This window comes from Danio rerio, chromosome 4 (assembly GCF_052040795.2).
Source record: "Danio rerio strain M-AB ecotype USA chromosome 4, GRCz13ab, whole genome shotgun sequence".
Taxonomy (NCBI): Eukaryota; Metazoa; Chordata; class Actinopteri; order Cypriniformes; family Danionidae; genus Danio; species Danio rerio.
This window is the reverse complement of record NC_141024.2, coordinates 23,979,464-24,930,000: the sequence shown is the minus strand read 5'-3', so window position 1 is coordinate 24,930,000 and position 950,537 is coordinate 23,979,464. Positions and strand designations below refer to the sequence as shown.

At 35.0% G+C, this 950,537-nt stretch overlaps 7 protein-coding genes and 7 long non-coding RNA genes across 89 annotated transcripts in view; 10 read left to right on the top strand and 4 right to left on the bottom strand.

Moving 5' to 3' along the window:
* LOC147844732 (uncharacterized) overlaps window positions 1-12,534 on the top strand; it is a 731,371-nt gene extending 718,837 nt beyond the window's left edge. Inside the window, exon 13 of the mRNA XM_087248271.2 lies at window positions 12,478-12,534. The gene's annotated coding sequence lies outside the window, so the exon portion shown is untranslated. The remainder of the gene's footprint in view (window positions 1-12,477) is intronic.
* A 28,943-nt stretch (window positions 12,535-41,477) lies between these two features.
* On the top strand, window positions 41,478-480,879 carry celf2 (cugbp, Elav-like family member 2). 54 transcript variants are annotated; one of them, XM_087246193.2, is made up of 20 exons: window positions 41,478-41,650; window positions 57,566-57,676; window positions 103,748-103,877; window positions 136,181-136,265; window positions 140,450-140,499; window positions 187,627-187,779; window positions 192,919-193,027; window positions 288,712-288,747; window positions 398,643-398,839; window positions 415,260-415,342; window positions 423,946-423,994; window positions 429,843-429,977; window positions 440,448-440,527; window positions 449,291-449,512; window positions 453,553-453,616; window positions 461,104-461,226; window positions 469,363-469,542; window positions 471,153-471,296; window positions 473,778-473,943; window positions 475,639-480,307. In XM_087246193.2, the coding sequence occupies exons 7-19, from the start codon at window positions 193,023-193,025 to the stop codon at window positions 473,903-473,905; spliced, it is 1,446 nt and encodes a 481-aa protein (XP_087102319.1). In that variant the 5' UTR covers window positions 41,478-41,650; window positions 57,566-57,676; window positions 103,748-103,877; window positions 136,181-136,265; window positions 140,450-140,499; window positions 187,627-187,779; window positions 192,919-193,022; the 3' UTR covers window positions 473,906-473,943; window positions 475,639-480,307.
* LOC148679948 (uncharacterized) lies at window positions 53,456-55,058 on the bottom strand. The gene is made up of 5 exons (XR_015942107.1): window positions 54,992-55,058; window positions 54,640-54,695; window positions 54,185-54,238; window positions 53,960-54,081; window positions 53,456-53,578 (listed from the first exon to the last, which is right to left on the bottom strand). It is a non-coding gene; the product is annotated as an uncharacterized LOC148679948 (long non-coding RNA).
* A 2,296-nt stretch (window positions 480,880-483,175) lies between the features above and the next one.
* usp6nl (USP6 N-terminal like) lies at window positions 483,176-591,537 on the top strand. 8 transcript variants are annotated; one of them, XM_087247092.1, is made up of 16 exons: window positions 483,176-483,597; window positions 501,938-502,023; window positions 550,088-550,161; window positions 555,118-555,200; window positions 562,476-562,512; window positions 563,782-563,862; window positions 573,539-573,646; window positions 575,793-575,902; window positions 579,099-579,147; window positions 579,330-579,450; window positions 580,053-580,147; window positions 583,180-583,245; window positions 583,400-583,499; window positions 584,265-584,417; window positions 584,637-584,697; window positions 588,054-588,193. In XM_087247092.1, exons 2-16 carry the CDS (start codon window positions 502,020-502,022, stop codon window positions 588,055-588,057), a joined length of 1,146 nt encoding a protein of 381 aa, XP_087103218.1. In that variant the 5' UTR covers window positions 483,176-483,597; window positions 501,938-502,019; the 3' UTR covers window positions 588,058-588,193.
* On the bottom strand, window positions 510,184-522,117 carry LOC141381634 (uncharacterized). Its single transcript, XR_015483203.1, has 3 exons — window positions 517,041-522,117; window positions 516,167-516,827; window positions 510,184-516,023 (listed from the first exon to the last, which is right to left on the bottom strand). It is a non-coding gene; the product is annotated as an uncharacterized LOC141381634 (long non-coding RNA).
* Window positions 591,538-605,092: 13,555 nt separating the features above from the next.
* On the top strand, window positions 605,093-622,764 carry cpm (carboxypeptidase M). 4 transcript variants are annotated; one of them, XM_087246683.1, is made up of 9 exons: window positions 605,093-605,278; window positions 607,102-607,259; window positions 614,153-614,250; window positions 616,732-616,901; window positions 617,935-618,122; window positions 618,237-618,407; window positions 618,570-618,722; window positions 620,461-620,609; window positions 622,127-622,764. In XM_087246683.1, the coding sequence occupies exons 2-9, from the start codon at window positions 607,103-607,105 to the stop codon at window positions 622,379-622,381; spliced, it is 1,341 nt and encodes a 446-aa protein (XP_087102809.1). In that variant the 5' UTR covers window positions 605,093-605,278; window position 607,102; the 3' UTR covers window positions 622,382-622,764.
* LOC147844729 (uncharacterized) lies at window positions 620,296-636,876 on the bottom strand. The gene is made up of 5 exons (XR_015483165.2): window positions 636,761-636,876; window positions 632,847-633,015; window positions 628,016-628,185; window positions 622,461-622,505; window positions 620,296-622,286 (listed from the first exon to the last, which is right to left on the bottom strand). It is a non-coding gene; the product is annotated as an uncharacterized LOC147844729 (long non-coding RNA).
* Window positions 636,877-678,575: 41,699 nt separating this feature from the next.
* On the top strand, window positions 678,576-680,649 carry LOC108183291 (uncharacterized). 3 transcript variants are annotated; one of them, XM_087248268.1, is made up of 3 exons: window positions 678,576-678,908; window positions 679,812-679,943; window positions 680,097-680,649. In XM_087248268.1, the coding sequence occupies exons 1-3, from the start codon at window positions 678,767-678,769 to the stop codon at window positions 680,615-680,617; spliced, it is 795 nt and encodes a 264-aa protein (XP_087104394.1). In that variant the 5' UTR covers window positions 678,576-678,766; the 3' UTR covers window positions 680,618-680,649. The 3 variants fall into 3 exon arrangements, with proteins under 3 accessions (XP_087104394.1, XP_087104395.1, XP_087104396.1); XM_087248269.1 differs by having other exon boundaries at window positions 678,995-679,943; XM_087248270.1 differs by lacking the exon at window positions 679,812-679,943.
* Window positions 680,650-715,506: 34,857 nt separating this feature from the next.
* On the top strand, window positions 715,507-926,473 carry trhde.2 (thyrotropin releasing hormone degrading enzyme, tandem duplicate 2). Its single transcript, XM_087248249.1, has 19 exons — window positions 715,507-716,547; window positions 721,889-722,162; window positions 734,044-734,170; window positions 813,287-813,441; window positions 826,753-826,866; window positions 837,596-837,733; window positions 840,584-840,649; window positions 857,575-857,640; window positions 863,578-863,765; window positions 877,910-877,998; window positions 883,154-883,287; window positions 885,091-885,146; window positions 900,831-900,978; window positions 907,782-907,879; window positions 908,084-908,191; window positions 911,127-911,294; window positions 919,448-919,588; window positions 919,813-919,894; window positions 924,369-926,473. Exons 1-19 carry the CDS (start codon window positions 715,859-715,861, stop codon window positions 924,510-924,512), a joined length of 2,985 nt encoding a protein of 994 aa, XP_087104375.1. The 5' UTR covers window positions 715,507-715,858; the 3' UTR covers window positions 924,513-926,473.
* Window positions 732,742-932,838, bottom strand: LOC147844726 (uncharacterized). 9 transcript variants are annotated; one of them, XR_015483162.1, is made up of 12 exons: window positions 932,799-932,838; window positions 927,119-927,183; window positions 912,035-912,468; window positions 911,053-911,264; window positions 910,702-910,786; window positions 909,424-909,490; window positions 815,836-815,951; window positions 813,212-813,431; window positions 810,721-810,783; window positions 810,473-810,582; window positions 733,961-735,752; window positions 733,334-733,516 (listed from the first exon to the last, which is right to left on the bottom strand). XR_015483162.1 is itself a non-coding variant. In XM_087248277.1 (11 exons), exons 8-11 carry the CDS (start codon window positions 813,307-813,309, stop codon window positions 735,730-735,732), a joined length of 294 nt encoding a protein of 97 aa, XP_087104403.1. In that variant the 5' UTR covers window positions 813,310-813,431; window positions 815,836-815,951; window positions 909,424-909,493; window positions 910,696-910,786; window positions 911,053-911,313; window positions 912,035-912,468; window positions 927,119-927,183; window positions 932,799-932,838; the 3' UTR covers window positions 732,742-735,729. The 9 variants fall into 9 exon arrangements, 7 of the variants coding, with proteins under 7 accessions (XP_087104403.1, XP_087104405.1, XP_087104402.1 ...); XR_015483161.1 differs by lacking the exons at window positions 733,334-733,516; window positions 733,961-735,752 and adding exons at window positions 759,614-761,648; window positions 761,712-763,012 and having other exon boundaries at window positions 909,424-909,493; window positions 910,696-910,786; XM_087248277.1 differs by having other exon boundaries at window positions 732,742-735,752; window positions 909,424-909,493; window positions 910,696-910,786; window positions 911,053-911,313.
* LOC147844728 (uncharacterized) lies at window positions 762,063-776,038 on the top strand. Its single transcript, XR_015483207.1, has 3 exons — window positions 762,063-765,682; window positions 772,283-772,429; window positions 775,699-776,038. It is a non-coding gene; the product is annotated as an uncharacterized LOC147844728 (long non-coding RNA).
* On the top strand, window positions 765,988-771,843 carry LOC137490085 (uncharacterized). 3 transcript variants are annotated; one of them, XR_015483173.1, is made up of 7 exons: window positions 765,988-766,036; window positions 766,521-766,705; window positions 767,314-767,347; window positions 768,699-768,754; window positions 768,847-768,995; window positions 769,107-769,183; window positions 770,483-771,843. It is a non-coding gene; the product is annotated as an uncharacterized LOC137490085 (long non-coding RNA). The 3 variants fall into 3 exon arrangements; XR_015483170.1 differs by lacking the exon at window positions 766,521-766,705; XR_015483171.1 differs by lacking the exon at window positions 765,988-766,036 and having other exon boundaries at window positions 766,329-766,705.
* Window positions 829,459-834,517, top strand: LOC147844727 (uncharacterized). Its single transcript, XR_015483209.1, has 3 exons — window positions 829,459-831,651; window positions 831,783-832,092; window positions 832,226-834,517. It is a non-coding gene; the product is annotated as an uncharacterized LOC147844727 (long non-coding RNA).
* Window positions 902,216-907,634, top strand: LOC141381631 (uncharacterized). Its single transcript, XR_015483202.1, has 3 exons — window positions 902,216-902,573; window positions 902,616-904,186; window positions 904,341-907,634. It is a non-coding gene; the product is annotated as an uncharacterized LOC141381631 (long non-coding RNA).
* Window positions 932,839-950,537: the final 17,699 nt, after the last annotated feature.

Genomic DNA, 950,537 nt, shown 5'->3' with positions numbered 1-950,537 from the left:
TTATATTGAGTCATTGGCACTTTCGGCCCAATCCTAATTCTATTTTTCTACCCCTACCCCTTCCCCTTGGTCCTTGAATCAGTGTGTGAAGGGGAAGGGTTTCAAATTTTACACCTTTGAAATGGGACAGCACTACAACACCTGAACACTTCATCATGTCATCACGATCTCTTGCTTCATATGAGATCAGACGATCGCGACTGCTGTGGTCATTCAGTTGCATTGTTTTTTTTTTTTTGTATTTATCTTCAGGAAATCACAGAAGGCAACGATATCATGTTATCGTAACGATAAAAGCTTTGAGTTAGAACATGAACCTCGTTATTAATGTATTAAAACGTGTTTGTTTGTTTGTTGTAAAAATTTACAAAAATAGCAAATATTCTAATCTGTACATCTCCTTCCATGTGCAGCCATGCTGCCTTTGTAGATGGTGTATTTGTGTTGTATAATTTTCATACCTCTTGAATTCGAGTGTGGTCCTGGAAAATCTCAGTTTTATGGGCTATCTGCCCTTTCCCTTAGCCCTACACCTTCCAGCTAAAGAGAATTGGGACAAGGGGAAGGGCTAAGGGGCATAATTGGGCATGGGCCTTACATTATTGTTGTTGGTATGTATTAGTAACTTAATAATTTGAAGTTTGGGCTTATTGATATCCTTTTTTTTAATGAGATGTTTCATGGATGTAAAAAAGGTTCTTAAAGAAACACTCCTTTTGCAAGTGACTAAAAGGTAAAGAGTTCAGTTTTGCTATTTTCTATAAGCTGATCTCTTGGTCTGGAGGGTGTTGTTTTAGCTTAGCTTAGCTTATTTTAGCATAAATCATTTTTAAAAAGAGTGAGATTATTAGCATTTCACTCCAAAAAAAAGAAAAAAAAACATTTTGATAAGGGCTGCCGTCTTTTAGTGTTAGCTTAGAGTAAGAATTTATACCCATTCCTATGATTTTTCAGATTATAATGTTATTAGTCTTGCAGGAATGGTTTCTGTGCACATGCATCAGTTTGTTTTTGATTCAAATGTTGCTTTCTCCAGCATTACAATTTAGTTGCACATAAGAGAACCGTCTTTCTGTTGGGAATGTTTTTTTTTTTTCTGTGTGAGTGTGTGGTGTGAAAGTGTGATTGTCAGTTTTTGATTTTGATACTTTTTCTATCAAAAGTTTTTTTGTTTGTTTGTTTGTTTGTTTCTTGATTATTACACAGCGATAAGAGTATAGTTCTTAACCACATAGGCCTAGAAAAATTCAGCCTTTCATTTTTCAATGGTCTTAATACAGAATGTAACTACAAAACAGTCAAGATTTAAACATTTTTGAGCAAGATGTTAATGATCTAATTTTATTCAATCTAATATGCTAAGCTAAACTAAAAGTTCTCTAGTCAGAACCAGAGATCAGCTGAATGGATTTAAAAAATGTTAAATCTGTTTAACTCTAGGGGCCCTATCATACACCCGGCGCAATGTGGCGCAAGGCGCGATGCAATTTTTGTTTGCTAGTTTCAGCTTGGCGCAAGAGTCGTTTTGACAGTTTCCGCCACGCTGTTTAAATAGCAAATGCATTTTTGCTCATATGTGCGCCCATAGGCGTTCTGCTCTAAAAAAGGAAGGCGTTCCAAGGCGCATTGCCGCCGCATTGCTATTTTGAGAAACTAGAATAGATTTTTCAATAGACCAAAACAAAGCCGGTCTGAAGTCCAGCGCAGAGCGCGTTAGTTGTGCGCCTCGCTTACACACTGCTTAATACACAAAAGATATAGAGCAATACACAAATATCTTTACAAATTAAAAATATTAGGGATATATAGGATATCTATGTAGGATATAAATATAAAGGATTAGAATATTACAAAACATTATTTTCTAGCCTACAAAAATTTAAAAACCACTGCTTTTATGCCTTCTTCATCTCGGGATGCTTTTTCAGTTCATTCATAACAATTTATTTTTGTATAGTGTTATCATTATTAGCACTATTATTTATTATATTCATATTTATATTTGTTTTATTAAAAACAAACTTAGATTTGTATCTCGATAACTCAGATTTTTGACCACACTTCGTTATTATTGTTCATTTATTCATTTACTGGAAATTAGAACTGAATTTAGGAATAGTTTTGAAACTAATCTTTGCGCTTAACAAACTTAATTAATTATTTATAGGCTAATTGATGTCTGTGCGTAAAATTTTTCCTTATCTACGAGAGCGAAAGTGAAAGTAGATAAGATGCCTTATCTCTCATTCTCACGTGATAGGTGCTCTGTTTAACTGTTTTCTTGCTAGTGAAATGCTCAGTTTTTCAAATTACACGTACTTTACGTCATGTAAATAGCAAATGCACTTATAGCACGACACAACTGGCTCTTAAAGGGAATGGGAGATGAGACTCTGACTGGTTTATTCTCAAAAAACACCTATAACTCATTAAGAAAATAAGTTCAACCCTTTTAGATCATGTGCCTCGGCGCAAAATGGATTTTTCCGTCCTTATATTAGTAAAAGTGGATTCTGACACGCCCTGAAGTGTTTGCATGAGTCCAAAGTAGAGTATTCCTTTAAACCACTGATACCAATAAAGAACACTATTGTTTTTTAAGTGCACTACTTTGCAATCTCCTAAATATTATTTAGTTATCTGCTTTAGAAATAAACTACCTTAAATAAGTTTAATTAACTTATATTAGACTAACTTTAAGTTAACAAAAAATAATAATATTTCAAAGCTCATTCAGTTTGAATTCTGCTTAATGTAATTACCTAATGAGTTATCATGCATCTGTGTGTTTAAGCCTTTCACACAGAAGTGTCGGCATACAGCTGAGGCTGGCCTTGCACAAAGATATCAGGTGTCTGAATGCATCTGTAGTGGGCTATGAAAAAATTACGAAACCAGTGCTTAAAGTGGGCTCCTACGCACATGTACACCGTAGCAGCACTTTTATGCTACCCTTAGTGTACTATGAATCTTTCTCCCGTTCCGGGCAGGTTATTCTCACATTCTGCCCTGTGCCCTTACAGTCCTGCCCTACTGCTATTGAACACAACTTACCTCCTCTATTGGGAATATACTGGCAGTTTTGTATTTTTCACTTTAAGCACTGGCAAAACTAAAGTTTTTAAACAATAGTATGATCTAACTTTTAACTAGGGATGCATGATATATTGGCGGCCAATAAATGCTATTTTTAAAGTTATCATTATCGATCCGTTGTCAAAATTAGGCCGATATCTTTAAGTCGATAGATTACGTACTTGTACAAAATTGCCTTCCTCGCACATGCGTGGGCGGAACTTGTTTAGACATGTCCATTGTCTAAAGTAATACTATCTGTATTTAGCTTTTTCATGGCATGGAGGCTCTGAACTGTCAAAAACACCTCTCAAAACGTATTTCCAGACATTATATAATTGTATGTGTGTTACTGCAATGTGTTTTATTCAAGAACATTTGACCTGGTTTCAGTTCTTTGTTCTTTCATTTTCATTAAATTTAAATTAAATGAAACTGTTAATTAAGTCCCATTTTGTTATTTAATCTATTATTTTTATGCAACAGTCAAATTGCATGTAATTCGCTAGGCGAAGAAAAGGAAATATATATTTATATAAATTTATATAACAGTTATTTGCCTCCAAATCTAAAGAGTTATCGGTTATCGTTATCGGCCCAAAAATCCATATTGGTGCATCCATACTTATAACTATTTGATAATGCCTTCTATAGATAGACATCAGAATTATTTTATTATTTTTTTACAAAGCAGACAGAGCAGAAAAGACAAATGGCAATGAGTCTGAAATAAAGGTAAACTTCATTTTTTGCCATCAGAGTCAGGTCTTAGATATCAGATGAAAAGCATTCAATTCTAGGAAAACAAATAGACTTAATGTTTTAGAGCAGTGAAAATTAACTCAGTGTATTCTATTGAACTGTCTTACTATATGTGGAAATCATTAATATGCAAAAGATTTTTTTTCTGACTAGAATTAGAAAATCAGATTGAGCATACCAGTGGAAACTGTAAACTGATTTTCATTTACATGTAGGATTGGTTTTAATCTAGTGTTATTTATAAATTGTTTCAAAATCCGGGACCCAGAAAGTAGATGTCAAATAACTAGCATCGGCGATCTCATGGTTGTTATTTCTGGCCCTGTCTGGAATGAAAAAGCAAAAAACAGAGGACAGCCAGCTTAAATAAGAAACGTATGTTCTTCACTTTTGTTAGACGATGTTCCTCTCCACACATGCAGGTGGCAGTATCTGCATTATTAGTACAAAGGGAAAACAGAACTAAAGCTGCACACATACAAACTGTAAACAAAGCAGCATTTACATACAATTGTCACAGTTCTTTTCACTCACCACAGAGAGATTTACTTGGAAAATTCACATTGTTTGCAGATTTTTGGGTGTTTACTTAGTTTGGACACTTTGATTTTGTTCTCGCTGTCTTCTTAGATGAATAGCCAATCAGAGTGCACCATTTTACCACCAAGCACTGTAGAAACATCAGCTGAGGATTTTTTATATATTTATTTTTTATCAATAGAAGCTTCACATTTTTTTATAATATAGCCAAAAGGTGGACATGCATTTAATAAACAGATCACTAAGGGACTTTACATCTGCTCACTTCATGCATAAAAAATAAAATAAAAATCTGATAGCTATCCAACTATGAAATGGTCAAATCTCAATGTAAATGACCTTCAATTAAGAGACAATCTGATTGCTCAAACTCCTTCAGAAGGTTTCGCATTCCACATGAAATTGGACAGGCCTAAATGCATCTGGTTGTTTAAACCTCATATGCTTATTTAAGTCCTCCCAAAATAAAAAAATAAAAAATAAACAAATGAGAGTTCATGCTATGGGTTATATGACTGTCAGATTTATCAGCTCAAAAGCCACAGATGGCAATTTTGGATGTCTGTTTCATTAAGTTTGTTTTGTTTTATTTTTGACCATGAAATTTTCAAACTAAAATGTTAAACGTAAACGTTACGAATAAGAGGCACAGTATGCAATACACAATATTTGGGAGTTGTTTAAATGTAAATTAATGTAAACCATATACAGCTTTGCATGATGTCTTGCATGTATCTGTACGTGCAAAATCAGTATGTAATTATTATTTTTTTTATATATTTGGCCTTAATGACAGGATTCCTGGAGCCCACATTGTGCACTTGAACTTATAAGTTTACTTAAGCACAATGGAAATTCAAAGCTTCCTGTGGCCTGCATATAAAATAATAGGTATGTCAAATAAGATTTATAGCTTGCCTTTCTGTAAATAATAAATTGGACGGGTGTATCTGACCCTTTAGTTGACATACTGTAACCTAGTTAAATTTGCATATAGCATGTCATTTGAAGATTGGAATCATATCTGTTTAGCTGAGACCTATTTATGTGGTCAAATGTAAATAGGACCATTTTCATTAATAATAATAATAATAATAATAATAATAATAATAATAAACAAAAAACATGACCAGGTGTAAAACAGTTCCTAATATGTCAGTTAAAAACACAATTCACTTAAAACAATGGAGTTTGCTTTAAGCTATGTAATTCCTGAATGACTCTTATATATATCTAAACAGTTTTAATGAAACTACATTTATAAAACTCTTTAAATTGCTATTATATGTGTTCTATATCAGTGTGCTCGCCTTGTTTAATCAATAATTTGCTAACTCCTGTTTGCTGTATGACACAACATAAATGGTTGGCAATAACTATGATTGCTGTGGGGTAATTACCTAGTGACTAAAAGGTCACTCCAGTTTTAATATACGTGTGACCTACCAGTCCTACTGCACCCATCCCGTTCTCAGCTGGCCATGACCTTTAGTCTCCTTGTTAGATCAAGCGACTCCCATACAAAGAATAATCAATTCAATGCCAGCTCAGTGCAGGTTGGGTGCAGGAGGACCGGTGGGTAACAGTTGGGGGCTCGTCCAGGATGAGAGTGAGATTTAGGGAGATGAGTGTAACAGAGGCCAGCTAGCGAAGTGCTATGCATCTAAATCTCGGCAACAGGCAGTAGAGGCCATGGTTTTAGCCTCCTTGTTAGAGCAACCGACTCCCATACAAAGAATCGCTGGTTCGATCTCAGCTCAGAGCGGATTGGGTGCAGTAGGACCAGTGGGTTACATACATTAATTGCGTTAAAACATGTATACATAGTCAAGCACAGAATTCATACAAAGGCTGAGATAATTATTTATTTATTTAAATATTTTTTTTAAATTTATTTATTTGTGTGGGGGGGGGGGGGGGGGGGGTTGTTTTTTGTTTGTTTAATAAAAAAATGTCACAATAATGTCTCTTATATACATCATCTTATTATCTCGTAAACTGCTAATTATTTTTAGGAAGACACAAAATCGCAGTATTCTATTATCAGTTAAAAATACATTTGTTTAGAAAAAAAAAAAAAAAAAACAGCTGTTAAATTTATAAAACTACTCATCCAAACAAAACAGCTTTGCCAATTCCATCTTTTCATTTCAGTTACCTTGAAAGTTTGGTCATATTTCCAAAGTATTAGAGCTGGTACTTGCAACAAGTTGTTGTTGTTTTATTCTCAAAAACTAAATACTTTTAAAATCATTGAATCGTGTATAAGTTGAAAGAATGTTAAAATCATGTCAATTTTTTTGTTTGTTTGTTAGTTGTTTTTATCCCCCAAATAAATTCTTCAAAGCCATGTTTCATGTGATTTTTTTTCTTTTATTTTCTTTTATTTTCTTTGTTTTATTTTATGTATTGCTTTTATTTATTTATTTATTTATTTATTTATTTATTTATTTATTTATTTATTTATTTATGTTTATTTTTTGGCTCTTAAGTATACTTGACAATTAGCCAAAACCACTCAAAGTCATTCCAAATTTGCACTATTGTATTCCAAAAAAGCAGAAAAGTACAATCACTGTGCTTCTGTTTTCCATTAAAAACACTTTTTAAATGCAAATACACTTTTAACATGTATTGATGCCAGGAATAGAATTAAAAAAAAAAAAAAAACATTGCAGTATGTAGTAAACTAATGGGTTTTGAAGTGGTTGAGTTTATGGGTTTATTCAGTATATTGTTTTGATTTTAAAAACAGAAATGTTTGTTTCAACATAATTTCCTGATTTATTAATTTTTTTCATTGTACTTCAGTGTTTGTTGATGGTTAGAGAGGGATGATTTTCCTCTCATTACAGTTATAAATATATGGATGACAATTCAACGAGTAAGACCTTCAGTACAGCTCTTTTTTGGCCCTATTCAAATAGCATGTTTGCGCGTGTTTAGAGCGTGTTTGAATAACATGTTTATCGGATGCTTTTGAGTGGGTGGTTGCGCGTTCTGGGAGCAACAAGGTCAACAGAAGACTTCTCCATTGTTTCCCCTTGCTGCTTCTCAACTATGTTAACTGGAGAGCTAGCAGTAAACTCAATCAAAATAGAAAAGGTGTAATTGAGTATCAAAAAGACCTTCCTGGTGTTGTTGTTTTTATTGTAAAAGTAAACATTTATGTAATTATTAATCATAGATATTGTTACTATTCACACATAGGTAGCACTTGGTTTCATTTACAAATTGCAAATGCCTTTGGACATGCATCAATTGCTTTATTACAACTCTCTGCTGTTTTATACCATTATCATTTGCTTATGTCACGTCAGTCAAAACTAACTAAACTTGTGAATGCTGAATAGTCATTATTAGATGTATTATTGTGTATTATTAGACAGACAGGCAGGCAGGAAGAAAGAAAGAAAGAAAGAAAGAAAGAAAGAAAGAAAGAAAGAAAGAAAGAAAGAAAGAAAGAAAGAAAGAAAGAAAGAAAGAAAGAAAGAAAGAAAGAAAGAAAGAAAGAAAGAAGGATGGATGGATGGATGGATGGATGGATGGATGGATGGATGGATGGATGGATGGATGGATGGATGGATGGATGGATGGATGGATAGATAGATAGATAGATAGATAGATAGATAGATAGATAGATAGATAGATAGATAGATAGATAGAGCAATTTAAGCATATTCTCCGTATATTCTGTATATGACCGTTTCATTTCTCTACCCTCCGTATCTCAAGTCTACTTTCTCCTAGCATCCTTTGTTGGCACCCAAATCCCTGTGCGGGTGGTACTGTCATTTCTCTGCAGATCCAGTCGGCTTACCATTCCATTCGCAAGGAAGGACCGCGGAAAACGAATCGCATCATATCTCAAAGCCCCCGAGGCGGAAACAGACTCTCTTCTCATGCTCATGCAGCATTCGCCACCTATTTACCATACTAAAACCTGTCCACACATGCCAACATACCACTCACCGGCTCCAAAAGTCCCCAAACGCCGCCTCGCATGGAAAGTCATTTATTATTATTGATGTCACAATGTGTGTGCGCGCGTCTCATTTCGACAGAAAACGGTTAAGACACTGGGCGAAACACTGGGTCCAGGCCATAGGGATTAAGGCAAAGTAGATTAAGCAAACCCTGCCATATTCCAACTCAGCCATGAGCAAAAGGTCTATTCACGGAGCAAGCAACATCTGCAGAGGCTTAGGGATGCATGGAAACCGACGGAAACAGAAAAAAAAGAAGCGGTGATGTTGTGGGAAGTCTATCGCTGAATGAGAGGCAGAGAAAGAGAGCGATAGATGCACACAAATGGAGAAAGTGTGGCTGGCGGGATTAAGGAGCGCGTGTTTAGTAAGCAGTCGCTCCGAGTTCCGATGTTCAGTCGTTAATCCTGTTATGCTTCCTTCTTTTTCCTTCGATGACGTCGTTTCAGTCAATATGGGTCTTGATGAACTTGCCAATGGTGTTTGATTTCTAGTTAAGCAAGCCAGCCTATTATTGTCAGGCCTAAATTGGATCTGGGCTGATCCAGCAGGCTATTTAATTTGAGGGAAAACACAAGTCGCTCGCTTTCTCCCTACTGCTTTTGAAAAACAAAATGGATATAGAGCGTGTTTGGGAGGGATGATCCTGATTTAGCGTTTTGTGTTTTTTGATGGGTCTGCTTAAGTGATGTAATTAGGTTGAGTTGGAGATGGGGGAGAAATTTGATTTATATTGTGGATCTGAAGACTCGCAAGTGGTTATATATATATATATATATATATATATATATATATATATATATATATATAGTAAATTCAGGTCTTTTGTCCGCTTTTTCACACATTTTTTGAGATGTTAACAGTCATATAAATGTCCCACATTGTTAAAAAAAACTAGCTAACAAGTAAAAAAAAATTGTTTTTGGAGCTAATTTTGAGCAAAATTTCGAGCAAATTCGTTCTTCAGCTTTGAAAGTTTTGAAGCTGCGTCACGGCCATGCAACCATTCTTTAAACTCCAGAATAAAGACTGGATGTCTGTACTGGCTGGTACAATGTGAGGTGTTTAAGTTTTCATCACTTATTCATGAGAAGTACTTGGTAGGAACCAATCAGCACACTCTACTATGAATGAGATTCAACGTCATTAATATGTGTGATATTGCTTTGAAGTTATACTTATAGCTACAAAGTTTTACCTGTTACAGTGTTCAGACGGCATCAGATGCCCTGTTGTGTTGCCAACTGCAATTAAAACAAGTTTAAGAAGAATTGTTCGGAGACATGGGTCGTCACTGTTGCATTTATAAATGTGTCACAACAGGTTTTGTTTCCATTTTCAGACAAGTGCATAGTTGGCGTTTTACCCACATTTGTGGATTACAGTGGTCTGCTAACAAACATTTTTTTTTACCCGAGAGCTTTTTGCATCTGGAAATGGTGAAATCCATTTACAAATGCAACTTGTCACTCGTCTTCTTTTAAAATAAGATGCAGTTCCAGTTCGTGTTGATTGTTGTGTCTCTTCGGATTCGGTACGTGTTTGATCAATGCTCATTGTTTATTTTTATTCAGATGGCAAAGTTAGTTAGCATCATCAGCAGTACTCTTTAAGTTTTTATAGACATACCTTAGTCAAAATTATTTAGTTACTAAGTTTACAGTACGTTAATATCACTACAATAGTATGGACTGAAAGATCTGCTGTAAATGCTGCTCTCCGAATGTAAACATGTAAACACCTACTGAATCTCTTCATCTACCGAGAAATGCAGAGAGTTTTTTTTTCTTCTCCCATTTGGTGTGTGGTATCAAATTCCATAAAAACTACACTCTTTCGGCAGTACTTCGCATCCGATATCTTGTTTGTCACAAGGGGCATGCATGAAATGTTCCTGAATTAAAGTGAAAGTGCCAAACTGCAGTTAAAGTCGACAAATTAAGAATGAAGCACCCAAAATTACATGAAACTCCAGAGGAAATGTGGATAGTGTGGTAATGTGGTAATTAATCGAATTATGTGGTGTATTATTTAAAACAGGATCATGAAAGGAGCATCTAAAAGGCAACTCATGTAAACACCTTAAACATAATATTTTCTTATTCTGATTAAGGCAAATAATTTGATTACTGATGTCCATGTAAACATAGTCAATGTCTATCTCCCCTGTGTCTGTGTTTGTGTTGTCACTGTAAAAAGCAGTGCGTGCACATACTGAAACTCCCCTTTTCATGCAAATCCTTTCCTCTTTCGCCACTTGACAATCCCACCTAAACAAAGCTGGACTCACCCACTTCCCTGACCTTTTTCAAACTAGATGTGTAAAAACACCCTGAAGAGATGGTGGGTTTCATAGCCCTTTATATGCTTTTTCTCTGTCCCAATCACTGCAAAGACACAGGTGTTAATAATGTTTTTGATCCATCTACTTTTTAGCCAATCGGTCACCAAATGCGCTCTTTCCCTGTGCGGAATATAAATAGAAAGATTAAAGTTTTGAAAACTATGTAGCATAAACATTTAATCTGATAAGAAAAAAAGTGCATATACTATAATGGAAAGAAACTCATTTACCAAATAAAGTCCAGCGTGCACATCAAAAAAGTTATGTGATTTCTTTTTAACAGATCACGTGTTAATATAAATGGTCATGATAGGATGGTATTAATGGACAAACCAGCAGACCAGCAACATTAATAAATGTTATTTTGGTCATCTCTAAATCACATAGCCAAAGTCCATAATCAAAGTGGTTCAGTACTGATAGCTCCAGAAAGTCTTGATTGGTCTTATACCTCCAAAACTACTACACGTTCATTGCATTTCTTTCTGGTTTTCTAAGGTGCAGATAATATATTATATTAGAAAAAAAAGGTCCACAATTGCTTCTCCTACCACAGCAAAATGCATTTTTACTTTTTGATATTTTGTGCCTGTTCATCAACAAGTGAAAATTTTGTTCATTTTAACTGGATGGAAACGGTGCTTTATTTACAAATGTTTTATTCAATATTCCAGTTTTGGAGTATCGAATATGTCTTATTTGTTAAATTATATTAATTTATCTATTAATTTGGATCTTTGGATGGAAACATAGATATTGACACCCATGATAGACATGTAAATAAAAAGAAAGGTACTCAGGTCAGTAACCAGCCATTTTGGGGTAATCTGGCCCTCTAAGCACAATGTAGAATAATAATGGACATTAATGTAGAGATCATCAAAAGTTCTTCCAAGTCTTGATGCCAGCGTAAGGCAGTTTAAGGTCTTTTGGAAGGGATTTTTTTTTTTTTTTTATTTGTCACATTTGATGAAATTTTCTTTGAGTCATTTAGTCTAAGTGGCTAAATGAGGTAGATCTAATGTCATGGCAACCTGACATTTTTAGTTCACTCAAGACGTTTGCTTCAAATAATTCAGTAAGTGCATGTCATTAAAAAAAGTTCTTCTAAGAATGTCTTACTTGGTAAATGTCAAGCAACTTTGCTTATTTTTATGTTGTTCCCAGTTAGTGGTTTAATACAGAACATGCTTTCCTTGCAAACCCTATATAGGGGCAAAAAGGTTGAAAATGATGTTATCTTCATGAAGTACACATTATTTTAATATGTGTTAAAACAGTGCCAAACAAAATTCTAATTAGACATAATTGTGTTTATTTTGCTAAATATGCCTTTTTTACCTAGTTTTAATGCAAATTGAATATTTATGAATATTGATTATTTTCTTAGTGACCCCACACATTGGTATTTTTAAATGTTTACTTTCACTTTGTTAAATTATTCCTAAGGAAATCGCTATTAATTTGTTCATTCATTCATTCATTCATTCATTCATTCATTCATTCATTCATTCATTCATTCTTTTAATAAATTATAAATTTGGTACATACAGTCACACATAAATTCACTCAGATAGTCAATAGTTTTGGGAGCACGAAGATTTAATGTTTCCTGCGTGAAGATCTTTTTATACTCCTATAAATTAGAACTATAATGGAGTCATATGTTCTATCATCTATGCATATGTTCTGTTGTTGTATGTTTATATATGTGGTGCTGCGAGACACAACATGAACTAAATTTTAATTAAATTTTCATTTATTTTACAGTGCTTCACCCTCCGGCTCAAGCACTCCTGCGGTTCATCGCCTCTGGTAAGTCTCTACATTTTAAAATTTTTTGTATGTTTGAAACTTTCATGGGGTGATTGCGAGATAAAACATACATTTATACATTTGTATTATTTATATATTATATTATTGTTTGAGCTATTGACTTTTACGGCAATCCGTGTTTTAGGTATATTATGGTAAGGGTATGTTATGATAGGGGCCCTGTGTGTGTATTATATACTATAGATCTTGTTTTATTCTTCTATATGTTGTTCATGAGCCCTCTCTACTCTCAAGTGGTGATTTAATATGTTTTCCCATAATGTAGGAAGCTGTATAAGACTGAAGGGCTTTATTCTGTGAAAACACCTGGCTGGATGTACATTATTCTGTTTATTACACAGCTACTTGCCACAAAGCTAAACAATTAGGCAAAAAAACATTGTTCTGAGCTGCATTAATTGACTAGATTGTTCCGCTAAATGTAAAGCTTTCAAGAAGAAAAAAAATATTTGAAAGGCTGGGTGCAGCCTGCACTTGGGTGTATTGTTTTATTATACTGTATTGTTTTATTATAAGATGATGGCAAACACTGCAAAATAGTGTACTGACAGATATAATTTATCCTTCATTTATTCATTAATGAATAATTTGAAGTAACCGGATGGACATTATCTGAGAATAACATGGAATGGAATGATTCACCAACCAAAATCAAGCATTCCAGTTAACATTTCTCTTAATTTTTTGCTAACTATGTTAGTACAGTGCTGTTCACAAAGTCAAAATACTAAAAATGCATCTGATTATGCTGAACTAATGTTAAAACATTACTGTATCCACTTCATTAGTTTGGGTGACTGGCATGACAGTTGTTTTGCATTTAAGTAATATAGATGATTTGAAATATTTAAATATAGCATAAAAGCATCAGAACAAACCCAAGCTTGTTGCAGTTTCTTTCCATCTTAAAAAAAAAAAAAAAAAAAAAACACCATTATGGATCTTTGTATTATGCTTCTCTTGTTACTAAAATCTTTTTGAGCCATTTTATTACCCTTATGTTTTCATATTATGACGTTAATGACTGAACCTGCAGCAATACATAATGAGTGGCTTGCTGGATGCTTTGTTGTATTTTCACATATAATCCAATGTTTCTCTACCAAAACCTTCATCCAAGGATACCTGGATATTGTATGATATTATTAGCTGGGTTTTTTTATAACATGAAGCATATGTTTACAAAGTTCGCAAAACAAGAAAAAATAACAAATGCAATTTAGGTGTGTTTCTGTTAGGCTGTTGACCCAGCTGAATGTAGTATTGCTAACCTGGTGACTGTGGGTCATGTGGGTTTAATGTTCGCTATGTCAGGGTTCATTCAGCTAATCAATTTCCATCTGCTATTATTCACATATAACTCTATATAAGTCCAAATGTCCAAAATCACCTCCAATTAATTTTTTTTTTCTTCAACCCTGATGGCACGGACATATTCCAAGATAACAATCCCAGGAATCATTGTGTGTGATTGTAAAAAAAAAAAAAAAAACTGTTCAGGAAGCATGAGGCATCATTTTAATACTTGGCCTATTGAGAAACTTTGGCATGTGATGGATAAGACTGTTTACAGTGGTTCGACTCTCCTATCATTAATTCAAAATATTAGTGCAAAAATATGCAACTCTAGATGGAAATAAATAACATGTTGCTGTGTGTGCATATGTGTATTTATTATGAGTTTCACAGTAATGAGTCCAATCCCAGATCTGAAATTGTCATATAAAGTCAAACGGACTCTTCTCATCTAAAAAGGTGACATTTTAAAGAGGATACAATGAAATTGGGGATATTTACTTTGCAATAGTATGCATTATCTGTTTTCCCTCATCTTTTAGTTATGAATCTTTTTTGGGAGCTTCTTGATTTCATCAGTCAAAAAAAAACATAATTTTGCTAGAGTTGAGGTTTGGCTTCACCTGTATTAGCAGGCTCAGCTTCTTCATCGTGTGTTTAATTGTCGTTTATCTTTTTGAAATGTTGAATGTAATCTGACTGCTTCATGAAATGTAATTAATCTCAGAAGTTAACTGTCTTGATTATTTCCCATTATTTGGCATTATGGAGTCATTTGAATTAATTTGCATTTTTATTACATTCATTAAAAATAATATAAAAAACAACGAGATCAGACATTGATTAATGATTTAATGCAGAATAGAACCATAAATGTAATTCCAATAAAAGGCTGAGCTAAAATAATCTAAAAAAGTATTAATTGCATGCAGAATAATTACGTAGTATTCAGGTATGTGCATATGGCATTAAAATAACTGATGAAATGTAAATATAATGTAAATATATACAAAAAGTATATTTAAATTTGGGATCACATGGATTTTCTATTATTATTAATAGTAGTAGTAGTATTAGTAGTATTTTTTATAAAAAACATTTAAGTCACCTATTTTTTTTTTTTTTTCTTTTCTGCGGGTCACTTAAATTGTTGTGCAACATTAGAAACAAAGTAAGAGACTAAATAAGTAGAATAACAATTTTACAAAATTTTTAAACAGTATTTAGTAATTAATGCAAAAATACAAACTAATTTCAATTTTAACAAAATAATAATAATAATAATAATAAAAATATGTTGTATTTGCCAAAGCTTTCAATCTTTTTTGGTAGCAACATTGGTAGCACGCTTTACAAATTTTATTTTTGTTAAAATTTTGAACAAAAAAAAAAGTTTGCAGTATGAGTAAATGACTGGAACGAATGAACAAATGAATGAATGAATAGATATAGTTAGCCTGCAAATGAGTTCACAGTATGTCAGAGAATATATATATATATATATATATATATATATATATATATATATATATATAAATATATATATAATTTTTTATTTTTTATTTTTTTTTGAAGAAAGTCTATTTGATTTCTTTTGGCTAGAATAAGCAGTTTTAAAGTTTTTTTTTTTTTTATGAATATTTTACGTTTTTATTTTTTATTTTTCGATTGTCTGCAAAACAAACCATTGCTATACAACTCAATTAACCTAGTTAAGCCTTTAAATGTCACTTTAAGCTGTGTAAAAGTGTCTTGAAAAATATCTACTAAAATATTATTTACCGTCATCATGGAAAAGATAAAATAAATCAGTTATAAAAAAAATTAGTTATTAAAACTATTATGTTTAGAAATGTGCTTCTCTCCGTTAAACTGAAAATTGGGGAAAAAATAAACAAGGAGGCTAATAATTCAGGGCACCAAATAATTCTGACTTCAACTGTACATAAATACTTAGGGGTAAATAAGTATTCAACAAATCATCTTAATTTCTCAAAAACATATTTCTAAAGGTGCTGTTGACTTAAAATGTTTACTAGATGTTGATAATAACCAAAGTAATGCATATATGAAAAGAAAACAAATTTAATTAGTTTACAAAATGGGTTGTTTATGTGTAATAAAATTAAACTGCACATAAAAAAGTATTAAACACATGAAGAAAGGGAGATGAAAAAAGGCATTGAAAGCCCAGACAGTAGCTGAAATCTCTCAGAGGTTATAAAGCAACCCTCTGTCCTTCGTAACTGTAAATTAATATTAGCGGCTTCAGTCAAAAATCTATATTACCAGAATGATGAAGATATACCCAAGATGGACATTTCAGCTAGACAATGATCCAAAATATAGCCAAGGAAACTCAATTTTATTTATTTTTTCAAAAAAATCTAATCAAGCTGTAAAATGACCCAGCAAATGACATTACTCAAATCAAATAGGAACTACAAAATAAAGACACGTTAAATGCTTATTTCTCCCACTGTACATAAATACATAGATGCATAAACACAAAATATTATGTTACTGATCAACTATACCAACCTATTGAAGCACTTAACACCTAACCAACTAATCATATCATGTAAATAACAATTAAAATATATATAGTTAATAATCTTATATTTTAAGGACTCTTAGTGTTAACCTTTTTTATTTTAATAGTCAACCAACATATTTTTTACCTCAGCATTTTTACATAGTAAAGTCACACCCACATTTCCCGATGTACACTAACAATTTGCATTAAACAGAAACCCGCAGTTCATTCAAAGAAAACCTTTATGAATGTTTCTCACAGAAATTAGTCCTGCTTGTATTGTTCATGAATGAGCCCCGACATGAGCGGCTCAAAGGCTTTTTCGCTGATTAATGTTTAAAGCATATCGAGCAATTTAGCGACCATTGTCTGCCGATTACATTACATGGACATTGTAGTTGTCCAGCGGGGAGATACGGACACAAAAACAGATGTTCTATATTAAGAGGCTCTTATGGCTTTATCAATCCGAACGCGTCTAATTCCCCACGCCATTAAAATCACACTCATCATCTGCCAAATCTAGAAACCAATGTTCTCGCCTCTATCTCTTTTTCATTAGGATTATCCGTCTCCTTTTTTTACATATATATTCCTAGATATCAGGCAGGCCCCCAAACCCCCTTCTGTGCTCTTAAGTGTGATGGCATTTGGGAGATGACAAACCGACACACAGCCAGTTAATTCCTCTGCAACGCCAGGTCGTTCCCAAAAGCGCCGCGCCGTCACAGTGTTTATATGAGAAGAATTCCTCACCCCCTCCCCGTGCACCATATCATAACCACAGGGAGCGCAAAGCATCAGCCGGTTGTTAAAGTGAGTGATGTGAGCTCTTAAGACGATAGCTTTGTCTGCGCGACGCCCGCGTCTGATGCTGTTGGAGTTATGGAGGTGTTAGCGGCTGCTGGATGAATTATGACAGCCTATCAGACGCGCATAAAGACACAATCTGTTCCTACGCCAGCCTTTTGCACTCTGAAGTCTGCTGATTTATATAAGCGTTTATTCACAATTAGAAAATATGATCATATCTGCGCTGAGCTGATCGCTCTTCATTGGCTTTGGGACTTGTCTGCGCGGGTTTGAGAAAGCCTATTTCTTTGAATCTGAATGTGGCATTCGCAATGGCGTGCTAACATAGTGTTCTTACAACATATCCTAACTAGGGCTGCGTGATGTGACACGCAGTTTGTCTGTTCACAGTGAATGTAAAAACAACCGCACAGCATGGCACATGGAAACACTTGATGTTTAATACACTGCTTTGTGGAGAAAGATTTATAATAATTTGACATTTAAGAAGAGTATAGGATGAGCTAGCAGATAAATGGTATGCTGATGGGTAAAAATAACAACACAGGCTCATTGGAAACAAATGTTTCGGGCTATATTTGTTTGTAAAAGCGCAAAAGCATACTTCAGAATTTGTTTGACTGCAGCTTGCAGGTAAAATAAATGCTTCCTTTTCAAATTTATGATATTTTTAGGCACATTGTCACAATCACCAGCGATCTAGTCTGTGCAGATTGCTGGAAAGCTACAAATCTGCCACCAAAACAACTACAAATCCTGTCATGCACCACACATGCACACCTGTTACTGTTTTACATTGATTACACATACACACACACACACACACACACACACAAAGCCGAAGGATTGGTATGAACTGAGTACATAGACTTTAAAAGCAGCACAGCCAAACACACACACACACCCACACACACACCAGTTGCTTATTATCTGAGTGTTATTATCTGTTAAAACTGACATTTCCCTTGCCTTGTATAGCCGTGTTTTGACCCTTGCTTTGTTTCATTGTTTATCTTGCCTGCCGCCTGTAGCAAGCGCTCGCCTTGCCATTTGATCACATTATCTTTTTGTATTTGTTTACCCCTGTTTTGACCATTGCCTGCCTGACTAATCTTAAAACTAAACTGCATATGGATCCTTTCATTTGTCATCCAGCGTCCTCAAGTTTTTTTTTTTTTTTTTTTTTTTTTTGCAGTTCTTCAAATACATTTGTCAAATAGGTTTATCTCATCATATCCATCTCCAACTTTTCTGTTTGAGCTTCAGTCAATTAAAATATGGTTCTTTAGAGATAAAAGTAATGTAAAATCAAGGTAAAACATGGTTGTAATGCACTTATCTCTTAAATTTGCTTTTGAAAATGGTATTGTTGGGTGTAGAGCAGGGGTGGCTGTTCCTGGAGAGCCACCTTCCTGCAGATTTTAGTTGCTACCAGATCAAACACACCTGAAACAATTAATTAGGACCTGAACACCACGTGATAATTACAGGGAGGTGTGTTTGATATGGGTTGCAACTGAAATCTGCAGGGAGGTGGCTCTCCAGGAACAGGGTTGGCCACCCCTGGTTTAGAAAATAGTTTAGATCAGGTCATCTGTACGACAAACCACTTGTTTTCTCATGGACATTTATTTGTTTTTCTTCAGCTTAGTCTCTATTTCAGAGTTTGTCACAGTGGAATGATCCAGCCACAACCCAGTACTGGGAAACACCCACACACACTCATTCATACATACACTAGTTCATTCAATATTGCATGTCTTTGAACTGTGGGGGAAACCGGAGCACAAATAAGGAAACCTACGTGAACACGGTGAGAACATGCAAACTCCACACAGAAATGCCAACTAGCTATAATGTATCGCCCTCTGAAGCTTCCAATAAAATGTACATTGAGAAACTTTTTAGATGTTTTAGAAAATGTAGGCTGAGGCATGTATATCCAATAAGCCTGGGATGAAAAATAAACAAACAAACAAACAACAATAGATTTGATTATGTAACATACTTTAAAATACATTAAACATAATAGCATTGCAAATAAACTGCTGGCAACCAGCACAAGTGGTCAAGTACTTGCAATTAGTGTTTGTAGCTTCATTGCAAATACCTCGTCTGGTCACAGTGTTTGTTTATCTATATTATCTGTACCGCTATTCAATAAATAGATGGTCTAAAAAGCTACATTTGTCAAAATGTTTAATATATAACTAGAGCAATGTGCATGGATGCAATGTGCTGAACTCATAGTGCAGTTTTTGATTTAAAATATAATATATTTTGGTCTGTATGAATGACAAACAAAAAACATATATACCATCGTTATTAAATATTATTATGAAGGGTTGGGATTCAAACTATCAGAAATATAATAAAAAATGATAGTTTACCCAAAAATTTACATTTGGTTACCATTTACTCACCTTTCACTAGTTCCAAACCTATTAGATTTTTATTTTTTTTTCTGTTGAACACAAAGGAATATATTTAAAAAAGCTGGACACCTGTAACCTTTCACTTCCATAATATATATATATATATATATATATATATATATATATATATATATATATATATATATATATATATATATATATATATATATACATACATACATACACACACACACACACATATATATATATATATATATATATATATATATATATATATATATATATATATATATATATATTATTCTTCAAATTAAGTCAATGTTTTCATGTTTTCAGCTTTTTTATTCTTTTTTTTTTCTTTCTTCTACATCTAAGAAAGAAACCCACTAAGCTTTAGAAAAACTTGAAGGTGAATAAATAACTAAATGTAAAATTTTTAGGTTAACCATTGCTTTAAAATAAAAGCATGTCTCCTTTATGAACAGAAACAAGCATATATTGAATGGTATTGTTAGTAATATGTCAAAATCCCATGAACATAGCCTATGTACGCACATTCATTAATGTGCAAATGAGATGTGCACTCTGATTCATCACGGGTCCAAATCAGTGTTTAAGTGTCACACGATGAACCTTTAGAGAACAGATCTCTAACATATGATCATTAAGGAGAATCACCTCCAATAATCTAGACAGACAGACATCATTAAAGGCTGATTATACTGCTAACACCTTACAGAAAGAGAATGAAAGAGAATAGGATACACTGTGTAGGAATCAGAAACTTGTAAATGATTTGGATACCTATTAACAGTTTTGGTTGCGTAATGATGGCATTAATAACTTGGAGAATCATTTTTATCTGTCTATGTTTTTCAGTAGAATATTAAAGAAGGTTTAAATTCTTAATGTTTCACAAAATGCAAGTCAATTATTGACACTGAGAGTCAAAAATATTGAACTCATTCTTCAATGTGGAAGTGCGCTCATTTTTGCGATTGTTTTAGAACTTTCGATTCATTTGCCGATGGTAGAAATGTCTAGGAATAGTAAACTATGGAAAATAGTCACACTACTTGCTCTAAAAACAAGTGTTTGCATTATTATGCAAACAAAGCAGAATCAAATAACAAAAACAGCAACATCAAACAATAGAAAAAGCTGTTTTTAACATCTAAAACTTAATGGAAGTGAATGAGACAGGAAGTATCGCGCAAAAAAGATGCAAATGGCTGTGCCCACTCGTACGCAAAGAATATGGTTAATAATGTCAAATAAAATACATACCCGTGGCTCCTGATGAAATAAAAAAATTATAATAATCTGCACAAGAAGTTATTTAAATACATGTAGTATTACTCAATGACACTTCAAAGTGATGTTTCTGCTTAGATCTATTACAGGTCTAAGGAAGTGGCCACACATAATAGTTTTTTTACTCCTATGTTATTGTTGTTTTAAATTATAATACATATTTGCTTTTTCCTTCCACATAAAACTGCAAAAAAAAAACAAAAAAAAAAAAAACCTATGGGGCACTGTCATTAACATGTAAATGATTAAGATTGTCAGTTCAGTGTTAATTTAAATAAATTTGCTAAGAATTTTGAGCATTGGAAATAAACTAGTCAAGTACTACTGTTTTTACTTTTATTGCAAATGTCTGGATTGGACACAGTGTTTGTTTATCTATATTATGTGTATCTCTATTAAATAACTAGATGGTGTTTAGTGCTAAATTTGTCAAAATGTTTAATATACTTATTATACCTGATTCAATTGTTATTGTTTTTAACTCTATGATCATTTCTACGGTACTTTAGCAAAGACACCACATGTATTTTTCAGCATTTTAATCAAAATATTATTTTATATGGAGCATTTGACGTGTAGTTTTGTTTTTTGGTAATAAGTAGGTTACAGTTTTTTTTTTTAGATGTTAAAAGAATGTGTCACAGCACATATATCCCTCTGCCATTTAAAATAGCCAAGAAGCAGTATTGCGCTTATTTACATATTCCAATTTTGATTCTTGCACACTTTGTAGTGTTGCCTTTTCACTACACCAAGTGATGAAGTGTTTCAGGTGTAATTTTGTCTTCCTGCAAACTAATTGTAAGGTGGGTATGGAGTCTTTGACACATTTTGCCCTTCAAAATGAGTCACACATTCTCTATTGGAGACAGGTCAGGACTGCAGGGAGGACAGTCAAGTATATGTGTCCTCTTCCTTCGCAGCAAGGACTTTGTCAAATGTTCAAAATGTAGTTTTGCATTGTCTTGTTGAAATATGTAGGACATCACTGAAAAAGATGTTTTGAATGCAGTATGTTGTGCTCCAAAATCTCTATGTACTCTTAAGCATTAATGGTGCCATCACATCAGTGCAAGTTACCATTGCCAAGGCCACTGATGCAATTCCATAACATGACAGACCCTGGCTTTTGGACTAGTTGCTGGTAGCAGTCTTGATGATCCTTTTCTTCTTTGGTTCAGGGCACACAGCATTCATCTCTCCCCAAAAATACCTGAAATCAGTTCATTTGACCACAGTACATGTTCCCACTGTATGATGCTCCATCCCAGATGCCTTCGAGCCGAAGTAAGGCGACAATGCTTCTGGACACTGTTAACTTTTATTAAGGTAGTTCAGCTTAGACTTGCACCCTGGTCCTTTACACACTGAAATCCCCCATCCCCCCCCCACCCCCTCCCCCCCAGATCCATTGAATCTTTTGATTATGCTGTGCAATGTTGATAGGTGAAATATCTTTTTATCTTTCTTTGAGAAATATTATTTTTAAATATTTCAATAATTATCTTATGTATTTGCTATCTTCTGCCCATCTTTGCTCCTAAAGGACTAGACCTTTCTTGAATGCTGCTTTTTTACCAAATTATAATTACAATCACCTGTTGACCTATTTCACATGTTTCAAATTACATCATTATTTAACCACTTTACTTTATTACTAGCCCTATTTGTCACAAATTGTTGCAGGTCTGACTGACAGGAAATGATATAATTATAAATGAAATTAAGTTGACCAGACAAAGCATGACATATTTTGTGTTCATAATATCTGCAATTAATTCGAATTAAATCCCTACTTTTTTTTTTTTTTTGCATTTTCCATACTGTCCCAACCTTTTCTGATTTGGGGTTGTAGAGCATTTTGAGCTTGTCCTAACAAGTCATGGTTAATGTAATTTCAGCAGCTAGAGGCACATGAATAAAAGCTTGACAATTTTTTAACAAAAAAAAACAATGTTTTTTTTTTTTTTTTATTAAATGACAATATTTTAAGAGACACTTTTAGTCCTACCATTTAGCACATTGGTGTACACACTCACATTAGCCTCCTTTGTTTTGTCCCGAGGTGTTAAACAACAGCAATAAGTGTGAGAGAAAACCATCCCAATGTGCACTGGACTTTTTACCTCAACTTTTTTTCTTCTCCTGTTGGATTCAATTCCCAGATCAATAGAAAAGGCATTTTAATGGAGCCAAAAGAGTAAAATGAGATATGTAAAGAGAGAGGGAGGAAAGGAAGATGATGATGAAGTCAGAATAAAAGAAAGGTCAGGCAGAACGAGGAAGAGGAACAGGATGAACTTTGGATTAGAGATAGAAAGAGAACACAGGGTGCAAGAGTGAAGGAGAATAGAGAGAGACTTTAGGAAAAGAGCCAGTTTTATTGTGTAGCAGTAATGTGATCAGAATCTTCACAGCTGACACACACCCTCACCCCTCAGGAAGATGATCTGTGGTGGAAAGCACTGGCTTTGAAAGGGTCAAACAATCATTAAAGCCAGCATGAAATCAAAATCTATTTACCTTTACCTCCCTGATCTAAAGCGCCTCATTTGGACCAAGCCTAAGCACTGTGCGCTGCAGGCTACAAGTGTGATTAGAGAAAAGATAGTGAGAGGAAAAAAATGTGATTTTTCATTGTCACTGTGATTGGTTGATTACCTGCTGAAAATGGATTAATTAGAGTTAACATTGTACCACCTTGAAAATCCCTACTTTCATTTCAGATCAAAAGGTTCACCTGAGTGGTTAAAAGTCTGTTCACCAAAATGATTTGTTCAAGTTCATTTACTGATTTGCTCTGTGTCTCTTTCTGGAAGTTACATCATTAGAACTGTAGATGATGAAAAATTATTTTGTGTGCATGTGTGTGTGTTTTGAGAGAGAAATTGAATTAGTTCATTCATTGAAGCTCATTCAGACACTGTCTTGCTCCAGTAAAAGCCTCATTCTCATTCAACCTATTTCAAACCTATCATTTTTTTTCCAAAATGATATTTACTCATGCTATAGACAGCTTTTGAAGGCAGAAGAAAGCAAACACTAAATAATTCACATTGAGCCTACATTTTTTGGGGAAACTGCAGAAAATTAAACAGGTTCGGCTGCAGTTTCTAGGTAAAATGCAAGCTAAAGGGCAGTTAAAAAAAGAAATAAAAAACGTTTTCTGTTTTACAGTAATGATATTGACAAACTCATATTATCGACAAATAAAGGAATATTTTTGTGCAGTTCTTTGCTCAACACCAAAGTTATACAACAAAACAACTTAATGTTATTATTTGTAAACAAATACATTTGCCTCACCTATCTCTTTTCATATTAACAACTATTCTGGTGTGGTCAGTTGCTCTTAAGAATGTCATGGCTTGTGTAGCTCGTGAGTGTGTATCAAATTATTTAATATGTTTCTGTTTGATGTTTCACTGAGTTAGTTCCGCTTCTCGCTAAACCCGAGGTCAAATTAGCTGGAGAGACTGAAAACAATACACCTTTAGTCTGCTTCAGCTGCGACCATACATGTGCTGTATATGGATATTTTTAAAGTCAAGTTAAATTTGTATTGTTTTTGCAGTACATTACTAATAATATCTGTTTATTTATTTTTATTTTTTGTAGCAGACTCAAGCTGGACATCAGTAAAGTTTAAAGACTTTTTCAAGCTGTTTGAACAGACATGTGTTTAGCTATATTGTATAGACCATTATATTGGGATGATATAAACACACCTTGTCCATTTTTGTTTTTTTCAATTCAACAACATAAAAACGGTGGACCAATTGGAGCGATTTTTAGATTGACCGCAACTTGACGTAGGAGTGTGGTCCCCCCACCCACCAATATTGATTGACAGGCATGCATCACCATATCCTCAGTTTGTTGTTTCACGTCTACCATTTTCAGCATGTGAGTTAAAGCGATGTCACCAAAGGAATGCCCTTGCTCTATTTTTAGATGTAAGGCTTATTGGGCTCAACACAAGATCAGCATTCACCACATGATTGCTCTAATCGGAATTATTGTTTGTAACTTTAGGTAGGTCTGCAAACCTGTGTAGTTTTCATTGCATCTACCTTATGCTTCAGCCATTTGCATTTCCCGCGGTCGCAGAAGCTCCCTGTCATCTTAACTAGGTGCAGCTGGAAAGTGCGAGTACATTTCTATCAGGGTACACACAACGGCGCTTTCGCGGCGACCAGCCTCCACTCAGGAAACCTTATATTTCTGCCACGCAAAAGAGTGCCACCTGAATAGTTTCGTTTTAAATAACATGCGAATGTGCATGTCTAGTGTGCTGTGTCGCAGCTCTGAGCAGTGCATCCGGTGCCTCATTCAAAGTTAATTCAGTGTGCGTGGTTATTAGTCTCAGTGTACAAGCTCGGAACTTTAAACTAGCACATTGTTGGCTGTAAAACTATACAAAGACACAAATGATTTTGTACTCTCTGCTTGGTTTGTGTCCGAGTCGTACATGTACAGCTGAATGCTGGTCCGCTCACTCATGTTGTTTCTCTCTGTCTGCCTGTCTGTTGCCAAAGCTGTTGGGGGAGCTCTTGACTCCACCCCTTGTTAAGTTGGGCGGGAAGTCAAAACAAATTTTCATGTGAAGCAACACACCCCTAAAACAGCGACCTGTGTACACACTTTTTAACACATTATAATTAAAAAAATCTGAATTGTGTGTGAACTCATTACCTTCAACACTGAGTTCAAAACTCTTTTCAAATGACTAGACTTTCAGTAAATTTTGAGTTAACCACTTATTTAATTTGATAAAGTTGACTGTTGTTGGGTTTTACAATGTATGAATTATAATGTCACATTTTAATGTTGTTAATGGTAATTGCATGGTAATGGGGGAAACAATTACTTATTTAATTACTCGTTACTAAAAAAAGTAATTCTGATGATAACACGGTTATTGGTGTTATGACACCTTTATTCCCATTACTGGTTGTTGTTGTCAAACAGGTTGGTATAAGTATTTCAGAAACTGCTCATCTTCTAGGACTTTAGTGCACAACCGTCTCCAGAAACTGATCTCAAAAAGAGAAAATATTTAGTGAGTGTCTGTTTTGGGGGTGCAATTTCAAGGATGAAATTCAAACTCAAGAATTGGTTTGTGTTTGTAAGGGTGTTCCAGGAAAAAGGCAAGATGCATGTCCACATACAATCAGTTTTAAAGGAAACAAAAAGCATAAAAAAGGAACAAAACAGAACAAAAACCCCAGAACACAGTTTAAATACATCCACAATAGAACAGGGTGCAATCACATACAAATGTTTAACAACTAAGGCCAAGTAAACATTGCAAAGATTTTCATAATTGTTGAGACAAGTTGTGGGCAACGCGATGGTGCAGATGGTTGCGCTGTTGCTTTACAGCAAGAATGTAGCTGGTTCGAGCCTCAGCTGGGTCTGTTGGCATTTCTGTGTGGAGTTTGCATGTTCTTCTCATGTTTGTGTGGGTTTCCTCTTGATGCTCCGGTTTCCCCCACAAGTCCAAAGACATACACTGTAGGTGAATGGGGTAAGCTACATTTTCCATAGTGTATGTTTGTGAATGAGTGTGTGTAGGTGTTTCTCAGTGACGGGTTGCAGCTGGAAGGGCATCCAATGCTTAAAACATATGCTGGATAAGTTGGCATTTCATTCTGCTGTGGCGACCCTTGAAGGGATTAAAGCCTGATTTATACTTCGAGTCAAGTGATCGGAGTGTTTCTGTTGCTCTGCAACAACACTTCCGAATTGCTAGTTGGCAGTGAGGTGTTTATGTTTCTGTGTCGAGTTTCTTCACTAGTGTTTAGTTTTTTCTGAACGCTTCCTGATGTACAAATGGTTCAAACTCGCTCATTTTTAGGCATAAACCGGCGGACATGCAACAACTTTAACTATGAGGTAAACACAAAACAAAACTTTCCATCCGGAACTCCTTCACGGGACTCTATACTTGTAAACAATCTCTCCTTTGGGCTCAAGCGGCTCTCAGTCCCACCCACACTCATCAGTGCTACCAAGCCCGTCATTGTGACGTGTAGTTACATTTTTTGAGAGGTGCGCGTAAGTGACGCCGATGGCGACGGCAAAGACTATTTGTCCACACATAGGCCGCGCCGTAGGCGCGTGTGCTTGATGCAGAAGTTTAAATCAACCTTAAGCTGAGAAGAAAATGAATGAATGAATAAATGAGTCACATTGTTTTTACACTGCATACCTATCTAAGGTAGTGTTGAGTTGCTTCTGTATTCACACTGCATGATGGTTCTGTGAAAGGAGGGTGCACACTGCATGACTACACTAAACAATTGCTGACAACTCTGTTGTGTGAAAAATTTGATAAGATAACTTGGAAACTTGAATTAATGTACAAAATGCAATAAATGTATTTTAAATAATCTGCCATTAAAATGGAGGTAAAAAGTGCACAAAAGCTCGCATTTTACAGGTGCACCTAGTAAAAACATCAGAATGCTATGACTCCATGAACACATCGCAAGTCCTGTGACTGAAACTAACCAATCAGTTTCATACTTTGTATGAAAGATACACATTTCAATAATAACTGTGGACTAATTATTTCAGACAAAAACTGTTATTTTCTCCATAAATAAAACTTTTGTAAGAGCTCCAGCAATCGCTTGTCAATTTGTTATCTTCTTAGAAAATAGTTGATGATTGCCTAGCAATAACAGACACCAAAGGAGTGAGATTGCAAAGCGCATTGACAATGGTAAAGAGTGTGATGCGCCTTGCGTTTTCCCACACACTTTCAGTGTGTAACACTAAGCATGGTTGCTTTGAACAGGGCATGGGTGCAATTGTCCCTTCTCAACCCACAGGTTGCACTCACACAGCCTTTTTACCTTCCAGGCAAGCTTAAGTCAACGATGATGTGACTCTCAACTCTGTACAATGGAGATTGCTTTAGTTATATTGTTTTGCATTATTTTGAGGAGTTTGAGTTGCAGTGACTCAACAGATCCACCGCTTAAATAATCAAGCTGCATGTATTAGGAGATTTGCAGCATTTTTTAATCAACTAAAACAGTTTGTTTTCAACAAAAAATAAATAAAAATGAGTAATAAATCCTTATGAAACAGTCCCTTAAATGTGACATTGCATTTTTTATTTCGCGCTCTGGCCCACTTTTTCCAACCTGGCTAGGGCCAGCCAACTGAACCACATCCAGCATGGAGCACTCGCAATTGTAAAACAAAGTAGCATACGGGATTCAAATGGATCTGATAATGTTCTCATGTTCTCATGTCACGGAACGGTTCAGATAATGTGAGTACACCCTTAGACATAAACCAGTATTAGCAGGAAATAAAGGCTATATGTGATGCTGTATAGACCTTTAAAAGTGCAATATGAAATCATAGAAAATCCTAATGTTAGCCTGATAGTCTAGGTCTGTGTGGAATTAATTTTTTAGTCCAGCTTCCGCAAGGTTTTATTCTGCATCCAACCGCTCCTGCCGTATATTCAGCCTTTGTTCACCCGCTGCCTTCCCATTAAATTAAGTTCTGGTTTCCAAAACCTCACGTTTAAATTGGACACTACCAAAAGAGAGAGATAACAGATGAAACTGTTGGTTGTGCAAGGGTTGTATGCTAAATGTCAGTTTTGTTTGCCCCTTTGTGATTAGACATGAGTGTTGCCTTCAACCAGAGGATCCAGCCTTGTGACTGCTAAAGGGTGCTCTACCGGTGCTCAGTAAGAAAGAGGAAATCACAGATATGCTGTTTCAGAATAATTTCAGGACTTTGGAACACTGTATTGTTATATAGCTAACTCCCGTTCAAATTACACCAGAGTTACCAACCACTACCGTGTTTTATTCAGTAATTTATTCAAAAAAAAAAAGAATCTGGTTGGTAATGCTGACCTGCTGACCAAAGCCACCTGTCCCGAACACATGATTGCGCACCAGACAACACAATGCATCATGTAACATTCAATTAAGAGAAAACTTCAGTACTAGTTATGCAATCCCAAACCTGAAGGGAAAAAAGTACGTTGTTGATATTTGTCTGCCATGCTCTGTCGGAACTGCGTCCATTAATGTGCCAATGAATTAATCCTTAAATGATTATGATATGCAGAGTTATGCATTTACACATTTTGAAAGGCAGGACATACTATTATAATGTTCAGACCAAACATTTTAATTGGACAAACTTTTCTTTTTCCAACACCTTACACAGAATATTAAAATATATATATAGATACACTTGAACCATGATATAATGATTGTTATCAGGATGTGAAGAGACTTTCAAACAGCATAATAAAAAAATAAAAATGTTTCCAAAGACAATGCACCTTTAACAACATCAAAACCCATGGATTGACTGTTGATACTAGAGAAGTGGGACTAGCATGATGGCGGTAGTTAGTGTACATGTGTGTGTGTGTGTGTGTGTGAGTTAATTAAAGTGTAGCAGAGGTTGACAGGATGTGTCCCCAACTCTCTCAGCACCTGTGGCTCCTCGCCCCCTGCCCAGTACATACTAATTAGTCTTTCCAAAGCCCCACGCACAAATCTTTGCCCACCTGGTGTGCTCCAGCGAAATGCCTCCCCCCCGCCGAGTCCACGGAGCTGCAGAGACCTGCGTTATAATCGACATTCCCACTTCATGGCATTTATAGGTGTGTAAAAACAGCATAAAGGCCTTTTTTTCCTACATCACAAGTGTCAAATCTGACTCGGATCAAGTAAGTAGAGGGTAAAGTGGGTTAGATTGAGTCGCATAAGTGAATCTAAAGGGGCTGCAACGTAATCACTTAGAATCGTTGATTGCGTTAAAGTCACTTTTTGGCTTTTTATAGTCGAGATCTGTATGTGTAAGTGCCAGCTTTGGGAGGTGTAACGGCTGAGCCATTTTTTTCTTCCCTCCTTCTTCAAAGCAATGCTGAATAGCTGAGATGATCACATTCACGGTGAGTTACCTTTTCAGCACGGAACACGGAGCAGAAAATGTCAGATTGTCACATTGTATCGATGGGATGCGCAAAAAGACGCAGATGCTCATTCGCACTCATACATAGAGCACTATTTTTTGTGTGCCGGTGTATTTTGTAGCGTAAGAATGATGGTGTGACCCGGGGTTGACAAGGTGAGAGTTCGATGTGCAGATGATAAAGGCCATTAAATTAATTTGCTGGCCGAGATCAGGGAGGCTGAATGCTGGAGGAAAATAATCCACATCTGAACACGTCTCTGCGGAACGTTCGTGCTTATAAAATGCCTCAAAGGCCAAATATATAGAGTAGATTTGTGTGTCTGGATGATGAATCTGATTCGGTTTGTCATCAGCAGTATCTGTTTCATAGGTGTGACCTCTTGTGTGTGCATGCGCATACATTTATTAAGGTGACTGACTGATTTAACAGGTCATTTCATAGGTGAAATATGTCTACCGTTTGACATTTACCCTTACTTAACTGGGGGAGATGTTTTAAATATAGCCTGCTGGCATAATCCAGGTTTAGATGGGTGAAATTGTCTATCTGTATTAATGAAACAATACAATCGAGAGGTGTGCTAGACATAAGACACCTTTTGAAGTCTCCTGTTTTAAAATTGTGTCTTTTATTATTGAAATATATAAAACGTCATTTAAATGCTCCCTGTTGTCATCTAAACACTTTGAATAATAATAATTTTCATAAAGGTTTTGAGGTCTGATGTGGGACGACCCCCTCCCCCATCGATCAATCTATCCATCCTGTCTATTTGTTCGTTTGTTTGTTCGTTCGTTCGTTCATTCGTCCGTTTGTCCGTCCATCTGTTTGTCTGTCCGTCCATTCATCTATCAGTCCATCCATTCATTCTATTCTCTTTCTATTCAGCTATACTATGCTTTGTCCATCCATCCATCTAGAGTTGAAGTCAGAATTATTAGCCCCCTTGATATATTATCCCCGTTTATTTTCCCCAATTTCTGCTTAACAGAGAGAAGATTATTTCTAAACATAATAGTTTTAATAACTAATTTCTAATAATTGATTTATTTTTTCTTTTCCATGATGACTGTAAATAATATAGATATTTACATTTGTTTTAAAAGACACTTTTATACAGCTTAAAATGACATTTAAAGGTCCACGAAACCCTCAAGTAATTTTTTGAGAATTTAACAGATTGTGTTGAGCATCAGTTAGGACAATGTTAGCACCTGTCAGCTTTAATTGTGGGAAAAACTGGATAATTTTGAGCTTTTGTCAGTTAATTTCAGCTTCCGGGTTTAAAATGATTTTTGGGGCGGGATCAAAATCGGTAACCTAGCGCAGAACTGCAGGTGCAAAGATGACGCGTCAGTTTCTAATTATTATTATAGCGGAGTTTTCTTATCCTATGAGAAGAACCGGCTTCTTATATATTCATGACTGCACGTACTTTCCGAAGACAAACCAGACCTGGCTGCCAGTACCACAGCTGTGAAATCCTACGTTGATGACTGGGTGAGATGCGTCCGCGGACCCACAGCACACAGTATTTAGTCATTCATGAAGGGTCGTATGTGTTTGTTTCCATGATCCACGGGGTTTATTGCATGTTTTTCCCCCGCGATCCTGTCAGGGCCAATACAGCAAAGTTGTGTGTGTGCTGCAAGCATTTTTGTCGGGAGAGCAGAATGAGAATTGGAGAATGGCGGACATTGTCTTTTATCAGGAGTTCGTTCACATTTAGACACATCGCCATGCTGCTGTGTTCGCCTAAATCCTCCAGATTACCAGCAGGGCTAATGGTTAAAATAGACAGGGCAGAGACCTGATGCGCTGAGTCTGCATTCAGACCTGAGGATTGATGTAAAAGTCCTCATTTAGTGTTTATATGAACACGATTATCTTTATTATGATATAAATTGTGGTTATGTGTAGCTATAGGAAATTACAAATGTAGCAGGGAAAGAGAAAGAGGTGCACAGCACTTGTCATAAATCACAATTTATCAGTGCTTTTAAATAAATAATATATAATAATTAGATTATTATATGTTAAAATAATATATACTATTATTATATAATGGGGGGGCATGGGTCGGAAATACAGGACTCTTTGGCAGGTATGGGAAAGTTTGGTCGTTTGGTGTCTTCGTTCGATCGGGCTGAAGTTGGTATATCTGGCCCATAGAGTTTCTTTGCTAAGTACATTTACATTTACATTTAGTCATTTAGCAGACGCTTTTATCCAAAGCGACTTAGAAATGAGGACAAGGAAGCAATTTACACAACCAAGAGCAACAATGAATAAGTGCTATAGGCAAGTTTCAGGTCTGTAAAGTCTAAGAAGGGAAGTATTAGTAGTATTAGTATATTTATATTTTTTTTTTGGTACAGTTAGTGTGATATTCAGAGAGGCAATTGCAGATTAGGAAGTGTAGTGGAGACTAAATAGTTGGGTTTTTAGTCGTTTCTTGAAAGTAGCGAGTGACTCTGCTGTTCTGTTGCAGTTAGGGAGTTCATTCCACCGACTGGGCAGATTGAGCGTGAGCGTTCGCGAAAGTGATTTCTTCCCTCTTTGTAATAAAAGAACTACTGCCCTGGCATGTTAAAACAATGTATTATTATTATTATTATTATTATTATTATTATTATTATTATTATTATTATTATTATTATTATTCATTAATTTTCTTGTTGGCTTAGTCCTTTTATTAATCCGGGGTCGCTACAGTAGAATGAACTGCCAACTTATCCAGCAAGTTTTTACGCAGTGGATGCCCTTCCAGCCGCAACCCATCTTTGGGAAACATCCACAGACTCATTCATACACGCACTCATATACTACAAACAATTTAGCCTACCCAATTCACCTGTACCGCATGTCTTTGGACTGTGGGGGAAACCAGAGCACCCGGAGGAAACCCTCGCGAACGCAGGGAGAACATGCAAACTCCACACAGAAACGCCAACTGAGCCAAGGGTCGAACCAGCGACCTTCTTTCTGTGAGGCGACAGCACTACCTGCTACGCCACTGCTTCGCCCCATTATTATTATTATTATTATTATTATTATTATTATTATATTATTATTATTATTTCTATATAATATATATACGTATACAAGTATTGTATTGACAGCACTGTTCTCTTTACACAAATACAATGGAAAAACTTTTTACATTTTTAAGTACACCATTGTCATGTAAATAAACCCCGTGTGGGTGATTCTTGGCCTTGTTAATCCAGTTTTTTTTTTTTTTTTCGCCCAAAGATAGAGGTAGAGGAAGATAGGGAACGATGGAGGAGGAGTGGAAACTGTGAGGATTGAACATGGAGTGGGAGTCGGCAACTTTGTTTAGAGTGGGAATGATGAAAGGTTAAAGTCTGATAGATCTCGTTCCATGTGTATTTGTGTGCGTGTACGTGTGTTCCAGTGCTAATAACACGATACGCTTTTGAAGAGGCACAAAGCGTTCATTCTTCCTACGAGTTCCCAGAACAGAGCCGAGCTGCTTGTGTCAGCTGTAAAACACAGGAGGAAGAACTTCCAACAGTTATTGAAATGCCTGTCTTGTCTGATTCTCTTTTTATTGTACAAGTTTGTGCTATTTATTTCCTGTTTAAATGATCATTGTATAACTGTCTATTTTTAAGCCGGTTTCTCTTTTGACTTGCAAAATGTGCTTCCTGCACCTTTTTTTCCCTTTCTATCACTGCCTATTTTATCGACTGCATTAATATGCATGGATGCACCTTATGTCACAGATTTGCAGTAAGAATTTATCAGATCCCACCCTTAAAAACATGAATAATATGAATATATTAACAACCGTAAACACTTGTGAAAATCAGTTGAAGGTTTGCATATATTTGTGTAAAAATGTATAGAATTTATATTTGAATTAGGGCTGTCACAAAATCAGATTTTCACTGCACAATTCTCATATATATATATGTATATATATATATATATATATATATATATATATATATATATATATATATATATATATATATATATATATATATATATATATATAAGGGATGGGCATAACGGGGCTATAAATAACCAACATTACTAACGGCAATACTTTTTTTGTTGACAAGTAATCAAATTAATTAGGGATATCCCAATCAGGTTTTTTTGCCGCCGAGTCATTTGATTTTAGTATTTGCTGATACTGATATCCAATCCGATTCTCACTTAATACATAAAAAAGATTAAAGAAGAGCGAAGAAACAGATTCAGGATGTTCCTTATTTTTTATTTAATTCACCTGATTTTAACATTTAACATCACTGTTCACAAACAGAGCACTTCTGTGAGATAGCTTGAATAATCAAGTAAGAAATAAAATAAATTAAATAGTAAATATAAGAAAAAAAAATAATAATATAAAAACAAATAGCAGTTCAGCATAAAATATCCGGCAGGCAATTCCAAGTTTACATATCTCACAGTTTGCTATGGCAATGCTGTCATCATCAACTTTATAATACCTCCTGACCACAGACATACTCGCGCTTTCTGCTTCAAATATGCGTCAGTACATCATAACCGATTATGATCTATTACTGAACCAATACCGAATTGTCCGCATCTGCATACATATAATTGAGCCCTGATCGAAAGGTAATGCCACATTCTGATCTAGTGTGAAACCGTGTGATCGGGCAAAATTTCCGATCATGTGATCATATCTGGACATCCCTAAAATGAATTAGTTTCCCATGTTACAACACCATTACCGTTACTGACAATAAAATGCGAATGACAATAATTGAGAACACTGAAGCAGTTTTCACCAGCTTGTCACCTTCTCTCTGTGTCTGTGATAAGTCACATGCTGCCACAAAATGAGTGGCTACGCACATGATAATGTGAGCTTTGCTACCAAAGGAGGAGACGAAGCCATGATATCAAAGCAAATAAAACTTAAAATATAAATAATAAAATATAAGATATAAATAAAACTTTTTCTCCACCACAAACACTTATTACTCTGGCAGAATTAAACAAAATAATATCTTGATATATATAAATAAATATGTAATAATATAAGTTGGCCCAATCCCAGTTCTCCCCCTTAGCCCTTACCCTTACCCCTACCCCTTGTTTTGCGCATTCACATGAAGGTTAGGGGTGTTCCAATTCTCTTTAGCTTAAAGACATAGGGCTAAAGGAAAGGGCTGGATACCCCTTGAAACTGAGATTTTTTAGAACCACACTTGAAACCAAGGAGTAAGATAATTTCAAAGAATACAACATCTACAACGACAGCATGGCGGCATATGGAAGTCAGGAGATGCAGAAATTAATATTTTTGTTATTATTAAATGTTTTTTACAGCAAAAAAAAACTAACATACGTTTGATATATTTAAATGATGTGTGCAGGTGCTGTAGTGGTGTCCCATTTCTTAGCGGTAAAACGTGAAGCCTTCTGTTTCAAGGGGAAGATGTAGGTGTACAAAAATAGATTTGGGATTGGGCCTTGTTTGCAATAGTTACTTTCTATGGTAATTAGTTTATTTTATAATGATTCAACTCAGTTACTATTTGTCAGAAGTGGTAACTATAACTAAATACTCTTTTAAAGGAACATGCCCAACATTGAAAAAACACTATATTTTTGAATATCTATAGAAATCATGATGTCAATGATGAACTGCTGTAAATGCAAGGTCTGTTTCATTCATAGTTATAGCCGGAAAGAATCCTTTCACAGACAGCTAGAAGAGAGAGTCATCAACCGATGACATTTCAGAAAATCATGAGAACAAAGACACGCAGTTCAGAGCTATTTTACGCTACATAGATTGAATATGAATAAATGAAACATATAAATGATAAACTCTTGCCCTCTTTCTCTCATAATTAACTGTGTTTAGGCCATCTCTGGTATTTTCGTAAGAATAAAGAATGCTAATTGATTTAGCCTTTACGTTATTGAATACTATTTTTTTCTAATCATGCCATTAGAAGTCACATCCAATCACAAAAGGAAGTTAATTCAAACATTTAGCCGATGTTAAATATAGTGAGATTGGAGTAGCATATACTAGCATAGGTATACATTTGCATAACCTCTTGCAAACAGTAAAACTGTTCTTTCTTCAGTTTTACTAAAACCATCATTTATTTTCATGTACTTTAGTATGTTTTGATGCTAGCACAACAATGTACAAGCTAGAGTCTAATAGCCTCCTGTTGCATATGGTGTGAAACATTCGTCTTTTTAATTCGTCTTTGAAATGGCCCCTTTTAGGCTTTTTTTTTTTTTTTTAATTGTGTTGTTTTGGATTTCGATCAAAGGCTTTCTGCAGACTAATTTTATGAAGTTTGATTATAAAAAAATATATAAATAATATATTTTTACCATTATAAGCTGGCTATATTCACACATTGTTAAAACACAGCTGTGTTTAAAACACTTTGTAAGTTATTTTTGCAAAAAGGGTCTTCTTTAAGATTGATTGAGAGAGGAAACACTGCAATCTTCTTCTCCTGTTTTGTGTGGAACTGTTTTATGTTGATGAAAAAGTATGTGTTTATGAGGAGTCGGGATATAAAAAAATACTGCCAATTGACATACGCTAGGTTAAAAGACAGGTTGAGGAACACCAAATAAGTAGAAATCCCATGTCTGTGAACACAAATTGATAGATTAAACTGTATGACTTTATAGCACTTGGCCACAAAGACAGAATTGTGATACCAGGTGTAAACAGGGTCATTGTGTTTTTTGTGGGGGGATTGCTGCTGAGGCTGATGTCGTTGTGGGGGAGGGGTGGGGAATCATGATGCCGGGTCATTGTGATGTCTGTCAGCCTTCAACGACGAACAATGACAGTCTATTGGCTCAACCTCTGTTCAAATTGACCATTTTTGAAGCCCCCAGTTATCAGTGCTACAAACTTACAACTGTAGAAAAGTGACTGTTAGAAATAAAAAAAGGTGAACATAACACCCCTTGATCTCTTACAGGTCTTAAATGATTTCATTTAGATGTCTCAAAAAGTCTTTAAACACATATCGATAACAACATTACACCTTCAATTTTCTAATTATTTGTAGAACTGCAAAAGTTGAGATTTAACTTGACCATTTTAATCAGTGTGAAAAAAATGATAGATAGCAGCATTTGTACAGCTTGTTTATTAGTGTGTTCTGCATGGCCAAATGCTGCTATTTAGTTCATAAATTTGCATATGTGGGGAATTGGAATGTTTCATTTGCATGCTCAGTTTTACATAATACACAGTTATTCATCAAAAGGGGGTGGTACAGGGGATGGGGGATGCATTTTGTCATCTTTTTTCAACAAGGGGGACTTTTGTAAGAGAAAGATAAATATTGGATTTATTTTCTTTCCTCAGCCTTAAAAAAGTTAACCCATTAAAAAGAAACAGTGTCATAATAAATACAAATATTGTTAAAAATCACAATTCTTTTTGTCACATGTAGTCCACATTTGTGTAAATATGAGTCCCATGTCACACTAAGTACACTACAATTATAAGGTATAAATACAGCACTACAACATACAAAAAGGAAAGATTGAAAAAGTCACTTACCGGTTTATTAATGATTTGATCAGCTGTAGTTTGAAATTACGTAGAGTTTATCTCCTCTAAGGGCTTATTATGTGGTCTCTGTCTCCATCTTGTGGATGGACAATTTCAACATTCTTTGCCCTGCTCAATGACAGGCTGATGGATGCAGACATGCTGTATCTCAGAAATCATAAATATTTAAAAAGGGCACTATTCTTATAAATAAACTCCATAATTGCAATCTAAACAACTCCATTCGCGACTAAAAAGAGCCTATAGTTGAAGTCAGAATTATTAGCCCCCTCTTTTAATTTATTTTTTGAACATTTCCCAAATGATGCTTAATAGAATTTTCACAGTGTATCTGATAATATATATATATATATATATATATATATATATATATATATATATATATATATATATATATATATATATATATATATATTTTTTTTTTTTTTTTTTTTTTTTTTTTCTAGAGAAAGTCTTATTTGTTTTATTTTGGCTAGAATAAAAGCAGTTTTAAAATTTTTAAACACCATTTTAAGGTCAAAATTATTAGCCCCTTTAAGCTATTTTTTTTTTTTTTTGATAATCTACAGAACAAACCATTGCTATATAATAACTTGACTAATTACCATAACCTGCCTAGTTAACCTAATTATCCTAGTTAAGCCTTTAAATGTCACTTTAAGCTGTATAGAAGGGTCTTGAAAAATATCTAGTCAAATATTACTTACTGCCATTATGGCAAAGATAAAATAAATCAGTTATTAGAATATTTTATAGTATAGTGTAGTATTTCATAAGAAAAAAATGCCATGTTTGCCCCAAAGCCCAGTATTAAATTACTCATTACTAGCATATGACATGTCATCTTTTATCGTAAATTTATATTTATTTTGATTTCAAGCTATTTTACCCATGAAGTGGTAATCTTCATGCATTTTGTCTTCTCCCATTGCATAACCAAATGATATAGATTAAAACAAAACAAACAAAAATATTTTATTATGCAAAGAAATTTGAACTTTATTTTAAATAGTTAATTTTCAAACACTTTATTTAAAAGCTAAGCCTATTTTTAAACCTTGAAAACACTGCATTAAAATGCATCCTCAAGGATTTCCAGCACCCACAAAAACACTGACATCTGATTAGCATATATGTATATACTATATAACTAATATTAATAACATTCTCTAAATACATTGAGACATTAGGGATACTTATTCAACATGCCACTGTTTGTGTGCATCAAACTGTCTTTTACCTTCTAATGCTCCATTCTAAGCTAGAATGGAGGTTCTAGTTTTGTAGCTGAGTCAGACCTATCTATTACTGACTGTTATTGTTATTGGCACCACCCCAATAGTTCCATTTAAAATAGCCATTCTGACACACAATCATTGCATTTTTGTCCTTTGAAAGTTAGGTGAAAAATTCATATGTAGGTACAGTTGTTGTTGTTGTACCACAATTCATTCAGAAAAAAAAAGTTGAAAAATCTAAAAAAATAAATAAATAAATCTTCATCTGAAATTCATAATTTTCCTCCTCTGCACCTCCTCATCTATTATATAACATGATATGTATACCCCAAGCTTTAAAATGTCATTTGAAAGTTTGAAATAACTTCACTGTGTGATCTGATTTGCCTTCTGTTTACAGAATGAGGCATGGATTATATTGTAAATGTAGTTATGTTTCCATCCGAAGTTGAGGATCAACTTCCAAATGATTCATTCAAAATTTTAAATAAAAGAGTGTTTGTCCAAGAGAAAAGAAATGATCTAATCCTGGGAAATAAGGTTCATTGTTTAGTCTACTTCTCCAATCATATTCTGGAATTTATTCAGTAAATGAGTTTCCATCAATTTCTTTACCTTTTTTATTATCAGATATATGTTTGTCCTACTCAGTTTTACTTCAATTAATGCACATCTTAGCAATTCCATGCATTTTTCAATGCTATTTATTGAGAACGCACAAAATACTGTAGGTGGATGAAAATGTTTTTTTGTACAGTATTTTGAAAAAGTTTCACACCTACTTGTCAACGTTTTCTATGCGACATTGGTCTGTGTTTACAGTATTTGCCAGTCACTTTGTAAGTAAGCAGTATCTATAGGAAAGTGATGAAGTGGTGTTGGCAGTTCGACAGTGGCATGTACAGTATATATAATTTGCTCGATGTGTAAGATGCGTGGTCACTTTTGGTTGTAATACGTTGTAAAATATTTAATAATAAACAGGCTGCAGCAGGTTAATTTGCCATTTGCTGGTCTTCCGTGCACAGAAATCTTCTCAGGTGTTTGCGTAATTATGCACTTAAAAGCTTTTTAGAAAGTCTTTAGAAAAGTTCATATTGTTATTGCAGATTAAATATAACACTGAAAAAGTTAAATAAATTAACTGTAAGGGCTGATTTATACTTCTGCGTCAAACACCAGCGTATGCTACGGCGCTGACGCATAGCCCTTCGCCGTGGCCGTCGCCGTCACTGACGTGCACCTCTCAAAAAATGTAGAGCTGACGAGTCTGGGCGGGACCGAGAGCCGCGCGAATGACGCGAGCGATTGTTTACAAGTGTAGAGTACCGTGAAGGAGCTCCGGATGGAAAGTTTTGTTTTGTGTTTACCTCATAGTTAAAGTTGTTGCACGTCCGCCGGTTCCTGCCTCAAAATGAGCGAGTTTGAGCCACTTGTACATCCCGGAAGTGTTCAGGAAAAGCAAAAAAGCAAAACTCGACACATAGGAACATTTACACCTCACTGCCAACTAGCGTTTCAGAAGTGTTAATGCATACCAACAGAGAGAGTGCGCAGAAGTATAAATGCACAGCCATGCGCGTTGCATGCGCCGTGGGTTACGCCGGTCACCTGATGCAGAAGTATAAATCAGGCTTAAGTCTTGCACGTCCACCATTTTTGTAGTTTAACACTTTTACTTGTCTTTGTAGTTCAAATTAAATTCACGTCCAAAGCACAATTATTTGTGTGTGATATTAGCCATTATGGTATGCTTGTATATTAACTTTAAACTAATTCATTAATGTTTCTTCAGCTTAGTCTCTATTCAGAGGTTGCCACAGCGAAATGAAACGCCAACTATTCTATTTTTTTTTCGCAGCAAATGCCCCTCAAGACATAACCCAGTACTAGAAAACACACATATATGCACATTGACACACCCTCATACACTACATACGGACAACTTAGCTTATTCAATTAACCCAGAGTCCATGTCTTCACATAAGCACCCAGAGGAAACCCACGTAAATATGGATGCAACATGCCAACAGAAATGCATCCTGGACCAGTTGGGACTCAAACCAGCGACCTTCTTAGTGTAAGGCGACAGTGCTAACAGCTGTGCCACCGTGCTGCCCTTGATTTTTAAATTTCTACCAGAAATAACATTGGAATAGTCATTTCAACAGTCTATAATTTGATTTGTATTTTCCAATACTTTTTAGGATGGACAGTATGTGAATTGTGACACAGCATGTTTGTTTGTACTGGCTTTTTGATATACACTCCCCTAAACACCTGTTATACAGACACAGGATGTCGTCATTTTCAAATACTTTTGTTTTCAGGTGTTGGCAACCTGACAAGATTTTCAAAACCATCCACTTTGAAAACCTTTGTAAACAACCTCCTAGCTAATTCACCAATGAGTGCGGTCAGTTTAAGTTTTATGGAGGAAGGAAATAATAAATAAATAAATAAATAAATAAATAAATAAATAAATAAATAAATGAATGAATGAATGAATGGATGGATGGATGGATGGATGGATGGATGGATGGATGGATGGATGGATGGATGGATGGATGGATGGATGAATGAATGAATGAATGAATGAATGAATGAATGAATGAATGAATGATGTAAATGTGATTCTGAAAACCAACAATAACATTTAGCTTATTTTAATACTGAAGGTTTAATCATACTATAAATGAAACATACTTGAAATATTGGTATGTGCTATGAATATTGTGAACCATGAAAAATAACCATTAAACTATTTCCCACTATTGCCCAAACTCTTCCAACGTCTTCCACCCTCCATTAGCCATTAGCAATCATGTAGACCCGCCTCCAAATTTGCTCCATTTGTCTTGTCGTTCTTGCAGTGCAGGACTGTGTCAGGATTCTCTGATAAATAGATAAAGCTACACAGCCACATTGCTTTTCACCCTCTTCAGAAACCCAATCTACAAATGACTTACAAAGGTAATTGACTTCACTAATACAGTGCTAGCCAGAAATCGGTTAGCAATTTACAACTTCTGATTACATTCTCCTGAAGTCAACAAGTTTTTGGTTAAATACTTGAAGTTTGGTCTGTGATTAATGCAAGGTAAATTTATTTAGATTCTGAGACGTATTGGAACACCCACTTTAGAACTTTGAAAGCTTTGCATGTTTTGATTGCTAACAAGCTAAATCAAGGTTGTTTTAAGGAAATAAATGTCATTACATGAAGCAGGAAAGCTAAATTAGTACTAGTCACTTTTATAACCTCATTTATGTTTAAAATCATGGTCTCATGCTAATTTTTGTCTGTCAATCTTTCAAGGATTGCCACAAACGTGTTGTAAATAAACAATGAAGCTGAGTTATATAATGGTTAAGAATAATCATGGCTTACGTTGTAGGTTGTTGTTGGCTATTTACTTCTGCCGATTGTATTTAGAATCAAGCTTAATTTCAAATTTTCTCGAATAATCTACAAGGCTTTCTTTTGTCCTTTCTTTTCGTGTTGTTTATTTCATTATGTTGCATAATGCTACATTATTTGATTTCATTTTGTTATGTTACGATATCCTACGTTTTATCATGCTACGCTACGCTACGTTTCAGTTTGTTTTTGTTACATTTCAGTTTATTTGGTTGCTTGTTTTTGCTCTGCTTTTTAAGGGGGCCAGACATTTGAGTCGGCCAACGATGTGTCATCACTGCATCCACCATTACTAACACAAAACAAAACACACACCTTTCCCCTTTGAGAATAAGATTTGTGTATCATTTTCTACTTTAGTTTTCATTACAGCTCCAGTGGAGAGAGCTGGTATTCTCTGTATGTGAGTGTATGTTCTGCCAGTTTGTGCTGCCCCAGGCCTGCTGAAATCTTGTCACATGCTGTCTTCCTCTTTCAGTTACACCTCTCTCGTTCCATCCGCCCGCTCTCTCTGGCTCTATCGCTCCATCCGTTCTCTCTCTCCATGTGGCAGGAGCGATTGTTGCTCCGTGACAAGCACAGCTTTAACATTTCAGCAGAGAAGAATCAGGTGGCAGTTTCATATAAACCTCTCTCTCTCTCTCTCTCTCTCTCTCTCTCTCTCTCTCTCTCTCTCTCTCTCTCTCTCTCTCTCTCTCTCTCTCTCTTTCTCTCTCTCTGACACGTTCAGTTCTTCTATACCTGACACTGCTGATATTCCTGCTCCCCCTTTTTTTCACCATCTCTCCATCTCATTTCGTCTGTCTCTCCATTTCTCAGCCCCGTCTCACTTTTTCCTGCCTAATTGGATGGGGAAAGTTTTACAGAGTCTCACGACTTGTGTGACGAAGATAGAGGGAGAACCTATAGATACACTGTGATTGTTTTTTTAGGACATGTTTTCCATTACATGTGTCAGTTTAAACAAGGCGAAATTCAGTCAGAAGCAAAACAGTTTGAGATTTAAACCTAACCTTTATTTTCAAACAAGATTTCATTTATGAAAATGTTGAATTTTTTTTTCACTTCAAATTTGGTGATGTTTTATTATTATTATTATTATTATTATTTTTTTTTTATTCATTTATTCATTCATTCATTTTCTTGTCGGCTTAGTCCCTTTATTAATCCGGAGTCACCACAGCAAAATGAACCACCAACTTATCCAGCAAGTTTTTACGCAGCGGATGCCCTTCCACCTGCAACCCATCTCTGGGAAACATCCACACACACATTCAAACACACTCATTCACTACGGACAATTTAGCTTACCCAATTCACCTGTACCACATGTCTTTGGACTGTGGGGGAAACCGGAGCACCCTGTGGAAACCCACGCTAACGCAGGGAGAACATGCAAACTCCACACAGAAACGCCAATAGAGCCAACCAGCGACCTTCTTGCTGTGAGGCGACAGCACTACCTACTGCGCCACTGCATCGCCCTATTATTATTATTAATATTATTATTGTTATTGTTGTTGTTGTTGTTATTATTTGTTGTTGTTATTGTTTATAATATTTGCCATATTAGTGTTGGTCTAGGTTAGGGCTACACAATATATAATTTCAGCATCAATATCGCAATGTGTGCATTCACAATAGACACATCACAAAGATATGCAATGTTGAGTCTAAATTATAGTTGACCAGGGGCCTGTTTCAGAAAGGAGGTTAAGTGAAAACTCAGAGTATTTTAACCCTGAAATGAGAGAAACTCTGGGTTTCCCGTTTCAAAATGGCAGGTTTGTTAATCTCGAGAAGGCAGGGTAAGTCAAGCCTGTTTCTAAAAGAGAGGTAACTTTAACTCAGAGTCAGTTACTGTGGTAACTTACTCTGTGAACCTAACCTGGTCAGGAGCAGGTTTTATCCTCTAAACTCTGTCAGAGTTTCTGTCTGTCTCCTCCCCTTTTTTAAAGACGAAGCGTATTTCTCGCCTTGCGTTTCCACCCACCTATTTTAATGCTCATTTTGGATATGTGCATAAAAATGATTGATGGAAACGTCATGATGCACTTAACTTTTGAAAATATGCATAAAAACATGCATAATTGAGCAGGATAAACTTTTATTCGATAGAAAATAAGCGCATAAGCTACGATGGAAACACTTTTACTGAACAAATTACAGTATGTACATTAAAAAAGGTCTTCATATGATGATGAAAATGTGTGTGAATGGACAAACCAGCAGGCTGAGCACACTGTAACACGTCTGAAATGTTGTTTTAGTCATTCTAAAATGCTTTAACTGTTTCAGTATTAGTGTATATAATTAGGCTACCTCCGAGGATCTGGAGCGTGTCAAGAGTCTCCGCGTCTCATGGCTTCAAACGCCCCCACGTGTTCATTGTCTTCTGAGGCGCAAGTACATTTATTAAATAAATAATTGACGGAGCTTCTTCCACCACAGTAAATTCTCTTTTTACTGTTGATATTTGGCGCCAGTTTATCAGGAAGTGACGATTTTGTTCTCTTTGACTCGTTGGATGGAAACACTGCTTTATTCGCATCTTTTATACAATATTCCAGTTTTGCACATAAATTTATGTAATATATTTGGATGGAAACATAGATATTGCCTACCTTTTAGTCACACACAGAACAATTAATAATTAGCTTAAATTCATTGACCTTCGACATATACTGTAACTAGATTGATGGGATTATTATTCTTTCTAAAAATTATTTTTAGTACCGGTTACCTTCTAAATGTTATATCAATCTCTATCACTTGATCAATAAAAAAGGCAAACACAAAAGTGCACTTTAAATCTATCTAAACTGATAAACGTGTATAAAAGTTTAGAAAAAATGTATAAACATCACACATTACATTACTTATTTTATTATACTTAAATATTTAAATATTTAACAATTTAAATTACAAATTACACATTAACTTGAGCAGCTGTTTTCCCAGGTTAACTTTCTCTGTTTCACTGATGGTTGCTTCTTTTTAAATGTATACACTCATATTTGCTATAATGTTGCATGATCACATTAAGATCAGCTGGACAAAGAAATGCTGATCTCTTTTTTTTTTAAGATGTTGCCATGGTCACTCGTAATATCTGCGCTCCATTGATAATGCCTTTTTATAGTCACGGTGTGTGCGTTTAACTCTGAGTTTGTCTACTAAAAGTTAATTGACCTAACTCAGATCCGCTATTCTGAAACTGAAAACTCTGAGTTTTTAATCTCTCTGTAAATCAACTCAGAGTTCAAGTTTAAACTCCGAGTTGTTTGAACCTCCTTACTGAAACAGGCCCCAAGAGCTATCAATTTGTGTTGAATCACTAAATTTATATGATTTATGCAAAAAAAAAAAAAAAAAGTTTTCTTAATTTTTTTTGTCTTATTTCTAGTATAAATATCTACATTTAAAGTGTAAATCAAATTATTTCACGTACCCCACTGGCTGATAATTGTGCTTGTTTTAAGTAAAAACACTTAATTTTCTTTTCTATTGCTTCTGACAGTAAAAAGCTAAACCTTTTTTTTTCTTTTTTTAATCTAAGAAGTTTTTCATATTTGCACTATAAAAAAAGGCAGGGTTCCACATAATTCAATCATGTTGACCCAACACAAATGGATTAAGTTAATTTAACACTATTAGCAAGTTTATGGGGCTTGAAGATAAAAAAATTAAATTGTTCCAATGAAATCTCAATAATTGTGTTTTTATATCTCATTTTGATAAGTAGTTTGCGTGTAGAGTGTGGACTAGAAACGAGACAAAGAAAAGTAAGAAAACCATTTTTTTTTGTATTGTTATGCTGCTACATTGTTATGATGTTGCATTGTTGTGTGTTCACACCAGATGTGAAACGTGCAAATAAATAGTGCTATTTGCACGTAAATAGACGCGTGAACATTTTGAGTTTATTCACCTCATTCGCACATCAAATTTGCTTAATTTTCACGTCAAATTTACTTCACAATAGATGCGAATTCGCATCATGGACAGAGCTTCTGTCTGACTGGTGATGCTAGTTTTATTGCTAAATGTCTGACATGGATTTATTGAGAGAATAGCTGTGCTTATGTGCTTTAGGAAGGCTGATAAACAGCTTATATTCGTTCAGAGCCATGTCTGAGTCCAGGGCTTGGCGTTAACACCCACCAATCCACCAAATGCGGGTAGGTTTTAGCTGTGGTGGCTTAGTCAGACTTGGCTAGAGAAAAATAATTTTTAAATTATAGTTTTCTTAAAAGCAGGATTTAACATTTAAGATGGCCCATAAAACAACCGTGCATAGAGGAATTCTTACAATTTAGCAACTTTTTTGCCAATATGTAAAATTTACTCTTAAGATCAGGCTTGAAATATTACATTATAAGAAAAAGTTTAATGATTGCCGTTGATAAATTATGCGTTCATACAAATGTTCAAAAAGAAAATAAAGAATTATTCCACAGTATTTAAATGAGTAAACTGATTACTAAATTAGTATTACTAAAATAAAATAAATTAATTACTAAAATAAAATAAAAAACCGGCAGCTGTGGTTGCCAGTACTTTACCGTTAAAAACAAGTAAGTAATTTCTCATTTTTACAGTAAATTACCCTATTTTATTATTTTATAGAGGTAATATGACTGCATTTTGAATGATCAACATCTACACATCTTTTGTTACACAGTTAGACACGTTAGCATACCCACATGCAGGTGGTGATGAGGAAGTTACATAATGAGCCAATGCTCATCACAATCAAATTTTCCCACAAGCAGAAAAGTGTATCAGCATATAGAAGGTGCTCATTGTCATTCACACAGCTACTAAACACCAGTATGGTAACACACATAAAATTAAAGTTATGTAATAAACATTGTTTATTAACATTAGATGTAACATAAATCTCTAATGTACATAACTGATGGGGAAACAACAAAAAGATCCATATTAATGTCAACAAAATGCATAAAACGTTATGTGCCATGCAGGGAATTCTGGGAAAGTCAATTTACAGTTATTCACCATATATATTAGGGAAACATACCGTTAACCAGGTTACGGATTTGTACTGTAGCATTTTTACAGTTTTTTTATCTAAATTACCACTCCAGGCATGTTAGTTATGTATGCGTTTAAATTGCTTTTACATCCAGTTTTATGTATTTATAATTATGTTTATTTATGTAGCACCATGGTCCTGCGAAATAAGACATTTTGTTCCACTTTGTCCACAAATGCAGCGAAATGACAATGAAGCTCAACATGACTTGACACTCATGAGATCGTATTGTTTATTTACTACCTTAAGTGTGTTTGCTGATGGCTGATGTTGTGTTCTTCATAGGAGATGTTCTTGTATGCATGTATATCATATGACAGACCACATGAGCTTCTTCATCTTAATTTAATTTGCATAAAACAGAACTCAAATGTGTGTCATCACCAACAATCTCTGTCCCTCACATTGCTAGCATTCATCGAAAATGAATGAGTTCTGGTTTCCCTGTCACTACAAATCACTGTCAACCTGAACATCCCTTAAGGCAGGATATTAACTGAAAAGGAGCCTCATAAGTGACTGATTTGCAACGCTCTTCATAAGGAAACTGAGCTCACAATTGATCCCAATGGTATCTGACATTAGCATGTTGCTCAGCTAACACCATTCTTAATCCTGTAAAATTAAAATCCATGAAAATACACAAATGCTGGATGAATTAGTTTTTTTTTTTTCATATTGGGTAAAACATGCAAGCTCCTTGCAGTGAATTTTGAGTCTGCGTTTGACTAGAAACATATTTGATATGCATTTAATATTTTTCTAAAACATATTCAATCTGCATTTGCAAAGAAATTACTTTCTAATTTAAATCTGAGCGATATCTGTAACTATTGAAAGTCTTTTCGCAAAAATAAATAATATTACATATAAACATATATATATACACACACACACACACATACATACATACATACATACATACATACACACACATATATATGTGAGTGTATGTGTGTGTGTGTGTGTATATAAATTCAAAAACAAAATCTTAATTTATGTTTACAAGAACATTTTGTATGGGTTTGGAATGATACGTGGGTGAAAAAAATTGTATTTTTGGAATAAATTCACAATTTATCTTGTTTTAGTTGTTGTAACAAACCACAGGAGATTAACAAAGCTGAATTTGTTATTGCATAGTTAGTTATAAACAAACTAATTAACTGTAAACTAGACATTTAGGTCATTAAAGGTCTTCTTTTTTTCTTTTCTGAGGTTTATAAGATGAAAATTGCTGACCGGTGAAAACCAGAGGAGAGCTCTTGTCCTGCCTTAAGGCAAAGCTTATTTGATTCAGCCTTTGAGAATAAACTCAACTCACCGCCTCAGGGAAACTGCAATATTATGTCAGTGTATGTGCCTAAATGCATTGGATTAAACACCAAATCAGCAGTTTTGTAACTATGATAAGTAACTATATGAATTCTATATAAACAGCATTGCGAAAAAAACACCATTTAAAAGTTGTCCGTTTCTCTGCATTTATTGTTTGGCTTTGAGTAAAATTAAAGTCTGTGTTTGAGAATCTTGATCTAATTCTTTTTCTATGTCTGTCTGTCCGTCCGTCCGTCCATCCATCCATCCATCCATTCATCCATCCATCCTTTGAATTATCAACTTTCAGACGGAAGAATGAATGAACGAATCTTTTGTTTGTTCATTCATTTATTCATTGAAAATTGTTCATCACAAATTTATTAACCAACTGTCATTGGAGGATGGACAAATTTTGTAAAATTTACAATTGAGGTAATTATTTGTACAATGTGCTTATCCAGAGCGAGCAGACGAGCTGCTAAAATGACTCTGGACCTCTCAAACCCAATGCCTCTTTGAGCTTTTACCTTCTGGTTGGAGCTACAGAGAACTGTACACCACAACAACCCAACACAGAAACAGTTTCTCCCTGAGGCAATCCATATCATAAACACTTTATGATAGTAACTGTAAAACAAGCATCAATACTTTTATACACATATACACCTATTTATTTAACATACCAATTTGCGCATCACAGCTGCACATATAATGTTCTAACCAATATACCTGTACGTACTCTTGTCAATTTGTATATTTGCTTTCACTATTTACTGCTATTTTAATATATATATATATATATATATATATATATATATATATATATATATATATATATATATATATATATATATATATATTATCTGTTTTTTATCCTACCTCTGTAATTCTGCTGCACTGTAGAAGCTCTGTTATGTAAACAAATTCCTCATTGCCAACATACCTGGCAATAAAGCTCTTTTTGATTTGTGATTCTGATCTTTCATAACGATTAGTCACTAAATAAAAAAATAAAAAGTTTCTAATTGTCATGAGATATGTGTATATATATATATATATATATATATATATATATATATATATATATATATATATATATATATATATATATATATATTATGTTCTTTTTATTGTTGTTGTGTTTTCTAGTCATCCTGTAACTGACAGTGTAGCTACCAAAATAGAATAAAAATCCCATAAAAGAAACACATATCACAGAAAGATCCATTTTATTTCTGTTGTGTGATCCAAGTATTTTGAATCCATAAAAATGTGAGGAGCACACACAAATTAAAGCATTTATTCAGTATCCTTCAGTTTCATCTCCATTATGGATGGACACATCGATACAGCAGTATTGATTTATCAGTACTCACAAGCTGTTTGTATCAATACCTTTCAAAATACATCAATATTGAAATTATATTACTACAGAACAGAGGGTTTTGCATTATTTCAGAGGTTTTGTTTAATAATTAGCTGGCCTAAGTCACATAGTGTGGAAAATGTCTTGTTCTAAGGCAGGAAAGAAATAACTAAACTGAATGTTTGCTAAACACAAAAGTTTCTGCATTCAGGAAGTTTTTATGTAACTCAAACTCTTTAAAATTCTAAATAATTTAATACTTAAATGAGAAAATTCTCATCATGCACTGTAGAACAATGCAGAATCAGATTAACTATATTGTAAAACAATCAAATATCAAATTAAGCTGGCAGTTTGTTTGAATTAAATAAGTACATGAAAAATAAAATAAAAGCATGTTGTCTTCACTGTTGGACATTTCAATATGCTCTAATAATAATAATAATAATAATAATAATAATAATAATAATAATAATAATAAAAAAAACATTCATCTTCATGTTTCATCAAAAGTAATTTATTAAATAAAAAAGCCCCATTTTCTACTGCAGTTAATTCTTTTTTGTATTTAACACTTGTTTGCCAGTTCCGTCAGTATGGAGTGAGAATTATGCTTTCTTTTACTCATAGGATCGAAACGGTACTTCATTCACAAATGTTTTATGCGATATTCCTGTTTTTGTTCATACATATTATGTGCATACTTGGATGGAAACAATTCATGAAACCAGGCTGCAGTAGCACATTATTCAAAGCTATAGTGCTGTTTTGAGTTTCTGATATTTGGCATCATTGTATGAATTCAATGTAGTTCTCATTCTGTCTCTCTCTTTTTTTTTCTGGCCTTCATCACACAGAATGATTAATGGGGAGGTGTGTCAGAGGCATTTGATTAATGTCTAGCGTCTTCCTCCACATTGGGAGATAGAGACGAGGGTTAGGTTATGGCGGAGTGTGTACAGATAAGGATTAGGGCTTGTTTGAAAGCTGATATCTCATTTGGAATGAAGATATTTGTTAATATATCAGCCCTTTATTAACACTAGATTGAAACCTGAGATGTTTATCAGATACAATACAGATATGAAGCTGAGAGTTCTTTCATACTGGAGTATGGAAATTAAACTGCAGTTGCAGTTTTCATTGGTTCGTTTATTCTTTGGTTCATTCGTTGGTTGGTTAGTTCATTGTTTGTTTGTTCGTTCATTTGTTCATTCATTCGTTCATGCATTAGATAGTTCATTTGCTTGTTCTTTCATTTGTTACACTGTAAACGATTTCTTGTTAAATTAACAGTAAGTTACTGGCAACAATTATCCAGTAGCTGCTGTAATTCATAAAACAGTAACATTACTGTAATACTAATTACTTTAGTATTAGATTTACTGTCAAATGTAATACATCATTTTACTGTTTTCTTTTTATACTGTAACACCAATTACAGTAGTAATACACATACTGCAAAACAGAAAACAGTATTTTACTGTACATTTTTACCATGCAGAACTACGGTATTTTAACATTACTTTCATTATTACTGTATAGTATTTTACAGTTATTAAATGTTATTTTATTGTATTTAACAGTGCTACTTTATAATGAGCAAAAAAGTTCAAAAATTGCACAAATGTTATTTTAACTGTTCAAGAAATACAAGAAAAATAAAGAAACTGAAACTTTAACTTCACAATAAAAGTTTATTGTGTAAACCCTACTGAAACAGTAGCAATTATTCAATATAACACAGCAACAGAACACTAATGAAAAATTGATCAGTAAAACCAGTCAACAATTAATGCATCAAAAAGTATTACAATTTTAAAAACAGATGAAAATACTGCTACAAGACAGGAAATGATGAAGGCCAAATTATGTTGTGGAAAAGGGACAGTGAAAAAGGGCAGGAGCACTTCTGATGATCCTGCAAAAACGACAAGCAAAATCAATCACTGGAGTAAAAACTAATCATGGCTCAAATTATTTTTTTCATTCAGAAACCAAACACCGCACTGCTGTTTTATATATATAAAACACAGTTTTTTATCGTTTTTGTTGGCAAAATACAGATTGTTGTCTATTTACAATTACACTAACGTTAATGGGGAAAAGATCAGTCAAGTCAACACTAGTCAAGTGTCCACACAGATATGTAAAAAATAAAGTCTCATCTTAACTTAATGTCTGACTCTGTATAGCTTGAATATCTGATTCCATGACCACACTAGCGCTTCCATGAATTTAAGAGGGGTGAACACAGTTAATTCTGACCTTAAGAGGCTACATATTAAAAATAAATAAATAAATAAAATCTAATTTAACGTGACTAATGTTAATCAAGTACTTTTAGGCTTTTAACATGTGAAAATCTACTTCTAACTTACAGACAAGATTACATTAGAGAACATGAAAGCCGTGGGTGATTTAAAAAAAAAATAATGCTAATGATAAGTTACTGACATTTGGTTCGCATAAAACAAAGTAATCACTAAGCATTCATTTTTGGCAAAATCTGCCAAAAGGCACAGCAACACAATCAAATGTGTTAAAGTTGAGCAAAGAAATGAAGAGTAGTCAAGCAATCTACTTCATGAAATGTTTGTGATAATATTTTGCGGTCAATTAGTATTACTGTATTTCAATATGCAGCGATGGCATGTCAGTGAGACAAATAAATATTATTACACCTCTCCAGTGACATTTCCTCAAATTAAATTATCATAACGTTACTGTGCACAGCATCAGTAAAACGTTAAGAATAATTTAAATACCAAATTTTAAAACAGTCACTGCAAATTACAAACTAAAATTAAAGATAGGCTTACAGAAATCCTGAATGCATGATAATATGAAGATTTATTACTCACTGATGTCGAAGCACTTCGTCAGAGATGTAGACAGGACAGAATGTGTGCCATCAAATGAGCTCTTGTGCAGTCTTTGTTGGACATCAAGGTAGTATGTTTACCCACACTGTAAAAAAAAAAAATCTGTTATTTTACATGTTTTTTTCCCAGAAGCTAGGGTAATAGAGTCATTTGGTTAAGTGGTTTAAAATAATTTTATTTATTAAATACTTGCTTACCCATATATAGATGTAAAAGTAACCAAAATAAATAATTCATTAAAATGTGTGGGATACTAAGCATGTTTGGTCTACAGAGAGAAGTAAACATTTACTTTAAGCATTGATCCTAATGAATTTATTTCTGAACTACATCTAACCTCGCCTCGGAAACAGCATTTTTGAGCATTTAGATCAGGGGTGCTCAACCCTGTTCCTGGAGATCTACCTTTCCGCAGAGCTTACCTGCAACCTTGATCAAGAACACCTGTCTTTATTTACCAAGTGCTCCTTCAGATACTATTTAGTTTGTTTAGTTGTGTTTGATCAGGGTTGGAGCTAAACTCTGCAGAAAGGTCGATCTCCAGGAACAGGGTTGAGCACCAATGTTTAAGACAATAAAAAATAAGACATCTAGATGATATTTTATATTCAATCATTTGTGAAATTTAAATGACTTATATTCAGTATACATAACATAAAATTAGAATAAGAATAAAAAAATAATACTCTATGCCAAATAAAATACTTCAGATCTAAATAAAGCAGGTGTTTTTACCTAAAGGTTCCTTTCCTCCAGTTAGTTTAGTTGCAGATCCCTCCACATCTGTGCTTTATTTGGTTCTTGACTTAAGAGTAACTGGTGTCACATTCCAGGTCCATCACAATCTGAGCTAGAAAGACAATATGGCAAAAGACAAGACACATTTAAATAAGTCTCAGAATAAAATATTTAAAAGGATAGTTTACTTTTCTGCCACCATTACTCCATGTGTTTTAAATCCATTTAAACTTCTGTTGAACACTAAAGCAGATATTTTGAAGAATGTTAGAAACCAGAAACTATTGACATCCATATTTGAACCAAATTTCTTTAAAAAAAAAAATGAGTTTATGTTCAATGGAACAAAAAAATAATCTAACTATTTTGAAACAAGTGGAGGATGCCAAAGATGCCATTATTTTTATTTTTGGGTGAACTGTCCCTTCAATTCAAATGTCACGCATTACTCATAAAAACTGATGTATCGCTTGAGGAAAACTAAATCAAGTACCTCCTGTGAGCAAGCAGAATCATTATGCCATTGTATTCAGCCAACTGACCCAGCCGAGGCTCGAACCAGCAACCTTCTTGCTGTGAGGTGACAGCACTACCTACTGTGCCACTGCGTCGCTTCTGGAAGAAGCAAAAGAGGTTGTACATGAAACTCCTCACAACAAATCTGTGAACAACTTGACATTTCAAAATCTAATCAAAATGAGGAAGACATCAACATTACCTTGAATAATCAAGAGAGGAGAGATTGGTAGCATCAGTTTTTCAGCATCAATTGCTGTAGTTGCAAAAAAGATAAATATAATAAAAGTAAAATAAGACTTAACATTTAATAATCTAAATCTATGGTACAACCATACAAATCTGTATGGGGTTTAAATAAATTTGTATACAAATCATTCCCTACACCTGAACACCAAAAATAAAATGTACAATTAATGACACAATAACGTTATACAATAAGCTCATTAACCAGTGAGAAATAGACAATTAATATGAATTATGTTAATATTAACGTTAGCTTAAAAGACATCAACTGAATTTTATTATCAGCTCAATTTAATAAAACAGTTTAGACTTGTTTCATTGTGAGTTTAGTGTGAATAACTAACTTACAGTTTACAAATCTAACCATAATGATAACTTGGTCATAATGACCACATGAAGACCAGAGCTTACCTTAATGTTAAACGTTTAACTTTTCATGGTGACTTTGCCTTCATCTCAGTGTTGTGCTGAAATAGAGAATTCATTAATGCAGTTAACCCCAAGTAAAAGTTACGTTTTTTTTTCAGGTAACTTAACGTTACTATGGTCAAAAACTCACTTAAGATAAACTCACTGTAATTACCTTATCTAATACCTCGCAAACACTACAAACACGGTCTGGCGTCGAATAACGTGACATAAGTACCTAACTTACAGTACAACTAAAGTAACTTGGTTAATTATTTTAAATTACACACACACTACACGGAAATATACACAAAACAATCCTTTAACGAACAGAATTTGACTTTTAAACACTTACCGAGGATGAATTCACTGGAAGAAAAGGCGACAGGTGGATTTCAAATTAGAAGAGCCGTTGCTTGCCTGGTGAAGGTCGAATCGAGTCGGCTCGGCTTTATGAATCGGCTCCTTAGAACAGTAAAGAGTCGAGTCCGCCTAAAACCGATTCCTTTTTGTATATTATTGTAAGACACAACAATGAATCATTACTATTTCGTTATACTGCTCGGCCACACACATTTATACACATATTGCTGAATGTGCTTGTGAACACGTGTGATAAAATAATTCCCAAGCAAACGGTTCAATCCGATTCGGTGTCGTTTGTGTGCTGAACCGAACCAGTGCAAACGTGGTATTGATAAAATAGTAATATTGTTTTTTTCTTCTCACTTTACCAGCGAAAATATTACATATATCTGACTTTAACAATAAGAATGAGGTTCGCTTGAAGTGTTTTGAGAATTAATATTTTTTTCTCCCAGGGTTCATTTCACACCAACAAGCAAATATAATGGCGGATGAGAAAAGCCAGATCATATCATAAATATTGCGTTTAATATGTCACGAAATGAAGTTTTAACAGTTTTTCATGCAAGAATGTAGTTCTTCCAAACTCAAATCTGTGGTTTGTTTTTAGATATCTATATGTCTAATTTTAAGTGTGCTTTGCCGATAGGGGAGATTCTGACCTCCAGGGGTTGACGGCGCTCCATCACTCATGTATCCGGCAAACCTCATGCTTTAATCGGCCTAGACATTATTGAGACATGCCCTGTCTTCGATGACTAGATAATAAATGTGTTATGAAATAAAGTTTTAACCGTTTTTCATGCGAGAATGTAGTTGTTTTAAACTCAATTCTGTGGTTTATTTATTAAGATAGTGCGTATTTTAAAATGTTGTTTTGAAAATGCGGAGATATGTGACCTCTACGGTGGCCCATATGGGCGCCCAATATTCTTTAATCCGTCTAAAGCAGGTTGGTCACTCTGACATTTAAGCTGACTTTGAAATCATTTTGTGTGTTTAACAGTCTTTGGTTAGGTGAATCAATTTATTTTTGTTCCAATTTACGTTTTGGTTTAGCACAAAGTTATGTTTATTAAATATTATTTAATATTTCCATGTTGCCTTATAAAGTGCACCCAAAAATGGAAAACCAGGGGACAGTTTAATGCACTGAACAGTCTGAAGAAACTGGTTAGGTTATTTACTTCACAAAATAATTTGTCTAAAAATAAATAAACATAATAATCATAATATATAGTGTGTGTGGAGTTGTTCTTGGTCATTTGCAGTACTGTATTTAGATGCACAGTAACGGATTTTTCCCCAAAATTCATTATAAAATCTACAGTAACATACTGTTAACCATGTTTACAGTATAGAAAAGTTGAAAATACATTATTATACTGTGAAAACAACAATATATACAGTAACACACTGTGCACAGCTTATACAGTAAAAAACTGTTGAGAAATGCAGTATAATACTGTGAAAACAACAGAAATCGTTTACAGTGTAGTTAGTTACTTATTTCAGCTTTCCATGTTTATGTCGTATTTGCAGGTATTTGTAGATTGGATAAACTATTTAATTAAACTATTAGTGGCTCTCAAATCTGATTTAATGAATGAAATAATCAGGTAGTATTTCAGCTTTTGTATACCAGTAATTGATGACTCTCAGTGTGAATCATTAAGTCAGTTATTAATTGATTTACTTAGGAATGTGACAACATGTGAGAAAATTTTAATTTAAACATAATATAATATTTTTTTTATGCAGATTTCTAAACAAAACTACAAATTAATGAGTTGTTAAATGAGTCATTCAACTGTTTTGTTCAAAATCCAAAACAGTTTCATAGCGGTTCGTAACGTTTTGATTTAGTGGCTAACTTGTATGAAGTTCTACGATAACATTCATACAGTTATGTGTGGTTTGCATATCCCTCAATGACTGTTGGGTTTAGGGGCAGGGTTCAGTGCCATGCCTCCTTTTTTTCAAATTTGACATTTTTTGTACGACTGAACTCATAAAAATTCATATGAATTTTGAATATTCATATGAATGTCTAAACTGACAAGGACAGACATCATAGACATTGTCATCATAACTTCCAATATTGTCTCAACTATTAGCTGCTCATTATTAAATTGTTGTTTATTGAATTTATGTATTGAAATCACACACATTCATATAAGCATTTACCACATTAGGGACACCATTAATTCCCATTTACAGACAAGGATGTTGTTAGATTTTTAAAATATATATTAATACATTTTGCACAATAAACAAGATATTTATTGTGACCTCATTATAAAATATAAATCAAACATGTTTTATTTTAATTGTAACCCTTACAAATAAATAGAAGAAAGAAAAAAACATTTTTCATTCATTCATTCATTCATTCATTTTATACTATTATTAATAGCTTATATATTTGTTTAATTAATGAATTTAATCATTCATCCATTAGTTATCCATTAATTCATTTTGATTAATTCATTTAGGATTGTTTTTTTTTCTTTTGCCATATAAATTCAATAGTACTTTCTTTTTTATTTCCACTGTTTTTCAGAAGGCTTTAATGATGGGTCAGTGAAAGAGTTTGCCAGATGAGTGAAATGAATTCCTGGAAAGGTCTGGACACTGAAGTCTCACCTCTCTACAGTTGTCAGCGGTTATTACGGTAACTAGACTGAAGGAGCAGTGCCCAGTGTGTCTGTGTGTGTGTCTGTCTGTATGTGTGTCGCATATAACGCAAGTGCATCACCTTTCATACTATTGAATTTCAGCAGGTTTAACCTACCTGTGATTGCATTTTCATGTGATTAACATCTATTATAGCGTTGCTGTAAGCCTTTAGTCGGGTCTGTCTCTTCTTTTCTCTGAATCAGGGGTGGGCTGTGAAACCAACTGTAGGCTGGATTGATTGAAAAATTGATTTTCTATTTTTGTCCAGTTGAGAAGCAGCTTTAATTTATTTAAAAACGCCAAGTAATTACACCTGTATGGGGACAATGGTGGTTTCAATTGTGTGTGTGTGTGTGTGTCTATATGAGAAAAAAAGAGGACGCACTGTAGACTAACCACGGACATGTAACTGTAATTTCCTGTTTTCAATTGCCTTATTCAAAAGTCAACCTCACAGAAGCGTATATAAAAGCCATTAATAGAGGTAAACGTCTGTCCTGTGGTACAGCTTGTACTGAATGTGTGTGTTGCTCTTTTTTAATAGTAGTATTTTTCTTGAATGGGCAATGCACATTTAGAATTTCGTATAAAATGTAAAACCAGTTTAATAAGGTGTTTTCAACCCCATAGATAACTGAATTAATGTTAATATTGACTCTAATAATATAAATAATAGTGGCCAACAAATACAGAATATAGCACATGATTATAACTTTAATTTACATTTTTAACATATTGTTAATTTTAGACATGTACAATAATTTGACAATTTTTCAAAGGAATGTTATCTTATATAAATGTAAAAAATTATATACGATATAAATGATATACTGTACTTATGGTTACACTGTTGATACCGTAAGTGTTACTATGTTGTATAAAGGTTTGTTTATTTAAATTTTTTATTTCTTTTTTGTTTGTTTGTTCCTTAAAGCTTACTTTTAAAAAGTTTAAGTTTAAACTATTTATTTAACTACCACTTAATATAAACAAAGACTATTGAATATACAAGACCTTGTACAGTTTTGAATGGGGGAAAGGGTGGTCATTATGTTGATTGAAGCCCCACCTACTAGTACAGGAGCCAATGGTTGATTGCTATAGACTGACTTGTCTCCGGGGGGAGAAGCTCATACCAGACGTGTGCTTTTACTAGTTTTTGTGGTCAACAAACGCTCTGGAATCTCAGCGAATACTTGCTTCACAGACATGAGAAATATATACGTAAATCCAAAATATATATTTAAGTGAACCAATTACACTTGAAAACAAACATTTGTGTTATTGTTGTTGTTTTGTAATCTGTATTAAACAAGTGAAATGAACTGTCAAATGCACATTACATGACAGCAACTACTCAAACACCCCACAAGCTTGTAAACAAAGAGTCGCTGTTATTTCTAGAGTATATTCGGCATCAAGACCAAGTTGTGAATTACTTTAGAAGACCAGCATGATCTGACAAAGTAGTATTGAGAGAATGATAATGTGCAGAACAGCCATAAATTAGGTTGGTATCGTGATCTTGTTCCTTTCGAATGCGCATGCGCATTAGCATAGGCAACCTGAAAAAAAATGACGATTTGAATGTTTAGAAACGAAACTTGTGAGACATTTGTTGTTTAATTTTATTGGTGATTCTAAATATTTTATGTAATCGTAAGCTTGGCAAAGAATTTTGGAGAATGTGATGTTTCCCCATTCAGTCAAATTCCAGAGCATACTGTCCAAGTGGCGTTTCAAAGATGGCCAGAGTGAATTTCAGAGTGATATGACTTTGATATTAATTAATGGCTAGGGTTAGGATGTGGGTGAGATTTAGGCATAGTTACATGTATGATATAATGTAATAATAGTGCATGATTAATGGTAGTTCCTATAGTGAGAACATGGAACATGTAACAAGGACATTTTAAATTAAATTGTTACCAAAAATGATTAAGTATCAATATAGCAATCAATAAATAAATCAATCAGTTAATTACTGTGACTTTTGTTCAGGTTCATGTCTTATTTATGCATAAAACAATCCTTTCAATCAATCAAAGAAACAAAGAAAGGGCATACATGCATGCATACATACATACATACATACATACATACATACATACATACATACATACATACATACATACATACATATATACATACATACATACATTTTTGGGTTTGTTTGTTTGTTTATTTATTTATTTATTATTTATTTATTAATTAATTAATTTATTTATTTGTTTGTTTAATTTTGGGATGAATGGCCTCTTAATATAAGTTCATCATTTCCGATTCTCATTTCTGTGATTTACCCATTATGTCAACATACACTGCAATCAGTATTTAATCACAGAAGTTTAGGTATTGTAAAAATCGTCTTAACCATTAACCAATTAACTGTCGCCACTTGACGTTCTGACTTAAAACCTCAGATTTTTCCACTTCAAAACAAAAGCCAGCAGTGGTTTTGATGCATTTCCCGATTTCTCCTCGTTTTCTGCAATACCACTGCGTTCTCAAATGTAAGAAGTCAGTTTATATTGTGCATGGTATTGACTTGTCATTGACCCGTGTTAAGACCCCTCATTAAGCAGTAATTAAGCTTTTATTGACAAACTCGATGAGATTAAAGTACCACTGCGCTCAGTTGGTGATTGCAGTCATCTGAACAAACAACACCCTGATAGACCAAACACACACTTTAACAAATGAGTTTGTGTGTGTTTAGATATGCCTGTCCTTACCGATCAATGGCATTTTCTTACTTGTGCACACTGCCATAATCACCCTAATTAAAACCCAACATTTTTTTACATGTAACATTGCCTCAAAAACTTCTCCAGCCATGCTCCAAATGAGCTGTTTTCCATTTTAATTTCCGCTTTAATCTCGAACATTAAACTGTCAAGGATTTGTCGTAATTATGCATGCTAATTTGGTTTGCCTGATTCCGTCTCGTATGCGGTGGACCCTCTTTAGAAATCGCCGCCTGCCACAAATATTAACTCAAATCTTCCCAGTACTCCTCTAATTGGCCAATATTACCATTGTAAATGCCGTTATATTGTTTTTATGCTTTTTAAAAAATATATTAATTAGATTAGTTAAACTCCTTGTTTGAATTAAGGGGAGAATGCTGTGCTTGTTAGTGTTTGATTGTTTGATTGGGATGTTTAAGCAAATTGCTTGTGTATTAAGGTCAAAACCATTCCTAGCAGTGGTAAATCGAGGCTTAATGCAAATGCAGATTTTTTTACTGTACACAAAATGTCTTTGGGTTAACTGAATAAATATTTATGGAATGATCAAGAAACAACAATCAACATTATTCTGCTGGTTTATGTTGTTTGCATTAAATGAGTCATAAAAAATAATCAAATGTACTTGGTATTCAAATGTAAAAGGATTGTCCACAATTAAATCATAATTCAAGTAACAACTCAAAACCATGTCTCAGACAAAAATAAAAAATAAATAAATAAACAAATACATCATATATGTATGTATACTGCATGGTCTGTTGAAATAATTGATTCTGATTATCTGGAAGGTGTGAAATAAAATTGTTTTGCAAATATTCTCAAAAATATTTGAGTAGAGGTAGCCAACACGTTACTATGAGCTATTCAATATGGCAGTGTCATTTGCATGCGCACACACAATCTCTCTTTTGCACTCTCTCTGTCTGCATGTGACTGCTTCAAAATGTAGTGTAGGATATATAACGTCATAACTGATGAAAATTCTGTCAAATATTGTGCTGCAAAGATTAATTAAAACTAGTTAAAAAGTAGTTTTTACTTGTCTATAACTTGGCAAATGACGACAGAATAAGCAGGACAACCAATGGCTTGCAATGTGCTAAAGTGTTTTCAATTCTTGGCAGTTCTTTGCTCCTGGGTTGTGGATTTAAAATCCTTTAACGGCATTCTGTTGATTATCCCTTAGGAGTGTAAAGGTGTATTCAGAAGCTACGGTTTGGTATGCACCTCGGATTTAGAGTGACGGTTCAACATAGATTTGGTACAACAGGAATAAACAACAATTCCCCAGTGCTTGCTCTTTCTGTTAATAGTGAACAGGCAGACTTTTTTATTACAATAAGATTTTTCAGTTCTGATTGTGACAAAATGTTCTGAACGTTCAAAATGAATAGAATAATGAAAAATAAAACTTTATAATTAGGAGATTGCATGTTAGACTATCAAAGATTGAGCCAAATCCTTTTCTAAAATATCAGAAAAAAATGTAACTCCTCATACATAAGCACTGCATTTTTAGGATTGCGTGTTAAAATAAACAGTTTCAACTTTTACGCAATGTCGCTCATTACTGTTAGCGCCATAGCAGTGGAACTCTGAGGCTGGGCAAGCGTTGTGAGCTTCAGTATAGCAGGTTGGCACAACAATGGCAACATGACGAAATCATTTATGAGCGCTGAATCAAGACATGTTCTTTGTTAAGTATCATGTTACTGCTTAGTAATTTAAGTACTAGTTCTTTAACATTAGTTTTGTTTAATTAAGTATTAGGACTTAATATATGATACCTGTAGTACTATTTCAAAAATCGTCTAATTCTGCATCGCTTCTGAGATTTTTAAAATGCTCATCAATTCTGTCTTTAATTTTGATTCTGAGCTTAGTTTTTAACAGCAGGTGGCACTCTAGACTACTTTTTTAACACCGTTTAGGCTAATTTTAAACAGCAGATGGCACTTGTGCTAGTTTTTTAACAGCAGAGAGTACTCCATGCTAGTTTTTTTTTTTTTTTTTTTTTTTTAACATCCGGCGTGTTCTATGCTAATTTTCAACAGCCAAAAGCACTAGTTTTATTACTAGATGGCACTCTAGACTAGTTTTTATAACAGCAGATGATGCTCTAGGCTAGCTTTTGACGTCATCAATAAAATACAGGTAGGGAAAATTTTTCCAAAATTCCCCAATTTCCTTGCCTGCAAGGCTACCATGTAGTTCAGGTAAAACAATCTGCACTGTGCAACTAGTCGACGTCAATCAAAAAACGTGACGGCAGAACCTTAAAATCAAGTAGTAGTTGCAACCCCTAGCAGATAGCATTTTAAGCTAGTTTTTTAACAGCAAATGAGACTATAGACTATTTTTTTATTTTATTTTATTTTTTTACAACAGATGGTTCTCTAGACTTTTTTTTTTTTTTTTTTTTTTTACGGAGCAGATGGTGATCTAGGCTACTTTTTACCAGCACTCTAAGCTAAGCTAGGCTAAGCTAGTTTTTAACCAAACGCTTAAATGCTCACAAAGACACATGCTTGTCCATTCGGCACAGTTATCTAACTTGGTTTTCATGTTACTGCCTAATATGAACACTCTTGCAATTGGCTTAAACTTTTCGTAACTGCATTAATTATTATTTTAGGTTCAGGTGGTATTGGTAAGGAGTTGGATGCAAGCAGATTACAGCTGTTTATAAAGCATACAGCACCAACTGCTGTTAAAAACTAGTCAAGAGCACCATCTACGGTTAGCTAATCTCAGAAACGGTCCAAGGGAGAGTTGCAGTGCATTTTTAAAAAATAATTCAGAATTAATGCACATTGCATTACAGTTAGCATACAATTATTAGCAAAAAACTTGAAATCAAAACATTAACTTAAATATTTTAAAATAATGACTTTTTTTATCTAAAAAAGCTCTTGTAGTATTTGATTCCGCTTTTTCAACCTCATAGAGAGTGTATTAATCTCTGAACTCATGGCAGCAGATAACTAGTTTCTGACTTCAGCCCTGGTGCAAACTGTGGCCTCTGACCTTTGAGTTTGCGCTGATTTGTGTGTGTGTGTGTGTGCTTGTGCACATGTGTGCGTATATGTATGTGTATGTGAGCACGTTCACAGGTCCCAAGCGCCTAGCTCAATATTGATTCAAAGACGATTGGTTGAGCTAATGACTATTTACCCAGAGATATTAGTGTCCCTCTCCTCGGCCCACAGCTCGCGCTCGCTGCCTCTTTTCACTTTCATTTGGAGGTGTGTAATTTTGTGAGTGTAATTAAATATTCATGTGTGCAGAAGGGACCTGTAAAGAGAAAGAGAGAATAAAACAGCTGAAATCCAGCCAATAGGATATAGAGTACATGAGATTTACTATTGGATGAAGGTTGCAAATAAATTAGTAATTAGTTAAAAATGCAAATAAATAAGTACACAATATGCATACATCCATACTTACAGTGAATGATTGCGATTAGAATGTATAGATGACTGAATGATTGACTATATGAGTGACTATTTCATTACAGTTAGTAATTTACAGGTAGACTATAATAAATGTAAATATATAGATTAAACAGTGATTACTTTCATTTTAATGTCACTTTTGCGCAAATGGTAAATGTAGTATTACATATAAGTTTGTGCGGTTTTGTGTTGTTGACAGCTGCTGTTTGTTACATTAACATGCTTGGTCACTGTATTTTATGGGTTTTTGTCACAGTTTAATCAACCTTTCAAATAACTCTATAGCAATTTTAGCTGTGTGTTTCTTTGAAAGCAAATAAATAAATTATAATAACTAAAGTAGTAATAATAATTGGACACCTGAGAACGTTCATTAACCAATCAGAGTGCAATTATTTTTCAGGGTTTTTTAATTACATTTAAATGAAATGTAATTACATTTCAGCAGAACATTTGATTTATTATTTTATAAAAACGATGCGTGTGTGTGCACACTGTGTTTATTGTACCACAGGGAGCATCTTGTGCTAGATAGTGGGCACTTTTAAATTACTTTTTTTTTCTTTTGAATTTGTTTAATAATGTATTGGACATACATCATCATCATCTCCTTGCTGAACTCATAAATAAGTAAAACTATAACAAGTGTACCTTATTCTTAAAGTACCCTTTGCACTAAATTATCTGAAGTAAATATGGGACAAAGCCAGGACCTAATATTTTTATTGTTCCTGTGTCAAATGTATTGTACAAATTCAATTGTGTACATAGAAAGCATTTTAAAAACATTAAAAATCTAAATTTAATAATTACAATTTTTCACTGGTGAAAAAAAAATATATATATTTTTTTACAAAAATGTGAAAAAAAAATCTAAATTTCCTTTAATTGTGATGATTTTGTTAAGACAGTGCTCTGCATACAAAAGGATACAAAATACGCAAAATTATATCATTTAAGGCACAGATGAAAACTAATTAAATAAACAACACTATATGGATTTCGGTGTAGTCTAACAGTTGAGATATAGAAATGCATTAATCAAATGTAATATAACAGTGTCTTCATTGTATAAATGTACACACACATAGTCGAATCTAATCTAATTGTTAAAGCAGAAAACTGTATGATGTTTTGTTTCCAAATTAACGAAATCTCTTGAGATCTATGAAATGACTATTGCAGATTCGCACATTACAATATTGATGCTTAAATAATATATTGTGCAGCCGTAATATAAATATATAGCACCCCTAAAAAAAAACAACAAAAAAATAAAAAATAAAATATATTGTGCAGCGATTTATCGAAATTGACAATCAGAACTTATAATCAATTAAAATTTTCAAGGTCAATTTTTAAAATTACTTTCCCTACTGTAACAGAAATTAGCTCATTTTATGAATATTAATAATCAACAATAACGGTTTATTCTTAATTATTAATATTCCGGCTTAAGCTTCAGTCAATTTGGTCAAATAACATATGAACTCTCAGATTATGAATATTATGAATATTAATTATCAACAATAACGAATTATTAATAATCATTAATATTCTGGATAAATTTATTGTTAACTTGACCAAACAAACATAACTAGAGCCGCCACGAGCGGCCACGGTAATGATCTATTCATTTAGAAAAAGGGAATTTAATTGCTACTTCTTGTGAAGTAGATTAATTATTCATAAGTTTTAAACAACTTATAATAGCTAGGCAGGGGAATCTGTATTTCAGTGACATTTTCTGGTGAGGCAAACAATACAATTCATTTGATTATAATGGGATTTATTGACTAGTCAGACAAATAACGAACAACGCACAAACATACATTAAACACAGAACAAAGGTAACCCACGTGGAGATATCGGGTCTATAGAACGTGTAACAACAAAGAGAAATATTAAAGCGAGGAAATAGAGATTTCAGATAAAAGAGTGACTTTCAGTTCCACACACACCATTAAGGACCACCAAGATTATAAAAACAAAAACACCTTTTTTGATAAAAGGGGCACAGCTTAATTGCATAACTAAAATCACCTGGACTTTCATGTCTGGAGGTCCCTCTTATGCGAGTCTCTCTTCCGTCGTGATAAAAACTCCTTTAGATGTCCTTCTTGATGCGTGGAGTTTGTAATGCAGTTCGGACGAACACGATCACAAACTTTAAATTGAGTTTACTTTGCCAGAAAATAAAGAAAAGTGTGGCGGGAAAGTCCATGCGGCTTAGAAGAGCCGTGTGGCCCGAGGGGCCACCTTTTTGATGGGTTCTTTGTTCGGACGTTTTTCTCTGCGGGATGTTTGGGGAGAAGTCTGGTTATACCTGCGGGTCACGTGACAACCCGTTCAGCATTCTGACCAATGATTTCAGGACAAAGTTTGCGCGCGAACCCTCCTTTGTCTCGAGGCTGCTCGTATGCAAATTTGAGTGTCCGCCTAAAACATGTGGACAGGCATTTAATTGAGTGTGGAGTGTGGAGTTGAGTGTGTGTGTAAGAAAGGAATGTCTTTAAAGATCTAGGCTTCATCTGTCCAGTCTCCCTTGATTACGTAAGTCTGTCGGGTGTATCCAGACTTGTGGAGCCAGGAGTCGTAAACCATCCTGTCGACTAAACCCAGACCGTGATAAAATCAATAAGTAATTTTATCTGTGGACTGTACGCTACACTACTATGTGTGTAGTCTTGTGACCCCACTTTATTTAAGCTAATTTATACTTATTATGATTTGTTTTTATTATATTATTCTGAAATTATATTTCTGCCAACTGTATGGTTCAGTGCAGCCTTTGCATACCTGCTCACCTATCAAAATTGTTTTACTACAAATCACAACGATGCATAGCGCAAGCTTTGTGATTGGTCACTTTGGTTGGTGTGTGTTAACTTCAGTTGTTCAGCATTGCTGTTCAATAAATAATCATAGATAGTAGAAAATGTGTGTTTACTTCAATTATTTTAAAACCAAGTAATGCACCGTACATTTAAAAAATCTGTCACTTGTTATATGTGAGCACATCTACTGTACAAAACTTGTCAATACACTTAGAGGGCAAACACATTTAATTAATTAATTAATTGTTCATTAATCATAATCAAGTTTAAATGCTCAAATAATTGTGATTTTGTATTTAGGCCAAAATGCCCAGCCCTTTATCGATGCACTAACCACTAGGCTTTTTGCATCGACCAATGTTTTATTTTTATTTATTTTATTTTTATTATTATTATTATTATTATTATTATTATTATTATTATTATATTAATTTTATGTGCTCACAGTCAGGAAGGAAAGCAAAGCTGAACTTAATCTAGCATTTTCTAAAACAAAGCCTGTACTATATTGCAACACTGTTTATATGCATGTACTGTAAGAAGCCGTCACAACATCCAGCAGACAAAAGCAATGGATCTGAACCCCATATTCCCCTTGTGAACGTCTGGTACACCCTCATGAATATGTTTCACGCTGATGATGTCATGTACCACTGACCCCTGCCACTTTCCGCCCCTAGGATATAAATGTTTGCGCATGAAGTCAACGGCTCTCTTTAAAGTCTGTCTGCATTGAGCTTTTGGGCCCAGCGGCGAAGAACCCGTACCTTATTGAAACACAAATCCGCTCTCACATTTCATTTCTCCTTGTTCTGCAGCGATGCATATTTGTTGGCTGCTGTTTGTAAGCGCAGTCTGGATAATGATTGATATGTGTGGAGAAGGAGAGTCATGCATTATTGATGAGAGAGTTTATTGCGTCCCTCAGTATAAGTTTTATGGATTCAGACACAGTTATTGGAGGATGCAGGGATACTAGATGTAGGCTCTAGGGACCGGAGCTGGTTTTTGGCTCATGTTATGGCGTGTCGGATGAGGGTGATTGTTTATAAGTGCTTGTGAATGTTGTTTGAATGCATTTGTTGATTTGGGATGTGCTGGGAGAACTTCACTTCCCAGAATTCCACCATGTATTGAGCTCGGATTAAGTATGATGTTCAGGCTTTTGCATGGCCCTGATTTCAGTGATGGTTTAGTTATATTTATGTTTTCATTTATATTTTTTAGTGTTCAATACTTTAAGATGTTTTTTTTTTTTTTTTTTGAAAGTTATAATACAAACCCACAATATTCCAAACTTGAATTAAGGCACACACACAAAACAATCTTGGGTATATATAAATATACAAATATATAAATAGTACATTTCACAGTTAATTACAAAGAACATGGCAAGACATGAGCTGTTTCTCAATTTCAAGAACACTGAGAACGGACTTATGTTCTTGTGTAGACCATTTTTGCCAAGTTACCTCAGTAGAATGAGACCCAGAGAACACCGAATGTGTCCTATGAGAAATGAGATGCTGCGCTCTTTCTGATGATCACATGACCTTCACACATTTTTTTTTAAAAGAAAATCATTTAAACATTAGAGCATTCATACAACGATTTTTTTCACCTTTTCACAATATGCATAGAGACCTTACAAATATACGTCACACTATACAAATAAAACTAATTTGTATATGCATTTCAGCAAACAAACACCCTTAATGTGTTTATGCCTTTATAAAGATTTTCATGCTAATGTTTACTCTCACCATCTCATTTAGGAAAACTTCTGAGGTGAATAATATTCCTGAACTTTAATGATAAATCTATATAAAATATTGCGCTTTCTTCAGCTTTTTTCTGAGCAATACAACACTATACATTTAAAAAACATGTTCTAAAATAACAGAAATGTGTCACTGTGTCAATAGTACTAATCAATTTTGGTATACAGATAACAAGTGTGTGCTTATTTAATTGAAATCTCAAACATAGTAGTATTAGTCATAGTATATATTAATAGTAATGTTAATATTCTTTCGGTCTTTTGCGCACGCAATCATCCTCTCTCATGCGCACACTCGGCCTACCTTGTGCACATTAGGTTTCTCACATGCACACTCAGCCTCTATCGCACGCATTCACTTTACTTTAGTCCAATCTGGCACTACGTACACCACACTTCTTCTTTTCAGCGGTTGGTTGGCATCCATCAATCTCACAATGTGTCGCCGCTGTAAACAGGAAGATGTAGGCTAGACTGCAGGGAAAATGTATTCATTTACTAAGTAACGGACAAACGCATCATATTGTAGCAGTAAGGGAGTTAATGCTTTTTAGAAAGTAATGCATTACAGTATTAGTTACTGTCAAAAGGTAATGACATTACAGTAGCCCATTACTAGTAACGTGTCATTGCCCAACACTAGTGCTCAGACAAAACGATTTTAAAAACTTCTTCAAAAGTCTTGTTTTTCATGCCTAGTGTGAGTAAAGTTTCTGTAATGAAGCTACTAACCATCTGGATGTCGGGAAGGTGGAGGCAGAGAACCGACGAACTTCTAAATAATTTATTAATGGTAACAAAAAAATGGATAATAAAGTAATAAAATAAAACTTAAAGCAAAAGTTAAACAAAATGTCCAGGCCTGGTCCTCTCTCATCTTCCACCGCTGTTTCTCCTCCTTTTATAATTTAGAGCTTTGCTAAGACTCGAGGTCGGTGCGCGACACTAATGCTTCACATTATCATTTAAGCACTGGCCTCATCCAATGAACAGTTTCATTTTGGGAGGAACCATTCTGTTAAGTGTTTTAGCTTTCAAAAAAAAAAAAAAAAGAATTTCTCTTGCATTTACATAGAGAGATCTTGGAAGTGTTCGGTGTTAAAATAGTTTAGAGAAAACCCTTTGTTAAATATATCCTTTTAAAATTATTTATTTATTTTTATTGTTTTTTTTAATACATTGATCATTCAAACACAGATAGCCTTTATTGTTATTTGTCTGCGATATCAAACAGGAATATCCTATATCCGACTCTCTGCCTGGAATGCTGTTATTAGTGCTGTGCTTTCATATAGCAACACTATTGATCAAACTGATATTTTTATCTCTCTCTTCTGTCTTGACGAGATCCGTCTTTGGCTGGGATTGAATTGACTTTTTCCGAGTGCACGATATTGTCGACATTTCTGGGAGAGCAAAAAAAAAAAAAATTACAGATGTGTACGTTTTTCACTGCCGAGCTCATAAAGTGCATCACTCGCAGCAGAAATCATTACTTTTTCATAAATGGGATGTAATTTGTCTCATAGTAGCTCCGAGGCCTTAACTCTGCGGGTCATGTGACTGCCAAGGGAGCAGCTGATTGGCTTTTGGCTGTTATTGAATGAGGACGTATGGATGTGTATTGAATGGGAGTAGTGATTCGTCACTGTCCCTCTGCACAGGAGAATATAAAGTTATAAATAAATATCACACACACACACATAGAGAGGGATATTTTCTCCTGTCTCAATATGTCTTCATTGAAAGGAATGCATTGCTTGATTTTGAGGAATTAACAACAAAGCCCTTCTCTGCCAGGGTCTGAGCAGTTTTTCTTAACATTTTGAGCAGTTTTTTTGAGGTATATTTCCTATTTTGTAGCTTATTTTGCAGATATTTGCAGATTGTATATGGTAAAAAGTTTATCTTTTCATCGCTCTATGTTGCATTACTGTAGTGTTACATTTGAATAACTTTTAATTATGTTATCTTTTTGATAGGATTTTTAAATGGGACAAGTTGTAAATTTCAATATTTTTTCTAAGTAACTGCCTTCCAACTCTTTCCATGTTTGTACTGTAGAAAAAGTATTTTTTATTGATTTAATTTAAGTAATTGTGTGCTATAATTAGTGTTTATTATTATTTTTACATATTTTATTTGTTTGTTTGTGTATGTATTTGTTTATGTATGTATGTATGTATGTATGTATGTATGTATGTATGTATGTATGTATGTATGTATGTATGTATGTATGTATGTATGTATGTATGTATTTTTTGTATTTATTTTGCTTGTTTTTTGTTTGTTTATTGGTTTTAGTTTTTTGTTTGCCTATTATTATTATTATTATTATTATTATTAATAACATATTTTAATAATTATGTATTAAGTAAATCAATTTCATTACAATGAATCACTTTACATCAAATCTTAATTTAACAGCATAACACAATTTGTCATTTTATTAACTAAAGAAATGTATAAATAGTATCATGACATAATTATTTCCCATCTGTTTTGCAATGTTCATAGAATATTCAAATGTTGTTGTTGTTGTTGTTGTTGTTATAATACTACTACTACTACTACTACTACTACTACTACTAATAATAATAATAATAATAATAATAATAATAATAATAATAATAATAATAAATTCACAATTATGTACCTAGTAAATTAATTGCATTGCAAAAATTGCAGAAAAAATAACAAAAAAAAATTTACACAGAATAAACAAATCTAAAAAATTGTATTATCTAGCTGTTTTAAGACATGCAAAAAATGTTTTATTGTATTATTATTATTATTATTATTATTATTATTATTATTATTATTATTATTATTATTATTACATCACAATCATCATCTTAGTAATAGTAGTAATAGTAGTAGTATTTATAATCCTGAATGAGCATTTTTAAAATGACTCCACTGAAATTATAAATGCCATCCCCATTTATTCACTTCTTTTCAAAAGAAGAGTCACATGTGTCTGATGTTCTGGTGACAGGCAAAACTTTTTTTATTTGTCACTGAGAACTGTGACAACTAGTTCCCACTGTAGCATGTGTTCTCTTCATTGTTTACCCCATTCAAAGGTGTTGTAGGTCTCACAGTCCGAAAGCACTATATTCCAAGCACTTGTGAAGATTTCTTAGGGACCTTGACTGTATGTTCTTGGACCAGACACTGAAAGAACAAAATGACTAGCTCCATGTCATTTGAAGAGAGCTGGCCTGAGGGAAACAGATTTTTGAGAGAGAACAGAGGAGCTAAAAAAGAGATGCACAAAACTTACGCAGGATGAAAAGATTTGTTCACTTTCTATCAGACATTTACAGAGATCAAAACACAATTTTTGTTTTATTTTTTTTCTGAGCATTCTGAGCATTCATATAACTTCTGTATGGAGTGGACATGTGTGTCCTAGACTAGTGCGTGTGTGTGTCTGTAGTTTTTGTGGTGTAAAATTGTTTTGCAGATTGGAATGTTAAAAATGCAGGTCAAAAATGACCCCTAAGACAATTCTATATATATTATTTCTATTTTTCTTTAAGCACACTTCATAAAAACACTCTAAAAAACACTTTGATTGGCATTCTTCCTATGTACATGTCAACGAGGGTGTAGACATTAACGTACACAGCCCTATGTGAGAAACAGCTGTCCACCATTAGAGTTTTTTAAGCTGTACCTCCTGAAGATAATGTCAACAACTAAGTGACATAATAGATGTTGAGTTTTAGGATATACAAATGAACACTGTAGTCCTCCTAGACTACCTTCTGCTGAGCTACTTCTTTTGAAATTTGAAGCTTTTCACAGAGATAACCTTAGTCCTGTTTTAAATCTACCACGATGCTGATGCATAGGGCTCTATTTAGACTGTCCATGCGCAAAACGCAAAGCACAGGGCGCGTCAGAATCCATATTTGCAAATTTAAGGATGGGCCTAAATAGAGCAGTGCTTATGGGTTTTTGGTTTTGAAAAAGGAAAAAATTCCACCACTCTGTTCAAACTTTTAGGATACCAGGTATTAGATTTGCACAATCCATATGCACCGCACTTTGGCCTGTTTCCCTCACTCGAAAGCATAACAGAACTCCTGCGCGTAGCTTCAGTTGCTAAGCCACGATTGGTGGGTGGCGGTTTTTGGGTGTGGCTTAGCAGAGTCAATTCTGGCTTGCAGAACTTTGATATAAACAAAACACTATGAGCTATTCTTAAAAAAAGGGGAGGGGGTTCTTGATATGCCCAACCCTGCTTTCATATTACAGTTGAAATTACAGACTAAATTATTAGTTACACCTCTAACAAAGCTTTTTTTAGGGGCACTTCAGCTGAGATTCATTTATATATTATTATTATTTATTATTTTATAAATATATATTAGTGCTGTCAACATTAGAGCATTAACGCATGTGATTAATTTGAAATAATTAACGTGTTAAAAAATTAACGCAATTAACGCCGTTGTAGTTTTTTTTTTTTTTCCTGTTGTGGCTGTGATGTGTTCAACATGCAAAGAAATATGGATAAGACCAAAGAGGCACTTTTTAAAGCAAGTTTCACTATAAAACAATTAATGTCGCATTACCAGTCACTCCAGCGTTTCCTCCAGAGTTTCATCTAATTTCTTATGTTTCATTTTTAACTTTCGACTTTTGTTTTAATGGAATATGATACCGCATGGCGAACAGAAAGAAAAGCCTCCGCATTTCGTGACTCGGTGGTCCTTTAACGTAATCAAAAATCACTGTTTTTACATGGTAGACTCTTAATAAGAGAATTATCTGAATCATATTAAAATCGGAGTATTGGTGTCCATGTAAATGAAGTGCCAGATGAAGTCACAAGCTGTCAAAGTCAGCGCATTTCTCTGCCTTTCAGCATGCGTCCTACAATGTTTTATTAAGTTTGATGTGTTTCCCGCTTTTACGCAAGTTTTGTTAAGTGTCTGCTTCATGTTGTTGTGTCATAAATACAGGCATACATTAGAACGCTTAATTTAAGCAAATTTCATGAACGTGATCATGAGTGTTGAATCTGAAGGGAGTCGCTCCAGCTGCACTGTCCTGTGCGAGGTGTGCATGTGTGTGTGTGTCTGTGTGTGTGTGTCTGTGTGTGCGTGCTTTGGTGTGACACAACACGTACCTGTATGTGCTATTGATGTACCACTTGATGCTTCTTATGCACCAGTGGCCACAAAATTAGGCACCGAAATACATATGCTAATTCAGTAATTCTGCTTGTGATCCTGCCTGTTCTCACTCTCAGCTCACATCATTCAAAACAAAATGTCCACATTGTCCCCCTATAATGTCAACAGACTGGACTGTCTTAGCAACTGTCTGAATGTATAGGAGGACTTAGCAAAATTGTTTCTGCTTTATAATTAATTTTCTCAACTCACAGCAATACAACTGTTCAATAAGTACAATTTATTGTATTCAATACTTTATTATTATAATAATTTTTATATATTATATTTATATTTTATATTTGCAATGCCTGTTTTTTGTCTTTTTTTTTTTTTTTTTTTTTTTTTTTTGCAGTCCAATTAGAATCTAACTTGGAAATCAATGTTTTCTTTACTGGCATTGATTGTTTTGAAATTCGAATACCACTAATATGTCTGTGTTTTTATTTCTGTAATAAATATGGCTGTCAAGCCAGGATTTTGATGGTTTATTGTGGGCATGTTTTTACATGAAGAAATCTGTGTTACAAGTTAAACAAAAATTCTAACAATGAATTATATTTTGAATTTAAATAGTTTTTAGCTTGCGTTAACATTACTTTTACATTTGAATAGCCAAAATTACAAGTTTCAGTCTTTTTAATGTGATTAATTGCGATTGATTTTCAAAAAAAGTGTGATTAATTAGTTATGTTTTTAATCGATTGACAGCACTAATATAAATATATAATATGTATATGTGTATATATATATATATATATATATATATATATATATATATATATATATATATATATATATATGTGTGTGTGTCTGTGTGTGTGTGTGTGTGTGTGCGTGTGTGTGTGTGTGCGTGTGTAACTTTTTAATGACCACTGAGCACAAGATTATAGGCTTCCCTGGCCATCTAGGGTAAAGGAAACAGGGCGACGCAGACATAAAGGGAGGCTTTTGCTCCATGTCAATGGATACAGGAAATGTAGACAGGCACAGTTTGAAGTCCACACTCAGGCTTGAGCCAGAATAAGCCACCTGCTAAAAGGGCAACAGAGTCCTGACGGAAGTGGAGTGGATTTGAGGAGGTTTTGAAGCCAGTGTCAGGTTTCAACTGGATTACTGTCAGTGGAAGACAGTAGATCACTGAAGATTTCATTTGGGTGGTACCTTTGGCTGGACTGTGTACACTCAAAAAAAAAATTTTTTTTGCTGCTTGTTCAAATTGCTTATTTAAAATTAGCTGAATCAACACAATTCTCGAGATTTTTGGAGAAAACTTAATTGTTTTATATTCAATCTAATAAAAATTGTAAAAACAATTGAGTTAACTTAATTGATTTGAGTTGGGACAACATTAACACATTGGGCCCTATCATACACCTGTCGCAATGTGGCGCAAGGCGCAGCGCAATAGTCTTTTGCTACTTTAAGCTTGGCGCAAGGGTCATTTTGAGGTGTTGCACCACACTGTTTAAATAGTAAATGCATATGTGCTCAAATGTGCGCCCATAGGCGTTCTGGTCTAAAAAAGCAGGCGTGTTTTGGCGCGTTGCTATTTTGAGAAACTGTAAATAGTCTGTTATTTAGACCAGAACAAAGTCGATCTATTGTCTGGCCCAAAATGCGCCTGGCTTACACACTACACAAGATGTAGAGCAATACGCAAATATCTTTACATGTGAAAAAGATATAATATCTTAAAGAAATATATAAAATAAGGATATATATAGGATATAAATATAAATGATTAAAATATTACAAAACATATTAATTTCTAGCCTACATGAATTTAAAAACCACTGCCTTCATACTTTCTTCATCTCGGGAGGCTTTTTCAGTTCATTCAATTTGCTTTTGTATAATGTTATTATTATTAGCAGTATTGTTTATTATATCCATATTTATACTTGTTTTTATTAAAAACAAGCTTAGATTTGTCCACCTGTCAGGTTTTAGACCATATGGGGCATGGCAGGTGTATTTGGAAATAACTCAGTATTTTAACCACACTTTGTTATTATTAATCATTTATTCGTTTGCTTGAAATTAGAACTGAATTTAGATATAGTTTTGAAACCAATTTTTGCGCTTAACAAACTAAATTATAGGCTAATTGATGTCTGTGCGGTAAGGTTTCCCTATCCACGAGAGCAAAAGCGAAAGTGAACTTACTTTACGTCATGTTAATAGTAATGCGCTTATGGTGCGACGCAGCTGGCTCTTAAAGGTAATGGAAGATGAGGCTCTGATTGGTTTATTCTCAAAACACACCTATAACTCATTAATAAAAATAAACTCAACCCTTTTGACCATGCGCCATGGCGCAAAGCGGATTTTCCCGTCCTTAAGTTAGCAAAAATGCGTTCTGACATGAAAGCGTTTGCGCCCTGCGTTTTGCGCTCTGCGCATGGACCGTCAAAATAGAGCCCATTGTGTGGAACCCAGCATTTTTAAATAAATGAATAAATAAATCTACATTCTAAAATAACATTCTAAATAACCAATTGTTCGATATAAATAAGTAAACAAGTAAGTAAATAAGACAATTGGGCAGAAAAACCACTAACCAAGTTTGTTGTTTACTGCATTTGTTGTGATTCAAAATCTAGGTTGTTACATCAAATATTGATTTATTCTGTAGGTAAACACATTGGTATTGTGGTGTTTATTAATAACTTTTAAAAAATAGAAACATAACTTTTTATTGTTGTTATTTTGAACATATATTATTATTTATCTATTCATTCATTTTATTTCAATCTATTTGTTATACTCTTTATTTTCCTTATTGATTTCATCAGTTGTTTTCACAGTGAAATAAAAGCTGGGTTTTAATCAAATACAAAACTGTCAATTATAATCATGAGAAATTGTTATTGACAATGTTATTTCCAATGTTTGAACATCTTTAAAATTATATTTTAAAATTAAAAAGGACATTCCCTCATGTACAATGGAAAATACTTTTTATGTGGAAAATCAAAATTAAATTAGGTGGCCAGATTTAATAATATGTAAAATGTTAAATGATTATAAAAAAAAAAAAAATTAAAATAAAATAAAAAGCTATTTTAGAAGGTCTAGAAGTATTGTTGAAACCAGCTCACTGAGTCAACACTTGAAAGCCTTTAAGGAGCTTGGTTTGGGAGAAATATGACAGGGCGTAATTATGTCACTGTGCCAATAATTCACAGTTCAATAATTTTCTAAAACTTTGTTTTTCTCTCTGGCACTGTTGTACCTTTGGTGGGCAACAATGTAATTAGATATCTTGAGCACATTCAATCAACCTTTCTTTTACACACACAAGCACAGATGAATCTCATCAGTTAATCAGCACTTCACTAATCATTGCAACTGTGCGCGCACATACACTGATACCACACACACAACTCAAACTATATCACAGCACACAAGCACACCCTTGTCTCATTTTCTCATTTTCATGTTTACTAATGAATTCGCTTTCAGCTTTACCATTTAGAGGTGACCTGAACCAATCACAAACATTAGTACCAGGGCCAATCAATGCATGGTTTTAATTGTTCGGTATGGGTTGTTTGAAACCTGATCCTTTAAAGGTTCAGGACACACTGGAGAACTTTATTTTTTTTTTTATATTAACAGATTTGTGTGTGTTGAGCATAAGTTAAGAAAATGTTACCACCTGTCAGCTTTAATTGTGGGGAAAACTGGATAATTTTGAGCTTTTGTCAGCTAATTTTAGCTTCCGCGTTTAAAATGATTTTTGGGGCGGGATCAAAATCGGCGACCTAGCGCAGTACTGCAATTGCAATGATGACGCGTCAGTTTCTCATTATTATTCATAGCGGAGTTTTCTTATCCTATGAGAAGAGCCGGCTGCTTAATTAATTGATGTCGTCGGCCTGGCATTGGGTTCTGAAACCAACCCAATTTTATTTTCCAAACATAATGTAATGTCCCCACAATGTTGGGGTACAACATGACGTCTTGTGACTGCTGGGTGTTTTATGTCATTTAGGTCATCAGACATTAAACATTTGTCATCTTCTCATCAGTGGCATGCATCTAAACAGTCTCGGGGTCAATGCGTGTAAAAATTTTGGACATCTTCTTGGACACTTTTAATGCTTCAATGCTTCATGTTTTCTGCATTTATAAATCACCCATGCCTTGAGGTAGTTTATTATGAGGCGATTTACCTTCTATGTGTGATTTGATTGGACAGGAATCACAGGAATAATTTTTGTAATCCCTATAGACAAGATAAAATACTGTAGTGATTGCAGTTCAAAGTAGTGGAGTAAAAGAACCAATACAGCACTAAAAATGTACTCAAGGGAAATTCAAAGTGCACATTTTTAAAACTACTTAGTAAATTATAATTTCTGAGAAAAACTACTTAATTACAGTAAAGTATATATAATATTACTGTTGTCTAGTAAATACATTGTATGTTTTTAAATCAAACCTCAAACTAATTGCTGTCTTTGTGTCTTTTACAATGCAAATCACCACTGTTAACTTCATAAACCCACAACAACAAAACATCAGTTATCCATAATCATGAGATGTGTTGTCATAGCATTCACTCGCAGTCCTCAGACGAATGGTGGTAATTGAATGAAAGAGCGAAATGAAAGTTGAAGTGCTTGTGGTCCAGCAAACATTGTGATTATTAACATCACAAAATGAAATTTGATTTACCCGGATGAAAATCAGGAGAGTGCTGGTGAACGGAATGCTTTGCAAAAGTAATTTACAGTTTGGTACCGGGCTGTGGAGACTGTGACATTTGGAAGCGGACATTTAGATACCAGCAAGGTTTCAGACCCCCTCTGTCCCCTTTATAACACTTCTCATTACTTCTGAAAATCATTTTCCTCAAATATAGAAACAGAGCATTTATCTGGAAATGGGTTATCGGTCTGCATTGGTAAAAAAAAAAATGCAGACGTGATTAAAACTGTTGCTTGGAGAATTTACAGAGGACAGCGAACATGCAGAAAGGTAATTAATTTGCAACTGAGAGCCTTGCATTTAATACATTCATTTTATTTATTCTTTCAAATCAAGTGTCGTTTTAATCTCAGGCCATTAGTGCAGTGTTTGTCTTGGACCCAAAAGAGTGTTTCAGTAAATTACAGTGTTTTAGCTTTTAGATTATTTATTTATTTACTTATTTATTTTTTCCCATTTAGAATGTGAGAAAATTAACCACCTTAATAAGAAATAATAATAATAATAATAATAATTATTATTATTATTATTATTATTATTATTATTATGTAACAATAGTTTTAGTAACAGCTATTTTATCTAATGTGTATATATTTTAGTTATTTGGTTAGTTAGGTACAATTGACAGAATTTTACCTTTGCTTGTGATCACATCATAATAATTTTAAAATGCATATCAGTAGTTTAAAACAGTATTTGATAGATAGCATACTGTCAACTGATTTCTGTCATTTTGTCTTAATGATGAGCTTTGCCTGAAGGATAATGGGAGTAATATTAGATTGTGAGTCTTAATTTTCGCTAATAGCCTTCATGTCTCATTAGCATATGGAATATACATATCTCATGTGTGATGTTCATGTGAGCTGTTATAGGCTGCTCTTTTTACAATAGCATTAAAGCACTAATTAATGGTTTCCCTTGGCTCTTGGTGCCATTTTAGAAATGTTTCATTGATCTTACTGCAGGGCATTGTGGGATTGCCAAACTCTGGTCGTTATTGTAGAATAAACCCCTTTGGTATTGGTGGTTTGATCAGCCTTTTAGAATGAGCTAGGATGACTAGGCGAAATGATGTTATGATACTGGTATTATTGTGTTTAACACCATGACCTAAAACCAAACTTTGATTATTTAAATCACATTAAGTTTGATTGTGATTGTGTGATTGTATTGCAAAAATTTAAAAAAGTAACAAAAATAACCAGAATACACCTTATAACCTAAAGAGATCTTACCTAGCTCATACGAAAAAAAGACAGGTAAGTTGCAGGCCACTGTTTCCCATGCTCAACTTCCTAAATACCCAAACGTCATCATCAAGGAAAATACATCCACTACCTGTTACTGAAAATAGACACAACAGCAAAAGAAGTATAAGAAGAAACTAGCCATAAATGTAAAGTTAGGCTACAAAAGAACATTGGTCACTGAAACTTGGTCATGTGTCCACCTGATGCCCAATGTTGACTCATCCATTTATCTTTGTCAATCATTTACCTACCTCCACCTCGGGACTTCATTCCTCCAGATGAACCTTGTCCATCTGTTCTGTTTCTCTACTTTATCTCTTTCATTGGTCACTTCAGCTCAACCATGGTAAGAAATCCACATGCCTTTACCTTCGGGCTCTACTACTCTGGCTGAGCCTAATCCCTCTATCTCTCTTGTTCCAACCTTGGTCAATTATTCACCTGCTTCCACCTCAGTATCTCCACTGGCTGCACCTTGTCCATCTCTGCTTCTTGTCCATTTGGTCTACTCCTTCGCCTCACCTCCATCTCTGCCCTTGATCACTCAAACTCCATCTTGGTCAGGTGTCCACCTGATATCACCTCAGGTCTCTACCACTCCAGATGTGACCTCATCCATTTAACTTGGTCAATTGTTTACCTACCTCCACCTCATGACTCCTGCAGATGCACCTCATCATCACCACTAATATTCTTGCTCATCCTTCCACTGGCTTTTTTTATTGGTCAGTCATCTTGTTCAGTCATGCACATGTCTTCTACTACAGACTCTACTACTCTAGCTGAGCCTCATCCCTCCATCTCCCTTGCTTCAACCTTGGTCAAACATTCATCTGCTTTTACCTCAGGACTCTCCTCTTACTGCACCTTGTCCATCTGTGCTTCTTGCTCCTTTGGGCTCCTCCTTCCACTTATCTTCATCTCTGTCTGTGATCACTTCATCTCTGCTTTGGTCGGTTGTCCACCAACTCACCCCTTAATCCATCTGGCTCCACCTTGGTCCTCCGTCATTTCAGCTTTGACGTGGTCTTCTAGATTCCTACCTTTACCTTGTTAGCCTTGGCTCAGTGGGTCTTTGGGCTACAGCACTATGAGCTCCATACATGTTGGCCATGCCTCTGGTGTTGTCAGTCCCATTTCCACCATGGCTTCTCAAACTGGAGACTCCACCATAGGGAATCATTTTGGCTTCACCTGAAGCCTTCTGATCATTACTTTCTCCATGTTTCTCTTTCTATTCCTTATTCTCAAACCCCCCACCTTCTATAGATAGGACTGTTATTGATGGGGCTTGTGGTTACCAGGGTAGTAAACTGTCATGTGTCTACCATGTTTTGTGTTCCCTTTCTTCCTCCCACCATTCGTCATTTACCATAGATGATCCTTGTCAGTTCATTTGGATCCTTGTATATTTAGTGCCTTTGTTTCTTCAATTTCTTGTCTGGTCTGGTTTTAGTTTTTGTGATATGTGCCACTCTGCTAAGTGTTTGGATTACCTTTTTTTTTTCTATTAGACATATATAGACCTCTTATGCATTAATCTCCATTATTGTGTTTTTTTGTTTTGCTGTCTTGAGAAGTTAACTGGTTAATGTCTATTTACTTGTGATTCATCCGGACAGGTGAGAATTTGGAAGAAAAAAGTACTTTATATCATTGAATAATATTAATATCACAGAAGTGAAATCTCTGCATGGCAGACCCAATAAAATACATCCGGGCAGCAATTTATCATGATTATTTGTTTGGAAGACGTGATCTCTTTTGGGAGAAACGGATCCTCACCCTGTGTCAGTTGCTTGGATTTTGAACTGGAAATCATTTTAGACTCTTTGCCTCTCATCATCGCTCTTACTAAAGCTGAAGTGTGAAAATGAAAGGACTTGCCCATACACACATACAAATACAGACAGATAGCGAGCGAAATAGAAAACCTACCCTTTATGTGATTTTCCTCTTTTAGTGCCACCTCTAATATTAGCTCAGTCACAAACACTTTGGGTCTCGCTATGTTTAATTTTAGCTGTCATTTTCTCCACACACACGCGCACGCCACGTATCGTGATGTATTAGGAGTCCATGCGTATCTGATAGCTCTGGCTGTCTGGCAGATTGCCCACCGCAGCTTCCACTATCTGTGACCGAGTGAAGCTACTCGAGCTGCCGATAACAGAGGGAAAATAGACAGAGGGAGCCTCGCCGAGACCAAGGGAAGCTAGAGGAAGTGGTTTAGAGGGGAAAGCCGGTGCAGTTTGGGAGATAAACGGTCCAGTGAAGCGTGGGGAGGTGGCGATGGCCGGGGTTAGATCTATAAGCCATACGCAACCACAAACTGACTCAACGGATCATGCATCCGAGCTCTCGCTTCATGCATTTGTGTGTGTGTGTGTGTGTGTGTGTGTGTGTGTGTGTGTGTGTGTGTGTGTGCGCGTGTGTGTGCGCGTGTGTGTGCGCGTGTGTGTGCGCGTGTGTGTGCGCGTGTGTGTGCGCGCGTGTGTGTGTGTGTGTGTGTGTGTGTGTGTGTGTGTGTGTGTGTGTGTGTGTGTGTGTGTGTGTGTGTGTGTGTGTGTGTGTGTGTGTGTGTGTGTGTGTGCGAAAACTGAAAAGGCAACCAATTCCCCCTTGTGCTTGCAAAAGATCTTCACAAACTCGAAACTCTAGTTTACATACAATCTAGGATATTCAAATAAGTTCCTAAAAACAATCGCTTTGATGTTTGGAAATGTCTGCCTACACTTTTTCACTTCTGCCGTGTCTGATAGCTGTGTATGAAAAGTTTTCAAACGCAGTCTTGAAGTTCAGTGAGGGAAACAAGGAAAGTGTGGTACTGAGTTTGATTCCAGCTGAGTTGGAAAAAGGAGGGGGGTTAAAATGGGAGGACTGCATGTATAATTGTGTTCTGGATGCACAACATTTTACGCATTTTGAAAAGGTTTCTATTTCAAATAAGTTATGCTCTTTTGAAAGAATTCTAAAAAAAGGAAAATGTCATAAAGATGTCTTATTAAAAACTACTACTACTACTAATAATAATAATAATACATGTTGTTGTTAATACCACTACTACTACTACTACTACTACTAATACCACTACTACTACTACTACTACTACTACTACTACTACTACTACTACTACTACTACTAATAATAATAATAATAATAATAATAATAATGATAATGTTTCCAAAGAAACACATAAATATATTAGATGAATGCATTTTATTAGAAATTTATAGACAATTAAATAAACAAGCAATTAACAAAGAAAAAAAAATTATATATATATATATATATATATATATATATATATATATATATATATATATATATATATATATATATATATATATATATTTATTTATTTATTTATTTATTTATTTATTTATTTTTAAGCATAAATTAATAAAACATTTCAAACTTACTCAAGTGCCAAAGACTCAGGGATGTGTAGATAGGCGACCATCAACCGTTTTCTCAGAGGGTGACAAGCTGACTATGCATTGCTGCAACTCTGATACATGTTTTATTTATGTAGAAAATCACAAGCACTGGAGTGTTTTGGTATTCTGTGTTTATCTGAGATAATTAGTTTAACGAAATGTGTATATTCCATAAAAAGTATGAAGCTGAATAGTCAGTTCTTGTCATGTCTCGTCATAAATGGCGTGCTTGCGGCATTCTAAAAAAGTTAAGATTTTTTCACCTGGGTACACCTGGAAGGCACGAGATATGTTCACACTTAGTTGAGGAAAAGACACAATATGTGAACAAGGCTGCCATCAGTTGTGATCTCCAGCAGTTGATTTTCTTGCACAGACATGCAGGATTCACCTGATTCATTGACAAAATGATTGCAGATTCATTCCTTGGCTGTTCGTGTGTCCTTTACTTGGCTTTTTCCCCTTCAAAAAGTAACTTTCCAAAGTCGTTTTCCTTTGGCGCTTAAAATACCAAAATGTAGCTGAGATAATACAGTCATTTAAAGAAAAAAAAAAAAAAAAAAGATTGTTCAGATTCAGATAATAAATAAAATGAAAATAATTAAGGATTTCATGTGCTGCTTGGTACCAATTGATCCACGACCCGTTACCGAAAAGCTAAATACAGAATGTCATAATTTGAGGTACAGATAACTTTGTCAAACAAAGTGCATCATTTAAGGGCATACTCTAACTGTACTATTTGAACCGTGCCCAGGCGCGTTTCCTGGTTCGTTTGAGAAGTGTGAGTGCTATTCCTCTTTGGAAAAGAGAGGAGAACAAAGTATACTGCTTAAACTGACTTTAAAGTGGTTACCATTTTTTCATAATGGATTAATTAATACGCGTTGGACTCAGTGTGCAAGGTTTATTTACGTAACAATCTTTTCACGTATGAATACTAAAAAAAGGCATATGAAAATGTTGGACTTCAGTGTGAAAAGACCTTTATACACTCATACTATGGATATTCAATTAGTATGTGTTAGTATGTTTATTGGTCAGGGACTATGCAGTATTACATCCCTGCTTTTTATACAATAATAAAGTAGTACAAAAAGTGTAACATTTTATTTTAAATATGAAGGTGTGATGTTTACTATAGTTTAGCTAGGGCTACTAAAATATAAAATGTAGGTTTAGATATATATGTATTTTTTTTAATTATTGGTTAAAATATTTCTGCATCTCTAGTAATAATATATGTGAATCACTTTAAAAAGGAATAAATATATATTGCTGTCTTTCGCACTCTCTCTTTTTTTCTTCTTCTGTGCGTCAGGCTTTCAGACTTTGACAGGATTTGATGCCCACACAGCAAACATGGCCACTCAGCGCTACTCAAATCCAGCAGGAGAGCACTTGTCCATTTTCCTCATTTTTTCCCCCCTTTCTCTGCCTCCTGTTGTGCCTGGATGGTGGCTGTGTGGTCGAGAAACCTCTTAAATGTCCTCCATGTCTTTAATGGCTCGGTGTGTTAGGATGGAGGTCAGCAAACCAGCAGAGAGAAGCCGAATTGAATCCAGAAAAGTGAAAGCCATGTTGGGGAATTGTTTCTAGACTATTCCCTTGAGTACCTGGAAAAGTGGTGGCTAATGAACATGCTGTGTTAATGTCAGATTGGTGTGTGCATTTATCAATCCCGCATCCCAAACCATGTTTCTTTGTTACATCTGCTGTATTTGTGTGTCCTTACACAGTACTGTTTTGAGTACTTTTACTCTGGAGACAATGGCAAATATTTCCATTTGGATTTTGTCTTATTGCTGTATAAGAAAGAAATATGTTAGTTATAAAATGTATATTTTTGCTCAAACATTCATTAAGAATGTGTCTGGCTATGCACCAAAAACAATTTGGAAAGATTTTAAAGACTGCACTGTCAAATTATTCACATTTACATCAACCAAAACTACAACACTCAACAAAGTTTGATTAATACGCTGATTAATTTTAGTTTTCTATTCATCAAATAATTATGAGAAATGATTAGTTTGATTTCTACAAACATATCAATCAGCAGTTGTTTACAGCATTGATAGCTGGGAGTTTTTCTTGAGTAGCACATCAGCATGTTATTATGATTTTCAAAGAGACACATTTAAAAATTCAGCTCTACATCACAGTTAATAACGTACATTTCCAAATACATTGAAAAATATAAGAAATTTAAAGGCCCCTCTAGTTTGGAAAAAGTCGGGAAAGTGGGTGAGTCCATCTTTGTTTAGGTGGGAGTGCTGAGTGGCAAAAGAAGGAAGGGTTTGCACAAAAAGGAAAGTTTCAGTACATGCACACACTGATTTACACAGTGGCAACACAAACACAGACGCAAGGGAGATAGACGGTGACTACGTTTACATGGACATCCGTAATCAAATTATTTGTCTTAATTTGAATAAGACAATAATATGATTAATATGATTAACTGCCACTATTATTAAAAATTTATACTAACTAACTTTACCATCTAAATAAACATAAACAAAGAACATTGATCACACACTTCCTAAAAACTGCAGGAAAATCCACACAATCTAGAACCGGGTCTTTTATTTATTTATTTATTTATTAATTTGTTTATTTATTTATTCATTTATTTATTTATTTTTAAGAAGATGATTGACAAATGCGCATTTCACCATCTTCAAATTCGAAAAGCTCTCACAAATGTATTTTTGTCGCATGTTAGCAGACCACTGTAATCCAGAAAAATAGGACTACACGCCAGCAGTGCTCTCATCATGGGAAAATGGAAACAAAACCTTTATTCTGGCACATTTATAAACACAACACAGACGTTTGAATTGCAGTTGGCAACATAACGTGATGTCTCTCTGTCTGTTTCTCGAATCTGATTGGCTGATAGCAGTGAGATATTGAACTAATATCAGCACTCGTACAGCCTCTTCGCTCTTGTCTATTACTCTGCAACATACATTTAGCAACAGTATAGTAAAGTAGTTTAGAGAGAGAAAGAGATTGTTTCAATCTGTCAAACCATTGCAATCACGTACAAAAGTGTTGACAAACAAACCACATCATTTGTAAATTACAAAACAAAAACTATTTAAAGTGCATATTTAGTTTACTCATTTAAATATGTACTCCTTACTACCTAACTTCATCTTCAAGAAATATCATCGCCTTCTTTTTTTCATTAAAGATTTACCTTAGGGCTAAACAATACTGGAAAAAAATGGATATTACAATGTTTTGTTTTACTGTGATTTCTATTGCAATATGAATATAATTTCAAAACATCATTTTGTAACTCTATTTGGAAAGAATTTATAATTTTACTTTGGGAGTTCATTTTCCTTATTTTACTATGTTATTATTATTATTATTATTTTGCTATTTATATTGCAATATGAATACAATTTCACAAAATAATTTTGTAACTCCATTTGGAAAGAATTTATCATTTTACTTTGGTAGTTCCATTTCCTTATTTTCTTTTTTCTTTGCAATTTATAATATGATATGAATATAATTTCACAAAAACTCATCATTTTTTATTTTTTATTTTTTTTTGATTGGGAGTTTATTTTACTTATTTTACTTAGTTTTTTTCTGTAATTTATATTGCAATATGAATATAATTTTACAAGATAATTTTGTAACTCTATTTGAAAAGAGTTTATCATTTTATTTTGGGAGTTCATTTTCTATATTTTCCTTTTTTTCTGTGATTTATATTGCGATATGAATATCATTTCACAAGAACTCATTATTTTACTGTGATTGGGAGTTTACTTGACTTATTTTACTTAGTTTTTTCTATAATTTATATTGCAATATGAGTATAATTTCACAAGATCATTTTGTAACTATTTGGAAAGAATTTATAATTTTACTTTGGGAGTTCATTTTTTGTAATTTCTTTTTGTCTGTGATTTATATTGCGGTATGAATATAATTTCACAAGAACTCGTCATTTTACTTTGATTTGGGAGTTTGACTTCGACTAGGTTTTTGTGGGTGAGTGCATCTGCATAAAATATACAACATTACCTTAAAATAAAGTAAAATTAAAGTAATGATGAAAGTAGTGATGAAAACAATAGAACAATGATCAAAAATAAAATAGTGAAACATAAAAAGATGGTGTTCATTGAATAAATAAACATAATTATTATGTTGAAGTAGTCATCTTGGAATTATATGGTTCTATCTGTGTTCTGAATGATTTTGAGATATTGCGTTTCAAAGTTTTTGCATTCAAAAAAGCAAACAGTATGTGCATAATATTTGTTTTTAAATAAAAATCAACTGTAAACAACTCATGAAAAAACATCCCATAATGTAAATAAGTTGTCATTTAGTAGGAATATGTGAATAACTCAATTTTGACAAAAATGTCAGATAGAACCTTTTAATTCTTAGGTAACAAAGTGGCAAACTCTGTAGTTTTTTTTTTTTTTTTTTTTTTGAGCCCAAATGGTTTAAATCACATGAAATCACATGCAAAAAATAATAATAAAATCACACTATTATATTAGGGTTTAAACTGTGTAATCAAATCATCTACTCTGAATTGTGGTTTTGGGTCAATTATAATCCCAACTTAAAATTGCAGGTTTGCACATTCTAATATCGATGCTGAAACAATATATATTGTGCAGCCCTACTTTTTTTACTCTTTTTCTCTTGCATTCACAGCTGCAGTCTGTCCCATTAAAGTAAATGACGTCTGATTGCTGCTATCGAAAGGTCAATCATTATGAAAGCTGGGCATCCTAAGAACCTCTCAAATTCACCTGTTCATTTCCGCAGGAAAAACTTGTTGTTAAAAAGGAAGGGGGGAAAGGTACTGAGAGCTGTTGTGGCAGACTGGAGTTGCTATGGTGACCGGGAGAGCGTTAATCCTTGCGGCGGGTGTTTTAGCCGACTGCGCGCCTGAAGAGCCAGGCTGCATTAGCTCGCTGTAAAAGCTTTTTTTTTTTCTTTTTCGAAGACACACTCTCTCCTTCTCTCAGCACTCTCTCTTTCTCATTACGCCAAGATCCTCTCTTCATTTGTTACATTTAGTTGGAGCTCTCCGGTGCTTTTGGGAAAGGTGGGACGATGCATTTCCCAATCACTATGGCGACGTGTGCTTCTGAGGAGGTATTTTTAAACTTCACGTGCTGACATGCAGGATAAAGTGAAGGCGAGGGAGATCATTGCTTAAGATGGGTTGTAAAATGACTGATTTGTTGCGCCGTTATATGTGGATGTACTTGATGAACTTCCTTGTTTACTTTATTTTAAACATGCATGTCTTGTTGTCCCAGATGTTCACATTATTCCAAATAAATTAGAGGGGTGATTCTTGAGGCATTTTGTTCATTACAGCTAACTTTGCAATTTTGTGTTGACTCGCATGCTGTGTTCACACTAGACACGAAACACGCAGATAAATCACACTATTCGTGCACAGCTGTGTGAACAATATGAGTTTACTCGCTTCATTCGTGCACCAAATCCATTTTATTCGTGCATCAAATTCACTTCGCAATAGAAGTTTCTGTCTACTTGGTGACTCTAGCTTCGTTGCTAAATGGCTAACGTTAATTTTATTGAGAAAATAACTGTTTATGTGCTTTGGGAAGGCTGATAAACAGTGATGATTCGTTTGGAGCCGTGTCTGAGTCCACTAGATCCCTTCAGAGATTAACCCAGCTCTGTGAGTTCATCAACTCCTCCTAAAACTGTGTCTGTATCATGGAAGCTTTCAGTTGTGCTTCAGACTGAGCCGAGCCCAGTTTAAATAAACTGTTGTCCCGTGTCGGCAAGATAATTTTCCACCGGGACACCAACAATAGGCACTATGTCATAATCATGGCCCTACAAGAGAAAGCTCCTGATTAATTATAGCAGCGCAAATGTTTGCTGAAGTTCAGATTTTCCTCCTCGAGTGATTCAACTTGCTCTGATTCATTCACGTGAATTGCGTAATTAGCGCCACCTCATTCCGAAGTATTGTGCTGCCAGATGTCTATTTGCGTCTTTGCCTTGACTTAACAGACTTAATGCTTCATCCTCATTTGGTATGAACGCAGCATCAGTTATTAGAGTATTTGTAGACTGTAAGGTAACTTTTTATTTTAGTGGTCCCCTTTGGACATGCTGTTGACCAGAAGAAAATTTGCAACTACATATTATCCAAAAGAGACATAATTTGTAGACTGTATGGAAACACTTTATTTTAATGGTCCCCCACGCATTTTGTTAGTGGGAAGTAACTTTTCAACTGTCATGCTACCGTGTCAACTAGCAGCCATAACTTTTGTAAACTGTTTGATAATATTTTGATAATCCCGTTAAGGCTGTTTACAATAACTGTTTACATTAGTGTGTTTTTGTTTTAAAATTACATTTTAGAATTAAAATGACCCTTGTCCATGTTGGTTTTGAGAAAATCAATTTCCACCCACAGTATACAATGTATTACCAGCCTAATCTCTCAAGGAAACATAACTATCTTTTATGCTTTGTCAGTTTAGTGGCTAATTCATACAAATTCGTACAAGTTCAGTCATACAGTAATCCACAATTTTAAAATGGAGCTGTGGCATACAACCCCACTCTTAAAGCCAACCATCATTGGAGAATAAGCAAATCGTACTAAATTGTACAAATTAAATTATATAAATTCATACGAAGTAGCCAATAAATCAAAAAGTTATGAATTACCGTGAGATTGTGTTGGTAATACATATAATGTGACAATTACCGCTTACTGGGAATATGCATATTTTGCAAGCACCTCTACTTGCAGTCTACCGGTTGCACAATAGTCATATATATAGTATGGTATATTAGTGTATTTTAATCATTCATTCATTTGTTTTCTTTTCGGGTTAGTACCTTTATTAATCTGGGGTCGCCACAGCGGAATGAACCTCCAACTCGCAGCTGATGCCTTTCCAGCTACAACCCATCACTGAGAAACATTCATACACACTCATTCACAAACACACACACACACACACACACACGCACATACACTACGGTCAATTTAAGCATACCCAATTTACCTGTACCACGTCTTTGGACTTGTGGGGAAAACCGGAGCACCAGGAGGAAACCCACACAAACACGGGGAGAGCATGCAAACTCCACACAGAAATGCCAACTGACACAGCCGAGGCTCGAACCAGCAACCTTATTATAGTTTACAACCAATCAGATAGTGTGAATAGTCATGCCTATAATGAAATGGAACACCAGCAATTCCAAACTACAACAAAGCTAAACTAAACCAAACTAAATTTGTTTTCATAGGTCAAAGATGATGATGATGATGATGAGTAGTTTGAACATCAGGCAAAACCCTAACCAAACCTATATTTTTTAAAGCAAAAACATTCTGTGGAGATCAAGTAACTTTGCAACTACACCTCAATTAGCAATAGTGTAAGTGGGTGTTTCTAAACTAACAGGTAACACTATTTTGATGGTCCCTTTAGGGAAAGGGATTTTTGCGTTGAGAAGAGCATCTTTTGAATGGTTTACTAAAGGCCGTGAGCGTTTTTGTGCACTGCTTGCATGCCTCACATTTTAACCACCTGCTGCGCCTCGCACATTTGCCATCAACTGCTGTGTGCCAGCAGTTGAAAGAAAGTGAACTCTGAATTGAAAAACTGTGTTAGGTCAGTCGCCTCTGTTTTCCAGTCAAATGAAAGCAAAGGCGGGGTTTCCGTTGAGGTGACGGCAGTGTTTGTGTTGTCATGATGACTATGAAGATTCTAAAAGATGGAGGAGACTCGAATATCACAATATTATTATATATTACCCTAACTATATATCAAATAGTCATCATATGAGTATCTGTAGATATATTTCTAGTAATAAATTGTTTGGGTAATTGATTATTAAAGACTAAAATCATGAAAGTCCTATATTGCGCCAACCAAGCAACTGAGTTGGAGGTGAGTGCTTTGGTTTTATTTAGAAATAGGCAATGCCGTTACCTAAGTCAAATTGGCTACCATTCTGTCTCAGTTTTAAATGGAACAATTATATAATAAGATTCTTCAGCGATGGAGCTTGTATGTAATGGTTTCACACAAGGCCCACGCATGCCACGCACAAGGACTCTTTGTTATTTGTAGGGCTGACCCTACACCGACCGACATGTCGATTTCCACAGGATTCGACCATAATAAACACCAACTCAATCAAAGTGGCTCTCCATCACGGAGATAAAGTGAGATTAAAATAGATCCAGAATTATTGGTGTGTGTATAAGGCGCTAAGAGCTCTCATCTCTCCATTTCGAGTCTTTTTCTCTCCCACCCCCTCAAACACAAACACATGCCGGGCTGGCTATACCTCGGGCACCGGGAAAAGCCACGGCAATCGATGGCCCTTTCTTATCCCTTTCCTTTCAGTATCTGGTGGGCGACTGTGCTCTCTCTCGCTCTGAAAGAGAGCACAATCTCTGGCTCTTTCGTGGTGCGATGGGAAGTGAGTGGAGAGTGGACCCTGCCGAGACGGATTAGCGAAGGCTCTCTCAGAGCAGTGGGGTACAAGAACATGGCACACAAACACACACACACACACATACACACCTTGGTGACCTCAGCTGTGCTTTATGTTCTCAGTTTCCTTTGATTTTATATCAATCACTTCCACACTTTTATAAAAAACACTTTTAGTTTTAAAAATCTTATCAAGGGCATCTCTTGAAAACTTGACTTTTTCCTTATTTTAATGGTTAGGTTACTCAAATATGGAAAACATGTTGTTAATTACTCACTCTCATGTTGGTTTAGTCCACTGAGACATTCATTCAAAACAAAACAAAAAGCTGCATTTGAAATCGCATACTTCCATGCTATATAGTATGCTAAAAACAGTATGTGAGCCGAGTAGTATGTCCAAATTCATAGAATCTGAAAAATAGTATGTGAGAAGTATCCAGATGACCTACTACTTCCGGCAAAATTCTAAAGTGCACATTCGATGGATGCACCTCAAGAGAATTTAAGAATGGGAGGGAAGCAACACTACTGAAGTGTTTAGGTCATGTGATGATGACAAAATGGTGGATGCAGTACGTCTGAGTAGTACATTTAAATTAAAATGCAGTACCTACTGAGTAGTAGACATTTTCAGATGCAGCCTAGGTTGTTCTGATTCATGTCTCTTGGGTTGATTGACGCACAATTCATTCATTTTCTTGTCGGCTTGGTCTCTTTATTAATCCGGGGTTGCCACAGCAGAATGAACCGCCAACTTATCCAGCAAGTTTTTTTTTACGCAGCAAATGCCCTTCCAGCCGCAACCCATCTCTGGGAAACATTCAGACACACATTCACACACACACTCATACACTACGGACAATTTAGCCTACCCAATTCACCTGTACCACATGTCTTTGGACTGTGGGGGAAACCGGAGCACCCGGAGGAAACCCACGCGAACGTAAGGAGAACATGCAAACTCCACATAGAAACGCCAACTGAGCCGAGGCTCGAACCAGCGACCCAGCAACTTTCTTGCTGTGAGGCGACAGCACTACCTACTGCGCCACTGCTTTGCCATTGACGCACCAACATTGCTTAATTTATGATGGAACACACCTCTCAAATCTGATCCACCACCTCATTTTACCCATCCCGCTCCTCAACCGCCCTCCTTCCCCGTTGGCTCTTTAATTTCACTTTCTTCCGCAACTTTACAACCCTCTTCACTTTCGTCTGCGACAACACTCCCCTCTTCCCTTTCATCTTTTGTCGTGACACCCCTCCGCCATCCAACACTCTTAGCCCCCGTAACAAAAATTTGTGAAAGCATTACCTCAAAACGTAGCATTACATTAGTTGGTGTGCTGAATCAGTACTATTCAACAACTGCATAAATGTTTCCACTAACCATTCAGAAATGTTCTGGATCAGTTTTATCCTATTCAAGTTTCATCTTATTCATTATAGAAGGACTTTGGTTTGAAGATTCTTGCTACTGGTAATATTTTTTATAAACTACTTGCTTATTTTGTTGTTTCTGGAACATCAGCTGTGTGTGTAAAGGCTCCGCCCTTTTCTGGAAAGCAGAAGCTTATTTTTTATTTAAGAGGCAGACACACAAAAATGGTGTGTTTCTGCTCAACCAAAATAAGGCCAAATTTGACAAGCTAATAAATTATCTGTGCGGTATTTTCATCCGAAACCTTACTGACACTCCAGAGATTTGTAAAATATCTTCCGAAAAGGGTCATAATATTTCCCTTTACAGGGATAGTTCTCCTAAAAAATGATTCACCATCCACTTGTTCTTTGTGATTATTTCTTCTTATTGATACAAATAGACACTCATATAAAACAACTTGATGGTAAGTGATGATGAGTACATTTCCATTTTATGGTGAACTCTCTCTTTAATTACAGAAACACTTTGGACAACATATTTAAAGTTTTATTTTGTTCTTATTGTTGCAGATTTAGTGATACTGTGTGGATGTTTTCTCCACGTTAGCAGATGTTAAGAAATGCTTCATTGCAGGTGTTTCGCAGATAGCAACCGTTTCCATGGATTTGACTGGGGGTGGCTTGTTCTTTACTGTTTGCACACTCTTGAAAGTATTCATGGTGAGGATTAAATATGTATAAAATAACAAATTAAGAGCTTGAAGTCAGCCACAACTGAATATAAACTAACCAACTAGCTAACTAACTAACTAAACAGACATTATCCTAAAATTTCACATTGATAATTTATTGTTATGTATTACAATTAAGATGATGAATTTATAAGTAATATAGACATTTGCTATATATTTGATTTTTAATACATATACAACTATATGCAAAGCTAGGCTGCATGCTTGGTAGGCTATATGCAAAGTGTCCACTTTGAAATGCTACATTTCTTTGTTTATATGTTTTAAGGGATGCATAAAATGGACTTATTACTCATGTCTGTAAAGATAAATAAGTATGAAACTATCAAATAATTTAACCTCTTTGAAAAACAATCAAATAATTTACATTAAAAACTATTTAAATTATTTAACTACATCGAAAGACAATTCAGTTAAAATATACCTTAGAAAATGTGAGTAAAATATTTTGGTATTTCCTTGTAAATTTTGTTATAAAAATTGTAAATATAATTGTATAATTTAACTAATGGAAATATAGATTTTTAGAGTAAGTCATTCGAAGTGCATTTTTCCCTAAAGATTTCTGAGAGATTTACAGAGATTCCTCGACACAAGTATTAAAGGACAATTTTGAAAGGAGCTTTCCTTTTACAGACATTCTTGTGTGTCATTGACCCTTGGACAAAATGACAAATATTCTGAAAGCTTCTAAACAGAGGACTACACTTGATTTTCAGTTCCATTCACTATTCAAATGCTTACAAATCCGTCAGCTTCCAAATTGTTGACCTGTGAATTAATGTAACGTTTGGAGTTTAATGTAATAAAACTTTTGCTCTAAATCACACATGAAGGAGCTTCATTTTGTAGGCTTCAAGTCTATACAGAAATATTGAAAAACTTTGATTTAAAAGATGAACAGAATGGTTTGTTTATATTATATATATATATATATATATATATATATATATATATATATATATATATATATATATATATATATATATATATATATATATATATATATATATATGGTAACACTTTACAATAAGGTTCATTAGTTAATGCCTTTACTAACATGAACTAATCATGAACACCACTTGTACAGCATTTATTAATCATATTTGAACATTTACTAATGCATTATTAACATCCAAGTCCGTGCTTGTTAACATTAGTTAATGCACCATGAGTTAACATGAACTAACAATGAACTACTGTATTTTCATTAACTAACGTTAACTAACATGATATATATATATATATATATATATATATATATATATATATATATATATATATATTAGAAATATTTATTTTAATAATATAAATAAAATATTTAAATATTTAATAAAATATTATAAAATAAAATATTTATTTTATATATATTAATGTTAAAGTGTGAAGTGTCATAACCTGTTTCTTAAAATTGCAATATTCATTTATTATTATTATTATTATTATTATTATTATTATTATTATTTTATTTATTTATTTATTTATTGAATAATAATAATAATAATAATAATAATAATAATAATAATAAAGTTATGGTGTGATACATTTTTTGTGAATTTTTTATAAAAAAAAAAATTAACAAAAATTTTTGAGCCCTATATAATATACCTGGTATTCCAGCTGTATGATCACCTAATTTTGACATTATTTCTTAAAACAAGACAATGGGCTCTATTTTAATGATCTAGGCGCAAAGTCTAAAGCACATGGCCCAAATGCATTAAGGGCGCGTTCAAATCCACTTTTGCGATTTTAAAGATGGGAAAATACGCCTTGTGCTCCAATGCATGGTCTAAAAGGGTTGTGCTTTTTTGTTAAAGAGTTATGGGCGTGTTTTGCGCAAAATGTGCATTAAATCTTAAGAGTCTCATCTTACATTGCCATAAAGAGTCAGTTGTGTCACGCCATGGCACGTTTGTAATTTACATGGCGGACTTTGTAAGTGGAAAAACTGAACACTTCACTAGCAAAAAACAGTTAAACAGACCATCTGCAGCGCAAGGGTAAAGAATGAGCCTCCGTTCTGCCTCTTTACTTTTTCTTTGTTTTCTTTTTACTTTACTCTTTTACTTTTGGATATAAGGTAACGGTAAATAATCACTCCACTGAAGACATACATTAACCTACATATTTAATTTAGTTTGTTAAGCACAAAGATTTGTTTAAAAAGTATTTCTTAAATCTACAAATCCGAACTTGTTTTTAATAAAACAAATATATGTACATTTACATTTAGTCATTTAGCAGACGCTTTCATCCAAAGGGACTTACAAATGAGGACAAGGAAGCAATTTACACAACTATAAGAGCAACAATGAATAAGTGCTAGGCAAGTTTCAGGTATGAAAAGAAAGTGTAAGAAGCAAAACATTAGTAGTTTATTTTTTTATTTTTTTTTATTTTTATTTTTTTGTAGTTGCTGGAGGAGTCAGAGAGGGAATTGCATTCTAGTATGAAAAGTGGAGACTATAATGCAAATTATATATATATATATATATATATATATATATATATATATATATATATATATATATATATATGCATATGAATAATACGGCTAATAACAACAACATTACTGATATGCAAATTGTCATGAGTAAACTTTTAAAAATCTCCCCTACATGAAAAAGGCATGGAGGTCATTAATGTAGAAAATAATACTTTTTGTAACATTTTAATCCTTTTTTTTTTTTCATATGTAAATATATTTGTGTATTGCCGTACATCCTGTGTGTACAATATTAAGCAATGTGTACATGTTTTGACATGCATAGGTGTATAACTAATGTTCTCTGCGCTGGACTTTAGACCAGATTTTAGTTGGTCAATGGCACAGTCTATTTCAGTTCCTCAGCAACGCGCCAACATAGCGCCCTTACACACCTCTTTTTATAGCGGAACACCCATGAGTCTACAAAATTGTGCAAATGAATTTGCCTTTTAAACAATGTGGCACAAAATTTGAAAAATAGGGTTGTGCTGGTCTGAAAATAGCATCAAAATGCATCAAACATGTCTTGTGCCTTATTGTGCCTAGTGTATGATAGGGCCCAATATGTTTTGCTTCTCTAGAAAAAGACTTTTTAGATATTTGGACTAGATACAACACTAACAACTATAAGTAAGAAAAGCATCTTTTGCAGTGTATGCCAAAAACTACAATGGTCAAAGATAGCCAGGAAATTGGATATATGTATTTGTTATTGGATAATATGTATTTATTATTTGTCAGTCATTTTGTTTACTACGATAACTTATTATTTCTTTTTAAGTGATTTTTAAAGACATTTTGGGGCCCTATATCATACACCAATCATTAGTGTTAGAGTATTTTTTGTTGTTCTGCAGGAAAGCTTGTACTACTGTTTAGGATTAGCTATTAATTAGCCCTTTCTACTTAGACTTTTACAATTACTGCTTAACATACACGTAGACTTGATTGTGTGCACTGGAAACACTCCCATAGTCTTAATTACAGCACAGAATACATTGCTGCAACTATAGAGAGCATACACACACACTCATACACATACACAAAGCATATGCCATGAAACCTGACAGAATTAATTGGTGGTTGTCACGTATAGTGGCATCTTCATTAGTTTCTTGGAGCTCAAGCCATTGTGTATGTCGCACACACACACACACACACACACACACACACACACACACACACACACACACACACACACACACACACATGCAGAGTGCCGGAAGGTAGAAATAGGAAATATGCTTGTTAAATTAAATTTAAGCGTTAATAATAATTTTCAAACGCATCACACCATTAACTGCACTCTTTTAAAAGTGTAACCACATTTTACATATCATTTGTGGTCATTAGTATGTGACAATAGTAATAATAATATAGTTAATTATTACTAAAATTATAAAATTACAAAAAAAAAAAAAAAGTTGTGTTGTAGAGCTATTATCATGCTACAGCTTCCTGTTCTTCCACATTTGATCACATGGTTAAGAAGCAGCGCTGTTTTATCATTCTAACAAATGCAGTCTGATAAAACACTCATCATATTAAAGCGTTTTCTGTGTTAACTTGTATAATATAAAACCAAACCAAATATTAAGCTTGTATGTCATTATTAGCATGGCAACACAAAACGTTCTCTGTCACTAGTTAAGTTGGTCGCTGAATTTGAAAATGTGTTTACAGTTTAATTTAAGTTAACACAGTTACATGTTTCATGCTCGTATTATTTTAGTTACAATGAATTATGCAAAATTGCATGTAACTAACGCTAAACCTAGCACACATTCTAACCCTAACCAAGTAGAAATGTAACTCAGGGGTGTCAAACTCAGTTCCTGCAGGGCCACAACCCTTTATAGTTTAGTTGCAACCTTACTTCTCTTTTGTATTTTATTAGCCCAAATTACCATAACCTAAATAGCCGTTTCCCTCAAGTTTTAGAATGTTGTTTTTTATTTTTATTTTCATGTTGTTGTTGTTTTTTTATGCTGTCATACTGATAAAGATTGTTTCTTAATTTGCTTTTTTTTTACTTGTCAATAAAATGCTTCTTGAAGTAAGAATTTGTAGATATTTTACTAGAAATGAAAAAAAATCTAAGACAAACATTTGTACAAATTCACATGGATTTTTGTATGTATCTCATTTGAATGATTTTTGTGGGATCTGCTATAACCACAGTAGATTTATTTAATGGCACAACATGTAAGATTGTTTTAATTGAAATATCCAAAACCATGTTATATAAAGTATTATGCTGATTATATACATTATCCCAAATGAAGAATGTCCAGTTACAATGAATTTTGATGTTACATAGTTTAATTACTCAATTACCTACTGATTATTATGAATTAATTACATCACAGGTGTCAAACTTAGCTCTGGAAGGTTGAAGGTCTGCACAGTTTAGTTCCAACCCTAATTAAACACATCTGATCAAACTAGTTGAGTCCTTCAGTCTTTGTTTGAAACTTACAGTTAAAGCTGCGGCCCCTCTGCACTTTCCACCCCATAGACTTCCGTTCATATGCACGTGAATGTGGCAGACTAGAAACGCAAGCTTGTGCAAAGTTCAAGCTTGGTGAAATCTGACCTGTGAAATAGCATAAAGTGAATGCGTGAGACCAATCGAAGGTTAAAACATGACCTTTCTGTATAGACATTTTAGATATGGACCAATTGTTTTCTTTTTATGTCTAATCATCTTGTTTAATCCCACCCCTTTTCGCAGTACCATAAGAGAGAAATTTGCAAGCTCAAACTCTAGTGTGACTGCAGCAAAAGGGAATCAGGATGTTGTAAAAAAAAAAAAAACTTAACAAAGATCTCCTACACCTCAAACATTTCGCTGAATCTGCATGTTTTAGCAATCTGGCCCCTTTGAAATATTTCCACAGTGTTCTGTTCAATTTGTATGTGTTGTAAGAAAATCCAGGCGTTTTCGGAGTTTGTTTGCCTTGTGAGAAAATGCAGCATGTTTTATTCATTTGTTTGCGGTGTGGGAAAATGCAATGCATTTTTTGTAATTGCATGTGTTTTTTTAAATTGCTGCATGTTAAGCTCTCTCGGTCACCATAAGTTTTTCATTTTGACAAAAAAATTATTTTGCTTACCCCGCTGGCAGCTTTTTTTGCTTGTTTTAAGGAAAAGCTCACTTAATTTTGACAAATCATTCTTAAAACACAACACTATGTTTTGCTTGTCTAGAAAATGAGGCTTGCCTTTAAACAAAGAAGCATATTTTCAAATTGTGAGTAATGGCCTTCCAGCCATCCAGCGGATGCCCTTCCAGCCGCAACCAATCTCTGGGAATAGGAACATTATATTGTACATTTTTATTTTGCTTGAATATAGACAACCAAAGCTTTTTAATTCTAAGGAGATAACATTTTCAGTATCAGTATATTAAAATGTAAACCTTATTGTGATTTCGGTGAATTTTTCACAAGTTAATTTTTTTTTCTTCTAAAAAAGCATGTGTCTACACTAATATTTCTCACATATCATTGTAGCAGAGTTTGTGCTGAATACAAAAATAAATAAATTATGTTGGCCAATACTATGTAATAAGTAGCTGAAATAACCACAAATGTCAGGGCATGTTAAAACATCTTAGGGGCCCCAAAATCACCTCAGACCTCTGAGGGTTAATGTCCAAAGTAAACATGACAGCAAGCAGCATCGCTATTCTACTCAGTGGACATAAACGTTTTTCTCGTGTGAATATTAATGTTTAAAATGCAGACTCCTTGTCGTGCAAAAATATCCTCAAATTTCTCTATACAAAGTTTACACATTCATTTATATATTTATATAGATCAACACAAACAAATATAAGTAAGAAAAGCATTTTGAAATCCTCATAATGTATTTATTGATTAATTAATTGTCAAAGTCACTTTGTTTACTACAATAACTTATTATTTCTCCATCCACTTTAACTGTATGAAAGTAAGCAACTCTTAAAGTTCGTTTAATTTTTTTGGATTCCACAGCAGAAAGGAAGCCATACAGATTTGCAATTGACTTGAGGGACATTGTGATGATTAATACAAATTTTGGAAGCCGTTCCTCAGCTCTCCGACCGGAGTGTAGAAATTTGGCTCTAGGGGTGCAATAAAGCCTCATTTATAAACTATCAAATTACTGCAATTTTCCTGTTTGTTTTTTAAGAGCCGCGTGCATCTCTGTGTGACACACATCCCAATGCGTGCAATGTACCGGTGTGTGAGGAGAAGTGCATTAGACCGATATTAACCTCAGAGGTGAGGAGAGGATGTCATGATGAGAATCGCCCACAGTGCTCAAACTCTTTTTAATTAAATCCTGAACCGTGGAGCACATTAGGATGTGTGTGTGTGTGTGTGTGTGTGTGTGGCTGTCGGTGCCAGGCTTGACTAATGAGTCGTCCTGTTGGTATCCTGGTCACATTGCATCGGCCCGATGACACCGGTGTGCTGAACGGAAGAAGAAGTAGACGAGGAGACTTAAATGAGATTTTCCTCAGAGATCCAAACAGGGGCCAGCAGGGGCCTCGATTCCGCCGGTCTGAGAGAATGATGCTAGCCGTCAGTCCTACTGTCAGGAGGAGTGGAAGAGAACGTGAAGAGTCTCTTAAAGGTGAAGAGGAGATGGGGAAATAGACTGAGAGACAACAAATAAATGTGGAGGAATGCAGTCTTTACTTATCTGCCGTTTTTGTACTGCATTCCAAGTATATAAGTTGCTCTTCCAGTTTAGAGAACCAACATTCAAAAGAACTGAAAAAAAAAAATAAAACTTTTTTTTTTTTTTTTTTTTACTTTGTTTTGGTAATCTTCAACCAAAGTCTGACCATTTGATTCCACATTTAGAGTGGTGGTATTTTTTATGTTGATGCCAGTTTGACAGCTTCAGCGACAATATTCTTAACCGTGCCTCTCATAATTGAGAAGGAATGATGTGCAAAGATAAAGCGTCGTCCCCTATGGTACAATGGCAGAGCCCTTAATACTCAACCCTGTGGTCTACCACTTGGTATTACTTTTTTGGATCTTGTTCTCTTGTCTGACCTCTGTGGTGGATATGAAATACCAATCAATCACATGTCAAAGAAGGCACGAAGTAGTACCAGAACACGCTTACAGACTGCATAATCCCCATGAACCAATTGTAGCTTAAAGCTGTTTAGGATCCAAAACAAACTCAATGCAAACTTAATTTTGGCCCGATTTTGTTCAAAATGGCATAGTTTTTGTTAGTTCATTGATCTTGTGTGATATATATCAAAGCTTTTATAGGGCTAGTGGATGGCTTGAGAAGTGTATAAACGGTGGTCGGCGCCAGCTCCAAGTGGGTGGGACTTCAGCTCCAATTGGCCTGTACAAACCTCCTGTGTTTTCATTTATTTAATAAATTGTACACGACAGGTTATGTCCAACATATTGTGTTTTATGAATGTCCGCACCATAATATATGAGTAGTAATGAGTTTTATTAATATCTACTACACCTAGACCAACCCTAAACCCAGGCTATTTTATTAGTGTCTACACCTACACCTACTCCAACCCTAAGCCTAACCTCACAGTGACCTCATGAGTTTCATTAATACCTACTACACGTAGACAAACACTAAACCCTGGCTACTTTATTAATGTTTACACCTACACCTACTCCAAACCTAAACCCAACCTCACAGTCAGCTGTTGGATTTCATTAACGTCTCCACATACACCAACCCCAAACCCAGCCTCACAGTAACCTGAGGAGTTTCATTAATATCTATTACACCAACCCTTAACCCAGCCTACTTGTGGCGTAAGTCCCTTCCATTTGAATATCTCCAAGCCGCAGCGATACCTACATGGATGGTTCTGTCTTTCTAATGAAAGCCCATAGTGGCGAACATGAGGCATTGTATCTCATCTACTGTAAAAAGCTTTTCGCTCTTTATGTACAGCCTATTGTGGCACTGATATTAAAAGCTAGCCTGGTTTAGTCTATCCAATTTGTTTGAGGTAACTCATTAGCAGCTTGCGCAGTGTTTTTTGCTTTGTAAAAGGCCTGAAAGGGTATTGTAGAAATTGATGACACAATTCAAGAAATGACTTCTATGATATGATAATTCAGAATCAAGTATAGATCTGTCTCTAATATGAATTTGCGAAAAATCCTTATTTAACATTATATCTTAGGGTATGGCCTAAAACAAGGAACTATTTGCAATAAACCCCAAGGGATACAATCAACCTCACAATTACATTTATTCATGAAGAAGTTGTGTGAACAACAATGTCTGCACATGTATGTATGCATTTGTGTTGCTTACAGTTAAAATAGTTTAAATGTAACTGTGATTACTTTGATTAGCAGGTGAGCTTTAATGCCCAATTCCTGTCGAAGTATTGTGTTTTGTCAAAGTATCAGTGATTAATACTTCTCTGGAACATCATCCATAAATAATGACTTGAATTTTGCTATGTTCTTTACATAAATTTCTATAAAATGACTTTAATTCTGGGTCTTTTTCCCTTATAATATACAGCTGTGAAAGTCTTTGGAATTTAACAGTCATGTCATTTGGGCCACTTTTTAGGTAATTTCACATCCTTTCGGAAGCTTTAAACCTCAGTTCCCATTCATTGTAATTGCATGGAAAATAAGGATCTGTACAAAATAGTTCATGTTGTTCAAAGTAATGCAGGTTTGAAACAAGCTAAAAGCATCCATATCTTGATAGAATGTAAATTCTTTGAGAGAACTGTTCCTAGAAATTATGCACTGCAAAATCTTCTGTTTTCTCATACTGAGACCATATGTTAATCGATATGTTAATAAATAACTAATTAATGTTATTAACTTAACGGTAGTTCTTTCACATATTGATTTTTAAATATTGATAGCTTGGAGCGAATGTAAGTAAACTTATTGATGTTGTACATATTCATCCGGGAGTGAGTGTTGAGTTTAATATACAGCTTGCATTTTTCAAGGTTTATTTATGGATTTGGTGAGAAGTACCACTTGTGTTTTTATTGAGCTTTGGATTAGCAAAGGCACTATTTCCAGTTTTATTTTGAAATCTGACTAAATGGAGTCAATGAGCATTTGATTTGACTGCTGTAAAATGCCTTGAAATTAAAAAGATGGTTTGTTAAACAGGTTTTGGCCAACCCATGGCAATTATTGATACCCCTGTATACATTTCTGTATAGAGCAAAAAACGCCCCAGGTGGAACATTTTTTTTCCACTGTGTACGCTTTTTCAAATCTTAAATTTCCGATTGATACCCCCACCCACCAACTTGCCTGAAACCAACTAAAAGTCTTTCCAAAAGAACCGATTGACCAATAGCCACCTCTTCACCTAAAACCAACCAATAGCTTTTCAAAAGCAATCCAGAAAAAGAAAAGCCCCATGTGGCCTCCTGATTTTTACCACATTTTCAGATATTTCCACATTCTCACCATGTTATTTACTTGTTTATTTTATTTTTTGACTTTTGTTTTTGTTTTAGCTGCTTTCTGGAACCATTCTTTACTGGATTTGAACCTCATCGTTGCCATCGACTCCAGTCTCCAGTCCTTTGACTTACACAGCAAGCCACTGGGCAAACTGGTAACAGCGGAAAAGCCATCCACACGGAGGTAAGCGTTCAGCTGATTTCATGAAAAGACACAGTCATTCCACCCTGTAGCATTCATTTAAAGATGAAATGCAGCCATAGTTACCTAGATAATTCATCCTCTCCAGAAATGTAAACGAGGTTACATATTCACAATGAGCCTGTGTTGGTTTTGGCACTTACGATCCTGAATGTCACTAAATAAATACTTGGATTGCATCTGTTTAGTGTAATCATGTGGTTGGATCACAGTATACAAAAAAGGGAATCCTTAAAATTCACATTAAAATTAAATTAACATAAAATGTAAACATAAAATAGCATATGGGGTTGGGGGTGATTAAGAATGTAAACTTTGATTTCATACAGATTTCCCCACTCTCCACTTTTAAAATGTCCACTATACCCTTGAGAACATGTAAGGTAAATGTATTTTAAACCAGTTTACTTGACACATTTGCCTACCTTGATATGAGGAGACCTTTGTGTCATTACACACCCACTAACAGGGGACCTGGAGCCAGTAGGGGACATATTTTATTGTGTGGTTCGTGGGCACATATGTGTGTGTGTGTGCGTGCGTGTGTACTTGCCTGCGTGCGTGCGCATGTGTGTGTGTGTGTGTGTGTGTGGGGGTGTGTGTGTGTGTGTGTGTGTGTCTGTCTGTCTGTGTGTGTGTGTGCCCGCCCGCCCGCCCGCATTCATAGCGAGCATTGATTTTTCTAGCCCTAGATTCTTAAAGATGAATTCACCTGACTGAGCAGCAGATCGGATCAAATCTTAAAATCTCTCAGACAATCGCTGCTCTCCTCCCCTCAGGATAGAGGGATGAGATGGGCAACAAGGTGGATTATTGGGGGAAGGGAGAGAGAGAGGCAGTCGAAACGATGAGGGAGTTTCACCCTGCTCATTGCATTTCTATATGCTGCTCTGACAGCTGTTACATATATGATTTAGATGAAGTGTCAGTCAAATAGTGCTTATTTACATGCTGTCTCTCTGTATTTCTTCCTGCCTGTCTGCCTGTCTGTCTGTCTATCTGTCTATCTATATCTATCTAGCCCATTTTTATACACCTGTCAATTTTCATAACTTAGGTTTTCCCTCAGTCTAATGTAAATAATCCAATACAGATAGTCTTTTGCTATATGTTCGAATCAGTTCAACTATATATTTATAGCACTTTTAGGTCATACTTTATTTTGATGGTCCATTTGTTGAATACATTGCTGCTAATTCTCATTAGATTATAAGTAGACTGTTAGGTTGAGATTAGGATTAGTTTAAGTTGACGTGCACTTGCAAAGTTTCTTATAGTCGGTTACATGTTTGTTGAAGGAGCAGATATAAGCAGACATCCTACTATCTAGTAATATTCAAATAGACCATCAAAAAAAAAATGTTACCAATTTATGTAATAATCAGCATATAAGGGCACTTTTTATTAATTAATTAATTTATTTATTACCTACCAGATGTATGCAGATATATGTCTGTCACTGGGGTTTTTGCAGGAATCAGGCTTGTGTTTTTTTGACTCATTGATCATCATAACCATCTGCTCTGGTTATGGATTCAATATTATGTGAACTTTGGAATAGCATGCACTGAACAAAAATATTCAAAGATGATTCCTTGTATTTACAGTTTTTTTAGGTTAAGTGGTTGTAAACAATTTATTTGGGCTGAATTTAAACAACCAAAAATTAAGTTGAACATTACTAAATTAAATTTGTTTGTTTAAATTCAACACATAAATTGTTTGCAACAATTTTGCAGACAAGCGACGCAGTGGCGCAGTAGGTAGTGCTGTCGCCCCACAGCAAGAAGGCCACTGGGTCGCTGGTTTGATCCTCGGCTCAGTTGGTGTTTCTGTGTGGAGTTTGCATGTTCTCCCTGCATTCGCGTGGGTTTCCTCCGGGTGCTCCGGTTTCCCTCACAGTCCATAGACATGCAGTACAGGTGAATTGGGTAGGCTAAATTGTCCATAGTGTATGAGTGTGTGTGTGTGCGGATGTTTTCCAGAGATGGGTTGCGGCTGGAAGGGTATCCGCTGCATAAAAATGTGCTGAATAAGTTGGCGGTGTGGTAACCCCTGATTAATAAAGGGACTAAGCCGACAAGAAAATGAATGAATGAATTTTGCAGACATATTTTTTTCAGTGTGAGTGTGGATGCCGTTGTTACACTTGTGTCTGTGGATTTCGATTTTAATACAATTTAATACATAGATTTTGAATGCTGTTTATATCTCCATATATAGCCATAAATCCCCACTTTAACGGGTCTTACATACACCGAAATACAATTTTATTCATATCACTCCATGTACACTCCAAAACAAAAAGATGTTTGCTGCTTATTTAAAATGAGCTGAACCAACGCAATTCTTGAGTTTTTTTTATAACTTTTATGTTCAATCCACTTAAATTTGTTTATTTATTTATTTCGGCTGATTGCAGTATATTCTGAAGTAAGGAGTGATAGTGTAATGTGAACTGACACTGACAATAGGGGTGCGGTCCAAATGCAGGGTTTATTAGCAGAATGGTCAGGCAAGTACCAGTCAACACAGGAGCAAACAGATGTATACAAGCTATCCAGAGTCATGGTCAATAAACAGGCAGATTGTCAAAAAGGCAAGCAGCAGACATGAATAAACAAACAAAACAAAACAAGGTTCTAACACGAAAGACAAGGCAAGGAAAACACGTCACATGTTCACCATTCAGTATAACAAGACAGCAATGACAGTCTCAAAGTGAGTTGTATGTATGGTGTGATCAGTACATGAGCAGCATCAGCTGTGGGAGTATAATCAATGGAGACTTGGAGCAGGTGTGTGTGTGTGTGTGTTTGTTGCATGACTAGATCTTGTAGTCCTTATACCAGCAGATTTGTAGTTCTCCAGCGATCTGCATGGGCTAGATCGCTGGTGACTGTGACAGAGTCGCCAAATCCTTTTTGAAAAACAAATTAAATAATCATAAATTAACTTTCATCCAATGTTTGAATTTTGGTGCTCGAAATGTATGCAAATTAGCATATATTTAAGTAACCAATGCCTTATTTTCATATTTCTACAACAAATGTTTTGCTGTTGTTAATGAAATAAATCAAACTTTTTTTACCTGCAATGTCTTACCTAAAACAACCACATATTTTGCCCTTTCAAATCCATCAAAATGAAACTTCATTATTCAGATGTATACATATGCATATATTCCAGTTATGTGACTCATGTATATGCCTTCTTTGTTTTGTTTGAGTGATAGCCAGCATTTCTTAGAGAGACCTTTTTTGCCGCCTTGAGCCGCTGACAAGCAGATACATTGTGGCACTGTAGAGCAGCTTAACACAATCTGAGTGGCCCTAAATTTATTACGGCCAACTGGAGGCCCCGGGGGAGCCAGTGGCGGGCCCTGATTGGCTGGTGAGATTATCATCTCTAATTGGATGATTATGTTACCCACAAGTCCATTCTCTCGTTACGCTGGCCGACGCGGAACTGCCAGAGGTGATGAATATTGAGCGCCTGTCGTGGCCCCCTATCAGCCCACACACATAAACACACAACATCCACAGATCACTGTCACATTTTTTACACACTTCTCCACTCATATTGGGGCTTAATTGATTTTGGAACTGCCTCTGATACTTCATTTTAGCTCTCCAGTGGAAACCTGGCTGTGAAATTCTAGTCATGTGACTGTCGATCTGCATGAAAAAGGAGTGTTTTTATTTATGACAATGTTATTACATTATATTATTTGTGTGAAATGCATTGGTAGCACAACACTTTGAGAATAATTTAATAAGCATTAGCAAATAGTTAGTTCATCATTTAAGTATTAACTCTACATTAATAGACATTATTATGCGGTTTATAAATACAGCTACAAATGCTGTAAGACTAATAATTTGCTTAATGATTGTATTTTAATAATTTGTCAATGCTTCACTTTTTTACTACTAACTACTGCATTATTTATAAACTAGTTATTGGTTGATGGTGATTGGGATGATTCAGAATGAGTACGTAAATGATTAGTGAACTTTTTGAATTTAACAATACACAGCTAGAGTCAAAATTATTAGCCCCCTTGGATTATTAGCCCCTTTGTTTATTTTTTCCCCAATTTCTTTTTAACAGAGGGAAGATTTTTATCAACACACTTCTAAACAATAGTTTTAATAACTTATTTCTAATAACTGATATATTTTATCTTTGCCATGATGACATTAAATAATATAATGCTAGATATTTTTCAAGACACTTCTATACAGCTTAAAGTGACATTTAAATGCTTAACTAGGCTAATTAGGTTAAAGGTAACTAGGCAGGCAATAATTCAGACTTCAACTGTATGTATATATTGTATAGGAAGCTATACAATATTATATGTGTGAATATACATTAGATTAGCCAGCCAAATTTGGAGCTTATCTAACAAAAAAAAAAATAATAATAAAAATAAAATAAAAAACCTATACACCCAAATTTATGTTATAGAAAAATATGAAATACAAGTTTAAAAAAAGAGGAAAAATGAAGAGAAGCAAAACTATATATATATATATATATATATATATATATATATATATATATATATATATATATATATATATATATGTATGTATGTATGTATGTATGTATGTATTAAATTTGTTTAAATGTTGTAGGTTGTAATGTTTTGCCAATTTTTTGCTTGAATTTAATTGTATTATCTTTCAATTTCTAAATATGTTTGGTGGCTAAAATATTACTTTAATAAATATATTTGTTTAATAAATTTGTTTATTAAATCTGTTCTGTTTAAATGCACCAAAATAATTTGCCTGTTTTCACAGAGAAATGGATAAAATTATTCTTAAAATACAGTTTTGTGACCTAGGTAAAACAAGTTTTATATAGCATATTTCATACACAATGGTAATTCAAAGTGCTTTACATAAACAAGAATACAAGAGACAAGTATACGAAAATAAATACAACAAATGATAAAAAGATTAAAAACAAATAAAAGCAGATGTGTTAAAATGTGTTAAACAGGTTTTAAAATATTGAATTAATCTAAAGTAAGGACAATTTCCAAACAATGCTCTGTAAACCTCACATAAATAACAATTAAATCAAATAAATTTAAATAAATTATGCAATTATATTAAAAGTTTACATTTTAAAGAAAGAAATAAACGAGGGTGATTCACAACAACAAAAAAAAATAATTTCAAGATACACAAGTGAAAATGTATCAAATGAAAAATAAACTGTTGCCATCTTATTTAAAGAAAGCAAGATTTTATTTACATTAAGATTTTAAAAACATTGAACTGTTTTATCACATTTTTATATTGTTAAATTGTTGTATTATTGATGTTGTATTTTATTTAGTTTTATTTTTTTACATATCTTTGTGACTTGTGAAACAACACTCGGAAATAAGCAATTTGAAAATTTAATTAATTGAAAACACCTATAATTCATCACAGACTATGGAATCTGTTAATTAACAGATCATATGATGTTTTCCCCAGGTATAAAGCTATTTATACTTGATTTACTGTATGTATTTAGCTTAATTTGGTCATTAAAAATTGTATTTTATTAAGTAAATCCAGTAGATGGATGAATATTAATTAGAGTCCAAGCTTTAAAAAATAAAAATAAAAAAATCTATTATTTAAGCTGCTATTCACCAAAATCTTTTCCTCCACAATGGCTGTCAAATCAATTTGTCCTGGCATATTTATGCTTGGCACTGCGGGATCAGTAACAAGACATGAAAATTAAATCAAACTTTGTGCAATGCGCTTTGACAAGCTTGAATGGCTGTGATGCAAAACTATGAGTAGTCAAACCTGGCATGACACATATATGGCAAGCTACCAGTTGCCATGTGTCTTGTAGTTTGAATACTTTTGTGTGTATATGTGACAGTGCGTTGGAAAGCAGTAAAATAATTGGTACCTGGGAAGAGAGCTATGACAGTGTAGGGTGAACTAATAGTAACAATTGGGTAATCATTACCGTTTGCAAAATCTATACTGCATATTATCTGTGCTGTTTATTCATCAGATACATTTAGGCTCCATTATATAAAAAACATATCTGGAACTTAATTCTGATTAATGTTTAATGGTCTCATGTGCTAAAATTGCTAACAAATTAAATTAAAGAAAGTGAAAAAAAAGGTAATTTTGTAACGATCTGCCATGCCAACGGAAGACAAGGGTTAACAGTCAGAAAAGGGTTAACAGGAGCAAACAGCAACAAATAGGGTAATCCACAAGAGGAAACCATTAAACAGGCAGAGGTGGAGGCAGGCAGAAAAAAATCATAATCTGAGAACAGTCCAAAGGCAAAAAAGCAAGAAGGTAGGAAGACAGGGCAAAACATAAAACATGAATAGGCTAGATTGAAGACTTGGCTAGGGTAGGCTTGAAACAATACTGAGCAATGAATGAATGTGAATGTGGTGTTAATATAGTGTATGTCATCAGTGATGTTGCCCAGCAGCTGTGTAAGAGTGTTCAGATTGCTAAACTGTTACAGCTTTGAAATGCAAATCATGATGGTTGGTTTAGTCTGGGTGAATAGCTGGTAAAGTTTTCAACTAGTGGAGTGCCTTTTAGAGAGCCTGGTGGGTACTCTAGCTAATGACTTATAACATAGCCCCTTCCAGATGCTCCTCCAACAAGAACAGTTCAGGAGGGAGGCGGAGTAGAGGCATGGGGAATGGAGCTGATGCAGGTCTGGAGCAAGGAGCTGAGGCAGGCCTGTAGCGTGGAGCTATGGAGGGCCTAACCTGTGGAACGTTAGCAGATCTGGAGTTCTTGGTCAACAGGCACTGGAGGGTCAGACAAGCCTGGTGGATCAGGAGACTCTGGGTCAGAAGGCATAGGCAGATCAGGAAGCTCTGGCATGTCAGCCAACTCTGGCAGCATTATCTCTGATGGCATCGGCGGCCACTCTTGGAGCTTAGGAGACAGCATCGTCAACTTTGGCTGTAATAGCTTTGGAGGTAAAGGAGGCTATAATCGAGCTCAGAAAGCAGCATTGACGACTCGAGCAACCGTAGCTCTGGTGGTGATGGTAAAGACTCTTGGAGCACAGGAGGAATCATTGATGATTCTTGCTGCGGTTGTTCTGGTGGCTTGGGCCATTCTTGCAGTTTGGGTGATGGCGGTGGCTATTCTTTGAGCTCGGGTGGAGACTATGGCCATTTTTGCAGCCTGGGTGGTGACAACTCTTGATACTTCGGAACAGGAACAGTGACTCAAAGAAACTCAGTGACGGAAGCCTTGTTGTCAAGGGGTCTTGCTGTACAAGGCAAATGGTTATATCCATGGTGGCATGTTCCATGTTTGGCTCAGGATTTAGTAATGATTGGTCATGGTAACGAAGGAAAGGTTCCAAGTGCAGCTTTATCAGACAGACAAGGGTTAACAGGAGCAAACAGCCACAAAATAGGTAATCCACATAAGAAATCCAATAACCATGAATAGTTTTGGACAGGCAGAAAACAATCAATAAACTTGTTAATGTGCATTAACTAATGCATTAATACATGATGTGCTATAATTAATTATGTACAAACATTGTTCATTGTGTATTGTAAATGTAAGCATGAGTGCTGAGAATTAAGGTGGAGTTCAAATCGCAGGAAATATTCGAGCATGCAAGGGTCAAAACGAGAAAACAGTGGATGAAAGATGATCCAAAAACATAATCCAAGTGAGCAGGTAAATTCAGGGCAAGGGACAAACAACCAAAAATCCAAAATCAGATGCAAACCAGGAACAGATTGATGAACACTTTTGCACAACATAACTACAAGACGGAGCAATGGTGTGTGTATATGAGTGGTGTTTATATAGTGCATAATCAGTGTGTCAGTGTCCAGATTATTAAACCGTTTAGGCTGTCAGATGCAAGCATTGTGGAGTGTTCATTGTAGCTGAGTGAAAAAGCCAATCTGAAATGAACAGATCAGGATGGACGATGAGTGGAGGCAGAACAGAAGGAGGGCTGGAGGGCCAGGTCCATGTAGTAGAGGCAAACTAAGGGCATGGAGCTAGGGAAGCCCTGGAGTCTGGAGCTGAGGCGGGGCCTGGAGGGTGGAGCTGATGTGACTGCATCATGAAGCTGAGGCAGGCCTGGAGTGTGGAACTAAGGAGGGACTGGAACGTGGAGCTAAGACAGGCCTGGGGGGTGGGGCTGATGTGCATAAAGTGTTGAGCTGAGGGGGGCTGGAGTGTGCAGCTGAGGTGGGTCTGGAGCATTAAGCCTGATTTATACTTCTGCGTCAGGTGACCGGCGTAACCCACTGCGTATGCAACGCGCGTGGCTGTGCATTTAAACTTCTGCGCGCTGTCTCTGTCGGTCTGCATTAACACCTCCGAAACGCTAGTTGGCAGTGAGATGTAAATGTTCCTCTGTGTCGAGTTTCTTCGCTACTTTTTTGCTTTTCCTGAACACTTCCGGGATGTACAAGTGGCTCAAACTCGCTCATTTTGAGGCAGGAACCGGCGGACGTGCAACAACTTTAACTATGAGGTAAACACAAAACAAAACTTTCCATCCGGAGCTCCTTCACGCGGCTCTCGGTCCCGCCCAGACTCGTCAGCGCTACCAAGCCGACCAATCACAGAGCTTACGCTACGCGTCGGTTCGACGTGTAGTTACATTTTTTGAGAGGTGCACGTCAGTGACGGCGATGCATACGCCGGTGTTTGACGCAGAAGTATAAATCAGCCTTTACACTGAGGCGGCCCTGGAGGGTGGAGCTGTAGCAGATCTGGGGCCTCTGAGTCAGTAGTCATTGGCGGGTTAGACAACCATGATGGGTCAGGAGGCAGCTGCAGGTCAGCCTACCCTGATGGGTCAGGAGGCACTGGCAGGCAAAACAGTCTCAGTGGGTCAGGGGGCACAAACAGATCATGCAGCTTTGGCAGGTCAGATGGCTCTGGAAGCTTTGGTAGGTCAGATGGCTTTGCTGGGTCAGATGGCTCTAGCTCTGGCAGTGCTGACAGTGTCCAATCTAGATGTGGTGGCAGCAGCCACTATCAGAGGTCAGGTGGCAGGTTAATGGCTTTTGCAACTGTAGCTCTGATGGCGGCCACTCTTAGAGCTCAGGCTGTAGCAACTCTGTCAGTGATGGATGCTCTGGTAGCTCTGACAGTGGTTGGTGGTGGCAGCTTTGGCATCTCAGGTGGTGGAGGCCATTCTTATAGCTCAGCCAATGGCGACTTGCGATCAAAAATCATCACAGGAACCATGATAGGAAGAGACTGGGGACAGAAAGAAATCTTGTGAGCTGGCAGCAGACCAGCAGTGACCATTATGTGAGCTGTTGAACTGCCTGTGGCCGTTTTGTGAGACTGGTGGCAGCCATCTTGTGCATTGGAAACTGGCGGTGGCCACTGGAGACTGGTAGACTGGAGGCGGTCAACTTGTGGACCAAAAACCTTACAGCAGCTGTGAGATAGTGGAATGTCTACAGATAAAGCCTGGTTTATACCTCTGCGTCAAGAGACCGGCGTAACCCACGGCGCATGCAACGCGCGTAGCCGTGCATTTATACTTCAGCACGCTGTCTCTGTTGGTCTGCATTAACACTTCCAGCAGTGAGGTTTTGATGTTCCTCTGTGTCGAGTTTCTTTGCTGGTATTTTGTTTTTTCCGAACGCTTCCTGAATGTACAAGTGGCTCAAACTCGCTCATTTTGAGGCAGGAACCGGCGGACGTGCAACAACTTTAACTATGAGGTAAACACAAAATAAAACTTCCCATCCGGAGCTCGTTCCCGGGACTCCACACTTGTAAACAATCGCTCCATCTGGCTTTCGCAGCTCGAGCGGCTTTTGTTCCCAGGCTTGTCAGTGCTACCAATTGACCAATCACAGAGCTTGCGCTGCGAGTCGGTGCGACGTGTAGTTAAATTTTTTTTAAAGATGAGCACTTCAGCGATGCTGACAGCCAGGGCGTAGGGCTATGCGTCAATGAGTAGGCTGCGCCGTAGCATACACGTGCGCTTGATGCAGAAGTATAAATCAGCCTTAATGCTGAGTAAGGTTCAGTATTCTCTTATGATGAGTGCATACAACTGAGGTTACATAAAGGATGGCCGTGCAGGCAAGGGGCAACAGGAGCAAACAGTGCATAAAAGTTTATCCAAAAAGCACAATCCAAAGGACTAGACAAGGCTCTAAGTAGATGGCAAACAATCCAAAATCAGAAATGGAAAAGGAAAGGAACAGGGAAAATGCTTTGAATTGAACTCTAACAAAACTACAAGACTGAGCAATGGTGGTTATGCGAGTGGCTAAGCAATGCTCTGTAATCAGTGTCAATGGTCAGCAGCTGTGTGTGTCAGTGTCCAGATGATTAAACTGGTTGAGCTGTGAGATGTAAAGCATAATGGGAGGTTTAGTCCACGTGAATAGTTGGTTAAGTTGACATTTAGGTAAAGGGCCCTCTAGTGAGTCTGATGAGTACTCCAGCTAATACTTAGGATAGTAAAGTGTTACTTAGTAAAGTGGTCCTTGGTTATCGACTGACAACTCAGGTCATAGAATTGTGAATTAAATGTGGTAATGTTGTACATAATGTGCAGTAACTTTCACAGACTAATTGTTTTTTCTTCTTAAGACTTCAATGTATCATTAAGAGCCATGGGTATTTGTATTGCCTCTGATGTTTAAATGCCAGTAGGCGCTGACTTGCATTTTATGAATCACCATGGACCAAAGCTTGCAATAAAAACGTTCCTTAATGCTCTACTAAGGAGAAAATGCACTTGAATTGCCTGAGCAAGTATAAATAAATAGCATCATTTATTTCCCTGTAAGGCATGAAATTTACAACATTCCTTAAATTCACAATTAAAGGGATAATTCACTTAAAAATGAAAATGTACTCACTATTTACTCTCTCTAAAGTGATTCCAACCTTTATAAGATTCTTTATACTGTTGAATACAAAAGAATAGTTTTTTTTTAAAGAAAGCCAAAAACCTCCAACCATTAAAGGGTCACGAAACACCAAACCACATTTTCTGATAAGTTGACAGACATATAAATGTCTCACATTGCTAAAAACACTAATAGGACAGATATATTTTACATAAAGGTAAAAATCAGTTGTTTTTGTATTATTTAAAGCAAATTTGTTCTTCTGGTTTGAAAAGAAAATTTGAAGTTATGTTGTTTCCATTTTCCCTCGATGAGAGCACCGTTGGCGTGTGGACCCACATTTCTGGATTACAGTGGTCTGCTAACACGTAAAAAAATATGTATGTAAAGAACTTTTTTTTTTAACCCGAGATTTTGTATATGGGAATGGTGAAATCTGGATTTTACACTCATCTTCTTTTAAAAAAAGACACGCGTCCAGTTCATGTTGATTGTCCTATCTAAAGTTTTGGTAAATGTGCGATTATTGTGTATTCAGATGGCAAGGTTAGTATCTTCAGCAGTACTCTCAGTTTTTCAAGACATACCTTAGTCAAAATTATTTAGCTACTAAGTTTACAGTACGTTAATATAACTACAATATTATGAACTAAAAGATCCACTGTAAATGCCGCTCTCCAAATGTAAACATGTAAATGCCCTAATCAAACTATTACCGTTGTGTAGATTTTTGCTGCGCACATTTTGTGACAGCATAGTCTATACACACATGGCTGTTTGATGCGGTTCTCTGCACATACCGAGTAAGCCACTGCAGAGAAATGTGGAGGGTTTTTATTTTCCTATTCGGCATGCTGTATCAATTTTCATTAAAGCTAGGGGGCATGCATGAAATGTTCCTGATTGAAAGTGAAAGTGCCAAACTGCAGTTAAAGTTGAAAAATTAAGAAAACACCTGAAATTACATGAAACTCCGGAAGAAATGTGAATAGCATTGTGACTTGATGACGTTAATCGAATTATGTGCTATAACATGTAAAACGAGATCATGAAAGGAACATTCAAAAGGCAACTCATGTAAGCAGCTTAATCATATTATTGTCTTATTCAGATTAAGGCAAAAAATTTGATTACCGATGTCTATGTAAATGTAGTTATTGTCTATCTCCCCTTCGCCTGTGTTTGTGTTGTCGCTGTGAAAATCAGCATGTCCATGTTCTGAAACTCCCCCTTTCATGCAAACTCTTCCCTCTTTCGCCACTCAACTCTTCCACCTAAACAAAGCAGACAAACACACTTTCACTTGTCACTTTCAAAGCAGACAAGCACCTTGCTGAGACGGGGTGGGTTTCAGGAGCCTTTAATTTCTATAGGAGGAGAAACATTTACCATTGAAGTCAATGGATGCAGGTTTCTATCTTTCCTCAAAATATTTTGTGTTTTGCAGAAAAAAGAGAGTAAAACGGGTTTAAAAAAAGTAAAGGATGAGGAAATGAGGTTTTTAGTTTTAGATGAATATGCCTTTAAGTTACTTTTTAATCTACCGTTTACTACCCAGAAATGTCACTTTAGTTTAACATCTTTATGTGGATTTGACACAATGAAATTACACTGAGTTTTAAGTGAACTGAACAAGCCGGGAATTCTATTTTGAGTATAGTTTCGAAATCCTTTTATTAGACTCTGTATTGCATTCAGAAAACTCTTTTGAAAGCATTTCTGCTTGACAAAAGAGAGAACATCTCCAGCCCCCTTGAATATTCTCACTTCTCCATGCTTGCATCTCCAGGTTACAAGGTCCTCCATTAAAACCTCCAATAAATCCACCTGTCCGTCTCATCTCCGCGTTCAAAGCCACAGTGTCACAGAGAAACTAATATCTGTGCCCTTCATTCAGTCGCCCGTGCTTTATTTACCCGCTGACCCCCATCATGGTCCAAATGCACTGATCCATGTCAGCGTGACAGAAAGGGTGAGCGTGGCTGCGGACCGATTCATTTCATCCAGCCCACTCTCATATAAAAGCCGTTCTTTCACCAATATACCAAAGCTCAACCTCTCGTAATCTCGCCGTGCGCCATTCGCTGACCGCAATCGGCTTGCAAAACAGCCCGTAGAGTACACTTTTGGCTTGCTTTTGTGCCTTTTGGGTCAGATACAAAAATAATAAGCAGTTTCACAAGCAGCCTTTGAAAAAAAGCACAAAATCCCGCTTCTTTCTATTGATGTATTGGGTTTGGCACCCTGCTCCAGTGTTGGCTGGCCTGGCTCTCAGCTGTGTTTGCGTGTGTGGGCTGCTTATGCAAGCACCGCCGGAAACGCAGCGCACTTGAATCTCTGACTCTTGGCCTCTTTGACTTTGCTTCCGCTTTGTTGGTGCACTGAGAACATTAGCCGGCTTTTTTCGGCCGTCACCACCTACTGTTAAAGAAAAAGATTCACCCCAAAGATGATTCTGCCATTATTTACTCAACCTTGTGTCATTCCAAACATCTGTGATTTTCTTTCTTTTCTATTCTGAAATGGAATAAAGTAGTAATCTATTCATTGTAGCATAGAGACAGAGCAAATTTAGACCATACCCACATCAAGTGCGAGGGGTAAGTGGGGGATCAATTAAACCCTCTTGTTAAATTAGGGCTGGGATACACCAAGTCTACACCAAGTCCACTGAAACATCTCAAGAATGATCAGTGGAAACAGAATGTACCTGAGCTCAATTTAGTGCTTCACGTCAAAGGCTGTAAATACTTATGTGCATGTCATTTGTCAGGGTTTTTTTTTATTTTATTTTTTTATTGAATTTGCAATAATTTCAAAAAATATTTTTTCACATTGTCATTATGGGGTGTTGTGTGTAGAATTTTGAGGAAATAAATGAATTTATCCATTTTGGAATAAGGCTGTAACATAAAAAAATGTGGAAAAAATGAAGTGCTATGAATTATTTCCTAATGCACTGTATATTTGGTTAAACAGAATATACTTACACTAACATGCATGAAAATTGGCTCAATATATGATTATATGTGTTCAACAACTTGTTGTTTATTGCTCTGATGTTGTGTCTGGAAAGGAGCTGGGTTTCATTTTAACAGTCTTAAGCATGACGTTGGGGAATGTTGAACTTCTGGAGAACTAAGAGAGTCTTTACCTTCTGGAAACTCAGTATCTGGAGCTGCTGTTGTTGACTCCTTCCTTAGACTCAGATTTTGGCATATCCATTAAGGTCACAAGAGGACGCAGACTGTGTATTTGGATATTTTTGTCTCAAGCCTTGCATGCTGGAACATCTCTTGAGCTAGCCTTATCCCCCTGTCTGTCGTCCAGCAGAAACTTCACAATCTTTTCTACTCCAAAAAAAAAAAGAAAAGGCACACGGCAGATATGTCGACTAGCACAAATATAAATCATAAAGCTTGTCCTAACCAGATGTGATGCAATACAATTGTAGTAAGCTAGCCAGGTGAAAGGAGTGGACCTATTTGCTGGCATTTTCTATTTAATTATTAGTTTGTTTGTTTTTTTATGTACTTATTGTGTTTGCTTGCTGATTAAATGCATACATTTTGATTTACCAAAAATCTTTCCTACATTTTTTGTTAAATTTTCTCACAATATATTAAAACTTTATTAAAGTATTTATTTAAAATTATTTCTTTAAGCTGTAAATTTATATTGCAGTTTTATACATACGGTTATGCGGTAAGAGTTTTAATTTTAAAACATTTTAATAAATAAATATGAGTAAATACCATGCGTACTGCAGCACAAATGGTTTAGACCACCTGTCAAAAACAAAAATAAATTCTGGAATCTCTTAAAACTTGTTTAAAATTAAAAATTAGAGCCCACATTTTCATATATTAATATAAATAATAAAAAAGAATATAGGAATCAAAACTGTTTCCTGAGTAATTCCTATTTAAGCAAATAAGAAACTGGCTATCTGAATAATAAATAATAAAGCATAATGATAATACTAATAATCATTACTGACTGATTGTGTGGTGGTAATTCCCAAATTTTTCAATTAAAACGTTTAAATAAAAACATAAATAAACATATATGTGATTAATATTTAAAAATATGTGATTTAAAAACATATATAAATATAAAATATATACATATATATAAATATAAAAAATTGCAGGGAAACAGTGAAACGCATTTATCATAACATCAGCCATACATGTAAAGCACAAATAATGTTCTTCAATTCGTTCACGTCCAGCGGCTGTCATCCTTGAATCAACCTCCATCATAGTAAGCTGCTTGCTTTTCTGTCTGTTCCATTGCTCTGTTTGTTAGATGTTTGCTCATACTTTATTTTGCTGTGTGTCATGCGTCAAACACACAAAACGCCCAATTCACGTCACAGGATGTCTAATTTCAGCTTTCCATTGACTTCACATGTAAATTTCTTGTGCTTCATCCACGTCTGCTTACTGCAAAACAACCCCACCCCCCACCACTTCAATGTAATGTAATGATTGTGAGTTTGCAGGTGAGGCCTTATTTTTCGAGAGACACTCAAATGCATCTCGTGCGCTGTGTTTGCAGTCTATACAGTAAGTCATGTAAAACAGTTACTTGCCAACTGAAAAAAAAAATCTAATTTGATTTTGTGGAACAGTAAAACAAAAAAAAAGTTGCTTAAAGATTAAATTATTATTATTTATTTTTTTGCAATTTTGTGTTCCAAGAATGAAGTCTAATTTTATGAATATACTGCTCGTGAAATGTTTTCTATTTTTAACAATATTAAAATAAAATATGGCCTTCTTTATAGATCATGTGTCCGGTAAATTGCACATTTTGTTTATTAGCTGGACGTTGGACTCATGCAAAATAATTGTTTTTATTTTCCCAGATCTGATTTGCTAAAATCAATAATATGGACAGTGATGTGGGTTTGATGGTAAATAGTGCTGTAAAATTGAAAAGACCAGCCAGCAAATGATCCTTTTTGGCCCTAAATTCTTCCTTGAACTTTTTCCTTTTAAATTTTTAATGGCATAGCAGTCAAAACAGAACAATAGAGCTCATGTATGGGACAAAATAGCGACAAAATCTGATTTTAAACAGATTCAACATGGCTGCAAGACGCAAGAAAATCAATAATTTCAAATACTTGCATACTGAATCATATTTTTTAACATAGCAAAAATATGCAAAAAACAACATACACATATTGCATATGCCGTGTTCAAGGACTTAGAACATAAATACACATGCAGTAACAAAACTTTCACTGTACTGCAAAAAAATGCTTTTTCTGCCTAGAGTTTGTGTTGTTTCTAGTTCAAATATTGAAAAATTCTTTAATAATAAAAAACATTTTCTAGACATGTAAAACATCGATATATAAAATTATTGTTCTAAAGAAATAAGTTAATGTTAAGTTGTTGTTGTTGTTTTTTTAAACAAGCTAGAGAATATTCCAGTTTTTTATGTTTTTCACCATCGGTGACCTACTCACACTTGCGCATCAATGAATTTGCTTTTCAGTGTTTGGACTTTTAGCAGTGAAAACTAAACTGCACTGAACTAAACTAAACTGAACTTCAACTCTGAAAACTGGACTGTCCGTTTCAATTTACTCAAACTTCTATGTTAAACTGCTCTGACACAGTCTATGTTGTAAAAGTACTATAGAAATATAGATGAATGGAACTGAATTAAATAAATTATTTTACTTACCCCACTGGCAGATAAAATTAGCTTGTTTTAAGGAGAAACACACTTAATTTTGACCAATTTTTTTTTTTTTTTTTTTCTGAAAATAGACAAGAATTTGGACTAGAAATAAAACAGAAACTCAAGTAAGACAAGTATTTTTAGTGTGTATGCATGCTAAAGACACCCTATAATTCCCTCATCTTGGCTAAAGATGGAGCTGTCAATTTAGCATGTGCTGCGAATAGACCTGGAATGGGCGACATGATTAAACGTCTTTCTTTTGTGTAATTCTCTGTGTGTCAGATATTGTTTGTGGCGGTGTGGGCAAACCCAGGTACGGTGAAGAAGCTCTGACAGAAGAGGCTATCGCTTCTGTTAAAAAAGCCTAGTGAAGAACGGACACACTGACGTTATCTTCCTCTAGCTTCAAACCTTCTTTCCTCCATCTTTCGGTAACAAAGCGCCAGCGCCTTGCTGAAAGGGGCCTGTCACCCCAAATAAATGATCTGTTTTCAGTGACTTCATTACAATGGGCTTCCTAAATATGGACTGCTTGAGCCAACCCTACTTGTCAGCTGTGGGTTTGAAGGGAAAGTTCTTATGTGGGAGGAAGCCGGAGAGAGAGAAAGAGAGAGAGAGAGTGTGTGACATGGGTAATTAATAACCTCCTGTAAGCCTGAGTGATTTGAAGGCCAGGGCAAAAAGATAAAAAGCGCATTCACACTCTAAACATACACACAAAGGACACATGCTGTGTTTTATTTCTAATGATGAAGTAATACAGTTCTTCACGCAAGTACAAAAATTGCTTAAAAAAAACTAAATCGTCTGGCTGTGGAAAAGGGGGAGACTGGATTTTGTGACGGTCTGAAAATTGCTGCAGACTAGAAAAGTATACATTTGAGAATATTTAGACTTGGTTGTTTGAGAGCAATGTTCAAAACCACTGCTGGCAGTGCAATTTCAGAAATAAGCTTTTAAGAAATTAGACTTGGTCTGCCCTAAATATATAAAGTATGTTTAGGTTGTAGTTGTTTTTTTATTAAGTATTTTAAGTATCTTTATGTATACTAAGTATATCAGATATGCTTTATTCATTATTTAATTAATGCACAATATTAATTTATGCAATAATAATAATAATTAGTATTATGTTTAATAGTAAATGGACAAAACAAACGACTGAGTTATTTTTTTCTGTCACAACATTTATTACCGTTCAGAGCATTATTTTTTCACCAAGATCTTATTTCACAACGTCTTCTCTTGGGCATCCATGTATTCTCAATTGGGTTAAGGTATGGACTTTGTTGTAACCAATCTATGTTTAAAAATTATGTCTTATGTTCTGTGAATCTGGACTCTCCAGACCACATGAGCTTCTTCCATTGCTTCAGAGTCTAATCGGTATGCTCCCTAGCAAATATGATGATCGTTATTCATTTTCTTTTTATTCAACAGATCATTGATCTCAGTCATTAAAGGTTTTTTTTTTTTCTGACCACATTTCTGTCTCAAGAATGAGGCTTCCCCACTGTCCTTCCAGTTTTTAATAACATGTTGGACATTCCTTGTTCAAATTTTAGTAATTTCAGAAATCTCCTTAGATGTTTTCTTTATTTAATGAATGCCAATAATTTGACCCTTCTGAAACATAGAATATCTTTTCCATGGCCACAGACCGTGTCTTTTGACATGATTGTTTAAGAATTGAGAAACTAATTTCTACATCATTTAGGGTTTTACAACGTGGTACTAGCTAAAACATCATCACCCATTCAGTGATTATCCAAGGGGAGGCTCTTACCTATTTGTTTAGTTAAATCCAAGTGGCAGTGTATGTACATATGCGTACAATCACTGACTACTTTATTAGGTACACCTGTCCAACTGCTCGTTAAAGTAAATTTCGGCCAATTACATGGCAGTAACTCAATTCATTTATCTATGTAGACATGGTCAAGACAACCTGCTGCAGTTCTAACTGAGCATCAGAATGGGGACGAAAGGTAATTTAAGTGACTTTGAACGTGGCATGGTTGTTAGTATCAGATGGCTGGTCTGAGTATTTAGGATTCTGATCTATTGGGATTTTCATGCACAACCATCTCTAGGGTTTACAGAGAATGGTCTGAAAGACAAAATATCCAGTGAGCGGCAATTCTGTGGGCGCAAATGCCTTGTTGTTGCCAGGGGAGAATGGCCAGAACAGTTCCAGCTGATAGAAAGGCAACAGTAACTTAAATTACCACTTGTTACAATCGAGGTATGCAGACGAGCATCTCTGAATGCACAACACGTCGAACCTTGAGGCAGATGTGCTACAGCAGCAGAAGACCGCACCAGGTGCCACTCCTGTCAGCTAAGAACAGGAAACTGAGGCTACAATTTGCATAGACTTACAAAAATTGGACAATAGATGATTGGAAAAGCATTGCCTGGTCTGATGAGTCTCAATTTCTGCTACTACATTCGGATTTTAGGGTCAGAATTTGGCATCAACAACATGAAAGCATGGATCCATCCTGCCTTGTATCAACGGTTCAGGCTGGTGGTGATGGTGTAATGGTGTGAGGAATATTTTCTTGTCACACTTAGGATCCATTAGTACCAATTGAGCATTGTGTCAACACCACAGCCTACCTGAGAATTGTTGCTGGCTATGTCCATGCCTTTATGACCACAGTGTACCCATCTTCTAATGGCTACTTCCAGCAGGATAACGCGCCATGTCATAAACTGTGAACCATCTCTGTCTGGTTTCTTGAACATGAGAATTGCATCATGGATGTGCAGCCGACAAATCTGCAGCAACTGCGTTATGCTATCATGTTAATATGGACCAAAATCTCTGAGGAATATTTACAGTACATTGTTGAATCTATGCAACAAAGGATTAAAGCATTTCTGAAGGGTGTTAAACCCAGTACTATTAAAGTGTACCTAATAAAGTGGCCGGTGAGTGTATATGCAATCTGAAATGTTCAATCTCAAATGTGCTTAAAAAAAATAACCCAACATATGGGTTTGTTCAAATTTCAAACAACCGAGTATTTTTTAGAGTGCAATTGTGTAAATTTTTGGCCTGGGCTATCTGTGAATCCAACCCATAACAGACATGAAAACCAGTTTGAAAACAGTATTCCTTAGGTTTACAATTTTATACACTAATGTTAATTTTAGAGAAAGCACCTTTATACATTTCAGAGAACAAAAAAACCCAATATTAATGGTTAGAAAATGAGCAGAAACTCATGAGGGAGCTGCGATTTGATGCTGGGGGTAGGAAAAAGATGAAGAAGGAAAAATAAAATAAAACTTGAAGAAGAAACTGATGTGACAGTTCAGGAGGCAGAGATTCGGAGAAGAGATAAAGGAAAAATCAGGGATAAAGAGACAGACAGAGAAAGGGGTAAGACACGAATGAAGGAGATTTCCTATTCCGTCAGACAGACCGTGGCTCATTCATTATTTTGTGGAAGCAATTACCACAGCCACCTGCTTTATCTGTAGCGCTCATTGTTTCCAGAGCTGTCTGAGCCTCTCTCTTTCTCTCTTTCTCTCTCTCTCTCTGGTTCAGTAATGTGGCTCAGCTCGCTTTGATTAAAGAACTCCATTTCACTGTGTTAATAATGAATAGAACACACACACATACACACACATGCTCGTCCCGTCACAGGTTGTGTACAGCACACACCATATCACGATCAGGTGTTTACAAGGTCGGAAAAACCATATCCCAGACGTACACAAGTATTTGTGGTCATTATTTCATGTAATATTTGTATGGCTCTTACTTTTTATAATCAATCTCTGGTAAACAAGCTCGCTTATAATAGCAGTTTGTCAGAAAAAAAATACACAATTACACTGTTGATATGGATAAAGTGGAGGGACACGGCATTATTGTAGGAACTTTAGAAGTCATTTCATCAGCAGAGCGAATAAATAATCATTGGAGCGAATCCAATTGTTAATGGTGTTATTTTTGTCTTGACCAGCATACAATTAATATGGTAACAGCAAGACAGAAATGTTAGTTCAAGATATTTAAATGATTTCTGAATAAATTCTAATGATAACTCTCCATGACTTTCCATTTTCTAAGAATTGGCCTTCTCTTTTACAATAGAGACTTGCCAGTGCATGAGAAATGGAAAGTTATGGGGAGTTATCATGAGAATTATAATGACAGTCATTTAAAGGTGTTTAATGTGAGATTTTATGATTGAAGCACAAAATTTGATCGAGAAAAAAAAGGAAGTTAGAAATTGATTGGAAAATCAGTTAATGGATTTATTCATTAGAAATTGATTGGATGTTAAAACGTGGGTGTTTAATATTCATAAACAGTAAAAGTGAATTTTAGGATGTTATTGAAGGACTTCCATTGGTGTACCTTGATTCTGTTCTGTTATTTTCCCATGATTGCTTTGCCCCAGACCTACATTTACATTTAGTCATTTAGGAGATGCTTTTGTCCAAAGGACTTCTAATTGAGTAGGCATTAAGTGATTCAACAAAAAGAGGCAATATGCACAGGAAGTGCTAATTACACTGTAAAAAAGAAAAGAAATCTTGTAAAATTTATAGTAAAAAAAAAAACTGGCTGCTGTGGTTGTCAGAAATCTACCTTAAAAATATAGTAGAATGTTTTTTCAGTTTACGGTAGCAATAACCATAAAATTTACAGAAAAAAATACTGTTTGGTTGACAGAAATCTCCTGTTAAAACTACTGTAGAGATGTTTTTTGGTTTACGGTATAATTAAGAGAACTGTAAAATTCCAGATAAAAAAAACTGGCGTCTGTGGTTACCAGAAATCTACCATTAAAAATAGGGTAGAGATGTTTTTCAGTTTACAGTATAATTAAGAGAACTTTAAAATTCACAGTAAAAACCTAGCAGCTGTGGTTACCAGAAATCTACCATTAAAAATGTGGTAGAGATGTTTTTTAGTTTATGGTATAATTAAGAGAACTGTACAATTTACGGTAAAAAACTGGCATCTGTGGTTACCAGAAATCTACCGTTAAAAATGTAGTAGAGATTTTTTTTTCAATTTACAGTATAATTAAGAGAACTGTAAAATTCACAGTAAAAAAAAAAAAAACTGGCAGCTGTGGTTGCCAAAAATCTTATGTTAAAATATGGTAGAGATGTTTTTCAGTTTGTGGTATAATTAAGAATACTGTGCAATTCACAGTAAAAATTGGCAGCTGTGGTTACCAGAAATGTACCACTAAAAATACGGTAGAGATGTTTTTCACTTTACAGTATAATTAGGAGAACTGTAAAATTCACAGTAAAAAACTGGCAGCTGTGAAAGACAGAAATATACTGTAAAAAATACAGTAGAACTGCTCCTCAGTTTACAGTACATAATATAACTTTTAAAAATAAGGTATAAAAATGGCAGGTTAAGTAATATTGATAAATAATAATGTCAAATTTAAAAGTTCTTCAAACAGTGCGACAAATACATAGCTGGTCCCCTTAAAACAACAATAAAGCCTTACAGCAGAATATATATATATATATTTTTATATTTTTATTTTTTTTACCGTCTTTAGCCGAAATCAATAGCAAAAGCATAAAAAAATAAATATATGTATATATATATAAAATATTTTTTTTTTAGTCTCAGACACAAAAAACCTTCCCATAATAATAACTAAATGGGTTACACATTTTAATACTTACACACTATAAATCGTTTAAGCATTAGCAGATAGTTAATTCATCATTTGTTAAGCATTAAGTCTACATTATACTTCATAAATACAGGTATATAATAATAGCATTGCTATTTATGGATTTATGAAGCATATACATACAGTAGGAACTGTATGGTGGTTGGTTTGTCAAGCCCATTCACATATATGAAGCACATTTTTATAAATGTATTTTTAAAGAGATGTTGGAAAGAAAGTGTCCGGTGCGAGTGTTGGTTAAAATGATAAAGAGTGCATTTTCTACAGGTGGTTTGTCAAGCCCACTCACCTGTGTAAGGTACACACAATTGCATTCTGTTTTGAGGCTGTAGTGTGCTGGTGGTGGTGGGGGGAAGCAGTTCCTGGTTTTGTTTACAGGAATTCAGGTTATTCCAGAAGAGATGGGATTTTAGTTGTCGGATGAATGATACTAGTATGTGTATTATTAAAAACCTTAGTTAAATTTTCCCCTGTGTATTTAAGTTTCTGTATTTCTTCAGTTAAATTTATGTGGTCTTAACTTTATCACTTAAGAATTTACATTCATTTGATGCATGCATGTGCCTGTTTTTATATTGGATCTTTATAATTGCTCTTTATTAAATACTTCACATTAAATTTATCATCTGTATCTTATCTACTGGAGCAAAAATTTAATAGAATAGAAGTCCTGCTGTTTTTAGGTTAATTTTTTTTCTTTTCTGTTCTTTTGGATTCCATTTTTATCTCTATTCTTCTGGAGCAAGGAGATTGATCCCTCTAGGACCACACTAAAGACTTTGTGGATTTATTCAACTCAACCGCCTATCTGGTCAGCTGCCTCTGCTCATTTTACATCACTGGCCTAACAACCTTACACACTCACAGCCGTCTGTGGAAGGTCATCGGGGGAATTTCTCGGTGTTTGTGGAGTGTGGACCAATGGTAAAGACAGGAACCACTGTTTGTTAGCCATGCGCCCAATTCCAGTCCCAGCCTACAAACACCCCACTGCATGTTGAGAAAGCATGAGCCCACCATAGATGGAGAGCCAAACTTTGTGTTCCACTTTTATTAGCTCTGTTACCATCAATTGTGCCCCGGTGTCATTAGTCCCATGTTCACCATGACTGCTCCTTCCATTGACTCCACCAAGGCCTAGCTCCCTACTAGGACTCTAGGTTTACACTACTGGACTTAACAACCCCACACGCTCACAGATGTCTGTGGAAGACCATCAGGGCAAGTTCTCAATGTCTTTGGAGTTTGGGCCGATGGTAAAAGCTGGAATAGCAGTTTATTAGCCACCAGCCCCACTCCAGTCCCAAAGTCCAACCTACAATCAACCCACTGCATGGTGTGAAAGCATGAGGCCGTCATAGATAGAGTACCAGACTGTGTTCCACCTTTATCAGCTCTGTTACCTTCAATTGGCTCCAAGTGTCATCAGTCCCATGTCCACCATGGCTTCTCCTTCCATTATCTGCACCTACCTCCCTAGCCGGACTCTAGGTTTACACCTACTTGCTCCTATGTCTGCCTTCTCACACCATTGTTTCAACCTTAATACTTTGTTACCCTTAAGACAACGTTATAATTGAAATGCCAACTTAAATTATTTAATTTCAAACTAAATTCAGATGAAACAAAGGTTGTTGTTTTTTTTTAGTTTATTTGAGCATTTTGAGATGGCTCACCTAAGCAAACATTTATGAGGGGGCTTGTTGGGGGTGAATGTTAGCTACAATTGCTCCATAGCGATTATGCAATCAGTAGGTAAGTTTGGAATCTCTGCCTTCTTTGACAAGTGGTTTCTTCCCCTATTTGTTTCTAATTCCACGGGGATCAGACAGGAGAACAATATTCAAAACAACAAGATCAATAGACTATAGAAGGTCAAGTAGCAGAGCTGGTTCTGGTGTATCTCCTTCTGTATGAATGCTCATGGAGATATTAAAGAGTTGAAGGGGAGTCAAATACTAGATGGAAAGCCCACATCTTTTCTTTGAGAGTGCATACACCGGCGGCATCATTCGATGTCTGTCTTTGGCAAATTGAAAATAAAGATGTGGTGGTGCTTCACATAGATAAGGCTGTTTGCCAGTAAGTGAAACTGTTATGGGCCTTTTTATTTGGCTGCAAAAGCTTACATTTATTCAAATTTTTTGTTTATTTTGTAAATTAATCACTATCATGCATCAAAAGTAAATACAAATTATAGCTATTCATTCCAAAACAAGAAAAAAATGTAGGCAGTAGGCAAAATTTGAGACTGGCCCAGTTCTTTCTTTCAGCATATCTAATCCACTTTTACAATGTAGATTGTGTCAAAGCAGCTTCACATAGAAGATCATAGTAATTTGAAACAGTGTAGTTCAGTTTTCAGTGTTTAAGTTCAGCTCAGTTAAGCTCAGTTCAGTGTGTTTTAGTAATCACTAATGAGAGTCCAAACACTGAAGAGCAATTTGTCGATGTGCAGCTCTACATATCCCGAACCATGCAAGCCAGTGGTGACAGCGGCGAGGAAAAAACTTAAAACACCAATTGGCGGAAGTGAAGAATCTTAAAACCATGAGAAAAACCAGGCTCAGATGGGCACAACCATTTCTTCTCTGGCCAAACGTCTTGTGTAGAGTTGCAGTCAAGGTGCTGGAGGCAGGAAGCTCGACCTCATCGAAGACTCATCTGTCCCTGGGTCATCAAAGGAATCAGTCTCATACTCTTCACTCCTCCATGACCACCACAGCAGCTGCTCAGGATACGACCTGGTCCAGAATATGGAAACCTTGGGATCGCTGGTCGCTGGTCTTGGATCAAGTCAGTGGAGCTGCATTGTCTGAGGCACCCGGGATGAGTATCCCCAGGTGGAAATAGAGAATAAAGAGAATAATTAGCGTAGCTTCTGTTCATAGTGTTTATAAACAAGATGCAGAAACCCTCGTAAACCTTTACTAAAAAGATAGGTTTTTAATCTAGTTTTGAATTGGGAGAGTGTGTCTGAGTCTCGGACATTATCAGGAAGGCTATTCCAGAGTTTAGGAGCCATAAAAGAGAAGGTTCGACCTCCTTTACACGGCTTTGCTATTCTAGGTACTACCAGAAGCCCTGAGTTTTGAGATCTTAAAGAGCAGGTTGGATTGTAGCGAGACAGAAGGTTGGTTAGATAAACAAGACCTAGATTATTTAAAGCTTTAAAGGTGGGAAGTAATATTTTAAATTCAATACAAAACTTAACTGGCAGCCAGTGTAAGAAGGATAAAATTGGGGGATATGATCATACTGCTGCATGATTTACCACTCCTTTCTGTCGTTCACAACCAAAAAATAATAACAAAAACTGATAACAAAAAGACAAACAAGTATTAGCCTAGTTAATCTAAATAAAAGTACACTTTCAACAATTGCAACAACACTGTTCTTCTTTCCTAACCACCATCTTTGTGTTGTGCATCTTGACACATTTACAACCATACTTACAGTAGCACGGGTGTTGAAATGTTCAAAAACAGTAGACCGTCCCTTAGCCTATTCAAACATATTTTGCGCTCAAACCAAGTTCAATAAAGAACTTTTTTCTAAGTATACCAGGGCCTCTACTCTTCCCTGTTCTCTGTCTAACAGGCCTTACTTTCTCTCTCTCTCTGCAGTTGTATCAGTTACATTTTAAAATCGTTGGGTTTTGGATTGTATTTATTTGAAACTTAAAGCTGATTTATACTGATGCTCCAGCGCCGCCTTTGCGCAGTCACATAACCCTGGGCCTGCCATGACTGACGCTGAAGTTCACGCGCACCTCTCAAAAAATGTGACTACAAATCACAACAAGCCACAAGCTCTGTAATTGGTTGGCTTCGTAGCACTGATGAGTGTGGGCGGGACCGAGGGCCTGTAAACCCGTTGGAGCGATTGTTTTCAAGTATCGAGTCCCATGAAGGAGCTCTAGGTGGAAAGTTTTATTTTGTGTTTACCTTATGATTACAATTGTTGCACAACTGCCAGTTCCCACCTCAGAATGAGCAAGTTTTAGCTACTTGTATATTAAGGTACCATTCAGAAAAAAACAAAACATTACTGCAGAGCAACACAAACAGAGCACAGAAATATGAATGCACAACAAAACGCAAGGCAGGCACAGTGGGTCACGCCAATGATTTGATGCAGAAGTATAAATCAACCTAAGCTCTTGGCTCATCATCAACTTTTTTTTATTTTTTGACGGTGTAATTTAAAAAAATGGTAAAACTGTCATAGAATGAACTGAATAAATTTGGCTGTTTGCTATTTGTAGGATCTGTCCACATGCTAGCATACATGATTAGCTTAATTTGATAGCTTAAGGGCAAGGGGACTCAGGGGTTAGCACTGTCGCCGCGCAGGAAGAGGGTTGCTGGTTCGCGTTCCGGCTGGGTCAGTTGGCATTTCTGTGTGGAGTTTGAATGTTCTCCCCATGTTGGTGTGGGTTTCCTCTGGGTGCTCCGGTTTCCCCCACAGTCCAAAGGTGTGCGCTATAAGTGAATTGAACAAACTAAAGTGTATAAGTGTGTGTGTGAATGAGTGTGTATGGATATTTCTCAATACTGGGTTGTGGCTGGCATGGCATCTGCTACCTAAAACATATACTGGAATAGTTGACGGTTCATTCTGCTGTGGCAACCTTTGAAATAGAGACTAATCCAAAGGAAAATGAGTGAATGAATGATTGCTTAGGATAAAAGATAATAAATCCAATTTATCCAGGTGATTGCTTTGCTTAAAAAAAAAAAGCCAGACAGGCTTATTGGCATCCAGCATGAAGCGGAGAACAGTTGTATAAGACTGATGAGCTTTATTCTGTGAAATTAACATAAAAAATAATGGATGTACTTTATCCCATTTATTACTCGACTACCTGCCACTAAACATACAAATTTGGCATATGCAGCGGTACAACATTGTTCTGAGCAATAATAGTTTAGTAATTCTTTAATTACAGGAAAAAGTGACAGAAACAAAATGGCTAAATATACTAATGAAGCACACACTAACCTATGTACTACTTAGTCACAAGATGAATCTAAACGGTCAAAAATAGCAGCGGAGACAGGCAGGCATATATATGGACGTGAACAAATTCACTGATGGTCCAAAGTACCTGGATGAGCGTGGGTTATTCAGTGGTTGTCATCTTGAATAACATACAGTGAGGGACATAAGTATTCAACACATCACCATTTTTCTCAGAAAACATATTTTTAGAGGTGCTGTTGATAACAACATCTGCTGAACAAATCTAATTAGTTTACAAATTAGATTATGTGTAATAAAATGAAATTAGACAGGAAAAAAAGTATTGAACACATGAGGAAAGGGAAGTGTAAAAAGGCAGAGGAAGCCCAGACAGCAGCTGAAATGTTTCAGACGTTCCTCCCTCTGCCCTTCCTCATTATAAATTAATATTAGCTGCTTCAGTCCAACATTTACATTATCAGGACGATGAGTTCATTTCTGCAAGACAGCCAAGGAAACTCAGTTCCAGTGAAAGAACGTCAAGCTGTACAACAGCCCAGCCAGTCACGTGACTTGAATCCAATAGAAAATACAAAATAAAGATCAGTTTGGATAGACAAAACCCAAAGAACCATCAAGGTTTTTACACTCTGCTGGAGTCTGTAAACAAACATACCTCAGCAATGCAAGTGACTATTCTCCACATGAGTGTCATCTTTAAGCTGCCATACTTATTTCATCCCCCAGTGGAATGTCACAACTGACCAATCAGAATCAAGCATTCCAGACAGCCAGACCCAAATATATAAATTCAGCATTTTTATGCAGCCGCAAGTTACAAAACTATTGACAACAATCAGTTCAAACTGCAATAAATGTAATAAATAAAAATAAAAAATGCTGAGAAATACTGTATTATAAACATACAAGCATAATTTTTCTTACCTACATTGACATAGTCATATGAAAGGTGCAATCTATAAAACATATCTTATTAACTTTCACAATATTGCTTCTAAAGTAAATAAGTCTTTTTTAAAGCGTTTTAGACTAATTAAATCTATAAGTACATTGTAATACATCTAGACAGTAAGTGCATTGTACAGAAATATTTAAATGAAAGCACATACTGTAGGCCATATAACTTTAAATCTGTCAACTTTATGCCTGTGTTGGTCATAGTTGTTAGCAAAATTGTACTCTGTTTGGAAATTATTCTGCCCCATGGTGGCCTCTTCCAGGCTTTTTGGTGCCACTCCAGTGCTAATTTTTCCATATTGGACACCAGAAGAAGATCTAAATTCGGTCGTGTCTGCTAAACGGTAGATGTTAACTGTGTTACACAAGGGGGCTGAAATATAGACAGACTCTTTTCTGAAGTTATCATTCTGTTGGCAGTGAGTTTAATACACGTGCATAAGAGACAGTGTGTGTGCAGCTTCTGCTATGGCTCTTCAGAGCAGCTGAAGAGGTAATTTGGCTTTACAGGGGTCCAGATTAAAACTGATTATGGTCATTTGATGAATTGCTCCAAATTATAGACTTGGACACGACAGCCGCAAATGTGCACAATTAAAAATGGAGAGAATGAGAAATCCCTCTCTTTCTGTCTTTTTTCTTTACTCGTCTCTTTCACTCACATGCTCTTGCACTCATTATTCATTTATATCGTTCTTATTCACATTTCCTCAGTTGAACTCTTCCTCTCTGTATTTTATAAAAATAAAATAGAAAAACATGAGAGGCATATTTTAATTTTACCTTGAGCTCTGTGAAGCTGGATGTCACTTCGTCATAATTACTTCATCTACGATTTCAGTAGAAAGCCTCTACTTTTCAGTGTGTTCATCAACAAATATGTGGTGGTTTTAAAAATTCGACTTTATATACTAAAAAAAAGTGTCTGGCATATTTAGATTAAGAATAATTTCATGTCATATTAAAAGACTCTATTTACGAATCAAAGTGTGTCCATATATATAGCAATATTTTTGTTATATTTTGCCACTGTCCTTTAAACCACTCGGTTTTACTTATTTGAAGGGAAGGGGAAAAATAATATAAACATTCAGCTTTAGTATGACATATACATATTATTTTATATGTTTTTACATGTACAGGACAGAATACACTCACCGGTCACTTTATTAGGTACATCTTACTAGTACCTGGTTGGACTCCCTTTTGCCTTCAGAACTGCTTTAATCCTTTGTGGCATACATTTAACAAGGCACTGGAAATATTCCTGAGATTTTGGTCCATATTTACATTATAGCATCACACAGTTGCTGTTGATTTGTTGGCTGCACATCCATGATACAAATCTTCTGTTCCACTACATCCCAAAGATGCTCTATTTGGTTGAGCTGTGGTGACAGTGGAGGCCATTTGAGTACAGTGAACTCATTGTCATGTTCAAGAAACCAGTCTGAGATGAATCACGCTTTATGACATGGCGCGTTATCCTGCTCGAAGTAGCTATCAGAAGATGGGAACACATCTTCAAAAACAGATGGACATGGTCAGCAACAATACTCAGGTATCCAGTCTGGCCATTCTCCTCAGACCTCTGGCATCAACAAAGCATTTACGCCCACAGAACTACCATTCACTCTTTTGGACCATTTTCTGTAAGCCCTAGAGATGGTTGTGCGTGAAAATCAGCAGTTTCTGAAATATTCAGATCAGCCCGTTTGGCACTAATAAGCATGCCACGTTCACAGTCACTTAAATCACCTTTCTTCCCCATTCTGGCGCTCGATTTGAACGGCAGCAGACCATCTTGACCATGTCTACATAACTAAATGCATTAAGTTGCTGCCATGTGATTGGCTGATTAGAAGTTTGTGTTAATAAGCAGTTGGACAGGTGTACCTAATAAAGGCTGGTGTGTTAATGAATATGTGTTACACTGGGTGACAAAGGTTTCTTGAAACAGATGTTTAAAAAATAATAAGCACACATGTACCAAAAATAAATTTCTCAGTCAATAGCCAATTATTCCAATTTATATCTGATGATAATGATAGTTGTTTTATGCTTTCTTTTTGATTAATCCTTATTAATTACACACAATTTTTATTTAAAAAATGCAGATAAATACTTTGCTGTCTTCCTTTTTTTTTGTGGGTGAGCTTGTTTTGGTTGAGTTCATTTCAGTTAATTTCATATCAAAGTAATTGGTCTTAGTCATAAACAGAAAACACATTACCCAAATTAACAGTCTTAACTCATTAACAAAATTTAGAAGATTTAAATAACTTTTTTCCAAGTTTTTAATTAACTTTTAAATAAACTTCACTTTTCAATAGTGCCTAGCAACTTAAAATAGTGCCTATTTTACAACTTTTAGGGAATGTAAAATAATTAAATTATTAATTAATAATAAAATATAGGTGTCCTAATAGTGTTTTTAGCAGTGTGGGATACGACTGTCAACAGCTCAAAAAATGTGTTTTGGTGTTTCGTGACCCTTTAAGGAAAATTAATGAATGAATGAGTTTATTTGTTTGTGATTTTTTTCATGACTAGCAACTAATAAATGACTACATTTAATGTTATAATAATAATAATAATAATAATAATAATAATAATAATAATAATAATAATAATAATAATAATAATGCAGGTCAGGAAAATAAATTAACCATTTCTGAAAAAAAAAAAAATTAAAATAAACATTTTAAATAAGTTAAATGTTTTATTGAGATGGAGTGTTGGTAATTGTGTGAGTGTTGGCCAGATTGGGTAGCTGCACATAAAGAAATAAAGATTAGGACCTGTTAAAAAAGATATAAGACCTTCGACAATATTTCAGTAGATTTAAGACTTTTAGGGCCTAAATTTTAGTTTTTGAGATTTAAGACATGTTAAGATTTTTTTAAGGCACCTTGGATACACTGTATAATACAAAGTATAAGCAAACATGTAAATGTTTATGAGACTATGAGTCAAGAAATACAGCTAATTTTTATATAAAATACATGTTTTGAGTTTAGATGACAATCAGACAATCAGAATTATTAGCTCCCCTTTGTTTTTTTTCAAATGATTTCCATTTGATGTTAAACAGAGCTAAGCAAATTTTTAAAGTATGTCTGATAATATTTTTTCTTCTGAAGAAAGTTTGATTTGTTTATTTCGGCTAGAGTAAAAGCAGTTTTTAAATTTTTTCAAAACTATTTTAAGGTTAAAACTATTAGCCCCTTTAAGCTATATATATATATATATATATATATATATATATATATATATATATATATATATATATATATATATATACATACACACACACACAGTTGAAGTCAAAAAATATTAGCCCCCTTCAATTTTTTTTTCTTCTTTTATAATTATTTTCCAAAAGATATTTAACAGAGCAAGGACATTTTCACAGTATGTCTGATAATATTTTTTTCTTCTGGAGAAAGTCTTATTTGTTTTATTTCGGCTAGAATAAAAGCAGTTTATAATTTTTTATGTACCATTTTAGGGACAAATTTTTTAGCACCTTTAAGCTGTATTTTATTCTCGATAATCTATAGAACAAACCACTGTTATACAATAACTTGCCTAATTCCCCTAACCTGCCTAGTTAACTTAATTAACCTTAAGCCTTTAAATGTCACTTTAAGTTGTATAGAAGTATCTTAAAATATCTAGTAAAATATTATTTACAGTCACCATGGTTAAAATAAAATACATCAGTTATTAGAAATGAGTTATTAAAATTATTATGTTTAGAAATGTGTTGAAAAAATGTTCTCTACAGAAATTGGGGGGAAAAATAAACAAGCAGTAATAATTTAGGGGGGCTAATAATTCTGAACTGTATATATATATAGGCACAATGCGTCTATAGCTCAGTCGAATTTCTTTTATAAAAGAGAGTCTGTCCTGTTGTGTGTGTGACTCAAACCTGGTTTTAATGGGACCTGTGGCTACTGAATTCCATTTCAACACCTTTCATTCACATTCTTTTAACATCCGCCCACCGTCTAGCATTGCAGAATTAAGGTCTACACTTTCTTCCTTTCTGTTTCTGTCTGCAGCTCTTGTTCTTCATGTTGTGGTCTTGACCTGGCGTGCTTTGAAGGTTTTGTGGGGCTCAGTGTTTGGATCACACAGCTGTTGGAGGTTAGTATTCTGGGTCATAAAGAGAAACGGTGCCTTCCGTAACCCGGTGTTACCTTTTAATACCCTCTCTGGGTCTTTCTGTAGAACAAGCGGTTTTGAAAGTGCCAGGAAGTCACAACTGGGTCTAAAACAGCTAGAAAAGACAACCTGTCACAGTTGGGAAGATGACGTGTGGGTTTGTAAGTGCGGGTTTACATTCAGACAAAATGTCCTTGCTTTTATTGGATCTTTTCAATGAACCTATTTGTATTGAAAAAAAACAAAAACATAAATAATAGTCCACTTATTATAAGAGAGTCAGACCTTTAACTTTGGTTTTATTATGTTAAAACTGTAGTAATATCTATCTATCTATCTATCTATCTATCTATCTATCTATCTATCTATCTATCTATCTATCTATCTATCTATCTATCTATCTATCTATCTATCTATCTATCTATCTATCTATCTATCTATCTATCTATCTATCTATCTATCTATCTATCTATCTATCTATCTATCTATCTATCTATCTTGTAGACATAGATGTCTTGGCATACAATTTACAGTATCTCAGTTTTACTGAAATATTATATGAGTAGTGTAATAAATTCATGATTTGTTTGTGGTTAACATGAATTGACAACAAAAAAAAACATGTAAATTTTCCATGCTATGTTCTTTCTATTCATGTCTGTCTGTCTGTTTTTCTGTCTGTCTATGTATTTATGTTTTGCTTGTTTATTATTTTTACTGATTCTGAAAAATTATCCTAAATATAAATATGTAAAACTAATTAGAACTTGTGTATACACTCACCATCCACTTTATTAGGTCGTCTTGACCTTGTCTACATGCATTGAGTTGCTGCCATGTGATTGGCTGATTAGAAATTTGCGTTAACAATCAGCTGCACCTAATAAAGTGAGTGTACATTTATTAATGAGTGGGGGAAATGGGTATCAAATGCCCTTAGGTCAAACAACATAATACTTTAAAGGGGTGGTCCACTACGATATTATATTTTAAACTTCAGTTGATGTGTAATGTAGCTGTGTGAACATAAACAGCATCTCTGAATGTAAAATATTCAAAGTTTAATGCAAAGGGAGACCTTGATTTGTACAGAGTTAGCTTAGCAACGCCTACAATTAACGAATTTTGGGGACTACAAAAAATACTTCCGCCCCCTGTGAGATCACAAAAGTTCGTTATTGCGCATCCCACACTGCGCAGGTAAAGGCCGTGGCCAGAGGCGCTGTAACGTTACTGCAGAGAGAGAAATGCCATCCTGCTGTTTCCACAGAGCTGTTCTGTTTCTGTTGTTGGGCTTCCAAATGACACGACCCAAACACAGAAGTGCTTACAGTTCAATATTAATTATGTTCCAGAGAACTATAAAATACATAGCAAGCATGATTTGACAAAACACAGCTTCCAGAATCTCTCCCAGTTCAGTGCTGGATTCAGTTAAAATCTCCTCAAAGATGGAGCAAGGAGACGCTGTGAACTCTGAGTCATGACCTGTAAGTGTTTTTATTTGTTAAAATTGATCATGACATGTACAGTGTCTAACTTTAACGGTGTGTTGTAGCAAAGATGTAAACAACGGGAAATTATGGTAACCGCTAACGACTTAGCTAACGTTACAAATCCATATTTATCAAACGGCTGTAAACGCACACACACACATACACATACACGCACTCTTGGCCAGCACCTGCGTCTCTCTGTGTGAGACGGCAGAATTTCTCTCTATAGGCAGCTATGCTATGCGTTTTACAACTCGGACAATAAAGTCGCAAAAGATATGTGAACGATTCATGTTACTTACACAGGCATATTCCGCATATGCATGAAAGACGTCCTGTAACGCATTGATTTAAAAAAAATACAGCAATGATTTCCCAACTGGAGTGTAACATCAAAAACAAATCAATCCAGGCTCACAAAGGTCTCATCTCACATCTTGTGCTTTATTCTGTCACCACAGAAAATAACTTAATCCGAGCATGAGAGAAAAAGAACAATAAAAATCTCTCCCGCGCACATGCGCTTCTCGTGTTACAAATACTTCATCGTATACACGCATAAACACACTAAAAGGCACAGAAACAGTTAAAGGAGCCGCATCCCATTTTCACTCGTTACAGACACGTGTTGACTGACTGACTGACTGTTTACACAAAACGCGCGTGCTTGTCAGGGCGTGACGTGAAGCCGATCGGCGTATCACAGCATATTATGATGATGACCAATCAGAGTCACTTGAGGGTGGGCCTTTTAGAGGAACTAGGAAATATGACAGTCGTTTTCATGTTAGCTGAGTAGCTGTGTATAATCAAAGTGAGATTTATAAAAAAATAACACGATTTCCTTCAAGTTAAACATGAGCACACATTGCTTTGCATCTTATTAACACAACCAAGCCTTAAAAATAACATTCTGGACCACCCCTTTAAAAAGAGTTTGCTTATGCTTTGTAATATGCAGGGTATCTGTGGGGTTTTAAAATGTCGTAAAACTCTTAAATCTACTAAAATATAGTGTGGTAGGTTTTAAATCTTTTTAACAGGTCTTAATTTCCTTTTTTTATGTATAGCTACCCAGTCTTGCCAACATTAATATAATTACCAACAATCCATCTCAATAAAACTTTTAACTTTTTATAAAAAAAAAAAAAAAAGAATTACTTTATTTGCTGAAATCATTTTATTATTTTCCTGACCTGTATTATTATTATTATTATTATTATTATTATTATTATTATTATTATTATGCATTAAATGTATTCAATTTTAATATTTTTTGATAGCGCAAGTAAAAATCTTTTTCCAATATTCAAAAAAAAAGGTGCTTAGTGTTTCGCCCTGTACAAGTCCAAAATTTTATTCATACTGGTCTTAAAAATGTCTTAAAAAGTCTTAAATTTAACTTGCAGAAACCCTGTAATAAAATTTATACAACATTAAATGGTTGAATTTAATAATTAAAGTATTGTTTTACCTTTAAAATCGCCTGATGGCATTTTTTTTTTTCTAAACAAATCTCATATTTCTAAACAATTCATATAAAAACAATAAAAGTGTCATGTCTCCTTTTAGATAGCACTAAATGCTTTTCTGTGTGCGGGCCTGCTCAGAGCGCCAAATCCGTTGTTTTATGTAACAGATATCCCTTTATAGATTCCATCATTAAACCGTCTGGATTACATAAGGAGTAGCTTTTTCCTCGGCCCTCTGTGCTTGCTGATAAACTAGGTTGTTTGGTGGGACAGAGTTTGCCAAGCCTGTTATCGCCACTCCAGTACAAGCGCCAGGAAGAAGGCATACCAGTGGAGACAGTTGCCATGGTTACATTGCTACTGGTGGCAGCCGTGGGATGTAGAGGACATTAGAGAGAGAGAGGGAATATAGAGACGCGCAAATGTATACCTTGACTTAGAACATGTTTAAAACAAACCATTAAATATTAATATATACATTCATAATTTCCAAATGCTGTAGCAGTCAAAAAATTATTAGAAAGTGTAGAGACATTTCTTATAAATTATTTCAATGCTTATGCAGAAACAGGACATCTGTAGTCTCACACGGGCATCTGTAAAAAAGAAAAAGCTGGGTTCCACACTATTCCTTCATGGTGCTCTAAGACAAATTGTTTAAGGTAACGTTATTGTTTTTACAAAGTTAAGTGGACTAATCATTAACCAATATAATTATTCCCTAAAATCTCAAGATTTGTGTTGTTTCAACTCATTAAAATAAGTGTTTTGATTAAGCAGCTTCTATTTTTCAGTCCCTTCCAAAGTTCTGTAGCTCGATTTTCACCCAAAGATGCTACAGAAATTAGATTTTTGCACAAAACTGAAATATCAAACAAAAAATTTGCAAGCAGTTTTTTCAGTGGCTTTTGTGCATCACAACACTATTTACATTTGCACAACAGTTAATACAATTCTCAAAACAATTAGTAAAAACTGCAAAACCTAGTTGATAACCTGCAAAAGCGCGTCACTTGCTCAAAATGGATAGCTCATTCCTCAAAAGCAAAGTATTCATGTCTATGAAAGTTTCACTAAGATGAAAATCCTGATGACATTATGAACAAGATAGTCAAATGGCTTTGTCATGTTTTCATCATGACAGTTTACTAAGTTTACAAAATTTGACTAAATTTACTATTTTTTTTCCTCCACCCAGAGCAAATGCGTGACTGCCGTCTGTGTGTGAAAGTCTTACTAGCCAATTGAGTGAGTACACTTTTATTCTACCCAATCAGAATTGCACAAACAAACTATGTCGAAAGCTCACAATAAAACAAACAAACAGGAAAATGCGGACAAGAGGTATGATTTTCGCATCTGCCGCTTTAGAAGCATTAATGGACTAATTAATATCAAAGAAAAACAACGTGTCGATAATATGGAAATATTTTGGTTTCAAAGTCACACGAGAAAATACAACAACCAGCAACTAAATAAGCACCACAGGTGGCTATAGGAGGAGTGTCTTGCTAAAAAGTAAACTAAAAGTATTGCCAGTGACACTCAATCTAGTAGCTAGCAACACCAAAGTGCTTTTTCAGAGTACTCATTACTATTTGCTCAAGAGAGAAAAAAAAATGTGTTTAATTTCTGAATATTTATAAACAAATTTGAATAAAAGTTGGAGTTATTTAGTATCTTTTCAGTTCTTTTTTAAACAAACACCCACTGCATTTTAGCAGTAAGAAGCTGCTATACAAAATATTAAGCTAAAGCTTGACTACAAAATTAAATTGCAAATCAAAAGCGCAATATCTGTTACAAAAAATCGCAATTAGATATTTTCCCCAAATCACACAGCCCTACTAGTGACTGTTATTGCTTAAGCCAAGATTTCCTGTTCATTATTGTATTGTTTAGATCAGTAGAACCGCTTTACTGTACCTGTTTTGCTCTGTAACATGTGTATTGTCCTGCATGAAAAAGTCTGTCAGATTGAGTGACTTTAGCAAACACTTTTGGTATAATTTTCCTTCAATTTAACTACAAACATAATGTTTTGCATTGAGCCCAGTTAAATGAATATTGCTTTCATCCCTAATGTGATCTTTGGTCCACACAACAAGCCTCTCAGCAGAGGTTAGTCTAGACTTTTTATTCTTTCCCTGATGAAGGTTTTGTTCACTGCAAGGCTTTCAAGTGTAAAGATGCAATATTCTCGAAATCACGGAAATTACCAGCTTCTCTGTCTGTAGATGAAAGGCTTGTCACTTTGCCCTTCATTTGGTCATTCTGCTATTTGTGGGTTTCAGTCACCATGCATAGTCAATGTAAACTGGAAATTAAAGAGGATTGGTCACATAATTAATGAAATTACCACCACTGGCCAGGTTAATATCAATAGATGGGGTCTGAAATACAACTTAATGCATCAAGTAACTCTCTACATAAATACATGTATGATCTTCAAACTCTCCAACTATTTCTTTCCCCTATAAATGTAAATTGTATTTAGTCTTTATTATCATTATTATCATTAACACAGTTATGTTATCAGGCACCCTTATAAGTTACTTAAAAAAACTAGCCGTTTCTGGCAATATATAATACAAGTTTCTGGCATCAGTGTCTTGTTGACATTTTATTTACATTGTTTGCTGATTTTATTCAACTAAACTAGCATACCTCTAGATCTTTGTGCAAGTTGGTGGTACTTTGCCCTATATGGTCAGTGCAGTAAGTGACTGTATTTTCATCAATAATGTTACTTGTTTAGCACAAAAGTCCGTAAAATACAAAAATGTAAAAAACAAAGTCTCACCTATAGAATGTTTCACTTTTATGCTGTTTTCTTTTCTTGCTTGTTATTACACCAGTAAACAGTGCAAAAGTCCAGCATCTTAACATTGAATTTAGTCTGGACTAATGAATTCTGTCCTGGGAGCATTATACAAATGTGGCAGCAGTATTGAGGCATGATATCTAGTGTCTATGATACTTTGTCATTATGCATTTTTCAATACATTTGCGTTTAAATGGGTAAATTTCTCCCAAGTGAATCTTGAGCCTTTTTTGATGGTGCGTCTCAAAGGAGATTGTTCTATGTTCACATTTCTACTTTTGTTTAGTTTGTTCTTTGTGCTATGCAGTGTTGTATTTTCTTTTCTGCATCACAATTCTGTCAACAAATTACAATACAAACAGCAGTATAATAAATACATACATACATGCATACATACATGCATACATGCATGCATACAAACAAACAAACAAACAACATCCCTGCAGAGTACCAGTTATATTGACAACATGACTAACTAATTTGACCATACAAGTAATTTATCCATACACAATGACACTAGGACTTGTCATTCTGATGACACTAACATGTTCATTGACACAGAAATTTAGGTCCCGTTTACACTAATCTGTTTTAGTTTTAAAACGCAAAAGTTTTGCTATGGTCACGCCCTCCATCCACACTACCCCAGAATTTTCGAGTCCTGAAAACGGGCCAATTTTTGTTTTAAAAATGCTGCTGCTTTGTGTCAGTGTGGATGGGACAATAAAGAGACATTTGAAAGTGGTGGCATGGCTGCAGACATTCACCTATCTGATCGGAGCTTTTTTCTCAATATTAAGTGCACAAAGTTTAGTCTTGCACCCTTTTCTTAAGTTCAGACTTTACAAGTTTGATATGGAAAACAAACTCCAGAGGACACATCGGACAAATCTTCAAAGGGAACGGTTTACTTTATAATCTCATTCACATTCCCCTCGCTACATTCTCACTCTCTCTACAATAAAATGGAAACATGGTATAAGGAAATGCCTATTTTAATTTTGATATTAACAACTTAACAGACACCAGAAATGTTAAGGCATCGTGTAGCTACTTATTTATATGATCGTCATCTTCGCTATACGCACATTTATAACAAAACGGAACCTAAAACACAGCCTAACTGCCTCTTTTCATTTTCATTGAAAAATACGAAACACACCCTGTCTCTTTTGTTGAATATCAGTTTTAATAATTAATAATGGCCATTAAAAAAGTATAACATACAATAAGTTTTTACAATATGGCAGTCAGTCAAATGTGCAGAATCAGTGTACATGGTTACATTGATATAATAATGTATTTAATATAATTAACTACCTGAGAACAAGTAATAGATTCAAAAGACCAAAGAGTCATTAGATAGAGACAAGAATAATTAAAAATCATGTTTAACAACTATAGTGAGATGATATTCAGCAGAAGATCCATGATGGACTGTCCGACGTGCGCTGCTCTCAACTGTGGAGGTGTGCTCAAAGCACCCGCTGACTGCCTGGAGCTCAGACGGGCACAAATGCCATTTTAAAACTAAAACCTATATATTTTAGTATTAACTGGGCCTTTGTTTTGAGAGATGAACTAAGGGTGAGCAAGAAACTGGCTTTTGCAAGTAATCCCTAGAGTTTTGCTATTTGTACACTTGTTTTGAGAATTGCACTTACTGTTTTGCAAATTTCAATTCTGATCTGAGAAATGTACCAAAGCGACTGAGAAAGACTGCAATTTATGGATGTATCTGATTAAATTACCCAGATAACACTGAAATGTAGAAATGTCATCTAAACAAGAGCATGTTGTGACCCACTTGTCAGCAATAACAAAAAAAAAGAAAGAAGATAACCACCATATGCAGTTTTCTTCACACAAGAGCAATGACATTAGCCTTAACATGGGCCAAATCCTCTGACAACCCATAATTCCACTTCTTCAGTATGGCACTCTGGAAACACGTCTGATGTTTATGTGTGATTATAGTTATCTTAGTATCATAAATTCCGTGAATACAGGAGGTGAGGAAAGATCGCATACATGTGTGTGTGCATGATTGAACATTTTCTGAATTTTCTGTGCTCGTAAGACAATCAAAAACCACAAATGCAGAAAATAGTCTTGACGCTTTCTGGGCCATTATTTCTATGAAGTAGCTAAAAATAAATGCTGCAATATGGCAGCAACAAATCAACCTTAAACGCTATTAACATCTGAAGGCCGAAAACAAATAGCTATAAAAAAATGAATGGGGGAAAAACACTGTCTGGATAATATTTTTGTTATAGTTGCCTTTTTCTTTTTTATTGTATATTTTTATTTTACAGAGCCAATAAAGATTTGACAGGGAAAAGGATAAGAAAAAGGTATTATACCAGACTTCAACCTACATTTCCGAGCCACATCTCCATTGTGGAAAATTGTGGGGAAAAACATACTTCAAAACAAACAAGCACATTTATTTACTCGCAAGATGAGCTCTTTATCTTTTTAGCTTCATCTTGTTTTGTTTTTTGTTTGTTGATATGGTTTTCAGTCGAAAAAGTTTTGACTGTTTTGGAAGGGAAAGTGGACAGTTCATCTGTGATGTTGAAAGAGCTCGAGATGCAATGGCAATTTACATAAAAAGAGTAACGTTAAAGTTGATGAATTTGATCAAATTGACACTGGAAATTGAGATTCATATACATAAATGTATAATCTCAATAAATAAGCTTTCCCGTGATGTATGTTTATATATATGTTATATATTATAATTATAATATTATATATTATAAATATATTATAATTATATATATATATATATATATATATATATATATATATATATATATATATATATATATATATATTATATTATATATATAATATATATATATATATATATATATATATATATATATATATATATATATATATATATATATATATATATATATATATATATATATATAATTATTAGCCCCCCTGTTTATTTTTTCTCCAATTTCTGTTTAACAGAGATATTTCTTTTCAATACATTTCTAAACAAAATAGTTTTAATAACTCATTTCTAATGACTGATTTTTTTTTTTTTTTTTTTTTTTTACCTTTGCCATAATGACAGTACATAAAATTTTACTCTATATTTTTACGACACTTTTGTACAGCTTAAACATTTTAAGGATTAACTAGGTAATTAGGTTACATATATATGATACAAATATATGATGAGACCTGAGGGTGCAAAAGTCTAAATATTGATAAAAATCTTTAGAACACATATTGTTAAAAGATTTTATAAAAAATTCACTTCTGATTCAGCAGAACTAAACCTTTACACACACAACTTACTTTGGTAACACTTTAGTTTAAGTAACAATTCACACCAATTACTGTTGATTGTTATCTGTCTATTATTTGGACATTAACTTTTTATTTACACTCATAAAGTATTATCTCATTTTACATCATTTTTCCTACCTAATACCTAAACCCAACTACACTGTAAAAAAAAAAAAAAAGTTGACTCAACCTAAAATTTTAAGGCAACAAACTTCAGGACATTTCTAAGTTGACTCAATTTTCAACCCAATTACTGCACTTGACTGATTTAAGTTGAGTGAACTCAAAATGTCCTGAGGTCTGTTGCATTAAAATCTTAAGTTAATAAGATTTAAATGCTAATAAGTAGTTTCTTGAGTTAAATGATTTGAACTAGTAGTTTGTTAATTGTATGAATTATGCGTCAAATGAAGTGTTTCCAAAATTCTATATTTGACCTTTTACATTGCATATAATTTGCTCTCATTCAGAGATGAGGTTACATTCTAAGCTGAAGTCACATCTGACCTTAAACATTTCACAGAACTCTGACTCATGTCTCATTGTTGGCTGAGCTCACTATTCTTTAAAGAGAAGTCATTTAGGAATTTTTGTCACTTACTCACATGAACTTTGAGGCATTTTCCTACTCGTCCTGTTTGAATTTTAAGTCCTTAGTGAAAACTTTGTATTCTTGCACCATAAGTCCATAAAATCTGAGTCGTTCAAACATTGATCTAATGTGTTGTCTTTCAGGGTATCTCTCTGGACATCATCATCTGAATAATCAGTGATTTTTTTATTATTATTATTGGCTTATATACAAATTTATCGCTGTCTTTAGAGATTAAATTAAGCTAACGCACTAGAGGTTTGCATTCCAGTGGCTGTACCACAGGAACCTCTAAAATGCACAACCTCAGAATATGTGGTAGCCATAGCGGATTGTTAACACTGAAATAAAGAAGTCGATAACCAATCAGAGGTGCTGTTACAAGCCATTGCTAAAAGCAAATCAGTTGTGTTGATGCAAGACAGGTGTGTTGTAAGACTCTCAATTGGCTTACATCTGTAACAACATTGTTTGGAAAAAAATATCCTGAGAGGGGAAATATATTATTATTATTATTATTATTATTATTATTATTATTATTATTATTATTATTATTATTATCATTATTTATTTATTTATTTATTTATTTATTTGTTTGTTTGTTTGTTTGTTTGTTTGTTTGTTTGTTTGTTTGTTTGTTTGTTTTGCCACCTCTTAACCTTAAAAAAAAATTGTAAATCCAAAAAATATATATAATTTTTTTAGATACCGAACTTGAGTGTGTAATTACAAAAGAGCAGGAAACGGAGAACAAAGGTCTTGGTGTATTTCATAATATATTTGTTTGTGATTTTTTGTGGTTTGTGGTTTGTGACCACTTTTTTAACAAAAATGTATATATTTAATAATTACAGCAGGAAACTTACTAAAAAATTCATGCATTATATTTACTTTATGTTCTCTACTAATGATTTTTGACATGAGGAAAATCGATAAATTTTGACCCATACATATTATTTTTGACTTTTTAAATGTAATTATATCTGTGTAAATTGCAACTGGTATTGTGGCCCGGGTCACAAATGTAACCCTATTTTTATAACAATCCAGTTCAGAAGAGCAGTGGGAGATTGCCTAAATGGCACTCCTGATGGTGTGGTTACCATTAAGGGTGCCAGCAGGGGTTAACTGCTGAAGCTAATCAGCCAAACTTCAACCCCTACTTGAAAATCCAACCTTAGTTAGGTCTTTCTTCAAGGTCCAGAAACTGTGGACCACCTCATGTGTGGGGGCTATTTTTCCAGCTGTCCTTTCATATCATCATAGCACATGAGAAAGAGGACATGATACAGAGTGGAAACTGGGCAACAGTTGCTGCTAATAACCTGCCAAACAGAGAAGCTCAAACTAGTTTCTTGTTGTCAGGCTGCTTTAGTTGAAGCCCCAGATAGTGGATCTGATGACGTGAGGTGGCACCTCTTTTGGGATGGCTGTAATTCCAAGCATATGGATCTCTTCCAGTACCTCTCAAAATCAAAAAGAGTGTGGTTTCGGCTTCTGATGTCCAGCTATTTCAGCCTTGCAGTTTTATTTATTCATTTTTTATTTTTTTGTGTTTTTTTTGGTTGTTTCTACAGTACCTGCAAGCAAACTCCTGGTACATGGCAGGGCTTCTGTGTGATAGTGGAGTTTTGATGATGGCATATTTTAGATCTAGTGACTCACCAAGAGGTCTGTGTGAATTTAGCCATTTCAGTTTTTGTTTTTTGGTAACCTTCCTGTTGACTTATGGCTTAAAAATGACCTAGACACAATTTTAACAGTAAAAAAGAATAAGAAAGAAATAGTTTAGTAACTTTTTCTAAATTGATGTCTCAATATTAGGAAAAATGTAATATTTTTATGAAGGCTTTACACATTTAGGTTTGTCAACAGTTGTCTTTTGGGTTAGGGTTAGCTAAAGTGACCCAAATGACAATTTTTGTACCCTTAATGTCTAAAGTCTTCATGAAAATATGGAAAAAGAAAATTCACCAAACTAGAACGTGAACAAACTTCAAGATTGTAAGGGTTATCCTAACCCCAGTACTTAATTTGAGCTGGAACTTGCTGGATCCTGTTCCAGAAAATGTCAGATATTTGTGTTCTGGTATTTATTTTAATTGATTCGGAATTAACTGATGCATGGTAAAAAAAAAATGTGTTGTGCAAAAGAGACAGAGTGGAAGCGAAGGCTTAATAAAATTAAAGCCAGTCACGTTTAATTATTGGCCCAACAATATTTTTAACCAATCATCTTTCTTATGTTTACATTCACTCTTGTTTGCTGGTGAGTTTTTAATGCACAGAGAGTAGCAAAAATAAATGGCATAGTGGCCTACCTACCCCGAGTGAATCCGATAATGAGACTGATCTAAAGAGTTCTTGAGAAGATGGAACTTTATATGTGCCTGAATCAGGATAGTAGGAGACAGAAGCGAGTCAACTCAGTCAGAAAACATGACGGTAGAGATAACTGTGGGCTCTTCTCAAAGATTGGATTAAGTGATTCTTTTCTTTTTTTTTTTACTTGTTGGAAGTGAAAGAAGATCACTGGTTTAAGCCTCAGCTGGGTCAGTTGGCATATCTATGTGGAGTTTGCATGTTTTCCCCGTGTTCGCTTGGGTTTCCCCTATGTGCTCTGGTTTCCCTCACAGTTCAAAGAAATGCACTATAGGTGAATTGGGTAGGCTAAATGGTCCATAGTTTATGTCTGTGAATGAAAGTGTATGGGTGTTTCCCAATGATGGGTTGCAGCTGGAAGGGCATCCGCATAAAAGATATGCTGGTTTAATGTTGGAAGTTAACTGAATGTCAGTGGTGTTAGTAAACTGAATATTGATGTTTCATAAGATTTATGTTTGTAGCTACATGTTTGTTTTTATCCATGATTGACCCATATATGGCACAAAATTATTAAAGACCATTCAGAAATGTGATGCTCTTTTTTGTGCTATCACCGTTTATGATGTCATGTCCTGGGAAAACTGAAATTGTGAAGTGGACGTCGGTCACAGTCATTTTTATGTATTTGTTTTGCTCCGGAAACCATTCAGGTACAAATTAAACACTGCCTAACTCTAGCCCTAACCCACCAGCTATACAATCATTTTGAAAGTCACAAAAACTACTGGGACACACCAACACACACGCTAAACACATACACTCAAAATAGGATTCTGCTGCTTTAACTTTTTATAATTACTGTTCTGCAAAGAAAAGAAAAAAAAAATGTATGCAAATACTTTTAGCATTAGAAAATATTCTTTACTTTAGCTAAAAAGGAGTGTTGCTCAATAAAAACTCCACACTGATGAAGGAAAACCTATACATTCACAGAGTTTGTAATTAAAATAAGTTTTTTTTTTCTTCTTGTAAAATAAATTTGAGGATTGAAATTAAATTTAGCTTTTATTTTTAGCTGTTTAGTGAAGGTGGGTAATTTTTTGACCTGAAGGGCGAATGGCGTATTCAGAATTCTAAGACAACATGAGAGTTAAAAGAAGAGGGGTAATATTCACTCAATTATTGGCAAAAAATCTGTGAAATTATGCTGATTTCTGCGCATGCACATTTCATCTTGGTCTACTGACAGCTATCCAAATGTGAAAATGACAGGTGCAAATGCTCTTGGATATAAATCTGATCATACAAACCACTTTAGGAGGTGGTCTGGGACACATTACACACAAAACTCTAAATTTCATTCTACTGTAGATCTAAATGCATATGGTTGTTGAAATCATGTATCTAAAATGTACTCCTCCAAAAATGTCAATGAAACAACATGTAACATGTAATAGCATGTTATGGGCTGTATTTCATAGTCATATATAACTGCACTAATGTACAACACTCCAATGCCACCAATGGCATTTCATTATATTTCTTAATTTTTGTTGTTAGTTTCTTTCAAATTTTCATAGCCCATTAAACGTTTGATAAAGTGTACAATTAGAATGTTGCATTAATATTAAACTGCAGTTAGATATAGACAAATATAGTAAGTCAAACTTTATTTATAGAGCACTTTAAAAACACAGAAGTGAGCCAAAGTGCTATACAAAAAATAAACAACAAAATAAGCATGATAGTCTATGAAATACATAATAAATTATAGCTAAACTACCTAAAAGGGCACATAAATTGCATTAACCGGGTATTAAGATCAGGTGTCACATGCCAGGGAAAACAAATGAGTTTTAAAAGCGGACTTAAATGAGAACATGGATGAGGCCTGTCTAGTGGGCAGCAGCAAATCCTTCCAAAGTTTAAGACCCGCCACAGCGAAAGCATGATCTCCTGTAAGCTTATGCTTTGTTTTTGGAACAATCAGGAGAAGCTGATCAGCTGACCTGAGAGAACGAGTAGGCTTATAAGGGTGTATCATATATTTATATATATATATATATATATATATATATATATATATATATATATATATATATATATATATATATATATATATATATATATATATATATATATATATATATATATATATATATATATATATATATATATATATATATATATATATATATAAGGATACAAGATATAAGGTGGGTCAAGAGCCTTTAGAGATTTAGATAAAACATATAAAAGAATATTAAACTGTATTATAAAGTGATCTGGCAACCAGTAAAGTGAAGTTAACACATGGGAAATGTGGTCATATTTGTGAGTACCAGATAACAGGCGTGCTGCAGCATTTTGCACCATTTGCAAATGGGCATTCGCTGACCTGGTACTCCTCACATAGTGCATTACAGTAATCTTACAGAGTGGTCACAAAAGCATGGATCATGGTCTCAAACTGTTGTTTTGGTATATTTTTGCTTTATTTTTGCTAATTGTCTTAAGCTAGATTTAACAACTGCTCTAATTTGATTGTCAAATTTAAAATTAAGTCAAATTTCACACTTAACTTTATGACTGTAGGCTTAAAATGCTGAGTTAACGAACCCAAATTGAATAGAGGAGTCCCAGCATTACTTCTTGTAAGAAAACAAATGTAATGTTTGTTTTATTTACAAAGACGCAAAATTTTGTTTTTGGAAGACTGTCATGCACAAATTATTGTAAAATATTTAAATTAAGTTATGTCTTAATCTAATTTTTGCTACAAAAAATGTAGGTTTTTTTAGCTTGTAATGGCAGTAATGGTGGATCATGCATTGTAGCCAAGCAGCATTTTCATTTAATTTCCTTTAATTTTCACTCACCACACAAAGATTCACTCCAGCAAATATGTCTGATAAGCTAATAATTCATGTCTTATATCTTATTATCAATGTTGCAAAAAGTTTTATAGTGTAATTATTAATTTAAACACTGAGTAAAATTAATTATTATCAATCAATATCAATACAGTTAGGCTTAGGATATAAGTTGATTAGGGTTTCATGCAAGTTTGCACAATTACTTGAAATTAATATAGTGTAGCAAGTATAACTAGGACACCTTAAAATAAAGTGTTACCTAATTATACCATTGATTGAGCTTCGGGCAATGCACCACATCATTTGTTCGGATGGATGACACTTGATGGACTTGCAGTCGGCAACCTAACAATCCATGGCAACATCCAGGCCATATGAGGTGCACCTAATGAAGAATACTGTGACTAGAGCTTGATACTGTCCAAAGAACATTCACATTCTGCCAATATCATATTCTGTCCACCATATTGTCCATGTTGTGATGGCCAGTCAGGGTATGTCAGTGGTCCAGGTCATTTGTGCAACCAGAGACATTTTTATTTTGCAACATAACCCTGAAGACACTTTCAAACTTCAACAACTTTACACAGCGCTGTACAGCTATATACAGCTATATACAGTTACAGTAACAATTTAATTTAACTGAGTAATAATAATAAAATTACCTGTAACTACTATCAGGTTAGGGTAGAATGCGGGTTAGTTTTTATGGTTAGTTGTTTGTAATTGTACATAATTCTATGTAAATACTTTAGTAACTACATGGGACACACTTAACAAGGACACCATAATGGTGCCATATATACTCAAAGTATGAATATATCTAGGCATACATTATTAAGAGTTCAGTACAAGGACAGTCATTCTATGAGCAATATTCTTATTTAAACCCATAAGTGTAAAATTGTAATGCAAATCTAATTAGATCCACTTATTTGGTAAACAAAGCAAGTCTTTTTATATATCTACTAAAAGACAGAAAAAGACTTTATAAACTCAGGCCAATCGCAACAAAACATGAACTGTTACTTTGCACACTGGATCATTAATATAGACACTTGGCTAAATACACTTTTGATTAGTCAAAAATAGGCTTTTGATTAACCAAAACATTTTCTAGTGAGATTACAACTACATTTTCCCCTTTTTTACTTTTATCTGAGCTTATATTAAACTTAATATGTGTGTGGAGCTCTTATTTTGAAAACGGTGGAGAGCAGGGGCGCAAAAGCTCACAGTGTCTTTACTTAGCTTTTTATACATTGCTAAGTGTTTTGGAAAGCCATAAAATGTCAACGCCATTGTATAAACACTAAATAAATTTAGCATTTTTACAGTTCTTTGCATCTGGTGAAGACTCGAACCATAAAACACAAAACAATTAATTTAGTTTTATCTTTGTTCTATTGTATTCATCTATGCTTGCACATTGTTTATTACTGAGTTATTTAGGTCATCTTTTGTGAAAGCATATTAATATTGCAGTGTATATCCCAGAAAAACAAAATATTACAATGTCAGATTTGTCTAATATCATGCAGCCCTACTATTTAGGATGGCTTAATGTATGTAAAAGTCAAGACATTTTATGCCTATATTACATTTTTGATTAATGCAGTTCTGTTTCTGTGTTGATACTGTATATGGAATGTCTGAGGATGGAATGTTGAAAAATGTTGTGCTTTTTTTTTTTTTTTTAAAGGGACAAGTAGAGTTTAACTTTTTTATGTGAAACTGTATGCACCCTTGGGTAAGAGATGAAGTTCACAAGATGCATGCTCTAAAAATAAAGCTGTTAGCTTGTTTGAGCAGTCCAAGTGGTCTCATGTTGAGATGTATATCACTTAGGTAGTGATGTGTGCATGATTTGTTTTGGACTATTTTACGGTTTGAATCCACTTATATTGTGGACACCAAAGGCACTGAGATCACTTTTAAGCATGTTCGCTTTAACTCTATTTGTGTTTAAAGAGCAATGTTTGTGAAAAATTAAACCCCCCATAAAAATGTATTCACTTTAACACATTGACATGCTACAAGAGACACTAACCCGAGAGAATCTCTCTGGAATTCTGTAGTTTGTGTAATGCTGTGAGGGAGAGCGTTGATTGTCCGTCATATATAAAAGATGGTTCATAATGTTGAACATCCTGGTGGATGACATAGAGAGCCTTAATAAAACATGAGCCCCCAGCGAGCAGATGAAAAATTCATAGGGGAGAAGGAGAGCAGCAAGAGGAAGCATGAACCAAAGAATTGTTTCTATAGCATTACTTATTAGCTATTTGTATTACAGATGGCTGGTTTTGTACGCAAAAAAAAAAAAAAAAACACTCCATTGCACTGCTTTTCAGCTCTTTTCATAGTCTGATCAATTTACGTGAGTGTGTGTGAGAGAGAGTGAGACTGGGGCAGACGAAGGTGCCGAGATAAGTTATCAGACACACTCACATCCTCTAATTACCTTTTAATAGACAACCATTAAAGATTTCTATCATGAACCGTAATTAACCTGGGTCCACTCACACGCCACTCACTTTTATCTCGGTGTAGGTGTGTCTGTTAGAATCATCCATATAGAAAAAAGTCTAGAAATTTGAAAAGTTTAAAGTGATTATCTGATTTACAACTTGTCAAGTGATAACCCCAGATATAAAGCAGGTGTGTGGGGCATTAAATTGGGATCTTAGGCCAATCTCTTAATCGCTCTGTCAAAGTATTATATTGATGTATAATGTGTATTAAAAGCGTAAACCAAAACCAAAACGCTGTATTTTGCATGCCAAGTCTGTGATATTACTTTATAAAGACACTGCCTGCACACATAGGGTCCTGTTGTCTGTATTCACTCAAAACTATTAGTTTGCTGTTTGTTCAAGATCTTATTTAAATTGAGCTGAAACAACACAATTCTTGAGGGTTTTTTGGGGGGCAACAACTTAATTGTTTTCTGTTCAATCCACTTTAATTTGTAAAAACAAACGAGTTAACTTGATTCTTTTATGTTCTCCCAACACAAATCGGTTTTGTGGAACCAAGCATTTTTTTACTGTGTTGGTTGTGTTTAGCTTTTAGCTGAATCTGCGTGTTGTAAATCCTCATTTAAATACATTTTTAAAGGTACTTTAGGTTTTTGACTCTTTCAAAGCATAAACATATCATAATATGTTTGCAGATATTTAAGAAACATGCTAAGTGAACATTGTTGTTTATCTGAAAACAATGCTGAAGTCAGATACTTTGCTTTGAAAATGTCTAACAGCTGTCATTGTTTTGGTCATTTATCCTACCCACTGCCAGTTTAGCCAATTATATTTAAGCAACTCCGAGTAGCCTATGTGGAAAACCTTGTGTTTCATTCATTCGCTTGTTCGTTCGTTTGTTTGTTCATTTATTAATTTATTCATTCATTCATTCATTCAGAAAGGCTCTTAAAGCATGTGTCTCTGACTTAAATTCAACCTCCGGTGGACAGCAGCAGACACCGAAATGAGAAGCAAATTCAGAGTTCCACATGAGGTCATTAATTAGCAAATAATATAAATATTACAAACATAAATAATTGGTTGAGCAGCTTACATTGTAACAACGTGTCCTAACAACACTGTACGTGAGGAAATTTGCAGTGTTAAGCAATTTGGCTGTTTGCATCAAACATAACACGAAAGAAATTGAAATACAGCCATTTAGACACATAGAATATGCACTCACTCACGAAACGGTACGGTTTATCATCTAATTAATGCACACTAAACCTCTTTGACATTGTTAAATTTAGATGCTGAATCACTCATCTGTGTTTGTGTGCATTATTTGACAGTTTTACAGTTCAGTTTCTAACGGTTTATTTTATTTTAAAGATCTTAGGTGAACTAGCTGCTGCTACTTTCAGTAGTATGGCAATAAATATCATGTGAAATGGCAATCGAAATCATATTGATAGCATTTGACACTGAATAAAGCACATGAGGTGTACCTGAAGTGATCATGTCATTAAGTTTTTTGTTGTTTAGCTGCAGAAAAATAGAAGCTATTTCTAAAATATTAATTGCAGGTATTACTAGGACAAAAAACCCTAGTAATATAAGGAATATTGAAAATATTTTCCTTATATCGTGTGTCGTTGTTTTTATTTAGAACAATTTAAATCAGCCTTAACGCAGTGTTTAGGCTCCATTGCTCGCTCCTGTTTGTTGTCGTCAATCTGGCAACCTGCGCTTGCATGTGTTTTGATCCAGGAATGCAATACCCAGTTCAGCTATTGGCTGTCAAACTTGCCTAGTGCACCTTTAATCGACCATAGTTTTCAAATTAGAATTCATTTTTAATTTCAATATTCCAATTGTGCTGTACTTTCTAATCATTAGCTGCTATAATTAAATACATGATAAAGAATATAGTCAAACAATATTTGTGTAAAAGAAATGATTGATTAGGATCAGTGTTGAAGAATAGTTAAAATATATGGGAAAAAAATACATATATATATATATATATATATATATATATATATATATATATATATATATATATATATATATATATATATATATATATATTTCAAAACAAGTTAATTGTTATAGTAACTTAATGTGTTACTACACATTTGAAAGTTGAAACTATATGTGAAATTTGTTTCGCTTATTTAATTATTTATTTATTTATTTATTAAGAGTTTGATATGCTTGAAATTTTATTAAATTACTGTTTGACCTGGTAACTAAGTAATTTTACTTTACTACTGTACTTCTGAACATATTCTAAGTAATTATACTTCATTAAAGTATTTTTTAGAAAACTTTTACTTTTAATTCACTACATTCAAAAACAAAACAATGTACTTTATCCTTTACATCAGGGGTTCCCAAACTTTTCAGCCCACGACCCCTAATTAACAATGCCAGTGACTCGCGACCCCAAAATTCCCCAGAGGTGGTTATAAATATGCAAACGTAGCACACACAAAAATAGGCCTATACAAACATGATCATATTGACAACATAAAGTGCAACCATATCATTTATAGTCATTTATTATTATTTTTTATTATTTAATAATAATTTTACCTAATGAGACTGGTGGACACAATGTTTTCAGCACAGATCTATTCTTGGTTTAGTTTTTGAGACTGCCGGTCAGAGATCGTTCTCAATATTCAGTTATGGCCTGTATTTTTTTATGTATTTGATTGCCATAAAGGCATCAAAATGTTTAACCTTGTGATCAATCTGCTGCACCTGACACTATTGCTGTGTTTTTAATCTAATGTAAACACATCAATCCTATGAAAAAAATAAAAAAATAAAGGTTGATGGCCTTTCATTTGCATGTTGTTGTTTTTGCTATTAAAAACTACTATTTTTATCTTCTTTGGGTTATGGTTAAAATATAGTAATTCTAATAGTTTTATAAAATTTATTTTAGCTGTTTAGAGTGTCTAGTAAATGATTCACTGATTCAACTGATCTGTTTAGAATAAGTGTCCAGTAAATGATTTACTGATTTTATAAACTAATCTGAATGGGGTTCAGCGTGTAGATGTAGTTTGTAGTTTTCACTTGATTTTTCATGAATTATTTTTATGAGTATTAGATTATTTTACACTATGATTTTGTTAATTCAAAATTTTTGCGAAATAAACATTAATCGGTAAATAAATTAAATACTTAATTACATTAAAAGCAAGATTATGTTTTACTTTGATTCAAGAAATATTAAAAAGGATAAATGTATACTACCTCTGGAGTAATATTTTATTAAGGTTTCTTTTACTCAAGTGCTTAATACAGTATGTGTAGTTCGTCAACCACTGTTAATGACTTAAAATTAACAAATACCATTTCACAAAATTAAGCATCCTAACAATGTTTTTCGAATGGTTAAAATAATAAGCAGCTGATATTCTGGCGAACGCAATCGTTCTCACTTTCAAATTATTCTAGACATAAAATTATTATTTGGAAAGATAGTAATATCAGGAACATTATCCACTAGCATCAGTTGAGCATCCTCTGTATCCTCATGGGATAGTAAAGTGTCCATCGGATTCATTTTTCATAATCTCGCCAGAGGCAGTAGGCAAAGTATCCTACTACCTGTTTTTCACAGGTAGTAGGATACTTTTTGTTACATACATTTATATAGTAAGGAAGTATGTGAATTTAGATGTAGCCAACATTTTGTTTCATGGATGTCTCTCACTCTCTCTTCAGTGAAACAGGGAGTAAGCGAGGAATGGGAAATGCAAAACCTGGAGTGGAGTTGAAGTGGAGTGAAAGGGAAACTGCTATTACTCCACTTCACTCACACATTCTGGGCTAGATATGCATTTGTTCAGATGTCTCATTACTTTTGGGTCCACATTAATGCCATGGTAATCATTACCATGCAGCCTCAAAAACACCTCAGTAGGATAGCTTCATGCTGGCACATCTGATTATCTGACTGGCTTCTTCAACTTTTTTTTATTCTTTCTTGAAGTGAGACTTGAAATCATTGATCTAAATGGAAATACTTTAAATGTGACCCTGGACTACAGTTGAGTTTTACCTTTTTGAATTCATTTTTCTGGTCACCAGGTCTATCAGGAGCACTTTTAGCTTAGCTTAGCATAGATAATTGTATCGGATTAGACCATTAGCATCTCACTCAAAAATTATCAAATAGTATTGATAACATTTTTATTAGAAAGCTTAATTGCTAAGAACTTAGTTTGGAGAACTTTATGGGTGATTTTATTTAAAAATTTAGATTTATATATTTGCTTAGGTTCCATATTTTCAACCTTTTTTTTTTTTTATCTCAGGCAGATATTACAGTACCCTTACAAAACATATGCTTTGTTTATATACTATATAAGTGTGTTATAATATTTAGATTTTATATAAAATATTTATACAGCTTTCAGATGATGTACAAATCGCAGATGCCAATATGTGACTTTTGTGACTGGTTTTGTGGTCCTGGGTTACAAATATTAAACTGACAATTTGTTTCCCACTACAGGCAAGATCTTGCTGAAAAGATGAACTCAGTGATTCAGAATTAATTTAAAACTGTCTCATCCATCAGAAATGCCATCACAAGCTGAAAAACTTGCTCAAAAAATGTTCATTTTCACACAAAATGACATTTAAGTGTTGCTTAGAGTTGATGTTTATTTTTTAGCTCAGCTCTCAGTAATGGAATGCAAATGGTTGTGGGATATTCAAGGCAGTGAAAATATATACAGTATATTTGTATATAATTTTTATTTATTTATTTATTTTTATTTGGAGATAGGCAGTTTACAAGTCACCTAGATTTAAGCAGTTGAGTTTTTCCTTTTTTTTAATCCATTCAGCTGGTCATGCTGGAGCACTTTTAGCTTAGCTTAGCATTGATAATTATTTCGGATTAGACCATTAGCATCTCACTCAAAAATTATCAAATGGTATTGATATATATATATATATATATATATATATATATATATATATATATATATATATATATATATATATATATATATATATATATATACATATATATATATATATATATATATATATATATATATATATATATATATATATATATATTTTTTTTTTTTTTTTTTTTTTTTTTTTTTTTTTTTTGGAAAGCTGCATTGCTAAGAACTTAATTTGGGGAACTTTATAGGTTTTATTTGTGGTCCTGGGTTACAAATATTAAACTGTGCTAATTTGTTTCCCACTACAGGCAACATCCTGCTGAAAAGATGAACACAGCGATTCAGAATTAATTTAAAACTGTCTTATCCATCAGAAATGCCATTACAAGCTAAAAAACTTGCTCAAAAAATGTTCATTTTCACACAAAAAAAAATGACACCCGAGAGCTTAGAGAAGTTTATTTTTAGCTCATCTCTCAGTTATAGAATGCACATGATTGTGGCATATTGAAGGCAGTAAAGAATATATACAGTATATTTGTACATCATATATTTTGTGTGTGTGTGTGTGTGTGTGTGTGTGTGTGTGTGTGTGTGTGTGTGTGTGTGTGTGTGTGTGTGTCTTTTAGCTTAGCTTTGCATAAATAATTGTATCGGATTAGACCATTAGCATCCCACTCAAAAATGACCAAGTATTGATAATTTGCTGATAATCATTGTGCGTGTTGCAGTCATGGTACAGCAGTTCCTTAGTTATATTGGAATGAAAGTACTGACCTTAGCCATATTATGCTATATAAAAGCAACTTTTCGTTTTCCATCAGTCCTGGTACACAATGTAGCTACAATCCAGCTTTAAATAGAAGAATGTTTTAAAATCTTTGGGCATTTTTGAAAGAGATGCTAATGGTCTAATCTGATTTAATGATCTATGCTAAGCTAAGCTAAGCTAAAAATGCTCCAGCCAGTGGTGAAGATCAGCTGAATGGTTTCAAAAATAGTAAAACTAAACTGTTTACCTGTATGGGAGTTTTTAAAATGAGCCTCTGTTTAAATAAATCAATAAATCAATAAATCAATCAATAAATAAATAAATAAATAAATAAAAGAAGCCTTAATTACCAACTTCACTAGATGATTTTAAATAATATATGTGACATTGGGTAAAATAACATCCACAATTCCACTAGACAAAACAGAAGTGTATATTTCAGTGTATAGTTTCCTGATTTATATTTGTGAAATAACCAGTACTTCTTACTTCTGGATTGACACATATTGAAGCCTGAAGCACATTTTCCACTATTTTTATTCCATCCCAACAAGCATTCACAGTGGCAGCTGTAAGAATATTTGAATGAATTTATGTCCATGTTGGTTTATTTCTGTGGTAGAATCTATTCCAGATAAGCCCACCGCTAAAAACAAACCAAACTAAGGTTAGTCACATTACATGTCACTCAGGTAGTGTTTTACTTCTGTCTAAATGGGCAGTTCTTAGCCAGAAATGAACTCATATTTCTATTTATTTCTCTTCTTTCACTCAATCATGCTTTCTTTCTCTGGAGAATACTGTTCAGCATTCAGCATCACTCTGCTTGGTAATTTCTTGTGAAAACCACTGACACAAGAGACCAGCATAAAATAAGCACAGTGTATCACACAAGTCTGTTAGCAATATGTGGATGTTGAAAATCATGAGCCATTGTTTTGAATGGTTTAATGCGTACACCAAATTGTCTAGTTAACACATTGGACCCATTTGGATTCACAAATGCCCCGGCGTTCCGTTTGCATACGTAAGTTGGCATCTTTGTTTAGCCGCTCTCTGAGAGTTAGCACGGGTCAACCTGGTAGATTAGAACAGAGCTGGGTCAGCCTCCGACGTGGAACAATTTAGCCGTGTGAAAAATGAATTACTCTCGAAAATGAAGTGACAGACGGAGGAGGGGGGTAGAGGTGAGGTACGAACCCCCGGCACTCTGGAGAGGAGAGAGAGAAGCTGGGCTGAGCGCGACCTGGAGCAGAGAGCCGGTGTGGGGGTTGATTGAGAGGGCAGGGTCGGTCATCTTTCTGGCTGGATAATTTGGTTTTGACAGCAGCTGTTACGTAGCCCTGTCCTGCCCCTATTATAGAGGAGAGACGGGGCTGATTATACGCACACAGGGCACCGTACACCTCCTCCGTCACTGTCACTGTTCAGCTGGTGGTCACGTACATACATTTTTGGAGCCAGAAATGAGAATTAGCAGCATTTACTTAGCCTCATTTAGCTCCAAACTTGTATGATTTGCTTGCTTGTGTAGAACTTGCGGAGGTCTTTGCCTTCATGTCGTAGTCAATATGTTGTCATCTTATCTTAATTGAGATGACTAACATGTAATTTCACCTATTTTGTTTTATTTTGGTTATGATTTTCTTGAAGGTGATGTTTATAAGACTGTCATTACACTATTGTAATTTTGATAAGTCATGAACATGCAGGAGATTTTATGCATGCTTATTGGCTCATTCGCAATGCATGTTTTCTTCTAAAAACACCAGACTTTACCCTCATAAAACACAGTATTTAAACTTGCAGCGGTTGCCCCGCCTCTGAATTGTTCTGATTGGTGCACTGCTTTAGAACTGACAATAATGATATATATATATATATATATATATATATATATATATATATATATATATATATATATGACTTTGGAAAGGAAAAACACTTTGTGAATCACTGTTAAAACTGTCATTAGCTTGGTTATGTCGTTTTAAATGTAAAACTAACATTGTTTGAGATGTCTTTGTTATGACAACTTGACATTAGCAAAACAACATAACGTGTCATAAATTTGTCATAAACATAATTGTCACAAGGCCATTATAATTGTCATAGATATTGTTTCTGATTTACCTTTATCAGTGAAACAAAATAAATTTGTCATAATTTTTCAGTGAAAGTGCCAATATTCTTTCACATAACTGTATTATGACATTTTAATAACAAATTGTATTTGTACCATTGAAGTTGAGCTCAAGAAACATTAACAATGCTGTTATAAAACTCATGACACTGTTTTTAACTGCAATGAGGTGTCATTGTTGTAATCACAGTTTATCAATCAAATATTAAAGTTATTTGATTTTTATGTTTGATTAAACCTAACTAAACAATTGTCTTTCAGCTCAAAGAGAAATATGAATAAGTTATCATAACTAGCCATAATTAGTTATGATATCTAAATCAGCTATATCCATTTACTTCATGTCTCAGTGTTAATCTCTTCAAAGATCATAAATTTTCTGGTTTCGGAAAATAACTTTCTTAAAGTACAATATACTACTAAACATTTCACAACAATAGGGAGTAAAAATAGGGACTATTTATTTGTTATACAAATAAGGCTTTATTAACTATCTTAAACACCCAAAATAATTCAGATAGAAAATATAGAAAAAGGTGGTAAAAAGGCGGTAAAGAGTTAAGAATAAAAGCACCATATCAGCAACCTGAAGAAAAATCGTACTTGATAAAAGGCTTCAGTTTCTTTAAAAAAAAAAGAAAAAAATATATGATTGTTAATGTATCTGTTAAAGAGACTAAATTTCATACTTCTATGTCTTGTCTGTTTTAAGGAGAGTTTTGATGTGATTTGTTGAAGCTCTGCTTGATCTTTGCTGAAGTTAGCTGATGAGAGAGGACCAGTTTGATTCTGAGGATCTTTGAGGAATGGATATACTAGGCTGAAGCATGCACTGTAAAAAACCTATTAATTAACAGTTTTCATATGTTGTGATTCAAAAGTTTTTATTTAAGATTATTTACGGTGATGATTTGCATTATGGGACCTTTATCTCTGCTCTGTCGATTTTTAATGTTAAAAAGTCAACTGTGTAGTTTAACAAAGTGACTTTTATTGATATTGTAATAGTTTAAAACAATGTATTGTGTTCAAAATTACTGAGAGAGATAATTAAGTCTTTAAAATTTATTTTAAATAATTCACAATGACCCAGTCTAGATTTTATTTCAAATATTAAATATTACAATTCCAAAATGTATAAAAAAACAAAACAAAAAAACAACAACGGTAAGTCTCTTTTTTTCACAATTTTTGGGATGAAAAATCACACCCTCGGGAGCTAAGTGAACCAATGAAACACTTAATGTACTCGGGGATGGGCAATATTTATGATATATGTATTTCAAATACATATTTAAAATTATTTTTACAAAATAGAATTGTATAATTTGTATTTGATAGGGTGGATGCAAATCACTTAATATTTTGGATCACAATACTCTTGTCTTGTATTTTTTTTATTTTAAAATATTGTAAAATACTTTGTAAGAACTCTACATCAAGACATCATAAATGCACCCTCTGATTGGTGTTTTGACTGTTCTTGACTCCTTTTAAAGAAATATTGAAAAGAATCTTAGGAGAAAGAGTATACTATACAAATAATAGTAGTTTTGAATGGATTTCTGATGACAAATGTTTCTCATTTAAACAAACAACATAAAAACAATTCCTACACTGGCAATTTCTATAATACGGCATTGGCTGTTTTAGATACCAGTATTTGATCAGTAGTTCCACTATTAATGTGGAAGAAAGCGTCTTTATGGTAAGCCTTAAGATGTCACAACATCATACAGTATATCAGAAGCTATATATATATAATTTAATTGACTTTATTTACCAACCTTTTGAAATATTAAGAGGTTGAATAATCATTGTACAGAGATGATGGCTACATTTGCTATCAAACATTGTTTACTTCACTAAGGCAGTTTAATGGGGAAGGGATTGATTGAATAGGTCTGACTGATGGAAGATTTGCAAAGAAATGTCATGCTCTTTTATAAAAATATTTTGTAGTATTTTTAAAATACAAAAAATATTTTAATTTGGTACAGATTGTGACTGCTGTTTTTTTGTAGCTTATTTTAAACATCTTAATCAAGGTATTTGGTATTTTATTTCAAAAAACGTTTTAATGCATTTTGCCCAACCCTGTTTGTACTTTCAAAGACAAAGTTTACAACTTCATGACTATATCCTAAATCACCCCATAACCTTAAATGGTGCACTTTCTGAGGGAGCAGCTATTTGTAGTGGTGTCTGGAAACATAGTAGACATACTTTAGGCCATGTCCACATGTACACAGTTTTCCACACTTTTTTTTTTTTTTTTTAATCTTTGTCTATATAAAAATGCTACATACTATATAAAATGCATTGTGATTATGTAATGGGCACACCAAACCCACTTTTATGAATTAGTTTGTATCAAAATGGACAAATAAGGAGTAAAGTACATTTCACAAGTACATTGCATTGAAGTCAATGCAAACATGAGTACGGAGGCGGATTACAGTCCCGCGGATGAACAATGCGGAATACACAACACGTTTGCCACAAATGTGCTGTGTTGGCCAATCAGAAAAGAGAAAACAGCAAGCACGTAAATGTTATGAGGCTAAAACTAAAATGATTTTAGGATTCATATGATTATACTGTACCCGTAGTTTTGGAAATCTTCACTCTGGCTAAAGTTTTCAGAAAGTTGCAGTTTCAATCACCTGAGACTGCGTTTTTGTGTGAACAAACAGCGAAACCGAATAGAACATGTGTTCGTGTTAACAGTGCCTATTGTACTCGACCAATCCCATATACCAAATAATGCAACAATTATAGTGCGATAATGAGTGTTTAACCATGTAAAGTCAATGCATATAGAATATACATAAAGCACTGTGTAAGTTAAAAAAAAAAAGATAATAAAATTCCATGTTTGACCACAAGATGACGTTCACATCAGTATCATATTTTATAAGTTTCTAAATGTTTGTTTATATATATATATATATATATATATATATATATATATATATATATCATCCCACTTTTTCTGATTTCTCAGTTATTTGATTATTTCTGGGAAAGCATGATATAGTACAGCAGCAAATGTTGTTTTGTCACTTTTTTGTTTTATTTTTATCAAACGTCAGTGCACAAACATAACAGCATCCCTTCTGGTGCTATTCACTCTTTTTTTTTGAGCATGGTGTTTTACATATCCTGTTTGATTAGGTGCTCATGGAGAAACTAGTAAATATTCTTATGGTACTAACTGTAATGGGGTTTAGAAATCACACTTGAAGAGGAGGACGTGGGAAGCGAAATATTTTAACAACTTTAATTATAGCATACACAAAGCAAAAGGAAAAAAGCTGTGAAAACATAAACAAAATTACAAATATAATGACATGGATCTGGTTCTCTCTTGTCCTCAACTCTCATCGCTTTTTTTATTCACTCATTTTTTGTCTGTTCGTTCAAACTACAGACTGAAAACAAGCAGAAACATTACAAGATTACAAAGATTTTTTTGGGAACAACTTAATTGTTTTATGTTCAATCTACATAAATTTGTTTAGTTAACGTAATCAATTTGTGTTGGGAACAACATAAATGAATTATGTGGAAACCCTGAGAGCCGTTTAAGAGCAGTGGTGATGTGCATTAACTGTTAGGCTACTATCCATTGTTTATGATTATATATAATTATTATTAATGTTTGTTTGTTTGTTCCCATTATATTTGACCTGTAAATGTTCAAGCTTCTGAAGTGTGAACTTTTGAACGTGATATTGGAGGGCAGTAGTGTGTGTGATTTCACTTCTCTAAATGAAGAAAAAAGTTCTCATTCTCTAGTTCTCTGATTGTATGAAGGACGGGCTATCTAGGCTGTAACTATTTTTAGATATTTCTGTCTCTAGGAACAGCATGCATTATTGGATAACACACTCAACCACAGCATATAGTAACAGTGTAATAATAATTGATTTCATAGCTCAGATGGGGCATTTATATTGTACTTAATTGTTACTACTACTACTACTAATAATAATAATAATAATAATAATAATAATAATACATAACTATTTGTTTTGTCAATTTTGCCAACTAGCAAAATCATCTTCAAAGAGTTTCTTTAATGCTTTTTGAAGTTATGTATTTATCTGTTACTAAATGTTTTTTCTGGAGTATTTATGTCATTCCTGCAAGTCGGAAAAGATGTAAAGTCCCAATGGTAAACTAAAAATGACTACTTAGACTTCTGAGAGTCTGAGACTACCCAGCTGGAGACTTTTTTTCAAATTCTGCGAAAAAAGAAAGAAAGAAAAAAGACAACTTAAAACCACCGTCTACTGTACTTGACCTTAGCGAAACTGATTTTAATATTCAACCAAATAGTATAATAAAATATTGGCAATATTCCGATATGGACATCCATGTATTGATATAGATGTATAGACATACATGCATGCATAATTATCTGAATGACTCTACAACCATACATTTACTGTTTTTTTTTTAATCACATTTTGAAAAGTAATGTTATTTATGTTTCCCCTTTTTTCAGTGAAAATGTCCAATGATACCTAAATAAAAATACATTTTGTTTATATTTACATAAATTTATGTCATCAATGCACATGATATAAATACAATTAATTGAAATGTAGCAAAGTCAATTTTATAACAAAGGGCTCTGTTTTAATGATCTAGGTGCAAAGTCTAAAGTGCGTGGTGCAAAAGTAATAAAGGAATGTCCAAATCCACTTTTGATATTTTAAGTATGGAAAAATATGGTTTGCGCTCTGGTGCATGGTCTAACAGGGTTGTGCTTATTTTCTTAATGAGTTATGGGTGTGTTTTGAGCATAACGTGCATTGCCTTTTAAGAGTCTGTTGCAACGCACCATGGCACATTTGCTGTTTACATGGCAGACTTTGTAAATGAAAAAACTGAAAGCTTCACTATCAAGAAAACAGTTAAACAAACCATCGCAAGGATAAAGAATGAGCCTCCTCAATTTTGCCACTTTACTTTATTTTTACTCTTATTTATTTTCCTAGAGTAAGGATATGGTGTTGTGCGCACTCCACTGAAGACATATAGCCTATATTCAATTTAGCTTGTTAAGTGCTAAATTCAGTTCTAACTTCCAGAAAACGATAAATGAACATCAAAAAGTTATATTCAAACACACATCCTATTCTTATGCCTAATATGGTGATGCATACATCTCTAAAACCTGAGAGATGGACAAATATAAACTTGTTTTTTTTTGTTTGTTTTTTGTCAAACAAATATAAATATGCAAGTAATAAATTATACTAATAATAATAATAACATTATACAAATGCAAATTGTCATAAACATTAATATATATATTAATATTTTAGGTTGTAGCTACTTGCAATATTTACCTTGTGTATTTTTAGTGCATTGGATTTACAGTATTTAAATGACATATTTAATGCATTGCATTGAACATACTTAAAAAAACTAAATATAATTTGACATTAAAATAGCTACTTTGATATCTAATTTGTCCCTCAATATTTCATTTCATTATGCAAATGACTTAATTTTTGTTAAATGTCTCTTCATTAAATTCCCAGCCCTGTCCTTAGAAAAAGGTAACAAATGTTTCTGAAAAAAATGCACAGTTGTACAAATGAAAGGCTTTATGCTTTGTATTATTATTATTTTTATTTTTATATATATATATATATTTTTTTTTTTTTTTGGCCTTGCGCCTTTGTTTCACTATTTGTCCAAATGGAAGAAAAAAAAGGTATAGCCTTGCAATATTCCGAGTCAACAAGTTTAATTTTGCAATACTGTCCATGGAGAAAGAGAGGGAGAGAATGGTCAGTGTAAGATTTCACGAGGGGAAGCAGGTCATACAACCTTAAACATTGACTTAATTATTTATCGTAGAAATAGTACAGAGTGACTTCTAAATGGAGGAGTTTCACCTGCTGTTGCCCTACAGCTGTAGATTGACCCATTCAGCCTTTATTCTGATTCTACATACTGGAGTATTTTTTATTTTATTTTTTTGTTGTATTTTATTTTTATTTTATTTTATTTTATTTTATTTTATTTTAATTTAATTTAATTTAATTTATTTATTTAATTTTACTTTATTTTATTTTATTTATTTTTATTTTATTTTATTTAGATGTCAACCAAATATTTTCATTAGAGAGATACTACAAGTACTGTTAATAAGAAAGCAACCTAGACATTTACAGAGAGGTTAAAATGGTACTTTATATTTAAATACATTCACATTTATTATAATTATATTATCACATTTATCATGTTTTTACATACAGTTCAAAATACTGTTCAAAATCTGTAATCTTATATAAATTATTACCTTTTTGTATTCTATATAGTTGTTTAGATTCAAATCTGTGCCATTCTAACAGCCATGTTTCAATGACTGGCAAAAACAAAAACAAACACATAATTTTATTGGTAAATTATACAATTTGACTAAATTCTAAAAATAACATGGCTGTCAAATTGTAGCACAGATAGATTAAAGTTATAACTTCAATGATTAATAATTAAAATAATGCAAACAAAAACAAATAAATGACACAGATACTGTATAAACAGAACAGAACATTTAAATAAAATTATTTCAAGCATCTCTTTACAAACAAATTCATACATGCATATTTGCTGTATACTAGGCTGTGCGATTAAGTGAAATCATATCGAAATCGCAATTTAAATAAAGCACGATTTCTAAATCACCTAACAGCATGTTTATTTATTTATTGTTTATTTATTTTTTATTTTATTTTTTTGCACACTCCAGTCTTGGCTGGTACGACTCCCGCTGTATGCCAATTGAACCAATCATAACACAGCGTGCCCAAGCGGAGTGCTAAAACTGGAGGCTGAACTTAAAGCCCACATAAACCAAAAACTGTGATTGTTGTTGTTGTTGTTGTTTTTGTATTGTGACACAGTTCCTAAAAAAAAAAAACAGAATATTAATTGAAAAAAGTGGCCATGTTTTTTTTTTTTTCTATTGCATGTCTTTAGATAATAATGCTTTTTTTACTGAAGTAAACAACAAATAAACAGATAAACAAAATATTTAGTAGTGTTGTAAGCATTTTTACAAACAAGCAAACAAATGTGGATTGTTAACGAATGCAAAAAATAAATAAATAACTGAAATAACAAGGCCTACAAAACACAATACAGATTAAAATAAATACTAGTGAATAAAAAGTGCTATTTATATCCTAGATTGCATTCATAAATAAAGCTACTACAAATGACTATACATTTAACTTCTTCCATATCAAATCCATGCAAACATATTATTAATGAACAAAAAATTATATTTGTGAAGAAGATTTGTGGCAATGATGGTTCAGTGGTCACATCAACAAGGTCACTGGTTTGAATCCTGATTGGATCAGTTGCCATTTCTGTGTGGAGTTTGCATGTTCCCGCCATGTTGGCTTGGGTTTTCTCCAGGTTTTCCAGTTTTCCCTACAGTCTAAAGACATGCAGTATAGGTTAATTGGCCATAGTGTATGCGTGTGACTAACCGTGTATGGATGGGTTGCAGCTGTAAGAGTTTCCACTGTGTGAAACATGCTAGATAAGTTGGTGGTTCATTCCACTGTGGCGACCCCTTGTGATTAAAAGGACTCAGCCGAAGGAAAATGAATGATTTCTGCCAAAAAAACAAACAAAAAAAAAACATTTTCCATCCACCTTTTTAAAATTCCCTGTCTGCTGGTGTTTGTTTATTTGTGATTGTTATGTCAGCGTACAGTGAATTGGATTGGATTTGTGAATGGATGGGTTTATAACACTTTTTTCCCCTTCAGTTTTTGAATCACCCAAACACACATACACACACACACACAGAGGTGCCCTGTGTGGTAATCAGGTCCACGATTGGAGCGCTGATATAAATTGATGGATTGTGGATGAGCGTGTGAGCCGTGGCATCTCCATGACGATAACACCCAATTTGACTGACAGGTGGCACTGCATCGTGCCATTTACCAATCGGAGGCCATCAACAAACTCATCACAGACCAACTGGGGAAAAAAAAGAAAAGAAAACATCAATGCAATTGAAGTGGGGGTGGGAGGGGGCAGAAATGCATATACGGCTACTTTTTATTCATGGGTTTATGCTGCAATATCGGTCAGGTCAGTGGCGCAGAAGAGAAACACACGTTCATTTTCAAATCTTTCCCATCATTCCATCTTGTCCAGCTGAGATATCACACTAATGCGCACACACACACACACACACACTACAGCAGGAAATCAAGAGAGTCTTTTCTCCACGTATTAATATCCATATCAATATATGCAGTTCAGATAATAGCATAACCTCTTGCTCCATATGATGTTGAAGCCATCTTTCATAACTAAATTATGCTGTAACGTAATACATATGTCCACTGCCAATGGTTATTTAAAGGAACACTGCTTTTTGTTTTAAAACAGACAAATTTTGCAACGCATCTATAGTTAAACAGTTGAGTTTAACCATTTTTTAATACATTCAACCAATCCTCAGGTCTGATGGGAGCACTTTTAGCTTAGCTTAGCATAAAGCATTGAATCAGATTAGACTATTAGCATCTCACTTAAAAAATAATTAAAGGATTTCGATTTTTTTTTTGCAGTGATTGTCTTCATACAGTTATTGGCACCTTCAGTGTTCATTGACGATGTCATTTGGGGATGTTATTCTACCTTATAATTGCATATTTTTGGTCATTTCTCAGATTTTTAGGATGCAATGTTTTTAAAATACAATAAAAATGTGTACACCTATAATGTGCGCATCTAGGAGTCACTACCGATATGAAAGACTTTCACTTTTGAATTCTGTGATTCAAAAGCAAGTGGGGCCATCTAGTGGTTGTGTATGGAGCTGTCTTCAAATTGATGTAAATTAGAGACATGCTGCAATTTATTAATGTATTTACAGTACTTGTGTATTTGTTTACCATGGCTATACAGCAGATTTGCAAATAGAAACGTGTTTGATTGTATATACTTTAGGTGACTTTTAAATGGATATACTTGGTGTGGTTGGTTGGCTGGTTGGGTCGGTTGGTTGGGTAGTTGGTTGTTGTGTTATGGTTTGGTTTGATATGGTATGAAATGGTTTGGTTGGTTGTTTGGTTGTTTTATTGGTGTGGTTGGTTGGTCTGTGTGGTTGGCTTGTTTGGTTGGTGTGGTTGAGTTGGTTGTATGGGCTGGGTTGGTTTGAATATTTTTGATTTGTTTGGTTTGTGTTGGTTTGTTTTGGTTGGTTGGTTAGTTGTTTTTGGTTTGGTTTGGTTTGGTTTGGTTGGTTGGTTGGTGTGGTTGGGTTGTTTGGTTGATTAGTTGATTTGGTGGGTTGGGTTGGTTGGTTTGTTGGTAAAGGTTTTGTTGTAATGTATGTCTAGTAGTTTTATCACTCCTCAAAGATCCACCTGAACCTAATACTACAAATTCTGTCTAAATAACTATGTGTTACAAATATAAATGTTTGTTTGTTTAGCATCACTAAAAAGCAGGTTTGCAATTATAAACCCTTTTAATTGTATATACTTTAGGCAACTTTTTAAGTGGATACATTTGGTTTGTGTGGTTGCATTGGTGGTTGGGTTGGTTGGTGCAGTTGGTTTGTTGGTGTGGTTAGGTTGTTTAGTAGGTGTGGTTGAGTTGGTTGGTATAGTGTGGGTTAGTTGTTTTGGTTTGGTTTAAGTTTTGGTTTTGGTTGGTTGGTTGGTTGGTTTGATTTGGTTTGGTTTGCTTGGTTGGTTGTTTTGTGTAGTTAGTTTGGTTGGTTGGTTTGCTGAGTTAGTTGGTGTAGTTGAGATGTTTGTTTGGTTGAATGGGTGTTGTTGGTAAAAGTTTTGTTGTAATGTATTTGTGGTAACACTCCTGAAAGGTCCCCATGAACCTAATACCACCAATTCTGTCAAAATGACCATATGTTACAAATTTAAAACAGCATTTCATCAACATTGTAGGGTTCTGCAGGAATGTCTAAAATGTGTTTTAACAATGGCAAAGTTTTTGTTCAATTTGAACACTCCAAAAAATGATGTCGCTTTTAAAGTGTAGGCGCTTACACTTACTTTTGTGTTATCCACAACACTTCACAATTCTGTGGCACGATTATAAATTCTACATGTCTACAGCTTGAGGGTATTTTTATCCATTGCAACTGTCAAGTATCTCATATAATTATTTAACTAATAAGCCTTTGAATGTATCTGGCTACACTTACATCAATAAAGATCTGAGAACAAACTGTAGCCTGGCATTCAAAAAAAATAAAAAAAAACAGAAGAAAAGAAAAAGAAAAAAAGCATGACAGCTGCTCTCAGATACTCAGTTACTTTTAATGTTACACCTCATTTCCCTTTGAATACATGCCATTCAATTGCCAGAGGCTACGGTCTGTTCTGCTCATTCCTACTCTGTGATATGGCGATATTTAAGGTATCATAAAATGTTCAATTATAAAGTTTGAATATCATTGCGCTTCAGGGGTCTGCGCTAACCATTGCATTACATGTGCAACTGAGACTGAGAGCAAAAAAATGTGAGCGATTCGAAAGAAAGAGGGTGAATTAAAGTGTCAATATCACTCTTAAGCAAATTGTTACTATTTGAAGAATCAATACAGAAACCTGGACCCTAATTCTTAGGCTCTGAAAACAGCAATTCTCTCAAGTGATTTTGTACTGAATACCAGGCAACTGTCACCTATAAACCAATCAGAAAGATTTCGTACCTGACTCACGGGTTTGAGCACATGCAATTGTTTCATTTTGTCAAATCACAGACCTTCATTTATGAGGCTGTTGATTTGGTGATCCCTCGTGACATTGTCATGATAACAGGGAGGAAAATGTGACAAGTAGCAAGATATTTAAGGGCAGACCCTGCAATTTTCCAACTACAAAGTGATGCCTGCAGTTGTCAGTTTGAGGAAAGGATTCACACCCCCATTCTTGAGTCTCTTTTTTTTCAGCAAAAAAAAGTAATTGATTTTAAGGCAAGGCTTTTAAGTGTGAGAAGATACACTTAGACTAAATTAAAACGATACATAAACAGCATTTTACTTCTTTTTTGGCGTGATATGGGGGTGGGGTTAAAAGCAAGCTGATTACCTAAAGCAGTTCCATTAAATCGGCAATTAACTTAACTTAAGATCACAGTAAAAAAAAATTATACTTAAATTAATATGTTAGGGTAACATAGGAAATATAATATTAATTGAGAGGAAACATCAAGAGAAATACAAAAAAAACATAAAATTTAGTAGATTTTTTATTTATTTATTTTATTTTATTTTTTGCATCTCATCTCATTTTAATTTAAATGTATCATCTTTCTATTTCTAAATATTTCTAGATGATATTTATTTATTTATTTATATATATATATATATATATATATATATATATATATATATATATATATATATATATATATATATATATATATATATATACTTTTTTTTTTCTTATGCTTTTATCGTGGATGCAATAAACCAAATGACAGCACCAGTGGTGTAAAGTAACTAAATACAAATCGTCACCTTGGAATTATAAGATTTTTTTTTTTTTCAAAATTGAGTTATTGACATATTCTTATTAAATGACAACTTATTTATGTTATGTGATTTTTTTTTTTTATAAGTTGTTTACATTTTAAGACTTTTTATTTAAAAAAACAAAAAAGGTTTTATTTACAAAGTCGAACTCTAGCTTGGCTCTGTAAAATTCTTTCTGTGAGCCAATCAGCATAATGCACACACGAGGACCAAAATCCGCTTTCTTTGACTTTTTGCCAGACTGCTCCAGTAATAGCGGGAAACACCAGAAAAACAAAATCACACAAAATCAGAGTCGGTTAAATAATGCCACACCACACAAAATTGAGATGTGTGTAAATGTTATGATTTAGAAGCATTTCTTGACATTGAGATTCATTCTTTTATTCATTTTCTTTTCGGCTTAGTCCCTTTATTAATCTGGGGTCACCACAACGGAATGATCCGCCAACTTATCCAGCATATGTTTTACGCAGCGCATGTCCTTCCAGCTGCAACCCATATCTGGGAAACACCCATACACACTCAATCACACATACACTATGGTCAATTTTAGCTTACCCAGCTTACCTGTACCGCACATATTTGAACTTATATTTGGACCGAACACGGGGAGAACATGCAAACTCTACACAGAAAATGCCAACTGATCCAACTGAGGCTCGAACCAGCAACAGTCTTATTGTGAGGCGATCGTATATTTCACCGACATATAGATGAAATGTTGAATTTTACATTGTTGAAAAAAAAAGATATAAAAAAATGTATTAATTTGGTCATCGTCTGTTTCATTTAAAGTCTTTAAATTTAATATTAAGCCTTGAAGGGCAAAAACTTAATTTAATTCATGGGGCATATAATTCAATAAATATAATTCAATAATTCATTTAAAGCATAAAAATTAATAAATATTAACATTAATTAGATAAAACAGCTGCACTGGAAAAAAATATTTAGCTCAGCCTTGCAATCTTAATTTAAATAAGAAAAAAATATTCATCCTAAAACATGAAATAAATGTTATAGAAAGCAAAAATTGTACTTTCAAATGTAAGAAAACTTTGATAATTTACATTTAGGGAACCCTTAGGGTCTCTGTCATGTTAATGTATGAAAGAGAACTGTTACACACATACTGTTTGCTATTTGGATTGCAAAAACTTTGAAGCTCAATATCTCAAAATCATTCAGAACGCAGATAGAACCTTAATTCTAAGGTGACGAAAAATTTAAATGACTGTAATTGAGTAGTTTTTCTCAGGAATTGTAATTTACTCAGTAGTTTTAAAGATGTGTACTTTTACTTTTCCCTGAGTACATTTTTAGTGCTGTATCAGTTCTTTTACTCCTACTTTTCTTCAACCTGCAGTCACTACTTTTATTTATTTATTTATTTATTTTTTGTCTATAGGGATTAGAAAAATCAGTCATGTGATTTCCTGTCCTATCGAATCGCACATAGAAGGTAAATTGCATCATAATAAACTACCTCAAGACATGGGCGATTTATAATTGCAGCAAACTGTTTTGAAGCATTAAAAGTCTCCAAGAAGATGTCCAAAATCTTTGCAAGCATTGACCCAGAGACTGTTTAGATGCATGTCACTGATGAGAAGATGACGGATGTTTAATATGTGATGACCAAAATGACCTCAAACACCCAGCAGGCACAGGACGTCAACATGACGTCAGATTGACGTTGTACCCTAATGCCATGGGGACGTAGCATTTTGTCTGGAAATGAAAATCGGGTTGCATCAGAACCGACATCAATGTCCAAAGTCCAACCTAAAACCAACCAAATATCAACGTTTAATGATGTTACAGCTTGACGTTGTGTGAACTTTACCACTATCACTTTTATCAGATGTTTGGTTGCCATACCTGACAAATAAATGTCAGTATTGATGTCAATGTGATGTTGGCTTAAAATGTTGGTTCAACGTTGGATTTTGATCACTTTCTAACAACCTAAAATTGACCGAATATCAACGTCATTTGATGTCATTATTAGACATCAAAATAATGTTGTCCTTAGACGCTGACTAGACATTGAATTTTGGTCACCTGACATCACAACCTAAATCTAACCTAATATTAACGTTTTATGACGTTGTGTGCCTGCTGGGCAATATGAACTACACAATACACACATCCACAAATTAGATGTAAATGCATCAGCTTTGTACAGGATAATACTCACTACTCTTGAGTACTTTTGAAAGGTCTTTTACTCATACTTTGAGATATTTTTACTACATTTTTAGGCAAGTAATGGTACTTTTACTTGACTATGATTTTTCAGTACTCTTTCCACCACTAGACAGCACTAAAAAAAGAAGCAATATTACACTTGTATCATTCTGAAATGCCTTTACAATAAAACATAACTGCTGTGACTCATATAGGTAATCAAAACCATGTCACAGTGCTGATATTGCATTTTCACGATAGTTTAATGGCACAAGTGTGTAAATATATATATATATATATATATATATATATATATATATATATATATATATATATATATATATATATATATATATATATATATATTATTATTTATTTTTTTTTAAGTCTATACTGCTTTCTATTTTATGGCACATTTGAATATGCATTTATACATGTACATGTATCTCACCCAATCAGATTTGAAAACCTGAAAAAAAAAAAAAACTTGTGTGTATTTTTTGTACATTTGATCAACTAAATGCATGATAAGGAGAAATACAATTGAGTTAAAATAATTTATATACTTTATACAAATATTTTAAAGACCATTTTGATTACATTATAGATAACAAAGAAAATAATGACTCTACCAGTTCATACACACTTATACACACTTGATGTGATTAATTGATTGATTTGCACTGGATTGACTAAACTAAAATAGATTTATTAGATTAATAGAGTAATTAAAAATAATAATAATAGGCAACACTTTACATGCATTTTTCAACTGGAAGTTCTTTGAACATTGCTTTAAATCTTAAGTAAATCTATTTAAACCCTTACCAATGAACATGAATAAGGATAAGAAATAAGCATCTGCATGCATTAAATACACAGACAGTCTGAGATTTAATCTTAATGCTAAAATAAAGTCATCAGACATCAGATAATGACCTCATCACTACGTGCCTCACAGCCAACTTGTGATTGCCGTGTCATCAGCGTGCGTCATTTTTATTTATTTTTTTTTTTTTTCACAAGCATCTGAACCAGCTGAAATATGAAAGGTCACCTCCATTAACAACAGCATTTTCTTAATGTCAGTGCTTTTAAGAGCCCCCTGCAAAAAGCACACCTCTGAAAGCCAAGCGTCATTTTATCGCCACTGACAAGTATAGACTCTGAGTTATATTGTGGAAGCTTATCAGGCCCCCGTAAAAGGGACATTAATGACATTAATGGCCTTTTACTTTAAGTGCAAGGGAAGACATGGATGTCCAGGTCATTTTTTATTTATTTATTTATATATTTTTTTCATATAATAAGACTCTGAATCTTAAAGAAACATTCTTCCAAATTAACAACATTATGCTGAAAAATAAAATAAATTAAAAAGTCAAGACAATATTTTTTTAAAGGTGATTTAACTTATTTTATTAAGTTAATTGGGTTTTAACTAAATTGTTCAAGTTATACAAAGTTTAGTTTAATATTTTTAGTCAGTTTGATTAATGTATGTTTAGTTGACTAGAAAAGGTTTTTTGATTAAACAAGAAAGATTTAGGCAGCAAGGATTGTTGTTTTTACAGTGTACAATAGTAAATCACAAGTATTATAGGTATAAAGTGCTAAATAGACATTTGTTTATACTAAGATATTTAAGAGACTTAAAATTAATAAAATTACATACAACTTAAACTATTAGGGTTATATGGTATTTAAATATGTATCTTTCACATTTTTTTCTTTTTACTATATAAGAAAACAAAATAGGTTATAAATAAAATAAGTACATTTGTACAGTTCAAAAGCAGCATGACAACAAACTAGAATACATTTAACAGATTTACTGATTTACATGTTAATATTTAGGTCAGAATCTTGGCATTTATCCAAATTACACTTGTTAATAAACTTTATTTATTTAATAATAATAGGTTACACTTTATTGTGATCGTCCGTGTGTTGAATTTAAGTAACATTGCATTTACTTGCCAGCTAATTCTCACTAGATTATAAGTAGACTGTTAGGTTGGGCTTAGTGTAAGTTGACATGTACTTGCAAAGTTTCTTATAGTCAGTAAAATGTCTGTTTAGCAGCAGTATCAACAGATATTAAGCAGACAGTCTATATATATATGTTTATTTACAGTTTCTGTGTTTTGTGTTTCACATGTTCTTTTCTTTCTTTGCAGTAATGGATTGCTTTATGGGGCATTGATCTCTGCTCTGTCGACATGCTCTCTTTGATGTTAAAATCTGTTGTTAAACAAAGTGACTTTTATTGGAAGTTTTATTGGAATATTTGAAACAATATGTTTTATATCAATATACCAAACACTATATCAGGTTAGACTATTTAAAAACTATAACTAAAAGACTAAAATATCAGCCATTTCATAATCTACAATAAGCTCTTCCTCCAAGGCGCGTGGTAGAAGCCAGCCCCGGATGTCATAAATTACATTCAATTAATTTAGATTAATGCACAAGTTTGTGGGGTTGAAGTAAGACCTAATTGTTTCCAGATGTGATCCTGCCTGCTTCCATTTGATTCGCAGGTATCGGATGGTTGCAAACATGATCTATGGCTCCTCCGATGCGATATTCATCATGAAGCGTTTCAGTTTGAGTTTATTAGCCATGTCTGACTGACAGCTCACAGCAGTGGGTTGCCATGTCAAAAGCATATGCCAGTCTCAGCCTCCGATGGCAAACCCACCAAACGCCCACAAAACTGGAGAGTACTTTCACAATCTGGCAGGTTCGCCTGGAAAGCGAGTCATGTTTACAAGGTACCAGGTGGATAAAATGAGCACATTTGAGGAAGGACTAATCATTGGGTTTAAGTTTGCCAGGTCAGTGGCATCGAACATTTGTTTGAGGCATTAATTAGCATGTTAACCAGATTCATTTTGCTCATTTGTAGCTCTGAAAAGAAGTTGCAGATAGCAATTTTCATTGGACAGAATTCTGATAAAGTTGAAACATATTGTAAAGTGTTCTACACCATGAGTCTGCTAACTTGTTTTTAAAGAAAAAACAAAAAAAAAAATTAAGACGACACGACTAAACCCATCAGGCACACAACATCATATGACAATAATCTTTAATTATGTTTTGGTTGTAATATCAGGTTACCAAAATGTAACTTCAATTCGTATAAAGCCTGTTTCACAGTGCAAAATGGAGCAGAGCATAAATAGCGAATGTTTTTTTCAGCATCCGTGTTAATTAGAGCTTTCATACTGCACGCAGAAGCAGTATGAGCATCGCTAAAACAGTAGTGACGCAATAGTTTTGGCACTGGGTCTATTTTTGCTGCACTGCTCAAGCTTGATCAAAGTAAAACTTATTGATAAGACCAAAAACACATTGAATGACAGTAAAAAAAGTAGCAATTTTACCCAATAAATGCATTGATAATATCCGCTGATTTTTATATAGTAAATCAAATAAACGTAAACAATTAAAATAGGCAACAACTTTTTATTTGGGCCCGAACCAAATAAACTGAACTGTTTTAAAACCAAATTTAAAACAGTTTTAGTTTTGCTTAAGTTTCACACTAGTTTGATGATGTATAAATATTATTATAACTATATTGTATAAATATTATTATAACTATAGGCCTAGATCATCCTGACAATCAAAAACAAAATTACATGATGTCACAAGTAAACGTCTTCTAACCGAGTGCACCTTAAAAGTCATAAATGACACTCATCAGAGCTTGAGAAACACACAGTTATTTATATATATAACTTATTATTTATATATATCTGCCGATCTGCTGAGCAATTGCTGTGAAAGGCAAACGCCTTTGTTCTGCTCTCCATACGCACTGCTCACGCTCAGCTCGCACTTGCGGTGTTTAACAGGCATAATACCAACGTCACCTGTTGTTGATATTTAATTGGTTTTAGGCTGTGGAATTAACTAAAAGCCAACATCGTTTTAACGTCTTGATATGACACCTATACAACATCAAAGTCTAATATCAGTTGACATTCATCTTAAGTTGGTTTTATGTTGTATAATTACCTTACTAAAATTCAAAGTCACTTTAATGTGTGATTTCCATACAATATTAAAGTCTAACATCAGTAGATCTCTGTTGATCTCTGGTTAAAATTATAGGTTTTCTCATTAACAAACCAAAATCCAACAATTTCACATTTGAGACTGACCTCAAACTGACAATTTTCATATAAAACTAAAATTATTTATTATAATTTCATATACTTTTATAATGGAAAGACAGTTCACCGGAAGTGCTGAGGCTGGCTGGCTGAAATTAAAAGTTTAAAAAGTTAGTCTTACGTTTGAGTCCCACATGATATTCACGTCTGTGTAATGTCCAGAAGGTTAATGTAAGCTTTGAAGAAAATATGGCAAAGGGATAACTTATGTCTGAAACTGTGGCAAAAATGCTGTTCAGTGATATGTGGTTAATGGTTATAATTTTAATCATAACTGTTATTAAGAACAGATAATAATAGTTATACTGAGTTATACGTTTAGTTATATAGACTGGAATTTTATCTATATACACTACTGAAATTGCTACTGGTATTCCAGTTGGCCCACTTCTGTTTCTAATAGACTTCTTATACATCAGATTATTCCGCAGCACAACTTTCTATTCAAATGCAGATGACAGTCAAATCTTCTTTGCCTACATTCTATCATTGCTCAATAATCCCCTACCATTACCAACTGTGTTCATGAGATAAAAAAATTCTTCTAATTTGTTTCATATAGAGAAGACTGAAGTATTCTCCTATACCAGCTAATTTGTTGGTATTGACATTTAACTGTCTAACGAACTTGTCCAAAATCATTATCAAACAACACAGAAAATATCTAAATAAAATAAATCAGCCTATATCACACTTATATTTTTCTAAAGGTCTTTTAAACGGCACCGTTATACATGCCACAGACTGAAATAGTATGTTCTTGTACTAAGTAGATAAAATACAAAATTAATTTACAGATTTTTTTTTGTTCATATAAATTAAATATATATTGTTCGCATTTGCTTACATTAGCTTTGTTTATCTGTTTTTATTATTGTCATGGCCATATTTGTGCAGTGTAATGTTTGCATATACAATAATTTATTACAAAAATATCCCTGTGTGTGTCTGCGAGACAGCATGAATTGACTGATTTTAGAGAGTCTATGGTTTCTGTCACAGGTGCATCCTTGTTTGCGCTGGCTATTGTGTGAATGTTAATTAAATGTGTGTTGTATCCAGGAGCTTTAGCTGGTAATCCCTGTTTAATTGTATACGTGTGTGTGTGTGTGTGTGTGTGTGTGTGTGTGTGTGTGTGTGTGTGTGTGTGTGTGTGTGTGTGTGTGTGTGTGTGTGTGTGTGTGTGTGTGTGTGTGCGCGTGTGCGTGTGTGTGTATGCATTGTGTTCTTCAAGCCTCACAATCCTGATTATAAGGGAATATCATGTGGTAGTGACACATAAGGGAAATGGAATATACTTAAGGATATATACCTTTACGTAATGTGTGTGTTTGTGTGTACACATGTGCATCCCTGCCTGCTCATGTTTGCCCGTGTGCAATGGTGTGCCAACATAGCCCACAAAGGAATGTTTCCAGGGTTGCCAAAACCTGAACAGAAAACAGCTGCTGTCAAGTGTGTGTTTTTGTGTGCTAGCGTGTATGTGTGTGTGTTAGCTTGAAAACTACCCACTGCAAGAATACACAGGCTCTCACAGACCGCTGGTTTTCTGCATGGGAGCACAGCATCTGAAATGGCTGTCACTGCAGGATAATGAGGCCTGTTGTTAAACAGGTCTCCTCGTGCATGTGTGTGTGTGTGTTTGTGTGCACATGTTCATATGGATCGCTGTGTGTAGGAGGACAGCCTTTATACATCCATCGCTCTTGAAGTCAATTTCACTGTGATAGCGAAAATGATTGGATTAAAGGCCGAGGTGTGAATGTGTGCGTATGTACGCACGCTTAGGAAAAGTTGGTCGAAACATAGCTTTTAAAATGAACAAGAGAAACTCGAAACAGAGACAGCATTATTATTTTATTTAGCTTGTAGATGAGATATGATTTGTTGGAGTGTTCGGATAGCTGGGTGGCTCACAATCAAGTTTCAAACCTGCATGAGTTTCTTTAAAATAATGAATACAAATAAAATAATTTTGAAGAAAATTGATAATAAAATTGTTGACAGTAGCAATTGACATTAATATTTTTTTTTAAATAAATAAAATATGGGGGGTCTATTTATGTAGAGTTACATGTTAAAATGTATAGACTGGAATTATATCTATATATAAATTACTGAAATGTGTTCCTCAAAGTTGTGTTATTGGCCCATTTCTATTTCTATTTACTAATGGATCAAATTATGATCAAATAAACAAAAAGATATATCAATGAATGAATGTTATGCGAGTTTATATATGAAAGGTGCCCATTAACTGTTTCAAATCATCTTAGATTGTGTTCACCAGAAGAAATGTACATTTTTTGGGACAAGTGAACATAATTTGAATTGTTAAAGGTGCAGGATAAACTGACAATGTTTACCGCAGGTACACCTCATGTGCTTTATTCAGTGTTAAATGCTGATAATGTGAGTTTGACTGCCTATTTACATAATATTTATTGCCATACTACTGAAAGCAGCAGCCGATAGCACCTCAGAAAATAAAAAATAAGAGAAAATAATAGAAAATAAGAGAAAATAATTGAAAATTAGAACTTTAGAACTCACTGCAAGCCAACACATATCAGTGATTCATTTAATGATGTTAAAGAGGTTTAATATGTATTAATTAGTTTAAAAACCTTAACATTTTGTTGGAATGCAGTAAGTGCATTATTCTGTGCTTTTAACTGTACCAAAACAAATGCAGTCGTTCTGGCAATCAACTCAAAGCAGAATGTCTGACTTAAGCATTGTTTTTTAGATAAACAAGAATATTCACTTAGCAGGTTTTTTTCAATTTCTGAAAACATCATATTATGGTATTTTTATGCTTTAGAATAGTCAAAACTTAGATACAGCACTTTAAGCCTTGAATTGTAATTATTTGTACATATGTAATGTTGTTTTATGGAGTTCTATGTTTGTATACTAGAATTTTATTTATTGAAGTTTTCCTCAAGGTTCGGTTCTTGGCTCATTTTGTTTCTAATATGTAATTGTACATGCGTTCATGGCATCTCTATCCTAGTATCATAGCCATCCTAGTAAAAATATCTAAATGCCACTTCAAATGAGGCTTCTGGCCCACCTCTGCAGTGCAAAGATGAGATCTGAAATGGCTGTCACCACAGGATAATGAGGCCTGTTGTTGAACAGCTCTCTCCGGGCATGTGTACATGTTGGTGTGCGTATGTTCATACAGATCGTTGCGTGTAGGAGGACAGCCTTTATACATCCGTTGCTCTTGAATTCAATTTCACCGTAATAGTGAAAATGATTGGATTAAAGACAGGAGGTGTGAATATGTGCGTATGGACACAAGCTTGGGAAGAGCATTTTGTACTGGAAAAGGGGATTTTACATCAGGTTTAAAAATAACTTAAGAGTAACGAAAAAGGGCTTGTTTGATTCTTTTTAGTAATTTTTGTTCCTGTGGATACAGAAGTGGCACCGATGCAGCATCAAAAGTAGCACTTAGATGTTGGCCAGATGATCCCAACAGAGAACCTTTATTTTTAAGTGTTACCATTTAGAAACCACACTTAAAATAATAGTTTACCCCAAAAAAATTATTCTGTCATTATTTACTCACCCTTCACATGTTCTTGAAAAATATTTTGCTTGAATTTTATCGTATTTGTTTTATCTTACCATGGATGTCGGCGAATGGTTATAGGATTTTAGGATTTATCAGAATATCTTCTTTTGTGTTTAACAGAAAATTGACAATCTTAAAAAGGTTTGAAACCAATTGAGGATGAGTAAATAGTGAGAAAATTATCATTTTTGGATGAACTTTGCCTTTAACAACATAGAAACAACTGATACTGATACCTTAGCTATGCAAAAACATTCAGTCCTCGGTTCTTGCGGTCTTGAGTTTTAAACGAACGCATTTTAAGAAACATTAATACCAGTACAAAGTACAAATCTGCACCTCATAGTACCTTAAAGCTACAAAAGTTAATCTTAAAGGTTCAAAGATGCTCCCTAAAAGAACCAATGTCCACCTGGCACAAAAGTGTAGCTTTTGAAAAGGTACCACCCCAGTGACAGATTTTCTACCTCTATTTCACCTTTATATCAGTTGAGTGTAAGGTTAATTTTTGGCAAATATGAAAATAAACAACTCAAAAGTCGTACTTTTTGTAAAATATGTAATCACCATTGTCCACTGAAAAAAAAATGCTGTTGCAAACAATTTATATGAGTTAAATTTAAACAAACAAATGAAATTCAGTAATATTCAACTTAATTTGTTTCTTTAAATTCAACCCAAATAAATTGTTTACAACCACTGAACTTATAAAAGTGTAGTAAAGTCAAGGATTCATCTTTGAATCACATTTTTCAGTATAAGACAGCTTGATTAAAAATCAATTCTTGATTTAGAATAAAAATGGAATCTGGTATATGCATATATTAGATGGCAGTTAGTGTTTCAGTTTGGGTTTTTTTTTTTTTTTTTTTCAATTTGACAGTGATAGACAGTCTGTCCTTGAAGAAGAAAAAAAAATCCTACTGCATTGAAACTGTGGAATGCATTTTGTTGTTCTTCAAGTTTAGTGAACTCATTATTATAAAACAAATGTCATTTAAACTGACTGCGATTATTAAACACATGGCAGACTCTTTTGTTTTGGGAAAGGCTGCCCTGAGACAAATGTAAAAACAAAATATTAATTTTAAAACACAAGGTACTGAAATATTACACTGTTTTTATATTATCTAATTTTCTAATTAATACTTTAATTAGTACATTTTCAAGCATGACATTGATATCTGAGATTGTATTATATTTTGATTATACTGTAGTCATTCTCATGTACCATATTGATATATTTTTTTGTACTTTATTATTTTTATTTTATTTTTATTCCAAGGAAAAAGACAAGGTGTCTGGATTGGAATACAAATTATCCCCCAGTCTCTCTCTCTCTCTCTCTCTCTCTCTCTCTCTCTCTCTCTCTCTCTCTCTCTCTCTCTCTCTCTCTCTCGCTCTCTCTCGCTCTCTCTCTCTCTCTCTCTCTCTCTCTCTCTCTCTCTTTCCCTCTCTGTAAATGTGTGCTTTGTCAGTCTCTCACAAGTCCATCACTATTCCTCCCATCTGCCGATCTCAGATGAAATCTTGCCCTTTGTTCCTCCAACTATCAGTCCATCATTCTGTTTCTTTCCTTCCTCCTATCACTCTTTCAGTCTGTTATTGCTGACTTCAGGCATATGTTAAATTTATGCACATCAACTGAACTCGAGAGAATAAAGATCCGCGCTCACACACACTCACAGTTGTGCATGCATTTGAATGCATCTACACCTCACCATAGATGAAAGAAAACACTTCATCCTCTACCCGAGCGTTAATCCGCTTTTTCTGCTTTGACCCCTACGGCGATATGTGGAAGTGAGGCTGACGTTATTGGTGACCAGTGTTGGCTGATGTGTTGACAATGGAGGTTTTGACTGGTGGGTCGGTGGAACTCAAGAGAGCTTCTTGTGTGTTGGGTTTGTCTGAACAAATCACATGACGCAAGCCTAACATTCCACGCAATAGTCCAATCCACATTCCTTCACGTTGTTTTGGATGGAAAGAAAGTGTATCTGTTAGAGTTGGCCTCTTTTTTTTGTTTCCTGTTTCCTATTTTCTCATAACTTTTCTGAGTGAAAATGTCAGAATTGCAAGATATAAGTTATGAATTGTGAGGGGATAGTCATAAATTCGAGATATAAATGAAGGATTGGGAGATATTAGGACATTTTAAAGAAAAGTCAGATTTCTGAAGGAAAAATTCAGGATTGTAAGATGTAATTTTATAATTGTGATGGAAAATGTCAGAATGGCAAGATATATATATATATATATATATATATATATATATATATATATATATATATATATATATATATTTTTTTTTTTTTAATTCTGAAGGAGAAAGTCAGTATTGTGAGATTTATGTAGAAATCTGAGGGGAAAAGTCAGAATTGCAAAATATAAATGAAGACTTCTGAAGAAAAAAATCAGGCTTGTGAAATGTAACTTTAGAATTGTCCTGGAAAATGCCACAATTGCATGATTTATTATTTTTTTTAATTCTGAATGAGAAAGTCAGAATTGTAAGATTTATGTAGAAATCTGAGGGGAAAAGTGAGAATTGCACGATATGTTTTTAGAACTCTAAAGGGATAGGTCAAAAATGTGAGATACAGTAAATGTATGTGTGTAAGTCTTTAATGTCAGAATTGCAAAATATATTTTTAGATGGAGAATTTATTTATAACTTATTTGTAACTTGTCTATAAATTGTATTTATTGTAGTTGGTGGTTTGGTGGAAATCGAGAAATTAATTAATTTATTCTTCTAAACAATCACAGGACTACAAACTAGACCATTTGATATTCCTCCCCTCATTTGGAAGAGAGTGGGTTTTACTTAATTTAATTTATTTAATTATGTATTAATATTTATTTATTTATTTATTTATTTTTATTTTTTGGCCTGGTTCAGTCAGAGTTGCGATTTATAAATTTTGAGTGTTCTGGTAAAAAAATCACAATTGTAAGATTAATTCATAGGGCAAAAGTGAGAATTTGTAGATATAAATAGAGAATTTTATAGATATAAAATTAGAATTCTGAGAAGAAACGTTAAAATAGTGAGATAAATATTTTAAATTCTTATGAAAAAAAAACTAAATTGTGAAAAAAAAATCAGAATTATGAAGAAAAAAGTCAGAGTCTAAATTCAGCATTCTGAAGAAATGAAAAAAGTCAGAATTGTGAGATATTTTTAGAATTCTGACTGATTGTTTTTTAATTGTGAGGTAAATGTAGAAATCTGAAGGAAAATGTCAGAATTGTGAGATATAGTAAAAAGTAAAAAGTATTTGGAAGTAAAAAAAAAATAGCAAGATATAAATGAAGTTTCAAAAGAAATAAAATCAGAATTGTGTGAGTCATACATTCCTTCATTCATTCATTTATTTATTTTCTTTTTGGCTTTGTCCCTTTATTAATCTGGGGTCACAACAGTGGAATGAACCACCAATTTTTTCAGCATGTGTTTTACGCAGCAGGTACTCTTCCACATGCAACCCATCACTGGGAAAAGAAAGTCACAAGTACGAAGAAAAAGTGAAAATTGTGAGATATGTTTAGAATGATAGTTTAGTGGAACTCAAGAAAAATTATTTATAGATATACATTGAATATTGAATAATAGAATTGAGAGGGGAAAAAAGTAAAAATGTAAGATAAAAATTCCAAATTCTGAAGAAAAAAAGTCAGAATTGCAGAATATAAATTCTGAACTCTGAGGAAAAAGTCACAAGAGCAAAATTTTTATTCAACATCCTAAATAAATAAAAAGTCAGAATTAAGAGATATGCTGTAAATTCAGAATTCTTAAAGCACAAATATCACAACTGTGGGACATTAATCCAGAATTACGAAGCGTGACATAAGGTATATATTATGAGGGAAAAACTCAGAATTGCTAAATATAATTTCTGAATACTGAGCAAAAAATACTAAATAAAAAAATATGATATATAAGTTAAAATTATCAGGGGAAAAATGAATAACAAGATATAAATTCAGCATTCTGAAGAAATGAAAAATCTGAATAGGAGATATAAAATCTGAATTCTGCATCAAAAAGTCAGAATTGAAAAATTTAGATGTAGAAAGGAGAAGTCGAATTTGCAAAATATAAATTCAGCATTACTCATTACACAAAACTGAGAGGCATACTATAAATCCAGAATTATGAGGGGAAAAGTCAATATCGTGAGATATAAATCCAGAATTATGAGGGTAAAAGTCAGTATTGTTAGATATAAATCCAGAATTCTGAGGACCAACGGCAAAATTGCAAGACATAAGCTCAGATTTCTGATTGGTGGGTTGATGGAACTCAGGAGAGCTTCTTGGTTAGTTGAGATTGTCTGAACAGTCACATGATGTAAACATTCCATGCAACAGTCCAATTCACATTCCTTCACTTCATACTGATTGTTAAATGTGGGATTATGATGTAGGGGAGGGGGGTATCTTTCAGTTGGCCTCTTGTTTTTTCTGACTTTTCCCTCCATTTTTATATCCTCCAGCTGGGCTTGGACCAGACCCCAATATACTCTCTCTCTCTCTGTGTAAATCTCCCTCTCAGATTTTTTTTTTTTTTTTCCCCAAGGTTCTGCCCGACTGGCTCATCCGCTCTGGCAGGACTCCCCTGTGCTGTCATATGTTGGCGCGGTCCGCTACCCTACATGACTTGGCACAGGAGGGACCAGGCAGCGTGTTGAGGGGTGGACAGAGCGGATGTTACTGTGAACTGACCCCTGTGGTAATAAAAGCTTTTTTTCCTTTGCTGGTTAAATCCATTTGGAAATAAAGCATACCACATAAATGTGGTTAAAGTTCATCTTAAAAATGGAAATTTATGAGGAAAACGTCAGAAAGCCTAAGGGGGGAAATCTGATTCTAAAATATAAAATTACAATTCTGATGGCAGAAATGTCATAATCTTATCTTATCTTATCTTATCTTATCTTATCTTATCTTATCTTATCTTATCTTATCTTATCTTATCTTATCTTATCTTATCTTATCTTATTATACAAATTCAGAAGCCTGATGTAGAAATTTAGAATTGAAATAAATAAATGAAAAATTCTGATAAAAATTCTGAGGTAAATAAAAAATGAGGAGTTTGGGAAATTTCTGCATTATGGGGGAAATAATCATAATTGTGAGATATAAATTTATGATAATGTAAGAAATCATCCGTAATAAATTCAGAATTCAGAGATTAAAGGAAGTCAGATATAGGAAGATTTGTTGTCATGGTTTTAAAACACAACTATAGTATTAATAGCAGAAATTACTGATCTTGTGGTGACATTTGTCTGGTCCACTTGAGAAATCCCTTCTATCAGTCAGAGAATAGAAGACAAATAATTTAATTGAAACTTTTTCGTAGTTTTGGAGATAAAGCTCTGAATCGAATATGATATATACAGTTCAATTATTTATGTCATTTAAAAAGGGGCGGTTGGTTGGTTGGTTGGTTGGTTGGTTGGTTGGTTGGTTGGTTGGATGGTTGGTTGGTTGGTTGGTTGGTTGGCTGGCAGGCTGGTTGGTTAGTTTATTCGTAATTTGTTAATTTGTTTGTTGGTTAATTTGTTGGTTGGTTAGTGGTTGGTTAACTGGTTGGTTGGTTGGTTGGTTGGTTGGTTGGTTGGTTGGTTCATTCATTGGTTCGTTGGTTGGTTGGTTGCTTCATTCACACATTATTAGTTCAAAATTAACGTTAAAGTGAGCGGCATTCATCTAAAAGGTCCATTTGCGATACCACCCTCCCAATGGAATCATATTAGCAGCCAATGACTATCAAAGTACAACATTGTTCACTGTCAAATAGACATTATTAATGTTGTTTTCAAGTCACACTTGCAGGTTATTTCAGACCGAATATTCAAAGTGCCATGGTAAACAATATAGGGAGTGTGTCACAAGTTGTCACTGAATAAATGTGTGAATATAAAACCAAGTTTACCTTAATAACTTACACTTCCACATTTCATTCTTAGCATTCAGTGTCCACAGTTTAATTAACCATATGTAACTGTTTTTGCTGAAATAATTTCTGCAATCAAAAACGAGTAATGTGTATGATTCAGCAAAGTGTGAACTTACCTGATATTAAAAAATCAAAATCAATTACAATACAGTTGTGGTACACTTTTAAAATCAAGGTTCTTTATTGAAATTGATGATCTCATGAAGAAAATTTATCCCACACAAAAATCTTTTTTTTTTGTTATGAAAAGTGATTTAATATAATATAATATAATTGTATTGTATTGTATTGTATTGTATTGTATTGTATTACCATAAAACATGGTTTGTCCTTTAAAGTAGGGAACTAAGAATTGAAAAACACCAGAAAAAGTGTAATGTATTATTACAGGAAATAATATTACTACACTCCCTTGCTGGTGTTTTCCAATGCTTCATTCATTTTTTTTTCCTCATATCAGCTACTTATCTACTACACACTCTGAGGATGAAAGAGTACAAGTGTCTTTTTTCTCTATCATTCTCACTCATCCTCTCAGAAGAATTGTCATCATTATACTGCTATCTAAAAATAACACAGTGTCTTTCTACCTCTTTTTTTCTGCTTTCTGGGTCACCCTTTTCTTGCCTGCGCTGCTCCTGTCAGCATCTCACCAGCTGAGCCTCTCTCTCACACACACACACACATGCAGGCATCATCATAAGTTCAATCCGCACACCTAAACGCATTGGTTTTGTACAGAAATATATGTGTGTGTGACTGCTGTCATTTTATCAGCAGGATATTCTCAAAGGAAGGAGCATGAACTTTATTTGTAGTAGACAAAGTATTACGTTCATCCATCCTCAAATATCAGATTAGGATATCAGAAAAGGTTACCTATCTCCTCTCTCCAACCGAACAACAGCAGCCTGCTTTACTTAAAGGTTACTCGCATCGGAAAAAATTACACGTGATCTGTTCTTCTGCACAAATATACTTTTTTTAATTGGTGCTATTGCAGTTTTATTGCAGTCTGTGCTCTTTAAAGGTGAAGTGTGTTTTTACTTTTTTGGAAGATGCTATTTTTTTCATGTGTGTGTCAGTGTAATGCAAGTAAACCACTTATAAAGCTCATTTTGATTTCTGGGTTTTACAAGGATCTTAATTGCCACTAATTTTATAGTTGTGTTTTTCTTTACTCCATTATTTTTTGCTTTATATTTTATTTTTTTAACATTATTTGTTGATGTCTTATTTTATTTATTTTTTATTTTAAAAATTATAGAATTCTCATTTTATGTTTTTAGTTTTGATAAGTCTGTTCTGGGGCCAATTTGTGGGACAACAGTCTCAGGAGAAAACCCCAGACTTGCCTCTCCCCATACACTTTATTCCGCTCAATCGAGGGACCCCTGAGGTGTTCCCTGGCAAGTCAAGAGACATAATTCCTCCAGCATGTGTTAGGTCTTCCATGGGACCTCCTCCTGGTAGGACAAGCCTGGATAGGTAGGAGACCAGGAGGCTTCAGAATTAGATGCCCGAGCCACCTCAGTTTGCTGGGAGTTCCTCCCGGCTGACAGTGCTCCTCACCCTATCTCTGAGGGTGCACCCTGTCAATCGAATTGATGGAAGTGAGTTTTGGTTACATTTATCTGAGATCTTGTCCTCTTAGTCATGCCCCAAGTTCATGACCATAGGTGAGAGTGGGAATGTAGATTGACTGGTAAATCAAGAGCATCTTTTTTACCACCACGGACAGTTATATAAATCACATTACTGCTTCCACCGCACCGATCCACCTGTCAGTCTCACTTTCCATTGTTTCCTTACTCGTTAACAAAACCCAAGACTTGAACTTCTCCACCTGGGATTAGGACTTTCCTCAAACCTAAATAGGGCAAGCCAGCTTTTTTTTTTCAAATTTTTTTTTCTTTCTGTGGAACACCATAGCCTCGGACTTGGTGGTGCTGATTCTAATCCCTGTCATATCATACTTGGCACCATTCTGAAGGTCATTGTCCGATGAAGCCAACATAGCAACATCATCTGCAAATAGCAGAGATGAAATCCTGTGGTCCTTGAACTAAATCCGCTCTGTTCCTAGGCTGCACCGTGGAATTCTGTCCATAAAAATTATGAACACAACCAGTGAAAAAGGGCAACCCTGCACCAGGAACAAGTCTGACTTATTCCCAGCAATGTGAAGTATTCCTAACAGCCCTTAACAGTGTACCTACGACCCCATGTTCCCAGAGCACCCCCCACAGAATTTCACAAGGGACACAGTTAAAAGCCTTGGACTTGTTAGTGATACTCCCATGAACCATCTAGCGTACTTGTGAGGTTATAGAGCTGGTCCAGTGTCCCATGTGTATTATAAAGGTGTCATATTGTAAAAGTTTGTCAGCCAAGCCAAGAGATCTCATCCACCACCATTGCTTTGCTGTTGGTGTGGAACTGCTCCACCTCCTGAAGTGCAGAACGGTTTGCCTGAATCTCTTTGAGGCCAACCAGTAGTAGTTTTTTTTTTTTTTTTTTTTGCAACCACCTGGGTTGCAGCATGCTTGGCCTGGTGGTAATCAGCAGCTGCCTCAGAAGTTCTACCAGTCAACCAAGCCCGGTAGGACTCCTTCTTCAGCTTGACTACTTGACTATTTTTTACTTTCGGTTCCCACCATCTGACAGGCACCACATGCTTACAGCCACTCTTGTAGTTAAGTTCCAGAGCTCAAACTGTGTCTGGAGTTGAGCCAGACTATCTCTAGTTGGTACCATTCAACCTCCCTCACATGCTTGGACTCCTTCTCCCTCGGTGAGCTGACATCCCATGTCCCAAGTGTCAGTTTCTGTGCCTGACAGTCAGGTTGTTGTGGTCCTGTCCTTCGACCACCCTTTGTTCCACAATGCACTGGCCCCTTACGGTTTCTCTTGCAGACCCACCACCTGGTCCCACATTGCTCCTTCGGGCTGAGCTTGGCCAGGTATGGGATCAAATCTGGACACTATAGCTATATGCTCAGTTCATGCTATGTCATCGACTTAAATCTCATTCATCTGCATCATTCATGAGAATAGCACCACCGGATGTCTAATCGTGTCAATTGCATTGACTTAACATACAAGTAAATTTCTCGTGCTTAACGTTTTATTCACATCTTGTGTTAACGCAACATAAGGATCACTCTGGCACTCAAACCCCTACACAACGATAAAATGGCAGTTCAGGGAGGAGTATTTGTTTATTTATGTTATTTTATTGTTTTTTTTATTTGTGTGTATGTGTGTGCGCGTGCGTGTGTGTATGTATGTATGTACTTATTTACTTAATTATTTACTTGTATATTTATTTATATACATATAAATAATAATAATAATAATAATAATAATAATAGGGCATTATTTATGATTTATAGCTTTGTGGAAGAGTTTGTGTTGAATATACTGATTGCTTTACAGATTATACTGACATGTATATTATGACATATGACTTATATAATAATAATAATAATAATAATGTGAAGTATTATTGTTGCTGTTGATGTTATCATTGACAGTGTAATTAAAGGTTAAACTCCCTTTGAAAGAAGGTGGGGTTTTATTGATTTGGAACTTTTACCAGCAGAAATGTGGAAAATGCAATAACATTTCACACAGAAATGTGTCTTGAAAATGATGTGTGGAGAATATATGGGAGATAAAACTAGTAGTGTTACTTGAAAACCAGAAAAAAAATGCATGTATGTATGTATATTTTGCAATCTTAATTACTGTTGATTTAATTTCATGAATTATTTAATTATTTATTGTTTTCTTAATTTTTATTTATTTATTTTGTAATCTAGTGACATTGTACTTCATTTGTGCACAATATCCTAAATTTGATTTTATTTCTTATTCTGTATTATTTCATTATTTTTACAGTCACATACAATCTGGATATTTTCCTGTGAGGTTCACCTGGTCAGAGCTTGGAAATAGAAGAAGCGAAACAGCCACTCCTCAACTGCTCAACAGGATATGCTCCAATGAAGTAAGAATCTAACAATATAACACAAGTGGCTTAACTAGTTGTCTCCGAAAAAAGATCAGAACTTTAAATATTTACACACACCAGATTCATCATCATTACACTGCACATAATAGCAGCTTTCAGACTAAAATGGTGAACTGAGAGACTGAAGAGAAGTGAGAGAGACAGAGTGTGTGTGTGCACTCATGTATGTGTGTGTTAACTAGCTGAAAGTGTGTGTGAGTCACAGGACTCACTTTGTTCATCAGTGTAAAGCATGTCTGAAGAGCTGTGTTCACCTGGCCAACAGCACACACTCACCAATGAGAGACACACTGAAAGGTTAGTTGAAAAATCTGAGCTTTTATAAAGTCCATTAGCCGTGGAGAGAAGCTAAAGCAGATTTCCACACGTGCAGTGCAGTCCCAAATATCTTTATTTTATCCCTAATTCCCAAAAGAAATCTAAAATTAAGCTGTCAGCACCTTTAAAACTTTGTCATAATGTGAACTCTTCATGTTTCATTAAAACCTTCCATACAATTAAGATCCCTAGGTTGCATGTCGGTAGATTTTAATGACAGTCAATGTAGTGAATCCTAGTGATGCTTTTGTTGAAAAAGGGGGGATCCACATGACAGGGTAAAAGACAAGAAGCCAAAACACAAGACTAGGCACAGATGAAAGGCTGATAATCATCATAGGCATTTGTTTTTATTGCGAACCATGTCCTTTGTCATATGATTGTGATGAAAAATGTGTTTTGCCATAAGTTCACTTCTAGGCAAAGTTTTTTTGCGCAAAGATTTATAAATGAGACCCCAGGGCCAGAAAGCTGGCATGTGTGTATGTCTGCAGTTTGGTCACTATTTGCTGAAGCTCTATTCTGCTGATTAGTCAATTTGAATGTCTGACATTTGTCTTCTGGTCACATGGTCAAAGAAAAGACAAAAAACACTGTGCGTTTTTTCTTTCTGGCTCTTTGCTTAGGCTCTTTGGGGCCATTGCTTCCCTTCCAGGTATCTTTTTACATCTAAGCTGAGAACTATCATTTGCTTTATGGTTTCATTTAATTTACCATCTCATACAATTCTTTTGCGACTAATTCAGTTGTAACCATAACAAAATATTGTTGTTAAACATTTCTACTTTGTGAATTATTTTTAATTTAAATTTAGAATTGAATTGCCTCATTTTGCAATACAACATAGTCCCACAATAGCAATGTTTTTTCCACATATTTTGCTATTCTAACTGCGCTTATTTCAGTCATTGGTATAAAGGTGCAGAAGGTGTTATTTGGTAAATCTGAAGGGGCTCTGGAGTGGTTTTTAAAAGCCCCTGGACTGGAATGGGCTCTGGAGTGACCTTAGAAACCTCCTGGATTGGAAAGGCCTCTGGAGTGACCTTTTAAATCTTTTAAACTAGAACAGTCTCTGGAGTGATCTCTGAAAGCTCCTGAACTGAAATGAGCTCTGGATATGTCTCTAAAATCACCTGAACTGGATTTGGCTCTGAAGTAACTTCTGAAAACTGCTAGACTGTAACAAGTTCTAAAGTGATTCCTGAGAGCTCCCAAACTGAAATGGCTTTGGACTGATCTCTAAAAGCTCCTGAACTGGAACAAGCTCTGGAGTGGTCTCTGGAAGCTGCTGAACTGGAACAACCTCTGAAGTGGTCTCTAAAAGCTCCTAAACTGGAACAAGATCTGGAGTGGTCTCTGAAAGCTTCTGATCTGGAACAGTCTCTGGAGTTGTTTTTAAAAGCTCTTGAACTTGAATGAGCTCTGGATATGTCTCTGAAATGCACTGGACTGGAATTGACTCTAGAGTGACCTCTGAAAACACCTGGACTGGAACTGGCTATGCAGTGATCTCTGAAAGCTCCTAACCTGGATTGGCTCTAGAGTGATCTCTGAAAGCTCCTGAACTGGATTGGCTCTGGAGTGATCTCTGAAAGCTCCTGAACTGGATTGAACTCTGGAGTGGTTTCTGAAAGCTTCTGAACTGGAACAAGCTCTGGAGAAATCTTTGAAAGCTCCTGGGGCCTCATGTACGAAGACTTGCGTGGAAATCTTACTAAAACATTGCGTACGCACAAAGCTGTAAATGTGCGTACGCAGAAAAAAATTCAGATGTATGAAACACTGCACTGAATCTCACGCATATTCTTTTGTACATCTGAATGAACGTGAATCTGAGCGCAACATGCACGAGCACAAAAACCCTCCCTGCCTCCTCCCCCGTATGAATATGCTAATGACTATGCTAATGGCAAAACCCAACGAAAAAGCAATGGCAAAATCAAGCAAAAAGAGAAACTTTGAACAGAATGTGAATTGGAGGTGCTGCTTTCGGAGGTAGACCGGAGAAAAGCAGTGTTATTTGCAAGTTTGTTCACCGGAATTAACAACAGAAGAAAAAAAATAGAGTGGGAGAGTTTAGCTGATGCGGTTAACATAGTTGGGTCTGAACATCGCACTGAGTGCATTAAAAACAGAAATAGTGTGGTTTATATCTGTAAAATGTTACAGTAATCATAACAATCTCTGTGGCGCACCTTGTGAGATGCATGTGATCATGTATTGACACATTCGAGCATGAACTCGGCACAATTCCATCGTCTGATGAACTCATTCTTTTTTCCCCCACTACATATCAGATTTTGCCCACTATTTATCACGAGAAAGACAAGTAGGAATCATTAATAAGTCTGTGCATCATATTTTATTTGCACATTTATTGAATGGAAATGTTTCTGATTCACGCATGCAAATTCATCTTCAGATAGTGTCTTTATAGCACTGTGCGTGCGGTAGATCGCTCAGATTACATTGGGAAAACAGGCGACCGCTGCAAATTGTGCTTTAATGTTTAGCTGGTCAACTGTATGGTATGGGAACCTTATAAACCTGCTAGATGAACCCGTCTCATACAGCTGCCATTGCAAGGCTCAGACACTTTGTAGAGAGGAATTTAACACAACTGCCTCTAGGAGTCGCCAATGGAAATAAAAGAGACACGCAAAAAAATTTGCGTACGCCAGCCATAAAGCTGCCGTGAAGCTGCGCACATTCCCACGTTCAGTTCATTGTTTGTAAATCCAAATGTGAGCGATTCTGAGCGTGAAACCTGGCGTACGCAAAGTTTTTGTGCGTATGCAGCGTTGATACGTGAGGCCCCTGGACTGTAAAGGTCTCTGGAGTGATCTTTGGAATCTCCTGAACTGGAACAAGCTCTAGAGTAGTTTCTGAAAGCTGCTGAACTGGAACAAGCTCTAGAGTAGTTTCTGAAAGCTGCTGAACTGGAACAAGCTCTAAAGTGGTCACTAAAAGCTCCTGAACTGGAACAAAATCTGGAGTGATTTCTGAAAGCTCCTGAACTGGATCGAGCTCTGGGGTGGTTTTTGAAAGCTCCTGAACTGGAACAAGATCTGGAGTGGTCTCTGAAAGCTCCTGGACTGTAAAGGTCTCTAAATTGGTCTCTGAAAGCTCCTGAACTGGATCCAGCTCTGGAGTGGTCTCTGAAATCTCCTAAACTGGAATGTGCTCTGGAGTGATCTCTGAATGCTCTTTAACTGGAACATCCTCTGTACTGGAGTGTGCTCCAGAGTGGACTTTGTAGATTTAGGAACAGACCCTGGGCTTGAGGACATCTTGAAAAAGTACTGTAGACTAGCAGCCATCTTGAACCAAGACTCTGCATTGGTAGTCATCATGAGAAGAGACTCTAGCCTCTTAAGATTAATTAACATTAGGTAGCGAACTGTGAGTTAACAAGAACTAACGATAATCAGCTTGATTTTAACATAAACTAATTTGAATAAATAATGTAATCGATGCATTGTGAATTTTAGGTAATTCATTAACCTATTTTATATACACTAATACTTATATACTCTCACTTACTCATTTGTTGGCTGCACATCAATGATGCAAAACTCCCATTACACCACATCCCAAAGGTGCTCTTTTGGATTAAGATCTGGTGACTGTGGAGAAAATTTTAGGGAAGTGAACTCATTGTCATGTTCAAGAAACCAGTCTAAAATGTTTTGTGCTTAATGACATGGTGCGTTATCTTGGTGGAGATAGCCATCAGAAGAAAAGTGGTCATGAAGGGATGGACATGGTCAGCAACAATACTCAGGTAGGTTGTGGTGTTGACATGATGCTCAATTGATACTAGTGAGCCCAAAGTATGCCAAGAAAATATCCCCCACACCATTACATCACGACCAGCAGCCTGAACCGTGGTGGTACAAGGCAGGATAGATCCATGCTTTCATGTTGTTGACACCAAATTTTGACTTTACCATCCAAATGTTGCAGCAGAAATCGAGACTCATCAGACCATGCAACACTTTGCCAAACTTCTATTGTCCAATTTTGGTGAGCGAATTGTAGCTTCAGTTTTCTGCTCTTAGCTGACAGGAGTGGCACCCAGTGTGGTCTTCTGCTGCTGTAGCACTTCCGCCTCAAGGTTCAACATGTTTTACATTCAGAGATTAGGTTATTTGAGTTATTTTTGCCTATAGCTCGAACCAACATCGTCATCCTCCTCTGAGCTCTGGCATCAACAAGGCATTTGCATCCACAGGACTGCTGCTCACTGGATATTTTCTCTTTTTTTGGATCATTCTCTGTAAACCCTAGAGATGGTTATGCGTGAAAATCCCAGTAGATCATCAGTTTCTGAAATACTCAGAGCTGCCCGTCATGCACCATCAACCTTGCCAAATTCAATTAAATCGTCTTTCTTACCCATTCTCGGTTTTAATTGCAGTGTCCTGATCATGTTTACATGCCTAAATACATTGAGTTGCTGCCATGTGATTGGCTGATTAGAAATTTGCGTTAACAAGCAGTTAGACAGATGTACCTAAAAAAGTAGCTGGTGAGTGTGCATTAACCTTAAGTAACCTTCTTGTAAGCTGATGCCAAAAATAATTGTTTAAAGTTTATAGTCATATATTTATTAATTGACTTTTTTCAACAACGTAGCTTTTTGTAAAATCAGTAAATCAAATATTAATCGAATCTGCTTCATAATGTTTAATTGCTTAAAGCCAGATATGAGTTTTGTATGACAAATCACTAATCCAAATTCTCTCATCAAACACACTCAAGTAAGTATCCTAAATCAAAAGAATCTCTTCATGTATCCTTCCGGGCAGCATACAGTACCTGTGCTATCTATGAAACTACCACATGACTAGCATAGCCACGTTACCCATTCGAACATTTGGTAGCAAATGCCTTCACTCCAGATGCTGATGTGTCGATTTGGCCCAGTACAATTTCGCCGAGATTGATTCGGGGTTTGCCTCGTGTTGTTGCTTTCCATCGTGATGTTTGGTCCTTTGTTTTGGTTAGCAGGATATTTCTCCAGAGAGCTGGCGTTGAGGCTTCCTCCAGCTAAGTTTTAGATCAAAGTTTTATTAGACAGGGAGTGACTCTTTGTGTGTGTGTGTGTGTGTGTGTGTGTGTGTGTGTGTGTGTGTGTGTGTGTGTGTGTGTGTGTGTGTGTGTGTGTGTCTGTGTCTGTGTCTGTGTCTGTGTGTGCTTGTTTATGTGGTTTAGGAGGACACTTAATTGTATAATGTCAAGGGTATGACCTAGTTGTACTCTATTAAGGTGGTTTATGAGGACTTTTTTTTTACTGGTAATTTAAAACACCTAAAATTTATACTAAATGGAGATTTGGCATTCAAATTTTGCCACAGGTTTCCTGTGAGGGCTGGGTTTATGCATATGGTATAAGGTAAGCCCATATAATAAAAATTTTAGAGCAGTGGTTTCCAACCTTTTTTTACCTGAGACCCCCTTTTTCCCTAGAAAATCTTGTAAGGCCCCCCTCCACATTTAATGATATAATTGCTCGTATAAGTTTGCAATAGTGATGACAAAAAAATTTTGTTTTCAAACAATCGATATGTTTATTTCTATTTCTAGATATGTTTTGCACAAATAATAACCTAATGTTTCCTAGAGATGGGTTGCAGCTGGAAGGGCATCCGCTGTGTAAAACATGTGCTGGATAAGTTGGCGGTTCATTCTGCTGTGGCAACCCCAGATAATTAAAGCGACTAAGCCGAAAAGAAAATGAATGAATAAATAATAGCCTAATATAAAATAAAAAGCAAAACCTCAGTAGACCATTTGTAACTGAAAAACATAAGCCTTTGGCTTTTAAATTAACCCGATTTGAAATTCAATAACAAAAATATCAGGGTTCACATAGGTTTATAAGCGAAAAATGATATAGGCTTTTACAATTTACTACTTTACTACTGCATGTTATTTGTTATGCTCTATCAAATAGTGTGAGGATTGCTGCGAGGTGAATCCGTGAGACTCTGTCTTTCGTCCATTTTTGTTCAGCCAGGGCAGTGATTCTCAACCTTTTTATCACCACGCACCAGTCAACGGTTGACAATTTTACTGTCAGAAAATGGTTGATGGTCGCATAGTAAACTACAAAACACCCCCAACCCCCCAGAGGATGACAAACTGAAAAAACATTGCTGTCACTCTCTGACACAAGTTTTATTTATGGAGAAAAGTACAAAGGACTGAAGTGTTTGTGTGTTCTGTGTTTGTCTGAGAAAATTAGTCTTACCGAAATGTGAATATTCCATACATGCTGAAGCTGATCGGTCAATTCTTGTCACATGACTCGCGGTGCGCTCGCAACCTGGGGTTCATTGGCGCGAGCATGTCACGCCGCTTCAATTGAAAACAACAAACTTGAAAAGACTAGAGCAAACTAGAGCAAACTCTAGAAATACCAGTATGCGAATGGCCCCTAAAAGGCTGCCGTCATTTGCAATCTCCATCAGATGATCTTCTTGCACAGCCCTGGTGGATTCACCTGATTTGTTGACGAGTGGTTTGTGGATCAATTCCTTGGCAGTTCGCGGGTCGCTCACTGGACCTTTTTCCCTTAGCACAGAAACTTTCCAAAGACGTCTGTTTCTTACTTAGTTTGCTGCTTGTGGGTTAAATTTGGGCCCTAAAGTGACTAAGATGTAAGCGAGAGTAAGGTAATTTTTCATAATAAAAGACTTTTTAAAATAAATGATTGTTCAGACTTAGATAATAAATAAAACGGAAAGAATTAATGATTTCTTGTACCAATTGAACCACGGAACGGTGATTGAGGACCACTGAGTTAGGGAATAAAATTAACTAAGGCAACATGATCATTCTTATTCATTTTTTTAAAAATATGATGCGACCCCCCACAAAGCTCACTGAGGCCCCCTTGTGGGCCACGACCCCCCTGTTGGGAACCGCTGTTTTAGAGTATAACATACATTATGCCTATGGAGAGTCCTCGTAAATCATATATACAAGTATGTTTGTGTGTATTTGTGTTGGATCAGATCAGTGGCTGTTGGAGTCTGTCATTAAGGTGTGAAGATATGTATCACAGCACCTTCCACTAACAGCAGCTCCACAGGTAAACATATCCTTAATAGGATTCCTATGAGACAGCCGTGTGTGTGTTTGTGTGTGTGTGGTAAGACTGAGAGAGATGGGGTTAGGGTGAAGTTTACCGTAACCTCAATCTCAGTCCTAATCCTTCCTAAAGGGAACATGACGGAACATGATTCCAATTCCAGAACCCAACTCTAAACAAAACCACACAGAGCACTGACCTTTCTTTCTCTCCTTCTCTCTTTCTCTTTCTCTTCCTCTTATCTCCTGAAATAGGGCGCCATGTTAAGTTGTTATAATAGCTGAGCTGACAGCACTATGGACCCGGTGGACCATTTATAGAACATGCACTTTAAAGTCTAGCTTGAATCTAAACTGCTTGGTTTATGGCATGATTAAACAGATAAGATGTGATAAAAGCTATATTTTCCATGTAGTTTTAACCCCTTAAGTGATTATTTCAGTTCAGATATAAAAATGTCCATCATAGTTTATTAAGGAACACTCCCCTAGAGTTAAACAGTTAAGTTTTTAGCATTTTTGGTATCCATTTAATCATTTTCTTGGAAAATAGTGCCTTTTTTATTTTCCGTAACTACAGAAGAGTCAAGTTGAAATAGAAAAATTTTGAAATGCTAATGGTCTAATCTAATTCAATGACCAATGCTATGCTAAGCTAAAAGTGTTCCAGCTAGGATATCAGCTGAATGCATTCTAAAATGGTAAAACCCAACTGTTCAACCAACACAATCTCACACCAATTCGTAACTTTTTGATTCAGTTGCTTATTAGTATGAATTTGTACAATCTCATTAATTTATTTCATAACAATATATGGACCTTCTTGGAAGCTATGAAATATAAAAATACAAAACAGAAAATATGTGAGGACCGCTGTTAATGTTTACGTCCCTCAAAATCGTCTATACTTACATACAATGTTTATGTTGTACTTTCTGCAGTTGAAAACAAATTAAAGGAGCAGTTTACACTTTACTATCCATTAAGTGTTTTCAAATCTTTAATAGTTAACTAACCACACAGAAATATATATATATTTAATTTCAGATACTAGCATTTGTTTGGTCAGAATATTTGATGAGGAATTAAAATACAAGGTGATATCATAAAAATCATTAATCCATTTTAGCAGAAGTTTTAAATTGTTATTTCTTGTAAATGTGATTTTTTTTTAAATTTATTTGTTTTTTTTTTATTTTTATTTTTTTTATTTTTTATTTTTTGAAAGGTCCATTAAGTGTCAGTTTGGCTCAGGACGATTTTTAAGCTCAGTTAGCAGCGAGCACATAAGTGTTTTTGTTAAGAGGGTTTCAGTCAGACTGCTTCATACATTCACATACTGTATGCGTTCTTACAGTACTAAGACAGTTACTACAATACTCAAGAGGGCGATGGAGTTCCCTTTAGAAGTGACCTCTAGCTTTGTTTTGGTTTGGTATTGAAGCACTAGATTATAGACATCATTTACTCACCATTGAATTGTTCCAAATCTGTTTAAGTTTCTTTCATCTGGTGAAATAATTACTAGTAAAACTAGTATTGAATTCCTAGTAGTATTTGCAATTCTTCAACAGAAAAAAAGAAACACAAGGGTACCCCTTGAGGGTTTAAGCAAATCTTCATTTTCTTCATCTTGACTATCTTCTTAACATTATCATGGTGATATTAAGCCAAAGAAAAATAAATAAACAAATGAATAAATAAATAAATAAATAATGGATTTGATTTCAGGGGGACTTTAACTGCTACAGCTTAGCATTTCACAGATGGTTCCAATGTTGCTCATGTAATCAGAAATTAGAATTGGAAATATGAGTTTTATGTCCTAATCAGTCATGCAACACAACAAGCAATCACTTGCTTTCTGTTCTTACATTATGTATATTGAACATAAAATATGTTCTGATTGGTTTGAATATTTTTTTTCAATGAGTAGGATTTCTGATTTTATGCCCGAACTGACAAATTACTTGCAGCCCACCTGATTACAACATGATGCAATGTGTTAAAAAAACAAGGTATTTTTAATGTAATAAATGTTTTATTACATATTTCACCATTAGAAAGTTTATACAACTTGTACTCACTTAAAATGACAGAGGATGCACGGTTAGAAAATATTCTAAATATGAAATATCTATCTATCTTTCTGTCTGTATTATACATATACAGTGGGGAAAGTAGGTATTCAACACATCACCATTTTTCTCAGAAATCATATTTCTAAAGGTGCTCTAATCCGGGGTCGCCACAGCGGAATGAACCGCCAACTTATCCAGCAAGTTTTTTACGCAGCGGATGCCCTTCCAGCCGCAACCCATCTCTGGGAAACATACACACACACACAAACACACACACTACGGACAATTTAGCCTACCCAATTCACCTGTACCACATGTCTTTGGACTGTGGGGGAAACCGGAGTACCCGGAGGAAACCCACGCGAATGCAGAGAGAACATGCAAACTCCACACAGAAACGCCAACTGAGCCGAGGATCGACCCAGCGACATTCTTGCTGTAAGGTGAACGTGCTACCCACTGCGCCACTGCGTCGCCTTCTAAAGGTGCTGTTAACTTGAAATTTTCCCCAGATGCTGGTAACAACCAAAAGAAATCCATATATGCAAAGAAAACAATATTAATTAGTTGACAAATCAAGTTGTTTATAATAAAATGAATAGACACAGGGAAAAAAGTATTGAACAGAAAGGAGGGCGTAGAAAGGTAGTGAAAGCCCAGACAGCAGCCGAAATCTGCAGTTCTTCAGCCACTTTCTGCCTTTTGTCATTGTAAATTAATAAAAGCTGCTTCAGTCCAACATCTACATTTCCATTATGATGAAGATAAAAAAAAAAAACATGACATGTTACTTTTTTTTATCCCTTTATTTTATTTTATTTCATTTCATTTAATTTCAATTAGTATTCCAAGCTTGCAATAGAATAAAATAATCTCTATGGTATGCCATCAGGTAGGAAATGCGTAGGTGGATAGACAGAAGTGTGTGTGTGTGTGTGTGTGTGTGTGTGTGTGTGTGTGTGTGTGTGTGTGTGTGTGTGTGTGTGTGTGTGTGTGTGTGTGTGTGTGTGTGTGTCTGTGTGTCTGTGTGTGTGTGTGTCTGTGTCTGTGTGTGTGTGTGTGTGTGTGTGTGTGGGAGGAAGTCAACCCAGCTGACATGCCGAGGGCTGTTAAAACTAGTATGCTTGCATTTGAACTCTGAACTCTTGCAGTGCCAACTCTCTCCCCCTATATATACAGTGTTGTTGAATGAGAGACACTATTGCATAGAGAATCCAAGATGGAATGCAGCACAGTTTAAACAAAACACATTTCCGATTATAGAAGCACTTAAACCAAGTCACAGTGACCTAAAACACACAGCAGATACTCCAAAACATGTTTTATGTTGTGTGTGTGTGTGTGTGTGTGTGTGTGTGTGTGTGTGTGTGTGTGTGTGTGTGTGTGTGTGTGTGTGTGTGTGTGTGTGTGTGTGTGTGAGAGAGAGAAAGAGAGAGAGAGAGAGAGAGAGAAAGAGAGAGAGAGAGAAAGACAGAAAGAAAGAGAGAGAGAGAGAGAAAGAGAGGGAGGGATAGTGTCAAACACAGGAACTGGTCCAAATGCTCATAAGCACAGAAAAGACTATGGGAAGGATTCCACGCTGTAATGAGAAACAGATGACCACTTACATCACTGTGTGTGTGTGTGTGTGTGTGTGTGTGTGTGTGTGTGTGTGTGTGTGTGTGTGTGTGTGTGTGTGTGTGTGTGTGTGTGTGTGTGTGTGTGTGTGTGTGTGTGTGTGTGTGTGAGCTTGTGCGTGTTTTGGCTGAAAACTCACACATCATTATTATACCCATTTTATTGAACTTAAAAATATGTAGATGAATGTACTCACAGTTATTTTACCCCTCTCTGCCCCCTAGATAGTTCTTGTCTTCATCCCCCCCACCCCCCAAACACTGTTCGTCCCACGTTCTGTCTCTCTTCTAGCCTCTGATTGAACTTACATAAGCTTAGGGAGTGTTTTGTGTCTCCCTCTCCCTGATCTGCAAAAAGTCTTCCTTGGGACTAAAACATACATCCGAATGCAAATGCTTCTAGCTACAGGGGTCTAATTTGCGTCATTGTTTCCTAAAGATGGAATATTGCTGTTTGAAGTTAAGTCAATGTTTAGCAGCTTCAAGGTTTTTTAACGCCATTAGTACCTTTATTTATGGTATATAATCATTTCAATTGAAACATTTCTGATGTGATTGGAACAGGATTAAATGGTCGTAAATTACTATAAAACTAAACTAAATCTAAAGCTCTGTGTTAGTGTGATTATTTTTTCCACTAATATTAGATTCCAAATGTTATTAGAGTCACATTCTGTGTTTGTTTTTTTTATCGAAATGTTCCCATAAACACCAGAATAGTGTTATATATTGTACTTACTTTGTGATTACAGAATTATTACTTATTGGGCCTAAATCCTGTACTCAGCAGATCTCACAGCTTGACCTGCAATTAGAGGGATACAAAGTTAGTATTAGCTCTACTGTAAAACATCTGAGTGTCATATTAAACAGCAACTTATCTTTTGAAAATCATATCTCCCATATCACAAAAAAGGCCTTCTTTCATCTGATAAATATGGCTAAGTTATGAAGTATGCTATCCATCTCAGATGCAGAAAAGCTAGTTCATGCTTTTATGATTTCTAGGCTGGATTACCATAATGCTCTGTTTACTTTTTGCCTAGAATTCCCTTTTAATAAACTTTAATTAGTGCAAAATGCAGCTGCCAGAGTTCTTACCAGGCCTAGAAAATATGATCATATCACCCCAATTTTATCCTCCTTACATTGGCTGCCTATTAAGTTCTGTGTTAATTATAAAATATTGCTTCTTACCTATAAAGCTTGAAATAATCTAGCTCCTGTTTATGTAACCAACCTTCTAACTCACTACAATCCAACCCGCTCTTTTAAGATCTCAAAACACAGGGCTTCTGGTAATACCCAGAATAGGAAAGTCTATTAAAGGAAGTCGAGCCTTCTCATTTATGGCTTATAAACTCTGGAATAGCCTTCCTGATAATGTTCGAGGCTCAGACACACTTTCTCAGTAAAAGCTAGATTAAAGACCAATCTTTTTAGCAAAGCATACACATAACGGTATGATGCACGAGTGTGCTCTATGCAGGTAAGCAGGCTTGACAACCACATCTAGGACACACACCTCCAGTCTTAATGCTCCAGACATTTTGTTAGAAACACTCATGCTCTACATGTTTGTTTATATTCACTATTTTCCTTTATAGCACTTATTTTTTTTCACTATGAACAGCAGCTATGCTAATTATTTTCTTTATTTTCTATTTCACCTTGGAATACTCTTTCTGAGGCCCCCAGACATTATGCATCGCCACCGATGCGATCCAAGACCTGTGAAGAAATCATGCCAACGTATCCATAATACTGGACCAGGCCGTATCCTGAGCTGATGCTGTGGTGGTCATGTGAGTGGAGTGCATGAGACTGATCGCTGAAAGACCACAGTGAAAGAAAACTCTCTTCATTGGTCCTGTGGCCAAGCCTGATCACTCAATAGTGACCTACTTACACCTGCAGTTCTCCACGATGGACGTCCAGCGTTCTCCAGCCTCTGACGCCTATACTGCAGCTCTGCACTAAGTTTGGCCAGAGCAGAAATGGTTGTGCCCAACAGAGCCTGGTTGTTAAATGGTGAAGTTTTTTTTTCCTAGCCACTGTCACTACAAGCTTGCTTAGTTAGGACTTGTGGAGCTCAGTTCATTGTGGATTCACTTCAATTCATCTTTGCTTCTATAGCGCTTTTACAATGTAGATTGTGTCAAAGCAGCCTAACATAGAAGTTCTAGGAAATTTAAACTGTGTCAGTTAAAGTTTAGTTTAGTTTTGTTTAGTGTGGATTAATTCTCACTGCTGAAACAAATCCACAAATCCATCGATACGCAGCTTCACAAGTGCCAAATCAAGCAAGTTAGTGGCAACAATCGTGAGGTACAAACTTCATCAATTGATGAAAGTGAAGAAAAAAACTTTGAGAGAAACCACACTAAGTTGGGCACGTCCATTTTTTCCTCTGACTAAACCTCTTGTGCATAGCTGCAATCTAGGCACTGGAAGCTGGAGAATACTGGACGTTCATCGTGTAGAAGTTGCAAGCGTGAGTAGGTCACCGGCGGGTGTACAGGCTGCCCCACAAGATCAATGCAGACACTTATCTGTCACTGGGGTCTTTCAGGAATCAGTCTCATGCTCTCCACTCCTCCATGACCGCTACAGCATCTGCTTAGTATTCGGCCTGGTCCAGGATTATGGAGACCTCTAGAAGTCCTCTATGGTTCGCATCATCTCTTCGTATGTGTTGATCCTTGATCCTTACTTTCTTGACTTTTGGTTTAGCTTGGTTTAACTATGCTAACATGCAACTTTAACTATATAAAAACTCCAGAGACTCTTTAATACTGTTTGTTGTTGTTGTTGTTTTAGACTGCACAGAGCAGCATTATAACAGAAGCCTTATATGTGTTTTGTATGATAAAACTGCGCTGATTGTTCACCTTGTTCATGAGCTAAATGTTTGGCATAATAAAAGCTCAGCTGCTTTCCTGTTACGTCTCTCATCAGCAATTGCTTCAACACTCTCGTTTTGATTTGACAGCTTTCAGATTTACTCTTTTTTTATACTAGTGTAGCTTGTAAATCGCTTGTTTTCAATTTATTTACACATTTTAATTGCGTTATGTACTTTATAATTTCTGCTCTCACAGTTGTTGATGGTGAAAATTGACTTTACACTGTAAAATATTTGTTTATTAACAGTTTCCGTATTTTCTGTTTTCTATTTATTTACGGTTATGAATTCCATTATTGGATGTTGATCTCTGCTCTTTCGACTTCTGAAAATTCAACTACAGTTTAACAAAGTGACTTTTTATTAAATTTTTTGTTGTTTGAGACAAGATATTGTTTAAGAAATAATGAATAGAGAACTAAGTTTGTAAAATAACACAAAATGTACTGGCAGCTTGTTATTAGGTTTTTGCAGCATAATATACAACACCAAACCAGACAATATTTCACTTCAAACTATTAAAAATGTTCATAGAAGTCACTTTTTTAAACTTTTCAAGGTGAAAAGTTATTGGAAGAAAGACTCAATGCAATTCTAAAGCCTAAATAAGTGGGGAAAAAAACATGAATCACAAAATACGGAAAAAAAAAAAAACACGTGAATTTACAGGGGTTTTTTCTTTTTACAGTGTACAGTTTAGCACTTCTAAAGAAAACTCCATCACCCTTTTAAGTTTTGTAGGTTTTACTGCCTCTTTACTGTAAGAACACATATGTGAAGGTATAAAGCAAATTCACTGAAAAGCTTTTAACAATAACAAACACTTTTCTATCTGCTGCTGACTGAGCTTGAAAATCAGCCTGACCTAAACTGACACATGATGGGCCTTTCAAAAAATTTTTTTTAGACAAAGCTGTTTTGATCATGCTACAGGGTGGCATATTTGGTACAATTTGTTCAATGGATAACTTAATTATAGTCACATCAGTATATGTAACTGGGAAAGTAGAACTTTTTCCTGTGTCATCTAATATATTCAGTTTATTGTCAATGTTATTGACTTCTAAAGGGGGTTCATTCACCTCATTAAGTGTTGGACCTTCAAATAGATCTGTTCGCACAACAGATATTGCTTAGATGCTATGATAGGAGAATTTTAATAGATACATTTTTAAATAGGCGACCCAGTGGCGCAGTAGGTAGTGCTGTCGCCTCACAGCAAGAAAGTCGCTGATTCGAGCCTCGACTGGGTCAGTTGGCATTTCTGTGTGTAGTTTGCATGTTCTCCCTGTGTTCGCGTGGGTTTTCTCCGGGTGCTCCGGTTTCCCCCACAGTCCATGCAGTACAGGTGAATTGACAGGTGAATTCATGAAACCAAAGACTGTTAAATGCACCCAAAATTATTTCAAAGTCCGAGTAAATGTCATAATGACTAGCCGAGGAAAGTAAAATATAGTTAATTCTACATGAAAATACTGTGGAATCACAGTATTGGACTTCACTCTCTACTGTGTAGTACAAGTAATTGAATGTAACAAAATCACTGTAAATTACAGTGAACTACTTCACAGTAATTTGGTGTAAATTTACATACAGTATTTTACTGTAAAAGTAATGCAATTATTAGCCAGTAATTTACTGTGAATTTAAGATATTTGTTTTTACAGTGTGGGCCAATTAGAAGAACTTAGGGGCAGGGCAAGCATTGCAAGCTTCCAGCGGCCATCTTTCAGCCATGCAATTGTATCTCTTTTAATGAAGAAACATCAAATTCTCCAAAGCTTGCCAAGCTTGCGCTAAAATTTCAGATTTGGTCTCACAAATAAAGTTTAACAGCAACGGACTTTTTTTTTTTCTAAACATTCATACATTAGAAAAAATAATAATAATAATTTCAAAGTTGCCCAAGCAAATGTACATGCACACCCAAATGGAACAAATGCATGATACCTACCTTCGTTATAGTTATTTCTGAAAGAAAAAATATTTAACTTAAAAATCAAACTGTGTATCTACCAGAAGAATGTTAGACAATATCAGCCTCTGAATAAAATGTCAATATGTGATAGTCTTCTGATGTAATTTGTGACAAGAACTGTATCCTCCCTTAGTTTCATACAGATACAGAGAAAACAAAATGTATTGTGAGTTAGTTACCCTCAAATTATCTTCGCTTTTTCTACATTTTAGCCATGTAGTTAAAAATTTGGGAGTGAATATGGACAGTAGTTTAAATTTGATAAACAGGTAAATTCAGTTGATGGCTTGATTAGGCAAGCTTTTTCCAGTTTCACCTTCTTGCCAAAGTCAAGCCATATCTGTGCCAGCATGATCTAGAGAAAGCCATTCAAGCTTTTATCAGGTCTCGTCTGGACTATTGCAATGCACTTTATGTTGGAATTGTCCAAACCTTACTTCATCGGTTACAACTGGTGCAAAATGCTGCAACTCGCATGCTGACGAATAGTCACAAATGTGAGCACATCACATCTGTCCTTTACTCTCTTCCCTGGCTCCCTGTTGAATTCAGAATCGATTTTAAACTTCTGTTGTTTGTTTTTAATGCAGTTAATAGTCCTACACCTTCATATTTATGTGAGATTTCAAAGGTTCACAAACTAAACAGGGTTCTACCATCAGCAGGTCAGTTGTTGCTGGAGGTCTCCAGATCCAGGTATAAACAATGGGGTTATCGTTCATTTGCAGTGGCAGGTCCAAAACTGCATAATACCCTCTGTTTAGAACTTTACATCATCACAGATGTGGCACTGGTTAAAGCTAAACTTAAAACCTATTTATTTAGACTTGCTGTTGAATATTCGTTAGTACTAAATACTGTTTTATTGTTTTTTTTGACACGTGTGATCTTACCCATTTTGTGTTTTAATATTTAATTTAGTTTTTATCATTGTAAAGATTTTGGGCAGCCTCCTGGTTGTAATAAGGTGCTATATAAATATATTTTGATGGATTGATTGATATCAAAAGCAGAGAACATTAGTTGGTTTGATGAAAAAAAATGTGTAGATTTCAAGCTTTATGTAGATACATTTCTAATGTCCGTGAGGCAGGTATTTATTAAAATAAAGTTGCAGAAACTGTCGTAAAGAACACATGTCAAGACTGAGCCCTTTCCCTGGAAAATCGTCTGTCTATAGTAATCGATGATTGGCCCCTTTACTAGAAGGCGGAGCCTCCATATTATCCACTGCATTTGTCCTCATTCCAAAAATGGGGGTCTTTGGGGGGTCTTGCATATTTTAAAACAAAAAAGCATTCTGTTTGCATGGCCTTTAATACTACAGTAAAATATATGCACAAAAGTATGTATAATAGTTCAACTTTCATTTTGTTTGCATTACTTTCTTAGAAGGTCTTTTTATGTCCATCACATTTACTCTCTCTGTCTCTTTATATCATTTATCTCTCTCCTTTTCTCCCTCTGAGGGAATTAGAAACTGAAATGGCATTACTGTATAAACACCATTGAGAGGAGAGCTTTGTGAACATGACCCGAGGGGGGAAAACTGCGATCTCTCTCTCACACACACACATCATATCAAATATAGCCATTCGGCTTTTCCATTACAGCTAAAACATCCCATTTCCCCCCACTGCAGAAGATAGAGCTTTACCTCCAAACCTTAACCTCTGACCAGCGCAAATATGTGTGTGCATTCTTTGTGTGTATGTGTCGGATCGTTCCGAAAGATATGAGATTGTTATTATTGCTTGCGATGGCCTGAAGTGATAGGGCAGAGGGTATTTGGTGCACAGTGTATTGGCATGTCTTAGTGCTTGTGTGTGGGTAAATGTTGCTGTACTGTATGTGTGTACGCTGCAGGGTAGAGATCTTGAATTGGTGACTCAAGTGTTTCCTGTCTGGGGCTTTCCAATGACTTCTTAACCGTTTTAATAATGACACATGAAACAATCCCCAGCAAACTTCGGTCCCTCAAGCAATTATTGATAGCCTGCTATATGCTATCCATCCTATAAAGTGGGTGACAGGAAAGGCAGTAATTGTTGAGACTCTGTATGAGGAGATACAGATCTTTACTCTGTTCAGAGCTGAACTGATGATCAATTCCTGCTGCAGTGTTGAACTGATTGGCCATTGAGATTCTTCACATTATCTTGTCCTCTCAAGCATTTGTTTTTGGTTGATGACCAGCTCTTTTGGTGGACTTAAATGAGTTATTGTAATTTTAAAGATGCAATGTTCTGGAATCATCCCTCATGACTTTGGATTTCAATTGCACAGCCTGTATACTTTAAGAAGTATTTTTAAGCCTATCTTTGACCCTCAAAAGTGGTAATTTGGCTATATTAACGCGCAACTCTCCAATAATGTAACTGCACATCGGAATGATGCGTAGTGCAAGCTCTGTGATTGGTTGGCTTGGTAGCGCTGATGAGTGTAGGCAGGACTGAGAGCCACATGAACCAATTAAGAGTGAGTATTTACATGAGTCTAGTCCCGTGTAGGAGCTCTAGATGGAAAGTGTTGTTTTGTGTTTACCTTATGATTAAAGTTGTTGCACGTCCGCCGGTTTCTGCCTCGAAATGAGCAAGTTTGAGCCACTTGCACCTTTAAGGTAGCGTTCAGAAAAAACAAAACACCAGCGAAGAAACTGGACACAGAGGAACATAAAAACCTACTGCCAGCTAGCGTTTTGGAAGTGTTATTGCAGAGCAACTCAAACAGCATGCAGAAGTATAAATGCATGGTAATGCCCAAGGCAGGTGCTGTAGGTCACATCGATCACTCGACCCAGAAGTATAAACCAGTCTTAAGAGCAATGGGTTTACTCTTTACTTATTTATTTTATTTTTTTAAGTATAGTTAACTGATCACTTTTAACAGCGTGGGTTTCAGTCACTTTAGTTTTTACAGTCTAATGAACACCATCTACTTTACACAACCTCATGACAGTCATATGTCATATTGTTACAAGTGAGACGCTGATAACAAGGAGTGCAGATCCTAACGCAGGGTTTTATACCATGATGGTCCGAAAAGCAATGGTTAACACAGGGGCAAACAAATGTATACAGGAAATTCATGGTCGATAAACAGGTGAATGGTCAAAAAGGCAGGCAGCAGACAGGAATAAACAAATAAGACAAGCGTCTAAAACACAGGACAAGGCAAGGGAAAACGCACCGTAATGTAAACAGTTCAGCAAGATTCAGCAACAACCTGTGTGTTTGTGCTGTTTTTATAGTCCATGTAATCAGTCTATGACAATCCTCTGGCTATGTGTGCAATTAGTCATGATCAGGAACCGTTTGTGTGTGTGTGTGGTGCATGACTGGATCTTGAGTCCATAAATGGCAGATATGTAGTCCGTTAGCGATCTGCAGCCGCTAGATTGCTTATAATCATAACACATGCATCACAAAATGTAATATTTTGATTTGTCAAAAAACACTTAACATGACTTTTGTGTCACTTTACATAACTTTTAGTCTAATATTTAGGGATGGGTACTAAGAAATGTTTTTTTTTTTTTTTTTTTTTTTGATTGGTACATAATGGACCCTTTTCACAAGACTGTTACGATGCGTTTAACTGTCATCATAATCTTAAATACTTGAAAGTTTTTAATATTTATATATTTTTTTTAATGTATGAACATGCACATGCATTTGTGAGTGTATTATATCATATTTGCATCAAATTACAAAATGCATTACAAAATGTTTGTAATGCAGCTTTTACGGAGTAAATTTTACATAATTCTCTCCTCTGGCTGCCATCATCACTCGCATACTATTTCCCCTTTTTTTCTGAAAGTCTTGGTTACGCCATTGCGTTTTTATTATCATTATTATTATTATTATTATTATTATTATTATTATTATTATTATTATTATTATTATTATTATTATTATTATTATTGTTGTTGTTGTTGTTGTTATTATAATTTTAGCAAATAGGATTGAAAAAAAAATTCAAAAAATTTGTTGTACTCTCCCTTTCACTGTGCTTTACATTTACCCAACTATGACAGCCATGATGACAGTAAATACTATTTGACTAGATATTTTTCAAGACACTTCTATACAGCTCTAAGTGACATTCAAAGGCTTAACTAGGTTAAATAGGTTAACTAGGCAGGATTGGGTAATTAGGCAAGTTATTGTATAATGATGGTTTGTTCTGTAGACTATCGAAAAAATATAAAGCTTAAAGAGGCTAAATATTTTGACCTTAAAATGTTTGTTTTTTTATTAAAAACTGCTTTCATTCTAGCAAAAATAAAATAAACAAGACTTTCTTCAGAAGAAAACTTATTATCAGACATCCTGTGAAAATTTCCTTACTCTGTTAAACATAATTTTGGAAATTAAACCAGCCTTCATATGTCACTTTAAGCTGTATAGAAGTGTCTTAAAAATATCTTGTCAAATGTTATTTACTGTCATTATGGCAAAGATAAAATAAATCAGTTATTAGAAATGAGTGATTAAAACTATTATGTTTACAAATGTGGTGAAACAATCTTACCTGATAATTCTGACTTCAACTGTATAAATGAATATGTAGTAAATGATTTAATAATGACCTTGCAAAATGTTTTATTAATATTGTTGGCTACCTATTATTTTTTGGAGAGTGAGATGTCTAAAAATGAAACATGCACTAATTTAATAGTGAACAGAGGTTACAAGATTATAATGGTGGCTCGGTGGCTCAGTGGGTAGCTACACACAGCAAGATGGTCGCTGGTTCGAGTCCCAGCTGGGCAGTTGGCATTTCTGTGTTGAATTTGCATGTTTTCCCCATGTTTGTGTGGGTTCCCTCCGGGTGCTCCGGTTTCCCCCACTGTCCGAAGACATGCATATATGGGTAAACATAATTGGCTGTACTTTATGAGAGCATGTGTGAATGCCAGAGTGTATGGGTGTTTCCCAATACTGGGTTGTGGCTGGAAGGGCATCTGCTGCGTAAAACATATGCCAGAATAGTTGCCGGTTCATTTTGCTGTGACGACTTCTGAAAAATAAGGAAGTAAGCCAAAGGAAAATGAATGTTCTCTATCTTTGATCTCCATTGTATGTGACTCTGTCCCAATTTGCATTTAAAATCCTTTGATTGTAGTTTGATATTGTGAGAGTATTTTAGATTTGTATTTAAGTAGTATGTTTTATCAGGTCACAAACTTCCATAATCCATTTCCCCAAGAGGAATAACATGAGTTTAGGGCCTGAAACGACATGATATGAAACTTCCCTGCTGAGGGTGAGATGAGCTAAGACTGACAAATTGTTTCTCTCCAAAACAGGAAGTAAGAGAAAAAAAAGTCACTTCCTGCTTAGGAGACAGTTGGGTGCATAAAGCCCACGGAGACAATAGCGTGTCACATTATTATTTTTATATCTCTTTTACAGTCTCTCACTCCCCTCCATCTCTTTTGATCCAGTTATGTAGAACAGAAAACAATATTTTTTCATTAATCTGTCACATAATACTTCAAAGACTGTTGATACACCATCTATCTTTGTCTTAAGTTCTTCTTCATTGCAATATTCTTCACTTTCTTCAAAAATTGTCTTCTTGACGGTTTGCTTTGTTCATTTATCGCTGCAGTTTTCTGATGAAATTGTTAGCTATTAAGCCACACTGTGGCTGATAATGATATTCATAATACAAAAATAGTAATAATTCGTAGACAGTAGTAATCATACATAACATTTTTAGATATTAAATTGTCCACTGCCAATCACAACTGTCATGGAAATGTGTGGGCGATGAAGTTTACAATGCTTCATGCGCACTGGGAAATTATTTTGTTCTCTCTCTCTTTTGATTTTTTTTTTCCCATCTTCATTATTTATGTGTTCTGTTAATAAATTTCCTTTGCGGTCAGATTGGGATTTTTAAAAGGGATATGTGTGTACAGTAGTTTCAATTTAACTCGAATAAAAGTATGATGTGTATCATAAATGTTATGTAATTGTTTCAGTGTGTGTGTGTGAGAGGTGACATACTAGAATTGAATTAACCTCTTATTCTTAAAGTTGCAGTCTCTAGCTTTTTTAGATTAAAAAAAATTATAAAAATATAAATATAATATAATTTAATTAAAATTATAAAATTATAAATCCAAAATGAATTTTTGAGCAAGTACACAAACAGCTAGTGTTTGAAAGAATGTCCTTACTTGATTCACTATGGTAAGCTTATACTAATGTTTAATATTTTGAGTCGGCTGGAAGGTTTTCTTGGTTAATATCTGCTCTAGAGTTCTGGCTATATCCCTTATTTTTAGGATCAGTCCGAATGAGTAAGTAAATGATGAATAAACCATTCCAATGAACATTTATACATTTATTCAGTCATTCAGTTTCCTTTAGCTTAGTCTCTATTTCAGAGGTTGCCACAGTGGAATGAACCGACAACTATTCCAGCATATGTTTTATACAGTGGCTGCAACCCAGTATTGGGAAACACCCATACACTCACATTCACACACAAAAGCACACACACACACTCATATACTTTAGTTCATTCAATTCACATATATGGCATGTCTTTGGACTGGTGCACCCAGAGGAAACCCACACAAACACGGGGTGAACATGCAAACTCCACACAGAAATGCCAACTGGCCTTACTCTGAGGGAACAGTGCTAAGCTTTAAGCCACCATGCCTCCAACATTTATACATTTTATTTTTAAACAAAACTCTGATGCTGTGTTCACACCAGAAGCATCAAGCGTGAGTGATTTATATGTTAAGTTTATGCAAAGACGTGAATATATATCCCGCAGCGTGATACGCGCGAATGAGGTGATGCGAGTTGAGCGTTTTGCGCGATTGACACGCGTTTTAATCGTTTTGCGCAAATCTCTTCATTTGGAAAATCTATACTCCAGCAGACATTTGCACCGCATTAACCAATCAGGAGCTTGCTCTTGTAGAAGTGCGAATGTAAACGTTTAATGCATATTTATGCATCGTGTCATATCACTCAGCTCTTACTGTCGTTTTTCTAGAGTCAAAGAAGACCAATAAACCTCAAAATTGTTTGTCTTCATATACATCAAAACCTCAAATACAACTTTAAATACATCTCTGTTGGTCCCTTTTGTCAAGTCTAAGCCTCTATTCCATCCACAACACAAATCAGGAGCAAACTAGGTTATTCTGGAGGCATAAAGACGTATTGATTGATGTCAACATTGTAATTTTGCACTTTGCTACTGTGTTTGTTAAAATCTGGAGCAATAGAAAAACAACAAATAATAGTCTGAATAATAAGCTTAGGATTTTGCAGTTATTGTTTGTTTGTTTGATCTTGGTTAATATTAGTACGCTGTAGTTTATGCTCTTTATTAGTTTGTAATAATGGTAATAAAAATGCTATTCATTCGCTCCTTCACTCTGGCCGCCTCGGTTATTGATTATTTTCTCCATATGTTCCATAACCTCTAATTTCCCAGCAATTGGCTTAACACAAGAACATCGGAGGTCTAATTCAACCTACAAATCAATAAATGTGATTACACAGAGAAAGAGCTTGAAGGAGGTGGAGGATTTTTGGCCAAGAAATGACTGCTGTAATGTCTTACTCTCAACAAAAATCTCCGCTTAATTGCATTTGTTTTCATATGCACACATAAATGTATATGTGCGTTTTCTATTTAAAACTACAGTAAATGTTACATGGATGTCATTTTTGAAAAGGCAATAAAATCTGCAAATACAGAGCAGACAGCAGACAAAAGATATTTAGCAGGAGACTCACAGATATTGACTAATCTTGGAATTGCAGAGCCAGATTTAACCAGCTGAGTATTACTGCAGACGAGTTACATCTGCCAATGTTTGATGTGTCTGTGCAGCAGATTTGATGTGATGAGAGAAAAAAAAAAAACTTAAATAAATGTCGAACAGTAATAAAGTTTTGACATTATTACTTTTAGGCTTATGAATTTAGTGCGATAACAAGTGGATTACAACAATATCAGGATGCAATTATAGTACACAAGATAGACAACAGTGCACATTTAAACTTTAGGGGAAAATAATACATTAAAATAACAACAAATAAACTATGTTAAAGACTTTACATAGCCAGAAAAAATTAGAGATGGATAAAAAAAAAAATATATATATATATATATATATATATATATATATATATATATATATATATATATATATATATATATATATATATATATATATTGCTTTGTCAATTAATTAATTAAAATAAGTTCAAGCACTTAGCTCAGTAAAACTAAAATAAGAGTAAAAAATTATTTTTTTTTTATTTTTTTGTACTTATTTAGTTATTTATTTATTCATTCATTTGTTCAGGCAAGGCTAGGCAAGTTTATATAGCACATTTCATACACGATGGCAGTTCAAAGTGCTTTACAATAACAAAAATAAATAAAATAAACTAGTATGAGAAACAAAAACAACAAAAAAACTTTTTAAAAACTGATAAATAACAAATTTAAAGGTTTTAAAACAGGTTTTAAAGGAAGGAAAAAGAAAAGAAAGACATAATACTGCAATCTGTAACGGCACAGCTAAGATATGTTTTAAGTCTTGATTTGAATGTGCCTAATGTTGGAGCACATCTGATAATTTCTGGAAGCTGATTCCAGCAGCGGTGGTGTAGTAGCCGAAAGTGGATTTACCCTGTTTTGACCGAACTCTTGACCGAATTTCTAATTTACTTGATCCTAATGATCTGAGCGATCTGTTGTGTTGGTATTCAGTGAGCATATCTGTAATGTATTGAGGTCTTGGGCCATTTGGTGATTTATAGACAAGTAATAATATTTTAAAATCTATTCCGAATGTAACTGGGAGCCAGTGTAAAGACCTCAAGATAGTTGTGATGTGCTCTGATTTTCTAGTTTTGGTCTGAATCCTTGCAGCAGTGAATGAGCTGCAACTGTCTGACTGTCTTTTTGGAGAGGCCAGTGAGATGTCCATTAAACTAATCCACCCTCCTGGTGTTAAAACCGTGAACAAGGTTATTATTTAGTGATTAATTTATTTGTTTCTTTATATGTTATGTTTAATAGTGTTTTGTTCGTTTATTTTATATATATATATATATATATATATATATATATATATATATATATATATATATATATATATATATATATATATATATATATATATATATATATATATATATGTAATAAAAACTTAGGGAGAAACATAATGCTAGATTAATATCCAATTACATGTAAATTTGTATGCAAATCAGGTAAATTAATTACATGATTCAGTTACAGGTAAATGGGTATTTACACATCTAATTGTCCATGTTTTATCTGAAGACTTTTCTTAAAACCAATATAATCAAACTAAATTTCAAACACACATTTTTGATGAAATTGTCTGAAATTTGTAATGTATTTGTTGGAATTTATTATTATACTCCTGTTAATTTAAATAAGTATTAATACGAAAAGAAAAAAAAATCATCAAACTAATAAGTAAATGTTACTTTGGGTTTTCTGTACAAGTTCTGGATTATCCTTCTGACTCATTTAAAATTACTTGAAATTAGATCACTTAACCTTATTAGTGATTTTGTTGAGGTTACAAAAACTGTTGCCCTGAACATGGAATTCCAATGGCCAAGAAAACTTAATATGGTGCAATTTAACAAAACACATACAGTTACAAAAACACTGCAAATCTTCACAACATTTTGTTTTAAAAAATCTCACTGAATTTTCTTACAATGCAAACATTTTACGAAAATGTGCTGCATATTCTAACAACACTTTCAAATAGCATGGAACACAATAGAATTGTTTCAAGAGGACCCAAAAATATGACGAACCAATACTTTTTATTAATGCTGTTTGCGTTGTGTCACAATGCAGCACATTTGTTTGTGTATGCGTTGTGAGGATTTGCAGCACTTGTGCTGTTAAACAGATGAAGATATTTTCTTAATTTGCTGGCGTTTTAGTAATTGCATGCATTTTCTTAAATTGCAGCATGTTAAGCTCTCTCGGCCACTGTAATACATGAAATTAGCTTATCTACAAAACATTTCTGAAGAATTTTTTTAATAGAAAAATCTTAATTACTTAATTAAATTCAAGAGATTTCAAATAACAGTAATTGTTAATAAATTCAAATAAAGAAAATAACTTAAAATACTTATTTATTTAATTATCAATATGTATTGTTTTATTATTTATTACAATATTTGCATTGTTAGCTTAGCAGCATGTTAACAGCAAGCACTGTCAGAATCAATGTTGAGTTGAGTTTCCTGAGCATTTCCTGAACATGTCAGTATTGTGTTATTTCATTGTTGCATGATTGTCCAAAAATCAATCACTTAAGTTTTCATTTAGCCCACGAATGTACAGTTAAACAAACATGCTCACTGTGGTTAGTAATATCGAGGTCTTTTGTATGTTCAACCTTACAAACTGTTGTCTGAAAAAACAATTTGATAGTTTCACTTAACAAAGAGAGGAAGCTCTAGCTAATGTCTAGCTATTGCTAATTAACTAATTAATGTATTTTTGCATATATATTATTACAGGTAAATGTAAATACACATATATAAAAGAACTGTTGTATCAAACAACTGACAAAATGAGGTGGTTTTCGAGTTTTATGGTTATTGTTTTTTTTTTTAATCAGTCAACACAATTAAAGTTTATTAGCATTACCAATTAGCCGCAACCATGATGCTTTAATTGACGTGTTTCCCCTCTCAGAAAGAAAACCCTGTGCTTCCCACTGGTAATTATGACTATGTGGCATTCATGCATGCTCATCATGTAAATATGATCACACCGACATGACTAGAAGGGAGCGTTAGACAACTGTCATTGATAGCGGCACACAGGCTGCTAAGAAAGACAAAAGCAACGAAAGTGCAATATACCCTCCAAAGCTACTTTTTCAAATGTAAACTGCTCTTGCAGGCAGTTTATTCACTCTGTCACCTTTTGCCTCTTTGTTTTCTCCGTCTTGTTTTGCATTTTACAGACAGAGTAACAGACCTGTTAGCTTAGCGTGATGAATGTAGCCAATAACAGCGCACACGGCTCCTCTACTATTCTAATGTTACATTTACATATGCTTACCCGCGAGGCCAAAACACTCTCTGTTCCTCTCTGTGTGTTTCTCATTATCTTCTATCTCATATAACATAAATCTCAACTGCAATGTAGCGTTAATTATTATTAGCCTAATTACAACAAACTAGCAGCTGACACACCTATACTCTGTTTTTCTTTTCACTTGGAGGGAAAAAAAGTGATTAATTCATATGTTTTTCTTTTTTGTGTGGAAAAAAAGTGCCCTCGAACTACCACCTGCAATCTTATAGCAAACTGTTTGCTTAATGTACTATTATTCTTTCTTTCTTTGCAGGTTTTTATAATATGTGTCCTACTTTCAAAACTGGAAAATTATGACTCTGTATGCCATTTGTGGAAGCAAATGAACATCAATGTCTCAAGCATTTGAGCACATTTTCAGTGAACTTAAATTAAGCGGTGAATTAATAATGTACTCTCTCTTTTTATTTTCTTTGGAGGTTGTTTACAGATAGTAACAGTTTTGTTTAGAACCATTAATAACCAGTCATCCAGAAGAACCTTTTTATTTTGAAGTGATTTCCCTCCTTTTTGTTACTGATTTTTACTGATTTTCTTGAGCTAAAAACCCAGCGGCAAAAAAGATTTTTCTTTGAAGGTTATTTACACATAAGAACAGTTATATTTAGAACCATATTGCTTTGAATAAACTTGTTTTATTAATAAATATTTTTGGAGTTTAGGGCTCTTTAATTGTTTTTCAAATTTGTTACTGTAAAACCACCCTCTACTGGTTTTCTCATATGGAGAATGAAGTCACACATTGCTCAGATAGGATTTTGGTGTAAGTGTCTCATCTATCAGATCTGATCGTTATTTTGTATTTTCTATTGGATTTGAGTCAGGTGATTGGCTGGGCCAATCTACTGCTTGTTTTTCTTTGTCTGAATTTAAGAGTTTCCTTGGCTGTGTTTTGGATTATCGTCTTCCTAAAATGTCCACTCTGGTTTTATTTTCATCATCCTGGCAGTGTAGATGTTGGATAGCTAATATTCATTTACAATGATGAAGTAAAAACTACTGGGAGATTTCGGTTGCTACCTGGAAAAAAAAGCTTTCTTCATGTGCTCAATTCTTATTTCCTGTGTCATTTCATTTTATTACACATAACTTAATCTGTAAATGAATTAATTTTGTTTCCTCTGCATTTATGGGTTTCTTTGGTTGTTACCAACATCTAGTGAAAACTTCAAGTTAACAGCACCTTTAGAAATAGCTTTTCTAAGAAAAACGTTGACATGTTGTGCCCAAGGTTAAAAAACGAAAATGGTGATGTTTTAACTGACTGAAATTGCTCTTGCTGACTACATAATGTTGAGTCCTAACATCCGCGTTAAAAATCTGAATTTCCCATCACCAGGCCCGGATTAATAATTCAGAGGCTTCTGGGCACAATGTCTTGAAAGCCCCCTTTAGCTGAAAGCCCATAGTTGAATTAAACAAATAAGATTAATATAATATTTGTTAAATAAAAATTAATTTTATAATGTTTTTAAATACATGATATACACTATATGTTTCTAGTCTACAAAGATTAAACTTATTTTTAAAGCATTTAAATCACACTTTGAAAAAAAATACTAATACAACTAGGGGAAATTAATGGATTTTAATGTATTTGTTCAAGTTCACTGAAGCAGAACTAAACTTTATATTTAAGGGTATTTTTAATGTATAACTTCTACAAACTTATAATGCATATGATTTGGATAACACCACTCCAATCCAGTTCTTGGAATCTGAGTCCTCCATAATACACACACTTATTAATGATTCCCACTTGTCTTCCTTGTAATGAAGAGTAGGCAAAATCTAAGTGCAGGATGGGCCCCTGGGCCTGTGCCCATAATGCCCATTGGTTAATCCGGCCCTGCCCATCACTACTGTGTGTATAACCTCAGAAGCAGCCTTGCACACATATTGTACCTAAGGCTGCAGTCTTGTGGGCTGTTGTATTTGAATTTGAGGATGGGTAGATGGTTGTGGTAGATAATAGTGTTCATGTGTTCTCTGAATACATGTTTCAAAAAAATGTATGACTGAGTTTTTATTGTACAATATTTATCCTGTTGATTTTGAATCTTGCACCTAACAATTATCCTCATTGAGAAAAAAAAAAAAACTGAAACTAATAAAAACTAAACTAAAACTAAGACATTTTTTAAATATAGAAACTAATAAAAACTAAGAAATCTACCTCTAAATCTAATTAAACTGAATTTGAAAACAAAAAGTCAAAACGAAATAGAAACTAAAACTAATGAAAAATCCAAAACTATTATAACCTTGGTTGTACCCCACTGTTTATAGAATCATGTTTGTAAAAAAAAAAAAAAAACAACAACAACATCCAAACAGTGTAGAGTTCTTTATTAACCTTTTTTACTTTATAAAACAAATTGCTTTTTGTTTTTCAAATTTGTAAATGTCAAAGCACTTAAAAACTAGTTTTCTGGAGATGAACCACCCAACAACACCCTAAAATATGTCATTTGTACATTAGTCACAGTTCTATTCAGTACCACATAATTCAGAAAAATCTTTATGTTGAAATTGATTTTATGTTGAAATTGATTCAAGCCTTTTTTGTTGTTGATTTTGTTCAAATCTATAACTGCCAATCCAACTCGTTACTAGTTTTCTGGATCTTAGCTTCACCTAGGTGTAATAAAAATGGTTATTTACACATTGTACATTTACATTTAGAACCATATCATCCTGAAGAACCATTTAATGCAAAAACAAAGAGAATGTTGTCGATATTTCACCGGTATTTATATTGGTATTGGTATTCATGTCTTAAATGTTTCTGTTTTGCACTTATTTTAATTTTTTAAGTATATTTAATGTCAATTTACATGTACTTTCTGTATTCAGCTAAGGGTTGTATTCATTAGCTATGTATATATGTACATCTTCTAGACATATTTTTTAAGGGATCATTCAGCCAATGATGCAAATTACCTCTTTATTTATTCTCCCTCATGTGGTTTTAAACCTTTATGAGTTTCTTACTTTGAACACAAAAGAAAATATTTTGAAGGACGCTGGTTGCTGGCATCCATCAACTTCTATAGAAAGACTATGGAAATCAATGTAAGCCAGCTATTCTTCATATCTCCTTTCCGCTAATCTAATGTAAATAATGACAGTGTTGGTCTGGAAAACATCTGTGTACAAAGATAAAATGGCTGTCTTAAAGGCTTACTATAAACATATATTTACCATCTTACATGAGACATCACATAGACGTATTACAGATGAGCAAATCTTCTAAAAAATAAGTCATTATATACGCAAACATCAAATAGACATCTCCACAATGTATGTGTCCTATTAGGAATGTCAATTTTATTCTCATTTTGACTATAGACTATAAGGTCATCTGTCCTCACCATTTACATTGATCTTCATCATGTTGAGAAAAATATAAGCACGCATTTTATAAGTACACTACATTCAAAAAGCTCTCCAATCTCAGCGTTATTCCTGTCCTCCCTGGATGGACGGCTTCATGAAGCTTTGACTGTGAACAGTGGCAGCACTTTATTTCCGCCTGGTTAGGCAGAATAGATCCTCATCAAATCGCTCTTTTTAAGACAATGTGCACGTGGGCGTATGGCTTTGGGCTTATTTGACAGCATCAAATGGATTTCAGAAGAAAGGAAATATCGTCGTTTATGAAATAATCCCCTCATAGTTATTTCATCCTCGCGCTCGTGTGCGTGCTTTCATCTGTTTTATTGTCTGCCTCATTTTCTTATGTCCTTTTTCCTTTTATTTTGACTGAATAGATGCTGACAGAGGAAGAGAGGGAGGAATGTTATACATACTTTATTTAGATTATACAGATTATGGGAGCTAGCTGTGAATTAAGGCTGACGTCTAGGGTCAGTGTTTCTTATTTTGGTTGGGGAGACGACGGGAATGAGTTTTGAGTTTTCTCGCTTATACATCGCCGTGCTTTAAAAAGGAACCTGAGAGGTGTGTGTGAATGTGTGTAAATATGGTCGCTAACAAGATTACAGGCCGCCAGTGAGTGGATGATGGGTGGAGAAGGAACATGTTGCACATGTTTTAAGATGCAGTGTTTAAGAATAACACTCTCACACCCACACAAACCCACTGCTTTCCAGAAACCAGGATTCTGCTTTCTTGTGGGTTTGTTAAACAGGCATGTTTAGCGTGATTGGTCGGCGAGGTTGTAACGTATATTAACCAAGTGCATGTCTCAGCCAAAAGCGGTGGAGCTGTGGTTTATGGGTCATTTTATAGGAATGTGGTGAAATAAGTTTAACTGATACACTTATAAATTTGCAAAAGCAAATGCTTAATGGCGAATGTTAATAGTGTTCAAATTTACCTGATGAGGTGTTCATAAGACTGCCATGACTGCTTTATTATCATGACACTTTATTAATTTACACATAGGAACATTTTTGTTTAGAACCATTTACCCGTATTCCTGAAGAAACATTTTAGGCTGAAGTGATTTCCGTCTTTTTGTTACTGGTTTTCACAGATTTTCCTGAGCTCAACTACCCAGCGGCAAGGTTCTTTACACACAGAAACAGTTCTATTTAGAACCATATTGGCCTGAATTAACATTTTTTATTAATACACATTGAAGTTAAGGGCTCTTTGTTTCTCGCCTTTTAGGAATTTTATTTATTTTTATTTTTTTTTTCAAATTTGTAATTGTAAAACCACCTCACTACTGATTTTCTTATATGGAGAATAACATAATGCATTGCTCAGATGTGATTTTATTTTCAAAGACTTCAACTGAGTGTAAAAATCTTGATGGTTCTGTGGGTCTCATCTATCAAATCTGATCTTTATTTTGTATTTTCTATTGGGTTCAAGTCAGGTGACTGGCTGGGCCATTCTACTCCATTTTCTTTCTCTGAAACCATTTGAGTTTTTATTTATTTATTTATTTTTAGCTGTGTTTTGGATCATTGTCTTGCTGAAATGTTCACTTTGGTTTCATCTTCATCATCCTGGTAATGCCGATGTTGGACTGAAGCAGCTAATATTCATTTACAATGAGGAGGGTTGCTGAATAACTACAGAGAGATTTCAGCCTTTTATGAATATTAAGGAGATATTATGTATGTTTATGACAACGGTCATTGTGTCATTAGCTCATTTATGTCATTTTAAATTCCACTTGACATTATTTGAGATGTCTTTATAATAATTTGACGTAAATTAATACATACATTTGTCTTTGTCATTTACCAAAGATACCAAAGCCTGTCAGTCTATTTGCTATGACAACTTTCATTATAAGATAACATGAGATACAAGATAACATGACTGGTCATAAATCTGGCATAAACATGATTTTCATGAGGCCATTATAATTGTAATGACACTTAATGACTGTTTCCATAAGCATACATAAAATCTCATACTTATTTATGACATGCCAGCTCATGATTACCATGGTTTCGTGACAGTCTAATAAGCACCCCTTCAAGTAAAGTGTTACACAAACTTTGAATTAGCCGCTTAAATTAAGGCTATTTTCAACAACATGAAAACAACATTATTTGTACATGTTTTTTTTATTATTATTTTTTTTTACAAAATCATGATGTCATGTATTATGTTTTTAGTCTATAGACTGTATACACTGTATTCCACATAATCCTTTCATGTTATCCTAACACAAATCGGTTATTTAAGCTTAATAGTTTTTATAATTTTAAGTCGATTGAACATAAAACAATTAAATTGTCACAAAAAAACTACAGTCAAGAATCATGTTGTTTTAGCTTTTTTTAAAGAAGCAATTTCAATAAGCAGCAACAATTTCAGGACCATAGTTTGTCCCATAATTTACATGACAATTCATGACTACATTACTTCTGACTATGTCAATAAAATATACTTCAAGAAACTTTTTAACATCAAATGTTGTCAGAGTAGAGATCAAGGCATTTCTATACTGCAATATGAATGTGTAAAACAGAAAATAAAACAAAGAGACAAACTAATTAACATCTATTTTTTTACAGTGAACTAATTGAAGAACTATGTATATTTTCCACTCCTGCAATACACAGCCACCAGAAACAGAAGGTTATAAAAATCACATAATGAATGAAAGCTCATTATGAATATATATTTTTTTCAAACTGAGAAAGTAAACACTAACATGTATAAGAGAGTACACTAATTATCACACACATTTTAAACACTGCTATAGTAATGCTCAACATCAGATGTGTCATGCTAAATTCTGTGAATGTCAATTTAGGTTGTTATTACTGTTACTGACATAAAAATTCTCTGTTTATATTTTTATTTGAAGGGGAAAATTAATTATTTCATTTGTTTCCTTATATGTTTTGTGAAAAACATGCAACCCCATAGCAATAGTACTATTATTCTTTCTTCCCATTTTTCTTTTTATAATTTGTGTCGTTCTTTCAAAAATTCGACAATTACATCTTAGTACATGTTCTGCCAGTCATAGAAGCAAATGAACATCATGTTCTGAAACATTTGAGCACATTTTTAATTAAGTGGTACTCTCAAAATAATGTTTTTTAGATATATGTACACCTACAGTTCTATTTATCATCCTGAGGATGATAACCATATCATCCTGAGGAAAGTTTTTTTGCTAAAGTGATTGTGTGTTAACTATAACTATTAACTATTAACTATAAACATACATATATACACACATTTTAAAAACTACCTAATAAATTACAATTCCTGAAAAAACAACTCAATTATTTGTCATTTGTTACTTTACACTACTGCTTGTTTCACTCCACAATATGCTACAGTAGAATTCAAAAGTCTTGCAAGTGCATCCTAATATTGCATGTTTTACATAAGATATATAATTTTTTTGGGTCACGCTTTACAATAAAGTTGTATTAGTTAATGAATGTATATGTGAAATCCATTTATTGCAGTATTTATTCATCTTTTTTGTTAGTTAATAAGCTCATTCATTGTTAGTTCATATTCACAGTGCATTAAATGTTAACAAGCACACATTTAGATTTTAATAATGCATTATCAAATGCTAAACCATGGTTTATTAATACTAGCAAATGTTATGATGTTAGTAAATACATTAAATAACATTAATTAATTAACCATATTGTAAAGTCTGGCCATTTACTGCAAGAGAAGAAGATTCTTGTTTGTTATATTGTAACTTAAAGGACTTTTATTTGCCTTTTGCTCTTGGAACAGTAAAAAGAAGGAAGCAGAAGAACTCTGACCTCTTGGAATTGAGCAATAGATATACGAAGAACCTGCACATCATGCATATATGTTTCATAAACGTGCAGAAGATTAATAAGACAGCTAAATAGGTTTTCATTAATCAAACACAGCATCCAGTAGCATGTGGTTTTACCTCCATTAATCTGACTTGGCAGTGTTAGTGTGTGTTAGTAAGCTGCAGTTTAAGTACAGACAAGGTGGTAGCCCTAAAACAGGATGTGGTGATGTGTCAAACAGGAAGTGAGCCTTGTCAGATACAATAATATCACGTGTATGGATGGGGGAGTCTGTCTACTCGTTTGACTCACAGACCAAAACGTTTTTTCCCCTATTCTACTTGTAACCATTTATGATGAACAACATTTCAATTTTAAGATAGCCTTTTTAAAGATGAAAATGTTCCCAAAAAGTGTTATGCAATTTACTTTTCTTGGACACCATTGCAACAAAATGTTTTAGGATATACTAATTGTGTTATAAAATACTTATTATAATACTTATTAGTTTGCAGTGGTGTAAAGTATCAAATTACAAACGCTCAAATTACTGCAATTGAGTAGTTTTTATCCAGAATTTACCAAGTAGCTTTAAGTTTACTTTTACTTTCCCTTTAGTACATTTTTAGTGCTGCATCTGTACTTTTTTTTTCACTACTTTCCTTTCAAGAGTTCACACTTAGCTGATGATTGGTAATAAGCTAGTTTGGCATGCTGTCCCGGGAGAGAGCCCCGAGCTCATGAGAGCCTCGAGCCCGGGGCTCCCTCCCGTTGCAGGGCGAGAGGGGAGTTTGAGCTTGGGTAGATCTCGAGAACCCCCCTCCCTCCTGCTGCGTGAGGGTTGCTAAGGTGATGCGTTGCTGACAGAATTGAATCCAATTTGGTGCTAATTTGGATTAGTCAATTTACTTAAGTGTCATGTTTTTGGGAGTGTGGGAGGAAACCGGAGGACCCAGGGAAAACCCACGAAGCACGGGGAGAACATGAACTCCACACGAAACTGCTGACCGTCTGGGTAGATGCCCGAAGCAGAGGCATTTTGCTGTGAGGCTGCAGTGCTAGCCACTGGGCCGCCGTGCTGCCCAGTAGACAAAGGAGGAGGCGAAGGGGTGGAAGGGGGGATTCTTCAAGACTAAGATGACTAAAGGTAAGGTGTTTGGTTATTTATACTTGGTTAGGAGTAGTCTGATTGGTGGTTCGTACATTAGCTTGACTTGGGGCCAGCCGTGTCAATCATAAGCACGTGATCCTCTCGAAATTAGTTTATGAATAAACTTCACTTAAACTGCAGTCACTACACTGATTTTATTCCTAGAATTTCAGAACATGTTACTGTATTTTTTTCACAGTATTAATTACATTAGTGTCACTTTACAGGTTTAAAGTGTTAAATTTTATGCATTCAGAATTTTATTGTGAAATTAAGGCAGGCATCATGACTACAGCTAATTACAGTAAAAATTGTTATTTCTTTTGCACATTAGTTATAGAAAATCAAACACTGGTAATATTTTATTCAACCAAGAAATAATACACATTATTTTTTTATACTAGTACAGGTACATTTTTATATTTAGAAATATTTACAGAAATATTGTTATTATGAAGAACCTCACTGTAATTTACTGTGAATTTAAATACAGTACTCTACTGTGAAACTAATGCAATTATTAACCAGGTCAAATATTTTACAGTGTACTTTTTTTTCTTGTCTGTGAGGTTTGGCTAAGTACAAAAATCGGTCTTGCTATTCCTGTTCAATCAAATTGCACATAGAAAGAAATCGTATCATACTGAACTACCTGAAGACATGGGTGCTTTATAAATGCAGCAAATCGTTCGGATGCATTACAGGTTTTCAAGAAGATGTCCAAAATCTAGCACTAAATAAACTACAGAATGTTACGTTTACACACACAAACGCACAAATTTCATGTAAACATATCAGAAATTTACAGCATAATATTCAATACTCACTACTCTTGAGTACTTTTGAAAGGTCTTTTTACTCATACTTTGTATAATATTTACAACAGGTAATTTTACTCTAGTCTAGGGCAGATTTAGTGATTTGGGTCTAAGCAACTCCAGCCATGACCATCACTCAATCTTCTTTTGTTTTATCTAATTTTAAATAATAAGATGTCCTAAAATTAATTTACACACACAAAAAATAAATAAATAAATAATTAAATAAACAAAAAAATAAATAAATAATATATATATATATATATATATATATATATATATATATATATATATATATATATATATATATATATATATATATATATATATATATATTTTTTTTTTTTTTTTTTTTTACACATATATATTTATACACATTATATGTATATGTTTATACACATTTGACTGTTGGACTGCTCCTAGATTGAGGGTGGTGGATTTTTTTTTCCTTCATATTATTATTACATAACAATATTATAATAATATTATTTTGTATTGTATAATAAACAATATTTAATTACGTAAAAAAATAGGTTCGACTCTCATTATACAAAATATGATAGAAAGTTATGTTATATATAGTGTATATGTATAATTTATACTTTTAGATGTTTATTAGGGGACCCTAGATGTCCTAGGGCCTAAGCGGCTGCTTACCTTGCCTATTAGTTAAATCTGCCCCTGACTTTACTAGTACGACACTTTTGGTCAAGTAACAGCACTTTTACTTGGGTATGATTTTTTTCAGTACTCTTTCCACCACTGTTAGTTTGACATACTGATTTGTCATTTTATTTTTGCACTTTAAAGCATCTACAATTTTTATTGAGGCCTATGAATAATATATATATATATATATATATATATATATATATATATATATATATATATATATATATATATATATATATATATATATAATCCCATTCAGAACAGAATAGCATTTCAGCAATATATATGTGTGTGTGTGTGCGTGCGTGCGTGTGTGTGGATTTCGTTTCTTTCGTTCATATGACTACTATAAAGTCAAAAGCAATGGGTAATTATGATGCTCTGCAATGTCTTGTGATTTCTTTTCAGTGGAAATTTCATACTGTCCACCATTTTTATACCACATTTGTTTAATTATCTTTACTTATTTTGTGGAATACAAAGTATGTATAGTACACTTTCAGAAATAAAGGTACGCGATCTGTCACTGGGGTGGTACTTTTTTCGAAAACATATTTGTATCTGAAAGGTTCATAATACCTCAAGGGTAAAAATTAGTACCTAAAAAGTACAAATGTTTTCCTCTTAAAATTGTAGGTACTATTATATACTTTTGAGGTACCAATACGGACCCTTCAGGTACAAATGTGTACCTTTTGAAAAGGTACCACCCCAGTGACAGCTCTTTCTGAGAGTGTACACACTAAGTACTCAGTATGCATTGGCGTAATAAGGTTTACATAATGAAGTACACCTGTGCAGTTTAACCGTCTGAGGCGTCATCACAGGCCTATACTTGTCGTTTTGGACGTTTTAACATTCATACTTATGTAGAAAACAGTACAATATTTACAGTTAGGCTACGTCATAAAAAACAAATGCTTTAAATCAGGTATACGTGCGAAAGGTTGCACGCGTTGACTCTGATATTACACAGCGATGAGTCTGAGAGAGCGAGAGAGAGAGCGAGCGAGAGAGAGATTGTGAGGGGCGGAGGAAAGAGAGCCAGTTCTCAGCGCTTATCACACTCAGAGCAGCGCAGAGAGACAGTCGGAGTAACAGCGCTCACTCACTCAATCAGCCGCATTTCTGTCCGAGCAAAGCCCGAGCTGCCCGAGCCTCAAACATGGTCTCTATAATCTCAGACCTGGACCCCCTCAAGAGCTGGAACGTGTTAAGGTAAGACCCGCGCCGAGCGTGCATGCGGAGCACGCCGAGTGTCTCCATCCGCCCGCGCCAAGGCTCCGCTCGACTCCAGCATCAATGTAGTGAGAATTACGCACGGCTTGCGTGTGCTGTTTCAGCTTTAAAAAGTGTGTGTGAGACTTTTTTTCGCCCCCCTCCTTGAGTTCGCACATATTCTGTCATGTGTCTGACGCATGGAGTGGCTTATTAACCCTTTGAGGGACCGAGCAATCCCTCCCCCGAATACACCGGGAATGAGGAGGTTTATCGGACCGGGCGCGTCTGGTCTCGTGTCATATGTGATGCGGGATGATGGTGCTGATGCTGAGGAGAGGAGACGCGGTGCACATCGCTGTCAGCTTTGTGCAGTATAGTTCACTTTAAATCAATCGACTTGACATTTGGGACTGTTTTTATCCACTTATATATTTGCTTTTGCTCATACTGCGCAAAAAACAAATGTGCATCAACGAAGTTCCTGTTTCTAGTGAAAGACTTTTGGATATTATATCAGGTGTTTCTCAAAACTAAGCTGCTCTGACTGGACAGCTGACTCTTTGGATATTTGTTGTCATTTGTGGGGCATCGCAGATGCTATCAAATTGAGAAAAACATGTTAAATAGCTAGTTTCACTAGAGTTTGAGAATGGCATTGTGTAAACAGTTTTTTGAGGAAGTATAAAAGGGTAACTGAAACCACAGAAAGCATGTCATGATGTCAAACCGTTCCGCTTTAGTTCTCGGAAGTGTGCACATTTTTAGAGGACAAAACATATGATAAAACTTATAAAACTAGTTATATTATATTATATTATATTATATTATATTATATTATATTATATTATATTATATTATATTGTATTATAGTCATCGCCACTTTCATACTCATTTGCATAATATAAATTAATGAAATATTTTAGTCAGTTGCTAAATTCCTAAGCTCCATCCCAGCTGTACTGTTCTAGTAACTAAGTGTTCAGTCAGAATGTCACTTTTTAAAAGCATTCATGAACACATTTGTAATTAGGCTACGGAAGAGCGCTCTATAAATACTCTGGATCTTCATATATAGTTCAGGATTCTGGGTTGTTGTAAATTGGGGCGCCGCTGTATTCCTCACTGAATTATGAAAATAGATCAAGGGTATAAAGATGACACGCTGCGCTCTCTCAGAAGAAGTGTTATTTTTGGTCAATTATTTATTCCGATAAGCAGGTCATGGCTCAGAATGCAGCAAAATGCACATATGCGCGCCCTCAGAAGTGTGCATGAGGGAAAATGCACTTTTTTTTTTTTTTAAATGTCCAGAGTCTATATTGATATCTAACACACACACGCACACACAGACACGCACACTTCAGTTTTAATAGCCTTACTGTGTAGCTGACAGATCACAGCATTTAAGTAGACGTTTCCTGATCGATGTTGCACTATTAGTCAGTATGTTCCTTTTCTTTCTCGCTGACTGACACTCACAATCACGGTTCCACCCCAGAGCCGTCCAGGGCATAATCTTCTGCTCAGAGCGGGAGAGAAGAAGCTGATGGGGGTGTATATGTGTGTGCGTGATGGATCGCTATTTGTCTTTTTTTTTTTTTCTTTATTAGTCTAGAGGCTCTAGATTAGCCAGAGGAGCAGCTGCTGGACCGCCTTAATAAAGACCAGCTTAAGTTATCCTGTCTTTCTTGTGCTTCTCTTGACGTTATTCTTTGGCTCTAGGGTGCTCAGTGGCATTCTTTACAGCCTAATGAAGCCACCAGACGACCCTGAACACTGTTGTCTAATGAGCACACACTCGTGGATGTGTGTGTGTTTGTGTTGCATCTGATTAACTTTCTCATTATCTCTCGTTTAGTTCAAAACCCTTTCTTCTGTCGCCATGTATTTGAGAAGGGGAGGAAAAATAAAGATAAAATGCATGCGGAAATATCTTGGCTATCTATTAAGCAGATTTTTCTGGGCGCAACTTTGATGTGAAGTGCAAACAAAAATCTCCTAAGTTTGTTTGTTGTTGTTTTTTTTTTACCGAATAGACACCTCTGAACATCTCGCCGACAGCTTGCAGTAATTTCTGCCTAGTTCAAAATACATCATCTCGGATGGCGTCTGAATGTGACGCATCGTAATGATAGCACATTTTTCCTTATGATCCGTGTAGTGGAAATTTTCCGACATGCCTCATTTCTTTTTAGGGCTCAGCTCTCTGCGGGATCACTCTGTCATGATCCCACTTTTCCTTCAGAAGGGCTTGATGCGTTTGAAACGCAGAATAAATGAAGTACTTGCAGATTCATGTCAGTTACTTTTACATTAAATGCGTTTACAAAAGAGCTTCAGTGGAATGAAATGTTTTAAAGGATCTATCTATCTATCTATCTATCTATCTATCTATCTATCTATCTATCTATCTATCTATCTATCTATCTATCTATCTATCTATCTATCTATCTATCTATCTATCTATCTATCTATCCATCCATCCATCCATCCATCCATCCATCCATCCATCCATCCATCCATCCATCCATCCATCCATCCATCCATCCATCCATCCATCCATCCATCCATCCATCCATCCATCCATCCATCCATCCATCCATCCATCCATCCATCCATCCATCCATCCATCCATCCATCCATCCATCCATCCCATTATCTATCTGTTTCTTTATCTATCCTCCATTCACCTTCACGACTTCTTTAACTGAAGTTTTGCGCAAAAAATGAAGCCAAGAGATGCAACTCTGTTCTGTCAGTGCAAGCAACAAGAACAAAAATACCATGGAACTCATGTCCGCCCCCACACACACATACACACACAGACACACACACATACACAGACACACAATGACTCATAAGCACATGCATAATGCTCTAACACACACATGCAGGCGCACAACAGCCTCTCTGTCACGCTGACACGCACACACACTGCGCTTCGGAAGGCAGGTTGAGTCGGTAATGAGAGGCAGCATGCTTATTAATACCACTTGATTACATTGAAAATTACTTTAAATAACAATGACAAGTTGTTGCCTTTATTGAATTAGCAGAAGGCAGGCGGGGGAGATGATTTGATTAGAGGCATATTTAAACATGAGACTTGGGTTTCTTGCGCCCGGTGGCAGGTAAACTGGCTTTCTGGTCCTTCTGTTTGCCTCTCGTTTTAGGAGAGCGAGAAATCAAGAGAGAGAAAGAGAGACTAGCGCTAGGCAATGGAGTGGCAAGCATCCGTCTTTAGCAGTGGGTGACCTCTGACCTTTGCAGTGTTGGTTTTAATGAACGCTGTTAGCGGCGACGGCTCCGAGTGTGTGTTTAAGCCTCTGCCCGGGATGCATCCGTAATTATCTGGCTGAGTGGCTTTTTCTGTGTGCGCGTGCATGTGTGTGTGGGTGGGCCGCTCATGCCGTTAGCCTGTCCCTTATCCACAGCATTAGTGGCTGGCTGCAGACAGTGGTGCACAGACGGGCGGCGCAGATGAACGGCATTGCATGCTGATCTCTGCACCTGGACCAGCCTCAGACGCACACGGCCCGCTCACGTCACTCCTGCGCAGGTCTGGGCACAGTCTGCACTGGTGGAGAGGAGGGAGAGCTGGTACTGAGTAAACACGTCTGGAAGAAATAACCTACCATCTCTGATTGTCTGTCTGTCTGACTGACTGATGCAGCTGATAGATAGATAGATAGATAGATAGATAGATAGATAGATAGATAGATAGATAGATAGATAGATAGATAGATAGATAGATAGATAGATAGATAGATAGATAGATAGATAGATAGATAGATAGATAGATAGATAGATAGATAGATAGATAGATAGATAGATAGATAGATGTGTAGTTTTCAGAAAAGAAAAGAAAAATCAGAGTAAGAGAGAATCACAAGTGTGTTCCTGTGAGTGTGTATCTGTTGTTTTCGGTTTGTTAGCGTGTACTGTGGTCTTGTGAAAGCTCAGGGTAATGAGGAAGAGGTGGAGGAAGCTGTGTGACAGTGCAGGCTGAAGGTGAAGACAGCATTTGACGAGTGTGTGTGTGGGTGTGTGTGCATGCTCTGGATCCCATGGTCTTCACTAGAGTTCTGTATTATTGGCTCGAGTCAGTGTGGCGATGCACTGCCCTCCGCCGTCTAGTCAGTGCACCCATTATACTGTCTGTGAATGTGTGCAAGTGTGTGTGCGTGTGAGACCAGTATTGTTCCATAGTCTGACATTTTCGGAGCCTACGTGAGCTACGCAGATGGGTCTGCACCCCTTGAAGTTAAATCCCCCACCCCTCTTACACACACACACATGCACACACACACTTTACCTAGAGAACGTAATTACAATTATCAGCTCACCCATCACAATTACAGCTGAAGGAGAGAGAGAGAGAGAGAGAGAGAGCGGGACAGGAAAATGAATGCAGGCAGAACAATAGATGCTCAGAAGAATGAGACAGCGAGAGATAAAAGTGGAGTGGAGATGGATGGAGGCAGCGAAATTTTAACACTTTTTTATAGACCCGCTGTTGTTCTTCCTGTGTCCTAAATAACACTGTCCTTGAAACACAGATATGGCATGCACTCAGGGGCTGACTTAGTAATTTGGGGGCCCTAAGCAATTCCAGGTATGGGGCCCTATCATTCAAACTCTTTTTTTTATTTTTCTTTACTCTGTAGATTTATTTATTTTTTATTTTTGTAAATAAACTGCATGTTAAAAATACAGTGCTCATTTAAAACTTTTAAATTCAAGCAATATATTGCAAAAAAAAAAAAAAAAAAAAAAAAAACAATTACAACCTAAAAAATTTCAACAAAATTTGTAATTTTTTTGCTTCTCTTCATTTATCCTCTTTTTTTAAATTTGTAATTAACATTTTTCTATAACTATGTAATAGTTTTTGGACAGTAATTGTAAGTTATTCTGTTAGATAAGCTCTGGATTTGGCTTCAGTGCTAACTAATCTGATGTAAATGCACACAAATAAGATTGTATAGCTTTCTATTAAAAATATCAATTTAAAATATAGATTTATGAGGGGTGTACTTATGCTGAGCACTGTATATGATTAATAAGGTTTCTTGGCATTGGTTGGAGCACCCTAATACCCCAGGGCCCTAAGCGTCTGCTTACCTCACTTAGTGGTTAAGTCCACCCTTGCATGCACTTTCTGTAAAAAAAACAAAAAAACAAACATGAATATCTCAATAGTTTCTCACAGACAGCAGTGTGATCCAAAGTAAAATTAAAATATTATTATTTATTTTTTTAATTGTGGCATTTTTTTCAATATAAAATACATGTCAAAAGTTTGGGGTCAGATATATTATTTTTTTAATGTTTTTATTTTTTAAGAAAATTATTCTGTTCATCGAGGCAGCATTTATTAAATGTAAAATATATATTTTTAATTGTTAAATATTTAGTAAAGTTTTAAATAGCTGCTTTCTTGCCTTCCTATTTCAAATGAAAGTATTACTCCAGTTGTTATTGCTTTAATTACTATTAAGTTAATAATAGTAATAATAATAATAATAATAATAATAATAATAATAGTACCAATAATAATAATTAATATTAGAGTGATTTTTTTAGGATCATGTGACTCTGAAGACTGGACTAATAAAGCAGAATTTTTTTTTTTTTTTAATTAGTGGGATACATTATTAAATTCAATTATAAACTACTTTTATACAGGTTTTTTATAGTGCAATAACATTTCACAATTTTATTTTTTTATTTTTTTATTTTTTATGAAATAAATGCAAATATGAAATAAATGAAATAAATTGTTTTTTTATGAAATAAACGTAATCTCTCTTGAATAATCTTTTTAATAAAAAAATATTGGTGTTTTTATTGGTTTTTAATAATGTTTCTTTTGGAATAACATGGAGTGTCCCAGAATGTTCTGACAATGTTTATTTATTTTTCTATAATAAATAAATAATTTAATAATAAAAAACTAATTTTCTCCTTGATGTCAATGGAATGTTTGTTCAAAGTTCTCAGAATATTACCACAAAAACAATAATAATGCGCTAGACATCTTTTAAAAAAAATAAATTAAATGGATGTTTAAAATCAAAAGTAGAATTTTGATAATGTTTGTACATTTCTGAAATTTAACACATAAAATTAAACATCAAAATCAGCATATTTTTTATGTGCAGTGAATATTCATAAATAACATACAATAGCTTGTATTTGTTTATGTCTAGCACTTCAGATGTATTTTAAAAAAAAAGAACACTCAGAAATATCATTTTTATAACCTAAAGTGAACTTTAACAGTATGTTTTTACAACATAGTTTAATGTTTTTACAACATTTTAGCTTGTATTTTGTAGCTCTCTTCCCAGCAAACACTTTTGTGTTTAATAGACGTCTAATAGACATCTAAGCGTAGGCTAAAACAAGGTTAAACTTGGGCTGTCAGTGAAAATCTAACAGACATCTAAGAATAGTCCAAAACTATTAGACTAGTCGTCAGATGTCGTCAGTGTGTGCGCATATGTATATGTGTGTTTGCGTGTGACAGAAACTGATTCCTCCCCTTTTGGCAGTCTGAGGCAATTGGGAAATGGTCACAGGGTTTTAATGAGAATCTGCGTGTCCGTGTGTGTGCAGAGCATTGTTTAAGCCGTAGGAGAGCGCAGGGCTCAGGACAGAGACTCTTTTCAGACCGCGCTGAATGTCCGTGATTAAAACTGGCCTGAACGTCTGAGTGTCTGAGAGAGAGACAGAGCCTATTGTCATATTTCTCTCTCTCTCTCTCTCTCTCTGGGTTCTGTGTGTGTAGGCAGTTTTCTATGATAAGGTTGAAATCCAGAGAGGCATATCAGTGCTGGTTTCCTCCTACGCCAGCTCTGAGAGATGAGAATGTTTGAGGAGAGCACTTCAGGAACCATTCATAGAGCTTTCACACACACTCACACACATTTCTGCCCATGCAACTGGCACACGGATGTTTCACCTTGCTGTCAAATGTAGCACCGTCTCTCTTCTCGCAAACATACATTTGCGCGCATTCATTTAAATACCATAGGGTGCTGTTCTTTTTTCTGTGAAGGCGTTTAAAATGGATGCATACAAAAATGCTACGGCTAAAGAGTTATTTTAGTTTAAAAACAAAGTCTTTGTATTTTTTATGAACTGAAGTGTATTTGTATCTAAAATGTTGAAAGTTAGCAAGATAATATTAACTGTTATCAACTTTTCTTTTTTTTTTTTTGGTGTAACAATAAGAGGGTAAATGCTAAATGCCAAAGTTTCATGTAAATCATATGTAGCATTCTAAGCAATAAATGCTAATATTGAAAATGTAAAGTATCGGGGGAAAGTAAGACATTGTTAAAAAAAAGCAGAAAATGCTAATATTAAACTATTAAAAAACGATTATTAGCTGTTGTTTTTGTTTTGTTAAAATGAAAACTAGTTAAATTGCTAATTCATCAGGAGATTTGGAAACAATATGATGTTTTGTCAACGTTAGGGATAAGAGCTAGATGTTTTCCAGCTGTTATAAGGGTTTTAAATGATAATATATGGTTATTTAGTTGTGTGTCTAAAATATGCTTAGGTTTCATGAGAATCATATGTAAAATTTTTAACAAAAAATGCTAATATTGAAAATGACAGGTTTGTGGGAAAAAATGCTAATATTAAGTTTTAGGAAAGAAATTACTCGGATATCAAAAAACTCTGGCCCAGATTTTGCATAAATCTGGCACAGCAGGCATTTATCTGGTACTGGCATACAGCATTTGGGCCAAACATGCCCTTGTTTGGCAGAGGTGGTACTGTCTTTAAGGTGGCACACAATACTTGGGCCAGATATAAGTTGTAGTATTTGGCCCAGATGTTAATAATTGATATGTGGACCATGTAAACTTGGCCTATCGACCCAAATTTAAAATACATTTTTATTATTTTCAGATAAAAATAATAATAATAATAATCTACCAATCAGGTCGCTTCGAGAAAAAGCATGCCCATAGCATGCCAAAAGCACAATGATTCATGGGTTTATCTATTTCAATTGCAGTTGTGACAACATATCTGGCCCAGTTCAGGCTCAGTTATGGGTTATTACTTTGCTGAGACTTGGCCCAGATATGGTCCATGTTTGGCCCTTGTCTGGAAGCCAGACTTGGTTAAGTCATGTACCATAATTTACTGCGACATGTGGGCCAAGCAAAAGCTGATTGTGTGGGCAAGAGCTGGGCCAGAGATGTTTTGCTATGTTGGTAACTGTTGATTTTATTTAGCTTAAAATTATCATGACAATACGTTTCATCAAATTTGGGGATAAAAGCACATTTTTAACTATTATCTATATTTTGAATAACTACATGAGGTTGTTTTGTAGTTTCACGAAGATTCATACATGTATGTAGCATTGATAGCAATAATGCTAAATTTAAAAATTTAGAAACAATCCAAAAATGGTGAGGCTAGCAAGACATCATTAACTCGTTAAGTTTGTTTGTTTATCAATTTTAAGGTTAGAAAAACATTGACTGCGACCAAAATCACATTCTTTAATATAATATTGTACACTAAAAAACGTATGTGAGCCAAGTAGTATGTCTGAATTCTTTGAATTCAAAACTCAGTATGTGACAAGTACCTGGATGACCTACTACTTCTGGTGAAATTCTGAAGTGCGTATCCTATGAATGCTACGCTATTCCTTGATGCCATGCGATTGAAGTGCAAAAACTGACATGGATAGGTCACATGCTAATGACAAAACACCGCATGTAGTATGTTCGAGTTCCATTCATACCACTCACATTCATACTCATACTTTTCTAACGGTCTTGTAGTAGATTCAAATTCAGAAGTAGTACATACTTGAGTGGTAGACAATTTTAGATAAAGCCATTAACTGTTGACAGGTAAGCAAGATGGTAACTGTTATTAGCTTTTAGCTTGTGAGGTTAGCTTGTAGGGCGAAGCAGTGGTGCAGTAGGTAGTGCTGTCACCTCGGCTCAGTTGGCGTTTCTGTGTGGAGTTTGCATGTTCTCCCTGCGTTTGCGTGGGTTTCCTCCGGGTGCTCCGGTTTCCCCCACAGTCCAAAGACATGCGGTTCAGGTGAATTGGGTAGGCTAAATTGTCCGTAGTGTGTGAATGTGTGTGTGGATGTTTCCCAGAGATGGGTTGCGGCTGGAAGGGCATCCGCTGCGTTAAAACATGCTGGATGAGTTGGCGATTCATTCCGCTGTGGCGACCCCGGAATAATAAAGGGACTAAGCCGACAAGAAAATGAATGAATGAATGAAGGTTAGCTTGTAGCATTTATTAGCTTAGGTTTTGTTGCTCTATGTGAAAACAAGAGGTTGTTTTATGTTTGTTTCTTACTGCTAAAAGCTATTTTAAGTCATAAAAGATTCATATATAGCATTGTTGGCAGAAAATGCTAATTATGATTGTCTTCGTTGAGATTAACTGTTATCTGTTTCATGAGTAAAACAAGACGTTGTTTGGTGTTTTTGCTTCTTGAAGCTAAAGTTTAAAATTAAAATTTTTAAGTCCTGCATAAATCCAGTATAGAAAACCATGCGGTTCAATGCTAACACCCAGTGTATAAACACAATCACTAATTACAATGGATTGTATTGTCTTAAGTCACTTTGTGTCACTCAAACTCAGTGTAGGCACAGTGTAAGGATAGCTACATAAACCCAAAGGCACTCTCTTTCCTAGCACAAGTAGAAGACGCTTGAACTAAAAGTTTGAATAAAACGTCCGACTTCAGTTTTACTTCAGCATGCAGCATCTGGGAACTCTGAATATTACATTATAAATGCACTGGGGGAAATATATTTTGGCACTCTTGGCTGCATATGAACACACCATGTTGTTGATATGTGAGTGTGTGCCGCTTTATGAAATTCTCAGTTAACAGTAGAGCGGGATTATTGTTGAACTGCCTGAATTCTGTAGCCTCATGCATATTTACAGAGAAACACTTCTTGTGTTCACTGCACTCCTTTATTAAAAAGAGCGAAGCGTCTTTCCAGATGCTTTGCTTTGGGAGAGAAATGACACACAAAGAGACACAAACGCACACACATACACGCAAGAGGGAAATCGCCCTCTCTTTGGCCACACTCTGATATCATTTGTTATGATTTTACGGCACAGTTTAAAAAGGTTTGTGGGATGAGGCACATTAGTGGGAAGAGAATGACCTCCATTCTACTGTGACACACAAGTTGATGTTTTCAAAACAAGAGGTGAAAGATATTGTGATTAATATACTTTTTCTTTCTTCGCTATTGTATTTTTTTTATTACACATCAGGGAAGTACAGGAGATGAATATATACTATTATATATATTGTATATATATTGTATATATATTGTTATTGTTGAACTAAAAGTATATATATATATATATATATATATATATATATATATATATATATATATATATATATATATATATACACTCACTGGCCATTTCAAGAGGTACACCTTACAGGACTCCCTTTTGCCTTCTGAACTGCCTTAATCCTTCGAGACATAGATCATAGACCAACCAAGTTTGTTGACGCCATTATAACGACACAGCTCACTCTGCCTATTCATGCACAACAGGGGTCCGTTCTTCGTACGTGGATTACTCAGTTAGCTGGATTTGGATATTGACGATTTGACACGATCCAGGATCGTTTCGTTCTTCAAAGCTGATCCGAGAGTTGTTGTCATAGCAACAGTTCTGCTAGGTCAAACCTGTTCAGGAGCAGGTTCAATTCATATAAACAGAGATTGGCTCAGTTCAAGCAAAGATAATACAGAAAGTATGTTCCGAATTCTGATATTTTCTTACAGTAGTAGTTGGGAAAATGGTAAATATTTAACTATATATTTAAAGTTATAGTTATTAATAAAATAAATAAAGTTATACATATTAATAAAACTTATGCAATCTGCACCCTCGAAATGAAAGTACAAAGACTGCCACTTGGTGGTGCAAAGAGAAAACTTATTGATATGATCTTTCGCTTTAATGCAAATTATGTATAATAGAAATGCACAATATGTGACTTTTTAAAAGCAATAATACATATGCAGTCTTAAACATGTTTGATAGTTAATATGCCAGTGATTTGATGCTTCACATAAGTTGCAGACGCCTTTACCAATATCAAAATGTTTTTGTAAACATTATTTATGTTATATTATGTTTATATTTGTTATATTATGTTTTATATTTATGTTTATCTATTATTAAATTATGTTATTCGTTACACCGATTAAAAAAAAATGGCTACTATAATAAAGAAAATCTTTTCTAAATGTAGAACTAAATACATTGATTTGCATTGAAATACATGATGAATACACTTGACACATGAAAGTTGTAAAGTCTGCAGCTCACAAAAAATGTGGACGGTTATAGCGTGTCATATTTAACAAACCGTTTACTGTTAATTTGATGTAATTCTGCTCACATGGAAAATTGAATATTAATCAGATGATGTCATTACGCTGCTATGCCGCCAACCAATCGTTGCATTGCTGATCATGATTTCGAGGATCGATAGATCTGTCCTTCACAACACACGCAGCGATCTCAGATCAGTTTATCTAGACATTCTAATCTGATTTGTGAACTTTATTGAAGAACCAAATTAGCAAGAGATCAGTTATCAAGATTAAAAGATCCAGGATCTGCCAAATCATCTTAGATCATTTAAGCGAGGTACGAAGAATGGACCCCAGGTGATTGACAAGTGGTAATTTGTGTGTAACTTATCCTTATTTATTTATGATTTGTTTATGGGTAAAACAAAGACCATGCCGGCCAGGTAGTTGAAACGGTAGTCCACACATGATCAATTTGTTATGAATTAATTAATTATTCATAAATAATTAATTTACCGCCACCCACAACGATGATGCCATCGTTCATCGCAAAGTTTCACATTAGACATCATACGATGCCAAATTGGTCAACATCGCCCAACCCTATTTGATATTTGCTCTTTTTCGAACCATTCTCTGTAAATCCTAGAGATGGTTGTGCGTGAAAATAGATCAGCAGTTTCTGAAATACTCAGACCAGTCCCTCTGGCATCAACAACCATGCCATGCCTTTCTTCCCACATTTTGATGCTTAGTTTGAACTGCAGCAGATTAATCTTGACCATGTCTGATTGGCTGATTAGAAATTTGCGGTAACTAGTTGGACATAATTATATAAATATATATTAATAATAATAATTATTATTATTATTATTTTTGTTATTATTATTATTATTATTATTATTATTATTATTATTATTTACCGTATAGAATTATAGGCTTAAAAAATATGTTTAAAAATAATAAAAAAAATTTCAAAGAAATTATATTGAGCAAGAATTCTAATACAAAACTTGATAAAAATCTTTATATATGTGACCCTAGACCACGAAACCTTCTTATTTATTAAGTTTTACAGGTTTATTTTTCAGCAGTTCCTTGTCAAATTTTACAGTATTTTTTTTTGCCAAAATATATTATAATATTAAGTAAATATGTTACATAAAGTTGTTTTTAATATAGATGTCCTTCTATAAATATATCAAATATGTTTTGAAATATGCTTAGTACTATTTAAAAAACTTTAACTTTATTTTCTAAGTATTCAGCTCTTTATATTATTATTATATTGTCATTTGAACCCTTAGTTTTTTAACCCTACTTGCAAAAAAAGTATACATCAATGCAAAGGTTTTGTGGTCCAGGGTCACAGGGTCTGAGTCTTTTCTTTTCTTTTCTTTCCTTTTTTTTTTTTTACAGTTTATCAGTAACTGATACTGTTTTTTTTTATTCCAAAAAAATATTATTTTATGTCTAAAATATTAAAAGCAGGAAACATTTTTTTTGTTAGTTTTTAATATATTCATTCATTCATTCAGTTTCCATCTGCTTAGTCCCTTTATTTATCAGGGGTTGCCACAGCAGAATGAACCACCAACTTTTTCAGCATATGTTTTATGCAGCGGATGCCCTTCCAGCTGCAACCGAATACTGTGAAACATCCATACACTCTTGCATTTTCAGACATACACAGCGGCCAGTTTAGTTTTCTTCAATTCACCTATACCACATGTCTTTGGACTGTGGGGGAAACCGGAGCAACCGGAGGAAACCCACGCCAACACTGGGAGAACATGCAAACTCCTGACAGAAACGCCAACTGAGCCAGCTAGTTTTTTTTATATAAAAGATAATAATAAATATCTTCTGATGTTCTGTTATAAGGTTGGAAATAGATTTTTTATTATCAAAAAATTTCTTTAAATCTGTTTTGCTATATGAAGGTTAAAATGAAATTATTTACCCATTTAATCCTGGTATGTCTGACAAATTGTTTACATCTTAAATATTTAAAGAGCTCATGAAATTATAAGATAGTTCCTGTGTTGATGTGTTGCCGTTTGCACTGTAATATCACTTTAGGTTTGTGTGTTTTGTTCGTCTTTAGGCTGACACTCTGATAGCTGAGCCAAGCTAAACATGCTAGCATCTAGTTCTTTTCTTTCTCTCTCTCTCGCTTGTCTCTTTTTCTTTCCTTTTATCCTTCGTTGTTCTGCCTCGCTGACTGTCTGCAAACTCCTCTATCCCTTAACCCCAGCTGTGTGCGTGTGTGTTTGTGTGTGCGCTTACACTTTTACATTAGCTAGCGCTCGCATAGGAAGTTCTTCACTCCAGCTGTGTTGTGTGTGTGTGTGTTTAATCTTAATTGTAGCTGTCTTTCTGTGATGTGTCTTATGTTTCACTTCACTGCTGAGAGAAAGACAGGTCTTACGTTTGCTGAAGGGATCACACACAGAAACACACACATATCAACGGCATGGCCCAGTAACTTTCAGTCCCTGGAGATTAAATCTAGCATGTGGTCCAGTGCCAGAGGCCTGTCTGTGTGTGTGTGTGTGTGTGTGTGTGTGTGTGTGTGTGTGTGTGTGTGTGTGTGTGTGTGTGTGTGTGTGTGTGTGTGTGTGTGTGTGTGTGTGTGCGCGCGCATGCACGTGCGTGTGTGTGGGTGTGGGTGTGTGTGTGTGTGTGTGTGTGTGTGTGTGTGTAGCTAACTTAACACGTGCAAGAGTGTATGAATTCTGTCATAATAGTCTTTATTTCTCTTTTTGGTCCACTTAAGTCTGCTTTATATATAACATTTAAAAAAAATTGATATTAAAATCATTAGATTTTTTTTTGTCCAGTTAAGTCAGCTTTCTTCGTTTTATGTTGCAAGGTAATTTGACTTCCTGAATAGCATACTATAGGACCACATTTAGAAGTGCAAACATTATGTTAAACATGATTTCTAAATTAAATTTAATTTCATTCAATTGTGTTTTATTCAATTTTATTTTATTCAACTTTATTCACTTTTATTGCATTTTGTATTTTTATTTTGTTTATTTTAGTTTAGTTTTTCATTCGCTTTTATTTTATTTAGTTTTGTTTAATTAATTATTTTTCATTTTATTTTGTTTTATTTCATTCTTTTGTATTTAATCCAATTATACTTTATTCAATCTTGTTTTATTTAATATTATTTATTTCATTTTATGTTATACATTTTTTATTAAATTGTATTTTATTTACTTTTATTTTATTAAATTAAATTTATTTTATTTTAGTTAGTTTCATTCAGTTTTATTTTATTAACTTTTATTTTGTTCAGTTTTTATTTTATTTAATATTATTTAGTGTAATTTTATTTAATTGTATTCAAATTTTATTTTATTTTATTCAACTTCATTTTATTTCATTTTATGTTATTCAGTTTTTATTAAAAAAGTTTAATTTTCATTTGTTTTATTTGCTTTTATTTTATAGATTTTTTATCTAATTTTATTTTATTTTAATCAACTTTATTTTATTCACTTTAATTTTATTCATTTAGTTTTATTAATTTTAATGTATTTTATTTGATTACATTTTCTTTCATTCAATTTTCATTAAATTTTATTTTATTTTATAAAAATCATACATCATGTAAAATTCAACCCATAAACTTACATATTTACATTTAGTACAAATTCCCTTATTAGAGTGTCAGTATGTGCTTGCGGTTACATCAAGTAATCAGAATGAAATTATTTTGTAATATGGCCTTGAGTAAGTAGATTAAGTTTTACCGGTATTGGAACTATTTTTACTGTCTTTCTGGTTAAAACTGAGACTTGGTGAAAGTCGTGGTGAAAGTGTGTGTGTTTAGCCAGCTGTGCTGAGCTTAGGTTGTCTCAGCTCAGTCTTACATTTGATTAAAGTCAGGTGACTTTGCTTGGGCCGTGTTTTTGCACTGCTAATTTTTTTTTCGGAGCACACGCTTAAACTTTCCCTTTTCTCTGTTTCCACAGGAAGACAAGTGTGTCTGTTTCCTGTCGTCTCTAAGAACTAATGAGCATGCAGCGCGCACACACACACACACACACGCACAGCTGGATTCTAGGCAACACCCTGCCATATTTTTACTCTTTTAATTTCTGCTTCTATGCTTTTCTGTGCTTTTTTCTCTCTTTGATATAATCCCCGTGTGTGTTTCCGTGGTTACGCTGGCTTAATGTCGTACTGATGTGACTGTATCTGCTACGCATGGCCAACCTCATCAGCAAACTTAGGCAAAATATTTTTGCTCTTCTTCCTGTCTTCTCCATACTTTTTTCCCGCCTTTAATCTGCTACCACATAATTCTGCAGCAGCCTGGGGAGCTCTCGCTGTCTTCATCCCCAGGGGTCATCATCATCATCATCATTAGCGTCGGCATCATTATAATAATTGTTATTGCAGAATACTTGTGATGATAGAAACAAATTTGTGTGAGACATACCAACCTGTAAGATAGCATAAGATGTAACCTCAGATGACACGACTAGAGAGTGTTTGCTAGCTCACTGGTGCAAATAACACAGAAAAATATCCATCTTTAATCTGATTAGATGAATTAACACTAATCCTGGGAGTCAGAAACAAGTTTGTGGGTGTAGAATTACCCATCATTTAATTTGATTGAACAATTTGATGAACAAAATTTGAGGCTTTTGGGACAATGAATTCTGTTCAACTCCAAAAAAAGCAAGTGACACAAATATGTTCTCTGTTGCATGTTCATCAGCAAATGCTAACATGTCCCAGGTAAATATGTATAATTTCACTCAGTGTATTGGTTTTACAGATATCATTTACTTTCATTCTGCATGGACAGCTAATATGCTGCTGATGCACATCTTTTACTACTAAACATCCCTGAAATGTACTGTATTTGTTGGTGGGTCCACTAGGTGGCAATGCTCCAGACATCAGGAGGGAGCTTTCAAGAACTCTTCGCAAGAACCCTTGTAAAGGAGCTGAGCCAAAAAAGGTGAATCACTGAAAAGAGCTGAAGTTTCCATCACTAGCTTAAGGGCTGTAGTTAAAAACAACTTCTCAACTCTTTCTCAACCCCTTGAGGTAGTGATGGGAAGTTTGGATGTTTGGTGATGTGGCTCTTATAGCTCAGCTCCCTTAAAAGGGCTCTTTTCAATCCCAAATGACTCTACAATTGGGATCACTTGGACCCTTTTCCTTCTTAGACTTTGATTTTAGTGAATACTTTCTGTGTTGATAAAAAATATATATGTTCAGTCTTATCAAAAAGACTTGAAAACAGACAAAACAACTTTTTTTATTACAAATGTTAATAAAACTTTTATTGACCCGAACACAAATACAGAAAACAAATCAAATTAATATAAGAAAAAAAGAAAACACTTGGATTTTAGTGAAGGTTGGCATACAGAAATATCAGATTTCTTGGAATTTACCTCCTAATTAACTTTTGTTTATATCTGACTCAACTCTCTCTCTCTCTCTCTCTCTCTCTCTCTCTCTCTCTCTCTCTCTCTCTCTCTCTCACTTGCTCTGTGACAGTACCTCTACACTTGCTATATTTGGAGCCCCCTTCCTTCTTTTCCATAATGGTCCTAGCCTGCCCTCCCATGCGATTAGCTGCATGGTAGTCCTAATAGTACCGCCACTACCTGAGGCTGAAAATCCGACTCTCCCCAATTAGAGTCAACTCTTCTCGTTTTCCACAAAGAATTGACTCTTATGGTGCTTTTACACTAGCACTTTTGGTCTGCATCCAAGTTTGTTTGACCTCAGAGTACTCTAGGTTTAGCTAGGGTGAACACTGTCTTCTGATTTCGGGTGCGCACCCAGGAACCATACCTCTGTCCACCTAAAAGTGGTTGTCCGGAGTATGGTTTCTGCAAACTCGGGTATGATTAACTTCTAAAATGATTGCAATCGTACCAAATAATAGAAGTGAACCCCCTACTGTACAAAAAACTTTAGGGTCAGAGGGCGGGTGGTCAGAAAAAAAAAAAGACGGTGTGAACACAAACCAGCTGAAAAGGTGGCAATGGGGGGACAACCGAACTTGGGTTCGGTCCAAGCAATTGAACCCAGTGTGAAAGCACTCTTAAAGCTAATTCATGTGTGATAAACGCATCACTACCTTGAGGTACAGTCCAACAGAGGTTAGCTCTAACAGGGAACAAACTGACCACTTTTGCCCACAAAACCTTTAAAGTGCGCTTTGATGGGACAGTCAGAGATGAACACACACAATCAGTCCCATAACAAAGGCTGGACAAAGCCTTCAACCCTGTTCCTGTGGACTAAAGCAATTATGATTCATTGTATTAGTTGAGTATTGTAATGAATAGAGCATGAGACAAGGTATGAAAAATAAAAACAGCCCTTAAGTAGCTTGTTCAGGTGTTTTTGATCAATGGAGCTAAACTCTGCATGATAGTAAGCCTTGAGGGCCAGAATTAAGAAACCATGAACGAATCATATAAATCATATGTAAAAAGACAGTAAAACAGCAAAAGCTAAAGACATGCATCTCCGAGGAAAATTGTTTAAACAGGTCAAAGAAGCTGTTGTAGTCTGGTAATGTAAAAAAAAACTTTTAGACACACAAAAAAGTGTATCCTCAACCATTCTTGGTGTTTTACTTGTCAAGAACAAGTTGCATTCGAGAATTTATACCAAAGGGCTGAAAAAAGACTGGCTCAACCAGGCTCCCTTGGTGGAAATAGAATGGTTTACCTTGTTATTTTCAATTTTCTCTAGTCAATCGTTTGTACGTTCCTAATGCCATAAGCGGACTGTCAAAAACCCTCTGCAGCATGTGTACAAGTCTTTGCCAACGTTCTGCCAGCAGTTCTGCCAAAACTCAGATAACACCACTGATTCCATCTTCTCCACAGTTGCCAACGTTTCCCTCTCCATGCTTCCAAGATCTGGTTAAGTGTGAACACATCTGCGTTCACACCCTTGTACCTCCTATCACAGCACAGTTATGCACAGCAAGCGTCCATCTTTCCCGTTAATGCCTTCCCAAACATCCCCATAAAAATTACGAGCAGAAACACATTACTGGCAGCGCGCCCCATGTCTGCGTTTATTAGCCTATCAGACTGGGTTTATATCCGATCACGCCTCTGTTCTAATGAGATCTCTTTATAGCCAATCAGAAGCGCATCTCTTATGGGGCAATGGCCTGATCAAATTTATGGTCAATAACCCGCCTTTTAACGATGATGAGATGTGGAGTGTGGGAGAAATCGGTTTTAGAAATCGCTGTTTGCTCTCGGATACGTGGAAATCAGTGTGTGTAGTGGCCAGGTGCTCGGTCGGATGGCTTGGCCTGGATGAATGTGTTTCCGGCCCTCTCCAAGGGGCTACGCGCTGACCTGCGTGCCCAGAGCTAGAGCTCTTATCTGAGACGGAGCGAGTGAGACGGCCCCAGGAGTCTGGACATTACCAGGCCTTCTCGGATCCTAATTATGGGGGGGAAGGTGTGGAATGAAAGTGGAGGGCCGTCGAGGCAGCCAAAACCAGACCCCTCGAGTCCCATTACAATTACTGCTCCGAGACACACACAGACACCTTCACACAAACACACAACAAGCATACACAACCCTTCTGCCCTGACGTGCTCATGCACACATCGAATCACAGCACGTTTCTACACTCTCATTCTCTCTTGTAATTGCAATAGCGTTGACGCCTGCTCCCCCGTGGCCTAAGCGCTGCATTTCCATCTTTTTCTGATTGTCCCCGGCGCACGCATACAATCTCTCTCAGATTCTGTCTTTTATTGCAAGTTTTGGATGTAAAGAAAGCCTTTACAGTTAATTAGTTTGACGCACTGATCTAAGTACCACACGCATATAATCTCTTCTGTTCCAGAAGGGGTTCAGTTAGAGGCAAAACAGATGGAAAAGTAACCTTGGATGACATCACAGCATTAGCTTTGCAACATGGCCAAACCTGCGTCACCACAGTGACCTACACACACATACATACTATATACGAGGTGACAATTCTTTCTTTGGCATTACTCGAAATGACCTGATCTCAGGAGTGGCATGCTGACCTAATGAAAAGCCGTGTGAGAATGAGAGACAGCGGGGAGAGGATGAAAAGATTGGAGAAACAGAAAGATAGACTTGCTTTTATGAATGTAGGGTTTATGTTATAAACAATCATGCATGTCGTGCTACATTCAGGGACAGGCACTCAAGAGCTCTACAGTTTATGTTTGTATGTGTGTTTTCATGACCGTGAGCATCCCTTTTCATTTACCATCCTTATCACAGATCAATGTGTGTGCGTGTGTCTACAGATGTACAATTTTACATGTGACTGCTGCCACAGCAGTGATAACCCATGTTTGTTATTGAATCAGGGATTTTGTCTTTACACAAACAATTAAATGTTGGGAGTTTAAATTAAGCACAGAGACTGGTTTTTGATGGTTACTCTACTGCTGAAATAAAATGTACAGTTGTATTGGTGTAACTTAGATGGCATTAGTCACTTATAAAGCTCTATTTTAACAATCTAGGCACAAAGTCTAAAGTGCATAGTGCAAAAGCATTAAGGATGTGTCTGAATTCACTTTTGCTTTTTTACGGATGTAACAATACACTTCCAGCCCTGGCGCATGGTCTAACAGGCTTTTGCTTATTCTCTTAGTGAGTTATGGGTGTGTTTTGAGCATAAGGTGCATTAAACCTTTACATCTCATCTCCCATTCCCTTTAAAAGTCGGTTGTGTCACGCCATGGCGCATTTCTATTTACATGGCAGACTTTGTAAGTGGAAAACTGAACGCTTTACTAGCAAGAAAACAGTTAAACAGACCATCTGCAGTGCCAAGATAAAGAATGAGCCTCCTCCATTCGACCTCTTTATTTTCTTTTTATTTTACTTTTACACTTTTTTTTACTCCTTTACTTCAGTGAATAAGGAAACGGTGTTGTGTGCACTCCACTAAAGACATTCCTTAGCCTACATATTTAATCTAGTTTGTTAAGCGCAAAGATTTGTTTCAAAACTATTTTTAAACTCAGTTCTAATTTCCTGCAAACAAACAAATAAATGATAATAACAAAGTGTGCTCAAATAAGTTATATCCAAACACACATCCTATTCTTATGCCCCATATTGGAATGCATATGTCTCCAAAACACGACAGGTGAACAAATATTAACTTGTTTTTTTTTATGAAAACAAATATAAATATGCATATAATAAATAATACTGATAATAATAATAACAATATACAAATGCAAATTGTCATGAATAACCAAAAAAAAAAATTTGTAACAATTTTTTCATATGTATATATATTTGTGTATTGTGCTGTACATCTTGTGGACCAGTGCATAAATAACGGGCTCTGTGTTTCAGTTCAGTTCTCTCTATTTCAGTTCCTCAAAATAGCAACGCGTCAACAATGTGCCCTAACATTTCTCCTTTTTAGACCGTAACATCCATTAAGTGGCGCAAATGGATTTTCTATTTAAACAACGTGGCACAAAACGTTAAAATTAGGGTTGCACTGGTCTAAAAAATAGCAACAAATCACAGTCTTGCGCCTTATTGCACCCGGTGTATAATAGGGCTCATAGTGTAGTTAGCAGCTTTTTTGTGTACTTTTATAGGCTGCTTTTACACTACAGTGATGTAGTCAAAAATAGAAGCATCTTTACCTTGCGTTTTATTTATTTGTTTATTTTTTTTTACATTTACATGACAACATTTTAAAAATGTTCTGCATTTACACATCTGCAAACATGGCCAAAAAACACTGCATTGTGTATGCCAGGCTAGCATTTTGGGCTATCACCTGGTTAGGAAACAGTAAGGAATTGATGACTGTGTGATGTCGGCAGCTCAGCACTGGTGTGCATGTAGAATTTGCTGTGTGTATATGTGCTTTTACTGTTTGTTTTACTATGAAATAAATCCACATTCTGTTGATGATGCATTAACGCAACAACATTACAGCGTTCTCCACCATTGTTGTGTTTAAACGCATTAGCCTTTAATCTGCGTCTCCCTATACACACACATGACATCATCATTTCCAAAGGCTTTCGTTTTTGGGGTGTTTACATGGATATGACAGCAGCATGTTTAAAAAAAAAATGATCCATTTTGTAACTGGATTTTAGATCTATGCATTCTAGTCATATAAAAGAACAGGCATAAACATTTCCCCATTTTGGATGAAAATGTTTTCCTCAGTAAAAGTCATGTTGTATTTCTACTTTAGGAAAATGCAATGTTCACATTAGCCTCAAAGTTAACAAGCCACACTTAAAACCACAAACTGTTGATTTTATTGCATCTTGAAAGGTGGTTTGAATATGAATAATTTAAGGAGTATGTTAAAAGTGAATGTTAAAACCTCATAAGATTTCAGCTTATAAACAACTGCGTTTCCCACATATCCCAACATCACACTGTATTTGATTCCTTGGGTCCTGGAGTGTTTAAAAAAAAAAAAAAAAAAACGTGCTTGTGTGTTCATGTCTGTCGAGCCTCAGGGAACCGGCACACCGTTCAATTCCCTGCCATACTTCTTTCATCTCTGTGTTTGAAAAGAAAGGCCAGGCATCCGTGTGGCGTTTAGGACGTGTATGTGCGTTCTGGCTTTAAATACATTCTCATGTTAGGCCCAAAAGCACCCTCATTAATTCCTTTGATGCTGTCTGATTGGCCGGGCATTACTAAGTCGCATTAAGAAATGTATTTCCTCGCTTTTACTTAATGATGCTTTTCAAGCCACTGCAATTAACCAGGGCTGTGTGTGTGTGTCTTTATATATCAGTTCGTGTGGGCCTGTTTGTGTGTTTAGGTGCTCTTAAGTGCAACGAAAAACTAGTTAGACTACAAAGTGTCTAAGCGTCGACAGAAAATTGCCCTCTGATAAGTGCAGACCCTTTTAATAGGTCTGAAACTAATGGAATATGTTTCTGCAACATTGGCGGAATATTTGCGGCATGATAAACTCAATTGCCAGTTGTACCATAAGTCATTTAGTTACTTGATGGGCATTTAATGATATGGTTTGATTTAATTTCACTTTTTATCTACATGCGCCTGACTATAATTACTCTACACATGCTAAAATGACCAATGGGCCCCCCAAGTTTATGATGCAAGTCGGTTGGAGATGTTGCAGTAATGTTGACTAGACAAAAACTTCACTCAATCCATTAGCTATGTATATCAGAATCAAAAATGGCAGATATCTGTCCTAACAGTCCTGTAGAATAAAAATTTGGATATACATATGTAGGCACATCTGAATGATTAGTTCAGTGCATGAAATGACATACCGTGAGCCTAAAACATCATTGTTTCCTCATTAAATCTCATTAGTGTAACATCCTGGTGAAAAACAGGCCAATCAGAACAAAATACAGGCTCTGATGATACACATTGGATCATTAATATGGAAAATTTCCTGTTGTTATTAAAAAAATTATAAATTTCCCTTTATTATTAAGTTTATCTAATCTTGTGTTACACTCACTATGTATTTGGGAGTTGAATTTTGAAAACGGAACAGGCTATAAGCTGTGATTCAGGCAGCCATGCAAAATGCTGGATATACAGATTAAAAATGTATTTAGTGTCACACTGAAGGGGCATTAAGTCTGTTTCTATGTCTATTTTGTTAGTTTAACTTGTATATTCGCTGCACATATGTTTGTAATGAGGCAATAAACATGTGTAAACAGCAAAATTACAATGCAAAGTATAATTTATATACCAGAAAACATATTGTTGTAGATTAGAGAATATATTTTTAGATATATTCAGCTTCTGAGTCAGGATGAAGAGGTTGAAGTGGTGGGCAAAATATCTGAAATTTGCATTTGTTCCACTCTGGTATTTTTTGTGCCATTTCAGATTAAATTTAACTGCACATAACAACAAAACAAGCTTTGTCTCTTGACATGCCACTTATTTAGTCATTTTCTTATTAATTACGGGAGTCTTGGCCAGAACACACTGCATAATAGACCAGACTTTATATTGATAGTCAAAAGAAGATTGTGTTGTCATTCTTACAAATGGCTCATTGCACAGCTGTTCCAGAATGTCTCACATAAACATACACTACATAACTACCACTAAACATTCTTTGCCTGTAGTGAGATGCATTCTTGCATGCTCTTGTTGACATTTTATACGTGTGTACGCATGTTCTCCAACACATAGGACACACAGACACGTGTTGCAACACATGCAGACACAAATCATGTTCTGTCCATGTGAATGTGTGTCTGTGCGTAAGTTACACAGCAACGCTGTAACATTTGGTTTTAGTCTGGTCTCATGTGACCTTTAAAAACGCAGATGACACAAACCATTCTATCACTTTACGCATGAGTTCAGTGTCTAATGCATCTTCAGAAACCAGCCAGTACAAAGTCTTAATATTTAAGTGCTATTTGGTCCCAACTGATCTTAAGTGACCTTTGCTACCTTACTGTGCATTAAACAGTAAATGCAAAAAATGTTTTGCATATCCAAAACACTTTGGATTGAGGTTATGTTAAGGATATGTTTGGAGGTATATGTAGGTTTGAAGTAAAATGTAACAAATACTATCTTTATTTTTTTTTCATTCTCTTTATGTAACCAGGTTAAAAACAGAACTGAGATTAAAATATAATATATAAAAATTACATTACACAAAAAAGCTCAAAAATCACATTCACCAAAGGATAAAACACACAAACGTTTTAAAAGTAGCTTAAACATATGTAATGATGGAAGTATTGTCAGCTTTAAAATGCTTTGTAAATAATTCAAAGCGAAAGGCATTATGTCTAAAAGCCTATTTTTTATTTTTTTTTAGCTCTGAGCGAACCCAGGGTACTTTCAACTACAACAAATCATTAGAATGATATATATTGTGTATATCAAAGGTTTCCAAACTCAGTCCTGAAGGCCCGGTGTCCTGCATGTTTTAGTTCCAACCTCAATTAAACACACCTGAACCAGCTAATCAAGCTGTTTTAGGTATACAAAAAATATTCAGGCATGTGTGTTGAAGGAAGTTGAAGCTAAACCATGCAGAACACCGGCCCTCCAGGACCAAATTTGGACTCCCCTGGTGTATATTTTAGTGCATTGTGCCAAGTGATTAGTTTAAACTTAAGTACAAAGTAGTTAAGGCTAGTTAACCCTAATTGGTATTTTGCCACTCAACCAACCAACCCATTTCCAACCCCAAAACCAACGCAGCCCAACCAATTGATCAATCAATCAAGCAGCAGTTTACGTTTGAAAAATGCCATGTCGATGCACCAGATATCATGACACTATAATGTAACACACTCCTTCTTAAATCCCTCAATCAATCAATCAACCAACCAGCCAACCCAACCCATTCCCAAACCCAAACACAACCCAACCAATTGATCAATCAATCAGTCATTCAGCAGTTTAGGTTTTAAAAATGTCACGTCAAAATACCAGATGTCATGACACTACTGTAAAATGTAACACACTCCATCTCAAATCAATTAATCAATCAATCAATCAATCAGTCAACCAACCAACCAACCAATCTACCCCACCCAAACCCAATCCAAACTCAACCCAACCCAACCAATCGGTCAATCAATGTCATTTAGCAGTTTATGTATTAAAAATGTCATGTCAATATACCAGATGTCATGACACTATAATGTAACACACTCCCTTTTAAATCAGTCACCAAGCCAACCAACCCAATCAATCAATCAATCAATCAATCAATCAATCAATCAATCAATCAATCAATCAATCAATCAATCAATCAATCAATCAATCAATCAATCGATCGATCGATCGATCAATCAATCGATCGATCAATCAATCAATCAATCGATCAATCAATCAACTAACCAACCAACCATGTTTGCTGAGATTGATTTGTAAATAGTTTTTTTAAGTATATCCAAACAAAAAAATAATAAAAATATCATAGTGTAATTTAGTATTGCGCATAGATTCTAACACATAAACATATCCTGATCAAATATCGTAATATGGACAAACCGAGGAACTTGCAGCAGGAAGCACTTTTATGAGGACGTCCCCTATGTGCCTTATAAAACCATCGCAACTTTCTGAAGAAAGCATGTGTGCGTTATTGCTGTAGGGACAACTGTGTGCTTTTAAGAGGAGGGCTTATGTTTTTCAGCAATACAGTGTAGTTGCAGCAATACATAATATATATATATATTTTTTTTTTTTGTCTGAACACTTGGCGGGCTGATATAACAGTATTTATCGCCGTGTAGGGGGATTGTGGGTGCGCGTGTGTGTGTGGGTGAAAGCGGGTTTAAACAAGTCTGGGGAAATTTATGAGTGTGTCATGAGTTTAGGGCTTTCAAACTCTATCAGGGAGGAAAGCAGATAGCCACATCGCAGCTGGAGTTTAACACCACGGTAAATTTTCCCTGACAGATTTCATCCCTCCAATCTTCCTACAGGGACACAGGCGGCGGTCACCTGATCTTGACAGAGACATGTGACCGCTAAAGCAGTGCTGTAGATGTCTTCAAGATGTGTGTGTGATGTTTGTGTCTCTATGTCTGTAACAGGAGAGGGGGGACCTCTTTTTCCCAGATTTCCTCATTTTGTTGTCATAGTAATAACAAAAACACCGGGCTGCTCATGCCCAGAGCTAAGTGTCGTCACTCGACTTAATAACGCCATTACCAAGATCATTACTAAGGCAGCATTACAGCCTTTGGTGTGTGTGTGTGTGTGTGTGTGTGTGTGTATGAAACAAAACATTCACTTAACATGGTACACTGAACACGTGGAGCTCTCTCAACAAGAACGATTTGCTTTAGCATACCATGGTATTAGCATAAACAAGTCAGGTTATTGAAATAATTTGATATATTGTGTGGAGCTGATATGATTATCATCTTTATGGCTCTGAAGTACTGATTAATTAATAATCTGTTAAAAAAGGGCAACACAGTGGCTCAGTAGCAAGATAGTCAAGGTTTGAGTCCCGACTGGGTCAATTGGCATTACTGTGAGGAGTTTGCATGTACTCCCCATGTTTGCGTGGGTTTCCTCTGGATGCTCCGGTTCCTCTTCAGTCCAGCGACATGTGGTAAAGCTGAGTTGAATAAACTAAATTGGCCATAGCGTATGTGTGTAAATGAGTGTGTATGGATGTTTCCCAGTAATGGGGTGCAGCCGGAAGGGCATACACTGTGTAAAACATATGCTGGATAAGTCGGAGGTTCATTCTGCTGTGGAGAACCCTGGAAAATGAATAAATGAATCTATCAAATGAATAGTTCATGCAAAAAAAAATCGCTTACTATTTACTCACCCTTGAGTGATTCCAAACTTTTACGAGTTTCTTTTGTTAAGTTATTTTGTGCAAAACTGGAAAATGGTAATCATTTACTTCCATATTAGGAGAAACAAATACTATTGATATCAGTGGTTTTTAGCTTTCTTTTTTCCCGTTTACACTGAGTGGTATAGTACGATATGGTTTGGTACCATACCAGATCACTTTTTGGGTACTCTTTGCAAAGGGTAAGAAGCTAAGGGGAAAGGTAGATTAAACCTTGTGCACCGTAGTTGTTTACAAGGCAGTCTAAAGTGGCAGCAGTTTCACTTTCTCGAGAGGGAAAGCGCAGAAAAAGCAAAGGAGAAGCCTGACAAAACAAAGGTGCAACTGATTCTTTCAGCAACCTAAAACATGAACAAACTGTCATGTTTAACTATCATCATCACCTTTTGGACGTCTATGAACTTGGAATGATGGAATTACTTCCTAACAAAAAGTTACATGTGCTGGTGAAGATTAAAGATACAGATGACGACACTGACTTTGGGTTGTATGTTGTTGCGTGTTGTTTTTTAATCCAAGATACAGATGACAACACTGACTTTGGGCTGTATGTTGTTGCGTGTTGTTTTTTAATCCAAAAACAGCTTTACAGATACAGCTTTTACTGTAGACATATCCTTGACATCGACTGAGACGTTCTGTCGTACACCACGCCCAACAAAAGAGTATCCTTTTAGCAGTGAAAACGCAAGCCTGAAAAAGGTGACCTGACCTGTACCGTACCTCTCAGTGGTAAAGGGCCATTAATAATATCTTCTTTTGTGTGCACCAGAAGAAAGAAAGTCAAACTGGATTGGAACAAGCAAAGAGTGAGTAATTGATGACACAATTTTTTAGTTTTGGGTGACCTATGCCTTTAAATATGTTAATGAGAGAAACATATTATATTGTATGAAGCTTCTTTATATTACAATTGATCACCAATAGGACAAACGTAACACATGAAAGAACTGTAATCATTTAAAATCACTGTGTTTCATTAAATAAATGTGTATATTTCTTGCAAGAGTAAGTAAAATGTGCGCATACTGTACATCTGCGCTTTCTCTCAAACACCCATATGTTCCACTTAACGGAGAACAAAGCTCTGGGAGAATAATCAGATCTTTATTCCCCTGGCCCTCAACTCCGCCATTTCCATGACAACACACTAGTTATACCATCAGGGGCAATGCCACAGTTTCCGGTCACCGTCCCGTGAGCTTAACCGGCTAACTTGATTTAGAAAGAATCCTCACTTCACAAGCTGACAGAAATCGCTTGTTACGTTCTGTAACAACATTGACTTTGTTTTCTTGGCAACTCAGTGGAGTATTATAAGATTTATTGTAATTAGAAAGAAAACTGCTGTGCTTTGGACATATTCCTTCTTTTTGCTGATTCATAAGAATATGCAAGTGCAGGATTCCCAACTGGAAAATCGAGCTAAAGCCAGCCAAATAATGCAATAAGAACCACAGTTCGCAAGCTATTTTATTAGGATGTGGCATGTTTTGATATTGAACATGTGTTGAATTGACTGGTCGTAAAATAAAGGGAGTGTTGGAACCCAGATCAAACCCAAACTTGAATATTTGTTTGTTAGAAACTTAGTGATGTTAAATTGGGATATGTTTGCTGGTTAACATTGTACAAAAGCTAATCAGGCCTTTTTTAAAAAGTCATTCTAAATTAGGGCAAGTTATTTATCATACTTTAAAGAAACACTCCACTTTTTTTGAGTTTTTAGTTGAAGTTTTAAGATTTTTTTATGCCTTCGGTCTGGCCAGAGCACTTCAAACGTATAGCATAAATCATTAAATTGGATTAGACTGCTAGTACCTCGCTCCAAATTTTCAATCAAAAGAAAATAGCAACTTTTTTTTTTTTTTGGTCTTAGTACACAGCGTAATTATAGAAGAGTTAAGCTTTAAATAAGAAAATTAGCTAAATTCTTCTTAGCATTTTTTTGAGCAAGATGCTTATGGTCTAATCCAATTCAAAGATGTATACAAAGCTAAGCTAAGAGATCAGCTGAATGGTTTCAAAAATTGTTAAATTAACTTTTTACCTCTAGGGGAGTTGTAAAATACCCCCAAAAGGGGTATTCTGTTGAAATAGTGATTTCTACAGAATAAACACACATTAACGTGCAGTATAAATACATTCTTTGGCTTCATTTAGTTTGCAGCCGATCAAGAATGGTCATATATGCCCATCAGCAGGTTTAAGTGGATGACCAACTGGAGAACAGTATAATCGGACTCTCTCAAAATGAAATAATCTGGCATTTCCAGTTAATTACGTCAGAGAAAAAAAAATAGAACGAGTAGGGGACAGATTAGTAGGTCAACTGGATGGTCAAAAAGAAACTCCCTGAATAGACGCACTACCAAAACCAATAAAACAATAAAACCTGATGAATATTTAACACTGTTTCTTCATCCTTTGGTCTTCAAACTAACCCTGACAAGAGAAAAGAGCAATCAACGCTTTACACTAACATGATTTGGTCCTTCTGGGCCCCCAAGGGCCAGCAGAGGAATCCCCGGGTGAAGGCATTAAAGTCATTACAGGGCATTGTGTTTCTGTCTCCTTCATTAACTTCTCCCAGAGCCATGCAGATCGGCCTGAACGCAAGCACCCCGACCCCATCTGTCTGAAATGTGATCTGGCTTATGAAATCTGCAGCCTACGGCAGCTGTGCAATCACATTACATCCGCGAGATTAAAAATATATTGAATTTTTTTTCACTCCCTCCTCGCTCTTGCCCTGATTTTGTTCAGCCCAACGACGTGCTTTCAGTTTTCTTGCAGCATGGCTTTCGTTAGCTTCTCTCTGAAGTTCTACATTCTTCTAAGTATCCTCTTCTGTTTTTTTTTTTTTTTTGCCATTGGCTAACTACCTTAAAGGAATACATTCTGTCATCGTTCTAGAACATTTCTGTAGTAACAATGGACAACGGCAGGCATTCTACACTGAAGCCTACATTGGTAAAGCTGTATGTTCTGCACAAGTTGTTGACCAAAGAACACCTTTTGGAGAAAATTTGGATGACTATTCTCAATATGTGTCTTTAGAACTTCACTAGTGAATTGCTTTGGACTTTTATAGTTTATTAATCCAGCAGACTCTCTTTCATTAGCTTCTCTCTGAGGTTCTGCTTTCTCATAAGTATTCTCTTCTGTTTTCCCCTAGCAACTAACTACCTTAAAGGAATAAATTGTGTTGTCACGCACTCATACTATAGTGTAGACGTTTTTTGTTGATGTTTTGCAGACTGTCCAAGCTTGCTTTTCACAAAAGGATATTGCACCCTGTGGCTTTTAAATGCCAAATAACACATAATAAAGCTATACCATATCTTTGTGTTCTGAAGAACAGACCATTCTGAAAAATGGAAAGTCTGATTTTTCCTGGAATACCATCGCAATCAACCAGGTTTTTAGTGAACAATATAGAGGGATCAATCCTTCTCCTCATCTCCTTCAGAACTTTAACTCATATTAAATTCAGCTAAAACAGCTAATCAGGGTGTTCAGACTTACAAGAAACATCCAGGCAGATGCTTTGGGCCATTTGAAGCTAAACTCTGCTGGACACTGGCCCTCCAGAAGCAAGATTGGACACCCCTGCTGTAGGGTTATGGCAGGCGTAGGCGGATGTGGTCCAAGAGAGCCACTGTCCAGCAGAGATTTAATCCAGCCTTTAAAAAAAAAAAAAAAACTCACCTACAAGTAGCTTTGTGGTTACATTTAGACCTTGATTAGCTTGTTCAGGTGTATTTGATTAGCATTTGAATGTAACTCTGCATGATTGTGGCTTTGAGATGTTTTCGACTTTGAGATGTTTTTGACTTTGTGGTGGTATTGTAATGAATATATCAGTTGCTTTTGATTTTAGAGGGAGTGGATGTTTAGGGTTTGAAATATGGTTTAGAATATTTAACCTTTAGGATGGTTCTGGGGCTGTTTTCTGCTTGTTCTCAGCTGAAGATTATAAGTAGACTGTTAGGTTGGTGTTGGGGTAAGGGTTAGTGTAAGTTGACATGTACTTTCTTATAGCCAGTTTAATGTCTGCTGAAGGAGCAGAATTATCGGATACTAAGCAGACAGTCTACTAATACTCAAAAGGACCATCAAAATAAAGTGTTACCGATTATTGGCATCATTTATTTTTATTTATATATTTTGATGTAATGTGTCTTGAATTCATACTCTCTTGTTGGGAAGAGGGGTGTTGATGGGGACCACTGTTGAATGTCAGGTTTATTTTTCCACCTGCCCATCTTTCACACCATCATTCAGCTGTCATCTTCAATCTCCATCTTTTATCCAGCTCGTGATGTTTATGACAATGTGTATATTCTGTTTCAGTGCAAGGTACCAACCGTGTAGTGTGCACACAAGCACACATGTCGTCACTCACGTTTTACATCAGGGTTTGGAGCTCTGGCCCGAATGGGATGATGGCAAGTGTGTGTAGCGATGCTGATAGGATTTGGCGTGAGTGTGTGTGTGTGTGTTTGAGACCGAGCTCGAGCTCGATATGGATGGCCAATTACTGTCCAGTGCAGGAGAGGACAGCCATCACCTCTTTCTCTCCTGACGCTGTCACCACAACGACCAGACAGAAATCTGCTCCCACTGGGAGTTATTACTACAGCGCTTTACAACACACACACACACACATACTTCAAATCCACAACGATACACACACGGAGACACACAAACACCTTCTTGAGACCTCCCAGCTGCTTGGCAAAGCCATAGCAATGAGTCCTGCTTACATTGGTCAGTCAATTCCTGCAGTGTGTTGACATTTTTCCAAGCTATTAAAAACTCTTCAATTTGAATGCTAAGTTATGGCATTAGAGGTCCACTTTAAGTTAAACTAAATAGGCACAGTGAAACTGAACTTTCCGAGGTATAGATTTGCTCTTCTAACGGCTTAAATGAAATGTCACTCGCTTTATTTTGCGTTCGTTTTTGCCCAAAGCTGCTTGATCTTGAAGTTTGCGGTCCAATACACTGTCTCGCTCAAATTGAAAATAAACTGTACAGAAAACGAGTACACACGGATATAGCACAACTGTACCTTCTAATTTGTTTGTATTTCACAATTGTTTTTGCTTAATTAAAAAGTGTGCAGAAAGGCATGACGGCAGCACCTGTTCCTGTCATTTACTACGTCTGGGTTCTTGCTAGGCAGTACAGCAATCTCTTCTCTGTATTACAAAAAGCTTAGTATTTAAATCAATGCTTGTATGCATTAATATGGAAATGTACAAGCTTATCAGAATATTATGTTTAGAATTTGCTGACCATATACAAAAATACATTTAATTAATAATTTTCGTAATTTATAAATCACAGGTTGTGAATTGTGCTATGAGATCTTGATCTCTGCTCTATAGATTTTTGTTGCTGAAATTTCGACTCTACAGTTTAAGGAAAGCGGTTTATATTGACATGATTAAGAAATAATATATAATCAAATCTCTAAAATAACAGAAAAAGTACTGGCAATTTATTACCAGTGGTTTGTATTGTAAAACACCAACCCAGACAATATATCACTTCAAAACATTAAAATGCAACTTAAAAGCATAGATAAAAAAATTAAAACTTATCACAAAATATAGAAAACTGTATTGTGTTGCATGATGAATTGAAATGCTAGGTTTATATTCACCTTGCTTGGAATGAGCTCTTGGAATTTCTAATTTATTTGACCCTGAAGATCTGAGTGATCTGTTCGTATACAGTGAGCATATCTGTAATTTATTGAGGTCCTAGGCCACTTAGTGTTTTCTAGACGAGTAATAATACTTTACTATCTATTCTGAATGTAACAAGTGTGATGTGCTCTGATTTTCTGATTCTGGTCAGAATCCTGGCAGCAGCATTCTGGATGAGCTGCAACTTTTTGGCAAGGCCAGGGAGGAGTCCGTTACAGTAATCCACCCTGCTGCTGATAAAACTATGAAACAGTCTTGATTGGAAACAAAGCATCTAATTCTTGCATTGTTTTTGAGATGATAGTATGTTGATTTATTTACTGCTTTGACATGACTACTGAAACTCATATCTGCACACCAAGATCCCTGACCTTATTTTGTTGTTGTTTGACCCTTAGAGCCAAGGTACACATTCACCTTGAGAACCTCATCTCTGTTCCCAAATGCAATAACTTCAGTTTTTACTTTTTTTACTGAAGAAGGTTTTGGCACATTCAACCGTTAATTTCATCAATGCAATGGCAGAGGGTGTCAATGGGGCTAAAGATTTGAGTGTCATTAGCAAAGCTGTGGTAGGAGATTTAGTTCTTTCTCATTATTTGGCTCAGCGGGAGCATATGAAGGTTGAACAGGAGAGGTGCCAGAATTTAACCTTGTGGGACCATGTCATGGGTGTCCACCTCGACCTATGGTCACCTATTCTGACATAGTAACCTCTCTCTTCTAGGTAAGATCTGAACCATTATTAGTTACTTCTCAGACACAAAGTTTAATAATAAGTGTTTAAACAATTTCAATTGTAACATGAACATTATCACATCATTTTTAGCAAAACCGTGATAACATTGGTTATGATATTTGTGATAATCTCTAAAATTAAGCTAGCCACATTAGTCACCTAGTCTACATTTACAGTACCCATATAAGAAGTAGGACAGTCTATTTACAAATATAGTGTATTTTACTGTGGTTCCTTTTTACCTGTGGGCTGAACCGTGGTGCTGGGATCAGTTTTCTCATGAATACTTTACAATCCAGATCACCGCTGATGTAGAAAATCTGACCCCAGATCAGCGTGAGTGTTCAAGAAGTGTCAGCTGTGGTAAAGGGAAGTGAGTGTTGGCTGTAGACCCGAGATAAGCTGCGATAAGAAGCGGCTACACACATTGTCAGTGATGTCTAGAGCTGTTGTGCCAAAATCCATTGAACCGTGAGCTAAATTTTCCCAAGGGTGAGCATTCCTGCATGTGTGTGTGTGTGTGTGTGTGAGAGTGTGCTTATCTAAAGTCATCTCCACCTGAAGAGGCCAGATATCTTCAGTTTTACATGCTGTAACTGTGTTTAGATCATGTGCACATGTGACAACGCAGATTTGGTGTTGAACGAGACTAAGCTGTGGTGTTTGTTTCATTTATGTTCTGTGAGGAAGTGTGCTTTGCAGAAATAGAGGTCCCTCGAAATGTGCATGTGTAGAGCAAACACAAAAAGAAGGATGAGACATATGTATTAAATTAGGGACCAAGGTTATTTTAGTAAATGGAAACTGAAACTAAGACTAAATCTGTTGGTGAAAAAAATACAGCTAAATGAAACTAGCAACATTCTAAAATAACTGAAACTGAAAAAAAAAAACTTGTTTTGAGACAGCAAAACACATCAGTAAATATTTTATTGATAAACATGTGTTCTATATTTCCCTGCTTTTGCTAAACAATGTAAACTAGACACGTTTAACAACATTTACCAACATACAGTAGGCTCATTCTAAAAAATGTAGCCCTATATACATTTCTGGAGATCTTCAGCCTCTGGTGAATTTGCGTGAGAAAATCAAGTAAGAGTGGCACTTGTGAGAGAAATTTGAGATCTTGAAAACCATACAAAGCAGCCTCTGTTGGATTTGCAGAAACAAAACCTGCAAAAAATAAATAAATAAATTGTACCTCCTTAGAGGTATAAGACGCTCTCCAAAAATGTACTGTATATAGGGGTACTTTTTCAGAATGAACCTGGGTTGACATTTACAGTATGATCTTTGCCCTGAAGTCTGAATTTGTTTGGTTTTGAATTCAGTGATTGTTCTAACAATTATTTTACTTGTCACTAAATAGCACAATAGTTAAAGCCGTGCAAACACTAAGCTTTGCTGTGGTTGGCGCCGAACGTGTTCTGGTAAACTAGAATTACTAAAACTGAAACTAACCACAAACTGAAACTAAAAATGTGTCAACAAAATAAATACTAACCTAAAACGAGCAAAAACCATTCATGAAATAAAAGTAACTGTACTGCAAACTGTAATTGAACTGCAAATTAGTAAAAATAGTATTTAAAAGTGCAAAAATGTAATAACTTCATATAGTACCATCGGTTTAAATCTAAGGAAAGGAAATAGGCATACTAAAATGTACGTTAGTCTTGTAAATGAATCTTGGAAAATGTATTTTAGTCTTCAAAAATAGTTTATAAATATGAGACTGATGTAATAATGGGTATTTTTTACTAGGATTTACAGTATAATCAGACATTTTGTATTTTACTTGCTTATTACTAGTTAAACTGATAAAGCATTCCACTAACAATTCATAAGTAATTGGTTTGAATCCTATAGACACAGATACTGATGTAGAATGTATTTTGACAGCACTTCAAGCTACTTTGGTTAATCTTTCAAAATAAAAAGTCTATGACATATTTTTTTACCAAAATAATCAGCAATTCCCAAAGTCAGGGGTTTGATTCCCCAAATCCACTCATACATGCCGATACTGAAGTATACCGTATATTGATTGGACCTGAAGTCACTCATGTCTTCAAAATATGCATAAATATGCATGAAAATATGCCACAGATGTGACCAGGTGGGTGGTGCATATGTGCCAATATGATTTCTGTGTGGGCGGCAGAAAAATATGTCTGTAAAACATTTCTTGACAAAAGTAAAAACAAAAGAAACCAGCAAATAAATAAATAAAATGACATATTTTGAGAGGTTGTGTCATGTACTGTGATTAGACATTTTGCACTAGGCGTTACACTAGTGATAGCAATGTATTAGGTTTAAGCCCTATACTTTAAAGCCCGATGATTGCACTTTAAGTAACGTTAGCTATTTAATTGAGAAGAAATATGCATTTAAATATGTTGCTAATATGACTCCTTTGGGGTTTCTGTGTGGACAACCCTAATTTGAATTGTTTTGGGAGGGTGGATCTCACAAAATATGTTCTCCTGAAAATTTAGAAATAAAAAAAAACTCAAATGTTTTTGTTTTGTGTAGCACTATCAGACATTTTTTTTTATTATTATTATAAGTAGTAGTAGTAGTAGTAGTAGTAGTAGTATGTGTTTTGTCAGTAGAGCATTGTGCTAGCAATACCAAGGTCAAGGGCACTTTAAATCCCGCACCTACACATACTGAAGAAAACAAATGCAAAATATAGATAAATAGGCATGAAACATGGGTTATTTGTTCACCATGATGACAATTTAATGTGTTTAATGCTAGTTAAATTAATAATAAGGTTATGGGTTTGAATCCCATACCCATATACATCAATTAATAAAAGGTATCTCAATTGCAATTTAAACCATTTTGGTTATCCAAATGTAAATAAGTATGCTGCCAATGTGAGTTAGTAGTGCTTTCATTAAATTATTTGATTATTTATTATAATAGCTCAACTAGTCACTGCAGTTATTATAGCTAATTGTTAACTACACTGAAAAACTGATGGAAAATTTTGAACAGCTTGTTTAAACTACTTATTGAAACAACACAATTCTTAGTTTTTTTTTTTAAGGGGGACAGCTTAATTATTTTATGTTCAATCCAATTAAATTTGTAAAAACACTTATTAAGTTAATTTAAGCAATGTTTGTTATAACAACATAAAGGAATTGTGTTGAAAACCAAGTATATTTTTTTCACAGTGTAGAGTTTTGTCACTATTGATCATAGGTTCGGATTCCCTACACTGTAAGAAGTGATTAGTTACTTAAAGTGAGTAAACCAAATGCCTTAAAAGCAACAAGTTGACTTTACAAATACAATGTTAGTAAATCTATTGTAACTTGGAACTGTTAAGTTGACTTGATTTTTAAAATTATGCTAATTGTACTCACTGCTCTTCCAGACTCCAATGTGTCTTCTATATTCCATACAGGCTATAATTGTAGATTTTATAGACTTAATGAAGCACCAAATATGTAATATTGTAAAACTTACAGTAATTATTTGAAAACAGACATGCTAAAACAGTCTAACTCTGTAAAGGGGGATTAGTTGATTTTAAGAAAAGTGAGTACAATTTGCATAATTCTAAAAAGCTAGTCAACTTAAGTGCAAGTTACAATGGGTTTACTTACATTATTTTTTTGTAAATTCTACTTGTTGCTTTCAAAGCAATTGGTTTACTTGCTGTAAGTAGCTAATCACTTTTTACAGTGTAACCATACTGATAAATTACATATCTTCAGTTGTCACATTGGTCTTCCAAAATAATAATTAAAAATAATTTTATATGTAGTATAAAAATAGTATTCTGACCTTATGATTTAGCCACAGAAGCATGTTAGTGGGCTGAACACACTTCATCCAACCTCAACCATGAATTAATTCTTCTTTTATTTTATAGATAATTTAATTAAGATATATTGTAATGATTTTAGTTTATATTTATGAAGAGTTAAGATGTTCAGATCAAAAACTTCTGTTTTTGTGCCATCTGAAATTGTCTAAAATGAACAATTTACTCAGCCTCCTACGCTAATGATCAGTTATTTCACATTAAAGGCAATAAAAAAAAAAACATATTCTTTGCTATACAAGTGAAAAAACTGAATCTAAACACAGGAGCATGAGGAAAAATACACATTTCCGAAAGAAAATGGCACAGGTTTTTTAACATCTGAATAAAAACAAATGAATTGCAAATCAAACATGATGTCTGACCAGACTAAACAAAACAAAACACACACAAAGTGTAAATAAAAGTACACTTTCAAAAATGTTTACAACATGTGGTCTAGTAAATAGCGTATATATACTGTACATTTTCTGTAGCTTTAGTCTTACAGAAAGTGTGAATCTCTTTTTAAAAAAAATAAAATATCATTGGTCATATTTTCCCCTCCAAACTCTAAAGGAAATTAAATAAAAGCACTTTTTTTCTTTTTTTCTTTTTTTTGGGAACTCTCTCTTTTATTTTTCCACATAACAAAGGTCTGGATGTCATTATATGTCGGCTGACAATAATGCAATGACATCAGTATGTGAAGCGAACACCCACTTCTCATAACGACCCGCTGGCATGAAGCCCAATACACGCGTCTGGTTCTCATAAGTGTGTTTTGCATGTGTGTGCATGGAAGGGCCTGGTAATGTTTCGGGTGAAGCTAGTTTTATGCTTGCAGATCTTTTCCGTGTTATTCGCACTCTTCTTACTCTTCGTATTTTGTCTCATCATCCTCTCGTTTGTCATTCAGCCTGCGTAGTATGCATATGAGGAAATATCACCCAGCAGTGCTGATGGATGTGTAAGACTCCGTGCTGTTTGCATGTGTGTGTGCGAGAGAGTGCGTGTCAGCAGTATAACTTTATTACAGACTTACATCAAAATCATCATTAATGATGTATATGTTCAGCCCTCCTGCGGCATGTGTGTGTGCGCGTGTGACACATGAAAGTTTGTTTTCTTTTTGCACTGGTGTCCCATTTCGGGCAGCTCTGTGTGGACTATTTATCACCGTCCTGACTGTTTACTTGTGTTATTACGCTCAAGCGCAAGTGTGTGTACGTATGTTTTCCTGGTTGCTATGGGCCTCCATTTGCAGATTCTCTGCAGACTTCATTAGTTAAAACAAAGCAAGATGTCCATTTTGTCTACTCCTCCACCTTAATTGATATTGATTTGTTCGCGCCTCTCGCGGGATTAAAAGTGTGTTTTGTCCTGTAGCCAGGTTTTTTTTCCTTCTTCTTGCCAGGGAAGTCAGTCAGTGCCTGTTTCTTTGGTTTTTCTCTTTTTAAAATGCAATCCGTTGTCAATCCCATCCTCATTAAAACCCCATTAAAACTTTGCAGGTAGTTTATAGATGCCTGTGGCTTCTGGCAAACATAACTACACATACACAGATAAAAACACAAAGGCTTGCTGAGCTTTCTGCATTTAATTTTTCCATTTGGTTTAGGGAAAAATACTGTTATTATTATTATTATTATTATTATTATTATTATTATTATTAATAATAATAATTATTATTATTGTTGTTGTTGTTGTTGTTGTTGTTGTTGTTGTTGTTGTTGTTGTTGTTGTTATTATTATTATTAATACAAATTATTTATTTGTTTATTTACTTTATAATTTTGATTTTCCACAGAAACAATGGTTTAATAATGGTTAACACACCATGTGGTTTTATCACAAAATTAATCCATTTTTACAGTAGAATTTGTCGTTTTATACACAAAAGAACATAAACACCATAGCTTTATCAATAGCAACCATGATTTGGCTTCAAATTTTAGTAACTACGAAATTAATCACACATCTACTGTGTTTTGTATAACAACACTATGTTAACTATCTGCTAGCCATGGGTTGTTGTAATAAGACTCGTAGCAAACGAAATAACCAAGGATTGACAAGAATAGCCAGTGATTAACTGTGTTTATTTTTTTTGGTAAAACTACAGTATCTGTAAAAACATCCATGGTTGTAGGGAAATATAGAATTGTACAGCACTGAAAGAAAATAGTAACTTCAAAACAAATTATGGTTTTAAAAAAATAACTGAAGTAGCTACACAATGAATAGTGTTACTCTAAGATAACTAAAACATGTTTTGTAAATTATGAAAAAAGTGGCTTTAAGTGACACCATGCTTAAGTTAACAGATTATTATGAAAGTTGGCACAGTGTACCATTAAAAGATTTGATTGGTGCCATACTAATCGCTAATTCTCTGGTGAAACTTGCCTAGCTATCTGTTGTTTACACTGGTAGCTACCTTCATAGTCAGAATCAGCATGCTAATCTGACAGATTTTAAGTTAAGTAATTTCGAGTGGAGCACTTGATATGATTGACTACTATTATCGCTATGCATTAGCTAGCCTATCGGATCATTCCAAAATTACTATAAATATCCTGCTTAAAGTTCATTCCCTATCTTCGTTTTGGAAAACCCAACCACCCCTCTATCCTTCATTTCTCCGTCCTCCTCAATTCTATGATCGGGCGACATGGTGGCTCAGTGGCTTCAAGTTCTGATTGAGCCAGTCGGTGCTCTCTACACAGAGTTTGCATGTTCTCCTTATATTCGCGTGGGTTTTCCCCAGGTACTCCGGTTTCTTCCCACAGTCTAAAAACATGCACATAAGCCAATTGTTATAACAGTCACAAGCACTTAACGCATACATACTGAATCATTTAGAACCACCATATTAACCAAAGTATAGGTAAAAAACTAACCGAGTGGCTCTCAAGAAATACCTGATCTTGTATGCCTCCTAATGCTTATTGACCAGGCGGGAGCCTTGGGCTCATCTAACTCCAAGCTGGAGTTCTCTCCTGGGACAGCATGCCAAACCTGCTATCATAGTCAGGCATTATCTAAGTGTCAACCTTTGAAATGAACAGTCTTTTAGCATGTTGTTAAGCTAAGAATACACTTAAAGGTACAATAGGAAATCCTAGAAAATGCTAAAGTAAGCCTGATAGCACTAAAGCCTTTGTCCCACCCTGCAAATCACCATCCAAAGCCATGCCTCCTGAACGCATGAACGTGAACTACACAACACCACTGCAATACATAATAACATTCACTAAAGCAGGGATATCAAACTCCATTCCTGGAAGGCCACAACCCTGCACAGTTTAGTTCCAACCCTAATTAAACACACCTGATCAAACTAATTGAGTCTGTCAGGCTTATTTGAAACCTTCAGGTGTTGGAGCAGGGTTGGAACTAAACAGGACTGCGGCCCTCCAGGAATTGAGTTTGACATCCCTGCACTAGTCAGAAAAAATGTTGTACAGTTAGTAATTACAATAAAAACTTTTTAAAAAATAGGGTAGAATTACGATTTGTGAATGTGTCGATGACGTTATCATTTCTTTGCATACAGGGTTCACAGAGATATGCAATTACATATTTTTTTACAGGCAGTTAGGACTGCTTATCGTAATGTTAGGCCAAACATTTTGATTGGACAAAATATTCTTTATATTATCTTCCACACAATATTAAAATACTGTACACATGCATTCACTTAAAGCACATAGTTTAATGATTGCTTTCAGGATGCAAAGAGACTTTCAACCAGCATAACAGAAACGCTGCATCTGAAATTGTATATTTAGCATGTAAAAATAGTATGCAAGCTGAGGAGTATGTCGGAATTAATAGCATTTGAAAAAAAATTATAATATACAATCTCATAATTTCATCCTAGTGATTTTATGAATAGGAGTGAATCGACACAACTGATGCTGGTATGTAATGTGATAATGGTAGATATAATTGGTCTGAATTCTATCCACACTACTAATATTAATAATATATTGAACATATTTTTTGATTTGTTGTTTAGCGAATTCAAATTCGAATGTAGTTCCTACTCCTAGTATGCAATTTCAGACTCAAAAGCCAAAGATGCTTTATACTTGTAATTTGGAGAAAAGTTTAATAATCTCCCAACTTGGATTCCAAATTCTCAGATTTTTTGCTAACCTGTGATACTACACCTGTAGTTTTAAACAGGACATTAAATAATGTCTCACAGCAAAATGACTTGTAAAATATACAGCCGTTGCTAAATGTCACAGGCCTGTGAAAAACATCTGCTATGGCAATTTGCCGTAAAACGCTATCAAGATAGAAAGCTCTGAAATTTTTGGAACAGATCTACTGTACGTGTATGTGCTTAAATCAGTGTGTGTGTGATTTGAGCAGTCCTTCAGCGCGTGCTGATAATACACTTGCCCGTCTGTGGCGTTAGCCGGCTTTTCATCATCATGATTGATGGCGTGCCGACCCGGATCTCGAGCGGTTATGATCATATCAATTTGCCGCCAACCTCATTGACATCTCTTTACAAGCCCGTTATCTTCCATTCTTGCCATAATGACGTCTCACAGAACGAGCGCACGGCTCATCGCCCCGGTCCCCGGCGGAGAAGCCCGGGATTACATCGTCAATATGAGGGCCAGATTAAGTGGTAATGTGAGATTAACGTATGCCATGAGTTTATTAAATAGGATTAACGCTGACATTTCAGTCTAGGGACACCTCTGACATTCAGATCCTCACATACACACACATACATCCAGAGAATGATGACTAAACCTTTATGATAACAGCTAGGTGTGTCCGTATAAACCAGAATTGACAGTATCTTTATGTTTTCCTTTTATTTATTTTTATTTTTATTTTTTCATTTTTAAGAGTAACAATACAGTTAAGGGATGTAATTTACTTTACTAATTGCTGTATTCAAGTATAAGTTTGGGGGGATTTGTACTTTATTCATTTGCAATTCAAATCGACAGCTTGCACTTTTACTTGAGTATGTTTCTGAAGAATAAATTGTATTTGTCTGTATTTGGTTTCAGTTTTGCTTTTTTTTTTTTTTGGCCATATTATATCAAGTTTATTCATAAAATAATTTCAAGAGGATCACATGCTTATGATTGACAATGGCTGGTCCCGTATTAGCTAACAACACCATTCACATTAGAATAACATAAATAACCAGAGTTTCTTATCTCAGTTAGGGTCATCTTGAAGAATCCTCTCTTTCACCTCTACTCCCCCTCCCTTTTTCTTTAATAGCGTGGCTCGGCAGCCCAGTGGTTAGCATTGTAACCTTACAGCAAGAATGTCACGGATTCAAGTCTTTGCCGGGCCAGTCGACGTTTCTTTTTACATGTTCTTCCCATGCTCGTGTGGGTTTCCAACAGGTTCCCCGGTTATCTCCTAGGGCAAAGGCATGCAACAAATGAGAATTGACCAAACCAAATTGGGACCAATCAATCAATAGCTAAGTGTGAACGCTTGAATTGTAGTTAACTGAAGAAAAAATGATGAGACCACTTGCGAATTGGTAGTTTCTTACAATTTCAGCTCTCACAGTTCTCAGTATTTTTTTTTTATTTCTAGTTTTTTATGAAAAATAAATAACAATTGAAAATAACATTAAGAAAATGACAAAAAAATTTATATTAAAAGCTGTCATGTGTATATTCATTTTTAAGTTACACATTAAGTTTTACCTACATAAGAGTTAAGAAATCAACATTTGGAGGAATAACGCTGATGTACAATCGCAAAAAATGAAAATAATTGCTATTCTCACCAAGTAACATTCAAATATTTTTTTAGTACAGTATTAAAATATTGTCATCCAATTACTTGTATTATTAATTGAGTCAAATTTATAAATTTATATTGAGTCAAGCGGAATAAACCACCAACTATTCTGGCATATGTTTTACACAGCGGAGGCCCTTCCAGCTGCAACCCAGTACTGGGAAACACCCATACACTCTCGCATTCACACTCGCTCTCGTACACTACAGAGAATTTAATTCATCCAATCCATGTCTTTGGACAGTGGGGGAAAATGGAGCACCTAGAGAAAACCCACACGAACATGGGGAGAACATGCAAACTCCACACCGAAATGCCAACTGGCCCAGCTGGAACTCCGACCAGTAACCTTCTTGCAGTGAGGCGACAGTGCCAATCACTGAGCCACCGTCCCGCCTCAAGCATAATGTTTTGAGTACATTTTACACCCTTGTTACCTATAGAAGAGAGTCAGGTCGCTAAGCGAATAGGAATAGTGTTATGGGAAATGAACTGAACTTTGCACTAGTTTCCTTAGACCTCGGAAAACATGCTAACAGCATAATCAAAACATTTCCATTTGCGTTTAACAGTGATTTGGGGCAGTAAGTCAAAAAGAGGTCACAAGCAACTGTAAACTGGAGGAAATGAGTGGGAAGTGGACTAAATTAGGCAGGGAGGTGACGTGTGTAGAAACGGCAGAAGTGCAGAGGTTCAGCTCTGTTGAAGTGGGAGACACAAAGCCTAGATTGTCACTAATTATAACCACAAATCATTTTCATCAATTACGTGATACATCAGTCAAACTAGGTGAGTGTGTTTGGGACTGTGTGTTATTATGAAATTATTATTATTAGTTAATAAACATGTCCGATGTATTTATTATAATTGTTTGTTAATGATGATTAACTACAAAAACCAACTCTATAAGACCACTAAACACACAGTTTATAAAGTCTGAGCCACTAAACACACCCTGTCGCCCGTGTGTCATGTTAATAGGGTGCGAGTGCAGTTTGTTGAACTTGTTGCATTTAGAGGTGAAGACTGAAACGGGGTTTTACAACAGCAGCATGACTGAATGCAGACCGCTGTGGCAGTTAATGAAATCTTGGCATGTCTGTGGCCTTCCTCTCCTTTCGTTCCACAGCTCTCCTGTTACACCGCGCAGCTGTGGAGTGTGTGTATATATGTGTGTCCTGCTCCGTTTCAACACACCCTTGTTGCACAAGCGTTTTAGTTACGGTAAAGATGGATCTTACTCTTCTCTCACGCACACACCTGTAGGAGAGAAAAACACAACCCCGGTCTGTTTAATATCCTAGTTGGTTCTCAGAGCAAATTGGAGTTATCTGCCTTTTTTACGTTATGTTTCAAATGATATGCTGAGCTTCTGGTTTGAGGAACTTCTGTTAAAAGAAAAACACTTATATTTTTGTGGGGATAACCAAAAGTATTGTTCGGGTCAAACTTATCGATTGCTCTTTCATGCTACAAAATCATTAGGCTATTAAGTAAAAGTGTGTTCCATGAAGACATTTTGTAAATTTCTGACTTTATTTAAATCAAAACTTAAAGGTGCAGTAAGTTTACACAATTGAAAATGAAAAGTCACTTATCTTTGTAATGTAGGTGTAATGTAAAAAGATGACATGATATTTCTGTTTTTGGCTCATATTTTTTCTGATTTGATTTGTATTTAGTTGAATAACAAACATAAGTAAATATTTACGATTATAAGGTTATACAAGGTTGTCTATCATCATCAGATTGTCATCTATTTGTCATCTATTTGGTGCACATTCATGCATTAATGACTTTAGGAGGCATGGCTTTGTACGGCAGGGAAGGGATGTAAATTTGTAAAGCTCTACATTCATTAATTCATCCATTTTCTTTTTGGCTTAGTCTCTTTATTAATCTGGGGTTGCCACAGCAGAATGAAGCCCCAACTTATTTGTTTTACACAGCGCATACACTTCCAGCTGCAACCCATCCCTGGGAAACACCCATACATTCTCATTCAAACACATACATTAAGGATAATTTAGCTTACCAAGTCTACATTATTATTATTACTATTATTATTATTATTATTATTATTATTATTATTATTATTATTATTATTATTATTAGCGTTGGGCAAGCTACTTGGAAAATATGAGCTAAGCTAATAGCTACTTTACTTAAAATGTAGCTTAACTACACTAAAAGCTATTCCCTGGGAAATGTAGCAAGCTAAGCTAAAAGCTGCAATACTAAAGAATCATAGCTACATCTACTGTAAACTATTTTATTTTCTTTTTTTTTAATCGAAGCAACTATATATAACTATAGTTGCTGTATTGCAAAAATAAAAGTACCACAGCAAATTAATTTGATGACTTCCCTATAGTGTCATTGTTCAAAAACACTATAGTGTTTTAAATCGTTTAAATACTGTATTTGCATCAAATTTCTTTATTATTTTTGCACGTAAGTGCACTTGGGGACATTTGCAGGACAAACATTTAAAACATTTAAAACCAATTTGACTGAAGCAAGAGCACAGCTTCAGACTTTTAAGACATAATCTTCTCGAGGTTTGGACCTGCTTCAGAAATAATCCAGTCATCTTTTCAAGCAAGTTTCTAATGTAAGCCCAATAATTGATTTCTTGACGTCACTGACCGGAGCAGTAGGTGGCCGTAACTCACCAAAAAGTTTGCTTTCCACAATCGTAAAATACAAAGATGATTTCACCATTCTCACTATCATATGGATTTACTTTCATTGGCCAGACAACGGCTTCTCAGCTTCGTGAGTGGCAATGGCATCAATTAATGATCCACAATTGGTAAATGTAGCTTGTGTGGACGCTACTTCGCTACTTGCTTAAAATAATAGGTTCACGACTGAAAAAGCTATTTGATTGAGAAAGTATCGACGCTACAGCCACGCTACTAAGAAACGTAGCTAAGCTAGTAGCGTCACTACTTGTATTTTTATTATTCAAAGGGTTCAATTCTGACTGAGGAAAGTTGAATGTACTGGCCAATTTGTTATTTGCCAAGTAATTGACAATGTGCTACAGTTTTTAATTTAAAACTTTAACAAATTTCTTTTTTTTTTATTTAATGATATATGATGTAATTTTTATTTTAAAAAATGTATTGTGAATTGCTTAAAATGTCACTAAAATCACATAATAAATAGAAAATAAGGCATTAAACTGCAAAAAGGTCCACTTTTTGGAAAAAAACAAAACAAAAACAACCAACCCTTTCAGAAGGCTGGCTATAGACCTGTTAAATATACTTTGGATGTGACTTTGCTTTGTTTCAAACAAAGGAAACTGCACTTGGGCACCTAGGTCATGCATCAGAGCACAGTGCTCTTGAACGTACACAATATACTAACACTGAAGCGAAGAAACTGAATTAACAACACTGCATGTAACTGAAACAAAGAGTTATAAAAAAGAAAGCTTTGAGCGAGCACATTTAGCCAGCTAGCAAGCAGTTGCTAGTGCATACATTACAGAATAACTAGGACAGTTAATGTACTGTAGTACTCAAACATCAGCTCCCAAAGGCTTAGCTTCTTTCTAACTTCATACACACACACACACACACACACTTCATCTAGGACAGACGCTCGAGGCTGCTCAACTCGCTGTCATTGATAGCAGAACAAAGAGGTCAAAACAAAATGTAGCCCATATGGTGGGTATGTACATATGTTCTGCTTGCTTCTCCGCAGTGGCGTAAGAATTGGTATGTTATTCTGCCGGGTCATTATTTGGCAGCGATACTTTTTGGCAGGATCAGAGTTTGGCGGCGTACCAGAGTTCTGCCGTCAGGTGATACACTGCCATGTGTGTGTGTGTGTGTGTGCTTGTGTGAGCCAGAGCATCTAGAACAGCTGCTGGGGCACATCTGTCTACTGAGCAACACACACACACACACAGTATAGCGATCCCATTTTCTAGCATCCAGTGAGTGCTGTGAGGGATCTTTCACACAGGAGGCGTTCTTGTGGTCCGTCTGTGCTATTTTTTAAACTATTGATCTGGACAAACTTGCACTAGATAGACATCTTAGTGTGTTTTGAAGCACCTTGCTGTGTTTCCAGTGTTTGGTACAATGCGTGCGGTGTATTTAAGATGCCCTGTCAATGTTCATTTTAAGACCCCTGGACTCTTTTGTGATGGCACTATGTTTTGTTCTTTAATTCAATGCAGTTAGACATTGCTACAATAAACTCTTAAAGTGAATGTTCACCTAAAAAGTGAATATGAATACATAGCAAATCTAAAAGTTGAGATAATTCTTTTTTTATTTTTTTTAAATGATTTGATGTATAATTTGGTGAAAATTCCTGTAGATTAAAAATAGCAGAACTAAAATATTTTAAAAGATTAGGGATGAAACTTTTGGACATAGACCGCTAAACAGCTACCTAGCAGCTATCCAAGGCACCTGAGTACCCAAAACACCAAACAAACCACCTGGAATCATCCAAGCAACCAGTCTGTTTTTCCCATCAATTGCCCTCGGGCAATAGTCACCCTCTAAACTGATTCCACTTTCTTTTTCTGAGAAATATCGTTTCGCTACTTTAGTTTGGAATGCTTACTTTGTTGCATGCAGACACTAAGTGTCAAACACTGCTGCATAGAAAATACTAAATAAATAAATAACTGTCAGAAACAACAAAGCCACAACCTTAAAACAGCATAGCAGCTAGAATATGTTACCCCTCTGCCCAGCACTGTGCTAAAAACTACTCCAAGACAACAATAAAAATGACTCTGAACTCTGTAGTGACCACAAAGCATATCCTTGTCAACTACCCAAGAGGCTCTTGAAAGACCGAAATGTGCTATGAAAGGACACACCAGAAACTGCTTAGTAAGGACCATTTCACACTAAGCCCTGCGTGAACACTTTCAACAAATGAATCCCTGACAATGCATTTTGTGTCTGTTAAACAATACGTAAAATGAATTACATTTAATAAATAACTGAAATAATGAATACAACATTAGTATTTAGCATTGTTTCCCAATTCTTGAGCAATCAATTTCCACTTTTGTTTCTGGAGGGGGTAGTGGGGTCAGTATTTTTGTAGCCACTTAAAGTTCTAGAAAAAGAACAAACACTCAATATTCATTTTTTCTGTAACACTTTTCTTTGTGAGTTCCAAAACAGCCACCGGTTTCATCCTTTTGTGCAACAGCAGTCTCTACAGGCTTGTGATCTAAAGCTCAAATTTTATAGGACAGCCCATTCGTAAAGGCACAATGGGGGTACAAAATCCACACACTGCTCAAAAAAAAAAAAAAACATAAAAAACAATGAACATCACCATAGGGACTCTGTGATTTAATTCAAAAGCATAATAGCATCATATTTTCATTACGTCATTACACTTTCATTAGTCACACTTGGTGTGAAATGGAATAAATGTGCTAAAAATCATAGGAACTACACAGAACACCCAAGCCATCACTTCTAAAAAGCCTAGTAAAGACACAGAATACTCTAGAAACTGCTTTGAAGTGTCCTAACAAAGTTCAGAGCACTTGATCAACCACAGACATTTTGTGAACATCCTAAAGCATCATTCACACTATGAATGACTTGAAGCGGCAAAGCAACACGTGACCGTTCATTTCTATAGAGAGCGAGCAATGTACAGTGTCCTCATCTACGTAAGTGACATCAACCATTGGTGACCAGGTTGAAGCGACAAAGTTAAAATCCTTCAACTTTATGCACATGTAGGGCAACTTTCTTGAGTGACAGCCAATAGTAGCACCAGTAGAGCTTACAAGATCCTCTCTCATCTTCCTCAGAGGCTGGTTGTATTCTCCATGTTGTAGACCTACACAGACTTGTGTTTGCAGCATGTTGCCACTCAGAGAGCGACAGGCAGCTACAAAGTAACTACAAAGTAACTAGGAACTACACTATCAGACATAAACTGGGACGGTATCTTTAACTAAAGGTACATATTTGTACCTTAAGAGGGTCCATATTGGTTCCACCAAGGCAATTTAAAAGTGGAAATGTCTTAAAATGTTTTGAAACGATTATGTTCCCTTGAGGTACCATATGGACTCTTTAGGTACAAATGTGTACCTTATGGAAAAAGCAATGCCCTGGTGGTGGCTCTCATTTCTCAGAGTGTAGTGAACCACTTAGAAACCTGCGCTAAAAACTAGAGGTAATACAGCCTAAGTGCGCCCAGTACAGCCTAACAACTCCCTAGAAACAACCCAGCAACTAAGGAACCAATAACCATTCAGAAATCTCAACATCTGCACTAAACACTTGAAATAGCATCTAAAATAAGGCTTGCAAACAAAAACACCTTAGCAACTATATAGAAACATCCTGGTAACCATCTACAATACCCTAGCATTGGGACTGCAGCCTTCGCGTGTGCAAGCACCTTTCATTTAAATGTCATAATCATAATTAGGTTGGTGTGTGGGTCTGTCTCTTTCTGTCTGCCTCTTTCTCCAGAGATATGAATTGATAGTGTAGCCAGTTCCTCATTAGCCATGTGTCCTGGGACAGTTTGACTTTATGCATGCCAGTCTCATAGCCGCGCTGTGTGTTCTTTCTCTTACGGTTCTTGATAAGGCGTCCGTCTTCATTTTGAAAGTGTTACACATACTGCGATTATGTTTATGGATTTTTAGCAACAGACTTTAATAGCTCATAATGCCTCATAAACCGAGTTCTGTGAGGGCTTGTGGGTAATGGAGCTTATGAGAAAGGGAGGGTGCGGGTGATTGATGAATGGTGTTGTCTAATCTGTTGCTTAAGGTTATGTAACCCACTGTAGAACTCCGATGTGTGTTAGATTGATAGGGTCTAGGCTTGGAACAGTAAATTCACCCTTTGAGCAATTCTTGTCAAATGAAGCCTGGCGTTGAACTTCCTAGACAAGTTTGTGGTCTGTCACCCATTCTCCTTTTCTCTTTTGCTCTCAAGCAAGCAAATAAACTGAGGGAGGCAGGGTTTAGTTTTTTCAGCAGTGATCGAAAGTGCTGTCTGAAATGTCTATGATGTTCAAAATAACATAAAACAGCAAAAACTTCATAGTAGCTTTCTTTTGTTTAAACCCATTCGATTGACCGAGGATCCAGCCAATTATAATGCCAATATTCTGTGCCCCATCGCTGTTATCCATATTGTCTAACATGTATTGTAGTACTATTGGCTGATATAGGACTTTCAATGCAGACACCGGTTACCCAAAAAGTATGGGCAATATACAATAGTGCACAAATTGATGGGAAGATACATGCCTCATCCTGAAAGCTTGTCAGACCGAAGTGGGGGCAGGATTTTTGGATCATTTGCACCAAGTTTAAATGATTCTGGACTGTTAAATTGAACAAGATGCTAATATCAAAAGCTATGGCACTCAAAAATCTCTGCTTGTGTTTTAAACATTAAATCTATTTGGGATGAACCTTGACAGAGTTTAAATCTTGTCAGAGAAGATGAGAGTGAAGTCGTGGGTCAATGACTTCCATCCTTCCAGGAGGTTAAACAAGCCTCTCTTTGAGTGCCAGTCACCCGGAAAGAGTATCGGCTTCAGTTTACCCAACTCAAATCGGACAGACATAGCGGTCGGATAACCTGTGGCTTGAATGACCATGAAACAGACACCTAAAAGACTCCAGGCGAAAGTTTAAGCAATCCTGGAGTTCACAAAGTAGAGGTTCATTCAGGTTGTTTCAGTTCCTGATGTCTTATTCATTCAATTAAAAGAAATGCCATCCCTGGGGTCATTCCGTTTGTCCGCTAGCCATAAACCACGGCCATTCATTTAGTTAATTTACAGTACTGTATGAGATGTCCACAGACTTAGTTATTTCATAAAATGAAGCATTCAGAGCTACTCAAAGTGAAACATCAGTGAAGGACACATCTGTTCTGTAGGTCCAAGTAATGAATTGCTTCTTCATATTTTGCTCTTAATTGGTATGTGCAGACTTTTGTCAGTAGAGGGAAGTAAACCAGACTTTACTTCTTTTCCCTCTGTTTTGTTTCCATATTTAGCTTGAGAGCCATAAGACACAATCCAAAATAACCTACATATCTTTCAGTGTTACTGTCAACACTCCATACAGCCTAACATTTCACCAACAGATGTTTGCGTGACTTATTCGATGTTCATTCACCACTCCCAACAACAGTACAACTGAATTTGGCATTGGCACGTACTGTAGAGTGTATGTACATCCTTGCAATTTGGCTTGAAGTTGACTTGGTATTACTCATAAATATGACTTTGTTGCGCATACTGTGAGTCACTTTGTTTTACTTTTTTGTCGCAGTATGCATAGCCCCACCCACAGCTGTCCCGTTGATCATAAACTACCCACATTAACCATTCCATTTGGTTCTGATTATGTCACATTAGTGTGGACAGACAAATTACTTGTCAGCGTAAACCTGATATGCCGTGTCTGTTTAGGACACTGTGTTATAATTATGTATTCAGAACCGTTTTGAATAAATAAAAAAAAAGACTTTTCCAGAAAGGACCGAGTTTAGCGACTGCTGTCAGCCGTAGTCTATCGGGAGTACTTTAAAAACACTCCACCTGTCTATACCGGCGCATTATCACTCAAAACCATGATGAATTTCTCAAGCAAGCAAAACACATACTTGCAAAACACACTCTGTTGCACAAGTGCTTTGATAAGAAAGAGGATGCGAGTTTGTGCGAGAGACAGACAGATAGACGGAGAAGTAAAGCGCCGGAATGAGCGAAAGAGACACAGGCACACAGATGGTGGGCTGTTGGAGAAAAAGAGATAATGATTACAGATGAGAGGAGATGGAGACGGAGCAGTTAGAAAGAAAGAGTGATATATAGAGACAGAAAAGGAGGGGAGATGTTTCATTTCCATCTACCACTCTCTATTTTTTAATAAGGCAATTTATCTGTAGGAATCTGGTGCGTATTATAGGGATAGTTCACCCAGACATTAATATTTTGTCATCATTTGCTGACCTAAGTGCTTCCAAAACATGTTTAAATTTCATGTTTGAAACACAAAGCAAGATATTCTGAAGAATGTTGGAAGCCAGAAGCAACTGACATCCATAGTGAGAACAAAAAAATACTATGAAACTCAATGACTGCAGCTTTAGAATATCTTGTTTTATACTCAACAGAAGAAAGAAACTCTGGTAGGATGAGTAAGTTAGTATAGCTTTACAGTTTTACAGAAATGTATTTCACAAAGGCTGCATTTGCACTTCATGGTTCAAGTGGTCTAATTCTTCCATGTGGCACAGATCGGATATGGCCCTAGTACGTTTAGGCAGGAAAAAAATCACATGGACAATTGACTCAAATCACGTTCAGGCCTTGTTCATATGTTGAAATTTATCAGATATGAATCGTATTTGTTCCTCATAGAACTCATCCAAACCTCATGTTTGCAGTGTAAGCAGGTAGATCAGATTTTCACATGTAAACGTAAGTCGCGCGCCGTTAAAAACCGTCAATAGTATTGTAGACTCTGATGCTGTGTTCACACCAGACACGGTACATGCTGATAAATCGAGCAATTCGCACTTAAACATACGCGAGAACGTTTTCAGTTTACCCACCTCACTCGCATATCAAATTCACTTTACAATAGACACAGATTAGCGTCATGGGCAGGGCTTCTGTCTGCCCGTTGACTTTAGCTTCGTAGGAAGGTTGAAAAACAGCTTTGATTAGTTTGGAGTCATGTCTGAGTTCACTAGATCCATTCTGAGGAGCACCCAGCTCTGTGAGCTCATAAACTCCACCAGAAACTATACCTGGAGGATGAAACTTTCAGCGGTGCTTCAGACTGAGACGAGCCCAGTTTGTTGAACTGTTGTCTATTGTCGGCCCCTGGGACACCAACAACAGGCGCAACGTCATAATCACGCACCTCCTGATTGGTTAACGTGGCGTGCATGTCCGCTGAAGTTCAGATATGAAAAGCACGTCATTTGCGGAAAATGATCGAGTCACTTTATTCACAGGATGTCTATTTACACCTTTGCATCGCGCTTGACGCTTCTTCCGCTTCTGGTGTGAACTGTCAAGAGCGTCTGTGCTATGCGTCTAACGCCTTCAAACACCACCACATGTTTATTGCGTGTTAGCATTGTCTTCTGAGGCACAAGTCGTTTATTAAATAAGGAAAAGATTGTCGTAGCTTCTCCTACTGTACCTCAATAAATTCCAGTTTTACTTTTGATATTTAGTGGCAGTCAATCAGGAGCTGACGATTTTGTTCTCTTTGACTCTTTGGAGTTAAACGCTGCTTTATTTGCACGTCTTTTATGTGATATTCCAGTTTTGCGCATACATTTAATTGGCATCTTTGGATAAAAACGTAACTATTGACATCCAAAAATATGTCAAAAATATCAAATTGATTTTATTTGTGATGTTATTTTGTTATTTTGACATCTAGGTGGACGATTGCTAGCGAATGAGGTGGCTTCCTTCCCAAGTAATTATTTTATTCTCTTATACAGAATGGAAATGACCAGTCGGTTCAGAACAAAACTAGAACTTTGAAATACATTATCTATGATTTCTTGACCCCAATTTATCACCACCACTGATATGCATGCATGTCTAAGAGGCGGAAAAAAGAATACAGAAAGAAATGTGTTTGTATGCGCAAACACATCTGGGTTAAGGCCTTGCATAATTCATCCCAATGCGAAGGTATATACGGCAGCAAGTGTGGACAGACCTCTCGCTGCGTGACTCTTTGAAATGGAAAGTAACCTCCAGCCCACCTTTGCTCTGATCACCAGTGCCGGCATATGCTTTCCCTCTGCATCCCTCTCATTTGGGTCCGAATAAAGGAATAATTCACTATTAATAAGTGCATAGCTGGCGTCCTGTTATTCGACAGCGCTGACGGCAGCTGTTATCAAACAGCGACCGTTTCACCGGAAGCTTTCAGAATCATGACCGCACACCTCCTCCTCGTTGTCCACAGGGGACCAATTTATTAACATGCGGTGGGAAGCACGGTTTCTTTTTTTATATACACATATACACTGCAGGAGCTCAGCAGTTGGGGAACTGAGGGATGAGAGCAAAAAAAAAAAAGCACAAGAAAGGAAAGAAAAACAATTTGGAGTGGGCTGTTTGGTGCTAACAAAAGCGGGGAGTTCATTTTGATTACCTGAGCTCGGGTGCCATGTTGAATGAGGGCCAAAATTAGCCGTGGTGAATTGGCCACAATTGATTTGCTCTTTGAATATAGCATTCCGCCTTTTCACGGCAGTTTTTGAAATGGTACTGGATGGCTTTTTTATTTTTTTCCTGGTAAAGGCAATTGAAAGGTCGCGCAAAGTGGTTGCTGGTTTTTATTTCAGTTGATTTATTCCTAGAAACTAAAGAGGATGCATAGTGTTGCCACACGTATATGCATACAGTACATGGCTGAAACTCATGTGTCATGAATTCAAAAGCAAAATATAGACTATATTATACAAGAAATGCAATTTTCTATTGTAATTCTCAGTAATGTAATGCATAATGCAGTTTGTGTCTATGTGTGTGAAGGGGTGAGGGCGGCTGTCATTTAACAGCACACCTCATAGTAGGATAGTACTGTGTTAAATGTATGCCAATTTTTATTTATAAAACAAAAGTTGCAGACAAGACATAGGTGAACCTAATAATTGAACTAAAAAGTAGCCATAGAAGCAAACTTAAAGTAAGTGTGCTGAATTGTCATTATATTATTTTATATATTTGTATACATTATTATATTATATTATATTATATTATATTATATTATATTATATTATATTATATTATATTATATTATATTATATTATATTATATTATATTATATTATAGTATTATTTACATGTTAATGCATGTTGATGTATACTGTTTCTGTCAAATTTTATGCCATATATCCACAATTCTTACCCACTCTTTACACAAAAACATAGCACTTTAATAATTTACAGTGCAAAGCATTATTATTATAGCATTATTAGCATTATACATTAGCACCTGGGCTAAGTTTACTGCTAAATAAATGCAGTCAACACATCACTAAACATTCTCGTAAGAATTTAACAATAACAGGTATATTAATGCAGAAATAATGCATACGTCCTCAGCATGGTGCGCGCTCAAAATCCTGCTCAAGTTGGGTGTTTTCCACAGTTACTGGGTTTTCAGACATCTCCTCCCTGCACATCTACATCACGTTCACCGGGGATGATGTTTACACATGCTGTAAAGTTAGTCACTTTTCTGCGGCTGCGGTATTAACGATTTCTGTGCGCTTCATTGTTCATTCGCAAAATATGTGCATGTCTATTCTTCGCAAAGGCAACAGCAAATAACATTACTTTTCCAGGGTTGTGTAAACGTGATTGGCTATCATCTGTTCTAGGGTATTTGCATGGAGTGACCTAACTGGCATCTATTTGACGATTTAAATTTTATGTAAATCTTTGCCGCTAATATAAAAAAAAAATAACATATAAAAAATTACTTTAAATAATCTGAGGGGAATTTAATTCAGTGAACCACCTTATTGTGTATAGCTACCATGTAGTTTATATGTATGTGTGTGTGTGTGTGTGTGTATGTGTATGTGTATGTGTATGTATGTATGTATGTATGTATGTGTATATATATATATATATATATATATATATATATATATATATATATATATATATATATATATATATATATATATATATATGTGTGTGTGTGTGTGTGTGTGTATAACCAGTATATAATATTTTGTAAAATATGTCAAGTGCAGGCTGGAAGAGGTGCTCATATACTATTCCTTTTCTCTCTCATTTTGTTCATTTTTTCATCTACACTTCTCTTGGGCTCAGTGGCTTGTGACGCTCCATATGTCCGTCTACTTCTCCTCAGAGAGAGAGAGAGAGAACGAGCGAGAGACATTAATACAGACACCCTTCGACTCGTACATTCAGCACTCATGTTTTCCCAAAAGCCGAGCGCTCCGAAATGACAGGAGAGTGGAAGGATTGGAAAGAGAGAGACAGGGTGTGGATGATTGGACGGCTGAGAGAAAGACGGAGAGAGGGGGGTGTAATGTGTGTGTGTGTGTGTGTGTGTGTGTAATGTAGACAGCAGTGAAGTGAATGTTATCTTACAGACGTTGAATGCACCTGCAGCTAAAGCCATGCATGAGAGCTCCCTGCAGAAATAAACACATACACTTGAGGACTATCATGTGCATGCATACACACCTAATTACAGCCGTATTATCATAAACCAGAAATACACAAGCACATAAACACAGATGCATTTGAAGATATTTGAAATTAAAATGTGTGGATAGATCTTGGAATATCAATAGTTGTTTATTTTCTGAAATCAAAATTGACAATTGTTATTTTTCCAGCACACATTGTTCTTCGATAAAAGTAAACATTTCATTTGTGCACATTAAAAAAAGTTTGTTTTTTTAAATCAAAGTCTGACCATTTGCTTTCATGTTTGGAGTTACAGTCCTTTTTTGATGCCAGTTTGATGGCTTCAACCACAATATTCGTATCCATACTGTTCATTTTCTACAAGGGAACGTTGCACAAAGAGAAAGCCACACATTCTATTGAATATTCCAATTCAGTGGGAGGTACATCTATGTACTTAAATACAAGTCTCAGCAAATTCTAGTTCAATTCCATTCAGTTCAATTCAAGTTCTAGTAAACTAAAACCGTGGTAGTCCGGTTTTCAGAGTTGAAGTTCAGTTTAGTTCAGTTCAGTGTGGTTTCATTTTCACTGCTAAAGTCCAAACACTCCAAGTAACTTCCAGTCCATTTGTACTTTAAAGAAAAAGTAATTTAAGGAAATTAATAAACAATATAATAGCCCATTTTGGTGTATTGTTTATAGTTTAATTATTATTATTATTGGGGCCAATTTAAGCAATCTTTAAAAGTAAAGGAAGGTACTTGTCACAATCACCAGCGATCCAGCCTGTGCAAATAAACATGCAGAGGACTAAAAACCTGCCAGAAAAGAACTACAAATTCAGTCAGGCACCACTCACACACCTGGCCTAGATCACCATGATTGCAAACAGACACAGCTGAAGCTGTTCAGGACTAATTAAAAACTATATATACACCTCTCAAACTGTTTTGTTAATCTGTATAGTGGAAACATTAAGACACGTTTTGCCTTGCCTTGTCTTGCCGTGTTTGAACCTAGCCTTGTTTTGTTTGTTTTAAGTTGTCTACTGCCTGCCTTTTGACCATCTGCCTGTTATTTTGACTATGAATCTGGATTTGCCCGTATACATTTGTTTGCCCTTGTGTTGACCGTTGTTTGCCTGACCATTCTGCTAAATAAACCAGCGTTTGGATCCGCACCCCTGTTGTCAGCGTCAATTCACATTACAGTACTAGCAAAAACTGGGTAATGGGTTTGATTCCCAAAGAAAGTTTAAAGTGTTACTTTCCAATGTAAGTGGCTTTGAAATGTGTACATATATATGTAATCCCCAGTTTCAAACCAAATTGCTTGTGTGTCTTTGACTAGGTTATTGAATACATTTTCTCTTTTTCTCTCACAGGCAGGACGCAAGTGATCTGACTGGAACTATACAGAGGTAAGACTGTCTCCATCTCTCGCTCTGTCAATTATTTGTACACACTTCTGGCTGTTCAGTAGTGTGTTGACTGCTATATTGATGTTATGGTTATTCAGTTTCACACACACAAAGATGAAGTACTACTCCTGTCGCTTTTTTTTTCTCTCTCTCAACTGAGACCTTGGGTTGATTGCTGGATTGAAAACCAGACAAAAACAACAATTTTACATTATATGCTTTCATGGCCTTGTCCATGTATGGTCTCAATAATGTTTAATATAAATTTGTCATACAATATCAGGAAATGGGCTGTTCTAAATCAAACAAGCTGCAAGTCTAGACTGAAACACCAGCTGAACACCAGCTTGACCAACTGGGAGAACAGTTTAAGCCAGTTATTACAGGCTATGACTAGCCAGTTAACATATGTGTAAAAAATAATCTTCCAAGATGGCATTCAAGTTCTGAATGGAGATCTGTGAATCTATTTACAATTTATACAATACCAAGGCATATTGAATGTTAATCTGATTATACCATATTTTCTAACCCTGCAAACAATTTTGTGTTTAATAGAGGTCTAAATGTAGACAGCTTGGCTAAAACAAGGCTAAACTTGGGCTGTCAGTGAAAATCTAATAGACATGTAAGAACAGTCCAAAACTAGACTAGTAGTCAAATAGATGGATTAGACAGATTTTATATGTGTAGTCATTCATTTCTGTTTATTTCATGACTAGTCTAGTTTTGGCCTATTTTTAGGCATCTTTTAGATTTTCAACGTGTTTTAGCCAAGACGACTATGTTTAAATGTAAATTAGACATCTATCTTTCTTTTAAACATCTATCTTTTAAAAATAAAAAAAATCTTGCTGGGTAATATTTATGCCCACTGTATTGATTTTTTTCTGTTTTGTGTTTGTAGTTTGGGATCATGCTTAGCTTGACTTTAGCATGACCTAGTCTGAAAATATCACCTTGGATTTTGGACAAGACTGACAGTGCAGACATTAATCAGTCATTTGTTTACAACGGGTTTAGGAAAAATCTAGTGTAACAAAGAGCAGCTAGTGAGAGCTATGTGATTAAACCTCATATTCTTATAAACACCAAACCTCAGTAAACCCCCATATGAAGAGGCACACTAGTAACAGATGCTAGCCACCTTGTTAGTGCACCCGCCTCCCATGCTGGAATCACTGGTTTGAATCCCATTTTGAGTGGGTCGAGTTGAGCCGGAAGGGGGATACATTACTGCTGTCACTGAGATAGGAGTGAGGTTTAGGGGTTTAAGTGAAACAGACTGTTAGAGATGTGCACATAAAACTTCTATTTCAGCACACTAAAGACTGACATTAAGCACTGCGTTCATTTGTATTCTCATTAGTGCAACCTCTCCCAAGCCAGAAACACTGGTTTGAATCCCACTTGACATGGGCTGATTAAAATCGCAGAGGTTATATTAATGTTGTGACCTACATGGGAGTCTGGTTTAGGGGATTGAGTCTATACTAGTAACTAGCTGATGTAGTGTAACTAGTAGGAGCGGCCGTCTTTGTGTTTCTGCCACACATGCAAAAATCTCCAATTCAGATCTCTCTTGGAGTCAGTTGAGTAGAACCACATGAGTTCCATTGGTGACGTGACCTAGATGGGAGTCTGGTATAGGGGTGTTAGTGTATTCTAGCAACTAGCTGGAGTAGTGTAACTAGGAGCGATGTTCTTAGTGTTTCTGCCACCCATGCAAAAATCTCAGATTCAGATCCCTCTTGGAGTCAGTTGAGTACAACCTCATGGGTTGGGTTCCATTGGTGCCGTGACCTAGATTGGAGTCTGGTAAAGGGATGTGAGAGTATACTAGTAACTAGCTGGAGTAGTGTAACTAGTAGGAGCAGCCATCTTGGTGTGTCTACCCATGCAAAAATCTCCAATTCAGATCACTTTTGGGGTCAGTTGAGTACAACTGTATGGGTTTCGTTGGTGCCGTGACCCAGATGGGGTGAGGATTAGGAGAATGAGGGTAATAACAAACTTGTAGAAGCTTTGTAAATAAAGCTCACTTTGCCTAGCCTAAAGAGGTGTACTTGCTAGTGAGCCTGCCTCCCAGGCAAGAATCACCAGTTTGAAGCTTACTTAGTGTGGGTTTTACTGGTCCTGTAACTTGGATGAGAGTGAAGTTTAGTGGGAAGAATGCTATGGCCATCCAGTACAATCAATATGTGTAAATTTTTCTCCCCTGAAATTAAGAAGTACACTGCAAATTGATACTATAGGCTGTTTTTGCTCCATTCTTAGTGTATCTGCCCCCATGCCAAAATCTTTGATTCATATTTCTTTCTGAGCCCCTTGAGTATGTGTTCAATTGGTGCCGTGACCCGGATGGAAGTGAGGATTAGGAGAGAGAAAATATCAGCCTATGAGTGCTATATGAATGAATGCCTGGCCTAAAGTGGCAGACTGGTTCCCATTCCAGAATCACCAATCCCAAATTAATTCAGTGTGGGTTTTGTAAAAACGTAAAGATTTTCACTGGTGCTGTAGCATCAATAAGGGTAAGGTTCAGCAGGGAGAATATAATGGCCTTTCAGTAGGAGCTGTCTGACTAAATTTCAATCTCCTGACATCAAAAAGCATACCAACAACTGATGATAAATCTATTGGTATACTTGTTAGTGCCATCCAATCCCACTAGGATTACTAAGAACCCCAAACAGCATTTTAGTATGTTTCAAGGCCTAATACAGATGCTGTTCCTGAAGCATTGTCCAATATAAAGAAGAGGTGCATAGTGTGGTTTTCAAGAGAATCAAGCAAACTGTTCAGATTTTAAGACAGTCTTTTCTAAATTTTTGATTACGAGAGGAGGCCGAGATGACAGAAAGAGAGAGGGAGAAATAAAAGAGGGAAAGGTGTTCTCAGAGAGTCAAGGGTGCCGAGTTAAGGCTGGAAAAGATCTGTGACTGAGGGCCATTAAACCCAGCCCCAAGGCTATGAGACGACACATCGAAAGAGCAAGAGAGAGCGGCTGAGAATTTTTTGATAAACTGCTGATCCTGAAATAGCTACACCTATTTTTCATCGGGAATTCTGTTAAGAATAAATTGTCACGTCTCATCTGCAGAGGAGCTTTCTTCCTCAGGGCGGCACACAGATACTCAAAGCCACTGCCAGAGTTCGCCACCCTCTCTGTCGTTACAGCAATGCACCGTGGGTTACCGCCGGCAACTGGCTGATTGACAGACAGCCTTGCGTGATTTCAAGGGCACTCGCAAAAAGGAAAAAATATGTCACCTAGGGAAAATGCTGTGGACGTTGCAGTAAAATGAATGAATATGACATGACAAAATATGACATTCAATGGACTTTTTTTTTTTCTCAAAACTCAACAACTGACTACAAAGTTAAAGCCCTGACGTACTCGCAACAAAAGTTATTGTTCGTTTTTAGTTCAGAAGAAAAAAGATGACTGAAATACTTGAGCAGAGGTATACCATGGCATTTGGATGAGTGTGTAAATGATAAACATACAACTAAAATAACTTTGCATACATATTACCTCATGAACGCCACAACCATCTGTTATATAATGTTCAGGGACCAATGGTAGTTTGAAGGTGTTTACTAAGTGAAGTCAACTTTTCTGGAAAGTGTGTTTTTGATATTTGTTTCAAAGTCTTAAAAAAATTATATAGTTTGTATTTGACTTTTCTTGAATTCTATAAAACTGAATGTGCATGTTCATGTCAAATGATAAAAGCAAACCAATTCTATTACCAGCCCTCACATGGCATCTAGGAAATTGCTTCATTGTTCTAAAAAACATTTCTAAGACCACAAAAAAAAAAAAAAACTTTCACTCTCAGATTTCAAGGAACACAATGATGTAATAGGCATGTGTTCTTCATATGGGTTGCATATGGGTTTAATTTGCTAAATATTCTTGATCAAATCCCCCAACTTCTTTCTTGTGTACCACACCCACAATTACATCATTGTTTACCTCTATGCCAAAAGTCATGTGTATCTGAGTGCTTGCGTTCACAGCAATTTTAGTGTGAGTTTATATGCAGATGAAGTGTAAAAGAACATGGTGAAATTCACAAAGATAACACAAAACCTCTCAGGAGTGAGAGGAAATGAACTGGAGATACAGAGTGTAGGAAATGAGAGGAAAAGGGAACTGTTGGTGTGTTTGTAAAAATGATAATGGAAAATTTGCTTTGTTTGTACATCTATATAGTGCAATGGTAGGTGGATTTAAACATACCATTTAAATTATTTAAATAAGGCAAATGTGTTGATTACCTATCACTAATGGTGTACATATATTTTGCAGCCAGTTTAGACCAGTCGTTTTGTGCTCTTCGAGTATATAGTTTTTCTGAGTCATTTAGATTCAAGAATGATTAATTGAATATTTCTCCCGCTCTCGCAACTATGCATACGTAATCAGCTGGAAAGCCTAGCGAAAGTATGTTTAAGTTACAAGTTAATAAAAAAAACACATACAATTACCGAATGACAGCTTTAGAAAGCAAAAACCGAATCTCAAACTTTGGGATTTAGAAAGCCGGCCAGACTAATTTTTTTAAGTGCCAAAAAGGCACCTCTGTGGATCTGCAGTGCATGTGAAACTGTCTGTGGGAGTGTTGATAGTTCACGCACCCAGAACGAAAAGGGTAAATGAGAGGATTTTTCATTACTTAATCGAACGAGGATGTTTGGTTATATTAAACGGATACAAAATAGTGTAAAATAATGATAGTAAGCGAAAAAAAAAACAAAAAAAAAAACGTGTCACTAAATAAACTTGAGCGAACGTTAATTTACAAGGGCGGCCCTTCCTTTTAAGGTCTACATGAGGGAAGCACTGTATACATTTGTATGTATGTATATATAAATTATAAATGCTTTTAAACATCGCTGTATGAAATATGTTTCGGGCCTAAGGGGAAATTACATTTTGAGTCAGTTGGCATTTCTGTGTGGAGTTTGCATGTTCTCCCAGTGTTTGCATGGTTTTTATATTATATTATATTATATTATATTATATTATATTATATTATATTATATTATATTATATCATATCATATTATATTATATTATATTATATTATATTATATTATATTATATTATATTATATTATTTTATATTATATTATATTATATTATATTATATTATATTATATTATATTATTATATTATATTTTTATATTATATTTTATTTTATTATATTATATTATATTATATTTATTTTTCGAAATCTCTCTCAGTTTGTAAAAGAAATATAATAAAAGTACTTTTAAAATCCCTGTTTCGAGCCTGTTATCAGATAAAAGTAAATGTTGAACACAAAGGAAAACATCCAAACTTGAATTCACAATCAAATCTCAAACGGCTATTAAAAGTTAAAGCCTAAAAGTTTAACTTCAAGTACATTCGGGGCCTTGTCATTTCCAAACAGCAGAACAACAGAGTTAAATAGATCTCCTAAGTGTTCTTCTTCTTTCCTATGGGCTTCCACCCAAAAAAATAAAAAACATCCCTCCGTTTAGATGCAGAAACATACTCTAATCTCTCTTTTCATCCTCTCTTTTCCATATCCATGGCATAACAAAGAGAAAGCGAAGTGAAAGAAAGGGTGGCATAAAAGCGCGTGTGACTGTATAATTAGCTCCTGTGTGCAATCACTGATTCCCTCATGCCGAATGACTGACTAGCTGCATCAAAACCATTTCTTTCTCCTATTTTTTTTTTTTTTTTTTCCGGTACCGGGGGTCTTAACCGCAATGGGGGGGCTCGAAAGGAAGATTTAGGGGGGTAGAGGCGGAATCGGTTGTCAGCTAATTGCATCTCTCTGTGGCGATTATGTTCTCATAGAGAAAACAACCGATAATTATGGGAGCCGGAATGGCAGCGCAAGAGAGCAGTTACCGAGCCGTCATGGCCGCCGTGTGGGACCCGGCCTCATTATCACCACAGAGACTGACCCGCCCCCTTCACCCCGGCAACCGCTCTAATTACCATCCAACCAGAGCTGTCAATCAACACTATTTATAATCCAGCTCTGAGGGAAAAAGAAAGAAAGAAACATTATGAAAAAAGAAATATGGCAAATATAAGCCCTCAAGGATTAATACAAGTATTCAGGTGGTTTCTTCTTTATTGAATTGATGTATTTTGTGAACATGAATGGGCCTGTTTTCTCTTTTGTTCTCAGTTTTTTTCTTGATCGATTATTAGGCCTCATACAGAACATGTTTTAATGGTCGTATTGTGAAGTAAGTAGTACTGCGTAGAGCTTAGTCAGGCTAGATGGCATATTTAATTTGACGTAGATGAGAATAGATAGACCTACTGTTCTCGGTTTACCTTGGTATCGATCGTACGGCTGACAAAACGTTGCTCTCGAAGCTGGTAGGTCTTAGAATGTACTTAGGTTTTACTGTTGTTAAAATATAGTTATATATATATATATATATATATATATATATATATATATATATATATATATATATATATATATATATATATATATATATATATATATATATATATATATATATATATATATACACATATATATATATATATATATATATATATATATATATATATATATATATATATATATATATATATATATATATATATATATATATATATATATATTCCATGTTGAGGGATGTAAAAAAAAAAAAAACAATAGTCCCAATGTATTTCCTGTCTTACATGTTTAATTTCTATAACTTCCAAAAATCCAAAAAGAGCCAAATGTTGATAAATAATGTTATGATAGCGGTTTTACCATTAAGTTGTGATTGAATTGCCTTTTGTTACAGTTATGAAATAGTTTGATGACAAGCAGGATATGTTCATGGACCAATGACATGATCACATTGAAATGGTCTATACTATACTATACTATACTATACTATACTATACTATACTATACTATACTAAATTTGTAATTTTTTTTTTTTAAATAAAGGGAAATCTGTAAACACAATGTTGCACCTAAAAACATTCTGGACCTTTATTATCTCTGTTTAAAAAAAGTCCCCAAACATTTTCAGAAAATTCAACTCGAGCTTCTTGAGTTTGCTTTTGATTGTTTGTTTTTTTTTGTGTGTGTGTTTTTCTCACAATCAGATCAATTTCTAAATTGTTTTCACTTTTTGTCTTGTTTTAGGTCTGTTTTTTATGTATATATTTGCTGTCTTTGTTTGTTTTATTTAGTGTCATTGTATCTTGTTTTTTCATATATATATATATATATATATATATATATATGTGTGTGTGTGTGTGTGTGTGTGTGTGTGTGTGTGTGTGTGTGTGTGTGTGTGTGTGTGTGTGTGTGTGTGTGTGGGTGTGTGTGTGGGTGTGTGGGTGTATACAGTGTATATAGACATATTCAAATAGATTTATCATTAATTTAATAATTGTATTATAATAATAGTAATATAATAATTTAATACTAAATATATTTAACACATTTAAGAAAAAAATAACACTCCTGATGCAGTAGTTTAAGCAGTTTGTTTTTTTATCATACTCTGTTTATGAACCAAAAAAAGACTTTTATTATATTAAGACTTGTATTTTATTATTATATTAAAATACAAGTTTAGATAGATAGATAGATAGATAGATAGATAGATAGATAGATAGATAGATAGATAGATAGATAGATAGATAGATAGATAGATAGATAGATAGATAGATAGATAGATAGATAGATAGATAGATAGATAGATAAGAGTCTAAATATCAAATATCAAAGAGTTCTAAATATCAAATGTATATCTGCAGAAATGAATGCAATTATATGAGTTACTGAGGCAAATTCTTTCTCAACTTGCCTTTTCATGACCATTGTTTCGTTTCACAATAGTCGGCTAGTGTTTGTTTCCATTGAAGATTGCCTGAATGAGGTACCTGAGGTGAGGCCTTGTGAAAGGTTTGCTAGGCAGCCCCCTGAACGAGCTTCGCCACGGGACCCCCATCTCTATGGACAGGGGGGAGTCTCCTGGACGAGCTCCACCGTGAGGCCCAGTGTAGGCTGAATGATATGAGGCGTGAGGGCTTGGAGTGCTGCCCTACTGTTACTCACAATCCTAATACCTCACAGATGTTCTGGATCCAGAAACAGCTGTCTAACATTACGTACGCGCACAGAAACGCTGCTGGCCCCCAGCAGCCGGTGGAACATTTCAGAAAGCCTCACATATACGCAATGTAGATTTACACAGAAAATAGGGGGACTCTGAAAATACCACATTCATCCTAAAAACAAGAACATTTTGTGTTGTTATTATCGGTTTAAAAAATCCCAAAACATTTACAAGAAAACCACATGAAAGTCAAATAAGTTAAAATCACATTATACACAGAAATTGCTTTTCATTGTGTGTGTGTGTGTGTGTGTGTGTGTGTGTGTGTGTGTGTGTGTGTGTGGGTGTGGGTGTGGGTGTGTGGGTGTTTTCTTTACTCACAATCAGATCAGTCACTAATTAGATGATTTTTTGTGCATTTTTTCATGCTTTGTCTTGTCTTAGGTCTGTTTTATGTCTATATATTTGTTTTTTTTGTGTGTGTTTTTGTTTAGTTTGGTTTTACCTTGTGTTTTCTAGATTTTTCATGTTTTGTTTTGTATTCTGTTTTGCTTTGCTTTGCTTTGCTTTGTTTTGTTTTGTTTTGTTTTGTTTTGTTTAATTTTGTTTTGTTTTGTTTCATTTGTTTCACTTTTGTTTTGTTTCGCTTTTATTTATGTATATTTGGTTTTGTCAAACATACATTTGGTTTGTTTTCTTGTCACAATGAAAACAATCTAAATTTGCCTTGGTTTATATTTTTGTTTTATAATTTTGTTTTGTTTTTTGGGGGTGGGGGTGTTATTTTGTTTTGTTATTAGATTTTTTATTTGTTTCAATTTTTTTTTAAACAAAAATTAGCAGTACATGAGATTCACATGTTTAAATAACTCACGAGCAAATGCAAAACAGTATAAATATGTTTTAAAATATTTGAATAAATGTTTCAGGGAAATTACTATTATTTCTTATCTATTTGTTTTGTTTTTTTATGTGGAAAAGTGGTCAAGTAAACACATTTTGTCTATTTTAGTTTTTTACAGGTGTAAAAGTCACATGAGCTTTACATGTTAAAATAACTCACAGAGCACACATGAATTTAGAATTTTGTCACTAATACTTTTGATTGTGTTTTTTTTTTCACTTTTTCTCACAATCAGATCCATCACTATTTTTATGTTTTTGTATTTTTTTAATGTTTTGTCTTGTTTTAGGTTTTTATCTATATATTTGCTGTTTTGTTTGTCTTGTTTTTTTTATTATTTTATTTTATGTTTTTTGTTTTTTTTGCTTTGCTTTTTTTGTTGTTTCAAGTTTGTCAAACATATATTTGGTTCTTTTTTGTCACTAGTAAAACAATTAAAATGTGGTTTAGTTTTATAGTTTGTTTGTTTGTTAGTTGTAGCTTTTTTGTTGTTGTTTTTGGGGGGAGTGCTTTGTTATTATTATTTTTTATTTGTTTATTTTTTCATGAAACGATTGAGCTTCACAATCACAAAATCATTTACAGAGCACATGCAAAACTGTAAAAAAAATGTGTTTTGGAAATTATCATTATTTCTTTTCCATTTGTTGTATGTTTTCATGTGGAAAAAAAAAGTGATCACATAAACACATTTTGTTTAGTTTAATTGTAGGCACAGTTGAAAAATCACATGAGCTTTACATGTTAAAATCACTCAGGGAGCACACATTAATCAAATATGTGGTTGGAGTATTAATATGTAAACATTTTGTTTATGGAAATGTTTTGGCACTGGTAAAAAAGGCTGTTTGATAAACAATATAAGACATGTTGAAAACATGGAACATACATGAAACATGAAAAGGTGATTTCATAAACACTTTTTCCACATGAAAATGTTTAAAAAAATGTTTCATATAATATTTTTCACATGTAAAGCTCATGTAATGTTTCTCTCTCTGCAAAACAGACCCATATTTTGTGTTTGTTTGTGCATTTCACTCAAATATTTGCATTTATTGTTCATCCAGCCCAGTTTAGACATCTTTTTTTTTTTTGCAAACAAGCAAGTGCGTCTAATCAGAAATACCATGAATGCTCTGCTTAATTACACATTCGCACACAAAGTCCTGTCCCTCATCCCTGATTGGGTTATTGTCTGTGGTTTTTCTCCACTAACGACCGCTGGGCCCCCCCTTGCTCTGAATATTCATGAGCGGAAGTATCTCACTAGATGGCAGTGCAGCTCAGCGTGGCCATGCTAATGAGCTCACAGGGGATTAATATTCATGAGATCTGGGAGGAGGATGAAGCTGTGAATGTGACTTGTGTGAATTCGGTGACTCAGAGCTTAATGGCTAAATCAGTTAGACAGCACAGTGAGGCCTGTCAAATGCATACAGACTTAAAAAAGGGAAAAGACCGCAGTTTCACCTGCTTTGAGCTTATTTAAGGAGAAACGCAAGGTGATTTGCCAAACGATGAGAGAGAATACATGTAAAGCATATGGATAGCGTATTACAGTTTTTCCTTTTTTTCAGGTATAGATAGAGATATTTCACCCCAGAATTTGAATTGTTTAATGTACTCACAATGTCATTCCAAACCTTTATAATCTTCTTTTTTCAAGATGTCAGCTTTTATAATTCATCAGGCATCACTATTTTATTTTATTTATTTATTGTTTTTTAATTTTAATTTGTTGTTCTTTTTTCCTTTTTTTATTGTTTTTTATTTTATTTTATTTTATTGTTTTATTTTATTGTTTTTATTTAATCTTATTGTTTTTTATTTTATTTAGTTTTTTATTTTATTTTATTGCTTTTTTATTATTTGTTTTTGTATCTACTTTATTGGGTTTAAATGTTTGATATTTGTCGTTTTATTTAGTTTTTTATGGTTTGATTTTTAGCTTGTTTTGTTGTGTCTGGTTTTACCTTACATTTTTTGTTTTGCCTTTTTGTATTGCTTTATTCTGTTTGTTTGTTTGTTTGTTTGTTTTATTGTTCTGGTTTGTTATTTTGTTTTCGTTTAGTTATGTTTGCCATTTAAGTTATTTGTCTGTTTTGTTTAGTTTAAAAGTTTCTTTTTGGTTTTGTTTAATGATGGCTTGGTTTTAATTAGATTGTATTTCAGTTTTTTAATTGTATTTTTGTATTTTGGTTTGCCTTTTGTTCACAATAAGAACTATAGCAAGTATGTTTAGTTTGTGATTGTGGTGCCAGCAGTGTTTTCTTCACACACTGTAGCTCATGATGGACTGATTATTAAGACTACATATACACCTCACATTAACATTCACATTTCCGAATCCTTGTTTCTTCATAAACATTCCGAAGCATTTTTTGGGTTGTTTTTGATTCTAGTCGTGCTTCCTGTTTTGATTTTTAGACGCCTAGTCGTGTTTATAGTTTTTTTTTTTTTTTGCCCTTTTTGTTTTACTTTTGCTTGATTTATTGTTTGCCTTTTATTAGAGTTTAAATTATCCCCTGTCGGGTTATTTAGTAATTTTTTTGTTGTTGTTGTTTGTTTCAATAATATTAACAAATGTAATACTTAAATTATTGCAATATCTGTCATGAAGGATTTGATGTCAAGTACAACGTCACTAAACATCACCAATGACTCCCAAGGTCTTGGTGAGTCACGTTTTAATTTGAAACCTTAAAAAAAAATCAATTTGGAATGGCATAGAGGTGAGCAAACAACCAATCTTTATTTCCGTAACTACATTTGAGTTCGATATTAAACTGATATTAAATTACAAGCGTTAACTGAAGCTTCCGGTTGCAGTGTCATGACCTGTGGCATTCATGATTCATTTTGGTAATTGCAGCAGTTGGATTGTGTGTAAAATGAGAAGTGGAACTTTTTGCAAGTGTGTGTCCTATGTTACATAAGATGTTACTGGAAGAGAAGAGGATGTAGTGTCACAGTGAGTGTGTATGTGTGTGGTTGTCTGTTCACAAAGCCCATAGGTGAACTTGTCCACTCGTTTTACCATTCTTTCTAGAAAAGTCCACACACATACAGTACATACACTCCTGACAGGTCCATTAATCGTCAAACACCACTGACTAAGCCATTAACCTCCTTCACACACGCTCACACACAAAAGCCTATAGCTATAGGCTTAGTATATAGCGGGTTTTTTTGATATTAAGAAATAAGCATTTAGACTGTTAGACTCTTATCTATCTATCTATCTATCTATCTATCTATCTATCTATCTATCTATCTATCTATCTATCTATCTATCTATCTATCTATCTATCTATCTATCTATCTATCTATCTATCTATCTAGTGTCCAATTATACATTTATTTACCCATTTATTCAAAAAAATGTTAGGTTTAACAATTTTTTCCTATCCTGTTTTTTACTCTCCACACACGCATATTTATACACACAGAATTTGGTAAACGGTCCGTACAGTGATTGCATATTGAAAACACACACTGTTCAAATGTATTCCGGGTGGCTGCTTCCAAAAATAGAGCAGAAAATAGCAGGATTTGAGCTATTTTAGTGCGGCTCAGACACACGCATACACACCGAGCAGATGAACTAGTCCAGACATGAGTGTCAGGTTGACAGCCTCATACCCAGAGGAATGTTTCCTTCAAGCTGAAGAGACAGAAACCCTTCTTCCATTGTGAGGTACGACTGAAAGAAATGTGCAATTCCCCTTGGGGTTGAGCCTGTGGCCTCCGTCACCGTTGTCATGCATGTGTGGAGATGAATTTGAGTGTTGTCAAATTTAAAAAAGAGAAAACTTGACCAATTGAATATGATCATCAATAATAGACCAACACTAGGACCACATTTGTGATGTAAATTGCCAGTTTTGCACACTCAAGGAAAATAAGCTGTAACAATGTGAAATATTTGCAATATAGGTTTACTATTTACTTATAAGATTTTTGTTACAACTCTTATTAAAATCTAGGCTTGCGTACAAATCAAATCAATGTTTTTTTATACACATCGCACTTTATGCAATTCAAACTGTGCAGTTTTACAAAGAAAACAATGCAGTGTGAAAGAAGTTCCGTTTGCTAGGCATCTATACTTTTTATGATTCAGTTCAGATCAACATCAATGTAATTTTTGAAGGATATGATTTTCTGGTTATAACATTCAGTCGCTCTCTATATATTTCTACTTCATTTGAAAGTGTTGTGAAATGTGCATGAAGCCGTGCTGTATCATTTTGCAGAAATGTTGCCACAGGCGCTTTTTTTTTCTTATTTTTTATTTTTTTTACAGTGAGCCTGTGTTAAGTAATCTTTATTATATCATCACAAACATGAGCTCATTAACATATAACCACCCACATTTACATATTATCTAAATTTAGTAGCTAGTTGTGCTAACTGCTTTGTTTCTGTACACTCTCAGAAATAAAGGTACACGAGCTGTCACAGGGGTGGTACCTTTTCAAAAGGTACACATTTGTACTTAAAGGGTCCATTTTGCTATCTCAAAAGTATATATACCTAAAAATTTTAAGAGGAACAGTTTTGTATTTTTTAGGTACTAATATATACCTTTGGGGTATTAATAGGGACCTTTTAGGTACAAATGAGTACCTTTTGAAAGGTTCCACCCCAGTCACAGCTCACATACCTTTATTTCTGAGAGTGTGGGACATGGTGATGGTTAAAAACAATGTAATACAATATGAAAGGAAAATTTATACATTTTTAATGTACCTCAAAGAACTATATTCAAGAAAAAAATGTGTTTAAGCGCTTACCCAAGTGAACCCAGCGATAGTTTTGCAAGAGAATGTAAATATTATTTCTGCTGAAATGCAATATTTTTTGGAAATTTTTATTGTACGACGAAAGACGTCAAATATTGTTTTGGGACAAGGTTTTAAGAGAAAATAGTAAATGTTTGGAAGAATGTAATCATTTTTAGAGAAATTGATAATTTTATTATAGATTTTAAATGTGTTTTTTTTTTTTTTATAAAAAAAAACATGAATATTTAGTTTGAGAACTTAAATGTTTTTTTAAGAGGGAACAGTTGTTGTGAAACAAAAAATAAAGCGAAAAATTATTTTACCAATGCTTTTGTAAGATTATCAAATGAGTTTTATTAAAACTTAAATGTTTGTGTTCAAAGCAATATTTGAAACATAAATGTGTGAGATTGGAGTACCTTTGCGAGAGCATTAAAAATGCCTTGGGGAAATATAGAGCTTATTAAAGGACACAAAAGCACTGATTTTTTTTTTTTTCCTTTTTCTTATTTTTATTACCATGTCCTTAGGGACTGTACAAAGGTTACAACATACATAAGAGAGATTCAGTTACAGCTCAGGTATTTAGCTTTAATAAAATGTCTCTTGGACTGAGCGAACAAAGATTTGATTCACACGCCTGTTTGCTTGTAAGCAACTATTAATGAAGTCTTTGGGAATGCTAACAACTTTCTCCAGATAGGCCAGATCACCTTAACTCTATAACTGACTAGCTACTGCTGTGGCTAACAGAAGAAGCCAGCTAAATGACTGTTAACTAGCATTTAACTGGCTAGCTCTTGGCTGTCAAAAAAAAGCCAGTTAAATGACTATTAATGACAGTAGCTTGAAAGTTAAACTTTTGTTAATTGTCATTTAACTGGCTAGCAACAATCATGACTAAATGAAGTTGACAATTTACTAAAATTTAACTGGCTAGCTACTGTCATGGCTAACAGAGCCAGTTAAATGACTATTAACCAACATTTAAATGCTAGCTACTGTCAAGGCTAACAGAAGAAGCCAGTTATTACTATTGTCTACCATTTAATTGGCTAACTACTGTCGTGAATAACTGAAGCTAGCCATTTTAACGAGTATTGTCTAACATTAAACTGGCTAACTGTCATGGCTAACAGAAGCTAGCCAGTTAAATTAATGTAATTTTAGTTATAGTGTCCAAAATACAGTACTGTCATAGCTAACACTAACAGTAGCTAGCCAGTTAAATGACTGTTAAAAAAAAGAAGCCAGATAAATTATTATTATTTTACATTTAACTGGTTATACTACTGTCATAGAAAACAGAAGAAGCCAGCTAAATGACTGGTAACTTCATTTAATGTGGCTAACAGAAGCTAGCCATGATTATTAATTTAATTGGCTAACTACTGACATAGCTAACACTAATGGAAGCTAGCCAGTTAAAAGAATATTAACTAACTTTTAGCTGGCTAGCTACTGTTATGGCTAATTGAAGCTAGCCAGTTAGATTACAGCCAACTAACACCTAACATGCAAGCTTCTGTGAGCCATGACTGTAGATGACCTGGAAAAGAAAAGCAGTTTGGCTAATCCTCCTTATGACACAGCTGAGAATTAGATACGTGATATGAAAGTGCTTTTACGAAGACTCCAAATAAGCCAAAAATGTGTGCGCTGGCTTTTTTTTAAAAGTGGAAATTGTCATTATGCTTGTTACGAGCATTATTGATGGACTTTGGAAGAATAAAATGCTGCAAAAGTGAAGAATTTGGCCTGTTTAATATTGTTGTTGTTTTATGATTATTCAAAGCCGTGACATTGAGGATGATGTTTCATAGCAAAGATTCCTCTGACGACAGCTTTTCACAGAGAGACGGAAATATTTAGATTATTTTGATGCTTCATATTAGCCAAAAATACCCGGAGAGAAGAAGAAAGATGTATTTTTTTGGTTTTGTTTTGTTATGTTTGTTTTTTTTGGGGGGGTTTTTTTGTATGTTTTTCCCCCGTCTCGCTCTCATTAGCATCCTAATGAACAGATTCTCTACCTCTTCTGTTTTTCTGTCATTCTTAGAGAGAGCATGCTGGCTTTGAAGTGTCTACACACACACACACACACACACACACACACACACACACACACACACACACACACACACAAACACACACACAAATCCACATCCAAAAGCACAATAGTCCTTATTTCACTTTAAAACACACACACACATACACAGAGTTCAGTCAAGAGCAAATATGGACCCGAATCCAAAAGCAGTGTTGAAAAAAAACTAAAATCATCTATCGGAGCAAAACATTTTCCTTCTAAATAGTGGGGACAAATGGCTTTTGCTGTGTGTATGTGTGTGTTGAGGAAATAATTGAGGAGACAGAACTCCAGAATCAGACCTCTAATGGAAGGTGACAAATTAATTTCTGTCTGCTAATAGCTCAAAATAGAACATGCCCGACTGGCTGTCTTATTCTACGTGCCGCTTGGAAGTTCAAGCACGTGTGCATGTGTGAAAAGGAAGGACAAGAGGGTGAAAAGAAATTCCTTACTTGTGGTGCTGATACATTGTTTGAACACTGTTGTTAGATGGGTATCTGTCATGGGTTAAAACTAACTACCAATACTAGGTTGGTCTGAGTTGGGGGTTCTACAGTTGAAGTCAGAATTATTAGCACCCCTTTGATTTTCTATTCTTTTCTATATAATTCCCAAATGATGTTTAATGGAGCAAGGAAATTTTCAAAGTGTGTCTGATAATATTTTTTCTTCTGAAGAAAGTTTTATTTGTTTAAATTTGGCTAGAATAAAGGCAGTTTTAATTTTTTTTAAAAATCATTTTAAGGTCAAAATTATTTGAAATAATTAAATGGATGTAATTCTGACCGACTGTAATATTTTGGGGAAAAACATGTAAATGATAATATTTGCATGCATAATTTGTATTCATATAATGTGATGTAAATTACATAATTACATTTTCTACATGAAGTTTTCTACATTACAAAAATGTAAACAATAAACAATATTATTAGCCTGCTCAAGTTTTTTTTTTTTTTTTTTTTTGGGTGGGGGGGGGTTGCTACAGAACAAATCAAAGGTGTCCTATTACTTGTTCGAATCACTGAATTTGCCTGGTTAACCTTGTTAACATAATTATGCACTTAAATTTCATTTTAAGCTAAGTATTTTTTTTTAAATGTAAAATAATATGTTCTGTCATCATGACAAAGAGAAATTAATTATTAAATCTATATTAAATAAAATCTGAAAAAAATTATCATCATAAAAAAAGCATTTTTGGCCTACAAATGCTATTTGTAATCTTTAAGTCGAAACTTGTGAAAGAGTTCGGGTTTGGAACTGGCTAAGACTTGTGTTTTCAAAGTACTGACCAGGTAGAGTCACAGCGTCCTGTTTGTGACTGTGGAGTCCTCATGTCTAAAAGACACACAAGCTTTTCAGTTTGTAAGATTAACAAGCTTTTCAGTTCATATTCCACACACTCACACACACACACACATTTGGTGGTTTACGAGGACTCTCCATAGCCATCGATTTTATACTGCAAAAACAACTTATTAAATCGGCCCTACGCCACCCCTACACTAAACGCAACCTTTAAACCCAGCCTGTGGAAAATTTTTGATGTTTAAAGACCCCATTAACTATGAATTTTAAGTGTTTTGAATTACAAGGGCACAAGATGTCATCATAAACCACCTCAACAGAGAACAACTAGGTCACTTCGATGTCAATACATAAATGTGTGTCCTTGTAAACCACCAAAACCAGTACACGCACACATTCACACACACACACACACACACACACACACACACACACACACATACTCACTCACACACACAGTTCCTGCCAAACCTTTGATCCTCCACGACCTGCACATCATGAATAGTCACGCTGACATTATAGCTCTTCGAACGCTTCACTCTAACTTCCATTCACCAATTGGGCCTTTTGTGTCTTTAATCTCTGCTGATTGGTCATCTCAGAATTAAAAAAGAGCTACCACTTGCATTCGATTGGCCGTAATAACGGTGTCACAGGAATAATAGGAGATCTATCTCATCTCATCCCCTTAATAGGGTTATCCAGACTTAAGAACAATTCACCGGCGCGCTTTCATCTGGTCCTGCCGTGTGTTTTAAGATAAGATTAATTCTTCATATCAGCAATCTGATTGTGGACTCGTGTATCCCATGCATGTTTTATAGCAGCTCTTTCTTCCAAACTGCTGCGTCAAACCTTTTCTTTAGGAAAAAAAAAAGAAAAAATCTAAATTATTCATCTGTGTTTTGGTGCATTCCTCCTGCAGAACGGGAGAGAAGGGGAATGAATTGAAGGTCTTCCTTTTTTTATTTTTTTTTTGATGGTCCCACGTGGACCACATTTTGATAGAAACAAGAGCTTTTTGGGACTGGAATGAGGTAAAATAATCCTGGAGTGATGGTCAAAGAGAGTCAAATGCTGTTTTGAATAGGTGAGACGACACAGTACTGACGTCACGTAATCCTTTTTTTATTAATGTTAGCTCAAGAACTCTCATATTCAGACAAAACGCCTTACATTTCACTCTCGCTGTCCCTTTCTCCACCCGCTGGGATATTTCTTTGATATTTCATCTTTTTAAGGTTCGATAACATTTAATAATAAAGGCAGAACCTCTGTGAATTGCGTCAGCCTGACCTGCTTAAAGAAACACTCGCACACTCACTTGCAAAGTGTCACTATTAATGGTGGCAGAAATGCACCATTAAAAATCACAGCCCCATTGCATGTCAAATCGTATCTTTGTAGTCTTATAATGATCATACACATTCTGTAATAACATTTTAAGAAATGCTCAAATGATATAAGAATTGAGAAGCACACTGCAGTTGTATCAGTATCAGCACAATATAATAAAATAAAATGTCTTGGGTATTAAATGATAAATAAATAAAAATTAAAAAGAACATAACATTTGTGTGTTAATTTAAAAAAAGTTAAACATAGATCCATAAAAGTGTATACATTGTACAATAACATTATAAATCAAATTTTAAGGTTGATTTAGCATAATATGCAAGTTTTAAGTATTAACTAGAATCAGATATTCAAAAGTAGATGAATATACTGTACAGGTTGCTATCAATAATCAGAAATATGCAAATAGAAATTAACATAATATGCGGGATGTTATTTGCTTTAAACAGAAATGTATTTGCTACAAACAGGGTGGGTTGTCATGCCTCATAAATAGGGCCAGACAGAATCTGCTGACATTTTTGTTATTCCTGCACAGAATTTTGCATCTGCGGATTTATGCAGAATGATTTTGGGAGTATCATAACTAAAAACTTAATATATGGCACAAAAATAATACCTTTTTAACTTTTATTTAATGTTTACATTGCAAACCCAGTTAGATCAACTTGTTTGGTAAGCAAAGCAGGACTCTCATGTAATATATTTACTAAAAGATAGAAAATATTACTTACAAACTCAATAACAATACTGAAATTTGTTTAAAAACTAGATAATATAAATTTACACACATTTACACAAGTAAATAAATTTAGACTCAATGATGGGCTGAAAATCTGTGAAAATCTGCAGACTTTATGTGGGCCTACTACATATAAACTGGTCAATATAATAAAAAAAAAATTGCATACAAAAATACATAACAACCAAGTCTATCACAAAAGGATCAGCATATTTACAATGGATTTTACAGTCTTGGATAGAAACAACATTATTGCAATGCATTATTACTGACTCACACAAATGACTAAGTATATACAAACAAAGCAAACTCATATCAAAACACCCACATAATGATATTTAGGGAATACAATTTCTTTATAACAGAATCAAAATCCCAGTTTTTAGGGCTGATTTAGCCATAATGACCATCTCTTATCTTATTCCATCCAATAACAATCCACTTTAACAGGATGACACTATATGTGTGACGCAAAAATCGACAAATGACAGTTTTTCTGCTTATTACACTATTATTACACAGTAATAATAGACTCAATGACTTCGAATAGTGCTAGGAACTGCGAGTGAAGCTGAGACTAAGTTAAAATTGATCTTGTGTCATTGTAGAAATGTCTTGCGTCTTCTTAATATTGCACTTATCGATAACTGGCGACTTGCCTAGTTGTTAAAAACACATCTCAAAGCCCTTGTGTTCTGCTCAATTCTGTTTTCAAGCTCGAGGATGTGTCCTGTGTGCCCGCTAAGACTGTATTCAGAACCTCCTGGGGGGACAATAAACCTAGATTTTACCTGGACATTTTTTTTGTGAGCTTGAGATGAAATCCCCCAACCTAGTAACTAATCGCATTGTGAATGTTCGGGATGGGTTGTCATGCCTAGGAGTGTCTGAGCATTGACCTTTTTAATCAGAGTTATAGACAAAACAATTAGGCGTAAGAGAAGATGTGTGAATAACAAAGAGAGAGAGAGAGAGATAGTGGGCTTTAAACACTGGAGGAAAAGAATGGTATGGTGTCATAGGGATAAAATGGAATGGAGGATTGAGAGAGAGGGAATAATTCAAGGAAGCACAGAGGAAGAAGATTCTCTAACTAGGTCATTTCATTAAACTGTAAATGCAATACAAGGACTTGACAGAGAACGTTATGTTTGTGCGATGGACTGTACATGATTTTATAATCGGCCTGCTTTGGCTTTGTGTGTGTCCTGTGTGTGTCTGTGTGTGTGTGTTTGCACACATTGTCCCAGGGCATTGTCTGTACATGCATCTCTCTCACCCCATCTCCCTCAAACATACTTTTTTTTTTTTACTTTTTTTATTGTCTTTTCTTAACTCATATCTCCTCTTCTCATTTTATTTCTCCTCTTCCATTCTTATTTCCTATTGGTCTCTCCTCTCTTCTTTTGTCCACGTCTTGTTTACTGTTACTCTTATAACTTGTTTTTGTCTCATCCTGTCTCTTCTCATTTTATCTCTTGTTGTCTAATTTAACCAATTTGTATTTTTTTTTTTTGCCTCTGCTCTCCTTTCTTCTTTTGTCCATGTCTTGTTTATTTCTCTCATCATTTGTTTTTGTCTCATCTGGTTTCTTCTCATTTTATCTCATGTTGTTTCATCTAATTTAATCTTATTCTTTTTGTCGTAACTCTCCTCTCTTCTTTTGTCCGTGTCTTTTTTTATCTCATGTTTTTTATTTGTCTCAGCTTGCCTCTTCTCTTCTCATTTTGGCCTCTATTTTAACGATTTAGGCCCAAAGTCTAAAGCACATGGTACAAAAGCATTAATGGCATGTCTGAATTCACTTTTGCTATTTTAAGGATGGAAAAATTTGCTTTGTACTGTGGCGCATGGTATAGCAGGGTTGTGCTTATTCTCTTAATGATTTATGGGTGTGTTTTGAGCATAACGTGCATTAAACCAATCCGAGTGTCATATCCCATTCCCTTTAAGAGTTGGCTGCGTCGCACCATGGCGCATTTGCTATTTACATGGCGGACTTTGTAGGTGGAAAAACTGAATGCTTCACTAGCGAGAAAACAGTTAAACAGAGCTTCTGCAATGAGAGGATAAAGAATGAACCTCCTCCATTTGGCCTCTTTACTTTCTCTTTACTTTTACTCTTTACTTCTTTACTTTTGTTGAGGAACAGTGGAAACTTACTCCACTGAAGACATCTATTAGCCTACATGTTTAATTTAGTCTGTTGAGTGCAAAGATTTCCTTTAAAACTATTTCTAAATTCTTTAATAATTAATTTTTATTTCCAGCAAATGAATAAGTAAACAATAATAACCAAATGTGGTGTTATATCCAAACACACATCCTATTCTTAAGCCCCATATGGTCCAAACCCACGACAGGTGGACATTACATTATACAAATGCAGATTGTCATGAATAAACTGAAAAAAGCCCCAAGGTGAAGAAGGCAAGTAGTGGTTTTTATACATAATGAATATAATATTTTTGTAACATTTTAATCCTTAAATTTTTTCATATGTAAAGATATTTGTGTATTGCTGTACATTCTGTGTGTATTAAGAAATGTTCAAGCGCTTAGCCCTGCATAACTAACGCGCTCTGCACTGGACTTTACACCTGCTTTCTGTTGGTCAGTGGCATGGTCTTTAAGTTTCTCAAAATAGCAATGCGCCAACAATGTGCCTTAACACTCCTCATTTTTAGATCAGAACACCCATGATTCCACAAAGTGGCATAAGTGGATTTGTTGTTTAAACAATGTGACACCAAACAGGAAAATTAGAGTTACGCTGGTCTGAAAATCTTGCGTCAGATGTATGATAGGGACCTTTATGTCACATAGTCTCTTTTTTTTGTCTCAACTATCCTCTTTTATTTTGTCAGTGTCTTTTTTTTCCTCTCTTATTTTTTTGTTTGTTTTTGTCTCATTTGCTTTCTTTTCTTCTTAATTTTCTCCTTTCTTCCATGCCCTTTTTAAAAAACTTTTCTCATCATTTGTTTTTGTCTCATCTGGTCTTTTCTCTTCTATTTTAGCTTATATTATCCCATCAAACACATTTTTTTTTTACTTCTGTCATTTGTCTTTGCCTCAGCTTGTTACTTATTTTATCATTTTATCATTCTATCTCATGTTGGCTCATCTAACCAATTCAACTCTCTTGTCTTTTTTACTTCTCTTATGGTTTCATTTGGTCTCTTCTCTTAAGTTACCTTTTTTTCTGCATATTACATTGTTTTTATTGTGTGTAAATATATTTTATTATTAATTTTGTATAGTTTTTCTCTAATCGTTTTAGTTTATCTGGTGTCCTATTTTATTTTATGGTCTCTTCTATGATTGCTTATACAAATGATCTTTATCTTAATTATTTAAATCTTGTGTTATCTTTTCGCTCTTCTTTTTCTTCCTCCCTTTCTCATGTTTGTCTCAGCTTGTCTCGTTCCTTATTGAGTCTCTTATTATCATTTCTTTTTGACTCATACTGTCGATCTCATTTTATCCTGCCTTGTTTCTTGTTATCTCTTTTCTTTCTTCCTATGATCTATTCTCTTCCAAATCTTTTCTCCAAGTTGTCTTTCTGGCTCTTCGTATTTCTTTTTGTCTCTTACCATCTCTTCATACTTTTTTTTGTCTCATCTCATCTGTTCACTTTTTGTCTTGTCTCATTTCTTCTCTGCTCTTTCTATTCTAATTCTTTTTTCAATACTTCTCATCTCTGTTTTTATCACATTTTGATTCTCATTTTCTTTAACCATGTCTCTTTTTGCCATCTTGTTTCCTTGTATTTTCTTTTACATGTAATATTAATTTTAATGATAATAATTGTTGCATAAAATACTGATTTTTGATAATATTTATTTATTTATTCTTATTTGTTCTAATAAATTCTCCTTGTCTTATCTTATTTGATCGGTTACGTTACTGTTTTTCAGTTTCTTTCTTTTTTCTTTCCTTTTTCCTTTATTGTTTGTTTATCTCATCTCATTTTGTTAATCTCATCTGGTTACTTTTTTTTTCATCTCTTCTTGTCTCTTCTCTTCCCTTAATATTGCACTAATCGCTCATAATGGGCCCTATGGACTCAACCAATTGAGTGTGATCAGGCATCTGCTTCAGACTCAGCTAATCAAATGCCATTGCCAGAGATCATAAGAAAGCAGTGATCACGTCTGGCGTATATTTTCTCTTTCGCTGTCAGCAACAGCTTGACTTCAACCCTCACGCAGACAAACACGTAGATATTCTTGTTGCGAAACAAATGCCAAAAAATACCCCCCCGGAACACAAAAGGCTTTTTGCGAATCGCAATGAAAAAACAGCATGAATTAGAATTGATCTGTAATACATTTGGCATTTTCGTCTAGCCGTTAAGTTTCCTGCCCACATCCGACTATATGCCTGTCAGTCAGAAACACTCGCTGCTGGACAACCATTACATTTACTCTGACTAGCTCATGTGAGACTGGCAGAAGGGCTGACGGTAGACAAATACAGATGGAGAAAAAAGCAAAGGAGGCGGCAGATGGAGCAGAGAGACATTTGGAGCTGGTTATTTCACGCATCTGACCAATTTTATTTGCATGACTTCTGTAATGGAATCAGTACAGCCAGTGTAATTCTGATCAGCATCAAAAGAAAACAACTTTTCTTTTTTATGTGTTGAGATCTGCATCTGTTGAAGAAGTTACTCTTATATGACATTAAAGAAATAGTTCACCCAAAACCCAAAAATTACCCTTATTTTTTACTCAACTTCAAGCCATCCTTGTGTGACTTACTGTATGTCAGAAACACAGTCAGAGTGATTATATCCTGAGTCTTCGATGCTGTATAATGGTGTCAGACAGTGACTTTTTTTTAAGCTTCAAAAAGTGCAGAAATCTGTCATTAAACTTTCTCAAAAAGCTACAGCATGGAGTTTAAACTACAAAATGGACATTAAACTATAGGATGGAATTTCAAAATAAAATTAATTTAAAGCTAATCCAACTTAGTTTGTCCAATGGTGCATTCACAACAGATGTGGATGATGCGTCAATTGTAACTGATTTACATGTTGAGTCAAGGCAAAGACATGAATAGACATATTGTGGCGCGATTTGCTCAAATGAGGAGGCACGCGTGACGCGATTCGCATTAATGAAGCAGAGCAAGTTGAGCATTTTGTGTGTTTGACTCGTTTACATGCAAATTATGTGAAATTTGTTGCAAAATCTGACTTTCAGCAGACAATTGTGCCGCTTTAACTAATCAGGAGCTCTCGTGATTATGACATAGTGGCTGTTGTTGGTGTCCCGAAGAGAAATCCTCTTGCCGACACCAGACAACAGTTTAGCAAACTGGTATTAAACAAAATCACAATCTCTTTTAAGAGTAATACGCTTAAGTGTCCTTCTAGACTTCATTTCATGGCACCAGGTAAACAACATGAGGCACTTCTCTACTTCAGCCTATGTAAAACGGTGAGCGATAAAACGATGCAGTCCTCTGTAGCGCACCCACATGTCGTCTGTAATAGTGTTGTCCTGGTACTAAAGTTTTAAAAACGTCCATTACCGGCTAACATTTAAGCGCCGCTGAGTGCGTTATTAAACAGCTGATTTGCCATAGTATTCACCAGTGCTCAACAGAAATGACTGTGATTGACCATGAAGGTCATCAGTTCACTGCTCTTCACAGATTGAAAACACAGATACATGGAAACTGGAGCGTTTTAAAGTCACAAAGATCAGTCGATTCATCAAGTGGATCACTCGTCTGTGTTTGCACTTGGTAAACATTGTGAAGTGTGGTGGGTGAACTGATGACCTTTACGGCCAATCGCTATAATTTCGGTTGAGCACGTGAACACTATATGGCAAATCAGTGCTGTTTAAGAATGCCATCAAAAGTGCCTTAAATGTTAGTGGGTAATTGATGTTTTTTTTTTTTATTTCAGTTCTGAAATTTTGTATTGTGACAAGGCTAATATAGTGAAAGAATCCGTTCATTAACTTGAGTTTGATAAAAGGCATCTAAAATGTGTGTTTGGAAGAGAAAACGTTAGCTAACTAGTGCCATTTCCCTTAACAAAAGCTGAAAATAAGGTCTGATATCCCTTTTTATTTTCACCATTCATTCAGTACGGACCTTCACGTCACCCAGAAGGCAGTGCAAGTATACATTTGTGTCACTTTCTCTTCGCTTTTAAGACATCACAACATTCCTATTCGAGTCCTAGCAATACTTCCTAGTTTCTTCCCACCACAACCTCGATTTGGCTGTTTTAAATGGCGGCCACTTGAAATCAGGCTATTGTGAAGTGAATTTGACACTCAAATGAATTTTGAGCAAACTGAAAATGTTCACGCATCTGTTTACACACGAATAGTGTGAACACAGCGTAACAGAAAAAAGTCATATACACAGAATATAGCTTGAGGATGAGCAAATTATGGTGTAATTTTCAATTTGGGGGGAACTATTACTTTAATGGGGACACTCAGGATCGCAGGTGCTTTGGTAAACAAATTATTGCTTGTGTTATAAACAATCGTAGCCAAGCATGCAAGGTGCGACATAAAAAAGTTTGCCCTTTAATGAATCTGTGCCCTTGATCCTCTGATGTGTTTTTCTCCAGATGAAACTTTCATGAGCCGTAATAAACACAATGCATTTTTAAACAGGCAGATCTGGAAGACATTTGGAAGAGAGGGAGAGAGAGTGAGAAACTTGTGAAAGGAGGAGACATTTAAAGGGAGACGAGGTAAATGTGTTTATCTGGACTAGAGATGGAGAGAACCAATGAGAGATGGAGGGGTAGGAACAGATGGTGAAAAGAAAGAGCAATGACAAGAGGTTATTTTCAGATAAGTGTGACTCTTTAACAAAATGTGCCCACTGGGAGGAAAAATGGGCTTCTTAGAATTGCACATATAACGCTCACACTCAGAACCCTCGTTTAGACTAATCCACGTCCCTGGTGATTTTATGCTTTCCCATCGTCGGACTAATTTATCAAAACAATGGTCCTCAAAAACCCTCTGTTGTTGTTTCCAAGATGAAAAAAAAAGTTCAAGAGCAGCATTGACACATAACCTATCCTGGCCCTTGTTCAAATTTTGGCAGGCTATACAGGACACAACAAAGCATTCAATAGTATAATGATAGTCTCAAGCAACCAGACCTACAGGCTGGTAGTAGAACAGTCAGCCTGAGCTCTTTTTGCAGTTTTAATTGGCCGAGGGCTGCCTGACTGACAAGTAAAACTACCAATCATGATTAAGGGGCATGCAAATATAAAGTCAACACCTCTGCAATAACAGACCAGCATCAAATAATAAATTATTCATTGAGGAACGTTGTGTTCAGTTGTCAAGCACAATAAAATCCAGTGTTTAGCTGATGCTGATAAGCACTCATTGTCAATGTTGTAAATGCGACGGCTTTGTTTCCAGGTGGACTGATAAAGAATGTGACATACACATCTCCTGAATATTCCGTGGAGTTCAACTAATATGATGATGACTTTTGAAGCTTCCCATTTTGTGTTCTTTATGCAACAGACATACATTTTAAGCTTGTTAACATTAATACACTGTGAGTTAACAACTAACAATGAACAACTTTATTTTCATTAAATGTGGTTCATTGCTTGTTCATGCTAGTCAATACATGAACTAAATCGTTATTTTAAAAGTTTGACTGTTTTTAAACAAGTTGATAAGGATATCTGGGTCCAAGAATCTTGGGAAAAAAACTTTATAGTATGCGGTGTTTATTTACATGTACTATCAACACAGTGGCAGTACAGAAATGATTGAAAATCAGTGGTCCTTTAAAGGGGTCATGAACTGAGAAATCAAATTTCCCTGGATCGTTTGACATTAAAGAGATCATTGTATTCTGAAAATATCCTGTAAGCTTCAGAACTCAAAACTTTATTGTTAGTCTAAAAAACCGCTTATGTTGAAGTCAGTCTGTCGAAATGACAGGTTTTAAATGTGCCAATTAATTTTTTTATAGTACTGCAGTAGTAGTATGTAGTAGTAATGCTCCCTTCTACATCCCGTCCAGTTTAGCTCTACACACTTATTCACACATGTAGGTAAATAACCAGAGTGCCGAACACTGTGAATGGAACTCTGACATGCTACATCCGCCATTTTGTCATGATCACATGACCTACTGTACCCGCGTCACTTCACTCCCATTTACGAATATTCTCCCAGTGCATCATGACATAACATAGCGTACATGAGATGCACACTTCAGAATCTCGCTGGAAGTAGTAGGTCATCTGGACACCTTTCGCATACTGTTTTTCGAATTCTATGAATTCGGGCATACTACTCGACTTGCATACTGTGTACTATATAGTATGGAAGCATGCGATTTCGGACACAGCCCAAATGATAAATATAGTTCAGAAGATAACAAGACGGTGTGCGTAGCCAAAGTGTGGCAAAACACATGGCCTTCCTTGTGATCCCATGAAAGGGTGGATGGAATTTATTTACTTAGGTAGCTAAAGTGCATTACTTAAAACTTAGTCTTTTATCAATTAAGTTGATTAGTTTACAAACAAGGGACAATTCAACACTGGATTTTTAAAAAGACTATGTTACCATGACAATGATTTATCCAAAAACTGAAGGATTTTCCCCTTGCATTAAAAAAAAATCACATCTACTAAACGTTTTTTAAAACAATCTGCCTTTACACATATTCGCGAAAATGCCAAAATGCTAAAAGCACCTTTAAGAAAGTGACAAATTGCCGTTATCGTCACAGTGCTTGTGTGTATTTATTATTTGATTTGTGTATAAGATGCTTATCTACATTTAGTTGTAATGTGAACGATTTTCCCCTTGCATTAAAAATACTAAAGTAAATCACATCTACACAACCTATTTTAAAACAATCTGCGTTTACACATGTTCGCGAAAATGCTAAAATGCTGAAGGTACCTCTAGGAAAGTGACAAAATGGCGTTAGTGGCACAGTGCTTGTGGTTTGTTTATATGCTTATGTACTCATAAGCTCATGTACTCTTAAACTCATGCCCATGTACTCCACCATTAGTAGTACTTATGGGGGACTACCTGTCAAAAAGTTTGATGGATTGTAGCCCCGCCCCTAAGGCGGGACTTCCGGTCTAAGCCCCGCCCCTTTTATATAAACTTTATAGTTCCGGTAATTAGATTCTTATCGGTTTAATATAAAATAATAATTCCGGTAATTAGATTCTTATCGGTTTAATATAAAATAATAATTCCGGTAATTAGATTTTTATCAGACTAATTAAATTAATAGGCTATTTCCAGGTAATGAAAATATTGGTAATTAAATTATAATCAAACTGAAATAAAATTAATATAATAATAATAACGGTAATTAAATTACTGTTATTAGAACCATTATTTAATACTTTTAATTATTACAGTAATTTATATTTATTATATTACATCAAATTATATTATATTATATTAAGTTGTATAAAATTAATATTTTATTAAATAATATTATGTATTGTATTATATTATATCATATTAAGTTATATTAAATCATTATTTTATTAACTTATATTATAATTATATTATATTATGTTATATTATTATATTATATTTTATATCATATTAAGTTATATTAAATCATTATTTTATTAACTTATATTATAATTATATTATATTATATTACTATATTATATTATTATAATATTGATATTTATATTAAATTTAATTAAGTTATATTATATATCATGATTATTCTATTATACTATATCATTACATTATTATATTATATCATTACATTATTATATTATATTATATTTTATTATATTATATTATATTATATTATATTATATTATATTATATTATATTATATTATATTATATTATATTATAATTAATAAACTATTAACATAAACATTTCTTTATGTTCATACCGATGTTTCCTCTGTGTGTCAGTCTGGGCCTGAGCGTGTGAGTGATGATAAGGAAAACTTTGGATAACATCCCGTCAACTGCTTGTGAAAGATAGATTTATATCAGATGTAGAATATGTATATCTGATTGTATATGGTGGGTGTCTCCCACTAAATACTATATGTTGTTAGGTGATTAGAAAGTGTGCTGATATCTATATATCCACATGCACTCAACTGTATGCATATGTATGTGTGTGTCTGTGTGTGTGTGCGCGTGTGTGTGCGTGTGTGTGTGTGTGTGTGTGTGTGTGTGTGTGTGTGTGTGTGTGTGTGTGTTTGTGTGTCTGTCTGTCTGTGTGTGTGTGTGTGTGTGTGTGTGTGTGTGTATACGTGTGCATGCGCTCGAGCGAACTTGGGTCTGGCTTTGTATGTTTGAATACATGACACAGTATTTACTAAATATGTTCATTAATAGGTTATGTTGTTTTTTACATTATTACTACATTAATACATATTTAAAGACACACAAACTTTTTAATGTATCTTTGTCTGACTATTAAATTTAAATATGTTTACAATATTTCTTGTCGGCTTAGCACCTTTATTAATCCGCGGTCGCCACAGCGGAATGAGCCGTCAACTTATCCAGCAAGTTTTTACGCAGCGGATCCCCTTCCAGCCACAACCAATCTCTGGGAAAATGTTTACAATATTAATCCAGTAAATAACAAATCTTAATCTCTATTGACAATAAATTGTCACACCTTTTAAAACAACGTTATCTAAAATTTAATATTCTAAAATGTTGAAAAACACAGATGTAAATTCAAGTTGTCTTTATAATTAATGAAAACTTTTATTATGAAAAACCATTTAAAATGAAAGTTTTTCCTTTGACTAACATGTTTTCAATTTGTTTACATGCATGACCTGTAATTTATGGCACACATTGTAATACAGTTAATCCAAAGCCTAATGTTTTGAGCACTGGTCATCACTGGTGTTGATTTAAAAAATCAGTATAAAATATTTACTAAAAAGGACTTATCAGTCTTTATACATTATTGTTATTTCTGTTTCAAAAGATAAATAAAATGTAATTTTATAACAATAAATTGTAGTAATTGCATTACTAGACAACTTAGTTACTGAATTTTAAATTCAAACTGTTTATAATTCATTGCAAATAATTGATCATATAAAGAGAAATGTGTATATTATTCAGAATAATGGAATAACACTGATATTTATTTTAAGAAGAAAAATTGGCTCTCAGTTTATCTAAAAACAGTACAGCTCCAGCCCTTAGTTAAATCTACTTAATGTTTTATAGTAAAATTTTCTAGTTTAACTACTGAATCCTCCATTTATATGTTCATACAATAGTGTCAAATCTAGTAAGTTTACAAATTTGTCAAAATTAGTCAAGTTTACAAGTAGTTCTTGAAAGTAGACTGATTACTTTTTTACAGGGTAAATGATGCTTTTCTTATACCAATAGACTTAACCAAGATTATTGTCACCACACACAATTTGTTGGGAGTGTTTATGTTTCTTTAAACAATGTTTTTTATTGGCAAACACATTTTTAAATTATCAATCTAAAATCTACCTGAATGTTTTCCACTCTGAATATAAAAACATTATCTGTGCATTTCACTTGGAAAAGTGATGTTTAAAACACTATTCATTAAACTTACTGCATGACTGGAGCTTTATTTTTACAAAGCAATAGCATTGACCTAATTCAAGCTTTTGGTTTTCTACTGTGTAGCAGTTTTTCAACACAAAATGTTTTATGCATGTGTTAAAAATCTGTAATTTTGTGCAACTGTTTGTATGTAACAAAGCATACATGTTTTTAAAACTGTCAGTTTTCAAAAGTTACTTAACGTTGTTCCCTTTCTTCAGGAGTTTTTAGAAACAACGATGTTTCATTTGGGGGAAAGAAAAAAAAGTGATGTTTTGAAGTACATTGGTTACACTAATATGGTGTAAAGGTTAGAATTTGGGGTTTCATCCAGACGGCTGGGGCTCAACTCATGATTTAAGAATATTTTTTAACCTCTAAAGTGTCCCAAGAAACATTAATAAAAACACTTGGACACAATTATTTGTATTCTAGTTGAATGATACACTCAATACTGTCAGCAAAGCACAATAATAACAAAGAGTAAACACTTTTTTATTTTAAGAATATTTTGCAGTAAACTTTAATCCATAAATAAGTTTATTTTATATACCTTCTGATACAGAATGTTTTGAAACATTAAATTATGTTTTTACCACCACTGTCATCATACCAAATTAAATGACCTAATTCAAGTAACCAGTGCTGTAGTTTTTAACTCAATGTCTTTGCAAACTTTTTTTGCATATGTGTTAAAAGTCTAATTTTACACAACTCTCATAGCATCTGTCACGATGCACACAGTAAAAGTCACAATATCCATTTCTACTGCCAATTTTCTTTAGTTCCCTCATTCTTCACAGTATATATTTATTTTTCACGACAAGTATGACTCTACAAAGGCAAGGCAAGGCAAGGCAAGGCAAGTTTATTCATACAGTACATTTCATACATAGTGGCAATTCAAATCACTTTATATAAACAGGAATAAAAGAGACATGTTTAAGAAAAATAAAAAACAAATAATAAAAAAATATAAAAAATGATAAAAACAGATCAAATGTGATAAAACAAGTTATAAAAGAATGAAAAGAAGAGAAAAACATAATACTGTGATCCGTCAATAGTGCGATCTGTCTACAAAACTAAATGAATATTTACCACTAAATCTGCATTAACATCTTTTTGCAACAGTATCTAATGTACTGTGTATTAAAAATGTTTTCTTTTGAACTGTCATGAAAGTTTGAGATGTAAATGTTTTTGGTTTTAAACTAGACACAACCAACAATATCATGTATACCTTTTGTTCATTCTCTTTTTCAAATGAAAGAGAAATTATGAAATTGTACGTCAGTGCATCTTTAAAACCAAATGGGACGAAATTTTAAGGTTGTCTTTCTAAACTGACTACAAACCCGTTATACATGAGAACTGTGTGTTATTGGGTTGTTTTAAACGTTAACCAACTTTAATAAATGATCTACAGTTTATACCTTTATGCTTTAGACAAGTAACCAATCATTGACACACTATGCAACATTCTAATTTTCTAAATATTTAAATATACATTTGGCATAAATACAGGGCTTTAATCAGTTTCGACAATGTTTCTATGATTTGTTTCACACCATCATGTTTTCCACCTAGCTCAATTTTTAACTTTTTTACAGGAAAGGCATAGACACTTGAGTTGATAAACTTTTATTTCAAGTAAATATACACTGAAATAGAGTAGTACATAATGAACAAACATGGATTGCATTACCATAATAAAGACAAATTAACTAAGAAAAAAATACATATATACTGTCATACATTGAAGAAAAAACAGGGTACACCACCAGAACAATAAAGACATTACTGAATATTACCAAATAACAAAGAAATGCTGCTAAAAGCATTCTGTCATGTTCTAGTATGTGGCTGGTCATAACTTACACAATCTCAGCAATATTTGTTATTTTGTTTTTTGAAACCAGTGACACACAAATATCTGTTATATATGTTGACATACATAGAAGCTGCCTTACCCCCAGCTCATCACTCAATTCAGTCAGCACCTCCAGAATTTTTGTATTGGTTGCACAGACAGCACCATTTCTATGAAAACACAGGTGTGTCAATTGATTTATCGTATCGACCCATGAGTTTAAGGTCCCTCTCACAACGTCCATTTCTCTTGAGATTTTTCACACGTTTGCCATTTCCTGTACAATCATGTTTAGAATCACACGCATCATTAATGATCTTCTCCAGAAGAAAAACCAAATGGTCCCTATAATGCTGTTTAAACATGTTGTCCACAATAGACCTTATTTGACAATCAAAAACAGGGTTGCACTCGTACTCGGGTCTTTCATGCGCATTACCGTCAGTATTTTCAGAACAATAGCAATCAACCATCTTTGCATGGTGGCTGTCAGAAAAAAATCTGAAAATATTTTTAAGAAAAAGTTTTTTCTTTAATCACAATACAAAGTTTGTCCCATAATCTGTGTAGATCATATAAAGTAGTACCTTAAAGATGCGGCCTGTGTCCTTAAACAGCGATAGTTCAGCCCTAATACTTCATTGCAAACAAGACCAAAGTAGGGGCTGTGGTCCTCAAAGATAGTACCTTTTTATGTCTTTAATCTTCTTTTTACTCCTGATCAATTGGTTCTTGTAGAGAGCTTTAGGATCAGTGACTGTAGCCAGAAGCATTACTCCTTGGTAGATAGAAGTAATAATGGGTGCTTTATCTACACTTTCAAACAGGCCCGCCTTCACTCACAGGGCGGTACTATGAACATCTGCCATGGTGTCATAAAACTCGTGATAGTTGACTTCTTGTCTTTTATTTAAGACATAGGCGTGATGATGTAGGGATACCTATTTTAAAATTAAAAATACAGAGTCATACCGTAAATATATTCACAATGAAAGATTTTAGAGAACTAATATTATAGATTTTTTACATGAGAAAAATATTAAAATGAAATCACAAAAACATAAAAAGTATACATGCAGCTAGACAAAAGACCTGAATACTGTCAATATTTCCATGTTGACTGTATTCTTTTTAGTATAGAGTATACTGTAAAAGTATAATTTAAAGTGTGACAGCAGTTAACATTAAGCACACAAGTAGCTAACTATAACATTTTTATTCATACATCCTGTCAACTTATAAGAATAGTAGTAGTTCACTTATACTTGTAGTAGATAAATAGTTTGTGCTGGAAATGATGCAATGAAATGATGCATTTATGTCTCCACTTAAACCATCCATATGAGAACTGTCGGTGCTGCATGCTCAATGCTTCAACATTTGCACCGCAGGTCTGATTTTCTAAACAATTTAGCCTTATAATTTTTAGTGATACAGTGTCCATAGTACTCTAGTGTCTTGAAACTTGCAAGAGTACAGCTAGTGTAGCCTTGGTTAACTAGTAGTACACAAAGCAGTTACCACAAGGGATAGTGTGTTATTGAAAACATGTCATGCAATTTGTAGAAACCAATTTAGAAAACAACTGAAGTAACCGCTGAGCATTTTTTCTCAGAATAAGTGCAGTTTTAGAATACCTGTGGATTTTGAAAATGTTTATAATTTAATAAAAATTATAAACATTATTAAAAAATTATAAAATAATTGTAATAAAAATAACAAAAGCTTCAAACATTATTCAACCATGTAATGAACTTACACAGTCATATGGTCAAAGTATACTTGTTGCTAATCAAATATAGCCCATAAAAGTACATTAAATACCCAAGAGAATATGCTGTAGTACAAATTATTTACAATTCAAATATACCAAATTTAATATTTCAAAATATGGCATTTCAAGATAGCAAATAATTAATTACATTGAATTATACAGGCTCTTTGTCTAGCTGCATGTATACTTTTTATGTTTTTGTGATTTCATTTTAATATTTTTCTCACTGCAGTAAGCAGTTAAATTTGTGTTATTATAAGATTACTGTCTTTTATAAAGATTTGACATGTTCGCAGTTCATTTCAGTTAAGTCGACTCAAACAAATTTATTCTCTGTCTTAGTACATGTGTCTATAACATTATGTAGAAAAATAATGTGCCCAATTAATCAAAGGGTGTCAAAATAACTACTAACCAAATGTACTTAGAACACGTACTGTAATAAAATTGTACGCGTAAAACAATGACCAAGCATACTGTAGGACGAATAACTAAACGCTTTCTGTTTGTATAAGTTTAAATATACTTAAGTGAGGTTTAAGTTTATTTCTGTGCGGCATCTAAATAAAATTATGTGGATGTGTACACAGACAATGGACTGAATGTATATTTTCTTATGAACTGCTTAACAGAAGTGTACTGATAGCAGACTTACTGGGGTTGATGTGTATTGTAGAGCTCAATGTGACAGGACATGACTTCTAAACAATCGAAGAGCATGTCTGACCAGTTTGATGGAATATTGAAATGAATGTCAATTACAAAGTAAATAACATTAATTTAAGCAGCTTTGTCGTTTTGTTAGGAGTGAGGAACTTTTTTTTTGAGAATAAATAAAATTGAAAGTTGTAAAAAAAAATACAGTTTTTAAAAAAGTAATGAAGTAAAAGTAAACATTAATTTTAACTGTACTCAAGTAGGGTACAAATCATAAAAGTAGTACTTAAGTACAGCAATCAGCTAACATTGTTCAAACATTGTTCGAGTACTTTACATCTGTGATATTGTAACTATTTCAAATACCACTCTAAAAATGTCACAATATAATGTAAACATGTTCATCGAAAGATTGTTGTACAAAAAGTCAGTTATATGTAAGTTGTATGCTTACATCCTGACCGATACATTAAAAAATTTTACATTTACAGCAAAACAAAATGTTTGTCTCAGGAAGTGTAGTTCTTTACTGATATGACTGTCTGTTTTTACAAAACAGCATGACATGTACTTTTGTATATTTCTAACACTGTTACAATGTTGCATCAAAGTTGCAGAATAGTGAATAAGAAAAACACTTTAATATTTTAATTTGTGGAAACATTCCACAAATCTCAACCAAACAAGTTAGAGGTGTCAGCTTTACATACCCTGACACATATTTACCTTTCAAAATGCTAAATATTAAATTAGTACAATCAGAAGCTTTAACTATTTACCAAAATGTCAAGCACATGATGTTTAACTAAATGTATTAGCTTTTTTATTTCAACTTTATCATAAGTATATCACTAAAATTATAGGCCAGAAAATAGATTTAGTATCACATAACATAAAAATAAAACAAAAAAACATCTTATTGCTACTCTGCAACAAACATAAGCAAACGGTTTTGGTACCCTTTGTATAAAATTGGTGAATATTGTTATTCGTAGATTATCTGATGGTAAAGTGTATGTTTATATATCTCAGAACGTATAATGCATAACTTGATTTTTTAAATTTCTTTATGTTTTAACAGAACAAATTTAAGAAAGCCTAGGTTTTTAACCAAACTTGACTTTTTAAAATAACTTTTATCTAATAACCAAATATGAGGTAATGGGTCCTAAACTTGATCTCTTTCTTGACCTCAAAGGCATTGTAATAAGTTATGGAATATGGGATATTTCATAAATTTAATTGTATTTTCTTACAAGTATGTTTCACTTAAATTCAAAATGAATATGCAAGTATGGATGTAATCCTATTTCTTCTCAATCATTCTTTGAAAAAGAACACTATCATGAAAGATGCAAATTTCAGTTAAATATGTGACTGCTTTGAGCCCTAATAGGAATCCAAATAAACAATTGTATTGAACAATTCAAACTGCAGAATAATGTTGAAAAGACTGTACATATTTGCTTAAAACATTCAAATGAATTGTATTGTCCATTTTGGCAATGAGTTTTGAGATGACTTCAGCTGTGCATTATATTTTGTCAACCTAAAACTTCCATGAAATGTAAAAAATCTATAATATTAGTTCTCTAAAATCTTTCATTGTGAATATATTTACGGTATGACTCTGTATTTTTATTTTTAAAATAGGTATCCCTACATCATCACGCCTATGTCTTAAATAAAAGACAAGATGTCAACTATCATGAGTTTTATGACACCATAGCAGATGTTCATAGTACCGCCCCGTGAGTGAAGGCGGGCCTGTTTGAATGCGTAGATAAAGCGGCCCATTATTACTTCCAGCAACCAAGAGGTAATGCTTCTGGCTACAGTCACTGATCCTAAAGCTTTCTACAAGAACCAATTGATCAGGAGTAAAAAGAAGATTAAAGACATAAAAAGGTACTATCTTTGAGGACCACCGCCCCTACTTTGGTCTTGTTTGCACTGAACTATTAGGGCTGAACTATCGCTGTTTAAGGACACAGGCCGCATCTTTAAGGTACTACTTTATATGATCTAAACAGATTATGGGACAAACTTTGTATTGTGATTAAAGAAAAAACGTTTTCTTAAAAATATTTTCAGATTTTTTTTCTGACAGCCACCATGCAAAGGTGGTTGATTGCTATTGTTCTCAAAATACTGACGGTAATGCGCATGAAAGGCCCGAGTACGAGTGCAATCCTGTTTTTGATTGTCAAATAAGGTCTATTGTGACAACATGTTTAAACAGCATTATAGGGACCATAGGGTTTTTCTTCTGGAGAAGATCATTAATGATGTGTGTGATTCTAAACATGATTGTACAGGAAATGGCAAACGTGTGAAAAATCTCAAGAGAAATGGACGTTGTGAGAGGGACCTTAAACTCATGGGCCGATACGATAAATCATTTGACACACCTGTGTTTTCATAGCAATGGTGCTGTCTGTGCAACCAATACAAAAATTCTGGAAGTGCTGACTGAATTGAGTGATGAGATGGGGGTAAGGCAGGTTCTATGTATGTCAACATATATAGCAGATATTTGTGTGTCACTGGTTTCAGAAAACAAAATAACAAATATTGCTGAGACTGTGTAAGTTATGACCAGCCACATACTAGAACATGACAGAATGCTTTTAGCAGCATTTCTTTGTTGTTTGGTAATATTCAGTAATGTCTTTATTGTTCTGGTGGTGTACCCTGTTTTTTCTTCAATGTATGACAGTATATATGTATTTTTTTTTCTTAGTTAATTTGTCTTTATTATGGTAATGCAATCCATGTTTGTTCATTATGTACTACTCTATTTCAGTGTATATTTACTTGAAATAAAAGTTTATCAACTCAAGTGTCTATGCCTTTCCTGTAAAAAAGTTAAAAATTGAGCTAGGTGGAAAACATGATGGTGTGAAACAAATCATAGAAACATTGTTGAAACTGATTAAAGCCCTGTATTTATGCCAAATGTATATTTAAATATTTAGAAAATTAGAATGTTGCATAGTGTGTGAAGGATTGGTTACTTGTCTAAAGCATAAAGGTATAAACTGTAGATCATTTATTAAAGTTGGTTAACGTTTAAAACAACCCAATAACACACAGTTCTCATGTATAACGGGTTTGTAGTCAGTTTAGAAAGACAACCTTAAAATTTTCGCCCAATTTAGTTTTAAAGATGCACTGACGTTCAATTTCATAATTTCTCTTTCATTTGAAAAAGAGAATGAACAAAAGGTATACATGATATTGTTGGTTGTGTCTGGTTTAAAACCAAAAAATTTACATCTCAAACTTTCATGACAGTTCAAAAGAAAACATTTCTAATACACAGTACATTAGACACTGTTGCAAAAAGATATTAATGCAGTTTTAGTGGCAAATATTCATTTAGTTTTGTAGACAGATCGCACTATTGACAGATCACAGTATTATGTTTTTCTCTTCTTTTTCATTCTTTTATAACTTGTTTTAACACATTTGATCTGTTTTTATCATTTTTTAAATATTTTTTATTATTGTTTTTATCTTTCTTAAACATGTCTCTTTTATTCCTGTTTATATAAAGCACTTTGAATTGACACTATGTATGAAATGTACTATATAAATAAACTTGCCTTGCCTTGCCTTGCCTTTGTAGAGTCATACTTCTTGTGAAAAATAAATATATACTGTGAAGAATGAGAGAACTAAAGAAAATTGCCAGTAGAAATGGATATTGTGACTTTTACTGTATGCATCGTGACAGATGCTATGAGAGTTGTGTAAAATTAGACTTTTAACACATATGCAAAAAAAGTTTGCAAAGACATTGAGTTAAAAACTACAGCACTGGTTACTTGAATTAGGTCATTTAATTTGGTATGATGACAGTGGTGGTAAAAACATAATTTAATGTTTCAAAAACATTCTGCATTAGAAGGTTGAAAAATAAACTTATTTATGGATTAAAGTTTACTGCAAAGTATTCTTAAAATAAAAAAGTGTTTACTCTTTGTTATTATTGTGCATTGCTGACAGTATTGAGTGTAACATTCAACTAGAATACAAATAATTGTGGCTAAGTGTTGTTATTAATGTTACTTGGGACACTTTAGAGGTTAAAAAATATTCTTAAATCATGAGTTGAGCCCCAGCCGTCTGGATGAAACCCCAAATTCTAACCTTAACACCATATTGTTGTAACCAATGTACTTCAAAACAACACTTTTTTTCTTTCCCCCAAATGAAACATCGTGGTTCCTAAAAACTCCTGAAGAAAGTGGACAACTTTAAGTAACTTTTGAAAACTGACAGTTTTAATAAACATGTATGCTATGTTACATACAAACAGTTGTGTAAAATTACAGATTTTTAACACATGCATAAAACGTTTTGTGTTGAAAAACTGCTACAGAGTGGAAAATCAAAAGCTTGAATTAGGTCAATGCTATTGGTTTGTAATATTAAACTCCAGTCATGCAGTAAGTTTAATGAATAGTATTTTAAACATCACTTTTCCAAGAAAAAAATGCACAGATAATGTTTTTATATTCAGAGTGAAAAACATTATGCTAGATTTTAGTTTGAAAATTTGAAAATGTGTGCCAATAAAAAAACATTGTTTAAAGAAGTATATACACTCCCAACAAATTGTGTGTAGTGACAATAATCTTGATTAAATCTATTGGTAGAAGAAAAGCATCATTTACCCTGTAAAAAAGTAATCAGTCTACTTTCAAGAACTACTTGTAAACTGGACTAATTTTGACAAATTTGTAGATTTACTAGATTTGACACTGTTGTATGAACATATAAATGGTGGAATCAGTAGTTAAACTAGAAAATTTTACTATAAAACATTAAGTAGATTTAACTAAGGACTGGAGCTGTACTGTTTTTAGATAAACTGAGAGCCAATTTTTCTTCTTAAAATAATTATCAGCGTTTTCCCATTATTCTGAATAATATACATATTTCTCTTTATATGATCAAGTATTTGCAATGAAATAAAAACAGTTTAAATTTAAAATTCAGTAACTAAGTTGTCTAGTAATGCAATTACTACAATTTATTGTAATAAAATTACATTTTATTTATCTTTTGAAACAGAAATAACAATAATGTCTAAAGACTGATAAGTCCTTTTTAGTAAATATTTTATGTTGATTTTTTAAACCAACACCAGTGATGACCAGTGCTCAAAACATTAGGCTTTGGATTAACTGTATTACAATGTGTGCCATAAATTACAGGTCATGCATGTAAATAAATTGAAAACATGTTACTCAAAGGAAAAACTTTCATTTTAAACTGTTTTTCATAATAAAAGTTTTCATTAATTATAAAGACAACTTGAATTTACATCTGTGTTTTTCAACATTTTAGAATATTACATTTTAGATAACGTTGTTTTAAAAGGTGTGACAATTTATTGTCAATAAAGATTAAGATTTGTTATTTACTGGATTAATATTATAAACATTTTCCCAGAGATTGCCAGATTCCCAGAGGTTGCGGTTGGAAGGGGCTCAGCTGCGTAAAAACTTGCTGGATAAGTTGACGGCTCATTCCGCTGTGGCGACCGCGGATTAATAAAGGTGCTAAGCCGACAAGAAATATTGTAAACATATTTAAATTTAATAGTCAGACAAAGATACATTAAAAAGTTTGTGTGTCTTTAAATATGTATTAATGTAGTAATAATGTAAAAAACAACATAACCTATTAATGAACATATTTAGTAAATACTGTGTCATGTATTCAAACATACAAAGCCAGACCCAAGTTCGCTCGAGCGCATGCACACGTATACACACACACACACACACACACACACACACACACACACACACACACAGACAGACAGACACACACACACACACACACACACACACACACACACACACACACACACACACACACACACAGACACACGCACACACACGCACACACACGCACACACACACACACACACACACATACATATGCATACAGTTGAGTGCATGTGGATATATAGATATCAGCACACTTTCTAATCACCTAACAACATATAGTATTTAGTGGGAGACACCCACCACATACAATCAGATATACATATTCTACATCTGATATAAATCTATCTTTCACAAGCAGTTGACGGGATGTTATTCAAAGTTTTCCTTATCATCACTCACACGCTCAGGCCCAGACTGACACACAGAGGAAACATCGGTATGAACATAAAGAAATGTTTATGTTAATAGTTGATTAATTATAATATAATATAATATAATATAATATAATATAATATAATATAATATAATATAATGTAATATAATATAATATAATATAATAAAATATAATATAATATAATAATGTAATGATATAATATAATAATGTAATGATATAGTATAATAGAATAATCATGGTATATAATATAACTTAATTAAATTTAATATAAATATCAATATTATAATAATATAATATAGTAATATAATATAATATAATTATAATATAAGTTAATAAAATAATGATTTAATATAACTTAATATGATATAAAATATAATATAAAAATATAACATAATATAATATAATTATAATATAAGTTAATAAAATAATGATTTAATATAACTTAATATGATATAATATAATACAATACATAATATTATTTAATAAAATATTAATTTTATACAACTTAATATAATATAATATAATTTGATGTAATATAATAAATATAAATTACTGTAATAATTAAAAGTATTAAATAATGGTTCTAATAACAGTAATTTAATTACCGTTATTATTATTATATTAATTTTATTTCAGTTTGATTATAATTTAATTACCAATATTTTCATTACCTGGAAATAGCCTATTAATTTAATTAGTCTGATAAAAATCTAATTACCGGAAATCTAATTTAATTAGTTTGATAAGAATCTAATTACCGGAATTATTATTTTATATAAAACCGATAAGAATCTAATTACCGGAAGTATAAAGTTTATATAAAAGGGGCGGGGCTTAGACCGGAAGTCCCGCCTTAGGGGGCGGGGCTACAATCCATCAAACTTTTTGACAGGTAGTGTCCCATAAGTACTACTACCATTGTATTTTTGATTGTGCTTGCCTTTAATCTACTGTGCCCTAAACACCTACTATGCATGTGTGAAATTGGTTTTTTTTATAATAAACTTATTACAGTGAAAACAAAAACAATCTCATTCATAACTGAATGGAGTTACATGAGTTTTTGCATTGATTTGCTCACCGATGTCTTCTGCATAGTCTTCTATCTGTCGAATGATATTATTAACATTTTTTAAAAAATCAGATTAATTTACAACATTTAATTGAAACATGCTTTTTTTAAAGCTCTGCAATAAAACAAACAAACAGAAAAAGGCCAAATTAGAAATTATGATCTCCTTAAAAGGTATTTAGCTCTCACCCTCTTCTCAGATGGGACAGTGGACTGAATCAAAGGTTACAATGGGCCAACTTTGGCCCGCGGGCACTACTTTCGGCATATCTGGTTTAGATGAAAAGTGATAATGGTGGCAATGTTGTTGTGTAAACAAATAGGCTCAATGCAAGTTGGTATGAAACTGAAAACATTGTATAAACTGTCCCTAAAAGTGGCTGACTATATTGATTACACCAGTAATGTCACACCACACAACTATTGCTTATTTTATTTCACATATAGTTGTCTATGTATAGTACTGCTTCACAGTAATCACAGGAGCAACAAGGGAAGTTTATGACCCCCTTTATTAAACTTCTTGATTTATTCAACTCGGTTGTTTCCCCTACCTTTCAATTCATCAGCATTTAATTAACAAGAAATAATGATAATTGTTTTAGTCTGTTTAGAGACACACAGATATCACATTTCTCACATTTTCAAATCTTTTGAGTTAACAGCCATAGAGTCCAGGCTAGTTCTTGAAGGTGTTCAAACTGTGCTTCTTCATTCATTATTTTCGTATGGATATATGGAGATATGAGCTGTCCTCAGGGGTGTTGGGCATCCTGGACAACAGCGGGCTTCCCAATTCTAGCCAGCACCAGGCTAACAGCACTAGCTCTGGCCCAAAAACAACATGAGCTGTCAGAAAGGGTTATCACAGCCCAGTGAATCAGACAGGAGGAGGGAGGGACAAGGGGAAGGAGGAGGGAGCTGGTGAGGGCTGGATGGGTGGGAGTGTTACTGCGAGAGAGAGACAGAGAGAGAGAGGGGATTCAGACGCTAGAGAAAGGGCCAGCGTACACCCACCACAACTGAAAGCACAAGGATTGTGTGCGTGTGTAGTGCGTGCTTGCGTTCGGAGTAACGGCGATGTTGGAGCACTCGTCTGAGCTGGGCTTTGTGCCGAGTGTGTGTGTGGACAGCATGCGATACCCATCCACCGCGAACAGCGCTGTCTCCATGAGGAGCACAGAGGAACTGCTGCTGAGGTAAAGCTGTCCCTGGACAGCACACAAAGACATGCATGCTTACACACACACGCACACACACACTAGCTCTGAAAGGTTTGTCGCTCATAGCTGCAGGCATGCGACGAGTCGTTACAGGAATGTTTGGTTGATGGAAGCCCTGCAGATTTGTTGGCGCGGTTCATTGACATGCCGCTTGTAGGCCGTTTGAGCTGTGCGTGTATGCAGTTGTGGTTTTGTCAAATTGCGGGACCCTGCCTGTGCCGTACCACCTGCACTTGTCATGCCGACCATTAAATTGTGCAGCTTGCAACGTTTCCCTCTCTAGTTTCTCTTCCCCGCTGTTCAATTTTAGCCTCTCGAAAGGCTGAAGAGTTGATACAGCTATAGAGAAGTGTTTGAAGATGAGCGTGCATGCACACGATATCGCATGTGTGTGTGTGTGTGTGTGCACGCATGGAAAAGAGATTCATTCCTGATAATAAAACTGTTCATGCAAATCACTGTTCTTACTTATTGCAGTTGCCGTCTTAATCTGTATTAATGTGTCCCACAAAGTGAGCGAGTAAATTTGCCTACATTTAAGTGTGTAAACACACTTGCGAAGATGTAAATTCAGAGTTTGTTTGGATGTAATAATCGCATTAAACAAAGAGAGGGACAAGCTGGAGGGGTTAAGCCCCGTCCCGCCGCTAGAAAGATGTCTGCTTTTGTTTGCACGCCTCTCTGACGATTGGATTTGGAGGGGTGGAGGGGTCTGGAGAGGGATGGAGAGATGGAGGGAGGGTAGCGCTGAAAGCGTTCTCAACAATGGGACGCCCCGACAATGAGGCTGCCACTCACTTTGTGGCGTGTTTTCTACCTCTCTCTTCTCTCTGTCTCTAGACATTTTTTTAAAGTGGAGAAGGGTGCTAATCAGGCCGTGTCGGGTTGGTTTTTATCCCGGGGTTACGGGCGGTTAATAACGCAGGCGTTTAATGTGCGGAGTGTAATGGGGTGTGAGGGCATTAGTTGGGCCAGAGAGGCGTCCATGTTGGTTTAAAGAGTAGATTTATGGCCTTTTACTCATTCATTGTGCTTGTGCTCAATGGCTTTTAAAATAGCCCCAGAGGAACATGAATCTCTCCAATGACTGCGGTCAGGTCTTCTGCTGTAACACACATACACTTACACACATGCACCTTGGCCGTAACTCAGCCTCCTCCAATAGAGAAATGTCAAATGGAAGTGTGCAGTACAAGAGATGCCCAAGTGTGTGTATAGGCAGGCTCATTAGAGGAATCTAACCATATGTTAGCAATCAAATCCCAACTCAGATAGAGCTAAATCTATGGCCTTGATAACAGTTGCCGTTATTGGACACGAAAATGATTTATGGGTGCCACAGGAAGGGCTACATACATGGGAAAACCACACATGCCGGGACTGTAAATAAATCTATTGCATGTGCCCCTGGCAACTGATGCAATGCTTCATTTGTTGAGGAGCCCCATCGATTTATGCTTTAATCTCTCTGGTGCTGAGTGTCCAATGATATCTAGAAATGCAGTTACTTTATTTACAATTGATGGTAATATTATTGATAATGAAGATCTTTTAAATGTATATGTTGTGATGCTACTTATGTGGGCTGTCTACCTAGCCATCAGATAGAACATCACTGTTTTATGCCTAGAGAACTGCCTACCTAGACATAATTTCTCAGAAAAAAACTGATAAACTTCTTGCCTAGACATCATTTTTGGACAAAAAGCTGATGGGCTGCCTGCTTCGACAGCATTTTTAGTCACCATAGGCATCTTCAAATGTTCATTCATGATGGCCAGAAGTGTAGGCAGCTAGATTATCTAGCACAGCCTGTAGGAGTGTTCTTTTGAGAACTTTAGCTGACAGAGCTATTTAAATGCTTTTTTAAAGGCTGAATGTGGAAGTTGAAGGGTTAAGCAATCATGGATGACACCGGGTCAGTTTGCGCTTCACGGTGTATCATAAAAGCTTATGCTTTCTTCCTAAAACCACTCATACAGCACTGCCGACTTTCTGCTACAAACATTGGAGTCTGCACTCTGCAATTAGTGGCTTGGAAAACCTTTCATTGCGGTAAAACAAGGCGATGGCGGTCGTGTCTGTGTGTGACTGTGGTGAAGAGCTTCTGTCAATGTGAATTCTGAGATATGTTTGCAAGTGTGTTTAAGAAATGGGTTTTTTTTGGGGTGGGTTTTTTTTGTACTATGAGAGAATGACCTGTCCCTAGGTGCCCACCGTCGAGCTGTGGCTCAGTGGAGCTGCGCGAGTTTCAAATGAAAATAAATGAGAAGCAGTGACCAGCACTCTCAGGGTCCCGCTTTAATGAGGGGAAAGGGGGAGGGATGTTGAAACAAAGGATTGGGGGGGTGGGTTGAGAAAAAAAAGAAAGGAGAAAAAGCCTCCTTAATGAATGTAGGACTTGGTGAGAAATGGCAAATTTATTTAAACTCCAATTTCGCTACCCAAGACCTGTTCAATTAAACCAGTAAGGTTCACTGCACTGGGCAGGAATCACTCTGAGACTGGCGTTCTGGGATAGCGAGAGGCAGAAATGGGACTTTAATTTGAATGCTGGGTGATTTATGATTTAGGTGGCAGATTCTGTTGTAGATCAATATGACAGAACAGTAGCATGGGGGAGTTTAGGCTGCCGTGCAGTGCAATATGCTGATATGATGTCCTGTGATGTCATAATAGCATTACAACTGGTTGGCATGGTTGTAATATAAACAACAGGGGTCGAGTTAATGTAGTAGATTATACAAGCTAGTGATCCCAGATTACAGTGACAGGCTTACACATATGCACTCTCTAGCAAACCACAATCCTCGAGGGGGTAATAGAGTTACTGTCAAATGTGGCTTTAAACCACCTGTGTTATTATTCAGATTGATAGTTAAAAACATGTTGACAGTTCAAATAGTTAGTGGACTCAAGAAAGTCAACACTTGTACAAATTCACTCTTCTGTTGACCACAAAGTAGCCAAATGGCATGCAGTCTAACTGCTAAAGTCCAAATATTTCAATACACCGAATTTCAAAGCTTTAACCGGATCCACAGATTCCACATATGCATATTATCAGAGCTCCACACAGTTCTCATAGTGTTCTTCACTGAAAATGAATGAATTAAGGTTTATCTGAGATAGCCAAAAATGACATATTCATTAGATCATCAGTGCACACGTGTCTGTGTGTGCTTATCTAGGATCTCTAATATCCAACGGACCATAACTGAGAGAATGTGTATACTGTGTGTGCTCTCACCCAAATGAGCACACTCACTGCTTTACATAATCCATGAGTTAATCAAATATTCATGAGCCCAAACAGACTCCTCTGACAGACCGCTGACAGCCCGTCTGTCCGTCTGCATGCACACGGCTATATGTTAGGCCTGGCAACAGTGTGCAACAATATAAATGCATCAGAAGGTAGAGATTTTTTTTTGTTTGTATTTTTTAGAATTGTTGTCAGTTAGAAAGACTGTCATATATTATTTACATGTGGGAGCAACTTTAGTTGTTTACCGATATCAAGCACTACAAACTTGGCTGCATTTACTCAACTGATATACATTCACCGGCCACTTTATTAGGTACACCTTACTAGCATCGGGTTGGACCCTCTTTTGCCTTCAGAGCTGCCTTAAACCTTCGTGGCACAGGTTCAACAAGGTAGTGGAAATATTTCTCAGAGATTTTCCTCCATGTTGACATGATAGCATCACACAGTGGCTGCAGATTTGTCAGCTGAACATCTATGATGTGAATCTCCTGTTCCAAAGCATCCCAAAAATGCTCTATTGGATTGAGTTCTGGTGACTGTGGAGGTCATTTGAGTACAGTGAACTAATCTTCATGTTCAAGAAACCACTTTGAGATGATTTGCACTTTGACATGACGCGCTATCCTGCAGGAAGTAACTATCAGAAGATGGGTACAGTGTGGTCGCAAAGGCATGGACATGGTCAGCAACAATTCTCAGGTTGGCTGTGACTTTGACATGATACTCAATTATTACTAATGGGCCCAAAGTGAGCCAAGAAAATTTCCCCCACACCCGGTGTAGTCTTCTGCTGCTGTAGCCCATCCACATCAAGGTTTAACATGTTGTCATACCTTGGTTGTAGCGAGTGGTTATTTGAGTTACTGTTGCCTTTCTATCAGCTGGAACCAGCCTTGCCATTCTCCTCTGACCTCTGGCATCAACAAGGAATTTGCACCCACAGAACTGCCGCTCACTGGATATTTTTTCTTTTTTTCTGACCATTCTCTGGAAACCCTAGAGATGGTTTTGCATAAAAATCCCAGTAGATCAGCATTTTCTGAAATACTCAGACCAGCCTGTCAGGCAACAACAACCATGCCACGTTCAAAGTCACTTAAATCACCTTTCTTTTCCATTCTGATGCAGCAGATCATCTTGACCATGTTTACATGCCTAAATGCATTGAGTTGCTGCCATGTGTTTGGCTGATTAGAAATTTGCGCCTGCAAGCAGTTGGAGAGGTGTACCTAATAAAGTGGCCTGGTGAGTGTATAATATGCATATTGTAAATGTTTCAAATATGGCTGGACTTTGAAATTGTGACTCAAATCTAAAAAAGTTGGCAGATGTTTTGTATAAACCTAAAGTACAACCAATCAATTACACATGTTTTATAATATCACTTCTACCAACCAACCTAAGATTCTTGCATGCTTAGGGACACTATTAAATCATGAGGTGCTGAATTTCAATTTAGCTAAAAATTATTGAAGTTTATGAAAATGAATTTATGTAATTTTGTTGTTGCTCTACCGCAGCAAGCATTTTGTAAGTGTGTGTGTTTAGAAGAATTTTAATAGACGTCTAATAGATGTCTAAACATGGACCTCTTGACTGAACCAAGGCTTAATTTGGCCATTGAAAGTCTAATAGCATAAAATGTTTGTCCAAAAATAGGCTAGTAATCAAATACATAGGAATAGAACAAATGTGAAGTGTGTCTATTTGATAACTAGTCTATTCTTGGACTATCGTTAGACGTTTATATCTTCACTGACAGCCCAAACCTAGCCTTGTTTTAGCCAAAAATGTCTGTTTAACACAATTAAATAGCAATTAAATAGCAATTAAATTTCTGGTGAGTGATTTTAAAACGTTAATGGTTTGTCATATTTAAGAAAAATGCACCAGCTACTTTAAACTACAGAGAAACAAACATTCGCTAATCCAATTTATCTTTCTTTTACAAGTTAATAATTATCATTTGCATGGTGTTTTTGAAGTTTTGCCATCTCTATTGGAAAATGCATTGAATTTTATGTATAAGCACCTAGATTGAGGCATATTTTGAATCTTTTGTGCTATAAGGGATGTCTGCAGTTTGGGAAGTTATGGCAGGCTTCCTTTCAAAATCTCCGTCCTACAAAGATACCATTGAGACCAGCAAAGGACAAGGACTACATTTGTCATTTGGAGTTTCCCAAGGGAGCTCGCCAACACCTCCCTTTGCAGCCACTACGCTTCTTCAATTTTTTATAAGACCACCCTTAATATGTGCCGTCTTTTTTCCCGCCCCATATCTGCCATCTTTAACGTATTCTCCTTCGTCTTATCCCTCACAAATCTACCTTCCCTGCCCCCATCGCTTTCTCTTTCTCTCTCTCTGAACTCCTGGTGTACTATTTTTATATCTGTGCATTGCAGCCTGCCGGGCCTTGCTTTCTCTCTCTCTTTCTCTTGTCTCCTTGCTCTCCTCCTACGTGGTCAATCAATACGTGTTATAGGCCAGCTGGGTCCAGACCCAAGGGGGAGAGACGTACAGAGAGAGAGAGAAGGTGTGAGAAAGAGAGAGAGAGAGAGAGAGAGAGAGAGAGGAGCAGAACACAAAGAACAAGGACCCCAACAAAATGAGGCATAACTAGAATGCAAGAAGCTCAGCCCAGAGCATTTATGCTAAAATAATAAACTATTTGCTGGAGGTTATCATGATATGAATCACTTTCGAACCTGCAGATATGTAATATGAAGGTATGGTGACTGATGATTCAGAATTGTCTGAACACTGTGTGTGGTTTGGTGAATAAAATGAAGGGTTTGTTGTGTGTGTGTGTGTGTGTGTGTGTGTGTGTGTGTGTGTGTGTGTGTGTGTGTGTGTGTGTGTGTGTGTGTGTGTGTGTGTGTGTTTCCATTGGCCTTCTGTGATTTAAAACACTGCTCTTTCTTTCTATATATCTATCTCTGTCTCTTCTTAATAATAAAGGGAAATAGTAATGCATTCAGCAGGTTGGTGGCAAAAAAATCAAGTTAAGTCTCTAAGGAGAAGGTTAGGGAAAGCCAAAAAAATGACAAGAAAGGTACAGGAAGAGGTAAAAGGGTAACAATAACAACTGCAGGAGGAAGAACAAGGAAACCTTTGACCTGAGAGTGTTGAGAGAGAGATAGAGGAGACGAGAGATGAGGGGAACTCATATGAAAGACGTCTTGTGGCTAAATTCCATTATCTTCTGTGAGAGAGAATTATATCAGCCCTTAAGTGCTTTCATCAGACTTCTTAACCCCGAGAGAAGGACATAGAAGAGGAAGGCAGAAAGATTGAAGGATGTTCAGGGGGCGACACGAAGGTCTGTGGCCTGAGTTCTTGTCCTGAACTGCTTGAGCCTCCAATTTTACCACACGCAAATTGTCTTTACCACCTCCCAGATATCAGTAAAACAGCTGTCCTGAGAAATCACTTCTTTCCCTGTTGCCCCTCTAGAAGTAAAGAATGTCGGAGTCAAACAGAACCATTCGCTGTGTTTTCACTACAGAAAAGTGAGTTCTGAAATGGAAAAACATTGATTTCCCTCATCAATGTCAGTCAGGTCAGGTTTACAAACATCCATAGTGATGGGTCGTTCCAGAATAATTTGTTAATTTTGAACGAATCTTTAATGTGAAAACAATGGGTCTTTTCAGTGAGTGATTCGTTCATTTGCGCAATCGCACATTTGTTCAGATTGAGGAAAAGATTAGTTCATCTCTCGAGTCCTCTATCAGGTTTTTGAGTTTCATCACGGAAAAGACAGAAGCCAATCAAATGCAGTTAGAGCCGAAAAAAGATTTGATCCGCTAATCTCTCGAGGTTTTAGTTTGAGTCGTTCGTTCATCACGTGAAAGACAGAACCCAATCATATGCAGTCAGAGCTAGAAAAAGATTTGATCCGTTCATTTCTCGAGTCCTCTGTTTGAGTTGATCGTTCATCATGTGAAATACAGAAGCCAATCATATGCAGTCAGAGCCGGAAATAGATGTAATCTGTTAATCTCTCGAGGTTTTGGTTTGAGTCCTTCATTCATCATGTGAAAGACAGAAACCAATCATACGCATTTAGTGCCTGAAAAAGCTCTGATCTTACGCATTGGTTAAGCATATTTGAAACTGTCAGTGTCAGGTGAATGAACAACTCAAATTTAAAGACATGCCAGATGAGGTGATCAGGCTAAATCATAGAAAAAATACCAGGTAAACAACAAAGAGTTGTCTTCTCTTTCTTAGTAGTAGTAGATGTGTTTGGAGGCAACTCATAACATTTTAATGTTATTTTGGCAAATTGAACAAAATGAATGATTCATTTATTTTGAGTCAGTAAAATGATCTGAACTTCCCATCACTGAACATCGAGTTGGTGGCCTTGAGTATATTTGAAAAGTATAGCAAAGCACTTAAAGAATTAGTTCACCCGAAACGGAAAATTCTATTATTAATTATTCACTCTCATGTCGCTCCAAAACCCTGAGACATTTGTTCTTTATCAGAACACAAATTAAAAGATTTTAGATGAAATCTAAAACTAGAAGACTAGATAAGGAACCAGAAACATTGCCAAAACATTCCATGTGACTTCAGTGGTCCAACTGTTATCATACAAAGATCCAAGAACACTTTTTATGCAAGGGTAAATCTGTAAATATGACTATGTTTGTATATTTTCTCACATAACAAGTGAGGGTGTGCATTTATCAGTATGTCGAATTGCCAATAGAGTCAGAAGTGCAAAACGCCAGGGTTGTATTGCCTGTAGTAAACACACACCCTGATCTTATGTGGAGGACCCAATTTAAAAAAGTTCTTTTTACAGTTTTAAATGTGTTTTTGAAGCTTCGTATGATTACAGTTCAACCAGCGAAGTCAAATAAAACATTTTGACAATATTTGTAATTCTATTTCTTGACTTTGAATGTCTCGTGACTGTTGTTGTGTATGGACAGAGAGCTATTGGATGTTCAACGCAATCTCATGGCAATTTGTAACTTTCAGATTTAGTGGCTAATTTGTATAAATTTGTACAATCTAATTCATACAATTTAGTAGGATTTGCTCATTACCTAATGACAGTTGGGTTTAGAGGTGGGGTTGGATGCCACGTCTGCTTTTTAAAATTGTACATTTTCGTGTGACTGAACTTGAATTATCCACTAAAAATACTTACAATTTCTCGTAAGATCAGGCTGGGATGTCTTCTAAAGCATCATGTGCCTTACAGGATTGAACATGAGGATGAGCAATTACTGTAGTAACCACATTTTCCTCTTTTGGGTGAACCAATCCTGTTAAAAAGCTTAAAAATAAAGTGTTTCGTATAAATTGATGTATGGAAATGTACCTTTGAAGCAAAAACTATTCTTTAGAAATGTCTATTTGACATCATACAGTACGCAAGCAAATAAGATTCTTGGTTAGTATTGTGTGTTCGCAGTCTTCCCTGAGCGCTCACCCCTATTTCTTTCATCTAAGCCTGGCTCTCTTTGGGTTTACTGCTGAATTCTTTTTTTTTTTTCTCCAAATAGAAGCCCATTTGGTGAATTCATCATCTCCATAACATGCGGAACAGCAATGCCGAGCATTCGTAAATTGCTTCTTTATTGCACAATCCATTATGTAATGGTATATTTGCTCAAGGTAGTAGATATCGCTTTGTGCGAGAAAGGCGGGATGTTTTGTAAAGCCGTCCAGAAGTCACAATGCATTTCTTTTTTTTCTTTTTGTCCTAAAAGTGATTTGGTCTAAAGTGTTTTTTTATATTTTAGGTGCGTGGGCAGTGTGTTTGTGAGTTTAGGCCTACATATATTGATTATATAATGCATTAACGTCAGAATTGTTATATATTATCTACTGTATTTATGTGGTATCTTATGAATCACCTCTGCTGAACTGTCCAAGCTGGAGGCGTTGTTTACAACTTTGTTTCTTTGAGGGAAAGTTGACCCCACCGGATCAGTTTGCACATTATAATAATTTGTGTAAAATCATTACAGAACTCTCGGTCTATATCTAAACCGTCTCTAAGGATCTGGCTCTGGGGTTAGTTTCGTCTTCTGTTTTTCTCATGAATGTTACAGTAGAAGGAAATATTGATTGTGCATCCTTGCATGCACAAACACCTCCCTTGAATGCATGCAAATGCAAGCACATTGCTGGCTACAGGTCATAACAGACCATAACACGTGTTTTGTTCATCGCAGTTTCTCGAAACTCTTTTCTGCGGCTTTAATTTGGCTATTTGTTGCTGGTTATCGCACTTTAATTCCATGCAACTGCTTTTTAATGACAGCTCAAATCCTTCATTGCGCACAGTCTTTAAGGACAAGCTTGGCCCATTATGGATTTTTTTTGTTTTGTTCAGAAGCTTTTGGCTGAATATTTTGTTGTCTAATTACCATGGACAATTTAAAAGCATAAACTGCAAGGCTTTGCGTTTTTTTTTTATGGTTCCTAATTCAAGCAGCATATCTCCAGATCGTTTTTTTCTTATTTATTTTATATTTTATAGAGTCAGACTGCAGAATGCGAGGCACAACATCCTCTTCTTCCCCATCATTTGTGTGTGTATATAGGCATTAAGCATGAGTGTTTCCCATGACCTAGTTCCTGCACGTGCTCAGTAGAAGCGCAGCTCGAGACCCCCTTCCCCTGGGGGCACACGAGGGGAAAACAAAAAGAAAGCGCGCTCTTTCATACGCATGAACGGATGAGCACAGGAAAACTGGGATGCGCCTCGTATCGCATTCGGCGTTCGATGCGGTAAATACACTGATGCAATAAATCTACAATACCTAAAGGTTGCTTTATCATCTCTCAACCTGATTTTGGCTCAGGCTGAAGCTCATTATAGTATATTTATCTCTGTAATAACCGATATTTCGAACAATGCTGGGCTGCTTTTCATACTGAAGACGTGATGGGGAAAATGCAGGGTTGTTCCTAGAAGCTAGAATGCTTTATTTTTCGTTCTTTCTTTCCTCTGTGGAACACAAAACAAAGACATTTTGCTCAGTTAGTGTTATTTTGTCCTGGCTACAATGAAAGTGAATGGGGCTAGAGATAATGAAGCTATTTTAGAGCTATTGTTGAGGGCAGTATTTTCAGGACATTCATATGGGCTGCTTCCAAAATCACTTACTTCCCGCCTATATAATAAGCAAGAAAAGCACATATGGCAAAATTAGTTTGTTTTAGTACTCCAAAAAAAAGTAGTGCATAATTATTATGCAAGCCAATATTCTCATTATATATTTTTCCCTCAAGCACATTTGACCAAGTCTAAACTTTATTAATATTAATAACTAGGAGTTTTATATATGTAAACATTATTCAGTTAGTACATTAAGGTCTGAAAATGAAAAATGCCTCATATTTAAATGTACATTATTATTGAGGAAATTTTATACAATATATAAAATTTAAATTAAGATGTGAAGATTACATTATTACATATATATATATTACATATTACATTATATATTACATTTCAGAGATTGTCATTTCTAATTTGATGTAATCTTTTTTTGTTTGTCTTATTGGTGAGCTACAAAAATACTAAATAAAATTGAATGTTCCGAATAAAAGTAAATGACTTTTTAAAATGTAAACACTGTCACTCAAAGGATAGAGGACCCTGCTGAAGACATCGACAAGCAAATCAAGGCAAAAACTAGAGTAATTATGTTATAAATTGGTTTGTTTTTTTTATTACTGTAATAAGTTGATAATAAAATGTAAAACAAAAACTGTATTAAATAATATAAAACACTGTTTCTATTCATTTTTAAATATTATTAAATAAATTAGGAAATTACCCTTGGTAAATTAGCCCACCTATATTTACCTTTGGCCCACTAGCCTCTATCAAAATTGGTTTTTGGCCCTTCAAAAGAAAAGGTTTGGGCACCCCTGATATAGGCAGTCGCAAAGTACCTAAGAGTATTTATGTAATAAATAAATAAACAAATTACTATAATAATTTATTGTAAAGTACAGGGAAAAAAGCTTACATCCATTTTTAGCTAAAAAAAAAAAGTCTTGTCATCTCAACTTACATCAGTCAGTTCAATTTTGTTTGCATTGTTGTATACATTTTGTAAAAAAAAAAAAAAAACTGTTACATCTTAAAATGAGTTAAAGTAACATATAAACATTTGTTGTTTTTGAAATATTGTTTTGCATTTTATGTTAAACAATCAGTTGTGATATTTCTATAGTTGCTGTCATAACAGCTATAGGAAACAAACAAACAAAACTAAGTGCCCATACTAAGTTTACTACAAATATATTATACTACAGTACACCTCAGTTCACTGTAGTAAAAACTAAAGTATGCAGTATTTATTAGTTCATCAGTTCACTAGTTAATACTTAAGAATGTGGAAGCATTCATTCAACAAAATTGTTAATACTGTGATATATTAGACTTTACTATAGTACCGTTCGGAAACATTATAGTATGTGTGCTATAAATTACTAAACCACTTTTTAAAAACTCCAGTCTGCATCCACTTCCATTGCAGGGATTAGTGCTGCATGAACATTCTTCAAAAGATCTATTTTTGTGTGTGTTTCCTGAAAGTAAAGAATGACTTACTGGCATTTCATTCATGCACAGTCGACCGGTTGATATGGCTCAGAGATGCATTGGTTAAAAACTCGCTGCAGCAGCGCGAGCAGCCACGCCTCTCCCTTCCCGGTGCTTGACGCTCCGGAGCCCTAGTTGTCTGAGGAGAAGGGCTTTTTTCAAGGGATTGTTGAGGAAAATCACTCTAATGGGTGTGAGGAAAAGAATGTGACAAGCTCAGTGAGTGTGTGTATGTGTGTGTGTGTGTGTGTCCAGTCAGTGCACCTGTCCCTCTCCGTCTCGCGCGCCCAAACTCGGCAGGCAGGCTCGCTCGCAAGGCGGGCGTTTTTATCCAGTCAGCGGCGCACAACGCGGTCAGCCTGAACATGACTTCGTCTTACAATCTGGATTTTTTGCCCGAGATGATGGTGGACGGACGATTGCTCAGCGCCGGGGAGAGGATGTAAGCGTTTAGCTGTTTATCTCTTTGCTTCCTCAGCTCTCTTCTGTCATCTTGTATGTTGACAAATAGGGCACGCGGTAGCGTGTTTGCGCCGCGCGCTCTGTTATCAGCGATCAGATAACGGGACTGATGGTGCTAATGTGATTTTGCTTTTAAACTGAGCTCATTCCCAGAGCCGTCGGTGGAAGTAGACACGTTGGATTGAGTGCCCTGTAATCGGACGGTCCGAGTCATGGCTTTCCATGAGTTTTACGCAGCGCAATGGGCGGAATTGTGGAATCTAGTGTAACTCCATGCTGGTGTGATATCAGTGCATCATTAAGGCTAACTGTTTATTAGTGCATGCGATATAAAGAACTTTGAAAGCCAGGTAAAAGTGAACATGTGTGGCTTGGGTATGATCACAGGACAGAACACAATGTCAGTTGTTTATCTGAGATTCATTCATATTTTATTAGGATCGACGTTATAAAACGCGTCTGTTGCACGTGCAAGAACATTCACAATAGTCTTCATATTCCTAATAGTCTCCACATAAAATATAACAATTTGTGTTTGTGGAATTATCTTGTATTATTTCCTTTCAGAGACAGTATGATCAGAAATGAAAACGTGTGAGTTGCCTGGTGTATTCAAAGTGCATTAGCAGCCTATAGTTTTAAACCTCTCCATAATTTATGAGTTCATGCTCCAGAGCGTTAAACAGCAGAAGCAGTGCTTTATATTAAATGCATACGATCCCGCAGCGCAGTGTCAGCTCGTGCATGAGTAACAGACATGTGACTGAAATGGCTGGAGCTCAGTGTTGAAAACATGCGCCGCTCCGTCTCTGCTTTTAAACCATCGGAATGCGCAATGACTGACTCCCCCCTCTCTCCCCCCTCTAACTCTCTATCTGGGTTGTTTCAAATTTGATTTGTTACGTGGCATGTGTTGCCGAAATGAGATTAGAGCACGCGCAGGACACGTAATTCACTTAAAGTGCAGTGTTGCGGGGCGCGAGGGATAGTTTGATGCGGCAGCGCGGGCTCTTCTCCTCTGTCCCACTTACGTCCGCTTGCCTTTAACTGCTAACGCTTGATGAGCGCTTGTGTTGTGGTGAGAATTTCGCCCCCTTCTCTGTATTCTCTGCCTTTGCTACACATTTTCCTCATTATTCTTGTCTGCAGGGTATTTACCGTGGATATAGTATCCAGCAGCGTGTCATTTGTTTATATGTAACCATACTTTTGAGCGGAAATGGAGACGCCCTAAAATGCCCGCGAAATTACATCTAGTCCGTGAGGAGACTAAATAATGATTTAGTTCTATTCGAAAGATGCCACAATTTATATATTGTATATATAAATACAATCTTTGGAGAATGGGGTAGGATTGAAGACAGATAAAACACTTAATAAGCGTTTATAGTCTTTTTGTAAGTGTTTTTTTGCAGACAAAATGTGATAACTGATCCATTGAATAGACCAATAGCCTAGTTCTCAACCAAGAGACTCCAGTAAGTAAAAACTGTATAAATAATTAAATGAACAGAATCTTACAGAATACGCTTTAAGCACACAAAAAATAAGAGTTGAAAAAACACTTGAAACTTTTCAATATTTCTGGATTCACAATATAGTTACATGTTTGAGTAAAATGTAATTTTTGTTTTATTCTGTAAATGACCATTTTTCAGATATTTCTTTCCATTTTAAAATAATAAACTAATTTATTGATTTGTTTTCATGAAGAAAAACTTAAAAAGTCCAATCTTTTTAAAAGTTGCTGAATATCAATGAAATTTGTGCCCGCTGATGTCCGCAGATTTGTAAGCAGCTAATCAAGTCTATTATTTACTCAATATTTACAGTAGTTAGCATTTGAAGTGGATCAAAACCTTTCATCAAAGTTGTCCAGAAACCAATGAACAACATCACCCATTCTTGTCTTAGCACAATTTTGAAAAATATGTTTTTATATAAATTCCAGTAATAGTATTGACTAACTACTTAAGCATACTTTGCGTTTACGAGTCAAACATTTTGAGAACTGCTAATTTATAAATCATAGACTGGGTAGCAACTGGGTAGATGTTTGTTTTTGTCAAAACTGTTTTGGTCAAAATCTTGCACCATGTCTTATCTGTTTATTTCATTTGAGTTCAATTTTTCCAGTTACACCATGTGATTGCTGTCAGAAGTTTGTGTTTTTTTGTGCCCTCATGAATGTTTCTCTTTGTGTACAGTCCTTTCTGTTGCTTTCAGCTCTCAGGTTTATTCCTTTGTATTCTTGCTGTCCCCATATACCTCTTTTCTCGCTCAAGACATGTAGGTGAATTCGCTGACGGTTCACCATAAGCATAGACTAGCACTTCTGTGACAAGGTGTTGCTATCAGTCTCCTATTACACACATACACACACATACACGTAAGAAGGTGGACAGGCAGCATCCAGCTGGCCCGTGTTCCAACGAGTGAATACTTGCTAATCTCTCTCTTCACTACGTGATAAGCCGCTCACCTCTCTGCCAAAGAAACATTACACACACACAAACACACACACGCACTCGAGTGAGAATATAAAACACCTGTCCTTTAAATCCCCAACTGCGCAGTCTACATTTCTGCCTGTCGTAAGCCACTTCAACTGAGAAACTTTGTTGTTGATTCTGGATTCTAGCTTTTTTTTTTTTTTGTTTCGCAGTAAAGTGAAGTCATTTGACAGGCTAACTTAATTTTAGATCTAAAAAACAGTCCAGCAGTCCTCCAGGACACAAAGAAGCTTTTATTGGATGTGTGGGATGAGAGAGAGAGACTGATCAGAGATCCGGCGTGGGGTTCACTGAACTTGTTTTCCAGCCCACTGGAGGCTGTGTTGGAGGAAGTGTTGGCGATGGGGGCGATTTTGCAGATATGATGCAAATATTTTCAAATAACTGAATTTTACTTCTTCTTTTTTTGTATATCGTGCTCATAAAGACTTATCACCAACTTTATTCTTTACAGTTGACTATTTGTGATTATAGTATTCATTTTAGAATGACTTTTCCCAGCATTAAATGACACAAATAAGCGCAACAGAAGACATTTGTGCTGAGTTAATGCAAGGTATAATTTAGTTGGGGTTTTTTGTCTGCTGTTGTTGATTTGGTTTGTAAGACTCTTACATTGTTTGGCGAGATTGAGTTTGTATTTTAATTTAGAGTTATTCTCTGATACATACATTTTTGTACAAGATTAAACCCACTTTTTGAGCTGTTCAAAGAATTGTGTCATGGTGGATCATACTTTTAGCCAATAAGGGTTTATTTATACTCTGAAGTGTTAGTGTTAAACAAAGGAGGTTTTTTTGTTTGTGTTTCTTTTTTTTTCTTTTTTTTTTTTTTTTGTGAAATTGACCAGGGAGATTGGGTATGGTTGGCAAAAAAGGTACAATTTTTGTTTTAAAGGTTTTAAAAGGTTTTAATCAACATTGTTTTTACTTACAAAGGCTTGATTCCTGCTCAGTTAGTTGTTAAATTTGCCTAAACTGTGAAAATATTCGCTGTTAAAAATTCTATGATCAATTAATCCTGACAGCAAATAATTTTTAGGTCATTATAACTTAAACCAAGGTAATCATGTTCTAACTTGATTTTAAAAATTGCACAAGCTGTTTTAACAGGGTACAGTATCTGCGGGGTCTTAAAAAGTCCTAAAATGTCTTAAATTTTAAAAATCTAATTGGTTTAAAACTGGTCTTAATTCTTTTATGTCCTTGTAGTTACCCAATTGGGCCAACACCCATTCAATCACTAACTATACATTTTAATAAAAGTAAAAAAAAAATGTTTATTTATTTGCTATCTATTTACATATTAACATGGTTTATTAATCTTCCTTACAATAACATTTGTTTTAATGGGATCTTTTAAGTTTTAACATGGCTATAAAAAAATCTTTAGTGTTTAACCTTGTTTAAGTCTGAAATTTCAACCATTGTGGTCTTCAAATTGTCTTTAAATGTATTAGAAAATATTAAGTTTGTCTTGATGAAACCTGTAAAAACCCTGTTTAATCAGTTTATTATAATATATGTTCAATGGACTCATGCGTTTAATTTGATTCAGCTTAAAATTTTAAGGCAACCAGGATTTTTTTTGTTGCTGACTTATTTATTTTTTTATTGAATCAGATTAACTTTTCTAGTAATTTCAGCTTGCATCAATCAAACTGACCTAAAATATTAATGTAAACTTTACCTAACTTATATGCAAATATATTTTATATATTTTATTAAATCATAAAATATATAGTTGAAGCCTGATTAACTTTAGCTTAACTTTTAGTTAAAAATAAGTAAAAAAAAAAAAACATTTGTAGTGATGACTTTGTCATATTTTTTACTGGAAAATTGGGAACATTTGAAGAAGTTTTGTGTATAAATGGAATTATTTGTGAGAGAAGTTGATTGTTTGGAAATATAGTAATAATTTAGATTTTTTTTTTTAAGTTTATGCGAGTAATTTACGGAATGATTGTGCTAATTTGTTTAAAAATTGTGCTGAAACTAATTAAAGGTCAAAAAGTCTCTCTCTCTCTCACTTTCTATTTCAATTTGGAAACTCATAAAATGGCTGTTGATAGGAAAATATATAAAGATTTTGAAATTATATTTTGCCTCGGTTAAATCCAGTATCAGAATGGAATATAAATTTGTTCATCTCACAGGGAGTTTACTTGAATAACCATTTGAATAGTGTGTGAATGAAGCCTTATGTATGCTATGTGAAGCAAGGTATTATTTAGTTGGCGATGTTTGGTCATAGTGTTTTGCTATTTGTTGTAATAGTTGCACACTATGGTCTCTAAGGTTTTAATGTTATTTAAAGAGTTTTAAATAGCTCTCTCTCTATCTTTCTCTCTCTTTAGTAGACGAGTCATTTTTCTCCCCCTTCAATTATGTTCACAAACTCTGGGAAATCTCTAACCTTTGAACCATGACCTGTTAGAGTGGTTCCTCACATGTTCTGGTAACCTAGAGCATGAGACACAAAACACACGGGAAGGAAGACAGGAAAGACAGAGGGAGGATAGAGATGCCTCCAGCTCTTACAGGGAGCAGTTTCATTCCAGAAATCGCTGGAAGATAAAAGGATGATTAACGAGTGTGAGGAGCTGTGGCATATACAGACACACACACACATACAGTATACACACACACACAATCGACCAACCTTCACACTATCATGCAATCAAAATTGACCCTATTTACTTTTGCTAATGCACGTTCTTGGTCTGGTTGTGCACGATTCATCGATGCATGTTATTAATATGTTTGTCTAAGTAATCTTTCATCAAACTGCAATAACTTGCTTCTTAAACGGCTGACAACCCAGTCAAAAAGTCTTTTTAAAAATGGATGCCAGCTTTGCTTCGCTATGATACTAACAGTTTTTTTTATTTATTTTTTTTTATGTAAAGGCATATTTTAAGCAACCCAGATCCACTAAAAAATATTTTAACATGCCATATTATGCAGGGCACAGTGACTTCACAGCAAGAAGGTCACTGGTTTGAGTTCCAGCTGGGCCAGTTGGCATTTCTGTGTGGTGTTCTGTGTGGTGCATGTTCTCCCTGTGTTCACGTGGGTTTCCTGTGGGTGCTCTGGTTTTCCGCACAGTCTGAAGACATGCAGTATAGGTGGATTGAATAAACTAAATTGGCTGTAGTTTATAAGTGTGTGTGTGAATGCGAGAATGTATGAGTGTTTCCCAGTGGTGGGTTGTGGCAGGAAGGGCATCTGCTGCGTAAAAGATATGCTGGAATAGTTTGTGGTTTGTACCACTGTGGCGACCTCTGTTAAATCAGAGACTAAGCCGAAGGAAAATTAATGAATGCATGTCAGTATTGTATTTGCTAATGTTGCTCTGTATATTGAACAGTAAAAACTCATTGCGTCTTGGAACACACTCTCTTTTTTTTGGTTGTTTAAATGCTTTAAACCACACAACATCACTGTTTTCACGAAATCTTGTTTTTGTAGTTCATGATGGGGATGAGAAAAACAGCGCTTTTAAAACCTTAAAACAAAACTATGATTGAAGCATTTACTTCCCAAAATGATTCACTCTTTCAAAGCAATTCCTCATGCTGAGGATCAGTATTGTGTAAATGCAACACGCATGCAGGAGACTTATCAAAAACAGCTCTTTTTTTGGGGGGAAATCTAATCAATTAGATTATAATCGTTTATTTATTGATTTTCTTTTCTACTCAGTCTGTTTATTAATCTGGGTTCACCACAGTGGAATGGACTGCCAGCTTATCCAGCATATGTTTTATGTAGTGGATGCCCTCCCAGCTGCAACATATCACTTGCAAACACCCATACACTCTCATTCACACTCATACACTACGGACAATTTAGCTTGGCCAATTCACCTATTACACATGTCTTTGGACTGTGGGGGAATCCGCATAAAAAAATGCTTAATTTCACACAATTCATTCATGTTGTCCCAATTAAGTTATCTTAATTGTTTTTACGAATTCAAGTGGATTGAACATAAAACAATTAAGTTGTCCTGATAATTCGGACTCAACATTTGTGTTGATTTAGCTTATTTTAAATAAGTAGTTTGAACAAGCAGCAAGTTTATATTTTATTTTATTTTGATTGTCCATTTTCAGGACAGTCCAGTAAGACGTTAACTACATTTATTCCTTTTAATTAAAAATCACAATGTATATAATCTGCTTGTTAAGTCGTAAGGTATGAAATACTGTTTACAGGTCCAAGCTTATCACTTTCTGGCCATCTGATATTAAGCATATATATATATATATATATATATATATATATATATATATATATATATATATATATATATATATATATATATATATATATATATATGTTGCAACCATGATTTTTGAATATACAGTTGAAGTCAGAATTATGAGCCCCCCTAATTTATTAGACCCACTGTTTATTTTTTCGCCAATTTCTGTTTAACAGAGAGATTTTTTTCGACACATTTCTAAACATAATATTTTTAATAACTCATCTCTAATAACTGATTTATTTTATCTTTGCCATGAGTTTAAAGGCTTAACTAGGTCAATTGGGGTAACTAGGCACGTTAGGGTAATTAGGTTACCCTAATTAAACATCATTTGGGAAATATTCAAAAAAGAAAACAAAAATTCAAAGGGTGGCTAATAATTCTGACTTTAACTCTAATACATTGTGACATTCATACATAAATGTTTATTATTACTATTTGATGAGCCGGTCACACTTTACAATAAGGTTCATTAGTTTATATTTAGTAATGCATTTACTAACATGAACAAACACTGAACAATACATTTACAACAGTATTTATTCATGTTAATAAACGTTAGTTAATGAAAATACAGTTGTTCATTGTTTGTTCATGTTAACTCATACTGCATTAACTAATGTTAACAAGCATTGACTTGAATGATAATAATCCATTAGTAAATGTTCAAATATGATTAATAAATGCTGTACAAGTGTTGTTCATGATTAGTTCATGTTAGTAAATGCATTAACTAATGAACCTTATTGTGAAGTGTTACCGATGAGCCTCCCCATACAGTTTGATATGGCACTTGGACCCGCGTGAGGTCACACTGAACAAGTGGATAAAACTGGTCTTAGATTTTAAAAAAAAAATTATAAATAAAACAGATTAAAAGGCGATCTCAGTAAACCTTCATGAATCATGGGTGTGCGTAGAAGCATGAAAATCTTGAATGACATGTATATTTGTATGGCTTTGACTTAACGAAGCCTCTCTTATTGAAATCATGTGACCTTGGCAGTTTCTCCATATACACCAGACCAGTGATTCGAAACAAAAGAATTGCAAAAGGTTTCGAAGCCCCGTGATGTATAGTGCTTTGAAAGCAGCTATCACAAGTTGACATTTTTCCAAACAGTTTTCAAAACATGTCATAGTAAATGAATGGTCAAAATGCTGAAAATATTTTCAGTTTTTATGTTGTGAATGCTGCCCTGTAAATGCCCCCCCAGCCCTCCACTTCAGCCAGGAAGAAGTCTTGCTCATCCAGAAAGTGCATGCGCATGTACAAATTGAAGGGATTACACAGAGACTGACTTTTGCAACTCAAGGCTAACGTTTCTCTTTCAGCACTATAGAGTTGCTGTGTGTTTCAGGGTCAGACGTGTATTTGTATGGGCAAGAGCTACTGAATCACTCATGCCTGTGGTTCGGCGGCTCATACGTGTGAAAGTGACGGATAACGACAGGATTTATGAGGCCGATGTTGTCACCACGGAAACGCTTAGATGAATTTTTGCCATATTTCCACCTTTGCTGTGGTGTAGAATCTGTTTTGAGGTCAACCCACTGATAATAACCACGAAACATAAACTGTGAAGTGCATTATTTTGTCTTTAAAGTTAGATTTATTTTATTGCATGTGGTGTTTATTCGGGTTATTATATCTTTGCATTTTATTCGATTTTGCTTCTGAAAAACTCGACCACCAAGGATACCATCTGCACTTGCCGTTGAAGCTCATTTCTCTCGTTTACGCAGTCTCTTCATCTTACACACACTCAACTCTCTCATTCACAGAGAGACAAGAATCGCATCTCCATGTCTCTCTTTTTTTCTGTCTATGGTCACGCACACACTCGTGACGATGGCTTTCATGCACTGAAAAGCTGACTACAGTCAAGGCAGGAGTGTTTGTCTTGAGTTCTTTATACCTGACGAACAACATTCTCCCCTGTGGCCTTGGTACCATAGAAATCTCTTGCTTCCTAACACGGACTCACACTCACACACATACACACTGACTAGGAGCAGATGTGTTTATTGGACTTAAAAAAAAAAAAGTGAATTTATCTAGTTGCTTTAGAGTTTCTGTCAATTCAGTTTCAGTTGTTCTGCAGACTCAGTTCAAATCTTCAAATCAGTTTAATAATATATTTTTGATAGTTCTGACTGTAATATCTGTATATTTCCTAATAATTCAATTTTCTTATTTAAAATATCATCATCATTTTTTAAGAATGCACTGAAATGAAAATTTTAGGCTGACACCGAAACTGACAAATTCTTTGTAATAATTAATTAATTGTTTATTAAATAGTATGAAATACTTTTGTAAGACTTTTTAAATCAAACTCAATAACTTCTATTAGATTTTGTTTTTGGCTCATATTTATTATTATATAATTTTGACAGGTTTAATCTTTCAGCTAAAACCTGAATGCGTCATTGTTGGACAATATTTTTTGTTAGCCAAAAATTAGGTGCATTTATTATTATTATTATTATTATTATTATTATTATTATTATTATTATTATTATTATTATTATTATCAGGGCTTGGCATTAACATCCACCAACTGGCCAAATGCAGGTACATTTCAACAATGGCGGGTTACACAGTCTCTCCCGCTAGCCAATTTGGCTGGTTGAAGATCATTTTTAAATTGTAGTTGTCTTTAGTAGCAGCGTTCAACAATAAGGATTTGTCAATGAGGGGTCAGCATGAGAGATGACGACGGGGCCGGAGTGGGACACCTTTTCAGCCCTGGAGTTTCAAGCCTTAGACCGGCCCACCTCAGTTCACGACTGACTATATTAAAATAAGGTCATTTCCAAATCAGTTTCCAATGACACTATCTCATCTTTTTTTGGGAAAACAGCTGCTTTAGAACTTCAAATGTTCAACAACCCTAACAGTATTATATGTCTTAACAATAAAAATGAAAACAAGTAATTTCTCTAACAAACCCGGGTCCGTGGCGTCATAATCTAACATGCTAACCGCTGGACCACAATAGCTGTGTATTGAAATGTGACTCAACTGAATTTTATGTGCGAGAAAATAGATAAAAAGAGAAGAGTTGCGATAAAATAATGAATAAAAAGGCTGTGGTCAAGTAAATAAATAAATAAATAAATTTAAAAAGTGTGACTGCTGAGAGCAACAGATTCTGGAGCTAGGGACACCGGGCCTCGCGGCCAAAAAACGGACCGGCCCACCAGGAATTCTCCCGGTCCTCCCGATTAGCCAATCCGGGCCTGGATGACGATAATAACTGTGTTTGCCTGATCTAAAGAAAGCAGTTGAATTCTGTATAAGAGGATGATCATGCTCATAATGAGACACAGGTGATCCAGCGTTTAAAAGTTTAAAAAAAGAAATGATTTCTTGCACAAAACATCTGTGCCTGGAAATGTAACTGGAGCGATTAGATCTCTTTTATATAGACTGTCCTGTCCTGCTGCTCTCTATTTTTTGGTCTTTTTGTAAGCAGATTGCTTTCGCTTTAAAATTTCACGTGATCACCCTTTCATTATCGCACATGGTATGTTTTTAACCTGCTTTCTTTTGCTTACAGTTATTTTAGGCTAAGAATTAATTTATTGTTTTTGGTTTGGCTAAAGAAAAAATTGGTAAATCATCAGTGTTGAGCCCTGAAAAGTTTTGTGAAATCAAAACTATTTGCAATGTGGTACTATGAAACCACATCCCATTTGTTCATGCTCATTGAGCAAGACCATACACGACGTGTATGGAGTAGGGTTGCACAATAGATTGTTGGAGCATTAATATCGCATCCGCAATAGTCACATTGCAGGATGTGATTATTTATTAAAGATAAAAATGTATTAAATTATATTATTGTTAAATAATTGATACAATGATTGCCATGTTATTTCGTGTTTGATTGTTCAATTTGTGTACAAAAATACTGTAAGACAGAAAACTATTTAAATTCTATTCATTTAAATTTTATCTTTGCCCTGTTGTATTTATATGTGCTTGTAATTCATTATAATTTATGTAAACGCACTGCAAAAAAAAAAAAAAAAATTTATCCTCCCAATCTATCTACAGAACTATTCAAATCATCTGATCTAATTATAATCATATCGCAATACATATTGCAGAAAAACAAAATATCCCAATGTCAGATTTTTCTAATATCTTTTAGCCCTAATGAGGAGACATGGACATAACACAAAATCTAAATAAAGTAATTTTATCTTGTCAAAGTTAAATTTTTTGCATATAAAATATATTTTCCCAACAACAAAATTGTGGCTAGTAAAAATGACGAGTGGCTAGTAAATAAATGCTAAAAAAAATATTATGTCAAGCCCTGATTGTTGTTATTATTATTATTATTAATATTATTATTATTATTATCATCATCATCATCATCATCATCTTTATTATTATTATTATTATTATATTATCATTATTATTATATTTAATCAATTTAAGCTAATGAATTGTAGTCTTTACATTAGGAAATGCTAAAGAAACTAGAAAAGTGCTGCTAAAATGGACCCTTTTGACACCTAAAATGTATTAAAAATGTTTGTGTTTTTAGTATTAATCATATTTGGCGGCGTGTCTTTAACAAACAAATATTTACAAGCACTGAGCTATGGTACATAAATTATCCAGCAATGTTTGTGCTAGAGGCACGAGAAACGAATAGGCGAAATAGAAAGAAGGTGTTGTTAGCCATCACACAAATTGGGAAACGCTTCTGGTTTGTTATTGTAAATGGGAAATTTGTCGATAAGTCAAAGATGCAGAACCCATTACGTGTTTAATGTTGATTGGGTTGTTCAGATGATCAACGATTGCCCGTGTGCCCTGATTTCTTTTGCGTTTGATGGTTCTTTTGTTTTCCCTCTTGATTATTCTGTTTCCCAATAAACCCAGTCCCCCCCGCCAACCCCCTTTTTTTTTCTCTAAGTGATGTGAGATCCCTGTCCAATATTTATTCACTCCATCTGCGTGGCTGCATTTGCCAAAGTCAAGGCTTACCTCAATGAGTCCCTGCGGACCCTTTCCCTCTGTCTTTCCTGACTTTCTTTTTCGTGCTCACTTTATGTCTCTCCCTTTTGTCTTTTTTTTCTTCCCTCACTCTGTAACGTACAGCAAAATCTATGCATCCTCTCCCTGCTTCCTTTCATACTCACGTCGTCATGTTTTCCCTCTCTCTCCCATGCTCTTTCTCGCTCCTTTCCTCTCAAATGTTTTACTTGTTTGATTGGGCTCTTCAGAAGGAGAGCTCATTATTTGCAGCTAGAGGGAGCGGAATGCGGGATTATGGGAAACATTTGAGGACTTATTTCTGCTGCCTGTTTAAAAGGCAGCCATCACTGCGCTAAAAGTCACACAAACACACACACACACACGCGCAGACGGACTCAACAACCTGGCAGCCCTTCAGCAAAAGCCTTCCAGCTCGGCTCTTGCGCTCTAACACACTAATCCACTCCTCACACCTGTGTGTAAATGTGCGAGGGTTTGTTGGTGTTCAATCCCTCTATGCAGATTTCTTTTTTCCTGTTTGTCATCAAAAGTATGCTAATAGCCCAGGAGGGTTCAGTGACTGTCTGGTGCTTTCTGAACACCAACAGGACCTTTTTTTTTTAAATGGCGAGCTTCTTTCTGATTGGCTGGCTTTAGACAGGATGCAAACCCTAATGAGCAACGTTGGGTGTTACTGAGCGGTGTCTTTGGTGTCATAACTTGAATATTATTGTCAGATGTTTTTAAACAGTATCTGCTGTAAACTGTACAGATACCATATACAAATATACAATCGCTGCCATATCAGTATCGGTCGATAAATGATACATGAAAGCAGATAAATTATGGATTATATCTGCTGGTGGAACTATTGAATATGTATGCTGCTGTCCTTGAGGCTTTTGACTGAGGCCTTTTGCATCATGTGAGCAGAATATATCGGCTATTGGTTTTCAAATGTAGAGAGTTATTGGTTATCAGTATTAGTGAAATTCGCCATATTGGTGCATCCCTAAAGAAGCATGCTTTGCTTCTTCAGTCTTCCACTGTGCTCTCTTTCAACATTTCTCTCTGCTTTTGTGAATGCTAAACTCCGCCTGCTCTTATTTGATTGGACAATTCAGCTTTTTTGACATTGAGCATTCGTATATTGGGTTCATACCAAACAGCGAAATAAGTAATAGAGCAAGTAAATTGCATACAAAGTCAATGCAAATGGTCAAATTGAGGCAAATTATTGCCGCACAGCGTAAGTGTGTAAGTGATTTGGAATGCTCATTGTGTTTTCCATGAACGTGTAACGTTTGCCTCAATCAAGTCTACTGCGCAATTTCAAATAATTGAACTCAAGCAAAAAATTTGCGTAATGTGAAAAATACCCTACAAGTAGACTATGAGTAATGCAGTGCTACAGGTTTAATGTGAACCCAGCATTAGAAGAGACCAGTGAAAACAATTTTTTAGATATTAGGGGGAACTGGTCTGTTGTCTTGTCAATTTCTGATAGGGCTGGGCCGATAAACGATATTATAAGAATCACGATAAAATTTATGTCAATAACAATAAGCTTTTGACTTTTTTCTCTATATTGTTCTAAGAGTCAATCACACAGCAGAAATGTCCAGCAATGGGAATCTAAAAATTTATTGATATTAGAGATGTACCAAATTTCAGCCACCAAAAATTTATCAGCCGAAAATATGTTATGCCGTTTAACGGACCCTCTAATTTTTGAGGCTTCAATCATTGTTAGGGTACTCTTTTAAATCTGGAAGCATTACCAGCTTATATCGAAATATATATTGTTATCTTTCAAGATGGAAAATAATTATTGAGATAGCATTTTTGACATATCGCCCAGACCTAATTTCTAAGGTGATTAATTTTCTGACCATTTGAATCTGGCTCTGGCTCAATTGATTCTTAATGTGAATATTATGGAGTGTTGGATTTTGTGATTTCACTGTAAAGTAGGATACCCAGCAAGACACTGTATGAATCTATGGGTGTCCAGCCTTACTTCTCCAGAGATTTGCTCAAAACCGCTCCAACACACCTGCTTAAAATGTTTTTGTAAACCTAAGACTGTGTTTATTCAGTTAAGGCAATAAGAGGCCATTTTTTAAATGGTGTAAAGTCTTCTCTGTGCCTTTCGGTAGAAAATGTCTTCAACAAGTCTGCCTTTAAATGTTAATTTTGGGATTAGGATTGATCAAGCCATCAACTTGAGTTTTGGATTGATCAACCTGAGTTTACAAAACGAGAAGAAAGGCTGATTGATTGGAGACGTTGCAAGCAATTTTACGACAGGAAGGGTATAGTGTACTGCACTTCTCAGGGTCTCCCCAAACCTGTCGCAACTCTGACAGAAAATCAATTGATGGCAAGGCTGTAATGTGATCACTTTTGACATGATCCAAGACAACCAAGTCAGTCATTACGCTTCATCCAATGGTGACTATTACAGACATATGCCAGTAGCAGTAGCAAATCTTCCCAAGACAACCTTAGCTGGTTCAGATGTGTTTGTCTAAGGTCAGCTAGTGCTTTTCGAGAGCAGAATTGGACACCACTAGCATAAATCATATTAACAAAGTGCAGTTCTTCACTTTGCATGTCAATCAGATGGCTTCTTTTTGTTTAAACTGAGAGAATAAATCTTGACAACTCAATCCTGATAGTCACAATTCTGGCTGTGTGAGACTTTTATGCTAATGAAGCCTAATATTTATGAATCCTTTATTCCAGTCCCATCACTGGGACCCCCAGCACGCCTTTGCACTTCCCCTAAACCACATCAGGCCATCAACCTTGGCTGCCGCAAAGCTCTTGAACCCTTAAGCCAGCCTCCCAGATGGGCAAACAGCCCCATGAGGCTCGATGCCAGAAGATGCCATGGGCACAGCGCACAGAGGCAGAGCTGGAATACGAGACAGTCCTCACCTCCTCTGGTCAGTCACGGTACTGACGCCTCTCCAAAGCTCAACCAAGTGTGGCATTTTATGACACGCATCCCACCTTGCGCTCAATTCCACTGCATCTCTCTCTCTGTTTCCCTTACCCGGAAGAATCTAGGCCACTGCATACGGAGAGACTTTTGGGAGAGCGCTGTCACGGCCAACCTTGACTCTGACCGGAAAATGCATTCTGATGTGAAGGAGGAAAAATACAAGATCCACACACAAGTCCTGCTTTTCTTCCCCATTCACTCATCAAACGGATGGGTTATATAAGAATGCAGGAGTATTTGCTTTGGGGACTATGATGATAGAGTAATGAGAGAAAGATAAATGTGTGAGTTATACCGGGTTATAGAATTTGGTGTGTGTGGAGGCTAAGTTAAAGTTTGCGCAAGTAGGCCTGACTGTTTTATTGCGAAGCTTGATCTACTGCAAGCTTGCAGGGCTCTCTATGCTGTTAAGGGCAAAATGGAGCGATTCTGTCTGCGCTTTCCCTCAGGCTGTGTCTGAGTGAGAGAGGGGGCTCTCTGTATAGCGCTGCCCTCTGAAAACAGACACGCTGGGTATGTTCTGAATGGAGGACTACCATACAGCTATGGCTGCTTTTGAAGTATGCATGCAGTATGTGGATAACCTGCTTCGTTTGCTGAAATGTCCAGTCTTGGACAGCACTGTGAGTGGGATACTGTATTCGACAATGCAGTGGACTTGACTTGACCTACCTTTTTCGAAAGTGGAGATTCAACTGACAGTGCTGTGTGTCTATATATATATATATATATATATATATATATATATATATATATATATATATATATATATCTATATATATATATATATATATATACAATTTTTCGGATCAGCCAAAAAGGAGAAGACAAATGTATTTGCTTTCCATTTATTACAAAAGCAGTACTGCAATTCTTTACAATTGCAATAATTTAAAATAAAATGAAGAAATAATCAGCTGAATAAAAATAATTTGTACATCACTGAATAATTTACAATATTCAGAACTGTGAAAAATTCACTGTTACTACTTCTGTTGCTGATAACGCTAAATGTATAAAGTGTATATTTAGTATAAAAAGTTTATTTAAATGTATATTTATTCTCATTTTCACTCATAGTTATTCATGTTTCACTAGATGTATCATTAAAAAGAATGAATATAAAAGAACTACTCTGTGGCATATGTTATTTTCATTTCTGATTGTTACCGCCGCTTGGTTAAATAATTAATTGCTGCCTACAACTTTCATTTTTGAGCATCGTTAAATGCACATGACAGAGATTTTAGTCTTTACCGTAAACATCAGTAGTTTTAGCTGTTATCTTGAAGTATATGGCCACCTGGTTGCCAGGAAAGAGGCGAAGAACAGAGAAAACGGAGAAAATGTATTTATTAATAAAAGGGATGGCAGGTCCTCATGGAGACTCCCATCTAAACCAAAACAAGCAGAACATAACTGTCCAGGCCTGGAACTCTCATAGCTTCCTTTGCCATCGTTCCTCCTCTTATAGTCCAGAGCTCTTTCAAAGGAATTCTTTCCATTCCCATGGCTCTCAGCCCTGCCCACCCCCCCCCCCCACCCCCCACCATATATCTATCTATATTTATCTATATATCACCAACTATAAACTGTTCTCCCAGTACTTCTGTGTTATTTGACTTTGTAACTTCATAATTAACGCAAACTAAAGACATACGAATCACCATAAATTATAACTTATGTTGCGTGGGTGTTGAGATCCTGATCTTTTAGTGATTAATCGTGCAGCTTACACTGAAAGCATTGATGCAGTCTAAACACGTGGTGAAGAAACACCTCAGAAACCTACCACATCCAAAATAACCTACCATAACTTCTTCTATCCTCATTATATTTTGCAGAAAAACCTAAATGCTTTCATACATGTGATTTGAATGACGTGAGAGAGGTGATTTCTCTGTAATCGTAACAATATTAGGATTAATCTACAAGTAAATAAAAAGTATTAATCTGTAAATCACGTGTGTTTGAACTGTGGGCTGCGATCCTCACAAATCACGGATCAACCGTGAATCGTTACACAGATAAACGTGTGTGTGTGTGTGTGTGTGTGTGTGTGTGTGTGTATATATATATATATATATACACACACACTGATGCAGCCTTTACACATTTTCGCTTCATTCATATTCCGACAGATATAGCTTAAAATAATAAGTTCAATGCGGTAAGTGAGCAAGGTATTGATTCAGTAAATGCTTCATTGATTTAGTGAGTTTATTCAGTGAATGATTCATCAGACTGATTTAAAACACAGTAGCTCCGGTGTTTACCAGTGTCTCCAATTCATCAGGCTGTGCACTTTCAAGACATTATGTGGTTATCTGAATGCAGCAACATTTATATAACTTTGCAATATGAATGTAGCTGTATTTTACCTTCATTATATTCATTTAACAGTACTTTAAATTTCACAGTGAATTTTCAGAGAGAGAAAGATTATAAGGAAAATCGCTAATTTAGTTTGTTCTCCATTTATGTCTACAAAATAATGATAAAAGTAAGAGACATGAACACACTCTCTTATACACACACACACACACACACACACACACACACACATACACAAACTCAGCTGGATGACATCCCCGCATTCACATTTAAATGGAGGATCCCTCATTGTTCAACTACCCTCACCTCTGATTGGCTGGGGGTCGCCATGTGTCGCGGCTCCACCAATCAGCATGCAGTATTCACTCTTCCAGAGATCCGCACTCCTCGCACAGTGCCACAGATTCAATGTGCATGAAAGGGATCATGGCGGAAAAAGCTGAGGCAGTCTCAGTTGGACATGAGCAAGTGAGATTACACGTCTAACATCTGCTGGTGGTTAGGGCTGAACTTCATTATGTAATGCGTCCAGGGAACCGAACAAGCAAAGCCGAAAAACGTTTAGATCCCTCAAGGCATATCATATCACCACATAACTGCCATTGTTTCATTTCCATACCCTGTTTCACAGTTCTGATAGTATTGTGTTGTGAAATATGCAAAGGAGCTCTAAGGAGACGTTGATAAAGCAGTGAATAGAGGATGGAACCATTTAACTGAATTTCTTTAGAGGTGTATATAGTGTAAAGCTGTTGTTCTGGATTTATGTAAAGGTAATCGATGGACCAGATGAGGTTGGTGAAAGCCACGCTGGTTTGATCAAGTGTTGTTTTGTAGTTTTTGCTTCATTGACTCTTCAGCAGACTGATTAACTGATGTTGAGTTTAACTTTGCATAGTTGTTGGATAGAAGACATGCATAAACATACGATATGATTTTGTGATAATATGCAAGATATATTGTGTTTGGAGATTATACCAACAGTAATAATTAATTTTTGATGGGATTTTGGTGGTTTGGTATTTTAAATGATGGGAAGTGGTATTAATAAATGGACATGCAGATTAATAACGCCAAAAATCTGTTTAAATACAATATTTATTTTATTAAGTAATAAATATTTAAATATATATTATATTATATTATATTATGTTATATTATATTATATTATATTATATTATATTATATTATATTATATTATATTATATTATATTAAATTAAATTATATTATATTATATTATATTATATTATATTATATTATATTATAAATAAAATACCCAAGATAACATAAAATAAATACAAAAAACCTAGCAGTATGCTAATTAATAAACCGTTTTTTGCATTCATTTAATTTTTGATTAAAATAAAAATAAAACATCAAATTACAAAATGCATTAACACTTGCACTGTGGTAGAAATTATATAAAACATATAATTCATTTTAAAATGTTTTATATTTAAAAATATAAAAATTATAAAGTATATATTATAAAATTATATTATATTATAAATAAAATAGTTAACATAACATAAAAAACATAAAAACAAAAAATGTTTTTTGCATTTATTTATAATTTACATTTATTTATTATATTAATATTTATTTTATTAAAATGTATTTATTAATTTTTTATTAAAATAAAATATATATATATAAATTACAAAATGCGTTTCAATTTACATTGTGGTAGAAATTATGTAAATTATATATAATATTTAAAAATTATATTTAAATATGTATTATATTATATTATATTATATTATATTATATTATATTATATTTAAAATAAAATAGCTAATATAAAACAAACAATATTATTTTTTTAAATCATTATAGTATGCTAAGTAAAAATCCCCCCCCCCACACACACACACATATATATATATATATATATATATATATATATATATATATATATATATATATATATATATATATATATATATATATATATATATATATATATGTGTATATATATATATATATATATATATATATATATATATATATATATATATATATATATATATATATATATAACGTATTATTAAAATGAAACAGCAACACACAATCAGCACTTCACAATGATCTTTTAAAATTTAAACAAAAAATAGATCCAAAAATCTGCTGTTTACATCTGGCCTCATATCAGCAATCGATGCACCAGAGCGGTCAGCAAGGGCCAGGCTGACAGGCTGACGTGTTGTTGTGCTGTTGCTTCACTGACCCATCAACTAAACAACACTGAACCCCGGAGCAGAACATGTGACACATACACACATCTCAGGCAGTTTCCAGCATTTATCTGAAGCACTAGAGCAGTGAATAATGTGGCATTGTGCTAGCAGGTTTGCGGCTGTGAACTGATTCAACTGAAACTCTGATAATGCTCCACAACACAGAGAGGCTGAAGTGTGAGTGGGGGTATTTTGATGGAGAGTGTTGTAGATTTAGTTACTCCTGTAGATGTAGTTGACTCTCTCCATGGGGAATCATGACTTTTTGCTGTCTGGCTGTTATGTTGATCCAGGTCTATATTGCAGATTGCACATACACACACAACCAGCACACACTGTTCCTTTAGGAAACTGTATCACTCTTTCATTGCTCTGGGGACTTAAGTTATTTCAGTTATGCTTCTTTTTTAGTATCTAATTTTTTTAGATGTTTGCGAGAAATAAGAACTCAAATGAGACTTAAGGCTAATTTATACTTCTGCATCAAGCGCATGCTTATGCTACGCCGCAGCCTACGAGTGGACACATAGGCCTCGCTGTGGCCGTCGCTAACGTGCACCTCTAAAAAAATGTATCTACACATCACAACGGAGCGTAGCGTAAGCTCTGGGAATGGTCAGCTTTGAAGCACTGACGAGTGTGGGCGGGACCGAGAACCGCGCGAGTCTGTTGGAGCAACTGTTTACAAGTGTCGACTGTTTACAAGGAGCTCCTGATAGAGACTGTTGTTTGTCTTTACCTTATGGTTAAAGTTGTTGCACGTCCGCCGGTTCCTTCCTCTAAATGAGTGAGATTGAACCACTTGTACATTAAGGAAGCATTTAGAAAAAAAAAAACACCAGCAAAGAAACTCGACACAGAGGAACATAAACCCCTCACTCCCCACTAGCTTTTCGGAAGTGCTATTACAAAGCAACAGAAATAGCGCGCAGAAGTATCAATGCAAAGCTACGGGCGTTGCGTGCGCCGTGGGTCACGCCAATCACTTGACGCAAAAGTATAAACCAGGCTGCGTCCAAAACCACCTACTACTCAGTAGCTACTGCATTTGAATTTAAACGTACTACTCGGCTGTTAAAAAAATTACGCTCTATACATTATGAGTGTCAGTAGTATGAATGGAACTTGGACGTACCACATCCACCATTTTATTATCACGTGACCTACCTGCGTCAGTTGCTTCGCTTCACTCCCATTTATGAATTTTTCGCAGTGCATCAGACTTTGCAGACTTTAGGCAAATGAAGAGTGACTTTCCTGAGCGACTGCCAATAGGACCACCAGTAGAGCTCACGTGATCCTTTCTTAGCTCCTGCAGAGGCCGGTTGTATTCTCCGTGCTGTAGAACTACATAAACCTAACTACAAAGTGGCTGCTAGTGTGAATGAGGCATTAAAAGCACAGTATATAATTTTCACCTTTAGAGGGTGAGTATTCACAACAAACATAGATATGTTTTATCATACTAAATACCTTTTAGGCTTTTGTTATAATGCTGCTCTGTGCAGTCTCATAGAACACACAACAAATTGAAGTATCTTGGATTTTTCCTGTTTCGTTTAATTAAAAAGTAGGATGCATTTCCATGCTGACTGATGTTGCACACCTATTTCTTGTTTTGATCTATCTGTTTATATTCGGTTAAATCATGTCATACTGTATTGACCATACTTATGAGATAGCTAAGTATATTTCTATTTATAACTAGTACAAACATTAATTGTGTACAAAAATATCCCAGACTAGTTGGCGGTTCATTCCACTGTGGCGTGCACTGATAAATCAGGGACTAAGCCGAAAGAAAATGAACGAATGAATGAATTCTTTCACTCATAAGCAAAGATCTGCTTTTGAAAGAAATAGACATTTATTGCGATAACTATCACAATACTTTTTGGCCACATCAACCAGTCCTACTTTAAAATGAATGCGAATAACCTAGATAATGTAGTTATGGGAAAATATGATGAGAAAAGTCTTGAGTTTGTTTTAAGATTTTGGACTTTTGATTGCAGGCTTTGGTATCTTGGCAAAGCCAAGACATGCAATGCAGAGTCAACATGGGCTACTTGAACTCTTCAGCAGAGAAGTGTGTGTGTATAAGTGAGTGTGTATTGACTCGTTTTCACTTCATTAGTGGTATAGTTAATCAATGCACTCCATTGTTGTTCCACCATTAAAGCTTGACTGGATCAGCCCAGGGGACAGTTAGAGAGAAACAGGGCTGGATGTGACCTAAAAACCCTTCTTCCTTTCTGCAGCACAAACACGTCGACTCACTTCTGCCTCCATGTGATTTCAATGCCATTTAGTTGCAGAATGCAGAGTTTCTACTGTTCGCCATGGTCAACAAGCATAGTTACTTACATTGCTGTAAGGTTTAGAGCTACACAATTGCTTTTACAGCTTTTACTAATGACAAATTTGTTTCAATGATTTTAAATGTATTATTATATTTATGTATATATGAGTAAAATGCCATTTTTGTTGACAACTGATGACATTTCTAGCAAATATCAAACTTATTAGATTTTTTCAGATCATTTTATAGTCATGTTTAGATAACACAATCCCATTTTGTTTAACTTTGAGTTAAGAAATCAATATTTTAGTGGAACTCCAAGTGGTCTCTTAACTTTGTCAATAGCTATAAAACAAACCTCATTTACACCTGAATTTGACATGCCTTGATTAACAAAACAAATAGTTTTACGCACCAAAGTTATTGCTTCTCATTTACTTTGAATAGAGTGATCTCATGCGTTTCTGAACTGAATTGTGGGTCTGCTGTCTTACATCAAATTTCCAGCCCCAATGTCAGATCTCTTTATGCAAATATACTAATGTAAATGCTAGCCAATCACAATCCTGCAAGTTTTTCTGTGAATTTGTATTGACCTTATTCTTCTCGTAGGAGCAGGCACAGCCATTGTAATCTTTTTGACTTAAAACCTCCAGACTCGTTCACTTCCATTGATTTTTAGATGTTAAAAACGGCACGTTATGCTGCTTTATGTTGCAGACCTATATTTCCTCATTACATTATTTTACATTTTATCTAGAGTCATAAATACACTTAGTTGTAGAGCAAGCAATTTGACAGTTTTTTGCCGCTTATTACTCCTAGTCATTTCTCCCATAGGCAACTGAATTGGAAGTTCTAAAACAAACGCAAAAACGAGCGCACTTTCGCGTTGAATAATAGTGTCAGTATTGCCGCCTTTTTGTGTCAGAGTCCAAGCTGAAAATGATTGTTTTTTGTAACTATAACTATGTTTTTATATATTTATTTGTATGCGATTTTCTATGCTCATACCACAGCAAATTCCGTTTTTGTTCTAGATATTAGTCGCCAGTTTATCAGAAAGTGACCATTTTGTTTTCATTGACTCCTTAGATGGAAACAGTGCTTTTTTCCGCAGATTTTTTATGTGATATTTCGGTTTTGCGCGCATGTCTTAACATCTTTGCACCGTAAAGGTCGAAATTCAAATACAAAAAATTCAAACACAAGCGCAAACCTTGCACGATGCATTTTAATTATTCTGTTGCAAAATATTTAGCAAAAACAACTTGAAATGTAGTCTTTACAGTGAAGATGATTTGTTGTCCTCTCCCTGCTTAAAAGAAAAAGAAATAAGAAATATTGGGTCCATCCCATCCTTAAATTACGAAAAGAATTCCACCTCCTTACCAAAGAGCAGCAGGATTATCCCGACCAATTGAAAGTTTACTTCAGGATGTGCGTGGCTCAGTTTGATACTTTGGTAGCGATACTGGAACCACATATTAACAAGCAGATCACCAATTTCCGTGAACAAATTGATCTTAAACAGAGACTGGCAGTTTGTCTAAGGTACAGAGACCCACCAAACTGTGCCGACAAACTAGCGTGCAATAAACCACGAACAATTGTTTTATATTAGTTCTGTCAACGGCATTTTGGATTTTGACTTTCGCTTAAACAGCGCCCCTGAATTGTCGAAACACCTATCAAAACCTTTTGATTGCGAAAAAATCCCGGTTGAAATGAACAAAGTAAGGTCGAAAATTACAAACAAAATTTTTAATTCAGTATTCAGTAACCTTAATTTGCAACTTTAGATAAAAAAATAAACATGGCTTGTTTTTAGCAGCTAGCTTCAGGCACAATCTCCATCAACATTGACATCCTGTGTTAATAGAACGAAACAACTGACAGCAGTGTAGCAAGGTCAGAAAAACAGTTGACTACACAGGACACTTTCACCAAGATCACGTTTGACCGCACATCTAAGGTCTGACACACCATTGCCTGCTATTATTATTTCTTTTCATATAGAAAGCCGAGGAAAATAAGTGTGTTCTGCAGAGTATATTTAATTCCGGCACCTCGCTGACTGAATCGCTCGCAGGCAACGAGGACAAACGCACTACAGGAGAAAGAGAGGCAACGAGCGAATAGAAAGATCCGGAAGAGTCAAGGATAAAAATGGGGTGAAGGATGCTATTGAGAGAGAAAGGCAGCCCTGTGTAATGTGTGCGTTTGCCTGTAGAGAGAGTAAATGGCACTGTTCAGTGTTGCGCAGTTACACAGAGACCCGTCCATTTAACTCAGCACCTCTCCTGACTGATTATAGCACTCCAGCAGCCTCCGACAACCTTTATCTTTATCTTCAGCTCGCTCACACTTTAAGCCTTTTGTCTCTGTCTTGATACTTGCTCCAGAACCTGGGTCACTAGCTAACTAAAGAACTTCGTTAAGAGCACTGTGGAGGAATAGTGTGGTTCAGATGTTGGCGATGATAATGCTTGTTTTAAAAAATGAGAAAACTCATTTTGGCTTTGCTTTTATTCTTACATACTGTATTAGGCAATCCAGGATACTATAACAATGTATGAAGTTATTTATTTTATTTCATTTTATTTTAGTATTTTTTTGTATTTTGATTTAAATTTTATTGCATTTTATTTTACTTTATTGCATTTTATTATTTTTTGCATTTTATTTTATTGCATTATATATATATATATATATATATATATATATATATATATATATATATATATATATATATATATATATATATATATATATATATATATATATATATAAATTATTTTTTATTTTTATTTATTTACTTTTTTATTGTTTTTATTTTATTTTATGGAATTTTATTTTAGAGCATTTTTATTTTATGGCTTTTATTTTATTGCACATTATTTTATTTGCATATATTGCTTGCCATTAAAATTAAATAGTTTGTTTTTTAATACCTACAGTAAGTAGTTAAAATAACCTATTTTACTAGATATATATATATATCCAGGTCCAGGCACCACCAAGGGGTTTGTAGAAATGTTTGCTGAAAAAAAAATCTCAGAAAATCAATTTATTAAAAAAGGTTGAAATTAATGATTTAACATTTTATTTAGATACATAAATCAACATGGCAGTATGAAAAACAAATAAATCATAACAAAAAATTGGGCTTAAATAATCTAGTAATTATATATTATAATATTTTTAATTAATTCAAAAAATACAAATTAGATTGAAATAATGTAAGTAAAATCAATGTAAATGTGTTTGTATGTTTGTTCTTCTTTTGTTCAGACAACAACACATTTTTTTTGTTTTTGTTCGTTTTCTCAGATCTCACAATTAATTCAGGCAGCCTGCATTAGATACTGTATATATTACAGAAAATCATGTTGTCTGATTTCACTTTCATCATGCAGTTATTTAAAAAAAAATCACTCTTGACTATTTGTTAAACATTTATCAAGTGGCTGATATGAAAGCATTTGCTTATTTATATTTTGATAGCATTATACAAATTTTTTTTCGATAAATCTTCCATTGATCATTTGCAACCTGAAACTAAGTATTAGCTGGAGTTCTAATATCAGAATGTCTTATTTTGGAGTCTTGCAAAACAGGGTCTAAATTCAGTTTCCTTCATTCTGAGGCCGCTCACTTTGTGTTAGCGTTCATATCTTAAATGCCGCCTCTTTGCTGTGTTTGCTGTTTTAAATTCTTGCTGAATCATGTCTGACCTCTTTAATCAATGTGCGTGTGTCTGTGTGTAGCGATCTTATGATGTAACATTCACCGGCTCACTTTCTCGATTGCATATGACATAAAGGAGTGTGTGTGTGTGTGCATGTGTGTATGTGTGTGTGTGTTTGTCGCTCAGTCCCCCAGTGAGTTGATAGCTCATTTCTTGCTGTTATAATTGCCAGCTCTTCTCTGATGCCGAATAATTTGTGTGGCTTGATTAATGTTGGAAGGCATGTTTTAAAAACGTCAAAATTACACGTCAAAACTTCCCATCAGTACTCAAACAACCGCACACACACAAACTCACAAACACACACAGTATGTGATGTTGTCTAGTCATATGAGTTGTGAAACGCTGTTGTTGTTCGTATGATGAGTTTGCCAGGTTTTGACATGGCTGATGTCATTGCTTTGCTGTGATTGGCATTCGTGTTTTTAGTTATCATGGGCCGATATAAGATTCTGACTTATCTGTTTGATAACCTTGGATAAAAATATCATGGTCTGAAGGTATTGTGATTACTGCTCTATAATATGTTATTTTTAAATGTCTGGGTAAAAAAAACTCAAACTTTTCCTCCTTTGAACACAATATATTTTATGTTGAGAAACATTTAAAATATTCTGGAACCGTAAACACGTCAGACTTAACAATTTAAATGAATCATTGACTTCTGCTGTCTTTAAAATGACATCTTTGGATACCTTTTTTGCTGGAGATACTATTGTCCTAAAAACAAACAAACAAACAAAAAACTATTTTAGCGGTTTTAAAACCTTGACTTTTCCAAACCGTGCTTTACCTTGAAAACGATCGTCCCATGCCTAGGTTTAGTGTGTAATAATCTTAAGAGTTTTTCTTTACATTTTTTTGAAAGGGTTTTTTGTTCGAAGTGCAGTACAGACATGTAAACACCTTAATCAAACTTTTACCATCGTGTAGAACTTTTCGCAGCGTTTTACAGGATAGCCCATACACTCACAGCTGTTTGACACTATTCTCTGCACATAACCAGTAGAGAACCAAATAGTCAGTAGAAAACCACAGACACACACACACACACTCATCGTGTAATCCGGAAGTTTTTTTTCCCCATTCGTTGTGTGGTGTCATATATTCCTTTAAAACTACACTCCGTCACCAGTCCTTACTTCATACTCACACCCAATACCTCAGTTTATCTCGTGGGCATGAATAAAATGTTCCTGAATGAAAGTGCCAAATTGCAGTTAAAGTCGAAAAATTAAAAATGAAACTCTTAAGGAAATGTGGACAGCGTGATGACGCAATGGCGTCAATCAAATTATGTGCTATAACATGTCAAATGAAATCATGGAACATTCAAAAAGCAACTCATGTAAGCACAGTCATATTATTGACATTGTTTTATAGAGATGAAAATGAAGTGGAAATGAATGGCCAAAAAAGCAGTAATAAATCCTTTGATTCTGAAGCTTTTATCCCAACTCTAGTTTAAAAACCTATAAACATCCAGAGTCTTCCCTATAGTCTGTGCCTTGTGTTTGTCCGTTAAACCTGTCAATACTCTGCAGGATTTTTCACCTTTCCCTGGCAGAAAATAAATAAATAAAATCAAATCAAATGTGGAAAACGACAAAAGCTGTGTAGAACTCCATAAACTCTTTTATTTATTTATTTTGGTCATGCGGTGTAACCTTTCCTCCTGGGCACGAGTTGTGCTGAAGTGAAGCCCCTGCTGAGTGGCACTTTTAGGACACTGACCTTTTGCACGAACACACACTTGCATACATGTATGGAGCCCGGCAGGTTTTTGACCTTTCCACATATTCACACACATACAGACAGTAAAAGGCTTGGACGGCCCCCCAGCCCTCTGTCAAATCATGTGTGCGTATCTTTGTGCAGGTTCTGCGTTTAGTCACGTAAACATCTTCTAGTTGTCACACTATAGTGGTTTTGTTTTGTTTTGTTTTTTAGGGGTTCGGGCATGAAGCGCTGAAACCCTAGTTTTTGATATAATCTTCTTATTATTATTATTATTATTATTATTATTTTTACTTTTAACTTCTGCCATAATTACTATTGCCCAGATCAAACCGTAAGGCCTAGAGGTAGATGGTAGTAGTCCTCAACGCTACTCAGAGCCAAAGACTTGTCCAAATTGGACCCTAGGTGGCACTACAGTATATTATCGATAAAATATGATCGTACACGATTTGTCATAGACTCAAAAACATATGTGCATATTTGGAATCCTTGGGTCAGCCCGTACAAAAGTGGAACCATTTTTCCGCTACACAGAGCTTTGTCCAAAACCTACATTTGCGAAGTAGTCCTAGTTGTTTTTTTTTTGGGGGGGGGGGGGGTTATGTTTTGTTTTGTTTCATTTTTTTGTGTTTTGTTTTGTTTAGTTACATTTTTTGTGTTTTGTTTTGTTTCGATTCGTTTCATATTTTGTGTTTTGTTTTGTTTGTTGTTTTTTTCCTTTCATTTTTTGTGTTTTTGTGTTTTTGTTTAGTATTGTTTCATTTTTTGTGTTTTGTTTTTTTTCATGAAATTTTTTGTGTTTTGTTTAGTTTTGTTTTATTTCATTTCGTTTCATCTAGTTTTTGTGTTTGTTTTGTTTTTTGTTTCATTTCATTTTTGTGTTTGTTTTGTTTTGTTTTTTTTTGTTTTATTTTGTTATGTTTTGTGTTTTATTTATTTTGTTTCATTTAGTTTTTGTGTTTGTTTAGTTTTGTTACGTCACGATACATTGTTATTACTAATTGTTTCATTATTTTATGATTTTAGATTATTGCTTTTTATGTTGTTTTATTTTGTTTAATTTTATTTAGTTTTGTTTGTTACCATGTTACATTCTGATTCATGTTATTTTATGATTGTTATTTTATGATATCACACCACGATACGCTATAATGATATAATACATTGTTATGTTATTTTCTTTTACTTAATTTGACTATATTTTAGGTTACACAGTTACGTTATATTACACCATTGTTACATTGCACTTTAAATACCGTCTGATGCACTCATTCAGTAAGTAAAATAAGGGCAGCTTTCATCACGAAGCGGAAGTGGTTGAACTATCGGGCGTTGTATTACTTTATTTATTTTGGATTGTGCAAGTAATAGAGTGACGTTAGTGTTTCATTTGGGATGACACTAAATGAACATACTTTGCTGTTGAGTGTGTAAGTGCATATGTGTATAGTTTGTCATTTGGGATGCAGTGTTAAGTAAGCTTGTATAATCTTGCTATTAGCGTAGCAACATGCTAACCTGCTAAAACCCATTGAAGTTAACTCTCTGCTGGATCTGTTTTGTCAATGGCCAAGTTTTTTTCGAGGCTGCCTTCATCAGTTTTTTGTAGCATAACCTGTAGTGTTTTCACACAGATCTTCGAATACATCTGTAATTGAGCGGAGACACTTAGCATTATTCAGTTTAAAGGGTGACGGAGCGCATCTGCTTTCCACATGTGGAGCAAATGTTCTCCGTCTCAAAGGTCTGCAATAATCACATCCAGCCAATCACTCCATCAATCGTCATCTCTCTCTATGTCTCCTGCTTTTCTCCACTGATGTGCTGGAGATGCAGATATTGACAGCGGTGTGTCAAGTTCATACTGGAGGTCAGTTTAATGTGGCAGATGAACAGATCAATGAGCAGAAGACAGCATTCCCTTATGTCGGCTCATCACCAAGTTTGATTTCTTTGAAAGAGACTCTTATCATCTGCAATACATATTTTTTTAGAAACAACTTATATAATAATTAAGCTGTATTATTACTAAAACTATATTATATAATGATATATCGCAACATTTAATAATGAACTGTAATACTGTATATATAAACAAATAAACAACAGAAATAATAATAATACATCTAGCCATATTATGAACATAAAATTGTACTTTCAGATTGTTCTATTTGTTTCACAAAGCAATTATAATTTACATATCCAGCTTTAGTTTTATTTTTTATGCAATCATGACCATGCTATTTTTTCATTTGATGCTGAAAAGAAAATGAATGAATGAATGAATGAATATATATATATATATATATATATATATATATATATATATATATATATATATATATATATATATATATATATATATATATATATATATACATCGCAGTAAATCAAAATATTGCAACATTAAATTTTCTAGTACCAAGCTTTTACAGGTTAGACGATGTACAAATATTATTCTAAATTGATAATTAAGGTATATTTAAGTAATATCATTATGTATCTTCTGGAGTAATTAAATCTGTGTTATTTTAATAAATCATCTAATGCATTAAATTTATGCCTATAGCTTCCTCCTCTTCTCATTTATTATTTTAATATTAGTTTTATTATTAGTCTTTTATTGTTGTTTTAGATTAGTTTTAGCTGTTTTCGTCGCAAGTAAATTTAAAATTAAAGAAAAAAAAAAGTGTTCTGCCAAAATTAAGAAACAAGTTTTCCCATCGAGAAAGTAGTTTTTTAGCCTATGGTGAAATGAAAAATTAACTAATTTTAACAAATTGCTCTTCAGTTGATGCCATTGATCGTCTTTGTTCTCAGACATATCTCTTTTCCCTGCACATCTGTTCAGAAAGACGTGTGCTTTAACACTTGTTATGCCTCAGCTGTCCTGTTCTCGTCCACATCTGCTTTTGTTCATCTTATTATCACGGTGGGCAGGTTTATTTTATTTTATTTTATTTTATTTTATTTTATTTTATTTTATTTTATTTTATTTTATTTTATTTTATTTTATTTTATTTTATTTTATTTCCATAAAGACTTTTCCAATTAATTTTACCCCATTCACATCCACATCTGCTTTTTCCTCCGGCTCTTTTGTCTTTCCGTCGTGTGCGATTCTGAATAATTGCCAGCAGCTCTTTTGAATTGAAAGCTTATTAATGGAGCCCTTTATCATCAACGGACACGAGAGCCAGGATTGTATTTACATGTACATTTGTTATTCAATACGTCTGCAAAAAAGCAGTTTGATCCCAATCAGCAGCTCCGTACAGGTGTGTGACCTCCAGCTCAGGGCCAACATGCCAATTTATAGACCTGCAATTAACACACAGCACGGTTCATTATGAGCGCATTGAGCGGCTAAAGCTACCAACATACACAGATGAGATTTTTTTATTTATTCTTTTTTATATATATTTTTTGCACTATAAGCATTATAACAACGTAAGATTTATTGGCACTCCAGATTTATTGGAGAAGCAACTCAATCTAATTGAGATTTTTCTGCGGATCCTGCACACACATACACATCATTTATTTATTTATTGAATTAATTTATTATTGATTTATTTGATTTGGTTTTATTATGTTAGAATTTTTTTATGTAAATTTTTTACCATTTTTTTTATTAGTTGCTTTTATTAAGTTTTGAATCGCTAAATTTATTATAATGTATTTCATTTTGTTGGTTTATTTTACCGTACATTGCCATTATTTACTATAATGTTTTTTTTTTCTATTTCATTGTGTTTGTTCTATTTTTCATGATTATATTTGTTACGTTATGTTACAGTATTTTATTTTTTTATTTTATAATTGTTACTTAATTCAGCTTTAGGTCATTTTATTTTGTTACGTTGTCACTATAATTTATTTTTGCTGCTTTGTTTTTTTTACGTTACACTTTTTATTACGTTACAAAACAATAAATTGTACGTTCTTGTAAAATTGTTAATTTACATTTAAATGTTATATTATAATAATTTGTTTAATGTCATGTTTGATAGATTGTCACGTTATTTTAATTAAATTTATTATACTGTAGCTAATTTATATTTGTTTTATATTTGCTTCTGTTGTTGTTCTATTATGTTACATTGTTACATTAAATTGTTACTTTTTTAATCATTATGTTAATTTACATTGTTACGTTAATATTTATTTTATATTATTTTAATTCAATTAATAAATTGATTATATTGTAGTTTAATTTGTCCTTGTTTTATTTTGTACCTTACGTTACATTATTTTAATTTCTTATATTGTATTTTTTGTAGTTTCTTTAATTTATCTTATTTTTTTACAACAAAAAGTTGCGCATAAAATGTTATGTTAGTTTACATTGTTACTTTTCAATTTTATATTATATCAATTCACGTTATGACATTTTTGTCGCATTATTTTTTATTATACTATATGTATTGTCATTAATTTATTTTATGTTACGTTTCTTTTTTTTGTCTTTGTTTTTTATGTTTTTTTCATACTTTCTTAGTATGAAACTGCTCTACAGTATGGCAGGTTGTGCTACTTCATTTTATTTATTCCACAGCACGCCTAATTATGAGTGCACAGGACAGGCCAGAGCTACTAAAACACGCACACACACAGCAGTATTTGCATGTTTCACTTTGATGTAGTTTGCACTATATGCACGGATAACTGTAAGATTTGTGGACACTGCGAAGAAATGATTCAGCCTAATAGAGATCTCTCTGTGGATCCACACACACACACACACACACACACACACACACACACACACACACACACACACACACACACACACACACACACACAGTATAAGGTTTATGAAACATTTAGCAGGAGAGAGCCAAAAGGAGCGGAGGTGCTGTGATCTGTCTGCTGGATTAATCCATGAATGCTTCTTCTCATCTTTCTTTTCTCCTTTTTTCTCTTCTTTTTATTCCCCGCTCTTCCTCACGGCACTGCAGTCTCTTTTATATAGAGCGCTCTTGACTTCCACGTGACAACATCAAATCATAATCTACACTGTGCATTTCTTTAACATGTTTTAAAAGGCATTTTCACAAAAATGGATGCAATGTAATGTAATTGAGGAGTTACTGTAATGTCCTTGAATGTGAGCTTCTCGTTTTCTTTTGCTTTTTTTTTTTCAATTTTCGCTGATGTCATCAAGTCTGTGTGGGCGGTGCACAATGGTATTAGCCAATCAAATCTGAGCAATTTTGCTTTTCTTTTGCATTTCCTTCTTTTTTATTATATTATTTAACATTTCATCTGTTATCGTCATTCATTCATTCATTCATTCATTCATTTTCCTTCAGCTTAGTCTCTATTTCAGAGAATGAACAGCAGAATGATCCGGCAGCTATTCCAGCTTTGTTTTATGTAGTGGATGCCCTTTCAGTTGCAACCCTGTACTGGGAAACACCCATTCACACTTAATCACACATAACCTCATACACTACGGGCAATTTAGCTGACCCAATTCACTTATAGCGCATATCTTTGGACTGTGAGGGAAACCGGAGCACCCAGAGGAAACCCACGCCAACATGGGGAGAACATGCAAACTCCACACAGAAATGCCAACTTAACCAGAGACCATCTTACTTTGAGGTGACAGTGCTGACCACTGAGCCTCTGTGCCGCCCTGATCTGTTATCTTACCATACATAATTTTGTTTTAATTTATTGAAAGTTATTTAATGTAGCAACTTTATGTATCCCATATTATATTTATATTATTTTTTTGTTATTATGTGTACTTTATTTTGCACACTTTTCTTTTTTCCCATCATTTCTTTTATATTCAAGTTGTTATCATTTACATTACAAATTTCCTACTTAGCTTTAGTAAATTTACTAAATACTACATACAGTACATACCTAAATACATATATACTACATTTTCATAATTCACTTTTTTGCATAACTCTTTGTCTTTTTTATTTTCTTTTTTTGTTTATATTTCGTTATTTTCACAATGTTACCAGTTACCTTCCGTTGCATTTATTTTATTTTAATTTATTAAACTGTATATTGCGTTCGCGTGGATTTCCTCCGGGTGCTCCGGTTTCCCCCACAGTCCAAAGACATGTGGTACAGGTGAATTGGGTAGGCCTCATTGTCCGTGGTGTATGAGTGTGTGTGTGTATGTTTCCCAGAGATGGGTTGCAGCTGGAAGGACATTACCTGCATAAAAACGTGCTGGATAAGTTGGCGGTTCATTCCGCTGTGGCAACCCCGGATTAATAAAGGGACTAAGCTGACAAGAAAATGAATGAATGTATGAATGTTTTCAGTTCTTAATATAATCAACTGGGGAGTAAAGTGATAACTATTAGTTTATTTTTTTTACCTCATTAGTCTTGCCTAGGTCTCAAACTGTTCCTGGACGGCCGCAGCTTTGCGCAGTTTTGCTCCAACCCTAATCAAACACAGCTGATCAAACTAATCAAGGTGTTCAAGACCTCTAGAATCTATTAATCTGCGGTCACACTCAAATTTGAGCTTGCAAAATTCTGTAGTACGGCGCTGCAAAAAGGGGCGGGATTAAACAAGATGATTAGACATTTAAAAAAAAGCTAGCGACTGGTCCATATTTTAAATTTCTGTCCGTCCAGAAAGGTCATGTTTTGATCCTCAATTGGTCTCTCGCTGTCAAGTCATGTGTTTCGCAGATCAGAGTTCACCAAGCTTGAACTTTGCAATGCAACGAACTGCGAAGCTTTTCGCATGAGCTTGCGTTTCCGGTCTATGCATATGAATGGAAGTCTATGGGGAGAAAAGTCCAGTATGACCGCAGCTTTAAGCAGGTGGAGTTGGAGGTGGTTGGAGCTAAACTATGCAGAGCTGCGGCCCTCCAGAAATTGAGTTTGAGACCACTGCCTTAAGGAATATTTATACAAAAATCGTTTACTCATTCGTTTTTGAACACAAAAGTAGATACTTTATAGAATATTGAAAACCTGTAACCATTGACATTCATAGTATTTGTTTTTCCTACTATGGATTTCAACGGGCAAAGAAAGAATGATAGAATGTTCATCTTTGGGTGAACGATCTCTTTAAGAAATTGTAAAAAATGGTGGGAAAGACATGTTTGCATGTGAGATACAGTTATACCACATGTTTAGTCTACTGATAGTGTCTGTTGTTCGCTCTGTTAACGAGATAATGGGATTATAATGGAATACATTTCTATATTTAGAGCCTGCAGGTCCAAATCTCTCTCGCACACACACTGTAATCTGCAGTCCATGTTGAGCTCAGTCTCTGATGTTGAATTCTAATGTGCTTGTCTGAATTCTCCGAGCGAAAGATCAATGTGGCGTTTAGACGAGTGTGTGCTCTTTCTCCTCTCCTCCTTTCAAATGCGCCGGGCCATGGATAAAGAGACACTAACACAACCAACATGCACCTGTACCACACACACAGACACACACACACACACACAAACACACACACACACACACAGAGAGAGAGTTATCGCTATCTGAGATACAGCTGCAGGCATCAACGCACACAGTACTGAAGTGTTTAGGACTCTGGGTTTAGCAAGTGTTTGGGCTGAGGTTGCCAGATTAACAAAACTGCAGACATTTCAGTTGTTGATATGGATAGGGAGAAATATTATGCTTGAAATTATGGAGAATAAAAGATATAATTAATGGAATCAATATCAATTAATGATGATAATAATAATAATAATAATAATAATAATAATAATAAGAAGAAGAAGAAGAAGAAGAAGAAGAAGAAGAATAGTAATCATGTTAAGAGATATACGGATCAAATATCCTATCCAAGCATCAGTATCTTATCTCTAGTGTAGAAATAATAGGGCAGAGGATAAGAGAGAGAGAGAGAGAGAGTCTGTGAGTCTGTGTGTGCACACAAATTTGGTTCCCTTCTGACATATTATCAGCATATGGTGCTTTTCGGCTGCCTCTGAAGCCAAATTTTCAGAGTGCTTTCATTCTCTTTGGGTCACATCATTGTGTGTGTGTGTGTGTGTGTGTGTGTGTGTGTGTGTGTGTGTGTGTGTGTGTGTGTGTGTGTGTGTGTGTGTGTGTGCGCGTAATAAGTTGGCCAGCTCATTCTCACCAGCCCTCCATCACGTCAAGCTCTCTTACCGCTGTTTATTTTATTGACTCTCATGTTTTCTTTTGGGTTTTATGCATCCATTCCATCCTCCCCCTGCCTGCTTCGCTCTGTTCCTCGCAGACGAGTGTGAAAAACACGGAGGTGGTTCTTGCGAAGGAGAACCTGAGAGACAGACATCTAGTCTCGTCTCCGCCATCTGTTCGGATGTTAATTGCAGCGCCATGATGGTGTTTTTCCGTCCCATAAACGGTAATGAAAACTAACGCCTCCCCTAATGCGCCCTAATGAAACATTTCACACACCTCTCTAATAAAAAACATTATGGGAGAGCTGCTTGCCTGCTAGCCGCTCCTGAAAGTTTGCACCCATCTCTTGATCAGGTTAACACTTGGTAAAAAGATTCCTTTTGGCCAATCAGATCACAGTGAGACTGAGGAATGTACATTGCTGTTAACACCTGGGATTTAAATGCATTTTCATTGTCCAATTTTTGCTACTTTTATAAAGGATTTAAGGTCTTTTGTTTTCTGATTTTCTGTTTTAATGCTTCCAGAATAGCTTGTACAATTTACATACGTTAATAAATAAGAGATAAAGTACGTCCAGGTGTTATAAAACTGAACAGCTTAATTCTATTACAAAGCAACTTGACACAAAACTAAACAATTAGATGCTAATAATTGATCTAAGCTGTAATAATTGTGTCTTTAAGTCAATTTAAAGCAGAAATGGACTGAACGGAGCATACACTAACCTACATATTTTTCAGTCACAATATTGCAACAAACAATCAAAAACAGTGCCATATGTATATGGGTGTGAACATTTTACTGACGATCAAGATGATTGGAAATACTTGGATGTGCCTGTGTTATTAGTTCTGTCATTGTTATCTGCGAATAGCAAACCTCGTAATGTCATGACTGACCATTTAGAATCAAGAATTCCTGAGAGCATTGAAATACCTATACATATGTAATCACATGGCAAATTCGTAAACTTTTGATAAAGTGGCTCATTTATATGAATTTGTATGATCTCATTAGTACATTTTTACATGATTTGGTCATCTCCCAGTGACTGTTGGGTTTAGGGATGGGGTTTGAAGGTACGCCTCATTATTAAAAAGCATGTTTTCATACAAGTTAAATTGTACATTTTCTTATAAATTAGCTAATTTTCAGATAATACATAAAATACTTCAGTTTCTTCATGAGATTAGACTGCATTTTACTGTAAGATGTAGGCCTATCTATCTATCTATCTATCTATCTATCTATCTATCTATCTATCTATCTATCTATCTATCTATCTATCTATCTATCTATCTATCTATCTATCTATCTATCTATATATATATATATATATATATATATATATATATATATATATATATATATATATATATATATATATATATATATATACTTAAAATACACTGATTATGACCCTTTGATGGTTTTAGAAGTCATAAATAAAATGTACAAACCTGTATCTCATTGAATAACAACTATATAACAGCTGGTGATAGACTTTTTACATATTTTATGTAAAGATAAAAACTAGGGATGTCCTGATCAGGTTTTTTGCCCGAGTCCGAGTCATTTAATTTTGAGTATCTACCAATACCGAAACCCAACTCGTTACTTCTATAATACATAAAGAAGAGCAAATAAACAGATTCAGCATGGTTCTAATTTTTTTATTTAGTCCAACTTATTTTACTACTCAACAACAAACAGCAGTTCTGTGATGTAGCTTGAACAATTATGTGATAAATGACATCAATTTTACACTTTTGCACTTTAGTGTAAATATTAATAAATTATAAAAGTAGATACATATTTTTAAAAATCTAATATAAAAACAAACAGCATCTCAACTTAAAACACCCAGCAGGCAATCCTAAGTTTACATATCTCACAGATTGCTAGATGGAAATGTTGTCGTTATCAACTTTATTATACCTCCAGACCACAGACATACTCAGTCTTACCGCTTCAAGCTGCGTCCGTTTACTACTTTGCCGGCATTTAACCAATAGCGTCTCTGCAACAAAGTGTGATGTCCAAAAAGATGTCTGACTCTGTGTCACTGCATAAACATAGATGTGTTAAATATATACATATATTTGAGTCTTGATCGGGAGGTACCATCTGATTCTGATCGAGTCTGAAACCATGTGATCGGGCCCAATTTCCGATCATGTGATCAGATCTGGAAATTCCTAATAAAAACAAATTACTAATAGTATAATCTTTGCACATCAAAGCAGTAGCATGTTTGTTGAATGAACGCTACTCCACTACAGCTACATAAATGTATCTATTAACTAATCAGAAATGTCCTGGTACAGTCTAGAAGCTGTAACCACTTGCTTTCTTCATTTTCAGTGGCTTTAAGTTTTAATAATGCTACTGGTCATTTCAGATTTTGGATAAGTGAGTTATGATTGTTTTGTTGTTTCCGTCAGAGTAGCTAACGTTATCTCGTGCTATTTCACAGCTTTTTTTATTTAGTGGCTAATTTATATTCATTTGTATGATCTTATTTATATATTCTTGTACAATATGCTCATCTCCCAATTCTTACAAACTGGTCACTTTTCTGACAATACTTATGCGTAAAATAGTTACAATTCCTTGTAGAATCAAGCTTAAGTAGCATATAATGACTCCGCCTGCAATTGGAAAGCAGCAGCTCATCTGCATTTCAACGGACAAACACAAAAACACATTTTTGCTCACACCCAAATAGGTGCATGCTTGACAAGCTATAATAAATGATCTGTGTATAAAATTTAGTAATTTAATTTAATAATTTAGTATAAAACTTCACAGATGCATTCTGGGGATGAAAACGTGCATGATATGCCCCCCACCAGGTGTAAACAGCCTCTTTGTTTCTGACAGTGATGCTCCTCCAGACGAAGGGAATTAAAAGTGGATGGAGAAAGCACAAAAGGGCCGTGAAAGACTAGCTAGCGGCGTTGGCTAATCCAGCCGTGACTCGTAACTGAGCTGATAGCGCTACCACACCCGGGGAAATTTACATGCTACTTCACAGCTTTGTTCATTTAGTTTATTGACATTTTAAATCAACATGTATGAGTCCATTCCCATTTGTTTTTGTTTTTATAATGATGGCTTGAGCAGCGTTTTTCATTTGTCAAGGCGTGAGGAGGTCTAATTAAGGCTGTTTGAATGTCCTCCGAAACATCTCCGAAAGACATGCCCGAATGGAGAGAAAGCAGGCTCACTTTTTCCTCCGAGGAACGACAGCTCATCTGCTCTGCGTTTTTGCAGACGATTGAAGGCATGCGTTTGTGGTTTAGTTCACAAGCAGGAGTAATTTAACTCCACGCGTCACTGGAGCAAATCAAATGTTGTCTTTTGTGCTCGGCAATCAGGAGTGTTTTCTGCAAAGTGTCATGGCTGTGTTTGGAGAAGAGCTGTTTTGGAGGAGAGTAAACAGGGGACTGAACCGTACGGCTTGGCGGAACGACACTCGTTTTTGTTTGTTGGAATGGATTGATTTATTCGGAAATAGATTAAAAGTGTGGTTTACGCACACAGATTTGTAAGCAGTTAATTAAAATACATTTTGATATTTTCGGGGGGTTTGTAAATTCTGTGATACACTGTTCTGATATCATAATGGAGGAAAATATAAGATCAATAAATGTGCATTATTACTATACGAGCAATATCACACGAGTAGCAGTGTGATACGGCTGTATGTTGGCACTGGTGCACCGAGTGCCTTAGTGTCCCACCAGTGACAATATGCAGCCATATTGCACTGCTACAAGTGTGATATTGCGTTCATACAACAGTTTAATGGCATAATTGTGTATACAAAAAAAGAAAATCAAACACCCAGAGTCTAAAAATGCTTTGTATGAGGAACTACTTTCTTCCGCCATTAGTTTACATCTGCACCTGACGAACAGCAGAAACCAACATCACTTTAGGGCTAGTATTGGAAGGATTCTCTAGCATAATATCTAAAGTGATGACAAAACAGGTGTTTTTGCTCACATTTTTAGATTATAAGGCTGAACGGCATGAAATGCCATCAGTCTAAAAACATTTTCCAGTAATTCTTTTATGCAATCGTGATATCACAATAATTAACCCTAAAAAAGTCAAAGCAAAGCAAACACTAGATTACTATGGTATAAATACAGCACTACAACATACAAAAGAGAGAGATCGACTGTCACTTACCTGTTTTAAAATGATTTGATCTTGTAGTGGAATGTTAAACTTCTTTGCACAGTATGACAGGCTGATGGATGCTGACGCACTGACACAATAAAAAGTGTATCATTTGATATGATGCTCTGTTGTCTATTTTTGAGTGCCGCAAAATATATTGTTCACGGTAATACTTTTTAATCATTTGGATGAGCGTAATGTTACACTAAAAGCAGAAACGAGAATAAGGGCATTGAGAGAAAGTTACACGCTTGTAAGTACAGTACGAATATACTTGTTCATAAATGTACATATAGCACTTTATTTAGCATTTACAATGTTAAATTTTACATTTAGCAATTTATTTAGTATTTAGATTTCTAATTTTACATTTAGCCTTTTATATACCTATATTTTATGTCGGGATGTTTTATATTTCATTAATCTTTACATCAATATTTAATATTTTTACACTCTTAATCAAACATTTCTCCTGAAGATCTAAATAAACCTATTCAGTACTAGAAATAGTCCTATATATATATGTGTGTGTGTGTGTGTGTGTGTGTGTGTATGTGTATGTGTATGTGTATGTGTATGTGTATGTATATATATATATATATATATATATATATATATATATATATATATATATATATATATATATATATATATATATATATATATATATATATAATAATTATTATTTTTTTTATTAATTAATTTTTATTTTATTTTATTTTTTATCAGGTATGAGATGACTTAAATTGGAATATAAGATGTTTATCGTATCGCCTGGCCCTAATTTATGTCAATATTATTTATTTTAAAAATGTATATACTTTTCATCAGATATTGGAATGCATTTTCCTACTAGACCAATAAAAAAACTGTCCTCCCTTTTATCTTTATTCCTCTTATTTGCCATTGACCCAACATATCAAGCAAATCACTTCATTTATAACATATTTCAATTAAAATGCCATTTGTTTCAATACAAATGTCTTGCCACCAGGGTCACCGGACTGACACGTATGGCAATATTAAAAAGCCATCAAAATAATCCCAGATATGACAAAACCTTCATTTCAGCCTTCAGACAGTGAAAAAGCCTGCCATATTCCAACTTCCAATAGTTTAAGAGGCGATAAAACGGATTTATGAACTGAAAAGGATATGAAAGGATGATGGGAAAGAATTAAGAGGGAGACGGTTGAGCAGATGGGCTGTTGTCAGATGAAGGACCTGCTGTCCAGATGCTCCCCACACACACACACACACACACATACACACACAGGTGAGCCGCGGGCCAGTATGTGCTGACCTGTAGAAGTTTGATGGTGGTCCAAATCCTGGTCATTATGATTGCTCCTGATGTTTGATATACTCCACCTTCTGCACCTGCTGTCTGCCTGCCAGCGACACACACATAGACACACACACATACAGCTCGACATGCATGCTGATACCCGAGTCAAACCCCTCTAGTACTGGATGGCAGCCCATAACACAGCGTCCCCTTCATGTGTGTGTGTGTGTGTGTGTGTGTGTTATTTAGAGATTTACGGATGGCCCAGCTCTGCCATTCGCAGCATCAGCATCAGTCACTCCACCCGGTTTCCATCGCAACAGGGGGCTTTTTTTTTTTTTTTTTTAAGAAAGCAGTGGTGTTGGCAGGATTTTGGCAATCCTGTCACACTGTTGCCTCAGATTTGCACTCAAGCCGCTTTCAGCAGCAGAAGTGTGTGTGTGTGTGTGTGTGTGGAGCAGCGCGTTGAAGTGTGCTGTGTGTGTAGTGTCATTTGAGGAGCTCTTTTCCTCTTAAGCACTTTAGTCCATAAACATCTGCACGGAAACACGGTGTGCTTTGTTTTAGCAGTCTTGTTGAGGATGGCGGTCCTGTGTGTGCGCATACTTTAAGATGGACTGAGTTTGTGGAATGCGAAAACAATCATTTTTGCTGCTTGTTCAAACAACATATTTAAATAAGCTAAAGCAACACAATTCTAGAGTTATTTTGGGGAGCAACTTAATTGTATTATGTTCAATCCACTTAAATTTGTTGACTTAATCGATTTGGTTGGGACGGCATAAAGAAATCGTGTGGAATCCAGCATTTTTTTACAGTGTGGTCAAAATACAGAAGTTTTTAGGGCCCTATCATAGAGGTGCAATGCAGCGTCAGCGTTAAGTTTCAGTTTGGCTTAGGGATCATTCTCATTCATTTTCATTTCTGTCACTTATGGCAATTACAGCTCAAAATGAGATCTTTAAAGTGATATAGAACATGTTATGAGTAATATAAATATCCTATTCAAAAACTTTGACTTAAATAATAATAATAATAATGTTACTTAAATGTCACTTAAAAATAATAATGATGATTTAGTCAGCATTAAATTAAAAAGCACATCTTTTTCATCCAAAGACTACTTTTATCATTTGCCATCACAAGTTAAATAAATGCCATATTATTGAGTATCTTAGCCAGTTTTTCTCAACCATGTTCCTGGATGACCACCAGCTCTGCACATTTTTCATGTCTCCTTAACAAAACACGCCTGGTTCAGATCATCAGCTCATTAGCAGAGGCTAAAGGCCTGTAATGAGTGTGACAGACAAAGGAGAAATCCAAAACATGCAGTGCTGGTGGTCCTCCAGGAACGTGGTTGAGAAACACTGATCTAAACGTATTATAATCAAAAAAAAAATCTCTTTTCAGATTTCTGGGTTTCACAGTGTAGAAAGGCATCATGGTTGGGTAAACTTAAAGCGCAGTGAATTTTTTTTTACAATCCTACTTGCTGAAATAATTAAAGACACACACACACACACACACACACACACACACACACATACACACACACATATATATATACTTTTTAAAATATTGATTATTGAAAATATTGTTTCAAATTGAAGTAATGCAGTATTTATAAAGCGAGTTAGAAATATTTCCGGATAAAGCGAGGCTGTTATTATTGTGTTTTTATGGCTTGTGTGTGCGTGTGTCTCCTCGTTAGCGCGGAAAGACGGCATCTCTCCAGCTCGCTGCTTCATTAGCAAGTGTGACATTTATCACATCGGCGCCTCGCGCTTCAAGAGTTACCATGGAAACTTCTATAGCACCCACCTCCCCTTCACACTTTTAACAAGTGGAGTGATTAACAGAACAGTTTTGTACATCTCACACATGCACACACACACATACACACGTCTGTCATTCTCCACAGTAAAGGCGAGACACTGCAGGCAAAAACACAGTTTTTTTTTTTCATGCACCTGTCAGTTTTGAGAATTTGGGCTTTTTTCAGTACTGTAAAGAAAACATCCAAAATACACTTGTAAGTGTGTTATATAGCAAACTGCACAGTTTTATTCAGATCGTTATTTTGCAGAGTGATATGTTCATACATAATTTGCATTATATGCAATATTTTTAAAGGAATTTTTTTTTCTGACTGTTTACAGTATTGTCTAAGAGATTATGATGTTCCACTCTGTAAAAACAGATATATTCACTTTATACAATATATTCATATTTTTATGCTATAAATGTATGCAAATTAGCCAAATATGATTCAATGTGAAATATGGAGATTCATTTAAGTTTTGCAGTGTATTATCTTTCTCTGCTGAGCATTTTCTAAACATCTATGCTCAGACCTTGAACAAAGATTTTCTTTTGTAAGTTTTCTTTGTTGTCGGCTGACTTGGTATGTGACGTTTACTGAAGACTGACTGATTTTTTTTTTTTCTTATTCTAAATATAGTCACAGGTTGACAGTTGACGAACACGATGACAGGAAATATCCTTCCTGGAGTCACACTGCCTGTCTGACCTTGATGTGTGAGATTTGTGTGTTTGCGTGTGGTTTGGCTTACTTCGGTCAGGACATATGAAAGGGCAAATGGTGTGTTTTAAATCCCAGTGAGCCTCCTGCCCAGAGATCAATTTCAAGGTTTCTGCATGAGTTTTAAACTCCAGACAGTCTAAAACTCCAAAATCCAAATGTTTGATCTTTAAAAGTCTTATAGTGTGTTTTAGGTCTAAAATCATTTTAAATGGTTATAATTTTCCTACATCCATGTAAAACACTAATCTTGCGCCATCATATGTCTGTTTAAATATTGACAAGCGTTTTTTGTTAAGTGAATAATGCTAAGTTCTGATGTAAATGTGCTTCAAGCTTGTCCATTTGTAGAGGCAGTTAAAAGTGCATTTGACGGAATGACTTATGTTGGTACTTCAATTCAGTTCATATTCATTTGTATAGTGCTTTTCACAATAATTTTTATCCCAATGATGGCTTTACAAAAGGTGCACAACCTGTCATTACCTTAGTCACAATCAGTAAAGTTAAGGTGTTGTATATAGTGTCCATATAAGCTTAGTTACCCAGGAAAAGGATAATTACCCAGCAGGAATCTTAATGTCCAAATGTCCAAAAAAACAATTATAAGCTGATTATAAACTATTATAAAATGACCTGTAAATGATTTTTTTATGTGTCTTTTGACACTAATGTTAGACGTGAATTTGATTTTGTTTTGTCATGAAGGTAGTAAATTGACAAAAAACGATTTGTATTTTTGACGCCAATGTTAGACATCAATTTGATATTGAATTGACATTAAGGTAGTCAGTTGAAAAATTGGCACGTATTTCTGACATCTTTTTTATGTCAATGTTATCAAGATATTCAATCGACAAAAGACTATTCGTATTTTTGACGTCTTTTTGATGCCAATGTTTGACATCAATTTAATTTTGTTTAGACATCAAGAAAGACAATTGATTTAAAATTGCTTTATTTTTTTTTACGCCAATGTTTGACGTCAATTTAATGTCGTTTTGACATCAAAATAGTCAATTGACAAAAAAATCCATAAAATTCAATTGAGTGTAGTACTTAACTACAACGCCCTCCAAACATTATAAGACTAGAAAGATTTCTCTTTCCTATGCTTGATGAATAATAAGTATGGGATCATTTAGATGTCCTTCTGTGTGCAGCTCACTGGGGTTTTTCGAAAAAGCCATTATGTGCTAAAACGAAATAGCAGAAGTCATAAATGAATGACTCGATCACAAATTTGACACCAAATGGGACATTGAGCACATGGGGTCACTAAACGGATGGTTTCCCCCGTCATAAACGTGACTGACAAGCTCTGAATTATGACACGATGAAAGGGAGACAGAGAAATAAAGCGATAGATGAAGCGCGGAGAAACGCAGATAAATCTTTCCTATTAAGTGTGGATGGATTGAGTATTTTTCAGCGCTCTGAGCAGAACGCCTTGTTTTTATGACCAATGAGATTAATTAGGATCATAAAGCTTAACTGATGAGTGGAATTAAAGCGTCACCTGTCGCCAGCGAGAGAGAGAGAGTAAGAGAGAGAGAGAGAGAGACACAAGGACTGAACAGCTGTTAAATTCTACTGATGAGTGGAAAAATAAATAAAAATCACTTTCTGGATACACTTTTTTTTCTCAACACACACACTTACGCGCACGCTTGTCAGCTGTGCTCTTTTTTTAAAGTGAGGAAATTACAGGTTTGCCACTTCCCCTCAGCTGCCTGTCAACTAATGTGTGTGGAATGGCTGGGAGAGGGATTTTGTATCCAAATGAGTTTGATTTTCACAGTCTCCTTGCATTTTTCGCTACCTATCAGCTCATGTCTTTAACACTGCATTTTTGTATAACTGTATTAAATCTCACCTTACCGTTTGTGTGCTATTTGATATACTTTGAAGTGCCAGAGAGATTTTAGCTAATGAAGAACACAGATATATTAGACGTCTATTTGAAGTCAAAATCATTAGCACATTACCACTTTTTCCAATATCGTGCAGCCCTATTTGAATTACTGGGCGAAAAATTGATAGGCCAACAGTTAACTCCTGATAGAAGGTTTCTATGACTGTTTTAAATATTATAAGGTTCCTTTCTCAGCATCGACATTGTAATATAATTAAAATACACTCAGTTAAATAAATGTAAGCATTCATTTAGTTGTTCACGCGTAAAAGAAGATGATAGACTGTGTAACCGCTAGAGCCATCAGGAGCAGCAAGTTATTGCTAAAACTCTGTTGAAGATACTGAGGTAAAATATATTGTCATATTTTAATGAGATTGCGTGAAAAAAAGTTTAATTTAATACAGTGCTTCTTGTCCGGTCTGAGGCCCACTTTATATCAGATATCTATTAGGCAGTTAAGATCACTGATTTGTAAAGAAAACAGATCTTAAATCTGGCGATTTTGTAATGGAAAGACTGGAAGCCGTCGGGCTGGCTGGTTGAAAATTAAAAGTCCGTTTACATATGCCCTGTTAATGACTCCAATATGTAAACCTTGCTTTATTTCTGCTTGTGCTAATTTAGTTTGCAAATAATATTATAGCGTTCTGTCAATGTTTATTGTTTACCAAGGTACTGCGGTGATAGAAATCTTGTGAGGTCGAAAACGTATACATATCATATAATTTCATGTATTTGCCATCTAATTACAAAATACAATTAAAGTTGAAGGTATTTTGACGAATTTGTGACAGAATTAATTTTGCTTAGAATATTTTGAGACATGGTGTATGTATATATATATATATATATATATATATATATATATATATATATATATATATATATATATATATATATATATATATATATATATATATATATTAATTAATTTCATTATATATTATATTAATTTCAATATATATTATATTAATTTCAAACTATTCCAAATGCATATTAATAAATTATTTAAAAACTCCATATACACTGTAAAAATTCTGGTTTGCAGAAAATTCCTTTTATGTTGTCACAACACAGTTAAATTACGTTAGCTTAATGTTTTCTTTCTACAAGTTTAAGTGGATTGAACATAGAACAATTAAGTTTTCACCCTCAAAAAAGCTTAGGAATTGTGTTGTTTCAGCTCATGTTAAATAGGTAGTTTGAACAAGCTGCAAAAGACATGTTTGAATTCATGCTCTGAAGGCTAATCAAGCTTATACGAAAGTTGCTGAGTCTGTCTCTGTCTCCAGTCATGATCCCTACAGCACTGTTTACATGAGCAGTCACACTGTCTTCACAAGCACAGCCAATTGGCCTGCATGCGCTTTTTTATTGTGCTTGTTTCTAAGTACCTGTGAGTGTGCATGTGTGTGTTAACCTGCAGACATCCTTACATCAGCAATCCTCACACACACATGCACCCCCCCACACACACACGTTAAGAGCAGTCCAGGCTGATGGAAGGTCTAGTTAAGCCATTAAGGCAGACAATTGACTCAAATTGAGAGGGAAGTGGATAGAAAGAAGAAGAAGAAGAGAGAGAAGGAAGGCTGTGGCAGCAGTGGATCCACTTGACAACTTAATCTGAGCCTCAGGACTTACATTCACACAGACAAACACACACACACACACACACACACACTTTTATTTTCACCTCAAGTTCGGTTCTTTCTCTTGTGGGCACAGAAGAGGGAATGAAAGATGTTCAGGTAGAGGACAGTGTGTTTAAACTCTCCATTAGCCTTGACAGAGAGTTTAATGATTATAATTTCACATAATGACTCCACTTCCCTAAGGATTTCATTAAAGATTTAAATAATGTAACTGAATTGTGGTGCTTCATCGAGGTTTTCTGTTTGTTGGTCAAAGATGAGGAGTTCTATTGTGTTGTTTGGCATCAAATTAAATTAACTTTTCTTTATTGGTATGGGAAGCTTATTTAATGCTATTAAATTGTCGAATTTAAAGGGACAGTTTCCCTATGAAATCATTATTTCCTTGAAGGGATTGTAAACATTTATGAATTTCTTTCTTCTGTTGAAAACAAAACAAGCAATCCTGTTAAACAGGGGTGACCAACCCTGTTCCTGAAGCTCTACCTTTCTGCAGATTTCAGTTGCAACCCATCTCAAACACACCTGCTTGTAATTATCAAGTGCTGTTCAGGTCCTTATTAATTGGTTCAGGTGTGTTTAATCAGCGTTGGAGCTAAACTGTACAGGAAGGTAGATCTCCAGGAACAGGGTTGAGCACCGCTGCTGTAGAATTTTGGAAGTTGACATACATTGTAAGATCACAAAATACTATGGAAGTCAGTTTTTTTCAACCCCAAACTTCTTCAAATCTTCTTTTGCATTTAACTGAAGAAAGAAACTCAAACAGGTTTGGAACAATTGGAGGATGGGTAAACTATTTTTCAGTTTTGAGTGAACTATTGTTTCATGAATTGAACGTTTCAGTGTTTTTAGAATGTTTGTAAGTCAAATGTGAAATGATATTCATTTGTCATTGAGCATAACATTTTCTTCAGAATTATTAACCCTTTGATTTTCTTTTTTCTTTTTTAAATATGTCCCAAATTATGATTTCCAGAGCACGGACATTTTCACAGTATCTAATAATTCTAATCTAATAATCTAATAATTATTAGATCAGAATCTCTATAACGTAATGATTAATAGATCCGAATCTAATAATTCTGACTTCAACTGTATATTTATGTTTAAAAGGAAACAACAAACTTATTCTTAGCTGGAATTCTTAAAAATGGCTCAAATCTAGTGCTTTAAAGAATATTAGAAAAAATATAAAGTATTTATATGACAAATAATTAGTATTTTTGAGACTTCCAAAAATAGAGTCTTTTAATGTGTCAAAAAATCATTTGTGCTTCAAATATGCCTAATATGAAGTTTATTCTTGCAATGGGACTATTTTTAGCCTTAATCCAGTATCCAGTACTTGCATTAGAAATGCTGATGGAGCATTTTATATTATAATCATTGTTAAAACAGCTGACACTCAATATTTTTATGATAACTGTAACTTCTTTGCAAGATTATATATATATATATATATATATATATATATATATATATATATATATATATATATATATATATATATATATATATATATACACACAGTGCTCAGCATAATTTGAAAATTAATATTTGTATCCATATCTGAATGAATATAGGCAAAGTATTTTGATGCACTTAATCAAAACAGATTTATTAAGATATATTTATTAAAATAATATTTTAGCCACCAAACATATTTAGAAATTGAAAAAGAATACAATTAAATTCAAGCAAAATATTACAAAAAACAATTACAACCTACAAAATTTTAACATTTTTCAGTTTTTTCTTTCTCTCTTTTTTTGAATTTTTATTTAATATTTTTCTACAACATATGTATGTGACATTAACTATGATTGTATTTATAGATTACAATGGCTGAAAATACTCACAACACATGCAAATACAAAAATGCACTGTAAATAGCACAGACCACAATGAAATAGTGTCGGGGAACCCCCTCAAAAGTTTATAATTTGTTTATTAGATTTTATGGAGATGCAAATATTAAAAATTAATTCATCAATCTCTGACTAAACACATACATGAAAATACTCACAACAAATGCAAATACAGAATCACACTGCAAGTAGCACATACAACATCAAAAAAGGTGTCGGGGACCCCGATGTAAAAATTGCTTATTAGATTTTATGGAGATGCAAATATCACAACTGTCACAGTTAATAGTTATTAGTGACTTTTCTAATTAAAAGCATAATAATAATGATGATGATAATAATAATAATAATAATAATAATAATAATAATAATAATAATAATAATAATAATAATGTAAAAATCTTTCTGACCCCAGTGAAGAAATAGTTTTTGTATATGCTTTTTTGTTCATTTACTTATTTGGTTAATTCATTTAAACTTTAGACCTTTTGCAATGTAATTTTTTATTATTAATAATAATTTTTTTAATGTTTTGTCTACACTTTAAAATGATGTAAATGTGCAAAAGCCATTAACAGAAACCAAACGTCATGAAATTCCATAAATTCAAAACTTTCTCAAATCATTGTTCAGCTTTTAAATGTTATGCCCTCTCTCTCCCTCTTTCTTTCTCTGTCTGTATATGTGTGTGTGTGTCCTCCAGCACACTGTTACAGGCTTCCAGTGACTTGTGCCTTTGTATTCCTGCAGTCGGGCCTTGTCAAACCAAACAATTAACAATTGTGACACACACACACAAATACACATGCACTTACACACACACACACACAGACAAACACACATAGCCTGACACTCGCAGTGCCGTCTCTTTCTCTTTCCTGCATTGCTGTTGTGTGTTTGGTGGCAAGGGTCTCTGTCGAGACATTAATTTAAGGTTGGGGGTTTCCGTGACCCCGCGGCGTGTCCAGGAATGTCCTTTAAGTCTCTGAAAGACTTGGGCGTCTCCGCAGAGAGAATAGGCTCTTTCTGCAAGAGATGGATGAATCGAGTTCAGAGGTCTGTGGCGCTTTCTGTCTTTCTGCTGTTTCATTCCAGGCCTTGTGTTTTTCAAATCACTTCATCACTTTACAGAGAAATGAGGCTTGCAGATTAACTAATTGACTTTTTTTTAAGTCTAATTGATGTTTCTTTAAGGCTGCTTCCACTTGTAATCTGTAAATGTGGCTGTAGTTAGTGAAAATGTCAGTATAGGGATCATAGGATGGATTGTGCCTGTTTGAGTTGTTTGACATTGCTGTAGTCATAATATTTATATCATTTTTTTTACTTTATTTTTACATAAATACATGTTTACAAATACATGTACAGTAGGGCTGCACAGCATATCGTTTCATCATTGATATCGCAATGTGCACATCCGCAGTAGTCACATCGCTGGATCTGCAATGTCAATTGTGACTTATTGTTAGTTCCAGACAGAATCTGCAGAATCATGTTTTGCTATTTCTGTGCAGAATTTTGTACAATTGTGGATTTATGTGGAATGATTTTTGGGATTATGGTAACTAATAACTTAATTCAACAAATAAAAAATACCTTTTTAACTTTTATTTCATGTCTACAATGCAAATCCAACCAGATCCACTTATTTGTAAACAAAGCAAGTCTCACAAATAATATATCCACTAAAAGACAGAAAATATTACCTCACAAACTGTATGGTAAATAAATTATATGAACATTTTATATTAGTCAATCATATTACTGTAATTAATTTCAAATCTAAATAAATATAATTTACACACATTTACACAAGTAAATAAATAGACTCAATGATAAGCTAAACATCTGCGGAAATGGTGAAGACTGCCAAGTGTCATTTTACATTCAATTTCTTTTAATAGTTTTGTCTAACTGTCATTAAGACCTATATATATATATATATATATATATATATATATATATATATATATATATATATATATATATATATTGTATCTCCACTATAACCTTCTGAAATGGTGAATTCTTTACAGAAATCCATTTGGTGTAATATATTTCATATCGTAATTTACTGTATATTGATGGAAAACTAAATATTGCAATGTTGTATATTGTGCAGCCCTAATTTATAGAGTTATTTGTTAGGTTTGTACTTGTTTTAATTTGTCTCTTAACCTAAAATCTTTTTAGGTGTACACCTTCTCTCTGAGACTTTTTTGCTGTATTTATTAATCATTGAGTTCTGTTTTTATTAATATTATTATTATTATTATTATTATTATTATTATTAATATTAGTAGTAGTAGTAGTAGTAGTATTTTACATATGTATCATTTAATTACCATTTAATTATAAAATACATGATTAAATTCATTAATTTTTGTGCTTTGTTGTTATTAAAATGTAAAATTATTATTTGACATACTGCAAAATGGATTTGCCTGCACTGCAAAAATAAATAAATAAATAGAAATGCTTTTATAGTCCAAATATCTAAATATATCTATATCTATCCTTCAACATCTATTAAGTTTTAAATTAATTAACTTCATTTATTCATTCATTCATTCATTCATTCATTTATTCTTTATTCTTTAATTTATTCTTTTTTATATTCATTAAAATGAGTAAAATAAAATATATTTTTTATCTTATTTATTTGATTGATAAATTTTTTTAATTAATTTTGTCATTTAATTTTTTAAATCTCTTTTGTTTTCATATTTAATTCGTCAAATCTACTTATTTCCTAAACCAGATTAATTAGCATGACACTGTCAGACCAGCACAGTTTATACCGAATAAAAAAAAAATCTGATTCCTTTGATACAGAAAATAGTGCTTAATTTACATCAAAATGTCCTTGGAGTGAAGCACACTTATAAGAGAAGAAATTCTAGTGCTTTTCTTGAAGACTTTACTCAAAGAATACTTACTGCGATAATTAATCTCATGAGAAAATGCTTATGAGCAGAGAAGCGTTTATTTATCTGATGTTTCTTCATTTTCATATCATTTGAAGGGCAACAGGCAGGTTGGCCTTCGATCAGCAAAGCAAACTTAATATTAAATCTTGTAGACAGTCCTGCTGAGGCAGTTTTTTATTATTATTTCTGGGTGGTTTTGTTGTTTGTTGGCTGGTAAAGAAGGAAATGTGAGCATGTTCGGGGTCGATATTTCTCTCACTCAGAGCTCTGATGTGGAAGTGAAACAAGCGGCTGAAATTCCTCATGAACTCGCTGAACCGGCAACATGAGCGTCTGGAGGTCACACACTGATCCAGCTCAGTTTAGACAATTTAGCCGGTCAAGATTTTTGGTGCATTCGGATAGAAGAGTTGAAAAGGATGGTGAGGTCTGAGTTTTCACATGCTGTCAAATACCACAAACTATAATTTAGCCCGTTTTCAAGTATCAGAAACAGGAAAGGGTAATGCAACTTGAAATTTTGTTTCCTATTTTTTAATTTTTTTTTAACTTTTTTAACTATTTATAATTTATATATATATATATTCAGTGTTTAAGTGAAATATATTCAGTGTCAGCAGTTAAGGGTTTCAGTAAAATATTTTCTTTAAATTCAGCATTTTTTTAGCTGGTTTCTTAATTTTTTTTATACTGTTTACATTCACAAAAATAACCTTAAACACGAGAGTTCACCCAAAAATTTGAATTCTCTCACTATATAGTCATCTTCCAGCCACCAGGAAGATGTACTGAATAATACTGGGGGAAAAAATTTAAGAAATAAATTAAAAGAAAAAAACAGCTGTTGAATCCTTTAGTATTTTTTTGTTCCTACAATTTTTTGTTCCTATTATAATTGTCAATGACTGCTTTTTTTTTCTAACATTCGTCCGAAGATATCTTTTTGTTCAAAAGGTTTAGAAAAAAACATTAAACGTATTCACCCACACATTGTAATTCTCTCAGTATATATTTATTTTTTTATTCACCTCAAAGATATACTGAAGAATTCAGTAAATAAATAAATAAACAAACAACTGATGAATCCTATAGTATTTTTTTCCTATAGTTCCTACCATTTTTGTTCTTAATATGGGTATCAATGACCACTTTTTCCCAACATTCATCTGGACATATCGTTTTGTGTATATAAGGATATAAAGGTTTAGAAACTCGTTGTTTTTAGTGAACCATCTGTTTAAGATGGTCTCTTTACTTAAAATTCGTATGCTTTCTAATTATATCAAATTAAATGCATTTTAAATACATAGATAAAATACATTACACACATAAATTGTTGATCCACTTACATAGTTTTTGACCCATAAACAAACAAAGAAACACAAAATTGTGTTTTCAGTAATGCGCTGACAATGAAAGTCTACTTGATGCATTCAAATCACTTCAAAAATCACCTTTTTTTTATGTTTTGGAAATGTTTGTCATTTAAAATGTTCTGCTTTATATACATATTTTGAATGACATAGTAATGAGATGAACTAAAAAAAATGTTGCAAAAAAAAAAAACAGTTTAGTGTATCTTTGACAAGGCACGTTTATATATATATATATATATATATATATATATATATATATATATATATATATATATATATATATATATATATGTAGTGAATTTGTAAAACAATAATAAAAGAAGCATAAAATACAAGTATAGGAAAATAAAGACAACAAAGAATAAACTGATTAAAATGTGTTAAAACAAGTTTTAAAGGAAAGAAAAATAGAAGAAAGACATACTGTAATAGTCTGATCTATTGGACGTAGCACAGTGCTTATTCAGTAAAGTCATAGCTGAACAGATGTGTGTTAAGGTTAGTAATCTTAAAAAATTAAAGAGTGTATTTTTTATAATTGTCTCATTTATCAGTGCCTCCTTTGTTGGCGACCATTGAAAACTTCCATTTTGTTTAGTTTTATGAACTGAGGACCGTCTGCTATTATCCACCAAACTCGTGGCAGCCTCAGAAATGTACCTGCTCAGGACTGTAAACACAATAGCGCACACATGCTGAGTGTAATAACACTGTTGTGATTTTAATCAGCGCTTGTGTCTCACTGTCTTCCTGCTTTAATGAGGAGCAGTTGTCGATCTGTCCGGCCCAAATTCACTCTCGCTGTGAGCTCCGAGACCAACCCTTTTCACCCGCCATTTTCCAGACCACCGTTTTCACATTTAACGCTCATTTATTTCTTCTGTCTTTGCAGTAACGGTACAGCTGGGAAGATGAACGGCGCTCTGGAGCATTCAGACCAGCCTGATCCGGACGCCATTAAGATGTTCGTGGGTCAGATTCCTCGCTCCTGGTCCGAGAAAGAGTTAAAGGAGCTGTTTGAGCCGTACGGAGCCGTTTACCAGATCAACATACTGCGAGACCGCAGCCAGAACCCACCACAGAGCAAAGGTAGAGCACGTTTCTTGTCTTTATGCATCACACATGTAGACCTGCTCACATGTGTACTGTGTTAAAGCTTGAGCCTATGACTTCCTGTTTTGATTTCTCATTTCCTGTATGTCTTTGTGTCGCTTATTATTCCATCTTTTTAAAAAGGTTGAGTTGGGGTTACACATTACAAATAATTGGATTACTTTTTTCAAGTAGTGCATTATTTTAATGAACGAAAATATCAGACTTTTTTTTCATATAAACATTACAAAGCTCACATGTGTCATGTGTTATAGCTTAAGCATCTGACTTCCTGTTTTGATTCTTTATTTCCTGTAGCTCTGTTTTTGCCATGCTTTTGTCATCCAAATCTTTCTAATATTCCATCTATCAGTAGTGTTGGGGTAATGCATTAAAAGTAATCCGATTACTTTTTTTAAAAGTAACAAGTAAAGGCTGATTTATACTTCTGCGTCAAACACCGGCGTATGCTACGGCGCTGACGCATAGCCCATCGCCGTGGCCGTCGCCGTCACTGACGTGCACCTCTCAAAAATTCTAACTACACGTCGCAACAACGCGTAGCGCAAGCTCTGTGATTGGTCGGCTTGCTAGCGCCGACGAGTCTGGGCGGGACCGAGAGCCGCGCGAATGGCGCGAGCGATTGTTTACAAGTGTGGAGTCCCGTGAAGGAGCTCCGGATGGAAAGTTTTGTTCTGTGTTTACCTCATGGTTAAAGTTGTTGCACGTCCGCCGGTTCCTGCCTCAAAATGAGCGAGTTTGAGTCACTTGTACATCCAGGAAGTGTTCAGAATAGCAAAACAGAAGCGAAGAAACTTGACACAGAGGAACATTTACACCTCACTGCCAACTAGCGTTTCGGAAGTGTTAATGCAGACCAACGGAGACAGCGCGCAGAAGTATAAATGCACAGCCACGCGCGTTGCCTGCGCCGTGAGTTGCGCCGGTCACTTGACGCAGAAGTATAAACCAGGCTTAACACATTACATTTTTAGCGAATCTGTTTTTGTTGCTTTATACATATTAATATTGTTTTGTTATTCCATCACAAAAAATGCTGCTTTTAAAAATGCCAGTGTTTAAGACAACGGATTACAAGTAGTCAGATTACTTTTTTTTACAAGTAGTGTATACATTTTTTTTTTATTGACTGAAATATCTGATCTACTTTTTCACATAATCATTACGCTGCTTACATGTTTCATATGGTATAGTTTAAGCACCTGATTTCCTTCTTTGATTCATCATTTTCTGTATGTCTGTTTTTGCCTTGCTTTGTCCATCTATATCTTTCAAATGTTCCATCTCTCAATAGCAGTTTAGTGTTGGGGGTAATGCATTAAAAGTAATCTGATTACTTTTTTTAAAGTAACAAGTAACACTTTTTTTTCTTTTGTTGTTGCTTCATTCATTCATTCATTCAGTGAGTCATTCTTTCATTCATTGTTTTATTATTCCACTGCAAAAAAACAACATTTTTTTAAAACGATCAGTGTTTGGGGCAACGGATTACAAGTAATCTGATACTTTTTTGGAGTAACGCAATCATTGTTTAGTTGACAATACAATATGTAACCTATCTCTTTCACATAAGCATTCCTCTCCTCATGTGTTATGAGTTATAGCTTAAGCATGTGTCTTCCTGTTTTGATTCTTCATTTCCTGTAGGTCTGTTTTTGCCTTCCTTTTGTCATCCAAATCTTTCTAATATTCCATTTCTCAATTGCTGTTTCAAAACCGAGTAGTGTTGGGGTAATGCATTAAAAGTAATCTGATTACTTTTTTAAAAGTAACAAGTAGCACATTACTTTTTAAAATTTAATCTGTTACTGTTGCTTCATTCATTCATATTTATATTGTTTTATTATTCCATCGCAAAAAAAAAACTGCTTTTAAAACTGCCAGTGTTTAAGGCAACGAATTACAAATAATTACATTGCTTTTTTTCTAAGTAGCGCATTATTTTTCTGACTTTCTGACTTCCTATTTTGATTTTTCATTTCCTGTAGGTCTGTTTTTGCCATGCTTTCATCATCCAAATCTTTCTAATATTCCATGTGTCAGTAGCTTTTACAAGTAATCTAATAACTTTTTTTAAAAGTAACAAGTAACACATTACATTTTATTTTAATTGAATCTGTTTTTGTTGCTTTATTCATTCATTAATTAACTCATTCATTCATTCATTTATTCATATATTGTTTTATCATTCCATCTCAAAAAAAGTTGTTTTAAAAGCTGTCTGTGTTTGGGTCAACGGATTACAAGTAATACGATTACTTTCTCAAGTAGCACTTTTTTTTTAATTGATGAAGATATCTGACCTACTTTTTTCACATAATCATTACACTGCTCACATTTTTCATGCATTATAGCTTGAGCACCTGACTTCTTGCTTTGACTCTTAATATCCTGTAGATCTGTTTTTGCCTTGCTTTGTTCATCCATACCTTTCTAATATTCTAATATAATAGTAATGTTGGGGTGTAATGCATTAAAGGTAACACATTACTTTTTTATTTAATCTGTTTTTGTTGCTTCATTCATTCACACATGCATTCTTTGATTATTCCATCGCAAAGCTGCCGGTGTTTGGGGCAACAGTTTACAAGTAATTGCATTACTTTTTTCCCCAAGTAGCGCATTATTTTTTGTTATTGACTGAAATATCTGATCATTACGCTGCTCACATGTGGCATCCATTATAGCTTGAGCATGGGACTTCTTGTTTTGAGTCTTCATTTTCTGTAGGTCTGTTTTTGCCTTGCTTTTTTACAAGAAGAAGATCCACATCTTCCTAATATCCCATCTCTAAAATGCTGTTTGAAAACTGAGTAGTGTTGGGGGTAATCCATTACAAGTAATCCAAATACTTTTTTATAAGTAACAAAAAAAACACATAATTTGTTTTTACTTTGGAAGAATATACCTGAGCTACTTTTTGTAATATCTGAAGTTTGATACACTGTAGCTTATGTCTGACTTCCTCTTAAGTTGTTTTCATTCATTCATTCATTCATTCATTCATTTATTTATTCATTCATTCAGTCAGTCAGTCATTCATTCATGTATTATAATAAATTGTTTGCTCAAATGCTCTTTTAACAAATACAAAATTTGACATTTTCTATTGGAAGTTGGTGGCAACAGATTACAAGTAAACCAATTATTTTTTCAAATAACAAGGTACTTTTTATTTTCCAAAACATTCCTGAGCTGCTTTTTCAAATATTCACTTTTTATCATCACGTCTACATGAAATTGTGGATAAAAACAGTTTGTTGGTTGTGTGAACATGCTGGTTACTGTACAACACTAAAATGGATTTTTCACAGCAATGCTATTGAAAAAACATATTGTCTTTTCTTAGCTTAAAGAACATTTTACTAATCACTAATTTACATTTTCTATAATAAATAACCTTTAGTTCTGCCAAGGTTTTGTTCAGTTTATTCTGGGAACCCTCAATGGAAATAAAGAACCTTTCATTTCAAGTGTGTAGTTCTAGACTTAATGTGAACACAGTTACTCATCTCTTGATAGCTGTTATGCTTTCTAAGAATTTGATGGAAACATAGATATTGACTTTTATAGTAATTGTTTTTGATTCCATTTATGTCAACAGTGTCGGTTGTCCTCAAACATTCCTCAAAATATTTTCTTCAGATATTCAACAGAAGAAAAAACTCTTACTGTTTTGGAACCACATTGTAAAATGATCAGTAATCGCCATAATAATGTATATAGTGTTAATTATCACGGCAGGTGATCTTCCAGCATTACATGTCTGCTTATGAGGTTGAGTTTTGGCGTGGGCTGCAGACAGCGAGCAGCGAACGGCTTTCTGGGTTTCAGAATAGCGCTCAAGCGTAGGCGTGAACCTCGCTTCTGTGGAGTTGTTAACACTCAGACAGGAAGATGGCATGTAGACGCTGGCAGTGCCGCCGTCCTCTCGCTCTTATATGGAGGATGAGTCAGGGCCGAGTGGGTGAGCATTACTCAAGTCCTGGACTCGGGCGTCACTGTCGGAGCGAGGTGTGTGATTGGCTTTCAGACGGCCGATTGAGTGCTCCTGTAGCTCAGTTCACTCAGGTCCGGCTTCATCAAGGCCTCAGTAATGGCCAACGCTAGCCTTCAGTGCCACTCCAACCCATTTTCATTTAGGTAAAGGTCGCCCGCGTGTGGCTCCGACTTTTAAATTAGACAGTATTGAAAGATTGAGCATTAACTTGCTGTGTCTTTCCCTGTGGTGTCTGACAATTAGAAACAATTTGTTTTGGACATGTTTCTTTAATGGAGGATCGTTTTATATATCTTTTGAAATTATCAATTATTCGCTGGATTTTATTTACAGAAGAGTGCCCGGGAACTGGACTTAATTTGATGTGTCCTAAAGCAACATATACACTCATTGTTTGATGACCTAAGATCTTGGTCAAAGTCACACTCACACACACATACACACACACTTTTATTTTTGGTGACTTTGCATCTATGCGGCTGGCTAGTTTAATACAGCTAGTTTAATATCTGCCCACAAATGAATACAACACAAGTAGGTTATTTATTTACTTCATAGGTTATCAATTGTAAGTAGTGGGTAATTTATTTTAAATAATTTAATAAAATTATATATATATATATATATATATATATATATATATATATATATATAGTCTTAAAAGTTATGCTTATTATTCATTTTTATAAATACATTTATTTGTTCATTCATTCATGTCTTTTGTTTTTTTTTCCATTTGTTTTTAGTTTAACAAATCAAATTCATTCCACAATATGCAATATTAATATAAACCAAACCAAGTATAATTTTAACGTAAATTATCCCTGATGTCAGTTCCCAGACATATACTAATCATATAAATATACCAAAACACATTAGAGTTATGTCACACTGATTTCCGGGTAAAGGTGGACAAAAAAAGAGCAAGTGTCTTCAATCGCATTCTATCATGCGTGCAGTCAAATATTACAATGCAGACAACTAGATTACAATGCAAACAATCTAATTTACATTTACATTTACATTTATGATCTGCGGAGAACATATGCTGGATAAGTTGGCGGTTCATTGCGCTGTGGTGACCCCTGATTAATGAAGGGACTAAGCTGAAAAGAAAATGAATGAATGAATGAATGAATGAAGATTCAAAGCTGGACGTCACGTTCAGCACCCCACATGTGTGTGTCCCTGTCGGGCCACCATACTCTGAATATCAGCGGGGAGGTGCATCCGAAACAGACGACCTCACTGATCGCCTGTGTGTGTGTGTGTGTGTGAGGAGCAGAATATAAATGCACCCAGAGGTGAAGAGCAGGAATTGTTTATCAGAGCCGTGCTTCACACATACACACACACACACACACAGACTGTCCCTTGTTGATTGAGCGATGCGAGAGCGAGTCCAGGGCTAAATGGCCCTGAGCAGCTGGGCTTCTTTAGTAAAGATGTATTCCTGTCTGCCTTTGAAGTCCGTCACACACACACACACACACACACACACGCCTACACGCTCGCAAGATGAATGGATGCATTTGTGTGTGCATCGCTTTCAGTCCCCGGACACGTTGCACAGCCACTGAATGATACAAGTGTGTGTGTGTGTGTGTGTGTGTGTGTGTGTGTGTGTGTGTGTGTGTGTGTGTGTGTGTGTTTGTCCTCTAAGGCCAAATGCAGACGTGCTATGTTAATGTATTGAAATGGATTCTAACAGATATGTGCGCGTTTATGATATTAAGTCCATAACTTGAGGGCATTGGGCGGTCGGTCTCGTATAACAGATCAAAACTGAAATAATTGGCACTCCAGTCATTTTCATTTACAGTCAACATGAAGACAGGACTGTTGCGCTTCTACAATGTCACCCTTCTTCAACAGAAATGGGATGCAAAATGCTTTATCTGTTAGGATTTGATGAAAGCGGCACCTTTGGACCTGAAGACTGCTAGCTTTTTAGAAAAACCAACAGCACCTGTTGATTGAAATGTGTCGGATGTGGAGGGAAATGGAAGACGAAATGGAGAGTTTGTCATAGATGGAAAGAGAACGCTGTGAAAAAACCCTATTGCCTTAAACTTTTCTTGTCATCTCAACCTCCAATAATCAAGCTGGCTTAAAATATGAAGTAAAACTTTGTATAAACTTTGTGTTTTGTTGTTTATTTTATTGTATTTTATTTAGTTTTGTTTTTTAATTTTTTATTTATTTAATTTTATTTATTCTCTCATTCATTTTCTTTTGGCTTTTTCTGATTTATCATGGGTCACCACAGCAGAATAAACCAGCAACTACACTGGCAGATGCCCTTTCAGTCATTAATTCCTTCATTCCTTCCTTCCTTCCTTCATTCATTCATTCATTCATTCATTCATTCATTCACTAATTCATATACTCAGTCATTCATTCATTCATTCATTTTTTTTGGCTTAGTCCCTTATTAATCAGGGGTCGCCACAGAGGAATGAACCGCCAACTTATCGAGCTATGTTTTACGCAGCGGATGCTTTTCCAGCCGCAACCCATGACTAGGAAACATATACTCTTGCATTTACACACATATACTACGGCCAAATTTGCTTATTCAATTCACCTGTACCGCTTGTCTTTGGACTGTGGGGAGACCGGAGCACCTGGAGGAAACCCACACTACCACGGGGAGAAAAGCTTCACACAGAAATGCCAAATGCCACTGCGATGCCCTTAATGAATGTCTTAATCCTAATAGATAAATTCTACATACTGAATTTGTAATTTTTCAGAAAAAAAAAAAAAAAACTCTAAATTGCAATATTCTGTATTTGAAATTGGGAATAAATGTTATTCAACCTTTTAATGGCCAAAACAAATAACTCAAACCCACACTAAATAAAAAATCCATTAAATCAGGGAAACTAGGGATTTTTAAATGCTCTCCTATTTTTTTTACTTTGTATAAACATTGTGTTTTGTTGTGAATTGTTTATTTATTTGTATTTAATTTATATTTAATTTACTTTAATTTAGTTTTATTTATTTATTTAGAATTTATTTATTTACTTTTAATTCATTCCTTTGGCTCACTCCCTGATTTACCAGGGGTCACCACAACAGAATGAACCACCAGCTACACTGGCATATTTTACACAGTGGATGCCTTTCTAGTACTGGGAAATACTTTTCATTTATCTCTATAGATTTTTGTTGATTTTTTTTTTTTAAAAATAAACAAATAATAAATTGAAATATTTTTATTTGAATTTGGAAATAAATGTTATCCAATCTTTGAAAGACAAAATAAATTATAACTCTATTAATAATATTATAATATTTATTATTATTATTAGTAGTAGTAGTAGTAGTAACACATACTTATTCAATTATAAATTACTTATTAAAATACTTATTTTATTTATTTATTTATTTATTTTTACTCATAAACTGGAAAAAAAATTCTTCAAAGCAATTTAGATGGTTTTATTTAAACAAAAAATTTAATTTAGTAAATTTCAACTAAATTTATTTGTTTACAAGGAATCATCTTTGAATCTTTTTTGTCAGTGGTAAATGTACGTATTTTAACAGATTTGTGTGTGTGTTTATGGTATTAAGGTCATAACTTGCTTCAAAACATAATAGCATTTTATGGACGTTCTCATAACAGATGAAAAACGAAATCTGTGAATAATTGGCTTTGAAGTTATTTTCATGCACAGTGAACATGAAGATAATATTCACAGCCTGTTGTGCTTCCATAATGTGACACTTTTTCGATCAAAATATGATGTAAAATGCTGCAGCTGCTTCTTTTTATCTGTCGAGATTTGATTGAGTCATGAAAGTGGCGGTTTTGATTTCCCAGAAAGACTGCTTTCCCTTTTTTAGAAAAATAGTCGGCACCTGTTGATTGAAAGTTGTTGGATGAAATGGAAACCAGAAGCAGACAATTTCTTACAAATATGTTCTGATGTGTTTTGATATATGATATGTATATGATAACCTGACTTGTTGTTTTTGTTTTTCCCCAGTACAAATGTCTGAACATGCTTAAACTGAGATCATTTTTTGCTTGAGAAGTAAAATTATATATTGAATTTAATAGGTTTAGGTGGTTTTAAGGGGTTAAGTCTTGTTTATGAGAAACAATAAAGTTTGCCATGGTGTAAAAAAAAAAAAAAAACTAAACAAATATGTAACTTATTTATTTATTTATTTATTTTCTTTATTTATTTATGTATTTAATATTTGTTTATTTAACACTTATTATATTAAATATGATAAATATAATATAATATAATTCTGAATAATTTCTGAATCATCTGCTGCAGTAAAACATGTGCTGGACAAGTTGGCGGTTCATTCCGCTGTGGCGACCCCAGATTGATAAATAGACTAAGCCAAAAAGAAAATAAATAAATGAATAAAATAATATAATAATAATATTGGCGGTTCATTTCGTTGTGGCGAGCCCTGATAAATAAGGACTAATGCGAAAATGCGGAAAATTCATGAATGCATAAATAATATAATTTTACTGTTACTATTTATCTGTTATTTTGGGAAAATATTCACAAACAATCGGTTTATATTGAATATATGCATGTAATGAGCATGTACTTTAATATTATGTTGTTTAATTAATTAATAAAAATAAATATGTACTCTTTTTGGGAGAATTTCAACATATGAATGTATTGTTTCAACATTTAAATAATTTTTATATGTAATTGTATATTTTGTAACTGTTCTATAATAAGTTATTTTATTTTTACTTATTTTAATTATTTAGTTACTGTTATATTTAGGAAAGAAAAAAAAACATGTTTTTATTCCCCAAACAATTGTTTATTGACTCATCATTGCTTCAATGTTTTTTAGTTTAGTTTAGCTCTTTTGTTGTTTTAGTTTATTTAGTTATTTTCTTTTTGTTTTATTTTATTTTATTTTATTTTATTTTATTTTATTTTATTTTATTTTATTTTAGTTCTTTTGTTATTTTATATATATATATATTTTATTTTATTTTAGTTCTTTTGTTAATTATTTTATTTTTTATTTTAGTTATTTTGTTGTTTGATTTAATTTTTTTATTAATTCTTTTGTTTTATTTTATTTTAGTTCCTTTGTTATTTTATTTTATTTGAGTTCTTTTGTTATTTTATTTTATTTTAGTTCTTTGGTTATTTTTTTTTTGCTTATTCATTTATTCATTCATTCATTCATTCATTCATTTTCTTGTCTGCTTAGTCCATTTATTAATCCGGGGTCGCCACAGCGGAATGAACCGCCAACTTATTCAGCACATTTTTAAGCAACAGATGCCCTTCCAGCCGCAACCCATCTCTGGGAAACATCCACACACTCATACATTACGGACAGTTTAGCTTACTCAATTCACCATAATTCGCCCCATATCTTTGGACTGTGGGGGAAATCCACACGAACGCAGGGAGAACATGCAAAATCCACACAGAAACACCAACTGAGCCGAGGCTCGACCCAGCAACCTTCTTGCTATGAGGCGACAGCACTACCTACTGCGCCATTACGTCACCTTATTTTATTTAATTTTATTTAATTTTATTTTATTTTTATAAATTAACTTTTAAAAACCTTGTGCAATGGACCAATTTCCCTTGACATCAAAGCCTCTTCATTGTCAATAAAACCCTGGTATTTCTCAGCGTCCGGATGTTCAGATCTCCAAACATGACTCCTAGAGCTGTAAGTGTGCTGTGGTGTGCTGCATGAGATTATGGACGGGTCTGTCAGCGAGTCTCAGCACGAGTACGAGTCGGTCACGGAGCTCTAGAGACGGTTGTACGGCTCCATGGTTTGATCCTGTCTCAGGTGCTTTTCGGGCCGTCAGCAGTCTTGCCACGTACAGATGTGGAAAACAGCATCCTGACCTCTGCCTGAGATTGTCAAAAGTTTCCAGCGGCGCAACACGATTAAATATGAAGCGCCGTCAACAGCCAAGGAATGAGTCGCTGGCAGTGGAGAAAGCGTGGACTTCCTTTATGTTTGCTGACAGCACAAGAACCAGCAAGATCTTATTGGAGAAATGTGTTCTTCTGTTGTTTTGAAGGCAGTGTTTTGATCGTTCTGGACACTGTATGGTCTAGACAAGTAGAGTAATATGTAAAACAGTCACAAGTTTGTGCTGAATCAGTAGCAGTAACACTGATCAATATTTAGCTATGTTTCTATTCAAAGATTACACCTTATCTGTTACAGTTATCTTATACTGTAAACTGAGAACCATTTCTACTGTATTGTTACCAATATATTTCTGGCAAAAATTCTGTGAATTTTACAATTCTTTAAGCATACCATAAAATGAAAAACTTCTATCGTATTTTTATCTATTTTTCTACAGGATTTTATTTATTTATTTTGTTTGTTTGTTTGTATTGTGATTTTATTATTATTATTATTATTATTATTTATCTATTAATTTATTTATTTATTAGTTATTTTGTTTGTTTGTTGATTTATATTTTATTTTGGTTATTTATTTTTACATTTATTTATTTTTTAGCTAATTTGTTTGTTTGCTCATATTGTGTTTTTATATTATTATTTTATTATTTATTTGTTTGTTTTTTGTTCATTTATATTTAATTCTATTTGTTTGTTAATTTATTTATTTATTTAGCTAATTTGTTTGTTCATATTTTTTATATTAGTATTATTATTTTGTTATTTATTTATTTGTTCACTTATTTTTTTATTTATTTGTTTGTTTATTTATTTAGTTTATTTGTTCATATTGTGTTTTTTAAAATTATTATTATTTGTTATTATTTATTATTATTTATTATTGTTCTTTTTTTTTTTTTTTTTACTTTTAAAACTGTTTTGAGCAACTGACCAATTTCCTGGATATCAAAGTCTCCTCATTGTCAATAAAACACCAGTATTTTATTTATTTTTTTTATTATACAAAAGTTGTACAGCTGGGAAAACGTTGAGAATGACTACAGTATATATAAATATCACAGCTATTTTACAGCAGGTTTGAACATGGCTCTTCAGTCAGAACTGTCTGATTTCTTCATCTTTAACTCTACTGGTCTTACGCAACTGTATGGTGCATTCCAAGTTTTGATGTAGCGGAGTGTTACCTAATACTCCTGGAGTGTTATGAGCTCATGTAGCATTACTGGTAGAGTAGCTGTGGAGTGCTTGGGCTCATGTGGTATTAACTCAAATCTCTGTACACAAAACGCACATGAACGCTTGCACTACATCTAATTTTGCACCATTGTTTCATACATACATTACATTGTGTTCATCCCAACATGTTGCATCTATCATTCGCACAAGATGGCATTTTCTTTTAGCAATTCACAAACAAGCATTTTGTTCTTTTCTTCAGCACTATTAAATAATGGTTTAAAATGAGAGAAGGTCAAAACAAATGTTCATTTGAGCGATGAAGTGTTTATTTTTTTCCCAAATCATTCATTAATTCTTATCCCACACTTGTCTGTTGTTTTTTCAACTTTATTTCAAATTTGCAGTAAGTTCCGTCTTTTTAGACTTTAATTTTTTTTTTTTTTTTGCTAACACTTTATTTTGATAGTCCATTTGAGTATTAGTTGACTGTCTGTTTAATATCTGTTAATATTGCTCTTTCAACAGACATTTAACTGACTATAAGAAACTTTGCAAGTATTTTGTGAACTTACACTAACCCCAGACCTAACCACCACCTAACAGTCTACTGATAATCTAATAAAAATTAGTCGCAATGTAACTTAAATTCAATAAACGGACCATCAAAATAATTTGTGAGTTATATATATTTTTTTGCACTGATTTGGACAGATTTTTGCACTTAAAAAAAAAAAAGTATTTAAAGTATTTTTTTCTATCCAGTGCATTAATTTATTTTATATATGTATATATATATATATATATATATATATATATATATATATATATATATATATATATATATATATATATATATATATATATATATACAAATTTATATACATAAATAGAACAGAGCAAAGATGAGTGAAATAAACAACACTTTTTGGTTTTCTAGAGAGTCTTACAACATTCAGGTACAGAAATTGAACAATAAAACATAAAACAACATGGTCATCATTAAGACAATTCCATCCACCTATTTTTATGTGCATTTTGGGGAAAAAATTCCAGTATGCGCGATAAAGTTTTGTGATTTTGTTGTGAGATCATTTGATGATAAAAAATGTCTGTGAATGGATAAACTTGCAAGCTGAGCACATTGTAAAGCATCTAAAAACGCCTTAACCATTTCAGTATTAGTCTTATTCAGTTATTAATTACCTCCACAGCTGTCAAGAGCATCTGTGCTCCACGTTTAATGCATTTAACACCACCACTTGTTCATTGTGTGTCGGCAGTGTTTTCTGAGGTGCAGGTCATTTATTAAATAAGGAAAAGATTTACGCAGCTTCCCCTACCTCAATAAATTTCAGTTTTACTTTTGATTTTTGGTGCCTGTTAATCAGGAATTTACAATTTTGTTTGCTTTGACTCATTGGATGTGATATCTTTTATGTGATAATCCAGTTTTGCAGATAAATTTATTTAGCATCTTTGGATGGAAAAATGGCTATTGTATAAACAGTTAAAAAAATATTAATATCTTCAATAAAAGATATTAATCTTTAATAAAAATGTAATATTGAGATGTGACTGTTGTGGATAAACACAGTGCGATATCAATGCTCAATCAATATATGGTGAAGCCCTAATTAACAACAACATAACGAATGTAAAAAAATGAAAGTATCATTATTTAGGTCAACAAAACCTCTTCTGCAAGTTATGTTCGCAAGAGCTCTAATACCGTATCTGCTGAAGACCTTTTCAATTTTTTAAACATGTTTTAAGTTTTTAAAAAGTGTAACAGTCGCATATTTTTTTTTTTTACAGTAATTTATTCTGTTGGCCATAAGGGTTTTGATTAGGGATGTCCCAATCAGGTTTTTTCATTTGATTTAGAATTTCTACTGATACCAAAACCCAATTCGATACTTCTATAATATATAAAAAAATTATAAAGAAGAGCAAAAAAACAGATTCAGGATGTTCCTTATTGTATATTTATTTCACCTTATTTGAACATTAAACATCTCTGTTAACAAACAGAGCACTTCTGTGAGGTAACTTGAACAATCAAATAATAAATAACATCTTTTTTGACTTTCGCACTTTTGTGCAATAGTAAATATAAAAAAAGTAATATAAAAACAAATAGCACCTCAACTTGAAATACCCAGTAGGCGTTTGCAAGTTTAAATATCTCACAGTTTGCTAAGACAATGTTGTCGTCATCAACCTTGTAATACCACCAGACCGCAGACATACTCGTGCTTTGTGCTTCATGCTGCTTCCGTGTTCTACTTTGCCGACATTTAACCAGTAGCGTCTCTGCAATATAGTGATGCCCTGTGCGTTACTGTTTCTGTGTAAAGTCAAGAAAGAGGTCTAAGTCTGTGCCACCGCATAACCGCATAGATGTGTTCAAAAATAATGAGAATATATATTGTCCTGATTTTGTCCAATGTGTTCATGGTTTTGGGAAAAGAAAGGTCTAGATGTTTATTTGTGGTATCCTTGTTTAATGCAGTTAATGTTTGTGTCTTGATTTTGTAATCCGGATCAGAAAACAGTAGTTACAGTATACATATATAGGTAACACTGTCACTTACTTATGTTAATTATATTTACAAACATGAACAAACAATGAACAATACATGTAATACAGTATTTATACAATTTTGTTAACATGTTAGTACAAATAAACATTTCCAAGCACACTATTGATTTAAATAATGCATTAGTAAATGTTGAACTATGATTAACAAATGCTGTACAAGATTGTTAATTCTTAGTTGTTGGTAAATACACAAACTAATGGACTGTTATTCAAAGTGATTAATGGCTTAATCCATTTAGTAAATGCTTGTGTTTTGAGGTCACCGCGGTACTGTAATTCTGCATCCGCTGTTCCTTTGAGACCCCCAGGGTCATTGTTCTCCTTCAGGCACAATGATGATTGATCGGAACCAGGATCTCATTAACGCTTCAGATCCCGGGTCACTCTTAATTGGGACTGAACCTGCAACCTTTGTGTTAATGGGCCAGAACTATTATTCCACAAGCAGTGTCAGTGTTGACTGATGGGAATGATTCAGGCATGTTGGGGGTTTAAATGTGTATGATCGCTCTCTGGTGTCTGGTGTGTGTGCGTGTGCATGTGTAACACTGGGAACGCGATTGTTTTGGCCGTGGACTGGACAGCGATGTTGCCAGGGATGAGTGAGTCCTTAGTTTATCCTGCCAAAATTTTTCCTGGCAGTAGAAAGAGATTCAGTTCACTCAAATTTTTTTTTTTTTTTTTTTGCCTTGTTCCTCTTCTCTTTTCTCTCTAAAGAATACATGCCAGCACTCTCAGCTTGCTTTACACACACACACACCTTATATACCTATATATTAGTGTGTATGTATGTGCATGTGTGTGCTTTTACTTTTCTGTGGAAAGACAGATCTGTTTTTAGGAGCTTCAAAAGAAGTTTTGTAACACTTGGTTGTAAAACATTAGTGGAATGCATCCATAAAATGTTTTCTGGTGCATTTTACTGCCCTCTCAGAAAAAAATGGTACAATGTTGTCAAAAAAGGTACAAACCCTTGTCACTCTGGTGGTACCTTTTTATGGAACAGAAATGTACCTTAAGACAAAGAAAAAAATTTGCACCATTGCAGTTTGTACCTTTAAGGACATGATTTGTCCCATGGGAAACCAAAATGTACTTTATGTTTTAAAACCTCCAGACACAATATTGTATCTTCATCAAAGGTACAAATCTGATCCATGAATGTAAAACTACAAGACACTTTGTACCTTAACAGTGTCAAATGTGTTCCTTTAAGAAATATTTAAGGGTATTTTCATTCATTTTCTTGTCGGCTTAGAGCCTTTATTAATCTGGGGTCGCCACAGTGGAATGAACTGCCAACTTATCCAGCAAGTTTTTACGCAGCGGATGCCCTTCCAGCCACAAACCATCTCTGGGAAACATCCACACACACACACTCACACACTACGGACAATTTAGCCAACCCAATTCACCTGTACCGCATGTCTTTGGACTGTGGGGGAAACCGGAGCACCCAGAGGAAACCCACGCGAAGGCAGGGAGAACATGCAAACTCCACACAGAAACGCCAACTGAGCCGAGGTTCGAACCAGCAACCCAGCGACCTTCTTGCTGTGAGGCGACAGCACTTCCTACTGCGCCACTTCCTCGCCTTAAGGGCATTTTGCTTGTTTAAAAAAGTCTATTTTTGTGTAAATGCACCTTTTCCATACACAATAAGGAATACAAAATACTTTAACACAAATCAAAAGATCTATTTTTGATAAACATTTCACAACACTTTTCACCAAAATGCTACACTAATACATTCGCCCATGTACATTATAAAACTTTTTTTTTTTCTCCAATGTTCACACAATACCTTCGTAATCACTTAAATGTTCATTTAATTGACTTCATTTTAAAGTAGAAGTAGAATTATGCAACAGTATTGTAACAAGATATGCACAATGTTTGATTAGTTGTACAGTACTAAAATGTCTTCATGAACACTTTGCATATGCAGGACTTTTGCCAGCTCATGTGCGTAGTGGAAAGCAAACGCCAAAAGATGCAGATATCAATAATAAAACTGTATTTATCAGAAAATGCTTACCAAATGTTTATTAAAAATGCCTTAAATGTTTAGTTTACATTACCTATAGTTTTGTTTTATAATTATTGTTTATGAGTTTCTTTAAACATATGCTTTTAAATGATGATTGATGTTTTAATATGTTAAATATTCTTAAAATAAATTTGCCTTTTTAGTTATATTAATTTCATACATATTGTAATAAAGGAGTTTTTCAACACATATGTACCTTTTTATGAAACCAATTTTGTATCTTACATGATATACATACGAAGATTATCGAAACGCTTTTTTGAATTTTTTTAGCAAATTGCTAATGGTCTAATCTGATTCAATGATCTATGCTAAGCTAAGCTAAAAGTTCTAGTGCCAGATGCAGAGAATAACTGAATGGATTAAAAATGGTAAACATCAACTGCGTTAATTCTAGGGGAGTAATAAAATGAGCCTATTACCAAAAAATTGGAGTGTTCCTTTAAGAATCAGATATTAGCCTCTTTCTTTCCTCTTCTCTGTGGTGTAGTTTGGCAGAGATCTGTATGACAGCAGTGAGATTGTTTTCTCTCTCAGCAGGAAGTGCGACAAAAAGAAAAAAGAAAGCAAAAAAAAAAGATCAAATCCACTTGGCTTATTGCATGCTTAAAATGCTTACCTCTCTCTCCATCTCTGTCTGTTGTCCCAGGGTGCTGTTTTGTCACGTTCTACACAAGGAAAGCTGCCCTGGAGGCCCAGAATGCACTGCACAACATAAAGACCTTAACTGGGGTGAGTGTTTGTTTATCTGCTCGTGTCTGTCTCTTTATGAAAGCCAGCGAGGCAAAGAATTTCTTATTCATATGACGACGGTTTCGAGTTTTTTAATCTGCTTTCCTTTGTTGGAGGTGGTAATTCAGGAAAAGTCGGGTTGAGGAGAAAGGCTTATGCTGGTCTTTGTCTCAAGTCAGAGAGCAACTTTAATGAGTTTGTGCTTTTTAATGGAGAAAGTGCTACATGTTGTGCTGAAACTCAGAGTTATTGCACTCGAAATCCAAACACAAGTGGACATGGGAGATACGCTAGGAGTCAGTTTGAAAGTGACAGCGGACATTCATTTTCAAATAAATGATGTTATTTTGCAAAGAATGCTGTTTATTGTCAAAGAATCTTGAACAAAAACCATAAGGATTTCCATAAAAAATTAAAGAATACATATTTTAAATTGTCCATAGTATTAAGTCTTGATTGAAATATGTTGTATATATACTAGTTCTGTCAAAACTAGTGCGTTAACACATGCGATTAATTAGAAATATTTAACATGTAAAAAAAAAAATTACGCAATTAACGCTGTTGCAGATTATTATTTTTTTGTCTGTTGTGGTCGACATGTGTTTAACATGCAAAGAAATATGGATAAGACCAAGGATGCACTTTTTAAAGGCAAGTTTCAGTATAAAATAATTAATGTCGCACCACCAGGCTCCAGAGTTTCATGCAATTTGGGTGTTTCGTTTTTAACTTTCAACTTTTGTTTTATTGGAATTTGATGCCACATGGCGAACGGAAAGAAAAACCTCCGCATTTTGGCTATTATAATATATTTGTTTATTTAAACTAGCCTATATTAAATAACTTACAATATGTATTTTACCATTCGTATTGGCATTAAAGAATTTTTAAACAGATTATTAATAACTTATAAAAGAATATTTTACTGCGCTCAGTGAAAAGTTTTAGGTCAAATAGGCTATTTAATATTAGATCAATTGCCAACTCGTCGCAGCTATGTCTAAAATTAAACTCTTATCAGAAAACAATAAACACATAGCCTATGCCAAGTGGAGACCGGCATGAACCTGAAGTCACCATCAAATCCTGTCCCGTGCCGCACTGTTGCATCGAGTCTTTGAAATCATTTCAGTGTCAGCGCCTATTTAGCTGTAAGAGCGTGGTGATTTGCATTGGTTTGAATTATTATTCAAGATCAAATGCCATGCAAACGCAGTAGGTTAAAAAAAATCAATAATATCTTAAATATCTTTAGATATGGTTAAATATAATAATGAAATGTTATATACATAAACGTATAACTACCGCGCCCCCATGCAATAGTATTGTATATCGGTGATCTCACAGGGGGACGATATGGCAGTCTGAAAATTTTGTATATCGTCTAACACTAGTAACTACTTCTTTAGAAAAAAAAAACCATCAGTTTTGTGCTAATTATTGCATAAAAAAATTCAATATTAGTTTTGGTAAAAAACATCCACATGTTTTCCATATTAATTGAAATATATGTAAACAACACATTGGACCTATATTTCCTTTACAAATATTATTGAGAATATTCCATATAAAATCACTTAGCTAACACATTCTAATCTCATATATAAATCTTATAAATTGTAAATGGTTTTAGGCCTAATTTACAGGCTATTTATTAAGAAATGAAAAAAAAATCCTACTTAATATTATTAATAACACTAATAATAATAACAATATTAATAATAATTATTAATATTATTATTATGATGATGATTATTATTATTAAGTAGGATATTGTTTGTTTATTTTATATTTTTTAAGTCTACTTTTACTTTCTGACATTCTAACCACTGCAGAAATGTTCTAACCAACAGACCCATGTCGTATACAACACAGATACATTTCTTAAAAATTTATTACATTTTTTAATAATAAATTTCTATATATTATTATATATTTCATTTATTTATATATATTTATTTATATATATTTATTTATATATATATATATATATATATATATATATATATATATATATATATATATATATATATATATATATATATATATATATATGTGTGTGTGTGTGTGTGTGTGTGTGTCATAGGCTTTAAGACTATAACTTTTAGCGTCACCTATAGCTTTCGTCATGAGCCATGGCTGTGGGCTGTGTTCAATATGGCATAAATGTTTTCAAAGTACATTACGAAGGGAACGCAATTGTCAATATGAATATAAAAATACTTTAAAAGCAAATTACACCTGAGAGAGATGACTTTAATGTGTTTTTTTTTATGTTAGAATGTTCTAAACGAATAGGGCATAGGGGGGATAACTGGAAATATAGCACAACCAGGAACTCTGCTTCTAACTATAGCTCTAGAGGTGTAGTTTCAAGCGTACAATGCAATGCAGTGAAAAAATGCAGTTTGCAATGCAGTGAAAATGCCAAATCAATTAACTATATTTGTAACGACAAAACTTCGACTTTAGTTAGCTAACAATGGTTTTCGGAAATGCACAGTATGACAGGGTGGCTGCTGATGCTCTGGATTATTGAAATTATAAATATTTATTTATTTATTTATCTTATTTTTTCAAATTTATTTATTTATATATGGTGTTTTGTTCGTTCCCAGGGAACTAATAATAATTTACAAATTTATTAAATTCTTTAATTATTTGAAGACATTATTGAATAAATTGAATAACCTATAAGAGAAAGAAAGAAAGAAAGAAAGAAAGAAAGAAAGAAAGAAAGAAAGAAAGAAAGAAAGAAAGAATCTGTATTATAATAATATTTTTTTAAAATATCCGCTTTAATTTGAGATTTGACATAAAATACTTAAACTATTTTTTAAATTAGCTGTAAACGTTGGATGATTGCAAAACAGCATGTGGCAAAATATTTGAATATATACAGGCTTTTCCTCCTAATTGAATAAATAAATGGATGGATCAATGAATGGATGGTAAATATTATTGAACATTTTAATGTACAGGTCTTTTAAATCAATAAAGATTATTACTGGCATTAATATTAGATGAGATTTATAAATGCTTTAGGAGTTCATGTAAGTGTTAGTTCATCATAACTAGCTAACAAATGAAACATTCTTACTAAATTCATATATACCAGATATCTTATTACTTGTGTTTGTGTGTGCTGCAGAAAAAAAGCACCACCGATTACTGTCGACTATTATAAAATAAAATAAAAATGCAAGGTTGTGCTTAAAGCCAAAACAAGACTTTATTTATGAAAACATAACAATAGCGCCGTTATAAAACTGACAGATGAACTGCATTCTTGCTTTTAATGTCTGTGTTTCTTCCCATTGTTTTCAAATCATCTTTTTTGTTTAGTTCGAAATGTTGTTTTTCCTATTCTGAACTCCGTAGCCTTCGGCAGACTAGAGATGTCACATACGATTATCATATCAATTGCTGCCATAATCAGGCCGTCTCTGAGAGGACGATTGAAGGCTAATGTAGGACACGTCTGCTAAAGTCTCCTCCAGCTGTGAATGCATTCATCTCTCATAATGCGATTGTGCATTAATTCACTGCACCGAAGACCGCCGAAAATCACGACCGTCTTGGGAAATATGCTGTAAAAGGTTTGGACGGTGGACTTTTTTTACAGTCATTTGTCGCATAGGAGAGTCTGAAGACTTTATTTTGCAATTGCAGATTTTGAGACTGTAGTTGAAAGAAAAATATTGAATCAGCAAACATATTTACTTGTTTAATAAACAAGCTTGGGGATTTTTGTTTTTGATCATTGTTAGGCTTTACAGTTCTCTTGAAATCTACTTTTGTGATACTTCTGTGCTTAATTTGAGAAAAAAGATAATGTGTTTGTAGAGTATTAAAGTGTTTATTGACAAAGTGTTCTTCAAAATAATTAGCAGAATGTTGTGACTTTGACATGAACAATAGAATGATAATGTACAAAACTTAAATGGGGAAAAAAATGCACACAAACCTAATATTAAGCTAAATACTATTTAAATAGACTAAATATAGCAAAGAGACAACTAACCATTCAGTATACATCAATTGTGTCAATTGACCCATCTTTCCATCCTTCTATTCATCCATTCATTCATCCATCCATCCATCCATCCCTCCATCCATCCTTGGTCCATCCATGGGCTCATCCATCTGTCTTTCCATCCATCCATCCATCCATCCATCCATTCATCTAACATATGTCATTAATTCGTCTGTCTATCCATCCCTCTGTCATTTATACATTCAACCATCAATTCTTCAAATATCCATCCACTCCACTACCATTCATCAACCCATCTGTTCAGTCATTCATCATCCATGCATTCATTTATCTGTCCATTCATCCTAGCAGCCTATCATCCATCCATTAACCATGCATTCATTCTTCCATCAATTCAACCATCATTAATTAATTCATTCATTCATTCATTCATTCATTCATTCATTCATCTATGCATCCTATCATCCATCAATCCATCTGTTCATCAATACTTTCATTGGTCTGTCCATTTATCTTACCAGCCTATCATCCATCTGACATTAATTCATCCCTCATCCATCCATACACCTATCCTATCATCCATTATCCATCTATTTTTATATTGGTCCACTATTCATTCATTCATCCATTCATCCATTCAATCATCCATTCATTCATCATGCATTCATACATCATTCATTCATTCATGTATCTGTGAATTAATTATTTATCCATTAATTTGTCATTCGTAATTCACATTCATCCATATGTACATCCTACCATCCATCAATCAGTCTGTTCATTAATTCATCAATACTTTCATTGATCTGTCCATTCAATATACCAGTGTATCATCCATCTTACATTAATTCATCCATTATCCATCCATACACCCATCCTATCATCCATCTGGCAAATCATCATGCATTCATTCTTATGTCATTCATTCATCAATTCATCCATCAATTCATCAAACATTCATTCATCCATCCTACCATCCATCTGTTCATTTATTCATCATCCACACACTCATTGGTCTGTATATTCATCCTATCAGTCTATCATCTATCCATCCATCTATCCATCCATCATATTAATTTCTCAATCCATCCATCCCAACATACATCATACATTAATTCATTCATTCATTCATCCATCTGTTCATTTATTTATTCTTCATCCAATCATCCATCTGACCATCCATCTTTCATTCTTTCATTTATCCATCAACCCATCCACAGGATTCCCTATTCATTATTCATTCATCTCTCCATTCATTCATACCACCATCAATCCATCTATCCAACTATCTGGCTGTTCTGTTTGTTTAGCTTGATTTAAATGTTTCCACTTGTGTGTGTGTGTCAGTAGGTTATCTGTTTATAACATTGACAGATGTTGTCAATTACACCGTCTGAATTGCTTTCAAGAAGGTCTCATCTGTCTTGTTTGCTTGTGTGTGTGAGGGCTCTATTAAAGGTAAATGCAACGGCTTGTTTATTTTAAATTACATATTGCTTACTGCTAGTGTTTATGACAGTGTGTGTGTGTGTGTATGTGTGTGTGTGTGTGTGTTTGAGAGAGAGAGAGAGATAGTGAGTGTGGCAGCTTATAAAATCCCCACTGTGTGCCCATCTGTCTGACTCCTGTGATCTTTAACCCAAACACACACACACAAACACACACACACAAACACACACACTGTGTCCTCAAACCACTGGACTACACACATGGGCACACATAGATAACTGCCTTTCTATAAACAGCAAAATCTGACAGGATAATCAACATACATGCAAAATAATTGTGAATAATAGTTATATAATAGTAAATGTGTATTAATAGTAAATGTGTAAATAATAAAAAAACAGGTTCTGTACATCAATTCCTCATTACCCGGAAAATAATATCAATGATAAATCTTCTAGTCTTTAAAAAACAAAGTCAAACACCAAACTTGAGACTTTTGTAGCCATTAAGTATGCAGCTCACGGTCAAAAGGAGTGCGTTTGTGTGTGCGTGTGTGTGTGTCCTACAGGATCAGATGCCAGCAGCATGGCAAGCCATCAAAGGCATGAACGTGTGTTTTCATGTGTGTATGTGGGTGTGTGTGTATGGGGCAAAGGTCAGAGCTGAAATGAAGTAAACGGATATCTTCAGTTATTTCGGACTGCTTTTATAACTCGATCCAGGTCAGGAGTTCTGAAGCTGTCATTCTGACATCCTCAGCCACAGATGTTGACCGCATTCAGGTTTGTGTTTGAGAGAGAGAGAGAACTGGCATATATATTTGATGAGAAGTGTTCAAGAATATAATCTCTGTAATGAGTGTCATGGACTTTATCAGGAGTGAATGAAAATGTTTACATATGTGGACACACACATACACATCGTATAGAGAACACATGAATATGGAGAAACAGATGCTGTGTGTGTGTGTGTGTGTGTGTGTGTGTGTGTGTGTGTGTGTGTGTGTGTGTGTGTGTGTGTGTGTGTGTGTGTGTGTGTGTGTGTGTGTGTGTGTGTGTGTGTGTGTGTGTGTGTGTGTGTGTGTGTGTGTGATCTGTACTCTGGCAGTATATCAAAGCTGGACTCAGCATTGTGGAGTTGATCCACTAAGCTAAAGGTGCTGCAAGATGAAGAGACTTGACACCATGGTACCAGTTTAAATGTTATTAATTTATTTAGTAAAAGAAAAAATAGATGAGCAATCAAAAATGGAAGTGTAGCGTTAATGGCGTTAATTAAATAAAGCATCAAACCTCTTTTTTTGCATCTCCATTTCAGTATATCCTAAGTGTATCTTTGATAATATGTACCATTTATATATGTCGGACCACCTAGTTTTTAACTTTTTTTTTTTTTGTTAAGGTTTTTTTTTTTTTTTGTGATTTAAAAAATACAAATAATAAAAACAAAGCTTCTATATTTTGGTCTCTAATACAGATCTAAAATGGTAGAGATTAAGCCAAAGGAAGGTGGTATAACTCTTATTTTTTTCTATGATCTTACTTTCTCTCTCTCAGATTTCACTGCAGAGCATCTGACATCATTTACCTCACACATAGAACATGTGTTAGGGCTTACCCTATCTTAATACACCTCAAATTCATCAATGGCAGGGAAGCGTTTTCTCTCGTTACCTACAGGGAAAGAGTTAAACGAAATAATTTATCTATTTGATGCACATCTTAATACCGCCCATTCATGTAAAGCAAATATAATGTCCAATTCGGTCACATCCAGCAGCCATCATCTGTGAACTTATCTTCATCATTGTAAGCTGATTGTTTTTTTTTTCTGTTCCTTTGCTCCATTTGTTAGAGGTTTGCTCCCACTTTCTTTTACAGTCTGAAGCACGTCAAATGCACAAAGCGTCCAATTTGTGGCACAGGATGTCTAATTCTATCTTTGCATTGACTTCAGATGTAAGTCACTCACGCTTTATTTGTCTGCTTACTGCAAAACAACCCCCCCCCCCCCCCCCCCACCACCACCACAACTTCTATGAAATTTTATAAAGGTGAGATGTCATTTTTCGAGAGACACTCAAATACATATGCAACATCTATAAGTCATGTAAAACGACTATTTGCACATTGAAATAAATCAAATTTTCATTACATGGTTTGGAGCTGGATGTTTTATGAAGTAATTTCCATTTTTTAAGAATCGCTCGTATGTCAGCTTGTAGACAAACCAGCTGATCGACATGACTTTGAAACGCTCCAGTGTCTCTATATCTGTGGTTACACTCAGTAAACAGCAGTGAGTTTGATGAACTGATGACCTTCACAGCCAATCACAGTCATTTCAGTGGAGCAGGTAAACATAATGGCAAATCAGCGCTGTTTAGGAACGTGTGCAGTAGCACTCAAACGTTAGCTGTAAATTCTTTCTTCTTTAAAATATCTTACTTTGTGTTTAACAGAAGAAACCGAAACAGGTTTGGAACAAGTGAAGAGTGACTAAATGATGACAGTTTAAATTTTTGTGTGAACTATCCCTTTAAGACTAGCAATGTGCACTACTGTAGCAAAATAAACATTGTACATTTGGGTTTCATGCAGACTTTGAGAATGATTATATATGCTGTAGATTCATAAAGATAGAATAATTAATACATTACATTATTTGAAATTTTAACATTATGAAATGTTGCTTAGGTAAAATGTTCTTTTTCTTTGATACTGAATATTGTCAAACAGACATTAAAAGTCAAATAAGACACACAACTTTAACAACAAAAATGAAAAACACAGCATTACCTCCACAAAAATATTAATCTGACACCTGTGTACATAGACTGACAATTAAAAACCCAGAGCACACAACAAATTATTCAGAAAAAAACATTAGATAGAGATTAAGAGAACAGGAAAGATGGAGCGCAATAAACATTTCATCGGCAAAGTGCTGACAAATCACCTTCATCAGCAGCCCCACTCGCGTACGTCTTCATTCGGCTCGCGTCTATCGAGATGAAGAATTGAGTCAGCGGAAAAAACGACGACACATTAACAAGATTACAGCGATAATGTAGAACATCAGCGAGACCAGCTTGATTATGAACATTAATGAGTGTGCTGTAGTAAATGTAACCCGTGTGCGTCTTGTGTTTCAGATGCACCATCCCATACAGATGAAACCTGCAGACAGTGAGAAATCAAATGGTGAGTGTCTCCTATATTTTGTCTCCAGTACGCTTGTCTTTCCCTCTGTGTGTGTGACTGACTGGAAGATGACTGAATTATTGAAGCCCAGGAGAGCCGCGGGTCAACAATAGTTTAAGCGTCTGGCCTGGCAGTGACCCATACGCGTATATACAGACACTCAGATAAAGCGAATCACTCATAAAATGATTTCATAAATGTGGTCAGGAAGTCCAGTGAAAGGGAGCTGGTGACCAGAGGATCTGCAAAGCTCTTTAAAGGAGAGATGTCATAAAAATGATAGACTTTTTTCATGTTTAGGGGCTATCATCGGTTCCCCAACGCATATGTAAGCTCAAAAGACATGACATAATAGATATTCAGTGTCCATCTATCTATCTATCTATCTATCTATCTATCTATCTATCTATCTATCTATCTATCTATCTATCTATCTATCTATCTATCTATCTATCTATCTATCTATCTATCTATCTATCTATCTATCTATCTATCTATCTATCTATCTATCTATCTATCTTCTCAATGATCTATCTTCTTTTCAAAAGAACCAACTAGGGTTGCACAATGTATCGTTTAGCATCAATATCACAATGGGCGCATCTGCAATAGTCACACCACAGGACATTCAATGTTGAGTTGAGATTACAATTAACTAAAAATCACAGTTCAGTACACATGATTTGTTTAATCGTTTTCAATTTCAGTCGTAATCTATTAGTTTTTTACTCAGATCTGTTTTAAGGCCAGTGACTGTAATATTTAAAGCAAATTAAAACAATTTGGGAACAAGAAGTTATAAAGTTTGCCACTTTACCAAAGATTAATTGAGTTTAATTATTCATCAAATGAAGACTATAGAGTGTTATTTTAGATTTGATTATTTAATTTCTTGGCCTCTATATTGTAATATTCCTCCAAAACCCATAAAGCATTGTTTATTTTGTATTCTATCTGTGCTTACATTTTTTAATTACAATTTTTACATATATTTTTGGATATAATCTATGCAGATACACTCCACTGCAGAATCATCCCAAATCAATGTAAAATTGTGAATTTGCCCCAAAGAGTTTCTTATGTCATATTGTAAAATTATACAAAACACAATATGAAATATAAAAATATGAAAAATTTGAAAAAAAAAAATCCAATATTGTGCTGCCCTACAACGGATTAATAAACAAGACAGACAAACAGTCAACTTTTGAATTACTTTGTCACTTTTGATTCATTGTTAATATATATAAAGCCTTATAGTCTACTTTTGACCTAAAAAAACAAACAAATTGTTTTGTTTTATCCATATGTATTATAATGACATTTTAATGAATATATATATATATATATATATATATATATATATATATATATATATATATATATATATATATATATATATATATATATATATATATATATATATAATGCAATTTAGAGAGTATTAAAGAATACCACCCAAAATGTAAAAACAATTAAATGTGCTGGGCAAACATTAAACTCGATTAATCACATCCAATTTTGACAATGTATGTGGTTGAACTGTGTATATTTATTATGTGTATATAAATACACAAATGCATGCATATATTTGAGAAATGTTTATTTATATTTAGATATAAAAATATTTATGATAAAAAATTATATATTAATTAAAAATATTTAAGTGAACAAAAACGTTTTGTTTTCATGTACGGTTGAAGTAAGAATTATTAGCCACCTACCCCACGTCACGTCATCCAGGTGGATGCTGCACACTGGTGGTGGATGAAGAGATTCCCCCAAAACGTGTAAAAAGATTTGAGGGTGCAGAAAAGCTCTATATAAATGTAAAGAATCATCATCATCATCATCATCATCATTATTATTATTATTATTATTATTATTATTATTATAAATGCTGTATATGTAATACACACACATATCTAATGTCAAAACTTTAGTTTTGGATGTGATTAATCGTGATAAATTTTTCCCCAGCTCAAAAAATAAAGAATGATTTTTACTTTGTTTATTTAGACCTGCAAAGAGATCAAAAATAGTAATGTATGAGAAATAAAAGTATTAAATAAAAGAAGGATGAGAAATAAAAGTATTAATTATTAATAATCTTTAAATAAATCATACGGACATGTCATTTTAAAAATACTGAAAAATTGCATTGTATAAAATATCTTTCATCTGCTAGAAATTGTTGTGTACACAGACCTGCTCGCAAACCATATTAATATCGATTGTTCTTTTGACTTGATCCTTTTCAGTGAATCTCTCAGACTGCTTCACAAATCAGCCTGTACGATAAATTCCCAGATTAGGCCGAAACACAATTATTTTCCCCAAGTCAGCGGATAATAACTTTTCTAATGCTAGTCTTTGCTCTCATTGTGCATGATTCGCTGCACGCTATTGCAAAGCACAAATATTTGTGGAATATTTCATCAAAATGTAATAACTCGTTCTGCCTCCTGAAATGACTTATTATGGAAATAAAATGGCCCGCGAACAGCGTTTCATGTATTTTCAGAGTCAGTTTTGTCGGTGGAAAAGCATCTGTCTGCGATCAGTCATTTTACAGACGTGACTCTCCATAAAACGTCTCAAAATGATGATTGTATATGAAACATTGACTGTAAGCGCAGCTATAAAGCATTATTTGTGCTCATTAGTGAACTGTAACCCATCAGACCGAGAGGCTGCTCCTGTGTGTGTTAATCTTCTTGTATGACAGTGTGTGTGTGTGTGTGTTTGAAACAGCACTTATCGCTAGCTCATCCTGTCACCGTTAAATGCACAAACAATTCAAACAGCAAAATAAACAAGTGAGCTATCGATTTCCCCGAGTGCAGCAGCTTGCTTATCGGCCGCCCAGCGGTAAGAGCTGACACATTCTTCATTAAACTAAAAATTGGATTACAGTTGCCACACTCTTGCTCTCTTTCTCTCTCTTTTTCAGTAGCTCATTCAAGCTTTCACAGGCACACGACTGTAAATTGCAACCATACACACTTGTAATTTTATTGTTGTATTAAGTTTTTTTTTTTTTTTTAAGATTTCCTTATTGTTTTGTTCCAATTATGCTCGGTTTTTCATATTTAAGACATCTAACTCAGTGTTTCTCAAGCACCTTACTGAAGGACAACCAGTTTTGCACGTTTTCCATGTCTCCTTAACCAAACACACCTGATTCAAATCATCAGCTTATTAGCAGAGGCTAAAAGACCTGGAATGGGTGTGAAAGACAAAGAGACATCCAAAACATGCAGTACTGGTGGTCTTCTAGGAATGTGGTTGAGAAACACTGATCTAAATGACTAAATGAATATTTTATTTATTTATTTATTTATTTAAATTAGGTGGAATTTCAATTTGATACATATAATTAAATTAAGTTACTTTTTTCAGTAGAACGTATGAGATCTTTGTTTAAATTGTAAACCTTGGTGATCCACATCAAGTCAATGACTATAGGTACTTAAAAAAACAGTTAAAGGCGCAATGAATTCCCTGGATTTATTAGGTTTGGGTTTTTACTAGCATTAACTAAGTATGAATAATCTTGTAAAGCGTTTATTAATCATAGTTCAGTATCAACTAATGCATTATTCAGATCCAAAGTTGTGCCCATTAACATTGGTTGATGAACAGTGAGTTAACATGAACAAACATTATTTAACTTAATTAATATTAATGTTAATGAAGATGAATAAATACTGCAATAAACCTATTGCAAGTTGTTTGTTAATGCTAGTAAATACATTAACTAACAATAACTATTGCCCCTTTTCCTCTGATTGGTATAGTACGGTACTCTTTTTATGGCCGTTTCCACTAAAAAGGTACCAAAAAGCAAACCGTACCGGGTACCTAGCATGACAAAAGGGTACCAAAAGGCAGAGCTAGACGTGCAGGTGAATGCTATTTGTATACAGAGAAACGTGCACAAGCAGTTTCACTTGCTCCAGAGTGCTTGCATGCTCGTCTTTATTTAAAATAACAAACTTCTTGAGCTGATGATAATAAGATTTATTGAAGTGCTTCTGACATCCGATCCTTTCAGAAACGGACACGCGCGAGAGTGATACGCGAAAAAACGAAGGAGAAGCGGTAAAAAAACAGAGGAGAAAATGATTCTTTCAGCAACCTAAACCATGAACAAACTGCCATGTTTAACTTTTATCATCACCTTTTGGACCTATATGAACTCAGTATGACGAAATTACTTTCTAATAAGAGATTACATGTGCTGGTGAGATTAAAGATACGGATGAGTGGTTACTGTGGGCTACATGTTGCGTGTTGTTTTTGAACCCAAATAAGGACTAAATGTATGCTGTGTGTAGTTTTTCTGTAATTGGTAACATATCGGAAACTGTATGTGTTCATATATTATGTTGCATGTATTTATTTATTTATTTATTTATATAATTGCAGACGTTATTGATCTGCAGTTATGATCATGTTCATAGAAAGGGTAGTAATGAACATTTATGCACAAGTATTTGTGTGTATAAAGCATCTGTTTAGTGAGAAGTGCTTCTCATATGATATGTGAACAACCCGTACAGCTTTACTTTGAACGAGATTGAGCGTGAATGACAATGACTGAAACTTTCTGTCGTACGCCACACCCACCATTGGTACCCTTTTGGCAGTGGAAACAAAAGCCTCATAAAGGTGACCCGTACTGTGCCACTCAGTAGAAACAGACGATTGTTTTAAAGTGTTACTTTTAAGTTTTCCAAATTTCGAATTAAAATGTTGTCATTTATCATATTTAATAGAAAATGTGTATCTTTTAAGTCAATTAAGTATCATTTTCAGACATGGCTTCCTAATAATCAACATTGTAAACACTAGGCTTTTTAATGTTGTGTTTGTTGTTGTTGTGTTTTTTCATGTTTATTTGATTATTGTTTGTAGTTTGAGTTTGTATTTTTATTGGTTTTGCCTTTAACTTGTACAAGTACATTCTTGGAGGGCATTGATTAATGTACACTGCCCCTAGTTAATATAATAAAATCTTAATCATTGTTATTTCATAAAATGTTGATTATTTTGAAATGTTGATTATGGTAGAAATGCATGTAAACATCTGAAAACATGACAAGTCAATTCAATGCTTTATTCAAATTACAACATGTGTTATTTTAAATATGGAAGAAATTATCAGCAGTTAATTCAGATAATTTTAAAGTGGACCCTTATTTTTGTTTCCATAGCTTTATAATATACCTAAAACTGCAATTAAATTAGCTGAATTATTTCACAAATTCCAATGTCATGAATATTTTTGTTGTAGTATTCCATTTGGATGACGTTTTGTCTTCTGGAGATTATAAAAAATGCAATACATTTGCCAGAAAAGAGCTGTTTATTCATTCAGCTAAAGAGTCAAGCAACATAACTACATTTCCCATCATTCTTTTTGGCAACACAAAAATGTGAGGTATCAATTACCCACCTAATGCACCTTTTCCTCTTCATTTTTGTTGCATTAGCGCTAAAGAGTTGCTAGTCTTTTTAGTGAACTATGAAAAAAAGAGAGGAAAAATAAAATGAAATCGCATCCATTTTATTCCCACTAAAATGCACATCGCATCATAATTACGGCCTTCAAGCTCGTAAATAGGAAGTTCCCCACGAGGACTAGAAAGGCAGCGCATGTAGATTATGGCAGAAGAGAAAGCACCCGGGTCACTGAAAGAAAAGATCAGAGAGAACCCAGCAAAAATGAGTGTGTGTGTTTGTCATTGATGTGCAAATGAGACGCTGATCATGTGCAGCCTCAATGTCTATTTTAGCGCACGTTGGTCACACTTGTTTTCTCCACCTCTCCTCTTTTGCTCAGCGGTGGAGGATAGAAAGCTGTTCATTGGGATGGTGTCGAAGAAATGCAATGAGAACGACATTCGGGTCATGTTTTCTCCCTACGGACAGATCGAGGAGTGCCGCATCTTACGGGGACCAGACGGACTCAGCCGAGGTGAGACACATGCATATTATACAACAATCATATTGAAAAAGAAACATATAATTATTCTTTTTGAAACATGGTTGGATAGTTTTACAATAGCAGGGCAAATGTGAAACTAATTTGGCGAGCCAGCCAAGATGCAGTGAAGCACACTGGATAGCTACGCCCACAGTGAAATGCCATTGGTCAAATAAAACTTTTGATGCAACTATATATTAAACAGCATATATGACTGACACAGCTTTTTACATTTTTACTTGTGGACTAACATCATTGGTGCTGGTTAGAGTTACTCGAGTTACTTAAAATGTCTAGTCAATTGCAAGATCAAGTTTACTTGGTTTAGGTAATATAAATGACTTCTTTTGGATTACTTTTGGATTACTTTTATGTATCCTAAGTGTACCCATGTGGTTGTAGGGTAATAATAGTGAGTAATAATAATATAAAATAATAATAATAATATATGATTTAGAATAATGATTGTTCTGATTACTTTTAAATTTCTTTTAACATAACCAGTTTATTGTGTTTAAATTTAAAAGAGAATTGATAAATTCTGAATAATAAACTGTCACTAAATAATTAGTTATATTGGTATTCATAAAAGGTTACTGTGATCTGATTATTATGAGGATTCTACAACATAATACACTCTAATTACTAATGAGATATTGTGCTTTTGTAATCTGATTACATTATCCAAATTACATGGAATCACTTACTACCCAGCACTGGATATCACAGCAATAAACTCAATTACACAAAACTAACACATTTACACATCAATGTCTGTTAAGTAGAACTATCAACTCAGTCATGTGGGAATAGAGGGAGGTTTTGTTTTTTGTTTTACACATGGCAAAAGTATCTACTTTGTATGAATTCATATAATGTTATTTTGTAAAATCTGCTTATACCCCAGTGACTGTTGTTTAGGGTTAGACCTTCTTAATTACAATATCAAAAACAAAATATTGGATCATTTACATATAAAAGGCCTAAATGTTGCAAAATGAGCCTGATTAGTTAGTCTATAAGGGTGGAGAATGCTTGAGAAACATTTCTCCCAAGTTATAGTGAGAGATAAGTGTAATATGGGCTTATATCAACACAGCTTTAACTTATATTTATTCATTTACTTATTTATTTTGATATTTTGAGTAATGTGTTCTGACTACTTTTGGATTAGCCAACACAATGCCCTAACTAGCCAACGCAATTTATGGTAATACATAACTGATTTACAGTTTTGAAAAAAATTAGCGAATAATTCATATAGATGCGAAGTGTCAGTCGGACCTCTTTCTCTCTCTATTTGAGCAAGAATGACATTCATCGCAACTTTTGGGTAATATGTTACTTTTGGTAAACACCAACTTTCTGACTATATTTGGTTTACTTTAAGATTACTTTTTGCCCTAACTATTCAACACAATCTAATTTAAATCAAAACATAACTTACATTTTGGCAAATTAGTGGATAATTCATATAAATGCCAACAGTAAATAAATAAATAAATAAATAAATAAATAAATAAATAAATAAATAAATAAATAAATAAATAAATTTAGGTACTTTAAGTGGCATTCTTCACTAAGTGAAAATAATGTTGATCAGAACTATCTTCTATTTATCATGTCTACCAAGTTAGGGTATTGTTAGCAGTGGAAAACCAAGCCTGATCAGGTTGACTATACCGAATCATGCTGTAATGTACTGTACTATATTGTATCACTCAGTGAAAATAAAGCATTAGTGGCGGCTTTTGGCCCATAGGCCTACATCATAATTGTTAAACTGTCATCTTTTTGTTTTGTCAACTTTAGCATTCAAAAATGTACATTTTGATCTATATTAATTCACATTCAGATCAAAGCATGTTTCTTATTCGCAAAAATCAGTCTCTCGCCACGTGTCTGAGGATGTTCAATTTCCTCGAGATTCGCAAGAATATGTGCGGCACTTGATAGTGTTGAAGATTTTTTCCAGCCTGATGCAACCTGCAGGGAATTACACCGTACCCCCAACTTCCCATAATGCTTCACTTTTACATTCAGCCATCTTTTATCACCCATTTATCCTCCCCATCCACTCCTCTAGTCGTCTCTCCATCCTCCGCACTCCTTCTTTTCCATCTTTTCCTCATGTCCTCATGAATATTTTAATTCCACAGGAGATTAACTTTATTCCCCAAGCTCGTGCTTGGAGATATATTTGAAATGAGAGGAACTGCCGCCCCCCTTCCATAAAAAAAGGATTGGCTGAATAAATAGATGAGTAAATGTGTACGTAAAGGAGGTGCACGCTAAATCCCATGAACTAGGATGACTTTACCACCACTCGCGCACCGCTATTAAAGCAATCTATCAATCACCATTGAACTTCACTATTAATAAAATATAGATCAGGCCACATGCGAGTGCAGTGCCCTGGGAGCTACCCCAGTTTCTTCAAAAACTCTCAGCGCTCGTTCTTTCCAGCCCTCCATATCACACCAACTCCCTCAGCCGAAGATTCTAGACAGTGTTCAGATATTTAATATTAATATCTATAATATTACTTACTTATTTACTTTATCACTTACTTTCTTACTTATTTACCTTATTACTTTTACATATTTACTTGTTAGTGTATTTATTTATCTGTTAATTTATCCATTAACTTATTATCTTTTGTATTTCTTTATTTTTATTTAATACATTTTATATTTATAACTATTAATTGAATTAAATCGTTATGGTTCATTTTTGTCATTGACAATCGTCTCCCTCTTTTGACAAGTGTATCTGTCTGCAAACTGCAAGACAGGGGCGTAACATGAAGGGATGTAACTTGTAGTAAGTTAGAGGTGTAACTTGCAGTTATCGAGATCCCATTGAACCATGCAAGATGTTACAACAAGATATTGTTGGCAAAATGGTGGAAATACTTATCAACAAAAGCAAATACTTTCTCCTACTTTTTTTAACGAATGTTTACATAAGTTTACTCTGAATTTATTCTCAACCAATTCATTTGAAATATTATTATATTCAATCATTTAGCAACTCCATCATGCAACTCCACTCGCTGACTGCATCTGTTTTGTCATGACAGTTTGCCTACTCGGCATCACCCTCTGTGGTTGCAAATAACAGTACAATGGTGAGCGCGTCAAGTATGAAAGCCTCTGCAACTCGGATGTACGTTAATAACTGTAAAGGTTGGGTTAAGGGTTGGGGAAGGTGTAGACTATAGACTGTAAAAGATATGGACATTATCCGTGGATCAGTATCCGTGATGACGCCCATGGGTTTTCTAAAGAGCAGAAATGAAGCTACAAGTAGGTGTGGCCAACCGTCGTCATTTTGTTTGTGCGTCATTGCACACACCGGGGGATACCAAACAAGGGCAAAGAGGCGAAGCGTGAACAGAGCGACAGACCCCTGCTAGCATTTTGCTTAGATGGGCTTTTCTTTAGGAGAAACACTTAATACTTCATTACCTGTTGTAATACATCGAGCCACTAAGCATTGTTCTTATGATGTTTTTCTACAGGAGGAAAGTGCAAATTACTTCTGTGTTAGTAAATGCAAGGCTATTTATGAAATCCAGACATAAAACTGTATGACAAAATTTCAGATGACTGTTCTTTAGCCTACAGCACAGGAGTCAAACTCAGTTCCAAAAGGGCCGCAGCTCTGCACAGTTTAGTTCCAACCCTAATTAAGCACACCTGATCAAACTAATTGATTCCTTCAGGCTTGTTTGAAACCCACAGGTAAGTGTGTTGGAGCAGGGTTAGAACTAAACTGTGCAGGGCTTCGGCCCTCCAGGAATTGAGTTTGACATCCCTGGCCTACAGCTAATTAATCTGTCAGATTCTGGAGTGCTTTACAGGGCTGAAGAAAATAATAAATGATAATTTATCCTAAATAATACAAATACATTTATAGAGATAGTATATAAATATATAATTTTACTCACCTGAAAAAGTGAGGAAACTTGAAAGGTTTGTGAGCACAATTAAGTGCACTGCATGCCATATTATCTGATAATTGTAGGAAAAAATCCCAAAAGGCAGCTGACTGTGTAAAGCTAAATAAAACAAAACAAGAATACGATGAATATGTAGATATCGGTGGCTAATCGGCTGGAATGACATGACGGTGACCATCGAGACTTAGCTGTCACTCAAGAGGCCACGCCTATAATTATGCTTCAATTATAACTGAATAAAAACAAAATGCATGAGTTATAAAAAAAATTTCACCCCTCACAGTTGTCATAAAGGGTAATATTAGCTATATACACCTAAACCATTTTTGTATCACGCTGTTAAATTGGTCAATTTACAATTGCAGTCAGTGAACATCTAGATTTCCTGAAGCCAGCCTCCAAAGGCGAGTTGATGAATTGCAGTTTCAGTTACTTCTATATTGGCTTTAGGAGGGAGAATGAGACGTTGGTGCTTGGTGTAGATATTAATAATTATGATGGTTGGGTTTAGGGTTGTTGTAGGTATAGACGTTAATAACTGTGATGGTTGGGTTTAGGTGTGGCGTAGGTGTAGGTTTTTTTATTTTTTTTTATTCTTTGTATCTCTGAATGTCTCTGTATCAGTGAACAATTTTAATTCTTTTTTTACTTTATCAAAAGCATAGCCGTATAAACATTTGATACATTTTCATTACTATTGATTTTTGTATTTTATATTTCATATTTTTTTTATATTAACCACACCAAATTTGGAGCCTCAAACTCTCTAGCGCCACCACCGAAATGCTAATAACTTGAACATTTGAACTTTGAACTATAAGTTCTTTACCACAACTACAGCAAATATAGTATGTAATAAAAATCCCTAAACAGTAAACAAACAGACATAGTACGAGAGATAAACTACTTTAATAACTAAAAAGAAAAACACAACAGATGTTTTCCCAGAAACCCTTTGCTTCACCCTCATTATGCAAAAAAAACAAGTTGACCCCAGAATGCAGCGATCGACCAATCGTCATCAAGCATTCCCAAATAAATTAATCCCTCTCCTAGGGACTTCTTTCATTCATTCTCCTCGTTAACGGCAAAAGATCATAGTTGGTTTGAACCGCAAAACGAACTCTGCCATCGAAGGGCAGCAAAAACCAGGACTTAGAGAGTTGAAAGAGAACTTTTTTTTTTTTTTTCTCTTTCCTCCCTTGGAGATTCGCACCCTACCAGAGCTCACAAACATCAGCCTCAGAGTGTCCAAAACTGCTTTAATGATGAGGCTAATTAGACAACTCTAAAAATAAACACTTTTACTCTGGTTCGCCGGGTCTGAGGAAAGAAAGAAAGAAAGAAAGAAAGAAAGAAAGAAAGAAAGAAAGAAAGAAAGAAAGAAAGAAAGAAAGAAAGAAAGAAAGAAAGAAAGAAAAGAATCTGGAATTTGGTGAAGCTGGTGGTCCGATGGAACAGTGGGTAGCAGATATACAGCGCAACCGTGTGGTTGAAACACTCCATTACATGGTAGACTTATGGTATTTTTAAGTAATTATAATCATGGGTCAATAACATGGTGTAACTTTTTTTGGTTCTGTCGTTTAATGAGGTCAGAAATGTACTTTAGTGCATACAGTTAATACAGATCAAAGGAAGAGCTTTTGTTGAAGAGCATCTTTTCTCAATTAGTTTGGGTATTTGGTTGAGAGCAGGAGGTATATATGTATTTACTTAAAATATATGTAGTGCAAAAAATAGATATCTTGCAATCCAACATAACTGACTACATTAATAAGTATCAAAAAATATTTAACTTTGTAATATGTAACTTTACAATAAATAAGGCAAGGTTAGGTGAAGTAAAATCTCATATATTGTATGACTGAAACAGAAAATATGGTATTAAAATCCAAAAATCAAAAATAAGTGCTCAGGTGTAGCTTAAATAATGTGTTTAAACAATGTCCTTAAATAATATAGCTTAACTAATAATGCTCTTTGGGTAAGGGATTCATCAGAATAAACAGCAAAAATCAGCCCAAGACACTCAAAAAATGTGAAAAAAATATTTCAAAGTCTTTATTCACATGGCTGGTCCCTAAAAAACTTACACATTTCGGCAAAGAGCTGACTTCATCAAGGTAAAGATGAAGAGTATCAGGTAATGCTGCCTTTATCATGGTAAAATACGGAATATTTGGAAAATGGATTGTGATAATTGTAAATATGCATAATATATCTTGCATTATTATTATTATTTACTAAAATATTCATATGTGCACTGTTGCACATTGTAAAGACATTAAAATAATAAAAATGGCTTAAAACTAGTATTTTTTACAAAACGTCGACAAATTAACACTTTATATAACCCTTTCAATATGTAATAATTTGACTGTTATAAGGCAAGTTTGATCAGTTCTGTTAAATGTGGTGTTACTCACTAAAAACAACTATATTTATGGTATTAATGTATTAATAATTAATAAAAATCTCTTGGGATTAAAGTTTACATACAGAAAAAATACAACTATAACAACTTATATTATTATTATGATTATGATGATTATGATGATGATGATGATTATTATTATTATTATTATCAGTGATTTTTTTTTTCATGTGATGTATTGTTATTAATAATCATCATTGATCATTTATGACATGAGTCACCATTATGTCCTTATTCCCAGTACAAATCTTTAACAGTTTAATGAATAATGTTGGTAATGCAGTGGAAATTTTACCAAGGTGTAATAGTGAACACTGATTGAACTATACTTTACTATGCATGTAAGAATAACCATTAACCTTTAACCATTCACCTAAGTTAATTCTCATTTTTCACCAACAATCAAGATTGTGTCAGAGAACCACATTTCCCATCGTACCAAATGGCATCGCAAGAATGTTGCAATAGAAAATAAAAAAGAGCGCATAAAATTTATCAGCATGTCCCTATTATTCTAGCCAGCAGCTCTTGGACTCACATCATATCCTTAAAAGAGTTTCCAAACTTTAAAGAGAGCACTGGAAGAAATCATTTCAGAAAAAGCGTTCACTGTTTCCCTCCTATCTCAGCTCAGTGTATAGGCACATGTAGTTAACCCATTAACTAGCCTGTCCATGCATGTAAGCTTGTGTGTGTCTGTGTCCTCCATATGTATAAATGTGTTGGACGGCACAGTAGAGTAGATCTCTTCAAACGGGCTGTGTTTTCCCCCAGCATGTCTCCATATGGCCTGTTCTGCTGGCTCCCACTTGCGCCGCTTCAGTTCCAACACTCGCTGTCCCAGATGCCACTGCAAACTCTCCCCAAACACACACACACACACACACACACACACACACACATGCGCCTATAGGGACGCTTCGTCTTGATTACAGTTGTTTATAGACAAGGAACTTTGGGGGGGTTGTGCATATGAATGTTAATGGTGTTGGTGGGGATGGTAAAAGAAATACATTTTAATGAATATATTTAGCAGTTGACCTTCATTTAGTTATTAAAGTCAGTTCAGAAGACATGTTAATAGTAATAGTCAAAGAAATTATTTTTTTTTTCAGATTAAAGCATTCTTTGTTATAAATACAAAGTCAGAATTATTAGCCCCCCCTTAATTTTTTTTTCTTTTTTAAATATTTCCCAAATGATGTTTAAAAGAGCAAGGAAATTTTCACAGTATGTCTGATAATATTTTTTTTCTTCTGGAGAAAGTCTTATTGGTTTTATTTAGGCTAGAATAAAAAGCAGTTTTTATTTTTTTCATAAACATTTTAAGATAAAAATTATTAACCCCTTTAAGCTTTATCTTTTTGATAGTCTACAGAACAAACTACATTATACAATAACTTGCCTAATTACCCAAACCTAATTAACCTAATTATCCTAGTTAAGCCTTTAATGTCACTTTAAGCTGTATAGAAGTGATCATCAACCGGCAAATAGTTCAGATCCAAAACTCAAGACCACAAGTACGCAGGATGCATAAAAGTTCCTGAATGTGTTCTTGATATTGAGGATGTGTGGATGCAGACTTGACCGCAAAACTCGAAGCTTGATGTCCCAGTAGTGATTCTGGCTGAATAATGGAGGTGGAATGCGCAGCATTTCATACTGATTTATTATTAAAGTTCAGAGGTATAGCTTGTCTTAAACTCTCAGAAATAAAGGTACAAATTTGTACCTAAAAGGTCCATATTAATACCTCAAAGGTACATATTAGTACCTTAAATGTACAATTGTGTTCCTCTTAAAATTTGTAGATACTTATATATACTTTTGAGGTACCAATATATGGACCCTCGCATACCTTTATTTCTAAGAGTGTAGGAGTTTTCCTAAATGAGACGCTGAAAGTAAACATAACCATGAAAATCTCAATAAAGGCATAAACACATTAAGGGTGTTTGTTTGCTCAAATTTGTATGAAATCTGTTTTATTTGTATTGTGCTAAGTATATTTGTAAGGTGTTTGTGCATTGTGCTTGTTATTTTGAAAAGGGCGAAAACAATACATTATTGTATGAATGCTGTAGTGTTCAAACAATTTTTAAGTCAAAATAAGTGAAGGTCATGTGACCATGAGGAAGAACTTAGCATTTCATTTCTCACAGCACGCGTTTTCTGTTCTCACAGTCTACTGAGTTCTTTCTTCCGAGATTAACTGGCAAGACTGCTTTGCACGAGAATGCAAGTCCATTCTCTGCGTTCTTTAAATTGAGCAAACAGCCTTTTTATAGTCCATATTGAACGCAGTATTGCTTACAGCTGTAACCACGGAAAAGCTGTTACTCTTGCAGTTTTATAGGTGGCACCTGCTGGAAGAAAATATATTTGATTTATTATCTGCATTTGTAATGTTTTAAGTTTCAAGCAGTATGTTTTATGTAGCATTAAGTCATATTGGGTTTTTTTCACATCATAATTTCAAATTATACAATAAATGTTTAATTACTAACTATCTAATATAATGTATAATGTGCTCATGATCATGATTGAAGTGCAGTTGTTGGCTCTAATAATGATTCAGATTCACTGCAGATTCAGCCTATTATATAGCACATAAACATTTTGCCATTTATTTCTGGTTTCTAGTAAAAAAAAAAAAAAAAGAAGGAAAAAAATATTAAAAATTGGAAATCTGTATTGAATCAGCCAATTTAAGTAAAGGAATCACTATCGGATTAGATATATTTGGTGCATCAATAGTAAAACACAAAATATGTCATTGCTTTAGAATTCAGTCATTAGCCCAATTATTCACTTTTTATGATGAATGAATGGACGTTGGGGTGCTTTGAAAACTCATTCACTGCCATTTTACAAATTTGGTAGAGATTTATATAATTTAATATACCCAGATTGCACTCATCTGAAATAATATAGGCATTTACTTTCTTTATTGTCCACAAATGGAAGTTTATCTTTGGATTCACCACAACCACATCAACGTCCACATTACACATATCACAGAAAAACAGTCAACACAAATACATTCAATATCATCTCATAAATCACATTAAAGACTCAATTAAAACCCTGTTCATATACTTAAAACCCAGTATTTAAAATTATAATGGGAGTGGGCACAAAGGAGGTTTGATACACATTTACTTGAGGTTGCCTAAAACGTCTTTTTGATGGCAAGAACTGGAATTTGAACAATCTTTAATAATGACATGTGCTTTCTGTTTAATTCTCACTTAATAATTTTCATTTCGTGGTCTTTGTGGTTTACTTACAATTGCATTGGGAACTTTTACTACTCAATGCAGTTTTTGCTTTTCTTTAATCGGCAACAGTCCATACCATGCAATCATGTTAAAACTCACAACACTTTCAACCAAGTTCTTGTATACCATCTCCAGAATATCCTGACTTACATCAAATTGTTGTAACTTCCTAATAAGATATAATATCTGCATTGCTTTTTAAAAATACATTTTACATTTCCAGCAATTTTAATTTACCCCCAGTTTACAGTACAGAATGGCTTGAAAATGAGTAAATGATGGAATTATTTTTTTTTTACTGTCACGTTAATGACTATTTATGAATAGGTGAGTACCAGTGGTGTAATAGGATGCTCATTTCAGGACTCAAGAGTCATAAGATGGTACTGAAATGTTACTATGGCAGAAAAACCCTTGACTTGTGTACATGTTTGTCATAAAACTAGCCACACTCTCTAACCCCACATTCTCCAAACCATCACACCAAAGGAAACTAAAAAAGACCCGATAACCATTGCTGACAGTCATTTTTTGTCGAGTGTGCACTTAGAGATGTTGAATGTTGAATGTTTATCTGAAGCTGAATGTTGAATGTTGATTGTTTCTATTCTAGCAACTGTTATAGCACTGTTGTCTGCTGTGTTCTTTGTACGATCTTTGTTTTTTTTGGCTTTATAACAACCTGTCCAACCCTTTTGTCTTGTTTTGTTTCTCTCTCGTCTCTCCTCCTTCCTCTCCTCTCCTCCCTCCCACGTCCCTTCCCTTCCCTCCTGCAGGATGTGCGTTTGTCACGTTTTCTACCAGGGCTATGGCACAGAATGCAATCAAAGCCATGCATCAGTCTCAAACCATGGAGGTACTGTACCCTTGTCTCTCTCTCTCTCTCTCTCTCTCTCTCTCTCTCTCTCTCTCTCTCTCTCTCTCTCTCTCTCTCTCTCTCTCTCTCTCTCTCTATCTCCATCTCTGCTCTGTTTCAAAATTGAATGGGTTGTCTACTTAGGTGGTGTTTTAGGGGGGCTCATACATTGGTGCTTTTGGACATCCTTTTGCTGACCAAATCGTAAAATACACTAGCTATCTATATTAGCCATGGTAGTTGTAGTAAAACTGTGGTTATACCAATAGTATATTGTATATCAATACGCCAAAAACATACTTATTTTTTTACTATAATTTTCATCTTTAGTAGCAAGACTTATTAAGAGTCATTTTAATCTAAATAAAAGCATCTGTGTTTATTTGCACTTGTTAATTTAAGCGTTAGCATAGCAGCTATCTTCAAACTAAATCCATTAAATATTACTAAAAGTTATCTAAATTAATAGTTCTGTGAAATAAAATCATGAATGGCTAATGATGTGAAGAAATGTCAATTATCAAACCTTATAAAATGATACAATATACAAAAATATACAAAAGTATTTTTGTTAGCTTAGCAGAATGCTAATCTGTCCACGTTTACCATTGTAGCATTTTTCTGGATTAGAAATATCACTGGTAGCTTAACAACATGCCCAACCTTCAACTATTGCTGACATCACATACAGTATTTTTCTAGTGTATAACAAACTGCCTGAAGTCTTGTCGTGGATCCCAGTCATAAGAGCAACAAATAATAACTTGATTTCTAGTTGATCACATGGAAAAGTGGCTGAAGCTAGATTTTTCTGTTGAATCATCTGTTGAACTGCATCTCAATCATCACAAATACTGCAGAAGACTTATTGGAACCCGCATAGACCTAAGATTATTACAGAAATCAGTCAAATTTGGTGAAGGAAGAATCATGGTTTGGGGTTACATTCAGAATGAGGGCGTGCAGGAGATGTGCGAGGTATCAAGACATTCGTGCTGCCCATTACATTACAAACCACAGGAAGGGCATATTCTTCAGCAGGAAAGCCCTCCTCATACGCCTCCACATCAAAGTTCCTGAAACCAAAGAAGGTCAAGGTGCTCCTGGATTGGCCATCCCAGTCACCAGATATAAACATTATTGAGCATGTCTGGGGTAAGATGGAGGAGGCATTAAAGATGAATTCAAAGAATCCAGAGATGTATGGATGCAGTTCTCCAAGCTCATGGGAGTCATACACAATATTAATTATTTTTCCACTGCACCACGGCTTTATATTCTATACTGTACATTATTTCTGTTAAATGACAAGACTTTAGTCTAAGCAAAGTCAGTCCTAATTAAATAATTAAAAATCAAGGCATGATCATATTTTATTTTGGTAAAATAAGTGTAATGTGGAGGCCTTATAAGCCACTTCTGATACCAAATGATCTACTAGAAGTCAAGTTATTATTTGTTGATCCTAAAACTTGGATAGGCGACAAGATCAGGTCAAGATTAGGTCATGTGATAATTACAGCTTGAACAACGTACTACATCCAAATTCTATTCATACCATTGATATTCATTACTACACTCACAACTTTATAAACCATGCTTTTCTTATGGTTGGGACGTTAAAGTTCATATATAGCACCTACCCATGCAGTTTGTGAATTCTGATGCACCATATTAAAAAAAAATTATAATAATTAAATAATTAACCAAAAAAGGTGCCATGTTTACAAGATACATTTGTTTTAATTTTTAGACAACACCATAAAAATCTTCAAGATAGTTAAGAAAACTATATTTGGTGAAAGAACTTTAAAAACAATAGGTAGTATAGAAGAATATCATGTTCATGTTATTAAACTTTAAGAAAGCTCTTTATATTTTAGAACAGAGCCTCTCTTACTCCCTCTCTCTCTTTTTCAGTTTGAATTGGCCACCAGTATCACTACATTGTACAGATTCAAAAAGTTCCAAGATAAAACTTTCTTTCTTGGAAACAGTCACTTTTCCACTTTCAACGCCATATTAAGTGGCTCTTCGCTCCCTGTTATTACTGTCAGGCACTGCCAAAACCACCCCTGGCCAAACGGGTCAAACTAAGAAGGACCCCCCGCACACACCGTGCAACCAGTCTGCCATTAGCCGGCGGGTCTCGCGGTGACGGTGTCGCAGACGCTTTAATAACAGGCCTCCGACGGGCCCTCGCATTGTGATTGCCCTGTAGAACGCCTGCGTGCTGCTCTCAGAATTTAGCAGTCCGTCTTGGTGCCTGTCAAAATGTCAAAGCTCTGACAAACCAAATCAGAGGGTGCTGACAGCTGTCTAATACAGGGTACTAACTATGTGTCTGTGTGCGCACGCAAGTCTTCGCGACGTTAACCCTTTCAAATCCGACGTTTTTTAACATCAACATCCAAATTGAAAGACCCCCTATTAATCAATCAGAAACCACTGACACTAATGGATTTAAGCCATTTTCTCAAGTCCCTAGAGGACTGTAATTATCAATTCTTGGCTAAATTTACAAATATCTTTCGCAGAAATTATCCACAAGAGCTGATTGTAGATGTCTAGGGTCCTGAAGCAAAATGCTATGAGGGGGGCTCCTTCCAGCGTGTTAACAAAAATCCCAAACGACCCCTAAACTACTTAATCTTTTCTTCCAGAGCAGTTTTACTGTCAAAAACAGCTGTCAATAATGTGAATAGTTGTTATTCTTATAATTTTCTGAAAAAAAAAACATCATCAAAAAACTGTAGTATATATTGGAAATCTGGAAGAAATGTTGTCATACACTTGTAGAACAAAACTAAAGTTAGCAATATACTCAAACCGATACCTAACAAATCCAGTAAATCCTGATATACTGAGAATTTTTAAGTGGTTTCTGCCTATGCAATTAGACAGTGAGGAATGTGTGAGGTGAGGAGTTCACTTGATGTCTACAGGCCCTATGCAAAACTTCATGAGGGAGCTCTAGTATACACAGCAACGCTGTGGGCAAAAACTGAAATATTTTTCCATTTTGTTTTTAAAAAAGTTTAAAATTGATTCAGATCTACACAACCAAAAATCTGTCAGACGAATATTTGGTGCTGTTACCTTTTAAACAGGGAAGTGACAATTGGCGTGATGCAAAAAGCAATTAGTTACTTTACTTAAATTGAGTCAACCTGTTGCCTTAAAAGCAACAAGTTGACTTACCTTAAAGTTAGTAAACAATTTGTTACTTGGAAATGTGTTCAGAAATATACTAATTATGCACTGTCGAAAAAAAATCTGTTATTTTGCGTTTTTTATTTATTTATTATTATTTCCAGCAGCTGACGTGGCAGAAAAAACGTAAAATAACAACCGCTAAATTACAGAAACTTACCCCAAAATAATATACGTTAAATTAAAGAAATGTCCATAAATTTAAATTTCTTGTAAATTTACGGCCGTTATTTTGCATTTATGTATATTATGTAAAATAACAGATTTTTTTTTTTACAGTGTGTGGTGACTTGTCTTTTTATTTAAAGTCAACTAATCACTTTAAAATCAATGTGTGTTTACTCACTTTTAGGTAAAGTCAACTAATCACACTAAAAGCAACGTTTACTCACTTTTTAAATTGTCAACTAATCGCTGTGAGAGCAACATGTTAAGTAATCGTTCGTTTACTCACATTTTTTACTCACATTTTTTTACTCGTGTTTTAAAGCAATGCCAACTAATTGCATTAAAACAGCATTTACTGACATTTTAAGTAAACAAATCGCTTCAAAAGCAACAGTTTTACTTATGTTTAAAGTAGTAAAACAATCTCTGTAAAGGCAACATGCTAACTCCCTTTTTAAGCAACCAACTAATCACTTTAAAAGCAACTATTACTCCCTTTATACGTAGTCAACAAATTGTTTTTAAAAGCAACGTTTACTCTTTAGGTAAAGTCAACTAATCGCTTTAAAAGCAACATGTTAACTTGCGTTTTAAGTAGTCGACTAATCACTTTAATTCAATTTACTCACTTTTTTAAATAAAGGCAACTGGTTGCTATAAAAGCAATGCTTACTGACTTTTAAGTCAACTAATCGATTTAACACCAACATGTTGACTCACTTTTTTAGGTAAAGTCAACTAATCATTTTTAAAGCAACATGTTTTCTCACTTTTTAAGTAAAGTCAACTGAGCACTTTAAACGCAACAGTTTTACTCACTTTTAAAGTAGTCAACTAATCACTTTTTAATGTGATGTTACATAGGAAAAACTACATTCATTCATTCAAGAAACTCAATCATTTTATAATGTTTTAATAACCACTAAGCACCAAAATAAAAAAATAAATAAATATATAAATATAGCTTGCACAGCCTTCATTATTATATCATCACTGAGAGCACTGGGGCCTCCTGGTGGTTCGGAGGCACAACACAACTTTCAAAGGATGGGCTCTGTGATCTGCGTTTCGCTTCAGGGAGCCTTTTTTGTATCTTTCTGCACAGTATGGGTCCAAATAGCCATTTTTCCACCTCTGTAAGCTGCGTCTTTTTTCTGCAAAGGCAAGTAATTACGCGGTTTAGATGAGAGCGAGTAAATTGTGTCGGGTTGTTGTTTGTTTTCGGCTGTCTCGTCGAGGAGTTTGTGGCCTTTCTGAATGTCACGACTTAATGAAAACGGATATGACAGAGGGTGGTCTTGCTGCGTCTCAGAGGGTTGTTTTCAGTGCTGTGGTTTGCACTAGTCTCCCTGGACGTTCATCTCGTTTGATGTGTTTGTCTCTCTTTATCTCTGTGACTGCGTTACTGTGTTTGTGTGTGTGTCTCAACAAATGCATGTTTGTATGCACCTCTGTTTTTTTATGGGACAGAGTTCATAGCAACATGATCGGGTCATATTTGAATGAACGAATGAATGAATGAATGAATAAATGTGTAAAAAATAAATAAAACTATATTTGAAACTATACAAAAACAAAAAATACAACTTTTGAAATTGTAATTAATTATTGCTATAAAGGAATTCATGTTTTATTGTTCTTAAATATATGGACCAAATTAACTCAACATTTGGATTTGTCCAAATTTTACCTAATTTGGGATGAAATTATTGCTATAAAGGAAATATTTCTGAAATATGAACAAAAAATAAACAATTGATGTTTTGTTGTTCTTAAATATATGGACTAAATTAACCCAACATTTGGGTTTGTCCATATTTTACCCAGTTTGGGATGAAATTATTGCTATAAAGGAAATATTTGTAAAATATGGCAAAAAAAAAAAAATGTTCTTAAATATATGGACCAAATGGAACCCAACACGGGCGTTTTTTCATGTTTTGATAACATGTTTTAATAACAAATATTTGATTATGTTTTGGGATGAATTGATAACATTAGTGTGTAAATAAATAAATTTAAAAAATCTAATAAGTACGATAAACTGTACATGATAAACTAAAAATTAAGATTAAAATAAATTTAAGGATAAAATTGATTTATTTATATATATATTAATTAAATCTATTTATATATAACATAGATTAAATCTGTGCATTTCCAATTCCAATTTCCAATAACAATGTATGTTTTAAATAAATATTTCACCAGAAAATGTATTTTATTTTATAAATATATATCATTGTGTTATACTTATTAAAACATCTTTTAAAATCATTAAATATTTATGCTTCCTATTTATTTAAATATTTTTTTATTAATATCTTTAATTTACATAAGTTACATTTTTTAAATTTTATTATTTTTTAACAAGATTATCTTCAGTTACAGATTTTAACAATGGACATTTTAGCTCGAATCTACTTCTTTCATATTAGTCGAATCATGTCAAGTATGTGTGTGTGCACTTGTGTGTGTGCCTGTGTAGAAGAGCAAGACAGAGTGAGTGAGTAATGAGATTTTTAGGTCTCTCGAGACATTGGCTCAGAGATGGCAGCGCTCGATTGACAGCTTGAGTTAAATCTCATTTCTCAAAGTTTTATTTTTACCTCCTCTCTGTCTGAGAGCAGAAATAAGAAAATCAGCTCACCGAATGGAAGAAACAGCGCAGAAACGCTCACCTCCGCATTCAGGAGGGTCCGTGATCTTTCATCTCTGCTCGGTCTGTGCTTTTGCAGTTCAGAGAGAGCACAATAAAAGCCGGCGCAGCGATTTATCAGAGCGAATCAGCACCTGTAAGGTAGAGACAAGAGAGCGAGATGTGGAATAATTGCCTTGAAACACTCGTCTCAATCTCTCGTCCTCTAGTGGCTCCGTTTGGCTGCCCTGCGTTCACTGCCGTAGCCTGAGGAGCAGCTTTGATTTTAATACGTGTAATGGCGTTTCTGAATGTTCTTACTGAACACCATTCACAAAGTCTGCGTTCTGCAATGCGTGCATTTTAGTACTTGTGTGAGAGAAAGAGAAAATCTGCTGCTTAACTTCATGCTGCTTTTGCGTTGATGTAGATTTGAGATCTGTTCAGCACACTAAGCAATCAATGGCTTTAGAAGAGGAAGAATGCATCGAGTGGTGTATGTGGTGCATATTTAGTCATTTTATGGCCAGAGTTATGCATCTCAACTTCATGTTGAGGTTTTAAAAAGAAAAAATAAATATGTTACAATGATATGTTGTGTTATTGATCAAATTAAAGTGAACAAACATTGCGAATAAACAGTGCATAAACAGTGCATTATGGTTATACAAATTGAAATACAGATAAAATGCTGGTAATAAAAATACAGACAGATTGATGGACGGACGGATGGATGGACAGACTCTCAGATAGATGGACAGATGGATGGATGGACGGACGGACGGACGGACGGACGGACGGACGGACGGACGGACGGACAGACAGACAGACAGACAGACAGACAGACAGACAGACAGACAGACAGACAGATAGATAGATAGATAGATAGATAGATAGATAGATAGATAGATAGATAGATAGATAGATAGATAGATAGATAGATAGAACTTTAATTTTAATAAAAATAAACATATAACCAGCTAAAAAAGGTAAACATTCAATACAAAAAAATCTTTTTTATTTTTTTTTATAAATTGCTACTGTTGCTTATAATGCTAAATATAGAAATCTTGTACAACATATGATATTTATTTTCAATTAATGATTCAACAATTCACAAGTAAAACTTCATGTTTCATTATAGGTGGATCATTTTTGAAAACCTATTCAGTGTCATCATTTTGATGGTTCTTTGTTAAGATCAAGAACTCTTAATGTTTAATTGTGCAGCTTTACACTAAATGCATTAATACAGGCTAAACAAAGAGTGACAGAAAACACCTTTAATTAATAACCTAGGTAAGCATTTCGGTAGGTCCCACCACAACTTCCTCTGTCATCGATATATTTTACAAGGAACCCAAAATGCTTTCATACACATGATTAGGGAGGCGATTTCTCTGCAATTGTTTTAAATGTTAGATTGACCTACCAGTTCAAAATAGTTATTAATCCGCGGGTCACGTGCGTTCCGAAATGTGGGTTGTGATCTGTACGTTACACCTCAGATAGATGGATTAAAGGATTGATGGATGGATGGATAGATGGATAGATAGATTTGTTGATTGATTTATTGATTACATTTGCTATACATTAAAGCGTTTTTATAATATAAAGTATCAAGTTATTAGCCCACCTGTAAAATTTCCCAGTGACAGATTTTTAAACATAATAGTTTTGATAACTAAATTCTAATAAATTAACATATTTTTTTCTTCAATATGATGACAGCTTGTTATTGTTGTTTTGCTTGTTATTTTGCAAGATATTGAGACTATTTATATTGACCTTAAAAATTGATTTATACAAATGTAAAGTCACTTTTATTCCAGTCAAACTAAAACTAATTAGACTTTTTCCCAGAAGAAAAAAAAAATTATTTGGAATAGTGAGAAAATGTCTTTGCTCTGTTAAACAGCGCTTGGGAAATATTTGAAAAAGAATCAAAATGATCAGCAGAGATAATAATTTAGTCTTCAAAAAATGAATAAATAATATATTACAATAAATTGCAACATTATGAAAATCACCACAGAAAACTACAGAATAACACCGATAACTAATGAACTAAAATAACAGAGAGATTATTATGGTTATGGAAAGCCTGAATGAATAAATGAATGAATGAATGAATGAATGAATGAATGAATTAATGAATTAATAAATGAATGAATGAATGAATGAATGAATCCACCTTTTGTTAATTTTTTAAAATGTTTTGAAAGAACATGAAATTAGATCATGAGTCCATCTAAACACTTTCCTCAAGTAAATTAAGACAACACTTGCTCATATGCTCACGCACCCTCTTCTCATTATATTCTGACCCTGAGGGCTGCAGTTAAATGGGCAGCACAGGTCAGACCCATGACATTTAATATTTGTTTACCTCTGTTTTTTGGGGAGAAAGAGCCCGGACACGCTGGAGATTAGCAAAAAAATGCAGCAGGGTCTGTATGGGTGCAGTGAGGGCTGTGGGGTGGGAGATCGCGCTCGCTCGCTCAGACAGATGATGAAATAGTTTTATAAAGCAGGAAATCGCTTTCCTGGGAAATAAAATCAGCAGCACGGCACAGAACTCTCATTTCACCAAGAACTCCCAGCGCTTGTGTGTGTGTTTGTGCACCATTATCGCTTTATGCTGTAGCGCCGCACAAGATCATTGCTCTTCAGGATACTTAGCGTTCTCTTTTTTTACCTCTCTTTCACTTGCCTCCTCTCTCTCTCTCCATCTGTCCACACAGGGCTGCTCCTCCCCCATGGTGGTAAAGTTCGCCGACACGCAGAAGGATAAGGAACAGCGGCGGCTGCAGCAGCAGTTGGCGCAGCAGATGCAGCAGTTGAACAGCGCTTCTGCCTGGGGCAGCCTGACCGGCCTGACTGGCCTCACCCCGCAGTATCTGGCAGTAAGAGGACACACCCACGCAGCCACGCCCACCAGCAGCACAGCCAACGCAGCCGCCGCAGTCAGTCACTGTCTCCGCCCACCTGCCCCGCCCCCTCCTCTCTCGCTCTCTCTGAGCCAGTCTCAACCCTTTCCAAATCTCTCATCTGTTCAGCTTTGATTCAGTCCAGTCCTTATTCAATATAATGCTGCCACTTAGATGGCATTAGGGCAGTGGTTCTTACCCATATTGCTCAGGGTCAACAATAGCTAAGTTTCCATTCACCTATTTTTATGTGCATTTTGCATATGCGCATAAAAAATCGGTTGATGGAAATGGCAAGATGCACATCAATTTTGAAAATAAGCATAGAAAATGTATGCACATAACTGAGTAGGATCAAATTTTTATTCGATAAGGAAAAATGTGCATTAACTACGATGGAAACACTTTTACCACACAAATTCCAGTATTTTATTTGATGTTCCAGTTTTGCTAAGTTATTTCACATTATTGGATGGAACCATAGCTAATGGGGTTTTAAGACGTAAACTGGAGTGAAAAATCGTTCGAGGAATCAATCTATTGAAATTACGGATGCACAATAAATCGTTTCAGCATCGATATCACAATGTGTGCATTAGCAATATTCATATCGCAGAATTTCAATGAAAAAAATCACCACAGTGGAATGAACCACCAACTACTCTGACATTTTATTTTAAATCAGAGACTTAGTCGACGGAAAATGAATGAATGGTTGCACATTGCAGTAACTAAGTAACAAAGTAACCAAAAAATTGTATCCTTTTAAGGCATTTAATCGAAGCATTTCAAACTAGTTTAAAGCATTCAGGCACAATAATTTATAATGCGTGTAACTTTAGAATATGTATATGAAGAATATGTATTGTAATTTATGTATTTATACGATGAAGATTATACATAGTATATGTACCTGAATACTTCTAGAAACCAAAAAAAGTATAAAGCTGTATTTTTGCTTTACAGTATTTGTCAAAGCATGAGATTGGTTTATTATATTTTATGCAGATGCGCTGCACTACAAAATCATGCAAATTAATCTAAAATTATATATATTTTTCCAAACAGATTCAACTTATTCAAGTCATCCAGTGAACTTAAACTCAATATCACAATATATATTGCAGAAAAATAAAATATTGCAATGTTTTTTTATAAAATCATGCAACCCTCATCGAAATGCATCGCTATTTTAGCTTGAATCTTGAATACTGAGCTTATATATATTTTTTTAAAAAACTAAGCTCAGAATAATTTCAAGAGAGAATTGTGATGTATTTGGAACATTTTTGAATCAATGCAGAATGTATTTTCCGAATGTTGTAAATGCAAACAGTTTTTTAAAATGGGTATGTTTTCAAACTAATTACATAATGTTGATATGTCTGCAAAAAAAAATATGAGGATAAGGTGTCTGTTAGTTAGGTTGTACTAACTGTACTAAAACCCCTATCCCGATCTTTCTGAATGAAATGCCTACGTGGCTACATCCATTCAGCCCATGGTAGAAAAACAAGCCACGCCCACTTTTTGCTCATTTAAAACTCTGTTTGATTAGGAGCTGCGTCACAATATGAAAAAAAAATAGCAATCACAGCTTTTAGTTCATGGGGACTTTAAAGGATGAAAAGAAATTTGCTGTGAGTATATCAGGGCCTAAAGACAAAACTAGTATTAAAACAAGCGTAAATCAATGAAATGTGTGATTAAGTACAAAATATTCATAATCCTTATACAGTAAATCACGAACAACAACAAAAATGTAAGAAAGTTTGGAGACTAAGGGGGCCTTGGATGCAAAAAGGATAAGAACCACTGCAATAGGAGATACATCTTTTTGTTATTTAATTCTTTAAATTCAGTAAAAAGCCTAATAAAACTAAGAATAATCACCACTACTCAACATGTCATCCCATGCCATGATGCTCTACAAATATGTAGGCCTGTTCTGGCATTGGATAATCTGTCCTAAAAGATGTATGGAATATTGTTCAACAGAATATACAAATCATCACTTCCCAAACCCAGCTTGGGCTCTGTTGTGTAATTGGATTGGGGATGAAGACAATATTTCAATTCTCTGTTTCACTCACGTCCGTCTTCATCCTCCTAAACATAAAGAGGATGCAACACGGTGGTGACATTTACTTGCATTTCTTTCCATAAGGACAGTGGGTGAGGATTACAGGACTAGGCAAGAGCTTTGGGACAGGGCCATCTCTCCAACCCTTACGCTTCTCCTTTTTTTTCTGCCTTTTTCCACTTCCCTGTCATGTTGAGGTTACGTTTAGCTTTTAAGTAGTCTGAGGGGTCTAGTTCAATGTCATCCTAATCCTCTAGAGTCATTTAGAGTCTGCTTTCCTCTCCCCTTTCATGTGCAGAAACTGCCCAGGACAGCAACACACTGCCAACAGAACTGACGGGCGACTCTTAGCATGACAGTTCTCAATGGCACCGATGCATGAGTCTAATACCTTAAAGTGCTCCTCAAGTATTTTACCATTTTATTCCTCGAATTTCTTTTCATTCTGAGCACTATATGTTGTGACTAAAGCTGCTTTCAAATGATTATTTTAAGTGACTGTCCAAAGTTAGCATCATTTTTGAACAAGAAATAGAATTAATCTTGCCTTTTAAACAGTTGAAAGCAAAATTATTAGTCCTCTTGTAAAAATTATCTTGTTTTTCAAATATTTCCCAAGTGCTGTAACAGATTTTAACACAATAGTTTAATAACTAATTTCTAATAACTAATATCTTTCATCTTTACCATGATGACAGTACACAAATATTTACATATTACAATATTACATATATTTTAGGCTTAGAGGTGCTTTAATGTAAGTTGACTATTCTATAGCATAAAAATACGATAATATGCAGATATTGAAGAAACATGATTGGTAAACATTCTTGTTATCTGAAAAACAATGCTAATGTCAGATATTCAGCTTTAAAAATGTGTGTTACATGCCAAAATGACTGTCTTTGTTTTGGTTTTTTAAACCACCAAATGACAGTAACAACACGCTATGTGACAAGATACTTTCAGTAGTATGGCAATAAATGTCATGAAAAATGGCATTCAAACTCACATTATTAGCATTTAACACTAAATAAAGCACATGAGGTATACCTGAGAAAAACATTGTCAGTTTATCCTGTTGTTCAGCTGCAAGGAATAGAAGCCATTTCTAAAATATCAATTTCAGGTGTTTGTTAGGATAAAAACTCAATGTGCCATTGCTTTTATTTAGAGCACGGTTTAAATCACCATTTAAGCTCGATAGTTTGGCACACAACCTGCGCTTGCATGTTTTGAACCAGGCATGCAATACCTAGTTCAACCATTGAGTGTCAAACTTACATACTGCACTTTTAACTAGTTTATTTGCCCTTGTTAACTAGGCAAGTTATTCGGCAAGTGATTGGACAACAGCGTTTCTTCTGTAGCCAATCAAAATAATTTTTTAGAGGGCTAATAATATTAAAAAAAATTTATTATTATTATTTTATTGTAGTCAAACTAAAATCAATTTTGAGACCAAATTGGTGAAGAAGACTTGGCGACTTTCTCAAGAAAAAATAATAATATTATGGGAAATACTATCAAAATGTCCTTGCTCATCACTTGGGAAATATTTGAAAAAATAATTCAAATTTTACAGCAGGGCTACGAATTTCAGCTGCATCACAATAACATGCATGATCTTAATCATTTTGTTGACCATATTTTGTTGTGTTTTGCTAAGAACTGTCAAAAAAGTCATCATTTAGAAATATATGTTTTTGGTTTAATTTTGCACATTAGATTAAAATACAAAACTAGAACAGACCCAGTACAAATTCTGACTTACAAGCATGCCCTGGCAGATAGAGGCTTTTGTGTTGCTTGACTGTTGACAGACTGCTTTATAATGTCACTCCAGACAACATGGAACAAATCTCAGTGTTTCATCTATATTTAGTTAACACTAGCTCCTTCAAACATTATCCTTATATATCCATCACCTTAAGCCAATGTGTGTGAAAGTGATTGCATGTTAATGGCCTGCTTTTCTCTCTCTTTCCCTTAGTTGCTTCAACAAGCAACCTCCTCCAGTAACCTAGGAGCGTTCAGTGGTATTCAACAAATGGCAGGTGAGATACTGTTCTGAGATCTGCGTTAACCCAACTAGCCATTGTAACTCCTCAACTAAACTCCCATCCGCCCCTACTAAACCATTCAATCCAGCAACTGTATGGGTCGCGTAACAAACCCAATTAGAAGCCCCAACCGAAAGATCAGCAGGGGTTTGGTTGAGAACATTTTCAGACTGTAGTTTCATCATGTTTGCAGAATCCTTGGCTCTCTAAAAATGTAGCGCACCTGGACACTTTAAGTGTATGTGTGTGTGTGTCAGACTTGATCGAGCAAATAAAAGCCATTTTTCCATGCCCGTTCCAATGTACATCAAACCATTTTTGTGTCTTGGAAGAAGATTGTGCCTCATCATCCAATTACATCTCCTCGCCCGAGCTCTGTGAGGCTTATGGGAAACCAGATCATGATGATACGCCCCATCAACCCTCCGATGTCTTCAGCTTTTTACATTTTCACTTTAGCAAAAAGAGGGGAGAACGAAAAAGGCCACTTATCACAGTTTGTTCATGCCACGAATACAGTCAAACTCAGCAGAAACCCGCAGAGAGTTCAACTACACAAGCTGTATTCCTCACTGAAGCTTACGTGATGTGTTATTCTTCCTCACGCTGGCTTGGTTTCACACTTTGGAATATGATTAGTGTTTTACAACATCTGCCAATGAGCTTCTGCTTACTCTTGCTGTTAGACAGGTGTATGTTGTTTTCTCTTTGACAGTTTTACGCCTCAGACATCACGTGAAAGTTCTTCTTTGCTCCGTTTGCTTCTTTTTTTTCTTCCCGTTTTCAGTGTTTTTTTGCTGTCTTGTGCATTACATTCCCAGTGTGCGTCTCTGTTCTTGTCAGGTCTTAATTGTGGTCTGTTTATCAAGCTGCCAGGCCTTCAAGGAAAGTGAAATATTTATAGCACGCGCTCTCGCCTAATTGCAGCTGCTAAGGATGAAAGAAAGAGAACGTATTAGCATCCAAAATGGCTTACAGTGTGTGTAGGATGAGTGCCTTTATCTCCTAAAGCCTTCCCCCCTGACAACAGTTTTGCACACCAGAGAGTGGCTTCCTCATTAATGTAGGCTCTTGTGGAGAGGGTGAGCAGGACTGTGGTGTTTTTGTTTACCATTATGAAGAGAGTTCTGGAAGCTCTCGTTTAAGTTCAGTGTACGTCTGTGACAGCCTCTCAGCGAGAATGAAGAGCACATCGAGCCAAACCAGCAGCAGCTGCCACCGCACAATTAAAGAGCGAAAAATTCCCACATTACCATAACAATTGAATTTTCCGGACCTCATTTTTTAAGGCAATATAATCAGCGAAAACAGCTTAGTTTTGACTTAATCAAACTGCTCTATTTGCGGAAATGAATGGGAGTTGGTCATGCATGATGGACGAAATAGTTTGTTAATATACCTACAGATTATATACAGAAATGTGTCAGCGCTGGATTAAAGAAAGGAGCCGTTCAACCTAAAATTGGAAGTTCTGTCATTTGCGCCCCGTTGTGTCTTTTTGAACGTGTTTGGCTTGTTTGATTTGGTGGACTAGAAAGGAAGTTGTTTTGTCAAGTTGGTCTTTTCCTTATAGTCCAAATCGGACACAATGTGCAAGCCACACATCACCAGGTTCAGCTTCAAATTTGGTAGGACACATTATGATCTTGAACCAAACTCAACTACATATTAGGTGAAAGAAACACTTCACTTCTTTATGAAAATAAGCTCATTTTTTAACTCCCATCATAAGTTGAGTTTTACCATTTTTTAATCCATTCAGCCAATCTCTAGTCTCGGTGGAAGCACTTTTAGCTTAGCTTAATATAGATCCATGTATTAGACCATTCGTATTTTGCTCCTTGTAGTTTTTGTTTGGGTAGGTTGGAACTAATCTAATGCAAGCAAGTTTGCATCGTTCTTTCTCCATTTTTATTTTTTTTTTGTTTCTGACTATTCTTTGTCAGAGTGAAACAATGGCCAAAAGTTTTAAAAAGTATACACACAAGCCAGAAACCTGCTCAATATGACCAGATAAACAGAATCAGCCTGTTTGGAGAGTTGTAAAATGTATTTGGAGAGTGTACCTTTAACATAACCATGATCTAGCAAAGTGTATCCCAACACTGATCCTTGAGCAGGGGTGCCTAAACTCGGTCCTGGAGGGCCTGTGTCTTGCAGTTTTTAGTTCCAACCCCAATTAAACACATCTGAACCAGCTAATCAAGCTTTTTATAGATATACTACAAACTTCCAGAAAGGTTTGTTGTAGCAAGTTGAAGCTACCTGGTAGGGTTTGTTTGGTTAGGTTGGAGCCAAACTAATGCAAGAAAGTGTTCCTTTAATGTAATCATAACCATGACCGAGTAAAGTGTATCCCAACACTGATCCTAGATGTACACAAATATGTTTAACTACTTTATCTGAAATATCCTTTATCTGACCAGTCTCCACTTTCTTTTTGAAAATAAGCTTTATTGATTTTACAACTCTCGTCAACAATTGAGTTTTACTATTTTTTTGATCCATTCAGCCAATCTCCAGTCCTGCTGGAAGCACTTTTAGCTTAGCTTAACATAGACCATTGTATTGGACCATTAGTATCTTGCTCAACAATGATGAAAAAGTCCTAGGAGAGTTTTTAAACAGATTTTTCCTTTAAAGCAGGAAAACCATCTCAATTCCTGGAGGGCCGCAACCCTGCACAGTTTAGTTCCCACCCTACTCTTACCTGTAGGTTTCAAACAAGCATGAAGGACTCAATTAGTCTGATCAGTTGTGTCAGGTGTGTTTAATTAGGGTTGGAACTAAAATGTGCAGAGTTGCAGCTATTCAGCAACTGAGTTTGACACCTGTACTTAAACGTAATCACAACCATGACCTAGTGAAGTGTATCCTAACACTGATCCTAGTGGTTCACCAACGTTACACGTTTTTGCGTAACTCCTTTAATTGACACATCCTTTATCTGACCAGTCTCCACTTACATGAAATCAACTTTGTTTGATTAGAAAATTAAAGCACCCAATTTACCCAATTTAAGCAAACATGAACCAATGAATCAATTTCACAAGGATTACTAGTTTTCGTTTGTGTAGGTTGGAGTTAAACTAATGCAAGTGTAACTCTGCCTGTCCTACACCACCCAACCTGCTCCGAGCTGGGATCTAATCAGTGACCTTCCACATGGGAGTCGGTTGCTCTAACAAGGAGGCTTAAGACCATGGCCTCTACTGCTTGTCACTAGAGCACCTTTAGAGGTCAGAGGATTGAGGTTTACCTGCTCAGCACTTCACTAGCTGGCCTCTGCTACACTCACCCCCCTAAACCTCACCCCCATCCAGGTCACAGCACCAGTGTAACCCTGATGGTTTTACGCCACCCAACCCACTCTAAACTGGGAACGAACCAGTGACCTTCCGCATGGGAGTCGGTTGCTCTAACAAGGAGGCTAAAGACGATAGCCTCTAGTGTCTGTTACTAAAGCACCTTTAGAGGTCAGAGGAGTGAGGTTTACTTGCACCACACTTCATTTGTCTGCATTGTTCTCTCTTTCTCCACTTTTCACTTCTTTGTTCCTTACTATTCTGCCAGAGTGGAATAATGGCCAACAGTTTCAAAAGGAGACCATAGCATATTCACAAGCCAGAAACCTGCTCAATATGACCAGATAAGCATATCAGCCTGTTAGGAGGGTTGTAAAATGAGCCTTTCTTGTTTTTAAACAGAGAGTATTCCTTTAACTTAGTAATAACAAAGACCTAGTTAAGTGTATCCCAACACCAATTCTAATTCTAGAGGTACACCAACACATGTAACTTCTTTATCGGAAACATCTTTATCTGACCAGTTTCCACTTACATGAAATCAGGTTTGTTTGATTAGAAAAGATTTAAAAATGTGTGCTATTTCTGTGTCTCCAGGAACATGGTTGGGAAACACTGACCTAGTGCCTAGCATCAATATTGTCCAGATGCCTACTTTCAAAATCCTAGCTTAGGTCCGATTTAAGCATGCATAAACCAACTAATCAAATTCACAAGGATTACTAGAAACTTCCTGGTAGTTTTTTTGGGTTGGTTGGAGCTAAACTAATGCAAAAAAGTCTTCATTGTTCTCTTTCTCCACATTTCACTTTTTTGTTCCTTACTATTCTCTGTCAGAATGGAACAATGGCCAAAAGTTTTAAAAAGTAGACACACAAGCCAGAAACCTGCTCAATATGACCAGATAAACATATCGGGCTGTTTGAGATGCTACTTGAAGTGTGAATCGACAGGAGCTCTCAAACTCTACAGGATTTGAAGGCTTTTCTCGGCTGAATTGTGAAATCTTTGGGCCCCTCCATCTGTCTCCTGGCAACCGTCTATGATTGGCAGCCGATATATACAGCTGACATCTGCTGTGTCTGTGCTGTGGGTGGAGTTACAAGCCATAAGGAGCTCCATTACACATGATGAACATTCAGCGAGAGCCAGCATCACCTCTTTTCTGACACCTCTCTCTCCGCTCAGTAGGCTGAGAGTGTGAACATACTGCATGGATGGATCTCTCTTCTTCTCAATCTCACACACGCAGACACTCACTCTAGAAGTGCCCTTCTCAACCACAGAATTCACATTGTGCCAGATACCCAGTGCCCGTTTTTTTACACTTATGTGCCAAAAACTCGAAATGGTTCCCTTTCCGCTTTATTCACAAGCACAAAGGCGGTCACAAAGCACTCAATTTCAGAGTCCATTTCTGTCGTAACCTTCCTTTTTGACCTCCCAACACTGCACTTTCTCATCCAGTGACAGCTATTTCTGCTTTCTTTTTATAGTATATAATATTCAAGGTTGAAGTCATGAAGCATAAAATCAGAAATGACTTGTTTAATCGACCTTTAACATTCTTGGACTCATTGTGAACAAAAGTAATACATTAAGTATTTGTAATTATTTATTATAATGTGAAGAGGACTTTGTTTTTCCATCACAGATCCCACCAACACCGTCCTTCAAGGCCCCTAGGTTGAAACTAATTTCCATCGGCCCTATCCTACTCTTTCTTCCTTCTTCTTGTTGGAAATGTCACATTATGGACATCAACTTTGCCTTGGATGGCATTTCACACTTACCTTAAACCTGCTATTTAGGACCTGCAACATGTTACAGATGCATCTTTGCCCTTATATCTTGACCCAGGTTTTGTTTTGCAATTAGAGGTAGATTTCCTGCCTCTAATCACCTTCTGTGATGTGCTAATTAGGCTCTTAATTCTCTTGCTTGCTCAGTGGATCGAGAGGGCAGACAAGCGTAGCATCCCCAGAGCACTGTCTGACCAATCCAAATTACATGCTACTGTTGTCTAATGGGATAACGCTGAAAAAGCCTTTTTTTTCATGATTGCATCAGATTCTGTGTTTGTGTCCTTGCTTTCAATCTCAGCTGACAAACACTGACATTTGCTTGTCATCTTAGAGGTTGTCTTGTGTCTGTGAAGTCTATGAGACTGTAGGGTGTCCCATTTTTAGTAATGTAGTGCTCACAATCTCCGTTCATTGGTCACTTTCGTCTAACCAGCTCTTGGAATGAAATCTAGACCATCATGGGACATTTGTCACCAAATTCTTCCCTCATAGGAGGGCTGCATTTGGGACAGGACCTACAGTGTAACACTTATGTGCACTTCCTCAGCTGTATTTCTGTGTGTCCCTTGTGCGTGTATTTTCTCTGTGTGTGGGTGCTTTCATGTAGTATAGAGTATATACATTTTACATGTATATACGACACATGCTGTGCATTTTCCTGTTGTACCACTTCAAGTCTCTGTCCTTCTTGGCGGTGTGCCACTTCCCATGGTGTGTTGGCGTCATGGCCACTGCATGTAGCCGTGCCCCAAACACACTAATCTAGAGTCACCTTTGGAGTTTGTAGATGTACTCGAGCTCACGCATAGAATTCAATCTTATGTAGCAAACGCCACTACATACAAATTCTTGTACATAAATAAAACATGCTCTTGTAGAGTATTCTGAAGAGCACATGAATGAACCCTCTAGTTTATCATGCACAATACACACGCACGCAGACATTGACACTTTCTCTTTCTTCAGGTATGAATGCTCTGCAGTTGCAGAATCTGGCCACTCTAGCAGCAGCAGCGGCTGCAGCACAGAGCTCGGCCAGCCCGTCCACCGCTAGCGCCCTGACCTCCAGCACAGGGTCCCTGGGAGCCCTGGCCAGCCCAGGTAACCAGAGGCCATCCCATCATCATCATCATCAACAACATCAACATCATCTTCGATAGTGGTATCATTTGCATCATAGCGCCGTTGTCCCTTCTTTCGTTTCTAGTTGAGTTCCTCATTGTCTTTGGTGTTTAAATGTCCTTCATCGCAATGTCTTGTGTATTTGTGTGTTTGTGATTGTAGTTCCTTGGTACCGTTCATCACGGTTCAGTCATCATATTCATCATTGTGTTTGGGAGAATGTGTCAATATGTGTGGCGTTACGTTGTTGTGCTCTTTGGCTTTAACCGTGCTCCACTCATTTCTGAATCTGAAACCAGGAGACAGTGTGGCACATGGTTCTACCGTTGGTTCTCGCTCTGAAACTTGAGAATTTCTTTCATACTTGCTTAAAGGCAAATGAAGGAAATTTTTTTTTTTACATACTCTTGCTTGTTTTAAGGGATGTTTTGTATTGCATTGCCCTTCTGTAAAAGCATCGTTACCTTCATGATTGCAATAATCAACGTTGTTGTCGAGAACTCTTGCCTTTTTTCTGCAATTTTAAGGTACTCCATTTAGGGATCAAACAAGTATTATGCATATATCTATCCACCCGGACATCTATTCATCCAGTCTCATCTACTTCATTAAGACTGCATGATAAGAAATGTATCTATACAGTGGTAATCAAAATTTGAGAACAACCTACAATTTACAACATTTCAAAGTTGCTGCTTAGTCACATTTGACCTTATCCTAACAGAAGTAAATGAACAGGGTAAGGATCAGTGTTGGCATACAGTGTATTGATGTTTAAAAGGATTACTTACAGTAATTTGGACTGAAAGCTCACTCTGGATTGACCAAAACATCTTTAGCAAAGAATCAAAAGGAACTAAAAAGATTCAAAAGCTCAACCTTAACCTTTGCTGAGGACCATGTTGTGCGGTCAAAGTACTGGTCCAAAGTTCACTTTAGGGATGAAAGCAAGTTTAATTTGTCCAATGGGATACAGTATGCTCATCAACAAATTGGATTGCAAAATTAGTTTAATGATATTCACATTACTTGAATATTTAATACCCCGCCCAGTCCGACTATCCACAAATCAATCATCCATCCATGCCTCCTTCCCTCTGTGTACCACCACTAATGCTTTTATATATGTATCTTTAACCATTCCAGTATCATCAGCGATTGTATATGTACATTCAAACATCTCTCTTTTTTTTCCTCCTCCATTTCTCCATCTGTCTCTCCTTCCTACTCTGTCTGTCTTTCCCCACAGCAGGTTCCACAGCAAACTCCAGCGCTGCCATGGGTTCCCTGGGTTCTCTGGGGACACTGCAGGGTCTGGCCGGGGCCACCGTGGGCCTCAATAACATTAATGCACTAGCAGGTAGCGTCAACAGTGAGTACTACCGTCCATCTGCCTCTCCATTTCAATCCATGAAACATCACTTCATACCAGTCAACCACTGCTCAAAGAGATGCCCGCAGTCTCCTAAACACACACATAGTCTATGTGCGGAAGAATTGATGACAGGCTATCGAATTATTAGAAGACGATGCACACCTGAGGTGGTGATGTGGTCATAACGATAGCATTTATTTTCTAATAATTTAATGGACTGGGTCAATTATTTTGCTTACACCTAATAACAACCCCTAAAGATATCCTTGAAATGTTGTATATCAATTTTTTTGTCAGATTTTTGTCCTCAAACTACTGCTGGGACTAGTTTTTTACGCATCTCATCTCATTTGACTTTTTGTCTGCTGTAGAATAACTGAAATAGTTTGCAGTAGTGATATGAAAGTTTAATGCAGTCAATAACTGTCTGGAACTACTTTAGCTGTACATTTATCTGAAACTAACCCCACATCAGCCAATCAGAATCAAAGATTCAATAAGTTTTTGTTCAATTTATTCTAAAGGGCAAACAAAACAAGGGCATCTCTCTGAGCATCAGTGATAATTTGTTGGGTGATTATTTTGGTAATATATTGAAAGTGTGTGTGTGTGTGGTTTGTAAAATGGCTCATTATTGAATCAAAATGTATCAGATCAATTCCATTTGCTGAGTCAGAACAAATGTAGTCCATCACTTGTAGTTGTAAGTGTGTTTGCACCAATTGGCCGCATCTTCACACATTAACACACCGCTAAACCATTGCTCTGGGTGTTTCTATAGACGTGCACTTGTGTTGTCGCTATTGTGTGTGTATGTGTGTGTGTGTGTGTGTGTGTATGTTGTGTATATGTGTTTTATCATTGGAGTTTGAAGGATTTTAGACTTGAAGAGATAGAAGATGCTGTTTGATGTATACTAGGGGATTGTTCACCCAGAAATGAAAACAAAACAACTCAAAAATACTCACAGTAATGAATATCCTTATCAAACAAAGGAATTAGAACAGGTATGGAATGTTGTAAAGGTGAATAAATTGATCACAGACTTGTTTTTTTAGGGTTTAGTTCATCCAAAAGTGAAATTTCTTTCACAAATTAAAAACCTTTCTGCCATTCTAAATCTTCAACTTTAAGTTGACCTATGTATGCACAATAAATATTGGAATGACTTCTGACACTCCTGTCCATCTAGTGACAGTCTTCTCACCTTAGGAGTAACCACACATGCCATTTTACCCGTGACAGTATTTTATTGTAGTTCTATGTCCTTAATATATATTTATTCTCATTCATTTCCATAAAGTATTATTAACCCAGACATTCTTGCACTTTTTTCCATACTTGTTTATGATCTCTCATTTACTAATTAGTTGTTGAATAAATCAGTCTAAAAATCAGGTTTTATAATAGACACATTTTAAACGTTTATATTTCTACACCAAACTGGAGTGGAAACTAATTAGTGGTCCCTCGTTATTTGCAGTTACTTTCTAAAAAATAACCTGCAATAGGCAAAATCCACAAAGTAATCAGCTTTATTTTTACAATTATTATAGATTTTTTAAGGCTGTAAACTCCCTCACTACACACTTTATATACTTATTAACATTTTCACACTTTTCTCTCGTTTAAACAATCTCAAAGTTTGAAGAAAACTAATTCCAGTATTAAAGACGAAACCAAAGATCAAAACCATTTATTTATTCTGTAATGGCGCCCTACAGCCGCGTAACTTTAACCTTTCTTTAGCATGTCCAGAAGTTACAGTACAGCACTTCAGAGTCACACTGCTAGCGATCAAAGATTTATGTAAACTTGGCAAACTGAACGCATTTTGTACTTTACGGACGACATGGCACAGAGAGGATTGAGTGACAATGGCCTACAGCTAGTGAGGACACATACCACAATGCGCTGTAGAAAAAAAAGCATGTCAAAGTGCACAAAAAAAAAATCCATGAAATTGTGAGGCCATAAAAAGTGAACCCTGTTATAGTGAGGGATCACTGTATATAATGAGAATATTACATTTGCACTTAGATATTAATTTATTTCTCTACATTTTCTCGTTGTAACAAAACTGGCCTCCCTAATTCACCCAAAACATTAAAACATGGTTCAGCCTTACAAATCATACATTGCTCTGCGTATGGTTTATTGCATGTGACAAATCCACCAGAGGGCGCTGTTAAATAATGCGCATTTTGTTATACATTTTATATACATGTGCTTCTTGTAAACGTCCATGAGGGCAGGGTTTATCAGACAGGTCGCCTGTGAACAACTGACTTAAACCCTTCTCGAAACCCAACCAATAGTGTTTACAAAAGCAAACCTAAGAGAAAAATGCACCACGAGGACATAGTTTAACCTTGATTTTACACTACTTTTATCTCTCTTGTTAAAGTGTGCCTCACCAGACACGAACCCCTGCATCATAAGTATAGCACTGTACAAAGTAAACTACCGAGCAAACTGACCACATGGGAAAAATTGTCCATATAGAGCTAGATAGAGAAAAATAAACATATTTGATTACAAATAATAGACACTGTTAAGTAGTGTTGTGGTATTTATTTGATATTTTGCTAAATAACCCTGTAAATATCATTAGTGTGAAAAGGAGCAAAAGTTGTTGTCGTCATACTGCCCCCTAGTGTTCATTTTACCTAAAACCTGCAGTCAAACTTATGTTTAAGAATGTTTTTGCAGTTTCACAAAAAAATGAAGAGGCTCAAATCACTAGCTAATAGGTTCGGAATGATATGAGTGTTAGTAACTGATTACAATTTTTTATTTCTGGTTGAAGTATCCCTGAAGTTAGGTTAAGCTAGGTTATGTGAGTCTAATGATACACACAGTAGCTGGTAGACAGTTGCACATTAGCTTTGTGCACGTTTCCACGACTGGACAGCTATATTGACAAATCAGCATTCAAGACCTGCGCTATTCATCTTCTAATAGAATGTACCTAATGGGCGTTGCGGAACATAATTAGTATGAATAGGCGTGCGAAAGATCAGTGTAGCCTGTGCATGTGTATATGTCAATGTTTCGGCACACGGGCAAAATCTCTATCCACCGCCGCTGACCTTTCAGCCAGGTTTCCAGTTTTATAAATCAAGCTCTCTGCAACAGAACGCCTACAATTTAAATTCATTCAAATGACTCTTTCTCACACATACAAACACACACACACACACACACACACACACACTCCCAGTGCTCATTTAAGAGGCTGTATTGTGTAATTGAATATAAAAGGTCAGCATTGTAATTATTGCTGGATAAATGAGGGATCTGGCCGTCCAAGCACTTCGCTCATCATTTATTGTTTCCAGGCCGTCAAGCCAAAAGGCCAGTCAGTAAATACTCATGAATCAGTCTTTATAAACACACACACACACACACACACACACACACACACACACACACACACACACACACACACACACACACACACACACACACACACACACACACTTATGCATGATTTATAGTCTGTACACACTACGTGTAGACAACTGCTTCTACACAGAAAGACGATTTGAGCATGTTGTTAAGCAATATGAATATTTATTTCCATATAGTAGCTTTTTAAATAAAAAATAACTATTTTATTACATTATATTGTAATGTATCTGATGCTTCTGATATAATGAAAGCATTTAACATCTAATTAATTAGTTTGTTTAGAAATAAATGACAGATTATTTGAATACTGAAGTCAAAAAATTGATTTGAACAAGTTTGCCCCACTTAAGTTATTGAGGTTTGTAACCAATGTAAGGTAAAGCTCAGTTTGAGAAAGGCTGGTGTTTTTGATCTCTGCTGGAAGTCAACTGTGACGTGCTTTTGATCCATAACCATTGTGCTATTGAGCAAGACACTAAACCCCGGCTTGCTCCAGGTGGATCGTGCTTGTAGTAAGATTATGGTGCAATCTACCCTCAGTATTACATGGCTTTAGGTGTAGTTTCCCCCCCTTTAAAACCCCTATTTTATTTTATTTTGTTTTATTTTTTTTATTTTTTTTTGTTTTATTATATACATATATATATATATATATATATATATATATATATATATATATATATATATATATATATATATATATATATATATATATATATATATACTCAATATATCAATTATACTTCATATCAGACTTACAGGAAACACCCAATGAGGGTGATTTTTTTATTTTTAATTTTATTATTTTATGAGTATAATAAATTTGAATATGACCACTAAATATTCCGTCTAAATATCCACTAAATATAATGACTAAATATATTTATATTTTGTTTCATTTTGCAAAAATATATATGTTAAATTAAATGATGATTATTTTGGACGTAATTTCACATTCATTTTTATTTTTGGTTTTATATTTACAATTAATTTCCAACAAAGAAAAAAAGTTATTTCCGTAAATATAAGTTTATTTTAAATAATATACTTAATTCATTAATTCTAATTCTAATTTTCATTTATATTATAATTTCATTAGATACATAATTCAAATATCTCATATTTGACCCCCTTCTATTTATTTATTTATTTAATTAATTAATTAATTAATTATTCGATCATTAATTTATTTATTTTTGCTTGTTTATTTGCTTGTTTAATTATATTATAGATTTTTTTTTTTTATTTAGCAAAACTATTAAAATTTATTTTTATTTTATTTGTTTTTTTATTTACACTATTTAGCACTATATAATAAGATTTTTCAAATAAATAATAAATTAATATTTATTTATTTTTTTTCTATTCATTTATTTATAATATAATTCTATTAGATGCATAATTCAAATATTTCATCTTTGACCAACACATTTATATTTATTTATTTATTTATTCAGTCATTAATTAATTAATTATTTTTGTTTATTTGCTTGTTTATTTAGTATATTTTAGATTTGTTTTATTTACTTATTTACATTTTGTAAAACGTTTCAAATTTATTTTTAATTGATTGGTTTATTTGTTCAAATAATCTATTTTTCAAACTCTATTTACACTTATTAACACAATACTATATTTTAAACAATATAGTGAACTATTAATTAAATAATTTATTAATTTATTTAGTTATTTATGTGTTCAATCATTATTAATTTATTTTTTGTTTATTTGCTTGTTTATATAGTTATATTTTAGATTTTTATGTTTGTTTTATTTATTTTTTTACATTTTGTAAAACTTTTCAAATAATTTTTTTATTTGATTTTTTGTTGAAATTAATAACATTTTTAAACTCTTTTACACTTTTTAACAAAATACAATATTTTGTAATAATGTAATTAATTAATTGTATTATTTATTTATAATATAATTTCATTAGATGCATAATTCAAACATCACATCTTTAACCAACACTTTTTTGAATTAATTATATTTAAGATTTTTTGTTTCATTTATTTATTTACATTTTGTAAAACTTTTTATATTTAACTTATATTAACTTTTTTATATATATATTATTTGTTTGTTTGTTTAAATTAATCTTATTTTTAAACTCTATTTGCACTTTTATTTAAGAGTAAATGTAGCCTTGCTAAGGATAAGCGAAAAACATCTTTCAAACACATAAAAAATCTTTTGAACAGTAATCCCAAAGAGTTTCTCGGCACCGATGCCCGTATGTTTACAGAAGTTACTCCCCGAAGCACGTTTGCATCTGTTTCTGCAGGCTGGGCTTCTGCCTTTAATGCGTTTGTATTTTATTAAAAGCCTTTAATGTTTTCCCCACAACCCCTTTTTAATACACAGACTGCTGACACAAATAACGAGATAATTAACGTAGCGCTCCGCAGTGTGAGGTTAAAAAGGTGATTGGTCAGATGTTTTGTGTGTCTGAGGGTCGTTTCGTGCTGCTATTGTGACATTAGTGTGCATGTTTAGGCCACGCTCCTCATTTGCATACACCGGTCAGTATATTATGTATCTTCTCTATCTTGTGTTTTGTGTGAGTGTGTGTGTGTGTATATGTGTGTGTGAGTGGGTGGCGTTTATGATGTATTGTCCTGCGTGACGTTTGTGGTTCTGCCGTTTCAATGACTGTTACAGTCAAAAGTTTGAGATCAGTGAGATTTCTTAAAATGAGACAATTCTGCTCACCAAGGCTGCATTTCCTGAATCAAAAATGCAGAAACAAAATTGTAAAAACAGTGAAATATTTTTTGTATTTAAAATGATTGTTTGCTTACTGAATGTAGTTTAAAACTGAATTTATTCTTGCGATTCAATCCTGAATTTTCAACATCATTATTACAGCCTTCATGGTAACAAGATCATTCAGAAATATTAGTTTTATGGGAGGGGAAGCGTCAGCTGACCATTAAAGATGAGGAATGGGATCTAATCTGGACTCTAGATTAGATCTGTTATAGGACCAAATCTATTTAATTAAGAATTTTTCATAGATTACACTTGTACCACTTCTCAGAAGTAAATTTAGTAGTAATTGTGTTGAATGTAAGGTGGAAGTGGGAGACAACACTTATTTATTATTGAATTGTGCTGTTGTTAGCGCTTATTGGTCAAAAGTTGTTACTTTTATTAGCCATTCGTTTGACAGTTGGATCCTTGATCTTTGATCTTAGGTCTTCCGGTTGGACGTTTGCCTGACAAACTCATTAATCGTTTATTTTACATTTTAGCCTTTGCTGCTAGGAAAAAAACATACTAATAAACTGGATCAGCGACAACCTTTCATCCTTGAAAGGGTGGCACAATATTATTGGGGAAATCATTCCCTTAAAATTCCGTAACTGTGTCATTCATATGTCTACTGGGGCTTTTTATCAAGTCTGGACTCCTTACTTGGATTTTATTAATGTTTCTTTAAGCTGTATTTTGAGTTATGGTATGTCGTTATTGAATTTATGTATTTTATTTTACCATTATTTTATCTATTTATATATTGTCATTTTGTTTATTTAATTATTATTATTATTACTATTATTTATTATAATCATTTTATTATTTATATCTTTAGCATCATTATTTAATTATATATTATATAATTATTATTTAAAAAAAAAAAAAAAAAATATATATATATATATATATATATATATATATATATATATATATATATATATATATATATATAATTATTAATATGATTGCTATTATTTATGTATTTATTATAATTATTTTATTATTTATGTCTTTCTTTAGTATTGTGTTGTTAAAATGTATTTTGAGATTAATAGTTAAAATGTAATAAAAAGATGGAATAAAAAAAGAAATAATAGTTTTATTATGAATAATTGTAATTGATAGTTAATCACTGGTGATGTTTAAATAGGTTTATTTGATGAATATAATGTTCAAAATAACAATAACAGCATTTACTTTTGGGAAAACAAACAAATAAACAAATAAATAAATTTCTCAACTGATATTTAACAGAGCAAGGACATTTTCACAGTATTTCTGATAATATTTTTTTTCAATTGTTTTATTTTGGCTAGAATTAAATATTTTTTTACATTTTTACAACCATTTTATTGTCAATATTATTAACCCCTTAAGCATTTCTTTTTTTAAATATTATGTACTGTCATCATGGCAAAGATAAAAGAAATAATTTATTAAAATTTATTAAAATATTTGGTTTAGAAATGTGTTGAAATAATCTTCTAGAGTCGAGTCCTGAAAAACTGATAATAATACACTGATAATATTAATACATTTTTAATAATAATAATAATAATAATAATAATAATACAATCAATAATACATTGAGCAGCAGAATATCACAGTAAATATGATTTCTGAATGATCATATGACACTAAAGACTGAAACTACATTGGATAAAGAAAACGGTTAGTTTAAATGATGATAATATTTGTATAGCTTTTGCAAATACAGCTTTGGTAGGCACAGGTTTCTTTTAAAAGCATTTGAAAAACTTACTGACTGATTTATTTGACAAGCAGTGTACGTTTCCATGTGTCGTTGGTTTTTATTTTTGTGTGTGTGTGTGTGTGTTCTGTGCGTGTCGTGTTGTGCTTTGTTGTAGAAACACACCCCGAGTTCAAATGCTAACGAGTAAGAGCACTTCTTTTTTCTTTATTGTTGGGTTTTATGTAAAGTTGCTCACATGCTCTCAGGTATGGCGGCTTTGAATGGCGGGCTGGGCAGCACAGGTCTGAGTAACGGTTCGGCCGGGCCTATGGACGCTCTCACACAGGCCTACTCAGGGATCCAACAGTATGCGGCTGCCGCCCTGCCCACCCTCTACAGCCAGTCCCTACTGCAGCAACAGAGTGCTGCAGGCAGCCAGAAAGAGGGTATGACACACACACAGACGCAGATGTAAACTAGTTTTACAAAAATCTAAATTTACTCTCCTTTTACTCAACCTCAAGGGGTACTTTCTTCTTTTGAACACAAAAGAAGATATTTTGAAGAATAATGGTAGAGATTGAGATCCATAGTTGGAAAATATGGATCAATGGCTTGTGGAAATTAATGTCTTCTTCAAAATTTGTTCTTTGTGTTTAAACAGTTTTGGAAGTGGATGATGAGTAAATTATATGCAATATAAAACACATATAAAAATGCAAATTATATTTTGACTATCAGAAGGGTATTTTTTTTCCAGCAATGTTAACTATTTAGTTTAAAATTCAAGTTGTCTTTATTTTATGTATTAATTATAATAATTGGTTTTATATATTATTATATTCCTATATTATAAATCGAAAGTGCTTAACCCTCCCAAAACACACATGAACCAATTAATTAGGACCTGAACAATACTTGATAATTACAGGCAGGTGTGTTTGATATGGGTTGGAAAGTATATAATAAGCAAACTATTGTGATTTATAAATATCCAAATATATAAAATGTAAACCATTTAAAAATCACAGAGGCAATGAATAAAAACATTCTGTACACATTTGTTATCATATTATGACACGTGACATGTAATTATTTAATGGTTTGTGATTCTAAAGTATATTAGACAGTAATATTTTAAAGTGTTGTCCTTATAAAGTTTTATAAGAATTATAAAATATGGTTTAAAAAATTCATTGAAAACCTGTGTTGTTTTGTAAAAGTAAACATTTAGTTAGAAATTCATATTACATAGATGTAAATTAATTATAAAATTCATACATATAGCTCATTTATGTCGCACAGCAGATCTGGAAAAATATACATGACAAAAATGTAAAAAAACAAAGTAATTTTGCGCTTCAAGTGTGCAGTTGATTAAGCATTTATATTTATATACAGTCAAAGTCAGAATTATTAGCTCCCCTTTGAATTTTGTTTCCTTTTTGAAATATTTCCTAAATGATGAAATGATGTTTAACAGAGCAAGGACATTTTCACAGTATGTCTGATAATATTTTTTTCTTCTGGAAAAAGTCTTATTCGTTTTAATTTGGCTAGAATAAAATCAGTGTTTGATTTAAAAAAAAAAAAAAAAAAAATATATATATATATATATATATATATATATATATATATATATATATATATATATATATATATATATATATATATAAGACACAATTATTAGCCTCTTTTAAGCTATATTATTTTCAATAGTCTAATTTATTGTCATCATGGCAAAAATAAACTAAGGGGGGGGGGGGGCATTGTGGGCTAATAATTCTGACAATATACATAAATACTTTAACTAATAGTGAATTATGAATATGATATGCATAACCAGAATTTATTGCATTTTTTGTACAATTCCTTTTGTAATATTATAAGGATAAATAAATCAACAACAGCATAATAAATTGTAATCTTATCAGTTTCAAATTTTGTTTACTATTACTGCGTCTATTTGCTGTTAAACTATGTAGAAGATTTGTAAATGCAGCAGCACGGTTGTGGCTTCTTTGTTAAATGTGCATGCTCTGTTTGTGTGGAGCAGGACCTGAAGGAGCCAACCTGTTCATCTACCACCTGCCACAGGAGTTTGGGGACCAGGACATCCTACAGATGTTCATGCCTTTCGGAAACGTGGTGTCTGCCAAAGTCTTTATCGACAAACAGACCAATCTGAGCAAGTGCTTTGGTATGAACTGACAGACAGTCACAGAGGAGACACCGCAGGCATTTTTAAAAGGATAGTTCACCCTAAAACAAAAATGTCAAATCACTATCCACTTCTTTCCAAACATGTATGGACTTCTCTATTATGTTATGGACAGGAAAGAAGATATTTTGAAGAATGCTGGAAACTGCCAGCTATTTTCTCTATCTGGATTGTAATTGTTTCTCAAGGGGATATAAGGGATATTTGCCATTTAAAACTGGTAGAATAGCTGTTTGAATCCAGAATGTTTGTGGGATTTTTTCTTTTTCTTCTCACGACCCAAGAGAAAAACACTGGCCGAATTACCTACTTTTTTTGGACAAACAGCATGGTCCTGTGGTGATTTAATTGTAATCCAAATCCACGTCTAATTGAAATCAACCCAAAAAACTTGTTTTGTAAAGCCTTTTTGGTCATTGTGAGCAGTTATACTTCTGTGTTCTGTCCCTGTCTGCAGTGGAGTTTCTACAGTATCTTCCACTTTTTTCTTTGTTATTGTTTTAAGTTGTAATGCCTGCAATGCGACTGTAGAAATAGCTCAGGCTTACAAGCATTCAGGGAAAAAAGAAGTTGACAACTTTAATTACAAAATAAAAACAAAACTAAGGAAAAAAAATCTGGAGCTCATTCGTGGGACTCTAGACTTGTTAAACACCCACATGGTGGGACTTGTGAAGCTGCGCATTTATGGATTTGCTCTTTAATGATCGGACTTTTAGCAGAGAAAATCAAACCACATTGAACTGAACTTCAACTCTGAAAACTAGACTGACACAGTTTCACTTTACTACCACTGTGTTAAGCTGCTTTGACACAATCTACATTGTAAAAGCACTATAGAAATAAAGATAAATTGAATTGAAATGAACGTCTCTCACCTCCACTCACATTCGTCACTGCTACCCAGCTGACCAATCACAGATCTTCCACTCCATGTCGTCCCAATGTGTTTTTACATTTTTCAAGAACATTCTTCAAAATATGTTCTTTTATGTTTAACAGAGGAAAAAACAGATTTAGGTTTTTTGGGGTGAACTATCCACAATCATTTTTATTCATAAATGTCTACTAACTATCTAAATGGCAGAAAAAATAGATATAAATCATTTTAGTTATTAAATTCAATGTTTTAGTGAACCCTTTCAGGAAAATCTACATGGACTGCATGTTAAAATCATAAGTGAAACATACATGAAACGTGGTTTTGAAACATGACATGATTATGTTTTACATGAGTATGTTACAAAACCACACATTCCATCTATGTTTTGCTTGTAATTTTAACACATGAAGCTCGTGAGACACTTGTGTTTTTTCTATAAGAGATGCATTGTCTAAAACAGGGATGTCAAACTCAATTCCTGGAGGGCCGCAGCCCTGCACAGTTTAGTTCCAACCCTAATTAAACACAACTAATCAAACTAATTGATTCCTTCAGGCTTGTTTGAACCCTACAGGTAAGTGTGTTGGAGCAGGGTTTGAACTAAGTTTTTAGTTCTAAGTTTTAGAGTTTGACATCCCTGGTCTAAAACATTGGTTTCAGTAAACCATTATTTTAATAATCAAAACCATTAAAGAATAAATAACTAGCTGACAAGATTTAAAAAAAAAAAAAAAAAAAAACAATTATTAGGTTTTTAATCATAGCAAATATTGTGTAAAGATTAAAGTAATGACAATAACAACAATGGATTTTACATGAACAAAATCTACTAAGATTTGAAAGATATTTAAGCCTTTTTTAAATGCACAATAGGTTCATTTTCATTTATATTTTCACTAGTGCATAACTTAGACTTTTTTATCTGACTCAGTGTAAACTGCAGATAACCTGAATAAAAATGTAAGCATTTTAACTGTCAATATTTTATATTTTTTATCATCAAACTGATAAATGTTTTATTGTATATGTAACTAATTTTACCCGTCATAAATCTAGTGGGTAAATCATAGTGGGTAACTTCTCAACTTGGGAACCGACTACACAATCTTATGGCAATTCATACAGTGTAAAATATTATATGATCAATTAGTCATGACAGAATTTAGGTCTTAAGGTCATTATAACATATTAAACTGAGTTAATCATGTTTTAACTTAATTTTATAAGTCACAAGCTGTTTTAAGTCGGTTTAACATAATATAAGTTCAATGAACTCAAGTTTAATTTGATTTAGCTTTCAAATTTAAAGCAGGTAGGATTTATTTACAGTGTAACTTTTTGATTTAGTGGCTAATTTGTATGAATTTTTATAATCTCATTCATACATTTTAGTACAATAAGCTAATCCCCCATGATGGTTTGGTTGTAGTATGGAGGTATTCTTTCTTAAAATACATAAAAAAAAGTTATATTTCCTTGTGAGATCGGGCTAAAACCACCGTTGCTCTAAAATAAGAAGAATTTGTAATTTGCTCTCAAACCTGATCAAAATCTGTCTTGTCTTTCCTCTACCACAGGTTTCGTCAGTTATGACAATCCAGTGTCTGCGCAGGCCGCCATTCAGGCGATGAACGGCTTTCAGATCGGCATGAAGCGTCTCAAAGTCCAACTTAAGCGCTCGAAGAACGACAGCAAACCGTACTGATCTTAGCACTAGGGCCTCTCTCATGTTACACTGCTAGGGTAAGTCCCCACTGCTGCCACGGTCACCAAACTGGGACTCCAAGGGGAGGGGGTGCACGAGGGGGGAGTTTCACCCTTTGACCACCAGAGGGAGCCACTCTCCCAAAACCGTCTTTTCAGCTTTTTCAATTAATAACAGTATTATTATTATTATTTGGTCTCTTTTTTTTCTCCTCCACATGAACGCTTCCATTTTCCGCCATTTATTATTATTTTATTTGTATGACTTGCGATGAATGAACAGCTATTATTGGTCAATTTTTTGATTCCGTTTAAGTCATGTGTAAACATTTTTTTTTTTAAAGTAAATATTTATACAATGGCTATTTCATTCTATGATGAAAACAACAGCAGAAAGTAACGATGTATAAAGTATTATTTGTTTCTCTTTGTGAACCTGAGGCTTGTAAGGACAAGTAGAGAAGGTTCCGATATGATTAAAGCACCAATATGCACATTAACCTTTGCCCTTTGGCCTCTGGTGTCGGTTCAGGGCTTTGCTGCTCCTTCGAACCCTTGGCCCACTGGCACTAGAGAGGAAAGGGTTAAACCCGCTGTGGCCTCTCTGTAGTCAACGGCAACAACTGCCTAAACAGCTTCCTCAACAAATACTTGCCGTCAAATGTTCAGTGATTTTATTAATTTGTTTTTTAGATTTTTTTTTAAATTCATTTTCTGTCAGTATGTTTATTTTCGTTTGTGTTTGTTTGTTTGTTTATTTGTTTTTGAAGAACAAAAAAAAATAGTCCGAATTTATGCGTCAGATAATTGTGGTCTTTGTCCAACAGAATTTGTGTAGAGCATTAAAAAAACAAACATTTTGATCTGTCGATGGTTTAAAAAGAATAAAGCATTCTAGGTTCTATGTGGAGGGATGGGGGACTGAAAACTTGATATTTATCGAAAGAAAAAAAAAACTTAAATTACAGAAAGCCACAGGCCTGTAAATTTTATTTGTAAAAAAAATGCAGTTCTATTTTTATACAAAATTTCTACTGCCTCTGAAGTAAAGGACTTTATTTATTATCTTTTAAGTTATTGGGTTTGGAAAGTCGTGCTCTCTCTATCCTGAGCCTCGTCCGGTAGTCTTCTTAAACCACACCATCCGCTGTGTGACACGTACAAAACCCCCTCGTTTTCTTTCTTTCTTTCTCTCTCTCTCGCCTTCCCTCTTGCCATTTCCCACAATCCCATCCATCACGTCCCCATCATACCTGTCTCTTCCTCTTCTCTCTCTCTCTCTTTCGTCATACGTAGTGTAAATCTCTCTCTTTTTTACGTTTCATTGCGTATTGTTTGGTTTTTGTTCGTTCACTCCAAAAAAAAAAAAAAACTGAATAGTTTCTCCCAAACGGCGATCCATCTGCGGCCTCGGATTGGGGTTCAGACCGGGATGGATACTTTTGGGTGTGTGTCTGTACTGAGGAGATGGAATGTGTGTTTGTTCTTGTAAATGTGTGAGCGAGTGCCTCATTTACGTGTTGCCAATCTATTAGAATTCTGTGTATTATTCGAAAAAAAAAAAAATCAAATGCTAATGTGATGTTGGTGAAACGCTGGTTAATAGCGCTGCTGCTGTTGTTTGTTTGTTTTGTATGTTTGTATGTTTGTTTGTTTGTTGTTCTCATGGTTTAATGATGTTAGTTGTGTGCCGGAGCTGTGTGTGTAACTCTCCTCTCCCGTTTTCTTCCCTAGAACTCATCTCCATGACTCTATGCTCATCGTTTGCCTAGCATGTCTACGTGGCGTACAAAAAAAAAACGTCTCATCGTCCCGTCATTGTTTCTGATGTCTTTCTGAGTTCTCCTGCTCATAATCTGGTCTCCTTTTAACTGATCTTTGTACTTTGATCTTAGCCTGATCTTTTTTGGAGAAAAAAAAAAATCGCATGTGACCTCATTTTGAGCTTTGTTTTATTCCTGTTTTTCTTTGGTTTTGCTTTGTTTTAACTGGTGAGGGAGGGAGGGAAAGAAGGAAGGGAGGAAAGACTAAAGAAAAAAAAATACAATAATAATAATGTGAAAACGCTGCATTCACACTCTAGAGACAGAGTATATTTACTAACATAACCAGAGCATCATTTTAAGAAAATAGAAAAAAAAGAAGAAAAAAAATTCCTGTGGCAAAACATTTATGAGTATTTTCGTTCATTATTTTTCCGTTTGTTTTTATTTGTCCGATTGTTTTGTTTCTCTCTCTCTTTATGTTGTTTTTTGTTTCATTCATTTAACGTAAACTTGAACGTTCAATACAGGGATTGGCGTCGGGACTTACTGTTGGCAAACACTCTTAATTTGAGGCCTGCCGTAAGAAACCGGCGTCGGTTTCTAAACGAATAGACTACTTCCACGCAGTTTTAATAAAAAAAGAAAAAAAAAAGCTGTCTGATCGATATTAGAATCTCTCAGAGCTTGCTCGTGGTTTTTACATTTTTCAGGCAGTGTAAAGTTTTTTGATAAGGCCATTTTAAGTGGCTTGATTTCTCATTAAAGTCTATATAAAACCACTTTTTTCTAGAGTAGTAAAGGTATTAAAAAAAACACACACACATACACACACACACAAGATTGCCCTGTTTGGGGGGAAATGCTACCTACGTGTCACACCTTTTGCTGAACTGACTTACAGTTAGACAATCCGTGGTTTAAATGCACATGAAATGACCTATATTTTATACTGTTTAAATGTATAGAGGAAAAAAAAAACAGAGTTTGTGTAACCCGCGGTCCCGTCGGTGCTTTTCGTGGATAAAGTCGTGGTTTCATCAAGTCTAACAGTCTTATTTGTCTCATGTTTTTAAAGAGAAGACTAAAAATCAATTTACTTGAACAATAGACAAAGCCTTTCATAAGTACAATTACTACTAATTTTGTTTGTTTTTTTGGGTTTGTTTACTTTTATTCTCGTTTTTTGTTTAGTTTTTGTTTGTTTGTTTATTTGTTTGTTTGTTCTTTTAAATAGGAGTCCCTCTTTGCTAAATTTCTTGTTGGGTAATTAGCTATATAAAAATCCTTAAAAGTTACAGTGTCGGCTTGTGAAGCATCTATGTCATTCTATTATTTTATTTCTATTGTGGGAAACAATATTTAGATGTGTTATGTTGTTCAGCAAAATGTGATTTTTTTTTCTTATAAAGAAAAAAAACAAGATGAGTGGAATTTAGTGCCAAATTCTGACGGTACATCCTGCCTACAGCTTCAGTGTTTTACTTGTGAAATTATTTGATAACATGGGTATTTTATTACGTAAGTGTTTTGTATGGAACCCTCATATTTAAAGATATAGATTTTAAAAAAAAGGTTGTTAACTTGCTCTTCTGTGGTCTTGTTGCCTGAAAATGTTCATGTTTTTTGCTTTTTCTTTCTTTCTTTTCTTTATTTGTAAAGATGTAAAAAGTGCCCATGTGTCATAATCGCTCTCACAAGCACACACGCACACACACACACACATACATTCACAGGTAAGCACACATATGCACGCATACACACACCTGTGCTAAAGGTTGACCTCACAACCCTCTTTTCTTTGACGGTGTGTGTATGTGAGCCCCTGAGATTGAGTCTCAGCAGTTCTCCTTATGAACACACACACACACATATACACGTAGATCCAATTACACCACAGGGGGCCCAAAATTGACAGAAATTACCATGTGATGGGAGAAAATATTGACGTATTTCTGTGAATTGTAATTTTTGACCATCGTGACAGCCTCGTCGTTACACAAATAATCATTACAGTTCAGTTAAAAACGTCTCCGTGTAGTCTTGCTTTTTTTGCTGCCTTTATCAGGACAATTTTACGTTCGTAGGACAACCAAATCTCGTCCTGAAGCCAAAGTAGTTCAGTGTGATCCACGGTTTGCAATAGCGCCTGTAGCACTTTGCTGTAAACGTTTACACATCGTTCAAACGGCCCATAAAACAAAAATAATATTGTTTACAAACGTAGTTTACAGGCAGCCCCCGTCAGACCAGTTTACTTCACTCTATAGCACTATTTTATACCCAAGCTCTGCCGTTGCCTTAACACTTTGATCAGTATTAATGGGCTGGAATTCATTGCTGCACATTTCAAATGTGTGCCAAGGGTGTCTGGATGTGTGTGAATACAGGTGTGTGTCTTCGTTGTGATTGGTTGTTTGTCGTCCTTGTTGTTTCAAAACCTAAGCCAAATCTAAATCTGCCAAACTGTGTGCCGGTTAAAAACGTAAGGGACTCCTTCGTGAAACTAGAACAAATTTCTATATATTGTTCGCCAAGTAAAAAGTACATTTTCGTATGAATCAATTATTTCCTGTAAAATCATTCTTAGATGACAGAATTTATTACTAGATATTGTGCAGAAAAATATTCTTCCTTAAATTGTTTGTAAAACAACTTGTACAAAAAGTTCTATGTAAACCGGACTTGTATAAATTGTATACAGTTGTTCTATGTAAATTTTTAAGCACAATCAGAATATTTATAACATCCTTCTTTCTGAAATTTCCAAACATGTGAATTTGTTTGTGAAAACCATACCGTTGTGTTCAAGTAAAATTTGAGCACATAAAATGTTCTTAAATGTTTTCCTCCTCAAATTATTGGCCCTAAACAGAATGTATTTCTGTATAAATGGTTTGTAAAACCAGCCTTGCGCAAATTTGTTTTATGTTCGTACGTACATTTTTTGAACACAAACAGAACAATTCATTTATATTTTCTTAATCATCGCGTGAATTACAACCTGTGTCTATTCGAATGTAAATTGCCATGCACATGAATTTGAGTAAACTATCTGGAAAAACAAGCAGGACATATTTACGTCAAATTTGTCTTGTGTGAATAATTCTAAATACGCAAAAAGATTCTGGATTTTTTTTTTTCAATGTTAAACGCAGAACACATTTCTATATAAATCATTGATAAAACCACCAATTTTATAAATCTTCACAGTAAGAAATGTTGGGTTCTACCCAGTTCCTTAATTTTGTCCCAACACAAATCGATTAAGGTAATCAACTTAGTTTTTATAAATTTAAGTGGATTGAATATAAAACAGTTAAGTTGTTCCAAAAAAAAAAAAAACTTAAGAATTGTGGTAAGTAGTTTGAACCAAAAACCTGATTTTTTGAGTGTTGCGTAAAATATATACAACAATTTGAAGTATTTTTTTTCCCGCTCAAGGAGAAAAGTTGATGTATTATGTGTTTGTAAATTACCTAAAATGCAAGCTATGACAATTCTAATGAAATCGTGGCACATATGCAGAAAGACCTTCTGTAAATTGCACATAAACAATATATTTTATTTGTATTATGTTCTGAAACTAAACTGTTACGTTTTTTTACATTGTATGTATGAATGGTTTAAAGAAAGGTTTATATAAACATTTGTTCTGATTGAGTTTCACGAATGAGTCCCAAATAATGAAAATAAATTTCCCCTTAATGAGTGCATTTCGCATTGGGAAGTTAAAGTCAGTCGGTTTAAGATATGCTGTTCTTTTTTGCCAAATTGTAAGACCACTAGCACAAACATAAAAGCACACTAGCACCGGACAGTATTAATACTGAAGAATCTTTTCGCTTACCCAGTAAGGTAGTATTTCCATCCTAAAATGTTCAAAAGAAAGTGAGGAATTATAATCAAGCAAAAAAAAAAAAAAAAAAAATGTCAAAAACATCTTCGATTGACCTCATATCCTCAATATCACTGCGGTTCGGCTTATACCTCAGCTCGGGGCTTCTCAGATATTGACATTCTGCTTCGCTCAGCACATTTAATCACAATCAACTTAAGACAAACAGGGTAAAGCTTTCACAATTTGACATACACATATATTCGTTGGATGTTTAGCAAAGCACAAAGTCGCAGGAGCTCTCGCTGAGACTCTTCACTCAGGGGTTTTCCGCACCACACGCATCTGAGATCTGTTTGTTGTTTCTTTTGTTTCTTTCTTACTTTCTTTCTTTCTCTTAAGTGCTATTTAACAAGTGTATTTTAAAGGACAAAAAAAAGATGTGTAGTTTCTTTGCATTTTGGCTTATGTCAAGTTTTTTGGAAATGTATGTGTTTTATCTAACGTGCCGTAACAAAAGCTTGTCGTCTGTAGATTAATATCATTTTGTTTGATTCTAAAAAGATTTAAATAGTTTTAAGTATTGTCTTGAGAAAAGCCAAAGTCAATGCATTTCAGTGGATTATGTAAGCGTGATACATGTTTGTTTGACAACACTTTGGAAATCTGTCATTGGATGGGAATTTAAAAAGTACAAAAAAAGCAGGCTTTCCTATTTCTATCACTGATTGTACTTATGCCTTTTGTACCAGTGGAACTTTTTATACTGGCAATTAAAGGAAAAAAAAAAAAAAAAAAAAAACTATTTCTGACAGGCTGCGCGGCCCCAGCCAGGGGCCGTCAGCGACTGGTTCCCGAGTTTGATTTCTAGTTGGCATCCAGAACGTTAGGTTTTGATATAAAGATTTTTTAGGAGAACTTTGGCTTGGTATCTTTAGCCTCCTCTTCTTTGTTCTTCTTCACATCAATATTTGCTTTCCTTGCTTTCTTCTGTTCGTTTGTTCGTTTTTCGGAAAGAGGGTCGAGGAGTTTCCTTTTGGCTTATAAATACGTAATACGGTTTTGTCTTTACAAAGAGTCTTTACAACAGCGGTAAGTTTCATTTAGTTAAGTATTGTGCAGTCACCATGATAAAGACGATTAGACGACTTAGAAGTATTTAGTCACCTTCAGTGGATAAATGTATTAGTTTGACAAACAAGATAAAAGTAATTTGAGGACTTTGCTTTTAGCTGTTTAGATTTTTCTGGTTTCTCTGTCTTTGCTGTTAACCTAACTGTGTAGCTGGAACAGTCAGACTTATTTTTGTAAATGTATGTTCTTGTGTGATGCAGTTTTTTGCCTCTGTCTCCGATATTAAACCATTTTTCCTAATACTCGTCTCTTTCTCTGTGGCGTGGTGTTCCAGTACCTGTCCGATGTTGTACAAATGTTCACGCAACCCTCCGGTGTTTCACGTCTCTCTTCTTTATCCCTTTATTTCTGTTCCGTTTGTTTTTCATTGATTTACATTGCGATTAATTTCAGTCTCGTCACCAAACATGGAAAATATACATACAGATTTATATATGTATATTTCTGTGCAGCCCAACTTGCTGTAACAGTAGATGGACAGCCATATATATGTGTTATATTTATAAAACACCCCAGCCTTGTGGTTTGTAATGTCTAAACTTAAATTTTTACAACAAAAACAAGTAATTGATCAATGTTGGGGTCAAGTATTACATGTTTGTAGTGTAAAAATGATGGTGCTGACTGTCAAGTCACACTGTTCTGTACTGTACCGCTGCTCTGGGCGAGGCCCCCGTCTGTCCTTCTGTCTGTGTCCCAATCCACTATGTGCTGTCCATGTGTCCACTGCATCCCTACAGAGATACCAGAGAGTCCCAAATCAATTATCAAGCCATTCAAGTGATAATTAAGTCTTAGAGTGCTTTGAAAACACCAGTCAGTGCAGGCTTTTAGCCAGGATTGCGTAGTCATTAAAGAAAGGTACAGTGCACCCAACAATAAATATTCTGTCATCATTTACTCACCCTCGTGCTGCCACAAAATGTAAATGCTTCGCTTTTTTTCAAGCCCTGTTTGCACTATGTTTTGGTCCGATGCGCATTTTTAAATTTCACATTAAAAATGTTGAATGGAAATCCCAAGATGCAAATGAAAGTTAAAATGTTCACAAATGAGCAGGATAAACTTTTTATCCAATAAGAAATAAATCTGAAGACATCTGAAATGTTGATTTGGTCATAAATTCGTTCAGCCAAAGTCCATCGTCAAAGTGGTTTGGTATTTTTACTGTCTGGACTCCAAAAGAGTGGTCTTGCGCCTCTAAAAGCCACTTCACGTCCATTGCAGTTTGACTTTGTCTTTTGAGGCGCATACAATTTATTATATTTACATTTACATTTAGTCATTTAGCAGACGCTTTTATCCAAAGCGACTTACAAATGAGGACAAGGAAGCAATTTACACAACTAAGAGCAACAATGAATAAGTACTAAAGGCAAGTTTCAGGTCTGTAAAGTCTTAGAATGGAAGTGTTAGTAGTTTTTTTTTATTTTTTTTTTTTTATAAAATACAAGGCCCATAGTGGATTCTCATACCACAGCAAATACCATTTTTTTCCAATTCACATATTTGGATGGAAACAGCTAATACCAACAGACATTGGTGTAGGCCAGGGGTGTCGGGGAGGGCCGGTATCCTGCTGAGTTTAGCTCCACCTTGCTTCAACACACCTGCCAGGAAGTTCTACTTAGAGCTTGATTAGTTGGTTCAGGTGTGCTTGATTTGGGTTGGAGCTAAACTTTCCAGGACAGCGGCCCTCCAGGACCCCCTGATGTAGGCTAAGGTAACAGGTGTACATGGGCTGAGCTTTTCCACTTTTAACCACTTCCAAAAGTAGTCATCTTAAACATTATTAATGTACTGTACTGTATTATAAACACACTAGCCAAATTGGACTTAAACTTTGCCTTCTAAAAGTGCATGTTTGGTTTGGATGTAGAAAATTTTTTTTTAAACCAAATGGAATGTTTTCTTGCCAGTCCTGATTCTATCACAATGTCCTAAAGTGCTATGACGTGCAATAACAAGTATTTGTCCATGTTAAAGGGAAAATTTACCCCAAACTAAACTGTACTCACTATTTACAAACCCTTAAGTGGTTCCAAACCCTTATAAGTTTCTTCATTACATTGAACACAAAAGCAGGTATTTTGAAAAAGGCTGAACACATGTAACCATTGACTTCCATATAAAACAAATACCACTGAAGTCAATGGTTACAGGTTTTCAGCTTTCCTCAAAATATCTTATTTGTTTGTTCAACAGAAGAAAGAAAGTCAGAGAGGTTTGGAACAAGTAAAGGGCGAGTAAATGATGACAAAATGTTCAATTGTCGGTGAACTATCCCTTTAAGTCATGGCTAGAATAACAGCAAACTACTATAACAATGACAACATAGCTGATCATGCACTTTATTCAGGGTTAAATCACGTTGACTGTCAGGCACCTAACTAGTCAACAAATAGAGCCTATATTAAAGTAGTCCATAGGACTTTTAGAGCTATATTTCACGAATACAGTTGTTTTTGTGAGGTAAATGCTGATGATGGAATTAGCATTTTTGGGTGCACTGTCCCTTTAAATCTCAGATACCGCCAAAAGGGGAAACGTTCTTTGCTCTTAAGGTGAAGTAAAGGTTTCTGTTTCACGAATGTTTTACCACAGAAACACAACTTCTTTTTACCTTACCAAACAACAAAGAGGTAAACGTGTGAGTCACAATATTTACCCTTAAAACGTCCAAGCTGTTGCGTTTCGAGACGCTGTCAAAATGCCTTACTTCAGACACACTTTGAGCGGGGAAAAAACGAAGAGTCCATGTCACAACGTGTGAAACCTGAACTTAGGACGATATAAGAAAACTTTTATCAAAGACGACTGCTGCTGGAACACAGAGGCATCACATCAGACGTGTACAAAAGAGTTTCTTCTGGCTCTGAGCTAAAGGAAGACTGTTTTTATGAAGAAAGAGAAAAACAACAAAACTGGATCCGACCGACCACAAGCATCTGGCTGCAGGTAAGACTAAAGTAGCCTAAAGGAAGCATTTTATTTTAAATATAATGCCACTGCATTTTACTCTATTTAAAATGTTTAGTAACAAAAACAACAACAACAAACTACAACAACAACAAACAATAACAAAGACATCTAATGTGGAACAAGTGTGTGTGTTTTATCATAACTGCGTTCATTTATTCAACACTAACGTTAGACCAAATGAATGGCCAAACTACTGTCACGGTGAAAAACAAACATGGGTATCAATGACATGTATAAAATAGCCTATCATTTTATAATGTGCCAGGATAAACGAATACTAAAAGCAGCGGAGGAAATGGCTGATAATTTAAAAAGGTGTTTGTGAAAAAATTACACCTCATAAATTTTAGTTAAAAGAAACTCTCTATTGTACTGTCAGCTGAAAAACATGTCGATGCCACAAATTAGGCTTGATATGCTATATTTCCAGTCTCCCTAAATAATCAAAGCATTGGGTTGGGAAAGTAGACCATTTTGAAGGTGTTTGAGAAAGAATCCAACAAACCTTAATTCAAAGCCGAGGTAGAAATAAAAGAAAGAAATTAACAAAAACAAAATGGGTTATATTTTAAAGTGACGTTCAATAATTATTTATGCACAGCAAACTTCACTATTTTGGTGGGGGATGGGGGGGGGGGGGGGGGGTTTCAAGTTAACAAACTATTTTAGTTCTGATGGTTATAATAAGACTGATTTAATATGATTGATTTTAATGGCATCTGTAATGGTCCCTGTGGATCTCTGCTGGTAATTGTTGTCATTTTAAAAAACACTAAATCTAATGGAATATGTCACAAAACACACTAGAACCTATTTAAATGTACTGGTGTTTTAATGGATAAACAGTTAATGGATTGATGTGGTTTCCAATTTCTACGTAATTTTATTTATTCATTTAATTATTTATTTTTGCATGTTACCTTCAAAGTCCCTAGATATCACCACTTGCCTACTTCTTGCTGGCACTTTTTACCTGGGAATTAAGCAAAAACAAAACAGATATTATTACGTTTAATGTAAACTCTTTTTGTTGACCTCTAGTGGTGTCCCTGCAATCGCATTAATGTAAGGTCATCCAGTATGTTCAAACAATGTTATATAGGCAGTTTTGGGGAAAATAATGCAATACAGTATTGAGTTACTCCCCAAAAAAGTAACTAGTTGCGTTACTTAGTTACTTTTTAAGGTAAGTAATACGTTACGTTACTTTTGTGTTACTTTTTATTATGCTTTTATTGAAATTTTAAAGCAATGTGTTTGCTACTTTTATACTGTTTGTCTACAGTTAAATCACTGTCCATTGAGACAATCCCCTTTTTCTTTTCTTTCATGCGTTCAAAATAATGAAGACATTCTCTCATTGACTGTGTCATTTATTGCGAGTACTTTCATTTTAATTCAGCAGTTTACTTTTTAAAAGCTCATTAATTAAACAAAAACAAGTAACTTGAATTCATTCATTTTCTTTTCGGCTTAGTGCCTTTATTAATTTGGGGTCGCCACAGCGGAATGAACCACCATTATTGAACCATTGAACCATGAACCATTATTATTTTTTTAAATGTGTTACTTGTTACTTAGAAGAAGAAAAAATATATTCTTATGTGACTCACATTACTTGTAATGTGTTACCCCCAACACTGTATATAGGCTATATATTTCAGATATGTCATTTGCATTTTAGAATGATCTAGAACAGTGGTCTTGAACTCCTGGAGGGCCACAGCTCTGCAGAATTTATCACCAACCACCTCCAACTCACACCTGCTTAATAGTCTTTAGTACTGTTGAACACCTTGATTATTTGGATCAGCTGTGTTTGATTAGGGCTGAAGCTAAACTGTGCAGAGCTGTGGCCCTCCAAGAATCCAGTTTGAGATCCATGATTTAGAAGGACCATATAATGTGTGTTACATATCTAAAACTGACACAACTGTTGCACATGTTTTCCTCACCTACAAATGATGTATACATTATTATACATATTCATAAACTACCACTGCACATATCAGTATTATGGCAGGCATTAGCTTTAAAACCGTAATGAATCATTGTTCCAGCACAGTGCTCTTGTGAGGGATGTCAAGCTTAAACTGCTTTATTTATAATACATGAACAAACAATGCAGAGTCAACACACTTGACAAACAAGAAGACTTAAGAAGACAAAGGCTCTTCGCGGAGGGATTTGCTCTACAGTAAGTACTAAACCAACAAATGCCACATGAAATTTTCACTGAAGTATGGATTTTTCACTTGCTTATGTAAAATGAAAATTCTGTTATGAGGTATGTGTGTTTCAGGTTATAACTTACATAATAACAATGATTACGAGCAACTTACTCTTAAAGTATGTCCGCATGGGTTAAATATGAGACAACCCCAAAGTGATGTTTGCATCAAATTAAAATTAAATTTACAAAAGTGTACAAATAATGATTAAATATAAAAGGAAATAATAAAATATTGTAACCAGTAAATTAAAGAGAAATTGTCTTGCTTACTATCAGGCATCAAGTTCTTTTAATATTTCATCAAATGGTTCTTCAAAACAGATGAAATTTGTTTGGTATATAAACTTGTTTGGTATATAAACTATTTTTTGTTTGTTTGTTATATTGATTTAAAGAGTTCAGATGCAAAAACCTTTAAATCCCATTTGATATTTCCTTCTGAAATGAGCATTTTTCTTGTGTGTATGCTCGATACTTTTACTTTTATAGTGACAAATATGTTCCTTTCATTGCCTTTAAAGTGAAATAACGGAACATAAACATAGGAGGCTGAAAAAAATGTTCAATGTAAGAGAACATTTTCAGATGGCCATTAGAGATTTTTGAACTCTTCATATTCAGTCATAAATACGATCCATAAAGAAAAAAAATACATTAAAACAGAAAATAAAACTAACAAAAGGACAACTGTATTATGTTTGAAATGGTCTGTACTGTATTATGTTTGAAATGGTCTGTACTTGTCTTTGACCAGCTAGATGTTATTAGTAGTATTTTAACTACAGCGAGTCAGTGACTAATTGACTGTAAATGTGGGATCGATCATTTGGAAAAAATACTTGTAGTTACAGATTTTGGCCAGCAGATGGACTCGTTACTTTTTAAATTGGGGCTCATTACACATCAATAGCTAAAATAACAAACTAGCATAACCAAGACAAAAAACAACATTATTATTAAAAGGATCAGTTTCTGACACCTCCCTAATAGTTTATATTAATACATCTTTCTATTGGACAATTTAGATTTCTGTGTACTAAAAAAAAAAAAAACATGGTAAATGAATTTTACTCTTATACTGTATACTGTTGCTGTACCAATAATATCTAATGTTATAATATCATAAAGAAATCGTTCACACGCACAAATGAAAATTTACACTCATACTCTCAAGTGGTTATGAATATCTATGACAGGTGCTCAAACTTAGTCCTGGGGTGCCAGTGTCCTGCAGAATTTAGTTCCAACCTCATTTAAACACACCTGAACCAGCTAATCGAGCTCTTTGAAGGTATACTAGAAACTTCCAGGCAGGTGTGTTGAAGGAAGTTGGAGCTAAACTGTGCAGTGCACCGACCCTCCAGCACTGAGTTTGGGCACCCTTGATTTCTGAGTTTCTTTATTGTTAAACACACATACAAAAGATATTTTAAAGCAAAAAAGGGTACACATTGACATCTATAGTATGACAAAAATAGTAGTAGTTATCGTTTTCCAATATTTCTCAAAGTTCCACCCTTTGTGTACAACAGACAAAAAAATGGAACAGGTAGAGGGACAGTAAATGATGACAGAAGTTTTGGGTGAACTATAGTTTTAATCAGAAGTGGACTTTGGGGGCCCAAAGCAATTCTCGCAATGGGTCTTAGCATTAAAACTCAAAACACTCTCTTTCTCTATAGACATTTTTCACTGTAGATTTATTTTTGTAAATATTTTAAGTGGAACCTTTATTTTCTCAATGTAAAATTGAATACAATAAATTCACTGACTATGTACAGCCATATCTGTGATTAGATTTTATTATTTGCATGTGCAGTACGGAAGGAACGTTCCACTATTTAGGGGTGGCCTCATTTTAGAAAATAAGTAATAATGTTAAAAACAATGCCTATAGACAGATTTTGAAACATATGATAGCACATTTAAAAAAAGAGCTATATGATTAATTTAGGCTTCTTGACATTGGTCGGAGCCTAAGCGACCGCTTGTGTTTGCTTATTGGTTAATTCCACCCCTGCCTTTAATTCTATTAATATAGGCTGTATTATTATATTATATATTACACATATTGCACTTTTCAACATTGTCATTGTTATTTAGATCTTTTTTTTCGTCAATTGATCACACATATTGATTTCTTAACTTAAAGTTAAGCTTCTTTTTAAACTTCTTAAACATTTCCTAAAGTATAAAGCATTGGTATTGACACTCTTTTTAAAATTGTATTATAATGATAGAATATTATTTTATATTCTGGATGACAGCATTTAATTTTAGAAGAGATATCATCGGTAGTATTTAAAGAACAAATCAAAAATAAAACTGAGATTTTACTTAATCCAGAAAATTGAGAATTTCCAAGTGGTCCGAGTATTCAATGTTTTTTTTTTCTCCACACAGTTCCCATATTTTTGATAGATTATGTTGTAATGTTACATGTTACAGAGCATTTTCTAAATGTTAATGCTATCATATTTCAACATATACAATACTGTAAATTCCAATTTCCCTGCCCAACTCACTTCAAAGTATTATCTGAAATGAGCGTGTAAACCTCAGTCACATCACTATCACCCAGAGTCCAGACACGGGTATGATGATCAGGATAGGTGCAGTGTTGTGATGTGTAGTGTAGTGCTGAAGTGGGCAGTGTTTGTCGGGAGGCGCACGGGCACCTGAGCTGAGCTGCTGCTGCAGGGGTTTCCATAGCGAGCGCACACACTCGCTCACTTCAGCGGGAACACCGCGGACTTCCTGATGCCGGACAGCGTGTGTATCCCGCCCGCGTTCACACAACACACTCGGCTGGGGACATGTAAACGGGACGCGTTCGCGAGCTACGAAGGTAAGCGCGTGTTACTGATAAACTGTGATGGGAAGACATTTGTCATGCTGAAGTTCTGTGTGTTTGTTGTGCTAAAGTAGCGCTAGCGGGGCAGTTTGAGCCCCTCGGAGTCAAGCGGGGCGGTTAAATGAAGTAAATGCAAGACATGTGGCGGTATGCTTGATTGTAGGTATTTATTTACTCGTGCGAGGAGAAACAGTGGTTTGTTTACTCTAGAGTTGTTCAAATTTGTATTCAATGAGGCCTAGCGAGCCAAACGATCGGACGGCCTCCTGAAGAAGGATTGATGCTCATGGGCTGTTCGTAAACATGAATGATGCGCGCCGATTGGCCGAGAACACAGACGCTGAGCGTTGATTGGCTGACCGCGCTGTCACTCGCGAGTTGTCCCGAATGCCTTTAAATGTTTTGGTACGTAAATTAATTTGTGCAAAAGCAAGAAACACTCGACTTTCGAAACGATGACATTCAGAAAATACAAGTATTTTGGATTTATATTGCCAGTTGTCCTTCAAACTGTGCTGTAGGGACGCAGTAAAATAGGTTAGTCAATTTCATGAGATTTTTAATTACTGAAAAGTCAGTGATAGTCTTGTTCTTTATTTGCTGAAATAATTAAATATTATATATGATAATAAATATCTTGAAGCTCAGTAAAAATAATGTAATATTTGTAAAACTATTTATGTGGTATAGTATAGTTTTTAGTTTGAGACATTTTTATTCTTACCAAAGTTTCCATGGGTTTGTTTATTTATTTATAGCAGGTTGTAACCACCATTTGTTTTACTACAAATGTCTTATCTAATCTGGTAGTGTATCAAACTATGGTTAATCAATGGTTACCAATTGTTTAACTTAGCTCATTAGGTTTTCATGTAAATCCATAGTTTATTTTTTTTCATGATATATTTGAAACGGTCACACAATACTGTGTAAATACGTCTAATTACTATTTGTACATAATCAAGATGCTTTAAAAGTTTGCTGTATGTGAATCCATGCTGGTTAAAATGTTCAAATGAGTGTGTTTTCATGCTTTTCATGTCTCACATTCTGCTGAGCTGCGTGTTTCACATGCCCATGCGCATGTGCTGACCACACACATCACTGTCCTGTTATATAGAGCACAGCCCTCCTCGACATCACTTAAACACACATTTTCACAGCTGTAGGAGAACACGTGCAATCCAGAGCAAATAATGTGCTTCTCGTTCGATCTAAATCTAGGCCTACATGAAACAAGATTTAAAAAGTATTTAACTAAAAAGTATCAAAATAGCAGAATTTTTTTCATTTATGTTTATGGGTAAGAGACAAAAAGTGTTTTCGTAAGCATCAAAGCCATAACTATAGTAATAATATTGGAGAATGTATAGTACTGTTTCATATTTATTTCTTAGTGCCTATCTATTATCTATTTTTACCATGATTTACAGCAAACGTAAATGTTTTTAAAGTATAACAATAAATAATAGTTTAAAATTCATGATACAAAGTTTATTTAATCAACTCTTCATTGTTTACTAATATTCTATAAAAAAACTTCTATATTTAACATTGTCACTACATAACATATTTTAAGACGGCCAGCGAGAGGCTCAATCATAATATTATACTTCTTGTCAATTAATATAAATACATAAGATACCCACTTAAATATAATAAGGTGTAGTAAAGTCTTGTCTGTCATTTTAAAACAAGAACCATTTTGCTTATTAATGGAGAAATGTAAGAAGCACTAAAAATAAAAAATGTATTGTAGTTTTAAAACTTAAAGCTTTGTCAATATACAAACAACTAATTTGTATCCACTTTCCAGGTTATATATGCAGTTGAAGTCAGAATTATTAGCACCCCTGTTTATTTTTTCCCCAATTTCTGTTTAATAGAGAGAAGATTATTTCAACACATTTCTGAACATAATAGTTTTTATAACTCATTTCTAATAACTGATTTATTTTATCTTTGCCATGATGACAGTACATAATATTTGACTAGATATTTTAAGACACTATTTTACAGCTTAAAGTGAAATTTAAAGGCTTAACTAGGTTAATTGGGCAGATTAGGGTAATTGGGCAAGTTTATGTCAATGGTTTGTTCTGTAGACTATCAAAAAATATATAGGCTAAAGGGGCTAATAATTTTGACCCTAAAAATTATTTTTAAAATATTAAAAACTGCTTTTATTCTAGCCGAAATATAACAAATAAGACTTTCTCCAGAAAAAAAAAAATATTATCAAACACACTGTAAAAATTCCTTGCTCTGTCAAACATCATTTGGGAAATATTTAAAAAAAGAAGAAAAATATTCTTGCATCTCTGATGTTTTTTATTGTATTTTAGTTCAAAACGAATGAGATTTTTCAGTTTTTTACTGACATTTTTATTTAATTCTTTAAAAAATCATTTTATGCAGACAGCAAAATGGGAAATCTGATAAAAGTATTTGATTTAGCTCTTCAGTGGACTACAATTGATTAGATTAGGTGGATTTATTATTAGATCATGATCATCATGTTCTTTATTGATCTCATGAGGGAAATTGTGGTCCATTAGCAGCCAGATATATTCATCGCTGAAGAGTACGGTACAGCATGCAGTGCAGTATTGTTACACATTTATAAATATTTTCTAAACGACCAATATAATTGTAATTGAATATGAATTATTTTTTTCATATTTGTAGTGAAAGTGTCTCATAATAAAATATAAAAATTTATCAGATCCATAAGGTGCATGATTTTTCAAACCTGGCTTACAATTAATTAAATTGATGGAAGTCTTATAATTTAGATAATAATGATAATATTAATTTTAATAATGATAATAGCAACTAATAATAATGACAATAGTAATAATAGTAATGATAATAGTAATAATAATAAAAAGAGCATTGAGCTGATATGGCCATTTCTTTTTTTCCGTTTACAGTGAAAATAAAATGGGTTGTTAATATTTGATTTAAAAAAACATGTGGTTTTTGATGATTAGGTTTTATTTATTTTTCAAAATCTAAACTATGTGCTACATTTCAGAATTAAATCTGATATGGAGCTATTCATAAAGTTATTAGCTACTGTACAGCACACAGTTTACACAGTAAATCATATTTTTACATTTTTATGGGTATAGTTAAAGGAATATTTCCACAAAAGTAGATATTTTGAAGAATGTTGGAAACCGGTAGCCATTGACCTCAATTAATTATAGGGTGTCCGCAGTGTCTTAAAGTGTCTTAAATCTCCAAAACTACATTTCAGGTCTTAAAATGTCAAAAATATATTGAAGTAGTATGTCGCAGTTCTTAACTCTTTTTTTAACAGGTCTTAATTGTCCTTTGTTCATTTATAGCTACCCAATGTGGCCAACAGTCTCCAACAATTGATCTCAAAAACTATTTATGTAACCCTCTTTATCATAATGATTTAATTGTTTTCCTTACAATAACATTTGTTTAAAAGTTGTATTTACTGCTATGGTCATTGGCGCTACCTAATATATATTTTTATTTAAATATTTTTATTGTTATTGTATTAATAAATCTATTAAATAATAGTTATTCTTTTTTATCTGGCAAGTAAAAATGTTTTCCAACAGGGCTATTTGAAAAAAAAAAAAACAACCTTAGAGTTTACCCCTGTATAAGTTTATTTAACTTGAATTCAATTTAACTTGGTAAAACCTGCAGAAACCCTGAATAAGGTTTAAGTCAAAGGCTTGAAACAAGTGGAATGTGAATAATCGATGAAATAAGTGTTATTTTGAGTGAACTGGACAAGTAAGCTATTTTCTTCATTATAAATCTTAATTAAATTATATAATGGTGTGTAATACAAACTAAGAGCTAATTACTATGAAATTAGGCAAAATATTGTTAATAAATATAAGCAGATGTCAAAAATGCATGAAAACCCGAGACAGTCAAGGCAGTATCCCTGAAGCCTTTATTGCTCTGTGGTGGATGAAATAGGAAACAGCACAGAAGTTGTATGCATGGCTTCAGCTTGAGAGGTAGAGGGAAGCAAGCCGATGAGGAACTGAACTGGTTTTGCCCACAGATAAGGATAGATCACTTCCTGTGTGGGGGAGGATGAGCCATGGCAACTAAATGGAGCAAAGCTTTCAGAGCCGGTACATCAGACAGTTCTCTGGTGGTGGGCACTGGTGTAGGAAGCCGTTATTATTACTTTGTAAAACACTTGCCCAAACCCTGGAACACACACACACACACACACACACACACACACACACACACACATACATACTTGTGCAGGGATTCTCTGCAGGCAGTTTTATTTATTTATTTTATTTTACAGAACATACAGTTTGTTATTAAAGGGACAGTTTACCCAAATATGACAAATTACTCACCTCCAAGAGGTTCCAAATATTTATGAGTTTCTTCTGTTGAACACAGTAGATAAAATTGTAAAGAAAGCTGAAAAGAAAAACTAATCAGAGAGTGATTGTGGATAACCACACGTCCGTTTTCAAAAGTTTGTGCTTCAGTCCATCTATACTGAAACAGAATACCAGCATTTCCACATAAAAAAAGATCTTTAACATTTTATAAGTGCTTCATTTTTTATGAGTCATAGATGCTGGAGTGGGGCGTCAGGGTAGTGCAGTGGGTAGCACAATCGCCTCACAGCAAGAAGGTCGCTGGTTTGAGTATTGGTCATCGTGTATGTGGCTGTAGTGTATGTGTGTGACTAAGTGTGTATAGGTGTTTCCCAGTGGTGGGTTGCAGCTGGAAGTCATCTACTGCGTAAAACATATGCTTTCTGCTGTGGTGACCTCTGAGTAATAAAGGGTCTAAGCTGAAAAGAAAATGAATGAATGAAAGATGCTGGAGTACTGTGATTGACAGGTGGATCTAAACCAAAACCTATGTGTTTGAAAAGCTAAAAGGCCTTAGAGTAAGAAGCACCTCAGAAACCATATATTCAAAGACGCATTCAGAGTCATAGTTGTCTGCCATTAGGGCTGAGTGACATAGTTGTAAATAATCTTGTTTATACCTTTTTAAAGTGCTCTTTTTTGTGTGTTTGTTTGTTTGTTTGTTTGTTTTTTTAAGATGCTTATTGTCCCAGATCTAAACAGCTCTTAGAAAACTCAAATTTGTTTCATTTTGTTTTGTTTTCACTCAGACCCAACATCTAGCACAGAGGTGTTGCAGCTGTTGTAGCAAAAGCAACAATTCCCGAATTCTTCCTTAGAAAATCAGTCGACCTTTGTTTTGATTGATTGATTGTTTTGTGTTTTGTTTGGTGTTTGTTTGGAATAACACACAGAGTAATGTCTTTCTTTTAATGCCGTTAATGTCTTTATTTTAATAATCATTAAAACTAAGGCTACACGATATTGGAAAAATCTGACATTGCAATATTTAGTTATTCTACGATAAATATATAAATAAACAAACTGTTTAGTTTGTTTATACAATTTCACTGAGTGACTTGAAAACTGCTTTTTGAAAAGAATGTATTGATTTGGAATGATTGGCATGATATAGAGGAAAGTAAATCATGCATAAAATGCATGAAACAAAAATGAAATGCAACAAATGTCAAGCGAATCCAAAAAAAGTAAAGATAAAAGTAAAATGAACAGTGTTTTATGGTTTTCAGAGCAGTCAAATTGTATTCCGGTACGTAATTTGAGTAATCAAATGTAAAAAAAACAAGCATAACTGAAAGTGTTGCATGCAGAACTGTTGCAAACAATTTATTTGTGTTGAATTTAGGCAAACAAATTAAGTTTAATAATGTTCAACTTAATTGTTTGTTTAAATTCAACACAATTGTTTACAACCACTTAACATAAAAAATGAGTAAATCCAATTAATCATCTTTGAATATTTTTTTTTTCAGTGTGGGTAAATAATTAAACAAAATTATTCTTTATTGAAGTTACAAATGGTAAAATATCTTGTGCCTGACTTTGTACTCTGCCAGACCTTAAAACAGATGTAAATGTAAAACTTTCACTATATTTTGGTTCAACTGCCACAATTCTCATGTGTTCTGAACTGTTTTTCCTTGACAGCTATTTTTATTTACTACTTAACATTGCATATCCTGTGATGTGACTGTTGCAGATGTGCACATTGCAGTGTCGATGCTGAAACAATATATTGTGCAGTCCTAATTGGAACAGATCTCTTGAACAGACTCCTTTTGTAATGAAACTTCTCAGCACACAGATGCAGTTATAACCCAATTTTGTACTTTCATACAATTTACAACACCAACAGTAGGCACAAAACTGTCCTTTAGGAATGGTAAGGCACAACTAAAAACTGTTTTTTATTCTCTCAAGCAAATAATACAAACTTTATAATGAATATTTATCATCTAGCCCAAAGGTGCTGACTAACTGCAAAACAAAATGTGGCCCACATGCATGTAAACACACAATGCTGAAGGTCTCTACATTCCTGAGCTCATGCCCTGGCACTGGTACTGATGCCCACTGGCAGAGATAACCAGTCTGGCACAAAACGAGGCGGTCAGCCCACACACACATATTTTCAGGTGATTAATTGCCTTTAATGTGTCTGAGTGATGATGTGGCTGTGTTATATGCCTGTTCCTTTTTGTGTCATGCTATTGACAGGCTAGAATATGTGAACATATGGTGGCAGTAATCCCAGCTTTAAGACCAGCATTTGCTCTCTCCCTCTTTCACTCTTGCTCACCTGACCGCTGTTTTTTTTTCTTCTTTTTTTTGGCTTCCATGTGATCTGAAAGGCGTAGTTCATGCAAAAATGAAAACACCTAAAGGTTTTTCCAAATCTTTTCCTTTTTCCATGGAATATGCAAGGAGGTGTTCACTCTTTTGCATGCAATGAAAACAGTGAGCAGTCAAACTGAAAGAAGGATGAAAAAGACCCGTAAAAGTTTATGTGACATGTATACAATATTATAAATGTTCCAAACACTACCTTTGTGTAAGGAAACAGAAAGTCAAACCACCATTCTTTGCCATTTCTAAATCTCCACTTAGACAAGCAGTTCCCAGGAAAAATAGAAATCAGTTAAAAGTATTTATTTGAGTTTTGAATGGTTCTGAAATTAAACGTTTTTCTTTTAGTATTTACCATATGAGCAAACAGTAACCTATCTACATTGAATACGTGAGTGTAAAATCTTTAATATATTAATTATTGATATACTTAATTACTGTATAATTATGTTTTTAAGTTATATATATATATATATATATATATATATATATATATATATATATATATATATATATATTAGGGATGTAACGGTATCAGAATTTCACGGTACGGTAATACCTCGGTATGAATGTCACGGTACGGTATTTATTGAATCATTTACAGGAAAAAAAAAACTTTTGAAAATACTCCAAAAAAGTGCCAAAAGTGTCAATGACATACAAATTAGCCATCTATCTGTTAGCTTTGAAACAGGAACTTCAATTTTAATAACAAAAAATTATTAAACCATGTAAAAAAATAAAGTTTCAATTTAGTATTGTTGAAAACTCATCACATTTAACATTTAATTACTCACTTAGATAGAGATGGGTTTAAAGGAAAATTATCATATAACTATAATCTGGTAAAAGCTGGGATCTCTGGGTATTTACAATGTCCCCTGCAACAGAAAAAACCCTCTCATTTGGGACTGAGGTTTCTGGGACAAGAGAGATATGACTTGGTCCAGGTTGACAGCAGTGGGTAACGTTGTGCATTGTCTTTCCCCCACTTGAGAAGACAAACCATGAGTGAGATAGAGGTCTCTTTGCGGTACAAGTCAATGTCTGCATCAATCTGAACAGTGTGCTGTGTTTCTGCAGTCCCCATGACTGTTATTAGTTGTATTCCCCAATTTGCAGGCATGTGCACACATAGGGCTCAACCTGTGCAGTGCGCATGCCCTTTTTAGTCTTGGATAGAAAATGCCCTTCCAAAACGATCAAAAGTGCCCCCGCGACGCGACACAACCTCCGTCCAGTCCAGCCTTTCAGTAGGCGCGTGACAACACCTCTCGAGTATGCGCGCTCAACCCCCCCTCGGCGCTTTACAATACGCGCGCCACAACACAGCTGATCAGAACGCGCGCGACAGCACCGCTATTCAGCACGCGCGCGGCGACAACACCCGCTTTAGGTTCGATCATTTCCATCTTTTTTTCATCTCCGCTACTAGCAGCACACTCCATTTCCACATTACTGGATCTGTAGCGACAACAGACCGCAAAGGATTATGGCCACGCCGGGGCTGATGGGAAATGAAGTTTCAGCTAGCTCCCGTTCGCTTCATTCGCCTGAGCAAATTTTCTCAGAAGACCTATAGTTTTACCGAGTCATGCGACTTCGGTAATATCGAAAAAATTTAATATTGCGGTATGACGGTATTTACAATACCGTTACATCCCTAATATATATATATATATATATATATATATATATATATATATATATATATATATATATATATATATATATATATATATAAATATATAATCTATAAAGTTTCTGACGGTGTAATAACCTTGGATAAAAATATCACTTCTACAGATTTCACTGTATCATGGTATTATGATTACAACTCAAACTTTTTTCCCCATTGCACTTACTATATTTTATTTTAGGAAACATTTATAATATTTTGGAAAGGTAAACCTGTCAGGCTAAATAACTCAAATAAATCATTGACCTCTGCTCTCTTTGTTAGTTTCAAAAACACAGATTTTCCTCAAATTGACAAATATTATTTACATATTATTGAGACGATGCAAACTACATTTAATTTATTTAAATATTTGTAGCAATAACAAATCGTACACCAGGGCCATTTTTGATTTGTAGATTTTTAGGTCAGATCTTTTCAACCAAATTGCTACTTTTGCCTTTTTAAACCTTGTAGAACAGAAAAAAAGGAATGATTATTTTATTTCTGAAACACCATCTTTTTTTCAAGCATGATCCTTTCTAAAAAAAAAAATTATAATAATAAAATATACATTTTATCAACCAAAAAGTACATGGTATATGACATTTTATTAACTTATTCAAACCACCTGCTGAAAATGTATTGATATCACAATATATATTGCAGCAAAAATAAATATCGTAATGTCTCATTTTTTCAATATTTTGCAGCCGTATTATGTATACAGTGCAGTGTTATTTTCGGTCAAAGATGAGCCTAAAAAAAAACACATCCTAATTGTTGATATGTTTAAGAAATAAAACGTTTCATACATACATTTTACCTTAAATTGAAATAAATATTATTTATATTTTATTTTGATGTGTACTACATTAATTTATTCAAATATTTGTAATCATAATAAAACATATACCATTTTTAACACCCCTTTTGACATATAGCTATTTCTTTGTTGTTTGTTTTAGATTTGTAGGTCAGATCCTTTCAATTGAACAGCTGCCTTAGCTTATTAAAACTAATAGCACAGAAAAAAGCAATGATTATTCCATAAATAAAACTGCATCTTTTTTTTCAACAAAACAAAAAAAAAAACATTTTTGCTTTGTTTGTTGGTTTGTTTTGTATTGTTCTTGCTCTAACCATTGGCTTTTATTTTTTATTTATTTATTTGTTGATAGATTTTTTTGCTTTGTTTTTTTCCACTCAGACTAGATTGTTTTAATCTAACTTTAACTGATTTTTTTTTTCTATTCGACCATTGGGCTTTGCTTTCGTTCTGTTTTTGTTTATTTTGTTCTTGACTTGATCCTATCAATCTAACAGCTATTATCAAAAAAAGAAAAGAAAGCAAAGTAAAGCAAAACCCGTTCACTTGTAACAAAACTGATTTAGTTATGCTTTGTTTTGATCAAGACAGAACTTTTTAACCAAAAAATACATGGTATGACTTTAAATTAAAACTGGAAACAGTAACATTTATAATAACATTTTGCTAATTGAAATAAACTTTGATTGGAAAAAAAAACAGTAAATCTATATTATTAATCTTTAAACAAAACTGATATGGACTATTACATTGATTTTTTATTGCATCTTTATTTAATTTATTTGTTTGTTGACTTGTTTGATCACTAATTACATCCATCATATAGATCATTTCAATGTGGTGATGTCATTGGCCCATGAACATTTGCTGCTTGTTCTCAAACTATGTCATAATAACTGTAACAAGAGGCAATTCAATCACAACTTAATGTTAAAACAGCTATCATAACATTATTTATCAATACGTGGCCCTTTTTGAAATGAAAAATGTAAACAGGAAATATGCTGGGACCATTGTTTTTGTTTACACCCCTCAAAATGGTCTATATCTATTACCTAGAACTGAATTTTCCATCCACAACTTATGATAATTTGCTGAACAATTTCTTTAGCTCGTGTTAGTTTGCTCATCACACAAACATGTGATGGGAGAGATCTTATTCGCCCCTTATCATTTCCTGTCACCTCCACCCGCTCTGCATCATCTTATTACAGTGATTAACCTCCTCTCGCTGCCGCCCCATTACTATCATTCGCATACATACACACACAATGCATGTGATCATTACTCCACTACGCTGAATGGTGGTAAGGGGTTATTACCGGTCCTAAATGAAGGAGTGAGACGGAGAAAATAGAAAAAAGCAGGAAGGGTGTATCGGTTTGCTCTGTCACATTCGGTCATGACAGTGAGCCTGATATCATCACTGTGTGGATTGGTGTTTGTATTCGGTGCAGGGTGGGAGATAAGCTTTCATAGGGTCTTATGCAATAGACCACTTTTTTTTTTTTTTTTTTTTTTTTTGATAAAGCTTTTAAGCTTCTTTTTTCTTTTGCTCTTAGGCTCTGTTTGTGTGGGATGTAAACTTCTCTGTTGTTACTTTCATGAGTAATCAGATTATGAAAAGTAATCTGATTGCTTGGTTAAAACAAACAAATAAAAAAAAAAGATCCATATGGGCTTTTGGTATTCTGGGAAAAAAGGATTTGAGTCATATTCACTTGTTCATATGCAAAAACAACAACATCTAGATCAAAATAAACAAAGTGTAATTTTTTTATTAATTAATTTTTTAATTTAATTAATTTTTTAATAATAAAATGGTCGATAGTAGACAGTTTATTTTATTTAATTAGTCAGTATATTATTTTGCATTATGGGTTATATTTATTCATTTATTTAGACAAACCTTAGACTGCTTAAAGTTTAAGTCATACCTGTCAACATTGATGTGAAAATAAGGAAGACCCCCCCAACCTAAATGACTAAATATGCTCATCTGGAGCTGTTTCTTAAATAAACAACAGTATATAAAATGTTTATTATTATTATTATTATTATTATTATTTACAAAGGATAGAATAAACAGCATACATAAAAAAAGCTGAAAATAAATTAGCAAACAGATTAGGCTATTACATTTAATAGCTATTATAAAGAAATTGAATCAAGTAATCAAATCTCATTAACCTTTTCTTCTCTGTATAATTTAAGCATTTTAAATAAAAAACAGCTAATAAATCTCTTATTTAGATTTTTCATTTGTTTACATTAAATAACAGAGGTGTCACTTTAAAATTGCACAGATCTATAAAGAAAGCATTCGACTGCTTTCCTAACGGTTTATGCTCATTTAGGACAGAATCCTGCCATCTTTATATCTATTTCAAAGTGTTTTTATACCTTAAAGCAGAGAACAGATTCATGTTTAAGAGCAAAGTACTTCGGCGGTATGTTTTGCGTAAAGGGAGGATCAACTCTTTATTGTTTATTGCCACCCTTCATAGAAAGATTAAAAATACAGGAGAAATACAGGAAGATACCATTACGGCATAGTGGGATAGAACTGTAAAATACGAAAGAAACCTATGAAAAACGGGTGGGTTGACAGGTATGGTTTAAGTAGCAATTTAAATGATTCACTCCTGGCTAATTACCTACCTATTATAGCATATTTTCATATGTATATAATATATAATAAGATATTAACTGCTTATTAACACTTAAGCATGATCTTATTTTATATCCCTAATCTTACCCAATACCTAAACCCAACTACTACCTAACTTATTATTAATAAGCAGCTAATTTTTTTGTTTATTGAACCAAAACGCCTAGTTAAACATTAGTTAATAGTAGGGATGCACAATATATTGTTTCAGCATCAATATTGCAGTGTGATCATTCGCAGTAGTATACACAATGTTGAGTTTAGATTATTATTTATAAGTTTGCAAGTGTTTTTTGAGACATATGAATGTGTGAGGGTTTTTAAAGCATTTAGGCATAAGAAATTTTACAGTTTGTAACTTTGACAAATTAATAACAATTAATTTTATTGAATTGTTTATAAAACGAAGACTATGCAATAGTATTTTACATTAGATTATTCAATTACTGTAATTTGAATACAGTTTGACTCCTTGGAAAGCAATAAAACACTGTTTATTTAATTAGCACATTGTTCTTTATTGAATGTATTTGTGCTGGCAGATTGTTTCTTAAATTTTATGCATATACACTCTCATATTATAGTCTGAGGAATAATCATATATATATATATATATATATATATATATATATATATATATATATATATATATATATATATATATAAAATCACAATGTTAGATTTTTCCAATATCCTGTAGCCCTAGTTAATAGCGTGAATTGTTTATTAGGTTAAAGTGTGACCAAGTTCGTAATATTTTTGTGATGCTCCTGGTAAAAGCTGCAAATCATAGATTATGAATCTCTTTTGTTTGTATAATATAGCAAAGTTATTCATTTCATTTATTTTTAGGTATTCGGCTTAAATGTCTAAATATATACGGCTATGAAATACTTAACTTTACATGTTTATCAGCAGATTATAAGTAGTTTTATCAGCTCAGTTGCTATGCAAAAGTGGTCTTTCAGATGATCTCATTCTACTCTAGATCACAGAATTCAGTCATTAGATTGACTCATAGATGTGACATGAGCTTTTCATGGAGAATCTGCTCTAACATACTGCTCACAATTCCTGGATCACGTCTGATTTGGATGCTGGAATGTTATCTTTGCTCATTTTGGGAGATAACACTGCTTCAGCGCATTTGGCTGGCTCAGTGGAATGCTGTGGTTTCACTTGGATTTTCTGTAGCTTTTCTTAGTGTCGATTTAAGAGGTTTTAGTGTCTGTTTCTAGTCGTCGAGTATTTTCAGTGGTGTGTTTGTGTTATTAAGGAAATGTGTGTGTTGGATGTGTGCAGGTCATGAGTGCCTTGAGGAGAACAGCTGTTGAGAAGAAGCTCACCTGGACCACACACCCCAAACAACCTCCAGCAGCACAGTATGAGTGAGTACATACAGTATTCAGATGTATGGTAGATTCAACATGTGAACAGTGTTTGTTTATGTGCCTGATGGGGCTGCATGATTCTGGCTAAAATGAAAATCATGTTTGGTTATGTTTTTTTGCTTCGAACAAAGTAAGGATACAACAATTAATCAAATTCACTTTTAACCACGGATTAATTTGTCAAGGTTAATTAATCATAAATGCTGCAACTAAACAAAGTTATACCAACTTTGCGCTAGTTTGAAGTTCTGAGCTTGTATACCAAGGCTAATACAACAAAGACTGGATTAACTATGGCTGAGGCTATTAACTTAGAAGACGTGATATTTGAACGGCCCTGTGTGCGCAAGTTTGTTATTTTTAATAGTGGCACTCAGCGTGCACTCAGTGCGGCATGCTCCTGCTTTCTAGCCGCACCTATTTGAAAGAATGCCACAAGCGCACCACAAGTCACGTGACAAGAACTGACCGGACAGCTTCATAGTTTGTATGGAATATACACATTTCTACTCCAAAGACAAAAAATTAAAAACACAACATGGAAATACCAAACAATTTTGTAATCTAGGTGATCAATAGTGCCTTTCAGACAGGTTCAGCTGCCTTTGACTACATATGTTCTCTTTAAAATGGCAATACTTAGCTAATATATACAGCTTAGATTTACATTAAACAAATACTGTTATTTTATTTATTTTAATTTTATTTATCTATTGTTCTGTTTTTTACGTCCGATTCACACGAGCTTCCTCGTCAATGGGCTTCAGCATCAACACTTGACCGAGGGTGTGTCTACAGTTGGGGCTGACGCGATCATTATAGCAGCATCAGCCAATAAAATAAGTTCACAATGGTCTACTGTCTGAGCTGGGGAATTTGCATAAAGTGATCTGATTGGCTGATGCTTCCGTTGATGTTTAAAAAGCTCCCATTTTCCAAACAGCGCCAACGGACCCACAATTCAGCTCGGCAATGCTTGATGTCACCCATTCAAAGTGAATAGGAAGCGTTGATGCTGACGCCTTATGTGAATGGGCCTTTTTTTCAGTGTAAAATTATTACTTATATTTAAGTATTAATTATTACTTATATTTAAGTATATTTATTTTTCACTTATTTTTAAGTCCAGAGAGAAATGGACTATTGTTTGTTTGTTTTTTTATTTATTTATTTTGTGCTGTATTATTTTGTCATTGAGCAGCAATAAATAACACTTTAAAATATAAGACGTTTAAACTAGCAGTGTTTTTAAAATTAATGAATGCATATTATTCATGATAAACTTGAAACCATGATTATTCCTCAGACTATAATCGTACAACCAAAATCTTTAATCTTTGCATCCCTAGAAAAAACACACAATTTTTTCACAATTCTCTATTTGTGAATTAAAGATTAATATAAGTAGGCTGTTATTATTATTATTATTATTATTATTTCTCAAACTTATGTTTAAATAAACAATAATAATACTGTTAGGTCTATGTATATGTCTACTGTTGGTTAAACTGCTACATTTTGTATATACTTGAAACGGTGGACTTGAATAGACTCTAAATATGTCCTGGTGGATAATGTGCAGTAAAGTGATGGCATCAGAATACAACTATTCATTATTCTAAAGGGTTAAATTATTATGTTTGAGACCTACTGTATGCTAGCAATTTGTTATTGACAACATTATCAGAGCAGTTTTTTTACTGGTAAAGTGAAAACATTTGTCATTATCAGATTCTCTTTTGCATTATATTCACTGTTATAGTAATGCTGATACTGTTAAACGTTTATTAATTTCCTGACCCTGGAACTGTAATTTGCTGCATTGTAGAAATGCTGGATTAAAATTGTGTGGATTGTCAAGTCGAGATTGCTAATGTATACTTGTTTGAAGCCTACAGCATTTGCAGATGGTTACGTTTTAAGTTGTTATTGTGAATTACTATAAAAAATATTATTGGCTATAAAATATTGGTTATAATAATTTTCAGTCTATTGAAATGAATGTGTTATTAAAAATTATAATATTGTCAATTTATTGAAGTAAGTTATAAAATAATCATCAGCTTATCAAAATGTTGGGTTATTTGTGTGTATAAACAGTCAAGCCTGAAATTAATTATTCATACCCTTATAAATTCAGATTTCGTTTTATTCAACCAGAACGTTTTTGCTTTTGTTTTTTATTGATAATAAGATGTACAAGTGGCATCATTGTGAAAACAATATATATTTCTCAGCTTTTATTTACCTTTGTACAAAATGTGGCTTTTTTTCACACAAAAGTGAAAAAGAAAGATGATTTGTTGTTTGAAACATTTGTTGTAACATTTAGCACACTTTCTCTCTCTCTCTCTCACACACACACACACATATTAAGGTGTATACTATACTGTAAGCACTAACAATCACATGCTATGTCATTCTGTAAGTAGTCAGAAATATGAGATAAGAGCAGAGTCTGCCGGGTGTGTCAAGTGTGAGTAAATGCGATGAGACTTCATAACGTGCCTTCTTTATTTGAAGATACATTGCTCTACAAATCTGATTTAAAATCAGCATGAGCTTCATGAAATCTAGTTAAAGAACGTCCCTGATTCACATCAGATCAGCTCAGATCCTTCCTTAAGTTCCTGTAAGAACAGGGTTTTATGTGAGTTTGACATGTAATCTCACAGATGGTGTGTGTTTTAGGGCTGGAGTGTATTTAAGTGTGTGCAGTTGCTGTGGAGACTATGGGACGATTGGATTGGTCAGCTGCCATGTCGAGGGATGGCTGAGTTGAGAGATTTAACTGGATTACATTGTGTGTCTCCTGTAGAGTCCATACCGGTCCAGTAAACAACAATAGACTCTAGTCAATTGCACTTTTTTTGTTTTGTATTGTTTAGTACAGTGATTGATAATGATGTGACAGGGCATTGACCCTTACTTGATTGTATTTTTACAGCATGTCACTGTAGGTCAGGTCTTAACAAACTGTAAATAGATCAAATTTTCTGTACATTTCCTGCATCCTGAATGCTTAAAAGGGTGGTTCAAGCTAAAAACAAGGATGAAGCATTAAGCGCAAGTGATTTACATCTTAAATCAATGCAATTAGACATCCTGCAGCGCTATTCGCGAGAATGATGCATCACAGATGATACGATTTGAGCGAATAACAAGGCGCAAATTAAGCATTTGAGGCACTTAACGAGTGATTTGTGCAAATCGCTCAAGTTGAAAAAACAAAACTTAAGAGACAGTCTCGAAAAAAACTTAAGATGGAAAGTTTTGTTTTGTGTTTACCTTATGATTAAAATTGTTGCACGTCACTTTGTTCCTGCCTCTGAATAAGTAAGTTTCAGTTGCTTGTAGCGTTTAGAAAAAATGAAATACCACGAAGAAACACAACACAGAAGAACATAAAAACCTACTGCCAGCCAGCAATTTGGAAGTGTTATTGCAGAGCTACTCAAACAGCATGCAGAACTCTAAGGCTTACGCACAAGGTAAGCTCGTGGGTCATTGTGATCTCTCGATGCAGAAGTTTAAATCAGCCTCAAAAGTACAGTAGGGTTGGGCCGAAAAACAATGCCATCATCCATCGCCGATGGCCAATAGACAACACGATGCTGAGCCGCCATCGCCGAACCTTCGCCCCAGCAAAGGTCAGCCATTTAGCAACAAAACTGGAGGTGTAGGCAGATAGAGGCCCCTCCCATAATGCAAATCTGCATCTATTGTGAAGTGAAATTCACATGAAGTGAATAAACTCAAAATGTTCAAGCGCTTAATTAAGCAAGAATATTGGGATCTATTTGCGCAAGATGCATCTAGTGTGAACTCTCCATTGCTCTTCTTTACATGATAAACAGATTTAATGTAGGTCTTTTAACCATAAATAAACATTACTAATTTTAAAATTAAATGTGGCAAACAGTACAGAAATTTCTAAAATCGATCATTTGCTTGCTAACATTTGAGCGCTGTTGAGCAGGTTCTTAAACACTGCTGATTGGCCAATAGCCTCACAATCTCAACACGACTATGATAAGCTCCACTGCTCATCGCTGAATGCTCTTCACCAAGGACTTGCACAGAAACATAGACACATTCCCATTTGAAAGCCACGTCTATCTGAAGATCCATGTATGAACATGTACATTTCTGAACATTTTGCTGATATTCTGATTTTCAACTGGCCATTTAGCATTAAGAACATACTCAACAGTACTCAAATGTTAGCGGTAAATAAACATTTTGTTTACATTCCAGTAGTGATGGAAGTGAAGTCGCTACTTTTGACGACACTAGTAAATGACACATGATGTAGTGAAACAAACTTTTGTGAAAAACAAAGTATTCTAAAGTGGGATACAATGAGCTTTCAGACTAAACATTTTCATAGTTCTTAGAAATATTGGTGGCGATATGGCATTTATCATTCATTTTTGTCTGGGGTGTTGTAATCTTTTTTCAGCCTTGTTTATATGTAGTACTTCATGTTTCTGTGTGTTATTTTGCCCTCCCTTTTGCTCTGTCAATCACAATTCATGTATGTCTACATTCCATTTTCATTTTCTCAAAACCCACTAAACACAACAAAATCAGAGTTCCGATCACAGCATCCCCTATCCTCCAGTTTTTTATTTATTTATTTATTTATTTATTTATTTATTTTTAACTATCATGTTTATTGTCATCTTGCAGCCTTTCTGATTTGCTAGTGAGGGTGTGAATGCCACTAGGAATGTGGCACGACTGGACGATTTTGTTGTCAATGCACTGGCCTAGTGGATAGTTCCTATAACTACCCATTGTGAAAGCTCCTTTAGTGTGGAGGATTCCCCCTGCAGGGAGGCCTTAAGCTAGTTCTGTGATTTGCCATCATCATGAAATGAAGTGATGGGGTTTAATTGTTTTAATTGTTAATTGTTAAAGTGTGCATTTCCAAGGGATGGCAATAAGGTACTTTGTGGTCTGGTGAATTGCTTAATTCATATGTGTTTGAGTTTCTGAGGATTAATTATGTGTATTGTAATGTGCTTGCACTGTATAATTTGTAATGTATATTGATGCTGGTGATACAGATACATCTATTTATTACATAGCACTACAGTGCTACAATACACAAAATATCTTGTTCAGCTATATAAGGCTGAGGGCTAGCTAAGTACAGCTAATATGTTGCCTAATTATGGGATCTGCCTCTTTATTTATTTGATTCCTTTCCTTTTACACGGATCAGCTTGCTGATGTAGCTCATCTGGTTCTACTTGTTGTTTTGGATGTAGTTCTCCTATCTAAACCCAAGGCTCACATTAATGCATAGGCTTACAGGGGCTGCAACCCAGTGGACTATTCCGGGGGGTGGGGTGTACTAACTGCAAAAAATAAGAAGAAAATAAATAAAAATAAATATTATTTTAAAGTTTTTGGTAGCTGATCTAACATCAGTTAACCACGTTTAAAGCTAACGCAAAACACATGTCTGTGCAGGCTATAGCCACCTGGTGATTGATGTTCAATTCATATTACATTGTAACCAAATTGCAAATTAAACTAAGAGAGCCTTCAACAAATTCACCTTTGCAAATCTGGCCTTAGCTGCAATCTGTCATTGGCAGGAACATCTTGTCATCCATCTCTTGAGATTGACATTCTTCTGAAACATTTTATAAAATTTAAGCATTTTTCATTGCAAAACGTGGAGGAAAAACTTCTAAATAAAAAGTTATTATTATTATTATTATTATTATTATTATTATTTATAGTACATGTTTTTGCAGCATAGCCTATATGGAAGAGTGAATTATACTGTAATCATTGCCTATTTAAGGAATGTTAGTTACGTAATGTAATCAAGTAATGCATAGTTTTAATAGTGAACTGACAGGGTTCGATCACATATTTCCAATGGCGTGCAAATACGCAGTGATGTGCACATTGAGATTGGTTTGTGTTGGGGGGTCTACTGTTAAGTTAGCCCAGGGGTCTCTAACTGCCAAAATGGTCCCCTGCTCGAAAAAGAAACAAGCAAATTGCTCAAAGCAAAAAAAGAAACAAGCAAATTGCTCAAAGAAGGCAGAGTTCCAGAACAAACCCTCTGATATGTAATCTCCATGGACCAACGGCAACTCATAGTTGTTTAGGAGTCTCTCCCAAAAGTTTGCTTTTGGTGAGCTGTTTCAAACGGCCAAAACAAACTTTAAAATAATTTTTTTACAGCCAAATTTTGTCAAAATTAGATCATTTTAGTGAATTTTCCATTGAATCTAAAGCGTAACAGGCCTTTACTCCTATTCAGGTCACGGCACCAATTTATCCCATTAATTTATATTAATTGAGCTCATTCAGAGCCAGAAAAGTGAGGTTTACAACTTTTGCTTGCTGCTAGTTACTGTCAATGTTTGAACTAAAACTGGTAGCATTAGTCACTGGTTTTAAAACCATTCCAATACTAAAGTAACACTTAATACCCTAGCCACTAACATAATTTCACTAGCATGTTTCTTGAGATCAGGAAATTGAGATTTGCTCACACAGCACTTACTGACTGTCCACTATTTCAATAGCAATATTTGAACTTCCAACTATTATTCTATTTGCCCAAATGTTGGCAGAACTGTCTGGACTGAGGTTAACTTTATAGTCAAACAATAAGAACTTCTGGCTTTTATTGTGCAAATCAGGAAAGAACAACAAATAAATCATTTATCAGAGAATTCAGGAAAAACCTAAAGTGTAACTGCGATCTACTAGAAAAATAATGACATACATTTATGAGTGTGAGTACATGATGAAAGGGTTTCCATTGGTGGTTGAGCTGTGCCTTTAAAGTGACTGTCAAACTTTTCACCAAAAGCTTGTACAAGTTTTGGGAATTGAGCCTTTAAGGTTTATTTGTTTTCTTTAAAGAAAACACAAATAACCCCCCCCCCCTGCCTACACCTCTCCACATTCTTTTTCTGTTGTTCGCTCGTCTAGTGCTCTGCACCTCACGGTCTCCATTCTTTCATCTTCAACATCAGTAAAGACAAAAATAGAAAGATTACACAAAGACCAATAGCATCGATGATAAGGCACCTGAAATAGCCAGACAACCACACAAGTGTGTGTGTTTTTTTTTCTTAGGCCACTCTTGAGGATGTGGTGTAGACAATATAACTCAAATACTACCTGTTTAGTAGCTTCCCTGTTTCTTCTGATCTAATTTCAGCCATTGTTTATGTGTAGCGTATTGGCTGTACTGGCTATTGTTTGACCTTGCTCTTGAGTTGTTTTGATACTGAGGGAGAAAATGTGTGTGCGCCTATGTGTGTTTGTGTGCAAGAGGGAGTGTGTGTGTGTGTATGTGTGTGTGTTTGAGTGTGTGTGTGTTTGAGTGTGTCTTTTGAGTTAATTACCCTCATTACCTCCTGCTCGTACCCTTGTGAGTGGCAGCACTAATGAGAAAAATGACTCATCCAGAATGCACTGAAATAAGAACCTGAAATGAAATGAAGAGGGATAAAAAAAAAAATACAGAGATGCGGTTTCATTTTTCCCCCCTCAGCGTGTGATGTTTCTTAATCCATACAAGATTTGATCATGATATATGATTGATGTAAGCGATAATGTACTGTGACACAGGACGGCTTCACCAGCTGCCAACTGAAGATTGGTTTTATGGATCATATGGTCACCGATGCCTTCAGAATGCTAAGAGAAAATGCAACCGATGTTATTAATTCAGAATATTCTGCACTTATGATAATTATGTTGTGTGTTTTAAGTATTCTACCAATTAGCTCGTGTTCAGCATCAAATTAACATTTAATTATGAATCATTGACAAGTATAATTCTGTTTTCCTACTTGATGACTTTGGATGAAAAGCATAGAGTAAGTGGCTGCTTGCTGGTCCAAATTGAAAGAGCTCCACATTTTTTAAATATGACTCAGGTTACTGCTCCAAATCAAGCATTTTTATTGCATGCCAAGTCTATTTATCTGGAAAAAAAAATCACATCTATTCTGAACAAATTGTATGATTCCTGGTATCATTCAGGTTCATAAATCCAAAAGTGCAGCATGAAATTTTAATGAATAAAAAAAATAATAATAGTAATAGCAAGTAGCTTTAATTGAAAGGGACCTTGCAGCCTAGCTCACTGCCGCCCGGTGGCCTTTAAATGACAGAGAACAGTGGACATAATAATAAAAAAAACCCTGAGAAAATCACCAATTTATACCAAACTTCCTTCTGTCAACAGGTGGCGCTATGACTGTGACTCAATTTTGGCATGTAGATGCCTCAGGAGAGGAATCTCATTAAACGTGAATTTTCGGGCTGATTGGACATTGTGTGACTAAGTTATATGTACTTCCTCCTCTATGGCGAAACCCTGAATATTGTCAGTCCTCCATGGACACACCCTTCGACGAAAGCTCTAGCTCTTCACAATTTACCATCACAAAGGCCTTTGGATTAGCCTGACAAAACTTGGATTTAATCTGATAACATTTCTAAGAGTAGTTTGTTTAACTGTAAAACATGTCATTTCCTGTTGCCAGCAGGTGGCACTATGACTAATTAAATATAGGCATATAAACGTATTCAGGCCAGGACTGCTATCAAACGTGGATTTTGAGGCAGACAATGCATGCCTGAGTTTTTGTTCGTGGCAAAACATAATTTGTGAGGCTGCCACAGACAAGCCCTTCAACGAAAACTCTAGATCTTCGAAATTTAACATCGCCAAGACCTTTAAATGACAATACTCAATTTTGGAATTGATCTGATAAAATCCCATTAAAGCACGTCGTCTGGAAATGCTAAAAACGGCACTTTTTCGGCAGAGGAAGTAATAAATATTTGGCTTCCTGTTGAGTTTGAGATTTTACTCCAAGAAATCTTTTTTAGTAGGTATTGCTATGTCTGATATGTGTGCCAATTTGGTGTGTGTGCGTGAAATGTAGCTCAGTAGCTACTTTGTTAAAGAGTATAGGTGGCACTGTCAAGCCATTTTGCCACACCCACTTCTAAAACCTATAACAAGCATACATTTTTGCCACTTCTTGCACATATAGGCATGGACCGGTATAAGATTCTCATGGTATGGTAACCTTGGATAAAATGATCAGTTTTACGGTATCATTGTGGTTACTGCTTGAAAATATCTTCTTTTTAAATGTCTAGGTAAAAAACTAAAACTTCTTTCCCCTTTGAACACAATATATTTTATGTTGTAAAACATTTAAAATATTTTGGAACAGTTAACATGTCAGGTTAAATAATTGAGATGAACCATTGACTTCTGCTGTCTTCATTAGATTCACAAACACAGATTTCTTTACAATTTAAAACGGCATCTTTGGAGATCTTTTCTGCTGGAGATACTGTTGTCCTAAAAAAAGAGTTTAAATAACTAAATAAATCTTACATATACCTCATGTGACCGTATTACAGAAAATTTTAGCGGTTTTAAAAACTTAACTTTTCCAAACAGCAGTATACCTTGAAAACTATTATTATCCCATGCTTAAGCATGTGCAATGTTTGTGAGTTTCTGGGCATATTTATACCCTCAAAATGCAATTAATTCTAGAGAAGTAGAAGAAGAAGAAGCAGAGCAATTCCAATAGAGCCTACGCACCATAGGTGCTCAGTCCCTAATAATAGAATTGTAAATTACTAGTGGTTTTGATTGGCTTTTTTTCTTAATATGCAAATACATACCCAAGCATGCATGTGTAGCTACTTGGCAAACTTCCCTAATTATTTTTTTAAAGATGGTGTTTTCAAAAGCAAAATGTCTAAAGAGCTAGCTTGTGTCTTTTACTCAGATGCCCACGTTGAGCATGTGGGTGTGTTTGCACAGCTAACTAGATGGATGATCATAGGAAGGAAGTCACTCTGGAATGTGATTACATTTCATGGTAAACAGTGGAACATGAGGAAATGGATCCTGTGCCCTTTTGCTGTGTACACACACACAGACACACAGATTTGGACTAACAGGGTTTTAACTCTTAACCTTGAAATGTTACAGTATTTTTTTACAGGTAGGAGACTAGGATTAGACATGTCATGGGCTTTATTCCAAAACTTAGCAATTTAAAAAAGTAATTCACCCAAAAATGAAAATTATGCTATTAATTACTCAGCCTTGTGTCATTCCAATCCTCTGGGACCTTTGTTCATCTTCGGAACACAAATTAGGATATTTTAGATGAAATCTAAGGACTCCCTTATCCTCCATTAACAGCAAAGTACAGAGACATTCGAAGTCCAGAAAAGAGTCAAAAACATTATCAAGATAGTTCATATCAACATATGAAGCTCCATTTTTGTATTCCAATATTTTTGTACACTAAAAACTGTAAGAATTACTAATTGTTTTCCCCTTATTCATCAGGTTGTCATGGTACATGTTTACTACAGGCAGTACAATGTTTTGCCCTTAGAGTCAGATGCGTCATAAATAAATATGTTTAGTTAAAATGGTCTATTTTACCTTAAATCAGTGAGCAACATGTCATTTACTTACAGGACAGCACCTAGAGCAGCTCTTTCTTTGCAAAACAAAAGCCTCATATGGTGTGTGTACACATTTTGTTGACCACTTTTTGAGAGATTTCTTACTTTTCTGCACGTCTGGTTCAACTGTGGGTTTGTGTGTGATTCAGTAATGAATCCAAACTCATAGGTGCATGATAGTAACATGACATTTGCTCTCTTGCAAATTCCGCTTTGCATGTAGTCAGTTCCCCAGACACCTGATCAACCACTTCCCCATAGGAAGGCCCACACACACAAGCCCACAGAACTGCAGAAATGCTCCATGTTTGCATAGAATATGAATGCCAAACATCTGCAACGTCTAGTCCATTTATTGTTGACTTTATACATTGATACACAAGTTCTTTGTGTATATTTAAATTAAAAAGGAAGTGCTGAATCCATTTGGAATGATTAATATGCAAATTGGGTCATGTAGGGAAACAAACTTGTTTACAAGATAATGAGTTGATAAAATGAGCACTTTTGAGGAAGAGCTAATCAATGTGAGGAACAGGCAGAAGCAGAACTGTTTCAGCTTTTGAAGTTTTGTCTGTGAAATAATTCATTACTTCAGGATGGATAGGCATTCTGATCACAAAATCTACAAACATATTACACTGAGTTTTACAATGATCACTAGAAACATCTTAAGATTGATGTTTCTTTTGTGTGTGTATTTATTTAAAGGATTGATTCTAGATAGACTTTAAAATGTGGTTGGTCTCTTTACCTGCAAGTCAGATGGTCTCATCCAGTTTTAGCTAGAATATGTTAAACTGGCAACAGTTTTAATCCTTATATTCACTTTCTTCGAATAATCATACAGCAAATTTAACAACAGTATCCTAACATTTTCCATTCTTATCTTTAAGCAATCAGTACAAACCTCTCAGCAAACCAAAATAAATGTATTAGTTACATTACATTGCATGAAAAACATGCTCACGAGGATAAGAGAGTGGCTAACAGCATGGCAAACCATTTTCTGAATCTTCTATACCCCTCTTTATTTTTGTCATTTGTCCAGCTGTAGAGTGAATAAAAGAAGGTAAGTTTATGCTGGGCATTTTGTGAGGTGCATTATGATCCGTCTTCATCACATACACTCAGTCGCAGTGCTGTGCAGTAGGATGCTACTGTGCCTCTGCATATCTGAATTAAACAAATCCCTGGCTCAACATGCATTATTAAAACTCAGCTGAGCCATACACTTGCACACCAACTTCTACAATTGCAGGGCCATTATTACATCTATGTAACATGCTGTCGTTTTTGTTATTTCTGACATGCTGAAGGTCTGGATTATTTTTGCTTTGTACACACAACAGACCCTCAAATACTTAGACCAAGATCAGACCCATCAAAGCTCAAATGCAGACCAATACCAGATATCCAGAGGCTCAGTTCAACACCAGACCTTTTGAGGCCCAAATACAGATGAATACCAGGTCCCCAAGTCCAAAATAAATACTAAACTATTTAGACCCATGGCAAACCCTTTCATATCCCAGTGTCAATTCCTGATTCAAGCTGTGCTCTAAATAAAACTCTGGAACACTGCCTAAACCCTGAAACATTATCCAAACTCTGATATGGAACTGATCCTGAACCTGGAATTAAATTTGGGAACCTGTGACATTGATGGTGGGCAGAAATTCAAAAGGTTATGAATGGGTACCACTCTAAGCTTAGGTGGTTCCAGCTCTAGCACCATCCTTATTTAAAAAGAGGTTTAAAACGAGACAAATTTTTGACCCATCACAACCATAAATCTTACTTATATCAGACCTTCTGAAAGGTAAACCAATAGAACACTCCTTAAGATTTAGACCAACAATACATCCTAGACACTCAAATATTTATCTTTTCCAGAACTACTATAGAGCAGACAATTCGAGACCTTTAAGACCAATAACTGAACCATTATGAGAGCCCAAAGACTCAAGTCAGATCCCTAACCATCCTTGACCCATACAATAAAGATTCTTTAAAATTACCGCATTTGTTGATCCCACAGACATTTGCCTAAACCAGAGTCTCAAGTCTCTGACTAATACTAGACTCTCAGTGTTCCTGATATACAGCAGACAACACTTAATGTCTTTTTTTTTCCTAATTGTGTCAAGTTTTAGGACAACTTTGGTGAAAGGTGATGATACACTTTAAATGTTGACTACTGTAAACAAACATCATAACCTCTTAAGCAGGGATGGGCAACTCCAGTCCTAGAACCCCACTGTTCTGCAGAGTTTATATTATTCTTTAATTAAACCCACCTGATATATGTAGCATTTTAAAGTTTGCTTAAATTACAGGTAGGTTTTTAGAGTTAAGAGATGAAGGACCAACACCAGATTTGCTCATTCTTGATCTAACCATGAGGCCAGTTAAATATCCTTGTGATCAAATCAATTCTCAATCTGTTGAGGTTCGAATATAGACCAAGTCTTAAAACTGCCAGATGCAATGATAACAACCTAACCACAATATCTAGCCAACACCTGTTAGGGGTCATGAAAATTCCCAGCAGTATCTGTTGGAAATAAACTGACCTACCTTGTCTCATAACAGAAGCAAAGTCCTTAATCCAAACCTAGTTTGTGTACTACCGCATTTATGTGATCTTAATTAGTTTCATGACCAATATCCCAAGATAACACACTGTGCAGGAATAGAATGTGGTCAACTGCCTCAGATAGGAAAAAAATTGAATCACATGAATCTCTGCTTTATACTCCAATGAGAAAAAGTTGGCAAACCAAAACTGGAATAGTGTAATGGTAGAGTTTCTGACTTTTCTTAATGTTGTCCCTCTCTCTATTTTTGGATATGTTGCTCTGAAAGCTGCAGTCTTCTAAGGATAGAAAGTCTGGATGCTGAAGCCATCAATTTCCCATGTGAAGCCACAGTGATCGAGACCAGCAGATTGATTTGTGCTTGCTGTCAGTTATCATCAGTCTGGATTTATAACAACAATATAATTGAAATTCTGTGTGGGGAAGAAAATCTTTAAATAAAAAAAAACATCACTAAATTATTGTGATGGTGGCTTAGTGGGTAGAAATGTCACCTTACAGCAAGAAGGTTGCTCATTTGAGCCCTGGCTGGGTCAGTTGGTATTTCTGTATGGAGTTTGCATGTTCCCCCCGTGTTCACGTGGGTTTCCTTCGATTGCTCCATGTTTTCTAGTGCTGGGTTGTGGCTGGAAGGGCATTCGCTGTGTTAAACAAATGCTGGATAAGTTAGCAGGTCATTCTGCTGATAAACCCCTGATTAAAAAAGGGACTATGCTGAAAAGAAAGTGAATAAATTCATTAATTATCACGAAGAACAAACTGTGTGCCTCTCCGAAATTGCCCCTATACCCTTAAATAGTGCACTCTTTGAGGAAGCAGCCATTTGTAGTTGTTTTTGACATTCTGAAATGCACTATATCAACTATATCAAGGGGAGACCCAATTCTCCTTAGCCTGAAGTCGTTGGGCTAAGGGGAAGAGCTAGATAGAAGTTCAAACTGAAATTTTTCAGGACCACACCTGAAAAGGGTAAATGGCAGCATGGCTGCTCACAAAAGTCAGGAGATGCACAAATTTGTTTTTTTTGTCACTATTACGATTTTTTACAACAAACAAGCATATGTTTTTATACCTTCATGACCGCGTTCGTGTTTTACCATCATGGTTTTAAAAAAATGTGAAACAAACACGGTTTTAATTGTAAAACAAAAAACAATCCATAATAATAACTCCTGTGTAGCAGTCCCACAACGTTCTGACACTGCATGGCACTCAAATACCCTGTCATAAAAAGACTAAGGGCTGGGAATTACTTCGTTATGATAACTTGATATCTTTGCCTTCAATGATTTCCTGAAGATAAATACCAAAAAATAACACAACTGGAATGACTACAGCAGCCGCCATCCTCGATTTCATATGCAGTTAGAAATCGCAATGACATATGATGATGTGCAGGTGTCTCATTTCTTAGGGGTATTTTTTGAAGCAAAGCAGTACTGAACAAACTTCAGAATCATGTTCCTGTGCGGGTTCCAGAAACTCGAAGGATCTTTCTTAGAACTTTAAGTATGTCCCAAATTGCATACGCATACGCCGTTTTGTAGTATTAATAGTATAAGTATTGCATTCTAGTGCTAAGGGAACTTCAAATAACCTGATGATGCATTTATTCAATCGTTGAAATTAAGTGTGTTATGTTGAACACTTCATGCACTCAACGGTCACAAATTTGATTACATTTTGAAAGAGGACGGGCTAACAGGAACAACACGATCACATCATATAAATGTAAGTTGAATTATAGTTCAATATTATCATAATTTGAATGTATACTTACGATTACGTCTCCTCCTGGTGGATGTAGCTGGTACTAGGACTGTGTGATTTGGAGAAAACATGTTTTTCATTTTACAGATATTGCGAAAAATGATATTAAAAATGAAATCCAGATATTAGGATTTGATTTACAATTTAACTCAAGCTGATTTTAATTGAATTCAAGCTTCAGCTCAATAATTTGTAAGCTGTGTCAACAATTCTGTGACAGCTCTTAAAAATTTGACGTAGGGTGTCATGGGGAGTCCTAAACGTCAAATGGGTGTCGCGACACAAGATTCAATAATTTCTTCTCGTGTATTGGCACAGTTCACGACAGGCGATACCATGTCTGCGATGCCTCACAACACCATCGCAGAAAATCTATCATGTTTAATTATCTAAAGCATAGCAGACTGGTTTTGAAGCACTTCACCTTATATGTTATTTGATATTTTTGTTTATATGTATACATATATCTTTTAAATTGCAGCCTCCTGTGATTAACTAAACGCAATGTATCAATTTACTATTTAACTTCAATTAATCACACAGCCCTAACTGGTACAATTTTGATTGGTAGTTTTACGCTAATAATTTAGCTAAACATTTAATTGTCATTCGCCATTGACTTGAAAACGGTTTGAATTTCTGGTTAGTACAAAACCGTTTCATTGGGAACTGTTCCATTTGGGACAACACTAATTTCCTAAACTATGCTGTGGAGTATTTAAGTGCGTTAGTACATAGTGCATAACAGAATATTGTATAGTGTGCCATTTGGGACGCAGCTATAGTGAAAGTATTATTTACTAGTTGTGGCAATGCTTGCACTGCAGTTTTATAAGCATCAGCTTATACAGTGCTTTAGCGACAGTCCCATGATATTTGGTTAAATCTAGTCATGTGCTTCCCATGGTTTAAACATGGTTGACTAGTGTTATTTTGTGGTGAGCAGCGGTGATGTAATGCTGATGTAATGTTGTCAGGCTATTTTGTGTTTTTGATGCCTTCAGCACATTTCAGGGAGGTAGATGGGTAATTAGATCCAAATGAGGCCATTATGTAGAGATTGATTACAACCGAGGTTACATGTGCTGCTGGATGTCTGCCCAAGACACATACACAAGTGCTGCAGTGAGCCATGCTAACACACTGTCCTTGAGCAAGATCAGCCACTGTGAAAGGTAAAGGCAGATGAATAGCATGCTTGGAGGTGTCTTTGTGTAATCGTTTATGCATGGACATATGTGTAATTTAACTCCTGGGTTTGGCATATGATTATACCTGAGTTTTGTAGGTTTACTGTGGTTGTCTTGTGCGTTAAGGCTTTCTGACAAAGAAAACAAAACAAAACCGACAACATTTATATGACTTCAAATCGCTCTCAAATGTCATGTTGTTGGTTGTTCTGAGCAGTGCAGAGATGACTCTTGTGGGAACTAGTAGAAACAAGGATGAATGGACACATTTATGTATCACGATTTAGTCTGTTATGATTATGTGATTGCTAGAAATGATTTTTATTTGTTTTCGTTATATAAGTCTCTTGGACCGTCTTTTAGATGGTGCTCTAAAGACACATATTTGACTATCAGTATCTCTTTATTTGTTTTGCCACCCAAATGTCTGTCTCACGGTCTATTATAGGGCTGCATGAATAATTAAAAGGGATTTATATTATTCAGTAAGTCCTTCTGTGGGATGATTCTGTAGTCGTGTGATAATTAGTCAATCAATACAATCAATGAATCAATAAAAGCTGTTAAGTCCTCTCTTTGAGATGTCTCTTCTTTCAGCATTTTAGCAGTTTCCGAGCCCTCTGGCCTGAAGCGTCGCTAGACTCAATTTACTGGGGCATAGATGTTATTCTCTGTGTGCAACCGAACCAATGCCGGTGAAAGTGTATGTAGTTAATTATATCAAAAAGCCAACTGATGCATCTCTGCATGTGCGCATAAAACCATACCCACGTGCCTCACACACTGCTTGCTAACAGTCCCGGTTTGTTAACATACATACCGAAAAAAGTACTTGCTGCTTACACGCCGCTCATGCACTGTGAAACCCGCATTACAGCCTTTTATGTGGCAGTGACGGCACGCAGTGAGCTTTGCAAGTCGACAAAACTAAAGTTTAAATAATTTGATTATTAAGCATGCCTCCTGATAGATTTTTTTTTTTGTTGAGGGATGACGAGTCAGGGAGGTAAGACTTAAACCGAATTCTCTGCCATGTGTCAAGTCTAAGACAATTCTATAATAATTTTATTTATTTATAATTTACTGTTGAAATCAGAATTATAAAAACCCCCTTTGAAATTTGTTTTCTTTTTAAAATATTTACCAAAAGATGTTTAACAGAGCAAGGACAATTTAACTCGTAGGGGCATGATTATAATGTGGCACCTGTTGTTGGTGTCCCTAGGGAAAATCCTCTTTCCGACACCAGACAACAGTTCATCAAACTGGGCTCGGCTTAGTCTGAAGCATCACTGAAAACCTCCATCATCCATCTATACCAGGGGTGGCCAACCCTGTTTTTGGAGAGCCACCTTCCTGCAGATTTTGTTGCTACCCAAATCAAACACATGTGAACCAATAATTTAGGACCTGAACACCACATGATAATTACAGGCAAGTGTGTTTGAAATGGGTTGCAACTGAAATCTGCTGGAAGGTGGCTCTCCAGGAACAGGGTTGGCCACCCCTGGGCTATAGTGTTTGATTAGAGTTGATGAACTCACAGAGCTGGGTGCACCTCTGAAAGGATCTAGTGGACTCAGACACAGCGCCGAACAAATATATATGCTGTTTTTCAGCCTTCATAAAGCACAAAAAGCACAGCTACTCTCTTAATAAAATCCATGTTAGCCTTTAAGCATCGAAGCTATAGTCATTGGGCAGACAGAAGCCCTGGCCATGACACGAATTCGTGTCTATTGTAAAGTGAATTTGATGCACGAATGAAGTGAGTAAATAAGTGTGCTTTATTCATGCGTACCGCGTCTTTTCTGAACACAGCATTACCGTCTAACTGCTTTTCTGCTTATTGGTCTATCCATTTGTTCATTATTATGTCTATTTTTGTCTGTCTATCTGCATGTTTTCATGCATAAGTTCTGTCTGTCTGATTCTCAGATGTTCTTAATGGCTCTAAAGTGTCGTTGTTCCTTTATTTTTGTAGCCAACTGGAGTTCATTTCATTGTTTCTTAATAATATTTCAAAATTAACCAGATTAGGGCATCTGAATTGTCACGTTAATTCTATTCATGTTATATCAGTCCTAGACAGTCCCACCTGAGTAAAATATACATATATACAAGCAGGTATGCATTTACATGAAATCCTGAAACAGAGGACAGGAATGAGAGCGAACGACAGAATGAAAGAGAGAGAGAGAGTTGAGGGGAGGGGCTGTTGTAACAGATGCTCTCTAATTTAAAGCTGGAACGTGTGTGTCAGTGGCGAACTGGGCTGTGAAGAATAAACGAGAGAGAGAGAGGAAGGGAGAGGAGAATAGAGTAGAGCTGTGTTATACAGCTTGCCCTGGCTGTATTGATTTGGATTCCAGAGACTGCGATAGAGAGAGGGAAGTATAGCCACTTCTTCAGATGGTCTCTCTCACCTGACACTCAAACCCACTGCGGTTTCAGAGGAGAGAACTGGACATTGTCTACCTGCGAAAGAGTGGAATAAACAGGAGAGGAATTGCACAAGCGCAACTCTGCTTGGAAGACGAGTGTGTGTTTGTGAAAGACAGAGAAGTCTTTTACATAGAAAACCGTCACGGACCCTTGTGTTTGGACCGGTGGGACCTGGAGTGCGGAAAGCTAATTCTGCAGGATGCTTTGCTGTTTTTAACCCCTTTGAGTGGATTTGATCCAGTTTTTGAAGTACAAAAGGAGATGCTGAATTAGATGTTATGTGATTCATTTATATGTTCTAAATTAGTGATTCGCTTTAATTGGTCTTCCAGACCAAAGCTGCCATTGGATTTGTGTTGACAGCAAAATGATAGGAAAAAGCTGGAAATCAGTGGAAAAAGCAAGAGACGTAATACGGGGAGGAGGCGGCTTGTGATAAAAATGAATGGAAGGATTCGCTGTGCGTATGGCGGCTATGCAAATGGAAGCCCCACCTCTTAATTAGAAGAGCCAATATAATCTTTGCCTATTTACTCCCACTCTGGAAGATGCATTGTTTTTTTTTTGTTTGTTTTTTTGATTTGTGCTAACAGTATTATCATTATATTTAATATATTTCTTTAAGTATGCAGTTTGATTATCATAGGTGTCCAAGATGGCTACTGAGGTGTGTGTGTGATATGGTCATACACAAAACTATTTTTGCCATAAATTCAGAGTAAGTGATGCTGTTTTTAGTCTCTTTACTGCATGGGTGGCAAGAATGAAGCTTTTCGTGCTTTGCTCCGCCCTCAACCCGCCCTCAGCCACACCTTTTATCAGCACATTGGCCCCGCCCCCTTGTGATCATGCAAGTGCTGCAGATTGTTAAGGAGCTGGTGTCGCCCTCTCGCCGCCGAGCCGGTAGCAGATTCACAGGTGTGTATGTGAAACTAAGTGCAAGTTTGTGTTTGGACTAACTGTGCATCTCATGCTTTGTTCATTTTATAGCTTGTCACTGCATATTTGAGTGGTTTCACACTTGTTAACACCTGACATATGCTGATATTTCATGCCTTTTTTTGTGTGTGTGGAGTGTTTGTTGTTTTTGTGTGTGGTAAAGAAGTCAAGGACTAAGCACATTGACATCTTTTTATAAATGCTGCTTTGTTCTGTTATAATTGTTCCAGAACTGCGTGATTTTCTAGTATGGAACATCTGATTGAATGGCTCTTTTTCATACAATGAAAGTGAATGGGGTGAGCAAGCTGTTTTTGCTAGGAAGTGCCTGAAGCTGGATAGAATTTGTAATAAAAATGAAGTAAAGTTTCCCATTGATTTAAATACAAGTGTAATGAATAAATGAATATGTAATTTCATCCCACAAAAGTTACACACTTTAATGAATGCGGCTGTAAAATCTCCATTAAAACTCGTGCCCTCTCTTAACTGGATGTAGATTGGAGTTTGGCTTTTGTTGGATAAACAAACGGAGTGACAAACTTGAAGTTTGGATTTCTGAGCTAGTGTTGGGCTATTATTTAAAAAGTAAACAAAATAGTAAAATAATCGACTTTTAGAACCTAAAATCGATCAAATTTTTCTAAAAAAAAAAAAAATGTGATTACTTTTCCTACCATGTGTGGAGACACTTGACCCTGCTCTGGCTGGTTAATAGTAGCCTTCTCACAGTCGCATAACCTACTATACTACAGATATCCTACTTCTACTGCATGATTTAATTTCATTTGTTCAATGTTGATGTTCAGTAAATAATCTTAGATAGTAGATAGTGTGTGTTTTCTTCAATTATTTTAAAATCAGGTAATGCATCGTTCATTCAAAAATCTCTCACTTGTAATATGTGAGCATATTTACTGTGCAAAACTTGTCAGTAAACTGTAAGGGCAAAAAAATTAAAATAAGTAAATAAAACAAAATAGTCGCTTATTAATCATAATCAAGGTAAAATGTTCAATTAATCAAGATTTTGATTGTAGGCCCAGCCCTATTCTGAGCCTTGTTATAGCTTGTATGTACATTTACCCTTTCTATCCGCTTGTTAAGTGGTGACGGGTTTGTGTATACTGTGTAATATATAATTGTGTAACATGTATACTGTTTCCGGGTCCATGCCGCCATTCATTTGAGTGGAGAAATCATTCGTATATGATCACGTTTTATTCCTATCACACATTAAAGTTAATTTTATATAAAATCGTAGTGTACACAACAATCTCTGGGCTTGCTGCATAACAAATACCAAAAATTTTACAATTTATAAAAAAATTTATCACTTTCTGGTCATCGGATTTTAGGCATGGACATATATATTGCGATCGTGATTTTCGAAAGTATTAAATCGCTTTGTAAACGTTTATTATTACCATTTCATGAGTCTCCCCATTCAGTTGAATAGAGCGGTTGGACCCGGAAGCCGCTTCGCATGACGTCACACTTAACAAGCGGATAGGTCAGCTCCAATTATAAAAAAATAAATAAATAAAAAACTGAACGGCATAGTTATTCACTTTATATGTATGTATATGTATATATGAAGTGTAGCTTAAGCATTATTCAAAACGTCTCTATCTGTGTTGTTTGGAAAAGAAAAGGTCAAATGGGTTTGGAAAACATGGTGACATTTATGATGACAGAATTTTGTAGTTATATTTGTAATCACTTTAACTGGACTGCACTTTTTAAACTTTCCGTTCTATCAGTGCACTTTTAGTTATGTATGTGGAGTTGCTTCACAGTGGAACATCCACTCTTTGGAAATATAACCTTTTAAATGAACGTTTAGTTTTGTTTTGTCGTCAATTTTAAAATGACATAAATGTTTTAGATCAGTCTAACCCTGAATTTGGTAAACCGCGGAGGTCCCCTTCTAAGTGAGAACAATTACAGCTCATAGTTACAAACTCGCCTGTGTTTGAGATAAATAAGGAAGTATGATGTGTCATGTCTATGTTGAAATTGGTTAATTTAATTTTGTGCGTGTTATGTCTCAATCAAAAACTATTTGACCCCTCAGTCTCGTTAACTTCCTCCATATGCTTCCCTATTTATCAGCCATCCTTTACATTTGCATAAGTACATAGTTGTAAAACAGGTACTTTTTGTAGACCATTGGACTTACACTAAAAAGTTCTTGGTTGATAAGCAAAATTAAGACTATAAAACAGATAAACACTAGAGAAACACATGGCAGTTCAAGCGCAATGCATGACAAATCATTGAACAATCTTAAGTGCAATAGCTGCGTTTGTGTCATCTTATAAATCACATAATTTAACACTTGAAGTTTTATGTTCTGATGGATTCAGAAATGAAATTCTGAATTCCTGTAGCAATACTATAAGGTCTTGGACATAGCACCTAAAAATATATATATATATATGGTGGTGGTTGTGTTACAAACAATACATTTCAGAAAGTCTGCAGTTTTCAAGCAATTATAAGATGAAGGATGTAAGAGGTTTTTGCTAGTTTGTTTATTCATTTTCCTTCCGCTTAGTCCCTAATTTATCAGGGGTTGCCACAGTGGAATGAACCGCAAACTATTCTGACATGGTTTTATGCATTGGATGTTTTACTAGCTATAAATGTTAATTTATTTAGCTATCTCATTGGTACAGTCAACCTGACGTGATTATAGCAAATATATAGATAGATTAGAACCAAACAAGACACAGGTGTGCAATATAATCTGTCGCCACGGAAACGATTGAATAGCATTGAGCCAAAATGCCAGGAAATGCAGGTAAAATTAACTACTTTCATAAAACAGAATATAAATGTTGTCTAAAAGGATATTTCACCCAAAACTGTAAACTCCTATGGAAGTCAATGGTCACAAATCTCCGGCTTTCTTTAAAATGTGCACGACAATCACAGCTTCGCTCAACCACATTTGTTGTACATTTCATTTCAGCTAATCCCCCAGCCATAGAAAGAGGTCTCAATTTAAGAGAGGGGGTTATGTAAGTCTCAGATTTGTTAAATAACATTAATTTGTAGCTTTGTTTGTTTTTGTCCATCGTCTCCATCAATGTACATTGTCTCCTGCCATTTTAAAAGCTGTTTAGTGATGCAATGTTCTGTTGCTTTCGGTTGGTTTTGATGCTTTTTAAATTAAATATTAACTGCTTTAAAATAATTTGTTAGATGAGGGTGGCTCAGTGGTTGGCACTGTCACCACACAACAAAAAGGTTGCTGATGCGAGTCTCGGCTGGGCCAATTGGCATTTCTGTGTGGAGTTTGCATGTTTTCCCTGTGTTTGCGTGGGTTTTCTTGGGTGCCCTGGTTACCCCCACAGTCCAAAGACATGCACTATATAAGTGAATTGAATGAGCTAAATTGACCTGATTGTATGAATGTGTGTGAATGAATGTGAGAGTGAATGGGTGTTTCCCAGTAATGGATTGCAGCTAGAAGAGCATCCGCTGCGTAAAACATATGCTGGATTAGTTGGTGGTTTATTTCAGCAGTGGCAACACCTGATAAATGAGAGACTAAACCGAAAGAAAATGAATGAATTAATGAATGATTTGATAGATTACAGTGTTTTCTGCTAGGTGTTCCACAGTGTTGGGAAAGCTTCTCTGAAACAGTAACTTGCTAAACTACAAGCCACTTTGAAAAATAGTAGCATCAAAGCTACTTCTGCTCACAAAGGCATGTATTACAAAAACATGAATAAATGCTCATTTTAAGTCAAATGTTTGGTGCTTAAAACAGACAGTACAATACAATTTTGATGTCAAAGGTTAATGTTTTATTACACATACAGTTTTCACCTTTTTCAAACTGTCAAGAGTCAAAGTACAAAACTGCAACAAATGTAGCATTGCAGTAACATAATAATTAACTTAGACTACACACAAGGTAGTATATTTTCAAATACAACGGCAAAAGCATAGAACACTATTTTGGTAAAAGAAAAATAAAGCTTTCACACAGTGTTCTCACTTCTTGGTAACTTGCCCACTGTCAGAATGCCTTATGCATAATATTATTTACAAAATAACAGTAAGAAATAAATAAATGTAAATGACATGTATGATATACCAATAAACAGCTGTAATGTTGTAGCATGTGAAGTTGTAAGACGATGATGCGCTGCTTCAGTCCATTCACTAAACTGAATGTAGCTGTTGTCAAACTAATCTGCTAATTTGCTGGAAAAATTAACTAGGTACTGCAAAAGCTACATGGACCCATTACTGGGTTTCTCCGTAGCGGAAGTCATCCTAGTTGGGAAAACTTCGAGCGCAGTGAATGGGGCAATACAACAAATACTATTTGCAGAAATAATAAACGAAAAGCTCCACAATGGTGTTATCAAGACTTCCAGAAAAAGGAAAAAAATAGTGTGAGACTGATGATGGTAGTTTGTTTTTTTGTTTTTTTTTGTAATTTGAAGCAACGATGATATAATAAAAACATAAATGGATATAAAAATTCATACGTTTTAAAAAAAATCCAAATATTAAAAACCTTCAAGGATTTAAGATGCTGATGTCCGTTAAACGTGTCATAACAGGCTTATGAAAAGGGTCCATTTTATCACAAGTAGCTGAGCCACTGTCAAGTTACTGAAGAAAGCTAACTTTTATCTACTTCTAAACACTTGTGTTCAAATATTTGATTTCTTACTATAATGTTAAATATAAATATTTGACCTCAGAATGATCTTAAAGTAGAGCTGGGCAATTAATCAAAAACATTAATTCGATCTTCAGAACCTATAATCGATCAAATTGTTCCAGGTTTATTTTTTATTACTTTCCCGTGTAGTTTAAATAAGAAATGCAGTATAAGAGATACTGCTTATTTTCTACTTATATTATATTATATTATATTATATTATATTATATTATATTATATTATATTATATTATATTATATTATATTATAATATATTATATTATATTATATTATATTATATTATATTATATTATGTGATATAATATTTTAATTATATTAAAAATAACATTGAAAATATTTTATTTTGTATCCAAAAGCACAAGTTATTTATTTTCACTTTTTTATTTTTAAAAAGTGACTTGGTTTTAGGCAATGTGCAGGGGTGATAGCGTTCCGGCACCACGCCGGATTTCCGGCGTACTGTGGCTGCGGGGAAAAAAAAAATCAGGTTCACGGATATTGATCTGTCATTTCTCTAGATTCACAGAATTCACTCACTGCTGAAAGCGCCGGATTGGTTTTTATTACGTGCCATTTTGTGTGCTCGTGAATCATCTTTTGAGTGTAGACGCCATGTAAATAAAAGATTAATTGTGTAATTTAGAGAGCTTTATAAATTAACGGATCTTTGTGAGATCTCTATGAACTAAGATTAGTGACGCTTTTTAGTGATAATAAGAGGAGCGTGCTTTGCACTTTCCAGGCTATAATCCATTCAGAATTTGTATGAAACTTTCGTTTTCGGCACATATACGCTGATATGTTTTGGGAATGACATCTGCATATTTACGCTGGGTTTATTCTCGAAATAACGGTGAAGCAAGACGGGACAAAAATATATTTCCCCCTTCTCCTTAAACAACTTAGTGTTTCAGCTATGAAATAGTTCAGTTTTGTATGTAGCCTAATGGCAAAGTGTTTATATTTAGTTTCGTTTTTTATTCAGCTTATTTAGAAAAACGTTTGGAGCATTTTTTATTCGTTAAAAATAAGTTTTTTTTTTTAACGAACAGCGCCCAGCGGAAGACCATCATTGTCTGTTTGATCAGTTTGCCTTCTCAGATCATCACGACTTGCCTAAAATAAAAGATATAAAACAGTTCAAGTATAAAACAATGGTAGCTTAAACGTTAAAGAATGTGTGCTATTAGGCGCATAGTTTGCTTATAAAAAGCTTGCAGGACATCGCGGCGCCAGAGCAATCACTTGCATTTTTTCAGTGGGAGCAATTTAAAGTTATCCGTCATTTTTGCTCACAAAGTACGAGTAATACATCAAAAAACGTTACAGCGTTTTTATAAAATAAAGAAAACCAAAATTATGCGCTTTCTGTCGTCTGGTTTTTGAACAGGAGCGCTTAACAAAATGAAGCAAAATGTATATGCCTCACAGACATAATAAATATATTTATAGAAAGCTTTAAATTATTACTTAACGAAATAAAACAAATCGAAAACAAAAAAACTCCTTCATGTAATCCGTAAAGATGAATTTCTTTCTAAAGGCGAGTCCAAGAGGAGATTGCCAGTCAGGATCTTTGCGACACTGACTCAGAATAAGTTTATTAATAAATAATAAGATATGTCCTTACTCTTTCCTCGACACATTCATTGTTATTTGTTTTTGCCGGTGCTTGGGGCGAGTTTTAGCTTATTGTGTGCGCTTGAACGCGGATTCACAGTAGCAGTTTTAACATGGAGTGACACGACATTTGACGTACAGATGACACTGGCACATGCCACTGAGTGTAGTGACACTTCCGGTGGCACGTCCGTTTTTCCACTGTCATGTGTCACTCACTAGTGGCATGTGTAGTGACCTGTGTCACTCAGAGTGTCGCGCTGCATGTCACTGCAGTGACATCGACACCCGGCGAAGCTTATGACATTAATTAACACGAGCAAAACCATATTTAATCATTACGCGACTTTTAACCTAATTTATCGCGTCGCAAGTTAGTTTATTTGCTGAGCTACTCCACGATGTTTTAATTTAAACGCATTTATTTTATGTATTCGTAGTCATACTTCCGTACGTAATATAGTAATTTGACAGTACATGTCAGTCAAATTTATTGTGGCATGCTTATGTATGGGAGGGGTTACACTTATCTGTTGTACTGTATATTATTGCATCCTGGCAGTTCCTTTGTTCCCTACAATATGGACTTTTCTATGTTTTTAATTCATTCATTTATTTTATTATTTAACTTATTTTCATTTTAAGGTATTTTAAATAATATCCTTTAAAAAGTTATAATAAAATGCATGTTGAAAACTCATAACATATATGCATGTAAGATAACAGGTGTCATTTGCCTAATGATTTTTAAATATTAAAGCAAAGAGACTTATAAGATTAATGTGCTTATAACGTGCTTATACTGACACCTACTGGCACATGTCACAGACTGGCATGTGTCACTGACATTACTGGCATGTGTCTAAAAAGAGCCACTTGACAATAATGATGATCAGGGTTACACATAGGCAGTTAATATATTTGGGCCCAGGGGCCCACAAGTTATGTGTTAAAAGTGCGTTGCATACATAGTACCCCCACCCCTACTCACCTCAGGGGCAAGGAAAAAAAAGTTCAGGCTCAGGAATTTTTTCCACTATCAGCCCTGAATGTGTGTTTTAATTTTATTTATTCAACGTGAATGTTCAATAAATAAAAGATTATAGATAGTGTGTGTTTCCTTCATTTTAAAATCAAGTAATGCACCCTACATTCAAAAATCTCTGACTTTGTAGAAAACTTGTTAAATAAATAAATAAAATATTTGTTCATTAATCGTAAACGAGTTAAAATGTTCAGTTGAACATTTTAAAGTTAAACTGAACATGTAAAATCAAAATTTTGATTTTAGGCCAAATCGCCCATTCCTACCTCAAAGTAATAATGAAGATGCTTTCTTTTAAAGTAATACAGGAGAGGGTCTGATTTTGGAGTGGCTATAGTTTTAAAACTGGTTATAATTTCAATTAAAGTGGCTATTGATAGTCTGAAAGTAATTAGTGTTGAGTGCTACTTTAAACTTAACCGATTAATTGTTTGGGAAATAAACGCCTGGTTTAAATGTTCAGGAAATAATCAACTGTTAAAAGCATTTAAAACATTTAAACTGTTAAAAACATTTGTTGGAAATGCTATATATAAAATAATAATAATCTAATGTTATATAAACATTTATAATAAAAGTCAAATTAATACAATACAGATTAACAATGTTATATTTTAAATCTGTAATCTTTTTTTTTTCATTTCAATAGTAACCTTCCCAACACAATGACATCAAATAGTTGACAATTTGATTGGCTGCTCTTGCGTGGAAGAGGCTGGTTCTTTCCACTGATTGGTTGATAGGGTGTCAGGTCAGTGGTGTAACATGAGGATACGCAGAGGTAAATAATTCATTCGCTGCTTTCCTCATCCTTTTCTATTTATGGTTCCTCTCTCTTTATATGTTCCTTTTTATATTCTGACTGTTTTTTAATTTTTTGTTCCTCTTACATCACTTTTTTCCGCTACAAGGAAAACTCAATCAGTTATTTAAATATGGTGATATAGCCAAAAGCTAAAATATGTTTTCATCTCAGAGGACCAGTGTTCAAAGAAAGCGTTAATGAGAGCCTCAGATAGAGCTCATTCTAGTCGTTCTCAGATGTTTCTCCTGCGGTTGCTTAGTGGAACTTTAAATAGATACATAAGACAAATGGTGACAGTACGAATAATGAGAATAATGTGTCACACACACTTTATATTTCTATTTTTTCCATGCCGTACACACTAGTTGTTAGAAAATATTACGTGAGCCAAGTAGTGTGTCTGTGTTCATAATATTCATTACTATGTGGATCTGATGGAGACTTTACTATTCCAGAGCTTCAGACTAACATTAGGTAGCGCTGGCATTGGTACCACTAAGTTGGTAACAACCAACACTTAATTGGGTTATGCTACACATTAAGGATGCACGATATTGGAACAATCGTATGTTTTCCTTCAATAAATATCGTAAATCCTTAAATCAAGTGAAAATATTGTTTTGTTTATACATTCAGTTTAATCAACCGTTTTATTGATCACTAAGATATGATTGACTTGGAATTAAGTTGCTTCGATTAAAAGAAAAAATGCTTAGAATAAAAAAAAAAATGCTTAGATGTAGCTACACTACTTTTTCCGAGTAGCTTTTAGCTTAGCTTGCTACATTTCCCAGAGAGTAGCTTATAATGCAGTTAAGCTACATTTTAAGTTGAGTAGCTAATTGCTTAGCTCACTACATTTTTCAAGTATAGCTTGCCCAACACTGATTGTGTCAGGGTTCTGCCACTTTGGTCTTGTAAATTCTTGTTTTGGTGGCAGAGCTCTGACACTACTCATGTCTGGTCCTGTTTCTGTCTCTGTGTGCGCGCGCCGTCGTGGGTGTATGCAGTGTGCGCACTGCCACTTGATGTGGCCGCGCACGCTCTGCGTCCTTCAGACGCGCTCGCTCTTGTACTAGTGTTTGTTCTGTCAGCATCGCGCTGCTTTATTCTCGGCGCCTCCATCTAGTTGGTTTCAGTTTTGGTTGGCGCTGAGATGAAGCATGCGCGTTGCTTATGTGTGAGCGCACGGTAAGGTGTTTATCTATCGTGTGCTCGTGTCTTGCGTCTTTTGTCAAAGCACGTGGCTCGGTGTTTACATTGTGGTCACATGCTTTTGTCGTGTGCTTCAGTGTTGAGTTTGTGTTGTCATGAACATGCGGTTAATGAGTTCTCTCATTGGCTGCATGTTCTTGTCCTGTGTTATGTGAGCGCATGGCTTGTGTTGTCTCTCTGTGTCATGTGCTCTCCCGTCTATTGTCTAGTCCCACCCTCCTTGTTAACCCATTATTAGTTAATTATGTTCATCTGTTTTTGTGTTAATTTCCTATAGTTTATAAACCCCTTATGTCTGCTGTCCTGTGCGAGTTCGGGATCACATGTTGTCCATCTTTACCTGTCCTGCTGTGTCCAGCCTTTTCTGTCGTGCCTGCCCAGTCAAGTTTGTTTGTTTATTTGTTTTATTAGCGTTTTCCCCCTCGGGTTGTTTATTTTGCATTTTATTTTATTTTTATTATTTAATAAAATCCTATCTACTCTGCGCTTGGGTCCTCGCTCCTTTTTCCCTTTACTGGAACCTGACAGATTGAAGGAACCCATTTACATTCATGTGACTGTAGCCTACTAAACATCCCATAAAGTGCATGTTAGGTTTTTGTCTCCTAATTATGGATATATTACACTTTTCTTGGAACCATTATCTCATGCTATTTGTATAATTTTAACAGTTTTTTGTCTTAATTTTTACTTTGTCACATCATAGGACCTTTTATGGTACAGTTCAGTAAAAAAATGAAAGAATTGATAAAGTTAGAGATCCCTTAAACTTTCTCAAACATCAGACTTCACATTACATAAATCTTTCATTTTTTCTTCTCCATTTACTGCCTGTTTGTCTAATACCAATATACAGTTTGCACAGTATAAAATGCTTTGTGTCTGAGGGAAGTCCTCACAAAGATGGCTGTAAAAGTGTGTGTGTGTGAATAGAGCTCTTGTTTGTTAGTCAGTCTGGTATGTAGAGTGTGGGTCTGAAGTGTGACGTCTCTCTGAAGTAAACAAACAGCCGCATTGTCAGAACGCGTCTCATTGCTTCTGTCCTCCTTGCTGTCATCTTTCACCACCATTGCTTTTTCTTTTCTCAATATCTGTCACTTTTCCCTTCTTTCTTTCCCTCTCTGTCTCATCGTGTTTCCCTCCAAACGATACATATGGATTTCTTTAGTTTAAGAGCCACTGAGAGTTGACTTTAGCATGGCGAGTAAAGAAAACTGATACGCATGTGAGTAACTGTGTGTTCAGCACACTCATGCAGAACAAAACTCGGAATTACAACTCAGATGATGGAGAGATTGAGCCGGGTAAGATCTGAAGGTATTTTTTATTAGTTTTTGTTTGTTTGTTTACAGCTCAGTGGCATCATTACATTTAAACTTATGTTTATTTCACAGATGTGCAACTTTAAGTTCAATATTTGTTACATAATTAGTTTATCGGTGTTGGATGAACCAACAAATAGCACATTTGATTCTCACGCTTATTACAAGTACTCGATTTTCACAAACCTAAAGGTCTTAAAGCACTTTCAGTATATAGATCCTGCTTGTGATTACTGCAATTCCACCCCAGCCACTCACACACATATGTTTTGGTCTTGCATAAAGCTTAACTGCTTCTAGGAACCTATTTTTAAAACTATATTTGTTTTTTGGGAATATCTATCTCCCCTTGCCCACTGATTGCCATTTTTTTGGATTTTTCCCATGTCATATAATCTTGCAAATATACAATCTGATTGTGTAGCTTTTTATTGTGCTCCCGGCCAGACGACTAATAATGCTTAAGGCTGATTCATACTTCTGCGTCAAACGCACGCGTATGCTACGGTGTTGACGCATAGCCCTACGCCGTAGTCGTCAGCGTCGCTGACGTGCACCTCTCAAAAAGTGGAACTACACGTCGCAACGATGCGTAGCACAAGCTCTGTGATTGGTCGGCTTGGTAGCGCTGACAAGTCTGGGCGGGACCGAGAGCCGCGCGGATGGTGCGAGCCCGATGGAGCGATTGTTTACAAGTGTGGAGTCCCGTGAAGGAGCTCCGGATGGAAAGTTTTGTTATGTGTTTATCCCATGGTTAAAGTTGTTGCACATCCGCCGGTTCTTGCCTCAAAATGAGCAAGTTTGAGCCACTTGTACATTTAGGAAGTGTTCCAGCGAAGAAACTCGACAGCACAGAGACAAGAGACAAGAGACAGCACGCAGAAGTATAAATGCACAGCTACGCGCCGGTCACTTGACGCAGAAGTATAAACCAGGCTTTAGGTGCAAGGATCAAAAACCCCCAGCCACAACACAGTGGATCCGTGATGTCCTCTTCTTAAAGTTGGAAAAAAAGTTGGACTGTCTTGATGTTCATCTCACCAGTTTAAGAACATTTGGGACCCATTTAGGAAAAAAGTCTGAGAACATGTTTTATTGGCAATAATAGACCAAGTCCTTGTTCCTGCAAATTGATTCCTTTTTCTTTCCTAAGTTTAAAGGGCCATGAAACCCCCTCGTTTCAGCAGGGTGTTTTCACACCTCTACTTCGGAAAAAGTCAGAAAAGCGGGCGTGTCCAGCTCTGTTTAGGGGGGAGTGTCGGAGGAACTAAAGTGGGATGGTGTGGGAGTGTCTATTTGGGCACGCGCGAGTTTCAGTCAAAATACTCACACGAGAAAGTGATGGTGTATTTTTTACAGTCATTGTGTTTAACCTACATGTACATCTGTAGTTGAATTATTTGCCAGATTATTAAATGTTGGACTTTAACTGCAGTTTGGCTCTTTCATTCAGGGAATTCATTCATGCCCCTCGCGACAAACGCGATATTTGATTCGAGGATCTGCTCTAAGCGTGTATTTTTCATGCAATGTTTGATACCGCATGGCGAATGAGAGAAAAAAAGCTCCGCAATTCCCGGAAACTTAGATGCACACGGCAGGTAGCGTCAGAAAGCCGCGTGTGTTATTCCGGTCACAAAATGCGGTGCTAACAAGTTTGCACTCAGTGCAATAGTTAACTTAATTCGATACGAACAAACTGAATAAACAAAGAGCACTGGTCGCTCACTTACCAAATCTGTAGAGACAGGACAATCACCAGCAACTAGAGCCGCGTCTTTATGAAGAGAAGACTACAAGCAAATCCAGATTTCAGCGTTTGCAGATGAGAACAGCTCTCAGGTAAACAATAATCCTCCTTAGACACGCGAGTTATTGTTGTCGAGCGTCGCGTACACTGTAATCCACACGTGAGTCTGAGCTCTCACAGAGAGAAAATGAAAACGAAACTTAATGGCAGCAAACTATAAAAGCAACACTCCACGCTTGTTTTGCCAACACAACGTGGCGTCTCTGGTGTAAACAGTGACACTAATGAATATTAATGAAGTTGCAGAATAGAGCGCGCTGATTGGTTTGAACCAAGCCTTACTCATGCATTAATGCATCACACTGTAAGACGTAATAAGACACACTCTGGCACAGACGCCCAGTCTGCACGCTGGAATACACGCTATTATGTCATGGCCGTGACGCAGCTTCAAAAATTCGCTTCAAACAGGAAGTACGAATTTGCTTGAAATAACGCAAAAACAACTAATTTACACTTTTTAGTGAAATATAGGTGTCCTAATAGTGTTTTTAGCAGTGTGGGACACATATACCACTGTCAACAGCTCAAAAAATGTGTTTTGGTGTTTCGTGACCCTTTAAAGTAGAGTGTATTGTGCAACACAGTTAGTATAATTCCAGTTTTTGTTATGCCACATTATTATTTAAGATTTTATCTGTTGGTATGTTTTTTATTTTTATTTCTTTATTTCATTGTATGTGCTTAAGTTGATATACAGTTAAAGTCAGAACTATTAGCCCCCCTCAATTACTAGCCCCGTTTATCCCCCCGCCCCCCCTAGTTTCTGTTTAATGGAGAGAATATTTTTTCAACACATTTCTAAACTTAATAGTTTTAACAACTCATTTCTAATAACTGATTTGTTTTATCTTTGCCATGATGACATGATGAAATAATATTTGACTAGATATTTTTCAAGACTCTTCTATACAGCTTAAAGTGACATGTAAAGGCTTAACTAGTTAATTAGGTTAACTAGACAGGTTAGAGTATTTAGGCAAGTTATTGAATAACAGTGGTTTGTTCTGTAGACTATTGAAAAACAAATTGCTTAAAGGGGCTAATAATTTTGTCCTTAAAATGGTTTTTAAACAATTTTCAAACTGCTTTTATTTTAGCCAAGATAAAACAAATAAGACTTCATTCAGGAGAAAAAAAATATTATCAGACATACTGTGAAAAACATGGTTTGGGAAATATTTAAAAAAGAAATAAAAAAGGGAGGGGGAGGGGGGTGGGGGTGGGTGGGGTCGGAGGTGGAGGGATGGGGGTGGTTCTAATAATTCATACTTCAACTTATATATATTGGTGTTATCTTAGCAGTTAAAAAAGAAAAAATACTTATTTTAAATTTAAGACTTTTGTTTCAGAACCTGGCATAATTCCTTTGTTAGTGTGGTTCGTTTGGCATATGTGAATCCAGCAATCGTGCACGGATCCATGGCAAACAATCAATCGGTCCAAGATTGCCTGAATGAGGTGGCTTCGGCTAGTTTAAATGAACTCTGGAGCTGATTTATTGTAGTGAGTAAGCAATACAACCAAACCAGGCTACATCATTCATACCGGTAAATGTGTGTTTAATGTCAAATAACAAAGTGAAAGCATGCTGAACTATTATCGAGAGCTGCTTTTTCGAACTGACCGAATTGACTGAACAGCAGTCTTGGTTTAATGTAAAGCCTATCATGCATGAAAGTTTACTTGCACGTGACTTGTTTTAGCTATTTTTGGTTCGTTTAGAAACTTTGCCATGTGAAAGCAAACCGCACAGGGAGTAAAGGCTCCTACACACCTGGACACTTTTCGTCTGAGTTTATCATCAGTGTTTTACGAGACGTTTTTCTGTATTCAAACCCAAGCGATTTTCACTGGCGTCAACCAGAAGAGTATGCAAAATCGCACCTCTGGGCTTTTTCTTTAATGTGTGCTCGGTTTGGCAGTTTAGCGCTTGAGCTCCTCCAAGTGCTGTTTACTGTAACTTCAGCAGCTCCGTGCTGCTGAAGTGGCGATCTGATGGGTGGAGATGGTTTTGACGCGGCGCATCAAAACAAAAAACGAGCATGAGGCATTTTTTTAAATGTTGCTTTTGCACCTGCCGTTTTGCGTGTTGGTGTGCACGATCACATTGACGCCCTTTATATAGTTACGAACATCGACGGAAAACGTGAGCAGAAACCGTCTCGATGTGCACGGACCTTAACATTGTAACAATTTTAATCCCTGTTTTGGAACAAAACAATTGATCTACAGATGTAAAAGCACCCTAAAACTATATGAGAAATAATGCATAATTGAATTTAACACATATTAGTAACATTCGTTGAATGTGACACATTCAAGATATCATCATTACTGACACTTGTGATATAAATATTAAGATTAAGTGAAATGTTTAGTAAAGTAAGGACTTTCATGGTGCTACATTTGCTGGGGGTGTAAATTTCAAATGTGCTTGTTTTAAAATTAATTGTACTTTAAGTCTTTCTTGAATCTGCTGTTCATGAAAGAGTGGGAACCCTGGATTGATCTCTTATGAACAACATAGGGAAACCTATGATATCTAATTTTCTTGTTGCAATTGTTTTCTGAAGCTTTTATCATGGCATATGTGATTATTTCGATATTGACCTAAGCTGAAGTTGAAATGACTTTAACAGGTACTATAACAAAACAATATATACTTAGTTTGATACTGTTTTTAATAAACATGTTCAGAGTTAACAAATGTTTCAACCAAATTAAATTGCTAAATAATTTTAAAGTACAATAGGTAACACTTTACAATAAAGTCTCACTAGTAAACATCAGATAATGGAGTAATATGTTGAGAACAAGACAAATTTATTACAGTTACTATGTTACTTTTAGTTACAACTGAAATGCATTAGTTTTTAACTATAATTATTGAAATAATAATAAGATTATGATTATACTGTGTTGTTAAGCATTAACTAAGGAAGCAACATCAGCTTAGATTAACAAAAGCTTGTGTAGTTTTCACTGTGATTTAGGTAAATTGCTTTACATTTTCAACCACTAAGAAACAACCATATAATAAAAACAATACTATTTGGATATTTAAATGTCTTAAAACTGAAGTTATTTATTGCTAATAACTTAATTACCAGCCACAGCAATAAGACTAATATTATTCTTCTGTTTTTAAATTCCAAAATTAATATTCAGATTTCTTTGCCACTTAATTTTATATCAATTCAGCAAATGATTATTATCCATGTAATAAAAACACTATGAAATGACATTTCCCCCCTCAAGTTGAGTATGATTCCTGGTAAAACATGAATAATGAACAATAATTATTTGTTAAAGATAATAACTTAATAATAATGTTAATATAATAAAAATATTATTAACATTAATATATTTCTCCCACAATTTGATGCATATTTATAATCACATTTAATAAATAACACAATAAATATAAAAATAATAAATAATAAACAATTAGCCTGATCTGTTTATTAAAGTTAGAGCAAAAGGCAGAAACTGGGTGTGTTCAAATAGGCCATAACAGATGCAGACTCTATTTTCTTGTCCCATAATCTTTATTTCTCAACATCTACATTTGAAACCAATGTGTCACAGTAGAAGCGTAGCAGCAGCCGCTTGAGATTGATCTGTCAAGCGTTCGATTTGTTTTTCGACCGCGCGCGCCCTTGGAACTCAACTCCATCCTGTCTTTCATTAAGGATAAAATAAGGATGAAATGATGTATGAGTCAAGAGGAGAGAACAACAGGCGGGAAATGAGCATGTCACCAATCAGGCCTGACATTACAGTCACCCACTGCACTCTGATGAGACTGAGAGAGAGAGAGAGAAAATAGGAGTTTCACTGTGAAAAAGATGGAAACAGAAAGCATAATGAGTCTCTGCATGCTAATGTCTTCGGCACTGACTCGTAATGGGTGTCTGTCGAAAAAAAAAAAAAAAAAAAACAGTTATTTTAATGATTGTTTTTGGCATAAATATTGCATGCAAATTCCTATGAGGCATTTGCATTGTCAGGGAGGTTAGTGAAATAGTCCTATTGCTATATTTACTTGCCTATCAATAGCAATTATTGTTCATTTATATTTGTTAGTTTAATCACTAAAGCATTGTGCACACATTTGCATGTTATTTAAAATGAAACTATTCAGATAGAGCTCTGTGGCACGGCAGAATTATGAAGTGTCCTGAATCGTGGCTGGGCGCCGCAAACAGCTGCCGGCTGGAAGCGCTGTTGTGTGTACCCTGACAGAAAGCTCGCACTTTCCAGCTGCACCTAGTTAAGATCACAGCGAGCTTCTGTGACGGCGAGAAATGCATACGGCTGAAGTTTAAGGTAGACTCAATGAAAAGTACACATGTTTGCTAACCTACCTACAAATAAACTAACTTACAAACAATAATTCTGATTAGAGTGATCATGCGGTGAATGTTGATCTTGTGTTGAGCCCAATGACCCCTACATCTAAAAATAGAGTAAGGGTGTTCTTCTAGTGACATCACTTTGACTTACACGCTGAAAATGGCAGACGTGAAACAACAACTGAGGATTTGGTGATGCACGCCTGTCAAGCAATATTGGTGGGCGGGGGGAACCGCACTCCTACGTCAAGTTGCGGTCGATCTAAAAACAGCTCCAATTGGTCCACCTTTTTTATGTTGTTAAATTGAAAAAAAGGGACTGTGTGTGTTTATATCACCCCAATATGACGGTCTATACACTATACCTACACACGTTTGTCCAAACAGCTTAAAAAGTAGATTTTCACCTTAGGTGCCCTTTAATGCATTTTTATTGTTTTAAACCTTTTATTATGGAAAAGTGATATTTATAAAAGTTTGTATTTTGTGTCTGCTATTTGCCATGACATAGCTAGAGAAGTTGATATGGCAATAAACTCTCTAAATAAACTCTCTAAATTCAATTCAAGTCACTGTATTGGCATGCCATATGAGTACATATTGCCAAAATATATTGATATATTAAATATTATACATATTTAAGCAATTTTCACTTGAGCCAAAATCACTCCGTGACATTAGATGGCTCTTAAATAACGTCAGTACATAATGACCGATTATTATTACTAAACTGAAACCGAATTGTTCGCATCTGCATTGCGGTGTCTCAAAGAAACAATTAATTTTGACCCCCCTACTTTTTGTTAAGTAATGAGGTGTTAAAAGTCAGCAATAGTTCCATGTCATAAACATCCCAGTGTGCGCGATCAATACATTTGTTACAATATTTAAAGCTTTTTAGGCTTTTTTTGATAATGTAAGCTGGCTTTAAGTTTGGTTACATGTGAATGATATTTAAAAATGCATGTTTTAAATGTAAAGTTAAACATGGTTTATAGCATATCATTAACAGTTGCAGAGTTTTAATGATAGTTTGGCCTTTTCAAACACATTGCTGCATTTAAATGTTAAATTCTAAAGTATCACATTACAAATGAATAATTCATCATTAAAGCGATGCAGTGGCGCAGAAGGTAGTGCTGTCGCCTCACAGCAAGAGGGTCGCTGGTTTGAGCCTCAGCTGGGTCAGTTGGCGTTTCTGTGTGGAGTTTGCATGTTCTCCCTGCGTTCGCATGGTTTCCCCCACAGTCTAAAGACATGCGGTACCGGTGAATTGGGTAGGCTAAATTGTCTGTAGTGTATGAGTGTGAATGGGTGTGTGGGTATGTTTCCCAGAGATGGGTTGTGGCTGAAAGGGCATCCGCTGCGTAAAAAACATCCTGGATAAGTTGGCGGTTCATTCTGCTGTGGCGACCCTAGATCAATAAAGGGACTAAGCCAAAAAGAAAATGAATGAATGAATAAATTCATAATTAAATAATTATTATATTAAATGTACATATTAATGTATTAAATATTAAATTCTGTTGCTGATCTTGGCAGGTGCATTTAACATTTAAAGCATTTAACGGGCACATGATTTGAATTTGAATTTAATTTAACGGAATTGAATAAATAACTGCTGTTTAATTTAAATGTGGTTGTCTTTCAATACAAAAATAAATGAATACAATTATTTATTCATTTATAAGCAGTTTTTTTATTCTGTTTATTTTAAAAACTATAAATATTAATGTTTAACCCAGAAACAAAATATCGTGCTGCTTAGACATGATAAGTAATACACCAAAGCCTCAGTTTTAAAAACCAGGATTGCGATTATTTTCATAAACTTAGCTTTTTGAATTCAGATCAATCCATCTTTTAAATCATGTAGCTGACATACAGAGGCTGCGATTTGAATGATGCCTGTTTGTGGCCAGAAGCCGCCCATGTAGGAGTGTGTGAGTGAGTCGTAATGACAGACGCTTGTACACGGTTGTGTTTGTGTGTGTGTGTGTGTGTTCAAGTCATAAAGATTCAAACCATTCACGGACATCACACCACTGAAAATACCAGTCTGAGGAAACTTCTGCCTATTTTTGCACCAAAAGAAAGAGGAGTGAAGCCATGCAGGAAGTGAGGAGGAGTTTTTATTAGAGGGAAACATTAGAAATAAGTTCCTAAAGTGCTGGTAAAAATAGAAGGGGAATGTCTACCTCACTGACTTCCATTTAGAGCTGTGTGAGGCTTTGTTAAATGGTGTCAGACAGTGTCAGCATTAGTGTGTGTGTGAGGAGGACAGAAAACTGGACGCTCTTGAATCTGAGTGGAGCTGTCTGTGAGGGCAAAGATGCTGAGGAGAAAGAACGAACAGAAGAACATGTGTTTTTGTGTGTGTGTGTGTGTGTGTGTGTGTGTGTGTGTGTGTGTGTGTGTGTGTGTGTGTGTGTGTGTGTGTGTGTGTGTGTGTGTGTGTGTGTGTGTATGTGTGTGTGTGATTTTCTTACATCATATCATCTCTACAAGACTCTCAGACTACTGGAATTGTACAACATCATAGGTTTTCACATTTGAATATTATTTATATACTATATTATATATTATAACTTATTTCATCACTTTGCAAAGCATGTGAACATGCCATTAGTGTTTTAGTTTTTAGTAGTAATTAGGCAATTGACATTCATCAAACTTCTGTATCACTGATCTCATTTATAGCTAAATATTTTTCCCTTTGTCTAATGTTCTCACATCCTAATGTAAGAAAGAAATCATAGCAACACATGCCTCACAGTCAGTAGTTAAAAGTCACAAGTGACAAATAGTCAAACTGTAACTGTATTGAGTAGTTTTTCTCAGGAATTGTAATTTACAAAGTAGTTTTAAAAACGTGCACTTTTACTTTCCCTTGAGTACATTTTCAGTGCTGTATTGGTACTTTTACTCCACTTCTTTCCTTCAACCTGCAGTAACTACTTTATTTATTCTTGTCTATGGTGATTAGAAAAATCAGTTATGTGATTCCTGTCCAATCAAATCACACATAGAAGGTAAATCGCCTCATAATGAACTACCTCAAGACAGGGCTCGAAATTGCGACCATTTTGGTCGCATATTCGCCCGAAATTTTATCTATGCGACCTTAAAATATATTTGGGAGCATTTCTGCGAGTGCTTAAAATTGTTGTGTGCAACCAGTTTTTACTGCAAAATGTTTAGCACATGCGCGGATTCGGGAGACATTTACGCAGAATGCATCTCTAAGCTCTTTGTCTGCACTTGAAAAGCAAAACGCAGCGCTCAGGAATGGTTTAAAACACTTGTCATGTCAACTTCCTGCAGTAAACTCTAGTCCGTAATGCTTGCCCCGCCTTCGTGCTCTTCTTATTGGCCCACCACTGCTCTAGCACTGAACGCGAATGATTGGTTAATATCAGCTGTCAATCACTCAGCGCCTTCTGGCTTCGGATGACAGAGAGAGCTACTACCGCGAAAAATTGTAAAGCGCTGAAGATGAGAATGAAGATCACATAACACTGACAGATTTAGTTTTAGAAACCATCTAGTTACAAATAATGACACATACTGATCATGTGCTGAATGTTAATCCACCATCTACATTTTACCAAGAGTAGAAGACTTCCATTGGCTTCAAGTCCGCTATAAAAAGTCTGTGGTATGGGATTTTCAGGTAACTGTTTGCCACATTTAGCACAAGAGCTTCTGTTTAATCCTTCATATAATCGCCAGATGCTGTCCGCCGTGCAAGGGGCAGCTATATGTCAAATTTAACACCACGTACACCATCACAAACGGAGTAAACTAACATCGCTACTCCTAAAAAGACCGGTATTGCTGTTAACATGTATGCATATAATAAGGTACAGTATGTGTCAAAAGCATCAGTGCAATATCCGACAGTCAAAAGTGAGAACAGCAGAGTTATACCGTTAACAGATTCATTCAAGCGGTGTGTGCAGGGCCGGTGAGCGCTCCGTGTATGCTATGTTCACTCAGTTATGTTATAAAAATGTATTTTCTTGTGATAACGGGATTTCGTTGAGACATATTTTCCTCACGCTTGCATATATTTATATATATTTTTTTGCTTGTCAGTTTGATTAGTATTGATTTCAAAAACAATAAATATGTTTGTATAAAACTTGTAGTAACGGTGCTCATAATTGGTGGGTGCGACTAAATTTTGGCTGATGCGCCTAAATTTTTTAGGTTAGGAGCAGCGGTGCTACCAATCAAAAAGGTTAATTTCGAGCCCTGTCAAGATATATAATTGCAGCTTTACAAGCATTGACCCAGAGGCTGTTTACATGCATGTCACTGATGAGAAGATGACGGGTGTTTAATATATGATGACCGAAATGATGTCAGATTGACATTGTACAGCATATTTTGTCAGGTAATGTATATGTAACTGTAGAGTTTACAAGTTGTTTAACAGAAGCATTCTGCATTTTTCACAATTTTCTACCTTCTTTGTTTGTCAGCTTTTTTCAAACTGATAGCTTTACTGTTCCAGTAGCCTCATGGGATAATAAAATATCCATATACACTTCAGAATCCCAGTGGAAGTAATACATCATCCATCTTATCTTTTTCAATACTGCATTTGTTGCAATTTTTTGGCATGCCATTCAGTAGAGAAAAAAGCAAAAATCAACAAAGTGCTACTTTGGGTTTCTTATTTCATAGCATTTCTGCTGCTCTTTTCATAATTCAAACCAATTGCGTTTCTAGTCAGCTTATTCCAGTGTCTGTGCTCAGCTCTACAAATCGTCTGGGAAGATGAGCTGTGATTTCTTCACTGAAATGAGCTCTGTTAATCTGACAAATGACCATTAAGAAGGCATTGAAATGCTTCTCGTTCCTGTGCATGCCGTCTCTGCCGCAGAGGCCACAGAGAACATTCGCTCATCTCTAAATATGCTTGTGCTCACATACGCTCAGCATGAGCTGTCAGACTGATGTATGGAGCATGAACGAGAGTGTTGAGCTGAAACATGGTGCTGAGCGAATGCTAATATGCCATGGAAGCCTCAGAGCTTTAAGACCACCGGCCATGTACAGTAGAAATCAGAATTCTGGAACAGTTTATAAATGCTTCAGAAGTAATGCAGTCTTCATTGTTCTGAATTTGAGGGGAGTTTAGCTATGATTATACCATGCAAGTAGAACAGCTTTTTTGAAAACCACCAAGACAGCTCAACAAAAAGTCTATTTTGTGAAAAACCAAAAAAAAAAAAAAAACTTGAGTTATTCCATTACAAAGAAAAATTAGAATTAAAATTTCGGAAGCCTACACCAGTCTAAAATTTGGAAGAGCTTTGAATGACTTCTGTGGTTACAGGACATCACAATACTCCCAGAGCACACATGACAACTATTGGGGCCTTCCTGCACAGTGTTAACACACAATAGCCCTACACTCTCAGAAATAAAGGCACAGGAGGTGTCACTGGGGCAGTACCTTTTTAAAAGGTAAATTAGTCCCTAAAGGGTTCATAGTGGTACCTTTAAGGTACTTTTTAGGTACATTTCGGTACTAATATGCCTCTTTGAGGTACCAATGTGGATTCTTTGGGTACAAATATGTATCTTTTGAAAAGGTACTGCCCCAGTGACAGCTCATGTACCTTTATTTCTGAGAGTGTATAAATAGTCACTGAATTCTCACTTAATATTTCAGCATTTAGTAGGCCAGATTAACGTAAAGATGTTCATGTTTGAACTATTAAAGGTCCCATGAAATTAATTTTTTTTTTTTTTAGATGTTAGTTTCAGTCTGTTAGTTTTACAGATATGTATTAGCTAGTGCGCTCCAAAACAGTGACAAAAATGTGCGTTTAGAAAATCTCAAACAATATTAACATCTAATGCTTGCAGTTTGTCACTTCTGCCTATATCGATCAACGATTTATTCCATGTCACCTCATAATCAGTTTCTCATCAAATCCTGACCAATCAAATGCTCACTAGTATCCCACCCTTTTCAAGGCGTTTCTCATTTGCTTTTCATTTCATGCACTTGATCTTAACCACTCTCACTGACAGAGCTGTGTTAAAAACAAATTGGCTGTTTTTGCAAAAGGGGAGGAGCTACTCTGTCTCACTTTCTACATTTTTTCCAGTTGAGATTAAGTCATACATCTGATAAAAAGCAAATTTCAAAACACTTAATGGAACCTTTAAAGGTGTAGAATGTAAGTTTGACACCCAGTGGTTGAACTAGGAATTGATTCAAAACACATGCAAGTGCATGTTGCCAGATTGACGACATCAACAGGAGCAAGCCTGACTTCCGAGTCTAAATGCTGATTTTAAGGCTGGTTTAAGTTGTGTTCTAAATAAAAGCAATGGCACGTGATAGAAGGAATATATTCTATCTTGAAAGGAGTTTTTGTCCAACCGACACCTGAAATTAATATTTTAGAAACGGTTTCTGTTTACACAGGATACACTGACAATGTTTAACTGCTCAAGTGCTTTTTTCAGTCCTAAATGCTTATAATGCTTGTTTGAATGCCATTTTACATAACATTTATTGCATAAAATGTTCTTGAAAATAAAATACTGTTGAAATTAAACATTAGAACTGTGACTCAACAAATGTCAGTGATTCAGCATGTACATATATTTATTAGATTATAAACCTTACTATTTCGTTGCAGTGCAGTGATTGTACTATTCTGTGCTTCTGAATGGCTGTATTTCAATTTCTGTCGTGTTTTGTCTGGTGCAAACAACCAAATTGCCTATCACTGCAAATCTCGATAAGTAGCGCATTGTTAGGACACAGGGTCACAACGTAACCTGCTCATCTAATGTTTGCGTTCATAATAATTTATATTATTTGCTAATTAATAACCACCTCATGTGGAACTCTATCTATATGTCTCATTTCTGAGGCTACTACAGTCCACTGGACAGTGCAAATTCGGTCACTGACGCACACATTGGGAGCATACCTGACTAAATGAATGAAATACCCAGTTTTCCACCAAGGCAACCTGGGGAGCTGAAATAAAATTGGCTAAACTGGCATGGCGTCGGTTAAAATTACCAAAACAAAGACAGCGTTGCAGCACGGGAAACACATTTTCAAAGCAGAATATCTGACTTCAGCATTGTTTTTCTGATAAACAAGAATGTTGATTTAGCATGTTTCTTAAATATCTACATAATATGATATTTTTATGCTTTAGAAGAGTCAAAAACTTTCTTACAGCACCTTTCAGAAGCTTATTAGCTAACACTGCAAATACAATGTGAATATTTTTAAAAGCAGCGTAAAATTTTAAATACTAAATAGTTGTTCAGAGTATTTTGAAGTTCTCATGATATCAATATTGTGCATGTAAATTATCACAATATATTGAATTATTGAATATAGGCATGTGTCTAGCACACACATTATCAATTAAGTATACAAGCAAGCACTTGTGCTGCTACGACGGTGATATTGGCTCTGTCCACTTTGAGCTTTATATGTGTTTATTAGAAACTTGCGGATGACATCATGGACATTCATGGTTCCATAGTTTTATCCAGACTAGGGTGTAAAAAGAGCATTTCTTCTGTCTTTTGTATTTCTGTATTTTCTCCTCACACAGTCTCTTCTGTTTCTCTGTCATCATTTCATCTGTCAGATTCTTTCTTCTTCTCTCACAGTGTCTTTTCATCTTTTTTTGTCTCTTCTCATCTTCACTATTTATTGTCACCCCATCTCAAGCCCCTTCACGTCCTCTAATATTAAACTCTGTGGCTTCTTATGTTCTCATTTTGTCTCATTGCATCTCTTCCACACCGTGTGCTTTACTTATCCACTCCACTTGCATCTGTTACACACACACACACACACACACACATTCACGCACAAGCAAACACTATCCTTCCATAAAAATTCCATTGGCTTTAAAAGCCTATTCATTCAGCTTCGAGAATCTGGCTGGCTTTGACCCAAGGGCTGAAAGCTGGTGGAAGCCTGTGTAAGTAAGTGTTGCCTGCGAAATACACTCCGAGCGGGAGCCAAGCCAAACAGGAAGTGGCAGCGCTAACCTAATTCCTGAAGAGGAAGCGATTGGCCGCTCCACGTCAATGGCTGTAATTTCATTGGCCGGCTGCATGTGAAAAATAGATGTGTTTGCACAATAGCGACAGCACAGAAAAGCCAAAGCTACATCAGTATCCCCTCAACAGAGCTTTTCACGGGAGAATGTTTCCATCTGATTGTGCGACTTTGCATTTTATAGACAGCATCAAAGTAAAGGCTGGGATCTGGTAGGGATTGCCCTCAGACAGATGCTTTTCTTTTATCTCGCTCTGGCTCTGCTACAGGAAAATGTCCAAGATTTGATAAAGTTAAGCCTTCTCAACAGCGTCTGTCTATTTTTACTGAAAAACCTCTTCTCTCAGATTGTGAATATATAGAAAACTGCTTTGTGCATTGGCCAAAAATGAAATGCATAAGTATTTTACCATTCTATTCTTAAATAGGCTACAGTCATATCATATAAACACAGACATGCTTTCTAAAAACTTGGGAATATTACTAGTGTACAGTAGAATGTGTTTCTAAATATTAATATATGTAATGCTAATAATATAGTTTATAGGATTAATCACCGTTTTTAGATGTATAAAACAGAAATAAAAAAGAGCATTGCTAACAAAAATATTTGCACATAGTGAAAAATTGGTCAAATGTAATTGCTAAATTATACAAGTTGATTTTTATGAATCATGATTTGGGAAATAGACAAGCTTTTTTTATTACTGAAAATATGGCTGTGCGATTAATTGAAATAGAAAAGCAATCGCGACTTGAGATTTTACGATAAGCTACTTCCCCCACCCAGAGCAAATGCTTGACTGCCTCCTGTGTGTGACGGTCTTCCTAGACAATTGAGTGAGCACGCTTCCGTTCTGCCCAATCAGAATTGCGCAACCAAACTATGTGAAACATCCACAATAAAAAATCAAACAAACAGGAAAGTGAACAAGTGCAAGCTTCGAAGAAAGCTGTCGAAGAAATGTTGCCACAGCATGAGGAAATACAACAATCAGCACCTAAAAAGCACCACAGGCAGCAATATGAGGAGCGTCTTGCTAAAAAGTAAACTGAAAGTATTGCCAGTGACACTCAATCTAGTAGCATGCAAATGACAATTCCACAGTTGTTTGCTAATATAAGTTAATATCGGATCAGTTCACATTCACTACATTTTAGTAATAAGAAGCTATAATACAGATTATTGTGCTAAAGCTACAAATCAAATTTGCAATATCTGTCAAAAAACTCACAATATTTTCCCCAAATCGCACAGCCCTAACTGAAAATAAATGTATCATATACTTTTTACTCTATATTGATCTAAGAGTCAATCACATAGCAGAAATGTGCAACAAGGGAAATCTAAAAGTGTGTTGATATTAGAGATATCAGAGATGCACCGAATTTCCTGCGGCCAAATATCATCACCCACTGAAAATATGTTATGCCATTTGGACCCTCTAATTTGTGGCTTCAGTCGTTGTTGGGGTACTCTTAAATCTGGAAGCATTACAACTGATATCGGAATATATATAGTTATCGTTCAATATGGAAAACAATTATTTAAGATTGCGTTTTTGTCATATCGCCCAGCCCTAGTAGCCAAAAACACATCTTTTACCCACATCACATAAATGGTAACTATGCAACAAACAAAGCATAATCAGATGTTTGACAATACTTTTATTTATTAATAAACTGCTTTAAACTGTTTCTTTTCAGTGGGATAAAGTAAAAAAAAAAAACACTGTTAAATTTAAGACATCCACTATTTCTCTTACTTTTATGCTATATCAGAGCCATGTGCACCCACTGACAAGTAAATCTGCTTCTCTCTATCTCGCATTCAAGTTCAGGTTGCTTTATTGGCATGACATTTTGTACAGTATTGCTGAAGCATTCAAGATGTATAAAGTATGTAATATATTGACATCATCAAATTAATAAAATATTCTGGAAATGAGAAATAAGTGGCTGAAAAGACAAAATAAATCTCAAATAACTATCATAATTACAAAAACAAAAAGTGTAGATTTTTTGAATAAAGCAAATGAGAAGCTCTGAAATAAAATAAAATGAGCTCTAGAAAAAAATGACAACACAAGAAATTGTGTTTGTATAAAACTAAAATATATTTCATGAAACACTGCAATTTGATTTTGAGTGTTTATGTGCAGTGTGTATTTTTGGGAGAGAAATTACTTCAATCTACTTATGTAATATGAGTTTAACCAACACTGTTCTTAAGTTTTTGGAGGGACAACATAATTGTTTTATGTTCAAACCCCTTAAATTTGTAAAAACATTTAAGTAAACTTAATCAAATTGTGTTGGGACAACATGAAGGAATTGTGTGGAACCAAGCATTTTTTTTTTTTTTTCGTATTAACATTTATTTTCATTTATACATGTGAGATTTTAAAGACATTGTGCAAAATGAAAAGTCTGACCTTATTTTATTGACCCCAAGACACTCACCCTAAGATTTCACAATCTTACATGACATGGATATTCTATATAGTTTGTCAACATAAGTTCAGGTTTAGACAAATATAGAATTTTAAAAATGCTAATAAATATGGTTCAAAAAGCATCCCACTTCTGAGACCTTGACAGTTAAGGGGTTCAATTTTGATAACCTGTTATTTCCATTGTATGGCCATAAATGTTGTCTTTTGTGTTCAGCAGACAGGTTTGAAACAAGATGAGGATGAATAAATGATGACATTGTTTAATTTTGGAGTGAACTATCCTTGTAGCCAGCTTTTTTCTGTCGTTCTTTCTCTCCAAGGCTTTTTTCATCATTGAAGTCACGTGACTAATGTTTTGAACTACATTTGAACTCCATTTCATCAAATCCCATCTTTGTGTCCCAAAATAGCCATCAGGTTTATAGGGTTACGAAGTCATGACAAGAGTTAGACTGATGAATGAACTGTACAGATTATTAATGATACTTGCATAATGTTGTTATTTCTTTGTGTTTGTGACTGAAATCAGGAGATATCTGTGCCAAAAGCTCTTGAACAAATGTGGAGTTGCATATTTTTAGCTTTATCTTCTTATCTAAATTTTATTACTTTACCTCCCTCGCAAAGCAAAAAGACACGTAATCTGACCTTCAAAATTAATGAACATCATCCCATGAATTATTCCACTTCCATTTATTTTACAAGAAGTGTTTTAAATTCCTATCATCCTCCCTTTTCTTCATCTCGTCGCATTTTGGCTGGTTTTCTGAAGCAGACTTCATATTTGTCAAATCAAGAATGCATTCAATTGATGTTTTTTTAGTACTCTGCCTCCAATTGTGCACATTTTTACAATAACTAAAGAACACATCCACATTATTCGCTGTACATCATGTAGACATGCAATTTATAGAGACCCTATTGATTCTGAATCTTTCCTATAAAAGCAGCCTCAGAATGTTTGCTTTAGCCGCGAATGACGCAGTTTGCCCTTGAGAGGCACAGACTGGCTCAGACCTATTTGAACAGCCACTTGTTGCTATGCTCGAGCAGATAGAAAAGAGAAAATGTGTGCGTGTGTGTCCATGTGGGGACAAAAGTCCACCATTCCTGTATCTTAATTTCTGAAAGCCAGGCTTATTAGAGAGGATTCGCACAGTGGATGGTGAAAATTGCAGCTAATTGGTGTCTGTTTCTCTTTCCAGCGTCTGATTCTGAGCAAGATGCTGCAGTGAAGTTGGAACAGGAGCGAGCTGAGATACTCGCCAAATATGATAAGGTGAGAGAAGACAGCTGATGTTCATTTATGAGCAAACACCCTTCCAAAACACTTGGATGTAATACCTTTTCCCATCCAATCAGATTTGTCATATTTCACAAGCCGCAAATGTCACAATTAATTGTTCTTGTTTTCATCTCAATTATTCTCTATTCTAATCAGAGCAGGGTAAAAATCTGGTGTCAAATCTGCTGCTAAATCAATATGTTTAAAACAGGACCAGTGCCTAAACCAGGGGTTCTCAAAGTCTCGATTCAAAGATACAATAGTAATGATTTTGTGGTAATAAATATGAAGTTAGCTTTGGCTTTGTCATCTTTCTAAGAGTATTGTGCCTTGGCGTTTAAAAGGTCTCGTTATTTTCCGCCATAAAGTCTCTCATGTGTGTCCGGTTTGTAAATTGATAGGCTAAATTGAGTGTAATCTGAGCTCTCATTAGGGGGCTGTAATTCCGTAACGTGTGTGTTAATTGGATTGTGATAAGCTCTCCTACACTGGGATTGTACTCTTGACTCAGAGAGCACAACTTGCATGCTGTAGTACATCTTGATTGTTATTTTAATCTAACTCATTTTTTTTTAACTAAGATTTTTTTCTTATATTTGTTTTCTAGACTAACTTGGGTGTTGTTTAGTATTTATTTTATTATTTATTTTTTATATTTATTATGTTTTTTGTTGTGCCAAAAGCTAGTCTTTTGTTTTCTGTTTCGAAAACTAATTTGGCTGTTTGTTTTTAAGGGTTTTGTTTGTTTATTTGTTTGTTGAATGTTTAGTTTTGTTTTGACTTTTTTGTTTTCTGTTTTTCTTTTTTGTCTAAAGACTTACTTGACTGTAGTGGTTTATGCTGGTTTGTTTTGAAAAATAATTTGGCAGGCTTTTTAGAAAGTTTTGTTTGTTTATATGTTTGTTTAATGTTTAGTTGTGTTTTTAATTTTTTTTCTCTGTTTCTCTTTTTTCCTTTGAAAACTTACTTGACTTTTGTTTTGTGTTCGTTTGTTTTGAAAAGTTTGTTTGTTTGTTTGTTCTGAAGATTCGAGATATATTTCATTTGTTCTTTTGGTAACACTTTATTTTGATGGTCCATTTGAGTATTAGTAGACTGTCTGCACAATATCTGCTGAAACTGCTCCTTCAACAGACATTTAATTGACTATAAGAAACTTTGCAAGTGAATAATTTGATGCAAATGTCAACCTTGCCATGAAAAAAGTTTTCACCATATACCAAAACCTTTTTTTGTGAGTGCAAGTGTTTTACAGTACTTTAGAAATACTTAAAAATATATCTGTCAGTGTTTTTAAACTATTATATTTGATTTACCAAAATCACACTAGTGACAATTTCACATCTGTCACATCCATAACGGAGAGGTGTCACATCCATAACGACACTTTTTTTTTCCTCATAAATGAAAAAAATACTAAAGTCAATCATTTTTGTTCTATAGAGAGCCATGTTTTATCCTTTGATTTATCATTATTTCTTTTGAGTTGTGCAGTTTAATTCACAGAATTTCTGCAAAGTAGGTTGTATACTGTAAACTCGCTGACTTTTTTGTCACATTCATCACTCATTTTTATTTTTTCTCATTTAAAGTGCAACACATGCTTACAAAAACATATTTACAGATTAATATTTTTAAAATCAAACTATGCTTTTGTGTCAGTTTTCGTGAAGATTGCACATGTAACTTAGTAGGATACCTAACTATACATAAGATGTTATTGGCTGAAAGACTTCTAAGTGACATCTATTGAGTCAGATTTTTTTCCAGATTTCTTTAATTCATTCATTCATTCATTCATTCATTCATTCATTCAGTCAGTCAGTCATTCGTTCAGATTATCCAGGTAGCAAAAAATATCTTTTAATGATTTGCTATGGCATTCAACAAGCTTTTTAATGCTTTTTTATGTGCTGACACAACAGTTATTATTTTATGTGCTGACACAACAGTTACACTACAATAACTTTGAGCTAATGTGTATAAATAAACCCTCTTTAAAGCACGCATCCATAAAAACAGCACATCTACAACCCATGCCACTGCCGTCTCAGGTTTTTCATCCAGTTACCACAGAAGGAAGTGAAAGAAGGGAAGTGTGAATGTGCCCAAGTACTGATGCCATTTAATGCTCCCTCATTGTTTAAATGTCAGATGTTACTCAAATATCATAAAACACAAATTCAAACATGCTATTGCGTGCAATATTGTTCTTGCAAATTCAATAGTGGGGGAATAAATGGCTGAGGAGAGTCATGAGAGAAAGCAGAGGAGGAGAGAAGTGTCCTTGGTGTTTGTCACAAGCCGTAATATTGTCCACAGCCATGCGTGTCACGGTGACATGCTATCAGATTATCATATCCCACAGTAGATTTATGCCCGTGACACACGAGAAGCAGAGACACTGATAAATGACTGCGTGTGCCCTTGGTTTGGCTTTACTCATATTTTGTGTCTGAGTTTCAATTTTCTTTATACTTTTTTTAAATCACTCCTGTCAATACATTTTTCTTTTTCTCATTCTCCAGGCTTCTCAATTCTATTAACTCTGGAGCTGCCAGAATCTGTTAACTTCTAGAATGGCCATAGCTGTTTCTCTGACCATTCATATTAGACTAGGGCTGCACAATTTATCATGAAGTTATTGTGATTGCAATAATAGTATATGCAATATACACATCGCAAACAAACATGTGTGATAAATTACACTTATTTTATGCATTGGTTGTAAAGTTTTATCAGATAGGCCCTTACTTTCTTTATCCCCTCCTTCCCAGTAGTTGCTGTTCTGTTATTGGCTGGAGCTGAAAATAAATACTAACATTGAGGTTTTCACTCATTCACACACTAAAAATATAATGACAGAAATTCAAGACAACATTTTATTATGGTGCTTTAACTTATTTTAATATTTAATCAGACATAAACTAAAGTTGATACGTTATACAAAGTTTAACTTGGTGTTTTTACTCTGTTTGATTGATGAGATGAGTACATTGTGATGACTAGAAAAGTTAATTCATACAAAAAAAATATTTAATTTATACTAAATAATGTAAGGCAGCAAAAATTGTTTATGGTGTACAGTAGGTAGTTTTTTAGGGTGCACTCACACAGGGCTATCCGAACAGTGCCTCAGCGTGTTTGACCCCCATTTCTTAGTTCGTTTGACAAGTGTGAGTGCTCCAAACTGCGCCTGGGCATGGAAGTTTGCCATAGAGCGGTTAGTTTAAGCTTTGGCGTGTTACGCTTGTAGTGTGAGTGCAAAGCGTGCCTGAGTGGGAAACTAAAGGCACAACGTCACATTTAAGGGACTGTTTTATATGATTTTATTAATTATATTTTCTTTTCAATGAACGCAAACTGTCGTAGTTCATTAAATATGCACATCCCTCACTGCACGACAGCTGCCACCTTCAGAAAATCACCTAATATGTGCTGCACAATGACTTACATGAACGTAAATGAGCGTCAAATGTGGCTGATCTGTTTATCAAAATATTTGACTGCTTGTCACTGCATATCAAACAATTAAAATAATAGAACTCTAGCTATGTCCATTGTGCTTCTCGTCCTGTTAAACTGAACAGTCACATCATCGAGGACGTAAGCATGCTCAGGTTCAGAAGGTAAAATGCAGTGTGAGTGCAGGCCATTGAGGGAGAGTGGAAGGGGGGCAATTGCACTTTGGCATGGTTCAAAGCAACTGTACCTAGTGTGAGTACGCCCTTATAATATAAAACTCTGAAGTCTGAACTTACAAGGGGAGGATGCTGGACTGAACTGTGTATAGACTACTTAATATTGAGGAAAAAGCCCCAATCTTTCTAGTGACAGTTTTCATTTTTTAAACTTTAAAATATTATAAAAGAGAGACAGCTGGAGAGCCACACATTTTTGGTCAATGAGTCACATGTGGCTCCATAGGTTCCCTACCCCTGCATTATAGGCTTAAATTATAGAGAGAAATAACAGATAAAGCGAGACTGCAGTCAGATTATGAAGCAGATCAATGCTGATTTTTCTTTCCATGTATCAGTGCAGAAATGAACAAAACAATAGGCCTAATACAAAATATTAGAAAATATAGAAAAATGATCAAATGGTAACTTCAGTCAATTTTCATAATGGATCAACAGCACTATTATACGACTGTAATACACTGAGATATAGCCTGGTTTGTTACTTCATTTAGCTTTTTTACTACAATCCATCTGCTCCAGAGTTCATGTCAATCAAGCTGAGACCACCTCATTCAGGCGATCTTGGCCGATTGATTTGGCGAGGATCCAAGTGTGATTGTGAGATTTACAAATGTCAAACGAGACAGGTTTCGAAAGAAACGTCTTGGTGTGAAAGCACCTCAAGACTATTTGCACTCAATTGACAAACAGTCTCAGCCAAATTAAACTTTAGTGACAAGGCAGAATCTACTGTCCCGATCATCCTCGCATACTGGCATCGGGCCATTGAGCCGTCCTTATCGTCAAGCCCTGTTAATATATAAAACTAAATATTTATAGTGAATCCTATAATACCAGAGTGGAAAATGTTTTACAAAACTAACTTTAAATGTTTTCTCCACTCTAATCAGCTCTGAATAAAGTTAACTTTAGAAAAACTGTTAGTAAACAATGACACAAAAAACACTAAAGGTTTTTTTAATATTTTAAAGGTTGTAAAGGTTTTTTTTTCCAACCTGAGGCACCTTCTCTCTTTATTTCTGCTGTTTGTATAGTTTATTTTGTGGTGTACTGAAGCTGTCCACGTTCAGCCCACCCCTCATTACCTGCCTTAAATATGTATGAACAACAAATTCACAGATCACTGGAGCCAAACACTTTTGAGCCTTCAGCGACTACACACACACACACACACACACACACACACACACACACACACACACACACACTTAAACGATCCCTCAACTGATGTTATTTGTGTTTTCAGGGTAAAGAAAAAGCGGAGGTGGAGCCGTGGGAGGAGACCAATTTTGAACTGTATAAAGCAGTGGACCGTTTTGGATTCCTACAGTAAGAAACTTACATTTTTTATTTATTTATTTTATTTTACACTTCAGGCCCAGGTGTAGGGAAGAACTCAGAGTCTTATCTTGGTGTTCGTCTGCTCCGTTGCCCTCTCCTGTTTTCTGGTCCTCTTGGCAGGGAGGTTTGTGGTTTACCGAGGCCCCTTAAACAGCAGTGCAAAATGTGATATTTATAGGGTGCCACATGTGTCTGGCAGAACAGGGCTCTGTAATTGTAGGGGAAGATAGACGACAAGCAGGAGAGAGAAAATACTAAAAAAGATGGAGCAATGAGTTACAAACTGGAAATGTACTACAAAGTGTAAGCAAATCAGAGACAGAGCTGATTTAGCAGCACAGACATGTTTTGCTTTGCACTTGGAAGGTGTGTGTGTGTGTGTGTGTGTGTGTGTGTGTGTGTGTGTGTGTGTGTGTGTGTGTGTGTGTGTGTGTGTGTGTGTGTGTGTGTGTGTGTGTGTGTGTGTGTGTGTGTGTGTGAGAGAGAGAGAGAGAGAGAGAGAGAGAGAGAGAGAGAGAGAGAGAGAGTGAGTTTGGCTTTTTAATCTTTAATTTATTTTGTTCTTTTTTGTTTCCTTTGTCAGTCAAGCTCTTTTTTATTTTTTTATTTTTCATTCAGTTTAGTTTGCTTTAGCTTTTGTTTTGTTGAATTTTTTTATTCTGTTTAGTTTTTTGTTTGTTATGTGTTATTTTGTTTTTTTGTTTCGTTTGGTTCTTTTTTTTGTCCTATGTTTTGTGTTTTATGTTTTTTTTATATGTTTTATTATGTTTTGTTTTGATAGCAAATTTTTCCTTAGTCTTTTGACAAAATTGTCATTTAGTTTGCAATATTTTAGTCCTCTGAATCATTATTTGGTCTAGTTTTAGTTGACTAAAAGTCAGAATTTTTGTCTACGTTGAATCAATTAAGACTTGACATATTAGCTATAAGAATATTAGGTATCAGTAGAACAATCAATCTACTCTGTCTAAAACTACATTCTTTTAGACACATTAGTTATCAACGGTGGACAGAGTACTGCATGATTGATGGGACTTACAGCGGGGAAAATAAGTATTGAACATGTCACGTTTTTCTTGGGAATAATATTTCTAAAGGAGCTGTTAACATGGAATTGAACCAGATTTTGGTTAAGACACAAACAACACAAGTGAAAATACAACAAAACAAAAAAAAATTTAAAATTAGTTGTGTAACAACAATTAAATGGCACATGGAAAAAGTACTGAAATACTGAAGCATATTTTATACTTTCTATAAAATGCTTTTTTTTTTAGGTGATGGCAGCTTAAAGATGCCTGTTATATGGATAGTGAAGTTACATCTATGGCTCAGATGTGATTTCTTTCTCCAGTTCAACAGAGTTTAAAAATCTCGGTGGTTCTGTGTGTTTCGTCTGTCAAATATGATCTTTATTTTAGTTTATTCTGCTGGATTCAAGTCAGGTGATTGGCTGGGCCATTCTATAGCTTGATTTTCTTTCTCTGAAACCATTTGAGTTTCCTTGGCTTGTGTTGTTTTTTTAGATCTTTGTCTTGCTGAAATGTTTACTGTGGTTGTATCTTCATCTTTCTGCTAATATAGATGTTGAACTGAAACAGCTACATTTACACTGAGGAAGGTCAGTGAGGAAGGCCCTCTGGAAGGTCAGAGGGTTGCTGAAGAACTGCTGAGAGATTTCAGCTGTCTGGGCTTTCACTGCCTTTACACAACTCCCTTTCTTCATGTGTTCAATACTTCCCTGCATCATTTTTTGTTGTTGACATGTTTAATACTCATTTCCCCCGCTGTAACTGCACACAACAAAATCTTTTAACTTCACAATATTTGACTTAAGATTTTTTTGACAAAACAATACCCCCCAAAACAATCTTATCTTATAATGACATTCGTCTTTGAACATATCAACACACACATGAAGACAAAGATTCACTTAAGTAAATGGCTAAATAAACTGAAGATTGAAGTAAACAAAAAAAATCAGCATGTTTTCAGTCATTGTCTCACGGGAAAGTTCTCTGCTCTGCAGCATTTATTAACTGCGACTCATTTCATAACTCCAGGGCCCATTGTCTAACTAAATTAATTTAATTTTAGGGTTGCGTTTTCACACTAGACTACTTGAAGGGCCAGAGAAAAGCACCTAAGGAGCTGGGTTTGACTTCACAGTTGACAAGCCCTATGGCTTAAAACAAACTAAAACTGTGCCAGACACAAGACTGAAAACTATGAATGGACAACCTCTGATCCACTCATCTAATAAATGAACTGCGCAGTGCACTGTATTATAACAAAAATGTATCTTGGGTCCTTTTGATCTTTTTTTGATCCATGTTTTAGTCTTTTTTTTCAACAATGTTGCCTGCGGTTACTTTCAGTATCTAATGACACCCATGTTGTCCAGTCTTTGTCTCGTATTACTCTTGGGAAAAAAGGTTGTCAACAAATATGTCTTTTTTTATGTTTTTTGCTAACAAATTTAACATTTTAGTTTCTTGGATGGTGCTTTGTTTTTCACTTCTTTGTTTAAAAATTTTGTATCTTATTTAGTCAAGTCAAGGCAAGTCAAGTTGGCTTTATTGTCATTTCAACAATATACGGTGCTGTACACAGTCAAACAAAACAATGTTCCTCCAGGAAGAAGGTGCTACATCAAACAACATAAATTGACAACTTAACACAGGACTGTGGACTACTATAAAAATATAGAAGAATGAAATAAAATAAGATAAGATAAACTAAAATAAAAATAAGAGTAAGAGCAATAACAGCATTAAGAGTAAGCAACATTAAGTGCAAATAAGACAGGACAGACAAGAAACAGTAACTCGGACAAGTACAATATGAATGTTTGATATAATAATAATAATAATAATAATAATAATATATATAGTTATATAGTTAAAATATAATAGTTTGACATATAAAATATTGGATCAAATATAAATACTGTACATGTAAACATTTGTCATTAAGGTAGTCATTTTAATATTGATCTATATTTATTTTTATCTTATAAGTGTATGATTGGTTTGCTTTGTTTTTTTTCTTTTTGTTTGCTTTGTGTTACTTTTATTGTTTCATATTTAATAAATATTTATTTTATCATCTGTATTGGATTTATTTTGTCTTTAGTCCCATCTTTGTTCGCGTTTTGTCCCTTTTGATTTGTTTTTATGCTTTTATTGCTTTGTCCTTTGCTTGGGGATTATTTTTTTCTTTTATCTTTTTTGCTTTTAACTTGTTTTGTTTTTGTGTTTTACTTCATTTTTTTGTGTGTTTTTACTGATTTTTAAAAAATAATTGTTATTATAATAATTAAAATTATTATTATTATTATTATACATTTCTTAATATGGTATCCAGTAATATGGTAACCAGCGGGTCAGTTATTACACTGTACACACCTAGTCTCTGACTTATCAGAGGTCTCCACAGTGAAATGAACTGGCAACTATTCCAGCATGTGTTTTACGCAGCTGATGCCCTTACAGCCACAACTTAGTACTGGGAAATCAAGTTTAAATTCTCTGCCCAAGCCCAGACAGATATTTTATATCTTCGAGCTGGGCTGTGATCAAGTATTTGTGTTTTTTTTTTTTACTTAATAAACCCAATTGAGTGGAAAGCTAGGCCATAGTTTGAAATATTTTATGAATATTTTAGCAAAGTTAGCAACGTGTATCATGTTAATCTCCTGAACAGCATCTCCACCACTGACACACATTCACGCCACACTTGCAAGCAGAGCTGAACCAGCACATGCACAGCATGTTTGTAGAGCAGAAACTTGCTACTTTTTACTGTCATTCAATGTGCACTGTCACTTTAAATGAGCCTGTGCAGCAGCAAAAATGTATCCAGCACCGAATTCTAGCTGAAAAAAAAACATGCTCTTCTTGCGCGTGCAATGTGACAGAGGTGATAGCAAAAAATGGGACCTTTCAAAATGATCAGACCCATGAAGCAGGCTTGCCATGGCAGAAAGGACGATAGTCGGCATTCAATATCCTCTTTTCTTACTATCCATTCTAAATAAACAAACAATGTAGCTTACATGCTTCTTCGTTGTTGCATTATTCATTTAGATAAATCTAAACTCATTTCGGTACTTCAGACAACTAAGAATTGTAGCTGAGAACGTCTTTTATAACGGCCCATGTATAAAAGAAAATAGTCAGGTTTAAATCTGGCTCAGGATCATAATTACAGTATGTGTGGGGCCAGCTCTGGCTCGGACACAAGGTGCACAGGCTCGGGTAGGGTCGAGTTTCGTTTTTTGGGCCTGATCTAAGCTTCGGTGGGAAACACCCATACACTCTCACATTCACACACACTCATACTCTACAGCCAATTTAGGTTATCTAATTCACCTATAGTCTTTGGACTGTGGGGGGAACCTGAGCACCCGAAGGAAACCCATGCAAACAACGGGAGAACATGCACACTTTACACAGGAATGCCAACTGACCAAACTAGGACTCAAATCAGCGACCTTCTTGCTGTGAGGCGACAGTGCTAACCACTGAGCAACCATGCCGCTTGTAAACTTAAATTAAACTTAATAATAAACTTAATATAACAAATATGCAGCAGTTTAATAATGCATTTCCACCACAATGTGGCTTTAGAAAGGAAACTCCCTGTGTTGACAGAAAGGATGCTCACTAGGGTTTGGAACACAGCCACGATGTCATGTCACGACTTCCCCAGGTTACCTCATGAATATCCCAGATCAGATCCAAAATGTCCGCCATGGAAACAGTCATTTCCTGTTTGTGTAGCTGACTAAGATCTCACACTTTGAGCAGTTTCATGGGTTCAGGTCACAGAGCTGTCATTTCCAATAGTTATGTTTATTTATCCAGCCATGCACTTCCTGTGGAACAAACTCATTCCTTTTTCAGTAATACACATGCGAGGAACCACAATTTGACGTCAGTAGCTGAAAGCAGAGTTTGATTTATTGGTTATGGTTTTGCTCCCTCTCTGGCCATCAAGTTATATGAAGAGCGAGCAGACTTTGGTAGCTGTTTGAGACGTACTGTAAATAGGAGAAATAAATCTCTGACAGTACAGTGTAGTCGGACTAACTTTTTGTTCTTTTGTTTGCGATTCCTTTGTTTTGTTGTTGTTTTTTTTCTATTTTATATGTTGTCATTTGTAACTTATTTTTTTGCAAGCATTTTTGTGCCTTTAGTTATATGTGATTAGTGCTTAAATTTGTTTTTACCAGGGTTCGAACAGGTACTGGAAATCTTTGAAAATGCTTCAGTTTTAATCTATAAATTTCAAGGTGTGAAAAATGCATTGTTTTTTGGACAAAGTGCTTAAAACTGCTTGAAAATGTAATTGTGTTGCTTACGTAATTATTGATTTAACTAATTATTCAAACCAATCCTATTGCTTTTGCAAATCTATAAAAGCAAAATGCATGCATTTTACGAGTGAACAATTCATGAAATGAGCAATATCACATGTAGCAGTGTGATATGGCTGTATATTAGCACTGGTGTCTTATAATTAAATTCCAAGTCTCTTAGTGCCCCCCTCCAGTGCCGATTTACAGCCATATTGCACTGCAAGTGTGATATTGCGTTTATATAACAATTTGACGGCATAATCGTGAATATAAAGAGGAAAATCAAACATGGAGGGTCTCAAAAATTCTTTTGTATGAGGAACTACTTTCTTCCACCTTTTAATCACATCTGCAGCTGTCGTCAGAACAGCAGAAACTTTTGCTACTTTACCGACATTACTTAAGAGCTAGTATTTGAATGATTCTCTAGTGTAATGTCTAAAGGAATGACAAAAACAGGTTATTTTTGCTGACATTTTAAGATTATAAGGCTGAACGACATGAAATGCCATCAATCTACAGAGTATTTCTCTGTTGCAATCTGGATTTCACAATAATTAACCCCAAAAAAGCCAGAGCAAAGCAAACACTACCAGTTTCTGTGGTATAAATAGAGCACTCCAAAATACAAAAGACAGAGATGGACTTAGAATGTCACTTACCTGATCTATTTTGATTTGATCAGCTGTAGTTTGAAATTTAGGTTGTTTTTCTTCCCTAAGCACTTATTATGCATTCTCTGTTGCCATTTTGTGGTGGAACCTCAACTGTCACTTTCTTTGGTCTGCTGAGACAGTCTGATGGTGGCCTTTGCACTGAATCCGATGCTCAGAAATGATAAATATTTAAAAAATAGAACTATCCTTATAAATAAACTGCATATTTGCAATCTAAACAAATACATGCTCACCTGAAAAAGCCTCAAAAGTGCATTATGTTGTTCATCAGCAGCATTATTTGTTAAACTGTAGAGTGTCCTCAGCTTGTCCATATATGTGGGCGCCTGGGCGGAGTGATACACAAGGGTGAATGGTGAAGAGACAGTACGAGTGCTGTTATTTGCAGAATATTGCAGGGTTATCAGCCTATGAGATTCAAGAACCAGACAGAACTGTTGTATAAATTAAAATAAATATCAATTTAGGATGGAATATGAACCAATTAAGATTGAGTAAATCATATTTAAGAGAGTGACTTATAATAATTCAGTGTTGGGCTTGGACTGAACATGTCATCAAAATTTTTCCTTGTAGTATTTCATGGTATAATGGAGTATAGTACAGTATAATTAAAACAAAAAACAGTTGATATAATGTGATGAAGTATGAAAATATGTAATTATGTGTTTGTAGGGATGTAACGTTTACCTGACTCATGATTCGATACGATTCATGATACTAATCTCACGATTCGTAATTTAGTCACGATTTTTTAACTAAATTATTTGAAAAATTTAAGGTGAAAGAGCCCTATCATTTTGTTTTATTAATAATATTATTAATATATAATAATAATACAAACTAAAGAAGACTCAATAATATAAACAACTAAAACTGTGACTGTGCTTTAAATATAAAATATCAGCCTATCGATGTTTTCTGCCATAAGCTGAGGTCTTTGCACATTTACAATGTGCTGTAAACACAGCGCTGTCTCTGTTCAAAAACTGTATCTTGATTCTTTCAACATGTCTACCGGTTTGAATTGTCACATTTGAGTCAATTTTCAACTGGCTCAAGGTAAATAGTTACATCCCTACGTGTTTGAAAAAAAAGTTTGAAAATGAACCTGGAAAATGCTTAAATTTTACTTTGGGAAAGAAGTAAAAACCCTGTATTTACATTTAATTCCCATTGCATGTGTGTACAGTGTATAATCTAATGTGTTTTGTCTTTTTACAGTGAGGGTGAGCTTGTGTATGACATAGTGGAGGAAAAGGTGAGTCTAATACTGTGCTTGTGTTTGTCACACCATAACTGATCTACTTAGGAATAGTTCACCTAACAATAGGTTGGCTTTTTAAGCAACAAAAATCTGAACAAACTATTCACCCAACCAAATTATTATTTTTTTCTTCGATTCATTCGAATTTGCATTTTAAGACAATTTATATTTTCTTCATTAAATTAAGGAAATGTGATGTTTAATTAAAAAAATATACTGAAGACACATTATTATTTCACCAATAGCAAAATAAATAAGAAGCCATTGTCCCTACAAGATTTTTTAATTATTAATAAAGAGAATATTCAGTCATGTTGTATACATGTTATATATATGTTATATATATATATATATATATATATATATATATATATATATATATATATATATATATATATATATATATATATATATATATATATATATATATGTTTCTACTATTTTGTTTTCTTTTTTTCTTTTTTGTTTGATTTGTTACACGTGTGTTTTGTTTTATGTTTGTATTTTTCCATGAGTGTTCTATTACTTTGTCCATTTGTGTTTGTTTGCTTTTCTTGTTGTTCCTTTTGTTTTGTTTGCTTTGTGCTTGAAGTATTTGTTTTCTGTTTTAGTGCTTTTGTTTTGTTTTGTTTTTGCTTCATGTTTGTTTAGCTTTTTTTTTTTAATTCTTTTTGCTGTATCATTTATTTATATGTTTAATTTATTTGTTGGCTTAGTGATCTTTGCTTTTTTGTTCCTTGTGATTTCTCACACATATAATTAAAGTCAAGTTTATTGAAATTTTCTATATCCATGTCCCAATAGCTCTATTTTACTATATAATTTCCCCCTTTGCAACTGCAGAATACATAATATCAAAATTAATAACTGTTTTTTGGATTAGAAAACAAAATATAAAAGCAAGTGCTATTAAATTTACCCACGGCTACCGAAAAAATCCTCTTATCATCAAAAAAATGATGATTCATATTCAAATTAAGTTTCATTTATCACACATTCATCATGACAAAAAGCACTTAAAGTGTCAGGTTCTAAAGTGATAATCAGCTGTAAATTAAAAAACATTGCTTTCTCTGAGGTCATTATGTAAAGAAATAAATATCTGAAACGTCTTTTAGGATTTGAATAGGGCTGTTAGTCTACAACCACTTTATGAATCTCACTGGAATCCATTTTCATTAAACTTCACTTAGATGAAACATTAAGGTGATGTTTGTCCTTTTTTATAATATATTGCGACGTGTTTGCATTTCGTCTTCACAGCAAAAGCAGCTGGAAGTGGAGAGAACGACAAAATGGCTGAAAATGTTGAAGAGCTGGGAGAAATACAAGAACAGCGACAAGGTAAGTGTCCTTCATAAACACATGGTAACTCTCTGAAGGACTTGGAGAAACTCCTTCATATTGTGTGTGTGAATGGCTGCAGTTCCCTTCGGCTGTCTTTGTCCTGCGAAACAGGCGTCATTGAACTGGTCCCCTAAGAAAACCACTGTCCTGCTTCAGCTGCTCTAAATCTGTCCACCTCTGTCTGGTGTTTGAACATCTACAGGCAGCTGTTAGTGTGTTCAGTTGTGTTTCTGTCTACTAACTGTGTGAAAGGAGAAAGGTTCACGGTGAATAAGGTGTAGCGTGATGCTGATGCAGTTGATTGCTTTGTGTAGAACTAATTATTATTACTTATTATGACTACAATTAGTTTGTTTACATAGTGTCTACACCAAGGTGGCATTTGCACAAGTGTGCGTTCGTTTAAAAAAAGCATTCTAGAATAAAAACGCTCCTCCTCCAGGCTGAAAATCACTATCTCCATTCACAATAGCCTAAAATGTATGACACATAAACATTCGCTTTCATTGGGAATGTGCCTATTTTGGAAGTTATTTATAATATTTATTAAATAAGCACACAGTAATGTAAAAACAGTAGTTATACAGAGTATTATTACTATTATTTATTAAATTACTCATAAAATTGTATTTTTTCAAAGCCTTCCACTGCTCCAATCCTCACAGTAATGTAAAATCAGTAATTATACAGAGTATTATTCATATTATTTACTAAATTGGTCATTAAATTGTATTTTATTAACACATACTCCCACTCCAACCCTTGCAGTAATGTAAAATATGTATTTATTCTGAGTGTTAGGGCTTGACAAATCAGGGAACGGTGGGCAATAATACAGAAGTTCAATCAAAGAGTGATTGTGGATAGCCACGTCTGTTTTCAAAAGTCTGTATTTTAGTCTGTCTATACTTAAACAAAAAAGCTGGTGAATCACTGCTAAAAACACATTCAGACTCAAACTGAATTGAATTATTGAACATCATGTTTTCTAAAAAAAATACAAATAAATTGTGTTCGTTGGTGTTTGAGATAAAATTAAAATTAAAATAAATCATGTTGTTTAGAGGGTGTTTCAGAAATGTCTGGAAATCAGCGACAAAATGTATATAAGCCAGATAGTGTTAATGAGACAGCTCCCACAATATGTCCAGATTTAAAAAAAAAATTAAAAGTGTTCACTTATTCTGGACATTAAGCTGTTAGTGAACAGTTGAATGTCTAGTTTAATACTTTCTGCATGAACATCATCATAGTTCACTTACTGACAGCACAGACATTCGAATCTAAATCAAAAATGCTTAGCAACACCAGGCAGATTTTGCATGACGGCAAGAGTTGAATAATTATGTAGCAATTTGGTCAATTTTCTCATGCTCAGAAGTGGAGGGTCAGCACTCAGTCTGTTCTTCTCCGTCTGTCTGATAAAGAATAAGATGCATTCAGGATTGGTGTTCACTCAGGAAACAAAATGAAGATTTCCAGATAATTATATCCCATTTTGCATCCTTTTTGATCTTCAACCGTCAAGGTCACACATAAAAAAGCTGCTATTTTTTTTTTTTATGTTAAATTAATTTAGTTATTTGAAGTTGAAATCAAGCCAAAAAAATGAACTTAAATTTAGTTAAAACCTGATTAAAATAAGTTAATCAAAACTTTGCTAAGTTCTTTAATACAAAGCCATTTTTTTTTTAATAAAGATAAGTTGCTACTGTTTGTAACCAATGGATACATTATCAATTTTTAAATTGGAAAAATATATCTAAAAATGTTTTAAACACCAGTTTTTGCGTTTAAAAAGGGTTTTTGTTTATTGTTCATACACTCAACAAATTATTTTTGTTGCTTGTTCAAACTACTTTAAAATGTGCTGTGTTTTGGGGGATAACCTAATTGTTTTATGTTTAATCTACTCAAATTTGTTAAAATAATTACATTAAATAAATTGATTTGTTTTGGAACAACATGAAGGAATTGTGTGTAACCCAGCATTTTTACAGTGTATTATAGGTAGTTATTTGTGCAATTTCTATCTGCACTACATGACAAAGGTCTTGTTGCACATCCAAGTCAAATAATAACTTGACTTCTAGTTGATCATTTGGTATCAAAAGTGGCTTATATGAAAGGCAAACCCCTCTAGATTATGCTTATTGTACCCAAATAAAATATAATCATATCTTGATTTTTAATTATTACCTTAGGAAAGTAAGGTCTGACTTCGCCTAAGGCAAGGCAAGACAAAAGTCTTGTTATTTAACAGAAATAATGCACAGTATAGAATATAAAGTCATGGTGCAGTGGAAAAAGAATAAATATTGTGTATGACTCCCATGAGCTTGGAGGACTGCATCCATACATCTCTGCAAAGACTCCAATAACCTAATCAATAAAGTAAACTGAATTGGCAAAGAAAGCGATCTTGCAGGACTCCTAGAGGATATCAAGATTCTTTGGATTCATATTCAATTCCTCCTCCATCATACCCCAGGCATGCTCAATAATGTTCATCTCTGGGGACTAGGCTGGTCAATCATGGACCATGCACCTTGACCTTTTTTGCTTTAAGGACTCTGATGTGGATGCAGAAGTATGGGAAGAAGCGCTATCCTGCTGAAGAATTTACCTTCCCCGTAGTTTGTAATGTAATGAGCTGCACAAATGTCTTGATACCTAAGACTGTTGATGATTCCATCCACTCTTTAGATCGCTGACATGACCCCATACTTAATGTAACCCCAAATCAACCATGATTTTTCCCTCACCAAACCTGACTGATTTCTGTGAGAATCTTTGGTCCATATAAAGTTTCAATTCTTCTGCAGTATTTGTGATGATTGAGAAGCAGTTCAACAGATGATTCATCGGAAAACAATCCCTTCTCGAACTTTTCAAAATGATCAACTAGAAGTCAAGTTATTATTTGTTGCTCTTATGAGTGGGATCGATGACAAGACTTTTGTCATGTAGTGTATTTTAAAATGTTAAGATCCTCAAGTTTATTCACTTTAAAGTTAAACATCTGAATTTATTTCACCTATATAAACTATCTGCTTAAAAGTATCAGCAGTTTATTAGAATATTTTTGTATCCATAAACGTGGATGTTGACCTGCATCAGAGGACCATGGACAAATGACAGTAGAAACATTTTGATGAGAGCTGTGAAAGAAACAATCCAGACACAGAGTGCTGAAACAACCGTTTGACAAACACTCAAACAGAAAAAAAGTAAGGTAAATGGAGACAGGCAAGTTTAGGGGAGGACGCTGAAACTGCCTCAGGTGACAACAGGTCCAAACGCTGGATATTTAATGGACACACCAGGTAGACAATAAAAAGAAGAGTACAGTGAACCAGAGACCTCAAGTTCTCCGCTGGCAGGTGTTGAATGGGTGTGCTGTGCAGGCAAAGGTAACCAGCAGGCAGGGAAAATTCAATGTCTACAAGAGGAACACAAGTACAATACAACAGATGAGAAAGGAGAAGCATCAACAAAAGCAAAAAAATGACTTCAGCAGGGGTGAAAAAAAGGATTTGAGGGCCGTAGTGTTCAGTTCCAACTCTCCAATGAACATACCAAGCCATTTTAAAATAAGCCTGAAGGATAGTCTAGCTGGATCAGGTGTGCTTAATTGGGGTTGAAGCTGAAGTTTGCAGGACTGAATTAGACAGCTTTAGTAGACTAGAGTAACCCAAAAGCCAGCAAGCTAATAAACAAATAAACAAAATTAAATGAATATATTAAACAAATTAAAATAGCAAATAAAAATAATTTAAACAATATACTAACCAACAAAACACTACAAAGACTGCAAGGTATGTTTGCTGGTTGGTAAAAAGGTAAAATAAAAAAATAATAATAATAATTAACAGTATAAACAACTGAATTAAATGGAATTAAATTGAGTGCAAACCTTACAAAGGAACTCAGAACTGGTGTGGAGACTTGGACACCAATGTTATAAAAACAGGTTTATAGTAACACTAGGGATGGATGAAACAAAATTGACAATTCGACAAATCCTAAACAGCAGATGTTTTAAAACATTGCTCTAAAATGTTTTGAAACACCTGTGACACGTGACTTAAGCATTTTAAAGTGTCTCACGTAACCTACTTAACTTCATGTGGGCATAGTGTAACTATGCTGAGAGTCACTCGAGTTCCAATCCCAGCTTGTAAAAGCATTCAGAAATTGTGTCTTAATGTTTTTTATTGTTGTTGATTTTTTTCATAAACCAAACAACACATTTATTAACAAATAGTTCATTTGAATGTCATGATCATACACCTGGCACAATAAGGCGCAAGACGTGTTTGGTGCAATTTGATGCTATTTTCAGACCAGCGAAACCCTAATTTTCTCATTTTGCACCACGTTGTTTAAATAGCAAATCAATTTGCTATTAGTTTTGTGGATTCATGGCCATTCCGGTCTAAAAAGGAGAACTGTTAAGGCGAATTGCTGGCACATTGCTGTTTCGAAGAACTGAAAGCTAGTCAAAAGTGCAGCGCAGAGCATGTTAGTTATGCGCCTATGCAGGTCCAAAACGTTAATTCATTTGTTTGCTGCAAATTAGAACTAATTTTGAAATAGTTTTAAAAAAATAAATTTGCGCTTAACAAACAAAATTAAATATGTAGGCTAATAGATGTCTTTAGTAGAGTGCGTACAACACCATTTCCTTATCCACAAAAGTAAAGGAATAAAGAGTAACAGTAAATATGCTTTTGCGTCATGCGCTTTAAACTTTGCACCTAGATCATTAAAATAGAGCCCCCAATGTTAAAACACAACACATTTCAAGAACAAAGCAATAAAAATCCAAATTTTAAATGACTGCAGTTGCTTCACCCAGGATTCGTACACAATATATATGTGTGCCATTCAGAAACATTAACTGCTTTAATAAATCACTTGATATCTCGACTTATACAATGTGGATATAATTCCTAGCTGAATGTTTCTTTTTTGAAGTCGTTTCATAGCAATACCTAAAATAACAATTAAGAAATTGGTTTGGAAACGTTTCGAAGCCTTAACACACTTGCTGCGACTGTTTGAAATACTTTGAAATATTTAAAATACTTATGAAATACTTTGCCACACTTACATGCTATTTCAGAGCGAATATTCAGAGTAGCATGGTGAACAGTATAGGAAGGCTGTCATTGTTCAAAAATGACCCAATGTGAATATAAAAGCAACTTCAGCTCAATAAAGCAGGTTAGGCGGAATAGCGCTATTTACTGGTGTTTTGTTGTTAAACTAAATATAAATCTACATTATAGATGCTGTCAAAGAACCTTATGAAACTGAAAATAATCACATCAATCTTTCACCGGGAGATTTCAGTGCCTGAACAACACGTCTGTACATATAGGTCATTCATAAAAACACAATCTAACATAAAATAGTTTCAAAACAGAACATTACCTGTCTAACAGTAATACTTCAGCCATGGTGTCGTCCTTCCTCCAGCGTGCTAAAGTAAGTCCAATATTGATTCAGGTTTTTTAAAGTTTCAATTCAGCTTTTGATTTCGCCTGGTCCGTCTCGTGACCGCGCGGCCTGTCCTTTGGTGCCTCCGACTCGGCATCTGCGAGCGGCCCGCAGCTCGCTCGAAGTGCATGCGTTTGTTAAGCAGACGGGCCCGCGCTAATGGCGGATCTGCGTGAACAGATGCACAGAAGTCGGAATCTACATTTGCTGACAGACAGTCTGACCTGCCTATCGGAATTAAGGGAGATGACGGTCCGACTCTATTTAATTGGATAAACATCTTTTAGTTTTATGCTTTAACCAGAATATGAAAATACATATAAACACATTTAAATCATTTAATGTAATCATTACTATTGGACTGTGAAGAGACATTCAACTAGCACAACAAAAAATATTTCTGAAGACAATCACCTACTGCACCTTTAAACAGAAATACAAGATTTGGTACTTTAACCTGAGTAGATCATTTTGGCACATTAAACACCAAAAGCACATTAAAGTACCTAATGGCAAAATGGGAAGTGAACATAATAGAGCAGAGCTGATGAGGAACAGGTGAAGATGATCAGGTTAATGAGGATGCAGGACAAGAGGAGCACACATGCAATATACAGTTCAATCTGACATGTTTATCGACATTTTAACTATCTGAATCATCTGTGTTATTCAAGAATGGCAGTACATTGGATCAATATTTACAAACAGATGGCAGGTAACATATTCACACATGAAATTTTAAAGTGAAAATTGTATAAATAACAAATAGACTGAAGTTTATTTATCTATTTTTTTGTTTGTTTTAATATTTTCTCGTAAAACATGCTTCATTTATCTTGGTTGGTTATAAAAAAAACATTCTCCACCTTCCTCGAATAGTTGTAGTATTGACCCTGTATGTGTGCGTTTGTTTGTAATTTTGCCGTTCTGCACGCTCGCTTCAAAGACATCTTGTTAAAGTGTTTTTGTACAACAGATGGAGTCATCGACTTCTTTCACATCCGTAATTACAAAGGCAATCCCCCGTCGACAAACACACTTTAACACGCAAACAAACACACACAGACACCTGCCCATTTGTAACGTCTCGTTTTATTCAAACAAACAAACAGTCTTAATCGCCTCATTTTGCCAAGATTACCAGATGAAACACACACACACATTCACACACACAAGCACACTATCATTGGGTTTATAGCTGTGGAACAAAAATCAGCTTCCCAAGAGCCTCGTGAAGATTATTAATGTCATTGTTATCATTATTGTTAGTTAACTTCTCAACAGCCGTCAGTACACACACACACACACATAGGTTTGTTTTTGTGAATTGTGGGGACATTACATGGGTTTCTATTGTTTTTATACTTTAAAGAAAGTACGCCAACGCACGCCTCCCACCAGTGCCGATATACAGCCATATCGCACTGCTACTCGTGTGATATTGCTCATATATATATATATATATATATATATATATATATATACACACACACACACACACACACACACACACAAACACAGTTGAAGTCAGAATTATAAGCCACCCTGAATTATTAGCTCCCCTGTTTATTTTTTCCCCAATTTCTGTTTAACTGAGAGCAGATTTCTTCAACACATTTCTAAACCTAATAGTTTTAATAACTAATTTCTAATAACTGATTCACATTCATGTAATACGAGCATGCAAATCTCTTTGCTTGTGTGCCAATTTTCTAAGTTTGTGCGCAAAACTTCTTGTACACCCTCAAATATACACTGCTCAAGTGCAGATTTTCTTGTGCACTCTCAAATAAACGCTGCTGAAGTGTGATTTAGTGCGTTTATGTAACGAGTATGTCTCCAACATTTATTAGATTTGCTAGGAATATTTATGTCTCCACTAGACTTGCAGAGCAGCATTAATGCCTCCTGAAGTAAGGTGAAATGGATATAAACTCCAGCAAGATAATTTAATTGTATGAAGAACCAGACCTTTATCTATAAAGTGTGATTATGGAAACTGTGTTCATCTTAACTGAAAGCTACGTCGTGTTTGCTGGCCTCATGCCTCACGCATCAGTCAGTCAGTCAGCATATCAAAGGGTTAAACAAATAACGCACAGCACTACTACAATTACAGAAAAGTTTGCGCTGTTTTAACATACTTGCCTTTTTAATATGTATTGGTGTGATTATAACCCGCTATAAAAAAAAAATAAAATAAAACGATTGAATGTTTTGAATAAGAAGCTGTAGCTGTGGCGGGAGGAATTCTGGTGTGGCATCCCGCCATGGAAGAAGGAATGTAGTGGAAACCATGCATTATAATTCACCTTCATGTAATATCTGTGTCAATACCCATGTCATTATTAGGGATAAGTATTGTTAAGGTTTTAACAGTATTAATACTTTTATCAATACCACTTATCAGTTCGGTACTTTAACAGTAGTATTGTCTGTACTTTTTGTAGTGTTTTTTTTTTTAATCAAAAACAAATTGAACAGAATTAACAATATTTTATTGCATTATTGCTTTTTTAACTTAAACTAAAATAAAACCAATAATTGTAAAAGCAAAAAAAAAGAAAATAATAAATCCTGTTAAAGAATGTACAATGATTTGAAGTTGATGCATGCAGGTCGGCTGCAAATATTTCAAACAATTTGACCATTCTTCTAGAGAAAAATCAACATGTTTGCTTTTTCTGGATGAAGTCCAGACCTTTTCTGGCTTATTGTGCTTCCTGCAGTTGAAAATACCCTCTTTGAGTTGCAAAATGCAGTTAAACAGTCACCTCTGTTTAATGTTTGTGATTTATCCTTAACACATTCACATAAATCAGTTAAAATTAGTTTGAAATTAAAAGTAATACAGTTTTGAAACCTTTTGCAATGTAAAACAATCCGTTTTTATCATTTCTTAATAAGCATAGTTTATTATTATTATTAATTTTTTTTTTGTAAATGCAGGGATTTAAATGTAAGTGGTTTAAATTTATTTAGGCTATTAAAAAATACTATTTTCGATGTAATTGAATGTGTGTGTTTATTAAACTATTGATATTATACTAATTTTAATATTATACTGTACTGTAAGTAATGTTTATTTAGCAATAATTCTCCAGTAGCGATAGCAGAACCATTTACATCAGAGATTATCAATGCTTCAGTCTTTCATAATTTAGCACCAATACCGATAAAGTACAGAGTTTCAGTACCCATTCCTTGTCATTATACCAATTTCTGTCCTGAAATGTCACAAAAACGTACACACAAACATTGGGTTTTAATGTTTAAAGGGGACTTCCCATACAATAATAAAATGATTTTATACTCTACGGAGTGTGTATTCTTTCCCCCTACCCTTAAAATCAAACGCTCACAAAAAACATTCAGAAGTTTTAAATTTTTTAAATACTTCACTCTCTGATTCATGAGCTGTTTTCCTTATGGGCTCAAAAAGGAATGTCCCCAGAAGGTAAAAATTAATGGTATTTCTTTGTTGTTGGGGATATTTGGTCCCCAAGATGTGATGAATACTGACACCACACACACACACACACAAACACACACACACACTTTGGGCTGAGGAAATCTCTTAGCGGCAATAATGTGAACAGATGAGTGCAGGAAATGGAAGAGTGTTCATTCCTCTCGTTCACCTCTGCACCCTCTGCAGTTGTATTTCCCTCTCTCTGACTGACTCTCTTTCTGTGAGTTTAATTGTGGCTGAGGGACGATTCACACCAGCCATCGGCTTTTGTGGTCTCAGCGTTTTGCTTTGAAGCATTTAATCTGGCCTCTGATGGGAGTTTAATCTTTACTGGCTGCACAATTACCTGTCAGAGACACAGATGTGATCCATTACCCTTGTGTTCAATGCATGGCTGTATATATACAACAAACACTATTTATTATTTAATTCGTTCATTTTGTTTTGTTGTGGTAACACTGTCAATTAAGCTGAACGTATTTCACCATGATTAAATTTGTTCAGGTCTTAAATGATCTGAAATCAGCACAGTAAATGTGGAAAGTGTGCCAATTCAATCTAGGTAGCCAAGAGAAGGGAACAAAGTAATCTGTGAACTGATTGAGGTCTGTAATATTCTATAATGTAAAGTAGATTGAGTGAGCTGATTGTGTTGTTCAATGTTTGTGTAACTGTGTTATTGTTTATTGTGTGCAGCTGGTGAGGAGGATCTACAAGGGCATCCCGCTGCAGCTCAGAGGACAGGTGTGGTGTTTGCTGCTCGACATTCCCAAAATCAAGGAGGAGAAGAAGGACTTCTATGAGGTGAACACACACTTTCTCCATCACAGCACAGCCACGCTTACTTCACAGACACTTTAGTCCACAGAAGTGTGTGTGTGTGTGTTGTGTGTGTTGTGTGTGTGTGTGTGTGTGTGTGTGTGTGTGTGTATATATGTATGTGTGTATGTGTGTGTGTGTGTGTGTGTGTGTGTGTGTGTGTGTGTGTGTGTGTGTGTGTGTGTGTGTGTGTGTGTGTGTGTGTGTGTGTGTGTGTGTGTGTGTATATATGTATGTGTGTGTGTGTGTGTGTGTGTGTGTGTGTGTGTGTGTCTGTCTGTCTGTCTGTCTGTCTGTCTGTCTCTTTGTGTTTTTGTGTGGGTGTGTGTGTGTTTTCGCTTGTGCATGACTGAGGGTGTGTGTCTGTCTGTGTGTGTGTGTGCATCTGTGTGTGTCTGTGTGCATGTGTTTGTGGGTGAATGTGGGTGTCTGTGTCTGTCTGTGTGGTGTGGGTGTGTGTGTATCTGTCTGTCTGTCTGTCTGTCTATGTGTGTGTCTGTGTGCATGTGTGTTTTGTGTGTGAATGTGGGTGTCTGTCTGTCTGATGTGTGTGTGTGTATGTATGTATGTGTGGTGTGTTTCTGTCTGTCAGCGGCTGTCTGTCTTTCTCTGTGGATGCGTGCTTGCATGTATGTGTGTATGCGTGTTTGTGTGTGAATGTGGGTGTGTGTGTGATGTGTGTATCTGTATATGTACGGTATCTCTGTGTGGTATGTGTCTGTATCTGTATCTCTCTGTGTGTGTGTGCGTGCGTGCGTGCGTGCGTGCGTGCGTGCGTGCGTGCGTGCGTGCGTGCGTGCGTGTGTGTGTGTGTGTGTGTGTGTGTGTGTGTGTGTGTGCGTGTGTGTGCATGTGCATGTCTGTGTCTGTGAGAGAGGCGATCACAAGCTCTTAAATATGACTTTCTAAAATAACCAGCCCCTGAGGTTTGCAATGTAACACTTATGTGGTTTGACACACACACACCGCAGAGGGAAAATCACTCCAGATGGACAATAGCAGCGGCACTAAAGCCCTGCAGCATCAGCTGGACTCAAAACATGATTTGCAGACTGTATTTTCTTTGTGAGTGTGGCAGAAATCAAGCTGTGGGCTCTGGGGGTGTTGTTTTATTCGTTTGTGGCCTGTAATTTAGTGTTGGGGTGTGTGGTATTCACAAAAATGCTATTTCACTATTTATAGGGATTTTCAGTAATGGTAATTAAAACTTGTACATTATTTTCAAAAGAAAAGTTACACATCATCACACAATTACACAGTTACAGTTGAAGTCAGAATTATTAGCCCTCATTTCATTTTTTTCTTTTTTAAATATTTCCCAAATATTGTTTACAGAGCAAGGAAATTATTAAAGTATGTCTGATAATATTTAAAGTCAGAATTTTTAGCCCCTTTAAGCTATATTTTTTTCCGAAAGTCTGCAGAACAAACCATCGTTATACAATAATTTGCCTAATTACCCTAACCTGCCTAGTTAACCTAATTAACCTAGTTAAGCCTTTAAATGTCACTTTAAGCTGTATAGAAGTGTCTTGAAAAATATCTAGTTAAATATTATTTACTGTCATCATGGCAAAGATAAAATCAATCAGATATTAGAGATAAGTTATTAAAACTATTATGTTTAAGATATAAAATCTCATTATTTTCAAGCATTCTGTCAATTTATTCAGGTACCAAAACATTTTATTGCAATTTGCAAATAATGTATGAATTATTATTTTGTTAATTTAATTTTTCATTCATTTGAAGGATTTCAATGATTTAAACTACAAATGACCAATACAGGTAGTATTATTGCTTTCAAAACATGATTCATAGTGTCATTTAATACAGTATTTTATTTTCATTATTGTATTTTATTTTGTAAAATATTATTTTATATTTATGTTTATAGCTTTCTTGATATTCAATCTGGTATTTAACTTTATTATTACAAGTTATATATTTTTTCATTCTTTTTTGAACACTCAAGACATGTTTTTGTTCAGTTTTTCTTGCAAACTGAGTTACATCCTCCATAGCGACTTACATATTCAGTGCTAGTTATTAATATTTAAGATGAACTCAATGCTCTCTCTCTCTCTCTCTCTCTCTCTCTCTCTCCTTCTCTCTCTCTTTCTCTCTGCAGAAGCTGAAGATCAGAGCGAGGGGTTTGTCTCCAGATGTCCGTCAGATTGATCTGGATGTGAATCGGACATACAGAAATCACATCATGTTTATGCACCGCTACGATGTCAAGTGAGCATCAAAATGCACACCAACACAGAAGCAACTATACAGAGGGCTTGCAAAGATTGATATTTCGTTAAAAATATTACATTTGTTGACCATTTTCCCTCCTTAAGTAATGCCAAACCTTTATGAGCTTCTGCTTTTTTTTCTGTTGAGCACAGAAAAAAGATATTTTAAAGAATGTTGATAACCGGTAACCATTGACTTCCAAAGAAGAAAAAACAAATACTATGGATATCAAGGAGCTCCAACATTTTTCTAAATATCTCATTTTGTGTTCAACAGAAGAAAGAAACTGAAGCATGTTTGGAAGAAGTCAAAGGAGAGTAAATGGATTTTCAGTTTTGGGTGAACCATCTCTTTAATGTCTCAGGCCATGATGTGCGATACCACTTGAGCTCTAGGGCCCCTTGGCCACTCTGTGAATATATCATGAGTTGACCGCTAGTCCTCCGGGGTCCTCAAAACATTGCATAATCTGACACTAGTGCCTCATGTAGGGCCCTTGGCATGTACTGCTCAAGCTCCATGCTAGATGTCATTTTGCCCCTATTCAAGCTGACTGCTAAGGCTTGATTACTAGATATATGTTTAAGCAGCTATAGCAAGATATAACTATAAGCAAGATAGAATTTTTTTTTTGTTTGTTTGTTTATTTTTTGTCAAATAAGATTTATTGCATACAAAGATTCAGGAAAAAAGTTTTGAGTCTAAACTCTTTTATTAATAATTTATTCATACCATAATGTACAAACCTTTAATTGGCAATTTTATTTGGGAAAAGTGTTGTTGTTGCATTCATTTGATTAATTTAGAAATTTCCTTTATTATTAAAGTAAAGTAAAATAATTTTTAATCTCTGTTTTATTTTAAATATTTCATTTTATATTGATATATTGTATTAATAATATTATTATTATTATTATTATTTTATTTTTTATTGTTATTGAATAGCTCTGCAGATACTTTACAAATGACTTTAAGAATAATCTGTTCCTTAAATTAAACTTTTTATGTAATTCAAAAACAAAATTATGTTGTTTTTGTGCATTCCAACATTTTACTTCATTTCATTTACGAAATAGTAATAGTAGTAGTAAATAATAGTAAAAAAAACTTTGATAGTAGTCATAGCATTATTCTTACCATTTTTTTCTTTTAATCTTTATTTTTATTTTATTTAGTTTTGTGTATCTTAACATATTATTATTATTATTATTATTATTATTATTATTATTATTATTGTTGTTGTTGTTGTTGTTGTTGTTGTTGTTGTTGTTGTTGTTATTATTATTATTATTATTATTATTATTATTATTATTATTACAGAGTTGCTCTGCCAATAGAGACTTCAAGTATCTTATTTTCATTTTTATAATTATATTTTGTTTTTATTAGTAGTAGTAGTAGTAGCATTATTATTATTATATTTCTTTATCCTTGTATTAAATTTATTTTGTCGTTGGGTATTCCAACCATTCATTCATTTGTTTGTTCGTTCGTTTGTTTGTTCATTCATTCATGTGTTATGCTTTAGTTTTTTTTGTATTTACATTTAATTTTTACATTAGTCAATGAATTAATTACATTACCATAATCACTTATTCCTAACAATTTTTTTTTTTATTCTTAAAGAATCTTTTAAAAATTCCCTCATTTCACTCCACACGCTGCATGCACTGAGGTCTTTCCAGCATGCTCTCTTTCAGAAAAGCTCTGCCTGCGTAGACTTGTTTTATGTAGGGCTTTAATCTGTGTCTGTGTAAAATACATTTTTTATTTCTCCTCGGAGATGCTTCCATTTCTCATGGCCATAAAGCTGCTACATTTAAGCAGCGTGTGAAATGGGAAAGTTGAGAAGGCAATGGAGCGACCGAGAGACGCCCACAGCCCATCACTTCACTGCCAGTTATTGCAGTATTGAATTGTGACGGGCCAAAAAGCAGTCATATTGACCGATGTGACATTTACCTGTGGAGATCTGAAAGGGTCAGATCATTCGCACAGTCTGGGCTTTAGACATCCATAAAACCGAAGAAAAAAATGAAACAATGAGAGCGGTAAAGAGCAGCATAGGCAAAAATGTACTAGAACTAAATGGTCCATGACAAGGGACGTCAGTTTCCACAAAAATGCCACGATGGATTGTCATTTAAAATGATGATCAATTAATTGATTATTCGTCAGTCTAAATAATGTAAAATGTATCTGCTTCAGTGTCACCAGCAGGATGTGCAAATAACACTTAAAAAGCACTGAACTGTTCAGAGAGAGAGAGAGAGAGAGAGGAAGAGGAATAGTGGGTTTGTCACCATAGTGGCTTTTTGGTTTCTTTTCTTGTGCATCCCAGCCACTAGCACCCCATCTGAAATATGTTTTAGCATAAGGGCACTGTAGTCATTCAACTTGTATGCATTTGATTAATGATAGTTTAGGGTTTAAGATTTACAGTATCTTTATTATTGACATCTTACAGATGTTGATCTACCTTAAAGTTTGCTTTGATTTTTCAACGTTTACACTTTTTCTTTGCACACACTTTGTAACATTTTATTTATCAGTCTTAGGTGTCTCTTTGACACTTTGACACATTTATTTTATTCTAAGTCATAAGAGATGCAATTTATTTTTGTTTTTGACTATTAATATAAAGTGGTTAAATAAATAGAAAAATCCTAATATTTCTAAATGAATTGTTAAAATATTCAATAATTATCTATACAAATGAAACGAAGCATTATGTTGTGATATTTATTGTTCATGTGCAGTCTTCAGGACACTGAGGCCATGTCTACCCATACTTGTGTATTTTTATTTGACTGGCTTTTGTTTTAAAAAAAATCTCTGTTCACATGAAAATGCAGAAACACACTGCGATACATGTTAAGGCCATGCCGAACCAACAGTTAGCAATAAAGAAAATTTAATGATGGGTTCACACCAAACAGACAATTAAGTAGTTTGTTAGTGTGTTCTCAAATGTCCACAAGATACTTGTGCATTTTGAGGAATATATGGAGAATGGGAAAAGGCCAATGTTTGCTCATGAATATCCATGACTAGTTAAAGGCTTATGCCATTTAGTTGTTTGTTAGCCCTCTTCATCTGTTTTTCAATTAGTTGTTGCCATCCCTATCCATGGCACATGATTATCAGAATGCAGGTTGTGTATATGATGTTTTGTGTGTTCTATGTGTTTCAGACAGCAGGATCTGTTTCATGTGCTCACAGCTTACTCTGTGTACAACACGGTAAGTCAAACACACTCTAAAGAGCTTCACTTTACATCCCAGTACGGAGTCGAACTGACGCCATCAGTCATGTTTGAGGATGAATGCACAGTTCATTTATGTGTGGAGGAAGATGCACACTATGAATTCTGTCTTTTATTGTGTGTGTGTGTGTGTGTGTGTGTGTGTGTGTGTGAGTGTAGGAGGTTGGCTATTGTCAGGGCATGAGTCAGATCACTGCGCTGTTACTCATCTATATGAATGAGGAAGATGCTTTCTGGGCGCTTGTTAAACTGCTGTCTGGACAGAGACACACCATGCACGGTATAAACTTTTATTCACCCTGGAACATATGAATGGTGTGAACAAGTTGTTCAAATATTTTAGTAATTATGAAACTCTATATATATTTAGTTTAGTTTAGTTTCTATGATCATTTTTGATCTCATTGCATAACATTAGTGGACAACAATTGATCTACAACTAGAAATGAACCGAAATTAAAATTCTAAGCCAAAACTGACATTTTTGAATGCACTTGACTCAAAACATATAATATTATATATTTATATAATATTATAATATATAAAATATAATATTATATATACATATAATAATATATATTTTTAATGAATTAACATTATTTTGTAGGAGTCTTTACATTTTATTTAATAAAATTAAACTGATTGTAAAAAAAGAACTACAATTAAAAAATAAATAAATAAACAGATTTTATTAACAGCAGAAAAAAAAAATTGACGACTACTTTCACATTATCCACCAATAATGGTCTTTTTGTTCAGCACCAAAAATTGGCTACATCCCTAGCTACAACACGTTCATTTTTTCAGTTGTATATGTTGTAAACATGCTCTCCCATATCAATAGTTGTATCAAATGTAAAATATGTGGTTGTGTCCATCTAGGTTTCTTTGTACCAGGGTTCCCTAAACTTATGCGCTTCCAGGAGCATCATGATCGTATTCTGCAGAAGATGATGCCTAAACTCAAACAACATCTAGTAAGACGCATTAACATCTCCAGAACATCACATCACACATGATACTACACATTAACTCAATTCTAGGCCACTTTACTCTTTAAACCTGTACCTTGCATGGTCCAGTCATGTTCCCGAAACACATACTTGCATTTAAACTGTTAATTTTATCCTGATTATCTAAAATCAACTTATTCCAAAGTTAATCATTTCATCAAGTGTTCACAATATTGATTTTTTTTTAAATGCATCCGAGCATCTGGCCTAGTCTGAGCACTTATGTTGTAGAGAATTCACAAAGAAATGCCATCCTGGTATTCATTAAAGGGCAGAGTAATTAATAAAAGCCGACATTAATAAATAAAGAGATTGATGAATGAATGAATTATTTGTGCGTGAGGGAGAGCCAGCCTTTGATTATAAAAGAGGGATAAGCTTTACTCATTGGTGGGTGTTTGTGAACATATGGCTTTGTTCCATAGAACATACAATCATAACTCTTGCTCTTTTTATTATTATTTTTTTTACAGTTTATACAGTGTGAAAAAGATGTCATTTATGTTTATGAATTATGTTATTCAGTTCAATTTCAATTTAAAAGTTGACTTGTAAAGTTGTTTCACAGTAAGTTTTTTTCAAAAAATGTGCAAAAGTTACAAAATACTTGATGACTTAAACATACTTTATAAGTATATATAATTGTTCGGTAAGTCAACAACATTTATTTTCATTCCCTTGTTTTATTTTTAAAGCACATTTTGACATATTCCAAACTCGGTATGAAAATGCCAAGATGCAGATAAAATCTTGTGCACATGAAAAAAAATAAACACTATAGTCATTTATAGTAAATACTATAACTTAACAGTAAATATCAACTGTTTTAAACGTGTAGCTGAGCAGCTCAGTGCTGGTTTTTGTTTGTGATTTGAGATCAAACTAAACACCACCTTCTCTCTGCTGATGCTCATTCATAAACAGCATTATGAGACAGATTTACACTTTGTCAGGGCTTTCACGATATCTATTTTTTGTTGTATGATATATGGCACCACAATATATTGCGATAAATGATATTATTGTCATTTTTAAGACCATTTTATGCCACTCATTATAAAATGCCACAATGACAATATAATAGCATCATAATGCAAGTACACTCTTCCAAAGAACACATAATGTTTTATTCTTAAGAATATTGACTTTAATTATAGTCATTTTTAAAGTTGAATAATTAGGCGTTGAAATCAGAATGTGCAAACATACAAATTTTCTAAAGAAATAAATAATAAATGTTTACAGAAAAAATTCAAGGTAAAAGACAGAGGCTGCGATATCTGCTACTAGATCTATTTTCAGTTGTCAGACACACACATGAAAATGTACTCTAGCAATTTATAGTAAATACTATAGTGTTTTCAACCATACTGACACTGACACCTCCAATAGAGATAAAGATGTTGCACAATCAGCTAAAGTGTTGCTAGAATAGTTTTTTTATGAATGGGCAATATTTATTGCATCACCAAAAATGATTGAGGCCATGTCCATGTATTGTGGTTGTTATAAGTTGATATATTGATAATTTTGACATGCCTACACTGATATTTTTCAGTTTTGCATTGTAGTCGAAATAAAAATGATAAAGTAGAATGTTCTCTTATCAGTCCAAATATGTTTAATCTTTTGGGAAAAAAAGAAATATGCATTTGACTGAAAATGAGATTTTTTAACAGCAGCTTTCGCAGCACCCATCAACTGCTGTTTTTCATGAGACACAGCTTTGTGAATGTTTTATTTCATGCATTTAGTTTTTAATGTGCTTTTAATATTTTTTTTTTATTTAAAGCAACTTTCACAGATGTGGATTTAGCCTTGAATATATTTATATTTAGCCTTATAATATATTGATGCCGTTGCAATTGTTGTTTCTCCACAATCAATTCCTGATCCTTTGTCTTCAATCAAAGACACATTATTTAATTACCTTCAAAATGCCAAAATATTTGTTAAACAAATTTGTTAAAAACAAAAGCATATATACATGTTAAAACTGTAAAACAGAATTAAGTGTGTCTGCCTAATAGTTCATTAGTTTTTAAACATATAAATGCATAATACATACCACATGAAGTACATAACATGCTAAAGTACTTGAGTTCATTTGTTGTGGTAATTCTATAGTTGCCTTGGTAATACAACATTTGTATTAACATAAACTTGCACAAAGTATGGATTTAAAACAGAATTTTCAAACAGACAATATTTATACAAATCCACAGTGTTGATTATATAACATGATTTATTCTGTAAACTACTGATGTCATTTTTTAATACAAATGGGCTCATCTATTTATTTATTTTGTTTAGTATTATTTAGACAATATTCAGGCATGTTTATGTGAACTTTAGGAATGCAATACTGCAACGTTTCAACTTTAGAAAAGTTAAGAAATGTATATTTGGTGGAATAACAATGATTTGCAGGCACACCAATTGAAAACATTAGTAATGTTCTGCAATCAATCAATCAGTAAAAGAAATAATCATTTTTATTAATGAATTTGGTAATATTGTTATTAATAATAATATATAATTTTATTTGTTTAGCACTTTTCCTACATACAACTTAAAGTGCTTCACAAACAAATATTAAGAAACAACATTAATATAAGGTAAAACACACAAAAAACCCACAAATGTAAAAACAAATAGAGCAAAAAAAAAAAAAAAAAACGACAAATATATACACAGAGAAATGCACACACACACACACACACAGTAGCATATGAATAGCATATGCAATTTACATATCGTTTTTGTAGTTTTGAAGCCAACTCTAAATAGGATAGAGCGTGCATCCACACCTCTATAGGCTTTTGGCATATTTTTTTTTTTACATTTGACACCCTTACAGCCTTACTAACACCCTTTATGTAAGCTCAGGTTTTATTTATGGTGATAAATATGGTTATAGTCTGTTATTTAGAAACAATGCTTTGTTTGATTTTTGCCTTGCCCGTACAGTAACTGTTCTTTGCTGCCCTCTGCAGGATAACCAGGAGGTCTACACCAGCTTATACACTATGAAGTGGTTCTTTCAGTGTTTCTTGGACCGGGTATGAACACTTAATACACAATTTCAGTAAATCTAAGCATATTATTTTTATTATTGTTGTTGTTGTTGTTGTTATCATTATTGTATATCATGATGTTCTATTATTATTTTGTACAATATGTAGTGTTATTGATTTATGTGCGTGTTTTGAATAGACTCCATTCACGCTGACACTGAGAATATGGGACATTTATATTCTGGAAGGAGAGCGAGTCCTGACTGCAATGTCTTACACCATCCTGAAACTTCACAAAAGTAATGAGTGTGTGTGTGTGTGTGTGTGTGTTGTGTTTGTTTGGTTTTATAGGTAACATTATTCCCAGATGTAAGCTAAATCTCCTCAAAATATGTCTAAACACTATTTAAATGTATATTATTTTTAAAATAGAAGAAACTGATTTGTCTGTACAAAATAGACTGTAATAATTATAATTAGCTATAATCATTGAGTGATTCATAAAGGGATAGTTCACCCAAAACTATTAAAACATCCTCATCATTTACTCACAATCTTTAACAAGCGTTAAAACTCATATAAAAAAATCTGTATTTTTTTGTCTTCTGTTAAACACAAAACAAGACATTCTGAAGAATGTTTGGAAAACATAGTAGGAACTAAAAAATACTATGGAAGTCGATGGCTGCTTTTTCCAACATTGCCCAGATTGTTTGTGTTTGACGGAAGAAAGAAGCTTAAACAGTTTTGGAACAAGTGGAAGTTGAGCAAATGATAGCATTTTTATATATAATTTTGGGGGGAACTATCTTTTTAAGGCCCTGAAATATTAAAAAAGATCATTTTGTAAGATCAAGGATTCCATAGTGCAATTTCTATAAAAGAAAAACTTTTAGGATATATTTGAAAGGTTTTTAGTAGCATAAACAAACTTTTCTACAAAAGAAACTCCCTCTTTCTAGAACTCCAATCAAATTTTGGCCTGATTTGGCTTTAAAGACTTTGAACATGTCCCAGTTGTAACCTCCTGTGTGTAAAGTGTTCTGTGTGTGTTTTTGTGTTAGAAACACTTTTGAAGCTGTCTATGGAGGAGCTGGTGAAGTTTCTACAGGTGACTCTGTCAAACGATTTCTTTTTTGAGGACGACTTTGTTATAGAGCAGCTTCAAAACTCCATGTCTGAGCTCAGACGGTCTAAACTGGAGCTGCCACCTCCAGGTACATTAAACACACAATGTGCACACACATGTAATCATGGCAAATCATAAGATGTATGGCTATGTGTCACCACCTATAGAAGAACAAATCTTACTGCACACACTATCTGCTGATAATCTCTCTCTGCCTTTATCTCTTATACACACACTCACACTCATTCACTGCTGCTGTGTACTGTTTTGTCTAATCTGCGTTCTCTCCCTTTCGCTTCAAACATAGCCTCTGCTTACACTAGTGGGTCTGGGAAAGGGGGGCGCCAACCCTCCTACAAAACCAACCGGTGGGCAAAAAAGCACTGACTACTTTATATGTCGATCAACCAACCATTCGTCCGTCTACCCCACTACACACACGTCCCTCTCCCCTCGTTTGTTTCTGTCTCACGAATCCTGGATTCAGTTTGTTTCAGTAATGTCACGAAAATGTGTTAAGGTACAATTTGTTACAACATTTATAATTATTACAGCTACTCTGGTTGCACAGCTACAATCATTTTAAAAGGACAAAAAAATGACCAAAACTGTTCAAAATTACCTGTTTCTAAACTCTCTCTCAAAAAAAAAAAGTGCAAGCAGGTTTAAGAAGTGAATAATAATAATAATAATAATAATAATAATAATAATGATTGTCATAATAATAAGCCACACACACACACACACACACACACACACACACACACACACACACGCACACACATATATATATACATACATACATACATACATACATACATCATGCATACATACAACCGTTCTGTCTGGTTCTCGAATCTGATTGGCTGATAACTGAGCAATTTTCTGCAAATAACAGCGCTCTTACAGATCGTCTCCTTGCTCTTCTGTATTACTCCGCCCACATAGAGTGACAGCAGATTAATACACTTACTACAATTTGACAATATTTTAGCTGTTGGACAACATAGTTTTTAAGTTGAACTATGCAGTTTATTTATGAGGACAGTGCCTCTTTAACTATTTATAATTTCTGAGATGCAGCGCGTCGGCGTCCCTCAGCCTGTCATTGAGCAGAGCAGACGGTTGACGTTGTCCATCCCCAAGATGGCGACAGACACCGCATAATAAGCCCTTAGAAGAGAAAAGATTGGCGTATTGTAAGTCGATCATAGTAATTGTAGTGTATTAAGTGTGAGATGGGACTCACATCTTTGTATAACCCTGAGTTACTTTTTGGTTCACCATCTGTTTGTATCTAATGAGTCTCCTATTTTCGTTACTGCAGACTAGTTCAGTAAAAAGACAGAAGGAAGAAATATTCGCATGTGTTTAGCATTAATTATTGTGATATATCGATTGCAACAGAGAAATACTGGGAAATCTCTGCAGACTAATGGCATTTCATGCCATTTAGCCTTATAATCTTGTGCGCAAAATCACCTGTTTTGTCATCTCTTTAGACATTACGCTTGAGAATTATTCAAATCCTAGCTCTAAAGTGATGTTTTTAAGTTAGTAACGGCTTCTGCTGTTCTGTCGTCAGCTGCAGATGTGAATGAATGACGAAAGAAAGTAGTTTCTCATACAAAAGGGTTTCTGAGAGTCTCCATGTTTGATTTTCTTTTTTATACACACAATTATGCCATTGAACTGTTGTATACATGCAATATCACACATATGATATTGCTCATATATATACTTTTCAAACGTACTTGCACTTTTTTTCTATATGTAATTATCCTCAGAACTGTTTTAAATATTTTAACATAGTTGCAATACTAATGCAAAAACAATTACAAAGCGTTAGCATTAACATCATTTTGCCTTCTAAGAAGCCTAATTTTGCACTAGAGCAAGTTTTGGAAGTTTTGGCGGATAGTGATAAATAGTTCAGAACCAACAGTTGGCATTTAGGCTGGTAAATATAACCAGTAAATACAGTTGACAACTGATTGTATATTAAAATCTAAAATAGCAGAGACTGTGGCAAAACATAGATTTTAATCTGCCCAAAATCATCAGTGTAGTAATAATTTGGCTGAAATGCTGATAATAAGCAAGTGACAAACCATGCACAAGCATTTTGATCTAAACCATTAATGCAATTTAGCTAGTAAAATTTGGTAAATATAAGTTTTGGTCCTAAAATATGATAAAGCAGCACTTTGGCTGTTCACGGGTTTGTGTGTATTTGATGTTTTCGTTCCTCACAGCCCTTTCTCAACACACACCAAGTACCGCCCCAACCATCAGTATATGTGTGTGAACGTTCATCATTCCCTTGACGTTTTCTTCAGTTTCCTTCACTGCGAATTTGAACTCGTGCACATGCTGTGTGTTTGAAAATGTACCTAACACATCCTTTCTCCACATGGTTTATATGTTAACAGTCGGGCTTGAACTTGTAAGTGTTGTGTTAATATTGGCATATGTATTTTTAGCTTCCTGAATTCCTCTGTGTGTTCCCACTTTTGAGCTTTGATTTTACGCCAGCCGTGGATGTTTGTGATTTTATTTTATTTGAATGAAGCGTCAACTGTAAATCTTGTTTTATTTGGCAGTTTGGTTCCTTAAAAGACAGTCAGTTGCATGAGTGTTTCACTTCAGTGTTTGTTGACTTTTTGATCATTTAAAGACTCCATGAAATGCAGTTTTCTGGCATACAGAAGCCAAGGATGCCTAAACTCAATCCTGGAGAGCCCTTGTCCTGCAGATTTTAGCTCCAGCTTGCCTCTACAAACCTGTCTCAATATTTCTATTATGCCTTGTAAGACCTTGATTAGCTGGTAAGAGCTAAAATGTGCAAAACAGCAGCCCTGCGGTAACAGGATTGGACAGCCCTTCCCTAAGTTCAAGATGAATCATAAAGGGATAGTTCTCCCCCCCCAAAATGAAAAATTCCTCACCGTTTACTCACACTCATTTGGTTCTAAACTGTTGAAACCAGCAGCCATTGAAATCTACACCAGGTATAAAAATATTGGAAGTGGCTGCTACTTTCCAACATTCTTCAAAATGTCTTTTGTGTTGATAAGAACAAAAACTCAAAAGGATTTAGAAGAAACAAAGGGTAGGGGTGTCAAAATTAATTGTATCTACGGGGACATTGGGATGCAGATGAGGATGATTGGGTATCGGTTTAGTAACAAACCCTAATTGGTTAGAATGTACTGCCTTTTTTTTTGGTTCTGTGGCGAAGGAAGTAAGACAAATGTAAAAGTACCATACTATGGCGAGGGAGGCAAGACAAGTTTAAGAGCAATTAACTATTTTAAAAGCCTACATCTGAGCACATGCTCGTTGAGTTTTCTGGGTCAGTCTTCTACTGACACTGAAAGTACATTGTATTTAATGACAAATTTGCATACGTGAATACAACTGAAAATCGAGAATGTAGTTTTTCGTGAATGCATTGTGATATCAAATTGAACCAAATCAATAACATGATAGTCGTAATCAAATCGTAAGACCAGTGTAGGTTCACAACGCTAGTAGATGTTGAGTTAATAATGACAGAATTTTCATTTCTGGGCGAACAATCTCTTTATTATTTACTTCTGTTTAATAGGAGAGAAAATAGGAAAGTTGTAAAAACTGCATAAAGTTTACATTTCATGGGGTCTTTAATATCTGGTGTTTCTGTGATTCTGTGCTGATTTGCTGCTCTGCTATTACCATGCAGGTAAGGAGGACGAGTACCCTAAGAAACCATTAGGTCAGCTTCCCCCTGAGCCTCCAGGATTGGCAGCAGCAGCAACCAATCATGTGGCTAACGGGCAGCCGGTGGGACAAACAGGAGAGGGTCTCCCCCCTCGTGGTCCAAGCCCTGCCGTAAGTGTCAATAAACGAGTAGACTCTGGTCCCGTCACCGATGGCACACCCGAGAGGTACCAAGACAGTCGGCCGCCCAGCTCACTGGACAAGTTTCATCATCCAGATAAGATTGAGAGGGACGGAAGGGGCGTATACGCTAATAAGGAAAGGGTGCCAGTTGGTGGAAAGGCTTCAACCCAGAACCAGGCAAATCACAACTCCAATGCAAGATCTAGCATGCGCAGAGAAATTGGACCTCGGTGGGTCAAGCCTTCCGAGGGCAAACTGGAAGCAGTCAAAGCTGCAGCACTTCGGGAAAGCCAGTTGAGCCTAGCTACGGGTGTCCCACCCTCACCCAGCTCCCCGACTCCAGATGAGGCCACCGGGGCACAGCGCCGACCCCGTTCACGAGCATTTGCTCCAGGCTCCAACCGGGCTTCCAATGCCTCGCAATACGACAACGTCCCGGGACCAGACGGAGAAGTTATGGAGATTATAGAGCTGGAGAAACCACCCTCTCGCCCCCCATCCCGACCATTCGTCGGACCTCCTTTGAGACAAGGCAGTCCCACCCGCCCCCCTAGTGGTGGAACTGGAGTCTCCCCCTTTAGGGTCCCCAAGCAGAGCATGATGCAGTCCAAACCAGAACCCCGTGCCCCTTTGCACTACCCACCTGGCATGACGCCTGTCTACACTCCCTACATTTCAGAAACCCGTCAAGAGGAGAGACTATACAGCCAGTCGTACACAGAGCAAATTTACGCAACTACAGGACGTGGCTCCTCTAATCCTTCGCCAGAGAAAACTGTGATGAACAACAGCTACTTAACCTACCGACGGCCACCACCAGACATGCCCCCTCTCAGGGTTGCTCCTGCTGAGCTGTCGTCCCAGATTGACAGTGCTGGCGAGGGTGTGTATTACTTGAGACAGCCCACGCGACTGATAGGTTCTCCTGCTTACCCACCTACAGAACTGCGTTACGAGGGAAACAGAAGAAGAGAGGGCTGGTACGGGGATGTGGAGGCAGGGCCTCCGCGGTCTCCTGCGGGAGTACCTCGATCTCCTAGCTTCCAGAAAGCTCAGCTGTCTCCCGTTCATCCAGTTCAGGAGTTTAACTTTGCCCAAGCAAATATCTCAGATGCTGTGCTTCACTTCAGAGGACCCTACCAAGAGCACTCAGGCAGGCAACAGCTCCCCCCACTGTTTGGAGGAGCACACTACAGGCAAGCGCAGGAGGCCTTCGCAATGCAGGAGTCCATGCTGCTCTGAGAGAGACAGATCAAGAGGAAAACACTGTATGAGTGACGACTGGCAAGCAATTGCGTTGGTTTAATGTTTTTGAGTTTATGTTTTGTTTGTTCGTCTGTTCGTCTTACAAGTCTTATCAAGCAAGAATTGCCAGTTTCAGGCATTTCTACCGATCAAAGACCGACTGAAGAATTTTAACTTTTTTTCCGTAGCTTTTTCTTTGTAAAAGAAATAACCATTAACTGCCGATGTGAGCTATATAACAGAGCTTAAATGTGCAAACAGAGATTTGTGTTGTTTGTTTGGTTGGCACACTGAGATATTTAAATGGAGGGTTATGGCGAGTCTTTCTCGTATGGACAAACTCAGTTACTGATCGATTATCATCTATTTTTTTATGCGTTTCAGACATAAGCATGTACTTTAGAGGACACTTTATTCCTTGATTGTGAATATATTTTTTAAGAACAAAGATTTGTGTAGGTTAGATATGTATAGTTCTGAACAACTATAACAGTGAACATAATCGCTGTTAGACAGAGCATTTCAATGCATTACTACAGTGTTGATATGAAAGTAAAAACCTTGTTTGTAAGGTTTGTTTTTGAGGTTATAGATATATATATATATATATGAAAATTCTGATATTTAATTTTAAGTTGAAAGGGACGTTTATGGAGTTTGTGCGATTTTTAAAATCTGACCAGCAAGTAGAGGCCAGATTTCAGTTTCATTTCATCATGGTTAAAACTTTATAAATTAACTGACTGATTTGAGTAAAATCACTGAAGCTGCCATGGACGCGGCCCAGACATGACTACCTTCTGTTATTGTAACTATAGCAGGAAATTCTGTAGGGTGATTTCAAGTAAATTGGGCCACTTTTAACTGATATGTTTGTCTGTGATTCCCAGTGCAAATTATGCAAGTATATACAGTAATAAGTTGTAGCATGCAGCTGATGTGTTAAGTTGGTTGTACCTGTGCTATGTGGAATTCTTCTAATGGATATTTTATTGCATTTTTGAATTTATATTTCACAAAATAGCACAGGTTTTACACAGTCAAGCTGTATAAACGAACCGCAGAGTCTCACTGAATACCATTTCCTAATCTTATTTGTGAAACTAGATTAAAGCTGCGTCACTGTAACCCACTAACCTGGTTTTGAGTGAAGGCCTTTTCATGGCTTCAAAATGTTTTCAAATCATGATTACAAAAATTAAGACAAAATAAGTAGCATCGCTCGTCTATTTTGTTTATCATTCATTCATTCATTCAATTTAAAGTCAGGAATTTCTCTGGAAATGCGATTTACATTGCATGTGTTTTATTCTGTAAACTACTGATGACACATTTTAAATAAAAAATGTAGTCATTCAAGTCACTAAAATGCCGTTTTTGGTGATTTATATATTTAAAATTGTAACCCTGATTGTCAAACATATCAAATTATAGATACATTATTCTGACCAAATTTATTCTGACCAAAAATTAATAGATAAATAAATAAATGAAAAAATAAATAAAAATGCTCTGACTGACAATATTTTAATTTGACATTTGAAATAAATGTTATCAGGCCTTTATAGAATAAAACAAATATTAATATGTTACACTTACACTTACTTTTTTTTTTTTAAACAACATTCCCTCCACCTACAGGGCCATGATAATATTATCCTCTCATGTTCCTGCAGATGAAGACATAATTATGACATAATACATAATAGATGGATTATTTCACAGTATAGCTTAATGACCAGTCCAGAAGTCTTACAGAACTGTTTACGCAACACACTTCTAATGTATTCTTTTTTGATGTTTGCTCTTCTTAATCAAATCGCTGCAAAATAAAATAAAGAATAAAAAATAAACACTCCCTTATTTGTTGTCATATAGACAAACAAGCTAAAATATTATTATCTGCTCTAGTTCCAAATTGTTTCCTGTCATTGCAGTATATTAATACACTTCATTTTGATGCAGTATTTCAGTTCAGATTGTTTGAATGAACATTATTTCTTTGTTAAACTACTAAATGCAACTTGATTATCAGATTTCCCCTTCTCTAATAAAACATGGGGTTATTAAAAAGGAAAGGTCTGCTGTTTTGTTTTTGCATGTGTGAACAGGATCATAACCACCAATAACTCTGAGGATGACGAGTCTCTTTAAGGTGAGAAAACGGATGCTAAAATTGTGCCTTTTTCCTCCCTTTTTTGTCGGTTTTAAGATTTTGGGCTTTTCAAAATTTATTACTGTTTTTACATGTTTTATTTCTTTGTCTTTAGATTCCTTTAAAAATGTTGGATTTTTTTTTTCCCTAAATTAGTTTTTTTTCTACTTAACTGAGCTATAAATCTCCACTTCAGCATGTCTTTGTTACCCCCAATTGCACAAATTTATTCATGTCTATATTCTGAAGGTTTTGTACATAAAGATGTTTATGCATAATTTGCCTGATTATATACAACTTTGCTGCTTTTTCTAAACTAAGGTGGGATTTTAAAAAATCCTGTTTCTAAAAACATTTAATTCCAACAATAATTTTAAAGCTGATTTTATCCAAAGTTCAGATTTTTGTGCTAGGAATGAATGCAAATTTAAAAAAAATATTGCCTAATTTGTAATGTATTTAATGTCTTAAGTTTGGACTTTAAAAAGGTTAAAATTCTTGATGCGATCAATCAACTGATGGATATATATATAAAACATTTCCTTTGAGGTGTTAAAACAACATCGTCAGTTCATTTGTTTTAGAAGGTTTGCTGGATTCTAGAAATCAAGTTTAACTTACCTTTATGTTAATCCTGAACTCTGGAAGTTCTGTCAACTCAGGTTATGTTTAACCAATGCCATTCCTAACAGGTCGCGGAACCCGTGAATCACCATGGAAAGAGGTGCTTCCTATTTCTAAAGAGATTATTTCTTCTTCCGCTTATTTTCCCCCAGCTGTCCATTTTCTACATCTTGATCTTAAATTGTATGCATTATTGCATATTTATGTATTTATCCACTTATCCTTAAATAAATCCCGGTGTGCCAGATAGCATGATTTCTGGAACACCCTTTGGTATGAACTTTTTTTTATCCATACTCATCTTGTTTAAGTCGGTCTAACTATTACCAAATCTAACAGTCCCTTCATTAGGTTTTGCTCATTTGTCACCTCTTTAAAACAACGCACTTTAGAATAATTTGTTTTAGTCTTTTACAAAATAATAATTTAACAGTTATAGCTGGTATTAAGTAATTTAATCGGGTTTAACTGATGTCTCAACCAAGCATTAGTTTTAAGTTTTTTTTTTTTTTCATAATAGAGCATAGTAGTAGAGGCACAGTAGTTTGCTAGAAGCTGTTGGGGGAACTGTGATGATAACTGATAGTTGTTGTTTTTACCCAGTTCACCTACAGCACTCGGAAATGTCAAAGTTATCAAGATGGATAGCCAATCAAATTGAAGCAAGCGAGGTATGCGGTTCAGAGGGCGAACCTGAGGTAAGTTATAGAAAAACATTTTAAGTAGCCTACGACTTTTTGTCACAAATAATGTCATTTGAAATAACATTTAGGATACTATATTTTTATGGGTTCTATGTGATGTGGCAATTGTGGTGTTGGGCATAAATAATATATCTGCATAGCTTAAAAAGTAGGCTATTACGCTATTTGGGAATAAAGTTTGAATCGACCAATTCTCAATGAGAACTTTCGTACGTAAAACAATATTTTGTTTTCTATTCTACTTAGTTAATACATGTACTTGTATGTAATGGCACATTTTCACTGACAAGTAAACATCAAGCGGTCAAGTGGAAATTATCAATTGTTGAATTTTTGGTTACACACATTTTTGGATCGTTTAACTCTTTAGTCATGTTTAGGAGTTAACTTTACACATTTAAAGAACTTTTATACACTACTGTTAGGAATTGGAGATAGGCTACTTATGTAGAAGAAACAATAACCATCAACTAATTTCAAAGTAGTAGCCAAACTGCAATACAACATCTGAATATCCGTATTCATGGTGTTTGCGAATTTAAAAAATGTTTTAAATTACAAAAACTAAATTTTAGGCCTTGAAAAGTCTTAAATTCACCGAAATTTTGAGTTGTAGGTCTTAAATAATTGAAAACAGCTCCAATTGTTCCTTTGTTCATAAAAACAATCGGTCCAACATGCATTCAATCACCAACTATCCATCTGAATAGAACTTATTTATAACTCTATTTACCAATATGGTTTAATTACCGTTCTTAAAATAATGTTTGTTTAAAAGTTCTCTGCTTATTTATAGTGTATAGTAAGGACACTGACCTAGACATGTTGTGTGTTCATTTAGTTTATTATAGTTTTTAAAGATTTGTATGTAAAACGTGTATGCATACAACAAGGGTTTGCTTGTATTCCTAATTTATTTAAAACTTGTGGCTAAGAAATAACTTAATATATGATATATATAATAATAATTAAAGTTCTGTAAAGGCTAAAATTTAATTAATAATGGTATTAAAAAGTCTTACCTTTGATTTTGTGAAACCTGCAGAAACCATGATATTGTAACTTGTTTGTAACATCTAAACTTTTAACCTGTTAATATTTACTGTAACTTTGCATTGGCAGCATTTTTGAGTACTCCCTATGAATTGACAAAACTAAATAATAGTGAATCCTAATTATTAATACTGTACACTGCAAAGATAGTATTTAGCAAAAATATATATCTTATTAACGTAAATATAGTTTCCTAATAATTTATTTTGGAGTTATGATGAGATCTCGTTCAGTTCTGTGAAATATTACAATAGTACACACTCGTGATAAACACAAGATGGCGCTCTCTGATTAAAGACTTGATATAAGCAAAATATTTATACAAGAGAGCACAATAAAACATCATTCAAATTGCTGTAGGTTTACCAAAAATGTTTTAGAAGTTAACTGTATTCATAACAGTGAAAATTAAGATAGAATCTTGATTACAGGTGACTTTATTGAAAATCTTGATTATAGGTAACTTTATTGAAACTGTAATGCCACTGGTTAATATTAGCCCTTATATATTGACCATTTAACTGTTGAAAATACTAAAAGCTAAGAGATAAATAAATAAATAACCGTCATGGTACTAGTAATGGTAAGGTTGTGGGTGCAATTCGCAGACACACTTGGTGATAAATGGCATTTCAATCTCTTATTTCCAAACCAAAGTTATTTCCAAAACAGTACATTGCGTTGAAAACAATAGATTCATTTTTACAACCTGAGCAAATACTATTCTAATAATAACAGTGCCTAAAGTGTGTTATCTCATAATAAAACAGCCATTGTTTCCAGTCCCCATGACGTCTTTGTTTCAGCTTTACATATTCAAGTCAATGTGTTGCTCATTTGAGTTTGAAAACAGTAAAGAGCCAGATGAGAATATGTGAATTTGATGATGTGATGATTAAGTACTGAAACACAGAAGGTGTGTGGTGATGAATTTAAAATGTAAACATATGTTTTGTTTTTCCTGACCAAATAAACAGGAGATGACTAGAAACGTGGAGTTTGCCTTCAGGTCACAGGAAAAAGCAGGAACCTTCTTGCTTTTGAGTGTTTTGTGTATATAATTTATGGGCATCTTGTCAGCATTCACTCTAGGCTAGAGCTGCTGATTTATACTGTCATATTTGTTAACCTATTGTTTACAAAAATTGACTAGAAAATAAGTCATTGGCCTAATAAAAAGCGGGACCTGAAGCAAACAGAAACATGTTTGCAGTGGTTTAAAGTGTTTTGTTTAGACTAACTAGGCTCTTAACCATATTAGTGATAGATAGATAGATAGATAGATAGATAGATAGATAGATAGATAGATAGATAGATAGATAGATAGATAGATAGATAGATAGATAGATAGATAGATAGATAGATAGATAGATAGATAGATAGATAGATAGATTGATTGATTGATTGATTGATTGATTGATTCCGTCAACTCAGACTATGTTAACCTTGTTGACTTGTATGTTAACTAGAATGCAGAAACCACAAGTCACCATGAAAAAGATGCTTTCTTCTTCAGTTAAATGGTGAGTTACATACTTTTATGCTTAGCTTCCCTTAATTGTGAATTATTATATGATCTTAAATTGTATGCATTTATATATCATATTTATGTATGTATTTATATGTGTTGTTGTTGTGAATATGACGCTATTTACACTTTACATGAAAATTTATAATGGTCTGTTTTGCTTTCACTTCTGTTAAAAGATGAGATACATTTTTATAATACAGTTCCATAATAAATACATGTAATAGAAAGCTTAAAAAATACGTTTTATTGAGAATTTTTCAAATATATTAATAAACGCACACATACAATGCAACAAAATGCTGGGTTCTACACAGTCGATTTGTGTTGGGACAACATGCAGGAATTAAATTAACTTATTACTTTATTACAAAGTGGACTGAACATAAAACAATTAAGTTGTCTCAAAAAAATGTGTTGCTTCAGCTCATTTTGAATAAGTAGTTTGACCAAACAACAAACATCATTGTGTGTGTGTATAGCTTAGAGAACTAATCCTTAAGCAAATCTTGGAGCAGGTTATGTTCAGAGCATAATTATGTTTGGAACAGAAAGCTGAGGTAATCCACTTTCATATCCTGAAACGTATCCAGGTATGTCAGATAACTTGCTTTTAGGAACATCTTCTGTTCTCAACTGTTTGATCCATAATCATCTTGTTTTAGTTGGGATGGTTATTACTAAGTCTAACAGTCGATTCATTAGTCCACGCTAGGTTTAGCTGATTTCTTCTTCACTCCAAAAATTATTTACTAAGTTAAATTAAATAATTAAAAGAATGTTTATCAACTGATAAAGAGGAGTTTAATAAAGACTTTCATTTATTTTAGCCATAGTGCAAATGAAACGTGTCTCATATATCAATATTAATAAAAGATGGAACACTGGCTGTAGTTTTTCTGACTACAGCCGGTTTCAACTGAAATTGGACAGGCTACACTCAGAGATTATAGGAAAACTGGCCGGGTTTTCAAATACTTTTAAATGTAGCTGTTTATTCTGCTGATAGTTTTCCGAGCATATTCACAGATTATATCAACCTGCTATAATGATAGATTGCATTAGAGTGGGGAAAAACACAGGCGTTAACGGCATTATCATGATGAACTCATTCAGTAGCGAACTTGAGTTTGTACAGTTTTCGTTGAAAAAAGCTTATTATGTCCACCGCCATGCTCACTTGTGTGTCACACACCTCACACACCTTATGTTTTTAATTTTGATACAATTTAAAGTACAGTAAAAAGACAGCATTTTTTAATCTTTATGTATTTTTAGCAAAAATAAATGCAGTCATATATATTTTTAGCATTATTTACAGACGAAACATGCTAATATGCAGTTTGATTTAAGATTTGTGCTGCTTGTTCAAACTACTTGTTTAAATAGAACTGAAACAACACAATTCTTAAATTCTTTTTTTTTTGGGGGGGGGGGTACAACTTAATTTTTTTATGTTCAATCTACTGTTATTTAGTTTTACATTAACTTAATTGATTTGTGTTGGCTCTTGAATCGGACTTGAAACATGAATGAATTGTGTGGAACCCTGCATTTTTCCAGTGTTCGAAACAATGAAATGGAAATACTTTAGAATTATTTGCTGTTGTCTTTTACAAAAAGTACTTATTTTTAAAAAAAGACCTGGGGCCTCATGTTTCAACGCTGCGTACGCACAAAAACTTTGCGTACGCCAAATTTAATGCTCACGTTTGGATTTACTACCGATGAAATTATTGTGAGAATGTGCTTCATGTCTGGCGTACGTGTATTTCGTGTGTGTGTTTGTTTGTTTTATTTCCATTGACGACTCCTAGAGACAATTATATTAAAGTATTGCACCAACACATGTGAAAAACATTCCTATTCATTTATTAATTTAAAATTGATAAAATGGGTTAATTGACACAATATATATATATTTTTTTACCAATTATGTGATTTAGAACATATAAAGGCATTTGCAAATGTATACAACCAATCTATGGCAATGGCAGTGTTGGCCTTATTAGAGGACATTGTCAATGGTCGAATCTGAAGGGAACTAGTTTTTAGGGATCACAGTAATTCTCTGGCCCAGGATGATGACTGGCTTATTAGATTCAGATTTCAGATTTCCAAGAACTATCCTCTTGGAGCTCTATGCTGAGTTGGGTCCAAATTTGGAGAGAGAGACAGCAAGGAGGCTCCAAGGTGGCATGTTGCGTAATGGGTGGCTTCTTGGTGAGTGATGTATTTTAAAGATATCATTTCAGCTAAGTTTTTTTTTTTTTCTTTGAGCATATTTATTTAACTGCAATGAATAACCGCGGTTATCCATTAAAGATGTGGCTGTGGGATTCCGCATACAGAGTGTTTCATACATCAGATTCTTTTACTGCGTACGCACATTTACAGCTTTGTGTGTACGCAATGTTTTAGTATTAATCCATGAGGCCCCTGGTTCATTCTTGCCTGGTCTTAACTAATTCAAACAGTTTTAACTTTAATTTAAACAGTTTTAACTTTCGCAATCAAGCTAAGTTAGTTTTAGCTAATTGTTATTTTAAAAAAAAACTTAACAGTAAAATGTAGAAGTCTTTACTTTGTGTTTTTTTTTTTTTTTTTGATCATCTAAACTGGATTGAGTCGGTCCAATTGGACTCTCAACTAAGGCAAGGCAGCTTTAGTCACTGACTGCGTTGACATGGACATCAGTAATCGAATTATTTGCCCTAATCTGAATAGGACAATAATATCATTAAGGTGTTTACATGAACTGCTTTTTGAATATTCTTTTCATGATCCCGCTTTACATGTTCTAGCACATAATTCGAATAACGTCATCGCTGCACCACGCTATCCACTTTTCCACCGGAATTTAATGTAATTTTGGGTATTTCAATTTGAATTTGTCGACTTTAACTGCAGTTTGGCACTTTCATTCATGAACATTTCATGCAAGCCCTCTTGACAAACGACATATTGGATAAGAGTATGAACTGCTGGAAGAGTGTTGTTTTAATGGAATTTGATACCGCACGCCATATGAAGAAAACACCTCTGCATTTTGCAATGCGGGTGTCTGTGCTATATGGTCCTTTACTGACTCGGTAGGTGCAGAGAATAGTGTCAAACAGCCGTTTGTGTATGGACTGTCCTGTCACAATATGCGGCGGTAATAGTTTGATTGCAGTGTTTACACGTCTTTACTGCACTTCAATAATGTGACTAACATTGGCATACTCCACATGTCTTAACTCCATTTCTGTTTAGTTTGATTATGACCTTAATTGGATTAAATAAATAAAAAATAGCTGTTTACATGGTAAACTCCTAAGCAGAGTATTGTCTTATTTATAATATAAATGAATTATTGGTGTCCATGTAAGCGTACTCGTTACTGTTGATTTTTATGAAACAAAAATATGACATTTTAAAGAATTCGTTCAAAGTAATTTCTAAAAGTGTTAATAATAAAAAAAGAATTGTTAGTGGTTTGCTTGTCTTAGCTTGTCTAAATGGGGTCAAGCAAGTCGAGCTAAATTTAGTTGTTTTTAGTCTTATCGATTATTTATTTATATATTATCATATATAATTTAGTTTAAGATTGTTTACTTGTGTAGTATTAAATACATAGCTAGAATGCTCCCATCAGCTGTGGATGTGTACTGACAGATACCAGTAAACACCTTCACACGTCTAAACACATCGATAATCCGCATGCATGAACATAATCTCACAGCGTTCCATACGTGTGTCACAATATGACACTAAATTCCAGCTGTCGTGACTAATCATGTGCAGGGGTTTTTACAATAAGACTGGAATTATGGGCTTGAATGGATCCAGATTTACTCTTCACAGTCCTGCAAGAAACGAAGTTACTCAGGAATAATCCTAAACGGCAGCCATAACCAAATGAGTTTAATACTTTGAGTCAAGGAGTGGCAGAAAAACATTTCAAAAACCAGATTTCAGCATTTGGCACAAGCCTTTTTTATTTTGCCCCTGCACTTTTCTGAAAATGTAAACAAATTGTACTTTAGGGAAATTTGGCAGATAAAATCGGTTTATTATTCATCGTCAGTATGTTGCTTTGTGTGAAGTGCAGAACAGCCTTTACAGAATTTATCTGGATCATTTTCAGATTTTATTCAGCCTAAATTTGCATCAAATTATATTGCCTTACAGTGAAAATACACAGCAGTCTTTTTAAAATGGATTACTTTTTGGACGTGGAGAATTATTGGGCTGTACAATCCATATGAAGGAAATAAACAGAAGCTTAAGTGTTTTAATTACCTTATTTAGTTTTTTTTTTCCTCTAATTCAACTTTTTTTTCGAATCTACACGAAGCTTTGTGGGAGTTTTAAACATTACTTCGGTTAAATTGTAAACGATTAACGAAATGCTTTTAAAAGCTGGGTACATGGAGGTGTCATTATTTAACCCACTGTTCATCTATTCAATATTAAAATAAACATATTGAGAAAATACTTTCAGCACCTTTATTTAACCCCAAAAACTCGAAAATGAGCCTTTCCGCACCAATTTTACACCATGTACACTTACGGCCACTTTATTAGGTACACCTGTCTAACTTCTCATTAACGAAAATTTGTAATCAGACAATCACACGACAGCAACTCATTTAGGCATGTAGACATGGTCAAGACGATCTGCTGCAGTTCAAACCGAGCATCAGAATGGGGAGGAAAGTTGATTTAAGTGACTTTGAACGTGCCATGGTTGTTGGTGCCAGACGGGCTGGTCTGAGCATTTCAGAAACTGCTGATCTACTGGAATTGTCAGGTACAACCATCTCTAGGGTTTATAGAGAATGGTCTGTAAAAGAGAAAATATCCAGTGAGCGGCAGTTCTGTGGGCGCAAATGACTTGTTAATGTCAGAGGTCAGAGGAGAATGGCCAGACTGGTTCCAGCTGATAGAAAGGCAACAGTTACTCAAATAACCACTCGCTACAACCGAGGTATGCAGAAGAACATTTCACAACACACAACACGTCAAACCTTGAGGTTGGACCACACCGGGTGCCACTCCTGTCAGCTAAGAACAGGAAACTGAGGCTACAATTTGCAAAGGCTCACCAAAATTGGACAATAGAAGATTGTAAAAACATTGGCCGGTCTGATGAGTCTCGATTTCTGCTGCGACATTCGGTGGTAAGGTCAAAATTTCGCATCAACAAAATGAAATCATATATCCATCTTGCCTTGTATCAACAGTTCAGACTGGTGGTGGTGTAATGGTGTCGGGAATATGTTCTGGGCACACTTTGGGCCCATTAGTACCAATTGAGCATTGTGTCAACGCCGCAGCCGACCTGAATATTGTTGCTGACCATGTCCATCCCTTTATGACCAGAGTGTACCCATCTTCTGATGGCTACTTCCAGCAGGATAACACGTCATGTCATAAATACACAAGTCATCTCAGACTGGTTTCTTGAACATGACAATGAGTTCACTGTACTCAAATGGCCTCCACAGTCACCAGATTCAAGTCCAACAGAGCACTTTTGGGATGTGGTGGAATGGGAGATTCGCATCATGGATGTGCAGCTGACAAATATGCATCAACTGCATAATGCTATCATTTCAATATAGACCAAAATCTCAGAGGAATATTTCCGTTACCTTGTTGAATCTATGCCATGAAAGATTAAGTCAGTTCTGAAGGCAAAAGGGGGTCCAACCCGGTACTAGTAACGTGTACCTAATAAAATGGCCGGTGAGTGTATTTTGACTCTTACTGTTGGGAAGCAAAGAAAAAAAAGAAAAAAAAATAATCTGGAGGAACAAAACACAGTGACCACAGATGTATTTGTGATACTACAAGCCCTAATTTTATGATAGATACAAAGGCAAATGTATGTTGGTTATTTGTAGCACAAGCTTAACAAATGAAGTGATTTGTTTCAGTTCTTTAGAATTGAAGTTCCCCATACAAGATACTGTTTACTGTAAACTCGACTGCACCCATAGGTGGCATTCGCTGGATAAAGGTGGAATCAGACATCCCATAATTCTTCTCATTTTGGCTTGAACATGAGTGAATAATACATAAATGTTCATTTTTATGTAAACTTTTTTGTAACCCTTTAAGTTCATATTAGCGATATTTTACAGCTAAAAGCGATACGTTGTCTGTTGTCAAAATATAACATTAGGTGAATGTTACACTGCGTTACAGCTACACAACAGTCAACACAAGCTCATTGGAAATGTGTGCTTCAGCCTATAATTAAGTGAAACCGCCACAAAAATCTTCATGTTTGGCTGCGGTTTCTGGTTAAATGACACTGCAGTGCAGTATGATGACAACAACCTTTGTTCCTTTTCACATTTATGATATTGACAGGGACATATTATCAGTGAAGAAAGAGTTCTTTTCATTCAGACAGCATAGTCAGTCTGCTCGAAATAGCTCAATTTGTACACTGTTGCACTTGTGCTGCAGAGCACTCCAGTTTGATAAAGCACAGTTCCAAAAACAGATAAAAGCAATGTAAAATCAAGGTAAAGCTAATGATGAGGACAGTATTTGAGTTTTGCATTGTATGTTTATTATACATTAAACGGACGTCTTTTCCACTTTTCTCTACTCCTACTTTTCCCTCTTTCATTCTCTTCCTCAGTGTTCTCCTTCTCTCTTATCATCTCCTCTTTTTCTTCTCTTCTAATATTTCTAGTCTTTCTCCTCTGTTCCTGTTCTCCTCCTCCCTCATTTCCTTCTCCTTGTTCTTTATCATCTCCTCTTTCATTTTTTTTTATTTCTCCTCCCCCTACTTGTCTTCTTTCTCTACTTTTCCATTATTTCCTCCTCCTCCTCCTACCTCATTTCCTCCTCCTCCTCCTCCTCCTCCTTCACGCTCTCCTCTTTCATCGTCTGTTAAAGGAGAAATTATTGCAGTTTAAACATTCAGAGGATGTTTAATTCTGTGTGAGAGGAAAAGAATAAGATTTATTAATAACATTATAAACAATATATATATATATATATATATATATATATATATATATATATATATATATATATATATATATATATATATACATCTTACATCATTCTCTCTTCCTTTTTTTCTCCTCCTCCTCGTCCTTCCTATCTGTCTAAAAGTAAATATGATTGTTTACTATCAGAGCATGAATCTGCTGAATCCCTCAGAGGAAGGCAGAACAGTGCTTTGAGAAAAGAAGCAAACCAGCTCATTTACTTTTTCTTCCTCTCTTCTTTCTCATTTTTTTCTCACTTTTTCTTCTTCTCCTCTTCCTCTTTTTTCTTTTTCTCCTCCTCCTTTTCTCCTTAGATACAGATAGATAGATGGATGGATGAATAGATAGATAATATTTTAATTATTTAAACCTCAATTAAATACAATACAAGGGCAATAAGTAGGTGAATATTATTGAAAAGCATCACCATATCACATCTATATCTGGATAAAAAGGAGAGAAAGCATGAAAAGAAAATATGCAAAAGGACATGTAGCTTGAAAATACAAAAGTGGAGTTTAGGGAATGGTTTGGGTCAGTGGTTCGCTGGTGATGTGTACAGGATGCCCCATTTTCTTATGGATGTGTACCAGAAGGACATGTATCTAAAACGTACACCAAAATGAACCCTTGAAAGTGAATAATTTTCAGATTTGCAAAAATGTAGACAGCGTCAAACTAAAAGTACTCAGGGCAACAAATTGTGATGCAAACATGGCTTAAATTCAAGACTGAGGCACACATTTCTTTAATTGGCAACATAATGAAGAAATGTAGTGAAAGTAGTGAGTTGTTGGTGGGATTTGGTGTCTAAATCAGCATATTATTAACTGCCAATGCTTAATATTGCTGTCTTGAACATATCAGATTTTCAAAGTTTAGCCTAGCCTACATGAATAGATTCCATGTAATAGTCTGGCCGTAAATAAACAAATAGCTGAACAACTGTAAATGTGACCACAAAATTCAGTCGCGATCATATTTAACATTGTTTTTTGACAAGAGATTTCATCAGGAATCCATGCGACAATCGATTTAATTTAGAGTACACATTTATCTGCAAATTTTTAAACACTTTGACAGATTTTGACAATATAACTTTTACTGGAAATGAATGAACTTGAACTTTGATGGACTTTTATCCTCTGACTCTGACTGTTATCTAACCACTCAACTCAGACACAACAAGGTGAACACGCAACAATAATCATTTTTAATTGGAATCCATGCGAGTAGTAATTTTGTGTGAGAATGAAAGACTTCTGTTGACTAACATTCAGACTTAAGACTAAACCGCTTGTTTTGAGCTGCTTGAGCTGAGTTTGTGGGCACTGCTATTGACCAAGAAATGTCAGCAATGCCATTGTAGGCTGAACCATTTTTGGATCATTTCTTAGAAGACACTGCAGGTCAGGTCAGTGGAAAACTCTATTTCGAAGTGACTCACGTCTGCTGTTGTTGTTTTTACTGTAAACAAGTTTAAGTTCTGGCACAGAACATGGTGGAAATTCAGGGTATCTTCTGTTATTGGAAAAAAAAACAACAACAAATATTTGTGTGACTAGGTGAAGTTTAAGTTTGTTTAGAAATGAACTTTTCCTCAACTTAAACTTAACTTAAAATGAGCTCTTTAAGTTTATTATCCGAAGAACAGGACCCTCATTGTAAAGTTGTAAAGTATCTTTATGGATGATACGCACATAGAAGAGTTTTAGCAGTGTAGTCAGTAATTATACAGTAAGTGAGGGTAAAGAATGAGCTTGCAGAAACACGTATGCTGTTTTGTCGCCTCAAGGGAGTCAGCTGGAGAAGAGTGTTACACCTTAGATTTGACATTTTATTAGTATTAATGAATAAGTTATACATACATACGATTAACTGATCTGGCTGTAAACCATCACTTTTTTATTTTTATGCTTTGTTCCACATGATCGATTTGTGCAACATGAAGGACTAAAATGAAAGAGTTAGTTTTCTCAAATTTGAGCAAACATCATTTGTGAGTGTTATTAGGGTTTTATAGCTGCTGGAGCAAAACAAAAAGTCATCTTAGTTACAATATTTTGACAATCATATGGGTTTTTGTTTTATTCCAAAAACATTTTATAAATATACTATTGTAACTGTATTATTATTAATTAACTGTTTAAGGCAATTTTAATTTAAACAAATGGATAAAAAATATGTAATTAAAAAAAATTTAAACATTAGCCTAAGCTATAACTGATGTAAGAACGACAAAAGGGCGCTTGCCTTTAGTCTTGAATATGCAAATTGCATTATATTTCGGTTCTGGGTAGCGAATTTTAATATGCAAATTGTTCTTTACAAAGTTATATTACCTATTCCGTTTATTAAAGCTATAATCTTTAATAAACGGAATATAAAGCTATATAAAGTTATAATCAGCCTGTATTTCGACGTAGTCAACATCGCTGAGCGTCTTTGACAAACACACCAACTTTGCTCAAGTGTCATAGTGTGTGTGTGTGTGTGTGTGTGTGCGCGCATGTGCGCGCTCCGCCTCACTACAGCTGCAACACGCACATGCACACAAACACACACACACTCAGACGAGCCTACAGTCAGTAGAAGTCACTGCGCAATGGAAGACACCGTCATTTTATCAATGACACGGGCAGGACGACGACCTAAGAACCGTATTCCCATATGAGCTGTTATAATGACAGCGGAGTAAGCAAACAGACGAGAGAAGCTGTCAAACTGTCGGAGAACAAGCGGAGAAAAACGCCAGAGGTAAAGCTGATCTCATTTACTCATTAATATTAAGCGCGACGTGTAAAGTTTTGTTAATGAATAGCCTACCTGCAGTTTGTTGCTGTACTTTTTTATCGTGTATAGAAAGCACAATATGTGTTTTTTAAATTATTTGATTCATATTGTACCATAATATGTTCGAATATATATTTACTTTATATATATTCGTATATATACATACATACACACTAACGCAGTATATTTAATTTTTTTTTCTTGAAGAAATTATGGACAGTATCCTATTCCAAAAGTCAAAACAAAAACAAACAAAAAAAAAAAAAACAGACAAAACCTGTTATATAATATCGTTTAAAGAATATTAGTATACTGCTGATGTTGAAGATACAGTATGATTTTGTTTTGGCAATAAACACTGCCACACAGCATTTGTATGCATGTATGTTCCATTATTTGTTTGTGTTTATATATATTTTTCCCCCCAATTTCTGTTGAACAGAGAGAAAAAAAAAATGTAAAGACATTTTTAAACATAACAGTTTTAATAATAGTTAAGAATTTGTAATTGAGACATTTAAAGACATTTTTTAAAATAATATTTTTTATTTGTAATAACTGATTTATTTTATCTTTGCTATGATGACAGTAAATACTATTTTAGTAGATATATTTTTCAAGATACTGATTATCACTTTAAATGGCAGTTTAAAGACTTTACTAGGTTAATTAGGCAAGTTAGGGTAATTAGGCAAATTGTTGTATAATTATGGTTTGTTCTGTAGACAATAAAAAATAGGGGGGTAATATTATTGACCTTAAAATGTTATGTAAAACATAAAGAACTGCTTTTATTCTAGCCCAATTAAAAAAAAGACTTTCTCCAGAAAATAAAAATATTATGGAAAATGCAGTGGAAAATTAATTGCTATTACACAATATTTTAAAAAGAATAGGAAAAAAAACACACACTCAAAAAAAAAACAATCCCTATATAAAACTGACAAGCTAACCAAAAAACGGTAATATATAGTATTATTTATTTTTACAATACCTTGTTTGAATTGAAAAACAAATTATTAAACTTAAATTAGTAAAGATTTTAGCTGACCACACTTTTGTTTTTTAGATGCACCAACATATATTGTCTAGAGATAGAAATATTTATTTTCAAAGTGGGTGTATTTTTTTTAATGCTGTAAACTGGATATGCCATGTTATATTATATTATATTGTATTATATTGTATTATTTTATATTATATTATATTGTATTGTATTATTTTATATTATATTATATTATATTATTAGATTAGATTATTAGTAGTAAATGGAGTACTATACAGTCGCATTATTATGATATCTGCATTTTTTTAAAACATTGGTATTGAAACTATAGATGGTGCATATTTTTGACAAATAGATGCATACTTTTTGTTAGATGAATAGACAGTGAGATAGATTGTACAAGTTATGTAATTGCCATCTATTTTAAAAATAAAATGATTTTGTCTGCTAGTGCTAGGCAAGCAATAAAACAAATGAAAGATTAACAGTATGATGCTCAGATTCACTTTACCAGGGCATTTAAATGTACCATAAATAATTGTTAATTACATTGCAATATTTAATTTGGGCATTAGAGTGCCATCAAATACTTTCCTACAGCGAGTGAGCTGATGCCCTGCAGCTTGTCACTATATATTTGTTACATTAAAATCTATTAAAAGTTTCTGTAATACTCACTTTTATCTCTGACACAATTGAAACTGAAAGATGATAAGGGCTCGTGACTTTACTGTCACCTGTGTGTGTGTGTATCAGGTTTTCTCCATTGTGTCACTCCCAGGATGTTGGTCTTCATGTTCTGCCTGTTGTTTTGCTCCTCCACGGACGCTCTGGAGTTTCGCTATCACAACACCGTCCAAATGGAGCAGTACCTGAAAGACGTCAACAAGATGTATCCTCACATCACACACCTCCACAGCATCGGCCAGTCTGTTGAAGGTAAATGAGATACACTGAGAGTATTCCCTGCATGCATCTCCACTGAGTTCTCCTGTTCTCCCTATGTGAAAGAGCACACAGCGTGCATGGGTGTGATGGCAGGCATATGGTGACAGATGCTGGCAACAGGTTTAAAACGAATGGCTGGCCTTCTATCAGAGAGCTTATTGTGCAACAAATATTTTTATGAGTCTGCAAAACAGCATTGGTATGTAAGCCAGATACAGCAGAGAACTGAGCCAGCGCTTCTGGAGCGGAGGATGAAGAAGATCTTGGAGAGCTTTCTATATTTATCTGTGTGATTGTCATCTAATTTAATGGGCCTGTTGATTTCTGATGCATCTATACTTGGATTTTTGAGCGTCCAGCTTGTGTTTGTGGGTGTCAGACAGTGATTGTGGGTTTGTTTATTAAATCAGAATTGCTCAGAATTGTCCTTTTATTTATTTATTTTGTGTTTGTTGGTATGAAATAAAAATGAAAAAGTTGCCATGTGTTTTTTAGAAATATTATTGTCATTTTTTAGAAAGTAAAATATCTGGATCATATTTTTTAGACAGGACAATATCCGCATCATTGACTAGCTTTTTCAGAATGAATATCGATTGAGGTTTTGTACAGCTTCTGCCTTTTAAAGTGAAGAACAACACCTTAATTTGTTCCTTACAATTACAGGTATGGGTCAAACAATAAATGTTTAATAAGGCATTTTGATTGTGCGCTATTTGTTTCTGCACATTTGTACAGTCATTTACAAAAGACATCAGTTGAGCAAGACAATCTATCTATCTATCTATCTATCTATCTATCTATCTATCTATCTATCTATCTATCTATCTATCTATCTATCTATCTATCTATCTATCCATCTATCCATCCATCCATCCATCCATCCATCCATCCATCCATCCATCCATCCATCCATCCATCCATCCATCCATCCATCCATCCACCTACCTACCTACCTACCTACCTACCTACCTGTTTGTCTGTCGATCTATCTACTTGTCTGTCTATCTATCAGTACATGTCTGTTTGTAAATCCATCCATCCATCCATCCATCCATCCATCCATCTGTCTATCTGTTCGTCTGTCCTTCCATCTGTGTGTCTATCTATGAACATGTCTGTCTGTCTGTCCGTCCATCCATCCATCCATCTGTCTATCTGTTCGTCTGTCCTTCCATCTGTGTGTCTATCTATGAACATGTCTGTCTGTCTGTCCGTCCATCCATCCATCTATCCATCCATCCATCCATCCATCCATCCATCCATCCATCTATCCATCCATCCATCCATTCTTCCATCTATCTATCTATTCATAGGAGTATTTATAACAAGGAGTATACATTCTGTCATTGTTTACTCATATATTTCACTTGTTCCAAAGCTGTTTGAGGGGTTGTTTGTTCTTTTCATTCTGTGTAACACAAAAGTACACTGCAAAAAAAAATGCTTTTCTGATTTAGATTTTTTTTTCTTCTTTCAAGTCCAAATATCAAACAATTCTTAAATCAAGAAGATTTTTCTAGACAAGCAAAACATATTGTCTTGTTTTCAGAAATAATATGGCAATATTAAGTAAGTTTTTCCTTAAAACGAGCAAAATAAACTGCCAATGGGGTAAGCAAAATAATCTTGTTTTTCCTTTTGGCATAATATTAATTTGCTTACCCCATTGGCAGATTATTTTGCTTGTAAATAAGAAAAGCATTTTTTTTGCAGAGTAGATCATTTGATCTTGACTAATATAGTAATAAAGCCTCTGACTTTCATAGCAACAGTATATTTTGTTCCTACTGTATGGGTATCAGTGGCTGCTTTTTCAACCTTCATCAAAATCTTTAGTTTTGTGTTTAGTTTATAAAAATGTAGAAGTACTTGAGTGTGTGTAAGTGGTGAGGAAATGTAGATTTTTGGGTGAACTATCCCTTTAAAACGCTCAATTGAAACCTTATTTACATCTTTAAATTCAATTGACATCTTTAAAGCATTAGGATTTACTTTTATTTATCATTTTTAGACAGTTAAAATAAAACACATCATGTCCTCCTTTATGTGTTTTAATAAGTTTAGTTCAGAGAATAAGTGTTTTGTTTTATAAAATATAACGTGTCTGTTAGGTGGTTCATTCCGCTGCGGCGACCCCTGATAAATAAAGGGACTAAGCCGAAGGAGAAAAAAAAAAAAAAAATTACTAAATTAATGTTACTTTGGATGAAGAAACATTATTTCCATGCATGATTTGACCTTTTATTTTCACAAAGCTTATTTGACATTTTAAAGTAGACACTTAGGCCTAGGCCACATTTAAGTATTCTGTGCAGGCCTAAGTACATTTAATTTGATGGAACATCTCATCTTTAGCTCACATAGCCCATAAAACTGAATGTATATCAATATAAATGTCCCATTTAATGAATTAAAGTAAATAAAACAGCTAGGAACGATGTGCTGTTTATGAATCAAACATAAATCTGACCGAACAAAAGAAAAGAAGCGATGTACAAATATGCAAGGATTAAAATAAGACATTCATGATAATGAGACAATAAACAATAATGAATTCAAGGCAAACCTGCAGATTTGTCTGACAGAGCGATGTGGCGTTTTTCTATTGGTCACACGTGATAATTATCAATCGGAAATCCATTGGTCACAGTCACACGTCATAATTATCAATCGGAAATCAATTTTCCCGCGTTCGCGTTCTATTGGTCACACCGGCGCCCGTAGGCGGCGACAGTATTATTTAAACGGAGGATTCATTCATTCAATTCGAGCAGCGTGTTCCAGTGGGACGCCGGTGTAGGAGCACGGAAGGGCTTTGGTCAGCGATGGCGGCGGCGGCGGCGTCGTCGTGCGCTGAGCAAGTTGAACCGCCATTATTTTGTGAAATGTAAGTTTTTAAGTGTTAGTACGTTTCCTAAACATAGTATGAAAGAAATTGCACGCTTGGTCGACGTGTGAGTATCCCACGCGGCAACCTGAGTGTTTGCTTGACTTGCAGGTGTGTTTATTTGAAAGTTTGCATTCATGTGTAAACGCCGATCGATTTAAACGGCAAGCTGGTTTTTGGCAGGTGTTTGGTATGCAGTTTAAATGTGAACATTTAATGCGTTTGGTTGTGCAAATAGTTTTGTAAAGGCAGTTTGCTCAAGTTGTGTGGGTTGGTCAAGGTCTGGGTGCGCATACATGGGCCAATCGACTGTCTTTTGCTTAAGGTTGCGTTTATTTGAACACGGTTTAATTCTGAGTTAAGTTTCAATCGGGTGCTTAACAACATCTTTGATTTAAAAAAAAAAAAAAAATGTAATCAAGTTTTGCTATTTTGGTTTTAAAAAGGTGAGCTTGAAGGTCCAAATCCAATTATTATAAAATGTATTTAAGTTGTGTTTTGATAATTTAAATCTCTTAATGTTCCAAATAACATGATTAGCACATTATCTATAACGTTAATGCGTTTAGAATGTAGCTTAATGTGTGAATACTGGTGTTATGCCTCACTGGTCTTTACTAGTGTCCTATGAAAATTGTATAAGTGTTGATCAATCCCATCAGCCCTTTCAGTTGGGCTGCTTGATCCTATTTATGCAGTTTGATTTCAGTTCCAGTATACTGAAATGACACAATCTTTATAAGGCATCATTTATAAATGATGATTCGTAAAACAAATTTTAGAAGTGTATTGATAGTGTACTTGACGACTCAGACACGATATTTGATGTCTGACTAAAGTTTACACTAACACATCTGAAGTGTAGTTAAGCAGTTGATATCGTCTACATAATCAGCAACAATTGAATGTAACGCTAGTTTCCCATGCTTCTCCCCAGGTGCTTGTAAAGACAGACCAGTTTTACTCCATTACCCAGACAAAAGCGTCCAGGGGAGCTACAATGCCATGCTTCAGAGGTCTCTTTCTACGCCTATATGGCCATACTGAAAGAGCGTTTTTAAGTAGGCTGTTTTTGTCTGGATGTTTGAAAGGCTAGTTTGCTCATCCCATTTGTTATTTGAAAGGGAAATGAGCGCAGCAAAAGATCTGCAGCTTTCCACACACGGTCAATCTGACGGAATTAAACCGAGCCTGTAAACAGCGGCCGCACTGGAGCACAATGCAGCTCCTTTGCCAAGAGATTGGTTTAACAAATTAAGCTGAACTTTGGTTTACGTTCAGAAGACAGACAGGACAGTAGTTGTAATGGTAAAAGTAAATGTTTGACCGGGATAAGCTTGGAGCTCTTCATGTTGACTTTAGTTTGTGATTTGTTTTAAAGAAGATAATTATTAAAGCTATTTTTGACCAAATATTGCAGTAACCTGCTTTTTGCTTTAAGTTTTAGTAACTGTTGCCACCTAGCTCATGGACCTAGTAGGTAAGATTACAAGGCGATTACTAGACATTGCCTTATCTCTGGCGAAGGTGCTGGTAGTCCGTGACATTTTAAGTTAATTCGGTCCACGGATCGGGTTGCTCTTTTGGCTCAACACAAAACCATCATTGAGCAGTACACATCTGCTGCCAAGTCTGTCCCCCCTCTCTCTCCTACCATCTGATTTGGATGCTAATATAAAGTTGTATGCATTCTCTCGACCTCATTTTCTATAAGGGTGGTCCTTGAAGCTTCAAACCAAATCTTATTTTGGTCATCTCCAGACAAGGGGTGCGCCCTGAGGCTCACCCCCGAGCCCACTTTAGTTGATTAAAACCTAAAGTTAAACCTCTGCTTCCCCCACTTGAGTTTGTTTCTGCTAATGCAGGTAATGTCCAGAGCTAATCCAAGGGCACTGCGGTGCCTCTTTAGCTAATGGAGTCACACTGCAAGAAAGCGATCTTTAATGCAGTCTTGCACGTATTGGTCATCTCCTGGGAGCCTTTGTTCCTGATCGTAAAGGCCGTTTCTCCAATCACTTCAGACTGGAAGGAGATCGTGTAGCCATTGTGAGCTCTTGCCTCGTCAAGCTAACCCTCGTCCTAATCCCACCATGTCACCTATTTAAGGGCAGGAAATGAGACCCGAACTGACCGGAGGTAATCTAGGACACCAGCTGCTTAGCCTGGAAGAACGGCCTTGTTTGTTGACTGCCCTTCTTGGCCTAATCAGTGTTAGTTGCCCACCAGGGCAAGAACATGGGCGATTGCTAGCTATGACTCTGATGTGATATGTTTCATATGCCTGATTAGTTGGGCTTAATTAGCTAAAGTGCTTGTAGGTTTTTATTTATTTTTTTTTTATGTATTTTTTCCCCCAAAGCAGACAAAAGCCATTTGGCTTCAGCTTAATGAAGATTACAGAGATCCTTTAATCATTGATCATTCTGCACATTTTATTTGCTAAACACCAGTAATTGCATTTCAGATGTGTAGGAAATAGCAGTTCCTTCCTTGATCTTTTTCTTTTGCCTGGTAGTAAGGCAGTCAACTCTGCAGTGTAATGTTGAAACTGAAGTAGTGACATTGTGTTGTGTATTGTGGCATGCATCCGGCCCTAACGGGTAATTTAAGAAAAAAAAAAAAAAAAAACCCTAGGGCTGGGAGTTGATTCTTTTGATTAAAGTGAAATATAAGATTTGGGTGTTGCTCTTGAAAGTGTAGATGGCCTTTATTGCAGGTGCAGAGTTTAGAAAGGATGAAGAGAGAGGAGGTCATTTAAACAGATTTTCAGCAGAGGTTCCAGTTTAAACATTTCGATGTATTGGGTTTAAATTTTGTTTTTTTTTTTGTTTTGTTTTTTTTTTTTGTGGATAAGAGAAATAGATGGTAGATTGGGTGAAATTTCATGCTGACATTTGAGTCATCATCCAATAAAATGAGGCTTTGTTCTCAGTGGAAGAATGCTTTGTGTTTTAGTTGTTTAAGTGTATTATATTAAAAGACCACTGACTTTTGACACTTACTTGGCTGTAAATGTACAAATTGTTTTTTTTTTTTTTTTTTCTCCATGTGGAGGCTGTGTGAGCAGGGCTATGCCAAAACAAGCTTGTGGAAAGGTGTACCGATGGTATGTGTGAACAGTCATGGTATTGGAATGCATGTTCAGCAAGGAAAATGGTTAGGATGCTTTGTATGAGAAAATGATTAACGAGTCTCGGTGCTTGTGTATTGTAATATATTTAAAGTATCTGATTCCATTTTTCCATCATACTTGATGGAAAGTGGAATTAGATACTTAAAATATAATCCAAAACGGTGGTTTATGGAGGTCTATGCTACAGAAGGTTAAAATGAACCACACGCATCATGGTTTAGTTGGATGTGCACAATTAGACCCCTACTCTTCTTGCCTGTGTGTAGTTTAGCGGTCTTTGATCTTTGTAAAAGGTATGCATTGGAATTCCCCCAGGTAGGCTGGTGTGGAAGATGAATTTCAAACGTGTTGTGTTTGCAGGCTTGTAATGGTGATGTGTATATAAATTGGATATTTAATTGTTTTAGTTAACGCTGTTAATTGATTTTTTTAAATTTTTTTTTTCCTTCAGCAATTTTCTCCATTCCTGTGGTCAGTTCCAATGTGAAGCATCACAAATGGATAAGTAAATCCATCGAGTCGACCAAACATTGCTCGTGTTGGAAATTAGTCCAGAAGCAAACATGTTTTAACTTGCTCTGTGAAAATGAGAAGTCCATATTCAGTAGTCTTGAGGGAGACCGAGACTGACATGTAGAGAATAAGAGCTAGACGTGAGATTACTTGGGATTGGGTTGCCAGGTGCCTGTCCAAAGTGTGGAAAAACATTGTTTGATTATCTGTTTAACTGTGGAAACGGCAAGACTTGAGTCATGTGACCGGCAGAAGATCCACAGAACTTAATTCAGTTGCAAATGCAGTTATTCACCATGTGAAAGATTTGTTTGCAGTCGATTAACATTTACGTTTTGTTTTTCCTAGGAAGAGAGCTGTGGGTCTTGATACTGGGTCAACATCCTAGAGAACACCGAACGGGCATCCCAGAATTCAAATATGTGGGCAACATCCATGGAAACGAGGTAACTCTGTTTCTCATTTTCAGAAATGTAGTTTGGTTTGCATTGTAGCTGGGACATAGGCTTTTTTTTTTTTTTTTTTTTTTTTTTTTTTTTTTTTAATTAAACTTAAGCGCGTCCAAAGAACCCCGTCTTGAATGTGTGTTTAGATGTGGCTGAATTTGGAAACTGAGGCTTCCTTTAAATAGTTGTGGTGTTGAGGGACCTTTTCGGTAAGGGGTGTATGGGAAACGGGCTTTGTGCACAAGCATTACAGTCCGAGAAAGCAGTAGGGATGCCAGTGAGGAGCAGTGGACTGTGACCCTCACCTCAGCCTCCCTCCACCCACTCGGAAGCATTGTGAATCCAGTACTTCCTGTTTTTGAGAGGAGACTAGATAAAAGATGAGACTCCGTTTGCGTAAGTAACTGTGTGGGAAAAGATAGCAAGTTGTATAGTGTGAATTTGACATAGTCGGAGGTGTAGGTGCGTGTAAATGAACAATTTTCCATTTGAAAATGACATTTTCAATTAAATGCTGTAATTGGTGTTAATTTTAGTCCAAGTCTAAGCATTGTTCGTCTGACAGCAGCTGTGGCACCACAGCGTCACCTCATTAGACTGCGTCCTGTCTGGATGCGGAGCACTGTTCAAATCCTGCAATTGAAGGAAACCATCTGACGGTTCAGGATGGGAGGTGAATTTGAAATGATGGTAAACTTGTAAACATTAGTGAAATATCCTCAACCATAGGCCATTAGCACCCATGAGTCATCGGGCTGTGATGCTTGCCAGACCTCAAATGGACTGCTGAAGCACTGTTAGGACAGTCTGTCTCTTTATGACCCTTTAAGACAAAACCCCAATCCTTTTATGTGAACCTAAATGTTAAAGTGTATTTTAAACATTGGCTAAAGAGAAAGTACAGATTGTAAACCCAGACAGGGTTAGTATGGATTTCTTTGCGGCATTGAAGAACCAAAAAAGTCCTGTATGCAATCGGTCCTAACGTTTTTTTTTTTTTTTAGTAAATAATTGCATTACTTGGTGCCTATGAGTGATGATAATAATAATAATAATAATAATAATAATAATCTTAACCGCATTTAGCTAATCTTAAGGATTTACTTCACCTTTCCAAGAATGTTTGTCGCTGTTGGTTAAGTCTAGTAAATGTGCAACAGTCGCATGACATTTGGCCAGTGGAGTCAATAGGAGCATGGGTTTTTTTTTTTTTTTTTCTCTTCCCCAGCTGTGGTTTTACTTGCATCTTAAATTATTGCTGCGCACGCTTCTCAGGCCAGGCCAGACCCGGTCCAGTGCCTGCACCTCATGAAAGCACGATTGTAAATATACAGACCTTTGAGTCCTGCTGAGAGCTTCCCAACAGTTCCTCTTTGTTCTCTGCGGGCTCTTAATTTGACAATCGGCATTTTGTTTGATCCTATTAGAAGTGTCTTATGAAAGGAGTTCTGACGAGCCACTGTTTAGGTGATTTTGTTGTCTTTATGCCAACTGAGAGACCCTGCCTGCGTTAAGTCGTAACAGTCTGAGGGGCTTGCAATTTTGCGTCAGGGGTGTTGAGGGTGTGCTGTTTGACGTGGGTGTTTAGCATTTGGTATACCCAGTTGTCGGATGTCATTGTGGTACTTCACAGTAGATTAACTCTGTGCAGTAAACAAAAGGCAAACCACATCAGTAAGGTTTCGACCACATCAATGCATGTTTTAACAAAGGAAAGCAATGACACTCGTTTGCGTTAGCGGTACATAAAGTACTTGTTAGTAATGTAAAGTGAGTTGAGTAGGTTGAAGGTGTTTTGAGATCTGCCAACGAGATGTGGAAGGCAGGCTTTACGGCTTGGTCTGATTGCTGGAGGATATGTTTGTTGTGAGAAGTATTTTGATCGTGTGAGGAAATGTGCTCCATTGTTTAAGCATTGTCATGTTTGTGTTTTTTTTTTTTTTTCCGAGTGAGACTGTTGCTGTTGTCTGAAAGCCTGTTATGAAGTGTGCTGTGGTCTGTTTCAGCTGTCTGGGATGACTGTAATCATACTCTGTTACTCAGAGTAAATGACTCCAGGACAGCCAGTTTAACCCACTGCTCCACCAGTCTGAACTTGTGCTATATAATAACAGGTCTCCCGGCGTCACAAATGTGCTCGACAGTGCACTTTAACCTTGGTATCACTCAGCTGTAGTTTCCTAGAAAACGGATGATCCTCAGGATAAGCAGAGGTTTGTCAGTACACCAGACCATTGCCGTGTTTGTTTATGCAAGTGGTCCATGGTTTAGATGTGAATAGTGAATGTATTCGTAAACAAAGGTCCTCTGGCAGATGGTAATGTCCTGAATGCACAAAGGTATCTATAGGAAGAGAAGGCAGGTGTCTTGGGTTTTTTTTTTTTTTTTTTTTTTTGTGCTTTGTGTCCCAACAGCAATGTTAATTTTGTGTGCTTTTTGACTGTAGGCTATCCGTAATATCCAATATTTTTGTCTCTGCAGGTTGTAGGGCGCGTGTTACTGCTTCAGCTGGTGAATTATCTGACCAGTCATTATGGGAGCGATTCAGTGGTGACCCGTTTGTTGGACAGCAGTCGCGTGCATATCCTGCCCTCCATGAACCCGGACGGCTTCGAGTCCTCCAAACCAGACTGCATTTATACAGTAGGCCGGTAAGTGAGTTTGTCAAATCCTAAATGACAGGAATGCATAGGAAAAAGAAACTAAATGGAGTGTGTGGTGAGGTGTGACTGGGAGATGAGAAGGTGCTTGTTAGATGATGAGGCATTCATACATACTGCAGCTTAAGATTTCATTTGAATGATTACAGATGAGCAGCATTAAAGTATGATTTATTGTGAGCTTGAAATATGATCGCTGATCATGAGTAAAGCAAACCCAATTATTGAAGGGCAAACACTGAAAACAAAGAGATGGAGTTGGCATGTAGTGTATTTGCTTCGTACACGCACACCATTTAAAAAAAAAATTAAAGTGCCAGGCAAGCTTAATGCGTCCAGTTGATTTAGACTTAAATTTGGAGACAGCAGACCTGATGTAATGCCCTCAAAGCCACATCCTTGTATTCAAAGCATCTGTCAGGCAGAGAGCACCTAAATCCTCCTGTTGAGATGCGCAATTGGAAACAGATCTGATGCGGTTTTGATGATGGTGGGTAACCACTGAGAGGGATTGAGCAAGAGCGAAAGCACGCTAGAACGGCAGCTGTGTACGCTGGTAATGATGATGATGATGATGAGGATGGTATTTTTACGCACTGCGGTTGATCGTTACTGCCTTGCTACGAGCTTCCTGTTAGGTTTGGCAGCTCGGCTAGAAGCGGCGCTCTGAAGCAAGTGAAACCCAAAAAAAAAAAAAATCCAGTCGTCACCGCCACTGTTTTAGCAGATAGCTCTGGGCATTTGACCTTTTGCCATTTGTTGTGGAAAGGCCATTGTGTGAGGTGGTTAGTTGTGTGAAAACTGGCCAGCAATAGGTTGTGAAATGTGTAGCTTGCTAAAGGGTTGTTGGGTATTTTTAATTATTGATGATAGATGAAGGGACTTTAAAGTGAAGTAATTAGCCAGATGTGTATAGTTTGCATGAATAATGGTGCGGGGTGTAAGGATGTGTGGTAAATTGTTGTGGTATTGCTGTAAATGAAGTAAAGGTTTAATGGTGTGACTTTGTTTCTCTGCACTGCAGGTACAATAAGAATGGAGTGGACCTGAACCGCAATTTTCCAGACGCTTTTGAGGAGGGTAACGAGCAGAAGAGGGAGTCTGAGGTGCGAGCGGTGATGGAGTGGCTGAAGAGCGAGACGTTTGTGCTATCTGCTAATCTGCACGGAGGAGCACTGGTGGCCAGCTATCCATACGACAACAGCAACGGAGGTCAGTTACTGCACCGCATCCCTTTAGTTTCTGTGTAGTCTTGAATAACTCTCACAATAGTCAAGTCCTAGATGCTGTGAATGTGAGGATTAACAGGACGGTTTGTGCTTTCAGGAAGCGAGCAGCAGGGTTACAGGAGCGTGAGCCCTGATGATGATGTGTTTGTCCACCTGGCGAAGACGTACTCCTACAACCACACGGAGATGTACAGAGGAAACCACTGCAGTGACCTGCAGAGCTTCAGCAGCGGCATCACCAACGGCTATCAGTGGTATCCTCTGCAGGGTAAGTGCGTGTGTACAACTACATGTTAACTTCACATTAAGTGTAACGTTACAAAGTGCTTTTGAAAAGTCTATTACTCAATGTTGAAACATTTACTTGGATGACACAGCAATACATTGACAAAGCAAGAATGTGAGCATTTAAAGTCGTTTGTGGTTTCAGGAGGAATGCAGGACTACAACTATGTGTGGGCTCAGTGTTTAGAGCTGACCCTGGAGATCTCATGCTGCAAGTTTCCTCCAGAGGAGCAGCTTCCTGCACTATGGGAGGCCAACAGAGCTGCATTGTTGGCCTACATGCAGCAAGTCCATCTAGGTACGGTATACGCAAACACACCACTGACTGCTTTTGTCTTGAAGGGTTTACTAATGTCCAGTTTTTGTTGTGGGCCATTCCCAAAAAGTGTTTTGTTTAAGTGTTTTTGTTTTATCCCCCCTCATCAGTCCCTCATTTGGCTGTGGCTGATTGTTGTGTGTTTTTTTTTTTTTTTTTTTTAATTAATTTAAATTTTTTTTTTTATTATTATTATTATTATTATTATTATTATTTATTATTATTATTTTTTTTTTAATATTTGTATTCCTCCCCACCCCCCCTGCGCACCATGTCCCACTGTGGCCAGTTTGTAATTGGGAATTGAAATAGTTGATTTAAAAGTTTATTTTTAATTTTTTTATTTTTTTGCTGTTGTATTTGACAATTTTGCCTGTGGCCAATTTTAGTAATGTATTTGTTTATCGCCCTGCTCAGCATAAGTACCCCATGTATGTGACATTTTGTTCCATGTTTTTAAGAATTGTGTTTTGTATAATGTGTGTTATTTAGTATTTTTTTTTTTATTGTATTTATTTTTATTTTTTTATTTTGTAATGGATTTAATTGTGCTCACCCTGTCATTTCCCCCAATCCCATGTGGCCAATAAATTAGTTGTATTTGTTTTAGTTGGTATTGTATTTTTGTCACCTGTCCTAACTGAACATAAGTCCCCCATCCATGTGGGCAATTTATGTGTTCAAGAGGTTTTATTTTAGTGTACTCTGCAATGTTTTATCTACCCACAAATGTAACTTAAAAACAAAATTTTCCCCCTTCTAAGGTATTTAATAGTTGGCCACCCTGTCATTGCCTCAATCTTCTACGGACAATTGTATTTTTTTAATTGTAATGTTTTTGTAAATTTTTTTTTTTTTTTTTTACCCCATCCACCCCAGTCACCATCAGTCCCCCCCCATATGGGCAATTGATGCATTTTAATAAATTTGTTCCGTACTCCCTCAGTCCCCAGTGGTCCGTTTGATTTGTTTGTAATGTGATAGCTGTTTATTTAGAAATTGTTTTGTGAGATGTAATTGTGTCCCACACTGTCATTTCCCTAATCTCCTGTGGCCAATTGTATTTTTTGTGTTTTTTTTTTTTTTTTTTGTAGTATTAATGTCTTCCATCCCAGTCACCATCAGTTCCCCCCCATCCATGTGGCCTATTTAGTTGAAGAAATGTGTAAATTATTTTTTAGTGAATTTGTTTTTTCCATCAGTCCAACCCCTGCCCCCTTCCCTTGTGGCCAAGATTTTTTTGTTTTTTTTCTGATTTGTCACCTCCCCATTGGTCTCTGTCTGCAGTATCCTGTTGTGAATGAAGGAAATGTATTGTTGATTGACCCTTTTTGTGCATGTAAATGGGCTTAATAAAGAAATTGAGAAGGCCCTACCATGTGCTTAATGTGTAATCTTGACTTGAATGTAGTTGATTTGTTTAATGACTGTTTGGACACCTGTACTTAAGTTTAATAGAATAAATGTTTAATTGTATGTTATTGCTTTTGTGCTTGTCTCTAACAGCAGAAGCCTTGAATTGTAACTTAATTTTTTTTTTTTGTTAAATTGTACAGTTAAATAGCCTGTGAATGTGTAGTTTTGTTTATGTAAATCCTGTTCAATGACTTTTACAGGGCTGAATCCTTATGACTTGATGTTAGTGTTGTGGAAAGCATGTGATGGAATGTTTTTCTGGTAAGACATTGCTTGCTGATGATGTTTGTTCTTTTCTGTGCAGGACTGAAAGGTGTGGTGATGGATTCTTCGGGCCAGATAATTCCTCATGCTGTAGTGGAAGTGCTGGGAAGAAACAACCTTTGTGCCTTTCAAAGTGATGTCAATGGAGAGTATTTCAGATTGTTGTTGCCTGGAAAGTACATGTTGAAAGTAAGACTTGTATTCATGTTTCAAGAAATACAAAGTTTGAAAGTTGTTTTTGTGTCTTTATTGAATGGGTATTTTAAAAAGTAAGTAAGTAAGTAAGTAAGTAAGTAAGTAAGTAAGTAAGTAAGTAAGTAAGTAAGTAAGTAAGTAAGTAAGTAAGTAAGTAAGTAAGTAAGTAAGTAAGTAAGTAAGTAAGTAAGTAAGTAAGTAAGTAAGTAAGTAAGTAAGTAAGTAAGTAAGTAAGTAAGTAAGTAAGTAAGTAAGTAAGTAAGTAAGTAAGTAAGTAAGTAAGTAAGTAAGTAAGTAAGTAAGTAAGTAAGTAAGTAAGTAAGTAAGTAAGTAAGTAAGTAAGTAAGTAAGTAAGTAAGTAAGTAAGTAAGTAAGTAAGTAAGTAAGTAAGTAAGTAAGTAAGTAAGTAAGTAAGTAAGTAAGTAAGTAAGTAAGTAAGTAAGTAAGTAAGTAAGTAAGTAAGTAAGTAAGTAAGTAAGTAAGTAAGTAAGTAAGTAAGTAAGTAAGTAAGTAAGTAAGTAAGTAAGTAAGTAAGTAAGTAAGTAAGTAAGTAAGTAAGTAAGTAAGTAAGTAAGTAAGTAAGTAAGTAAGTAAGTAAGTAAGTAAGTAAGTAAGTAAGTAAGTAAGTAAGTAAGTAAGTAAGTAAGTAAGTAAGTAAGTAAGTAAGTAAGTAAGTAAGTAAGTAAGTAAGTAAGTAAGTAAGTAAGTAAGTAAGTAAGTAAGTAAGTAAGTAAGTAAGTAAGTAAGTAAGTAAGTAAGTAAGTAAGTAAGTAAGTAAGTAAGTAGTAAAGTAAGTAAGTAAGTAAGTAAGTAAGTAAGTAAGTAAGTAAGTAAGTAAGTAAGTAAGTAAGTAAGTAAGTAAGTAAGTAAGTAAGTAAGTAAGTAAAGTAAGTAAGTAAGTAAGTAAGTAAGTAAGTAAGTAAAGTAAGTAAGTAAGTAAGTAAGTAAGTAAGTAAGTAAGTAAGTAAGTAAGTAAGTAAGTAAGTAAGTAAGTAAGTAAGTAAGTAAGTAAGTAAGTAAGTAAGTAAGTAAGTAAGTAAGTAAGTAAGTAAGTAAGTAAGTAAGTAAGTAAGTAAGTAAGTAAGTAAGTAAGTAAGTAAGTAAGTAAGTAAGTAAGTAAGTAAGTAAGTAAGTAAGTAAGTAAGTAAGTAAGTAAGTAAGTAAGTAAGTAAGTAAGTAAGTAAGTAAGTAAGTAAGTAAGTAAGTAAGTAAGTAAGTAAGTAAGTAAGTAAGTAAGTAAGTAAGTAAGTAAGTAAGTAAGTAAGTAAGTAAGTAAGTAAGTAAGTAAGTAAGTAAGTAAGTAAGTAAGTAAGTAAGTAAGTAAGTAAGTAAGTAAGTAAGTAAGTAAGTAAGTAAGTAAGTAAGTAAGTAAGTAAGTAAGTAAGTAAGTAAGTAAGTAAGTAAGTAAGTAAGTAAGTAAGTAAGTAAGTAAGTAAGTAAGTAAGTAAGTAAGTAAGTAAGTAAGTAAGTAAGTCAGGCATCTAACATACACGAAGATCTGTATTTTGCAGGTGATGGCTCCAGGATTCAAGACTGTCATTCAGAATGTAGAAGTGCCCTATGGTCCAGACCGCTTCTCTGCCCTCACACACAACTTTATCCTTCAGCACAGCGACAGCAACTCAGATTCCAGCACACCAGCTCAGTCCTCCTGCAGCAGTTGTGAATTGCCTGTAAAAGACCCACACAACAGTGCCACCCAGCTGAATAACACGCTCACTGCACTGCTCCTACAAACACTACTGCTGATCATGATGATGAACTGACACAATCAGATCTGCTCATGTTTGCACAATTCTGTTTTTTTTGGGATATTTCACACAATAAACACCAGGCCATACTTACCATTGTTATAATGATGAAGAGGAGGAAGCACACAAATGGCCAACACTGCAAGCAAACAAAGACAAAAGAACATTTCAGATTGACATTTGCCTTCATTCAGCACAACACTAACAAACAACATTTGATTTAGACTCCATGACTTTTCCTATCAGGCTAATGACCTTTGTGGATATTAACATTGTTCATTTGCAGCTGTTTAACATGAAGAGTGCAAAACACCAAACCAAGCTTTTCTACCTCACTTACTTTATAATATTCATCAGCAAAACTAGCAGTGCCTTTAATAAACAGCATTTTCCTATCATTTGCTCACTGCCCTGTGCATTATACTGTCTATTGCCCATTTAACAACAAGGTGTCTAGAAGAAGAAATAGCCATATAAATCTCTCGCACTCACACACACACACACAAACACAAACACACAAGTTCTTTCATTCTAATAGTAATGGGGTGTATGCACAGAATTTCAACACATGTAAGCTTACATTTACATTACATTTAGTTGTTCAAGCACAAAACAACATGAAAACAACACCGCCTGCCATCAATACCAGCAGCAACTCTATTGACAAGCTGCACTGCATTCAATTCCATTTCCCCCCCAACCGTCACTATTTCTTTTAGCCTACTATGCTAAGATAAATGGTCTTGTTTTAAAGACATGCCAGAGAAAAATGATATCTAATACAAAGCTTCTTGTCAAATTTGACACACAAATCACATTTGAAACGTCCCAGTTTTCTCAAGGAAACAAAAGGAAAAGTCTCTGTGCATATACCCCATTGCCCCACTTTTACATACTACTTCCAACAGTGTCAACTTCATCAATAACTAAATGTTGCCTTCATTTCTACTAATATCTTACCTCACACTTTATCTTATCTACCCTATGTTTACTAATATATATATATATATATATATATATATATATATATATATATATATATATATATATATATATATATATATATATATATATATATATATATATATATATATATAATTAAACATTATTATTCTTTTACTGATTCCTCTATGGGAAATGCTGTGTGACTGCTAGACTCCATGACTTGGACATTATGGCTGATACTCTTGTACTACTCTTCTGCATTTGTGGCCATTAAAACAGCAATTCCTGATATTTTGCTGGATCCTTTCAAATAATTCTTTACACACTATCAAATCACATCTAATAGAGTCACACTATTTGCTTCATCCTAAAAAAAGACATGCACAAAGAAAGACTGCGCAAACACATTTGCCATCATTAAGACACAAACTCAAACTCACTCAGAACATACTCTGCCTTGTCTGCTTATAAACCACTCTTCCGTATGTTTCAAAACTACTTCTTATATTTCACTAAACTTCCGCTACACAAACACTTCTGCTACAACCACACACATCCTAAAATCATACACACTTTTAGTCTTCTCTTACACAATGACTACACATCACATTTTTGCCACTTATATTCAAATATCATTCGCCTCTACAAGAAATCTGTGGCCACAGAACTGCACAAAATTAAATCGACTGCTTCAACATCTCCCTTTCAGCTCAGCAGGAGCTTCTCTACAGAACAACTGACTTCTCTGTTGAAACACACAGAGACTGATGACCGAGCCACATCTATCGATAACAGCAGTTTTCATCCACCCATTCACTATTTCGTACACTCTACACTTGGCCTTTTGACAAATACAACACAAATACTTTTCCGTTAAACCATCCACACGCTTTTCTAGCAATGCTCAAACTATTTTACTACAATTACTTTCCAAATGACACTGAATACATTGCAAAATGTCCTGTATCCAAATTACACTCAAACATTTCACTACAACACTTATCAACAGCGACGACCTTCACCATCACACACATACATTATTGCCTCAACTGTTAAATACTTTGCAAAAACACTATTTCAACAAATGCCCTACAAATCGATCACCTCTATCTTTTCCCACATCGCATCCTCTCGTTCTTTCCAGCAGGATATTCATATCACTGATCAGCGCTGTTCCACAACAATCCATCTTTACATTCAACTACAATTGACTCAACCATCCTCACTTTTTCCTTAACTCTTTCCATTCTTCACACTATTTTTCATTTTGTTATTCTCTGCCTTTACTCCATTCGTTATTTGAATGACTAATTCACATCCTTTCTCTATATGAACACTATATTCTCTATTAAAAGTCAAAACTTTCTTTCCCCAGTTCAACTTTTCAGGCCATGTTGCTTTCCTTCTTCATGTGGAAAAATCTAAAAAACAAACAAAATATTTGATAATTTACCTCTGCATATGTCAGCCCTACCGTTGTGTATGTAGCAAACTCTTTTGCCTCTAAATTGTTTAAGGACTGGATTTTGCCATTTTTCCAAATGCTTTGCTCTTCTCTCTGGAGTCAATGTCACAATGTCATGTAAGATATGTCAAATGTTGCCATTTTGTAAATGCAAATGTTCCACAATATGTCATTTACAATATATTGAATGGGAAGTGCATCTCAGGGAATTATATTAGACTATGCTGGAAAAATGTATAACTGTGCCAAGTAGACAAACTTCTAATTTATAAGACATGAAAGCAAAGGCTGCTTTTTTTCATGACAATAGTTCTAGTAGCGAGAGGTCATTACAATTCCACATGTAATCAGTTGAACTACTTAAAAGGTGATAAAACAAAAAATAGCTCAGCGCTTTTATTGACCATAAATGGGGAAACTGACTAATAAACCGGCGGATGCAGCTCAACTGCTTCCTTATTTTCAACACTCGGTAGCCTTAATCACACAGTGTTTCTATCACAACTATTTACAAGCTCATCAAATACATACAGCGGAAACTTTTACTCTAACATCTGTTTCTGCATATCAAAACAACAATTCCATCTCTTAAATCATCCAAAGCAAAGGTATGACAGCCCAGCGACTCGTTACTTCATCCTATCGTTCAAATGACCAATTTGTCTGCTACTCTAAAGATGTTCCCAGGGCTTCAAAATCGTCTACTCTTCTGCCTGTATTCAAAAGTGCGCATCCTCAATCTGCTAGGAAGTATCCACTTATTTGGTATATTTCCAAGATTCCAGAGAAACTAATAGCTACGCAAATCACTCGTTCTTTCCACAATACTTCTCTTCCTTAACAACGATTGCAGTTTGGGTTCACAACAAACTATTCCACTGAGATGGCCAGTTGCTACTTCATATGAAAAGTCAAGTCTTCATGGTGGGGTCGTCGGTGCTCCACTTCAGGAAGGCCTTTGACACGATCGATCGCACAATTCTCTTGTCTACATTATTAAGTTTCAAACTTTTCCCACAAACGTTAACATGGATGGAATCGTCACTGTCTGCTCGTTTAAACTACTGTATCTTGATATACAGAATTACAAATTTAACCTATCCACTGGCGTTCCGCAAGGATCTATTCTGTGTCCTTTACTTTTTCACTTGTACACCTTCCATCCATCTGACCTAAAAAAAAACATTCAAATATAGGCAAATGACGCTGTTATTTCATTCCCAGTAGCGCTGTCACAAGTTGCAAACAAACTACGTTTTAACTTTAGCTATACGTTACAGCTATCCTACAGTCGACGATGCTGTTTACATTCCCACTCTCCAAAACACATTTACTGTGTATGTTCTTTTACAAACATAATACTTTAACCGTACTGCCGCATGGATTTGTATCAGGGAAGGATTAAAAGTCGGTTAGTTGGTCACGTTCTTCTGATGGATTCAAAACTTTCATTTAGGCCACAGGTCTGTAACAGCGTCAAATTCAGTCTAGCCAATTGTACATTTCTATGTATTTATATGTAGTCTGAAGCCTACATATGAGGCTTTACATAGGCCTAAAAATAAAGAGTTCCAAAACATTACCGCTAAAAAACTTAGCACTGTGCTATTTTTCTATTGCGATCTTACACTAAACAACTTCAATAGCTCGATTTTCTCAATGTAAATGCTAATACATTAATATTCAATCGGAAGCGCATCTGCGTCAATACACCGATCTCCAGCATACTGCACTCATCACCCTTTACATTTTCACCTATTTTGTGATTGACTCATTTTTTTTTTCCTTTATTTACGGTTGTCAATTGCATCATGGGAGGTTGATCTCTGCTCTGTGGGCTTTTATTCTTGCAAATTCATGCAACGCATAACAAGTCAGTAAAATAACAGGAAATGTACTGGCAGTTTATAGCAAGGTGTTACACCACTAAGCCAGACAATTTATCGCTTTAAACTATTCAAAATGTTTCAAAAACTTTTCAATATTTACTTTTTAAGGTCCCGTAACGCCACTCAAAAGCATAAACAGATGGGGGAAATAAAATCAATTATAACATCAATCTCAAAACACACAAAACTCCTCATTTACAGTCCATATTGCGCATTCACACGTTGCCATATTAATCCTAAAACAATATATATTGCGCAGCTCTAAGCTTATAGCACTTATCCGCTTGATCGCAACCTACAATTACTACTCAGAATCCGCTCCGATCCTAGTCAGAACAAACATTAAAATGCTTCGTGACAAATCACTTCAATTTCTTCATTCTATCTTAAAGATACACGATCTGCTAAGATTGCCCATTTACATTAAATATGTTCATAATTGTCAACTGATTAAGACTGCACATAAGGCAACTTCAATCAGTCTGTGAATGTTACAACAACTTCTCAACCGACTACGAGTGGTGGAAGAGGGACTGTATTATTCCCGTCAACACATATCAATTCGGTTTGTCTGTGTTTTCATTGAAAGGTGCTAGGAAAACCCCACCAACAATTACAACATTACCGTAAATACTTTTCCTTCTTTTCACTTTCATGACCAAATTCTCGTCATCAACATTGACGATAGTGTAAAGAAAGATCTGTATATCAACAATACTGTATTCTGACAGGACACCTACTTGCACACTTTGTTCTTGGCTACGTCGTCCTGTTCTCTGTCCTCTCCATGTTACGTTTCTGCATTTAAATATATGATACTTCTCTTTTCTATGTTTTTATACTTTGTTAGTATTTTAGATGAGACATTTTAATATTCTGTCAAAGGTCTACTGATGAAAAGTACCCATTCTTGCCAAATTTGGACACATTTTACAGTCATGTTCATTAATGTATGTGCCCCTGTAAATAAATCAAATAAACTAAACTAAACACTTTGAGTGGGTTAAAAGCGTTCGGCCACAGGAAACAATCGTGTCGCTTTAACACCAGTGATTGAATGTTATTTTTACATAGTCAACAATGTTATGTTATTCTTTCACATAACAAAAAATCCTGTCATTTCCTATGACCGACTGAAATGATGCTAGAAAAAAAGCACACTTCCTGCATACTACAAACCTGCCTCAGATTAACAACCCATTGATGATTCTTATTGTTCTTCTTATTATAGTTATACTTGTTAATATTATTATCATTAATATAAGTATCAGTACTGTTATTGATATGATTTCATTTACTGCCACAATATTGATTAAAACATCAATAAAATAAAACGTTTGAATCATTCACCTATTCTTATCGTAGTCATGACTATGTGTGAGCCACTTCTTTGCCATCAGGACGATCCAAACTGATCCGAAGCCGTCCTTGTAGTGCATCGGCAAATGAGCCGCGCTGCTCTTCCGGTAATACAAAATACAGCATCGCAGCACCTTCTCCAGCACAGACCCGCCGATGACCTGCAAACGCACGACACAACGCATGTCAGCATTCATCAGTTACGCTTGCATTTCGAACACATTGTCAGATACGACATCATACATGTAAAACTACACCAGTAATTTAAACCATGTACACTTGTTGTCTAAAATGCACCACAGGCCAAAATATAAGCAGGTACTCTATAAACAACGCTGTATATACTGTGTATAAATAAGATGACAATAGCATGGAATATCCAAATGCTATTTTTTTTACAATAATGAAACAAGAAGCCCTACAACTCCAAATATAAGCAGTAAAGTTGTTTGTGGATTTATCCGTTTACACAAAACCCCCTCAAAGTGAGAAACTGACTGATAAGCCGTGCAGCTGATGCGGCTCGAATGCTTAACAATAGGACTTGGTAGCCTCAATCACACAGTCATTCTCTTCTAATTATTCAAAAGTAAATCAAGTAAATAAAGCAGCGCAAGCTCTTACTTTAAGCTCAGTTTCCCAATCGGGGCTCAAAACGACTGTTTTACATATTTTACATATTTTAAATCATGCAAACCAAAGGATACATTTGGTACGACAGCCTACTTAATCCTGTCGCTACATTTATAACTTTGTCTGTTTCTCAGGAAACGTTCCCTTACAAATTGTTGGAAAAAAGGAATTTATTTTTATTACTTTGGTGTTTTTATTCATTACAAAACAGTTTCGGCTAACAACAGATTCATCAATCTTTTCTATTGTATTATAACACATCTTGACCAGACACACTTCATCTTTTTTATTGTGCTGCATACTTTTTTAAGGAACATGCTGACAAGTTTAATACAAAGTCTAGACATGTCACATGTTGTCATGATGCTTGTACAAGTTTTGATATAGTGAAATATACTCAATATAGTGAAATATATTAAAGATGCACATAATTGTTCAGTTCTGCTGTGCAAAGAGGGGTTGCAGAAAGAAGAAGTACGTCTTGGGTACAAGAGCCAAAGGACTGCATGTTGACTGATAAGTGACGTTAAACCAGACCTCCGCCTGTTTGTGTAAATATGCTGGAGTCAGGAAACGGAAGTTAGTTGTGAACCTCTTGAATGTAATTCTTGTATTGCATTGGGGTAAAGTAACCCAGAGCTCTGTCATCGAATTATTCATTTGTTTCTATGACTATTTTTGCCTTTGAAGAAAACACTCTCCAGACCTTATCTTATTGGACATGCATGGAATTTCCTTGATATTCCAACAAAATCATCTGCTATTTTGACTATAATCAAAAGTTACCGTCCTCGACCTAATTAAAAGTAAATATTACGATAATCTACTTTTAGCGATAGCTAAAAATCACAAATTATTTTGCTTTACATCCTTTGTAGTTTGGCTTCAAGGCAAAATATTGAACTGAGATGGCACATTTCTAATTAACAAGTCAAGCATTCGTTATATAATGATGGGGTCGTCTGGACTGTGTTTCTCTATCACACTCTACATCACATAAAAAACAAGTCCAAATTAGTAGCTTTTAACTTCTCCCCGAAAAACTTTAACATGGATACAATCATCTCTGTCTTCAAAGTATCTGCAAAGTATGTTTCTTTACAGAATTACAAATCTGCACCCTTAGCCTGTTGATCCGTTTTGGCTCCTTTACTTTTTCAGCTATACACCATGTCAATGATCTTTCTATCAGTCCTAACAATAATAATCAAATGTGTGCGGATGACACTGTTATTTTATTCCCAGTAGCAGTACGTTCCGTTACTATTCGGTGATGTACAAAAACATCCATGAGTAATTTACCTACAGATCAACTAACATTTAATCTAACATCTACAATTGCAATCATGCCTGTGCTTTTCTTCGTTTACTGTCCCGATACTGTTTGGAAAAAAAAATCACACGTTTGTATTATTCACTTGTTCTTACTGTTGTTATGAGTGTGTGAGCCACTTCTGCCATCTCTGGACATCAAGACCATCCAAACTGATCTGAAGCCATCTATACACAACAAAATTAGCCGCGCTGCTCTTCCGGTATTACAAAATACAGCATTCCAGCATTATCTTCAGCGCAGAACCGCTGATGACCTGTAACAGACACACAACACACAGCATTCATCAGTAACTGTTGTGCTTCATACATATTGACATATACAAAATCACACATATAAAATCACAAAGTAAATGAACCCATGCATGTTTTTTTTTTAATGCACCACTGGCCACAATCAATGCATGTACTGGATAAACCACTCAGTTCCTTCTCACATTAATAACTGAATCTTTTTTTTTTTTAATCACATTATTTAGGTAAGCTGGAAATAAGTGTTGCCTTAACACAACAAAAACAATGACACTTTTTTTGTGCATCGCTTCACTGCACAATTACACACAAATTTTTTAGTCAACAACTCTTCTAACAAGCGAACTTTCCAACAGGTGCCTACTTTTCAACTCAAACCGTTCAATCAAACTGTTCTATAAACAAATGCACATGCTTACATCTTTCAAAACAACCAAAAATACAAATGATATGTTATTCCGTTATGAATTTGCAAGCTCTCCTTTCGGTTCTATTACATTCCAGATACAAATCTTCATTCTTCAATGCGGCAATAGTTTAAAAATAGTCAATTCATTACACAATATATCCAATTTTACTATTAGTTCAGATCAGGACGTTAAGTTCACAACTATAGTACTTGTACATTAAAACACACAAAAAATCATTATCAATATCCAAATGCGTATATGAATAAGATGACAATGGCACCCCCCCCCCCCCACTTCCTTAAAACATTCATTGCGATAATAATTATAAGTATTATTATTATTATTATTAAACAAGTTTCAAGATTTAACATTAAATATTAACAGCACTGATATTGCTGATTTAGCTCAAAATAATAATTTTGTGGTCGTTGTAGCCTCAAGCACACAATCTTTAACACAAACAGTCATTACTTAATCCTTTCTTACACTCTAAACATTTCTGTGTCTCTTAGGAGATGTTCCCTAAGGCTTGGAAATCACGTGTTATTGAGTCTATATTCAAAAGTGACCATCCTCACTCAACTAATAATTACACTTATCAGTATATTACTTTTTATCTATTTTCTTTTTCAAAAATGTATATTTTTAGTGAAGCACAGCATTTTAGTTCTATCAGGGGAAAGGTTACAAGTTTTACCTTAAGCCCCAGGTTAAAAATGTACGCAGCTGGGTCAGATTCAGTCAACCAAAGTTTTTTCATTTATACGTGATTATATGTAGTCTCAAGCCACCATGATGTATTTTCGCTCTGTGATTATTTCTTTTATAACTTATCATTTAACCACTTGGTCGCAAGCTACTATTGCAAGTCTTAATCCACTTTAATCTTTGTCAAAACAAACATTAAAATGCTTCATTACAAATCACTTCAATTTCATCGTTCAATGTTAAAGACATACAATCTACCAAACTGGGATATTTTGATTAAATATGTACATATTTGTCTACTGATCACAACTACACATAACCCAACTTCAATCATGTTGCTCAATGTCAGAACAACTTCACACCCAACTACAATGAATGGTGAAAGAGGGATTGTATTTTTCCTATCAACAGATGTAAATTCACTATATATATACATATGATAGTTATATTTTGTGCTCATATGCATTCTTTCTATTTTAGGTGTAATTTTATTTACCAATGATAAATAGCCACTCTTCCCTAATTTTGACAACTTTTTACAATGATGTTCATTAATGTACATTGCCACTGTAAATAAATAAAATAAACAAAACTTACAAATGGGTTAAAAGCATTTGTCCACGAGACACAATCACGTTGGAAGCTTGAACAGCACTGATTGATGTTATTTTTACATGGTCTAGAAGACTATGCAGTGTTCTTTCACATCAAAAAAACACAAGACTTTTTACCATTTAATACAGTGTATGACAGAACTGAAAACTGAGATGATATATACTACTTACCTGAAAAAAGTATGTTTCCTGTATACAATACAACTGCCTCAATTTAACCCATTTATGATAATAATAATGACTATATTATTGCTGTTGTTGTTGTTCTTATTGTTCTTATAGTCATGACAGCAACCTGACTATAACAACTATTAGTAGTAGTAGTAGTAGTAGTAGTAGTACTATTATTAATTTGATTTCATATAATATCATGACATAAAATTGCATGTTCAACTGTACTTTTTTCTTTAATTTCATTATTGGATACAATTTCTTGATTTTTTTTATTTCATACAATAAACATTGTAATATATACGCTACTAACAAAACATATCATTTCAACCTTTTAACTAATGTACTGACAAACATTTGTAATGCATGTAATTAATATATGCACCACTCTTTCTAATACACATACATAGTGTTTGCTTATATCAGTAAAAAAAAATAACTAAATAGAAAACACAGTAAGCTTTGCATTTGTCACCACGTTTAGCCCAATATTTTGACTTTTCATATTGTGCCTTGACCTACATATTTGGAGATAGACGTACATGACGTACAAAAACAGCCACGAGTCAATTACCCCTTGACAGATCAACTGTGAAGTTAATCTAACATTTCTTAATGCAATCATGTTCGTGCTTTTCTTCATTTGCTGTCCCAATATTGATTGAAAAGAAAAACACATTTGTATCATTCACTCGTTCTTACTGTTGTTATGAATGTGTGAGCCACTTCTGCCATCTCTGGACATTAGGACGATCCAAACTGATCCGAAGCCATCCTTACACAACCGTGAGAGAGTAGTGCATCTGCTCGCCTTACAGTAACACAAGATAAAGCATTGCAGAACCTTCTCCAGCGCAGACACACTGTTGACCTGCAAACAAAGAACGCAATGCATGTCAGCATTCATCAATTAAGGTTGCGTTTTATACATATTGACATATACAAAATCACACATGAAATAAAATACCCATGCACGTTTGCTTTCTAACATGCACTAATGGCCACAATATATGCAGGTAATGTAAATACAACTCAGTTCCTTCCCACAATCATTACTGAATCTCTTATCAAAATATTAAGGAAAGCTACAAAAACAATAAAAAGCAACAAAAACAATACTTTTTTTGTGCATAGCTTCATTTTACACTTACAATGTGTACAGTGAACAACTCTTTTAACAAGCAAGCTTTCCAACAGATGCCTACTTTTTAACACAAACTCTTCAATTAAATTTGTTCTATAAACAAATGTGCATGTTGAAAGCTCTCAAAACATCCATAAATACAATTGATATGTTAATCCATTAGGATTTTGCAAGCTCTCCTTTTACATTCAGGTAGGGCTGCACAATATATCGTTTCAGCATCGATAACACATCCGCAATGGATATGAAGAGTGCAGTCTAAATTATAGTTGACCAAGAGCTGCAAAATTGTATTTTAATGCATGTAATTAATATATGCACCACTCTTTCACATAGTAACACATACATAGTGTTTGCTTATATTGGTATTTATATGACTTATGCAAAAAATAAAAAATAAAAAATCACCTTACCCACAAACAGATAATTTCCCTTATTAAAAAAAACAAATCTTCATTTTCTTATTTCTTCTGCCGGTGAAAACTAAACATTATGTTTACTTGCTCTCCACAAAAACAACAAATAGTGCTATTCAAACCATCTCCTGAAACTATTCATATCGCAATATTTATTGCAGAAAACCCCCTTTTACAAATATTAACAAGTAAAAAGCTAATTTTATATAAGCACATTATAATGTATGTATGACTTTTTCCTTAATAATTTAAGTTTATATGAAATCACATTAGCAACCAATGACTATCTATGTAAGACATAGTTCACAGTCAAATACATAGAGCTGCTGATGTTGTTTAAAGTCATGCTTGCATGTGATTTCACCCCAAATATTTTAAGCACCATAATAAACAATATAGGGAGGATGTCGCTGAACTAATTATGAGTAAATACAAAACCAACTTTACCTCAATGTTAATTGAACTTTCACACAAACTACAATACAACTCAAAAGCGTAACAACAATTACACCAAAAATCACAACATTCCGTTATACAGCTACTTTCTTAGAAATTCTGAACCACTCTCTATCTAGTGTCCCCGACTTCACACAAACTTGTGTCATTTAAAAGTAAATGCTGCAATGTTTTTGAACCATACCAGAGCAACTTACTTTAATTAATCTGTTGTGGTATTTCTATAATTGCTAAGGTAACAACAACTACAGTAAATAGACAACTATAAACAAATAACCCAATACTTTTATACAACTATAGGGTATATATATCACAGTTTAATGAAGTCATACTTGGATGTCATTTCACAACAAATACTCAAAGTACCATGGTAAACAATATAGGGAGCATATCACTGAACTAATGTGTGAGTATAAAACCAACTTTACCTCAATTAAAAATTAATTGAACTTGCTTGCACGCAAACTACAAAACAACTCAAAAGCGTTACAACAATTACACCTAATATCACAACATTCTGTAGGAAACATTATCATTATCATTATTTTTCTACTATTTTCCTGATTTACACACATATTACTCTAGTACAGTAACTTCAAGCAAAAAATGTTTTAAAATAACAAAACCCTTCAATTAATCTCTTGTGGTGATTCTATCACTGTTGTAGTGACATAACAACTACAGTAAATAAACAACTATAAACAAATAACCCAATACTGTACACCACAGTATATATTTATATATATATATATATATATATATATATATATATATATATATATATATATATATATATATATATATATATATATATATATACACACACAACAGTTATGTCTGGTTCTCGAATCTGAATGGCTGATAGCAGTAATATATTTCAGTACAACCTCTTTACCCTTTGTGTATTACTCCGCCCACATACAGCCAGCAAAAAGCAGACACTACAGATCTAAAGTTTAAAAGATTGTTGCTCAGCTGTTTAACTGTCAGCTTATGATTTGAATTCTACGCGGAAGAAAGTAGTTCCTCATACAAAATGGTTTTTAAGACTCTCCATGTTTGATTTTGTTTTTATATACACAATTATGCCCTCAAACTGTTGCATAAACGCAATATCACACTCGTAGCAGTGCGATATGGCTGTATATCGGTACTGGTGGGGGCCAACGCACGCCACCCACCAGTGCCGATAATACATCCATATCGCACTGCTACAAGTGTGATATTGCTCCTATATATACAGTATATATATATATATATATATATATATATATATATATATATATATATATATATATATATATATATATATATATATATATATTACAGTATTTATTACAGTATCACTTATATACAGTAACCAATGACCATCAAAGTACAACATACTGTACTTCACAGACAAATAAATGTAATTAATTTCACACCAAATACTAAACAAGTACCATAGTAAACAATAAAGGGAGTGTGGCACTGAAAGAATGTGTGAATATAAAACAAAAATATAAATTGAACCTTCTTGCACACAAACTACAAAACAACTTAAAAGCGTAATAAAAAGTAGCCCAAAAATCACAACATTCTGCAGGATACATACATTATACAGATACTTTCTTAGAAGTTCTGAACAACTGTCTATCTAGTGTCCCTGACTTCACACATTCTACTCAAGTATTTTAAAGTACATACTGCATTGTTTTTTAACCATACTATAGAACAAAACATCTGGTTTGGTAATTCTTTCATTGTTATTGAGATGACCTTGATTTTATATTTACACATTCTGACATTCTGCTTAATATAATTTCAGAAATGTACGACTTACAAATTCTAAATAATTATTAATATAAAATTCCATTAGCAACTAATGACTAATTAAGGACAACAGTCAATTAAATAGTGCTACTATTGTTTTGAAGTCATACTTAAAAGAGATTTCAGACCCACTATTCAAATTAGCATGGTAAAAAATATGAGGACTGTTAAAATTAAGGAATGTGCAAATGTAAAAACTATTTACCTCAATATTATTGTTGTGGTAACACAACAACTCCACTAAAAGAACAACTAAAAACAAATACCCCAATACTGTACTTTTATACAACTATATGGTATACCAATTATACACCAATTATACACCACAGTTTATTCAATATTTATTTATATTACAGTATTTATTACACTTTATCACTTCAATACAAATACAGTATGACATGGAAATATCTGATTTATTGACAGTAGAACACACTTTTCTGTAGTATGGTTCAAAACAAAAGCTATTCTACTGCAAATTATTAAAGACCTACTGCCTTTTTCAAGAGGGTTTGAGCTGACCTTACAACGAAAAACCCAAAACAATGGCTGCAAACCGTTCTACCCTTTATGTCGGTAAATAGTTTAAACGTTTTTTTTTTTTAACATCGCCTTAAGGTCGCAAATTAATACACACGAATGCTGCAATTTCGCGGTCGTGCCAAGATTGTTATGTGCCAAGTTTGTTATGCGCCAAGTTTGTTATGCGCCAAGTTTGTTACAGTACGGTTACTCAAATTTAAAACAAACACATTTCAGTATATCATTTCTAATGACATAAAACAACTTACCACGACATATCCGATGAACGCAGAAATAAAAGACGTGCAGTATAAGGAGAAAGTAAACACTTTCCATCACCAAACAAACACATACGGTGCGCGCGCACGCGTCACTTCGGCGGAAATTACAGAGAAGCCTCATTGCCATCTATAAAAAGGCTTTTTTTTTTTTTTTTTTTTTTTTTTTTTTTTTTTTTTTTTAACGAAGTTGCACATATGAACCCTTATAGCCAACCAGCATATCATAAAAAAACATAGTAAGAAAAACAGTCAAACAAATGACGCAAATTAAATAATACTCCTATAAAGTATACAAACAATAACATTTGTAATAATATTGCCAGTATACTCTTGCTAAGAACTAATATTTTATATAATATTATTTCATATTATATCATTTAATATTATATCATTATTACTTAATATTATATAATAATTGTTAGTTACAATTATGGAATAATAACAACATAAAAGTCTTAAAGACAGAAGACAGAAATATCAGATCATAAAGACAGAAATTAAGACATTATTCAAAAACGGAATTATATGCCTTTACAAAACATCTAAAAGGGCCTGATCAAGTTACATCTAAGTAAAATGTCAAAATATTAATGAAATAATGTCGAATTATCCTTCAGCACACTGCTATAGCTCAGAAGAACTGCTATATCTCATTAAAAGGAACAATTATTGAGTTTTTTTTTTTTTTGATTATTTATAGATCATTAAATTCTTCTTCATAAAGAAAGAAAGAAGGAAGACAGAAACATACTATGAAAATCATACTACGTTTTTTCTTTCTTTCTCTTTGAAGATGTTATCTTCTATTAATGCCAGATGTATAAGAAAAAAAATAATTAAAAAAGCATTTCTTCTATCCTGCAAAGAACTAAAACATGATTTAACTTTTATCCAAGAAACTCCTTTCTGCCTGGAAAAATTTGTCAGTTTTGGAAAAATAAGTGGGAAGGGGAAATGTGGTTGGCTCACTGTTATGTAGCAATTTTGACACATACCTTTCCTGTACAATGTTTGTGTAGTTGACTGTAAAGGACAATGGTTGATATTGATGAGCTGAAAGATTGTAAATTATGTTTATGTTCATGTTTATGGTTACTGTTCAAAAACTCTAGAATTATGTCAGTTCTGCTATAAGAAGTAACCTCGAAGTTATAGGAGGTTATTTTAACAGGTAGCGAATGATATTATGGAGCTATCCCTCTAAAGTTAATAGAACACCTGACGCTCCTCATACACAGTAAAACCCAAAAAGTTAAGATAACTCGAACTGTTCAAGTAAGAAAACCGATTGCAACAAACCATTTAAGTTCAAAAACGAATCCTGACTACTGTGAACTTAATCCATTCGAGTAAATGAAGCAGTTTGAGCACAGTGAAACCCAATAAATGAAGAGAACTCAAACCAACTGAGTACTGCAAAACTCGTATAAGTTAAGGCAACTCAAACTGTTTCAGAAAACTGATTGATACAAAACATTTGAGTTATAAAACTGGTCTAGTACTGTGAACTTACTTAAGGATCACAAAACAAGGGTTAGAGATGGGAGAAAAATAGTAAATACTTTTTCAGTCTTAAAAAAGAAGAATAGAGGTTAATACGATTAGGAAAGTATAAACTGATGGTGTTATATGGTAATGTGGACACTTTTAGAGTAAGCTATATAAATGTGACTCTAATGTGATCCTTTTTCTATCTTAAACAGAATACTTTTACTAATCATTTCAATGCTCTGTTCTCTAAATATATATATATCACTATAAGAAATTAAAAAAAAGCTATCAATACATAAAAATAAAAAAAAAATACAAATCACCAAGAAGTGATAGGGTGACGTCAGCATTATATAATTTGTTTTTTTAAATAAAAAATTATCCCTTTTTTACTGGCATTTTATAAAGAATCATTAACCAGTGGATGTTATCCACCATTAGTGGGTGTTATCACCATTTACTGGCAAAACCCCAAAAAGACACTCTCTGGTGGACATTTGGCATACAATTTCATTTTTCAGAAATTATTATACAATTTTTGCATCTATTCTGGCAGAACGGCTTCAATTTTGTTCAGAGGATTTAATTGATGAATGTCAATCGTGCTTTATATATACAGTAATATCACGTAATATAAGGTTTGTTCAGGATTGAATTGACTATTAAAATTTCATTTTAGATCCTGCATTAACAATGTTTTTAGACTTTTAAAAGGCCGGTTAGTCATAATTTTATTTTTAGCTTTTTACATCACTTTAAATTTAACAATGCACTAAAACCTCTCTACATAAGAGGATATAGCTGTATAAAATTTGCATCAGGAACTCCCAATTTTTTTGATCCAAAGAGGAATAAGACAGGGCTGCTTTTCATCCTCCTTTCTTTTTTTATTAGTGACTTAAATAAAACGCCTTAAAGTATTACATTCCACGATAAGGAGATCAAAATCTCACAATACACAGATGATACCAATTTATTTTTTAAAAAAGGAAAAAGCTGAGCTGCCTAAAAGATTATAAATCATTACAAATTTATCTTAAATATCTGGTCTGCATAATATTTCAAAATATCAAATACTATCTTTAAAAATTATAAATAAAAAAGAAATACGGTGAACTCAACGTCAAGCGGTAATTAATTATCTGGCTGTAAAAATATCTTTACACTCAAACTTTTCTACAGAACGTAATATTAACTCGATTAAAAACACGATTAGCTAGATGGTTAGCAAGACACTTGCTGGTCAAGTACTGTTATCAAAAGCAGAGAATTTGCTTATCTCTTATATTTTCTCTGTTATGGATTCTCCTAAGTCATCATGTTGTCTGAATCAATTGTTATACAATTTTACTTGGAAAAGCAAACCACATGAGATCAAAAAGGATATACTAAAAACAACGTTTTTAGTTTAAATGAATCTTCTTGACCTCACTTTATTTAATCATACATAAAAATGCCTAAAAAGATTCAATGAAAAAAAAAATTACTTTTAATAAAATTAGAGGTATTGATTTTGAGTTACAATGCCTTTTTTTCACTTGATAAATTCCCCATCAAATTAACTAAATTTCACAGACAGGTCTTATTATCATGGTTACTAATGTACAAACACATTTTCCCCATCACCACTGCTTCATCTAGAACAACAGAAGTATTGAAACAAATCTTTGTTTTTCCAGAGATGGTTTTTAAGTTATATTTTTAGTAGTCAATTATGAGATGACAATGACCAGCTAGTGAGTAGTACAGTTTTCTAAAAAGTTGAATTTTGATCCCTCAGTAAATGAATACAACACATGCCGTTCCCAATGGTTTAAAAACTTTACTTAAAGGAGTACAAACTGTTCACCTGGATCCTACTTCTAGACCAAACAAATCTATCTCAATAGAAGGGATATTGTTAGTTGATGACAAACTTAAACAAGCAAAAAGCAATTCCAGCTTCTTCTTTTAAATGGATGACCACATATAACAAAAATTGAGATGTTACTTGGAATCTTCCACAAAAATATTTGCTCACTAACAAAGTAAAGGAAATTACATACAGTGCTCAGCAAAATTGAGCACACAACATTTTGAAAATACTCTGTGAATATGAGTAATATATATATATATATATATATATATATATATATATATATATATATATATATATATATATATATATATATATATATATATATATATATATATATATTGGTTCATTTGAACAAAACAGATATATTTATTAAAATAATATTTTACTTACTAAACATCATTAAAAATGGAAAGATAATACAATTCAACCCATGCAAAATATTGCAAAAAACTAATTACAAACTACAACATTTCAACAGAATTTTTGTTTCTCTTGATTTTGCTATTTTTAATATTTTTCCCTAACATAGATTTGGGTTACTACATTTTGAACTATTATCGTACGTTATTTTGTTAGATAAGCTCCAGATTTGGCTTCAGTACTGACTAGTTTAATGTAAAAGCACAGATATAATATTGTACAGTGTAAGAATTGAAATATTGCAAATATTCTGATATCTTTGACAATTCAAAACATGAGCTGAAAACAGAGACTGGTGACTTCACAACCCACCAGGGAGGAATGCGGGAAAAACCAGTTCCTGCTGCATTTGCATCTGAGTCTGCTTCATCCCCCCAACTCACACATATGGTCATTTCAATGTTTGAATGTTCTAGAATTAACCAAACTGACTTTAACTATCATGTTTGATATCATTTGAAATGTCTCAGTGCGATTGGTACAATGGTCTCATTCTCTCAGAAATAGACATAATCAGAACAATAAATATATAACTTCAGGCATCTTTTGATCCACTGTGAGGGGTGTGACACTAAGTGTGAAGGCCTTTTGTTATACATTCACACCCCCTTCCTTGAGGGAATTCTTGGATTATTTAAGGTAAGGACTAAGAAAGGCTCAGGGCGATTCTGCCTAACCAGATCAGCCCATAACATGGGGTCTGCCCCATGTTATGTATATTTCAAAGTCAGGAATGCATCTTTTTCATCTTGGATTTATCTTTGATAATTTGATGTTTTGTATTGATCATTTATGAATTGACTGATTGAATTGGCATAATACATTTACCTGACTAATAAATTGTAATGTTTGACCATATTTTGCTCACTCTGTAATTATTAATTCAAGTAGATTACGCTGTATCCTTGTTTCCGCACGTCTTGCGTCAGGTCAGTAGACGGACTAAAATCCAATTGAGATGGAGCATTGGCACACTAATTGTGTTTTAGCGATCCGGCTGACTCTTGATATTGATTCATGTGTACTTAGGTGGAAAGGGCGATAACTTCCGTCTAGGTCAACAAGGTGTTGCACGACTAACCTAGATTGGGTACCCGACCTTTGTTTGAAGGTAATATTATTCTAAATTAAGTTCATATGGGAAACCATGGGCTTGGTGAAAACCAAAGTTACTATAGAGTCCAGTAGTCGGGTACATTTATATTAATGCCCTAACCTCTAATTAGAAATGATGATTGTCTTAACTCAAAGGTGTACATCTAAGCGGGACTAACTAAAGTATTTTAGAACGAGCGCGCTGGTAGCGGCCATCTAAAGTATTAGTCAATTTACCTCTGTTTAATATTCAAGACTGACCGGAGTGTGACCGTGAGGGACGCCTTCGGCCGAGGCGATTTCTCTGAGCGACATGAGCACCCGAATGAACGGATGTAATAGTTACTAGTGAAGACAAACGGTTCAAACATTTATCTAAATTACATATTGATATAATCTTCTTAATGTTTTATGATTGGAGTCAGATAAAACGAGGATAAATATATTAATATTCTAAACCACCTCATACTAAAATTTGGAGTCAGATATGAGTTAAGTTTAATATAAATCAACATTGTGCACTGGAAAGACCGAACATGCAGTGAACCTTCATCCACCAGTGGACACCGGCATTGGGCCAACTGGGTGGACCTTACAACAGCATCCTATAGAAAATATTAATTTAAATGAGAGATTTGTCGGGGGTGTACTCATATGCTGAGCACTTTATAAAACATTACATAAATGCTATGCTTGCAATATATGTTTAGTAAATATATGCTCAAACTTGAAAACAAATGCACAGATTGTTCATCTTTTTGGTGAATGTGCTTCTGTGAAACTATTTTGGACTGAACTATGTATGTATCTACCAAAAAAAGATAAATGTTGACATTTGTTTAAACACATTTGTTATCATTTTCTTATATATATATATATATATATATATATATATATATATATATATATATATATATATATATATATATATATATATATATATATATATATATTTTTTTTTTTATATTTTTTTTCTAATGCTCTAAGTTTTAAAGTTGATGCAATCTTTTATTATGAACTTTTTTGAGATAAAAAAGATGATAATAATAAACATACTCTCTTTCCAGCAGATGGCAGTGTTGCTCTTTCCTTTCTATTTCACACCATTTTAAGCATTTCCCTTTTTTGTTTTGTTTTTGTCTGCATTTGTGTTGGCTAGTTGTGTATTATCACGGTGCAAAACACACTTTGCCACTTCTGGTTACATTATATACAGTTGAAGTCAACATTAATAACCCATGAATTATTAGCTCCCCTGTTTATTCTTTTCCCCGATTTCTGTTTAACGTAGAGAAGATTTATTCAACACATTTCTAAACATAATAGTTTTAATAACTCATTTCTAATAACTGATTTATTTTATCTTAACTATTTTTTATTTTGGGTTAATTAGGTTAACTAGGTAGGATATGGTAAATAAGCAAGTGATTGTATATCGATAGTTTGTTCTGTAGACTAATAATTTTAACTTAAAATAGTTTTTAAAAAATTAAAAACTGTTTACATTCTAGCCAAAATAAAACAAATAAGACTTTCTCTTAATGAAAATATATTATTAGACATACCGTGAAAAGTTCTTGCTCTGTTAAACATCATTTGACAAATATCTAAGAAAGACAACAAAAGTTCAAAGGGGCTAATAATTCTGACTTCAACTGTACATGATTAAGTTGGTGTATTTTTTATTTCTTTCTTTTTGTACATTTAATCCTATTTATATTTGTATTTAATTATTAAGGTAAAGTTTTGGCAATACAATACAAACATGTGTGTTCATCTTATAAAATCAATAACATATATATCATAATATGCACGAGGCACAATCCTAATAATTAATTAATAAAACTTGATTATTATTATATGCATTTTTATTACAGATTAAAAAATACAAGGCTGATTCGTCAAATTATGACAATATTGGATTAAATTACAAACATATTAATCATAATATAAAATATATAATATCAACTAATTATCAATAATGATATCGCTATAAATTATATTAAAATAACATTTGTAACTAATTTACATTTGCCTTTTTGATTATTATTCTTTATTATGATTATGATTAATATCTCTCACCAACTTTTTGTTATATATATATATATATATATATATATATATATATATATATATATATATATATATATATATATATATAAAAATGCTATATCAAGTTAACTTACGAAATTTCTTATTTTAAAAAAAATTCCCTTTTTTAATCAACATTATACACTTCTTTTCCCAAAAACCTTCACGATTGAGCTATTTATTTCTATTTACCATTTATTTCAGTAAATATATGACTTTTTTATGTCATTGCTTGAGTGTGAACACAAAGCCTCCGGCGGAATTACTTCAGATGCCCTGTGACTTTTCCCCAAAGTGAATTATGATCTTCTTCTACAGTTCAAAAGAGGTTGTTCTGCAAACAGTGTCGCACATAAAAACAGATCAGATGTGGGTGTTAAAGAAGATACAATATAAACCGCCTCCACTCATTTTAATGTGCCCAAGGTAAACCCTGCAGTCAAACACATTTTCATAACTGTCAAGTTTAACATTATGACCTTTTGATGAAGTTTTTTCTCTCTCTGAAAATGTCCTAAATAAACATTTGAATGTTTCTTTGAACTTACTTTATCAATTTATGTCTGAATATTTTAATTATAATACAATATTATCCATTATATTAAAAGTTGTTTATTTTCCATACATAATTTTTCTGATTATATACAACATTTAATTTTACTAAAATATGAACATGTGAAGCGGCTCGCAGAAATTTGGAAATTATGGATTTAAGAAACAAACATTCACAATAAATCTTTTTTAAAACTTTTATTTTTCTTAAACAATTACATCAAGAATATTTAACCGACTTAATGTTATGTTGCAAAGTTTATGCTACAAATTAAATTAATTCAATATTGACCTCCACTGAATATTTAAACTTTTTATTTTGTACAATTTGTAATAATGTTGTAATTCTACAAAATATAATTATAAATATTATATTATCAATCAACTGGTAACTGTTTTTAAACTATTTGCACTGAACAATAAACATAAATTTAAAAAAAATCTTAAAATTATCAATTTATGTCTGAATATTTTAATTATAATACAACATAATCCATTATTTTAAAGCTTAATTTTTTTCCCAAACATATTTTTTTCTGATTATATACAACATTTCATTTTACTAAAATATAAACATATACCTGTAGAGTGGCTCACAGTGTTTTGGAAATTATGGATAAAAAACAAAACAAAAAAAAAAAAAAACATTGACAATTAACCTCCTCTGTTAAAACCATTTATTTTTGTCAGTTAAAACATGAATATTTAAATAACTTGTTATGTTGTGAAGTTTATGTTACAATTTCAATTAATTCAATATTGACCTCATCTGACTATTTTAACCTTTAATTTTATACAACTTGTTATAATATTGTCATTCTACAAAATATAATCATACACATAATATCAGTATGTTGTCTGGCTTTTGCACTGTTCATAATAAACAATAATAAAAAATAACTAAATAAATAAACTACATTAAAAACAAAAAAAATTATTTTTGTTCTTTTGACTTTCGTTCCCATCCATAATTTCCCTGATTATAAAAAACTTTATTCTACAAACAATATTTTTGGAATCATACATTTTTTTAATTCCCTAAACCTCAGTTTTTCTTTTTATTATATGTTAACATATGCTAATTAGTACATGTTTAATGAAACATCTGCCTCATTTACATGTCTAAACCTAAAATAAAAAGCATATACACAATTTATAATATAATTATTAAACTGGCAACTGCTTTTGCACTATTCACTTGCAGTGTCTGTTCTTAAATAAGTAATGCAACTAAATGTGTCCTTTAACTTGTCTCCACTCATCTAACAAGAAGAACATAAAACTAAAATCAAAAGTATAAATCAAAACAAGTTTTTTTTTTTGGATGGGATTCAACATGACAGCTTGAGTTACTAAGTTTGGATGCAGCAAATTTGTTTTATTATTCAGACTCAAGAAAGTAAAACTACATTACAGCCCGAGGCAGCGCAACTTCACTTGTTATGAATCATCCTGAAATATTCTTGTTTCTTGACATAAATTGGATGAGTTGTTTTATTCCAATGAATGTCTGCAGGGAACAAAATAAGATATTGAGCGTGGAGAAACAATCAAAAGTGGAAAAACTGTATGCGCTGTGCAGAAATAAAGTGTATCAATCACTGCTTAAACTATACAATTAACAACAACAGGGCCAAAGCACAAGTCATTGGCCAACCCATGCTGAAAACACCTATTTTCACCCCGATTACCACTTAAATTGTTGGCCAAATTGAATTTCAAACGATGTCACTGAGAAACATTTTGAGAAATATATTTGTGCTATACAATAAGTCTTCTCTTAAACGTAATATGGTTATTTGAAAGGGACAGTTCCCCCCAAAATGACACTTTAATCATTTGTTTACAAATCTTTTTGAGTTTCTTTCTTCTGCTGAACAATAAAGAAGACATTTTAAACAAAGCTGAAAACATGCAACCATTGACTTTCTATATTAGAACAGCAAATTGTTAGATCAATGAATTAGATTTAGATTAGATTTAGATTTAGACCAATGATTAAAGACAATGCAGCATCATCTGTCCGTTTACTTGTAAAAACTGTTGTTGAAAAACTGCCCTTTGAGCAACCAGAAGAGAAACTTTTGTTTATTTTGTATCGTTTTCTTGTTGCAAGAACATTAAAATCTCAGAAAATGAATCTTCCTTGGTCATGGAATCATTTTTGACCTTGACACAAATACTATGGAAGTCAATGTTTACAGGTTTCCGGCTTGATTCAGAATGTTTCGTGGTGTGTTTAACCAAAGAAATAAATTCATCAAGGCTAGGAAAAATTAAAGGATGAATTGTTCAATTTGATTACAAATGATTACATGTTCAATTTGTCTTCTTTCTATGGAAGTAGGGTATTTGTAATAATATTGCAGTTCTACAAAAATAATTTTTAATAATAAATAATAACAAAATATTTTTTGCTAATAATACTGTATATGTAATAATATTGCAGAGTTACCTGCATTCTAAATATTTTCTTTTGTGTTCAACTGAAGAAAGAAACTCTTAAAAGTTCAAAAGAATTAAAAGATGAGTAAATGATAACAGAATTACCATTTTTGGCTGAACTATCCCCTTTAAGTGTCTTTCAATGGAAGTATTTTATACTTTTAATATTTTAGTATACTAAATTACAACAGAAATAAAGTCTCTTTATTTGACCTTTTTTTCTGAATTTGGTATTGTTAAACACATATTTACTGTTTTGAAGAGCACAGGCTTCTTGATTAAACTGTGTATAATACTAAGTACATCTTATGAAACTATAATTAATGTTGTAATTTTTAAAAGAGAGGTTCAACCAAAAACTGATTTTCCCTCATCATTTACTCACTGCCAATTGATTTTAATCTTTTATATTTTAGGGAGGTATGTTTGAAAAAAAAAAAAACACAGCCATATGGATATAGGAGAAAAGAATACATGTCAATTGCTGTTTTTACAGCATTGTTCACTATATATTTCTTTGTGTTCAACACAAGACTAACCTACTGAACAGTTTACACATTTTTTACAATTTCCCTATTTGGTGGACAACATTAGTACAGTACAGTGTATGAACATTCAATAATTTTGACGTACTGAATATATTCCCATGGTTATTAAATCCCCTGTTCCCTTGTTTTGAACGAATTGCTGTAAGGCACTTTTATTTTTAACCAATTACTATTGTCCCTTTGGCTTGAGATTTTGGGTTTGTGCCCAAACAGACTGTCTACCCACAGCTACAGGATTTCAAAAAGCGTGCCAACATTCATATGTTTATATTGTGTTCATCCTCTCTCTACATTAACAATCTCATATGTAAATCACAAATTATTATAACTGAAATCACTGGCAAAAGTTTTATTTATTTATTTATTTATTTATTTATTTTTAACAGGAAATGCATGTTTTAGTCTACATTCTTGTGAAATAACAAAAACCTACTCCAACATCTGCTTGACTGCTGTTTCCAGGTAAAATGAACACTAAGAAACAGTACAATGCAAACAACCTTTAAAAAAAAAATTAGGTACATACTTACAAATGATTCTTTTAATTCAGTTCTTTGCACAAAAATAAACAAAGCTAAACTATTTAAGCCTCACCTTCTCGTGGACGTGTACAAGAAAGATGTGTAAATGTACAACAAAGCATACTCTAAGGGCCTACTCACACTATGCCATCCGTACCGTGCCCAGGCCCGTTTCCCGGATCGTTTGAGAAGTGTGAGTGCGCTGAATCGGGCTCAAGCACGGTTCACTTGGCCGGCCCTGGCCCGGTTGGAAGAGGTGTGCCTGAGCGCGGTTCACTTGCGCTTTGGCGCGGTACACTTGTAGTGTGAGTGCAAAAGGCGCCAAAGCCCAAAACTGAAAGCGAGACGTGACATTTTTAAGGGACTGTTTCATATGGATTTATTAATCATTCTTACTGTTCAGTGAACGCAAACTGCCCTAGATTATTAAAGACGCAACTCCTCACTTCACGACAGCTGCGCACTTTCAGCAAACCTCCTCATTCTGCAGCACGAGAGCTTTATGACTGTTTATGAGCGCCAAAAGTGGCGGATCTGTTCGGCGAAATATCTGACAGCGTGTTACCGCATCCCTAAGGACTGTTTGGCGAAATATTTGATGGCATATCAAACGACTGAAACGATATAACTAGAGAAATCTCCACTAAGCTGCTAAGTGAGAGAGCGCTTCTCACTGAACAGCCCAGCAGCGATGACGTAAGCGTGCCGAAGCCCGTTTGTGGTGTGAGCGCGGGTCGTCGGGGGAGACGGGAGGGGGGACAAGCGTGCTTTGGCCCGGTTCGAGGCAACTGTACCTAGTGTGAGTACGGCCTAAGTAAAGTATTTCAAATTAACAAAAAGGTACACATCGCTCTCTAGTGGATCTGTCATCTGAAATGTATAATGAAATGTAGATGGAGCAACGTATTTACATTAATCAATTAATTCTTTTTTCGACTTAGTTCCTTTAATAATCAGGGGTCGCCATAGCGGTATGAACCACCAACTTATCCAGCATATGTTTTACGCAGTAGATGCCATTCCAGCTGCAACCCATCACTGGGAAACACCCATACACTCTTATTCACACACACACACACCCATACACTCTCATTCACACACTCACTCACACACACACACACACACACACACACACACACACACACACACACACACACACACACAAACACACACACACACACACACACACACACACACACACACACACACACACACACACACTACAGACAATTTAGTTTACCCAATTCACCTATACCACATGTCTTTGGACTGTGGGGGAAAGTGGAGTACCTGGAAGAAACCCTCGCTAACATGGGGAGAACATGCAAACTACACACAGAAATGCCAACAGACCCAGCTGAGGTTTGAACCACGACAGTGCTATGTATTTACATTTTGTAATAAAAAATGAACATTGACCCATGTACTGTACTTCCAATAAGCATACTTTGTTTATTTATACCTAATTTAAAAGTGCTAACAGATTGTATTCCTTTACTTGTGATGTACTTCCAGTACAAGACACACATTCTGCATTTTTTGTGCTGTCATTTACATAACCAACCTATTTAAAATTACCAATTAAGTCAACAAGCATTAAGAAAGTCTTACCCAAATTATTACACAGTCAAACTTGATATACAGTTCATTTGGATGGCTTAGTTCACTAAAATGTTCCCTAAAACTCAATACCAAACAGATGGCCAACGTTTTAATAGATACGCTTCTGTGCATAATAAACGGAAAGATTGAAGAGCTTGTGAAATTAATGGAAGCCTTTCAAACGCATTACTTTGTTCCAGTGAAAAGCGGCGATGGTGAAATGCAGTCAGATCCCGTTATTGTCTGGTACAGATCAATGCATAATGCAAATGAATAGCAGGATTTCTAGTCAATTTGTTTTGGCAGAGAACATTGGCTGTTGGACGTCTGGCAATGGAGAGACGAGCTGGATGCGCAAACACACACACCTGTAATATTCAGGAAGCCCGGAGAGACGCTGATGTGCGTGCGTGGGAAGGTTTGTTTCACGGTCAGAGACACGGCAGACTGAAAAGCTTCAAATGATTTAAGCGACGCAAAACCGCCAGCCTGTGACCCCTCTGATTTTCTCATGAAAGATTATGCTAAATCACGTTGCTTTTAATTATGAAGCCACTAACTTTCCGTTTCTCCTGCATGAGCTGACAACATGTCATTTACTCCGTGTGTTCAGATTCAGGTTTATCTTTGTAGCAGATGCCTTTTTATTGTAATAGGTCATAATGACTACAAACTAAGAAAACACACTTATGCTGAGCAGTTGGGTTTATGGAAAATAATGGTGTCTATGTACTTTTATACTATTATCATGCCTACTTCATTTTAGCTACTTTACATTTAAGTATAAAGCATAGAAAAACCCACAAGTTCTATGCTTTATCTTATTCTGTGAGCCTGCTAGTAACTTTTAAAAGGATAAAAGTACCTTTTCATCACTACCTAGCTCGTATTCATTATTCTTATTGATATTCTTTGGATACTACCCCTGCAGGCACAGGACATCAACATGACATCATATTGGCGTTGTACCCCAATGTAGGGGTACATTATGTTACATACAGTTACATAATAATGTATTGCATTATGTTTACCTAATACTTATTCAATAGCTATTCCATAAGCACATTATATTTTAACACCTACTTTTAAACTTCAGACTTGCCAATATGTAACACGTGAAAAAAAAAATTGTAGTTAGTTATTAGCAGTTCCAGTACCTGTTAAATAGGCTATATATTAAAAAGGTACTACTGTATGTAATGAAAAAGTACAAGACTATTATTTAATTAGTACAAGTACCTAACAAACTACTAACATCTCATACAGAATAAATACTAATATAAAGCAAATAAGAAGGTGTGAATGCTGTATGTCCAGTAACAATTCAACATTAATTTTATAGTAACGTTACAATAAATAAACATTTAGTAAATAAGTGCATATATTTAAAGCCAGTTAGTTAGTTAGTTAGTTAGTTAGTCATTTAGTCAGTAAGTCTGTCAGTTAGTTAGTTAGTTAGTTAGTTAGTTAGTTAGTTAGTTAGTTAGTTAGTTAGTTAGTTAGTCATTTAGTCAGTAAGTCTGTCAGTTAGTTAGTTAGTTAGTTAGTTAGTTAGTTAGTTAGTTAGTTAGTTAGTTAGTCATTTAGTCAGTAAGTCTGTCAGTTAGTTAGTTAGTTAGTTAGTTAGTTAGTTAGTTAGTTAGTTAGTTAGTTAGTTAGTTAGTTAGTTAGTTAGTCATTTAGTCAGTAAGTCTGTCAGTTAGTTAGTTAGTTAGTTAGTTAGTTAGTTAGTTAGTTAGTTAGTTAGTTAGTTAGTTAGTCATTTAGTCAGTAAGTCTGTCAGTTAGTTAGTTAGTTAGTTAGTTAGTTAGTTAGTTAGTTAGTTAGTTAGTCATTTAGTCAGTAAGTCTGTCAGTTAGTTAGTTAGTTAGTCAGTTATTCAGTCAGTTAGGCAGTCAGTCAGTCAGTCAGTTAGTTAGTTATTTGGTTAGTTGGTTAGTTAGCTAGTTAGTTCAGCATTTGACATTATTTGTCACATCATATTGTTGGACAGACTTCAAAATTGGATTGGTCAGAATGTTCACAGTTTGTCTATTTGGGTGGTTATAGATCACGAATGGTCCCTCTGTGCCACAGTGTCCCCTAGGGGTCAGTACTTGATTCACTCTTATTTATCATTTATATCCTCCCTCTTGGGGAAAAAAAAATAAAACTTTGGTATTGGTTATCACTGCTACACTGAAATATATTAGTACCACACTTAGAACTTCCATTTACAGCGTTTACAACAGGTAAATTGCAATCAGAAAATGGGTTTCAATAGTGTTTTAAGTGGATTACAGAGTGTTTTTGTGACTCAACTTTGAAAGGTGTGTGTGTTAAAGCCGTTATAATCTGTCAGATGTGGTTCAAGCACGAGAGAAAAATGTTCTTTTAGTTCACGTGTCTGCCGCCAGAAATGCAGTTTGGGTGTGTGTGTGTGTGTTGCCGACCTGTCAGCTGTTAGCTCACACAGACAGACACAGACAGACACACAGACAGACACACAGACAGACACACAGACACACACACACACACACACACACACACACACACACACACACACACACACACACACACACACACACACACACACACACACACACGCAATACTTCACTACATTATAAAGCAAACCAGATTACTGGCATGAAACTTAACAGATATGCAAGTCATGCAATTTACAAAAATGACCAATAAAAGTCTGTTACTGATACTCAGCTGGCTGATTTGCATGTTGATTCTAATAGAGAGTCGTTTATGTTTATGATAGTTGGACAGTACAGGCTACGTGTATATTTTTGAAAAAGAAAATAAAGAGAAAGAGAAAATGTTGACTTTAGTGATGGTGAGGCTGCATTTAAACGGCACAGGATGCTGTCTGACAACGAGGGGAAAATGCCTCACAGTAGTTGTTTTCCATCCTGTTAGATCGCATATTTTTAAATGATCAGTCCAGGAAGTGTTGCTGATCGACAACAGTATTAGTTCAAAGACGTTAAAAGCAAAAAACATAGACACGCTAAGCATAATGGGTAATTTTGCATTTTAAGAAAAAGGTCTATCGATTGGCACCCCTTCTAATGTTAATAGGTGTAGTAATTTTACGCTATCAGTTGGTGGCTTTCTATCGTCACCTTCTTTGCAGATGCACAATCTTGGCATACATCTTGACACTCAACTTAGCTTAAAATCCCATTTTGAACATTTAACAAAAACTACTTTCTTTCATCTGCAGAGCATTGCACACGTTCAACCCTTTTTTTCGTCACATGCTGAGAGCCTTGTCCGTTCCTTTATCACATCTCCATTAGATATCTTTGACTTCCTTTTTGGGGGTCTACCAGCTAGTTTTCTTAGGACATTACAGCACATTCAAAACTCAGTTGCATGTGTGCTGACACACAACGTCACGCTGTCACATTACCCCTGTACTTCAACAGCTACACTGGCTGCCGCTCAAGTCACGCATTGATTTTAAAACCGTGATTTTAACATATAAAGTGTCTCATGGTTCTGCCCCTGGTTATATCTGTGATTTGGTGACTTTTTTTTCTTTTTCTCGCTGTTTACGTTCTGCATCGGGTCTCACTTTGTTCCAGCCTTATTGCAGACTCAACACAAATAAAATGTATTATTATTATTATTATTTTTATTATTGTTATTATTATTATTAGTCAATAAGTGTTAGTCATTCAGTTGGTTAGTTGGTCATTTATCCAGTCAATCAATTAGTTGGTTACTTAGTTAGTTAGTTACTTAGTTAGTCAGTTATTTTTCTAGTTTAGCTGGGATCATAAATAAATAAAGGTTCATAAATACTGTATTTATTTTGGTTTGTAGTATTTCAAATATACATTTTGCCTTTTTGTGTCCTTATTCCTTATTGTCATTAGTCCCTTTCTAGCTCTAGTCTTTTGTTAGCTTTTCATTTTCAGTTCTTTTGCTTTTTTGTCTTGTGCTTTGTCATTTTGATTTCTTTCTAGTTACAGTACAGCTTCTTGCTTTGTCCTTTTTTTTTTTTTTTTTTTTTTTTACGTATCTTGTTCTACTTTTGCTTTTAAGGAAATATATATCTTTATTTTTCCTTTTACATGACCTCGTTCAGTTTGTCTTGTCTGGCCAGCGTTCTTGTCTTTTTTCTTTGTACAGTATCTGTTGTTTGTCTCTGCTACCTCCTGACTCTCTGATGGTGGTTGATCCTTCTGACCTGTCATTCCATTAGTTTGCCAGCCCTGAGGTTCATCCAGCTACACCCAGACTGCTTGGCCTAAAGCTTGGAGTTTCTCCATCCCTGGCCAGCCATATGTACAACTAAATTCCCAACTACATCAGCCTCAAATCTCATGTTACCCCTTCCCTGACAAGCATGTTCTTCTGCCATCGCCCTCCCCTATGGTGTGGACTGTCCTTTTGCCATGCATTGTGTTTTAACCCCTGTCCATTCTACATTTGTGTCTTCATCAGGCAAACTTGACTGTCTTACATTGTTATGGTGCATGTTGCTGTTCTTATATGTTAATTGTATTGTATAAGTCTTGTGTTGTATTGGTGTGACAAGTTGTGATGGAATATGGATCGCAAAAAAATATGGCAGAGCCACAATAGCACTTATGTGCAAAATATTATTTTACTGATAGTGTCCGTTCTTCTTTACAGACCTTCCAAAAATGCTCATGAATATGTACAAAAGCATATCAGGAAAATAAAGAAAAAAAAATCTCAAAACAAACAAGAAAATAAAGGTAAACATGTAGAAATCACCACACTTTGTTGTTCAACCTTCCACAAAAAGATACTGCACGCTAGCATTGTTCCTCCCACTGCAAAAGACCCTCCTCAACAACCAACAAGTCAGGCTTATATACTAGATGTCCCACCCCACATGAACTCTACAAAATTAACTTGGGTAAGTATTAAACTATTGTCAGCGCAATAGCAGTGCAGTAGCACTTCAGGGCGTCCCGAGTTCAAATCCCAATTCGATGTCATTTCCTGACCCTACCCCCTCTCTCTCCCACTTCTTTTACTGTCTAAAATACTGTGCTCTCAATACAGGCAAAAAGGCCACAAATAAATCTTTAAAAAAAAAGTATTAAAATGTTGCACTTATATAGATGATCACATACATAACATTCAGATAATCTCCAAAATCAAAACGTGTATTTTACAATAACAATAAACCACATTGACCAATACATGTGTCATTTCATGTATTATCTAATTACTCTGGATTTGTTCTCCCAGCTCTCCCTCAAACAGGCAACATTAAGACAGTCCAGTCACTGAAGCGATCGCGCATGTGTGATGCAGAAGTTTGGTGATATCAAGCTTTCTACCCCGCTACCGGAGTTCGCCAGGTGTTTCGGGTAACCTGGACTGCAACACCGCACAAACAAACAACGAAAGACGAGACATAAAACTTCCAGGCAAGTTCAATAAATATCAACTTAACCTATTTGGTGTCTCTGTGTGTTTTTTGGAAATATTAACATATGTGGTGACGAGTGAATGTATGTGTGTGCGTTATATAAGCCATGGTAACATTATTCCAACCTTTGAATGCACCAAAGGGTTGGGAGCGGCAGAATCACTGACGGATATCAGACTGTGTAAATTAAATGATGTACTGTCACAATGGTGACAGAGCCCTTGGTCACATTACCTCTTGCTTCTCCTAGACTGACAAATTTGACAATCTAGATGGATAATCAACAGTTATATTCTCCTTCCCAGGTCAACGCCTGATCCTAAAACTGTAAGGCTGCAATGACAAGTATAACATCTTGTTATCCTGGCATTTCGATCCTTCATTGAGTTTATCCAGGTAAGAGCTCTGTGGTCTGCCTCAAGATCAAACTCTCTCCCAAGTAAGTAATATCGTAAACTTTCCATTGCCCTTTTTATGGCAAGGCCCTCCTTCTCAATAGTTGAGTATCGGGTTTCTCGAGGTAGCAGTTTACGACTCAAGTAGAGGATCGTTTGTTCCTGGCCTTTCTCTCCCTTTGCCAACACAGTTCCTAGTAACTGAATCTTCAGGTGACATCTGGACTTTGAAGCACAGGAGTGTTACACAGGCTCTCATTTAGCCTTTGAACTGCCTGCTCAGATTCTTCTGTCCAGGGCACTGGATTTTGGATCATCTTTACAGTCAGGTTAGTCAGAGAGACTGCAATACTGGAGAAGTCTGGTATGAATCTCTATACCATCCAACCAGCCCAAGGAAGCCCCCTACCTCTTTCTTTGTCTGAGGTCGTGGACGAATAAAGGAATCAAACCTAAAGTAAAACACATGATCACATATTTAATTGTCTTCGTGGCTATTTTTTTTGTTATCAGAAATGTTTTCTGTTACTCTTTTTCCACAGCAGTCAATTTTTATTAGTATTCAGAGTCAAGAAAGTAAAACTAGATTAAAGCCTGAGGCATCCCAACTGCACTTGTTATGAATCATCATGAAATATTCTAGTTTCTTGACATAAATTGGATGACTTGTTTTATTCCATTCAATGTCTGCAGGGAACAAAATGAAAAGGGTGCTATAACATATTGAACGTGGAGGAGATCTAACATCTAAAGTGGAAAATATGCATGTGGTCTGTGGGAATAAATACTGTATCAGGGTGAACTCGGGTAAACGCTGTTCTGCTGAATAAAATGTCAATGAAGAAATCTCAAATTAAACTAATATAAATATTTAATAGTTCCGATAATATATGCAATATTGGCCTGAATTGATGCAAACCGCTGTCCCACATACAAAATACACATAAAAAAAAAACATTTCAGTATTCAAAGCTTAGATGTATTATGAGATTGAAACACATTAATATTATTATAGAAATATTATTTAATATTGTTGAAAATTGATTTGTGACAAATGTGTTTATCAGAAAAGCCCTACATAGTGGTGCTGTTGCTATGGGGGTGTAACGGGGAGACTGACACGGAGGGATCCATTTTGCAGTATTTATTAAGTCACACTTAAACATCAACAACTCGCACGGCTGTGCGGACATACAACATACACATCAAAGGAGGTTTAGCAGATAACAGACGCAGAGTGATTACCAGGCTTGGGTCAGAGGCAGGCAGCGTGATTCAGAGTCCGTGTAACAGGCTTTGGTCAGGGGCAGGCAGCGAGAATCAGAGTCCGAGGAAACAGGCTTTGGTCGAGGGCAGGCAGAAGACAGAGCAGAGTCGTGAAACGGGCTGAAGTGGTAAACGGGAGATCAGGCAGGATAGAACGCTCAGAAATGCTGGCCGGGGCTAAACAAGACTTCGCACTGAAGTGTGTGTGTGAGCTGCTTATATGTGGTACGTGGGTCATTAGTGGAATGGAGAACAGGTGTGCTGGAATCAGGGTGAATGGATGACGTAATGGTTAGAAGTCCGGAGATGGTGACCTCTGCTGGCCAGCGAGGGGAATGACTGGGACCGAGTCGGTGACAGGGGGTAATCTTCAAGTCAATTAAAGAGTTTTATTTGTCACATACATAATAATACAAAGTATGACCAGCAGTGAAATGTAGGTCAGGTCAGGTCCGCTCCAGAGGCAGTGCAAGTATAGATAAACAAAAATTAAATAATAATGAGAAAAATATGTGCAAAAAATAATGTGCAAATTATACAAAGTAATAAAAATAGCAGCAATATGATGGCATTTGGCAATATGATAATATCATATAGATATGACTAATACAGTGATATATTCGTAAAGTCAAGTGATGTATAACACCGGGTTAGAATTTAGAAGCCTGATGGCCTGGGGAAGGAAGCTCCTCCTAAGTATCTCAGTTTTTGCCATCAAGCTACGGAAACGCTTACCAGATGGAAGCAAAGTGAATAGGTAATTACCAGGGTGATTTAAGTCCTTACAGATTTTAACAGCTCTATTTTTACAGCGTTTGAGATAGATGTAATGCAAGGAGGGGAGAGCAGACCCTGAGATGCGCTCAGCTAATCGCACAACTCTTTGAAGTGCTTTGCGGTCCTGGTTTGAGCTGTTTCCATACCACACTGAGATACATTGAGTCAATACGCTTTCTATGGTCCATGAATAGAAAAGTTTTCAGGATTGCTGGAGACACCCTGAATTTCCTCAGCTGTCGCAGATGGTATAGTCTTTGCCTGGCTCTATTTACTTGCATTTGAACGTGTGTAGTCCAAGTCAGGTTCTCGGAGGAACCTGTTCTCTGCAGGAATAAATACTGTATCAGGATGAACTCGGGTGAACGCTGTTCTGCTGAATAAAATGTCAATGAAGAAATCTCAAATTAAACTAATATAAATATTTAATATTTCCGATAATATATGCAATTTTGGCCTGAATTGATGCGAACCGCTGTCCCATATACAAAATACACATAAAAAAATAAAAATAAAAAAAACATTTCAGTACTCAAAGCTAAGATGTATCATGAGATTGAAACACACATTAATATTATTATAGAAATATTATTTAATATTGTTGAAAATGTATTTGTGACAAATATGTTAATCAGAAAAGCCCTACGTAGGGGTGCTGTTGCTAAGGGGGTAATCTTATTCCATCACTAACATTAATTCACTTCATAAAATATATAGCTTGAAAATTCCACGCCATAAAACTAAAGATATATTTTATTACATATATTCAAAACAGAAGTTAACTTGTGCTGTTCTGGTGTCCCAGAAAAATGTAACTACTTAAAGTTTTACAAATCAGTGGCTTATTCATAAACACTTTTTATGATATTTTTTATAAGAAAAAAAAAAGCCACTCTAAAACATATTTTAAGTACGGATTGTATAAAAAAATTACATTAAATAATTTAATAAAAATTTGCATGACAATAACCATGAGAAATACCCTCCAAATTGTCAATACAGTAACAATAACCACAAATCAACACCACCATCATTTCCGCCAGCGAGGACAAATCTGCTCCTGAATGTCTATTTAACACTGCACATGGCACATTATCACAGGTTGCAGTATCAATCAGACCAAACAACAACAACAGCCTCTCGACTCATTCAAAAGTTAATGAAACATTACTTATGCGTCCCTGAAGATAGTGAAGCAAAAACAATATTAATAAGGCGGAGGGGGACGTCGATACGTGCCTCTATTTGTGATCAGTGAGCATAATGGCGTATTAATGATGACTGAAGAAATGTGGAGGAGACGAGGTGAGATTCTCATTGATTGCTGCTATCTGACACATTATTAGTTTAATTGGAAAGAGATGCTGTCAGTCTTATGTGTACAATTCCAGCATGGCTAACAGTCCCTGAAATCTCATCGCATGTGGAACAAATCAGACATCTGGCCGACAAAACCAATGGTGGAAGGAGAAACAAATTACTTTTTTGATGAACAAATGACGATGAGCAAATGCATTCAATAATGTGAGAGACTCGCACATGAGAAGACAAATGACATTCGGTTGAACTGATAGACCGTGTAATTATGAAAGAAACTTATTATTTATTTAGAATATTATTTATGAACTAGTTTAAGGTCATTTGCTACCATGAACTGCTACACATAATCTGTGTAAAGTTGTTAGCAAATGAAACCAAAATTCATTTACGGAGTTATCAAATCACAGAATCACAGTGATTGAATTACATTAATATATGAGCGGCATGCTTCAAAGTGAAGTGCAGTGTTCTTTTACACTAGTAGCTCATGATCAAGTATTTATGGTGTTTTTTTTTATTCTGGATCACAGTCAATAGCTCTCCATATGAACTCTCAGCACCTGCTCTGAGTTTATACCACCCACTGAGTAACGCAACATGTGCCAAACAGCTTTATCATTTTGTAATGAAAAGCACTTGTAAGCCAGCTTGTATCAACAAAAAAGCTTACATTCTGTCAAATTTAATTATATATATAATAATAATTAACTATTTAATAAGCGAATGAATAAATGAGCGAGTGACAAAAAATTAATTAATGATTAAATGAGTAAGTGACTGAGTAAGTGAGTGAGTGAGTGGATAAGTGAATTATAGCCAGTGTATGAGTGAGTGAGTGAATGAATGACTAGATGAATGGATGATTGATTGATTGAATGAATGAATGAATGAATGAATGAGGGTGAATGGGTGAGTTAAAATATGAGTGAATGCATTAGTGGTGGAATGAATTAGTAAATGAGTATGTTACTAAATAACTGAGTGAGTGAGGGAGTGGGTGAATGAGTGTGAGTTCATTAATGAACTAGAAATTATTATAGTTTTGAATGAGTGAATAAGCAAGTGAGCAAATGATGACTGAGTGAGCGAATGTGTAAGTAAATGAATGAGTGAATGCATGAGAGGGTGAATGAGTGAGTCTGTCAATGAATGAATGGATGAATGAACATACAAGAGGGTGAATGAGTGAGTTAATATATGAGTGAATGCATGAATGGATGATTAAGTAAGTGAATGAATGCATAAAAGGGTACATGAGTGAGTATGTGAATGAATGAATGAATTAATTAATTAAATAATTATTTATTTAATTAATGTATGAGTGGTTGAATGAGTGAGTAAATAAATTACTAAGTCTGTGAATAAGTGAGTGATTGATTGAGTGGGTGAACGACCATGAGTGAATTAATGAACTAGAAAATAATATAGTATTGAATAACAGAATGAGAAATTGAGTAAATAAAGACTGAGTCAGCGAGTGAATGATTGAAATAATAAATGAATGAATAAACGTACAAGAGGGTGAATGACTGAGTTAATATATGAGTGAATGCATGAATGTATGATTAAGTGAGTAAATGAGTGAGGGAGTGGGTGAATGAGTGCGAGTTCATTAATAAACTAGAAATTATAGTTTTGAATGGGTGAAAGAGCAAGTGAGCAAATGGTGACTTAATGATGAATGAGCAAGTGAATGAATGAATGCATAAAATGGTACATGAGTGAGTATGTGAATAAATGAATGAATGAATGAATGAATGAATGAAATAATTAATAATTTAATTTATGTATGAGTGGTTGAATGAGTGAGTAAATAAATTACTAAGTCTGTGAATAAGTGAGTGACTGATTGAGTGGGTGAATGACCATGAGTGAATTAATGAACTAGAAAATAATATAGTATTGAATGACAGAATGAGCAATTGAGTAAATGAAGACTGAGTCAGCGAGTGAATGAATGAAATAATAAATGAATGAATGAATGAAGGAATGAATGAATGTACAAGGGGGTGAATGACTGAGTTAATGAATGAGTGAATGGATGAGTGGTTGATTGAGTGAGTAAATAAGTGTGTCTGTTAATGAATAACTAAGTGATTGAGAAAGTGAGTGGGTGAATGAGTGCGAGTTCATTAATGAACTAAATTATTATAGTTTTGAATGAGTGGATGAGCAAGTGTGCAAATTGTGACTGAATGAGGGAATGTGTAAATGAATTAATAAGTGAATCACTGAGAAAGTAGATGATTATAAGTAAATGACTGATTTACTAAGTCTGAAGTAATACATGAGTGATTGAGTAGATGATTGTAAGTAAATGACTGATTTAGTGAGTAAGTGAATTAATGAATGAATGCGTATGTGAGTGAGTGATTTAATTATGAATAAAGCAGCGAGTGAGAGAATGAATGAGTAAATGAATGCATGAGTGGGAGAAAGAGTGAGTTAATGATTGTGAGTGAATTAATGGATTTTTAAGCCAATGACTAAATCAATGAGTGAGTGAGTGAGTGAGTGAGTGTGTATGACAGTGAGTGATAAAGAGGATGAGTTTATGAGTGAGCGCATGAACAAATGAGTGAATCACTAAGTGAATGGATTTATAAAGGAATGAACGAGTAAGTCAGTGAACTAGTAAATTAACAAATGAAAGAGTGAATAAATAATTGGTAATTAAATGTTTCATGACCCAAGTCATGTTGCAGGAATATACTGTACACTAAAATAACTCCACAACAATTCTCTCAATCTTCATCAGATCGTTCTTCTACGATAGCAGTTGAGACGTAAAATGTGATAATAAGAGGCTGGTGGCGTATTGTTCAGCAAACAGGCAAAGCAACAGATCTGGTGTCAGTTTGAAGTGAAAATCATTGTGATAGTTTTGCAGCTATATTGGCTCCTCTCTGTTTTCGTGCGGCATATCATCCGCCCTCCTGGTGGAGGTCCTCATTATCTTGTTCCACCCACTCGCTATTTGAATTATTTGCCCTGCTCGATTTGGCAGCACCAGACCGACTCCATCATCTGCCACGGGTGCTGCAGACACACACGCAGAGCTCAAAATAATGCTGACACGCAACACACGCAGGTTGAGCAGCAAACCTTCTTAAAACCGAAACGCGAAGAATTGATCAAACATTTTTTGTTGTTCTTTTCAGAAGTGAAACACTTGAAATCCAGCCTAAAAACTTTCACAAAAAACCTGAACAGTAAAATTCATCTAAAATAAGATCAGATGCAAATACAAAAAGTGTGCATGCCAATGATCTCTAAAGTAACAACAGTAGTAGATCTAACATGAGCATCTGTGATTCAGTAAAGTCAAAAACATCCAAGATGAGGTCCTTTCCTTTTTGCCGTTATTTACCTTAATCATGTTGTAATATAATTTAAATGTTCCAAAAATATTGTGTTTGACCTGTAACGTGAAATTTCAACAATTTACTGTATGAGTATTTAAAAGTTGTACTATTTACTGATTGAATAATTGATTGTTGATTGCAGTGGGGTTACTAGAATATTGCCGTGTGGCAGGGTGTACTTTCTAGGGTGTTGAAATGTTATTGCTTGGGTGTTGCAATGTGGTTACGTGATGAATTAATGCACAATGAATCTGTACAGTTTTAGCATGTTGTTGTGCTGTTATGAGAGTTGTTACATAAGATAAGTTGGGTGTTCGTTAGGTTGCAAGTATGCATTCATGCTTTTTTTTTTTTTTTTTACATTGTAATGACACCATGTGTTTAAATTACATTGCTTTTTACAGTGACCTCAGAATGAGCCTATACACAAGCTTCCCAACATTGCTGAAGATATCTCATTACATTCCAAAAAAAGTTACATTACAAAAGATGCTCTGCCCATTTTGGACGTTTGTGTCAGGATTCTTCGTTCTTGTTATTTCGTGTTTTGGTGGCAGAGTCCAGACACTAGTCCTGTCCTGTCTTCTATGTTATGCTCGGCTCAAGTTTTCTCAGGTTGATTAGTCTTATTCTCTGCTTGTCTGTCTTTGTTTTTTAATGAACACCGTCTTGGCTGCGTTTGGGCCTTGGACATGCTCATGATGCGTGCTCTTGTCCTGGTTTTTGTATTTGTAAAGTCTGCAGCGTGCTGTTTCATATTCAGCGTCTCAGTCCAGTTGGTTTCAGTTTCGCTTGGCGCTGAGATGAAACATGCAGGTTGCATTTGTGAGTACACGGTAAGTGTTTTAAATTATAGTGCGCCTCATGTCTTGCGTTCTGTTTATGACGGTGTTGTGTTTAGCACGTTCATGTTTACATGTGGCTTGTGCTTTACTTTTGTGTTTCAGGTAAACGTGGTTATTGACTCCTCCCATTGGCTGCATGTTCTAGTCCTGTTCAACAAGATCACATAGCTTGTGTTGTTTCTACAGTCTAGTCCAACCATCCTTAACCCATTATTCATTTATTCATTCATTTTCTTTTAGTCTTAGTCCCTTTATCAATCTGGGGTCGCCACAGCGGAATGAACCGCAAACTTATCCAGCAAATGTTTTACGCAGCAGATGCCCTTCCAGCTGCAACCCATCACTGGGAAACCTTAACCCATTATTAGTCTATTATGTTCACCTGTTTATTGCCAATTATTTCTCCTTTATAGTCTCCTAATGTAAGTTCATCATATATATGTATCCTGTCAAGCTGTGTCCTGTTTGTTTAGCCCTAATCCTTGCCAGCCCAGCCCTGCCCAGTCAAGTTTGTTTATTTGTTTTTTGTTATGTTTTCCCCTCGGGGTAGTTTGCTTTGCTGTTTATTTTATTGTATAATTATTAAAAACCCATAATTTTCCATGTACTTGAGTCCTCACTCCTTTCCAGTTTGGCTAACATGTGGTAAACCTGAAAGTAACTCTCTGCTTTTTGGATATTTTTACATGTTCACACTACAGAAAGTCTGACAACGTCACTTTAGTTCAGATCAGGTAAAAAAAAATAAGATTAGTTAGCAAAAGTAATTTAAAAAACAAAAACAAAATAACAGAAACTTTCTTAAGAGTGTATAGCATCTAACGTCTGACGAAAAACATTTTAGGATGTGATTCATATATCGTGACGTGGCAAATTGAATGTTCTGTATGATTATTTAATGTCATAAGCACTTGTAGGGGTTGATCCAGAGATTCCAATGTAATAAGGCACTTAAATCTGTAGCCAGTGCTTTAGGAGTTATGATGATTACATATTTTGGCCCACTGTAATTTCAGGATGTTGGGTTTCCCAAACATAGAGATAGATTTTAATAAATAACAATGCTAGGATTAGAAAACTTTAATATCCTCTGCTTTTCTCTTCTGTTCCATTAAGAATGAATTTTGGATTCTATTAGCAATCACTTACTATTGTTTCTAACAAGGTCTGAATAACATGACAGCATTACCAGAGGAACTCAAACCCCAATGCAGAGTTGAAAGCAGTTTTTGTAGAGTCACACTTTGCCTGGGAGACAGAAAAGCATGAGAACCTTTAATATTTCATAAGCTGTAACTCCTTTTTATATATTGACTAATGGCTAGAGTTAAACACCAATTAGGATTTAACTGCTGAATCATCCACGCTATGCTGACAATGTGCCTTTTGCGTTACTAATTAAAAACACAGTTTTGAGCGGATTTATTTCTATTATCTCATGCAAACAGAACAGTATGACCACTGCGGACAGCGATACTTTCACAGACTAGTGCAATTCTGACAGAAAATGACATACTGTAAGATTTATTCCTTCTTTCCATCTCTGCTGGTCTAACAGGTTTGACAATATTGCTTAAATGCTTGTGTGTTAATTGTAAATATCCAGTTGCTTGCTGTTTGAATTTCAGTAGGGAGTCAACTCATCATCTTTGTACTAAACACGGAGCCTTTTCAGAACAAACCTGGATATAAGGCTAAATTATACAGATTTCTAACATGCTGCTACTCTAGATTTCCCACCTACTGCTAGATTGAGAAAATGTTAGGGTGCTGCACAGTCATTTTGGCTCTTTTGATTTCCATTGCTTTTCAATTACATGTATTTTGAATCAAAGTGTGAATGTGATGGCAACCAATGGCCCTTATTTGATAGAGAAAGATGGCTGTATTCAGATTTATGCTCACCGTAGCCTGTTATTTAGACCTAAAATATGCCAACTATTTTTTCGTCTTTTAACTAAATGTATTCCCTTTTCAAAAAAAAAAAAAAATCCTTGTGATGGGCTTTTAGAATTCAAAGACCCAAAGCAAGGAAAACCACTTTAGGATGTGATTCATATAATGTGACATGGCATATAGACAGTTCTGTATGAATATGTAAGGCACATTTTAGACCTCATTGTCCTCTGCAGAGATGGAGCTACAGTACCACAATAATAACCATATAATTCTAAATTTCCACAACCAATTTACAGCAGGGGTGCACATCATTGTAAGGGCATAAAAATACCTGTAAGAAAATAAATCTCATCTATAATCATATAAATATGAGTCTGAACATATCGTTTCCAACTGCTTTGTTATATTCATCATGCAGCCGCAGCCTACACTCCTACATATAGCCAGATAAAGCCATTATTTAGAGTTGTCCTGTCACTGGACTTGTTTTATTAATACTAATACTGACATCTTTAATAACTTTAATAACAACTTTAATATGAAGGAATATGAATTTGAAAATTGTGGTTGTATCCTACTTTCAAAATACAACTGCCGTCCAAAATGGCACTATGTAGTATACACTCAACCAAAGACTATAGAATGTACAAGACATGCCACTCAAATAGATTTGAATGGAGAAAAGTGTAATGATCAATATGGCAAATGAAGGCCCGCCTACTAGTTTAGGAGCCAATCAGCAATCACTACAGACTGATGTTTCTCTGGGGGAGAAACTCGGACTAGAAGTGGGCTTTTTAAGATTTTTACTACTTTATCTTCTGTAGGTAATGGATAAAATATGGTAATTCTAATAGCAAAATTTAGTAAATAAATAAATAACCGAATATATATAAATACAGAAATTTATTTATTTACTTTAGTAAATATTTTTACTTTACTTTACTTAATTTAGTTTTTGTTTTGCCTCTATCAAGAAAATACCATATTAAAATCAGAATGGTCCCTTCTGCCATCATTTACTTCTGTTTTGGCTCAATATAATTTACAAAATGTCATTCAAATCTTGAGCAAATGTGCTGTTTTGAATGTGAAGGGATTGTCAAGCACTTATGAGCAGTTAAATGTTAAGCAGTTCAAAGTGTTTAAATGCTGTAACTAGCGACCGTCTTGGTGCTGAAGTATGTAAAAATCAGATATATCATTACTGTACTTTACTGTGTCTGAATTCCCTGTGTGCGTGTGCTATTTCATATCTGACGTCTTTTGGAAAGTAACACGGCTCACTTATGATTTATGCATGCCATAAATAGAAGATAGGAAGTGGAAAATTGAAAATGTATCAAAGCTGAACATTTGCTGCTTGACTTAGCAAAGAGAAAAGTCCTGCTTGCATGAACGGCTGCCCTGTGATTGAGGAAAAAAGCCCTTGGTGACCAGAAAAGTGTGTCCTGTATCTGCATATACAAGACTTATGGGACGCTGCCAGAGGAAATTTTAATCAATAAGGCTGTTGAGCCTCTCAGTGAAAGTTGAAAAGTTGATTATATACGCACAGTCACGCTCGCTAGAAACCTGACAACAACCGATCACTACAAGTGATCTGATGAAACATTTTTCACAAGCAATTAACTTCAGAAAGTTCATGTCAGAAATTTACACCAAACCCTTTGTTTATTCAGCTGATTCAGACGTGTTTGCTGCTGATTAATGCAGGTTCAATGGCTCTGTCATTTGTAACTTTTACCTGATTGGACATAAAGCAATAATTCATATGAGGAAAAAAGAGCTTCATCATTCACTCATAAATGATTAAAAGATTCTTTACTGGGTGAAGATCTGTTTGCAGAATCACCCCTATACCCTTAAAAATCACACTATTTGCGAGAGCAGCCAATTGTAGTGGTGTCTGATCAAACTACAAAATGTAGGGTGCTAAATCAATTACACAGAACACCGTAATAATGAGTGCTCAACCGATTTACACTCAACAACTAGAAAATACTCACACTGCACTGTGAGAGTTTCTGCACCGAATGAATTTCTGTGTCTAAGATGTCACGCTCTGCAAAATTCTATCAGTGAAGGTTTCTAAATAAATAAATAATTAAATGAATGTTTGTATACATGACAGACATTTAAATGCTTTGTTTGAATACAGATAGACAGCAACAGTGTTACATATATCACAGAGTCAAAGAGAAGCTGAAATAACCGTCTGAGAGATTTAATCAAGCAGCAAAACACAACCAAAACCGCATCCATTCCAGTGCATTTACTTTAACACTAAAGCTGACATGGGGTAAACTGTTTTACAAATGTACATACAGTATCAGGCTTTTAATCAAACATTCAAGTTTCCCAGGCATTGACTAGATGACCTACTAATTCCTGTGAGATTCAGAAGTTTGCATCGGATGGATGCTACGCAAACCCATGAGGGAAAATTAAAGAAAATTCATGAATGGGAATGAATCACCGCAACTAACATGGGTAGATCATTTGATGATGACAACATGGCAGACATTCCACTCATACTACTCACATTCATACTGTATAGAACGTATTTAAATGTACGACAGTAGTACATTTAAATTCAAATGCAGTACCTACCGAGAAGTAGGCGATTTCAGATGAAGCCTGAGATTTTTTTAAACTTTTGGAATTAAATCGTAATATAATCATGACAAACCATATATATTTTTGGAAAGAACTTCTGAATACATATATTACCACAGTTTTTTATTTTTATTTTTTTACGTATAGGAACCCTTTGTTTACTGTCACCCTACAAACTATGAGACCATTATGATTACATTTTTAAGCCATAATATTGTAGTCTCAATATAAAGCTATCATGACAAACTATATAGCATTTAAAAACATAAAACGTATAGTTTCCATATCTGGTGACAAATTTTTTATAGACATTACTGAGCAACAGTTATTTATTGCAACAAAAAACCTTTTCAGAGTTGTAAAGCATTTTTTGCTACAGCAATCTGCATGTAAAATTTAGTTTAGAGGTTTTTAGATACTTTTTAGAGGTTAAATTAAAATAAAATACCACCAAATCTGCCCATTCTACTTTAAATACCTTTATTGTTTTCATAAACATAAATGCACAAAACTTTTGCTTTTTAAAAAAATTTTCTTACTTCAGCTACAATGTGACATCTGCCTTCTTTAAAGTGAGACCAAGCTTAAATGTGCACACCAAAGCGCTATAGATTGGCAATCATTTAAGTTGAATTCGTTGTCAGGTTTATGTTCAAAAAGTGTGGATAACAGGGTTATTAACCAGCTAAAAAACAGGACATTTATACCTACAGGGTCACATTTACTTGCTTATATGTGCTGCTTAAGGTTGAACTTGCTCGGCAATGACTTTCACTTTCACTTACTGAATTACTTTTGATAATAAATAAAGTGATGCCAATGCATGATTTGTAGAACTATTAGAAGGACAAAATGACATGGATGATGGAGATTCTTATGGTGGGGAAATAAGTGATGCGTCCGGGGTCACCTCAGTACCTGACTGCTCATCTGACAGCTCATCCAGAGTTTCCGAGACACAATAGATGGTCGAATTTAGATGTTTTAGCCTTAATCATGTACTGTATGTTTAAACTGTGTTGGTGTTGTTCTCCCATTTAAACTATAACTTATAAGTCTAAACAAATATATAGTTATTTGGTTAAGCTGTGAGCATGAATTTGACATTGCATCATTGATCATATGCACTGTGATAAATTACTATTCTTTATAGGCTATTTTAGTCATTTAAATTATACCTTAGTATATGATTAATAACAATGCTTTATAAAATTGCATCAACCAAAAATGTATTGCTTCTAATTCTTCTCTTTGTAAGTGCAGACTTGTTTAACTAGTAGCTGACCATTATGAAAGTGTTACTGTAGCCTTAAACAGAATAACTTCATGACACTTCTTATGGGCATAATACAGCGAAATAACAAGTTTTTAAGGCATTTCTAAACAGAGTTTGTGTGTGTGTAAAAATTACCTGCACTGGTAATTTTAGGTGTAGCGTTAAGTGAACTATATTAGTGGACTAATGTCGGGAATAGTAAATAAGGATATATGAAAGCAATAGCAGATACAACCATTAGCAGATACAACCATCGATTTTCAGATATAATAATGATTTTATTTAGAATCAGAGATGGGAAGTAACAAAGTAAAAATACTTTGTTAATGTACTAAAGTAGATTTTTCTGGTCTCTGTACTTTACTCTACCACTTATTTTTTTGACAACTTTTTACTTATACTTCTTACATTTTTACACAAATATCTGTACTTTCTACTCCTTACATTTTTTTAAACAACAGTCGTTACTTTTGTTTTCATGTGTTTGGTGGAGCATTTGATGCAAGCTATTTTTTCTCATTGTGTGCAACAGTGTGTGGCTGTCGTGCACTGTACGTGGGCTAGTTTATGAAGATTACTATGAGAAAGGCTAGAAAGACTAGTCAGGTGTGAGAGGTAGAGTCGGCAAATTTAACATGACTGAGTAATAAGATTAAAAAGAGTAATAAGATACAATCTGATCGATTGGATCACAGGTAAACAAGAGAGGCACATTTCAGTTCAAATACATGCCTTTAAATGCTTAAGATTTTTTTCCACTTCGGATCATACTGCACGGGCTTTCAATCTAATACCGCAAAAAAAAGTGCTTTTTTTGGAAAGATTTGTACATTTGGTAATAAAACAATCAAACACTTTATAAAAAATGTATGCATTGTGGATTATTTCTGGGTTATGTATAAGAGCTGGTCTTTGAAGAAATAAGCAGCTTTAGCCTAATGCAAAAAAAAAAAAAAAAGAAAAAAAAAAGAAAAATTGCAGTCAAATTTGATAAGAATTTATTTTAGCAAAAGAAAAAAAAATCAACATATTTTGGACAGAATTCAGTGTAAAATGTAAGACATTATTTATAAAGATAGACAGGTCTACAAAATTATTTTTAGAGTAAATCAACATGAATGGCAGCTGATGTTTTTGATCTAACAGCCGAAAAACTCGTGCTGAACGCTGAGAGTTGCGTCAGGATGACGATACATGGGCCATCTTTTTAAGCAATGCTGTTAGGCTATTTTGGAAATATTGATGCTGCTTGGCTACTTTCATAAATTTGTCCACAAACATTTTACATAAAAATGAGAAAATGTCAGTTATTTTATATTAATATCAATAGGATGTGAGGACCAGTTACCTACCTATCCTCACTCACTATATTCAGCTTCGTCTGAACTGCCAATTTAGTTATTATATATGTTAACCTATTATTCACCTATACCACATGTCTTTGGACTGTGGTTGAAACGAGTGCTTTTACTTTTGTACATTTTTGAGGCCGTACTTCTTTACTTTTACTCAAGTACAAAAGTGTAGTCAGTACTTTTACTTTTACGAGAGTCGTTTTAAACGGGAGTATCTGTACATCTACAAGGATGTGGGTATTTTTGCCATCTCTGTTTAGAATAATTATACAAAACAAATGTTGTTTCATACCTTTTGACTTACAATATATTGCCAGTCACACTCACTATTTGTTGTTGTTGTTGTTGCTTTGACAGCCCCTGGTCACTATATCCTCCTTTTATGTTCCACAGATGAAAGTAAGCCATACAGGTTTGAAGCACATGAAAGTGAATGAGAATTTTTAATTTTGGGGTAAACAATCCTTTTCTCCAGCTCTTAGCTACAAGAGTCTCCTACATGTTACAGTGTCTAACATTAGATCATCTTCTCCTCCACATGCCACAGTAATGAGAAGCACCTAATGAGAAGCTGTATTTTCACATGGCCGTCTCTGCTGAAGGGTGAGATCTTTACAGCAGACGTTTTTAAATAATTCATGAGTCCTGAAGAGTGTCAAGAAATAAAAGGTCTTTTAGTCACAGACCACAGGTGTGCGGATGTTTACAGATACTGAAGACATCAGCCTGTGGGGAATCAGTGATTTCAGATCTCTCCGAGGTGATTTCAGGTCAGCCCTGTGTGTATTTCTCTTTGGATTTTGCTGTGATGCTTTGTCATAAATCAAACCAGTCTTTTAAAAAAATGCTTACAAATGCTATGCATCAACACAAAACATTTTTCATAGTATTAACACCATATTTCATACATATTGTATATTGACAAATTTCTTTCTGGATTCATTATTACTTAAACACATGCTTTAACAAAATTAAAAGCAACCACTTGTTTTACTTTATCAGTAAAAAGTCATTTAATTACAGTATGTTACAGTAAAAACAGCAGCCGAGTGAGATGTTTCCAGTCAATCTACAGCTAAGACACTGTCTAAATGTCCTTTTCCATTTAAGTGGGCTCATGAAGGAATTAGATATTTAGGTGTATTCATCACTAAATCAATTGCAGGTATTTTCAAGAAAAAAAAAAAAAAAGTCTGCTAGATGCCTGTAAGCAAGATATGAAGAGATGGTCCTCATTTCCAATATTATTAATCGGCTGATTAACTTTTATTAACCAAAATCCTTTATATTTTCCAGTACATTCCGATAAATATCAACACATCTTTTTTCTGTAGCAACTAACTCTTTAGATGGTAAAATATCCAAGAAAATTTTTTGAGCTTCCCAATTCAGAAGTAGGCCTTGCCTTAACAAAGTTTCAGCAGCATTACTGGGCCTGTAAAATCAACAAGCTTTGATATAGGACTAAAATTTTCAAAAGTTTTCGAATATCCTATCTGGGTCCAACTTCAACTGTTATCCTCAAAGTTTTTCTCTTACTCAGCAACAGTAGAAATGTATTGTACAGTTTAGTGGTGACCAACAGTATTAAAATAAGGGTTACTTTTAGGAAACACTTTTGGTTAATAAGTCTGTTCACACTAGCACCAATAGTAAACAATGTATCTTTTCTACCATCATGTTCTGATTCAGTTTTTCTTGACTAGTCTTCTAAAGCCTTAATACCATTACATATTAATACATATTATACACATTATAATACAAGACTTGTATTATAAAGGTATATTGTGGAGTTTGCTTGTTCTCTTTGTGTTGGTATGGGTTTCCTACGGGTGCTCCGGTTTCTCTAAGTCCATAGACATGCGCTAGGTCAATTAAAAAAAACTAATTTGGCCGTAGTGTATGTGAGTGTGTGCAAGAGTGTACGGGTGTTTCACAGTGTTAGGCTGTGGCTGGAAGGACATCCGCTGCTTAAAGCATATGCTGGATAAGTTCCATATCTGGAATCTGGTTTATTCCACTGTGGCGACCCCTGATTAATAAAAAGACTAACGAATGCCAGATTAGCCAAAATATACCCCGATAGAAGTAATCCTTGTAATAGATGTTAACAATCCCCAGAAAATCACACTCACATGTTTTGGTCTTGTCCAAGATTGTCAGAGTTTTGGTCAGAAGTATTTGATACTTTTGAAAAAACCTTTAACATATCAGCCACTCCAAACCCTCAAACAGCACTACTCATGATTGATTTTAAGCCAAATTTGCCTTCAACAACACATAAAAATGTTGCTTTTGCCACATTATTGAGTAGGATGATTATTCTCCACCTTCATATGACAGATGAAAAAAAAAATCTTTAAAAAAAATAGGTTTTTAGAGGGTCATGGAAACCTTTGTTGAATTATATTGACACTACTGATCTTGAAGCAGAAGCGGAATGAAGCCTTTTTATTATGTGTTACTTTTTATTATTTATTGCTTTTATTATTAGTTTTTTTATTATAAATGTATTTTTTTTTTTTTACATTTATTGAGCAAATTAATAACCATTTTGTTCTTATGGTCATTTGTTCTTGATTGTAAAAAAAAAAAAAAAAAAAGCAGAACAGTGTGTTACTTATTTTTGTATGTATGTTAAATTGTATTTAGAAATAAAAAACAGCCGTTGAAATTTAACCATTAAAATTTTATGGTAAATAACTGTATTTCTTATTTTACTTCTACACAACTTATCTGTGTTTACTGAAAGTTGATTCTACTCATTTAAAAAGAGTTTTAAACCCAGTGTTGAAGGTAATGAGTTAATTAAACTCATTGGAGCACTCATTCTTTTTTTTTAACTCAATGGTTTGTTGCAAACGGTTTCCTCAAACGGTTTAAGTAGCCTTAACTTATTGAATTTTACAGTACTCCGCTAGTTTGAGTTCTCTTCATTTATTGGGCTTTACTGTGCTCAAATTGCTCTGTTTACTCAAATGGATTAAGTTCACAGTACTCATTTGAATTAGTTTGAACTTAAATCTTTTCTTGCATGCAGTTTTCTCAAATGGTTTGGGTAACCTTAACGTTTTGGGTTTTACAGTGTAGCATTTTTAAATTTTTTGGCATTAAAATCACTGACATTTTTACAGTTTAGTTTGTAACTAATTACATCCAACAATGTTAAACAATGCTCTACAAAATAACAACCAGAAATCAGGGAGATTTCATGAGCAAATTTCAACAAAAAGGTTCATAATTTATTATGAACTTGAAATATATTGTTTTTAGAACCACAAACAAGAACTTTTTAAAAACTTTATTTAATTTTCATCAATTATGTTATTTACAAAGCTTAATGAGACTGTAGCTTCCCCTACATTAAAGTCACTAAGTACAGTCTTATACCTTTGCAGCTTTTTTGCAGCTCCTGGTTAATTACTTTTTCTTTTCAACAAAATCCTTATAGGTTTATTTTATTAAAAAAAAAATAATTATCCAGAGCATGTTTCAAAGCTTTTGCAGTATTCCAATCTGTGTGAAAAATGATGCATTAATGCAAAACAGAGCAAATTTTGATTTTTATCCTCACATTTGTCTTCATTACTATTTTTTACATGCTTCATCTATTTTTGTTTTGCATTCATTCTCCCTTGAAATAGTTTTCTCTCATGGTTATTTTTGTTTCACGACTAAGTCTGGCCTGAAATGAAACAACTGGAGATATTAGTCGTCATGTTTTTTACAGTAAATGTCAAAAACGGCTAATTACACGTCAGAGCTGCTGCATTCAGTTAATCAGCGTCATATACACACATCTGACTGAGATCAAATGAGCCTGTTTCTCACTGGATCACTGATTTCTAATCATTTATTAAACAGTCTGTAAATCTAAACACCGCTTTTACATGATGTAATGGTCATCTATTATTAACCATTGCTTCCTATGTTGGATCCAGACCCCAGCTGTTGAATTATAAATGGAAAAACATATTGAAACATATTGGAATGATAGATATTTATAAGTAATGCATGAGTTTGGCAGAAAATGACATGCGATACATAACTGCAATGGCGCATTCTTCAAATGAATCTGAATGCAGAACTTTTGACTATTTAGAAACACTGTTTAAATATTAAAGTTTCTTCCATAAACGCCTATAGTAAATATGCTGGTCTGAAATGCATGCTTCAGCTGTTCATTTATTAACGATTTTGTCTGTAATTGGAAAAACAAACACAGCACCAGGCAACCAAATACTGAGCAAAGTATGTATCCTGGTAATACTGTAAAACAATGACCCAAAGGTCTATAAGTCCAGCTGTCTTCAAGTAGTTCAGAGGAAATAATTACTTGTCAATATTTACAGTGAAAATGTGTTCGGATCTGTTTATTAATTTAGTTGCATTGTTGCATCGGTACAGTATATGCATGGGTTTACTTTTGCCAATAACCTAAATCAATATAGAGAAAAATTATTTACTTTTGCTTTAAGCCAAAAATCTTCAGAATATTAAGATAAATGCCCTGCAAATGTATCAAAACTTATTTTTGAATTAGTATTGCGCATTGTTACGAACTTAATTAGGACTTTAAATGCAAATATGTTAGTATATAGATTTGTTGGACACAGACTGGTTTTGTGGTTCAAGATCTCATATTTATTTCATAGCCTTTTTTACTCATAGCTTCATAGCCTTTTTTAGGAGAAATACATTTATTTCTATTATTTATTTATTTATTTTTCTGAAATTTTGAAATGTAAGAAATGTAAATATATATTTCCTACATAACTATCGATCCCCAGTTGTCTGCTAAATAAATAAAATGTATAAAAAATATACCTGCCTAGTTAACCTGATTAATCTAGTTAAGCCTATAAATGTCACTTTAAGCTGTATAAAAGTTTCTTGAAAAATAACTAGTCAAATATTATTTACTGTCATTATGGCAAAGATAAAATAAATTATTTCTAAGTTATTAGAAATTAGTTATTAAATCTATTATGTTTAGAAATGTGTTGAAGAATTTGTCTCTTCATTAAACAGAAAGTGGGGAAAAAATAAACAGGGGGGCTAATAATTCAGGAGGGCTAATAATTTATATATACAGTTAAAGTCAGAATTATTAGCCCCCTGTTTATTTTTTCCCAAATTTCTGTTTGAGAGAGATTTTTTTTCAACACATTTCGAAACATAGGAGTTTAGAAGACCGACCAATCGATCAATCAATCGATCAATCAATCAATCAATCAATCAATCAATCAATCAATCAATCAATCAATCAATCAATCAATCAATCAATCAATCAATCAATCAATCAATCAATCAATCAATCAAATCAATCAATCAACCAACCAACCAACCAACCAATCAATCAATCAATCAGTCAATCAATCAATCAATCAATCAATCAATCAATCAATCAGTCAATCAGTCAATCAGTCAATCAGTCAATCAGTCAATCAACACAGCATCCTTGCTCTTTTTTTCAGCGTTTCCAGCGTAATAATCTATACTCCATAATTGCCAAGTTTAAAAAATATCTTAAGTCTTTAAGTTTTTAAGTTTATAAGTCTTCCATTGATGTATGGCTTGTTAACATAGGAATTGGTTAAAAAAAATAAAAACTAAATACTGAGAAAATTTAAATAAATTCTTGGCAATGCCAATAATAATGCCAATAATAATAAAAAAATAATTTTGACATATGTACACTGTATAATTCACTAAATAACTTCATGAAACATGATCTTTAGCTAAAATCATATATATATATATATATATATATTTTTTTTTCTTTTTGATAAATACGTCTACAAATGTGACTCTGGAGCTTAAAACCAGTCTTATGTTGCATGAGCATATTTTTGGCAATAGTGAAAAATATATGACTATTGCCAAAAATACTTGTGCAACATAAAACTGGTTTTGAGCTTCAGAGTCACATTTGTATTCCAGGCTTGTAAGGAAATCGTGAAGTAAATGATGACAGAATTTGCATGTCTGCATCCCTTTCCGTTACTGTTCCACTGAATTTAGATTTTACTTCAACTGCATTTCAGCCACATGTTTAACTTCTCTTCTCTTCTCGTCTGTATGATGTGATTAAACATCCAATGTCTGGCAGTGTGATCTTTGTTGTGTGTGTGTGTTTCCGTCTGTGAGCAGATCAGACACGAGTCAAGGACACCAAGACGTCCTCAGTCAAGTGTGACTATTAGAGCAAACTTCATTGTTATTCTATAACTGGTAGCAGGATTAGAAATCCATCAGAAAAGTGGAGAGGAGCTGATATACTCAGCTGAGGAGAGAAACAGCAGAAATTTGTCCTACAAGAAGGCCTGTGACATTTAATCTATCGCTGCGGGGCAGACGAGAGATGGGACGACTTTCATCAAAGTATGTCAACAGCGGCGAGAAGAGTGAAAGACACGGTACAAACTCACCTGTCAAACACACCCTGATTGCTTGAGGAACCAGAAATATTACAGACCGGTGAGCATTTCATTCCCAGCTGTCTTTGCTGTGGGTTTGTTTGAGAAGCACTTAAATTACAGGCTCGGTTATGATTGTAATTAAAGTTATGAGCTGCAAATCTTGTATACACATTCTTACAAAATGCTGTTTTACTAACTTTAAATGGCTGGGCATTGTAAAAGTAACAAGGCGTGAAAGCATCAGATTGTTCTTCAGGGATGGCATGTTTTAATATCAGAATGAAGCGTATAATTGCAGGTTATACTGTTTGAGAAACTCACTTTGACTGGAAAATAGGACTTGACTGACATTTGAAGCAGCTAATCATAACCCTTGTGACTCTAGATAACTATCCGTCTTACATTGCATGGTTATAATAGCCTAAAATACATTGTATTTAATGACGAATATGATAGAATTTTCTTTTATGGCAAAGCGCATAGGTATATTAGGAATATTAGGTAAAGATTGTGTTTTTTGAAGATATTTTTGCTAATTTTCAACTGTAAATTCACTACCTGACAAAAGTCTTGTCGCTGATGCAAGTTTTAGGAAAAACCAATAATAACTTGACTTCTAGTTGATCATTTGGTATCAGAAGTGGCTTATATAAAAGGCAAAGGCCTTTAGATTACGCTTATTTAACCAAAATAAAACATGATCATGCCTTGATATTTAATTATTTTATTAGGACAGTAAGGTCCGACTTTGCTTAGACAAAAGTTTTGTCACTTAACAGAAATAATGTACAGAAATAGAATATAGACATGGTGCAGTGGAAATTAATTAATATTGTGTATGACTCCAATAAGCTTGGATAACTGCATCCATATATCTCTGCAATGACTCAAATATCCTACAGCTGTCTGGAAAGGCAAAGAAAGTGCTTTTGCAGGACTCCTAGAGTTCATCAAGATTCTTTAACCTTCAATGCCTCTATCCAGACATGCTCAATAATGTTCGCTCTGGTGACTGGGCTGGCCAATCCTGGAGCACCTAGACCTTCTTTGCTTTCAGGAACTTTGATGTGGAGGCTAAAGTATGAGAAGGAGCGCTATCCTGCTGAAGATTCCCCTCTCCTGCGGTTTTTAATATAATGTGCAGAACAAATGTTTTATTACCCCAGGCTGTTGATGTTGCCATCCACTTTACAGATCTCTCGCACACCCCTATACTAAATGTAACCTCAAACCAGACTTTTGTCAGGTAGTGTGAATAAAAACCCTGCAAAGGGTCTTCATGTAGACAACTAATTAGGACCTATTATGTCCCTTTATACAAGATGTAAAATAGGTCTCTGATGTGCCTTGAGTGTGTATGTGAAGTTTCCTCTCAAAATACTACACAAATAAATGTATTATAACCAGGGCCAGATGGAATCTGCGGACGTTTTTTTGCTATTTCTGCTGAGAATTTTGGTATAAATCTGTGGATTTCTGCGGAATTATTTTGGGGGTATCCAGCGGAGTATCATAACTTACACTTTAATATATTAAATAAAAATTAATAAATTACTGAATAAAAACCGAATAAATTCCGATTCACACATTTACTCAAGTAAATAAACAGAATTTATAGCGGGCTAAAAAACTGCAGAAATCTGCAGAATTCTGCAAAAATTCTGCGGAATTCTGTGCGCGCAGATTCCGTGTGGGCCTAATTATAACTCTTTGAAACTGCCTCTTTTAGGCTTTGATTTAACTTATGTCATGTTGGTGACTGTTACTTTAAATTCAAATGAGATTGAGCTCCTACTGGATTTTAAAACTCGACATTCATATTCTATTCGTTCATTATTTGGCCAAAACCAAAAAGTGTTACTCTGTGCCCCGCTCTTCTCTATGTCTTGCTGGATGGATCACATTGAAGCTGAATACTTCAAATTAATTTATATTATTTTAGTCAGTATATGTCAGTTTTTTGGTTTGAGTTTTGCAGAACCCTCTTGCGCTTCATTTGTTGTGCTTCTATGTCTACAGTTACATCAATTTCTAACTGATTATGTATTTAAGACTGCTTTTGATCAATTTATTTAGCAGAGTTTGTTTTGTGATTTGCACATGTCCTCAGTCATTTGCTTTTAAAAGAAAACATTGGTTAGTGTAGGGTCTGGTTACCATAGTGAAGCATGTTCCGAGAATAGAACGCATTCCAAAAATGTACTCTAAGCCTTGCAGCACAGGAGAAACTCTTGTTGGTTTGTTGTAGTGGCGTTGAGCGGGTGTGTCTTTCATTGCGGCTGAATATCTAACTCCTCTAGTGTTTCTCAGCGATTAAATATCTGCCCGTTTGAGCGATTCACGGTGCAAGACCGAAATCCTCATCCCATTTAAGCTACCAAACCCCAAGATTTTGACAGAAAGCCTAAAAACCAAATTTCCATCATGGTTGAACATCTTGCACTGGGAGTTGACCCCGTGACATCAGCTGCAGAAACGAAGAGACCTTTCCTAAAAGCCAGCAAGATCTCCAAGAGCCAGAAGGAAATGCAGCAGCTCAAAGAACTGCCTGTAAACGGCACTAATAGTGAGTCATATTTACATTCTGATATGAATATTCAGTGTTTTCCTGACATAATAATATACTTACTATTAAAACCTAATGTTTGATAGACAGCTGTTTTCTGAAAGAGGTCTGTTAACACATTCCTGTAACATCCACAGTAACTAGCAGCAGTTCGCCAGTAACAGAACAAAAGTCCTCTATTTACTCTATTTATCTTGTGGTGTTTACAGAATTATATGTATATTTTCACTGACATTTTCACAAAGCAACTTTAAAATACAGAAACACCACATAAATACAGTAAAATACAGTTCAATAGTGTGTCAATTACAAAAACAGTGAGGTTATAGCAGGATGTACATATGATTATAATAACTTCTGGCATTTTTATTTCATATTGATGATATTATCTCATCAGTTGGCTAATCACAGTGCTGCAGTTAATGAATAGCAGCAACAGAATATGTTGAAATGGTTAATGTTAAATATTATGGTCTATTATTAGGCCATTCAAGTGCATCTTAATGAAACAGCTTGATGTTGAATCTCATTTTCAGCTTTTCTGACACAACTTTAGTCTAAAATCCCACAGTAAAATGAAGTATTCGCTTTTCTGTTTTAAAATAAAGTGCACCTAACGTGTATTTGTTTATTGTTTGGTGTATTGACCATTTATTTGTGTAGCCAGTTTTAAAAAACATGACAATAATCACATATTATTATAGCTGACTACAATAAATAATAACAAAATACAAAATTAAAGTAAAATTTTATGGTTATGGTATGTTTAAATGTAATGGTAAATGTGTGGTTTAATATAAATATATGTGTGTGTGTGTTTGTTTTTGGTGAATGTTCATTTAATTGCCTCTTAAATTACTGTGGAGAAGTGTGTCAAGATGTGCAATTGTTTTCCTTTAACAGACAACAAGAAGGAGAAAGTGAAAGAGATGAAGAAGAAAAAGAAGAGCAAGGTTGCTTTGTTCATCGGAGCGGCCTTGAAATGGTTCTTCTTCTCTCCCAGCTATGAGCCTTTCACATTTCCATCCTCTGATGGTAAATGATGCTTTTGACATCTAGATATGTTTTAGACTATAATGTTGTGAATAAACCAACTATAATGTTGTGTATTTTTACTGCCCTTATCTGGAGTTTAACATGAAACTGACTGTGTGTATGTGCAAACTTTAATCAATTGTCTTCTAACAGATTATCAGGTATATGAGAAGACGGTGGTCAAAAAGGAGGTGAAGGAGATGATTCAGAAGGAGGAAGTGGTGGAGAAAGAAGAGGAAGTTGTGATGACGGAGGAGGAGGTGGTGGAAAAGGAAGAGGAGGTGGTGGAGAAGGAGGAGGTGAAGGAGATGATGCAGGAGGAGGAGGTGGTGGAGAAGGAGGAAGTGAAGGAGATGATGCAGGAGGAGGAGGTGGTGGAAAAGGAGGTGGTGTTGACGGAAGAGGAGGTGGTGGAAAAGGAGGAGGAGGTGAAAGGACAGGAAAGTGAGGAGGTGGAAAAGAACATGAAGGAGAAAGAGAGGGTGGAGGAGAGGGTGGTGAACAGGAGGAGGATGACGACAAGGACAATTTACAGTTTGAAAGAGGAGATGAGCAGAAAGTTCCCAATACAGAAGCAGCATATGTGGCCCAACAACAGACCTGCCTCCAAGGCCCAGGCTGCACGGCGGGGGAAAAACCGCCATATTCTGTTATGGGGACAGAGAAAAGTGTAAAACTCAATAAAGTTGTGTTGAACAAAACAAAAGAGAGTCTGTTGTGTTTATCTGCTTAATGTCTGCTTCAGAAGTGTTGCATGTGTTTTTACGGGTTTTGAACATTCTTACAAATATCTTCTTTTCTGTTCAACCCGAAGAAAGAAAGTCAAACTGGTTTATAACAGCTGAAGGCTGAGGAAATGAGGACAGAATTATTATTTTTTTTAACTATTCATTTAAGGGAGCTAATAGTATTACCCCAGACATGCTCAATAATGTTCATATCTGGTGACTGGGCAGGCCAATCCTGGAGCAGCTTGACCTTCTTTGCCTTCAGGAGCTTTGATGTGGAGGCTGACGTATGAGGAGCGCTACCCTGCTGGAGAATTTACCCTCTCCTGTGGTTTGTAACGGGCAGCAAAATTGTTTGGTTGAACCCAGTGAATGAAAGCACAGGAGGGAACCAGCAGTCTGGATGCAGCTAATACACATTACTATGAGCTATTACATATTTCTTTATCACACACAATCTGTCTGCATTTGACTGATTCAAAGATGGCCAGATCTAATGTGTAGGCACTAAAAAAATAACTATTTTTTACCCATTCTGATAAATAATACACCAACAAACAATAAACCATTTCATAATGATGATAAGCAGGGCTTGACATTAACTTTTTTGATCACCAGCCACTGTGGCTAGTAGATTTCCAACATTTCTAGCCACTCGCCTTTTTCTCTAGCCACACTTTTCTTGTTGGGAAAACATGTTTTATATGCATACATTTGACTTTGACATGCTAAAATGACTGGATTTAGATGATGTGTTATGTCCACATGCCTTCTCATTCATTTAACTTCTTGTGTGCATTTTGTATTAGCTTGCTCAGTGTGCATGAGCAAATGGGTTGTGTTACAATACAATCATTACAATTAATGTGTCAAAACAAGGAAAATATAGCTTTATAGGTTCACTTTTTAAGTCAAAAAAACTTTTCTTTAAAAAACTTTCAATTTAAAAAAAATTATTATTGTCATAAATCTAAAATATGCACGGTAATCTGTCCTTGCCAAAAGTCCCAGATCACCAGTTAACTACACATACACGGAAGTAATCTCACATCAAAGCAATGTTATTGTAAAAAAAATATATAATTAAACCATATTAACAAAAATGACTGTAAGCGAAAGAAGGCAGGTTAAACATACCATGTTTAATAATAAAAGGATGATCACGTGCACATGGTTAATTTAGGCCTTTTAATAATCTGTTCAATGAAAGCAGTGACCGCTGCTGCTTACAAAAGAATGATTTTTTTTTTTATCTTGAGCTCTCGAAAGCAGCAGGACTGTCTATGGATATGTGGTCATCGCTCTTTGTCCAGTCTATTTCAAAGGGAACAGATCGGAACAGTTGCACTTTTTCTAGGCATGGTTACTTTGCCTAAGTAAACAGGAGCGCGCGCACTTTTTAACAGTCGCACGCATCACATTACCTATGCACGTCTTTGATCATTCTCTTGTTCGGTATTTACCTTCTTTTTTGCTGTTTTGCTCGCGCGAACATAGTTATTATTGTCAGTCGTGCTGCTTATCGATGTTGAGATCACATTTGCACGAATCGCATTTTCTAACCCTGCTTTTAAGAAAACTACACTTTGTAGCAGATTTCCAACCAGCCAAAGGGGCTAGTGGAGGTATCTGTCTAACCCGCCTGGTATTTGCCTAGTGTAGCATGAAAACAATTTTTATGAAGTGTGATTTAAAAAAATAGAATAAATTATTTTTTACCATTGGAGTCTGGCTATATTTACACACTGTTGTGACACAACTGTGCTTAAACCGCTTAAAAAGAGATTTTTTCATAACAGGTTCCATTTAGAGGTGATTATCTCAGCATTTAGATTTCTTTGAAACCTCAGATTCCAGATTTTAAATAAATAGTTCCATCTGGTATTTTACGAATATCATAACAAAGTATACATCAATGGAAAGCTTATTTATTCAGCTTTCAGACGATGTATAAATCTCAGTTTGATAAAAAAGGCACTTATAGTCATGACTCATAACTGTCATTCTTTTATTAAATTGAGATGTATACATCGCCTGAAAGCTGAATAAATAAGTCCTGGCCAAAGTCCCTCAATCGGCCTTCACGATTATGGCCTCCCAATCATCCCCATCCATCCAATTGTCTCTATCACTGGTGTGTTGTGAGCGCACTGGCGCCATTGTCCTGTGGCTAATGTCCCATCATCCAAGTGGATGCTGCACACTGGTGGTGGTGACCTTCATGATTGTGAAGCGCTTTGAGTGTATGGCCATACAGTACACAATAAATGCACTTTATACACATTACATAACATTACAATTATTACTAATTGAACTATTCAATTAACACATTGTCACTAAAATCAATACAATATTACTAAATATAATCCTGTTATTATAATTTTTTAATAATTGCAGTAATATTCTACATTATTGCTGTTCAGATATTGGCTTTGATAAGGGTGAGACTACTCACCAAAACAGATGAAATGTAAATTAATCCATGCGACTGCAGTGGTTCAACTTATAATATGAAACACCAAGAACACTTTTGAAAAACAACAACAACAAAAAACTTTGCTCACCAGTGTTTTCTCTTCCAGGTCAGGTCAACAGGGTGCACTTTTACTACATCAGCACAAGGTACTGGCAGTACACTCAGCAGTCTAACAAGCAAGCATTGTATTACCCATTGTAAACATGCACCGGGACCTGATACGGCTGAAGAGTTGACATAAACTATGAACCATAACCCTGTTTTCAGTTTGTTTGGCACATAAAAGTGTTCTTGAAGCTTTGTATGATTACAGTTGAACACTCTCAGCACTATATAAGTCTATGGAGGGTCAGAGAGCTCTCAGATTTAATCTAAAGTAACTTATTTAAAGGCCCAATCCCAATTCTACCCCTTAGCCCTTCCTCTACCTCTTGTTTTGCATGTTCACGTGAAAGAGTAGGTGTCTCAATTCTCTTTAGCTTGAAGGCGTAGGGCTAAGGGGAAGGGCTATATACCCCTTGAAACCGAGATTTTTCAGGACCACACTCGAAACGAAGGGGTTTGAAAATTTCCCAAAACACACTATCTTCAACATCCGCATGGCTGCACATGGAAGTAAGGAGTTAGACAAATTCGTTTTTTTTTTTGGTTTTTTTACAACAAGCATATGTTTTAAAACATTCATAAACAATTTTAACATCATACTTAAAAAAAAAACAAAAAAAAAACGTAAAAGTAAAACTAAAATTCGCTATCTCTAATCTATAATAATAACCCCTGTATAGTAGTCCCACAACAAACTTTCACGTCTGTCATTCGATGATACTCGAGTACCCTGTCAGAAAAGTTTAGTGGCATGGAATGAGCTTTTTACAGTGTCTGCTACAATGTTAATGTTGTTTTTGTTAGTTTAATAAATTTGGCAACTGTGCAAATCAGGGGTGCCCAAACTTGTTCTTATGAAGAGCCAAAAACCAAACTTGATTGAGGCTAGTGGGCCCAAGGTAATATAATTGCCATAGGTAATTTCCAAATTTATTTAATAATATAAAAAAAGACTAGAATGCATTGCTTTATACTAACTAATTTCACCAGTTTTTTGCATAGTCCCCTGCATAGTCCTGAGTGACAGTATTTATATTTTTAAAAAGTCTAACTAATTAACAACATTTAAATGAACATTTAAATTTAGTTAGCTTTTTTTGTAGCTCTGTAATAAAACAAATAAACAAGGTTACATCGAATTAGAAATGACGATCTCTGTTAAAGACATCGGCCAAACCCAATTATTCTCACTCTTTTATTTTCAGATGGTATGGTGGGCCAAATCAAAGGTTACAATGAGCCAACTTTGGCCCGTGGGCCCTACTGTGGGCATCTCTGGTGTAAATCCACAGTACAGTTAAGAGCTTATTGCCACATTAAATCATTATGATAACATAATATTGTTGCCTTCAGTGATTTTCTAAATACTCCAAAAATAATACAACTGGAATAACTACAGCAGTCGCCATCATATGAAATAAGAGATCGTAATGACATATGATGACGTGAGCGGGTGTTGTAAAGCTGTCCCATTTCTCAGTGGTAAAATTTGATGCCTTTCCCTTCACACTCTGTTTCAAGAGCCAAGGAGAAGGAGTAGGGGTAAAACAATGGAATTGGGATTAGGCCTAATAATTTGCGTTCTGAAGGTGTCAACAGATCGTGACAACATGGGGGTGATAAATTATTAACATGATTTTTTTGAGTGATTTTAACCCTTAAAAGTCATGACCATTATCAAATAATGAAACTATGATTGCTACAGTCAACCAGTAATTCTAATAGACCTACTGTACTACTGCCTGTGCTAAAATAACACTTCTAAAGCCATTTTTCACATTGTAATTTAGTTCCAAATGTCAGATGAAATTGTGCATTACGCAGGTAATATTCATGGCATTTCACGTGATGGCTTTCTTTTTTTATCTGTATGCATTTTTTCCACTAAAAAATAGTCATAATAATAATAATAATAATAATAATCTAAGCAGAGCTCTTACCATAATTACAAACTGCACCATTGTGTGTGCATAGGTTGCTGATGCAAAGCAAACCAAGCAATGTTGAGAGGTCTTGCACAGTTTAACCAAGAGGCACCTGATGTGTCAATTTAGTCACATTTGCACTGATAAAGAAGGAACAAACCCTCCAGAAACCGCTAGAATTGAATGTTCAGATGTTTTCCCCTAAGGCAGGATGAAAAGCTCAACTCTTAAACTCTTCACTGCAGGCAAAGCCATCTTCAATCAGAACACCATGTTGAGGTAAGGAACATTAGAAGACTTCGGGCCCAATCATACACCCAGCGCAAAGTGGTGCAAGGGGTGGCGCAATTGTTGTTTGCTAGTTTTAGCTTGGCGCAAGAGTCGTTTTGATGTTTTGTGCCACACTGTTTAAATAGCAAATGCATTTGTGCTCATATGTGTGCCCATAGGCGTTCTGGTCTAAAAAGGGAGGCATGTTGAGGTGTATTGCTGGCACGTTGCTATTTAGAGAACCTATAATAGATTTTTCAATACACCATAACAAAGCCGGTCTATTGTCCAGTGCAAAGCACGTTAGTTGTGTGCCTTCTCTTACACACTGCTTAATACACACAAGATGTAGAGCAATACGCAAATATCTTTACATATGAAAAATAATTAAAATATTAAGGATATATATATAGGATATAATAAGAATATAAATAGGAAATAAATATAAAGGATTAAAACATTACAAAACATTATTTTCTAGCCTACATAAATATAAAAAACACTTCTTTCATGCCTTCTTCATCTCAGAGGCTTTTTCAGTTCATTCATAACAATTTGCTTTTGTATATTGTTATTATATGCGTATTTATATTTCTTTTATTAAAAACAAGCTTAGATTTCTCCTAAGTTGTTTGACCACACTTCATTATTATTGTTCATTTATTCATTTGCTGGAAAGTAGAACTGAATTTAGAAATAGTTTTGAAACAAATCTTTGCACTTAACAAACAAAATTAATTATTTATAGGCTTATTGATGTCTGTGCGTACAAAGCTTCCCTATCCACGAGAGTGAAAGTGAAAGTTAATAATTTATATCTCATTCTCACTCTGTAGATGCTCTGTTTAACTGTTTTCTTGCTAGTGAAATGCTCAGTTTTTCCACTTACACTTACTTTACGTCATGTAAATAGCAAATGCACCATGGTGCGACACAACTGGCTCTTAAAGGGAATGGGAGATGAGACTCTGATTGGTTTATTCTCAAAACACACCTAAAACTCATTAAGAAAATAAGCTCAACCCTTTTAGACTATGCGCTACGGTGCAAAGTGGATTTTTCTGTCCTTAAATTAGCAAAAGTGAATTCTGACATGCCCTGAATGCGTTTGCGCCCTGCACTTTGCACTTTGTGCATGGACCACTAAAATAGAGCCCTAAAAACTGACTCTGCATTTTTGAAAACATGCCAAACTAAATTAGTTTTTTGTCCACGTGAATCTTTGAGCATCATAGCTGTTTGATGTGCTTTTATCAAATCAGAATTGTTGTGTCTGTATATAGTCTTCAAGAGTGCCTATTGGAGTATGTAATCCCAAATGCGTCTTCACACATGAAGAGAGGCTGATCTCTGTCTGTTATCAGGACTAAAGTTAAATGTTGTGTCACTCAGCTCTCAGACACTCACAGAGCCTCCAGATCTCCATCCTCAAAGGAGCTGCAGTGATAGAGAAGAGCACATACATACAAATGTGGAGATTAGCAGCTGTGTTCAGCGAGAGCTCCAGGGTTTATCTATTATCTGCTTCCTGTGGACCTCGACACTTCGCTGCTCTCTGGGGCAAATCCAGAGTCCCTGAAATACACGTGGAGAAAAGCTCTGCTGAAGAAGCGCTCGAGTGTTTTTGCCTTCGAGGTGCAACAGGTTTGTGTGGGGGTTTGAGAATCAGGCCGTGACCCACACGACACGCAGAAGCTGCAAATACTTTCATACGCTCGCAAATGTCAAGCAACCGACGGCGTGACATCGGCAGATCGATTTGACTATTAAAACGATTATCTGTCTGTGAAATCCTCCAGCCGGTCGAGAGGATTTAAAGAGCGAACGAGGAGGTTTATGCGAGCGAGTCCCACACAGCGCCTGGAGAAATGCAGATTCAATTTGAAAACACACATATAAAATGAGTTCAAGAGGTTTAATGAGAAGCGGCTCCCAATAAAGCAAACACAGAGCAGGAGAAGAGGAATGGATGAGGCCACGGGCACATGAAAAATGAGCTCTGCGAAAGTTAAACGTGACAAAGGTGCAAGGAGCTCATTTTCTCTGAGATGAACCGCGGTGGCTGCTGTGTTTTGGCGTTGGAGGTCAACGGGGACAAATATCAGGAAAGTGTTTAGTTTGTGTTGTACAGGTGATAACAGGTTTGTTTAGGCCACTTGTTTGGTTCATCCGGTTTGACTGTTGACCTTGAGTTTGCTGAATCAAATCCAAAGGGAGAAAATGAGGCATGAAAAGATTTAAATCCAGAGATTCTCAGCACATTTACAATCTCTTGCTGTTGACTGAGACTAAATGAAGACTGATATGGTTCTTAAGTTTGCAACAGAAGCTTGAAATGAGCTTTCAGGTATTTTATAACCTGAACAACATGAAAAAGCTTCATTTTGATGGGCGATTTTTGTTAACAAGCTTCAGTCATTGAAGATCTAAACACAATAAAGAGCAGACGTCAGATCTGTCAGTGACAAAACTGTTCCACTTTTAGCTGTTTTGTTTTATTGTCTGTTGGTGATCCTGCACCTTTGATTCTGACCATTTCTGTTTGATTTCAGTGTCTTGTTAACAATCTGAAGAGGTCATGGTAGAGGTTGGTTATTGAACATTGGATTTCTTCCATAGACTTTTTTTTTTCATTTCTATGTCTCTGTGTGAGCTTAGCTCAGCACAAACTCAAATCTCCTCCTCAAACTCAATAACTCATCACAATCCTGGCCGCTGATAGAAGCCTCAGGCACTTCGGTTTCCCATGTTTCAGCTGCTCAAAATGCTTGTGGTCTCGTCTCTTCCAGACCAGACTGTCAGAATTTAAAATGCTCAGCACATTTTTCCATATGGCCATCTGAGAATCAGAAATCGCCCTTTGATTCCCCAAAACGCATTTGGATGCTGTTGTGCTTTCATGCCAGGCAAATAATTTATTTTCAAAATGAATTATTTGGGCTGTTTTTATCAAACTCCATTGTTTTGGATATAACTATAATCAATCTTTCTAAAAGTCTGAAAAAGAAATGACTGCTTTATGGCATTTTGGAGATTATGGCAGACAGTTTTGCAGTTATTTGCTATAATTATGTATGTATCCAGTAGACACTTATAATTTTAAGCTTGCAAAAATATTTGTCCATATTTTACAGTATTTTAAACTTAATATTAAATAAGTGAATATACTTTGCTCTTAGGTACTAACCTCCCTAAACCTAACTCTTATTAGCCATGCAGTTATCATGCAGTTTGCCCAGAAACTTTATTAGATAAGTGCAATATAATTAAGGCTGCATGATATTGGAAAAAAAACTTGCATTGTCATATTTTGTTTTTCTGCAATATATATTGCCATAGGAGCATAATTTTACAAGATGATGATTAATTTATGATTTAACATTGGTTGGATGATTTTGTGGGCGAGTGCATCAGCATAAAATATACAAAATTATTAAAATATCTGCACAATAAAATGAATTAAAGCACAGATGGAAAAAATAGAACAAAGATAGCAATGAAATAAATAGTTTTTTTTCTGGAGTCTAACAATGCTGAAGTTCACAAATTCAATAATCAAAATGCAAAATAACACCGTATAGTCTTCATTGTATAAATAGACACAATCAATATTTATAATATTTATCAATATTATATTAAAGCAGCAAACTTTATAAATTATTATGTTCAAATGGTTTAAATTTGCTTGAAATTTTTCAGTCAATGGTCTTAAAACAGATATAAATAAAAAATTTACTATACGATTATAGTTAAACGAGACTCCACAAGTCTTATGTTTGCAACTGTGGTTCCTGGTTAATTATAATTCCAATTTGACACGACAAGTTCTGCAATGTGACTATTGCAGATTCGTAAATTGTGATATCTAAGCTGAAACGATATACTGTTCAGCCCTTAATATAATATACATGCTGTAAGGGCACATGATGTCAAATAAAGTGCAACCTAATATGCAATTTAGGTTTAGTGAACATTATTTATTTATAAACTATTACTTTGCACTGATACATATATTAAATACTATTAAAAATACTATTAAACACTTATATGAGTTGAAACAACCAAGAATTTATAATATATCATTTATATAATATATAATTTAATGCATATCTCTGCTGTCAGACTTTAAAATCTACATCCTTTTGCTAGTATATAAACATGAATCTCTGCATTTGTTAACAGCTAAAGGATGTCAATGTCATTTTTCAGCAGATGGAAACATAAACAGGAAGCTTCTTTTAGCTGAGCGTATTTTTATAAGCAGATCTTTCCATCTGGACTTATACGATTCTTTCCTGTCATACTTTAATCATAATACTCTGAAATACTCATCTAGCATATACTGTAAAGCTTTTCCACTAAACTCTGTGGAAATGGGCTTGTGGGCGTCTTGGGCATCGGACTGCCATTTGTAAGTCGTGCTTGGAAGGATAAAATGACAAGAGGCTTCATGTAGATGGTTGGAAGGAAGCCATTTGATTCTATTGACAGTGTCTGGCTGTATTTTCATGATGTTCGGAGAATAATGAAGCTCGGGAGCGAGCGGGGGGATCTGAAAGAAACACATTTGCGTAGGACCGGTGACAGAGGCTTTGTGCTCTGACTTGATGTGGCACATTAAGATGGCATGCAGTCTATGTGGCTCTACGGGCATCTTATTGTCAGCGGCGGAGGAGGAATTTGCTTGTCATGCTGAACTGTTTTTGATATTCATGGAAAAAATTCATGCATAATTGAACAGCTCTCATTTCATACAGATGCATGACATGTCAAGGCTCTGAAAGGACTGCTTTTTGTGAGGGTTTCTCTCATTTTAATCAATGGTTCTGTTACATGAACATATCTTGCAATTTTCTGTGCACAATTCCCCTGTTAAATGATATAACCTAAAACCGAACGAGGATTTTTTTAAAAAGGAATTGTGATCTGAGGCTAAAACAAAGCTTGCGTTTAGGAACAGATGGGTTTTAGTTTCACAAGTCTCTACAGAAAGAAACACTCTTGTCTTATTCTTGCAGCAATTGCACAAAAACAATATTGCACTGCTTAAACATTCATCTTGCGAGTGGTGGTAAAAAGTATGCTCAGTTTTCTAGGACACATAGTTACACTATACCAAAGCTTACACTACAGATATGAAAGGTTTTTTTATTTCATGTAAAAATAAATTATAAATGTAATTGTGACCTTATGATTTACTTTTTGTGTGCAGGTGTTCTATGCAAAGTTTGTAATTATGCTATAAACTTTATAAATTATAAATTATATATATATATATATATATATATATAGCAAAAAAATCACGCCAAGTATGTCTAGCGCCTTATTGCATCAGGTGTATGATAGTGCACCTGTGTCAATCCTACGCTGTAAAAATATCTTGTTAATTAAAACTTTCTGTATTTTGTGACTCACAAGTGTTTTTCGTTTATTTACGGTTAGGAATAGCATTATGGGACTTTGATCTCTGCTCTGTCAACTATTGATGTTAAAAATTCAACTCTACAGTTTAACAATCTGACTTTGATTGACATTTTAGTAGTTTGAAATATATGAAATGTATAAGAAATCATAGAAATAATCTGTAAAATAACAGAAAATGTACTGGCAGTTTATATTACTGTCACCCAGACAATATATCACTTTAAATTATAAAAAATGCTAATAAAAGTCATGAAAAACATGAATAAACAGGGAAAAATGAAAACTAAAAACCTGATGAACAAATATGAAAAACTGCTAACTTATGGACATTTTTTACGATGCACATACTCCACCTTTAAATACCCAAATGTATTTTTTTATGATATATCACTTTTATAATTAATAATCTAATAATTACCATTTACCAATTTAGTAAATAAAATGACAGTAGCTACTGTAGTACTTTTGTTATGTGATGGACGCTGACAACGGAATTGAGGATCCATGTGCAGTTTATCAAGAAAATGGTCAGGCAGGCGATGGTCAAACAGGTACACGCAGAGTGTAACGTTCGCTTGCAGAACGTATTTTGTATAAGTGTGTGCGTTTGTTTGTATGTGGGTGTGTCGTTTCATGCATGTGTTACAGGTACGAACGGCATTGGAGGATCCGTATTTCGTGCTGATGACGTTGACCGCTGACGCTGGGTTTGCGCCACCAATCGCTGGTTGGCGTAGCGTTTACAAGCCGAGCCCAAACTGCAATGGCGATCTCTCTCTCTCTCTGTCTGTCTCTTTCCTTCTCGCCACTTCTCACTCTTAGTCTTTCTGTGGGTCTCTGTGAGGACAGTCTCTCTTGCGAGGGCTAGTCTGAGAGAATGTGTTTTGCTTGTTTAATGCTCTTGTCTAAAGTTTGTGATTTAATAATGCAATGTATTTGCTTTTGTAGTCATCCAGTTAACTGACTTGTTTTAGTGATGCCTCGGAGAGGTGTAGGAGTGAGTAAGTCGCGCGATATACATATACAACACTCAGATGCATATTTTGTATAAGTTCACTAGGTTCAGGAGAATGTGCTATTTTCTGTATGTTTTGTTTTTAGTTAGAGCAGTTTAGTTAAGACGTTTGGTACGTTGAAGATGTTTCTTTTCATGCTTTTCTTTTCATATTTAGTTTAGTTTGGTGAAAACAGTTACTGAGTTTTGTTATATTTATTTCTTTGATTTAAGCACATTCAACTACTTCCTCTCCCCCCAGGTAATTTATCATTTAATCTTTGTAAATATTTTTCTTTCACTGTACAATATATTTCCACTGGTTTCATTGGATGTATGGGCAATAAATAATTGCAGTAAAATTTGGTTTTCAGTTTATTTATTTCTCCATCCGCTTGTCACACACATTAAACTATTGTATGTTATGTCATCTACTTCTAGTTTATTATTAACATCTAAAAGGACGTAACAAAGAGCAATACAAAGTCGTGGTCAAAGAACAGGCAAATAGTCAGTATAGGCACCAATGAATCAAAACAAATAGACAAAGCAAAGGGGCAAAACACGGCTAGGCTTAACAATGAAAAAATGTGTCGTAATGCTGTGTGTGTTAGCAATCTGTGGAAAGCCAGAACAGGTGTGACTGTGTGGTGCATGACAGGATTTTTAGTCCCAATAGTGACAGATTTGTAGTCTTGAGTGAAAGTGAATGATTCCCAGCTATCTATGAGGGTTAAATTACTGGTTATTGTGACAACTTTAATGCCTTTAGTGTTCATTTCAGCTTAAAAATAAAGCATAGTGTCTGTACAAGTACATATATGCGCTTTCAAAACTGTTGATAATGGCATGTTCTTTTATTAGCATTTTAAATGTTTTTTTTTCATTTCATTTCTTCATTTAAAGCTGTTAATTGTTGTGACAAGGTTTAAGATGGCTTATATACACATATCCTGCAGTATCCTTGAGAATAATAAGACATAAAAGGCAAAATCTGTGCTGCATGCTCAAAAGACTGCACTGCATCCTTCTAAACAGCCATGAAATGAGAAAAGAACCTCTTTAGTTTCAGTTCAACACATTTATACAGTTCACGGTAATGATGCACTGTCAGAAAAGGAGAGAGAGAGACCTTGAAGAAAGAAAAGACTTTGAACTGACAGTCATATCAGCAGGAATAAAAGAGGAAAAAAATGTCTGCCTTCATGCACATGCAGCTCCATATCACACTTTAGTTACATGTGCTTGTTCAATATCCATCTGTCTTCTTGGGTTTTCTGATATGGATTTCAGCCCTTGACTTCCTGTATTAAGTATCGTCCTTGATAAGACTATCGGAAATGATTTACAGATGGTAACCAAGAAAAAGCACTGACTGAATCACACTGTTTTCTTTTCTAACAGAAATAATTTTCATATTTAAGCTTATGTAACACAGACGGATTATGATATAACAATAATAAAAAAAATGAGTACAAAGCATTTGGTTTGCACTTGATTCTATATGTGCATGGTTTCTATAACCAAATAGAAGTGATTTTTTTTTTTTAAAGAAGATGTGTAATGTGATTAAACATATAACAGAGATTAATTAATTAATATTTTTATTTTTGGTCATTGGGAAAAATGTTTTCATTGTGATTTAATTATGAAGTCCATATTGAAAACATTGCCTGTGTGGATGGATACAGCAATTTTGCTTATGTAAGTGAAATTAATGTAAATACTGTCTGGAAGAACATGACATTAGATGGCAAACATGGCAAACATGGCAAATCTTATGTATATTTCAAGTGGTCTATTTAAAATGAATATATTTGTTAATTTAGACCCAATGACATAGGCCCATGAACATTTCCTGCTTGTTATCAAACTATTTCATAACTGTTACAAGAGGTAATTCAATTATAACTTAATGTAACACTGTTCTCATAACATTATTTATCAGTTTGTGGCTCTTTTTGGATTCTCTGAAGCTATAGAAAAAAAAAAATACAGAAAATACCATTGTTTTTGTTTGCATCCCTAAAAAATTGTCTATTCGTAATATTTGAGTCATTATTAAAAATGTTTGGTAATTTCAATACATTTACATTTAAAAATAAAGTTTAATTTTATTGTAACTCTAAATGTACACACACAGAGACACATGTTAATGAGAACAAGCCACAGGTGAACATCATAATCAAATATTATGGAATAAAAATAGTGAATAAGACTAAAGAAAAGGAAACAAAGGAACAAACACAAAGAACTATGAGTCTAGATATGTGTCTAAAATGTTGTATTTTGCTAAAATATAGTTCAGAATGATCAGAAAACATTCAGACTAAGTTTAGACTTACTCTAGTACTAAATATTAGTACTTACCAGATAGCAGTTCTTATTCATTATTAACACATATTAAATAGATATTAGCACTTATTTAGATTCTAGTATCTAGTATCAATTTTACTTTTACTGCTAAAACATTTCTGGCATTGAATTACATGGAGACTTGCCATAAAATAGATATTCAGCTTTGACTTTTATGTATTCCTATAGGGCTGTACGATTAATCGTAAAGAAACTGGAACTCATAACCTATAACCAACGTGTTATAGCAACCCATGTAGGTTATTTAGTTTTTAAAAAAATGTTTTATCCTGTTTATACTTCCCCTTTAAAAACATATTACTGCTTATAGATAAACTGAGTGCTTGGTGTTTCCCTGACAATGCAGTGAGTGCATTGTTCATATGTGCAGCAACCTGACAAATAAAGAGTATGCAGGCCTCCCATACAGTTCCTCAGATAAATCAAACTTGACACGTATCGTCTGCATTTTCATTTCAGCAAATCAGTTCATGCGAACGCAGACAATGCAATTAATATTCAAAAGCCAAACAGATTATTAGTAGCAATAGTTCTTTTTTATTATTTTACTGAGCTATGTGTCAAGCACCACTCACAAACTCACTCACTTTCTGTCAGCTTATTCTCTACGTTATAAGGGGTCACTTTAGCAGAATGAACTGACAGCATGATTAAGTTCTATCATACAAAATAAAAGAAATAGGAAAAGTTTTGTTCACTGATGTTTAGTTAAATCCTTCATTGTTCTTGCAAGAGATGCTGGTTATTTCCCAAATTTGACTTTGAAATATTAAATAAAATTAATTTTGTTTGCAAAAAAATATATTTGATATTTTATTTTATTGCTGGGTGATAGAATCACAATATAGTTTTCCATATCATTCGGTATCAATAATTATAGAAATTTTTTTTTTACAATCCATTTCGGAATATTAGATTTGTTTTTTTATTTATTTAACCACTTTTTTTAATTTACCAACATTACTAAGGCAAATTTTTTTTTTTTTTATAGTCAAAAAAATCGTCTTTTAGGTCTTATAATAAAATAAACAAAAGTGTTAGAGAGACTCTTAAACCTGATAAATAAAATGTTACAAAGTGTGTGCAATGGTAAAGTATAAAAGCCGAACAATCAAAGCAAACTTTAAGTAGATCAACATCTGTGAGTGATAACGATACTGTAAAACTCAAACTCTGTCAACACAAAAAAAAAAAATTGCTAAAAATTTAAAAAATATATAAAAATTATGATAATCAAATCTAAGTTTTCAAGTAAAGAAACCAACCATCATCAAATACATACTGAACATTACAAATTGTGAAGTTGAATGACTACATTACCCCATGCAAAAAAAAAAAAAAAAAAAAATTCTATGGGGTGTTAGTGGCTGGGATGCACAAGAAAAGAAACCAAAAAGCCACTCTGGTGATATCCTTATATACTTTTTATTTTACAATCTCCGTACTGCTCCTTGTCAGCAAAAATTTTCACGTGTGTTGTTATTCTGACCTGTGGTGGCGATGATGAAACACAACTGGAGTGCGCTCACATAATGCGTCTAAAAGCATGTGAAAAGCTTGTGGATTCCTTCACCATTTTCAATGTGCTTTGCTTTTGAAATAACCCAAAACTTATTGGCATTCCTTCCAAGGTGTGCGCTCAGCAGACACATTTTATTAAAACTGTAGTGCTTCATACCGAAACTTCATACGGAACTTTTTTTAATCATTATTGACAATGATTTTCAGTCAGTAAACACAGATACAGTTTTATCGCCCAGCCCTTATTTTTCAAAAATTAAACTCGTCTTTTACATTAAAACTGAAATGTGACCTTTTTCCCAATATGATTCCAATTTCAATCAATGTGCTTTGATTTCTGTTTGAAGTATTCTTCAAACAACTATAAACAGTTTGTTTCCCTCAGTTGTTTTAAGATTATTTTCTCCATAAGTACATATCCAATCAGAGTGCTAAAGAAACAGTAAAAAAGTCAAAGAAATCACACGTTTTCCCACACAGGTTTTAGCCTGTTCACATAAATCTGACAATGCATCTAGTCTACATTGTAGTAAATGAAAATGTGCAAAACAAAGTGAATTCCATGGATAAACATTGTACCTACCAAATATGTTACAATCGAAATTATAAAAAAAAAAAAAATGGCACAAGTAACCAACTATAATCTCTACTCTGTACACAAATACAGTGCGCTGTGTGTCCAGTCATTCATGCCATTTTTATCTGGTTTTTAACAGCACACAAGCTCATGTGGTACCAGATGGACACACTGTACATTGCTATCTGTCTTTAAAATAAACTCATTTAAGCTTTTGTTTTTTAAAAACTGAACCTTAAGGCACCCAACTTGACCCAGTATGTAATTGATTATGCTTTAAAACTGAAATTTTTCAGAGATCATGTTGTCTGTTAGAGAAAGTTTTTTAAAAAGCTGGATCTGTGAATTGTCTTGGCAAGGCAAACTTTGTTTACAGGGCACAAATTTACACACCCATGCTTTACAATAATTTAAACTAAAATATTCAAATCTGTTTTAAAAATATGGAAGACAACAATAATAAATGTATAAACTGAAATACAGATATAAAATTACATGCATGCATTACTCATAAGCTAGACGTAAAAATAAACTTTAATATTTGATTTAAAAGCATTGATGGAGATGTCCTGATTTTTTAGAGGAAGACACAGAAACAACAACACAGAAAGCTCGATTACCTTTTCATTTGCACCAAGACCAAGAAACAGATAAAAGAAACTGATCACAAGAACCTTAACGGCCTACAAGCTGTATATGGCCAAATAAGTTCACAGATACAGAGTTGTGCAAAGCTTTATATGTGAAAAGAAGGACATTAAAATCAACTCTGAATTTTATAGGAAGCCAGTGCAGTGAGGCAGGAACAGGGGAGATATAATCTCTTACTTCCAGTTAACAATCTGGCTGCTGCACATTATGAACCAACTGTAACCAAGAGAGTGTTGATAAAGGTAGAGCAGTGCACAGAGAGTTACAGCGGTCTAACCGAGAGGAAATTAAAGCATGATTTACAATCTTTTTTTTTTTTCAGAAAGAAACTTCTGTCACTAATCTATGTCAGAAAAGCTACTCTTCACAACGGCATTTAAAGGCTTGTCAAACTGCCAAAGTGGATCTAAATTAACTCTAAGATTCATGGTATGACTGTGTAGGTTGTCATTTAGGAATCCTAACCGAGTTGTAATCGATTCGTTAGTAGCTGCAGGACCTAAAGTAATAAGAGCACTTCAGTTTTATTTTTATTTAATTGCAGAAAGTTATTTGTCATCTAGGTCTTAACGTCAGGCATGACAAATCTTTTCCTGTTTGATCAGAATTGGAGGTCATCGGCATAGCAGTGATAGCTTGTATTATGTATGCATAAACTTGAGCTTGAAGAAAGCATGTGGAGAGAAAATAAAAGAGGGCCGTGATTACATTCTTGTGGAATACCACAATGAATGGGTTCAGGTGGTGAAGTAAAAAGACCTCCCCTTTAAACATTAGGAGAAACACTCCAAAGCAAGGCCCTGAAGCCCAACAATGCACTTAAGCCGTTTCAACAAAATGTTGTTAAATAAATGTATACCAAACCATATTATATTAAGTTTGCCATGGGTTATTTCCTAATTTGTTTGCTATTATTTAAAAAATAACATAGACATTAATGATGCAGTATACTTTTTAACGTTTTTATGACATAATATTAAAATTATAGTTAATATATAATGTTAACTTATTATGGAAAAAAAAACACAATCTCATTTAGAACATTTAATGAAGTTCAGTGCTGAATACACTAGTTTAGCTGCTTTTGCCTTTGCCCTGATTTGCTCACGATGTCTTGTGCACTGTCCTCTATCTGTCAAGTAACAGTGTTTACATTTTAAAAATCTGATTCGTTTACAACATTGAATTAAAAGATTTATTTTTTGTAACTCCTCAATTAAACAAAGAAATTAAAGGTTACGTTAAATTTGAAATGACAATTTCTGTCAAAGGCATTCGCCCCAACCAACTCCCCATCATTCTCCCTCTCTTTTCAGATGGGATGATGGGCCAACCCAAAGGCTACCATGGGCCAACTTTGGCTCGCGAGCCCTTCTTTGTGCACCTCTGGTCTAACAATATCAAAATCGCAGATGGTACAGAGTCCATGTGCAGTAAAATGTAATTTGCAACTTTCAGTAGTGCAGACTCAGTACTGTGTTGTGCTCTGAAACTGAATTGAAATGGGTCGAAAATATTAAACATATTCTGATATGAAGTTAACTGTGAAAGTGCAACTTCCTCTAAAGCCTTTAAGACAAATGAGAGTTTACATACAGGCCTGTAGTGGTCAGGCACAGGGGGATCAAGGCCTCTTTAATAGGAGCTGTACAACAGTATGTTTGAACATTTCTGGAAAAACTCAATTTTTAGAGGGCTGTATATTACAGCAACTGTACTGATTGTTTCCAAAATCTCTTTGAATATGGCGGCAAGGCCGTACATCTGAATGACAAAAGGTGAGATTCATCTGAGAAATTATTTTTAGTAGCTGAGACGAAGATGCTGGCTGAAAGTTTGTAAAACTAGATGATGGAGGGACCAATTTAGAGTGATCTACGTCAATAGGATGGAGGTGTGATTTAATATCTTAGCAGTTTCTGAACAAAACATTCTGACTATTTTGTGTATGTATCCAGATAGACAACAGGAACTAAGCAAATGGGATTAATAACTGTATTTATGGTTTTTAAAAGGACTTTTGGCTCACTTGCATTTTTTTGCAAACAGGTTTATAAAAATATATAAATATATGGATGTAGCCATCAGAGGCCTCATGTATCAACGCTGCGTACGCACAAAAACTTTGCGTACGCCAGGTTTCACGCTCATAATCACTCACGTTTGGATTTACTAACGATGAAATGAACGTGGGAATGTGCGCAGCTTCTCGGCAGCTTTCTGGCTGGTGTACGCACATTATTTGTGCATGTCTGTTTTATTTCCATTGGCGACTCCTAGAGGCAGTTGTGTTAAATTCCTCTCTACAAAGTGTCTGAGCCTTGCAATGGCAGCTGTATGAGACAGGTTCATCTAGCAGGTATTTAAGGTTTCTATACCATACAGTTGACCAGCTAAACATTAAAGCACAATTTGCAGCGGTCGCCTGTTTTCCCAATGTGATCTGAGCTATCTACCGCACACACATTGCTATAAAGACACTATCTGAAGATGAATTTGCATGCGTGAATCAGAAACATTTCCATTCAATAAATGTGCAAATAAAATATGATGCACAGACTTATTAATGATTCCTACTTGTCTTTCTCGTGATAAATAGTTGGCAAAATCTGATATGTAGCTGGGGAAAAAAGAAGAATGAGTTCATTAGACGCTGGTTTCGAACCGAGTTCATGCTCGAACGTGTCAAAACATGTTTACATGCGTTTTACAAGCTGCGCCACTGAGATTGTTGATGATGCTGCAACATTTTACAGTTATTAATCACACTATTTCTTTTTTAATTCACTCAGTGCAATGTTCAGACCCAACTGTGTTAACCGCATCAGCTAAACTCTCCCACTCTATTTTTTTCTTTTGTTGTTGATTCCGGAGAACAAACTTGCAGATAACACAGTTTTCCTCCAGTCTACCTCAGAAAGCAGCACCTCCAATTCACATTCTGTTCAAAGTTTCTCTTTTTGCTCGATTTTGCCATTGCTTTTTCGTTGGGTTTTACCAAAGTAGAGTCATTAGCATATTCATACGGGGAAGGAGGCAGGGAGGGGTTTTGCGCTCGTGCATGTTGCGCCGAGTTTCACGTTCATTCGGATGTACAAAAGAATATGCGTGGGATTCGGTGTACGCAGAATCTCACGCATATTCTATTGTACATCCAAATGAACGTGAAACTGAGCACATTTACAACTTTGTGCGTACGCAATGTTTTGGTATGATTTCCACGCAAGTCTTCGTACATGAGGCCCCAGCTCATTAAGATAGTCTTGATATGCATTTAAGCTGTCTTTTAAAATCTGTTAAGAGACCCAAAGCTCATCCTTTTTCCACCTGCACTCACTTTTGCACTCTTACCTAAGAGTACGGGTAGATGAATTTAACCACGGCTGAGGATTTGAACTGACACTACACCTCTTACATTAAAAAGGGAGCAACTTTATTCAAAGCAAAATGACAAGCAGAGTTAACAGTTTTAACAAGTTGTTCAGTATCCATACAAGATGAAAAAGAGCCATTAACAATTAAAAGAAACTAGGAGTACGGATTAGAAAATTCAAGAGCAGTATTTGCATAGAAAACACATGAAAGACAGAGAGTCTGAGAAAGGATGGGGTTTAAAACAAATCACAATAAATGATCAAAAATACAAGAATCATAAAAAGTCATAAATATGTATAGAAAAACTATAGATCAAAACAGGATCCAAAATTTGGCCTTGATTATGAGTGGTGCTGGAGACTGTTGCACTAAATTTAATGAGACTAAATGGCTCCTGAAGTTTTTAACCACAGGTTTACAGTAGATTGGCAACAGACAAGAATATTTAAAAATAACCAAAACATTCTGTCACAACGAGACACTATCAGACAGAAACTCAACAAATTGATAAATGAAGGTTGTACTGACTTAGGAGGTATATAAACCAGTACAGACAAGGGTGACGTTTAGATCAGTCTCTAGTGTTTGTGCTTCAAAACTAGACAAGCCATCAACATCAACTGGAAGCTAGAGTACTGAAAAAAGAACAGTCAGAAGGAGATAACAGGCCAAGAGATTACATTTCCCTATGTTACAACCAAGTCTCAGACAAAAATAGAAAGTCCAATGCCTGTGAATAAAAAAAAAAAAACATTTAGGATAAAATTATGGCGCAATTATTAGGAAGGTAGTCCTTACTATGACCACCTACACAAAACCCCGCATTCGAGAGCTTGCTACATGATGGCAAAAGCTCACATTTGGCAGGTAAGACAGGCTTGACTGAACTTATCCGTTCAGTTTGTAAAAAAAAAAAAAAAAAAAAAAAAAAAACATTGTGTCAAAACATATAACATGTAGTCTGGAGGTAAAATTCCGTTATGACCCCTGAAAGTAGTGAAATATTTTGTAGAATTTATTAACAAAGAGTTGTACACATTATACACTTTACTATAGGGTTCAAAAACATGTTTATCATAAATGACTTTTTAAAATTTTTTGTAAATTTTTGTCGCAAGAGTTGCTTTTCTTTTTTGTTCTGTCAATGAACTGACCATCAACAAACATTCACCACTGCTGCGCATATAGACGATAACGTTACAGTGGTTTATTCCACTGTAATACCAGTAAAGACTTGGTTTATTTCAAAACAAGAAATGTAGTGGTGTTTGTGTCTGATTTTTATATAACACATTAGCATATTTAAACACATAGCTAGGCCTGTAATCTTTACTGGTGCTATTAAACGAATAATCGTGTTCAAAAAAATGTTTGTAAACTTGGATGTATTAAATAAATGTTGATTACATGCCATATTTTCTTCCATTTCTCAGCTGGTTTCTTGAACTTTTCCCCCTTTATGAGTAAAAAGTTTTGTTGGCCTATGAAAGCTGTTCGACATTTCTTATTTAGACTGGTTTAAACAGTTATAAACAACAAAACAAAACATTTTGATGTTCTAATAGCGATTCCGATGTAGAAGAATCACCTCCTGCCCTCCATCATCAATGATGTCATGTGAAAATAACCTATAGTCAAAGAAACTTCAATAATGTTTACCCTTGATTTTGTTAATACAGTAAAGTTTACGCAGCGTTATATAAAATTACATGTATGTTTTTTTGTACCTGAAAACTATTGTTAGACACCTGAAAATCCCAGTTGATGTTATTAGTATCTTCGCTGTAATGTATTCATTTTAGCTTTTGCTAGGTTAGCTAGATTAGTCCTTTATTTTTATTTAACAGTGTCTTATTTTTTTCTTTTTACTGAACATATCATATACTGAACTGTACTTGAAACCATGATACAAACCGACCCAACCATGTGTACCGTTGCACCTCTAGCAAAGATTATGAAACCAGATTTTATCATTAACACATACAATATTGACAGCTGTCTTTGCATGATAAACTTTGTTTGTAGTAACAAAATTTTAGGTGCAGATATGTTTCTATCAGCATGTAAACTCCCAGGAGCAGACAGACCTCTGTATCAATGTTTGGGGGCGTCTGGGCGGCCATTTGAATGACATCGCCTCCCCAGCAGCCTGGTAAACCACAGGGAACAAGCAGAGGCTTATAATTACAGTGTATCCTCCAGTCCTAATAGCAACTGCTTATATTTAATTACATACTGTCACCGGCCCAAACAGCGCTGAGAGCGCAGAACACTGCTGCTGCCTTGACAACCAGCAGAGAAAATCATGGTAATTAATCAGCGGAGAGAATGATGGGAAAATACTCAGCCCAAACAATTTGCGGATCATCCCTGTTTGCTGCAACTCTATCAGAGTTTGATCAGACTAAACTTTTATTTTGCATATGGGAGATGGAATACTGTTTAAAAATGGATGTAAACATTGCCAAGGCTGGATTACTAATCTTGCATCTGTTTATAATCCATACAGCAGCTTGCTTGTTAAATGTAAAGGACATTGTGACCTATTAAATTTCATTGCTTATTTAATGAGAATGAGCTGAAAGGGCTTGAAGCAAGGACATTGTGCAGGATTCTAGTTCATCTATTAACAGTGGTGTGTCAAAGTGAACAATGTGAATGACCGTTTTCTCATCATCTCCCTCATATGATGCTCAACAGGACTGTATAAATCACCATCCCATCAAAAGCCAGTGCAAACTGCATCTGAACGTCAGTATAAATACAGAAACACACCAGGACTTCAAACCACTGGAGACCAAACGATTGTTCATTTTCAACCTGCCTGGCTGCTTTATTTCTAAGCGCAGTTTGATCCAGGGAAATCATGAGAGTTTGTCAAGATGATGAGATAAAAGCTGCTGAATGGACGATAAATCATCGGACTGTCATGAGGAGCCACATTTGCTCTGTTAAAGAAGAGACGAGCATCTCTGGAGCGACTCAGGCGCAAGTTTAATGCGTCCCGAAGCATTTATCAGCACTAATGTCACTATGATGCATCAATTGCTGTCATTTGAAACAGGCTTAAGCTGTGATGATAATAGAAATGTAATAGAATAGAAAGGATATTAAGTTATCATAGATTTTATATATATATAAAATCTATATATATATATATATATATATATATATATATATATATACATCAATGCGTATATATGGTATTAACTATGAATGAATTATTATTTAAATATTGATTTATTCTTTTTTATTTTATTATATTTTATTTTATTTTAGGCCATGTGTCATGTTAGTTGAAACCAGGTCATATTTTATCTGTTAAATTATTTGTTTATTTTAACTGTTTTAATGAATTTTCAGGTCAGAGAGACTGTGTATATTATTATTTAAATATTATTAATGTGGTATTTTATTTAATTGTATTTAATTTATATTATTTTATTAGTTTTTAATGAATTTTCAGGTCAGAGAGACTGTATGTAATATTGTTAAATATTTTTAATATGGTATTTTTTTATTCTATCCTATTCTATTCTATTTTAGGCCATGTACCATGTTAGTATTAACCAGGTCACATTTAATCTGTTTTTATTGAATTATTTATTTTGTTAAATTGTTTTTATTTCATTTTTTAGTCAGCAAGACTATATGTAATATTATTTCAATATGTGCTATTTTATTTATTTTTATTTTATTTAGTTTTATTTTATGTTATTTTATTTTATTAATAAATTTGATGCCATTGTAAGGATGGTTAAATATCTCCACAATATCAGACCCCAATAACTGCTATAGAATTCCTGGGGAATTGGTGTGCAACAAAACAGTGAACTTTCCAATCTGAGAAGAAGACCTGCTAGGAAACCAGTTGTTCAACTGTCTTAATCATGCATCCTGAGCCCTGTCTCTCTGCCCTCTACTTTACCTTCTCCACCAGAGCAGTTCACTCACCTTCCACACAGACTGTCCAAGTTTTTAATATGGTGTATCTTGTATATCTACATTTATTAGTTTTGGCCATGTACCATGTTAGTATTCAACAGGTTTATCTGGAATTAACTCTTTTGAATTGATTCTTAAACTTAATGTGACTGTATGAATATGAAGATTATTTTAATAGTATTGCTATCTTGATTTTTATTTATCTAATATTCTATTCTATTTTTATTTTGTTTATTTCAGCCTTCACTATTTACTTCTATTTTTTTTTAAATATATATATTATCTGTTTTTGCCCTGTCTCTGTAATTCTGTTGCATTGTAGAAGCTCTGTCTGTTTAGAAGAAAACAAATTCCTCGTATGTGTGAACATACCTGGCAATAAAGCTCTTTCTGATTCTGATTTCTGATTCTTTTTTATGTACCATGTACAATACCATCTAATGTACCATGTTAGTATCACTTAGGGTCAATTTAGTTATTTATTCACCACTTTGCTTTATTTTGTCATTTCTTTAACATATGTAAATATTTGTTCATACATACTAATTCAGTACCACGCTATACAAACACAATACCATATAGGTATATTATATAATATCATCACTGTACGCTGATATATCTACCTTATGTTGCTGTATGTTTTCTTACAAACAAATTATATTACCATATACAATGCACTGCATCTTCACTTAAAATTCAATCCAAACCAAAACATGTAAATGTCTTGGCATTCTTAAAAATAATGGTAGAGCTCTGACTTAACCATCTTATAACTGTGAAAATATCAAACTTTTTCAACGGTCCACCACTCACAGTAAGAGATGTAGTTTAAAGGTCTGTATTAAAAAAGCTGCTTTGTTTATTTCCCCGCAATACTGTAAGAAATGTGTTGAGATGTGCATCTCTGCCGATCACTGCTGTTTTTCTTCAATATAGTGACTCGTGGGTTAGAAGGTGCGAGTCAGTCCAGTGGATTTTCAGCCCTCGTTTGAGCAGATCACTTGATAAAAGGCTGCAAATCAATGCATTCTGAGCTAACTGACAATCCTATTGCAGATTCAGACAGTGTGTTTGCTAGGATGAGTTTTTTTGGTGCTGCTTCATAACCACTGAATGGAAAAAAAATATGCTTCTACAGTATATACTGCTGCTAACATTCAGATGCAGAAACATCATCTCCATCCTCAGGCAGATTTCACTACTTCACAGTTTCATCATCGCTAAAAGCTTTTCATTTAAAGCTACTTACGCCAAATTTATTCATACTGTGAGGGTAAAAGATTTTGCTCTTTTTTTTTTTTTTTGGCAACGTGATGATGTAAAAACATTTCAGCACATTCATCTCTCAGGAATCATCCCTGAATCAGATGCACCTCAGTCTGCTGGTGAACAAAAGCGCTTGCATCATAGCGGTGGGTAAAAATACCAATTCCCTGCTGTATTATTGTGTCATACTGTGCTTACACAATATCATACCCAACTGACGTATGCATTATGAATGAGTGTCAACTGTGTGTGTGCCACTGAATCTGCTGACGGATGAATTTGAGACCGATAAGAAAAATCACCAGCTACCTGGACAGCTGCAATAATAACAGTTTAAAGGAGGCATCTTGTTTTGCCCAAAAATTAATCTGGTCTAGATGTTGAATAAGAAATAAACATAACATTTGAACACGCATGAATGATTACCTCTACACTATTATCTATAAGCTGTTTCATACACCTCACCTTTAAATGGTGATCTAGAAATTGCTTTACTAGAGATAGTTTCCTCAAGAGCCATGAGTATTATTTTTGTTTTGCCTGTGTGTTTTTATGGCTCTCAAAGTGCTGGTAATTATTCCTTTGGATTTGTTGAATCACCAAGGACCATCGTTTAAGCAAAAACTCTCATTATTGCACTTAAAATTGGTCTAACTATTCCTATATATGGCATTTGAAATAAGTGGCTACTGTATACAGGAAAGGAAAACATACCAAATCTCGGTTTCCCAACATTTGAGCAAAAGTTAATATTTGGTTTACTCTCTTAGATCTGGATATGTTTATTGCAGTTTCTTAATAAACATATCGTGATTTAGAGCATTTTCCACCAGATGACAACTGTTTTGAATCGGACTGGCTGATAGGCATGCGATATAACAGCACTTGTACAGCCTTCTCACCCTTCTGTATTACACTGCCCTCATAGTGACAGCAGATCAATAAACTCACCACAGTTTGACAAATACTGCAGCTGTTGGACAACATAATGTACTTTTAAGGCTTTTTAGGCAAAAAACATCGTTGTTTAGATTGCAACTATGCAGTTTATTTATAAGGATAGTGCCTACTTTAAATGTTTAGAATTTCTGAGATACAGTATGTCAACATCCGCCTGTCATACTGAGCAGAGCAAAGACGGCTGACCTTCTGCCACAAGATGGCGACAGAGTCCACATAATAGGCCCTTACAGAAGAAAAACTTGGCGTAATATAAGTACAGCTGATCAAATCATTATGAAAACAGGTACGTGACTTCTAAGTTGATCTCTCTCTTTTGTTTTTTGCAGTGCTGGATTTATACCACAGTAATTTGGTAGTGTTTGCTTTGACGTTTTTGGGGTTATTATTTCATAATTATTGTGATATCCCGATTGCAGCATAGAAATATTAGAAAATGTCTCTAGACTGAAGGCATTTCATGGCATTTAGCCTTATAATCTTAAAATGTGAGCAAAATCACATGTTTTGTCATCACTTTAGATATTATGCTAGAGAATCATTCAAATACTAGCTCTAAAGTGACGTTTGTGAATTAGCAACGGTTTCTGCTGTTCTGACGTCAACTGTAGATGTGGATAAATGGTGGAAGAAAGTAGTTCCTCATAAAAAAGGATTTTTAGCCTCTCTGTGTTTGATTTTAGTGGAAGAAAGTAGTTCCTCATAAAAAAAGGATTTTTAGCCTCTCTGTGTTTGATTTTCTCTTTTATATACAAGATTATACCATCGAACTGTTGTATAAACGCAATATCACATGAGTAGCAGTGCGAAATGGCTTTATTTCTTCACCGGTGGGACACTAAGGCACTAAGCCTGTGGCCTCGAGCCAACGCACGTCATCAGTATTATGACAACACAACCATAAATTCAGAGAAACAATTACATTTTTAAGTGTTCTCTCTAATTTTTCTATTATTAAATACAATTTTAACAAAGAGGAAAAAACAAGAGAACCATAAAACATATTATATTAAGTCTGTCATTTTGTTTTGTAACATTTTATAACAAATGTATTTTCTTTATATTCCTTGAGATGTTCTGTGACCACATTCTTATTTTAATGAATATAGTTGTTTAATAAAACTTTTTATCTGAATACACCAAAATGTATTGTCTAAAATCACTGGGAAATTGATAAAAATATATATATTTTTTAAGGGAATACACTAATATATGCTGTGCACTTTGTAGACTAATTAAGCATTCTAAATGTATATCTATACTTTTCCCTTATGACTTTGATTTTTAAGTCAATTACAGCAATGCTCGGTTATTAAGATACTTGCACCTTAAAATACACATTATTTGCTTTCACATGTGAATATGTAAACAAATTTACTAACCTTGTTCATCAAGCTCTGTCAATACAGCAACTTCCTGGAAGACAAAAACAGAAGATGAGAGTTTATGATAATACCTACAATAGTGTCTCTTGTGGCAAGAATGAATTACAAAGTGTTTATCTTACATGTATTTTTTATTTTCATTAACAATTTATACCCCATTTTACCAACAATACAACACATCTAAATGTACTAAGTTAGTCAAAATGCCAGCGTTTCTACATCTAAAAATCCATTATACCCAACAATACAACAACTCTAAATGTAGAAAGTAAGTCTAAATGCAAGCGTTTGTGCTTCACTCCTGCACACTGAAACAGCTTGTCATCAGTGCGACTCAAGCAGGTGTGTGAGCTGGGATTTGCAGTGGCTCTGCAGGTGGGCTCATTCATTGCCTGAAACTGAACAGCTGTTTAAGCTTGTAGAAGTTTCACTGGACAAGGACATCTGCCTGATCGTTGAGATGATGAATAACAGCAAAGCTTTACAGGTTTCAGAGAGACTTCCCCAGATTGTGCAGATAGTGTGCTGCAGCAGAGCAGTTGTGCTGTGCTTATTACGCCCATTTATCCAGCTGCAGACCCACACACATTTCAGGACACAAAATCCAAACCACACTATCAAAATCAAAGTGAACCATTTAGAGTTAAAAATGGATAAGCTGTGGTATTTTACATTAAAAATTTGCTATCTTGATAATGTCACCATATCTCATATGTACAATATTTATTAACAATGCACAACATTTTTCATAAAAAGCTATCTTTAAAAAATAATGTTTCAGACAGAAATATATTTTTGCTGTCGTTACTAACTCATAAGTGTGGTTGGTAACATTTCATTTTGATGGTCCATTTGAGTATTAGTAGACTGTCTGCTTAATATCTGCTGATACTAATCCTCCAACAGACATTTAACTGACCACAAGAAACTTTGCAATTCATGTCAATTTACACTAGCCCTAACCCCAACCTGACACTCTACTTATAATCGAATGAGAATTAGCTGGCATGTAGATGCAATGTAACCTAAATTCAACTAACCAATGTTGCACAATTTTACTTTTGACCCCATCAGCAGGGATGAAAGTAACACAGGGGTGGGTTAAAAGTAACACAACAATATTTGCTACATTTATGCAATGTAAAACCCAAAAAATTAAGGTAACTCAAATAGTTTGTGGAAACAAACCATTTAAGTTCAAAAACTAATCCTAATAAGTACTGTGAAATTAATCCATTTAAGTAAACAAAGCAGTTTGAGCACAGTAAAACCCATTAAATGAAGAGAACTCTGAGAACTGTAAAACCCAAAACCATTTGAGGAAACCAATTGCAACAAACCATTCATTCATTCTCTTGTCGCCTTAGTCCCTTTATTAATCCAGGGACACCACAGCGGAATGAACCGCCAACTTATCCAGCAAGTTTTTTACACAGCGGATGCCCTTCCAGCCGCAACCCATCTCTGGGAAACATCCACACACACATTCACACACAAACTCATACACTACGGACAATTTAGCCTACCTAATCCACCTGTACCGCATGTCTTTGGACTGTGGGGGAAACCGGAGCACCCGGAGGAAACCCACGCGAAGGCAGGGAGAACATGCAAACTCCACACAGAAATGCCAACTGAGCCGAGGTTCGAACCAGCGACCCAGCAACCTTCTTGCTGTGAGATGACAGCACTACCTACTGTGCCAAGGTGCATGGGCTAAAAGGGTTGAGTTTATTTTTTTAATGAGTTATAGGTGTGTTTTGAGAATAAACCAATTAAGAGTCTCATCTCCCATTCCCTTTAAGACCCAGCTGCGTCGCGCCAAGAGCACATTCTCTATTTACAGGACGCAAAGTGATTTTTCATATTTATGTAGGCTAGAAAATAATATGTTTTGTAATATTTTAATCCTTTATATTTATATCCTATATATATCCTTAATATTTAATTTTTTTCATATATAAAGATATTTGCCTATTGCTCTCTTGTGCGTATTAAGCAGTGCGTAAGCGAGGCGGGTTAGATTTGGTCTAATGAAAAATCTATTATAGTTTCTCAAAATAGCGACAAATAGAACGCCTTCCTTTTTAGACCAGAACGCCAATGGGCGCACAAATGAGCGCTAATGCATTTGCTATTTAAACAGCGATTTAAAAAACGACTCTTGCGCCAAGCTGAAACTACCAAAAGACTACTGCACCACGCCTTGTGCCACACTGCGCCGGGTGTATGATAGGGCCCATTAACTGTAACACTGAGTTCAAAACTTTTTTTTCAAATGATTAAAATAACTTTCAGCCAATTGTTAGTCAACTACACTCATTTCATTTTGTAAAGTTCACTGTTGGGTTTTACAGTATGGATTAATCTTGTGTATTTGAAATATATCTGACTATGACCTCACTAATGTTAACAGCAAACATATTTTGTCCTTTATTTTTGCAAACAAATATTAAATTGTATTTTTATTTTAAATTTCAGCTACATCAAATGTTTCAAAAGCAATCCAGCAATGCAAAATGTTAACATTTACTATAATTTTTGAATATTTATACTTCTAGATATTTACTGGGGGTGGGGGACCCCAGATGTCCTAGGGCCCTAAGTTTCTGACTATGACACTTGTTAATGTTGCTTATAGACTGCAGGGGGCGGTGTTTCTCTGCTCTGCCTATTTACTTCAAAACATCTTTTTTTTTTACATTTGTGTGTGTGTGTGTGTGTGTGTGTGTGTGTCTTCTAAGAAGAAATGATCCTGTGTATGCCGACAGTAACAGCTGCCCTCAAGAATGTTATTTTTTCTTATATTTTTTTATTCAATTAGCCCCCCTCACGGTTTCTCCACACTGATCTTGTGTTGTATGCTTCCATTCAAACTGTAGGTTTTCAGTTCAAAAACCATTTGCAACCTCGACATAGGCTTTTGTGTTCAGAAGCCTCGTGGAAATTGCCTATTTTCCTTTTTTAAATGCACCTGCATTTTCATTCAATCTGGAGATCTTACAATAATTCTTGGACATTCAATCTCTGCCCCATTATTCCAGAAAAATAGGTTTTAAATTCCATTGGGGTTAAGGGGCAATTGTGTTTATCAGCTGATAATCTGAATGCAATTCTTGCCAGCTCTACTATAGAAAAATTTCAATATAAATAAAAGTCAAAGCCCTCTTTCGGCTTTTCAGCATCCTGTCATCTTTCCAGCTCTCCTTCTCTCTCTGGGCTTCTTCAAGGGTCTCTTCACACGCTCACCGCTCTCTTCTCGCTGTGCTGTTTAACCAGCCATGCCAACAGCTGCAAATTGAGGGTGTTATTTGGTGTTTGGAGCCGTCATATTGTTCAAAGAGCCACCACTTTTCTTCCTTTGTAAAACAATGACGGATGCACTGAGATGAATGAGAGGCAGAAAATATCAAGGGAGGATGTGGAAAGATGTGAAGAGTGGGTTAAGGTGTAATAAATGTTTTATACATTAGTATCTACAGTATTGTATTTTTTCAGTACAGTATATTTCGCTTGTTTGATCAACCAGAAAATATTCCTATCAAAATCTAATTTGACTTGCATAACTTCCATTATTTAAAAACAGTACAATGTTATTAATCTGAACCAATGCTAAGAGATTCATTCATAAATTCAGAATCTAATTTTATCCACAAAACAACAAACTGTAAAAAAAAATTCAACCTGAAAAAAGTTAAAATTACTTTTTTTTTGTTGTTGTTGCTTGTTTGGGAAAAAAAAAAAAAAATATATATATATATATATATATATATATATATATATATATATATATATATATAACGGGCAGAGAAAGACTTTTAATTTGAATTTTCAGCTCACATTTACCTGGTTCCCTCTACAAAAGAAAATGCTTAGAGCATGGACTGTTTGCATATGTGCCTCCCACTTGTTAAGGGTCCAAAAGTAATTGGACAGAATAATAAGCATAAATCAAACTTTCACTTTTTAATACTTGGTTGCAAATCCTTTGCAGTCAATTACAGCCTGAAGTTTGGAATGCGTAAACATCACCAGACGCTGGGTTTCATTCCTGGTGGTGCTCTGCCAGGCCTCTACAGCAACTGTCTTCAGTTCTTGCTTGTTCTTGGAGCATTTTCCCTTCAGTTTTGTCTTCAGCAAATAAAATGCATGCTCACTTGGATTCAGATCAGGGGATTGACATGGCCATTGCATAACATTCCACGGCTTTCCTTTCAAAAACTCTTTGGTTGCTTTTGCAGTTTGCTTTGGGTCATTCTTCATCTGCACTGTGAAGCATCGTCAAATGAGTTTTCTTGCTTAGTATGAGCAAGAATGTTCCAAACAGTTGTTTTGGCCATCCCTAATGTTTAAGCTCTCTGATGGGTTTGTTTGATTTTTTTCAGCCTAATGATGGCTTGCTTGACTGATAGTGACAGCTCTTTGGATCTCATCTTGAGTTGACAGTAACAGACTCCAAATGCAAAATTAAATCTGAAATGAACCTGGAATTAACTCTGAACCTTTTATCTGCTTATTGTAATTGGGATAATAAGGGGAATAACACACACCTGGCCATAGAACAGATTAAAAGCCAATTGTCCAATTACTTTTGGATCCTTAACAACTGGGAGGCACATATATGCAAACTGTTGCAATTCCTATAGAGTTTACCTGATTTGGATGTAAATACCCTCAAATTAAAGCTGACGGTCTGCAGTTAAAGCACATGACAAATCAAACGCTCAAACAATTAAAAAATAAGTCAAAATACATTCTCAAATGAGAAATCAAAAGTATTTTATATTTATTTTTTATGTCAAAATCCTGTAATAATTAAATGACAATTCAAATGCTCTAAATATAACTAAAAATGTATTAGAGGATCCAGTTTCTGGTATTGTGGTCTCCTGATTATACACACACAGCTGGAGCTCATAATGGACTGCTCACTAAGACTATAAGACATTTCATTCACACAGACTCTTTGCTGAGTCTTATTTTTCCCTGTGAAGCATTACAAAGCAATTTCTCTGCTTGTCCTGTCATGTTTTGATCCTTGTCTTGTTTACTGTTATTGTTGTTTTGTCTCCTGTCTTGTTTCTAATTATGTGTCTAATAAATTTTTTGTTAACATTAGTCTGTTTTATTTTTTCATTATTATTATTATTATTTTTACTTTTACTATGTTTATTTTTACTGATGTTTTATTTCTTAGTACCAGTTTCCAAAAGAGTTTTTTGTTCACTCAACTTAAGACATTTTAGGTCAGTGCAACTAACTAACATTTCATAAGTTGAGCAAACAAGAATTTAATTTTAAGAATAAAATAATTTTAGATCAGTGCAGCAGATGTATTTAAAAGTTGAGTCAACAAGAAAAATTAAAAAGAAATAAGGATTATTGAGGTTCTTGTTTATTGTAGTACTGGCTTATTTTTGTACAGAGCCGTTATTAATACAAGTACTATACACTAACTAGGGCTGCACAATATATTGTTCTGAGCATTGATATCGCAATGTGTGCATCCACAATGGTCACATCGCATATATATATATATATATATATATATATATATGTATATATATATATATATATATATATATATATATATATATATATATATATATATATATATATATATATATATATATATATAAAGGGAGAAAATAAAGATTGATTAAAAGATCAATCCAAATATTTGTTTTCAATTTTTGTTGCCGAATACAAATCCACTAGCCTGAAATCCATAAAGTACTGTTTCTTTCACTTTTATGTTTGCTCTATTGCATTTAGCTATACTTGTAATTTGTTTATTACATTCCGTTCATGATTTGTTTCCCTTAGGCACAGATGACCAAAGTAGGGCCCACAGGCCAAAGCTGGTCCATTGTAACTTTTGATTTGGCCCGCCATAGAGAGGTAATGATGAAGAGGGTTGGGGCAGTTGCATTTAACACAGAGATCGTCGTTTCTAATTTGACAATCTCTTTAGCAACAAAAAAGCAAACTGAAATTAAATGTTTCAATGAAACCGATTTTTAAAAAGTGTAAATACTGTCACATATAGAGCACTACGCAGAAGGCATTTACGAGAAATTAAGGCAAAAAACTGTGTAATTATAATATATCTAATAGATTGTTTTGTTTCTATTGTAATAAGTCCATTATAAAATGTAAAAAATACAATATAAGCTCATTTAAAAAAAGCTTTCTAGTCATTTTTAAACATTATTAAATAATAACTATATTTACCTTTGGCCCCCCAGCCTCAATCAAGTTTGGTTTTTGGCCCTTCATAAGATATAGTTTGGGCACCCCTGCCCTAAAGAATCATGCCAATCAAAAGAAAATTAATCAATTGTTTCCAAATAAAGGGGTTTAAATCATCTGGTGAAATTGTATGTATATTGCAGAAATACAAAGATATTGCAAAGATTATTATACAAATGTCAGATTTTTCCAGTATCATGCAGCCCTAATAACATTTATATTTAAAAAGAATACAACAACAATAAGAATAATAGTAATAGAAATAATAATTACAAATTCAATAAATAAATAAATGAAAAATAATAAAATAATAATAATAATAATAATAATAATAATAATAAAAATAGTTGTCCTTCATAGCAAGGCTGCATTTATTTAATCAAAATGATGTTCAGTTTCACACTATCCTTCATGGTAATATACCTAAATATAATCCAAGCTAATGCTAATGGTATCATTATATCTATGTTTTGTATTGAGAGATAATTTACATAGTTAATTAAGAACTAATGTTATGAGCCTCCATTATGAATATTACATGTTTAAGACGCAAACAGGTAAATTTATGGGCCTGAGAGTAAGCTAACCAATGGTGTGATTGTGGGCTGGCCCATCTATTTATTCAACCAATGGCGTATGGGGGAGGGTTCGGGGAAACTTGTTTGAAGTGCTTTTTTTACTCGGCTCCATTTAGAGGCTCTACTGGTGCTGAGGTTGCCTCAGGTCTTGTTTGATTCAGCACCATGGACAGCTGCCTTCAAATTACAGTTGCAGCTCACATACTGAATATGCTATTATAAAACTGAACCCTGCTCAGCCTGACCCTGAAACACACACTACTGCACAAAACTAAGATGCTTTACATGCAGAGAGAAGGCAAGAGAAGTGAAGATGTCTGGCTCGCAAAACATATTTGAATTTCACTTAATTACTTTATCAATTCACTCAAAAACAGCTTATCTATTTCACATTTTGCTCTGAAATCACAGATCAAGCTAATCTATTTGTACCATATAAATACTGTCAAAGCACGAGTGTACGATTTTGACAAGCACATTTCTCATTTAATTTTTCATTTGATATTTTCAATAAATTAAAACTAATTATTCCGTGAACTATTCATGTAACTCAGCGCTTTTTTATTTGGGTGAACGAGGAGAGAGTCCCATCAGCCTGTCTGGATATCTCCATGTTTAATGAAATGTGAATTGACAGAGAGAGAGAGAGAGAGAGAGAGAGAGAGAGAGAGAGAGAGAGAGAGAGAGAGAGAGAGAGAGAGAGAGAGAGAGAGAGAGAGAGAGAGCGCACAGCCCACTGGCTGAAAGGGAGGATGCAGCAGCATAGACAGAAAAGCAGGGCTGAGGATGGACGATAGAAAGATGAAGAGAGAGAAGAGAGATTCACAACACTCTCTCCACTGATCATATAGTAGGTGCTGGACTTTCATCCACATCTCACTGATGTCCGAGGAGAAATGCCTGTGCGGTATGACATGATGAGCTCCAGCATCTGACCGAACGAACTTCAGATTCTCTTCCAGTCTCAAGCTCATCGAGCGGCTCTTTCATTCTCCCAAGTTTTTTTCGCGGGATCTTTGCGGCATTTCCCGCCTTTAAATCAGCGTGAGCTGCAGCGCACGAACGGAGGCTGATGATGAATATGAAACACATCAGATCGGGCATATAATGGGCATCGAGGACACGGGCATGAGGAACGGACGGGCTCTGTCCGATCAGTGGGCCGACAGCGTGGTGGTCCGACCCCGGACTACCGAGCAGCACATCACGGTGCATAAGAGACTGGTGCTGGGCTTCGCCATCTCCATCCTCACCCTCATCATCGTCACTGCCATCGCCATCACGCTCAGCGTCAGCTTCGAGAGATGCGCCGCGGAGAGCAGCGGGGCTCTGGCCGCCAACGGCTCCAGCAACAGTAAGTGGAAACAGTCACGGGACGGGAACATCAGTCACAGAGACTCGGAGGACGGCCAGCAGCCCTGGAGACACCTGCGCTTACCGGCCACCCTGCGCCCGCGCCACTACGACCTCCGCCTGACCGTGCACATGGAGAACTTCAGCTTCTCCGGCGAGGTGAACATCGAGTTTGAGTGCGTCAACTCCACCAAGCTGATCGTGTTGCACTCGGACCGGCTGGAGCTAGACAAAGTGCTGGTGTTTTCGGACAGTAAAAAAGCGGGCGCCATGCGGATCCAGCGCCGCTTCCACTATCAGCCCAAACAGGTGTATGTGATCGCGCTGCACAGAGAGATGAAGCCCCTCAGAACATACAAGATCAACATCACCTTCACTGCGCACATCGAGCACGAGCTGCTGGGCTTCTTCCGCAGCTCCTACATGCTCAATGGAGAAAGAAGGTAAAGGCTGTTTACGGTGTCACTTTCAAAGCCTTTCATATGCTGATTAGGTGTCAACAGTTATCATGGGAACGACAGATGCTGATGCAAACCGCAAGTTACCTTAACTCACCTAACTTGGATCAATTAAGTGCTCAGTAATGCTTCATACAGCAATTTGTGTTTGTGTTTATTTTGAGGTTATATTAAAAGAATTCGTTATTAGAATTTATGGAATTCTTCACATGTTTTGCATAGAATAAGGCAAGTCAGGGTTTTGGCTGCTCAAGTAAAACAACAAAAACAACGTCAGTTATAAAATAAACAGTTTAAGATCTAGGTTATAGTTGAGCTGCATGCACTCCTCTAATACTACTGACTGCATGTGATTTTCCTATCTCTGTGACAGTAACTGTTCGTGATTATTCGTGGAGGTCAGAGTTCAGACAGATCTGAATGAACGCTAGTCAAACCTCCCTGTCACATCAGCTACATTTAAAAACTCCTTTACTGTAAAACATAGAGTGATACAAATTCTTATATTTACATCAGGGTAACCTTAAAGGAACTAATTAATTGTATATTAATGCATCTAGTGCTGGTGTTCAGTTAAACTAATTAACAAATTAAGCAAACAAACTGATTATTAGACAATTTTAATGTTTGTAAATCATCTGTTCACCTTTTGTATTCATATGTAACTCAGATAAGCATTTGATTAACAAAAGCACATTATATAATCTTAGAGTTTTACAGTTGTTTTGAGCCTCATATCTCTAGTTATTTCAGGTCAGCCGCACTGAATATCAGCTTCTTGCTCCTCTTTTCCGGCTTCTGACTCTTCGTCCTCTGAGGAAAACTGGCTGATATTTGAATCTTTGCCCCAGGTTTTCCTGTATTTGAGACATGTTTAAGCTTTGTTTTACCCTGAAGGGTTTGCTTTCATGGATACACTTCTGTCCATCTACTAGTTTCCTTTCTGCCTTTGCAGAAACTGCTGAAGCTTCAGTCTCCGCTGTAAACACAGCATGTTCCGGGTTCACAGAAAAGATTCTTCATCAAAAGCTTTTTTCCAGCGCAGGCTGAGGTCTTAATATTAAGAGCGTCTCTGAAATAAATTCAGCATGTTTATGTTGAGACAGCATCTCTCAGCTCCACAGGCTCTGAAGATCATCTAGTTTACTGTAATCGGCTCCTGCTGTCTGCTCATATTTCCTGAACACCATGAACTGCAGGATCTCGCAGGATTGAGAAAATACCTGTGTTTATGTAGTTAGACGTGGGCGCTGGAGCATCAATCCGACATCTGATGGTCTGGTTTATCCTGACTTTTACCTGAAAGGTTTTCTCACACATGAACAGGCAGAAAACATCTCCACCCAACTCAAACACCTCCACGTGCGTCACTGAAATGTTCTTTCAGTCTGACATGCCTGCAAATTCTTCTTCTGTGTGTCTGCTTGTCTGATTTCTCCTCACCCCCTGCCTGTGTCCTCACTGGGATTTTTAAATAGTGTACAGAAGTTTAAATGGTACTAGTGTCTACTGTATAGATAGTGGAGATGTAAACAGATGGGACATTATCATTATAGATTATTAGTGCATGAATGGCTGCTAATGAGAATGAAAAGCCGTCACAGAAAAGCAGGAGTGAACAGAACACTCTGCTGGTCAAGCTGTGAGTGGTGACAGCGAAATCAACCTGTGAGATTTGATGAAAGTTTTAAAGACTGCCTTAATTCAACAAGTGAAATTGTTCACTGACATCTCCCGTACATAATAGGTATGTGGTTTAGGTGAGTTCAAATGTAATCCAGAAATGGTTTTATATGCTCATAAATAACAATACAAATTAGTAGGATGAGAAACCTCACTTTGACCATATTTGAAAACATCATGATTATTAATGAGCTCTGCTTACTGCTTTTTACACGTGCAATATAATTATACTTTTGTCAAAAAATCTTTTTACAAATTGAGTAGATGCCTTGTTAAATTCTAGTGGTAGCGAGGTTTATTTTAGCTGCCGATTTTACACCACCAGAGTAACTTATTTTGCTGCTAAGATGTGGTATAAATGAAATATAGTCTATATTATACTTGACAAAATGGAACAACAGGGACAGATTTAGAATGTATTTAGTATTTATAAGCCCCAACGGACACTACCTAACAAAAGTCTTATCACCTTTCCACGTTTTAGGAACAACTAATAATAACTTGACTTCTAGTTGAACGTTTTGGTATCAAAAGTGGCTAATATGAAAGCCAATGGTCTGTAGATTACGACAAAACACAAAACTCTAGTCACTTCACAGAAATAAGAATAGTATAGTACAGAATATAGAATATAAAGTCATGGTGCAGTGGAAAAAGAATGAATATTGTGTATAACTCCCATGAGCTTGGAGGACTGCATCCCTACATCTCTGCAATGACTCAAACAACTTAATAATCATCAGGAAAGGCAAAGAAAGCATTCTTGCTGGACTCAAAGAGTTTATCAAGGTTCTTTGGATTCATCTTCAATGCCTCCTCCTTCATCTTGCCCCAGACATGCTCAATAATGTTTATTTCTGGTGACTGGGCTGGCCAATCCTGGAGCACCTTGACCTTCTTTGTTCCAGGAACTCTGATGTGGAGGCTGAAGTATGAGAAGGAGCACTGTCCTGCTGAAGAATTTGCTCTCACCTGTGGTTTGTAATGTAATGAGCTGCACAAATGTCTTGATACTGTTGATGTTGCCATCCACTCTGCAGATCTCTTGCAAGCCCCCATATTGAATGTAACCCCAAATCATGTTTTTTTTCTTCAACAAACTTGACTGATTTCTGTAAGAATCTCGGGTCCATGTGGGTTCCAATAGATCTTCTGCAGTATTTCTGATGATTGGGATGCAGTTCAACAGATGATTCATCTGAAAAATCTGTCACTTTTCCAAATGATCAACTAAAAATCAAGCTTTTATTTGTTGCTCTGACAACTGGGATCAATGACAAGACTTTTGTCAGGTAGTGTATATAAAATAATTAAAATAACTATAATAAACACTTAAAACTCAGCATTCTACATGTGTTTGTTGCCCCATTACAAACATATACAGCAAGTTTCACAATATATACGTTAAACTAACAAAAGTTACATTTAAACATATCTTTTGCCTTATAGGGGGGGTTCTGAATAAATGTATAATCCGTATATCCTGCATTTAGCGTTCTAATGTGCTGTGAAGAAATGGCTGGCCGAGAACTGCTCTTTAAAAGCCATGGCACAAGGGACGCCACATCTATTAGAATTCTATACATTCTTTACAGTTAAGGCTGGGCGATTAATCGAATGGTAGTCGAAACTTACATTCAGAACTTGATTTTTCAGACCGATTTTTTTACTTTTTCTACCGCGTATAAACTTAAGTGACCACGCTCTTTTAAAGATGACCGTGGGCAGGGACAAAGGGCCTAGGTTGAGCACCAAGCCAGTTGGAGCGAGTGTTTATAAGTGTCGAGTCCTGTGAAGGAGCTCCATACAGTATGGAGACTTTTGTGTTTAATGTATGGTTAAAGTTGTTGCACGTCTGCCGATCACCACCTCTGAACGAATGAGTTTTAGCTTCTTTTACACTAAGGCAGCATTCAGAAAAAACAAAACCCCCATGAGGAAACTTGACACAGAGAAACATAAATCCTGCTGAATGCTAGTGTTTTAGAAATGTTATTGCAAAGCACACAGTATAAATGCATGGCAACACACAAGGCATCCACTGTGGGTCATGACGATTACTTGATGGAGAAGTATAAATCAGCCTTTAAAGACCTATACCTCTTTAAAGATCCTATAGCGGATCCACTTTGCAGCCACATCTGATCACATCACCTTTCTTTGCACTACATTGACAATGATTGGCAACTGTGCCAGAGATACTTTGACACAGTATATTTTCCATTACATTAAAGTTTTTTTTAACATTAACATATTTATTTATGATGCAAGATGCAAAAATTGCACAGTTTAAAACATTATTTACAGGATAAGCAAGAGCTATTTTATTCAGAAGAGATACTGCTTATTTTCTACTTTTAAAATGAAATTTTAGGCAATGTGTGTTTTAATTTTTGTTGTTCAGCGTTGATGTTCTATAAATAATCATTGACAGTAGATAGTGTGTTTCCTTCATTCAAAAATCTCTCACTTGTATTATGTGGGGATATTTACTGTACAAAACTAGTCAGTGAACTATGAGAGGGAAAAAATAATCATTTACCATAATCGAGTCAAAATGTTCAATTAAATGAGATTTTGATTTTAGGCCAAATCGCCCAGCTCTACTTGCAGTCAAACCAATAATTCACACAAATTCACGCAACTAAATATATTTTGTCCTGTTAAATTCATATTTTTTCATTTTAGTAATGGATGCAGGGCATTATATAATGCATTCATGTAAGTAAAGGCATAACAATGTAAAGCAAAATGATGTACTCCAAAGTCCTAAAAACCAAAAAAGCTGAAAAGCAATTGCAACAAGTTTGAGAAACTACTGAAGTTAAGCAATGATGAATCTGGTTGACAGAAGAGACTATAGGCTGTCACTGAGGCTCAGGGTGAACCAATAAAGTATTGAGAGTCAAGTAAACATTGTCATACCAATTGTCTGAAAGCACTACATTACAAACTGCACCTTATTATCCTTCAAGGTTATCTGGCATTGTCAAGATGAAATTGTTCTGGCACAGATTAACTGTGAAGAATTGAGTTCCTGTCATATTTTATCTTTGTTTTATTTCTAAACTACATAAACTGTGAAAATGTGAGACATGTTGAAAGTATATATTTTTTATTTGGCTATATGATAGAATATTTTCTTGAATGTTTGTAGATCAGACACCTACTGTAACTTTGCTTCCAATGGCCTGAATGTGAATATTTATGGTGTGATATTTCACTTAAAAGACACCAATGCAACTACATGCAAGACCAGATTGACAGCTATTCCTGTCATTAAAAATGGCACATGTGTGTGTGTGTTTTAGATGTCACAATGCAGATATCCATTAAAAAACATGACTCCAGTCTAGCAATTCTGCTATGATTTATAATATGTCGACATCTGATGTAATTTAGCTGCTGCAGTGAAATAATTTTGTCCATCTTCACGCCAGGAAGCTCATTAGAGTAATAAAAATGCACATCGATGAGTCCAGCGATGGCAGTCTGAGCTCATTTGCATTCAGGAAAGTCATGTGACATCCAGTTTAATGAAGTTGAGGTGAAATGACTTTTCACCGCAGAATCTTAGAATAGTTCAATCACACATATAAATATTCCTGAGATTTCTTTCATCTCACCTTTCTTTCCTCTGCAGGTTTCTGGCGGTGACGCAGTTTTCTCCGACTCACGCTAGAAAGGCCTTCCCGTGTTTTGATGAGCCCATCTATAAAGCCACATTCAGAGTGAGTCTGAAACACGAGAGCTTGTATCAGTCGCTGTCCAACATGCCAGTGGAGGCCACCACATCTGATGAGGATGGATGGGTGACCAACCATTTCTCCATGACGCCCCGCATGTCCACGTATTACCTGGCCTGGGCCGTCTGTAACTTCACCTACAAAGAAGCAGTCGCAGACAATGGAGTCCTGGTGAGTAAGTTTAATTCTCCAAAACTCAGTTGGAAACAGCTGACTGAGATTTTATTTTTCCAGAATGCTTCTCTAAAAACTAGTGAGCAGCATTTTAAGGATTCACAAAAACTGCTTCTGATGATAAAAGTTCCAAAACGATTTACAATTCTCATTAGTTAACATTAAATGAATCAAATTGTATCAACTTCAAATTTATCAACAGTGATCAACAACAGTGTTCGGCTCGTTCCTTTAAAACTCTTAAAGTCAAGTACTATTTTGGGGTTTCACCTGGATTTAGCCTACCTAAAATAAAAATATTTACAAATCCACATGCAGAGGTGTAAATGTAAAAGTAAAAACCCTCCATAAAACACAGTTGAAACTGATTAAAATAATTGTATATGTAGTGTTATAATAAACTCCTCCATTAAAGGCGTTTTGTTTGCGAACTCAAATTTGAAAGTGTACCTTTTAGGTTCTGTGTGGTCTAGGTTGCTGTAATTTATTGTGTTAGTTCCTGCACTTGTCAGTAATCATAAGAAAAAAGATGTCTCTATTATAATCTATGCAAAAGTTATTCTATTCCAACTGATGAGAGAACAGAACCACTTATGGGGGTATTGGGCCAGTATGGACCTTTAAAATTTAAAGAATGCAGAAGAAGTTAGAAGTTTAGGATGTTAAAAGAGTAATTAGTTATAGTTACTAGTTACTTCTCACAAATAGTGTATGAGTTAGTAACTGGGTTACATAATTATAAAAGTAACTAATTACCTGGGAAAGTAACTATTGCATTACTTTAAAATAAAATTGAATGTGTCAAATGATTATGAAGCAAATATAAATCCTTGTACACTAATACACACTATTATAATGTTGTTGTTGGACAATGTGAGAGACAACCATCAAATTCAACATCATTATAGGTATTATCATTACTATAGTTGCACAATAAAACACGTTAGATGGTTTAGAACTTTAAGTATTTATTGCACGAGCTACAACTCACAAGATTTGTCAACAGGCACGTCTAAATATATAATAAACAGGTAGCAGAGCGCACATTATCACCTGCTTTCTTAACCACTATTTTTGTGGCAACATTTGAGGACTTGGGAGTGCTTCACTAGATTAGAATTACTAGTCACCGATGCAAAAAGACATTCTTGTCTTTCACCTCAATGAGGGAAAAGTAGTGCTTATATTTCCAGTTTGCAAAAGCTACATTTGAACTTGTGGGTAGCTATAGGATGATAAGCGTTTTTAAGGTATACCGCGGTTTGGAAAAGATAAGGTTTTAAAATCACCAAAAATGTATGCTATATTGTTCCTATAGTATATTTAATATTTTTTATTACCTTTTTTTTTGTTTTTTTAGGACAACAGTATCTCCAGCAGAAAATATATCCAAAAATGCCTTTTGAAATTGTAAAGAAATCTGTTCTTAAAACTACAGCAAAAGTCAATACTTCATTTAAGTTATTTAAAAAGTTTACTGTCCCAAATCATTTTAAATGTCCCTCAAAATAAAATATATTGTGTTCAAAAGAAGGAAAAAGTTTTTTACCCTGACATTTAAAAAGAATATATTTTCGAGCAGTAATCACAATATTGTCAAAGCATAAAACCGTGATATTTTATCCATATTTTTACCGTCAGAATCTTATACTGGCCCATGCCTACTTGTTGGATCTGCCATCGTTCTGACTCTTGGTCACTTGTGTTTTGTTTTTTCCGCACTACTTTGCCTCTGATTGGCAAACAATAGAAACTGACTTTATCTAAGTCAAGCATCATCACATTCTCAGTTACACCACGTTCACAGACAAACCAGTCAACATCCAGTGTTTATACAGGAACAGAGAATAAAATTCAATACCTTTAAGTCCTTTTTTAAGACTCTTTCCATACACATTAGGACCTCATCGGCAACATTTTAGCTTACAGTATATTTACTAAATACGGATTTTAAGCTAAAACATCATTGATATACTGAATTAAAATGCTAATCCAGCTGGTGGCGCCTATAGAACAGCAGAAATAAAAGTACTTCCCTGGCTACTGCAGTAAACAAAGCAGCATGATGTCAAATCTAGCAGGATTTTATTAATACACAACATCCCAATATTCAAAGATTAAATGTAGGCAATAGCATACTGATACAAAATGAAGTACCTTGTAAAACCACATTTAAGACTTTGTAATACTTTTTAAGAGATTTAAATGGATTTATCAACTTTTAAAACTTTTTAAGACACCGCAGACACCCTGTCATCACTGGTTGGTTATGTGTCCCGCCCTAGCCCCAAACACACACACATACCCCAGAAGGAGAGGTCCTATGGCTGAGAGAGCCGCTGCTTGCATGAAAACCACTTCAATGTTCTCACACACATATTATTGTCAGTAACAGTAATGGTATTGTAATGGGGTAAACAGAAATTAATTTAATTACTCGATACTGAAAAAAATATTGCCGCTTGTAACACAGTTTATTTATAGTGCTGTTATTCCTATCATTAATTAAAGAATCCTGCAAAAAAAATCAATCAATCAATCAATCAATCAATCAATCAATCAATCAATCAATCAATCAATCAATCAATCAATCAATCAATCAATCAATGTTTTCAACATAACAAATAATAAAACCGCTAATTAGCATATTACAATAATCTGTGAAGGACCATGTGACAATAATGCCTGAAGAAATGATGCTAAAATTCAGTTTTAGCCATCAGAAAATAACATTTTAATATTTATTAAACAAAAGGTTTTGGTAAGACTTTATTTGGATGGTCCCTATTGCACATTTTGTTAACTAAAAGTTGTAATTAGCATGTAGTTGCAATGCTTCTCATTTGAGTATTCATAGACTGCTGATACAGATCCTTCAACAGACATTAGTAACTTTGCAAGTACATATCAACTTACACTAACCCCAACCTAGCACTCTACTTATAATCTAATGAGAATTAGTTGGCATGTAGATACAATGTTACTTAAATTCAATAAAATGCATTAAATGTATACCAACAAAATGAAGTGATACACAGTTTTTAATGTAATATTCTTTAGTACTACTGTTTGACTTTATTTTTCATCAAAGAAATGCAGCCCTACAAAGACCTAAAAATCAACCAGTCCTCAAACCTAATATTACGCATATTGTTTATTTTTAAAGTAATATTACACTTAATAAATCTAAAAAGTGTTTGCAATCTAATTATAAATGCACTGCTTTAACAAGTATTTGTGTGGGCTGTGTATCTAATGTTCATTGGCCTTCTGAATCACTTTAGTGGCAATATGTTAATCAAAGTTTATTGTTTTCAATTGTAAATTGAATCTCATAGTATTGTTCATATACTGTGTTTGCAGTTTATGTCAGGTTTTCTAATCTGTGACCTTAGAAGGTAGAAGAAAGACAGCAAGTTTTGGAACAAGGCTCTTTATTATCTTGCTTACTGTCAGTATGCTTATATGAGGTATAAAGTTTTGTACATAAACTAATGCACAAACTACTGATCAAACATTTTTTAAAGGTTTTTTTATTATTATTTTTTAATTCTCCTTTGCTCACCAAGCCTGGGCTTATTTAATCAAAAGTACAGCAAAAACAGTACAATTTTGAAAAATTTTTACTATTTAAAATATATATTTTTGGAATATATAAAAAATGTAATTTAATTTAATCTTGTGATTTTAAAGCTTGAGATTTTTTGCATCATAACTTTAGCCGCATGGTTCTCCAGAAATCATTCTAATAATCTGATTGCTCCTCAGAAAACTATCATTATGTTGAAAACAGCTGAGTCGATTGTTTTTCCGGATTTCTTTGACAAACCTATATTTCAGATAAACAGCATTTATCTGAAATTAAATCTTCTGTGACATAGTAAATGTCTTTAACATCCCCTTTTGATCAAGTTTAAGCATACTTGCAGAACAAAAGTATTAATCCCCTCCCTTTATTTACTCCAAGCTTTTGAATGGTATAGTGCAGTGCTTCTCAACCACGTTCCTGTAGGATCACTAGCTCTGCTTGTTTTTCATGCCTCCTTAACCAAACACACCTGATTCAGATCATCAGCTCATAAGCAGAAAGACCTGTAATGGGTTTGACAGACAAAGGAGATATCCAAAGCATGCAGTGTTAGTGGGCCTCCAGAAACGTGGTTGAGAAACACTGGTATAGTGTATGTTACAAAAGATTTTTATTTCAAATAAATGCTGATATTTGGACTTTTCTAATCATCAAGAAACTTTGAAGAAAAATACTCAACTGCTAATAAATAATAATAATATTAATAATAATAATAACAATAATAATAATGATATTCGAAATGCAGTTTGAAATATATTTAAATAAATAAATAACAGTTACTTTAAATAGTAAAAATATTTACAAATTTAACTGTTTTTGCAGTGAGCAGAAGATAACCTTATTTATTATAACTTTTGACCGGTAGCAGATAGTCGATACATAATGGTTACACAATGATTATATAATGTAAATAGTCAGCTCTATTGATATTAGTCCAGTGGCTACAAATTCATATGCCTTAAAAAGGCTTAGAGTTACATGTGCAACTGGTGTCCACTTATATATGCTGATATCAAGAATTGGGTTCATGATAAACTCATCCATGTTTTAAATGTCATATGAGAACATTCTTGAGGTGAAGTTTAGACATTAAGAATAAGCTTCACTGTATTATTTTCATCACATGCACTTAAAGGTTTTATTTTGGGCACTGGATCTCAACAGTTTGCTACTGATCTCCTGATTACTCAGAGTCCTGTAGTCATATTAGACACTTCCTGACGGCTTCCTCAGAGTCTCCTGCTGTTTGCCCTTGCTCAGCCTCCTCCTCATATTAGTGTAATTAATCTCTCTCCTTCAGCATGACCGCGCTCTCCTTTCTATCAAATCATCTCTGCCATGCTGACTGTGCTCTGTGCTTCTATCTGGGGCATTTATGCCCACACCGTGGCTTGTAGCGGTTAGCCGAGCGCCAGTTTCCCCCATCAATCACATTAAAGCGGCGGGGCAGCCCCTTCACTCCATTCATCATAAAGATTCGTCTGTGTGGAGCGAGAGGAAAGAGCGTGGGAGAGGAGAGTTGGAGAGGAGAGTGGAGTTATTACTCTGGGTTTATGGGCAAACACTGATCTACCACACGCACACGTGTAAAGATCTCATCAGACCTGAAGCCGTTGCCTGGACTTTATAAATTACGCTCTTCAAGAATATGGATGTGGAGAATCTAAACTCAAAATATCACGCCGTTTTCAAGCTGACATGCAGACAAGCCCCCATTTTTCTGTTATGAGCTCTAGGGGTAAGCCATAACAGAAGGGTATTTGGTATGAAAAGGAAAAAAAAAAATAACACGATTGTATGTAAAAGAATGTCAAACATACTATCAAACCAGAGAGATATGTAAACCGAAAGTGATTTGTATGTTTTAATTTTTAGTTTTTCATTATGTCTTCTATTTGTAATTCTTTAAATGATTACAATATAGCTTAGGCTATTCTATCTAACAGTATTGAGTTGAGCCCACAAAAGTGGAAATGGAATTTGTCAAATTTTATGTTGTATTCATTCTTAAAGAGCCCATATTATGGGTTTTTGAAAATTCCCCTCCATGTAGTGTGTAACACAGCTCTAAGTGAAGTGAAGTATCCAGCTAAGGCTTAAATCTGTTAGTGTACAGTCTTTAAAACTGTTGATTCATCTATAAAAGAGTCGACTCATAGTGCTTCAACTGAGTCGCCTTGATACCGAGTCATTAGGTGTTTCGCCATGACGTACGAATGAAACCAAGTTATTCACGTGCACGCGCAAACCCGGGAGATTTCAAACCTGAGGCCCCGCCCTCTGACGCAGAAACCCAGACACACACACACACACACCCACAAACACACACACACACACACACAAACATGCCGGTTGATTGAAGTCACACTGCAGATGGATATATTGAGTCTCTACCCAAAGATGAAACCTCATGCTTTAGATGGAACTAGAAAATATGACGCCATTTAAGCTGAATAGCTGTATCAAAGTAAGGTATATGAAAAAATTATGTGATTTTCTACAAATGAAGCATGAGCACATATTGCTTTGCACCCCATAAAACAACCTAGCCTTAATATTCATTTATTTATTATAAAGATGTAACTTGTTAATGTACCACTTAGGGTGGGTTGTTTGATTTAGGGGCATTCACACAATGGAAAAGCAATTCTTATTGTGCAACCTGGTGGATATTGTGTAAAGTTGTGCAAAATGTTTTGTTTTTTAGTGAACTAGTTTTTTAGTTTTTTAGTTTTTTAGTCCAGTGACTACGCTTGACAAATTGCAGCATTACACATGAAGAAACATTCTCATTGTCAGTGGCCACATTTGTATGTGTAAACACAATAAAATAAAATACAAGTTAACTAACCCAACTCCCCTAAAAAAACAATTCAAACTGTTATGAAATGAAATTTCATCATATCCCCTACTTCTCTTAAAATTTGTAAAAACAAAGTATATACGATATATACAAAATTTCAAGATGTATATTCAGAAATCACAAAGCTAAAATGTTTCTTTAAACAGTCAATGGTCAATAATGTGAGGAAATCAGAACAATAACAAACAATAATCAAAAGAACTTTCTCTTTGATCTGAAACACACTTTCTTAAACAACAAGCAATCAATCAAGCGAACGAACGAACGAGCAAACAAACGAACGAACGAATGAATGAATGAATGGATGAATTAATATACAAACGAACAAACAAAAGACAGTGAATAGTACAAATGAATGACGTAAAGTCAGGCAACGACAAACACACAAAAGTGGCATCAGGTAAAGGCTGACCAATCACCAAAGGCTGATCAATCACTACATCCATTTGATTATAATTGGCCATGCTCATCTGGAGCAGACAGGAACAGATAGACAAAGAAACACAAAATGCCACAGAGATCATAAAAAACCCACAGGTCATATAGGCGTCAGTTGAGCAGTTGTGTTTTGGCGTTTTACAGCAACGAATTTGAACTTTATGCATTTATTAGCACAGTTATTGATGCATTTGCCTCATCTTCCTCTACCTCCAGCATAATGATCTGTGTGTTGAGTGGATTAATGATGCCTGAGATTGTGTTTCTTGAGAACTGCAGGCTTGTTTGTTGTCATCTTTAAACTTACAGCAATTCATTTATACTTGTACTTTGGAATTTAATGAGGCATGGTGAAAAAAAGTTATATATACACAGTATATTTATTTACAATTTAGAATTTGTTTAGACAGAATGGTGTGCAGGTATAGTGTTTCCACATTCATACTGGAGTGATAAAAACATAATAAGTCTCTTTTTTTATTTCCTGATTTTAAAATAGGAGTGCAATTTTCTCCACCTACCGAATTGATTGGCAGCCCCGTAACATGTCTCTGTAGTAACTCATATAATCATATCCACAAGACAGGATGTGTGAAAAGCAACTGGGATCAGCTCTCTGTGATAATCGGCACCTCAAAAATTAGTTTTACAAGTTTAAAATGTTTTTAAAACAGTGCATGTTTGTAATATAAAGAGACAGTAACAACACAATGTAATTCACCACCATAGCACCACAACAGATCAAATTTCCCAAATTCAAAAAAAGCTATGGTAAATAATCTGATGGGTATTTTGAGCTAAAACTTTACAGACACATTCTGGGGACACATATGACTTATATTAAATATTGAAAAAGGGGTAAAATATGTGCCCTTTAAATAAATATACAGTATTCTAAACATTGCAAGCCAAACAAAGATGCTAAATGTTTAGATGGTAGTTGTGAATTTTAACTATAGTCAATTCTAAATTAATGAAGAATATACAGTTATTGATGTAGTTAAAATGTTATCTGTTTGTCCAGTTGTTTATATATCCATCAATCCAGAGGCATAGACATCAATTCAAAAGTGAAACGGATGGAATATCAAAGATTACACCTGTTTTCTGTTTAGCTTGTTCTTAGCTATTTGGTACATGGGGTTTATTTTACACCATATCTTTATGCTTAATATGCTTTTCAGAAGTATAAACAGAAGAAAAGAAGAAAGAATTGAATATTCTGTACTGTTTTACATTTTAAATTTAAAAAAAAAAGGTTTACAGAAGTACTTTGATGTAATCAATTGTATTCTTTAAGGTACTTTTTCTTTTTTTTTTACTTTTATTTAGAAAATAAGAAATGTGCAATATAAATCAGGGGGTAATCTGTAGGAGACTGGAATACAAGTACATACAAAGTGATAAGAACAATAAGTAACAAATAAGAAATAGAAAAGAAAAAAAGAAAAGAAAAGAGAACAAAATGAAGAAAGGGGAAGTACAAAATAAAACAAAAACACAGAAAGCATCAAAGACTAACTTACTGTAAGCATTATATTGTCATAATTTTCAATTAACTTGCAGATTTGTTGTTGTTGTTGGATAATTGTGTAGCTTTAAGCAAGGAATACATTTCAATTAAAAAATGGGCAAATGAGGGAGAGGATTTAAGAATTTATTGTTTGTGAATTATTAGCCCCCAGTTTATTTTTTTTTGTCCAATTTCTGTTTAATGGCGAGAAGATTTTTTCAACACATTTCTAAAAAAAAAAAAAAGCTTAAAGGGGCTAATAAATTTGCCCTTAAAATGACTTTTTAAAAAATTAAAAACTGCTTTTATTCATGCCAAAATAAAACAAATAAGACTTTCCCCAGAAGAAAAAAATATGATCAGACACACTGTGAAAATGCCCTTGCTCTGTTAAGCATCATTTGGGAGATATTAAAAAAAAAAAAAAAAAATTAAAGGGGGGCTAATAATTCTGACTTCAACTGTATAATAAAAAAGTTATATATTTATATATTCTTCATTCTTCATTATTTTCAGGACTAGAAAAATAACAAATAAGATCTTTCTATTTGAAGAGTTGTTTTGTTGATTGTGATTTATTTAAATGATTATGTAAATTACTTTAAGGTACTACTGTGCGCTTCTTAAAGTTATACAATGTCATTTTAAGGTGACGAGATGTTGCACCCCTAAATGTACAATTTAGTTTCACTATTATATTTTGTAGAGTGTTGTTTATATTTTCGTAATTTACACAGTACAAGGCACATCCATCCATCCAGCCAATCAACCATCTATCCAGCCAACCATCTATCAAACAAATTCATCACAAAAAAAAAACAACCAATTGGATATTATATTACCAAAACTGCTAAAACAAAAGGATCTTGTAATCTGATTGTCTGAAAGCATCATGTTTGATTCACAACACCGTGTTTAATATCAGCCGATATTAAATCCTCTGGTTTAGTGTCAGTCAGTTTTTATTTATCTTATCATTAAAATGACAAATGTTCCGCTAATATCTAATCAACATTCAGCACCACCATACTACATGTGCTCATTAGATATTCATGAAATTACTCACCCAGATCAAAAAGCATGTTTACAGCATTTAATGGGCAAAATGATGGTTTTAGCAGTAGAATACTAATGCCTCAACACACAAATGTAGGTTTTCAGTTAAAACATCAGCTTATAACTGCATGAATGTCAGGCAAGCTGCTAAACTACTCTTGTACACAACAAATTAATAATAAACTAGTAGCTAGACTTTCTAACATGGATCAATATTAACTAAAGTTCAATCAGACAGATGTAGAAAAGATTATGTAAAGTATCTGTGAAGTATCTCTCATATACAGACATGTATAGCATAATAACTCAACAGGTTGTTTGCTTCAGGTCAAGAGCTCATCGTGGTGTTCTGAATGTCAACTAAAGCTTCATCAAAAAGAGCTTATTATCAATGTTGAGCAGCGGCTCGTGGAGAATCTGTCTATTACAGTTCAATTAACCCCATTTAAGTCTCTGTCACGCTGCCGTCAACAAAAGCAAACAAACAAACAGATGAAGCAGTCGACACTGGAGTCAGCGAACAATCTCCACAACGGCTGATTAATGAAGCGCCTCTTGATCGTCAACTTGAGCGCTTTGTCTAATTACAGGTTGTTTTAAAATCACATTGATTTGATCGAGCTTCCAATCATTTCCTCTGCTCTAAGTGCCAGCCATTCATCTTTACATCAGACATGGAGCTGATCGATACGCCAGCAACATGTGCGGTAAACAACACACAATTCAATGCGCATTGCTGCCAGGCTGTAAAACAAAGGCTTTCCTTCTGCTTGTTTTGCAGGCTGACTCTGTTAGTGTAGGAGGACATTCATTCAGACTAGATGGATGCCCGTTCAGAAAGCTGCACCGTTCAGAAAGCCTTCGGCTAAAAGAGTCCAAGATCATTTTCACAGGGGGAATACATTTCCCAGTGAGCCACACCTCACACACTTCCTCTTTCACACTCGTTTTCTCACCTTTCTCACTTCCTCTCTCACACACATTTAATTATTTACTGCTGACACAGAATGAAAGATCTCTGTTGAATTCTAATATTAATCTAACATTTCAGATTTCTACTTAATTTACTGTAAATGCATATTTACAATTGAAATAAGACATATTATAGTTGTAAATGGCATTTTTCAACAGCTGAAGTTTAATAGCATTGAGTTTTATAAAAGTGCACAAGAGCTGATTATCTATTTCCCCCCAGTAATTTTTTATATGCCAAAGGTTTTAAAGCAGTAATCAGTATAGGTCACTGAATTCCATGAAACCAAGCCAACCAGCTTGAAGACATGAAAAAAAACATTTTATTGAGAAACCTTAAAATATATAAGCAGTATCTGAATACTATAGATGAATAATAACATATAAAGTATCTTGATGGTTTTGGGGACAATAAGACTGAAATCTGCTAAAGCATTTTTAAAAATGAAATGCACATATGTGCAAGACTTCAATATCATTGAGATCCACGGGTCGAAGGTAAATATACCAAACTATAATACATTAAAGTTGCCACGGATAATTTGGAAATAAATTAAATTAAATGGAAACTTATTGCAATAAAACATAAACAATCACATTTTCTATACATTGGTGTTCAATACTGAATACACTAGTCAAGCAGAATCTGCCTTTGGCTTTATTTGCTCACCAAACTCTCTGCATTGTCAGGTGACAGTATGTACATTTGAACAAAATCTGATTCATTTACATTATTTAATTGAAGCATTTAATAGCAGCTTTTAACAATAAAACAAACAAACAAACGGTTGCATTGCATTGGAATAGACAATCTCGAAATCATGCCCATCATTCTCATCAATCTTCTCAGATTGGATGGCGGGCCAAATCAAAGGTTACTATGGGCCAACTTTGGCATGAGCTCCCTAGTTTGGGTATCTCTGATAAAACATAAAACACATTCTGTGAATTTGATGACTACATGTCATTTTTACGCATTAAATCAGTATAAAGTTTTTATATGATTTGCGAAGGATAAGACACAGATGAGTGGAGTAATAATGGTAAAAATCACATAAATAAGTTGCAAATAAATAAATAAACAATAAAATAAATATAGAGAACAGGCTTCAGTTCCACTGGTAAAAGCAACTTTTCTGGTGAATCTTTTTTTTTAAGATTTATGGGTAGCAGTTTTTCATAATTCAATAATAACATTGCAATCATGGTTGCCCTGCTTAAAAAAAAAGGTTCTTGGGTGAAAATGATTGATTTTTAATTTTGTGGCACTCTAGTTTTTAATGTTTTGCATAATAGATGGCGGATGCACTTGAAAGATGAATGAAATATTCAGCCAGATGAAGGCGTTTGGTAGATAAATTCACCATGGCTTATTCTACAATTCTCATCAAGGGAGCTGAACAAGAGTTCATTCTGACTTCTGTTCTCTGTTGTGTTGTTGTTGTAGATTCGGCTGTACGCCAGACCTGATGCCATCCAGAGCGGATCGGGTGACTACGCTCTGCGCATCACCAAGAGACTCCTGCAGTTTTACCAGGATTACTTCAAAGTCAAATATTCCCTCCCCAAATTAGGTAAGCCGGCCGGTGAAATGTCTTCATCTTTATCTGGCTTCAGTGACGCTGCTAAAACTGGTGATAAATGTTCTTCTCATCAGATTTTTCATTGTTCCTGCTGTCGGTTCTGTGTGACTTCATGTTTCGTTTTGGTGTAAAGAAGTGAAGAGTGTCGATATCAACACAGTTCTTGTGTTATTGATCCTCAAAGTGCTGCAGGCGCGTGCGTCTGTGTTTGGTCTTGGCACCTTGGCACGCACCTTGCGTGTGTTGTGAAAGTGTGTGTTTGTGGCTGTATTGACTTGTGTGTGTGCTGTATGTAGTTGTAAGTGTGAGTGTGTTTGTTCTGGACGACTCGTTTCGCTCCATTGGGTTCCTGTCAGCTCTCTGTATTCATTTGAATGTAGGCATCAATCTCTCTGGGCTTCTGTCTGTCGCTCTCCTGCCGTCTGCTCACTCATCTCCAAATGTGTGTGTGTGTGTGTGTTTCAGCAGGCATGTAATATTAATCATGTGCTTTACTCTGTAAACGCTCTCTGGGAAGCAGTTGCTCAGTTTGCTAATAAGGTTAAGACCCTCATCATTTTCACACACACACAAACATTTCGGTGCTTTTCTTTCTGCATTTCTTTCTCATCTTTGCCTCCTGGAAAAGCCGGCTTTAGTTGTGTTATGTACAAGACTGTCATTCTGCTTCTCTGTAACATATTAGCCAGCTAGCATCTTCAAAAACACAGCTAACTGCTTAAGCTGGATTATCTACTGTAGCAGGTTTTTAAGAGACTTTATAGTTATAACATTACCTGTAATTACATTTGAAATGTTCAGTGCTAATGAGGAAAATGTAGCAGTCTAGCTGATATGTTTCCCTTGTGAATGAAGTGTAATGCTTTGTATTTACTGTAATTAAAATGACTATCCTAAACTGTACATTTCAATTTTAATGTAAAAAAGCATGTGCTTATGCAGTATGTCAGAAAATAACACAAATATATTCTTTTTAAAGTAGACGTGCTAAAGTGTGCTTGTTTCTCACAAGAGTTAGCACATGATGTTCTGTCTCAAAATCTTTTCCTTGCGCTTCATAAAGCTTTCAGTTGTTTACAGGACACGCGATGATCAATTGCTTGTTGACAGTCTTGTGATTTACAGTACAACAGGATTGGCATCTTTTGAAAGCTCTACACATGCTCTCGTGTCACTAATGAGCCTTTTTCATTACTGCTGCTCTATTGATTGACGTCCTGCAGGATCCTTTGACTGAACCTTTTGAAACATGCCGAACCCTTTAATGAGGCTCCAGATTTTCACGACCTTTATTTTGTCGCCCGCTATAAAGAGAGTCCCGTCTGACTGTTCAAATGTCACGTCAGAGATGCTGCCTGTACAAAAGATGGAGGTTGTTTTGTTTGGTGACCTTAAGACACTTCTGACATGTTGCATGTGATTTCTAAACTGAAGGACGAGATGATTTCAGCGTGAGATTTGAGAAATGATGTGGATGTAATGAATGCGTCCGTTATGTAAAGGCACCATCTGTGTGTGGAGTGTTGGAGCAGTTGCAGAGCCTCTGGCCTTCAAACAGAGACATTCTGTCTTTCTGCTCATGCAAAGCACAAAAACACAGAGAAATCAACTCAGAGCTTACAGGTTAAGCAGAAAATCACATCTCAAGTGCCTGAAACACCTCAATGACGTCTTTTAGTTTGTAACAAAGCACTTCTGAGCGCTTGAGTTTATGTGTTCTGAGAGAGTTTTTAGTTATTTGGTTTGTTCTTTGACTTAAAGGATAAAGTTCTTTGTATCTACGCCTCTTGGCATGTGATTCGGTGCTAATGGCACAGCGATTTCTCTCAGTTTGTGAAACGACAGCACAAACCGCAGCACGAGCCGTTCATTAAAGTGTCTCATTGTTCACCCGTCGATTCTGAAGCAAAGTCCAATTAGAGCAACTTAATCAGAGCCCAGATCAGCTTGACTGACAGAGGAGACAAAGAGCCACCAAACACTTTCTCCTTTAGTCTCTCTCTCAAAGAGGGAGAAATCAGCAGGAAAGAGATTCAAACAATGATGTAAAGCAGAGTAGAGAATGGACTTTGTTGTCGGGCTGCATTTAATAGCTCAGTAATCAGTTTCATGCTTTAAGAGCAAAAGCCTCCAGAAGCTTCATCAGCAGTGAAGAGTCGCATGCAGAATGACAATCAGATGAAGAATCAGAGCATCCACAACACCATTCTGCCACTTAGCTTTCATTATATCAGTAAATATCCTCAATCTGCTAGAATTCAACCGCTGATGCTTTTAGAAGGGTCTTGATGAAGGCAGTAAATAAAAAAAAAAACAAGTCCAACGTTTGCAAGCACTTTCATTTAGATATTTCTCACCCACAGATCTGTATGCCAAAACACACACAATGGCTAATTCTCAGATTTTATTGACAGTGTTTTGTCACCGTCTGTCTCTCAATCTGTAAATCAAATACGATGCTGAAGCTTTAAGCGGTTAATAAAGCATTAAATATAAATTTAACAATATAAATTATTTAAATGTAAGCTTTTAAAATGAATGGCATCTAGTCAAATAAATATAATTTGACAATACAGAAATTATCATTGACATATGTGCGTTTTTAATTCTTTAAAAATGCTTAATAAAAATATTCATTCATTCATTTTCTTGTTGGTTTAGTCCCTTTATAAATCCGGGGTCGCCACAGCGGAATGAACCGCTGCTTAATAAAAATAAATATTTATTAAAAGATTAAATTAATAATTCAGTTCTATTCATTTTTATTTCTATAGCACTTTTACAATGCAGGTTGTGTCAAAGCAGCTTTGCATAGACGTTCTAATAAACTGAAATTGTTTGAGTCCAGTTTTCAGAGTTGAAATTCAGTTTAGTTCTGTTCAGTGTGGTTTAATTTTTACTGCAGAAAGTCCAAACACTGAAGAGCAAATCCATTGATGTGCAGCTGCACAAGTCTTAAATTAATCTAGCTAGTGGTGACAGTGGCAAGGAACAAACTTCACCAATTGTTAAAAGTAAAAGAAAGAATCTTAATAAATACATGTATACAGAAATACACTAACATTAAAAAATTAAAAAATCAATAAGATATTTTATGTTGTAAAACAAGACAATTCTGCTCAGCAAGGCTGTATTTATTTGATCAAAAATACAGTTAAAAAGCTGTTAAATTGTGAAAAATTATTACAATTTAAAGATTTTTTTTTTCAAATTTTTGAAAAAAAATTTTGGTTTCAAATTCAATGTATTCCTGTGATTTAAAGCCTGATTCCTGTGATTTAAAGATTCAGAAAGTATTATGTTATGAAGATTTGCTGTTCTACTATGATCAGTTATTATTTGTGCGAAATCACTAATAAAGATTCTTACAATCACTACAGAATTTTTTTTTACTACGTTGAATTTTTTTTGGCTAGTATCATGGAAACTGACACATTTTTATTTGCTAAAATTTTTTCATAAAAATAATCGTTTCGAAAGTTCACAGAAACAAAATTTTAAAATAATGACTTTTATTTACAATCTTTTTTTTTTTCTTAGTTTGTTTTTTTACCTTTTAAACTCACTCTTGAACAATTTCTCATAATAAAAAAGCACTTTTAGGTAAAATGGTACTTGGACATTGAATGGTATTCTACCAGTTTCCCAAATAACAATGGTATGGTATGGTATTTTATATTAAATAAATGCAGTCTTCGTGAGCAGAATACGTTTATTATATTATTCATTATTCCAAATTTGACTGGTAGTGTACAAATATACAGCATTCAGCATAATTAAGTACACCAATTATCCAATTCTCAGTGACTATAGGCAATGCATTTTGTTGCACTTGAACAAAACAGACGTATTAAACAGATGTATTTATTAAATTAATACTTTAGTCACCAAACATACATTGAAATTAAAAGATTATGCAATTAAACTTAAGCAAAAACGAAATTACAACATACAAAATTTCAACTAAATTTTTTCATATTTTTTTTCATTGATTTTTTCTCTTATTTAAATTAGTATTTAATATTTGTCTATAACTTATAAATTAGGGTGTATTAGTTTTTGGACCGTTGTGGTAAGTTTTGCTTTGTTAGATAAGCTCCAGATTTGGCTTCAGTACTAATGTATATTCACAAATATAATACTGTATAGCTTCCTATTTAAAATATGAATTTAAAAGAGAGATTTGTGAGGGGTGTACTTATATAATCTGAGCGTAATGCAAATATACACAAATACCATTGTGTGTGAATTATGTTTATTTATATTAAAAGCATTATTGATATAAAACTTCTGGTTCATTTTACACAGTGGAAATGGAAGGTCAAGTGCATTACATTTTGTGAAACAGTGTTTGATTATTTAGTTAGTATGTCACATATAATCTCTTAAGGCCCAAGGTGTTTTTTTACATGCATTTTTTATTTCTCTTTGATATTTGGGATAATTAGAACCTAATCAAAATAAAATCTAAGTATAATCTTTTGATATGATGTACTTTTAGAGAAAAATGATGTCCATATATGTAGACTCGTGGTCCGAATTTACATAAAACACTTTTTCCTGATTGTTTTTAATGCATATATAACATTTACATTTTTTTTTTACTTGCTTTAACTATCAGAGAGTAAATACTATTTTTTCCTCATTTTAGACAGTTAAACATAGTGTTTGGGACGTTTCCTATACTGCAAAACAGTTGCAGGATGACACTGTCTGTAACAAAATATAAAACATTCATAGTATTTTAAATAGCCACTTAAGAGCTAAAATGTGCTGTCCACATATGTGGACGCTCAAGCCCTAGGAGGTTAAGTAAAATGTAATCTGAATATTCTATACACTCAAAACATGCAGATGTATTAAATGGTTCAATTTGAAACAACATCCCGATCAACCAATCAGATTCAAGGGACATGTTTAGGTTAATGCCAAGTAAACAAACTCGTTTCTACACCATTCTTGATCACCTATCCATTCCATTTGATTTTAGGGGTGAGTAAGATTAGTTTCAGAGGTCAGAATGGTTTTAAACAGGAACACTGTTTCGGGATCAACAAAAGATCACTACTCAATACTGTAAAATTGACCAAATCACATCAACCCTATTGAAAAGTAAGATCAATATGTGTTTGTATTATTTCCAATTACATCCTAATTCAATTTCACTTAATAAAAACAGGCTTTACTGATAAATGCATTTCAAATTTGACATGACAGCTGGTCTTTCGGTGTCCTCTGTCAATATAATCAGCTTGTATGACGGCTGTAATGGAGCACATCATCTGTTTGTCAAGAGAAATAGACATTGTGAGCGTTTGAAGAAGCATTTAGTGTGTCCTTTGAGAGGGACGTGATCTTTCTTAGATATTGATCTACTGTAAGTGCTTCTCAGACGGAGATCAATGATCTATCAAAAAGAGGCCGAGTCGACAGCAGAATGAGACTGACAGATACAGAGCAATGCAGAAGGAAATCCAATACGTGACAAATGTGGACGGGTTAATCTTCCATTGCTGTTAAAACAAAGCATAGGTGTGAAGTGTGGTGGACAGTGGGAAAAGAACCAGTCCAGACCAATCATATCAAGTCCCAGTGTCTTTCAGCACAAGACACTGCAGCTGAATAAGGTTAAACAAAATACTAGTTGGGCATATTACTTTAAAAAAGTAATTCATTATCTTTATGAGTATGATTAGGAAAGCACCAATAGGGAATGTTTGACCAATATCAATAACTGGAAACCGATGGCTAACATATTAGTCAATAAATATGTACAGTATTTGTCATTTTATTTTCCTGCGTGACTGAAAAAACAAAAGGCTTTAAAACTTCAGAAAAGTTTCAACTGATCTCAGAACTTTATTAATCAACTATTCTTTTTATGGCCAACTTTCTTTTAATTAAATAAAATCTACTGAAAATAAAAAAAGCACAAATTAAGCAACAAATCACTGAATATATATCAAAATCGAAACAATAGGTTTGTAATTTAACAAAGGTACAATGGGTAACCTAACAAAGGTTTAGTTAAAACACAGGGAAAAGGTCTGGCTAGGTGACAAAGAATCAGTAGCAACACGAGAACCAAGACCCGTAAAAATGCTTCATAATGTTTAATAAAGAAAACAGACTCGTATATAAGTGACTTGTATATATATAGTCCATCTAATCAGTCCATGTAATCAGTGAGAACAAGCTACAGCTGTGTCTGTGTTTGAATGTCCAGATTATTGTCAGCTGCTGTAAGGTAATAGGTGCAAAGAGTTCTGGGAGTTGTATTTCAGTAAGAATACCGGAAGTAATCTCCAGCGGAGAAAACACAGCTGCAAATCACAACAGATACCAATATGCAAGTATAATGTGCAAGTTACTATTTACTTTTCACAAATAGTAAGAGTTAGAAACATTATTAAAAAAGTAACTAATTACCAGTGAAAGTAACTATTGTGTAAGGAGCCGATCACACCGAACACGTGTTTTGCTTTGAAAGGCACAACTGTTGAATGGTTTACGGTTTGAATGTTTTAACAGCCACAAAGTGGCCATCTTTAAACGTCTCTCAAGCAGTATGCTCGGGCATTCTGTCTAAATGGTCAAACACCAAATTCTCCAAAATTGCTTTCGAAGCGTATGATTAAATTTCATATTAAGAATCAGCAATACAACTAAATAACAACTGTGTCTTTCATTTCTAAACATTCGAATCACACAAAATCTGCAGAAACTCAAAGCTGGTCCAAGCCCCTCTCTTGGAGAGTCGTCAGTCTGAAGCGATCATTGATTGGCTCCAGTACTAGTAGGCGGGGCTTCGTTCGCCATGTTGACCGCTTTACCCCATTAAAACTGTATGAGTGACATGTCTTGTGTATCCTACAGTCTTTGCGGTAGTGAGCATTTTGTGCGCTGCTTATGTGTCCCGCCCGCCTCATGTTTTTGTCGTTGCATGTTCTGGGCATGCAGTTGAAAAAAGTCAACTCTGAGTGGAAAAAGCGTGCTTCGTCAAATGCGTCTAATTTTATTGTCCCATCAAATAAAAGCAGAGGCGGGTTTTCCATTGAGTTGACAGTAGTGTTTTTATTAAGATTTTATTGATGGGGGTAAGACTAGTGGTTGCAATACCAATATCATTAACGCTCGGGCATAATGCACAGCTGATTCAGTGGTTGCCTACAGAATAAAAAGCGCACCACACTTCTTTTTTCCCTTGTCAACAAAAAAGGCAGTGTGGTGCACCTAACATTTTTAGAACATTTTTGTTCGGTATGATCAGCCCCTAACTCTTTAAAAAGGAAAACAATGTTGAAATACTTGAATGTAATGAATTAATGAAACGGACACTAAATAAAGTAAATTATTTTTATAAAACATTGTAAACTATTCTAGAGATCAAATTTAACACCTGAGTGTAAATATTATGATTACTATAGTAGAACAATAAACCATAATGGTCAATAATGCCTAACGACTATTGCACAGACTACAACTGTCCAAAAATGAGATAAGAATTGCAGCTTCTTAATAAATACTAGATAGAAATCTAGATACAAATCAAGATAGATGTATAAATGGGACATTATGTTTAAGTATGCAAATTATGCATTGCTTAATGGCAGAATGGTGGCTCAGTGGTTAGCACTGTCGCCTCACAGCAAGAAGGCCCAGCTAAGCCAGTTGGCATTTCTGTGTGGAGTTTGCATGCTTTCCCTGTGTTGGCGTGGGTTTTCTCTGGGTGCTCCGGTTTCCCCTACAGATATGCTCTATAGGTGAATTGAATAAGCTTAAATTGGCCTTAGTTTATGAATGAGTGTGTGAATGCGAAAGTGTAAGAGGCCGGTCAGAAAAAAGGAGCGCGGTGCACTTTTTTATGTCACTAGGCTGTTGATATTAATATAATTTTATAATTAATATTATTGTGATATTCTTGATTTGTAAAGTCATACAGCTCTGGATAGCCCAAAGCAGCAACCACAAGTGTCTCCCCTTGACAACACAAACACTGCAGGCAGCTCAATGAAAACTCCGCCTCTGCTATTCCTCAGAGTTAACTTTTTTTTTTAACTGAGCACTCACGGCGCGCAGCTTCAATACTCATGCACGTGAGTGACAATCACACAGTATGAACTGTCAAAGACACGATCTGAGAGAATCGCAGATGAGTCGCCGATGCCTGTGAGATATTTGGCGTTCTAAATATCTGGAGCTGTCGGCGATTCAAATCATGCCGTGTGAAATGAGTTTTGACTGAAAATAACATCGGCAATCGCCTACAGCCAATAAGAGAGCGACATTTACTTGTGTGTGTGTGTGTATTTGCAGGCCAGCAGGAGGTTGGGGGAAAAGTTAAAAGCGATCATTTTCGGTTTATTTAGACGCAAGAAATGGAGGAAAAATTAGTGGAGGTTTGACAGGAGCACCCGTGTCTGTTTGACGTTTTATACAGAAAGTTAAAAAAGAAAGTTGAGGAGAAATTGCTAATTCCCTTCAAACCCAGGTGAGCAAATATAAACATTTTCCACCCCATTAAAGGCTTCTTTTTCGTTGAGTAGTTAATAACAAAAGATTTGCTACGTGTTTTTGGCTGTGAGACGTAGTGTGGACGAAGTTGTCGGTGATTCTTCCAATTGTATAGTCATGCAATGTTAAAGCCCCTGTCGCCGATCCATCTTGCAGTGTAAACAAATCAGCAACAAAACGCCAGTCCAGATAGTCATGCAGTGTGAAAAACATCTGACACAACTTTGAAAATCGTGCAATGTGAACTCGGCATGCGGGTGTTTTCCAGTTTTGGTTAAATGGAATAGCATCCGCTGGATAAACCGCTGGAATAGTTGGCGATTCATTTAGCTGTGGCGAGCTCTGAAATAGAGACTTAGCCGAAAGAAATTGAAGGAATATGTATTCATTTCTAGCACAAATATCTGAACACCGGGTGAGGTCAAGGTGTTTTTTTGTTGTATATAATCAGGCAACTTATGTATGAAAAAAATCCTTCAGAATATGAATAAATCTTTGTCAGTTGGTGTATGTAAGTGCGGCTGAATTGGATATGAATGGCTTTTTTGTTGTTGAGAAAACAGACTTTACAAATTTGTATTGCAATTGAAATTTTACAGCCAGAAACTGCTACAAAAGAAACACTTAAATGTATTCTGTGTTTCCTTCCTTACACTTTATGAAAAGCCAACTGTCTCAAAATTGATAGGTGCATGAAAAACATGTCTCGTCTTAACTACATATTGATCCAGGAACAAGTTCCTCATGTCTGAAGGATGTAAAGCTCATGTTTCTCAGTGATCACAATCACACACACATGACCTTCACATTTATTTGATCCCAGATGCATGATGGGAATGATGATATTTATCACAGTCAACTCCTGGCTGCCATAGCTTTATGAGATTACAGAGGGCATTCTGGGTAATTTCTTCAGTCTTGTGGAAAACACAGAGCTGGAGATCAAACTGTGTGTATTAATCTGAGAGAATGAGATATTAAACAGCCGAGGAGATTTGATGTTCACATACAGCAGACGCTCTCAGGTGTCACAGATGCAATATTTTCTGAGGTGAAGGATTGATTTTGAGGAAGATGGGGTTGTTTTCTATTTTCGAGTTCACTTATTGGCTGATTTTTGCAGTTCATGTGCTCTGCAAGGTCATGTTTCTGTGTAGCCTTCCTGCTCTCCATGTCATTATTATTTATTATAAACACAACCATCACATTTTCTTCTCTTTATTTCTTTCTCATTCTCTTATTTGTTCTCTGTTCTCCGTGAACCCATCAAAATAAATAAATAAATAACTAAATTACCCATCATCCCTCACGTCTTCAAGAACTGAAGCATAAGCTTCTCCTCTAAATACCTCATTTTTGTGTCTCGATCACTATCTCTGTGAATGTTCTGGGTCGGGCCCTTAATACAAAAAAATCCCAAGGATAATGGTAATCTCTTCCAGAATTCATTAAAACTAATCATCAAGGTCGAGCGAGGGGCGTTTTGAAAGCGTCTCACCATCGCTGGAAAAGTGACGGTCATAAAACTGAAGGGTGTTTCACTAGAGATGAAAAATGAGCACATTATAAAAGAATCACAAAGCCGCTGTATGTCTGATGAATGTTAACAGAGCGACGCTCTTCGCCTCTCGTCTTTTACTCTTAAAGTGTTTCTCAAACAGACCTCTGACCCTTCAAGCTCTGCTAAGGGTTAAGATTGAGACTCTTTCCTCTGAATAATAATATTATGCTGTTAACACAATGAATTTTAGTATACACTGCTTACTACATACAGTACTACAAGTACTATTTATTATATGTATTATTTGCACTTTATGCTAATTGTAAATATTCAGAATATCCCATAGATACAAAAACAGCTATATTTGTACTGCACAGTGCAAAAATGGTATAAGTACCATAGTATCCAAGAGGAGAAAAGCATGCTATATTTAAAATCATTATTTCTAACACATAATGTGCCATTAAATATGATTGATGAGTTAATTTCCCTATTAGATAATTTTTTTATTGGAGTACAAGGACATCATTATAGTCACAAAAAATATTAATTTCTTTATTCATCTGATGAAAAAATGTAATATAAAAAGAAAATCCACCATTACTTCCTTTCCTTCATATTTGAACGTAACATTTCCAAGCTCTGACTGAAAGCTTTACAGTATATTGTTTTCCATTAGCAGGCTTGCAAAGCCAGAACTCTTTTACAATGTACTAATACTTTAAGTGTGTGTTTTCCTGTGTGTGTGTGTCTGCTGTGGTTTATGATATGAGTATGAAGTCACATGATTAAAGGGACCTAGCTTGTTTGTGCTTCTCTTCAGATATCTTCAAGTGTCACTTTCACCGCTCTATTAATATTACATGAGCTCTGCTTTGCATTGCAATACAAGTTCGAAGACTTCATCATCCAGATATAACAGCGAGAGCAGTCGTTATTCACAAACACGCTTGTGAAAGTATTTCAATAAATTTGATTCAAGCATTTTAGTAATATTCATAAAATTTCCATTTGTTTTTTTTAATAAGTCTTTATACATTTTTATTGTTCATTTATTTCTATTTCAGTTTTGTTGAAATGGTGCCTTTTAAAATACTTTATACAATTCAGTTCAATTCAATACTTAATTAAGTACTGATTAAATTCAGATCTGTTCAATACAAGTTTAATTTCATTTTATGGTATAGGCCAACAAAAGGAAATTCTTTTTTCAATTACTCTTTCTCTACTTCCGTTCTTCCAGCCTAATCTCATGAGGAAACGTGGGTATTTTACGTTTTGTCAGTTTAGAGTTCAATCATACGAAAATGTACGATTTTAAAAAGGAGGCGTCGCACCTAAGCCCACCCCTAACCCCAACCGTCATTGGGTGATAAGCAAATCATACTAAACTGTACAAATTAGATTGTACAAATTCATACGAATTAGCCACTAAATCAAAAAGTTTCAAATTGCCATGAGATTGCATTGGTTCTTCAGTTCATAAAAGAAGATATTTTGCACAGTAGATGTTATTTTTTTTTGTGGTTTATTTTCTTTAAACTAACTGCAAATACATTTTAAAGTATTACCCTGTTTAGAGACCAAATTAAAAGAAACTTTAGATGTTATGCTAATTAGTATAATTAAAATGAGTGCTGATCAGTATTTTAGTATGCCATGCTTAAAATTGTATTAAGGACATTAGCTTGTGTTTTTCCTGTGGTTCTTATGAATACAGCAGAGAATGAAATGTGATCCAGCATCTCCAGAAATCTGCAATAAGCTCACGTTTCTCTCACTTGTCATTTTTTTGTGGTTCTTCAGTCTACATTTTCAGCTTTCAGAGCTCTGGCACCAGCAGTGAAGCTTTTTTCCAAGAAACACATTGACCTTTAGTATGTTTAATCACAGCTCTCTCTGTGTGTGTGTTTTTTTGTTTGTGTGTGTGTATTTTGTTTGGAGATGAAGCATGATGAAAGCTGGAAGCGTTGTTTTTTTTCTGCTGAGTTCAGGTCTTGCTGAAGGCGAAGTCGTGGCCCTCGTGTCTCTTCATCCATCATCTGCTTCTGAACTCTCCAGCCTCTGCTCTCTATCGATTGTGTCCATCATTTCTGTCCTCCTCCTGCTGAGACTCAAACCTGAAGCTGAAGCAGAATCTCCTGCTGCTGTTTCCTTTACACAGATTAAAAGCAGCTTTGCTGAAGGTTGAGGGATCCAGACATCAGATTACACTCGAATACAGCAGGAAACACAGCTCTGATGTTTCTGCCAGTTCAGTTCACTGTCCTGTGTAATCTTTTCCCTGCTGTGTGTGGTTCCCAAAATCCTTAGCTTTGACTAGAGCTGATATATTCAGCAGGTGAGCAGGAGCTGCTGGTCAAGTGTAGAACCTCGTTTTCAAGCTCAAATCAAAATAAGAAGGAGTTTTAGATTATAATAAATCATTCAATTCAAGGCCGAAAGCTGCAAAGCAGTCATCAGTGACTAAAAAGAAAAATAATATTCACCTCAAGAAAGAATGGACAAAAGGAAGAAAAGTCTCACTTTTATCACTCTTTAAAAGTTTTGGTCTGGGTTTGTGTCATTTTAAATGACTCGTTATGTGCTGATTTACATTTTCCTGTGATGTGGAAAAAAAGCAGGTGAGTTAGCTGACTGGGGCAGAGCAGGATTCTCACGAAGACCTTTGGCGCAATACGGCTCTTTGTTATGACCCGTAGATTCAGTTTAAACTCAGTAAAGGCAAGCTTCTTTGGCGATGATGTGTGCAGTGTTAGATTATACATTTAGCGGACATTTGCACTGAACATGCAGTGAATGCAACGCATCGAGATTTGGGCACCTTCTCCGAAAACACTCAATTGATCTTGGCTGGCGGATCAACATTTACCAGATAATCACTGTCATAAAGGTACTTTTCACTCTTCCCCCGTTTGCATTTCCCATGATCGCTAAAGCTCCCTGTCATCTGACACCGGAGGGCCTCGAGTGACTGACAGCTGATATGAACCAAAATAGCGGCAATATAATCGTCTTCTTGCAGACGTGGCTATAAGCATCGGAACTGTTGCCAACTACAGGCCTAGGCCAGTCTTTAAATCCTCCAGCCAGAGGTCTGAAAACTTACATTTCCCCATGTTTTAATTTAATTAATGAATCAAAGCGAGCTCCCCTATATGGTTGGCAGCAAGCCAGACGGGTACCCGGGTTGTTTTAGCACATGTGCAAACTTTTTAATACTTTTAATGCCCTTAATTTTGGCTAATTTCATTTACTACTTTTTACAACCCCGCAGACAACCTGTATAATAGGTGAGTAAGGCCTACAAACCAGTCAAAAGGGTAATTTTAGAGTAAGATTCTATCCAACATCAAACATTACATTTACATATTTTTATAGTAGGACTTGATTTTTGCTTAATATTGCAATTATTTGTGACATATCTTTGCTACGATGACAATTAATTATATTTTACTAGGTATTTTTTAAGACACTTCTATACAGCCTAAAGTGACATTTAAAGGCTTAACTAGGCTAATTAGGTTAACTAGGTAGGTTAGGGCAATTAGGCAAGTTATTTTATAATGATGGTTTGTTCTGTAGACTATCGAAAAAAATATAGCTTAAAGGCGCTAATAATTTTGTCCCTAAAATGTTTTTTAAAAAATTTAAAACTGCTTTTATTCTAGCTGATTTTTTTTTTTTTTTTTACCAGCCAGTGTGGCTAGTGGTTTTTCAACATTGCTAGCCAATCTGCATTTTCATGAGCCACAATTTTTTTGTTGGGAAAATAATTATAAAATATTTTGTTATATACATAAATATGACTCTGACATGCTAAAATACTTAATTTAGATTTTGTGTTTTGTCCACATCTCTCCTCATTCATTTCACTGTTTGTGTGCCGTGTATGAACAAATAGGTCATGGTTTCATAGTGTTATATTGCAATTAGTTATTATCTCACATGACTTTTCAGAACTCAAAATTAAGGATTTACCAAATTTATCTCTGACCACACCAAACAACAATTATTTCTTAGCAACAAATTTTAAATGTGTCAAAACAAGCTAAATGTAGCTGTATGCTACACATAAATGAAGAGTTAATCTCATATTAAAGCAATGTTGTTGTAAAAAAAAACCATAATTAAACCATATAAACAAAAATAATCGTAAGCAAAAGAAAACATGTGAAAAACATACCATGTGTGATAATGAAAGGATGATCACACGGTTAAGGCCAATTAATAACCTGTTCAAAGCGAAAGCAACCAGTGCTGCTTACAAAAAGACATATTTGGAGTTCTTGAAACCAGCAAGACTGTGGGTTCTTATGCATAATTTTTGTCTGGTCTATTTGAAAGAGAACCGATCACAGTTGCGTTCCAGGCACGGTTGCTTCACACAAGTAAATAGGAGTGCGCATGTGCTTAAAACAGTCGTGCGCATCACGACTTTCTTTTGCTCGCGCGGACACAATTATTTTTGTTAGTCGTGCTCTCGATTTTAAGGTCACATTTGCACACATATTGGGTCATTCTTATAGTCGAACCCTGCTTTTAAGAAAACTACAATTTAAAAATTATTTTTAACCAGCCAAAGTGGCTAAAGTGGGAGTGACTGTCTAAGCCGCCAAAGCTGAAATCTACCATTTCTATCTACCGGCACGACTGCAGAATCTTTTTAAGAAAAGAAGTAAAAATAAAGAGATGTATTGAGCGCACACTAAAGAGCAAGCACCCTACTGAGTGTGTGTTAATGATATTGACCTCAGTGGAGGCTCATGCTGTCAGGACTCGTGCTTCAGTCGCCTCTCCAGATTTCTGCCAATGGAAGCAGTTTTATGTTGTGTTAGAGTGCTGGTCAATGAGTTCACTGTTCAGTTCCGCTCACGCTTGAGTTTGATTGCAAGATCTCAGTTTGTGCTGTAGATCAGAGTCATTTGTCATTGGTTTACTCAGAGCTGAAACATCATTCATCTCCTGTCAGTCTGATTGGACATTCAGGATCAACAGTAAAGAGAAAAGTAAAATATATGTCCTTTATAAAGCCTTGACGTATCCGTTAAGTTCATAGAGAGAAGCTGCTGTCTGTCTGTTTATGCTGATCTATGAATCTCTCTGGAAATGATGGAGGATGATGGTATTTAAGTATTTATGCTCTCTTTAAATGGCTTTAGGGATAAAACCCTCAGATGCTGCTGAAGAGAGATTTGAGGAGCTTCAGCGAGCAGAGCAAAGTAAAAAAAGTCAAGAATTCGCCCTCTCAAATAGCAGAGAGGGGCTGATTTTATAATGCGGATTAGATCTGGACAAAATGCCTCCAGAGGACTGTTCAATAAAGTGTGATGTAAGCCTATAATTGGATTGATTATGACAGAAAGGAGAGAAGAGAAAAGAGCATCAGGCCCAATGGCACGCTGGACATCAGCGCACTGTAGGAGCACGCAAATACATATAGTGTACAGTAAGAGGTTTCTTAAACATAAAAATACAAAAAAGAATTCACCACTTACATCAATCAGAATCAAATGACGGTATTGTATTTCATTTTGTTAGAAATTTTATTAGTCTGTTATTTTATTTGTTACTACAAAAATGTCATGCTTTTTTTACTAAGTAATATTCACATTTTACTAGTCTTAAATGCATATATTACTTTATTATTAATGTGAAAATATAAAAAGTGCTTTTTAAAGATAATTGTGAGTTATATACAAAATTAAAAGTTTGTATTTGCATAATACATTCATACATAGTCAAACCTGAAATTATTCATACCACTGGCAAATTCTGATCTAAAGATACTTTGCCTCTTGTACATCTCATTATCTTTTGGTATGTCATTTCAAGTAAAAAAACAAACAAAAAAAACAACAACAACTAAAACTTGCTGTTTGAATAAAAGTAATTTTAGGTCAGAATTCGCCAGGGGTTTGAATAATTTCAGGCTTGACTGTATATATGGAAAAATATACATAGTCCATGCACATTTTTTTGTAAACTGAACATTTCTTTTGAATGCGATGTCACAATCTTTTAACAGCATTAATTATAAGGTTCTGTTAAAATGTAGTTATTCACATATGGATGGATGGATGTATGTATGGATGGATGGATGGATGGTCCTGTGACAACTTATTTACATATTATTTTTTGAAGTTGTGCAGAGTGTAAACATAAATGGATGAATGGATGAATAAACGAATGAATGAATGAATGAATGAATAAGATAAGGTTCTGTCAAAATGTAGTTATTCACATATGGATGGATGTATGAATGAAAGGGTGGAGGGATGGTGCTTTGACAACTTATTTACATATATATTTTTTTTAAGTTGTGCAATTTAGTGTAAACATGGATGGATGGAGTAATTCTACTGATATGTTGCTGAGGTGCTAAAGACAATAAAATCGCTGTAATTCATTACAAACATGCATTGTTTTAAAAGTTTGAAACTTGAAAAACTCATTCTTGATCACATTTGATGATGACTGATCACAGAGAGCTGAACAGATTGTTTAATCCTGGTTGCTTTGTGCATGTCCTGTCTTGTTGTTATGATTATATCTGTTACTATAAAGACATGTTAATACGCGGCTGTCAATCAATTCAGTGGGTGGGGAAACTGCACTCATATGCCACATTGCGGTCGGCCTTAAAATTAGAGGGATTTCGATCCTATTTTAATGTCAGGAAATTTTAAAAAGTGACTAATTGTGTTTATATCCCCCCAATATGACTGTGAACACACTATACCTACACACAGTTCTTTCCAAACGGCTTACAAAAGATGATTTTCATCATAGGTGCCCTTTAAAGAGGAAACATAAAACTACTTCCGACTAAAAATGGGTGAAAATGGTGAGAAAATGGTGTTTTTAAATTTGAACACTTTGGAAAGCGTTTTTAAAAAAGTTTAAAAGCACAATCTCACAAAACAGAAGAAAATAAAGTGCATAAGTGTGGACCTTTAAGGCTTTAAAACAAAAAAAACAAAAAAAATTGTGCCATTGAAAGTTAGCATGTATGTTTTTCCAGTTTTAAGGAACATGCAAATAAAGCATTTTAAGAGTGCATGTAGACGTGAGTTGTATGCTTGGCAATGAAGCAAATCAGCTGCCACTCTTCATTAGAGTGGATTTGAGAGTAATTATCACCCTCTTCTTAATCTCTGTTCATTGTCTAGAGTGTTTATTTTACATCTGAGGAGGATTGGAGTCTCTTTGGATTTGTAGTGAAGTTTCTGATCTCAATTACACCTGTTTCACTGCAAATCTGTCGTGAAATGAGAGTCTGAGCAAAAACATAATCAGCTCTTCTGTCTCGTCTGGCCTCTGTGTATTTGCCTACTGATTAAAACTTCATGAAAGCTCACATTCTTCAAACAAGGTGGACATTTTCAGCTGGGAAAGCGTTTAGTAAGAGGTTTCTTCTGAGCAAAGCACTTTCTGTGTTTAAACAAGCCTCTTCCCCGCAGAGTTTGTTCCTTGGGCTTTTTTTCCTCAGGGTGTGCTGCTCAATTCTGTTATTAACTGACTAAAATTCTGCAGTTTAGCTTTACAGGTTCTCTTAATACAGTGTCTTAGTGTTTCTGAAAGTCACGTCCACTTTTATTGATTGTATATTTTCTGCTCGGTTTGTGAGTGTATTCATAAATATTAGTTAAAAGGAGAGTATTTGTAGACTCTCAGTCGAATGTTGCTCCTTGCACTGGCTACCTGCCAGTTATAGAATTGACTTAAAAAATTTACTATTTGTCCTTGCTATTTGTAAAGAAACTATCATTTTGTTTCAGAAAAGAAAACAAAGCTGCTAGAATGACCCAGCCAATTACCTGATTTGAGTCCAATAGAAAATAAAAACTAAATCAGAGCTGATAAATTTCCTTTCTATGTTTGAATTGCTTGGGTTTTTAAACAAGCAAACAAACAAATTAAAGGTCGCCAACGTAAAGAAGAGTGTGTGTGTGTGTGTGTGTGTGTGTGTGTGTGTGTGTGTGTGTGCGCTGTATTTAAAGTAGGGCTGGGCAATGAAATCGGTATCAGTATTTACTGACCGAACACCATTGTCAGAATCGATAAAAAAAAAAAAGATTTGGTATGTAGTTTCATTATGAAGTGCTATAGTTTTTTTTTTTTTTAAATGTCTGCTAAGCGCATGCCTTAGAAGCAATGCTAATAAGCTTAGACCGTGAGTTTCTCAATTCCAGTGAAGGCGCATGATGCACATATGGAAATGACGCACCACATGCATTTTTTCAGCTGCACCTAGTTGAAAACATCTGATCTTTGCAGCAAGCACATCATGTAAGTACAATTTACCAATCCGCTTCACACTTTGTATGATATATTTCAGTAATAACGGCAGACTAATTACCTCAGACAAACACAGTGCACCCAAACACTGCAGCGCTTTTTACTTTGCTCTCTAAACTTCTCATCCTCTGAGAAAATGGTTAATGGCCACCTTGTTACGAGAGATACTAAGTAAGTGCGAGCACAAGGTCCGTTGTAAATAATCAAGGAATCCACGCGTACACGCTTGTCACTTCAGGTCAAACAACACATGCGAAAATGAGTACCATATAGAAGCAGTGAGGAGATTGTAAAAAAAAAGGATGTAAAGATGTTGCCAGAGTGGCTTTTTGGTTTCTTTTCTTGCGTATCACAGTCACTAGCACCCCATCTGAAAAAGTTTTTAGCCTTGTGGGTAATACAGTCATTCAACTTCACAATTTGTAATGTTCAGTATTGAATAATGATGGCTGGTTCCTTTATTTGAAAGCTCATTTTTGATTATCATAATGTGTTTTGTTTATAGAGTTTAAGGGTTAATGTATCATTATTTTTGACATATTACAGATGTTGATCTACCTTAAAGTTTGCTTTGATAGTTCACAGCATTTACACTTCACCATTGCACACACTTTGTAACATTTTACACCCAGTGCAATAAGGCAAAATGTGTTTCTATGATACGTTGCTAGTTTCAGACCATAATTTTCCCGTTTTTCGCCACGCTGTTTAACTAGCAAATCCATTTGGGCCACTTTGTGGACTCATGGGTGTTTCAGTCTTGATAAAGAGCGTGTTACGGCGCATTACAATTTTGAGGAACTAAAATAGACAGCACAACAGATCAGCTGAGAGGAGATCTAAAGTCCAGCGTAGAGCCCAGTAGTTGTGCGCTTCGCAAACACACAGCTTAATATACAGGATGTACAGCAATATGCAAATATCTTTACAAATGAAAAATAATTAAAGGAATAAAATATTACAATTTGTTTTATTTTCTACATGAATATAAAAACCACTACCTCCATAACTTCTTCATCTTATGGCTTTTTCAGCTTATTTATGACAATTAGCTTTTGTATAATGTTATTATTATCATAAGTAATATTTATTATATGCAAATTTATATTTGTTTTATTGAAAAACAAGCTTAGATTTGCCCACCTGTCAGATTTTGGACCATATGGGCATAGCAAGTGTATTTGGATATAACTTCGTTATTATTGCTCATTTATTCGTTTGCTGGAAATTAGAACAGAATTTAGAAATAGTTTTGAAACAAACCTTTGCACTTAAAAAACTAAATTATGCAGATGCTCTGTTAAGTTGTTTTCTCTCTAGTGAAGCATTTAGTTTTTTTCACTTACAAATTCCGCTATGTAAACAGCAAATGCGCCATGGCGTGATGCAACTGACTCTCAACGTGAATGGGAGATGAGACTCTGATTGGTTTATTCTCAAAACACACCTATAACTCATTAAGAGAATCAGCTCAACCCTGTTAGGCCATGTGCCGTGGCGCAGAGTGGATTTTTCCATCCTTAAAATAGCAAAAGTGGATTCGGACACGTCCCTAATGCTTTTGCACCCTGAGCTTTAGACTTTGCGGCTAGATTGTTAAAATAGAGCCATAAGAGTCTCTTTACCATTTATGTTTATTTTATTATAAAGAGATCAAATATTTTTGATTTTGACTATAAAACTATTTGCCTTTGTAATGTCGGTAAATTAAAATAAATTGAATAAATAAATAAAAAATCTTAATATTCATAAATGTATTGTTGTTATTGTTAAAATGTATATTAATACCAAATTATATGAAACATGATATTGTGATGTATATACATAGACCTTAAGTTGTGTCCTTATCATTCCTGTGTGTGTGTGTTTTCAGCAAAAAATGCTGTATGCATTTAAAAGTGTTTATTCAGTGTGTGTGTACATGATTATGCATGAGTATGTGCAGTAAGACTATGTGTGTGTTTGTGTGTGCACATGATTATGCATGAGTTAGCGCAGTATGTGTGTGCGTGTATCTGTTTGTCTACTTGTTTGACTATACTTGTGAGGGCCAAATGCCCTTTCTGGTGTGGTGAAATATCATAAAAACTGACTGGTAAAGATATTTTACTGGTCCACGTCCATAAAAAAGATATATAATGCGGCCTAAACATATTTTTATTTGATCTAAGTTACTCACTAAGATCAGACAAATGTGTGTGTGTGCATATGTGTATTTATGAATATGCATGAGTATGAGTATGTGTGTGTACATGTATCTGTAATGTATGCATTTGTGTGTTTTGTGTGTTGTGTTGTGTATGCATGTGTGTGTATGTGGTTATATGCATAAGCTTGAGCAGGGAATGTATGTATATATGTGTGCGTGTGTTTGCGTGTGTGCATGTGTACTGTCTGTGCCTTGTGTATGTTGTGTCTATACATGAATATGCATGAGATTGAGCAGCAAGAGGGTGTGCATGTTCACGTGTCGCTGATTAGTGTATGTGTGCAAAAGTGTGTATGTGCATACATGTACACACTCAAACACACTAACTTATCCGCACACACACTAACCACCGAAAATTGAACACGCACACGAACTTGCTGCTCAAGTGTAGGTGGTTAGTATGTTTGAGAATGTACATGTGTGTGTGTGCGCATAAGTGTTTGTTTGAGTGCCATGGGATTGTGAGTGTTTATATGTTTGTGCGTGTGCTCATAATTGTGTATATTTGAGGTACATCTGAGTATGCGCATGTTTGTGTTGAATGCATGTGTATGTGTTGTGTGTGACTTTTTCTGTGCATGTGTGTGTGTCATGTTTGTGAGAGTGTGTTCGTAGGATCAGAATCGATGAGCTTCACTCCCTCATCAGCATCAGTCAGTCAGTCGGGCCTCTGCTGCTGTGATGATGATGATGTAACAGAGTTGAGGAGACACACACATACACGCAGAGAGTGAGCAGTGCAGATGATGAATGACGGAGGGGAAAGAGCAGGAGTGTGTAGAGTGATGGGTGAACGAGGTGAAAGAGCTCTACTCCAGTAAGCGAGGAACATTGTCTTTATGCTTTTAATTGTCTCGACCCCGAGAGGGCAAAACGTCCAGCCGACCAAAGAACTTGACCAATCACAGAGCAGATCTGCCGGCCTGCGGCTACAGCAGCCAAATCTATAACACTCTGCTATAAAAAGCACATCTCACACACACTGAACCCTGACGAAACACGAGAGAGCAAACACACACACACACACACTCCTCATCCTCTAAAAAGAGCAGGAGTGATGAGACGAGCTCCAGCAAACTCAACTGCTGAAATATAAAAGTGTGACCTCTCAGATTAAACTTTGATTGAGTGAAATGCTTTGACATGTTAACAAGCACCTGAGAGGAGGATTAAAAGGGGAATTCATGTGTCTGATTGGTTGTGGTTAGACCAAATTAGCCAGTTAGCAAGCAATGTGTCATTTGTCCATATACAGTGTGTAAGAAGTAATTCCAGACTCCAGTCTGTTGATTTATTTGAGGGAAAAAAGCACATGCTAGGTGGTGATGTGACAACAAGGACTATAAAATACACAAGACGCGTCACTCATTTAGTTTTGAATGGGGAACAGTATAACAGTCAATATAGTGAACGAAGCCCCGCCTACTAGTATAAGAGCCAATTAGCGGTTGCTAAAGACTGACGTTTCTCCGGGAGAGAAGCTTGGACCAGACGTGTGCTTTTACAACAGGTTTTGTGGTCAACAAACACACTGGAATATCAGCAAATACTTGCTTCACAGACATAAGAAATATATCCACATAAAGTTTGAAATCTGTACTTGTAAACGAACCAACTACAGTTATTTGGTTTTGTAATCCGTATGAAATGAACGTGATGTACAGTCCGTCCTGTCAAATACACACCACATGACGGCAACTACTCAAACGCCCACAAACTAGTAAACAAAGAGTCTCTTTTTTTTTTTTTTTTGAGAATATTCGCCATCAACGCCAAGCTGTGAATTACTTCAGAAGAGCAGTGCGATCTGATGAAGCATTATTCAGAGCATAATAACATGTAGAATGGCCATACATGAGGTTGGTGCCGTGATCTCGTTTATTTCAAGTCCAATTACCTTGGGCAACCGGAAAAAATGCTGATGCAATACCAAATATGTAATGTAATTGTAAGCTTGGCTAACAGTTTTGGAGAATTTGATGTTCGCATTCAGACAGAATGCCCGAGCATACTGCCCGAGAGGTTTTTCAAAGATGGCTACCGAGTGATATGACATGCCTTAAAGGGACTAAGTGTGACAACAATGTGATTAAAATGGTGATTCGACAACAATTTGGTTAAAATGGTGAGTTGACAACAATGCGGTTAAAAACCGTAGACTGTAGCCCTTGTCACACAGTGATACCGAAAAATATGCGAAAATATACGGAATGACTTAACCGGTGAACTCAAATAAGCAACGTTCGCACAGACGAGAATGTTACGGAATTTTTCCAGAAACAGTTTTTTCCGTTCTCACACTCATAGAATAATACCAGTATATTTTCATTGTCATTAACCAGAAATGACCACTAGACGGCTGTGCTTGTATTTGTAAACATTTGATTACATTACAAACTCATTTAATTACAATACCATTTGTTTCATTTGTTTACATTTACATTGTAAACAACTTTGATGAAAACATATAGAGAAACACTTTCGCATGTCGAGATGTACAGAATATGTGTGTGTGCTGGCGCTCACCGGCAGCTTTACAGGCACACGAGACAAGTCAAGCAACTAATAGGAGCAAAGCTTGAATGTAAACAAACAATGGCTTATTTTAAGCACCTTATCGATAATTATTTACTCAGTTGACATTAAGAAGGATTATAGAAACATTATCTGACTAACATCCAGCAGCTAATGTGTCTGGAAAAATATTCAAAGGCTTTCATTTTCATAAACTGCATGGACGTGAATGCGATTTTAAAGGTGAAAAAAAAATGAATTGAAAAAAAATGTTTTGATTGTACTTTAGATGTGCATTTATCTGAAAATAATTGCAAATGAACAATGCAGTCTGAATCCTTAATTTATTCATTTTAATTTTGCAAATTGTCTGTTAATATTGTAAACAAATATTTATACATATACAGTAAACTGCTTTTGAAAATGTATGTAACACTAATAATGGGTAGAAAAAAAGAAACTTAATACCAAGTAAAAATACTAAATAATATTTAATGTTTATATTTAATTAAATGTTTCTTTCTTCTGTTAAACATGGAAGGTATTTCTGGTGCTGGTAAAATGCTGGTTGCTGGGACCCATTGACTTTCATAGTATTTTTTCTCCTACTATGGAAGTCGATGGCTCCCAGCAACTAGAATTGTTCAAAATATTTTCTTTGTGTTCAACAGAGGAAAGAAACTCGTAAAGGTTTAAAACCACATGAGGAAGAGTATGATAAGGCATTTTTAATTTTTGGGTGAACTATCCATTTAAATATTTAAATATTACTCAGTATTATGACAAAATAAGGAATAAGTTATATTTTCTTCTATAATATATTATGCTTATAATTTTCCCAAACAAAACTGTCTAAACATATTTGGCTCAGTAAATATGATAAAACAACTTTAAAATATATTGCATTCTAAATATCTTATTTTAAAAATATTCTAAAATCTTTAATGATCATAAGTGCTTGATTTTAGGGTATTTCTGAGATCAAAATCCTCACGTATTGCTCTTTTCCAAACTTTTTTTGAAAATTCAGAGATAATAAAACTAGGATCAGTAGTGTTTTATCTATGATTTATACAAATCTGTCACGGCAGCTCTGGCACAACAGATTAAACTCTTAACAGCCTATGAATAATTAGCTCTTTAGCTTGTGTTTTCCAATTTATACACCAAACAGCTCATTGATTTCACTCATCAAGAAACAATCACAGCCAATCTGAGCGTAAAATGAAAAATCTGAGCTTAATAACGGACAGAATCTCAAGCCAGAAGTCAATTATTATATGATGGTCTTCACAATATTGACACCGCAGGATAATCTGCAATTGTTTGAAACCCACCGAGCTCAAATTGTTCTGCTGATGTTTTTACACTTAAGGACAGAAGCGTCAACACTTATTTGTTGAAAGCACCGCAGCAAGTAATTGAATCGCTCAGTAAGTTGAAGCAAATAATGAGGCTGGTTATATTTGAGACTAATTGCATTAATAATTTCATGTGTCGTGTGTTATTAAAGTCACTGCACTGCTGGGAGTGAAAATAAACTGGTGTGTTGCTGTATGAACTAAGTAAATTGAAAGTTGTGATTTTATAACAGCTCAAAAATACCTCAGAAACTGTGATAAATATAGACGTAATTGAACACTTCTGCAGTTCAAAGCACAAACTAAACTGACAATTCAGTTACGAGTGTGTGAGGGTGGAAAATAACATACTGAAGGGGGTTGAGAAGCTCAACATGTTTCAAATAGTGTAATATTAGTCTCTTACCTTGTCATTCTTTCTCTTTATCTTCTAAATCAGTCATTGTACGATTACAATTATTTAGTCTAATGAAGCAGAAATTGAGTTTGAATCTTATCATTGGCTTCAATTCTAAGAATACACAAACACACAAACAGAAAGTGTCTGAAAGGAATAATAATTGAGTGTGGAAATGGTTTCTCAAATAATTTTTGACTAAAATAATCATCTTTAATATTGTTTCATCCAACCCAAGCTCATTGTGGAAACGTAGCCCCGCGGACGTTTCTGGAGACCGCGATTTACGTGGCCGGGGGTACGTAAGGCCGCATTTAGTTTTTTTCGAGTGAACGCTGCGGGGTGGTGTGGCGCCGCTCCGCCCCTCCTTTTCGTGCTTGCCGGCCGACGGCTCAACTTCGAGTGGACGGCTTTCCCGATGCAACTAGTTTGTCCGCTTAGCTCACAGCGTTGCGTCGGCAGAGCGGAGGCCCCGGAGGAGGAGCCTGCCACGGGGACAACGACCGGGATCGAGTTCGGGGAACAGCAGTTCCGGAAATCAGGTAAGACGAAAAACGGAATCCGAAAAATAAGGGCGAGGACGCGGCGGGATCCGAAAACGCGGTCGAAAACGAGGGCTTTTGCTTTTTTTTTTTTTCTGGACGTCTTTTGCGAACCGTCGCTCGGGTTTAGGGAAGGAGGAGGAGGAGGAGGAGGAAGAGGAGGGCGGCCGAGTCGGTCGATCCAGCGGCTTTTCGCGCGAGAACGGCGCACGCTCCCGAGAGCGCACACAGCGCACACAGTGGCCTCTCGCGGATCCGCGAAAACAAAAAAACGCTTGAATACGTACCTCCCGGGACGTAAATCGCGGTCCGCAGAAACGTCCGCGGGGCTACGTTTCCACAATGAGCCCGGGTTGGTTTCATAATTGCCGGTTGAGATTAAATCTCAGATGTAAAAGCAGCTCCAGTTTTAAACACTCATAAAGTGCTTCATTTCCTATGAAGATCATCATTAAGAGATAAAGAGACATTGTCTTCTCTTAGATTAACCCAAATAACACTTGACCTCTGCAGTTTGTTGTTGTGTGGCTCGTTCTCCTTGAGGGTCTTTGCTTGAGCTGTAATTAACCATTTCATACTTGCTTAGCTTGACTGTTGCCTTGGGCTACAAATATCCCTGTTATCGTCCGCTTGGAGATCATATTAAGTGCAGAGCTTTATAATTCTTTCCAACAGGGCTTTATATCTGCCGCGTCCCTCTTTTTTTCTGTCCATCTCATAAATTGACACTGGACAATGTCAGACTCAGTGTAACATTATTCTTGGAGTAAGTTGTTGGTTTTGTGTAAATTCCACTGTCTCAGTTTCTCTGTCTGCGTCCTCGCTGACCTTTTCCCTTTAAAATCAAATCTTGACATGTCAATTAGCAGCCGTCAGATTCGCACGACTTTCTGCCAGTCAGATTGAATGATGAATGATCTGAGCTGCATTGAAGCAAGATGATGGAAAGAGAATTTGTAATCGGTGGCTGTTAAGGCTTCTGGAACAACACTTAAAGGCCCGGTTATACTTCATATGAAGATCTTTTTAAGTCTTCGTTTGAGGGCAAAAATAAACTCTGAACACTTCAACAATCTTGCCCAGTTGTAGGTGAGGTTTTAAATGTGTGATGTTGCTCAAATGTACCCTTGAACCCATTGAGGTGGCAGACATAATTGCTCTGGACCAATGATAGCTCAAAGGTGTTTAAGAGCCAAACCTCACTCCCCAAAGGTGTGCTGATTTGAACTGCTGAAGCATCTCAAAAATAATTTGGTTTAGGATGGATTTTGAATTTTCAATATTACGCCATTTCAGTTCGTTCTTCGATTTCTTATTAAGCATGCCAGTGCCTTAAGGGTACAATACCCACTGAGCTCAAATTATTCTGCTGAAAGACTTTTTTTTTACGCTAAGGGACTGAAGTATCAACACTTATTTGTTAACACACACAAGACATTTATTAGACTGGTTATACTTGAGACTAACTGCATTAATAATTTCACGTGTCGTGTGTTATTAAAGTAACTGCACTGCTGGGAGTGAAAATAAACTGGTGTGTTGCTGTATGAGCTGAATTTATGAAGAGTTGTGATTTTATAACAGCTCAAAATTACCTCAGAAACTGTGATAAATATAGACGTAATTGAACACTTCTGCAGTTCAAAGCACAAACTAAACTGACAATTCAGTTACGATTGTGTGAGGGTAGAAAATAACATACTTAAGGGGGTTGAGAAGCCCAACATGGATTCAAATAGAGAAATTTGTCTTTATTAGTCTGTTTACTTAGATTTTTTCTCTTTTTCTTCCAAATCTGTCATCGTACGATTACAATTATTAATCTAATGACGCAGAAATTGAATATAAATCTTACCATTGGCTTCAACTCTATGAATACTGCTGCTCAGAACTGCCAAAACAAACTCCAACGGATGGGTTTTGTTCAAAAATGACAATTTCCGTTCATTCTTTGATTTCTTTTAAAGAATACCAGGGCCTTAAGGGTAAAATACAACTTCAAAGAAGTCAAGTTTGTCCTTAGTGTATTTGCAAAATGGCACAAACAAACAACAATGTTGTTAAAGTGATACCAATTAACATAGATCCATAAAGAAATACTAAACGCGATCTACACTACACAGAAAAACACTTTAAAATTGAACTTTCTTTACTTAGTTGTTACTTTTTACTTTAAAAGACTAGTTTCAGAGCAACAATCGATGTAGCTATTCATAATTAAAACATTTGTATAAATGAACTGTGAATAAAATTACTTTGAATTTCAACTAGTATTCATTTCAAACTAATTCACTCGTTTGAAAATGAATGAAAGGGATAGTTCACCTCTAAATAAAAAAAATGTACTCTCTATTTACTCACCCTCAAGTGGTTAAAAACATTTATGAGGTTCTTTATTCTGTTGAACAATAAAAAAATCATATTTAGAAAAGAAAGCCAAAAACCGGTAACCCTTGACATGCACGGTAAAAAAACAAATATTATGAAAGTCAATGGTTACAAGTTTTTCACATTTTTCGAAATATCTTCTACTCAACAAATATCTGTGTTCAACAGAAGAAAAAAAAAAGTTGTTTTTTTTTTTTTACAAGTGATGGGTGAGTAAAAGCGTATGCTAAATGAATAAATGTAAATGTAAATTATGACAGTTTAATTTAATGCAAGTTGAATTTTTGATTTGGTCTATTTCAAAGATAGGTAATCAACTACATTTTTAAACAATTTCCCCAAAACAATTGTTCTAATATTCCCTAGTCGATCATTGATTAAAAACTGATTTATTTAAAACACATTTTCCCTGAGGGATGGTAATGTTTTGCTTCGACTTTGTCAAAAAAAAACATCTAAATAACTTGAATTATAATGTCATTCTAACTACTAGCATCCTTAATCACACAATCAATGCTTTTGGACTCTCAAGATTTTTTTGAATGAGTGAGTGATACTTGATAACGCAAGCTTGCACATTGTTCAAACAACAGTTACGATATTATCCTAGATAATTATTGTCCACCTTTAACAAAAAAACACTCACACAAGCAAACCCAACTGACTTCTTTCTTCATCCTTAAATATCTCCACCATCTTCGAGACTCTTGTTCATATGTTATCCTGCCTTACTTATTTCTCCATGTCCTCTCCTCTTCATTTGCATGTTTCTCTCAAGCGCTCTTGTCCTTTCTTTTTCGAGTGTTGCTCTTCCCTCTCCTCTTAGTCTGAATCAGTTTTTTTCTGTTTTCATCTTCAAGTGGAGTCCTCTTGTGTTTGCGAGTGATGTGACCTGGCCTGTGTTCTCAGAGGAGAGCGGCTGTTGAGCTACACAGCACAAAAGTTTGCTGGAGTTTGTCAGTTTTCACGCTCTGGGCTGCTGAGGGTCTCCAGGGGTCTTCAAGGGTCAAATCTCTGTCTCGGTCTTGTGGCTTTTGGCAGCTCCGCTGTCTCTTATGCACATAAACACTCTGGTTCAGCATGTTTAGACATGTCGCTCGTACTCACTTGAAGACAAAGACACAGATTCAAGGGAAACTTTTGTTTCTGTGTATTTGTGTGTGTGTAAATGTGTTTATGTGGTTTAGGAGGACGATAAATTATGTTGTGCTCTATTAATGTGGTTTACGAGGACATGCCTTGTGTCCTCATGAAACAAAAATGCTTGAAAAATAAAACTTATCAAGGTCTTTTGACATTGAAATTTTGGTTTAGCGGTAGGGGTAGATTAAGGCCGTATGTATAAGTAAATAAACAAGCAGATTTTACAATCCAAAATGCATTATGCCAATGGAGAGTCCTCGTAAACCATATCTACAAGTATGTATATATGTATGTGTGTGTGATCAGACATCTTTCATGGCTGAAGTGTTGTTCGTGTTTTTCCGCTCCTCTTCAACAATAATAGACCTCTCCAGATCGCTCTTCACTCAGGGGACTGTCAAATACGTGTGCTGAAAACAGGCTTTTGTTTCAACCTGGTCATGACTCTCGTCTCTGTGGGTTCTACTCTCTCCTCGCTCAGTGTTTGTCTCAAGAGCTTCTGCAAACATTTTATTTCTGTCTTTTATGAGCTGTCATGTTTACTCAACTAATAAGACACAATTTCGCATTCTGGTTTTTAGGTCATATTGTTATTATTAGCAGACATTTTGTTGTTCAGGGGAAAAGCTGCTCTAGTTTGTGTTTTTGCAGATCTGTGTGAATAGGAATTGACAAAATCAGACACAAATGGAGGCTGTTTAAAAGCACAAAGGAAGAATGTACTTGGAGTAATTGTTGTTGTTGTTTAAATGTACTGTTAAATTTTTAAATCTACAACTACAGTATTTTGAACTTGTTTGTGTGAATCAGTTTGTTTAGATTGACTGCATTATACAAAATTATCAATAACTTCAGGTCAAGTTGAATAACTTCAAGTCCCAATGCAGCAAAATAGCTGTTTTATTCTTCAAAATAAGTTAAACACCTCAGTTATACATGTGTTTTGCTTGATATAAATAGTTGAATGAAATAAATAAATAATTTTAGCTTTATTAGATGTGTATTCGGATTAGAACTGTGATCCAAATACTGACTTTAAGATTAGGCAAAATATTTTTTGCATTTTGTATTTTAATCTAATCTGCTTGCATTTGCATCTGTTTTTGTATTTATTGCTGTAGACATTTTAATTAGGTGTGGGAATCTTTAGGCACCTCGTGATTTGATTTAATTCTATTCGATTCGAGGGATGTGATGAGATTATAGAACAATTATCAATGCATCTTTTGTTTTTTATTCCCCATCATTAAATATTAAGGTTCATAATTTGGTTTGGAGAGTCCCCAACAACAGGCTGATATGCATGCAAAGTTAAAAAATAAAAATCATTTTATTATCTTATAATATGCATTTGTTTTTTATCTAATTATCACAACGACTCTCATATGATTTGTTTACACTTGTGTCATATTCCTTTGCATGACACTAAGACCCAATTCTAATTCAGTTTTTTTTTTTACCTCTACCCCTTACCCTTGGCCCTTGAAACAGTGTGAAGGGGAAGGCCTTCAAATTTTACTCCAAAGAAATGGGGCAGCACTACAACACCTGCACACATCATGTTGTCGCAATTTCTTACTTCAAATGGGATCGATAATGGCAACTGCTGTAGTTATTCCAGTTGTGTTACTTTTTTGGTATTTATCATTAGGAAATCACTAAAGCCAACAACATTATTATCATAATTATGATAATCATAACCATATAATGTGGCAATAAACTCATAATTGTACTGTGCATTTACACTCTGGCCATATTCATCTATGTAATCACACAAAATCAACATTATCATAATACTAGACACTGTAAAAAGCTTATTCCCAGCCACTAGACTTTTCTGACAGGGTATTGGAGTGTCAGAATAGTATTATGGATTATAGCGAAATTTAGCGTTTTGTAAATTGTATAAAACAAAAACGCCATTGTAAATGTATTACAACATATGCTTGTTTGTTGTAAAAATTTCGTAGTAAAGTAGAAATACTAATTTGTGCATCTCGTGACTTCCGTGAACTGCCATGCTGCTGATATAATGTATTCTGGGAAATTTTCATACCCCTTGGTTTCGAGTGTGGGCCTGGCAAATCACACTCCTACCCCTTCATGTGAATACATAAAATGAGGGGTAGGGGTAAGGGGAAGAGCTAAGAGGTAGAATTGGGATTGGGCTCAATCTTTTGTGTTTGGTCTATCGACTCAGTCTGTTGTGATTTGTACAGAATATATGTGTGAGACCAATTCAGGAATTTATTGACAAAGCAGTGCAGTTAGTACAACAGGATAATGCTCTATTCTTCATCACAACTCCAACATTGACAAACAACTATACATGTGAAATTCGTCAGCGCTGTATGCTGCTGCTTGTGCGGGCTCTGGTTGGTGCAATGGCTTAAGCCATTGAAATTAATGGGTTTCATAGCACAGCACTTGCCATGTCCAGTGTGAAAGCCGCCTTAGTTGCTTAACCAGAGATCCACATATTAAACAGGGTACTGGCAAAGTCCTCTTTGCATCTATAGTTTTAGTTGATCCTTCCTTTAATAACAACCTGATGCTGTAGCAATTATCACTAAAATGACGGTAACGCAGAACACAAGGTTGAGGCTGTACTGTGGTATCTAATAATATGGACTGTGGTATATGGTAATGTGAATGGGTATATATATATATATATATATATATATATATATACACTGTAAATGCGAATAGTATTCCTTACTATCAAAATTCTAGTGTGTTTACTTAATTTTAAGCTAATTGTTGAGTTTACTAGAAATGCATTAGTGTTGCTGACATAGTAAGGTATAAAGTTCCCATAACTAATGTAATTTGAGTAAAATTGCTTATAAGGGCTAAGCCATGCTGTTACGCATGCGTACTGGGTGGTGATTTCCCATCCCCCATCCCGAGTCACAACCAACCGCCACCCTGCACCGCCATTGAAGGACAGGATTTCATATTGAGAAGATGTACTGCTGTAAATCAAGGTAAACTTTTCGTTTTAATTACTACTTTGATTTTATTTGTATAGTATCAGTAATCTGTTTATTTCCTGCACTTTGTGAAATTGTTTGCTGTTTTGTGAACTAATTAATAGCCCATGATGTTGTGACTAAACGTTTTGACCACTGCACGTTATTTGCAATACTGTCTACTTTACTAGATAAGCTATTTTTAGCTGCTTAGTCCTTTTTAATAACTATTAATAATTTGTAAAGTTAGTAGTAATTTGTAAAGTGGGCGTTATGCTCTAAAAGAGCGGGCCGCGCCATTTTAAATGATGCACTGAGAGAGCAAGAGCGCGCGCAATGATCCGTTCAAATAGATGTAAAGTTAACACATAGCTGTAGGTCTACATTTTTAAAAAAGAAAACGAAACCTATTTATCCGCATTACAAATACAGTAACGTTAGTTATCGCTGAACTTTAGTGGCGCTTGTTGTGACGAAAATATGCGTGTTTTTTTTTAAGATTTACTTTTATGAGATCACCTGCAGGAAGCAGGTGAGGAGATCAGCTGTGATTCGGTCCGGCGTCAGCGAGCGGCTCATGACCAGACCAGTCGTTTTTTTCTCCATGATCGCCGGGGCAGCAGCAGTTTTAACCCGCCGAGGCTTTTAGAACATTATAAAGCAGTTTCAGCTCAAAATGGACCCGTGAGTGTCGTAGGTAATTTAGGATTTCGATGCGATTACGATTCGTGTCACTGTATGAGGCAGATACATATTTACACATGATGCTAAAGTGTGCTTATGCTAACAATCCCTATGAAACTTAAAGTTAAACTTATGAAAATGCGAGAGATATTTAATTAACTCATTTATTTGTTTTATATGCTATTTGTCTTTTCTTTATGCCGTTTTGAAGGTTTATTCCAGTGTTGCCGTTACGTTATTGAGTGTTTTGTATTGCTGTAATGACAAATAAATCTGACCAGACGCGACTGAATATGTGTGATGGATAACGTTAATGATGAAGTGGTATAACTCGTACAACCAAGCACAGAAACATCCCTTTGTTTGCTCAATATCACACAAAGGCATCAGCAAGCCTTTGTTATAAGCAAACTTTCTGTAAAGAAACAGGCTTTGTTAAACCTGTTAGTTTGCATTTTTAAAGAAGGTTTCACTAATTTTTAACAATTTAGGGCAAATAAATTTGAACAATTACAAGGTTGTTTAAATGTAGCACACCATTAGAGTATTGTGAGTGGCATATTTGGTTTGTAATATCATTATACCCTTTATTTATTTTTTTATTTCAGACTACCAGTTTGTGAGCTGATATGCAGTGGAAATGTAAGTTTTGCACTTACACATCAAAGAAAACTTTTTGAACAATACCGCACAAGCCATAGAACATATTCATGAATTGTTCTATTAACGTTACCTTGTCTCCATACTGAGTATCAGGGTAATTTTAAATCATTTAATGCATTAAAAGTACATTTAACAAAATTCTCAGCAAAGAACTGCATGATCAAGAATAGTCCGAATATTTTGTCCATTTGAATAATCATCTGAGGACTAGTTAGAAATAGGGTTGTTGTGTTGTGAAACCATTAATTTATGTTACAATACTATACCAGCTGATGTATGGTGATACCAAGTAGTATTGCAATACTGTAATTGATAACTTAAATCCATGAAATAAAGAAAAATGTCAGAAATAATATATTGTATATGTTATTATAGGCCTACTTGAATTTAAATAATTCCCTTATTGTTGAAAAAAGTATTTGCACATCTCTTCACCTAAAATGTATTCATTCCAGCAAAAAAAATAAATTAAAATAAAGATACATAAAGAAAAGAGCATTTTTCCAACAAAAAAATGTCAAAAATTGTTTCCTGTTGCTATTTTGGGTTTTTCATCTATCATACTTTTTTCACACTTATTATCGGATAAGAATCCAAAGTAATTCAAAATTTCACTTTATGAGTCATTCTTTTTAATAGATTGTCACGGTTGTTGTAGCTATTATATCATATTGACAGGAACAGAAATAAACGAATTCCGATTCAAAATGAACCATCACAAAATATGCAATAGGCTACTATAAAAGGCGCAAATTCTACAGTTTTACAACCTTAGAAGGCTCCATAGACTATTAAAATGCAATGATCTATTGTTGCTGAATCGTGTAAGTATTTTAGTGACTTTTTCACATGCAGCATTATGTATTGTAGGCAGACTGTTAATGACAATACTACCGTTTACAAACTACAGTGGCACCGCCAGTATCTTGGAGCCATAGTATCACGATACTACCATAGTACCGGTAAACCGTGCAACCCTAGTCAGAAAGTTCAGTGTCCTTTTAAAGACATCAATTGAGACAAATATTTATTCCACTTTTAATGCGCATAAAAGTAAGGCACACCAGCAACAATGCCATGATTATATTTAATCGGGGGTTGTGTTTATTACTGTTTGGTGACAAGTATAGCTCATGCTTTTGATGACAGGCGCCGGGAGTATTTGGCAGCTTTTATTATTCAAGAACATTTAACTATGTCATGTTAAAGTGTAACATCTGTTGCTAAATGGCATTGCATTGTATCATTGCATGTGTTTCTGATTTCTGTTTTTTGTTTTAGAATTTCGCTTAGCCATGTCAATAACACTTTACGTTTTTGTGCACAACAGTGACATCCAGAAGGAAGTCATAGAGGAAACACCAGCTGATGCAAGTGCTGCAGAAGGTTTGTTTTCTTTTCAAAACTTTGTGTGATTTTGTGAATTTGTGTTTTTGAATGTTATTAATGACTAATAATGTTTTGATTGGATCTTTCAGAATTCAATCGAATATCAGTAAGAAATGTGAGATCCAAGTTCTACGCTGCATTGGACACACACTGCTCGTTTGATTGAAATAAATAAAAAAAAAACAGGAGAAAATTGCAGAGGAAAACTAGAAGAAATTTTCAACATGTTAATTCAAAGGTATTTTTGTGACATCATCTTTGAATCATAATTTGCATTTGATTGCAATAAATTGCATTTGATGTTTTCATTGGGCTATAATGCATGTCTACCTGTCTTTACTTTTTCAAGGTCATCTGGCAGCAGTTCTCCGGGGTCTTTCAGTCCTTTAGAGGGATGAGTCTAAAGAAATTTTCAGGATGTGTTTTGTAAGTAGTATTATTGTTTCTGCTTTCTTAGACTGGAAATAAAGCAGTCATTCCAGTTTACTTCACTTATTAATAAAAATTTTCAATTTTATAAAAATAAAACAAATGCATTTAATGTAAGTATTTGAAAGTAAGAGGGATGTTATATTATGGCCTTTGGAGCAAGAGCATTGCTATGCTGCAAATACAGCAGCTTGTGCCGTCACAGGGTCAGTTAGCTTCATAGGCCAGTGAAGTAATGAATGCATTTCTTTAATTTTTAAACACACTTGTTTTGAAAAGGAGGAAGATTAGCTTGAAAAAAAATCTTAATAAGTGTAATACCTATGTAATATGTTGAGAGAAATATAATTTCAGTTGAAAGAACCTGCTGGATTAAGATGTAAAAAGATAGTGTTAAAAGCCACAAAGTCAAAGATGCTCCGTATTATAACCAACCCTGTGAAGTCACCTGCTGTGGGATTGTAGATGGCTGCACCCTTGTTCTAAAAGCCATACTAAAACATCAATTTTCTTAGTAAAAAAAAGTTATTAATACATTTTTAAAAAGTGTGCTAAATAATGCAAACTTGACTCACTGCTTTAATCTAGCAAAACCAAATGCATTCATGAATCGGTTCCCAATTTATTAAGTTTTCCCTACAAAATATTTATATTGATTATGTAGCACCAATTGGTCTCTCACACATTTGCATTTAATTTCTTGAAAATGTTTTAAAAGTACTTTTACTGCAGTTTGTTTTATTACATTACAGTGTTTCTTTAATTAAAAAAATGTATTGTTCCTTTAGAATAGTATCATGTTCAAGATACTGGAATTTAGTACCAATCTCTGCTGCAATTTTAAGCAGCAAATTTCCTGCTAACATTTTAAGCACTTTTGAGCACATTTTTAAACAGCACTGTTTTGCCATTCTGTTCACATGCTTAACAGAAATGACACTCAACAATGCTCAAATGTTAGCAGGAAATGGATGTTTTTAAAATTACTATATGGATTGGTAATAAATTCCACTATCATGACAAGCCTAGTAGAAGCAGTACAGGCATTGAAGAAGGAGCACCATAGCTAGGCCTTCTTATAAGAAGCATTTGAATGTAAAATGTACTATAAACACAAATAGTCATGCTAATAAGCAACTAGTTAATAGGGTAATTGGTTCCTACTAAAGTGTTACTAAATTAAGCACAAGGAATTGTATTTTTTTCACCTCTGCTTTTGGTCTCCTGGCCACTACAGGCTTTATTAGTGCCATTTAGAATATCAAACTTTACTTATTTTTCTTTCTCTATTCATAGGATGTAATTGTAGAGTCGGACTTCAGTGCAGAAGATGTTGGCCTGCTGACTGTCGTCTGTGAAGATGTCTAAAGAACCTCATTATGGATGCAATGTGGGCCTTTATACTGGAAGGAAAAGTGGTTATGGACTGCCACATGCAGTATGTCTCTTTTTTTGCTTTGATTTACACACTGAATTCGGACTACCCAAAGACTTTGAGCAATGCATTTGAATTTGTTCAACGTGTGTTGCTTTTGCTGGGAGGGAAGCGTAATGTGTTTTATTCGGCGAGTGCCTATATACTGCTGTGCTTTATGTTTAAAGGTTCAGGTATAATGGCATGTTTAATTACAAAGTGTTGCTTTTTAACATGTTGCTGTTTGCAGTGTTACATTTAGGACTGCAGCATTTTGGTGTTTAAAACACTTTCTTTTTTTTTTTTTACCAAAAAAGTGTATTGTGATTTATAGGGTTGTCAAAAGTATTGAGTTTGGTACCAATCGGTACTGAAATAAAATAAAAAAAGTCCATCCATTTCCCACTAACATTGCAAGAACTGATTGGCCATTGTGTTCACATGCTCAGTAGATATGACTGATTGGCTTTGAAGGTCATTATTTTTACCACACTTCACCACTGTTCACCAGGTGCAAAGATACAAAGACACTGGATAACTTCAAAGCACTGTCGATCAGTCGATTCATCACCAGATAGCTTATATGTTAGCTTCTAAACAAATCAGCTATCGACATGGCTTTGAAACACTTCAGTGTCTGTGTAACTTTGTTTGGACTCAGTGAAAAATGGTAAACCTATGACAGTCACAGCCAATCACAGTCATTTCTGTTGAGCATGTGAACACAGTGGCCAATCAATGGTGTTTAAGAACGAGCTCAGTAGCACTCAAATGCTGGTGGAAAATGGATATTTTTAATATTTCAGTATTGATTGATACCAAACTCAATACTTTTGACCACACTAATGTGATATTTTCTGTAGGAAAATCTAAACTACACAGTCTAACAAATTAGCTTTAAAGCTTAATATCTGTTCCTCTGTAAGTGTCTATATGCTGCCATGTTTAAGGTGCTGGTGCAATGGCATGTTTAATTACACTAATTCAAGTATCTTTTTTCCAAGTGTCAAGTATTTAAAGTTTTTTTGATAGATTTTCAAACCTTTTCGAAAAACTTGTGCATGTTTTAGGGTTGAACATGTTTATTATATTTTTTGTCTGTATTGCTGTTTACAGTATATTACAGCACTTTACAACAGGTTTTTACAAAACTGTATTGTGTACAAGTGTATTGTGATACTAAAATATCACAAGTGTATTGTGAAATTCTGCTAATTTTGTCAAATAAAATGTTTACATTTAAGACCTGTATAATGTCATTACTTGTAGGTTGAACTACATATTTTATGTTCAGTTTAATTGAAGAAAATGTGGAAACCGATTGCACGTAGTTTCTTTAGTTGACATTACTTAAAATGGTGGATTAAAACAATGTTGAGACTACTAGCATTCAAGATGTTAACTGAACATGGTAGAACAGTATTAGTTAAATAGAGTTATTAAAGTAATCTTACTATAAAACCCTAAGTAAGATTACTAAATAATGACAAGTATGTTAACTAGAATTTTCTATTAAACTTACTTAATTTTTAACAGTTAGTTTACTTTATAAGTTTTAGTTTTCTTACTTCAAGGCAATATTTAAACTTAACTTAAGATTTCCTTGTAAGTTTATATTGCAAAAATAAGGCAATCGGTTTCCAAACTTTTTTTAAGTAAACTGAACATGTTAGAATTTACAGTGTATATATATATATATATATATATATATATATATATATATATATATATATATCAGCGTAGAGCAGAGTGTCTTCAGGATTCCGATTCCGAGCGTTTTAGGGTTGAGGGGGTTCAAGTTTTCCAGGATCTCCGTACACAACAGGTGGGTGGGCACTAGGGCTGTAACGATACATGATATAAAATCGAAATCGCGACACTCAGATCTACGACCCTGTGTGTGATAAGGGAGAATCGCGACACACCCCGTGACTACCTTTCCAATAACGTCACGCGTGCCTGCAAAAGAAGAACGTGAGGAAACACTTTTTTTCCGCTCGACATTACGAGCACTGCTCCGTTTAAGCCCTCGCAATTAGCGTTTAACCGGGAGAGCTCGCACGGAGCTCTTAGTAAGGGACTGTCTGAATGTGTCAGGAATATCAAAAACAAAACCAACTTAACCCCTCTTGACAACCGACAATGGCAGAAACATTGCCAGTGCTGTCAAAGCAATTTTGTTAATGTGGCTGCGCAGAGAGGGATGGGCGTTCACCAGATGCCCCGACTCCTCTGCAGAGGAAACTTTTCTGTAACCTTGCTCTGCGCTTTCTGTTTAACCCTTTGGGAGTTAACGTTACGTGCTGACTGACAGCGCGATGCGTGAGGCCAGGAAACAGGACGAAGCTTTCAGTTAAGATGAACACAGTTTCTATAGTTATACTTTATTTATAGATAAAGGTATATGACTCTGTATATAATCACTCTATCTTGCTGGAAATTTATAGCCGTTTCGCTTTACTTCAGGACGCATGCCGCTCTGAAGGTCTAATCGCTGTTTTAAGTTATCCAGAGCTGTATGAATGTACAAATCTTGAATATAACAATAGCATTAAATATTACAATTGTAACAACACAGACAGCAACACTTATGCACAATCGATACCCAGCTGATTCAGTCGTTTCATAAGAGGACCGCGCTTCTTCTCTTCTTTTTTCCTTGTCAACATAAAGGCAGTGAGATGCGCCTTGTTTTCGGCTTATAAAGCATGTATGCACATTAATGCAATAGCATATTTAAACAACAATACTGTTTACAAAAAGTCTACATATGCGCGCGTTGTTGTTGTTGTCTTTTCATCACTCAGCGCGCGCACTTGAACCGCGAGGGAGAAAGAGGAAACCATCAGGACTTATTCTTTAAAATAATGATTTCTATTAAAATGTAAAAGTTTTTGTTATTATAATAATAACAGCGGGGCATTAAATAAATGCATATTTTCCGTGGAGCGGGCAATTTGAGGAAGTCTGCGATTTTTATTTGACGGAAAAAACATGATTGGAAAAAAACAGCCTATGCCGGTTGTTAAAAAGAATCAGTCAGTATTTTCGTTTTGTAATATAAATTAATTATTTAAATGAAAATAATTTAGGGCAGTCCTATTTATTTTATTCATTTTATTTAGATTATTCTGCTCTTCTGTGCTAAAGACTGCAGGTGCGTGAAGATGCTCTGTTGTTCTGTTCTGTTATTAATATGCTAGCATTTAAAAATAAATCAATAGCCTATTTTAAAATGCAAAATTTAATGTGTCAGACACAAAATAGACACGTCTATTTGTTTAATATAAAATATTAAACAAAGCGGTTGTCTGTTAGAAAAATTAACCGAAATGAGCATCCCTAGTAGCCATTTAATTTTTTCTATGTAAGAGAACTTGATTGAAAAAGAATTTTTAACATGCTTGAACCATCTACACAATAGAGTTTAGTTCTGTTTGGTTTTACAAAAGTATTTTGTTACAAAGAAAACAAAAATGATATAATTTTATTTAATAAAAAATAGTTTTAAAGGGGTGGTCCACTACGATATTATATTTTAAACTTCAGTTGATGTGTAATGTATCTGTGTGAACATAAACAGCATCTCTGAATGTAAAATATTCAAAGTTTAATGCAAAGGGAGACCTTGATTTGTACAGAGTTAGCTTAGCAACGCCTACAATTAACGAATTTTGGGGACTACAAAAAATACTTCCGCCCCCTGTGAGATCACAAAAGTTCGTTATTGCGCATCCCACACTGCGCAGGTAAAGGCCGTGGCCAGAGGCGCTGTAACGTTACTGCAGAGAGAGAAATGCCATCCTGCTGTTTCCACAGAGCTGTTCTGTTTCTGTTGTTGGGCTTCCAAATGACACGACCCAAACACAGAAGTGCTTACAGTTCAATATTAATTATGTTCCAGAGAACTATAAAATACATAGCAAGCATGATTTGACAAAACACAGCTTCCAGAATCTCTCCCAGTTCAGTGCTGGATTCAGTTAAAATCTTCTCAAAGATGGAGCAAGGAGACGCTGTGAACTCTGAGTCATGACCTGTAAGTGTTTTTATTTGTTAAAATTGATCATGACATGTACAGTGTCTAACTTTAACGGTGTGTTGTAGCAAAGATGTAAACAACGGGAAATTATGGTAACCGCTAACGACTTAGCTAACGTTACAAATCCATATTTATCAAACGGCTGTAAACGCACACACACACATACACATACACGCACTCTTGGCCAGCACCTGCGTCTATCTGTGTGAGACGGCAGAATTTCTCTCTATAGGCAGCTATGGTATGCGTTTTACAACTCGGACAATAAAGTCGCAAAAGATATGTGAACGATTCATGTTACTTACACAGGCATATTCCGCATATGCATGAAAGACGTCCTGTAACGCATTGATTTAAAAAAAATACAGCAATGATTTCCCAACTGGAGTGTAACATCAAAAACAAATCAATCCAGGCTCACAAAGGTCTCATCTCACATCTTGTGCTTTATTCTGTCACCACAGAAAATAACTTAATCCGAGCATGAGAGAAAAAGAACAATAAAAATCTCTCCCGCGCACATGCGCTTCTCGTGTTACAAATACTTCATCGTATACACGCATAAACACACTAAAAGGCACAGAAACAGTTAAAGGAGCCGCATCCCATTTTCACTCGTTACAGACACGTGTTGACTGACTGACTGACTGACTGACTGTTTACACAAAACGCGCGTGCTTGTCAGGGCGTGACGTGAAGCCGATCGGCGTATCACAGCATATTATGATGATGACCAATCAGAGTCACTTGAGGGTGGGCCTTTTAGAGGAACTAGGAAATATGACAGTCGTTTTCATGTTAGCTGAGTAGCTGTGTATAATCAAAGTGAGATTTATGAAAAAATAACACGATTTCCTTCAAGTTAAACATGAGCACACATTGCTTTGCATCTTATTAACACAACCAAGCCTTAAAAATAACATTCTGGACCACCCCTTTAAAAATCTTTTTTTCCCCACCCCACACGAAGAAAAAAATCGTGATACGAATCGAATCGTGGGTCAAAAATCGTGATACGAATCGAATCGTGGGTTTGGTGTATTGTTACAGCCCTAGTGGGCACTGTTTGAATGAGATGTCACAACAAAACAGCTACAGATCCATTCGAAGATTGACTCATTTGCTCAACTCTTGCTTAGCTTTAAACACATGTACTTTCAGCTTGGAAACTCAGCTGGATGTTTAATTCCATTAGAGCTCCATTACACACTGATGGAAGTGAAAGTGATTTGGCAAGCCAAAAACAAGGTTACAAAGAATCAACAACAAAAGGAAAAATGTGCCTGCATACTTGTAGCAAATTTAAGCATTTTCTAACAAAATTACCACAGACAAAATCATCCAACTAACATCATCCTGTTCTGTACATAATAAGCAATATAATTAGGAATGCACCTAAAGGAAAATTCTGAGATAAAAGCAATAATTGTGGTTGCACTTGGCCAAAAATTATTATTATAATTAATTATTGATTATAAGAATAATCCAAAAACTTTAGATAATTATTTATTATTTTATTAAATAATTCATTTTTCTAAGACTTTTATAAATGTAACTAAATAACATAACAATTATGCTGATTTTAAAAAGTCAATACAATAACCTAATTTTATTCCCAGCAAAGAGGGAGAGACAACATTTTTCCAGCAAACAGCTAGTGCACTAATGCTAACAGCAGGAACAAGTATACTCCAATGTGGAATCAACACAATTAACAATGATTGTTGACATTTATGAATTGACACAGAATCATCCACATCTGCATAATGTTGCATCTAAGAATTAAATTTACTCTAATTAATAAACTCTAATTAATGTGTATAGATTGTCATTTGTGATTATGACACACAAGCTTGAAACAAATCTGACTTTTTTTCTGCTAGTAAAAGAGAGCAGCTTGCAAAGTGTAGTTTGTAGACTCCCAAACCATAACACACAAACACACATACTGTATGAACACAGTAATGGTGCCATCCATCAGAGTCCATTGCCTTATGGGAAAGTGTTCTGACAGATGGTGAATGCCTGCACTTTGGATGACCTGGGTTCGGGGTCCAGTTTGAAGTTTCTTTCCCTGTCCAATTCCCTTCTGTCCTCTTTGATTTTCCGTCTCTCTTCCTACTGGTCTAACTATATAAAGGTAAAAAAGACGCAAGCCTTAAAAACACACCCTTAGCACTCTTATAAAGATGAACCACAGGCTTTTTTGTTCTGAATTTGGTGTTTCAGACAAAACAGCAGGTCGATGTCAAAGTCATTCAGTGAGAACCGTGACATTGAAGTCACTCTTGAAGTCAAACAGCTAAAACAGCTTCTTTCCCTCAAAACTCTCATACATATTTAACAAAGAGCCTGAATTTCACCCGCAGGTTTATGTTGTTTTCCCTTTTCCTCATTTCTTTCTTGCTCCATTTCACACTTGTTTCTCGGTTTGCTAGCAGCCTTCTGGACCCACAATCCCTCACGGCCTGAAAGTGCTCAAGCATGATGGGAGCACAGGTGTTCTGTGGTGTAGCCATCCATCCATCCATGCCACTTTTTCCTTTTTTCTTAACATTTATTTAGTTTTTCAGTCCTGTCTTATCTTAATCACTTAGCATTCGCTCTGCTTTATATGTTTAAATATGCTCTTGCATGCATTTCTCATTCCTGGACATGTGGTTGACGTGTTTTTAGCCCCAAGTCTAGGACCCTTAAGATAAGTGTATTTTTTTGGTGACTCTGCACAGCTGAAGTTTGGTGGTGATAGTTTGTCTTTGTCAAAGCATCGGTGGGTTTGTCGCAGCGCAGTGGATTGATCCTCCTCCTGTCAATGTGAAGTCAGTGAGGAGCTTTAGAAATGTGCTGCTAAAAGCAAACAGATTTCTGCCGATGACAGAATGACACATCCAAACAAGAGACGTGAAAAGTGTCTCACACCCAGCACTCGAGACTGGCTGAGATAGAAACGGGGTTTGTTTATTCTGTCAAATACACAGTAGTGAATGTATATGTGTGGCAGTTTTCACACTATTTTAGACATCTTCTGCCTCTTTTCACATTTTATTACTCGAATTTAACTGCAACGTGTTTGCGTCAGGAATGAAGTGCTAGCATTAGCTGTTTAGGATACGATGCCATAACAGGAAATTGTTGCACTTCAGCTTTTACTAAGGATTCTGCCCTGTTTTTTACTTTTGTTTTACTACCAAAACGTAACCCACAAACACACAGAATGACAATTGCATCAGCCTCCCGCAGAGGTTTTAAGAGATGTGAAGAATGTGAGCTTCTGGCCAAGGGCAATTTCTGCAGAGACAAGCAGCAATGAATTCATCTACATTTGCATTTCTTTAAGGAAAGGAAGGATTTGTAAAGCACTAAAAAATGGTGTTAACATTTTTAGGTAAGTTTAGGTTTAAGGCATTTAATTCAGAGTAGAGGACACTTGGCACATTCTTGCGTAATGGTTGGTCAAAGCTTCAGACAGCAGATTCACAATGGTAGGTATCCATTAGTCTTTTTTTAATAGTTTAAAAAGAAAGTAGCACTTTTTAAAGGTGTCCTTACAGCACTTATTCTATCTACTTTCTAAAGTAATTACAAATAATTATACACAATTACACTACCTGACAAAAATCTTGTTGCCTGTCAAAGTTTTAGGAACAACAAATAATAATTGGATTTCTAGTTGATCTAGTTCTTGCAGGACTCCCAGAGTTCATCAAGAGACTTTGAATTCAAATTTAATGCCTCCTTCGTCTAACGCCCAAAAAGACTGGGCTGCCCAATCCTGGAGCACCTTGACTTTCTTTGCTTTCAGGAACTTTGATGTGGAGGCTGAAGTATGAGTGCTAATTTGCCTTCTCCTGTGGTTTGTAATGCAATGAGCAGCACAAATGTCTTGATACCTCAGGCTGTTGATTCTGCAGATCTCTCACATGCCCCATACTTGATGCAACCCCAAACCATTTTCCTTCACCAAACTTGGCTGATTTCTGTAAGAATCTTAGGTCCATGCAGGTTCCAATTGGTCTTCTGCAGTATTTGTGATGATTGCAAAGCAGTTCAACAAATGATTTATCAGAAAAGCCACTTTTCCAAATGATCAACTAGAAGTTATTATTTGTTGCTCTTATGACTAGGATCAAGACAAGACTTTTGCCCGCTAGTGTACTGTACATGCAACTAACCCTAAACCTAACTCACATTCTAGCCCTAAGCTTATAATAAAGTGCATATATTTAATTGACACCTAAAAATAAAGTGTTCCCAGAAAATAATTCTGACACTTACTGGTGAAACAAAGAAAAATACAAAATGCCAAACCAAAACACTTCGTCCTCCACCATCTGCACACACTTTGGATTCAGTGTTGCCAAATTGGCAACTTCATAACTAGATTTATCATTGTTTAAGACCCCTTTAGCAATTTTAATTCCAAATAGCAAATATATAGCGACAAATGTAGCAACTTTTGGGCAAAAGTCCTGCGAGCACAATGTATTGCTATACAATTACATCAGGACTGACAGCCGCACGTTCTGAGCTGTACATGAATGAGCCTTTAGATATAAGTAGGACGCAACACTGTCAGTAATATGCAAATATTGTGATTTTTTTAAGGTGAGCTTAGCTATGTCTATTGAAAATAGTTTGCAACACTGTTTAGGCTCAGTCTTTCCTCAGTCTGATGACAAACAAAATGTTCTCCATTTGGACCTAATATAATTAAACTTGCTTTTATCACTAAATTGAACTTTGGACCAGTTTTCTGTCCAAACAACATGCTCCTCTGCCAAAGTTGGTCTAGTCTTTTGATTCTTGTTGTTGATAAGAGGTTTGGCCACTGCAAATTCTCTTTAACATTGAGACACAAGCTGGGTTTCCATGCTAATGTGATGTGAATAAGTTCCAAGAAACACAAATAAGGTGTGTTTGGAATACTTAGTATTGGTAACCAACAGTAAACAACGCAAACCTAATAGAGACAGCCGATTAGTCATGTGAATGTAATGTTCGCTGTGCTAGCTTATTTGATAAATGCACTTTCATATCCCACTATTCACACTAACACTTTTTTTTTTTTGCACAAGTCCAAATACCCATCATGGTACCGTAAAAGCTTTTATGCCCTATTTTTCTTTTATTTTAGTGTTTCCATTACTTGTTTTTCATGTGACACACATTAGCAGCTACAATTCCATTCCAGCTGCAGTTTTGAACTGATTATATTGAACTGAAATATAGGGTAGTATATTGTTGACTACTGGCTGTTCATTTGGCTAAACATAAGAATCAACATAAGAACTGTGGATTTAAAATATCACTAAGAATATGTGGCCCAAAAAAGTATAGGACTATGTCAACTAATATAAGATAGTAATGCTCATTGCAATTTAGTGTGTATACTTTATACTGAAGTTACATCTTTGTTTCCAGCTGAGCATTTCCAAATAAGCATAAAAACTACACAAAAAACAGCAAAGTAAAAAGCTATGCGCACAGTGTGAGAGCAGCAGGTAGCCACCAAATCCTGCACACATCCCATTCAATTAGCCCAGATCCGACCAGATCAAAGAGTCATAGGGGTTACCATGGCGCTCAGAGAGAAACCACCAATCAGAGAGAGAGCCATACGAATCAGACTCAACCCAACTATCATCCAGGATTCACAGATTCAATTCAAGCTGTGAGAATCTCTCTGTGAAACAAACCCCAGTTTCCTATTTCCATTTCCAGCAAAAGCAACTGATCTGAGAGCAGCACTGATGAGGAGGGCTGATCAGTATTCACTTCACTCTCACAATACTGCAGATCCTCTGCTGACTGTGTCTTCTCTGTCCAAATGAATGTGCTTTTGTTTTGGGAACTGAGTCACAAAGGGCATGGTGCAAATTATCAGTTCTGATCAGTGGATTTAGAGACAAATTACAAGAGCTAATTTTGTTTGTTTTTAAAAATTATAATTACTCATGTCACAAAATCTTAATAACTTATAATAACTTTTGTGCTGATAAAAAACTAAATAACTAAACAAACCTCAGTTTGTTCACATAAACACAGACAGTTATGTCTCAAGTAAAAGTAAACTTGGAAAATATCAGATTTGTGTCAGTATTATTCATGTATTTGGTCAAAAATTTTTTTTTTTTGCAAAAAAAATCTCGAGTACGATTCATATTAATTCATTCATTCAAAGAAACGCTAAACATTTCAGAGTCAATTCAAGTATTGATACTTTTTTGTCCTCTCTGCACGGTGTTTGTCATAAAGTTATCTATGGCTCAAGTGAAATTTTTCTATTTTGCTTTTCACTTTTACAGTGGCTCTCAACTTTTAAAACACTTCTCAAAGCCCTTTATCCAATGCAAAAAACTGAAAAAAAAATAAATAAATAAGAACCCGGTTGAAATATTTTATAACAAACAAAAGATTTAGAGGCAGTGTGTCAATACGATTCACACAATGTGAGGTCTATTTTTTTTTTAAATGTGAAAATTACATACGAAAATTGCAGATTCAGTGTCCAATAACCCCTTAAAGGGCCATGAAACACCAAAACGCATTTTTTTGTGATGCTGACAGTCATATATATGTCCTACATTGCTAAAAACACAATTAGAACACATCTATTTAGCTAACATATGAAAATTGGTTGTTTTTGTGTTTTGAAATTTTGAAGCATCGTCACGGCAATGAGATCATTGTGTAAAAATCAGCATGGTGATTGAATGTGTGTACTGGCCGGTACAAAGTGATGTCATTGAGTTTTCAGCCCATCTATTCATTAACTCAGACTTAGTTCGAACCAATCAGCTTGCTCTATTGTAAATGAGATGCACCTTTTTTAATATGCATGATATGTCTTCAAAGAATTTTTTTACCTGTTTCAGTGTTCAGAGAGACGCCACTTTGTGCTGCCAAGTGTAATTCAAACAAGAAGTAGAATAACTGATCAGAGACATGAGTCATTAGTGTTGCATTTTTTAAATGTGCTAAAACAAAATTTTTGTTTCCATTTATCCCTGATGATAGCAAAGCTCACATGTGGATTCAAGCAGTTGGATTAAAGTGGTCTGCTAACGCGCGACAAAAATATGTTTTTAAAAAACATTTTTTACCCGAGAGCTTTTCAGATATGAAAATAGTAAAATCCGGATTTGCTACTTTTTTTTTTTTTTTTTTTTTTTTTAATAAGACGCGATTCCAGTTTGTGTTGATTGTCCTGACTCTATGAATTTGGTAAGTGTGATCAATGTTCTTTGTTTATGTTTATTCAGATGGCAAAGTTAGTATCGTCAGCAATACTATTTCAGTTAGAGTCAAATTGATTTAGTTACTATGTTTACATTAATATCACTACAATATTAAGGACTGAAAATCCTCCACTTCAACAAAGCTCTTAGATCCCCTGCATCTGCGTTTGTGTTTCCAGTGTGAAAATCAGCTATTGTGCAAGTAATGAAACTCCCTTTTTCATGCAAACTCTTCCCTCTATTGCCACTCGACACTCCCACCTAAATAAAGCTGGATTTCCCCATTTCACTTATTTTTTTTCAAACTAGAGTTGTGAAACTGCTGAGACAGAGGGGTTTCATGGCCCTAGAAAAGTTTTTCTCCAGTAGTATATATATTATATATATATATATATATATATATATATATATATATATATATATATATATATATATATATATATATATATATATATATATGTATGTATGTATGTATATATAAATATATAGGGCTGGACGATTTTTCCGATTTTTTCGATTAATTCGAATTTACGTTTTAAGACGATTTAATTTTGAATCAAATCAAGAAATCGCGATTTAAAAAAAAAAAAAAAAAAAAAAAAAAAAAATATATATATATATATATATATATATATATATATATATATATATATATATATATATATATATATATATATATAATACATTATAATGGCATCAACACGCTTGGGTTCACTCTCTGTATGAAGAAGGAAGCACACCAGAAGCGCCTCTTGGCGACGCGCTGCGCAGCACCATGCCATGGATTTCAGAATTCTAAACAGGTTTCTATACACACACCGGCACCGCCCAGCCACGATTCACGAAGCAGTTCATATTTCAGCCGGCCCACAGAGCCTCAGTATTATGCGAATGTGTGATAGTTTAAACTTTCATGTCCGCGCGGTGTCGCAGCGCTTCTGTTGTGCGACCTGCTTGACTGCCTGTTAAAGCGTGAAGTCATGTAGGATTTTACTTGTTGCACGTCTGTGTGGATTGTCAAGACATATTCCCTCAACAAGTCGATAAACTCGATCTCAACATGTATGAAGGACGTAAAAGCCTGCCATGTGAAAAACCGCGCTGATCTTTTGGTTTGAACATGAGCAGAGGTGAGGGACTGTAGCAGTGAAAATGAAAGTACCCGCCTATATTACGCCATTTAGCGTACCTGGTTGAAAACCAGACAGATCAGGCAGCATAATACAGAGAATGGAGCAAAGCACGTCAAATGATCGGTATTTAAAAGGGAGGAAAAGAAAAATAGATTAAATATATTATTTTATATTAGACGCACATCTGGTGCTTGTATTTGCTCCTACTATACGTCCACAACTTCACACATTGGGTTAAATTAGGCTTTACAGTTTCCATGTTCAGTCCTTTTCTTCCACTGTATCTTTTTAAGAAAAAGGCAGCAGCATTACAACCTGTCATTCAATCAGAAGACAAAGTCAAAGCCGAGAGGACAGCCAATCTTTCATAGGCTCAAGCAAGTGCAATATTTACACAAATATTTCTTATTTAAAACATCAGCAACACTATTTAACTCATGAATTTGTTTTATATTTATTTACAGCTTGACCGATTTTTGTATGACATGGCCAATAAAAATACAATGTTCCTTAACCAGATGATTTTTCAAGTTACTTTTAAAGAGAATGTTACTTCAGTCATGTTGTTGTAATGTTTTGAGAAGACTAGTAACACAATAAAATTTTTTTTTTTTAAAATCGAAATCGGAATCGTGAATCGGTCAAACTTTATAAAAAACCTAGATTGGAGAAATTGGAGAACCATTAAAAGAAGACTTAATTTTTAAGAGTGAAGATCTACAGACTTAATGATACAAAAAAACAATTCCCACTACAGAACCTGTTGAATGAATGAATTTGCACAATACATTACAATAACACTCAAACTCTTCTGTAAAAAAAAATCGCCTGTAGATTAACTAGACAAAAATCTTACATTTGAGTGACAAAAAAAGACTAAAAGATAATTTAGATGACTACTGTATGCCTAAAACTTTCCAGAATTTAACAAAAGACTATAACTAAAAAAAACGTAATAAAGTCAAAAGTCAAAATTAACAAGTCCTTAAGACAAGCAACACTAAAGAAAATAGAAACAACCTGGTACTGCTACGGTATTTAACTGAAACATTAAACAGTCACTGTGTGCACTTGAATGCGTCTTTATCCTAATGCCACTCATCAGGTTGAAGAATTCAACAATAAGGTGTTTATTCACTTCTGAAACGCCTTTCGCTCGACCCGCATGAACAAATTAGAGCATCTGCCAATACCATCGACCGTCTGAAGCGTCTGCCATGTGAACGCTGTAAACAAAAGACAGATTGCCGTATTGAGCGCGAGGATACGACAAAAAGAAAAGAATGTGTCATAAACAGAGGATATTGATTGGTTGGTTTGTTTACCAAGCATTTGTTCTGTGCAGAGAGTATAATTCTAATGTTCCTCAATGTGTGTCTATGTCTAGAGTTGTGTGTTTTTGTGTGTGTGAGAAAGTCCTCAGAGCGTCTCAAAGGGAAAATGTCTGTCACATTACTGCACTGGCGTCCACCTCTGAAACTTTTTCCACACTTTCTACACTTCTGAATGGAATTCAAAAGTCCCTGTTTGGCCAAAGTCTTTATTCTCTCTGATAATGTGAGTGTGTTTGCGTTTCAGCCTTTATCTATTGCTAGCCGTTTCTTTTTATGTGCTTTTGAATGTCGCCCAACAGAACTGAACAAAGGCTCCAAAGCCTGAAACCCGCCATTAGAAATTAGCCAAGAAACTTTAATGAAAGAGCTGAACAAAAACAGCTCAAGACCTTTTACTTTGAATCTTGCTTTAAATTCAGCTATAATGGCCTTTTTGTGCACTGGAATGTACAGTAAAATGCTTCTCTAATTGTTATTTTGTCTGTCATCCGGACTTAAACTGTACAACATGAGGTTACTGTTGATATATTGTTCATTTAGTTTTCTTGTGCCGCTAAATATATAATTCCGTCCAGAATAATTGCATTTACTAGGAACTCTGCAGGTTCTATTGTGAATAAAAACACTTTATCAAGCTTGTTTTCTTCAGATATTACACTGTGGCTCTCAGTAGGAATTAGATTATCAAATGCAATTTGCACAAGGTTTGCAAATATAATAAAAAGTGGGTGGATGAGATCTTAAATTTAAGCCATTAAATTCCCTATATGAAGACTGGGAGACTTGTCAACATTAGCTGAAATAAATTGCTTTAAATTGCACACTGCTTTTATAAGAATGCACTCGAAAAATGTTTTTACTATTTACAATGAGCTGAATCAACAAAATTATTGAGTGTGAACTTTTTTTTGTTCAATCCACTTAAATTTGTAACTTAATTCCTTCATGTTGTACCAACACAAATCGATTGTGTGGAACGCAACACTGTACAGTGTACTGCTGGATTTTACATTAATAAATACAGATAGTCTGCTATAGTTTGGAGATTTAAGTATTTACTTGTTCATGTTTTGTAAACATGTTGTTATGCTTAGTGTATTTAGGGTGCTTTCAGACTACCACTGTTGGTCTGCACCTGGGGGTTCATTTGACGTCATAGTATGGTACGTTTAGCTAGTGTGAATGTGTCTTCTGAACTCGGGTACGCACCTGTGTACCGTATCCGAGTCCGCACATACAAAGTGATGTCTGCTTGTCTCCTCTAAACACAGCTTCTGCAGACACTGTGTGATGTACTGAAAGTTTATAATATTTTTGCGGCAGATCTGTATGTCCAAAACCAAAAGCTTAAGTAAAAGCAGAATGTGCGCATGTCTTTCCATCTTGGCATTTGCTTTTGTGATCGTCACCTAGCAATGGCCGTGAACAAAACAGCAGCTCGATGACGCAAGCATCCATGGGTTCAGAAGGAAAAAAGACAGTGTGAACACAAACCAACCGAGGAAGTAGCAAGGGGGTACAATTGAACTTGGGTACAATCCAGGCAATTAAACCTAGCGTGAAAGCACCCTTAGTGTTGCTGACACAACAACAGTGTGTTGACTGTACTTTTAGGCCATTTGATCATTATGTTATACAATGTTGAAATATGTCTGTCTGAAGTGTATTGTAAATCAGCCTACTGTAGTATTTCTGCTATCTAGAATTTCTGAAAGCAACTGAATTGATTAAATCGGGATGCTGCTGAGTTTGCATGCAGTTCAAATACAGTTTAAAGCAGTGCAGTTTTCTCTCTGCTTTCTCTCAGCCTTCACTGAGCGTGTCTGTTTGGCAGCGTCTGTCAAGAAAAGTGTCGCTGCGCTGCATTTTTCCCTTCTATTTTTAACAATGTGACATTTCTGATCAACGTGACACAAAACAGAAAACAAAAGCCCACAGACTGACCATCCAAAATCTGCTGGACAATGGCAAACAGAGGTCAGATCACAACTTCCCCTGAGACTGAAGATCAGCAGAAGTAAACAGAACAACACTGGCTGTATGCAAGGAGAAAGAGAGCTGGATTTAAAGGGATAGCTCACTCAAAAGAGAAACTTTCTTCACCATTTACCCACACTGAAGTGGTTCTAAAACCCCAGTCAGATCACATGAATTTGTCACGATTTTGGCATGATTTTCTGGAAGTAGGGTGTCATGGGGATTCGTAAACGACAAATGGAAGTCCTGACACAAGATTCAATTGTTTCTTCTTGTGTAATGTGGCATAGTTCACAACAACCAATACCATGCCTGTGACACCTCACGACACCATCGCAGAAAGTCTAGCATGCTTAATTTTTTTTCTCTTTGTTCACAACAAGTTCCATCATGTTGGTGACACTGTGCAATAGGAGCACACAATTTCTCAGTTATATCAGCAGGGGCTGCCGTAATGCAATTTTATCTGACAGACTGGTACAAATATGCAGATATCATCATTCTCACGAGTTTCTGACCTCTTTCATCCTTCCAACAGTTTGAGCTAATCTGGGAACATGTTCAGTGCCGGGAATACATTGCAAAAGCATTGCAAAAGTATATTCAAATTTGTCATTAAAAGTGAAAAATATAGTTTAATATAGGCTTCTTTGAAACTGTAAATATTTCACTTATATTGTATTTAGGCTAAGTTATTATTATATTAAACAAACCAACACCATCTTATGGCAATTTGTGTTTTGGCCCATATTGCGGACTTGTTTAAGCGTATAACCTCAAAAGTCATTCGTTAATCTGGTTTAAGATAACTGACCAACAAAAGATACATTCAAATTAAGAAAAAAATTATAGCAAACAAAATTAGTTTCAAAAAGATATTCTATGAAAAACAAACAAATTATATGTTCGTTATTCAATAAAATGGGTGGATGATTTGTTTCGCTCTGTGGAAAATAAGGATTTAATGAATGCTTCACTGTGATTGTATTACATATCTCAGTTATATATTTGCTAATTTTTTAATATGTCATTAAAAGATATGTCTGAGCATCTGATTTTTCTGGGCTGCTGCTGATGTGCTTTTATTTTCTTGTCTCACTTATGGTCAGTTTAGGTGAAGTGTTTAAAAAGAAACCCATGACAGGAAAATATACATTTAGATTCTAAAGAAATTATCTTTATATTAAAAGGAATCATAAGTTTGATCCTATCCATGTCGTAAGGAATGCCCTTAAATAATGTAGTTATTAGTTGTCAGTAAGCATCAGTGTTTATTGAGATTGAAATAAGATAATTAATATTTTAATTGAGATAAGAAATATTGTTATAGCAACACTTGTGACTGATTTGGGAAATAACAGTCGTCATAGACATCACACGATGACAGATCTTGAAGGAACTTAGTCTGGCATATTTGTTACCCACGACAAGTCAAATCACATAATCCCACATAGTGACTTTCGTAACCGACAATAAAAATCGTTTGATCTGACCGAGGCTTAAACTTAATTTCTATCTTCTGTTGAACACAAAACAAGATTTTCTGAATAATGTTGGAAATCAGCAGCCATTCCCATAGCAGACTAGACTGGAAGTCAATGACATAAAGACAGAATATCTTCCTTTGTTAAAAAAAAAAAAAAAAAAACATTATAAAACATAATTTTCATATTCCAGTTTTGGGTGAACCATTCCTTTAATGAAGATAAATCACATTTGACCTCATGTACCATCAAAACACATGATTCTGCAGGTAATTTCCTCACACTTCCTTATTTCCAGTTTTAGAAAAGGAAGGAAAGAGATAAAGAAAATATATAGGACAATTTCTTTAGGAAAGTGTTTGCTCTTTTCTTTTCTATGTGACACAAAAAAGTGAGAGTGACAGTTTAAGTTCACGATCAGACAGTGTCAGGAAATGGAGGAAAACTTTGTTGAGGAGAAAAGAGGGTCTTCTGTACTCATGATGTCAACACACACGCACACACACACACACACACACACACACACACACACACACACACACACACACACACACACACACACACACACACAAACGTGGAAACCATGTGTATTTCAAGAGAGTATAGAAGCATATACTTCATGTTCCGGAGTTTTCCCCATGATCAAATGTATTGAATAAGCTTCCACATGTGCAAAATTGAAACAAGGAAAATATTTCAGCATCTCAGATAAGGAGAGAATCTCCAGAGTTGTACATTTTGACATTCTAAACACCTGACAACTAAACTCTACAAAAAAAATCTGTTTTGTGTATCAAGAACATCCTCAGATCATTAAAAGCATCTGAAAATGAACAGAAAATGTGTGTTCTGAAATCATTGCCATGACAATAATCATTAGAATTTTCTGACAGGGCATTCCAGTGTCATCGAATGCCAGAATGTTGTGGGACTGCTGTACAGGAGTCATTATTATGGATTATAGATAGTGAAATTTATCTTCTTTTAATTTAGCGTTTTTTAAAGCAATGCAGTAAAACACGAATGCGGTTGTGAATGTATTAAAACATATGCTTGTTTATTGTAAAAATTCATAATAATGACAAAAAATACTCATTTGTGGATCTCCTTACTTGTCAGATCCTTACTGGACCTGCATTATGCCTCTATCACAGACCTGAGCATTTCACGGCCCCCGGGCCACATGCAGTCCGCTGGACTTTCTTGATTAGCCCACGTGAAGTATTTATTTATTTGAAATTCAACCACAAACAGGGCCTTGCAATGAACAAGACCGAAATCCCAAGTCAAGAAAAGGCGACTTTAACATAATGTATAGCATCTTTAGCGAGCTCAGTTTCATTATTTCAAATGGAGACAGGATGCACATACTGTATGTCACGCTCACGTTTTCCAGACGCAGTGAGTTGAACAAGTTGTAACATTTGCCTCATTATATGTACATATACTTTGTGTAGCACTACTGGAGTCACAATCTTCCGCAATCTAACCCTCATAGAATGCTGGAGAACCTTCACTTTCACAAGGACTTCACTTCTACCACCAAAAAGAACTACAAATCCCCTCAAGCACCACACACTCACCAGTTCCTGTTTTCTGTTCATTACACACATGCTGCTTTGGAAGCTGCTCATGATTAGATGGAATATTTATTCTGCACACAAACACACAGACTTTGCTGAGTCTTATTTTCTTGTTTTTGACATAACAACCTGTTTTCCATTGTCTAGCCAAGCCTTGTTTTGACCCTTTGCCTTATTCGCTTGTTTTGATTCCTTGCTGCCTGTACCGACCATTCGCCGTTTATTGACCATAGCCCCTTTCACACAGTAAATCTGGAAAATATCTGGAAAATTACCGAAACGACTTTACCGGTAGACTCAAAAAATGCTGTTCACACAGGCGTAGACAGTATGGAACCGGTAAATTCTGACATCATTAACCAGAAATGACCTCTAAACGGATGCGCTTGCATTTATAAAGATTTGACTACATTATAAACTTTGTGGATGGGTAAGTATTGTGAACAACTTTGATGAATACATATGGAGGAACACTTTTGCATGTCGAGATGTTCACAATATGTGTGTGTGTGTGCTGGAGCTCACTGGCTGGCTTATGTGCATACGCATCAGAGCTTGAAAGTAAACAAACAATGGATTATCATAAGTAATTTATTGATAATTACTTTCAAAGTTGGCACTAAAAAGGAAGATAGAAACTTTATTTGGCTAACATCTACCAGCTAAATGTCTGGGGAAAACATTTACAGATTTTTATTCCCACAAACCGCACGGACATGAATGCGTCTAAGTGTTCTTATTGGCTAAAGTACACATCTTACGTCAGCGCATTCTAGACGTGAACACGCTCTTTTCAGCAATCTTCCTCATGTGTTTACCCAGTCCTTCATTCTGGCAAATTACCGCTTATGTTACAATTTTAATTACCGGTATTTTAAAAAAGGGCCTGTTTACACATACAGACCTTTCCGAAAAATTGGCAGTAATTTTCTGGAAAGGTCTGTATGTGTAAAAGGGGCTCATGACTATGGATTCCCTGCATGCATCTGTTTGCCCCTGTTTTGACTATTGCTTGCCTGAACATTCTCATAATAAACCTGCATTTGGATCCTCAAGTCAGTGGTAAAAAAATTTAATATAAATAAATAAATTGTCTTGCCTACTGTAACTTGAGACTAACTATCCTGCATATAACAAATAATAATAGATGTTTTTCTCCTTTATTACATTTTTTATGAAAGTTGACTGATAGACGAAGCCACATTCACAGATACTGGAATATATAAATTTTTGAAAGCAATGCATCAACATAATTTTTTTTTCCACATTTCAAATTCATTACCGTGCAGACTAATTCTAACTCTTTTACACAGTGACAATTATTCATATATTTTAAATTTACATATGTGTACAGCTCCATTTTTAATAACAGTATAATTACTTGATTTCAGAAAGAAAACATCTGCGTATCAGTATGTTGAGTCTGTAGTGTTAATGTGTTTACTACAGTAAGTTATTTTACATTCAATAACTGTTTTCACCTTTACTTTAATCTTTGTTCATTTGTATTTATTTGTATGATTGCAAATTTGTCTGTCCTTATTTAGGGGCAGCAAGGTGGCTCAGTGATTAGCATTGTTGACTTAAAGCAAGAATGCTGCTGGTTTGAGTCCCGGCTGGGTCAGTTGGTGTTTCTGTGTGGAGTTTGCATGTGTTCCCCACATTTCACATAGGTTTCCTCTGGGTCCTCCGGTTTCCCCCACAGTCCAAAGACATGCAGTACAGGTGAATTGGGTAAAAGAAATTGAGTGCATGTATGAATGTGAGAGTGCATGTGTCTTTCCCAGTATTTGGTTGTGGCTAGAAGTGCATCCGCTGTGTAAAATGTGCTGAACTATTTGGAGGTTCATTCTGCTATGGCGACCACTGATGAACAAGGGTCTAAGCTGAAGAAAAATAAATGAAAGAAAAAATTAATGCTCTTATTTAATAATTTAAAAAATTATATGTTTTAGCTGTTTTTTATTATAAAAAGTAATGTTTGTTTGTTTTTCTTGCATTGGTTTTAGAATTAATTTATGTCCATAATCTGATCCATGTCAGCAATGTTTTGTAGTCCATAGCAGATCCGCTGTTAGATTGAATGGATACATACATACAAAAACAATGTGCATCATATTGCACAGTTGTAGCCGATACACATCCCAAGTAAACAATGATAGTATTTAGAGACTAGTCCATCACAACACTGGTTATTTATAAGTCTTAAAGGTTAAGTTCCTAGAGTCAGACACATAAGCATAAAATTGCAACATAAATTCAAATTAAAACAATATATGGTTTTATGCAAAGCAAAGTTTTATGTGATTTTAAGTTCTGTATATTGGATTGTTGATATACAAGCAACATCTTTATCCTACAATTTATATATTCATTGATTTATATATTTAAGATATTGTTCAGTCTCTGGAAATGCAGACACTTTAATGTCTATAATTCAGCTCCCTGGTGAAGTGTTCATCTGTATTGAAGTGCTGTGGGTTTGAGAGTCTCTATAATGATGGATCTGATCTCAGACCTGCTCTTGAGCGAAGAAGCACCAGCACACATTAGACTTAATAGCAGTTGACACACTCACTCTGTGTAGGTTACATGGCCAACGTCTCACTTGACTTTCAGCTGGATGCAGTGTGAAGTTGAATCAGCATTATCTCCCAGAAACAAGTCTGACCTGGTTTCTCCTGAATAAATAAGCTGTATGATATGCGAGTGTAGCTGCTGATTCCTCTAATATCAACACTGACATTTAGCCAAAGGTCAATGGAGAGGTTAGCATGGAAACTGTAGAGATTCGTTAGTTACCCACCGAGTGCTAATGAGGTGTTAGTTTTGGCAGAGTGACAAATAATTTAAGCTGTTGAAATCCCTGAAAACATCCACTCACCTTCAAAAAAAAATGTTAAAATGCTGTTTACCAAGTTATTAGCAATATGCTACTTTGTTAACAAACAGATAGCACAATTCTAGCATGTCAGCAAGTGGTTAGATCACCTAGCGAGTTTTAAGGCTGAATTATGCCTTGCACATATCCATTTTTGTTGCTCTGACAATACCACTACGAATGCAAAATAAGAGTTAGAAACTCTGTGTTAAGTTTCTTCACAAGTGTTTTGTTTACACCAGAAATACCTGTAGTGCTAACTTACTTTAGAAGTAGCTCAAACTTGCTCATTCAGAGTCATGAAATGGTGGACGGTCAACATCTTTTAACATAAAGTAAAAACAAAGCAGAGGTATCCATCTGGGGCTCCTCCACCAGACTTGACACTTGTTAAACACTCGCACCACTAGGCTAGCTCCTCTCCTAAGGCACTTAGCTCCACCCATACTCATCACTGATATCAAGCCCACCAATCACAGCTCTTGTGCTATGTGTCGGCATGACATTTTTTGAGAGGTGCACATCAGTCACAGTAACGGGTATGCTACATTTTAAAGACCTGACCATTCTCATGCAATCAATGCAGAAGTGTACAGTAAAGCAGGCTTTAGATAAACTCACTCTTTATCAGAGGTCACTACAGCAGAATGAACTGCAGAGGGGCTGTTCACATATCACATCTAAATCTGTGAAAAGTACCACTTTTTTCATCAATTTCTGAATGTGCATGTCCGTGCCATCGGTCATTGCTAAGCAATCATCAGCCGCGCTCTCACTGTTACAGAACTGTTACAGACAAAGCATTGCTGCAGCTCTGATACAAGTTTTATTTTTAGAGAAAATTAAAAAGTGCCTCAGTAATTGGGTGACATGCATATATCTGTGGTAATTAGTCTACCATTATTACTGAAATGTGTACAATCCAGGGCTTCTCAAAGTCCAGAATACAGTCCGGATCCTGGCATCGAGCGTATTCAATCAGGACCCGACTCGATGTTGTATGGCAAAATCATAAGTAAAGGATTCAAATTGCAGATTTCCTTCATTGATAAATGCATAAACCTTGTAAATCAACTGTTCAGTTGTCTGTATTTTTGTATTGAGTATGCGCCTGCTTTAACACACCACAGCAAAACAATCATTTGAAAGGATGAAGATGTTGGTCTCAAAACAAAACTTGATGAATAGAATAGACAGTTCAAAGTTCAATAGACAGATAACTCGTGAACAGCTCCTTACACCGGATTTACCTTGTGTGTGGCACTTTATGGCTTCAAAAAAGTTGTGTTCCATCTTGTGTACAGTGCCAAACCTCACGAGTGGCATTTTAGAAGCAAACTGACCCTTCGCAGCAGTTTATTGACAGTGGCAATCGTCAGTTGGCAATTAACATGACAAAATGGTAAAGCTGTGCTCATTTTGGACTTACAACAGACAGCAAGTAGCCAGAAAAGCTGGGCAATATACAGTTTCATGCTTATATATATATATATATATATATATATATATATATATATATATATATATATATATATATATATATATATATATATATATATATATATATATATATATATATGACCTATCCCTTGCTTAATCAGGGGTCATAACAGTGGAGTGAACCACCAATTAGTCTGGCAATTGTTTGACACAGCAGAGAGAGTACAACCCTAGAGCAGTGAGTTAAACAGATACCTCTTTGTGGATGGCCTCAACATTGACTGTGAAGAAAAGGGTCAATCAACAGGGGTTGCAAAACTATGTGATTGTTCAAACCTTATTTGCTTGTTCATTTGCCAAATTTTTTTGAGGATCTACCACAGAAAAATTGGCTAAATGTTAACTGGTTTGTGCAAACTAATTTTGTTTCTTGCTACGTCCTACTCTGATTTCTTGTAGCCTACACAGCTAATAAGTTTTAATACAATTTTCCATTTATGAATAAAATGATAAAATATTTGCTGTGTTTTATTAATTTAAAATACATCCTTGACTTATAATATATTGAATATTATCAAACTATATGGCATCCTATGTTTCATTTGGTTTTACCCTTTAACTATACCCCACCAAGAAAAAAAATGTTTGGATTGCATTTCTAAACCCCTAATGTCGCTAGTTAACACACTTCAATGCATTTTTATTTTCAACACCTCCCATAATTTATAAAATAGTAGCCTCTACCAAATGGTTATGTCGGTTTATGGTAAAAGTACCGGAATTAATGCATATACAGTACTATGAAAAATAAAAACTAAATATGAAGTGTAAGAATAGTTTATTTAAATAATATATTTAAAATAAAACATTATTGACCACCAAGTCATCTTTATTTTTTTTGAGGTATGCCATAAAATATTTCAGATTCTCATTTAACATGTTTTCTTGTTTTTTTCTTCTTTTTACAATAAAAATAAAATCAAGTGTAGTAATGCAACAGGATTATTGATTTGATTTTTTTGGAAATCAACAATGTTGTGTGTGTAAACCATTATTTAAAACAGTCACTCTTTAAATGACTTTAACAGTCATTATTTAAAACAGTCTAAACATGGTCAACCATTTGGCAGAGCGGGCAGTCAAAAGAGTTAGATTTGTATTTTTATTATACCTGTAAAGCTAGGATGTAACATCTTTCACACACACACAAATTGCTTCCTTAGGTATAGTAGAAAGAGTAGCTTCTGACACAAGCAGGGCTTGACATTAACTTTTTTGATCACCAGCCACAGTGGCTAGTAGTTTTCCAACGTTACTAGCCACTCTGCATTTTTTCACTAGCCACAATTTTGTTGTTGGGAAAATATTTTTATATGCATAAACATGACTTTGACATGCTAAAATTACTTGATTTAGATTTTGTGTTTTGTCCATATGCCTTAACATTCATTTCATGTTTTGTGTGTCAAGTATGAGTAAATGGGTCATGGTTTCATAGTGTTGTACTGCAAACAGTTTTTATTTCACATGACTTTTTCAAAGCCACCCCAAACAATAATTATTTATTAGCCACAAATTTTAAATGTGTCAAAACAAGCTATATATAGCTGTATACTATACTTTTTATTTAACAAAACATTACTTTAAAAAAAAACAAAGAAAAACAATTGACTTTTAAAAATAATTATTGTCATGTATCAAAAATATGCACAGTAATCTGTCCTCGCTAAAGGTCTCTCAGATCACCAGTTAATTACACATAAAGGAGAGCTAATCTCATATTAAAGCAATGTTGTTGTAAAAAAAAAGATAATTAAACCATTTAAACAAAACTATCCATAGGCAAAAGAAAGCAGGTGAAAAACATACTGTCTGATAATGGAAGGATGATCACACGGTTAAGGCCAATTTATAATCTGTTCAAACCGAAAGCAACTGGTGCTGCTTACAAAAAGACATATTTGGAGCTCTTGAAAACAGCAAGACTGTGGGTGCAACAGAATAACTTTATGTCTGATTTACATGAAAGAAAATCGAACACAGTTGCATTCCAGGCAAGGTTGCTTCAATCAAGGAAACAGGAGCGCGCACGCGCTTTAACCAGTCGCGCGCATCACATTAGCGTGAGTGATCATCCTCTCATTCTGTGTTCATCTGTTCGGGCGAACGTAATTTTTTTGTTAGTCGTGCTGTTTCTCGATTCTAAGATCACATTTGCACGCATAGTGGGTCATTCTTATAGTCAAACCCTGCTCTTAAGAAAACTACAATTTAAAATTTATTTTCAACCAGCCAAAGTGGCTAGTGGGAGTGACTGTCTAACCTGCCAAAGCTGAAATCTACCCGCATTTGGCAGGTGTTAATGTTAAGCCCTGGACACATGTAAACACAAACAATGACTAGAGTGGTCATGATCAGTTTTGGTGGTCGTGTCAGAGCTGCAGACATTTCTATCTTAAATCCAAGATTAGAAAACAGATTGCAACTTTTACCAATTCCTAACACTGTACACAATACACATTACCTTCATAGTAGCTAATTAGACAAACATCACTCATTTTTCTTGACTTAAAATCTAGCTGTCTTTTCTCTCATTGGTGCAATTATTTGGCTCCGTTTTGAGATTTTAAATGAATTTTCCAAATAACGCAGACACTCCCTGGGTTCCTCTACTCATTTCATTTAGGGAATGTGTTGAGTTTATGAATGTTTTGGGCTCAATTAGGCTCGAGCCCAAGCTTGGCAGGAATTAAAGAAGAAAGGAACACTCTGCCATGAGGAAGAGAAAAATGAAGCAGCCAAACGAACAATGATGTTGCTTCAACTTGCATTTTTAAACTAACATGGTTTCCATCCTATTATCAGGTTTGAAAAAAAGGCACATTGTTTTCTTGGACATCTGCAGGAAGTTCCAAAAGAAAAGCAACCATTTATTATGGCTACAATAGATTTCCTGTGTCATTTAGAGTGTTTTCGACTAAACACGTCACTGAAGAAGCACCTGACGATGCAGTTTAATAGTTTACTCCAGGAAGACACTGAACTCTTTTTTTTTTCATGTCCCTGGGTGCTTTGGTAAATATACTGTGTCTTCCCAGTAGTCACTGCTGATAATTTCACAGTCACACATATTAAAGTGCAAGTTCATGGCTTTGAATATTTTTCTCTTTCTGCCGTTCACATTCCATCCCGGCGTCAGCGTAGCTCCCAGTGTCAGCAGAGAGACAAAAAGTCGAATAACAAGCAGCTTCGCCTTTCCTCCTCTTCCAATTACTGTTAAAGATGAATAGCAAATGGAGAGCAGAAAACTGCTGGAGTGTTTCAGGACAGTGTCTGAGGCTCACTGATCTGTGTCCTAATAATTCCACCCGGCCGTTGCTCGGGTCCAGAAACGCTCACAGGATAAAGAATAAAAAAATGTTTGTGTCCCTTCGTTCTGCTCGGGCGGCGCTCTGATTTGTAGTGAGCACCTGAATTTGACCACTTCTCACTGTTATTGCCTCTCGCCTCTAAAGACTTCTCTCCATTTCAGCAGCGGTGATTTGTGGAAGAGCAGAACGGGCCGCAGATATCATTAGAGAGAGCTGATACTAGCGGGACGCTCCAGCTGGAGCCGTAATAGCGCTTATAGTGGCTCACACTGGCTGAAATTGCGATTGATTGTGTTAGCAGGATGAGCTCGGGAATTTGATGGGAGCTGAGCGCAGAGAGACCGGGAATGTGTCAATGTGAGGAATGCTCACAGGTGCTGAGTCTGGAAATGATGTGGCCGCTAAATAATAAAAAAAAATAAATTATGAAGTGCACAACATATTACTTTAGATGAGTAACACACACCTGTTACTGTGAGAAGACAAATCCTTATAGAAAACTAAAAGCCAAAATGAAAAGATTTCAGACTCTAAAAATGGCTGTGGGAAAATTTCATGCAGAACTCAATGACATAAAATCATCGAAACCATTTAAAAAAAGCTTCCAATGCGATTCCAAAAAATCCCATAAAGCATTTGAATGTTTCTAAAAGTTTCTTAAATGTTTCTATTCAAGAAACAGCAAACAAGACCCCTTTAATTTCATGATTTTATATAACTTTTGTCTGAGCAATGATTGAGTGTAAAGGGAAAAATTAATTAAATTACAAGCACTACTTAAAGTGTTAGTTATATTAAAGTTATGTTATTGATTACGCATGTTGTTCCAAACCCTCGAGATGAACTGAAGAGATTTCCCAAATCCTCCAAAACAGTGATGATCTGAGCAATTTAAATTGGAAATATTCCACAAAACACAGATTTTCATAGTAGTCGTGTCACAGATGTTTTCAACAGCATGACTATATGGGCTAGTGTTTCGTTGCTGCTTTGTTTACAGTGCAAGATAGATCAGCAACAGGAGTTTCACACTTTATAGGTGATAATGGTTTATTATTTCCATAATAAAAATATATTTGTAGAGTAACCCATGTTCTGTTGTCAGTAATATTTTAATCATCTTTAATAGGTAGAACTGTCCGGGATATGAACAAAGGCAAGTGATGCGTCAAAGTTTGAATAAAAAAATTATTTAATGGGTATAAAATATCTTTAAATCATTAAAGTAATTTATAAAAAAAATTTGTTAAAAAATCTTGACTGATATTATTGATATGAAACGTCCTACTTCTCGGTTTATCCATCTGATTTTACAGTGGGTTTCTTTTAACCGCCCCCTGTCATCGCGTCAAGTATAAAAGCCTCGTTTTGTGAGGTGCTCGTGCAGTCAGTAGAGATGCGCGATCCAGCATCACGCGAAAGTATGAATTAGACTTAAAGAGTGTCAGAGAGCTCTCAGATTTCATCCAAAACATCTTAATTTGTGTTCCCAAGATGAATGAATGTCTCACTGGTTTGGAACGACATGAGGGTGAGCAGTTAATAAAATAATTTTCATTGTTGGGTGAACTAATCCGTTCCTGCTTCTCATATAAGTCTCTTATAGTAAATCCCCAGAAATCAAATCTCTACTCAAGTTTCAGATTTGAACTTTTTCTTCTGTTATCAGACTTTGCTTGGATTTGACCATAAATAGTACCAAGAATTGTCATCAAACAGGACCAAATGATCAGAGCTTCCTATGACATTTTATAGCTCGTTGTGTTTTATTTTTAGTCTCCAAATTCCAAAGACTAGCATAATTGCAACAGCTACAGTACAGTATGTGCTCTATTAAGACTCCAGAGCAATGAGAGAGCAAGTCTGAAGTCTGAATTCGCCAGTTCTACTGCTAATGATTGGAAACAAAGCCTTTTAGAAACGTAACCTTCACTATTAAAGTTGTCAATTGCTTATAAACATCATTATCAATAATATTACAGTAACAGTTGTTTTGACGAGAGGAGCAAATGCAGAAATGCAGAAAGTTTGAAATAATGCAGGGAAAAAGCGCTGTGTGAGAGCGTCATGGAGAGGTGGAGTGAAGTGTGTGATAATGAGAGGAGCTGAGAGCATCTGTTTGACCCTCTCTGGAGGCTTTTCTCCTCAGGCTCCACTGCGGCTTCATGAAGGACCGCTCTCTTCTGCCCCGCTGCCTGTGTTAAGAGCTCAGATGTGAGAGTCGACCGCAGGGCGTAAGGGGTGCTGTGGACCGAGAACGAGTCTCTCCACTTTACCGTGAACACACACACATAGACACACACACACATACAAACCCAAATACAGCCTCTCGCCTCATATTCAGCCCCATACTCTCCTGAGGTTTTAATGAGGTCAGTGTTAAATAAGGGTTCATATTCTGCTGTTCATTATCTCAGGACATTTCACAAGATGATTTTGTTGGTAGATTTAGTGTGTTTTTTAAGACTAAATAACTGCAAAACAGAAGTCGTGACCTTGTATTGACTTCTCTATGCTGCATTGGGAGTTAAATACAGTGCTGTCTGAACCCAGTGCAGCAAGAAGTAAAGAAAAGTGATATTGCAAGAGTTTTAAAAGTCAAGAGTATGTGAGTAATATGAGGTCCAGGTGGACGCATGCAGCACAAACTGAAATCCACACAACAAACCCAGCTACAGCTAATCACCATTTCTACTCACAGCATGTCATTAATGCAAGACAACGTCTCAAGAGCACATATTTCGTTTGTTTCAAATAAAAATGTTAATTTGAGGTGTTTTGCAATTCATTCCAACAGTGTGATTCAGATTTCATGCTGAAGTGAAATTTGTAGCCCAATTATCCAACAAAACTGCATCAATTAGGACAAACTGCAAACTGAGTCTCCACATGAAGAAATGTCTATTAAAAGAATAATACAGAAAGCAAAGTGGGTAGATAAATCTGATTAATAATCTCCAGGGGAGAGACTTTAAAGTCTGGAAATATTTCATCATTCTTCATGATTTACCTCAGCAGAAACCGCTAGAAACAAAAAAAAAAATCCACATGAAAAAAGCAGATGAAACTCTCTAAACCTGCTATAAACTCAGACAAGATCAAATGATCAAAATCCAACATCAAATTTTGTCTTAACAAGGTGTGGTAGCAATTTAGAGCATATGTTCATGAATCAGTGACATCATAGACAAATAGGAGCATGTAGCCACATAGCCACAGCCACAGCCACATAGCCACAGCCATGTCACCCTGCAGCCCAAGACCGGTTACTCACTGAAGCTAAGCAGGGGTGAGCCTGGTCAGTACCTGGATGGGAGACCACTAGGGAACACTAGGTTGCTGTTGGAAGTGGTGTTAGTGAGGCCAGCAGGGGGCACTCAACCTGTGGTCTGTGTGAGTCCTAATGCCCCAGTAAAAGTGAAGGGGACACTATACTGTCACTGGGCGCCGTCTTTCGGATGAGACGTTAAACCGAGGTCCTGACTCTCTGTGGTCATTAAAAATCCCATGGCACTTCTCGTGAAAGAGCAGGGGTGTAACCCCGGTGTCCTGGCCAAAGTCCCTCTATCGGCCCTTAAGATCATGGCTTCCCAATCATCCCCTTCCACCGAATTGGCTCTAACACTGTCTCTCCACTCCACCAATAGCTGGTGTGTGGTGAGCGCACTGGCGCCGTTGTCCTGTGGCTGCCGTCGCATCATCCAAGTAGATGCTACACACTGGTGGTGGTGTGGAGAGACCCCCCCTCATGATTGTGAAGCGCTTTGGGTGTATGGCCATACACAATAAATGCGCTATATAAATACACATTACATTACATTTTACATTACATGTAAACTTGCCTCTTAAAAATAATCATTCAGTGGAAAACTACTCTAAATAGGCACTTTTTGTGAGATTACAGAGAAACCACTTTCAATGTAATGCCTGAATTAGAAATGAATTAACAGTTTATTAAAAGTTTAAGTTAAAACAAATAACATTACAAGTTTAACATTATCAGTCCATAGTTGTTTTGTTCTCAGAAGTTCAATCTTGAAATTGGCACACCTTGTGAGTTGTTGATGTTCTGCTAGTGAGCACATACTATTGGAATTGACACGCGGATGACTGAACTGCTCATTGATTCCAGAAAAGAGAAGAGACTGACCTGCATTGTTCACACAAGCTATGTTTCCATCCAACAATGTGAATTAAGTTTATGCGCAAAAGTGGAATATCGTGTAAATAAAGCAGCGTTTACATTCAGTGAGTTAACAAAATCATCACTACCTGATTAACTAGCACCAAATATCAACAATAAAAACAGAATTTGCTTAGGTAGGAGAATTTGCAAGTATCTTTTACTTATTAAATAAATAATTTGCACCACAGGAGACAATGATGACATGCATTGAATGTGTGGTGGCGTTTGAAGACGTGAGACACGGAGCACAGACGCTCTTGACAGTTCTGGAGGTAATTAATAATATAACAACACTAATACTGAAAAGTTTAAGGAGTTTTAGAATCACCAAAACATAATTTCAGATGTTTTACAATGTGCTCAGCCTGCTGGTTTGTCTATTCACACACATTTTGACCATCACATGATCTCTTATAACAAAATCACATGACTTTTTTTTTAATGCGCATACTGGGATTTTTTTCGGTAAAAGTGTTTCCATTGTAGTTTATGCTCATTTTTTCTTATCATATATAAAATGTATCCTACTCACTTATGCGCATCCATTTTTTTATGTGCATTTTCAAAATTTATGTGCATCTTGGTGTTTCCATCAACTGATTTTTTATGCACATCTCCAAAATGAACATACAAATAGGTGGAAGGAAACAGAGCTAATGACTGCAACAAATCACCAGCAGTTACAACAGTGGTGACCAGGGCAAAGTGTCACACAGTTCATCACAGACTTCAGAGTAAAAGCCTCTGCAACTGTTGGCTCAAGCTTGAAGTAGCTATCATCACCAACAATAACTAGAAACGACCTAACATCAAGACTGGTCTGTGGATGACTAGAAGTGGCCTGTTATCATAAATCAAGATGGATGTTGTATCTCATCAGTGATCACTTGTGGATATGTTGATAGATGCTATGGCAACTGATGTACTATTGGGGGGACATAACCAGTGGTGGTGGTGTTATGCTGTAGGCAGTGCTTTCTTGGGACAATTTGGAGCCCATTTTCCCAACAGTTATTAGATCAGAACATCATTGCTGCTTGTTTATAGCTACTGTGTTCCATTGATAGCCATGCCAGACAGCCAGAATCACAATGGGTGGTTCAAGGAACTTGTGAATTTTGCCTAATTCCTTGACCTCCAAATTCACTTGTCATAAACTCAGTTGAATATTTGTGGTTTGACTGGGAAAAGTGATTTCACAGTGAATCACCACAAATGTATTTCAGAAAACTCATTTGAACTGGCAGCTTTTCCCATTTTGACACTGAACCCTTTACTGGCCAAAGCCAGACCTTAAGAATTGTATGTTCTCCTATGTAAGCTGCACTTGTGGCACCATTTTTGTTAGTCATTTTCACTGCTTTTATAATTAATCACACTTTTCAGACACACAATCAAATACAAGTGTAGGCCAAATATACTTTCTGTATCATGTACACTACCTGAAAAAAGTCTAGTCACCAATCCACCAACAACAAATAATAACTTGACTTTTAGTTGATCATTTGCTATCAGAAGTGGTTTATATGAAAGACAACGGCCTCTAGATTACGCTTATTTTATCAAAATAAAATATGATCATGCCTTGATTTTTAATTATTTAATTAGGACAGTAAGGTCTGACTTTGCTAAGACCAAAATCTTGTCCCTTAACAGAAATAATGTACAATATAGAATATAAAGTCAGGCTCTCATAAGCTTGGCCAACTGCATCCATACATCTCTGCAATGACTCAAATAACTTCTTAATAAAGTCATCTGGAATGGCAAAGAAAGCGTTCTTGCAGGAATCCCAAAATTCATCTTACCTTCATCCTACCCCTGACAAGCTTAATAATGTTCATGTCTGGTAACTGGGCTAGTCAATCCTGGAGCACCTTGACCTTCTTTGCTATCAGGAACTTTGATATGGGGGCTGAAGTATGAGGAGGAGCGCTATCCTGCTGAAGAATTTGCCCTCTCCTGTGGTTTGTAATGTAATGGGCAGCACAAATGTCTTGATACCTCAGGCTGTTGAAGTTGCCATCCACTCTGCAGATCTCTTGCATGCCCCTTATACTAAATGTAACCCCAAACCATGATTTTTCCTTCACCAAACTTGACTGATTTCTTTCAGAATCTTGGGTTTATGTGGGTTCCAATAGGTCTTCTGCAGAATTTGTGATGATTGGGATGCAGTTCAACAAATTATTTATCTGAAAAATCGACATTCTGCCACTTTCCAAATGATCAACTAAAAGTTATTTTTTGTTGCCCTTACAACTGGGATGACTAAACTTTTGTCAGGTAGTGTGTATATGCTAATAAGCCAAGTATGTATATATTTGAACTAAATGTTTTTTAAATGATGCAAATAATCAAAAAACAATCATTCCAATAAGAGAAATGTAACCAAAATAGTTTCTGATTAAGCACAGACTTAAAAACAACAACTAAAGCAGGCTAGAACACTCTGGAATATCAAAAGAAAGATTATTGGGAATTGCACTACAAGAAAGGATTGAAACATCTAAATGTCAAGTAGGAAGAGAAGCACACTTCACACACTCAGATACTCTGTTGAGTGTACTTTCATGTATTTCTTATTGTGTTTAATCCATTGATAAATGTTCTGTCAATACTGTAATCCTGTAGAGCTGTTAAAGGTGAAACAGCACGTATATGAGGGTAGAGTTTGTGAAAGTGAACAGCTGCTCTGACAGTCGTCCCTACAGACCTTTATCACGTCACATCACTTCAACAGACTCATGCTAAAAGAGCCCAGCACTGCATTCAGGCCAGTTTAACTCTTATCTGAGCTATAAAACAGAGATAGAAGATGGAGCTTATAGCATTAACAGCTAAAGTGTTTAAAGCCTGAAGTTCTGACCTTGCTAATGTTTGACTGCAAGTGTATTGTTGCTTTATCTGTGCTAGTGGGAACTATTTAGCTTCTTTGAGAGAAGACTATTTCTATCGACTATTTCTGTTTCCGTAAGCTATACTATTACATTATTAGTATTATATTGCTCTAAAATAGTCAGATGTTGAATCTAGATTCATGAATGTTTCTAACGATGCAGATTTTGTAAAGATACTATGATTATATAGAGAACTTTAAATGCTGGTATAAAGTTAACTGACATCATATGCAATGGTATGTACAGTAATGATTCGTGTCTTTGTACAGCAATAGCTCTTTCAGATAAAGAAATTTAGGGTAAATAGTGTAAGTTCATGTGTCGTTTCATTCCTCACTGCATATTTTCAGTGTACTAAGGGTGAATAAGCAGGTTGCTAATGAACAGGGTTTACACACAGAGCATCAAAAGAACTAGGGCTGCTCATATTCATGGACAACTACTTCAAACGCAGACTCCTTGATGGTCATTAAGAGTAGTAATTCAATGAGGAAACTTCATTAAGTCTTTCCAGTGGTTTGAGGTTTAGCGTTGGTTCCTCTCAGAGCGCTGGTTCCTCTGAGACCAATACAGTGTAATTGTGGAGTTATTAATAGGCTGATAGTAATGTGTGTCCAGTAACTACAGTATATTATAAATGGGAATGTCTATGCCAGTGGGGAGGAACATGCTCTAGTTTCAAGGTGATATTTGCTAACAACGTGTTGTGCTAACAGAGATTAAGCCAAATATGTTCATACAGTATGTTCTGCACTTAAGCAAACAACAGCCTCACAGTTATTGATCTGAACAAACTCTTAAGTAATAAATCAAATCGTGTACATATATTTGCACATATAAGATGGCTTAAATTAGGCCTTTGTAAGAAGACATGTGTGATTACTTTCAAAGCTATCTCACTATTTGTACTTGGTGAAAAGAAAACACGGACCTACAGTACACCAAATAAAGGAGAAAACAGCCATACAGACTTTAGAGTATATACAGACTTGAATGGTCTGACCAGTGTTGCCAGATATAGCAGATGTTTTCTAGTCCAAAAGCTGTCAAAAATGCACAAAAAAGCCGCAAATATTGTTTTAACATTTTTGCTTAATTAAAATTATTTAAATTGAAATTAACCTGGTAACTTTAACTGTCATAATTTTTAACCATACAGCAACCAACAGAACCACGGCATAACCGGATCACATCTATAACACTGCCCCCTCTCACCCACACACTGTACAAATTGTTGTGTTGCTTACACTACCTATTAGAGTGTGTTTTACTTTCGAAATGGGGTAAGAATTCAGCACATTTGGCATTTAAATTATTTTGAACATATTTAGGTGCTGCTTGTCAATCAGACAACGCTTTTATATTTGTTCTTGCTGTTAATTGCGGGAAAAATTGATAATAGTGTCATGATAAACTGCTGTGAGTTTGACTGCAGTGATGCGTGTGCACACGAAGGGGAGTCAGATTTGTCCAGAGTCAGATTTTAATACAACTTTCCCTCACCTCCTCTTGCAGGTGGGGCCACGTAGTTTACGATATGCACTGGTCACTACTATCTAAATGGAGTAGGAGCACAGTTTTGTTTTGTTAACTAATTTGCACAAAACATTTACTTTTCAAAACTGCCCAAATTTTGTCAACCTGCCTATGCCATTTCTTACCCGCACAATCAAATTTAAAACAGCCCAATCTGGCACCACTGGGTCTAATAAATAGATACACTATTGGGCATCAGCCTTTACATGCACATTAGTTTTTAAGGCATTCCATTCTTAATCCATAAGGTTTAAAATAGAGTTGGTTAACCTTTTGCATCTAGAACAGCTTCATCTCCTCTGAGAAAGTTTTCCACAAGGTTTATAAGTGTGTTTTTGGGAACTTTTGACCATTCTTCTAGAAGAGCATTTGTAAGATCACCTACTGATGTTGTTTGAAAAGCCCTGGCTCACAGTCTCTGCTCTAATTCCTCCCAAAGGTGTTTTTTGAGATTAAGGTCAGGACTTTGTACAGGCCAGTCAAGTTCATCCACACCAAACTCATTCATCCACGTCTTTATGGACCTTTTGATACTGGTGAACATGTCATGCAGAGATGGCAAAAGTACACAAATCCTTTACTCAAGTAGAAGTACAGATACTCATGTTTGTGTTTATATATGTATTTGAAAGCACCCTGCATGTCCAGCTGTTTGATATTTCCCAAAATAATGCTAATATAGTTTAGACGAATATGCATATTTATAACTGAACATCGTTCTTGTTGTTTAACGGCTTTGATGATGATGATGATGATGATGATAATAATAATAATAATAATAAATTAACTAAAAGCAGTAGGAAAGTAAACTATGAAGAAGTTTTCCTTTTTTTTATTCTTCCTATCTTTATACAAACATTGTCTAGCTAAACCTTTTAAAGTAAAAATGTGTCTGTGTTGAATGGGAGCAGGTGTGTTCTGACAGACGGAGCCCTGCTGTGAGCAAAACCTCATGTTCACTTCTTCCTGCCTCCCTCTGTCTCACTTCCTGTCTTACCTAAGATGACTCGTCCTAAAACAGCCTCAAAGAGCGGCTCAGGTATTAATACAGACCCTCAGATACACCTGAATGTTCGGAACTAAACCTCAGGCTGTGTGTGTGTGAAACAGACGGAGGTGTGAGAAACGTGATGAATAATTGCTTTAGTAAAGCTAGTGGAGGTTCTGCTCCCCGGAAAAACAAGCTGTTTGTTTATTTTGATCTCACTGTTTTCCAGACACTCATATTTCTGTGTCTCCCACCGTTTACTGTGTCCCGGTCTGCACTCCCCCTCTGTTTGGTCCCTTTATCTTCCTTTCAGCATCTTTTAATAGCAGACACATGGCAGTGAATGACAGGAAGGATTGAATTAATCTAACTTTGCATCATCATAAAGATTTCTGCAATGTTGCATCTCAGTTCAAGATACCAAGAACCTGATCAGTTCAAGATAGTGGAGCTTTTATACAGTATATCAACTACAGGTCACCTATCAAGGTATAATGACTTACATGAACAGCACAAAAAGATTATCTCAATTTTGCAGAAAAATCAGGTCTGTGAGAATATCAGTTTAAAATTACCGCAACCATTATAAAAGAGGTACTTAAAACAGCTGATTTTTTCCACAAAAATGCAACCATGAGACTCCTGCAGGTTACATTATTAACCCTGTAGGGTAATATGTTTTTAAGAGTGATCCATTAGCCCCTTTTACATAATAAGGGTAAATTGCTATAAAATTACTGTAACGGCATTACTGGTAAATTTCTATTCACAAAGGCAACAACATTACATAATTCTCCCATAAAAGCATCATTCACATATCCATTCCAAGAGTAATTTGAGCATATATGACCTCTAAAAGACTGCTCTTATATTTGTGAAAAGAAGAAGGTTGATGGTTGGTTGGTCACACAGCAGAATGCAGTGCTTGCAGTTAAACTCACAGTGGTTTATCTAAGTATTTTATCAATGTTTCCACAGATGGCACTAAGAAACAACATAACAGTGCTTAGCATATATACGTTCACCCCTCACAAATCTCTCTTTTAAATTCATATTATTAATAGGAAGCTATACAATATTATATTTGTGCATATGCATTGGATTAGTCAGTACTGAAGCCAAATCGGGAGCTAATCTAACAAAATATCTTACATAACGGTCCAAAAACTAGTAAACTCAAATTTTATGTTACAGAAATAATATTAATTACACATTTTAAAAAGAGGAAAACATTTAGAGGAAATTTTTTTGTTTGTAATTTGTTTTGCCATATTTTGCTTGAATTTAATTGCATTTTCTTTCATTTTCTAAATATGTTTGGTGACTAAAATGCAATTTAAATAAATATATCTGTTTAGGAAATCTGTTTTGTTTAAATGCACCAAAATACATTGCCTACATTCACTGAGAAATGGATAAAAATATTCAATTTCAAAATGGGGTGTACTCAGTTGGGGTGTAAACTAAAAAACAGATTTAAAGGCTTTTATTTTCATAAACAGGACAGAGCGAATGCATCATCAGCATCAGAGTGTTCTATTTGGCCCACATGTCTGTATATTCTGAACGTATACATCTTCATACCACTAATTTTCCTTTTGCAATCCAGCACAGCAGAGTTCCGTCAATAGGCTGGTAATGTAACTTGTCTTTCTGGAAAATTGCAGGAACAAGCTGCAAGTTCACACGTGATCTCTTTACAGCTATTTGCAGCGATTTACACAAAGTCATTGGGCCCTATCATACACCCGTCGCAATGTGGCGCAAGGCACGACGCAATTATTGTTTGCTGGTTTCAGATGGACGCAAGAATCATTTTGAGGTTTTGCAGCAAGCTGTTTGAATAGCAAATGCATTTGTGCTCATAATTGCGCCCATAGGCATTCTGCTCTAAAAAAGGAGGTGTGTTAAGGTGCATTGCTGGTGCGTTGCTATTTTGAAGAACAAAAACAGACTGCACAAAAGCCCAGCTCAGAGCAAGTTTAAAGTCTAGTGCAGAGCACGTTAGTTGTGCGCATCACTTACACATTGCTTAATACACACAGGATGTAAAGCAATATGCAAATATCTTTACAAATGAAAAAGAATTAAAGAATTACAATAATACAAAAATTATTATTTTCTACATAAATATAAAAACCCCTGCTTTCATGCCTTCTTCATCTCATGGGGCTTTTTCAGTTTATTCATGACAATTTGCTTTTTTTATAATGTTATTATTATTACCAGTATTATTTATTATATGTATATTTATATTTTATTAGTTTTATTGAAAACAAACTAAGATTTGTCCACTTGTCAGGTTTTAGACCATAGGGGCTTTGCATATGTGTTTGGATATAACTTGACCACACTTCGTTATTACTGTTCATTTATTCGTTTGCTGGAAATTAGAACAGAATTTAGAAATAGTTTTGAAACAAATCTTTGCGCTTAACAAACCAATTTAATTATCTAGGCTACTGGATGTCTGTGCGTACAACACATTTCCTTATCCACGAAAGAGTGAAACTGAAAGTAAAGAATAAGGAGGCACATTCTCTCATTCTCGCGCTGCAGATGGTCTGTTTAACTGTTTTCCCACTAGTAAAGCGTTCCGTTTTTCTACTTACAAAGTCCGCCATGTAAATAGCACATGTGCCATGGCACAACACAACTGACACTTAAAGGGATTGGAAGATGAGACTCTGATTGGTTTTATTCGCAAAACACACCTATAATTTACTGAGAGAATAAGCTCAACCCTGCTAGACCATGCGCTGTGGCGCAAAGTATATTTTTCTGTCCTTAATATCCTTAATATAATAGCAAAAGAGGATTCTGACACATCCTTAATGCTTTTGCGCCCTGAGCTTTGGACTTTGCACCTAGATCGTCAAAATAGAGCCCTTTATTTCTATTGAATGATTTACTTGATTGTTAAACAAACTGATCCATGTTCTTTAGTTCAACTTGTCTGGTGGAGAATTTTGGAAACAGTTGACGTATGGATGTGGAATACTAGTACATCACACCACTTTGTTATTCTTGGAGATACATGAGTGGTACCCTATATAGCCGAAATTACTAGGGTACACTTACATGGACACTTTTTGTTTCTGTAAGAATTAAATCAAACAAAGTGTTCACATAAAAGCCAAAAAAGTGACCTGAGCAAATTGCGCGATACAGAGTTGCACACTCTTTCAAACATATGCATACTATCTAGTGCTCTTGCTTTGTTTTAAATAGCAGACTTATGGCAATACCAAAATATTGTGGATGTCAATGGGATTCAAGAACTTTTATACATCTTTTGTATATCCGGTGCTACAAAACAAGGCAGCTCATTATGTGTATTAGACATTTTGCCAGTTCTACTTAATTGCACATGTACTCAACTTTATAGTTTCAGTTCTCAACTTTTTTCAAATGCCATAAGCACACCACGTCGCATGACAAGAATCAACCAATCAGCTTCATACGTTAAATCGATCATACACAATTTAGTAATAATTATGAGTAAGTCATTGAATTATTTAATCAACCAATTCATTTAAAACAACTGTGTGTGTTACTCTGCTATGGCTTTTTCTGTTGTTTATTTATTTACTTTATTTTAATTTTTTTAGTTAAGCAATCACATGCCATTAAGTACTTTATACACAAATCCTGCGATATTTCGGTAATATTTGTTAAATATCATCTTAATGACTGTAGGTAACTCATTTGTTCAGACTTTCTGTTTTACTCACCCAAAATTTTACATTATTTACTAATAGATAATCATATTAACTTACCCATACAACTGGATGTGGCCAATGAGGTGTCAAGATCCTTTGGTTCATGCTTGGTAAACATCTCAATCCATGGTACTGTACTTCTGTCTTTCTCTAATAGCAGCAAGAGTCTGTATAAAAGCCCAATTAAAAGAGCATCAAGTTTCTCATCCATAAAGCGCATTAAAAATGGCCAATTAAACCTGCACTGGCTGATTCTGATTTACTCGCTAAAGTAATTTATTAGAGCAGCTCTTTCAGTCTCTCACCTTTGCGTTGCTTTTTTCATTGTTCTTTGTCTCTTGAATGAGCTCGTCACTCCATCTTCATCTCTGTAAAGGTAAAACATTAATCGTGTGTGAATGTACAATCCTAATGGGGATTTCTCATTATCAGTGAAGCGTCTGACTTTCTGTTCATCATTAAAGCATATTCTTCCACCACGTCCCTGCAGATGTAATATTAGTGGCCACAAAGATCGCAGCTTCCCTCTTAAACTCTAAGACTGCTTTCAGACACATTCACCAAACATGCAAATAAGACACACAGCAGCCCGCCGGATAATCATGTTACAGCTTTCAACAGTTCCTCTTCCTCCGACTGAGTATAAGATGTGGATTTAACAGCGCCAGAGGTTGAGCTGCTTCTGTTCTCATTGGCATATGAAAGCTTTCAGAGTCGAACTGTTGGAGGAGGAGGCGTTTAAACAGCTGATCTGCGTCTGCTGTGTCACTGATACACTGACTTCAAGAAAACAGACATTTGGGGGGAAATATGATTAACAAGTGTCTTGTGTCTTGCTGTTCTGCTATATCTGATTTTGGCTCAAAATGCAATCAATGCATTTTAGATACAGTAAGGACAACTCTACATCATGTGATATCTAGGATTTGATTGAGCTCCCATTAATAATGGATTAACATTAAAACAATTTGTCTATTTCAAATAAAAACTAATTATGAATGAGCAAGGTATGAGATTAAGTGTCATATTACTATTGGTTGCAAATTAAATGTTCAGTTCCTTTCATTTAGAAGTTTTTCATCAGGAGATACATGTAGAGGGGGTATTTGGGATTTAATACACTATCACTCTGTTCACTCCCTTCACCTAAATATATTATGATATTTATTATACATGAAAAAACATTAGATTTTTAATCCTATTTAATTTTCTGATTGTGCTGGTTGAACTTGTTAGGTTCTCCCGTGGTGTAAGGTGTGTGACGAGTGATCAAATCTGCTCAGTAGAATATCAGAGGCCCTTCAATCGTGAATAGCAAATAATCAACATGTTGATCTTAATCTTCCTCCATGGTCATCCTAAGGTCTAGTTGAAAATCTGATAGTGTGTGTGATCTAGTGTGTGCTGTGTTATCTCTGTCACATTGTGGAACACAACACACTATAGGAGTAAAACTGTGATATCTTGTATTATATTATTATTATTATTTTATTAATATTATTTAGTATTATTTACATTATTTTTTTGTCCTCATGCTTGTGGTTATAATATTTATATAAGCTTTAAAGATTTCACATGGTTAATCAGCTATAGATCACATATGACTGTGGCTGAAAGTTAGTGAGAATTATTTATATTATTTACTAAATTTCCTATTAATTGTGTTAAATTAACATCTACCCCAACTCCAAACCCTAAACCCAACCGTCACAGTAATGTAAAACAGATCTGGATCTGAAGTCTTCTCTATTAGTATAGCTGATTGACCATGTGGATAGCTGATAAAAGCTGGCCTATATCTATCAGTTGATAACCACTTATAACGCCCATTCAATCGAGTGATAACATCCAAAGCGGATGACTCAGCTTGAACTAAATGACTAATTAATTTAAGGTGTATGTTGCCATCTAATGGTTAAAAAAAATGTAACATCAACCACCAATCACACTTTTATATCAAATGTCATTATTGAGCAATTATATTTAACAAACAACAATATAAAGATGCAAAGTAGTAAAAGTTTTCTTCCAGCATTATTTATACAAACCTAAAGTTAACATTGCAGTCAAATTTATTTGCTCTTAACAGATGACTGCGACCAAATATTTCTTTTCAGTATAGCCTGAACAAATTACATTTCACAATAGACTACTCTAAAGGCATGCATCAGTGTCCTAAATAAGTGTCTGCCAATTCCAATGGTATATGGATGCAGCCTTTATGATGCAAGCTGAGATTGCCTCTCTCAGTGATTCAATGTCAGACACAATGCACTCAATGGAGCTAGTAACGTCACGGTGAGGGGTAGGGTTGGGGTTAGGTGAGCCCATTAAATAGCATTGCAGATCTGCATCCAGACCCCTCTCGTCAATACAGCTATAAGCCAATCAGTTTGTAGAATTAGAAAAAACTGTTTTATAAATAGCTATATTTAGAAATATAATACTATATCCGGTCATGAAAAAAAAGAGTATTAAATATAATAATGTTGAAAAATGGATAAGTTGGCGGTTCATTCCGCTTTGGAGACCCCTGATTAATAAAAGGACTAAGCCAAAAAGAAAATGAATGAATGATGTTTTGTCAGTACTTTTTATAATATTAAGAGAATGTTCAAGAATTTTCAAAAAAAAAGATGTGAATGCAAACTTAAAGCGGAGTAACTGCTACCTGCATTACTAAGCCATCCATTTAAACGAGAGTAAACGATAACAGTGTGCAAAAACTGCTGTCATTATTTACACTTTTGTAAAATGACCAGCTGCTGTTTGCGAAATATTTTTCCAAATGCTTACTTGCTGTTTACTTTGTTTCCCAATTGTGGTTCCCCATCATTGATCTTGGCTTTTGGTCTCTGTGTGTGCGTGTAGATCTGCTGGCAGTGCCAAAACATCCGTATGCAGCCATGGAGAACTGGGGCCTCAGTGTGTTTGTGGAGCAGAAGATCTTACTGGATCCTGACGTCTCCTCCTTCTCCTATCAGATGGAGCTCACCATGGTTGTAGTGCACGAGATCTGCCATCAGGTAAAACACAGTTACTTTTGGAACACAGCTGCTGTGTGGTCATCAATTTATCTTGCTGGTTTGAAGAGGTTAAAGACTTTGATAATAATATCAGGTGTGTTAATAATAAATCATAATGCTTTCATTTAGTCCAATTATTTCAGTGGACCAGCCAAGGTCACTCTCTTGGCATCTTGTGTTGTTTATTTCATGGCCACTGAAGTGTTGCATATTAATTTGAGATAAGCAACTCAAATCGGTCCAGTTATTTTTGTGTGGTATTTCAATTGTTTCATGGCATTAAAATAAAAAAATTTAAGTTATATTTAACAGCTTCAACCGCTTAAAAATTAAACTTTAAAGAAATGTAAATTACTTGCGATAAATATTTGATTATCCCCTTATCTATCCATCTATCTATCTATCTATCTATCTATCTATCTATCTATCTATCTATCTATATCTATCTATCTATCTATCTATCTATCTATCTATCTATCTTTACACAGGAAAATGATAACTGAAACAGTAATCAAAACTGAAACATTCTGACTGACAAGTTTGGGTGTAGCCTACAGTAACTAAAATGGGTCTTATGTTTATACTTTTAGAACTGTTCATTTTGTATGGACTTCATTATTCGAGGCACTTTTGCAAATATAATAGTGCAGCTTCACTCATTTAACTGATTATATGTTTATATTGGTGTACTTAAATCCACACATGATAGGATGTTTGTTTGGAATTGCGTTATGACTTATGACAACATTGACAATTACGGGCAAAGCAATCACACGTGCTGTTTAGACGTGTTATAAAAGTACACACGGACAGTATTAATTAGATTTAAAGTGAATAGGCAGCATGTTACAACCTTGAAGATGTCTGTTTTGATAGCGTTCACGTTCAGGTTCAGTCCTTCACGGAAAAATATAAACGCGTGACCAGGTAATCAGTGTATCAATCAGCCCCCTCTATTGGCGAAAATGATTACACCATACCTTTGGCTTTTGAGGTTTCAAACGTGCTATAACTCTTAATAGTCTATAACTATAACACAGGGACAGGACAGGACAGAAAAAAAAAAACTGGAACTATCCGTGAAAAATGTTGACATAATGATTATTAACTAATTGCAAACATTTATAATAATTGATTTTAAAAGCAACAGGAAAATAATAAACATTTATTTATAAAAAACTTTGTTACAACTTGAGTGTTTATGTCTATTTTGAAAATAGTTTCAAACAAATCAATAGCAGTTTGTTTTGTGTTTATGGCAGACTTAGTGATTTGGGGGCCCTAAGCAATTCCAAGTATGGGGCCCTAGCATTGACACTCAAATTGTTCTCTTTTGTATGTATGTATATATATATATATATATATATATATATATATATATATATATATATATATATATATATATATATATGTTTTTTTCTTTTTTTTCTGTAGATTAGTTTTATTTTAATTTTTCTTTAAATAAAATGCATGTTAAAAAGCATTTAAATGAATAAATATAAAAAAGTATATATAATATTTAAAGTATATTAAATATTTTAATATTTAGAAGTTATATGCAATAAAAAAATCACAAATAAAAAACAGTTTCACAAACTATGTATGGTTAATTGGCCATTTTTGTGATTAGATTTTAATATAAATAATCAAAAAATGTAAACAAATTTAATTTACAATCAATCAAACTTGTCACCATTTTTCATATGAATTGAATAATTGCTGTTTGTAAATTGGCCATCGTTATTTTTCAATAGGATATTTTATATTATTTGATCGATTTTTGATCACTTTACAAACACACAGCGGTCATCATCTGACAGGTGTTTCAGCCAGAGAGCAGAATCGCGGTGTCACAGTGCTCAGCATAACCGAGTGATCCCAATTTTGAAAATAAATGTTTTTATCCATTTCTCAGTGACTTTAGGCAATGTATTTTGATACATTGCAATGAAACAAATATATTAAACATATATATTTATTAAAATAATATTTAGTCACTAAACACATTTAGAAATTAAAAAGAATATAATCAAATTTAATAAAAAAAACTTAAACCTAAACATTTTCAATTAAATATTTAAAAAAAAATAGCTTCTCTTAATTTTCAAATGTGTATTTAATATTTTTCTATAACATATATTTGGGTGTACTAGTTTTTGGACCGTTATCATAAGTTATTTTCTTAGATAAGCTCCAGATTTGGCTTCAGTACTGACTAATCTAATGTACGATATATAATATTGTATATGCACAAATATAATATTGTATAGCTTCCCATTAAAAATATGAATTTAAAAGAGAGAATTGTGAGGGGTGTACCTATTCTTACTCTTTTTATTTCTACTTTTTTCCCAAAATGTTCTTAAAATTCTCACTCCTGCACACTCTACCTACCTCTACCTCTGCTCTACTCTGATTACTGGCAACAGACTGGCACTGGTAGCATCTTAGAAGCGCTCACACCTCACGCATGTCCAGTATGGGAGGAATTTTCCATTATTCATGGCCCCCTGGTTTTGAAAAGAATTAATAAAGTTAAAATCTGAACAGTTAAAGACACATTTTACAACATATTATAAGTTTAATATAAGCTTCATGGCATTGGTCGGGGCCCCCTTATTCCCCGGGACCCTACACAACAAAATCCTGAGTAAAATTTACTCAGTTCACAGAGTATTTGGTCCCTCTTTAAATAAGGGCAAACAGGCTAGTAACAAGTAAATCTGCTGTTTGTGGAGTTGCTTATTGATCGACTTGATCCTCTGCTGAGATTTTGAGAGATTCAAAGTAAAATATTTCAGCTGATTTCATCTAAGTCTGTGACTGAGGTTATATGTAGTTTTGTGTTTCTCTTCTGTGTTTCTACTTAACAACAGCAGGTGTTCATCATAAAGCAGCGGTCACACTGGACTTTTCTCCCCATAGACTTCCATTCATACGCACGTGAATGCGTAAGATAGGAAATGCAAGCTTGTGCGATAAGTTTCACAGTTCGCTATTTTGCAAAAAAAAAAAAAAAAATGCATCACTTGACTGCGTGAGACCAATCGAGGATTAAAATATGACCTCTTTGGACAGAAACTTAAAATATGGACCAATCGCTTGCTTTTTTAATGTATAACTATCGTTTAATCCCGCCCCTTTTCGCAGCACCATACAACAGAATTTCGCAAGCTCAAATTCTATTGTGACTGCAGCTTCAGTCCTCAATCATCACCTAGTTTATACTTTCATTGTCTCATTAACCTGAGTAGTAATAACTTAATTTAGTTATTGTTATTAATTAATGAACCAAATGTAATTTATTAAATTACTCAGATGATTTTGATCTGTAGTGGCTGTTTACCTCGCTTATTGGTTAAATCCCCCCTGGTTTGAGCACACATAGCAGTGTTAAGTAACTGAATATTGAGTGTGTGTGTGTGTGTGTGTGTGTGTGTGTGTGTGTGTGTGTGTGTGTGTGTACGTCATTTATACCACCGATTTATTCCTATTCAAATTTAAAACATCAAATAAAGAGAAAAACCCACGAGTCAGAGAGTAACAGAGTGTGAAGATGGTCAGCTGTTGAGTAAAAGGGCAGAACAACAGCAGATGTAATTGGACATCTTGAGAATTTAAAGCACGGCTCATATAAAAAGAGCTTCACACATTACATCCACTGGGATGATGAAAGTAGAGACTTATTTTTCTTCACCCTACTTTTTTTTCTCCAGAGTGTTTCCTTCATACACATCGTTGTATTAAATAACCTATTTTTTTCCATGTCTTTGCATCATGGCAGCCTATCAGACACAGATCAAACAAGAAGTCTGTGTTAACTTTTTTCAGGAATGAAATCTTCATTAAGGGAATTAAACCTACAAAAATTTCGGCATGAATTGTGGAACGATGGAATTATTCATCGCAAGTGCTCATTTTTCATCAGGCAGGCTTTGTCTGCAGTTGTGTTTTTAGAACCATGGATTTTAGAGTCTTTTGTTATGGTGGGATTATTTATGAGTATATTGGAGATGTTCTATGCTTTCCAGGATTGTTCTGGATTCATCTCTTGAATAGTCTGCATTGTATGCTTTTTGATTAAAGCTCATTGAGCCGGATGAAACATAATTTCTTCAGCTCCCTTTCCCTTCAAGTGTTTTTTTTTTTTTCTTTTGTATTTTATAAAAATGGAAGTAAAATAAAACAATCCCCTCATCTCTCATTTCAGAACAGATAATACAGCTCTGTCTGAACTCATGCCGAACCTTATACAGTAAAACACTCTCTCAGGGAGCATGAAATCACGGTATTATTTCAGAAACAGCAATAACGTGAATATTTGATATTTTTAGAGCTGAGGGTGGCCCAGGTCATACTGTTCTCCACATATAAAGTCCTGTTTTATGATCAAGAACAAATTGAAATGGAGCCGCAAAAAAGCCTGGAACTATAATATTGATCAGAGTCAATGTCTACAGGCAGAAAACTGAAATACGTTCAATATTGTTCTGCTATAACATCCCCATTGAATTCACATTTATGCATGTGTACAACAAAGTAAGAGTAGTAGGCATGCACACGCACACAGTTACAGTTACTTGCAATACTGTAGCAGTTCTATTTAAATTAATTCAGAGAAACACAGTAATAGAGTAATATATATTACTCCACAATCCAAAGACATGCGGTATCGGTGAATTGGGTAAACAAAATTGGCCGTAGTGTATGAGTGCATGTGAATTTAAGAGTGTATGGATGTTTCCCAGTACTGGATTTCGGCTGGAAGGGCATCCGACGCGTAAAACATATGCTGGAATAGTTAATGATTCATTCTGCTGTGGTGACCCGTGATAACTAAGGGACTAAGCTGAAAAAAATTAATGAATGCATATATAATTTAGATATTTTGCATATTAACAAAACTTTTCAACTTTAAAAAAGAAGATTCGACAAATGAACATGCTTTTAAACAATAGAAATTCAATTTATGCCAATATGACATGTAAAAATATGGTGTTATTCCTTTTAAACATATATATTTATTTATGATACATTCATTCATTCATTTTCTTGTTGGCTTAGTCCCTTTATTAATTCGGGGTCACCACAGCGGAATGAACCGCCAACTTGTCCAGCAAGTTTTTACGTTTACATTTTACATTTCTATTGAGATTTATTGCATATTGATTTTTAATATTTAGTTAACTAATTACTTTACTGGTTATGATATGAAGTTTATGAAGTTACTTTTTAGATGAAGCAATTAAAAACGTAATTTAATGTAATGATGTAATTAGTAATTATTTACTATTTTGAGGTCACTTTAGTCACTTATCACATATTGTACACATTTGATCAGCATATAATGCAGTGTGTGTTAGCTTTGAATTTCATATGTGTTTATAATGGTTTAATAGAATATATTTTTTACCGATTTTTATATGTTATAAATAATTCAGACTCAAAACAACCTTTAGCATTTCATATTGTCAGAGTGTTTTTAATTTAAAAAAAAAATAATTATTTAACGGAGGCTGGTTTACCCGTTTGTGCTGCATGTTTAATTAAGATGACATTTTCTAATCAAACCACTTCACAGTTTAAGTCTCATGACCATCATTTTCATGTAGAGTTAAATAACACATTGCTAATTGTTTTCAAGTTAAGCTGAGCTCAGAGTGCACCAGTGGGAGGAGCTTATTCTCAGCTGACATACCAATTGACAGTTTTATTTTAAAAATGCATTGGATTAGTCCACGTCCAGCACTTATTCTGTCATGTATTAAAAGGTCTGTCTGTGCGCTAATAACTTGAGCTGCTGGTAAAGTGCCGGCGCCTGATAAATCACATTTGTATCTCCACTCTTTTTTCTTTCTCTGACTGCCTGCAGAGAATTGATTAGTGGACGGCAGGCGCAGTTTGCTATTGTTTAGGTTTGTCCCGTGGGCTCTTTGGGTCACAGGATCACCTTTCACTATCATTTACTGTAGCTCTGAATTGTTAGTAGATTTGCCCCCAGCCAGTGATGGAGTTTTTATGTCACAGCCATTCAATCACTGTAAATTTCTCATCTCATTTCAGCCTCTCAGAATTAAATGATGCTGCCACAGTCCTTCATATGCAGTTATTCAGCCAATAACACAAGCCCATTAGAGGCCAATACAACTGATGTTGAGCTTTCTTATTTTCCCACAGATTGAAGAGGGGACTTTCTGACCTTTGGTTATGAATATATTGAGAATGTGAGAGGCGTCAGCTCTTATATGTTGCTTTTAAAACAGTTAGATGTTAAATATGAGTTATGAAATATGAGGATAAATGGCTGTCAGTGGAATAGAGTCTTGTGTAAATGACTCACGTCTGTTGGCTGCTGTTTTATTCTCTGCTTGTTTATAAAATACAGCGTCTGAAAACACATGAAATCTGGGATTTCACACCCGCACTCTGAATACAGACTAATAAATGAATTTTGTCAGTCAAAACAGAGGATTTCAATTTCTTTTATGGTAATTTGCAGCAGCTTGCAGTTCTAGTTCATCTATTGCAGGTTTAGTGAGATTTAAACATGAAGAGGATAAACAATCGCATTTGTTTTATTACTGCAAGCAGAAAGTGTGATGATGTCTCTGTTACAAAACCTAGTGAGCTGCATATATAAACAGCTGCTTTCTATGGAAGCATTACCATTGAGTTTCAAATTTAGCTAATAAGAGCCAGGGTTTTTTCTGTATAGAGAATTATGGGTTGGTCACCTTTATCTTTTTTTTTTTCCACCTCAACATTGTGACATAAATCAGGCAGGGAGTCAGGGCTACCAACAGACCACAAGTAATGCACAAGCACTGGTCATTTATCACAATTAATGTTAGCATTTTTAATCGAGATCAGTTTTAACTTTAGATTACACAAATAATGCTAAATTTTTCAAACATTTCACCTATAGCACCTGTGACTCAAAATAAAGATTATGCTATTTGCTATAGTAGTTACTTCCAATGGAGTTTGATGCTAGCATGTTGATTAGCTGAGCAACAAGGCCAAAAATGCTTAAATATGTGAAATACATTTGTTTCACAAAATTAGGCTGTAGATGCAAAAAATTGTGGGAAGTGCTATATTTATTTCAAGTTATTATATTGAAACATGTTTCCTAGAAATGAAAATCTTTTGTTTAAAGAAACAGTATGTCACGCTAAAAGCAGTGCTTAATTTGAGCCGGATCCTGCCGGATCCTGTTCCACAAAATGTCAGATATTTGTGTTTTGCATTCCAGTATTTATTTTAATGGATCCGGTATTAACTTGTGTGTGGTCACTACCTATGTATGTGTGTCAGAGTGAGAGAGAGAAAGAGAGAATGTAAATGAGTGCAAGCGAAAGTTGAGTGGATTGTCGGTAGGTGCGCACACACACACATTACGGTAGTTAAATGCCCAAGTTAAAGCAGTCAAGTTCAACAACAATATTTTCAGCCAATCGGCTGTCTTATGATCACAATCACTCTCATTGGTTGGTGATTATTGTTTTGCATGCAGTGAGCAGCAAAATAAAGAATGGCATAGTGGCAAACCTATTTGAAACTTGTAGTTTCGAATTGGCAAAGAGGCCGTCACGCATATTTTCATTTAAATCTGATAATGAGGCTGATTAAAAGACTGATTAAAAAAACTGCGCAAATGGATCAGGATAGCGGGAGACAGAAGCAAAGCGATCTTAAGTCAGCCAGAAAACATGACAGAAAAGGTAACCGTGGGCTCTTCTTGAACATTAGACGGAGTGAGTCATTTCTTTATTTTTCTTTTCACTTAGTAGTGAAGTGCACGTAATAGTAAAGTGGACTGAATAGTGATTGTTCATATGATTTATGTTTGTAGCTACATGTTTTTATTATTCATGAATGACCTATAAAGTTATATGGCACAAAAAAAGACCATTTAGAAATGTGATGCTCTTTTTTTGCGCTATCACAAATTAATGGCGTCATGTTCCGGGAAAACTGAAATTGTTTGGTGGACGTCAGTCACGGTAACTTTTATTTCCTGGTTTTGTAAAGTGAATTATTCATTTACAAATTAAGCACTGGCTAAAAGTAAACAAAAACAAAGAAGAATCCAGACACAAGTGTATTTATTACAACCAAAGGTCATAGATCAAAAGGTGTGTAAACAAACCAAAAAAAAGATATCAAACAACCCAAAAACAGCAGAACAGCTCAGGATTATCCAGCGAAATGCCAACAAGAGTCCTGACAAGACACAGAGACACCTTGAACAAACAATATTGAACTGAAAACAAAGCAAAGAAATGCCGCTCAGATATAGGCGTGGAAATAAATCACACCTGAAGCGGCTGATTAGAACACCTGATCGGCGTTAAGCAATGAAAACACGTGACCACAACACAGACACGCAACAAACAAACGTGGAGTAAAGCAAAACAAAACATGACAACAACACAATCACAGAAAGAGCGCACATACCCACAATCATGACACAATATGTATGATTATTTTCTTTAAAATATCCAAAAACCACTAGAACTGTGTTATATATTTTGCTGACTTGTGTATTTACATCAATTCAAATGGTTTGTAGAAGGCTAAAATCCATGATATTACCATGATAAGATTTAAATATTTTACCTCATCCATGAACAACAACTCACATGATTCCACACTCAGTCACAACGTCATCAAACTATGCCTTTGTTTGTTGCGAATACGGGCCCTCTAGTGGCAAAAATTATTTATTGTGACTTTAAACAATGAATAATCTGTTTTTTTTTAACAGATTTTAATTTCTTTAACATGATGGATCCACATTTGAATGAGTAACTGATTCAGTGGTGTCAAATCTAAGTGCACAGAATTTCAATGAATAAATAAATACATACTTTTTAAAAGCGTTTTAAAGTGTGTTTGAGTGTTAAATTTTAACCTTTTAATTATTCAAACTGTATAAGGTAGTTTTTATTGATGGATTGAAACAAATCATTTAAAAGTTGCATCCAAATATTTAAGTAATGCTTGCGTCTACAACATACACTATATGCAATATTGTATACCTGCAAAATAACTTTTAATTTAAAGAATATTTTTTGTAAGGTATTTTGTTCGGGGAGTCTTGCTTGTACTTGTGAATGATGCAGGTTTGAACATTTGACCTTGTACTCAAGACGTCTTTCTTGTGGTTTTCTTTTTATAAATATTATTTCAGAAAGCAGTGAGTCACAAACAGTGAGTAGACAGACCTTGTTTAAACCTTCTCATTAAATGTCAATGAAGGACATTTGCACTCAGTTATTCAGGGCTTTTCTATAAGTGAAGACTGACAGTTTGGTTGAAGGCTTCATGTCAGTTTTATCTCCAGAGATTCTCGTCTGCTTCGGAGAGATTCATGTCTTAAGGTTGTTTTAATGATGGTTTTGAAGGTTTTCTCCTGCCTCATATGTCCGGTGTTAGATGCAATATAAAGTAGAGGAATAGACTGAACTCTTGCAGTGGAATTGTTAATGAAGCAGAAGAACTGTAGAATCCATCTTTTCAGCTTTCGTCTCTCTGACGTTCTTGAAGTAACTGAGCAATATTCTCCCATTTTAGTTTTTATTGACTAGTATTTTTATTTTAATTAGTAAAATAAAAACATAATTATCCCTAATTTTCCCCCAAATACAACATCATACATGCCACATGTGTATTATTGTTGCACATTTTGTGTTAAATACAGTTCCATCAGCCTTTAATATATTTATAAGAAACAGAAAAAAAGCACAAATGCCAACACTTCTCCATTTGTTAATTATGCAGTTCTTTACTGTACACACATCTACTTTAAGAGTCTGTGATATACACACTCTGCAAGTCAGTGGGGATAAAATACCTGGCTCAAAGGAAAAGTCTCTGCAAATATCACACCATTTTAAACTAGATAAGTGCCTTGAGAAAAGATTTTAGAGAGTATTTTTGGGTTTTACAAAAACATCTGATAAGATTCTATGAATCATTTCCCCAAAATAGAATAAAATATGTGTAATGCATACATTCACAGTCACATCTGAATGTATGGTGCAGTAGAAAGGTGTCAAACATAAAGATGTGAGCAGTAAAAATGATATATTCTGAAGTTTCTTCCAAACTTTAAAGAGATCATTTACACAAAGATGAAGATTCATAGTGTATACTTGTTTGGGTTTCCAGCCATCCATCATTTTGTTTATTAGTCAAAGTCCTGTTCAGACTGCACAACTTTTACTGTCAGATTATGCTATTTTTTCTAGATAAAATAATTATGTGTCATTGTTGGTACCAAATATGCAAGACTACACGTTCCTTCACAATCAGTTATCGCTTGACATTGACACTACAATGCAAATTCTGTCATCATGAAGAAAGATAAATAACAAATGTCTCTGTAATTGTCTTAAGTGCTTCCCTGCAGACAGCAGTTTCCCCAATATAAGTTGTTTGTCATTTTTTACTGAATGACAACAGTAGGTACACAGTGTGCCAGCAAGAATTAATTTTTGGTAAACAAGCAATGGCTGTAAATAAAGCAGTAGACAGCTGATTACATTCAAAGATTCATTCAAAAATGACCTGCAAGATGTAAACAATAACAATTTCCTGTTTTATATTTTTAATTGCCATACCGTTCAAGAATCCGAAAAGGTCCACATATTGATAAAAAATCCTATGGCAGGTGTGTAAAGTTATCATTGAAGTGCCCCTTGTTACAGTTATGAAATTGTTTGACAACAGGCAGGACATTTTTATGGGCCAATGACATCACCACATTGAAATGGTATATATTCGGTCATGGTACAGGCCCGTAGTGAGCCTGATTATTATTATTTTTTCTTTCAAAAAGTGGACCTCTTGCAGTTATTCACCCATTTTAGTGACATTTTAAGGACTTTTTTTTTCTATTGCTGAATTAGCTTATCAGATGATTATCATAACCACACTTTTTGATATACCAAAAATATTTCCAAAAATTATTTTAAAAAGGTAAACAAATACTTATTTTTAAAATACATATTTATAACATCATATATCACTAGAAAAAAAATAGGAATCTGTTAACGTTTTAAATTTAAAATTGTAGTTTATTGTCATTTATTAGGCAAATAACAAACTGGCCAGCACATTCAACTTTCCTCAGTCAGAATTTAACTTTAATTATGAAAAAATAATTAAAACATAATAATAGTAGTAGTAATTATAATAACAATAATAATAATGATGATGATGATGATGATGATGATAATAATAATAATAATAATAATGTAGAGCTTCACAATTATTCTAGCCTCTCTAGTAAAAACTTACATTTGAAAATTCATGGATATCAACAGTAGCCAAAAAATTATTCAAATCAATTTTAATATGGTCCGCTTTTGGTCTGGCTTCGGTCAGGAGCAAAACAGCAGTGTCTGTTCGTTTAGCCTGGCCTCACGGAAATCTTGAACATCTCTTAACTAGCAAGCAACTATTAAATTAAACAATAGTCAGTAATGTGTAATGATTTTTTAATGATTAGTTATCAATAAATGGTAAAAAGGGGGAAATTGTGGAGGAAAAATTAATCTTAATTTTTACTAAACAATGATTTCTTGAAAACTTTTATTTCCTACTAGAAACATTATATACTAAGAAACATATGCCTTCCTAAAGATTATACAAAAACAAATATTAGCAGGAACATTCAGAAAGTGGGTATTTGCTTTAAAAAACAATCAATAAATAAATCTAATGCTCTAAAGATAACTGAGTGTCATCTGTGACGAAGTGGGCCTTTAAGCAGTGCAAAGAAGATAAAACCTGGTTTCTGACTAGCCTGTGGGTCACACTCTGCAGCAATCGGTGTTGCTGTATGACTGTCGGACCTGGTCTTTGCAAGGAATAAAATCTTTTTGGAAGTAAACCTTTTAAGACTTTGTCTCTTGATCAGTAAGAGTCTCTTTATTTGAAATTACCATGACATGCTTTACACCATTGTATTGCTCATTTTTTGTTTTAAGCATAAGGTCCAAGATTTAGAATGAAAGTTACCTGTAAAATGCTTTCTCTGTTTAAAAACCATGCAGACTTCTCTTATGTCAGATTGTAAAATTAAAATAAGTGTTTACATTGGCCAAAACTGATTAGCTGAAGTCACACCAAAGTGACAGCCAACAGAGAATTCCAGTTGGTCTTAAAGCCTTTTTAATGGGTTATTTTTACTATTTATGATGGCATAGCAGTCATAATAGGACAAATAAGCTCATGTATGAGGCAAATTCTGGACCTTTGTTAGTGAGGGGTGGGTCTTCTGAACAGCTTCCAGCTGGCTACAGGCCTGTGGTAGTCTCATAGTGACATCATATCAGCGAACTTTTGCCATAATTCCACAAAGTTTTCCTCCATTTCATGGAAGCAGTCCTCTCTCTTTCATTTTGCCATAGTAAAAGCAGTGTACAGAATCAGAAGAGGGCACAAAAAGTGACTAAACCTTTATGAAGCCACTGGAAGGTTCCTCTGAGAGAAAGACAGCAGCCCAGAGTCAGAAATAAACGTCCCATCAGTAGCTTTAAAGAGCCTTTGAGCTTCTGTAATCATGTCATGTTCAGATGAAAGAGGTTCGACTCCTACAGAGGTTTTCAGATGCAGCATTCAGTAGCACATCTGCTTGATGGCACCCGAGTCTCTGGAAAACATCCAGGCCATTCAGAAGTGCATATTTTCCAGTCAATAGCTCTGTTTTGCGCACTGTCATCCGCACACAATGCCAGGGGTCATTTGGATACTCTCTACCTTCCAGATGGAGAGTTTCATAATCAAATCCTTATTTTTTCTCTGTCCTGTTTATTTTACGGTGTCCTTGGCGAAGTGCCCAGGTATGAATGCTGTGAAACTGAAAAATGTGCTTTAATTGTGCGAGCGTAGGTAATTGATTGTTTAGGCTACTATTAGTCAGAGTTCAAAAGCTCTGAATGTTCTGTAAAGCTGTTTGTGAATAACTTTTCTGTTGAACCCGAGAGCAGTGGGTTATTAGAAGTGCTCACTTGTATTTACTTCTGAAAGGAAAAGTTATTTTTCTGCTGTATTGGACTTTTCTAATATAAATGTGTTTGGCAGTGGATGTAATATGCTTTTCCGAGGTATTGGATGAATTGAAGAGTGTATATTTTCCTGATGAAGAAAGTTTGGTTTTCAGCTCACCCATAAACACTTTTCTTTGTAGAAAACAACAGAAGTTTGTCGTAATTCTTTGCCGGTGAGCATGAAATCGATCTTTGTAATGGTCGCTCTGTTTCTGTGTGGATGATTGATTGTTCATTTCTCCTTTTCTAGTGGTTCGGGGATCTGGTCACACCGGTTTGGTGGGAGGACGTTTGGCTGAAAGAGGGATTCGCTCATTACTTTGAGTACATTGGGACTGATTTCCTCTTTCCAAAGTGGAACATGGTGAGTTGGTTCTCAGAAGTCTGAAACTCTTTTGATTAGATGTAATAGATCAGTCATAACTTTGATTGGAAAAAAGACGTTATGTGTAACACAATTGATTTGTGTCATAATATACATTCATCAAAGTCCTACAGCGTAAAAAAGTGATTTGTTTCTTAAAATGAATTAAACTCGTAGTCTTAAAAAGTCAAGTTGACTTTACTTAAGAAAGTGAGTTGGAACTGTTACAGTAAGTTAACTTAAATTAATTTTATGATTATGGACAGTTTATTTGCTTACTAATTTTAAGGCAATTGGTTTACTCGCCTTTTTAAAGTCAACTGATCACTTTAAAAGCACCAGATTTATATGATTTAAGTAAACTAATTGGTTTAAAAGCAACAGGTTTACTAATTTTTTTTAAAGTAAAGTCAACATTTTTTAAAGCAACTTTTTTTATGCACTTTTTAAAAATAAATTCAACAAATCAATTTAAAAGCAATAGGCTTCCAATTGTTTTTAAGTCAACTAGTTGCTTTAAAACCAATGGGTTTACTCATTTAAAAAAAGTAAATTAAACTAATCCATTTAAAAGCAATGCGCCTACTAATATTTTAGGTCAACTATTCACTTTAAAAGCAACACGTTTAGTCACATTTTTAACCAAAGCCAACTAATCACTTTTAAAGCAACAGGCTTACTCACTTTTTAATATAAAATATAAAATTGTATGAAGTATATGGTCTTGCTATACATAAGTGCACACTTTATATTGTACACTACCCGACAAAAGTTGTCACCTTTCCAAGTTTTAAGACCAGCAAATAATATCTTGACTTTTATTAGATCATTTGGTATCAGAAGTGGCTTATTTGAAAGGCAAAGGCTACTAGATTATGCTTCTTTACCAAAATAAAATATGATCATGCCTTGATTTTTAAATATTTATTTAGGACAGTAAGTTCTGACTTTGTTTAGGCAAAAAGTTTTGACATTTAACAAAAGAAATGTACAGTATAGAATATAAAATCGTGGTGCATTGGAAAAAAAATATATTGTGTATAAGATTCTTTAGATTCGTCTTCAATGCCTCCTCCTTTATCTTACCCTAGACATGCTCAATAATGTTTATTGTCTGGCGACTGAGCTGGCCAATCCTGGAGCACCTTGACCTTCTTTGCTTTCAGGAACTTTGATGTGGAGGCATATAAGAAGTAGTGCTATCCTGCTGTATAATTTTTTGTGGTTTGTAATGTAATGGGCAGCACAAATGTCTTGAAACCTCAGGCTGTTGCTGTTGCCATTCACTCTGCAGATCTCTTGCATGCCCCCATACTTAATGTAACCTCAAATCATAATTTTTCTTATACCAAACTTGACTGATTTCTGTGAGAATCTTGGCTCCATGCGGGTTTCAATAAGTCTTCTGTAGTTATTGTGATGATTGGGATGCAGTTCAACAGATGATTCATCTGAAAAATTTACCTTCTGTCACTTTTCCAAATGATCAACCAGAAGTCAAGTTATTATTTTTTGCTCTTACAACTGGGATCGATGACAAGACTTTTGTCAGGTATTGTAGAGACCATATATTTACTTTTCTTTTTAAGTAAATTCAACTAATCACTTTAAAAGCAACTTATATACTAACTTTTAAAGCAAAGTCATTCAATCTTTTTTAATAGTGTATTGTGTACATGGTCTTGCTATATAAGTGCATACTTTATGCTGTAGAGTAGTGGTTCTTGAACTTTTTTCACCAAGTACCACCTCAGAAAAGAATCGTCTCTCTAAGTACCACCAAAATGAGCAGTATTGAATACAGTAGTAGGCCCAGTAAAGTAGCTACAACTCTGCACAGTTAAAAAAGTGGCAGATTACCTCAGAAATATAGGCTATATGTCATATATGGCATATTATACACACTATTTTTGATACATTTTGAAATGTGTGTAGCAAGTACATGACATATTTCATTCCTCCACGTACCACTAGAAGGAAGCCTGCATACCACTAGTGGTACACGTACTACAGTTTGAGAAACACTGCTGTAGAAACAGTTCTGGTGGCTATTCAAACAGTTCAGATGTCTGAATTCCTCAAATTCAGAGTAATTCTTCTATGCTGTTTCTACAGACGCAATCTTGAGCTTTTATTCTTGTGCCAAGATTCAATTGAGCATGAAACAACAGTCTTATCACGGTGTATTTGATGGCCTTAGATACTTTGATTGCTAAAGTCTCCCTGTTAAATGTAGATAACAATCTCACAAAACCAATTGATTTCATTTTATCCTTTTAAACAAAAGAACAGAATGCGATATCATTTGTTCAGCTTTTGCTAATCAAGCACAGATTGGCTTTATTGCTTCTATCTGTGTGTTGAGCTCACCGTCCAGTGATTTCTCAGTGTTGGGTCAGTCAACTGTCACAATATAACTGCATCTCAGTGTGCCAGGCGCTGCTGGCTGGTCAGTGGCACTCAGCATGACTCGTATTTTCCTTCCTTTTGAAATCATCCAAGAAAGATGTCACAGCGTATAGTCACTCTTCTCAACAGGACAATGCTTTAGTAGTTGAACCTGTATTCATATACTTCAGCACACTGAAGCATGGTCGTCAAATGGAGAACTAGAGCGCGGTCTTATTTCTACCTGTCATTTCTTGCAGGATCTTTGACATTTTGTGAATGCCAAAAGCAGTAAATAAAGGGAAAACTGAATTAAATCTTTTAACAAAAACAAGAAGAATGCATACAAGAAGAAATAATGTTAATCAAATATATCATGTATATTTGTAGTCTATTTGCAATGTTTTAATCATTCTCTCTGGGCAGTGTGAATATAATTATGTTAATGACAAGTGTGCGTTTGATCTCTCTTGATCTTAATGAATAAGTGTGCTAAATGGAGACATGCATGGACTGGTTCATTATGAGCTTGTAAAGAACAAATTGTTCCAACTGTTTTAATGGTTATTATGAGCGCAGTTGGAGTTTGACTTCATGTTCATATCTAATGGTGTTGAACTCTGTTATCAACACGCTTCTGTTTCATTCCCCCTTCATTGCCACAGCAACCAGTGCTTATATAATGTTTTATTGTCTTGTAATGACATTCTAGTCTATATGGTGTCGACTCTGAACGTTGAATTAATTATGACAAATGAGCTTTGAAATATTACGTTAGATTGCAGTCACCAACACGTTCAAATACTCCTACCTGCTCTTGTCTAAAAATTAGCAAGAAATATATATTCAACTACATTAAAAGTGTTAGAACTCTGTGACAGTCTGATTCATTCAGAGCTGCAATCTCTGCTAAAGCTGAAATTGAAAAAGGCTAGAATTCAAGGATAACACACTGAGACAAAGTAGAGCCCAAAATCACCCACATCAATGAGTTCCATCACGTTTCCAGAAGGACAAAGCAAAGCTTCATTTTGAAATGCTCAGCCGTCTCACTGGAGTCAAACAGGTTCAGTGATGCTCTGAACGCTTGTAAACCGGCCAAGAGTTATGAGCCTGTTTTGGCAGACCAGGTGCAAACACCATCATCTCACAATATTTCTGGGTTAAAGGGAATGCATTTTTTTATGTGCAGGGGACAAAAAGCCATTTGATTGTGCTAAACGAGAAATAAGTTATCATCTAATTTGTAATATTTTGGAATGATGTTTAATAACGTATTCTTTACATTGTTTTATTCTACAGTAATATTATGAACTCATCGTCTGACTGGAGTCAAACAGGTTCAGTGATGCTTGTAAACTTGCTAAGAATTTTGAGAGTATTTTAGAGAAAAGGTGCATGTGTCCAAAAACCATCATCTCACAATATGAAGAAGGTCCTTGTTGCAGACCTGCTGCATGTGCAACCTCAGACACTGTTAGCTTTTAACATCTACACCCATCCCACCCCCATCTCTCACAGTGATGTCACTTGCTCTATTGAGTGCGTGAGCCTGAGAGTACATGCCTGAGACTTCATGTGTAAGTCTGCAGCTACAGTAGACTCTATTGCAAAATTTCTGTGCTATATTTCTGGCTATATCTGAAATCCCCCCTACACTTTACATTATTACAGTGCTGTGCAGTGACCTTTTGAGGGGCATGTGCACAAAGTGATGGTGGACGATCACAAACTTCAGGGGGGGGGGCGCGGTTTGAGGTGGATGGGGATGATAGCAAAATGTAGTGGCAGGTGGGTGATAAAGAGAAAGGGGGGGACACTTTTATTCATTTTTGTGTGCAAGGATGCCTTTTTTTTCCAGACAAATAAATCCCTTAGGCAGATTGGATTTTCAACTTCTCGGTCAGATCCTGTGACAGTAATTTAACACTTGTAATGAAATGTAACACTTGTAATGAAATGCTGTAATGAAAACAAAGTAATGAAACAAAGTAATTTCACGTATACAAATGTTAATTCAATAATTTAAGAACAATTTATTTGCAAACTTTCAGCTATCATCATCATCATCATCATTCTTAGCGCGACAATCCATTCCATTCCATTCCATCCAATCCATTACTGAATCCTGGCTGCCTCAAGTAATTTCCACCAATGTTCTCTGTCCCTGGCAACTGCCCACCAATTCCTTATTCCTAAAACATTGGCGTCACTGCTAATGCAGTCTCGCCATCTTGGTTTAGGCCTTCCTACTTTTTTTTTGCCTACCGGGTCAGTGCTGAAGATTTTTTTCTTTCAGCTATACACAAATAAATACAAAAGTCACATTTTAAAGTCTCTTAAATATTTTCAAGATATCCTAAATGAACTAAAAGAGCCATTTTAAGCATATTACGAGTTACATTTACAGTTGATTGAGACTGTTCTCAGAACTATTTTTAGGACAGTTAAAACTCAGTGAGCAAAGCAATAAACTGCATTTTTGCTAATTAAGCTGCCAACACCCACAGCATGGATGCTTCTGCAAGGTGGAACTCTCAAAACTCAAAGCCTTACATGAAAATCTTCTAAATCTTCAAAATGAAGCAAAAATTAAACTAACAAGTCTTTCTATTACCTGTAAACACCTAAGATTACTTTTATTGTCAACATTTCTTTCTCTAAATTCAATCCTACGCGAAGCATGCTGAAAACTACAAATTTTATAACCAGGTAGTTGGACCAACACAACTCCTTTGTGTTGTCCTAACACAAAATGCTTAAGTTAAATTAATGGTTAACACATTTAGGTGGACTGAATATGAAACAAATATATTGGTCAAAGAAATTACAAAAAATGTGTTGTTTCAGCTCATTTAAACAGGTAGTTTAAACAAGGAGCAGTAATCAATTTTTTGAGTGTAGGATTTGGACAGAGCATTTTAAGTATTTTCTAACCATTCAGTGTACACCGGGCAACGTGGTGGCGCAGTAGGTAGTGCTGTCGCCTCACAGCAAAAAGGTCACTGGTTCGAGCTTCTGCTGGGTCAGTTGCCATTTCTGTGTGGGGTTTGCATGTTCTCCCCGCATTCGCGTGGGTTTCCTCTGGGTGCTTCGGTTTCCCCCAAAGTCAAAAGACATGCAGCACAGGTGAATTGTGTAAGCTAAATTGTCCCGTAGTGTATGAGTGTGAATGAGTTTGTATGGATGTTTCCCAGAGATGGGTTGCAGCTGGAAGGGCATCAGCTGCATAGAACGTGTGCTACATAAGTTGGCGGCTCATTCTGCTGTGGCGACCCCAGATTAATAAAGGGACTAAGCCGATAAGAAAATGAATGAGTGTACATCGGTTGTACACTCTTAATTGCTGTGCATTGTGGGACTGATTAAGTTCATTAGAACATCCACTATGGTTTCAAACAGCAATACAAATGGCAGCTCTGTAAAATACTGGACTAATTAACGCTCATTTTTATTTTTGATTTTTTTTGCTGCTGGTTTAAACTACTTATTTAAAATGAGCTGAAACAAAAAAAAAAAATTCTCGAGATTTTTTTTGGACAACTTAATTGTTTTATGTTCGCTCCACTTAAATTAGTTAAAATAACTTAACTGAATTGTGTTGGGACATGTGAAACCATGCACTGAAAAAAATGTTGTGTGCAAAATTGTTGCAAACAATTTATTTGTGTTGAATTTAAGCAAACAAATTAAATTTAGTAATGTTTAACTTAATTTGTTTGTCTAAATCCAGCCCAAACAAATTGTTCACAACCACTTAACTTCAAAAATGTAAGTAAATTCAAGGAATCATCTTTGAATAATTTTTCTGAGTGCAATTTTTACAGTGAAGGGGGATTCAGATACAGCCTATATGTGAACATTATTAATATTTTATGAGACTTTCTGGAGTCATTGAGCAAGAAAAGGACTTCAACCTTGTTCTTTAAAACCTCATTTTGAAGGGTGATGCAATAAACATAGCCACCAGCTGTTCCTCTGAAGGCCCTTCTCATAATTAGAATGTGGGTATTATATTTTAAGTGTATTTTGACCATGAGTTTAATTCATGAATAGCTTACTGTATGCAGCATTCGTTTTGATTAGGCACACTCACTGTTTATTAACTGTTCAACATTAAAGAATCAATTACATTTCATAATTAAAATCCACATTTAGGTTTGCTATTAAAACGCAACCTGATGAAAATATCTGCTTTTCTTTGAACCTAATGCTAGAAATTAGCATAATTATATTCATGTCCTGATTTAGTGGCCTGCAATTCTGCTATTAAAGCTTCACTCGTTCAATGACAAAAAAGGAATGGAAAATAATGGAGATAGTTTTCCAGTGTTTATGACACTCTCTGCTGTGAATCAGTAGTCATGATGAAATCTGTATTTCCTGCTTATTATGAGTTAGTGTGTTCATTTTATCATGAGCTACAGTAGTGTGAAGATCATCATAAGCCAGACAACTTATACTTAACTTAAGTTAACTTATTGGTCAGATGGTCTTACCAGAGTTTATTGCTCTTGTTATATTTGTCGAGTTAAACAAGCACATAACTGTTTTACTACTGACACATGGATTTCTTAGTATTTCATATTGGTAGGTTTATTATTTCATATTTTTGGCTGTAGTGTTTTGCAGCAATCTCTACCCGTTCTGTGGCACATTATTTAAATAGCAAATGCATTTGTGCCCTGGTCTGAAAATAAGGTGTGTTAAGACGCATTGTTGGCATATAACAATAGTCAGGCGATTAAAATTGGATTGTACTTGTCGTAACCCTTTATAGAACGCTAGAGATCACTTACTTTCACTCGGACTATAATTCTACCCCAAAATGAACTGCAACTCCCTTCAGCCACCACATACACACACCTGTTCCAGTTCCAGTTATACTTGTAACATTATGAACCATTCTTCTAGTCTAGTTTTTCCATGTCTGACCATTGCCTTGTTCTTTCATTTACGTTATCTGCTATATTGACCATTTGCCTGTGTCCTGACTACGCTTCTGGATTTGCCTGAATATACACGTTTACCTGTGCTTGACCACTGCCTGTACGACTACTCTTTAATTAAGCTGCATGTGGATCCTCTACCCCGTTGTCACCATCCTTCCGTAACAGTATACCAATGACCAACTAAAAATTGTGTAAAGTCAGTTATCCATTTTTTTGAGTGTTTTAGTGATATGCGATTATAGGCAGTCCATAACGCATATAACATTGCCTATTACACAAACATGGATGCCCAGCAACACACAAAAATCTTTAAATATAAAAAAAAATAATAATTCAAATGAAAAATATTGATACTGTCTACATAAATATAAAATCCGATACCTCCTCCCCCACCTTTTTCACTTCAGGGGGCTATTTCTGATCTGCTTATGTGCAAAATTAAAGCTGTTTTCTTGCTAGTGAAGCATTCAGTTTTTCTGCGTTATTTTTTCCATATAAGTAGCAAATGCGACATGGCTTGACCAAAACAACTACAAGAAATTATTGGTTTAATGCCCCAACACACCCATAACTCATTAAGCGAATAAGGACTATATTTTTAGACCATGCACCAAGTCGCTTTTCTCATTCTTTAAATAACAAAATTGGATTTGGACATGCCCTTAGTGCATAGGGACTGTACACTTGCATGCACTTCATTAAAGATAATTAAAAATGATTTCCTTACAGAGTATACAAGTTTCAGCAATAAAGCAATCTAAAGCATTTTATTATATTTTTAAATGTAAAAAAATATATATTCTAATAAATATATTGTCTTTATTATGACTAAAATGCCATATGTATATCAATATGGTGTCCTTGTTTAATGCATGAGAGATTTCTGCTCACATAATGACCTTCTATCCGGTCTGCCCCTGTATTTTACAGCTCTCTGCTTTAGAGCACCTTAGTTATGGAGCATCAGCCGGGCAGAAAGACCATTTAGGGGATGTCATTTCAGTGAGCAATTGGGTTTCACGTTCGATAGAGTTTGATGGAAACACTTCATTGCGCTTATAGGATGACTGCAAGCATTTCCCTTCCTAAATATGGCTAATATTGCTCATTTCAGGAGGAAAGAGTCTAAACCAGAAGTGAAAACTCTCAAATGCACTGAGAAATGTTGTGAACGGATTTGACAATAGACTGTAATAGGTCATTAAATCAGCCTCCAGGTCCCTTCACCTGCTCAAAACTGCTGGACTGTTTGTTTTCTGCCTCATTCACATATCTATCATGCTAGAGGTGCTCTCAGAGAGGTTTAGCTTTCCCATCAGACTTTGCTCCCATGCTGCTGACCTTAAAGTGGTCGATCAGTGTGGAAGTTTGAGTGCTTTTACAACAGGTGATGATGTTGAGACGTTAATAAGCAGGATCTAAATGAAGCATCATTGGACGTAAACACCTTGTTGGGAGCACATATGGGCCAGATGGAAGCTCTTCTCATTGCACACGTTTTAAAAGTGCACATTACGTGACTTGCATAAAATCAGCTCTAAACCACCAGCTGTTTTCTTTCCGTCCGTCTGTCTGTCTGTCTATCTGTGTTTATAGTCACTATACTGCTTGTTTTAAATTAACATGAATGCTTTTCTTTGTTTATATGTACAGTATACATGCACATTCTGACTGTCTGTCAGAAAACATTAAAGAGACAGATGTCACATACTGTTCTCTTCTACAAGATCACTTAAAGTAAGTAATGATATAAATAGTCTCAGAAATCAGGACACTGGTGGTTTCAAAAAGCACTACTTTTTTAAGATCTTCCCTCTGAAGTTGAAAATGAGGGATAAATTATTGCAGCAGTCCATTAGTCGCAGCATATTTCAGTTTTTTTAAATATTTTAGACATATCTTAAGATAATTATACCTCAGGTTTGATTCTACTGAATAAAATGTTGCCTTTATAACCTCAAAAAGAAGTAGCTCATGTCTGTCACCAACAGACACTTTTATCTACACTTTCATCTGTTGATGAGGTAAAAACTCACGCAACATTTTCAGCTCAATATTCCCTGTATTGATTTGTATTCTCACTTTCATGTGAGTCTATTTTATGTCTCATGTCAATTCATTAATTTGCTTTGAGCAGAATCTCTCACACACGTGAACAGGATTTACTGGGTTAATAAAAGACGCTGCATTATACTGACATAAAGCCATGAGCGCTTTTGATGAACATTTGTTTCTTGATTCATTTCCGTACGTTGTTTGTTTGAGCTCAAATCCCTTGATTAAAATATCCTGCTCTCTTGGATTAATGTCTTCAGTGGGATTTTTAATCAAGCTGCCAAAAGCTTTAATGGCCAAGAATTATTCATAATGATGGAGGAATAAAGGTGTAATAAAACATTTGGAGCATCAAACTGAGACATGTTTATAACAGCTGAGAATCTGGCTGGCTTTCTCTTGGTCAAACAATACATACGTAGATGTGAAAATACTAATAACATAAAGAGTCGTTCTGAATCTGATCAGTCAGCAGAGATTTTGCCAGAGGCTCCATTATGAAGATGTGCAGAAGATGAACCTGCAGTGTAATGCTTTCATATATAATTCATGTTATTCATATTTAATCTGTTTTCATATACGGCAACTGGCAAAAAGCCACCTTTAAATGACTAACTGGAAGACAGTGTCACGTTTTACTGAAATACTTGAGATTGTGGTGTTACATTGATGGTGTTTTTGATTTTAAATGCAGAACAAAACTAAGGTTAAAAATTATCAGCATATTAAGCATTTAATATTAACAGTGACTTTCAGTTATTATTATTTTATAATCTTCTGTGTTTGTTATTTGTGCAGATAATTCAAAGAAAAAAAACGGTAGTACCGTGGTATTTTGTTTATTTAAATAGCCTCAATGTGGTGAAGTTTCACATTATAATATAATTTTATCAGTTCTAATCTATTCAGACTTTATTTAAACGGGAAATAACCGGGTACAGTCAGTATTTCCTCATGTGACTGTATTAGATATGGAGAATCTTTGATCCACAGACACAGTTAATGATGAAGGTCTTTTTCTTTGACCCAAAACTACCTGTCTTCATAGCCAATCCTACAGGGAGAGATTTGATGCAGCAGCAGAGTTTCTCTCAGGGGTGAATCCAGTTGATTCTCAACAGCAGTCAATGTTACTTCATATCAATGGATAACAAAAGCTTCACTAGTGAGAAATATGAGCTGGATTTCCAAGAAACACTTTCTAATTTCATTTATAAAGCCGATCAAAGTTTTGTTCACTTTTGAAAGTAAAACAGAAGCTTGTGTGAGAACGTTTTATGCATTTGATGCTGTAAAATAACCCAATAAGATGTCTCTCTGTCTCTAATCCACAGGAGAAGCAGAGGTTTCTGACTGATGTCCTTCATGAGGTGATGTTGCTGGACGGTTTGGCCAGTTCTCACCCAATCTCTCAGCAAGTGTTTGAAGCCACAGACATTGACAGAGTCTTTGACTGGATCGCCTATAAGAAGGCAAGAGAATCTCTCATAGGCTCCTACAGGCTTTATCTGCATGATGGAAATGACTGTAAACCAGGGGTATCCAAACTACGGCCCGCGGGCCGTCTGCGGCCCGCAATCAGTTTTGTGGCGGCCCGCGAGGCTTTTTAGAAATATCAATAGAATCTTGCCCACTATACAAAAAAATAACGTAATTCAATAAATAACCACCGGGTTTCGCTATTACATGCATTCAATTAAGCAAGATCGATCGATCGATCGATCGATCGATCGATCGATCTATCTATCTATCTATCTATCTATCTATCTATCTATCTATCTATCTATCTATCTATCTATCTATCTATCTATCTATCTATCTATCTATCTATCTATCTATCTATCTATCTATCTATCTATCTATCTATCTATCTATCTATCTATCTATCTATCTATCTATAAATATATATATGATTTATTTCTTCTTTTTTAAATATTTCCCAAATGATGTTTAACAGAGCAAGGACATTTTCACAATATGTCTGATAATACTTTTTCTTCTGGAGAAAGACTTATTTGTTTTATTTCGGCTAGAATAAAAGCAGTTTTGAATTTTTTATGAACCATTTTAAGGTCAAAATTATTAGCCCCTTAAGTCTTCAGAACAAACCATTGTTATAAAATAACTTGCCTAAGTACCTTAACTTGACTAGTTAACCTAATTAACCCAGTTAAGCCTTTAAATGTCACTTTAAGCTGTATAGAAGTGTCTTGAAAAATATCTAGTCAAATATTATTTACTGTCATCATGGCAAAGATAAAATAAATCAGTTATTAGAAATGAGGTACTAAAACTATTATGTTTAGAAATGTGTGGAAAAAAAAATCTTCCCTCCGTTAAACAGAAATTGGGGAAAAAATAAACAGTGGGGCTAATAATTTAGGGGGGCTAATTCTGACTTCAATTTTATATATATATATATATATATATATATATATATATATATATATATGCGTGTCTGTGTGATGTATGTAAAATTTGGCCCGGGACAATGTTTTTTTTTTGCATCTGGCCCTCGGTCCAATAAGTTTGGACACCCCTGCTGTAAACCTTTAATATTTATCTGAACAAGTTTATGCTAAAAACTGTAGTAAAAGTAAAGTGAAATTCCATGTTTTACTTTCCTTTTTATGAGTTGAAGAGGTTGAAGAGAAACAATGACTTTGCAAAACAGTAGTATCGCTGGTCTAAATCAGCCTTTTATTAAGTGTGAGGCCTTTACCACACTGATAAAACTTGATCTTTTATTAAGTCCAGTAAACACCTCAGTTTGCTTGTTATTTTCTCCTGCTAAAATGTTCCCAGTTTATCTTTGTGAATAGTAAATGGAGTGGCGCTGTTATAAGCCTCTTCACATAGGCATGAAAAGCAGTTTAATTAAAAGCTTGTTTTTAAGTAAGTCGAAGACAGAAGCCGTTACATTGTAAGAGATAGTGAGGTTTCGTTACTCTGGGGACTTTAGTGGCACAAAAAAAAACAGACGACATCTATTTAATTACCTCTTTCTCACTGGAACACTTTTTACTGTTAATAACTCCAGCACCCAAATAAATCCTCTCATCTCCGACATCTAAAGGCCATTAAAGGCACAGGAAGCACTTAAGAGAAAATCTGGTCCTCTGTCAGAGATCAGACGCAGAAAAAAGCCACTCAGAAATCAACTCTCCTTCCAGCTGTCAATCAACTCAAGGCGAGTTTGTGATTGGCTGTTGCTCTTCTTCAAGCCCCTCCCCGTTTCCCCTCAGGTCCTGAGGCATTATGAACTCTGTCAGTCAAACTACAGTGATCGTGACATTGAGCCTCATCGCTTCCTCCCACAAAACATCCCATGAGCCCTTGAGCTAACAGGAAGTGACACGCATCACACAGACGGATGGGAATAAGATTCTGTCAAATAAGCATGTCAAAGTCACCCAGAGTAAAAAGAAAAATACAGATTTATAAGATAGCAGAAAGCAGCAGGACAAGTGTCATAAAGTCCTATCTTAAATGAACCATAGCTAACACAAATTATTTTTAAATTATTTTTTAAAAATGTTATGTTGTTGTGATGCACAATATAAAATTTAGATTTAATTTAAATTAATAAAATGTAATTAAAACATTTGAAATTAATGCATTAATATTTTTTTACATAAAATGTCGAAGTTAAATTTAAGCTGCAAGCAGCAATGAAAGGGACCTTGCACCCAAACATTTTGGCACACCCACTTTAGAAACCCATAACAAGTGTACATTTTTGTCACACGAGCAAAATTGACTCCGTTTTTAAGCATGTTTGGACCCTAAAAAATGTGATTTATTCTTGATAATAATAATAATAATAATAATAATAATAATAATAATAATAATAATAATAATAATAAATGGAGGAATTCCAATAGGGCCTAGGCATCAAACTAAATCTTATCTATGAAGTGCTTTGTTTTCTTTGTTTGCTCATTACTACACCTGTACACAGCACTAAAGTCCAGCATCTTCACGTTGGCTTTCACATAGTCTTGACTAAGTGCTGTTGAATGACTTTTGTCCTGTGAGCACTGTACAAATGTGGTGGCTGTATTGACTCATGCTCAGGGCCCGTATGCGATATCTAGTGCATAAATATGAGTTTGAACAAGCAGCAAAAGCAATGTTTTGAAAGCAGTAGCATTATGTGGATTATTTGTGATTTTAAATGAGTTTCTCTGGTTATCAACATCATTTGAGATTGTTATTCTGTTCATAAAGCTTCAAACTATTTTGTTGATATCTGTATATATGTGGACAGCAGATGTAAATGTGAATCTATGACTGAAGGCGTTTTTACTGTGCTTCTTCAGGGAGCTGCTCTGATCCGAATGCTGGCAAACGTCATGGGACAAACACTATTCCAGAGAGCCCTCAATGTAAGTCAAGAGTTTCTTTCATCTTTTCTCTTTGTGGTCACAGAAGATTTCACACGCATGTGTGTGTTTCTACTGCTAATGTGTCTTACAAATATGCTTACAAGGCTTTATGTTATACAGTAAATTCTGCTGAAAAAAAAATCAACAAATGTGTCTCAATTTATTTTTTATTTCAAAAGTTCAGTCCTTGTTAAATCTATGAAATGTTATTTTTAGGGAATCTAAATGTGCTAAAAACAATTCTCACCATTCTCAGCATGAATATTGTGACAAATATTGTTCTGAAAGTCACGTAGGTTTCTGCCGTGAGCGTTTGTGTGATTATAGGAGCGTGTCTGTTTACATGCTCTTCCTATCTTCAGAGCTACAACAGCTTGTGACGCGCTGCCATCAGCTTGAGGTGAAAGCCACACAATCAGACAAGCTATTAAACGTGTTCACAAACTAATTGAATGTCTGAAGCATTCACAATCAGAAGATAAACCTGTGTCTTCATTCTTTATATCTGAGGAAACACATCAGTAAAGCTCTGGTCTGACATTGTGTTGAAACTACAGATGAAAGACCAAGGCTGGGGTTTCACTGTGAGGCTTTATACAGTATTTTGAGGTTTTTCCTCAAGCTCTTTCCTTGTCCATCTCAGTCCAGACACCCTGGAGAGTGAACAGCAGATCTGTGCTATATTATTAGAGGCTGTTAATGCTTTTCTGGACACCATATGGCTGCTGTATCAGACTGCATGCTGAAATGTGGTTAAAGGACCTGAGCTGTGAACAAACTGGCTGCAGGTTAGGAGTAAATCTGTAATAAATGCAAATTAGTTAAAGGTATAAATTACTCATGTTTTGACATGGGTTCACACGGTTGTGCCGTTTCAGAGGTGTAAAACTCACATACAGATTCCTCACCTTGTAGATCCAGATAAAACAGTTTTCAAAACATGAGTAACTTCCCGCTTTATTTCTTTATGACTGCGCTGCTGTCAAAAATCTGTCAGTTTCACAGCATATTTCTGGGTTATTTTTGACGTTGTGGTGTAGTGTTGCTATTAGTGGCACAATCAGGTCATGTTTTCTGCAGAAAAACACATTTAATGCTTCATTTATAGATAGTTGAACACAGATAGGCCTTTATGAATATTAGTAATGATAAATCTTTAACCAGCAGACATGGGTTTAATGTAATTGCTTTGAATTATCTAAAATTCTCAAAAAAAACATTGCATGAATTAGATGCTTTGTTTCCAGGGAGGACTTAAAGTAACTTGTTCATGCTTTTATCAGCAGCAGCGTGGATTACTGTAACAGACTCCCCATTGGCCTTACCAAAAAGAGAGTCAGTCAGTCAGTTGCAGCTCATCCAGAATGCTGTTGTCAGGATTCTGACCAGAACCAGAAAATTAGAGCACATCACCTGAGGACAGTCTTTACACTGGCTACCAGTTATATTCAGAACAGAATTTAAAGTATTACTACTTGTCTATCATTTACTAAATGGCCTTGGACCTCAATACATTACAGATATGCTGACTGAATACAAACCCAACAGATCCCTCAGATCATTAGGATCAAGTAAATTAACAATTCCAAGAGTTCAGTCAAAGCAGGGGGATTCTGCCTTCAGGTACAACTCCCCCTGCTGCTGGAATCAGCTTCCAGAAATGTGCTACAACTTTAGGCACATTCAAATCAAGACTGAAAACACATCTGTTTAGCTGGGCCTTTACTGTATGAGCACTATGCTACGTCCGACATATCGCACTATTACAGTATGTCTTTCTTTTCTTTTTCATTCCTTTAAAACTTTTAACACATTTTAAACTTTTTTTTTATCTGTTTTTAATCATTTTTATTCTTTGTTGTTTTTATTTTCTTGTTTCTTTTATTCTTGTTTAAGTAAAGCACTTAGAATTACCACTGTGTGTGAAATGTGCTATCTAAATAAACTTGCCTTTGTTTAAAATTATTTTGGTTAATTTTGTTCACTTTTAGTTAGCATAATAAATAAGTCATGACAGAATGATATCTGAAAAATAATCTGATTTACAATAGTTTAATCGGTCACACTTTATATTGGGTTGTAACTATAGATTGATGTATTGTCATTTCATTTAAAGTACTTGCATTTACCATGGCATTACTAAATGCATCCATAAACGTCTTCTTAAAATCTAAACCCTAATCACGCCCCTACACAGAACTCATTAATGGTTAGGGCTGGGAAGGTTATTATTTATACAATGTATTTCAATACCGATTACAAAATACTTGTTTTAAAAACACAAACCCCATGCTGTATCAAAATGAATATAAACTCGTCAAACAAATCCAAAACAACTGATACAGTTCTCCATATTATATAATAGATTAGTTCAACAAGTGGACCTAACTTAATCACTAATAATTCTCTCTATAGAGAAGCAAATGACACAAAAGAATCACTGAGCCAAAATTGACAGGCAAAGCAACAATGGTCACAAGTAATATTGTTACATTTTAGTGTAATTTAACAAGCACAATTTGCTAACAATGCTTTAAGTAAACACACTCCGATCTATCCAGTTTGTGATTCATTCAAGTTGGTTTTGTTAAACAAAATAAATTATTAATTTAAAATTGATTCACTCAAAAGAATCATTTGTTCACAACAAATTAGATTATGAACTCACATTACTGCACCAATATTTTTAATGAATGAAATACTAAGTTCATCTGTAAATCACAGAAAGCTATTATTTGACTTTATAAATAATTATACCATGCATGATTCACGTGGAACAGTTAAATGAAAGCAAAGTAAATTCTATGACAATTCAGTTTCATTTTTTATTGAAATTATTTCAAACAACCACAACATTAACAAATCTACATTAAAGTATGAGGGAATTGAAAAAAAGATTTACTGGATAACATATGTCAAAGACCATGAAGTATTTCATGCTTTTTTTTAGATTGAACATTACATCCTTTGATGCAGATACAAATTTAGTTGCAGCCAGGTAGGCATAGAGTGGGTAGTGTCCTTTTTCAGATTTAAAAGCAAAATACTGTTCGTAATTCCAGCAGAGAATGCAGCAAAAGCATGGCTTTTTGTGTTGAACATTATTATACCATGACCATCAGTACTACTATGAATTGCCATATTGGTTTAAATCTCCATGTTTACTTAAAATGTAAGTGAAGAAATTACATTAAGATTCACAGTAATTACTTTGGTATTCAAAAATGTTAAAATGTTTTCCGATGTAACTGTAATCGCATTACTACCTATCTGAAATTTAATTATATTGAAATACATTTACTTTTATATTTTATATTTAAAATACATGGTAATATTTTGTTACTCCCCAGCCCTGATAGAGGTACATGAGCAACGTGCAGTTCATAATCTTAAATTCCTGCAGGTAGTTAATAGCAGTACACAGTAGTTATATAGTCATAGTACAGAACTGACCAGTTTTAACTTTGGAACTACCAAAATTCTACAATAACTAGAATGGCCATATCGGTCTCATATGAGACAGCATATTGGCACATCATATTTAAATTCAAAGCTTCTATTGAGATATTAGAAGAAAGTTTTCAATGTTTGTCATCATATTTTATGAAGTCATTACCCTAAAAATGCAATCATTTTGGTAATACAGCTAAGTAATTTGGACTAGTTACTACACCACTCGCGAAACTACACACAACACTTTTACTTCACAAGCAAGAGAGCAAGATTTTTTCATGGCACTGAATAAGTTGTTTTGAAAAACATTTAAAGTAAAGTTATGTTCATGTTAGCAGGAAGTTGCTAGGCAACAGAGACATGCATTTTTACAGACACAGGGAAATGTAGTGGAGACTGAAATGCATGTGGTCATTTTGACGACTATGGAGTTTCAAGATAGAAATAACCAGAATGGTTTTGTGTTTCGTAATTGTATTAAATTGGATGGCACAATAGCGCAATGGTTAGAAGAGTCGTCTCACAGCAAGATGATCACTGATTTGAGCCCCAGGTGGGTTGGTTGGCATTTCTGTATAGAGCTTGCATGTTCTCCCCGTTGGCGTGGGTTTCCTCTGGTTGCTCTGGATTCCAGCATAAGTCCAAAGACAGGCTATAGCTGAATTGGGTAAGCTAAATTGTCTGTAGTGTATTGTATGTATGTCCTAGTCCTCCAGGTTGGAGGTTAAGCGTTTTTACTTTGTAAAAATTAGATGTTACGAAACATCCAACATGGTGCAGCTAAATATCATCTTCAATATATATGGCCCTGGGAGTAAGTAATTGTATTAAATTAACAACATTAAATACAAATAAACAGATGCATTAATGTTTTGTGTTCTAATTCTAGAGTTAACCATTTCATCAAATGATTCGGAATAATCTGAAAGTAAGCAGCTCAAGTCAGCACAGATCTACAATTTACATTTACTCCAGTTTGAAATGAGCCAATAGTATAAAAGTAAATCAGTAGCAATACTTGAGAGCTTGCAAATGTAAATGTGAGCACTTGTGATAATAATATTTGTATGTGTAGGTTGAAATGTACACTTACAGCTCTGATGTGAACAGCTGAAATCCTCGATTTGCACACACACACAACAATCCACACACTTGTGTTTTAAATTGGAAGTTGCAGATTAATAGTTGTGTATTTGTAAAATGTCATTCACAAATACAAAGTGACAGACACACGTGTGCACGGCAAATTTGACTGCATCTTCGCTCTACAACCACAGGTCGGCACTCACAACCTCTCAGATTCGTCAGTACAACTACAAATCTCCCGCGCTCTGACTTTTGCAACACATCTCCCGCGATCTCTGTAGCAGAACTCATCTGTGCACTCGCAGATGCAGAGGCGTGAGCAGCGCTGGGCAGGGGAGGGGCGGGGCTGGTGTAAAGCTGTTTGATTGGCTGATGCCTGACCAATGAACAATGCCAGCAGCCAACAGGACTGAGGTGCAAAATAATCATTTCCCACGATTATTTTATTATTTAGGGTTTATTTAAACTCTTTTCTGAAGAGATTCTTGTTAAAAATAATAAATTCTGTGGAAATGTACATACCAGTAAAAGAGCAGCAAAGCCAGTTTATTGGCTAGAGCCAGCCAATGAGATGGGGCGTTTCTGTTTGTCATGACACAGGGCAGCTCACGTTGTTGGAGGCCTCGAGCAATCAGAGGGTAAGTTATGATTTTTAATAATTATCTATATGTTCAATACTAAGCTAAGGACTGTGCTGGGTGCTTCTCTTGTTTGTTTCTTATATAAGAAACAGTTATGAGTTATCTAGGAGCTGCTTTCAATCATGTTATATGGTTCTAAAGATACGATTCAACCCACATGAAATAAGAAGTTGTAATAGTATTTATAGTAAATAATAGTACGTTTTTGAACCATACTAACTATAATAAACTGTATTATACTGTATATATTGCAGTATCTACAACTTTGTTAATGAATGCAACAGCACACTGTAGTATTAACTAGCATGAACTTTAATAAATTGAAGTATACTTGTATGTATATATATATATATATATATATATATATATATATATATATATATATATATATATATATATATATATATATATATATATATATAGCTTAAAATTGAAAAAATTGAAATATAGCTATCTGTTTAAAACTAAACATTCTAATGCCATTTATTATGCAAATATCAAGTTGAAACAAATCTGTTAAGAACACATATTTTTATGTAAAACCTAATACATTTTAAAGCAGTTTCATTTCTTTCTAATTTATACATCTACATGCATTACATCTGATTTAGGTCCACAACTTGCATCCTTCAACATGATATGTGTGTTCAAAGGAAGAGCAGCTAGGTGAGGGAGACAGTGTCCATCGCTCGGCTGAGGGTCCACTTTGAGCATCTCATCTGCAGGGTTAAGCAACATAAGCTGAACAGTCATCATCTCTCTCTATTACAGCGAGCATCAACCAGCTTTACACAATGGCTTGCTTTCTGACCATTAGTTAAGGCTTGAGCAAAGTATTAAAGAGGAGATAACATTTAATGGGTAATGATGAAGTTGGATATACCACCTCCATCTCATTATGAACAAGGAAAAACCCTGAAATATTTCAATACAAGTAACTAGACATTTGCACTACACTTATTTGGACTGTAAATTTTATTTGACAAATTACATTTCCTTACAGAACAGGTGTCAAACTCAGTTCCTGGAGGGCTGCAGCTTTGCAAAGTTTAGTTCTAACCCTAATTAAACACACCTGATCAAACTAATTGAGTCCTTCAGGTTTGTTTGAAACTTTCACTTAAGTGTGTTGAAGCAGGGTTACAACTAAAAACGTGAAGGGTTACGGGCCTTCAGGAACTGAGTTTGACACCCCTGCCTTACAGTAAAGTGTAAAAATACTACATTAAACAATTATCAAAATAAAAGTTGTGTTTGTGGGTGAGTGTGTGTTTTGTTCAAATCTGTAGTCATCTTGGCAGGTAAAAAGAGAAAATAAAGTCGGCTTCCTCTTGAATGATCTGAATTATTTTGAAGTGTTTGTAGATGAGCTGGATCATCATGTCATCTTTAGCATAAATAACATCCTATTCAAGCTATGCAGCTTCTCTGAGTTCCTCATCGACTTGAAACATGCTGATCTCTCCTGTCACTCCATCCTTACAGGAAACTGAGAAATAACCTATAGTTAGTAACTTTCATAATTAAAAAAGTGATATAAAGGACACACTGTACACAAACATGTAAATAGATAGATGGATAGATAGATATGATGCAGGTTATAATAACAAAAACCGGTATGATCTGTAAGAAACTGAAACGCCTAGTGTTATTTTTAATTGCTATTAATGTGTGTGTGTGTGTGTGTGTATGTGTATGTGTGTGTGTGTGTAAATATACTTCAATTTATTAAAGTTCATGCTAGTTAATACTACGGTGTGCTGTTGCATTCATTAACAAAGTTGTAGATACTGCAATATATACTGTATAATACAGTTTACTATAGTTAGTATGGTTCAAAAACGTACTATTATTTACTATAAATACTATTGCAACTTCTTATTTCATGTGGGTTGAATCGTATCTTTAGAACCATATAACATGATTGAAAGCAGCTCCTAGATAACTCATAACTGTTTCTTATATAAGAAACAAACAAGAGAAGCACCCAGCACAGTCCTTAGCTTAGCTAACAGTATTGAACATATAGATAATTATTAAAAATCATAACTTACCCTCTGATTGCTCGAGGCCTCCAACAACGTGAGCTGCCCTGTGTCATGACAAACAGAAACGCCCCATCTCATTGGCTGGCTCTAGCCAATAAACTGGCTTTGCTGCTCTTTTACTGGTATGTACATTTCCACAGAATTTATTATTTTTAACAAGAATCTCTTCAGAAAAGAGTTTAAATAAACCCTAAATAATAAAATAATCGTAGGAAATGATTATTTTGCACCTCAGTCCTGTTGGCTGCTGGCATTGTTCATTGGTCAGGCATCAGCCAATCAAACAGCTTTACACCAGCCCCGCCCCTCCCCTGCCCAGCGCTGCTCACGCCTCTGCATCTGCGAGTGCACAGATGAGTTCTGCTACAGAGATCGCGGGAGATGTGTTGCAAAAGTCAGAGCGCGGGAGATTTGTAGTTGTACTGACGAATCTGAGAGGTTGTGAGTGCCGACCTGTGGTTGTAGAGCGAAGATGCAGTCAAATTTGCCGTGCACACGTGTGTCTGTCACTTTGTATTTGTGAATGACATTTTACAAATACACAACTATTAATCTGCAACTTCCAATTTAAAACACAAGTGTGTGGATTGTTGTGTGTGTGTGCAAATCGAGGATTTCAGCTGTTCACATCAGAGCTGTAAGTGTACATTTCAACCTACACATACAAATATTATTATCACAAGTGCTCACATTTACATTTGCAAGCTCTCGAGTTTCGCAACTGATTTACCTTCATACAATACACACTGTCATATGTGATCCTACCATGTATTTACCAATTCATTCAGCTTATGAGATTATTAGAAACTGTTTGATTTTGGGTAAAATATTCCTTATGGGGACGACTTGCTTCATTCAACATATGTCTGTGATCAGCTCTGTTCTCTCCTCTGCTGTCTGCCTGCCTCTGTTGACTGAAGCTGATTTCATTCTCTCAGTGTCTCTCTTTTGCTCTGTGTGGCATCTCTTCTCCTCCTCGTGTCTCTCCAATATTGGAGCAGCAGACAGACGTGAAGCTGAACTCTTCAGAATACTTAAACAGCAGACAGATTGAAGTCCATTACCCATCTTGCTCTCTCTCTTTCTGTGAGCACGAGGGTGTCTTCATTGGTAAATGGTGGATGCGCTGCTGGGGCGGAGGATGAATGTCTCTTGTAAAGAGTAGTGGGAGTCATAAATGAAGTCTACTGCTGGAGTGATGAAGCTCCGCCATGTCATTTACACACACTGCCCATCGCTTTTAAAGCCACTTTCAGATGGATCATATTATGGGTTAGAAGAAATAGTCATTCCGCCTGCAAATGTGAAATCGTGACCTGTGAATAGCAGAGGACAAGTGTGCTTCTGCCCGGGAGAAATAAACTCCAGTGCGTTACAGTCCTTCTTCATCCTCCGGGTGCGATTTGAAGCTTCTCCTTCCCTGAATTCCTGTTTGTCGGCTCTCAGCGGGTTCCTGACTTGGAGAAAGACACTCTGTGAAATCCCCGTGGATGTTGTGGGATAATAATCTGCTCTGAACACAGATGAAATCGCCAGATACTCCTCGATTCAATTTGCCAACATCCTGGAACACAGATAGGATCCATTTTTCCCCGTCTTCCTCTTCTTCTCCCTCCGGCTAGGCTGTTCCGCCTCATTATTACTGTTTTCTGTCTCTCTCTTGTGGGAACTTTCAGCATCTCTGTCTGTCTCTGAGTGATTGATGAGAAGAATAGGTAAACACAGCACCTCACCAAACATTCTGCCTCCATTGCCTCCAAATTACTTTTCATATGCAGGAAAATTGTAGACATATTTCTTCTCGTATTACTTTTGAGGGAACTCATTTAGTTGGATGAATAATGAATTATTTATGATCTGCTTTGACTCTGGTGGTGAAGGCTCTCTCAGAAATCTTGTGTTCTAGCTCGGGGGGATTTACATATCGAAAGCGATCAATCTTTTGTCTCCCTTTATAAGTAATTTGACTTTGCAGAATCAAGAACCAGAACTGAATGTGCTTATAAAACCTGATGAAGGGTCATTTAGGATATTATTTTGTTCTAACGAGAAGTCAGAAGAGTAACTAGCCATTGACCATAACAGTAAATTAATTCAAATGAACACCAGCATCTTAATGGAATCGGTTATTGAGTCTCTAGGTCTGATCCAAGTCTGTTTTTAGATAGATTTTTCTGCATTATGAGTATAATCTAGGCTTCAAGTGTTTCCCAAAAGGAAGATACTGTAACAGCTAGCTGCTGTGGTGATACAGTTATACATAATTCACCATAGCTTACATAGGTCATCTTATTCTGTTCTTTCAGGAAGCATTTGTCGTCAGTATTTTCCTGACTTAATTGTATGGTCTTTGTAATCACAATGCTTTATGTTGCTCAGTGTTTAGCTGTAGATTTCCTTTACCCTTTAAGGACCTTAGTGTTGTGATAATCTTTTTTGCCCTTTAAGGACCAGTGTGTTTTGATGACTGGTTTTTGATGGAAGTTTCAGAGAGTTTGTTGTTGGCAATAAACGACACACGCATTTCGTGTGCTCAGCTAGAAAGTGCGTCTGCGACTATATTTGCGACTAACTTTATTTGCGACTATATCTACACTGCTAAAATTATTAGTCACTAGCTAAAACACCACCAGGATGCATTGAAAAGCTGAATAAGTAGTAATTAAATCTTAAGTTTTGCAGAATATGCCATTTTGTAGAATATGTATTCTTCTTACAAATCATGTTAGCTTAGCAACATATGCTAACAATCATCAACACCGACTTCCGTAGACTACAGCGAATAGTCTGGACTGCTGAACCAATCTGGCACAACCCTTTCTACACTTTACGAACTGTACTCTTCCAAGGTGAGTAAAAGGGCTCACAAAATCACCCTGGACGCCTCGCACCCAGCACACTACCTATTTGAACTGTAAAAGTCTGGTTGGCGCTTCAGAGCACCAAGCACAAAAATAGCCAGACACAGGAAAAGCTTCTTTCCTCAGGCCATCTACCTCATGAACAGTTAAATATTCCCCTACTGTGCAACAAACACGTGCAATACTTTATCATACGGACTTGTACACAGCTCCTTATATCAATATACAATGCAATACTTTCTCCATTCACATTTGTACACAGCACCTTATAACCAGTATATTTATAACAAATTGTACATACAATTCAACATCCAGATATTTTTACTCAGTTTAATGTTTATCATCTTTTTTTTCATATTTATTTTGTGTTGTCACTTGTCACTTTATGTACACTGGAAGCTTCTGTAGCCAAAACAAATTCCTTGTATGTGTGAAGCACACTTGGCAATAAAAGTGATTCTGATAGTACTTTCATGGTAGTACAATACAGATGCTAATGTTGAATCAGACAAATTAAGTTTCATTTAGGTTAGGATGTTTTCTTACTATATATAGTAAATGACTAGAGTATGTAGATGGCAGAGCTTTTAAGATGATCGACACGCTGTGTTTTGGCTGTCTGCGTGTTTTCCACTCTTTTCTGTCTCTCTGTAAGAGCTTTTGGTCACTACACTGCAGTGGGTAGCAACATAGTCATTAAAATACACACTTTTAGGGCAGGCAGACTGGAAAATGTCAACACCAGCATAAAATGGCTCTGGGTGGTCCCTCGCCGTTATGCAAATGCATGCAAATGAGCCGAATGGGTATTTCATACTGCAACACTTAAATTCAGATTCTCTCAGCACTGATATCTGCTAAAAGAGACTGGGAAATGGTTAAAAACTCACTCAAATTTGTCATTCATTACAGAAAGAAGTGAATTCAGATGTAAGTTGCTTGTTGATTGGTCGACTTTGGATAAATAATCCAATTTGTGTGCAACTGGATGTATTTTTTCTCCTCCTGCAATGGCAGTCAGCAGAACAAATCAGTGTCAAAATAATGACAACACACTGTGACGGCCCTATCAGAGGCAGGTTTATGCCACATGGTCACTCTGCCTCAGGGGAATAACTCTACCAATAGAAAAGAGAGAGAGAGGGGAAGAGGAATTGCACCGGTTTAAAACAGATTCATCAGGATGGTAACATGAATCTGGTGCAGCTCCAGACTCCAATCCCAGACTCTCTGAGAGCTCAGCAGAGCATGTAGAGAGAAGAAGGCCAGCTGGACCGAGTCACGCTTTCAGGATCCCAATGCAATTTGCTCAGACCTCTCAGCATGACTCCTGTCAACAAGTGCCCTTTTTGATTTGATTTGTGAGGCAAAGGCTAGAATAATTGCCTTATTAAAGGAATTGGTCATCCCACAATAAAATCCCTGACACCATCTGCTCACACCATTCCCAGACCATAGAATTTGTCTTCAGTTATTCACTTACAGTTACATTTACTGTGATCTCATTGAAGTTAATTAAAGGAAAAGGTGCATTAAAGAAAATCTCCAATCTTTCTTTCTTTCTTTCTTTCTTTCTTTCTTTCTTTCTTCCTTCCTTCCTTTCTAAAACAGGCTCTATTTAAGTCACCAAAAGTTAAACAGTTGAGCTTTACCATGTTTGAATCCATTCAGCCAATCTACATGTATAGGGGAAGGCCTTTTAGCTTAGCTTAGCATAATTCATAGAATAAGATTAGACCAGTAGCATCTTTCTAATAAATATAAATAAATAAAAAGATTATCAATCCACAATCAAACCATAAATGCTTCAAGGGTAATTAATGTGTTGCTGCTCTTTGGATAAGGTATTCATGAAAATAAAAAAAATGTTCTAAAAGTTAAAAAACCCTACTCTAAGGGTACTTTCACACAAGCACTTTTGGTCCGCACCCGGGTTAGTTTGACGTCATACTATGGTACGTTTAGCTAGAGTGAACGTGTCTTCTGTCCTCAGGTGCGCACGTGTAAATCGTACCAGAGTCCGCCTGAAAGAGGTGGTCTGGGGTACGATTCATGCAAACTCTGGTATGGCTCACCTCTGATGTGAATGCAATCGTACCAAATAACAGAAGTAAACCGCCAACTGTACAACAAACTATCGTTTTTTACAATGTTCGTTCGTGTGACTCCTTGGTGACACTTGCGGGACTGAGCCAGGGCAAACAGTGATACACTGTGATGCCTGCTTGTCTCCTCCAAAAACACCTTCTGCAGTCACTGTGTGATGTTCTGAATGTTTATAATATTTTTTGTGGCAAATGGATGCAAGTCGCTTTCTGTATGTCCAAAACCAAAAGCTTCAATTAAAGCAGAATGACTGCGATGTGCGGACGTCTTTCCATTTCAGCGCTTGCTTTCGTGACAGTCACCCAGCAACCACTGTGAACAAAACAGCAGCTCGATGATGCAAGCGTACCGGGGTTTAGAAGGAAAAAAAACAGTGTGAACACAAACCAACTGAGGAGGTGGCAATGGGAGACAATTGAACTTGGGTACGGTCTAGGCAATTGAACCAATTGTGAAAGCACCCTAAAGTACAATTCATGTTTATTTTTATAGCACTTTTACAATATAGATTGTGTCAAAGCAGCCTAACATAAAAGTTCTAGTAAATTTAAACTGTGTCAGTCCACTTTTCTGAGTTTAAATTCAGCTTAATTCTGTTCAGTGTGGTTTAATTTTAACTGCAGAAAGTCCAAACACTGGAAAGTAAATCTATCGATGTGCAGCTGTACAAGTCCCAAACCAAGCAAGTCTGTGGCGACAGTTCCAAGGAACAACATTTTACCAGTTGACGAGTGAAGGAAAAAAAAAACCTTGAGAAAAACCAGGCTCAGTTGGGCATGACCATTTCTCCTCTGGCAAAACGTCTTGTGCAGAGCTGCAGTCTGGGCACCATCGCGGAGAATCTGCATGTGAGAGTAGGTGACCGGCGGGTGTTCAGGCTGGCCCACAGGACCAATGAGAAGACTCTGTCTCTGGAGTTTATCAGGAATCAGTCTTATTCTCTCCACTCCTCCACGATCACCAGAGAATCTGCTCAGGATACGGCCTGGTCAAGAATTATAAATACCTCAAGAAGTGCTCTGTTGTTGGCATCATTTCTTCACAGGTTTTGGATCACATCAATAGTGCTCCACAATCTTGTACACTCAAGAGCCAGTGATAGTTGTGTGCAGTTCTCACTTGTTTATAACTGTATTTACATAACACTGTTGGCGGCTCGGCACTGGTGTGTATCGCTTGCTTGGCTTGCAACTAGTGGAGTTGCGCATCAGTGGAGTTTTCTCTTCAGTGTTTCAGCAGTGACTTTGCATTACACTGAACTGGACTAAACTTCAACTGCGACAACTGGATTGAAACATAATATATACTAAATATATACTAGAATGTTGAGCTGCTTTGGCACAATCTACACTGTAAAAAGTGCTATAGAAATAAAAAATTATTTTAATTGAATAGCATGTAGAGTTTGCCGTGTGTGTATGATGTGTCTCTGCTGTTGGTTGTAAAGTGAAGTAATTCCACACTTTTCTGGTGAGGTAAACCACTGCAACATACTCTACTACTTTTGTATGTTTGTTCATACTTTCCATGTTTCTACTGTACACCTTACCTAAACAAGTGCCATGCATGTGCATGACATTATCATTTTCAAAAACTAAAATTTTAGATGTTACACAGACACAACAACGACGACATTTTTAGATTTATGCGTTTTCAGTCCCAAAAATGTCATGTATATGGTCCCTAGTAGGCTACATGAGCAGCTTGAACATTCTGCAAAATGGTTTTATTTGTGCTTTACAGACAGAATCTAAATCACTTTCAAATTGCTACCTTTAAAACCAATAAAGAGTTGGAAAGATTTAGCAAAGAACACAGTTTTTGGTCAGCTTGATCTCTTGACTCCAGCCAGTTTATCGCTCACGGTCAGTCAAAAGTTATCAAAGAATCTAGTAAAGTGGAGTAAAGGCCTCCCACCGGATGTTCTTATCAGATGAATGCAAATGTGCTTTCCAGGATCAGACTCCTTCATCTTCATGTCGCCCACCACCTGTATCACTGAGACTGCGGGGCAGAATACGCCTGATAATGAAGAGCTGCCGCTGTTTAACAGATTAAAGTCTTTTAGCAGTCAAATGAACACCCACTGGTGTCTTTGCTTCAATAATACACAACACAGATATTACTTCCCCTTTTAGTGCATATTTGTCTGTGTTTGATGTCGAGGCACTTGGATTAGGATACATTAAATATGATTTTAAATTGATTTATTATGCACTTTGCTGACTTAGGGTGAGAGCTTTCCTTTTATCGCAAATATCATGTATAATAATGCACTTTTATAAGTATGATTCTAGAATTTCGGGTGCATTTAACATCTCCAAAATAAATTATTTTTTTTAAATATTATTTTTCAAAATGGTTTCATTAATGTTTTTGAAAAATAACAACGCAAATTATATAAAGTTATCTCTAAAAATAATGTTTTTTATTTTGTATTTAGGGACATTTTGTCTTAAAAAGCTTAACTCCCTCTATGTACAGTGTAGGGGAGGCGTGGTATTTAGAAAAAGTATTTTTTTTAATGGGAAAAATATGATGAAGGGGCGGTTGATGTGGAATTGAACCACATTTTGGTAAAAACCCAAACAATACTAACATAAAAATAAAAAATTAAAAAAAAACACTGAACTACTGAAATGTATTGAATACTTTATATCAAATGCTTTTTTGGTGATGGCAGCTTAAAGACGCCTCTCATATGGAGAAGTCATGCATTGCTTATTTGTGATTTTTGTCACAGATTTCAACAGTGTAAATATTCTGATGGTTCTGGGGGTCTCGTCTATCAAATCTGCTTTATAATTTGTGTTTTCTATTGGATTTAAGTCAGGTGGTTGGCTGCGCCATTTTACAGAGCTTTATTTTCTTTCTCTGAAACCATTTGAGAGTTTCAGTGTCTGTGTTTTTGGATCACTGTCTTGCTGAAATGTCCACTCTGATTTCATCTTCATCATCCTGATAATGTACGGTAGATGTTGGACTGAAGCAGCTGTTATTAATTTACAATGAGGAAAGGCAAAGGGTTACTGAGGAACTTCTGTGAGATTTCAGCTGTGTGGGCTTTCATTGCCTATTTATAGATTCCTTTCTTCATGTGTCCAATAATTTTTCCCTTTGTCATTTCCTTTTATTACACATAACTTAAATTGTAAACTAATTAATTTTGTTTTCTGAGCAGATATAATTATTGTTGGTTGTTATCAACATCTGGTGAAAATTTCAAGTCAACAGCATTTTTAGCAATATGCTTTCCACTCTACCAATTTTATACTGTCTCTACCTACTGAATCGTATATTTAGCTTCAATTATCATTCAAATTAAGTCTAATTTTTTTTATCATTTTCTGTCTGTGTTCACGCTATTAAATTATATACACAATTAAAATTATATAAACAATTGCATGAAACTTCTATGTTGTGCATTATTTCTAATTACATATATATATATATATATATATATATATATATATATATATATATATATATATATATATATATATATATTGGAAAAAAAATTAAACCTACAACATTTTTCTAAACTAAATGAAAATTTTCATATTGTCTTTAATATTGTGTAATTATTGTTTATTATTAATATTTTATATTAATATTATATTCACATTGTATTTAATATTTCTCTAAAACATATACATTTGAGTAATAGTTTTTCTAACTAATAAAAATTTTGTTTCACTTGATTTTTTTTTTTTATTTGTATTTAATATTTTTCTATAACATATACATTTAGGTATACTAGTTTTTGGACCGTTATCATAAGTTGTTTTGTTCGATATGCCCTAGACCTGGCTTCAGTGCTGACTAATCTAGTGTATATACACAAATATAGTATTGTATAGCATCCCATTAAAAATATGAGTTTAAAAGATACATTTGAGGGGACAATTATATATGTTCCTACATTCTACTCTGTTACATGAGTTATTAAAAAGAAATAACAATCTGTAGAGCACAAGCATGCACAATCTTACAACCAATAATATTATGAAAGGTTTTTGCCATGTGCTATCTGGTTTGAAGTCTGAAATGATGGAAAATGCCACCTCTGTTAGTTAAAAGTCTGTCAGTGATTTAAAAAGTCGCCAACAAAACAATTAGTATCATAATAACATTAACCACATCAAATAATTTTGCATTACTTTACATTAATAATAAATACTGTCAATCATACAATAGTTGTATATCATTCCAGAACAGGGAAAGAATATGGGAAAATGTTTGAAATGTATTTAAAATCCATGTCTTTTAAATATGTACTATGGTAATAACTCATTTAATATAACAGCACTATACAAGAAATAGGTTTTAACCATTTTACATACTGAAGGAATCAGTGCTTTTCTTCAGTTAATTCCTCTAAAACTCAGGATGCTTATTATAAAGTGGATAACTTCCCCATCTTTTGTGTCTTGAATGCAACTCTTGTAAAATCATGATGCTGATTTGTATTTTACTCATGCAGTGACACACACTGATGCAGCATCGACTTGAACAACATAATCAGCCTCTAATTGGCCTTCTTATGGTCCTCCTTGAACTGACAGCCAATCACACCCAAACATCTGCTGCTGATTTGCATAAGTTCAGCTTGAATTGAGAGGATTAGTAATGTTATTGTTTGGGCTTATTCGGTTTCCCAAGTTGGCATTCCTGTCCAAGTCCAATCTATTCCTCTTCCAATATTGATCTGCGTCTCTGTGTGTTTGCAGGATTACTTGATGACGCATATGTACGGGAACGCAGCAAGAGATGACTTGTGGAACAAACTCTCAGAGGTAAGATTTTACACATCTTCTGGGTGTGAGACCTACATCCGTGAGCAGGAATCATGGCTGGGGTCAGTTAACGCTGAGCAGCGAGTGAAATTGTGTGTGTTCAACCCACTTAAATTCAGTGAGTGAAGCTCCTGCATGTGCTCAGAGATTCATACGCTGCATTTGGGTCAGAGGCCATTATATAACTGCACATCATCAGCAGAGCACAATTTATGCCAACACACCACCTACTCACATCAACGCATATGGGCTTTATACAAATGCCACATGGGAAAGAGTCTGGGTTGTGTTTGATTCTCTTGCTTCTACACTTGAGGTTTCACTTAAAATGGAAATGTTTCTTACAGAGGAAGGTCAGATATTGATCCAGAAAACTCATCACTGCAAACCTGCTGAATGCAAATGTTCAGATACTGCAAATCAAGTCTTTCTGCTGATTTTGCTGATTTTAATTAGTTTATAAATGACTTGAATCTTAATTAGTGAAGTGTAACAATTGTTATCAAGCCTGATGAGTCTCAAGCATGAGGGTTTAACTTAGGTGTAGCCAAAAATAACACAAGAAGAATCTAAAAATGATCGTCTGCTGGAGGAAAGTTGACCTATTTAATGCTTGACTCTGGCCTCAGGAATACAGTATTTATTGGGTTTGGCATGACTGTCCCCCTCCTGACAGAAACACTCAGGTGTGTTTTCTGTGATCCGCTGCTTCAGTTTCTCTGTCTTTTGTAGTACCACTAAAGGTTTAGCAAACATATATTGTTACTGGCACACTTCACTTCCCATAATTCCTTCTGTTTAATTACCAGGAAGTCTAACACTGATGCTAATGCTTTTTTCATTTCATGATAATACAGCATATTTCTTTATAAACCATAACTGTTAAAACACCATTCTAGATTTAACAAACTTATTAGGGTGGATGTGTTAACCAAACAAACATGCTAGTTTGCTAAATCACGCTGTTATAAATTATACAGATGTCATTTTAAAGTTTAACTGTATAATTTTAAAGTTTTAACTTTTTAAAAGGCATTTTAGGGCATGAAAGGAACTTGATACATCAAGCGGAAGCAAGAATGAAAGTGAGTGATTATTAATAAACGTAGCCAACAGCCATAATCACAGAGAAACCGAGCATTGAGTTCTGAACACTGAGATCTGCTTTTAAAGTCGGACGACTCTCAGCAAGTCCTCTCAGTGCTCATCTCACAAGTGTCATGACTTTAATGAGATTACTTTCAAGCGTAATCTCAACGTTATTATACTTTGTAATATACCAGCAGGACATTTAGCGGCTATCAGTGTTGAGTGAAGCGTTTTGTCATTCACATCACTCTCCCGGCTGATGGGCGACTCTTTTTCATTTTCTCTCTCTGAACGGAAGAGATTTAAAGGTGAATTCATACGAAGTAGCCGAACCTAGACCCCTGTATCCTCTCAGTGACCGTGTTTGTGAGGCACTGACGAATTTAGCTACATTAACAGTCTGTGACAGCCCATCATCTAATGAATACTGATATGCGCTGTGTTCATTAGCTATTCATGAAATCCAATTTGCTGCAATAATCTGGCAGTGCTTAGCGCCCACAAAGCCCTTTGTCAAGCTCACGACCCATCGCCGGACTGGCCTTCACTTCCTTTAATTATTTCCACCAGAGTAAAGGTACTGTAGCTTCCTAAAAGCCTTCCTACGGAAAATGATTCATAATAGGAACATGAGTTGCCGTCATCAGCCTCTTCTCTTCTTCTGTATTCATACGGTAAACAAACCGTGAGTCATCTACAAATGTGAAAAGTCGTCCAGTTTCTGTTATATATTCTAGACACTCATCAGTCAGCTTGGTTATGCTCACATTTTAATGCTCATGATGGTTATAATAATCTGTATAAGCAAGAGTTTCACTAGTGCACATGCTTGCCTGATCTGGTCAGGTTGAAGTTTACAGAAGAGCAAGAGAGCCTGACAGAGCACTTTTGTTTCTGTCACCACATTCCCCTTTAATCCCTCGGGTCAAAATAACACACTGACTCTGTGCTGCTGCAGAAACACTGTAAACTTCCAAAGCTTTACAAACAATTCCAGACAAAAGTACCAAATAGACGTAAATATGAAATGCTGCACATATTTAGGATGTGGCAAATGAAAATGATTGGAAATGTCTTTGAACCCAATGGAATTCACTTCGATCCAAAACTAGCGGACTGCTTTCCTATCTACTACCAAAACAGACAGCTAGATCAGGAATAAAATGGAACCCCATAAATCATTGACTTTGCACTGGCAGCGATAAAGATACATCTCATATGAAGCACAAGAGGCTTGGCTCATAGTTGATTTCTGTTGTGTTTTACTTCAGTGCATTGCATGCATGCATAAGAAGGAACTTAAACAATATAAAGGCAGCACTGGATAGCAGGTGCATCACCAAAGATAGTAAGACCACTGATTTTAGCATCGGTTGCTAATTGCACTTCTTTAGGCCATAGAAATTAGGTTTTAGCACAGCACTTATCATCACTCCTGTAATTAGGTCACAGTATCATTGTGGTTATAGAGCATGGATGGAAAATTCAGTCCAGCAAAGCCATAACCTTGCAGAGATTCCCTCCAACCATAATAAAACACAGCCAGACAAGCAAGTCAAGGTCTAATAGGCCGACTTTTCATTCTAACATGAAGCAAATCTTTTTAGTTTTTTTAAAAGCAAGGAAAAAAATCCCAAATTTAATCTACACTCACTGGCTGCTTTATTAGGTACACCTGGCCAACTGCTCGTTAATGCAATTTTCTAATCGACCAATCACATGGCAGCAAGTCAATGCCTTTAGGCATGTAGATATGGTAAAGACCATGATCTGCTACAGTTCAAATCGAGCATCAGAATGGGGAAGAACATTGATTTAAGTGACTGTGAATGTGACATGGTTGTTGGTGCCAGACAGGCTAGTCTGATTATTTCAGAAACTGCTGCTCTCCTGGGATTTTCATGCACAACCATCTCTAGGGTTTACAGAGAATGGTCAGAAAAAGAGATATGCAGTGAGCGGCAGTTCTAGGGGTGCAAATGCCTTGTTGATGCCAGAGGTCAAAGGAGAATGGCAGGACTTCCAGCAGGATAACGCGCTATATCATAAAGTGCGAATCATCTCAGACTGGTTTCTTTAACATGACAATGTGTTCATTGTACTCAAATGGCCTCCACAGTCACCAGATTTTAATCCAATAGAGCACCTTTGGGATGTTTATGGAACGGGATGTTTGCATCAAGGATGTGCTGCCGACAAATCATCACGTCAATATAGACCAAAATCTCTGAGGAATATTTCTTGTAGGTTGTTAAATCTATGCCACAAAGGATTAAGGCAGCTCTAAAGGCAAAGGGTGTCCAACTTAGTACTAGGATGTAGTGATGGGAAGTTCGGATCATTTTACTGACTCTGATCTTTAAGTCTTGTTCATCAAGATGAACAAATCTTTTTTTGAGTCATTTCATTCATTTTGTTCAATTTGCCAAAATATTTTTAAAATGTTACGAATTGCTTCCAAACACATCTAAAACTAGCCCAAAAGGTGGATTGCACGACAAATAAGTCATAAATAGAATATACGAAGGAGAAAATAATAATTCAATGTTTACCTGCTCTTTTGTCTATGAAGGCATTTTTGTCTCTTTGCTCAGCTCACCTCTTCATGTCTTCAAATGTCAGGGGTTCTCTATATGCATATGATTGGCTCGTGATGAACGAGTGACTTAGACCCGATAGAGGACTCGAGAGATGAACGAATCAAATCTTTTTCCGGCTCTAATTGCGTATGATTGGCTCGTGATGAACGAGTGACTCAGACCCGATAGAGGACTCTCGAGGTGAGCGGATCAATTCTTTTTCCGGCTCTAAACGTGTATGATTGGCTTCTGTCAATGTGATGAAGACATGAAATGAACGATATCACCTGCACACGTGCGGATGAACGAATCACTCCCTGAGAGGACTCGTAGTTCCCGAGTCATATTGAAGATTCGTTCAAAATGAACGAATCATTCATGAACGACCCAGTACTACTAGGATGGTGTACCTAATAAAGAGTGTATGTGTGTTTCCATCAAGTTGTTAGAGTCGCTGAGTGTAGTAATGGTAACCTAATAACTAGGCCCACACGAAATCTGAGCGTGCAGAATTCTGCATATTTTCCGCAGATTTTTAGCCCATCATTAATTCTGTTTATTTACTTGAGTAAATGTGTGTAAAATCTATATTTATTCAGTTTTTTATTAATTACAGCAAAATTATTGACCAATATGAAAATGTTCATCTGATTTATGTAAAACACAGTTTGTTAAGTAATATTTTCTGTATTTTAGTAGAGATATTATGTGAGAGACTTGCTTTGTTTACCAAATGACGTGAATCTAATTGAACTTGCATTTTAAACATTGAATAAAAGTTAAAAAGATTTTTTTATTTTTTATTTCACATATTAAGGTTTTAGTTATGATACTCCCAAAATTATTCCGCAGAAATCCGCAGATTTTTACTAAAATTCTCCGTAGAAATAGCAAAAATAATCCGCAGATTCCGACTGGCCCTACTAATAACCAACAGTAAACAAGGCACACAAAATGGGGACATCTGATTAGTCATGTGGGTGTAATGTTCATTATAAGAGTTTATTCACATTGACCCGTTTTTGCACCAGCAGAGCGTTAAAAACTTTTTAGTGAATTAAGGGATTTTTAATCAAAGTCATACGGTACTTCAAAATGCACATTAACAGGGTGATGGAAATTCAACTCGGGTCTCTAGGAATGTACAGGCAGGAAAGTTTTTGCCCATATCCTTAGCAGAGATTAATTGAACCCACGTCAACCAACCCAGTGTCCTAAAAAAATAAGAAAAATTAAAAACAAAAGTCGACACAACACTTGAGAGCAAATAATAAATAAGCTAAAAACATATTTTCGGTAAATATAATTTATATACCATACACAGCACACACAATTTTTGAGTTCTGAGTGGAATACAAGTGTATAGTTAGTATTTTTCCACATTCCAGTTCCAGTGGATTCTGGGATTTTAATCAATATAGACTTTGAGTTCTTTGTTCTGACATTTGAAGTTCACCTTGATCATTCACTTTTAAATGTTTGATGTCTAAGGACAACATTTTTTATACGAAAATAAAATAAATGTTATTCATAGCATTTCCAGTGTTATGCATTCACCTACTGTCGTTTTTAAAAATGGATACAGCAGCTCAAGGTGAAACATGGAAGAAATTCTATAAAGTATTAAAACATTCCTCATACATACAGAGAGCTTTTGAAAACAATTCACTCAGAAAACTGCCAGTTGTCCACCGTGCCGAGCCATTTATAGTTGCATTTTTAAAGAATAAGGAGGAGCGGTGTATGCAACACATTTCCCTCAGGGACAAAACTCAGTCATATTACAAGCTTTCTACATTAATGAGCCGTGAGATCCAATTTTATGTTTTACTTCTTTAAAATAGGAGGAGCAGCTCCCTCTGAACAAATCAGACCTATAAATCTAATTTTGCTCTTTTACAAGAGTCGTTCTTGTGTAGAGAAATTAGACTGGAAATTGCTTTATGATAATCTTGTGTGTGCTGTTAAAAAGAACCGTAATGTTTAATTTCCTTTTTATTCCTTTAGAGTTTTTAATTATAACATAAACATGTATTTCATAATTAAAAGTCATTTCATTAAAAAATTAAAAGCCCTAGATGCTAGAGTCTAAGATCTAAATAAATACTCATTAAATACATCAAATCTGGATTATTTTATGAATATGTTTCCATTTGGTGGTGCCTAAATCCTAAAGATGACAGAAAACTAACTTGCATTCATTTAAATTAGCCTATTAAGCTATATAAATATTGATATGTGTGATGTGTTTGTGTCTTTTGCGCCACAGGCCATGCAGCGGGAGGGAAAGGACATCAACATCACACAGGTTATGGACCGCTGGACTCTACAGATGGGCTATCCGGTGGTCACCATCAGCAAGAACGACAGTCTGGACAACAGCATCACTATTTCCCAAGAGCACTTTGTCTACGACACAGACGCCAAGATTCAGAATCCTGAGCTGTTCAACAAAAGGTAGTCTGCCATATGTCAGTGGTGACAGGTTGTTACATGAAAATGAAAGCCCATCAGTCAACTGACCTCTTCACATTGATTCTGCAAAAGCTCATAGATCGCTGTAGAGAATTTATTGCACAGAGGTCTGTATGTTTGCCGAACGTTGCAATGCTAAATAATGCAAAAATCCCACACATCATCCAAGAATCCTTTGATAGTTTCCTGTGATCAGATTCAATACTGTAGTTCTGTAACTGAAGAGAAGATCAGTTTATGATTAAAAGATTAAAAATTAAGTTATTTAGGAAGAAATACAAATAATAGACCATCTGAAGATTATATGCACAGCTAGACAGCTAAAAACTAGTCTAGCGCCCACAGCATGAAGACCCAGAGGATTTCCTCGCTTATCCATGTGATGTGAATATTTCATTGTTAGCATGTCTTTAGATGTCTGCTTTTAACAAACGTGAAAGAAGAAAACTAGCCACAAACTAGCTTTAAGTCTGGCCAGTTAGCTAAAAACAGCATACTAGCGTGTGCTGATATTTTATTTAGAGTTTTTGTTTTCACCACTGTAAAGTGTAACCCTGTTTGTATGAATCATATTTCATGTCATGTTCACACACACAAGCTATTAAGCGACTATTAGCTGAGCATTTCATTTATTATTAGCGACCCATGCTAACCCATCACTGTCACATCCTGTTTGGCAGCGTCTGCGTTGTCGCAGAAAACTGTGTGTGTCACTGGCGGATAGATTAGTTTAATTCTGTTAGGGTGAGATGAATAATTCAATACTGCCTCTGATCCTCTTTAGAAATCGTCCTTTTGTTTAGGATCAGACACTGTTAGCGGTGCAAGAACTGACTTAAGAATTGAATCTTAATGCCGAACTGTCAGTCAGAGTGTGCAGAGTGAATGTTGAGCTGTTTTGTCATTTAGATGGTAAGAAAAGTTTCTCAAATTGAGAACAAAATCAGTCCAAAAAAACTGAAATTGAAAGACAATCTCAAAACCTCTTGAGCTTATAATATCTAAACTTTGTTTACAACTTTATTGTGCCTTTTTGATTAAATGTGGTTAAAACTCACATCTGTTAGAAATAGTTGAGAAGATAATTCTAGCGAGATTAAAGACTTCACAAAAGCATTTGATTTACTATCTGCAAATAATCAAAGACTTATTTTAGGCCCTGTTTAAACTAATAGATTTTAGATTTAAATCGCATAAGTTTAGCTACAGTTAAGCCTTCAATCAACACTACCCTGGAGTTGTCAAGCTACTCACTGCAAATCCTCACAATGCAAACACATTTTTAAAAAATGAGCTGCATTTTCACACAATGTAAACAACTATTAAAACAACTATTTTCTTACAACATAACGGAAAGGTTTCACAGAGACCCTAAAATGTGATGGACCTGGCTAGTTATGTTATGGTTATTTAGGCCTAATAAGTACTAAAGACAGAGGAATTGGGATAATAAACTGAACAAACTCACCTCTGAAAGATCACCTAAAACTACACTGAGCAATAGGCAGAGCACAGCGGTGTCCGTCATGTTTTTAGGTCCCTTTGAAACATGTTTGTTGTGTTCCGTTCTTTTTGTTTTGTTAGCAATGCAGCTTGTTTTATTAATGTTTGTGGTCTGTGAAAATGCAGAATTTTCAATGTATATGCATTGTGAGTATTTGCAAACTGATGAAGATCTTTTTTATTATGTGCTGGTGTTTTTTGTAATTGGATGTGTTTTCTTTAATTGCAGCACGTTAAGCTCTCTCGGCCACAGTATATTCGACTATCTGATTGGGGCTTTTTCCTCAATATTAAGTAGCCTACACAAAGAACAGTCTTGCATCCTTTACTTGTAAGTTCACACTACGCAAGTTTGATATGGAAAACAAACACGCAAGGACACATCGGGTAAATCTTTAAAGGGAACAGTGTATTTTTTAACATCATTCACATAACTCTGGCTACGCTGTTTTATTAACAAATAAGGGACTGCCTATTTTCATTTTGATATTAGCAACTTAACCGTCATGTAGCTACATATTTATGTAACCGTCATCTTCATAGTATGCATATTTATAACAAAACAGAGCCTATAACACTACTTCCTCCTTTCATTTCCAATGAAAAATATTGAATATTGCTGAATATCAGTTTTAATAATCAACAATGGCCATTATAAAATTATAACATACACTAAGTTTATACATTATTTGAAACTAATGAAAGCAATCAGTCAAATGTGCAGAATCAGTGAGCGTGGTTACATTAATTAATGGGTTAGCCAAAAAATGTTACCTAAGATTAAGTAATAGATTCAAAAGATCAAAGTCGGGGAATATGTCGTTAGATAAAACAAATATCATGTTTAACAAATATAGTGAGATTAGATCTAGCAGTTAAGCCATCTGACATGCGCAGATTTGTCCCACGTGCGCAGCTCTCACCTAGGATTCTGTGCTCAAAGCACCCGCTGACTGCCTGGAGCTCAGATGCACTCTTACGCTGCAGCACATGCCAGAGTGTGTGTGTTTTCAGCGATATAGTGTGGATGGAGAGCTGTTCAGAAATGCGAGGTGAAATGGCAGTGCGGACGTGGATCATTTTCCTTCTAAAACGCAGTTTTAAAATTAAAACGTGTTAGTGTAAACGGGCCCTGAGTGCGGCTAGGCTAACCCTTCACATGAAGTCCTCTGTTGTGCTAAATATGAAACATACAGGTAGAAACCTGTTAGTCGACCTCTTTCCTGAGTTCATTTGTTGAGCGCAGACAAAGGCACCTTCCTGCGAGCGTCTCCTCCTACGTGAACGTGTTTTCTGAGAGCTGCGGTTCTTCTGCAGAGGCGTTCAGAGGCACAGCGGCTGCAAGAATCAATAGCCAAGCTGTGTTGTGAGTAGGGGGCGTCTCTTTCCTGTTTTGCCCCTCAGGCGGGTTTTCATCTGAGTACCAGACAACCTGCCAGAATGCAGGGGGATTTGGCACCTTTGTAAATGCAGTGTAACACCTCACTTGAGGCTTTAAGCCAGCCTAGCAAAATGTGCTGACAGAAACATTGGCAGCAACTAAAGGAAAACAGAGAAGGTCAGTTTGAATGTATTTCACACTCTTTCTGTATGTTTCATGTCCACCGCTGTCTTATTAAAGTTCATAAAGGGTCTGCTTCTGGAGAGGTCCAAACTCCACACAGAAAAGTGCAGAAAATTATATTTATTAAACACTTGTCAACATTGTTCCTGCATTTAGATATTCTGTTGAAGTTGCTCTGTAATCCAGCAAGCAAAGAGCCTCACACTTGATGTGCTAATTGACTTCCTCTTTCAGACACACATTAAAGCAGTCTTTTTCTGGGTTAAAAAGGTTAAACACAACTCGGGCTGCAATAATTCCTTCTTTGCTCTGTTATTTACTACCACATTGAATTAAATCTGACTCATCCTTTGGTCTTTATATTAATGTACTACCACAGAAGCCTATTCTTTACTGAAATAATATTGGATGGATTTGTCATTGGATGGTAAGTGGATTTTGAAATGTTATCATATGTATTTAATGTTGTATATAAAGTGGGGAAATGAATATTGAACACATTGTTTGTTTGTTTGTTTTATGTTTTTTTTTTTTTTTTTTGAGAATAGTATTTCTAAAGGAGTTGTTGACATGGAATTGAAACATATTTTGGTGAAAACCCAAACAATACAAACATAACAATAAAACAAAACAAAAAAATCTGAAAAAAATATATATATATATTTGAATGACACAAGGAGAAAGAAATGAACTACAGTACTGAAATGTATTTAATGCTTTTTTAAAAGTCTTTTACTTTTTCAGTGATTAGTGCACCAACACTGCACTGAGGTGGTTCGTGGCGACCCGAGTTCAATTCCTTTTCTGCTCCTTTCCCGATCGTAAATCTCCACTGTTCTATCAATAAAAGTGAAAACCCCTAAAAGATAATTATAAAAAATAATTCAAGCTTAAACAAGCTTAAAGATGCCTGTCATGTGGAGAATTAAGACACATGAATTGCTCAGGTGTGATTTCTTTCACAGACTTCAACCAAGTGTAAAAATTTGGATGGTTCTGTGGGTCGCATCTGTCAAATCTGATCTTTATTTTGTATTTTCTTTTGGATTCAAGTCAGGCATTTGGCAGGGCCATTCTACAGCTTAATTGTCTCTCTCTGAAACCATTTGAGAGTTTCAGTGTCTCTGTTTTTGGATCAGTGTCTTGCTGAAATGTCCTCCCTGGTTTCATCTTCACCATGTCTTGGACTGAAGCAGCTAATATTCATTTTCAATAAGCAAGGCCAAAGGGTTGCTGAAGAACTACTGAGAGTTTTCAGCTGTCTGGACTTTTACAGCGGTTCTACACGTCCCTTTCTTCATGTGTTCAATAATTTTCCCTGTGTTGTTTCAATTAATTAAAAATAACTTAATTTGTATACTCATTTTGTTCACTTTGCATATATGGATTTCTTTGGTTGTTATCAACATCTGGTTGAAATTTAAAGCCAATAGCACATTTAAAAATATGTTTTCTGAGAAAAATGGTGACGTTTTCAATACTTAATTCCCATCTGGGTCATGTAACCAGTGTAACACCTATAAACCAACACCAAGTTGCTCAAACAAGAAGGAAAAAAACTTCAGTGTCTAGCATTTAGAGTGATGCTTTACCCACACAGCATTCACCAGCTGGCTTCTATTTCAGTCACTCCCTAAACCGTACTCCCATCCGGGTCACGGCACCAATTTAACCCTTCTGGTCTGACGCCCACTCACCCGTTACAAGTGGGGCTCAAGCAGTGATTTCAACGTGAGATGCAAGCAGTCTATCTATAAGAAGACTAAAGACTGCAGCCTCTAGCGTTTGTTGCTAGAGCATCAGGGGAGTGAGGTTTTACCCGCACAGCACTCATCAGCTAGCCTCCATTACACACAGCAACACCAGCTTGTAGGCATAATACTCCTTAGCTTATTAAACTTAGAAAAGTTCAAGTAAATGGTTTTCTCTCATTATACAAGCAAGTTGCATTTATCATTATAAAGTGGCCATGAGTGTAATGATCAGAAATCAAAGGACTGCTTCATCTAAAATCAAAGGACTGTTCAATGCCCAAGATAATTTGCAGATCTCACAAATATTTTCACCAGCACAAAAAATCTGAATCTGTTTCTTCATTAACACCTTTACACTCGGTTCATACCTGGCTTCTGGTGGAATTTACACTGTACAGAATTTGTGCTGAGGTGAGATTATAGAGAATATAAACATCTTATTAGCACTTGAAGACGCAAGTGGATTCTGCCATCGTAGACTATAATAAGGATGAGAAGATACTCTTGTGAATTATTTTATATTGCCCTGCTGAATTTAAGCCTTATAGAGTTGTATAGTCTATAATCTTGCAGGTAAGTGTAGGTGTACCTCAGGCTGGAGTATAACATTCACATTCAGGGTCACAAGTTGACGATCAGACACACTATAAAAAAATTCCATCAAGAAACTGATAATAAAACTATCAAGGACCACTTATATGCTGGCGATCATGCACCTGGTTTAGATACCTCAGTGATCCTTGAAGGGAAATACAGTATTACTATAATAGTACAGAGTGAACAAATCTCAGTTACACTATAGTCAACAGTACAGTATATACATCTATATACAGTGGACATGGAAATTAGAGAACAACCTACACGGTTACTGCTTAGTTTATATAGTAATACTATTCTGAAGCATAGTATTGAAAGCTTATATGAGATATTTAAAAAACACACAAATCCAACTTAGAGGACACTTTTTAATACCTCCCAGTATCTGGCATCAGGGGGTTATTTTCTTAATTAACCGACAAGCCCCATTTTTTTCCAGTTTTCTCTGACTTTGGAAGTTGTGATCTGCTCTAAATGGACTGAAACCCTTAGACAGCAGGCTGTGCAGATGAAGGCCAAGGGGATTATCCTTTTAGCCATATAAATGTTGCTCTTTCCACAGCTGATTCCTATAATATTATATCTTCACAATAGCTGGGTTTCCATTTGAAGTGTGAACCTACAGTGTTTACAGCAGGGGCCTCAAACGGAAATTGGCGGGGGGGGGGGGGGGGGGGGTGGGGGCACAACATTCAAGCACAACAAAAAAGTGACCACCTAATGTAACTGATGCACTTAGACATTCTTGCCCTGAGTATCAAAGCTACTTCTTTTTGTCTCTTGTTGTACATATAGAAGGGGTAGTTTAAATTGCTACGAAAATACTACAATTTCATAATTATGTCCCAATTAATTGTTGCTTAACCAAAAGTTTAAAAGACAGCAGTGTTTGGGTAACTTTGTTGACTTTACTGGCAATTGTTCTTCTGAATATCATTCTTTTTGTAAAAAAGTATGTATATATTCATGTTACTTTGACGTGTTCAATTTAAACAGCAGTAACATTTTACTAATCTACATTTTTTTCAAATCTTAATATACATATTAGGAACATCTATTAAGAATATATTTACTGAGACCATTTGAATCAAATATCAGCAAAATAATTATATTTACACCACCAACATAACGTGTAAGCCATGAAGAAGTGTTTGTACAACAAAATACAGGTGGTAAAAAAATTATTATAATCAAATGATCCTTGAATATTTTTGAAAATATAGCTTTTGTAAAAATAGAGTACTTGCGTACATATAATTCAACATTTAAATCTACCCCAGAAAAAAAATCTGCATGTGCGTTACTTTCGACCGCACGCTGAGAGACACCAAATGTAACCCAAACATAGAGAACAGTATTTTAAATCTCCACTAGGTGGGGGATCAAAACCACAAGTGGCTATATGCGACGCAACAACAATAATATTCATTCAAAACTATATGTCAGTTGCGGAAGGATGGGGGGGGGGTACAAATGGTCTGCAGGCTGGCAGTTTGAGACCCCTGGTTTACAGGGTTTGAAGCGGTTACGATTATCATGTCATCGATTAAGTTCAACTAAATATCACAATGCATTGACAATGTTTTCCATACACACTTTTTAATGTTACTTCACAAGAATGGAATTTTGTCTCAAGCATCGTTACGGGCACAGAAAACAATTGGAGCATTTATGGCCTGTTTCCACTGAGTGGTATGGTACAATATTGTTTGACACCCTTTTATGGCTGTTTCCACTTTCAAAAGGTACCAAAAAGAGAACTGTACCATACCACTTTTTGGATACCCTTTCAAAAGGTACCTACCACAACAAAACCGTACCAAAAGGTGGAACAAGTTGCGCAATTTGCTCTATTGGTTTACAGAGATACGTCACTAGCTCGTGCACAAGCCAGAAAAATCATAACAAAGAAAGCGCCATTTTTAAATACACAGCCGAGACATTACATCGTAATAATATATAAACATAATAACAAGCCATAGTCAACCTGAGCCTAAACAAACCTTGTCGTCATCTTAATGAACAGCCACAAAACTAAGAAGAAGAGCAGAACCTACCATGTACTCTGTTGTCAATTACAAGGCCATCTAAGGGGTGAGCGGTTTCACTTTCTCAAGAATGCTCTCATGCGCTTCTATATTTAAAATAATTAACTTCTTGAGCTGATGATAATAACTTGCACATGATTAATGAAATGCTTCTGACATCTGATCCTTTCAGAAATGGACAAACGAGAGTGAATCGTGAAACAAACAAAGGAGAAGCCCGAAAAAAAACAAAGGAGCAAATTATTCTTTCAGCCACCTAAAACATGAACAAGCAGCCATGTTAAACTTGAAGAAATTACTTTCAAACAGAGGTTACATGTGCTGGTGAATATTAAAGATACAGATAAGAGGTTACTTTGGGCTATATGTTGCGTGTTGGTTTTGAAGCCAAATAAGGATTTATGCTGTGTGTAGTTTTTCTAAAATTGGTAACACTGCGGAGACTGTAAGGTTCTGTATGTGTATGTTCATATATATGTTGCATTTATTTATTTATTTATTTATTTATTTATTTATTTATTTATTTATTTATTTATTCATTCATTTATTTATTTATTTTTTTATTTTTTTATTTTATATAATTGCCCTATTACTGATCTGCAGTTATAATCAAATCATGTTCACAAAAAGATTAATGAACATTTATATACAAGTATTTATGATTCCCACTTGCTTTTTAAATAATGTCGAGTGAGCTTTTAAAACACTTATGATTGGCCATTGTGTTCACATGCTCAACAGAAATGGCTGTGATTTTCTCTAATCTAATCACAATACTAATCAGCTGTCTCCATTGTGCTTACCTTGTTTAATGCTGGTTCCTAGATTACCGATATTACAGTCACTCTAGCAAATGCACCTACTTTGCATGAGATATTTTCAATTTTTCAAATGCAGATGAGTACAGGACAATGCTAGGACTCTCATCTGAAATTACTCATCAGTTCAGTTCTGAATAGCCTAATCTTAATCTTAACAGCCTAAATTTAAGAGAATTTGGGCTAAAATCCCAACAGTGACCAAACCTTAGTCAGTAGAAAGAATCAAAAGAATAACCTATGCTGAGGAGCACGTTGTGTGGACAGAGAAATAGTCAAAAGTTTACTTCAGTAATAAAAGCATGTTTAATTAGTCAGTAAAATGTTGAGGAGAATCTATCATGGTTTGAAGAATGAAAATCTGTAGAAAATCCTTGGCCAAAAGTTATGGCTATGAAAACCACTATAATCAATGAACTGTGAAAGAGACTGAAGAAGAGCTGACCAAGAGACTAGCATTGATGTTCTGTGTTTGGATGTGCTGAAGCCATTCAAAGCAAGAACTTCTACATTTCCTACTCATACTTGACTGCTGTAGCCTTCAGAAACTTTAGTTGTAAGCCTCTAGTACTCCCTCGTTTTTCCAGAAGTCTCTGTTTTCACAGATGGTTAGCTTCAACTTGCTCTCTATGGGTAAATACTGTAGTTTTCCTCAATATCAAACATATCCCATAGCCATGCAGCAGAACATGCTCATCTTCTTTTGTCCAGTTTCTCATGTCTCAAAGGTTTCACGATGATTGACTGAAACTCTAACACGAGTCTACACAACACAAATGAACACAACCGCTCAAGCTCCGCACTGCGTCCAACATCCAGGGAAGGTTTCGAAGGAAGACACTTGTATCTTTTCCTCTCTTCAGTGCAGCCGGTATTGGATTAAAGTGTTGGAGGATCTGCAGAATCACACATGTTGAGCCACAAAAGCCCCCAGTGACTCATTATAGACTGCAAAAGCCAGCGCTCCCTAAAGAGAGTCTGAGATATTATCACAGCCGCACAGAGAGACTGAGAGCTCACAACCCATGAGCAAAGAGAGAGACGCAGAAAAACAGTGGATGCTGCTTAATCACAGTGAATTTTAAATGTAGACAGACCACAGCTGTTACTCTTTTACAGTGCTCATATGCAGTTCAAGGCTCAGGCACTGCACCAACTCAGTCATTATTGCAAATTGCCTGAATTTTTAATATTAGGAAAAAATGCTTGCAATCAACCACCAAGAACACCCTAGCAACTCATTGGAACACCTTAGCAACCATACAGTACTCGAACATTGTTGCAGCAAAGAATATACAGCAGGGGTATAAAGGATCCATACAGATAACTACCCACAGTTCACAACGCATATGACCCACGGATTAATAACTTTAACTTAATCCAACATTTATAACAATTGCAGAGAGATCGCCTCCCGCGTCATTCAAATCACGTGTATGAAAGTATTTTGGCTTCCTAGTAAAATATAATGATGAAGAAAATGGTTGTTGTGGGACCAAAGTGCCTTCTTAGGTTATTAATTAAATGTGTTTTCTGTGACTGCTTGTTTTCTGTGAATGCAGTAATGCATTCAGTGTGAAGCTCCTCCCTTTTTCGCTGATCCGAAAAATTGTCTGATCCGTGACTCAAGAAATTTGTGATCTGTTGCACCAGGGGTTCTTAACCTTTTTCCAATTTTTGAAGGCCCACTAGTCTCTCTTAAATAATTTTCTTTTAAATGTTTGTTTAAAATGCTCATATAAACATGTTTTTAATAACAGATATATACAGGGCTTGACATTAACTCAGCATCACCAGCCACAGTGGCTAGTAGTTTTCCAACGTTACTAGCCACTCTGCATTTTCACTAGCCACAATTTTGATGTTGGGAAAATATTTGTATATGCATAAATATGACTTTGACAAGCTAATATTACTTGATTTAGATTTTGTGTTTTGTCCACATGCCTTCTTATTTATTTCACGTTTTGTGTGTCGCGTATGAGCAAATGGGTCATGGCTGTTATACTGGAATTAGTTCTTATTTCACATGACTTTTCAGAACTCAAAATTAAGGATTTACTAAAATTATCTCTGACCACACAAAACAATAATTATTTCTTACCCACAAATTTTAAATGTGTCAAAACAAGCTAAATATAGCAGTATATTATACTTTTTCTTAAAAAAAAAAAAAAAAAAAAAAACTAAGAAAAACTTTTACAATTGACTTTTAAAAATAATTATTGTCATGTATCAAATATATGCACAGTAATCTGTCCTGGCTAAAGATCTCTCAGATCACCAGTTAACTACACATAAATGGAGAGTTAATCTTATATCAAAGCAATGTTGTTGTAAAAAAAAATTATAATTAAACCATATAAACAAAAATAATCGTTCCAGGCATGGTTGCTTCAAGCAAGGAAACAGGAGTGCGCACGCGATTTAAACAGTCGCGCGCATCACATCAGCTCTCATTTGGTATTCATCTGCTTTCTTCTGCTCGCGGGAACGCGTTTTTTTTTTTGATAGTTGTGTTGTTTCACGATTCTAAGATCCCATTTGCACGCATGTTGGGTCATTCTTATACTCGAACCCTGCTTTTAAGAAAACCACAATTTAAAAATTATTTTCAACCAGCCAAAGTGGCTATAGTGGGAGTGACTATCTAACCCACCAAAGCTGAAATCTACCCGCATTTGGCAGGTTAGCAGGTGTTAATGTTAAGCCCTGATTATATATAATGTTACATAAAAAACACACACTCACACACAGATTTAAAGAGAACCACAGGTCAGCAGGGACATTGCAAAAGACCAGCAGCTGCTTTAAAATAGACTGACTGAACATGTACTATTAAATATGTACTATTCATAAATATACAGACAAATGTAAAATACAGTAAAACACTCTAAATCTGTTGAAACACGTCAATTCGATGGCAGTTGAGTTTGCAGCTGGATATTATTGGGAGATGTGACAGGAACTGTGAACAGCTCCGCCAGAGCGCATCTGAAGCTCATTTGAAAGTTTATCTTACATTCTATGTCAGAAAAACAATTGCCTTGCTAGATCCTCCTGCATGGGCGTGCGTCCGTTATAAAACAATAATAAGACATTCATTTGGACAACTATTCTGCTATATTAAATAGTTCACACAAAAATACACAAAAAGAGACTTTCACTTTCACTTCACGCATAGTTTGTGAATGAACAGACTTGCGTGTAGTTGCAGACACGATGAGGCTGTTTTAGCACAGAGATTGAAGTAATTAATGTAAGAACAGGTGAAAGTGAATTTCATTGATCATTTTAATATAGCATATTAATAATGAAATCCAAAAATTATAGTATAATATTGAGAGTTATTTTTTCAGGATTGCTGAGGCCTACTAGTGGTTGAGAATCGCTGTGTTTCACCATTACTATATAGAGAAACATTACATATATATTTTTTTCTTTACTGTTGTATAATCACTGGTATAAAAAGGATAGTTCTGATCTTTCATTCTGATTGGTTGTGCCATGTTTGAAAATCATAAAGACAGACACATAAGTAACGAGCCAAAAATATGTTTTATTGGCTTTGTTTAATTTTGTAAGATCATCTGTCGTCCCTAACAAAACACTTTAGCTGTTATAAAATCAGTGTAAACCAGGTTTTTTGGAGATTATTGCTTTATAATACATTCATCCTTGTTGTGTCGTTTTACTTATAATTTATATAAACTTTTTCTATTTAGAGCACGCGAACAATATCTACAAGTGGAGATAACAAACGTTGCATCTTTCCATAAACATAATATGATGCCCACATGTCTCATCTGACACGCATTTATCCATCTGCTACAGAGAACGAAACCTTCATTTGTGTTTTATCTAAAGCTCTGGGCCAGAACACGAAGCCCCTGAGGGATGTAAATAACGCTGCTGATAACAGACGCTTCCATAAATGAACATAAACACGAGCCACCAAATTACCAGCCTGTGGAGAACTTGAATTTTCTTCTGCTTTCTTATTTTGCTCAATCCTACTGATGAACGCGGTTTTATGTAAATGTATTTCATCTGAACACACACAGATGCTTCTATTATCACTGGAATTCAGAAGTGTTGTTATCAGCGCTCGTCTCCTTCACAATCTCTCTCTATAGTCCCCTTACAAACATATGCGGTTAAATACTATTTCCCAGCAGGGCTTCATATTGCTTCATTTTATGCGTAATGTGTCTTTAACTGAGCTATAGATTTCTCTGTGATGTAAACTTTCGGTTCCTGTATCTCCTGTGTTTGCTGTTTACAGCTTAAATTAAAAGTTCATTCTTTTATTACAGCTTTCATTATTTGAAAGGGGTTTATTCAGACATAATTAACAGACATTATATGATGAATATAATCTTAATGAGAGATTTGAGGTGAGTCACCAGCAGCTTGTAAAGGATTTTGTCCATTCCTGTGATTTTTCCAACACAAATCCCTAATGATCCACACATCCGAGAGTGACGCCAGGATATAATCCAGGCTGCTCTTCTCATATCAGATGACTAAATCTTGACATTTTGTGAAGGAAATGTGGTGCGAGACTTTGTAAAGTTCACTGCCACAATGCTAGGCTTTTGCAACGACTAGATGTTGTCAAAAGCAAGGTGTTTTGTTGCCTCAAGATAAAAGTGATGTTTTGTTCTACAGTAGCTAATGAATAGAGCTTTCATAAGCAATCATCACTATGCTAAGCACAATAAGCTGTTAGCTTGCTAACCCAAGGCAAACAGAAAAGGATTTGGTTTGTACTCATTTTAACTTTAGAAATATAACGAGATATGCAATTTAAAAGCCACTTATTACCATATTTTCATGATTATGAATAGAAAAACACCATCAAGTGATGGTTGGCGCTATCATTTCTTATGAGGCACTGAAAAATCCCTGCTGATCATTTTTATTTTATTGTTTTAATGTTTATAATGGGCTTTAATGGAAATTATAATGTTTCTTTCATGTCTCTACTGGCAATATGTGCCTTCTATTGCATGTTAAATCCAACCTAATGGAACATTTCCCAAAATCGACTCTTTTTACTGGTTAAAATGTGATTGTTTATAATGTTTTTTATAGTGGAAACCATCAGAATATCTCAGCTAATGGAAGGTTTTTTTAGTGGAAAATGCTAATTGAACTACTTTGCATAGAGGTTTAGGATCACATTAGCTCTCCCATTGTTACAGTATTACATTATTGCTGCGGTCTGAGGTGATTTATTCTGGCAGAAAGCAGGCCTTGTCCACCTGTGTGTCTGCCATTTTGACAGGCTGAAAGCGGGCCGGCCGTCCAGCGTGACAGCTGTCAGATAGGCTTTTACTGGATGTGCACTCATACCTGGAGATGTTCATACACACACACACAAACACATGAAAGCACAAATACACAGATGATTCCACGTCAGAATGAGGCGGCGACACAAAACATGACAGCGATCAGGTGACTAGTGAAAGTGTGTGTGTGACAGAGAGAGAGAGAGAGAGAGAGAGAGAGAGAGAGAGAGAGAGAGAGAGAGAGAGAGAGAGAGAGAGAGAGAGAGAAAGAAAGCAGTGCAGTCTGGGAAAGAATAAGATATGATGTTTTTGAGCTCTGACACTGCTGGGATTTCTTTGAGCTTCACAATCATCTGATGTTTCAGATTTTGTCACTTTGCCCGTCGGTGTCAAGACTGAGGATATCGGATGAATAAATCCCACAATCCCATTAAGTGGTGGGAGTCCATATGTGTCAGATTATGTGCTTCATACAGTATGTGACATTTAAACCCCTGAGATCAGACAGAAGTGTTTCATCTGGTATTTCTATCTTTGTTTTATTTCAGCTTCCAGTGGCAAATACCACTAACGCTCGCAGTGGGAAACGCCAGTCACATATCAACGGAGACCATCATTTGGGTCACAAATAAATCAGGTATGTATTATGATGTGTTTGATGAACACAGTCAAGATATGACTTTTAATAGGACTCTGAATATGCCATGGGCTGTAAACACTAGATGAAAAGTAATAGCATTTATCGAACACTAAAGAAAATACTCAGAGTCATTAAAATACTGGGAGTTTGTGGCGAGAATGCTATTAACTAATGAACAAACTAATTGAATTAACTAAAAGAATGAATGAATTAATTAATTAACTAATTCATTTATTTCAAAAAGTTCAGGAAATTCATATAATATACATATAAATTCATATAAGAGTTACAAAAATGCCCTGCACAGTTAAACTAATTGCTTAATACTAAATACTTAACAGAGACAATTTTGTAAATATTTGGGGCGTTACATGGACTGGAATGTTTTGTCTGTGTAACCAGGACTCATTCTTCTCTCCCCCACCACACCACACGACAACCTCAAAATTGAATGCAAATCTGAGTATGCCTCACACAGGTGAGTGGGCTTGACAAACCACTTTCAGAAACCTTTCATTTCCCTCACCAGTTTGGTTTGCTCATTTGCACCAGACATGTTCTTACGATAACTCCACATCTAAATAATAAATAAATAAATAAATAAATAAATAAATAAATAAATAAATAAATAAATAGGTGTGCTGCAAACATTGAAGTGGGCTTGGAAAACCACCTGTAGAAACGCTCTTCTCTCTCTAACCCCCCATTTATATTATTATTTGCACAATTTCATTCATTTGGTCTCTATTCCAGAGGTCAACACAGAGGAATGAACTTTCAACTATTCTGGCATATGTTTTAGGCAGCAGATGCCTTTCTAGCCACAACTCAGTACTGGGATACACCAATACACTCACACGTTCATTAACACGCACTCATACACTACAGCCAATTTTGTTAATTCACCTATAATGCATGTCTTTGAACTGTGGGAGAAACCAGAGCACCCATGCGAACACTGGGAGAACAAGCAAACTCTACAGAATTTCCATATGGCCCAGCTGAGACTGAAACTAGTGGCCTTCTTATTGTGAGACAGTGCTAACCACTGAGCCTTTCCAGCCACAACCCAGTATGGGAAACACCAATACACTCACACATTCATTAACACGCACTCATACACTACAGGAAATTTTGTTAATTCACCTATAATGCATGTCTTTGAACTGTGGGGGAAACCAGAGAGAGCACCTATGCCAACACTGGGAGAACAAGCAAACTCCACAGAAATTCCATATGGCCCAGCTGAGGCTGAAACTAGTGGCCTTCTTATTGTGAGACAGTGCTAACCACTGAGCCACTGTGTTGCCCACACAATTTCATTTATTGTGTAAATATGTTTAACACACACAATTTGTAAAGTACTTATTTCATGTTAAAACTGTTGACAATTTACACTGTTTAAGCAGGGGTCTCTCACAACATGATGATTTTTGATTATTTGATACAGAAATTTAAGACTTAATGACCATGATGCACAATAGTATGTTTTATAAATTGATTGACTGACGGATTGACTGCATGTTAGTTACTTTTCATGAGTAAAACAAATACAAATACATTCAAAAATAGTAATAAAAACTGCCAAACTACTTCACAAGTATTCCTTGGCAAGATAATCATTAGTTTAATAAGGCTTTTCATTCATTATAATCTTAGGTCAGATGCATCCCCCTGACTTTTTTTTGACTTTCCAAGAACAACGTCGAAAGAGAAATTAATTTTAATTAATAAGGAAAAAATGCTTATGGCAGAAGTGTATTTAAGTATAAAGAAAATTTTGAGAGTCCTTGACCTATAAAGTCCATGACTGCTGCCATGACAGCAAATTACATCATAATTACAAAGTACAACTTTAATTGGATTTCCTCATTAAATTTGAATAATTTACTGCCAAAAATGAATTTCTGTAAAATGTCATTTTATGAAAACATTTCGGTGCTTTTTGCCAGTGACTCACACACTCTTGCATGAGCTCTACATCGACCATCATTATATGTGATTTATTTCCTCTCCTTTGGGAGAATGAGGTGGATTTTGTCCGGATGGAGCCACAGCGAGTCAAATTCCAAGAGCAGGAATTGAATTTGTTCTGCAAGCGGCTCAGAGCTGAGTGTCCACTGATTATGAGAGCATTTAACAGCCTCCATTTTCTGCTCACCTTTACTGAAAAAGAGGCTCATCAGGGCTACAATGCAGACGACACAGAGTGAAGCAGAGACAATGACTCTTGGAGGAAACAGAGTCTGAAACGCAGAGACCCCATTTATATGCATTAACTCACTGCCTGACTCTTGCAATCTGCCCGGATGCGCTCGGGATCACGATACACTCCAAAAATCCATCCAGTGCACGAGCTGGAAAGCACTTAACCAATGCATTTATTTTCCATGAAAAACAACAAGGTCTGGCTGGAATATTGCAAACATGTTAGATTACAGATGTTGTACATTACTCAGATGCTAAACACATCATCTCTTCGTGTATATTTATGAAAAGAACGGCTGTTATAAGTTCACTCGAGTAATGATAACTAGTGATGACTATTTTTTACACTTTGAAAGTGTAGTCAGGTAAACTCTGTCAGTCCATGTGACAAAGTGAGCATTAGTTACTTATATTTAGGCACACAAGAAATGTATTCCAACAGAAATTTGCAAAAAAGGTCAGCAAATTATTGAATCAATCAATTACTATTTATTTTCTTATGTGTGTTATTTATTTTCTTATACGTTTCTGTATATGTTTTATATTAATTTCACTAATATTATGAATTAATATGCAAATGCAAAAAATACAATTTGTAAAGTAATATTTACCGTTTTTGTAGATGTATTATATATAGGAGACTGCTGTTTTTGATTTGTTTTTATTTTTATTAAACGACCGATTCTATTTGGATTTGCATAATAATGCTTAAATACAATTTTATAATTAATTTTTTATTTTTATATTTATTATTAGCTCCTATACTCTCTACATCCTTCCGCATAATCTACAGATAATTCTCAAAAATAAGAAAAAATATGTGTAGAAGTAGCAAAAAGTCAGATTCTGTCTGGCCCTATATACATTTGATCAGAATTATAGATAAAATGTATAATAATGAACAAAATGATGCCACCCTAAGGCCCTGATAACAAAGAATATATTTTTTATGAGAGGAACCTTTTTAAAATGGTTTTCTATTGACAGTGAGTGTTACACTGTTTGTTCATCCAGGCACCTCACGTTTTAATCACATGCTGCTCTTCGCATTTTTGATGGAGTGTTCTGTGCGCCTGCAGCTGAAAAGTCAACTCTTTGCGGAAAAAGTGCCCAATGTCACATGCTCCAGCACAATTACTGATGATACAATGACTGCTTAGCAACAAAAAAAGTGCCTTGCTTTTTCAGAGCTGAAAGTGCAATGGTGTGATTGGCCTGTTAGACAAGCAAATCTGTCTCTGCACTCTAAAAAATGCTGAGTTGTTGTAACCCAATGTTGGGTCAAACATACCCGACCATTGGTTTAAAAGTATAATTAAAATTTTGTTGAAAGTAATTAACCCAACTTTAGTGTGATTAAAAAAAAAAGGTTTTACAGCTTAAAAAGCAAAACAAAACACAATTATTATATTAATATTTTATATATGTTTTATTAAAAATAAGCTTAGATTTGCCCACTTCTCAGGTTTAGACAATATGTGGCATACTGTAGCATGTGTATTTTGATATGGTTTTTTGACCACTCTTCGTTATTAATGTTCATTTATTTGTTTGCTGGAAATTAAAAATGAATTTAGAAATAGCTTTGAAACAAATATTTGCGCTTAATAAACAAAATTAATTATGGATAGGCTAATAGATGTTTGTGCGTACAACACATTTCCCTATTCAGGAGAGTGAAAGTGAAAGTAAATAATGAGGAGGTTCATCTCTCATTCTCGCCAGATGCTCTGTTTAACTAATTTCTCCCTAGTAAAGCGTTCAGTTTTTACACTTTCAAAGTCCGCCATCTAAATAGCAAATGTACCATGGTTCGATGTGGCTCTTAAAGGAAATAGGAGAAGAGAATCTGATTAGTTTATTCTCAAAACACATATTACTTATTAGGAGAATAAGCTCAACCCTGTAAGACCATGCGCCATGGTGCAAATCGGATTTTTCCAACCATGCACTCTGCACATGGATCGTCAAAATAGAGCCCTAAGTGTCATTCGCTCGATCATGTCATTTTAAATGAAAAGTTGACATTGTTTGATATGTTTTTGTTATGACATAACCAAATCCATTACAGCTGTCAGTTTCTTTGTCATAACAACTTGATCTCAACAAAACATCATAAATCGGATTACTTTGAGGCCATTGTAAATGTGTCATGTAAGTCTTTATCACTGATTTCTGTGAAACAAACTCAATTTGTCACTACACTTTCTCATTAAGTGTCAATACTCTGTCAAATTTTTTTTAATGGTGCCAATAATATTGAATGATATTTTAATGATAGATATTGTACCACTGTAGTTAAGGTCAAGAAGTATATTAATGATGCTGTTATACAATTCATGAGACAACTATAATGGCTTCATGACAGAAGTTATGTTGTCTTGTCTTGATAAAGTTGATAAATGTCTAGATGTCATGACAAAACATGTTATACGTTTTTGGTTATGTCATATGCATTTAAAGGTGAGTGTAAATGTGTGTAACTGCATGACTGACACTTAATGAGAGTTCCCATAAACCTCTCACACCATCTTACACCCCTTCAAGTTGTCACAGTCTGTGTCGCACCACAGACGATCGAGACTCAGAGATGATCAAAAACACATGTATTTATTTACATAATCGCACTTACAACAGAAACTTGGCACACAGGACTTACATGGTGGTTGACACTTCAATCTCGGACAATACAGGTGGTATAAATACACAGGACACAATCACACAGAATACAAACAGGGGTGACACAGGTGGAACTAATGATCATTAACACACAGTGGAAAACAAAACAAAGGGGTCACATGACATAAACACACACACATGGAACACGGCACAATACACTAGACGTGACAAGTGTTACAAATTTTTTTTTTCTGTTTTGCTCAAATCATGTGCATGTGTGTAGCTACTGCACAGTGATTTTCTTTTCATGCTTATGTATTTACAGAGGCGCACAGAGTGGGTCACGTGGTTGGTGAGACGTGGTTGCTGGGCAACATCAATCAGACGGGCTACTTTAGAGTGAACTACGACCTTCACAACTGGAAACTTCTTATTCAACAGCTGACGAGAAATCCGACGGTAAAGAACCCGCAATCCCTTTCATCCATCTGTATGTGTGTTTCCATTACGCTTCAAGCTGTGCAAACTGAAACAAGCTGACTAAAATAAACTTAATGGACATATGCTAAAACTCCCATATTATGGACGAGGTGGTTCAAGCCATTTTATAAAAGTTATATTTCACAAAACTGTAATCACAGTTTTTCCCATTTAAAAATTCAACATGTAAAGTCACATGATTAGACTTTATGATGCGTTTATTTGAAGAAACTGCTTCTTTTGCATCCATTGCATTACACAACTCAAAAAAACTTGATCTGTTCATCTGGAAAATTAAATTATAATGTACCAGAAGCATCTAATATTTGGGTACTGCCAGATATAAGGGACTTTCCTTGCAATCAATGTTTGGGTAAAATGACTATGTCACTTCCCACATGAAAAAATACCATAGTAAAGTGTAGTAAATACAGATGTGTTTTTAAACAATATTATGGTAAAATTCCTGAATTAATCTTCTATGATAATTCTATTCTTGCTATGGTAACACAACAACTACAGTATATTAATTAATACACTACCTGACAAAAGTCTTGTCGCCTATCCAAGTTTTAGGAACATAAATTAATAAGTTGACGTCTAGTTGATTATTTTGTATCAGAAGTGGCTTATATGAAAGGCAAAGGCCTCTAGATTACGCTTATTTTACCAAAATAAAATATGATCATGCCTTGATTTTTAATTACTTAATTAGGACAGTAAGGTCTGACTTTGCTTAGACAAAAGTCTTGTCATTTAACAAAAAAAGTACAGTATAGAATAAAAAGTCATGGTGCAGTGGAAAAATAATTATTATTGTGTATGACTCCCATGAGCTTGGACGACTGCATCTTTGCATCTCTGAAATTACTACAATAACCTAATTAATAAAGTCATCTGGAATGGCGTTCTTGCAGGACTCCCAGAGTTCATCTAGGTTCTTTGGGTTTATCTCCTCCTTCATCTTACGCTCAATAATGTTCATGTTTGGTTACTGGGCTGGCCAATCCTGGAGCACCTTGACCTCTTTGCTTTCAGGAACTTCGAAGTGGAAGCTGAAGTATGAGAAGGAGTGCTATCCTGCTAAAGAATTTGCCCTCTACTGTGGTTTGTAATGTAATGGGCAGCACAAATGTCTTGATATCTTAGGCTGTTGATGTTGCCATCCACTCTGCAGATCTCTCATACGCCCCCATACTGATTGTACCTTCACTAAACTTGACTGATTTCTGTGAAAATCTTTGTGTCTAAAAAATGTATTGAAGTAAAACTACAGTATTGATTATAATTTATTAGATCACTTTAGTTAATACTACATTATTCAGTTGCATTCATTGGTAAAGATATGTAGATACTACAATATTTACAGTATAATATACTTCACTATAGTATAGTTTGAAAACACAATAGTATTTAATATAAATTACCCTAGTATTTCTTTCATGGGAGCTTTGATGAAATATATGGCAGCAATATAAATGATCCTAACAACATCTGTCGTTATAATTCTTAAAATGACTTCTCACTAGAAGAGAAAGCAATGATTTAGCTGCATGGCAATGGCAAATGGAAACATCATAATTTTGCAGTAGTTTTTTTTTTTGTGTTTGTTTAATCCCGAATGAATCATTGGAAAGCAAGTTTTTTTCACTTTGTCATCTTTCCTTTCTGCTTCAAATCATGTTTCCCCTTCAGTCATGATTCCTCTTTTCCTCCTCATCTCTCATCTATCCGCCTGCTTTCCGCTGCATTATAAATGTGTGTGCTGTTCTCTTGTGGCAGATCATCTCTGTGGGCAACAGGGCCGGTCTGATTGATGACGTCTTCAACCTGGCGAGGTGAGTTGTGTTTGTTACACGGAGCCTCTGGAAACATGCAGAGTCATTCAGAGAGCCTGAAACCTGCACTAGAGATCCATTTAATGTCCTTTACACCCCTGCAGAGTCTAATTCAGCTTTATTTGTGTGCTGCTTTTTATTGTCCCACTAACTGTCAGGTTATTTCAGGAGGTCTTTGACCTACCACTGAGAAAGTACAAAGTGACAGCGGTGAGGGAAAACTCTCAGAGTATAAAAGCCCACTGAGAGCAAGTCTGGATTATTCAGCACACTCACACACACAATCACAAATTGTTCAAATGAAACCCATCTTTGTAAATGTAGCTATGGTCAGAATTCATTAATTAGGTCTGCGTATTATCAAATGAATCTATTCAGACTCATTGTAAGAGTGCTTATACAACCAACTATATTATACATTCTGATTATAATTCCGATTATAGAGCTGATTAATGAAGACACACTTCTGCACACTCCTTTGTACAGCACTACCATACTATGTAATTTGTAAAACAATACTTCTAATCACTTACATCAAACATCTTTCTCTGTGTGTATTTTCTTTTGTAGTAAACTTGCTCAGTAGTTCAACTGGTTGAACTTTTTATGAAACGCGTTTCTTTGTGCTTAACTCCAATAAAATGATTTGACAATATCCTTAAACACTACAAATACAACATAAAATGACATGCTTGGATTTTTACTGCATGATTTGCTCACTTTAGGGTAAGGTTTAGTAAATGAGGTATTTTCAAATGTGGTAAAACACTATACTTTTGAACTGCATTCATATACCAGTTGATTTCCAAACTACAGATATACAGTTGGAGTCAGAACTAGATTAAAAAGTTTGTAAAGCTTAAGGTTTAAAAGTACTTTTAAGTAGCTGTAAGTTTTAAAAAAGCTTAAAGTTTTAAAGCAGTTTTAAGTTTTAATTAGCTTAAAGTTTTAAAGTAGTTTCAAGTTTAAAGAAGCTTCAAGTATTTAAAGTAGTTTTAAGTTTAAACTAGCTTCAAGTGTTTAAAGTAGTTTTAAGTTTAAAGTAGCTCAAAGTTTTAAAGCAGTTTTAAGTTTAAAGTAGCTTCAAGTTTTAAAAGTAGTTTCACCTGGTTGAACTTTTCATGACACGTGTTTCTGTGTGCTTAAGTCCCATGAAGCAATTCGACAATATGGTATTTTTAAATGTGGTAAAACACTATACTTTTGAGCTGCATTCATACACTACTTAATTTCCAAACTGCAGATATACAGTTGAAGTCTGAATTATTAGCCCCCCTGAATTATTACCTCCCCCCTTGTTTTTTTTTCCCAATTTCTGCCTAATAAAGAGATGTTTTTCAATACATTTCTAAAGATTATAGTTTTAATAACAAATTTCTAATAACTGATTTAGTTTATCTTTGCCATGATGACATTAAATAATTTTTGACTAGATATTTTTCAAGACACTTGTATACAGCTTAAAGTTACATTTAAAGGCTTAACTAGGTTAATTAGGTTAACTAAGCAGTTTAGGGTAAGTAGGCAATATATTATCAGACAAACTGTGAACATTTTTATTTATTTATTTATTTATTTTTGCTGTGTTAAACCTTATTTTACGAAAACAAAAGGAAAGAATTTCAAAAGGGGCTAATAATTCTGATTTTAACTGTATGTATTGGTGTAAGGCATTACAAATACTCACATTCATGTAATAGTGTACATTTTTAGTGCTGTATAAATACTTTATGCTTCACTACTTTATGTTTTCCACAGTGATTGGCTAAGTAGAATAATCAGTGCAGTGATTCCCGTTCAATCAAATCACATAGACAAATCACATCAGACTGACTGACTTCAAGACATCAATGCTTTATAAATGCAGCAAACGTGTAGTTTGGAAAATTAAAAATGTCACTAGGGAAGATAACGGATGAGAAGATAAAGGATGCCTATTGTATGATGACTGAAATCACAGAATGGCCATAAACAATAACTAAATGCACTATGGAATGTTACGCTTTCAAACACCTGCACAGGCTTGGTTTTGCAGTGCCAACAAAATAAGCAGTGACATATTTTCACAGCTCTATTTGCTCTCACATTTTAAATGTATAGTGCATGGCAAATAAACTTACACTTAAAAAATACACCCTTAAAAGAAAATGGCTGTAAGCTACACTGTTAATTTGCATGGTATAATTTTCACAGCATAAAATTCAATACTCAAGCACTTTAAAGGGGCTACTTTTTACTTATACTTTCAGCAATATTCCGAAATATTAATAATACTATACTTTAACTACATTATTTGGCAAGTAATGGCAATTTTATTTGAAAATAAATGTTGTACTCTTTCCACCACTGGATATATGTAAATGAAATGACGTAATAAAAAGTTGCCATACGCATTTTTATCAGTTTCTGAAAAAAAACTGAACACTGAACATCGAAACTCTTTCATTTTGAAAAGATAACTTTAAATAAAAATAAGCTTTATTTCTGCATGAATATTCTCAGTTTTCTCAAATGTCAAAGTACAGACGGGGAGCTTAAACTTAAGGTTATAGCCTAGACAGACAGTGCAAATATATTTTCATCTTCATGGGATTTCAAAAGATTACATCATGACTGACAGATCAGTATGAAAGCAAAGTGTTGCAAGACTCAAAGACTTGTTCAGTCCTTGTATTAACATGCAACTCGAGATATCTGTCACCCAGCTGAGACTGTTATAGGTTCCAAAACAACTGTCTGTAAGCTTTCTATATACATGTATGTGTTACTCTCACAACATATGATGCCACATGCTTTCATAACAATCTCAAAATAGCATCACCAGAATAATGTTCATGTGTTATTTGAACTTCTGATGTCAGAATTATAACATTTAACAATCAAATCCTGAGATATTTATTTAATTTGAATATACAATAATTATGTTCCGTTCATAATTATAGTAAACCTTATTAATCCAAAATAATTAGCCAATTAGGAGCAAATGCCACCTCTTTTTTTGTTGACATTGAATAAACAGTTAATTTTGTCAACAACAACAAAAAAAAAAGACAGAAATTTGGCATCTGGTCTTTGGAAAGACCTTAATCTCAAAGCTAACACTCACTTTTTTCTGGTCAGTTTGAATGGATTGTTATAAAGCCGTCCATCACACTAGAAAGAGCAGTCAGATCCAGTCAACTTCTGACCGTTCATTACTGACAGATGCAGCTCGTGTACTGTTAGTTCCTTTTCTCCTTCAGCCTGAAGGCATTATTGAAGAAAAAGCTTTTAGCTCATCAAGAATAGACCTGTGGTGAGACTATTCAGCCGTTACTGCCATGGTGGATAATAAGAAAGTGAAGTAAACCTCTGCCTTTTCACTGTTACCTCATTGTGTAGATCCAGATTTAGAGCTTCATCATTAGCTGGAAACTCTCATACACACGTCCAGTGAAACTGAAATGATAAAAGTAAGCGCCAGAAGCTGTCGTTAGTCCCTTCAGGAGCAACTGCTCTCCCTCAGGTCCTCTCTGTCAGACTAATTTTTTGTGTGTTATAGACGAATTATTCAATTTCTAGCAGATTGGATGCTAAAAAAAAACTAATCAGGGTTTGAGTATCACTGATGGACTTTCTTTAACATCGAACTCTGTATATTCTAGAGCTGCTTTGTTTGTTAAATGAATTCAGTTCGGACAGTCATCCACCAAACTAAATGAGGAAGCTGCCAGATGCTCTGCTAGCATTAGCGCTGCTGTTCATCATACCGAAGCGACAGGCTCGTCTGCGCGGCTCACGTTGAGCTAGACAGGGGTTTAGTGGGTATGTGGAGAATTGTGTTTTTGGCCACAGATGTTTCCTAACCATGACGATTCAGTCAACTGATGACAAACCCGCAGGGAACTGTGTGTTTATTGCCATCACGTTGAGCTGAGAATGGAAACCTGTTCCTGCTGCGCTGTCGTACGTCATGTTCATTTAGCCTGTTTATTCAGCTTGGCCTTGTTTACCGAAGAGCTGGATAATTGAAAACTAACAGGACTAAATGCAAATCCTTCAGTTCCTCAGCTTTGTTTTTTTTCTGGTTAGTGCGTATTGTTTCTCTCGGTTGTTGTTTACAGCTACTCTTAATAAAACTGCGGATGCTAACAGGACGTCTTATTCAACCTCAGGGCTGTGGATGTGTTTATTGGCTCTCAAGAAGCGGAAATGCCATCCTTAGTTAAAAACAGCATCAGCGTAAATCACCATGTGTAAAATGTCTCAGTAAATTGCTGGATGATAAAGAGTTTTCATATGACAGAGGGAACTGAATGCCTGGAGTGATGTCACCTAATTAAATGCCCCTGGTGCTCATGGGAATCATTCACACAGATCAATGCAGCCGCACAAAGCTCAGTCAGCCTGTACTGTGATTATGAATTACTGGATCAATTGAGAAGATAGCTGCCGTTAGCGGAGCCTAGTTTGAGACTGAAAATAATATTTAATATGCAATATTAATGGAGGAATATAATATTTGGGGTAATTGCATAGTTTATTCAACTTTACAAAAAGTATCATTACCACAGAGATATTGGCATATGTAGCACCAGCTCTACAGAGGGTTTTGATTAATCTCATTAAAAGTTTGTCATATTTAAGCCTGACTTTAAAGCATAAATTAACAGCACAGACAACAAATCAAATGCAGATTCTACTACTATTATAAATAACCAACATATCTCAGCAATCTGCCCCAAAAAAAAGACAACACCCAAAAAAACATAACATAACAATTAATAGTGCTAATACACACAGGGGAAATAAGTTAAACAAGACACACATAAACACAATCAACAATAGGCTATTTGCACATAAAGGGCTCTATTTTAACAATCTAGGCGCAAAGTCTAAAGTGTGTCCGAATCCACTTTTGCTATTTTAGGGAAGGAAAAATACACTTTGCTGTGGCGCATGATCTAACAGGGTTAAGCGTATTCTCTTAATGAGTTATGGGTGTGTTTTGAGAATAAACCAAACAGAGTCTCACCTCACATGCCCTTTAAGAGTCAGTTGCGACGTGCCATGGTGCATTTGCTATTTACATGGCAGATTTTGTAAGTGGAAAAACTGAATGCTTTACTAGCAAGAAAACAGTTCAACAAACCATCTGCAGCAAAAAAATAAAGAATGATCCTCTTCCAATTGGCCATTACTTTCACTTTCTCTTTCTCTCTTTCGTGGATAAGTAAACAGTGTTGTACACTCCACTGAAGACATACATTAAACTACATAATTATTTTCATTTGTTTTATTTAATAAAACAAATATAAATATGAATATAATAAGTAATACTAATATTAATAATAACATTATACAAAAGCAAGTTGTCATGAATAAACTGAAAAAGCCCCCTGTGATGAAGAAGAAATGGAGGTACTGGTTTTTATATTTATGTAGAAAGTAATATTTTTTGTAATTTTTTATTCCTTTAATTCTTTTTCATTTTTAAAGATAGTTGTGTATTGCTGTACATCCTGCATGTTTACGTGTTCAAGGTGCATAACTAATGCACTCTGGACTGGACTGAACGTTAGACCTACTTTCAGCTGGTCTATTGTACAATCTATTTTAGTTCCTCAAAGTAGCAACGCACCAACAATGCACCTTAACACACCTGTTTTCTAGACCAGAACACCCACAGTCCACAAAGTGGCGCAAATGTATTTGCTACTTAAACAATATGGTGGGAATATGGCCATCTATAAACTTTCGATAAAGAGTTAATGTTACTTTTTTCAATTTCATAAGGTTCCTTTTAAAGGGTCGATGTTTTAATCTAATTAAAATAAAATCTGCTGAAAGTGCCATCTTCAGCAGCAGGCGGACTTAGAAACGCGATTGGAAATACAGTGTTAAATAAATGTTCATATTATAAATACATGGCAAGGAACACTTTAATTTAACAATTAAACAATTAACAATTTAATTTAATCGAACACTCAATTTAATTGAGTGGTTCTTGTCTGGTCTGATATCCATTTTATATCATATCTCAGTAAGGCGGTGAAAATTAATGATTGTAAAGAAATCAGACCTTATACACAGCAAACTTGTAATGGAATGACAGCTCACTCAAAGTGCTTAACTAAAAGTTCTTGTGCATATACTTCATTGACACTTAGCAAACCTCCGCTCCTTTCAGCATCAGCCATGGTGCCCCCCAATCAGACTGTGCTCTCCAAGGAAATAGTGAATAATTTCTGTAAAAGCTACATACTGTTTACCAAGTGGTTTGCATATGAGGGATATACCAGAGCATCTTTAAAATCTCTCGGGGTTGGTGGGACTCTACATTTTGTTGCCTTAAACTCCTCCAAGATAGATGAAAGAGGGAGCTGCAACTGACCTGATGGAATGTAGAGTAGGGCATCCCCAACCACCTCAGCAGGTGCTTGTTAATTTTCCTCTCAATGCTTTCCACAGCTGTTAGAGAAAACTCATAGACTGTGAGGAGCCAAATTAGTTTGGGGAGAAGGCCGTGCTGGTACAGCCAGGATTTAAAGTTTTCAGAAAATCTAGATCTATCAATACTCTTCAACCAATTCTCTGTTTGCCCAAGCACTTTATAGGACTGTCTTCAATGGATGGAAATACCTCGCCCTGACCAAAGACCAAGACCAAAGTTTATTGTTACCCTACCCTTCCTGATGACCAGACATTCTTGGCCGTAAATGTCAACCTTGCTCATGTGGCTACACTTTTGAGTTTCAAGTACCCAACTCACATTATATTATTATATTGAGATCATCTATAAAACTCTGCACCACTGCCTGAATCACACCAGACTCCAGATCAGATTACTTTTAAAACATTTGATGAAACTGCAATTTAAAATAAAAAAGTTATTTAAATCTTCTTGCAAAGATAAAAGACAAGGTATGTTAACATATTAACAAGGTCACAGTCAGTTATATTTAATATTAAAAAACTCACTTCATACTAATTTTAGAAGAGAATGTGTTTAAGAATGATGAAAGTAGCACAAGAATGTAGAGGTCTGTGCAGGACTGTTTTTATAGTCTCGCTCTCGTGAAGTTTTATTCCGCACCTGAACAATTCTGCTGTATTTTCAGTCTTTGTTCACCCACTGCCTGCTTAGAATAATTTTGTACCAGCCCCGACCGTTCCTGTTAAATTTAAATCTGGTTGCAAAAAAACTCACATTCAAATTAGGTACTACCAAAAGAGAGAGGTACCAGATAAAACTGTACGTTGTGCAAGGATTGTAGGCTAAATGTCAGTTTTGTTTGCCCCTTTGTGATGAGTCATGAGTGCTGCCTTAAACCTGAGGCTTCAGTCTTGAGACTGCTAAAGAGTAAAGCTTTGAGGTATTATCACATGACACAAGAAAAAGACTCCCATACATCTTAACAGTAAATTGACTGCTTTCTAATGCAAGCTGAATGGCCTTCAAGGACAGCGCATCTTCAGTTTCTCTGCAATAGTAAATCCCGCTGTGAGGACTGTTACGCAGATAATGAGTGCAACGACTGTAAAAAATAAATAGCACGTGCAGAATGCACTGGGCATGCATTCATCATGTGTAACAGTCGTGAGCACTGGCTGTACCTGCCTGTGCTCAATAAGAATAAGGAAATCACAAATATGCTGTTCCGAAATAACATCGGGACTCGGGAACGCTATATTGTTAGACTGCTAGAGTTACCAACCGCTACCGTGTTTTATCCAGAAATTTATGATTATAAAATGCAAACCTCTACTAGAATGCAAAAATTGCAAATCATTTTCTTATGAAGATTATTTTTAAGTGCTTGTTTGTTTTGATTTTGTTTTGAGTTTTGAGTTTTTCGAACATAAAATAATGTCTTTAAAATGATTTCAGCTGTTAAATAACTTTTAACCGGATGAATTCTTCTGCTGCAGCAACCAGATCTGCCTCCTGTACCCACCCTTGTGTGTTGGGTGTTTGCTTCAGTTTTCCTAAACTACATCTACTTAAGTTATTAACAGTTGCTGTTAACAGCTCTCTGTGATTACTGCGATCTAAAACTACTTGTCGTAACGCTGTGTTTTGAACTTCCAAAGAAACACAGATATGTTTATAACTTCACATTAACATCAGATTGTTGTTATCATAGAGTCCAAAGGTTGTAGTGCTTTAAAAAAACATCACAACACTTGCTGACAATTCTGTTGCATCTCACACAGCAACAAGAAAGAACTGAAAAATATATTTTCCCAATACTTCTGTCTTTTGAAGAAAATTAATTATATATATAAAATATATATTGTGTGTGTGTCTGTGTGCAGAGACTCATTAAAGTCTCACTGATGAAGCTTCTTAATAGGTCTGTTTGAAATGTTCTGCTAAAGCTCAGGCTAAATGAGTTACAATTACAGGCCAATTTAGAAGTCAATGATTTATTTAGGAGTCTCTTATGTTACTCATTAGTTATTTCAATGTCAGCAGCATTTGCCTTGTTTAAAAATGAAACACAGCTATTGCATTTTGATTAAAAAATTAAAATTGTATATTGTATATTACATTTTCTCTGTGCTATCGCATTGACATTGTGTGTATCATGTCTCAAAAGAGATCATACATTTGTATGGTTCTTTTGATTAGTACAAAAGAAGCCATACATTACTTGGAAAGCAGTGAAAATGTCAGTGCTTCATAATAGTTTTATGGTCATGTTCTGATCTTTTCATTTTAATGGCTATTTCTACTGAATAATTCAAAAGTAAAGGAGGAAATGATGATTTTCATGGAGAGTATAAACAATATGACCTTATTCCAGTCGCTACTGTCAAAATGGGGTAATAACTGAAGTATCAGTGAAAGCTATTATGAAGTAATGATTTTAAGTTTGTAATTTTCCATCTGACGTGTTATTTTTGTGTTTTATATTTAATTCAATCGTGATTCACTTGGATTTCAAGGCATTTTTCTAGGTTATTATATTAATTACATTAATACGTTTTCCTTTGTTTGTATAATAAAAAAATATATATATAGATCGTAATATTTGTTTCTCATTACATCATAATGTAGAACTTGTTATATTTTTTAGCATTCTAAACTCAAAATGTAGTTTTCTAAAGCTCAAATTGTTTTCTTTCCAGTGATACCATAATAATGTTTGTAGCTCACTGGAGTCAAGAACTGTTACTATTTAAAGTTAGGTAGGTGTAAATCCCCAGAAGTGAGTGCTGACTAAATGCAATTAGACAGACAGTCAAAAAGATTTGATGAAGTTCAAACAAACCAAATCCTACCGGGATTATAACGTATAATCATCTGTACCAAAATACGATATATGTTTTTATTAAACCGTTCAAATATAGCACCACGCTGTACTGAAATGTCTATAAACGCTGAACCTTAATGAGAAACACAACTAATATGCGCATGATACGATTAAGCTCTTGACGCAATGCTGAAACTCCATCCTTTACATCTTGTGGGCACATTAATCATGAGAATATACATTGAATATTTCCATGTAATCAGTTTAAAAGAATGATAGATGAGTGTCTGGAATTTTTCGACATCATTACAGACTGATGAATTGTTTATTATATACTGTACACTCATGGCTCATTAGATGAAATTTTGATGCTTTGTTCTGGCAAACTGAATCTTGGATACAAAAAAAAGTTTCACAAACACTTCCATGGCCACATCTGTCAAGCACCTAGGGATCCAGACTGTTCCTACAAACATTTATGACTCTCAGGAGCTTAGTGGACTCAACCATGGTGTTGCTTGAATTTTAAAAGGTACTAAATATTCTACAGTCAACACTTATTGATATTATAATAAAGCATTCAATCATGCATCTCCGTCTGGCGATCTGATAGATGAGTCTGAGTTTGGTGTTTGCCAGGAGAATGGTTCTTGCCTGACTGTATTGTGCCAAGTGTTATGTTTGTTTGTTTTTGGCTTGGCATGTCTTAGTTTTAGTGAAACTAAGACGGAGTATTAATGCTTAAGCATACCAAGAAATTTTGACAATTATATACTCTCCACTTTGTAGGAACAGTTTGGAGATCTCCCTGTAAGAGTGCAAATTACCATATACATTTGTTTATATTGCATATCTTTTTCACCAGGAAGGTTCATACAGATTCCAAAGGCAGATTCTGCTAAGATCAGGGCCTGACTAAGATGGGTGTGCACCTTGGTGGTTTTACCATGTGGTTAAATGTTGATTGGTCAGTTTGTATGACTGAGTATTTGGACTTTGGTCACATGGTCGAGGAAGATACAAAACTGTATTGTAAACTTTGCTCTTTCTCTTTTCCAGCTCTGCTAGTATTTGTGAATTACTTTTGACTTAACATTAGTATTTATGACAATACAATACAAACACTTAATAGCAACGCTCTCCCAAATTTTTAGCTATTAATGCTGCCCTTATTTCTGTTTTTGATATAAGATTGCAGAAGGATGGTTTGACTAGAAATGTACAGATTTTAACATCATACTGATAACTTTTTAGTCATTCGGCAAAACTACAGTTCAAACCGCTGTAGTTAAAACCAATCCTTAAACCCCTTTCCTTACCTAACATGACTGTGGACCAGTGCACAAGGCAAGCTGCATAAAGACATGGATGAATGAGTTTGGTGTGGAGGAACTTTACTGGCCTGCACAAAGTCCTAACTTTAACCTATACGGAACACCTTTAGGAGGGATGAGAGTGAAGACTGAACCAAATGTGCTAGAAGAAATCAAAAATCCCCATTAACTTCCTTACAAAAACCTTGTGGAAAGCCTTCCTAGAAGGGTTGAAGCTGTTATAGCTACAAAGGGTGGGCCAACTATAAATTAAACCCTATAGATTAGGGTTAGGATTTCATGTGCATCTAAAGACAGATGTCCCAAAACTTTTAGCAATATAGTGAATATATAACATGGAAGTTATTCAGATAAAAAAATAAATAAATAATATATATATATATATATATATATATATATATATATATATATATATATATATATATATATATATATATATATATATATATATATATATATATATATACACACACACACACACACATACATACATACATATATATATATATATATATATATATATATATATATATATATATATATATATATATATATATATATATATATATATATATATACACACACACACACACACACATACATACATACATATATATATATATATATATATATATATATATATATATATATATATACATACTGTATATTATATTTGTACATTAAATGGAGTTAGCTTGTTAACAAAGGTTCAGCAGCAGAACCATGTCTCGCTTTGTCTCCTTAATGAATCGCCTACTCCCTAAAACCTATTTAACGCAGATCTCTAAAACTGTTCTTCTCATTCTCTCAAACCCACCCTCGCTCCCCCTATTTCCTTGTTTCCCATTCACAATCCTATGACCCTGTCTTTACTCCTAGGATTAATTGGGTGGCCCAATCTTTCTACCAAAACATTACAGGGACGGTACCTCCCTGTAATGACAGGGAGTCTCTGGGCATGCCCGAACAAACTACTTACCAGTTCACGGTTTATCCTGTTGCTTCCCTTCCCCTTCATCCCACTTTTCTTTTACCATTCCCTTCATACATCCCAACAATAAAGTCTAGCTCAAAGTGTGGCGTGGTCCATGCTGGTGAAATGACAACTATTACTACTTTCTACAACAAAAACCTCATGTTTAATTCAATGTGTTCATTTAAATGTGTTGTACAAGTAAATAAAACTGGTTCCAAATTAATCTAATGTGTTTAAGTAAAAAAGCAAAAGTAAATAAATGAACGAATAATTGAAATAATGTGTAAGGGTTAAAGGGATATTTCATCCAAAACTTTAAATGCACTCGCATCCTCATGTGCTATATAACCTTTATGAGTTTCTTATTGAACACAAAAGAAGGTTTCCAACATTTTTCAAAACCTTTATTCTGTTTAACAGAATAAATGGTGACTAAACTATCCCTTCTAAAATATATAAAGGGTGTTAAAAGATGAATAGCATGGTTCATAAAAATTTGAGGTAAATCTCTTCTCAGTTACACAATAATATTTTTCCTTTGCTAGATATTCTAAATACAGTACATTCGATACTTTGTTTATGTGTACACGTGACTGTTGAGATGTTTAAATGGTTTGTTTCAAATTTTTTACAGTCTCAAATATTTCTTACTAATGTTAATGCAAATCGTTTTCTCTGGAAATGTTAAAAACCTCCGAGGGTAGCAGTGGGTGTCTGTGAGTAACTGTGATTAATGTCCCAATTAAATGTGTGTTGGGTGAATCTGTCCCCGGGAATTTAATGAGTCCGTTTCCAAGTCTGATCACTTCCTTTTTTTTTCTTGACCTCTGATACAGAGCGTTTATGTGCCCTGCATGGAATTATAAGAAATGAAGATTAATATCAGGCATTATGAGTCAGAGGAAGGCCTTTAACAGGAAGACCACGGCGCAAGTGGAACATAAATATGAGCTAAACTAGATTTAGCATTTTAGTAGTGTGCTTAGGTGTGCAAAAACTGATTGCAGTACATACACAGTGTCTGGGCTGACCACAATCCACCACTGTCTCTCTGTACAAGACACAAAAAGCAGACATTTCGCATCAGTTTGTACTTCATTTCAATGATTGTGCAAAAACCTCACTCCCCTGATGTCAAAAAGCTAGAAGCTGTGGTCTTTAGTACCTGTTAGTGCATCTACCAAAGAGCTTCTGTCATTAATCACTCACCCACAGTCATTCCAAACCAGTAAGACTTTTGTTCATCATGGAAGACAAATCAAGCTATTAAATAAGCTATAAAATCTGAAAGTTCTCTTATACATAGCTAGCAAGGGGGCAGCTTTTTATATATTGAAGCTATGAGAATACTTTCATGACTTTATTTGACTATGTCATCTTTTCAATATCAGTAAATGTCTGACGTGTATATTCTTGTTTGAATAAATGTTGCTGGGCAAAAAAGCAACAAGTGCAATTGAGATCAGCCAGTAGGAGCAAATACAAACACTCTACATACAACAGTATACTTCAAGATGCACACTACTGACTAAACCTAGAGGTTATGGTCTTTAGCGTCCTTGTCAGTGCATACAGAGTCTCAGATTTGAATCGCATTCTAAGCAGTGCGAGCATAGATAGTAGGGTTAGATTGGTGCTGTAAACTGGATAAGAATGATTTTTAAGGGACAAATTGTATTTGAAGCTAGGCAGTAGAAGCTGTTTGAGTAAACCCCACTCCACTTACTTCAAGAGATGTCCTACCAACTCACATTAGAAGTGGCTGTCTTTTAAGCCCAGAACACAACGTCTAAGTACTAGTGGCAATGAAAACTGACTTTCCTGTCACCTCGCGCTGGCTGCGTCTAGTACCATCTGGATCAAAAAACTTAGCATAAACACACCAAACAGACGGCTGAACCGAGAATATATGTTCAGCGCCTGCATGAGATGATGTAGAGCAGTAGTCCCCAACCTATTTATCACTGTGAACCAGACAAAGCTTGACAATTTTACTGCGGCCCAGGTGGTGGGTGTACATAGACTGCTAGATGATTATAAACCATTTTCACAGAGAATGACAAGCTGACAAAACATTGCTGCAACTCTGATACAAGCTTTAGTAGAAAATTAAAAACCACTGCAATGTTTGCCTGAGATAATGAGTCTACCGAAATTTGTATAGTTCATACGAAATATAAAGCTGATCAGTCAGTTCTTATCAAGTGACTTGCCGTGTGCTTGCGGTATTCTGAAGATGTTTTCAACTGGGTGGTGCACCTTGAAGGCACGAGCGAGTGCACCATTAAAATAAAAAACTTGTGCACAGAAAAAACACAATATGTAAATAGCAGACATCATTTGCGATCTCCAGCTGTTGATCTTCTTGCACAGACATGCTGGATTCACCTGATTTGGTGACAAAAGGGTTGCGGATCCATTTCTTGGCAGTTTGTGGGTCCTTCACTGGGGCTTCTCCTCTTTGCAAAGAAATTTTGCAAAGAAATTTCCAAAAACGTCTGTTTCTTGCTCATTTTGCTAGCTTGTAGATTAAATTTTGGCGCTCAAGTGACCGAGATGTAGCCACAAGAATACGGTCATTTTTCAAAATAAAACATTTTTCAAAATAAAAGTTTAGACTCAGAAAGAAAAATTTACGATTTCTTCCCCAGTACCAGTTGATTGGGGTTGGGAACCACTAATGTACAGTATCTAACTATTCTTGCAGGTGGTACTAATCTGTATTGTCAGAGCTTTTGCTGCACATATACATTTCAGCAGCATTTTCACAGAACTTCTCACTCACCACAAAGGGATTCACTTGTGGAAATATGTCTGATAATCTGATCAACTATATGATTTGCAAATATGTAAAATATGCAAATAAATTCCCTCTTGACCTATGTTGTTCACCTAGTTTTATCACTTTAGTTGTTGTTCTGGGGGCAGCATGGTGGCACAGTGGGTAGCACTGTTGCCTCACAGCAAGAAGGTTGCTTGTTTGAGCCCCGGCTGGGTTAGTTGGCATTTCTGTGTGGAGTTTGCATGTTCTCTCTGTGTTTGCGTGGTTTTCCTCCGGGTGCTCCGCTTTCCCCCACAAGTCCAAAGACAAAGGGTAGGCTAAATTGAATCCGTCAAATGCGTAGTGTATATGTGTATGTCCGTGTCCTCCAGGTTGGGGGTTGAGCATTGGGCTAACGACCTACCTCATAAAATTTGATGTTACGAAACACCAACATGGTGCGGCTAAATATCAACTTCAATATAAACAGCCCTGAGGGTAAGTAAATAAATTGTTGTACTTGTGCATTAATTCATAGCAGAACAGCCAATGAGATTGCCCTCCCATACCAGAGTCATCTGTTTTAATCCTGCATGGATTGTGCAAATATAGTCAATATAGTTGGACTGATAAAAATGTATACCTCTTACATGGTGTACATTTCTTTGGATGAAATGGTCTGCCAAATGCATAAATGTAAATCTGAAACTTTCCTCAGAGTGTATTTGAAGTATTTGTGATGCAGATAACTTGTCTTAGGTCTCCAGAATGCTATGTGGCTGCTAAAGTGTTCCAATTCTGAGCCTTAGCCGGAAAAAAAAGGAGAAAAAAACCTAAGCATTCTCTTTCAAGAATCTTGGAAATCTAGTCTCTCTTGCGTTTCTGCTCTGAGGATATTGGCCACATTCACTTTTTCAGCTCTCGTGGGAAAGTTGTGGGAGTTTCTAAAAAGACTGAAGGGGAAAGTCGGTAAGAAACGTGGAATGAAATTAAATGAAGAAGGCACCGATGTGTGCCCTAGAAACACAATCTCATTTGACTAGAGCCCAAGGTCCTGCTGTAACACATCTGGGATTTGATGCGCTACTCTAAATGACAGTCAATGTGTGCTGTTAATGCTCATGTCTGTATTTTAGAAGAGAGCTTATGTTTTATGGATTTATGCAAACTGAACATGACTGTAGCCGTACAGGAGAAGCTGTTTTTTCTTTTTTTGATTCTTTCAGCACATTATGTCTCCCCACGCAAAGCACAATGCCTGGCAGTTATTCCAAAAGAATAATGATGAACAAAATGAACTGTTTGTAATCAAATGTTAACAATGTGCCAACCAAAGAGGTAATATGAGTTAAAATTTGTCTTTCTTTCCCTCAGAGCTGGATATTTGCCACAAAACGTCCCCCTGCAGATGATCTCCTATTTGTCTCAGGAGACCGAGTTTCTGCCCTGGCACGCTGCTAGTCGAGCGCTTTACCAGCTGGACAAACTCCTGGACCGCACTTTAGACCACAGCCTGTTCAGCGTGAGTCTGAACTCACATCAGTTTGATGAATGTTGTGTTTTAGCCTTGTCTAGTCTGATAAGAGATACAGCTGATATCAAGCAGCATGACTTAAATGACTGCCACAAGACAGACAAAACAAATTTCCTCTGGAAATTTCCTCTGGAAATGATTCCTCTGATCATCATCCAAAACCAAGGAAATCAAAAAACTAAAAACTGTCTATCAAAACTGATCATCATCCAGTCCACAAAGTTTCTAAACACAATGGCAATTTCGCACCCCAAAACATAACCACTAGCTGTGTTTTAAGGTGTATTCACACTAGGCAAGGTTGCTTTGAATCGACCCAGGAATCAATTGCCAACCCTGCCCCACCATACTGCACTCACGCTGTACTTTGCTTTCGAAGTATGAAGATTTATGCATCATTATGATGCAATTCTTAGGGGAAAGCATGTAGAGAAGGGCTCTCGTTTATTGCTATAGAGTACATTGCTGTAAATAAATTGTGGTGTTTTATTTTAAATCATTTGGGATGCAGTGACACGCAACCAAATAGATTGCTGAACAGATCCACCACTCTTGTCACTTATACATTTTCAACACATCATGCTGCACATATTAACATAGTTGAGATGTTGACGCTGAAGTACAGTGAAGTGCAGTTCATTTACTTGGTAAGAATGATTTATAAATCCATATGGAATGGTTCGAAAAAGTGATTTCGAATCTAGTATTTCATGTTCACTCCAATCAAACCAGATTGCTCACACTTGTCAAACAAACTGGCATTTGGGGGGTCAAACACCCTTACACATAGTTCAGGGAATACACTCTTATCTGTCAGGATATTGTACTGTCATACTACTTAAACTATTTCTACTGTTATGCCAATATTTTTGCACATTAGATCATCCATAGTTGTAGGATTTGTCCAGCATTCTCCAATACTTAAACAGCATCCCACATTTAAGTTTTAGATATATAATGTCCAATATCACTATTAAAAGTATACTAAATATAACCAATAACTAATATTGACTTTTAAATATCCATTAATCAAACTGTCATGTTCTAGCTAATAGGAAAAATAGCCAAACAATGTGTTCAGAGAAAGCTTGTTTCTTGCTTTTAAGAATATTATGTCAATCAATATTTACACAGGTCCAGGTGTCCCATATTTCCTGCAAAAACCACATCTGCTATCCTGTAACTGACTGAAAAATAAATGCTAGAGTCTTTCTTTTTCTTTTTTGTCTGCTAGTATCAATTATCTAGTCTCTAGGATTCCTATAATCTAGGGTGCTCTAAAACAGTGACAAAATTCACATTAATCAGACATAAACATTCTAAGCTTACAGTTTTACTTTTCAAAGAACATTTTTGTAACTCTTCAAATCTTCTGACTAAACAATTTTGTCTCTAGTATTTGACATGTCCTGACTACTTTTGTTATGTTATTGGCTATGTTTGCCCCACTAACTTTTATTATAACATTATTTTTTATTTCAAAATTTTAATTGCTTGTGTTTTTTTTTCCGTTAGGAATAGGTAAAATAAGTCATTTGTATTGTTGATCACTAGTTGGCACCATTAACTCTTCAGATACGCCTGTGCCAAAACGTTTTTTGGTTTTTAAATGAAGTTCTGTGAAGTAAAACAACAAATCTGCATGCATAAATATAGTTAAAATTGAAATTATAATGGAAGTCAATGGGGCAAAAACAGTCACTAACATAATGAAAGGGTAGTAAAGTTGCCCAGAGTGAAGAGTTTTTGAAAACTCCAAAGTTTTCTCAAAAATATGTTTCAAAATAAGATTTGTCACCAAAAATCATTCCATTTGCTATAAATTTGAGAACGTTGTTGCCAAATTAAAACCTAAAATCACCCCAGAGTGGATGTAAACATCCCCAACAGCAGGCAAATGTTAACAACTCTTCCTGGCAAAGCTGTGTTAAAAAAAAAACAAAATGCTATTGACTGTTAGAAGCTACAAAACATCCCATTGAAATATGCATTGTGTATAAACAATGACTTATCTACGACAAGCCCCAAAAAGGCAAAACGCAATGTATTCAACAAGGAGATTCAAAACTAAACCTATTCCACACAGTTACAGTTTTTATATGCTTAACCGTTTATTAGAGGGAGGAAAGCAATTTGGACAGTGTAAATATGGTTCCTGTGAGGTGAATGAAGTCTTGTTTCATGTTAATATCGTATGAACCACTGCAGCACATAGTTACATGATCTGCTTCAACCAAGAGATAGATGGCACCACAGACCTATGCCACATATGCAAATCAGCCAGGACCACAAAACATATTGAATCCATATGAGTGAAACATAATGTCACATTTTAAAGAAGAGAAACGTTCAGATAGTCTCAGCATGACTGTTATAAATTGTGGCTGGCATGAGTTAGATATGCTTTAATTTAATTATTCTGACTGGCAGAGCTGTGACATAAATCAACGCTGCTGAATTGTTAAAAAGGGGTGGAGCTAATCTATTTGCCACCCTGTTTTCATATTTCAGTTAAAATTTTGCCAAACATCAAACAAAACATTGATTATTAGAGAACCAAAAACGTATACTGTGCAGTATGTACACTGCCTGACAAAAGTCTTGTTGTCGATCCCAGTTGTCAGAACAACAAGTAATAATTTGACTTTTAGTTGATCGTTTGTAAAAGTGGCAGATTTTTTCTGATGAATCATCTGTTGAACTGCATCCCAATCATCACAAATACTGCAGAAGACCTATTGGAACCCGCATGGACCCAAGATTCTCACAAAAATCAGTCAAGTTTGGTGAAGGAAAAATCATGGTTTGGGTTACATTCGGTATGGGGGCATGCGAAAGATATGCAGAGAAGATGGCAATATCAACAGCCTGAGGAGTCGAGACATCTGTGCTGCCCATTACGTTACAAACTGAAAATTCTTCAGCAAGATAGCGCTACTTCTTATACTTCAGCTTCCACATCAAAGTTCCTGAGAGAAAAGAAGATCAAGGTGCTCCTGAATTGGCCAGCCAAGTCACCAGACATGAACATTATTGAGCTTTTGTGGGGTAAAATAAAAAGGAGGAGGCATTGAAGATGAATCCAAAGAATCTGAACTCTGCAAGAATGCTTTCTTTACCATTCCAAACTTTATTAATACGTTATTTGAGTCATTGCAGAGATGTATGGATGCATTCCTCCAAGCTCAAATGTCAGGTGACCAAAATTCAAGGTCTAGCCAGCGTCTAAAGACAACGTTATTTTGATGCCCAATAAAATCGTCAAATGACGTTGATATTTGGTTGGTTTTAGATTGCTAGAAAGTGACCAAAATGCAGTGTCGAGCCAACTTTTTCTCAGGTATCTCAAGGGATTCATACACAATATTAATTCTTTTTCCACTGCACCATGACTTTATATTCTATAGTGTACAATATTTTTGTTAATTGACAAGACTTTTGTTTAAGCAAAGTCAGACCTTACTGTCCTAATTAAATAATTAAAAATCAAGGCATGTACATATATAATTTTGGTCAAATAAGCGTAATCTAGAGGCCATTGCCTTTCATATAAGCCACTTCTGATAGCAAATGATCAACTAGAAGACAACTTATTATTTGTTGTTCCTAAAACTTGGATAGGCGACAAGACTTTTGTCAGGTAGTGTAGTTTGATATGATTTCAGAGTCTTTCTGTGTTTTTGTGGCTTCTATCTTACCTGTCCGCTTGCTTTCAAACTCCACTTTTTTTATTCAGAACCTCAATCGCACACCTACCCGCAATCTTTTGGTGTGCATGAGTCATTTCTTTCCCTATTCTGCAATGGATGAGCCTTTAGTGTCCACAGTGAGTGTGTGATGAATTTAAACGTGTCTCTGTGGCTCTCCTTACCCCGTTGACTGTGATATACAGCAGATGTTTTGGATGTAATTCAAGACAGGAAACAGCTGGAGCAGTTTAGTCAGGTGTCATCTAATCATGTGACTAGGTGTCAATCTGAGCTTGTATGTTGGCCAGTGTTTTTTAGCCTTTTTACACACAAACAGTGTCATCATTCATCAAATCTGAGACAAAACAATGACACATTACTCAATTGCTGCAGTAACAGCTTGACAAACACTCATAATCAGCTCTACCGTCACCACAATATTTAAAAACAATGTCCTTTGCCTGCTTTTGTAAGAATGTGTTAAGAATTGAATTGCTGCATAGCAGGCTCTAATTGTGATCATTCACTGGTCTCAGTAAGAGGGCATGAAGGAGAGCAGTCATGCTAAATTAGCCATGACATTACCTGCTGCGACATTTCCCTTCACCATATGGAGAGTCAAACAGAGACACAAGCACACACTTGTTTTACTATAACAGACATTTCATTGATTTCATTGATTGTTCTATCAGGTTAGTAAATCAGTACCTACTCCTACGTTCCCTTATAGAAATATGGGGTGGCAAGACAACAAATCTGCAAAAAATGTAGTGTCTTTTTGTACCTCCATCAGCAAAACATATATTAATTAGAAAATATAAATAAGTATTAAAACAACATCCTACCTTAAATCCCAGTACAGGATTTAAACTTGATTAGCAAGTTAACAAACTCGTGCCTAGCAATCTTTATGTGTAAACTACTCAACAACACATTAAAGAGCCTCACTGACATGAATACTAATATCTTGTACTGGTGCAATGGTAAAGATTGCTCATGGATCGGCTGGTATCATTCTTTTAGGGTCACAGTTTTGACGGTTTTGTATATGATACAGTATGTTCAGTAAACAAAATTGGACAATGTCAAATATAGGTAATGAAAAAATATATCTACAAGCAAAAGCACAGATGAACACAATATGGCAAACATACTAATAACCTGATTTGCTTTTCGGTTTTTCAGGTATTTAAAATATATTTTTAAGACAATCTACAAATCAAGCAAACTTTCTCTTTCTGACAACACAAAAAAACAATAGTCAGGTACTGGTAGGTGCATGTATGTGCATGTGTGTGTGTGTGTGTGTGTGTGTGTGTGTGTGTGTGTGTGTGTGCGTGTAAATCTAACTTGGACAGGTTAGAGTACATACATAAGGGACAATAACAGTCAATAAATGAAGCAAGTATCACAGATTTGAATAAAACAGATAGAAAGAAACCAGTCAGTGGTAAGAAGTAACAACGATAAAAGTAATGTATTATAGTAATAATGACAGTAAAAAGAAAGAAAGGACAATAGTAATAATAACTGACAACAACAATACTAGTAAGTTATTAGTGCTCCACCAACTACTACTTCAGAAAGTTACTAATATTACAACTGCTGCTACTACAGCTACAACCATGACTACTACTACTACAATGTCTATTAATACTGATACTACTACAACAACTACTATTACTGATACTACTACAGCGTCTGCTACAACTAATACTACTACAACAACATTTACTACTGCTGATATTACTACAGCAATCACTGCTACTACAAGATCTACATCGACAACATCTACTATTGATACTACTACACCAACAACGACTACTACTACTACTACTACTAGTAGTAGTAAAGTTAAAATGGCATGAATGACTAAACACGACACACTGACTGAACATTGTTTACAAATGGTGACTCACGGTGTGTTTGTGTTGAGTTCTCATTGTTGTGTTTGTGCAGTTGGTTGGGTATACAGAGTACAGATTTTTGGTTGCAGATTAGATGTGTTGTCATTCTTTATAAAATGTATGACAAGAATGTGACAACATGTGGGCGAAGAATGATACAGTTCAATTATTATGCTTATTTTATTATTTTATCTTGAACTGTTGCACTTCTAATCAAAATCACTAAGCTTTCAAACTTTAGCCCTCTCTGATTCAAAATTTTCTTGCAGAGAGCCGTGTTTTCTTCATTGTCCCGCGACCCCTCGAGGGGTCCCGACTCCCACTTTGAGAACCACTGCCATAGGCAACTAAATCAGAAGTTCTAAAACAATCTCAAAAACAGGTGCACTTTCGCATTTTAGAATAAGGTCAATAAGCGGACGTCATGATTTTGCCAATGTGATCCTAAATTAACATCTATGTTGATCCTGGAACATAGTTTTTGTTAGAAAATGTAATCCATAGTTATTCCATACCCCTAAACCCAATCATAACTGTAAACTTTTCCCAAAACCAAATCCATATAGTATAAAAAACCTAACCGTAAGCCTAAACTTAACATAAACAGAAAACATATGCCTTAATTCTGATTGGCTGATTGGAATGTTGTTTCAGGATAAACATAGATGTTGATGTAGGAACATGTCCTACTTGGTGAAATCACTTTGGCAGTCTATATGCTGAACTATGCACATATATAAGTGATCTGCTGATGAATCAGCTGATTGGCACGGATTTCATATGCTCTAGGGAACGCTTTCAAATATACAACCAACAACTGCTGAGCAATGATTGGCTGCCTTTCTGATGACTGGCATTTCATGATAGCGCCCCTAATGTTGCTCATGACTATAAACATAATTATGCTGATATATATGCTTTATTAACTAGTAAGGTCTGGCCAACTAGTCTGTTTTTTAACAAATTTCACTACATTAGTGAGTAAGGACGTCTCTGAATAATGAGGATTTTTGCACACATACATTATACAAAAAAAAAAAAAAAACAATACGACAATACAACTTATCTGCATTTTAAGTCTGCAAATTCTGTTAGTCGAATCTTGTTTAAGTATTTGTCCGGACATACTGATTTGCTTTGATTTGTATCATGGTTTAATGATTTGCTTTGCTTTGCATTTTGTTTAATTTCTCAGGATTATGTACTAAGACAGGTAGAACCAAAGTATCACAAGCTTGGCTGGCCAGCCACTTCCCCTGACGGCTCCTTGATGCATTCAGCTTATCAGACAGAGTAAGTCTTGCATTTCATCTTTCCTGAATTATATATTGCCGTTTTAAACGTATATGTAGTTGAAGTAAGGGCACTGCAAAATGTAAGCCACACATTTTCCTCCTCAAAGAAAGGGAATGACCTCAGCAGATGTGTATTTAATTTTTAATTTTCCCCTTCCTTCTCCTGTACTCCTGCTGGTTTCCGGCCCTCTTTCCTCCTTAGAGAGCTACAGAGAGAGGTGATCATGCTGGCCTGCAGTTTTGGAAACAAACACTGTCACCGCCAGGCTGTTTCTCTAATTTCTGACTGGATTTCCAGCAACAAGAACAGGTGAGCAAATTTACAGCATAGCTTATATTCAAGCTCAGTGATTCTGCTCACTGTCCTTAAATATTACCTAATTCATTTAGTAAGCAAATTTGTTTCAAACTTAAAAGTTACTGTATTAGACCGATTCCTGCTTGGTCTAATCACACACATAAAAACAAAAAAAAATGGTTGGTTACTGTTTAATATGTTTAACCCTCAAAATTCATACAGTATGATTTCTGTGCCAGGTGTCCATGGCAACACGCATTTGTTCATCTAATTTGTTTTCCCTGCTGCCCACAGCAATGTTCACATGCATGTACTGCATGCAATATCACACTGGCAAAAACCCCAGGCCACCGGCAGGGACTAATGACCATATTGAAAAATAAACACAATTGTGGGTGTCTGTTTGTGTATCTGAAGAACTCATGTTAGCCTGAACAAGATATTGTGTTTGCTCAGTTTTTAGGAATATTTTTTGTCCCTCAGCCAAACTATTGGCCGCATGCCTATAAATACATGAAAGGCCACACACACAGTTCATATTATTCACATTGGCAACCTCAAGCGCATTTGAAATGTGCTTGCTAGCTTCAAATTCATGACCTAAAATTGACAGCTAGACCTTAAATCTAGACACAGATTCTGTTATTCTCATAATATGCATCACATGTTGACCTTAGCTACATATAATGAGTATTTAACAATTTATTGAGGTTGCATATGTGACTTGAGTCTCTGTGATAGCAACGAAATGCTCCATTAACAAATTATTACTTATATTTTTGCTTTTAACATGTGAAATACACCCTCAGGTAAAATAAACCAATGCTTGACCTGCTAAGTCAAAGATGTTACGCTCTTTTGCCCTGAAACTGCTCAATTGCTCTAGCAGTGGCTCTAATTATTACCCTGTGGAGTAGTCTCTGTACTGAACAACTGTCTTCCTACTGGACGGTCATCAAGTGAGTTTAGTTTAATCCACTGGCAGACATTTAGAAAGATGAAAGTTTAGATATTTTAATTTTTGAGGCAATTAGGGAATACTTTTTTCCAGAACGACTATTAAAAATGCTTTAGTTGCATGTGTACAAATGTCAAACTCAACAGATGGTAAGATATTACTTTACGCATGCACCTGCTAGAAAAATGGTGATGTCTTTCTTCTGCAGTAATTTTGTGTTATTAGTTACATCTTCCTTTTGATACTTGTGGACTGTATTGTTTACACTGTGTTGTTTGCCTCTGACCTGCCAGCTGAAGTTGGTCTGCCAGATGTGTCCTTTAGTGTCCTTTCTTCACCAATGACCTCTAGTCCTGCTGGGATAATAAAAAGATGATGTTCAGCTTGATATTCAGGAATGAGCACATCATAAAAGAGCAATGTGTTTGACCTTTATGTCTTTTTATGGTTAAGGTGATGATAATGTCACAGGAATGACCTAGCAGAGTTTATGAGCTGCAAAGAGAGGCTTCAGTTCACTGTACAGCAAAAGTCAAATGCTGAGAAAACATCCTCATGTGTTTTATTGATTCAAAACAATTAAGACGACAGAAACTGCTCAAGCTAAATAACACAATTTTAGCCTTGTTTGAAGCAATAAAGGCTCAGATACTAGTAAAATACTAGATACGAGACTATGACTTATGACTCAAGCTGTCTCCTATTCTCATTCAACATATTATAATTCTGAATTTTCCAGATATAATGGCAGCTAACGGGAGGTCACAAATGTTATTCTCTAACTTTGTTTTGGAAATCAGTAAAACATCCTGCCATTGGCAGTCATAAACAAGACATCACCTTCTCAGGTGTGAACATTTCAGTCTATACACTCCAATTGGATGTGACAAGATTTCATATCTAACTGAAGGTGTCGTTCTTGGTTTCGCTACATTCAAAACTCCCAGAGGCTCAGACGGCTCATCCAGAATCAGCAGGTCTTTATTGCGCTTTGTTTGAGCAAATCAAAAGTTCAGTCACTGTATCGGCGCAGCTCCTCCTGAGGTTTAATGTTATTTCTTTCTGTACGAATATTACATGCATCGCCTCACAGCCTGAGATGCTTTTCTCTCCGTGTAGCTCCACTATACTCTGCTATTCTTTTCTCAGATTTATAACCAGATCATTATATGGGTCCACAGAGAGCTCTTTCTTATGACCGATATATCGCCAGAATATATATATTGCACTATGAGTTACTTTTGAAGGTCTGGAGTGAGAATTCGGGTCAAATTTTCACCACTCAATTTATAACCGCATAAAAGATCATCAAATTAGATCTGCTCGTGTTATTATGGACATTCATCATTGTGACAGAAATCAAGGGATTCAAAGTGAATGCAGACAGCCTAAATGTCTATGTATTTTTAAAAGAATCTTTTTTTTTTCTTTTTTGTCCAAACTTGTCTATTTTTAATGGACAGTAAATGTGCCTTCATTCAACATCAATTAACAGCAAAAACACTTTTAAAAAGAAACTGCAAATAAAAGTACAACTAATAAAAACATGCAGACATACACTCACGCTGTTTTTCACTGATTCTTCTGGAGGTGAAAGATTGGCTTGTGATTTGCTATCTTTGAACAATCCCAAGGGACTTCACTGACTCCTGTGAAAAAAACATATCTTCAGAAAACACTAATTCCAAGGAATTTAAATAAGAATTAGCCGTGAACACAATGTAATCTAAAACTTGTGAATCTACAGTAACTCTCAGTAAGTATTTAATAAAAAGACGTTGAGGAATGCTCATTACCTAAAGAATGCAATTTCAAGTGCTAGAATTCTTCACATTTTTTCCCTTCTACTCTAAAAATTAATCTACATATTTGTGTGAAAGAAATTCAGTACAGTTGGCCCTACTTTGAAATTTACCTCTAGATGTGTCCAACTATAAATGTGTTTTCAGCTCTTGTCTTCACTCAGTTATTCAATCTTCTGTCTCGCAGGATTCCACCCAACGTCCGGGACATTGTGTACTGCACAGGTGTTTCTCTGATGGATGAGGATGTGTGGGAATTTATCTGGATGAAGTTTCACTCGTCTACAGCCGTCTCTGAGAAGAAGGTTCTTTTGGAGGCCTTGACCTGCAGTGACAACATCTTCCTGCTTAACAGGTCAACCAACACTGCAACACTGTAAAATAACAATAACAATAATAACAATAATAATAATAATAATAATAATAATAATAAAATTTATTCTAATAAGATTATGTAGCATGATGCATTTATTAGCAAATTTAAACTTAGTTTTAAATAAATTAAAATTTTGCAAAATCTTTGACATCTCTGTACCATGCATTGGTGGAAATCCCAAGGATGGTGGGGACAGGCCCCCCAGCCCAATACCCCAATCCTACCCCCACTTAAAAATTGTCAAACTTGCCCCCCCCAAAACTATTATTAAAAATGATAAATAACAATGTGTTATACTTTCAATAATGTGTCAATTTTATATCTTTAGAAATGTGTAAATCAACACAAACGCAAACAGGTTTAGAAATTGTTGAGTCTCCCTCTCCTTTCCCCTGCATTGCTTTGGTACATATGCCTGCTTACCACTTTTTCACATACTTGGAACAGTATTGTAGCTATTGAATTGGAGAGGTTAAACTTTAATGTGTAATTTTAGTCTTCTTATTTCTGTCCCCCTTAAGACACTCTTACGATGTTTTATGTTTTCCGTCCCCCTGCTGTTAGAAGAAACTTCCACCCCTGGATGCACCAACCATTTTATTCACTTCTGCATAAAGTTTTTGTCATTTAATTGAATGCAAGGAGTATCTGGAGGTGTCTGGAGCATGTACAGCTCCGTTTTGACTATAACCAACTTGTTAGTTTGCAGTCTACTGTACCTCATGAAGTAATCCTTTTCAGTCCTTTCCTCCACATCCTGCCACTCACAGCAACAGAGCAACTCTCACTCCTCTGATGGGGCAGTAAAGACAATGGCTGCTGTAGGAGCTTTCTCCACAAATCTCCATGGTGTCTTAAATCCTGCCGACTCAATAGCAGGATGAGGACGGTGACGGATTACACCCTGTCCAGACCAGACGAGGATCTCAAAGCCCACACAAATTCTGAAGCAGTTCTCTCAGGATTCACTGCTGGTGTGACATCTCCATTTATTCAGTTGCAGTTTGTTGTTTTATAGATGCACAGAGAGAAAGAAACTTGGCCATATAAAGAGACCCTCTCTGACCCGTCTCTGCAGTGAGTGTTCAGCACTCAACAGGCGGATTCCTGTGGGAATCTTCAGCATGAGATTGTGGAGAGGGATCTTGCCTTGCTAGAAGGGGAAGACAAATAGAGCCACATTTAGCAAGAACACATTTCAGTGCTCTACATTTAGATTTCATTTTGTTCATGTTTAGATACTATTCATCATATTACAGTCAGTGAGGATACTTTTCATTTTTTTTGGATGCTGGTAATTGCCTTCCTTGAAGGTAAAATCAATGAGGCTTACACGCTCTCTGTAAACCAAACCAAAATACAGCACATTAAAGTAAAGCAGCTGAATCCTACATTTAACAGATACTTTGGAGCCCCCATTCTCCTATAAAAGGGGAGATGGGTGTGAAAATGGGTGTGAAATACGAGAGACTCCAAAGAAAAAATTGCAGTGTTGGCAGGTATGGGTTTGAGACCAAAAGAGGATCAAGTCCAATCTGACTCAAATCTGAGTCCACGTTCAAGACCAGAAATGTATTAAGTTTACATAAAGGAATTGAGTCAGGATCAAAACCAGAAGAAAGTAAAGTCCGAATGAAGATCTTGGTCAAAAGAGTGTTGGGTTTGTGTTAGGATTTAAGTCTGAGAACCATCCACTTTGAATGTTAGCACTCGATTGAATCGGCTTTATCAGTGGTTTTCAGCTAATAGATATGGGCCTAGGGGCCTTCTGTGCCTACTGGTAGACTCAGAAGGCTGTTATCATCCAACCACAAGGTTAATCAGCTGTACTAATATAAAAGGTGAAGGGAGCACAGCCCTCAAGGCCCCTATGTCCAACCTTACGATGGTCTCCCCTATGGTCATTTTCTAACTTAATGGAAAGTAACAAGCAGAGTTAACAGATTAAAAATGTTTAATTTTATTTCTTACATTTACTATTTAAAACCTTGGGCTCAACATCACAATAAAATATTCCCCTAATTGAAAAAAATTCCTTTAGTGGCAAAAACACCAGTTAAGGATAGTTTACCAATTATGTACCCTTTAGGGCTTACTCTTCAAACACTATACCCACAAGTTGATAATAGACCAATGTATGGCTGTTATTAATCTAGAACAAAATACATCAATAAAAAAAGAAAATACAAACAAGATCAATATGATATCCAAAAAGTCCATACAAAATATAAATCCCATACACAAACAGCAGAAACCAAATTATTAAAATTAGATTTCTGTATTTATTCTAGAACAAAATACAACAGAAAGAAAAATACAAGAAAAAAATCAAAGACAATATCAATACAATAACAAAAAAGTCTATACCAATATAAATCCCGCACACAACCAGACAGAAATGAGATTAGTTATCAGTTGTTATTATTTGTTGTTATTCAATGTGTTTCACTCTAGCATATAATAATACACAAATAGGAACAACTACATATATTTCATAACCATTGAGAACAAAATCACAAACCCAAGGAAAGTAAATATAATAAATTGTAAACACCACCAACCACAAAATTCAAATTATAAAATGCACACAAAAGCCTTGGTTCCGATTTGGCAATAATGACACCAACAATAACAATGACACCCACTTCTCAAAAAAAAAAAAATAAAAATTAACAATATTAACAGCACATGCAGAAGGAAAGAATACAAAACTAAATAATAACAACAATCCATACAAAAATCACCCAATTAGAGAAAGTCACAAACAAACTAGACTAACATTTGTTTCCGACAGCAACGCACACAGGTGGTTTAAAGACTTGTGTAAATCATACAAAGCCAGCGCACATGAATTGGCCACCATTGATGTGGAATTCGAGGTGCTTAAGTTCGAATTACAAAACACGCACAGATGGAAATAATGCTTCCGAATAAGACCAAATGCCACTTAAGAAACAGCAAAGCAGCAGCTAGCAGACTCTGCAAAACAACAACTCCTTACAACTCTTTTCTCTTACATATACCCTAACACAAAAGACAAACCTTTGGAATTAGCTATACATGTACACCATGAACCGGCCAAGTTAATCAAGTTAATTTCCGACAGATAATTTTCCGATTGATAATCCATTTCATTTTACTCACGGTTTCCAACATGCTTTACTCACTGGAAGGCTAGTGGAGAGAGTCCCATCAACAGGTCAAAACACCAAAATGCCAACCAGAGATGGAAATCTCACCTGCTCCTATAAAGCCATGACGTGATTAGCAGATTTACATTACTGTGACAATTGGGTTTAGGGTTGGGGTAGGGGTAGATGTTAATGAAATATAATTAATGGAAAAATTTAATAAATAATTAAAATAATTCTTGTTTACTTCCCGTCACAGTTGTATGTGATCTATAGATGATTAAACATGTGGATGGATGATAACAGCTTTCTGAGCTTACTAGTAGGCGTAGAAGGCCCCAACATAGGCCATATCAATCAGCTGATAACCACTGATAACGCCAAATTTAATAGAGTGATAACATTCGAATCGGCTGCTAGAACAGGGTTAAGGCAGCTAGCACTTTGCAGCTTTCACATGATTGCCCACTGAAGCTAGGCAGGGTTTTGCCTGGTTAGTACCCGGATGAAAGGCCACATGGGAAAATTATGTTGCTGCTGAAAGAGGTGCTAGTGAGGCCAGCTGATGGTCTTACAATGTGGTCCTAGTGCCCTAGTATAGTTACAAGGACACACTGTATAGTATAATATTACAGTCAGAACCAAATTAATCTTGGGTCTGAATGAAGATTTTGATCAAAAAAGTGTTAAGTTTGAGTTAAGGTTCAAGTCAATATTATAGTGACACCATACTGTCAATAAGAAAGGAACTTCAGATAAGACGTGATTTTGAGGTCATAAAAATCTCATGATTTCTTTAGAAAATTCTTTATATCCTGGTCAAATTTGTCCACTGGCCTCTGTCCATCGTGTTTTCCTAACCATCCCAGTATCTACTAACTGGCTTCGTCACTCTTTCTAAAGCTGATCTAAAGCTGAATGACAGCCGTTGTATCACCTAGGTTGATGCAGCACCTGGTTTGTAGGCCTAGATTCCAAAATTCTTGGCCTTGATCCTTAATAAGAGAATGTGACAATGATACTGACTCCTTTATTTGGTCACAGTCTTGACCTTGACTCAAATGGTCCCGACTACAACACTGGTTACTGATTAGGACTATGCTTTTTAACATACTGTAAATCTTGATCCAGGAACACACTGCATTTGGCGGTCAGATCATTTTTGCTGGTACAGTAGTTTGAATCTGGTTGCTAACTTGAAATTTTTTCTTCCACATCACAAAATATCTGAATATTAGCAAATGATATGGCGCTACAGCAGCAGAAGTGATGTGCTGGTGTTGAAGTGTCAGACATCATTGTTAGAAAAACACAGGCGCTAAAAACACTCATGTGATAATTAGAAACTGGCACCAAGGGCTACAATGCATAGCATTAGCATGATGTGAGAGCCACACTGCTGTGTGGAGAACCTGTAAGAGAGTCAAAGCTCAAAGGGAAAAAAAACTACTGTTGACTGTCCTCTGAGAATATAAACCGTGTTAAAGTATTCCTCCATGATATAAAGGTGTTTGTTATCTCTAATCAACATGCAGGGGGAACATTTGCTGTATACTTCAAAAATCCCTCTTCTCTAAGAATTGATAATGAAGATCTTTTTAAAGTATATAGTTGACTTAAGCAATGCCTAATCAGTAAGTTTCATATACTTTCCTAGTTTCAACTTGATGTTGCTGAACACCCGTAATTCTCTCAGTGTGCATAAATGGACAGGAATCCACACTTTACCAGCCCTAATGTGTCCCATTGGATTTGTACTGGGATTTCCATCCCTTTATTCTTGGCTATCTAAACCGTGTGATTTCAGAAACATCAGGATCATGATCCAAAGGTGCAACTGTCTGAGTACTTTCCTCAAATGAGGTCTCAGGAGTAATGCCTTAATCCCTAATAACTTTTAAAAGGTCTACATTACACACTTGATAGTGAGTCTCATTTGAAAAGCCATGCAAGTAGAAATGACACATCTCATCAGGAACCAGCCTGCATTTGAAGTGACTCTAATATCAGTTCATTCAGGGTTTTCCAGAACCCCAAACATGGAGGACATTTGACTGCAGCATTCAGACGTCCACCTTTGCTCTAGTGCCAGACTTAAAAGAGTAGAGAAGACCTTTAGCAGCAGTTCATTGATTTCAGGCACACTTAAATTTCACACCGCAAGCACAAGCAAAGCCCCCATCACAGATGAGCTGTGTGAGCGTGTGTGTGTGTGTGTGTGCGCGCGCACATGTGTGTGTGTGTGCTTGATATTTAATCTACCACCGAGAAAAACTGCCCTGTATGGAGTGAGCTAGTAAATGTGCTTCAATCACTGAATGTGAAGGATGGGGTGCATGGGTACATTTGGTATTGATTTCTTTGACATGAAGTAAATTGTATCCCCCTCCTCCATGTTCTTTTTTTCTTTTGATAAGTGTTGCGATCCAGTGTGCCTTAAGGCTAAGGCTCATATACTTAATTTTCCATGTTCAGCTCTGTCTTCAGCAGAATTTTTTGTCCTTTGCTTAAAAAGTGTAAATGTATTAAATGGCATAAGAGGACAAAAGCATTGTGAATGCAGCGAGGCAAGTGATGTGGGTGCTTTTAAACTGGACTGCAGAACTCGTCACATATTGTGTCCTTCCATTGTCATGTTCCATTTTTTTGCTATGGGTTCTGTCTCTTTTATTCTAATATTTATATATTTATATTTATCCTGTGGTTACAATTGAAACAGCGGTAAATGAGATCTATGTTTTGCCAATCCTTGGACATGCACAGTAGCTGGAGCAAACAGGAAAGACATCTTTTAATGTAATTAGAGTAAAAGTAACGGAACAGGTCACTACAGATTTTATTACTGATTTGAATTATGTAATTTAGTTTTAAAATTAAAGCAAGCGGTTTTCAGGATTTCAGGATTCCCCACTCATTTAGACAGGACTTTGGATGAACTGCCCAGAAAAATTCCAAATATAGCTGCCGAGTGAACAGAATCCACTTTGGTCACATCCATAATACACAAAGGCTACGTCCGAAATCCCATACTACTCAGTAGGTACTGTACTGCATTTAAATTTGGATGTATACACGACATTCTATACAGTATGAATATGAGTAGGATGAATGGCACTCGGACGTACTACATTCGCCATTTTGTCATGATCACATGTCCCACCCAGGTCATTTGCATCGATTTACTCCAATTCATAAATTCTTTCACGGTGCATTGGATACGATGCTTGTATATACATATACATCAGCTGACGCAAGTAGTAGGCCATCTGAGTACTCCTCGCATACTGTTTTCTGCATACGTTGAATTCAGACATACTACTCGGCTTGCATACTAGCGCACTATATAGTGTGGAAGTATGCCATTTTGGACGCGCAGCCAAAGAGACTTTGGTGGCACCCAGGTGATTCTCATCAGCTTATTCCTAGGGCTTTCGACCACGCCCCCCTTATGACATACATGTACACATTAATTACTTAAAACAGTATTATACTATTTTGTTTATCCATACAGGTGCATTTATCAGTCTCTCTGTTGTGAACACAAGTATATTAAGAGATGTTAAACAACCACAATGATTAATTTTGTAATTCAATATAAGTTTTAAATATAAATCTAAATTAAAATCAAATATTTCTGGGGTAGCACGTTGGCTTGCACTGTCACATCACAGCAAGAAGGTCACTGGTTTGAGTCCCGGCTGGAGTTCGCATGTTCCCACAGGCGTTCGTATTAATTTCCTCTAGTTGCTCCAGTTTACCCAAAGACATGCAGTCCAAAGACATGTGGTGTAGGTGAATTAGGTAAACAAACCTGGCCGTAGTGTATGAGTGTGTGTGTAAATGTGAGTGTATGGGTGTTTCCAACACTACTGTACTTCAAGGCAATTTGTAACTTTTCGATTTAGTGGCTGTAATTCGTATGAATTCGAACAACCTATTTTGTACAATTTAGTATGGTTTGCTTATCACCCAGTGATGATTGGGTTTATGGGCAGGGTTGAGTGCCACACCTCCTTTTTAAAAACCGTACATTTTCATACAACTGCAAAAATTCATACAAATTAGCCGCTAAACTGAAAAAACAAAAATACTTATGTTTTCTCGTGAGATCATGGTGCAGTTGGAAGGGCATTCGCTGCGTAAAGCATGTGCTGGAATAGTTGGCGGTTCATTGCACGGTGGTGACCCCTCATAAATAAGGGACTGTCAAAGTAAAATGAATGAATAATAAAATCTTTTAAAAGCTTGTTTGCACTCACAGATGTGAGATTAATCCCAGTGGCTTTGATGTCTAGGGTGTTTATGAAAAGCTGCAAGAAGTGACTTCAAGATGCAAGTCAAAGTCCCGGAATACCAGCTAAACTAAGATCACGGTGAAGAAATTACCTCACATGTTCTAGCAAATGGAAAACTTGTGCATCATGGCAGCGTCTTTATGTGTAACATCTCATTTCCTATTTCCTCCCTTCTCATCCACTTGACATTTTGCACAAATTTGAAGTGAATGGGTCTGTCTACATTCGATTTGGGCTTTTCAGGTTAATTACTTTTTAATGATGCGGACTGACAGCATGGAAAACATATTTGAATTATTGCATTTTTGGTGCCTGTCAGTGAATGTTTTGCAGAAAACAACCAATAATTTGGCTCAAATACAGTAGATTGCGATACTTATTGGTTTAGAATAATTTTTAAAGATTTCATTACATTCTTACAAACTAAGGACATTTGGGTAAAACTTTAAATTAAGTTCCAGTTTTCATAATTAACTAGTGGATTGTTACTTGCCTTTTAAGACTATGTAGCCTTTTTTGTACTTATAAAGTACACAGTCTGCATGATATTTTTCTACATCCCTAATCCTACCTACCTAAATACTACATTAACAACCAATAATAAGCAGCAAATTAGGGGTTTATTGAGCAAAAATCATGGTTACCAGTTTGTTAATAGTGAAAATTGTACCTAAAGTATGGCAGAATTTTGTTTTGTTGTCTGCAGGCTCCTGAATCTGTCCCTAACATCAGACCTGGTGCCAGATCAGGATGTAATTGATGTCATCATACATGTGGCCCGCAATCCACTGGGAAGACATTTAGCATGGAGATATTTCAGAGAGAAGTGGGACATATTGAACTCCAGGTGAATGTAGCTCTATTCGTTCCTGCTTATCAGTGAATTTAACCTTCTGTTCAGTCCCTGCTATGAATTTTACATCCACACTCTCATAAGATATTTATTGGTAAATGTTATTTCTTGTTTGTTGTTGGAGGAACAGAGAAATATCTACTAGTGTTTGTTTACTGCTGGGCTGATTAAAGCCCCCCAAAGTTTTTAATAAAATAGTTTGCGTCTCTCATTCGCAGGTATGGAGAAGCTTTATTTATGAACTCAAAATTAATCAGTGGTGTGACAGAGTTTCTCAATACTGAGGCCGAATTGAATGAGGTGAGTCTGCATGACACTATTTTCAAATAAACAATGGAAAACTTTATGCAATTGGGCCATTCATATATATGGCATCAACAGTTTGAAAGTCTAAGAAAAGGATTTTGAGATAATCTATAACAATCCCACAAGATTCTATAGACAAACACCTGAGATATCTGCGTTAACAGATAACCCTAAGCGCCTCCTTGCAACACTACAAAAACAATCAAAAAACAGACAAAGTTTAAAGGACAATGCCTTTTCAGCCTATCAGGGAAGTAAAAACCGCTAGATGTCAATGAAAAGTATACAGAAACACTGATAACACTTTACAATAAGGTTCATTAGTTAATGCATTTACTAAGATGAACTAATCATGAACAACACATGTTCAGCATTTAATAATCATAATTGAACATTTACTAATGCATTATTAACATCTAAGTCCATGCTTGTTAACATTAGTAAATGCACCATGAGTTAACATGAACTAACAATGAACTACTGTATTTTCATTAACTAACGTTAACTAACATGAACAAATACAGTATTAGATGTATTGTTCATTGTATGTTCATGTTAGTAAATGCATTAATTAACATTAACTAATGAACCTTATTGTAAAGTGTGACCGAAACACTTTGCTTACTTGCATTTCTAGCAAGCTTCACCAAGCAACCGTGTTGATAACTAAGCAAAAGAAACATAATGTTTACAAACATGCACACGCTCCGGTGTGACACGATACGCAGAATTCCCTATGACACGAAACTACGTCATGCGTAATTTCCCAGTCCCAAACTACTATTACAGTACTTAACATACTATCATTCTGTAATATCAAAAAATTTTGGTATCAAAAAAAAAACGGTGAAAAAAATTATGAAGAGAAGTGGACGAGTCCCCAATTACGTTAAGTTACCTAACTAAATACGACTCATGATCCTAAAACAGCGTAACATAAATAAACAACGGCCAAAGTGCTCCAACTAAATTATTTATTAGCATAACATAACCAGTAAAACATTACAAAATGACAAGAGATGAGGAGCCCAACAACATAACAAAAAACAACCAAACAAACCTAAAGCAGGTAAGGACTCTCCACTCCAAACAAATATCAAAAAGAAAGTGTAAAGGAGAACAAAACAAATAAGCTGTTAAAAACTGTGGTGGCATAGAGGAATGTGCGAGAGCAAGAAGTTTGTTTTAAAAGCTTGACCTCACCACATCAACCAATAAAAAACTAAAAAGGGACAAAGACAAACAAGATCAATTGAAAGTAAAAGTGATTGCCACAAGTAACAATTCCCAATCAATTTATCAAAAAGTTGAGATTGTTTTTTTAAAAAGCTTTATAAAATAATAATAATAAAAAAAGTGCATTTCTGTTTACAAAATGACGTACAACAGAATACAGCACTATATGTGACCCTAGACCATAAAGCCAAAAACATCCAGAAATGCATTGCAGTATATGGGTCAAATAAATTATTGATTTTTTTCTTATATGACAAATATTATGTTCTGTTAAGATTTCCAAGTTTTGCATTAGTTATGTGCAATATGCTAAGCCCTTCATTCAGATTCACACTCAGATTCCATATTTAATAGCTGTATCTCAGCCAAACATTGACCTTTCCTAACAGAGTATATCAATGGAAAACCTATTTATTCATTCAATATACATATACATCAGGTGATGTGCAAAAATTACAAATTTTTTAAAAAATTGACCCTTATGACTGGTTTCGGGTCACATATGAGTGCTGAAATGTATTTTTCAAAAAGTGGCATTGCAACTGCTGATTTGGTAAGCATAACAGCATTTTCTGTATAAGTACTGTATGAATAGGATCACTATGGAAATGGTCATCTGTACACAAAGCTTAAAAAAATAACAAAAACCTTTCCCGATTTTCTATACACCATTGTAAAAAATATATTTATTTAAAGACTAATAAATTACAGTGGTCTCTCGTTTGAAAATACTTCTAAAAATAGCCCCTAAGAGGTGAAATCCACATAGTCCACTTTATTTTTTAAATTATTATCAATGTTTTAAGGCTGTAAAACCACTCACTACACTATTTTCTCAGAAAGCCAGAAAACACTTACGTAACTTCTACTTTCCATTATGCATGTTCAGAAGTCCAACTTTTAGTGCAATTGTTAGCAACTTTCAATTTTTGGGTGCTGCTTTGTGTATTTGATGGCGCAGAACGTTTTGTCGACATTAAGGGGATTGTTGTGGTTGAAAACTTGCAAACACACAGTACAACACTTCAGATTCACACTGCTAGAGATTAAAGGTTTATGTCAATTTGGCAAGCTGAACGCAATCTCTACTGTACAGGAGACAGGGCACGGAGGAGATTGATTGACAATGGTCTATAGCCAATCAGGATGCAGAACACAGCACGTTAAACAGGAAGCAGAACAGAATGTGCTATAAAAAACATGTCAATTGCACTAAAAAAAACATGAAACTGTGAGACCGTGAAAGGTGAATCATGTTATGGCGAGGGACTGTATAGACAAATCTTTATGGGACTGAAGCCTGGTTTATACTCGACGCATCCGCTTGTTCGCTTGAGTGTGTGCGGCGAATGTGACGTCATCGCGGAGTTTGCGGAGGTTTGTTTCTAGCGTCAGGCATTTTTTGAAACTCGAACGAACAGTGCGCGTGGCGCCGCAACTGATTTGAGTGGAATATGATACACTCTGAAGAGGTTTTGTCTGAAACAGTACGACTGTACACACATCTAATGACCCGTGATCAGAGAGATAACCTAATGATCAATAATTATTGGCTAGAAATAGCAACAGCTGTGGGAAAGGAGAAAGTTTTTGTTAAAAGGTTTGGAAAAACCTGAAGAATAAATTTATTAAAACCAAAAAAGGCCATGGCAAAAGTGGAGACCAGGTACACAATCACAAAATATGTTTTTTCACCATTTATAGGTTTTATTTTGAATTTAAAACTTTGATTTTAATTTTATATTTGAATTTATAGTTTAATAGTTACAAAACTAATGATGTCACAGAAGTTTTTCTGTGATAACTGGGAAGGAATATTTAAACCTATCGGTTTACAATGTACTGATGCCCTGTTTCTCTGGGCTTTATTGATGATAATGATCTGTAATGTTGGACCATCATTGCCTTTTTAGCATAAGGAGAGGACAGAAACTAGCCAGACAATAATGTGTGAATTGTGGAGCGGGCTAAATCTAAAAAAAAATCTATATTTTTTAGTAAGTGTGCTTTTTTTGCGATAATAAAACATATATTTGTAGAGTAACTCATGTTCTGTTGTCATTAATTACAAATACAGAATATGTTTTTCCACCGTTAACACTGATTTATATATTTGTGGAGGGGGCTAAATCTGAAAAAAATATTTTTCTAATAAAATATATAATTTTTTGTGCTTCTATTCTTGCCATAATAAAATATATTTGTAAAGCAACTCATGTTCTCTTGTGATTAATATTATAATAAACTTTAAATGGTAAAACTAGTTGAAATATGAACAAAAGCAAGTGATCTGATAAAAAAAAAATCTTGAATTGTTATAAAAAATACTTATAATCATTAAAATAATGCATAAAAACAATACAAAATCAATAGTTTAAAAATATTGAACTATATTATGATATGACGTAGTTCCGGAAACTTTCTACTTCTCTGTTTATCCGTCTGACTTTACGGTGGGTTTCTTTTGACCGCCCCCTGTCGTTTTAAAGAATATCACAAAGGCGAACGCGGTGAGTATAAAAGCCTCAGCCGAGCGCAGTCAGCGGAGGTGCGCGATGCGGTGCCAGGCGCGAGTAAAACTCCAGCTTAACATACTAACATAATTTTATTAATAATAAAACCTTGGTCAGAATATTTTTAAGATGAAAATGAGCAAATGTACACTTTGAAGACTGCAGAAATGTTCCCTAGACTGATTAGTTGGGTTATTTCTTCATTGTACCTTCTTAAACTTATTATAGGAAATATAACGTATATTGACTTAGTCAAATTCATTCAGCTTCAGTCCCAGAGGATACAGTCTGCTGATGACTTTTTTTCGTTTCTTTTAAAAGATTCTATGAAATGCAATTCTGAAATGGCTTAAAACTAAACAAAGATGTCGAACGCTAAATCGCAATGCACATTCTTCCATATGCACAAGACCTCACAACATCATCAATTGGAATTATTATCATAAAATAATTCTTTTCAGAAACCCAAGTGTCCTTCCCTTTCAGACAAACAACTAAAACAACACCGATAATTCTGTTTACTTCAATGCATTCCCACACCTCATTATCATAAACATCATTGTTATCTGCTAAATTACACATCAGGCATTTGCATGAAAAAGCGTTGTATCTTCTGATGCTGTTTATCAGTCAGAGCCGAAGGTGCCACTTACAAACATAAACACACAATCTCTGATACATATGATAATGTTAATGAGAATTGTTTATCTTCTCTTCAGCTGAAAGAGTTCATCCTGACCAGCGGAGGAGAGTCAGCGCCTGCGTTCGCTCGAGCCGTCGAGATCGTTCAAGCCAATGTAAAATGGCACATCCTGTTCCAGGAACAGTTTTACCAATGGCTGCGGAAAGCTCCCGATGGATAATACAACATTTAGCATGGAGCGTGCAATTAGCATGGAGACTCTATTAGACATTTCGAGGCCAGTGACATGAGGACACCTACGTCATATTACAGATCAAACATTTACAGAGTCTGAGAAGCAGCACAACTTTACTTTTATATCCATGTGAGGACTGATGGATCAGAATGAATTCCCAGAAAAAAACGCACCGCCCTGCTGTCCAACACACCAACTACAACTGAGACTGTAAAATACAGAGGAGCCTGGTAGCTTGTATAAAATGAATAGGAGAAATTGGCAATACTCGGTGATTAAATTAATGAAAGTTGCACATCCGGTATCAGTCAAGTCCTATTTTACTACAATACACACATGTGGAAAAAATACCCAAAGGACAAATATTTGATCCTTTTCTGGTCAGATTGTATTCATATCACAATGTTCTAACTACTCGCGATGCTGAGACACACAAATAAAAGGTATCTTTTTAATGTTAAGGAGAGTTTTTGCCCAAACCATCCACAATGGCGACACAGATTTTCTAGTTTAGAAATGGTTTATAGGTGACATGGTGGTTTATTGGTTATCACTGTCACCTCTAAGCAAGAAGGTCGCTGGTTCAAGTCCCAGCTGGGTCAGTTTGCATTTCTATGTGGAGTTTGCATGTTCTCCCCGTGTTCGCATAGGTTTCCTCTGGGTGCTTCAGTTTCCCCCACAGTCAGAAGGCATGCAGTATGGGTGAATTGAATGAACTAAATTGGGCGTAGTGTATGTGTGTGATTGTAAGAATGTACGGATGTTTCCTGGTACTGGGTTGCAGCTGGAAGGGCATCCGCTGCGTAAAACATATGCTGGCTAATTTGGCGGTTCATTCCGCTGTGGCGAGCCCTGATAAATAAAGGGACTAGGCCAAAAGAGAACGAATGAATGATAGGGTTTCTATTTCTGCAATGTCACGGCTGAAAAAACAGCATAAATTACTATGACAGAGATCACCTCAGGTGCTTATTATTTGCTTTACTCAGTGTTAATCGCTACCAATGTAAGTTTGAATACCATTTTACGTGACAGCAGATAGTTTACCTTAGATTTTGAAAATAAAATAATAGAAACATAAACATCAGAACTGTGAGTGAGCAAATCAACATCAATCACTCAGTATGTACTTGCTATAATATTAAATAGGTTTATAATTTATTAATTAGGTTATAAACCTGTCCATTTTGTTGAGAGCACTATTCTGCTCTTATAAATGGCTGGCATTTAAATGTTTGCTTGATTGCTTGATACTGGAATCTTGTTGTGTCGCGTGTTGTTAGGACGCTTATAATGTGAAAATAAAATCTCAAATTGTCTGTCACCAAATCAGCCAGATCCAGAAGCTGTATTTTTATGTTTGATAGCACCACCAACAACACTAACAAAAGAAAATGGCCACAAAGGGACTATTCTACAATCCATGCTTTTATTTCCCATAGGACTGCTGCGATTCTCAGAAGGAACTTTTTTTTTTTTTTTTTTAAAGGTTTAAATTTCAGTGATAAGCTGCTGTTTGCTTTCCTTGCACAATCACCCCATTTTGTTGAATTCTATTTTGTATAATATCAAATGAGGCCATATCTACCTTCATCAAACAGTTAAAGATAACTAAAGGTCACAGGAGGATTCAGAACAGGCCACTTTTAGTTATCCGTTATCATGGACAAACACAGATTTGTTTTATTAGGGGTCGATGCTAATTAAGGAATTCTTCAAGGTGCCTATATCTTTGTTGTATTGGGTCAGTAGTGGACTGAAAGCGAGTTTTTACAATGGACATTCTATGGTGTTGATGATGATATAACTTGAAGGGAATGCATATACATGTATGTGTGTTTATGTATATATTTATACAAAGTTAAGTGCATATGGGTCAAAGATGTGAATTTTTTCGTTTGTTTGTTTCTTCTTTTTTTTAATAAAAGGGATATTTCACCCATAAACAGCATTAATGTCATCATTTACTCATTTTCTTCATCTTTGGAACAAAAATAAAGGCATTTAAATATTGTTTCAAGCAACATCAAAAGGTGCATTAAGACGTTGTAAAATCAATTAATGTGCACTGATTGGCTGAATTCAATATCATTTTTGTCTTACATGACATATTTAATTTAGTCCTTTATTAAACATTGACCAATGCACATGGGTAGAGCTTATCGAATAAGGTTACTCATGTGAGAATAAACCTCATTGGCTTGCATGTTAAGCAAGCATGGCTCTTTAAATGACTGAATCTTGGCTGAACTATCCCTTTAAATGATCCTACAAATGCATTTTATATAGACAGTGAGAGGAACGCTGAACGTCTACAATGAGAGCAGAATATTGAGTTTCAATATTTTATATATATATATATTTTGTGAATATTCAAATAAAATGTTGGTATAATCATTAAATGACTGAAATGTTTTACAAAAAATATGCCTAATGATTTATTTTGTATTTTAAGAAAGAAATGTTTTTAAATTCACTGTGCAAATAACAAGTCAAATTATACAGTATCATTGTATAATCACAAATTCAAGAAACTATTGGGAAATTGCACTTTTATCCAAAATACTCAATATAGCAAAATAGTTTATTACCTGATGCTTTTAACCATGTAATGGAGGGTAGAAATAAGGTGAAGACTGGAGTCCAGAAGGTTCAACTAAAACAAAAAAGGTAAACCATGTTTAGGTAAACCATTGTTAGTCTGCAAGAGCTTTGTAGAAACACAAAGGCGACAGCAGATGAGGCTGGAAGAAATGAGCACATCTGCAAAAAAAGAAGATGTAGAAACCAAACAAGACACAGTTCGGGGGACAGAACTATCATTAATATTCTAATGACTCTGTGTCTTATTTTTGAGATAAGATGTAGCACATTTGAAATGTTTCAAGAATATAAGATTGAAGTGACAATTATTGTAGCCCAACTTGTGCTGTTTAGAACTTACCACACTTGAGTCATTTATATGTTTTTAAAATACCGAAAACAACACAAACGTCAGTGCATGTCAAAACACCCAAAAAAGGCCCAGAACACCCTCAGAGCCCAGAGGGTTAAGCCTCCTGTGATTTTGTTTTCATTTCCAAATATTACTCAAATTATGTTTTTACAAAGCAAGACATTTTTCACAGCATATTCGATAATATTTTTTCGGGAGAAAATATTATTTATTTTATTTCAGCCATAAAATAAGCATTTTTATTTTTTTTGTTTTTACTAATTTAGGGTCAATATTATTAGGTACCTTAAGCAATACACACACACACACACACACACACACACACACACACACACACACACACACATACATATATATATATATATATATATATATATATATATATATATATATATATATATATATATATATATATATATATATATATATATTGATATATATTGATATATATTGATATATATTGATTGTCCACAGAACAAACCATCACTATACAATGATTTGCCTTATTACCCCAACTTGGCTTTAAATTGCACTTTAGGCTGAATACTAATATCTTGAAAAATATATAGCAAAATATTATGTGCTGTTATCATGGCAAATCAGTTATTAGAAACTAGTTATCAAAATGATTCTTTCAGTTGAAAAAAAAGGGAGGAAAAAATATACAGAAGGGCTAATAATTCTGACAACTGCAGAACTTAGCCCTTATGTTTTCCACAATGCAGTAAAATCTAAATTAGCTGTACAGATTTGGAACTAACAAACTAATTCTAACTTAACTGATTACTTATTTGTCAATTAACCTTGATTTTTAATTTCAATCTTCCAGCCCCAGGGCTTCTGGAATATTGTCATCTCATACAAAATTGCAGAGTTTAAGATGTGATTTCTGTAAAAAACTGCGATTTTCACTGCCTGGCTGAGATAAGACATAAAGTGGGTATCAGTACAAACAAAAAACACAGCAATAAACTATATTTCCATGTCTTTAAAATATGGAAATTAATTTTACCCCAGTATGTTCAATGGAATTTCTACGCTGACCTGCAGCTATTGACGGTACCTGTGTTTAAACAGTCTTTTGCCTCTTTTTATGCTTTAACAACCAACTGGATGCTTAAGTGTATTTACCTGAATGTACCTTAATTACATTACAACATTGATGCAGTAATCGGAAACTTAGGAAATTGAAAATAGTCACCTAAAGCTCTCACTGGAATTTCATGATTGGCAGAAAAACATTAGCTGTGCATACATTCCATTAACTGGACATGCATTTAAACACAGAAATCTGTTATATGAAAATCTATCAATTAAAATTGAGTATCAAAAGGAAGAAAATGATATGTTATTTAAATTTGGGAAAACATTAAATGTGCTTCAAAGGCCCTTATAATCTAAAACCGGACACAGAAAGATCGCAAATATTCAGTATTCGCAAAATTTCAGGCTCTGCTGTGACTGTTACTCTGTGAGTCACTGCATTGGATGAGAACAAGTGCAACAAATGACATAAAAAGGCTTGACAGTCGACCAAATAAAACAGCTGTAGTGTATACAGCACAAGCCAAAACAATTCTGCAACCGTCTGCTCTTTCTCTGGATGAGTTCAGTTTATCACTCTATTTTGGTGAGCGTTCGTAAAACAACAGGAGAGCAATATCATATCATAAAAAAAAAACATCTCTTCACCTTGATATTATTTATGGTGGTGCCAAAATGAAAAGTTATAGTTACGGTCTGACAAATCAGCCAAACTGTTGTTCTCAGTCCAAGAGAAATTGACGATATAGTGGGGAAAATTGACCAGTCATTGTCTGATTGGATCAGTGTGTTCAAAGCTGAATAGTGACAAGAATTGCTGGAAAATATGAGCACACTTTCTTCCTTCCCACAACCTCATGCTGAAGTGCTGATAAGTTCTGCCTTGCATTACTCATTCATCAAGTTCACATTTTCACATTTCGATCATGTGGCTGCTGCCTGTGGTTGCAAATGAGCTCTTTTATCGAAGGCGACTGCTATACAGCAGTGGATTTGATTCTCATAGTTGCACTCAAAATTGTCATATGCAGCTGAGACTATAAGCGTAACTGTAAGCTGTAAATAAACTATTTATCCTCAGCCTTTTTTTTTTAAATGTCACAGTAAAAATTAGCTTCATTAGCTCTAACAGTTGAAAATAATTTTGTGTCTTAAAATAGACATATTTTCACTTATCAATTTGTTAGAATGGTTTTGCAGAAATCATAAAGAGTGAAGGAGAGCGCAAGTCTGTGGTATGTTGCACAAAGCCAGGGTTATTATCCAGGTGAGTTTGCAGTTAGTTTGAGCAAACACTGAGTTTTCGGGCTCAAGATTGATTTTGATTGGTATAGATCACCTACCCAAACTGGATTAATCTGTGAGTAAACTGACAATTATAACTGGTGCAACAAAGCCAGTAACAGTTGTCATTTTTGCTCCAAATGTAAGCCTTTTACTCTAAAATCCTTAAACTTACAGTATATAGTGCTGCTAATAATTTATTTATATTTTATAATATATAAGGTAACACTTCAGAATAATGGTCTGTCAGTTAATGTATTTAATTAATTAATCATAGTTTAACATTAACTAACGCATTACTAAAATTCATTGTTGTGCTTAACAGATAATGCACTCTGAGTTAACGTCAACCAACATTAGTTAATGTTATTTAAGGTAACATTAGTTCATGTTAACAAAGATGAATAAATGCTATGTACTGATTTGTTAGTAAATACATATATTAACATTAACTATTAAACCATTATTTTACATTATTTAACCATTCTATTACCAATTATATAGATATTTTATAGTTAATTTTCAAATTGTGTAGAATGTCCAAATAACATTACTAATGGCTAAAACTTCTTTCAACCTGTTAGCCAACACTTATGTTTGGGGAATTACACCTACCTAACTTTAAATAGTGACAGTTCTTGGCCCCAGTGAGCTACAAACAAAAGGTATCATTGAATAAAAAGACATTTTGAGCTTTGGTTCATACAGAAAGTATATATAAATACAGTATACTATATAAATAAAGCTTTTAAAAAGATTGCCTTTTGAGCTATTTGTGAACCTACATTATAAAAAAAAATATTTAAAAATGATATAACAATCTTTTCTTTTTAAGTTGCCTTCTTAAAATGTAGCTAAATCAGCAGCGTTTATTACTGCCTCGTATGTTTAAATTAATTATGATATCTTAACTGCTGACATTCTCATGAGAAATTAATCAAACTGATGTTCTCATGAGATAACGATTATGTCATTTACAGTATAAGCATTGTGAAACCACATACAGTAACCAGGTTGAATTTGTTGACCCAAAACTTACTCTGCAACGCAATGTTTGTCTAACTAGTTTTGTGCAACAGGCCGCTGTAAATGTAACCTACTGTACATAATAGAAACTCTCAGATTCCTTCACATTTGAATGCACTTATAGCATCTCTGACAGGTTCTAAAATCCCTTTGCTTGTTTGCAAATAGTTTGGGTAAAAGATGTGAGGTTTCATATTCATGTTTGATCAAACTAAATTTAGTGAAGTAATTGATATATACATAGAAATCATTGAAAACAAAGAGCAAGAACTGTGTTTTTGTTTAAAGCATGGGTCAAATAATCATCATACTTTATATTTATGTAAAAAACGAAACAGCATACTTATTTTTATATGTCTTATATGTACATGTTAAGTAATTATACTAAACTGTCTTATATTTTATTAATGATTTCCTGTTGATGGCAAGTAGCTAAAATCTAATGGTGACTACACTGGGAATAGATTCCTCTATGCCTGATATATAATACTCTTACACCACACTGTATTTTTGCTTTTTTTTTTTGTCTGTAAATAATGCCTTTTTTGGCAAAAAATACATAAAGATACAAAATGCTTTGTCTTTCAACTGTATTTGAAATTGTATCGAAATTACAGTATAGTTATTATATTCATTCATTCATTTTCTTTTCAGCTTAGTCCCTTTATTAATCCAGGGTCGCCACAGCGGAATGAACCGCCAACTTATCCAGCATATGTTTTACCCAGCGGACGCCCTTCCAGCTGCAACCCATCTCTGGGAAATAGTTATTATATTATAGCACTTATTCTTTGTTTAAACAAATGTTTATTTTATATAAATGCTGTTTTTTTTTCTAAAAATCAATGAATCCTAGAATCACAAATCCTGTATCCTGTTACACATAACTTTTAGGCAGAACATCTGCTAAGAAGGTGCTCTTGAGCACAGAGAGTATTAGAAATGTTTTTGAAGGATCCAGTAAAACTGAAAATTCAGCTTATCCATTACACAAATTAATATTTGGATTTAAAATTGATAAAGAAGATAACAGCTTTTAAATATTACACTGATATTTTACAGTGTTATATACCCCTCTTTGTACATTCACATCATGTTTTAGGTGACTGCTGAGGTATATTTTCCATAAATCAGTCATAATCATCGAAGTAATGTTTCACAGTGTCACAAAAGTGAGACCACTGGTCTGTGTACAGGTTTTTCTTCTACACACCACTGAGAGCGACCCAAAAAAAGTGAACACTGAGGCCAGAATAGCAGCACTATATACTGTGACTGGAGAAATTGTTCTGATCCATGTGGCAAACATCAAGGACCATGACAAAAACTCCAGAACATCCCTTCAGGGCAATTTTTACGCTATAAAAACCTCACCCTTACGCTTTCAAGGGGTTGTGAAATGGTGTATTTCTTTTAAGGATGACTAAAGTTTGGCGCCGGGTCAAAGATAAAATTGAAAGAGGGAGGCAGAACTGAAAAAAAGTAGCTGGAATACAGTAGTCTATGTGTCATGCAGTACCTCACTATTATAAGAATACTTCTTCACAAGATGTCAGTACTACCCTTTATGCCCGTCCTTAAGCCTATCATTGGGAGAAAGTCCAGTGATGCGCGACTGATATGACAACACGATAATGATAATAATCGACACTAACGTTAGCCTACTATTTACACTGCATGAGTTATATTTATATTAAGCCTCCATTTATTTATGACATAACGTTAGTCAATACCTCTAAAATGACAGACAAATCGATATGAAACGTTCACTTTGCTGCGTTCTTTCAGAGCAGACAGTCTCAGTCTACTTCATATAACAGGATGGACCTCAACACGGAGAAAGTTATAAGCTTATGATAATGAAACACGTTACATTATGGGAAAGAACAACGCGCTAGGCGGAGAATAACAGTTCATTTCGGAAGACAGAGAAGACAGACATGTTTATATGTAAGACTTACTTTGTTTGTGTAGTGTTTTGTTTTGTTTTTTACAGCGTTTGAATGGCACTTCCGGGAGGTGATCCATTCGTAGGGGCAGTGAAACTAATGAACACCTGCTGATTATGGTCATGTGACTTAGTGCGGCGAAACTAAATGGCCGAAACCCCACAATTCATTTTAAATGGGAAACATTTTTATTATTATTACTACTACTTATTATTATTTATTTATTTATTTAATTGCAATTTCAGAACACAGAACATACAAGGGCAAGTACATAAAATTAAATTGACATCAAAACAAATACAATATACAGTACAAAGAAAACAAGGGAAAATACAGAGAAGATTTAAGGCTTTAAGATAATTAGCAATTCTTTTTGCTTTAATATTTTTTGTTTCATTCATTGCTGTTACATACCTTCTTCCGGCCGTTCAAGGTGTGCCAGTAGTGGACGAAGTACACAAATCTATAAGTACAGACACATTATTAAAAGCTTACTCAGTATTAAAGGAATAGGTTTCATATAGCCTAATTTAAGTAATAATATTTATATATTTTTAAAGTAAACATTTTATTTTATTATGGAAACTTCTGCAGGGTGGTCTGTCCTTATTTATTGGCAGCAAGATGGCTCAGGGGGTAGCGCTATTGGCTCACACCAAGAATGTTGCTGTTTCAAGCCTCGTCTGGGTCATTTGGCATTTCTGTGAGGAGTTTGCACATTCTCCTCGTGTTCTTATGGGTTTCCAGGTACTCCGGTTTTCCCCACAAGTCCTAAGGCACACGCTATAGGTGAACTGGGTAAGCTAAATTGTCTGTGTGTGTGTGAATGGAAGTGTATGGGTGTTTGCAGGTGATGGGTTGCAGCTGGAAGGGCATCCGCTGCGTAGAACATATGCTGGATAAGTTGGCGGTTCATTCCGCTGTGGCGACCCCTGATTAATGGAGGGACTAAGCCAAAAAGAAATTGAATGAAGAAATTAATGAATGGAAACGTTTGCATTAGCTTACTACAAAATGTTTATAATGATAATTCTAAGAGCAAACAAGTGAAAATAGCTATTTATTGACAACATTTGTCATAGATCAAATCCTGTCATCAAAGTTGTCCTAAAACTATTAAACAACACCCATTCTTGTCTTATAGGAAAATTTTGAAAATATTTTTAGCTCTATTGATCTGCCATTTTGAACTGTTAATAGGAGGCTTCCTATGAATGGATTTTTTGAACTTCTGAGTTATGGAATAGAACATTTTGAGGGATGTAAACAATAACAATGATCCTAATGCATTTCCTGTTTTACATTTTTATTTTCCATAGCTTCCAGGAATCCAAAAAGGTCCACATATTGATAAATAAGTTTATGACAGCTGTTTTAATGTGAAAATATGATTGAATTGTCTCTTGTTACAGTTATAATGTATGATAACAAGCAGGAAATGTTTGAGGGCTAATGACATGACCTCATTGAAATCACCTATAGAGAACAGAAATGCAATCACATCAGTACAGTTGACAAAAGAACTGCTCGGAGCAAACCGTTTCACAGGTTGGTTTGTTCACAGCTTGAATATATATATAGCTACTGTGTCTCTAAGTGGTTGAAGATTTAGTTCAAAATTAATAATAGTTATTTTGTGCAATGCAGTATAAATACATTAATTAATTAATAAATAAATGGGGGCTTTTGGTCATGTTTTAACTTAGTTTAGCATGTTTATGTGCTTTTGACTCTCATTAACAGTTTAAATTGGTTTTGTCATTTTAAAAATGTGTTTAACAGATATCTGTGCACTATATAAATGTGACTGTACTCCAAAGAGTCCAAATAAGAGATGTAGGATGTAACACATTGTGTAATATAAGAAGATTCAGTGCATTTGCCTGTCTCTTTATAACTATTTTCAGGAGCCACCAAACTCAGAGGTCATGGAGACCTTGAGTGGAACTGAAGGGCTGAAGACTAGAAACATCTATTGTTATTTCAATGAGTTTAAACTATCTAAAATGTTTAAAGTGATTTTGCCATTTTTACGGTTAATTCTTTTAAAGTGATTTTACTTTTTATTCAAGATAGACATTGTGTAGTAAGGATATAACTGCCTGAATGGAGAATATATCGGTTTTTAATCAGTTTTGATAAAGGCTGAGAGTACACTCAGCCTTGAGTAAGAAACAGATAAGTTTGTGTGTGTTCTATTTGATTGTGGATCAGTTTCACAGGTCTGGAGTCAGCTCTAAACAGTCTAGTGTATGTCTGACGTTTATATCCTTACACACGCACCCACATGGAAATTTTACTAGTCTCTCTTTTAACTAATCAGAGGTGTAGTTGCAAGTGCTCAATTTTGCGATGCAATTTGCGAATGTTTGTTGGAGTGACGGATTTGATAAACGGCAAATCAACAAACTATGTTTGTAATAACGGAACTTGAGATGGTTTTGGGAAACTCACACCAGGTTACACCTATATGTGTGACACAGTTAATGACGTTATATAAGAATATAATTGTTGATTTGTGATTGTAAGCAGAGTGGCCTATAACTCATTGCGAGTGTTGAAGCTGGCTTCTGATGATGAAACTCAAATCTATCTTCGGTAAACTTTATTTATTTATTTGAATCTCTGACGCTGTCTTTTCTTCATCTGACAGACTCGTCATTCTTTAGGCTAAAACTGTAAATAATCCCTACAGTATAGAGAGGGACCACAGGCATACTGTGTAATGTATGTTATTTTAGGAACATAATTATAATAATAACAATAGCACCATTTTAAAATGTACATTTATTTACAACATAAGATATCCCCATTGTTTCTGGCTTGTGAATAGTGCTGCAGTTCGTGGATTCGAAACTCAGAAGACAAATCAACTTCTGGTTCTGTTTTTTATAAAGACAGTACTTGGACTTTTTGCTATACATCATAAACTGCACATACTCAGCATAAATGTTCTAATATACTCTGTTATTACTATTATTTATTATTATAAAATTAACATTACAGCTTCAAAATTCACATTTTTTTAAAATTATTGTGTATAATTTAGGTCATAAAGCAAAAGTGATGATTAGGATGTGTTTACAACAGACCTTAATTCACAACTAAAAGCAAATAAATTGGAACTTAAACTGGAACTGATATAAAGATAATGTGAATTTGTATTAAGTATAAACATCACGAATTTGTGTTAATGTAGTACAACATTGCGAACTATGTTGAAAACCAGCTGATGTACAATTTAAATGTTAAATATTCACTATTTATTTTTTTTAAATCCACCAGGAATGACCCTTAAACTTATACCCATCTCATAAATGTTCATTCCTCTCTTAAAATCCTTCTATTACAGTCCATTCGTGTATACTTTTCACTCCTGTCCATCAAAATACACTGTGCTCTATATTTACTGTACAGGTAAGTGGAAGCCACTGTTGTTGTTTTTTGTTTTTTTTCTTCTTCTTCTTTCAGATACGAACGCAGAGACAACAAAGTGGAAACACATTAGCCATTCTTTTATCAGCAAAGTGAAGATGTTTTACCAGACATTCGGTTCGCTCTAGGCTCTAATGTGGCATCATGGCCAAGTACAACGGCTAATATTGTCCTTGTTCTCTTCCATTTGGAAAAGTGCTGCGAGACACTAACAACAGATCAAAACAACAATGCGCGCCAAATGCAGGGGCTGATGGGAGAGTGAGAGGGAGAGCGAAATTGAGAAAACCAATTTTATCACCTCAGCATGAATTATTGATGCTCAGGGTTTTGGTCTGTATGGCCACCGTTATTAATCATGTATGGCTTGTATCAGCCCTAAGTCTCAAAAAATATGAGAAATTCAATTAGAAAATGAATAAATCTCTGTATTGTTTACTGTTCCGTGAACAAAAAAAGTGAAAAGAGTTTCATCTTTAAGGTAACCTTTTCAAGATGAGGGAACCATTTGCATAATTTTGCACATTTTCTTCTCACGTATTAGAGTCACACACAATTAGTATTCATTTCCGATCCTTCGAGTTTTTTGGCTGTATCAAACAACAGCTTTGCTAATGATCAATCAATGTAAGTCTATTGTGCTAATTATCAAGGAAGACTGCAGTGAATTTGAAGAAAAGACTTCTTTTTACATCAAATCCTAATAAATGCGGAGCATTTGACATGTTTGGGAGAGGAATGGGCTTTGATGTTTCAGTTTAATGAATCAAAGGGAAAAATAACGAAACAGTGGGTTGACTGAGCATCTTATGGGAAAACAGCGCTCAAGCTGTCATTGTGTTCTCTGAGCCCTGATATTGTGCGCTAAATCTCACAGCGGACATCTCATCTGAAACAAATCTCAGCGGAGATTGTGTTCAGAGGACAGAAATATTCTCTTCCACCCACATTGCTTTTGTTTCAGTTTGTTCTGATTTTCTTTTCTCTTTTTTTTGTTGATAGAAAGCAATATAGAATAAAAAAAAGCATGAATTAAATAACAAATGACATTTGTGTTCATTTTAAAACAAGCAAAATGAAAATAACATTAATACAAAATGGAAATTTGGTCATCATTTACTCACCCTCAACTTGTTCTGAACCTAAATGAGCTAATTTCTTCTGTTAAACACAAAAGATATTCAGAAGAATGTTGGTTAGCATACAGTTCTGTCATGACAACTCTTGGAAAGGATATACAACAAAAATATTGTACGTTTGGTCTTGGCAAATTTGCTACTATGAATTGAGCTCCATATGCAGCTTTATCGTAATAGACAATAGTCAACAGGCAGGGGTCAAAACATGAGGAAAAAGGGCAGGTGGCAAACAATTAATAATATAAAAGACAAAATAATGCGGGGAAAAGACAAGATTAGGAGAACGTGGAGAAATGCACACAACAATAAAAAATACTGAGCTCTAAATATGTGTGAGTTTGGTGGTTATATGTGAGTCAGTAATGTCCTGCAGGTGTAGCGTAATCAGAGTCCAGATGGGTCACAGCTGTAGTGGGTTGATAGGCACAATGCATCGTGGGATGTGCAGTCTGGCTGAATGGCAGAGATGCAGGGTTAGGTGCCACCTGGTTAAGATTAAAACATTTTTAATCCCATATGTGCGATCATATCGGTGTGATTAGAAAGTTTAGTGCATCATGTCATTAGCTGCTAAATACAAACCTGCTTCTGACGATGGCTGAAACTGTGCCAGAGGAATAGCATGATGCTTGTCACAAATTATACATTTTCAGTGTTTTCAAACAAATAACGTTTATTTTAGGTTTCAGAAATTTAAATGAGCAATATCACATGTAATTACTCTTCGTGTTTGATTTTCTTTTTTTTATATACACAATTATGCCGTGGAACTGTTGTATCAACGCAATATCACTCTCGCAGTGGGATATGGCTGTATATCGTCACTGGTGGGAGGCTTGTGCTGTGTCTCAGCAGTGACAATATACAGTCATATAGGAACTACTTTCTTCTGCCATTCATTCACATCTGCAGCTGATGTCAGAACAGAAGAAACCATTCACAAATGTCTGTTTAGAGTTAGTATTTGAATGATTCTCTAGCATAATATCTAAAGAGATGACAAAACAGGTGATTTTGCTCACATTTTAGGATTATACGGCTGAATGGCATGAAATGCCATCAGTCTAGAGACATTTAGTATTTTTCTGTTGCAATCAGGATATCACAATAATTAACACCGAAAAAGCCAAAACAAAGCAACACTACCAGATTACTATGGTAATTACAACAGACAAAAGAGAGAGATTGACTTAGAAAGTCACTTACCTGTTTTAAAATGATTTGATCAGCTGTACTTTAAAATTACGCTGAGTTATCTCCTCTAAGGGCTTATTATGCGGTTTCTGTCGCCATCTTGTGGTGTAACATAAACCGTTTTTGCTCTGCTCAGTATGACAGGCTGATGGATGCAGATGCACTGTCTCTCAGAAATTAAAAAAATTTAAAATAAACACTATCCTCAAAAATCAACTGCATAGTTGCAATCTAAACAACTACATTCTTGCCTTAAAAAGCCTCAAAGTTATGTTGTTATTGATCTGCTGTCACTCTACTGTATATGGACGGAGTAATACAGAAGGGTGAGGAGGCTGTGCGAGTGCAGTTATTGCAGAATATTGCACAGCTATTGGCCAATCAGATTCAAGAACCAGAAAGAACTGTTGCATAAATACATATAAGTACTAGCAATACATTACCATTATGGTTTGTAAAACGCACACTGGTGTCTAAGGAGATGGCCATAATAATCACTGCACACATAATTATTCAAAGCAGATACACACTATTTCAATTACTCAAACATTTACTAAGTATATTCTTCCCCCATTTAAACAGCCACTTTTATGTAATTCAGAAGAAGTTGATGAATTACCATGTTAAAAATCCAGCAGCTCTGATCTTTCCACTTAGCATGGCGGCACCGTATTAAGCTGTTTAAATGACTAAGTACATGTTCCTACACATATTTGAGAATCAGAATATCAGATATTTTACAATATAATTATAATGTTTGTAATTAAAAATGTTTGTCAATATTTGCAGAAAAGGGAAATCCATAAATCATCGGGGCTGCAGTGTCACGTGGCACAGTAAACTTGAACTGTGGAGAGCTGTAGCTACAGTTACACTACTGTATTTTACTGCAGGTCCATATGGTGGTACTTGGAGAAACAAATATTTTCTGAGTTGGTACTGTACATGGTGTAAAAAAGTTTGAGAACAAATGGCTTGAATGAATCATTTGTGAGAGGAGAGGGTCAATAAATGTATGTCGTAAAATGTATGGTCATTTTATTTTGATCAGTGGTCTGTATGTTCTGTTAGTTTAATTTTAGAAACATTGCACCTACATGCCAACTAATTCTCATTAGATTTTAAGTAGACTGTTAGGTTGGGGTTAGTGTAAGTTGACATACTTTGAAAGTTTCTTATAATCAGTTAAATGTCTGTTGAAGGAGCAGTAACAGCAGATATTAAGCAGACAGTCTACTAATACTCAAATGGACCATCAAAATAAAGTGTTAGCAAATGTATTGGTCATTGTTTATTTGTTAGCTAAAGCTTAAATGTTACCAATTGAAACCTTTATATTGATTTATTAAATTACCCTTTATTGATCACTAGTCAGATCCAAAGACTCTGAACCACTTTAGAAACAACTTTCTTCTGGAAAAAATATAATTTAATTATAAGTAATTAATTATAAGCAATTTTAATAATAATTATACAGTATTACTTCCACTTTAGAAATCTTCTTGCAATTCCAAACCAAATTATGGTCTCATAGGTCTGAATTTCACAATTAGCTAAACTAATGCTTTATTAATACTGTAAATTTGAACATACTTGGCCCAGATACTGTGTTTACCTGCATATTTCCTTTTCAGATGCAGGGATAGTTACTATAAAACTTAGGCATTAAACAGAAAAATACAAAACAGTTCTGGTGGTATTTGTGATGATATTTCACACTGACCTTGAATTTTCTTCAAACATTCCTAAGATTGAAGATGCATATTCAAAGCCTGCATTGATCCCATTTGAATACCTGCTTTGTAAAACACATAAGTGCTGTCAAATTTCACCAAGAATGTGTCTGAAATAGAGACAGGTCTAATCTCCAAAACACAGTAACCTTGCTGTGACTTTGTCTTTCAAAAGCTCCATTACTCTTATCAGCGCTCCGTTCGGTATTTATATTTCCCATTATAATTTTACAATATTTGCTGTGGGGGATTTAATTAAACCTTCACCGAACAGAGTCTGAAAGTGTTTTGGATAATTACACCATTATACCTTGCAGAGAGATTTAACTATAGATATTTAACTTTTTTTTTCTTTCTTTACGTCAGCTATTCGAAGACAAGTAAAGGATTTGATATTGTAGGTGAGATATGTAATATCCAATCTGATCACACTTATTTTCTCCTTTGTATGTAACCGATTGTTCTCATGTGAATTTCCTGTGAGAGCAGCTTCCTTTTGAAGATGCGGACGGATATTGGATTAGCAATGTAATCAATATCTAATTACCTTTATCAAAAGGCCTGGGGTTTTAATAGTTGATTCAGTGGGGGCAAGAGACACTATTTAACATTTAACAGTTAGCACATCACCTGCTGTTCCTATTTCCTTCTCATTAGCAATGCTATCACACTTAGTGAGCTCCCTTGTTGTTTACCGTCTAAATAGGAAGCTCTTGAATTAATCCTAACTTGACAATGACTTCACACACAACTTCACACACAGCTAACAATGCATTTCAGATGTTGCTGTTAGCATGCTAAGCTAAGCAGTTGCTTGAATAAGTACAAAATGCAACAAACTTTATATACAAATATTTGACCCCAATCCCACCTTTCCGTTGCTTTAGATTGTTTATGTCTATACTCTTTCCTCTGAACTCCTCACAAGATGGTTTAAAGTGACATGTCAGCCTGATCTCATGAGGAAGCGTAACTATTTTATGTTGTCAGTTCAGTGGCTATGATTTGTACTGGCTGGTCTGACTCAGCCATCTACAGTAAAAGCACTATTTAGTGGCAAAATGGAGGGCTCTTACAGTAGGCGGCCAATCAGATTAAAGTAGGCAGGATTTTTGATTTTAGAGGAAGAGTGTAAATTTTTTACAGTGTTAAAAATACAGTAGTATTTAAGTAGTAAAACATCCCAGCAAACAATTTTGTGTTTAATAGACGTCTAATAGAGATCTAAACGTAGACAGCTTGGCTGAACTTGGGCTGTCAGTGAAAATCTAATATGTCTAAGAATAGCCCAAATTTAGACTAGTCGTCAAATAGACAGATTAGACAGGCTTTATATGTTTAATCATTCGTTTCTGTTTGTTTGATGACTAGTCTAGCTTTGGCCTAGTCTTAGACGTCTATTAGATTTGCACTGACAGCCCAAAATTAGCCTCCTTTTAGCCAAGACAACTATGTTTAGACGTCTGTTAGACATACAGTTGAAGTCAGAATTATTAGCCCCCATATTTTTTCCCCCAACTTCTGTTTACCAGAGAGATTATTTCAACACGTTTCTAAACATAATAGTTTTAAAAACTCATCTCTAATAACTGATTTATTTTATCTTTGCCATGATGACAGTAAATAATATTTGACTAGACCTTTTTTAAGACATTTTTATAGAGCTTAAAGTGACATTTAAAGGCTTAACTAGGTTAATTAGGTTAGCTAGGCAGGTTAGAGTAATTAGGTAAGTTATTGGATAATGATTTTTGAGTTTGTTCTGTAGATTATCGAGAAAAAAAATAGCTTAAAGGGGCTAATAATTTGACCTTAAAATGGTTCACAAAAAATTCTAAACTACCTTTATTCTAGCTGAAATAAAAAAGTAAGACTTTCTTCAGAAGAAAAAATATCATTAGACACTGTGAAAATTCCCTTGCTCTGTTACACATCAATTGGGAAATAGTCAAAAAAGAAAATAAAAATTCAAAGGGTTGCTAATAATTCTGACTTCAACTGTTATAGATTGTTTAAGAACAAAAAATACTTGCTGGGATGTAAAATCTAATAGACAACAGTTAAGACTACAGTTAATGATGACTGACAGTATAAATTTCACAGTTAAACTGAAATACAAAACATGGTTAAGATCTAGGAATTTATTAGTCTACTTTAATTATATAGAGATTATATAGAGATTTTGTGAATATTTGACAAACATTAAAGTTTTTTTTTTTTTTAATTGAAAGCTTAAGTGCTTAATGCAAAAGAAAACTATTCCTTAAAATAATATTATTGTTTCATATGATTTGCAGTTTGATCTGTATGCTTACATTTTTTACAAGGTACATTTAAAGGGACCATTAAATTAAGTGCATTATTATTATTATTATTATTATTATTATTATTATTATTATTATTTAAAACAATATCACAATATCAGGAATGATATTAACAACATGTACAAACAGTGAAAAAACAGTTTGTATTAAAACAGTACAAAAATAAACATGAACCACACTATAATTCACATATTGTCCAACAAACAGTATGAGATGCATTCATTTTACACATTAAGCATATAAACAGGTCGAGGTTGAAAGTTGAAGTTGAAAGTTGAGGTAGGCAGCATGGTACATTTAGTAAAATAAATAATGATGATGAAAGAGAAAGAAAAAAGAAAAGAAACATTTCAAAGAGAGAGAGAAAATACATTAAACTGAATAGGCTGGGGGTGGCATAGCAAGGGGGTGGCAAAGAGTTGTATGCTTGTGCTATATCAGAACTAGTACCCATCTGAAAGGTACAAACTAAAGGTGCAAGATGCAATGGCACCCAAATGTTAAAAAATGTAATCGACGACTATATTTAAATTTCTCTAAATTAATGAAAAGTAAGGTGTCTTTAATCTATAAAATAGGGGATGTGGTTGAGGAGACTTCCACTGCATCAAAATACACAGCCCAGCTAATAATAACAGTGAAAAACACTTTTAACCTGTGTCAAATATTGCTTAGTGCACCTTTGCACCTTTTAAAAAAATAATTAAGCTTATTTTTATAGAAAATTGCTTCACAATTCTCCAAAATCTGTTAATAACCACTAATACAAAGGTAAGTTTATTTAAGAAATGTTTAAATAATGTGTGTGTGTTTTTTTTTTTAATTAATTTATTGATTAATGTAATTGGAAAGCTGCTTTCATTATAGGTTTGGTACAAGCTGCCTACTCGGGTTTCATAACATGTCCAGTGTATAAAGTGCTTTCTGATTTAACACGACTGAGACAGATTACAAGACCGAGTTGGGGAAAAGAGTTGAACTTGGTTGCGGTTCTGCCTGACAGACTTCATCTCTGCCATCTGCTTTCCATTTCCTTACAATTAATTTCACTCTTGAGCCATTTTCACTCCTCCCAACGATCGCTCCACCTTTGTCCTATGAGTTTCACTTTGTGCTTTCATTCAATTCTTCTTTCGCTCCATTTCATTTGGGCTTTGTCCTTATAAAAAATCTTCCATGTTCCCCTTCTCCATCTTGGGTAAAGTCGGAGCGTCAGGAAAGAAGATTACTCTCAGCCTCTCAGATTACACCGAGGGTTAGATAATGTGTATGGCCGTCTTGTGGCTCTCTGACCCCTGATCAATACCATCTCAGCCCCAGAGTCACATAATCAGCTTGTAGATGAATGAGAGCGATTTGACGACTCTTAGACAGAGTACCTGTTGGTTTCGAGGGCGTCCCGAAGGGCCCGGTGCAGCCGACAGACATTGATCACCTGCATCGCTCCAGAGGGAGAAGAGAGAAATGAGAACAAGGTCCCTGTGGAGTCGCTTTAGGGACCGGCATAGATGTGGTGATGATGAAAAAATTGTTTCAGAGGGTGCAACAGCAAGAGCCTTTGGAAAAGACATTTTGGAATGTTTGATAACATGCATACCGAAGAGCACAAATCAATACCAGAATGCACTATAGTATAATAAAAATGTATAAACAAATAAAAAAAAAAAGAAGTAATTTTTAAAATAATCTTAAAATTTCAAGAAATGCCACAGCCATATCACTCTGAAGCCCAAGACTATTCTACACAAAACTATATGGTTATTTACTGAAACTAAGCAGGGCTGAGCCTGGTCAGTACCTGGATTGGAGACCACACGGGAAAACTAAGCTGGTGTTGATAGTGGTGTTAATGAGGTCAACAGGAGGCACTCAACCTGTTGTCTGTCCTAATGGCCCAGTACAGTGAAGGAGAAACTATACTGTCAGTGAGCGCCGTCTTTCGGATGAGACGTTAAACTGAGGTTAAACCCCCCTCATGATTGTAAAGCGCTTTGGGTGTATGGCCATAACACAGTAAATGCTCTATATGACGTTACAGTACAATAAATTTTAGTTGTGATGCTATTATGCTACATTACATTACATTACATTACGCTACATTTGGGTTCCACAAAATGCCTTAATGTCGTCTCAACACAAATCAAATAAGTTGACTTATTATTTTTATTTACAAATTAAGTGGATTGAACATAAAACAAGTAAGTTTTTTTTAAGATTTAAGATTTTAATTTAGTAGCTTGAACAAGCAGAAACACTAATTTGTGTGTAGTTGAAGAGTGTTTAACAAAATAAATGTAAAACATTCAACAAAAAAAAAACATTTTAAACCCTTACAAAATAGAGAACAGCAGTGTTGTTAGCATAAAGAAAGATTATAGAATGTTACAGGATTTCAAAAACAAGTAGGAAGTGCAGAGGCTGTTGCTTTGGATGGCTGTGAAGTTTCTGGAAGTGTACATTTCAAATATATTATTTAAAGTTTTAATACTGTTTCTTTGAATAATATATAAGAAGCTTTCTTATCAACACGTTTTTGAGAAAACATTGTGCAATTGTGAGAGTGCTTCAGCCAGACAAGTTGGCTAAACTGCTAACTTAACTTAGACTTGTGATAACTTTAATATACTTTTTTTGTGTTAACTTGTGAGTTGCTTAAAAGCAATTGTGGATAAATGAATAAATTACTAAACGAAAGCATTGAATGAAATGCACAGTAAGTGATAACACTTTTCCACTCTTACGATAAACACCAAATAGGTGTTTATCATAAGATTATAATTATATAATTTAATTTATATAATTATATAATTTATTAATTTATATAATTTATATAATTATATAATTTATTTATATAGTTTATCATAAGTTTATAATTGTTTGCTAAATAGTGACCTTGAAATTTAGGTCCTTTAACCCTCTGAGGATGCCAGGTGATGCCAGCATGATTAGCATTTTTTTTTTTTATCAGTGCAAAAGACACTAAGAATATTCTGTTGATTTGGCCACACAAATAAGCTTTACACCATTCGAATCTGTCTACTTTCTTTTTTTTTTTTTTTGTGTACACTCAAAATAACAACAAAAGTGTGTGCTTTTGGAAAATAAACAGTGTGTCCTAAATAAAGTTAAAAAAGATAGAAAACCACCATGTAAAAAAAATCCATAGTTTGACGGTTTTCTTCCAGCAGCTAGGGTGTCAAAAAATAAATAAATAAATAAATAACAGCTGTTAAATTAGAGGAATTTACCGTAAAATAACGGCCACATACTACAGAAATTTACCGTAAAATAAAAGACGCTAAATTACAGAAATTTCCTTAAATTAAAGTTTTTGGTAAATTTTTGTAATTTAATGTCTTATTTTATGCCGATATTTTTGTTTTTTTCCGGCACCCCAGCTGCCAAAAAAGATCATTTAGACACTGTAAAAAATGCTGTGTTCCACACAATTCCTTCATGTTTTCCTAACACAGTCACATTATTTTACTTAATTGTTTTTACCAATTTAAGTTCATTGAACATAAAATAATTAAATTGTCCCCCTCAAAAACATGAGAATGGTGTTGTTTCAACTCATTATAAAATAGTTTAAACAAGCATCAAAGGTAATTTTTGAGTGCATTTAAATAAACATATATGAATTAATTGTCTTTACTTACATTAATTATATAGCATTACCCAGATATTTGTTGTCAGTAGACTATTGTACTTTGAAACATGTTATTCTCTTGCATAGCAAGTTGCATGCAGTGTTCTCTTTATCATTTAGATAGAAAAATAAAATGAAATGCTCTGCTAAATAATAAAACCAATTCACAATATTTTAATATTTGATGTGCCCATGATAACAGTATTGCTTTGTTTAAATAATGCAACTTAATATAATACAAGCTGTCCATTCTTCCAAAGAACTGAAACAATTTTTAATAATTCATATCTGTAGTAAAAATTAAATGAGAGATACATTTTCCCTTGTTGTCAATTTTAGTCCATCCTGTCAAACAAGTAAAAAAAAACTTTAAAGATTTGTATAAACATAATTGGGTATAAGATGGCCGGATAAACTCAATTGAATAGGTCAATTCTGCTTTTAAATTTTAGTCTTTAAATTTTAGTAAAATATGCAACAACTCATACAGAAATATCCATATGACATGTACTTGTGCTAAATCAATATCTTTCAACAGACATTGAGAAATTATTTTTCTATGTATAAAAGTCAACTCTCTTGTGGCGTTGCGACCAAAACGCAGCATTTTTTTGACTTGTTCAAAGAAATTCGCAGTACACATGGGAAGCTTGTACAAGAGCTACACAATCCACTGAGGACAATACAGAGGCAAAGACTGGCACAGAAAGCGGTTGCATTTGCTGTGGGGCAGGATGTGGGGGCATATGTTTGATCTTTAAAGGCCAACCCTCTTGTGGCACAGAAATCAATAGTAATCTGCCGAAGGTAACAGCAGCACCAGTCACCACCGTTTTCCTCAGTACAGTACATGAAGTCCATTAGTTTCCCCAAAGCAGCCTGTTCCATCATCTGTATTGTTCATTTTGATGTTTTTTTTTTTTTTTCTTGATGCAGTGCATCCGGAAAGTATTCACAGAGCTTTACTGTTTTTCATGAATTTTGTTTTTACAACATTGAATCTGCAAAAGGCTAGGAGACGGAAACTTTACATTTAATAAATCTTTAAGCAAGTACTGTGCTGGATTGCTTGTTTGCTTCATAACATTGAATATCAAAATGAATTGAGTTCTACTCATAATTACCCTTAAAATCTACAACACTCATAATGACATCATAAATGAAGTTTGTTTGAAAGCAGGCAACAATTATCCCTATAGTGAAGCATGCTGGATGCTGTGGGGATGTTGTTTTCTGCGACCAAAACTAGGAGGCCAGTCAGGATCAAGAAGAAAGATTAATGTAGCAATGAACAGATCTGCTCCAGTGTGCTCTGGACCTCACACTGGGATAATAGTTCAACTTTCAACAGCACAACAATGCCACCACAAAGCCAAAATAACAATGGCTATGTGACGGTGTAACTGTGAATGTTCCTGAGTGGCTCAAACAAAGCCCAGACCTGAACCAAATTGAAGATTTCTGAAGAGATCAAATATTGACTACCCAATAATGTCACATTACACTGAAAAAATGATGTCTGCAAAACTGTGTTGAATTAAAAAAAAAACAAATGAAAGAAAAAAAGTTCAACCCAAATAAATTGTTTACAACCACCTTACTTATTTTTTTTAGTGCAGTGGTACACACTAGCACCTAAAATGAATATAGTCTATTGAGGAACCAGTATGGACCCTTTAGGTGTAAATATGTAAATTTTAAATAATAATAATAATAATAATAATAATAAAAATAATAATGATAATAATAAAATGAAACAATAATAATCAAAATAATGCAATATTTGCAAGATACAACATAAAAATACAAGATTTTTTGTAGTATTTTTTGAAAATGTATGCATTGAATCCATTTTGGAATAAAGCTGTAACAAAATGTGAATACATTCCAAATAAACCATAAAGATGAGTGATCATATTATCATTCATACTGTATTTCTTTCATCTGTTGTTTCTGTATTTGCTGTCAGATTAAGTTTAGTTATGGTTAGTTTATAAACTTCTGGCACATTGTAACCACACCAACAAAATGCTAGGTTATTTCAACCCAATTCTGGGTGTTATACGTCAATATTAAATAAATATAATATAATATATATATAAGTCAATATATACTTATATATACAATATAAGTCAACTGCCGGGTTATTTTTAATTAAATGAATAGGATCAAATTTAACTCAATATTTGTGTGGTCCATATTTTACCCAATTTGGGTTTAAATAACCTAACATCTCTTAGAATGTAGAGTGTTAATTTTAATTAATTAATTAATTAATTAATTAATTAATTAATTCAATCAATCAATCAATCAATCAATCAATCAATCAATCAACCAATCAACCAATCACCAAACAACTTTAAATATGACTTCTGAAGACAATAAACAGGGGCTACTCATTTTGAGTATTAATCTATGATGTAATCTAATCTAAAATGTAGTATTTTGGGGATTAATCTATGGGGATTCATTTTTGCTAATGTTTTCATAGACAAAGCATTGTCATCATATCCTTCTAAAAGATGCTCATCACCTCTGTGTTTGCTGTCAGATTACGTTAGCTCCCAGTGTTTTTTTTTTTTTTTGGTTTATAGAGTACTGCTGCACTGTTGCTACAGTATTATCGCAGATTTGTTGTGCATTTGCAGTGTTTACAGTCAGTCAAGGTCATTGTACTTTTCATTTATTATTAAGTGCTTTCAGCAAGCGTGGGATTCGTATCAATTGCTGTTCCACTGTTTACTTTAACTTCTGTCCTTGAAGCCAGTGCAAGGTTAGTGAATTCCTGACATGAATATCCCTAATGTTAGCAGCCCCCTTTGAAGTAAAGTGTTACTGAACCTTTTGTTTGCATGATTTCAATACAATGTGTCCAAAATGACACAATATATAAATTCATTATAATGTGTTTAAGCATGAAAAATCTAATCGTCTGGAAAAAAAAAAATGTTCTTCTATAAAATATAGTAGTAGTCCTTGCATCGTTCAGTGTCAGTTTATCATGATTTTGAAGGTGTTGTTGAAGTACTTTTACAAAGTAGATGAAACAGATTACGTTTTTTCTGTGATTCGTCTTGCTGTAAGGAATCTAGAGTGGCACTAAGTTGTTTATTTTCCGCACACTTGGATCTTCTCCCTTATTTTTCCGACTCTACAGAGAACAAAGACCTGCGATAAGAGAGAATCCGTTCCCAATCCCGCCATTGATTTGAATGTGAAATGGCTCTGATTATAGGTATTGTGGAAATGGCAAAATATTAATTTGCATGCGAGGCACAAAAAGGATTTATGGTCTCTTGTAGTGCTTTGTTCTGAAATGTCAGCACAATTGGAAAGTTTGCCGTTGTCTGCCGGATTAGAATTATTTATTTATACTCGGGGGCTTTTTGAAGTTTTTACAGATCACAGGGTTTATTACGTCTCTAAGAGGTGAAACATGGCAGAATGAGTCAACACTCTTGCTCAACCAAGAACAGAGAGATAAATGGATCTAAAAGCAGAGAGGACATTTCGTGGGCCAGTTGCACATACTGAAACCGAAGGACATGAAAAAAAAAACTGTAGGTTATTCATTTCTTGTAAAAATGCACTCTCAGTAACTTAATTTAATTAAGTTAATTAATTTAATCCATCTATCTATCTATCTATCTATCTATCTATCTATCTATCTATCTATCTATCTATCTATCTATCTATCTATCTATCTATCTATCTATCTATCTATCTATCTATCTATATTTATTAAATCTGATATTTATGCATTCTCTAAAAAAGGGTCTTTTTAAATGCATCCTTTAACTACTCATTTAACTACTGAGTACTTACTATTTAATATTAATTAACTACATGTACTTTCTATGTGCATTGAACACGGCGCGTACATGACAGTTTAAAGTATCACACACCAGATGCATACATTCGAATGATATTTAACATGAAACTAATCAGATGGCGCTCTGTGGCGCGGCTGAAAAATGAACCGCGTCCTGAGCCGTCGCCGGGCGTCGCCGACAGCCGCCGACTTGCGGCGTCGGTGTGTGTATCCTGATAGAAACCTATGTTTAGAATTCCAAAATACATGGTGCTGCGTGGCGCTGCGTGGCGCTGTGTGGCGCTGCATGGCGTTGCGTGGTGCGGCACGCCGCCGGGCGGCACTTCTGGTGTGCGACCTGCTTTATACTCAGATCTTGAAAGTTTTAAAAGGGGGGTTTGTTAACAATTTTAAATAAAAAAAAATATTATTGATGTTATAAGAAAATCTCACAGAACATTATCAA

Coding starts and splice junctions, on each gene's coding strand:
- celf2 (XM_087246164.2), top strand. CDS start 332,216: ATGTTGGAGCACTCGTCTGAGCTGGGCTTTGTGCCGAGTGTGTGTGTG. Junction 459,834..461,103: donor GGGAGCCCTGGCCAGCCCAG/GTAACCAGAGGC, acceptor CTTTCCCCACAG/CAGGTTCCACAGCAAACTCC. Junction 469,543..471,152: donor TGCAGGCAGCCAGAAAGAGG/GTATGACACACA, acceptor TGTGTGGAGCAG/GACCTGAAGGAGCCAACCTG.
- usp6nl (XM_087247086.1), top strand. CDS start 521,383: ATGCAAGTGCTGCAGATTGTTAAGGAGCTGGTGTCGCCCTCTCGCCGC. Junction 555,201..562,475: donor GACCGTTTTGGATTCCTACA/GTAAGAAACTTA, acceptor GTCTTTTTACAG/TGAGGGTGAGCTTGTGTATG. Junction 563,863..573,538: donor AATACAAGAACAGCGACAAG/GTAAGTGTCCTT, acceptor TATTGTGTGCAG/CTGGTGAGGAGGATCTACAA.
- cpm (XM_087246683.1), top strand. CDS start 607,103: ATGTTGGTCTTCATGTTCTGCCTGTTGTTTTGCTCCTCCACGGACGCT. Junction 607,260..614,152: donor CATCGGCCAGTCTGTTGAAG/GTAAATGAGATA, acceptor TGTTTTTCCTAG/GAAGAGAGCTGTGGGTCTTG. Junction 620,610..622,126: donor CTGGAAAGTACATGTTGAAA/GTAAGACTTGTA, acceptor TGTATTTTGCAG/GTGATGGCTCCAGGATTCAA.
- LOC108183291 (XM_087248268.1), top strand. CDS start 678,767: ATGGTTGAACATCTTGCACTGGGAGTTGACCCCGTGACATCAGCTGCA. Junction 678,909..679,811: donor GCCTGTAAACGGCACTAATA/GTGAGTCATATT, acceptor TTCCTTTAACAG/ACAACAAGAAGGAGAAAGTG. Junction 679,944..680,096: donor CACATTTCCATCCTCTGATG/GTAAATGATGCT, acceptor GTCTTCTAACAG/ATTATCAGGTATATGAGAAG.
- trhde.2 (XM_087248249.1), top strand. CDS start 715,859: ATGGGCATCGAGGACACGGGCATGAGGAACGGACGGGCTCTGTCCGAT. Junction 716,548..721,888: donor ATGCTCAATGGAGAAAGAAG/GTAAAGGCTGTT, acceptor TTTCCTCTGCAG/GTTTCTGGCGGTGACGCAGT. Junction 863,766..877,909: donor CCTGAGCTGTTCAACAAAAG/GTAGTCTGCCAT, acceptor GTTTTATTTCAG/CTTCCAGTGGCAAATACCAC.
- LOC147844726 (XM_087248273.1), bottom strand. CDS start 813,309: ATGTTTTGGCACTGCCAGCAGATCTACACGCACACACAGAGACCAAAA. Junction 810,784..813,211: donor GGAAACAAAGTAAACAGCAA/GTAAGCATTTGG, acceptor TTACCTTTACAG/AGATGAAGATGGAGTGACGA. Junction 807,010..810,472: donor GGCCACATCCAGTTGTATGG/GTAAGTTAATAT, acceptor TGCTATTAAAAG/ATGCTGAAAGGAAGATAAAG.